The sequence below is a fragment of the Mixophyes fleayi genome, chromosome 5 (assembly GCF_038048845.1).
Source record: "Mixophyes fleayi isolate aMixFle1 chromosome 5, aMixFle1.hap1, whole genome shotgun sequence".
In the NCBI taxonomy this organism is placed as follows: Eukaryota; Metazoa; Chordata; class Amphibia; order Anura; family Limnodynastidae; genus Mixophyes; species Mixophyes fleayi.
The window spans coordinates 62,578,020-63,731,452 of record NC_134406.1 but is presented as its reverse complement, the minus strand read 5'-3'; the positions used below and the strand labels follow the sequence as shown (position 1 = coordinate 63,731,452).

Here is a 1,153,433-nt window from a genome sequence, read left to right as displayed (position 1 = left end):
AGATATGGCGATAAGGGAAATGTAAGTGAATGGCATTTGATAATTTTACAATCAAAGAAGTAGGAGAGGTGACGGTATGGCTGTTTACTGGCCCACTTTGGACACTGAGTACATCTATATCTTTTATATACCTTTAATATGTTACACAAACTTATCACCATGCATTTGGCCAATATTGATAAAAAGTCAATTATGTCATGGTCATCAGGGCCAAATTTTGAAATCAAGGACAGTTGTGTCACATTTGCATACCATAGGCTAATTGCCCTTCATGCTGTTGGCTTACTGTTCATTCTACAAACTCAATTGTCTCCTCTTCTCAATCACTAGTTTGCTGTATTTATACGTTTCTTCAGTCTTGTAACAGCTGTAAGGAATAACTTTCCTAACTGTAGTCATTTCATTTCAGGCAATATTATAAGCATCAGCATCCTTCCTGCCCAAGGATGGATTTTTATAACAGACATGAAGTATATTATTCTTTCTTGCTTTGTTGTCCAAATTGATATTGCAGTTTTATTTGCTAGGCCAATAAACAACCAGGTTCTGTTAAAGAATCATATTGAAACTTCAATGAGTTCCCATAATAGCCAGATCTTAGCCTAGAGACACCCTTTATGAAAATGGAGCAGAAACATTTCTATTTTACTTGTCTCTGGGAAAAAAAAAACTATTGACAAATGTAAAAATTGCTTACTCCATAGAGAAGAGAAGACTAGTTCCATGTTTAATATGCAGATTTAAACAAATGATTAAGACTTGCTTCCTGTACATGTGGCTAACTGATCCCTTCCAGGCAGGAATTCACAGAGATTATATGGTCTACCGGGAATAGTGCATGACTAGCCAAGCACAGCCCGCGTTATGAGCTGCGAGGGGATTCTTATTATCTCTCACTCAGAGTGTGCATACATCAGCCTGGATTTATTCTTCCTATCAGTCAGTTTTATAAAACTGTCATTGTGTTTGTTTACTGTACATATATCCTAAGATTAATAATGTGGAATTGTCTGGATGAAGTTTTTGCTGTTGTAGGTATCCTTTGTAGATATGGATGAAATCTTTGTAAGCGTATTTCACTATATTCTGCATAGACATGCTGGAAAAGACTAAAGTGAAAGGTAGAACAGCAATTAAAACATGTAACCTGTTGTTGAGAGAAGCCTATTTTCAACCTTTCTGTAAAATATGAATGTATTTTTGATGGTTGTTTTTGTAACTTTAGGTATCGCTGCTGCTTCTCTTCCTATGAACGTCTTCTTGATGATTAAGCAGTAACATACAAACCATATAAAAATGCTGTGACATCTAATACACGTTGAAGTTTGGGTATCATTACTAGATGTTATATACAGTATTAAAGTAATTCTATCGTTTCCAAATAAGCATTGCCCAAGCGATTGTATTGTGTTTCCAATGCACAAAGTAATTTATTTTAGCAGATGTAACATTTAACAGTTCAATACATGATTATGATACAGTACAGCCAATACCAAAAGATAAATACATACCGCTGCGTTCGCATGCTCTCGCTGCGCTCCCACGGGTACCAGTGGACAGTATATCACTCTAGAATACTGTGGTCAGAGTAGACTGAGGCTAGTGGGAGCAAAGCTATAATTATATACATTCAGTGTTACAGAGAGAACAATGCAGATGACGTGACTTGCTTCTATAGGTCCAGACTTCAGATGGGTCCAGTGTGTAAACAGGTCATAGGCTAGTTCAAACAACCCCCTCAAAGGCTGAGGGTTAACATTCCAGATGATTCTCCCACCCAGAAACCAGTTACAACTAGTCCATTAGCATTTTACAGTTTGGTATTACTCTGACTATTTATTCCCTAACATCAATAACTAGAGTATGCAATATGCGATCTCTTCGGCGAATGAACCAAACAGCTGCTGATGAATATGGAATTAAAATGATATTAGACATGACACATTTCCTATAACCTGAACCTTAAATAACACTGAAGTGTACATCTAATCATAATATATAAACTAATAATAAACTAAATACTATCTGCTCATAAATCACTGTGGAATGGAATATATATAAATATGAAATATATATATATAACTAAATGTTGTAGTGCGAGTGTGTGCGTGCATATTTTACCGTGCGATCGCGTTATGCCACGTGTAGCGTGGCGTACTGAGTGCAATCGCACGATAAAACAATATTATCCAATATACTTTCGTTCATCCAATTATACGACTTCGACAACAGTCATGGCAGTGCTTGTCTAGAAACGCAGTAGCTGGAAAGAGCAGGAATAAATAGTAGACAATTGTTGCTGCTCAGGGGATGCTGCACTGAGAGGAGCACTGCTAGACATATCAGTGAGGAGGAAATGCCACTGGTAAGCATGGGAAAAGATGGGCAGTGATTTTTAAATACTTGTCAGTAGACTTTGGGTATGGTATCTGAATTGCGAAGAACCCCATTATCTAATCTTGAAGACCCCAGACACCATGCATTCTGGATAAGTAATTCCATAGTCATGTAGCAAAAATCAATACAATTCTTGACGAATAAATGGCTGTTGTATCTACTTTTATACAATATATTAAAATCATAGTTTGCTATTTTCCAGTTAAGAAAAACAACTTTAGATTTAATTATGTTGTGAATTTCCTTTCAGCGACACAGAGCGGTCTCATACATCCTACCTCTGTATTAATGCCAGCAGATATTCTGCTTACAACATGCCCGAAAAGAGAAAACCCTTTCTCAGAGTAAGGATAAAAGGTGCAGATGTTTCCCATGTACAATCTATGCCAGTGGAGGTTCCTCATGCTCATTCAGCATCACCAGATAGTAGAAGCTGATGAAAAATAGGGGTCAGATTTTAATGGCACAGAAAATCAAATCACCGTTTTGATTTAAAGTTTTCTGAGTTAAATGAGGTCACCCCATTCTTCTTTTTGTGAGCTAAACATGGTAAAATAATTATATATTTTCCTACTAGTTTTGCTAATAATGGTGCAGTATAAATCTGAATTTTTAGGAAAATCAGGAATGTAAACCTTGCAAATCATGTATTTGTATGGTTTACCATTCAAGAGTAGATCAGCCTCTCAGCATGTTTCAGGATGCTTATAGCTTTTTGTTATTAGTCACAGTAGACCGTATCACTTGATAGCAGTACAGTGCAGAAAACGGATTTAAATTATGCTGGGTGGGTTGTAATCAAAGCTCCCTTAGGCTGGGTTATGGTTTTTCTGTGGGAATAATTAGAATTAGGTTACTGTTTGTTGTTGTTGGGTTTTTTTTTGTTTGTTTTTTTTTTTTTTTGGGGGGGGGGGGGGGTTCAATTAATATTAGATTGATGTTAGCACTTCACAGGTATGACTCTGTGTTTTAGACTCGGCATCAGATAAGGATGTACCTATTAAATTGGACGCCAAGTAATGCTATAAATATCTCACTGGGAAAAAACAAACATTCAAAGGGGCATATTCAATTGACGGCGGGATCGCCGAAAATCCCGCGCTCAAAAAATATTACCCTTATTACGGTAATCCTGCGCGGGAAAACCGTTAATACGGTAATTTACTCGCTGGATTTCAGCTCGCAGCTCCCTGGAAATCCAGCGAGATATTACTGTATTAACGGTAATATTTTATGAGTGCAGGATTTTCGGCGATCCCTCCGTCAATTGAATATGCCCCAAAGTGTGTTATATAATTACATATATGTATGTGAATTTCTAAGAAGGCCAGAGGTAAAAAATACTCAAAGGGCCTGGGCCACTTGTTGTTTGCCCCCCAAGTCAAAAGTCACCGGGCCCTATCTGTTATGGTAGATTCATAACATCTAACATTCACCAGTTAAAACCTTTAAAATTATTCTACATTTTAGTAAAACATACTGGGTTAATTTAAGTTATGAATGGGCCCAAGACCCATTCACACTAATCGTCCCCCAACACTTTGCAAAACATGAGGATAACATACGACTGTATCACAAAAACCAAATGTAATATGTTTCCTCAATAGGGCAATGCACACAATTCCCACTGGTTCAAGTTATGTTAGAGGTCGGCTTTATCAAGCAACACTTGAATAAGGACATAAACGGCCTCCTGACCTCCTAGGATGTCAGGTGGGCGAGATAGAAGCTGCTTTATTATTCCTATATAGGGTTCATTACTAAAAAGACTAAAGGTTCACCCCTGTCCTGGTGAGGTGACCAAGGCAGGGGGGCATTAGCCCCCCGATCCGGGCCCATAGTGGGCCACCTTGGGCTGGGTCACTGGGCCACCCGCAATTTTATTCCTTTAAAATGTTCCTAATAGGCTGCTGAGTCTAATTCTGCCACCCGGGCTAAAATTTTCCAGCCCGCCCCTGGTTTATGACCATATTATGTAACAAAAAGACATTGATGCTCTGCATTCACCAAAGGCTAATTAGTAATACTATTCTAGCTATATCCAGCTGTAATAAAAGCAGCAATTGTTAGTTCTGCATATTGCAATAACTGACTTCAATCTGAATTTTAACATGAACTATGTTGAGTCTTACCTGCACACAGTTTTTAAGTCCTCCCCAAAGCAATAGCAGCGTATTGACACCTCGGGAATCTCCTGAGACGCATTGAATTGGGGTGAGAGGAGCTGAAATAAGGGTTTGGTCACAAAACCAATGTTTAAAAACAAATGTCTAGAGAATATTATGATTAACGACAATTATTTAATGAATGTCAGGAAATGAAGTGAAAACTGGGGTGCAAGAGGGTTGTGATCATATTGTGTAAACAAAAACACATTGTTTCTCTGAACTCACTAAAGACATTATTAATCCTATTCCAGCTACTTCAAGCTGTACTCTGTATTAAAAACAAGGATTGCTATTTCCACATATTGCAATACATTTTTAGCTTGCAAACTTATGCTAAAGTCTTCCCAGGCTTAAAATGTTACCCCTCCTTGGTGGTAAGAACATTTTCACCAACCATTCATTGATTGTTGCTGGATGGTGGGCATGCAAAGGAAATTGCTCTTGGTTAAGCGAGTCCACCACAGAGTACACACAATGCACTATTGTTCTCTGTTGCTCATAACAAGTCAAAAATAGAGCTGACCGCTAATGAACTATTGCTAAGGATTATATGTGTGTCAATATAAAGAAACATTTTAAACTAGTTTATTGTTAATATATGTAAAATATTGTCAGTTGCATCCATTTAGCACAAAATTTAGCTATTTGTCTAACATTTTCAATACCATCTCCATTTAATAAATAATTGGGAAGCATGAAGAATATTCATTCTACAAATTGGACGAATTCAGTGTGTATTTTTCGTGCTTGTGTTTAGTTTACTGGTGTGTGCATGGAAACTTTACTGCCATCCAAACCTCATTATCTTTGTGGCGTACTGGTTGAAAAGAAATTAGTGCAAAGTAATAATCTGGTCCACTGTATAGAAAAGCTAGTATTGGTTTTCTGGTCTCTCTTCCTCCACAAAGCCTATTAATAGTTCTCCCTCATGTTGTGTCCCAGCTGTGTCACTGGATGAGGCTGGAGATGTGCTATACCTGAAATGTTGCAAAAGAAAAAAAAAAAAAGTGGTTTCATATCTCAGGCAGATTGGTAACACAGCAGGAGATTTAAATCCTGCCAGGGCCTCATTCAGTTATTTAAAGAACAGTCAGACAACTGTTGATTTTGATATGCTGACAATTCTAAAATAAATCAGTGTAGAGCACTGTCTGTTACCTTAGTTGCCCCCACTGAAACACTTTCAAATAATTATATAACTCAGTCAGCATGGGTTTTGTATTGCACCTTTTACCCCACAAAGAACAACAAAAACAGTCCGTTAACATTTTAAAGTCATGACAAGAGTTGGTAAATTAATGGAAAGTGTGTGTATATATATATGTGTATATATATATATATATATATATATATATATATATATATATATATATATATACACACGTTAACCCGTGCATGATACTCATGCATTCTAGTCAAATCAAGCTACTTAAGGTGGTTAAAAAGGTTCTTGTCATGCATTTGGGCCATAGCCCAGGCCTCAACCACCAACCACTCCCCACTGTCACCCCCGGCAACCACCAACCACTCCCAACTGTCACTTCTCCTTCAAGAAATATATATATATATTTTTTAAATCTTTATAAACACTTTTAACAATTAACAAATTAAATTAAATTAAAAACATCTTAGTATACCAAATTTCAGCCCTTTCTGAATTTTTTTCCCCACACACACTAAGAATTTAGTAGGTCAGTGTATAACTCCGCCCAGCAGGTGGCGCTGCAGCTTGGTTTTATTTTTTCCACACACACACAGACAGACTAACACACGCCACTAGACATTTATATTATAGATATATGTCACGAACATGCTCCCAGCTGCTGTGATTTTAGGGTGTTTGCTGTATGAGGTCACACACAATTTCAACCCGCAGTCTCTCTCTGCCTATCACACAGGTTATAGACCTACGGAATCGCCCCTAAACACAGCGCTCTCACACCCCCAGACACTTCAGGTTTGCCTATTTGCCACTTATTAAATACAGGCAATAGGACCCCAATACACTGTCCCACATTGGCACGCAGGCTTCTAGCTATTCACAGACTAGCAAGACCCACACCAGCACACAAAGGGTTACCTCTTCACACCTCCAGACTGTTGCACAAATGTAAATGCAAGCACACGCAGCTTGTTAATCAAATGTATCAACAAATCACACACTGGCATTCCAAGGGTTATCTTGGTCGAGCTCTCTTCTAACAGGCTAATGGATAGAGTATCCAGGACGCAACATATTAAATTATAGATTTAATATACAAAAGTACAGGGCATTCAGATATAAAGAAAATAATTAATAAACAATTAATAGATTGACATAACAAGCAAAGCAGTTTAAAATAAAAGGGGTTACATTCAGATTTGCACTTACATGAATTGCATTCTGGCCAAGGGAAATTTGGCTTGGAAGATGGACAGCTTATCAATGTGAATTGATTTCCCAAAAAGTCTGACAATTTTCTGTGTCTCGTCTCAGCATTTTAAAGACCTGTCCCTGCCTCCAGGGGTTGTGGCCTGCGACACTTTTTCCAATCACCATTTGCCTGTTACCTGATTTACTAACCAATTCTACTATGTGATCTAACTTTCATGTAAAGTGTCACATCTATCCAATTTTATCATTAATACATCCTCTATGATTCTGTCCATCTTTTGATACCAAACATGATGACATTTTGACAATGTGACATACATTTTCCAAAGATATGTGATTTTAGCTGTTCACGGATACCACCCGTGCCTGTCATTCACAACCCTGGTGTGATTTCTGCTCCCCAGTATGGAGTGCACCCAGATTTCCCAAAATATGAACTACGACAGCATTTTCCTTTGAAGGTCATATTTCTATATACCTGTATAGGCTTCACATGCTGCCTACAAGGATCTCCAGCTGTGATCGGCCCCACACAGTCTATTCAAGTGTCCAAAATTCCCTCCCAGGCCAGGCTGTCTCACAGTAGGAGCCATTTGAAGCTGTCACAGGTGACACACTGTAACAGATTCTGGATACTTGATTAGCGCTGGCTTACCTGAGGTGCGGAGTCTAACGATCTCCCCGGGGTTCACCAAGAACCGCCGCAAGGCGGGGTAGGCTTCGCTGCCAGGAGTCGCAGGTCACGTTCCTCATGTTCGCCCCAAGATGTAGTACAGCGGAGTGGAGCGGAGGTTGCGGAGTCAGACAAGTCGGTTCGGTACACAGGAATGGAGGCAGGCAGAATCAGGAGGCAACTCGGAGTCAACAAGCCAGGTTCGATACACGGGTCACAAGAACAGAGGAATGGTCAGCAAGCCGGGCCGGTACACAAGGATAGGAGAGCCAGAGTAGTCAAACAGGCAGAGATCAGCACACATCAAGACACAGGAGACTGGAAGACACAGCAATCCACAAAGCACAGGAGCCAGGAACAGGTAAGTGTTGCTCTGGCACTCAGCGAGTGTCAGAGTGAGGATTTTATCCTGACAGGGATTCAATATCCCCGCCTCTAGGTTGTGGTCATGTGACCGCCTCCGGGTGCTGTTACGTGGTATTGGATGCGGAAGTGCGGCTTCCGGAGCGGCGGAGGTAAGTCCGTTACACACACTTATCTTTTCACACTGGAATGTGCAAAGCCAGCAAATACATTTTCATCAGACTCTCTGGGCTAGATTTACTAAGCTGCGGGTTTGAAAAAGTGGGGATGTTGCCTATAGCAACCAATCAGATTCTAGCTTTCATTTATTTAGTACTTTCTACAAAATGACAGCTAAAATCTGATTGGTTGCTATAGGCAACATCCCCACTTTTTCAAACCCGCAACTTAGTAAATCTACCCCTCTGTCTTTACATTTTATACTTTAACTTATCAATGGATTCTTTTGATATAACATATTTACACTGCAGTTATGATTTATCCCTTATAAATAACTGCAAGCTCTCTATGTTCATGACTATATATATATATATATATATATATATATATATATATATATTATAATACATAACTACATAATTAAGTATTGCTTGTTGAAAACTTACTTTTTTTATACAAGGAAAACAAGATATAATAATTAGCAAACCTAGAACATTTCAAAAGGAAAGTTTGGGACCAAATAAGTCCTGGCCTGATCTATACAAGATGTTCCGACAATTCACCCAGCCTCTCATATTTTATCATATTTTGGTAAGTCATCCCTCCCACTTTTGAGTCTAAATATTTGAACTACTGGGAATTATAAATTAGATGAATTGAAATAAATTATAGCAGCACTATAGACATGGTGATAATGCTCTATTGTGAAATATATATATTTTTAAAATCAGGTAGTAATGACTTGACATGTATTGTAAGTCCATTACTAAAATAATGTATATTGTTAGTTCCAGGGAGTATATATCTAACACCTATGTATTGTAGCTGTACAATAAGATTATTACAATAGTATGTAGGCAGTTGAAAGTAAGACCATTAAAATGTGGAATAGCAAAAGTGTTTGCTGTTTTTTGTGTGGAGGGGGGAGTTATTTCTCTTGTATATCAAGGGGTGGTACTTTAGTTCATGATAGTTATGACAACCTGTGTTTGAATAAATAAAAATTGCTCTAGTAGAGGAAGGTCCATTTGAACAACCAATGCTCACATGTTTACTAAGCTTTTGGAGGGTTAGTCATGTTATTGGAATATTAACGGCCCCAGTTTTTGCTAACGGATTTAAAAGTATCATGTAGTCTCATTAGATGCTACATACTAGATTCTATTAATGACCATTTTTTTATGGCTGGTTACTTCAAATACTTAGCTATATGAAGTTTAGATACAACAAAAGAAGCACTCCAGTCCCCAAACAATAATTAATGAAACCATAACAGTAATATGACAAATTATAAAACCTAACTTTTATTTGATTATGTTAAAAAGCAGCGAAATATATAAAAAGTGAATGAATGTATATGTTGTGTATTAAAACCACAGTACCCAAACAAGCGGCATGGAGAGTATCATAAAATAATGATACATAAAAGGCAGAGCATACCAATCTTGAGAAGGTTGGTTCCTATATCTCTATATTGTATTTCTATATGTCACACGAAAATTATCTCAACAGGAGATGATAGGCGATCAATTTCTGGATCCATATGTGGACCACCATTAAGAAATTGTATTCGGAGAGATGATCATTACAAAATAGAAAATTTATCAAGAGACTCCTTATGACAGTCTATGCGTAATGCATATCCACATTAAATTATGCACATATAATGATACTCGTATGAGGAGGTGTGTTTGTTTATACTCTAACCATGGGAAAACAGATATGTTAAATCCCACAGTATCCACCAATAATTAATACAATGTTGATGTTTAGCACCATAGTACTGATATCAAAGATCTTCTATATACATATTAGATGTCAAATGTCCTCCATTCATATAATGTGTGTAAACAGGCACCACTTATGAATAGGTATAGGCGAATCTTTACCGCTAATTACTAATATGTGGTAGGTGTTAAATAAAGAGATTAGGTCAAGATCCCTCTATTGCATAAGTGGTTCAATGCGTATATTAGGAACGATAATCCGATATCTCCAACGCCTATCTATATTCATATATTGAAAAACGAAATCTCCATATTGAGAATAAATCAAGTCCCCCAATAAATAAATGTGATCAGATACCTTCAGCGCATATCTGATTGCACATGAATGATAGGACTACCGTCTCCGTCGAAAAACGCAGAAGTCCGATGCCGCTGTCGGGTACTGGTGACAGACACAAATGACGTCACTTCCCCTCTCCCTAATGTACATTTCGCTTAGAGCTTTCTCAAAGGAAGTAACCTTTGATATGTGCTGAAGGTATCTGATCACATTTATTTATGGGGGGACTTGATTTATTCTCACTATAGAGATTTCGTTTTTATCGGACCCAGAACAATCCAGTGTGCCAGACAATGCACTAAAAAAGAGCCATTGTAATTCACAGCAAAAAGCAAGTTCATCACTGAGCTTCGAATCAGCCCCAATTTCCAAAAAATTACAATACAGTTAGGTACCTTTGACGTAAAGTGCAGATTATAAACACTTTGTGCAATACTGATGAAACAGTAGCAAAGTGGAAGGTAATACATCACAACAGAAAACAGCGCTGATGACTGATACACACAATCAATATACAACCATCCGTGGGTGATAAATATATATAAACACTTTATTAAAAATGAACCATAAAATATGCAACACTGGCCAGTGGATAACAACTAGACATATAAAAAATCAGATCAACCGACTGTGTTGACCATCAATAAGGCTGATGAACCATCAAATCGATCACTTCTGAAGAGAACCAGCTAAATGTCCCACATCGTAAAGATACTAGTGTCCAATGACCCCGTACAAGGTCATGAAGTGGAGCTTCAAAATAAGTGTGGCCACACTGGTGGTGGAAAGTGTACGTCACCGCGATGATGGTGAACCCCACTTCAATGCTTCTTACACATGTAGTATGGAGGAGAATATGCCATAAATGCCACAATGAGAAAACCGCCACTCCTGAATGGAAATCAAAGTCGCTAAGCTGCTTAAGCAGTAAGCGCAATACAGACCTGGTCCGATACTCAGTCCCGTATTGTGGTCTGTATGCGCACGCACCTCATACCCAGACGAACTCCGGGACCTCCGTGGTAAATATGTAGGTGAAGACGGCAATCCGTGTAAATAGTGGAATAGCAGCTAACACAATCGTGGCACCAAATATATAGCGATAATATGGCTCAAAAAAGGCAACCTCCAAGAATCCACTAGGGATATGAGCTGGGTCATGGAATAGTGCTATCCAGCGGCTCAATGAACATCCAAATCACCTGACGCGTTTCATCACCTGCCTGGTGATTTCTTCAGAGGAAGATACATATACACGTCTATTTAGACATCCATGCTTACATTACTTCTGCAAGCAACGTTGTTGTTTGTTAATAAAACTGTTGTCTTTATACCGTTCAAAAAAAATTAAAATAATCCTCCACCATTCTTTGGATGTTGATAGTTGATAGTAGGATCAGGTGGAGTTACAGCAGAGGTGTCACTAATTCTGGTCAATTCTTTTACTTTAGACAAGCCTGTTGTGCTGAGTCACCTGCATTATCAATGGGTGTGTAAGATTTTTGCAAAGCACACAACAGTATATAGCACATGTAGGTATTCACTGGCACACAGCGGTAGCTGAAAGGAAAAGTGGTGCAAGATGAAATTGTCCTTGGGCCCTTCCACCCCCCTTATGTTGGATCTTAAAAAGGACATGCACACTTTAACAAACCAAGCACTTCAGCGACTTTTGAGACTGATATGCTTGGTTTGTTTGGGCCCACATAAAACAAGCTTTCAATGGCCTTCAGGCACCTAAGGTAACAGTGCTGTTAATGAAATCTACTGTGGCAAGACATTGTTGTCATCATCCTCAGCCTCATCCTTACACTCATCAGTTTGTACATCATCCTCACACATTATTAATTCATCAACTCTTTTCGAGTATACACTGGAGGGTGGGCAGCATAGACAGTGCAAAGCGAGTTGGTTACATGGGTCTCCAAATTCCCTTCTTTTTCCTCCCAGTATGTAAAAGGACTATTTGATGTGTCTGTTTCTATGCTGTCATTAAAATAATCCTCCACCATCCTTTGACTGACCTTACAAGAAGGTGACAGTTGCAAAACTAGCACTCATAGAGAAAGGCGAAGGCCTCATTCTTTCCATGTCACTGCGTGTGTAGAATGGCATGTTGGCAATTTTATTTTTTTCTGCAGACAACTTTGCCTGGATTACAGGTCTTTTTTTCTTCACCAAGGTGAAAGGTGTTTTTTTTACATTTTTGTTTCCCCAACTTAAAAACAATTAGCAATGGAGCAATGGACCTCTCTTCTTTGTGTGTTACCTATATAACACCTTACAATTGACTGTAGATTTAGAAGACCAAGCCTGGCAGCTCTATTATTTCTATTTCAGCAATGACAATTAGCAATGGAGCTCTCCTTAATGTCACTGGAGACTTTGAAGAACCCTGCTACCCCTCTTTCTTTTCTACCTATGATGCTGCCCAACTGCACTAGAGACCGCCAAGAACTGTGCTACCCCTCTCTCTCTGTGCCTCTCTGTGAAATGGCGCTGGATCGCCGTGGAGGGCCGTACTTATAGAATCCAAAACTCGTGAGATCCGACGGCGTTACAATGAAGTTTTGCCTCATTTTCAATTCCGAGGGCGCGCAAAAGTACCGGCTCGACTCTGTTTTCGGATCTGCTAACTTCGGGTGTGTTCGGTTCTCAGGAAACCGAGCCTTAGCATCTCTAATATCAGTACCAGGAGGTTCAAGATGTATTTAGTGAGAACCATCCACCATCCTCAATGTAAAGGAGGTAGGAATATTCCTTACATCAGTAGATCTAAATTATGTATATCTCCACTTTCCAATTTACTAAGCACATAAAAAATATCAGATTTGCGATATTCAACCGTCACTACTGTAAAAGTGTTTCCACTTTGGACTTTCGACAACACAAAGGAACTTCACCAAAATTCTGGTTGTGATCATGGCGAAACTGCGAAAGGCGGCCATATTAATTTGGCCTTACCTAGACGACATTCTAATAGCAGCATCTTCAACAGAGAATGCAAAGAGAGTCACCAGTTGTGTGAAAGACCAAGGCTGGATAATAAATGAAAAGAAGAGCCATTTATATCTAACACAGAGGATAGACTTTCTTGGAATGTGTAAATACAGCACAAGAGAAGGCTTTTCTGACAGCAGAAATAAAAGAAAGATGGAGGTGTTGTGTCTAAGAAGAACACCTTGGACCACAGCAGAAGACTGCCTCAGGTATTAGGTTTTATTGCATCAGCCATAGAGGTGGTGCCATGGGCCATACTACACATGTGAAGTCTTCAACTAAATTTTCTATCCAGATGGAACTGAAATACACATGATCAAGGTCAGCTTATTTCACTAACAAAAGAGGTGAGATGGAATCTGCATTGGTGGTCCGCAAACAGCACTCTGGAAAGCGGAAGTTCATTTACAGCTCATGAGCATATAGTCATTACAACAGACGCAAATCTATTTGGCCGGGGCTCCACATGCGTACAGGAGATCGCTCAAGGCCAGTGTCAGGAAGAGATAGCCACTCTACCCTCAAATGTAAAAGAAATGAAGGCTGTGGTCAATGCATCCATTTTCTTCCGGGATCTGATTACAGGTCAGCATGCCAAAATACACTCAGGCAGCCAGACGGTAGTGTCTTATATAAATCATCAAGGGGATAGAAAACAACTTGGTAAGCCTTAAAAGCCTTAAAGCAGTGCATATAGCTGGAGCTATCAACAACAGTGCAGATTTTTTAAGCCACAACATCTTGCACCCAGGTAAATGGATATTGAACAAGCAAATATTTTACAAATTAGTAGAAAGGTGGGTCCGTCTGCAAGTGGACCTCATGGAAGCCTCACAAAATGGCAAGATAAGGAGGATATATGCCAGACATATGGACAAAGAAGCAGTAGCTATAGATGGCTTCTCAGCAAAATGGCAGTGCAATCTGGGTTATGTGGTTCCACCAATGCCTATGATCCCTCAAGTGCTAAAGAAAATAAGAATGGACAGGGTAAACAGAAAAAGTAATACTACCTTTTTGGCAGATCTTGGTTCCTCAGGTGTTACAGCTAGAAGTGGGAAAACCGTGGTTTCTTTCACTACAGCCAGATCTGATCCATCAAGGTTGGATGAACCATCCAAACCCAGGGTTCTGGAGACAAGCAGCATGGCTATCGAGAGGAATCGTTTCAAACGCCAAGGCTTTTTTAGTAGAGTATTCCCTACACTTTTAAATGTAAGGAAAAAAATCAACATCCAGGACATGTTATAGAATCTGGGACACTTTTTGTAAATGCTGCTCTGATAAACAGTTTTCACCAAAAGGTCCATCCATAGGTACTATACTTGAATTCCTGCAAGATGGGCTTGGCATAGGGCTAGAGGTTAATACACTAAGGGGTATATTTACTAAGCTGTGGGTTTTAAAAAGTGGGGGTGTTGCCTATAGCAACCAATCAGATTCTAGCTTTCATTTATTTAGTACTTTCTACAAAATGACAGCTAGAATCTGATTTGTTGCTATAGGCAACATCCCCACTTTTTCAAACCCGCAGCTTAGTAAATCTAGCCCTAAAGGTCCAAATATCTGCTCTTGGAGCATTGTTACACAGAAGGTTGGCCAAAAATAAGTAAATAATAAAGTTTATGCACCCAGCAAGGACAATAAGACCCTTCTATCGCTCTCCTTTGGCTCCATGGGACTTTAACCTAATATTGGAGACCCTGACAGAATCACCTTTTGAACCTTTACAAGAGATTCCCATGAAATAATTAACCATGATGGTAATTTTCCTAGTAGCAATTACCTCTGCAAGGAGGATTTAAGAGCTACAAGCTCTCTGGGCAGAGGAGCCTTTGATAATGCCAAAAGTAGTATCACAATTCCATATTAATGATGAAATTGTTCTACTGTTGCTATGTCCAAAGCCAAAGAACTCAAAAGAAAGGAGATTTTACTGTTTCTACTTGGTCTGTGCCATTAAAATTTATTTGCAGAGGACACAGGAATTTTGGAAAACAAAGCAGTTATTTGTTTTAATCAACGCAATAAAAATGGTGGACCGGCCAATTTTATCTCCTCTTCTGTTATATCCGCATTAAGTTTATGAACATGTTCAAGCTTTAATTTTGGAAGATCGCAGCTATTTAACTATTACTCAATGTCAGAAGAGTTTGGAGGTAATTAGGAGTTACCTTTATGCATCTTACAGAGAGAGCGATAAAATGGGCAAAATTATTTATTTATTGCTCCTGGGTCATAGCTAAGATTATCTTTTTTGTTCCTTATGGCTGTGATAGTTTGTTAAGCTTTTTTTAGTTTTTTAACATATTTGCCAGCATTGTGTCATATGACTTTTTTTCGCAGAGTCATTGGAGGTTTTTTTTTGTTTTTAGTTTTTTTCTGTCAACATTGCTTGGATTTCTCCTCTTAGTTTCAGAATCTGTTTATATAAGTTTTGAGTATTTTCATGTATGTGTTTGCTCAAGCTGTTGCAATCTAAAGAGTAAGGAGTCTAGCTTTAAAGTCTGCTGGGTTTTTTTACGATGTGCAGCATATTTATTAATTACACCTCTGGTAACTGATTTGCGGAAGCTTCCCACACAGTGAAGAGTTGGGTGTCTGGAGTTAACTTAAAGTCAAAGTAGTCTTGTATTTGGGAAGATATTCTTTAAACTATGGGATTTTAAATAAGGAGTTATTTAGTCTCCAAGAAAGGCAACCTCTTGTGTTTTTCAACTCATATAAATCACAAATAATCACATGGTCCGACCAAGTATTAGGGAGGATGTCTGCCTTGGAGAGAAGTTGATTTAATTGGCTGCAACCTAGCATCATGTAGATCCGGGAGCAGGGCCGGACTGGGACTAAAAATCAGCCCTGGCATTTAAAGCACACAGGCCCACCTGTTGTGGGCTCTATGCACTATATTGTTGCACACTGATGCTGGCGCAGTGCACGTTGCTGGTGCAGTACAACATGATGTAGTATGAGTGTGTGTGTGTGGGGTATTTATTCCTTCTAATGACCCTCACCATTACATTGTTATCACCCTCATTACATCAATAAATACCATGACAATACATTATTAGTACCCAAATTACAGCAATAAATAACCCCCCCACCAGGGCCGGACTGGCCATCTGGCACTTCTGGCAAATGCCAGAAGGGCCAATGGGCAGAAGGGCCGGTCCGGTCCGTGGCAGTCGTTGCACGGTGTACTGACAGCGTACACCATGCACTGACACAGCGTGCATTGACAGCCTGGTGGCTGGCTCCTCCCCAGGAACCAGCCACCAGATCACATGGGCAGCGCTGCGCGCTGCACTGTCGAGTCGGCCGGGTCTGAGGAGCGTGGAACAGAAGTAGAAAGACAGAAACAGGAGGAGGAAAGAAGATGAAAAGGTAAGTACAGTAAAACGGGGGGAGGGGGGGGGAGATAGCGGGTGACGGATGCCACACAGAAAGCAGGAAAAAGGGGAAGATAATGGCACACAGAAAGCAGGAAAAGGGGGAAGATAATGGCACACAGAAAGCAGGAAAAGGGGGAAGATAATGGCACACAGAAAGCAGGAAAAGAGGGAAGAGAATGGCAGACAGAAAGCAGAAAAAGGGGGAAGAGAATGGCACACAGAAAGCAGGAAAAGGGGGAAGAGAATGGCACACAGAAAGCCGGAAAAGGGGAAAGAGAATGGCACACAGAAAGCAGGAAAAGGGGGAAGAGAATGGCACACAGAAAGCAGAAAAAGGGGGAAGAGAATGGCACACAGAAAGCAGAAAAAGGGGGAAGAGAATGGCACACAGAAAGCAGAAAAAGAGGGAAGAGAATGGCACACAGAAAGCTGGAAAAGGGGGAAGAGAATGGCACACAGAAAGCAGGAAAAGAGGGAAGAGAATGGCACACAGAAGGCAGGAAAAGGGGGAAGATAATGGCACACAAAGCAGGAAAAGAGGGAAGAGAATGGCACACAGAAAGCAGGAAAAGGGGGAAGAGAATGGCACACAGAAAGCAGGAAAAGGGGGAAGAGAATGGCACACAGAAAGCAGGAAAAGGGGGAAGAGAATGGCACACAAAGCAGGAAAAGAGGGAAGAGAATGGCAGACAGAAGCAGGAAAAGGGGGAAGAGAATGGCACACAGAAAGCAGGAAAAGGGGGAAGAGAATGGCACACAGAAAGCAGGAAAAGGGGGAAGATAATGGCACACAAAGCAGGAAAAGAGGGAAGAGAATGGCAGACAGAAGCAGGAAAAGGGGGAAGAGAATGGCACACAGAAAGCAGGAAAAGGGGGAAGAGAATGGCACACAGAAAGCAGGAGGGGGGGGGAGAAAAGTGAGGATGCCACACAGGGGGGAGGGGGGGGGGGGCTATATATTACTACTGGATATTTATATAACCTCACATTTTATGCAAATGTAATTTAGTGTTGTTGATATGTTTACTTTGTGGCATAATATGATTTGGGGCACTACTGTATGGCATAATATGATTTGGGGCACTACTGTATGGCATAATATGATTTGGGGGCACTACTGTATGGCATAATATGATTTGGGGGCACTATTGAGGTATAATATTAACCGGGGGCATTATTGTGGTATAAAATAATTTGGGGGCACTATTGTACGAACTGGGGCACTATTGTGGCATAATATGATTTGGGGGCTATTAATTGAAAGTGGGGCCGTTTGGGGAAAAAATAACGTCTATTTATTAAATGTGAATAGGAATTATTTAATGGCATTGATGGTTGGGGGAAATAGGTATATTTCTTAAACGTAAATGCGATTTAATTTATTGCTGGGGTTGTTTGGAGGGAGGTATATAGGTTTATTTATTAAACGTGAATACTACAATTTTAATGCTGAGGCTGGAGGGAGGCCTAATTATAAAACATGGGTTGCATTGATTAAACACCAGGGCTGGTTGGAGGTTTCTAAATTACATGTACCCATTTTTTTTTTCAAAATAGGGCATCCAGCATTCGAGGATCCAGACAAGCAGCAACTAAAGACACCAGCAGCCACAGGTGGTGTAAGTGACAAGAACACAGGTGGGGAAGTCCCGAATTTTGATGACTGTCTCGTTTAGTGAGATTTGATCAGACTACAAGGACAGTTGGGAGGTAAGTCCCACTTCACACTGTACTGCTTGTGAAGGCAGAGCTGCGGGCACCTAACAGTATTGCACACAGTATTGCTTGTGTATTTGTCTAACATTGTGTCTAATATGATAACCATGTTACATAATAGGGGCCCCCTGTCTTAAATAACCCTGCCCCCCAAGCGTTAATCCAGCTCTGGTTAGCAGGAGGAATCTGATAGTTGCTCCCAGTCCCTGGACAGGACACAGCCTGCAGAGCAAGCCGAGGAGCTCTAAGTCTCACAAGATTTGGTAATCTTGTGAGACTAAGAGCTTCCCTGTTCACTCTACAGGAAGTTCCCACCCTGATGGATGTCAGCAGCATAGATAAGTACAGTGGGCTGGGGGTGTCATAATGTGCCTGGGGGGATGGCGTGATGTGGCTGGGAGGGCATGATAAATGTAATGTTTTATTATAATGTATGTATCAATGCCCCATGTTGGCCACGCCCTTTTTGGCGCCGGCGCTGCGCGACGGCTCACGATTTTTTTCCTTCTGGACCTGAGGTGGGCCTGTGTACTTTAAATGCCAGGGCTGATTTTTAGTCCCAGTCCAGCCCTGCCCCCCACACACACACATACTACATCAATCACGCCCACATTACAGCAACCGGCATCACCCCCCACATTACAGCATCCAGCATCACCCCCCACATTACACCAATTATACAGACGCCACTGTAGGAAACAATGTGTTGCTTTTTTCAAATCTCCCACAAAATAGCAACAAGGAACAGAGTACTTACACACACATATAGGTAACAGGTACCCTTTCCCTTCAATTAAATAGTAATGGCAGAATTTTCATGAAACATTCCACATGAAATAAAACTAACATATATCTAAAAAAAACATAACTATTGAATGATCAGTTGAACCCACACGGCCGCATTAAAAGTATTTCCATCTTCAGCAAAATGTCAGAGAAAAATATTTTTGTTTTACTACAGTAATTGGATATGCGTCTTTTCTATTCATTTTAAATAACACAGTATATAAATTAAGGGGGATAGAGGAGGTGGGTGAGAAATAATTGGATGTGATCCATCAGTTTGATTAGATAGGAAACATTTAGATTATTTACCTGGAGACGTCTACCCCCTTGACTCACAGGCAGGGCTGACAAGAGGAATTTTGGGCCCTGATACAGCAACTTCTTTGGGCTCCCATCATATTCAACAATGAAAGACTTGCCTTTGGCAGAAGTTCATATGATGCCACACCGTAGTGTGCCCAGTTCATATTATGCCACATCGTAGTGCCCCAAGGTCATATTATGCCACATAGTATTACCCTCAAATCATATTTGGTCATGAAGAAGTGCGCACAAATCATATTATGGCATAGTAGTGCCCCCAAAACATATACCATACAGTAGTGCCCACAAATCATATTATGTCACAACAGTGCCTCCAAATCATATTATGCCACAATAGTAACCCCAAAAAACCTTATGCCATAGTAGTGCCCCCAAATCATTAGTAAAGCCCAGACAAAAACTCATTCACAAATAAAAATTGGTACAGCATATCAGATACTGAGTGTGAGTCCCAAGAGCAGCTTAATACATCATTTACAAAGCAAACAAAAATAGATATATTGACACAATTACAGATAACATTTATGACAAGCAATGTTTTTTTCCTCTTAATTAAAAATCTCTGTACAGATAAATATGCAAAAAACATTACAGCGCAATAATGAGCAATACATAGTGTTAAACATTATTGGATACGCTGTAGTGTCCCCAGTTCAAGAAAGGATGGTTAAAAAACACATTGCACACGAGAAAATATATGAACTTACCTGATTATGGCATTCTGTGTTCTGTTCTCCTACTGGGCACGCTGGGCAAGGAGGGATCAGCAGCTGTCAGCTCACACAGGCAGTCAGGAGCAGGAACAGAGGGCAGTGGTCGAAGCAGAAATTTAGGAGTGGGGGTATAGAAAATATAAGTGAATGGAGTATGAAGGCTTGATTTTTTATTTTTTTTAACACTTGTCCCCTCTGTGCATTTCCATTCTTCATTACTACGTGTGTTTTATGATAGCTGCATCCCTGACATTCGAATTCTTAAGATGTCTCTCCCTTTACACTTTCTTTTACCTATGCCCCTGCACCATCTTCTCCTTTGTCCCTCTCACTTAACCCCCTGCACCACCTTCTCCGCTGGCTCTCACACATCTTCCTGTACCACCTACTCCCCTGGCTCTCTCACACGTCTTCCTGCACCCTCTACCCCCCGGCTCTCTCACTCCTCTTCCTGCACCCCCTACCACCCTGGATCTCTCACCCCCTCTCCCAGCGTCCCCTTCCCCCTGGCTCTCTCACCCCCTCTCCCAGCGCCCCCTTCCCCTTTGGCTCTCTCACCCCCTCTCCCAGCGCCCCCTTCCCCTTTGGCTCTCTCACCCCCTCTCCCAGCGCCCCCTTCCCCTTTGGTTCTCTCACCCCCTCTTCCAGCACCCCCTTCCCCCTGGCTCTCTCACCCCCTCTCCCAGCACCCACTTCCCCTTTGGCTCTCTCACCCCCTTTCCCAGCACCCCCTTCGGCTCTCACCCCCTCTCCCAGCACCCCTGGCTCTCACCCCCTCTCCCAGCACCCCCTGGCTCTCTCACCCCCTCTCCCAGCACCCCCTGGCCCTCAAACCTTTTCTCCCAGCACCCCCTGGCTCTCTCACCTCTCCCCCCAGCACCCCCTGGCTCTCTCACCTCTCTCACAGCACCTCTTCCCCTTTGGCTCTCTCACCCCCTTTCCCAGCACCCCCTTCCCCTTTGGCTCTCTCACCCCCTTTCCCAGCACCCCTTCGGCTCCCTCACCCTCTCTCCCAGCACCCCCTGGCCCTCTCACCCCCTCTCCTAGCACCCCCTTCCCCCTGGCTCTCACCCCCTCTCCCAGCACCCCCTTCCCCTTTGGCTCTCTCACCCCCTTTCCCAGCACCCCCTTCAGCTCTCTCACCCCCTCTCCCAGCACCCCCTGGCTCTCTCACCCCTTCTCCCAGCACCCCCTGGCTCTCTCACCCCTTCTCCCAGCACCCCCTGGCTCTCTCACCCCTTCTCCCAGCACTCCCTGGCTCTCTCACAGCACCTCTTCCCTTTTGGCTCTCTCACCCCCTTTCCCAGCACCCCATGGCTCTTCCACACTCTTGACCCCCCCCCCAAAAAAAAATCGCGGGCACCCCCGCAACCCTCCCCCGCGAAAAAAAAACCCCAGGAATACTCACCAGTGTAACTGCACAACGAGGGAGGGAGCTGAGGAGCGCGCAGCAGAGGTGGCTGGTTCCTGGGGCGGAACCAGCCACCAAGAAGACGGGAGGAGTCGGGCCGGCCCATCCAGCCATCGGCCCTTCTGGCATTTGCCAGACGTGCCAGATGGCCAGTCCGGCCCTGTCCGGGAGTAGAATCTGTATTGATGTGAAAAGAGTGTGTAGTCCATTGATTCTGGATTAGCTGCCATTTTATGAGTCAGATTGGCCAGCTCCAGCCATATGTTTATTTGGAGCTTTAGAGCCCACCATAGGTGGTAAGCTGTATTTATAGGGCCCAATCTGTTTAGGTCAGCTCCTATCAGGATAAGACCCTTTTATATCTTGTGTAATTTTGCAGGTGCAATATATACAGCAGGTGAAATAAGTATTGAACACTCAACATTTTTTTCAGTAAATATATATTTAATGTAGCTATTGTAATGAAATTTGCACCAAATGTCAGCAACAACCCTTGCAATCCACACATGCAAATAAATCAAACCATAGATGTCCATAATTTAAGTTTTGTGTAATAATGTGAAATGACACAGGGAAAAAGTATTGAACACGCTTATTTAATACTTTGTACAAAACCCTTTGTTGGTAATGACAACTTCAAGACACCTCCTGTATGGAGAAACTAGTCGCATGCTTTGCTCAGGTGTGATTTTGCCCCATTCTTCAACGCAAATAGTCTTCAAATATTGAAGGTTCCGTGGGCTTTTTCTATGAACTCTGATCTTTAGTTCTTTCCATAACTTTTCAATTGGATTCAAGTCAGGTGATTGGCTGGGCTGTTCTAGCAGCTTTAATTTCTTTTTCTGAAACCAATTGAGTGTGTCTTTGGCTGTGTGTTTGGGGTCATTGTCTTGCTGAAATATGCACCCTTGTTTCATCTTCAGCATCCTGGTAGATGGCAGCAGATTTTTATCAAGAATGTCTCGGTTTATTTTTCCATTCATCCTTCCTTCAATAATAATCAGAGTATGCCAATACCGTGTTCAGAAAAACAGACCCACACCATCATGTTCCCACCTTCAAACTTCACTGTTGGTATGATGTTTTTGGGTGATGTGCAGTGCCATTTCTCTTTCAAACATGGTGTGTATTATGGCATCCAAAGAGTTCAATTTAGCTCTCATCTGACCACGCTATTTTCTCCCAGTATTTCACAGGCTTGTCCAAATGTTGTGCAGCACACTGTAAACAAGCTTCAACATGTTTTTTCTTCAGCAAAGAAGTCTTGTGTGGTGAGCGTGCATACAGGCCATGTCGGTTGAGTGCATTACTTATTGTTTTCTTTCAAACAATTGTACCTGCTAATTCCACGTCTTTCTGAAGCTTTCCACAAGTGGTCCTTGGTTCTTGGACAACTCTTCTGATAATTTTTTTCACTCCTCTGTCAGAAATCTTGCGAGTTGCACCTGGTCGTGGTCAGTTTATTGTGAAATGATGTTTTTTCCACTTCCAGATTGTGGCCCCAACAATGCTCACTGGAACATTCAGCAGTTTAGACATCCTTCTGTAACCAATGCCATCAGTATGCTTTGCAACAATAAGATAGCAAAGGTCTTGAGAGAGCTCTTTGCTTTTACCCATCATGAGATGTTTTTTGTGTGACACCTTCATAATGAGACACCTTTTTATAGGCCATCAGTTGTGGCTGAACCAGCTGGAAGGATTGCTTTCTAATTACTGATAGATTTCAGCTGGTGGCTTGGCTTTCTATGTGTTCAATGTTTTTTCCCTGTGTCATTTCACATTATTACACAAAACTTAAATTATGGACATTTATGGTTTTATTTCTTTGTATTTGTGGATTGTAAGGGTTGTTGCTGACATTTTGGTGTAAATTTCACTACAATAGCCACATTAAATATATATTTACTGAGAAAAATGTTGATGTGTTCAATACTTATTTCCCCCATTGTATTTAATGCCATACTTGCCTAGTCACCCGTAATTTCCGGGAGGCTCCCGAATTTCGGGGAGTCCTTCCAGATCCCCGAAAGATTAGGCATTATCCAAGGTCTTGGTAGAGGGGGGGCTTAATGGCGTGATTGCATCATTAAGCCGCGCCTACATCAAGACCCGTAATTTCAGCATTTCATAGCAGGGGTCGGGGTCCCCTCCTGCACTGCATAGATATTCATAGTTGAGGTTTTCAAAGTAGGTAAGTATGTTTAATGCTCACTTGAGTTCCTATGTTGTTGTTGTAGTTTATTATAAAATCTTGACAGAAAAATGATTTGCAAAACAGAAACATTAATATTGTAAAGACTATTTCAGTGATTTAGCACTTAAAAATGCAGATGTGCGAATATAATGTTTTACAATGGAGGGGCAGATTTATTGGCAATAGGGCACGTTTTTGCATTGCACACTAGAAAGGGGTTATCGATGGCCTTTGCATGGGGAGGCCTGTTTAAAAGTAACTATCTCAGGATGGACATAATAGAACAAAAGCATCAAAAAATTCTTAGGGAGTAATTCAATTGACAGCGTTACTCGTGAGAGTAACGCGGCCCGTGCACTATTACTGTTACTACGGTAATAGTGCACATTTTTACTGTTGATACGGTAATTTCAACGCTGATTTTTGCTCGCAGCTCTGAGAACTGCGAGCAGAAATCAGCGTTACAATTACTGTACTAACAGTAATAGTGCGTGGGGCGTTACTCATGGGAGTAATGCGGTCAATTGAATACCCCCCATAGAATTTAATGCATTAGTATTTTTAAATATTTTTTTACTTCTTGAAATAACTAAAATCAGTTTAAAATATATTTAATTTGGGAGTCTTCTGGACATTCCTGAAGAGTAGGCAAGCATGAACTACCAGTGAGTAGAAGCTTCCATATTGCTTTCTCTACTGTGTCAATAAGACATACACCTTGTAGAAGAAAGTGTTAAACATGTGGTGTTATCTGTTGAATCTCTATAAAAATTGCAAAAGCTCTGAGATCACAATGGCTAAAATGCTATTCGGGAGCACAGTAAGGTGAATTTTAGTCAAATTACAGAGATTCATTTATAATAATTTTCCAAAATTTACTGACAGCATATGTTTTGTTTATTAGACTGTAAACTGCTCTTTTATGTTTGATGGGATGTTTTTTCTGTCTCACTTCAAAACGAAGCATTCACAAGATCATAGCTAGCCATTCATGTATGAACTTTACAAGCTCTGAATAATGAATATATAACTTGCAGGGGTTACAAATCTTTTTTTGTGTGTGTCTGTGTGGAGGGGGGGGGGGGTATTTTCCCTACACATTCACATTGCCTTACATATTAGTAATTGATTTGATCAAATGGTACAGCCCATTTCACTATGTACAGATGGAGTGCAGTGAATAGCATGCTATTGCACATTTTTTCCCCCCATAATAAATATATAGGGGCAAATTCAATTGGGCGCGATATTCCTGAGATCATCGCGCCCGCACTTTATTACCGTTTTATGGTAATAAGTAACGCTTACTTTGGCTTGCACCTATATGGAGTACGAGCAAAACTGAGCGATACTTTCACTAAAAAAAACTGCTGTGTGGTGTCTCGTGACCGTCCCTGGACCATATGTGGCGATTTTTTTCTTTTAGAATTCAATCCGCCACATAAAGCTATTCACAGCTAAACTAATCAGAGATATGTCACAAAATAATATGGATTGTCCCCTTAATACTTAGCTGTAGTGCTGCGTTTAGTGCAATAAACTCTGCTCTATCTTGATCATTGAATGGTCTCATGTCACATAGAATCTATTTCCACATTGCTTCTACTATTTTCCCTTTCTTATAGTGACTTTAGTCGTGATCAAATTTGTGGTTATTGTAGCAATAATGCTGAATCATTGCTGTAATTAACTAGACAGTTTTGCTGAAGTACATATATCCGTCAGTATGTTTTTTATCCACAAAGGGGCAGTATTGCTTGAAAAAAGCATATTTAAAAACAAAAATTAAATATTTTGTGTTTGATGAGTGGCGTTCTGTATTTTTGGGCAGGAAGGTGGATGCTTTATCTCATGTTTATAATACAGTAACTTTGTTAAATCTGGCTTTGATGTATAGCAAACAAAAGTGTAGAAATAACTGTTGAGGCCGTTAAGCAGAAATAAATGTCTTGGGTAATAACACTTAATAATAAAAGAGAAGACTGTACTATGTTTTAGCAGCAGCCTCCTAAACCATTTAACCATTTAATGTTTTTCTTAACACAGTCCCCATATATCAATATGGGGACTGCGAAGCAATTTTTAACCGCTCTGCTTTTCGCAGCAAGGTAACGCTATTTCAGGATGGCGTTACCTGTCATTTTCAATGGGGTCCAGCTGAAGCCCTTCCATCTTTGCTAGTTCCTTCACCTGTGGAAGTGCTATTCACATGCGCATAGCGCTTCCTCCATTCGCTGGTGAATAGCAAAAAATCTTCTTGCTGGAGGGGGGACTTCGCCGGAGCCCCGGCATGAGCAATTACAGTGGTGCTTTGTTATGCTTCACTGCGATTTGTAGCAATGCATAATTATTGTCACTGCACAGTTTTAATACATAGAGTCCTAAATTTTACTCCTGTTTATTTGTAATGGAAAAATAACTAACAACTTACAGTACTATAGTTTGTTGACATTATCTAGACACCCTTTGAAGATTGCCAAGAATTTTTTTTCTCCCAGTGCAAGGTTGTTGACGTCTGTTTTATTAAGAACCACAAATAACAGTAATTATCAGGAATTGCAGATGTATTATCAATTCCAGATGTTAAAATTATTGATATGATTTTATAATTTATTTTCCATTTGCTTAATTTTTTTTTTAATTTTCACACTTTGTTCAATGGACATTGAGAGAAAACAATATGACACAAATATTCGTTCCACGTTATATCTTAATAATAGGGTTTAAGTATAGCAAAGAGTTTTTTCCTAAAATATTGTAAATGAAGAGAGACTAGAGGGAGAGTCTGGAAGAAAGGGAAAGGAAGAGGTACAAGGGGGAGAAGGGGGGTGATGATGGGGAGGGCTAGAAGGTTTCATTTACAAACTACCCAAAACTGGAGAGCCATGTAATCTGTACCAGGGAATCCATGTCTCGTGAAATTTGGGAAGAGTGTCGTTAAGGAGGGCTGTAATGTATTCCATGCACAAGGTGTGTCGGAATCTATCAGTTCTAGTTTGGTGGGGGGGGGAGTGTCTTTTTCCAAGCTCGGACTATCAACAGTTTACAATGGCGGTTCCCAAACTGTGCGCCGCGGCTCCCAGGGGTGCCGTGGGGCTGTCACTGGGGTGCCGCGGGCCAGACATAAAAACAAAACACAGAAACTTACCAATCCGCCGGGCGCTGGGACCCAGCAGCCTCCTCTCTCCTGCAGCTGTCACTGAATATCGACGTCAGTAACAAGCTGCAGGAGAGAGGAGGTTGCTGGGTCCCGGCGCCCGACGGATTGGTAAATTTATGTGGTTTTGTTTTTTTTTTTATGGCTGGCGCCTGGCTCGGGGCAGAGTGAGAGGGATCGTGGCAGAGGAGGGGGACAGAGGATGGTGACAGTGGGACAGAGGAGGAGAGCAGAGGATGGTGACAGGGGGACAGAGGTTGGTGACAGGATGGTGACAGCGGGACAGAGGAGGAGAGCAGAGGATGGTGACAGTGGGACAGAGGAGGGGGACAGAGGATGGTGACAGCGGGACAGAGGAGGAGAGCAGAGGATGGTGACAGCGGGACAGAGGTTGGTGACAGGATGGTGACAGCGGGACAGAGGAGGAGAGCAGAGGATGGTGACAGCGGGACAGAGGTTGGTGACAGGATGGTGACAGCGGGACAGAGGAGGAGAGCAGAGGATGGTGACAGCGGGGCAGAGGATGGTGACAGAGGTTGGTGACAGGATGGTGACAGCGGGACAGAGGAGGAGAGCAGAGGATGGTGACAGCGGGACAGAGAAGGAGAGCAGAGGATGGTGACAGAGGTTGGTGACAGGATGGTGACAGCGGGACAGAGGAGGAGAGCAGAGGATGGTGACAGTGGGACAGAGGATGGTGACAGCGGGACAGAGAAGGGGACAGAGGGTGGTGACAGCAGGACAGAGGAGGGGGACAGAGGATGGTGACAGCGGGACAGAGGAGGAGAGCAGAGGATGGTGACAGCGGGGCAGAGGAAGGGGACAGAGAGCAGAGGATGGTGACAGCAGGGCAGAGAAGGGGGACACAGTGTGAGAGGGGCAGTGGAGGGGGACACAGCGTGAGAGGGCAGAGGAGGGGACATTGTGAGAGAGGGCAGAGGAGGGGGGACAGCGTGACAGAGCAGAGGAGGGGGGACAGCGTGACAGAGGGGGCAGTGTGAGAGAGGGCAGTGTGTCTGGATGCAGAGGGGGCAGTGTGTCTGGATGCAGAGGGGGCAGAGTGCCTGAGGGCAGAGTGTCTGGATGCAGAGGGGGCATTTTTGCATACAACTAAATAAGTATTTCTGTCCTGACCTAAATACTTATTACAATTTTTTGACCCAACTACTTCTAAAACAGGACTGCTCAATAATTATTTTGGAGGGGTGCCTTGAAAAAATTTGGAGACTCTAAGGGTGCCGCGAACTGCAAAAGTTTGGGAACCACTGGTTTACAAGCTTGACTGACCTGGAGTGTCAGGCGGTTCATTGGTTTGCTTATAGATGAGGCGGCTTTATTGAGTAAAAAAATTGTGGGATCTCTTAACTTGGTCAAGGAGATTCAATGCTGTGTTCCACAATGGTTGGATAATGGGAGAGTCCTACCAGATGTGTAGGTGAGTACCCTGTCCGCCACAACCTCGCCAGCACCTGTCTGGTGTTGTTTGGAATATGCAATGAAGTTTAGTTGGGACTAGATATCATCTTGAGTATACTTTGTAAGCCGTCTCTCTGACACTCACATTGATGGATGCCTTGGCTACTCGTTTCCAAATTGCTTACCATCCCTCGCTATCCAGGGCCAGCCAGAGGTCTGCCTCCCTCGCCTCCTCGTGGAGATCCAATGGGGTGAATTTAGCTTGAGGAGGAAGCAGTATAGTATAGCATTAAGAGATTTCCTCTATGCCCCACCGAATAGATACAATTACGCTCAAAGGGTAGTAATTTTCGTTTTTTATTATGCATTTACAAGTAGATAAAGCTACGAATCTGAAGGTACAAGAAGTACAGAGACATTGGAGTGCCGTGTCTTGCCGAGAGATCTGCAAACGAGGGAAGGACAAATTTACCCATTATATTGAGAAACCGATTTATTTTTTTTTATTTCCAGTGAGCGATCATGGAGTCTATATTACCTGGAGGGAACTGGAGTTGTCTCCATATTGGGGTCAGAGGAGAGGGATATGGGGCCAATTTGAAGAGAGTGTTCACAGAATCCCATGTCAAGAGAGTAAATCAAATCGTGGGACACCCGTGTGCCGAGGCAGGTCTGTGTGACTTGGACAGCCAGGGTAGATAGTGCAAATGGGCCTCCAGGGTCATGGAGTTCTCAACATCCACCCATTTTTTTAAACCCGGGTCAATGTGCCATGAAATCACATGGTGTAATTGGGTAGTGAAGTAGTAGTTAGAAAGAAGAGGGAGACCAAGTCCTCCCTCGTCAGCAGGCTTCGCTAGGGTAGCGCGCTTGAGTCTGGGCCTCTTGCTTCCCCATGTAAATTTGCTACATGCTGTCTGCAATGCAAACGGAGCAGAAGGGGGAACCAGGACAGGTAATGTCTGGAATAAATATAGCAATCGTGATAAGATGTTCATCTTTACTGCGTTAATCCGACCTGTCCCATCTGCTTAATATTAATATACAAAGAAAGGTTTCATCCGGTTTGTAAACCGACTGAATCTTTTGTAAAATGATTCTATGTATAGCCAAATACTATATTTTGTATGTGATGCATATGTACCATTTTCTGTGAATATCAGGTTAATTGGGCACTATTTTATTGGAGATAATGGCTGATATTTTACTTAATAGCTCAGGTGACAAGCCATGTGGCTACTCCCATTAATGTTAATGAAATCAAGTAAAAATTAATAAGGTTCTCTGTGCAGAATTGCATTTGCTTCTACAATATGCTTTTATGAACACGTTTCTCTTTAACATAACAAATATAATGTAAAAATCAGAATCTGCTAAATAACAATAAAAATGTGTATTTTTCTTGACAACGCCATGAATAATATTGCCAACATCTGCTGGCTGCTACTGGAAGTAACCTTAGCACTGCCATGGGTGCAAGGATGCACTTATTACAGTGACCTGTAGTCAGAGTTTACCATTGAAAATACATCCTTAGCATTGTGACCACAGTGTTACTCATGTTTGCAGCTCACTCTAAGCATCTCTCAATGTGTTTACACACTGTAAATGCAAAAAAAATATAGCAAGATGCATTCTGAAAACCGGAGCACAGTGTAAAAGCAGTGCTATTAAAAGTGGCTGTAGGTATAGAGGCATTCGTTGATACGTATTTTACTGGAGTTAAAAACACTAGTAAAATGGTTATAAAACCTCTATCTCTTTCTTTTATATATATATATATATATATATATATATATCTATATATATATATATCTATATATATATATATCTATATATATATCTATATCGGGACACGAAAACATATAATTACAAGTCTGCAGAAAGCCTAAAACTCCAAGCGAATCAAAAGCAATAGGTCACGAGTTGTGATGTTGTGCATGATATTTCCCATTACCAGCTGGGTTGCCAGTTCATGGATCTTTAGACATGGTAGATTGCAAAATCAGCAGCCTGCTGATCCTTGTGTTCAATAACTGTTTGTCTGTGTTTGCCATGAAGCCTGGAAACAATGTACTGGTATAATACTGAAAGACTCTGTTTTGTCATTATTAAGCTCAGTGTAAATCTCTTTCCGGGGGAGCCTCCCACTCTGTTATTCATGGTGGCTTCAAACTTTATTTGTAACTGAACACAAAGTGATTAATGTTTGATCCCTATTAAATGTGACTTAACTAAGAAAAAGTTTGATGACTTGTCACTTCACAAAGAAAGCGGATCTGTAACCTACAGAAAACAACACATGAAGCAGACAACACTGAACAGGCCACACTTAACTACAGATATGTCACATTTACTGAGGCCTATTTATCATGCCTAATACTATCTATTTGCACATGGTTTAGGGAAAATTATGTTATGGGGCTATTTAACATTAGCCTAAAATAGGAGATATCAGATATATCTCCTGCATTAGGCACTCTACCATATAATACTGCAGTCCGCATTATTCTCAGTGGGGACTGCAGTATGGATCTTTTTACCGAAAAGCTTCACTTTTTAGAGCTTGTTCCTGATTGCTAACACCATCTGAAGATGATGGTAGACAATATTTCCTATGGGGAGAGCATCACAGATGAAGGATCTTCAGATCCCTCCCCGACAGACTAATTGTATTCTTAGCATGGCTACCCTTCACCGTCAGCGGTCAGCTATTCTCACATTTCCCAGAACCTCCAGTTGGCTAGTCATGGTCCTGAGCATCAGTCGATGTGTCAGTCACTGTCATTTTGGGTTTGTGTGTCAGTCTCTCTCACCGTGAGTCTGTGTGTGTCAGTGTATCATTGTCAATCTATACTGAAAACGTCAATTCACAAAAAAAAATGCAATAAATGTAAAAAAAATAATAATAATTAAAATACGGAATGCCCTCCACCCCCAAACAGCTTAGCCAACCCTAGTGCTGCCACCCAAGGCTGGTACTTGCAATGTTGAGAGGACAAAAAAGCGTGGGGTTCCCCTGAATTTACTATTACCAGCAAAAGGTTTTGTAAGCCTGTGCTAGTGACACTATAGCAAAGAAACCTGCAGTGTGGTACCAAACCAGCCTCGACTGGTCAGCACAGGGCTGGATTACCTAGGGAGATCGGATCTGCAAATAAGTCTGAATATTAGTTGGTAAGTTAAGAAAATTTGTGACGGGCTCACTTTAGGAGTTGGCACTTTTGCACCGTTTTAATAATGCAGCAGAATCATAAGTTGAAGTTTTGCTTTTTTATTAAATAAGCATCTTTACTACTGCGTAAATCCCAACTTTACACCTTGTCACTGAGCTGTGAAGATGGCACTGTTTCTATGATTTCTTACTGCTAGAAAGGAATTCAGGAGAACACGGTTTCATCAAACCAGTGTCATCCTAACTTTTGCCATTATAGCTCTGATGTTTAATCATCAAAGTAAAGACACTGCTAAATGTGATCATTAATTGTGCCTTAATGTACAAGCCTTTATTTCAGAAATTGCAGGGGGCCAGTTTCCCTTCACTGCTGACTATGCAATTATATTTTTAAGCATTAAATTCTCTCTCCCCCACAAAGCAGTACATATGCTGAGCCTAAGCTATTCTAACAAGTTGCAATTCTGAAGCTCTGTTTTCTGTGTATTTCTTTCCAGGCCAAGGCTCCAAGAACGTGACTTCATCTCCCAGCATTGAGAGTTTGCCTGGAAGCCATGACCACACAGATTCTCCTCCTCTGTCAGCAGGGAAGAAAGATTCCTTCTTCAGCAACATCTCCCGCTCTCGGTCTCACAGCAAATCCCAAGGGAAGCGTGAATCTGTAAGTTCTGTTTTTGGCTGGAAAGCAATAGGTGCTCAAAATGTCACAATTTTTGCTAAAAATATAGAGCATAGCTGCTTTTGCAGTTTGTTATTTATTATTATTATCCTTTTTATATTTGGAGCCAAATATTGTACAGAAATGTTTAGTCAGATAATCATTATCCATTGACATCAGCTGCTGGCCCAGAGAAGCTTACAATCTATTTCTCCTCACTCAGGCACATAAATGCACACACATAGTGCCAGTTCAGCCTGAATCCTATAAACCTAGTCATTGTCTGTGTTGAGGAACACGTAAAACAAGCCCATACAAACACTAGTATTACACTGTGTTGTGCTATACTGAAAGTAACAATTTAGGCCTCTATATTTTAGATGGAAATGCAGTTTTTAAGTAAAAATTCCAATTTTCACATGTGATTTGATGTGGTTGAGGTCCTCATACATGAATGAATTACGGTACCTGATAGGCACAATTTTCGGCCATCTGCAGATTAACAATAAAAATTAACACTAAAAAGTAGAGTAAAAAAAATGGAATTTGAGAAGTACATCATATATCCAGCATATTTAATTTACAGAAAGTAACTGTGTATTTTTATTCTAGGTTTAAATGCAAATGTTAATTTAGCAATAGCTATTGTACTCTTAATGGTTGTAGTGGTGCAGCAGGAACAGGGAAATATTATGAGGTGTATTATGTGTCATGGAATTTTAATTAATGCTTCCCCTGCAGCGAGAACTACTATTGATCTTTATTTAAGCTACACCCATGCGTGGGCTACATGTAATGCATTCACATTTTCAGAAATTTTCACAAAACTTTCATGTACATGTACACTGCTATGTATGGACAGTAGATGGCAACATAGAGCTCTTCTCTACTGATCACTGTGTTTATAGAATTCATCATTGCAGGTATGATTAAAATATAGAATTGACAGTAGTGGATTAACCCTACCTTGGACTCTGCACAGTATTCATGAGATTCTTAGCCTCACTTTACATTGGTAATTTGTGCACATATAAACATATGTACCTGCATCAAATCCTGCTGGATGGTTAAAAAAAAAACAAAAAAACTAAACCAAAGGGATGACTCGCATTTACTGGAACTTGCTGAGCTCCTGTAAAAGTCTAGTCCTTTTGCAGGAAGAAAACCCACAAACTAGGGAATGCCCCTATAAATGGACTCTTGAATCTCATTTAATGCAGATCAGTCCCCAGATGATTTAACATTTTTTAGCTTTGCCCAAAGGCTGTACATAGTAAGCAAAGCAAGTAATAGGGTTTTCCTGGAACCCCTTTTACTTGGAATAGAGCATTTTATTAATCGCACTATGCTGTCTCAACAAAATACCTGTGATTTTTGCTCTAATAATAATTGCAATAATGCACTAAATTAAATACTCTGTTTGGAAACCACAGAGAGATCCCCCAGCACACTGCTATAGCCAGCAACAGTTCTGCTATTTCTACTGTAAATAAAAATGCAAAAGTCTCAGTTGCATACATTTGCATATGTATGTTAAAGCCACCCGCCTCTCCACGGCTAGTATAGGGTGGTCCTTACTCTAAACAATGAGAGTCCCATATATTTGGGCCATACATATGTGTTTTTAAATTGAGAGCCAACTTACCAAAAACACATATGTATGGCCCAAATATATGGGACTCTCATTGTTTAGAGTTAGGACCACCCTATTAGCAAAAGCGCTGTGGAGTGGCAGGTGGCTTTAACATACGTTTGCAAATGTGTGCAACTAAGACTTTTGCATTTTTATCTACAGTAGAAATAGCAGATCTGTTGCTGGCTATAGCAGTGTGCTGGGGGATCTCTCTGTGTGTTTGTTCCTTTTAGGATAACCCCACCCTTTCACGCACCTGCTATAGCCTATAAATTGATTGAGCAACTTTCATTTCTTTATTTGTCTGTTTGGAAACCACTTTTTTTTTTTTGTTATTACATAGTACCACAGGAACTATGTAGTATAGCAGAAATGTGAACTAACTTGTCCTATAAACTAAAATCCTATGGAACCAGGCCAAATTTCTCTAAGAATGATCAAATCCATCCAGCTCCTCCCATGAGAAGATGCAGAATGTTTCAGCACCTGCAGACTATGCCATCTTGATGTGCATTTCCAATAACAATGGGCGCATTGGCACAAAATAGGTCCATGACCTCACAAACATCAAATATGCAGAGGGTGGCTGCATTTTTGCACTTCCCTGACTTACTCTTAATTATTTCCTATTGGTAATTTTTGTTAATTAAACATCCTACTCGGCTGTTTTGCCTTTCAATGTACACTTTTTATTAGAGTTTATCTACCAGACTAATTATTTATAAACGTTGACAGCGCTCTATATTCATTGCAGTATACACACATGACATTGCCATCATTCCAAAAGTTTATATATCCAGCAGCAGTGGCTTTCCATGCTGGGGATGTGAAACAATGTGATGCTGGGCACTTCATACAAAGGTGCTGCACTTGTAGTGACGCTTTGTCAAACTTTGTAAGTGAAGAAGTCAGTAGATATCCTCTAATACAGAGTATATCTTAGCTGCCAGTACGTAAGTGTGATGTGCCCGTCTGGTCAAGAATCAAAGGATGGATTGATACTCATATAGATAGATGGGCGGATGGATAGTGCATGAAGTTGTCAACAAACAGGAGCAGTTGTTATGAACATGGAGACAATACTGTATATAAATATTTTTTATTACAGTTAACAAAACAGGATAAAAGAAAACCAACGTGAACTTTCTTTTCTTTCAGACTAATACTTTAGCCTGCTTTTAAATAACATTCACACACAATAGCAATGCCACATGTTAGGGTTATGTAACTCCTGCTCTAGTATTTCACATGACATATTGTCATTTAATACCCCCTGGTAGAATTAGATAATTTAAATAGTCTTTTAAATTTCCCTGAGTATATGTTTGAATTAGTAGTGGCTTGGTGATGTTATTGAACCCACATCAAGAGTTGCTAGTTGTTTCTAGTCTTCAAGTGACAACAAAACATAACTCAAAACGTGATCTTACCTAATACCCAAGGATTTCTTTACATTGATATCTGTGATACGTTATGCGTAGATATATCTGGTGAGCTTTGTATCTACTTGTGTTTGTGATAATCCTAGTATAACAGCCAATGATATTAAGAATTCCCTCAGTACTGCTGCAGTGTACCTAAATTCCTTACTCGGCACTAATTAGAAGCAAGTTGGGTTAGAAAGAATGGCATATTGCACACTATTATTGTAGTTGAAATAAAACAGTACATGGGATTCGCTAACAACTAAACCTTTTATTTTAAAACTAAGCACAAAACACATCAAGCTGATTTTAGCCTTTTTTCTGAAATAACACATGTCTATTACTTGGTTCAATGCCACAAAAATATAGGACATTGAGTTAAAAGCGTTTGTATAAAACACATATTAATATACTGTTCTAACCATTGTGAATGCATAAATATATTTAATCAGCATATAAATGTTTTGTTTATATGACTGGTAAAAATGCCACTAACATTGCTATGCAGTTTCCATATAGATAAGTGATATTTAAGTCTTTTTTTTCTTAACCCAACCATATCTGACAACAAATCTATGGGGGCTGTGTTGTATGTCATATGTGAAGTCCTGTGTAGTCTGTCACAGGCCCAGCAATGGCCTATTTTATCACAGTATCTGTGTTCTCTGGCTGACAGCCTAAAGTGACATTTCATGGTAAGTCGTTATTTTTAGATTCAGCTGCAGCTGGAAATGAATGGCCAATATTTATTGTGTTTTAGAAAATTAGTTGTCAAAGAGAGTATAATTGAAATTGACAATAATATGAGCCTGGCAGGTGTTAAATATTAGCCATTCAAAAACAAGCCTATTTTAATGGATTCAGTAAAAAGTGTTTATTCTGAGCTGATGATTGGTTAAGAAATTGCTACTCAGTCTTCTGCTTTTGCTAATTGGCTTCACTATAGCAACATACACACATTGATATATAGCTTTTATAGTGCTGCCTTCTGGTCAATAATAAATTGACCAAAATGCAAAGATTAATATAAAACATAGATATGATTACCTTAAAAAAAAATTGTTCTTCTGCCAATAACTGTTTGATGTACATAACATTAGTATATATATTTCAAAATGTTTTTGACCTCATATGGCATAACCTGCGTAAATATTTTTGAGCGTGGAATTTAAGCAATAGATAGCTATTTTGTGTACTGGATTGATTTTCATAAGAGTTCAATCTATCAATTCACTAGGGGTTAGTGATGTCACTTAAGCACAGAGGCATTGGTTCGGAGTCCATTAATATACCTCATTTGCATAAATATTGATTGTAATAAGTTGTATAGTTTTGAATAGAAATGACAGTGCACGCAGGTCTAGCTTATGTTTGTTCTCTTCCTTGTTAGGAGCTTCACCTGAATTGTGAGCGTTAGAATCCTGCCTGTGCCAACCTGCATTTTTTTAGCTTCTTGAAGCACCCCATTTACCTATTGCCAGTAACACAGAGTCTAAAGCTTTAGAGCAGAAAGGCTGGCACCATTTACCCTGACCATATATGTGTCATATGTGTCTTTTATGCCAATTCAAATGGGCCTGCCCATTATTGGAAACCCTCCTTCCTAGTAAGGGGGTTCAGCTGTAATAAAGTACCTCAAACCAGATGTATGAAGAGCTAAGCTACAGATATCAGGGCTCATAAAGCAGTTAATGACAGCTAGTGAGTGCAGAACCAATTGGCATCAGTCACTTCCATATCTTTTCCAAATGTTTGGCTGATGTGAATACCATCCTCCCATGCTAGCAATCCCTACGATGTTGCAGTGGATACTGCACTGGCTCTCTCTCCGTGTGCTTCTGATGAGAAAAGGAATATTGCACTTTTATTATATCTTCATCTTAGACTGGTCTAGAAAATCTACTACATTGGTATTTATAATCTGACCTGAGAGCCAACCTATAACTTCACACACAGTGTTGGCTGAAACAACTGTCATTCTATGCCAGATATCTTCTGATAGCAACAGGAAAAAAAGACTGTAGCTTCATGAAGGATATCTGCAATAACATCTATATGTCCCTTGCCATTTAAAGAGAATAATATAATTTTGTATAAACTCATTTTTCTTTGTTTTTTGTACTTTGGAGGTAAACACCTGTAATATTTTATCACATTGTTAATCTCTCCCCTGATTATCAAATGTGTAAAATGGCACACAATTACTGACACTCCTCATAAGCTACAGCAGGTTTGTCACAAATCCGTTTTGGCATATTTTTCTTTCCTACAATTATTTAGAATCATAATCTGTCACAAATGAGAATATCTGGCTTGATTTACAGAATTACAGTTCATGCCATGCACATGGTATGTCCCCTATCAGCACACACAAAGCCAATGATAACTCCACATCTACCTATGTCTACATACACATACAAGTATGCACAGACCCTATGCCCCCTGTACTTCCACTAGCTTTCTCCCAGGTTACTGCAATTGTATGTTGTAAATGGCCCAGTGAAACGATACCCCTTAGGAAGGCCGTGTTCCAAGCCCCTTCCCCTGCCATCTAAATTCATCATTGAATGAAAGTAATGTCAGCTTAAGGACTAGGTACAGCACGCGGTGTAGTGAGCTGTCTGGTAGAAATGAATGAAAAATAATAAAATTTTATTTAGAGCCTAAGTAATTTAGATACCGCAAATTATATAGACTTACCCTTTTATTGAACTATTTAACAATAAATCTAAAGCATTCTAAAAATGAAAGCATGTTTCTAGACTTAAGTATGTTACATAATTCATACATTTCCCCTACAGCTTTTATGAATTGCTTATGGAAGTACATGTATTGCTTGAGTGCTATGTTTTTCCTTTGGCAAGCTTAAAGTGACAAAAAGATGTGATACTTAAGTACACAGTTACATTTAATAAATGTCTCGTTATTCTATTTCCCACACAGTTTAGCAGTGCCAGTTAAAACAGTTTTGTTTCCTGCCTTTGCTGTTTTATTTTTAGTTTATATCAGCTGTTGTCTGCCAAAGTCACCCAATTTAGCAACAACTAAACAGAAAAAAATCCCAAAAATTGTCAATCAGTGCTCTTATTAGTTAATGAATGTAAAAATATTGGCAGCCTTCATAACTGTAATATACTTTATTGCTAACCACTGATGCTGTGTTCATAGACATGAATACATGACACCTCCGCTGCTCCTGTCTTCACAGAGGCCAGCAGTGCACAGATAAATGAAAACTCTAAAACATTCAAATCAAATGTTGTTCTATGCCAAATCAATTGTTTTATATAATGTGTGCTCTCTATTACTCTTTCTTTAATCTTATGATCTTAAGTCTGTGACTTGTAAACTTCTTTATACACAAGACACAGAAGTGTATGCACACCACTGTACGGTTGAACTGGCGGAAACACATTACACAGAAAGGAAAATATATATATATATATATATATATATATATATATATATATATATATATATATATACACACAATTTATAGCTGTATAATGTACTGGAGCTTGTACATGTATGACAGCAATTGACTGTCATAGTGGGCATAATGTACTGCTTATTATAAACTATAAGGGGGTGCATAGTCAACATGCAATGTTGTAACCATATAAAAGGTAAAGGTGGCAGTACTTATATATGAACCATGGCATTCCTTGGCGACTTTTAATATGCTTTTTATTTTATACTGGCTGGTGCATTATTTCTTATAATACACAAAATTTCATTTGGAATGAAACCAGTTTCTTGTATTATCTATCTAATCATGTATAAAACAAGCTTCCACGGACCAAGTGCTTTTTTTTATAGGTCTTGGAACACTTGCAGCACATTGAAAAATAACTTACACTGCTTCACTTTGTAAAATATACAAAATGTAAATCAAAGTCGCTTATTCCCCCGGAAGACTACTGGTTTAGGGCGACATCTTCTGATCTCCAAGAGGAACAGGCACATCTCCCAGAGGGACACTTACCTACAAGGTAGGCAGGAATGTGCCATACTGGCGCATATGGTATCTTCAAGCCCAGCCCACTTCTTCTTCCCATCACCAGAAGTGTGATGACACGCCTTTCCCTGACTACTTGAGGACGCTCACCTATTCTTTTCATACATTTAATCCACATCTCCCCCAATTGTGGTCATACTGTATGCAGTATATCTTCATATACCAGCAACAGTGCTTCTGATATATTACTGCACTTGCTAAGTTTTTGGTTTTTTTAGTTCATATACACGTGTCTCAACTGTATATTACTGTTAAATATTAACTCTATAACAGAGCATACTCTGTATTTTTCACTTACTAATGTTTCATGCTGTAGCTTGCCAAAACCATTTTAAATCTCCTGGGGGATTTTGTTCATAAAATTTATAGCGGATAGAAGCTTTTTTTTTCCCCCAAGAGGCCTGAAAACATAATTTAATTCCAATTTAATTAGCATTTTTGGCAATCTGGTGCACAAAAGCTTGATTTAAAATAACATTTTGGAAGATGTTAGTTTTGTTGTGGATATTTGCTATTATCTGCAGGGAGTAGAAGCATTTGTGGGAAGTTCAGTAGCATGTAGTAGCAAATAAACAGTTTGATGTCACAATATGCTTAATTTTCTGCACATTTTATTTATTTTCAAGCGAGTTAATGGGATACTTGCAAACAAAACCCAACATATGTTTATTTTTTGTGTCCAGATATGTTGTATGTGGTTTTAGTTATTTTACAAGGAAAGAGAGACCTGGTCATTGTCCTATGTAAACACTATAGGGCTTGTTTACTTTGCCCTGATGCTAAACTATATTTTCTATTGCTGTAATAATTTGCGACGATTTTGCCAGGGCAGCTGAGTGATACTCAGCTGGTCAGTCCAGGACATTGCTAGTTCATACATGCGCAGTTCCACTTTCATAAAAAAAATAAAAAGATTTATAAAATTATATATACTGTATATGGAAAAAACTAGAACAAAATATATAATTTTAGTATATTGACCTAAGGAAATGTTTTAGTTAAATAATAAAGCATTTTTTCCATTGCAGAGCCTCTGCTATCGCCTATACCTGAGGTGTAATAGGAGGTGGTACTTGTACCGCCTCTGTCCAGAGGTAGCAGTGATACCAGGCGATAGTCTGTACAGGCAGGGAGGGCTTGATAGATAGGGAGAAAATCCTAAAAAGCTATTTTCACTGGGACTTTTCTTTCTGTCATAAATAGGCCTCTCTATATTGCACAGCTTTTGTCCAGTATAGCTTTACTTTTGCTTAATTGACAATCTGCTTTAATGTAACCCAAATAAAGAAGAACTTAAAATTTTGCTTTGGGTAACGGTGAAACAGTGTTTTATTTACCTGGGGTGTGTATTTCTCCAAAGCTTCCCATGCTTCTGCATAAATAGAAAGTTAACAGGGAAGGGGCATCAACAACAGCCCTGTCTGTTTGGTACAGGCATACAATAGTAACAGGCCAGAGCAACATTAGACCATTGGGAGCATAGGAGAACACAGAATCCTAGGTAAGTAAATCTCTGTATTTTAGCTTAATACAATGAATTCTACCCAAAACTTTGTACCATTACACACAAAATGTTCAGTTATAATCATTTATTGTTACAAACTTTAAATTGAACAAGTATTGTGTTTAAAGGGATAACTTCAAACAGCTGCTTACTTAGTTTGATTTACAGTCATGTGAAAAATGAATTCTCACCCTGTTTCTTGCTTTCTTTCTTTCTTTTTTTTTTTTTTTGAATAAACATTTTTTATTAAATTTTACAACAGCATAACTGGATACAGGTTGTTCAGTTGAGCCAGGCACACATGACAGTAGGGAATTGCACTAGAGGAGATATACATAAGCGAATGTACATATATGCACGGCATCGAGAGGAGCAAATGTAGCTGTGCATAAACAATATTGTACGTGGAGAAAGTGATAGGAGAGAAGGGAATAGGGAGGGGAAGTCACTGTTCACTATGATGTGTGTGGATATGAGTTGGCAGTACTAACGTTACGCTGACTATGTAAGAGGTAATTGATTAGAGCGCCAAGGGCCCGAGAGAAATGGACAGGAGTGTGTCGTAGTATACTTGTGATGAATTCCATGTGGTAGACCTGCCGTATGCGGTCGATAATGGAAGGAAGAGAAGGGGTTCAGGATTTTTCCAAAATAGTGCAAGCTGGCATTTGACTGCACTGAGTATATGTGTGTTTAGATTTTGAGTATGTTTAGGAACATCGGGCAGGGGCGAGATAGTAAAGGGTAGGAAAGAGAGGCAAGGAGAGAAATTTGAGTAATGTTGAAGATAAAACGATGAATAGAGGCCCAGAAGGGGAATAATTTCAGACAGTGCCACCAAACATGGGACAGGGTACCCAGCTGACCACACATGCGCCAACACAGTGGGTAGGTGCTCGGGTAGATAATATGAAGCCTGTGTGGGGCCATATAAAATCGATAATCAATTTTACGAGCATATTCACTAATTCTGACACAAATCGAGGTTTTAGCTATATTTAGGCGAATTTTGTGCCAGTCCTCTGTATCGAGCTCCTCCCCCATGTCCCATTTGAGTTCATGTGGCTCTTTGAGGGTGGCAATTATGTTGTAGAATGAGACAATAGAAGGTGGAATTGAGGCCTCTGGAGAAAGAGCGAAGAGAGCAGAAAAATACTAAAGGGGAAGTCTGATGGATATCAGTGACTGTACATCTAATGGTATCATAAAAGTGGCGAAGCTGTAAATATTGACAGAAGCAAGATGAGGGGATATGGTATCCGGTTTGTAGGTCAGCAAATGTAAGAAACTTATTGCCACGTCGTGTCCAAGATGGGAATTGAGTCAGGTGTGTACCTATAGGGAAGGTAGTGTTATTTTATAGGGGAGTCATATGCCAGGCATTTGAGACCAAACCGTATGAAGTCACAGTGTGGGACAAGCTTGTGAGTGAGAATGCTAGGGTGGGAGGGAGTTGCGGGAGGGGGGGAGGTGGTGAGGCTTCAACCACAGGAGTGAGGCTGGAGAATAGGTGTCGGAAAGAGCAGCTTCAGCATCAACCCAGACTCTATGGCAGGGGCGGAATGGAGGAGGACGCACTGGGTGAGATGAGTGGCTTGGTAGTTTTTAAGAAAATGGGGAACTCCAAGGCCCCCGTCCTGTGAGGGTTTATCGAGGATGTTCATGCGAATCCACGGCTTTCTTACCGACCAAATAAATTTAGTGGCCAACTGTTGGAGAAGTTTAAAGGAGATTGCTGGGACCTTAAGGAGGAGGGTTTGAAATAAGTACAAAAAGAAGGGAGTTTATGTGTCCCGTCCAAGACATTGTGAGTTTGTCCCATTTGAGGAGGTCAGCTTTGATGGCAGCAAAAAGAGAGGAGAAGTTTGCAGTATATAATTGTTCATAAGTGCGAGTCAACTAAACCCCAAGGTATTTCAGTTTCAGATTGCCAACGAAAGTCAAAACTGGTCCTTGTGATTGTGTTGGGGGGATATTGAGATCTAAAATTTCAGAATTAGAGGGGTTGATTTTGTAATTGGAAAGATTGCCAAAGAGGGGAAGGTCATTAAGTAGGTTAGGGAGGGAAATGAGAGGATTAGTAAGAGTCAAGAGGATGTCGTCTGCATATAGTGAAAGTTTATATTCAGAGGAGTTGAGACGGATGCCTGATATGTCAGGATTGAGCCAGTTTTTTAAGTTAAGTCTCTTTTTATAGGAAAAGACATGCTAAGGCTGGGTACAATATTGAGGTGATAACATATTCTGGGTATATCAGAATTTGGTACAGGTAATAGGTTTAACAAACATAGAAGACTACACCAGGCCTGTCACTTTGGTAACATCGTGAATCATAATAATACTTCTGCTAGTTAAAAAATGTATTAAGAAGGGGGCAAACTTGGGGTGCCTATGGGGTGCAAAAGAAGGGGCGGTGTGGCGGAGGCTATGTAAAATATTTCATCAAAGCCTGAATAGCATGTTCATATAATGGGAGGAAAGAAGCCAGTGATGAGAAGAATGTTTTTACCTGCTTAGAAGGACGTCTCCACATTGTCTTGTCATTTTCAGAACTATTGGACCCTTAACTGTCACACTTCAGAGTCCCACAAAATGCTAGAGTGTTTGTATGCATTTTTTTAATGTTTATGCATATAGAGGTTTTAGGGATTTTTTTCTTATTGTACTCCAGTTGTCAGGGTCACAGGTCACCCTATCTCTTTTTCTCACAGGGAGATATCCCCATGACAATGGAATATATAGAAAAGATGAGATATAGCCGTATAGTGGGACAAACATCAAGTCTCCATGGTAATCCTAGATTGTCAAGATTTCTTGTCATTTTGCATTTTTGCACCGTTTGAAATGGCGATTTTGGTGAAAAAGAGAGTTTGGGATATGCTATCTTGATTGAATGTCCGCAAAAGCAGGCATGCTGTCAAGAATGGCACTATCGTTAAGATGTTAGCAGTCCACTTCAGAAAAGCAATAATAGTCGTGCCTGTGGAAAATGTGAATTATTCTACAGTACGACCAAGTTGGATGAGATGCAAATAAAGTTATATGATCTGCAGCCTGTACGCCTTCTTACTTTAGATTTTCTGTCCGGCCAGATGAATTGGTGAATGGCCTTGTGTTGCTCTTTACAATAGGCCACGGCTATTTTCAGGTTCCATTTGAAATAGATACAGCAGCCTTGCAAGTATAGTCAATTTTCATGGCTGTGATATGCCTAAACCTGGAGATCTAAATTTATTATATTTGACTAAACCTGCTTTTATTAGAGATGTTCACTGACCCCGTGTTTGGGTTTTGGAACTGGATTAAGTTTGTGTTTTGGTTTTGGCAAAACCACCCTCGTGTGTTTTGGTTTGGTTTTGGATCTGTATTTTTTAGAAAAATACCTAAAATATGCTAAAATCAAATAATTTTGCTCTTTTTTTGTTCCTACATTATTAACCTCAATAACACTAATTTCCAGTAATTTGCAGTCATCACAGGTCACAATACTATTTTCATACACTTTCGGACAAAGACTGCTGCGACCTGGCTGGATGCTAAGCGACAGAGCAACGACACAAACACATGGCAGTTCATAGCACATCTAGGGAACATTGCCACACAGCAGTGGCAGAAAAGAAAAGTGGTGCAAGATGGAATTTTCCCACCCACCCTTATGTAAGATATTGAAAAGGACATGTACAGTTTAACAAAGCAAGCACTCCAGCGACAAGGACTGCCAATTTTGTGGCTGAAGTGCTTGGTTTGTTTGGGCCCTCACATAACAAGCTACCAATATCTTAGCTGCCTATGAACTCTACATTATTAAACCATGTCTGCTTGTGCTGCATCTTTAAACACCTCCTTCTCTCTGGATACCTCCCTCTCAACCCTGAAGAACTGCCAAACTTTTGTAGTCGCAGGAATGGATATTACAACTGGAGTGGCATTACATCTGCTTCAGACAGACTGTGACACAGAACATGTGGGCAGCATGGAATCTGTGATGTTGGAATACACTGCATTGAACAGAGACTTAAACCAATATATAGATGCAGTTGAGACCGTACTTATATTAAAACGTGAGCCACAAGATGAGATCCCGGATTTAAGAGAGATTATACATGAGAGATACACTGTGCTTCAGAAGAATAATACAGAAGAGGCCCTGAGGCAGGATGATAAATATGTCCAATTTAAAGAACAGCGAAGAGACGTGAGAAAACAAATGGGTGTGTCGCTCAGACGAAGATTTGAAAGATGAAGACGAGGAGATCGCCGTCACCCAGAGCACTCCTATAACACAGTTGGAGATGGTGAACGCAGTCAAAAACAAAGTATGTGGTCACATGTACGGGAGAGAAGCAATTGAAAGGATGATTGAAAACAAATTTCAGCACTTATAGCACATGTAGGTATAACATTGGCACACAGCGGTAGCTCGAAAGATAAGTGGTGCAAGATGGAATTGTCATTAGGACCCTCCCAGCCACCCTTATAATGGATCTTAAAAAGGACATGCACACTTTACCAAACCAAGCACTTCAGCGACAAGGAGTGCCACTTTTGTGGCTGAAGTACTTGGTTTGTTTGGTCCCCCCACAAAACAAGCTAACAGTGGGCTTAAGACTGCAAAGGTAACAGTGCTGTCAATGAACTCTACAATGGCAAGATGTTGTTGTCATCGTCTTCAGCCACATCCTCACCCTCATCAGTGTGTACATCATCCTAACACAGTATTAATTCATCCCCACAGGAAACCACCATTACTGAAGTCTCTATAACATAAATGTCAAAATAAATGTAAAAAATAAAGCTTTTACCTTTTTAAAGAAAAAAACACATCTTTAATAAAGATGAAACTTAACTGTAGAAAGACATAAAATTGCCAACATATCATTTTACCCAAATATTAATAAGCATTCCAGCATCAGATAGCTTCCTTCTTTCAGCTTGATCCCAGCACCTGCAATCTACACTGTCATCATCATTACCCTCATCAGTGTGTACATAATCCTCACACAATACTAATTAATCCCTGCTGGAATCCACCATTACAAAGTCTCTGTACTTTGGTCTAAAGGCCAGTAAAGGCCTTCCTCTGGGAATTTGTAATTCATTTTACGACGGAGCTGTCACGATTTTTGGGCAATTCTTAGCACATGACTTAGAGGGATAAGTATAATCATGACTAAAAACTGGAGAGTGACAAGAACACTGCTACCCTTGTTTCTGTGTGACCAACGCCACTGAGACTGGAGAGTGACAAGAACAATGTTACTGAAGACTGGAGAGTGACGCACAATGTGACTGGAGACTAGAAATTGACAAGGACACTGCCACCCCTCCTGTTTCTGTATGAGCTATGACACAGTAGAATGTCACTGGAGAATTTTAACAACACTGCCAGGCCTATTATTGGAATTTCTGTTTCATCACTAAACACTGCCACATCTCCTGTTTGTAGGTGAGCTATGGCACAGTAGAATGTCACCACAGACTTTTAACAACACTGCCAGCCCTATTATTAGAATTTCTGTTTAAGCACTGAACCCTGTCACCTCTCCTGTTTCTGTATGAGCTATGACACAGTAGAATGTCACTGGAGACTTTTAACAACACTGTCAGCCTTATTATTGGAATTTCTGTTTCACCACTAAACACTGCCATCTCCCCTATTTGTGGGTGAGCTATGGCACAGTACAATGTTACTGGAGCCTTTAAAGAATACTGCCAGCCCTATAATTTGTTTTTCAGCACTGAAAACTGCCACCTCTCCTGTTTGTGTGTGAGCTATAACTCTGTTGAATGTCACTGGACACCTTGAAGAACACTGCCACCCCTCCTCTTTCTGTTTTAGCTATGACGTTGCCCAACTGCACTGGAGACTGCCAACAACCCTGCAACCTCTTCTGTGTCTTTCTGTGAAACGGCGCAGGATCTCCGTGGAGGGCGGTATTTATAGCATTCAAAACTTGCGAGACCCGAAATGGGCTGATGACGTTTTGCCTCGGTTTCAGTTCCAAGGGAGCGCTCGGTACTCGGATCGGCTATGTTTGGGTGGGCTCAGTTTTCCGTAAACTGAGCCCGAGTATCCCTAGCTTTTATGGTGGCCAGGAGCATGTGTAAATTCACTGCAATGAAGCAATGTCAAATCTAGTAATTTGCAACCCAAGGTATTTGAGTTAAAGTAAAGAAATTTGATTTGAGTTGGAGGCATAAATAGTGGCTAGTGCAAGCCTAGTGCTATAAGACATCTGTTCTTTGGAACTGCATATGTTTTTTAAAGCGGAGGTTCACTGGAATTCTGACCCCTCCATCCCCCGATCCCCTCCCCCGTACTTAGTTCAAGGAAGCGAAAAAGGATTGAGCAAATTGTTTATCTATCAGTTTTGAATGACTCTTGCGACTGGGATCAGCTCTCATTCTTTTTAGGTATGTTAGTACCATTGTGCACTTTTTGAGCAAGTTTAATCTATTAAGGGAGACAACTTTTACATTTGTAGAGGATAAATATAATAAGAAAAGATGAAAGTGTTGCACAACCTTCTAGTCAACAACCTGGCCACCATGGAGGGAGAAGAGTTCAAACGTATTGAAAAACACTAGAAAACTTGTAAAAAGGGATAAACGAGTACATGGCCTCCAAACCATGGCAGTGGGTAATGTGAATCTAGGCAGCATGCCACAACTATAAACCATATGTGGGTGGCATAGGGAGCTCGCTTAAGTAACAACAGACCAAAGAATTCAAACTCTGAACAATATTGGAGCCTAGGGGAGCTCAAGCTTTAAGGTAATAAACAAGGTATTGGTACATATTAACTATGGCAAGCTAACACCTCATTGTGCTTACCCGACTCGCTTACAGGTCAGTGATGGGAGGGACTGGGGGAAGGAGAGGGGCTTTGGAATGATTTGGATTGAGCAGGTTATGAGTCACATAGGCCCAGACATTTCAGCTGCTCACCCTGGTCATACGTCTTGGCTGAGATATCTTTTTTCTTCTTAATGGACTTGAGGTTTAAAAAGGAAGCCCCATCTATATTAGGGAACATTTCTTCTATTTTACAAAGTGTTGAGGAAGCCAAGTTTGAGAAGATCATTGAGTTCATTCCCTTAAGACAGAATAGATTGCATGCTCCTCACTGCAGTCATGATCCACTCCTTAGTGGCATAGTAATTAAGGAGTGTAGTTACGTCATAAGATGGTTAAATGACTGGGCCAAGACGGTGCACTCGGTCTAAGGCCAAGCTCTCTGGTGTGCAATCAGACAAAATCTTAAAGATGTGTGGCTTTCACCTGTATGTAGTGCTCTGGAAAGGTAATATTTTTCAGTATTATTATTATTATTAGTATTTATTTATAGGGCACCACTAGGTATCCGTAGCGCCGTACACGGACAGACAGAAACACGGTACAGGGTGAGACAGCACGGAACAGTTAACAAAAAGCACAGTAACTCGGAAGCTCAAAGTACAGCTAGATGAAAGGTGAGAGCCCCCGGGGGTAGAGAGAGGGGTAGAAGGGCCTCACGGAAGAGACAAGGAGCCGGAGAGCAGAGTTAAGGTGGTGGAGAACAGGAGAAGTAGAGTAGAGCTTCATTAAGTTCACATCTGGCATTGTCCCATTTTGGGCTTTGCTCCTTGATGTGAAATTTTGCAAATTGAAAATCAAAACTTACAATGTATGGTGGCAGCTAAACCCATGCAAATTACAAACACCTTGTCTAGAATAAAATAATAATGTTATGCACAATAATGTTCTCCACATGGCAAATCTATTATTATTAAAACAACATTATTGTTGAAAACAGCTGAAAAATAGTATGTATAAAATGATGCTCATAAAGTGTGATGTCCATTACTCACCCAATCGGGTAGACTTCAAATAAAATCTACATACAAATCCAGTCAAAATCTGGCATTCTTTCAAATTTACAAACTACTAATATTGTGAGCAGTGAATGCTTCCTAGAACCACTGCAGAAGTACACAGAGACTCATTGCTAGCAACTACAAACATTCTTTCACCCAGTTTTTAATGGGCTGTTAACAGGTCTCCTAATAGTAAGTTATCACCATGCTACTGTATTTGTCAGCCCAGATATTTCTGTAGGACTTGTTGTAATCTACAACTTCCAGGACAATTTCTATTTTCTGTACATCAATGAACCATGGAACATGGAGGATAATTATCATGCAATATTTAAGACATTATCTGATCTGCCTAATTTAAACCCTAATTTGGCCATTTCACAACCATTTATGTGAAGCCATGCCCCCTCCGCAGTAGACCACTCACCCTCTTGTTGGACTGTACCACCAAAATCGGGACTGTTGGCAGCTATGTAATGCTTGCATTGTATTTAAATGTTTTAGCCAATAACGCAACATTTCTCGTTTGAATCAGAATGCTATCTGAAATCTGCATACATTAGGTTTCCACTGAGATCACTCACCACAGAGCCAGGTTATGGCATCATAACAAGCATAAATTGCATGAAAACTAAAACTTTGAAAATATGGTATACACTTTGTAATACCAAAACCCTCAGGGCATTGTTGTTTTTTATCACTAGAGACACTCAACCGATGCCAACCAGCTCATGATGGAACAGGCATAGTAGCATGGCGAAAGGGGGGCAATTAATCCAATGTAATATATAAATCTAAAATACATCCTTTCAAGTACGTCACTCTGTGAAAACATACTAAAAATAGGCAATCCCACCAAAATGTTCAACAGATGTGATTCAGAATATAGATCAAAGTCTACTGCCACATTACTAAAAAAAAACCGACAAGTTAAATATATCCAAAACCACAGACCCTCTACCTCCAACTGATGCTTTCATTAGTATTGCAGGACAGACTATACACACTGTGTTTGGGAGACTCACCCACATGTATGTGATTATAAATCTGTTCTGTGAGTTGCAGTGAATTTATTCTTGAATTAATATTATTTGATATCAACATTACCACACACATATTTTAAAATGCAGTCTGTGAAATAAGTGAAGATTTCTCTACATAATGGTTCTATCCATTGAGACTAAATTGTAGGGTTGATTTATAAAATTATATATTGTGTAATCTCACATTGTTAGGGTATATATTTCTCATCATTGTGTGTATTGTTTTTGCAAATGTAATTTCCAGGTCAGTATTTTGGATTATTGCCCTCCTACGCTATAGCCCTAACCTTTATCATGTCCCAAATGCCATGTGCATAAAAATAGTTGCATTCAATCGGTAGTTGTAATTACCACTAATTTAATACAGGCTGGCATATATAAGGAAAATAGTGATAACCACTCCTGCAATTGTACCACCCTAGGGCTGAGCCTACAGTGCATTTCCGCAATTCTCAGCCTGGTTATCTATTTGCCTTCTATTCTGCTTGCACTTATAACGTTGCATCGTAAAACATATAAATAAAGCCTACAGTAGACTTTATGGCCTTACTTTTAATAATAAAACCAGCAATTATTTTTCTAAATCACTTTAATGCAGATACATGTGTCTTACTAAGTGACCTTGCCAGCCAGTAGACCCATTACCACGAATTCTGTTCACTGTGCTTTCTATATTTCTTTGACAGTGGTAAGAGTCTTGTGCATTAACACTCTTTCATTGCTAAAACTGCTGAAAGTATTTTAGTTTCCATAATGACTTTAAGAAATGTCTGTGAACCTTAGAATAGAAAAAGCCAGACTTCTAACGCAGAAAATGAAAGCATTAATTGAGCCTTTATCTTGAATGTTTTCCATTAGAGTGAAACTGTATTGGCACTCTGCATGGTAATTATTATATTCTAGTATGATATGCCTAGCAGTGAATATACTGCATGCAGTGTAAGCAATATCTCACTCGTATAAGGTAGACTTTCAGATAAATGCAGTGTGAAGAAGTTTTAGTTTGTAATATTTCTTCTTTCCTATCGAGCACCAAATCCCATTCTGTTTTCTCTATCCTTGTTAAATGGCTTTGGTACAAATGTAATATAACTTTTCTGGAACCCAATTGCAATCACAATTCAAACACATTATGCTTATCAGTATTTATTTAACTATGCCAATGTATTACTCAGTGGTGCTCAATGGTGTGAAAAGATTGGTACTGAAAATAGATGCTTGAGCATGAAAGAAATTACCCTAATAATTTGAAATTGAAAACTATTAATTTAATCCTAATAAACGGATATGTCCATTATTACACCACAAAGTCTTTTATAAGCTGAAACGCTCTGAAGTGCATGATTTTTGAATATACTGTGTATGTTTTTAATTTGTTTTACAAAATCAACATGAGATTAATTTCCCTTGAATGAAATATAATGAAGGTGTTACCATTGTCTTTAAATATATATATTATGTATATTACAACCACCCACACCCACTTACCCAAAAAAAGATAAATAAAAAAAAATCAATTTCACAATTATTTGGTAACAGAGTAAAGCATTCTGACCTCTAGGATGGTTTACTATGCCTCTGATAATACAAGTCATGTCTTTGATTATATTATTATTATTAAAAAAAATTATAGATATATTGTAGTATGATAGTATAGTTATATAAAAGTTGTTTTTACGCTAAATAATCTCCCCTTGTTTCTGCACAATTAAAATTCAATTGTTCAATAGAATGATAAGATAAGGCATTTTTTTGTGGGTATTGGGTAAATGTTATTTTTGTGTTTTCCTTTGCATATTTAAGTTTCTAGGAATTACACAAAAAGTTATTTTGAGGAAGTGTTTTTATTTATGGTTTTCTGTCTGTTACTTCAGTTAGAACATGCTTTATGTAGATTACATCTCTTTTTTTTTTCATTCCCTAAGTTAATTACTCTTTTAAGCATTGACATTGTTTGGGTGCAACTTTTATCATTGATGCCCCTCAGCCCCAGTTGTTGGGTTCAGTTCTGACCAGAGTTTTATCTGCATGGAATTTGTATCTTCTTGTGTCCACGTGGGTTTCCTCCAGGTGCTCCAGTTTCCTCCCATGGTCCAAGAACATGCCTACTAGGTAGTGTGTGTGTACATGTGCCACTTATGTAGGAAAATTAGATTATAAATGCCAATAGGGCAGGGACTGGTGTGGTTGAGTAAAGGTTCTCTGTACAGCTCTGCGCAATATGTTGAACTATATAAATAAATAGTAATAATCATTTTTGTTACATATATTCATAGGAAGAGGATCTTGAAGCTCAAATTTCATTCCTCCAAGGACAATTAAATGATTTGGATGCAATGTGCAAATACTGTGCAAAAATAATGAATACTCACCTGGGTAAGTATTAATTTTATTTACTTTTACAACTTTCAGACACGTTTCTTAAAATATTTTGTATAAGTTAAAGATTACTGACTTAAGTATCTTACTCCAAAAGTAGCCGGTACAATCTGCAACTATACATTTCAATATTTTGATGTACCGTAAATCTATGTGAGATCTAATTTCATTAACCATTTCTTATTGCCTTTCACACTTGTGGCTGGTATACTTCCAAGGACTATACTGGATTGATGCAAAATGACTGTACGTATAAACCCTATATCTACACAAGAGATAGCAGGTTCTTGGGGAGTACTGTGGCGATAATAGGACTCTGTCTTTATGAATGGCCAGTTCTAAGCCAGTGGTCCTGTATATTCTGATCAGATAGCCACAAGGAAATGCCATTAGACAGTACTTGTGGACACAAGAATTTTTCAATATCGTATCAATATTCTACAATGCTACTGTAAGGTCATTATTAAAATGTTTGATGGATAATTACAGCATATTGCATTACTATAAATATTAACTGAGGCATTCCACCATAACCTTCCAAATCTCTATCATACATTGGTTCTATAAGTCAAGGTTCTCATCTCCTCCCATTGTTTTATTTTCTAAGAATATTTCAATCAATGAGAACAAGTAGGGGAAATATGGCTTCCATAGAACATTTTGTTGTCTTTTACATTATTTTAGTATAAATTTGACTCACACTTTTTAGTATTCCCAAGTCTGAACACCAAACCGCCAACATTTATTTAACTATGTCAATGTCTTTTAGCGACTGCAAGAACTTGATCAATGTGTTGAAAGAAAACTGTATTTTTAATAGACTGGAGTTGGGACTTCACAGGCAGACTGTGGTATATCAGTGGGATTTCATGTTATGATCTCTTTCTAGATGCATTGTATTGGTTACACAGCTGGGTACACCTCACATGAATCTAGTTCACTTACTTTTACTTAACATACCTGTCAGGGTGAGGGCCCAAATAAAATATTACATTGATAACTTATACATATATATATATATATATATATATATATATATATATATATATATATATATGTACATTATGTCCCCTCAGACATTTGGTCAGTAAGCTCAATGTGTAATCTCACATTGTAGCATAAAAAAGGCTAAGTTTTCACAGTATTTCAGAAAAATATATAATAAATACAGATTGTTTTAATCAAATTTAAATTCACACCAAGAAAGTATTATAGGAAAAACCATTAACAAACAAGCAATCAAAAGAAAACATTGATGTCGTAACCATCATTGAAACATTTTGGTATTAGAGTTCCCATATTATAGATACAGAAAGATTCCTTTTTTCTAAGAAGGTTAAGATGATCACGCCCTTTAGTCCTGTTACATTCCTGGAATGGGTTTAGAGCAGCTTTCTCCAGGTTACGTAGTCATACTTCAATGCTCTTAAAGGCAACAGTGGTACCCAGACAGGACGCTTCCAATCTTAGCAGAATAATTGTTTCTCTCACTCCCTAGCTACACTAGAGCAAACTGAGATAGATGCCTCTGTATTCTCTCACAAACCGGTATTCTCTCCGAACACCTCTAACACTTGGGGGTATATTTACTAAACTGCGGGTTTGAAAAAGTGGAGATGTTGCCTATAGCAACCAATCAGATTCTAGCTTTCATTTTGTAGAGTGCACTAAATAAATGAAAGCTAGAATGTGATTGGTTGCTATAGGCAAAATCTCCACTTTTTCAAACCCGCAGTTTAGTAAATATACCCCTTGGAATACTCCAGAAAATACACAGCACACCTTCTATTGAACACCGTAAGACCAAACCGTAAGACTAAACCATTTTTAGCACTGAATTGCTAAAAATCATTTTGCTCTAATTTTAACCATTGAGCACATTATGTGAGTTGAAAACCCTGCATCTAGAGTGCTGAAAACATGATGGGATGAACTTAACCCTGTGTATACTGAACACAAACTACGGTAAGTTTAAATTTATGTGTAAGCAAACAATCTTGCTCATGGATAGGCTACACAGTATATATTCAGTTTTAATTGACATGTTAGTACTTAACCATTAGGTTATAATTAATAACAAACATTTTATTTCCAGATACTATTATATATCAAGCTGAATAAGATTTAATATAATAATGCAGTAAATTGCTGCCTATCTACATTGTTCACTAGTTTAATTTCCATTTGAAAAAAGGCCTAATTGTATGGAAGTCCATTGCATGTAACCCTGTAGCTTGTATGAGCTTAGTATGAGCAGAGCTTAGTATGAGAAATTAGACCTACAACATTGAACATTTGTGGAGGATTATTCATTTAAGTAAAGCAATTAAGCAATTAAGCTAATTTGGGATTGATGATTAAGTAGCTTTGAAACTGCTCATAAAATCACTACGTAGAATTTTTATTTTTCAGTAAAGTTTTTTTTTTTTTTATTTACTGCATTGGTTTACCTATATTTTACTCCTGTTTTTATCAGTATTCTGACTATCGTACTTATGTTGTAGGGAAAAGAGAAAATCCAGACAGATTTATTTATTTATTTTTTAATATAACAGCCCCTTCCTCCCAACTAACATAAACTTCGTGGGGCCCTGTGCCAGGATCTCCGTAGTTTCTGATGTATTCACCCCATACTTTTCAACATTGTTAAGCAGTATCTTAAACCACTTGTGTTTTCTTTTCATATAGACACATTTATGTTGTATTCTCCTTATTGTATGATTGATTACGAGTTATAGAGAATTGCAATAACTACTTGTAGCATACAATTGTTGAGTGATATCTATGCAATCTGCAGAAGATTAAAGATGGAGTAAAGAGAGCATTGTTAGGGATACTCTCTTCACCAGGTCTGAGGACATTTTAAAGTTCTACTGTATATTTCACATGCTGAGATATACAGTAGTTGAAGTCCTGTATGAATATATGGATTTCATCTAGAATATTGTATTGCCACCATAACAAATCACATCTAGTATGTTTTGTCTAACAAATGTTTCATACCAAGGAACATGCAAATGGAAGTAAGACTTTTCCACCACCAGCATTGGAAGGGCTTCTTTACTGTAAGGGTGGTTAAGCTGTGGAATTTATTACCACATGAAAAAAATGGTGATGAGAAATTCACTACCAGATTTAAAATTGGATTGGATACCTTTCATGCTCTGAATGGTATTAATTATTGTAATGTGCATAGACCAGGGATGCACCAAATCCAATTTCATAACCGTTGAATATCAAATCCTTTTATTTAGATTCAATTGATTGATTCGTAAGGGTTAAGCCAATCTAGAATGCATCTAAAAACCTATAGAATTAGGCCCAATTCCAAACCATCTGTAGCATAGACCCACCAACTCAGAAGGATAGGGAGTCTGGAAATAATAAGTTAGTGTTATAGTCAATAGCTGTTCTTTATCACTGCTAAACCAGATCATGTGTATTACAGTTATCCCTTCCCATTCTGTTCTATTACTTGTAATCATACGCTGCTAGGTTACAGATGGTTTTTATCGCAACAAATAGCAGTTCTTCAATCACTGTATTCTGAGAGTCACTTTTCCCAGTAAATGTTACACAGGAGAAGCATGGACACACAGGGGTGATCTTTATTTTCATGCTCTCAATATGATCTATAACACATTTGCCCATAGATGGAGCATAGGCATATCTCACAAAGTGACCAAGTTATTGTGATCTTGCTCTAAACATGGTTTTGTTGCTGTAGTCATTTCTGGAAACATTCCTTAATGGTGCAACACGATTCTTGGCGTCTGTCCTAAGATATGCAGCATGCTCTGTCATGAAAAACACAAAGTATCCACTGTAATAAGAACTTGGATTTTCATCACGATATCAGGATTCCATTGAAATGTTTCATTTCATACCTTATTTTCAGTCGCAAAGATACAGTTCCACTGGTGTAATTAAATGTTTTATTGCCTACATACTGAAATATTAAACAAAATATGTACGCTCACCAGATACTACCTTTATATGGCTTAATAAAAGGGGAGATATATCCTATTTATATATTAAGTCAGGTTTCATTGTGTCTTATAAATGTTGTTGTATTTTATTTGTGTAATTTCCATAACTATGGGGACCTGAGTCCATTGTCTCCAGCAGTTCCCCCTCCACTTGCTCCAGTCTAGGCCATATTAGGCCTAATACCACTAACTTTTTTACATTTCTTGGCATTTTGACACTAATAACACACATGTAAAAGGTTCTGACACTAGAAACCATTGCTTTTAGTGTTACCATACCTGCTGGTTCTTTTATTAAGAGTACGGTTATGCTCTGATTCCTGGAAGGCATCTTTATTTTATTTTATTTTTGGGGGGGAAGTTAAACTTACAGTGAGCTCCAAACCTGTTTTGCATTTCACATACATTTTTAGTAGCATTTTTCCTAGTGATTTTTTTATTGTTAACTTTTTATTTTCAATAAACAATTGACATCCATTAAGTATATAACACACCATTTGTGGAAGAAATGAAACAAGAACAATAACTAAAATATTTATAGAGCGGAGTGCTGTTGTGGGGGATGAGCAGCAAGTGGGGGGGACTACAGGACAGGGGGCTAACAGTTTTTTGTCACTTGACTCTTTGGGGTATATTTACGAAACTGCGGGTTTGAAATAGTGGAAATGTTGCCTATAACAACCAATCATATTCTAGCTGTCATTTTGTAGAATGTACTAAATAACTAAAATCTGATTGGTTGCTATAGGCAACATCTCCACTTTTTCAAACCCACAGTTTAGTAAATATACCCCTTTGTCTTGAGGGAGATTTAGTGGAGTGGAGGAGCCAGTCTTGTGTTGAAAATAACATGAAAGCTAGATTATATTCTATATAGATATTTCCTTTTCTAATTTAATGCAAAAAAAAACATGAGGCCTTATGATCAGTGCTTCTGGGATCAACACCCTGGAAGTACAAGTACATCATTAGTGCTGATTAGGCAGCAGGGTAATCTTTTTGATTAAGAGGGTGTTTTATTTTAAAATAACAAGCAAAACGTAATTGAAGTCACTTAGAGTACACAAGGAACTTCACTTTTCGAAATGATATTGTATTGGTTGGGAGATGTGATACTGATTCCTGACCCAAGGTAAATTAAATATCCTTATATATTTTAAAGCAGAACTTCTAGCTTTTATGGAAAATATTTGAATTACTAGGTTACCTTTACAAAGCAATAATTAAAAAAATGTTTCAAATATATGAATATGTTTGTTTTATTAAGTAAATAGGGCTCTACAAAATACATACTGTGATGTAATGTTTCAGTTTAACATCACTTTATATGCATCTCCTTAATCTACTAGCATGCTATATTTTTGTATATCTGTTCCATAAATGCTGCACTATCACCTAGGAAACATTGTTCCTGATGTGGCTCTTCCACCTAGCCAGAGCCCCAGGGGTGCTCCGTTTCTCTCACACCCAAAAACCAAGTGGGTTGGGAGCAGGGGAGGGCTGGCAAATGTTAGCCCAGTGGGCAAGATTTGACCCAGCAGCCTATTAGGAACATTTCAAAGGGGATAAATACTGGTAGCTCAGTAACCCAGCCCAAGGCAGCCCACTATGGGACCGGCCCAGGGGACGGATGCTTCCCTGCCCAGCAGAGCCTGCCCCTGGTTGATAGTGTGAGTAGAAATACCAATCACAAACTGTAATAAAAGGATTGTGGCTTGTTTTTTGATCCTCCCACACATATACCCCCTCTGCAGTGTGTCGACATGGTTTAAATGTCGACATTGGGACTGTACTAGCAAAATTGAGAGGACAAAAAGCTTGGGGTCCCCCTGATTTTACTAGTGCCAGCACTCTGCTTTGCCAGCCCACAGCCTGGGGTCCCCCTGCCATAATGACAACCATAATGACAGGCTGGTCAGCATGGCGCTGCATTCTCTAGGGATATGGGATCCACAGAAAAAAGTGCCCCCTCCCCGAGGAGTACCCAGCCCCTTGCTGGAAGCACTAGGACTCTTTCCACACCCCTGCAACGATGGGTGTGGGGTAATTAAAATATTTTATATCAAAAACACCATTTTCTCCTTGGTGCACTACAAGTCCCAACAAGCCTAGGCTGCCAATAACAGTTTGGGCATGCTGGTGCTTGTAGTACTACAAGCACCAGCATACCCATGGTTGATAGGGCATGCTGATATTTGAGGAATAACAAGTACCAGCATGCCTTGGCACCCAAAGCCCACTGGGATCTGTAGTGCACCACAACAAAATTTAAATAAAACACACACACTTTTTAAAAATAACGTTATTTGAAATAAAATAAAAAAAACCTGCAGTACTCACCAATTATCCTTGCTTGTCCACAAAATAAAATAAAAGCAATTCAGAATCTGCTAAGCTTTAAAAAAGTTTGGACAAAAAAATACTAGTACAATTAATCGCAGTATCCGTGCTTGTCCAAAAAAGAAAAACCTAGTAAAATGAATCCCAGGGTCCGTGCTCGTCCATTTAAAAGCCTAGTAAAATTAATCCCAGCAACATCCAGTCGTACTGTGGGCATTTTCATGTCAACACAAACAGATTCAGCATTGCCAAAATGACTACACCCCCCCGTGGGGCATGCGTATGCATGGCACATGCACAAGTTCTGGCAGGTGGAGCGCTTCAAGCACCACCGCCAGTCAGTATCGCTGACGAGCTGAGCATCGCTTGGATGCTCCTGCAAATTTTTATTATTAAAAGGAGCAGCCGAAGATGATCTTTCACTGCGATAGGCAGTGATCAGAAATCTTGATAACCACAGGGTCTTGATAAATAGACCGCTTAGTGCTATTCAGTTGTCTTGCAAATATATTAAAGTAAATGATATACTGAATAATACTGATCGGCCTTGTCCGTGAAGCCTACGACAGTCCTACAGTGCTCTTTTAAATACCAGTCTGCTCGTCTGATTCAAACACAAGTAACATGATATCCTTGATTTACAGCGCTTCATGAAATGCTGGTACTTTATAAATAAGTGATAATAATAAATAGAAAATTACCAAGCAGATAAAGGTATACATTACTATTAAAGACAAATATACATGATTATAGTAATGTAAAACTCAGACTAATTCTTTAATACCTGCTCTTACATAACATGTATATACATAACAATTATGTGAGAGATATGTAAATCCTGCTCTAGTATTTCAGACAACGTAATGCAATTTAATGCACCCTGGTAGAATTACAGAATTTAAATTGTTTTTAACATTTCTCAGGTGAAATGTTTTAATTAGTAACCAAGGTAACTTGGTGGTGGTCTTGAATCTATATAGTTTTGCTAGTAGTCACTAGTCTTCAAATTAAAAAAATAAACACATAAATCATTACCATCAGCTTAACTAACACTGAAGGATACTTTCTGCTCGGTTATATCCGTTGAGCTTTGCATCTACGCATGTTTGTAAATTTGTGATAATCCTAGTATGACAGCTAATGTGATTGAGAATTCCCTCAGTAATGCTGAAGTGTACCTAAGATCTCTATTCTGAACCTAATTAGATGCAAGTGGCTTCATAATGGCATATTACAACGTATTATTGTAGCTAACATTAAACAGCGTATAAGATTCTATAAAAACTAAACCTTTTATGTAATTGGTCTTTTTAAAGCTAAGCACAGAACACACCATGCTGAATTTAGACTTTATTTCTTAAGTAAAGAAGCATAAAAGACAAGTAAACAACGCATGTTAGCATTAGAAGTGAATGGCTGAAACTGTTTGACCTAATGACTGTAGTTATAAATAACCTGTCATTATGCTGTTACTATTTTATTTTCTACTCTAATAGATAGATAAACAGTCAGTCGTAGAATTTGCACATTGTGGGCCTCATTTAGAATTGTACGTAAATCCAGCTAGAAGGGGAAAAACCATGTAGGGTGCAAGAGGGGGGGGATTACGAATTTGTGGACAGATTTAGAGTTGGAAGGAGCGCATATAGCAGCTGAACTCTAAATTGCAGTGTAAAAATAGAGCTGCCCAATATTTGTGTGTTACATGTAAAATAGGCAGTATCTCCTTGTATGCAATCGAAAAATTGCATCCATGCAACACAATATGGTTTGTCCAGGTGCAAATTTTCATCCTTTATCTGGATGGTACTGTAACGATGATGGTGGTATTATCTGAATCACAATAGCCGAGTAGATATCCAGAGAGTACTCAGATGTTTGCCGGGTCGGTATGCAAGCGAGTAGTCACAGATGCAAGGAAGAGTAGCAAGTAGCAGGAGCTGAGCAAACAGAATACTCAAGCACATGTCTGATTCAGGATGTGCTTATTATAGGCCCAAACAGGAAACAGGATCTTAGATAGTTTCTCCTTGATACCATTCTGGCCATCTTGTATAAGGGCAAATCTAAGGGCAAGTTACAAATAAGAAGACCTCTTGGGGTCGGAGGTGCAAATATCAAAGTAAATCCTTACAGGTACCTTACTCTAAAGTAATATATTGTCCGGTTTCCTTTCCTATCACTATCCGTTTCAAGATGTTTGATTGCACCTTGGATAACTAGAGTTTAATCTAAGTAAATGGTTAGTTTGAATATTTATTTGTTATAAAATATTTTCAATTTGGATGTTACTGGGAAAAGTACTCAATGGCAACATTGTCCCTTATTTTTATGCGGTTGGTGCAACCGCACACTTATATTAATTTAATCTACTACTTCTAACATTTTTACAGATAAATGTGTACGTTCTAAGAAGCTATAAGGGTGCTTGTCCATTTCCTGTGCTTGTTGACACATACTCAGTTGTGTAACTACTGCAGCCACTACAACCCAATGCCATGTAAATAGTGGCAGCATATACTGCTGGCAATCACTAATTACTACTAAATGACAGAGACTTGTGACATGAAATCCGATATTTTCTACACAAATGGTTACCTGGCTCTAATAATACCTTGATCATCTCTCACTCAATGCCCCTAGTGTTAAAGCATGTATTTATGTCCATACCCTAACATAGGTTACGATGCCTGTGGGTATTGTATGATATGCCAAAAAAGTAATAATAATAAGATCAAAAAATAATAATATAATATTATTAATGGTGGCAATCGTGACACAGACCCCCTAGGGGGTGTTTTGGTGATTCATTTTAAAAGTGATGGTGCTAAAAATTATTAGTAGTGTTTATGCTTGTAGTGAAGGCAGTCTAGAAATCTGCAACTACAAGTATTTGTGTAGATTAAGTCTAAATTAATGTTCATGGCTCTGAGTACAGAAGTACACAGCATCGTGTTTCTTTTTGACAGTAACCAAGGTTTCAAAGATGAAAATGTTTGTTTCTTTGGAAGAGGAGCAAACACATTTTCCAGTCTTTCTTACTGGTGCCAAATCTATTTTGCATGGTCTGTTGCCGAGACATGTTTTGGTTGTGCTGTTTATAATCTTTCAAACATTGTTTACTAGTCAACATCTGTCAACATCTGCCCTGGTTCCCGTGTTGTGTGTGGATTTAGTTTGTGTTACTATTTTTTTTTTAAATTTTTGGGTAAGATGTCTGAAATAATGAGTATTTTTGTTATGTGCAAACAAAATTTAATCTTCTAGATAGCTGTGACCATATCACCTGTATATTTATTTTATTTTTGTATAATTTGATTTACTATTTTTGCAGTTGCATGAAAAAAGGCCCTTTTTTGTATAGAAAAAAGTAACCAAAGCATTTTTAAATGTGTTTTTTTTAGTTATCTATCTTTAACATACGTAGCTTCCATATTATAAAGAAATTCTAAAAAGTCTAGATATCTGATAATAGTAGGTAGATAGGAATCTAGTCATGAGCATAAAATATATTTTGGCAAATCATTCTGTGACAATCCACTTCCCCCAGCATTCTATGATATTTCACTTACCTCTTAGGGCTTAAAGTCTCCATCTGGTACATTGCTGTAAGTGCCCTAATATTAGAGACACTGAAGAGCTTCTTTGAGTCTTAATATACCCAGGGACTCTCCTTCCTCTGTGGAAATTTCATTGATTACATCAATAAAGTGTCCAGAGGAAGTGTACGTGGGGGCAGTGAATCACATGCACACTTCCCTATGTATAATTCTAGTGTGAGTAATTTAGGACATTAGATTTTGATAAAAGAAATTGGCCATGATAGCCACGGTCAAAAGTAGGGCCATAGGCCAAACTGCTTCTCAGCTGCTTATTTTCATACTTTTCAGAAATCATTGGTTCCCACTTTCACAGTCTATTTATTAAAGTTATCAAAGGTAAACCATTCTATTCTCAGGTCCTTGAAGTCAAGTTTTTTCTTATACATAAACCTGGTAAAGACCCGAACATCTACACTAACTACTGCCCTATATCCCCACTAAATAACAGCTTTTATATTATTTTCAAAATCAAGTGCTCTCCTCCCTTGTTCATAGTGAGGATTTGTTCCTAATAGACAGGCAAAGGGATAACACTAGGTAAACTGGAATAAAAAAAATCAACTTCATAAAAAAATCCATCCATAAACCTCTGGATGCCCAGAAGGTATTTGGCCATATTCTGTGGATTTTCATGTTTGCTGCAGTGGGTAAATATGGATTTAGTGGTGATTTTTTTCACAGTTATTACAATATAAACCCAAATACAAACCCTTAGCCTAAATTGTCCATTAGCAGATTTTCCTTTGGGTTATATATCGTCTCCTCCTATTTTTATACCTCCTATTTTTTACTCCAAATTTAATCAAGATATTTAGGGGATTACATTTGGTAATAGAGAATCCAAATTATCTATCTTTGCTGATCACATCTTACTTTACCATATCATCTCCTCCTACTTCCCTCCCAAATTCATTTTGGACCTTAAAATTCATATTCTGATACTTCAGACTATAGACAATTCTAAATCAGGAACCCTCCCTTTACACACTGAATAATGATAGACAGGTCTTCACAATTTTAATTTCAATTGGAGGCCCAAGAAGATTAGTACATATATCTATAACACAGCAAATTATTATTCTCAATACAGAGAGAATTTTCTAGCCCTTTTTACTGATATTAAAAAACATTTGTATTTGGGGCAGATTACTATCTATTGGTTCAGCAGCAGTCGACCTATTAAAATGAATGTTCTCTAGAGGAAGCTGTACTTCTTTCAGACAATCCCGCTCTGTGTCCGGGGGGATCCTCAGACATGTCCAGAGAGATATCACTCAAGTGTATGTAGATGAATGAACCACACAGACTAAAATTCTCTACTTTAAACAGATCCTCTGAAAATATTGGTAGGGGGCAGTGGCAGAACTACCATTAGTGCAGCAGGTGCGGTGCACCGGGGCCCATGGAGATAATGGGACCCACTGCATGGGGTACTATCGAGCTGTAGGCCACGGTTGCCTGCTTCCCTGCACCAGGGCCCACAGCTCGCTAGTTCCACCTCTGGTAGGGGGTTATCAAATATCTAATTTGAGCCAATTTGTGGCCTGATTTGCTCCTCCCACTACTTTTATTTGGCTACAAATTCTTGCTATAATTGTCTCAGTGATATCCGTGCTGGTGTTATCTAGAATGTATACAGCATCTGGGAACCTACATGATCTAATAATTAAATCATCAACTAATGAGCTAACTAATCAAAATATTGTGTCAAATGTTTTAACTTGACTATGTGTACTTCTTCCTGATTAAAGGCTTGAAATACTTCTCTTTAGACTTGTTTACAATTTTATAGATATGTCAACATGAAAGTTACTTCCCTCACTATCAGAGAGATATGGCATTCCCTGACTTATGCCTTGTGATTGTTTGCACATTTGTTCCCTTTTTCCATAGATAAACGGTTTAGTCCTCTCTTTACTTTTGAACATTTATGTTTTATATGATCCTTTTAGAGAGGGTCTAATTTCTATCCTTTATAAATTGTTATGTTCCCCTAATCTTTTTTTAAAACACAAGGAGGACTGTAGTGGCCACAGCTTCTATTGCAGTTATATTGAAAGAAACTCCTATAAGGTTTATACAAGATTTAGTACCTACTAGACTCCATACAAATGTCATCTTATCTTCTCCTCTTTGCTGACAAAAACAGGGGTTGGACTTTCTGCATATTTTGTCAGCCTGTGCAAAGGTTACCATATATTAAGCTAAAGTCCAGTCTGATTAATAGGATCCTTAAGGTGAATTTTACATTACCCTGTGGTCAGCACTGCTATGCCTACCTTATCCTATTTGTAGTAATGACTAAGACAAGCTGGCCTTTCAAATAATTAATGCAGCTAGATATGTTTTAGCAAAACATTGGAAGGACAGTGTATTCCCACCCATACCAAATGTTCAAATTAAGTTTTTTTTTGTTGCCTCAATGGAAAATATACCCACAAATGATGAGACAAAGGGGATAAAATTAATTGAATTTGTTACTCCTGGTTTTATTATTCCATGATTGATAACCGACCTCCCTAGAACACCTGAGTTTATTGATAACTATACTATATAATATTTATCATTCATTAAAACACATAAAACAAAAAGGAGGGCTAAATTCCTCTCCAAATTGGCTTATAGCAACCATCCAAAAAAGCTAGAAGTATATTAAAATGAAAATATTTATTTACGTAAAATAAACATGTATAAAGTACAATTATATTTACCTCTAGACAAAGATACCTATATAAAATAGAATTCACCCTTTTTTATAAAAAGGAGGGAAAAAACAACATTGCTTATAAAATCTCCAATATTATCCACATTTTGATTCCGATGCACTTAACTAAAACCAGTCACATGATGTTAATAACTTGTAAAATGAATGGCTTTCTTTGTGGAAAATAATTTTATATAATAGATTTTTTGACAGGACAATTGCTGAAAAGTGCAGACAGCAACATGTATCATTCATAACCACTGACATATTATTTTCTCCCAAATGGGCTTAGACCCTGTGATTTGATCTTTACTTTTTTATGAAATCATCCCTTTCTGTTCTAGTTTCACTGGGAAGCACACTCTTTTTCCCTTTCTGTTATATGATCACGATATTCCTTTTCACTCAATGGTGGCCAACTACTAACGGGTTAATTTCTTACTCAACATATTAGACACTGGACAGTCAACACCCCGGACAGACGGTATATAGTGTGACTCTTCCTTTCCTTTGGTGTCTATTTCCTGTCTCCTAGCTTAGTGAGCTAGTGTACGTGATAGTATAGTGAATTTTGCTTTATACTGCAACACAACTACGGGTGTGCAAGCAGGGACAAAGGTGTAACTCCCTGATAGTTACAGTCTCCTATATCGCTTCGGCATAAGAGGGCTATATGCTAATCACAGTCATAGAAAGTGCGCAGGTGACTCGACTTCTGGGTCACGCCACTGTGCTGACCTCTGGAAGACACAAGCAGAGGTTGCCTGCCTATTTTATGGAGCCTAGAGGTACTATTCCAATGCTGGTTTCTGACCACATATTGCTGCTGAGACACAGATGCAGCTTAAAGCAAGAGTTCTGCAGCCACAGAGCCTGAGCCCTGTCCTAAAAAACTGAAGAACATTGGGTCTAGTTACTCCTTTCAGGGCAAATTTATATAAAATGATTCTTGTAACATAGTTCATTTTCTTAGTAGGTTTGTTTTTTCCTCAGTACTCCTGTGGAGCCTGCTGGATGAAAGAAATCTTGTAAAATGCATTGTGTGTGTGTAAATTGTGATAGAGCATTATCAAAGTATGGTGCATGGCCTGCATGTATAAACTGTGTCTAAACTGGGTCTAAAGAAACCCTGGCTCAGCTCCCTAAACACATTAAAGAAATAATTTTGTGGGTACTGACCTCAATATAGGGCAAATTTATCTGTAAAGAGGACTTCATTTGTATATAGTATCATAATAGCCCCAGATCTCTTAATGGAGCCTCACGTGCTAGTGAATCCCTTGGTTCTCTTTTGAAACTGGAGTCATCATCAAATTAGTCATAAGAAAATGGTGAAGACTGAAACAAATTTACAAAACCATGGGGATAGCTGACAACCCAGCTGCAATTTGATGTCAAGTTTCTCTTTTTAGAGATCAGCAGAAGAAAACCAGAGTGTTTATTGTGCACCATCAATAGAGAATGTGATTGCCAGGATAAAAGATAATTTAATCATAGCAGACATAACCTTATGATGAGGAAGCATCCAAATGGCGTTCAGTGCCTAAAATTGATGCAACAGTGGCTGTCTTATCTACAAGGGCAACAATTCTGTTAGAAGATGGCTGTGCAAATAGATAAATGTTTTAAGAAAGTGAATATTTTTTAATTTGGTTATGGCTCCAGTTTCCAGAACACTGGGAGTTTGACGGAGATTCTTTATAAGGATACATAAGATTAAATAAAAAGTATTTGATCAAAATAATTGAATTCATGCAAAAAGGAATTACATATATGTGTGGGGCTTATCTAGACAGAATTTCTTTTTCCATCAAGAGCTATTTCTCAGTGGTAGCTAGAAGAGCCTTGTGACCTTGGGTAGCAGATCTGCAGTGAAAAAAATTGGCTAATGACTCTCCCATTTGTTCGAGATTTTGCATTTGGAGAAAAACTGGACCCAATGTTTCAAAAGATCACTGGAGGTAAATCATATAATATACCACAAGATAAAAGGAATAGAAGTTTTCGGACAGGAAAACAGAATTTCTGGCAGAGTAGTGGAACCACCCTCGAACAACCTTTTCATACCTTCAGGAATAAAGATGGTAAGCCAGGGCCAAATCCCTCACAATGGCTATTGTCTTGACCTACCTCCACAGAATCCTTTGGGTGGCAGGATTTCAACGATTGAGCAAAAGTGGATACTTCCCACTCAAGATCAATGGTTTCCGAATGCATCAGTCATGGTTACTAGATAGGATTCCACACTGTACCTAGAGGGAACTTCCCAAATTCGATCATCTCCAGTAGAATTGAAGGCATTACAGAACAGTCTACAGTCTCTATTAGAAAATAACAGGTACATGTCCCTGTTCCAGCAGCCCAGTAGGGCAAAGAAATTTATTCCAAAATATTCATAATACAAAAATCAACAGGATTATTTCAAACAATCCTCATTCTGAAATACCTCAATTAATTAATTCCAGGGGGTAAATGTATGAAGCTGAGAGTTTTCTGGCGGGTTTGAAAAGTGGAGATGTTGCCTATAGCAACCAATCAGATTCTAGCTATCATTTTGTAGAATGTACTAAATATATGATAGCTAGAATTTGATTGGTTTTTCAAACCCGCCGGAAAACTCTCCGCTTGATACATTTACCCCCAGATATTATGCATAGAATCAGTACATTCCATTCTACATACAATAAAGAAAGAAAACAAGGAATCATGGTCTGGATGAAATTCTGGTAAAAGGAATGACTGAGCACATTGCAAATTTAGAACAGTCCAAATCATGCATTTCTTACAGGAACATGGTTAGATAATCATTGCAGAAAAAAAGACTTTGTATCTTTATCAAAGAGAGACTTGTCAAAATTCAGCAACTGATTTGTCAGCTTTAGTCTTAATAAAAGGTGCAGATAAGAAATGTTCCTCCTGGAAATGTTCTTCTCCACAATAGACATCTTTATAAGGTGGCATATGAGAGCTCTCCAATTGGAAATACTCAATGAAATTTATTACAATCCAACACCTTTAGATCAACTGATCAAGCTTACAAAGAAATCTGGTATGTTGGCAAAATCTGTAAATAAAAGATCATGGAATGGGCCACTTGGAACCAGAATAGATTGTGATGACAACAGATTCAAGCTCCAGAGGGGAGTTCTCCTCTAAATTCAAAGGAGGTACAAGGAGCATATCCACAAAACAAAATATATCTGCACAGAGACATTCTAGAAATGAGGACAGTATGACATGCAATTCAACATTTCAAACCCTCTTAAGATACAAGCATCTCAAAGTATTCTCAGGCCATTGGACAGTAGTTGCTTTCTTCAGACTCTAAGGTGGCTCATGAAGCTGGACCATGATGGTGAAGGTATCCACAATTATGATGAGGGCAGAAAATAATTTTAAATCACTCACCACATTGCATGTAGCAGGCAGAGACAACAATATAGCAGATTATCTGAGTTGATGTCATGTACATCTAGTAGAATGGACATTACACAAGGAAGTTTGTCAATTCCTAGTACAAAATTATGGGATATCTCAAATAGATCTTATGGCAACATTGTCAAAAACCAAGGTAACTCAATTGTATTCCCTTCATAGGGACATTAGAACAAGGGCAATAGATGCTCAGGCTTCAGCCTGCAAAGCAGCAGGGTGGTCATCTCTTCATACCTTATCTTCTGGATGTAATATCTTCTGTGGATGCTCAGTTTGGAGGAGATGTCATTCAAAAAATAATTAAATTAAAACTTTTTGCAGTTTTGCTGATATTTATGAGCAACCCACCCTCTGTTTCATATATTGCTTTGTTACATCCATTAGTGGATGGCTGCCATGAAGTGAATAGGGAATAAGCAATTAATTATCGTTTATTTCCTTTCCTTGATCCTCCATGGCAGCCATATGTTCCCAACCATATCAGTTGTTTATGTTTTAAATGACTTCTTGGTATGTTTCTCAAAGGCATTAAATGGAAGGAGGAGTCACACTATATACTTTCCGTGACTTTTCCTGTCTGTAGTAATACACAAGTGGATGGTTGCCACGAAGTATGAAAAAACTAACAGTAATAATTTGCTTATTTCTTTTCCTTTCCTTTCCTACCCAATCAATTTCCCATATAAAAATAATCTATCCATCTGTGAGAAAATGACTCTGTGAAACATGTGTATATCTTTGTAATATAAATGTTAATGATTGATTGACAGTGTCTTATTACAATATGTTGTCATCTGAAATAAAAGTTTTTAAAATGTGTCCCCATTACTAGCTTGAAACATATACATAATTTTTAAAATTTGCAGTTGTCAGGCTAAATTGTAATGCTTTGATATACAATTCTAATTGTTAAAACAGAAAAACTATATATATCATTGTTTGTTCCTCAGATATCTGAATTTTCTGACCTGGGGCCATATTTTTTTACATGTAATGCGAGTCAGTAGGCCGTAACTAAACAGATGGACAAATGTGCCAATGCTGTTTGAGTTGATTAAAAATATAAAGATGTTTGTTTGTGCCTTGAGGTATCTCTTTCTGATTATCCTTCATTCACCCCCTCCTTTCCAGAAATGTTTCCATCATATGTATGCTATAGTACAGTTTGCTATGGATGATGTGACACAAATGTATTACTAGTGGTGCAGACTTTAATCTTTACATAATACAATACATTCCCATTCTTAAGATATACGGATAGAAACAAAATTAAAAAACCAATGTAAAGTCACTTAATAGAGTGTTGGGCCACAACATATGTGATGTGACATTAAGTGTACCAATGTATTTGGACTGTTCTGGTCATTGAGGCTTCTGCTGTCCGTATTGGATGAGCAGTTGGATTTATGTCCATTTTGTTTGTTCATGTGTGTAGCCAAAGGCCCAACAGTTGGATCCTCATGGAGCTGAGTTTGGGGATAATCGCACACAGTGTCAGATCATTTTCAGTGTCTGACCACATGTTTATACTTTCCTAATAAACATTAGATCATTTTGGACCCCACATGCCATAATTTGCCATTGGAGTTACAGTGTGCAAGTCAGCCTAACATATCTGATTATCTGGAAAGTTAAACTAAACCAGGTTTGCTTAAGCAAACCATTTTACTACAATGCCCTAGAATATTCCACACAGTTTTAAAAGGAAATTAGTTTTAAAATAACCTAATACTTACTAAATTAAAATTCAGACCTTCCAACAGTGAACAGTTTTTTATAATGTCAGTCCGGTGATGAAATAAGAGTGGTGCATAATTAACATGTCTAATAAGTGTTCCCTAACACCAATAACTATATATGTAGTGTGCCACGCAAAGTTTAGTGAAAGAATATATAGTAATTAGCATGCACAGTATAAATAATGTAAAAAAAAAAAAGGATATATATATTTTGTTCAATGTAAAAATGTATTTCAAAATATAGCTCTGTATAGCAGACCCAATTTTCCACTCATATGCCCCTACATGGCCTTGTATACTAGAATAATGCCTTTTATGACACCATATACCTTATGTCCCCATATCCATATTACATGCCATCATACAATCTCATATGCCACCATATAATCTCATATGCATCCCTGTAGCCTCACATGTCTCCATATAGCTATGTTACTCACCACAGAGTTCTCATGATTCATTGCAGCCTCTCTCCAGAAAGAAACACAACACTAGGAGGAAGTCCAACTTTAACACTGTGATTGGTTTTCCAATTATAAATATTTTACAGTATTTCCTATGAATATCAGAAGTTTACTATAAGTAATGACCTTAGCATTGTCAAACCAGTCCTAGCTTTCACTTCCTCAGTGAGACTCCCATCATCCTTTTTTGTCTTGCATATGACGTGAGTTTGAGCTACTGTACATAGTTTTTACTAATAATATTGTTCTTACATTATTGTCTGTGCCAACTATTTGGACAGCACTTGTGGCATAGTTAGCATTGCTGCCACACAGCGCTGGGGCCATGGGCTGGATTCCAACCGGTGCTTTGAATCTGTATTTCCGTAGTTTTCCTCCGGGGTGCTCCAGTTTCCTCCCATATTCACAAAATGTACTGATAGTTTAATTAGCATCTGACAAAATTATTGTGTTTGTATTTGTATTCCTAAACTTGTGGGGATATTGACCTGTTTGCACAGCAACACTGTGGGGACCTTGGTTGTAGTGGAGACATAAAATTATGTCACCAAGAAAATTACCAACGCTAGTCAATGCAAGGGACATTGCTAATATACATAAAAATCTGGTATGTCTCTGCGAGTCACTTTTGTCGGACCAAACGTGCATGTGTGTGTCTGATGTGGATTGGAAAGTGTGAGCGCACCACCACTTGATGACCATGTGTTGGAAGAGAAGGAGATTGCAGCTTTTCTTTTTAATGGGGATAAGACACTGTTACCTCCTCCTACTGGAAGCAAAGTGGGGACTGTGGAACCTGGAGAGCAGTGGAGACGAAGGTGCCCCTGACACTCCAGAGGAGAGTGTCGGGGACATCAGCGGTGATGCGCCATTGTGCTGTAGTGGAACAAAATGAAGGAACACAGAGACATATTCTATGCACAACAATTCTTGACCTAAGGTCAGTAGTGTTTTAAACACAGAAGGCCAGAAAGATAATGTGATGTCCGTCCAAACACTGCCTAAAAACAGTGATGGCTCCAGGGCATATAACAAAAAGTAGTACTGCCTGTACTGTGAGACGCCCTTCTTAAGTAGCCCGGCATATAAAGCATGTTCATCATAATGAGAATGAAGTTGCTTGGGCCATGAACATTCCCAAGCACTCGAAATTAAGGGGCATGCAATTTGCACATCTTCATAATAGAGGCAACTTTGCACACAAATCTGAGGTGATAAGGGCAGGATGTTGTGTTCTGATTCCATGCAAACTACCAAAGAGATGGTTCCTGATGGCTTTATGCACTGTGCTACTTACCAAGGCTTGTTTGCAAGAAAATACGTGTGGCGACACATGAAGACATGTATGCTACACCAAAGGGGCATACTCGGCCTGTTCTACCTGACATCAATGTTAGCTTTTGGAAGTTCTTGAGTGACATGACGTCAGATTAATTTTTACTCACAGTCAAAAATGACGACGCAAATGGGGCATCATCTCTTCAGTCTGGTCAAGTCAGATGTTGGCAAACACAAGGACATCCGTCAGAAGCTTCAAGAAATGGGAAGGCTACTGTTACTTGCCAGAAGAGCTACCCTTTTGGAGAAGATGGAAGACTTTACCATCCCATCAAACTTTCTGAATGTAGTAGACGCAGTGAAGCTGGGAGCTGGCTATGACGATGAAACGGTACATTTAAGACCCCTTCGCTGGCAGTGAAGGCATGGCTAGTAAAAGATATTGAGCATTGTGCAGTGCCGGATGGAAGGCTGCACTCCTGAGGTTGAAAATGCACGCAACTTCAAGAAGATCTATGACGCAAGATTGAAGTAACTGTTCCCATTGGCTGCCTTAAAAACTCTTCAGGAGTCAAAGTGTAACATACCTCAGCTCTTACCTATCAGTGAAGATGTGAAAAAAATGCACTTGTATCTCAATGAGAAACAGCAAGCATAGCAAAGCAATTTATCCATCAAGCCTTCTCTTAACAACTGGGCACTGTTTGAAAACATCACTTGCACAGGTGGCCTTGTTCAATCAAGAAGAGAAAGGGAAGTTTTCAAGATATTGTTGACTTCCTTCTCTTCAAGAGATACTTCAGCTGTCCACTAAGGTGTTGCCATAGTGCTTTCTGAGTTGAGAAGAAGCTCTGCTGGTACTTCACATGGATTGAAATCCAAGGAAATTGAGGGAGAAAAGTTCCAATCCTGCTCACACCAGCAATGTGAAGCGCAATGGAACTTCATGCAGAGAAGCGTGCTAATGTCACATTTCAGAGGCTCTGATATGCCTCTTTGCTTGAGAGTATGGAGCTAAAAATTCCCAAACACTGTCTCTCACAAATCTACAAAAGCATGTTTCCGCTCTTTCAAAAGTCCTCAACCTAAACGACACTAAATTGAGTCAATTGGAAGACTTCCTTGGGCACTGGCGGTATTATCGCCTCCCAGAAGGTACCCTCTAACTTGCCAAGATCAGGGAATTTTTAATTGGTCGAGAAAGAGGGGAAGACTGGCTGAATTCAAAGGCAAGAATTTGGTAGGGATGGACATTGATCCAGACCATAAGTTGGAAATCTTGTATCTGATGTATGGTTTTGACTTTTTAGAACCAGCTACAGAGTAACAGGTTGGATGATGAACAATCCCCTGTAACAGTGACACAAGTGGGCATGGTCCAACAACACGGGACCAATGCCCAGCCAAGGCTTCCATAGGTCAGTGTAGCACATGGTTTTGTTATGCAAAAGCCATGTTTCCTTCTCTGTTTTTTTCAGACTCGTAATGGACCACTCTGCTTTCTTTCAGGTCGTAAAGAAGTGTGGGGAAAATCCTGGGACAGAGATGAGATCCAGGCTGTGGAGAAACACATGATTAAGTTTATTCAGACATGCTGGGTGCCCGTAATGCATGATTGTGTCGCATGTATCATGGCTGAACCATGAGCACTCAAAGATTGAAACTGGCTAACTGTGGAAAAAAAAAAAGTTGAAACCATACGCAGTGCTTGACCATGACTGTAACCTGCATAGCTAGGTGTTGGTGTATTGCTGCTGTATGGATGTCCTCAGACGGATGAAATATATGAAACTTTCCCCACTGTGGAGTCTGTGTCAATTCTTTGATCAAAATTCTCATGATAAACAGCTCTTACTCATACCCATTTGATTGTCCTGTTGACAGGAATTTAGGAAAGGGATGTGCCTATGTGTTATGTTCCAGACATAGGTCCTCACAATGCAATAAAAATGTGTGTGTTTGGTAGGAAAAATAGACTGTGAGTTCCAGTCGAGCATGGACTAATGTGACTGCTGAAATATTGTCTCTGTAAAGCGCTGGGTAATATGTAGGTGCTGTAAAAATAAAGGTTAATAGCATTAATAAATAATTGGGGTAGCGATCGATCCAGCATTTACTTAACAAAATTAGGTATTTTCAGCTAGTCACGTTTTCATGATTTAATATGACATTTTTTATGATTTCATATATTGTTTTAGTAGCCAGAACTAATATATATGTAATAATCCACTTATTCCACCAGCAGTCTGTTGTAGATCATTGGAAAGCTCTAATTTGAAATCCATATGGTCATATTGGTTTAGGTTTGTTAGTCCCTGGCCTTAATACTTCTGTAGTAGACGCCTTGAAAGCTATTATTTTACTTTTTTTCTGTAGCGCATACAATTTATATTAGATATTTAGATAACATTTTTCAAACACAGCTACTCTGCTCAACAGAGCTTACAATCTATAATCTGTATTGGATTCTACTGGTGTATAATATACTGAAACCGGAATTGCAGAAACTAACTTGAAGGAAGCATGGGGGGTTTCTTTAATTGCACAATCTTGTGAGTTTACATTGGACTGCAGCTTTTCTCAGCACTACAGTAAGCGTAAGAGGGACTGATACTATATATTGATTTGTAACTACTGCAGGCTAAAGGTGGGACTAAGTCCAGGGCCGTCTTACCGACTGAGCACGAGAGGCAGGTACCCGGGGGCCCAGCAGACAAGGGCGCCCGAGGCAGGACTCCTATACAAAAAAAAAACAACTTGCCTTTTGCGGTCACCTGACCGTTCAGTCAGGTGACCGCAAAAGGTGTGTGTGTGTGTGTATATATATATATATATATATATATATATATATGTGTGTGTGTGTAAAAATAAGGTAATTATATATGAAATATCACTTTATTATATATATAATATACGTCTGTGTATATTACATATATATATATATATATATATATATATATATATATATAATAGGGGCCCCGGTGCACTGCTTTGCCCGGGGGCCCACAATATGAGAAGAAGCAGCATGCTTTTAGCTGTAATCATAATGAAATGACCATTTATTTGTCTGCCTGTGCCTTCTACTGAAGTTTTATCAACAAGTAGGAATTGATTTATTGGTACCAGAGATGAGGGAAGTTGCGGTGAAAATTCGCAAAAATCTAGTTTTAGTGCGGAAAAGACCAGATTTGCGATACAGAGGCAGTGATACAATTTTCGAGTTCTGCTTTTACTTCATCACTTTGGTCTGTACTTGTTATTTTGCAGACTTTACAGTCTATGGCCAGAGCTGGGACAGTGACAGTCAATTCATTCTGCTCTGTGGTATGTTAGGGGTAGTACAAAATATGCTAAATTTCACGGTCAAATGCAGAATGAGGCAATGTATTTTGCAAAATAGACTCTTGTGAAGATGTCGCTCCTTTTTAGCTGGTTAAAAGTTTTGACGAGATATATCTGCTTCTGGAAGGTTAATTGCAAATGAAGAAAATCAGATATAAGAGAAAATACATAAATTACATTTTCATTGGTGCCATTGTTTATGTGTTAAACAGGTCATATTCAAGATGTCGTCTTACAGGAAAAGTTAGAAAGAGAAGATAAAATACAAGTCTCTCTAGCAGTATTGAAACAGGTAAGCATTATAGGTTATACTTTTGTCATATTTATTATATGATTTATTTTGTCTTTTTGGATCCTGAATTTGATAGTAAATAACTCCTAACTTTTATTTAATGCTGCTTCCATATTGTCCCTAGAGCAGTGGTCCCAAACTGTGCGCCTAGGCTCCCTGGGGTGCCTTGGAGATCTCACAGGGGTGCCTCGGACAGGGCCAGTGGTAAGCAAGGCCGGGGACTACTTGGTAATTATTTTGTCTTAGGGGTGCCTTGAAAAATTTTTGGAGACCCTAAGGGTGCCTTGAACTGAAAAAGTTTGGAATCCACTGCCCTAGAGAGTAGCTGAAAGGTGTCCCTAATACTTTTCATTCTTTCCATGTGGCTGTCTCTATAGCTCTTCGCAGTTTGACCAGAAACTTCAATCTTTCACTGAGGGGTCTTAACAAGGGTAAAACAGGCTGTCTGTAGGCAGATAATACTTTTCAGCACAAGCCTGTTCCCAACAGTGGTTCAATCATTGGTTCAAAGGGCATCTATGTAATTGGGAATTATCCACACATCTACTTTCATGAATAGGAGCAACTTATTTATATATTGCTTCTAGCAAGTAATTAAAGGTCATTTTAACTCCTCATTGTTTCAGTAAGCAATTTTTCTGCTCACATTTTTACTGTAAATTCTCTAATTCACTGCCATAGTTAAGCAGTGTGCATAAGGTAAATGCAAGTACAAAGTAAAAAGCTGGCCATTTGCAGGTCTCTTACCACCAGGGCCTGATAAAGCATTCATGATACCCTGGACCAGTGTTTCCCAAATCCAGTCCTTAGTGAGCACGAACAGTGCATGTTTTCCATATCTCCTTTCTGGAGCACAGGTGTATTCATTGGTGATTATAAAAGATCCACAAGCAATACTAATTATGTCATGTGATCTGGAAAACATGCACTGTTAGTGCTCCCTGAGGACTGGATTTGGGAAACACTGCTCTAGACTAATATAGTGCCAACTTGCCCTTCCGCACCAAGCTAATACACAGTATGTCAAAATAATCTCAACCTTAATTTAAAATCCAGCTTCTTTCACCCACCCAACACCAATGTTTATGTTTCCATGCTTTTAAAACTCAGCTTTTTTTTTTTTTTAAATTCTTTATTTTGGATGGTCAGTCAATAAAAAAAACAAAAAAAAACGTGTACAATCTGAGGTAAAACATTTACAATATGTACATAGAAGGACACTAACATTGTAGTAAAATCCAACGAGGGCGTTCTTTGACAACTTGAAACTTAAATTGACCATATTTTCATTTTTTTTTGCTTTTGTTTAAATTTACAAACCTATAATACGGTAGAATGGGGGGGAGGGGTGAAGGAGAGTTAGAAGGGAAAAGGGGGGGGGAGACCATAGACACTGATGCAGAAGTGTGATCGAGAAGAAGATAAAATGTAAATGTTGGGGGCCAGGAGATGGCGGAATAGGAGTGGAGTCCTGATCGCCGCACATGGGTCTCAACGAAGTGTTTAAGGGCCAGAGGGGAACGAACGTTCTCCGAATTGCCAAGGAGCCCAGACTTGTTTGAAAGTGTAACCTCTATCGTGTAAGTAGTAAATGATCTCTTCCATGGCCGCCACATGCCATATTTGCTTTTTAAGGGCAGACAGAGATGGAGGAGAGCTGCGTTTCCAATTAAGGGCTATAAGGGATTTAGAGGCTGTAAGGATGTGTGCAATTAGCTTTCTAGAAAATTTGTCAAGATCTGGGGGAGGGTAACAAAGGAGAAAAATCGAAGGGTCCTTCGCCACGGGAGCCTCAAATAGAGTATTGATAAAGCCATGAATCGCGTCCCAGAAGGGGGTAATCAGTGGACAAGTCCACCAGATATGTAGTATTGTTCCCCTGTGGCCACAGCCCCGCCAACAGTCAGGGGGCGAGGAAGGCAACATTGTATGAAACCGGGTGGGGGTATAGTACCACTGATAATAAATTTTATAGGATGTAACTTTTAGTTTGGTCGAAATGGAACTTTTGGATATCCCCAGTCTCATGTCCTCCCAGGCCTTCTCATCCGGGGGTGGGAAAACTCAGCTTTTTAAAAGGATCATGGAATTTCGTTTCTGTTAATATCAGAACTGTACAGCAGAACATAGGCATGAATGAGCACTACAGAGGGTGAAGGTGGAGGTGGCTGCTTGCGCTGTCGCCATCCTTGTCTCTCCTACTTGCTTATACCCAGCGCCTGCCTATGGGTAACTCATGGTCTTCATCCTTTACCATTGGTATACATCAAGATTAAAGCCTTACTACATCTTTCTTTCATGTTTTCTTTTTACTTTGGAGATCAACTATTCTCTAATACCGTATTTCCCGATGTATGTGACGCTCCAATGTATAAGACGCACCTATATAAATCATGTGAAAAATTTGAGGATAAACATTATCCTCAGTTTTTTCACAGAGTAATTGTTGAGCATATACAGAGGAGAGACAACACTATAGTCAGTTCTGCTTTACCCTGTCAGATGCTTCCTCTGTCCAGTAAAGTCTTCTTTCTTCTGTCAGTCTGATCCTGATGCTGGAAAGCCGCTTAAGGTCCTCTTCCCGATGACCGGATGTCCTTTTACGACCTTGACAAGGTCCTGATTGGAAAAACACCAAATGCAGAAACCGGAAGTGTGCGTTCCAACTGCGGTTCACGCACCACATCCGGTCATCGCGAAGAGGACGGTAAGCGACTTTCCAGCATCAGGATCAGACGGACAGAAGAAAGAAGACTTTACCGGACAGAGGAATCATCTGACAGGGTAAGTGCTACTACCCCTGTATAAGACGCAGCCCAGTTTTTAGACCCAAAATTTTTGGGAAAAGGGTATTTTATGAATTTCAGTTTATACTTCTCCTTGTCACAATTTTGCAGCCTCAAAAATTGCTTACATTAGCTCATACATATGTCCACAAAGATCAGAATTGTAAAACATATCCAACATAGAATTTAGAAAATAATAATGTTGTCCACAAACAGATAAAGGACATTTTGAAAGGGTCACTGCGTTTCAACCAAAGCCTTCTTGAAGCTGAAGAAAATGAGGAGATTACCATCACTGATGATCATTACTGCACCAGTATGCAAAGGGAACAGGGGGAAGATAGTTTCCAAAAGGAGATGGAAGAGTCAGAAGATCATAAAACGGTACAGTCACAAGAGGTAATCTATACTTTTAATATTGCATGATTACAATAAACTAAAGACTTTGATGTGATTTGTATTTGCCATCAAATGACTGTGCTTTGATTTTCTTTTTATCTTGCAGTCACTGAACTGATCTCTTTTTAGGTACATTATACTAGATGTTAACACCTTTTATAGTCATTTACAGGTCTGTATGTCTTTAATTTGAACCTTCTGTAACCCCCTTTCACAGTGTGTGGAAGAAAGGGGGTGCATAGGCAAGTAATGCACCTCTTCACCTGTGCTTTCTTCTCTGCCCTGGCTAACTCTTGGGTGTAGGCATAAGTGACTATAGGGTCCCCGCACATGCAGGTTTTACACCAATGCCAGTTAAGGGTGGACACAGGTGTTGCATGATGGTGGTATATCTCTTTGTTGAATATAAACTTTTATATACACTCCTCCTTCACTTCAGCACATTCATAACTAGTTGCAATAATAAATCAAATGGCGCTATCTATGATGCACTCCCAGCTGCAACTTACCCCTCCTCTATGGGAATAACTATTCACTTGTTTGGGCTCTGACCCTTACTTTCGGGTGTTCTCCTAGCCCTGCTCACCTCTCCACTGCAGGTGTAATATCACTCACTTGTTTAGGCTCTGATACTTATTTGACATTGTTCTCAAAGCTCTTTCAAAATCTGCTGCCTCTTTGCTCCCAGCAGAATGTGTCTGGGCTCAGTGACTCAGGTACTGTTTCTCTCAGTCATACCATTATATTCTGAGGTAATGCTGGCTATTCCCCCTGACTGAGCTCTAAGTTAAGGAAGACTAGCTAAGTGTCAGCTCCAGTGGGTTACAAATGTCCTGTTTACATTACAACAGTGTTTCCCAAACACAGTCCTCAGGGACCCCTAACAGTGCATGTTTTCCATATTTCTTTGCCGGAGCCACGAGTGTATTCATTACTGACTGACACATTTTGAAAGATCCACAGGTGGTTCTAATTATTTCACTTGTGACCTGGAAAACCTGCACTGTTAGGGGTACTTGAGAACTGGGTTTGGGAAACCCTGCATTAGAATATGAGGAGGGTCCGGATGGCTTTTTAGAAATAGCTACAGGGCCCAAATTTGAGTTTTACAGCATTCATTGTTTGGTGTTATAAGCTATTATTGAATATTAAATTTGTTACAGCTTTTACCATTATATGGTACCAACACATCCATTACACTAATCTTCCAGTTTCCCGGGAACTGGCTGGCAACTATTCGCTCAGGGAATATTCCAACGGAGTAGCCCTGTGTGTACTAACATAAGAAGATGAAAGACAATGCACTAGCTCTAGACCGCCCCCCCAAACCCAAATCCCTCACTCTCCATTCTCACACTAGAAAAAATACTCTACCCCCGTAAATGAACCATTCCTTCCTGGTGGTAAATCAAATTTTAATACCTCTTCCCAAAAATTAACATTTCTTTTCCGTCCGCATGCAAACATTTATTTTTTACATGTGGATGTAACATGAGACGGACAAGTGTACAGAGTCCGCATTTAGTTTTTTATCAGCCTGATCATTCAGTTCTTACCCACAGAGCATTGTAAATGTTGTACAACTGCATATCCTTCATTTTTGTTAGCTTTTTAAGAAGAAATATAGGTAGACAAAGTTGGGATGGAGGGAGGTTAGTATAGTAAGATAAGAAGGTACAAGGTTGCAGTTTAGATACATATTGCTAATAGACTAACATTGTCACTAACAAAGGAACAATGGTTTTGCTGCTCAATATACAAACAACAACACTTATTGAATACATATAAGGAAATGTTACTGTATCCTTCAGTCTGTCTTGAATCGTCTGTCTATCTCCTGATTGATGGGCAGACTACTGACCCTGTGGAGGCTTCTTTGGATGTGAAGGTGACATTCTCATACATGTTGTGTAAATCACAGTATTCATTTATTTAAAAAAAGGTCAAATGACAACACAAAACATTTGCATTTTAGGGGCACAATTTTGTACTTTCAGAAATTAACTTTACTACTCCTGTTAGCAGCAAAGTGTTGGTTGTCAGTGGGTGTGTTCTTACCTTGATATATCTGGGTTCAGGTTTATGACCTTACCAATTATACTAATTGTGTGGTGAAGGATGGGGGAAATAATTTCATATTGACATTCAGTGGTTCTTCAACTTAGAAATGCAGCTTTCTCCATATTCGTAAACACTGTGCAGAGCACCATAAAGCTGGCCATACCAAAGACCTGACAGCTTGAAATATTCCACAAAAATCAGGGCTGCCCCACAAAAATCAGGTTAATTGTCAATACAGTACTGCTCTATACTACTAGCTTTGACTACCTGCCTCCGCTGTGTCTTAAACTCAGTTGCTGTTTGTCTGGATCCCGGAACGCTGGGGCCCTGTTTGGAAAAGAGACAAGTACTATTTACCTCATGGAACACTCAATGCTTTACTTTCAAGGCAGTTTGTGTTCATTCCACCTGACAACAACACACTTAGGGGTATATTTACTAAACTGCGGGTTTGAAAAAGTGGAGATGTTGCCTATAGCAACCAATCAGATACTAGTTATCATTTATTTAGTACATTCTACAAAATGACAGCTAGAATCTGATTGGTTTCAATAGGCAACAACTCCACTTTCTCAAATCTGCAGTTTAGTAAATATACCCCTTAATCTCTATTGAGGGTCTGGTCTGGCCTAGCTAATGGCAGGGAAAGAAGGCCTGCCACCTTTTCACCTTTCCCTCCTCCCCTCTCTCATCTATTTTAGGTTGTTTCTCTTTTCAGTTTTTATTTTATCCTCCATTATATCCATTGTTTTCTACTTCTCTCTCTCTTCTATTTTGGTCTGAGTTAGTCATCTCCGTGGAACAGAGACAAGTGCTGCTTCTTACTCATACATTGTAACAGTCAGGGTGCCCTTGCTCAAGATTAAGCAACAGGTGCTTCATGAATATACAGGATCCTGAAATGGTGATTTAAGCATAGGGGGGTTTCTGGGCAACTGACCCCCCCCTCTATATTCGCACCTGACACCCTACCAAATACAACATGCATGCTCTATTAAAAAACTAGTATAATCCTTAACAGTACGCTTCTCATCAGTATATGAGTGTAATACAATAATTAGAGCAATCTCTGGAGCATGGAGAGATGCACCTAAGCTCTTGTGTGGGCCTCACCACTAATCCACCTGTAACCCAGTTTGGAGTAATGGGGGATTTTCAGAACTAATGCTAATACCAAATCAAATAAGCTGTCAGCATTATGGTATTGTGACTCTGGGCCATGTTTTTAGGGAAGGTAAAGTGGATTCACATTCTGACCTGACAGCTGACAGCTCAGCTATATACTAATTACACAACTTAGAAACTCCCAGGATACAGACGCCTTGACTGGAAGACTCCTACTGTTTTACTGAGCAAACTAAACCTGGATAATGATTTCCCTTCAATCTAACTTTCCCAAAATTAGGACCCAGTGGGAAAATGAAGTAGGCCCCCTAATTTTTGATGTGCAGGAATACGTTTTTGAGATATACAAAAGGCTGCAATAAATCAACTAGCACAGTTTAAATATGTTCACAACGTTTATTATACATCAAAAGACTCCACCAGCTTTTGTCGTCCGCTACAAACATTCTGGAGAGAAGTTATTCACATATTACATATTACTGTAGATAGCAATCTTTCTTTTAGTCCCAAGACATTTATTCTTGACTGAATGAAGATTCAATAATGCCTGGACCTTCACAATTATTATTGATGTATGCACTGTTTTGTGCACAGCTGAGCTTGGTGAATCATCCAGCTAGACCTTTCACCTCACAATGAAAAGCATTAATAAATACATAGTTACCATTCTATAAAATTACACGTTTACAACCCAAATTTGACAAAAATAGGGTCCTTGGACAAAAGGTCTGCATGCAATAGTAATGTGACCCAATAATGACATGACAGACACAGACGGTAATTTCCTGTGGGATATGTGATGATATATTGTCAGTTTACATAATTCTCCAGGGATGTATAATTCTTAAAATCCTCTTGGGCAGTGGACCCATTTACAAGGCATACACTTTCCTGTTCTATCAGAAGAAGGATAGCAACTTTCTCAATGAACCTATCGCTGGGTCATAACCTCATTCCCCGAAGACAAATTCCTAGGGCCACAAAAAAAGTTCATAAGCCCACACATACAAAACTTCTTTTTACAGGTCTTAGAAAAAAGGGTCTCTGTGTGATTAGTTTTATCTAGCCATAGTAGTTGTTATCCCAAAACAACTGCTGCATTTCCTATTCTCCCTTTAATCTGAATTTAAATACTAGCCAAGGTGCTGTCTCTCCAACTAATCCTATTGCTAATTGTGCCAGACCAATCCAGCTTTTATGTCTGATTGCACTACAGTTACAGTACACTACATTACACTACCTTAGAATATAATTTACATACATCCAAATTACACCCGACCACTTGCTCTCCCTGGCCACTGACTATACCCTGTGTATATTTGCCAAATCTGAGGAGCCTCTAGAAATGCTGCTGGACCCGATGGAGTACTTTGGCTGTTTTTCCAGCCTTAGACTGAACTGAACTATATGCATTCTCTTTTTACTTGATCCGGTAAACATGCAAGACGTTTGTCATGCCTCTGAAATCTGGAGACATTGCCAAGGATAACTGGGAAGATGTGACCAATAACCTATTGACTGAGGTCATCCGCACAAGAGGCTGACTCATGTGGGTGTAATGAATCTATTCCACTCCCATGAGTCAATTGCATGTATCACGTAACCGTTAAACTAAAGACAATGAATATACAACATAATCGTAACGCCATAGATATAACTCAGCTAGAGGTTTTTTGCTCCATGTGGTGTGTGAATCTCCAATTCTAAAAAAAAAAAAAACTTTGATCATAGTAGCTGGCACTTATAAATGATAAATTGGGCCAGTCTGGGCTTTGTTTACTGATCGTCTATCCACTTGGTGGGGTGGAATGTATTGTGCTTGCAAAATATCAAATAACATTTTGTAAATTACTCTCTTATATTTCCGTAAGACCATTTTACTTACTTCCATAGATTTGGAAAACAATGTTGCTCTAATTTCCTCATAAGATGGCTTACATGGCAGAGGATGCCTTCCTAAACTGAATTAGTTTAGGAATCATCCTTATAAAACATTATATATATTATAGTCTTCTAGTCTCCCCAGAATAGATGAATTTCTGTTTCTTCACTACAACAATTTTGATGCGTTATTTGTAATTAAAGTCATGAGTCATGATGAACTCAAATGCATCACAGTTCCTGGTCCTTGACATCTAAAATTCTGTATAGTCCATGAAAATGCTTAAAAAAAAATCCAAACATGATCCCTATGGTTATATACTTTACATACCTACAGATGCATATACCAGAAGAGCACAATAGGTGTGTTGGGTAAGCACACTTAAAATTGTATTCTTCTAAATGTACTGGATATTATGTTTTATAGGTGATGTAACTACGCTGTTTTCCTTGTGTCACTTTCTCTTCCAGTTTATGTTAAATTGTGCATGTTTATTATTATTGTATTGCTGTTTGTAATGGAGCAGAACATGATCTTTAACAGAGGAACATGTTGAGAAGACATACAGCATTATGTGTAAGGTCATTATCAGAGGAAGCTACTGCTAGTATGTTCTGTCATCATTCATTTAATCAACAGCAGGGGAACGTTGGGGAAAACATGCTTCATGTCATTGTGAATTTCCTAAATCTGAGACAAGCTCAATATTTAACCTCTGACAACTCTACGTCAAAACACCACATATCAAAACATACAGCATGAATGCGGGTTGTTATTTCTTCTCTTTTCTCGCTAAACCACATCAGAGTTTACGTTTTTTTTCTATGAGCTGTATGTCCACAGATCCTATGGGCAAGCCCTTTATTTATCCCTGGATCACAGCCATTATTGCACAACTGGATACTGGCCAGTAATCACTTTCAGATTTTAAAGAAGCATTAAGTTAGTTGGAACATAAAACTCTGTATGGTTTTAGTTGAGCCACATAGTAATAAGATGTGTTCTTTAAGATAATATTTTTGCAATTGTTTATTTCAAAGTGCATCATTCTTATTCATGTTTTAACTTTAGAAAACCATGTATACAGTGATTTAGCCTATGTGTGTGTATGATATATATATATATATTTCACTATCTTCAGGTATTGCCTCTATAACTAGTTATTGGATAAATGTAACTACACAATAAAGGCAGCAATTTTGTGGGCTGCACAATAACTATAAAATCCTTTCTATACAGTAAAATAGTAACATAAGGCTTCACTCCGGTTACTAGTGTCTATAGGCTATATTCTCATGATTATTGGTTAATCCCTCAAGGTGGATGCCTCCAATGTGAGAGTGTAGTCACACATTGTGTGTGTCTTACAGACTGTGCTGCTAATGACCCCTTTGGCTGTCAGTGTAAGCAGGCAGGCATATTAAGACAATCTGTCCTTGGTAACAAGAAACAAATTGAAATGTTCCACATATTTAACTGATTTGTCTCTTCTACATTTTTGTCTTTAGAATTATATAAGACCCAGGCTACAGAAACAGTAGGCTTGATGCACAGACAATTAAACTAAAATGAGCTATTTGCAGTGTTATAGTCATGGCCCCTTCAGTCCAATACCAGCTTAATCAAAGTTATTTGTTTCATCAGTTCCTGCCCTGTACTCTCCGTGTTCACTGAAGTGGGTGAGGTTTAGATAGTACCTACGCTCACTATGTAGGCAGGCATGCACTCTTTCCGGGAGAAAGCTGGGATGGGATTCTCCCAAATCCCTAGGGGAACCCCGATATATTCTCCCATCTTTTGAAACTTGCTGCAATAAGGCAGCAGGATTCAACATTGTGCACCGCTTAAGTGTAATGTTACTGGGAGTTAGCAGTGCTACTTCATATTTGGTAAGTCTGGCTGCTGAGAGGTGTTTTGTTTGTGCTTGATTTAACATTTCTGTTACCGCATGTGGTACCATTAGGGTTACTGGGTGCCCTAGCACAATATCTGTACTTTTTCCAAACACTATGGCCGCTGCAACCACTGCTTTAATACATGTAGCTGTGGCTCGTATGACTGGGTCTAATTGTGCAGAGTAGTATGCAAGTGACCTTAGCTTGTGACCATGTATCTGTGTCCGTACTCCTTGTGCGTGTGCACTGACTTCATGACAAAATAATGTGAAAGGCTTGTCATAATCTGGCAAAGTCAGTGCTGGCGCTGAAGTTACTTAAGCTTAAAATTGGTTAAACATTTGGTTCTGCTCAGAGGAGAGTGTAAATGGCTTGTTATTATCCAGAATTGCTAATGCAGGAGCACAGATAATAGCTCATAAAGTCTTAAGGCTTTTTTATTTATGTACAAATATTGAATTCCCATCAATGCATTACCATACCCATGATATAAAGAGGTATTTACAGTATATAATGATTATAGCACTATTGTCTCTCACCCAATCTGTGCTCCTTCAAGCGGGCACTTAAAACTCACCTGTTCCTTAAGGCCTACCAACCATCCACTTAACCTCTCACCTCTTCTGGTTCTCCCCTGCCCCCTTTCTCTCTCCCCGTTGCTTCACTGGCTCCCTTATGTACCTGATTCTGTTTACCCTCCCTTAGGATGTAAGCTCGTATGAGCAGGGCCCATCTTCCCTCCTGTCTCCATACCTGTTCTTCCGCTCCATCTCTACTGTATCTGCCTGCCTGGAGTTTCTGAAGTACTGGTACTTTGTGTTTGTTGTTCTGTACTGTTTTACCCTGTATAGTCTACTGTTTGTACCATGTACGGCGCTGCGGAAAACTTGTGGCGCCTTACAAATAAACGATAATAATAATAATAGCACAGTAAATAAGGGCAGTGAATGTCTACACAACACTGATTGACTCAAAACTATTATGAGGATAAAAATAAAAACCTTTTGTTATCTACCATAATTTGACATTGCATTACTTTCTTTCAAACCATCTGATATAAAATTTGGTTAAAAAAAAGCAAAAACAAACCCAAACACTATTTCATATTCAACTATGTTAGTCCATTTTTCCTTTTTTCTTTAAAAACACATTAGTCATTACTAATCAGAGTCTACGTTATTTAAATCCTTCATTAGTTTCTACTTATGTTTGTTGTGGCTGTGGACCAAAACATATTGCAAACTTCTATGCATTGAATGTTGGATAAATTCAATCTGGATTTCTCGGTAGCTAGAGACCTTCTGTGAAGAATAAGACTTTTGCATAGAGATTAACATTTATTCATTAGGGATTACAGTAACTGTTATTAATTCACATTAGTGTGTGTTATTGCATGTAATACGCTTGTACACCATTATCAGATAACCAGTAAACATTTGTGTGCAGTGAACAGCTGTTAATAAGATACATATTTAAATGCTTCTCTGTGAAACTTAACTGTGACACTATACGTTCCATGCCATGAAAATATGATTTCCTCAAAGGGGCAGTCCCCAATCTCACAAACAGGGAATGTCAAAGTGACGTGACCTGAGCGAGTGTTCAAAGCCACTCCTTTCTCATCATCACCTAGTACAGCCTCCTTAAATGACACTAATATGTTTTCCGGGTTTACAAACATTCAATCTGTAATCTCTATCGGTTCCAGACATTCAACCAATTGAAAACAACACTGCTTCTCTCATAAATCAGAGTACTCTCGTTAGACACCTCACATTGTGTCTGTAAATCACTCAAATTTTCTCAACAAAATCTCCCATCACTAAATATTCACACATTTCCAGATTCTGTGATTTCCATGTGGAAAGTACAAATATATTCACTTAAACAAGTCTCGCTCACAGATGGCATTTTATCTTGTAACATTTCTTTAAGGGCATAACAAACCCTCCTGATTTCTGAGAACATTCATCAGCGCCATTTTTACACAGATTAAAACCGCTTGTTATATCTACTTATCTACTTATAAAAGCTAATTTCCACAATTCTCAACTTCATTAAAGAGAAAGCTATTTTTCTCAACTTCAAAAACAAAATTATTTTGTTCAAATACTGAAACGGCTTGTTGGACCCCAGCCAGTTTTCTTCTGATACTATCTGTACATTATTTACAGTCTTGTCCATCCACTGAATCGTGCAGTGATGAACCAAAGATTTTAAAACTTCTTTTGCATCTCTTCAAAAGCTTACAATTAAGCAATGCAGGCATTACATTTACAAATATACAAATTTTCCAACCTTGAAACATGTCTCTTGTAAAACGGTCAAGACAGACAGACATGGATTTCTCCCACACGCAGTAAGACGGAGACAAAACTCGCATACAGAGGGCAGAACCATGCATTGCTTGTGCCCCACGCCCATGGTAGCCCACCACTGCTTCTACGGTTCTTGTCCCTACCTACTTATCTCTGTCTGTCAATAATATAATCGTCGCTATCCCACTGACCTTAAACATGTTGTAATGGATATTTTATGACCGTTATTTCCTGATAATGCTGCCTCAATGCAGGTAAACTTTACTACAGAAAATGTGTGATCAACCAGATCTCAGTTCCCTGTTTTCTGTACACACAAGGATGATTATCTGCTCCACTTTTTTGTATTCTGAATGTCATAGGCAGTACACAGTACAGCAGAGTTGTGAGTATATAATCTAAAATTATTTCTTTAGTAATGTTCAAGTTACAGTCTGTGACATAACTAAACTTATGCTATAGCTTTTATGCCAACTTAAGATGAAATACAAATTCGGGTACTTGACTTAATGTTATTTATTGCTTGTTAAATCCTCCAAATTATACAGTGGCAGTAATCATTTTTTTAAAATGTATTAAATGTCTTCTGAAATTATCCTTATCTTCTTTACATGTCATTGACATAGTGGTTAGCCAGTTCTTAGAGGAGTGAGTGCAGAGTGAGTTTAAAACGAAAAACAATTCTGCATTTATGCAAACAATTATTAGTATGCTGTATACTGTAAAAAGTTTGTATATATACTATTATTACTTCTGAAAATGTTAATGTATCTGCCACCTTCTTCACACAGTAAGGCATTTGTGGTCTTTTCCAGTATTCATAGGAACTCAGCCTATCAATTAACTAGCAATTAATTACATTACTGAGGCACATGTGCTGCATTTTGATATTTAGGTGATGGGTACAATTTAATTTATTTTGATGCTTCTTATCATTTAAATTACACTTATTTGACATAAAATTACCTGTTTTATCTAGTGTACAATATGTGGTATACACAATGTTATCAGTAACTCATTTTTATTGTTTTGGTTTTATTTAAGCCTTTATCTATCATTCTTATTAAAAAGCACTAATAATAAAATATAATAATAATAATAATAAAAATATAAGTATTAGCAAGTGTGGAGTGAGGGCCTAGATTGGTAATATAATCCAAAAATTAAATAAATAACTTTATTTAAATGATACCTAACTGACCACTTATATCTTTAAGTTTCAATATAAAATAATAGAAAATATTTGACAAGAAAGTTCCACCAAGATAGACAACTTGCTTAAATAAGCCATATAAATTCTATATATTTTTCATTCATGTTCCATTTTAGGCTGAAGATGCCATATGTGGAAATACTGAGAGTCGGCACTCTGATGATTATATTCTGATCCCCAAGGAAGAGGAAGACTGTTGCTATGCCGCAGGCCCTGTGCCTGCGCCGAAAGAGACGATTCAGAAACACAGAGGTGCAGCAGAAAAGAGAGATGCTCGTTCCCACACACTGACCTTCTCAGACCCTCTAATGGGGGGAATCCCACCCTCCAGTAACCTGAGTTCTAGCCCAGATGACGACAGCAGCAACAACAGCAAGGATTCCGATTTCACCATTGTTAACCCACTAGACATTTAACAGTTGTCTTTGTTTTCTTTTCTTTTCTCTGTTTTTTTAAGATACTTTGTAAAATGAGGAATTCCCTTTATGTACTATGTCTTATGTACGGAATCGTTTTGTTGCATTTGAGCAACAGGAAATACCCAATTTGGTTCATTTATGCAAGCTGTTATTCAGAGCACAAATAATAGACATTAAAGAAAATATAGCCATTGTCATTATTGCCTTACATGTATATCTACTACTAGTATATGTCTGCTGGATTCTTTATGCAACCTTTGGCCTAGCTTCATGCTCTAACACAAGCGTGGTCTATATCTTGCTTTCCAGCTGTGACTCAACCGACTGGCAGCTCTTACTGGGACCTATAGTTCTACACAAGCTGAAGAGCCACAGGTTGCCTAACCAATGTTTTAGTTGAGTTTGATGAGATAGATGGTTGTAAGTAGAGTGCTGCTGAAATTATTTCCATTATGCCAACAGAAGTATGCATTAATAAATAATAAAATAAATAACAACTCTTTATGTATGCTGTATGAAACATTTCACCAAGGCTTGTTCCATCGAACTGAAAATTATTTATTGTTTTGTCTAAAGGCAACTAAAGTTAAGAGACGTGGTATTTTGGTAGATATAGTGTTCATAGGGAACACTATATGCCACAGGCAGCAGGAAGCTGTCTTCTTATAAGTGGTGTGAATTCCAGTAATAAATTCAGCAATCTGTAATATACAAGTATTGTCTAAAGCAGACTTATCATATTAACTAAATTGATCTCTTTAAAAACCTACAAAGAAGATTTTGTGTAGATGGCTCCCCATTAAAAAAAGAATAATACCTTCCTCTATCCTTCGTCCAAGCTACAGTGGGGGATGCTCCATCTATATTTTTGAACTATGAGAGTGCTGCTGATTCTGTCTCCTCCATTTAATTTATAGCATCACCGGCACTAGTTTTTAGTATTTTTTTCTATTGAAAGAAAAAAGTAAGAAGTGATTAAAACCTAATAACAGTCAAACAGGAATTAACACATTATGCACAATTGTTTCTTCCTATAAAATTAACTTGACAAGACGAGTTCGCTGAAGGAAATTCTCAAGTGAATGAAATAAGTGTAAGAGTTATCGTATCCTGTAGATGTCCTATACGTGTTATATGATCTGTTAAACCACAGCTCCCAAGAGATAAGTCTCTAGTCTCAAAATGAAGTCTTCAGCTACAGAGACTTCATTGGCTCATTATTTATTTCCCAGTACTGATCTGTAAAAGGAAAGCAGTACACTTAAAGTCGAAGACATGGATAAAATAAATGTTGGAGTTTAATAGTTATGTTCTAATGATGGGCATAACAGTGAAAGGCCGAGCCCTATAAAAAATATGGAGGTTGGGCCAAGCAGCAATGGTCCATCCGCTTTGCTCTTCTGAGTTTGTGCAGGGGATGAGGTATGTTCAGTGAAGCCAGACTTGACCCAGCAAATGTTTGGAAAAGTAGAGGGGGAGCTGTTCCCCCTTGCAGCCACTATGGCGTTAAATCGACCACGGATTACAATATTGCTTACCTATTTGAAAGAGGGAGTGGTAGTATTATGGACTAACTCTTACAGGTATCATGGGACTCATTCAACCGGGAGGAAAGCTGTGCTATTACCGCTTCCCTCTTTCAAATAGGCAGCAGTGTTGTTGATGCCACTTCTATGGCAACTTTGCATTCATGCTAATGGAAAGTTCACAGGGGACAACAACGCTACTCATTTGAAACAAGCCTCAACACGGCAGTGGGGTAGGTGTAGGAATAAACTGACATTAAGGAGGAAATGCTATGAGGAAAGGGAGGAGACAGTTCAAAAAGATTTCTGAGCAAATACAAAGCATAATAAACGGGTAACTATATTATTGAATCAGAAAATGTTAATGATGACAGGTGAACATTACATTTAACACACAACAAAATTGATTTTAGAATGATGAATTTCAATGTATATAACAAAATTTACTTTTTCTTAAATCTGTGTTCCAATGCAAATGTTATACATAAAAATGGATTATTATAAGAGTTAAAGTCTGACATGTGTTTCCCATTGCTATATTTATTCAGTAAAGAAAGTCAGTTGAAGGCTAGGTGATTTTCTGTATTTCAGCTATTGCTGAATTGCACTCGCCACATGTCTTGCTAAACATAGGGAAATTATTTTACCTATCTTCGGTTTTGATCTTTGAAATAAGAAAACAAAGTACTTCCTGACTTGAAATACTTGGTGGAGCCCCATGTGTTCTTTTTTTACTTCTGAGGAAGCGAGAGATATGTTGACAGTCCATGCACAGTCCAGTCTCTGTTCACTATGAGGTTCAATGAGGGATTTCCCACTCTGTTTTTATCTACTCACAATATCTCTGGGCCAGCATTTATTTCATTTAATTTCACAGTATAAACATACATATGATTAATGATAGTGAACTTTGCACACAACACCCCAACTACATTTGCAAGTAGCATGCACTTATACATTCGGTTCAACAAAGTATGGTACTTTGTGGGTTATGCAGGAAGTTATATTAACACCTGTTTGCCATGGAAATACTAAAATCAATGTCTACATTTACACCACCATAAGTTAATTATAAATGTTAGTGTAAAAGTAGACATATGGGTAGATGAGCACAAAAGGTATTGTACACAACATTTTATCTACATGTTAGACATTTTCTGATACAATGTGCAGACAGATTTAGAACTACTGTGTTAGCAGGGGGTTCACCTGCTATGGGAGCAAACTGGGGGGCTGCCTCCACTCTCAAAATCCCATGCAGCCGCAATTGGACTTAAGAAAATTTCTGAGTTCCTCTGGTTTACTGAAGCTCACGCTAGTGATCAGGCCTAGGCTGTTGTTATAGTAACCAAATAGGACGCCTGTGTTTGGTTGGCCACTTCCTAGTGGTTACTGTACTGGAGCTTTAGTATGATGTCTAAGGCGAGACATTGTCTGCTTTAAGTACATGAATGCCCTTACAAAATGTTGCTATGGGGTTCACAAAGGTCCAAGTGATACGCTCCTCTGTTCAGCTAATATTTCATCTCCTACAATGACTGCCTCCTCTTTGTATGGGTAATATGTACACTTTAAGTACATGTGACTAGCAGACCTTAAAAAAAAAAAATAATGATTATAATCTTGTCAGCTGATGCACTGGGCCACACATGTCTTTGACAGGAATTAATTAATATATAAGAGCAGGTCTTATGGGTGGCATGATCTCCGTTAGTGCCAGACTTTTTATATTCTTAGAAAACTATGGTGAATTATTATTAGCTTAAATATGCATAAAATCGCCTTGAGTCACTTTGATTCCTTCTATACCACAATATTTGAACTGCAGACCAACTGGGAAAAAAATGGTAAATTATGGGTTTTGCTAGAGGGACACAGCTATAAATAGCATTGTTAAATCTCTAGAAACAATCTTTCCCACTAAAACTCAAAACACTCTTTCATTTAATAATGTCCACGGATTTGGGCATTAACTAACAGTTTTCAGCAACACTGCAAGTGAAATACAGAACATTTCACAGGCTGCCCACGTTCCCTTTTATGTGATAGTGTGCTGGACTGAGAAATTGCTTGTTAATTTGCAAACTTGCTATTTTCTCTCCAGTTTGCTTTGAGCTACTATTTTCAAATTTCATGTAGTTCTTACTATTAAATTATTTGCATTTACAAATGCATTAATGTAAAATACATTAACATAAAGCATATAGAAACAAAATATTTAACACACTTTTTTTAAAAAATATATATATTGAGTGTGAGCATTTGCAGCTACATTTAATTTTAAGTGGGATGTAGCTGACATTGAAAATGACCACAGTGAAAATGTCTACACCATAATGTCTACAGTTATAAGGTCGACAGTTAAATATGTACAGAGTTGTATATTCTAATGACAAAATGTCAACATAAAGTGCTATATTTGAAACGGCACCAACTATGGTTTTGGAATCACAGAAAATAATTAGAAAGCTGGAAGAGTTTTTACCCTAGGAAATGGATGGTGGTGAAGCTTCCCTTTTTACACTGTATTGCAGTGCAATAGAGTGTAAACAGGGAACAATGTTTACACAAGTGAAATTGGGGAAGAGTGTACAGAGGGTTTAGAAGATAAGAAGGTGTCTAAAATTAAAGTGGTACTTAAGACTTAGCTGCATGAAAAGTCATGATTGTGCAATGAATTTGGAATTAAATAGCATATTTAGGAGTGATAGTAGAAAGGGAGTGGTTTGTTTATATGTAAAAACCCATTTAAGACCAGACCAAATGGGATTTATCTGTGGGAACTATGTAAAATATTTATGAATAGATATATATGAAGAAAAAATACAAGTAAAATGCTGATTGGGGTCTCTTATAAGTCACCTAGTATCTTCTGCATCCTGGCTTCCATAAAATCGGGGGCACCCAAATTTGAAAGGTCCCCTTCATTCAAATGATGTGGCCCCCTTGTGATTACCGGACAATAGAAGCATACATTTCAGAGAACATAGGAGCCCAGAATGAGGAATTGGTTTTGTAATTCCACATCCTGGTTTGAGTAAAGACAGGTGTTTCCTCACTTGATGCATTAGGTTGTCTATTTTCAAACATGGGCTACCCATATTATTCCTACATATTTTATGCTTTTCATTCAGGACACATCTTTGCTTTTAGTTCTTGCAATGTCAATAAAAAAAGAGAGTTCTTTTGGGCATTTTGTGTAGAATTTGTGACAAGATGTATACGCAGATTAATGACATTTTCGGGAAATTCAGTGGGGCAAATTTAATTAGCTGCGAGGGGACACAATATGTCTACGGAAGTCTGCTGAGGTTTAATAATTGGATGAAAGTGGTAATCAGCAATTTATGTACACTAATATCGGTTTATTTGCGATTAGTACACAATCGAAAAGTTATTTTAGCAAATAACATACAAATAAGTTTAATCTATTTATTTTAGCTAATATAAAATATAATGTGGTGAAAAGGGGTAATTAATGTATCCAACTTGTTAATTACATTGAGTTTGGTTTCATTCTGTTCGCATGAGAACATTTCTGAAATTATTATTGTTTGGAAAAGGCTTTATTTTTGCAAGGTCAAGTTAGAAAAATTAACAGTTAACATTGAGAGTACACATCAACAAGTACAGAGAATAAACATACATTATCTACCTCCAGCGTAGATTTAAAATATCCCAAGTAAAAGTACAAATGATTTAGGAAGAATGACCAAGAGTTTTTCCTACGAAAAGATAGGAGAGAGGAAGAAGAAAGTAGGAGTAAAGAGGAGGAGTGGCTAATTCAATTTCAGGAGAAGCTAATCAAAAGAAGTCAGGGAGTGTTAGGACCCGCGGCGTTGCCTCAAGCTGCTGCGACTCGCTGTTTCACTCTGACTGCGTCCCGGCGGTCTCCATGGCGACCGGGATGTCACTTCCATTTTCGACCCGGCCATTGCTAAGCCAACGGTTGGGGCGCTCTGCTGCTAATCGCCGCCTCCTGAGGCTGATTTACATGCACACTACTAAGTCGCTGATTGGTTCCTCTATGTATTTAAGCAGGGAGGGCTTAGCCTCCCTGACGGTTATAGCGTTCAGTTCCTGGTTGCTGACCTGCTTCTATGTATTGTGCTGATTCCTGGATTGATTTTCTGTGTATGACCTTTTACTCGTTTCCTGGACTGTGTTTTACTGCTGGTGGCCCTGACCTTTTGCTTGTGACTCGCACAGCCTTGCTTTCTGCCGGCCTTGACCCTTGCCTGAACCGTACCTCGCTGCCTGCTTCTGTCCTTGGATCCCAGCCTATTCATGACTACGGTTATCTCCTGTCATCACCTCTTATACCTTGCTATGGTGATATTCATAAGCTTGCACTACACTGGGTTTAAGACCTGGGGGCATCTGAGTACCTGTGAGCGCAACTAGCTCTACGGAAAAGGCGGTTGCTATAGGTGAAAACCTCTACACCCTGTTCTGCATGCTTATGATAATCAGCCGTTAGCCGTACCGGAAGGGGGACAGATAGCAGTACAGAGCCATAAGAATGGTGAGCAAGCCTGAAAGTAGGAGAGCCACGGGTCTCAGATCCTGGCAAATCATCTCAATGAGTTGTGAATAATGTTGGCCATACTGTGATGAAAAGTATAAAAATATATTACTTTATAGTTCATTCCATAATATATGAGCAGAAGTTGCTCTGAACAAAATCCCCCCCCCCCCCCCCGCCCACTAGAAACAGAAGGTTTATGTAAGTCTTGAGTAGCTGGTCAGAATTAACATGTGAAAAGCTGTGATCTGTTTCCTGTCGAAAGGTAAACTCTGCCGAATAGAAAGGTATTATTTTGTGTAGCAAAGAGCACAAAGCCTGATAATACATGCAGACACAGCTCCTAGCTGAACATACTGGAAAGTAAGTTGCCTGTTGCCTGGGGCCAGGGCAGAAAAAATGTTATAATGGAGTTTTGAATGGAAGGTGGTCTAATCTGGATGCAAGACTGTAGAGTATGTGAGAATGAATGATCATTTGTCTTTGGTCTGAGATGTGGTAGTTTGTATACAGATGGTAAATGTGAATTGAATTTTCTGAGTTCAGATAAAATGGTGTTAGTGCAAGAGTTATTTGGAGCTTGTGTTGGTTTCAGAAGTTAGACTTTGGTTTGGTATGGATAGTGTTACATAGCTGCATGTCTTGTAATAGTGTTGCAATGCTGTGTAGATATACCATAGGTAATGGTATGGTGTTAGTCTGATTTGTATGTGATGTAGTCTAATAAGAACTGGATCCTGTTGCTATGAAAGTTCTATTGGCAGTAAATTAGTTCATTACAAGCACATGTGGTTAAGATGGCTGATAATGTGTTGACTCCTGTAATGCTGTACAGTTCCTGGTGTTCCTGTTATATTTGGGATGAATTGTTGGTTTAAATGGTAGCATTTGTGACTGTTGCAAATGATATTTAGAATAGATGTCTTTTGTGTAGTATGCATTGCTGGCTGCCACTAAATAGATGTTTTTTGTGTAAAATAGTTATTTGTGGTGGACGTACAAGTATATTACTAGAGGTTTAAGAACTGGGCCCTGTTCATTGATAGTTAATTAAATATTGTGAGCTATATTAGTTCTTGGAAAAGGCTAATGGAAATTGCAAATGCTGTGTAATGGAAGTGTATGGTTATAGTTTGTTTGATGCAGTTTAGAGTAAAGGTATAGAAAGTGCATGGAAGATATGCATGTTAGATAGAATGGTTGTTTTGGAAAAGTATTTCATTGGAAAGTGAAGAAAACCTGTAGATGGTATACTGTTTGTTATATTACTATATAGATTTTGATATAAATGGAATTGGAAAGCCTGCTATGCTGCTGTTGAAGGGTGTGGCTGAAATCAGGACTTAGATACATAGCAAATTATTGGATTGTTCAGGAAGTGGTCAGATTGTTCAATATAAAGTTTTGTTAGACTGTTTGTTTAAAAGGTAGTTTGTAACTCTGAAATAATATGGTTTATTGAGAGATTGAAATAGTTAATATGGCAGCAAGGTGAAATACCATGTGTTTAGAGCAGGCTGAGTTAAGACAATAGAGAAAATGGATCTAGAAGCTACCATGTGAAGGGAATGTGGATAGTGAATAATGGCTGTTAGACTTTGACTTAGATAAGTAAAATGAAATAATAGGAGAATAAATGGTAACCGTTTATATGCGAGGTGAATGAAGTTTATAGTGTGAGAAGATTTGGTTGTGGAACCTATGTTTTGAAAAGTGGGTTTTAGAATGGAGTCTTGCCTGTGTGCCCCCTCACACACACACACACACACACACACACACACACACACACACACACACACACACAGGTCTCTCACCTCCTCACCTTCCACACACACATTCAATCACTTTTAGACAATAGTCAAAACAGACACAATTACTTGTATATTTATACAACAGGAAATTGACTGCAATGTATTGTAGGAAACAAAATCTGTTGAGTTTGAATAAATGCACTGTTTACTGTTTTATAATATATGCATAAGTTTTACAATTAGAATGTTAATAATACAACACGTTTTAAATGAAGCTATATCTAGTGCATACTTCTTCTTGAAGATATGAGCATAAGTTATTATATGAATATTGGTCCTGTGGATTTAAGCGAAAATAAGAATGATATTTCTTAGATTAAACCAGAATTACCTTTGCGAGATGGTGGTTGACGGTAATGGTCATAAATTACGTTATTAAATGGTCATCCATAGATTTGCCAGACTGTTAGGGAGATTAGAAATCCATAGCCTAGAAATCCTTTTACAGTCTGCCAGACTCTGTTGTTTATGATCTGAAAAGAGAGGGGATTTTGCTGCCTCTAGTGCGCTGCAATTTGGCAGGTGGCTGCCGAGAGAATGTGTCTAGTCAGCTTATTCTGATGCTGAGTCGCCGAAGGAGAATACATTTTGATTCCAGGGGTACATCCACCTGAAGAATCGCTTGAATCAGATGTTTGATCTCAGCCTAGAAACATGTCAGTTTTGGGCAGGTCCACCAAATATGGAGGCAAGAGCCCTCTAGGGAGCACTCCCGCCAACAGCAATCAGACCAGTCAGAAAATATTTTATGGAGTAGTGTGTGGGCACATAGTACCAATGAAACATCACTTTATAAGTGTTCTCTTTTATTCAGACGCATAGGGATTCGCCAAGGTCTCATTCCCAGGCTAGTTTGTGGGGGTCCCTGAGGCCAGAAGTAGAAGGACCAAGTTCATAGTACAGAGTAGAAATGAGACCCTTTGTGGATGATTGACATAAACAGAGAGTTTCAAAGGTATTATGGAAGTGATGTAGCTGTAGTAATTGGTAGAACTTTTTTTAGGGAATGCAAAAACGAGTTTGGATGTCGGAAATTTGAGGAAATATCATTGTAAAGTTAAGGTGATTGAGATGTCCAGCTTCCCACTAGTACCATGGCTGAAATGCTTCAGGAATAAGACCTGGAGAAAAATCTGGAGAGTTAAATAACAGTATCACAGGAGAGGAGAGAGGCTGTACTTTTGAAAGGAGGAGTCCCAGATGGTTAAAGAGTGAGATGACTGGATGGAGGAGAAAGTGTTTTGGCCAACGAGCCCCTGGGAACCACAGGAAAGATGGTGAGAGCAATCCCAGACCCTGGAGGTTACTGAGCCACACCATAGGACACATTGAGCGAGTTGGGCTGAGAGGATATCAACGGAAATCAGGGATCCCTAATCCCCCTCCCGATGAGGACCTCTGAAGGACTTTGAGTCGGACCGGAGGTCATTTGCCAGACTAAATGAATTAAGAAACGTGAAAATGGAGGAACTTAAAGATGTAGGGGGGGGGGACACAGATGAGGAGGGTCTGGAATAGAGAAAGCAGTCTAGGGAGAATATTCATTTTAACAGCAATAATTCAGCCAATCCAAGAAATATAAAGGTGCAACCAAGTGGTAAGATCTAGTTTTATTTGGGCAAGAATATGAGGGAAATTTGTTAGAAAAAGGTGGTGCGAGTGTTTAGTAATAAAGACCCCAAGGTATTTGATTTTTTGAAGACTCCACAGGAAGGGGGAAAAACGCTCAAGCAATATCTTTACTGGGGCAGGAACATAAAAGTCTAGGATCTCCGTCTTGTCTTAGATGACCTTGTAGCCTGAAAAATGGCCAAAGAGGTCTAACTCAGCCAGAGGGGTGGGGGGGTGAAGAGGTAATTGGGTGAGTGATGAATAACAGGATATCATAGGCATATAGCGCAATTTTATGAGCAGAGGGGCTAACAGAAATGCTGGTTAACTCATGATCGGCCTGGATCTTGGCAGCCAGAGGCTCAATAACGAGCAAATATAAGCGGAGAGAGGGGGCAAACTTGACGTGTGCCATTTGTAATAGAAAAGGGCGCAGAAGTCAGACCAATTGCAGAGACCGTAATGGAGAGTGGAATAAGGCCAAGATGTTATTCAAAAACTTTCCAGAGAACCCCATTGCTCCAAGCACCCCATTCATACAAGACCAGGAAATGCGATCAAACACCTTTTTGGCATCAAGCATCATAAGTAGAGCGGAATCTTATCAATGTAAATTGCATATATCAAATTGATAACCCTTCTAGTGTTATTGGGGGCTTGATGCCCTGGGATGAAGCCCACCTGGCCAGGATGGATGTGGAAGGGGAGGAGCGGGTTCAATCTGGAGGCCAAAATTTTGGCGTAAAGTTTCAAGTCAATGTTAAGTAATGATATAAGCCTGAAGCTAGCACAGAGAGAATGGTCTTTTACCAGTTATGGAATAACTGATACTTGCCCTAGCAGTGACGGAGTCAAGGGGAGCCCCCTCAAGCTCTTTGTTAATGAATTTCATCAGGTGTAGACCAAGAACCCCGGCAGAACATTTTGTAGTATTGTGGGGTGAGACCATCAGGGACCAGAGCAGACTAAGTGTTCAGAGATTTGATGGCCGCCAGGACCTCAGGCAGGGTGATGTCTGAGTTCAGAGTGGACTGCTGTGTTTGGGTGATTTTAGGAAGAGGAGTTGTTAGCAGGCAATCCTCCACCGGTATTATTTACTAGGTATAACTAATATTACTTTTCATACACCAAATAGCAACTCCAGAGATGCCATAAAAGAATCGGTTTATACAGGTCCATGGGCGGGAGCCTGAGGAAGGACACCTGGCCACACATGAAAAGATGATGCCCACCTCAAGGAACAATGACCGGAGGAATCAGCCAATGTGGCGTTGAGTTCTTGGGAGGTCATGACCCATCGACCTATGGATGTATATCTTACTGCTGTATCTGTGTATCTTTGTGATGTCACTACTATTTATGACTGTACAGTGTATAAATTGTTAATCTCTGGCTTTGAAAACCAGGGCGCTCTGATAGAAGCCTGTTGGTGCCAACCGCGCAGGTGTATGCATGCAATACTTTGTTCTGTAATCTATTTTGCAAATAAAACTTGTACTTTGGAACCACAGTGATCACATCAGAAAATCTTTATTTACATATGGACGTATCAAGTTCGCTCAGGCACATCACTCTCCAAATCTATTATTAGCCGACAAGGTGCACAGCCAGACATCGAGACAATGTCAGGCGACACCTCACAGCTAATTGAATCTGACCCAAAGTCTTCTGAAAAACAAGGTATAATTTGTTGTGTTGGTACTATAAACAAATTACTGATATTGATGTTGGAATGTGACAAGCTCAAAAAGTTCCATAATAGATTCAGCACAGAGGCAAACCTCAGCAGCAAAGGAGTTAAGAAAGTCGGGGAACCTTGGTAGTGATTATGCTAGGTTATGGGGTGGTGTTCTTTTACATGCATGTTGACATTACAGAACATCTTTAATATTAAAGTGATTAAAAAAAAGATAGGTTAGCAGAAATTTAAATCAGAATTTTTTTTTATAGTAAGTCTATTCTCAAAATGTTTAAACTTTATAAATAGCAAGACAGAACTATATAATATTGGAATACAAAATTATAAAGTAGGAAAATAACAGTGTTAGACCTGACAGATACTTTATGAAATCATGCTAACATACATGATTAGTTTTATGCTCAGATAAATTTGAAACTGGAGCTTGGACGTGGACATATTTAGGTTTTGCAAAAGCGTTTGTTCCTCTTCCAACAGCCTGGTACATAAGATGAGAGTACTATTTTGAGTGAAAGAGCTATTTGAAGGGTAGAAGATAAATAGAACGTATTCAGACTGGGTTAAAATTATTAGAGGTATACCACAAGGAATGGCCTTATCCTTTTCAACCTTTTTTTTTTATTAATGACCTTGTAGATGGCCTAGAAATTAAGAAAATGTCTATGCCAGTTACATAGTAAATGTGATGCAACATTAAATGCCAATAACACAAAAGTGAAAGACATATATAAAATTAGAGTTGTAATTACCAACACAGTAAATTTAGCAAAACACACAGAATAACTTGTAATATAAGTGGGAATGATAAAAATAGTACCAATAATATTGTTTTTGTTTTTGGTGTTAGAGATGTAACATATTGCAAAGGGATATACTCTAGCGTTGTGTAGGTTATTTTCTCCCTTAATACAGTAAATTACATTTATAAAGCACAAAATATAAAGGTGTGTGATAAATTTCTATTTGACCAAATAATCCCAATTGTCTTCCTTTTGCATAACAAAGACTTATTGTTCTGGATTTTATAAGTGCCTCCATAAACCTGCGCGTTTTGCAGGTTTATAGGTCTTGATAAAAATGTGCATAGTGGACAAGTAAAAAAATCTTTCAAGTCCAGACTACTATAAATGTAGTGCTAACCCCTTCATTAATTTTAAAACGTTTGTTTTTCTCTTATAATAATACATAATTTATGTCTTAACCATTTTATGACCAAAGGGTTTACCCCTCATTTTTTTTTTACATATAGAGTAGGTCCATTTCATCAGGAATAACTGTATTTTAATATTTAAAAATGTAAATTTTATATTATTTTTCTTCGAAGAGATAGAGCTTTATATATGGAAAAGTAGGCCAAATGAGGGGAAAATACATTTTTTTTCAAGTTTCTGCCTTTTGCTTTTAAATTAAATTTGATTTGTTCAAGGCCATTAGTTTACAACATGTGAATTTTTGAATAACTTTTTCACATTTTTTTGTTTTAATAATTGTAATTTTTTAACTGTGTGAGAGCCTGGTTTGTTTGATAGAAATATTTAGCGCTGGCAAAATATGGTATGCATCAATCACACAAATGTCAATTTTGTAAGTTTTAATGTTTTTATTACGTTGATTGACAGGTGCTAGAAACTTCTCCCATATAAGTCAAATCTTAGATCCTACCACTCTGAGTACATGTAAAGGACAAGCCCTTTTACGAGGCCAAAAGTATCTTCGTCGGCATCCTCTTTCCTCCTTAATTGGCGTTCTTCAACTCTTGAATCTTATTTAAATATTCACTTCCCATAAAACAAAATATTTAAGCACCCATGTGGAAAAACTAAGTGCATTGAGGCTCCTAGCCCACACTCATGGAGGGTCACCTCCCACTTCCTAGTTCCTCTCATCAGAAGACACAAAATTGTACACCCCCAAAGACAATGCTATCATTGCCTTAAGTTCTATGTGCTTCGTGTAAAAACAAGTGTAATCTGCAAAAATAAACAGCATTCTGCACTTCTTTTGAATGACCATTTCTGATATTTTATATTTTCCACATAAACATTCCACAACTCTTTATATTAAAATAGACTGACAAGTGCACTTTAAAGTGGAAATTGTAAAAAAAGAAATATGAAAAATATATTTTGTGGATGTACAGTATGTGCCCTGGGATTGCCCTGATAATTTATAGTTTGCAGGTTTAAACACCTGGATTACAGTAGTACTGTAGTATGTAGTTCATTGCTTATATTGTGTATTACTTTATATTTCTTTCCCCAACAAAGCAATATCCAGAGATGATAAATACTATCAACATGGACACGATTTAAATGACTAACCTTACTTCAGGCAAAATATCTATTGTACATTGTACAAAGCTTATCCCAATGATTGATGCAAGCTGTATAGGAGGTTATTAGCATCATGTTATCTGTGCACTTCATTCGATATGAATAGTGAAATGATTTCAGCTAATTGCTGTGAAAGAAAACATCGAGCTAGATAAATACTATTTTTCCTTGTGGATAGATGGATGTTTGGACAATAACAGACATCAGTGCCATTAGTCTACAATATAAAATGCTCCTGCTGGCACAATGCTTTATGTTTGTGAGATAGGCTATATAATATTAGTTAATAACTTTAAAAGCACAGCACAAGTATAAAGTAAGGGAATGCCTTTTTGAATCCAAAGCTCAGTATTGCTTCTTGGAATAATCAATGCAGGGACAAATTAAACATTGTGGCCCTCTGTGCAAGAGTAGTTCTTGCCTTCCCCCTTCATTTGTAACAAGAGGAGTATGATGGGACACCATATGTGACAAGGGGTGAGTTGGGAAGTCATATGTGACATATACTCTCCCCACATTCACTTTGTCACATATGCTCCCACAACATTCTTTCTTTGGCATCTGTGCTACAAGAGCCCAAATTCCCATCCAGAGTGTCCAGTGGAGGAAGAGTCTGGTCCTCGCCGCAGCTCCCATCTTAGCTGCTCTATGTGGGAAGGAACTTTGTGCAGAGCACTATGCACAGACCATCCACAACGTGAGAGCAGAGGACAGCAGAACTAATCTCACGACTGTCCCTGCAATAAGGACAAAGTCCAGACTATGTGGGGCTGTCCCCTAAAATCGGAACTGTCCCGCCAGAATCAGGAAGGCTAGCAGACTGTGATGCTCTCTTTACCTGTCGTTGCAACTCTGCCTACCTGCTGGCGCTTTCAATTCTGTTACTGCTTGGCCAGGTCCTGGAATGTTTGACAATTCAGTGATCTCTCTAGGCCTCCCTCCATCTCATATTCCTAATCTTAAATCAGTAGCAACAACATTTAATATATAGTCCCCAACCATTAAATATAATTAGGCCCCACATTTAATGTATTTAATAAAAATATACTCTATATTGAAAAGAATACCCCCACTTCCTGATACATTACAAAAATAGCCCACACATTACATAAATAGCTCCCACATTACATTAATACCTCAAACTAAATTATATTATTAGCCCGTACTACTGTCTGCATTCAGCATGGTCACATGCACTATAGAGTGTTGAGGATGGGCTGGCTCAGGTGGAGAGGAGAGAAGGGAAGCAAGATCTTTTTATCATAACAGAGATAGCTAAACCGGTAACAGTGTGTTATGAACTTACCTTGTCCCCGCTCCGCTGCGCTGTCAGCGTTGTCTGGCAGTTGTATCCGCTCTGCTGTTCAGTGCTTCTCCCGATGGCGCCCCCACACTTCCGGGTTCTCCCTGCATCTAGTCATGTGACTCCTGGGAGGGGAATTCAAATCTCTATATCTACACTGCTCTGACACGCTGCCTGTGTCAGAGCAATGTGTTTCCTGTTCCTGGCTACCTGTTCCTGTGTACCTGACTCCTGTGATCCTGCTCCCTGTGTACTCCCATTTTCCTTCTACTCCTGTGTACCAACCTGGCTGTGACCTGACTATTCTTTGGCTTAATCCCTGGCACCGCGAATTGGACTGACCATCCCGTGTACTGACCCGGCTGTGTTATCGACTACTCTCTGGATTTCCCTCTGGCACCATATACCTGATACCTCCTGTGTACCGAACTGGCTATGTCTCTACTCCTCTGGACCCATCTCCTGCTACGCACTCAACCGACTCCGTTCATCTAACCGGTTACTGCTCCAGACCTCCAAACCCTGGAATTCACGGTTAGTGCCTGTATTTGCATCACTTTGTCATATTGCCTGTTTGACTACCCATCACTTAGAGCCTTCTCCCTTACGTCAGTAGGCTAACTTGGGGGCCGCGACCTGCGGTTCTTCGGCAGCAAAGTCTACCCTACCTTGCGGTGGTTCTTGGTGAAGACCGGAAGGCCGTTAGACTCCGCGCCCTAGGTAAGCCTGTGCAAATACTGACTAAGGCATCAGAACCGTAACACAGTGTTAGTGGGTGGAACCAGAGAACAAGGTAAATTGTGTAATTGATGCTGTTTATTTATATAATATAACTGATAACGCATTTCATGGTCTCTCTTTGGGATTTTAATACAACAAATCAATATAAGCTTGTTTCAATGTTGAGTTGCAATGTAGTCCATGGTGTTAGCATCAGATACTTTCTAGTACATCTAGTACAGATATATTAAGGGTTATTTACTGACATTATTGAAAGGTGCAAATTTGCACTAAGCCTTAGCAACTGATAAGCAATTAACTTTCATCTGTCTATGATGATACACAATTAAAACAATTGTCTGATTGGTTGCTGTGGTTTCAGTGCGCCATAGAGTCAGGTTGATAAGTAACCCTCATAGTATGTATTACTCAATATTCCTATGCCTACAATGTTATATGATGTGATGTTCCCACCACTCTCAATCTATAAATCACAATGCTGGGAAATGGAACAAAATACCACTAATTGTGTTGACATTTTCACTGAAACAATCTCATGCTAAGGGGGGTATTCAATTGTTGCTCCGGACCGCAAAAAAACGAGCGCGTTATAACTATTACCGTTTATACGGTAATTACTCGCTGAATTTCATCTCGTAGCTCCCTGAGCTGCAAGATGAAATTCAGCGAGTAAACTACCGTATTAACGGTTTTTACGTGCAAGTTTACCGTATAAACGGTAATAGTTTTAAAGCGCTCGTTTTTTTGCGGTCCGGAGCAACAATTGAATACCCCCCTAAATGTTTAAATCAAACAATGTTGTTAATATATTCTCTTTGAAGTTGAAATTTAGTTTCTATTTCAGATCTGGATAAGTACTTTTTACTTCTAATTAGATCACCTATTATTTCTCCACTGATGTATAGGCTTTGATCTTATTAAAACCTTGCCTGCCTGGAGGCAACCTATTTTGAAAATATTAAAGGTCTTTATGACAGGAAAAGTTATAACAACTTTCATTTATTTTTATTCTGTTGTACTTTTCAGTTCCAAAGGCTGTGGAACACACTGTATCTACTTAGTCTAATGACACTGCCATTATCCTTTATTATAATTTATGATCATGAAATATAGCTTGCAATGTCCAAATAATAACCTTAAACTTAAATTGAGAGCCTGTCATTACTTGCTGATGATTCATACGTATTATTGGAGGACCAGATTACCCTCAGGAAAATGAAAACTCTGGGTCAGACAGAAGCTGTCAGGGCATACTGGCACTTTTAGTTTCACAAGAGATAGCAAAACAAGCAAGGTGTGGTTATGACAAGGATTCCTAATGTATCCTCAAGGCCACCAGAGGATAGGGGGTGTCAGGTGTGCACTTAGGGGTTTTCCTGTTGCCCAGAAACTTCTCTTACAGGGGTGTGCCTGTGTAGCGCCTGCGGGGAACAGGACAGATGCAACACAAAAGAACTTACCCTGTAAACGATGGTCACCTCCAGTCCGCCTCCGATATACCAGCTGCGACCCAATCCCAGCAGATCCGCAGCTGCAACCCTTGTCACCTCCAACCACGTCCCTCTAAGAAAGAGACAGAGATTACAGCCGTGCCTACCAGGTAAGGGCTGTCCGAGAATACGGCAATGAACAAGGACACTCTCAGTCCAAGCCCCCTTGCTGCCTCCTCACTTTGCTCTTGCCAAGGCACGGGGGACTACAGGCACTTGAGACCAGGACTAGTCCCGCCTCAAGAACCTCACACACCACCCGGTGAGGGCCTAACCGAAAGGGGGAATCGAGCGTGATACTCACCTAACACTCCCACTTTCGATCCGGTTCTCCTGCACCTCCCCGACACCTGCGGATGTCATGGAACACACAGCCTCCCTCTGCGCTCTCAGTGAGACTAAGATGGGCACCCACAAAACTAAACTGACTACAACAGCGACCCAACCCTAACAACGCTCTAATGGTCGGCAACGCAACTAAGTCAAACAACTATAACTAACTAGGTGTGGTGCACTAATGGAACTGCTCACTAACCACTACTGGGAACACCAGCCGGTGTTCACGGACTAAACCGGAGGGCGGTTCCTAACCCCCTTACCCAGGCCGTACCAAGAAGCTGCCTTCTTGCTATGGAGTCACCCACGGATCCTAAGGACCGGCTGCACCAGGCCCGACTGAGGCTCACTGGAACAGCACACTAACCTGCTTACAGACTGCCGCCCAGAACAGCCGATCGAAACTGAACCGCCAGACCGCCTGCACCCAGATATCGAACACGTATCCCACTCCGGAACCGCCAGGGAACCTGCACGGAACTGAGGACTGGGACACTCAACCTGAACCACGGGACGCCCCCTGGAACTGCGTTGAGCTGTGCTGCACTGCCACTGACTCACTCAGTCACCCCCTTTGGAAACCAGTGTGACCCCAGGGACCTAAGGGACGGGAAAACTATGTATGTTCTTCCCTTGACTATGTGTAAGCTGGTAACTACACTTGTCCCCACAGCATGGGTTAGTACAGGAAAACACAGGGAACAAGAGCCTACCTTTAATGGGGGCCTGACATCTTGCCCCTGGACACAATTAGGTAGCACACCCAAAGTTACAGTAATACAGACAATACTCGCCGCACAGACAGAATACAGTAATACAGTACTTTGTACGCTACTCACCAGAGCACACCGCTGCTAGCCAACTAGCCGGTTGCTACAGCACCACAGGAGCCTCCGCTTTACTGTACCTCCTAACTCGGTGTGCTCACCTCACACAGGAACGCGCCTATACTCACAAGGCTCTCACGCCTCTAACACACCACCAGGGCCTTCTGCCCTTCGCACGATGGGCCTCCGCCCAGCTACTCACAGAGCCTTGTGCTTGCAGAGTAGTAAGTTACAGAGTCATAGCTGGCTCAGCCTCTTATCGAATGTGCTGTCCTGGTATGATTTTTTGATAAATGGTTTTGAAACTTCATCCCTTATTGCTGCAAAAAGCTGCGATAAGGAATAATAAATTACATGACAATTTTGCGGTGGGTCACAAATAGAGAAAGAACTAAGAGTGAATCAGGAGAAAGAGGAAACACAATCAAGAGTAAAGTAATATAGTTACTACTTGTCAGAATCAAAGTAACTCCATCTCTGAGTGTTAAATATGTGACTTAACCTCCTTCAGTATTCTTGTTTCATTATACACAAACAATTCACTAAAATCTTTCACATCTGAAGTGTATTCAAATGTACACCTCTAGTTAACCCCTACAAAAAACTGCAACAAACATTACAAAGCCAATGAGTCCAGATATATACAATCCAAATGTAACCTTAGTCCAATATAACAGTTCTTTTATGGAGCACTTCTGTTGTAAACTGGAAGTCTGTGTGTTCAACATGCTCACAAATAGATACAGACAGCATTTTTGTGTACCGCCATCAATACAGAAAGCATTCTCGTAACCACCATACAATACAGAAAGCATTCTCGTAACCGCCATACAATAGATAGCATTCTCGTAACCGCCATACAATAGATAGCATTCTCGTAACTGCCATACAATAGATAGCATTCTTGTGACTGCCATACAATAGATAGCATTCTCATAACCGCCATACAATAGATAGCATTCTTGTGACTGCCATACAATAGATAGCATTCAAAGAATATTATCAATTCATAAAGCATCATATAGATGGCCATACAATACATAAACCATTTTAATAACAACAAATGAATATAGAAAGCATTCTCATGACTACTATATAATACAAAGAGCATTCTTCTGACCACAATGCAATATATATATATATATATATATATATATATATATATATATATATATGTAATCAAGGTATATCATCATTCTTATGACAATTATACAAAAGAGATAGCATTCTGGCAACTGCCATACAATATAGTACAGACAGTATTTTTGTGACTCCTGAGAGGATTATTGGGGTTGTAGCCTTCTATGGATCTATGGAGATTGCAACCCTGTATACAGTCAGCAGAGAGGAATATGTGGAGTGCAGCCCTATATACAGTCAGCAGAGAGGATTATGAACGGTCTAGTCCAGTATACAGTCAGCAGAGAAGATTATGGGTGCGGTTTTCCACTATAGAGTCAGCAGAAGGTATTATGGGAGGGGGGGGTCTAGTCCTGTATATAATTAGCAGGGAGGACTATGGAATGTGAAGTCCTGTACACCTGTTACGTCTCACGGGAGACGTCTGTTAGTCAGTTTTAACACCGGCCTGCCCAGGGTGTGGAGTCTAACGGACCCCCCGATCTTCTCCAAGAACCGCTGCAAGGTGGGATGGTTTTTGCTGCCGGAGGCCCGCAGGTCGCAGCCCCTAGTTTAGCCCACCGACATAATAGAAGGGAACTAGGAGATGGAAGGCCCAGCGTACAGAGTCAGATGAGAAGCCAGGCAGGAGAATTAACAGAAGACAACTGCACTGAATATGGAATTGTGACGCGTCTCAGAGAGGGTCCGAAACAGAAGCACTGGGAAGGCTGCCAGGAAAATGGTCTGAAGCAGTAGCCGGGTTGGTACACAGTAATTCAACCATTTTGCATGTACCAGGGAGTAAGCAGTAGAATGGTCAGTGCAGTAGTAGCCGTGTCAAACACAGGGAGATGAACAGGATCAGTACAGGAACTCGAAGGGGAAGCCAGACGCCAAGTGAACTTGTTGCTCTGGCACAGTGTGTCAGAGCAAGGCATAAATAGGAGCGAGATTTGAATTCCCCGCCTCCCGAATCACATGACCGCAGCTGAGCACCGCCCGGAAGCATGGTGCATCGGCTGCGGTCGCAACGGCAAGGTAAATTTCCTAACAATACCATCATCAGAGAGGATTATAGGTGGTATTTTCCTCTATTCAGCTAGCAGAGGGGATTATTGACTGTGCAGTCCTGTATACAGTTAGCAGAGGATATTTTGGGGAGTGTAGTTCTATAATAAAATTACCAACAGAAAAGATTATGGGGGTTGTAGTATCACACATAGGTCAGTGATGATGACTGGGTGGTACAGTGCAGCTCTGCAGTATAAAGACAGGCAGTGTTACTCACCTCTGATGACATCATGACACAGTGTAATGATGTAACATACCGACCATGTGGGTGGGGGCATGGCCACGAGCTGATTTGGGTGGGTGGTCAGATTGTGGCCACACCTCCAGAAGGCTGCTGCATGTCACATACCTGCTCCTGTCATTACCCCTGTCTTCTACCCCATCCTGTGTCTGCTATGTCCTGGCCAGCCAATAGAGAATTGGGGTATACAGGGAAACTGCAGATAATGTCACAGATTATATATATATAGTAGTTATAGTTTTATATATATATATATATATATATATATATATATATATATATATATATATATAACTGCGGACTGTGACTGTTAGTTCCACACAAGCTGGAGAGACTTTTGTATAACAAGCCTGATCCTTGTTTTTTTCAGCATTAGACACATACATAACATTTGTACATGTGGTCAGACCAGGTTCCATAAGGAGGAACAGATCAATTGAGGTGCTGTTTGTGGTTCCCGCAGCACCACTCATTGGGCCGCCCACCTGTGATGTCATTGCCCATATATGGAGTGATATTCTCCGCAGCTCTTCAGAGCCTTTCAGTGACTGCCCCTTTCACTGAATATGAAAAGCTGTCATTTTATTCCCCTAATTTGGTGCCGCAGTCTAGGACATTGTACTGGGGAGACAGAGCATACAATGCTCTGTACTATTCCCTATCTCTCCAACTAGAGCTGCGAACACAGTGCGTAGGGGAAGGGGGGCTTTACATCTACATTATGAGCACAGCTAGACATCTACTCCATATATTTTCTGCCAGCTGAACTAATACCCAGGGCTACCACCCAACAGTACGTGGTTGGACGTGTTATATGTTGCTGTATATGCTGATGGAAGGTGTATGTGATGCGCCGTGTGTGTAAGTGAGCCTGTGCCACACTGTGTTATTGTGGTGCTTTATCATGCCTCTGTGTGCTGAGTTCAGATGTTGTGTACATGTGCCATTTATATTGTGTCAGCACCGATGACCTAATAACAGTATTTGTTGCAGTTGGCTAGGTATTCTGACACTGTTTTGGTGCACTTGGCATCCTGCACCCATCACCCAATTCTACATTCTCCACCCATCGTCCATTACACATCCCCATATTCCCTGCACTGGTCACCGCTCTGTATGATCAGTGCAGGAATTAAAGCACAGAGCATGTTTAAATCTCCCGTCCCATCCCAATGCAGTGAATAAATTTACTGATGTCACTGAGCGGCGGGAGGTTTAAAATGGCTCTGTAACAGCCCAGTCTGGCACTGCTCGTGGACCCATTAAACTTTACAATAAGAACAGTGGCTAGTTTTTCCAGCTCACAGAGAAAATTTCTTAACGAGGGAGGTCAGCCATATTTGTGCTCTCAAGTGAAGCATTCTGAGTACACCCAGCACACGCCTCTATTTGATATGCGCACCATTATGAAATTCTGTGAAATCCCCTATCTTTAAAATGGGGCATATTCTACCAAATTGTAAAAAAAAAATATAAGTTTCTAAAGTTGTCACCCATCAAAGGCACTCCTCCACCCTAATAGCTTTCCAACGAAACAAACCTCAAGTATACCTCCAGTACACTGAGTTACACGCAGCCCAGAAAAATGGTGACTTTTGCAAAACAGGAAGTGGGAAAATAGGTGAGATTTTGAACTTTAGATTATTTCTAATTTGTAATTTTGTCATTTTTTATTCCTTTTTTTCTAAATTTGACAGTTCTCAATTTGCATGTCAAATTCCAGCTAAATAGCTTTAGTACTTTTTAAAATGTAGCCCCACAAACACCATGCCCCCCCTCACAGATTTAACATGGCGGAATGCTGTTTATTAGATGCAACCTCAATATAAGGGCACAACTTAGACCCTATAATGTGTGTGTGTGTGTGTGTGTGTGTATATGATATATATATATATATATATATATATATATATATATATATATATATACATACATATATATATATATATATATATATATATATATATATATATATATATATATATATATATAATTAATCTCACACACACACACAAATGTTAGGGATCACACTGGCAGGAATTTGCAAAATGTGACAGGCCCTGATGCAAAGTATTGTGGCAATAAACTTTTCACTTTTTGCAAATCACTTTTAATGTGTCTTCTGACATGGTTTTATGTTTACTATATTTACATTTTATGCTGGATTGCATTAGGGGTCATATCGTGGTTTATGTATAAATATTGTCATTGTGATACAAAAAAGTTTAATGTACTGTATATTGAAGTTATTTGGAATGTCATGCTATAAATGACATAGATCTTTCCAGAAGACCTCAACGCCACTGCCCCCTATCTTTGGTATTCCCTCATAGACATGTCTGTCATTTTGTAGGACCTCATGGCTGTCAGGCGACTTTCCTACAGCGGTCCAAATAGAAGACAGTATGGGGGACAGCTGCATCACACAATTGGAAAGGGCCCCATGAAAGTGGTCCAATATTGCACTAATCTGGGGAAGTTGAGGCTTAATAAAGGGAAACGAGCCCACATAATATATTCCCCATTTTCTATAAGTAAGGGGAAGTATTAGTTAGGAGGGTTTATTCAAAAGGATACAAACCCTTTGTCCCATTCCAGCCTTGGAAACTCTAACGTTATCCAGGAGAATCCTCACTCTTATTTATTGTTTATTAAAGGTATTAAGGAAGACAAAGATAAAATATTGTAAAATTAATAAGAAAAAAACAGCACTTGAACATTGCTACCTGCAACAAATATATAAAACAAAATCAGACTGGCATTTTCTGCAACAACACAGCAAGTGGTTAAATATATTTTTTAGCATGGTTGTTAAAAACATATTACATAATAAATACATTGGGGCTGATGCAGAGTTGGTTGCAAGTTTGGAATAAATTACTCTAAAAAGAAGAGAACAGAAACCAGTGTATTTCTACCCATATGCAGAACCATATCTAGCCCCCTGTCACTGTGTGTAGTGTGGGGTGTAAAGGTTACACAGTGCACCTCCCTCTCCAGCCCTGGCTAGATGAGGGGCATGGGTGTAAATGACCAGGGGGTCCCTGCACATGCAGGTGTTTCTTTGTAGTTAGTGGGACACAGGTGATGTTACTTTGTGGTGCAGTGCAATAAGAGTCACAATAATCTGGGCGCCAGATCATCTCTATAACACTGAACTCTTTATTTACACTCCTCTTCCTCCAGCACGATAATCATATTGGTTGCAGCAATACAGAAATATATACAGCTCCTTACTCTCTCCAGCGTAGTTCTTAACGTGCAGTATGAATATGGTTGCACATATATCTCCTTACTCCTCCTGCATAGTTCACATGTCTCCTACACTTCAGTACTCCATACTTTCATGGCAGTTCCCCCTTCTCTGCACTGACATGAATGTGAACCGCCTGCGGGGGAACGGGACAGACGCTCACAGATGTCTTACCTTCTAAATGATGACTGCCTACCGTCCATTTCAGATTCACCCCAGCCGCTCTCCCTCTCAGCACCGTCTTCAGTGAAGGTCTGACTCCTGGACCCTGCAGGGGAATACACTAAAGGAGACAGGTGCACACAAATAACAAACAGTTTGGTATGTTACTTGAGAGTCACCACCTTACCAATGGTCACCAACTACTTACCTGGGAATGGACCGATACCGCTCCTACTTACCTGATCTGGGCAACCTGTGTCTGCTGGGGTGGCCTCCACCTGCGACCTGAACCCCGGCTGTTAAACCCACCTTGTCTTGGGGCTCAGGACTTTAGGTGCACTTTCGGACAGATGAGAGGCCTTATATGCCACTTTCAGCAACTTCAACACTTAACTGTCATGTGTCCCCTATACTACCAAGGACCTAGCGCCCTGCTAAATCAAGGCCTACTGCCCTGCTAACAAGCGGAACCTACTGTCCTTCTAACAAGGACCAAGCTTCCTTTTAACAGTCAGGGGCTGCTGCCATGCTACCCTATCAGGAGCCTTACGCTCCACTAATCTCAGAGGCCTGTACTTCTCCACCTATGGGCCTTGCGTCCAACCTCAACTCTATGGACCTTGTACCCTACAAACTATAGGGATCTAGTACCCAAACAAACTATAGGGCCTTGTGCCCTACTTAACTCAAGGGCCCTTGCGCACACTCTACCTCTAAGGGCCTTGTGCCCAAGTTGTAGCTATTGGGCTTTGTGCCCAAGTCCTACCTATTGGGCCTTGTGTCCAAAAATTAAACAAGAGAGCCTTGTGCCCTAATCTCTAACTAAGGGCCTTGTGCGCTGCACCTAAACTCTAGGGCAGGGGTAGGGAACCTGTGGCTCTCCAGGTGTTGTGAAACTACAAATCCCAGCATGCCTTGCCACCTATCTGCTGGTTATCTACTGGCAAAGCATGCTGGGACTTGTAGTTTCACAACACCTGGAGAGCCGCAGGTTGCCTACCCCTGCTCTAGGGCCTTGTGCCCCAGAACTACCAAATGGGCGTACAGCCCCAAATAAACCCTAACTGCGCTAGGGACTTGTGCCCACTACTTGTGCCAATGGGATTGTTTTTTTCCCTCTAAAAATCAATGAGGTTTTTCCTTCCAGCAGCTGTCCATATTGAAATGACAATTAAGTAAAACGAATAGATGGGCGCGATTTTGGAGTAGTATAGCTGCAAAGCAAATGTTTTCAGTGCTATCCGCTGTAGCGGTCAATTTGAAATCAACAGCGGCGGCAGTACAACTGATATAGACAGACATGCACCTCTACATGAGCCCCATTATCTGTAGTTTATTTACCCTTTGATACTCTTTTTACTTACAGTACACCCTCTATGCTACAATATAGTTTGTAATAATATAACCAGCTGGTGGTTCCTTTGGGCACTGAGAAAACACTGCTCTTTTCTGGTCCCTTTATAACTTCGGAGTCAACTTCTGCTTTTGACTTAGGCTGTTTGCCGTCTTCTATCTCTGCTCAGAAATGACTTCCTGGTTTACAATCCTTGGGGATTCTCTAGCATGTTGGAATTATAGACAGTTTGGATTGGGGACTATGTTTAAGTTTACACTTAAGATTATATATTTTAGTTTTAGTTTCATTGATTTTTATTAGACTCCTTGTGATCTTACCCATACTTACCTACTTTCTTCAGCTCCCTTCCGGGAGCCAGCCAGTGGAGGGGGGCGTGAAGGGGCGGGGTGGCCGAAATCGCGTCATTTCGGCCCCGCCCCCTGTGACGTCATGACGCAAATTGCGTCATTTGACAGCGGGGGCGGGGCCAAACGCCGCGATTCACCGGGAATCGCGGCGTTTGGGATCTAATTCTGCCCACTTCACTAGGAAGTGGGGCACTTCCTAGTGAAGTGGGCAGAATTCGGGAGATTGCCACACTCGCCCGGGAGTCCGGGAGACTCTCACAAAATGCGGGAGTCTCCCGGACATTCCGGGAGAGTTGGCAAGTATGATCTTACCTGCCGCGATATGGAGATAAACAATAAAGTACAATAGAATAGAAAAGTGAGAATCTCTCATGGGGATTATCCTTTTATCTTCCAGATGTCCTCTAAATTCTGTTGCTGTTTATTTACCACAGTCTCAGAGTCACATCTGGTGATATCACCAACTTGATGAGACTGTAGTAGGTCTCTTAATCTGACAGTGACATAGCATGATGATTGCTATAGATGGTTAATGTTATGGACAGGACATATATTATCAGTGCTATAACGTTTATTATGACTGACATGGCAGTTATTGGTAGTCAGGTCTGAATTTATGGAAAGGCAGCATAGTTCTATTTGTTGCTCTTTTTTTATATCAGTAGCCTGTGTGTACAGATTTATTAAGGGCACACATGTCTATTTAAACAATGCAAACAAGCAAACAGTAATATTTTTACGGCACTTTGAATTGATGGTTAATTTATATGTTGTCAGATGGATTTCAGCCCTAACTAGTAAAAAAATGTAAATAAACACTATTATAATTTATTTACATAGTGCCAATCATATTACACAGCGATGTACAGAGAATATGTAGTCACTCACATCAGTCCCTACACCATTGGAGCTTAGTCTAAATTCCTACCACACACACACACTCTCTAGGTTCCATTTTGTGAGAAATCAATTAACCTGCCACTAAGGAAACCCACATAAGCACGGCTAGAACATATAATCTCCACATAGATAGGGTCCCGGTCAGAGTTAAACTGATGATCCTAACACTGCGAGGCAGCAATGCTAACCACTGTGCACCATGCTGCCCGTGATTTGCTTTTATTTAATGATGTCCCAAACCCCTTCCCCATGCATATTGTCTGGATTGATATATTTGTATTTATGTAAAATTATGTGAACATTCTCCACAAAAACCTGTTATCATTTAAAATTACATAATACATAATATTCTTTAATAGAGATGAGACGTGTAATGGAGGTCTGTGTTATTGGGCATCTGGGCATAAAAAAAATTGCTTACATGGGAAAATTTAAATCTTTCCTGTATGGCAATATCCACAGATTTTATATATATATATATATATATATATATATATATATATATATACATATATACATATATATATATATATACATATATATATACATATATATATATATATATATATATATATACATATTTATTTATATATATATATATATATATATATATATATATATACTTTATAGTGTATCATATGTCAGAGCATATATTAAGGCATAGTGTAGCTTTGCCAATTAGTGGTAGATTTAGACCTTTTTGGCCCTTAGGAGGTTCACTAGTATTTGGTCTCATCTGCGTCATATGCATTTGCCCCACGGGTCATATATTGCTAGAATCAAACAAGAGGAGGCAGCAGTTATTATAGTTTTATGATGCTAGGTCGATATATTGTGAAATGTCTGTGATGTGAACACATAGTGAAAAAAAGTCAGTAGACTAACTAGTTTGTCATATGTGGGCAGATTACACTGCTTGTCAGCCTGGATTTGTGGAAAGGTCACCTAGGCACAGACCTAGGATATGTGTAGCAGATTGCCCAGTGTTTCATCTGTACTAGTTGTTTTCTTATATATGCCTAAAGCAGAGAGGAAAAAACAAAGCATCAATTTAAATAACTGACAGAAGACATATATTATTTAATACAGATGATACAAGGTGGATTCTGGGGCCATGAAGTCCTCCAGTAATTAGAGGTGGGGGGAAAAAAAGTATCTTAGGAGGACATAAGCTAAGGTTATATCCAGGCCTGACTGTTTTTCCCATATGACTATTCTTGCTTTACAATAGTGTCTGACAATAACTGACACAATCATTTTTTTACTTCTCATATATCTTTAACTACTCTTCGTTGTAGACATGGTGAGATGAATATAACTTATCCAAATCTTGTGGATATCAAATCCCTAGTATTCTGTGATTTCATTTGGGGTACCCTTGAAATCTATTCCAATTATTCCAAATAACTTTTATTTTAAAACAAAACATTATTGCTTTGTAAAAATAGACTTGGATTTTCTGAACTAAATTTATATCCTCCTACTGTACAAATAATCTTTTTGATGTGGCAATTATTTGTCATTTGCATTTCTGTCAATCACCTAAATAAAACATCATCTCCTAGACTGGTGTGTCTGCGTTTCCTGTAGTACTGTCATTTGCTGCATGTAGCATCTTGTGGCCAATAATTCAATAGAAGAGATTTTCTGCCATTAATAGAAGTACACCACACTGTGGGATTAACTGTAAAGCAACAGACTGAAACAAATGACCCATGTTTTGAGCTCTCGTTTTCTTTCCCCTGACCTAAATAATTCAATGGCATCAACTAAATTCCTCCAGAGCTAGCAGGGCGCATTTCATTCACATCAACACATTTCACCGAATAGAACAGTATTAATTAATGAAGAAAAGCTGTGAGGTTAAGAATGCCCTATTTCAGCAATTAGAACATGGCTCTTTTTAAAGTGAGAATATACCCCCAAAAAAAATCTATTGAGGCTAAAATGGCTATCTGAGAAAATACCGTTAATAAGCGTTCACCTAGACCATAAAAGCTTTCAAATCTAACATAATAAGCATGCTGGGAGACATGGCTCGCCAGGTTGATCCTTGTCCTGATATACACTATATGGACAAAAGTATTTGGCCACACCTGTTAACTATTGAATTGAGATGTTTCAATCAGACCCATTGCCAGAAGTGTATAAAATCAAGCATCTAGCCATGAAGTCTCTATTTGCAAACATTTGTGATACAAAATGGTCGTTTTGAAGAGCTCAGTGATTTCAACTGTGGTACTGTGATAGGATGCCCCCTTGGCAATAAACTCCATCCCTTCTGGATATTCCACGGTCAACTCTAAATGATATTATTAGAAAGTGAATTCGTTTAGGAACAACAGCAACTCAGCCACGAAGCAGAAGACCACGCAAAATCATGGAGCAGGGTCAATGTCTGCTAAGGTGCATGGTGAGTAAAAGTTGCCAACGCTCTGCCGATTCCATAGATGAAGAGTTCTAAACTTCCACTGGCATTAATGTAAGCACAAAAACTGTGTGGCAGGAGCTTAATGGATGGGTTTCCATGGCCGAACAGCTGCATGCAAGCCTCACATCACCAAGAGCAATGCCAAGCGTCGGATGGAGTGGTGTAGAGCACACCGACACTGGACTGTGGAGCAGTGTAAAATGTGTTCTGTGGAGTGACGAATCACGTTTCTCTGGCAGTCAAATGGCAGAGTCTGGGTTTGTCGGATGCCGGGAGAATGTTACCTGTCTGACTGCATTATGCCAACTGTGAAGTTTGGTAGAGGAGGGATAATTCTATGGGGTTATTTTTCAGGGTTTGGGCTAAGCCCCTTATGTCCAGTGAAGGGCAATCTGAATGCTTCAGTCATTTTGAACAATGATATGCTTCCAACTTTGTGGCAACAGTTTGGGGAAGGCCTTTTCCTATTCCAACATGACTGTGCCCCAGTGCACAAACCAAGAACTACAAAGACATGGTTTGATGCGGTGGTAATCGTATTTACGATTACCACTCCTCCGACTTAGAGAACCCCTACAAAAAACCCCAGAAATTATGAAAAACAGATTTGAAAATAAACAGACTTACCTTCAAACCGACACTGGACATCTCCGATGAAAGCACCATGCTGACAGCAAGTGATTCCGATTGGAGAAGTGTTCGGCACTGCAGGCTGACATTATTGCGACATCTGTCAATAGAAATTTCAAGCGGCAATGTTGGCTTAAGTGTTTAAGCACTTAACCTTAGGGGTCCCCACATTGCCGATTTAGATTTCTATTGACAGACGTCGCAAAGATGTCAGCCTGCAGTGCCGAACACTTCTCCAAACGGAATCACTTGCTGTCAGCATGGTGCTTTCATCTGAGATGTCCAGTGTCGGGTTGAAGGTAAGTCTGTTTATTTTCAAATCTGTTTTTCATAATTTTGGTTTCTTTTTGTAGGGGTTCTTCATGTCAGAATACTTGTAATAGGTAAATCGTACCCAACCCGTTCGATGAGTTCGTTGTGGAAGAGCTTGACTGGCCCACACACAGCCCCGACCTCAACTACATCGAACATCTTTGGGATGAACCAGAGTGGGGATTGCGAGCCAGGCCTTCTCGTCCAACATCAGTGCCTAATCTCATAAATGCTCTACAGAATGACTGGGCACAAATTCCCACAGAAACACTCCAACATCTTGTGGAGGTCTTCCAAGAGGAGTGGAAGCTGTTATCGCTGCAAAAGAGGGACCCACTCCATATTAAGTTATATGTATTTGAATATAATGTTATTACAGTCCCTGTTGGAGTAAGGGTCAAGTGTCCGAATACTTTTATCCATATAGTGTATGTGGTGTGTGGTAAGAGGCTGCCATAGTATAGCAAAGTGATTGTATCAGTTCATGTTCGTCTATGCAATACAATTTTACATTATCATTAAATGCAATTTTACGTTATCATTGAATATATATTTATCTATTAGGAACTTCCCTAGTTTATATTACAGCACCCTGCTTTGATACAAGATTATAGCACTAGTAGAGGTTTATTTTTAAAGCACACCCATGTCTTAATCTCATACACTGATCTGTGATAGCACCAGGGGGGGATTTGTATCACTTAGTTTATCAGTAGTACATATTCCCAGGGCTTCTGCAAGGTTTCTCGACGCTCCAGACAAATGATCAACCTACTGCCCCCCCAAATACCCACACCCTCACACACTTGACTATTGTAAAATAAAAATAATAACTTACCTTCTCCTGGCTGGCAGGTAAGGCTGCAGTTCAGGTGCACTGAGATCCGATGCAGAACGCTGTCCCAGGAGCATCCGCAGGGGCTAGGGGGGGTTTGGGGGGGGGGGGGGGTGCAAATGTTAGATTTTGCTGGCTGGCAATTTTTAATCTGGGGGTAAGCACACAGCAGTGGTCCATCATCAGTAACCCTCAAATCCTCAAAAATAACCCTGCATCATAATAACCCCATCATAATAATTCTTAATCCCCTCATCCTCTCATTAACCTCCTCAAAATCATTAAATCTCTCATCATCATAATAACCTCTTTAATAACATTAACCTCCCCATCGTTAATTAACCCCCAATATTACAAATTAACCCCTTTATAAGCATTAACTCCCACATCATCCCGTTCATAATTAATGAGCCCCTCCTTAGTCATTAAATCCTTTAGTCTCATCATAACAACCCCTTCAGCATCATTATCCCCTTTACAATAATAAACTCCCTTATCCACATAATTAACCCTAACATCAATAAAAAATTCCTTTTATATTCATTACCCCCTTAATCATGACCTCCCTCAGCCTCATCAAAATTACCCCATTAAGATCATTAACCCCTTCACCCTAATAATTAACTCTAACCCCTTCAACATCAACACCCCACCAATTTATATTAAATCCTCCCACCACCCCACTTACCTGTTGCTCTGCCATCATTAGTCAGAGGGGAACTCATCACATGCCAGTTCCCCTCTGTGTGCGTTCTCTCCCACAGCGCACCCTGCAGGTCGGAGGTCATACAGCAGCCTGTCAGCCTGAGAAGCCAGCTGGTGAGAGGTAGGGGCTATGAACCTCTGTCTCGGATGCACTCCTTCACCCACGAGCGCCATGTGCTCTGAGAGGAGTTTTTATCCCAGAGCATTACCTTTTTTCTGGGCGGCAACAGACACCAGCCCTCATTGGCGCCCGACACATGACTTATATGTGAGGTATTTTTCATTTATTAATTTGTTGGACATGATTAGGTCTTGACATAGACATCGCATGTTTTGCTTATGCTTGTTCACAGAGCTATTATGACCCCATTGTAATGTGACACATTTTCAAGCAATTTTAGTGCACAGCTGGACGATACTTAGGGATTAACAGAAGTGGGTCACTATTCACTCCCCTGATACAAGATTTGGAGATAACTAGTAATTAAACAGCGTAGAGTGTTTGTGTTTATGTGTTTATCTTAGATTAACAACTCTATTAACTCTCGGCAAATCATTAACCATTATATAAGGGAACATTGCAGTTCTTCAGCGTCTACTAAATCCCTGATTGTATCAAACCAAACCCTGAATATGTAATAGAAGATACCACTGAGGATCTCTGCATTTATCTTTTATTCACAAGATTCTATTTTTGAGCACATTTTCTCTCTATGAATTTTAATATTTCACTTTTTAATTAAGTTGCAATACTTTTTTAAAGTAATTCAATAACAATTATAACATTTTATGTTATTGTAGAGTGCATCATACACTGACAAGCTGTTTTCTCTGTTGCTTGACTATAATGTTATACTTAAGTTTCCATGGTAGCGTTTCCCCATCTAGCAAATCAAATTAATTAATTTGTATTGAAACAATAGAGGATATTGATGCAGGCAATTCCCAACTTTGTCAGTGCAGTTGATTTTTTTTTTTATATATTTGGCTACAGGTTGTTCTATCCCCACCCATTTGCTGAAAGTTAATTTTGGTTTTGAATACAGCACATAATGTATATCATAATGGTCAAGATAACTTCCACAATTTCAAACCGTTACAGAGTCAATAATAATCATTTAGATCACTACATCATTTACTGCATTATTATGTTATGAGCCCCGCCGGTGCCTCAAGCCGCCGTGACTCACTGTCCCTGGCTGATGCATCCAGGTCATCTTTATGACGACCAGGACATCAATTCCATTTCTCATCCTGACTGGTGCCAAGGCAGCTGTTCGGGCGCTTTTGTGTGCAGACGCCGCATCCCAGCATCAGGGGCAGTCGTGCGCATGCTCAACTTGTTTAATTAGTAATTAACAGCCTTCTAGGCTGATTTAATTCTGCTGTGCTGCTCACTTTGTATTAGTCCATCTATGTTTATAAGGCAGGGAGGGCTTAGCCTCCCTGCCGGTTATAGTTTCCAGTTCCTGTTAGATTGCCTGCTGTCGTCTGTTTTGCTGAAAACTTTGGATTTATTCTCTGTGCATGACCTTTTGCTTGTTTTCCTGGATTTTGGATTATTTGCTTATTGCCCTGACTTCTGCAAAGTTACTGGACTCCCTTTGATTGCTGCCAGCCCTGACCTCTTGCCTGTACCTACCACGTTACCTGCTTCAGACCACGGCCTGCTCCTGACCAGGCTTCGCTTGTCATCACCTGCTATCCCACGCTGAGCTACATTCATAACCTTGTACTATGCTGAGTTTAAGACCTGGGGGCATCTGAGTACCTGTAAGCGCAACAAGCTCTACAGGAAAGGCGGCTGCTATAGGTGAAGACCTTTACATCCTGTACTACAAGCTCGTGCTAGTAGGCGTTAGCCATAACATATTATAGTATGCTTAACATGTATTTGGTTATTCATTTAGTCAACATGAGTATTTTTTTTACCCTATCTCTTCAGATCTTTCTGGCATTTTAAGAAACCATCCATTAATAAAACATTCATGCATGTCAATCACATTTTGCTACATATTTTTAGGTTGCAATGATGCACTGCTAAACAAACTATTAGAAGGGTTGGCATAGACAACAATTTGATCTCCATGACAAGACTGGATCTTATCCTTTGACTTCTGAAGGTGATGATTCTGCTAGCATCCTCTAGCCCAGTGATCTATCATATCTTTCTGTCAGGAAGCTTCCTGAGCCATTTAGCCCCACACCTCAATACAGCATGCCCCCCCTCCCACACACACACCTTACTTAATGGTGTGAGCATCCACACTCCTGCAATGATATCATCCCGGCGGTGTACCTGCATGTTATACAGGCAGCACAAAAGATTCCTGTATGCCTGAACGCAATTGCAATGCAAGCATTTTCTAGATGAAATGGTGCATTATAAAAAAAAAAAAAATTGCAAGGATGCCAATATTTTTGCCCATGACTGTACATGCAGTCCGGATGTAATGACAGATTTTCTAAATGTGATTACCTTGTGAAGAACCCCATTTTCATACTTACATACGAATGAGTGTTCAGAAATGTCCACTTACATATTTTGAAAATATTGTTGATACCAGATATAAAATTTTAATTGTGGCTTCCTGTGTACATCAGATTTCCGGTCCCTTTTGAAGCCCACTACAAGTCAACTACATAGGATATGAACCTACATTGTCAAATATATTAAATTGTTTAATAATAAACTTTAACACCTTTATTTGTGAATGAAACAAAATGTCCTTGTACTGGACCAATGACTCTTTAAATGGGAGGTAGATGGGACATTACAGGTATGTCAGGATAGAATGTGTAACCAAATATAACATATTTACTTTGAAGCTTACTCTTCTAGCATAGTAGAAGAAAATGGTCAAGAGTTTGGAGATAACGACAGCATGTTATTTGTAACATAACCAATTGTACCAATGACAAGTATTTAGAAATTTAAATAGTAACAGTGTTTTAGCAGTGGCTGATCATCATGCAAACATCACTGTTCCTGGAATTGAACATTTTTGTGGTTTGTTAGTTTCTTAGCAATCTTTAACATTGCTAAATAAATACAGCAATAGGCTACATTTAGTTCTATTTGCAGATCCGTAAGTATCTGTAACATGAGATCTCTCCGCTTTAGTTAAATGAATCACAAGGTCTCCTTATAACAAATTTTTCTACCAATGAAATACCCAAAGAAATACTAAATCAAAGAAACATCATATATAAAAGTGATTACTCAGAGTGGTTTGTTTGTAACTTTGTGAACACCCGATGATTAATTAGTACATTTGCATAGTAATATATGAGCATATACTGTACTTAAAGCAAATTTGTACATTTACAGGATGATTGTACCATATTGGTTGGGCCCACAAGCCAACTGGTGAACACCAGGAAACGGGTATCCATTGTCTTCATCTATAGCAACATATTTCCATTAAAGTAAGCAGGATTACCATTATTACGCTGGCTTCAGGTCTTAAAATATAACTTAATCTACAAAATAGTATCTCAATAACATTCTCCTAACTAGCACATTTGGGGGGGTCTCATACCACCTACTCCTCCAGCTTAGTAAATCTTACCCTTGACAGTGCTGTAATAACATCAACTGGCAGAAGTGGAGATGAAAACAGTGCTGTGTGAGTTCTAGCACAGATACTGACTGTGCAGTGTCCCCTTTCTTTTCAATTAACGCAGAGCCGCCATTCTTTCCAATCAATGTCTCTGTTTGGATTTAAACTGATCCCAATTGTTAATCTTGGGCAGGAGCTATTACAGCTATAGATGGCCCCGATAGGACCAATTTGGTAAAACCAAGGGCATATTACTGCAGGCCCTAAAGCAAGTAACTTCTGTGGCCCTGCCACTTTAAGCACTCCCAGTTAAACACTACAGATACTACAATCTGAGGCAGTTTCTCCCAGAGCATCTGGCTCTTAAAATACAATTCCAGCAAAAGCCAGTGGAGCAAGCACATCCTGGAGGGTCGGTGACAGTAGAGACCAATAGAAAGCAGCAGGCTCTCTGCTTTCACCTTCTTATTGGTCCATACAGTCACTCCCCCCATTATTCAGCCAACCAATGTTGCCATTTTGTGATAGGAAGGTCCATGTGTGTAGGAACCTCTTGTTTGATCCCCAATTATCCCACCTGTAATCCAGCTCTAGGTCCAATAAACAGGAAATGACACCTCTTACTGAATTAGGTCAATATCAGTAACAGTCGGGCAAAGTTACATAAAATCACAAATAGGAAAAACTGTCAGGTCCAAAGCAAGAAGTAAGCAAGGTTAGGAACAAATTAGACAGTATGCCTGGACGAAGATCCTATCTGACATAAATGGAGTGTGCTATTACAAGTCCCATGATTAGGTAGAGACTAGAATAAGTGTTTTTTGATGAATGAGAATCAAAGATATTCCAAAATGACCAAATTTCCTCTGAATCTTCATTCAGAAAATGAATGTTTGCAAAATATTTATCATCAGGAGTAGCACATAAATAGGTGCCCCAATCAGGCCATGTTTTGTGTAAATGCGCTTATTTTCTCCCATGCACAGACATTGTATGCCCCCATTCAACAAAATTTCAGAGGCAAATACCAGTTCAGATAGTTTTGACGTGGGATCCAAATAAGATTCTCTCTCCTTGACCATATAAAGCAAACACTACACATACTAACCTGCCGACAGGAAAATAATCTGAAGGGCTGGCTTACCCTTACAAGAATGTGACCTGTTGGTGAATATGGTTAAAGCTGCATATACAGAATGGTCAGCGTCCAGGATCACAGGGAAGGATGTCTTACAAAGGATGAAAGGTAGAGAAAAAACAGGCAAACAAGACTCAGGATGAGGGCAGCGGATCCAGACATAAGAAGACTAGTCTGAACTGAGACCAGGCAGGATACATACAGATAGGATATCCAGCTACATAAATGTGAGTTTTAGCAAACCTCCTTTTTATGTATGGGCTCAGGGGCAAATACAGGATTTCTAGAGAGGGGTTTCCATATAGATGTTTCTGAATAAAATTTAACATGTAACACTATTCATATTTATATATAACTTCTCTTAAGATCATGGCCAGCCTATTTATCAATCTTATTGCTACACTCTTTGCCCTCATGAATATTATCACCTACCTCATTGCCCTCTCACTGCCCCCACACAAATCCCCCTTATGCTTCACAGGCAGTCCTTGTGATTCAATAGCAGCTCTTCCCCATTTTGTGTACACTTAGGACAGTTGAAAACATTGCTTTCTGCAAGAAGCTGGGTAGCCGTACCCACAATATGAGGATTTCTGGGTAACAGAAAACCCCCCTAAGTGCACCACTGGAGCTAGAAGGAGAAACAGATGACTGATTGGTGACCTTCTCGATGAGTGATTGAGAATTGGAGCCATACTTAAAGAAGTGAGTGGTCTTAGAATCTTTATTCAGCAAACAAATATTTGTGAAATCATTATTTTAGGAAAATGCTTATATTTAGGGGTCAAGAGACTGGCAGCCTCCTTTACAAGCCAGGTGAGGAGCATACAAAGTGAAACTGGTTGAACTAAAGTTAGGTTTATTATACTCCATAATTTTAATCATATTCTAATTTAAATTTCACTAATCTGGAGAGAGGGCTCTGGAGCTGGATTGGTGAAAGTGAAGGGCGAAAGTCCCAGCTGTTAGCTAAAACAGTTATTTGTATTTGTTAATCTTGGAAAACGTTTAGTAGTCCTGTAATAGAGAGGTATTTTTCTATATAAGGCAGCGCTGAAACAAGCAGGATTTATCTTCTTTATATTTTGTTAATGTTGTTGTTTGGCTGCTTTTGTTTTAAATAAAATACAGACTGTGTCTTGCTTTCATCATACTCTTGGTATGTCCACCTTGTGAAGTTGAAAACCTAACTATATATTTATAGCATTTTCACTTACAAACAGTGACATAGTACCAAAAAGATTCTAATTAACAGAACGAATGCATCACTTCTCAGAAGTAGATCTTATTTTTAGGCATGCCACAATTACAGAGACCACAAGAAAGCAGTATAGACGTATTTGACATGATCATATCACATAAACTTTTCCACTTCTACTACTCTCATGTGCTATTTTAGGCAAGCGCTAGTCTATATGTGGAAGTTCCTAGCCCATAATGGGGTATGAGCACATACACCACCACAGTTCACCACATTTGTCAAGAAAAAAATGTCCTACACTGGATCCTTTTCATTAGATGACAAATACCATTGTAAGGTACGTGTTTCTAACACATTTGTAATGCCATCAGCAAACTTTAAACTAAATGTATGTGATATCCTTCCAAGGTTTCAAAAACAAATATTACAGATGAGAATAAGGGCCAATTTTTAACAAGCACCAGTCCTGGAGCTATAAATGTGGATCCAAGAGTTTGTGTTATGCATTTAAATAAACAAACACTCATCATGACTGTAAGTTCTAGTTACAGATTTTTATTTTTATAATAAAAGACAATGTAGATGAATAAGCTTTAAGTTGCCTTTTTTAACCTATACTATGCAACTGATTTGTGGGTTTGTTGTGCAAAAGATGGAAATGATGTACCTCCAGCCTTAGAGATGTTAATCAGTATAGCTTTACTTTAAAAAAAAAAAAAAAAAAAAAGCAACCGTGAAAACTGCAGCCAATTTGATGCTACCACCTGATGTCTACCATCCTAAGCAAACACTTCCATAGACCTATATATGAAGCACAGCTCTGCTTGTATGCCAAAACAGTGTTGCGATACTGTGTCATATCCCACGTTAGTGAAAATAAACAACTCTGCTTGCTAATACATGGTGGGAAACCTAGAATAAAGCCAGACAGCTAAAGCAATATCATTAGTGAAAGTTGCAGGAGGGTATATACAAACCAGTACAATAAAGTCACCTGGAGGTGGCTTATATTCCTGATTTATCTTAATGGTTGTTTACTTTAGCTATTAAAGTGTATTTAACTAACACAACTTAATCAAGATGACAAATGCTGTTTCAAAGGCATATTGGAAGCATTTTCACGTTGCAGAATTCCAAGAGCCAACATATTAAATAAAGAAAGAAATAACAAAATAAAAATATTCAACAAGCAATTGAAAAAAATCAAAACACTTCACTCTCACATAGTAATACCCAGGTGGAAATCTTTCTTTGTATTTTTAAAAAGAAACAAACCCTCTGTGCGTTCAAGTAATTTGTTTATATTATTTAGTAATGTTTCTAAATTCCTCAATCTATAAAGAGAAAAAAAAAAATAACATCTTTATTTCACTGTATGCTACTGTTCTTTATTCTTATTATTCTATTCTTGGTAGAGATAGTCCATGTGACAATCAACAGATTAGAGCAATGACTGTAGAAATAATTGTATCGTGTTCAAACATGTGGACAGAAACTGGAGCAATAATCTGGGACTAATGAACCGAGATTAAAAGCAGAGTACCCAAATGCGTCTCAGTAATCCTCGTTGTTTTTGCTTCTGAGTTTTAGCATTTCTCTTATTTCTTTTTTTATGCTGCTTATTCTTTTGGCTGTCAATGTTTGCTAATATCTTAACCAGTTTATTATGAAAAGCTAATGTATTCTAGTTTTATATTTTTTACATCCATAGGAAAAAAACATATTATCTGCAATAACAGAAAATTAATTGACCAAATATTCCACTGGCTTCATGAAGGATTAAAGCATTGCATATATGCTATACAAATATTAAGATGTCTAGATATGCCAATTACCTATTTCACATGCTGCCTTTTCTGGCCCTAGGTGAGTGTGAAAATGTATGGTTTATCTGGCCCCAACTATCATCATCATTATCATCATTTATTTATTGCCACTAATTCTGCAGAGCTGTACAGAGAACTCACATTAGTCCCTGCCCCAATGGAGCTTACAGTCTAAATTCCCTAACATACACACCGTCAGTTAATTTGATTGGAGCCAATTAACCTAGTATGTTTTTGGAGTGTGGGAGGAAACCAGAGCACCCAGAGGGAAACCCACACAAACACGGGGGGAAAATACAAACTACACACAGATAAGGCATGGTCGGGCATTGAACTCATGACCCCAGTGCTGTAAAACAGAAGTGCTGACCCCTTGGCTACCGTGCTGTCCTCTACCTACCCACCTTTGCTGACCACCTAGTGGTGCCTCACTGTACCGGGGAAGTATATCCAGAACCTTCTAGCGGGTTCACCATTCACTCAGACAAAGCCATTATCAAATACAATGGTACATTTATTATTATACCATACGCAAGAATAAAATACACTTTAAACAAATGATAGATGGGGACTGCAGTAATTTTTTTCCATTTTTTTTTTCAATCCCAGCTGCTTGACCCAATGTTCTTCCTCTCTAACATTGGGATAAGAATCTGATAAAAAGCCCCTTACTCCAGCACTCCCATAAAGCTATCAAACTCACGGGGTGATGCACTGAAGTGTGAGCAAGCACTAGTCCAGCAGAAGCCAAAAACTCTAACACATGGACTCACATCCAACACAAAAAACTCTGCACTCCTAGTGCTCTTCCTTTCTACTCTGAACATCTATACCAGGGTGTTAGGAACCCCTCTAGCCAGTACAGCACAACCCGGAGTCTGCTCTGCCAGTCAGGTGTTCACTGGAGCCCCTAGTGGTGGGGACAGACTTGGCCGCAGACTAGCAGAGGGTCGTGAAGTGCGTACCGACTAGGGAGAACCCAGGAAAGCGGAATAAAGTCCAGGCAAGGTTAGAGGGCCGGCAGCAGACAGGGAATCCAATAAACAAGCCGAGTTCAAGGGTCAAAGGCACGGTAGCTAGGTCCAAATACAGGCAAGAAGGTCAGGGTCACGAGAAACAGGGACAGGAACAAAAGCAGGTATCAGGATAAAGCAGGTCAGCAGGACTGTGGCAGAAAAGCTATAACCGGCAGTGAGGCTTCAGACCTCACTGCCCTAAATACCAGAGACAGCCAATCAGAGCCTAGCTTTGAAATCCCCCACAGCCCCTGCTTGATGAATAAATTAAACTAAATTAGCCCACAGGCTATGTATATTTCTTGCGCACGCGCCCGGCTGTCCCCAGCCGCCGGGACACGGCGCTACCTTGTAGAGCGTCCAGCCGTTGCCTTGGCGACGGCCGGGAGTTAGGAGGAAGTGACCATGACGACCGGGACGCCGGGGCGCACGAGAAGCGAGCCGCGGCGGCTGTGAGTACCGCAGTGGCTCGTGACACAGGGCTAGGAATGCTTCCAGGACTAGCCCATGGCTGGACTTAGATACACTTTATGGATAAAAGTATTCGGACGCTTGACCATTTCACCAAAGGGGACTGTAATGACATTGTATTCAAATACATGTACTTTAATATGGAGTTGGTCCCCCTTTTGCAGCGATAAGAGCTTCCACTTTTCTTGGAAGACTTTCCACAAGATGTTGGAGTGTTTCTGTGGGAATTTCTGCCCATTCATTCTGTAGAGCATTTATGAGGTCAGGCTCTGATGTTTGACGAGAAGGCCGGACTTGTAATCTCTTTTCGAGTTCATCCCAAAGGTGTTCGATGAGGTTGTGCTGGCCAGTCAAATTCATCCACACTGAACTTATCAAGCCATGTCTTTGTAGTCCTTGCTTTGTGCACTGGGGCACAGTCATGTTAGAATAGCAAAGGACCTTCCTCAAACTGTTACCACAAAGTTGGAAGCATAACATTGTCCAAAATGACTTGGTACGCTGAAGCATTAAGATTGCCCTTCACTGGAGATAAGGGGCCTAGTACAAACCCGGAAAAACAGTCACATACCATTATCCCTCCTTCACCAAATTTCACAGTTGGCATAATGCAGTCAGGCAGGTAACGTTCTCCCAGCATCCGCCAAACCCAGACTCGCCCATCTGACTGCCAAATATAGAAGCGTGATTCATCACTCCACAGGACACATTTCGACTGTTGCACAGTCCAGTGTCGTCGTGCTTTACACCACTCCATCCGATGCTTGACATTGGTCTTGGTGATGTGAGGCTTGCATGTAGCTGCTCAGCCATGGAAACCCATTCCATTAGGCACCCATCGCACAGTTTTTGTGCTTACATTAATGCCAGGGGAAATTCTGAACTCTTCAGCTATGGAATCAGCAGAGCGTTGGCGACTTTTAAGCAACATGCACCTTAGCAGTCGTTGACCCCGCTCTGTGATTTGACGTAGTCTTCCGCTTCATGCTGAGTTGCTGTTGTTCCTAAATGTTTCCACTTTCTAATAATATCACTTACAGTTGAATGTGGAATATCCAGCAGGGATGAAATTTCACGAACTGTCTTATTGCAAAGGTGGCATCCTTTCACAGTACCAGGTTTGAAGTCACTGAGCTCTTCAGAGCAACCCATTTTGTATCACAAATGTTTGCAAATGGAGACTGCATGGCTTGGTGCTTTATTTTATACACCTCTGACAACGTGTCTGATTGAAACACCTCAATACAATAATTAACAGGTGTGGCCAAATACTTTTTTCATATAGTGTATATCACCCCTCAGGGATTTGGCAGTTGTCATAAAGAGCTATTACAGTGCTGTAACTACACCCCTTAGGCCCCCTGCTGGTTTTACTCCGAGCTGTCTAGTTGGCCACAATACGAGGTGATGGGACATAGGCCAGGATAATTAAATGACACTCCAAGTATTAATCCCTTACAAGCTTTTTCAGCCAGAACTAGCTTCCAGCTGATCAGGACTTCCTATAGAAAATAGAGGGGAGAGGAATGAGAATTCCTGGAACTGGACCGTGCCTGATTCTAACCCACCTGGCCACTTTTAACAAAACGTATATACATTAAAAAGTGTATACTTTAAATACAACCTTGACATAAGTATTCAAAAACATTTCCCAACACAAATATATAATAGTCCCTGATTATTTGTTGTAAATTAGCGCAATTGCTCACAGTGCATACATGTATAGTTAGATTTAACATTTGTATAGACATTTCAACATTGTTATGGCACTACCATGCATATTTCCAAAGCACACCACAGCTGCATATGAACACACTATAAACATGGGATAAAGTTATCCCCAAGGTAATGGGACAGTGCCCCCCCTCCCCCCCACTTGCGCCTTGGGAATTACTACAGGGTTACAGAAGTATGTGTTATAGACCACATTTGTGAAAATGAGGTGCAAGCTGATTAAGATGAAATCAACCCCTTGTTTCATCACAGTGGGATTATATTAATAAGTTAATTTGCACATGCTGCCTATACAATGTATTTTATATTTATACTTGAAATACAGTTTGCCACAACTCATATCACAGCAGCTCCTGGACACGGCTATCACACAGACAGTTCCTGTTTATGATGAGATGGATTCCTCAGAGGTTTACAAAACATTTATCCCCAATAAAGTACCATACTACCAGGTGTCACCTTTGACTATGGGTAGTGTCATTTAGGGAGACCCTGATGATGGCCACACTAAGAACTCCTGTCATATGGGAAAATTCTCCCTCCACTTGGAATATGAGAGAACACAGGATTGTGTATCTACAGGGAATACACAGGAAGGTGTATGGATGCGATATAGAAGAGAAGTTGTATCATCAGAAAACTCTGAGGTATTTCACGCTGTAGGAAAAATGCTGAAGGTACAGCTTAGTACATGAACTGTGGGGGTTTGGTAACGTGCAATGGAGTACACAGAGTTTGTGCGCAGTGCTTGTGCAGCATGTAGCATGTACTGGGGTATGTAGAGGTGTTGGCACTGTTTGTACACCGTGTTGCAAACCTGGATGCAATGGAGTATATCACAGTGACCCTGTAGAACAGAGATAGACAGCAAGTGTAGCAGAGTATGCACACATAGATGACAATAGCTAGCATGCAGGATTGGTACAACTAAATACATTGGTGCAGAGTCTAAGACCCTCGCCGGGCTTCACCAGGGATCCCTACAAGAGGATATGGACTTCACTCAGTGAGGACCAAGGTCGCGGCCCAGTATAGTTGGTTTCCTCAATGAAAGCAGCAGAGTACTTTGCTGGTATGAAGGCCTCAGCTTTTTGGGCAGAACTCTAAAAATTGTTCTTGCACCCTGCCAAAAGGCTAGGGTAAAGGAAAAGTGCATCAGTGCATAGAGCCCTACTCTGTATATGTGGTGACTCCATCATCAGTGCATTTTTGGGCACCCCTGGCTCAGGCCACACTGGGGACACATAGCACCTCAGGCTTGAAGAAGAGGTGCCTGCCCATTGCCTACATGGGGTGCCTCTAAACCCCACTGCATACATATGCATCTACACCAGATCATAGCCAAAAGACAGAGAAGCCACGTTATTAACTTCATTTAATGCAAAAGGTTTAAATGTCCTAGAGAAGTGCTCAACAGATCCTAAGAAGTTTTACAAGCAGCAAGCTCATATCATTTATCTATAGGAGAGGCATTTCAAAGCTACTAGCACTCCTAGATGAACCTCCCACTACACTCAGTTGGTTTACTAAATTAATTTGGGTAAACAAACACCCTCACCTTAACAGGCATTTGATGACTAATCCTAGATCTAGAGTACCTAGGGTCACAGATGCTCGTTTATACCACCGAGCGGCATTCTTGACCCAGATAATAGGCTGGTACAGGAAGCACAATAAATTGTGGGAAATGGTAGAGGTTTACTGACTGGAGCCTGTACACTTTACCCTAGTTGCCCGAAATATACACACACCTGCCTGCCATAAACACATCCCATAATATATCCATTGTTATCTATCTTCCACAAGCTATGCCACAAATGGCTGTTGTTGATTCCTTTAACTCTCATAAGAAGCAAGCCAAATTTCAAACATGACCTTTCAAGATCCTTGGTCAGTTGATGATGATAGTCATAACTAATTAGTCAGGACAATTAATCACTACAGACTAGTCATACGGTCAAAGAGAATTAAGAGACTTTTCTTGCGCCCACTTTTCCCTTTAAGACACTCTGTGTTGACTCAGGGACAGCCAAACAATCTCTTATCTGTCATCTCCAAATTCCTCAGAAACACCACTTACTTTACTGTTGTACACTACACAATATAAGAGTTGTCAATTGTTTGACAGTGATGGGATGTAGGGACTGTTTTTATTACATGTCACTTTTTGTGTTTTAAACATTTGTTACATATTTCAAAGTACTGTAATTGTCAAAGAAGAGAGAAAGAGAAAATAGTACTAACGGAGCACTCTTTTAACCAGATAATTAAATATTGGTATAAATCTGTAATATAAAATCAACAATTTTTATTGGTATATATTAAAATAATCAAAGCGAAATATTAAAAAGTGATATAAGATATATTTCAAAGTACACCTAGGAAAGTACTTTCATAAATAAAATGTCCCTTGAAAATGTAAAAAGCACCTAAATGAACTTTCTCCAGCCCTTAAATCTTATTTAAATATCAACGACTCAGAAATCGAAAGCTCATTTTTGCATGTAGGTACCCAGCTAGAGTCTTTTATGCACCTTGCTTGTAGTCAGCAAAGAACTGCTACTCCCATAAGCATTTTGCACTCCCTCAGATGCCATCATTATCACGTCAGATCTATGGGTGTAGCACAAAATCAGACGAATTTGCATAAAATAGGCACAAATGGTATTTGCACTATGCGGGCAGCACTTTTTGTACTTTAGGAAATGATCCTTAAAGGTTGATTAACAATTGCAAAAAAATAAAAGCAGAATTCATTAAATTTTTATAAGCAGAAAAGAGGTTAATTGCCCATGTGACGCATAGTAAACAGTGCACCCACAGTGTGTCTTCATCCTGGTTGTTGCAGCTGCCCATTAAAACCACACACTGTACAACCTTCTGCTAGTATGCAATCTGTAAATACTTACTTCAAAGTGCATCCTTTTACCAGTTTAGGAACATTCCCATCATTAATTTGATTTTCTGTTTCTTAAAAGCCTATTTTGCTTAGCCTCAGCCTCATTTATATCATTAATAAATCATGAGTGGAGAGACATCAAGGGCTAGATTTACTAAGCTGCGGGTTTGAAAAAGTGGAGATGTTGCCTATAGCAACCAATCAGATTCTAGCTATCATTTATTTTGTACCTTCTACAAAATGACAGCTAGAATCTGATTGGTTGCTATAGGCAACTTCCCCACTTTTTCAAACCCGCAGCTTAGTAAATCTAGCCCCAAGTCTTTATTTATTACATGCGTCACTTGTGTGTGTTTGAATGCTTTTATTGCATTGTGGGCATCCTAGATGGCAATTCCCCCACCCCCTTGGTATCTGCTGCCCCCGCCCTCCGCTGCTTCTTACCTCAGCAGTCGGGAGGTGTGGTGGTATCTTCTGCACAGCCTGGGTGTGTGATGCTGGGCTGTGACATCATTGTCCTGTGCACACTCTCAGCCAATCCTGACATGAATAAGTAGCAGCTGCTGCTCCTGCACTGTGCCAGCGGCTGGTGCTCCATGTTAATGCGCCAAAGGAACATTAAAAACACAGGTTGCGTGACATTGTATAGGTTCCCCTAATTGTAGAACTGGTGCTCTCTGCAGGAGCTTGTACCCCCTATACCATGCACATATTCTCTCTGTACTGAGATACTTAGCAGCGTGGGGCACACAAGTCAATGAGAAAGAGAGGGTCTCATAACCATTGTGGACTAAGCAAAAGTCCAGGAACAGCCATAAATAGTCTATTTCTGCACAATAACAAGTAAGGTGAATTATCCTCAGTTTTGGCAATAAAGACGGATGTAGTAGAATTGCTGGACTGGCCATGAAAGGAAATTAAAATGGAGGCCTATACCAATACAGACAGCACTCTATTGAGAACTATATAATGACTATCACACAATCACCACCTCCAATAGCAGCGCTGTCCCCGATGGTACCCCCTGCCGGAGAAGAGATTTGCTGTGTCTGTTTGAAAACCTATTTAGCAATGATTGAACAATCCTCCTTTTATTGATAGCCTGAGACATTCAATGTAAAATGCTTTATTATTTCAAAACAACATTTTTTCACATGAGAATTATTGCAAAGTATGGTGGAATTATTCACATTCTATAAGTGTGTTGTATACAGGTGGTATAGCAAAAGAAAAATATTACACTTATTTCTTTTATTTTTATGTAAACATCCGTGTTCATGTGGAACTGAGGAGCTGAAAGCTACAGTGGAGGATCATACTGTATGAAGGAGCACAACTTTATTGTATTACTGGTATGTGATTTTCTGTAGAGATAAAATGATAAAACATGACAGTGCCGCACTAGGAGGCGCCTGTTCTTCTTCTTTTGTTTTAGATTTCACATCCCTGGAGGCAGAGGTGGAGCTAGTGAGTTGAGGGCCCCGGTGCAGGGAGGTGGGAAAGAGGGAACCGGGGCCCCTCGACCCTCTGCACCTGCCATGCAGCAGCAGGCCCCATTATCTTCATGGGCCCCCGGAGCACGGCACCTCCCGCACCAATGGAGGTTCCACCACTGCCTGGAGGAACATACAGGGCTATTTGATAAAGTGCTGACACTTGTATAAAAAAAGAGTAAATTTTTTTCTATTCTTAAACATTTTGGATTTTTTTTGCCAGCAAGTTGCTTTCAGTTCCACTGCGCGTGTGGCAAGCGCACATCCCTGGATATTGGCCCAGTGAAGCGGTAAGGTAAGGCCAGTATCACCGGGCGGCTGAATATCACTTATCGAAGTATTTTATTAATAAATTATGGCAATAGGAGGTTTTCTATCACTGTGATAACCAGCAGTAGAAAACCATCCCTATTGTTTATTTTTAATAAATAGGCCTGTTAATATCGTCTGTCATGCAATTTATCACAGTGACCAACTCCACAACTAAATTAAACTACAAAACTTATATGTGGCAAAAAAGGTTTTGACTTTGTGAGACAACAAGCCCGGTACTTTGTTTTTGCTCTGAAGTACAGCTATTGATTCAACTGAGCTCAACCTTTGTACACCACAAAGCAAAGGTTATATCCTTTCTAGACAGGAATCACCTCATCTATTGTGAGCAATTTAACTTAATGATGATAATCACATGAAGTTCATTTTACTTTATAAAGTTATTTTAACCAGCTAATTAGATTGAATAACGTGATCTTCAGTATTTTATGAAATTATCAAATACAAAGCATTCTATATCAGCTATATTCACTCTGAAAGAATTGTATCTTAAGGTATAAAATGCTTCTTTAGAAGATTGTTGCATTTTACATTTTTATTCTCTAACTCTTGCTTTCTGATGAGCTAAATGTTAATAATGTTAAAGATTGCATTTGCAATTTTTTGCAAAAATAAAATTGATGGCCTAATGGGAACTAAAACTAACTAGACTGTCAAAAAAGGGTACGTTTATATCTGGCATAAATTAGCTCTATGAAAATACTCTGGATGGCCGCATAGCCAGAAAAGCAGAAGATTCTGTAGATCCTATAGTGATACACTCTGGGAACATCTTAAAGGGGACATTGATGCTAACTTTATTTCATGTGTCACTTTCATGTGTTTGAATGTTTTTATTACACCAATAGTGTACCTAGTATTATGCTTTCTCAAAAAAAAAGAACTGCACGAGGAAGGTGTATTACTTTTCTAGTATAGCGAAAACCTCAAAATCGAATCTCCTCAAAAAATATATTCTTTTCTTGTGTGGAGAAAAACGGTGTGTATATACCCAGATAACAGTGAACAACTTTTGGCCACATTTATTGTTACCCAATCTATTGTTTCTACATTGTGGATGCATATGTAGGAGCATTTGTTAAAGGGCAATAAGAACTATTGCCGGCAAAAACAAATGTTTTCCCCACAAAGTAGCTTCAACCTATACATCTAGGGCTTAACTCCGGTGACAGCAATTCTATCATTGGGTGTTATTGCCCACTGGTGGTAATATTCGTCATCTTTCTCTGGTTATAGCTTCCCCATGCTTGGCGATACTTGTTTTGTTATTGCATGATAGCAATAACTGAAGAAAATTAATGAAAAAAAAAAACTTTATTATTTAATTACAGCATTTTTTTCAGTGTTTATTGGGTTTAACTATTTGTTGTTTTTTGTAATACTTTAAACTGTTTTTTTATTTTACTATTTTTTTTTAACCAAAGCCTGGGCTTTCAGTTCAACTGTATGTGCGAGTCAGCTACCCGGCTCTTGGAAATGAATATCCCCAAAGACTGGCCTGGTAAGAGGTAAGTTAATCCATACCACTTTGGGTCACTATCCTCGAGGCAACTGGGTGTTACTCAGTTGCCTCGGTGACACTTTATTGATAAATGATGGCAAAAACAGATTTGTTTTATAATTGCTATTAGAATTTACTTTCTACGTTTATTTTTTTATGTAGCATTTAAACAGTAGCGTAATATATCTAAAACATAGACTGGAGAAAAAACAAATAAGGTCAGTCATTGCGGCCATTGTGTTGAGTTCACCATAGCAGATTCTCATGAAAATGATTCTTAGACTGTAGACAAAGCGGTATAATTTATTTAACGCCGACAGTATCTCTTAATGTCTTAGAAGCTGGCAGATCGTGTCATGTAGTGTGTGTGAGTGGTGTGGTGAGGGCCAGGGGGGTGTTCTGGGTAATTGGAATCCTCCCATCAAATGTATACCTGGAGAGATGGAAGGATGGATGGATAGATAGATAAGAACTCACTGTTTATATGGTTAATATTTACAAGTTATAATGTAGAAATACAGTAATTATGCAATGCTAACTACTAATTGCAATCCTGCTTCCTTGCAAGCAACATCATTAGCCACATCTATTACCAAAACCACAGTTTACATCAATGTAAAATAAATAATTATATAGTCAAATATGCAGCACAAATAAAGTTTACAAATGTCTACCACTGTAATACTGAATAAAATGTATTTTCTTTAATAATAATTATTCATCAGTAGAAGTTAAAAACCAACAAAAAACACATTATTTATTTCTAAATTATGAGGGACATATTATTTCCTTCCTGAAGGCAGCAATAATAATGTATTCATTTATATGAGTGGGCACTACAATTAAACTATAAGGTTATTGGGGGAAATTAAATGAATTACAGGGCTACTGGATCCACTAAAATTAACTATAAGACTGCTGGGGGGCAATTCAATTAATTATAAGCCTACAGAGGGCAATACAATTAGTAATAAGACTACAGGGGGCACTACAGTTAATTATAAAACTACTGGGGACAATACATTTGATTATAAGACTACATGGGATAATACAATTAATTATAATACTACTGGGGGCAATACAATTATTAAGACTACAGGGGGCACTACAATTAATTATAGCACTACAGGGGACACTACAATTAGTTATAAGACTACAGGGGATAATACAATTATTTATAATACTATTGTGATCAAAACAATTATTTATAAGACTACCATGGACTATACAATTAATTATAAACTAATGGGGGCAATACAATTAATTATAAGACTATTGGGGACAATACAATTATTTAAAAAACTACAGAGGGTAATATAAATTATGGATCTATTTGTCAACCAGGGGCAATACTAGTAATTTATTTAACATGGGCGCTAACACTTGCAGTGCCCCAAGAGCATGCACTATATTTTAGCTGTATTACCCTAAAACCCACAAGCCAGGGGTATCAGATGTCACCCAGTGCTAGTCAGCACTCTCTACTACTCTAGTTGGTCTACCCCCACACCCCTACCCTAGAGGACTGAACCTGATACTGAGTAGCATCTGGCTTGTTAGAAATAGAAGGGTGGGGTGGTCTTTCCCTTTCTTTCTTTCTCTTTTTTTTTTGTCTAATTATTGGAATGGTTTCGATCATTTCTATGTTTTAAAATCATACTCTTAGATGTGCAGTTTGGCCTCAGTATACAATCCGCACTTCAAGGCAAAGGAAAAGCTATGGATTGTTCAGAATAAATTCTCCTCCTCATGTCTTGATATGAATTGCTGATTTCAAAAGTTTAGAATACATTTCATAAATTTAAACTCTTTTCTTCTTTAATGTTATTTTGGTTCCACCTTAAAATTATTCCTATTATCCAAATTTCTTCAATACGTCCTATGAATAAATCTTAAATGTCCAAAAATGTACCTAGATTAAAATTTAGATTAAGACTGCAAGGAATTAATGTGTTTCAATTATTATTCCATCTAGCTTTATCCTTTGAGATATATACAATGTAGTCAAAACCTCTCTATAAATCACAAACTTTTTTGTATTCCTATGAATAATAAGGAAGTAAAATTGGAACTTATTTTTTGTGTTTCTCAGATGTTCCGCAACTCGAACTTTAGGATTCCTGATTGTTCAACCAATATATTAGAACCCACATGAGCATTCCAACTGAAATTGATCCCATTTATGTCACATGATCTTTTCGTTTATTGGAAAGTTAGTCACATTTAATTTGAAGCTTATAATTGGTTTAGTATTATGTTGTTTAGTTATCTTGCAAGTTTGAATGAAAGAAGAAAAATCACAACCACACTAGGTATATCTAAATCCATATAACCAGATAGGTCTATAAATATAAAACCTATTTCTCAGGGTACATATATGTAGGGAATTTCCTAAATGGTCGACCCTTGCACCTAATTTATGTTCAAGAGCAGAAAAGGAAAAGAGGTGTCTCAAAGGGTCACTCAAGGATACATGGAAAAGTGTTGCTATACATGTTGTCATTAAAAATTAAAGACTTTATTGGAATTATTTTAAAAGAAAATATATATTTTGTCATCCTAATAGAAAAAAGCTAGTGAAATATTAAAACAAAAACAAACAAACTGAATAATGGTGATTTAAAAATTGCAGATCAGCTGCAATAAACTCTGGTCAGAATTGTGTATAAATATTGTTGCAATTCTTGAAATACAGCTTTTGTTAAACCATATTACATATGTAAGAATATGATAGTATATGGATAACATCATATAATAAAGAATCAAGTATCTCAACATCCAATAAATGGAATAGTATAAACATCAAGACTGGTTCTACAAATTGTATGTATGTTAAAAGGATGAAACTTTCCAATATCCAATCAGCACAAAATTATAGTATGCAAATAAATGCATCAATTAATTCTGATCAATTAATCAGATATATTTAGATTGATAATAGTCTGTTTGATGATCATCCTATATTGGTGCTTTTAAAATCAGTAAATGCTGATATTAAACTAGAAAATAATATCCCGTCATAAACCCTTATAATAGTGGGTTATATATGTTTAGGATTATATTAAATTCTAGTAGTCTTTTATATAATGATTCTCTATAAGTATCATCAGACTAAATCAGTGACAAAAATATGTCTGTATAACAATCCAGGCCTAGGTTAATGAAGCTTGAATCAATATCAGTTATTGATTGTTCAACCAATATATTAGAACCCAGATGAGCATTCCAAATATATTTGATCCCATTTATGTCCCATGATCTTTTTTGCTTATTGGAAAGTTAGTCACATTTGATTTGAAACTTATAACTGGTTTAGTATTATATTGTTTAGTTATCTTGCAAGTTTGAAACCTAGTGTAATGACAGACCCACTTTTTCCTCTCCACAGCCACATTTCTTCTGTAATTTTATCCTTAATGGGAAAAGAAATCGTTACTAAGTTGTCTTTTAGGTTTTTTGCCATTTTTCATATTTTATAACCAGAGGTCGTTTTGGAAGTGTCTCCTTCAATTTCCATCTTTTAGTAATATGGGCCAATATATTTTAATAACCTTTACAAAAGATTTTGGATGGGTATTGAATTGTGTGAGAAATAAATCTCTTCTTGTATTGTTCCTATCTTTCCCCTTAGATACCAAAAGTGTTTTCCTATCTATTTTTTTTCATTTCCTCATGTATATTATTTACCAATTGGACATCATAGTCCCTCTCCAAAAACGTATATTTTAATGTGGAAGCCTGATTGATAAAGTTATATAAAGTTAGAGATGTTAGAACAATTCCTCCCGATCCTTCTAATGTGGCCTCCTGAGATGTTGTTTATCTAATTTCTCTTCTAATTGTTGGACGGATAAATTGATTGCAATGCATATTCTCAATGTATGTTTTGGTTTCTAACATACCATTCTCAATGTAAATTTCTAAGTTCAGAAATATCATTGGTGGTTGCAGTAGATTGTAAGTTAGGTTTGTTGGCATTCATGTAATCAATAAAGCAATATAAATACATGTGAGACCCTATCCAGATATAGGTCACATCATTAATATATCTGTACCAAAGGAGGAAATCCCCTATATGGGTATTCTACTGTACATCCAAATGTTGTTATATTCCCATTGTGCCAACAGATTTGTGTAACTGGGCGTGAATGTCATGCCCATCGCTGTTCCCTCAGCCTGTTTGTAGCAGTCACCCTCAAACTAAAAGGTAAATTTGATGCAAAATAAATAAGATAGCGCACACTTATAGTATCACTACATGTCTCAGATTAAATTTCTGTAATATTTTTTACTATACTTTACCTGGTTTTCATCATTAATTCAACATTTTTTGTTGTTGTTTTTTCTGTTCTTGTTCAAATTTGTAATTCTTAATAATAAAATAAATATAAGTAAGAGACTAGGGGGTAAGTTTATCAAGCTGTGGGTTTGATAAAGTGGAGATGTTGCCTATAGCAACCAATCAGATTCTACTTAGCATTTATTTAGCACAGTCTACAAAATGATAACTAGAATCTGATTGGTTGCTACAGGCAACATCTCCACTTTTTCAAACCCGCAGCTTGATAAATTTACCCTTGGAAGTCTTATAATAAAAAACAAAGTTTAAATGTTTACAACGTGGGCCATATATTTTAAATGACTAAGTTGTTTTACCATCAGATGTGGAAGAACATAGTCTATATATTCTGAAAAGTTAGATTCAGGGAGTTGATCACTTACACTATGGGTCTTCTGGTTTTTCTAGTTGTTTTTGTACCTTGGATAAATAGAGAGACTAGACTTGGATTTTTGATAAGTACTCATAGGCTTTCTTATTTAAAGTGCACTTTTTTACGCATCACAATCCCTATTATTAGTATAGGTTGGATCATTATTCAGGAGCTTAGATGTGGTCCTGTCCTTCAACAGTCTGTAAATTTCTTTTAAACAAGCCACCTTGACGGTACATTGCAAAAGCTCGTGTTAGGAGAGCGCCATGCTGCTGTGAATGATTTTGTATCCTAGGAACCGGACTGGTTCAGTGCGGGAAAAACAGGAACAATTAAAGTCTTTAAAAACCCTTTACCAGCCAACTGAGATACAACCGCTGGAGATGGTCTTTATAGAAAAGCTTATTAAAATCTGAAAGTTCAGTAATAGAAAAGGCAGCAGTGGAATTTAGATAAGTAATTTACTACGGAAGGGTTAATCCTATTTGCACAAAACTTGGTTTCCCCTGAGAGAATGCACTTAATCTAATGCAAAATGCTTTTCAGTATCAAGTGAAACTTTTTTGTGCGTTTTTGGACTATCGTAGGAAACCGGAGTAAATATTGTGAGAACATACAAACTCCACACAGATATTCCCTGGTCAGAATAAAACCAGGGGGTAAATGTATCAAGCTGAGAGTTTTCCAACGGGTTTGAAAAGTGGAGATGTTGCCTATAGCAACCAATCAGATCCTAGCTGTCATATTGTAGAATGTACTAAATAAATGATAGCTAGAATCTGATTGGTTTTTCAAACCTGCCGAAAAACTCTCAGCTTGATACATTTACCCCCAGGTCTCAAACAGCGAGGTTGTTTCTGTAATTTTTTTTAAAGGAATGTTTACCAAAAAGACAAAAAAATATTCTCATGGGCATGAGTCACAGAGACGTTTACCACAGTCTTGAAGCACATCAGCCTCAGCCACAAAAATAGGCTTCAGGTAAAATGTATGTATGATGAGTGGCAACATCACCAGCCTATATGAATTAAAGTGGGACAATGGAAAATTATATGTACTCAACTTTCATCCTGTATGGAAACACTAAAATGTAAAATATATCAGTCATATTAATTCTGGGCTGTAACTATCCAAGCTTAGTAAAAGGTAAAATATTATTTATAGTCAATTAGACAGAATACTATTTATAAGTATATTGAAAATGTCTTAATAATCTTGCTTTTCCTGGATGAGTTCATATAATTAACATACTAGTAGTCTTGTCATGTGACCTGCAGATGACATCACAAAGCACAATCTGCTGCAGATGACATCACAAAGCACAATCTGCCGCACTCACAGGAAGAAACAATTGCTTGGACCAGAGCTACAGTCTGTATCTGGTAAGGCAAATAAAGTATTGTGAAATACTATAAGGGACAGTTACTGCAGAATAATGAAACAACATGCACACTTATGTTAAAAGTCTACTCCTTTATTATCATACTTTCTACTATGTGTTGTGGTAAATTGTCAGAATGTTTCCAGCAGAGGGATTTTATTCGGTGGTCAGTAGGAATCATATCTTACAAGCTTTATTGTTCAATAAATGTTAGGGAAAGAGATACTGTAGTTTTATTACTAATCCCCTTTAAGTTTAAACTAACCATCCAGGGGAGGGCTGCTGGGTCCGGCTGGTAGACTTTAGTCTGGGGGCAAGACTCAGCTCAGCAGTCTATTATGAACACTTTAAAGGAAAAAAATCCAGGTAGCCTAGTGACCCAGCCCAGGGTAGCCCACTATGGGACTGACCCAAAGAGGCAGATGCCCCCCTGTCTCCCAGCCAAGCCGCCCCTGTAACCATCCATCCTGTCCCATTGAATACTTTGCTATAAGTAAGGATTGCAATAAAACATATGGCGTACTGCTTTAGAAAATGTAAGCATGTAAAATATGTTATATTGCATGACTGTAGCACTAAATCACATGCAGTCTTCCTACAATACCACATTTTTTTCTCTCATGTCTCCCCACATATCGCAGGCAGCTTGTATGGAATGTTTTCCCTGCAGATAAAACAGAAACATGTTGAGTCATATTCCCAAAAGTGGATTTTTTTATAGCTTTTATTTATAACATTTTAAATAAATTGAAACAAATGAAACACATGGAATAAAGATAAAAGTCATAAAACATGAACATGTTATGATTTATTCATATATTGTACAAATTGCAATATATATTCAGTAAAAAGACATGTTGTATAAAATTGTGCTGCATCATGTCTTAATGATGCCATGGGCATCAGTCTTCATAAATTTACCCATGCAGCACTAAATTATACTGCGCTCAAAACCCCAAGTATAACACATCTGGTAAAGAAGCGAGTAAATTACAAGGTATCCCCACTTGAGTACAAACTGTATATAATAATAATTAAATTAACTGCGCTCATACAAGATATCCCAGATAGTGAACATCTTCTTAATATGTTTTAACAATGGTGTATTATAGAGTGCTAACAAATGATCACTGTACACATTAAGAAATTTGGTAATGCTCATACAATTCTACCCAACATTGAAAAAATGTCACAATGGTCACTTGTAAAGACAGACACGATAATCCAAATAGATACGTATAATATACCAATAATGTGTTTAGTCGGCTATAAACACAATGAATATATCAATGAAATTGTCAAAATATGAACTAATTCAAGAAAGTCAGATATTTGTCGGATAGTTCAGTTATAAAATGGTTCAGGGTTGAGGGTAACATAACATCTGAGGGTGTTGAACAACGATTGTGTCCTTTAGTGTTCCTTTCAAATGTTCTTTTCCCAAAGGAACATACAGTAGTCAATAGTGGTATTCCAGATATGTTAGTTATGGGATGTTTTTAACCAGAGAGAATTGGTAGTCTTTTTCTCAACCAAATAATATGTGTTTCACGATTCTAATTTGTTCTTCGGTAAGTGGCATACAGAAAGATGTCTTGATATATTCAGTTAATTAATATAATGGGTTGTAGAGGTCATTATTCAAACAATACTGTATGTTAGGTTAGTGTTATTTGATCCTGCGATATATAAGAAAAATTTGGATTGCGTGTATAGTTATTCTGATTGCTGTCTGGGACGGGCGGTCTCAGCGTGGAAGGCATGTCACTTTCTGTGTATGGGTGCCTGGTAGTGCCAATAGTAATTTACCAACGCGTTTCCTCACTGATACGAAACTTTCCCAAGGATGAATGGGTGTGTATAATATCCTATGTGTATATATGTGTATATATATATATATATATATATATATATATATATCTACTATATAAATGCCTAGTGGCGTGTGTGGGAAAAAAAAAACAAGCTGCAGCGCCACCTGCTGGGCAGAGTTATACACTGACCTATATATTTCTTGAAGGAGAAGTGACAGTTGGGAGTGGTTGCATGGGGTGACAGTGGGGAGTTTTTAACACCTTAAGTAGCTTGATGAAGGATGTGGCGATGAAGATAAAGGATGAGGTGATGGAGAAAAATGATGAGGTGGTGACATGTGGACAAAACCAAGTTAAAAAAAGGGCGCTTGCGTCGGGAAGTAACGCTCTTCCCCTGAGGAGGCTTGGGCTAGGCCCAAATGCATGATATCATATATATATATATATGAACCGCTCAGTGTTGATTGGCTCAGGGGGGAGAAAAACACCTATTTGTTTTCCACAGTGATTGGGAACAAATATATTATAACTCGGCAATATTAGGAACCACCATAGTTACAGTAGTTTAAACATGCACAAACATATAGTTTAGAATGGTGCTAATATGTTTACTGGCTGCATTTTAGTGTGCCAAATATATTGTTATGGCAGCATTTCGTAAATGTACTGGAAATTATTCCTGCAAATAAAAAGACATGTTTTACCGCTACTTGATGTATGTGAGAATCATAATATATCCATTATATCAATCAATTAGTGTTTAAAACAGCATGGAATAAAACTTTAATGTTCTGACACAATATTGATACCCCTCAATTATATGTGTGAATGAAATATATGCTTAAATACAATTGCCTTGTCTGTCAATACAATGCAGTCTCTTGACATATACAATAATATTTTTAGTGCACAAAAAATATATAATCATTCTTCATATATATGATTAATCATTCCAAAATCTCCCGCTGTTAATAACATCCATATCTCCCAACAGAACTATTGTGTCTCTTTGCTTGGTTAATGTGTACAGTGCTTATTTGTTACCACTCTAAAATACACCATTGTTAAAACATATTAATAAACCGTTCACTTATATATAAAAAAAAAATATTTACTAAATGACTTCAGTAGGGAAACGTTGGAAGCAACAATCTTAGTAAGGTGGACAATAACCCTTGCACAATCCACAGAACATTTCTATTCTGCTGCATGAAGCATAATTAAAGTGGATACTTAACATATTCAATAAATACATATATAATTGTTTAATACATTTACTTGATTTGTCGGTGTTGTTATTTATTAATATGTGGCTGAGCAATTGATGTAGAAAGGAGTGTTTTCGAAAATTGGGCTAAGAACTCTCTGCTACAGGAGTGATGGGCTGCATCTCGATGGACAGAGCACAGCTGTACTTGCAGAGAAGATGCTTAGAAAGCTGGAGGAGATCTTAAACTCTTAAACTAGAAACTGTTGGAGATGGAGAAAATCAATTACTAATGCAAGTACAAAAGCAGCAAGTTCAATCCTCATTAGTTGATTTTTTTAATGGAGCAAATGGTAAAAAACAAATATAAATAGTAACAGCATTGAAACAATAAACCAAATCTTTGTTTACAGAGTAATACAGACAAAAATATCACAATTTTAACAGTACGTATGAAACCCTTTCAATGTATGAAGCAAATTGTAAATCAGAGTGACATAACTTTTTTTTCCCTATGCGTGGTCAAAATTATGTTATATAGGTCATGGCGGATAGGAAAATATGGACTTTTTACCTGTATATCATAGAGGTTAGACGCTGTGAACTCAAAATACCCTTCTCTTTTAAGATATTTGAGGTGTTGGCTTCAACCATGATTGAGGGATCATCAAGAAGATTCTAGTCCCAGACCACATGCTATTTTAATATTGTACTAATCTCATACTTGCCAGCTCTCCCGGAAAGTCCGGGAGACTTCTGAAATTCAGGTCTGTCTCCCGGGCGAGCTGGCATTTCTCCTGCATCCCGGATTTCACAGAGAATCGCGTCATTTGACGCGATTCTCTGTGAATCACACCATTTTGAAGGGAGGGGGCGGGGCGAGACCAATCGCAGCATTTTGGCCCCACCCCAGCGGAAAACGAAATTTGCGTTGCGGGGGGCGGGGAAAAAAAAGACGCGATTGGCCTCGCCCCGCCTCTTTTACGGGACTTGGCAAGTATGACTAATCTCTGTCTTAAATGTATTGGGCAACATATCAATAAAGCTTTCTCAAATCTCAAAAAAAGCTCTTGGTACATGTTTTATTATCATGAAGGAAGATTCTATCCAATCCATACAGAAAGCACAAAACAGTTTATTTTTAAAGAGATACATAAAAAGAGGTTTTGACCCACATTTGTAATTTGCATTTCAGAGGCGAAAAAAAAAAAGTTTCTTACTTCCCTTAGTCTGTCTGGAAGATGTAATGTACATTCCCAGGATTGCCAACTCTGCACACAAGGGAGCATCATTGAGAAAATGGGTGCAAAAAATTGCCTGACTTGTCTCCATAATCAATGAATAAAGGGACACTTTCCCACATGCAATACAATACAAATGCAATACAAAATGAAGCATCAATTGCTAGACATTTTGGGCAGGTGTTTGTGAGAGACTGATTAGGAATCTCAGTTGAAGAGAAGAGCATCATGGTGACTTAGTGAGTAGCACTTCTTGCCTCACAATGCTGGGTTCATGAGTTTGATTCCTGACCATAGCCTTATCTGTGTGGAGTTTGTAAGTTCTCCCCGTATTTGTGTGGGTTTCCTCCGGGTGCTCTGGTTTCCTCCCACACACCCAAAAAAAAAACATACTGGTAGGTTAATTGGCTGCTATCAAAATTGATCCTAGTGTATGTGTGTGTGTTAGGGAATTTAGACTGTAAGCTGCAATGGGACAGGGAATGAAGTGAGTATGTTCTCTGTACAGTGCTGCAGAATTAGTGGCACTAGTCCCACTAGCAGCGAGCTACATATGTTTGCATAGCAGCCAAGAGGCAGGAAAAGCATCCTGCCTATCCACAGCCAGGTAGCATCTACTGCCTGTTTTTCGGCTGCTAGGTCCAATCAAAGCAAAGGAGGGGGTGGGGCCCGTCAGTCAGAGTGTAGGAAGGATAGGTGTATACTAAATTTTCCCCTTAAAAAAAAAAAGTCTAGGTCTGCCCCTGGTAGATAATGGATATTAAAATAGATGAGGAGTACAAGAGGGATTTTAGTATGTTTTCTACAGCTGCATGTGGCTCTTTTACCTGTTAGGGTTTGGGATAGTACCACATCGAAGGCCAATCCAATGGTAAAAGAGATGTTTAATCGCTGAGTTAGCGGAGTGTTGTGCTTAATGCATCGCTAGAGTTTTTGTGCGCGAGACCTCATATTTTTCTATGAGTTGTTCAATCATAAGTGGCTTTCTAGATGGGGTGTCATGCAGTGCTCGTACATTGTTAATACCTTTTCTCATCAGTTTGGAAAATGTAAAGTTTCTGCCCTTTCCGGAATTCTGAGTCAGCAATTAGCGATCAGAACAAAGAATGATGGTTGTTGAGGTTCAATTTATGCAGGGTCTAATGCCATACCTTCCAAGCTGACATTACTAGAGGATTATGAAGTATATAATCAAAGAGTTCTATCTTATATATGTGTGTAGAAAAGAAATCAGGCTTTCAATTAGTAAAGCTGGTGTACTAGCATATGTGTCTTTCGTGTGTAACCAGTCTCTAATGAGTCTAAACATTCCTGCATGATTATAAAGTTTTAAGACAGGAAAATTGGTTCTTCCCTTTGAGGTGGTTTGCTGTAATTTGATTAGACTTATCCTGGGGCTTTTATGCTACCAATTACAATTTCTGAACTCCTTGCTAATTAGTTTTTCAGCTTTGGAAGTAAGACGTATGTGTAGTATTTTAGTGAATAGAGTAGTTTTGGGACAATTTTCATTTTGATTAGATTAGCTCGTCCCAAATATGATGACATGAGATGTCTCCATTTCCTGTCTTACCTCTTTCATTTTCCATTTCATGTCGCGTTCATATAGATTGTGGATGTTTTTTTGGCAGTTGAATGCCTAGACACATAAGAGATTTGTTGTCCCAAGATTTTTACTCAAGAGGGTTTAGTTATAGAATCTAAGGACACTGCCATTGACTTTTACTGGTTAATGATAAAACCTGATATTTCCCCATAGATTTTTGAGTTTATCCAGTATCAATTGCAAGGTGTATTTTGGGTCTGAGATATAGAAGAATAGGTCATCCGCAAAGCCATATATTTGATTTCATTGTCTCTTATCTTGATACCTTTGAAGGTGTCTCATGATTGTAAAATTCTAATTAAGGAGTCTGCTTCTAGATTTTAGTGGTAATAACGGACATCCTTGAAAGGTCTCTCTAGTGCTGCCCACATGCATAATAAAACCCATTCTGCTGTGAATGAAGTTTGTTGGACTCCATAAGCATATAATTATATTGCAAGTACTGCATAAATATTCACTAAAAGTTTAGTTCACAGAAAATGTTTTATTATTAGATAGCATTGTGAATAAGCAACACTTTATGACTCAACTGTACGTGTTATTTACAGTAAAAAATATTTGACTACAGAAAAAAACATATGCTACAGTCTTTTTTAGCTTTGTTCTGAAATCAAGCATTTGGAAACCCCCCTTTATAAATCCTGTGTTTGCCCTACTTGTCACGCAGTGCACCAAACCTACATCTCTATGTAGAAAATACACATGTGCATGGCTGAAGCCAATGTTGTGGAATCTGGTCCATTTGTGTCAAGCAAACAAGTGTCGGGTAATGATGTATTTGTCAAACATAATTACTCTATCTCTAATTAATGACACTCTGGTGCAAATCTTAAAATCATTCAGATTTAAATAATTATAAAGGAAGGGCTCACCAATATTTGTGAAAAAAATATGTATGACTGAGAAGTGCAATGGTACAAATAGTATAGAGCTGTAATTGGTTGTTTTTATGATATCAACTGACTTATGTGAAAGTTTCACTAACCCAGTGGTTCCCAAACTTTTGCAGTTCGCGGCACCCTTAGAGTCTCCATAATTTTTTTAAGGCACCCCTCCAAAATAATTACCGAGCAGTCCTGTTTTAGAAGTAGTTGGATCAAAAAATTGTAATAAGTATTTAGGTCAGGACAGAAATGCTTATTTAGTTGTATGCAAAAATGCCCCCTCTGCATCCAGACACTCTGCCCTCTCTCACGCTGCCCCCTCTGCCCTCTGTCACGCTGTCCCCCCTCCTCTGCCTTCTGTCACGCTGTCCCCCCTCCTCTGCCCTCTGTCATGCTGCCCCCCCTCCTCTGCCCTCTGTCACGCTGTCCCCCCTCCTCTGCCCTCTGTCACGCTGTCTCCCTCCTGTCACGATGTCCCCCTCCACTGCCCCTCTCACGCTGTCCTCCTCCTCTGCCCACTGTCCCCCTCCTCTGCCCTCTGTCACGCTGTCTCCCTCCTGTCACGCTGTCCCCCTCCACTGCCCCTCTCACGCTGTCCCAGTTCCTCTGCCCTCTGTCCCAGCTCCTCTGCCCTCTGTCACAGCTCCTCTGCCACGCTGTCCCCCTCCTGTCACTCTGTCCCTCTCCTCTGTCCCCCTCCTGTCACTCTCCTCTGTCCCTCTCCTGTCACGCTGTCTCCCTCCTCTGCCCTCTCACGCTGTCCCCCTCCTCTGCCCTCTGTCACGCTGTCCCCCTCCTCTGCCCTCTGTCACGCTGTCCCAGCTCCTCTGCCCTCTGTCCCAGCTCCTCTGCCCCCCTCCTCTGCCCTCTGTCCCAGCTCCTCTGCCCTCTGTCCCAGCTCCTCTGCCCTCTGTCACAGATCCTCTGCCATGCTGTCCCTCTCCTCTGTGCCCCTCCTATCACTCTCGTCTGTCCCCCTCCTGTCACGCTGTCCCTCTCCTCTGTCCCCCTCCTGTCACGCTGTCACTCTCCTCTGTCCCCCTCCTGTCACGCTGTCACTCTGCTCTGTCCCCTCCTGTCACGCTGTCACTCTTCTCTGTCCCCTCCTGTCACTTTGCTCTGTCCCCTCCTGTCACTCTCCTCTGTCCCCTCCTGTCACGCTGTCACTTTGCTCTGTCCCCTCCTGTCACTCTCCTCTGTCCCCTCCTGTCACACTGTCACTCTCCTCTGTCCCCTCCTGTCACGCTGTCACTCTGCTCTGTCCCCTCCTGTCACGATGTCACTCTGCTCTGTCCCCTCCTGTCACGCTGCCACTCTCCTCTGTCCCCTCCGTCACGCTGTCACTCTGCTCTGTCCCCTCCTGTCACGCTGTCACTCTGCTCTGTCCCCTCCTGTCACACTGTCACTCTGCTCTGTCCCCTCCTATCACGCTGTCACTCTGCTCTGTCCCCTCCTGTCACGCTGTCACTCTCCTCTGTCCCCTCCTGTCACGCTCCTCTGCACTCTCTCACTTTGACCCCTCTGCTGTGCGCCAGCTATAAAAAAATCAAACAGAAACACTTACCAATCTGCGCGGCGCCGGGACCCAGCATCCTCCTCTCTCACTGATATGACAGCTGCGTGAGAGAGGAGGATGCTGGGTCCCGGCGCCGCGCGGATTGGTAAGTGTTTCTGTTTGATTTTTTTATGGCTGGCCCTGAGACAGCGCCGGGGCACCCCTGGGAGCCGCGGCGCACAGTTTGGGAACCGCCGCACTAACCCCTTTTAAAAGGACTGGAAGTCTCAATAATGAAATAGAATGGCACAATTGGTGTCCCACTCCAATGGTCTTAGATAGTGTTGGTTGATGAGATGAGTGGTGCCAGGTGTGCAGGTGAATTGGCAATCATCCCATTAGATTGTAAGAGGCAATGCCGTGTGTGGTTATCACTATCATCCTGCAGTTACACCTGCCCAGTAATAAACGATATGACTGAAAACAAGTGTTATGAAACGCATAGGACTTGAATTGTACACATCTGCGTTGAAACGCCCTTACTGTATATCTCCTACGGGCAGCACGGTGGCTTAGTGGTTAGCACTTCTGCCTCACAGCACTGGGGTCATGAGTTCGATTGCTGACCATGGTCTTATCTGTGTGGAGTTTGTATGTTCTCCCCGTGTTTGTGTGGGTTTCCTCCGGGTGCTACGGTTTCCCCCCACACTCTAAAACATACTAGTAGGTTAATTGGCTGCTATTAAATTGCCCTTAGTCTTTGTCTGTGTGTGTGTGTGTTAGGGGATTTAGATTGTAAGCTCCAATGGGGCAGGGACTGATGTGACTGAGTTCTCTGTACAGCGCTGCGGAATTAGTGGCGTTATATAAATAGCTGATGATGATGATAATGTCAGTCACTACTCCCCTCCCCCTTTCCACCTCTCAAGTCATAAGTGTAATTTGTGATCAGACATGAATTGTATGCAGTTGCGTTCATTGGCGTAAATGTCTGTTTCTGAGTATATGCAGAGCTATTTCACGCAAGATACACTACACAATATATTTCTGCAAACAATGTTCTATTTCTGCTGGGTACACTAAGGTTTCATCTGTATATAGTGAGTTTTCTTCCAATAAACCTCCCCATTTTACATACCACTATATCAGACTTCATGCCAAGTAATATTTCTAAAGGCTCAAGTACAAATAATAATGGAGAGAGTGTGTATAGCAAACACTGACAGAAAGCATAGGGGTTATGTTTGGAAAATAAACCCTTTTGGGACTGATGACGAGTTGGCTGTAAAATGAGCCTACCGTATATACTCGTGTATAAGCCGAGTTTTTCAGCATACTTTTGTATGCTGAAAAAGGGCACTCGGCTTATACACGGGTGAACTTACCTGGTGTCCGGTCCCTCGGCTGTCAACTTCTGCATATGCGTTCCAACAACAGGAAGTTCGGCATTTGGAACGCAAACTTGCGCTCCAAATGCCGAACTTCCTGTTGTTGGAACGCATATGCGTTCCACTGCCGGGTAAGTGAAATCTCTCTCTCTCTCTCTCTCTCTCTCCTTTTTGTTTTGTTTTTTTTTTAATTTACAGTGCAATTACATAATGAACAAACAATACAGCCACCATGTTCATACATTTATATCCCTACCCCTTATATACCCCTTTATTTAGGTTAGGTTGTACCCAATGATTTTATAATCATTTATGAATGTTCCTTGTCATCTAGCTAAAAATGATTTCATAGATTGAACCTATCATTTTTATCTAGGTTTTTAAATTAGCGCTCTTTTCCACCCTAGGCTTATACTCGAGTCAATAAGTTTTCCCAGTTTTATGTAGTAAAATTAGGTGCCTCGGCTTATATTCGGGTCGACTTATACTCGAGTATATACAGTAATTTTTCTTTGAAAAAAATAGCATATATAACGCCCATGTGCTGAGCTGTACGCATCTTAAGATCCGTGTAGGTTAGCACCAGTAGCATATGCACCCGGTATACACTAGACACATGTCACAGACACTTATGTCACACTTGCACCCATGTTTTATCTATTTTTTTTATGTGCAGCAAATGCATTCGTTATTAGACATTAATAAAGGGCAAAAAATACCTCTCTAACACAGGAGAAACAACTACCCGAATCATGTACAATAAAACAAAAACAAAAGCTTTTGTGTTTGATTTACTTTTTATTTACTATTTTAGTCTATAAAGTGATCTTAATGATCATTTACTATTACCCTGCGATCCCTGAGGTGGCAAAGCTGCTACTTCCGGGGTCCCAATAGTCATCATTAACCAGGATCCCACAGCACAGGGGGGTTGGTATGAGCCCCAGCACTGTTCTGCAAAAAAACAAATGCCAGCCTTGGTCTGGTTCCCACTGTGACTTGGTGACCACACATTGTGGACTTACCTGAGAACCAGTCAATGCTGTCTAGCCTGGGGCTGTTTATCACTATAGCAGGATGACCTTATGTTTGTTGTCCTTGTTTTATTGGGAACCAGCCCAGGGTGTCTAGAGCTGGGGCTGATTGAGGAATTTGGGGGTTCTATGCTGTCTGTTTTTATTACTGCAAAGAACTTCTTTCATTCATCTCAAAAGTCCGTTCATTTCAAGGAGCTTTCTATATGACAGTAGCACACATGTTGGGAACCCCATTGAAATGAATGGCAAAAACTCTGTAATGTGTTCTGGACACATTTGCAAACACATGTGAACCATCCAGCACGTATCACCTGCAAACAAAAGCATAGAATTTATATTTGCTTTTACATGTGTTTTGCTCTTGCAGGGTTTTTTTTAACACACAAGCAATGCCAGAAAGGCCCAAATGAATGCAACAGCTTTAACATTTTAAACCAGAGATGCTGGACTGTCCAGTGGAAGCAATAAATATTTATCAATTACTTTCATAAACTGTTAATTGTGTAATTATATGGTTTATAACTGTTCTACAAGTCAGAAGAGGTCGGGTTTAGATTAAACCATCTAAGCTTTCCCTTACACCTGCTTCACAAGTGCTTAATTTGTGGAACAACAAACCGTTACTGTGTTGCATATCATGGCGTGTGCAGAATTTTGACTCACTGACATAGTAAGAAATTTCAGGTATGCACAAGTGAAAGCACATGTTCCAGTATCGTCATTCAGCGTCAGTGAAGGATAAAATGGATTAGACTGCAAACGATTCATATCATTTAATTAGTTTGTTGCTCAGATCACTGCGACTCTGATCTGACAGCTAGAATTAAAGAAGAAAAGTTATCGTCCTTCCAACAGAGCCGTTTTTGAAGTGAAATTATATAATGTTTAATCACCTGCAACTAAATCCATAATAAATTATAGTAATAAAACATAGTTAATAATTGAAGAAAAAATAATAGCTTAAATAGTTATGCATACATACAAGACGTCTATAAAAGTTTACATACGCTGAAAGAATTTAAAATATTTTGACATTTTACCAAAACCACAGAAACAGTTTCAATTCATGTTCCTGATTCCTTGATAAAGGCTGTGCTATGCCATTGTTATTTAGTTTTACCAGTTGGGGAGGTGAATGATAGGGTTTTCACTCTGTCAAATGGAAGCAGAGGGGACTTTGGAAAGATGCAGTCAGTGTTGGTGGTGGTCATGGTGGTGGAGGGTACACCCTGGTTCTATACCACCAGTCTTCTGTTGATAGGAGGAAGAGCTACCAGGAACTGTAACTGTCAAGCAGACCTGATGTTTTTGTTTTAGTGCTGAACATGGTTAAAAGCTAGGAAGATTCCTCTCATTCCTATGAAACACCTAGACATGTAGTGCAACAAACACCCAAGGAGATGAACAGGATCTGACCTAATTCTTCTTAGTTAGCCAATGTCTTTAGAATTAAATCCCATGATATAACAATGCCCATGCATTACATTACAAAACCCAGGTGACCGTAATTACAGTGACCTCAGCATCACCTATTCAGTCCAAGGAGACATTTCCTGGTCTAAAACAGATGATCTCCAGAAAGGTTAGCGAGAGATGGTAAAATAATGGCAAGAATAGGAACAGTAACTACATTAACTACATGGGCAGCATGGTGGCTCAGTGGTTAGCACTTCTGCCTCACAGCACTGGGGTCATGAGTTCAATTCCCGACCATGGCCTTGTGTGGAGTTTGTATGTTCTCCCCGTGTTTGCGTGGGTTTCCTCCGGGTCCTCCGGTTTCCTCCCACACTCCAAAAACATACTGGTAGGTTAATTGGTTGCTATCAAAAATGTACCCTAGTCTCTCTCTGTCTGTGTGTGTATATTAGGAAATTTAGACTGTAAGCTCCAATGGGACAGGGACCGATGTGAATGAGTTCTTTGTACAGCGCTGCAGAATCAGTGGCGCTATATAAATAAATGGTGATGATGAGGATGATTAAGTATACAGGTGCAGTACTGAATGCTGAGTAAATATATATTTTCCTAGTTCAGCTATTTTTTTTATTGATGTTTCTTCATTTATCTCCAACATCACACTTATACCCCCTGTACTGCTTCAGATATCAGAGTTTTCTGTGCTCATCCTTAACAGGTTTTCCCCAAAAGCATCCTAAATGAAATTGGAAATTCGTATACTAGGAAATCTAGATATATCACCTTTGCTTCAAACCTTTTTGTCTTCTGTACGTGTAATGTTTATGTCCCTTTAAGTTACTTGTGCCAATTTCCTTTGATCTTCTTTCTGCTGAATCTTGGTATGTCTAATGTTATTTTTAACTTCACCATGTAGAGTCTTATGAAGAATGGCAGCATTTATAGTGAAAAGAAATATTTTATTAATGACAAAGCAGCCTTCCCCTCAGCCCTTAAAGGATGACCCTGTGCTCTGCATAAGTGGTTTATAATGAAAAAAAAAATCACCTCTATATCGGACTTGAATATATTTACATATATGGCTTCAGTAATCCTCTCAATGCTTCTGTTCTAAATCTAGCAAACCCAGTTGGCTGTCCTTTTCTCATAAGTACAACAATCTATTTTCCTTATTGAATTCTATTGCTCATCTCTGGACAATGAACTGTTGCATAGCACAGAACTCATGCCAGCACACATGACTTTATTGCCATATCTATTTTAAGTAAAATTACATTGAACTTTTCACCCACATTTGGTTCTCTAAGGTTAATTGAACACATTAGGTAAATCAAATTTCAGACCTTTTAGTATCATTCGCTGCATTTTGTATAAATCATCACCAAGTGCGGTACTAATGAATAGCAAGTCAAATCTACATAAATATCACGTCTGAAAGATCATTTTGCACAATCTCTCATGGGGCTGCAATGTATGGATCTGTATATATCGATCTAGCCTTGAAGCTGTCTTACATACTAGGGTAACAAAGAAGGTTTGGGGAGGTTGCATTTAGAATGTGTCTAGTAGCATGGTGTGCCACTTCAGTGCTACCTATGGAGGAAAGCTGCTCTATACTCAATACTCATTTATAACAAATGGAGGAAAAAAATCCCCTGCTAGGGTCGTCTTACGCAGGAATCAACAATATATTATCAATATATAGTTTAAGTTATATTTGTGCTATGTTTGTAGGTGAGCACAGTAGCCACAAACATGAAATGTTTGCCCTTATAGTCTATCTCAGGGGTGTCCAACTGGCTTCATTCTTTTATAACCTCCAGCTTCCCTGAAAACTTCATAGAGTCTGTTGGCTGACATAATTTTTTTAATATTACTCAGCCAAGAAAAGCATACAAATGGTGTTATCTGGTGCATCCAGAAGTGTGGAACATGTGTCAGTTCATGCCCTAGTAACCCCATCCACTCAATCGAAACATTATGGTTTGGAGGTGTGGTTAGAAATAAATGGTGGAATCAATGCACCTTGTAACAAGCGCACTGTTCCTCTAAGCAACAAGTGTTTCATATGTAGCTATAACAGAAATAAGCCCATCTTCACAACTGGTCTATCTGTATACTTTTCAACGTAACACCTTTCACCTGTGACATAATTAATAATCTGTGCTTATTTTATGACTTATTTTCCATTTGCAACATATTTTAAGGGTATTTTGTATTCTCCTTTGAAAGTGTGAAAGACAGGAACAGACTGTTATTTCTTGGTTATGGTGGAATGTTCTGTGATTCTATATTTTGGGCTTACTTTTACATTCTATTTCCCTGAACTACTCCCACTCTATACTTTGCCCAAGGTTATACAGAAACAATTAACTAACTGAATGTACAGTAAACCGCATAAAACTAGGTTGACATATTTTTTCAATAAACAATAGCTGGCTTTTCTGCATGAAACTGTTGCATTTTAAGTTACAAATAATTAATTGGCTAGGAAACCAACATCATTTAATGTGCAGCAAAACCTGAAGTTTAAAATATAGAGTCTGGATAGAGGTCACGAATGGTTTATTGTTGAACCCAATTTATAAAGCTTAAAAGCAGTTCCCATTAATGTTTAACAATTAATTGGAGATTAAGTGGATGCTTTCAGTTCTAAAACTAGTCCAAAGCAACCTTCATTCGCCATGGTTTTACTTACTATATAGTCAAAAGGCAGTAGCAGATTCCAGGGTTTCTTATATTTGTTGTCTTGGTGTCCTCCTTTGTTTTCTTCTTGGTAGAAGTCTGCAATGTTTACTTTTATGTTCTCTTTTAACACAATTGTATTGGGTTTAGTAGAGAAAAAACATTAAAAAAGAATATACAAAACAGTACATTTGTAAGTAACCCCAATAAATTAAGATACAACATAAACTATTTTTATGGTTGTATTCCCAGAGACCAAAGCCATGCCCTGACCAACTGTCTTGGGATACTGTATTATATCTCTAATAGTAATCAGTTAAAGAGAGAGTTGAGAAGAGTGCAGTGAGATACACTGCAACAATCCCATATCTGGGGGCCAACTTACTAATTTTTCAAGAACGGGCCGACAGTACACTCTAAAAAAGCAGGAGTATGAAAAATGTCACAAACTCATAACAAAACCACAATATCGGCCATAGTTGGAGGTTCCCATTTCCAATGTGTGGTTCCTCTTGAGTCAAACACTCTTATAGTAAAAAAATAATCCAGAACAAGGCACAGATGTGCTACTAAAACCGGTCCTTATTAGAGATTGTGTTTCGGAAAAGTTGATATTGAGGCCAGAGGGCAGTTTGTATTGAAGTGGTCCAGATGGGTGTCCACTCTGGTTCATATGATAATAGTTTGTTGCAAAGACTTTTTTCAAGGAAAAGGAAGATGTTTCCCAAGAGACAACTTAGGTTTAAACACAGACTGTTGAATTGTATATATGGGTGTTAGCAGAATCTCTGCTAGCTGCTGGTCCAGGGAAGATTCAGAAGAAGATATCATGTTATTAATGTTTTCTTTTTTTGCCAACCCCTGGCCATGCAGGTGGATGCTCCCAGCATAAGGTAGTGAAGAGGGGCATCTAGAGATGTCCAGAATCATCTTTAGTTTTCAGTTTATGCAATAAAGTGTTGGAGTAACTGTGCTAAGCCAAGTTAACTTGCAGTCACTAAGCTCAAGAGCGCATATGACTAACTTTTCTAATAAGCTACTACTGATTTTTGTCAAGATCCCTCTCACAAAATTGTTAAATAAAATACAAAAAATGTAATTTCCAAAAGTGCAAAACAAATGCCTCCTTGTTACAACCCATTTCATCTATTTGTACAGAAATTCCATTTGTTTTGTGGAGAAGTTCATACATTTACTGGCTAAAATGGTGACTTCTGAAAAATGTTTTTCCTCCTATGGGAGGAGCTGACTGGATCAAGGAGGTTATTTATGAAGAGTGAGCAATGTGCAATGAATGTGTCTAACTTATTTAAATAATTTTCATGTAAGTGTATAAGATTGAAGAAGTGTAAAACTTAGGTTGATGTTCCCTGATTAACTGACTTGCTTTTTACATGTCTTTAGAGGTGGTGGGAATCAGGCCTCTGTCTACACTTTCAATGGTCTTCGCACGTTCCAAGCAAACTTTTCTAACCACTTTTCAAATGTAATGGAACAAGAGTGACAGATTTAATAAATGATTAATTTAAGACATTAGAGATACCAAAGTTAGCTGTATGTAATAACTAAAATGTTGAAATTATTGAAGGGGTAATACTACAGTGCTTGTTGGATGGACTTTAAAGTTTAATTCTACTATTTCCAACATCCACAAAATCTTGAATTAAGATGCGCTGTGTACGTGCTCTTTTGTCTCCATACGTGATGTCAACAATTAGGAACATGTGACCAATATAAAAATATACTACATTTTGAGGTTTGGAAAATTACTTTTATAGATTGTTATTGCTCATAATAATAAAACCTATGTAGACTACAGAATATTAAATAGTACTGTACAGTTGATGCCCTCTGGCCATCCCAATCCCTACTTAAGAATACTTTAATACTCATGACCATATAGCTACGAAGGTTCTCCTCTAGGCTATTGAAGCAGGTGCTGCTACCTCTCTCTCAATGTTCTATTGCTTTGTTATTGTCTCTCCATAGTGTGTCTGTATTCTCTGACCCTAATGTGCCTACTTGTAGTACGTTCTCAGCAACCTCCAGGCCTATATAAGTCATACTAAAAACACTGAAACTTGCTGGAACATTTGTATCCTGTTCCTCTGTCCAGCCCTTTGGTATCCTCGGATCTGAAATTTCTGTATACTACTTCTTGTTTTAGTCTTGTTCCTGTCATAGTCTTGTCCTGTGCCTTTGGTCGCTATAAATGTCTGTCTTCTGTATCCTGGTTTCCCTGTTCCACTGTTTAGACTGCGTCTGTTGTGATTTAAATGTGCTTTACCATACCTTTTCTCTCTGTCCTAGTTGTACCACCCTCATCTACCCTGCTCTAGTTCTGACTTCATGCTATTTAAAGTTCTGGCATTCTCATAAAAATATTCAAGAGTAGTCCAGAGGTGAAAGGTGGCAGCTATTGACCCAAGAGCACAAATTGATGTGGAAGCCAGTGCTCCATTAGTGGTCTGGGGAACCCCCCTTGTGTTATTCTGATTGTCCTTTTGGAGTCTCATTTTACCCCTCACATTCACCTATGCCTGACCTGCTCCCTGTTTAAGTATGACTCCTGTATATATCATTGCCCACTCCAGATTCTTGACACTGGCGTGTCTGACTATTCTCTAATTGTCAAATCCTTCCATAAGTTTCTATAGCATAGCTAAGTCAGAGGACCCCACTGCTTAAACCTACCCATTCTGTCCATTGACATTGGTTCCTGCTCTGGGATTCCAATCTCCCTAAGTCCCTAGTCAGCAAATCCCTGTTTATGCTTACAAGCAGATACTTTCCTTCCTATTTTCACAGCTACATGAGACATATGACACATACCATAATATCTGTACCCTATCTTGGTTGATTTCTACCCACTTATATGGCCCAAACTTCTGGGATACAATAAGTGCTATACACTGCATTTCTAGATATCAGCTATGTTCTCCTTTTTTAAGAGCATAGTGGTCTAGTGGTTAGCACTTCTGCCTCACAGCACTGGGGTCATGAGTTCGATTCCCGACCATGGCCTTATCTGTGTGCAGTTTTTATGTTCTCCTCGTGTTTGCGTGGGTTTCCTCCGGGTGCTCCAGTTTCCTCCAACACTCCAAAAACATACTGGTAGGTTACTTGGTTGCTATCAAAAATTGACCCTAGTCTTTGTCTGTCTGTCTCCCTCAATGTCTGTCTGTGTGTGAGTGTGTGTCTATTTTAGGGAATTTAGACTGTAAGCTCCAATGGGGCAGGAACTGATGTGAGTTCTCTGTACAGCGCTGCGGAATTAGTGGCGCTATATAAATAAATGATGATAATGATGATGAACCTACTCACAAAGGAGGCAGCCTTATGAGGGCTGAACCAATATTCAACCTATCAGTTCAGTAACCAATCAGTCTGCACTTATCATAACAAATTCTTCCAGAGGAAGTCACAATGGATTTTTGAATATATATTTTGCTTTGGTGCGTAAAGGGATTTCTATGTTATTTGTCCTAACCACACCTCAGCCAATCACAAATAAACTCTTGTTGGCAAGATCTCATAATATGCTCTCATTGAGGCCAAAGCAGTACTCAGGCCTATCAGTGTATACTCCAGTAACTGGGCAGGACAGTTCAAGCCTGAGCATATTCATGAATATTTACCAATTACAGAATTTACAATACACAAATAAAAAAAAAATAATCCCTTTTATATGCTGCACATGCTATGGTCATATGTTTGTTAGAATAAATTGTTGACTATTCCTAAAAACAAATCTGTCATAATACAAAGTGTTGACTTATTTTTGCTTACATTGCTTAAGTTTCAAGAGGGAGGTTATTGAAGAATACAATACAGCAATTTGGATTTATTAAAAACAAGGGTTGAATTCTTTTCTTCAGTAAGCACGAAAATATATAATATGTGCTGTGGCTGCTACAGTAAATTTAGGAGTTAAAAAGACACATTTGGGAGTCATTGAAGGTGTTTTCCATGCACATTTATACTAAAAAAAAAAGCGTCAGTTAGGAAGGAAGTTTCTAAATGGGGAATTCAGTTCTAAAAACTGGACTGTGTTGGAAAAAATACAGAATGTAATTCCTTTCATTTTGCACCAGTTTTAAATCACATTGACTGAAGCATTCTGTACCAAAACGGAAAGGGAATAGATATGGGGAAATAGAAAAATAAATTGCAGACTACCTAAATAATTATTTGTGCACTGTGCATATTGTTGGAAATTCAAAGGGGATCTCATACAATACAGGGACAATATACAATATATACTACTGTACTGTAGAAACAAATATACTTACAACAGAAGAGGTGTTACTTGAACTTTCCAAAATAAAAGTAAATAAGTCAATAGGTCCACATAACATGCATCTATTTAGTTCCTGCTACCATGCTGCATGGACGTGCCACATGAGCTCTCCACTGGGGCTTAATGCTCGGCTCTGAATTCTAGTGGTGTAGCCCTGGCTTTGCTCTGTTTCTCTGCCTCTACTTACCTCTGCCTCCATTTATCTTGCCTCCAGCTGAGTTCACGCGCCCGCTGGTGAGCCCTCCACAAGTCCCTCTGGCAATTTCTTCTACTTGAGCCCCCAGCTCTGGCCTAGCTGCTTGCACCCAGGTCCAAACTGGGACTAAAAATCAGCCCTGGCATTTAAAATACAGAGGCCCACCTCAGTTCAAGCATTAAAGAAACTGTGTGCCGTTACGCAGCGGCGGCGCCAAAAAACGCGTGACTACATTGTTTTGTGGGTGTGGCCAACACGGGGCATTGATACATACATTATAATAAAACATTACATTTATCACAGCCCCCCTCAGTGAAACACAGCCCCCCTCAGAGAAACACAGCCCCCCTCAGTGAAACACAGTCCCCCTCAGTGAAACACAGCCTCCCTCAGAGAAACACAGCCCACCTCAGTGAAACACAGTCCCCTCAGAGAAACACAGCCCCTCAGAAAAACACAACCCCCAAAGAGAAACACAGCCCCCCTCAGTGAAACACAACCCCCCTCAGAGAAACACAGCCCCCCTCAGAGAAACAGACAGCCCCCCTCAGAGAAACACACTTTCCTTGTTGCTCGGCGAAGGGAGTTCAATGTGATGTGCGGCCGTTGCCAGTAATCACATGGGACGCACACCATGTGACAGGTGCCGTCCCATGTGATTAATATCACATAGCCGCACATCACATTGAACTCCCTCCGCCGAGCAGTGAGCTGAGCTGCTCGGGCGGGCATGGTACCCCACCGGATCGGCCAAACTAGTCATCGGCCCTTCTGGCATTTGCCAGAAGTGCCCGATGGCCAGTTCGGCCCTGCTTGCACCAATTCCTGCCTGGCTCTCCTCGGTCTCCAGCATTTCTTGGCCATTCTCTGCTCACTCCCGAGGACTCCTCTCCTTCTGTCTACGATATCTTCTGGTCTGCTTCTGCCTGGTCCGTTCCTGTGGCCTACTTCTGGTTCAATACTCGGTCTCTGGTGCTGCTCCTCTTCCCACTGCAGCCTACTTCTGGTTGCATCCCCTGACTCCGATGCCACACATCTCCACACTGCTACCCTCCACTGTTGTAACTCTCCTCACTGTTGCCATCTCTCAACTGTCCAGACGCATTACAACTACCAATGCCTGGACGCATTACCCCTATTCACTCTACTCTCTGAGTGCCTCACCTTGTCATTGCTGCCATCTCCCTGGGTTTCAAGCTGCCTACCCCTCTGGTCTACTGGCCTCATCTTCCTCTACTGCACTTCAATCTGCCTGCCTACTCTGATGAGCCCTGGAGCTCCCACATTCAGATGTTATCCCCAGCCAGCTTTGATGCGTACACCTACCACTCACCCTCCTCTGATGTTCCCTGGAACTACCTTATCTCTCGACTCACAGGATCTTTGGTCCCACCTGTGCTCTGGACCAACCCTATCTCTGTGACCGACCGGATCTCTTGTCTCACCTGAACCCTGATCCCTCTGGACCACTCCTGCTCCGGCAAATACCTGTGATCTGTCTGGACTCACCTGTTCTGGACTCTCCTGCTCTGGACTCACCTATTCCAGTGTTCTCCTTCCTCCACGCCTGGTACCTGCTTTCTGCAGCCCTCCATTACTTCTTTTACCATGTGTTTTCATTTCAGTTTACCATAAGTTCATCCTAACCTTATTTTACTTAAATTTAATTTTATCTTATTGTATTTTATTTTAATTTTATTTTAATCTTTACTGCACTTTATATTGTTTTTTCCCCTGCCTTTCGTTCTTACTCTGTTCCATAGTCCTTTACAGTCCTATTTACAGTCCTATTTGCTGTTTTACTCTGTTCCGTCAGTCCTTAATTAACTAAACCTCTAATCCGTTCTGGTCCACTACGGTTCCCTTTTGCAGCCCTCACCTCTGTGTTACTTACTCCCATACCCCTCCTCCTGCCTCCTTTTGCCCTTTCTTTCATTCCCCGTCCCCTTGTCTCTAACCATGTCACCCAGCTCCTTTCCTATTAGCATCCTCTCCCCAACCCCCTTCACTGGCCCAACTCTCACTGCCCCATCTCTCACCCTCCCCCTCGCTCCATCAACCCTGGCAATCTCATCCGCATCTCCCCTCTTCCCTCTCTCCCTTTCTCATGTGCCCTCTGGAACTCCAGGTCCATCCATGACCACTTCCTCTCCAACTCTCTAAATCTTCTTGCCATCACTGAAACCTGGCTTACTTCTTCTGATACTGCCTCACCCACCGCTCTCTCCTACGGGAGCCTCTCCTTCACCCACTCCACCAGACCAGATGAGCGTCCAGGAGGTGGAGTGGTGCTCCTCCTATTCCCTAACTGCACTTTTTGAATCATTCCTACTTTACCTTCCCTCTCCTTCTACTCCTTTAAAATACACTTCATACGTCTCTTCTCCCCCATCCACCTCTGTGTCTCCGTCATCCACCGTCCCCCTGGAACCACCTCCCTTTTCCTCGACAACTTCGCTGCCTGGCTTCCCCACGACCTTTCCTCTGACCTTCCCTCCATCATACTTGGCGACTTTAACATCCCTATTGTCAACTGTTCTGACCCTGCCACCATCAAACTTCTTGCCCTTTCCTCCTCGCTAGGCCTCACTCAGTGGACCTCTTCCCCCACCCACTGTCTTGGTCACTCCCTCGACCTTGTCTTCTCTTATCTCTGCGATCTCTCTGACTTCTCCAACTCTACCATCCCACTCTCTGACCACCATCTCCTCTCCTTCACTCTGTTCTCCTCCCCTGCTCCCACCTCACCTAAAGCCTCCCTAGGCGCAACCTTGATGCTATTGACCCTACCTCTTTCTCCTCCTCTCTTGAAACTCTCCTATCACCCCTTCCTTCCCTGGCCTGCCCTGACCAGGCATCCTCTCTCTACAACCACTCCCTCACTACTGCCCTGGACGCTGTCGCCCCGGCCTCTTCTATCTGCCAACGCCTCCTTATTTCCCAACTCTGGCACTCCAAACTCACCCGCTTCCTCCAAAAGTGCTCTCGCACTGCTGAACGCCTCTGGAGGAAATCTTGTTCCCTGGCTGACTTCCTTCACTTTAAATTTATCTTCTCCTCTTTCTGCTCTGCCCTCTCCCTCTCTAAACAATCCTTCTTTAAGTCCCTGATTTCTTCTCAGTCCTCCAATCCCCGTCGCCTCTTTGCCACCTTCAACTCCCTCCCCCCCTTCTGTCCACCTCTCCACTTCTGACTTCGCCACTTTTTTCTCTTCCAAAATTGAGGCCATCAAAGTGAACATCTCCTTCTCCCATTCTTCTCCCGCCACCCTCATCTCTTCACCTCCCTCGAACAACTCTGGTGCTCCTTCTGCCCTACATCAGGTGAAGAAGTTCGCTCCCTTATTCTTTCCTCTCCACCCTCAACCTGTCCTCTTGTTCCCATCCCCTCTCACCTCCTTCGCTCTCTCTCTCTCCCACTGCCTGCTCTTACCTCGCATATCTTTTAAACCTATCTCTCTCCCCTGGTGTAGTCCTCTCCTCTTTTTAACACGCTCTTATCTCCTATCCTCAAAAAAAACAATCTCGTACCCACCTCTCTTGCTAATTATCGCCCTATCTCACTTCTTCCCCATGCCTCCAAATTACTTGAGCTGATTGTCTGCAGTCACCTCACCAGACACCTCTCAGACAATTCTCTCCTTGACCCTCTCCAATCTGGCTACCGCCCGCTCCACTCCACCGAAACTGCCCTGGCCAAAGTTACTAATGGTCTCCTAACAGCCAAATTCAAGGGTCAATTCTCCCTACTTATCCTCCTTGATCTCTCCACGGCCTTCGACACCGTGGACCACCCTCTCCTGCTGCAAACTCTTCTCTCTCTCTGCCTCTCTGGATCTGTCCACACCTGGCTCATCTCATACCTCGCTAACTGCTCCTTCTCTGTATCCACATCTGGTTCTTCCTCCACCCCCTACCCTCTCCCTGTAGGAGTCCCTCAGGGCTCTATTCTCGGCCCTCTACTGTTTTTACCTGTACTTCCTCCCTTGGTGCTCTCATCTCTTCCTTCGGTCTTCAGTATCACCTTTATGCTGACGACATTCAACTCTACATCTCTTCTCCTGATCTTTCTTCCACGCTCCTCTCTCGGGTATCCGAATGCCTCTCTGCCATCTCCTCCTGGATGTCCTTGCGGTTTCTCAAAATCAACATCTCTAAAACTGAACCTTATTGTCTTTCCTCCGTCCAGACTCTCATCCCACCATGACCACTCTATTGTCATCAACAACACCACCATCTCCTCTGTCACCCAACTCCGCTGCCTGGGTGTCACCCTTGACTCCTCTCTCTCTTTTGCCCCCCACATTCATACTCTTGCCCAAGCCTGTAGCTTCCAACTACGCAACATTGCCCACATCCGTCCCTTTCTCTCTCAGCATGCCACCAAAACTATCATCCACACACTCTTCATCTCCTGCCTCGATTATTGCAACCTCCTCCTTACTGGCCTCCCCCACTCCCATCTCTCCCCCCTCCGCTCTTTACTTAATGTAGCCGCTAGATTCATCTTCCTCTCACGCTGCTCCTCCTCTGCCTCCCCTCTCTGCTTTACCTTACACTGACTCCCCTTCCCCTACAGAATTCTTTTCAAACTCCTTACCATCACTTACAAGGCTCTCTCCCAGTCTATTGCCCCTTATATCTCTAAGCTCTTCTCCATTCACACTCCTGCCCGCTCCCTGCGCTCAGCCAAAGACCGCCGCCTCTCCTCCACTCTGATCACCTCTTCCCACCCCAGAATCCAAGACTTCTCCCGTGCGGCCTCCCTTCACTGGAATGACCTTCCTCGTTCCATCCGTCTCTCTCCTAATCTGTGCTCCTTCAAACGTGAACTTAAAACTCACCTGTTACTCAAAGCCTACCAACCATCCACTTAACCCCCTCATCTGCTCCGCTTGTTCTCCCCTCTATCCTCCCGGCCCTTCTCTTCTCTCACCCATGCTTGAACTGGCTCCCCTTGTGCCTGTTCTGTTTACCCTTCCTTAGGATGTAAGTTCGCATGAGCAGGGCCCTCTTCTCTCCTGTCTCCATACCTGTTCTTCTGCTCTGTATTTACTACATTAGCCTGTCTGGAGTTTCTGAAGTATTGGTATTTTTTATTTATTGTTTTGTACTTTCCACCCTGTATAGTCTACTGTTTGTACGGTGTACTGCACCATGGAAATCTTGTGGCACCTAACAAATAAATCATAATAATAATAATCCAGGATCATTAAAAGCACTTAAAGTAGTGCTTGCAACGCTGTTAACAAAACTTTTCTGACAGATGAAAGTGATTAATAAATAGGAAATGTAGTTACAGTTCCCCAAAAATGCAGTAGAGCAGTAAATAATAACTGTAGACCTGTGAATCTATATAACTATCCATGGATAGTAGGGAAATTGATGGAATCAATTAAACTTAATTGTGCGCTATTTAGAGTCTCAAAATTACAAGGTTCAAAGCAGCATACATTTGCTGCTGGGAGATCATGTCAAACAAATGTTAGACCCTGTAACTAAAGTGATTGATCATAGTGGATCAGTGCATACGTCTTACTTAGATTATAGTATAGAATCTGATAAGGTCTCCCACATATAGGTCATTTGTAAGGCCCAGCCTAGAGTACTTTGTATGGTTCTGAAAGCCCTAACTTCAAAAAGACATTCATAACATAGAAAACAAAATACGAGAAGGGCTATTAAAGTGGCGCAAGGGCTTCATAACAAAACTCATCAGCTCAGAGGAGAAAAGGGATATTATATGATAAAAACATTCAAATACTGTATATTCAAAGGAATTAATAGAGGTCAGGCAAGCAGTAATTTACTTTGAACTTTGAGGAAGGAAGACTTGGGATAAAACACATAGCTATTGTTAAGACTTCGATCTAAAATATATATATATATATATATATATATATATATATATATATATATATAAAATAACAAAAAAAGTATAAAAGCAAAAAAATAAACAACCAAACATACACACACAAAAGGATAGGATATGAATCATTATGTTCCTTTTTGCTGTCAAATTTTATATTTCTGTTCTACTGCATGTGATGCATGTATTGAAATGTTTTAACTACCTTATATTCTACAATGGAAGTAATTTGCAAGGTTGGGACTGGCAATATGCAAAAGGCCTATGGTGAGAGTCACAGCTTTTCCTGTAAAACATAATAGTGAAGGTTCACTGCCCTTGTAGCAAAAATTGCAGCATAAAATAGAATGTTGCCAAGATTATTCTTTTTAAATTATTTATTGATCTTGTAATTGTGCCAGTGTAATCCAGCCTTATTATTGACTCACTCATGATAGCACAGCAGGTTGCATTTAGCTGCCAATATAGTATTATCTTTATCAGTAGAGCTGGGCTCAAACGAGAAAAACACAACCAACAACAGCTTTTACATAGTCTGAACCTGAATAACTGTTAAAACACTGTATTACAAGAAGAAGAAGAAGAAGAAAAAAATCTAAAATGGTTACTTAAACCACAAAGTTTAAAGGTGCAGCATAAATGCTCTTTTGTGAGGTCACGTTCCTACCTTTCCACATGTTCATCTTGATTTACAGTGGAAGCCGGCCAAAATGGTAGTGTTTTTTTTGGGTACAAACATTTTTCTAGGAGGTTAATGGATCAAAGGCATTCCTTGAAAAGAGGGTACCTTTACACATGGGAAGTTCCAAAGACCAAGTGTGATTTGATCCCCCTTCCCCTGCACAAATACAGGATACATTTTTGTAGATATTTGCAGAGAACGTATTAAGGAACTGACTTTTTTTTATGTATGATGGCCATTCACAGGTACAGATATCTGTGTCTGACCCCAACTTCCCCATCTTGCTAGAATCCATAAAGAAAAATCTTATTGACTGGAATAAGCAATACATTTCATGGTTAGGGAGAATAACAGCTGTTAAGATGAACATCTTACCTTATCCTCTATTTATTTCAAACTGTCCCGGTCAAAGTACTGTGAAAGTCAAATAATTGGATGAAGTAAACCAAATGAATTAATATTGTTTTACCATGCGATTGTGATTAGTACACCACATTTGCTCAGCTGTTGGAGTGAGCTGGCCACATCTTATCAGAGGAATCCTTTGAACTGACCTATGACCAGCAGACAACTGGAATATCGTTAACCCTGGACCAATGAAGACCTCGCTAAGTGTTATTTGTGTACATAGTGACATCATCAGTGTTTTTTTTATAAACTGAAGCTGCATATAAGCAAGCTTCCCTGGGCCATTGCTCGCTACCTTCCTAACTGCAAACTACATTGACCTGGGCCCAGGTGAAGCGCTAGCGAATATATAATGTATTTGGTTTTTATACTTTTCTGTTTATTATAAAATCTTTTATGTGTCATAATGGCTTGCTGTGAATCCTGCTATATTATGAAATTAAATATCTTTGTGCGTTGAAACCACAATAATCGCATTGGACAATTACTGGCAAGTGACAAAACAAACTTAATTATTAATTAAAATAATTTGGGGGCTTGAAAAGGTACTACACTGTTCAAGGATTCGCAAAACCTACAGATTTCGATTTACCAACAAAGGGTGGGAGACACGTCATATACGGGTGAGAACGCAAATAGTTCTTTTATATCATCCAGTGTTGCCAAACCGAATATCTGCTTTGTGTAATCTATGAGGTGCTAGTGAGGACTTAGGGACAAGAAAGAAAAGTTGTTTCTTTTTCATATCATTTTGCGATTTAAACGTGGTTTGTTTGCTTAGTGAACGCATATGCTTCCCTGTATTGCCACATGTTTAAACGGTTTCATTGATAGATAGTCCCGTTGTATTTTATAGTGGAATGTATTGTTAAAACCTCTGTGAAGTTAATACCGACATTTGGGAAAGTATTTTTCCGCGCAGAAAACAAAGGTGTATGTGTAAAGTTGAGGTTCCAGGTTACTGTTGAAAGAAATAGGGTACAAAGATAACCTGAGGCAATTCCGGTTACTGTTGAAAGAAACAGGGTACAAAGATAACCAAGGCAAGTATACATGGTAATCAGTAATCAAGGTTTTTTCGTGGCAATCCCAATAGTAATCGTAAAGTTTATTGATAGCTAATATCTGTAAGCAGTGCAATCGGACCGCATGGCTGCATACGCAACTGTGATTGTGACTTGTGGAGTTGTCGGAGGAAATTTGCTGGAAAGGCTGATATTATTCAATACTCAGTTCTCCCAGTTCTAAAGTACTAAAACAAGTGTGCTTGAAAGGCAGGATATTGCAAGGATCATATTTTTGTTCTGCCAGTTTCTGTGTTACGGGTCCTCGCTGTGTACACTTGGCATCGCATGAGGTGTTATGTTGTGCCCAGTTGAGAAGAAGTGAGTGGACGCAGCTTACAAAATTCTTCCATGGCCACCACAAATCTCGTGCAGGAGCTTTGCACTGTGAAGTGATGAGGATTCTGTTTACACATGGGTGATAAAGAAACTTGTGAGATGGCCGATATGACTGACGTACAGGCCAAAGTAGGCATGATAGGGTCTGTGTATGTAAGTAGAGAAGTGTAAGTTAGGTATGCAATGGCATACAGTAAGGTTAAGTATGCAATGGCATACTGTGATCAGTGGGTCAAGATGACCGATGAATGTGTGAAACCCTTTGCCATGGTTGGTAATTTTTATCAAGAGGTATTGAGTTTGGTTAGAGACAAAAAAAAAATGTTTGTGAAAACTGAGAATTAAACTGTCTGTTTAAAACTGTGGCAACAGTAAGGGAGCATGTGGCAGGATAGTGGGAAAGTATAAACTGAATTGAAAAAAACTTATAAAAATAGCAAATGTAACTGATATTCAATGTTAAGTGTGTAACTGTTCAGCTTTAAAGATGAGTAACTTAAATGTATTTTTCTTTTGTGTTTATGTTTGTGTGATTGAATCTAGAAAAATAAAACCCTGCAATAGAAGTACAGTTATTGCAAAATAAAAAAGGCAGTAATTGAATCTAGTGAGACCAGTTTTTCAAACAGTCTGGAGATGCTTTTAGTCCATTCACTGGCCAGGTAAATATGTAATGTGACATTCCCCACCTTATGTGGATAAATACTAAAGTGCAGTCAGGGAAAAGAAGTGTATCGTGTATTATTATTAGTAAAAGAAATTAGTTGAATCCCAGTAATTGCTTAGTTCCAGAAATCCTAAAAAGGAAAAAAAATAAGGTTGTACATGTATGTGCTATTAGTAGGTGAGAGATATCCATTGTGTAGAGACAAATGGTTTTAGCTAATTTAACCTGGCTGCAAAGAGACTATGGAGTTAGAACAATAGAAAAGACTAGAGTTAACAGTTGCCACTAATGTATGTATACAGTCTGAGTTTTTTTTGTTGTTTTCTGTTGTGTTGTTTCTTTTGTTTGTTTTCCTGTTGTTGTTGGTTGATGATAAGGATTCAAAGTAAAGAAATTAAAATGTTTTATTTGTTTTCTGATACTAACTAAACTTTGTTTTTTCTCCTCTGTAGACAAGGACAGCCAGAGAGAAATATATTTCTTAACTATGGGGATTGCAGGAGAAATACAAAATTTTCCCTGAAAAGACAAGTTAACATTGGGTCATTGTAACACACTTCTGCTTCTAGAGTGGATCATGATAACTTATTTGGCTGAGATTTATTATTTAAAATGAAGTGTGTATATACTGTGCTTCTAATGTTGCTTTTTATGTAATCCAGGAAGACACACATGGGAGATACAGAGTATGCATCACAAGGGTTAATTTTGCACTTCTCTATTATAGCCACAAGTCCATCACGGGTTATATAGTTATTATGATCAGAGATACCAGGTTTCTTATGAACTAACAATGGACACGACACTGAATTGGATGGGTGATGTAACCAGGGCTGCCAAGAGGAATTCAGGGCCCCGGTACAACAAATTGATGGGGCCCCCTCTTATAGTTGAGTAAACAAAAAAAATTTGCGCCGCCACAAAATTTTTCACGGGTGTGGTCACACAATTGGGGGCGTGGCAATGTGCAATTGGGGCGTGGCTAGCAAAACAAAATCACCAGGTTCTGAATTCCCCGGAGCGTGACATTTGTCCAAGCACTCCTGACTTTCAGGACATCTAGCACCCTTGTGTAGTATAGGAAGAATGCAGTGTGTACAGAAAGAGCATCCATGATGTCACACCCAGCATTCCGTCAGTCTGGAGCAATGGAGCACAGAGGAGCAGAGAGGAGGGATGCCGGCGCCGCAATCACGTGAGTATGTTTTTTTTTTAATTTTAACTACCCTGCTCCCACCACCGACAACAGAGCCGTCCCCACGCCACCCAAAAAAGAAAAAAAATCGTCGGCGCTAGGGCCTGGGCCGGGCCCCCTGACATGCCCGGGCCCGGGTAATTAGTAACCGCCCCCCCCCCCCTCTCGGCGGCCCTTGATGTAACTCCCTGCTAAATTTAATAAGAATGGGAGAAGGGTCATAGATTAGTTAAAAATCAAGGGAATTAGTAAAATAGTTGAGAGCCAATTTGCCATAGTGCCCAATCCAAATGTCATCTTGCTGTAAATCTCCTTTTTTGCTTTTCTGCAATCATAACTGGATATTGTTTTAAATCATGAAGGTGCTATAAAAACTGACCCCTTTGCCCCCCTCACTTAATCAGGTAGCTGAACTTGTGGGATCGAGAATGGCATGTGAGTTGGCAGAGGTTAAATCAGTTGATATACACTGGTTTTGAGTATGTTTCTAGGACACAAGGCGACGTTGAGGCGACTAAGGAACTTTTATGACAATAGCAGGACATGAGTAGCACACTCACATTGCATGAAGGACTTGTGACAGTGACAAATTTAGAGAGAAGGGAGGGGGGTTGGCGCTTGAGCGGGGGGGGGGTAGGTGGTGATCAAAGGATCACATCCTATTGCTGACTGGGAGAGAGCTACACGTCCATCTGTGATGACATAACCGCAGTTGCAGATCTAATGTGGCAGCGCAGGGGGGTAGGATGAACGGAGGACGGCTCCTCTGACTTCCTGACTGACTCATATGAAGAAGATGTGCAGTACATAGCAGGTATTTTAACACTCAGAATCACATATTCACTAGCACCATATGTACAGTATAAATGCAGATTATATACAAACCTCTAGTTCCTCTCTGAATATCCAGTGTCAGCCTAAGTAATCACTTGATAAGTGAAGAAACCCCCCCCCCCCCCCAATATTGTCACTACACAAACTGTTGCAGATACAGACTTTTATGCTCTCTCCACCTGAATAAAATATTTGTTAGTCCTGTACTTCAACATATAGTTTATTTTGTATGGCGGTCACCAGGAGGCTGTTTATATTGTATTTGTATCACTAATACTGGCTAAATTATCATGCAGAACAGTATAAACCTTGCAATTCAATATGTATGATGCATCCATGGGAGCATTTTAATTTAATTTGAAAAAGAAAAATGTTTTAATTGTTCATGCTTGTGTGTATAAGTAATCACAGTTTTATTTAAAAGTATGTGGTTTTTATCTTTGAAATCCCTAACCCCAAGAGGAGGGAGGAATGGAGGACATTGGGAGGTTGGAACCTCTTCTTCGGGGTTAAGGCACACGCCAGCATGGTTTCGACATGCTACAAATTTGCATACAGGTATGCAGAAGCAGTGTGATTTACTTTTTATTTTTATAATTTATATTATTAGGGAGACTTTTTATACCGGTGGGAGACCCAACTATTATTACATTAATGCTAACCCTGGGAACTCCCTGCTGCTGGATTAAGCTGCTCCACTTACCTAACTAATGTGTATACACCACCCACTGGTGTGCTGACTCTGTCTACTTGTGTTTGCTTCGCCTACATGTGCAATGCCTTGCCTACTTGTGTGTTAGCTCCATCAACTGTGATAGACTGATTCTGCTTACCATAGCGTATTGCATTTGCCTTGTATAAAAAGCAATGTGGCTCGAGCTAATGGAGTGCTAACTCCGCCTACAATTTGCCCCGCCTACCATTTATTAGTCCCGCCTACATGAGGCCACTTTCAGAATTTTTCCAGGGCCACTTTAAGTTCCCAATCCACCCCGGGTATTATGTGTGTGTGTGTGTGTGAGGGGCCACTGTGTGTGTGTATTATGTGTGTGTATGAGTGTGTTTGTATTATGTGTGTGAGGGGCCACTGTGTGTGTGATGGGGGGCCCAAACCAATATCTTGCCTAGGGCTCCATGAGGTGTAAATCCGGCTCAGATAGATATATATATCATGCATTTGCAAATATGTGTAGCAGAATTCTTTCAGTAAAGTGCTAGCCACACCCCCACATTAGGTTGGCCACACCCACTTGGCAAATGTCACTCCCACTTCGATGGGGGCGCCGGTGCCCTGTCTCGCCCAGGGCACTGAAATGTCTAGTTACGGCACTGCACATGACTGTACATGACTTTAATAACAGGGCAGAGGGAGGCTGTCAAGTGGGCAGCAGGTTTAAATATAACAACCGACAAATCTATTTTTTTTCACAAATTGTAAACAGACAAAAATTAGCTAAAATGTAAGGTTTGTGTTCCCTGCAGGAAAAAGCGGAATGGAAGGTGAAGGGATATGGTCAGGTGTCCTCTGGACTCTGGAGAGATGGACGTGGTAGGCCTGTTACTCCCAAAGTGTATCTTCCAGGCCTAGCTGAGGCAGCACATGGTCTGACTCATCTGGGTAAAGAAGGTATCTGCAAGCTGGTAAGAGCATACTGGTGTGCACCAGACTTTTCTTCTCAGGCTAGTGGGAAGACAATGTCCTGTCTTTTTTTGAGCGAGTAAAAATGTCGGGAAGACAATACCAATAGAGCCATCCCATACCCCTCCTACAGATGGACTTTTTCCAGGTAAAACAAATCAAGTTCATCCAATTGCCGCCTTGCAGGATTCTCAAGTATATACTGGTGTACTGATGTAATCTATATCTGGGCAAAGGTTCATTCAAATCTTTCTAATATTGCTGTGTCATACTCAGGATTTTTGTTAGTCGCATGGTATCCCCAGAGTTATAGAAGATGATTGGGGTATTCATTTTACTGGTAATAACTTTTAGATAATATGTACAATGTATTGGCAGTGATAGTAAGTTACATACTCTATACTCTTTATCAGCCACAAGCCAGTGGGAAAATAGAGTAAATGGTACTATCTAGAAGAAACTGAATAGAGTGATAGTTGAAATTAGATTGGAGTGGCCGGAGGCTTTGGCCACTAGTCCTCCCCACTATCAGAACCACTCCTAAGCCGCCTCTTAACCTGTCACCTTTTAAAATACAGTTACATTTTTTCTGAGATGAGTTTCTAATGGAGAGAATGTTGAAAATCTGAGTTCATAATGCAGAGACTGTTCAAAATCTTGTAAGTTTGACAGACAGGTACCAAGTGTTGATGACAAGCATCACATCCCTAGGAGTAGCAGAGAGACACTTGGACCCATTCCACCCACTGCAGAGGAGTAAACACCTGGAGAAGATTCAAATTACAGTCAAGAATGACACTCATGAATCTGTGCCAGGAGACCCAAGGTCGAAGTTAATAAAACCTGATGCAAGGACTTTGCAAAGACTGTTATCCAGCATGGAGCAGTGGTTATTCTGTTTTCCCTGTCCAGTGTTTCTCTTATCTTATTCACTTTCGAGGACAGTCAATTCTTTCATAAGTGATCAGGTGATAGAGACTGGTTCAGGTAGTGATACTGAGGAGGTGGGGATGAAGGAGAAGTTGGTAGCACAATCGATCCTGCCAATTACACTATTCAATTCAGGGGTAAAGTTTTGCTAACCTTGGAGCTCTGAGACAGTGTGAGGGGCTATTGTCTGAGAAGTATTGTGTCTGTAAGTACTTTGACCCCATAGTTGAAGAGAGGTGCATCCAGCGATGCCAGTCCACTAAAAATTTGGACTTGAGTGGGCATCCATGAGAATGATTATCATTCTTTGGTGGGTAAGATTTTAGACCAAACTGAATGACTGATGAGGTTGTGGCTCTGTGCAGGACAGTCAAGTTCTTCCACACAAAATCCAGGAAACCTTTTTTATGATGTCACTTTGTGCATATGGGCATTGTTATACTGATTGGGAAAGGACCTTCCCCAAACTGTTGCCACGAAAGTAATTCTATGCTGAAGCATTATGATTACCCTTCACTGGAACTAAGGGGACCAGACTAAAACATTAAAAACAAACAGAGACCATTATTCTTCCTCCACTAAACATAATAGTTAGCGGTACGCATCCAGGTAGGAAGAGTACTGCCACACCCAGATTCAAACTGCCAAATTTAGAAGCGTGATTCATTACTCCAGGAAACGCATTCCACTGCTCCAGAGTCCAGTGTTTACACGATTCCAGTTGATCTTTGGCATCACGCTTCGTGTCCTGAGGTTTGTGTGCAGCTGCTTAGCCACGGAAACTCAATCCATGCAGCTCCAGACGAACAGTTCTTGTGTTTCCTTTGCTTCCAGGGGCCATTTGGAAATTAGTAGTGAGTGTTGCAACAGAGCACAGACGATTTTTACATGCTTCAGTGCTCAGCATTTCCATTCTATGAGTGTGTGTAGCTTACCTCCTTGCAACTGATCTGTTGTTGCTCCTAGACATTTTTAATTTCACAATACCAGCACTTATAGGTGACTGGGTAGCCCTAGCAGGGCAGAAATTTAATGAACTTGTCAGAAAGATGTCATACTATAACAGTGCCACAGAGCTCTACAGAGATTGTATGGCTATATGCTTGATTTTATGCTGCGGTTAGGAATGGGTGTGACTAAAATAGCCAAACACACTAATTGGAAGGACTGTCCACATACTTTTGATCATGTTGTGTCGCTCTGCTGTCTAAACTACAGGACAAAATCTCAGTCAAGAAAGGTCTGATTCATCAATTCCTGGCAGCTGCAACAGCTGTAATGACATTTGTGATTTGCTGACCTTTATTTTGGTAGCTTAGCTCAACCTTTATAATAAGTTGGTGGAGCTGAATTGTTCTCATGGATGCCATTGCCTTCAAATCCCTCACTAGATGCCTTGACATTGACTAGCATGCAGTGTTTGACCACGAGTTTCAAATATTCAGCAACAAACCCATGTATAATTTTTACCTCTTACCTCACCCCTCGATTTGTCACATCTCTTTTCTAGGGTGATCTCTAGGTCCTATGGGTGGACCTACCTGTTGCCTCAGGCATCTCCGCTGAACTTCTTTCACGTTATGACAAGATCGGAAGGTATCACGTGTCCAAGTATAAGCTTTTTTTTTTTTTATTTGAACTGTAGGTTTTCCCTGCTCAGATATCTTGGCTTTGTTTCTTGTTTTTGTAAAACATGTTCTCAATAAAAATACATTGCATAAAAAAATTCCATGGAAAATAAAATGCTTTGCTCTGACTGTATTAAAAAAGTGTTCTGTAAACAGTCAATGGGCTCAGAAGAAAAAAAAAGTATGCATACTCACAACAGGACATTTTATTTAACAATTAGAGTTACTAAAGATCAATTATGAAAGTGCAAATGCTGTTTTTTGTGTGGATGGATTTACAGGCCAAGATGGAATCTGTGGGGGTGCAAGACTTTGCAATGTATCATGAGAGGATGTTGGTTGATCAGTGATATTCCCTACTGAGGGCAACCACTTTTGCACCTTTGTGCCAAAAAAAACCCAATTCCTATAATAACAGCCTAATTGGTTTTCCAATTCATGCTAGTTGGCAAAGAGGAGTGTCTGTCCAGTAATTTACAAACTGACATACTGTATAATAATTGGCAATTCTATAGTATTGATAGATTTAAGTGAAAGGTATATTTGCACACTTAATTAGCGTGGGTTTTACTGCTGGATTGTGATAATTTTGCAAAATGTACATTTATTAACTTTAAAACTCTTCTTTGATCTACTTTTTTACCCATCACTTGCTTATCTAAGAAGAGTAATACAAGAAATAAGTCTGAGCTCATGAAACTTTCGGCTTGTTCCGAGCTTCTATCAATATTGATAATAGAGATGCTCGGGTTCAGTTTTCCGAAAATCGAGCGCACCTGAACAAAGCAGATCCGAGTACCGAGCCGAGCCGGCTAGGTACTTTCACGTGCTCTGGGAACAGAAAATGAGGCAAAACATCAACGTTGCACCGTCGGATCTCACAAGCTTCGGGTTCTAGCAGTACCACCCTCCACGGAGGTCCGGCGCCAGTCACAGAAGGGGTAGCAATGTTCTTGGCAGTCTCCAGTGCAGTTCGCCAGCATCATAGCTAAAACAGCAACAGGAGGGTTGGCAGTTTACTTACAAGTCTCCAGTGACACTGGCGAGCGCCATTGCTCATACAGAAACAGGAGGGTGGTAGTGTTGTTGTCACTCTCCAGTCTCAGTGCCATTGGTCACACAGAAACAGGGGTAGCAGTGTTCTTGTCACTCTCCATTCACATTGTACTGTGCCATAGATCAAAAACAGGATGGATGTCAGCTACCTTGTCAGTCTCCAGTCACATTGTTCTTCTCACTCTCTAGTCTCAGTGCTGTTGCTCACACAGAAACAGAGGTAGCAGCATTCTTGTCACTCTGCAGTCTCCGTGCCATTGGTCACACAGAAACAGGGGTTGCAGTGTTCTTGTCACTCTCCAGTCACACTGCTCTGTACCATCGATAAGGATTTACATCAGTCCACAGAAGACCAGGAGCACCAAGGAGCTGCTGGAACCAGTCATGATGATACTAATCCCTCTACATAAATGGTGACCAACATGTGGCTCTTTGAGCTTTGAAATGTGGCTCTTGGCTGGGAGTGTCAACAAAGTATAGTTGTACAGGTGCCAGCAGGGGCAGATTGGAAAACATTCTGCTGGACTGACTGAGAGCAGCCACGTCTTGTGACCTCCTCTGAACAATGTAGGGAGGTCACAGTGTCACAGACAATCCAATCAGGGAAGGAGGAAGAGAGAGTGAAGTGGAATGTGGGGAGGTTTGATTGGCATGTATGGAATAAATGGGGATATCTGATAGCATGTATGGAGAATTTGGGTTTATCTGATGGCATGCGGGGAGGCTGAAGGGCATGTAAGGGACATGTGGGATGGTCTGATGGCATATAAGGGGCATATTGGTAAAATCTGGTGGCAGGTGGGGAGATCCGATTTGCATTGGGGACGCATAATGGAATATGGGGTGGTCTAATGGGCATGTGGTGAAATCTGGTGCAGGTGGAGAGATCTGATTTGCATGTGGAGAGGTATAATGGCATATGGGAAGGTCTGATGTGCATGTAAAGGGCATATGGGGAGGTCTGATGGGCATGTGCGGAGGTATAATTGGCATGTGGGAATATCTGATGGCCATTTCTGGGGCATGTGGAGAGGTCTGATGACGTGGGGAGGCTGATGTGCATGTAAGGGGCATATAGTGAGATCCAATGGGCATGTATAGAGGTCTAAGGGATTGTGGATGCAGAACCAGCGTATAGCTACGGAAAGACTATAAGGCAGTGTTGGCTAACCTGTGACACTCCAGGTGTTGTAGTTTCACTAGTCCCAGCATGCTTTGCCAATAAATAGCAGCTTATTGCTGGAAGGGTATGCTGGGACTTGTAGTTTCACGACACCTGGAGTGTCACAGGTTAGCCAACACTGCTATAAGGAGCCCTTTGAACCCTCCTCTGTTGGACACAGCAGCAAGGTAAGAACTGTGCTGATTTTATGATGACAATCTGTTACAAAAACTAAGGGATGTCATTGCAACATGGCTTATCCCGCTTGGACTCTCCTCAGGATATGCCATTTCTGATAACGCCACCAATATTGTGAGAGTATTACAGCTGGGTGAATTCCATCACATTTCCTGTTGTGTTCACACAGTCAACTTGGTGGTATAGAGCTTTTTGAAAAATGACAGGAAAGAGCAGGCGTTGCTGTTTGTGGTGCGAAAAATTTTGGGACATTTCCGGCATCCTGCAACAGCATGTAGGAAATTGCAGCTGCTCCAAGAGCAATTTATGTTGCCCTGCCACCAACTGAAGCAAGAGATGGTGACAAGGTGGAATTCCACATTTTATATGCTTGTGAGTATAGAGGTACATCAAAAAGTCATCCATGGGGGGCGTGGTCTGGAAGCCATCTTGGGAGGTTAGAATTCCTAGGAGCTCCGTCCCAACTCCTCATTTAAACAACTTAAAGAGGGAATATACCTTGCAAAAGACGAGAACCAGCACGTACCTTTGAGGCTGAAACATCCAGGCACGAGTGGGGCATATTAAAACTAAAAAAGCTGAGCGGAGACATCTATGAATGCTCTGTAAGGTGGGCTGTCCCCCAGAGCTGCGCCGCCGCGGGACCCGCACGGCAACGAAGAAGGTGACTCTCAGCAAATAAACCAACATCCTACCTGTGCCTGGGGATTCTCCAGCTCCTCCGGCGGGGGGTCCGTGATCTGCGGCCTGTTTGTGCCCTTCTGTCCACGGCTGTGGTTTCCCTCAGAAGCGCAGGTGCCACGACTTCCGGTTTTCGGAGACCAACTTCCGGTCGGCGGCAGGAGGTCAACGGAGGGTGCCGGCAGGAGAGCTCACCGGGTCTTGCAGGACTTCTCGGTTCCCTGGCAAGGCCCCCGCGAGCGGAGGTTTGAAAATTTACTTTGATAGAGCTTGCCCTGACTCCCGGCTTCGGAGGGGGACTTCTAGTCGGCGGCAGAGAGAAGGAGAAAAGCGGAGAGGTGCCGTCCTAGAGCCTCCCAGCAGCATACACCCCCAGGTATCTAACATAGCGCAAGGCAGGACCAGAGAAAGGCCTATTCAAGTATAAGGTGTGCCATCGCCCTGCTACAGAAACACCTGTTGAATAAGCTGCAGATCCATTTTGTATAGTGCCTACCTCCCTTGTGAATTAAAAAGTCAGTATCTGCTCCTCCAAGCGCTGAGTGGAGAACATCTAGCCACCAAAACTGCTCTCTAGTCCTGTGGGAGACAGATGCAGGGCTTATACTGATCCCTTTAAGTGTAAATTGCCCTAGATGCATCTATAGTATAATACAGTACCTTCAGGCTCCACAGAGACCGCTGCCCCCTAGTGGTCAGTTGCTTATACTGCCATCCCTGAATTTCTAAGCATATAGGTATCACACTGTCATAAACACCAGATTCTCAGTCCTTCCCTGCAAAGGCTGCTCTGGGCCGCTGATTCATTCATCCATTCCATATCCTACCTATTATTGGATTCCGGCTCGGGCATCCTGGGGTGCTCAATGACCCTTTAACCCCCTAAATGCTGACGGGGGGGGAAGTCTCTTCTACACTGCTTTTCAACTCCAGATTCATGTGAGCCCTCCTTCCTAAGTGGGTCCGTCCATTGTGATTTACTCTGCTAACCTGCCTGGACATACCGCCACTCCTGTTTAAAATTCCAGCCCTTTGGGTTTCTCCACAATGCCTAAGGGAGGTAAGAAACCTCATTCTAAAGGACTTCCTCAGTATTTCTCGAAGCAATCGACTTCAACTCCGCATCGGGAGAGAACAGATTCCCCTCACACCTCTGCTGAATCTGAATCAGATGAGGATGACACATCCCCGATAACCAGACGGGACTTTTTATCGCTAATCAAAGAAATGAAAGAGCTGAAGTCTTCCGTCCATTCAGAGGTGCAAACTGCTCTTCACTCACTACGTGCGGAGGTGGCTTCAATTGGTGCTCGCACTGACCAAGTTGAACAAAGATTGGAAACGGTGGTGTCCTCCCAGACAGGAATGGAGGAGGATATTGTACGCCTTCGTAGTGACCTGACATCTGTCCAGGAACATCAGGAAGATATGGATAATCGGGCTAGGCGGAATAATCTACGCCTGAAGGGCATTCCGGAAACGGTCGAATCTGCCCACCTGGACCAGTATCTGAAGAAGCTTTTCTCCCAATTGGCTCCTGAGGTCCCGGAGGACTACTTACTATTGGACAGAGCCCATAGGGCCCTAAAGCCCAGATCGACCGACCAGAACCAGCCTAGAGATGTCATTTTACGGCTCCACTTCTTTACCACCAAGGAGATGGTTTTGCGCGGAGCCAGAAAGTTGCACACCCTAACATTTGAGGGTCACAACATACAGATCTTTCAGGACTTGTCTCCGACCACTCTGGCCAGACGTCGGGAGCTCGCTCCAGTAACGCAAGTTCTACGAGACCACAATGTTCGTTATCGCTGGGGCTTCCCCTTCCGCCTGTTTCTTTGGCATCAGGAGCGACAGATTTCCGCCCGCACACTCCCTGAGGCTCGGGCTCTTCTACAACGCATAGGCCTTGCTCCCGAGCCCCCCCCGGGTGCCTCTCAAACATCTACCTCGGGCAACCAGGACACAAATCCGCGGCCCCAAAGAGTTCCCAGAGGCGAATGGTCCACAGTACAGAAATCTTCTACTCCTCGCAAGACCTCGTAATCTATCTCCCTGACTGTCTCTTAGGGATGAGAAACTCCCCATCCAGGGAAGGTCCATCTGGATCAGGGTTATTGAGAACCGTTCCGGATCGTATAGTGGCCACCCCTACTGGAGACTATCCGAGGAACTATGCCTACTCGGAGACGAACCCTCCGAAATGTTCATATGTTGCCTAGTTTCTCACTGTACCGTTTATATGCTCTAGGTCTGCTGTTTTTTCTTTTCTTTTTTTTTTTTCTTTCTCTTTTTTGTTTTTGCTCTCTCCGCTTACAGGTGGATCTCCATACCCATGGCCGTCTTGGAGCCACAGCGTAAAGCCGCTATGGACCCCCCTAGGAAAGGCTGTACCTCCTCTATGATCATTGACAGGCCTGTTTGTCTGATTTTTAAGGTCTATTTGGACTTGTTATGTAATTGTTTTTCGTTTAACTGTGGGATTTTTTTTACATGTTCACATTGGTACATATTGACATTTGTAAGCATCCGCCTGCTATCATTGTACCCTCCGGTTTGACAATGTTACATAGTTAATGTATCTGCATTATGTGGCCCCATCTTACTGATTCACTCTAGTCTGTCACCTCCCCCTCCCCGCACCCACACATATGGACCCACTGGGTGGCAGATGCCCACCTCGCCCCCCCCCCCCCCCGTCAGCCATTCACCTTTCGACCTCTCGATTGGTAAGTCCTAGCCACTTCCCCCATAGAGCTTGGTTGCTCTCAGCTGGTCCCCGGGTACCTAGGGTACCGCTCCTTCTGTCCCACCAGCATCCTGGACGGGCGTCCTGCACCACACCCGTCCTCCTACCCCCACTTTCCCGTCACACCTACAATGTTTCCCCAACCTCCCACCACACCTACAATGTCCCCCCAACCATGGTCGTCTTTGGTATCTATCTCTTCAGCAAATCAAAATTACAACTCACCACACATATTTTCACCTCCTGACTCTTCCCCTTTGACTTCCTCATGACACTCCGTCTGATTTCTTTCAATGTTAAAGGTCTTAATTCTCCCCAAAAAAGGGGCAAACTCTACGCTTCTTTACAGGCCCTTAAGGGCGACCTAGTATTCCTACAGGAGACCCATTTTATCAAACACTTGCACCCGGAACTTAAATCCAAAAGATTCCCCCTCTCTTATCATGCTTGTGACTCTGCCAAGAAGAGATGCGGGGTGGCAATCCTTTTCTCACGTAATATTGTCTTTGACCTCGCAGACTCACACAGAGATAAAGAAGGTAGATACCTTATCCTAGTCGGTAAATTGAACAACCTCCCGTGCACGCTAGTGAATATCTATGCCCCGAACCAAGATCAGCACAAATTCTTTAAACGCCTGGGAGCTACACTCTCTCAGGTTCGCAGGGGAGAATTGATAGTAGGGGGAGACTTTAATGCGGTCCTTACCCCCCATTTGGATAGATCTGCTCACTCAACTGCTCTTTCTGACGGGAGGGATAGGAGGAACTCTAGGGCCTTGCAGGATTTCATGAAACTGCACAATCTGTACGATACTTGGAGAATCTCTGACCCCTTGGCCCGAGATTATTCTTTCTACTCCTCAGTCCATAACACCTATTCCCGAATCGACATGATCCTGCTCAGCCACGACTTGACCCTCAAACTCACTAATTCTATTATCCATTCAATTACATGGTCTGACCATGCCCCAATTTCGGCGGATCTCTCTTCCCTAGTTTCCCGTCCCTCCACTTTCTCCTGGAGACTCAACGAGTCCCTTCTCCATGACAAAAATACAGTAGCTCATATTAAATCCCTAATATCCGAATACTTTGAAACAAATGAATCTCCTGATATCTCACCCTCTTCTCTCTGGAATGCTCATAAGGCGGTCATTAGAGGACATCTAATGACTTCGGCAGCAAATGCCAAAAGGGCTAGGGCAGCCGAGACCATGCGTCTCTCCACGGCCCTCCACCAGTTGGAGGAACAACATAAATCTAATCCTGACCCTGCTTTATTCAAACAATTGGCCTCTGTGAGGGGTGAACTTAACCTACTTCTCTCCCACCGAGTGGCCAACAAGCTGAAATGGCTGAATCAGCGTTTTCACGAAAGAGGTGATAAGGCGGACAAGCTCTTGGCCACTCGGCTGCGGACCAAAGTCTCGGCCCGTAATCTTATGGCTATTAGGGATCCCTCCGGAGCTCTGGTTTATGACCCAAAATTAATCCGCTCAGAATTCCAGAATTACTATTTAAAATTGTACAACCTCCCTCAACCCCCCAACATCTCGGCCCATCAGGAACAGCAGAGCGTATAGATAAGTTTCTGGAGGATGCTCGCCTTCCGAGGCTTACTCCCCAGGCTGCAGATCGTCTTAGTGAACCCATCTCCTTGGAGGAGGTAGTGCAGGTTATTAAGGCTCAGAAAGCAGGAAAGGCACCTGGCCCTGACGGGTTTTCGGCAGCCTACTATAAGAAATTTGCTGCTCTTCTGGCCCCCCAACTCTCCACTCTTTTTAATTCTATTCTAAAAGGCAAACCCTGGCCTAAAGAATCTCTGGAGGCTCGGATAACCCTGATCCACAAGGAGGGCAAAGAAGTCCACAATTGTGCTAGTTATCGCCCAATATCCCTCCTTAATAACGACTTGAAACTATACGCCAAGATCCTGGCCAATCGCCTAAACACTGTACTCCCCGGGCTAGTTCACTATGATCAGGTGGGGTTTGTCCCTGGTAGGCAGGCCAGGGATAACACGAGGAGAACTATTGACCTCATTCATATACTTAACACTAGGAAAACTCCCTCCATCATCTTATCCTTGGATGCCGAAAAGGCCTTCGACAGGATTTCCTGGCAGTTCATGACTCATACCCTCAAGCATTTCGGTCTGTCTGGGGATTTCCTGTCGGGGGTCCAGGCCTTGTATTCTCACCCTTCTGCTAAGGTTATGGTCAATGGTTCTCCTTCTGATCCCGTCCCAATAAGCAATGGAACCCGCCAAGGATGCCCACTCTCCCCCTTAATTTTCGCCCTGGTCATTGAGCCTCTGGCAGCCACTATCCGAGCCTCCCCAGATATCAGAGGAGTGGTGACAGGGTCTCTGGAGAGTAAGCTTTCGCTGTTCGCTGACGATATACTCCTCACGCTCCAGCAGCCAAGAATATCTTTGCCCAACCTGTTCTGTCTCCTATCGAGGTATGGCGACCTATCCGGGTATAAAATCAATATAACAAAATCCGAAGCCCTATTTCTTAATGTACCCTCACGGGACTGCTATGATCTCACCTCCCATTTTCACTTTAGGTGGCAGAAGAAAAAATTAAAATACCTGGGAGTATATATAACCACCTCATATGAAACCCTATATCAGGAGAACTATCCAGCTCTCTTCCACAAACTCAAATCAGACATCTTCTCCTGGCGAACCCTAATCATTTCGTGGCTGGGCAGGATCATTGCGGTCAAAATGACTGTTCTCCCTCAACTTCTCTACCTTTTCCAGACACTACCTGTGAGAATACCCCTAACTGAAATTTACTCTATGCAGCAACACCTCTCCAAATTTGTCTGGCGGGGCAGGTCTCCCAGGCTTCGATTGGCACTACTCAAAAAACCTAAGGGCGGTGGAGGCAGGGGCTTCCCCGATCTCAAGGCCTACTACTGGGCAGCCCAGCTTAGCTCAATAGCTTCCTCATTTGCTCCTCCGGCATCTCATGCATGGGCAGACTTGGAGGCTGCCTATCTCTCCATTCCCGGCCTCTCAGGCCTCTGGGGAGTCCCTTCTGATACTCGGAAGGCCCTAACCAAACGTTTTCCAACTCTGGAGTTTGCGGCTCGGATCTGGGAGACCTGCAAGGGCCATCTCTCTATCTTTCCTAACCCTCTGCACATTGTACCCCCGTGGCATAACCCCACCTTCCCCCCGGGAATGTCCCGATCTTTCTCTCGGCTATGGACTAGGGCGGGATTCCGATTTGCGGGGAGCCTTCTTGAGCGAGGAAGGCCCATATCCTATGACGCCCTCTGCTCCAGAGTCCCTAACTTCCGCCCGCCGTTTTACCAATACCTGCAGGTTCGGCACTTCCTCCTGTCACTCCTGTCGGACAATTCACCTCACTCCCCCTCCCAATTTGAATCTCTCTGCCTCTCTTCCCCTCTACGAAGGGGTATGATCTCGTCCTTGTATAGTATTCTACTAGGGAAACTGATACCCTCCGGGAACGCACATGAGAGGGAGTGGGAGAGGGATCTGGGCCCTCCCCCGGAGGAGGACTGCTGGGAGACCATCAGGTTGAATGTGGCTTCTAGTTCCATCTCCACATTAATTAAGGAAAATGCGTACAAAGTCTACTACAGGTGGTATCTCACACCTGACAAGCTCGCAAAAATGTACCAGTCAGCCTCTCCCGATTGCTGGAGAAATTGTGGCCATCGAGGCACCTTCATACATATTTGGTGGTCATGCCCGGTTATCTCCTCCTTCTGGGACAGGGTATCGAAACTTCTTTCCTCCCTCCTCCAATGCCCTATCAGGAAGAACCCATGGTCCTTCCTACTCTGTTATCCTATACAAGACCTAGACACCCACTCCGCAAAACTTGCCTCGCATGTCCTGGCAGCCGCCAGATGTCTGATTGCTAAATTTTGGAAGCAAGCAAATCCCCCCCGCATCTCTTCTCTTAGATCGTATATATGGTTCATTGCCAACATGGAAAAAATCACGTCGCTGCTGCGAGACAAAGAAGACAAATTTCATCAAATTTGGGCCCCCTGGCTTTATGCCTAAAATCCCCGCAACTCTCTCTTCCTCCAAATAGTCTCTCCCTACACAACTCCAGATAACATCGACCCCCTTACTTCTTTAAAATACTCCCATGCAGATCTGACAGCGCTCCCTTTTGAAGGTGAACATGCTTTTCTTAAGTTTATCCTATGAGTCGACCATCTCCCCCCCCCTTACCTACCCTACTCCTCCTCCAATGCCTATTCCCTTTCCCTCCCGCCCCTTACCCATTACCACTTTGTTATATTACAATATATCTTACTGTTTTGTGAGTGACGTTGCTGGATATCTACTCTGCTTTGTGATTATTTCAATCAATATGTTTGTTGTCCAAAGTCTATGTCATTCATACTTTATTATGCAATAAAAATTTTGAGTTAAAAAAAAAAAAAAGTCATCCATGCTTACTCCACAAGCCATTACATTGGGAAAGGATGGGAAATGTATTTTAGTCCAGCACAGTGGTGAATACTTTCCCTGTTGTGCAAGGTGCTGAAATCAATCGAAGTAGTCACCTGTGAAGTGAGTTAAGACACGGTCATCTTGAGCAAAGTTATTCCCCTAATTAGACTTTTGGAAAAGCAGCTTGAGATATTGAAGGTGGAGATGAAACAAAGCAATTTTGGTAAGTATGTCGGACTTGTACATCAAGTACTTTATTCACTTTGCTAGGATCTAAGAGTTATCAACATCTTGAAATCGGACACACAAACTACATTTTGGCGACTATGCTTGATCCTAGGTTTAAGAGCTATGTCTTCTCTTTATTTCCAACTGTCGCAGACAGAGATGCAATGAGCTCCTGGTGAGCAAGATGACAGCTCAAGTGGTATAAGACATGACGTCCCCGCCTTCATTTTCTCAGGCGACTGCTGTTAGGAAAAAAACTAAGCTTTTCCAAAAGACCCAGGGATGAAGCAGATGAGTCAGCACAACATTTTGACATCTGGTCTGGTCTAAAAGAATTGCCCAAAAATCGTGGCACCTCTATTGTAACTCCATCTGATCCTACTATCAACATCCAAAAAATCGTGGAGGATTATTTTAATGACAGCATAGAAATAGACACACCAGAAAGTCCCTTTACATACTGGGAGGAAATAAAGGCAATTTGGAGACCCATGTACAAACTTGCTTTGCGATACCTAAGCTGCCCACCTGTTGGTGTGTACTTGGAAACAGTTTTCAGCACGGGTACCTTGTCAGCGATCGGCGTAGGAGGCTGCTTCCTAAAAATGAGGAAAAGATGATGTCCATCAAATAAAACTACAGATTCCAAGTGGAAGGCCATTATATGCAATTACATCAATGTACAGAGACTTCTGTAATGGTGGATTCCAGCAGGGATAAATTAGTATTGCGTGAGGAAGATATACACACTGATGAGGGTAAGGATGACTAGAGTGTCGATTGCAGGTGCTGGGATCTAGGTGAGAAGGAAGCTAGCTGATGCTGGAATGCTTATTAATATTTTGGGTATAATAGCATGTTGGCAATTTTATGTTTTTCTACAGTTAACTTTCACCTTTATTAGAGAGGTGTTTTAAAAAAAAAAAAAAGGTAGAAGCTTTTTCTTTATATTTTTGTTTTTTACATTTTTGTTACAAAAACTTCTGTAATGGTGGAGTCCAGTGGAGATTAATAAATATTGTGTGAGGATGATGTACACACTGAAGAGGGTGGGGATGTGGCTGAAGATGATGACAACATCTTGCCACTGTAGAGTTCATTGACAGCACTGCTAGCTTAGCTGCCTTAACCCCATTGCGAGCTTGTTTTGTGGGGGGCCCAAACAAACCAAGCACTTCAGCCACAAAAGTGGCATTCCTTGTCGCTGAAGTGCTTGGTTTGTTAAACTGTACCTGCTACCCCTCCTGTTTCTGCGTGAGTTTGTTAAACCTTTTTAACATATAGGTGGGAGGTCCCGGGTGGAAGGTGCCAAGGACAATTGCATCTTGCACCATTTTTCTTCTCTGCCACTGCTGTGTGGCAATGTTTCCTAGATGTGCTATGAACTGACGCGTGTTTGTGTCCTTGATCTGTCGCCTAGTATCCAACCAGCTCGCTGCAGTGTTTGGCCGAAAGTGTATGAAAATAATATTGTGAGGTAGTAAAAATTGATTGGAAATGACTGGAAATTAGTGTTATTGAGGTTAATAATAATGTAGGAACAGTACCGCTCACTCCTACTGATGCCCATCACTATGAACAGTGACTTCCCCTCCATTTTCCCTTTCCTTCCCTTTATCTCTCTATTCTTTCTTTCTCCCCCCTATCAATTTCCTCATTTATAATATTGTTTACGCATAACTACATTTACACCTCTTGCTGTCTTACATATGTATATATTTTCTAATCTATATCTCCTTAAAAGTAATTTTCTATTGTTATATATGTCTGGTTCAACTGAACACTTGTTCAGTTATGCTGTATTCACTCTTGTAAAAAACTCAATAAAAACTGTTTATTCAAAATAATGTAGGAACAAAAAAAGAGAAAAATGATGTGATTTTAGCATATTTCTGCAATTTTTCTAAAAAATACAGATCCAAAACAAAAACATGCGAGGGCGGTTTTGCCAAAACCAAAAACGAAGTTAATACACATTCAAAAACAAAACATGGGGGTCAGTGAACATCTCTAATTGATAGCAAATATGTTACTATATAACATTATTATACTTGTTGGTTGAAAACTAATAGCTAAAAATAATACAAAGGTGCATTTGAGTTGGCATGCCTGACATTAAGTTGTATATATTATCAATATGTATTAAATAGTTGCATGGCAACTCTATAGAACTTCAGAGTGTCTAAGATAAAGAGCTCAACCGTAGTGAAAAGAATGTTGCTTCCTCAGAAGTGGTGATGTACAGGTAGTAGACGAAAGAATGTAAAGTCAGTTATAAGGTCATCGGACAACCATATGTGGCCAGTAAATCCTATAAACATCATGACATTTGCAGCAGCATTCTTCCACAAGGCAGTCACTCAAAAGACACTTTGTTCATGGTGATGTAAAACACTGTCTCAGGCACAGGTCAATAATATCCTATAAATGCTCAACCAGCTTTAGATCTGGTGACTGATGAGCATGACACTAGATGTCATCCATATGTCATGGCCTTCTCAAACCATTTGGTCAACCCCACAGGCTCTTATGTCATCCTGGAAAACACACTCCCTATCGGGAAACAAATGTTACAATATGGGGTGAATATAGTCACTTACCTTTATTTAGCTATCAGCATTGGGGTTCCCTACCAAGGAAATATCTGCACCCAAACCATGCCAGGAAAATGTGCCCCAAAACATTGTGCCCCTTCACTACTAATTAGTCCATTGCATATCCTCTCTGTACCACAGAAATCCAAAGCATCCATTGCAAAGTGTGATGAGTGCACTGCAATCTAACTCTGATATCTGCTCTGTGGCATTCTTGTTAGACTGCTTTTGGGTAAACTGGTGACAGATCTCCAGTTGCTAGTCTGTTTTGTGCTGTACTTCAAAATAATGTTTGGATATCAGGATCCTGGATTACAAGCTTCTGCCCACTTTTGTCCTTTGCTGTTGATGTTTTTTCCTTCAAGTTTCCTGCTGACATCATCTTAGACACCTCTGTTCATGAGACATTAACAAGTTGAGCTGTGTTAGTCCATGAAGCTCCTGCTAATTGCACCCCAACAATCACCCCTCTTTCACACTTACTAAGGTCTCCTCTTGCAGCCAGGGAGATCCAGCATTTTTATACATCATGACTATGTTGGGATGTAATTTGCTCAATTAACACATGAGCCACACCTGTGTGAATGTCCTTGATTTCAATATGTTGCTTTCTATTGTATGTCCACTAAATGAAGCACTTCCTTGCATGTAAAATAATTCCTATATTAATTTTTTCACAGTGTGATCATTTGAACAAAATTAGAAAGAAATTGCAAATTTAGTAACCAGGAATGACTTGGTATTCACAGTCTAATATGTACCTGTTTTGTACCATGGAGCATGGCACAGTACAGGAAGAAGAAAAATCATTAGCATATGTAGTACAGGAAAAAGAGTATTGTTATTATGTTGTAGAAAGTAATACTGGGCATGTGAATTCAGACAACAAATTACATAACAGTGAATATATACATAAAGAGCACATCAGACCTCATATAGATATACTGTACCATTACCCACAGTATGCAGTTTTTTGATCAGCGTAACAGTCCCATGCAACCATACAGCCCTATTATGTCATATTGCAGGCACATGCCCAGGCAGTACTTACCAGATGCTGCCTCTTCTCAACAGTCTGCTGCTAGCATTGCTAGTAATCAACATTAGCACTGCCATATATCCTTTATTGAGTGACTGGCTGGAGTTTAATATAGGAAGAACAACCTTAGCCCTTTACCCAACCACAGCGGTATTAGTTGGAACTGTTAGTATCTTGCACGTCTTCACTATTTTTTCCCCAGTGAATGCAGCAGCACATTCATATGTTACCATCATTGAAATGCGGTTTGGGACCATGTCACACACTAGAAACGAGTATGTATGAAATCTATAGATTGAGCAATGGTTCCTACGTAAGGCTGGATACACACTACAGAAAATTTCTCCAGATGCCTTTGTAAGCGTGTAACCTTAAATTACCACATCAACAGCAACAACAATACAGTCGGGCTTAAAAGTGACGTCAATTACGTTGCACATTTACGGTACTTGAGAGATTAGATATCACAAACTAGTATACATACCAATTTGGCATTAGAAAAGCAATTTATACCTTCTATGCATATAAAGTCCTTTCTTCACATTCATGATGAGGAAATATTGATAGAATTATTAGATAACCCACTGGTGATGTCGGTGAGAAAGACTTGGCACATTCTTCAACATAAATTTTATTTAAATCCTTACAAATCTATACACCTTCCTTTTGTTGGTAATACTGATTTTCAGGATGGTATGGTGGCTCGTCCCTTTAAGACATGGGAACAACAGGGTCTATACTCTGCGGGTCAATTGATGGATAAATCAACCAAGAAACCATTGCGTTATGCCCAAGCTAGTGAAAAATTTCCATTTCTAGGCCCTTGCGAGATGACATTTCTCGAAGCCCAACATTATGTCAAGAGCCTAATTGTTTTTTTCTCAGACATAGATTGGGATAACCCATTAGACAATATACTACTCTCTAAATCCCCCAAACAAAAAGCTATTTCAATTCATTAGAGACTCCTGAGAAACAACATAGACTATTCTACCATATGCTCGGGCCTTGCTCAATGGTTATTGACATTCCCGCACTTAACTAATGAAATTTTGCTTACAAACTTAAACATCTCGACCAGATTGCTCCCAGCCTCTACATATGTAGAAATGTTCCTTAATGTATTTCATAGGGGATATATATCTCCACATCAGATAATAAGTGTCCTAAATGTGGGATGGGAGAGGCGGACTTGTTTCATTGTTTCTGGGGATGTCCAGTTATTAGAGGGTTCTGGATACGCGTGTGAAGGTTCGCTACTACTGATCTGGTAAAGTATCTCCCTTTCTGTAACGGACTTAACTGATACCCGCCGCTCCGTCCGGAAGCCGCACTTCCGCATCCAGGACCACGTGACCGCACCCGGAGGCGGTCACATGACCTCAACCTAGAGGCGGGGATTTTGAATCCCTGTCAGGATAAAAACCTCACTCTGACACTCGCTGAGTGTCAGAGCAACACTTACCTGTTCCTGGCTCCTGCTCTTCGTGGATTGCTGTGTCTTCCAGTCTCCAGTGTCTTCCTGTGTGCTGATCTCTGCCTGCTTGACTACCCTGGCTCTCCTATCCCTGTGTACCGACCCGGCTTGCTGACCATTCTTCTGTTCTTGTGACCCGTGTACCGAACCTGGCTTGTTGACTCCGAGTTGCCTTCTGATTCTGCCTGACTCCATTCCTGTGTACCGAACCGGCTTGTCTGACTCCACTACCTCCGCTCCACTCCGCTGTACTACATCTTGGGGCGAACCTGAACACCGGGGAGATCGTTAGACTCCGCACCTCAGGTAAGCCAGCACTAATCAAGATTAGTAGTAGAAGTATCCAGAATCTGTTACAGTTTGCTCTGACCATGGATGCCGCAGCTAAAGATCTGTTGCAGCATTTAGTGGGGAGGATGGATAAGCAAGAAGCTAACCAAGAGCAACTTTTAAAATTCCTCAATAGTCTATCTACTCGGTTGGATGTTGTCCAGAACACCCTAGTGGCTGGTGGACCACCTGGGCCGGCAGTGGCCCCTGTACCTCAGGCCGCAGCAGCAGCTTCTTCCTCACAGTTACGGTTACCTAACCCACCCAAGTTCGATGGGGACCCCAAGTATTGCAGAGGATTTTTAAATCAATGCTCCATACAATTCGAGCTATTACCAGGGAACTTCCCTTCTGAAAAAACGAAAGTGGCCTATGTGATTTCTTTATTGTCCGGTCAAGCCTTAGCATGGGCTTCCCCCTTATGGGAGAGGGATGACCCCATTCTACATAACTTCAGCGTCTTTTTGTCCACTTTCAAGAAAATATTTGATGAGCCAGGAAGGGTGTCCAATGCCGCTTCCGGCTTATTACGTCTCCGCCAGGGAAACCAGTCTGTGGGATAGTATGCGGTCCACTTCAGAACTATGGCCTCTGAACTTCGCTGGAACGATGAGGCCCTAGTTGCTACGTTCTGGCAGGGCCTTTCAGACCGGATCAAAGACGAGCTGGTATCTCAGGAACTCCCTACGTCTTTGGATGATATTATCTCTCTCTGTGTCAAAGTTGATTTGCGTTTCAAGGAACGTAATTCCGAGAATGAACAGTCTCGGCGTAGTATGATTCGCTTGGCCCCCAACTTCCAAACCCCTGTTCTTCCTCTTGAAGAGCCCATGCAACTGGGGAGGACCCGCCTGTCAGCCGAAGAAAGGGAGAGGAGATTTCGGAACAAGTTGTGTTTATATTGTGGAGAGAGCGGCCATCTTCTGAGTTCTTGTTCTAAACGCTCGGGAAACGACAGGGCCTAACGAGTTCAGGAGCTGTATCGTTGGGCCTCTTCTCTCAGTATCAGTCAGTTCCCTGTAGTAATGATTGCCTGTCTATTCCCATTTCCCTTCAGTTAGGACAAAAGACTTTCCCGCAGTCGGCTCTTCTTGATTCCGGAGCCGCAGGAAATTTCATCTCTGCCGCAGTAGTTAAACAATTTGCTATTCCCACACAAGCTTTGGAACAACCCATCTCTCTGATGGCCATTGATGGGGGAAGAATTCCTGAGGGGTCCATTCTGGTACGCACTATTCCCCTCCTGCTTCAGATAGGAGCGCTTCATCGGGAGAAGATTTCTTTTCTAGTAATTCAGAAATCTACTAACCCAGTCATCCTAGGACTTCCATGGCTTCGTCTCCACTCCCCCACCTTAGACTGGAAATCAGGTCACATATTGTCCTGGGGACAGTCCTGCTTCTCTCACTGCCTTAAAGAGAGTGGTTCCTCCGAATAGTCCCAGACGTTCCCAAGAATTTCCTGTGACTCTTTTGCCTGAATCATACCAAACCTTCTCTGATGTTTTTTGTCAACAAGAAGCCACTAGACTTCCTCCTCACAGAATCTGGGATTGTGGCATTGATCCGATACCTGGTAAACCCATTCCCAGGGGCCGCGTTTACCCCCTTTCCCTCCCGGAGTCTAAGGCTATGGAGGAGTACGTCCAAGAAAATCTAAACAGGGGCTTCATCCGCAAGTCTGCCTCCCCAGCTGGGGCTGGCTTCTTCTTCGTAAAAAAGAAAGATGGGGGCCTCCGCCCTTGCATTGATTACAGAGGCCTGAATGCCATTACCGTTAAAAATCGGTATCCTCTGCCACTAATTTCCGAATTGTTTGACCGGATTAAGGGTGCCACCATCTTTTCTAAACTTGATCTCAGAGGAGCGTATAACCTCATACGCATTAAGGAGGGGGATGAATGGAAAACGGCGTTCAATACCCGAGACGGCCACTTTGAATACCTGGTCATGCCCTTTGGGTTGTGCAATGCCCCGGCCATCTTTCAGGGCTTTATGAATGAGCTTTTTCAAGACCTCTTGTATCAATCCGTAGTCATCTACTTGGACGACATTCTCATCTTTTCTCAAGATATAGTATCTCATCGCATTAATGTACTGGAGGTTCTCTCTCGTATCCGGGAAAATCATCTATTTTGTAAATTAGAAAAATGCACCTTCGAGCAAAAACAAATTCCCTTCCTGGGATATATTATTTCTGGCACCGGTCTACAGATGGATCCCACGAAATTGAAAGCCATACTTGACTGGCCCCAACCATCGGGTCTTAAGGCCACCCAACGCTTCCTAGGATTCCCCAACTATTATCGTCAATTTATCAAAGGATACTCTTCTCTCGTGGCTCCCATCACGGCATTGACCCGTAAATCTGCTGACGCTAGTATTTGGTCCACTGAGGCTATCCAAGCCTTTAGATTATTAAAGTCTCTTTTTTCATCTGCACCCATTCTTCAACAGCCAGATTGCTCACGTCCATTTGTCCTGGAGGTAGATGCCTCTTCCATTGGCACTGGAGCCATACTGTCACAGCAAAGCCCTTCTGGAAATCTTCATCCCTGCGGATTCTTTTCCTGTCGCTTGTTACCTGCTGAGAGGAATTATGGGATTGGCAACAAAGAGCTCCTGGCCATCAAGCTGGCTCTCTCCGAATGGAGACATCTACTAGAAGGGGCGCAATTTCCTATCACCATATATACCGACCATAAGAATCTGCTTTACTTACGCACCGCTCGATGTCTAAACCCTCGGCAAGCAAGGTGGTCCTTATTCTTCTCATGCTTTGATTTCAACATCACTTTTCACTCTGGATCCAAGAATACGAAGGCAGACGCCTTATCTCGCTCTTTTGATCCAGCCGACATGGAATCCTTGGAAGACAATAAATTCATTGTAGATCCCTGTCAAGTATTGGCAACTACACACCTGAACAAGGGTTGTCCTCCGGGCAAAACATTCATCTTGCCACGTCTACGCACTCGGCTCCTTAACTGGGCTCATCACTCTCTCTTCTCTGGGCATGCCGGCATCCGCAAGACCTGGGACTTGTTGTCCCGAAGTTACTGGTGGCCTTCTTTGCTGGACGATGTGAAGAGATTTGTTTTGGCTTGTTCCAAATGTGCTCAACACAAGACCTCTAGGAAGAAGCCTTATGGATGGTTGCTCCCATTACCCATTCCTGATTACCCGTGGTCACAGATCTCCATGGATTTTATCACGGATCTTCCTCCTTCCAAATCCTGTACTGTGGTGCTAGAGGTCACGGATCACTTCTCTAAAACAGCTCACTTTATTGCTCTTAAAGGCCTTCCTTCCTTCTTCCTTCTCCTTAGCCGATATTTTTATTAAAGAAATATTTCGCCTCCATGGCTGTCCTCAACATATTGTGTCCGATCGGGGATCACAATTCATATCAAAATTTTGGCGGTCTTTTTGCAATAAGTCCGGAATTAAGCTTGACTTCTCTTCCGCATATCATCCCCAGTCCAATGGGTCTACTGAAAGAACTAACCAAGAATTAGAGAAGTTTCTAAGAATATTTATCTCAAATACCAAGATAACTGGGTGGATCTTCTCCCTTGGGCCGAGTTTGCCCATAACAACCATTTCCATGAGGCCATCTCTAATTCCCCCTTTTTGTTCTTTATGGCTGCCATCTTAGACCTTCGCTCAAACCTCATCTTCTGAAGTTCCGGCAGTGGACTCTCTGTGTCAGAATTTCTCTGCTATTTGGGAACAGACCAAGATAAATTTAAAGAAAGCAACCACTTGTTCCAAAAAATTCTACGATAAAAGGAGGAGAATGACTCCAAGTTTTTCAGTCGGTGACAGGGTATGGCTATCCACCCAGAACATTCGTTTAAAGGTTCCCAGTAAAAAAATTTGCTCCCAAGTTCATTGGCCCATTTGCTATTTCTGAGATTATTAATCCCGTAGCCTTTAGATTGAGTCTGCCTCCCTCCTTATGCATACCCAATTTCTTTCATGTCTCCTTGTTAAAACCGATGGTAACCAACAGATTCTCCACCTCATCCAGAACTCCTCCTCCTGTTGTGGATCAGGATCAAGTCGAATACGAGATTAAAACTATCCTAGATTCTCGTAAAGTTCAAGGTGCCATACAGTTCTTGGTGGATTGGAAGGGTTACGGCCCTGAGGAGCGCTCATGGGTAAGAGCCATTGATCTGCATGCTCCCCGTCTACTTAAATCCTTCCATAAAAAATTTCCTTTGAAACCCTATTAGGTGTTCGGAGTCCACCTTTTTTGGCAGGGGGTACTGTAACGGACTTACCTGATCCCCGCTGCTCCGTCCGGAAGCCGCACTTCCGCATTCAGGACCACGTGACCGCACCCGGAGGCGGTCACATGACCTCAACCTAGAGGCGGGGATTTTGAATCCCTGTCAGGATAAAAACCTCACTCTGACACTCGCTGAGTGTCAGAGCAACACTTACCTGTTCCTGGCTCCTGCTCTTCGTGGATTGCTGTGTCTTCCAGTCTCCAGTGTCTTCCTGTGTGCTGATCTCTGCCTGCTTGTCTACCCTGGCTCTCCTATCCCTGTGTACTGACCCGGCTTGCTGACCATTCTTCTGTTCTTGTGACCCGTGTACCGAACCTGGCTTGTTGACTCCGAGTTGCCTTCTGATTCTGCCTGACTCCATTCCTGTGTACCGAACCGGCTTGTCTGACTCCGCTACCTCCGCTCCACTCCGCTGTACTACATCTTGGGGTGAACCTGAGGACCGTGACCTGAGACTCCTGGCAGCGAAGCCCACCCCGCCTTGCGGCGGTTCTTGGTGAACACCGGGGAGATCGTTAGACTCCGCACTTCAGGTAAGCCAGCGCTAATCAAGATTAGTAGTAGAAGTATCCAGAATCTGTTACACTTTCACACCAGACTGGGCTATATTGGGCATTCTCCCACCAAATACCTGTACATCCAGGGGTGGCAGACGTCTGCTGCTGATTATTTCGGCAGTGGCAAGAAAATGGATCCTCCACATTTGGATCCAGAGCACATTCCCCACACTGGATCTCTTTAAAGAAAAATTGTTCTTTGCCATGAAAATTGACTGGTTGGGAGCCTCCCTCCAAAAAGCAAAATACACAGGGAGATTTTTTGATACTTGGGAGAACTGTGTTGGCACTTTGTAAGTCCCGCTGAGAGAACAAATACAAAAATGTTTTCAACACACCATTTGGTACGAAACTAGAATATTCATGCAAGACCCACCTATCTTTCTGAACTAGGGGAGTGCTTGTGTTGCTCCGGTCTCTCCAGGCTTTTGTGTCTTGTGTGATGTGATTTATATTTATAGTTCACTTCAGAAACTCACAGATGACAGCTTTCCTCATACTATGTGTCGTGGTTCGTGATTATTATGTATAAACATATATTTGTTCTAATTTATTTACTAATGTGTACATGTTTGACATTCTTCAATAAAGAAATTTTGAAAAAAAAAAAAAAAGTGACGTCAATGTAGGCGCCCGGCATCTTTATTCATCGCAGTCCTTTCAAGTCAGGTTTTGAAGCCATCAAAATCCAAGTCGGCTTTTGAAGCAGTCGCTGTCATGATGTTATGGTATGTGCTATTGGGGTTGTCAGCATTGCTGTTAAGACTACCATCGGTCACATAACCATCAGCTGAAAAGATCATGACTCTGTAGACTTTATGGAGGTCCTGATAGTGAGCGCATACACATGGCAGAATTCGAAGGACATAGGTCCATTGTTGAATGAGATTTTTAGTCCTGTTTAAATATCAAATGAAATGATACAATGTGCTTTGGAACAGCCATTGTTCATGGTTTCAGTGTACACATTAATGCAAAATCGGGCTGAACAGTCATTTATCCTGTGATTGGCAACACCTGTAGTGTGTACCCAGCCTTAATCAGATTCACAACACTGTGACCACGAACATACTGGATACTACATGAAAGGTAATCATCTTCTGCTAGCTGTATTCCCTTGTGTTTGGAGCTATTTGAGGACACAAGAACACAAGCTAAACAAATAAGTAGTGATCTAAGAAATAACTCGCCTTTGATATTTTACATTTGTTGCATTATGAGATGTGACTTTATTTAAAAAAAATATAGGCATAAAATGATGTGTTGATTTTATAAATACAACTCAATCCCTGTTACCTTTTGAAAAAAAGATGTCAAATTCCAAAAGACATTAAATCAGCAAAGTTTCTAACAATCATTGCACATTGTAATGTATAACTCTCATTAAATTAAAACAGAAAAGGCTAATATTTGCTAAAATCCATGACAATTGATATAATAAAACTTTTTCTTTTTAAATGTGGACACATCACAAAATAAAAATAAAATAAAAAATTATATATCTTACGCACACACACTCACCATATGTCTTCAAATTTGGTCACTTTTACATTAGATTTTAACATTTCTAAATTTTTGTGGCAAAATTATCTATGGTAGACTAAAGGTGGAGTGCTTGTATTAGGGTTTACCACTTACTGTGCAGAAACATCTGGCGCCCACTGTTATTGCATTCTCGGTTCTTTATTTATATACAATATGGCTCAAAAGGAACACAAAATGTTACTGGCCACGTCTTTATATTCACTCTTCTTCAGTGCAACACATTTCAGTCCTTTAATGAATGAATGAATATATATATATATATATAATGTTACCAGAAACACACGTTTTATGAAATGTGAGGATTTGTCTTTTATTTAAAGAGGTCTATTAAAATTGAAATTTAAAAAGGAAAAAAACACTGCTATACATCATTAAGCAGCAAGTACCTCACTACGCATCTGTATTCTAATAGGTACATGTTTTACCTCACTCTCCCTTTTCGGCAAACAACGCCATTTGCAATCTGCACGTCAATATCCTTCATTAAAATGATCCAATTACTGTACTTTCACAGATTAACAGACAGGTCAATCTCCAGTTGTGCTTCAGAAAAACAAAAAAAAAAATCCATGTTTTTCTCCAGTAAGTGCAAAGCAACATCATGTGCAGCTACATTGGTCCTAGAGTTAGAAATCCCACCACGAACAGCACTACAAGCTGTACTTTCAATGACTTCAGTCGCCGGTTTCATCTCCTGCCTTTTCTGGAATGGCCTCCAAGCTCCGTCTTGGTTTGGACACCTCTGCATTTCCAGCGGTAGCCTTGTTCAGTCCACATGACAGAGCAGCGTAATGAATTTGCTTTAAGTTCTCCATGGTCTCGGTTTTGGCATACTTGAGAAGATCTGATTGCCCCTGTAAAGGATAGAAGCATTTGGTTATTTTTTTCACACACCTTGGTTCAATTTGTTAAAGTTTCCACCTAAAATATCAGTGGATAAAAACATCACATTCATTCCAGTTGTACAGGCTCCATTTTATGGATACCACGCACAAGCCAATAAGTTTGTGAATAAATGATGGAATGAAGTATTGGCAGCAAAGCTGTGATAACCTAACTGGTAGCCTAAAAACATGTTTAAGATGGAAAACTTGCAAGTATATGGAAAGGGACAAAAAGGTGCATTAATACCTGAGCAAATCACCCTGAGTGTGTGCTCCCACTCTATAATATATATATATATATATATATATATATATATATATATATATATATATATATATATATATATATATATATATATATATATATATAGGCACAAAATGTCAAGGTGAATTCCAATATCTTATCCATATAATTTGTACACACATATATACAGATACATATACATATGTACACTCACACATAATATACACACCCATAATATACATACACATAATTTAAGAAAAAATGTGTGCCTTCAATTAATCACAGTTAAAAAAAATGACTAAATCGAATGTATCAGGAATATCAATAATCTGTGCATGCCAACAGCACTACAAAAACCAGCGACCAACATAAACAGAAGCAGTAATCCTCCTCTCCCTACAGATGAATTCACTGACAACACACAAGACAGGTAGGCAGGCAAGAGTGTGTGTATTATTATATACTGTATTTGGATTAGAATACTGAATACCGGGACAAAAGAAGACTGCTCATGTCAATAAACCTCTTTATTTGTATATTTGTCATGTAATTATGCACACTCTAACAAGCCACTCCTCAATAAATGGCATATTAAGCTAAATTAGAATGTAATAGATTTTAATAATATAATACAAGCAATAACAGGGTCACTACTGCTAGTGAAATGTAAAAAAAATTGTTTAGATATAAACAAAATACTTAAAGCTGATACAAAAAAAGCAGTTATGTAATGTTAAAAGAAAAAAAATCTTTATTGCACCAATGAAATTAAAAGCCTGACATACACAACTCTAAATTAAACTCTGTGCAGCTTTATTTAAAAAAATGTATGGATAATTTACAGTAAAAAAAGAACATTTCCTCTTCATACTCCCTGGCAGCCCTAACAAATAGATAATCACTCTCGTCAGCTGAGCAGAGACAGGAAAAGGAAACACCTCTGATGGTATATAGTGTGACTCTTCCTCCCTGCAGGCATGTTGTTCCTGTCTTTACCTACTGACTAATGGCTCTGCGTCAGAAACAAGCATCAGACACTTCAGAGGTCACATCAACACATGCATCAGCTCTGAGTTATACAAGTTAAACTTAGTACAATTTCACAAGGACACATTACTGTGGATTAGGAAATGAGTTGGATTCAGAGCCTGCCCAAAGAGGCCGAAGTGCATCAAACCTACATAAGTCCCCTAGTTAGTCTTTCCCATTTCTTCAGTTCTCTTGTAGAACCCGTGGAAAGAAAGAAGATCATCACAATCCACATTAAGGTCTAATGAGCATGTCTTGGATTGGCAGTAGATTATGAAGAGCCCTTATGTGTGGAATGTACTCCCCAAGTAAGAGAAGAACCAAATCAGCCAAGGGGTTAAAAGAACCAAATCATATATGGATGACATACCAGGTGCCTGATCCATATGGATCAGAAGAATCCCTTGAGGAGCAGGAATGGTTCTCTGATAGGAAAGAGGTAGAGAAGAACACAGATAGGCTTAATAGGTAACTAGTGGAGGTGTTTCTGAGGCATATTAAAAAAAAAAAAAAAAAGATACGGGGATGCACCCTCCAAGATGCCTTCTTTGAGAATAAGAAGCATAAATCCAGAGTTTTTCTTTGTACACCAAGTTGTGAAAGATCTTATAAATAAAGAGTGGAAGGAACCAGTAAAAGGACAGTCCAATTCCAAGAGAAAAGACATACTTATCCTTTCCTGGATAATGAAGCAGCTAAATGGGATTCAACACCAAGAGTGGATGCAGTGGTGACTAACCTTTTAGTTCAGTCTACCATTCCTCTGGAAGTTGGAGATCCATTAAAAGATCCAATGAACAGAAAAAAAGATTTGTCAGGTTCTACATTCGAGTCTGTAGTGGCTGTAGCTTCAACCTCCAGGGCACTTAGGCTTTGGCTGGATGCATTGTGCAAGGATACTCAAGAAAACATTAATAGAGAATATTTACTGGAAAGTATGGAGATGATGAGGAAAAGGATTGGCCCCCTCTATAGCATCCCTGGATACAATTAAACTCTCTACCAAGAGCAAAGTTTCAACAGTAGTGGCTAAAATAACTCTTTGGTTACGTTCTTGGGTGCCAGATTTGTAGTCTAAAGTCGCTTAGCCACACTTACTTTTGAGGGTTTTTTACTATTTGAGGACAAACTGGGCTTGATGATTGAAAAAGCCACAGGAGGTAAATTCCATTATTTACCACAGGATCATAATAGGCCTTCTTCCAATCAACAGCTTTTTAAGGAAGCAAGAAAACATCAACCCAGCAAATAGTATTCTAGGAAGTTTGAGGGTAATACATCTAAGGAGCCTTTTAGATTCTCCAGGGGAAAAGAAGGAAAACTGTGACTCAATCCCCAGAGTCCACTGTGGGTGGTCGGATTTCCAATTATGTAAAGCTGTCAACACAAACAACCCAGGATGCTTGGGTTCTAGACACTGTTACAAGATAGATTTAGAGAAATACACCAGGCAGACATGTTTGTAAAATCCAAAATTCCAGCATCCCGAGTGCAAATGGAAGCATTGTATAGCAGTATGGAGACAATGATGAAAAAAAGGTGTTTTCACTAGTTACTGTCAAAGTGACATCCATTTATTCTCCAAACTTTTTCTGGTAGAGAATCAGTTGGGAGATTTCTTAACAGTCCTGGGGGTAAATTTATTAAGCTACAGGTTTGTAAAAGTAAAAATGTTAGCTAGAATCTGATTGGTTGCTATTAGAGATGCTCAGTCTCGGTTCCCCGAGATCCGCACACACCCGAACATAGCAGATCCAAGTACCGAGCCTCGGAATTGAAAACGAGGCAAAACGTCATTGCTACGTCGTCGGATTTCAGATCTCGCGAGCTTTGGATTCTATAAGTACCACCCTCCACAGCAATCCAGCGCCATTTCACAGAAAGACACAGAAGGGGTTGCACAGTTCTTGGCAGTCTCTAGTGCAGTTGGGCAGCGTCATAGGTAGAAAAGAAAGAGGAGGGATAGCAGTGTTCTTCAAAGTCTCCAGTGACATTCAGGAGAGCTCCATTGCTAATTGTTATTGCTGAAATAGAAATATAGGTCTGGCAGACGTGGTCTTTTAAATTTGCAGTCACATTGTACTGTGCTACATAGGTAACATACAAAGAGGAGTGCTCCGTTGCTCCATTGCTAGTTGTCATTGCTGAAATAGAAATAATACGGCTGGCAGTCTTGGTCTAAATCTGCAGTTAAATTTTACTGTACCATAGCTCACTCAGAAACAGGAGTGGTGGCAGGGTTCAGTGCTGAAACAGAAATTGTAATAGGGCTGTCAGTGTTCTTAAAAATCTCCAGTGACATTCTACTGTGCCACAGCTCATACAGAAACAGGAGGGATGGTATTGTTCTTGTCACTCTCCAGTCTCAGTCATGATGATAATAATCCCTCTACCTCATGTGCTAAAGTCTATGTTCAAGTGCATAGTGGTTTTAAGTCAGGGAACCAAAAATGTAAATAAAAAGCTTGTACCTTTGTAAAGAAAAAAACACCGCTCTAATAAAGGTGAAAGTTTACTGTAGAAAAACATAAAATTGCCAACATGCCATTCTACCCAAAATATTACCAAGCATACCAGCATCAGCTAGCTCCCTTCTCTCAGATAGATATCAGCACCTACAATCTACACTGTCACCATATTCACCCTCATCAGTGTGTACATCATCATCAAACATAACAAAATGCATGCCCACTGGAATCCACCATCAGAGAAGCCTGTGTACTTTGATGTAATTGCCAGTAATGGCCTTCCTCATGGAATTGGAATTTGTTGTTCATTTTACTGAAGAGCGGTCACGATTTTTGGCCAATTCTTTTAGACCAGAGCAAATGTCAAAATGTTGTGCAGACTCATCCGCATCACCACTGGGTGTCTTGGGAAAACTAAGTTTTTCCCTAGCAGCAATTTCCAGAGAAACTGAAGGAGGAGACGTCATTGTGTCATGTACCACTTGAGCTGTCTGTTTGTTGACCAGGAGCTCATTGCATCTCTTCGATCTCGGTCAGTTGGAAAGAAAGTAAAGACATAGCTCTTAAACCTAGGATTAAGCACAGTTGGCAAAATGTAATGATCCGATTTCAAGATGTTTATAACTCTTGGATCCTGGTGAACCGAATAAAGTACTTAATCTACAAGACCAACATAATTAGCGGAATTGCTTTGTTTCATTTTCTCTTGCTGCTTTTCAAAAAGTCTAATTAGGGGAATCACTTAACTCAAGCTAAAAGTTTCTGAACTCACTTCACAGGTGACTACTTTGAGTGGTTTCAGCACTTAAAAAGTTCTGTACCACCAAGTTGATTGTGTGAGCAAAATGGGAATGTGATGGAATTCCCCCTGCTGTAATGCTCTAACAATATTGGTGGTGTTTTTAGAAATTACATATCCTCAGGAGAGTCCCAGCAGGATAAGCCATGTTGTAATGACATCCCTTAGTTTTTCAAACAGGTTGTCAGTGGTATCACCTCTGACCTGCGCCTTGTCTCGTCTCTGTTAACCACCTCTCACTCCCACCTTCAAGACTTCTCCCCTGCTGCTCCCCACTTATGGAATTCCCTACCACGCTCAATCAGACTTTCCCACAGCCATCATATCTTTAGATGCTCTTAGAAAATCCATCTCTTTTTTAGAGGTGAGCTTATCCTTGATAACACTATTCACACTAATGCACCCTCACAACTATCCCAATCTCCACTCTGAGCCACACTCGCTGCTCGTTTCAGCTATGCCCTCTATCCCTTACAATGTAAGCTTTCTAATGAGCAGAGACCTCCATACCTTTGTTTTCAGGTCTCCATTTATTTCGTCTGCCTTGTCTGTTCTTGTTTTACGTATATCTTGTTTTATGCATGTCCTTGTCTTCCCTACTGTACGGGCGCTGTGGAGCCTTACAAATCTACGATAATAATAATATGCCTCTTAGTGAAGCAGATGATACACAGAGTAGCCTGCCTCTGAAAAATGCAACGTTCTTGGGTACATGACGCAACTGTCCCTGCTGTTGAAGGCGAATCACCAACCCAGTGGGCTGTCACAATCATATAATCTTTAGTGTGCCTAGTTCTGCTTGTCCACATATCTGTGGTTAAAGTGTACAGTGGGTAGAATGGCAATTTGTAGCCCAATAATTACATTTTTACGAACCTTCTGGTAGAGGTGAGGAATGGCTTTTTAAGTAAAATGGTGTCATGATGGAATTTGGCAATGGGGACAGAAGACCTCAAGTAACTGCCTAAAACCAGCTGCATTAATAGTGGATATTGGACGCAAATCTAATACTAGCATAGTCGCCATGGCATCTGTGATCCGCTCTGCGACTGGGTGACAGCTTTCATACTTGCTTCCTCTGGCAAAGGATTGTTAAACAGTCAATTGTTGTAAATTACTAGTAGTCTTCTTCTTGGTCTGCTTCTGGGTTGAAGATCCACCCCCAGCAGCAGCAGTGAGCCTAACGCTCAAAGATTCTTTTGGTGAGTCCTGGATAGGGGAGGAGTTATCTTGCCTTAGAAACTTGGATGCAGGACTAACTCCGATCACTTGTGAGGATATTGATGATGATGGTGCTGGGGATAAAGCTTGCAGGCGCTGGGATCTAGCTGAGAGAAGAAAAGTAGTTGATACTGGACTGCTTGTTATTATTTAGCATAAGTTTCTGATTTTCACAAAAGCTTTCCATGAACTCGCTTCAAATAGTGTAACATGGATGAGGTTCCTACCTCTACTGACTGTGGCTTTACATTGCTACAAATGGCTAGACAACTGTTGTCAGGATTTGGGTAAAAATAATTCCACACATAAGAGGTGGATTTATTGGTCTTATGCCCAGGCATGACAATGGCCTTCTTCTTATCACTGGCAAGAACTGCTGCAGTCTTTGTTTGAAATTGTATGAAAATAATATTGTGACCTGTGAGGTGGTCAACATTGACTGCAAATGACTTGAAATTAATGTTATTGAGGTTAATAATAATGTAGAGGGAAAAAAAACAAAATTATGTGATTTTAGCAAAAAAAATAAATAAATAGGGATTTTAGAAAAAAATAGGGATCCAAAACCAAAACATGCAAGGGCGGTTTTTTGCCAAAGCCAAAACACAAAGTTAATCCAAATCCAAAACCAAAACACAGGGGTCAGTGAACATCTCTAGTTGCTATAGGTGTCATTTTGTAGAATTTACTAAATAAACAATAACTAGAATCTGATTGGTTGCTATAGGCAACATCTCCACTTTTTCAAACCCACATCTTGATAAATTTACCCCCTGTACTTGTGAAGACAGTTTTTGCAGACAAAGCATTTTTGCATGGAATCAGTTCCTTCATAGAGAAAGACTTACAGGAATCTACAAAGTCCTGTGGCAGCACAACATCATTATTTCTCAGGTTTTGTGTTCTACATTGCCACTTCCAATTCATGTGACCACCACTCGCTCTGTCTATGTCCCTGATATCGTTCACCAAGGTTCTATTAGTTGTATTATCGACTCTTACAAAGTAGTATATCAAGGTTTGGCACTACGTAGATTATATCATGGTTATAGGAAAATCGGAAGAGAACAAGAAAAGCGATCTCTTTTCTACAAAACAACAGTTGGATTACAAAATGGAAAAGTTATTTTATACTTTCTCAGCAGTACCAGTTTCTGGGAGTGCACAACAAATGTCAGTTTCAGAGGAAAGATTGTGCAGAATACAATGTTTGACACTTCAAATTTAATTCCAGTGGCAGCCCTCAATAAGGGACCGTCTCAGTCTTTTGGGGATGTTTCCTTTCAAAATAGGCTACCATGGGCAAGTTGGCATATACAGAACCTGCAACTGAAATTATGTGACCAATGGATGGAACCACAGACAAATGGCTATAGGGTTAGGGTGTCAGACTAACAAGGACCGTCAGAAATTCCCTAAAAATGGTGGCAAGACCCCATATTGAAAGATCGGGGAGTACCCCTCTCAGGAACCAGAATGGGTTGTATTACCTACAGACTTCAGCACCAGAGGTTGGGGTGCACATCTGAACACACAGTTGATATAGGGCTCATGACAACAGAAAGAAAAAAAAACTACACTCAAACATGTTGGAGATGAGAGCAGTTTAGAAATCTACTCCACAGTTTTAACCTCTGTTGCATTGCAGTCATCTCAAGATATTCTCAGACAACCAAACTGTGGTGGGATTCATAAATCGACAAAGAGGCACCAAGGGCAGAGATATGATTATGGAGTTAATAGCAATTAAGTCAAGATCAGAGAAAACTTAATATCCCTTTCAGAATAAATGTAGCAGGCAAGAACAATATCGAAAGTAATATCAATAGAATAACGGCTTGTCTTTCTGGGAAATTTCTTACCGCTGTGTGTTGGGTTATCAGAGGTAGCGCCCCCTATTGAATTCAAAGGATGATATAGTCATAATGTGTATTGGAATAGGGAAGGTAGAAGTCTACACATTATAAAAACTTATATATAAAAGAAGTCTGTTTTGTTGAAATACATTTTTTTGGAAAAGAACTACATTGTAGCAGACTATCTCAGCCACTATGAAATCCACCCAGAATGGACGCTGCATGGAAAAGTCTTTCAACTGCAGAAAGATTTGGATGCTCTCATATAGACTTGATGGTGAAGAGTTAGAATGCCAACATGGACTGATTCTATGACCATTACAAAGATCCAAGAGCAGATGTGGATAGATGTCCTGACAAGACCTTGGGACTTCCATTTGGGATATATATTACCTCCATTCACTATCATTCCATGAATTTCTTTTCCTTGAGTAAAATCAGAAAGGTAATAGTCATTTTTCAGCTTTGGTCTCCTCTACCATGGTCTGAAGTAGCTAGGGAGATGCTTCTAGAGCTACTATGGCCTCTGCCACTTTGACTGGAACTCCTATACCAGTGACCAGTTCTACATTTGAACCAGAGTACTCTCTCCTTGAAGGGATGAAGATTAGGTGCTCGTTACTCAAGAACAAAGGAATCTTTAAAAAAGTAATTGAGGTACTGTTGCAAGCCAGAAGGAGAATTAATCTGTAATTTGCTACAAGATTTGGAAAAAATGTATCCTCTGGTGGCAAACAGAAGGCTGTTAAGTCAATGTCTATAAGCATTCTGCAAGTACTAGAATTTTGGCAGGAAGGATTAGAAAAAGGGTTGTTGCTCAGGAATCTGAAGTTCCAGGTGTCAGCACTTAGCATTCTTTTGAACTCAAGTTTGGCAATCAATGATTTAGCATTAAAATTTTTCAAGCAGTGAACAGAATGTGTCCTTGCATCAGACCTTTCTAAGCACCATGGGACCTTAACCTTGTTCTTAAGACATTAGTGTCAAAGTCCATTTGAACCTTTAAAAGACATTTCTCTTAGATGGCTCACACTCAAAGTAATATTTCTGGTGACAATTACATCCGAAAGATTTTCTGGATAAGGTGTCTTCCTTTCCTATCAGTTAGGAGATTATATTACTATCATTATGCTCATGGACAAATTATTACTTTGTTCTCTCTAGATAGTTAGAGATTGCTCTAACAACATCAACAACATATGTAGTTTAGGAAGACTGGTTTGCTTTTTGTCCTGCCTGCAGAAACACGACCTTCTTGGGCACACATGTGACATTTGGATGCTCAGTTTGAAATAAGAATCCTTCATTTTAAGCAAAGAAACAATGTTTGCCATTCATTGCATCATGTTGATATATTGCTCACTTAATGGCTTTTAAACATTAACAATTAAGTATAATAAAAACAACTCCAAAAGAAATTCTGACACTAGCGTGCCATGGAAAGTGAAAGTACATTTAATGGGAAGTGAAGTTAAACTGTCAGAATGTGACTTATGCAATTCTTTAAGAGTTCACCTTCCAAGTTTTCTACTCAAAATACTTAACCAGATCACTGCCAAATTATCTCACACTGTAGGAGAGGTGGGTGTGGGTAATGCAATAGCAAGGGGAAAATTGCAAAGTTTATATATGTATATACTTATAGGTTATACATATCTGAATAACAGTTTTGTATTCATGGAACACAGACTAATTGGCTAAACAAAAGACCTACTTACCCAACTAAGTCTAAGAGCCACTGTGGCCACGCTTTAAATCTACTGGGCTTCAGGCCGACAATAATCACTATAGATCTCTGAAAAACACATTTAAAAGAAATATTCACCTAACTAAAAGCTCCTTCTCCCTCTGCAAAGACCTTTTAACAAAGGCTGCTGAGAAATCTAAAAATATCTGTTTTACCATAAAAACACTCATGTTCAAATAAGAGGGCCTTTACAAGTGCTATGCTCTTAAACGGCACACACTGCAATCTGGTCTCTGATCAGATGCCTGACCTCTTCTCCACCTATATTGACCCCCCAACCACCATAATAAACCTCTACTCCCGCACACTCTCTTTTGATTACAGAATATCACAAGACCAGAAATGTCAGAACTACTAATATCTGCCCCTGACAGTATGAGCTTGGGGCTGATGGCTTAGAACCTAGGCTACCGAAAGGTGCTGAACCTCTCATTGCCTCCTCACTAACCAACATTTCAATCTTTCATTATGTTAAAGCTTCATCAATCTAACCAAGGCTTTTGACCTTGTAAACTGAACCCTTCTTCTTGATCAACTACGTTCCCCAAGTTTCTCATCTAATGTTGTAGCCTATTTCAGATGTTATCAGACAGAAAACAGGAAGTTTTTCAACTTTTATATCTGATTTATCTCCTGTACATGTTGGAGTACCCCAGGGCTCTATAACAGACCCCTTGCTTTATTTCAATTTACAGTAATGGTTTACTGAACCAAACTGATCATCTCTGCTAGATGATCAAAAAAACAGTGCTAGAAATGCTGCTGACACTGGGCACCCTCTTGCATTGGATATTGCAAATATTTAATATTGGCTAACTGAGAACAATTTGTTCACAATACAAAAAACTATTCCAGCTGCCCGATTTTCAAGAAATCATTTAGGCATGTTTGCAGGAATATTTCGTGAACAACTTCTATGCTGGAATCCAGCTACCGACAAACTGTGAGGCCCATCAGACCGTCATTAGAGGTGCCATTATAAACTTTTGCAACACAGCGGGAAAAAAACCCAGACAAATACAAAAATAACCTTTTATCGAGTGATATCCAAAACCCTGGGAATGCCCAAAAACGCACCCAGTCTACCAGAATCTATAAGCAATTGATTAAGCTTAGACCTGTTAATTGAACAAACAGAACATAAATTAAAATTGCTTAATCAAAAAATTTATGAGAAAGGTAATAAAACAGATACTCTTCTAGCCAACAAATTGAGAGCTAAAAACGCTTTCCAAACAATCCCAGCTCTAAAAAATGTAAAAAGGGAAAATAGTATACAATTCAGGTGCAATAAACTTTCATGGAACCTTACAAATCCCTCTACAATACCCAAAATAAATCTGCGGACTGCAAGACCCAAAACCTGTAATTCAGGAATTCCAAACTCAGCCTTCCAGATGTTACTAACCTTAACCTCTGGTGAAGAGGAGGAATTGAAACTAGTTTTCAAACTCCAAAAGCCTTCAAGATCACCAGGCCCCAATGGCTTTCCCATTAGCTACTATAAAACTTTTGCCTCATGACTATCCTACCCTCCATTACAAACTTTTAGTATGATTCTAGAGGGAGCTTACTTTTGTCCTGAAACAACTCACTCAAAAATTATAGATATTCCCAAACCAAATATGAACCATTTAAATTGCATCAACTACAAGTCAATACGGCCATGGTCAGGAATTGAACTCATGACCTCAGTGCTGTAAGGCAGAAGTGCTAACCACTTAGCCACCGTGCTGCCCACACATAAAATTGAATGAATTAGGGATTTGAGCTACTTGGAAGTCAAGAAATTACAACATATATTACCACATTAATGTAATAAACTGATATGTAAATGGCTTAATCAACCTAAACAGGGACCATGTTTGTGGTTACTCCAAGTGTGTTATGTTTCCGTATAGGAAACATAATACATCAAAGCACTACTTTCCATAGCCTATGTTTGAGAAGACTTCTGTATAAATTTGTAACCAGTGGAAACTTTTATCCAGTAAGCATTTTGAAGTTTTCTGACATTAAACTCCATTTAAATAATGTTCTGTCTTTGTGTTCTTAAATAATTAATGTGCTAGATAGGCTTGGTTTCAATATCTCTATATTTATGGAGAAAAGTGCTTGGTTTATAGTATCAAATTAGGTTGTGGTTTGAGATAAATCAGGAAGTAACTGAAGACTTCCTTTTGTCTAGAAGAAGCAAGCCACAGTGACATGCGCATTAGCGTTTCTGTTGAGTGACAATATTTATACTATTCTAAATATGAGGTTTTTTTAATGAATTAAGATAGATTCAGTTTAAAATGCGAGTCCTACGCAAGGGACTAATTAGATAGATGCCTATACAGTCAAGTCCATAAATAATGGGACATCGACACAATTCTCATATTTTGGGCTCTATACAACACCACAATGGATTTGAAATGAAACTAACAAGATGTGCTTTAACTGCAGACTTTCAGCTTTAATTTGAGGGTATTTACATCCAAATCAGGTGAATGGTGTTGGAATTACAACAGCTTCTATATGTGCTTCACACTTTTTAAAGGGACTATTTTGTTTCCTAACAGATAGAAGAGGCATCATGCTGGGCAGATTTAGTTAAGCATAAGCTAAGGTGTGGACAAAATAACATACAATTCAGGAGCCAAAAAGGAAATGTTTATCTTGCACACATTTAGGGTTACCATAGCTGAGAAGACTATAGAGGATATCATACTGAACATGAAGTGCAACAATGAAGCATATTTGGGGATACCCCTATTGCGATGGCATGTCCCAAGACAAGTGCAGTTTGGTATGAATACAACTTGCATGGAGATAGTCCTATCGGACAACACATAGTACAATATGTAAACTTAATATGATATTCAAGTAAAATAAATAATATTAGCTGCAGATGCATGTAAGTTAAAGTTTCTTTGGGAATGGGAGTGTCTACATAAAATCATACCCAGCAGCAGTGCTATGGCCATTAAAAAGCCAAACAGTAACAGTTTTATACCCAGTTATATTGTAGCAGTAATGTGCCAATATTATACCCAGCAGTAACATGCCCAGCAGTAGTGATAACCCTAATAAACAGCTCATTACATAGCTTCTGTGTGCCTTACACACATCTTGTGATTATTATGCAGCTCCTATTTGCTTATTACGCAGCTCCTCTGACTGTCTGAAACCCTCCTTAGTGTTTGGTGTGTGTGTGTGTGCTTTTATAGTAACCAACAGGAAGCAACCTTTGAACAGTTAACAGTGCATGCTGCTTTCTATTGCTTAATATAATAGCAGTCATAGACTGATCACTACAGGGAGCTCCAGGCAGCCTCAGGAGGTGAGACACTGTCTTTAGAAGTTAAACACTGGAGAAATTCCACCTGGACACTATTTGTCACTGGAAAAAAAAAAGTACAGATCTGGGGTTTGCTAGATAGAGAGCAACCCAATATGAAGAAGAAGAAAAAAGAAAAAAAGAAAGAAAAAAGAAAAAAGAAAAAAGAAAGAAAAAAAGAAAGAAAAAAGAAAAAAGAAAAAAGAAAGAAAAAAAGAAAAAAAGAAAATAAAAAAAATAGAAAAAGAAAGAAAGAAAATATACTGCAATTTTGTGGTTTTAGGCTTATGCCCATGCAGTCTTCAACAATGTGGACCTGGATGAAGCCAGCTACAGCACACACTGCAGTCATTAACATGAGATCCATTTAGTATGAATATGTCTTTGTGGCACAGAAATATAACATAACCAAGATGGGCAGTGTAAGGTTCTGTCAATTTTGCTGAAGAGCAACTTCTAGTGTGCCCTGCTGACTGGCTTTAATGGAGTACAGGGCATGCTGGGAATTGTAATCAAGCAATTGTTGAAGAGCTACAGGCAGCTAATGTTGATACTGGGTAGGAATGCCCATGAAAACGATTTAATTAAAAGAATATAATCAAGTAATTTAACAACAAGACATTGCCACATGCTAAAAATAACTTTATTTACATGCCTTCTTCTGGAGCTGAGGAGTTCATTTTTATTCCCTCCATTGAGTTCTGTATATACAAGATATAATTGGTCTTTTAATTATAAGCAATAAATACTATATTACTGCTCCACAGTATAACACAGGGCTCAGCTGTAAGAAATGTACAGGGAAGTGTGCACTGACCTCCTCCCACTTATTGTATACAGTTTCAAACTATATGTCGGAGACCCCTTCTATTATCTGCTACATGCTTTAATGTCAGATAGTTAGGTTGCCACTGTTCCAATTAATGTAAGAAGCGCGGCCTTGCTTTAATTCAAACCAGACATGGTGAAAGACATTACTGAGGCATGTAATTGACATTTCACTCTACACAGGGACCCTGTGAGGTTCAAACGGCTACTCTTGTGTTCTTGTTCTTTTATGAAGCGTGCCACTGTTCCTGCTATTTGCACAAATACAATCTGTCTGCTTGAAATATTTTAAGTAACAAGAGAGCAAATGGTCATAGCACACTTAAGAAATAAGAAATTTTCCCCTCATGTAAAAACTAAAGGATCCAGGTATATTGTCCATTTCCTATTGCTGCTTATCGCAGAGATAGTAAATCTTTGGGCAGGGCCATCTTAACATTATGGGCCCCTGGGCAAAACAGTGCACCGGGGCCCATATAATAATAAAATAAAAATAATAAATATATATATATTATATATATTCAGGGCCCAATTAAGGATTCTGGCCGCCCTAAGCTATTTCAGCCGTAGCGTCCCCCCTCCAGCCACCTCACCTGCCCCCTTCAGCCAATTCACCTGCCCCCCTCAGCCAATTCACCTGCCCTTTTTACCCACCTCACCTGCCCCCTTTAGCCACATCACCTACCCATCTGCCGCCCCTCCCCCCCGAGACATTAGAACGGACTTACCCGCTGTGGAGTCGTCTCTTCAGCACTGTGTATGACAGGCAGTCTGGCAGTGATCGCTGCTTGCTGCCTGTCAGTGGGGCCGCGGGTGCTTTTTACTCTGGTTACGTGAGATGTGGAAGTCCTGATCTCACGTGACCAGAGTAAGAAGCGCCTGCGGCCACACTGACAGGCAGCTAGCTGCCAGACTGCCTGTCATGTGATAGTGACGGTCGGGACCGCTCCTTTAGACCAGGGCGGTCCCGATGACTCCGGATGCCACAAAAAAACAAACAAAAAAAACATCTTGGCGATGCTGCGCCCCCCCTGGCTCCAGTGCCCCAGGCTGCAACCTATTGGCTAATCAGGCCCATTATATATATATATATATATATATACGCACCGTAACTTACCCTTCAAATCGCCTAAGTCCGAGCCCATTCTCTTCTTCTTTCTTTAGTCCCCTGTGCTGTGCTCGCAGTGAATGTCGGGAGCACAGCACGGAAGAGTGGACCAGGGAGGGAGCCGGATCGTCACCTGACCGTTCCCTTAACGGTCAAGGTATCCACAAACGTAAGTTGTTGGTTTTTTTGACAGGAGTCCCGTCTTGGGCCCCCTTATCCCCTGGGCCCCCGGGCACCTGCCCATCGTGCTCAGTCGGAAAGACGGCCCTGATCTTTGGCTGCCCGATTTAACAATAAAATGTTGCAGGGGCTCTGCCGAGCGATGCTTAGCTCCCCGGTGACACCAGCAGCAGTAGGAGTAGTATTACCACTCGCCAGGCCTGTGAAGGGTCCCTCTGTGAATGCATGAGCCAGCTTGCTGGCCTCTGCATGCACAGTAAAACTGGAAGTCTGGACTTAGGCTTCCAGTTCCAGATTTGTAAATAAATAAATAAATAAATAAAGAATAATAAAATAAAAAGTGGTGAAAAATAGAAGAATAAAACAACAACTTTATAAAAAATAAATAAAAGGGAACAAGTGCTTTACTTTACCAATAAAGCATTTGTTCCCTACACTGACCCCTGGCTAGCAATATGAGGACAGCGGCGTTTCGCCGTTGTCAATGATAAATAGGTTTCCTCATGCATTACATGGGGAAGCTTCTTCAGAAAACCCTGCCAAAGGCTATGGTCAGCCTCAGTATTTACCAGCCCGGGGAATTTCATAAATAAGGAGAAGGCTTAATTCTATCAAAAACTCAGCCTGGCAAGAGTTAAAATACCGCTTTACTGAGCCAGCCATGTATGACCAGAATAACTGGTTCTCACATGCACTGTAGAACTAAAAGACCAGCCTTAGACTTTCAGTTCCACTTAGTAAAAAAACATTGGAAAAACCAGAATAAAACGTTATTTATTCATTTATTTCTGCTATCTACAGCCTCAGAGAGCAATAGCAGAACAAGGATTGTAATGATACTTCCGCGATCGTTGCTAAATAGGCCTCCACAACTCTGGCGAAACCTGGAAAATTTTATCGCCGGAGGGGGCTACAGTCGGTGGCGACTTCTTGATGTATAGGACGAAGCCTTATCGCCAAGAACAGCATTTTCTGATGCCCATAGGCCTTTAACCCTATGATAAATATGCACCACAATTTCAAAAGGTCCGCACGATACTAAATACTCTGTGCTGCTTCTATCAGTCTATTGTAGCAGTACACCGATGCTATGCAGCTACAGGCTGTTTTATACGTATCTTCTCCATCTCCTGCTCTGACCTGAGCCAAATGCACCTAAAAAGTTGCACAATATACAGACAAAATTTGAACATGTGTTTCACTACTTGGTGAAAGGTCCACTTTAAATATTCTTTATTAAAGGCACCTTTATTATAGTTTTATTATTTTACAAAACAAGATTTCCCGACATTCAACATGGTATTGTATATTTACAATAAATTAAACAGCAACAGAAATAAAGGATAAGTAATCATATAAAAAAGGACAACTATGCATCCCTAAAGATAGACATCCAATCCAAAATTTTGATCATTTGTTTAGAAGATGTCATCTGAGAATTAACCCATCAAGGACAGCAATAATTGGAATAGATATTAAGTCAGCAATGCTGAGGAAATATAAAGAAGTATTTTAGCCAGAAAGAAGCCACTCATCCATGTGATAGTATCAGCACATGTTCTAAATTTGCCATCTATTTTATATCTGCACTCAAGGCTAATACTTGCTTTACATGCCTGAACTGACTTGCATAGGGATAAAGTGTGATTACCGGAGGGCAAATATGCTCTGAAAGTTTATTACAGCAATCAAAAATGGGATCAGATAAAGGTCACTGTATGACCACAGTGAAGAAAAATAAAATAAAAAAAATCAGCAGTACTGCCAGGCTGTCAAATTCCAGCTAAGTGAATGATTAGATCTTTCAATGAAAGGCAATTTTGTTTTACAATTATACACACAGCAATACTCCGATCCCCACCAAGTACATAACGGGAAAAGAATTGCTTAACCATAGCCAGATATATATATGCGCTATTCAAAATCAGAGAAGAAAAAAGGGTGTGCTTGGTTAATCCCATATTATATATGGTACCAGCTGCTTGGCAATATAATGTATGCAAAACAAAAAGACAACAACTGTCAGCCCTTGTCCTTAGCACTGTGTGTATCTAGCAAAATGAAAACATGAGGTATTGGTTCATATTTTGATCAAAACATTTACGCCTGCGCCCCAGCGTCAAGGGAACCTCATTATATGCAGGTGCTATACTAACATATATGCTTCCAACATCATTAAGATGCAGTTAAAATCAGAGGCTCTAACCTTCCAGGTATAGGGGCCTACATTTAGCAAGGGCTGGCTTGTGAGCCACACCCAAAATATTTGCATACCTCCCAACATTTAGAACCCCAAAAGAGGATCAAAATAAGCACCGTTCCCGCTGTGCCCAAACCTATTTATTTCAGTTATGTATTGCATCCTGCAGCTGTCATTACAAAACGTTCATTTTCTCACATAATGTAGCGTAATTTGATGTTGACTGAGGTAGTTTGGCTCAAATTGAATGTAGCTTTCTTTACAGCTGCACAAGTTGCAATGCAGCTTTTATATTGGACCTAAGTTTCAGTCTGTTTAAGAATATTTTTTCTAGTAAGTGCAGAGGTAAGCGGTCCAGGAAGCTTGAAAGGGGGAGAGAGCATTTAATGCCATAGAGGGCAGTATCCGATTAGTTGTAATTGGGAATTCAAGAACAAATGTGCACTATATTATACATATAAAATCAGTGTCCACTTTATTAGGTACACCTGCTCATTAATGCAAATATCTAATCAGCCAATCATGTGGCAGCAGCACAATGCATAAAAGCATGTAGACATGGTCAAGAGGTTAATTTGTTGTTCCGACCAAACACTAGAATGGGGAAGAAATGTGACCTAAGTGACTTTGAATGATTGTTGGTGCCAGGTGAGGTGGTTTGATTCTCTTAGAAACAACTGATCTACTGGAATTTAAAGTTGTTTTCCGAGCAGTGGTTTCATGACTTGCAGCAGGCCCCTTTTTGGGCTCTTATGTTGGGTGGGTGGCATCAGGCCTGACACTTTAGGTTGATGCAGAGTTGGTGAAAGATGAAAGATCACAGAAAAATAGCATATTTCCACCAATATACAGAGCTGTACACATCTTGAGATATGTTTGCCTCCACATCAGCAACATATGTGCCTTTTTTATGTCAATCAGGTATTTGCACCTGCCCTATAGCAGATGCAAAAAAATACACTGCCTAACAGACATATGTGTGTGTTTCTGCAGGTCTGCATGAACCACATTTGGTAAACACGCCTTTACTGTCATTGGCCATTATTAGAACACTTGTTCTCTCCCCTGTGTTGCCGCAGGAGTGATTAACTGTCAGAACCACACAAGACTACGTAGGTACATATACGCTGCATCAGTCCCTTTATTGCTGGCAGGCTGAATCCATAGTAAATGTAAAAAAGGAAATATTTAAGTAGTGTTGTAAATGTATGTTAAAATAAAGCAGGGAATTTAGTATCGATCTATACAAAATATATATATTACAGAGGGATTATCTCCAATGGGAATCAAGTATTTCTGAAAGATCATTATGTGTAATACCCTTGCTTACCCAGCACATGCCACTGAGGGATTATCCATTGGATCCTTACATTGGTCCTTAGCCACATAATAGGATATTTAATTACCAGTCAAGTCATATCATTAAAATTGTAGCCTTCAGAAATTAGGTTATGATATTTGGAAATTTATCTTTAATTGTTTATTGAAATAATTGGTCCCCCCGGACACTGATGCACTAAGGCACGCAAAACTAACATAATGTGCGTTTTTTTAAATCGCGCATATGCACGTCGGATGTAAAGATACGTCTGTTGATGAATATAGGTCTAGGTCCGCTCTGCTGTAACAGACAATACACTGTAAGATATGTCCAATACATATGTAGAATATAAAATCCCAACAGTACATACAAAACCAAAAAAACCTATTCCATTAATACCACCTGTTCTATAGTTCTTTACTTAGTCGTCTGTTTATATAAACAAAATCATAGCCTAGCATGGCTTTCTCATAAGCTGTATAATGGTGACCTGCTTTCCTAAGGCTATTGGGAGAATATTTAAATTATACTGTGATATAACCTCCCTATTATATCTGGCGTGTGTGCCATTAATAGCCGGCTCAGATAGATCCTGAGTGAGCCTATGATCGTATCTCTCTATGTGTATTTTTTGTTATCCGTACAGACGGTAAGTTTCCCAAGACATAAGAGCTGCCAGCAAGCTGTAGTAGCCTTTAATTGGTCACTCTCCGAAGATTTTATTGCAAGCCCGTTAATTACTACATGTACTCATGATTAGTATTCCGAACATGGAGGCCACCATTAGATTGAGTGAGCCATTATCTTCCTAAGATTTTCCTGCAAGTCTGTTGCCGATTCATAGTTTCCCATATAAAATCACTGGATTGAGTATTATTATCTTTACATATAAGATGCCACAAAGGTTCCGCAGCGACGTACATAGGGTATAGTGTATCTTGAATTAAGATAATTTAGAATTAATAGAATTAAGATGTGTAGAACAAAGGCATTTGTATCAACTTCCATTATTTCAATATTTTAAATCTGATTCTCATGAGGACTTACAGAAATTCAACGAAGTTTGTTAGAAAAGAGGGGATAGAGAGAAGACCTACCATTCTATTAGCTCACATGAGAATATAAAGAGGAAATGTATTTCTTTATGACTGTTTTATCTCTTGTTAATAAACAAACAAAAAGTGGAGAAGATGTAAATTAATAAAATTATGTTTTCATTTTAATTGTATACTAGCCATTGTGTTATAGGTGCTTACAAAAATGGAAGATTGAATCACTCGTAATTAAAGAAGTCATATAATATCAGTTCCTGATGCTATATATTTAGTAAAGATGCTCGGGCTCGGTTCCATGAGAACTGTACACACCCAAACTTAGCAGACCCGAATACCGAGCCGAGATCTTTCGTGCGCCCTTGGAATTGAAAACGAGGCAAAACGTCATTGTTACATCGTCGGATCTCGTGAGTTTTGGATTCTATATGTACCGCCCTCCACGGCAACCCAGCGCCATTTCACAGAGGGACACAGAAGGGGTTGCACAGTTCCTGGCAGTCTCTAAAGCAGTTGAGCAGCGTCATAGGTAGAAAAGAAAGAGGAGGGGTAGCAGTGTTCTTCAAAGTCTCCAGTGACATTCAGGAGAGCTTCATTGCTAATGGTCATTGCTGAAAAAGAATTAATAAGCCTGGTAGGCTTGGTCTTCTAAATCTGCAGTCACATTACACTGTGTTATATAGGTCAAACACAAAAAGGAGAGCTCAATTGCTAATTGTCATTTCTGAAATACAAATAATAGGACAGGTAGTCTTGGCGTGAATTTGCAGTCAAATTGTACAGTGCTATATAGGTTACACACAAAGAGGAGAGCTCCATTGCTAATTGTCATTGCTGAAATACAAATAATAGGGCTGGCAGGCTTGGTCTAAATCTGCAGTTACATTTTACTGTACCATAGCTAACTCAGAAACAAGAGAGGTGGCAGGATTCAGCACTGAAACAGAAATTGCAATAATAGGGCTGTCAGTGTTCTTAAAAGTCTCCAATGACATTCTACTGTGCTATAGCTCATGCAGAAACAGGAGAGGTGGAATTGTTCTTGTCACTCTCCAGTCTCAGTCATGATGATACTAATCCTTCTACCTCATGTGCTAAAGTCTATGTTCAAGTGCATAGTGGTTTTAAGTCAGGGAAACTAAAATGCAAATAAAAAGCTTTTACCTTTGTAAAGAAAAAAACACCTCTCTGATAAAGGTGAAAGTTTACTATAGAAAAACATGAAATTGCCAACATGCCATTCTACCCAAAATATTAACAAGCATACCAGCATCAGCTAGCTCCCTTGTCTCAGGACTTGCAACCTACACTGTCATCATCCTCACCCTCATCAGTGTGTACATCATCCTCAAACAATGCTAATTCATCCCCACTGGAATCCACCATCACAGAAGTCTGTGTACTTTGATGTAATTGCCTGTAATGGCCTTCTTCATGGAATTTGTAGTTCATTTTACGGCAGACCTGTCACGATTTTTGGGCAAATCTTTTAGACCAGACCAAATGTTAAAATGTTGTGCAGACTCATCTGCATCACCACTGGGTGTCTTGGGAAAGCTAAGTTTTTTCCTAGCAGCAATTTAGAGAGAAACTGAAGGAGGAGACATCATTGTGTCATGTACCACTTGAACTGTCAGCTTGCTGACCAGGAGCTCATTGCATCTCTTGAGATCTGGGTCAGTTGGAGAGAAAGAAAAGACATAGCTCTTAAACTTAGGATCAAGCACAGTTGCCAAAATTTAATGATCTGATTTCAAGATGTTAACAACTCTTGGATCCTGGTGAACCAAATAAAGTACTTAATCTACAAGACCAACATAATTAGTGGAATTGCTTTGTTTCATTTCCCCCCTTCAATTTCTCTTGCTGCTTTTCAAAAAGTCTAATTAGGGGAATCACTTGACTCAAAGCCAACAGTGTCTGCACTCTCTTCACAGGTGACTACTTTGAGTGTATTCAGCACCTTACACAACATGGAAAATATTCTCCACTGCGCTGGACTAAAGTACATCCCCCTAAATTCTATTATTCTTGCAGCTGCTGCATTCTCCTACATGCTGTTGCAGAATCCCGAAAATTACCCTAAATATATCGGGACACAGACAGCATCTCCTGCATGTCATTGTCATTTTTTAAAAAGTTCTGTACCACCAAGTTGATTGTGTGCGCAAAACAGGAAATGTAATGGAATTCTCCCCGCTGTAATGCTCTAACAATATTGGTGGAGTTATCAGAAATCACATTCTCAGGAGGGTCCAAGCAGGATAAGCCCTGTTGCAATGACATCCCTTAGTTTTTCAAACAGGTTGCTGTATTACCTCTGTCCTGCGCCTTGTGTCATCTCTGATAACCACCTATCACTCCCACCTTCAAGACTTGTCCCATGCTGCTCCCCACTTATGGAAATTCCTACCAAACTCAAATCAGACTTTCCCACAGCCTTGAAATCTTTAGATGCTCTTTGAAAATCCATCTCTTTCTTAGAGGTGACCTTATCCTCAATAACACTATTCACACTAATGCACCCTCACAACTATCCCAATCTCCACTCTGAGCCACACATGCTACTCTTGTTTCAGCTGTGCCCTCTTCCATTTAGAATGTCAGCTCTTTAATGAGCAGGGTCCTCCACACCCTTTGTTTTCATGTCTCCATTCATTTAGTCTGCCTGGTCTGTTATTGTTTTATGTAGGTCTTGTTTTACGTAAGCCCTTGTCTTCCCTACTGTACGGCGCTGAGGAGCACTGTGGTACCTTATAAATCTATGATAATAATAATAATAATAATAATAAGCCTCAATGAAGCAGATGATACACAGAGTAGCCTGCCTCTGAATAATGTGATGATCTTGGGTACATGCTGCTGCTGTCCCTGCTGGTGAAGACGAATCACCAATCCAGTGGGCTGTCACAGTCATATAATCTTTAGTTTACCCAGTTCCGCTTGTCCACATATCTGTGGTTAAGTGTACAGTGGATAGAATGGCATTTTGTAGCCCAATAATTACATTTTTCGAACCTTCTGGTAGAGGTGATGAATAGCTTTTCTAGTAAAATGGTATCGTGATGGAATTTGGTAACGGGGACAGAAGACCTCAAGTAACTGTCTAAAATCAGCTGCATCAATAGTGGATATTAGACGCAGATCTAATACTAGCATAGTCGTCATGACGTCTGTGATCCGCTTTGCGACTGGGTGACAGCTTTCATATTTGCTTCCTCTTGCAAATGATTGTTTAACAGTCAATTGCTATAAACTACTAGTAGTCTTCTTCTTGGTCTGCTTCTGGGTTGAAGATCCACTCCCAGGAGCAGCAACAATAGGATAGGGGAGGAGCCATCTCGCATTAGAAACTTGGATGCAGGACTAACTCTGATCACTTGTGAGGATACTGATGATAAAGGTGTTGGAGGTGTAGATTACAGGTGCTGGAATGTAGCTGAGAGAAGGGAGGTAGCTGATGCTGAACTGCTTGTTGTTATTTTTTAGCATAAGTTTCTGATTTTCAGAAAAGCTTTCCATGAACTCGCTTCAAATGCCATAACATGGATAAGGATCCTAGATGGTTAAGGTCCCTACCTCTACTGACTGTGGCTTTACAATGCTACAAATGGCTAGACAACTGTTGTCAGGATTTGGGTAAAAATAATTCCTCACTTAAGAGGTGGATTTTTGGTCCTTTGCCCAGGCATGACAATGGCCTTTTTCTCATTACTGGCAAGAACTGCAGCAATTTTTCTTTGAAAGTGTATGAAAATCATATTGTGACCTATGAGGTGGTCAAAATTGAATGGAAATGACTGGAAATTAGTGTTATTGAGGTTAATAATAATGTAGAGAAAAAAAGCAAACTTATGTGATTTTAGCAAAAAAAATAGAGATCCAAAACCAAAACAAAAATATGCAAGGGTGGTTTTGCCAAAACCAAAACATGAAGTTAATCCAGATCCAAAACCAAAACCAGAACACAAGGGTCAGTTAACATCTCTAATTTTTAGTGCTCTGAAGTGATTCAAATATTTTTTTGGTCTACAATAAATGTATAAAAAGAAAAAAACAACAATATATGGTGGTACGATGATAATGCTGCTGCCTGCCTGTAGCCACACACACTTTCAAGACCACCAGCTACAAGCTCATTTGGGCTTCTTCTGTTTCATGTCACAGTATGTCATTTGTTTGTGTTATGATCTCCTTAATGTACAGCGCTGTGTAATAGGTCAGTGCATTATAAATACAATGATAATAATTTAACAGAACTGCATTTGTTAACAATAATTTATTTTCTGAGAGATCATTTATAAAAGAATAACTGTGGCATCATGACTTAAGTATTTACTTGGACCACTGTTTAACTCTGATAATGACAAAGGCTGCATATAACACTACTGTAACTAATTGTGATATCACAAGTCACTTGTAAAGTCCTTGTCCTTGAGCTCTTAAATGACTTGTGCTATACTTATAATGTACGCCACGGGCATAATTTATATTATCTTAATATAATTGGTAGATGGAAATAAAATGTACTCTGCACCAGAACAAGATATTAATTCACGCTCCAAACTGCAAACAAATCTTACAAAGGAATAATTTCCTGTTCCTAACAGTAGTGAAGTTTTAACATCTAATCTAATCACTTTTCAATTTTCTTCATTACAACAGGGGTGAAGCAGGCTTCTGCCTCACAGCACTGGGGTCATGAGTTCGATTCCCGACAATGGCCTTATCTATGTGGAGTTTGTATGTTCTCCCTGTGTTTGCGTGAGTTTCCTCCGCATGCTCTGGTTTCCTCCCACAATCCAAAAACATACTAGTAGGTTAATTGGCTTGTATCAAATTGACCCTAGTCTATGTCAGTCTGTCTGTGTGTATTTATGCTAGGAAATTTAGAGTGTATGCTCCAAAGTGGCAAGGAATGATGTGAGTTCTCTGTACAGCGCTGCGGAATTAGTGGCACTATATAAATAAATGATGATGCTGATAGACTGTGATGAAATGCACAGAGAACACAGTATACACAATGTATCTGCAATACTGACTAATATCTACCTTCAGTATGGTTATGTTCCATGTAAAGCTCTCCACGGCCTTAAGCATTTTCCTCTCTTTCAAACCTTCTTTAGCTCCGATGGAATTGATGTTCTCGTGGAATTCCATGGCTGAAAAAGATACAATATATGTGAGACAAGTGGCAATTTTCTATGTGTCATTTAATGTCTTATTGTTATTACTTTAAATTATATTTAAAGTCTAAAATCTGCTTTTGTGTAATCTGAACTTGATTAAGACAAGAGAAGATTCTGAGAATTAAAACGACTGAAAGGAGATTGGAAAGAAAATCTTTAGAGAGAAAAAAAAAAGTCCAGATTGAATTTATTAATGTCCAAGAGGCAAAACCCCCCAGAGAGTATGGAAGTGGTCATATTGACACGTGCATGGTATGATTGCTCTAGTAGGAAATAAAATATTGATTTTGTTTCTTCCTCTGGGAAAATCTGTTGTACTAGTTATACATTATTAAATGCAGATTGTACAACAGATATGCTAAAGTCATTAAAGTGGCCAGTCGCTTATTAACATGTTCTGGTTCAACAGGAGATAAAATTGGTGGCAATATATAATCGTAACAATTTAGTTTTACATAAATAACTTTATATAAAATGTTTTACAGTACGCTCTGATTTTTTACGACAAGCGAAGAAAATACAGAGCCTGCACTATGAGGAACACAGTAAAGTGTCTAGATTGCAGGAGAATCAAGGGCATTTCATTTCAAATCCAGGTACCAGCTACTAGTGACCCACTGATCATCCCTATAGTGATTCATACATTTAGTATATTAAACTGTAACGGCAACATACTGTACAGTACATAACAAACTTTTAATCCCACAACATGCAACAGCAGATTACTGTTGCTAGGTTTAATTTAAGTCTGCACTACCACCTAAAAAACATTTTCCCTAAAGTGATACCTCCCGCTAGTCTGGGGTAAGTGGCAACCTTAGGAAAAACAGTCATTTTTCTAGTGTTTTGCGGGTTCTGCAAAGCAGAACTGGCAAATTAATTATTCTGCCCATCTTTAAATAGAGAAGGAGGGGGTGTGTGAGCAGGAGGACCAATTACAAGCTGCAATCTCTTGATTGTGGTTTGTGATTGGGCTTTCCGCTCAGCTCCGTCCTCTCAGGGCTGAGAGAGAAATTGGGGAGCACCAAGAACCAATGCGGTGATGGGCAGCCCCCGGGCTCCAGCAAGGGGCTCCCTTAGGATAAAGATTCCTATGTGGTAGAGCAGCTTTAAAAATGATATAAACTAAACCAAATAGAAGGATTATTATTATTATTAGCCTTTATTTATAAGACGCTACAAGATGTCCGCAGCGCCGTACAGATTACCAACATTAAGACTTGTTGAAGTCGTATAATTGGAACTAAAGTATATTGGTCAATATTGTTTTATCGGTCGATATGCTACACGTGGCATACTGCGATCGCACGGTAAAATACGCACGTACACACTAGCTTACAACATTTAGTTATTTATATAATTCATATTCATATTGATTCCATTCTACAGTGATTTATATGCAGATAGTATTTAGTTTAGTATTAGTTTATATATATTGATTATATGTACACCTCAGAGTTATTTAAGGTTCAGGTTATAGGAAATGTGTCATGTCTGATATCATTCTAATCCCCTATTCATCAGCAGCTGTCCGGTTCAATCGCCGAAGAGATCGCATATTGCATACTCTAGTTATTGATGTTAGGAAAAAAATAGTCAGAGTGATATCAGACTATAAAATGCTAATGGACTAGTTGTAACTGGTTTCTGGGTGGAAGAATCATCTGGAATGTTGACCTCCGCCTTTGAGGGGGTTGTTTGAACTAGCCTATGACCTGTTTACCCTGGACCCACCTGAAGTCTGGACCTATAGAAGCAAGCCACATCATCTGCATTGTTCTCTCTGTAACACTGAATGTATATTATATATATATATATATATATATATATATATATATATATAATCTATATCTATATCATAGCTGCGCTCCCACTAGCTTCAGTCATTTCTCTGACCACAGTATTCAAGGGTGAACTACTGTCCACTGGTACCCGTGGAAGCGCAGCGGTATGTATGTATCTTTTGGTATTGGCTGTACTGTACTGTATTATATTATAATCAAATATTGAACTGTTAACTTTTTACATCTGCTAAAATAAATTACTTTGTGCGTTGGAAACACAATACAATCGCTTGGGCAATGCTTATTTGAAAACGATAGAATTACTTTAATAGACTGTACAAGGTATAATAGCACAGAACAATAAGCGATTAACACTAACTTCTTAACTCCGAGCACAGCTAATAGTAACCAGCTACAAGAAGGGGCAGCAGGGTCACAATTAGTATACAGAATAAAATAAATGGTTCTCTGCATATGGTCCAATCGCATTTAGTATAAAACCAAAGTTAATCTCTGCAGCCTGAGCAAGCTAAAAGCAAGGAACATTGTCAAGGACACTGTTAGGTACAAGAACTTCCAGGAAGAAAACAAATCTTCAAAACTCAGACTGTTCCTAGAAAACACCCTCTTTATACAGAGAGGAACTAAGCCCTGCAGGGATTGTATTTTTATATTTCATACAAATGTATTATGATAATGGATATCTAAAAAAAAGGTATATCATTATGTGATGAAAGATCTAAGGAAAGGCACACGGTGTGCATTGTCAAGAAAATGAGCAATGAATACAGTTGAACAATAAACATTTTCCAATATACAACACTTGAGCAAAGTGCATCACCTATATTCACTTAGTCTAATTAAAGATAGCCGGAAAGAAATAGAATTCATTGATATAATACAATGGTTAGGTTACTAAGACCCCTATCAAAATACAGTAATATGAATTTTTTTATTGCTGCAATTAATCATCAATAAAAAATTGCCCCAGTGATAGAGGCTCCAAGCAGTTAACGTACCACTTTGCGGGCCCATTCTCAGTGGATATGTGCACCCATGAGCCAGCTAGCAAGAGGGCAGTGGAACGGAAAAAAAAAAGGATAAAAATGATAAAAAAAGTATTTTTAAAAAATGCTTTATTATTTTAATATTGGGAGGCTTTTAAAAACATGCATTTAGGCGGTACCTGTAGCGTTATTTTGCTTGTTAAATAGGCTTTACATAGGCAACATATAGCCGCTAACCACTTGATGTATAGGGAGAAATGTAATAAAGCCCCACAGTCAGCGAAAATATTCACTGGCAAAAGGACTTTTTACACTCTGATAATTCTGCCACCAAACGAGGGAGCAGACAGAAAGGCGAGGTGTACACTGGAGAATTTTCCAAACGATGTGTTATCTACAACGATTGCACCTTTGACTGAAGGTCCGATCACTCGGGTGATTCATGCGTACACACTAGACACATTTTAAACGATCAAGAAAAGACAGACCGTCTGGGCTGCAACTTTTTACAACCATATTGTCATGTTAAAAGATTTTAATTCCGTACACACTGAAACGACATATGACGTCCCTGTAGCGATATTACCAAGAAATTTAAATAAAGGGCAGAACATCCACGATATGAACTTTTCTTGTAGACTGCAGACAAAGGTGTAGACATATACAATACACATCTATATACAAAGTTATATAGTACATAAACACAGGTGTATAATTATTCAAGCAGACAGATCCAATACACATCTTGTAGACTGTTTTGTAGACTGTGCAGACAAGGGTGTATAATTTGGCAGACATACGCTTCTATTGCTTTTCCGTTACAAGCACCTAATTGAAAATTGACTGACGTGCGGACGCACCACGTGGGACATCTACAGACAATAGAAATTTACATACACACGCCCCCGAAAGGAGTCGCAGTTTGAGGAACTGTCCAGTTGGTCGTGGAATCTGTCGTGAATTCATATGCAGTACATGATCGGAAGGTAATTGGAACGAGATTATTAAGCTGTATGACCAACCTAATGAGCCGACATTTGGCACTTTGGGAAGACTTTCGACCATCGTGTGATTCTACACACTAACGCGACATCCGACCGAACTGACGTATGTTGGCTGATTGGCACGATTATTGGACGAAAAAGCTCCAGTGTGTACCTAGCTTTAAAAAGTACAGAGAAGCTGCTGGACAGACATTAATGATCAAGCTCTAAGCAGCTACAGCAGACACATTACAGAAGCAAAGCTATAAACATCTTGTATCAGACATGTTTATGCATAAAGCACACAGATGCTTCCAACTTAAATGTAAACAAACAGGACAGTAAACAATACCAAAATTGTAATAGACTGAAAACAAACAAGAAAAAATATACTGAATTTGGCAGCGCTATTTAGCCTAGGGAAAGACGTCTGCAGTTTATAAATAGTTACATGTGACTGTAGAAATGCATGAAAAATGTTCCCTGCATGTGGGTAGAATTACAGGGAGATCTTCACCTTCGAGAAACCATCACCCTAGTTAGTGGTTTTCTAGCCCGCTGAGGATCCTCCATCATTACCTTAAAGGAGTTCTGTGGATCCGGGAGCAGTGGCTGTTCAATGACAAAGGGCACATTCTGCATTTGAAGGGAAATCTTATATCACTGCAGGGAAATAACTCTACAGATGTCAGACACAAGGCAGTGGAGGACAGACCTGCATCAGACACCATTATATTCATGAAATAGAAGCAGCTTTATTGGATCCAGTTTAGACTGAATTTAGTAATATTGGCATAATAAGAATAACAATACCTCAGTGAAGTATAGAACCACTGTAAAACAATAGACCTAGATAATGTTTCAATATAAAGCAATCAATTTAACCATGATGATACATTTTACAGAATATGAATATTTGTACAAGATGATTTTCAGGGGCAGTAACAATTATTATAAAAATGGAGCAGTCATTAAAATCTTAACTGCATTGGAATCGCATTAATACGCATGCCATTCCTGATAATAAGATATACATTTGTGCCCCTCATTTTCTGTCTTCTGCTCCCTGCAATAATGCCATAGGAATTTTTTTTTTACATTATCTGTTGGAGAGAGCAGAAGATCCTGTGACACCAATCACACGTGATCATCAGGAACCCGTCATGAAAGCTACACTACTTCACCGAATGTGTGTAAGGGGCACAGCAGGCATGCTCCTGCCATGTCATGTGATGTCTCACTCTCATTAATACACATGAACATGTATGGCCTACCCAGAAAATCTTCATGCAGACATGCAAAATTGGAATTTAGAGACTGTATAAATATAACAAACAGTAAATGCAACCTATGTTCGTTTAGGTTGTCTTTCAGATACCGCCTTAAAGAATTGTACACATGGGTGCTAATAAAGCATCTCTAGTATGTTGAGGGCTTTTCTGAGCGCTCTATAAATTAGGGTTCATTTATTTTCTAAGCTTTTTCTGCATGTCACAGTGCTTCCCGAAACTCATCATCTCCAAAAACCTGAGCTCATTATCTTTCCTTCTGCCAATGTTGTTTTCCCTCCCATTATCTCCCTCTAGGTTGACAACATCACTTTTTCGCCTGTCACCCAAGCCTGCTGCCTTGGAGTCAACCTCGACTCAGCCCTCAGCTATCCAGTCCCTCATTAAATTCTGCCACTTCCTTCTCCATAACATCACGAAAATGCATACCTTCCTCTCTCAGGAAGCAACCAAAATCCTGGTCCATTCAATCATTTCTCTTCTGGACTATTGCAACCTCCTTCTCACTGGCCTTCCCTGACTCTCACTTTTCTGACCATCAATCCATACAGAATGCTGCTGCTAAGCTCATCTTCCTCTCCCACTGCACCTCTTCCACTTATCTCTGTAAATCCCTTCATGGGCTCCCTATCCATTTCAGAATTCAGTTCAAGATCCTTATCCTCAGTTACAAAGCTCTTACCAACACTTCTCCCCCTTACATCTCTGACCTTGTCTCTAGCTACATACCTACCCGGCCCCTCCGCTCTGCCTCTGACCTCCTCAATTCACCTCTCTTTACCTCCTCCCATGCTCGCCTCCAAGACTTCTGCCATGCTGCCCCTAATCTTTGGAACTCCCTACCCCATCTCACTCAACTCTCCCCCAATCTTCAGTCTTTCATACGCTCACTCAAAACTCACCTTCCAAGTTGCCTATCCTACCACCTCCTAACCATTCTATCCATCACCCCGTCTTCCTTAACTGACATCTCCATCTTCTCCTAGTTGGACCTACAGTCTTTCACCACCCCTCCCTCTAGAACATAAGCTCCCGCAGGCAGGGTCCTCTCTACCTACTGTCCCACATCTACTGTCTGACTCCCTCGTTCCTCCTGTCATGTATTTTGTTGCACTCTGTGTGAGTCTCCATAGCATTACTCACACTCATCTGTGCTACTTATATGTATTACCTCAACTATTTGTTACTTGCTTATGTATCCAGCGCTACAGAATCTGTGGCGCCTAATAAATAAAAAAATAATAATAATGTTGAAAACACCTCACTGACATCCATGTGTACAAAACCTACAAACCTGCAGTTGTGTGTAGGGGAAGGGACTACTTTCAATAATGGTCCCTGAAACTTTTTGTCACTGAAAGGGGCATATTCAATTCTTGGCAGAAACGCCAAAAATCTTGCGGTCAGCGCACGCTGGATTTTTAGCTCGCAGCTCCCTGAGCTGAAATCCAGCTACATATTACCGTATTAACTGTACTAGTTATTCCGCGGCGCGGAAAACTAACAATTGAATATGCCCCAAAATGTCCTTTTTCTCCCTTCTCGTTTTGTTATTTGACCAATTGCCCAGTACCACTCTCTTTTTCTGCATGCTGGATGAAATTCTCTTTACTTTTTGCAGCAGAGGGAAATTCTGAATTTCAGAAAATTGGAGCACAGGTAAGCGTGACTTTTTGCACAACCAATCAGATCTGTTACTTTCTAGCACAGTTAAGAATATGAACATCTACTTGGTTGCTATGGGTTACAGCACCTTTTTTTTTTTTTTTCCAATTACTTTTGAACCAGCCTTCATAGCAGTCCTCGGGTATGCTGGGGAGCCCAACATCTGTTACATTTTTACAAGAATTCAACGATAAGTATTTCAACATTAACAAACAAGTATTTCTCTCACATACACTATGTAGCTTCGTGCTTACATTTACCAGACTGACAAATATTTTCATGGGCTGCACAAAGTATTCAGCTGTTGGCCTTCTCATTTCCCTTTCTGTGTTTTGTGTCTCAGCGATTATTGCCAAATCAGATATGCAGCCTGCATATAATGTGCCGCACGTGTTTAAACAAGATCCTTAAATGTGGTACAGATGCAAGTCGAACAGCAACCTTATTCTTCATGAGCCATGTATAGACACCACAGATCCCTTTAATTTTAATAAGTCACCTAGTAATGAACTGGCATGAAAAATGCTCTATATTTTTGTTAACACAGGTGACATTTGTCTATACCATATAGGATTCCATAAAACAAACTGAGTAAATAGCAGCAAGTAGTTAATTTGCCTAAGTGTTAAAAGCTGTTGAGCTGAGCGCCAGTAAACTGCAATGAGTGAGCAAATGGCAGCAGTGGCCGTAAATAAACTTCAAATGTAGTTTAGGGCAAAGGAACCACACAGGTACTAGGAAATAAATGGGGGCATGTACAAAAGCTGTTGGCAATTTAATTAACTTGCAAGTATGGAGCTTCATAGATCAGGGGGCACAGGAGATTTTATTTCCCCCCTGGGCTTCAACATGGCAAAGGGGTGAGTTTCTCATAGAAGTGGCAGGGCTTACTGACAGGGCCCTACCTTAATGTTTACAAAAAGTAAGTAGTAATGGTCTCAAAAAAACCTGGCATTTGTTCTATGCCAGATGAGACCTTGCATAGACAAGCACAAGGCTGTGAATGTTTCACGTTCTGTGAAAATTTAGAAAAAGTATCAGCACGACTTTTTTAAATGTAATACATTTTTGACCATTAAATGCATTTAAGACAGTTTTAGGGGTATATTTACTAAACTGCAGGTTTGAAAAAGTGAAAGTGTTGCCTATAGCAACCAATCAGATGCTAGTTATTTATTTAGTACATTCTACAAAACAGCTAGTTTCTGATTGGCTGCTATAAGCAACATCTCCACTTTTTCAAATCTGCAGTTTAGTAAATATACCGCCTAGGGTGCAAAGTTTTAGTGTGTGACTCAGGAACCTGCTTCATCAGTATTGCCTATTTTTTAAAAAGTAAACATTTTCACATGTTTACTGTAGCAAAACAAAGTAATTTCTAAAGGCAGTCCTAAAAAGTCTTTACACGTTCAGTGTCAGTACAGTTCTACAATATACCACTGGTAATGCTGGCTCTTTATGATTCACTTACAGGGCCGCAATAGGATATTGCTCTGTAATGGTACATAAGTATTCCAATATTGTCATGACAGTCTGGCTTCCAAATGGCATTGATCTATTTGAGTCTATAAATGAATTTAATTTTACATTTCCATAGCAAACAAAATAAACTTTAAGATATGTAAACATATCCACCCACTTGGTATTGTCTCTGCTAGATAACCTCTTTCATTGTAGTTTACTGTAGCAATAAAAATGTTAAAACATTACACGAACCAGACGTTTCACACAGCTGTAGTATCATTTTAAGCAGTGATCTCTTTGTTGTCTAGATTTTTAGCACAGTGCAGTCTGCTGTGGTGTGACCCTCGTTACACTAGCAGCATGGGTCATAAGCAGTGCTGCTGTGAATCAAAGAGGGTCCTGCCGGGAGGACAGCTACTGAGTTTGCAAAGCTGGCAGGAGAGAGGTCTCTTTGGGTAATTTAAAAATGAATAGTTATTGGATGTGCTATTATAGGTTACCGTGTGCCAGGTGTGCATCTACACTTTACAGTTCAATTAACCTGTGTAACGGATGACGGGAAGATCACACCTGTGCTTGTACTATCAAGCTGTACATCCAGAGAAATATACTGTAGTGTTCAGTAAACTATTTACTCTTGAGGGGAGTAGAACTTTAAGCAGAATGGGAAAACTATCCATTATTTCTCCTTTAGTCACATTTAATAATAAATAAATTTACATTCAACTTCATAGAGTACAATATTGCCAATCTCCTGAATTAGATTTATAATAAATAAAAATGTGGATCAGAGCACGTGTATGTCAAATACCAATTTCAGGTTATGGTGTGAAAATAGCTGGTTTATTGGGTGTGTCATAATATAAAACCAACCTAGTAATGTAGCTTCTTAGGAAATGGCCTAAAGGCGATGAAACGCATCAAGCGGTTTAAATTTATGCATTGCAGCACGCGGTTTGGAGTCCAAAGCAAATACTGTGTGTATATTCTCAGCCCACAAAGATATAGCAAGTTGGAGACCTGCATGTGCAGTGCGACCAGGGCTGGATTAAGGGAAGGGAGGCCCCCGGGCTAAGGGTACTGTGAGGGCCCCCCCACACTCCATGTAGTGCTTCTGCGGCACGCTGTAATGTCCTTACTGAGGAGATCTCGAGAGAGTGAGACTATGAGAGTGAGACTATGACTCAGTCTCACTTTTACGAGATCTTCTCAGTAAGGAGATTACTGCGCGCCACGTCAGTACTACAGGACAGCAGGCTGCTAACAGCATAACCTTTGCTGTTAGCTGCCTGCCATTCTCCTTGAACAGATGACAGTTGGAGCCGGGGGCGGGGACGCCCCCGACCAATGAATGCCAGTGGGCCCCACAGCTGCCCGAGGCCCCTGGGCTGTAGCCCCTTTAGCCCTATTGTTAATCCGGCTCTGAGTGCAACCACTATGAACAGAATATCAGGGAAGTCAGATGAACATTATATCTCACAGCATAACTGGTGGATTACAAATCTGACTGATGAGAGTCCCTTGATAAACTGGTGAGCATGTAACGTACTAAATTACTGGACTACTGACATAGATAGTTGCATTGAAAGAAGATTTTCTATCGCTGAGAAAAGCAGTGATAGGAAATCTGTGATATCGCCAGGTAATGATAAATAGACCCCATAGATTCATTCACGCCACATATATAACTCAGATTTTTATCACAACTCCCTAACAAATGCATACGTTCCCATATCCTCCCATACTTTTTCTTATTTCTAGATTACAGAGTCACTGTTGCTACTAGCAGACTTTAATAAATATTCTTCCACGTTTTAAATTATTCAAAATGCCCTTTAGATTTGCAATCAATTGTTTTCTAATAAACATTAAAAGCTGTCATAGCCCAATTAGCACAAGTGAACAAATCATTCCCAATGGATTTCAAGAGTGTAAAATGCAATTTCCCGTTTGAGTCACCAGCTAGTATAATGTTAGCTACAGTCTTCTGCCAAAAGATCTTAAAAGCTCAAAACGATGATGCAGCAGCAGATGAAGCAAAACTAGGTATCTACCAGCCTGAATATACATGTATAACTCATTTGTGGAATAAACTCATAGCCTACAGAGGGGTGACCTTATTGGTGGGCAACAGTGACTATATAGAAGGAACATCTATTTGTAGATATAGGAAAAATCTAGAGTCTTAGAGCAGTGATACAAACATGAAGGAAAATAGGCACCAATGTTTTTTTCTACTAACAATGCATTAATATTAGAGATCATAAAAAAAAAATCTATCTCAATCACTGGATGCTATAGAAAGACAAGACTCATCTTCTTTCTATTTCAAGTGATTTGCTTGATCAAAATTATCCTTCTATATACTCAGTAACAAGATTTCATGTTTTAGCTGAAGATAACTAAAATTAGAACACATTGAGGGCCATTTGTTAAAACTGGTTGTAATTTTTCTGTGCACCAATCAGATATTTGGATTCATTTTCTAAACTACCATAAAAATATGTTTAGAATCTGATTGGTTGCTATAGGTAACAAGACCCGTATCCTGTGCATCACATTTCATAAGTGTCTGCTTTCTATAGAGCAGTACAAATAGTAGAGCTGATGGTACGTTACATTTTTGTAATGCTGCATAATCTATTTTTAAAAGCATTAGTGCACTTTTCATTTCCAATAAACCTGTATAAAATGGGTTGAAAGTGCCTGAATACTGATTAAAAAAATAAATGTATGGGAAGATCGTATTGATTTAAAATCTAAAAAATGTCCTTAAAAAGCACTTCTAAAATATGCATCTTACTACAACTGTAACATGTGAATAAGGTTTACTCCTACTAGCACTGCATTTAGGTGCACTAAACCACAGCAACAGATAAACAATTAGCTTTTTATAGGTCTACTGTTAGTCAATGAAAACAAATATGTGGTCATTTGCTATAGTTGTTTATTTTTTATCCCACCCACCCCCCTTTTGTTTTGCAAGGGTGCAAGACCTCAGTGCTGGAAAGTGGGATAGGTACAGAAAATGTTTCCAGGGAAGTGGATGGTCAATGTGTCTGGGGCAAAAAAAAAACAAAATGTTACTCTAGGCCTAATGGGAGCCTAGTAATACTTTGGGCTCATTAATGGCTTAAAATTGCCATAAAACCACATAATAAGAATGCCAGAGTATATACCGTAAAAAATAAATTTATGTCTGGCTCACTTTCATCTGTGCATTTGTGAATAAGTTACCTTTTATTTGAAGGAACCTGGAAAAAAGTTTTAGTGTTTCAGAACAGTGTGCAGATTGTGGACATCCTATCTGACCATACAGTAAGATGAGGACATTTAGCGTTTGTCACATTTCCTTCATCTTGGAATAAAGTCTGGTTGATCTCCTGTGTAATTCCCCAGTGTCATCTATCTGTTATCTTTATTACCCTCCATCAATCAGTTACAACTTCTACAATTACTCTCAAAGCTCATTTTAGTGTAATATTATGGTTCCCTAAAGCATATTAATTTCAGCTCTAATCACGCATATCAATTGGCAACTTCAATTCTAACATGAAACCACAGATTTCAGACAAGCATTACAACACACATAAAACCGACTTAATGGTCGTTCTCACTTATTCGCTTTTTTTTCCCTCTTTTCCCACTATTGAGTTTTATTGAGTTAAATTTTAGTGCCGCATTTAAAATTTTAGAATGTGGCACAATCCATTTCTTAAAGCGTTTTAGTGAACAAGGCCTAAAAGTGGAGCGGTACAATAATGAGTGTCTTCAGGCAACAGTGAAGCATGGTGGAGGTTCCTTGCATGTTTGGGGCTGTATTTCAGCAAATAGAGTTGGGAGATTTGATCAGTATTAATGGTGTCCTCAATGCTGAGAAATACAGGCAGGTACTTATCCGCCATGCAACGCCATCAGGGAGGCATCTGATTGGCTCCAACTTTATTCTGCAGAAGGACAATGACCCCAAACATACAGACAATGTTATTAAGAACTATCTTCAATGTAAAGAAGAACAAGGAGTCCTGGAAGTGATGACATGACTCCCACAGAGCCCTGATCTCAACATCATAGAGTCTGTTTTGGGTTACAAGAAAAGACAGAAGGATTTGAGCAAGCCTACATCCACAGAAGATCTGTGGTTAGTTCTCTAATATGTTTGGAACAACCTCCCTGCAGAGTTCCTGCAAAAACTGTGTGAAAGTGTATCTAGAATAATTGATGCTGTTTTGAAGGTAAAGGGTGGTCACACCAAATATTGATTTGTTTTAGATTTTTCTTCTGCTCATTCACTTTGCATTTTGTTAATTGATAAAAGTAATCTATTAGCACTTCTATTTTTGAATGCATTCTTACTTTGCAGCATTTTTTCCAAGGGACAGTTCTGAGTCAAGGTAGTGAGCTTTTGGGGTAGAGGATACTGTTATGTTGTTAACAGAAATAGAGATGACAGGAAGGTAGCTTCTGTTGACTGGTGGGAATTTTGAAAGTTTGAGTTTGAAGTGGCAAGAGAAGATCCAAGATGAAATAGCAAAAAGACATTCATTAACGCAGGCCAACACAGATGGCTTGAGGTCCAGAGGGGATAAATTTGGGTATCACCCACAAAGAGATGATACTGAAATCCAAAGGCGCCGATTAGTTTTTCAAGTGAATACAGAGAAAATAACACTAGGTTATGTCGGGGAAAACATAGTCAAGCCTCACAAGAACATTGGAGAAGCACAGATTTTGGGATGGGAGAGTAATCTGAGAGAAAATCTGGGTCAGAATTATTTTTTTTTCCAGAATTGGAGTAATAGCCACACGCTTGAATAAGGATGGAAAGATACCAATGGAGGGAGAGAATGGAAAGAGAGAGGTTAAAGATTTTTATACACAAAATACAGACTGATTTTTGAGGGTATAGGTTCAAGTAGACAGTTAGTAGAGTGGGAAGAGAAGGAGAGTGTAGATACTTTATCTTCATTTGTTGGATCAAATGAAGAAAAGCTGCCGGAAACTAATTGAGCACGTTGTTGCTTGGACAACAGGATACCATTTCATAGTGGATCTCATCAACCTTGTGAGATACCCCACTCAGGACTAGTGTCTCCCTACAAAAGGACTATATATATCTGGTATGGGTATCACTTAAGTAAGATGAGGAACCCTATATAACTGAGCGTACATGTACAACGGTGTTTGTGGGATGTAACCATGTCACCTGCTGAGAGAGGAGGAGAGTTCTGTGAGAGCCACATGAGTAAGAGTACATCACTGTTGCCATTGGGACCGCATCTGACTGCCAGAGAGAGGGACAAAGAGATGGAAACCAAGTAATGGAGCGTGTATGCGGAGGAGAAACCTGAGGAGCGTGATATAGCTGTTCTACAGTCTGGGTGTACAGCCTGAAGTAGTCAGGCAGGAATGAATATTCCCTGTAACCAGGAGTCATAAGAATACTATAAGAAAAAACAACTTTTACACAGTTACAGTTTGGCAGAGTTAAACTTATATAGACTTATTTATCCTACCCAGAAAGGAGGTTGCCAGAGGAGAACAGTTACAGAAACTGCAGAATATTGATATTACAATAAGAACTGTAAGGCAGAGGAGTAAGAGACAGTCCAGCATTTGTGACCTACAGAGTCAGCCATTTTGATCTGTTATTCAGCAAAATACTTTGAGATTAATACAACTTCACAAGGGTCAGTCAGTTGTTTATCTCAAGTCCAGCTAAAAATCAGCAGCTCTGTCTCATAGGAATGGCAGCTCCGGCTGCACCTGCAGTACATTAGTAAAACTGTGTCTCATTAATGGGGTCAAGCGGACGTAGTGCTCAGGACTGGCAGGTGATACAGTATTTCCAGTTCAGGATTTAAAAAGCTGGCAAGCAGTTTTAATTTACATTTATGTGCACCATCAAAGCCTGTCCAGGGAAGAAAACAACTAAAATATGTATAACATGTTTGTGAAGTAATAATAGTTTGGATTGCCTTTTAAAGTTGCAGTTACCTCCAGTAGACGCTGACTGTTAAATTTAAAACTAAATATTGCATGTTGCATTTTGGCGTTTAATATGATACTGTGTTTGCCACAATGATCTTGATACTTGTGCAGGGTGTCATTAACCTTTCACTCGAAGGAAGTTAGACTGCATGAAAGGGTTCCCGTAAAATAAATATACGGTTATTTTATTTTATTTGTGTCATCATTGTGTATTGGGGGTTTGGGACTACATGTCTCTGCTGTGGCGTGAGAAGAGAAGATGTTGCTGGAAATGTCTATTAAGGTAAAGAAAACCCACGCAAAATAAATCTGCTTAAACATACAAACAGTTACATACCCCTTAAGGGGTGTTACACTTGTCCTTAAAGTAGTAAGGACACTGATTATTTGAGGGGAAAAAGATACTACATAAAATTAATTGTTGAGGCATTTGGGTTTAGAAACCTGAACAGAGATAAAAGATTGGAAGTATGTTTGTTTGGCAATGTTCCGAGCATTTTGGTACGAGTGGTAGGTAGATAGCAGTTTTTCAAGGCAACGTGTTTCTTTAGCGTGCCATGGCTGACATGGAGGTTGACGCTGAGAGTGAAGGGTAGCTTGCGCTACTCAATCAAGGGTTATTGGTAGAGTTTGGTTTAAGAAAAGGTACAGCCAGAGCAGTAGAGAAAAATGTTAAAATTGGGGAGAGAAATTGCTGCAGAAAGGTGGAGAGTTGTTGAAAATTAACAGCACTGAGATTTCGGTGGGTATGTGGAGGCATGGTAGAGGTAGAGTTCAAGAGCAGAGGGGATAAAGTGGTGGGAGGAGAGCATGCATGTGACAAGTGGATTGTCTGAGAGGGGAAACAGTGTTAAAGAAATCAGAAACTGAACAAAGTTTGGAGAAAACAATTACTGATATATTAAAAAACAGCTTCATGTACGTCAATGCATAATTCCTGAGTTTATGAAATGACTGTATAAATTCTTCAAATTCATGCAAGCTGACCCACACAATTTGTACTCAATACTACTTTAATAAAATAACTACCCTGCACAATGGTGGACATATAGCCTGTGCTGTTACACAGGGGCTGGTATATTGGGTTTACTACAGCTAGGTTTGGTATTTGGGCAGTAAAAGATGAGATGAGATTTGATGCAGATGTTCATAACAAGACGGAAATAGGCTGTTTTGTTTTTGTTTTTTTTTAAGAACAGATGAAACCCCAAAATGCAGCTAGTCACAGCAGTAAACTACATGTTGCATGCTGTCAGAAACTGTCAACGCCATGTGCCGGGCAGCTGGGCTTCATCCTGAATGTGTGGTTGGCCAAATCTAGATTAGTGTCCTAACTCAGCATCAGAAGCACAGCAAATATTATGCGTGTATTCCTCAGTGTGCTTGTTTTTTTGTATCCATCTCATAAAAGGTCAGGTATGAAGTTTTAGAAAGACTTTGTGCAGGTTTCCTGTGTCTCTACAAGGCAGTTATTAAAAATAAGAAAAGAAAAAAAAAGAAAAACCCTTTCAAGGTTCTGTCAAATGTTACTTTCCTACCACCATTGTTCCGGATTAGCTACTTATTCTGTGATTATGTGTACTCAATTTCCAAATATATTTCCTAATGTTCAATGTCTTCTTCTTACATACCAGGGTTGAAAACCCCCAAAAATATTTTTGGCTAACAATTTTAATTTATTTTTTTTTTTACCACCTTACACATTTTACTGCTATATAAAAATATGTCTGGAACTGAAAGCCGAAGCAGCATCTACAACAGCATCTATGTTGGAGGTCATGCGGCACAGAGCTACCCTGCTGCATATCTGGTTGTCCTGTCCTAAAACAAAATGCAACTGGAATAAGGTCACAATCTCATTAAGTCAATAACAGTTGCCAGCTTCCCCACTCTACTCCCTCCTACCTCAGTCCATCCCAGACACGCCACGGCATACCCAAAAACTAATAAGACATATCCTGAATGCAGCCAAATGTCAAATCACTTCCAATTGGTAAAAAGGCTAATTCCCCTTCATTAAACCACCACAATTAACAATATTTGGGTAACTTATCATATGGAACCCATTATTGCCATCTTACATAATACACCTAACAATTTCTAAGGAACATGGTCCCCTTGGACAAATTATTATAGGGGCGAACCCAGTGCCGGATTAAGGGAATGGAGGCCCCTGGGCTAAGGGGGCCTCCATTCCCCGTGAGGGCCCCCCCCTCCCGTGATCCGAGCTGATCGCCCCCCACCCCCCCCCGGCACTTACCTCCTTCTCCGGCGTGCTGTACGCTCTTTACTGAGGAGATCTCGTGAGAGTGAGACTCACGAGATCTCCTCAGTAAGGAGACTACAGCGCGCCGGTGAAGGACCGCAGTGAAAGTGCTCAGCAGCACTGATCGTGCCGGGGGGCGCGCCCGACCGATCAATACTGCTTCTGAGCACTTTCAAGGGCCCCCTGGATGCCATAGGCCCCTGGGCTGTAGCCCAGTTAGCCCTATGGTTAATCCGGCCCTGGGCGAACCACCATTAAATACCATATAATCCATCCTTTAAAATCATGTAAAACAGTCACCATCTTCTCCTTTCTTTCCCCCAATCCATTCCCTGCCTCATGTTTCCATACTGCTTTTTGTTATTTTGTTGATTTTTGGAATTCTGTTAAATCCTTGGCCTCCTTTTGCTAACTTCCCCTTTTCCAACCTAACATTCCCATCTCTACTTCACACGTGTGTATTTGTATTATTGTTGTGATTGTATACAAAGTTTCTAATCCTATAAAACCTAATCAAGAATTCTCTCAAAAAAACAATCTAGGAAGTCAAGGGTTCAACTTTTTTTTCTGAAGTGTGAAAATGTTGCTTCTTCATCAGTGATTGTTAGTAAATGTATAGATGGTTGGCAACTCAGGCTTGCATATGCATATTAATTAATATATATATAGATATAGATATAGATATAGAGAGAGAGAGAGAGAGAGAGAGAGAGAGAGAGAGAGAGAGAGAGAGAGAGAGAGAGAGAGAGAGAGAGAGAGAGAGAGAGAGAGAGAGAGACTACAGTGGAAGGAGAAGATGGGCTACTGATTTTTGGCTATTTAATCTACCACTATTATCCAAATTGTATTTATGGATAAAGAAATGTTAGCAGGAACCAATAATAAATCACATTTCATCAAACAAACAATTGCTCAGAACAATTAAAGCTTGTTACAATCAGATCAGATCATTCAGTATTGAAAATTTGTTAGCAGATGATCTCCCGTTAAGAGATTACATTTGTTTGACATTTGATAGCACTTGCTCCAAGACAGAGCAAGTGGGTGGCCATAAACAATTACCATTTTTAGTTACCGCTGGAGAGCCGCCTGTACTCTGATGAATACAGTGCATTAATATTTACCATTAACACTAATTTCATGTGTTCAAGTTACTCTTTGTATTTGCATTCATCCCATTCAGCTGAATGTAAAAGGCATTTTAGGAGCGTCTTAGGAAAGTTTTGGAAGTGTGTGAATTTACCCTAACCAATATACCATTTGTGTAACCCTTCTTTTTATTCTATCTGGGATCAAAGTTCTTTGTTTGATGAGTTCTCCAAAAAACAATAGTCCAAGTAAGGTCTAAGTATAGATGTGTACAGTATAATGAAGGCTAGACATACTTTATTGGTTATACTTCCAACTGGCATTAAAATAGCTTCCACAAAATCCCAAATCCTTCTCCTATGTAGTCTTAGACAATACTGCACCACCAATAATTATCTCTACCCAATTACATTATTTCTCATTTGCCTTCTTTAAATTGCAGCTTCCATTCTGTACATTACCCCCAAAAAAGATAACTTATTGGTCATTTAATTTGCCCCTTGAAATGTCAACACAGTAACAGATTGTTGTGTCATCAGCAAAATATTCACCTTGCATGTCAAATGCTAGGTGATCTACAAGCAGAGATGTTTGAACTATGTGAACCAGTTTGAAATTTGATCAAAGCGGCCTGGTTTAACATATTCTAAGTTCTGGTCAAACAAATCTCGAAACTTTGCAGCTCGTAACTGAAAGATATTACAAAAATATGTCGTTTCTTCTGCTTGTTTGAGCTTTAATGGCAACATTGGATAGTTTTTCACTTTGTATATTTGAAAAAAGAATATTACAGTGTTTGACCCCCAGCTGACTGCTCTCGATCTGACTCAATTTCTGCTTTTTTATGAAGCAGAGAAAAAACTGATTGGGAGCAGCCATCTTCCGTGTCATGTGACCTACTCTGCATAAAGCAGAGAGGTCACAGCACATCCCATCAAAGAATGAGAAAGATGGAGTGTAGTGTATACTGCACCATATGATCTCCCTCTTCCTCTGTGGGCTCTAGACTAAAGGGGAGTATTTTGACTAAATGTTACTAAATTAGACAACGAGTGTGAATGTTTGAGTGTCATGTGTGAAGGTCTGAGTGGCATGTGGGGGGCATGTGTGAAGGTCTGAGCGGCATGCGGGGGCATGCGTGGAGGTCTGAGCGGCATGCGGGGGACATGCGTGGAGGTCTGAGCGGCATGCGGGGGACATGCGTGGAGGTCTGAGCGGCATGCGGGGGACATGCGTGGAGGTCTGAGCGGCATGCGGGGGACATGCGTGGAGGTCTGAGCGGCATGTGTGGAGGTCTGAGCGGCATGCGGGGGACATGTGTGAAGGTCTGAGTGGCATGTGGGGGGCATGTGTGAAGGTCTGAGCGGCATGCGGGGGCATGCGTGGAGGTCTGAGCGGCATGCGGGGGACATGCGTGGAGGTCTGAGCGGCATGCGGGGGACATGCGTGGAGGTCTGAGCGGCATGTGTGGAGGTCTGAGGGGCATGTGGGGGGCATGTGTGGAGGTCTGAGCGGCATGCGGGGGACATGTGTGGAGGTCTGAGGGGCATGTGTGGAGGTCTGAGCGGCATGCGGGGGACATGCGTGGAGGTCTGAGCGGCATGCGGGGGACATGCGTGGAGGTCTGAGCGGCATGTGTGGAGGTCTGAGCGGCATGCGGGGGACATGTGTGGAGGTCTGAGCGGCATGCGGGGGACATGTGTGGAGTTCTGAGCAGCATGCGGGGGACATGTGTGGAGGTCTGAGCGGCATGCGGGGGACATGTGTGGAGGTCTGAGCAGCATGCGGGGGACATGTGTGGAGGTCTGAGCGGCATGCGGGGGACATGTGTGGAGGTCTGAGCGGCATGTGTGGAGGTCTGAGCGGCATGCGGGGGACATGTGTGGAGGTCTGAGCGGCATGCGGGGGACATGTGTGGAGTTCTGAGCAGCATGCGGGGGACATGTGTGGAGGTCTGAGCGGCATGCGGGGGACATGTGTGGAGGTCTGAGCGGCATGCGGGGGACATGTGTGGAGGTCTGAGCGGCATGCGGGGGACATGTGTGGAGGTCTGAGCGGCATGTGTGGAGGTCTGAGGGGCATGTGGGGGGCATGTGTGGAGGTCTGAGGGGCATGTGGGGGGCATGTGTGGAGGTCTGAGGGGAATGTGGGGGGCATGTGTGGAGGTCTGAGGGGAATGTGGGGGGCATGTGTGGAGGTCTGAGCGGCATGCGGGGGGCATGTGTGGAGGTCTGAGCGGCATGCGGGGGGCATGTGTGGAGGTCTGAGCGGCATGCGGGGGACATGTGTGGAGGTCTGAGCGGCATGTGTGGAGGTCTGAGGGGCATGTGGGGGGCATGTGTGGAGGTCTGAGCGGCATGCGGGGGACATGTGTGGAGGTCTGAGGGGCATGTGTGGAGGTCTGAGCGGCATGCGGGGGACATGCGTGGAGGTCTGAGCGGCATGCGGGGGACATGCGTGGAGGTCTGAGCGGCATGTGTGGAGGTCTGAGCGGCATGCGGGGGACATGTGTGGAGGTCTGAGCGGCATGCGGGGGACATGTGTGGAGTTCTGAGCAGCATGCGGGGGACATGTGTGGAGGTCTGAGCGGCATGCGGGGGACATGTGTGGAGGTCTGAGCGGCATGCGGGGGACATGTGTGGAGGTCTGAGCGGCATGCGGGGGACATGTGTGGAGGTCTGAGCGGCATGTGTGGAGGTCTGAGCGGCATGCGGGGGACATGTGTGGAGGTCTGAGCGGCATGCGGGGGACATGTGTGGAGTTCTGAGCAGCATGCGGGGGACATGTGTGGAGGTCTGAGCGGCATGCGGGGGACATGTGTGGAGGTCTGAGCGGCATGCGGGGGACATGTGTGGAGGTCTGAGCGGCATGCGGGGGACATGTGTGGAGGTCTGAGCGGCATGTGTGGAGGTCTGAGGGGCATGTGGGGGGCATGTGTGGAGGTCTGAGGGGCATGTGGGGGGCATGTGTGGAGGTCTGAGGGGAATGTGGGGGGCATGTGTGGAGGTCTGAGGGGAATGTGGGGGGCATGTGTGGAGGTCTGAGCGGCATGCGGGGGGCATGTGTGGAGGTCTGAGCGGCATGCGGGGGACATGTGTGGAGGTCTGAGCGGCATGCGGGGGACATGTGTGGAGGTCTGAGCGGCATGCGGGGGACATGTGTGGAGGTCTGAGCGGCATGTGTGGAGGTCTGAGGGGCATGTGGGGGGCATGTGTGGAGGGGTCTGAGTGTCATGTGGGGGGCATGTGTGGAGGTCTGAGTGTCATGTGGGGGGCATGTGAGGAGATCTGAGTGACATATGGGGGCATGTGAGGAGGTGTGAAGTAACGTGGAACAGTTTGTTGTAGGTTGTATCTGAGGGCATGTGGCGGACATGTATACATGGTGTAAATTTTACAAGCAATTTTTAAAATAAATATTATAGGGCTTGTTTTTTTTGTTTTGTCCAACAGATAAAAGCTTTCCCACCAATGGAAACACTACCATTGTAGAGATAACGCATGCCAGTGGTATGAATCACAGCCAATCAACAAAACAGAAAAAATAGCCTGGTCATGAAAACCCCTCTCACTGGGCTTCAAGAGGTTAAAAAGGACCCTATGTAAACAATTTATTATTGTAATAATTTAAAAAAATGATGGGGAGGATAATAAAAGAGGCGCCATAAATTTCAAAGGTGATTGAAATAATGATGTTACTCTCTTTGTGGATATGCAACTTAATGCCATAATCCATAAATAACAGTGAAGTTGTGGAAAGGTTCAATTTGAGATTCAATTTCAGATTTGTAAAGTAGAACCAGATGCAGGATAAATTTTGTAGCACAAAATCTGTTCTCACAAAAATAAAATATTGCAAGTATTTAGAACACAAAAAACTGCCTGTTCAACAGATATAACTACCTTCCCTTCCCCTATAGAATCCTCTTCAAACTCCTCACCACCACATACAAGGCTCTCTCCCACTCTACTGCCCCCTACATCTCTAACCTCCTCTCCATACACAATCCTGCCCGCTCCCTGCGCTCAGCCAATGATCGCCGCCTCTCCTTCTCTCTTATCACTTCTTCACACTCCAGAATCCAAGACTTTTCCCGTGCAGCCCCCCTTCACTGGAATGACCTCCCTCGTTCCATCCGCCTCTCTCCTACTCTGTGCTCCTTCAAACGTGCGCTGAAAACCCACCTCTTCCTTAAAGCCTACCAACCATCCGCATAACCCCTTCATCTCCTCCACTCGCTCTCTCCCTTGCCTCATCTGGCTCCCCTTGTGCCTGTTCTGTTTTCCCTCCCTTAGGATGTAAGCTCACTTGAGCAGGGCCCTCTTTCCTCCTGTCTCCTCACCTGTTCTTCTGCTCCGTGTTTATTGCTTTAACCTGCCTGGAGCTCCTGAAGTACTGGTATCTCTGTTTATTGTTTTGTACTGTTTCACCCTGTATAGTGTACTGTTTGTATGGTGTACGGCGCTGCGGAAATCTTGTGGCGCCTAACAAATAAAGGATAATAATAATAATAATAATAATAATAATAATAATACCATTATCTCATTATTTCTAACAACTGCACTTATGACTTCCATTTGTTTACATCAAGTCTACAGTCCAGTGCATCCTATATCCTATATATGGAATTTAAGCCACAAACAAATGGAATGTCAGCATTATACTACTATAGCAAGTGCTGTTTTGTGCTTCAAGTATTACAATTTCTATAACTGCTGTGTCTTATTAAAATCATTCCTTTACTTAACATTTCATTATCGTACAATTCATTCTTTGTCTTTAAAGCAACATTATAGTCGAGATAAAAATAGAATACTAAAAAGGCAGTATAACCAAGCAATTTCACTTACCAGTCTTCTGACACTGCACTATCTTCTCATAAACACCATCTGCATTCTCAATTAGGGCCTTGCTGCTTTGGATGATCTGTGGATTAAATGTTGCATAATGTAAAATATAAAAGCATATAAAAATATACACCAGATACATGCATGTAGTTGATTGAAAGGTATTTTATGAGGATTACTCTATAGTAACAAATGGAATGTCGGAAAACCTTTTTTTTATTAGCTTCTCAAGGAATAATGGATAGCTTTTTATTTCAACAGAGCTCACAAATGGAATATTTCAAAAGCGCAGTTTAGTTGTTTAGGTTCTTTTCTCAATGTTTAAAGAGAAATTTCACAATCAATTTTTTACAATTATTTATTGACAGAAACAGAAACATAGCCTCTGCAAACAAAAGGCTTATAATCGTAACAATGTATGTAAAATTATCTAACAGAGGACTAAGTATAAGTTGATGATGGCAACTCTTTCGTTTAAGGTGGGTTAATATCCAGGTAGCGGTGTGGAATAAGGGGGCTTGGTAACTAGTATAGGGGGAAGGAAAGGGTGTGGTCCAGTCAAGTTGGGAAACAATGGAAGCTATGACTAACACGGCAATACCAGAGCCAGGTATACTCTAGAAGTGGTTCACGATTTCAACTGAGCTGGTTTGAAAGAGACACACTTAAGATAGACTATAAAACATAAGTTTTCTTACTTTGGCAGAATTTCAGATAAAAACAATGGAAACAATGTTTCTCAAATAGCGTACAACACATTCTTCACGCCCAAATAATGAAAAGCATAATATATCACTGTAGGAGCAAATTCAGAAATAGTTTTCACAAAAAATGGACACTTTGGAAGAAAAGATGAGGATTTGGATTAAACGTTAAAGTGAATTATGGGAAAAAAGCACAGGCTTTTGGTTCAACAGAGAAATGCCATGCTTGATGTCTCAGTGACTTCATTCTCATTTTGCCTGATCATGTCTTTATTCTGATGATGATGGGTCCACTGAATCATTAGGCGTTAAACCTTACTCTTCTGGTTTTCAAAGCCTGTGAAGTGCATTTGTTGTAAAAATGCACCCAGGCAGCCTTTGGATTCATGGGCCCTTTAATAATCTGAACATTTGTAATTACTTTAATAATCTGAACATTTGCAATAATGATGGTTCAAAACCAAAACATGGGTCGTCACAGCATTTAGGATGGATCCCCATGATCCTCTATTTACAGATCTATTTTATATTACCAAATAAAAACATTAAACTCATGAAATCCAAACCATGTTGTTCAACTTCTTAGCTATAGAAAGCCATGGTCACCTTTAGTATTACAGAATTTCAGATTATTTATTCACACTGCAAAAATGGTTCAATGCATTAAATTACAAGCTACAAATAATCATTGGATATTGATTTTTACTCCTTATTATGCTTTATTTAGACACGTTATAGGAAACACAAAAAACACTGGTAACATATTAGCGGAAAATCAAGATGTGCACTGAAAGATGGTGATAACATTTCAATACATAATGAGAAGCACCACTAGTACTAGTCAACCTAATAAAATAATAAGCCACTTCAGTCCACACGTGGTGTACTGTACATGTGCAAAGATAGACTAAGGTCAAAACAATGCCACTTTATTCATTCAAGGCCTACATGACTGCTCTTCTGAAAACCGTAATGTCGAATCATACAAGGACAAATGACAACAAGGTATTTGGGCAGAAAATATCTTGTGGATTCAAACACCAACTTTTTTCACTCTAGAGAACACAGTTCAATTTTGCAATTTGTAAAATACTTTGCAATTAGTTTACTCCTTCCTATAAAGGCCCAGTGGTGGCATCTACCCAGGCACTCTTCTATTGTATCCAATCTGTTTCACATGCAGCCTTCCACAGATGCCGATCACAGCTGTCCAGCATCAAGGGGAAGACCAGAGGAGGCAGTCTTCAGCCATGAAGGACAATGCACAGAACTGCAATGTGATATTATAAAAGAATAATCTTGACTTTTGAATGATGTCCCTGGTGAAGCTCATATAAAGTTGCTGAAGTTGGTAAATCACTTAACGATAATTGCATCAAGAAAAAAAAAAAAAGCATTAATGGAAACCAGCATATTTGTCAAGGTCAGTGATGCCATAGTTATTACTATTGTTATTACCATTTATTTATATAGCGCCACTAATTCTGCAGCACTGTACAGAGAACACACTCACATCAGTTCCTGCCCCATTGGAGCTTACAGTCTAAATTCCCTAACATACACAGACCGACATACAGACACAGACAGACAAAACACACAGACTAGGGTCAATTTGTTAGCAGCCAATTAGCCTACTAGTATGTTTTTGGAGTGTGGGAGAAAACCGGACCACCTGGAGGAAACCCACGCAAACACAGGGAGAACATACAATCTCCACACAGATAAGGCCATGGTTGGGAATTGAACTCATGACACCAGTGCTGTGAGGCAGAAGTGCTAACCACTTAGCCACCATGCTTGCATAAATATATTACTCATTCTGGTATGCAGTAGTTGAAAGGAACTATGTGTAATATTATTGGCATTTATACTTGTTTGGTATTCACATTTCATTGATGTCCACTTTTTTTTTAGTTTAGTATAGTCAAACTAATAAATGCTAATGGCATGCAGCATCAATATTCAGAAACAACATGATCCAAAAGGCATAAGATAATTCATAAGGAAAATGCAACATTTCTATATCACTATTTAAACGTTGATAATGTATTATCAATGCAATTATGTGTGCATCTGCAAACTTTATCAACAATTTACAATAGAGATGTCAGAAATAAACTTGTGGCCAACTGATTTGTGGTCAACTATTACCACACAGAAGAAAGGCTAGAGATTAGATAATTTCCTACTAGCTAATCTGCATATCTGGCTAAATGAAATTAAAACATATTTTCCAAAAAATCAATTACACCAAATCTCATCCGATCCTAATAGAGGTGAGCTAATTTTTCAAAACTGTTTCCCATTTGGCTGTGAAACTTTGCACATTTTGCCTAGTTCTACTGCAAACATACCTTGCAGCAGATGACTGTCCCAGCTCTATTACCAGACTACAAAATCTGAAAATTCGAACTTACAAATACAGTGCAGAATGGAAAAGCAAAAGCAGAATGCAAATACTGTATTTTTGGAACTGTGCACCTCTGCAACAACCAATCAGAAGCTTTGTTTCTTTTTTGCTGTTTTAGAAGAATGGCAGCTGCAATGGGATTGGTTGCACTGGGGTACATCACCTTTTATGCTCCTCCCGATGCACTAGTTTTTAAAAGATGCCCCATATAATGTGTACAATAATGCATAAATGGGATGTTTGCCATCCATGATAAATCTGTCCTTGACAACATTTCACCTCTGTTAAAGCTGCATTTATTATAAAAAAAAATACCATTGGAGAAAATCTGTGGAAATGCCCACGCTGCAGCCTTGAAAGGCTGAATAGTGTTTTCATGGATACATTTTTCTCTATTAAATCTCATATTTCACTGCAGGATGCTAAACAAATGTTAGATAATTTCACTGCACAATCAGGATCTTAAGCTTATGTGGGTGTACAATTAACCACACTTATACTGTTAAATATACAATATCTTGCTGTGTGCAGAACCATTATTTTGGGATATTTAGATTTGTGGACTTGCTATTATTTAAATGTTACATGAGATGTCTAGAATAGACGTAATGAGAATGCACCTGTATATCAAGAACTTACACTAGACTTAACAAATTTGACACATCTGATATTTCCAGGCTCTATTTTTAGATGTCTCTCAATTTCAGGCACATATATTAGGAGCTGGATAAAGTTTTCCTCCCTAGTTCCCTTTCATTTTTATTGCATATTGATGTTTTAACTCAACAGGAGCTTCTTCCACAAGTAGAATTTTTAGTTTGCTTTGTTCACAGAGAAGATCAAACGGATCCGGTGAGCTATGCACGATAGTCAGAAATGTAATTCCAATGTCCAACAAAACAATGGGCTCTATGTACTAAAGTATACGTATATGGATAGAGCTCTATCAATAACAAATGGAAAAAAACAATATACAGAATGTATATATGGAAACCATCAGGAATTACTAATAACCAGTTAGGTTAAATATACTAATGAAACTAAATTTATTTTTTAATTTTGGTGCACATCACATTTTTTCAACAAAACACTATAATCCCCACCTCCCGGTCATGTAAGCATAGGAAGCCTTCCTTCCTCCTCTCAACCAGCATTGTACAAGTGACTGACATTCTGGCTCTGGTAATTGTTGTCACAACATCAGCAATTGTAAGATCAGGAACAAGGCAGAGCTTCTCTATGGCAACACTGCTCTGCTCCAATAACTCTGTTCACTCTGAATCTGGGACATTCCCTGGGACTCAAACAACTGTGGGACTTAGATTGTTAAGTGAAGCAGCTATAATCAAATACAACATAACCCCAACTAAATAGTATTCAGAAATACTCAGAGAGTATCATCATAAACAAATATATATACACATCGGTGCGCCTATAGCGATCCCTGCTCTGTTCAGAGTGGGGACTCTGAAGTTAAGGGAGATGGCATTCGTACCGAAAAAAGTGTGGCTTTCCTGCTACACTTACCACGTTCTGCAGGCCCTGGTTCTGACCATCTGTACCCCCAAATCCCCCGGGAATGTTTTAGGCCTCTCCGCACAGTTCATGACTGTACCTTTCAGGCTGGCACAGTTGGTCAGTTCCGCCACTTGTGCTATATTTTAAACACAAGTAGATCATCCAGGGTGCGTCCTCTGTTTGCCTCTCCACCATGTGCGACCATGAACTGTAGAGGAATAGCTGTAACTACTCACCCATATGCGTGCTGGGAGCTAAGTACTGGATATGATGGTGTCCAAACTTCATCTACAACTTGCTGAAAGACTGCTTGGGACTGCAGGAGGGGGTAATTAATTCTGGGATCTACATTTTATCGCCAACATTAGAGTGGTCTGATTATAAAGTCACCAGAGATTAGGGAGCGGTCTGCTTTATAAAGTCACTATACATCTTATTTAGGGGTACAGATGGTTAGAACCTGCCCTTGTCGGTGATCCTGAAGGGTTCTCTTCCAAGGGCTGGGGGAATTACACCCGAGTGTGATTGCCGGGACTGAACGTCAGGTGGACAAGTGAGAGGGCACTATAGCCATGACCCTGGGAGATCATACTGGAACATGGCATCTGTGGCCTTTTGGGACATTTAATTAACTGGTATGCCCGGCCACTTAAGTTTGAGGTTGTGTTATTTTTGGGCTAATTATATATTAAAAAGGGAAGCTTTTTTCCATGTTTTATTTTTTTAATCATACGGACAAAGCTCAATTTAGCACTGGAAGCAGTAGGTGGTGGGCACCGGCTGGGGTGAATTGGCCACTAGCATATTTTTTTTCTCTGTTTCATATAGACTGCGAGGACAACACAAAATCGCCATGCTGGGGGCAACAGCAGGGCGGCCCCTATTACTGGCCACACGCTGCCTCACATAGAGGCTAGATGCAAGGTCCCAGGGGGCGCAGCCTCATGCTGTGCGCTCTTACCTCTGTTCCTCCTCTACCGGGTGCTTGGTTCCTGAGCACCTCTGCTCCTCTCCATGTCATAGCTGTCTGTACTCCTCCACTCCCCAGTGTGTATATTTCTATCACCTTTCTGAATGTGTATCCATCTGTCCCATGTGTACATCTGCACATCTGCGTCTCCTCTATTTATGTGTCTGTGCCTTTTTTTCCAAATCTTTGTACGTCTGTCTATAATTTGTACCTGCACCTCTGTCTCCCCCTCTGTCTCTCTTTGTTGTTTTTATTCTTTGTGTTTGTCTCTGTCTTTATATTATGGATGTCTGTTCTTTCCAACTCCTCCTTTGTGTGTCTGTCTGCCTGCATTCACCCCTCTTACATATGTAATCCCCCACCTTATTGTACTATGTAGCCACCACCTACTTTTCCCCTGTGCCACTCACGACCCACTTTTCCTCTTGCCCAGTACCTTCTCTCACACCCCCCTCCTTCTACATCTGGAGTCCTGCCGGCTGCCGCTCAGAAGAGACGTGGATTAAGCTGAGGATGGCAAATAAACACAAAACTTCTGATTTTAATCATTTTAGTCCTATAACCCTGCTATCACCGGCAATAACACTAGTGGGGGTAAGATTTGATGTTTTTTGCCAGTGAAGGATTCCCCACGTGGATTGAACTAGTATTATGGCAGTACTTGTACCACTGCAATAACTATTATGTTAATAGTTAACAGACTAAAGTGATTAAATCATGTAAAACATTGTTTATTTCATGAATAAAGCATTTTTTTAATGTGTAAAAGTTTTTAAAATATTTTTACAGCTTTTTAAGTGTCTATTTTAAAAGCAAATTCAACTTTAGAAGAAATAAAAGCCCAAATCTGACAAGCCGACTCAAAGACTAGAATGGCAAATTGGCAAGTTAACACTTTCTGCTTTGGGCCAGTATCACTCATGCAGCTGTGAATCGCTGAGCTGTCATGTGGATATATTTTTTAAAAAATTGTGTTAATTTTTTTGGGTGTGATGAGTAGTGATAAAAAATGTTACATATCACCCCACCACAAAGGGGCTGTTCATGATGAATAGGCCCCTATATCTTTGAATTGGATCTCTTGCTTTTAACAGAAATAAAATTAGTCATGCTCCCTCGCCATCTTGATAACGCTAGTTTAGAAAAATGGTATCATCGCTTTTACTATAAAAACAGAAATAATTTTGTTTTTTTAAATGGAGTTCTTGTGACGTCTTTTTTAACATAGTAAGATACCTTTTGCAATTGCGGGATGCGGGAGATTTGCCAGCTCTCCCGGGAGTCTCCCAGACATTCCGGGAGAGTTGGCAAGTTTGGGTCGGAGTTGGATGCCTAGCGTCTGTTCGGATGAACATCAACGAGTAGGGTAATGTCACAGTGTATGTTCCTGAGTAGACAAATAGGCACAATTATTTATAAAATATAGGTTTGTGTTTTTTTGCATTCATAAACAAACCAGAGTTAGACAGCTGTGCATATACCAAACTGACTTTTAGGAAAAAAAAAAAAAAAAAATTGTCTTGGCAGCAAGCTCCAACACACTGTCTTCAGAAGTCCGACTACTGTATACAAAAATGAGGAAGAGAATATTCAGCACAACATTAATTCTGTCACATGATGTGAAACTAAAGCATGGCCTTTATTTAGTACAATTATTCACAACAAAATGCTAATGTACATCTGCAATTATTGAGGAAAGTTGAAGGAAATGGTAAATTTCCATTTATATTTTTCTTGTCAGTAGGGAAATCACTCAAAGAAAACAATTTATAACTTTCTCCAGCTGTGGAATAGAATATGGATCATGGAAAATAATGCTCATACACAATATATTCATTGGCTTAACAGTGCTCTAGAAGTTGCAGGGAAATTAACAAATTTAGCAGTATGTAAATACAAGACCTGTGTGTGACCATGGTAAACAGCAGGTCTGTACTAGAAACATCCCTGTCAAAAAATGGAGCTCCTTACACTCTTGTTTATTAACAAATTAGCTAATAACATTTCTTATAGTTGTTGCTCTATCAAGCACAATCTTGCTACAGAAGTTTGTCCAATAGGCTATATAATGGCTACGGGGCCTTCTCCATTCATACTGCTAAATGCATCTAAAAGTGTTTTAAATAACATGAATAAGTTATCTACCTATCATGGCCGCCAAATCACTACATGACTGACCAATATAAACATAACTGGAATGCAGATTATGGAACATTTTTGGACACCCCTCTCCCCATCTATCAAAGAACCAGAGTTATTCCTTCTTGAAGAACTGCTCAATAACCTGCTGCAAATGTAACACCCCTTAAGGCATCTATGAGCGAATGTTACACTACCTGTAATGTGAGGAAGTACAATGCCTTAAGAGATGGGTGGTGAGTGTCTGGTCTACTGAGATGCAGTTGATACTCGAGTGTGTCTGAGGGAGTACATGAAGAGTGTGGTGTATGTAGTTCCTGTTACTGTGTATGAATGTGGTGGAAGGTTACACCGGATCTTCATTTGTGCTGTATTAGTTGGTGTACAAATCAATCTTCTGTGTAATGTGTTTCCTGCAGTTGTATAGTAAAGAAGAGGGCAATAACCACTGTGTCTTGCTCACTAAGAAAACTTTTATTGAATTATAAATCAAACTTAACATTGGCGGCGAGGATTAAACTCTTCATCAGCATCGCTCCGGTGATCAGTGGAGCGCCAGCGGTACTGACACAGCGCAAATGTGGGGTGCAAATGAGCAGCACATGCAGACTGCCAGAATCATATAGGCTGAATAAATGGTCACGTGAGTTATATCATTCTTACTCTAAGAAAGAGAGGAAAAGGGACATAAAGGCAAAATGTCAGGATACATTGGCACAATAGCTACTTTTGATAGAGTTATAGAGGACTGGAACCAGTGCCGGTGCTAGGGTCCACGGCGCCCTAGGCATTTTTAAAAAAGCGGCGGCGGCGGCGCCCCCCCCCCCCCCGCAAAAATCGCCGCCCCCACCGCGCAAAAATCGCCGCCCTCCTCCCTCCTTTCCTCACCTTGTCTCACCACCGCCGCCTCTCTGCTCCGTCTTCTCCCCTCCACTCACTGACACTAGTAAGTGGAGGGGAGGAGACGGAGCAGAGAGGCGGCGGTGGTGACAAAATAGCCTCTTCCCCCCCTCCCCGTCCATCTGAATGCTGTGCGGTGGCCGTGACAGGTATGGTCAGCGGTCGCAGCACAGTTTTAAAGTATTTTAGAATACTGTGGTGCCCTCCAGAGCCCGGCGCCCTAGGCAAGTGCCTAACCTTGCCTAATGGGAGCGCCGGGCCTGACTGGAACACATATATTGAAAGAGTGGAACTATACTGTGATGCTAATGATGTACAGGGAGAATAGAAAGCAGCGGTTGTACTCTGTGTTATGGGTATTAAAACATACAATATATTGATACGTTTATCAGCATCAGAAAAGCCAGCCAACAAATCATTTAAAGACATGTCAATTTGGAGCAGGGTTAGCAGATGTGCTCAGACACCGATCAGTATGTGGTATGACAAGTGAAAATACAGAAAAGAAATTGCTGGCTGAGCCTGTACTGACCTTAGAGCAGACATTGTCTATAGCTATTTCAATGGAGACTGCAACAAGGGATACATCAGAATTGCAAAGAAAGGGACTAGAATGTACTACAGATCCAATCCACTGGAATCAGAGAGAGTTCTGTTTCTGCTGTGGAAAATCCTAACATGATGCCAGTCAGTGCTGGTTTAAAGACAAAGTATGTAGAAAAGGTCGTTAAAAAGTGACCATATTGAAGCCGTTTGCCGGTCGGGGAACAGTCCAGAAGTTTTAAAAGAACCTGGGAGAAAATACACAACACCCTAGGTGAATCAGGTAGCTGACAATGAGTTAGACTCAACCGATAGTATTAGGAAAGAAATAGTAGTAGTCATTATTCCGATTATGTGAATTCCAACAACAGTTATAGCAACACTAAAATGCTGATCACTACAATCCCGACATAAAAAGCATGGAGGTCCCCCCTATAAATACTATTAACCATAGCGTTGCCAAGGTTAATAGTGTTGGATAGCAAGCACCCCCACGCTTTTTATTTTGTTTTGTACTAAGGGCTCTAAAGTCATGGCCAAAAGTTTTGAGAATGACACAAGTATTGGTTTTCACAAAGTTTGTTGCTTCAGTGTTTTTAGACCTTTTTGGTAAGTCTGTATTTTCAACATGTCGGGATTGTAGTGATCGGCATTTTAGTGTCGCTATAACTTTTGTCGGAATTCTCATAATCGCCATTTAGTACACCAGCCGGAAAGAAAACGGTCACCATAAAGGCAAAAGATCACCAAGTCAGTAAATTGCAAATGGAGTTTGATACAGGCTCTGTCCTGTCAGGGATAAATGCAAGTGACTTCAAATGCTTGTTGGATAGATTCCATTAAAGAAAACATTGTTAATGCTCTCAGTGCACATACTGGCGAACCAGTGTCCCCACTGGGAAAAATAAAGGTGCTGGTGAAATACAAAGGCAATACAATACACATAAACTGTCTTTATACATACTTCCACAGGGTGGACCGGCAATATTGGGCAACGAATAAATAAGGGAAGTTCAACGTGATTGGCAGTCCATTCCATGTTTAAGTCTACCATATCTATTGTGTCCAATAAAGACACAGCTACTAAAGGAATTTCGAAATTGCTAGCTGCCTCACAAGTCATTTTGGAAAAAAGAGATAAGCACATTAAAGGGTACTAAGGGTAGTATTGTTGGATCCAAATGCTGTTCCAAAATTTCATAAAGCCTGTACGGTACCATATGCTATCCAGCCAATGGTGGGACTCTCCCCTGTAGAATGGAGTGAATGGGCTACGACTAAAGTTTCCGTGGTAAAGAAGGACAAAGCGGAAAGTATCCGCATCTGCGGAGATTTCAAAACAACAAATAAATCCAGTGCTACACACTGTACAGTATCCTTTGGCTAAAATAGAGGACATTTTTGCTGCTCTCTCAGGGGGAGAGTTTATCCAAAATTGACCTAGCTCATGTGTATTTACAGATGAAAATACAGGAAACACCCAAGAAATACCGGACTACCAATACACACAAAGGCTTACTCCAATATAACCACCTTGTGTTTGGAATAGCTTCCGCCCCAGCACTATGGCAGGGAGCAATGAATCAAGTCCTACACAGAATACTAGGCACAAAATATTACCTGGGTGCCATAATAGTGACAGGCAAAGATGAGATGAGGACCATCTAAACAATTTGGAAAGATTATTAGTCCAAATACAGGAATATGGACTCCGAGTTAGCAAAGACAAATGTGAGTTTTCTTAAGAAAGACTTTCCTATTGTGGGCAAGTAATCCATAGTGAGGGTCTGCATAAGTCGACTGATAAAATTAAGGAAGTTCTGCAAGCAGCTCGACCCCAGTCTGTGATTTAGTGAGTTCTTGCCGGACATCTCCACAGTACTACACCCACTAAATGCCCTACTACAGAAAAATGCACAATGGATGTGAACAAAAGACAGCATAAAAGCATTCTCGGAAACAAACAAAAAGACTGATTACATCTAATAAAGTACTCACCCATTTTGATCCAAAACTGCCCATCAGACTGGCATGTGATACCTCACCATATGGTATCGGAGCAGTGTTGTCACATCAAATGAGAGATTAAAGTGAGAAACAAATTGCATTTTCTTCAATGTCTTTGGCAGTAGCAGAGAGAATTTTTGCTCAAATTGATAGAGAGGCCTTAAGCCTAGTATGGGGAAGTAAAGAAATATAAACAATATTTGCATGGACAAAAGTTCAGGTAGGTAACGGACCATTGGTATCAATTTTCAACCCTAAAAAGGGAATTCCAGCCATGACTGCTGCTCATCTTCTATGTTGGCCATTGTTCCTTGGTGATCCCACATGACAAAAAGGAATAAAACTGCATGGCCATGCTGATGGTGTGTCACGTTCCCCCTTACCCCAAGGTGAGAAAAAAACAACGGTAAAGACCCGCTGGAAGTGTATCACAACATGTTGGTAGAACAGCTACCTATAACCAATGACATAATCAATCATGAAACAAGGAAGGACCCTGTACTGTCTGAAGCAATTGATTTGACTCTCAAAGGTTGGCCTAAACATGGCAGTGGTCAATATTATGGATTCTCGGCCAGGAAAGATCAACTGTCAGTCTGGCAAGGAACTTTAGTGTGTGGGTCCAGAGTGGTAATACCACCAAAACTGCAGAACAGAGTTCTGGAAAATGTGCATGAGGGTCACTTGGGCACAGTGAAAATGAAGAGTCTTGCTAGAGAGCTAGATGCTACTTGTGGAGGCCAGTAATCGATGGCCAAATTGAAACACTGACAAAAGAATGTGAAAAAAGTTAGAGGATTCAAAATTCCCCATCCGTAGCCCCGTTACACCCCTGGCAATGCCCATCATCAGCATGGCAACCTGTGCATATTGACTTTGCTGGTCCATTCTTGGATTGCATGTGGATGCTCATTCAAAATGGCCGGAGGTAATAAAGATGAAATCCAGTACATCTGAAAAAAATTGCAGTTCTGAGAACCATCTTTGCAAGAAATGGTCTGCCTGAACAAGTGTGCAGTGACAATGGGTCACAGCTTGTATGCGCAGAATTCCAAAAGTCCATGAAGCAAAGTGGCATTAAACATTTCACGTCAGCTCCACTCCGTCCATACACCAGCTGTTTGGCTGAGAGATTCGTACAAACTTTCATTAATTTGTAATAATATGATCCTCTATATTGACGTTGTTCGAGCCCACACGATTCATATGCTCAGATTCATGGCAATAGTAATAATTAAAGGAGGAGATTAAAGGAGGTCACATTATGAAAAGAATAATCCTTTATTAATACTTGGTATACAGGAATAATAGTTAGAATTTATATTACAAGCAATAGTTATAATAACAATTTGTTATGATACGAAATGATAACTAAATATACATAAACAGCAACGTGGTATGGTAAGTCTATTACTACCATTTTAACTGTAATCAATATATATTATCCAGTCAATTTCTAATACACAATTTTTAATATGTTGCTCTAAGTTATTGTTCATAATATGTAATGTAAGAGGCCCGGAACAGCAGGGCTGATCTTTCATATTTTAATACATACTAAAGATTGCTATTTTATCATACTACAATTAATCATTGAGTGCCTTGGGTATACACATTTCCTTTCTTCCATTTTTTGTATAATGTATCATAAATGTGTGAGTGCAACTTCCTCTAATACATTCCTGTAATAGCTATTCAAGCTCTTTATTGTGGAATATATGAGGGGTTGTTGATTCACTTGGTGCGTTCTACTTTTGAAACAGTGGATTACACAAGAATTAAAATGGTCAATATATCAAATAGTGGCCAAGAGAATTATTAAAGGATAATTCCATTACAATGTATTTTTTAGTTAATACCCACCAAGTAACATAACTATGGGAGTCATTCCTGGGCCCACCTCATTCGAGGACAGCTTAACCCTACAAGTGTTTGCATACTTCCTCTTACTGAAAAAGAGGAGAAGGGGAATGGTTGAAGCTAAGCGGAGTCAGGTTTTCACACTGACATTTGCAGGACAGAGCGGTCACAGTTCTTCTAGTTTGGAGAGAGGTAATGTTAGCTAGAAATTGGATTTTAATACTCATACATGGCTTTTACAATTTTATCTTCACCTGTAAAAGTTTGTTTTCATTACTATACTGGTTGTTGTCAGAAAAGGTTTCGTTATACAGCTTACAACATACAGCTGGCTTTGATGTTTTAAACGTCATGCCAATTCTGGTAGAAAGTGGTATATTACTATAACAAGCTAAAATGTAAGAGCAAGACTTGGGTTTAGACTATGGCAACAGTACTGACTTGCCCGTACACACTTTCTTCGTCTCCATAAATGGACCTTCATGGTAGCTACAGGGCACCAAGAACCATATAGAAAAGGGAGTGGGGGGAATATAGCATATTTATGGAAAGTAGGAGTGTGGGAGACATCTAGTAAGATTTTTATTCAAAATGGGATGGTTAGAAGTAGCATTTTGTTTTTTTGTATTCCAGCTGAGGTGGAGTATTTCTAAGTCCAAGAGCATCTACTAACGTGTCTATTGCCATTTTAACACTAAAAGTGCAACCATAAAGTTAGTAACCATTCCAATGCAAGTTTCTGTTGTTTCTAATACCCAGTTCTTCTGGGTGTAAATGTATTAAGTAGCGGATTCTGCAAGTCACCAAATCCACTACTTAATACATTTACCCCCTAGTCTCATTCTACAGCAATCAATATTTGCTGTCTGACAGGGGCAATGGGCATGATCATTATACTCTTCTGACATGTTGGCCGACAAGTACAGATGTCTACAGTGTGCTGCATGTGATGTGTCATATATATATATATATATATATATATATATATATATATATATATATATATATATATATATATATATATATATATATATATATAGCTTTTCAGGAGTAGTTTTGGCAATTGAGTTAATATGTTAGAAGCTAATCAAAAAGAAAATTCACTATTACATACATATTTGATTTTCGCCTATCAGTGTGGTGCAAAAAAGATGGTCCCACTGAATTGTAGAATAAATTAATATGAGACATGAAAAAAAAACAACACAGAATTCGATAATGTACTACATTATCTTCTTTCATAACACTCTTCACTGCTTCTTTGATAATATGTGAGGATCAGTGTTTATTCTCCAAGCTGTCTGAAAGGTCACATGATCTGGCACATTTTTGCTGAACACTTTAAGTACCACCCAGCAGTTCGGTTTTCAATCATGCTTCTATTTTCTTTCCCTTAACAAGAGAAAAAGGGTCAATTACACTTCATTACAAATTGACTTAGCGTGTCTAAGCAAAACCTTAGCCAATCTGTAATGAGGTTATTATTGATCTCTGTCTTGTTAGTAGATTCTGTTATTGGTGCTCTGCCACACATCATGACATTAAACGCCTTTCTATCACAAACTAAGAACTTGGTAAAATATTACGGATTATATCCACATACAATATATATGCAGCCCTCCAATTTTTTTACATGAAAAAAAAAAAAAGGAACACGATTTCAAAAGAGGTGCAACACTGCACCTCCCCCCAAAGCAGCGGTTTCTGCAACTTTGATAAGTTTATATGAAATTAATATGAGGCTTATTAAAACCTCTCAGCTATAATAAAAGCAAAAGGTGCTGCCATAAAGTATTAATGTATGGGGTGTGCATACTGATGCAACTGGTGTATTGTGTTTTTCATACATTTTCACTTCTTATTCCTAAAATTGCCTGTTTTTCCACTTGAATTTTGTTGCTTGCAAAGTCACATCAAAGGTGGAAAGGGTCAGACATGATTTATCTTGATTTCATGCTTTACTTCACTAACACATGCACTTTCAATAAAGGTTTGCAGACTTTATTGTACATGTACTTGTATTCCTATACTTGTTGGGACGTTGAACTGTTTTCACACCAACACTGTTGGGACCTCAGTTGTAGTGGGGACACAAAATGAAGTCCCCACGAAACAGACTATGCTAGTCAATGCAGAAGACCTTGCTAATATACACAGTATCAAAGTCTGGCATCAAAGTCAGACGATATGTATGTATTTATGCCGTGGGGGGGAGGGAACTGCAGATGCACACATTAGAGTTATGTATCCTTTACCGTACCATAAAACCGCCAGGGTTTTCAGTGCGGCAGAAGAAAATGAGATTGCAGCTTTCTATCCTTCTTATACATAATGGGAATCAGAGAGACAGATTATCACAGCCCTCTCCTGTGGGAAGCATGGTAGGAACAGTGGGGTATGACGCAGCCTGTAGTAGGTGGTAACTCGGGGCTATTTAATAAAACAGAACTAATTTACAAAGTTACGAAAAGCTTAGCGGAGCTTGATCAGGATAACCAACGCAGTCTGAAGTTGGCTTTAGCCGTTCTATCCTATGGGTAGACCATCCTCCAATCCCACCTCGGCAGGCTACATGCTCATCCCCTCCTTCCTTTAACAAATTGTTTTTTGAGCATGTGTGGCCAATCCCTCACCAACGGGCTGCATTCTCATCCCCTTCCTTTAACAAATTGTTTCTTGAGCATGTGCCACACATGTGCAGTGCATGGGCCAGATCAGAACCTGGAAGAAAAGTGATCACAATTGTGATCACTTTCCTGTAGACTCTTCAGGCTCTTATCAGTGCCACTGTCCAAGCTGAACAATTTTGATTAATTGCTGCATTAAATAATTTGTTATCACTGCAATAAGAAATGATGATTAACACAGGGAAAATGCGAGGGGTCATAAACAGACCACATAATGTGGCCACACCCCTCCTGCACCCCAGTTTTCAGTTAGTTTATTTGTATTCATGAAATAATTGTGGTAGAGCACAATATGTTATATCTTTTTTGTTAAGAAAAAAATAATATGTTTTGTGATTAAACGTTTACTGCAGCTCCACTCCCTGTATAACTGGTGTCAGGTGATTACCCCAGGTGCCTAATAGCTGCTATTACCTGGGGATTACTTGCCTTTATAAGCTGTGTGTAGACAAGAGGTGTGTGTGTGTTTTGTTTCCCTTGGTCAAATTGCATATTTCAATTAATCTCTAAATAAAAGAAGATAATGTATACTTGCTGCATAGTTTAATGTACAATAGCAATTTCTTTGGTGAATTTAACAGATTGAGGAAGTAAACGAAAACAAACAGTGACTGACATGGCATCCAAATGTTTTACACATGCCACAGTCAGTACTTTACAATAAACCCTTGGAAGCTGTGATTCCTGGCCAAGAAGGTATTGCAGAGAGTTAAAAAAAAGTCTGTCTATTATTGTTTGAAGAAGTTTTTTTCCCACTCATCCTTGCAGAACTCTTCTAGCTCAGAAATATTCTTAAGTCTTCTCGTATGCACTGCATGTTTGAGATCTTCCCACAGAGATATTATTAATATTTCAATAATATGCAGCTCTACTGTGAAGGCCATTCTGAAAACTTAATCTTTCGTTCCTGCAAGTACTTCAGGTTAATTTTGAGGTATGTTTTGAAAGGCTGCCTTGCTGAAAAATCCAATCTCTTTACAGACTCAATTTCTTCACTGTCTCTGCAACATTAGTCTCTCGGATTTGTTGGTAGTTCGTTAAGTCCGCTCTTCTTTCCATTCAGTTTTTCCTGTGTCATTGGCCACAGAACCACAGTTTCAATATAATAAGCTCGCTGCCATTCAAAACATTTGCCAAGGCATTCTTTTCTCCAAATGTACGGTATATTTTGCGATTGTGGACAAAACGTTTAATGTCTTCAGTCCTCTGCACTTTGTTCCAAGTATACTTATCCAAGTATTCTTTCCCATACTTATGATGTTGATTTTTGTAATGAGGTAGAAGCAAAGGTTTCATTTAGACAACTCTTCCATGCATATAATTTATGTGTACGCAACACTGTACTGTGGACCACTTTTCTGGTGTCGGCTATTAGGCTTACTGCAGTGATGTGTGTGGGTCCATGCACAACTCCCTATGTGTATATTTTATATAAAAAAAATAGAACACACACACACAAACACATTTTCTTTGGCATCTTGCAAATGTCATTGGATTTGAAAAGAGTAATACAAAAATGTATTTGTAAAGGTAATTTTCTAACATTGCTCAAAGGTGCAGAACCCATACAGATCAATCAGCATTTTAATGCGTGTTACACAATTACAGCAAATGTCTGAGGGGTTGTTATAGTTTGGTTCACATTTGCACCTTTGAGCAATGCCTTTTTTCCAGTTGAGATACATGTTTTTGCATCCCAGTGGGAGTTTGACTGAGGGCATGCAGGACTAGAGTGAACTACTCAGGCAGGAAAGTAGAAAGGATTATTCAGACTGTTTAATATATTTTAACTAAAGAATTGAGCACTGGGGTTGATCCACATTAAGCGCTCCTACATATACAGTATATACCAATCTCTGCTGCACAACGATACTCCTGCTGATGGGAAAAGTGTTAAGAAGTAGTTTGCCCGAAAGGATGCAGACTCCTTGCCCTGAATTTCCTACAAACCTGGTGCCCATCTCTCATCACCCAGGAGATAAGGTAAGGATGCTCATACCAATGGATGGCAGCCAGCAGATGGTACCTACAGCAATGCAATGATCATAGAAAGTAATCACACCAAAAGGACCTTATTATAGACGTCATGTGTCAACTATTCAAGCTGATGTAGAGGAGTAAAGTGTATCCGAAGATGCAAGCAGTATATTCAGTCTCAGTCTTGTGGAATTGGTGACACAGCTGCCTGATGAGTCGCCAAACTCTAGGACAGGTGCACCAGCTTAATAAGCATTTGGTTTACACCGATAAACTATGTCACACAGTCTTAGTATGTGAAGTTGTTACACATGTAGTACAGTCAGGCACTGACAGGGCTGGAATCCATTTTTACTTTTCTTATTGTATTGTTGTGTGAACTTTAAAGTGTTTTCTTTACAACCACAAGTTCTATTAGATTCTACACTCAAACTGCAGAACACTTCAAAACCCTATCTAAGGTCCTGGAAGCAGAAGGTATTTCTGTTTTTCTTGATATATGGTGACAAGAAAAAAAATATTGAACAATGAAATGTATATGGTTTTGGAGCATTTAATAGTGTCAGACCAAAAACAGGGAAATAGCTGAATAAACTTTTAGGCATATTTACATAATTGTATTAACAATTTTAAATGTTCCAGGTCTAGAAACATCAAACACGCATTTGTTCTATATCTATAATATAGACATATATGACACTCTGTAGAAAGCTTTTACTTATAAATAGAATTACTTGGAGTAATAGAATGTGAGGCAGAACATTTCTGGGGGCTAAGTTACCATCAGCTGAGCGAAAACCTAAAGACTAGATGACAGAAATTACTGTTTAATATATGAGGCAGGGTTCTAGCATATACAACTGATGAATACTGGGGGGATTTTTTACATGCAAGACGTAAAAGAGTAAAGCACTCTGCAGAGAAAAACAGATCACTCAAACAATTTTGTATGATAATTTACTAAACTATTGAAACACTATGTACTCGACATCTAGACGAATAAATCATTTAAAAAAAAAAACCTCTTTTTTTGCAAAACAGATTACAGAATAAAGATGAATGGCACTGCGCATAACAAAGAACTAGTTTCACAGCATAATCACTTGTATGATAGATGAAGACATTATAGTTCTTTAACAGTGCCAACTAGATCGTCATAAACAAAATCACATATGCCTATATCTTATAATCTCTCTGCAATAACTTTATCAGGAGAACAATATTTTTTCTTAACTAAAAAACTATACATGTTCCAAAACGTCATGTGTGGTATTGGGAGGGGAGGTAGAGTGATTAGTTCCAAGTACCTAGAGAGGTAATGATGCTTCTTCTAGTGGTTTTTATGTATTGATTTCCTAGTAGTAATAACTCAGACAGAGCCAGACTAGAAAGAATTTCAATTAGTGATGGCAAAATTCCAGCCATACAAATACAGAGAAAAATCCTGGTGTGGAAACGCTATTCAGCCTGAAAAATTGGTTTTGTGTGCGACATTAGAAGAAGAATTTTAGTTTAGCCATCATTTTCATTCACTGAAACAAACTTAATAGGACTTATGGCACTATATTCGAAAATAGGACTACATATTGCAACCACACTTTAAAGAGGTCAGAGGAATGCAATAGAACTCTACTATCAAAGTAAATTTAACTGAACTGCCACTGACAGGTGCACAGGTTAGATGACTGGAATCATACATAGACATGTCAATGACCCAGTATAACTTGGCATGAGACTTGGACACGGATATATGGAGGTTAAGATAAGAGAATGAGCTTATCCATAAGTCACAATTCTGATACAAGTAATATAGTGCATTGTGTTGTATGCTGGCTTGGCACAGGCATCATAATGGCAGTTAAACAGGGCAGGGCCTTATCTGTGTGGAGTTTGTATGTTCTCCCCGTATTTGCGTGGGTTTCCTCTGGGTGCTCTGGTTTCCTCCCACACTCCAAAAACATACTGGTAGGTTAATTGGCTGCTATCAAAATTGACCCTTGTCTCTCTCTCTCTCTCTCTCTGTCTGTCTGTCTGTCTGTCTGTCTGTCTGTGTGTGTGTATGTATGCTAGGGAATTTAGACTGTAAGCTCCAATGGAGCAGGGACTGATGTTAATGAGTTCTCTGTACAGCGCTGCGGAATCAGTGGCGCTATATAAATAAATGGTGATGATGATATGAAAACTCCATTTTTTAAAATCGCCTGATTTACCAACTGTATGTAACACAGTCTTCCCAATTATTGCAGGCACCCTACACTCCGTATATATAATGACACTCACAATTAAGTAAAGATAAAGCAACCATGTAATGATCATTGGAGCCTGTCAAGATAGGTGAGCTGTAATCTCTGCTTCCATTATCTGGGGAGAAGTCAGGACAGAAGGAGGAAAAGGGATGTATCATAAGTATCAAACAACTTCATAAGAGTGCATGCACGTTTTTACCTTCCTCCCTGCTACTGTGAAACACTAGACTGTTTGGACTAATGAGCAAATACAATGAATTGTCAAACAGCTTGCTGTGCAAACAAACGTCTATACAAGTCTAACACTCTCATTGCTGACCTTATGTAAGCCATACCGGAGTACAAGAAATGAACAAGGCTTTTCAAATATTAACTTATCTTCCATTGTAGTGCCAAAAAGTCATATTTTTAGGTTGTTAGAAAAATAGTATGAAATGTTATTTATTTTTTATTTTTAGTAATCAAAATTTTAATGAAAAAGTTATTATAACATTTCTTATACACCATTCACCTACACACAGTGAATGTGGCCATTTTGGCTTAGGAGAATATAGCCTAACCATTTGCTAAGAACCAGGGATATCATTGGGGTCCCAGACAGTTTTCAGGACTACAGACTCACAAAATGGCTGAAAATATTGCAATTTGGGATGTACATATAAGCTAAATATGTAATATAAGGTTTTATATGTCATATAATATCATATAATAGGTCATATAATGACATATAAGGTTTATTAGATATGTATTTAATTAAAATGAAATAGTGTAAATAAAATATGTTTATAAGCAGGAGGCTGCTCTTTAGACAAATGTCATCGCACCAAGAACAGTGTTGTTTGCAGGATCTATTGACTACCATCTTCATTCAGCTGCTGGACCCAGTGAGTTTAAACGGACACTGCTGTCCACTCCCATTGCTATAACCATCCCTGTGTCTTCTTTGGTGATCTCCGCTACCTCCTTGGTGGCAGCCGCTGCCACAGAAGATGGTGGCTCTTTTTCCAGCAACCAGCATGATACTAGAGGAAAAGATCTAGGCTACACACACTCACATTTACTCCAAACTGCCAGAAAATTGCAAGAGCACAAGTGCAGCACAAAAGCAAAACCCTTCTCCAAAATCAGAATAATAAAAGATATACTGTATATTGAAGGAGAATTATGGTTGACTGCAGCTGACTGTTTTAAGATATCTACAGGGACTAGGTTCATGTTTTGTGCTCAGTTCTCCGCTGTCTCACCTTGTTTAAAGGTGGATGCACCACTTGTAGCTGCCAGGGCCGCCAAGAGGGGGGGGGGGGGGGGGAGTGGGTACTAATTACCCGGGCATGCCAGGGGGCCCGGCCCGAGCCCTCGCTGCCAATGATTTTTTTCATTTTTTTTTTTAAAAAAAAAAAAACTAATATTTTTTTTTTATTTGCGGCAGGGGTTGGGGGGGGGGGTGGGTGGGATGGGGGGGCTCGGTCGTGGGTGGGGGGTGCAGGGTAGTTAAAAAAATAAACACACACTCACGTGATCGCAGCGCCGGCGTCCCTCCTCTCTGCTCCATTCAGACTGAATGCCGGGCGTGACGTCATCATGTCACGCCTGGCATTCAGTCTGAATGGAGCAGAGAGGACCAAGAAAGAAGAGAGAAGTAAAGGAAAAGGTAAGTAAATGGAGGAAAACGGGGGAGGGCATGGCACAGAAGGGTTAAAAACCGGGGAGCAGCATGGCACAGTGGGGTTAAAAAACGGGGGTGGGGGGGGTTGGGGGGGGGCTTGGCACAGTGGGGTTAAAAAATGGGGGGCAGCATAGCACAGTGCGTTAAAAAGGGGGCAGGCATGGCACAGTGGGATTGAAAAAGGGGGGGGAGCAGCATAGTATAGTGTGATGAAGGGGAGCCAGGTGAAGGGTCAAAAGCAGTATGGGTGCGCAGTGTGATCATAATGCATGAGGATGATGAAGGGGCACATTATTGTAATGTTGGAGCTGGAGGAAGGCCTAATTATTAATCGTGGGTGATATTGATTAACGCCAGGGTTGTTTTGAATTATCTAAATGTAGCCATTTTTTCCAAATAGGGCCCCCAGCATTCCAGGATCCAGACAAGCCGCAACTAAAGAAACCTGCAGCCACAGGTGGTGAAACTGAGAAGAACAAGTAGGAGAGAGCAGGACAGTATGTGAAATGTTGTGATTCCAGTAGGGACAGTGCCAATTTTTGGTGAGTGTTCTGCCCAATGTAAGGTGCAGGCCAAGACTCAACTCTTTGTGTACACACTGCATTCTTTCTATACTACACTGTGGTGCTAGATGTCCTGAAAGTCAGGAGTGCTTGGACATATGGCGAATTCAGAACCTAGTGATTTTGATGTGTTAGCCATGCCCCAATGGCGCATTTGCCACGCCCCCAAATGCATGACCACACCTCCTAAATTTTTTAGCATGCTGGACTATAAGGTGGCCCCATGAATTTGTTGTACCGGGGCCCTGAATTCCTCTTGGCAGCCCTGGTAGCTGCACAGAAGTGCCAGCAGCTAATAACTGCTGTATTATTTGCAACCGATAATGGTGCTACTTGACAATAGCTACAGTCTTTACTGGTCATCAGCTACAATTGTTATTCTGCTACCTCATGTACCTTAAGCATCAAGTTTTTCCACATCTCTTAAAATATCACATTTGGGAATAGCCATATTTACATTCTGTTCCATAATATGTAATTTATTTGCGCCATGATCCCCTCAATGTACACGTCTGAGTAATATGCGGCTGCATTATTAATAAATGATAATAATAATAATAAATAATAAGTTGAATCCCAAACATCCCAACGTATGTTAGGGAATTTAGACTGTAAGCCCCAATGGGGCAGGGACTGATGTGAATGAGTTCTCTGTACAGTGCTGCGGAATCAGTGGCGCTATATAAATAAATGGGGATGATGATGATGATCTGTCTTATAATTTATAAATGTGTACATAATAAAAAGGTATGTTCTGTAATTCAATAAGCATTGATGTTGAGTCTAAAATGCCCATATTCAGTCTCCTATAAATCTTACAAACATGTAAACAAGCATTAAGCAGCAATAGTAACACATCCACTATGGAATTACAGTACGAGTTGGAATCTGAATACACAAAAACAAAAATCTGGCAATGCAGCTCAAAAAAGTGAAACTTACAACAAAATATAAATATAGCTACACATCTTAGTCCTAACTAACTATAATGACATTAAAATAGCCCATTGCAATAAAAAACAAGAAATACAAGATAAAACAAACATCCTATTTGTTCGTATTGTTTGGACAAGTGGAAGCACAGATGAGCTTGTAAAACAAATAAGTGATAATTCGTTGATTACAATGGGACAGAAAACAGAAATTTAGGGAATCTCCTAACTGAGCAAAATAGTTTTCCCAGCATAAAACTAGAACTGCATCTTAGGAAGAGTTTATCATATATTGTGGAAACTACATTTCACCCAACTGCCAACAGACAGATTGCCAGAGACATTCATTGGGAAATACAGACATGGATTGGAGAGACAACTGTAACTGAATGTAACATTGGTTATATGTTTGGCACGGATCCTAAGTGTTACTAGTCATAATTACTGTTGTCTTGACTTTGCAAGAGATCTTTACTACATAAGTGTATTCTGGACTGATCAATTTGGAAACATTAACTCTGCTGTTAGAAAAATTATCTTTTCTTTTAGTAAGTAACCTATCCAAATGTGAGAAGATTTGATTAAAAAGCATGCAATATAACGTTGCAATACAACGTTGACACGTTTGTCTCTCTAGAATTTTGGCATAGTTGATGTCTATAGTGAACATCGCCCAGTGTTCCCGTCATAGTAAATGTTGGACTTTCTACAAATCGAAACACTCAAACTGGAATTGGCATGCAAATTTAGCTAATACCCAGGGCCTGATTAAGGGAATGGAGGCCCCTGGGCTAAGGGGGCCTCCATTCCCCCGTGAGGGCCCCCCCCCCCGTGATCCGAGCTGCCAGCGCCCCCCCCCCCCCCCCCCCCGGCACTTACCTCCTTCTCCGGCGCGCTGTACTCTCTTTACTGAGGAGATCTCATGAGAGTGAGACTCACGAGATCTCCTCAGTAAGGAGAATACAGCGCGCCGGAGAAGGACCGCAGTGAAAGTGCTCAGCAGCACTGATCGTGCCGGGGGCGCCCCCGACCGATCAATACTGCTGCTGAGCACTTTCAAGGGCCCCCTGGATGCCATAGGCCCCTGCGCTGTAGCCCAGTTAGCCCTATGGTTAATCAGGCCCTGCTAATACCACATAGGAACACACTGGTATCTGTTAAGGAGTGGACATTTGTTTTAGGATCTGCCTGGATATCTCTTTTTTTCCTCCTACCTACCACCTCCATCCCAAGACGGCAGATCACATCATCACCTTACCTTCTGTTCTATTTTTATTTCCTGTTCTCCTATTTTTTTTTATAAAAAAATGGATCTGAACACCTTACGTCCAACCTTCTAGAATGATGAGGTATTTATATTTTGTGAACATTTGCTTGTATTTATTACACGTTATAAGTTTAATACTTTAAGGGATGCAACTTCATTCTCAACATCTTACCTACCCCTGTCAAATGTTGTAATATACTGAAATGAATGAAAAAAGTTTAAAAAAGTTTAAAAAAGAAAAAAAGAGACGATCTCAAGGAGTACAGTAAATCAGCATATTCACCATGTTGAAATTTTTTGTTGTAATGTAAGCAGCATCTATATTAAAACGTTAAATTGTTTTTATTACCTTGCATGACACCAAACTACATTCAAATGGAGAATGGTGCCTTTATTAGAGATTGGAACACAACCTCAACGAGCTATAAACTAGCATGTCTGACATTTGTAGCAGACAAACCATTAGAAATACTACAAAGCATTCCTAAGCTTTTTTGAGATCACTGAAAATGAGTGCATGACTTTCACAATTGATTATGTCAATCTAATTGATTACTTTTCATAGGGGACCAATTCTTAGACCAGGGAATTGTAATAGATGTTGTCTTAACTATATATTGCAGAACATGGGTTTAGAGAAGGCACCTGGATTTAGTATTATGGATTGAACGGGGTTATATCAGTGTCTAACAATAACGACACAATATAATGCAGTTATCGAATCAGAATGATTTCTCTTTTATGTAAAATAGCAAATTGAGTGTCTGGGCTATTATGTTCATTTCAATCCAAACCTTGATGCAAACCAAATATTCACCACTGTACAAGAAGATTTAGCGACTAGAAACACTGTACTATTGGAAACAATGGATGACACTTTCCTTTATCTTGCTAAGACAATATGGCTACCACCACTTAGATTAATGAAAGGAAATATTCATGAAATTATGAAAACAGTTCTCTGTCAGAATAAAGTGTGCTTAGTACTTTCAAGGGCTCTCTAAGCCAATTAATTATTGTGCCATATCCCGTGGGTATTTTGCTTAAAATAGATTTTCATTTATACTATACTAGCCTTCAATTGAATGTACAGACACATCTCAGCTGCCTGACCACTGCCTACATGGAAATGATTAATAGACCTGCATTTACCCATCTCCCTGACACTTTTCTATAAGCTATTGCAACTTTTTGGTTCCACCACAATGTGCCATCAGGTGAAACAGGAGAACAGCATCTGCATATCTTTTGATCAGGTTTGGAAACACAGCTAGACAAAGTATTGGGGCACAGCAACTCATTTGGGCTTAAACCATTCTACATGTATACTCAGTGGTCGAAGTGGGCTGTAAAGGTAAACTTCTAGTTACAGTTAAGGTATATTTTCCCCAAGCGTAAGGTGTCTAATTACTGGTGTTAACCTTTAGATGTAGTTTCAATGCACTGAAAAATACATTACATCATGGGGATTTCCCATTTTTCATAAGAATACAGAACAGAACAAAAAATGAAGTATACAAAGGTGATTTAAATACTCACAGAGTCATAGGCTGTTAAAATTCTTTTCATGACCTCTGGAACTGTGCCTTGCAGCTCCATCGTTGGATACTGATCATTGAGGTTCATTACAACAACTGGGGTGTTGTCAGGTCCAGCTAGTCGGGTTGACAGAGCCATTATACACTGCATAAGATTAGCTACAGGAGAGAGTCCACATAACTCTTTGAAGGAAACAACCGCAGTCTGTGTGTACAAAAACAAAGCAAAATCAGAAGTTTCTTGAAATGAATGTTAGTTTGAAAAGCATATACAATACATTAATTCTGACGGAATTAAAAAGCTCTAATCATGCCCTGTTCTCTCTTCAAATAATAATATCATAATTACCAAATGGGATGTAGAGATGAGTGAACCACCTTATCATTCATATTTTCTAAAAATTCTGATTTAGCTTTTGCCTGCTTTTTTAACGAGTCCTAGTATAATGTTGACTTGGAAGCAGAGCAATAACTTTGCAATGAAAAGTCAATAATCACTCACAAGCTAGTATATCCAAAGGGATTAATCAGATATCCTAAATTGGATTGTAGACTCAATTTTCGTTTGATGTAACAGTGTCTGAACAGTAAATTGCACTGGCCAAACACAAACACGCTGATCCATTTCAAGAACATGTCTGCCTCTAGGACATCGAAAATGAAATGTTTTAACTAATTGGCAATAGCGCTGCTCTTAGAAATGGGGCAGAAGTCAAATAAAGTTATAAATGCATCACAAGCCATTAGAACACAATGTACAAACTTGTTTAGCTTTGAAATGTGGGGAGGTAAAAATACACTGTGCATAGAAGACCTCAAAAGGGCAAACAATAAATACTGTCGCTGAACTATAGATTTCATGTTGCACACTTAGGGGGAGGGGGTACCAGTTGCCCAGAAACTTTCCCCCAGCCCCATGCTCGCATGTCCAGTAATCAGATGTTTTCATGTAGCCAGATAGCCCCAGTGACTTCATGGGGCTGCCAAAAGAAGGCATTTTTGCTTTATTACTTCTAAAAGTGGATTGACCCAGAAATCCTTCCCTGTCCTCTGTGTGAATGTAGGGACCATGCAGAATATTACTGCAGCGTATGGCCCCTCTTTCAACCCCAAATGAACAGACCTGTCAAACCCAACATGAGCAAGAGAAAACTCACAGAACAACAAAAGATACAGGGGAACGGAGAGTGAGTAAAGTTATATAGTGCGGTAACTAAGAGAGGCCATAAAGCCGAACACACTTAAACTGTGTGAGTGACACTCACTTACCTATTCGAGGTTATGTCTCCTTCATCCTCCAGCCAATAATAGGCACAGAGAGGGACGTTGGCATGTCTATATATTCTACCCCCAGGGGCTGATGGGCCTCTTTTTGCTGCATCAAATACCTCCCTCCCTTCAAATGTCACTGTGGCTTATTGCATTTACATGTCTGTGTTTAATATTCTCTCCCTACTCCAGACAAGCCACAGTAGGCAGGAAAGCATTGCAGTCAGCGACTAATTCATACAGTGCTTTTGCTGATTGGCAGCAGACCACTGTGCCCTTTGAAGTAACGTGGCTCTTGGTCCTATTGTGTCCCCTTGATCTACTTTGTGTGGGCACATCATTGTGAGTCAAAAGGGGGTGTAGTCACTGACACCAGATTTAGCACCGGCCAATCGTAAAGGATTACATCCTGGGACAAGTGGTATCAATGGCCGTGTGGCCTTCCACTGTTTGGTTTCTGTTATTAGTCGTTAGCTGATTCACATTACTTTCTCCTCCACCATTCTTGTTTCATAAAACTGACCTTTTGCCAAAACTTACATTGGTGTCCGTGTGTTTATTTGTCACTTACAGCAATACATCTTAACATGCAAAAGAGGTTTAAGTGCAATGAAAGGCATCAACACTATGCAGTTTAAGCATCACAAAGGGGGATAAACGGAATAAAGGGGAGAGGTGTAAAGAGAGGTATAAGAATAGAAGGGAGAAATTAGCCAATGGCAGGGGAACCCCCTTCCACTGTACCATGGCCCACTCGTTGCTAAAGAAGGCAGTAAGTGGCCATTAAACAGAGAAGATCTTGAGCGTAACACAGCAGAGATGGGCCATCTTATTCCCCTACAGCATTTCTGGGGAGAGGAAAGTGGCTGATAGTAAGCCGTCAACTTTATAAGAGACATATTTCAGCGATAAATAGGAGTTCTAATAGCTGTAAACTATGCTAACTATACTGGGCTTTCAGTTCCAGTAATATGTAAAAGATAAACTAAAGATTAAAAAGTAGATTCATTTTTTTTTTTTTTAAACTAAACATATTTAAAAAATGCAATTAATTAAAATTAAGAAATAATTTTAAAAATTACATTAATCTGAGCAGGTATTGCAGCATTACAAGTACCACCACCATACTTGTTAGATAGACTTCTATATGCAAACATGTGGAAACCCCTCTCTTGAAATCCTGCATTTGCCCCTGTAGTTATATTTGTATTATTAGGTAAAAACCTGGCTGCATTTAGTATTGGGCACAGCAGGCTGGTGCCTCTGGGCAAACACAATTTGAGAGACAACTTTGTACGACATGTATGTCTATCATTTTCTAGGCAGGATTAATCTGAGCAGGGAATACATTGTGCAGTAGACTGTGGCAGGACCATCAAGATTAGTTGTGGTTAGTGGATGGATTGGAGTGCACCAAAGGTTATGTCCCTACAGACTTGTTGTAGATTTGGGTCTGCTTATAAAGATATATTTTTTTTCATGCAAGTTTCCTGTACTTTGTAGCCTTACATTGCAGTTAGATTTACTAACTGCACATTATATCTAAATATCTAGCCATGAGCTGAACATACAGAAATGTGCATATTAATGATTATATCATTACTATAGGGATCTAACCTTGGGCTGAATAAATTTCATACAGAACTTGGTGGCAGTTACGACCATGCAGCATTGCAACATGGGAGAAGAGGTAAGAAAAAAAAGTGGCCTAGTATGGTAAAGATATAAATGCAGGTGTATGCTCCCCTGCTTATTATTCTTAAACATGCTCTGTATAGAAAGTTATACACAGCCAATTACCTAGATAAATTCCATTCAATATGGACATCTTGGACTAAAACGATTTGTTGAATGATAGAAGAGACAGCAAGTGGCAATGAAATATCCAGAGACATTGCTGGTGGAGAGCAGTCTCAACTTCAATGATGAATAGAACTACACAGCAATATATAGGACTATCCTACCGCTTCACTCCCAACTGGCGTCTACTGCATTGTAGGAGCGCTTGGTAGCATGGGTGCTATCAGCTCTGAGCTATGAGCTCTTGAGATAAACTAATAACAAGGTGTAATCTAGTACTCTCATGAGTTATCTGAATAATGTTCATTTGCTTTGCAATTTTTTAAATAATGTAAACCTACCTAATCCTTATTAAAATATCCGTATTATTAAAATATTATATATATATATATATATATATATATATATATACACACACACACACACACACACACACACACATACATACATACATACATACATACACACACATGTTGGCATTGGGCAGCACGGTGGCTAAGTGGTTAGCACCTCTGCCTCACAGCGCTGGGGTCATGAGTTCAATTATTGACCATGGCCTTATCTGTGTGGAGTTTGTATGTTCTCCCTGTGTTTGCGTGGGTTTCCTCTGGGTGCTCCGGTTTCCTCCCACACTCCAAAAACATACTGGTAGGTTAATTGGTTGCTATCAAAATTGACCGTAGTCTCTCTCTCTCTCTCCCTCTCTCTCTGTCTGTGTGTATGTTAGGGAATTTAGACTGTAAGCTCCTATGGGGCAGGGACTGATGTGAATGAGTTCTCTGTACAGCGCTGCGGAACCTGTGGCGCTATATAAATAAATGGTGATGATGACATGTTCTGTGCTAACAAGAATTAATGAGGCTTTTCCATTTGGTTTTAAGAATGTATTAAGCATAGTAAATACAGACATCTAATTTTTTATTAGAATAACTAAGATAGGAGAGGACACAGGTTTTGACGTGAATACAAGGAGATTCTTAGCTGGAATTATTTCAAAAAATATGGCTAAGCCATAAATATTGCTGTAATTGGCTATGATATACAAATTGAATTGGACACAGTTGCTAACTTTTAATGTGTCCCTTTTGGATACCTCTTTATGATCTATGAACGTTACTAAAATATTTATGGCCAAAAGCACTGTTCTAGACACTTAGATAACAATTTCTATCTAAAGTGTGTTTGCTACTCATAATCTGATTTATTATGCCAATCTAAAGAGACATATTTTCTGTACTGAAAATGTGTCTTAAGTGACATTTCTATAAAAGATTTAAAAAAATAAATTCCTATACAGCAGCTTTTTTATTTTCTTTCTTTGAACTGTAAAATAATCCTCTACAATATCTTAGTTTTATGGTAGCATGTGGGCTCCTTCCTTTTTTTAAATGGATGTGAATTATTTGCAACAGTATGGAATTTTCATTGGCACAGTAACATTCAGAGGTCAATCAGTAAGGAAACAAGGTAAGCAGTGTGCGCATGTGGGGGAAAGGATTGGATCTCGTTTCTGGTATTCAGTTGGTTGGAATATATACACCGTGGTCAAAGTGGGTGTGTATACTGTGGTATGCTATGTGCTACATCTCCTGCTGCCTATAGCACAGAGTATTGAGGCTACCTGGTTCTGTTGCGCTCTCTTTTCATGGGTGAGAAGGCACTGTATGTAGACATACCCACCACCACCACCAATGCATCATCCATCAATATTAGTGTGAATGCTACAGCAAGAGTTATTCTTTTGGGATATTCAAGCCCGCTGATGTCCAGTATGTTTGAGTATACTACATCAATTTATTGTGGGGAAAAAGGGTGTACATAGCCTATAATATGGGTATACATTTATGTGAAATATGCATATTTATTTGCATGTTAACTACCGTTAGTCTAGATGCTGTCACAGACTAAACTTCCTATAACTGAAGATATAAAATAAGTAGAGATATTCACTGACCCCCGTGTTTTGGTTTTAGTTTTGAATCTGGATTAAGCTCGTGTTTTGGTTTTGGCAAAAACCACCCTCACGTGTTTTGGATCTGTATTTTTTAGAAAAATAGCTAAAATCACATAGTTTTGCTCTTTATTTGTTCCTACATTATTATTAACCTCAATAACAGCAATTTACAGCCATTTCCAGTAAATTTTGACCACCTTACAGGTCACAATATTATTTTCATTCACAAATCATAACACATCTAGGAAACATTGCCACACAGCAGTTGCAAAAGAATAAAGGGGTGCAAGATGGAATTGTCCTTGGGCCCTCCCACCCATCCTTTTGTAAGCTATTGAAAAGGACATGTACAGTTTAACAAAGCTAGCACTCCAGCGACAAGGAGTGTCACTTTTGTGGTGAAGTTCTTGGTTTGTTTGGGCCAACACAAAACAAGCTACCAACAGCTTAGGTGCTTTAAGCCCAACAGTGCTGTCAATTAACTTACATTATTAAACCATGTTTGCTCGTGCTGCATTTTTAATCTCCTTTTCCTCTCTGGATTCCTCCCTCTCAACCCTGAAGAACTGCCAAACTTATGTAGACACAGGAATGGCTATTACAACTGGAGTGGCATTACATCTGCTTCAGACAGACTGTGACACAGAACATGTGGGCAGCATGGAATCTGTCATCTTGGAATACGCTGCATTGAACAGAGATTTAAACCAATATATAGACGCAGTTGAGGAGACCGTACTTAAGTTAAAACGTGACCCACCGGATGAGATCCCAGATTTAAGAGAGCTTGTACACAAGAGATACACTGCAGTTCAGAAGAATACAGAGGAGGCCCTGAGGCAGGATGATAAATATGTCTAGTTTAAAACACAGCTAAGACACCATAGAAAACAAATGGGTGAGTCACTGGCCCCTGCAGACAAAGCTTTGGAAGATGAAGACGAGGAGATCGCAGTCACCCAAAGCACTCCTATAACACAGTTGGGGACGATGAACCCAGTGAAAAATAAATTATGTGGTCACACGTACGAGAGATAAGCAATTGAAAGGATGATTGAAAGCAAACTTCAGAAGGGTAAATCCGCCAGTTGTCCAAAAATTTGCTGAATCACTCTGACATGAGCATATCAGATCTTGTTCCAGACATTGCACTAAACAGAGCCATTGACATTCACAGCAAAAAACAAGGTCATCACTGAGCTTAGAATCGGCCTCAATCCCCCAAAAATTAAAATATAGCTAGGTACCCTTCACGTAAAGTGCAGATTACAAACACTTTGTGCAATACTGATGAAACAGCAGCAAAGTGGAAGGTTTGCGTAATACATATACATGTCTATTTAGACGTTTGTGCTTACACTACTTCTGCAAGCAACATTGTTTTTTGTTACTAAAACATCTAGGTATCATTGGCACACAGCGATAGCTGAAAGGAAAAGTGGTGCAAGAAGGGATTGTCCTTGGACCCTCCCACCCACCCTTATTTTGGATCTTAAAAAGGACATGCACACTTTATCAAACCAAGCACTTCAGTGACAAGGAGTGCCACTTTTGTAGCTGAAGAGTTTGGTTTGTTTGGGCCCCCACAAAACAAGCTAACAATGGCCTTAAGGCACCTAAGCTAAGAGTGCTGTTAATGAACTGTACTGTTGCAAGATGTTGTCATCATCATCCTCAGCCTCATCCACATCAGTGTGTAAATTATCCTCACACATTGATTCATCCCCGCTGGAATCAACCATTACAGAAGTCTCTGTACTTTGATGTAATGAGTGGGAACAGTCATCCTCATGGAAATTATAGTTTGATTTGATGACCATCATCTTTTCCACATTTTGAGGAAGTAGCCTGCTACGCCAATTGCTGACAAGGTTCCCGGCTGTGCTGAAAACTCTTTCCAAGTACACACTGGAGGGTGAGCAGCTTAGGCAGTGCAAAGCGAGTTGGTACATTTCCTCCCAGTATGCAAAGGGACCGTCTGATGTGTCTATTTCTATGCTGTCGTTAAAAATAATTCTCCACCATCCTTTTGATGTTGATAGTAGGATCATGTGAAGTTACGGCAGAGGTGTCACGTTTTGTGGTCAATTCTTTTAGACCAGATGTGAAAATGTTGTGTTGAGTCATCTGCATCATCCCTCTCTTGGGAAAGTTAAGTTTTTTCCTAGCAGCAGCTGACTGAGAAACTGAAGGAGATGTCATCCTGTCACGTAACACCGCGCTGTTATCTTGCTCACCAAGAGCTCCTTGCATCTCTTGAGATTAGGGTCAGTTGTAAACAAAGAGAAGACATAGCTCTTGAAATCGGATCACTACACTTTGATGACCGTGCTTGATCCTAGGTTTAAGATTTTGATAGCCCTTCGATCCTGGCGAAGCGGATAAAGAACTTGAAACAAAGCAATTACATTAAGTATGTCAGACTTGTAGATCATCTTCTCCTTCAGTTTCTCAAGCTGCTTTTACAAAAGTCTAATTAAGGGAATCACTTGAGTCAAGCTAGCAGTGTCTGAACTCACTTCACAGGTGACTACTTCGAATGGTTTCAGCACCTTGCACAACACGGAAAGTATTCTCCACTGCGCTTTTCCAATGTCATGGCTTGTGGAGTGAGCGTGGATGGCTTTTTGCTGTTCCTCCATCCTCAGAAGCATATACAGGGTGGCATTCCACCTTGTTAAAGCCTCTTGCTTTAGTTGGTGGTAGGGGAAATTAAACTGATCTTGTAGCTGCTGCAATCTCCTACATGCTGTTGCTGTATGACGGAATGTCCAGATATTTTTCGGGCCTCAGCATTTCCTGCACATCCCCGTCATTTTTTAAAAAGCTCTGAATCATCAAGTTTATTGTGTGAGCAAAACAGGGAATGTGATGGGATTCACCCAGCTGTAATGCTCTCACAATATAGGTGGCGTTATCAGAAATGACATATGCTGAGGAGAGTTCAAGCGGCATAAACCATGCTACAATGACATCCGTTTAGTAACAGATTGTCTGCTGTATGCCACTTAGTGAAGCCGGTGATACACAGAGTAGCCTGCCTCTGAAAATTGTGACGTACTTGGGTACATGCTGCTGCTGTTCCTGTTGGTGAAGGCGAATCACCAACCCAGTGGGCTGTCTCATTCATATAATCTTTAGTTTGCCCAGTTCCGCTTGTCCACAAATCTGTGGTTAAGTGTACAGTGGGTAGAATGGAATTTTGTAGCCCAATAATTACATTTTTACGAACCTTCTGGTAGAGGTGAGGAATAGCTTTTCTAGTAAAATGGTGTCATGATGGAATTTTGTAACGGGGAAACAAGACCCCAATTAACTGTCTAAAACCAGCTGCATCAATAGTGGATATTAAACGCAGATCTAATTCTAGCATAGTCGCCATGGCGTCTGTGATCTGCTTTGCGACTGGGATGACAGCTTTCTCACTTGTTTCCTCTGGCAAAGGATTGTTTAACAGTCAATTGTTGTAAACTACTAGTACCATATTACAAAAGAGAGAAGACTGCACCAGGCATTCCTTTCATCTTCCTCTCAATATATAAATTCTGATTTCACTTATGCAATAAGAAATACCTACTGAGGAAGGGTGCACCCGATCAGAATATTAATTATTTTACCAGGATTAGAAGAGAAAGAAAAGAATGATCATATGGGGCACTCTAAACGAAAAGAAATAATACATATAATGTATGGTATAAATTGAATTGTGTTAAATAAATCTTTATTCATTTAAATTGATAAAAATGTCTAGTAGCGAAATATTTAAAATTTGCAATTGAGTCACACTCTGAGATTGAGATAAATGCTGTTAAAAAAGACAATTGTTACTTGTCTGGCCGCGACACTGCTCTGAAACAATTATTTCCTTGATTTATTGTGTCTTAATTATATATCATATATTACAGGTATATAAACATTCCATACCATTTTAGCTAAATTTAATGTAATCCTTTATTGATACCCTTCATACACCACTCCAATGATATGAAATGGGTGGGTATGCTTTAACTGTTAGAAATACGCTGCAGGTCGTTATAATAGCAACTGCTGGGACTGGTGGAATTCCTAACAGTGTTCACTAGAATCTGCGGATTCTAGATTGAGAGTTTCTGTCATCATATATTGGTAACAATCAATCCCTTAATTGGGTCCTTTGAATCTAGAACCGCTGGGAATCGTATCACTATTACGTGGATTATATCTCAGGTCTCTACCTCCGGGACCATATGTGGGTTAACCCACTAGAGAGGCTGATGATTAATTATAATCTGGTCTATATGATCCAACGTGCCTCCCTATCTTATACAGCGCTATTAAGCCCTAGCTAATATTAAGCTAATAGCGAAACGCGCGTCGGCGGACGCCGCATTCGCTGCTCTGATATTTCCTACCACTGCTACTTCAGTCCTCTGTTAGAGATATTAAGATGAGACTTATATTAATACGAGCTATATCGCTTTGATCTGAATATTAGCTAGCGCTCTTTTGGTCTTATGCCCAGACATGACAATGGCCTTCTTTTTATCACATGCAATAACTGCTTTCACTGGTGCAGGACTTACACAAACACCATCCTCATCAACATCCCTCATTAGCGCTTTCGTCAGCTACACAAATATCCCCCTCATCCTGTTGCAAATCCAAAAAGGCATCCTCAATTTGTGTATCACCGGCTACACTTGGGCTGCTCATCCACACATCTGCAGAAATGCTGAAAGCAGGCTTCTTTATGGGTACAGTATCAGAAAGGTCAGGCTTACACATAGCACTCGTGGATAGACTCTCCTCAGGGATGTGTGTCATTTCTGAATCTGAACATTCATTTTCTTCTAATGCCTTACTGTTTTCTTCTAGCTCAGCTTTTACATGTAAAAGTATTTGGGCACCACTTTTTGAGCAGTAACTTCAGCAGTAATAAGAGCAGGTTCAACACATTTGTTAATGTAACACCACTGAAGGCCAATGGTTTGGCTTCAGTAAATCTTTAAAAATGCTATTTTAAACATTCAAAGTTTGCTGAGCTCGTAGTGAGAAAAACAATACAACCCACAGAACACTGACCATTTAAGCCTGTTGAGGTACGTTTCTACCAGGTTTGAACACTGTTTGGGAGTAATTTTTGCCAATTTTTCCTTGCAGATTTTCTCTAGGTTGTTCAGGTTGGCTGGAAGATGCTTGTGGACTGCAATTATCAAATAGTGCCACAAATTCTAAATTAGACCAAGATCTGGACTTTGGCTTTGCCATTTACCTTTTTGTTGTTCATCCACATTGCTGTAGCTTTGGCCTTGTGCTTGGGATCATTGTCCTGCTGAAAGGTGAACTTGCTCCCAAGCTTTAATTCTCTAGCAGACTGATGCAGGTTGTCTTTAGTATCTCCCTGTGCTTTGCACCATCCATCTGTTCTGCAATATTAACAAGGTGGGCAATTCCCGCAGAAGACAGCATCCCCACAACATGATGCTGCTATAGTTCACTGTTGGGATGGTGTTTGTGTAAAGCAAACCTAGTAATGCAAATTACTCAGCATAGGGTTTTGAATTGGGGAGAAAAAGCTCAATTTTTGTCTCATCTGACCACAAAACCTTACACCACATTTTAGCTGGGTCATATTTTCTGGCAAACTTCAGGTGTGCTACAATGTGGTTTTACTGCAGTAATAGCTTCTTTCTAGTCACCCTCCCATATAGGCCAGTTATATGGAGAGCTCTTGATATGGGTGACTGGTGCACCTCCACTCCAGTCTCAGCCACTAATCTCTGTAGCTCTGGGTCTCTAATGCTTCCTTTACAAGTCTCCTTTTTGCTCTGATGCGGAGTTTTGATGAACAACCTTGTCTAGGAAGTGCCTGGGTGGTATGATGCATCCATTTCCTCACAATTGATCCAACAGTGTTCACTGGGACATCCAAGCACTTGGATATTGTTTTGTAGTTTTCTCCTAAATTGTGCATGTCTATAACTTTATCTTTTCTTAGAATGCTCTTTGGTCTTCACTTTCACACTTTCCATCAGATTCACATTATGATCAACGCTATTTGAATTAGGGTGTTCATAAAACTTGACCTTCTTTAATGATTGACAGGTATAGCATAATTGAAAGCCAATTGTTATGGCAAGAATTTTCATCAGTGTAAACTTGGAGCTTCCACAGCACATTGGGGTTGAACACTTATGCAAGCAACATTTTTCAGTTTTGTATTTAAAAAAAAAAACTGCAGATAAATAATGCATTATGAGTATGAAATTTTTACTTTAAGAACATACTGGCTCACAAGCCACTGTATCTTGTCTGTGTATATTTCTCCCTGTCTGATTTTCACTGTGTATTGCAAAGTGTATAATAAACGTGTTTTAGAGCAAAAATGAAGAGAGTATGACAACCCTTGTAAGATTTGACGTATAATAACTAAAGATTGTCTCTGGTCAAGGCTGGAGATTTTGATAACCCCTTATTTTGCTCAAAACACAAAAACCTTTTTTTTTTTTTAAAAAAAAAGCAGGTTTAATGGAATACAGACTGACAACCTTAATAAAAGGACTTAAGGCAAGTAAGATATAATTCAGAAAACTTTAAAAGTCCTCAGTTCTATATATACACACACAACTCTCCTCATGGTAACAGAGTATGAGCAGGAATCTTGGCACAGTACTGAGTAGCATAAATATCTTTGCATCATTCAGAAGCAATGATTTATGTGTATGTTTATGGCTACTGCTGAATAGAGAAAGAAACATATAGCAGACATTAGAAACAGAAGCGCCGAGAGGGGGAAGAGCGGGTACTGATTACCGGGGCCTGGGTATGCACGGGGGTCCAGTCCCGCACTGCAGACTACCAACGTTTTTGGTTGTTTTTTTTTTCTTTTTCTTCATTTACTAATTTTATTTTTTTTATTCTGTGCTTTTTTTGTGTGTTTCCTGGGAGGGAGGAAGGAGGCATGTGGGTGTCAAGCAGGCAGTCTATGCTGTCCCTGCATAGGCTGCCAAGTTGCATACTACTAAATGTGGCAGTGTCATTCATTCATAGAATAATGTACTGCATCTTGTAGTACAATATGCTATGAATGAATGATGCCCCCACAGTGAGTACTATGCGCTGTGACAGTCTATGCACAGACCACTCAGGCTGCCTGCATCACATCCCCATAAGGCAGAGGCTAGATCCTGGTCACTGTGACATCAGCAGGTCACATGGCTGCAGCAGTCACATAACATACAGTGCAGGCAGGCTTGCTGGATATCTTCCTCTTCTTGTGTGCTGTGCAGTGGAAAAAAAGGTAAGAAGAAGGGATGGGGAGGGGGCTTGTGTGATTAAAGCTGCCGTGCAGAGGGGGGCATGTGTGTGTAAAGCATGTGGGCATAGTGTGGTAAATGTGTATAAAGCATGTGGGCAGAGGGTGGTATGTGTGTAAAGCACGCGGGCAGAGGGTGGTATGTGTATAAAGCACATTGGCAGAGGGGATGTGTGTGTGTGTGTGTAAAGCACGTGGGCAGAAGGGGCATGTATGTGTAAAGTATGTGGGCAGAGGCGGTGTGTGTAAAGCATGTGGGCACAGTGGGTATGTGTGTGTAAAGCTGCTTGGCAGAGGGGGGCATGTGCGAGTAATGTTGCTGGGCACAAGGTGGGGAATGTATAAGTAAAGCATGTGGGCAGAGAGTACATGTGTGATTAAAGCTGCTGGGCACAGGAGGCATATCTGAGTAAAGCTGCTGTGCATTTCTGTAATGACAGTGCTACAGGGCTCCGTCCCTAGACTACAGAAGCCCTGTAGTACCAAATGATTGCATCTTCTAATGAGGATATATTAAATTATTTCTTGCCTTGTGCTTTTCACCTCGTAGACAAGCCCCCAATGATGCGCAGCCACACCCCCAATGCTATGGCCACACCCTTTTGGCGGTGCTACTCAGCGGCACATAGGTTTCCCTTCAAGTCGACTATAGGTGGAGCCCATGAGTTGCTGTACCAGGGCCCAAAATTTGTCTTGGCGGCCCTGATTAGAAATCAGAAGCAATAACCTGCTGTAACATTAAAGAACTGCATACATTTCAGGAAAGTAACATTATTGTCAAAGTGGCTGGAGTTCGAAAGTTAGGAACAAATGTAGGGGCCTGCCTTGGGGCCCAGCAACGGTGGACAATAATAGGGGCAGTGGTGGCGGCCTCCCAGGACCCATGGCCTAATCTGCCCCATCGATGGCCCCAACAAATTGTCATTATAGACGGGGAGGAAAATAGTGCACCCCATTCTACTAGGCTGCATGAGCAGTACCAGCCCATGTCTTATCAGGTTCCTAAAGGTACAGACCTAGTTTGCCTAACAGTGCCATGTAAAAATAAACAGCAATTGACATGAGAAATGAGCCAGGTGCTCATTTGTGCCCATTAGAGGAATGAAGGACAGTTCCACTCAAGCACATAACTGGCATCTGTACTTTGCACTGAAAGTTCCAATATTATAAGTAGTCCTGGTATAAGACATGTGACTTCATACTGTGGTGAAATTGTTTAACTCATAACTACCAATTGTCCTGATGTCAAAGGGACAATGGGGATTTGTGGGGACTGCACTGATAACCCATGACTGCACTCATGGTAAGTTGTGAGGTAAAGTCCTGCTCTCCATGGTATGCGGGTGTAGTGCACACCAGAAGCAAGTGCCTCTGGTGTGCGCAGCAAGTCAAGGGTGTTTTCAGGAGAGGGTGGAGGGAGCCCAGTTCTTCAGAATCCATAGACACGCCTGGGGGCCTGGCCGCGCCTATTGTGATGTGGACACACCAATAATGTGATGTAGCATGGAAGGCATGCTTTAACTCAGGGGTAGGCAACCTGCGGCTCTCCAGGTGTTGTGAAACTACAAATCCCAGCATGCCTTGCCATCTATCTGCTGGTTATCTACTGGCAAAGCATGCTGGGACTTGTAGTTTCACAACACCTGGAGAGCCGCAGGTTGCCTACCCCTGCTTTAACTGATGCTAACAACAGAGATAATAAATTGCTGACTAGGCAATATTTAATCTCAAAATCTTAACATAGACCACTATTATTCCTTTTTACGTCACACCTCCCCACATAATCCATTTCAACAGAAATATTGGTTTACTCCCATTTCTCCTCACTTATTTAAAGGATGCCTTGGCTGAATTAAGTAACTGTTGTAAAAACATCTTTAAACATAATTATTTATGTGAGAAAATTTTTATTATTTGCGGAATTTGTGTAAAAAACAGGAACAGAGCAATGTGTTATAAATGAAAAGAGTCGCATTGGAAGATGCATTAAAATGGCCCAAAAAGAACTTCAACATGGACAATGATTCATCTTCAGAGTTTTACAGCCATACTAAAATCTCTTTGCTAAAAGAATGAGCAGCCTTTCAATTTATTTATATGGAATATCACAAAACGTTTGTGCTTCTATGGGGAAATGTAGCAAACCATATGTGTTAGGTCACATGGCCTTTCGCATGTCAAAGTAGAATTATACTCCCCTCTCTTAAACAAAGCAAAACTTCAAACCTGTGAATTAAAACAGGATCCTTAAATATTTATTTAAGCCACATGCTACCATTGTGAGACTCTGGGTGTTGTTACATTAACAAATGTGTTCGAGTCACTACTATTACTGCTGAAGTAGCTATGGAATAAAAGGAACAAAAACATTAAGTCAAATAATCCAAATATAAAAGACAAATCCAGTCAGGGTGAACAATATGAAAGCTGGATTTTGCTGCAGATGCTGTGAAATGTTAACACTCCTATCAGTGAGCAGTTTATATATATTCTCCCCGTGTTTGCGTGGGTTTCTTCCAGATGCTCCAGTTTCCTTTGCGCTGTATAATGTGTAGGCGCCATTTAAAAATTGCTAATAAATAATTTATTTCTGTTATCGAATAATTAATATTTAATTGGAGTTTGATGGTTAATTAAATTAGAGGATACATTTTGGAGGTGGTTTATTTTCTAAATACATCACATCATGTCACAAGCAGTGATCTTGTCTAAACATCCTGATTAAAGGACATGATTACCTTTCCTTTGTCAACAGACCAATTTGTTTCCAAATGTCTTATCATAAAAACTGGTCCCAAGAGGACACTTATCCCAATGAAGATGCTGACTTGTACAGCAGTGTGCTTCTTCTTCCAGTGTTAAAGCGAGGTCACTGGAACAACCCCCTACGCTCCGTCCGACTGTCCCCTAATTTGTGCACCTTCAAACGGGCACTTAAAACTAGGGATGTGCACCGGCGACTTTTGAGGTCTCGTGTTTTGGATCCGGATTTTCGTTATTTTTGAGGTTCGGATTTGTCTCGCAAAACACTTGAGGAAAGGTCTCGGTTCGGATTTAAGGTATTGGATTCGGATTTTTTTTGAAAAAAACATAAAAAGTTTAAAAAATCAAGTTTTTGGGCTTATTTTCACTCCTAGGCTATTATTAACCTCAATAACATTCAATAACAAGCATTTCCACTAATTTACAATGTATTCTGAACACCTCACAATATAGTTATTAGTCCAAAACGTTGCAACAAGGTATCTTTCTGGACTGCGTAGAGGAGTGGGTCACCACAATATATTATAAACCCTGAACTTTTATGATTCGCACCAATAATTGTACCTGGACTGCGTAGAGGAGTGGGTCACCACAATATATATTAAAAACCCTGAACTTTTATGATTCGCACCAATAATTGTACCTGGACTGCGTAGAGGAGTGGGTCACCACAATATCTTAAAAACCCTGAACTTTTATGATTCGCACCAATAATTGTACCTGGACTGCGTAGAGGAGTGGGTCACCACAATATCTTAAAAACCCTGAACTTTTATGATTCGCACCAATAATTGTACCTGGACTGCGTAGAGGAGTGGGTCACCACAATATCTTAAAAACCCTGAACTTTTATGATTCGCACCAATAATTGTACCTGGACTGCGTAGAGGAGTGGGTCACCACAATATCTTAAAAACCCTGAACTTTTATGATTCGCACCAATAATTGTACCTGGACTGCGTAGAGGAGTGGGCACTGGGCACCACAATAAAATATATAAAAAACCTTCAACAGATCTGCATTACACTACACATACGGCTGCTCCTCCATCCTCTCCATCATATACATGTTGGAGTTTTAGCGTGTGACAACCTCTTGTTTTTGATAATGTCAGTGCATTTTGAATATTTTTCAATTTGCCCCACACCACTGAATGTACTTTATCTATGATACGCAATACGCATCTATCTATCTTGACTGCGTAGTGTGGTGGCCCCGGTACACAATTTGGTACCGAGGCCACAATATAATTAAAAAACCCTCCACGTGTCTGAATTCCACCAAACAAGTATCTGGACTGCATAGTGGGGTGGCCCCGGTACCCAATTTGATACCGGGGCCACAATACCTCCTCCAAACATGGTACAGACAATTCGTCATTGAGAGACCCCAGACAGACAGGGTCGAAGTGTTATTGTTTGACTTTGTAAACCCAAAAAAATGTCCCTGTTGCACATAGTCGTGCAATGAAGACTGACTTTTTCATTTAAAGGCACGATCTTTAAAGTGTAGTGTTTGTAAGTCTAAGTCATATTATACTTTTGGTAAAATTGGTTTATTTTGTTCCTCTTTATGGTAATTAATTAGTAATAGAATTAAAGTAGGAAATAGAATTAAAGTATGAAATAGAATTAAAGTAGGAAATAGAATTAAAGTATGAAATAGAATTAAAGTAGGAAATAGAGTGGTATAGAGTTGTAGTGTGGTATAGATAGAGTGGTCCACACAATATAATAATAAAACCCTCAACTGGTCTGAATTCCACCAAACAAGTATCTGGACTGCGTAGTGGGGTGGCCCCGGTACACAATTTGGTACCGAGGCCACAATATAATTAAAAAATTGGGCATCAACTGTCACCGTTGTTTAATATCTGATACACCTAAATATGGACTGCACAGTGGAGTGGCCCCGGTAGTAAATTTGGTGCCGGGGCCACAATACCTCCTCCAACTTCCAAGTGTAGTGTTTATAAAGACACACAGCGTCGACGTGTTATTATTAGTTGACTTTCTTAACCCTAAAATTGTCCCTGTTGCAAATATTCGTGCAATGGACAGTTACTTTTCTATTGAAAGACTCAAGCTTTCAAGTGTAGTGTTTATAAAATATAAACAACAATACAGTAGTTTTAGAGCACGTCAATACCTCTTGTTTTAAATTATGACACGGCATTTTACTTTTGGTTTAATTTCTTGAATTTTTTTACATTTGGTTTTACTTTTTGAACATGGCAAACGACTGTTGCTTGGTCATATAATGCAAAAAAAAAAGTTCCAAGATGGAATTGTCCTTGGGCCCTCACACCCACCCTTATGTTGTTGAAATAGGACATGCACACTTTAACAAACCAATCATTTCAGCGACAGGGCCTACCAAACAACTTTGGCTGAAATGATTGGTTTGTTTGGGCCCCCACACCAAAAAAGCTATTCATTTCTCCCTGTACAGACTAAACAGGCTCTACTGAGGCAAGATGTCGTCCTCATCCTCAACCTCTGATTCCTCTCCCCCTACAGTGTGTACTTCCTCCTCATCACACATTATCAATTCGTCCCCGCTGGACTCCACAACCACAGGTCCCTCTGTAGTATCTGGAGGGCAGTGCTGTACTTCATTGAGGAATTGATTACCGTATATACTCGAGTATAAGTCGACCCGAATATAAGCCGAGGCACCTAATTTTACCACAAAAAACTGGGAAAACGTATTGACTCGAGTATAAGCCTAGGGTGGGAAATGCAGCAGCTACTGGTAAATTTCAAAAATAAAAATATTGGGGGGTGGCATCAATGCATTAGATAAATACACAAATTTTTTATTAAATCTCTGTTTGTAAACTAATAAGAGACTATCAGTAAATGTTAATCTGGTGTGGAGGAGAAAGAGGGGTCATTCTTGATGAATTGTCTTGTGACCTTTGAATCTTGGCATGGCCAGATATATGTTTTTCATGGATGTTTCTTACATGTGATGAGTGTTAGTATAAATGTCTTTAAATTAAGTAGAAACATGGCTCAACTGGAGAACAGGTACACAAAATCTCTTTGAGAGAGAGATTGATTTTACTTACCGTACTTACTGGGATTAAACAGTTGGCATACCAAGCTGGAAATTCCGGTTACCCTGGTGTATTGAAGTCCGTTAAAATGACACTACACAAGGAGCGATCATCAGCAGGGTGTCCCCAAAAAGAAGAAGCAGAGTTTGGCTCCTAACTCACCCCCAAGACATAAGAGCCGCCAATACAACAGTCGAGGAAAGAGAGAGAGGTCTTCAGACTATCACTTCCGCAGTGGAACGCATGTGCGTTCCACAGACAGGAAGTTCGGCATTTGGAACGCAAGTTTGCGTTCCAAATGCCGAACTTCCTCTCTGTGGAACGCACATGCTTTCCACTGTGGTAGTTAAGACCTGAGGGACCGGAGAGGTAAGTTCACTCGTGTATAAGCCGAGTGGGGCTTTTTCAGCATAAAAAATCTGCTGAAAAACTCGGCTTATACACGAGTATATACGGTATTCATTTTTATAAACATCATTTTTTCAACGTTGTGAGGAAGCAACCTCCTTCGCCGCTCACTGACCAGGTTCCCCGCTGCACTAAAAACTCTTTCCGAGTACACACTGGAGGGGGGACAACTCAGGTAAAATAGAGCCAGTTTGTACAGGGGCTTCCAAACTGCCTTTTTTTCCTGCCAGTAACAATATGGACTGTCTGACATGTCTACTTGGATGGTGTCAGCAAAGTAATCATCCACAATTTTTTCTATTGTCACAGCATCCAATGCAGCGAGAGTAGACATGTCTGCAATGGTTGGCAGGTCCTTCAGTCCGGACCAGATGTTATCAGCATCCCCGCCAGTGCCTCTTTTGGGAAAACTGAGCTTTTTCCTCGCAGCCATAGATGTGGAAGAAAATGAGGGTGGAGCTGTTGGCATGTCACGGTCCTCTTCAGAGGACAATCTCCTGACCAGCAGGTCTTTGCACCGCTGTAGACTTGTGTCCGCCGGAAACAGAGACACAACATACGCTTTAAACCGAGGATCGAGCACGGTGGCCAGAATGTATTCCTCTGACTTTAAAAGAGTGACCACCCTCGGATCCTGGCAAAGCGTACGAAGGGCTACATCCACAAGAGCTACATGCTTGGTGTAATCGCAATGGCTTACCAGCTCCTCCCTCACTTTCTCCAGCTGCTTCTGCAACAGCCTGATCAGGGGAATGACCTGACTCAAGCTGGCAGTGTCGGAACTGACTTCTCGTGTGGCAAGTTCAAATGGCTGCAGAACCTTGCACAACACGGAAATCAGTCTCCACTGCGCTTGACTGAGGCGCATCCCCACTCCTTTGCCTATGTCGTAGGTGGCTGTGTAGGCCTGAATGGCCTTTTGCTGCTCCTCCATCCTCTGCAGCATATAGAGGGTGGAGTTCCAGCGCGTCACAACCTCTTGTTTGAGGTGATGGCAGGGCAGGTTCATGCTTTTTTGATGTGCCTCTAGTCTGCGGTAGGCACTGGCTGAATGCCGAAAGTGTCCAGCAATTTTGCGCGCCACCGCAAGCATCTCCTGCACACCCCTGTCACTCTTGAGGTAATGCTGCACCACCAAATTAATGGTGTGGGCAAAACATGGGACGTGCTGGAAATTGCCCATATTTAATGCCCGCACAATGTTACTGGCATTGTCTGACACCACAAATCCCCATGAGAGTCTAAGTGGGGTAAGCCACTGGGAGATAATTTCCCTCATTTTCTCTAATATGTTGTCAGCGTTGTGCCTCTTATTAAAGCCTGTAATGCACAATGTTGCCTGCCTTTGCATGAGCAGCCATTTTGTAGATGCTGCTACTGATGCAGCTGTTGCTGTTGCTGCGGAAGGGGATGCATCTACCCAGTGGGCTGTCACAGTCATATAGTCCTTCGTTTGCCCAGAACCACTTGTCCACATGTCCGTGGTTAAGTGGACAGTGGGTACAACCGCATTTTTAAGAGCACTGAGGACACTTGATCGTACTTCTCTGTACATTTTTGGTATCGCCTGCCTAGTGAAGTGGAATCTCGAGGGGATTTGGTACCGGGGACACAATACCTCCATCAACCCTCTAAATCCCACTCCACTGATGGCGGACACCGGGCGCACGTCTAACACCAACATTGCAGTTACAGCCGCAGTTATACGCTTTGCAATAGGGTGACTACTATCGTATTTGGTGGTCATGGCAAACGACTGTTGGACGGTCAATTGTTTGGTGAAAGACTTAGCGGTCTTATGACTTCCCCTCTGGGAAGATGACCGACTAACAGCAGCAACAGCAGCAGTAGTAGGCGTACCGCTGCAGGATTCCTCGGATGAATCCCGTATTGAGGAGGACTCAGTCTGGCTGCTGACTTGGGCTGCAGGACTGAATCTGATGGAGATTGTGGAGGAAGTTGACGAGGAGGGTGTTGCTGGTGTGTATCCAACTGGACCACGGGATTTAGGTGTCCCTGTACTGATGAGGGTCCTAGCCCCAGTTCCTGAACTAACCACTGAACTATGAAGGTTATTCAGGTGACGTATAAGGGAGGATGTTCCTAGGTGGGCAAGATCCTTACCCCTGCTTATTTGAGCTTTACATAAGCTACATATTGCCATACATTGGTTGTCTGGATTTGGATAAAAATAACTCCAGACCGAAGAGGTGCATTTTTTGGTCTTCTGACCAGGCATGACGATGGGCTTTTTCATCCCATGGACATCAGCTGTTTCCCCCCCTGGTGCCTCATTTACAATAACCACATCACCATCCTCATCATCAAGTTCCTCCACAGCGCCAGCTACATCATCAATAGCCTCCTCCCGAGCCACCTCTTCCCGTACAGTGATGGGAAGGTCAGGCTTGACAACCACCAACACCCTTGGACTCGCCTTGGGGATTTGTGATAATTTCTCTTTAGAAGGCAGAGTTGTTTGCTGTTTTGTTGCTGACAGCATAACTCTCTTCAATTTTTTGTAGGGGGGGGGAGGAGGAGGAGGGCTAAGATCCGTGGGTGAAGCTGAACCACTAGTCATGAACACGGGCCAGGGCCTAAGCCGTTCCTTGCCACTCCGTGTCGTAAATGGCATATTGGCAACTTTACGTTTCTCCTCAGATGATTTTAAGTTTCTCTTTTTGCTACTTTTTCTTAACTTGGGCTTTTTGGATTTTACATGCCCGGTACTACGAGATTGGGCATCGGGCTTGGAAGACGACGTTGATGGCATTTCATCGTCTATGTCATGACTAGTGGCAGCAGCTTCAGCATTAGGAGGAAGTGGGTCTTGATCTTTCCCTACTTTATCCTCCAAATTTTTGGTCTCCATTATATGTAGCACAAGATACTGCAGAATGTGTGAACTTGGTAATATTGCAGTACCAATGGACTTATACTGCTGGATTGGTTTTGCAAATTTGGTTATAATTATTATATATTTATTTTTTTTTAAATTTTTTTTTTTTTTTTACTTTTTTTTTATTTTTAAAAAACTTGGGAATAGTGGGGAAATAACTATGCCCTTAGAAGCACAGAGCACAGGACACAGCACCACTGGACTGAACAGGACACGGCACAGGACCCAGCAGCACTACGGAACTCAGCAGGACAGAGCACAGGACACAGCACCACTGGACTGATACTGCAGAATGTGTGAACTTGGTAATATTGCAGTACCAATGGACTTATAATGCTGGATTGGTTTTGCAAATTTGGTTATAATTATTATATATATTTTTTTTTTTTAATTTTTTATTTTTTTTTACTTTTTTTTTATTTTTAAAAAACTTGGGAATAGTGGGGAAATAACTATGCCCTTAGAAGCACAGAGCACAGGACACAGCACCACTGGACTGAACAGGACACGGCACAGGACCCAGCAGCACTACGGAACTCAGCAGGACAGAGCACAGGACACAGCACCACTGGACTGATACTGCAGAATGTGTGAACTTGGTAATATTGCAGTACCAATGGACTTATAATGCTGGATTGGTTTTGCAAATTTGGTTATAATTATTATATATTTTTTTTTTTTTTTAAATTTTTTATTTTTTTTTACTTTTTTTTATTTTTTAAAAACTTGGGAATAATGGGGAAATAACTATGCCCTTAGAAGCACAGAGCACAGGACACAGCACCACTGGACTGAACAGGACACGGCACAGGACCCAGCAGCACTACGGAACTCAGCAGGACAGAGCACAGGACACAGCACCACTGGACTGATACTGCAGAATGTGTAAACTTTGTAATATTGCAGTACCACTGGACTTTTACTGCTGAATGTGTGAACTTGGTAATATTGCAGTACCAATGGGCTTATACTGCAGGATTGGTTGTGCAAATTTTGTGGTAATTAAAAAATATTAAAGTAGTTTTTGGTATTTTTTAAAAAAACTTTTTTTTATTTTTTTAAACACAGGGGAATATTGGGGAAATAACTATGCCCTTAGAAGCACAGAGCACAGGACACAGCACCACTGGACTGAACAGGACACAGCACAGGACCCAGCAGCACCACTGACCTCAGAAGGACAGAGCACAGCACACAGCACCACTGGACTGATACTGCAGAACACAGCACAGCACAGCACAGCACAGCACAGAACTAAACAGCACAGAACTAAACAGCACAGAACTAAACAGCACAGAGGACCACCTAACACACCCTCCCTCTACCCTGATCAATGCCCGAGTGAAGATGGCGGCGACTAGCGGGGAATTTATAGGATCCGAGTATCGCGAGATCCGACAACGGGATTATGAGTCAGAGCCTCAGTTTCACTTTTGAATTTGGCGCCAATACCCGGATCTGTCTCGGATCCGACTCGGATCCGCAACGTTCGGGTGGGCTCGGATTTCATAAATCCGAGTGCGCTCATCCCTACTTAAAACCCACCTCTTCTTCAAAGCCTACCAGCCATCCACCTAACCTGCCCTCCATGCCTGACTCCATCGCCTCTCTTCCCCTACCCCACCACTCGCTTCTCTTGCAACTGATCCCCTCTATCTCCCCATTGTGTCTCCTGTCTGTTTGCCCTCCCGTTAGGATGTAAGCTCTCACGAGCAGGGCCCTCTTTCCTCCTGTCTCTACCAATTCTGCGGCTCCTTCCTCAATGTGTAAGCTATGTTGGGAGCTTTCAAGTCGTGGTATATTTGTTTATTGTTCTGTATGGTTCTACCCTGTACAATACACAGTCTGACTCTGCATGGCACTGCGGATACCTTGTGGCGCCCTATAAATAAAGATTAATAATAATAATAATAATAATAATAATAATAATAATTATGACAGTAGTAAGTTCGCCAATATAGTAGAATTACTTGAAATTAGCTAGTTTTGATAGTATAACATCTTCCTAATTATGAACAGATCTATCTAACCTGTACTACACAGAACCATGTAATATTGTAACTATAAAAATGTATTCCATGTGACATACACATTGTATAGGAAATAAAACACAAATTGTGTCAAAATTTCCATTATTGATCTAAGTATCATTGCACTTTGCATTGGTTATTCTTGATATTTTGGTGTACGATCCCCTTTTATGTATACTTACTTTTGCCTGTGTGGAAAACACATTTTACAAATCTCTTACCTGCATGTTTTCTCTCAGGTCTGTGGCTTCTCTTATATATTGAATAGCATTTTTGAAGACTTCATCAATAGACTTTATAAGTAATGTTCTCATTGATGCATAATCCCTCGATTTCTTGGCTTTCCTAACTGAAAGACCTCGTTTATGGGGCTTTCCTCCACCTCTGCGGTTTGTAATTGCTACATGGACAAATAACGATGCATGAGCCAACACATCTCCAGTTAAAGACTGTAGAGGAACATGTCTGTAGCCAGGCTGTAGACATTCAAATGGAATAGTGTACTGTCCAATAAACTCATCTCCAATATAGTCATCATCAAGCACCACAAACCGCACCATTGTTAGCTCTGGCAGGTTAATCTGAAATTCAAAGCTTTCATCAAATATTGGATTATCTCCATTTTGATGCACTGTTTTTGTCCTCTGTTCAGCACAGTCAGCAGGTATTCCATGGATCTCAACATAGACATAAGGATCCACAACATCTCCCTTGGCTCCAGACCCTTTTGGTTTTGGGAAATTCTGCCCACTGATTATTTTAATGTGAAGTAGCTGGGGAGATACTCCAGGCACAGAATCTTTTGTGTTTGCACTAAAAAAAGAAATCGCCTCCCGCATGATGGCAGGTCGCAGAACATATCCACAGTTCCCATTCTGACGGAACCAGCCAATGTTAAGATCCATCATGAGGCCTGGAGTTTGAAAATTCATTGCAACTATTTGGCAACCACACTTCCAAAAATCTTGTGGATTCATGTTGCTCGAGTCTATTCTCATTGGACTCGGAAAAATCCGAGACAGAAACTTTTTGTTATAGTTAACAAAATCGCCAGGATTTTCATTTGCATATTTGCCAGCTGCCACTTCATTGAAGGAGCAAACTTCCCAATATTTTTGATTCTGGAAAGATGACTGGAAATCAGTGAACTGAACGGATTTACAAATGCTCACAAGGTCTGAAAGCTCTTTGCAAAGCTGAATGCGCTTCACAGGGACACTATTTTGTTGCTCTTCCGTCTTTTCTATCCTTTGAGACATTTCAATGCCTTCATCTTCGTCTGTGACATCGCCTTCAAATCCCGAGCACTCGGGGGGCAGTTTTTTGCCTTTTATTATTATTTTACCTTTTAACGATTCAGGTGATGGAAGATACGATTCTTCTACGTTTGGAGGATTGGTATAAAGTTTGTCTCCTAAGATTTTCTTCATGTGTTGAACCATACCCTTTTGCTGCTTGACAGAACAATGGTTTTCTAAACAGAGAATCAATGGGAACTCCGATGCATGGAAGACATATTTGTTAATGATGTCTATCACACTACGGAAGACAATTTGCGTTGTCATTGTATGGCCAGTATAAATTACAGGCTCATTGTCTGGACCATCCCAAACATCCAATTCAACACTTCTGCACCCCATTTTGAGAGCACGAATATAGCCTGTAATATCTGAAGGACCCCTAAACTGATCTTCTATTAAGTAAGTATTATGGGACGCATTTATATAGTAGTGGGACAAAGGTTGCGTCATATCCTGGCAAACCTTCTTGTGTTCTGGATCAAAAATACTACAGTCTGGAGACATAAGATAATTTGTAAAGCCGTCCAAAGAAAGGCATCCTTTCTCCTGGCCTTTAGATGGTTCATATTTCTTAATAATATCAAGACTAATCTCCTCCGTTAACTGTGCTACACCTTGCTCTGCTTCTAAAAACATCATGAGGTCCTTGGTATCCAAGTACTCTTTATTGCTCGAAAACTGAACCAGCAAAAAGTAAATCTCTGGCCTAGTGCACAGTTCGTGGAAAACTTCAATAAACTCATCTTGTGTCACTTCTGTGTTACTTTTTTCCTTGGATTTCTGTAATTCTTTAAATTTTAACTCAATTTTGCTCTTCTTAAGACCTGGATTTATCTCCTGTATAAATTGCGCTGCTTTGCAAAGAGGTATATGTCCTACGTCCTCCTCATCTACTTCCTTGAACATTTGTGAAAGCCATGACATCCGCATGTTGTCCTGAAAACTTTCTAGCATGTCAAGTGTATGCTTCCCGTATGAAATTAAATAACGTAAACCCGTTACCCAAATATTGGCAATATCGGCAGAGTTTGCAACAAGATCTAAAGACTCATAATTGTCTCCATAAATTATGGAGAAAGCACAGTCTTCTGATATCTGGTCATAAATTCCATTGGTACGAAAAATATCAGTATTTTTTCCAGTTCGGACTTCTTTCACGGACTTAATGTCAATTTTTGCTTTTTCAGCATCTTTCTTCGAAGGCTCCCAACGTAACGACTGCATATCTGCATCTAAGAGGAAGTATCTGTGGTAGATTCTGGAGTTGGATCTGACTTTTTTCAATTCGGATCCTTCGACCATTGCATTGATGCAATCACTTGCGCTGCTTATTTTCTTCTCAGCTGGCATGCTGCTAAATGATACAGTCTTCTTGCGTTCTCGTTTCTGCTTTGTGCCATCCTATAAATGAAAAGGTATGAAAAAATGTAACTAGAATTTCAGCTACAAAAGACATATATATCTCTATATATACACAGTATATACATTCAAGTTTACTTTTACCAGTAACTAATTAGACACATACCATTGGGTATCTGAAATATATGGGGTAATCAAATACCCACACACTGATGATAGTGTTTAGCAAACTACGTATAATGCCTGCAAGACTAAGGGCAAAGGAAGACTGGAGGGTTTAAGCATTGAAGACGATGCAAGCTAGGATTTCTGTGACTTATTGTCACTATAGGCACATCCGACCGCTACGGATTGTATCCCTTTTCTAGTTTGCAAAGCACTAGTGTTCAAAGCTCCAAAATAATAATATTTATTGAAATACAGTATTACATGCATTTTATAAAAGTAAAAGTTGAAATTAACCTTGAAATTTAAAACAAGTACTTTTAAGACCATGAATCAAGGAATATTTACGGAGAAGCGATTGCTTTAAGAAAGGAGATTGTTACTTCTTGACCAGTCACAAAAGGCATCAAGGAGGAATAAAAGCATCTCAAAAGAAAAGGTCATCATTTATTTATATAGCGCCACTAATTCCGCAGCGCTGTACACATCAGTCCCTGCCCCATTGGAGCTTACAGTCTAAATTCCCTAATATAGACACACACCCACACACAGCAGAGAGGGAGAGACTAGGGTCAATTTTGATAGCAGCCAATTAACCTACCAGTATGTTTTTGGAGTGTGGGAGGAAACCGGAGCACCCGGAGGAAACCCACGCAAACACAAGGAGAACATACAAACTCCACACAGATAAGGCCATGGTCGGGAATTGAACTCATGACCCCAGTGCTGTGAGGCAGAAGTGCAAACCACTAGGCCACTGTGCCACTACTATTTGCATAAACAAATGCAAAAATAAACCCAAAATAACAACAACAACAAAAACACAAAAAGAAACAACTTTTATTACAATAAGATTTTTGTGTGTGGACAGAAAATAACTTACATTTTGTAAGGGTTAAGACATCCGATATATTTCAGGGCATATATATATATATATATATATATATATATATATATATATATATATATATATACACACACACACACACACACAATGTTGAAAGCATTAAACAGTTGGGGTAGATGAACGATGCTGCAAATCTCCCGTTACACTACATCCCAAAGGTGCTCTATCAGATTGAGATCTGATGATGGTGGAGTCCATTGGAGCACACGGCTCTGTGAAACCAGCTTGCAATAACTTGTGCTTTGTGACATGGTGCGTTATCCTGCTGGAAGTAGCCATTAGAAGATGGGTATATATATATATATATACACACATACATATACACACACATACATACATACATACATACATACATACACACACACACACACACACACACTATGCAGTGCTAATTATTTTTTATTTTTTCCCATAGACAACAAAATAAAATAAAAACCCTGAGCTTTTTCTTTAACAAGTTAGCCAGTGTGAAACTAGACTTTTAGCAAATGCATAAAATTATAGTGTAGTATCAATTAATTATGTTTTAGCTGAGATGGATTATGTAAATTCGTCCAAAGACATCAAGGAGGCCATAACAGAGTTAATCAACTCTGTCACACTAAAGTATGACAGGTTATATTTTAAGAGACTTTGAAAAAGTACTTGGTGGCGGCAGCTGTCGGTCTAGGTCGGAGCCAGGAGATTTAGCATTAACACACTGTACTATACCAGGCTTCATAAGTTCCTTTTGTGCCAACAAAAAAATAATAAGAGCACAAGGACAGCAGGCACCCACACATAACACTAGCCTACTTGGTTTTAACCCAACACGTAGAAGCAAACATACAGCACTACAAGTACATAACAATGACTAGTCCTTTAACGTTGCCAATTCCTATGGCACAACAGCCCTATTACATTGTTGTGTTGATGAAGCCATAAGCACAGGAAAAACCTTGCTTAGGTTACTTTCGATCCTATAACACAATACAATTGTATCTTACACTAATGAATTCATCCATATTAACCTTGTGCTTTAAATTTACTCTTATATGAACTTCTAATGTATATTTAGGCTTGTTGTATAATGGACATTTGCAGTCTTAGCTGAAGGACAGTCTTATACATAAAAATCACTCTGAAATGCCACCTTGCATTATCCCACACAGGACTTCACTATCGGTGATGTCACTACTAATCAATACCTTAAAGCAGGCCTGTCCAACCTGCGGCCCTCCAGGTGTTGTGAAACTACAAGCCCCAGCATGCTTTGCCAGTAGACAACCAGTTGATAGCTGGAAGGGCATGCTGGGACTTGTAGTTCCACAACATCTGGGAGGGCCGCAGGTTGGACAGGCCTGTCTTAAAATGTATTTTTGGAAGGTATAAAGCCCTAGTTTACCTATCTGATAAAAGTATGCCCACTCTTAGAACTGACTTTACTGACTACCCCAGTGTACCACTGGTGGGGATGTCCCCACTGTTGCAGGGATCTCCTTACCCCAATTGTCCTAGGTTGGCATGGAGGGAACCCAGAACCCTTTATTTGAATAAGAGTTACTAGGGACTACATTGTTTTACCAGGCAAATAGGAAAATAAGAAGTGATGTCATACCCGCAAGGAATATTACCCTCTTGCAATCAGCAGAAAAATACATATGGAAGTGATTAAAGCCACACACTGATCATCACATCAAAGTATTTTAAGTAACTCACAAGCTTTACGAAAACATACTTCGACCTTAAACATTTGTTTAGAATAAAATCTGTCAAAGACAAACACACTGTGATGTCATTTTCAGTGTCAGAAAGGCTAGGAAAATCAGATAAATCAATAAAGTGTGTTTAACTGGAGGACAGACCTCAGCCAAACCCTATTCACACATTCCCTATTCAGAAACTGCAGGTTAGCAGTAAAATGTGTGTCAGATACCTTCAACTTCTTTATAAGGATTCAAATTGGTCCACTGGAAGTAGCAGAAATATCAGTACCTGAGTCACAAAAATAACCCCAGGTACGCTGGACCTAGGGGGTCACCCTCGGACACTGATAACATACACTGAGTACTGGACTGGAAACAGAAGTGCATCATTCCATGCAGGACAAAGGAAGGAGCAGGACCCCCACCAGCAACCAGCATCTAACACACCCGAACACATTTTATTTTAGTATTTTTCCATCATTTTATTTGTTTTATTTCCATCCAATTTTATCTAATTTTATTTAAGTTCACTAATGCACCCCGAGGAGAAAGAAAGCAACAGTACCACAAAGGGGAAGGTCTACAAAACAAATGTATTTAACTGCCCAATTTAGCTACAGTATTCTGCATACGTGACAGGCAGTCTTTAAAAAGTAAATTTTCTGTCAACTGCTACACGTGATGGGGATTTCTGGGAACTCTCAGGATTTGACCAGAGATTCTTATTTTAAAGGTTCATCTGCCTTCCTCAGGATTTATGGCCAAAATCTCAGGATCAACAGTATGTTGATCCAGGTCTTTCAGTCATGGGGCCTGATTCATTAAGGATCTTAAATTAAGAAGTTTCTTATTTAAGTCCCCTGGACAAAACCATGTTACAATGCAAGGGGTGAAAATTAGCTTTCTGTTTTGCACATAAGTTAAATTATGGCTGTTTTTTCATGTAGCACACAAATACTTGATAGCTTATTTGTACACTGAAATGTAAAGTTGATAATTGTGTGCTACATGAAAAAACAGCCAGAATTTAACTTATGTGCAAAAAAGAAAACTAATTTGCACCCCTCGCATTGTAACATGGTTTTGTCCAGGGGACTTAAATAAGAAACTTCTTAATTTAAGATCCTTAATGAATCAGGCCCATCGTCTGCTGTTATGGAGCGCCATTTCAGCTTTTTTTCTGACCAATTGCTTGTAGCTATAAAAAGCTCCAGAGTCCATGACATCAGGGGACCTTGCTGAGTAAAAATAAAATAAGCCAGATACAATAAGCCCCAATCAGCCACGTACTTGAAACATTACACAAGTGAGAGATGCTGCACGGTTCAACGATACTTTTAGAGCTCAATTTGGCACATTCATTAGAAACTAGAGACACCTATAATAAGCCATCACTGATTTACATGGCAATGTCAACAGGAGACATATTAAGAAAACATAGCTTTGTCAAAGTTATTTAATTATGATAGGCAACTGGTCTGCATGTGTGGCTGCCAAAATGTGCTCAACAGAAAAATATTCTGCACAAAGTTATGAAGAAAAAAATATACTGTGCTGTAGAGACATGCACGTAATGTAATGCAGCCTCACTCAAACTGCCAAGGTGTATTTTATATAGCTCTGAATGTGTAAAGGGCACATCATTGCAATTACCAAGGGTGTAACGATGAGGGGGTGTGATGTTGTGTCGCCCCACACTTCGACATTCAGGTTTCCACCCCCCCCCCTGACGCCGCTGCCCTGCTCTCAAACGAGCAGATAGCGGAGGCCTCTTCAGAGCAGCACATGCGCCTGACCTCACATGCTCAGAAGAGGCCTCTCAATAGAGTAGTGTGGGCCTGGAGGCAAGAATGTTATAGCCGGCCCCTACCTAAATTTTGCTTTGGGGCCCGGTAATGCACTGTTCTGCCCCTGGCAATTACCTTATTATTTCCCTTATACAATTTACTAAAATATATGTAGGAGGGTTCGAAGCTATAATGCCCCGCTACCTCGATAGGTGATGGTGCATTTTAACATCCCTTTAATAATCTTGCTCAACAAAACAAATGGCTGTTGAGGGGTTGTGAGCAGGAGCACAAATCAGAAGCCACATTTTCCATGACTGCAGCTTCTGATTGGGTCCCCACCCCACGGCCCCAGTTTTTGTCTCAGCCATGGAGCCCCAGAATAACCAGCTGCATGGGGAGCCCCTCCCCCACCCCACAGGGCTGTGTGAATAGCGCCCTGGCAAGGTGATTTTTCTCCTACCAGGGAGTGCAGCTTTAACAATAATGTCTAAGGGGCACATTTATCAACAGCTGCACAAAATGAAAATAGTTTTCAATCCTTATCTTATAAATAAGGATTGAACGGTTTCTAATATTTACTAAAAAATCTCCACAGGAGCAGCAGTCACGAAGAACTGCTGCTCCTGTGAAGTTAAAAACTTACCTTTTCACTGTCTCTTCGTCCCCGAAGCTGCTCTGCGATCCACAGAAGTCTTGTGCGCATGCTCCGTCTGAAAACTTCTCTGCACTTCACTGTTGCAGAGCGGAGTGTGACAGGGAGGGATCATGCGATCCCTCCACACATGCGCTGTAAAGCTCTGCTCTTCAGAGCAGAGCTGAACAGTGCTGAAAAATAGCAGAAACGGTAATGTACGTCAGCCTGAGCTGGCATACATTACCGTATGTGTAAAACCATTTCTATTCATTGTTAAATTGCGGTACATAGCAGTCCCCATAGACATCTATGGGGACTGCTATGTATTCCGAAAAAAAGTGCAGCAGATATCGCAATGCACTGTTGATAGATGAGGCAAATACTTTAATTCGCATCTATTCCCCACAAACTGCTGTTTTCAGAGAATAGACGCCAATTTAAGGTTTAATAAATTGGCCCCAAAGTCTCAAGTTTTGTCACACTAAAGGAACTTTGATATAAACAATGAAACTCACCTTTTTTTTATAGTCCCTTATTTTACACCTTCTCAGACTTTATAATTTTCATGATCACCTCAAACCTTAATGCATTTTGATAAGCCCATTGTTCTGATTTTACACTATCTATACCTGCATTTTATATCACAAATGTTACCCTGACATAATATCTAGTTAGGGCCATCTTAACATTATGGGCCCCCGGGCAAAGCAGTGCACCGGGGCCCCTAGATATAGATATAGATATATAGATGTATACAGATATAGATATATAGAGATAGAGATAGATAGATGTACTTGCTCAGTGACCCTTGTAGGTTTTTTTTGCAGGTTTTTTTTCTTTTGCAGGATTATTTATTCTCATTAAGAGCCGTGCCTATGGGGCCCACTTGCCCGTGGGGCCCCCGGGCAGCTGCCCATCGTGCCCAATGGAAAAGATGGCCCTGTATCTAGTGAGTGCTGTCATAGTGCAATATCTTCGTTTTAATATGCTTATCACAGCAAGTGTTCAGTGCAATAGTAATAATGTATGTTAGCAATGCAAAAGATAGAATATACTACAACAGAGTACACAGAACTGGCAACGCTCAGATAAGGAGGTGGTCTGTTTTTTCCAAACTTCAGCATTTTATTTTACTGTACAGATGTGTTTTTATTTTCTCATGGAAAGTCCACCATGTGTTGACATTTGCTAGAGCAAACTGAACAAACAAAACAAAATAATACAATATGGTAAATAGCAAGTTTCCTTGTGTGTTTCTACTTGGAATGTGGGGATTTATTAGGCTTTTCCCATATAATGCACTAATTTTTGTAAAATGGGGGATGTGACTATCTGTAAAGTTTATTAGTAGCTGTTTTATATGGCATCTGGTATTATAGCTTCGGTGGTCTATCAAAGCAAAACAATGAAATCAAAATACATTTTGAAGATTTAGAAGACCTTGGACTAAAGTCTTTATGATTTCTCATTCATTTGGACACTGAACCTAGAACGTAGCTGTTTAATGTATTTATATATACATATATATATATATACATACACACATATATATATATATATATACACACATGCTCCCCAAAAGTCAAGAATTTCTGTGCCCAAAATGGCAAGTGTTCAATGATTTAGGTAAAATTAAGCATGGCGGTTGGCACAATCAATTTGTATCCCATTTTTTTCTAGAGAGGCATAGTTATACAATGCTCCAATGCAGTTAAAAAACACATTTCATGTACTCATCAGACCAGTATATTAGTTCTTAATAAATAGACACAAAATATTACCTAAAGAGCCCTCTTATTACAAGCACTGCAAAGAGAAACACATAACAGTGCCTGGTCAATATGACTAATAAATCAGACCCTAGATCTTAGGTTTTCTAAGGAACGTAAATGCCGACACGTGCCGTAATTTTTGCTTGAAATTTCTCTGAGCATGTCCAGAAATGGACAATACGCCAGTGAACACAAGTGCATGCAATATATCTTCGAATGCAAATAACACTTCCAACAGCCTGCGATTTCAAGGGTAGAAAGGGGGAGGGGCATATGGACATAGGCACTGTCCAGTCAGGGTGTGTCAAGGTTGAGCGCAGCACATCCATCCAATTCAAGCTCTGGGCATCTCTGAGGTACATGATGTTTAGGTGTATCACTTGCAGCAGCTACAGGGCAGGTATAAGTGTGCAATGGTAGGGATGATGGTCACATATTAATGCCAGAACATGTGTTTCCAATAAAGAGCAACAGTGAAAATGTATTTTGTGTACAGTAGGCATTAAAGAACCTCCTGATATATGTATTTCATGTTCAAAACAAATTTGAATGTATTTTTATGATTGATTATATTACTAACAGGTGTTTATGTATTTAATATTTTGTGCGTTCACATATGCATGGAGCGTATCCTGCAGCGTGTGGTGTGTGTCTGCATACGACACGTACCTTATAGGCAGATTGTACTTACACCTGTATTCAACTAGAAACCTTTCTTGAGATCCGCTTGTACTTGACTATGGGTTCACTTGCATGCAGTTTCCATTCAATTTAAAAAACAAAACACGGAAATTGTATTCACTCTGCATTCATTAATGAATCAGGCCCATACTGTTTTATATAAAATAAGTTTGTTCATCATGGATAATTAAATTTAAGTAATCAGAAAATGCCACAACCATTAAACAGTTTTTGTTTATTTTAGAACTCAGAAAAAAAAAAAAATGAACAAAAATTAAAAATTAAAGATCACACTTCTTATATTCCCAACATTTTTTGCTTAAGCATTATGGTACATCCCTCTGTTTTATGCTTAAAATTAAGTGCCTGATTTAGAGTTGCACATAGGTGCATTCGTGCTATGTAAAAATGCATCTCGGTGCAAGACTGACACACTGATCAGTTCTAATTTAGATTTACAATATCTTGTGCTTGTGGCATCTTGAGCTGTGAGAGGTAGATCACTTGCATTCAGTTCAGTACAGCAAGGGCATGAAGGCACACATTAAGCCCGAGCCTTTGAAATAAGTCTTACTTTGAGCATACCTCAAAAGGTAGGTGGGACACTCCCGATGTGAGGGCTCTGACCTGCCATTCTGATCTGGGCAGCTTTGTCCCGATTAGTGGGAAAGTTGGGGTAGATTGTGTCCACTGCTGCTCTGCATGGCAAAGCAGCGGTGAATGGATTTCATGAGCCCTGGTGCACACGGCAATGAAAGGGTTTGGAATCGGATGGGAGGGGTGGACAGAAAGGGGCAGCCTAGTGCTTCAAGAGCGCTAGGCATGCCCTTAGGGGTGTGGTTACGCCTCACATCGCTGTAGCAGGAACAAAATGTTAGGAAGTATGTTTTGAGTTACACGGATCTTGAAGTATGTTTGCACCTACATAAACCAGGTCGTTTTGGAGTTTGATGTTGACTGTCACATCTTTGTGTATGTATATGCAAGATTTAAAGGCTGCACGTATCTTAATACAGATGTGGAAACACAAGTGTGCAAGCATATCTTACACTCTAAATCAGGCCTTAAGCGCATACTGTACATTTACAATGGTTTAAAAAGGCTTGTCATGTTTCAAATTGAAAATATACTCTGCAATAGCTATTCCAGTATTTACAATAACATTCTTTTTAAAAGCCAGATGGCAACATTCTCAGATTCTGGTGTGGTATAACTTACTAAAATGTGTTTGCTTATCTTATGCAAAAAATAAGAAACTAACTTTCTTACGATGTCCAAGCATTTCAGGAAAATCAGAATTACTCTCAAGTCCACTTTATTATCAAATCCCCCACATACACTTTGTACAGCAGTACTATAGATGTGCAGACAGATTGCTGGAGAGGTATAATAGCAGCCTGGCATCTGGACTGCATTTGGCCAGTAATTCTCTGATTAACCCTTTTGATGCACGGAAGTCTAACATACTGGTTCGTTGTTTGGTATTCGTTTTCAACTTTCTATAAATTCACTAAAAGTATTAAACTTGGAAAATAAATTAAATATTACAATATCTTCATATCCTTCCCCAAAAATGAATTAATTACTGTAAAATGAATGGGAAATTACATAAATGAGGTGCATGGTTGGTTATAACAGGCATATTCATTACCCACCACATTTTAACCACGATTTATTTCAACCCTTATCGCAAAGATAAGGATTGAAATATTGTGATATTTATTAAAATTCTTCACTAGGAACAGCAGTCATGAAAAGCTGCTGTTCCTGTCTACTATCTCCTCTATGGTCACTAGCCACCTTTGCGATAGTGAGGGGAGAGCAGGTAATTTGCACGAGGGATCCGCAGATCCCTCTACCGCAATGCTCTCCCCATAGGCCTCAATGTCTAACGCCATCTTCTGAAAACCAAAGATTTCAACTTGTTAAATTGTCCAAAGAAGCAGTCCCCATAGACATCTATGAGGATGGTTTTGGAGTTCGAAGAGAAACGCAAAGCAGCAGATATTGTAGCGATGTCCTCTTAATAAATGTGAACATTACTTAAATGTGTGTCTGTCCCCTGAAATGTTCATGAAGAAAAAACGAATCATAAATAGGCCCCTGAGACAGGTTAAAAAATACCTTTCAGAATGGCTATAGTTACAACTACTGAGCGCTCTGTTGTCAGCTTTATGAAAGGCTAAAAAGATTTAAATATTACCCTTAAAATTGCACTCCTGGTTAGCCATGGCAGCTATTATCGTTCACCATTTTAAAATGGTCCCCGAGATAGGGGTCAGTAAGAGAACTAATAAGAAGCTCCGTGCTTGCGGTTCTGTATTCGTCTGTGCAGCCGCTCCCTCCCTTCACAGCTTTGCATGGCCCGGCTTGCGATGCAGCGGTTGCGGGTCGAACAACAGAACCCTAAGAAAACCTACTATATAAAGCAGCTACTAGGGCACTGGTGAGGGGTGGGTAAGCATGGCTTTTTCACCCTGCAGTCGTTAAACTGGCATTTATCATTTGTCTGTCTTGTTGAACTAAAATTTCCATGATCATCACCCAGCTTTGGCCATTAAAGTGGCCAATCTCCACTCAAGCAGATTTTCTCCTCTTGTTTCAACTGTGCCCTCTTCCACTTAAAATGTAAGCTCGCTAATGAGCAGAGTTCTTCATACCCTTACAAAAATCTACGATATTATTAATTATTATTATTATGTGCTACAGACAGTGGTATTTTAAAATACTTTATTTTTTTATTAAACTTTCCAAACATATGCAATTTTTTACTACACAATTATTTTGCAAACTTCCTTTTTTTTTATTGCGAGTCAAAATGCTCTTTTCTGGTGAAGAAGGGGTAAACAGGTACAGTGATGAATAGGCCAGGAAACACATGTGAAAGGTTATTCCCTTCACTGATTTTATAGTCCCATCCTGGCAATATACAGAACTAAACAAAATGAACGAATTACAGTTTGATTCAGTAATTTAGTACCAGTTTATTGGATTTAATTCCTGATAGATTAAACAAAGCTCAAAAGATTTGGCAGAATATGTCCTTTTAAGAAGTAGGGGATGCACAGTAAGGAAATGTCCAATATCTAAGGAGATAAATCTGCAATGGAAGCAGAACAAGCAATTTGTTCCAGACGGAAGAGGAAAAAATACACTAAGAGATCACAAAGGTAATTTAGAGAAAGGCTACTGCTCCGAAGAGGACCTCAGAATTCTTTATTATATACACCTAGGGGAAACCTTTATTTTTATGAGCTGCGATCTTTAACTCCAGCAATAGTGGGTAAGGATTTGTTTTAAAACAGATTTAATACACAATCCTAGAAAGCGGCTCTGTGCTGCAAGATGGCTTGGAAGGCGAAACGTACAAGATAATGTATGAATATATGCAACTAGAGACAACTTTTAACAGATGTTATTTCATAGGATTATGACTATTATCATTATCATATGTTAACTGGCAATTTCAAAGACATAACACCAGCAATCTGTCAAGCATGGCATATCGCAAGCTAATACATCACACAACAGCTGAAAGGGCCGCAGACACTGCCTACAACTGGATTCAAGCTCTCTTAGAACGGTAGAACAAAGCAATATGTTTTTTCGTGATCGGGGACACCCGCTTTCCAGTCCATCAACATATTGAAGAAATCTGGAAACATGCAGGAGATCATGACCAAGCATAAAAATACAAACATTTTATAGCATAACTTGCAAATGTTACAAGATGCCTTTTTATATTGCATTCACTTGTATTTTAGATTTTAATGTTAGTAGCCAATGATGCAATAAAATATTGAGTATATCAAATATATGTACACAGTCCAGTTTTCTGGGATTAACGTTCCAGTATCAAAGTACAGTATCACTCGCAGAAACTAGAACGTTTGATTTTATTTCGTCAAAGTGTAATAGTTGAATCTTTCATCAACACTATTCTTTTTAATAGGCTTTTAAAAGCACCATTGAACCGCAAAATTAAAATGTTCAAATATGAACCATGAAGTTTAATACACACTGGTCAGTATTAAGCTAACTCTCCATTACAGTTGTGTTAAAAAATAAAAAGTATTGGCCCCCACTCCATTACAGACAGTAGAAAACCCTCACGCATATTTAGGACAGTGTCTAGTGGGACTTCATACAGATCAACAAGCTGCAGAGATTTGAGATATGGTGACATCACTAGCCATATCCTATGTATGAATACACCAATACACAGGGCGCATTCTGCACTACAAGACTGAAAAGCGGTCACTCAAACAATAGCCTAAAATGGAAATGGCAACCTGCTGCAGAGAAACGAGAGATAAAGTAAGTTCACATGCACACACACAAAGTATATTAAAGGCAAATACTGCATTTACTTACTCTTTGGGGGCAATTTAATTGGCATTACCGTTATTACAGTAATAGTGCGTGTAAATACCGTTTTTACGGTAGTTTTAACGCTGGCTTTTTGTCCGCAGCACCCTGCGAGCAGAAAGCCAGGTTAATATTACCTTAATAACGGTAATACGTTTAACGCAGCGGTACTTCTGGGGGAATTGAATTCCCCACTTTAAGACAACTCGGTTTGGGGTTCACTAAAGTCTCCTGAATTTTGTTCTTACCAAAACGGATTATACAGCTTCTAATTGCATATTATAGAAGCCAAACTTTTGGTTTGTTTATCAAGACAACCATTGTGCATGCAATATCAACCGTCTTCCATACACCTACACTTACCCTTAATCCCAGACACCAGCCTTTGTCAGGGGACGGCTGGCAAATTTTAGCCCAGGGGGCAAGACTCGGGTCAGCAGCCTATTAGGAACATTTAAAAGGAAAAAAAAATGCAGGTGGCCCAGTGACCCAGCCCAAGGTAGCCCACTATGAGACCAGCCCCGGGGGCAGATGCCCCCCTGACCCACAGCCTGGCCCTTATCCTAAACTTATATCAAGTGCCAATATCATCACTGGCAGAAGTCCATGCTCACTCATTCCTCTTCTTCTTTCCCCTAAGTGAAACTAGTTGTAATAGTGGAAAATAGATAAATGTACAAGACCAAAACACAACCTTCTACAGATATTGAATTAACTTTCTAGAAATTACACCAAATATTACATTTAATTACAATACCGCCAAAAGAAAACAGATTTCGTTTTCCTCTTGAATAATAATTCCTCGACTGCTCTTCTGACTTTTTAGATTTATTTAAAGATAGAATTATTCCTTAAAAATGTTTTAATCTAAATCAATGAATATGTGGCATTAGAATACATCTTGACTCAATCTTACAAAAATACATCTAAATTGAATACAGTATACGTGTAAAAGATTAACTGTTTTGCATACGAACATGCAGCTGGTAACCAGCGGTGAAACCATTGGGCATGTGCCAAATTCTGAATTTGGTCTTCTGGCTGAATCAAGCCATTTTACAAATGATTTGGATACAGCTAAATCCTTTTCAACAAAATGTTTCCTCCAGTATGTGAGGAATCCACCAAGGATAAAATTGTAAAGCGCTACGGAATTTGCTGGTGCTATATAAATAAATATAGATGAATATGAAACACATACTGGTGATAGAGGAGGGGACTGCTACACTTACCCTCACCTCTGCGGTCACAGAAACAATGTTGCAGTCATCATAGTCCTGAATGACCTCAATAGCAGCACTTCCTCTCCATGCCTTCACATAACCCCTGGGGTCATTCTGAAGTATTGTTATTAAATATGTGGTTTGTAATGGGGAATCTTTCTCTGCAATATAAAGGGGTTTTCTCTGTGATTTACAATATGGAGGCTCTTTCCTCTGTGATTTTCAATGCTGAGGGTACGGGGATATTCCTTCCATGCAATATGTGGCTTTGCATGGTGGGCCGTATTTCTCTGCAATATGTGGTTTACAATGGTGGGCGACATTTCCCTGCAATATGTGGCTTGCAATGGTGGGCCGTATTTCTCTGCAATATGTGGTTTACAAAATGGGTGGGCGGTATTTCTCTGCAATACATGACAGGTAATTATATTTATTCCTCTGACATATTTCTGATGAGGTTGGCCTAATTTTTATGCAAGAGAATGTGAGATGTTTGCCCTACACGTTTTTGGCGATATCGATTCCTCTCAGTATCACACCTGCCACCATCTGATATAAAACTAAAAACACATATTTATATGTTTGTAAAACTATGTATTGTGAATATTTGCTATAAAAACCCCCAAAGAATGACAAAATACTGTATGTATTTACTTCTCCAGCAGAATTCTTATAAATAAATAAAATAATTATAGCCCACGTCCTAAACTCCAATTCGGTTTCAGAAATTCCATTCCGGATAAAAATAGATATGATTATGTTTTGCAGGAATTCTTTGACATAGTAACAACATACATTATCACAAAATCATCTCCAGGTTTTTGCTACTTGTTACATATTACCCACATACTATTTCTGGGTCCAGACACCTTGGTAAACGCTTTAAAACATGCTCTATTATTTATTTATTTTTTGTGACTCCATTCTTACCAATGTATGAAGTATTTAATAAAGAATAATATTTTTTAAAGTGGATTTTACATTCCTTTTAAACCATAAAAATATTCAATTCACTGAGACATCCTACTAACTATAAATGAAACACAATAATTTAAAAATCACAATTTGTAAATTAACATTTTGTTTAAATCATAATAATGCTCACTTCGCACAGGTGATATGTCAAACCCACAACTATATTACCTATGTGTAACAAAAGTATAACTGGCTATCTTCTCTTGCAGATGGCAATAAAGCATGGATTAGGAGGTGCTGTGATAAAAATTAAAATTTGTAAAAGGGTTATTTAAAAACAGACACATGGATACTGGCTCTCTTTATCAAATGAGCCAAAGTGCAAGTGCTGTTTTTGACAATAGCCAGACAAAAGTGGCTCAAACTGTATTGAGATCACCAATGGAAATAATTGCGAGCACTTTTTCGGAAACATATTTAGCAGCAGATAGTTTATATGTGGCACAAGACCAAAATTCAGTTGACATAGATAAAATATAAGCTCTGTTTTTTTCATAGCGTTCCTTGGATTGTATAATTCTTTCTAACTTGTGTCAGTAGCAAAGAATAAAATACAATAGATTTTAATTCAGGAAAAAAAGGTTTCTAGATGTTTAATTTGCAAAGAATACAACACACAGCTGAAGACACCTGCAATACTGCTGCATCGTCACAGACAGAAGAATGTACTGTATAATGGAGAAGTCCACCGCTTCAGCAACAGCAGATTATTTGCCATCATCATCAGTTACAAAATCTCTTTTGTGTTACTTTGGCAAAGCCCATTACCTAGGAAAATGTTAAAATTAGAGGGCTTCAGGGAAGTACTCTCTAATTCCACCCAGTGAAGAGATAAACCAGCACAACATCTTGTCCTTTGCCTATGTAACTGAAAATTAAACTCTGCTAATGTGTTTCCTGTGGTTTGATGTTGAAATCGAAACACTTAACATGGCAAACTGTAGTTTACATTAAGAAAGTATCTGCATTTTGCAACACGATGAGTGATCACTTTAGGAAAAAGAAAACTATCTGTAGTTTAAAACTCTTTTGCCATACTATGTTTTAAAGATCAAGAATACAGTTTGAAAAAAAAGTGTTGTATAAACAAGCCAACATTATTACTTCTAAAGACAAACAATAAGTTGTAAAAGTAGTCAATATTTTTGTTTATGGACCACTCACTACAGGAAACACTTAGTTGTGGTATTCTGTGTTGGAGCCAATGTGCTACAACTCTCCAGAGAGGTCATGTAACCACTACAGTCAATTGAGAGACAGTCAAATGACGTAATATCATGTAGTCAAAACTCGTGCTGTATGTATATATGTAGGTGTATAAAATATTATCTATCACAAATAGAGCCAGAGGGAGCTCATAGTGTAGTATTACTAAACACCAAGAATTAAATTTAAGTCTACCTTGAATATTTGTGGTGCTGTCTGGTCTGGACCCGCTGCAGTTTTATGATGTTTGAGATAAGCTATATTTTCAATTTTAATCCTGTAAGTGTTATTAACCGATGTTGTGAATAAACATTTTGGAAACAATTCAACACGTGTGGCCACTTGTGGCTTTTTTTCTGTTTTATATTTGCCCATTGGATATGACACTATTTGGATAATAACTTATGAGGATTACAGATAAGCCTTATTTCCTAACTGTATGCAGTTTATATTGGAAAACATTTAATTCTTAGTGTTTAGTAGTACTACACACTATGAGCGTCCTCTGGCTCTATTTGTGTTTTAATTTGTAGATTGCTCCCTTGCTGGCCGGGGTATTTAGAGGCAGAGTAGGTGCTATCAAATATTGAGAGGGATATCATTGTGTGTGTGTGTGTGTGTGTGTGTGTGTGTGTGTGTGTATGTATGTATGTGTATATATATATATATATATATATATATATATATATATATATATATATATATATATATATATATATATATATATATATATATATATACACATATATATACATATATATACATATATATACACACACATATATATATATATACACATATATACATATATATACATATATACACATACACACACACACACACACATATACATACACACACACATACACACACACACAATGATGAAAGCATTAAACAGTTGGGGTAGATGAACGATGCTGCAAATCTCCCGTTACACTACATCCCAAAGGTGCACTATCAGATTGAGATCTGATGATGGTGGAGTCCATTGGAGCAGACGGCTCTGTGAAACCAGCTTGCAATAACTTGTGCTTTGTGACATGGTGCGTTATCCTGCTGGAAGTAGCCATTAGAAGATGGGTAGACTGTGGCCATGAAGGGATGCACATGGTCAGCAACAATATACAGGTTGGCTGTGGCATTTAAATGATGTTCAATTGGTATTAATGGGCCTAATGTTTGCCAATAAAACATTCCCCACCATTACACCCCCATCACCAGCCTGCACTATTGACACAAGGCAGGATGGATCATTATTGTTTAAATTCAGACACTTCCATCTGCATGTTACAGCATAAATAGAGATTCTTCAGACCTGGCAACACTTTTACAATCTATAAACGTAGAGTTTGGTCCAATCTGTGCACACTGTAGCCTCAGTGTCTTAGCGGACAGGAGTGGAGCCCGGGATGGTCTTCTGCTGCTGTAGCCCGTCCACATCATGTTCCACTTGCGTTAAAACAGTGGTATGCGAAGAGCGTCTCTGAATGCACTGCATGTTTTTTTGAGTTAATTTCGCCTTCATATCAGCTTGAATCATTCTTGTCATTAACATGGGGCTTTCTCCCACACAACTGCCACTCACTGGATGTTTTTTGTTTTGTGCACTATTCTCTGTGAACTCTAGAGACTGCTGGGCAAAAATCCCAGGAGTTTGAGAGATACTCAAATCACCCTTTCTTACGCCAACAATCATTCCACGGTCAAATTCACTTAGATAGCATTTCTTCCCCATTGTGGTGCTTGGTCTGAACAACAAGTGAAGCTCTTGACCATTTGTGCATGGTTTTATGCCACATGACTAATGCAAATATCTAGTCAACCAAAGTGCACATGTACCTAATAAATAAATAAATATATCTTGCATGTGCAATACACAACTTCATTTTTGTTATTACCTAACTAAATCTCACAGTCAAACAGATGATACTTTGCAATACACTTAACGTTAATGGACAAAAGCTGCAAAATCCTGTGGGTGGCATTTAACTCTGTGTATTTTTTCACCAGGTCTCAAATAGTTGTTCAATCAAGCAAACATGTGTAGAACATACGAACTCCACACATACAGTGCTCTGGTCAAAAGTGAACCATGGCTGCAGTGCTCTGAGGCAATGATCAGGGCCGTCTCTCCCATTGGGCACAATGGGCAGGTGCCCGGGGGCCCGCAAAAAAAAAATCCTGCAAAAAAAAAAAAAAAAGAAGAAAATACTTACCTTGCGGACGCTGGCGTTCCGGCGCTCGCAGTGCATTTCGGCCGTGACTTCATCACGCCCGCCCGACATCCATTGGGGAGCGCAGCACGGAGGAGTAGACCAGGGAGGGAGCCGGATCGCCAGCTTAACGCAAGGTAAGTATTTTCTTCTTTTTTTTTTTGCAGCGAGAAAACAATTTAAATCAGCAGGCAGCAGCAGTGACTTGGAAGAAAAGTGAAGAGGATCGCATCAGAGAATAGGGTAAGTTAAGATTTTTTATTTTTTTTCAATTATTTCAAGGGACGCTGACGGCTGACCAGTGCATAAAAAAAGTTTGACACACACATTATATATATATATATATATATATATATATATATATATATATATATATGGGCCCCGGTGCACTGCTTTGCCCGGGGGCCCATAATGTTGTTAAGAGGGCCCTGGCAGCGATGCTTGAGACATACAGTGGATTATAAGATCTATATCTATATATCAATATATGTGCACAAGCAGTTATTTATACATTCAGAAAAATCTATGTATAAAAAAGCATCTGGAGTCTTTATAATAGTGAGTTTCACAGCAGATTTTCTGTAAATCTATATACACTACAGTGTATAGGGTACTATTGTAGTAACATATTCAATTATTCTGTACACATAACAGCTTAGTTATAACTAGGATCTCTACAACTTATCTAGTATTATAAACAAAAATGTATGAAGAAAAAGGAGAAGGTGCATTTATTTTGAGTCATGGGAACATTTGTTTACAAACAGATGTCACCCAGAAAAATACAAATGTTTCCAAGTTCTGTATAATAAATAGGATGTTTTAGTTAGCAGTTTTATAAATACAGTTAAAATACAGAGTACATACAGATTATTAAGAACTGAAATTGTGCCACTAAATCTATCTGGGAGATATAGACTCAGTATCCAGGAAAGGACATAATACAAACACAAAAATCACCAACTCTTTCCCACAAACTTTCCATTTTGGCACATACAGTTCCCAAAGAGCTTTTATGTTATTCTGCAATATTACAGTGTAGGCGTTTTGTGTGCAGCATCCAAAAATCAAACTACACTGCCTGTATATATGATAATACAGATTATTATTTTTCGCGTACAGTCCCTGTGCTTGATAACGTTTTATTTTATTTTGCGCTGTCTAGCACATGGAAGTAATGGACAGACACCAGAGATCTGGGCTTTTCACACACAACATCTAAAAAACAGCCATTAGCTTGATGCAATGCCAACCGTAGCAATAATGTTTACTTCCTAATACTCCAGATAATGCAATGTGTGAATTTATATACAGAGTCTGCTACAATAGAACTAGTACAAATATTCTTGATATAATTAGATAGTTGAAAACCAGGTACACCAACACTGGACCCATTGTTGCCACCTTTATTCCCCTTATCATGAGCATTTTGATAGAGCCTGCACTCTATAACTGCACTAAATAGCTTTGTTCTCTGGGTGTTTAAAACCCAATTGACATATAGAAATTAAAGCATCAAGGAAGACATTCAGAAGACTGCATTCCCAATTACCATGCAGTTCCCATAACAACAATGGGAACTGCTGAGTGTCAACTATGAATACATAGGTAGTGCATCCATTGAAAAGTAGATAACCTCACATAAAATTACACCTTTTGTCTAGGAGTAATATATATGTATTGTTTCTCAACGTTGGAGCTAGTCTTTGAAACTTTCCACGCATTCTCAGTTATCATGATGACTGCTGAGTTTCAGAATCTTTGGTGGTGACTTGTTGCAATGTCAAGTCAACTAAATCAACCAATTTGGACAGACTGCAGTATGTGTGGGTAGCTTAACTTGCAAGTATCACTTGTGTACTCAGGACCCTGAATCCTGTGGCAAGAATCAAACTCATACACCGAAATACCCGTTAGACAGGTTACAGGTGTTTCAGATAAATGTCTAAGTGCAGGTCTGAGCGTGGCAATGACATAGCCTTAGGAAGTGGACCGGTTTTAATGGTTCCCGGCCAATGAAGACAACCTTCGTGACCAGGATTTGTCCATGCCTGAAGTAAAGACATTTCCTTGCCAATGAAGACATATAAAACAGTGCAAACAGCAGGAAAAATAAATAATTTGAAGTGAATTATTTGTCAGCATAGAACATTGTTTAATACTTTAAATACAAAAACTCAACTAAAAGTTATCATCTATTTAAATGTGTTTTGGTGTATAGGACTGAGATATAAATAGGTACAGGGTCCTTATGAAATGTAATAGGCAGTTTATAGAAACAAGTATTAAGACTTTCTGTCTATTGATATAGAAGATCAAAGTGGATTATTTCTTATATTTTGTATGTATAACACAAGTACATGCAATACAATATTTATCTTGCAACATTGCCGAGTACAATAAACTTGATTGTACAGTGCTGCTGACCATATTGACTATACAAATACAAACATTATAATTGTTAAACATAATAAAAACAATACTGTAGTGTAGCTTAATTCATTAATAAAAGGATCATACATCTTGTGGCCTTTAGATGTCTATCATTAAGACGCATCAAAAATAAAAGAGCAACAATAGCTAAAACAAGCTCTTAGCATGACAAATAACCAATTTGTCAATGCTTAACATTGATTTATCAAGTGTATTCACCATTTCTCCCAGGATGCTTCACACCAGAGAAATAAGATTCTCTCTGCAGCAAGGTGCTCAATTACATTTATACCACAATAATTCCAAATGTGGTGTTCTGTTACTTTATTAAACAGTAGCAAAGTTTAATTAGTGAATTAAAATGAAATAAACTCTACACATTAGAAGCTGAGGGAAGGTTGCACCCAGGAGTGAGTATAATTCAGAAAGTGCCTCTGGAGCAGATTCCAAGTATTTACACAAAGGATACACAGTTTTACTTGTCTCCAGGGCACAGAAAGGCACACATTAGTTTACACTTACATATTGCACTTAGCACTTTGTAAACAACAAACCATCTTAAATGTGTTAGGTTTACTTTAAAAATAATATAAAAAAAAGTAGTCGTCAAGCAGATCAATGATCATTTAACCTCTATACAGACACTGCTGAAAAGGATGCAAGGTGTCCATGTGTGCAATCAATCCCATAATGGGCTTCACTAGCAATCTATCACAGCAACACTACTTTGCATTGATTTACAAAGCTTTAATTGGGACATCAGAAAAGATAAATTAGGATAAATTGTCCATCAACAACATGCTGCCAGCAGGAGAGAGCGGAACAGATGAGGATAGGAGTAAGTTGTCTGAGGACCTGTGGGATAACCGGTAGTAGTCATTTCTACGACTACATAACATAATGCCAGATCCCAGGTGAGTTCTCTTTTATGATACTCCACTCAAAATTTAAATGAATGACCTATATACCTTTAACATTATCCACTAATGACCTATGAGCCTGTATTTACTATGATATCAGGGGCAAACACAGGATTTGTAGAAGGGGGTTTCCACACCATGCCACCAGTGGGCTTGACCAGTATGCATGGGGGCATGGCTATAATTTTAGACAGTGCTTGGTTGCTCTCAAACTCTTCCTATCCCCATAATATACAGGGCACAGCCACCTTAATTATACAGTGCCCCAGGCTTGGATGGGGGTTTCCGGGCACTAGAACCCCCCCTCGGTTTGCCTATGGATATATGTATAACATCACCTTTACTTTTTTATACTAATAATGTGCAGATTATAAGTTTACTAAACTTTGCATACAGTAACACTGCGCTATATAAACATATTCATATACTTCACAGAGCAATACGGAGATTGTGTAAGATAGAGAGAAACTGCCTTTCTCCAGCGACAATTTGAGATTTCACAGGATTTAGGGTTTCTCTCTCTATACCAAAGTCCTCTGGTTAGCTAAAGCCGGACAATGTAGTAAAGCCCCTCTGTTTGTGTTAGCAATAGGAAAACCAATTTTTCATGGACAGTGACAGTACAAGTACCACTCACCCGCTACTGCAAATATTTCTTCTTTAAATTTTGGAATTTGAGAAATTAGATTTTTCTATTGTAGTGATAAAAAAAAAATGTAGGTTAAATACATGGCATGGTGAATATGATCCTTAGTACTTTAAATGGTTCCAAAAACTGGATTATGATCCTTTATTTTTTGAACATCTGAATTTAGACTGTAAGCTCCAATGGGACAGGGACGGATGTGAAAGAGTTCTCTGTACAGCGCTGCAGAATCAGTGGCGCTATATAAATAAATGGTGATGATGATGATGATGATGATGTCGTCTTAATAACTTGTACCATTCCTCAATAATCACATGCTGGAGAGGGATCCAAGATAACTAGAATGCAACACAAAAACACCAAGATTCAGAGGGCAATTCAGTTCAGCATGAGGTGCCGCGGCGTGTCTCCGACACAGTCCGCAGAGACACATTGCCATAATGTTTTGACTCAAATCTCCGCTCACTTTCCCATGCATCCTGCAGCGGTGCTAGAAGAAAATGAATGGAGATTGCTTACCGTATGGGCCGGCAATGTGTGCAGCCGGATATTGAGGCAATATCTTGGTGGCACCTCCTGGCAAACTGAATCTGCCTGTGACATTTAAATGGTCACTTTTGAGACAGATACTAAATATAATAAACACATTCAACATTTTAAACTGTCATAAATTAGAATAAAACACTTTTAGATGATATTGTTTGTTTGGCCATATATCAGTGATAAATGTATAGGTTTTCTTGATTTATGTGGGTACAATCAGTGACCATTATCTAATCCAATAAAGACAGCAGAGGACGCAAACAATACTACATAAAGATTTTGTTAAATGATGCATGATACATTTCTATTCCCATCTCTGTCAAATGACCATGGTGTGAATTGGATCTAAATAAACACTACTTAACCTCCGCTTAAAGCTCATAATGCAATTTATTGATATTACAATTCCAAATTCATGCAAGCAGCGTGGGGTTTTGGGTTAAGGATGCTAATTTATACACACACAAATAATATATATATTATATACACAGGACATGTGATAACAACAGAGTATAACTTTTGGTGGTAAAGATCACCCAAAGAAAGTTGGTTCTTGAGGCACTCCAGTCCATAAATATAAAAGCAAACTTTATTAAGCAATTAATTAAAACCTAATAGCCAGGATCCAAAATTCGGCCAATTATTAAGAACAAAGAAAGTAACAAATGTATGAAAAATGAGTGATTAAGAAATAAAATTAGACCCTGGCTAGGTGTACAATATTTGTATCCCATATTTATACCTTTCTCTCATATATATATATATATATATATATATATATATATATATATATATATATATATATATATATATATATATATATATATATACACACATACTAAACGGGGCCATTAATAGTGACTGATGATAGTAGGCAACAAGCCATTGACAGTGTTTAATGATAGCAAGCAATTACCACAATTTGCACTATATATTAACAATGGGTTGTTTTCCCTATAACATTGGGCTCTATCCTTAGAAACACTGAAGGGATTATATATACTTCGAATTAATCCTTGGATTTGTTATGGTGATGGCAAACATAAAGGGTTTTCTATATTTTTTTAGGTTAATAAAGTTCTTTAGCTGTATCCCTGCACTACATACCAACATCCTATAATATCTCTATATGATACTAATATTGTACACTATTTGCAGCCAGATTCCCTGAAGGGTCTAATTTTGTTTCTTAATTACTTATTTTTCATACTTTTGTCACTTTCTTTGTTCTTAATAATTTGCCGAATTTTAAATCCTGGCTATTCGGTTTTAATTATTGCTTAATAAAATTTGCTTTTATATTTATGGACTGGAGTGGCCCAAGAACCAACTTTCTTTGGGTGATCTTTACCACCAATTGTTCCTTTAGCTTTATCCATTTAGTTGGGAGAGCACCCCCTCACATTATACCTTTTATCTATTTGTAAGGTATATACATTATTGAGGATAGTCATATCCCTTGAGCGGAATACATTTTTCTTTTTTTTTTTTTTTAAGTTATTGTTGACAGCATAACATGCTAACCCAATGAAAAAAACAAAAACAAAAAAACATAGTAACCAAACATTGTTACAGTGTTTTGGTTAATGAATCTCTCATGTAACCAGATGCACATATAACATACTCTGCCATAGCTGGACTTTACACACATAATAGGATATGCTCATATTTGCAGATATCATTACAAAATAATTCAGCATCAGCTGGTATATGATCTATGGTATATAATATAAGAGGGAACGGATGCAGTTTTCAGCAATGTCACCAGTATTGTTCAATAAATTGCGTACATGGTCTGAATCTTTCAAATAGATGGTCATATGTTTGACAAGCGGTCATAAAGATTCAATACTGAAAAACAGTAACTGGTTGCTATAACAATCCCCTAGCAGTTACTATCAGCAATCAGGTGGTTTTTTTTTAAACAATTTATGTATCTACAGAACATGTAAATGATAGGGATGGCTAAAAACTCAGTAAATAAATATTTGTAACGGGTTGATCTCATGTTAACAGAGAGTACTGTTACTGGTTTCTGAAGTCTGGTTACTGGGGGTTTTGAGACAGGTTGTGCTATCTGGTAACTGTGTTAAGAGCACACACCAGTAACTGGTTTAGTTTTATTTGACGTGCAGATTGTGGCGTCTGGATCATCGGCCTGAAGTTTTAGTGCCTTCAGATTTTTAAAAAGATTCATTTGATAGCGAGGACTAGACTGCGTTTGTCTCCTTATATAAAGAAAAAAAAGAATCGAGTGACCACACAATGAGAAATAGTCCAATAATCTCTAAATTGAAATATCAGGGGCCTGATTCATTAAGGATCTTAACTTGAGAAACTTCTTATTTCAGTCTCCTGGACAAAACCATGTTACAATGCAAGGGGTGCAAATCAGTATTCTTTTTTGCACATAAGTTAAATACTGACTGTTTTTTCATGTAGCACACAAATACTTGATAGCTTATTTGTACACTGAAATTTAAAGTTGATATTTGTGTGCTACATGAAAAAACAGTCAGTATTTAACTTATGTGCAAAACAGAATACTGATTTGCACCCCTTGCATTGTAACATGGTTTTGTCCCGGAGACGGAAATAAGAAACTTATTAATTTAAGGTCCTTAATGAATCAGGCCCAAGCTCTTTAATATACCATGTAACCAGAGAGGTATGTTAGGGTCCTAGATTCCTTTTTTTGCTGTCCACCTCATTCAGAAATGTCTAACTTGTGTAAAGAAAAAATAGAACAAAATAGTACACAACGTGTTGGAATTATAAATTTTAAGGACATATAAGAGCCTTAATATGCTCACCCAGTCGTCTGTTGATAAATCAGAAATTTGGAAGGTCTCTTTCTCTAGCACATAATACCCAGAAAAAAGATAAACAATCCATATTCTCTGTGTATAAGTGAAACATATATACACTCACACTATTTTTTTTTATCAGCTTGAAATAAATAAATTTAATATTTCAGTTGCAAGGGCAAATAGCAGCTGCAAGGGCAAATAAAGTATTAGTATGCATAAAAAGGGGCATATGTGCCACTGTATAAATCATTGGTAAGACCTGAATATGCAGTACAGTTCTGGGCACCACTCTATAAAAAAGATCATTTGGAAATAGAAAGTGTTCAGAGAAGGGCGACAAAATTGAGAAAGGGTATGGAGTCATTAAGTTATGAGGAAAGGTTAGCGAGTTTAGGCATGTTTACTTTAGAAAAGAGGCGTCTTAGGAGAGATATGATTGCTATGTACAAATACATTAAAGGTCAATAGAGAGAACTTTCACAGGAACTTTTTACCCCAAGGACTATACACAGAACACGCGGTTAGAGGAGAGGAAATTTCACAACCAGCAAAGGAAGGGGTTCTTTACAGTAAGGGCAGTGAAGATATGGAATTCACTGCCAGGGAAGGTTGTGATGGCAGATTCAATAGATATGTTTAAGAAAGGGTTAGACAAATTTTTAGCAGAAAAGTGTATCCAGGGATTTGACCGTTAAAATGAAGGCTAACAGTGGATATAGGGTAAAAATAGAACTGTAATATTGGGTCTGTGGGGATTTTCACAATTGAAACAATTTGGCGGTTGCTTACTCTGGATCAATTTCAAATATAAGTGCAGGATCGCAGGAGATCCAAAATAGGTTGAACTTGATGGACTGGTGTCTTTTTTCAACCTTATCAACTATGTTACTATGTTAGTTGTCCATCTATGTGATAAATAGATTTTATTATGAAAAACAGAGAAATGAGATTGGAATGCTCCGCACCAGGGACAAGAGAAAATGAAAAAATGAAAGAGAGGGGTATCCTCATGTATGGATTTTATGCCTCCTAAATGGATTTGTTTATACACAGGAGAGGGTGCTAGCCTTATATACCATTAGAGAAAAGGAGAACGAAACAAGGTTTGACAAGACAAAGGCTGAGCTTCACTCCACCCTTAAAACATAACTTTTATTAATTATGGTTAAAATACCGCACCATCTGGCCAAAAACAAAACAAATGTGAAATATTAAAACCAAAACATAAACACAACAGACGTGTGTATTTAAAAACACTCACTGAGTGGATGTGAGTTATACAAGTTTAATATTAATTAGAAAATTTGTCTGATGTAAATGTGGTAGATGGATTACACCTGCCACAACGGACTCAAGATATAATGGCTTGTCGTATGCCCAATATTTATTTTCTTGAATGGTAGCTAAAGGCTGAATCGTCTAGATCATCAGACAGAGAGACCGAAATGTTAATAGATGTTGGTAGCGTGGATAGTACTCATTACTCAAAAAAAGAGACCATTCATATTGTGTGATAAAATGAAAGAAAGTAGTATATTGTCCTCGTTGCTATCAGTCTTTTAATAGAGTAACTTAATCATATTAACAATATAAGACACGTATGCGGCGTTCACAACATCCTATTCACACTGGGCAAATGTTATGAAATAAGGAAAAATTGTACTAGAATCGTCTGGCTAGATTGATACTGTATAAGCATTCAGATTTGGTTGCTGTCTTAAGCGTAGCGTGTGCAGCGCTACATCTAGTATAGTAACGGTAGTGATACTTATGCCCAGGAAGATGCTTTAATATCACAGATTTGTGATAAATAACTGGTAAAGGGCTCATTTGCTTAATGAACACTGTCAGGATCTGTTATTCAGAGAGTGCACGCACCCCACTTGGATAAGGAATAGCGTATGCGGCGCTTGACATGCTTCTATTGCGTTGTCAACGATCCACACCGTTAACAGTACTCATGGGAGATTCGTTCATATGGTTTTGCCGCAGTATAAATATTATGGTAAGTCCCGTGGTTTGGGAATCAAGGAATAAATCTTTGATTAAACCAAAAGATATAGAAAGTGAAAGGCGCGTATTAAGTGCCGTACATGTTGTTACAATGACTGGTTAGAATAGCTGGCCTTATAGATATGCTGCCTATAATAAAGCTGTATAAAATGGAACAGGGAAGCGTGTGTCTCAATTAATCTGCTTAATGAACACTGTTAGAATCTGTTATTCAGGGAATACACGGACCATACTTAAATTACGGATAGCGTGTGCAGTGCTTCACATGCATTTATTGCATTGTCAACGTTCCATACTAATAATAATAATACTCATGAGAGATTAGTTCATATGGTTTACCTCAGTATAAATATTATGGTAAGTCCCGTGGTTTGGGAATTGAGGAATAAATCTTAAATTGAACCAAAAGAGAAAAGGTGCGTGTAGAACGCCACACGTGCTGTTACAGTGACTGGTTAATAATAAAGCTGTATAAAACGGAACAGGAAAATGTATTTCTCTTGGTTTGACTACCAGTACCCCATTGTACTACTCTAAGATCTGGTATTGTCTTTTTTCTAGAATGATATTCAGTATAAGATATAGTTGATATAATTGCCCATATTAGCGATAGTATTGCTCTGTTATATATGAGAGTTTCTTGATGTAATTATTTATAAATTTGCTACCCATTCAAGGGGCACATTTATCATTAATCGGCAAAAGTGAGAAATAGTTATCAATCCTTATCGCAAGGATAACGATTGAACTATTTCTCACATTTATTAAAAAGGGAACACAGAAACAGCAGTTCCGAAAAACTGCTGTTTCTGTGATAGAAAAAAATCACACTTACCTCCCTCTTCGGACGCGCTGTCTCGGGATCTCCTCTTCTTCCTTCAATTGAGCATGTGCAGTGCACATGCGCACAAAGTCCCCACTCTGTCTCTGCAACTATCGTTGCAGAGAGAGCGCGCTGAGTGACAGGGAGGGATCATGTGATCCCTCCACACATGCGCTGTCCAGCTCTGCTCTTCGTAGCAGAGCTGACAGCAGTGGATTTCTTCAATTCGGATGACGTACGCCAGCTTCAGCTGGTGTACATTATCAAGACAAGTTCCCGAAAAAAAAATTTTTTCGGGCCTTGTTAGATTGCGGCCAGGAGGTGACTGCTCGCAAAAACGATCAGGAGTGCAAAGCAGCAGATATCCATGATATCTGCTGCGATGCACCTTTAATAAATTTGCGGAGGGCACATCGGGACTTTAGTTCCACGGTAAGTGCACAATAGTGCACTACCGTGATTTGTTAAATATGCCCCCAAGAGAGTAAACCCCCAGGGAGTGAAATGTCCCAACGTACGTTTCACAACTGCTTGCTTTTTCAAGGGAATTTTGAAATACAACAACTTGATCATGTAATATCATTAAAAACAAAAATGCCTATGTACTCATTCTTGCTGTTCTGTCTTCCAAAATCTATACAACCCTGGTTGACAAATCTAATATGTTTACTATTTTTTTCTAGTTGCTATTTCTCCAAAGTTTGTCTGTGATATTTTGGAAATACATATTTATGTTTCAGTCTATTCCCATTTTTATTTCTGTATTTCCATTTTTATTCACATTTTTGTTATCATAGATTTTGCAATATTATATTATGTTCAAATGTTATTGAAAGTTTGTTCTTTCTTGTATTAAATAAAGTTTATTAAAAAAAAAAATGAAACTATTAAATAAACTCATAATCCTGGGGAATGATAACAGCATTAGCTAAACAGAGTCTGCCCCTAATAGTGTCCTTCTCCAGCGATTGTAAAGTGGATAACATGCGCTGGAGAAAATAACAAAACAAAAACCACAGTGTAAAATATATAATAAACTGCTCCACAAACAAAATGTATTTTAATATACAGTTATCACTGCCTTCACAACCCTGCCCATCCCCACATTGATGTAAAAACTCATCTATAGGTTGGGCATAATCTTTTCCTGCACCCAAAACCGTGAGAATAGCAGAAATTGTGGGAGTAGGAGATGGAGGGGGTGTGGCTCCTCCTCCTCCACCAACACAAGAGTCCTGCAGATAGAACCTTGAGGAGAGGCTTTCACAGTACCTGCCCAATGACTGCATACTAAAAATGTCCGCAACCTGTAAAGGACAGGAATAGAGCACAAAAAGAAAATGTAGAAAATGGCTGAAATGCAATATTATTGTAACACTGTTTATTTATGCAATTCATAAGGATGAGTAATTTTCAATATTTATTTACATTTTCCAGACCATGGCTAGAAAATCGATAATTTGATATCTTCCTAAACTGAAGTTCTCTGTAGACTGATATCCGTTCCACATCAAGTTAATCTCCCAGCAGGGCATGTCTGCCACAACTGGCACTTTTGAAAGTGGTTTTCTTATTATTTAGTCATGCTGGATTAAACTTTAAGCTTGGCAACCTTGGTTAACCCCATGACTTTTATTGTTTTTGCTATGGATGATGTTGCGTGTCATGCAAAAACCATAATGGAGGGTTGTTTATTAAAAGTAGCAGAATAGGAGTACTAAAAGGTCATTGCAACCAATTTGTAAACCTACTTTTAAATCTACATCTTACATGTGCAATTTAGAGAGCTTTGCCATGACTTTCCACGGCAAACACTGGCACTGAATTGCTTTTCTATTAAACAAGAATACATTTTGCAGATCTGCTTTTAAATAATTGCATTGGTGTACGTTTAGTTTGTTTAAATATGCATTGTTTACATGTAGGCAATGTATACGGTTTTTGATCATAAAAAATAAAATAAAACTAAACAGCCCTCTGAAATGAAACACAGTGATGCAATAAATAAGAGCACGAACAACAAAGGAAGGAAGTACAAACCAAACTTCTCTTATAACTAAATATTAGATGCAATTTAATGCACATTAGGAGCTTCTGGGATCAATGTAAGCTTTAAGATCCCCAAGTAACATGCATTATACAGATCAAGCTTTAATGCAGACGGTGAGTTGACAGAAGGCAAATGTTGACCTCCCCTGTTGATGAAAGTCTTTAATCCTATTTCAGTTAAGAAACTCAATTTAGGAACCGATGAATAGTCCATCATCCGAGTTTGTGGGGAGCAGTATCCACCAATTGGTGATATATAGGTATTTGTTTACACCACAATATTCCCATACCAGTTTGGCAGGAGCCTTACATCACCACTCTGAAAATATATAGTTGAATTACTGATCCAACATCAGTCTGTGGATTCCAGCTTAGCTCCATTCACAGTGACTTTACCGAAACAATTAAGAGTGGAGCAGTCCTTCCACTACAAGATTAGAACACTGATCTCCTGAAACACTCTGTGATGCTCTGCACATTATCTTATTGACCATAGGTTGTTCTATACCACTTCAAAGAAGTAAACCCAAAAGTATAATTTCCTTAGTCTCTAATTTGAATTGTAGATTACTTTTCACAGTCTTGGAATGGCTTGTTTTTCCCCTAAGACACTGAGAATCGGTGACCAATATAAATTAGTTTGAAGTACAAGAATAAAGAGCATGATGTTATAATGTCATTATGGTATAGTTAATGTATCTATTATTGATCTTGTGTACAAGGAATATATTTAACAATGTGCATAGGGCATTTCCCTCTTTCTGATTATTCAATGCTCATGAGTGAAAAGTACTGTAGTTCTCTTTGCTTTGGCAATAATATCTAGGGGATTCAGACAATTTTCTTCACACTGTCTATAACAGCAGTGGGCAACAGGCGGCCCGTGAATCACCTATGTTCCCCCAGCTCTTTGCTGCACTGAATGAAGAGCTGATGAGAGGAAGCCACAAGTGGGTGTACAGCTGCAGCATGTCAGCCAGGAAGAATTGGGAGTGCAGATCAGGGGAGAGCAGAAGATTACAGATCAGTAGCTCTGACCTATCTTCTTCCTCCCCAGAAAAGACCTGGATTCTGACTAACAAGGTAAGTGCACTTCATTGTGCAATGGAAATGAAGGATTAGTTAGTGGCCTTTTGTTAATTATTAATTATGATTGACATGTAAAGAGTTTTGTAGTACATCTGAGATTGAAAAGCATGTGGGGGTCTGGGGGCACGTGGCATGTGGACACATGAGTGACATGTGGGAGAATAAGGGCATTTGTGGGTGCAGGTAAATGTGTGGTTTTTTTTTGCATTTAAAAAAAAATATTTTTATTTTTGCAGGCAGCAAGAGGGAGGAAAAACAGAGCAGAGTGAGAGGAAGGAGGTGTATGTATGCATTTATTTCTGTCCCTTCTTTAACATTACTAATACATTTATTTCTTTATTTTAGGACTAGGACAAGTACACTGAAAAAGAGCAGAGAAGCACCCCCCGGTGTTCCAGATATGCACGGACAGATATATTTTTGAACGCTACATAAAATATTTCTTTTTGTCCCCTAAAAATGTATTGCATCTTTATTAAAGGGGAACAGGCGCAAATTACAGAGTTGTGTCTCCCTTTTGAAGGTTTAAGGGTTAGAGAGCCGCATGTGCATCCCATAAAGTGTAGCAGGTTGCCCATCCCTAGGCGAACATATGCAACACAATATTAGCTTCTACTTGTAATAAGCTGTAGTTGTTATACCATTCTGAATACTACTTTGTGATTAATTGATCTGTCTGTACCTCTTATTAGTATTAGTTCAGGCCTATTCTGGCTATCTTTGACCCTGTCCTGTATCCTAAACCTTGTCCATGGAGAACCTACTGTACTCATTATATGACCTTTGCCTTGAGGATCTCCTATACAGTACTTCTGCTTCCTGTTTGAAGAGTTAAAGTACCCTGTCCTGCTGTCTGAATATGATCTTATAGAACTCCAACTCTTCCTAGCTTATGTTTGTGACACAGCATGTACCAGGCTCAATCCTTGCTTGTTTTTCATTATTGTGCCTTTTTCCCATAACTCCATTATTTCAAAGCTAAATGAACAAATGTGTTTCTTTTACATAAATCGCTCTGATTTACTTTAAGTAGATAAATGATGGTGTATTTCTTAACCTTTTCTCTTCCAGGTGCTATTAATTAATTACAGTTTGCCAAGTGTCATACCACATACCATCTCAACCTTATTTACAAGACTTATGATGTAGCGAGCTTTGGCATGCCCCTTATCATCCACTCCTTCCTCTACCATCATGTACATAAAAGGGGGGCTCTGACTTAGAGATCAGGTGACCCTTCCCTGAGGAATGAGCTTCAGTGCTAAAAAGCGAATCTGGTCCAGCGGAGAAACTCTGCAACCATATCAGTCCCCACCATAGAGATTTTGCAAAGGAAGACTGAGTCATAGAAGAACATCCTAGGAAAATGATTTCAGTTTTATATTAAATAAGCACAAAAACAAGAGTTGCACCCTATTCTCTTTTTACATCTTCCTAAATAGTGGCAAATCATCAGCATAATTACCTTTGTCTTAAGAAATTTGCCACCGTCTCTATTTGTTTTAATACCACTCCAGCCTGGTGGTGTTTTTTTTTTTTTTTTTTACCATTATAGAAACCTTCCACTGTAACTATATACGAAAGCATATCAGATTACACTCAATAAGGTTTAATAAGATATTTTCTTCTATATAAAATATTATTCATTACTACTATGAAGTACAGTTATTTTAAATCAAATGTTAAATGCTTAAATAAACTAATCTGTCTGTTGTACCATCTGATGAGAAATCCTAGAATTCATGACTTGGAACAGTGTTTCTAGTATAGTATATTGTAATTTCTTTACACTACTTTCCACTTATACATTTCAAAAGATAATTTTCACATGATTTGGTGGCATAAAAGAAAACTCCCTTCCCTGAGAAGATTCTACCTACACACATTATTATACTGTTTACTTTTAAGCAAATCGTTGGGTTGGTACAGAAGTATGTGGCTGCGATTGACTGCTAGCTGTACTCCCTTTCTTGTAACTTTCTCCACTTCCTCCCCACCTTGTGAAAACTGCAGTTATATATGACTCATGTTAAAGAGCAAATAAAAACCCAAAATGTAGCATAATGAGGAGAGGTGCATTTATCTTTAACTAACCTGTGCCTAGTAGAGCAGAACTGTCCAAATAGCAGTCCACAGCCAAATCTACTGGCTACCAAACATTGCCCCCCCACCAACAAATAGAGCAACCAGGCACTTTATTCCTTACTAGATGGGCTTTCTATATCCAAAGCAAAACACCACTGACAAGCACCGTGAAGAAGCATAAAATAAAAAATAAAAATATTGGCATCAAACAGCCAAGTTAACTCCCTCTAGCTTTTCTTTTGATGTTTTATCAAATATATTTGCACTGACAATGTTCCTATTTTGTAATGAAAACTAAGAGCAGAGTGACAATTATTTTGTGTCATATACAGTGTGTAATTGTCCATATTTTCTGTACGGATAGCTGCACAGTACTACTTCACTTATTCCGTATGCTTGTGCTTGACGTAACTCCCAGTTAATAATATTGGTTGTGTTAGTGACAAAATCAATCTGATTTGTATGCGTTTGTCTACGGTGGATGTGTTGCATGTATATTTTTAGATTTGTGGCACATAGAATGTATTCAATAAAACAAAACAAAAAATGCGAAGTATATAATTACCATCCGGTATTCAGATAAAAACCAATAAATAAAATACGGCACTCCATACCAAATAAGGTGGACAAGAGAACTCAAATAATTTGACAACGGAGTTAGCAGAAAGAGGTTAAGTAGTGAAGGGATGTGCAAGGGGATAGGAAAAGCATGGATTCCAGATGTGATGAAAGTAAATCTGTGATCAAGGACAACAAAACTTAACAGTAAACAACTTATTGGTCAGGAAACATCAAAGGACAGTCATTAGGAGACAAGGAAATGGTTTGCATTGCCCTTAGGCTCTCAATCCACAGGCCGAGTACAGTCAGAAGTATCATATGTCAATGCTTTACCAACACTTTTTGAAAAAATATAGCACACTTTAGCACAACACTCCATAGGAATATCATTACCATTAATGAATTTAGCTAGGTTGTTTTATGCAAAAATCAGACCGTTTAAGACTCAACTAACCAAGCCTAAAATTAGCACAGCTTGGGCCAATAATGGTTATTGCAATGAATACTTACAGTATGCTTATTTGTTTTTTTCCCCATTTGATTGTGGTTTACGCAAGCCAACAACATTGTTCATTGCTCTGCCGCTGACCTCCGCCTCAACTCACCTCTCATTACCTCCTTCCATGCTTGCCTCCAAGACCTGCCGTGCTGACCCTAATCTTCAGAATTCCCTATCCAGTCTCACGTGACCCCCCCCAACCCTCTGTCCTTCAAACGCTTGTTTAGCTCGACTTTCCTACCACCTCCCAATCATTCTATCCATTACCTCCACTTCCTTCACCTGACATCTCCATCTTCTCCCAGTTGGTCGTGTCATCTCTCACAACTACTCCCCTCTAGAATGTAAGCGCTCATGGGCAGGGTCCTCTCTACCTATTCTCCTTTGTCTGTCTACTGTCTGACTCACTCGTTCGTCCTGCCACGTCTTTTACTACACACTGAGTCCCCGTAGCATTACTCACACTGTGCTACTTATATGTATTACCTCATCTAATTTTTCCTTGCTTCTGTATCCGGCACTACAGAATCTGTGGCGCTAAATAAATAAATAAATAAATAATAATAATAATAATAATAATAATAATAAATAATAATAAATAAAACAACTCAAGTGCCTAACATTTGCCTGTGAAGCCCCAATGGTTCCACATAACTCTTATATACACTAGTTATGCCTGCCCAATTCAAAGCAGACATGTATATGAATGGTGTTTTCAGATGTGTGGGCATATTGGACAATAAACATGTAATTTCGAACTTAAGCAGCAAGATTGCTCCATGTATGGCCAGTTTAATTTGTGAAAGAACTATCAAAAGTTATTGCTAATAGGCCGTTATGGGTAACTATCTTTCCTAACTATTCCTGGTTTTAAATAATTCTTAAAGAAGTTGTCCCAGTTTGGACAAAAACTTCTTAATGGAACCCTAATTTATAAGAGGTAGGTGAGGTTATTGCCCGAATCTCTCCTTTCCCGGAGTTAAGAGATACAAGCCACTGAATAACTCTTATTGCATTGCAGGCCTTCTATAGGTCTACAGTACAAGCTTCCACAGAGCTCCATTGTGAGGTACAGACTTCCAAGAATCGCTTCAGCTAATAGGTAATCATTACCTAACCATCACCATGCTTGATGGTTGGTATGTGGTTCTTTTGCTGGTAAACTGTGTTTGGTTTTCACCAAACAATTCCACTTTGGCTTTGCCTGTCTCAAAGACATTGTTTTAGAACCTGTGTCTTTCGTTCAGATGCAAGTTTACAAATATAAAACATACTGCAAAGGTTTTTTTGAGAAAAGAGGCTTTCTCCAGGATACCCTTCCATGAATGTCAAACATTTTCTGTGTTTTTCCGACGGTACAGCCCTGAACTTAACATTTACAAGTTAACAGTAGTCTGTAGATCCCTGGAAAGAGCTTTTGGGTGCTTTGCGATTTCATAGCAGATAAAAATATTGTCTGATCTTCGGGCAAACCTTTCTCACTGTAGAATGATGGACACATTGTTGGGAAATTGCCTTATAACCATGTCCAGTGGGGAAACAGCACACATAAAACAGGGAAATACAAAAGGAGACAAAATAACTGCAGACATGAAAACAAAGTGTAGGCAGATCCCTCTGCTCATGAGAGAACTTACAATATAATGGCAAAAGGACACAGCTGACAAGAGTGGCAAGAGTGGTTTAAAGTGGAGACTGCGATAGTTGTGAGGTTATACCAGTTTGAGTAGGGCGAGTTCTAATAAAGTGCTTTTCAGAGAGCATTTAGAATATTTCAAGGCTGGGGGACAGTCTGATTGACACAGGAGAAATCTTGTAGGCAGGAGTGAGAAGTGGTTATGATAAAATAAGAGCACTTGAGGATGTACTTCCTTACAAACGTAAAATTGGCAATTAGTCAAATGAGATCAAATTTATCAAATTTTAGGACTTGATCGTTAATTATGTCCAGATATTTAAAAACACAGATTTAAGATAGTCACATGCAAACGAAAGTACTTTATATTTGATTTGCCTTTTCGAGAATGAATACTTTCCGCTTAGAGAAGAGCCCAGTGTTCAGCATTAACAATGGTTTATATTTAGAAAAGACAAATGTTTTTAATGTTTCTTATCTGTGAGGAGAAGCCACAAACTTAAGGATCAGATCATTTCATTACACAACAAATTATATTTAAAATGACATCTTTTCCAAACATGTCCGCACTTAAAGAGCAAAGTTTAGACAGAGTGCCCAATTACCCGCAACACAAACACAAGGACTGACAAAACACTTGTCTGGATTCCCACCAGATTTAGCAGCTGTGCGACTGGTTGGAGTCTGTTCGTCAAAGCTTAATATAGCAAAAATAAAATATATTTAGCCTCTGTTAAAATAATTAAACATTTATAGTTTGACACGGAGCTTGGTGCACTTCTCTGCTGCGTGAGTGTAAGTTTCCATTTGATTTGTATCAACACAGCTGTATATGTTCAATTGACGAGGGGGCTTAAACCTGTTCTGGAAAGCCGAAGTCTAACAATGGCGGCACACACGCACCATGTTGGTGTGGCTACAGCAATGTCATGATTAGATCGCTACATAAAGGGCTCAAAAGAATAGGACAAATAATCATACATAAAATGGTATATTACATTTTCATCTTGTAATGCTCAGCTTTAATAAATAAATGCAGTGCTTAAATGGACAGCAACATGAACATTTCCCCAGTAATTGGTAATTACTCAGGTATGTTTAACAATGTTAGTAAACATTAGTAAATATATACATGGCTTATTCCAAATGTGTGTGTGTGTGTGGGGGGGGTCTGTATATCCCTCTGGCAGAATCCATACCATCATCAATTTCCTCTCACTCTTTCTATTTACGTTCTTAACAAGACCGGATACACATAGAAGTTTTATTTGTGAAGGCAGATAAGAGACAGAAAGAAATGAATCTTCTACATATTTACTCTTCAGCCAAAGGTCTGCTGTCTTGAACAAGAGTCTATGGGGTCTATTTATTAAGCGGTGAAGACCTAAAATGCCGTCATGAACGCTGGCAAAAGGCTCTTTTACTGCTTTTTGTTATTTAAGTAAGGGTTAACACCAGAGAAATCAGAGATTTCATCTGCCTTAAAACAGCATTAACATAGATATCTATGGGGACAACTGCACCAGTCAATTCATTAAGCTGTGAAAAGCAAAGCTTAAAGCATTAAAAGTAATGACATCGCAAGCTGGCGGTACCTGTCTTTTATAATGGGATCCAGCTGTCTGTCCGGCGTAGTTGGATCGTTCACCCGTGGAAGTGCTATGCACACAGCACTTTCTTTATTGGCCGGCAGAATTAGGCTGCCAGTGAATAGTTCAAAAAGTTCATGGAGGAGGGGAGGAGGGGAGGCTTCTTTGCCGGGGCTCCTAGTGCAGCCACGGCATAGTAAATTACAACGTTACTGTGAAGATACTGGGTTTTCTGGCCCAATTTTACCCACTTCACACTTGCTGGCCAGTCACCTGGCTGTCCTGACTTGAAGGCCCATGGATCTGCAGATGTAGTCCACTGGTAGAGAACGGCAACTCAAAACCAATCACCCTGCAGCTTCCAGCCATCAATCCTCAGAATGCCCCGCCCCCCCCCCCCCCTGGGTGTGGCTCCTTATATCTAGGGTCAAATTTCCACAGTGTCTCTCCTTCTTAAACATAGGTGAGTGCTTTACTAGGGGGTTGGAGGGTGAGTGGAGATGAGCGGTCATTCCACAGTGGCACCACTGCAGTTTCCAAGACAGAATGTCTCAGACAGTCCTGTGGAAGACAATGGATAATAATTGGCCTTCCCCACCTCCCAAACTAAGATATCACTCAGACCCTCCTGAAAATAACCCTTTATACTACATTGTGATGTCACGGAGTCCCCAGATGTTCCATACTTTCTATAGAGAAAGAAGGGGAAAAATAAATATAGCTACAGGCCCCTCAATTTATTCTGGAACCTGGTCCTTACCCATAACCCACCTGGCTGCACTTTAAGAACAATGAATAACAGCTTCACTGCAATATCAACAAGATACAACAATATACCAATTTACAATGAGCAACATTAGTGAAACGCAGTTCTGATTTCAATGAAAACAAAATAAGAAACAAAATTGCTGTGACCCTTATAAAAAGCCAAGTGGAACGTGAAGAAAGTCTGATTATGAATTAAAGGCAAGTTAGTTTTTACCTTTAACCTGTCGTGGAATACGACGGGGTTGCTACAAGCGCATTAGCCTAGGGCAGCCTGAACCCTTAATCAGGCCCTGTAGGCAAAGAGCTTATAGTGCCAAGTTCCCTGGATGGGCTGAAAACAAGAAAAACAAGGAGTAACTCTAATCATTTGTTCGCTACGATAATGTGGACAGCTGTAATCTGATAATTATTAGCAAATTCATAAGCAGAAGGATGCATTTGGCAGTAAGTAGCATGACGCCAGCCTCAAAACGAGGCCAAAATTCAGAATTTTGCTGTGTGTTTGTTAAGTTTGGTTCTAGGTTTACTCAAGACTGGATAATCCCTTTGAGTCTAGGGGCTAGATTTACTAAGCTGCGGGTTTGAAAAAGTGGGGATGTTGCCTATAGCAACCAATCAGATTCTAGATATCATTTTGTCGAAGGTACTAAATAAATGAAAGCTAGAATCTGATTGGTTGCTATAGGCAACATCTCCATTTTTTCAAACCCGCAGCTTAGTAAATCTAGCCCTAGGTCTTGTGTAGGATCTAAATTTGTGTGTGTCAAGCAGGAAGGGGTTAAGCAGGAAAAAGGAATTACATTACTGATTTGAAAATACAATGGAATGGACATGTGTAATCAATATATGAACTAGCAATCTTAATATTACACAGAGCAGGTGGTTTCCCAAATGTTCATATCTAGCACAAAACTGAAGTTTCCCATTTTGTTTGTTTAAATGCAACAAGATTAAAGGTCTTCATGAAAGAGATAACCAGACAATTGTTTTATTTTATTTGCGCAAAACATGTTAAAAATATGGATGTAACAACAATATTTGTACAATAAAACTGAACATATCAGATTAGGTAACGTACAAAATGAAATACAATAAATGTTTTACAAATGAGAGACATGGAATAGGTACGTAAATCTGACATGTCCAACTTGGCATCAAACCCGCAATGTTTAAGCATACTTGCTAACATTATAACGGGAGATCCTGGAGGAGAGGTAAATTACAAGCACATGGGGCGGGTGAGTGCTGCAAATCTGTGTAATTTGGGGAGGACAGGGTTAAATGACACGATTCACTATGAAGTGGGCAGGATGTGGAGAATCTGCCCAGAATGTGTGAGTCTCCCGGACATTCCGGAAGAGTCGGCAAGTATGTATGTATGTATGCATGCATGTATGTATGTATGTAAGGATATGAAACACAATTTCTAGCGCGGAAGAGTCGGCAAGTATGTATGTATGGATATGAAACACACTTTCTAGTGCTAGTTAAAAGAGGAAATCTGCACATAATGGAGTTAAGCCCATATACTAGCCTCCCCACTGGTTATTGGTCCAGCCTGGGGTTCATGCCCTGAAAGCCTTTCCTTACCTTGCATGAAGACAGAAATCTACCAGCTTCTCAGCCCTGCAAACGTTGGGCTGGTGCCTCTGTCAGTAGACACCATGTTGGCAGCTGTTTGAATCTCACCCAGCAGGTTTACCTCTCCAGTGTGTATGCAGAGCCAAGAAGATGGCAGCTCTTGGATGCAAAATTAAGGGCTGATGTAGATATATGATGGGACATTTTTAATTTTGGCACCCCCCTCCTGCTGTGCAACATGGTTTGCTCCTTTCTTTACCTTGAACCTAAGTCAGCATCATTAGGAAAACATCCAAAAATGCAATTTTGCGTCTTGTGGGAGAAGGACACAAGGTAAAGGTTTAAAGTCAAATATTGTATAGTTTGAGACAACTACATATCTATGTACTGAAATATCAGACTATAGAAGTGTCAGCAAATAGCTAGAGATATAATTTACCTTACGGCAAAACAAAACGGATTTCAAGTTGTGATGAAGTGTGACATTAAAATACATTGTTAAGTGAAATATATACCAATCATTTACTCTTAAGGCATCACTTAAATTAAATGTTTAAAAGTATTAAAGATTTTGTCCCAACAAGCAGCACTTTCAGGAGGCAGCAGGTCAGAAAGTACACTTATGTACGGCTGTATGCTGGAAACCTATAATCTGAGCTGTCACAGCGACTGACAGGTATTTGTAACTTTAAAAGAACTTGGGAGTGATTGAGGATTCTCTTATTATTACTCATTCATGGTGCAGGCAGAGAGTACCCCCCGAATCTGGTAATAAAGTAATAAAACCCAGAATAGTAGACAGAATGAGCGAGATTCATTAAGGAACGTAGATCCCGTTATGTGCCATATTTTGTGTAAAATAGCTTTGCTTATGCTCAGAAACAGACTATACGCCAGTGAACAAAAGTGCAAAAAATTCATCTTTGAACGTAAAGGACACTACCAACTGTCTACGATTTCAAGGGTGGAACAGGGGAGGGAAGGGGCGTTTACAGGTAGGCAATACAGTAAGGACGTGCCAAGGTTGATAGCACACTCTGGGCATCTCTCAGGTATGTGGTTTTTTTTAGTCGGATCACTTGCACCAGCTACGGGTAAGTTCAGATTGATAGAGAGGACAGTCGTGTATGTATGCTAGAACATATGTATGCAATTAAGAGCAAATTATATACAGCAGACATTAATAACATCCTCATCAACGTATTGCATGTTAAAAAAAAAAAGAACCAAAGACTTTTTAAATTTATTTTTATTAATGAATATATTATTAACAGGTCTTAATGTACTTAATATTTAATTTATTTATCTTTGCATTCTTATGGGACTTTATATTGTACTTATGCATTGTGTGTATGCTGCAGTGTGGTGTCCGTCTGCATACAGAAAATGCTGTATAGGCAAAGCTTATTTAGACCCGTATTCAACTAGAAATGTTTCTTCAGATCCGCTTGTACTTTAATAGGGGAATATTTGGGTGCAATTTCCGTCCAATTTAGAAAACTGCAAATTGCATTCACATCACATTCCTTGATGAATCAGGCCCAATATCGGCAGATCATCTTTGTAAATATCTGAAACGCCTGCAATAGGGTACTGCAAACTCCACTAAAGAAACTGCATAGGTGACAATTTACCTAGGACAAGAGGAATGGATGCATATAACTACTACAGGGTAGGGTAGTCCTGATATCAGACAGCTCAACTCAATTGTTGCACTAGTTTATGGTTTTACTTCCTCTCGGTGAGGAGAAACATTTTAGTGCCCTACCCCCTAAGCAATTACATTTGTGCAGAAAGATCTTATATTCAGCACTATGGTGTCAGCACAGATGGGGTAAAGTGGTAATCACGCTTTATTTCTACTGTGTTAATTTTCTTTCTTGTGGGTAGAAAATAAAGTTAAATATGCCATAGATAAGCCACTGCAACGTACTGGTGTCTCTAAAGAAGTAATAATACAAGTAGTAATACAAAAAGTAACCTAGTGTTGACTGAAATCAATCACAATAATTACAGATGGAGAAGAGGTAATTGCAGTGAAAGTACACCAAGACTACATTTTTATTGCTATTAACGTAATATTCCATGCTAATCAGAGCTAAACTAATTATATGACCTATCAGATTATAGCACAGATTGTACATTTCACCCTTAAATATATACATAAACACAAAAGCAGTCTACTCTCTCTAACCAACATCTGCGACCAGCACCATGGCCACCAATCCCACCATCCATAGGGATCCTATAATATTGAAATGCTAAAAGTGGGCTACCCATGTGACCTGAAGTTCGCCTTCCTTTTGAGTGCTAAATAATAAGCGTTGGGAGCTTAAGTAAAAAAAAGGAAAAGTATAGAAAAATGGTGACACTTGGAGTCCTAACCAACCCCTTAAACCATCCCCTGCTTGTCTTTTGTGTTTAACTTTCATCCTTGTGTCGGCCCAGTCTTTACCTGTCTATTGCTCGGAAGTAGCATGCACATAAAATGTGTATGCAATTTACAGCATTGCTGGAATTCGGATATAGAAAGAAATGTGCTCACAAATTAAATGTCAAAAATGGACATTGAACAAGTAGACATGGAAAGCAATGATAGAATGTATTTTCATGAAAAAGGACCACTGGTTAAAGATGGATCCTTGCTTTGCTCTACAGTCTGACCTCATTATAGCTTTTGTATTTCATTTCCTGTTTCAAATTTGCTGCTTTTATAGAAAGCAAAAAACCCCACATTTACTACATGTAACTGCTCTGTCATACCATTAGACAATGATAAGCAATTTCTCACATACACAAAGCGTAATTGTTTTTTTTAGATTTACTAACAAAGAACATTTTTCCTTGGTTACAATGAGTGGCTGACCTATAAAGAAATAAAGATAACCATCCCCAGAAGTGTTTATTCTCCGGAAATCAATACTTTCCACCTGGTTATTTTATATAAATTAATTTATTTGTTTTTGTAAAAAGATGTATTTTGTTAATCTTATTTAGGAAAAAATTCCAATTTCTAAAATCTGGTGTTAAAATGGAATTGCCATTCCCCATACCTAAATATAGAGGGTCCCGGCACTGGGATCCAGTTGCACGCTAGTAGGAACAACATCTATAACGTCAGCCCTCCAAAAAGGTAGTATGTGCTAGATATCAGAGACCCCTATTGCCATATCAGACCACCAGGGCACTGAAACAACAAAATGTGAAAGTTCCAGCACCAGCAGATATCACACTTGAACATTCAAATTGTCACACTTGTGGATCTGTCTGTACCCAGACTGGGTTGTGTCTCTGGAGCACAACTGGTGACTACATGCAAAAATGTGGGTGGCTAGCTTAGGTTCCTTTGCATGAAAGGGAAAGGACTTGTACAGTTGGTGGTTGCTGCAAGCTTCGACTACAGAATATGAATTATACTGGCAGATAGTTAAGAATAGCAAAGGAGACCAGGATGGAACCAGAATGGTGGACTAGTCCCGGAATGCAAACTGCACTGTCTGAGCAGAATATAACTGAGAAAACTGCAGACTGCTGCAAAACAGGTTGGCGTCTGAGAAATCAACGTTGCACTGACAACAGGTCATATCACCTGATTGGAGGCTGTGGTAAACTGAGCTGAAGCAGCACTGTCACTGGCTGTGAGGTATCAGGTGACTGGATCCAAAATGGCGGCACCAAGGAACTGGTTTTGGAGGGAACCCTGGAGTGGAGACTGCCATCCCTTAATTGGAAGCTGCAGTCAGCTGAGCTGAAGTAATACTTTTACTGGCTGAGGAAGAGCAGGTGACTGAATCCATGTACTGATTTTGGAGGAATCTCTGAAGTGGGGGCAGCATCCTGCAGATATACCGGAGACCAGCAGAGCTTGCGGACTGCAGGGACAGTTTAGAATTACAGTGAAGGGGTAAGTGACAGGATCTGAGAGCCTGGTGTGTGTGTGTCAAATTAAGCAATCTAACCTGATAAATGCAATTACATGATTAAATGAGTGATGTGCTTGGCAGCATTACATTACTCTGTGGTAATTTATGCCCAATGGGTCCTGCTCTTTGGATGGCTAATCTCACAAAAGCTTTTCCACATTACCAGTGGGAAGCAAGTGATGAGCTTCATTATTCAGACAAGGGCTATAGGACATACAATTTTCAAAATTACTTTTTATTAAGTGGAATTATCCTTTAGGTTTAACTTATACATACAAATCAATGTGATCCAGCATGAAAGTGTTATGCAACATTTACAAAATGCATGTATAATTGTATAGCAACAATATATCACTTTTTTATACCATGCCTTTTTCTTTAATCTGTTTAAAAGTAGAGGGTCATCCTAACGCATGAGGGTCATCCTTATGGCAGAATATTTCCTAGAGAAATGTACTATATAGACCTAGGACTGTATAGCATCCAGAATACCATGCTTAATCTCTCACATAATTAATCAATTTGCATCACCCTGTTCCAACTACATCCAACAGGCAAATAGTGATAAGTTCTCCACACTGTACAGAAACTAAAAGTAATTACCAAACGGCATAGATTTTTATCATTTATTGTTGAAACATCAACAATTTAAAGGCAACACAATGCTAGTGATTAATTTAATTACATGAGCATTAACTACAGATAACATATGTGCACTCAATATAGAGGAAAATATTAAGAGAAACAAGAATGGGACATGAGAAAACTGTGTAAACTGGTGACAGTTCTCTAGCAGACAGATATACTACATTCTTCAATAAATTCCATGTGCATCCCAACTGTGCAGGGTGACTCACAGAGTGGAGAGAAGCATGAAAATAGAATGCCCTAAAGTTCTCAACATAAGTTTATAAATCAAGAATAATTATATCATAACTATATTATATATTTATTAAACAATTTACAATGTCATATTTTCACCACATTTATACTGTCCATGAGAATAAAACACTTATGCTGATCAACCCCTTTCTATACACACTTGTTCCTATCTATCTATGATGTGTAATATCTATCTATCTATATATTAGAATAGGATAAAGAAAATTCAAGCATGCAATGAAGTCTATGCTAACTGTAAAGCAAAAGAAATTAAAAGATACATTGTATATCAGTGAGGGGTAACATGAAGTAGCTGGAGAGCTGCTCCAAATATCCAGTTTGAATTCCCCAATGTCAGAGTAATGACACTGGAGGGAGACGGCTCAATCAGTGCAAATATATAGTTGAGCTAGAAGTTTAAATCCCCTGACATTACGGGATGTTTTAGCAATGCAGCGAGACACACATAGCACTAGGGTATACATATATCGCTGTGTGTCTGGGACCATTAGCCCAATGATAGTGCTAGGTGATAGCATTTAAATTCATATCCCGTGTTGAACTCCCAGAGCTCAATGTAGGAGAAGAAACTAATGCTGTGTGGAGTTTTGAGACCTGGTAAAATTTATTGTTGTGCTTCCAAAAGGGGCAGTGATATTGGGGCAGAATTTTGTGTACAAATACACATGTATACATGATTCTGTTTCATCCCTTACTTAAAAAAAATGGTGAGTATATACACTATAAAGAAAAAAGTATATGACCACACCTGTTAATTATTGAACTGGGATGTTTCAATCAGACTCGTTGCCAGAGGTGTATAAAATCAAGCATCTAGCCAAGCAGTCTCCATCTGCAAACATTTGTGATAAACAAAAATGGGTAGTTCTGAAGAGCTCAGTGACTTCAAGCGTGGTACTGTGATAGGATGCCACCGGTTCGTGAAATTACATCCCTGCTGGATATTCCACAGTCAACTGTAAGAAATATTAAAAAGTGGAAGTGTTTAGGAACAACAGCAACTCAGCCACGAGGTGGAAGACCACGTAAATCAGAGAGCGACTGCTAAGGTGTATGGTGCGTAAAAGACACCAACGCTCTGCTAATTCCATAACTGAAGATTTCCGAACTTCAACTGGCATTAATGTAAGCACAAAAACTATGCGGTGGGAGCTTAATGGAATGAGTATCCATGGCCGAGCAACTGCATATAAGCCTCACATCACCAAGACAAATGCCATGCACTAGACTGTGGAGCAGTGGAAACGTCACTGTTTAGTGACGAATCACGCTTCTCTGTTTGGCAGTCAGATGGGCGAGGTTTGGCAGATGCCAGGAGAATGTTACCTGCCTCACTGCATTATGCCATCTGTGAAGTTTGGTGGAGAAGGGATAATGGTATGGGGCAGTTTTTCAGTGTTTGGGATAGGCCCCTTATCTCCAGTGAAGGGCAATCTTAATGCTTCAGCATACCAAGTTATTTTGGACAATGCTATGCTTCCAACTTTGTGGCAACAGTTTGGGGAAGGCCCTTTTCTATTCCAACATGACTGTGTCCAGTGCACAAAGCAAGGACTACAAAGACATGGTTTGACAAGTTCGGTGTGGAAGAACTGGACTGGCCCGCATAGAGCCCTGTCCTCAACCCCATTGAACACCTTTGGGATGTACTGGAACAAAGATTGCGAACCAGGCCTTCTCGTCCAACATCAGTGCCTGATCTCATAAATGCTCTACAGAATGAATGGGCACAAATTCCCACAGAAACACTCCACCATTTAGTGGAAAGTCTTCCAGTGGAAACTGTTACCGCTGCTAAAGGGGGACAAACTCCTTATTAAAGTATATGTATTTGAATACAATTTCATTACAGTCACTTTTGGTGTAATGATCAGGCATCCGAACTAGTGAATTCCCTGAAATAGTTTTCCCAGACTTTCCAAGAAAGTAGGCAAGTATGGATTTAAGTCATGCAGCCAAAATCACAATGATAGGCAACGTGAAGGAGGGCCGCACAGAGAAAGGAAGGAGAGCACAGTGCACACCCTACTCCTCCAGGCGTGTCGTGTGACCTCCCTGCACTGAACAGAGGAGGTCACTGCCGCAGAAGTCGGCTGCCCATGTTCTGATAAGATCAAGAGCAACCGGGTGGGAAGCTGCAGGTGAAAGCTTGCGGACTCTCTGTTGCCGACCGCTGCTCTACACCCTGACAGATCTATACACACATCTACTCCTATTTAAACCACATAAAAGAGCATAAAAGAAAACAGCCACATTTTGTTGTCTAATGAAAAATATATGGAATTAAAGACACCATACAATATGTAATTAGGAAACTGATTTCCAAGGTATAGCTCTTTATTATCAAAATGAAATCATAGAATCTGAAAATTTCTATCAACCATTATAAGAAATATTGCCTGGTTCACCAGATTCAAATGTGAATTATATATAAAAAAAAAAAAAAAAAAAAAAGAACAAAAAAACAAACGAAAACAGGTCAACAAACTGCTTTTTTTTATTAATTTTTTTTTATATAAAATAAGTATTTATAGGGTGGATAACAAGTCATAAGTATGGTGGGCACAACATTGAATACAAGAAATAAAAAACATAGGGGATGTGAAGAACACAAGTCTGTTAAGGGTTATGAGAAATCAATGAAGGTGACGGATGGAAGGCAATAAGTAATAGGTGTTGTATCCAGGCACCATATGTTTTCTACAATGCATATAATTCTGCCCCCTCTGGGTCCACAGCTTGCACACTACCATAGGATTCTTACATGGGGTTTTAAAAGCCTCGAAGTGCAAAATAAAATCCATTAAGAAACATTTTGGATTGTATTCGTTAATATGTGTATAATTTAGCATCAGCGTAGCAAGAAAGTGTGTAGAACTTTGTGTTATCTGCTACTTGACTATCCTGACAATAAAAGCAAAGAACCAAGCAACAAACTGTCTGTGTGTTCATCACCAGAAGGATGACTGTGCCACTATAACATATATATATATACACACACGATATATATATATATATATATATATATATATATATATATATATATATATATATATATATATATATATATATATATATATATATATATATATATATCTCACCATCTGTAATGGTTTAATTCAAGAAATCTATCCATATATCAACTCAACGTTATTTCACCTGCAGTGGCCATACCCCCTTCAGTAGCTATGGAAGGGGCACCAAGAAGCAATGGTACCTGTGCCCAAATATTTCCTTGGTGGCTCTGACAGTATATCCTGTTTTCTTAATAATGGGTTGAATTCAGCCATGTTATTTTTTTTTATTTAAAGTGACACATTTGAATGTTATTGAATACAGGTGATCGTAATAAAGTCAAATTAAACATTTTAGTTTTTTGCTATTATTGTTCATGTTAGATACAACAGTAAGGTATAACCCATATTCTTGTGTTTGTGGTAGTCAGCTATATGGTTTCAAGTCGTGGGTTGAATGGCAACAACAACTCAGATTTGTAAGGATGAATTATGGTATATGTATAGATAGACAGATAACATACACACAAATAGATATATATATATAGATATATATATATATATATATATATATATATATATATATATATATATATATATATATAGATGCCTTGTATATTTTGAAGTCTGGTCACATGATAGGCTGCTTGACAGGAGTTATATGCAACTTTGAACAAAAGCAGATCGTCACCATTAGACTGTCGGTCGTTGAGTTTTGTTCTTACTATGTAATACTGACTGTTCAGCTGTATATTGCTGCTTGATGATTAATTGATGTTCTTTACAAATAGTCAGTCATATGATCGTGGGTTAAGTGGAACAACTAAGTGCTATGGCCTTTTTGAATAGTTTGATAACGTGCATATTATACAGCATTTGGGTAATAGTTATAAACCTAAAATGTTGTTTTTTAGTGATGAATATATTCTATAAAGTTATTATGCCAACATTAAATATAACAAATGCGCTTTTCTTTTGTATATGTTGTAGTATCAGTAGCCACGTCCGCGGAGACACCTTGCATCAATGTTATGGCAGAAATCTCTGTTCATTATTTCTTGCATTCCATAAGAGATGCAAAAAAAAAAATGAGCGGAGATTGCAACCGTAATTGCCGGCAATGTGCACAGCCGGACATTGCTGTGATGTCCAAGTGCTACATCGCTGGCAACTCAATCTCCTCCTAAGAGGCATATTCAATTATCGGCGGAAATGCCGAAATTCTCACGGTCCGCGCACGAATACCGTTATTACGGTAATCGTGCACGGAAAAACCATTAATGTGGTAATTTTCTCGCTAGATTTCAGCTCGCAGCTCCCTGAGACGCGAGCTGAAATCCAGATAACCATTACCGTATTAACGGTAATAGTTTTTCCGCGGCGCGGAAAAAAAAGAATTGAATATGCCCCTTAAGTATTGAATAAATTATAAAATCAATACAAGTTTGAAGAAAATGTTTTGAAAATAAAAAATATACTGTTAGTCTCAATCTTGTTGTTGGAGAACATCATACACTATGGGGGAATTGAATTCCCCCAAGAATACCGCCGTACTAAGTCTTTCACCGTTAATGCGGTAATATTAACACAGATTTCTGCGAAAACCCAGCATTGAGATTACTGTATTAATGGTAATTATGTGCACTATTACCGTAATATCGGTAATAGTGAGGAAGCGCGTTACTTTTTACAGTAACACGGCCAATTGAATTCCCACCTATATGTAAGCTAAACTTTATAATTTATCTATACTTATTTACAGTAAAACAATTTCACTGGAAGAAGTGTGCTGCAGGCTTATTGTGACATGTTTCTTTTTTACTTTGTTCCAACATCAATCATTTGGATACCTCCTGCGTCTGCCCGTTTTATCTTTCTACGCGTCCAGTGTGTACTGTGGGAACACTCGTTACAGAGGACCATGATAACAAATGTATAAAATGTGTCACAGCTTAAATAACCAAAGTTAAAACACAATATTTTTTTTTATTTTTTTATTTTAACAGCGTGTATGAGCCCTTAATGTAAGTACAAAACAGTGTTTCCCCTTCAATTATCCAGCTTTGTGATTTAAATAATGGACACAGCTTGAATGGCTTATAACAGAGATCTGACGATTTTTTTCCAGTGCTGGTTTTGTCGAAGAAATAAAGCAGCCATCAAGCCATTTTCAAGGTCTGCTCAGCTCTTGTAAAAAAAATAAATGTTATTTACCTTAAAAAAAAAAAAAATCACAATCATTTTGCTCACACCCTTTCAAGTAGCATTACTACAGGAAACGCCAGTTTGCATGTGTGATAAAATACTGGCCGCGTGCCTCCACCAATGACAACCACTGCATCAAACGATCAATGCCAAAACAATGTGGAATAAAATCTAGAAACAAATTTCTCAGAAACTGTGAACTTTCAATAATGTCAGCTAAAAACCACAAACTGATAGGAATCTGCAGCAATTCTACTTTGAGAGGGAAAAGAAAAAAAAAAAAATGAAAGCCTACAAATCAAAAAAACAAAAAGAGAAACACTAAACAACTCAGACATCCAGTTTTATATTTAGAGCTCACTTGCAGACATAGGGGTCTATATACTAGATGTGGTGCTGGTTTTCTATTGCAGCTTATTGCAGTGATAGAAAGCCACCTATCATCATGATTTATTGTTACAATCTCACAGAGGTAGCTGAGCAACACTCTGCTGCCTCAGGTATAGGGGACTAGAGCAGTAGTTCCCAAACTTTTGCAGTTCGCGGCACCCTTAGAGACTGCATAATTTTTTTAAGGCACCCCTCCAAAATAATTACCGAGCAGTCCTGTTTTAGAAGTAGTTGGGTCAAAAAACTGTATGTAAGTATTTAGGTCAAGACAGAAATGCTTGTTTAGTTGTATGCAAAAATGCCCCCTCTGCATCCAGACACTCTGCCCTCTCTCACGCTGTCCCCCCTCCTCTGCCCTCTGTCACGCTGTCCCCCTCCACTGCCCCTCTCACGCTGTCCTCCTCCTCTGCCCTCTGTCACGCTGGCCCAGCTCATCTGCCCTCTGTCACGCTGTCCCAGCTCCTCTGCCCTCTGTCACGCTGTCCCAGCTCCTCTGCCCTCTGTCCCCTCCTCTGCCCTCTCACGCTGTCCCCCTCCTCTGCCCTCTCACGCTGTCCCCCTCCTCTGTCCCTCTCCTGTCACTCTCCTCTGTCCCCCTCCTGTCACGCTGTCCCTCTCCTGTCACGCTGTCCTTCTCCTCTGTCCCCCTCCTGTCACGCTGTCCCTCTCTTCTGTCCCCCTCCTGTCACGCTGTCCCTCTCCTCTGTCCCCCTCCTGTCACGCTGTCACTCTCCTCTGTCCCCCTCCTGTCACGCTGTCACTCTCCTCTGTCCCCCTCCTGTCACGCTGTCCTTCTCCTCTGTCCTTCTCCTGTCACGCTGTCCTTCTCCTCTGTCCCTCTCCTGTCACGCTGTCCTTCTCCTCTGTCCCTCTCCTGTAGCTCTCCTCTGTCCCCCTCCTGTCATGCTGTCACTCTCCTCTGTCCTCTCTCACTTTGCCCCTCTGCCGCGCGCCAGCCATAAAAAACAAAACAAAACAGAAAATCTTACCAATCAGCGCGGCGCTGGGACCCAGCATCCTCCTCTCTCACGCAGCAGCTGTCACCGATATGACACCGATATGTTTTTTTTTTTATGGCTGGCCCGTGGCACCCCTGAGACAGCGCCGCGGCACACCTGGGAGCCGCGGCGCACAGTTTGGGAACCGCCGGCCTAGAGCAATAAGAGTTAACCAATTTGCTTTTGCTATCACTATCCTTGGATGCCATCGTAACCCCACCACCCCTGCACATAGATGCAATTTCAGCGGTGGGACCTGTTGATGCGAATCAGTTCTCCGTTCCCTCTGTATGATAATGTGACATGCCCCTTGGGCCTCCTGGAGGGGACATCCAGAATGTAGCCAAGTATGCTACAAATGCATTTCAAGTGCTATGTTATCATCCCAGTACTGTAAGTTTATCAGATCCTGTTGAACAAGAGATAAGCTTTAAACAGGGTGACTGATTTTTCACTGTATTTTAAAAAACATTGAAATGCCTGTAAAAGATGTTTTCAACCCATACATCACCCGTTGGACTGTCTTGTCCTTTTAAATTAAAATTACGTAACGGCATGCTACAGTATATGGGTTATATAATACACAAGTGATACTAAAAAGCTACTGTAAATAATATTTGTATAGACAAGGAGTTTAAATATCATTGCTTCAGTGTTCTTAAGAAAATTGGTGTTTTTGTTTTTTTTTAAAAAGTTTTATTTTTGAGAAGGTCAATAATGAGCATCAGTCCAAGACAAAATCTGTTACAATCAGGTTATACACATTCAGGGACAAATACAAACATTGTGTATCATAATGAGAATATTGAGGAAAATTGGTGTTTTTTAAAGGCATAATGCACCCTTATTAAGAATTATTTCAAATATTGGAAGTCACCGCAGAGATACATTACAAATATAAAAGCACTCAAGCCTTATGCTTTTATATGGCCACATAATGCAATGATGTCTTATAGCCTTGCAATTTACAGTAGGGGCTAAATCATCCCACTTATAAATATATTTTGTCATAATAAATCATTTCATAGTAGCAACATCAGAATTGTATATCTGAAAAACAATGCAGACACGTTTGATGCAATATGTGCAAGAACTGGAGGAGGAGCCTGGCCGAAGGAGGAAACACTGATAAGGTAACACACAAAAGCTACTTCTATATCTTGAACATTTTATGGCTACTGCAGGGTAAATTAAACACAGCCAAAAAATGTGGCAAAGGATGAGGTCTGACTCATGCTGGAAGATGTTTGTACTGTGTGTGATGCAGAGTGGAGGGGAACTACACCAGCAGTTAGATTCTATTGCATGTAATCCATACATCTACTTTTCCACTGGGAAAGTTCCTCTTTTTGTAACAAATCCCCCTCCCTTTCCTTCCAAATTGTCTGTCTGGTCTCCTCCCTCCATTTGCTCCCATAAGTGACTGACTCAGTGGCGGATCCAGTGGGGGGCGATCGCCCCCCCCCCCCCCCAGCAGGGGCTTGCTGCCGGCGGCTGCACACTGTGCAGGTCCGTTAGGCAATGATAATGTGCTGCCCGGCTGCTCTGATTGTGTTTTAAAAACAATCAGAGCAGCGGGACAGCACATTATCACTGCCTAACGGACCTGCACATACTGTGCAGCCGCCGGCAGCCTTAGAAGTTAGAAAGGGGGCGGGTCTTAAATCGCCCCCCTCTATATCGCCCGGGGTAGAAAAAATTTCTAGATCCGCCCCTGGACTGACTGGCTGCTGAGTTTATGATGGCATCAACCCCGTTCATATCTAATATACCTACCTCTCTTTCAGCTGGTAAGTGAAGTAGGCATGGAGCAGGAGAAGAGTTTGGCAGAACTAGATAATGCAATTTGCATCAATGACACCACTGCCACTTAGTGTTGACTGAGGTGGGTGGGGCTTGATATTTTTTTTATATGATATTTGTGCAAAAAAATCTTAACAAATCAGACATTTGCTTTCATTGTCTAATTTGACTAGTCACCCCCTCATTCTTCCACTCAAACCTGCCCCCTTTATATTGTAGCCCCCCCACCCTTTTCCCCACTTGCTTCTTACTCCTTCCTTGCCACCTTAGCTTAGGTTACCCTTGCCATCCTTGTACCTGCCCTTTGTAATATGACCTGACTTATGTTACCCTTTTTGTATTATGACATTGTTACCAGTGCTTTCCAGTTCTAATTATATTATGTAAATTTGTGTATGTTTATTTGGACTAGGTCTACCTTCTTTGTACTACCACCATCTATAGAGCTGTGCCACTTTGTGACGCCCCGTCAATAAGCACTAATAATTATAGCACTTGATTAGAAGCAAACATGTTTGCGGATTGGTTGCTATGGGTTACTGCATATTTGCACTGCACATAATAGCCCTCACTATGTATTGTGTGAAAACTGAAGTCACATGACTCTACATGATACAGCAGTAATAATAATAATAAATCTTCCAGCACAACTTCCTTTATTTATAGCAACATGGCGATAAACATAAAAGATGGGCCAGTACAGAGGAATCCAGGTCTTCAGAGGACAGAGATCACAGCTCTGGCATCTCACAAACGGTGCAGCTGTTACAAATTGTACCAATAACAAGAAAACAATAGCCATAACCAAGCCTTGCATCTCTGCCCATATTTTGTTTTCCACAGTGAGAATGAAGGACAGAGTAAATTGAAGCCAGAAACTGTTCTATAAAGTTACTTCCCCTTATGAACTCCAGGGCAAGGAATCATTTCCAGTCATATAAAAGCAAAAAAAGAGAGCAGAAGGTAAAACAGAGGACTTATCCCTAAGTCACCTCTACCGTACGGAGCTGTGTAACGTCACGCTGAGGACTGAATTATTAGACAATATAAAATGAAGGATTTAAAAGTGGAGCTGAAGTTTTTCATCCCTATTATGTTGTAATACAGGGAGAAATAGGGTTTGCAAAAAAAAAAAAAAAAAAGAATTGCTATATAAATGGTTTGTTTGTTTTTATATATTGATTTTCATGGCATTTTCACATGGTGAATCTACTAAAGTGAACACTTTTACAAACTTTCCCAGAAATAATAAATCTGCAAACAAATATGTCATATAAAGAACAGGGGCAATCTGGTAAACAGCAGTTATAGTAAAATTATGTGGAAATCAACTCAATAATTTCAGACAATTTTGTTGATTATGCCTCAAAACCAGTGATAAAAATAACGGTTTCAACATACTGGAAACCCCATTGAAACAAATTGGTCATTGACATGATAGGAAAGGTCCGCTGCTAAATTAAAGCACCAAGCAATTTTAATAAACTAAAATAAAAAATAATTGGCTATGTGGCCCTCTTGAATCCCAAATCCCTCAACCAGCCCCAGGGCTGGGCAGACTGGGCTTCTGACTCTATGGTCAGAGACTACCAGCACCATGCTGAAAGGGGAAGAGAGAATACGGAGACTCCTGGAGAGGCCATCCCTGGGCTCAGTATAATGGATCAAATCCCTAAGACCAGTATACTAAACTAGTAAAAATTAAGTTTATTTGACTAAAAAACACTTCCAAAACCCTTGATTACCATTTTATTAAATCTAAAGTAAAATTTATTATTTTCTTTTTTCTTGGACCAGCGTAGTCCAAAGGGGAGCGATGAACAGCATAGTAACACTGCCCACCACTAAATGATCACAGCAAGAAATCCCAGCACTCCACTTTACCGCCAGCCCCACTGGGCTTGGTGTAGTGATTGCCTCATTGAGCCCTCCCACTTTATCTTTTCCTAGCACACACCTCACTGAGGAAAATAGGCAAGAATGCAGTAATAGCACAGATGACAATACAGTCAGTCAATGGTGATCATGCTGGAAGGCCTGTTCCTTCCAACAAGTCTTACTTCAATTACAAAAATCAATAGTGACATTATAATTTTTACCACAATGTTTCATTCCAGACTACACATTTTTCATCAACAAATATTAAAACCGTGTGGATGTGTAATGAGCAGTGAGCGCAGACCTGCTCCACTGCAGCCACCCTCTTCTTACCCTGGCTGCACTGGGGGCCTACAAAGCAGTTGAGCAGCTTGGAAAAATGGAGGCGGAGGATCACCACCCACATGGCTGAACCGTTCATGTGATCGCACTACAACCTGCATGCTAGGAGCTCCTCGAGTGGCTCCCAGCTTTAGACTCTGATAACTCTCTGGATAGCACGCTGCCCTGACTTTTACTTTAGACTCTGGTTACTCTCTGGATAGCGGCTTGCCTCCGCTTAGGACGCAGACTACTCTTTTGATCAGACTACAGAACAGAATTCTGACTGTTCCTTGGAGGCTGCCGGACTACAGGGCAGACATAGGAATGCGAGTTCCTGCTCTCAGTTCGGTATCACTTTATTAGTGTTTTCTATATATCTAGTGCTAGGGACGGTTTCAGAACAAGCCCCTATTATGTGCCCAAGACATGGTGGCAACCAAGTATTGGTGACCACCTATCACTCCAGGGGAAAGGGGCCTGCTAAAGGTGCAGACCATAAATAGCCAAGTTCTAGGTGTTCATTACAGAGACTGGACTTCTGGCATCACCGTATGCACGAACAAATATAAAAACACACAAAAGGCATGTGAATTATACAACGATTCTGTACACGTAGCCACTTATTCACTGCGCTGCATTTCTCCACATGGTGAAAGCAGCTTTACCATCCCTTGGAATAGGGATCACTGATCCTGAGAGGAACACAGGGCGCTAACACTGATCACCAGGTGGACCAAAACCGCTACTTGCTTTACTACTGATACGGTCTATTCACTGTGAACGCTGTGTAAAACTTCTCCATGGCGATCAGAGCTGGGAAAAGGAACTTTGTCACTGAACAAGGTCAGGCTGCGAGATCTGAAGCTGGCACAATACATCTCCTAATAACGTATAAACAAGCGAAAACCTCTGCGAAAAATAAAAATAATAATCACTCCCCCAAATAAGACAGTTATTCACAGCTAAAGACATTTCTAAATGCAGGACAACAAAACACCTTGTCAATTCATAAGCATATGGGGGCTGTCAAACATTAACTGATATTAATTCTCATTTTGCATCCCTTGGGAAGCAAGAATATTAGTAAGTGATGACAGTAACAATACTCCTCACCTGGGTCTGCAAGGCATATCAGCCAAGGTCACAAAAAAATGCCACCTTAAGTTTCATATAACAAGGGTAGAACTGAAATAAGATTCTGGAAACCAGAAAGTGAACATGATGAAAATGTAACTAAATTTTTGTTTTGTTTTTTTTTTACAAGAGACTAACCACATTTTGATATTAAGTTAAATTTACAAATTAACTTTTAATAAAGATGTATTTGACCTCACAATCTTCCTGTATTGATCCAACAAATTTCACATTACTCTGTGCAGGTCTATGCCTAGTACAAGAAAAACCCACACATTTCTGAAATACACTGTGCTGCTGTGAATATTGTGATACTATGATCTGGCCAACAGTTCTTTTATTTTCACTATCTTCAATACTGGGGGCATCTAGACATACAGGAGATTAAACATTAAATACAAACCTATTCTTCCACCCTATTCAAACATACCTGACCAGCAATCAACTTAAATGTTTCTTTTTGGGATACATATCAGGAGACCAGTTTTACACTTTAACAAGTGAACTGTGGAGTTGGTGCCTGGCAGGCAATGGGATTCAAGTTTGTTTTTTCCTTTATAAAATAATATGCTCTCAAAACTTTTTCCATGCATCCATGGTACATTCAATCCAAACACCGGCAGATCCCTGAGGGAATAAAGGAGGGCATGAGGCCAAATGAACAATTTCTAGAGACACTGCTGCTCTCTAATCAAGGGGAAAATAAGGAGGCTGTATAACCCTCAAAATTTCTCCCATTGCACTTGAGTTCAGCGGTTGGCTATAGACTTAAGCTTGCAGTACTAGTGTAGGGTGCAGGCTGCCAAACTGAAAACTGATCATGTCACTTGGTGCTCAGCATAGTAGAAAGGGTGGCTCATGTAAACCCATTCAGGGCAATTTTAGTACAGTGTGGTTCAGTAATACATAACTTCTTAGGTGTCATGTATGGTATGTGTTACAGAAGTACTCTATAAAATGTATTTCTTTCAAGAAAACATCTGACCCATGCCTTTCCTGCAGCCAGGTAATGCCTAATGCCACTGAACGCACTATGTAAATGAGAGGATGGAGACAGCAGAATTCCCGTAGGGTGAGCATCATCTGGAGTCAGGTGTGAAATTGCAGGCTGATGTCATTTTCCTTTTTGTCAGTTAATTTCCTGCCTTCTGAATATAAACTACATTTGGTTATAGGGTGTCTGAAAAAGAAGTATTTTTAAAACAGGACTGTACAAGGGGAATTAGACAACCATGAGAGCATAAGATGGCAGCTACATGCAATCCTTGTCACCTTTACAGCATTGGAGCATAAAAAATTGCTGCCATTTGAAAGTAATTTGGTCTCAATTTTGGCCAAGATGTTAATGACTATAGTTATACAAGAGCAAAAATCACTTTAAACATAAACACACTGGAGGTCATTTATAATATGACTGGGGTGCAGGGCACAATCCATTTGTTGGCATGTGTTTTGCACAGGTACAAGTAGATTTTCACCAGAGCGCATGGTTTGCAGAGCATGATGCTTGCAAAGTAACAGAAGTTTGCACTGGCCAACGTGAGAAAGGTCCTTGCCGAGTATGGAAAACACTGGTGTGTCTAGGTTCACAATGAAAAAATTAGATTTAATTTTGCAGAGTAAGTTTATCGAAACAAGTTGGGGAATAAAAGGATTGGGGCATATTAGGTTTGTTCCTTGCTGGGGGGAGAACCCAGTTATTTCCACTTTACAAAACAATTTGAATTTTACACCACCTCAGAAATGGTTGGAGATCATGTCTCAGCCTTTAATTTAAAGGGATGGATTTTGCTCCTTCCAGTTGCTCTATGGTAGATAGGTGCATTTCTGGGTGCACATTGCCTATGTGATAACGCGATTTAACCTCACAAAAGAGGTAGTAAGCCTTCACTGATCAACCTCTGTGCAAACCTACGTGCACTTCTAATTTGCATAGGCATCTTCCCATGAGTGGGGGTAAAAGTCTCCAGAGAGTAGTTGAGAACCTAGTATGGACCCGTCTCCCATACCAGCCAACTGTCCCTATTCTGAGGATCCCACCTTCCTAACAGGACATGGTCCCAACTGCTGGAAGTGTCGTTCCGCAAGCTTAGTCCCGCTCACCACTGCTCTGCACAGCTGGTGTATGTGGTAGCGTGTAGGTGTTAACGGAGGAGGCTGAAGCAAACGTTCACAAGAATGGAGTACTTGTGTGACCACTACACAATGCAGAGCACACGGTGTTGAGCACTACATGATTGAGAGTCATGTTAGTAGTGCTAGGCCTTGGACAGACCTTTAAGCCTTGTTTCTACCCTGGAAGGAGACTATCTGGCTGCATATTACTCTACTTTATTTTTGTTGAGCTAAACCTTATTTCATTTACTGCAAAATGAATGGCTAAAGTCGAACACTAGGGTAAACTCATTACCCTTTCTTTATAAACTGAAATTGTGTCAGACAAAGCTGCAGAGTTTGATCTCAATTACAGTAACACATTTCACAACCAGCAACAACAAATGTAATGCTAATCAAATCAGCAGGAACCAAAATATATCTGCAGGCTGTACTCTACTATGCCTTCAACAACAAGTAAATAGGTGAAAGCAGAGATAGTCTCACTTAGAGATATACGTTACAGTTTAGACCATTAACACAAAGATGAATGGAAGAACACACATTAATATAATACAGCAATAAGTAGCCCAAGAATTATACAATAAAATAAGGAACATCCAAAGCACTAGGACAGTCTATAACACACCACAATGTAAAAAGCTTTAATATGAAATTGAGAGTTATCACATAAAACAATCTACATAACTGAGAGGGACTTTGCATAGTCCTAATAATGAATGCATGAAACAATTCTATAGGTTTTTTTTTCTTACTTTCTTTATTCAAAGGTTCAATAAAAAGCCAGATTTGAAATCAAGGAAGAGTGCGTTTTCACCTACCATAAGTTTATAACTTATCTTTTGTAATCTGTTCTTATTTTATATGACCTTAATATCATTAGTTGATGTGTAATATTAATATTGGTTACTTAAGATATCATGATGGATTGTAATGCATTGAGGACCACTTAGGCTATGCTGTTTTTGATGTGCTTAAAAGGCATCTACCTTGGCAGTAAAGTGTCCCTGGAAATGATTTTCAACTATACAACAGACTGATAAACAGGGCAGCACAGGATAATAAACAACATCAGGTATATCTGCAACATGGATTGAGTGGTGCTGCATCGTGGCTGACTAATGCCTGGTGTGGAAGGGGAGTGGTCGCTACGTTCTTATTAGATGAGGACGGCCTGAACCCTTGGTAGGATAAAAGCATGGGAGACAAGGGGTGGCAGTGGGGTGGTTTGAGCCAAAATTGGAGGGAAGGATAGAAAGACAGGAAAAATGAATGTTCATAGTTTTTAACGGAGAACATTGCTCACCTAACAATGTCCTCAGATCTCCAACCATTAGTCAGCCACGATGCAGCACCACTGCAGATATATCAGATGCTGTTGATTATCCTGTGCTGCCCTGTTTATCAGTCTGTTGTATAGTTGAAAATCATTTCCAGGGACACTTTACTGCCAAGGTAGATGCCTTTAAGCACATCAAAAACAGCATAGCCTAAGTGGTCCTCAATGCATTACAATCCATCATGATATATTAAGTAACCATTAACCAATATTAATATTACACAGCAACTAATGATATTAAGGTCATATAAAATAAGAACAGATTACAAAAAATAAGTTATAAACCGAATAAGACATTATATAATGCACTTGGTCAATTTCGAAAAGCAGGAACCTTGCCAGAGAGAAAAATATGTACTATGCTGTTGTAATTCATACTGAATAAATCAAGGATGCTCCAATGGCAGAGATTATATATCCAAATAGTAATGTTAGTCAAAGCCAAAATGTGTCTATTGTCTATTTGTACAACAGATACTTAAAGCATAAGTCCACCCAAAACAGCAATGTAAAGGACAGTATAAAATAATATAATATAAGATACGTCAGTAATTTGTCCAGTGCTGGACAAATCCTATTCATGTCAATGGATACCTGGCTAGATCTGACCAAGTGGCTCCGTTATTCTACTGTATTTTGTACAACCCTGGTCTACAGTATCATACAGCACGTTATATACTTGGTAGGAATTATATTTGGGCATCAGTTGTAGTCAAGCTCCTATTTGACAAGTGAAGGAATAATTTCCACCTATGCACACCAAATGTCATACCTAACTTTATTGCAGAGCATGGTTCTCGGTGAACTAGATAATAATGCAACAGAGAAATCAAAATACTTTAAATTTTGTCATTTTTGCATACTTGGTCAACATACAATATATGTAGTAGTCCTTTATTATAGTGTACTCGATCCTCAATGTATATGCTTGGTTGTATTTTGTTGAAGTCTGTGCTAGTAACAAAGAAAATCCAGTTACACAGATTAAATTATCTGTTTTACTAAGGAAAAAGCGAGTGCAATTAGACAGGTTCTTCGTTGGCTAGCCTTCAAAGACACTAGGGATCTTGTCACTGCGGTACAAGTGAAGAGGGACAATGACAATTAATGCTAAACAGACGCAGCACACACAATAACTCCACAATGCGAGACAATAACATAAGGATCTCAGTCTATGCAGAAAAAAAAGCATCCTGGCGACTGATGTTTTCTAGATAAATGCATTCAATCATAGGACCAAATAAACAGATCATTTATAACCAGAGCGGAATATAGCATGTCATTTCTATTCACATCTACACACAGTTAAACAAGTCTGATGAGGTAGGAAACATAGGCATATATATTGCCCTCCAAACTCAGTCATTGCAACACCATTAGTAAAGAGCTCCAAGTAATAAAGTGACAAGTGTTGTTCTTCAGCTGTATCTGCTGGTAATGGCTTCCTGGGGTACTAAGGATAAGTGGGATGGAGTTACCAGCAGGCAGCTTTAATTCTATTTGTAAGAGTGAAAATGCAGAATATAAACAAATATTTTTACTGCCAAAACGTGAAGTAAAATACTTTGTATACTCTTTTTTCATGTATCTAATATTTAAAACACACAAAAACAAAAAACTGCAGGAACTGATCCAGTGATGGGCTAAATAAGTAAGTGAATGACAGCATTGTGTAGAATATTCAGCAAAACGTTTTAAAGTATAACTCCACTCAAATCTAAAAGTTTGGTTTTGTACAACTGTATCAATTTCCACACTGTATTTTAGAATCATTCATTATGATTAGAAAATATAGTGTGGGATTCTTAGAAAATCTATAACCCATAATAAGCAATGAACACATACGCTGTATCTATTTACTAGACATACAAAGCACCAGTATGTAGCGTATAAGTAGATATTTAAGAGTGTGGGGGAGGCGGGACAACAATGCCGCTATCTGCGGCATCAGGAACCATCCAGCGCGGCCTGATCATCATCACCATTTATTTATATAGCGCCACAAAATCTGCATCGCTGTACAGAGAACTCACATCAGTCCCTGCCCCATTGGGGCTTACAGTCTAAATTTCCTAACACACACACACACACACACACACACACACACACACACACACACAGAGACTAGGGTCAATTTGTTAGCAGCCAATTAACCTACCAGTATGTTTTTGGAGTGTGGGAGGAAACCGGAGGAAACCCACGCAAAACACGAGGAGAACATACAAACTCCTCACAGATAAGGCCATGGTCGGGAATTGAACTCATGACCCCAGTGCTGTAAGGCAGAAGTGCTAACCACTTAGCCACCGTGCTGGCCTGATGACACAAATCATGTTTTCAAGGCCCCACACTCTCTACAAGAAGGAGAAGCGATATCCGGGAGAGTGGCCCCGAAATTCGGGAGTCTCCCCATGACATTTCTGTAGAGTAAGCAAGTAAGATTTCGATTACACACCTCTATGCAAAAAACAAAAAAAAAAAAAAATGCCTATAGCTATACAATCATATAAAAACATACATCTGCTTGGAGGATTGCTTGGGCTTGTAATAAGACAATGGTTTAAAGGGTGATGTGTTTCCCAAGACTGGTGAAGAATCTAGCACATACCATAGCTAACAAAGTTAAGTTACAGACTATTAAATGAGTATCAGGCCATAATAGGAAGTGCTGAATGTAAAGCATTCAAAACACCTATTAATCTGATTTATAGAACTATATATTATACCAAAGATGTTAATACAGTGCAGTCAAAGTTACATTTTTGCTGCCTGAGGCACAAGCCCAATTCACAGCATTCTGTGCATATAGTCTATAGGACAAGAATGTGGATTTATTCTCCCAGAGAATAAAATATGTCAAAATGTGAAACCACATCTGAGATGAGATCTATATCACAGTTACTGTAGATTTCATAAATAGCAAATCATAGTGATAGGCTTTACTGTGATACTTCCCTATAGCAAATGTCATCCTAATTATTAATGTGGCATTGCCAGTGGGTTTTATAGACACAGAGGAGAGAAACACTCGCTTCCAATTTTAACTTTCACATACTTTGCAAAGCAAAATGTAGGAGGATAAAACATTGTTCCCCTGGTTTCTCTTAATTAACTGGTAAAAGGAATAAGTTGTTTGTCTCATGTAGACTTTGGGGGTATACTTATCAAGCCCTATGGCTGGAGAAATCAGCCTATACATCAAGGGGTCATAGGCGGTAAGAGTTGTAGCTAATGAAGTGGATTTTATACCAGAGTCAGGGCTTTCAGTTCCATTGCGCATACATGAACATGAACAGTGTAGCAGGGTCACACATGCACATATCTGCTCAGACTGGCCTTATGAGTGGTAAGTTGACCCTGACCACTCCAGCCTAGTATTGTCAAGGCAGCGGAAGGTCTCACATTCTGTCCCAGGATATTTTATTGATAAACTGCAGCGACAGGCGATTTTTTTTTTATATCGCTGTGAAAAAGAAAGTTTGCCTTATTGTCACATATTAATACATAGACCCCTTAGTCACATCTGTATCTGCCTGTTATGGGCATGCACAGATAGATTTCACGTACTATACACTCAAAATTGGCAGATACTCGTCTTGATGAATCAGGACCAAGTTGTGCATTTTGTTCCAGATATGTAAAAATGTACTCAACAAACAGTAACATCAGAAAAACGGTGACTAAGGAAGGGGATGGGAGAGGCAGAAGGGGAAAAGAGAGGGGAGGGGAGCTATGGCATACTTTACAACTTTTGGCAAGTGTATTCCGGGAAAAGAGCGTGGCTGGAGGGCGGGAGGGGGCGGGGCGCAGCAAACCCATCATGTTTTGTTGTGGGGGCAGGGCCAAAATGTCGCGATTCACGTTATTTAGGCTAGGCAGATGCTGGATGCGGGAGACTTGCCTGCTCTCCCGGGAGTCCATGAGACCAACCCAAATTTCGGAAGTCTCCCGGACGTTCCGGGAGAGTTGGCAAGTATGAGCTATAGTCCATGTTGAAGGAAGAGAGGAGCTAAGAAGGCAAGTATAAAGCCAGAGTGAATGAGGGTGGGCTTCTAGGTGTGGGAGGGAAGGTTTAGGACTTCTCTGGTGAGCCAGGGAGTCCATACTTGATTGAAGAAATCATGGGGATGGTAAGTAATCTTCTTCATGCATGTGTCATGCCAGATGCGCTAAAAGAGGAGATAGGTCTGCCCGCTAACAGGGGGACACTGAAATTTGGCTGCCACTAGTACATGCAAGAGCTGTTTTGAAGGGGTATGTAAAAAACAATATTATATATGTTTTGTTGAAAATATGAACCATTCTTCATGTTTTCATTTTGCTAGATACAGATATGCTGTATAAAGGATAAGCGACAACTGTCTTTTTGGTTTATATACATATATGGGCATTTATATTGGCATGCAGCTGGTACCATCTCCAATATGGGATATACCGAGTGTGAGCTCATTTCTTCTTCAGTTCTCAAATTATTGCCTTATCTTCGCAGCTGTTAATCAGGCAGAGTTAAGGCTCAATTGGGTGTGACTCACTAGCCAGTCCTTGCTAGAAAGAAGCCCCCATACATGGGAGATGAGTGCATCTGATTTTACCATTATTTTCATTGGGTCAAAAGCATATAGGTCAGTGTAGACCAGAGGGAGGGGAGGGGAGGGGAGGGGAGGGGAGGGGAGGGGAGGGGAGGGGAGGGGAGGGGAGGGGAGGGGAGGGGAGGGGAGGGGAGGGGAGAGAGAGAGAGAGAGAGAGAGAGAGAGAGAGAGAGAGAGAGAGAGAGAGAGAGAGAGAGAGAGAGAGAGAGAGAGAGAGAGAGAGAGAGATGCCATGCAGTCTTAATTTGCAAGCATTTGTGATAAAAAAAAAAAAAAAAGGGTCATTAAGAGGAATTCAGTGACTTCAAGCGTGGTACTGTGATAGAATGTCACCTTTCCAATAAGACAGTATGTGAAATTTCATCCCTGCTGGATATTACACAGTCAATCGTGAGTGATATTATTAGAAAGTGGAAGTGTTTAGGTACAGCATTAACTCAGCCGTGAAGAAGAAAATGTAAAATCACAGAGCAGGGTCAATGACTGCTAAGGTGTATGGTGCATAAAAGTCACCAACGCTCTGCTGATTCCATAGCTGAAGATTTCCGAATTTCAACTGGCATTAATGTAAGCACAAAAACTGTGCGGCGGGAGCGTAATGGAATGGGTTTCCATGGCCGAGCAACTGCATGCAAGACTCGCATCACCAAGAGCAATGCCAAGCGACGGATGGAGTGGTGTAAAACACACCGACACTGGACTGTGGAGCAGTGGAAACGTCACTGTGGAGTGACAAATCATGCTTCTCTGTTTGGAAGTCAGATGGGCGACTCTGGGTTTGGTGGATACCAGGATAACATTACTTGCCTGATTGCATTATGCCATCTATGAAGTTTGGTGGAGGAGGGATAACAGTATGGGGCTATTTTCCAGGGACTAGGCCCCTCATCTCCAGTGAAGGGCAATCTTAATCCTTTTCTATTCCAACATGACTGTGCCCCAGTGCACAAAGCAAGGACTACAAAGACATGGTTTGACAAGTTCGGTGTGGAAGAACATGACTGGCCCGCATAGAGCCCTGACCTTGACCCCACTGAACACCTTTGGGATGAACTGGAACGGAGATTGTGAGCCAAGCCTTCCCGACCAACATCAGTGCCTGACCTCATAAATGCTCTACAGAATGAATGGGCACAAATTCCCACATAAACACTCCAACATCTTGTGGAGGCCTTCCAAGAAGAGTGGAAGCTGTTATCGCTGCAAAAGGGGGACCCACTCCATATTACAGTATATGTATTTGAATACAATGTCATTACAGTCCCTGTTGGTGTAATCGTCAAGCATCCAAATATTTTGTCCATATAGTGTATATGTAATTATACACACACTGTACGACCAGATGCATGTAGTGTACTGAAGAATTGTATGCGTATCATAGTTACCTACTCTCCCAGAATGTGCGGGAGACTCACAATTCTCCCGGACTCCTGGGAGAGCAGGGCAACCTCCCACATGCTGCCCACTTCATTAGTGAAGTGGGAGGGGGCAGGGCTAAATGAGTCAGCCTGACCCCCATCCCCTGTTCCAATAGGACAAAATTAGTATCGTTTAGCAGAGAGGTGGGCCCTAATGACGCGATTAACGTGACTACGCCCCCATGACGCTGCAGCGAAAGCTCCACAGTTGGCAAGTATGATGTACATTGCCTCACAAATCACCTTAAGTGAAAGTTTGGAGCATTTTCTACATTGTGCAGCATACAGACTGGTGCTATTTTCACACCATTTCTAAGTAAATTAAGTTCTATTTGTAGGCAGCTGATGAATCCATTAAAACAGAAGGAGGACCCAAAAAAATGTAGATCAAGTAGGAAAGGCAATAGTGTACTTCGTTACCGTTTAATCTCACATCAAAGCCAGGACAGGTTGTGCTCTAACAAGATGGAAGATAGACAAGGGAATTGTCTCTTGATTGAGTAAACAGAATACAGTTGCCAATAAATTTTAGATTTTATCTTGACAGATCATGACTTGCCTTAAAAGTAAAAAGGTTAATGGCCAGCATAGACATTTTGTTTAAATGATGTCCCCTATTTTTTCCATGTCCAAACGAAGAACCAGACATCTTGGAGATTCCTTAATGGTGAAATCTTAAGTTCGAGGTATGGCTTTATTTATGCATTATTACTGTTGCTGGGAAAAACAATGGCTTCTAGTATATACTCACATGCCACCACCAACCAATCAGCTCAAACTGAGTTACTAATTGTAACAAATACATTTCTTATAAAATTTTAAAAATACCAGACAATACTGCCCAGACTGGTATACAACGTCCATCAATAAATGCAGTTACAAAAAGGAAGAGAGTGATATTTTAACAAATATTTTACACCATAAATACGCAAATGGACATATTTAATGAATGACTTGTGATATCAGAGCACAATAAAATCAATTTATCATATTTTCCATCGACAAGGTATACAAAGTATTTGCTGGTAACTATAATGGAAAGTCCAGGGCAGCTACAAATACCAGTCCAGTGACGGAACTGCTGGGGGTGCAATGGCCATAGGGCCAGGGAATCCCAGTGATGTGCTGTTCAGTCTCCGACTGTGCCTCTTTTATCCTTAAAATGAAAAAGCATATTAAGATATTACCAGCAATATTCCTCAATTGGAACAATACATGTGGCCCCGTAAAAATGCAATTCCCGAATATTCAACAGGATTGGAATCATAAACATCCATTTATATAGCGCCAATTCCAAAGCACTGTACAGAGAGAATACTCTCACTCACATCAGTCCCTGTCTCATTGGAGTTTGTATTCTAAATTTCCTAATACACACAGACACACTAATGTTAATTTTGTCATCTCCCAGTTTGTTTTTGGAGTATGGAAGGAAACCGAAGCAGCCAGAGGAAACCCACACAAACACAGGGAGAACTTACCCACTCTCCCGAAATATCCAGGAGATTCCAAAATTCCGGGTAGGTCTCCTGGATCTCGGGAGAGTAGGGCATTCACTTGCATCTGCCCAATTCTTAGTGAAGTGGAGAGGATTTGGAGCCTCCATGACATGACTCTCTTGGGAATCACATCATTTTGGCCCGTCCCCATTGTAAAATTACGTGTTTTGCGTCATTATGTTGCGGGGGGCAGGGCAAAAAATGATGCACTTTTCCCGAGCTCCGCCTCCACATGCCCACCTTCCCCTGGGATTTTACGGAGGCCAACATTGAAAGGTTGGCAAGTACGGCTTACACACGTACATGATTTTACACGATTTACCTTCAGATCTGTGCACTTCATCTGTCATAACCATCGGCTGAATAGATCGTGACTCTGTAAACTCTATGTAGATCTGTCTACACTGTTAGTCGTGACTGCATACACACTTTACCAGACATTGTCCCATCGTTCATAGTGATTTATAGTTAGCTTATAAAATTAAAACAATATGATATGCTTTGGTACTATAAAACATGATCGTAGGAGTGAACACGCTAATGCAATATCAGACCTACCAAACGTTTATCGTCTGATGGCGCGATAATCGGTTGGAAAACCTGTAGTGTGTACCCAGCTTTAGTGTGAGCTAAATAGTGAATTTACATCAGAAACACCTACACTTTTACGAACATAAAGCAATACATCTGAAAATTCTAAAAAAAGAACAAAAAACAAACAACAACAACACAACGCACAGGTCGTCATGTCTACAAGGAAAGAGGAGATACCAGTCTATACTATATCTAAACACCCCTTTGGCATTCTTACTACCATTTCTTCACCATAGCAAAAATACACAATATTTGTTTTTGCGATAAATTCTGAAACATACAGGTTAAATACCAGGCACACGGTAAGACTCAAAGTAAACCATGTTATCTTTAAAAATGAATAGTAATAGTTACCAGGAAGCTGTAACAATTTGGCCATGTTCTCCTCTGAAGCCAGTACCACTATTTATAAAATGACACACAGATAAACAGCACACATAGTAGTAGTCAGAAAGCTTATCTCTGGACAGCTTTGAAATTGCAGCAGGCTTTCATATGTTCACAGAGATCAGTCAACCATTTTCAGGCAGACCGCAGAGAAAAAAATAAAACTTTTAGCTACACCTCAGGGAGCCTCCTTTGAAAAAATGGGATTTGGACAGTATTAAGGAAAGATGAACTGCTCAGACCATTATTAGCAGGAAGGGAAGAACAGCAGTGATCCAGATAGGTAGTATAACCTTACGAAGTGACTTGTGTATTGAATAAACACAAAAGTTATATCAACAAAACTAAATAATGTAAAATATTTAGGAGCATAAACCAAATCCATCACATCACGCAAATTTAAAAAATAAAGTTAAAAAACAAAAAACAAACAACTTCTTACACGTGAAAGTACACATTTGAGGGTATCTTTACTAAGCTGCAGTTTTGAAAAAGTGGAGATGTTGTCTATAGCAACCAATCAGATTCTATTTATCATTTATTTAGTACATTGTACAAAATGACAGCTAGAATTTGATTGGTTGCTGTAGGCAACATCGCAACATCTCCACTTTTTCAAACCTGCAGTTTAGTATATATACTGTACTCCCAGGTAACTTTATAAACATCAGCATTAGGGATAAGTGGGAGGTTTTTTAAAAAAATGTTTTTTAATATATATATATATATATATATATATATATATATATATATATATATATATATCTGGGTATTTATCTTGTCTTGCTTTTGGGATTCTCAATGTTGGGAGGTATGATGATGTGAATTAATTGTGCGACAGAAAATTAAGAAAGATGAAAGTAAAAGTGTATTTTATTAAAAGGATTTCCTATATAATGCCTATACATTCAAAATATATTTACTCAACTATCAAAACAAAACCCTATATTTTCTATGTGCAACGTAAAAGACATACAGATAAAGCTTGAATACAAAAAAAAATAAAAAAACGTAGAGCAAAGATGTGAATAACTTATGTGTCAACCAGAGATTCAAAAAATCTGCACAAATACACGAAAAATCATTTCATCATCATTGTCTATGTGTATGATGCCACAGATTCTGTAGCACCTGACATACCCGACATAATAGGTCATACATGAAAGCCGTAAGCATAACAGGACACGGGTACAACGGAGCAGAAAATAAATGCATGGTTAAAATGAAACAGGACAAATCGCAGACACACAGAAGAATTCAAACACCAGACGTGGATACAATAGAGCAGAATAAGAAATACATCAATGTAATTAACAGAACAAATCGCATGGCATACAGAAACATTCAGCACCAGACATGACTGATGGTTGCTATTCCTTTTCTTGCTCACATTTTCTCCAAATCTGCCAAGTGACAAATTACGCCATACCAATCCCAATATATCACATCACACCCACCCCATTACTAGGCCACACCCACAAGTGATCGTATTTTAAAAGCATTATCACTCATTAATAAGGGGAATAAGGGACATAGACAAAGACAACTACTGGTACATTTTTCAGGCATATTTAATAACCTATAGATGCCAGTTCAAATTCAATAAAAAATATTAAATTTCTCTCCTAAAATCCTACAATATTTAATTTCAATTATCATGCAAGAGGCGACTAATACGGTGCCTAAAGGCACACAAAATGAACGTAGTGTGGATTTCGTTTTGTTTTTTAAATGCACGTAAATCAGGCACACACACGTCCGTTTTCAACTACAAGCAGATATGAAGAAACATCCTTTGATGTCTAGGTACGCTCTGCATATACCGCACTTGCCATATATGGACAGACACAGTACTAGTGCAGGATCCGGTGTTATATAGATGTGGAATATAAAGTCCCAGCAGAACACACAGAGGAAAAAGAAAAAAAGTATTCCTGTTAATAATAGTGTCAATGCTGAAAAAATGTAAAACAGATTTTCTTTCACCCCACAAAATACATGAAGGATGTTATTAATGTTTACTGTAAATAAAATGCATTTTTACAGTTACTCTTGATTGCACACATACTCTTGATTGCACACATACTCTAGCATGCATACACAGCCATCATTACTATCACTCGCCACTTATACCTGCCCTATAGCTGGTGCAAGTGATACGACAGAAAAACACTAAGATTGCCAAAGCTTGAATCAAACACTGCTGCGTGCACTCATCCTTGGCTCTCGCTTACTGTACATTAACTACCCGCATACGCCCCTTCCCCTCCCCGTCCACCCCCATATTGTAGGCTGTCGGAAGTGTCTTCGTACAAAGAGGATTAACATTTCCTTGCGTTCACTGGCTTATAGTTCGTTTCTGGGCATGCGCAGAGCAATTTAACGCAAAATATGGCACATATCGCCATTTACATTCCTTAATGAATCAGGCCCATAGCCACATAACATTGAGGTAAAATACTTAACATCTACATATACTACATATACATATACATATAATCAAAGTACAATACCGGAGTTTAAGTGGATTGCATGCCTTGGCTGTTGATAAGAAATTGTATAAACATTGCAACACTTTAAAAGACAAAATCATTATCTTACTTTATGGTTTGTGAAATGCAGCCAGTTGCGTTATACAACAATTGCGTGCTCTTCTGCACTTTGGGAAGTCATAAATAAAATTAATGTGCTGAAAGAAAGAAAAAGAAAGGAGAATAACCTGAAGACAACTGGAGCTGTGCTTAGAGCTTGACTATTACGTATTGCAAAGTCACAGTAAAGGCACTGGAACAATGCCTGTCTAGGGAATCTCACAGTAATTTATCTACATGCCTTCCACAGCTACAGCCAACCACACACAAAAAAAAAAAAAAAAATGAGTTCCAGAAGATAGATGTTTTCAATTATCAATTCATACTTTTTTTTACAGTCAGGTTATTTTTAAAGAGATCACACAGCACAGCTTCACAGTTTCTGGAGTCGCCCTAGCTAGCAAATTTGCAGCTTCGGTGATTTTGGTCTTATCCGTAGGCTCTTGGCTAAAAGAGCATCACTCGCATTCACTGTTTTTAGGCAGCCCTGCGCTAGCGTATTTACTTTACATCTAATTTTTTTTACATTATTATGTAGCATACGCTTTCCCACTAGTCAGGGGAAAACACACACAAGCTCTACGCAGAATGTACCCTAGGTCAGGATAAAGCTCCAGGCGCCAGTACTATGCGGCAGCAAGGCTAATCACAGTGACAGTGTGTCAGCCCAGTATAGATGGTTTACAATCCAAGGGGTCAGCCCTTGTTTGTCATTAAAAAAGACTTTTAATCAGTTGGGGCTGGCAAACACAAACTCTATACACACCAAAAAAATAGAAACAAGGAAATATTAATATAAATATAGACCTGCAATGCTCAAATCCATCATAGGAAAAAAATAAGTGTCAAATGATTGAAGGAGGTATGGATTTACTGCTGACATACCTTGTCAAAACAAATGTAGCACATTTTTAGGACTGAAAAGAACAGGTTGGATTATAGCTTACCTAATGCAATGTTAGCAAGGTATTTAATACTGCCTCTCACAATAAAATAACTCTGAACCCGCAAGGCTTAGGATTTGTCATAAATATGGTTTAGTGCAGTGATGGGCAACAGACGGTCTGTCAATCCTTAATCTGTAGCACCCAGCCCCAGCTTTGACTTCTTTTCATTATGGACCGCTAAACTTCAGCCACAGCAGTGAGACCAGACGAACAATGTGAATCTGATCTCATTGGCTGATCCGCTTCTTCAAACTCCTGATGATTGGCCTCTGTTGGCCTGAGCCAAACAAGTTTTATAACAAGTGGACCTTGTCTGACAGCAGCGCGCAGGCGCTTCCCCCCCTAGCAACAGGCAAACAGAGCCAGGGACCTTAAAAAATGGTAGAGGGGTCTGGCTCTCATTAAGATCATACTACTGGCCTTCAAGCCATTGAGTTGCACATTGGATTTAACTGTTATATATATATATATCGCTCAGAACCCCACAAATGTATCTTCTACTCAGTCACAGGCAGTGATTAATTTAATCTGCGCACAGGGCTACACTAGGTATGCACCACAAGGGGGAGGGGATGTCCAACCTGCTGATAACATTACTGTGCAATGCCTGTGGAGAAGGCGATTAGCTGTCTCCACCTAATACAAGCTGTAATGCAAGTCATAAGCCAATTGATCCATCCATACACAGCACATGTGCCATATGTTGCATGTCAGAGCTAGGAGGGGGACTAATAGGTGCTTAGGAGCCATCGTTCTAAAATGATTGGGGGAGCTCAAGTTACCCCTTCTATTACATATGACTGAATATTGACATTCGTAGACAGTAATAGTGGCAGCAAAAACATAAGCACCCACAAGGCAGCCACAGATGGAGAGGTTCTGTGTGCTCCAGAGCCCTGTTACACTCCATCTGATAGCCCTATGCATAAGGAGTACGCATGAAACAAGTAGCCTGTAACCGTGAGAGATCACCTCCTCCCAGAGGAGAAAGGGCGCAGAGCAAACTACCATCAACCTGGTTCTATATAGTACAGGTGCATGATGCACCTTCCATGGCTGTCCTCTCCCAAGTCCCTTCCTCCCAAGTCATGTGGTCATGCACAGCTCACCCACAATCCCACAGGAAGAAAGAATATTAGCACAAGAAGAGGAGCAGCCATTTTAGTACAGAGCAAGGAGCAAAGAGTTGTCCAGGAATGTTACCTGAGACTGAGTTTAGACAGGGCCTGATTACTCAATAGGCTGACTAAGTAACAAGGCTTTTGGTGGGGTGCAAAAAAAAAAAAATGTACTAAGGTCTTAATCTTGATGTATTTTCCATGGTAAACGCTAAAGACGATGAGTCATCCTTGGGCGGGCACTTGAGGATAGTAGAGAAAGTGATGAGGACAGGCACAGACGTAACAGCCCCCTCCCCTTCACATCTTCACCCTCGGTACCAATCATTCTGTATTTGAATGAAATGAATGACAAAGATTGTGATGACCCTTTTAAAAAGCTAAGTGGAGCGAAGTTTCAAAAACACAGGAACATAAGTATGTTTTAACCTACTGCATATTATCCTGGCACTGAAGGCGTGGGGGGCTTTGAGAGTATTAGCCTAGTGCAGCCTGAACCCTTAATCAGGCCCTGAGTTTAGACATATAGGGGCATATTCAATTGTTGGCGTTTTCCACCACGGAAAAAGTATTACCGTTATTACAGTAATACTAAGCCAGATTTCAGCTCGCAGCTCCCTGAGCCGCGAGCTGAAACCCAGCGTGAAATGTACCGTAATAACGGTATTCACACGCACTATTACCGTCAGTAATGTGCGCGCGCCCCTTTACTTTAGGCAGTAACGCCAACAGTTGAATATGCCCCATAAAATGAAAGGTGAGAGTGTGGTTTGTGTGAGCATGCGGTGCTCTATTTGAGGAGTGTGCGTGCAAACGGTTTTCTCTTTCTTACAACATACTGTAATAAAACTGGTTTCATTTACATTAAAATGATTTATAAAGCTATTTACACTGCATTTTCACAAAACAAAAATAGCAAGGTATTGGGAAAACATCTGGGGAAAGGATGCATTCTAAGTCTTTGCCCTAGGAGCCAGATTGGGAGCAGTGCAGATTCTAGACAAGAAAATTCCCTGAGACTTGTGAATTCCACACAGACATGATTAAATTTGACAGCGGTGTTAAGTTACACAAAACCTCCGAGTACTTCATGTGAAAGGATGAATCACCACACCTTTCCGGTGACAATTTCATAATTTCCCTTCTTAAACCTAGAGAAATCTAAGGAATAAAAGCAAACTGTCTTCTCGAACAGTAATAATAACCATTATTCCTAGGAGGGAAATGCATTCAAAAAGAAACATTTTGGGCCCAAATCATTAAGGCACCCAAAAAAAGTATTGTGTGTTTTCTGAAAAACGCACATAAATGGGGAATATATGTACATCCATATTCATCTACAAGCAGATCTGAGGAAACGTTGCTTGTTGAAAAGGATTGTAGGTGTGCATACATAACACTTGCCGTATTTAGACTGACAATACACTGCTGGATACGTACAATTCTATGTGGAATATAAAGTTCCAGGAGAACCCAAAGAATAAAAATATTTTAATTAATGTGACAGGTTAAGAATATAGTAATTTTTCTAAAAAAAAACCGTTTGTTTGCTTTTTTCCATAAAATTGTTAGGATGTTATTAATGTCTACCATAGATAAAATGCATGTGTACAGTTTCTCTTTATTTCAAACACATGTTCTAGCATGCAAATGTGACCATCGTACGTACACCAGACCTGTAGCTGTTGCAAGTGATAAAACTTGTGCCCAAGAGTTAAGTACTACTTTAGTTGAGTGGGCCTTCAGAATTTCTGGCACCTCATGTCCATTTCTCTTATATGCCTGTGTAACAACTTCTCTAATTCACTTGGAGATGGTCCTTTTGGATTGGGCAAACCCTTTCCAAGGTCCTGTCAGCTTCACAAACGAGTTGCAATGTACAATGTAGAAGCATTTGGAAACTACATTGTACATTGCTGCATACTTCCATTACCCCCTTAACAGCATCAAGAATACTGTTGCCTTTCACAGTGACGTCATTAAGTGGCGCCGGGTTCTTCCTGCATCGCAATTGTTTGAAGTTGCGTTTCACAACAGTCGTCATTGTAAGTGCGTCTGGAAGGAGACGTTCACCCTGAAGATGTAAGTAAGGGGTAAGTGCTGTCGAGGTTTTCCGCATCAATATGCTGTACCCAGCCCGATGTACCCATCATAACTTCACATGACAGATAAACTTTTTCAAAATGTTGTATTCGACCACAAAAGAGATTTTCCTTGCTTGCAGGAATATGTCGATCACTTTTTCAGAAATTCCCTCATGTCTCAACAGTGACTGCTCAATCTACATGCCATCAAAGCTAGCCCCTCTAGACCTGGATGAAGAATTGAGCCTTGGTATGGAAGATCTGCCTAAAGAGGTAGAGGCCAAGGTTGTCATAGAAGCATCTCCCAGGCTTCTGTGAACCATGGGTGTCGTGGCCAGAATGGAAGAATGGCTATGACCGCTGACCTCAATTTTTCTGATCATCCTTAAGGTACAAGCAATGAAGGGAAAATAAGGGAACACATTTCCTAGTTCCATGGGATTGACAGGGAGTCTATCCCCTCTCTTCCTGGGACTTTGTAGCAAGAAATCTGGCTAGTTTGGTGTTCTGCTCTGTCGTCATTAGATCTATACGGACGGGGGGGGGGGGGGGGGGGGGAGACCAAACTTCTTTGGCAGCAGTTGAAAGATTTCCTGATGCAGAGTCCATTCTCCCGGATGAAATTTTCTTTCAGCTGTAATAGTCTGCTATAACATTGTTTGGCTGCAATGTGGAGTGCCAAGAGAGACCTCAGTTTTTCCTGCCGTTACATGACTTTTGCTACTTCTGCCATCGTGGTATTACTCCTGGTTGCTCCTTGACAGTTACTGACCTGTTGTCTGAGAATATCCTCAGATGCTTGTCTTGTAAGGAAAAATGCAAATGTTCTATTGCCTTCCAGACTGTCCTAATTTTTAGAGCATTTACATGTAGTCTTTTCTAGCTCTGTAACCATGTCTCTTGTGCGTTTTTTCCAAGAGATCCAGCCTGTGGCACTGGAGTCTGTCATGAGAATTGTCTATTCTGGTTCCAGAAGAAACATTCATAGTTCCTTTAGTTTTGGACCTGTCAACAGTAAAGGGGTGGTTCTTCTTAAATCAGATGACTCAGTCCAGAGAGGTTTGTTTGCAATCTCACGGATTGAGTAGATCTAACTGAAGGTTTGGTATGTACCACCCTACTCAAGGAAGGATAGCTAAGGTGAAAGAAAATATTCTTACAAGGGAATAGACTAATCCAAGGACTGGTTCTTGATAAATCTCTCTTTCAATAGAGACACTGTTTCTCATAGCCATGGAATTTTATTTGCTGTGCCGACACAAGATGACTCTTTGCCTCATTTAGGATTCAGCCATATGTATGCAGAAAATACATGAGCTGTCCTGCTCAGACAATGTGCTCTGACTTCCTCTTCACTAGGATGCCATCTAGAAAAGGCCAGAGGGTGATCACCTTCTTTCTTGATTTGAATACAAGCCCAAATTAATATCTTGAAAAAGTGCGAAAGTCCTTGGGGTTGCTGCCAGGCCAATGGGAAGACAAGTAAACTAGAAATGGTGGCCCAGAATAAAGAATTCAAGAAATTGCTAACAATAAACTGCTACAAGGATATGAAAGTAAGAATCCTGAAGATCTTTATGGATTTCTGGGAGCTACACGGAAATGCCTTGCATGTACAAAATGATTGAGATGCCCTTCACTGGGCCGGCAGAACAATAAAAATCACTCTGGCTTCCTGCAATGTTTGCAGACTGAGGCACAACTCTTCCAATTCCACTGGAGCTGATGAGTTCTGGATTTGACAAAGAAGTTTACCCTGGGATCATGATGAAAAATTTGTCTTGTATCATCTCCTGACAACGTCAAGAACCTGCCAATCCGGACTAGAATATGTCCAGATTTCTGTATAGTCTGCGAACCTGACGCCCACAGGAGTCAATAAGGACTGAGCTCGGCAAAAGTAATTGCATAACTCAATGATGTTGCTTTCCATCTTTAAGCTTGATTGCCCAAAAAGGCTGTTTAGCTGTACCAGCAGCACTTTGTCTAGTGTACGGTCTTCAAGGCTTGCAGCTTACATCCTTGAAATGCTGGCGAGATAAAGAAAAGAAAAGATAAAAAGCTTGAAAAGACTTTGATCTTGCAGCAGACTATTGGCTATACAGCCAGAAATCTTCTGTATCATGCCATCTAACTTCTCACCAAAGAGCAATGAACATTCAAAGTGTAGCTAGACTATTTGTAGAATGCTCATGGACGCAGCAAGAGCTCTTCTAGTTGTCATCACGGAAGCCATAGTTCTGGCTGGAAAGGTAATTGTATCCCATGATGCCTCACAAAGAATTTCTATTCCTCTTTGCATAACCACAATGCAAGTTTTGTCTATTAATTTTCTTTTGAACATCCACATTGAGAGATTTGCAAATATCATTAGTATAGTTTTGATGTTTTTTCAACTATTCTGTGCTTGTTCTGCCCTTAATGCTAATTACTAGCTACCTCATTGGCTGCTGGCTAATGGGGAATGACTGCACCTCTGTATTCCTCTTCTAAGTGCATGAGGTCTTATCATTTTCTGATTCTTCCCATAACCACACGTGTGGTTTCTGGTTTCATTTCCTAATTGTTGTCAATCCGTGTCCCAGCTTTCCCAGGACAATCCAGTTCATTGAAATTTTAAAAAAAGGGCAGTAACCTCAAAAATGTTATTTAATGGAACTTAGACCAAGGAAATGAATAGGATATTATCCTTCGGTGCTATGGGAAAATGTTGCCTGGTCTGTCATATTATCAGTCCTTTCCAGACACAGACACAATCCCAAAAAGATTTTACCTTTATGACATCATACATAGTATGAGAGGATTATCACACATCAGTAACTTTTAGAATTTGACATTAATTTAAAAAAATAAATAAATAAATCATTACATGAATGTACAGAACATTGTATGACTAAACAATCAGGATTATGCAAACATTAGTCTGTTTCTAGCAGATGCAGTGTTACTTTGTAAAGAATCAATTCACATCTATCTGTAATTAGTGTACTGCAAGAGTTTGCACTCTCCTACATAAGAAGTTATACAGGGACACAGTACACGAATGCTGCCAAAAACCATTGCCCAGAGAAATCACAAGGATCAGATTTTATAGCAGATTTAACCTCTTACAATCCACAGTATCGTTTGTAATACGATCACTATACTTACAGTATAATTTTAGTTGATAAAGGATAGTAAGTGAGGCTCTTTATTCAAGAATGAGACTAGTGAAAAGCACTGGCAAACAAGCAGCCATTGTTGTAGGTAAACTAACTCAGAGGTGAAATCTGTAAATATTAATTCTAAAAAGTGTCACATTTACAAGTATACTTGTAGTGTCATAGGCTATGATAAACCAGCCTATATTGTGCAGTCAATGTATTTTTTAATTCACAGATGGCCCCACTTAACACATTAAAGAGACTAACTGGTACAATTAAATCATAACTATAAGCAATTAATTTGTGCCGATTTAATGGGGGTCCTAAATATACAACAAAAAGCTGTTAAAATAACAAAAATACTGAAAATGTCAGCTGTTACTATATACAAAGCATCTTGAAACATCCATGAGGAGATAAATATGTCATTAGAATGTTCTATACAAGTATGTCTATTGTGCGCTTTTTAATAATGTTTATGTATTATGTATTTGGCTTGGCTCCTATGTATTACATCTATTCCAAGAGAGGCGGTTACCACGATCCATCTATTCAAAGAAGCAAGCCCATGAAAAATAAAAAAAATAAAAAAAAAAAAACAAACAAAAACCAGACGTGTGGGTTTTTTTGGTTTTTTTTTATCTAAGTTACTGGGGCAGGCTAGAAAAAATAATGTTCTTATTTACTATTTCCCTAGTTTTTGTCAGACTGCTATTAATGACTGACGGATTCTGGACTACCATGGCAACCACAGTCACATGGTACATAATGTATCAGCAGCACTTTGTCTAGTGTACGGTCTTCCAGGCTTGCAGCTTACCTCTTTAAAATGCTGGTGAGATGAAGAAGAAAAAAAAAAAAAAAAGAGCTTAAAATACTTTGCATAGCCAAAAGTCTGCCGCACGATCAACCAGAAATCTTCTGTATCATGCCATCTAACTTGTCGTCACCAAAGAGCAAGGACCATTCAAAGTGTAGCTTAGAATGTTGTATTTACCATTTCCCTTGTTTTTGCCAGACTGCTAATAAATGACCTATGGATTCTGGATTACTATAGCAACCACAGTCATATTGTACATAATGTAGTGAGCAGAGAGGCGTTGGAATGCCTCTCTGAGCTCTGTCTACATTGTGACACCCTCCCCCTCCCTTCCTCTACAAATCACATGAAATTATGAGCCTGATACTGTGTCTGTGCTTGAGATCCATATTTGTTTGCCAAACAGATATTTTGAAAAAGGAAATAATGATTTTAAGTGAAAAATCTATTTGGAATTTATTTAAGACTCAGAAATGATCATTAGCCACAACTTCATAATTTGTCATTATAGTCAAATATAAAGACAAGTTCTTCACAAACTGTATATCTGGACATTGGTTAGTAAGTAATCTAGTACAAATTATATTATGAAGCAAATGTCTTATTGGATTCTATGGGTTGCTGCTCATTTGTTCTGGTCAGTAAATACTCCACAATGAGATAACATAAGAGCACAAACCTTGTGAATGCCTTTTGGCATTTAATACAGTGTCATATAGCGTTACAGTCACTATACATATTTTTTTCCCCGAGACATAAAAAACATGACCAAAATATAGGTAGCCAACGCATTGATGACATTGTAGATATGTGTTATACATACTAAAAATAGTAATATGTAAAGTTATAGCATTATTCATCTGATTAATGAAATCCCAAAATGTTTCACAAGCCCTATAAAATATCAGCATGTTACCACATATATGCAGATATCTAGCACATAAACTGTTAGCTGGGCTGAAATCTGACATTGCTTTTTTCCTCTGGTGCTACTCATCCTCTTAAAACTTAATATGTCAAAGACTGAGCTCCTCATAATCCTACATAAACCTGGCCCTATTAACACCTTTCTTAATAATGTTGACAACACTTGTCTTGTAAGCCTGTCGGAAAGGTGTCGTTTGTAACACGTCTTTCACTTTATCCCATTATATTTTGTGTTAGATCTAACATCTACTCGCTATGATGTCATTTCAAAGAACGTTCGTGATGTTTGAACAGTATCTTCAGATATATAAAATGCTGCACAGATCAGCTACATATCTACTACTGGTACCTAACTTTGGGAAATCCTTTCTATTCACATTTGAAAATATTTTATCCCCTTTTGTTGTTAAGGAAAATAGGTAAAGATCTAGTCACGCAGTTAAAGGATTAGTAGCCATGTTAACATGCAATTCAATTTCAGAGCAGATATGTAACTGCATCCATCTTCCAAGCCAAATGTGTATATTGAAAAGCTTAAAACGTCGGCTAAAATAATTAAATACATCTCTGTTTTGCCAGTCACTTCAACAACAGAATTCAATTACAAGACACTTAAAACAGGATAAACTGGTGCATCAACCTCAGTTTAGACTGCCAGGGGGATACATTATATCAGTATTCAATTTAAAAAAGGATAACAAGTAAACAACTAGAGTGCAATTTGTAAAATATTCTCTGATCATTTCAACAAAAAATGTTTAAAAAACAAAAAATAAAAAAAAACACTAATTTTACTGACAAAACAATTTTCATGTGCACCTTTTACTCCTCAAACATGTCTTAAATGTGCATGTTATATGGAGCTATAGATACACAATCAATAGTAAACTCTGTCACAATTGAACATTCATAAACTGGCTCGGATCACATTGTAGTTGTGTAATGAATATACATTTCTATACCTTCAAACAGTAAAACTGTACATTTTTAAGCTGCAACTCAACAGGTCACATCATTTAAAATTTTCACTTCCTCACAGCCGGTGGTAATCACTTGAACGATGACGAGAGATCAGACAAAGAAGACCTACAAAGAAAACCTGATTTCATCAAGAAAGGGTTGCAATATACACAGACTTACCTGAAAACCAACTGCAGATATCCGATGGCACCAGAAGGCTGACAGGAACTCCTTCCAAATGGACAGGTCTCTGGCAGTATAGTTTGACGTCGGTGCGACCTCCATCAATGTTAATTTAAAGCGTCAGGTTAAGTATTTAAACACCTAACCTGCGGGGTCTCGACATTGTCGCTTTAAATTAACATTGATGGAGGTCGCACGGACGTCAAACTCTACTGCCGGAGACCTGTCCATTCGGAAGGAGTTCCTGTCAGCCTTCTGGTGCCATCGGATATCTGCAGTTGGTTTTCAGGTAAGTCTGTGTATATTGCACTCCTTTCTTGATGAAATTGTTGTTGTTTTTTGGTTTTTTTTATAGGTCTTCTCTTTGTCGGATTTCCAGTCAGCGTTGAAGCGTACTCAACCCCTCATAGCACCATTACTTACATCTTAATAGTTAACTCAGTATATACAGTATGCATATAATATAATTTTCCACCAACTTTTTATGCCGATCGATTTAACATCCAATCGCTCGGTCTATAGACTACATACACCCTAGTCTCGTTTTAGATGATAAATGGAAGAGCGACCATCCCAGTAGTGACTTTTACAGCCATGTTGTCGCGAACAATTATTCCAATTTCGCACACACTTAAGAGATATTTTGCGGGTCATGTAACAATATACCAAAGACATTTGGTATATTCACTATAGTTAACAACAAAAAATGCATAAAAACAGAAAACAAAATTCAGCTAAAATTCTCGAATATTCTTCATCCACAATGCTCCATTCTGGGCATCATCGCTGATTGGCCCACAGCAGAAACCAATGCCCATGTGCGAGTGTATAAAATTGCAGAGGAGCCTGTGTGGCGCCGAGAGACGTGAGAAGAGGGCGGAAGAGGAGCAGGTGTCGGTGGGGGTTGGAGCAATGGAGGCAGAGATGGTACTAGATGGTATTAAAAGAGTAAAGTCAAATGAGCCTAAGAGAGGTGGAGATGATGGTGAAAGTACTGGACCACTGGAGACTGTACATGTGTAGGCAATGCAATGCTTTTTGCCCATACCTGTACCGTTATAATAACTTTGGATTTTACAGCAGTCACATAGCAGGTCTTTCGGAAATTTCATCCGTCGGCGTCAAGGCAAGTGTACATTTTAATTATGCCGTGATTTAACTGCTCGTGTTTTTTGTGTACAATTTATTTATTGTTTAAATTCATCCCTAACTTGACAAGATGAATTACAAATTATATTCCTGCTGTCTTGTGGTGAAAAGAAAACAAGCATTAAAAAGTTTTTTTGTGTGTGATTTCAGCTGCATCCATTCAGTTTGAAAACTTGTATTCAGAATTCTAACATCCTCCTTCCTTCCAATAGAACATGGCTATATTGTGGTAACCGTATTCTGCAAAATGGTTTACCCTTATTGCTGTGTAGGATCTGATCATTTTAAACCTTGTTTTCAAATCATAAGGCCTCATACGCTCAGTCATTAATTTCATTTTAACGCACACTCAAAAAGCCCATTAAGTGTGCTTTGATGCCGAGAGTTAAAATAAAATAACATGAGCAAATGGACCTGCAGGCACTTTCTTGACAAGTATTCACTTCGTGTCACTGTTAGTGGTGCATGTAGCATTCAAAGCCATTCAATGTGTGCTATAAATACTATGGAGTTTGATAGGAATGCACGCTTAGCGCCTGCCAAACTTCTGCAATCATCAGGACATGTTTGACCTGTTGCCAGAACAACTTCCTGAGTCGTTACCATAGAGTGCTGACAATGAGCTTCGAGAGTAGAGAGAGGACAGCAAATTGTACTAAAGCAATGGCTAATATTAATGTGGAATTAGCAATCTGTGGTGAGCCATCCAGAGTTATATGACTCACTCACATCTGGCTACTATACCGGCGACAAGGAGGCATGGTTGGATGATGTGAAAAGGGTTGCACAAGACTGGGATGACCTGGCCAGAAGAAAGCAGGAACAGCATGGAAAGAATATACTTTATTCATATTACAGGGTTTTTTCTTTATTGGTATCATATTTTTGTTAGAGAGAATACCAGTGACTTTACCATGTGACAATTCTATAGATTTACTCTAGGTTGCCAATTTTATGGGCCTAAATCAGCATTGGACACATTGGATACATTAGGGCGGAGAGGTGATCTTAGTGGGCACTTCTCTCAATTGCTCATGTGTTCTACAGATGGGGGCAATAAGGAGCTGCGTATAAAGACTCCTGCTTGTTTTCCCCAACTGGCGCTTTACTGAAGAATGGAGCTATCAAACCAGGGGGTAAATGTATCAAGCTGAGAGTTTTCCGACAGGTTTGAAAAACCAATCAGATTCTAGCTATCATTTATTTAATACATTGTACAAAATGATAGCTAAAATCTGATTGGTTGCTATAGGCAACATCTCCACTTTTCAAACCCGCCAGAAAACGCTCAGCTTGATACATTTACCCCCAGGTGTCCAAATCAGCACTAACACTTTTATGCAAGGAACTTAATAATAAGGCAATTAAGATTCTATTAAACATTGCTCCCAATTCAAAGGACCTGCAAGAAGAAACTCCCACCCGTTTTGCCAGCTGACATCATATTAATGAATGGAGAAACCATAGCAAGTCTACTAATAAGCACCAGAAAGTTTAAACTAAATACAATACTACACACAGAATTATTTTTTTTTTTACTGGTTTATGTGTGGAAATGCCCAAAGTTCTTCACTGCTCAATAGTAAAACATTAGACTTTCCAGTGGACTCCATAATAATCAATACTCAACAAAATAGTTGAAAGGGAGATGAACCAATGTTGCCCAATAGAGCACTGGCACATACACGTTATAAAAACATTCAAATGCTGGATCACTTAAGAGGGTTGTCCGCTATTAAGAATTTTACTCAATATTTAGCAACCCTTCCAAAAAGCACTTAGATAGGGGTCCCGCGTTCTAGACTCCCACCCCTACCTCCAAAGACCCACCTGATTAACCCTTGCAAATAAGACATGAAGCCGTTTTAGAGGGGACATGTATTTCAGTGTAGTGACGTCTGCAGCCACGTGATCAGGAGCCATACTTAAACATACCTACATACCTCTTTGCACTGTGAAGTTGCATGGTTCTAATTCATTGGCTTTAGCCCATTAGCAATACACTGGCAACAGTGTTGTTTGCAGGTGAAGAATTCCAACCTAAGTGGTACCTGGGGGAATACCTAAACTTTGGTTAAGTTCCCTAAAAGTGGACAACCTCTGATCAACAGAACACAGAAGATAACTTTGCAACTGGAATAACCTGGATATCCTATTTTGTAGTTCCACAACATCTGAAAAAACAGAATGTGCTTTTCTTAAACTGATCCGTTTAATAAATCATTGATGATAAATGTTTTCTAATTGGATGGGCAATGTATACAATGACATGTCATCCAACCTTACAATACATTTTATTTACTGCACCACTCCATGAGAAAGTGTCATTTACAGTGGTGTGAATATTTTTTTCTAAGCTGAACAACATGGTCATTAAAAACTGAATTTGTTCTGAAAAAATTCCATTCCTCGCTAATTACTCACAATACACCCCTAAAGAGTGGAGCATCTGTAAGGGCTACTGTACATGTTAAGTTTTAACTTACCATACAGAGTTGCACCTTCCTTTATTTAGAAGGAGATGGATAGATATGACCATATAAAAAAATGCACTCACCAATTCATCTGCCACAAATGAACCAGGACACAGCATGGATTACAGGCTCATATGTGCAGCTACGAGTATGATTGAACACTTTACTTTTCAGATCATCCAGTTATTACTGACGTCAGGTAATTTTATTATTTTTTATATCCCAAATACTGTATTCTTTCACATGTTATTACTATTAATGCTGATTTTCCCCAGATGGCGCTATACTAATGAATGGACGAACCCAAACAGGTCTCCTAATCAGCGGCTGCAGGTTTAAACCAAGTTCAGCAGTACCTAAAGAACGCTCACTGACTTCAGGGTGACAAGAAAGAGAAATACAGAGAGACATACAGAATTAACTAACAAACATCTGCCACAGATTTGTAAGGAGAAACTGCCAAGACCCCTTAATAAATGCAGCCCAGACCCAGGACTCCTTCTCTACTTGTGTAACAAGCATTTGACATTACTTTTGGATCTGTAACATTTTGCAGGGTTGCGGTGCTGGTGGGGTCCTTCTCTTTACCTACTCCAGCATTGGGCAGGATTGTACTTGTTTCCAGTTTAGGGCTCCTTGCCCTGTGTAATCCATGTACTTGGATGACTCCTAGATAGTGTGCCTGGTGTCCTTTTTGTGAATCTGGTTCTCCTAATTGCAAACAACTATTTAAATTGGATCCTTCAAAAAGAGTTGAACATAAAACAAATGGGTTTCACAAGTAGTTTTTGTTAGTGGATGAATCAGGATTAGCTGGGATCTGTCCTCCCTATAAATGACCTCTAGTAATTTGTCATGTCTCTCTAAGCCTGCTGACTGGAGGTGACATCAGTGTGTCACTTTAAAATGTTTAAATAAAGGTCGGTTGGCCCAATTTTCCTACCCAATTAAAAAAATAAAAGATGTACGAGTGATCCTCGGACACTGATCATACAGGCCAAGGAGCACTAAACTGGAAACCAGAGTATAATCCCTCTCCCAACCTAGAAAGGAGGAGGATCCCACCAGCATAGTTATCAGCATTCAAATACAAGGTCCCGACTTGCGTTATTTTTGGCTTTAATATTTTTTTTTATTTCATTTATTTACATCAACACACTCCAAGAAAAAAAGAAACCACCATTAGTTTGTGCAATGGCAGTTCCCAAGATGCTGCATGGAGATAAGGCTGTAAGTATGAATTGTAAGACTTGTTGATACTGTTCAAATGCTAAACAATGTTTTCCCATTCGGAACCTTGGGCACCATTGTTAAGATTGATCCGAGCCACTTGAAGGGCAGACAGCCACCCTCCTCAAGGACACAGAAAAGCAACATGTAGAACCAAAAAATCCGGTGTTGTCGGTTTCTTGTTAGGAACAATTATCGATGGATCACTCTGCTCAGAGGCAGGAAACTCCAAGAAAAGCCACCAATAAGAGTGAGAGAATGTGGATGCAGACTTTAATTATGATGTCTTAGGAGACATGCAGGAGCAGCTAATACAAGCCAAAAAAGAACAGCTGCTAAAGTGGATGAAGGTGCAATTTCTCATTTCTGTAAAACTTTGATTAATGACATGGAGATAGTTCTGCCTGATTGCTCCTTAGCATTAAATTGAACATATTGCAGGCCATTAATCAGGTCTACCTACCGCATATACCAACACACTACAACTATACAACACTTGTACCCGTTCCACCACCTATTCCCACATCTGCTCCATATTCATATCCGTATCACAGACAGACACCTGCAATCCCAACACAGCATATATACGAGTATACTGTATACCGCACAGAGACCACACACACACACACACACATCTCCCTCCTGTTCTAATACCAAGAATTGGTTTGTTTTTATAAGAGAATCAGAGATTACACTTTTTTAAAAATATTTTCAATTCAATTCCTTATGTCAAAACAATATATAAAAATGTTTACACAAATGTAAAACAAACTTTTTATTAAGATTATAATTGAAGGTTACATTGCTAATGTAGTTCCCCAGCAGAAGAAAGAAAACATTGGGGAAATTTATCTCATATTTTGAGTGCCTGTCCTAGATTCCTAGGCTGGCCATACTATGTGTTCCAAGTCATGGGAAAAGGACTCCTCTGAAATCTAGCTCTTTTTTGGAGTTCAAAATTTATGCATGATGCCTTTACAGTGTTCTCCCCAGCACATATTTCCTTGGTGCTCCACCTGGCTGTTTTTACTTGTAACCCAGCTCTTGGAGCCCAACAGAGCCCTATTATAGTAGAATAAACCATTGTTTTTCCTATTATAACAGGCACTATGTGAGCACTACAGTCAGCACTGTGTGTTAGACCACTGACCACCAGTCTGACCAGTCCCAACAGCTGTGGGCAAAAATGTTAGACCTAAAACTGACAATTTTAACAGCTATAAAGATCTATATCTGCATGTGCTTGCCATTCAATACACCAAGAAAATCCATCATCACCAATAGCTCTCCTCACATGCTTGGCATGATCTGGCATTACTGTCCTTTCCAGCTACCTCCAGAAAAACTTGGCAAAAAAAATAAAAATCTATTTCCATTTGCCAGATATCCAAATTGGAAGAATATAATTTAATATATCATATATAAAAATCATCTGTTTGTCTATCCGGTTATGCATTCAGACACCCTTGCGCTGAAGCAAATGCATGGTGATCCAGTTGGTTCCTGGACAGGTTTTGGGTTTGGTTTTTTTTTTTGGGGGGGGGGGGGGGGAGATTGGGGGGAAGGGGGTTAGGGTCCCAGCCAGACCTCCCGTTGGTGTAAGCTGGACAGAACTTTGAACCAGGGAGCCTGTTCTGGGCTTTCCACTGGATGGATTTGGATGGCATTTAATATAAGAACAAAAAATTACACTGGGCAGCCACCATGGGTGTGTTGGAAAAGCTGTTAATTATTATTACAAGGTTGACAGTTACATCCAACTCATTGATGACTTGAAGACTTAAAATCCATATGTATGCATGCATGAGACATATCACACACACTAAAATATCCATACCCATTTGCAGCCTCTTTTATGTAAATTAATAGTGATCAAGACTGGTGTATACATTATAGATGTCATATATAGCAGAAGTCTCTGGCCAAAGTGAAAACAATACTGATAAACATTTAGGTTTCACTTACATGCAAATGTCCATTCAATAATACCAACCAATCTAAGCTACACATAAATTCAAAGTTATTACATAACACAACAAACAACATGGGAGGAATACAACAACCTTGAAAAAAATAGCTAATTTTAGTTTAAAGATGAGAGTTACTGTATAATAAGGAATAATGAAACCCCAAAAGAAGTAGAAAGAATATAAACCAACGGGAATCCCATCACTGTAGAAAAGGACTCCTTATAATGGGGTACTGGGGTCATGGGGCTCCCTGTTGGCGTTGAATATCTTTTATGCGCCTCAAGGTGAAGCATATTTTTTCTAAAGCAGTTTGTACACAATGCTGCAGTAAAGTTTTGAGATGCATCAAAAAACGCGTTGTAAATGCATACTGAACGCGGTGTATAAATGAAGATAAATTGCCACTTTTAACGAACATGTATCATACTTTTTTTTTTGACGCTCCTACGTACAAGACCTAAAAGGAGCAGAAAAATCCATATGACTTTCAACAAAATAATTTGGTTGGACATCTTTAAGATGGCTCTTTCTTGAGATTACTACTCTACAGCAATAGAACAACCTAATATATGTTGTTGTTTTTTTAAATAGCCGAATATGGTTTTATCAAACAACACTTGTTGGGATCTGATGAATATACTGGGACAAATAAACAAAAGTAAAAGAGCTTGTGATGTAAGACACAATTCTCGGGAGGTTACGGAAGTGGCTTGTGATGTTAAAGTGTCAGCAATACTGAGAAAGTTCTCTTATCAGAAAAACTTCAAAATGTGTTCCAAACAGGCCGCACCCACGTATGTTTCTCTGCATACAGGGCTGATATATGCACCTGACTGTGTGGTAAATATAGAACACATAAATATACACATGTCTGCATCCTGTGTTACAGGGTTATTTTTGTCTATTAAGCTGTATTATTTTGCGTTAAAGCAGCGATTTTTATCGTTCCTTCACACTTCCTTAAAAAAACACTATTACATTATGATGGTAAAAAAACAACAAAACATTTTACCATTTTCCTCTCATACAAATGTTAGTACACTGTAAAGTGACATTATGAACAATGTCTATAATAGTATGTTTCTTCATCTAAAAAGCACTTAAAGTCAGTCTGCATAGATAGCTTAAAGAAGACCATTATCTTAAAAAAAAAAAGAATACAAGGCGTGCAAAAATAAAATACATAAACAATTTTTTCACCTTTAAAAATATTGTAATGAATTACAGCTACAGCAAACCAGAATTTATATTTACTCTTTGGTAAAGTACCTCCCGCATACAACTAGATTAGTGCAAAGTAGAATTTAGTAATTTGGGCAACGTTCCACCTGCTCTTGATAAGTTTCTCCCATTGTGCAGCCTGTGAAACAGGATATCCCACCAAAATCGGGCCAGTTGGGATGTATGCCCATTGGTGGTTCTTTTCAGGGCACTACAGGTCCCAGAGGTCCAATGCATATGCTCTTTAATCTTCTTGTTGCTCAACAGAAAGCAGTTATCATAAGACTTTGGAGGCAAATGGACTTCACTGAAGGAGTGTGATTATATATATATATATTTATATAACCCCTTGTCACTGTGTGTGGTGTGGGGTGCAAAGGTTACACAGTGCACCTCTTTCTCAAGCCCTGGCCTAGTTGATGGGCACAGGTATAAATGACCAGGGGGTCCCTGCTCAGGTGTTTCTTTGTAAGTAGTGGGACATAGATGATGCCACTCTGTGGTGCAGTGCAATAAACATCAAAATAATCTGGGCGCCAGATCATCTCGATCACAAACTGAACTCTTTATTTACACTTCTCTTCCTCCAAATAATCATAATGGTTGCAGCGGTAGAGAAATATACATACAGCTCCTTACTCTCTCCAGGACAGTTCTTATTGAGCAATATGAACATGGTTGCAAATATATCTCCTTACTCCTTCTACACAGTTCTTAATGTTATCTAGATGTTCTATAACACAGTTCACATGTCTCTTACACTCCAGTACTCCATACTTCACTGCAGTCACCCCTTCTCTGCAGGGGCATTCACATGGATGCCAACAGGCAGGCAGCTTCTCTTCAATGCAGTTCTGACACACGTTGTGTAACTCAACTGCAGCTCACACCTCCTCTGTGGGGATGATTTCTCCTTTGCGCTCTGACTCTTTTCTCTATGTACGCACACAGCCCCTGAAGCACGGACACCTCTCTCTGTGTACGCACAGCCCCTGGCTCTGACACTTCAGCTACCATGCCTCTTGCAGCAACCCTCACTCCAGAGTCTCTTCCATGCAAAATGTTCCCCCTCTCTTGGGTTTCTATTTAGTGATATGAGGTTCTTCCACTCTCTGGAATTGGGGACTCCTCCCCTCTGTATGTGCAGCCACAGTACTGCATGCAGCAATCCATGTTTCTCTTTTGGGGCCCTTCCCCTTTTAGGCTCCCCTACTGAGGCTTAGGGGACAGCAGTGATTGTCTCTAGGCAGCAGCCGCCACTCACCCGCTCCTGGGCAATGCCAGGGGACCCTGGAACACCCACCTCCACTGTCCAAGGTCCCAGCTTTCACATCATCTCTGCTGGGCCTGTCGCTATCTCTGTCTCGGAGTGTCTCTCGCCACCCTTGCTACAGCCCTTCGTTCTCAGTGTATCAGACTGGGCTGGGTTGTCACCATAGCAACCAGTTTGTGTCACTTTTCAAAAACACCTAACTTGCCATCTAGGTGACCCGTCCTGTATTCACTGGGGTGCAGGATTTACTAATACGCCTCTAGGGGGTGTTACATAAACAATGTGTAAGTTTTGACACCTTTTCAGTAATAAATTGAAAAACAGGAATGTTTGCACCTACACACGTATAAAAAAAAAGAAAAAGTATTTTTAATAGTTTTCACACAGTAAACACAACCCACAATTTTTTTAATCGGGTTATGTGTATACACCCTGAAAACCGCAAACTTACCCATACACTTATGTATACCACCTTTATCGCAACAGCAGGCTGCATCAAGTTTCAGAAGAATGAGGAATATAAAAAAAATAATGGGAAGGTGCAAAATAAATTGCTGTCAAAAATAGACACCTAGTGATTTTTTTTTTTTACAAGGCAGCCCTGTCTCAATCGCAGTGGAATAGATAGTTAAAGAGCAAGTGAAGCCTCTATTTGAAATTAATGTACATCAAATATTGTGCATTTCAGAGCTGAATAATATTCATGTCACAAGTGATGTGCTTATATCCAAGCACATCCACCATGCTCGCTCACGCCTCTGTAGCAGAATACCATGTTAGGAGTTAATTAAGCAGGCAGCGAGTCTGAGTAACAGCTTTGCAGAGATGCTATGTAGAAATGCAAAGTGTGGATCATACACAGAAGCACAGCCAATCAAACTAATTCTGTTGATTGCATTTTGACCTATGCAAGTTTCCATTAGGACACTGTCCAAAAGCTGTGGGAGAAGACTGAGCTCTCTATAGAGGAGCGAGAGGCAATACTTTACTTTTTAACAGCGTTGCATCAGAAAGTCAGCTTAACATTAAAAATATCTCCGTCATATCTGAAAATGTCAATTGTGAGTTTTCTGGTTCTTTAAAGGAAATAAAAATAGAAGGCACCAAACTATATCCCAAACTAATATATATATATATATATATATATATATATATATATATATATATATATATATATATATATATATATATATGTATTTAACAACATTCAATATAGCTTTAAATCAAATGTTTTAAATACACATTAGTTAGTAGCAGATATATTATACATACGAAGCTGCTGCAAAGGATACAATATAAAAAGCGTATGTTTTCACAACATGTTAGTCAAGGATTAAACTACTTAGATATGAACAATTTCATGTTTAGATTGATGAACCACAGAAAGTCACTGTGCAATCTCATATATAATCAATATTGTTCCAAAGGAAGATAATCTAGCAGGACCAGAAGGACTGCACATGGGACAATTAGGTAAATGTATTAACAGCAGAACGGTTGGAGTAATATTAACACCATAGGAGCAAAATGGATCCTCTCAACCCTAAACACTGTTCGCATCCAAGCAGCATAAACTAGCTCGTCTTTACAATATTTCAGGTATGGTAGTTTAAATCCTCGTTTCTGTTGTAGATCTGCCGAATAACATAGATGGTTTTCAAGTAGAACGGCATGATTGCCAGACTGTTAAAAAGTGGTTCTGTCTCTGCTAATAGTTCTAAAGTCCTACTTATATGCTTATGGTTTCCATATGAAGTTTAGCAAGATGAATATAGCAAGGTGTTGCACCAATGAATAGAACAAACACCTGAAACGTTTCCACATGCAAGATGGCTTCAAAGGTATTCAAATGGGGTGGAAGGTGAGAGATTTATATTGGCCCCATCCAATAGGAAAAGGACATCAACCACACCTCATTAATCCTTCACAGACCCACATATATAAGTTTGCTCATTTAAATGTGTTATTAAACCATAAGCTCTCGTTATTTAAAAGATGAAATTCAGATGAAGCGTAGAGGTTTGAGGGCTGAATTTCTGATATGTAATAGACCCAGGTCCCTTAATGAACAATTTCATATGAAACATGCCTTTCAATGGCCTGCTCATCATTTTTACTTTTACTTGAAACCCACCTTTTTTATGTGAAATTGCAGCCTACTTGTCAACTTTAGATTTCTTACCTCCAGGAGATCCCAAACTGGAGGTGAATTGCAAGTAAGGGGGGGGGGGAGGGGAGCATCGCAAATCAAGTCATTTTGGCCCCACCCCCACAGTGGAATAATGCTATTGCATCATTTCATCGCTGGGGTGGACTAAAATGACCTAATGCACAGTGTATCAAGAGGCAGAAGACCTACCCAGAATTGGGAGTCTCCCGGACATTACAGAAAAGTGGACAAGTATGCATCAATCAAAAAAATTCAAGTGACAATCAAATAAACATTTTTTATAGGATAAAGAAGTGAAAGTAAAAAACTAAACACCCTGATTGCATAAGTGTGCCACACCAGTCTCTGCGACAGAAGCCATCGTGCTATTTTTTTTTTATTAGTTAATTTAAATGTCTGCTGAATCGTCTACTCTCCATCCTTTACATGAACGGACCAACAATGGCTTTACAGAAAGACTAGCAACTAAGGATAAAGATAAATGGACACATTAAAAGAAATAAAAGATGTACATATTGCACCACTAATGTTCATGCACCTTGGCTCAAGTGACAAAACTGAGACATGAGGCACTTTGTGCATCATTGATATAAATGGAGTTTTAGAAGTCTACCTACACCAATATGGTCTATTTCTTTATTGTCCAAAAATGAAACATTCCCCTAGTATCATCTCCACAAACAGGAAACAACAAACATTAACTGCAAAGACAGCAGTAACATTTTTCTCTCCTCATGTGAATACTGTGCCCTGTGGAGATTGTGAAATACTAACTTTCGCATGACAGATCTAAAATTATTAAGAACACGTTATGATGAGACATCTTTGATTTCCAGCAAACATATGCTTCGCTGTGATAGAGACCATTTATAAATGTCATCAAGCTGGATTGTGCTCAACAATTATAATCACACACGGACCAGGACAGCAGCACAGTTGTGTCATAGTTACCCTCAGCATTTTCCAAAGAAAGACATTCAGCAGATTACCTCATCCACAATGAAAAACACAGAACAATTAGTCAGGGTAAAGTAAAAGTACAATACGGGAGTTTGTATCCAACCAGGTAAACCTGTCAGGCTGAAAAGCGACAATAGCAGCAGGAAGGCCCCAGGGAACACTTGAGATTAAAACTATTGCTTAACTAACATATTTTCATGCTATGGCAAACCGGGACATAGTTTGAATTTACAGGTCGTGCTGGGCTGCCTTGCTTGCATAAAATTATGGCTAGCATAGGTGTAAAAGACGACCGCAGAGATTGTTCAGGTGCATTTGGCAGGAGCTTCAGTAACCAAGACAGCTCCACTCGCTAATGTTTCATGAACAACAGAGTATGTGATTCAGCCCACCTTGCTGGCATCACCCTAGACACTATGATCATGATATGGGCAAACAACTATGGATCAATGGACTTTACATTTTAACCTATGCTGCAGTCAGTGTCATTGAAAAATTTAAAATGGTCTAAAGAGAACTCTACAGAGCAAGATAACATAGTGCAGCTCTTAAATCGCTCATTACACCTGGCGATGTACGTCTGTGAGTTCAGTGGTGCAAAGAGCACAAACAATGGACTACCGAGCAATGGAGTGTGGTGATATAGTCAGAGCAATCATCATTCACCTTGTTCTCGACAAACTGACCAGTGCATGTGTGGCGTCAACTGAAAGAACACTACAGCACTGAGTGCTTGTTTGCAAGCGAAGGGTTGTGGTGATGATGATGCTTATCAATATTGCAGAGAAAATTGCGATCATCATGCAGTCACATAATAAAAAAAAAAAAAAGATTAATATAGCCAACTAGTACAGCGCCAACTAGTGGTTGAAGTGGAAATTCTGAATGGAAAATGTATACGAAAGGAATTTGATAGTTTGGCGGTGATGAAGTGGCGGTATGGCATATCACTATACACCAGACTACTTCGACCACTGGCTGTAACACATACTTAATGTAAACATGTGTTTAGATGTTGCTGTATCATCATCATCATCTACTTATATAGCGCCACTAATTCCGCAGCGCTGTACACTGAACTCATTCACATCAGTCCCTGACCCATTGGAGCTTACAGTCTAAATTCCAGAACACACTCACACACAGACAGAGAGAAATTAGTGTCAATTTAATAGCAGCCAATTAACCTACCAGTATGTTTTTGGAGTGTGGAAGGAAACCGGAGCACCCAGAGAAAACCCATGCAAACACGGGGAGAACATATAAGCTCCACACAGATAAGGCCATGGTTGGAAATTGAACTCATGACCCCAGCGCTGTGAGGCAGAAGTGCTAACCACTAAGCCACTGTGCTGCCCAAATTAGATATATTTCCAGTCTGCAGTTGTGCGTTGGTGACAGATAGCTTTAAGGAAGAAACCAATTCATAGAATAAACATGGATATTTCTTACTACTCTGAGCCTTTATCATTACTAAATAAAGCAAAAGTTTGCAAGGTTAGCCATGCCTGATAAACTCCATCAACAATCACATCCACAGTGCTAAGTGTCAACATCTTGTGCCAACAGCAGAGGACTCAAGGTACAGGTCTGTTGCCTCCCCAGACATGGGGCAATCTTGCATGAGAGAGACAGTGCAATATTATTGTATCTGTCTATGAATGTTACCAAAACAGTTTTCTATGTTTGTTACAGAGGGTCAGAATAATTCACCATGCAGATCGGACACTGTTTTTTAACTGATAACAGAAGAGTAAGCAAATTAGTGAGAAGTGCAGATTCATTGTGTAAACATAATGTCATGTCTAATTGATGTCAATAGTTATCAATTACTTGATAGGATGCACTCAGGGCCCTCTTAACAACATTTGGGGCCCCCGGGCAAAGCAGTGCACCGGGCCCCCTATAATATATATATATATATATATATATATATATATATATATATATATATATATATATATATATATATATATATATATATATATATATATATATATATATATATATATATATATATATATATATATATATATATATATATATATATATATATATATATATATATATATATATGGGCCCTGCAGCCCAGGGGGCCTGTCAGAGGCAGCAAGAGAAAAAAGTTCCTGAAAAAAAAAATAAAAGAAGAAAATGCTTACCTTGCTCTCAGCTGGCGATCCGGCTCCCTCCCTGGTCTCCTCCTCCGTGCTGCGCTCCGCAATGGATGTCGGGTGGGCGTGATGACGTCTCGCCCGACATGCACTGCCAGCGCCGCACGGAGGAGGAGACCAGGGAGGGAGCCGGATCGCCAGCTGAGAGCAAGGTAAGCATTTTCTTCTTTTTTTCAGGAACTTTTTTTTTTAGCTGCCTCCGACAGGCCCCCTGGGCTGCAGGGCCCCACGGCACCTGCCCATCGTGCCCTATGGAAAAGACGGCCCTGGATGCACTCTCTTCAGGAGGTGCAGCCCATAGAATGGATGTCTCTATTGTGTAGATGACATTAAGCAGGTCTGACTCAATTAAAGATGACAATACATTATAAATTACCCCTCCCGTGGTATGAAGTGGCACAAAGCTGCATTCATTGGGTGATGACTGCAGTGTAAAAGGAAATAACCACAGATAATACATTTCTATGAGAAATACTCCCCAGAGTAGAAAACACTACAAGTAGCATTCAGGTTCAATCAAGGCTTGAAAAAAAAAATAAAAAAAAAATCATAATATATTGAAAGCTCATTTAACTTGCCACACAGTCAAAATCCTGAATATAAACCCTTATGACGACTGCACATGGCAGTTTTAAGCTACCCAAGCTGCATTCTGTTTATAGGTGGCAAGTATGAGTAGAGACTAGAGGGATGCGCCAAACACTGGGGATCAGTGATCCCTATGGGGGAAAAAAAGAAAAAGCTTCCCAGACACAAAGGGGTTTTTCACAGAATGCAGGGCTAACAGTATAATGTATAAACTGACATTTTTTTTATAGAACCCTGCAGCACATGTTTTTAATAAATGTCTAAGCGTCTCCAATTAATCACATGATCTTATTAGCTGACATTACAAGATTTGATCCCATTTCAAAATCTCTGGGCTCTTTAATTATATCAAAGGGTAAAAACACTCAGCAATGCCGTTTAATATCTTCAAAAGGGTGAACAAACTAGTTTAAACTTCAGTAGGAGACAACAAGGCGCACATCCCACAATCCATACACAGTTTGTTTCCTCCTTTATGCCATGACAGGTTGTTGGCACTCTACTCCATAAACCCGACTCCAAACCTCATTTAGCTTAGGCAGGTTTCATTATTTTTAGTTTACTGTGGCTGTGCTACATTTCTGTGGTACACTGTAATACTCTAAATGTAATGCTTCAAATGTGAAACATTGTCGTTCCTGAACGGAGAAGATGTGCAGGTACTTCATATAAGGCAGAGAGTTACAGTATGTATATCCACTGAAGCAGCTCACTGGGATTAGCTACTGTACTTCTACAACTTCCCATACAAAGCAAACTGTTCCACTACATTAGAAACCAGATCTAACTGGTATAGAAATAATTGTTTTCTAAGAGGTGTAACAGCATTACACAAATCAATACATTATAGTAGTTTGTTTGTTTTTTTGCATTGTAAACTGATGTAGCAGTAAGTTCAAAACGTAAGAATCACATAGCTAGGAAGGACTGGTCTTTGTATGATGCCTTAACAATTCATTGATAGGTATTGTACAATGTAAAACTCCAAAAACATACTAGTAGGTTAATTGGCTGCTATTAAATTGACCTTAGTCTCTCTCCGTCTGTGTGTGTGTTAGGGAATTTAGACTGTAAGCTCCAATGGGGCAGGGACTGATGTGAATGAGTTCTCCGTACAGCGTTGCGGAATCAGTGGCGCTATATAAATAAATGGTGATGATGATGATGATGTAAACACATTGCTGAACTCAATAGTCTGGTTCAAAGTCCAAAAGGACGTAGTATAATAATATAAACACTCCACATGTACAGGCAGCCGCCACACTCCCAATAGCCGGGTGGTTAGTCCGGATGTATCTACAAGAAAAAATGTGTGTGGGAGTGGGGTGGGCCCAATAGTGGTAGGATTGAAACCGTTATCTGTGAAAAATCAGTCAACCACTGGGGAGTGACTGCTATCACAGATAACAGTTTCAATCCTACCTATGTCAAAGATCAACAAAGGTGACCAAACAATATTGAAAGATACCGATGAGCGATCCTTTTTCTATATCCGGTACCCATAAACACAATTGGAGTGTGTGGTGTGATGTTGGGATTCACATCTCTTAACGATACTACACCATTATTGGTTTCTGTCTGTTTTTATCAGACGACTGGGAGCCTTCAAAGAACATCAATTGAACCTGTGGGATTGATCGTCTGTTATCATCATCATCACCATTTTTTTGGCGTGTGGGAGGAAACCGGAGTACCCGGAGGAAACCCACGCAAACACAGGAAGAACATACAATCTCCACACAGATAAAGCCATGGTCGGGAATTGTTACATACCTATGTTAATATATATCTGGTATGCATTCATGACTATTTATTTTGGTGGCACAAAGGTGTTCTAACAATACTACACTATTAGGTGCCAGCCCCCCTCCTCCCCATTTTTTCTTGTAGGTATTGTACAATACCTAAATCCAGCACACCAATGACTATTGCCTTTAGCTCTGCATTTAATTCTTTCAAATCAGGTCTTACTAAGGAGAAAAAAATACAAGGGAAATCATATGTTTCCAACAATATGTGTCATAGAACAAGCTTACCAGAAATGCCAACAAAGCATTTTCTTTTCTTTGTATATATAGTTATGTCAAATATTAACATAAACAAAATACAGGGCAGAGAGACCGCCGATTAATTCCTTCCTGCTTACATTTTGGGTACAAATAGGCTGTACTGAAAACACAGAGTGCACTCTGAATGTAGGCTAGTAACCAGTAGAAAAACAGGTGAAGGAAAGTGTGAGATTAAAGTAACTAAGGGTAACTAAATGGATGTGTAGATTGTAGTCTCTTTCTAATGATTGCTTATGCCTGAACCATTTATGGTTACCATTTAATGTAAGATGCTCATTACTAATTTAAATCGGTTATACTGTATCACAATATAAATCCCACACACAATATAGGTAATGTTTGTCTGCGTCTTTCTCCCTCTCAAATGCCCCTACTTGTGCAATTATTCTGTTTGTGACAAATGCAGCGTAACTAAAGCACTATAGTTACATTATGAAGATTTCAAGTTCAATGCTAAAAAGTACTTTTCTCTTTATTCAGACTAGTTTGACAAGTACTTGTCATGATGAAACAAAGGTTACAAAAAAAAGGGACCTCAAGCATACAGTCTGGATGACACAAGCCACAAACACTTAGTTCCTCTCCTGAGAAACAGCAGCACAGCTCATACCCATTCTAATATACTAGAAGCAGCATATTCACAACAAACACAAGAATGGGGGAAGGAAAGAAATGAACCAACATCACATGGCTACATTTCCAGCATTACAACAAGAACCGCTTGCTGTACACAGGCACCCTGCTGAAGTATATAGCGACCAACAACTGCCGTGACCATACTAAATAAAGGATGGTGGCTGAACCAGGCAGGGTATCGTTAGGGGTATTCACACGTCATATCGTGGTTCCAACATCTGCAAGAATATACATATATAAAAACACTGTCACACGCATATCATTAGGCTTTTCTCCTGAAACTGTAGCAGTAACTGTCACAAGATTATCTAGAAATCTAGTTGAAGCTTCCATAAGGTTGAAGTATGTGAATTATAATGGAGATAAACAATTACTTTAAAGTGTGCACGTCTCCTACACACAACTGAGGCAGCCATTTTGTGGTGGGAACCAATGCTCTTTAGAATGCAGCCTATCAGTTCATGTGTTAGGGAATTTAGACTGTAAGCTCCAATGGGGCAGGGACTGATGTGAGTTCTCTGTACAGCGCTGCAGAATCAGTGGCGCTATATAAATAGATGATGATGATGATTCAGGGACCGGGCCATGCAAATCTTGGTCACTAAGTTCCACCAGTGACATAGCAATAGAGGTGGAAAATGGACAAAGGCACTGAACCGAATATGCTATGCAAGCTCAGGACTCCATGTATTTTTTTCTCCCTTTTTGTATAGGCTTATTAGTTAAAGGAGGGTTTTTAAATCAGGAATTATGCATTGGCATCACTGCACAACACTTCTGCAAGCATTCAAAATTACAAAGTATTCAATAACTACTAAATAGACAATGTGGATGCTTCAACATGTCAAGACAGCACCAAATCAAATTTTGCATAGGAACTCAAGGGCTTTTATCTACACCACCTAGTACCACAGTGATGTCATGGATTCCTGGCAAAATTATAAATTGCATTTTCATGAATATTGGTTCAGGCCACAAAATGTCTACCTCCGCTTTGTGTACACGATAGGTGATCTTTAACTATACATAAACACATAAAAGGGCAATTGAAAGATCATTTAGACACAAGCCTATACACATCTATGTATCCAGCCAATATTAGAAATCATCGGTTGAAAGCTAGGCATATGATTGCTACAGATCAATGACCAATAACATAAGCAGTACATTTGAAATACATTATTAATAACTTCAGACTATGTGCACATGGAGTGCTCCATCACTACAAGCAAACATCTACTAGTGCATGCGTATTAGAAATTGTTTTGACAGATCTGTGATAAGTACCAAACGATGACAGCAAGTCCCCTCACCTTGATTATACTGCTCCTGCGAGGCAATCCTTGCTTGCCCCCTTTGTCTATTCCGGGGCTCTCAGGTTGAACAGATCCACTATCGTCTTTGGAATCCACAGGAGCACAGTCTCCATTGGACACACCACTGCTAGATGTATTCTCAATTGTGCACTTTCCGCCATTACTCTCTGCACTTCCTCTGTTGCCGTTGCTAGTGGTTAAAGTCAATTTGCCAACTGCAGAATCCAATGGCAAGGGCACACTACCATTGCCCTCACCAGTGCTTTCTCCTCCCCCACCTGTTTCTGCCATGAGGCTCTCAGCAGCAGAGCCTTTTCTGGTATGACTCTACTTCTTTCCTCTCCTCTAAAAGATCAGCTCAAACCAACGTGATCACAGAAAGCCCACAGCCCAGCAATTTATTCTGGCACCTGAGCCATCAGTTGTAATGTGTTAAAATAGAAGAAAAAAGAAATTGTAAAAAAAATCCAATCCTCAACATTTATTACCTGAAATAATTAAAAACATGAAGTTATTAATGAGAACAACAATGTAATTAGACATGTATAAACAGTCAAGCATTCTCATTTACAAATCCAATGCATAGCACAAAATATTAATAAATGGTAAAAAAAAAAAAAAAACACAGCAAACAGCACATACCAAAACATGAAAATATTATAAAAACAATAACCTAATAATGAATGCCTTGTATTTGTATTTCACATGGCTGTGTATAGATCTATATGCATTGCATAATTATTTATAGGTGATGTCTTAAAGAATGGTGTGGTTTCTTCACACGGATCTGACAAATAGACACATCATTACATGAGAGGCAGTGTGAGAATGTCCGTGCAATCTCACATCTTCAGTGTGCCCCAGCTGTCACACACACACATGCAGACAGCAAATGCACACTAATCTCTCCTGAGAAGAAGAAAGCCCCAGGGCTCATCCTCTGTACTACCCAAGACACACACCACAAAGCCTCCATCGCACATGTACACAACACAACCAGGCGTCTCCCCTTTCTATTGCCAGTCCGGTCACTTTGCTTTTAGTCCATATGACAGCTGTGGCTTTGTGTGCTACTGCCATGCACTGTGTGCAGTGTCTTGAGATGTGCACACACCATATGCTGCCAGCAACTGCAGAGCGATGTCACTTTTCTGATTAGACCCCAAATTAATATCTCACAGCAGGACGTATATGATCTGGACATTGTGTCACACACACAACGGGTGACAAGATCCATTTAATGAAGGACCCTGCCACTAGCAATGTGAGAGCATGCATGCACATAGCTGTATATGTGTCTATGGGTGTGTACACACTGCTAGTAACGTCTGAACAAACAGCATGCACATAGAAGTGGAGTTGCACGTCCCCATACTTGTAGCAGCTCGCTGATGCAGATACATGTATGAACTGCACGTCTTTTACTGTGCATGTCATGAGCACCCAGGTACAGCTGTATGCGTGACAGTACCTCCCCCATCAGCGCTCGGCTGCTTGGAACTTACCCTGATTCCCGGACTCCCCAGCCGGAGCAGCAGCCGCTACCACCGGCACCCTGAGCTGGCTCTGCACTGCCGGGGTGAAACCACAACACCCGTGGGGGGTGGGGCTTCCCTTGCCAATCAATCTGGTAGCTCGCCGCTCATTGGTCTCCAAACGAACCCGTGAGCTGGCTTTCTCCACCAGTGGCCACGCCCACCTGTCAGTGCTGTGACACGCCCACCTGCGGCCCCGGAGAGTTGGGGGTGAAATGCAGCATCTTCCAGGAAAGAGAAGAGCGGGCGGCTGACTTGTTAGCACTGTCCCTCTATCAGCACCACACACAGTGCATGGCACGCTGGAGTCCTCAGCACAGAGCCATGAGCCTCCCCTTCTCATTATTATATAGTACCTCCTGCTGTTTATGTGCTATAATAGCTTCAGTGACTGAGACTAAATTGAATTGATGTGACACGAGGTTGTGACACTCCAGTGTAAGCGGAAAACACTTTCACTATTGCTTCAATCTCAAGCAATCAAACCCAAATGCTAAACTTTTTCCGATTACAAAAAAGACAGAGACCAGCAAATGCTCTACAGCCCACTGAAAGTTTATATGTACACATATTATTCACTGTGTGCCAATGTTTTCTTTCGTATAGAAAGTGTTATGGATACCTTACGTTTAGTCTATGATAATACTGCTTTAGCTTTATGATACATTTTACAATAAGATAAATAATGTGTCACTGTTTTTTGTTAATCTATAGAAAAATGTTTTCTTGGGTTGGAAACCCAGCTGTGTTTTTGAAGCCCTCATGCATGGCTTCAATAGAGTCTTCAGGACAGGTGCATGATACCTCTATAGGGATAGAGCTGCTTATATGGTGCTTTGGGAGTAGTGTGGTATGCAATTAAGGAATAGGAGTAAGTCATATAAGAGGCTGTATATGGGATCAATAGCTGTCAAGGAGTGATAGTCCTCCTATTGCCATTTTGGAGGCTCCTTGGGTACCTCTTTGTAAGTTATCTCTCAATTTTATAACACAAATAAATATATATGGAGTCTAATGTTTAGAGTTAGGTCCACTCTATTAGCAGGAGCGCCTTGACGAGGCAGGTGGCTTATCATATATTTGCAAATGTAAGTATCCAAGACTACTTCATTTTATGGACAAGTTGTATAACAGCTCATTTACAGTGGTATGCTGCAGGATTTTTTTCTGTCTGTGGGGTATATTTATCAACATTCGCAAAATATGAAAAATAGTTTTCAATCCTTATCGCATTGATAAGGATTGAACTATTTCTCATATTTATTAAAAAAGCAACACAGGAACAGCAGTTCCGAAAAACTGCTGTTCCTGTGAAGTGGGAAATATACTTACCACTGCCTCTTCGTTCCCGAAGCAGCATGGCATGAATGGGGCTCCTCTTCTGACTCCAGTGCACATGCGCCGAGTGAAACCCTCGGGCATGCGCACAGACATCTCCGCTCTGTCTCTGAAACTATATTAGCAGAGAGTGAGCAGTGAGTGACAGGGAGGGATCATGTGATCCCTCCACACATGCGCTGTCCAGCGTTGCTCTTCGGAGCAGAGCTGACAGCACTGAAATCTTTCAATTATGATAATGTAACTGGCATACATTATCATGACAAGTTACCGTAAAAAAAAAAAATCGTAACGTGTTAGACTGCGATTGTGTGCAGTCACCATACTGTAGAATGGTGACTGCTCCCAGAAAAGAGAAGGAATGCAAAGCAGCAGATAACCACGATATCTGCTGCGATGCACCCTTCTTAAATATGCGGAACACACAGAGGGCCATGGATTTTACAGTAAGTGCACGATAGTGCACCATCACTGTTTGTTAAATATGCCCCCATATCTCTTTTCTGGGTAAGCTCTCCCCTCTTGTTACCTGCCGTGAACATATATATTGATTGAGCAACTTCCATTACAGCATTGTAGTAAGCCCTTGGTACCTTCATTACAGGGCTGTGGATAGTCCTAACTGACCATGAAAAATGTAGACTTAGTGGAGCTGCTGGCAAAGTTGTTTGCATGTGCTGACGTAAGTGGAATCTCTGTGCAATATATGGCTGTAAATTAGTGTATATCTGCAATCTGTGTCTGGCAATTGGATTTATCTCTGTATGTAGTGTTGCTGGCAAAGGGATCTCTGTGCAATATATGACTAGTAAAGGAGATATCTCTCTGCAATAGACCAGTGCTGGGAGTATTACTGTGCATGTGGGGATGGGGGAGTTTCCAAATTCTTGATTTCAGAACAAAGCAAAATATGCAACAGACATTTTTTGTTGTAGTTAGATTGTTTTACTGTAAATAGCAAGTAAGGTTGAGTCACAAAGTGTTGCTTAATTATAGTGTAGGATTTTATCTAATAACAATGCTACAGTATTGCTAATGTCTAAATTGTGTGTAAACAGAAATTCACCCTAAGGTGGCTGAACACAAATTTGTTTTAAAATCTCACAGCTGAATTCCCAGGGCTGTAGAGGAAGTGTGTTGGCGGAGGGACCAATCACAAGTCGAAGCTGCCCGCTCATCCACCTGTCCCTCAGCTAGGACTGTGAAAGGAGTTGAGGAGCACTGTGTAGCATGTAGCAGACCCTGGGGCTCTGGCCTGGCTGAGGAGCACATTACTAACACATTTTTTTAGTAGACGGTACTACAGTTTTAAAAAGACTAATGGCTGGATATCACTTTATGTAGCTGAAAATGATTTTACAAAGACTATATAAAGGAAAGACAAGTATCAGAAGCTGTCATTATGCAGAGTACACTGGTATCGCTCTGCTTTGTAAGGGTTGATGAAGAGAACCGGAAATATCACAGCGGGCTCTGGATCAGATTTTATCCAAAATGCCCCTATGCCCCCAGACTCCAGGTTACTAACAGGCTAGGAATACACTTGTTCCAACAAGTGGAGGTACATGAGAGCACAAGTGGGCTGGGTTATCTGGGCAGCGGAGTGCAGGGAATGTATGTCTGGAGGTATCTCTGTCCAATATATGGCTGACAATGGGGGTATATCTGTGAACTGTATGGCTGCAATGGGGGGATGTGCTATACACACACTATTTAGAGGTCAAAACATATATGCTAGTTATTTTTTGTTTTTCTGGTCGTAATCAGCGGAATTTTACTGTCAGACTTTGTGCACCACACCGATTTAGCACACAAATGCCAAGTTTGCAGTGCCTGTAGTAGAGTGGTCCAAATAAAGATTTTTGTGTATTTTTATTTATTTTTTAGACTGTGTTAACCATCGTATATGGCTATATAACCATCATATATGGCTATAGCTTGGGTCTTTGTAGGAGGGATCAGTGACTTCAGTAAAAACCTGTGTCTTTTGTCATAAAACAAAGGGCCTATTGTCAAAGAAACCAAAGCAAAACCCTGCTGCACACTATAAGCACTATGAAAATATACATCATGAAAAATGCTCCAAACTAAACTTATATACTGCCGACTAGTAACAAGCCCTTGGCAAAGAGATCATTTGTTGGCCCACATCAGCTCAACTTCCCAAATCATTGAACATAGAACATATAGTAAAAGCAGGGCTCTCACTATGCTTGGGCGCTCTCACTCCCCACAGCTCCCACAGACCTAGTAGTGCACACCCAGGCCCTTTCAGAGTTTCATATTTCATAGAAGCCCGGGGAAAGCCAAACTAAGAGGTCCCCCACACCCGTCTTTTCTTAAAAAATGCAGCAATCAATTTGGAAAAATCCAACTTTCATGCCACGTGCCACGTCACAGTTAATATTGAGCGTGGCCAGCTCATTCAATCGCTCTTGTTCCATAGTTGAATGATGATACATTTTTAAAATCTTCAGAACATTGAATGTTCCTTCACCAAAAGCAATAGATGCTGGCAAACTGAGAAAAATGCGCAAAGAAATAGTGATGTTGAGAAACACCCCAGAAAGTCCCAGCTCTAGGATGTCTGTGAGAAGTTCCTTTGGCTTGCTTTACAACCTAAAGTTTGTACTATAAATGCACTTCAGGAAAATTAGTGTGTCACTGAAGTATTGGGCAATATCTTTCTTGTATTGGTGAAAGTTTACAGCTGCAGAGCACAGGTCTTCATTACTTATTTTGTTGAACTTCCAAAGAAATTTAAACAAGTTACAAATTACTTCCAATGAAGTAAGTCGAGGATGAAGAAAAGACAGAATGGAGTCCGCGGGGTAAGAGTATCATGCTGCGAGTTTCCGTTGGGTTTCAAAAGTGGAGATGTTTCCTATAGCAACCAATCAGATTGTAGTTATCATTTATTTAGTACATTCTACAAAATGAAAGCTAGAATCTAATAGGTTGCTATAGGCAACATCTCCAGTTTTCAAATCAGCTGGAAACTTGTAGCTTGATACATATACCCCCATGACTACTCATTAATCTCAATGCTATTACTACAATTTTGCACTCTATGACGATCTCATCCCATTTATCACAAATCTGTTCAATGTCTTTGATAAGACATTTGCGGGCATATTCAATTAGGTCTGGCGATCGCGATTATGCGTGAATGTGCACATAAAATGCCAATACAGTACCCCAACATCACGGATTGCCCTTTGCAACCCTATGTGGTGCGCACGGAAATCCACAGTGTTGCAGTAACTGGAAGTGTGCAGCCGCACGTTATCGCGATCGCTGGACCTAATTGAATATGCCCCTTGATGTTGTCCCGCTCAACATCCAATGTAGCATTGCGTGCTTTAGTAAGGATTGTTGTTTGGTTGGTCATTGGAAGTTGCTTTATCCACAAAGATGACATTAAAACAAATTCAAATTTCGACAAGTACTTCTTAATGGACTGAATTTCTGATTACGTTTGTGCAGTGAGATTGAGAATTTCAATATTTGAGCCGTTCTCATAGAATGCAAAAGATGTGTAACTGGTTTAACAGAATCAATGTGTATAGACCATCCAGTTGTGGACATATTATGAAGTGGAGCAGGGAGATCCTCTTTCAGAATTTCCCACCTTTGTGGAGAGGAAATGAAGATATTGTACATTTGTTGCACAGTTCCAAAGTAAGTAATTGCCCCCTTACAGAATTCATTGCAGTTAACAAACACCCACAAGCTTTAGTGTGTGGTTTCCACAGCTGGAGAAAATACAGTATGAGTCCAGTCCAGTTTCCTAATTAGAAATAACCTAGTACCTTGCGAAACTGCGAATCACTCACCCCAGCAAATCTCAAGGATAAGCAGGGCCGCCAAGAGGAATTTTTGACCCCAGCACAGCAACTTCATAGGGCCCCCTATAGGTGATTAGCATGTAAACTAATGTTCCGGCGCTGCGTGGTGGTGTTCTGTCAAAGGGGGTGTGGCCATACAATTGGCGTGGCTGTGAATCATTGGGGGCATGTCTAACAGGTGAAAAGCACTAGGCCACCCTCCTACAGAAAAATGCATTACTCACACATGCCCCCTCTGCCTAGCAGCTTTGCTCACACATATCCGCTCTGTCTACATGCTTTAATCACAGATGTCCCCTCTCTGCCCATATGCTTTAATCACACTTGCCCCCCTCTGCCCACTTTCTTTAATCACACATGCACCTCTTTGCCCACATGCTTTAACTTCAATAATATTTTATTGGTTTTCAAAGTTTAAGGGATACAGAAAATAAAGAAGGGAGGTGGAAGGGAAGGACAAAAAGAAAGTAGGGTAGAGGTAGGGGGGGTACATAGTGAGGAGGAACACACCAAACAATACAATATCTGTAGGGCACTCAATTAAAGGACTGCTCACATGCTTTAATCACACATGCCCGCCAGCTCTAGTCACACATGCCCACTCTCTGCCCAGCAGCTCTAGTCACACATGCACCCTCTCTGCCTAGCAACTCTATGTCACACATGCCCCCTCTCTGCCCAGCAGCTCTAGTCACACATGCCCCCTCTCTGCCCAGCAGCTCTACTCACACATGCACCCTCTCTGCCCGCCAGCTCTACTCACACATGCCCCCTCTCTGCCCGCCAGCTCTAGTCACACATGCCCCCTCTCTGCCCGCCAGCTCTAGTCACACTTGCCCCCTCTCTGCCCAGCAGCTCTAGTCACACATGCACCCTCTTTGCCAAGCAGCTCTAGTCACACATGCACCCTCTCTGCCCAACAGCTCTAGTCACACATGCCCCCTCTCTGCCCAGCAGCTCTAGTCACACATGCACCCTCTTTGCCAAGCAGCTCTAGTCACACATGCACCCTCTCTGCCCAACAGCTCTAGTCACACATGCCCCCTCTCTGCCCAGCAGCTCTAGTCACACATGCCCCCTCTCTGCCCGCCAGCTCTAGTCACACATGCCCCCTCTCTGCCCAGCAGCTCTAGTCACACATGCACCCTCTTTGCCCAGCAGCTCTAGTCACACATGCACCCTCTCTGCCCAACAGCTACAGTCACACATGCCCCCTCTCTGCCCAGCAACTATAGTCACACATGTCCCCTCTCTGCCCAGCAGCTATTGCCCCCTCACATGCCCCCTCTCTGCCCAGAAATTATAGTCACTCATGTCCCCTCTCTGCCCAGAAGCTATAGTCACTCATGCCCCCTCCCCATCACTTCTTCTTACCTTTTTCTCTACTGCACAGCACAGGAACAGGAAGATCTCCAGCAGCCCGCCAGCACTCTGTACCATGTGACCGCTGCTCCTATAGTGAGATGAGGACTCAGTTGCCATACTGCCTGCACTCCTAGGGTGGGTGATTGCCCCCTCTGGTTCTGCCCATGCTCTGAACTGGTACCTGGTCTGGCTCTGCACACAGCCCCCCCCTCACGGACGTGCGCGCGACTCTTGCGAGCAAAATAAAAGTACTTTTTTAAAAAAAAAAAAATATGTATTTTTTTTTAACTATAGAGCTCCAGTGGGCCCCCAGGCCCCTCAGGCAGGTGCAGGCCCGGGTAATTTGTACCTGTGCCCCACCCCCCCTCTCGGCAGCCCTGAGGACGGACAAGTCGGAGGCCCAGGGAAATTTCTCCCCTAGCCCCCCTTCCCCCTCAGGTAGAGCCTACCCCTTTTCTGACCTCCACACCACCCAAGTAGGAATATAGGACCTCATTTAGAGTCGGACGCAAAGTCTGTTTTAGGCGCAAGTGTCCAAGATGTAGGCGGATTTGGGGCTTTCTGCACATGCATGATAGTGTTTTTTTGTTGGATGCGCCTAAAACGGACTATTCGTCCGACTCTAAATGAGGTACATAATGGGCATCCATATGAATCTTCAACAAAAATCCAACAAAAAGCGCTACGGAATTTGGTAGCGCTATATAAATAATTGATGATGGTGGTGGTACATGTTACAATTGAATGGGTTCTACTAATCACATCAAGTAAAAATGTGCTTAATAGTTATTATAAGATATTGTAAAAGAAACCTTAAATAAAACTCTGCTGATATAGCAGAATACTTTGACCATAGAAATGATACTGTGCAGATGTCCCTACTTAAGTACAGATTATGTGAGTTACGCATATTGGAGGTATAAAAAGAAATTATACTGTGTAGCTGTCCATAAATACAGAATAAGAAGAGATTGTGATAATTATGTTCAACATACAGAACACGGAAGCGGTACTGTGTAGTTGTCCTATCATAAGAACTTCTAGCTGGGCCTGCACCTACATTACTGTTAGGGACTAGATCATGTACATCACAACTACAGTCAGTTTGTGGACAATGAAAGGCAGGCAAGTCTCACTAATAGTGGAGGAATGATCTGGAGAGCAGTCACTCTGCTTTACATGTCCATTTATTCTTTTATTTGGCAGGGATATCGTATTCATTAACATGCTCTCATGACTTTTGTTTGTATATGTGTAAATGTCTTGCTTTGGGAACCATGTTTTCTAATGAAAATCTATTTATACTTTTAACGTTTTTTGATTTTTTTTGTATTTTGTAAAAAAAGAAAAGTAAAATCTTGATGTCTAGTATTTTAATTCTCATGATGAGAAACACAGAGATGGTTTCAGGGGCCCCACTAGTGATGAGGTCTGGGAAAGATGTATCAGTTGTCCCTCCCTGATGGCGGACCTGGCCCTATACCTTTTTGCAAAACACAAGTAAAATTTTTATATTACAAATGCAGAATGTATCAAAGTTTCCAAAGAAAACCGTTTGTGACAACAAAAGATAAATCTGTGTTCCAATTATACAAATTTGTCTGCCTTAGAGTTTCTTATATTCATAGAATTTTGGGTGGAAAGATAAAAGCTCTCCAAGGGTAGGGTAGTTTAAAAGCTTTACGATGAATTGGTTGATATTTTTAATTAAATATAAGCCCCCAGGGGCAAAAGCAGGAGTTGTAGAGGGGGGTTTCCACACCACGCCACCAGTGGGCGTGACCAGCATTCTGGGGGCGTGGCTATAATTTTAGACAGTGCTTGGCTGCTCTCCAACTCTTTCTATCCCCATAATATACATGGGCAATGCTGTGTGCACTACTGTTAGGTGCACGCAGCTCTCCCTTGTTAAGCAGTGCCATGTGGGCAGGGTTCTGCCACCTCAATTATACAGTGCCCCAGGCTTTGAGGAGGGGGGGGTTTCCAGGCACTTGGAAACCCCTCTCGGTTTGCCTATGGCCCCACTTATAGCAGATAGTTTAAGACCTTGAGCACTGAAATTAGTGAATGACATTAGCAGCTCTAGGTGTGAACCTGTTCATTACCTCACATTATGTCAGTTTGTCCATGTTTACATCATAAAGACCTGGTAAAAGGGTAACTAACATCTAGGATGTAAATGCAGCTACTGACTAAACTACATGATGAATTGCTCAGCCTACTACATCCTCTGTATGCAGCTGCATACTAACCTAAGAAACAGATTTCAGATGATCTAAAACACTAGTACCACAACTAACAACAAGGTAAGTGGGACTTGGCACATATTTAACAAACCTTCTCAGCTCTAACAATGCACCTGTAAATAAAATAATGGGGCTACATACCACTGCACCTGAGCACACCCATTAATCACACTGAGAAGGTCATTTATGAAATTTAAAACAATGTGGCGATACAAGACATTAAATGATGTGGCTAATGATTTACATAGACCCACTGCCACCATTTCCACTTTCTCTTTTTACTGGCGCATACACTAACTATTACATGCTTGCTGTCCCTAATAGGAATGCTCATGTCCCCTCAAAGTTATTCCTAATATTACTTTTGTTCCAACCACTTAATTAATTAGGAATCCCTTTTTACCTTAAAATACTGCTTATTGAAGACTCATTTCTGTATTAAGTGCTGAAAGTGATTGGCTCTGCCTTTATTTCATATTTCCCAACTGTATATTGTTTTAGTTATATTGGATTATGTGCACATATTAATGTGCTTTAGCATATACATTGCACCAAAATGGTCTAAAAGGTGTCTTATTGGAAGTAGTGGCTGAGACCCAATTACTACTGTAAAAACCATATTGATTTGCGGGGCTAAGAGAGCTCTGCAAAAAGAGAAATGCCTCCTAAAGTGTGTACTGTTCACCCCCTGAAGTTCATAAAAATACCTTATATAGTTAGAGAAATGATCATTTCTACTTATATGTGCAGAATCAATCTTATTACTACATCTAGCGCACATTCTCCACAAAATGCCCTGAACCAATTGTAAAGCTCTGCAGAGAATGCTGGCCCTATAAAAAAATATTAATAATAATAATACAATAACAATAATACACCAATCTCTGTCCATCTCCTCCCATTATAATAAGCAAGAACCAAGGAGAAATTGACATGTTTATGTTGCCCTTCTGCAATTTTCAGCATTCTTCAGTAGTTTTATAAACTAGTTGTTACCCAGGAAGGAGTCGAAGGGCACTGTATGCATAAGAAAACCATGGAACTGATATCAAAGCTTTTGTAAGGCTTTCTCTATCTAGGTTCCATCATTAGGAAGTGTAATAGTGACCACAGGGCAAAAGGCTTTTGTCCCTTTATTGAAATGGTCCTGCCAGTTAGACCAATTATACTAATACAAATGAGGTATACAGTAGTGTCATGTTTTGCTAAAAGGAAAGTATATTTTCTTTGACTTATCCTATCGATCCAAAGCCACAAAAATAAGAAATCATGACCTTCACTAAATTACCCTAGTTAAGGCTATAGACTGCTTTATCAGCTAATTGATAATGCAGTAATCTATTGTTTGCACACAGTAATGCTGGGCTCATTGAAGTGTGATTGGATATGTGAAGGGCCAAATTGCACAGACCACATTGCAGTCATACAATATGAATAGATTGTAATGCAATTGGCTGCACACACTACCCTACTACTTAAAGCCTCATTAGCACTCAGGGGTCTATTTCTGACTCCAGCGCGGTAGCCAGTAATATTTACCGCTGCAAATTGTAGCGGTACACAAAGAAGCACCGCTGAAATTTAATATGCCAGGGCTGCCCCCTCCTTAACAAAGATTTTTTTTGTGTTGAAACATAAAAGGACAAGGAGGAAGTTAGCAAAATGTAACTATTCAGTGGTAATGCAGTTTTAAAGGACAATTCAGCTTTTTAAAACCCATATATAAAACAGGCTCATTGCTCTTATTAGATGTTTGGTAGGGGCCCATCCCCTGGGACTTTCTCCAGCTGTGCTGTAGGGACCATTGATGATATCAGATCTGCAGAAGGTGTACACTGTAGCATGTTTCCTAATACTGGTTTTGTCAGCTAACAAGCTCACATGAAGACATCTGCAGGTTCCAGCATGGTTGTTATTATTGGTACTGCAACTTTCACATGGCACTATGCCAAAGCACATTATAATGCGGCAGTAGGTGATCCTGACACCTTGCATAGGCCCGTTTTCATGACGGTCCTAACAACGCATAGGGTGTAAGTCAGGGGAGAGACCGATCTTAACATCTGCTAAAAAAGGATGTGTCAGGTACTCTCTGGTGTCATCTCTATTGTCTCAACTGCAGCGGGTTGCTAGACAAGTTAGACACAGCGTTGAAATGTGTTTGGCAGCCACATGACTGTAGCACATCAAGTTGCCTGAAGGGGCTTGCCCTTGGGAAGCCTGCTTATTGGCTCCCTGATCCTTATAGGGCAGGGAGACCCGAGCCTCTCTGCTAGCGATAGTGTTTCCCATGCTGCTGCATCTGCTGTGCTCTGTGTCTAATTTGGTATTGACCTTTGGCTTTTTCTTTGGTTTACTCTCTGACCACTGCCTGTACTGACCTCTGACTTGTTATTTAGATTACTCTCTAACTGCGCTCTGTTTGGAATAGCCATCTATTGTATCCTTCTGCTACTTTACCGTTCTAGTCAGTTCCTAGCACTCTAGCTATCAACTACACCAGTCTCCTATATACCTGCACAGAGATAGGTCTCTACTACTTTGATTTAAGCACTGGGGGCATCCAAGTACCTGTAAGCACATAACACTCTATGGAAACAGTGGCTGCTATAGATGTAGACCTTATCAAGACTTTCTAAGGATTCATCTTGAGTCTGGAGTCTGCCATAACATTATCACCAGCCAGAAGAAAGTGAAAGAGTTCCCATGGAGGCTAAAATTCATAGTCCTACACAAGTTCTGGCTACCTAGGTTCAATCCTTGTGTGAAGTGGTTCTAGATCTTTCTTTCAGGATAACCGCTCAGGTAGATGCCTCCAGAATACCTCAGGCTCTTAATTATGCCACAGTAGAACCTAAAATAAATGATCCGGATCTTTTCTCCGGCGAACAAAGATTGTTTTGGAACTTTAAGGAAACTAGTAAGATCTCTTTCAAATTAAGGCCACACACTTTTGGTTCTGAGCAGCAAAGAGTGGGCATAGTTATATCCTTATTACAAGTAATCTTCAAACCTGGGCTTTCAGTTTGGATCCTATTTTATTTAGTGTGGATGCCTTTTTTGAGATCTTGGGCTTACTATATTTCTATCCCGATAAGGGGCCTTACACTGAGAAGCATCTGCGGCCACTAGAGCAGGGACGAAGGACTGTTGAGGAATGTAGTGCTGATCTCTGTTCTTAGTCCTCTGACTGTGAGTGGAATGATTCAACCCTTTCCAGCCAATTAAAACTAGGTCTGTGTGAGCAGATTAAGAATGCTTAGTTGTAGAATCCTGCTCCAGATACAATAAACATAATAATGTAACAGACACCTTAAAGAAAGAAGGCAGGCAAGGGATTTCACCCCTTGTAGTTTACCTCCAGTTTCCTCCTGGAATAGTATATAAAGGGAAATGTGGGTGCCTCACTGATTAGTCAGAATTTGGGAATAGGTCAGGGAAGGCAGAGTTCAGTCAAGATCAGTAAGCAGAAACAAGATGTACACAGCAAAGACCAACCAGAATTACAGCATCCAAGTACACAGTAGCAGAACCTATAACAAACAGAGCACAGTGTGCAGCCTGGGTCTTTAATAGAGGCTTTTTTAGATTACAGTACATCATCAGCATGCAAGACACACAAACGCCTGCTTGGGTGAGATATCTCAGCATAAAGATAAGTCCTTGACACTTCCTTGTGTCCTAAACCTATCTGTCTTTCTCACCTCACTTCCAACTTATAGTCACCAGTCTATTGTGCAACTGTGTATAGGCACTTTTCAAATCTTTTTTTTATTTGAGACAAAGCATACTAGATATGCCTTTTAGCAAATGAAAGACCGTCAGGAACAAATACAAGCAGATCAATATCATCATCAATATCATGGCAGTCTTATAGATCAAGTGTATCATTACTCACAGCATGACAAAGCCTCAAGACATTTTATCAAACTGTTTTTTCTCCAAACAGCCACTACCAATGATAACAGAAAGATGCAACTCAAACAATACTGTCATGAGACAAAGATCAATACATGAATGGAAAAAATAGAAAGTAGAAGTGTTTGTTACTCAGCAGCAGTGATGTAACAATCTAACGACCTTACCATTGAGGAAAAGGGCAACAGACATTCCTGTGGAAGATGTGCTGTGTCGATACTCACCCTATTCAAGTGGAGTCACTAAATCAATTTGACGCAGTAGAGGAAGTTTGATTGTGTAAACCATACATGTTTTTCTGCAAGTAGAGGTGTTCTTTAAGGTTATCCCAGAGTCAAGAGAAAAAAACTAAATTTGCTTTAGTAACCATGGAGCCATGCACCTCTATACAAATGCAGTGTGCAAAAGTAAAGTGTTAGCACATCTCTGAGTCTCCACCATCCCTCTAGTTAGGATGGAGACTTTCCTTCCAAAATTTCTTTTATATCAGCTCTGATGTATAGATCTGCAGAGAGAAGCTGTCCCAATTCGCTCTAACTGGATCTATTTTGTACCTACATTTATAATATCACCCATCTTCTAAATAATTTTTATATTTTGTGACGTGTATATTTCTATATACAAATGAAAGCTGTTGTTTTATGAAAATTTGTGTTCAATTATTCTGATGAGAAGTATCTCCATGTTCTTGAATTCAATGTTCGGACACAACTTGCACGTAAGTTACATTTTATAAAAGAGCAAAGAGCTTGAGCGTAGTTCCAACCATGTTCAAGTTGGAGTGGATCTCAAGATGCGTTTCGATTTGAATCTGGGTGTAAGCACACTCTGCCTAAACGGTACTTGCCTTAAGTAGACAGAACAGACTGCAGAATAAGCACAAGCATATGTGTAATAAAAGGCCACATCAGAACACATAAATGTACATTATAAAATAAATGAACAACTCTTAACAGTATAATCATTAAAAAAATATATGGACTTTTTATAGTCTATCTTACTTGCATACACATGTTCTGTGCTATCTAGTGGCTCACATACGTGTAGTTTTTAAATCAAGCTATGTTGTGTCAGTCATTACAATCAGTCAGCAGTTACACCTACCCCGTAGCTGGTGCAAATTATATAAGTGAAACAAACTGTACTTCCGAGAAACCCAGGACTTGGATCGGCCACATCTGTGTGGGAGTGCACATGGCACACTCTTACTGTATACTGCCTATGTTAGTTCTCCCATCCCATAGGCAAACCGAGGTGGGGGTTCCTAGTGCCTGGAAACCCCCCTCCAAGCCTAGGGCACTGTATAAGAGAGGTGGCTGGACCCTGCACCAGCTTAAAAAGAGAGAGCTGTGTGCACCTAACAGTAGTGCACGCAGCATTGCCCAGGTATGTTATGGGGATAGGAAGAGTTGGAGAGCAGCCAAACACTGTCTAATATTATAGCCACGCCCCCATGTACGCTGGTCACGCCCACTGGGGGTGTGGTGTGGAAACCCCCCTCTACAAATCCTGTGTTTGCCCCTGCATCCCTCCCCCTAGGGAGGGACCTCTCAAGTCCTAGGCTGTCGGAACTGTCATTTGTATTCTGACATGAATTATTCGCAAATACGTTCATTGGAGTAATGTCTGTTGCAGAGCATGCGCAGATCTATTTCACACAAGTTACGCTACAGTAATGGACGTACATCTGAACATGAATCAAGCCCAGGATGTCTTTTTATAACAAATAATAGGTGTAATTTTTTGAGGCATTAGAAAAATTGAGAAGGATGTTATAGATTACCAGCAGGGAGGGTTTTAAAGCAGAGTGAAAAGAATAAATGGAATAAAGGAGTAACTTGAAAGCAGACCAATAATCCAACATTGATCTTAAGTAGAATAATCAATCTCTACAAGAGAAAGTAAATGCTGACAATAGGGGTAATTTACGTATTTAGGTACAAAATTTGAATGTCTAACTTACATTAGACAGATAAATGTTTGTTATTATTGGTTGCAGTTGTTCAGTGTAAATCTTTCATCCAAATGCAAAGATGGCAAACGAGTCTTTATGAAAGCAAATATCTGATGCATTACTAGTTGTTAGTACACATTTGCAGTTTTTTCACTTTGTTACCCTATAAGTGCTGGTTGCAAGCTGCAAAAGAACATTGTGAAAGTGAGGCTAATGGCCTAGTTTCCACTTCCTGCAAGGTCATGTAAAAGGAAACTTTTTTTGAGGGGAGACAAATACTCTGTGCCCTCCTGTTAAACAAGGAGCACCCCTAAATGCACCTCCTCCACCTCTTGATTCTCCTTTAAATAATCTTGGCGCATTCATGCGTTAGCCCCACACAAGGAATATCCCAATATTTTACCATTCAACTATGGGAGGCTGCGTATTTCTCCATTGGGCATATTAGTTAATAAAAGCATGGGAAGTTAAGGTGCACCCACCATCTGCCATTTCAAAGGGCGACTAGGTAAATTATGGGATTATCGAGGAATATATATGAAGTGTTGCTGAGTTCAGTGGAGTAGCTGGAGGATTACTTCATGGTCCAATTAGTGCAGGAGAAGACAGAACCCAATTGTTGGATACAAAAATTGATTCCATAAGTTGCTAGCTCTGAGAGTGTCGGTCCAGTGTACATGCAGCACATAAGGTTACTTTGTGCAAGCTGCAATCCTATTATATGATTCATAGCCCAAGGTTGGCTAAGAGGACAGTCGGTGAGTGGGCCACACATCACTTTATTTATGTATAGGAGAAATAAGGAAGTATTTAACAATATGGGAAGAATTATGCATTTACAATGGAAGATCACTGTGGCAAACCATGGTTGCTGGTAATAGCAAGATGCATTTTTTCAAGGATGTGACAGGAGTGGTAGGTTTCAGGTCGTATTATCTAGGGAAGTGGTGCAATGGAAGTTAGCAAGAGGAACAGGTTAAAGCAGGGTGGTAATTGGAGTTGATAATACTGCACTACGTAATCTTTTCCAATAGTATTCGCAGTAGAGCCTTAAGGCAAAAGCTTTCAGAAAATTGTGAGCATGTTTTCATTTTAATTATATGAGTGTGGTTATGGGCATAAAGAATTTATTTTCCTCCCCCCATCTTAAACCTGTTTTGGCACCTGGTCCTGTTGGGTTTAAAGGGAACTTTTTTTTTTTTTTAAGTTTTATTTTTGAGAGGTCAATAATAAACATCAGTCCAAGATAGAGTCCATAACAATCAAATCAAACAAGTTCAAGGACCTATACATTCAGTGTATATCAAACAGAACAAAAACATGATATTGACCAAATTTTAACTGTAGGGAAAGAAGAGAGAGGAAACAGAGAAAAGAGAAGTTGGTAAGAGAGAGATAAACCAAATAGACTAGGGGGGCGGTGTGGCAAAACCGCCAATAGAAGAAAAAGAGGAGGAGAAAGGAAAAAAAAGAAAGAAGGGGAAGGCAAGGGAGGGGAAGCGGTAAAGGATCGAGGAAGGATATCAAGTGGAGTGTTGTAGGGGAGTCATATGGCAAAAGGAGTTTGAACTTGAAAAAATGACATCCACGTTGCCCAAATTTTGTTAAATGATTTAGAAGTATTACGCAGTATGTATGTCATAAACTCCATTTTGTATGAGTGCCAGACTCTATTGATAATTGCCTGCAAAGTAGGCACGGTGGACTGTTTCCAATTCGTGGCAATTTGACACAGCGCTGCAGAAACTATATGGCGGAACATTTTTGTTTGATGTGTAATAGCGGATGGAATTCCAAGTGGGAGAAGGAAAAATCTGGGAGAGAATGGGATGTCAATCTGCATAATCTGAGACGCGAAGTCCCTTAGCTCTAGCCAGAATGGGGCAAGCTTGCGGCACTGCCACCAGATATGGAGGAAGGACCCTTCTCCAACATGAGCTGGATGTGTCCGGAAAGATTTTTTGTAATCTGGTTGGGACCAGGTACCATCGATAAAGAAGCTTATAGGCGTTTTCTTTCAGCTTCACACAGATTGAGCTAGAGGCCGTGTTAGACTTTATTTCATCCCAATCCTCTCTATCCAAGGGGCCTCCCAAATCTTCATCCCAGGCTCGCTCATGGGAATCTTGGATGTCTAAGTTAGGGACTCTCAGTTCCCAGTATAATCGAGATATAAGGCCATTTGTAGAGGATCGCCGGAGAAAAAGTGACTCGAATGAGGTCAACGGCCTGATTCTTAAAGTTAATTTAATGGTGGAGTGAAAATTTCTTAGTTGTAGGTATTGAAAAAAGAAGGTGTTGGGAATATTAAATTTGTTTTTTATGTCTGCGAATGAGGGAAAAGAACCGTCTTTAGTGATATCATTAAGATAATAAACATCATTCCTTTTCCAAAATTCAAAGGATGAAGCTATACGACCTGGTGGAAAATCTGGGTTGTCAAAGAGAGGGATGATTGGACTAGGAGCCGGGGCGAGATTAAACTTTGTGTTTGCTCGGTCCCAGATTGAAGGCGAATGCGATACAATTGGGTGATAAATAGCGGACCGAGGACGTTTAGTGCGAGGGAGCCACAGGAGAGAGGAGGCAGAAGAAATACCCAGGCTCTCAGCTTCAATCGAGACCCAGACTCTGGAGGAGCCTGAGGAATTGCACAAAATACATTGGGCAAGTTGCGCTGCCAAAAAATAGTTTCTAAAGTTGGGGACCCCCAAGCCACCATCCCGTGTCGATCTTTGTAAAACAAGAAGCCGGACTCTTGGGCGTTTCCTACCCCAAATTAAAGGGAACTTTTTTAAGTGCCAAGAGTTGAGAATGGGGTTGCTGATGCTTTATTTCCATTCCAGATGGATAAGAGGCAGATGCACTTGTCCGGGCTTTGGCACATGGTTTATGGGAGATAAGGTCAGCAGAGGGCAGTGCATCTGCAGTTTATGGTACAATATAGTGTCATTGGTCAAGCTGGGTGGCTGCGATTTGCCTCTGTGGCAGGTTAGGAAGATGATGTGAATAGACCTGCATGTTTTGAAAGCAATGGTGGTAGAATTGGAACAGATACGTGCTTCAGAAGTTGATATTAAGTTCCTTCAGTTGGCTTTCTCTTCGGGCATTGAGACTAGTTGGTTTGCTGGTCAAGAACATGTAACACTGGATTGCAGCAGTTATAGGAAGCTTTACATCTACTCTTAAGGATGTTCAAGATGGATGGCTTTTGGAGAGGCTTGTAGATTTGCCTCTGCAGAGCCAGAGTGTCAGAGGTACCTTATCTTACTGGAGGCAATATGAGAGTTTATGTCCAGTGAGAGAGGGTCCACTGCTTAAGCATGCAGATGGGAGTTTTCTGTCTTGTTTTCAATGCATCACTATTTTCAGACATATTTCCAAGCTGGGTTTGCCAGGGATCGAGTACGGATCCTATTCTTTCCAGCAGCTGAGACTTCAAGGTGGTGTTAAGTGATAAAATGATTTTGCAAATTGGGAGGTATAAACTAAGTCACTTTAGATCCTACTTTAATTCGCCAATTATCGGTATAAACAAAAAGAAACAGAGAAAGTAGGCGAAAGGGTTGGGAAATAATAAATAAGGTAATGTTAATGTATTTATATAGACACACAGATGTGTGGATGAGTATATGCAGGGTTATTTCAAGGAAGTATAAAAAAAGTAAATATGAAGACGTGGTGGTTGCATTATTTGGTGGAGTGGTATCAGTATGAACGGGGAATGGTCTACATTGTTAACATTGGCTGCACATGTGGTTGAATTATATCTTACACATGAATATATGCTGTGTTCTGTTTATTTACCCTTGTTTCTGGCCCAGTTCAGTGCCAGGTGTGGATAGAGGTGCATTCCTACATATTTTGGGCATCACTCATCCCAAATTAAGTCATTAATTCATTCATACATTTCATGTATGAATGAATTCTTACTTTTCGGCATATATATATACACGTGCACACTGCCCATATTAGGTAAAATGTAATATATATATATTCATATTTATGTATATATACTTATATATATATATTACATATTACCTAATATGGGCAGTGTTCATATATATATATATATATATATATATATATATATATATATATATATATATGCCGAAAAGTAAGAATTAATTCATACATGAAATGTATGAATGAATTAATGCCTTAATTTGGGTAGGAAATCACTGAATTCATAAATGTTGGAACCTTCCTATTTTTGGGTATTGGTTTTAGTAATATTTACAGCTTCCTGGAGCAACTCTACCATATCTGCATAAAAGACTGTGTCCTTCAGTCAGGTGTCAGCAGTCATCTTCAACCTTCAGTTCCTGCAGATGACATTGCTTCTGTTAAGGAACCACTAGCAGTTAGTTTATCAGTTGATATCCACTACATGGGGTCAGTGTACACAATGTCATCCTCTTGACCAGAGTGATTTTGTTTTCCCTCTTTTGTGATCTCTCCTATCATTATGATATAACAATGTGAGCCCCCTCACACCGTTTAGTGACTGGAGTGATGTTTTATCTCCAGCATAACTAATTACACTTGTTGGTGCTCTGATCTCATAGCTACATGAGATTATAAATGCTTCTATGCACAGGTAATGTACCGCACACTTGTGGGACAGAGGACCACTGAAACAGATCTTGATGCCCACTGCTGCACTGTGTACCAAATAGTATAATGAACTCTATTCCCACATGGTTGACAGTTTCTGAAGAGCGCTACTACTTTATATAATACTACTGTGCAGATATCAAATTTATTTAACAGCATTGTAAGCACTGTGTAAGTCATAGCTGATACCTTTCATGGGATTGGTCATGAATAATTTGAGATCAAAACAGAAGGTATATTTTAATAATGCACACACTGTGTATCCTCCCATAGTCAATGAGGTGACATTAATAAAGAGTCTGTATGTATCCTGTTGCTTCCATAATGGCAATTACAATATTTAATTCAAAATATTTATATAATACAGTGACATCGTGTCTAATCACAATAGAGTATATGCCAAAAATATGTTCTAACACATTATATTAACACAACATTCAGCTTAACTGAAACAGAACAACATATTAGCTTTTATCACCAGATGATTATATACAGTAAACGGTTTCTCTGTTGGAAATTAATTGATGGTGCAAATGAAAAGAAAAATAGTCTTATCTGCATGGGGAGATACCAGAATAAGTACAACGTTTGTAGCACGTCTAAAGTTGTTTGTAAAAGTATACAAATGTCACTGGAACTAATGATAGTTTCACATCTGCTTTCAAACAGCATTTTTTTTATTGCAAAGTAAGATGACCAATTTAAAGAACAAAAACTAGTTATTTCTAAGAAATTATAAAAAGTAAAACATTTAAATATGTTGCTTGAATGACATTAAGAGTAGCACACTGGCTAGGGAAGAAGTTCAACGCATCTTCTTTGAAGTTTCTCGGACAGCGCTCGTATGTCTTAATTTTAAAATAATGTCACCTGGTTGTGGTCAAGACTTTGACTGGACCACTCAAGGACATTATTTTTTTTTATATTCTTGAGCCCTGTGCTTTTCATCACATTTCCACAGAAAGATTACTTTTTTTCAAGTTTTAGTTATATATAACCTAAGATTCCCAGTCTCTGCTGTTGAGAAGCATCTCCACAGCAGAATGTTTGGTAAGGATAGTGTTTTTTGAGTAAAGGGCAGTGATAGCTTTTGCACCTCACATGGGGGTTTTATCCAGTAGATGTGAACCGCAAAACCTGCAGTCTCACGGTGTATCTTTGTGTGCACAAGGATGTCTAGTGCATACAAGGTGCATTCCCACTTTATGATCTTCGGAAAACAACCCCATAAAATAAACTTGCACCTAGTTTTCGGTTTGGCAGATGTTCTGGAAAATGTGCATGGTGGAAATAGTATTAAGGTTATATTAAAGTCCAACTTATTTTACTAATTTCAACTTTACAGTTTTGTCTCCTAAAATATTGCCCAGTTTAGCGTAATTTAAGTTCATTAAATTGGTCGAAGAGCGTCTAGAAATGCAATTTCCCTGCCGATGTGCACCTCCGAGGTCCCAGAGGACTCAAATTCCACAAAGCAGGAAATGCCCTATCTACTATGTTATCTCATTTAAATTAGGGATGTGCACCGGCGACTTTTGAGGTCTCGTGTTTTGTGTTTTGGATCCGGATTTTCGTTATTTTTGAGGTTCGGATTTGTCTCGCAAAACACTTGACGAAAGGTCTCGGTTCGGATTTAAGGTTTTGGATTCGGATTTTTTTGCAAAAAAACATAAAAAGTTTAAAAATCAAGTTTTTGGGCTTATTTTCACTCCTAGGCTATTATTAACCTCAATAACATTCAATAACAAGCATTTCCACTAATTTACAGTGTATTCTGAACACCTCACAATATAGTTATTAGTCCAAAACATTGCAACAAGGTATCTTTCTGGACTGCGTAGAGGAGTGGGTCACCACAATATATATTAAAAATGCTGAACTTTTATGAATCGCACCAATAAATGTACCTGGACTGCGTAGAGGAGTGGGTCACCACAATATATATTAAAAACCCTGAACTTTTATGAATCGCACCAATAAATGTACCTGGACTGTGTAGAGGAGTGGGTCACCACAATATATATTAAAAACCCTGAACTTTTATGAATCGCACCAATAAATGTACCTGGACTGCGTAGAGGAGTGGGTCACCACAATATCTTAAAAACCCTGAACTTTTATGAATCGCACCAATAAATGTACCTGGACTGCGTAGAGGAGTGGGTCACCACAATATATATTAAAAACCCTGAACTTTTATGATTCGCACCAATAAATGTACCTGGACTGCGTAGAGGAGTGGGTCACCACAATATCTTAAAAACCCAGAACTTTTATGAATCGCACCAATAAATGTACCTGGACTGCGTAGAGGAGTGGGTCACCACAATATATATTAAAAACCCTGAACTTTTATGAATCGCACCAATAAATGTACCTGGACTGCGTAGAGGAGTGGGTCACCACAATATATATTAAAAACCCTGAACTTTTATGAATCGCACCAATAAATGTACCTGGACTGCGTAGAGGAGTGGGTCACCACAATATATATTAAAAACCCTGAACTTTTATGATTCGCACCAATAAATGTACCTGGACTGCGTAGAGGAGTGGGTCACCACAATATCTTAAAAACCCAGAACTTTTATGAATCGCACCAATAAATGTACCTGGACTGCGTAGAGGAGTGGGTCACCACAATATATATTAAAAACCCTGAACTTTTATGATTCGCACCAATAAATGTACCTGGACTGCGTAGAGGAGTGGGTCACCACAATATCTTAAAAACCCAGAACTTTTATGAATCGCACCAATAAATGTACCTGGACTGCGTAGAGGAGTGGGTCACCACAATATATATTAAAAACCCTGAACTTTTATGAATCGCACCAATAAATGTACCTGGACTGCGTAGAGGAGTGGGTCACCACAATATATATTAAAAACCCTGAACTTTTATGATTCGCACCAATAAATGTACCTGGACTGCGTAGAGGAGTGGGTCACCACAATATCTTAAAAACCCAGAACTTTTATGAATCGCACCAATAAATGTACCTGGACTGCGTAGAGGAGTGGGTCACCACAATATATATTAAAAACCCTGAACTTTTATGAATCGCACCAATAAATGTACCTGGACTGCGTAGAGGAGTGGGTCACCACAATATATTAAAAACCCTGAACTTTTATGAATCGCACCAATAAATGTACCTGGACTGCGTAGAGGAGTGGGTCACCACAATATCTTAAAAACCTTGAACTTTTATGAATCGCACCAATAAATGTACCTGGACTGCGTAGAGGAGTGGGTCACCACAATATCTTAAAAACCCTGAACTTTTATGAATCGCACCAATAAATGTACCTGGACTGCGTAGAGGAGTGGGTCACCACAATATATATTAAAAACCCTGAACTTTTATGATTCGCACCAATAAATGTACCTGGACTGCGTAGAGGAGTGGGTCACCACAATATCTTAAAAACCCAGAACTTTTATGAATCGCACCAATAAATGTACCTGGACTGCGTAGAGGAGTGGGTCACCACAATATATATTAAAAACCCTGAACTTTTATGAATCGCACCAATAAATGTACCTGGACTGCGTAGAGGAGTGGGTCACCACAATATATATTAAAAACCCTGAACTTTTATGATTCGCACCAATAAATGTACCTGGACTGCGTAGAGGAGTGGGTCACCACAATATCTTAAAAACCCAGAACTTTTATGAATCGCACCAATAAATGTACCTGGACTGCGTAGAGGAGTGGGTCACCACAATATATATTAAAAACCCTGAACTTTTATGAATCGCACCAATAAATGTACCTGGACTGCGTAGAGGAGTGGGTCACCACAATATATTAAAAACCCTGAACTTTTATGAATCGCACCAATAAATGTACCTGGACTGCGTAGAGGAGTGGGTCACCACAATATCTTAAAAACCCTGAACTTTTATGAATCGCACCAATAAATGTACCTGGACTGCGTAGAGGAGTGGGTCACCACAATATCTTAAAAACCCTGAACTTTTATGAATCGCACCAATAAATGTACCTGGACTGCGTAGAGGAGTGGGCACTGGGCACCACAATAAAATATATAAAAAACCTTCAACAGGTCTGCATTACACTACACATACGGCTGCTCCTTTATCCTCTCCATCATATACATGTTGGAGTTTTAGCGTGTAACAACCTCTTGTTTTTGATAATGTCAGTGCATTTTGAATATTTTTCAATTTGCCCCACACCACTGAATGTACTTTATCTATGATACGCATCTATCTATCTTGACTGCGTAGTGTGGTGGCCCCGGTACACAATTTGGTACCGAGGCCACAATATAATTAAAAAACCCTCCACGTGTCAGAATTCCACCAAACAAGTATCTGGACTGCATAGTGGGGTGGCGCCGGTACCCAATTTGATACCGGGGCCACAATACCTCCTCCAAACATGGTACAGACAATTCGTCATTGAGATCCCAGACAGACAGGGTCAAAGTGTTATTGTTTGACTTTGTAAACCCAAAAAACTGTCCCTGTTGCACATAGTCGTGCAATGAAGACTGACTTTTTCATTTAAAGGCACAATCTTTCAAGTGTAGTGTTTGTAAGTCTAAGTCAAATTGGTTTATTTTGTTCCTCTTTATGGTAATTAGTAATAGAATTAAAGTATGAAATAGAATTAAAGTATGAAATAGAATTAAAGTATTAAATAGAATTAAAGTATGAAATAGAATTAAAGTATGAAATAGAGTGGTATATAGAGTTGTAGTGTGGTATAGATAGAGTGGTCCACACAATATAATAATAATAAAACCCTCAACTGGTCTGAATTCCACCAAACAAGTATCTGGACTGCATAGTGGGGTGGCCCCGGTACCCAATTTGATACCGGGGCCACAATACCTCCTCCAAACATGGTACAGACAATTCATCATTGAGATCCCAGACAGACAGGGTCGAAGTGTTATTGTTTGACTTTGTAAACCCAAAAAAATGTCCCTGTTGCACATAGTCGTGCAATGAAGACTGACTTTTTCATTTAAAGGCACGATCTTTCAAGTGTAGTGTTTGTAAGTCTAAGTCATATTATACTTTTGGTAAAATTGGTTTATTTTGTTCCTCTTTATGGTAATTAGTCATAGAATTAAAGTATGAAATAGAATTAAAGTATGAAATAGAATTAAAGTATGAAATAGAATTAAAGTATGAAATAGAGTGGTATAGAGTTGTAGTGTGGTATAGATAGAGTGGTCCACACAATATAATAATAAAACCCTCAACTGGTCTGAATTCCACCAAACAAGTATCTGGACTGCGTAGTGTGGTGGCCCCGGTACACAATTTGGTACCGAGGCCACAATATAATTAAAAAATTGGGCATCAACTGTCACCGTTGTTTAATATCTGATACACCTAAATATGGACTGCACAGTGGAGTGGCCCCGGTAGTAAATTTGGTGCCGGGGCCACAATACCTCCATCAACCCTCTAAATCCCACTCCACTGATGGCGGACACCGGGCGCACGTCTAACACCAACATTGCAGTTACAGCCGCAGTTATACGCTTTGCAATAGGGTGACTACTATCGTATTTTGTGGTCATGGCAAACGACTGTTGGACGGTCAATTGTTTTGTGAAAGACTTAGCGGTCTTACGACTTGCCCTCTGGGAAGATGACCGACTAACAGCAGCAACAGCAGCAGTGGCAGTAGTAGGCGTACCGCTGCAGGATTCCTCGGATGAATCCCGTATTGAGGAGGACTCAGTCTGGCTGCTGACTTGGGCTGCAGGACTGAATCTGATGGAGATTGTGGAGGAAGTTGACGAGGAGGGTGTTGCTGGTGTGTATCCAACTGGACCACGGGATTTAGGTGTCCCTGTACCGATGAGGGTCCTAGCCCCAGTTCCTGAACTAACCACTGAACAATGAAGGTTATTCAGGTGACGTATAAGGGAGGATGTTCCTAGGTGGGCAAGATCCTTACCCCTGCTTATTTGAGCTTTACATAAGCTACATATTGCCATACATTGGTTGTCTGGATTTGGATAAAAATAACTCCAGACCGAAGAGGTGCATTTTTTGGTCTTCTGACCAGGCATGACGATGGGCTTTTTCATCCCATGGACATCAGCTGTTTCCCCCCCTGGTGCCTCATTTACAATAACCACATCACCATCCTCATCATCAAGTTCCTCCACAGCGCCAGCTACATCATCAATAGCCTCCTCCCGAGCCACCTCTTCCCGTACAGTGATGGGAAGGTCAGGCTTGACAACCACCAACATCCTTGGACTCGCCTTGTGGATTTGTGATAATTTCTCTTTAGAAGGCAGAGTTGTTTGCTGTTTTGTTGCTGACAGCATAACTCTCTTCAATTTTTTGTAGGGGGGGGGAGGAGGAGGAGGGCTAAGATCCGTGGGTGAAGCTGAACCACTAGTCATGAACATGGGCCAGGGCCTAAGCCATTCCTTGCCACTCCGTGTCGTAAATGGCATATTGGCAACTTTACGTTTCTCCTCAGATGATTTTAAGTTTCTCTTTTTGCTACTTTTTCTTAACTTGGGCTTTTTGGATTTTACATGCCCGGTACTACGAGATTGGGCATCGGGCTTGGAAGACGACGTTGATGGCATTTCATCGTCTATGTCATGACTAGTGGCAGCAGCTTCAGCATTAGGAGGAAGTGGGTCTTGATCTTTCCCTACTTTATCCTCCAAATTTTTGGTCTCCATTATATGTAGCACAAGATACTGCAGAATGTGTGAACTTGGTAATATTGCAGTACCAATGGACTTATACTGCTGGATTGGTTTTGCAAATTTGGTTATAATTATTATATATTTTTTTTTTTTTAAATTTTTTATTTTTTTTTACTTTTTTTTTATTTTTAAAAAACTTGGGAATAGTGGGGAAATAACTATGCCCTTAGAAGCACAGAGCACAGGACACAGCACCACTGGACTGAACAGGACACGGCACAGGACCCAGCAGCACTACGGAACTCAGCAGGACAGAGCACAGGACACAGCACCACTGGACTGATACTGCAGAATGTGTGAACTTGGTAATATTGCAGTACCAATGGACTTATACTGCTGGATTGGTTTTGCAAATTTGGTTATAATTATTATATATTTATTTTTTTTTTTAAATTTTTTATTTTTTTTTACTTTTTTTTTATTTTTTAAAAACTTGGGAATAATGGGGAAATAACTATGCCCTTAGAAGCACAGAGCACAGGACACAGCACCACTGGACTGAACAGGACACGGCACAGGACCCAGCAGCACTACGGAACTCAGCAGGACAGAGCACAGGACACAGCACCACTGGACTGAACAGGACACGGCACAGGACCCAGCAGCACTACGGAACTCAGCAGGACAGAGCACAGGACACAGCACCACTGGACTGATACTGCAGAATGTGTAAACTTTGTAATATTGCAGTACCACTGGACTTTTACTGCTGAATGTGTGAACTTGGTAATATTGCAGTACCAATGGGCTTATACTGCAGGATTGGTTGTGCAAATTTTGTGGTAATTAAAAAAAATTAAAGTAGTTTTTGGTATTTTTTAAAAAAACTTTTTTTTATTTTTTTAAACACAGGGGAATATTGGGGAAATAACTATGCCCTTAGAAGCACAGAGCACAGGACACAGCACCACTGGACTGAACAGGACACAGCACAGGACCCAGCAGCACCACTGACCTCAGAAGGACAGAGCACAGCACACAGCACCACTGGACTGATACTGCAGAACACAGCACAGCACAGCACAGCACAGCACAGCACAGCACAGAAGACCACCTAACACACCCTCCCTCTACCCTGATCAATGCCCGAGTGAAGATGGCGGCGACTAGCGGGGAATTTATAGGATCCGAGTATCGCGAGATCCGACAACGGGATTATGAGTCAGAGCCTCAGTTTCACTTTTGAATTTGGCGCCAATACCCGGATCTGTCTCGGATCCGACTCGGATCCGCAACGTTCGGGTGGGCTCGGATTTCATAAATCCGAGTGCGCTCATCCCTAATTTAAATAATGTGTAACACAAAATTAACTCTAATTTGTTCACTTCAGTGGAAAAGTAAGCACACTTGTGAACTGAATTTGCACCTAGCAAGAAATTCCTCTGATCTGCCCAAGTGTCCTGTGCAGATCTTGGCCCAAAAATTCATGCGCTTTTGCATAAAAAAAGGAAAGTAACATATATTAATTAATTTGTTTATTTTGTACATTTGGAGATAGACAATCAATAGAGCTTTTTAGCTCCCTGTTTATTATGCCAATCGTATGTTCTTGCATTTGATTATTAAATGCTATTTTTGTTTTTCAAACATATTTTTTTTTAAATAGAGAAAGCAGCACATCCAACTTCACAATTAATTGGTTTGGTTGCCTCTTATCGAGATAGGTAAGTAAATGATGGTCTTACTGTAAAAAATGTGGAGTTCAGGGAATAGGTCTAGAAGGAGATCTCATTGTCAGATCTCATTGTCTCATATATCCTCTAGTCTTGTCATTGCCAGTTCAGGCAAATTCTTTACACATCATGTTTAAACTTTTATCTGCAAATATGTAAAATATGTCTTTTTGATTTGCATTGAAACTTCCTTAGACTAGTTTAGGCATCCCTAGCTTAAGCTGGTTAGTTGTGGGCCACATATTAGTGACTTGGACTCCACTCTAGGTAGTTTTGCTTTTGGTGAAACTGATACTTCTCAAATGGTATTATTTCTCAGGACCAATGCTGCAGCTTTTACCTGGTTTTGCAGGAAAAATTAGACAAAATTCAGGAACAAATTGAGGCACTGCAGATTCAGGACATTTAATGGTTTGAGAGGAATTTATAATGGGAAATCTATAGGATCTTTTATCTGAAGCCTTAGTATCCAGAGAGTTCTGCAAACAATGAAGAAAATAATAGAATTTTGCAGTTGCCTTGTGATGTTGACTCTAATATCTCATGAATCCTGATGTCTCTTCCTAGAGTCACAGGAAGTCATTACATAGGACAAAAGAACCGCTTTGCATCACAAGTACAGCTTTGAACCCGCTGTGCACCTCAATTTGCACATATGCATCTAGATTTTCCACTGGGATACATAGGTTATTTCTTTTAGCTCAAAGTTGGCATAGATTGTTTTAATGAGGCAAAATACTTCCAATGGACAGTGCACTGTGTAATAAAAAATAAATAAATTATTAGCAACATGCCCCCTGGCTAATTAGTTTTGGGGAAGGGGCATGGTGGAAATGGTGGAAATGGAGGAAATGGGGAGGAGGGGGGGTTCAAAAAAACCCAGCATGCATACCCTGCTGCCCCAACACTAGCTGCTGTGGTAGCCGGGATATTTAACAAGATTGGGAGCACTGGCATTGTAAATCCAGTATAATGGATAGGGGTCACTAAAATTTCTGCGTACTATACCAAAAGAGTACGAAAAACCCACACATATACAATTTTTAAATAAACTTCATTTGAATTAATGAATCCCTAAAACCCTTGTTCATGACTTCATTAAATTTAAAACAAACTTCTCCAGGAGCTCTCCGAGCAATGTAATAAAGTACCCACCATACAAAATTGACACATATAATTAAACCAGTTACAATGTCCCAGTGATTTATTGAAGCCATAAATAAGGGTAAACCAAGCAGAATTTTAGCAACAAATGTAAAACGTTATTAAATTGAAATGGCTGGTTCTAAATGAGTAGGAGGTTGGATTTGTGACATTTACAGTTTACCTCCTAAACATTTTTCCAGTCTCTACACATCCACATTCCAGGAGAGTAGGTAAATATATTTCAAATACTTATCTTCAACAAATATTATCATATGAAGCCCAAAAAATAAGGGCAGATAGTGAGAGCTGTATACAATGTACAGAATAAGAGGAATTGTACTGGAAATTAGCAAGAGCAATTATTAAATGTCTTTTATTTTATGTTAGATATTACTGTATTTTGGTCATCTCGAATTGATTCCTTGTAAACTGTTTGGTGTTGTTATGGTATTAGCATGTTAGATTAAATTTCATGGTCTATTTTGTGCCTTTGTGTTCACAGTTGCAAAAAGGGGAACTACACCCTTATGATAGCAGAATTACATCTTGTTTATATCTAAATAGCAACTATAGAAGTGAACATACAGTGCTTCCTCTCACAGACAGTGAGATTTGGTTAGGTAGCAGTGGAAAATATGCCCAAAATTAGTGCATCTCCCTGTTAGACTGGGCGACACGTCAGGTACGCTGAAAATCTATTGATTTTCACTTAATTGTTTTTATATACGTTTAATATGAGGTATGAGCATATTTTATTGTTCACAAACATCCTTCACTACATATTTATTCATATAAGTTGTTGTAACAATGTCTTGCACTCTGCAATGAAAACTCATTTTCCAATTTATGGTGAATAAATGGTAATGATTTTGAGAAGAACATGACATGCCTGAAAATTATCCAACAGTTTTCATGCGATTCAATCTTGGGCATATCAATTGTTTTGGAACCACACAAGTGATGATATGGGGACTAATGTGTGTGATAGTACTAACCCTTTCTTTTATGGGTTGGTGCAGCTCTTCATAATAAAACACACTACTACCCCCAACTTCAGATACTACTACTGCCTCTCTCCCTCACTTGCCAGGGAAAATATTATTCTCAGACTTGCATGATCTGATTTATAACCAGAGAGGAGGGTGGAGGCAGTTTAAACAGAAAGGTCAAGAGTCAAAGCAACTAGAAATATGGCTGTCACATAAATGTGGAGATAAGTACTTTCTTCCCACACAACTTTTGTTCCTAGAAGTAAGATTTAAAAAACATTTTCACACCGACCTATCCATAATACAATAGAACACATTGTCAAGAACAAAAACTTACAGGGACAAATACTTAAAAGCCAGTCGTGCCCATGCAAACCATAGACACCCTCTTTTCTTGACCTGTCCATGTTAATCTGTAACAATCATTTGATAGTCCACTTATATGACCTGACAATGTAGATACTCCATAGATCTTGGTATAAAGCTGGGTACACACTACAGAAAATTTCTTCCAATATGATATTGTTAACAATCTTACCAATTACTGAAAGTCCCGATCAGCATGCCGATCCATGTATACACACTATACACGTTTAACACAATTTACCTTCAGATCTGTGCTCTTCATCTGTTATAACCATCTTCTGAAAAGATCGTGACTCTGTAACGACTGCTGGTCGTGAGTGTATACACACTGCAGAATTTGACCGACATTTTTTTTTTAGAGATTTTTAGTCCATTTATAAAATCACTTCAAATTATATGATGTGCTTTGGAACCATAAAACATGATCGCTGGAGCGTATACACTAATGCAATATCAGACCTAATGGTTGTTTAACGTGTAATCGGCCTGATAATTGGGTGAAAAACCTGTAGTGTGTACCCGGCCCAAGAAGTCACTCTTTAGCCAGGAATGATAACATAACATCTTTGCATGCACAACAGAATGTCCTGTCTGTTTTGGAATGTCTACAATTTGCAGGGTGTGGAGTACTGCATTTCCCGGAGATGCATAAATAAATATATACAAAACTTGAGCTCTGGCTTCATATACATTCATAAATCTTATTTCCTAGTCAAGGAAGAAAGCTGAGGAAGTAGCAAAACTTGTTCTTAATGCCTCAAATATCTAATGGAAGGAAATGGAGTAAATCTATTTAAATAGACAGAGATGGCACCAAAATAAGTAGAAGGGATATCCTGTTGACACATACAGGAAACCAGTAAGGGTTCAGTGTGGAACGCAAACAATGTAATGATGTAGAGAAGCAAATTATGCATGAAAGTATGCTAGCGTGCTAGAGCAGCAGAACAATGCAAACATAAATACTAACAGGGAATGTCAACATATCTGCACGGGATTTCAGAAAAGCAAAAAACATGCTAAAAGCGAACTATAGCCTTATACAGTGCTGCTCAATGGTGCTGCATTGAAAGAAATGTCATAAACTGGGCAAGGTATCTGTTGTGCAACTACCAATATGCCCTTTCAGGTTTTTGCTGGTGTAAATTGTATACATCTGTAAAGGAGGATGTTGGCTGTTTATATCAGTTGTAGGCAACACAAAACTTTTGAGGACCGCATAGAGTGCCTGATTCAAGTCTAGATGTATGCCCGTTTGTGTAGCGTATCTTGTGTGATTCCACTCTGTGCGTGCCCAGAAGCCAAACATACTCAATTGCACAGAATTCATATCCACACACATCTGACACTTACGACCCCTCACATTTTGAGAGACGGAACCTGGAGGGAAAGGGCTGACTAATGTAGGTCACGTACAGTAAGGGCGTTTGTTTAGCGTAAGTGTGGATGTTTTCAGCCATATCTTTTGCACCTGCTACAGGGAAGATGTAAATGTCAGGCGATAGTGATGACTGACACGACATAGTGTTTACTTACTTTCACTCATGCGTCTCAGTAGCTTGCATAGAACAACTGTACACATTGTAGTTTTATTTTCAATACACACTGCATACACTGTACACAATGAAGATTTATTTATTTAGTAATTTTAAAATAATAGATGAAATTAAAAAACAAAAAATATGAACAAAAAATATTTATATTTGTATTTGTTTTCTATTTGTAGTTGGTTTGTTATTATGTTACCAGTTGTTATTTTAATTATGCACCATGAGAATTCATTGTAATTATGCATACAGTGAACAGCACAATTGCGCCTAAAATATATTTCTGCCTGTATCATCATCATCATCATCATCATCATTTATTTATATAGCGCCACTAATTCCGCAGCGCTGTACAGAGAACTCACTCACATCAATCCCTGCCCCATTGGAGCTTACAGTCTACATTCCCTAATATAGACACACACTCACACAGACACAGACAGAGAAAGAGGGAGATAGACAGACAGGGGAGACAGACAGAGACTAGGGTCAATTTTTGATAGCAGCCAATTAACCTACCAGTATGTTTTTGGAGTGTGGGAGGAAACCAGAGTGCCCGGAGGAAACCCACGCAAACACAGGGAGAACATACAAACTCCACACAGATAAGGCCATGGTCGGGAATTAATCTCATGACCCCAGTGCTGTGAGGCAGAAGTGCTAACCACTAGGCCACTGTATGTGTGTCAACAATTACACAAAAATACGCACTGTTTAGAGAGAGCGTATTTCCACCCCAACGTTTGTGTACTCTTTTTAAACAATGAAATGATGCCCATTTTGCATTCTGTCTTGAATCAGGCCCAGAGCCTGATGGGCCACACTGACCTGCTGTATCCTAGTATTTATGTACTGTATTATAATGTTTAGTCACAGGTGATAGCTGTCTGGTTGTCTTCAGTCTGACATATAGCCTTGTAGCTTTTTCTTTTGGTCTATAATGACACTAGAGGCCCTATAGCGGAATGCACTTAAACATGAGGGGCCTGAGTCTTTAAGGAGAGCAAAGCATAAAAAAGAGCTACTGGGCAAAACCATGTTGCGTTGGAGGTAGCGGTAAATTTAAAATGGGAGACATATTTATAGTTGGGATAGAGTATGTTCTAGATCAACTTTAAATTTCAGTGTAAAAATAAAGCTATCACGTATTTGTGTGCAACATGAAAAAACAGCCAGTATTTAGTTTATTATTTTGCACATACGTCCTACTTGCCTACTCTCCCGGAAGAGTAGGCAAACCTCCCGGACCCTGTAAAATGCCGAAATTCACGGCATTGAATAGCGGGCTGCTGGACCACAGTCCATCATCTATCTAAGATCTCTCATTCTGCTCAGAGGCCATGTGACTTCCTACAGTGTGGTTGGTGTCATGCAGTCCACACGTGTCTCCTGCAAGTGCTGGGCCTTGCTCCCACCCCCTCAATCACCCCCCACCACTCAATAAAGATGCTTCCTCCCCTCTCCAGTCCTGTACTATGCAGATCTATGGTATATATTCGATTAGATTTGGGACAGCTACTGCTATGGCTTTAGAAGGGTCTTCCATTGAAGTGATAAAGCATTTAGTATAATGGTAGTCTGATAGCTACAAGAACTCGTAGTGCTGTCTGCGCATACTGCAATGTCCAGGTTGCTCGCTAAATACCTGCTAATCGAGGGCACGCATATTAAAATTGAAATAAAATTCAGTGTAACATTCAGAAGTCCAAGAGAGACCAATTGGGTAAAGGACATTGGGTCACAATCCCTCCACAGGCTGATCCTATCATATGTCAGATTGCCTTCCATAAGAGGTATGTAGCTGTCAGACCACAGGTGAATGTCACATAAATGACACAAGGATGCTTCACCCTTGACCAAGTTTCAATTTTCAATTTTAAGTGGTCCATTGAGTTTATTGGCTTAGACCCGAAGAACTATGGCACCCATTGCTTTAACATTGGGTTAGCTACTGCTGTGGCTTTATATGGGTCTTTCATTGGAGCGACAAAACATTTAGGGAGATGGAAGTCCGATGAATACAAGAAATGTATCAGGCCTCCTAGAATGTAATATGTCCATTCCCTACTCTCGGTAACCCAAAGATTTGCTGCTTGTCACTTTTAGTGAAGGCAGCCCTTTGCTATAAGGGTCTTTCATTTACAGGTGTACACACAACGAAAATATGGATATGAGTGGTTGGTCATCCTTCTGTGCATCCAGGGACCATATGACCCATGAGTGGTCATCAGTTCCCCACCTCATTGAGATTTGTTGGTTGGGTAAGAGGTGTTTGTGCCGGTTGGATCTTATGGCTAATGGCAGCACGGTGGCTTAGTGGTTAGCACTTATGCCTTACAGCACTGGGGTCATGAGTTTGATTCCCAACCATTGCCTTAGCTGTGTGGAGTTTGTATGTTCTCCCCATGTTTGCGTGGGTTTCCTCTGGGTGCTCCGGTTTATTCCCACACTCCAAAAACATACTGGTAGGTTAATTAGCTGCTATCAAATCAACCCTAGTCTCTCTCCCTCTGTCTGTGTGTGTATGTATGATAGAGAATTTAGACTGTAAGCTCCAATGGGGCAGGGACTGATGTGAGTGAGTTCTCTGTACAGCAATGTGGAATTAGTGGCGCTATATAATTAGCTGTTGTCAGTGTTGGACTGGGGCATGAAGGGCCCACCAGGGGACAGCAACGCTAGGGGCCCACCAGAGGGGGTGTGGCCAACCATCAAAGAGGCGAGACCAGACACTAGAGGGGGAGTGGTCAGCACACAAAGGACAGCTAGCACAATAGTGTAGTATATAAAGAATGCAGTGTGTATAAAGAGTACAGTCTTGATCTGCACCTTATATTGGGCAGAACAGTCACCAAAAATCGGGATTATCCCACTAGACCAGGCTTGACTAACCTGTGGCACTCCAGGTGTTGTGAAACTACAAGCCTCAGCATGCTTTACCAATATATAGCAGCCTATTGCTGGAAGGGTATGCTGGAACTTGTAGTTTCACAAAACCTGGAGTGCCACAGGTTAGCCAAGCCTGCACTAGACTCAGAACATTTGACAGACTGTCCTACCTGTTCTTGTCACCACCTGTGGCTGCTGGTTTCTTTAGCTGCGGCTTGTCTGGATCCTGGAATGATGAGGGGTCCTATTTGGAAAAAATAATGGGTACATTTAGAAAATTCCAAGCAGCTCCGGCGTTAAATCAATAGGACCCACATTTAATACTTAGGACTTCCTCCAGCCCCAACATAAAAGTAATAGTATTCCCAATTAGTAAACCTATTTCCCTCCCAACAGACAGCCCCTGCAATAAATTAATCACATTTAAATATAATAAATATACCTATTTCCTGCAACCGTCACTGCCATTAAATAATTCATATTCACATTTAATAAATATACCTCATGCTCCTCAAACTCAGCCCCACATTCAATTAATAGCGCCCAAACCACCCCATCTTAAATTAATAGTCCCCTCTATAAAATTAAATTGCCCCATCTTCACCCTACAAAGAAAATAGCACCCATTATTTAGCCACCACCTACCACACACACATTACATTGCCACAAGCCCGTTGTGCCATCACACACACATTACTGCGCCCCTTCATCACCATGATGTGCCTCCTTATAATCACACTGCACCCTCCATGCTGCTTTTGCTCCCCCCTTCTCCTGGCTCCCCTTCACACACTGCCATACTGTCTGTGCTCCCCCATCACTCTGCCATGCTCCCCCTTCACTCTGCCATGCTCCCCCTTCTCTGTTCCATGCTCCCCCTTCTTTGACCCATGCTCCCCCTTCTCTGTTCCATGCTCCCCCTTCTCTGTTCCATGCTCCTATTTCTGTTCCATGCTCCCCCTTCTCTGTTCCATGCTCCTATTTCTGTTCCATGCTCCCCCTTCTCTGTTCCATGTTCCCCCTTCTCTGTTCCATGCTCCCCCTTCTCTGTTCCATGCTCCCCCTTCTCTGTTCCATGTTCCCCCTTCTCTGTTCCATACTCCTATTTCTGTTCCATGCTTCCCCTTCTCTGTTCCATGTTCCCCCTTCTCTGTTCCATGTTCCCCCTTCTCTGTTCCATACTCCTATTTCTGTTCCATGCTCCCCTATCATTTACCTTTTCTATCTGCTTCTTCCTTTTCTTCTCCTCTGTCTTGCCGGCACTCCTCACTGAACGTCGGGCGTGATGACGTCACGCCCGGCATTCAGTGCAAATGGAGCCGGCGCTGCGGTCACGTGAGTTTTTTTTTTTTTTTTACTATTAAAGTTTCTAGCTCCCCCCAACAACGAAGAGGGGAGCGATTCAGGGTCGGGGCCTACCGGTGGATAGTCCGGTCCACCGGCGGGCCAGTCCAACCCTGGCTGTTGTTGCTGCTGATGGCTATGTTGGTTTCAGAAGTTTAGGACTGAGGCCCTCTCGACATACTTTTCTTACATCTTGGAGGGAACAGCTGCAGGAGGGGTAAAGTTAGTGAATCCATTATGAGAAGGATTTTTAAAAAACTGAACAGGTTCACTGCAAATTTAGTTAAGGAGCTTGGGGGAGTGGTAGTTAAACACCCCTTGATTACAATGGACCAGGCTCATTTGTTCAGACACAATGGGGTTCACTTACAGATGAGGGGTTGTGGCTTTTCCTTGATCAGATTTGTTGGAAATTGCGGTGGGTAATTGGTCACTAAGTGGTGGGCTGTGTGTCTGTTAAAGGAATACAGTGTTGGCAGGAAAGCATTGCGGTCAGCAGCTAATACAAGACGCTTTCCTTGATTGGCCACAAGTTACTTCCCCCTTGGCTGGTGGTCCTTTTTATGGAGGTTCCCTTGACCTGTTTATGTGGACACGTCCTTTATTTTAGTAGATTCTGGTCCAGTTGGTCATTCACTCCCTTTGGTTTAGTATTAGTCTGTTTAGCTAATCTCGCAATTTTATTGCTCTATCACCCTTTCAATTATAATTAAAACTGTGATTTTTTGCCAAATTCATATCGATGTCACTGTGTTTATTTAATTATTAGAGTTATAAGTTTAACATAATATAAGAGGTGTATTGTGGAGTGGAAAGAAGCATCAACATTATACAGTTTATGAGAATATTTATTGTAAATGCTGTAAGTACACCTGTCATTTATTCATACAAGTACACTGAACACATTAAGAGCTTCATATAGACTTGGACATATGCCTGCATTTTTTGCGTAAAACGAGCATTTCTATACTGTGCATGCACTCCAACAATATGAATGTATGCTTCCATAGAAAACAACAGATGTTTTTATTTAATTAAATTTAATTTGTATTTTGTGTTTGTATTTTATTACATGTTATTATTCCCCATGCTAAAGTTGTGGTCAGTGCTGCAAGTTTTATGATTCAGTACATGAATTGCTTTGGCCAATCAGCCCACACGTGTCTGGTTTCAGTAATGAGTCTAACTATTTATTTAAGATAGTATAAGGAAAAAGAATTGCTAGGGATAGATGTGATTGTGATTTTCTCGCTAAGTGATTTAATCACAAATTGTAGGAAACATCACTGCTAAAAAACACACTTGTACAATCAGTAAACAAGATGTGAGAACTATAAACAATCATCAGCTATTATATGCAGATTCTTTATTTCTCATCTCTCTACCTGGACAATGTAACTTATTGACTTAATTTGCTTATTTGACTTATTCCCTTGCCACATTTGCTCCTTACTGCATTGTAATTTGAATCCTTTCTCCACCTCCACACTATTTTTACCTCCTTTGCTATCTTCCCCACCTTCCTCTCTCCTATGTACCTCCCCTCGCTACAATTCAGTTCCCCTGATCTATCCGCTCTCCCTCTTCCCTTATCACTGCCACAATATCTCTCTTACACTTGCACTCTCATCCTATCCTATCTGCTATTCCCTTTATTTCTCTCTACATCCTCCCACCCACTCTTGATGGGATGTAGTTGCAAAGTCGACAGTAAAATGTCTACAGTCATAAAGTCGACACAGTTAAAAGGGCAACAGTCAGAATGTTTACATGTTCATAATGACTTCACAGTTAAAAGTTCAACATGTAAAATGTAGACAGGGTTGTAAAATAGACAGTGAAAATGTCGACATAAATTACTATTGTTTAAAACGGAAATACATGTAAAACCCCCCCAAAATGGAGGAAATGTAAACAAAAATACAGCGTGGTCTCCTCATTGTGAGCCGTGAGCTCTTAGAAGCTAGACATGTGTCGTCTATCAGTGTTTTTAATTTTGCCAAGGATCTAAGGATTTATTACAGATTAAGACCCTGGATGTAGGTAAGAAATAAAGAGGGTAAATGAGGGTTGTGTACGGGTGTTTTTATTTCAATTAAAATAATGTTTACCCTAGTGTCTGTGTTTTAGTTACATTATTTGTTGGTGAATTACAGCTCCCAGCAGGACTAGGGTTCCCCAATTGCCAGCAAGCCATGGCAGCCATGGCTATGCTGATGTTTATAGTACTACAAGCGCCGGCATTCTCAAACGCTAATGTTTTTTGCAACAAAAGATTTAATAGTTTAATATAATAAAGTTAAAACTACTTTAAAGATATATAAGGCTCAGGATATAGGAAAGGTATCATGTTTAGTGTCATACTAATCCAGTTTTTACCATCTACTATCTTGCTAATTGATCGCACCCTGCGTACTCTAGTTATGAATGATAAAGGATTAATGCTCTAAATTATATTGTGCTTGGAATGCATATGGGTTTGTTTAAATCAGTATTTTAGTGGGTTCCTGAGGGAAGACACGTAGGCAACAGTTGGAGTGAGTTGCCCCCACCCTTCGGACAGCATCGTTTGAACTGACCTATGACCTGCATTGTACTGGACTGTATTAAATCCTGAATCAATGGAGAATACTTTCACAATTATCTTGTTTACTTTATGACATCATCACTGTTTTTTATGTAGCACAAATTGTATAATGAGGCACTGAGACCACTATTCAGTCTACTTTGACCACAGGCTTCAGAACTGAATGACTGTTAGCTGGATCCAGTGCGCTGTGTATGTATTGGCTGTACTTTATTCTTTTATTGTGATTTATTACATCTTGCTATTAAATCTCTTTTGTACGTTGGAACTACATTGATCGCAGTGACAATTATTATTCGGTAGCAACCATGCAAACATTACAGGTTGGTTTGGCATTATGGCAGGGGGACCCTACGCTGCAGGTTTTGGCTGCTATAGTACCACCAGACCAGGCTGGCAAAGCCTAGTGCTGGTAGTAGCAAAATCGGGGGAACCGTAAGCTTTTGTACCCTCGATTTTACTAGTACCAGTCTAGACTGACAGCAATAGGTTTAGGAATCAGGCTGTTTGGAGGGACGACATTTCTTTCTTTACATGGTTCCAGTTTTGTTTTTACATTTATTGCCATTTTAAATATAGTGATTTATGTTGACATATTGACTATTATTGTCTATTTTACAACCCTGTCTACATTTTACATGTTGACTTTATAACTGTGTAGATCTTATAAACATGTAGACATTCTGATTGTTGACCTTTTAACTGTGTCGACTACATGACTGTAGATATTTTCAATGTAGATATTTTCACTGTTGACACATGAAGTATGCCAGTGCTCAAGAAAATAGGGCAAGGGAATGAGGCCTAGAAGTACAAGAGTGTGATGGAATAGTAAAAGCAGAACATAAGGAGAGAGGGCCCTACTTGTGAGAGCTTACATCCTAAAGGGAAGGAAAAGACACAAGTTGGGTGGCACCAAGTGTGGGTGTGGAGGTAATAGCTGAAAGATAGGGCTGATTGGCTTGAATAAAGAAATGAGTTTTAACGGCACCTTTGAAGCCTTAGAGAGCAGAAGCTAACCTGATAAGGCGTGGGATATCGTTCAGCAGGTGGGAAGTAGCCTGGACGAAGTTGTAGAGGTGGGAAACGGAGGAGGTAATCAGTGTAATAGTAATGCAGCATTCATTGGTGGAGGGGGTGGCAAAGAATGGGGGTAGAGATGAGGTTAAACATGTAGGGAAGGGATGATTGTTTGAAAGCTTTGTAGGTGAGATGTCTTTTGCAGAGTATGAGGAGTGAGGAGGTTAAATGGGGTGAAGAGTTTCAATTTAATTCTGTTAACTCTTTGGGGAGCCATTGTAGTGACAGTGAGGAGCAAGGGATGGAGATAGCATCCACAGAGGAGGGTGTAAGAAGGGATAAGGTGGGTAAGGAGAGGGGGGAGGGTAGGGTGATAAGGGAATGATGGGAGGAGATGTCACGATAAATGGACTCAATTTTGGAGGTGAAGTGGGTAGTAAAGTCAAGAGCAGGGGAGTGGGAGCAATGAAGGGTAGACGAAAGAGGACAGAGTTGAATATGGTATATTGAGGTGATTGGAATTGGAGGATTGGGAAGAAATGGGAGCTTGAAATAAGACTGTTTAGAGAGTGATAGAACTGTAAGTGGAGAGAATGAACTTGAAAGGAAGTAAACATGAACCGTCCTGAGCTACGAGAGCATTTTTGAAGGTAGCAGGTAGGGCTGGAGTGACAAGATTGAGACATGGACCGACAAAGGTTGATAGTGACAGCCGGGGCAACAGAGTCGAGTGCAGTGGTAAGGGTATGATTGTAGAAAGGGACTACCTGATCAGGGCAAGAAAGGGAGGTGATGGAGGCGAGGAGAGAGACCAGAGAGGAGGAGAACGTGGCAGCACCAATGATGTCCAGATTACATCCGGTCAGAATAACTTTAGAGGATGGAGAAGGACAGATGGCTGGTGAGATGCTAAAAAAGAGGAGATGGCGGTCAGAGAGAGGGAGAGGGGAATTTTTGAAATCAGAGACAGTACCAAGGTGGAAAAAGAGAGTGGCCACTGCGATGGTATGGATAGAAGGTGATTGAGAAAGACCGAGGGAGGAAGAGAAGTTTGGAGGAAGCAGGGTTGGAGGGATTGTCTATAGGATATTAAACTCCCCCAAGATGAGGGAGGGAAGGTCAGAGGAGAGAAAATGAGGGAGGGAGACAGGTTATGAGATTGTCAATGTATTCACAATAATTTCAGATCAATTTAATAGTACCTTGATTAAAAAAAAGTATAAATTATTTAAAAAACAAACAAATTTATTAGTGATTCCAAAAGTGTGTATATGTGTATTATATATACACGTTTGGTGCAGAAATGTGACTCTTATCATCATCAATTTGCATACTTGCCCCAGGCCTAGGGAAAAGATACCCTTCCTATGTCTTGAACATATGGCCTAGTCATGTACCGAGCTTATAACACCCCTGACCCACCTCTCTGAGCACAAGTATAAGATACAGTCAACTCAAAATATGGACAGAAGTTATACGCGTGTATTTTGTATCTTTAACATCTGCTCAGCTGGAATTTCTTCAGTTTGTCAATGACAACATTGGAATGTTCACAGCAGCACATAACATTTCAGAAAATCTGGTGAATCGCTTCAGACACCCCAATCCTGTTTACGCTCCATGAATATGTTTTTTTTGTAATATGCTATAACTGTGTCTCGATGTATATACCAAAACTGTATGTGTAAAAGATCTGTAGCAGCCATGGGGAAATACTGAACCTGGAAAGACTGTCCTGAGCACATATGGCTTCCAACATGCTTTTCATGCAGGCTCTTGCCGCCGCTGGTAGCTGGAAAGTACCTCCAGAGGACCGGCCAGAGTCTATTAGAAGTGCCAGCCAAAGTTTATAAGAAGAAAAGCAGGGAAGGGATTAATCCAAGAAAAAAGCCATAGCTAATTACATATCCAGTGATTAGCCTCCTTTGTGTGAGATCCATTGAGGAAATATGCTATCTACAGACATCGTGGAGCCAATGTGAACAGGTGGTCTGAGATCGGCAACACCTGAATCACCATCCAACCCCAGGTGCCTTCAATCGAGTAGGAAGAAGAGGACAACTCTGCTCTGAAGAATGGGGACCAATGAGCTAAATAAAATGCTGGATCTGGAGACCAGAGAGAAACTTGTATTCATCTTCAAGATCGTGAAGCTGGATGTCAGGAATGGTGAGGGGTTATGGCTCCTACTGGCCTGACCAAGAACTGGAAACAGCAACGAAGAACTGCGAGGACCAACAAATTATTTTCCTTCATCCTTGTTCCCTGCAGGTCTAGTGTATCTGTGCGTCAAATATTTGTCTGTGTAAGAAAATATATATCCACATCCATGTACTGCGGCGGGTTAGAGGCTGCAAGGTAGCCCAGTAAAGCACTGATTTGGTGTGGGAGTCTTTGCCACTTAACTCTATGTACACTCTCCACCGGTCGGTATAGGCAAATAACCTGTGGGTGCCCCTGCATAATAATAACTGTCCACTTGTCTGATTGTACTAATGAGGGATGGGCTGCATGTCACAGAAGCAGGATTATGATTGCGAATGTAGGAAAGCAGGAAACCAACATTAGCTATGGCATTCTGAAAGTTAGATAGTGGAAGGAGCAGTGTACCCAACAACACAGAGTAATGATGTGACACTCATGTAAAAGGAAGCTTGTAATGCCAAATGCACCTTTTATATGGAAAGATGTCCATCATACCAAATTATGATGCATCGCCAGAACCCATAGACATCGCTAGTAGTGTGGCTCTTGCGACCAGTGATGCAGCCAAAGTATAGCAAAGACGGTGGTTCATGGTACAAAACAACATCGGAGGGAGCTAAGCAGAGGTAGTGACAGAATCATTTGGTTGGAATAGCTATTAGAGCAACTTAGTCCTGAAAGGATGGGTCTTTAAGGACAAAGCTGAAGTCAAGGGTGGGAAAATGTAGAATCCTGAGGGATGAAGCCAAAGTTTATAAGCTGGCAGCCAATATGGGACCAGCAGACAGCAACAGCTGAGAAACAAAATTCCAATTTTGCTCATCCAAAAAATGGTAGGATTGAGGGCCTTATAAAGATTGCACACAGATGTGGTCTCTTAGGCTAGGTACACACTGCAAAAACGTTCTATCAATTTGTTATCACTAACGATTAATCCACTTACAGCACTCTCTACATTTAACAACACAGACACAGTGACAGGTTCCTACGCTCTCTCTGGGCAGACAATTGTGTGTGAATTCATACAACACTGCAGGTCTGGAAGGCAGTTGCAAAAAGACGCAATCAAATGAAATGACTATCGATACTTTGGAACGACTCGTTCATCGTGTAAGTATACACACTAATGCGATACCGGGCTAAACTGTCATTTATCAAGTGTTTGCATGATAATTGGCTGAAAAACCTCCAGTGTGTACCCAGCCTTAGTCCTAATTCACTTGACCTTTAGCAAATGGCTGACTGCAGTAAGTGAAAAAGAATGTGCAGTGTTGATGGTGCACTACCGTCTGTATCTGCTATTCCAGTGGATGCTTAGAATTACATTCACCTAATTTATCTATTTTCGATTGTTGTTGATATATGAAATGTCCACATATAGATTTGTAATGCTCTTCAAGTTATTACAATTAAACACATGGGCTAATAAGTTGATGATAAATAAGTGGGAGTGGTGGGAAGAACCGATGAACCTCAGTAGGGTGAGAGGGTGGCTTGCACAGCCTAGCAGAAAATTATTACCCACTGATTTTGCTAGCAGAGTCACAGTAATGTAGAAAATAAAGAAATGTTTCAACATTTTAGGGTTCTGTTTTGACAACCCCAGCCAATATATTTGTTGGTTTCTATTATCATGAAGTCAATATTTATTGCTATATCTAGTGCTTTTTTGTTGAAAAAAGGTGCCGGAACGCACAGCACATAGTCAATCACTGTACACACACCCACACACGTCAGTTGTATAACAAAACATAATGGTCGTCGCCCGCAGTAAGCACTCAGCATGCGACCACACGACCAATCACAAGCTGAGCAGCGTCACAAGCCGAGCAGCGCCATCACAACCAGCGCGGACGAAGTACGCATGCTCGGACTCGACACACAAGCAGCCCGCACGCACTGTTTTAATGATTTTGCCGCCAACGTGCTACGCTCAACAGGGCGATTCAAGTCCACGTGGACCAAACATCAAATGTTCAAAGTTACTTTTAAAACTTGGAAAATCCGTCAAAAAAAGGTGCCGGAACTCAGTTCCGGTGAGTTCTATTACAAAAAAAGCACTGGTTATACCTAAACACATATTCCATCTGTAATCATTTTACTTTTAGGTAATTGGTCACATAAGGGAAAGGTAGTTGTTTAGTAACCAATACTTGCATTCATCCAGAGGTTACCTAAATTAAGCAGAAGTTATTGTAATGACATGTGATGCCTGAGTATATTCCAATCATACCAATGTCCCCATTATCCACAGCTCCTCTAAATTATAATACCACACTTAATACCATGAAGATGCAGTGGAGGAGCCCAGTGGATGAACCCAGCAGGTGTCACTGGATGTACCCAGTAATTGATTACCTCATCTCCAAGATGGCCTCTTCCTTTTTCCACTCTTCTCTCCAGCAACTCCAGTTGGTTCTCACTCAAGCTGTTCTCCGCCACATGAAGAGACATGAGGATTTTGATGGCGTCTAATTGGACAACTTGTTAATTTGTGATAAAGTACTTCTAGAGTACCAATCTCTTTCCCTGCATAGATATTAGCTGAATCCCCCTTCCACTTACCCCAATGTAGTAGTAGGGGAAAAAGCTAAAAATATTATTTATAAAATTATGTAGGACACGATGCAGACCCCTGGTTATGAGGTTAGATTAGTTGCCTTGATAATAATTTTAATAAAATGGTAATTATACAGATAGCAAAAACCAGTGACTAGCTTCACAGCATTTAATACAACTGATAATAGGGGAATTAAACTATAACAATGAAAGCTCTTATCTATTAAATTAGCACCTCTAATTTGTCAAGGATTTATTCCTCACTAACCTTTAACCTGTCACAAACTGCACTCAGCGCTACTGTGAAGGGCCACACAGAATTCCCGCACAAAATCTTTCACTCACCTATTTCATAGGCTACAGATCTAACTGGATCCCTCCCCAACACAGACACGCACTTCAAATACACACCTAAAGCTGCCACAATCTACTGTTTTAAGGCCAATAGAAGCCTGCAACTTAATTGCTCAATTTTGCATTCTGATACCTAAAATAATTAACACTTACACAGTTGCATTTAAAGGATTAACACAACCAAATAATCTATCTGTTGCAAAAACAATGTAAAAACAATGAAAAAAAGTGATATACAACATACAGCAAAAACAACTATAAAATAAAAGGAGGAAATTCAGAATACAACATGTATATGAGTTGTATATCCGGTGCCTGGGACTAGCAGGAGTGACGGACAGTTTATAATTTGATTGTGTTGCCATAAGATTGACAAAATTTATCAGGTGAGCTGGTCTTTTTCAAAACTGCTTCACACTTTCCTGCACCCTTCCTCCTGCTGGTCTATGATTAATCAGACAGATTGATAACAGAATTTTACAACTTCCCCTTTTCACTAACTTTGAAATTCTTATAAGTAGCAGATGTTTTCTGGTGAGTATCATACAAACCCAATTTTATCATAAATTAGTCCAGGATAAATTTACCAATGTATAGATACCAAATAAGCCTATGTAACGTTGGTCAGTTGAGCCAAAACATATTTCCTCCCATCCCTGAGTGACACACAGCTTTATTCGATGTATGGGTTCATCTTCCTCTTTAGGAATATGTGTTTGGTTACTATTAATATCAATTATAGAAGGGTACATTTAGGTGGAATTTAATAGTCACTATATAAGTTATAGGGGTTGTTATGTGCTGTGAGACAACATGACCCCTTTGTGTGTTGATGGAAGGACCCCCTCCTCAGCAGGAGTCCTGATGTCTTGTGAGGTGTCAATAATAACTGTGACAGAACATTGCTCATGGCAAGAGCTCTTTGAAGCTGCACTGTTACTGTCTACAGGTAACAAATTTATTTCATAGTTCCTGAGTTTGTAGATACCCTGCTGGGTTCTGACACAGAGTGTCACAGACTAGGGCTGGGTACACATTACAGAAGATTTTTCCCGATGCGATAACCTTAACAATATTAACAACAATTGGAAAAAAAATGTCCCAATTAACATACCGATTCATGTGCCCACACTAAACACATTTTACATGATTTACCATCAATCTGAGCTCTTCACCTGTCATAACCATCGACTGAAAAGATTGAGACAGCACACTCCATAGAGATCTATGGACACTGCCGGTCATGAGTGCATACACACTGCAGAATTGGAACAACATTGTTCCATCGTTGAACAACATTTTTAGTTCAGTTTAAAAATCAAATGAAATGATACGATGTGCTTTGGAGTGATAACCGTTCATTGTTGGAGTGTACAGACTAATGCGCTATCGGGACGAATGGTCGTTTATCGTGTGATTGGCCCGATAATCGTCTGATAACCCTGTAGTGTGTACGCAACCTAACAATGGCAAATTCATCCCTGATATCCTATTTCATAAAGTTATATCTAGCTGATTAGCTTGGGATTTGGGTCATAATCCTAAATTTAATATTTTCTGATAATTAATATCATTTTTGTAATCTAAGCCTCATTTTGAGTTAGGAGAAAATTTATCTGGAAGGTGCACTTTGCAAAATCATGTGGTGCTGCCAGGGGGACTAAAAGGTATACAAATAGAGATGGGAGTGCGAAGCGTCCTAGCCAAACCCTAAATTACAGTTTAAAAATAAAGCTGCCTAGTATTTGTGTGCTTTGTGTGCTTTATGCAAAAGCAGGCTGTATTCTCCCTGCATGCTAAAGATAAATTGCATTTGCATCCCTTGTCCAGGTGCAAATTGTCACACTTAAGCAGAACTTTCTCCAATCTCTAAGTGAGCCCATGATTGGCTGTTATTATTAGATTTATTAAAGTGGGTGGCGCTAGAGAGCAAAGAATATTGCATAATAATGGAAAATATTTGTCTTTTAGTGTAGAATGTAAACAGACAAAGGAAGTAAAAGAAAGAGAATGTTGATCACGGCTGATTACAGGGTTGTCAGTGATGTGAAATTTGCCTGCATGCAGCAAAATGCTACTTCGTATCGATTGTAAAATCAAAATTGTTTTGACAATCAAAGAAATGCATGACAATACACTTTACCCCTCCCCTTCATATATTTTTCCTGCTTTATTTCCACTTTAAGCTAAAATTTTGGGAGCTTTCAAAGATGTTGCATAAAACTACATTTTCAGATATATCCCAAATGTGTGTACAATTTTAGTTTTAAATTATAATGCCTTCATTCACCTTTTATGGAATACATTGTTTTATATGTCTGGTTTCCTTGTGTGCTTTTTGATCATGTATGTACAGAATAAAAAATGATTGGTTATGTTTGTTGCTATAGATAATCATCTCCATGCTATGCAGTGCATTATTATTATTATTATTATTATTATTATTATTATTAATTTTTATTTATAAGGCGCAACAAGGCGTCCGCGGCGCCGTACAGAGACAAACAAATTACAATACAATGGGAGACAGTACAGTACAGTAAACAGTAAGCACAGCAACTCAGTAAGCTCAATGCACAGCTAGAGAGGGCGGGGAAGGGGGAGGGAGGATCCGCAAATGACGGGGCCCAAGAAGGAGGGCACGGAAGACAGGGAGACCCCCAGGGGGGAGGAGGGAGCGAGAGTGGACGTAGGGTGGAGGAGCCTTGAGGAGGAGGGCTAAGTAGCTGGAGAGCAGAGTCAGAAGTGGTATACAGTGCATGCAATTGTATCTAGAAAGTAGCTTTGCATTTTATCAAAAGCAGCATACCTTGCCTAATGAAATAAAGACATGGATTTTGGAAGTTAAACCTTATACTATGTGTTACCCAATCTAGCAGATATACCTTATAAAATAACCTGTGGGTGTATACAGTACACAATTGTTCACAAACAGCTGATATTTGACTATGCTGTGCCATGCATTAACATTTATACCCAAGCAGGTCATTTTTATGTTTTTTTCACAGATTTTTATGAAATTCCTCCCAAAATCACATTTAAAATGGTCTCAAGTGCCCTCTGTTACGTCCAAAAACAGCAACCCAGTAGCAATGTTTTTATATTTAAATTCAATGCTGTCGTCAATTACAAGCATGAATTCGGGTGCAGCAATGGTGCAAGCAACTGTTTGGCTAAAGGTCATAATATGCCATTTTTACGCATTGTAACAGGAATTCACGTGTGACATCAGACATGGGTTCTTGCTTGGGATAGCATAACAGAATCAGCTGTTCTATACAAAGCATTACTATTGGATCTGTTCTGACATTGATATAATGACATCTGTTATTTTAGATACTAATAGATACTAAAGAATGAAAAAGGATATTCCTTTCTGAAGGCACTCAGATACTTTCCAAAAAAAGTTCTATATTCTATTATTATTCATTAAATATGACAAGCACAATCAATGTTATGAGTCCCCATTAAATATAATAGCAAATTATTAGAAATCGAATTGCTTAAAATGTAGTAAAAGAGCTAATGGCCAATAAGAGGAGTGTCACAGTGTATTCAAGTAATTACAGTTACAACCATACTTACCAACTTTAAAACCTCCCCTCCAGGGGATCCCAGAGGGTAAGTCAAGTTGCAAGTACAGTTGGGAGTCTTTGTGCAATAGGGACAGGGCCAATATGATTGCAGCATCATTGAGGCCCCGTCCTGCTCACTTCACTAAGAAATAAATGCGATAAAGTTCTGCTGCCCCGAAGGTCCTGGACTCGAAATTCAGGAGTATCCCGAGAGAGTAGGCAAGTATGGCTGCAGTTATATAAATGTTAAATATTTAATTTTACAATATATTTTCATCACTAATTAGGTTTTTCTGAAATCTTACTGTTTATTTTTGCCATTCATTAGGTCTTTCAGATGTATAGTGTCATGTGTCACAATGTATTTGAGTGACTTGGATTTGCTCTGCTCTGGGTGGACTATACAGTGCATATTGGTTGCGCTTATTAAATGATACATATTGGTTGCGCTTATTAAATGACCTCTGAGGATGACCACGATTTAGAGAGCATCATATTTTTTGAGAGTTATTTAATTACATTTATTTTAAATTTCCTTCTCCTGAACCTGCATTTCCCAAATTTTATAAAGGATTATGATTTAAAGCTACAGGGCATTAAGAAATCTGTTCCTGACAAGGTTAACATGGTGAAATATGGTTGTTAGACAGTGTCAGTGTTTGATAGATACTATACATGTTAGATAGAGGTTTGTCTAACCATTCTGCTGACTGATGCAGCAACCAAAATGATGCAAACTATTATAAATTATAAATAGCTGTAACAGTGCATTATACATTATATTAGGCAGATATGGTAATTTTATTCATTACTATATCTAACAACAAAGTATAAATATTGATTTAGACTTTTGTGTAAAAGTAAGATTGCATTTTGTTTATTGATTCCTTACATTTCGCTTTTGCCTGAGAGTACTGACAGTTTGCTCTATTGTGCGTACTACCCTGATGTTAGTGCAAAATTGCCATATTCACTTTGATGTTTTACCATTGTAATCAAAAGACTTTTTGAAAGGGGGTTAAACCACACCTCTCATCCGTCCATATTATGGGCTTGAATCTCTGTATATATGTATTATGTGTATAGTCCATAGGCCAAAAAATAAATTTTGCATGTATGATGGTTTAGGTATATTTTGAATGTGAAAAAAGTATATCTGTTACCAATAATAGACCTGTGATGGCTTTGGAAATCTTTGGGAGGTATGATACACAGTTTTACAACTTGCAATGAAGAAAACTTGCAGATTCTTCATTTTGTACCTGAATTTGGCTTGGCCATATTAAGCATTATAATTTGTGAACTTTAATCTGTACCTTCTAACCTTCTATCTGACACCATGATAACTACAGAATTTGAAAGCAAAATAAATTATATATAACACAACAAGAAACTAGAGACAAAGGGGCTCATACCTTCTGAGTGCATTTGGATACATATGCACTTAGAACGTACGTAGGGAAAATAGTCACATGACAAAGCGTGCAGTGTACAACTCTAAATGAGCCATGTATTGGAGGCTTCTATGGTGTGAGAATTACAAGAGTCACATTTATTTAGAAGTTAGGTATGCACCAAGATTCCTGGACAGGATCTAGGGAGGGATGATTTGGGTGATCGTTCTGCTAGCATACTGCCACCTCCAGTGTTTTTGGGCGCACTGTTCTGCTCCCTACACCTTTCTTCACCTTCCACCCCCTCCCTCCTCCTCACTTACTGTCAGGAAGAAATGAAAGTAAGCAAAGAATTGTGTGATTAACGGAGACAGTGTGAAAATGGGGCAGGAGTGTGATAGGAGGACACATTGTGAAAAGTGGCACAGTGTAATAAAGGGCAGCAGTGTTTTAAGAGGGCACCGTGTGAAAAGGGGGGGGCAGTGTGAAAAAGGGCTGCAGTTGTACAGGAGGGCACAGTGTGCTAAGGGGGCCAGTGTGATAAGGGAGCCCAGTGTGATGAAAGGGGCCCGGTATGATGAAGGGGGTCTAGTGCGATGAAGGGACCCAATGTGATAAGGGTGGGGCAATGTGATGAGGGGACAAACATATCTGTTATTTGTTGCTCTTATTGATGTGATTTTATAGCTGAAATAAAGCAAAGAACAAGCCTGACCTAAAACATTAATTTGTATGACATATGGTGGTGTAGGGCACAGGACCTATAGGAGTCAAGACTGGAGATGGTGAGGAGACGGGAATGGAGAGGGGAAGAGTTGGGACTGGAGAGGGGTGGAGTCATGATTAATAAATAATCCACCCCCTTAAAAGAAAAGTCTAGAACCACCCATGCAGGATTCACTATGTAAGTTATAGGATACACTCTCATCCTTTGTGGAATTATACCCTGCTGGCTGCTCAGATTCTATTGATGCCTCCAAGCAGCAGGATGACTAGTGCACTGATCAAATTGTGACAAATTGCAACAGTGTGGGTCCTGGCTCATTATGAGCCCTCTGATTGGCTATCTGCACTTTATATAGAGAAAAAGGAGCTCTATGTTGCAGAGCCCATGATAGGTGAAATAATGCTGTGTCTGTGGAAATCCTGCTGTGTGTTTTGTATGGGTTTGGTCCTGGTTTTGACTTCTGTATTGAACTCTGATTAGTCTCTGGATCACTGCCTGCCCTAACCTCTGCATTGAACTCTGACTACTCTCTGAACCACTACCTGCCCTGAACACAGCATTGGACTCTGACTATTTCCTAATATTTCTCCAATATTTCTAGTGCCAGGGTCAGTTCTGGAATAAGCCCCTTCTACTGTATGCTTAACACCTAGGAACAACCAAGTACAGGTGAGCAGCTTTAGCTCTAAGGAAAGGGACTGCTGCAAGCAAAGAGCATGACTAGCCTGGTTCTAAAGGTTTATTTCGAGAAGTTGGCATCTGACATCACATTACCACGGACCATACTATATGGAGACAAATCCTGCTCAAGTTTTGGCCAATCAATCAGATCCTTACCCAGATAGTATCTGTTTTCTAGGGGCAGAATCAATTTGGCGCGAGGTGACGCAGTGTATCGTCTTGCAATGTGAAGTGTGTGTCTCCTATAACTTATATAATGAATCCTACAGGGGCAGATCTACTGTACGGTCACGTCTCTCTGTTTGGTAGCTGGCTAACTGTTTGTTAAAACAGGTACTTGTGGCATTCTATACATACCTGGGGGGCTTGGCTTATGGCAAATAGAGGGCAGCTGTGGCATCCCCTTGGCCCTCATATTTTCTGCACATCACATATAGGATATTATAACGTAACACATCTGATTAAGCATAACCCCTTAATCAACTTCATAATTTCTTACATATAAAAGTACTAATATTGTCATCACACTTACTAAAATTAACTTATGCAGGTCTGGCCATTAAAATCTACTTACACAAAATGTGTAACAATATAAATGAATAAATAAAATATAAGTTTTCATTTCCCTTATCTAATAATTGTTCCCCATCTCTTAGATTGTAAGCTCATATTGGTGGGTCATCTTTACCTTACATTTCATGTCATTGTATGCGATTTGTTTCATGATCCCCACAATGTACAGTGCTATGTAATAAGCAAGTGCTTTATAAATAAAACATACTAATAATATGTACTATTTTGTATGTTATATTTAGAAGCACTCAAAACTTCAACTTTACAGACTAAAGTGCTTGATGTAACACCACTAAGGACAGTAACCAATATGAGAAAAATCCTCTAAGTACACACTTAAGTTTGTGGTGGCCAAGATGTGAGATCATGTACTATAAATTAATTCAGCCAATCTTCTAGCAATTTTATCCATGAATGACTTTAACAAGCACATCCTGCTACAAAAGATCTCCTTGTGTAATTGGTAGACTACTAAGTAGTACTTGCCTTTTGCTCAGAGGGAGGTTTGCAGCCAAATTATACTCTAACATATTTGGCTGAGCAAACACTGTCCATTCTTGTGTAAACTTATATAGCATGTATTCAAAATGAAAAAGCTAAACATAGTGATGCACGTGTGCAAACATTTGTCCAAATGACTCTGTTAAAACAGTAGTTTCTAATAAAAAAAAATCTTTTTGATATACATTGGGCCTGATTCATTAACAAACGCAAAACGAATGCAATGAGCGTCTTTTTTTAAAAAACCCCACACATGTACATTGGTCATATGCACTTCCGTGTTCAACAAGAAGCAGATATGAAGAAATGTCTGTTAATAAATACGGGTCTAGGTCTACTGTGCTCTAATAGACAATACATTGCAGGATACGTCCAATACATATGTGTAATATAAAGTCACAAAAGAACACACAGAAGAAAACCCAACTATTTAATTAATGTCACCTGTTAAAAATAGAGTTATTAAGGACAAAACATTGCATCTTTTTTTTTTACAATAAAATACATGTCTACTGTACTTAAAATACATTTCGACATTTGCTCCTCATAGCACACACATGTTGTAGCGTTCATACACAGCCGTCATCACTAGTAACCGGCACTTACAGCAAACTTGTAGCTGGTGCAAGTGATACAACTGAAAATCACGTACCATAGAGGTGCCCAAAGCTCGTCCTTGGCACGCCCTTATTGTACATTGACTACATGCATATACCCAGTCCCCTCCCCATTCCTCCCCTGAAATCACAGGTTGTAGTAAGGGTCCTTTGCACTCGAAGATGAAATGGATGTTGCTGCGTTCTCTGCCGTATAGTTTGTTTCCGAGCATGCGTAGATAGATTTTATGCAAAATACGACACGTATAGTCAATGACGTTTGTTAATGAATCAGGCCCAGTATGTTTTATTTTTTTATACATGTGAAGCTGTATACAAAGCCAACAATATATTTATACATCACAATAATATGTTGATAACAACACTAACAGTTATATGGTGATTAGTAGGAAATTACATGTTATGTTTTTCTTACAATTTATAAGAAAAGGCCGTTAGATCACACTTTAATTAAACTTGATATAGCCACTTTGTCTCTTGAGGATACTTTTGTGTCTCAATAATGTATTAAAGTGTAATACATATTGACTAAGCAGGCATGGATCCGAAATTAAATCTTTTGAATCTGCCAAATCTTAAGTAACATGGGCTAGCTCTTTATTACACTCTTATAATGACTTTCTTCTAAAATGATAAAATCATCATCCTCCTCATTTATTTATAAGGTGCTGCAAAACTCTGCAAGGCTGGATAATCAGCGTAACAAATCATGCAAAACAATACATTATACATAGAAACAGAACAAGGACATTAAGGTTGCTGGAGAAGGTGCAGAGGACATGAGACAGTGTACAGGGCGTCCTGCTAGTGAGAGCTTAGAATCTAGATGGAGAGAGTAATGCTAAGACAATAGGAGCATCATCATCAGCTATTTATATAACACCACCAATTCCGCAGCACTGTATAGAGAACTCATTCACATCAGTCCCTGCCCCACAGTCTAAATTCTCTAACACACAGACAGACAAACCAAGAGAGACTAAGGTCTATTTAATAGCAGCCAATTAACCTACTAGTATGTTTTTGAAGTGTGGGAGGAAAACGGAGCAGCCGGAGAAAATCCGCGCAAACACGGGGAGAACTTACAAATTTCACACACAGTTAAGGGATGGTACCTGGTAGTGTGTGTTAGTGGTCGCGGCAGCCCCGGGCACCGCCGCGACTCTCCTGGTTCTCCTAGTGACGTCCCGGCCGTTGCTATGGCAACCGGGGCGTCACTTCCGGTTTCTGTGTCCCAGTTGCCTGGGCAACAACCGGGACGCCTTGGTCTCTCTGACATCGCGACCGGCCAGCTGTCAAACAGCAGGGCGCGTGCGCACAAGTTCAGGTAGGGCCAGCCCTGCATATCTGTCAGGTTCAGCCAATCAAGGCTGATCTAAGCTTTATTACTGCTGGCACTCTGTAGACATGATTAGCTGCAGGCTCTGCATATCCATTATACTGCAGCTGAGGACACATTCTGAACTGTGTCCTGATTGGCCATCTGTACTATTTAAGGCAGTGAGGAATGAGCCTCACTGCCGGTTATAGCGTCCTGTTCACAGTTCTGCTGCCTGTTTTTGCTCTCTCTGCTTGGTGTTAAAACCTGTGACTGACTTCCCGTGTATGACCCTCGCTTGTTCCTGGACCTTGAACCTACACTTCTGACCCTGACCATTTGCCTGAAAACCGGATTCTGCTCCTCCGCCAGTGCTTCCGACCTTTCGCTTGTCCCTGGATTCCGAACCTGTGCTTGTGACCTCTGACCTTGGTTTTTTCTGCCTGAACCCCACGCTGCTGTCCATCAATCACTCCACTCCTGGGTTCTCCTTAGCCGGTATACGATTCTCGACCCTCTGTCAGCCTGCGGCCAAGTCTGTCCCCACCACTAGGGGCTCCAGCGAACACCAGGCTTTCGGAGTAGACTCCGAGTTTTATTGTGCTGGCTAGGGAGTTCCTAACAGTGTGCAGAGGCAATAGTATCAAATGATGGTAGAATAGGCTACGGTGAAGAGGTGAGATTTGAGACAGTGCTTAAAACATTGAAGGCTGGGGGAGAGACTAGTCAGGTGGGCTAGGGAGTTCTGTAAGCATGGAGCAGTGCGGGAAAAGAGGTAGTAATCAGAGGAGACAAGACACAGGTCACAGGCAGATCTGAGGATGTGAGAGGGGGTTTCTGGTGATGAGGTCAGAGATGTATGAAGGCAGGAGCAGACCTAGGGTAGGACTCAAGATGCCCGGAAACCCCTTCCCCATACTCGACTCACCACCTCCGTGCAGAGACCAGTAAGTGACCTCAACTGAGTTGTTCTTTTAGTCCAGCAACCATCATGGGGCTGTCAGAAGAAGGCAGGAGCTGTGCAGCCTATTACTGCTGCCTCCTCTGCACCACACGCTGCCTATTATCATAAAGAAGGCAGCACATGGACATTTACTTTAAACAGCGCCAATCCGCCCCCCCTTCTACTCAGGTGAATGACACATGTACACTTTTACCGAAGTCCATCCCTGACACCGTTTCCCCCCATGTTAGTTTGTTGCCCCCTCCTCCCCCATGTGTCTGTCTCTGTTATTCATTTCCTCCTATCTTTGTTTGCACTTTGTATTTCTATCTCCAATGTTGTATGTGTACCTCTCCGTCTCCCCATGTGTGTTTCTCTGCCCCCATTGTGTTTGTGTGTAGGAAAGAAATTGATTACATTTATTTAAAAATATTTAAAAACCTCCATTTGTTTGCCAAAATTCCTGGAATAACCCCCTACAACTAGGCTAGTTGGGGTCTTCACATTTTGCTGTCCCCTTTCCTATAAAGCGGAAGGTGCTCATCAGTAATTGGTTGCCCCGAGTCCTAAGCACTTATCAGAACCGACTCTAGAGCAGGATTTATAGGAGACACTGGTCACAAAACAACGCAGGCACTCACACAGATCTGGAGTAAGGTGACATCCTCAAAGGAATAATCAATAGCCTGTGCTGGGAATGACTGAGAGATTAGTCAGGTTTCAGAGAGAGGGCATGGCATAGTGTGATCCAAAGAGTAGTCAAGGTCAAGAGAAGAAGAAGTCAAGGTATGTAGCAATCTAAAGTGTAATCAGGGTCCAAAGCATGGCTACGGCCAGAGTCAGCATAAAATTTGCAGTTGGCAATTTGGTACTGAAATCCCTGCACTAAGAAGAGCAGGGAATCAATCAGAAGACTTCTAACAAGCAGAGCCCCTTGACCAGTGATTTGCAGCTGAGCGTTCACATGATCACTGCTGACCAAGCTGATTGGAGGCCTCCATAGCAACTGAGCATCTGGATGAAGAGGAGGAATATTGTAGTGGAGCATGTCATGAACACTAAACACTCATTTTTGTTGATCTAATATTGCTCTCACTGGATATTTTAGCAGTTGCCTGGATTACGTTACATATGGAGACAAATCACCTGTTTTGAACAATGTATTGAGGCAGGTCTGCTCTTATTGAAAGCCGTATATTGATATACATACTAAGGTGGAGATTGTGTGCACCTACTCAGTCCAATTTTATTAGAGGTTTTTTTACGTTAATACATGTACTTATTGTATGTTTTATGTGCTTATTTTAAATATTTTTTATACATTTACCAGTACCTTATATTGTGTTTTTGCCATATCCATTGCTTATATATTCAGTGTAGGGTATTTGTTATTATAGTGTTTGCAGCAGTCACAAATTTGTCATGACTGCAGTCACATTCAGGAGATATCTCCTCCTCCACGCTGATTTGCTTGTAAAGGGGGACATGCAGAGGTGTGCACAGCATTGCTGTTATGGTTTAAAGAGAAGGGATTTGAAGGACAGCCTAACACCATCTAAAGTGATAAGCCCTTCCCTTGCATGCTGGCCACACCGACACGTGGCGGCCCCCACTACATGGCAGCCATGGCGTTAACCCTCCCCCTGCCAATATCACTTCACTTACTGGCAATTTGTCCATGCATATAACCAGAATATTTTCCAGCATCACTTTAAATGGTCACACCCCTGCACATAGTATATATCAGGTGTCCAAGCATATTACCCCTGAATGAATTTAACCAGTATAGCCTGTTGCAAAAATCTCCTTGACTATTTAGTAGACATCAATTTTGCTTAGAGGTGGGTTATCAGATTAATTATATTGTTATATGAAAATATGTGGGCAGCACGGTGCCTGAGTGGTTAGCACTTCTGTCTCACAGCACTGGGGTCATGAGTTTGATTCCCGACCAAGGCCTTATTTATTTGTGAATTAGTAGTGCTATATCAATAGCTGATGATGATGATGATATAACATGCATTTTCATGCAAGTGCAGCTGTCATGATATCCAGGGGAGAGGGTTGTCCAGCATGTAGAGCAATAGGAGTTTTTCTCTTACTTCTATTTTCCCGCCATTTTGTGGCTGTTTCTGTTTCTCCAGGGCAATGTCCTTCTTCTGGGTGATTTGGATGTGATCCATTTGGTCGCTTACACTGGTGGCCACGCCTTAGATATAGTTTTCTTTCCAAAATCACTGTTTTCCACCCTTTTGGTAGATGTGTACAGCAATGCCTAGGCCCATTTCTGTTATTCCCTAAAAGTCACCCTGTGGCCTTATTCCTGTAGCACCCATTAGTCAGGCCCCAATTAAAGGTAGGTTTTTGGTGTCCATACTGTCTGGGATTTTATTGTATTGTGGGTGTTAGATCAGTTAGGACATACTTACCCACTTTTAAAACCTCCACTCGGGGAGATCAGGTGACCAGTGCAGGAGGTAAAGTGGTGAAGCCATTGCATCCCCATGACCCTTCCCCTGCTATGAAATGTTGAAATTCACAGCATTGCATAGTGGGGGTAATGCACTAAGTGCTAGACGTAAGTTTTATACAGCATATCTTTGACATATATTTAGGACCATGGTGTTACTGTTATTGTTAGCTAGCAACAGAGTGGGTGGTATATACTATGTAAGGAACAGCTTAGTCTTGGGGGGGGGCTGTTGTGTTTCACCCCTTTCCTTAAAGCTATCTTTAGCCACATAGGGGGAATAGGAGCTGCACGCACTGGTGGAGGAGAGGGGAGTACAGGGCAACCTAGAGCTTTAAAAGGTCTAGGCACATCCCCCAGGGGTGCGATCACGCGCCCCCTGTTCCAATGCCAGATTCCCAAATGTTTGGAAGTATGCTACAATCAAAAGGAGATGTATCCCATACTTTTGATTAGGCCCTCCTCCCTGGTGAGTCCGGTACTCATTCAGGAGTCTTCCCTGCAGCGATGACTGTCAGAAGTACGCTACCAAATCCATGGAAACAGGTGCATTTCCCAGTAACAACAGAAGATATGAGACTCGTGCACACATTTTATGTACAGACAAAATACTAAATACTCAACACACAAACATTATAAAATCCCTGGTACGCTCTCTTGTGATTGCTCAAACTTAGTATATATGACATTATACACATAACGCCACAACAAAAAATAAATAAAAGAAAACATCCTTGTTCAGCATATATTAATATTCATGCGTACAAGTTGCGTTCACATTGCGTTTGAAGATAATTCAGGCCATAATGTCTGCCATTTCTACTTTTATTTGTAAACTTAAGATTTAGCCATTTTGGGAGGACAAATCCCTAATGGAGAAACTTTTGACTGTAAGGTACACAAAGGCATTTTTGTCTGTTTTTGCCTGATAAAGGGGCCTATTACTACATGTTTTACAAGGTTATTATTATTATTTTGCTTATCAAAACAATTGAAATACATTCAGAGAATGACTGAGTGATTGTTAGCTCACATGCATTATGCAGTTCTCCTGTTTGTTGTACTTGGAGGTAGTTATGTCATTTTGCAGAAAACATACAGGTGTGGGAGATGTTGCTGATTGATCTCTGTTTGTCTGGACAGTTGCTAGGCAATTCTGTGCTGCTACTTTCTATATATTACAGCTTGCTCTACTGTTTCTCTTCTGGGTGGAAAAAGTAATCAAACATGCATAAACACGCTCGTTCTTCTACTTAGATGAAATACAACTTTCATGCCTGCTTCCCCAGAAACATGACCACACTAAACTTTAATCTATTCTACCGTAGTTATAAATAACCCATTGATGTGATCATATTATCTATACGTTATAGCATAGTCATGGCAAATAAACCGGGATCAATTATGACATTTATGCAATTTATTTTGTAATAAAATATAGCTTTCCTTATCGTTGCATAAAGCAAAGCAATATTCAATCTTTAGAAGAACATGGAAGATAGCTTTTGGGATGAAGTACAGTACCAGCCCCAATTTGACCCTCTGGACTCACTCACCATCATATGCAGTGCCAACTAACAACTAAGTGCTCCATGTGGAGACAAAAGATATTGGATACAGTACACCAGAAGGGCACAACCTATTGTTTGGAATCCTAAATGGGGTACTGGGATTTGTTTTGGTGTATCAACACCTGTAATTTATTTCCCTCCTCACCCACACCTGCAATTCCATTCCCGTTCACTCTTCCCTTCCTTTGTTTTTCCTTACCTTGTAGAGCAGGCATGGAGAGGAGGGGACATCGGGCTTTGTAGTCATGTGGTCATACACATCACATTGCAGCTCCTCGGTTACTGGGAGCCCAGTGATGCGCTGTGATGCCATCGCACAGCATAATGCTCCCAGCCTATCACTGACATGGAGGAGAAGCAGTGTTATGTGTTTAATCATATGACCAATGTAAGTCATTCCGTTTTTAGACACCCCCTTTGGCGCTCCTGGCAACAGCCTTAGTTCGTTTCACGTCAGCATCAGTCCTGTTTACATGCACCTACTTACCATATCGCTTTGATTCTAAGACGCCCCTTTTTTCCCATATAAACATCTCTAAAACCGGGGTGCGTCTTAGAGTCGCGGCTGCATCTTCGAATAGCAGGCAGGAGATTGTTCGTTGTCGCTTCACCCCGACATCTAAATACAATGGCACTCTTTGCAAGTGGTGGAGCTGTTATTTCATTATAGTGGAACTGTATTTCATTCATTTTGATCCCTTACTACAATCAAAATGTTGTCAAAAAGATTATGAAGACTACGAAGCCACATTGAAACAAAAAGTTATTGCATATGCAGAAGAACATGGAAATTAGTGACATTAGTAAAGGTCAATGTTCGTCATTGCTGAAATAATCGCAATTCCATATAATCAAAGCTTATTTTCTGTTGGTGGTAGAGAAACTAGTGTGCGCCTTACAATCGATGGCGTCTTAGGATCGATGAAATACGATATATGTTTACCTGAAATTATGCTTCTAAACTAAGCAATTGGTGTCCTTGGAGTAAATACTGGAACACTTAGAGGTGATATTAAAAACGGAGCCTTTTTTTTTTTTTACAGCTAAGAGGCTATTGATAAACTCACAATATACCGTCAAACATAACTACCTCCAGACATTGTAGTTCATTTTCAGAAAAACAAAATTAAGTTATGTGATGAGGTAAAAAAATTATGTAAAATCTTTTGTAATTCTGCAAAGAAATAGATCTATGGTTTGAGTATTTTTTTAAAATGATATTATATCCATTAGTTTTTATTGGGATTTGTCTGCTGAATAATCAGTCAAGCCAATATTTTCTTTTAATGCTAAAACAAATCTTTCCAAATTTCCAACATGTGAATGTATTACAAGCATAGACATACAGTCAAGTCCATAAATAATGGGACATCGACACAATTCTCAGGTGCTTTTGTATTGATTGTGCATATATTATAGAACTTTTTGAGCTACTTTTATTTGTATGTGAGAAGGCGTATTATATCTGTTGTTTTATATCAAGCCTTATAGTAAATGTGTTTTTTGCTTTCACAACAAATGTTAACAAACTTTTCTTGCACTCATGGCCTGGTAGTGTGTGTGCATATGTGGGCGTATGTACTCTTGACCCAAGCCTGAATTAAATCTGACACATATACTGCTGGTGCAGACCTGTACCTCTCAGTATATGTGCGTAAATATGCAATTTGTATGTGCTCATGATTTCAAAATAAATTTTTACGCATATACTGTACATCCAACTCGGCATGAGGCCCACTATGTTTTAAAGCAAAAAACAATGCTAGAGAACCTGGGTATATGTATTAACGAGCAATTTTTGCAAATCACCTATACTTGGCGACTTTGACAGCTACATTTAAAATGGCAATGTGTTTAAAGGGAAAACTTGCCTTTAAAACACATTGCTGTTTTAAATGTAGTTGTCAAAGACGGCGAAAATCGTCTATCTGCAAAAATCGCTCGTTATTACATTTACCCCCTGGTCTGCTTTCAAAGGATGCAATAGGTATTTTTTTAAAAAAATGGACCACAGGACTCCCATAATTCTGAAATAAAAATCCAGAGGAACTTGTGTGACCCGAAGTCTGCAAAAGCCATAAAATGCCACCCATACTTATTTTTATATCCAAAATAATGTAAAGCAGTTATAGAAGCTGTGAAAACACCTGCTGTGAACTTGGACTCGAGCACATAAAATATAAGAGCATTTGCGTTCCATTGCCTCTTTAGATGATATTGTCTGCTATAATGATCTAAACTGAACTGTTCTCATCGGGCTGCGATTATATTTCCTGCATATTTTTTATTGTTATTGTTATTGATTGTGTGTTAGAAGGGTTTATTCCTAAATGTCGCCAGTTGGAAGAGTTAATCAGAGATAAGACAGGACAAGGGGTTTTGGTTAAACAAGGAGTTTTGTCCTCTAGTCAACAAGGACATAGCATGATTGCACTCCTGGGCACCCTCGACCAGGGAACAAACGGTTACTAGTCAGTGAGTGAGGACACTCTGGGGTTAGCCGGTCATTTTACCACCAATCACCAGCGAGTTACCAACCTAATACACTCCCCCATTAGCTTAATGACTGTGGGAATAATCAATGTTATGTAAACTGTGTTTTTGGGGTCTGTGGCTGTATCTTGTGTGGTGACTTGGAACTGCGATTCCATTGCATGCCTACACTGTGCTTCTAAGGAATTACTCTGCCTGTTTTGCCATCTGTTGAAAACTCCACGGTTTGGTTGCATTCATTCGACCTAGGTGAATTTTGAACGCACCCACCCTGATGCACTGTCCTCATAGAAACCTATTCCCACTTGTACTGTTGTTCTGGGTTCACCGGGGGTTTAAATTATTATGGGTTAATAAGTGTTGTGAATTAAAGTTTTTCTAGAGTAAAAAAGACAACTGTCCTGGGAAGACCAGGACATATGAGTATGGTACACTAACCATAGTACTGTGTATATAGTGACAAAATAAAAATAAATATTATTAACTCAAAGAGAATGAGAATAGTGATTAGTTTTCACCCTATGGAGATGATAGAATAAGCTGCTTGGAAAATAATTCTCACTGTAACTTGGTTTGCAAGTATTTCTGCTAACAGTTTTCACTAGAGAATGTATGAGAAAATTGTTAGCAGGCTTAGCCAATGTAAATAACGAGAAAGAGGCTTGTGAGAAGAATAAATAATTTGGTCTGCATTTCGTCATTCATACTTGCCATGTTTGTGGGTGGAGTTGTAGTACTGTATATTCCATAATCTACAGGAAAAGACTGTGGTATAATTAAGCAACTATGCACACTAATATTAGCGTTATAACTACTGAATAACAGATATCAATCCTAAGTGCAGGTTCACCACATATCGCTGGTGCTCTGCATGAAAATTCAATATGTACACATAAGGAAAATACTTACAATAAAAAGAAAAAAGATTTGAAGCTATAACATCATCTACTATTATCTTAATTTGTTCCAAAAATACAGAGACCTCTTAAAATGTAATTACGGATAGATAAATCCATATACAGAAAAATACATATATATAATGTTGGTCCCAAAAAACCCATCATATTTGCATGACCTTAATCCATTTGGGTACACTCTGTTCTTCATACACATTTATTTTTTAAATTGGTATAACTTATTTTGGCATCCGGCACCTTTAGCTATACCACCCTACTTTAGTGTGAACAGATCCAGGTGCCTATGTTCAACCCCATGCTCTTGAGGTCTCCTTGGAGACAACCAATGCTGAAATCATGGAAAATATTTATGGTACTACCAAGCAGAAGGTCATCTTTTCATGTGAGTAAAGGAGGTGATTAATATCCAGTACTTCTCATAATGATGCTCACACAATATGAGATCTGGCTGTTCAGCAAAACCTCACAAATGTTCAATTCGGTCCCATATGTGGCAGTTGCTTTGCATGGGCTCCTACACTTCCACCTTAACTGATAACCTGACACACAGGTCATCATTTGAACGTTTTTTTGTCAAACCTATACAATCCAATAGGATCAAATTTTGTTCATGTATTACAATAATGTGAGAAATAACAAATTACATAACAATAGTTATCCAATTTGGTCCAAATAACTGAAAAATGTAATTAACCAACAAAAATCAACCATGTGTGGCCAGCTTAAATCATGGTGGCTATATTAGCAATTTTGACTATATTGCAATCAAATGTCTGATAATGAATATTCCATTGTCTGGAAGCCCTTGAAAAACCGGATGATGTATGAAAATGTCATGTACATATTCCTCACATATTTCCTGAATATATACCATGGATACCATTGTCGGGCACCATCTGAACATTATCCAGAGATTTCTATTTTTCTCCTTTCATTACCATAAACATTACCTGCACACTTGTGATAGATTATAACACAAATACACAAAGAGCAACACAATTTAAAATAGAATTAATATTGACTTTGTACAAGTTTTATTTCTATCCTTCTGATTAATGTATGGTTGCTCCCAGTGTTTGTTTCGTTACATTGGTTTTTATGTCATCCTCATTTGTTTATCACCCAGAGTGTACATTAGTAATGGCGCTTATCCATCATTGCTTTACACACAACCAATTTGTATCTTTTTATAAACTGTACCTTGGAGAGATAGCTACCTGCAGGGATTTTATAAGTGGATTGGCATTCAAAATATTTAAAATTTGCATAAGCTACCTAATTACATTTAATATATAAATATAATTTGATTTATTTTTTATTCTAATGCCATGTGTGTGTGTTTACATTAAATGCTAAAAAGGGGAAATTATTCTTAATTGAAAGTGCTGGCATCATCAAGATATTATTTTAAAAGAGTTGGATTAGATCATTTAATGCTAATGCCAGGGAGATGGAAAGAGTAGATCTTTCTGGAAGAAGGAAGTCACTTTATTGGATGTTTATATGGCCACACATCCAATAACATGAGGAGGCTAGGAACACCAACTGCTTCAGTCCGGCGGTTCTCATTGAATGATGCAATTGGGACAATTGAGTCCAATCAGTTTAAATTTGTTGTGCAAAATCAAATAAAAAATAACTTACCAATTTATTTAATTAGAGAATAAAAATGTAGTCAGATAATGAAACAAGGGGCAGTCTACCGCTCCTGCAATTTTCTTATCCTAGGCCCGTGTCCATGTATTATGGCAATGTATGAGTTCTGATGCAGAGCAGGTCTTTACAGGAGTCGGTTATAGGCATAGAGATACATTGGTGACTAATCACGGCAGTGCTAAGGCTTAAACAGGCCGAATAACTGTAAATGCTGCCCACTAATCAATTACGGTTACATCCCTCCCAACATTTTACTATTGGGCATCAATAGAGGGGGCCGTGGACATGTTACGTTGGGGGCATGGTCATGTCACCATGGGTGTGAGGTCACTCCCCTAGAGGGCTGCCTAGAATTGTAAAGTGTTTCCTGCTTGTTCTGGCTCTATTGCACACTCCTTATTAAGTGGTCACAGCTTTCTAGTTGTTGAATGAGTGACCAAATGTACGGCTGATAAAGTGACACCATAATGTTTCCGGATTGGAACCTTAGATTTTGCAATACCCATATGCTGTACAAGAAGTTGACTGCCTAATCGATTCTACAGTGTGTGCATCCATCTTTGTAGGATTTCTACTGCTAAGTATCCGGGACAAATTGGGTTCACAAAGATTGGGAAGCTTCGAATGTACACTAGCAATTATTGCTTTATTATGCTGTCCAGACAGCTGTTTCATTAACTGAGCTCCGTGGGCTAATAAGATCAAACATTCATGCTTAAGTAAATGATCATTTTAAGATCTGAGTGGATAGTAGCTTAATATCAAAGTTTTATAAAGGAACACTAAAAATTGGTATAAGATCTTTAGAAACACCACTTTTAAGCACCTGTTATTACATTACTTGTCTTAAATTTCTGATTCTGAAATTTACCTATAGGCAATGCTTTTCTTGTTATAGAACATACCGGACCTAATTTCCAGCATCTTTTTTTGACAGATGTTCCAAGTTTTAAAAGTAAATTTTGAACATTTGATGTTTGGTCCACGTGGACTTGAATCGCCCTGTTGAGTGCAGCAGGTCGGCGGCAAAATCATTAAAACGGTGCATGCGGGCCGCTTGTGTGTCGAGTGCGATGCATGGGTGCTTTGTCTGCGCTGGTTGTGATGGCATTGCTCGGCTTACGGTGCTGCTCAGCTTGTGATTGGTCGTGTGGTCACGTGATGAATGATTACTGCGGGTGGCGACTGTTATGATTCGTTACACAACTGACGTGTGTGGGTGTGTGTACAGTGATTGACTATGTGATGTGAGCTCAGGCACCTTTTTTCTTACAAAAAAAGCACTGCCTATTGGAATTGTGTCAGTTATGATCAGTATCTTTTATGTTTTATATATATTTTAATACATTTATAATGTTGTTTTGCATATCAGCGTTTTTTATATCACTTTGCATATTGTTGTGCTATGCAGGTTTCAGTGTCCTGTTCTGGAAACCAGCAGATTGCAAGAGCACTATTTTGATCTTTTATTTACTTTATTTAACGCTTGATTTTATTTATTTTTTCTGAGACTGAAGTTCCACTTAAATTTCCCAAGCACTCAAAGGAAAGGTGCATGCAATTTGAAAATCTTCTAATAAAGGCAACTTTACATACAATTCTGAGGTAATAATGAGCAGAAGGCGGTGTTCTGATTCCATGCAAATAACCAGAAAAAAACATGGTTCCTGAAGGTTTCATACACTGCTGTTTCCAAGGTTTGTTTGCAAGAAAATAGCTGTGGAGACATATGATGAAATGTAAACTAATCCAAAGGTGTGACAATCCCAAACCTGGCATAAACAGTCCAGATTCTGTGTGTCTTTACTCAGCCTGTTCCACTTGACATCAACAGTTACTTTTGGAAGCTTTTGGGTGACAAAACACAAGATGAAATTTTATTCACCAATAAAAATGACAGATACATCTAGATGGTGGAGAATCTCTACAACCAGGTTGAATCAGATATTGGTAAACATGAGTACATCCATCAGAACCTTTGAGAAATGGGAAGGCTACTGTTGCATTCCAGAATAGCTACCACTTTAGAGAAGATGAAAGACTTTACTATTCCATCAAACTTTTTGAATGCAGTAGACGCTGTGAAGCTGGTAGCTACAACATTGAAACCGATATATTCAAGACCCACATACTGACACTGAAGGTTGGCCATGGCATGCAAAAGATTTTGGGCATTTGCATTTTCTCCCTGTGTTTGCGTGGGTTTCCTCTGGGTGCTCCGGTTTCCTCCCACACTCCAAAAACATACTGGTAGGTTAATTGGCTGCTAACAAATTGACCCTAGTGTGTGTGTGTGTGTGTGTGTGTGTGTGTGTGTGTGTGTTAGGGAATTTAGACTGAAAGCCCCAATGGGGCAGGGAATGATGTGAGTGAGTTCTCTGTACAGCGCTGTGGAATTAGTGGCGCTATATAAATAAATGGTAATAATAATAATGCCTCAGCTCTTGCCATTCACTGAAGATGTGAAGGGGGGATACATCACAAAGATAGGCTAAAGTAATAAAACGGAGGTTTCGATTTATCACTTTAGCTTATCTTTATGCTGTATCCCCCCCCCCCCTGTACAAATTGCTTGATGTAACATCTCATAAATGTTGTGCCCATTTCTCAGTCATTCATTTGTAAACTTGCCTGATGAAGGGGCCTCTGTGCTTTGAAAGCTATAAAATATAAAAATTTATTTTGGTTAGCCTATAAAGGTATCACTCCTATAATACTTTTGTCTTTTTTGACACAAAAGAATTCAACATCACATAGATTTTTCTGGCTAACACGGTATTGTAATAAATAAAAAAAATTGCTACACATACTGAAGATGTGAAAGAGATTCACTTGTATTTTGATGTGAAACAGCAGTTGTACCTCAGCAATATATCCACCTTCGCTTAAAAACTGGGCATTTCTTGCAAAGGTCACCCAGGTACAGGTAATCTTATTCAATCAAAGAAGGGAAGGGGACGTTTCCAAAATGCTATGCACTATCTTGTCTTCCAAAGCTGTTTCAGATCTCCAGGAACATGTTACCCTGGCGCTTTCCAATCTTGAAAAGAAGGTCTCCCAGCACAAGGATTGAAATCGAGGTAAATGAGGTAGGAAAGTTCCAATCCTGCTGACACCAAATGCAAAGTTGAGTGGAACATCCTGCAGAGAAGTGTGAAAAATGTAAAGACCAGCTGCTTTATCACATTTCAGAGGCTCTGATTCATTGTCATTTTTGCTCAGGGATGTGAGCTAAAAATCCCTAAACACTGTTTTCCAAAAAGATTTGAAAGCATGTTGCTGTTATGGCTACCAGTGCGGCATAAACTTGTAGAACTAGCGGAAGAGGTCTTCACCTATAGCAGCCGCCTTTCCCGTAGATACTGGTTATGCTCATAGGTACTCAGATGCTCCCAGGACTTATACTCAGTGTAGTACTAGTTTATGTTCACACGGCAGCGCACAGGTACAGGAGGTACAGGCCAGAGATCTGCGGACCGGACAAAGCACGGGTGGAGACTTGAGGTACAGGCTGGGTCTGGCTCACAGGCAATGATTCAGAGTTCGGGTACAGGCAAAAGGTCAGGGTCACAGGCAATGGTTCAGGGTCCAGGGACAGGCAGAGGTCATATGCAGGTAAATCAATCCAAAAGGTTTTCACCAAACACAGCACAGCACAGGAAACTGGACGCTATAACCGGCAGAGAGGTTAAGCCCTCCCTGGCTTAAATACTTTGATATACAAATCAAAAAGGAGGTGGATAGGGCTGCTGACAAGCAGCTTCAGGAGGAAGCTAATTAATTACTAGCTTAGAACTAGCATAGGTAACATCTTAAACCAGGAACATGTATAAAAATATAAATGAACAAATTAAAAACATACGAGAGCTCCCCCTGGAGCTGGAGGATGTCCCTACACCCTCCTACTCTATGCCACAAAGATAACCCCAAAGAATAATAACAGTGCATAGTAACTGATGCACGTGCGCAGCTGCTATATCACGCCAGGATGTGGCGTACCGCTGCGGCTCGTGACATTTGCTACTCTTTCTAAAGTCCAAAACCTAAATCACACAGATTTGAATCAATTGGCAGACTTCCTTGGGCACAACATCAGGGTGCAATGGAATATTACCACCTCCCAGAAGGTACCCTCCAACTCACCAATATCAGCATAAGCTTTTAAAGGCTCTCAAGAGGGGAAGACTGGTTGAATTCAAAGGCAAGAATTTGGAGGTGATGAACATTGATCCATACAGTAGGTTTTAAATTTCATATTTTATATATGGATTCAATTTTTACTGTCTAAGTCAGTTGTTTATATATCCGTTGTTCTTTAGAACTGGTCTAGCTACAGAATGATGAGTATAACAATGACCAATCCCCTGAACCAGAGAGACAAATAGGCATGTATTCAGTTGACACTTTCCTTTCCTTCCTGCAGCACACGAACCTTTGGTTTTCTCTATGCTCCACAGATTAATCTATAATGGACAATTCAAGAAGTGCAGAAAAAAACCTGGGACAGACAGGATGTCAAAGCTGTGGAGAAGCACATGGTGAATTTAATTCAGACATACAGGGTGCCGAAAAAGCTAAATTGTGATGCATGTATTATGGCTGAGCCATCTGCACTGAGAGATCGGAACAGGTTAGCTGTGAAATTCTACATAAAGAATCGAATAACAGCTGTAAAGTGAAATAAACATAGTTGAATCGATGTGCAGTGGTTGTCCATGACTGTAACCTATTTGACTAGCCGTGGCTAGGTGTCGGAGTGTAACAGAAGTGATGGGATACTTTTCCCTCTCTAGATTTGCACTGGCTGGCCGATGGTGCGGAGTCTAACGAACCCTCTGGTGTTCACCAAGAACCGCTGCAAGGCGGGATGGGTTTAACTGCGGAGGCTCGCAGGTCGCGGCCCACCGGGCTGAGGGAGATGACCGAGGTCAAGTAGGTGGAGTCTGGTATACAAGAGAATAGCAGATATCATGGTCAGGTAAGCCGGGTCTGGTACACAGGTAGACAGCTGGAAAGTGGTCAGGTAAGCCAGGTCTGGTACACAAGGATTGGAGAGCAGGGAAGGTCTGCAGTCAGGAATGGTACACGAGATGAATAGGCACAACACAGGTACTGAGTCAGGAACGGTAGAAGTTGCTCTGACACTGCCCAAGCGTAAGAGCGAGGTTTAAATAGAAAGGAGGTTTGAATTCCCCACCCCGCCGCGCGATCATGTGACCTGCCGACACCCAGAAGTGAGAGCCGGGAGTGCGCTGGAACGGGGAGAGGTGAGTGTAACACGGTATATGTCTGTGTATGGATGTCCTCAGATGGCTGGAATACATGAAACATGAAACTGTCCTCACAAGGCAGTGAAATATAATTTTTGGTCTAGGTCAAACTGAAAAGTGATACACATGGTGACAAACAGCTCCTAAACATACCCATTTGATTGTCCTGCTTATAGTGCAATAGGAAATGGGTGTCCCTATGAGGAATGTCCTGACATGGGTCATGCACAAAAAAGTATGTGCGCGTGTGTGTGCGTCAGCATGTCTCATAACCTTGGATTTATGTTTATCTGATAGTATTTACTTGGAAATCTAAATTATTATGAATGTTAAAGTTTAATAATTAGATGAAGGTGGTAATTAATAATTTCTGTACTCTACAATCAGTTGCAATGTGATTAATACACAATAATTATTATTAGTTTTATTATCATAGCAACATTTAAATATATTAACTTATTGCTATCTTAATATTTAAATTACATTGAGTTTAGTATCATTCTCTTGCAATTGTATGAGAATGTTTCCGGTATTATTTATGTAGTGCTCACACATTGCGAACGCTAGTTATAAATAATATCACTTTTCATAGACCAAATAGCAAGTCCAGAGAACCAAAAGAATCAGTTTGTACAGGTCTAGGAGCCTGAAGGAGGACATCTGGCTACCTCAAGAAGCGATGACTAGAGGAATCAAACAATGGGACGTCGAGTTCTTGGGAGGTCATGACCAATCAACCTATGAATGTGGACCTTAATATTGTAACTGTGTATATTTGCGATGTCACTGCTTTTTACAACTGTACAGTGTATAAATTGTTCACCTCTGGCTTTGGAAACCAGAGCGTTCTAATTGAAGCTTGTGTTGGTGGAAACTGCATTTGCGAATAAAACCTTTGTACTTTGGAACCACAGCGTACGCATTGGAGAATATTTATATTATACGATACCTACAAATGTATCAGTTTGGGGCTCTAGGACTCGCAGACCGACAGATTTCAGTTTCTCAACAAAGGGTGGAAGACGTGTCAAAGACGGTAAGAGTGCATATTGTTCTACACTTTTAAATTTACATTTTGGGGTATATTTACTAAACTGCTGGTTTGGAAAAAGTGGAGATGCTGCTTATAGCAATCAATCAGATTCTAGCTGTCATTTTGTAGAATATACTAAATAAATGAAAGCTAGAATCTGATTGGTTGCCATGGGCAACATCTCCACTTTTTTAAACCCGCAGTTTAGTAAATATACCCCTTTGTGTTGATAAATTGAATTCCTGCTTTTAGAGTCTATCATAGGTGCTGGAGTGAAACTGGAGGGCTTAGGTAAAATTGTTTTACATAGTCCTATATTGCAATTGCTATACACAGCGTTTGTTTATTTAAATTGCACATCTTACGTTTCTATACTGCCACAAATTTAAATATAGAGATATTTAATAGATTCTGTTTTGTTATAATACAGTAAAGTACATTGTTAAACGTATCTAGGAAAGAAAGTTGGCAACAATAGAATATTGTACTAACAAAGTATGTGTGGGCTGAAGTGAAGATAATAGTTTGTACAAGTACGTAAACCGGATCGTTAATAATACTGTCTAGTGTGGCGAATAGTTTGCATTGGTACGCAACACGGACGGTTAATGGTATTCTCTGGCTAAGCGATTAAAACTTTTAGAATATAGAATATAATATACTGTATTGTACATTATATATACATATATATATATATATATATATATATATATATATATATTATACATGTGTAGACAGAGTTAAGCGATATACCTCGATAGAAACAAAAGAGTTTCCAGACGGGAAGGATTTGTATCGCAGGAAGAAGTTTCCAGTGGGAGGAGTTCATCACTGGGAGAAAGCGTTCCTAGTGAAAAGAATGAGTAGATTTCACTTTAGAAACATTTAGCTTCGCAGATGCACAGTAGTGTGCAACCTCCATTGGTTATAATTTGGCATTTTCTTAACCTACACTAGAGTTCTGAAGGGCCACAGACCATGGAAGCCAGGCAGGCACGACAGGGGGCAACATTAAATGAGTATAAGTATACGGTAGTACCTGAAGGGTCTGCAATGTACATTATGTGTAGGAAATCTGGTCAGAAAGCAACTGTGTATTGTGAAAAGTGGACAAAAATAACTGCTGAATGTTTATAAACTTTTCCTAGTGTTGGTAGCTTTGATCCTGATATATTGAATACAGTTAAAGATCAGGGGCCTGATTCATTAAGGAACTTAAATTAAGAAGTTTCTTATTTAAGTCTCCTGGACAAAACCATGTTACAATGCAAGGGGTGAACATCAGTTTTCTGTTTTGCACATAAGTTAAATACTGACTGTTTTTTCATGTAGCACACAAATACTTGACAGCTTATTTGTACACTGAAATTTAAAGTTGATAAACTTTGGAATATCAGTATTGTACAGAAATTAATAGAAGGATTTCTGTCCCCTACAGGTGAAGGATGTTTGAAAGTTGAAGGGATGTGATCAAGAGTCCTCTGGAAAGATGGACAAAATAGGCCAGTAGCTCCCAAGGCATATCTTCCAAGCTTAGCAGAGGCAGCACATGGCCTAACCCACCTGTGTAAGAAGGGTATGTGCAAATTGGTAAGAACATACTGGTGTGCATTGGGCTTCTCTTCACAGTCTAGTACTAAAGCAATGTCTTGTCTTACTTGTCTGAGAAAGAATACGGGAAGAGCGATAACCACAGAGCCATCCCACATTCCGCCAAATAATGGACCTCTCCAGGTCATACAAATCGACTTCGTCCAATTACCACCCTGCAGAAATCTTAAGTAAGTATTACTATGTATCAATGTTTTCTCAAACTGGATAGAGGCTTATCCAACTGCTTCTAATACTGCTGTTTTCACTGCTAAGAAAATTGTTCAGGTTTGGCATTCTCAATATTATTGAAAGTGATCAGGGTACACATTTTACTGTGATATCTTTCAGCTTATGTGTAAGCTCATGGGTATTGATAGTAAGTTGCTACTAAGTCTCTATAGGCTACAAGCCAGTGGGAAAGTAGAGAGGGTAAATGGTACCATCAAGAACAAATTGAGTAAGGTGATGGCTGAAACTAGATTGGTGTGGCCGGAAGCATTGCCACTAGTTCTCCCAGCATCAGAACCACTTCTAGACTACCTCTTAACCTGTTCCCAAAATTTAAAATGCAACAATGAAGTGACAGTTCAATATCTTAGAAAGATGAGCAAACAGCTGAGACAGCAACAAAAGAACCTCAAAATACTGTCTCCTGATATGCCAGACACCAACTGTCATGAACCTGGGGAATATGTTATGATTCACAATTTCTTATGCTTATGCTGTTTAACAGACAGCTGGGAAGGTCTGTACCAATTATTGATGACCAGCCTCACATCTCTGAAAGAAGCAGTTAGAGACACTTGGATCCATTCCGCCCACTGCAGAAAAGTCAACACTCCAGAGAAGGTTCAAGACAAGGCCGAGGCTGACACTACAACCACGTCATGAATCTGTTCCGTGAGACTTAAAATCACAGCCAATAACATCTGAGCCAAGGATTTCACAAGGTCTACTCTCCCATCATGGAGCAGCATTTATTCTGTTTTTCTATTTCTAGTGTTTATCTCATACTTATTTTTTCCAGGACAATCTATTTTTGCATTGGTGATCAGATGATGAGGACTGGTTCAGGCGATGATACTGATGTTGTGGAGATGAAGGAGAATATATTAGCACAATCAGTTCAACCTAACACTATATTCAATTCAGGTGCAAAAAAATGTCTGCTATCCTTGGAGCTCGGAAACAGTGTGAGGGGCTATTGTCTGAAGAATATTGTATTTGTAAGTACTGTGATCTCATAATAAAAGAGAAGTGCATCCAGCACTGTCAATCTAACAATGATTTGAACCTGGATGGACATCCATTAGATGATTATCTTTCATTGGTGGGTAAGGTCTTAAACCAAACTGAATGCTATGTGTGTTCTCACATACGTCCGGGACAAAAAAATGTAGTATTAGTACCCTTTACACTGAATATTTCTGAGGTTGTAGAATTACAGGGGGGAGACTAACAGAAAGGAGGTATAATATTATAAAAAGAAAAAATTTAAAGATTATAAGAAGTGCAGTCTTTCCTTTTCAAGACAAACAAAATATCAGCGTTATACACTAGTAGAAAAAAATATATACAATTGTCGGGATAAGAGCATAAATCTGATATGATGAAACAGAACATTGAATGTCAGGGCCCAAATAAAATATTGCATTGGTACATAGGAGTAAACCTGATTTTCAACTCAGATAAATGTTTGATCAAATGTTTTTAAAAAGGAAACAATTAGCCCAGTAGGAGGTAATTAGGATGAGCAAACCCTTTTGTGAGGAGACCTGCTTATTATATGCAGATCACAGACATCCATTGTGTTTGAGCCTGTATTACCCGTAATAATTGACTGCCTTTCAATTGGCAGTGTAAACACCATAGAACCATTAGGGGGTAAATGTATCAAGCTGAGAGTTTGCCGGCGGGTTTGAAAAGTGGAGATGTTGCCTATAGCAACCAATCACATTCTAGCTGACATTTTGTAGAATGCACTAAATAAATGATAGCTAAAATCTGATTGGTTTTTCAAACCTGCCGGAAAACTCTCAGCTTGATACATTTACCCCCAGGTGTGAATTAGAAACAGAGACATATACCTAGGTGAGAATCTTACAGCCAAGGAAAGCATGTGAAGACCTATACAAATATATAGAAGTATGAACTTCAAAGTAGATGTCAAATTTCATATTTTGGGGAATCTGTGTGCCACTCCATACTGAGGAGCAGAAATCACACCAGGGTTGTGAATGACAGGTACTGTCGGTATCTGGGAACAGCTATGATCACATATATTTGTAAAAGGTATGTCACATTGTCATAATTCCATCATGTTTGGTATTTAAATGTTCTGGAGATTATGACCAGTTTATTGAAGGGGGAGTTATGCCTTTGGGACATGTCTGTGAAGAATTACCCAAAGGTCAAGACTTTGGGAATATTTGTGGGAAAACTATAGTGACACCCAGGGGATATCCCTCCCCACTATTAGCATTTACCCTGCCCCTGTGAAGACCGTCCCATTTGATTTTGCTTAAAAAACATGTTTTGGGAAGGGGCAGGTGTCATGCTTTTTGGGAAATCAATTCACATTGATAAACTGTCCATCTTCCTTGCCAAATTTCCCATGGCACAGAATATGCAATTCATGAAAGTGACACTCTGAAGGTAACCCCTTTTATTAGAAACTGTTTTGCTTGTGTATGTAAATCTATTAATTGTTTATTCATTATTTTTTATATCTGTATGCCCTGTACTTTTGTATATTAGATCTATAATTTAATATGTTGCGTCCTTGATACTCTAACGATTCCGTTAGCCTGTTAAGAAATAGCTATACCAAGTTAACCCAGTGTGTGATTTCTTGATACATTTGATTAACAAGATGTGTGTGCTTGCGTTTACATTTGTGTAACAGTCTGGAGGTGTGAAGAGTCAACCCAGTGCTTGCTGCTGTGGGTCTTGCTAGTCTGTGGATAGCTAGAAGCCTTGTGTGCCAGTGTGGGACAGTATATTGGGGTCCTATTGCCCATATTCAATAGGTGGTGGCAAACCTGAAGTGTTTGGGGGTGTGAGAGCACAGATGACCCCAAAAAAATAGTCGACTGTAGAATGGATGAGATCCTACAGTTAAAATGGGAATTTCGCAAGGTCCATAATTCCTCTTTATGTGAATTAGGGGAGAAAGTAGTAGGATGGATCTCGTAGCTGAATCCTGTTAAAAAAATTTTAGGCTTAGAGCAATGGATACAAGAACTAATTAATAGTATAGGCAAGCTACTTATCCTTATAGTTGGTGTCTTTATATTAATTGGCTTATGTATCAGATGTATTCCTGCTGTGTTGAAATGTGGTAAACATTCGACTGAGGTGACCCTAGAAAATTACAATGTGATGGTATCTAGAGGGACAGGTATCACAGAAAACTAAGTGATGTATTATAATCCTGAGATAGAATCTTGAAAGGGTGAAAGTGTTGAAGACACTCTCAAAAGATGGACTGTTGAAGTTTACTAATTGAAACAGAGAAGCTTGGCTCTGCACCAGGTTATGGACCATCCTCACTGGTCACATTTTCAAATTCATGTGTCCAGTTATAAGGGGGTGCTTCTTTTAACATATATGGAATCTTTCATAAGAGGAAAGGGTTGAGCAATGATGCACTCCAGTCCTGTATCCAAAAAATATAGATTAAAACTAATCTTTATTAATATACTTTAAAAAAAAAAGCACTCATAGAAACATAGGTGATAGGTGAATTATGTATTTTTAAAAGAAGTGAAAAAGTAAGAAAAAAGAGTGCATTAAAATATAGACCCTGGGGAGGGACTGGTCCTATCTCATCAGAGACTTACTATTTCATATTATGTAAGTCTCTGATGAGATAGGACCAGTCCCTCATTTTTGAAAGTTTACTAATTGGACAAATGTGGTAATCAATAATTTCTGTACACTACATTCAGTTGCAATGCGATTAAAACGCAACCTAAATATTATTATAGCAACATTCAAATATGTTAACTTATTCCCTATCTTTTAATATAAAATGTAAAGTGGTGAAGAGGCTAATTAATCCAACATTTAAAGTACATTGAGTTTGGTATCATTCTGTTTGCAATTGCATGAGAACATTTCCGCTATTATTTATGTAGTGTTCGCACATTGCAAACGCTAGTTATAAATAATATTACCTGGCCACCTTAAGGAACAATGACTAGAGGAATCAACCAATGGGACGTCGAGTTCTTGGAGGTCATGACCAATCAACCTATGAATGTGGACCTTAATACTGTAACTGTGTATATTTGTGATGTCACCGCTTTTTACAACTGTGCAGTGTATAAATTGTTCACCTCTGGCTTTGGAAACCAGAGCGTTCTAATTGAAGCTTGTGCTGGTGTCAACTGCGCAAGTGTAAGCATGCAATACTTTGCCCAGTAATCTATTTTGGAAATAAAACCTTTGTACTTTGGAACCACGGCGATCGCATCAGAGAATCGTTATTCTATATGATACATATAAACAAATTATGAATTACAATTATATGATGTATTCCATAAACTGCCAAGGACAACACTGTTCTTGATTTTCATTTTTAAGTTTATTGTTTTGGTTTTGGATAAAGAGGTGTTTTAAAGCTGGGTTGACTATTTAATTTCTTCCCATATGTTAACATAGAAAAGTTACTTCCAACAAAGTTTCCCTGGGTCCTGAAAGTATTGTCAATCTTTGAGAGTTTTGGAACTGCAAAAAATAAATCTTGTTAAGTCTAGAGGCTCAAGAGGAAGCTAATTCAGTGCATTTATCTTCTTAATCCCAGCCACTGGAAAATTCGCAAAAGGCTCAATAAAAAAGTGTTTGGGTACAGAGATATTCTCTGGAGAAAGGTTACTAGAGGACATCTATGTCAATTTAACATTTGCATAACATGTATTTAACTTATGCATGTTGTATATTTATTAACATTGTCACCAAAAAGTATATCTAAAAGCAAGTACTTAAATGTATTTTTCGTATTTTACTAAGTCTGCCCTTGATGCCAAACTTACATACATTGATTAATGTATATTTTACAGTTTTACTCTGGATATATTTTAATGCAATAAAATAAACCTCTATGTTACAATTCCATTAAATACATAGTGGAAAATAAATCTTTCATTTCAGTTCATTTTTTTTATTGTATTTATCGATCTATCTATGAAAACGTTTACAAATCACACAGCTCAGCAAAGAGGAATCAGTACAAGAGCAGGTTAAGTGTTAGAAATTACAATACAACAGCTTTTCATCATATTTTAAACATTTTTCTGTTCTAGACCTGGGATCATAGGCTATGACTGATGCCATAAATATCAGTCAGGTATTACTAGGTCATACCTCTAGCAATTTCTTTGTGAAATTATTATCAGACATGGAAAAGATTGACAAGAGGGTTTTGGGTGGAGAATCATATTAAGAACGGTGCATTACTGAGGAGTATCTTCTGCAAACAGACTTAGTAACACCTTCAGAGTAAAGTCCTATAATCAATATTTTATTAGACATTCATATCTAATATCTCCATTAGACAAGTACAAAGTGAAAATGAAAAATAGTATTTGAGTGCAGTTAAGATGCTCTGTCAGGTTGAGTCCTTAACAACAGATAATGTACTTAATGGGTTACTCAGTTGCCAACTCCCAGCTGTATGAACACATAATAGACTTTAATTAATGTTTCACAAAGGTGCAAATAATCTATTTATCAATAGTCCTCCAAAGAAAGAAATTATTGCAGTATACTATGCAAGTATAAATACTAAGGGGAATAAATAATGAACACACTTGGAAAAAATAATCACCTACTAAACATTCAGCAGCTGATGCAGAGTTGGCAAAATGGGAGTAAATTTCTTTTTAAAAAAAAAGATCATGGAAAATGAGCGTACTTCTGCCCAGATGCAGAACTGCCTCCGCATCAGCAGCATACTTGCCTGGTTTATGACAAGGTGCAAAAGATACACCTCCTTACAAGTGCAAATGCGTTTTGCACAAGTCTGTATGAGTCGCATTTGCGCAACCTTGCCTTTACTTTACTGTACTCTGTCAACATTAGAATACAGTTCCCTCCTCTGTCCCACTTCTTCAGGCATAAATGCCAGAATCATGCAAGTCTGCACAGGTGCATATGCGTGCGCCCACTGTATGGCCATGCGCAGAGCAATTTCATGCAAGATATGCTATGTGAACTGGCATACGTTCTAACTGCATCAGCCACTCATAGGCTTTGCTACCAAATACTTACATCAAACAATTATGACATTGAGAAAGGTATCTAATCCTTCAAATATGAACAATAAAATATGATGAGCATGAAACATATTGTTAAATAATCTAAAGTACATATTCATGTACAGGCAAGGTAATAAGCAATATATTGGAAAAAAAACACTAGGCAATATATACATAGTTAACTTCAGGAAGATTGTTGTCACAAGTAAAATACACTAGATTTCATAATATCATTGTCATAGGTTAACAACTTGCAAATTAATGAATTAAAACATTTACAATACATTACAAGAAGTGGGTAAACTCATAATCACTATTCATTCCTAGCTGATCCTTCTTTAACTGTAACAAATGGTCTCTCCCAGTATCATCAGGTAAGATGAATTCTCTGGCGTTTATGATCATGTTTACAGTTCTGTTTATTTGAGAAATATATTGACTTTAGACACAAGTAGGAACTGTTAGATAATAAATGTCCCCTTGATTTATGTGTGATGTTTTGGAACATTCTAAGAAAGAACTTTCACAAGGTTCAATTTTTGAGAAAGAGGGCCGACTGTGACAGTGTAACAAGACAGAAAGAAGAAAGAAAAGAAAAGAAACAAATTGATCATCTGTTATTCAATCCAGCAAAAGAACAACATTTCTCAAAGACACAGCAAATAACGTGGCCACACAGGTTTACAAATAGCAAGATGGTGCCTTCCTTTGATGTAAGGTGAAACCACCAGCTAAGGCAGTGAGGTATTATCCATTCTTTAGGAAGATCACCCAGTATGAGTACGTATCATTAGAAAAAAGGGTTAAATATGGACTTCTGACCTTCTATCTATGTAGTAAAGGTTGACAGCATGTCCCAAAGCCGCAAAAAACTAGGGCAATTGATTTAAAAACAGAAGCAAGTAATAACATACTCCTACAAATCATGATAAATGTTTTTAAAGACACTCTGTCTTCCGAATAATTGCAACTACTCAGAAATGGCTTATCATTCTTCTCAACATATTTTTCCAGACTTTCTAGATGGATTTTGATATATAGAAATATATGTGGTTAAAAAGCGCACAACAGCAATCATCTACAGTAATCTCTGTCTTGACCACTACTATGAGATACTCTACATCAGTGTTCCTCAACTGATGGCTGGGTTCCACAGGAATGCCCACCTGCAGCAGGTAATCATTCTTTTCTGGCGATGGCATTCTAAAATAAGCTCCATAGCTAATTGGCAGTGTGTCTGTCAATCGATTTTGGTATTCACTTCATCACATGTAGTATAGGTAATCAAATGCATGAGAGAAAAAGGCCTGGTATGTGGATAGGAAAAATAGATAGGAGAGTGCATCAATGAAGAGAAAGAAGAGACAGGACAGTTGTGTGCATAGAGGAGAAGATAAAGCTGGACAGTTCATGGGTGGGAGAAGAGGCTAAAAATTGCTTGGGGACAAAAAAAGGGAGCGTGTTTAGGTAAAAAATTGATCTGTATAAATATCCCGCTTGGATGGGGTCAAATGTTTGTAGTTACAACTAGAAGCTTTTAATACTGTAGATGCAGGAAATAAGTTGTCATGACACATATGGGCCTTAGATTTTTTTATTTTTTTTAATAATATGAGGGAGGTGGGTCTGAGAAAGATAAAGGTTGAAAACTCCTGCTTTTCATCTTCTATGAACAGCACTCTTAGTCAAAAGCTGCAAACTAAATCGATAGCAACCCATGCTACAGCTATATGGTCCAGATGCAACGAGGACCAGGAAGGATTTAAATGACATGCAGAACTGTGGTATTGTTTGGTTACAATCGTTTTTGGAAAAGCTTTCAAGTATTAACACAAATGTAAACAAGGTATAATTGTTTGCTCCTCAGACTCCCTGGCAGCCCGAAAGGATGGGTTAACTCTGAGGTCAACTGAGCAAAGACAGGAAAATTAAATACCTTTTGAGATATATTTTGTTGTTCCTTCCTTAGGTGTCTTTTCTTGTCTCTTCAGCAACGGGCATGGTGTATGGTGTTACAACCCCTCAATCTAATCCATGCCTCAACTGCACTTTTTAGCCATGTTTTAGCCATGTCAGGAAGTATCAGTGATGTAATTATAACATCTCCTTGGAAAAGTACTTCGGGGGTTAAAGTCCACCTCCACAGGGAACACTCAGTAGTTCAGTGAATTAAGCGATCATTGTTATTTCTGTTTGCTCCCTATTGTCCACTAGTGAGCTCTACAACCAGCCAGGAGCCTGACCCAGCAGGGGTCACCTGAGGGAAGACACATGGGGAGGTAGGGGAGGAGGCTGGATAGTGTAAGCAACCCACCAATCTAGACATTGTGCAACTCTCCTGGACAGGCAGATCCCAAGGTGGGATTAGGAGGTGATAAAAAAAAAAGGCTACCCTGGGAGCTGGACGTGTGTGACTAACTTTTGGCCAAGAGGTGATGCTCTGCCAGAGATGCGCTGTGGAATATATCTCACTGGATTTATTTGAACTGATTTCCTCATTTGTTGGACCTGCTATCATTACGGGGCCGTGCTGTATTTAATCCTTGTCTGCAGAATAAATCATCCTTCTATTTTTCCCCTAATACCATGTCCGAGTGAGGAACCACGTATCTTCACAGATGGGTTAACTCCGTGGTCAACTGAGCAAATACAGGAAAAGGAAACACCTTTAGAGATATATTTTGTTGTTCCTTCCTTAGGTGTCTTTTCTTGGCTCTTCAGCTAGGTAGGCATTGATGAGAGCAGGAAGGTTTGTTTTTGTATTTTTTGTTATGTGGCTTACCCAAACATTCCTGGACTTATCCAGAAGAGTCTTGGTTTTGCACTGAAAGGAATGCTAACCGGGACAGGGTTGGCTCCATGGGACGCTAGTTGCAGCTGTAGGCAGCAGACGAGGGGGTCTACTATTACCTGTCTGTAAGACAAAGCAGTATGGGTGAAAATTCATCCTTAATGTCATTAGAAGATGTTGCCTAACGCCCTGCATCATTTATCTGTCAGGACTAAACATGGATCAGCCATGAGCCGCACAGTTGGTGATCCAGTTCAATTTTTCAGATTTGGGAATCATTGTACGTATTATCATAGCCTGCAATTATGAATCAGGAGGTCATCCTGAAAAACTTGAAAAGCACCTATCTTAGGTAAGCCTCTAGTTAAAGATGCATTTGATTGGGACTGGTTTATCATTTTGGCAGGTGTGCTCTCTGCTGTGGGTTCCCCTGCTATAGTGCCACCAGCCCCGGCTGGCTTGCCTGGTTATGAATGTATAACTTGTTGAATCAGGCCCAATATGTCATCACCAATGTCAGCACATTTAAACTGCCAGTATTAATCTTTTTCATGCTGAGACCTTGAGCTCTCCCCCTGCTTTGCCTGACATTACGGAATGCAAATTGCCATTGCTAATCTTCTGACAGTTTCCGTTCTGTAGTGGTGGGCAGTGCTCATATTCTTCTTCGGTTTTCAAGTGTTTCTGTTTTTCAAAGACAAACTACAAGAAAATGTAAATAGACAGTTACAGGTAATTATAGGTGCTTGAAAATAAATGATGTGGAATAAGGATCATTTTTCACTAAAGTGAAACTAAACCTTTTAAAGTAAAATAAATGGTAAAATTCCATTAGGTATCTGCTCATATATGTGACTTGCATGTATCATGCCTTGAAAGCACAGTGGGTAAAGCATTAACTTAAAGTGCAGCCATATAAATTGTTTTCCCAGTACTGACAACTGTCATGGCGATACTTATTTGCATGTAGGGCCTGATTCAAGTCATGTTGTACGTAATTTATGTGTTTATAACAGAGTATGCAACTTTTGCGCTGTTCCCCGTGTATTTAAATCAAAGCATTTCTTAAGATACATTTTACCTTTAATGACCTATAGCCCGCCACTAAGTGACTGATCTAATATCCCCAATCTCCAATATATCTGCTCAATAAAATAAAATAACCCTTCTTCCGTGAGGTGGACCCCGTCTAAGTGATAAAGATGACCTTGACCGGAAGTAATTAAGGGATGGCTAATGCAAAACACCTCCTAATGCCCAGACTACCCGTCCTGTGGACTTCAAATTCATCAGCACACTCCGCATTACAGGGAACGAAATTGAACATCTCCAAGACAGTCTGGAGATCATGTCTGACAAGCATAAATTTAGTGCTGGCCAGCAGGCTTTTATCAACCACAAGTCCTCTCTAATGGCAATAATTAAATCAAGTGACTTGCCTTTCCCCAGGTCATTAATCCTTAAATCCAGAACCAATATGTCTGGGTGGCTAGCCTTTTCTATATCAGGTGGGAATAAAGGCATTAGGATTGACAATCTTAAACCCCTCCAATCTAGCCATTGTAAGGTTACAGGAGGCAAGAAAAGGACCAATTGTTTGCTGCAGGGTGCCTGGCTGCCCAGTGCACATATGAGTGTCCAATCACCCATATACGAAAGTTCTCCAAATGATCACCTAGAGGCAAACAAAGTAATCTGTCATCAGAGACCAGCCAAATCTGACCATATACTGATTGCCCGTTACCTGGTTTTCACACAATATCCTAGAAGCAAAGTAATGAACATCATAGAGTGGCCAAAGCTGACCAGGTACTGTCCGCCACGGACATACAGGTGCTACCGGACACACAGAAACAATCGAGAGGGATTAAAGTTGGGTGTGTGGTGACCCATATGAAGGCGAAAATCCATAAAACCTCAGAGGCTCGCCACTAATCAGGCCTTGATTCGAAGAGAAAAAGGGAAAAACTCTTTCATGCCCACACTAACAGCGACGAGCAGCCAAGTCCTGGATTACCGAAGAAGGGGAAGAGTGTGAGAGGGGTGTTGAGGGAAATTGCGAGAAGGAACCATTGCATCACCTAGGTTGTATGTAGGTTTTAGAGGCATCGGAATTTCATCCACCCAAATGTTTAAAGGATGCGATGGAGTGGAGGAAAGGCGGGATATATTGGCAGAGGGAGGGGGGGGTGCAGTTAGAGACTGTCATTGGGATAGGTGACAGGCGAAAGGGAGGTGAAGAAGAAGATGGGAAATAGAAAGGGAAGAGGAAGGGGAGTGAATGAAAGGAGCTGGGAAAGCTAAAGGCAGGATGAAGATGAGGGAAGAGAAAGAGATTATGATTAGCTGTTGCAGGTTGCTTGGATTTCCAGCAGATAAAGAGGATCCAGTATGCCCTGGGAGAAGCTATCTACTATCCGTGTACTTCCCATCAGCTGGGAACTGCAGTGGGCTTAACGCCAATGAGTAAGACCAGACGTTAGCCATATCACCTGAGTTTAAGGATGTTTAGTTTATGGCTTCAATTGTCATACTCTCTGTATAAATAATAGTTTCGTACATAGACACACATAACTGAAAGAAGTCTTCGCACAACAATAATTTCACATCAGAACGCACATACTTTTTATTTGATCTTAAATTAAACAACTGCTTATACAATTTTTTTTAAAAAAATGTAAATATAATAAATATAATTTTTCTTTAAGTTTCATAAATTATTGTAAATTAACTAACTAAATAATTAACTCAAGTGCATGCAATGCATTTTAAAAATAAACTTTAAATGCATACAATGGTTTTGTGATAGTGACTGATATGCATATGTGTAATTTTTTAATCAAAGACTATGTTGTGTGGTCATCACGCATTTATACCTGTCCTGTACCATGTGTAAAAGATACTGCTGAACAAGCGTACTTACAATTAACACAGGATTTGAGTTAAACACAGCATCTGCATGAGCACACCCTTACTGTAGATGGCCTACGTTATCCTGCCTGTTCACTTACTTGTTCTACCTTTCAAGTTGTAAGGGGTCGTATGTGTCAGATACGTAGGGATATGAATTTCGAGCAATTGCATTCACATACGTATGATAAGTTTCTGGGCATGTGCAGTGTGAAATCACGCAAGATACAACACGTAAACGGTCATATGTCTGGATTTGAATCAGGCCCATAGTGTCTACATGGGAGAGGTTTTAAAACTCCCTAACTGAATCATCTTTCCCCAATTAAGATCTCTGTATATTTCTTCACATGCTGAGCAGAAGGCCCATAACATAGAGTAACGAGTCCCAAAACAGGGGGAAAGGTTGTATGTAGGTGGGATTCTTAGCACTTGTCAGTGTCATGATGCACTTAATAGACCTAAAAAGACTGACATCTAAATTTTGTCATCTATTTCTCAGAATGCATTTTAGTACAAAGTGGGTGTTATTTTATATATGAACAAAATTTTCTTTATACTACTGGAAATACTATACCCTGATTGTTTGAAAGTGATATGTAAATAAATAAACAGAGGTGGGAGAATGCAGGGTCTTATAGTATTTGCACAGAAATAGGAGCATGATATTCTCAAACCTGAGTCGGCCTCAGTTGGATACATTCAAAGGGGCATATTCAATTGACAGCGGGATCGCCGAAAATCCCGCGCTCAAAAGATATTACCATTAATACGGTACTATCTCCCTGGATTTCAGCTCGCGGCTCCCTGAGCTGCGAGCTGAAATCCAGCGAGTAAATTACCATATTAACGGTATTTACGCGCAGGATTACCGTATTAACGGTAATATTTTTCGAGCGCGGGATTTTGGCGATCCCGCCATCAATTGAATATGCCCCAAAGTCTACATTTTCATAAAAAATGACACATATGTGCTGAGCTGAACGTATTTGTGACTCAGCACGCTAAGTTATATGTGTTTGCTTCTTTTAAAGCTAATTTTATTGATAAAATGAGTAAGTGAACTACATTGTATCAATATATGCAGCAATAACTGGTAGTTCTTCCGATATTGCAGCATGTGGTCAAAAAACGACCCTCACTCCCAATAAACGATCGGATCATTGTAGGACGTTGGCAAATGAAGTATGAAGATGACCACAAGTGACCGCTATTGAAGTGTGTATCTGCAGTCATCGTCTGACCACGCTAACAAACACCAAATTATAAGTGGCCAAATTAGACTTTAATAACTGGATGGTACTGTGTGTTGCTGGCATTACTATGCACTCCTAATTTAGCTGGGCTAATGGCCATTTTTTACCATACTAGGCAGGCTCAATAGCAGTTCCATAATACTTGACAATATTTCTATACAAAGTGGGGAAGGAATTTATGTGTGTTATTCAGTGCATAAACGGTTTGGACATGACACGTCTTCTGGCCAAAATATGTTATTCATCATTTTATTTTTTATTGCATTAGATATTTATAGGTCTACACTGGTGAACACTACAATTACAGTCCTCAAAATATTGGCCAAAAGGTAACTCTGAAGACCACACTGTCAGTCCTCATACAGGAGAGACAAAAAATGCAACAATGACCAGCATTTGAAATCAGTGCAGTGAAATCTAACATTGATAGAGATCATGGTTTTGAACAGTATGAATGCAGTGCATTGCATCATATAGCACAGGTGGTTCTACAGTGAGTACAAGCCCTTAATTAGAAGAGCTGACGCCTGTACCCTTTACTTTTTTTTATCAACCTGAAGACTTCTCACATTCAGATACCACACAGATCTATGACATTGCTTATTTCCTAGGACTACGTTCCTTTGATAAAATGGTAGATTTAACCCATCTTCAGTCATTTCTAGTCTGGCTCCAAGTGTCTTACAGAAAAATATAGAAAAACAACTGCACAATGTCTGGACTTCTGGCTCCACAGCACGAAGTATACCAAATTGAGACTCAAATATTATTGTTACTGTGTCATAGCAGAACAGATTTATACACATGCACATGCTCACTATATGTGCTTCTGGAATTCATATTTTATGACTCTTAGTCTACATTATATTTTATTACCCTATGTTCGGGTCTTGAAAAAAAACAGGTTTGCCTCTGATGGAAGATGAATACATTATTCAGACAGTCAGTACTAAAAGCTTGCATCTTAAACATATTACCTTTCTATAGTCACTGATAATTTAAAAGCTATGTGTCCATAAATGTGTCTTAATTGCTGAGAAGATAAAATGCTTTCCCTTAAGAAAAAGTTTATATTTCCAACTATTTGTAGAGGGTAAAAGCAAAGAAAGGGCTGAGTGGCTTCAACAAAGGAAAGGTAAAATATTTTCTGGCATCTTATTATTGTTTCATGGTGGTATTTTAAGCAAATATACTAATACTTTAGGTATTAAAGAAACATACCAAATAATGCTAGGCAGTCATACAGTGCTAGGAATTAATGTCACACAATTTCACAAAGTTAAAAACATAGGTGGTTTTTCCCAACAGAAGTATAAAATGTTTTTTTATTGACCAGTGTAGAAAAATTGCCTCAATCATGATAACTTACATAGAGACCAGTGGGGCAATAATATTATGTAATGCCTTGAGATGGTTAGGAAAAGAAACCACATTAATAACTAAAGAATAATTTTGGACACATGATACCCCATCCCATGTTTTTCTTTTTTTAATATCATGGGGCCTGATTCATTAAGGATCCATCTTAACTTAAGAAACTTCTTACTTCAGTCTCCTGGACCAAACCATGTTGCAATGCAAGGGGTGCAAATTAGTATTCTGTTTTGCACATAAGTTAAATACTGACTGTTTTTTCATGTAGTACACAAATATCAACTTTAAATTTCAGTGTACAAATAAGCTATCAAGTATTTGTGTGCTACATGAAAAAACAGTCGGTATTTAACTTATGTGCAAAACAGAATACTAATTTGCACCCCTTGCATTGCAACATGGTTTTGTCCAGGAAACTGAAATAAGAAGTTTCTGAAGTTAAGATCCTTAATGAATCAGGCCCCTGGTCTGTTATACTCTGTTCCACACCTACCCATCACTTTATCTATTGGTGGAAATCCCAAGAGCAGTAGGCACAGGCACATGTCAGGATCTGCCTGCAGCCCTCTGCATTACATGCTGCTTGCATTGGCAGCTCCTGCCTCTTGGACTTTGGACTTGTATTTCATGTATTATCTGCAGTGCCTCTTTTCACCAGAAGTGCTGCTATTGTGCTTTCCCTTTCATCACTAGGGGTTAACTTGTTGCACCAATTATCCCTTGAACCTGGGTATCTCTCTACTTATATCTGTCACTCCCAGCATATCTTGCTGGTCATTGTTGTTGCAGCTGTTGTTCCATGTTGCTGTGCTGTTCCCTGCTGTGCTCCTGGTTCATCTGTTCCATGGGACTCCTTCATATTACCTGTTTATTTGCATCAGCCATGTTCCTGGTATTTGCTTTCTGCATCTCCCAGCAATCCTCATTCCTACACCATCCGGTTTGTACCTTCCAGCAATAAACATTGTGTGTTTCACCATATTCCGGGCTTCTTAGCTGTGAGTTTCTGAGGTGCCATTTTCTGCCTCCAGTTCCGAGGTGCCATCCTCTGCCTCCAGTTCCAAGGTGCCATCCAGTTCCAAGGTGCCAGCCTCTGCTTTCAGTCCTGAGTCTCCTGCCATTGTCTCCAGTCGGGAATCTCCTGCCATTGCCTTCAGTCCTGAATCTCCTGCCATTGTCTCCAGTCCTGAATCTCTTGCCATTGTCTCCAGTCTGGAGTCCCCTGTCATTGCCTCTGCTCTCAAGTCGCCAGCCTCTGCCTCTGCATCTGCTCTCAAGTCGCCAGCCTCTGCCTCTGCAACTGCTCTCGAGTCGCCAGCCTCTGCCTCTGCAACTGCTCTCGAGTTGCCAGCCTCTGCCTCTGCCACCAGTTCCGAGTCGCCAGCCTCTGCCACCAGTTCCGAGTCGCCAGCCTCTGCCACCAGTTCCGAGTCGCCAGCCTCTGCCACCAGTTCCGAGTCGCCAGCCTCTGCCACCAGTTCCAAGTCGCCAGCCTCTGCCACCAGTTCCGAGTCGCCAGCCTCTGCCACCAGTTCCGAGTCGCCAGCCTCTGCCACCAGTTCCGAGTCACCAGCCTCTGCCACCAGTTCCGAGTCACCAGCCTCTGTCTCTAGTTCCGAGTCACCAGCCTCTGTCTCCAGTTCCGAGTCACCAGCCTCTGCCTCTGCAACTGCTCTCGAGTCGCCAGCCTCTGCCTCCAGTTCCGAGTTGCCAGCCTCTGCCACCAGTTCCAAGTCGCCAGCCTCTGCCACCAGTTCCCAGTCACCAGCCTCTGTGTCACGAGCACTAGGAGTCTTTGCCCAGGAAATCACCAGATGTTGGCTTACCAGAGTAATATAGATGGTAATAGGTACTCTGGTAGCAGGGTGACAACGGAACTGGAGGAACAGCAGATGGTGAGAGAATGCTCGAGGAAAGTCTATGACTAGCAGCACTGGTAGTGAGTATATAATTGAACACGAGGAACAGGATGGACAAGGAAACGTGAGGGTAGTCAGTGGTCTGCATATAGCAAGTTGTACCACTGCTATAGTGAGGAGGAATGTCCAGAGGTAGCGAGGAGGTAGTGAGAGTCAGCGGTCTGCGTATAGCAAGTTGTACCGCTGTCTAGGTAAAGGAATGGAATCCAGGTGAAGGTAGATAACAGGGAAGTCAGTGGTCTGCGTATAGCAAGTTGTACCACTGCTATGTGAGAGGATACTTGAAACTGGTGTCACAGGGAACTGGAATCAGTGGTCTGCATATAGCAAGTTGTACCACTGCAATATATATGTGAGGAGGGCACGAGGAGATGAATGCTATGCAGAGTATACACGGGCACACAGAACTTGATCCCACAATGATATCACAATACAATGATAACAGAGCAGCACTGCTAAAGTATACAAAGTCACAATAACAATCCAGGCAAATAGGAGACAAAGTCAATGGTAGCGATAGTCTCAGTGGATAGAGGACTCCGGAGGAGAACACAACTCAGTCCAGCTAGATATGCAATACACAAGCAAAGTCAATGAGAAGTATGCATACCGCGGTTCAGGAGAGCAGGCTGTCAGAGAGGCGTGCAGGGATAGAGATAGAGAGGCCGGCAGGAGGAGAGATCACTGGAAGGTGGAAGCGGTAATGAAGTTGGTGCAGCGCACGGCAGGTAAACCATCATGAACGAGGCAATACTCTGGAAGCAGTAGTAAAGGGAACTGGAACTTGAAGAACACGGGAGAGTTGAGGCGGTCTGAACTCCAGTAGCAGAGATGGAAGCAGCGGAGGCAGCGGATAGGAGTCAGCTGGCTGCAGACACGATGAATACCGGGGAGTTGAGGTGAGCAGGAACTCTGTAGAAACAACGGAGGCAGCGGATAGGAATCAGCTGGTGCAGACACGATGAACATAGGAGAGTTGAAGTGAGTAGGAACTCTGTAGAAACAACGGAGGCAGCGGATAGGAATCAGCTGGTGTAGACACGATGAACACAGGAGAGTTGAAGTGAGTAGGAACTCTGTAGAAACAACGGAGGCAGCGGATAGGAATCAGCTGGTATAGACACGATGAACACAGGAGAGTTGAAGTGGTCTGGAAACCACAATAGAAATAACAGGAATCAGCAGGAGCTGAATACACGAGGAAACACAGGAACACCTTCAGAGGCTCATGGGAATGAGACTCCAAGATCAGGCAACGAGGTATTGACCACAGGTGCTTTAAATAGGGAGTGTTGCCTGATCAGCCAATTAATGAAAAGTAACAGATACTGAAGGCTTGAAAGGGCTGCACATGCGCAGACCCTCAGGATGGCGGACGGCCACGGTTCCTAAACACACGAGAAGTAGCACTCACAGTCCGGTGAGTGACACTCTGTCTCCAGTTCCGAGTCACCAGCCTCTGTCTCCATGCCTGAGCTACAGCCTGCTTCGGAGAGTGCGCCGCCCCTACAGCCTTCTTCAGAGGGCGCTGCCCCTACAGCCTGCTTCAGAAAGGGGGCTGCCCCTACTGCCTGCTTCCGAGAGAGCTCTGCCTTACTACCTTGCTTCCGAGAGGGCGCTTCCTCTACAGTCCTCTCAAGAGAGGGTCCTAACCCCCTAGTCCGTTCCAGAAACATTGCTGAAGGCTCAGCCCGAGTTGACACTTGATGCGGTTCAGCCCGAGTTGACACATGATGCGGTTCAGCCAGAGTTGACACTTGATGCTTTTCAGCCCAAGTTGACACTTAATGCTGTCCTGTCTGAGGCTTCTCAATGTGCTGCCCGCTCTGGGGCTTCTCACTATGCTGCTCGCTCTGGGGCTTCTCACTGTGCTGCTCGCTCTGGGAATTCTCACTGTGCTGCTCGCTCTGGGGCTTCTCACTGTGCTGCTCGCTCTGGGGCTTCTCACTGTGCTGCTCGCTCTGGGCCTTCTCACTGTGCTGCTCGCTCTGGGCCTTCTCACTGTGCTGCTCGCTCTGGGCCTTCTCACTGTGCTGCTCGCTCTGGGCCTTCTCACTGTGCTGCTCGCTCTGGGCCTTCTCACTGTGCTGCCCGCTCTGGGGCTTCTCACTGTGCTGCCCGCTCTGGCGCTTCTCACTGTGCTGCCCGCTCTGGCGCTTCTCACTGTGCTGCCCGCTCTGGGGCTTCTCACTGTGCTGCCCACTCTGGGGCTTCTCACTGTGCTGCCCGCTATTGGACTTCTCACTGTGCTGCTCGCTCTGGGCCTTCTCATTGTGCTGCCCGCTCTTGGGCTTCTCACTATGCTGCCTGCTCTGGGGCTTTTCACTGTGCTCCCCGCTCTGGGGCTTCTCATTGTGCTGTTCGCTCTGAGGCTTCTCACTGTGCTGTCCACTCTGAGGCTTCTCACTGTGCTCCCCAGTAAGGGCCCCCTGCCAAGTCGTCCGTCCAGTCCGGGCCCCCTGCCAGGTCGTCCGCCCTGTCTGTGTCTCCTGCCATGTGTGCCAAGTCCAAGCCATCCTTTGTCAAGGGTGCCAAGTCCTAGCCGTCTCTTGCAGAGGGTGCCAAGTCCGAGCCATCACCTTTCTTTGAGGGGCACCTATTCCTACTTAGTGCCTCCATACAGAGCCTCGTTAATGACCCTAAGAGACACTGTACTGTTCCCAATATCGCATTTTAGAGGAGAAGCTTTTGAATGTGCAAACCCATTTATTGAGACAGATCATCCCATCCTATTGGACTTACAATCCTATACTGAGGCATTAAACGGCAAGTTTGTAACATCTCACACTATGCCATCTTGCGGGGGCTCTGTACATTCGGCAATACCACCTTTCTCATCTGGCCAAGCAATACCACTGTGCTCCACTCAATTGGTTCAGACTGCTGTTCCGGGTAATCCTCCAAAAAAGAAAAGGCGAAAGAACAAAGTAGGGTCTGCGGTGCCTAAACTTCCCTCTGGCATGGTCTCCATTGACTTTCCGCCCTTGGACGAGGACTTGTATGCGGGGCCGCTTACAGTGGACTATGACTCTGGCTATTTTATTCACTTTTGGTAATACAGGCTTTTGGAATCCGCCCTAAAAGGAGGGGGTTACTGTCAGGATCTGCAGCCCCCTGCATTACATGCTGCTTGCATTGGCAGCTCCTGCCTCATGGACTTTGGACTTGTGTTTTATGTATTATATGCAGTGCCTCTGTTCTACACCATCTGGTTTGCACCTTCCAGCAATAAACATTGTGTGTTTCACCATATTCCAGGCTCCTTAGCTGTGATTTCTGCATTGAAGGTGATTTCACACCTATCAGTTATTATGGATGATTCCGAGCAGTTGGGCGGGTAGTTTAAAGTACAATCACATGACCACACTACATAAAATTTGCTGCAGGGTGCTGGCTCCTGGGAGTGATTTCACTGACTATCTACTCCTTTTTAATTCAGGAAGCTGTTTTCAGTCTTTCCATGAGAGCAGTTGTTTCTTGTCACTGTGAGGTCTGTTAGATCTCTGATTCTTGATTCTAGCTCTGCCTGACTCTGACTATTCTCTGGATTGCCACATGTCCTGACATTTTATCTGCTTTACCATTCTCTAGATTGCCTACTGCCCTGTCCTTTAACTTGGATGTTGGCCTCCCCTGGACTGCCACCAGCTCAGAATTTGCTTGGACACTGGACCTAATTCTGGCTTTTGTTAGTACCTGCATTCTCCTTTTTTTCACTCCGTAGTATCATTTGACTAGTGTCTCCAATATTTCTCGTTCCATCGCCTCTTCTCATAATGATCCATTACCATTGTGTGCACAAGACCTAGAGATAAGTGAGTACTGGTGAGAGCATTCAGCTTCAAGGGAAAATGGGCTGCTGTAGGCGAATATTACAATTAGCCTGGTTCTAGAGAATTATTCTGGGAATTCAGAATCTGGCAACACAATATCATGGGCCCACACTCAGAGACAACTCCTGCTCAGTTACTGGCCAATCAAGTTCAGGTTCCTGGTACCCAGTTCTTAGTGAGCAAACCTGAGTTCCTTGTGCCCTGTCTCTAGCGTGCAATCTTGAGTTTCTGCTATTAGTGTGCTATCCTAAATTCCTGCTAATTTATCATTAGCATGCAATCCTGAGTTTCACACACCCTGCTACCAGTGTGCAATCCTGAGGTCCTGACACTCTGCTAACTATGTGTGCAACGCTCCGGTCCCACAGACAGGGCCGGATTAAGGGAATGGAGGCCCCTGGGCTAAGGGGGCCTCCATTCCCCCGTGAGGCCCCAATGTGAACCGCCCGCTGCCCCCCGTGAGGCCCCCCCAAGCACTTACCTGTCAGTGCAGTCCTCCTTCCGCAGTGCGCTGTAAGCTACTTACTGAGGAGATCTCGCGAGAGTTCGTGAACTCTTGCGAGATCTCCTCAGTAAGCAGATTACTGTGCAGCGATGGGGATGGAGGACTGCACTGACAGTGCTCAGCAGCATTGATCGGGATGGGGGCGCCCCCGTCCCCAGACCGATCAATAATGCTGCTGAGGACTTTGAAGGGCCCCCTGGATGCCCGAGGCCCCTGGGCTATAGCCCAGTTAGCCCTAGGGTTAATCCGGCCCTGCCCACAGATAGTACCTGTCTCGTTACCTGCAGTCCATTCACCTGGAAACTGCCATGTCCCAGCATCAGACATTCTCCAGTTCATTCATTCAGCTATATTCGGATCTGTGCAGGTGCAAGCCTATTGCACTTTAGGACCTCCTCCCTCTTTTTCATTGGCTAAGCACTTCTGGAGCACTATTTAAACCTCCTGGATTCACCTGTCTGATGCCTGTTCTTCAAGCTTACTTCCTGCAGCCTGTGGTTCCTGTTCTCCCTGTGGTTTGCCTGTGTTCCAGTCTGCTTTCAGTTCGTGGTCTGTGCTAAACCATCGCTGTTCCAGTATCTCTCTTACCATCTCCAGTGTACTTCATCGTGACAGCTCCGGTTCTCTCATCGCTACCACTCAGAGCCGCTATTACACCTGTGACTCCTCAGCTGCTATCATGAGTTACCTCCGCTACTCCAGCCTGCTCTCAGTCTCTGGCCGTGTTGAACCCTTGCTGCTCCAGTACCTCACTTACAAACTCCAGTGTACTTCATTGTGACAGCTCCGGTTCTCTCATCGCTACCACTCAGAGCCGCTACTACATCTGTGACTCATCAGCTGTTACCACGGGTTACCTCTGCTACTCCAGTCTGCTCTCAGTCTCTGGCCGTGTTGAACCATCGCTGCTCCAGTACCTCTATTACCATCTCCAGTGTACTTCATCGTGACAGCTTAAGTTCTCTCATCGCTACCGCTCAGAGCCGCTACTCTCTCTGTGACTCATCAGCTGTTACTACAAGTTACCTCCACAACTCCAGTTTGCTCTCAGCCTGCTCTTAGTCTCTGGCCGTGTTGAACTATTGCTGTTCCAGTACCTCTATTACCATATCCAGTGTACTCTATTGTGACAGCTCCAGTTCTCTCATCACTACCGTTCAGAGCTGCTATTTCATCTGGGACTCATCAGCTGTTACTACGAGTTACCTCCACCACTCCAGTCAGCCTTCAGCCTCTGTTGCTATTGCTGCTCCAGTACTTCCATTACCATCTCCAGAGTACTTCATAGTGACAGCCTCTGTGCTCTCGTTGTATACCACAGAGCATCTATTCTCCTAGTGACTCATTGGCTGCTGACCATCAGCACATATTACTGTTGTGCCTGTATTTATACCACTCATCTGTGGACTACATCATCTCCATCCACTTCACCTGGCTCCCCCTCATCGTTCTGCTGTACACTCACTCACGGGACCGTGACCTGCAGACTTGATGCAGCTAAGACCACACCTCCTTGTGGGGCTTCCTGGTGAAAACCACCTGTCTGTTAGACTCCACGCCCGTGGGTAGGCTTAGCCATGTTCAGCAGAGCCTAGGGATCAATTTCCTGTAAGCCAACCGTGACAATGTGTAATCCTCAGTTCCTTACACTCTCATACCCATTGCAAGTCCCTAACATACTCTTACTCTAATCAATCCTGAGTTCCTGACACCATGTTACCCATGTGCTATCCTGGGTACCTGACATTCAGATGTAGGTGCTTCAGAGGTTGGTATTGGAGAAGTATATATCATTGTGCCTTCTTTTCTAGGAAATTTTCTTCTGCAGAAATTAACTTCAATTTTAGGATTTATGAATTATTGGCCATAAAATGGCTGATGAGAAATAGAGAAATTAGTTGGAAGATGCCCATCATTCCATTATTGTTTATATGAAACACAAGAATTTATACTAGATTAAATCCGCTAAGATATTTATTCTTCAGAGGGCAGGATAGGCACTTTTTTTCCCTAGATTTGATTTCATCATTGCATTCAGACCTGGTTCTCAGAATGTCCTGTCTCAAAGTTTTCCACAAGAACCTGATGACAGCCTTGAAAACATACCTTTTACTCCTCCACATATTTTGCTAGCCTTGGCTCAGGATCTTTCTGGTCAAACCATTTTAGCTCAAGCCAGATACTATAAAGACTCCCCTACCATGTTTTGCATGTTCCTGAAAATCTTTCGTCGAGCAGTACTGATAGAAGTTCTTGACAGTAAACTTGCAGGGTATCACCAAGACTGTTGACTTTCTGCCTTAAGTGGTGTGGTAGTTAGAGAATACGCTTCTACTTGTGAGATATGTGCCAATAATAAGATTCCCAGAACTCTTCCTCTTGGTCAGCTGATACGCAAACCAGGACCTTCTAAACCTTGGACTCAACTGTCCATGGACTTTATTGTTCAAGCCTTCAATAAGTAATAACACTGTCTTGGTAATTGTGGACCATTTCAACAAAATTAATCACTGTGTGCCACTTACTGCACCATCTTCTAAGTATCTGGTAACATTGTTCATTTAATATATTGTCAGATTATATGGTATCCCCACTATTATTGTTTTTGACAGAAGATCTTAGTTCATGTCCACATTTTGGACAGTTTTTTTGTTTGGTATTTAATTGTAATTTTCTTCTGCTTATCATCCTCAGTCCCCCGGACAAACGGAACACCAATCAATCTCTGGAGCAATCATTGAAGTGATTTGTTTCAGATCTTCAGGATTACAGGTTGGAGTATCTCCCTACTCCCTTGGCCTGTCCATAAATCTTCACACTCGTCTTCCAGGTTGTTGCCATTCTTCTGTGTTTATGGATACCATCCAAAGTATTTTTCTTTTTCTTCCTTGCAGACCTCTGATGTCCCTGTGGTCAGACACTCTACCAGGCGCTTTAAAGAAGTTACATTCCTCTCTGGCACGGTTGGTTTCTCAGTTTAATTGTTGATTTTCTGTGCCAGCATTCCATCAAGTTATAAGACGGAGTTAGGGCTTGGATTTCCCCTAAAAATATAGCATTATGACAGCCTTCAGAAAAGCTGGGGCCAACATATATTGTTCCTTACAATATTATTCGATTTATAAATCTGTTGGGTGTAAAATTGGACTTGCTATAATATCCCAAGCCCGCTGCCACACTAGACTCCGCCCTCTGCTTTATTCCCCACATCCAGACTCTCTTCGAATCCTGTCGACTCCATCTTAAAAACATTCCCATAATATGCCCTTTTCTTACTCAACATGCTACCATAACTTATCCATATACTCATATATACTTATCCTGACACTCATATATCCACCCTTCAATCCATCCTAAATGCTGCTGCAAGACAGATCTTCCTCTCTCACCACTCCGCTCCACATCTGCTGCACCACTTTGCAAATCCCTACACTGGCTCCCTGTGTCCTCCAGAATCAAATTCAAATTACTCACCCTAACCTACAAAGCCCTCAACAACAACACCCCTGCATAAATCTCAAATCTCATATCAAAATACACTCCCTCCCACCCTCTTAGATCTACCTCTGACCTGCGCCTTGTCTCGACTCTGATAACTACCTCTCACTCCCGCCTCCCGTGCTGCTCCCCACTTATGGAATTCCCTACCATGCTCAATCAGACTTTCCCACAGCCTTCAAATCTTTAGATGCTCTTTGAAAACCCATATCTTTTTTAGAGGTGACCTTATCCTAGATAACACTATTCACACTAATGCACCCACAGAATGATCCCAATCTACACTCTGAGCCACACTTGCTCCTCTTGTTTCAGCTGTGCACTCTTACCTTTAGAATGTAAGCTATCCAATGAGCAGGGTCCTCCATACCCTTTGTTTTCATGTCTCCATTCATTTTGTCTGCCTCATCTGTTCTTGTTTTATGTATGTCCTTGTCTTCCCTACTGTACGGCACTGTGGAGCACTGTGGCACCTTACAAATCTACAATAATAATCTTTGAAATTCCTTAAGACATTTTATATCTCTGTTGAAACCAGTGCTTTGCTCCAGTTTTAACAAAATACCCTAATACCCTAATAGCTTTCTTCATTGTCAATTGTCAGACAGAATATGAAGCCAAAAGAATCCTACATTCAAGATGGTCTAGGGGATACCTCCATTATTTGGAAAAGTTATGGTCCAGATGTCATTTGGCCCGTCCGCTCTGATGAAATGATGCAATTGCATCATTCACGGTGCCTTGTCTCCGTCCGCACTTGCATTAAACCTTCCCTCCGGGGGAGGTTGGCAAGTATGTAATTACAACACTAATCTCATAATAAAATGACCCTCTTTGGTGATGTGGTGTGCAATATCATTACCTTTTTTTTTGCCATTACACGCAACAAATCCCATGTTTTTTTCTGAAAAAAACCCAAAAACAGTTTTGTACATAACTGGGGATCATAATATTTAATATTGAAGTAGGGTTTGGATACCTATTGCTACTTTACACACCTAATCTTCCGAATGGTATGTGGCTGGTGCCTGATCATGTGTCTATGTCTGCAGCTGGTTAATAGAGCAGTCTATACAATGTATTTTTATCTAAATAATTCTGTAAGCCTTTTGTTTTACTGTGTTGCCTGGAATAACATTTCCTGTTAGGAGAAATTAAGTTTTTCATTTTTGAAAAGAAGAGTATATTTCCTCTATAATATAATGCAAAAAAATAATTGGATGACATGCATCACGTAAGTGTTATTACATAATCATGGAATCGTGCACCTGACTGTGCTGACACAAGCAGCTGCGTCATCAATATTATGCCAAGGCAGACGCAGAAGACCACATAGACATATAAATGTCAATTTTCGCACACTACACGTAAAGGCAGATGTTGAGAAAGAAGCTGTTTAACATTGCAGAACAGCTGGGCAGCAGAAGCAGCACTCCGCCAGCCACAAACAGTACACAATTTGCAGCAACAAAAAACACGGCAGCATAATTTCACATAAAAATAAGTAGAAGTACTTGTGAAAAATAAAGGGGCAAACGACAGATGACAGTAGCTGCTAAGGCTGAAATGTGGGTCCAAAAATCGGAGAAATGCAATTGCTCCAGTTGTAATAAAGGTGATTGAAGAAGATAACTGAACAGTTCAAGCACAGCAATACGTCAGGTGGGGACAATGCTTTGAAATTAAACTAACACCTCTGGATGTGAAAGCAAGAGCTTTGTGCACCAGCTTGAAGGACTTGGCGGTGTGAGTACAGATGTGCTGCCTAATAAAACTCAGCACACTACGCAGAAATACACCACATTTATATAAGGGGGACAGAGAGTGTTTTGCGGGGGGACAGCTTGCAGAAAGGGGGACAGAGAGTGTTCTGAGGGGAACAGCGTGCAGAAAGGGGGAGAGAGTGTTCTGAGGGGGTCAGCATGCTGAAATGTGGACAGAGAGTGCTCTGAGGAGGACAGCATTTGTTCTCAGGGGGACAGCGTGCAGAAAGGGGAACAGAGTGTTCTGAGGGGGGCAGAATGTGTTCTGAGGGGACAATGTGCAGAAGAGAGAGAATATGTTCTGAGGGGGACAGCGTGCAGAAATGGGGACAGAGTCTGCTGATAGGTGGGAGTGTAATGAGAGGTGATAGAGTGTAATGTATGTAAGCTATGCAAGAAGGAGCTCAAACTGTGTGCCACCATTGGGATAGATGTGGATTCGTCAAAATAGCATTTTTGAGAGGTCATAGAGTTTTAGGATTAGAAAGGAGAGTCATGAATTGTTCGCTTTTGGGGGGGGCAAGATATCTGTATTGTGTGGCGTTCATGAGGATGCTCTCTAAAGAGCCTAATCATTGAGGATTTGTAATGTTTTCACATTATCAAAACAGGACCCCAACTTTCCAGAAGACAGCTAAACGTCAACAAAGCTACCAGAACAGGCAAGAAAGAACAGCATGACCAGGTAAGAGAATCTGTCTAAATTTGTTTGCTGGAGAATACTCCTGAACTTTCCTTTAATGATTTGAGGGGGGCACTACGGGTGTATTAGCCTAGGGTGGCCACAACCATTAAACATGCCCTGTCTGACAGCGTCTTGACGTAATTTTTGCAAGTCAGGAGGCTGAAGTGCGCAGGGCGCCAGCAATCTATCAATAGTAGTCACACAGTAGTCTTGCGGTAACAGTTACGTAGGTGTTGCACACCCATGCTGACCAGGTGGCCCAAAATGTACTGTGGACCATTGAACCAAGAGGCACATGCCACCCTGCCCCCTGGCCCAGTCCGCCCCTCGGGAGTTGTTACATGTAAGGCATACATCACCCCTTTTAGCACCACTGCATACAAGACTGATCTAGACAGCAAATTCTAGCATTCAGCAACGACCCTCTCTATAATGGATCTGGTGGATGCATGTACTGAATTGTAGACCATTTGGTTTTGTGATACTGAATTGGTCCGAGGCATAAGGAGCTACATCCTGTCACAAATCAATGCAGGAATACAGCGAAGGAGCCATGAATAAGGTGGAAAACATTCAAAGTTCATTTGCAGAAGAGTATGAACAGAAGATGTAATCATAAGCTTTGCAGAATTACCAGGTATACGGCAGTTTGCAGGTAAACAGGAGGCATGGAAGGATTCCAGGCAGCAAGTGCAGGGAAATGCAGAGGTAATTACCAGGTTCACAGATGACACGGGTAAGCAGAATGTAAGTAGAGATCCCAAGTAGCATAAACCCTGGAGCACAGCATGAGGTAGTAACAACAAAGAATAACAGGATGTGACCACAGAGTGTAACATCAATAACCAGCAATGAATGCTGGGAGAGACAGGTATACATAGGAAACACCCAGGTGCCAGGGATAATTAGTACAGCAGGTTAACTCCGAAGGGACTAGAAAGGCACAATAGCAGCACCTCTGGAGGATAGAGGTACTGCTACAAAACACACAATAGTAAAGTCTGATAGTCCAGGAGGCAGGAGCTGCCAGGCAAAGCCACAAGGGCTTGCAGGCAGATCCTGACACAACCTCAAAAGGTAAGAAATGTATTCTTAAATGCTAGCAAACACAGTTTACATTAAAAGTAAAAAAAACAAACAAAAAAAACGCTGTCTGTTACATCGTCTAAGGTTACATACTACATAGTCTCATAACTCATATTGATATTAGCTATAATGTGCATGTTTTGTCAGCATTACATACGGATGACATATCTCCCAACTGTCATTCAAGGGCCATAAAAGTGGTGGGGCTTATAAAAGTTTTGATTTAAAGTGGGTGTTCCTGGGTGGGAAGTGGGCATATCTGGATGTGGTTTATGGACATAGGGCGAGGTTTATTTTGGCCTGATTCTGTTTTGGGAGGTATGGGATGTTTTAGATTTAGGAGTACTATGTTCGCAACTGACCATGTTGTGCTGAAGCAGGGAAATGTTAAATTTGCATCTTGATTTAAACTTGGGAGGTGCTTGCTATGTAACTAAACTGTGAATGGAAATGTAAAAATAAATATTACCAGCACTTGTGTGCAGAATGTAAAAGCATACATTATTCTCCCTGCATACGAAAAAAGTTTGCATTTTCACCCCTTGCAAAGTTACGTTTTGGCTGATTGACAATTTAACATCTGGCCAAAATTAGCTCCTAACGTTACAATATCCTCACTCTACATAATACTCAAAACAGCTGTAGCATTGATAAATGAGAATCAGAAAAATGAATGTAATGAACCTTTAACATGAGGATCACTAATGTGAAATTAAACATAGTAACACATTCTACACTGTAACATGTTTTCATAAAATGAAAGCAATAATTTCATATTTCCCTTACATGTGCTTTCATGTGCTGGGACTACCAATGACATAGAGGTTTGTGAGTGTTTTTCAATTTCACCAACCCTCACAGTGCAGCAGTATTGTCACAAAGAAAAGCTTTCCTCCCATACATGGATCAATGACAGATGGAGTGAGTGGACTGTTTTGTGTGTTATTAAACTCATTGCTGTAGCCTAGATGAAAGGTGAGTGTCATAATGAGTGATGACACTCTTGCACACACATACTCACAAGTCACTCGTATTGTAGTTGCATACAAGTCACATGTACTGACTACTGATTGTATGTCACAGTAATTAAAACTCCTCACATTCCAATACAGGTATTACATCTACTCAGTTAAATAGAAAGTGTAACAGTGTGAAGTGTGTGGAAACAGACTGTGTAGTTGGTTGGTGTTTAAAGCAGCAATCCCGCATAAAAGATTTTTGTTCTTTAAATAGTAAGTTAAGTATCTTTTAAGCATGCATCTGCATTTTTTAGCTGTCCTCTTACAATTCATTATCTCCTTTTAAAAATGTCTCTGGAGGGTTGTCCAGTATGAATGCCAGTCACTCACGCAGACACAGCTCTCTGCATGTCATGCAAAAGTAGAGGGGGGGGATCAGGATAATAACATTCCCATTTAATAAATATATATATCTCACCCCCATCAACCCAAACATTAATTTAGTAGCATCCCCATTTTATAAACGACATATTCCTCCTCACCAAACCCAACATTAAATTAAAAAGCTCCACTTTTAACAAACAGACCGATTTCACCCCTGACCAGCTTTGACATTAAATTATTAACATTAATACAAAAAATAAAATAAAAACTTTAAAAAAGTAGTCTCTTTTTCCAACAGCTATCACAGAACCAAAATCAACAGCCAATGTTATTAGATCTTAATTTAATTATAATATTAACAAATATAATTTCCAATTTTAAATATCAGGATTATTCATTTAAAGCGAGCACAAATATGGATATGCTCTGAACAAAAGAGTCCACACAGCAGGCCATCTTTATTGTGCAAAATTATACACATTATTGTAACTTTTGTTCTAATGAATTTGATGAGTAAGCACTTCAAGTCAGACATCCTAGCAAGAATCCCAAGGAGCAAATAGACGTATAATGAGAAACAGAAAACCGCTAGTAATCAGAGATATATTGCCATAAGTACAATTGGGATGGCAAATAATCCCTACAAGAATCACGATCGCACAGTACATAAAATTCTTAAAGGTTAGCGAGTTAATGGCAAATGGAGCCTCTAACATAGCTTTCTTTTTTAAATTACCTTCCCTTAAAACAATTCTGATCGATTAATGAGCCGCACAAAATAAAAATCACAGACTGGATCAGTTATTAACACACAAATAACTACTAAGGGGTAGAGGAAATGTTACTCAGAGGAAATCATATTTCATTCTTTCATCTGTGTATGTTTGAAATCATTTCAACAACAAAATAGAATAAAAATTACATCTTAATTCATGGTCTGCAAGATTATATTAGATAGCTGAAGATGAACAACAAGATGATTTGTTCTACATATTAAGGTCACATGACAGTGGTAATAGATTCAAATGACCAGCTCCAGGGATCCATTCTTAGGATATGGCATAATGTTGCTACAATCAGGGTTATTAGTTATTAGTGACTGTGGCTGCTTGAAAGATTTGGGGGTTTTCAGCTACAGACCCAAGATGTTATAATGCAAAGGTGATAATTGCAGAAGGAGGCGTGGAGAATTTTTCTTCCACCATTGGCTAATTGTTCATAAACCTTTAGTGTGTAATGTTTTGTCCTGTCTACAAAGATTTATGTGGTAATTTGCATACAGCTTGTTTGTTTGCGAATAAAATGAATAGCTCTGGCTATTCCCACACACACCATATGTGTGTGCAGAGTTTTATTGAGAGTTGCCTTAATTGTTCTTTTTGTCCATTTGACGTGGTACATGTTATGTGTATAAATAATAGACTGTACAATGCATTAAACAGATCTGTATAATATATGCAACTATAGACACACCTTCTTCTTCACTCCTTCAAAACACTTATTAGCATTGGTCGAAGTAGAATTTTAGAAGTATTGAAATTAGATGCGGTATGAAAAAAATGTAATGGGAATGTAAGTGAATGAAATTTTGTAGTTTTACAGTGAAGACAGTAGGAGATGTGATGGTGTGGCATACCACCGTATACACCTCCACTTAGGCCACTGCCTACAAGTGTTAATGCATTTTCTGTAGGGGCAATTTTTTCCAAGATTATGTCTTTTATATGTTGATTTTTTTACAACAATAGTAGTAGGTAGTGGAGGCTTTTGGTACTCCTAGCGTTTCCATGTGAAAACTCAGTTGGACCTTGGTGACCACTTTAGAATCAGGCAAATGAGTGGCGGTTCTTCACACTTGCACTATCACAGCCCGGGTTACAATAAATATGTGACCAATGACATAACGATCCCCAGAGGTGAACTGGACTGGGAAAAGATAGAGAAGTGTCACGTCTGGGGTATTGGGGATGGTGATTTGGGTGACTTGTGATATCAGAGTGTACACTGCAGACCATAAATGCGGATGATGGGGCAGCCCCAGAAGGTATGGAAGATGTCGCCTGTCAACACCACAGTTACGCCAGCAGGACTTTGATTGTGGCGGACAGATCTTGTGTAGACTGTCTGGGGTCAGGTAGAGTCTATGGAGCAGTTTGTACAGCATCTCTGTATGATTTAGGCACCTCAATATCCAGTGGGCGTTTTGGAAGATAAGATCCTATTAGATCAAATCAAGCACATAACCAAGATTCATCTCCCAAAGAAGTTGAGATGAGGACATCGCCGGCTTGCCCCCAGAGTTAAGATATGGATACCAAAAGGAGATGGCGGTCCTATTAGCCCTTGTCGTCAGTTTGGCTAGGAGGAGGGCTGAGGATTGTTGCAAGGAAAGGTATTGTGTTTGTAGCGAAAGAAGAAGACTCTATATATTTATAGAAATCCTGGTTTGGTATATATGGAATTGCTCCCGCAGCTGCAAGAAGGATGAGTTTGACTAGGGCAGGCAGGTAGAGGTTAAATGTGGGAAGGGATACAGAATTCGCTGGCCACAAAGTTTTATCTCAAACTATCAAAGCATCTCTCCTGAGCCTAGGGAGGTCAGACTGCGGTGGGAGTCATGATTGAGGAACCCAGAGGAGGTCGGGCAGTGGGAAAGCATAGTTAAGGTTCCTCTCAGGGTCAACCCATGGTTTATGGAGGGCTGGCAAAGACCAGCCATGTAGCTGTGCCAATATGGTATTTATCTAGGTCACAGACGGCAAGATCACTTGCTCTTTTCGCACAGGTCATCGTAGAGTGTGCTAGCCTTGGGGTTTTACCCTTTCACATGTAGGAGGTAAGTAAGAAGCATCATTTGTCTGTATAGGTTTTGGGAAGAGAGAAAGGAAATGTTTGGAATAGATACATCATTTTGTGTAACATAGACATCTTAAATGCAACAATTCTGGCCAGCCAGGGGACCTAATGACACTGACATGACCTTGCTAAGTTGGTCAGGTGCAACAGCAATGGAGTATAATTAGCATCAAGCAAGGAGTCTATATGGGGGGGAATTAAGATCCTGAGGTACGGTAAATAAGAGGTCCCCAGGCGTATGAGAAGGCCACTTTCAAGTGTGCCAGGAGTGCATTTGATATATTGATAGGAAGGGTGTACATTTTAGAGGTATTCAGTTTATAGTATTTAGTCCTGCCATAGCCCTGCCCTGCAACATATCATGAAGAACTGGTAACGAGGCCTCTGGGCTGGTAATAAATAACAAAATATCATCTGCAAAAAGGCACAATTTGTGGGAGGTTTTAGTCAATGCAATGCCCGGCAGTTGGGGGTGTTGTCTAATCTGTTTAGCCAGGAGTTTTATATCTAGAAGGAAAATGAGGGGTGAAAGGGTACACCCTTGTCTGGTGCCGTTGGAGAGTATAAACTTGTCTGACATAAAGCCACTGCTATAAACACATGCTGAGGGCTCATCGTACACTTCCAATATTGAGTTGAGGATTTCATGACAGAATCCAAACTGGATAAGGACCTTGCGCATGTAACCCCAGTGGAGCTTATCAAAAGCCTTTTCCGCGTCCAATGGCATAATCAGCAATTCGGGGTGTGTTTTGTTGACTTGTTCAATAATGTTGATCGCTCTATGGGTGTTGTCAGACGCCTGACGTCCTAAGATAAAACCAACCTGGGGGTAAATGTATCAAGCTGAGAGTTTTCTGGCGGGTTTGAAAAGTGGAGATGTTGCCTATAGCAACCAATCAGATTCTAGCTGTCATTTTGTAGAATGTACTAAATAAATGATAGCTAGAATCTGATTGGTTTTTCAAACCCGACGGAAAACTCTCAGCTTTATATATTCACCCCCTGGTTGGGGTGAATCAGGGATGAAAGAAAGGGGCAATTTGCAAATAATTTGGCGTCAATTTTTATGTTTGAATTTAGGAGGGCAACTGGCCAGAGTTGGGTCCTTACTTGGTATGGAAATTGTTATAATGCGAGACTCTAGATTCTCAGATGAAAATCTCCCCTGGTCTGTACCTGTGTTAAATAATTGTTCTAGAAGCGGTGTGAGCTGAACCTGTAACATGGAATAAAAATCATTAATGAATCCATCAGGACCTAGGGCCTTGTCTTTAGGTAGTGATTTGATCACAGACATAATCTCAAGCTGTATCCACGGAGCATTAAGGTTAGAGTCAGGGCCTACGGGCGAAAGGCAGCACTCACTCAAGAAGCACTCAATCAGGGATGGTGTCAGCTGGGGGCTGGAGTCGCTAGCGTGCAGATTGTATAGTTTGGAGTAGTTGGCTGCAAACACATTGGCTATATCTCAAGTGTTAAAAATTCTAGTCCCAGAATCATCAACAAAGTACTTGATACAATTCTGTGCCCGTTGACCCTGTAGCTTCCTAGCGACCCTGCTGGGTACGAGTAAGTAATAATTTCTGAAGTTGACTCTTGACCACCCAGGCAACATGGGTCTGAAGGTTGCTAGAGTCTAAAGGTCACCACTCATCTGCCAGCTAGGAAATCAGCATAAAAGGCTGGAATAGCATCCTGGATTTCATAGTGGACAAATGCACAAAGCAATTTGCTATTGATCACATTGTATTATTTTATTAAATAGTTTGCTGCAGCATGAAAAAGGTCTATATACGGTGGACTTTATATGAAAATTCACAACTGCACAGTAAACTAAAATGATAGCTTAATCAAATTCATCCTGAGCAAAAATATATAGTCCTATTTCATGTATGTGCAGTATTTAGTAACTTTTGCATAACAAATTTGCACTACTATACTGCACTGAACACTTGTAGCAATACATAATAACAAAACACTACTGTATCTGGGTAATTTTATGGTGTAAAATGAAGGAAAAGTAAGTTTAATACATTAAAATGTATTAGGGAATGCTGGGAACCTAAAAAAATGTAATATCTGGTAACATAAAATTGGGGCAATAACACACAGAAGCGAAATGTATCAACTGTTTAATTTGTTGCACTCATAATTGCTGAAGTAGTTTCAGATGTTTATATTCCTGTACTGTGTGGTAGAAAATTCTTGGCCAGGAGACAGTATAAAAGCTGGCTTGATGGTTTGTTTGCAGAATTATACAATTAAAGTTGTTCAGTGTAAGACAATACTAAGGTACAATATCTTCAGCATGTTCACGCATAGCCATTTCCAGTGTACTAAGTGGGCTATTGGTAATGCTCGCCATCATCCCTGCAGTGTGTTCCTAAAATCTCTGAAGGCACTAAATGTCCTCCTGTCCTGTGACATCCCTGTAGGGTTAATGTTTTATGGCTTTCATTTTGACTTGGACATAGTTTATATTGTATCTTGAGATTATGTGTATCATGAATCCTGTGCTATTCCAGGAAGTCTGCCTCATTCTAAATGTGTTGGGTCAATAAATACGTTTTTCACAGTGTAAAGTGGTGGATTCTGCTTGTTTTCCGTGACTCCTTTTACTTGGCATAACTTAAACCACAAGTCCCTACTTCTATATTTAACAGAGCTCTATAAATGTTTTTTTTTTTCTGCTAACCATAACCTAAAATACTAAAATGAGTCCTTGTACGGCTTTTTTTTTTATTTTATTCACTGTGTGTTCTAAGGGCCAACAGTTTCCAAGCTTATTAATATGCATAGTCAGAATTCTCTATATTGTTAAGGCGGCAGTACAACGATAAGCAATTTAGTAGGATAACTATGCATGCCCTACCGATGTGTCTCCTACTGTAAAGAATAGCCAATTTAGAAAGCTATTGCTTGAGAATGTCAATTCAGTTATTATAATTTATTTATATATTGCCAATTATATGACACAGCACTGTAGAGAGGATATGTAGCCATTCACCTTAGTATTTGCCCCATTTAATTATTGTCAATAATCCTAGAGTGCTTGGGGCTTATATCACTGAGTATTGACAGGTATCACTCCAATAGAATATATCATAAACCCAAGGCTTTATTTAACATAAAAATGAAGTAGGCACATGTCAATGGCAGCGCTATCAAGGGGCCAACGCAAAATGTTTTTTTATTTACTTTTTACTCTAACTTTCATTGATTATGCTACCGGTTACCAATGACCAATATTACATAGTAAAAATAAAGTATAAGGGGGTGTTCGATAGAGGGGCATGAGCATGGCGTGTACCACTAATAATTTAGGAAATATTGACATTCATTGCTCATACCTTCCAATATCTTAAAAATAAAAATGTAGACAAAATAAGCACCATCCCAACACACTGAAACCACACCCCAATCTGCCCAAACCCTGCCCGTATACACAAAACCACACCCACAATGTTTCAAAGCCACTTCCAAAACGCCCCAATTAGGACATTCCCAATTAAATCAGGACTTTTGGTATTTTATGCATTGCTTTGGATGAGAATCAATTTTAAATGCAGTCCTGCATATGGCTATGATTATTTAAAGACAAACATACATTATAGACTTTGATTGTAGATGAAAATCATGCAAGCATTGACAAACATGGGTTTATAAAACATTATGTTACGTAGTATGTTATTTGTAAAATACCAAAATACTCCACAGCATTGTACAAATAAAAATGTTCAAAATTCAAATACAACACACATGGACTAAAACATGTTAATCACGTTGGAATATTCTGGGGGAAGTAGTAAAAGTGCACACATACCGATGACATTTACCCATGGCAGTGTTCCTGGACCCCAAGTGTCAGTTTGCCATTGTTCAGGGACCCCAAATTTCAGGGTGTCCTTTTTCTTGGACTCCAAGTGTCAATATGTCATTATTCAGGGACCCAAATGACTGCACCATTGTTCAGGGAGGTAAAGTATCAGTTTGCCATTGTTCTGGGTTCCTAAGTATCAGTGTGACATTTTTGTGGGCCCCAAATGTCAGTATATTATTCTGAAAATTCATGTGTCTCTATGCCATTGTTTAGGTAACCTGAATTACTATGCAACTGTTCAGGGACCCCAAATATCCGTGTGCCATTGTTCTGGGACACCAAGTGTCAGTATGCCATTGTTCAGGGTTTCCAATTATCAGTGTGACATATTTCTGGGACCCAAGTGCCAGTGTGCCATTGTTTTGGAAACCCAAGTGCCAGTGTGCCATTTTTCTGGGATTTCAAAAGAGGCAGCTCACAATATAATATATTGTATATCTGACAATTAGGGATCACAAAAATAGATTCTGGGACCCAAAATGCGGTCCAATCTCCAAGGCTACATACCTCTAAGGGTATCATTGACCTAATGCCATCAAACTCGTAGACAGGCTACTCCTTCCACTGTTTGCTGTTAATTACTTTATTTTCCTGGCTACTATGGTATTCGCCTTATTTATTGCTAAACAGCTTATGAAAGTGTTGCTTTTATATTTTTGGATACTGACCACGGCAGCTACTCAAGACCCCAGAGAAGCTCAACTTTTCTTCAAGAACTCACATCTGATTCTGTGTTGACAATGTAGAAACGATAACAACATGATTAATTTGGTCTAGTTCTATCATGAACGTTTATTTATATAGCGCCAGCAATATATGTAGTGCTTTACAATTGGGAACAACCAGTAATAAAATAATACTGGGTAATAGATAGAGAGGTAAAAAGGCCCTGCTCACAAGCTTACAATCTATGAGATTGTAGCTCTATCTTAATATTCTAGACTAGAAATTCTAAACCTTTAAAACATGACCCAATAAGTGGGTGGCCATGACAATTAAATTGGCTCTAAATGGCCCTCCTGTTTTGCAAGCCAAATGTGCGCAACCAACTGCTAAACAAATTAGGAAGCATGTTTTATTATTATTGTAAAACTGAACTATGCATGGAAATCTGGCCCATAGGTATAATTTGGGTCCATGTTCCATGTTTCTTCCATGATTCCCTTAAGGTTGTGGATGAAGAGCTCTATGTATACTTTTCCAATTATGAAGAGTAGATTTCAAAGATTGAAATCATCCTGCTAGAAGATTATTTAATTTAATTATTGTTTTTGTACTTCCATGCTTGGAAAGCAGAAGCAATAAAGAAGTATGTCTAAGTCTTGTACTTTTGGAAACATTTTTGTTTACTCCTGCCTTTAGATATTAGTTAGCGTTGTATTTTTCCCCTCCTGGAATCTACAAAAAATGGAATAGATTTTTATAGTTGTTGAATGCCACTAAACCAACTTAACTCCTGACCCATTTAAAAAACCTATCCCTTTAAATTTACCTTAACTCCTGATCAGCAAAATTGTTATGCTTAACAAATAGATATTCAGTTGGTTCATCAAGCAGTATCTTCTACATGTGGCAGCTATATGGGGCTCGCTCTCTTTCTTGGCATGAAGCTGCAGGTCACCAAATTGCATGTCCTGGGATAGTATGAACTGTGTCATAGCATCTGACTCTGGGTTATTATTGTTGCAAGCAACATGTAATTAGACAGTGCTAGTGAGAGCATGTCAGGCAAGGTACCAGCTTATATCTTCTGGTGGTCCCTGATATAATGTTTTTAATTTTGGTTAGCAATTTACAGTGACCTTTGCAATCTATAGTTATGCAACAGTCATGTCTTTGATCCAAGGAGCAGCATGTTTTCTAGATTTCTAGTTTAACAACTCCTTATGATAGAAAGCTCGAACAACAAATTCAACTGAGCAATAAGAACAGAGAAACATAACAGTCTAGTGTCACAGAGGGAGCGTTAAACTAATGTGGGCATTTGAGGATATTTTTGCAGAGCTAATAAATCCCAAATTTCAGTCAGCAGTTTCCAGCTTTTTAATTTACTGAAGAAAAGAAAAAAAAATAATTATATATATATATATATAATTTTAATAGTTTACCTTCTTTAAAAAAAAGCTGTGTAGTTTCTTTCATACTATTTACAGGTTAATATACATGACATTGTGACACATACTTTGTTTCTAAACCTGTGGGTCCTGATCAGAGAGAAAAATTTGTAGACTCCATGAAGTACAAGTAAGCAGAGAGTATTGCGCAAGAGGAGGCCTGGTCTGGGTTCGTTGCCACTGAACCTTAATGTCGTGGCATAGAGTTTGGTGTCATTCATGAGAGACTGAGTTTTACAGAAACCTGTTCCACTCATTTCAGTCCCACAGATATTTCTATAGAGAGATGACAGAGTTTCATACACATGAGAGAACTTTCCAAGAATATACTATTTTGCATATCTCTAATGGATACACCTATTCAAACCTAATCATTAACAATAAGAGCCTCTCAGCTGTTACGCATCGCCGAAGGGGTTGTGCCTGGACCTTTACAAGAACAACGCCTTTCTCCAACATGGTGATGCACTCTCCTACCTGTTGTAGCTTTGAATACCTGGTACTGCTGCTGTTGTCTAATGTTCTATTGCTACTTGGCCAGATCTGGGAATGTTGGGTGCCTGTTTAGAAGAGTGATAGTACTATTTATAGACACTATTCACCTCCTGGAAAGTTGAGCAGTGAGTGGACAATCTCGGCCTCCCTTCCCCCAACCAGACAGACATGAAATCAGTAGCTTTATCTGTTTAATAAACAGGCCTCCTTCCATCCAATCAGCTCCACAATTAAATTCATTTATAATTGATAAAATATGCCTATATCCCTCCATATAGATCCAACATTAATTTAATAACATTCCCATTCAAAAAACACACATATTCCACCCCCACCATTAAATTATTAATATTCCCATTTAATACAAAGGCCTATTTCTCCCACCAGCCCCACAATCAAGTTATGACTTACAACTTCCCCACATTTAATAGAGGTTATTATTGCTAAATAATATTTTACTGATTTTATATTACTTATGTTACTATAGTATGTATCATATTTTCACGTACTCCAAAGAAAATTCCTCCCTTCTTTCCAACCTCCTGCGTCTCCCTTCGCTCTCTCCGGGCCCCAACCCTCTCCAGCCATCCTTCCTATTCTCTCCAGCACCCCTCTTCTCACCAGCCCTGCAGTATTTTAATTACCTTAGTGCTCCTGAGCTTCTCTTCTTCTTTCTGTATCTTCTTCCTGCGTCTTCTTGCTGTTTCCATGTCGGTTCCCCTTGTATCTTCTATTCTGACAGCGTCCTGACATAAGTTTTGCATGTCAGGATGCTGCAATGAGCAAGCAGGGAGTTGGCACCTTTCACTTGGTGCTAGCTGTCAATGGGCAAACACAGCCCTGCGGTGCTGCCCCATGGCATGAACCACATAATTGGTGTATAACAGGCGGATGGATGTTGCGCCCCCGTTCCCCCCCGGCCTTCGACCCTGGGCGGTCGTAACCTTCTCACCTCCCTCGTTACAGCCCTGTCTACAAGTATTCATAAGTAACTCAGAGTTACCAACTATATGTGCACCACAGGTACCCAACATGTCAAAGTCAAATAATTGGATGTAGTAATTTCAAATTAATATCCATCTGATTGTCTTTGTCTGAAAATATGCGAATAGCACGCTACGGCGTGTTCGGGCGTATTTTAACCACAACACATGCAAACACGTCTACACACATATACACTTAAACATTCACTTGTAAATAGTTCACCTTAAAATAGTTCCAACACACAGTCATTAATAAACAAATTTGATAGAGTTTATAGTTAAATATAATAATGTTAAATGCACTTTAGTGAGATCTAAGGTTCAGAATACAGGGAACATATCATGTTTGGTGTCATTCTAATCCCCTATTTATCCTCAGAGATCCGTTCCTATCGGCCAAGAGATCACACCTTGCGTATTCAAGTTATGGATGATAGGGAATTAATGATCAGAATGGTATCGTGTGTGTAATGCAAATAGACCAGTTTGAACCAGCTTTTTGGCGGGAAGATATGTATGCAGTTGCTATAGAGCTGACCCCCACCATTGGAGGGCATCTTTTGAACTGACCCATGCCCTGTATTATACCAGACTGTCCTGAAGCCTGAGCCAATGGAAACATGCCAAATCATCTCTACTGTTTTCAATGTAACACCAACTGTATTTAAATTGAGCTCTGGGACCATCATACAGTCTTCTTGACCACAGACTTCAGGATTAAATGACTGTATGCTGGATCCACAGCACCTGTGTATGTAATCGGCTATACTTATTTTATTAATTGTTACTCTTTTACTTTTGCCATTAAATCGCTTTGTGAGTTGGAACCACACTATTCGAACTGGACAATTTTCATTGATAAATTTAATCTAGTGGATTCTCCGTAATTCTTTGTGAAGTTACGAAGCCCAGGAAGCCTCATGCTACATATGTATGTGATTTAAGTATGAAACTTTAAAAAGTACATAAGGACACCATAATAAATCCTGTGTGGTGGCATAAAAGGTGCATTCATTGCTAAGTGACGAAGGTGACGCCAGTCACGGCCAGCTGTTCAGATTGCTGTATCTGGGACAGGCTGGGTGTTCATGACAGCGTGAAAGAGATAATAACCTAGTGTGGCTCTTAGAGTGGTGTGATGTGTATGTTAGGCAATTCTTATGGATAATCCTTGAATTCATAGATTACTATGATTAACTGTCACAACCACAAGCCAGACAGGACCGACTGAGTGAAAGTGGACTGGTTGTGATTGTCAGTGCGGTAGGATTAAAGGAATACATATCCATTGTATTAATCTGTTGAGATAAATATTTTCATTGTCAATTTTTTATTGTCTTCTGTTATTCTATTGATTATTCAATTTTCCAACTGTATATATTCTATTGTCATTGATCTATTGCAGTGGTTGTTATTCTACTGTACTCCTTTGATGCCATATTCTAATCGCACTATTTACAATTGATATATTGTGATTCCTCTTTTTTCTATTTACAACCAAAAGTTAATTTATTTATCCCACTATTATTCAACCTTTCCTTTAATAAATATACATAACATGGCTTTTACATAAATCTGAGAGTTTGTATGTGCCCTTTGTGTTAGGTACATGGGCTCTCTTGACTCAACCCCTAGTGGAAGAAGCAACTATCGACATCTGTGCAAGCTCTGAAGAAGACTCAGGTGCAAACACTGCGCTTAAGAGAAAACGCACATACACACGCCACACATTCTGCAACAGCATTCAGAGTTCCCGGAGTCAGGTGGTGTTACATATTAGTCTTATGAAGACATTAAGCAGATTTTTTACATGGCAGACAACAACAGGTAAGCTTATAAATGGAAATGCATATTCCTAAACTGTCAGCAGATGTGAGTAGAATGGGACTGATAATTAATTAGCCTGTAGAACTCAAACAAACTGATGTCAGGAAGATGACAGCCTGAGCGTTCATAGGTATCACAGTCATGGTCAGCTGAGCTCCAATAACTAGTACAGGGCAGCCTCACAGTGGCCTACATTCAGGTAGCTGAAGAGGGATGGACCGTGTAAAACTAGTTATTACTGCAATGCACTGATGCCTTTGGCATGCAGGTCAGAAAGTTTGCAGGTACATCTCTAAGTCAGTTTACTTCCAGATTCCTCTCCTGAATCTGCAAATGAAATAGTTAAAAATAATTCTAATAAAAAGTCCATCCTAAAAGGCCGCATTAAAAAAAAATAACTCTAGCAATTTTTTTTCCAAACAACATCTTTATTTTTTATAACACTATAGTACCATTTTCAGCTTAGACCAAATACTGGTGCAACTACCTTCAACTAGTGGTACAGGTAATGACATTACAATTGTGATATTACTCCATTTCAGCTTCATTTAATCTACAGCTCTTGGTACTGCAAAAGCAGCGCACATATGTACTTCTTTCCTATAAAAGGTAAGTCCAGGAGAGTTCAGCTCTCTCACTACTACCAACACAAACATAAATAATTAAATGGTACATGTGTTAAGTTCAAGGCACAATGGCAATTTCTATTTCTTGAAATTCCCAGCAACAGGTCAGTGGGTGAGTAAAAACTTAATTTCAGTTAAGATCAAAACAGTTGCTTTTCTGTAAAAATCTGTGAGGCAGATGGCCTTAGTTTGAACACATATCAAGATATGAATGAATCACTGTGATGCAACTGAAACTTCAAATTCATTATTATGCAGAAAGTTCAATGACATAGATTCTATCATGTTATTTGGCCAGAGTGTAAGTTATATATTCTTGACATTCATTATACATGATAAAACACAAAGACATTAAACAATTACATACATTTCTTGGAATATTATAATTATATATTATTATTTTTTTGTATTCTTTAATGTAATTGAATACATTTTAGTCTGATATATAATAGTATATTATCATACACGTGGATGTCAAACAATGTAATAAAAATAAAAAAGGGAAATACTCATAATGGATATGTTGCTTGTATTTTCTACTTAAAAAAAACCAAAATACTTTTAGCAATGTAAGAAATATTTGGGAGTAATCCAGAAGGAGTGACTATTTAATTCTGAAATGTGTGTTGAGTTCCATTTGTATGAGTAATGTAAAAAAACATCTGTATTACACAGAAGTCAAATAAGATACATACATCACATAATCTAAAACCAATAAAAGAACAACAGAGCAATTCTGCTTTTTCAATGCAATTAGAGTTCGCATGCAACCAGATCTGAATACATTGAACATTTGCTCTTTAATAGGTTTGTTGAAGTTTCCAATATGATATCCAGATCAACAAATATCCAGCTAGTCCAGGAACAAATAATGATATGGTATCATTTTTAAGTTGTTGTAATGGCAATTTTTTTTGTTGACAAACAGAGCACCTTTCACCTATACACTTTCTGTAAGAATCGAAGAAGCAATACTCAGTCTATTCATTACTAGTAACATCGCTGATGCATTAGGCACAAGGTGCCTCATACCCCAGTGATGTCACTAGTTCCTAATTAATTGATAAGCTGTATTCTGTAAAATATTCAGTCAACAAAATAGTTGCACTGAAATGGCTCCTTATATCTAGTGTCTGATTTCCACAGTGTTTTCCCCTCCCTGGGAAAACCCCTGGGTCTATCCTTCTTAACTATTGGTGGGTGCTGTATCAGGGGGTTGGAGGGGGAGTGGAGATGAGATGTACTTCCACAGAAGGTCCCCTGCTGGGCTCTAGACAAAATGTCTAAACTAGTCATGCTGAGAACAATGGATACTAATTGGCCTTCCCCCTCACCTGTACCCTGCAACCAGATCCCAACCCATAACTTCCCCTGGCTTCACTTTACAGACAATGAATAACAACCTCACTGCCACATCATTAATATACAATATACATATTTACAATGAGCTATATTGTCCCCTTATCCACATGTAATTAGACACTGCAGTGGTATTCTGTTGAGCTGGGGAACAAAAGCATGGGCTATAAAAAGTACATGCTATAATCCACATTTTGTGAGAAACGAAGGACAGACTGGTTAGGGTGATATTAATACCTCGTTTCACCACAGGGATAAATGCACATAATTCAAATACATTACTATTGTACAGGTGACTAGTTAAACCACATCTTGAATATGGGGTACAATTTTGAACACATCAATGTAAAGGAACCTGAAAGAACTTGATGAAAAAATTATTAAAAACTGTGATTTGTACTTAGAAAACAGACCTAATGGGGCTCAGACAGCAGCTGAGGAGGGGTGTTTTTGTCTAGCAGGACTGTCAAGAGGAATTTGTTTACTTGCTTTCCTTCCTTGTATGCCTAATTGTATACTTCAATAGAAAACTCTTGATGCACATTTGTAGACATTATTTGCTCTATAATCAAATGTAATTGACCCATATTGTATATTTTGCAGCTATAACTCCCTGCCTCTGAATCTGTTAAAAATTAAGTTTTTCTTCACAGGCCAGGAATAGTGTGAAAAATGTATTTGTGCTGTGTAATTTAAACCTGCTGATGTCAGAGATGAACACAGTGGTGTGGGTGGACGTGTGTGAATACTATGTCTGACCCATGAACTGTATGGATTGGGCACCTTAAATTGATACTGAAAACGCAGACATCCATATCCCCAACATGATGACACGAAACCTGTAATTTAGGGAGCTGGTGGCTCCCTCAATTACCACCTTAACAGCAGGAATCACAGTGTGGCCCTTGAAAGTGATGTAATTGTATCATGTCGGGATGTTTATTTATCGGAATTGTTGCAGGTCTTTTTTTCAAGCTGCTGCTCTTACAGCTGTGTAGTAGGGCATGACAGATTTGTTGTCATCATGTCGGGGATACGGATGTCGGCGTTTTCAGTATTGCTATAAAGACTACCGCCAAAATGTACAGGCTCTTTGTTTTCAGGTCTTACTCTACTAAATATTGTATAAATTCTATACAGCTGCCAAACCCACCTGCACAACACAGTTACAAAAAAAAAATGTAAACAGTAATAAAAGCTAACCCCCCCCAAAACACCTAAAATCTTGTGCTGGCAGCACATAAAGTAAAAAAAAAAGAAAGAAAGAAGGCGTGCCTCCCTAATCAGATTAACGCTAATGCTGGTACAGCAAAATCAGGGAAGGCAAAAAGAGGGGGATCCCCCTGATTTTACAAGAACCAGGACAATTAGAAAAAAAACAAACTTAGCACTCCCTTTCCAGTCATATTAACCCTAGTGCTGCCAGCCTTGGGCTGGTCGGAGGGAAATTGGGGGGGACAAATAGCATGAGTTCCCCCTGGATTCTCATCCAACCAACCCTAGGCTTAGCCCTAGGCTGGTCAGCAGGTGGATGGACTTCCTAGGGAGATAGAGTCCGCAAAAAAAATGCAGGACCCTTCCCTAGGGGTACCCAGCCCATGCTGAAAGCACTAAGATTCTTCCCACACCCCAGGGAGGTGGGTGTGGGATAATAAAAGAGTTAAATGTTAGGAAGACAGTATTTTGAATTGGTGCACTACATGTCCCAGCAAGCCCAGGCTGCCATTAACAGTCTGTACTACAAGAACCAGAAAACCCTTGGCAGCCCAGGCATGCTGATACTTGGGGAACCACAAATGCGACCTGTAGTGCACCAACCCAAAATTTAAACCACACTCCTCGTTGTCACCATAAAATGTACTTACCAACATCTGTGTTCTTCATCTATAATCAATTCAAATCTTGAAAGCTTTAATGGATCCAATTTTTGTAAGTTTTAAACCCCAAAACAAATTCCAAAGGTCCTGTAGCTGCCCATAAAAAACACATAACAACCCATAACAATATTCCAAACGTGTTGTAAAGAAATCTCATCTTGCAACTTGAAACCACCCAAAAAATCCTCTGGAACATGCATGGCAACAAATCAAACCATGGAGACAATGCAAACTTGCTTCAGAAGCACCTGCCTCATAATAAAAATATGAAAGACACAAATTCTATTTATAACCTAGGGTGTTCCCACACTGTCATTAATACATGGGGCTAGATTTACTAAGCTGCGGGTTTGAAAAAGTGGGGATGTTGCCTATAGCAACCAATCAGAGTCTAGCTGTCATTTTGTATAAGGTACTAAATAAATGAAAGCTAGAATCTGATTGGTTGCTATAAGCAACATCCCCACTTTTTTAAACCCGCAGGTTAGTAAATCTAGCCCATGGTGTCTTTCATATTTTCTTTTTTTTTTTAACCCTTTGTGTGTCAGCGGCTTGTGAGTTTGGCTGCTGTATTGCTGCCGGGTCCGCCAGCACAAGTTTTTAGGTGTTTTGAGGGGGGAGGGGGTTGTTTAAAGTTTTATTACTGTTTTACTTTTTTTTTTTAAAGAAATTAAAAATACATTGCAGCACGAGAAAATACATTAACATTCCTGATTACGGCATCTAATAACCCATGTTCTGTCGTCCTAGTGGGTGCTGGGCGAAGAGGGAACCGCAGCTGTCAACTCAGACAGGATATTTGATGCGAAATGTGCGCACCTGCCGGGAACAGGGGACAGAGGAGATGAGGAGCAGGAAGGGGGGAGGATGGAGCAAAGCTGGAGAGATCGGTGGGGCAGATTCAGTAAGGTGGCTGGTTCCTGGGGAGGAGCAAGCCACTGGTAGGCTAGGTCTAGCTCCATTAGCTTGGGACTGTAATGCTGGGACCCAGGAAGAAAGAAATAGCCAATCCGCTCCTGCTTGAGCCGGTCCCTGTATTGGCCCATCTAGCCATCAGCCCTTCTGGCATTTGCCAGAACTGCCAGATGGCCAGTACGCACCCGATAGTAGTACTAAAATAATACAGTAATATAGTACTAATATAGTACTAAGTAACTATAATAAGGACAATGTCCTGTAGTATGGAGACATATGGCTGCATTTAGTTTTGCTACAACCAATGTTTTTGCTACTGTATATTTTATGGCTGCACTTCGGAGACTCCACAGCAGGGGTCGGCAACCCCCGGCACGCGTGCCAGACATGGCACGCAGAGCTTCGTCACCTGGCACGTCAGAGCAGCTGTCAGAAGCACAGGAGCTTGCCGAATTTGAACTGCTGCACTTCCACCTGGCTCTCCCATTAAGGGACTGTGACTAACAAACTTTTTGTGATCATAGGTGAGACACTGTAGTTGGCTCTCATCCTGCCCAGGGGTGCCGAGAGGGAGGGGGAGCGGCTACTAATTACTGCAGACAACAAGCTTATTTCCCCCTCCCGTTCACCAGCCGGGAGGGGGCGGGGCTAATCGGAAGGGGCAGGGCTAATCGGGACAGCAGTCAGTGACAGGCTGTCACTGACCTTGGAGACAGGCAGCCAGGCAACAAATCAGACTGCACTGCTGCCAGGCTGCCTGTCATTTAAGAGCACAGCCGCGGATCTATCTGCCTCTGGAGATGAGGTGAGTACAAGGGACTGGGGGGTGGGGGTGTTATAGCCTGGCTTTGTCTATATATGTAGAATTGTATGTGTATATACATATGGCAGTATGTATGTGTATGGAATTATGTATGTGTGACATTTTGTATGTGTATGTATATGGCATTGTGCCCGTGTGTGATGTGTCTGAGGGGGGTGACGTGGTGTGTCTGGGGGGTGACGTGATGCGTGATGTAGCAGAGGGGTGGCGTGATGTAGCTTAGGGGTTGCGTGATGGGTATTGTAACTGAGGGGTGACGTGATGTGCCTGGGGGAGTGGCATGATGTGTCTGGGGGATGACGTGGTGGGTGATGTGACGGGGTGGCGTGATGAGTGATGTAGCTGAGGGGTGACGTGATGTTGCTGAGGGGTGGTGTGGTGTGTCTGGGGGGTGGCGTGATGGATGATGTAGTTGAGGGGTGGCGTGATGTGGCTGGGGAGGGTGTGCTAAATGTAATATTTTGTTATAATGTATGTATTATATACTGCATGATCTGTGTTATGTATGGTGCTCACTTATTGCTTGCTTTTCCATATTTACATTTTCCAACAGCTCCCAACATTCCAGGATCCATGCAAGAATCCAGTAGCAGGTTGTGATAGCTGCAATAACAGGTAGGTGAGAGTAACACAATTTTAATACACAATGGGGAAGTTCAATTAGCCACGAAGTGTCTCCGGGATGTCCATGGGACACTTTGTGGCAGAGATTTGACAGAAATCTCCTCCCATTTTTCCTCTCACCTCTATGGGGTGCGAGGGAAAATTAGCGGAGATTTCTACCGTAATTGCCGGCAATGTGCACTGCACGATGTCTTCGTGTCACATCGCCGGCAAATGAATTTCCACCAATATGTCATGTCTAAAGAAGTCCAGCCATGCCCATATTGACCACTCCCCTTTGGAGGCGCCGCTCAGCGATGGCATACAGCGCCCTTGCTGCTCACCTGTGCAGGGGGTGGGTTCAAAAAAAATTGCTGTACCAGGGCCCAAAATTTCTCTTGGCGGCCATGATCCTGCCCTACAGCAATGATAATATGCCAGCATAACCCCGTAACATTTCTTATCACATCAGTTCATGCGCCCATGAGACGGCAGGCACATAACATTTATCAGTGATAAGTAGCAATGCCACATCTGACTCAGGGTCATAAATTACCTTTCAGTCAACCTGTCATTTTATACAGAACAAGATGGAATGTATCCACTGTCTACAAGAGGTGAGTCGTATACACTTGCTAATGTGGCGTAATATGATTCGGTGCACTTATGTCAGGTATACTATTAACTAGGGGCACTTATGTGTGACATAATACTAATTGGGGATTCTTATGTGTGACACAATATAAACTGGGGACACTATTGTGTGGCTTAACATGAAAGTTTATTTGTTCCCAATACCATTAATGTTATAATTTTAACGTGATAAAATTAGATTTTTTATATATATATATATATATATATATATATATATATATATATATTATATATATATATACATACACACACATACACACTACTGGCACACCTGGGCTTGAAAAGATTTTTGCCGGCGCACTGATAGAAGAGGGTTGCCTACCCCTGCTCTACAGTTTTGATTAGTGCATTATGTAAAACACTAAACTATACCTGTTCCCAAGTATGAACTTTTATAGGGAAGGAGGACATGCTGCTATACAGGTTACCATTCTCATTTTGCTGCCTATGATCCAGTTCATGCATAGTGAGGTGCTGCGCACTACTTAATTCTAACATATATAATAAAATGGTGTGTATATATATATATATATATATATATATATATATATATATATATATATATATACACACACTCTCTATATATTATATATATATATATATATATATATATATATATATATATATTTATATTTATATAGTACAGAAACTGAAATGTCTACACCACTTTTAAAGCTCAAATGCACAAGTGGTGATGGGGGTGCAAATTGGGGTCAGGAGTTGTAATTACTGGTAGGCTAAATTTGGGCATGGTCTGTGGAGATGGATAATAGCAGACCAGCAATAGAAATAACAGGATATAGCGAACCTTTGAACTACATGTGAAAAATCTAAACTGCTGTGTCTGCTACTTTATTAAAGTTTCAAACAGAAATTCTGTAAGGCTATATCCAGATAAACATTTTTCTTCTCTTTTTAAAAGTACTATAGATTTTATTTGTTGCATCCAGGTATGTACAAAATAAAACAACAAAAACTGTCAGATGTGTTTTTTAGTTAAGTGAACGGAGAGATGTTTTAGTAGCATACTAGGAACATATCTGAAGGGTTATAGCACTTTAAATATACATAATCCCTCCTCCCGTCCCAACCAAAATCATATCACCTTGATGATTTTGATATACATGATATGTTATACTTGTAGCCTGATGACAGACTGTAGCTAATAAGCTATACAAAGCACAGTGCACATTTATTTATTGCAGTGGTCTACACAGTATTTAACTTTCTTGGCTTCCTTGCCCCTTTGTGATTCCAAAACCTTGTAGGCACCTCCAGGTGATATAAGATCATAACACAATTTGTGGGAAACATATTCTACTTTCTCAAGAAAGATAACCACATACCACAATCCTTAAAACAGTGACCGGCGACATCTCTGGTCCTGTAACCTTCCTAATGGCTGCAAAGAAGAAAAAGGAAGATCACATTTCACTCCCTCTTCCTCTGTTATGTAGCATGACCTCCATGTGTTTTGCAGAGTAGGTCACATGACACAGACATCAGCTGACACCGGTCTGTCTTATCCCTGCTTTAACAAAGCAGACAATAAACTCATGACCAGCCGGCTGCAGGGCCATCTTTTCCATTGGACACGATGGGCAGGTGCCCGGGGGCCCCATGGGCAAGGGGGCCCCATAGGCAGGGCTCTTAATGAGAATAAATAATCATGCAAACGAAAAAAACCTGCAAAAAAAACCTTCAAGAGTCACTGAGCAAGTACATCTATCTCTATATATCTGTATCTCTATATATCTATAACTATATCTGTATCTTTATACATCTATTATTATTATTATTATTATTATTATTAATTTTTATTTATAAGGCGCCACTAGGTATCCGTAGCGCCGTACAGGGACATACAGAAACACGATACAGGGTGAGACAGCACGGTACAGTTAACAAAAAGCACAGTAACTCAGAAGCTCAAAGTACAGCTAGATGAAAGGTGAGAGCCCCCAGCGGTGAAGCTAGAGGGGCAGAAGGGCAGGAGGACCTCACGGAGGAGACAAGGAGCTGGAGAGCAGAGTTAAGGTGGTGGAGAACAGGAGGAAAGGAGGCCCTGCTCGGAGGAGCGTACAATCTAAGGGGGGGGGGGGGGGTAGGACGGACAGAGACACAAGGGTATATATATATATATATATATATATATATATATAGGGGCCCCGATGCACTGGCTTGCCCGGGGGCCCATAATGTTGTTAAGATGGCCCTGGCCGGCTGGGGGGTGCCACAGGTGAAGGCTCGGCGGCTGCCTGTTGCCCACCGCTGTCTTAAAATGAGCAGATGGGAGCGACAACTCCTTACATATAATAACACTGTGTTAGAGGGTTTCTGTAAGCACCAGTATGCATCTTAGGTGTTTGAATTTGAATGATTACATGTTGCTCACTAATTTGTTTTAGAATTTGAATGCTGAAATTCTGAATGATTTAATAACAAAACAAAAAAAGCTATCTATCATTTACCTGGTGCATTCTGAAAATGATAGAATCTGATTGGTTGCTGTGGTCAACACCTCCACTTTTCTTTTTTAGAATGTTTGGTAAATCTATCCCTGGACCTCAAAATACATGTAAAATAGCAGCAGCTTCACATACATTGAAAAGCAGGCTTGTGTTCTAATACGGTGCCAAAGCCAAGCACATTCCTTATTTAAATAACCATAATAGGATTTTGCACAACAACATTGCACAGTCCATTTTTACCACTTACTTTGAGATGGCAGCAAGACAGGTTTTTCCTCAGTAAAGCAGTTGTGCCCAGAGCTCACTCAGTTTTTGTTATGCTAACAATAAAAATAATCTAAAGTAAAAACATGCACACCTCATTATTTAATGAATTATCTAGAGTATAATTATTTTATTCACTTAAAAGTTGCACAATAACATAGTAAAAGAGTTTACTAATTTAGCTGCACGAAGTAGCCTCCGTTCCAGGACACTACAGCTTGTGATTAGTCCTCTCGCTTACATCCCCCATCTGCTGCCTTTTAAGGTTGGTAAACTAAAAAAAATTGCCGATTGGGAGAAGGGCACCTTAATAAAATATGTTACATAGGCGGCAAAGCAGCTTTAAAGAGGTCTTCTCCAATCAGGTAACTAAGCTATTTATTTATACACCAAAACCTGCAACCTTTTTACTACCTTCTGTACTTCTCAGCCATGCCTTCCTAACAACAGGCAGAGTTGTTTATTTTTGTTGCTATGGAGCAAGTTGCAAAGATATAGAATATCACAAAGCTGCTCTCTTGATACATACATACCCATTGCTACAATGTGTCATATTCCAGGGGCTGATTATATAAAGCACAGAAGGAAAGCAGAAAGATAAAGTAATGTATTTAGTGTAAGTTGTAGGAAGGCATATAAAAAAAAAAACTAAGTTCATCTAAACATGGGCAACTGGCTAGAGAGCTTACTGAAATAAATGAGAAGCTCTCCTTGTAAATAAATAAAAGAAAAAAGTGCATGTTACCTCCCCTAAATTCATAACCAGCACCAGCATAAAATGCAACTTATGCATGTAATATGTGGTATACATGTGGTAAACTCCTGGTTGATATGCGTTAGACATGCTTGCATGGATCTGTGAATGCGTCCTGATATAAGTGGCACAAAGCCACTAATCATTTCAATTGGGTTTCCAGAGTGTAGAGACCTTACTGAAATAAATGAGAAGCTCTCCTTGTAAATAAATAAAAGAAAAAAGTGCATGTTACCTCCCCTAAATTCATAACCAGCACCAGCATAATACAGCCTGGGTAAAACAGGGAAACAGTGAGTGTGAGATTCCCCTGCTAAAGTGGAAACCAGCACCAGGCTAGACTGGCTGGGCCAGTCACACTATTAGCAGAGAAACCCAAAGCGTGGGGTCCCCATCATAGTGAGAAACATCACCAGCCTGGTCAGCTCAGGAGCCTCTATGGAGAGAGGTGAACAGTGTGCTCCCTCTCCCAGAGACTACTAGTACTGTACTGTAAAATACAGGTGTTCTTCCAGGGTGGTGGGGACCAGGGTAATGACAAAGATTTTGACCCCTGGAGTGACAACTTAGAATCCCAGTGGTCCCAGTATACTGAATGGATAGTCTAAAGACCTAATAATAACAATAAAAAAAAATAATTATTAAAATAATTATATATATAAATATATATAAAATAATTATATGCATTATTTTCTTATTCCACTTATCGAGCCAGATTGAATTGATATCTGTATGCAAGTATGTAAATAATTAAATACCTTTATTCTAAGGGGGGAATTCAATCGCAAAAAAAAAATCAGCATGAGGTGCCTCCGAAAAGGCCGCAAGACACCTCGTGTGGATTTCTCGCTTATCGCCCTCTTTTTTTTTTTACAGAAGCAATAGTCATTTTTGCTTGCACCCCACAGAGTTGCGAGCAAAAATGAGCGTTACTTTTTACTGTAGTAACGGTAAAATGCGCGGCCACAATGTTCTGAGGAACATCACAGCCAATTGAATCTGCCCATATAAAAGGGTGCAACAATAATATAACTCAAATTCTAATTAGATAAATTGAACATATTTTAATAGTACAACAAAAGAAAATAAAGTTTGTGTCGCTACAGTGAAAATTCCGAACATATTGTGATTTGTGCATAGAACAAGATAAAAAAAAAATCATATAGTTAGGCTGTTCTTTTCTTTATACACCAGCTAAGAAGTGCAAAACTTAAAATAAATCAAAAAGACAAAAAGTGCCAAACATAGTGTATTAAATACAATAAAAATCATGTGACCTGATCTCAGTAAATTCTCCTGGCTTTGGTTACTGTGCTGAAGTAATGTCATCTAATCGCCCCGCTACTCTGTGGGTGGAAATTACATGAAATAAAGACTGAGGGCGGAAGTACTGCTGTCTTCTGATTGGTATATACATACAAAAGACACTATTTACTACTAGACACACTACCTGAGGAAGTCCAAACGTGGCAAAAAGTGTAGGGGCTGCATTTTGGGACTTAACTTCTATCCTATGGAGACTGTACTCTTCTTCATTTGGCATGGTTTGGAATCATTTTCTGGCCAGGGATTTCCCTTACATCAGCGGACATCTCTATTATGGATAGGGCAGATAAGCCTTAATGCACTTTAATTGATGTCCAAATAATGTACTCATTTTTTTTCTTCTTTTTATGGAATTAAAAAATATTTTAATAGTTTATTATCTGCCAATTTTCCTCTGTGTATGTTTTACCAATAACTTACTTATGCAACATATATTACTGTCTTCTGCTTTTTTTTTTAATATATATTCTCTAAAGAACATACTACACTATATTATATTTTATCCTTTTGGAGCTGATGAACACCCTGACATCTGAGGGGTCAATAGTTCTCTATGCGTTTGCATCTTCTGTCTGATAAGTCCTGAATCTCTTTGCCATACTATTCAGATAAGGATTTTTCTGACTTGCCTTTGGTACGCAGTTAAAAGTTGCAAAACCTTTTGAAATTATATTTTTGTTTTACTATACTATGTTGTCTTTTTGGTATATTCCAATAGAAAATTAATAAAGCGTAAACATTCTTAAATTAATTTTCATTCTGTGTACTGGAGTGCCTCAATTAAAACATTCTAATCTTTTAGATAAAATGTAACTCACAGTTCACAACACACATATTGTAATTGCAACACTGTATTCAGTGCAAAAACATTTCCCTTCTAAGTTAGATATTTAATCATGAAGAACCTGCCCTCTACTGTTAACAAGTATCAATGCATTGACCGTTTTACTATTTTAGTACAATGGTAGACAAGTAAGTAGTCAATTAATATAGTGGACAAATTTATGCTTGAAAATTATTGTTCACACGGTTAAAAATACACGTGATGCTAGTATATGTGTAAACTCCTGTAAATAATATCTGTATATATGGTGAGTTCTGATGTCATCACTTCAGTGTTCTTACTGTATCTTACAGATATTAAAATTAATTTCTGAGATCCATGACTTGTATAAAAGATATGCTCATTGTGACTTATAATATCCTTATAAAAAACAGTATGGGGTACATTATCTCACATATTGTAATACTACAATACTATTATTTAATTGGATATTCTTTCTTGATATAATTTCAGTTTATTTACAAGTCACATTCCTCTTTGTTGTACAAAAAAGCAGCACAAACTGACAGCAGAAGTTCAGCTTTACATAATTATGTGTCTGTAGAGGCCATGAGGAAATCTTATAATTTACAAACTTATAAAACATCTTCTCTGCTTTTTTAAAAACATATAGGTCTTGATTTGTTAAGGAACATAAGTCCTGTTACGTGCCGTATGTTGCGTAAAATAGCTCTGCACATGCTTAGAAACAGACAATACATCAGTGAATGCAAGTGCATGCAATTCATCTTTGAACGCAAAGAACACCTATGACTGCCTACGATTTTGATGGCAAAATGGGGGATGGAAGGGGCCTATTCATGTAGTCAATGTACTGTAAGGGCTTGCCAAGGTCGAGCGCACACACATTTGTCCGATTCAAGCTCTGGGCATCTCTCAGGTATGCGATTTTTTAGCAGTATCATGTGCACCATCTACAGAACAGCTGCAAGAGCCGATTGATAGTGATGATAGTCACGTATGCATGCCAGAGCATGTGTGTGCAATTAAGAGCTATTGTAAAATTTATTTTATGTACAGTAGGCATCACTAACATCATGATAAATGTATTTCATGTGTAAAGAACAATGCTTCTATGCAGGGGCGGATTGGGAACATAAAGTGGCCCTGGAAAAAAATCTGGAAGTGGCCTCATGTGGGCGGGACCAAGTCAAGTGTAGGTAGGCAAACACAAAAAGAGGCGGGGTTACTACAAAGTTGATTATGCCATCAGAGGGCTGAATATTGCTCATACCACTGTTGTCCCAACATTCCCACTCATGGGACAAAGCCCTAAATCAGGACTGTCCCGCTGAAACATATTCATGTTTTTTTAATAACATGTTGCAGAGGAACTGCCAATATAGAAAAATACAGTTGGCAGACTGTCCTGCTCTCTCCTACCTGTTCTTGATGCTTTCCCTACCTGTGGTTGCTGGTGTCTCTTGATCAGTTGCTGCTTGTCTGGATCCTGGAATGCTGGGGGCCCTATTTGGAAAAAAAATAGTACATAAAATTTAGAAAACTCCAACCAGCTCCGGTTTAAATCAAAAGCACCCACATTTAATAAATAGGCTTCCCTCCAGCCCCAACATTAAAATGCTAGAATTCACATTTAATTAATAAACATATTTCCCTCCCTCCAAACAGCCCCAGCAATAAATCAACAGCATTTACATTTAATAAATATAACCATTTCCCACGACCATGCCAGCATTGAATAATTCATATTTAATAAATAGCCCTCTTCCCAAACTCACCCCCACATTCAATAGCCCCCAAATCATCCCATCTTAAATAGTCCCGCTATTAAATTGCCCCACCATCAATCCACAAACCAAATAGCACCCATTAATTAGCCACCACCTACCTCACACCTATATTACATTGCCACAAGCTCCCTTTGCCAACACACACCATTTCCACAAACCCCCTTTGCCAAAACACACCATTGCCACAAGCTCCCTTTGCCATCACACACACATTGCCATCAGCCCCCCCTGCTGCCTTCACACACACATTGCTATCAAAACCCTCCCCCTGCTGCTGCCTTCACACACACATTGCCATCAGCCCCCCCCCCTGCTGCCTTCACACACACATTGCCATCAGCCCCCCCCCTGCTGCCTTCACACACACATTGCCATCAACCCCCCCCCCCCCCCTGCTTCTGCCTTCACATACACATTGGCATCATCCCCTTCCCTGCTGCCTTCACACACACATTGCAATCAACCCCCCCCCTGCTGCTGCCTTCACACACATTGCCATCACCCACCCCCCCTGCTGGATTCACACACACATTGCAATCAGCCCCACCTCCACTCACATACACACACTGGTATCAGCCCCCCTTCCTCTCATACATACATTAGAATCAGCCACCCGCCGCTGCGCACAAATAGACTAGAATCAGTCACCCCCTCCGCTCACAAACACTGGAATCAGTCCCCCCGCCGCTCTCACACACACACACACACACACACACACACAGGAATCAGGCCCCCTGCCGCTGCGCGCACACACACTAAAATCAGCCTCCTCTCACACACACTAGAATCAGCCTCCGCTCACACACGCTAGAATCAGCCTCCGCTCACACACGCTAGAATCAGCCTCCGCTCACACACGCTAGAATCAGCCTCCGCTCACACACGCTAGAATCAGCCTCCGCTCACACACGCTAGAATCAGCCTCCGCTCACACACGCAAACTGGAGTCAGCCCCCCCCTCCACACACACACAGACCCTGCCATAAGCCCGCTGCTGCCGCGCTCACTTACCTGTCGGCTGCTTCCAGCTGCGCTTCTCTGCTCACATGGGACGGCACCTGTCACATGGTGCGCGTCCCATGTGATTGTGGAATAGGCCATTCACAGGGAGAGATCCGCGGCACTTGTTTAAAAAACAAACAAACAGACAGGCGGCCTCATTAGGTCATCGGCCTACCGGTAAAGTTCCCGGTAAGGTCTATGACCAATCCGCCCCTGCTTCTATGCATTCTGATGGGACTATATATTGCACACATGCATTGTGCATATCCTGCAGTGTGTTCTGTCTGTCTGCATACGGCATATAGGAAGAGTGTACTTATACTCATATTCAACTGGAAACGTTTCTTCATATCCACTTGTACAGGTGCGTATGTGCGTGCAATTTCTGTCCGACCACCTTGATGTACAATGCACAGTACAATTCCTCTATGTGATGACATTACACTACCTGCTCACATTGGGGCTGAGGCATATTACGCGCAAGTCTGAACAGTAAGCAAATAGCATCCATTTCATTTAAATACGCTAAAAGTGTATATTTTAAGAATGCATGATACACTTTAAGTGTATTTTGCGAGACACACTGGAATAAACAAAAAAAGAGACGAGACCCCCACCCCCCACCACTAAAAAGTAAAATCAGTTCTAGAGCGGCCAGCCTAGGCGAGCATCTCCCAAAATGGGTGGTACAAAAAGCATGGGGTCCCCCTGAAAATGCCAATACCAGCACTAGGCCAACTAGGGCTGATGCCATTCCCCTGCCATATTATCAATAAATCCTAGGCCAGTCAGCACAGGTATGAAATGCTGATAGCACCAGGGTTATTCCAACACCACTGGGTGGCAGGTGTGGGTTGATAAGTACAATTATCAACATGCAAGTGCCTGTAGTGACTCAAGCTCCAGCATACCCATGGCTGCCAGGGCATCCTGGCACTTGAGGCACTACAAGTTCCAGCATGCCCTGGCATCCCAGGCCTATTGGAACTTGTAGTGTACCTTATAAAATTGTTTAACAAAAAAGCCCAAAAAAACAACCCACAGCTTAATAAAAATGTATTTAATCAAAATAATAATCAACCCAGTACTGTCTCTAACCCCTTAATTTCCTCACCTAGGTACAGGGATCAAGACTGGCATCTCCGGGTTTTTCTGCAATCCTGGACTTGGCAAAAAAGTAATTTCCCAATATTGTACTTTTTCACATGGGAGCCCCACATCAAATGAGCTTTTAGGAGGAGTGCTGGAATATTGTAACTGCAATTACGCCTCTCTAAGCACAGAGAGGCACAATGGTCTAACTTTGAATACAGGCTTAGATGCATACCATATTACTGCACAAGTACAGTACGGGAAGCACATTTTGCACTTTCTTCTATTTTAGCACTTACATCCAAGTTACACCCAAATTAATTATTAGAGATTCTAGGTACTGTTAGTATTCTTTCATTTGAGGATTGAAGTGAGCAAGTGGGAGTGTAGGGAAACAAAAGCTGCTTCAAGTACCAGGACCCTGGTTATCTAGAGCTTTGAATGTCAATAAACCAATCTTGAAACAGATTTGCTATCTTACAGGCAGCCAGTGAAGGGAATGAAGTGTGGTGTGTCAGGAACTGGCTGGTTACTTAACAGCCTCAGGGGCAAACGCAGGATTTGTAGAGAGGGGTTTCCACACCATGATGCTAGTGGGCGTAACCAGCATGCATGGGGGTGTGGCTATAAATTTAGAGTGTTCTTGGCTGCTCTCCAACTCTCCCTATCCCCATAATATACATGGGCAATGCTGCGTGGTGCACACAGCTCTCTCTTTTTGAGCAGAGCTGTGTGAAGCGGGGGCAGGGTCCAATCACCTCAATCATACAGGGCCCCAGGCTTGGAGGGGGTTTTACAGGCACTAGGAAACCCCCCTCGGTTTGCCTATGAGCCTAGCTGCTGAGTTTTGTACCACCGCTTTTCCTGATCTTACTGATTGCACCCAACATGGCTGCCTCACCTGCTACAGTTTAAATTGAACACAATCTACTAAAATATCACCACAAGTATGCAAGGACTTGCCATCAACTGTATCTGCTCCACTTCATCATATTTGCAAAATTAACAGATGGTCTTCCTGCACTGAGATTCACATTGATTGGAACCTCTTCCACTCCTCTACTGAAGATTCCAGTAGACCTGCATGTCCTGTGCATTAAATACCACAAAGCAATGTACTGTGGAAAACAATTTATCTCTGATTGTATCAGTTTCACAAAAACATGCACTGCACAGAAAACTCTCCTTCCTTGAAGCAACAAACTGAATACAGTATTCCCATTTCTGTATTTCTGCGGAAATGTTCCTGGAATATTTGGAAATTCCATCAAGTTGCATTTGCCATGTTGAGGAGCAACCAAAAGATTACATCTGTGAGAGGCAACCAGTGATCCGGAATATCTATTAGATTGTAAAGCACCTTACAAATCAATGATCAGGGCCTGATTATTCAATATGCGGACTAGGCTGCAGCCCCGGGCGTAAGGCTTTTGCTGGGGGCGCAAAGTGTTTTGGGGTGCAAATAATGGCAGGGAGAAGTATACACTGCAATTAATTTTAAAATATGAGAATAGCTGTTTTCCAAAGTAAAAAGAAAACATGAAAGAAAAAGGTAGTAAACTCTTGACGTATTCCCATGGTAATAGCTGAATACGTGGGGTTGTGAGGATAAGTGAGTAGGAGAGACAAGGATGGCGACAGGTACAGGTGTGACAATACTCCTTCACCCTCAGTAATGCTTGTTCATGCCTCCCTTCTGCTACACAGTTCTGATTTTAATGAACATTAAATGAGTAGCAAAGGTTGCCATGACTCTTTTGAAAAGCCAAGTGAAGCAGAGTCTCAAAAACAAGGGAGCATAAACATTGATTTGGGGGGGGGGGGGGGGAGTGAAGGAAGCCGGATATTAAATGATGGACGTGTTATTTTATACCTAGCGCGTATTAGCTTGGCAGGAGGCGAAGGGGCGCTACGAGCGGATTAGCCTTCCACACTTAATTCGTCTTCCTTGACAGGGTGATGTCAAATGAGTGTTTCAAAACAGCATTCGATCGCCTTAGTGGTGACACCCTGTACTTAATAGAAAGAGTGGCTCACTAAGACACAATGGTTCTTTATCTTTCAAAATTATACGTGTTGCATCTGTTAAGAAGGCTGCGTTGATATTATCTCTTTAAACACTGCAATGTTTTAAGAGATATAGTAAAGTGCTATTATGTAACTGGTGGCCCACTGATCCCATCATGTACAGTGTCATTATTAAGACAGTAGAATAGCCTGAAATATCAGCTATCACCTACAAATGTCAGTATTGTACAATTGTACATGCACAATAGGTTAATCTGATGTCATAAAAATTACACCCATCATTGGATCTGGTCACAGAAAAGGAAAATTGCTTTGGTTGGAAATTATACAGAACATGTCCTTTAAAGGCTGGTTTAGTGCTGCCCATTCTTATTTTTTTCAAGGAACAGATCACATATGCTATTATGCTTCATTTCTACATGTGCCAAAGTGATGTACAATCTGGGTGGCAAAATGAAAATACTATGATTGCAAAATAAAGATAAGAAGTAAAACATAAGATGAGAGGATCGCAATTCTCAATAAAGCTTAGTGTTGTGAACTGTCATAAATGTTTGCAGTCCAGATCCCATTGAAAAATATGATGCCTTTCAAGTTTTTTTTTTTTTTTAGAAGGACGGAATAAAATCCTTGGTGCCACAAACAGCTAAAATGCTCTGTGCCTGATGAAAATGTTTTTCCTATAACAGTGGTGGCCATCAGGCACCCATCAAAGGGCACATGCAACTTACCTACATCCGAGCAATCTGCTCCGCTTCCTTAACAATTCTCATGTTAGTGTACAGTGTGTTCATACAGTCTAGGGAAAAAGTTAGTCCATAATGATTTGGTAATGTCTTCTTAAAATGTTTCTGAATTGCAAAAATTTTGATAATTGGAGCTGTGTGGTTCTGAAATGTGGTGGAAAGGATGTCTCATTAGAAAAATCAGTTTGGGCGGATAACTTTTTGAACCTGCAGCTTGGGCTGTGTGAACAGTTCATACTACTGCTATGATCTCATCATCTCAAAACTTTGGTAATGGCGAGATGGACTATCTAATACTTCTCTGCAAATGTAATGTGCAGCTTCCTAGTACTTTCAAGGGCTTTTCATAAGGTGGTTGAAAAATATCCTTTTGTCACATACGGTCATTACGGTAATAGTGCGCGTAAATACCGTTATCACGGTACTTTTCTCGCTGGATTACAGCTCGCGGCTCATTGAGCTGCAAGGTGAAATCCGGCTTAGTATTAGCAATAACGGTAATACCTTTTCCGCGCCGGAAACCGCCAACAATTGAATATGCCCCATAATCTGGTAATACAAATATAGTTATACTCTTAATACAAGGAAATAAACAATTACCATTCACCTTAATATTTCACAGTTGGTCATTATTACTAATTATATCTACACATATGCTTAGGGAATTACAGATTGTATTCAAAATATGATGTAAATGCCTAGATGTTTTAAATTAATGATACACACTTGCTAATCCATTTGATGAGCAATAATAGTCCTGAAGATGGTGGCAGATAGAAGGTAGGTTACATTTTGTCCCCTATTTCCAAAGTAAGAGATCCCCCTCATTGATGTTTACATAAGCCTGAACTGATCTGAATAATGTGCCTATATTTCTAAATTGCGAGCTTTCCAGATTTGGAACTATAGCAAAAAAACCCCAAAAAAAACAATTTTTAAAGCATTTTTTTGTGTCTTTTAAGTTATGTAATAAACTATAAAAATGTACACTATAAATATCATGTAACGTGTGATATGCCTTTCTTCCTCTTACAAGATTTTTTACCGGTCCCTCGTTGGCGCTTTTCCTTATAAATTTACTATTTTATGTAGACCTGTTGTTACCTTTTATGTTAGATTTATCATTTTAGGGACATTTGAGAAATCAAGCTCAGATAATTTGAAATCTGTGGACACACTGTTATATGTGAGTTGGGAACCTGTGTAATGAAATACTGTTTTTGAAAGAACAGCTTTGTTTAAAAACAAAATCAAATTGAATGAAAGGATAGTTAAATTCATTTAAAAAAAGAACTTGTCAAGGTCTTAAGCAAGATCATAAGTCATCACAAGGTCAGGCTGCCTCTGCATATAAACACAACGTAGCCCTATATTCCTACCACTCACAACCAAAAGGCCAAGTTTCAAGTATAATTAATGTGCAACATACTCTGTATTTTCATCACACCAGACACCTGGCTATTCGCAGCGAGTTTCTCTACATTGCTGCAATACAACCAACATGTAATGGCGTCTGAAGGAAGGGCGCGCAACTTTCGTAAACAAAAATCTTACACCCCTGCAGGTAGAACTGGTTTACAGATATAAGAATAACATTACTGGACACGAATTAAATGTTATATGCAAACAATCAGAACTGTACTAATAAGCATCTTCTAAAACACTTTCTCACAGAAAAAAGTGAGCAATGGACTGACCCATGTTTGTGCATTAGCGAATACCCCCATGAGCCGAATGCGCTGCTCCGGGGCAGGCTATAAATAAGACACGCCCGAGGCGCCTTACTCCAGTTGACGGCGTGGTCTGTTCCTGTCTTTTTTTGTTTTGTTTTAATTGTTGTTTTAAGTTCTCGTTATGGTGAGTATAGTTGTTTATTAGCTCTATAGATACACCTATATATAGGCTCGATATACTGAACACACACCCCACTGCTTAGTCTCCGCATACAAGTCCTGCGCAGCAATCGACATTAGTGTAATTATTTGGGTACAGCTAATAAGTGGTTTCCACACACTGTGGAATAATCTCGTCGTGTGTGGAGCACCGTGTGGGGGTTTAAAGGGCTGGGTCGGATGAGCTGTCGGTGGGTTTCCCGGGTAATCAGTATCTGGAGTTATCTATACACCGATCTGAAAGGGGATCACGGTTGTATGATGATTGTAGAAGTTAATGTTCCAATTTTTAATTTCTAACCAAAGTCTTTCAGTGCAACTTGTCGGCGTGTAATGTGATTGCAAGGATCTCAAAATGGGGACATAAATGCGCACCTTAGTCTAGCGGTAATCGCAGCGATCAGATTGTACGTCTCTTCCTTCTGGAATCTGCTTGGATGACAGCAGTTTGTGATTAGATTCATATTTGTTACTAGACTGTAGTACACGAGTTTTTTTTGTAGAGAAAAGTCAGATAATTGGCCTTTATTGCTGTGCAAACGTACCCGCCTTATGAACGACCGACCTGGTAGTCACATCTCTTCTTTTTTGTAATGCAAGATTTGATGTTAACCTGACTCCGTTAACTTAAAAAGGTACATTATTTTTTTTGCAGTAATTTGTATTTAAGCAAAAAGCAGTTACAAACCATGTTTTCTGATTATTGCAATGTCACACAGTTCCAGTGTAATATGTCGACTGATCACGTTCCTGCTACGTTGTTTTTTGTTTTTTTTATTACCCCCTTCTATTAAACATGAGTCATGTCATCATTAACTTAACTTTATTTTCTTCCTGTATGCTGATAAAAACTGGATTACCCCCCCCCCCCCCCGTTAATAGTGTAGCCCAAGTTCTTTTTCCAGGATATGGTTGAACAAGTATAATATTTGAGTGGTGATTTTCATCAACCATTCTAACCTGTTTGTTAATGTTATTTTGGTTTGCAAGCTCATTGCTCGACCCAGGCTATCTGTTTAATGTTAACAGCCTGTTGGCAAGAATAGTTTATTTCTTTACTGCACATTGTCTTCAAATCAATGTGATGTGCAGCAAAAACATGAGTTTATATATAATGTAGGAAAAAAAGTGGTGTCACTAAGGAAACCTATTTCTCTATTTAAAAATATAAATAATGCTGGCAAGTGATAGGATCTATTTGCGCTTGTTTTTATTTTATTCCTATCTAATACCACCGTAGAGTAGTTTCTAATTTGGCCATATGTGAGTGCCTGAATTTGACTGATCTGTCTGCTCAACTTGATCTCCTGGGTCTCTAGTGGGTAGATCACACACATATAGACAGTAGTTATCTACTTTACAGATTTGAGTGCCTGAAAATGATGATCAGATTATCAGACATTGCTCTTGTTTTGAGGCCACACATGGGTAACATTGTGATATCCATTTTTCAGACAATGAGTAACTTTACCCAAAACGAAAATTTAGTTTTAACTGGAGTTGGTGGCGATAAATAAAATGGCAAAATCTCACTTCACTGAAATCTTCTGGTCTGGTGGGTATTGTAATGTCTTTAAGGAACGCTTAAGAATGCTGCACCATTTTGAGAAAAGGTTGTCCCAAGATGGAGGGGATCTCATGCTCAAATCATTAAAATTGTGTGATATGGAGGACAGTTGGAGTGCATCTAAGTGATTTAACTCTCTTGGCTCCACCTATAAATATTTAGGTGTGGATTGTGTTCTCTTATTGGTTTCTATGTACTACTGATCTTGTAGTAGCAAACATTTATGGCCTGATTCATTAAGGAAGAGAAGGCCAAAAAAAGTACATTTTATCCTGGACAAACAATGTTACAATGCAAGGGGTGCAAAGGAGTTTATTATTTTTAACATAACTTAAATATTGGATGTGTTTTCATGTAGAGCACAAATACTTGATAGCCTTATATTTACACTGACATTTAAAGTTGATCTAGGACATGTCCTATTCAAACTATAAATCTGCCATGTTTAAATTTACCTCTCCCTCCAATGCAACATTGGTTTGCCAAGGTGCAAAATTACTACTTTGTTTATTGCTTTCCTTAATGAATCAGGCCATAAGGGGGAATTCAGTTGCCCGCGACTTGAAGTGCCTCCAGAACGGTGAATGAAGGCATTCTGCTGCAATAGATCTTAAGCAATTTTTACACTAAAATAAGCACATTGGCAGAATTGTACATGTTTATTAAAATTTATAATGAATTACAGGTGACACTTTACTGGAGAAATTGTATTCCTATTTATGTTTAACTTGTTGCTGGCAGAAGAAAAGCCTGCTGGTGGACACAAGGGATGGTTCTTGTGCGTTTCTTCAGCCCCTGCTGTTCTGCAAGTAATAGGGGGAGAGTTTAATTATAGTAGTTGAAACGTTAGGTGGTCTCCAAGGAACCACTGACAAAATCAACAGTGTTTAGGATGTTTTGCTAGAGCACCATCTATACATGATATTCCCACATTTACTATTTTTACCCAACTTGTCTCGCTGCACATGTTTGTTAAAGCTTCCATGGGACTTTCACTGTTTTAAAAATAGCCAGCCCCTGGTTCCTTGGTAATGTTCTCTGCAACAAGCTGGGAAAACTTGACTATTGGACCTTTACAAAATTTTTATTATGGCTACTGCACCCACACATCAGCTGGTAAGTGTACAGAGCACTGAAATGTAAAATTGTCAGCTGTAGTAGGGTCTATTGATGGATATCTAGGGGAGTAAAGGGGTGGTTGAGGACATCAGATCAGCAGTGTTCTGTGGGGGGAGGGAGGTTACTTTAAAACTTGTTTAATGGACTTCTTAAATGCCTTAATTTTCTCCTTGAAATGACTAATGTTAGAATGTTCTTTGCCTCTTGGAGCCTAGTATAAAGGAATCTATTAGCTAAAACCTACTCATTGCAGACTATAAGCTACCTTTTTGACTACTTTAATTACTTCATGCTCACCCCCTTATGATATTGCACATATCCCTTGCCACTAGGGCATGTATTGCGAGTGGCTTGACAAGATAATGTAGGGAGACAGAAAATGGACAACAGCTTTTAAGAGTTGATAGTTTCACATTAATCTCTAAATAAAAAGGAAAAGTACAAAGAAATTAGATGAATCTCTAATATATCGATGGCTGGGAAATTAAGCACAACACTTAAAAGCCAGTGTTTTAATCATTCATAATATTATATTTATGACTCTGGCCCACTATCTCCCACTTCAAAGTTCTGTCATGCATGTTTTACATTGTTCGCTCTGCAGACAGGATTGAAATACTGAAATGGTACATCCAGGAGTGCCCTTGCTTATGCACATCTTCCTTACTGCTTTTCTAATATATACAGTACTTGTGTGCATGGGCGCCCCCTCAGGGAATAATTTATATTTATAACCTGAGTACAAGGATCCATATGGACATTTCTTTGGGGGATGTGCAATAATACAAATACCTGGTGCAGCTGTTTTACAGCTATGTGCAGGATTGAAACACTAGCTGACCTTGCAGGCAGCTTGGCAATGAAGACACAAGGGATCGACATGGTGCTTTTGGTTTTTGCTACATCCCTTTCTCATTTTGACACCAAAAGAGGATTGTATGCACACACCTGTACTCAAGTGACCAGCTGTGGAATGTCTCCCTGTTATATGGTGTAATGTAGTTTTATTTTTTTTATGAAGGCCTGTGTAATGGCTGACGGGTGAGGGTGTGCGGTAAGTGCTTTGATAGATTTGGCGGTAGAGAAATATAAATTTGTTTAGTATTCCTTTTTATCTGAGCATTCCAATAAAACACCAAAACACCATGTATTTGTTCACAAGTTTATTAACTGTTATTGTTGTAACACCTACATATTATTCTGCACTTTACAAGGAATATTTAGTCATTCACATCCATTCCTGCCCCAGTGTACCTATCTATTTTTAGAAAATATTCCCTTCCACACAAGCAAGGGTTAATTTTGTTACCAGTCAGTTCACCTACCAGTATGTCATTAGAGGGTGGGATGAAACCCACACAGATAGTGCAGTGGTTTTCAGACCCATAACCACATTGATTTGTGACAGCAGTGGTAATCACTATGCCACCAGTTTCAATAGTTGTTCATGGAAACTTGTAAAGGTTATCTATTCAATATGCATTGAAGCCCCCTAGAAAATTAATTTTATTTTTACAGAACTGGATTTTTTTTTCTCCTAGTATCAGTCAAGTTAGCCATGACAGTTGGCATATGTGTAGTTTCAGAATGGACACGTTCTTGGAATGTACGATTTAACTAAATACAGCATTGACATTTGGAACCATAAAGTGGTAACCCTATATTTGGGGGGGGGACGGGACTATATTCAAATCTACAGTTGTCCAAGTAGCTGTAGGAACCAAGGGCCTGAGTCATTAAGGAGAGCAAAGCATAGAAAAGGAGTCACTTTGGGCAAAACCATGTTGCATTGGAGGGGGAGGTAAATTTCAAATGTGGGGACAGATTTTATAGTTTGGGTAGGGCATGTCCTAGATCAGTGACGGCTAACCTGTGACACTCCAGGTGTTGTGGAACTACAAGTCCCAGCATTCTCTGCCAGCTATCGGCTAGTTATCTACTGACAAAGCATGCTGGGGCTTGTAGTTTCTCAACACCTGGAGTGTCACAGGTTAGCCATCACTGTCCTAGATCAACGTTAAATTTCAGTGTAAAAATAAAGCTAGCAAGTATTTGTATGTTAGATGAAAAAAACAGCCAGTATTAAACTTATCTGCAAAATAATAAATTAATTTGCACCCCTTGTATTGTAACATGGTTTGTCCCAGAGAACATTTACTCCTTTATTTTTTTTTTGCTTTACTTTCCTTAATGACTCAGGCCCCAAGTGTTTAAAGGTAACTCCATGCCATTGGAGGAAGGGGTGTTTGTATACTGGTCTATGGAGCTAAAATAAACCAGATTAGTTTGTGGGTTTAAAATCTGACCACTTTATTTGATGTTAATTTTAATTCATTAATTGATTACTCTATTTATATGCATAATCAAGCATTCACAATTTAAGTTATGTCAACTCAAATTGAGGGTGTCCATGTATGATGTATGCAAAATATATATACAAAATGTATGTATGGTAAATGAAAACATTGGTGCTTTTTATGCACTAAGTAACTGAAGGGAAACTAAAAAAAAAAAAAGTTTGGTTATTTTATTGTAAACTAAATGGGTCATCCTACTTACTACCAGTATAAATGATGCTAGTTCATTTATCACCAGGCTGCAGGGGTACTTTGAGACTGACCATGTTGATATTGTAGGTGGTAATAACGGTATAACAAATTTACAATGATCGTTGAGATAATTCCTGGAGATGTAGTTTCTAAATATATTGGCTTAAGAGTACATGCACACTGTTGGAATTATGCATTTAACATTCATTAAACACATGTAAATAGCACTAAATCATTGTTCCTAGTATAACCATAACCTGTGTTGTTTTTTTTTTTTTTGTTTTTATATCCGTACATTTGCCACGGATTGTAAAGCATACAAGGGCTAGTAAAGGCGCATATCGGACCCATTTGCGTTTCTTAATGTGTTTTTAAATCTCAAATGCAAGTGGGGATGTATCCGTAGTTTGGGATAGGTCATGATTTAAAAATCCATAACGTTGGCAATGAAAAGGTTAAGGTAACACCTGGACCCCACTTTATGGGGGAAAAAACAATTATGGGCTAATAGTGGAGTGCCTTTTCAGGTATAGATAAGTTACATTTGTTATATAGCTGTAGTAACTGTTTTTATTTATATTAAATGGTTTTATATTTTTTTCTTGTATAGTCTGCAACAAGATGCGAAAGTCCTCCTGAAGAGGATCAGCCAAACAATGGTTATGTGTTGCCTGAGGGAAAAATAATGCCAAATACAGTTTTTGTTGGTGGAATTGATATCAGGGTAAGTGTTGCTGTAGTAAGATTTGAGCTTTATAGTGATATTACAGTTATATATTACTTATTAGAAGATCGATGGACATAAATTCACTGAAGTGTCCTTGTGTTTGATTGGTAATTGTTAAATTGTCTTGATCTTATATTCATGAAAAAGAAATGTTCGATTGAGTAGTCTGTAAATTAGAAAAAAAGTTTGAAATGGAACTGTAGTCATTTCATGGATACAATTTTTTATATGGTAGCCCCCCCCCACCCCCCCTCCCCCCCACCCACACATACTACAGTGGGCACAGGCTCACCAAAACTGGACAGTTAAAGATTTGAACAATGTTGCCTGACATGTCCAATCTCTTATTTCTACTGTGAAATGCAGATGGTAGGGTCAGAATTTGGTGTAAACACTGATCCATGGATCTATTCTGCCTTCTATCAACAGTGCAGGCTGGTGAAGGTGTTGGGAATATTTTCTTGACACATATTAGGCCCATTTATACCAATTCAGCTCAGTTTAAATTCCACAGCCTACCTGAGTTTTGTTGTGGGCCATGTGCCTACCTTTATGTCCCCAGACTACCCATCTTCTAATGGCTATGTCACATCACAAAGCACACGTAATCTCAAGCTGGTTTCACAAACATAGCAGTGGGTTCAGTTTAATCCAATGGTGTCCACAATCGCCAGATCTCAATCTAATAAGAGAACTTTTATAATATGGTGGAACTGGAGATTCACAGCCTGAATGTGCAGCCAACAAATTTGCAGCAACTGCATGAGGCGATGGTGTCAGCATGGACCAGAATCTCTAAAGAATGTTGTTAGCAACCTTGTTGAATGCGTGCTGTTATCGGGACAAATGGGTTCGTGCCCAGTACTAAAAAAATGTGTACCTAATAAAGTCTACATATAATAAAAAAAGTATACATACTGACCCAAATTTGTACACTCATTTGAAGGGACCAATGGAAACGCCATCAGTTTGTCATTTAATTCTGGCACGCAATCTCACATTTTTGTGAATAGCAGCCATGATACACACTGAAGCAGACTGTAACAGACTTGTTTAAAAAGTTAAACAAAAATAAGTGATATCTAAATACACATCTAGAACTTAATCACATTACTGTATGCAAGTATATTCCATAGGAAGTACTGAGTTTTGATGAAAAGTTCAAATGTATATGGCACATGTTGCAAAAAACAAGTAGTTGATATACTTGTCCCCAAGGTACTGAAAGAGAAACTCAAGACTGAATGTCAAAAGGTCCCAACTGTAAGACCACACTAAGTTTTATCACCATCATGCAAAAAAAAATATGATAAATGATCAGTGATAGCCTTGCCTAAGAGAATGTTTAGGCTCTGGGTTTGTGACAACGTTAGGATTTCCTATTTGGACTCCCTGGCAGCCCTGACAAATGGGTTAGTTCTCTAGTCAGCTGAGCATAGTTAGGAAAGAAAATACCCCTCTGATCCTGTATAATGAAGCTCTTCCTCCTTGTCTCTTGCGAAGTGGACTTGTTTCTCATTGACATTACTATGTCTGTTCTGATAAGGATTGGAAAGTATGCATTTATTATCACCAATGATGCTGGTGGAGAATTTGGCATGTATTAATGTGTGCATTAATTAGACAAACCTTTTATAAGTGATCTTGTGTGACTGAAATATCTGCGAAATTAGCTTCTTTCAATGCAAGGGTTTGTGAGTGCTCTTTCAGTACAGTCAGTGGTATCCGATTCAGTAGTGTTTGAAAATACACCCTTTTTACGAGCATATAGTTAATGTGTTCAGAAAGATTTGATTGGGAACAGAAGTGTGTGTAATATATATATATATATTTTTTTTTATTGGGGCATGGGTTGGATTCATTTGTGAAGTTTGTATCTTCTTCCCATGTCTGCCAAAGTCTTTTCGATGTGCTGTGGTTTCCTCTTGGTCTAAGAACATAGTAGTAGATTGGCTGCTTACGAAATATACCCTAGTATATTTATGTAGTAGGGAACTTAAACCATGGGCAGCATGCTTGCTAAGTGGTTAGCACTTCTGCCTCACAGCGCTGAGGTCTGGAGTTTGTATGTTCTCCTGTGTTTGCGTTGGTTTCCTCCGGGTGCTCCAGTTTCCTCCCACATTCCAAAATCATACCAGTAGGTTAATTGGCTGCTATCAAAATTGGCCCTAGTCTCTGTCTGTGTGTGTGTGTGTATTAGGGAATTTAGACTGTAAGCTCCAATAGGGCAGGGACTGATGTGAATGCGTTCTCTGTACAACGCTGCGGAATTAGTGGCACTATATAAATTGATGATGATCCAGTAGAGAATATTGAATCATTCCAAAGAATGATTTAATATTCTCTGTACAGCATTGCAACAATGCTTTTTTTTTTCTTGATTTTCAGATGGATGAAATTGAGATTAAAGATTTCTTCTCGAAGTTTGGAGCTGTAAAAGAGGTGAAAATAATTACTGATCGGACTGGTGTTTCTAAGGGGTAAGTTTACTCTGCATCCTGCGCAGAAACTGACATTGCCAGGCCATTGCTTGACGCTTTGTATGCTAAAATATCTGCTGCCTCTCAGAAAGTGGGCTGCCATTGGGATTCTTGTGCCAACAATTTATTACGTTATTTTAACATGCATTTGAAAACTTGAAGCCCTTTAATGTGAAGAATTGGAACATGCGTAATATACAATTATTACATTAAGTTGCTCATAGTACTCTCACTGTTACCAACTAGTAATTTTATCATTTTTTTTAAATTGCAGATAACTGTTAGATACACTTTAAATATAGTATATCTACCAATCTAAAGCAGCTAGTCAGGGACAATGTGACCATCCGCAAGTGAGGACATATCTTTTTGGGAAAGCGACCGTTATCTACTATAAATATGATCTATTATTATTATCATTTATTTGTTAGGCGCCACAAGATTTCCGCAGCGCCGTACACAAAGCAAACAGTAGACTATACAGGGTATAACAATACAGAACAATAAACAAAAATACCAATGCTTCAGAAACTCCAGTTAGGTCAATGCAGTAGAGGCGGAGTAGAAGAACAGGTGTGGAGACAAGAGGGAAGAAGGCCCTGCTCATTCGAGCTTACATCCTAAGGGTGGGTGAACGAACAGACACAATTGGAGGAATTTGAAGTGTGGGGAGAGGGACCGGGAGGAGAGAGGGTAGAACGTTTGGAGGAGATGCGGGTTAGGTAGAAGGTTGGTAGGCTATCTATTCTATTCTAGCTTGTGCTTCTCCAAAATGCTGTTTCAGGCCTTCACTCTTTTTTTTTTTTTTTTTTTTCCAAAGCTCTGCCCCAAGAAACCACATATGCAGCATGGTTGGCTTATTAATTTGAATACCTTATTTTCATAAAATTTTTATAACATTGCTTTCTTTCCCCCCTAAGAAAAGTCAAGTCATCGTATCTGCAAGATTTCTTTCTGTGTTTATACTTTTACTAGGCAGTACAAGCAATTTTCAGTAGCTGCTGTTTGAAGGACCAGAACGATAGCGCCAGGCCTTTTCCAAAAAGGCTCCACAGACCCCTCAAAACAGGAAATAGAGGTTTTAGAAAATCCACTAATCGTATATTGTTGTGGGGAATTTATGTTGAGGAGCTGAATTAATGATTTGTCTAACCAGATTTTTTTTCTAGTGCTCTAAAATCACTTCTATACTATTTAAGCAAGTTCAACAGTAAGACTGAGTCCAAAAAGTATGCTGGGATGAATTCCTGATTCTGCATAGATTACAACACACTGAATTTTAGGTCTTGCGGGTCCATGTGAAGGCTGACATCCTTGTAATTATTGAAAAAGATAAAGCTAAAAATCAGTTTGGATGCGTTGCACTTTTGAGCATGCCCAATGTATGCGCGTTTTCAATCCATGTGTAAGAGTTAACAAAGATTAAGAACCAACAGCAATAAACTACGTTAGATCTGTATTGAGCGAAGACCACACCCAAATGGTTTCAAATATCAATTCAGTCATTTCTTCCTCTGAAATGCCAAAGCATTGCACAAATAGTTTGTCTTAAAACTGCATTTACCTATTGTTAAATGTAGCTAATCTTCTCCACCCTTTTCCCTGACAGAGCTTTTAAAGTAACAAATTAAAATGTTATGCTATCTAAGAGGCCCATGTTCTGAAATGGGAGTCTGCGGTCTTCACAGTGGACAGTGTTGGACCTCATAGTAACTAGGGGAAGAATTGGCTCAGACTGTTAGTTCTATGGGGGACAACCTGTTTAAACTAAATCTGGTGTATGATTTTTTTTTTTTTTTTTATATATTTTCCCTTCAATCTGACATGATTTTTTTTTTTTCCTCCAGATATGGTTTTGTCTCCTTTTATGATAATGTTGATGTTCAGGCAATAGTGGATGTAAGTAAATACTACTTTATATTTGAATTTATTGGCTATTGGTAACTTTGACCTGTGACACAGGAGGCACCCCATCAGAATTCCACAAAGAGCGCACACAGACCAAGAACACTCCCCCTTGCCAAAAAACACAGTAAGGGGCATATTCAATAAGCTTTTGGATTCGCAGTAACGCGCGTTACCGCGAAAAGTGCGCATTCTTGCGGGTATTACGGTACCGCATTAACGCGGATTTTCGTTCGCAACCCTATGGGCTGCGAACGAAAATCCACGTTATTGCGGTACCGTGTATTACGTTTCGCGGCTGTTCCGGCGCGTTACCGCGAATCCAAAAGCTAATTGAATATGCCCCTAAATGTTTAGATTATGTGCCTGTCTGGCCCTTGGAGTTAGAGCCTTATGGTAGCTGTTAGATATAATGGGTGTTATGGTGTCTTACTGTACTTTATAAACAATAACATAATTGACTGTATATTGCAACAATCCTAAAAACATTATGGTGTAGATTCCGTTAGCCATGTTCTAAAGAACGCGGCCCACGCATTGTTGCCGTTACGAACCGTAAATATATATGGAGTTTATTGCATATAACTGAATATACTCAAGGACACTTGATATTGCAGTAATCAAGAGGACCAGTGAAAACACAGACTTTGAGGTAGTTCATTCTTGAGTCACAGTCAAGACAATGCAGGAACATAGACGTCTTTGTGTATCTCTGTGACTGTCTCACAGAGAGAGCAATGATAATTACCACAGTCCATGCCTGAGAATACTGTCGAGCTATATGCATAGCGTGCTGATGCGCAGCCAGGAACTGTTGCAAGGTCTGCAGGAGACCGATACAGGAGCCAGGATGTTAGTAACTCCATAACTGGTAACAAGAGCAGGATAGTTGAGAGCTTATAAATGTATGAAAGTCCGATTTGTTCAACACGCCGGAAATCCGCGTCTTTGCAGCTAAAATTTAAAGGGGCGATGGCTTGTAAATGCAAACTTGCCTTTACAAGCCGTCGCCGCTTTAAATTTTAGCTGCAAAGTCGCCGATTTCCGGCGAGTTGAACAGGTATAGCAGGTCTGAAAAACCAGCAGAATGCAAATTGAATGAAAACCTACCTTAAAGTCCAGGACTCCAGTCTCCAGTACAAAAAAAATCCTTAACAGTTTAGACACATCTGACAAAATGTAATTTCACTAGTACAGTTAATGAAAGGTACAAGTTTTTAGTCCATACATTGGAAATATATCTATCAACATATCCCAGTAGCATCCCAACATTATAATTTTTCTCAGATTGTGTTCCAGGTCACCACTTTCAATATACGTGTCTACCATTCAGTCTTAACTTCTCCAAGAACATTCTTCAAGGTGGTAGTGGTGCAAATGACAGCACTAAGAAAGCTGGGCATCATGGTCTGGCTCTAGCTGCACAATATTTTTGTGGTAGGAGGATTAGGAGAAGTATCTCAAATTACAACAGACTAGGTTATTTGTTTTTCTACAGAATCAGATGGATCATCAAGAGAGAAAAGAGCCACCTAATATCACAGCATGTACAGTTCCTAGGTCTTTATATACACTGTAATGGACAAAGTGACTATTTTAGAGAGACTGGACAAAATACAATATTTGATTTATTACAATAATAGATTCTCAATCTTCTAAATGTTTGCAGCTACAATAGGAGTTATTTCATGTGCAAGATGACATATGAGAACACTACAAGTAGAATTGCTTAAACGTTGGGATCATAGGCAAGAATCTCTAGATCAGTAAATTAAATCTCTCAATTGGTGGAAAGAACCTATAAGGAAAATCCAAGGTGCATCTAAGAACCAGATTGGTAGAGGCTGGGGAAGGTGCATTTGAGCTTGCAGATGGTGTGAGGTACTTGGAGTCAAAAAGAAAGCTGCATGTAATATCCTACAAAGTAATCACACTCCTACGGTTAAGTTTCCCTCTCAATCTGGGATATGGCCACACGTACCCACCAACTGTGTTCCGATTACACATTGCTTGCGCCACTTTGGAACTTGTGTGCATTTCCTCCAATATGTGAACATCAACTTTTCCACAATTGGACACAACATAGCCTACTATGTATGCGGGACCTGGCCCCCATGTGCTGTTTTCTCACTTTTACAGCCCTCAGCACTTGCTGACACTCCCCAACCAGGGTGTATTTACCAATATGTACAACTCCAACACTACTTTGACTCTCTCAAGCTCCCCTTAGCTTCTGAGCAATGCTCCCCATTCAAGGCTCTCTTCTGCGGTTCCTTTTCGTCCAAGGGCCTTATTTTCACCATATACCAAATACTGCTTCAACACAGTCAGCCCTCTAAGGACCCCCATGAATTGGCTTGGGGAGTGAACACGGAGGAGGTGCTGGACCCAAAGGAGTGGTCTTAAATAGGACTTAATCTGACTAAAATGTCAATATCTGTTCGAGTAAAAAAGATTGCTCACACCCGCTTTTGCTCAGTTTCCCCCAATTCATCAGATCTCTGCTGGCAGGCCTGCGGTCGGCGAGGCACCCTGCTGCGCACCTGGTGGACCTGGCCAAAAATGCGCAACTACTGGCGTGATGTCCACTCACTCATACTGTCCATCGGCAACATTCACATGCCTGCCTCTGTACTCTATACACTCTTGCCCAGGCCTATCCCCAATACCACATGTAGAAATTGTTCTGACACACAATCAACGATGCAACATGCCTCATACCTGCCAACTGGAAAAATATTGTCCTGTCTACCATGTTCAACACTATTCAGAGTGTGTGGGACATATACTGCATGGAGAGCATCATAACCACGTTACACAGTCACCCCCCCCCCCCCCCCCCCCCCCCCGCCTTTCAGGCAGTTTGGTAACCCTGGGCCGCCCACTACGGCCCCCAGGCCACTCTCCCAACGCTAGTAAGTCACCACTGACCAGCATCATTCTACCACTCCCACACTGTAACTGTCGTCCCCCGCCCCTCCCTCTCTTTTTGATCTCCCCCCTTACCCCATCTTGTTGTCGGTCTACCCCAAAAACCATGGCATACACCTATACCCCTGTGTGTATATATAGATTCACCATATCTGGTTAAACTATTTCTTTTTACATGTTTTGCTGTTTAGAATTTGAATACCTATATACCCATTGATCATCATTATCATTTTATTTATATAGCGCCAGCAAATTCCGTAGCGCTTTACAATTGGGAACGAAAATCAATAAAACAATACTGGGTAATACATACAGACAGAGAGGTAAGAAAACCCTGCTCGCAAGCTTACAGTCTGTCTGAGTAGGGAACTAACCCATTGGTCAAAGCTAACAGGTAAGCGCAATGATCCTGAATCATTATGGAACGTAAATATCACTTCGTGCCATACAGTCGCTCTGCGTGTGCCCAGAAACTAACTATTCTCCAGAGAACGCAGAAATGTCCAATTCATCTTCAGGCACAACGGATCCTTCCTACGGTTTCAGGCGTAATGGACGGGCCTAGGTGTGCGCATGTTGTCACTGGTATAGTAAGGGTGTGCCAAGCTCGAGCACCCGCTGCAGTGTCTGATTCAAACTTTGGGCCCCTTAAGAAACGTGATTTTTCAGTCATATCTCTTGCACCAGCTTACTTGCCTAAGTGCTGATTGCTAGTTATGACAGCTGTGTATAAAAGCTAGAAGGTGTGTTTGTATTCAGAAGAAACTGTAAAAATGTATTGTGTAAAAAATCCAATGTTTATGGGGGTGGGGGGTACATATTTTTTATGTTATCATTAATGACTTAACAGGTAACGTTAATTTAATTTTTTTATATTTTTCTGTGCTTTCTTTTGTGACTTAAGATTCCACATATGTATTGGATGTATCCTGTCTTGTTTGTTAGAGCAGAGCGGGCCTAGTCCATATTCATCAACAGACATCTTCAGATCCACTCATTGAAGAATATGGATGTGCATATATCCGATGTGCATGCGTCTTCAAAAAAAAAAACCACAAAAAGCCTGCACATCACATTCGTTTTGCGTCCCTTTCTGAATGAAGCCCAGTGTGTGTACCCTTTGCTCTCCTTTACCCATTTAACCAATAACTCTGCATCAGCCTCTACATGTTAAGGGAGCTGACTATATAACGTATGTAACGAATCCTCATGTTCCACTACTTCCTAAGTGGCTGCTTCATACAAAAATTAATATCAATACAATATTGCAAAAAAGATAAATTTAAGTGCCTGTTCTGATTATTTGATGTAGGGGAGTAGCAGGTACGATGGGAACAGATCATGCTGCTTTGTGAACAGGTAGTGCTGAATCCCAGCATAATTGACAGCTCTAACAAAGACCCACCTCCATAGGAAGTTCTATGTAGTATCGGCATGCTAATAAAGTGGCAGTAGAAATAAGAATGTATTACTTTAAACAGTACACTAAAATAACGGAAACATTTTCTGCACAGCTTGATTAATAGTTGCTGCATGCTTAAACTATGGTGGGTGTCTATATAAAAATGGAGCTAGACAGTGTTCATCTTAGAAGCAGATTCAATTCGGGCCGCACATAATTACCGTTACTACTGTAATAGATGCACATTATTACCCTTAGTATGGTAATCGCAGCGCTGAGCAAAAATCGGTGTTGAAAATACTGTACTAACTAATGATGCGCAGCCTGCGTTCTAAAGAACAACGCCGGGAATTGAATGTGCCAGTTCTGCGTCCACGCTGACTGTGCCACTCATTTAATCTGAAGGGAGAGTGGTTATTGGTTCAGGACTCACTAGATTGTGCTTATTTTTGTCCAAGTCCTACTTCAGATGTGTAGATATGTTCTGTGACTGATCCCTATTCCAATGCAGAATGCCTCAAAATCACATTATTTATTCACATGAATGCTGTAGTATAGCTGAAAGCATCCAGTTTAGTACAGGAATTGTGCTATATTCTATTAATCAAGTTGGAACTATAGTACTACATAATGATGCTTTTCACTTTAGTCACAGATCAGCTTCCATGGGAAGAAACTGAAGCTTGGTCCAGCCATACGGAAACAAAGCATGTGTGAGTAAATATTTGCTATCTTTTATTTTTGCACATGGTTTGGTTAAAAAGAGATCATTTGTAACATGTATTACTCTGCTTACAGGCACATACGTTCAACCAAGACCAGTTGTGCTTGGTGCTCCTCCTCAACAGTATAACATATGGAACACCCCTCCGTCTGATCCATATCTTCAGCATGCACCAATGTTCGGTCCAATCACGCAGTATGTACAGGTGAGACACTGTTGCATATATACTATTGTACACTTGCACTCTGAAGATAATGATAATGTGCAGTTAAACATTAGCTTAAATGGCAATTGTTTTATTGGGGAGGGGGAACTATTTTGCAAAACTAGTTTAGTACTTTAAGGGGCATATTCAATTGACTGCGGGATCGCGGAAAATCCCGCTCTCCAAAAATATTACCGTTAATACGGTAATCCTGCGCGTAAAAACAGTTAATACGGTAATTTACTCGCTGAATTCTGAGCTGCGAGCTGAAATCCAGCGAGATATTACCGTATTAACAGTAATATTTTTGGAGTGCGGGATTTTCGGCGATCCCGCTGTCAATTGAATACCCCCCTTAGACTTTCATGTGTACCGAGCTTCCTTGCAGTAGACAACCAACAGTATAGGCCTCGAGTTGAGCACGGATTTTGCGTCCTGAACATGTATATAAAATGTGGGCCGCAAAATTGCACTTTTGTGTATTATGAGTCACATACAGGTTATACCAGTCATCATAAACTTAAAAAATGTTCTGTAGAAATAATTACAATTTTTTTATTTATAAGACCCCATGTAGCGTATAAATGAAGTTTATTGGGACAGTGAGGTTGTGTTCCAATCAAATTTATTCATACCCCATGTGGGATCTTTTATATGTAATTGTCAAATAAGAGCAGCTTCTTCCAAGCTGTAGCCAATCTGAGCTTAAGGTGCTCTGATACCTGAGGAGGTTCCCCTGTCTGTTCACATTGCAGCTCCTGGCAAAGAAAGTATATAGGTCTTTTAGTTTTTGGTTTATTGGAAGACTCGAGAAAAGATCCTGGGGAAGTGCGACTTGTATATACTCCAGTTGTGTACCTCCAATTCACCTCCCCACTATAATTAGTGACACTTGGGTGATTCAGTCCCCCAAATGTTCTCTCTACACACTCAGATTTAGAGCATATCTGTCACAAATAATCCCCTCTGTAAACTGTATCTTCTGTATTGATGCAACCAAAACTGAAAAGTGCAACAGTTCTAATTAATCTTCGTTACAAAAATAAAACGGGATTCTTTAGTAACAATTTTATTGGTTAATTTCATGGTGCATGTATGTAAATATAAGTAGTGTCATTACCGCTTCTCAATGTAATGAATAAATAAAAATTTGAATCTGTTATATACAGTGGGGAAAGAAACATGTCTAATGCTAATTATTTCCATGTTCGTGCTGAAGGCTGGTTTATGGATTACCAGTAACAGTATCTTGTATTGTAGGCCTGTCCTTATACAAATTCAACTCCGGTCATGTTTCAGCAGATCCCACTAGGTTATCACCAGCCAGGATATTACCAGGTATTTGATGCTTATTAGACTCTTTATTTATTTGTTATTGGTTCTAAAATTTGCAAAGTTGACTTACTATCTCATATTTTATTTTTATTTTTGTCCTTTTAGGTTGCTCCTCAGTGGCCAAATGGGGATCAGAGGAGCTATTTCTCTCCCCAGGTAATAAAATAATTTGGAATTATTTGTTTTACTGTAAAATGCCTGAAAAGGAGGGTATTAAAGCATAAAATGATAAAGCGGTGATGTTCTAATGCTGGTCACACTTTACAATCCTGCTGCTCATTCAGGGTTGAGCCACCAGATCACTGTCTAATTTGCCAAATGGATAAATTTTACACCTTCAGTGCTGTAACCAAGCAACATGATTAGTACTGGCCTATCTGGGGCCTGCTAGTGTGATCGGAAGGTGATATCACAGACTGACGTCTCATCTTTGGACCACTTTTACCAATATGCCCTGTAATGGTGGTATATGTTTCGATGGGTTAATTAGGCATTGTGGTTTTATGATATTCTGCCAATTGCTTGAGACCTTCTTTAATAGTGCAGCATTGATGGAAGGCTTCTTGTGCTCTTAGGTTTTTTTATTTGAGTCCTGCATCAATAAATACTTAGTGGTATATTTACTAAAGTGTATAGAACATAACTAAAATCTGATAGCTATAGACAACACCTCCACTTTTCCTTTTGTAAGCTTTATCAAATCTACTTAGGATGCAAACACATTCAATAAATGGCAAGTTATGTTTTTGTTTTTTGACTGTACAAATAGAATGACATCAGAATGTTTTGGTGTTCTATAGTTTGCCTTATTTTCCCCATTTGATATTCATGAATGTGGTTTATTAAGAAATGCTACCAAAGGTAAGCTTAGCAGTCACAAAATTCACTTGGATCTCATCACGAAGTCAGAACCTTATTGTGTACATATAAAAAAAATTAAACTGTGTGAACTTGTATGATCCACAGTAACCATGAAATGAAGTCCTGGTATCACATTCACGTTCAGGCACCATTATAAGTATCCATACTGGTTGTAGCTCACTTGCAGCAATTGGTAAATTACTGTTCATGAAAGGGTTAAATGATGGCCCTTGATATAATTATCTCCTGTGTGGTGACATTGCCTTTTCAGTGGAATAAAACATGGTTTCTTGGGTTTTTAAAGCTTGGTTAGATAAACAAATGTCTGCTGATTGGTGGCGCCAGATTCTTAAGTGTTTGCACAAAGGAAATAAAGCTTGGGTTGGACAGAATTGCAGGAGACCCAATGGTCTGCACCAGTGTGTTTCCAGTCATGTGTTATCTGTTTTGTACTTCCTGTAAGACTGCAACATGTTATATAGCTGGGTAGTGTTTCGACCATCTTAAAAGATTTTCAAGGTATGCAGGTATTTGTGGCTTTTGTGGCATGTGCAAATAAACTCAGGTAAGAGACACAAAATACATAGTATTTAGGGGCAGGTTCAATCGTCTTATGTTCCTGAGAACATTGTGCATTTTTACGGTTACTACGGTAAAAAGTTATGCTCAATTTTGAACGCACCTCTATGGGGAGCAAGCAAAAATTAGTGTTCTGTTCTGGAGGCGCCTCGCGCATACTTTTTTTTGTTTTACAATTGGATCCCCCCTTAAAATGGGGAAACATGATTGGTGGAGACAAAGCAAGTAATCCAAATTAATACTAGATTGGTCGGATATCTGTTTCGACTGACTACATTTGGTAGGTCATTGAGCATGAAATTATAGGTATATATTTGTCTTCTGTGGTGCTACTCATACCTCAGAATCTGTGGCGGTCGCTTTATGCTGCAAGCCGCAGTCTCCTTTATTAACTCAGATAGCTTAGTTATGCTGCAAGTATTGTCCTGCTGGGAGCAGTGTTATATGGAATGGTGTTTGCGTGGAAACGGCAACAAAAAAAAAAATCTTGGCTGCTGGTTTCTTTGTGAGCAATGATTTTACTTATAGTCTGAGCTGGATCCCTAAAGCACTGCTGTTCATTTTAGCTAAAGTCCAAATGTGACTTAGTGGGGAATTAAATTCTCAGCGGTAATTTTTTATATGTATATATGTGTGTGTGTGTGTGTGTGTGTGTATATGTATATGTGTATATATATGTATATGTGTGTATATATATATATATATATATATATATATATATCTATCTCTATCTCTATCTATCCATAAGAACTATTGAATCATTTAATGTAAAAGAAAAAATGTTTCTCAGTAATGAAGTTTTTTTTTTTTGTTTTTTTTTTTCACAAAGCATGAAAAAAAAATGCAGAAATTAAACACAATAATCACTAATATATGTACTAATGTGTTTTGTCATGGTATAGATAATTGTATAGTAAAAAAAAATTACTGTATGTAGATATTTTGATATAGAAGCTTGTATAATGCGATACAAATGAATGCCAATGCATTTTTTTTATTTTTTTTTATTATAGATTACCGCATTAAACCCTCCTTCACTCCTCTAAAAATTTGCAAGTACCAATGGTTAACGCGTGGGGGTGGCATTACCTGTTTTTAAATTGAATAGCACAATTTTTTGCACTGTGGTACCTAAAAACAGTCGCGCCCGTGGGTCAAACGGATAACTTTAATATTGTCACACTGCAAAAATTTAAATAAAATACCAGTCAATTGAATTTATCCCCTCAGTGTGTGTGTCAGTTTCTGCTGTTTGTAGAAAGTGGTTCAATATCAAATAGCAGCTTCCTCAATGGGTAATGGGGTTTGCTGTGTACAGTATTGGCTGAGCACATTAATTGAACTTGGATCTAATGCATTTAAATCAGAAGTGTTGCCTGTTTATGGACAACTAGTCCAATAGTGATTAGTCCACCTCCCCAATGAAAATGGAAATGTTGTGCCATATTGAATCTTCATGGTTTGTAAAATTGAGATCAAAGAGGTGATTGAGAGCAGCATGAAAGGAATTCAAATTTTATTTTTTGTTTAGATGGAACAGACCCAGTTGTAGGTTATGGTTTTGTTTCCTTGTACTCTGCAGGCTTTCTCATGGAATTATCATGGCAATGAAATAGAAGTGGCTAGTCATGACATATTTCCATCTGACTTTACCATTCAAGATCAAAATGTCTCTACCATTTCCACAAGTCCACAAAAGGTAACATTGGATTTCCCGTTGTATGACTTAAACTACATATTTGATAAAATCTCAAACTTTATTTTTCATGGACTAAGTTTTGTATGGTCTTTAAGGTTCCCCCATTAGAACGTGTACTATCTACTTTGCTGTTAATTCATTTTTGTGCTTGTCACTCACTGCAGTGTTCTCCAGTAGAATTGTATGCACAGACAGATTCTCCCATAATCGCACAATCTAATATTACGTTAGAATCATTAAGCATTCAATGTGACATACACAACGATCAGCCACAACATTAAATGCACTACAAATGAACGAAATATGATTACACAACTAAAGAAAAAGCACCGCACCAAGCTTCCCACGATACTTCTCCTCAGATAATTTTGTACTTTATTTATTATATAGATAACATAATAATGTCTGTGAGAAGGGTGCTCCCTAATCAATTGAAAACACTTTCCTATCCTACTCCTTGGATTTTTGAATGAGAGAATTGTATGGGGCACTCGCATGGGATCTAAACAAATAATCGATCCAGTTTTTGCTAAAACTGGATCGATTATTTGTTTAGATCCCATGTGAGTGCCCCATACAATTCTTTCCTATCCTACTCCTTGGATTTTTGAATTACAACATTAAATCCACCTGCCTAATATTGTGTAGGTCCCCCTCTTGCCGCCAGAACAGCTCTGACCCTTCGAGGCATAGACTCCACAAGACCTCTGAAGGTTTTCTGTGGTTTCTGGAACCAAGATGTACGCAGCAGATCCTTTAAGTTGTGAGGTGGAGCCTCCCTGGTTCAGACTTGTTTTTTGCAGTACATCCCACAGATGCTCGATCAATTGATATCTGGGCAATTTTCAGGTTAACACCTTGAAATCACTTATGCTCCCCAAACCATTCCTAAACAATTTTTGCAGTGTAATAGCATTGCCATGAAGCGGTGTACTTGGTTTGCAACAATGTTTAGCTGGTACGTGTCAAAGTACCATCCACATAAATTCCAGGACCCAAGGTTTACTTGCAGACCGTTGCCCAGAGTATCGCACTGCCTTCACCGAATTGCCTTCTTTTCTTCCCATAGTGCATCCTAGTGCCATCTTTTCCCCAGGAAAGACTCACTCAGCCATCCACATGATGCATAAAAAGTCGTTATTCAACAGACCCTACAGGCCACATTCGTCTATTCCACAAGGCCTGCCGTCTTGGAGATGCTCTGACCCAGTCTAGCCGTCACAACTTGTTTTTGTCAAAATTGCTCAGATCCTTATGCTTGCCCATTTTTCCTGCTTCCAAAACATCAGCTTCAAGAACAGATTATTGACTTGCTGCCTAATATATCCCACCCCTTGACAGTTCTCATTATAATGAGATAATCAATATTATTTACTTCATTTGTTATTGGTTTTAATGTTGTGGCTGATCGTTGTATATCCTTTATGCACCCAGTTGAATTAAACCATTGTTTGGTGCTACCGGTAGACATTAGATTCTCTAGAACCAACATGATGGGGTCTTGTGACCTTTAGCAAGCCAAGCCACCGTTTCCATAGAGTGCAGTATGATTGCAGGTACTGGGATGCTCTCAGGAATTGAGCTCAAGCTAGTAGTGACTGACTTACACAAATCACAAATAATACAATTACACATGTATGGTAACATATTCCAAAAAAAAAAATTCCCCATTATATAGCCGGCCGGTCTATATCAAAAGTATGGTATACAAAACGGGTCTTCACAGTTAAAATCACATAAGCCGGGCAGTGATCATGCTGCACACAGCGACAAAAGTTGGACCTCTAACAGCTTTGAGAAAGTGCTGAGAACAGGCACAAAATGCGTCAGTGAGAGGTCTACGACTGCATCCTACTACTTCGCGGATGAGCTATACATTAAATTCGGTTTTAATCCACCACGGATACACTGGAGCCAAGATTTCTAATTCTCTTTTTATTTACCGATCTGTCCATATCGGACAAACACTGGACAACGCAAGAGTTTAATCTGGAATCCCATTTGTTCAACTTCCGCTGACGAGCGGCTTCCATCTGGATTATCCTTGTGGTATACCGACTGTTGAAACCGCGATCCAGGAGTAAGAGTAGGTCTGCTTTTGGAACATATTGTGTTACCAGTGATTTGTAATTCCCTCCGGAGGGTAGAAGACGAAGTCTGGTAAGAAGTACGCTGCTACATATGTTTTGCAGCTCTTAAAACTAATAGCAACATCTATTCCTGAGAGTGAGCTGATTACTTTGTTACATTCGAACTGCAGTCCTAACTTCTAATAAGTAACTACCCGCTGCCAAGAATGAGGTGATTGCCTCTATGGTTCTAGTTGTATCATAATCTTTAATACTGACAACAGAGACTTTTTTTTTCATCACTCTCGTCTTAGCTGTGACACTAAGTATAAAACGATCTTGTCTCATAAAGAGTGTATTGGTTGGTATTATCCAACTTTGGTCACTTGCTGGCTTATGTGATTTTAACTGTGAAGACCTGTTTTGTATACCATACTTTTGATATGGACCGGTCGGCTCTATAATAGGGATTTATTTTTTTTAAATATGTTACCATACATGTGTGATTGTATTTGTGATTAAATACATAATCGTTTTTGATGTTTTTAAAACATTGTTTATTCCTTTGTCGGACTCTCCAGAAAGCTTTATAGAGTCATACCAATAGAGGTCTTCGCAGCGCAATCTGTGTTTGTTTTTGACTTGCCTGAAGGCCTGCTCATCTTAGGGGTATGGAGACTATAGCAAGGTATAGATGGACTGTGTATGTGTATTGAGTGGTGCATCGGGAACAGGCCAAATGTCACTGCAGGCAAAATGCCTGTGCTGGCAGCAAGTAAGAGCATACCAGTAAAGAGAGCCAGAGATCAGGACAGCAGCCAATGCAGACCTCTAGCACAAAACCACCAGTAAATGTTTGTAAAGCATGCAGGAGCAGGTTAGCATGAGAACGCTATTGCCGGGGTCTGGACTCGCTGCTCTATAAGCTACAACCCCATCCAGCCTCTGGAGATGTGGTCATTTAAGTCTGCAGACATGCTGGAATGAAAGTCAGAGATTGGCTGTAGGAACAAACTTTTACTCAACCAGTTGACAGTGACACGATTGTTTTATACCAGGAAGGTTTTGGCAAGTCGTCAATAAAATTAATGGATTTATGGAATGGGTAGAGACGCATGTTTTGCGGTTATCACTGGTCTTCAGCAACTATTTTTCACTAAATCCAAGGAGGCAGGGCCACTTTCTGAGTGGTGGGGAGGGCCCAATGACTTGGCTAAGTCAGTCACTTGTCAGTGGCACACTATTGTTTTGGTCCCAGTTGTAGATGAGTAATCGCACCTCCAGGCGGGTCCACCACCACCTAGAACCGCTCACACTTCTTTCTGAAGCATTCCCAACCAGGTGTCTTTACAGCAAGCGGCAGCATCTAATATTAAATGTGTTTGCTGGCTATTGGAAGTATTTGTATTATTGAAGTGTCAGATGCTGGCACTCACTTATCTGCATTGTCGCTGGGTCTCCCAGGAGGCAATTTTCCCTTTGGGCTTTAGATCTCATATTCAGCTGCTGGGAGGGTACTCTTATCTTCCAGATGTCTACTATAAAATGTTCCACTTATTGTGGGTATTGGTGAGTGGTGAACCCAATCACATGTAGGTTAAGTTGGGATCCTCTCTCAACTGATATATAGGCTCCTCAGGAAACTGAAATCTAGGAGTGGAGGTTTCCATAGACCCACAGGAGATATACTCCTAAATTTCCTTCATCTTTTAAATATTCGGTGCCACTTAAAGACAGTATGGCTTCACATTCCTTTCTGTAGTGGGCTTGGTAAGCCTAGTTTGAATGTCTGGCAAAACAATATAGTAGAGAGCACAATGTCCCACACATGAAAGTAAAACCATCCAAACTATCTTTGGCACAGATGTGTAGATTTCAAATGGTGTTAAATACCTATGGTGGGTTTACTAAGCGTTCACTCTTAAATCCTTTCAACAGTTTTGAGGAGTATAAGATCACTTTCCATCTTTTGTACCTCTAGCTCTGAAATGCACTTCAGGCACAATTCCCCACTTGGTAACCAGAGTTCTGGGACTCCCCGTCCCCAGAGCTGTTGTAGAATCCCCCCCCAATCATGGGGCCTAATCTTTGTATACTTCAGCTCGACAAAAACCATCCTCAGGTCTGATTTACATTTTAAGACAGATGACAGGTATATTAATACTTTGCCCATTATACTTATAGTTTTAGTGATTTTATTTATTTTGTTACACTACTTAATACATGGTAAAACAAGAAAAAGCAACTACTAACTAAATACTACTAAACTGTTTCATTAATTACACATTACATTATTAAAATACATCCTGCTATTTTACAAATATTCCTTTTGAATGAGTTTTCATATTTATCTTACAGGGACAACAAGTATGTGAAGGCTAAACCAAACCATATAATGCTATATGCTGAATAAAAGGGCACAAAGTCAGAAATGCATCTTAAAGTAGACACTCCAGTGTAACATTGTATAAATATTTTGGATGGTTTCAACTTTTTTCTTTTTTGCTCCATTTTATTACAAAATTTTTATGTGTGATTGTGGCCAAAAACATAGGCATCCTTGCAGTTTTTTTTAATGTACCACTCAATATTTAATTTTAGACAAAATATTTTAAGATCAATATATATATCATAAATGGTAATTATACTAAACTAAATTTACCCTCTACAAATTGGTCCATAAACTACTAAAATAGTTATTAATGATACCGAACAAACTATAACGAATACCGTTAACATAGTTTGCAAAGGCATCAAACCTCCAGGTTATGACCGTTTTATTCATATTTTTTTTATCAATATTTTTATTGAACATTTTTAAAAATATATGGGGTACAGAAAAGAGGGGAAGAGAAGAATACAAACAAAGGGGAGCACATAGGGGACCGTTTTATTCTTTGATAATCAATTATTGATTTACTGTGATGGAGAAGACGGAATACTACTTCACATACGAATATGTAATATTTATACATTTTGATCACCATGATTCTAGTTATTTAGTACATTTTACAAAATTATAACTAGAATCTGATAGGTCTCTATAGGCAACATTTCCAGTTTTCAAACCTGCCGTAAACTCTCAGCTTGCTAAATTTACCCCCTAATGGTAGATTGCATATCAATTAACAATTCATTGGTGTTTTAGAAAGTGGACAGAAGTATACAAACACTTGTATCATGTCTACTCGATGGAAATGGAAGGCTTCAGAGATCTTTCTTTTCACCAGAAGATTATCTAAAGGTACGTTATGAACTTTTATGCTCCAAAGTTGTCATTACTGCTTTTATTTTAGTTCCAGTTAATTCAATTTATAGCTTGGACAGACTGGCTGCTCACTAGTAACACTGTCTCCAGTAGATCAAAATAAAAGCCTCGACTTTAAAGTGAGCGATTCACCTACACATAGTGGAGGCATCCTTTTTATGAGTTGAACCCATTTTAATAGAAATGCAGCATGTTCATTCTCTAGAAACTAATAATATAAATGAGACACTAACAGACAATATATGAGGCACTGGTTCAAGTGGTGACCTATTTTATTTTACATTTATTACTGCGATTTCTGATGGTGTGTAAAGAAAGGTAATGCAACATATGCTGCAGTTTTATGGCCCTATATTGTAGCATGTGGTCCTGAAACATCCTGCATATCTGATTATCCAGTCTTAATTTATAGGATGATTATTGGTCATGTTGGTTGGAAGGTGAATGCTGTAGTCCTACTAGTGCTGTTGGAGGTTGACTAGGCAATCAGGCCCCAATAATGCAGTTTAAGACCTGGCTGGATTGTTTCAAGTGCTAAATGGCTGGATCTTGTTTGTTGGCCACTGGGTGTGACCAGATTGGACTCTCCAATTTTTGCAGATGATAAATTTGTAGCCAAATTTCATACCATAGATTGTGAAAGTTAAATGTATAGCTTTAGAGAAAATAGAGGAGCCGAACAAATTTGGGATCTTAAATTTAACGTACCAAAATATTTACACATGCAAGATTTCTAGGTTGAGAACATTGTGAAATTGGAGGGAGGGATATATAGGTATAGATATATTAGTTGTTGGAGATGGTCTGGATAATTAAACATAAGGCTATTATGAGTACTTATAAAGCCCCCTAATCACTAAATTATTGGACAAAAACTAGAAACTGCTCCAAAGTCCAATGACTTTACACAACTCCATTAGACATTTGCCATTGTCCGTGGTGATCTGAGGCTTGTGTGCAGCTTCTCAGCCATGGACATGCAATCCATAAAGCTCTCTACAAACTTACTACAGACAGCCAAACTGCCCATGGAAGCGAGTGTTGCAACGGAGGACAGATGGTTTTTCTTATGCTCTTCAACAATTGGGGATCTAGTTCTATGAACTTGTGTGGCCTACCAGTTTGTGGCTGAGGTGTAGTTTCTACACACTTATACTTCACATTAACACTTAAAGTTCACTAGAGTAGCTGTAGCAGGGCAGAAATGTGACAATCGGACTTGTTGGAAAGGTGGTATCCTATGACAGTGCCGTGTTAAGTCACTGAGCTCTTCATTGCAACCCATTGAACAGCTAATGGCTGACTAGGGAGATTGCATGCTATATACTTACTGTAATAGAAACCCACTGTTGGATAATTGTATGACTTAAATTATTTTAACTTTTTTTTTTCTTCTTGACTTTAATGAAACTCAAAATCATTGCTATACCTCTTCTGAACTTATGTTGTGGTTTTCTGGTTAACATAAATTGTATGTTACCTAACATGTTATGCTGTTTTGCACATGAGCAGCCTTTGGTCATTGGTTAAGCCCTTGAAGGTGTCTATTTTCCCATCTCATGAGGGAAGTTGGTAAAGCCCTTTATTGTTTAACTAGATTAAAAAAAGCATGGTAGGACTGTATATAGTATATTCATGAAAATGTTATTTATTTACGTTTATCACCGAATATATATTTTGATCTTTTTCCCTTTTTCTCTCAAGGACAGAAGAGTGCATCAGTTTAAAAGAACCAGACGTTGAAGCTATTTTACTTTTGGATTCTGTATAAAGTAGTTTCCTTTTAGCACTTGACATCATTGCTGTGCATCTAGCAATTTTAAGGCAGTTAAGTCACTTACACATTGGAGGCAGCTGTTATGTGGGCAAATATTCATGAGAACAGCCTGTATTCACAAAGAATTACTGGCGCTTGGTACTTCATACCTCAGATGTCACTAGTTTTAGTGAATTGTTTCTATACTAGTTCATCCCAAAAAATGTCTGCCTTTAATCTCTGTAAGTGATAGATAGATTCACTGTTCATAGCACACTTTTCACACCTTTTTGTGCCACTGTTTTAAGTAGTGTAACATGTTTAAAGTTTTCTCACTGCATTGTTTTGTATGTTTACTTTACCTGTTTTGTTTAGATATTTGCTAAAGTTTAACAAGTTGTAATTTGTTCACACTGTTCCACTGTTTTGTAGTTGTATAGGGATGTTGTTTTTATGCTGTACTTGAGTATGTTAGACACAGTTGCACACAAACTGAAGGTGATAACATTTTTTTGCACTCTATTTGATGCCCACACTGAATGTTTGCTTTAGAAATTTTGGTTTGAATCTGTGGGCAAGCACTTAAACTGGCCTAGCCAACATGCGGCACTCCAGGTTTTGTGAAACTACAAGCATGCTTTGCCAGTAGATAGCCAGTCGAAAGCTGGCAAAGCAGCCTTGCACTTGTAGTTTCACAGCACCTGGAGTCACAGGTTGGCCAAGTCTGCATTAGCGTATGGTAGCACGGTCTGCAAATTTTTGCTTCATTTAAAGGTTTTCTTCACTCAACTTTTTTCACCATTCTTTTTTTTTTTAAAAAAAAAACTGCTTGTCTTACAATTGGATGTGGAGTTTTAGTTTTCAAGCTTTAATAAAAATTATGCAGATTTTAATTTTTTTTTTTTTTTTAGAGCTATACAAACCATATAGTCCACACGTCTATAGATTTGTTGCTTTAGAGATAAAAGAAACATTGTTAAGAGGAGTAGTAGTACTCGCTGTGCCTCTTGGCATTTAGTTTTAAACCTTTTCTTCTGACACTGTAGGGCAGATTCAATTCTAAAAAAAATCATTGCGTAGTGTCCTGGAACGGCCGCAAGACACTACGCAGCGAATTTTTTTTTTTGATTTTTTTTTTTCTTCAGAGAAATTACTGCTTTTCCTTGCGCTCCATAGAGGTCCGAGTAAAAGTAAGTGTTACATTTTACCTTAGACAGTAATAAAGCACGGAACATCGCAGACAATTGAATCTGCCCTTTTGACCGTTCTGGCATTTGTAACGATGTTTACTCATATAGTTAGATGCCCGAAATTATGGAAGTGCAATCGCCATGTGTGGCGTTTGCACCTGCTGTGGGTCAAGACAAGCCAGGTGTATGACAATATAAAGATAAAACTGGAGCGCCTCCGATGTTTTTAAAAGGCTAAACTAAGCCACACATTTTGTATGCAACGTCAGATAGTCCTGTCTCCAAAAAGTTTAAAGGGCAACGATCATGAAAGGTGAACTTAAATATATTGTTGGCAGTATGACACAGGTTTTTTTTTTCCCTTTCTCTAATAAAAAAAAATTCCAAACAAACCTTAGTTCTACATCATTGCGGTTGCCCTCTGTATATGGAAGTTCGTTTCCTGATCAGTCACCTTTTACAAGCCATCTGTAATCTTACTGAAGCATTATTTTACTTATTGAACTGTAAACACTGGTGATTTTATTTTGTAACAAACTATTTTGTATGTGAAAAACGGATGCATTAAAGTGGGAATATATTGTAGTAAACTGCCTTTGATGTGGTCAATTTTCAGGATTTGAAACTAGTACATATGAACGTGAAAGTGTATCCAGTGATTGCTGGGTGCTTTAACTGTACAATTGAGCATGAGTGAGGCAGTTCTACGAAAATTACTTTGTTTTTTTTCCCCTCAATATTAGTCATATTTTTCAGATTGCAGTATGGGCACTGTAGTTTGAGGCAGTAGTTGGCCTTCTCCCCCCACAGATGGAGCCTATTGCAGTTCTTCCATTGAATCCTAAAGCTGTGTGGGTGGGGAGGTTTTGAGCTGGCAGTGGAATAGGAGTGCATGAGAAGAGGCTGTGGTTTGGAGATATTGTTAAAGGGTTTTTCCCTCCTTTTGGGTTCCAATCTCCATAATATTCTGGCAAATGTATGTATGACCATTTAATACCGTTATATATATGACTATTACCGTCAACTAACTCCTCGCAAAAGGTATTTCTAAATTGACCCAAGAAACATCATTCTTGGGTTCCCTTATATCAGACTTCAAGAATAATCACAACAAGATATAGCTTCATTTAAAGTGTGTTATATTATAGAACAAACAGTGTAACAATATTTTACACAAAATATAGTTTAGTGCAATATATAATACATCATACTTATTGCCTGTAATATAGATATATATGTAATTGTGTGTGTTTTGACTAACTATTGTCTAAAGGTGTGTGTGTGTCTGTGTGTCTGTATGTATGAATTGTGTAGTGAAGGGGGAGAATCCATATAGACCAGCATATGCACACCTCACTCAAAGTCCAGCGGCCATTTTTAAACATGGTTACAACCAGTTCAAACTACTCCACTTTATATGCATAAACCAACACGGCCAACAAAATGTTATATTTAACGATCTGATCACTTCCTAATCCATCACTTTCTACGCATGTACATTAAACTGCATAAAGCAAACACTTCCTAAAACCACACAGGACGATGTATAACACCAATGCTTCCATGACCGAAGCTTAACCAACAAAGAACCATGCATAGCACAAACCTCTCCATTTCATCTGTATTCAAACTTTCATTCTCACTTAAACTTTCATATCACTTACAACAAATAATCATTCTCATGTCATAACATTTATGTGTCCATACTCACCTTTTACTACATTCAAGCTCCATCATTCACACTAGCCAAGGCCTAGGGCCTGTTCACCTAGGAGTAATTGCTGCATGTCCTCCCCGTCCGAGCACCATGCATGAATAGGAGAGATTATTTCTCTGTACAGTAAAAGGATTTGTGGGCGGAGTCTACAACCTGGCTGCAGGAATTGCTCACAGCATTCATATGCTAATTACAGGCCAAATGCTCCAAACCCTGTTTATCAAGTAACAACCTATGCTTTCCCAGTGGGGGGAGGATTTTCATGTGCACAGTCACTTTTCAATTCAATTATGGCTGAATCTGTTATAGGTTATAAAATGAAACATAAATAATTATTTATGTACTCTTCATCAGATATATAGCTATACAGAGTATTTTAGGAGAAAACCAAAAATGTTTTATTTAATGAAAGGGGTGTTAAGTGGTAGTATGTGACAATCACACTTGTGTACAGTTTATTTCATCTGGTTTTTCCACATCTTAGGAAATGGCTAAGCAAATGAAGAGTGTACCTTTATTCTAAGAGTGAAGAATAGACATATCTAGTTCCTGTTATGAGCCGCTGCGGCTCGCTTATTCTCACTGCCCCTCGTCCCGTCCGTCGTCATGACCAGGACGTCACTTCCGACTCTACCTGGCCGTTGTCGGGGCAATGATCGGACCCTCCAGCAGCCCCTGACGCATCCCAGCAGGCAAACACAGCCGGGTGCTTGTGAAAGTAATCAATGTAGTTGGCGCTGGGTCGCAGCGCCAGTCTTAACAGAAGACTATACAGGGTGAAACCATACAGAACAATGAACAAAAAGTACCAATACTTCAGAAACTCCGGCCAGTCATGCAGTAAAGACGGAGCAGAAGAACATGTATGGAGACAGGAGGGGAGGGGGCCCTGCACACGAGCTTACATCCTAAGGGAGGGTAAACAGACCAGGCACAAGAGGAGCCAGTTGAGGCAAGAGGAGATGGAGGTTAAGTAGATGGTAGGCTTTGAGGAAGAGGTGAGTGTTGAGTGCACGTTTGAAGGAGCACAGAGTAGGAGAGACGTATAGAACGAGGGCGGTCGTTCCAGAGAAGGGGGGCTGCACGGGAAAAGTCTTGGATTCTGGAGTGGGAAGAGGTGATAAGGGTGGAGGAGAGGCGGCGGTCGTTGGCCAAGCGCAGGGAGCGGGCAGGAGTGTGAATGGAGAGTAGGTTAGAGATATAAGGGGCAGTAGAGTTGGAGAGAGCCTTGTAAGTGGTGGTGAGTAGTTTGAAAAGGATTCTGTAGGGGAAGGGGAGCCAGTGTAAGGCAAGGCAGAGAAGGAGCGGCGTGAGAGGAAGATGAGTCTTGCAGCCGCATTGAGTATAGAGCGGAAGGGGGAGAGGGAAGCCAGTGAGGAGGAGGTTACAATAATCGAGGCGGGAGATAAGTGCGTGGATGATAGTTTTGGTGGCAGTCTGAGAGAAAAGGACGGATGCGGGCGATGTTGCGTAGTTGGAAGCGACAGGCTTGGGCAAGGGAGTGAATGTGGTGGGTAAAAAAAAAGGAGTCGAGGGGGACACTCAGGCAGCGAAGTTGGGTGACAGGAGATGGTGGTGTTATTGACAATAGAGAGGGCATGGTGGGATGGGAGTCTGGGCGGAGGAAAGACAATGAATGAGTTCAGTTTTGGAGATATTGATTTTGAGAAAGCGCTCGGAGATCCAGGAGGAGATGGCGGAGAGGCAGTCTGATACCCGAGCGAGAAGGGGGGAGGAAGGTTCAGGAGAGGAGATATAGAGTTGAATGTCGTCAGCATAAAGGTAATACTGAAGGAGGAGATGAGAGCACCAAGGTAGAAAGTGTAAAGGGAAAAGAGTAGAGGGCCAAGAACAGAGCCCTGCGGAACTCCTACGGGGAGAGGGTAGGGGGAGGAGGAAGAACCAGACGTGGATACAGACAAAGGAGCGATTAGCGAGATATGAGGCGAACCAGGCATTGACAGAACCAGAGAGGCAGAGAGAGAAGAGTTTGCAGCAGGAGGGGGTGGTCCACGATGTCAAAGGCTGCAGAAAGGTCAAGGAGGATGAGTACGGAGAAGTGACCCTTGGATTTGGCTAAGATCATTAGTAACCTTGACAGTATCACTTTAAGTGTTTTATTCCCTAACATCACTAACTAGTGTATGCAATGTGCGATCCCTTCGGCGAAAGAACCGGACAATTGCTGATGAATAGGGGATTAAAATGATACCAGACATGACACATTTCCTATAACCTGGACCTTAAATAACACTAAAATGTACATATAATCATAATATATAAACTAATAATAAACTAAATACTATCTTCTCACAAATCACTGTGGAATAGAAGAAATATAAATATGAAATATATAAATAACTAAATGTAGTGCAAGTGTGTGCGCGCGTATTTTACAGCGTGATCGTGCCATGCCACGTGTAGCGTGGCATACTGAGTGCAATCGCACGATAAAACAATATTAACCAATATACTTTCGTTCATCCAATTATACGACTTCGACACACTTATTCTGGGTCATCACTGGCTCCACCTCCATAACCCCAGTTATTGATTGGAGTCTAGGAGAAATTGTTCGCTGGAGTACTCAATGTTCTCAAAATTGTTTGACCTTGCCTCTTTGGTTTCTGCAGCTCCTACCTGAACAACTTCCTCCTCCTTATCGTGTATTTCAGAAAGTATTTTCCAAGAAGGCGTTCGATTTTCTGCCTCCACACTGTGCATTTGATTATGTCATTGATCTAGTTCCAGGATCTAAATTACCAAAAGGAAGGTTATTCTCCCTCTCTGGTTCTGAGACTGAGGCAATGCAGGATTATGTGGAGGAAAATTTGCAGAAAGGTTTTATTAGACCTTCAAAATATCCAGTGGAAGCCAGGTGTTTTTTGTATCCAAGAAGGACGGCAGTCTACACTCATGCATTGATTTTCGTGGCTTAACCAAGATCACCATTAAAAACCATTATCTGCTCCCACTCATCTCAGTCCTCTTTGACCAACTTAGAGATGCTACTGTCAACACCAAGATTGATCTATGTGGTGCTTGCAACCTCATATGCATCAAGAAGGGCGATGAGTGGAAGACAGCATTAAACGCTCAATCTGGCCATTATGAGTACTTGGTCATGCCTTTCGGCTTGTGTGTTGTGCCTGCTGTCTACCTAGATCTTATCAATGAGGGTCTCCATGATTTCCTTGGACAGTTTGTTGTATACCTGGATGACTTCCTGATTTATGAGTCTGCCACAGCATCGATTCCATGTCAAACAGGTACTCCTAAGACATCAATTCTTTGCCAAACTTGAAAAATTTAATTTGAAGATCAGAAGGTGTCCTTCTTGGATTTGTAATCTCTCCCAATGGAAACAAGCAAGATCCAAGTTATTCTGGAATGGGTACGTCTCACAAATCTGAAAGCTATAAAGAAAGTTCTTGGCTTTGCAAATTATTATCGGAGATTCATCCGAGCTTTTTCTGATTTGATGGCTTCCTTCACAGCCCTCACCCACAAAGGGGTGGATTCCAATATTTGGTCATCGGCAGCTATAGCTTAATTTGAAGCCCTAAAAAGGGCATTCACTGCTCTAGTCCTCAAGCATCCCAATCCGCAGTTACCATTCATTCTGGAGGTACCCCTGTGATCATAGATTGCATCCATGTGCGTTCTTTTCACGCACATGTGCGTTCTTTTCACGCAAATTTTCTGTTGCTTTATCTGATGTAGTCAATCGAGAACTTTTGGCAAGTAAGTGGGCCTTTGAAGAGTGGTGTCACTGGTTGGAGGGAGCGGTTCATTCGTTTTCAGTTTTCACTGATCACAAAAACCTTTTGTATATTGAAACTGCTAAATGGTTAAACTCCAGACAACCTCGATGAGCATTATTTTTCACTTGTTTTAACTTTGTCATAACCTATAGACTTGGATCTAAGAACATCAAGGCGGATGCTTTGTCTAGGAGCTTCGTTTCTCACCAACTACCGGCTGGAGAACCGCAATCCATTATTTCATCTTCCATTATTCATGCTGGTTTGACTCAAGATCTAAGTAACACCATTCGTCAATTCCAGAAGTTTGCCTCTTCTCAAACGCCTGAAGAGCGCTTAATAATTCCGATTCATCTGCGAAGAGCAGTCCCATGAGAACAAGTCGGCCGGGCATCCGGGTATCTCCAAAACTCTTGAGATTCTTTCATGCTCAGTGTGGTGGCCTTCCTTGTCCTCGGATGTTGAGAGTTTTGTCCTTTCCTGTGAAACTTCCAGAACCTGTCCTTCAGGTCTGCTTATGTCCTTGTCTACTCCTACAAAATCCTGGACGCATTTGTTAATGGATTTTTTTGTGGATCCTGCCATATTATTACGGAAAACACTATTTGGGTAGTAGTGGACCGTTTCAGTAAGATGTCCCATTTTATCCCACTGACTAAGCTCTCCAGTGCTCAGTCCGGCTGTGCCCTCTTATACAATATGTTTTCCGTCTGCATGGTTTACCTATTGATATTGTCTCTGACTGCAGCTCTCAATTTGTTGCCCAATTTTGGAAGTCCTTCTGTAGCCTCCTTGGCATTAACATCGGTATCTCCTCAGCCAAACATCCTCAGTCCAATGGACAGACTGAAAGATTTAACCAATCTTTGGAACATTTTTTCTATGCTTTTATACCACCGAATTTCAAGACAATTGGTCATCTTTGCTCCTGTGGGCTGAGTTCCTCCACTTGAACCTCTCCATTTTTCTGCAATTTTGGTCTTCATCCTAGATCCAATTCCTTCTCCTTTCTCAACCATTCTGGCCTCCCGGAGATGCGTTCCACAGCTTCGCATCTCAGGACTGTCGAAGAAATCGTAACCCAAAAATCAGGGCTGGAACATTGGATAACACCTAATACATACTGAATCTGTGATATTGAAATATAAAATCAAAATATTGTTTGAACAAATCAATATTACATCTAGTATCGGTGCACTGATATTGAATATCACACATAAATACAATGTAGATACAAAAAATATATTTCTGTTATGAAATGGGAAAGGAATGCAGATAACGGATCAGGTATGCAATATGAGATCCTGTTGGTTAAAAGTGCCTGGTGCTCGTGTGCAGCTACCCAGTAGCACCGCTGCATATCTGATCTATTGCTAGCATTCTCCGTATACTCAACCAGCGTCTTATTCATCTGATTGCTATGTAAATGGAAACCAGCATCTCTTCAGGTTTCAGTTTACAGCATCAGCTGTGCAATCCCTGCTGCACTTGTGCAGCTAATCTTCCAGCAACCTCTGATTTGTTTTGCTGGCTTTTACAAACCACTTCTTGTTGCCAATCCAATCCTGGTGTTGATTCCTACTTGACCTAGTGTGTCTTGTATTCTAACCTGGTTTGTTGTAAGTATTATCTGTCTTCTGCTGCATTCTGACCTCTGCTTGTTAAATGGATTTGCTTTAATATCTGTCTGCACTGAACTCTGGCTTGTTTAAAAGGAACGGCTGATTTCTCCTCCTGACATAGGCCTGTCTGTTACTCTGCACTCACCCTTGCCTGTCTGGCCCGGAGTTCTGCTAGTGAAGTCCTGGTTGCTTACTACCTGCTTCAGTGTGTTGTCATTCTGTATTAACTTGTGCTTGGCTGGCTCTGATTTCTGCTTTCTGAGCAAGTGCTAGATCGACAATCACGAATTCCCAAGCTTAAGTCCTGGGGACAAGTTAGTACTGTGGAACACAACCAGTTCCTTGGAAATGGGGCTGCTAAAGGTGATCATCTTGTGAAGCGGTTCTAGCAGTTGACAATCTCATGCTACTCTGCCCTTAACAGATTCTCAAAGTATAATATTGAAATTCCATGCAATACACCCCCCACCCCCCACACACACACTGGATAGCACTTTGAGAGAATTGTAATATTCCTTTACTTCACAATACACAGTATGCACACTTTTTCATCAGACATGTATATGTTCTTCATTTAAACTGATGAATTGGCAGCATCTGTAGTCTGACCGAACTGAATAGGCTTTTTTTCTGAAAGTGACTGACTGAATAGCAGAGAACAGAAAATGATCAACATTTTCCTTCCGTAATTTATACGGCTGCAAAGAGCGTCACCTACCTGAGACTACCAGTCTAGTGCTGGACAGTGCCCAGGCTGTTCCTTGACACACTCACCCACACTTTGTGTGTGTGGTGGGGGGGGGGGGGGGATGTTAACAGAATTGTAATCTCTAATGTGGCAACTCTTGCATACCCATTATACCAAAAGTATTTAAAAAAAACAGATTTGGTTTGTATTGCATCATTTTTAATGGAAATTATATTTATGGAAAGGGTGAAAATGCTTTGGTCTACAGTGGATTGATTAAACGATTTTTTTTTTTTAATACTTTTATTGGTGTATTGGGTCTCTGTACAAGTCATAGTGAATATTGTACATTACTATGCCATTTTATAGAAAATGGATAAAACCAGTGCATGGACATTTAAAGTACAGCGCAAAGTCGTTCCTCACTTTCAAATGAACAAAACAAATAATGACCTGTGTATACATCAGACTCTAAAGTTGTTCAAAAAGAGGATAAGGCAACACTATCCACAAGATGAAACATAGTCCATCATGGGATAGTTTTCACCACTTGGCAAAAGTGGGGTTTGCATTTAGTTATATCATAGAAAGAAAACTTATTTACTTTGACTTATGATTGTCTAGCCATGTAGGGGCACCCTTTTTCAAGGGTAAGAAATCGGGAGTGGTCATCTTCTTCATTTCTTGATTTTCCCACACCTTTATGTCAGGGAACAGGTTGAAAGTGTAATTGACAATCACCAAGGCGTTTCGTCCACAAAAGTCTTTTACTTTTCCTACTCCATGGCAGCCCTCACAATGGGTTAACTTCCTAATCTTCTTAGTTAACTGTAGCAGGAGCATTCAGCAGCTAATCTTCACTAAGCAAGTAATTTCTGCTTTTGCAGCCATCTTTACGATCCTATTGGGAAAAGCTGTTGAAGACAAATCATAAACCCAGGTTCCCTGGATTTCATGTAGTGAGAGACCCAGCAGCCCTTGGAAGGAGGAGCCCCTATACTGGGGTTGAGAACACTACCATTGGATTCAAATAGCTGGGACCTGCAGTGGACTCAACCCCCAAATAGTGCTTCATGCCTCTGGTGTAACAGCATTTTACAGCTGAGAAACACGTCAAGTGATCCTTCATCTGACTTGAGCTAATTGGGACCATTTTTGTTAAATGTATAATCCTGGGGCTTACCAATCGTTTTTTGGACTGGAAATATAAGCTACATTTCATAAACTACTGTGTGCTCCAAACTCCCATTGATAAGGACAACTAATGCCATTAGATAAGTATCACAAGCTGATTAATATTGATATCACTACCTAACATTGGTGCTGTGGATTGTTCCCACATTTCTGAGCATTCTATTTAGATACAGCTTTCTCCCATCACTTCCCGGATTTACAAACTGTTACCAATAAGGAGTCTTCTAATTCCACAATTTTAATGACTGTATGGAGAAGTCAAATGGAGGGGTATTGAATTTAGAACTATTGAGTTACACTGATTGTCATTATTGCAATATATATTAGGTGTATATCGATGCACCTCTTTCTTGGATTCATTATTGCAGCTGTTTTTGAAGTCTATACAACCACTGTTTACTTAGGTCCTGGGTTATATACACTTGTGTAATTTAATGCAGTATATATTCTTTTTTCATATCTTTTATATTTGTATTTTGTTCTTAAAGTCTGTTACCCCTATTGATAGTATTAAAATGTACTGAATTTTAATATTTGGCTTCAGCGCTCTCCTTGTTTCCTTTTTTTGATATTTATATACTGGGTACAGATCCAATATGCTAGTGAGCTGCAGGCCAGAGTAGCACTGTTTCTAAATACCGGTCTTTAGTGCCTATATATATATATATATATATATATATATATATATATATATATATATATCCCTAATCAGCTGAGTGTAGACGGGAAACAAAACACCTGAAGGGTATATAAGTTGACTCCTCCATACCACTGTTTTTTCTTTTGGTTTTTTTCGCCTCAGCTAAGTCAGATGTAGTGTAGCTAGCTGTTTATTTTATGTGCACAGTATTCTACAGGCCTGGCTTTTACCTCTGACCTTTCCTGGTACAACTGGGTAGTAGCTGTGGGGCCTGTGCAGAAAGCTGGAGAATTGACAGTATTGCTGCTTGGAATCTCCTTGTTCAGGTGAGTCTACTGTGAAAACCTCATGTTGTGGCTGAGCTGGTCACTACAGTCTCCCAATTAAAGGGAAATTGGCTACAGCTGCAGTAAGTCCACTGGGTCGTTGAGCTGCAAGAAACTCCAGGTGCAGAGGCAATTGGATGTACAGATATGTCACTGCTAAGGCATGGGAAAGCAGCTGCTTCCCACAAGGAAGGCTCCAGCTACATGGGTTTTTTTTTGTTTTTTTTTAGCTACAATCCTTTACCTATACCTACACAGATGGACCAGGTGCCCACCCCAAAAAGCTGAAGAATACACCTATCACCCTTGGTAAGGGTGTTTTGGTACAGTGCCTATGTGGAGCCTGCACTTGGAAAAAGATTCAGCAAGACTAATAGCCATGGTCTGTGACCATACATGCCCGCAGCTTAGTTTCAAACCTAATAACCTGCATTTAAAGTAAAAAATCTTATGTGCTGTTGGTTAAAGCACCTGTCCAGTAAACAGGAGAACCTGAGTTTAAATCTCACAAGTGCCTTTCTTTACCTCCACTTCAGTATCACAAGTTGATGTTTGCGGTAACAAATAAGACAGGTGAACACATGATTCTACTTCAGCCTGATGCTTTGATGCAGTGCTTTAAGTATATAGGAGATCCGTGTGGGGGGGGGGTGCCCATGGGGGTGCCCATCAAAAAATAAATCTCCACTGCCAGAACAATTTAAATGGTTTTCTCCTGGATGATGAAAACAATGTATGAATCTTTATTTCAGGAGCAGGGGTCAAAAACGGGCCAGATCTGGCCTGTCTATTGAATCAATGCCCTTTCTGAGAGTTAGATTCTGTGAATATGGGGAATAAGGGGGTCTTTATGTTGCACCAATTTATAAATATACTGATATAGGTAGTGTACCCAATATTTGATTTCCTGACTGAGGATACCTGGTTTAACGAAATCTGTGCCGCGCAGTTGGCCTACCCAAGTTTCAAAATCACCCAGGCAAATATCCGAAATAAAACAAATAAGTTTATTTAACAAAATGGTACCACAAAACAGCAATAAACACATTTAGATAATAACTTGCAATAACTGACACTACAGTGTGGCATAGACAACATACAGGGTATAATGAAAACACCTCACCAGTATCCTTGTCACTCTCGGACTGCTGTCTATCAGTCCAAGCTTATTCCCCTCTCTCCTTTAAGGCTACCAGGAAAGGTAGCGGCCTTCCACCACAGTTCTCCAAGACCTGGAGAGGTATTTCAGGGCAACAGCAGTACGCCAGGGACAGATTGTCCCTTTCCTGTCAGGGGCAGAGAGTTATATCTCAATGCCAGACCTGACTTCAGCTAATACTTGAAAGTGAATGCCAATTTGCTGTCCTCTAGAGCTCTATTTCAGAACCTGCCTGATTTGTCTTTTTTAGTGTTTACCTTTTCACAGGTAAACATACAGCCAAAGGGATAGCAGATGAGTCACTCCTGATTTAATTAGGGATGGGTATTGTTCTGTGGCTATACAGCAAAGTTTGTTTAAACAGGAGAGATCAGGATCCAGACACCTTTACATTTAAATACGCAATGCAGTCCTGTGCCATTAAACATAGAGCTCTGTCTGTGGGCCTTTTCTTATGTAGCACACACAGACCCACAGCTAAATGAAGACAGGAGACCCCCTGGTGTGATGTACATTCATACAGGACTGGTGGAAAATAACCCTTTTGCCTAGGCTGAAACAATGGACTTGTCTGCAAGATAACAATACGTGCTGGCAGACTTTTTAACTACTTTCAAAATAGAATATACACAAGCTTAAATATGACTGACAAATATGGGGAACCAGAGGGCTCTAAAAAGTATATGTTTTTATATCTGCAGTTGCAGGTTGAGGTGATATTAATACCTCGTTTCCCCACACTGAATCTTCAAATGTTTTGCTTGGGGTGCTACCACTAAACAGTTTTTTTAATAGCAAGGAGTAAAAGATTTTTATTTATATGGTTAGCAGAATGTTTAACGAATACTCTGTTAATGTTCTCAAGCATATCCATAAATCTAAGTATGGATGATGCACCTGTCCCACATTGCACTGCAGGCTGCTCATTTTTAGACCACCAGGTGAAAGTCAGGGGTTTTGCATACTCTTATGAAGAGTGGCAAGCATTGGATAAATATCAACATAAAACTACGAGAATATATAGCATATATTACTTTCAGGTAGATGATGTATCCATATTAAGTCTTGTACCCAAAATTGACTTGGCTATAGCAAGTCGGTCGTCAAAGATGAGCATTTCATTAGACTCTGGTCACGCATTTCACTTAAGCCTGGTATAGCAGTAGCTTCAATCTCAAGAGCTCTTAAATTATGGGCTAGTATTTTGCATACTGACAATGATAAAAGATCCTTAGACAATATCTGTTTAAATGTATGGGAATTATGGAAGGGGGGGGGTACATTGATTTTGTGAAGCTTAGCAGCAGCCAGGACAACAACCAGTGTGAGCCAGCGAGAGCAGTGCGATGGCTCACAAACAAGCATGCAGCCAGAGATAGAGGATGTGAGCCGTTGCGGGTAGCGCGGCTGTTCATATAACATTTGCATCCTTCGTTGGGTCCAACCATATCCACACTAAAACCGTAGGACGAACTGCGAAATTCAGGAACATGTACAGTATCTTGTATTTGTTTTTATTTTTTCCCCTACTTTCCTTAATGACTCAAGCCCTAGGACTAACCAAATGGACTCAAGACATAATATTTTATTACTTGACTTTTAACCATTGGAGCCTTTATTGTTGGCTATACACAAATAATTGGTATTTTGTCTTATTTATTTCCCTGTTTTGCTTTTTCCTCTTTTACAAACAAGGTATATTTGATGTATGTGTGAATATAATATATATAATCCATACATACACACAAATCAACAAACACTTAGATTTGATGTTGTGGGTGTATTTCCTTGGGCTGAGTAACCTTATCACTTTGAGTTTAATTGTGGTCCACTGCGGTATATGGGCACCTTACAGCTGAACAACCAAATAATTATTCTGAATGGTCATAATCTTCATAAATGGTTTGCATGTTTATGGCCAATTTCTCATTGAAAAGGTCCCACTTTAATTTCTGGTCTGATTGTTCATTATATGTGTTCATAAATTGTTTGCAAACCTCTTTCACTGGTTATTGTGCTAAACGGTTTCTCCAAATGTGAGGGCTGTGTAAATCTGCCGTAAAGCTCCTGATGAATTGAAGTTGACTATTCTTTCAAGGCAAAGTTGTAAATACCAAATACACTCGGTTGTTAATGACAATTGTATGTGGGTGTGTATTATCTATATACATGTATAATTTATACCTGAATTTATATTCGTTTAGCGTGTTAACCTAAATACAGTAATGATGTTCCTATGAACATAGTGAACTATATGTAATGGAGGTAAATCTATAGAACAGTGTACGGTCTTCACTAATAGCTGCACTTCTTTCCCATAGAGGTCTACCTGTTCATTGGCAATATGATTAACCTTATGTGCAGATGTATACCTGAGGTTAGATGAAATTAATCTGAATAAAAATACAATGCCCCCAACAATTGTGTGTGTGTGTGTATGTATGTATGTATCTATGTATGTTATATATATATATATATATATATATATATATATATATATATATATATATATATATATATATATATGTATGTGTGTGTGTGTGCATGTATATATTACACCTTTCTCTAATAAATAAAACTAAATGATGGGTATGTTTCTGAAAAACAATCTCATAACCAAAACAATTTCAATGTCTGTCAGGTGCAGTTGTCTTGTGTTTGATTGTGTTGTAAGCATTTGCTGTAAAACTTTAAATAAATTTTTGTTTTTTGCTCACTATCAAGCTATGATCTTATAACCTTTTGCATATATGATATTCTTGTATGTGTAAATATGACCCTACTTCTATGGTTTAAGCAGTGGATTCCAAGCTTTCAGTTACAGGCAGCCTTAGGGTCTCACATTTTTTCAAGGCACCCCTAAGCCAAATTAATCACCAAGTAGTCCCCCTGCCTTGCTTACCACTGGCCCTGTCCGAGGCACCCCTATGAGATATCCAAGGCACCCCAGGGAGCCTAGGTGCACAGTTTGGGAACCACTGGTCTAAAGTCATAACTTTTCATTTATCCTTATATTATTTGCCCCTATATTGTGTGACGTTGGAAAGAAGGAGGTGAGATTATTGTCTTAAATGTGCCTTCACCTGGAAACTTGTTTCAGAATAAAGATTGTGCCATACACTGTGTTTTTTGGTTTTTTTCCTCCTTCATCCACTCTGGGGGACACTGCTACCATGGGGTTGTATGAGGGTGCATGGAGTTGGCTCTTAAATAGTTAACAACTCTGTGTGTTGCTGGCTCCTCCCCTCTGCAACCCCACGGACCTCAGTTTTGTTTAAGTGCCCAAGGAGTTGGACTGTTCAAGTACTGCTCTGCAGTACTTGCTGCTAGATTAGATTTTTATTATTTTCTTACTACTACTAACATGTCAGTGAGGTTAGGAGTGGATTAGTGTTATGTTTTACACTGGTTAATTTCGTTTTTAAATGGATTATAGTTCCGTTTTTGTTTGTTAAAAAAAAAAAACAAGAGAAAAGAATCGGCCCGCAGACAGTGACAGCCACTATGCGACTGTCACTGTAGTCTCCTGACGGGTGTGGCGCTGCCTCTGGCATAGAGGGAGGGGACCACTCTCTCCATCCTGGGCGCTGCCATCTTCACTCCGGATTTGCGCCTGCGTAGGCCTGTTCCATTCATTTACTTTGCTTCTCTCCTATTGGCTAGGGATTTTGGCTCCAAAGTTTAAAAGGCACCTCCTCTGAATACTCAGTGCCTGTTTTTTTAGTTACCTTCCTGGTACTAGACGTGGCTCCTGTCCAGTGTAACTTGCTTGTCCGCAGAGCTGACACACTACGCTACTGTCATCTCCGTTATAGTGTGGTAAACCGGCTGACTTCAGTATCTACACTTCCTAGTGTACCCACCGCTATCCCAGTGGTAACCTGTTTGTCTGCAGAGCTAACACTTCATGCTACGCTTCTTTGCTAACCATCCCTGGTGATTCCCCCCTAAAGGGTTTTGCCCTGTACTCCTAGTAGGGGTCACGACCTGCGAGTCAGACACAGCTACGGTCAAACTGCCTTGCGGCGGTGCCTGATGAATACCGTCTCCTCGTTAGACTCCGCGCCCTACCTTAGTTGTGCTAATCTGGGCAAACCTTAAGATCCGATCTTCGAAACTGTGACAGCCGTTTGACTTTCCTCCCTGACGTTTGTACTTTTCTTCAGGGGGTGATTTATGTCCAGCCTCCCAACGTTCCTCTATTGGCACTGTGGGATTTGAACCTGATTATTGTTCTTCTGCTCCCTCCATTTTAACCCCTGGAGTCGGCTGATCTGCGTTTCTTGACATGGAAGGTGGTGGTTTTGCTGGCCATTGCATCTACTCAACGGGCGTCGAAGCTTGGAGCTTTGTCCTGTAGGGTTTCTTATCTGGTGTTCCATAAGGATATGGTGGTTCATAGGACCATACCTGGTTTCTTTCCTAGGGTGGTTCCGGCCCTTCGAGAAGGGATTGCTCCTTCTGGGCCTTATTTCTCTGTTTAGTCTGGATGTGGTCCGGGCTTTACAGGTTTAGGTGGACAGGACTTCTGCTGGTTGCAGGTCTGATTCTTTTTGTTCTTTACAATTCACATAGGAGAGGTTGGCTGGCCACTAAGCAGACCATTGCTTCTCTGATTAGGTCTATGATTAAGCTTGCTTATGTGTGTAGAAAGCGGCCTGTGCCTCAGGTTCTCACGGGGCACACTCCCTGTGCGGTGGAGGCTTCCTAGGCTGCTCGCCATGGAGCATCTGCAGATCAGTTGTGTAGGACGGCGACCGATGTCCTCAGTTCATACCTTTTCTAGTAGGTTTTGCCAGTTCAACATTTTTGTGTCTGTGGACGTGTAGACCAGATCATTCCCTCCCTTAGGGGCTACGTTAGAAGGTCCCCATGGTAGCAGTGTCCCCCAGAGTGGTTGAAGAAGAAAAGATTTTTGTCCTTGCGTTAAATCTTTCATCTGGGGGACACTGCTTCCCTCTCTTTTGCTGTACTATGATTAGTTGTGTTGTTGAGCCCTTTTCTTGGGACTTTAGTATTACTGAGGTCTGTGGGGTTGCAGAGGGGAGGAGTCAGCAGCAAACTTGGTTAACTATTTAAGTGTCGACTACATGCGCCCTCATACAATCCCATGGTAGCAGTGTTCCTCAGATAGAATCGTAGAAAGATTTAACATAAGTACAAACATCTTCTTTCTTTTTTTTTTTTTTTCTTTTTTTCTCTGCCAGATCTGATAAATACACCTAGTTTTGTATCCAACTCCATTCTCTCTCAAATAGGAAAATTCTCTCAGTAGGAGAATAAGTACCATTAACATAGATTTAAGTGTAAATGTTTCATAACGTCAAAAAAGGTTGGAAAAACAAGAGTTGTGGATTTTGTTGTAAGAGACAAAATTAACCAGTTAGTTGAGTTCAGAGCACAAGCACTTGTGTCTACACTTTTTCAAATTTTTGGTAAGATTGTATTTGATGGCATCTTGTTTGTTTCCTGTTTACATCAATAGATATGGATATTTTTAATCAAGATGTACTTGCCTAACATCCATTTTGTGAGTGTTGTATCTCTAGGTCATATTTAGTTTGAATGCCAGACTTATTATTTATAATCTTGAGCCATTACCAAGTATATAGTTGGGTTACCTTCAAACACTACTTGGTAGTTTTTAGATTTTTTGGGAGACAACATTGTGCTCACCATACAAATCCTCTGTGTGAGTTGTAGAACTACACATGTTGTGCCTAGTATAGGAGGAATATTCTCACATCTGATTCGAAGGGTAACTGTATACGCTGGACATCACCATGGCAGAGTTTCATAGCCTCTAGGAGTCCATTTGGTACCGCCATATAAAACTAAGGTGGTGGTAGGTTTCAATTTTATAGAAATACGATATACTTACTATTGCGATTGTTATAACATTAGCTTCCGCTCCAGAATCTAGGTTGAATCCTATCTGTCTCTTCAAATGTTTGCATCTGTACATGTACTTTACTCAATTTCAGCATAAGTAGTTTACATAGGTAGCACTTTTCAAAATTATTTTTTCACTACAGTTATGATGTTCTATAAGCTCAACACTTGGTTTGTGCACCAGTCTGTGATTCCCGATAGGTGCATTAGCTCCAAAACTTGCTTTAATTGTCCTTTTTCCTTTGTACTCAGAGCTTGCGCTGGCCTCTCGCATGGACTTGCATCCATAGCATCTATTTGGGCTTTTATAGTCTCTAATTCTGCAGATGGACGCAACATTGATTAACGTTCAATCGGGGTCAGCTAGCATCTTTTCTTTCAAAGCAGAGTTAGTAATGTCCAATACACTTTTCTCTGAGTATCTGACCTACAAAACTGGGCGGTAGGTTTATCCAACTTAAAAAGAAAAGTGGAGGTGTTCCCTATAGCAACCAAATTCTAGTTATTATGTATCTAGTATGTTCTAGAAAATGATTGTTAGAATTGGTCACTCGGTGTCGCAATGGACAGGGCCAGCTGTTCTTCCGCCATCTACCCCCCTCACTGCACAAGCAAGATGTGACTCACCTGTTGGGGCAAGTCACCTCTTTTTTTACTTGCCCCTCTATCATCACCTGACAGTGCTGAGTGAGGATCCCCTCCGACTATCTCCATTGTTCTGTGCATGCGCACTGTTAAGATTCTTTCACACTGTACTGATGTCATTAAACAATGCCTGAGAACTGTTAGATTCCTAGTATGAACTCAGTTGTACTCTGTGTACTGACCTGGCTTGACTTCTTGACCACGCAAGTACATTTATCCTGGAACTTTGCCGTTTTGACCATTTGCTTGCCTGTGTAATGATACAGGACTATCCTTGCATTTGCTATTATCCTAACCCTGCGTATTCATCATCACTCTCTATCAATCGCCCTATACAGTTGAATGTGAATATAACGCATCCAGTAATGCCGGTTGAAGAACAGCCATCTATTGGTCCCTTGTGCTTCTGTCTCCACACTGCCTCCAGGCAGTGGTAATAACATCACACTCCAGGTTGCTATTCCTTTTTAGAAGGTAAGATAAATATACTCCACATTGGTTTTTAGTTTTCAGTTTCAGCTCTGTCAGAAATTTGTCCATGCAGTGGGCATTGGATGTGCCCAGAACAGAGGTATCTGTAACACACCTTTTTTTAGGATTGTAGTGCTTTTTGAATCATGGTAAAAACTCATTCATCGAGCTGTTTGAGGATTATCATTTATTATTTACATTCGTTGGCAGTCATTATTCCGATACTTTAAACGTTGTCACTTAACCTGCTGCCATGAAAATGTTGACACTTGCAGTGTAGACGGCTAGACAATGTTGTCCGTGTGATTGGCGACGTGAATGTCGCCAATCACAATGCAGACATTAAAAGACCAATGCCGCCGGCAGCATTGGTCTTTTAATGTCAACCTGAGGTGAAAAGGCCTCCTGACCAAGCACATTAACAAGCCAAGTACTTGGAATAGTTCAGGTTTATTCCCTTCAGCACGTTCCGGAAGACCAATAAATCTAAGGTTATTGCCCCTCAAGCGACCCTCCAGGTCTGACATTTAAGTTTACATTAAGAAATTTGAGCAGCCAAGTTGGTCAGCTCCCCTTTGAGGGGGGATCATGGGTTTGATTCCTGACCACGGCCTTATCTGTGTGGAGTTTGTATGTTCTCCCTGTGTTTGCGTGGGTTTCCTCTGGGTGCTCCGGTTTCCTCCCACACTCCAAAAACATAATGGTAGGTTAATTGGCTGCTATCAAAATTGACCCTAGTCTCCCTCTCTGTCTGTGTGTGTCTATATTGGGGAATTTAAACTGTAAGCTCCAGTGGGGCAGGGACTGATGTGAATGAGTTCTCTGTACAGCGCTACGGAATTAGTGGCGCTATGTAAATGATGATGTGAAGTCCACCAAGGTAGAGTTACGATTCTCAGCTTCTCCAACTCTCTCACGAATTTCCTGCATGTTGTGCCAAATCTAAGAGAGATCAGCCTGTACTTTATCAGTGGCCCTTTTTTCTGAAGCAGTGATTGTTAATAGCACTTGTTTGAGGGATGATGGATCTTCCTGGCCCTGTTGTTCGGAGTCCGCAGAGGGCTTAGAGGCAAGAGGAGATGTAGGACCATTCTTAGCATTGGTAATGTGTGGTAGTAACAGGGCTGTCTGAATAATATCAAAGTTCTGAAAACAAACACATGTAACAGCTATTGCATCTAATCGTTCAGGAAAGGTTCTGAGCACAATATTATTATACTTCCATTTAAACAGTTAAGGCTTCGAAAGCGACCAGCACTTATTTCACTATGGATCAGTCAATAATATTCACAGCAGACTCGCCAAACTCAGGATAGAAGCAGTAAGTCTGGACACAGGTGCACGGGTTCTGTGTCTGTACAGCGCTGGAACGATGTTCAAGCAGCATGGTGGAAGTAGGCTCACTCCATTAGAGATTATCCTCATTGGTCAGTGATCACTCCAAATCTCTCACTCCTGGCATCTATATATTAATAGTATATTTACTATTATGGGTGACTTATTTCTATGATGCCATTGTCTGAGCAGGGCACATCATATGCCAAATTAAAGGTCTCTGGTCTGTGTATTTGCAGAAAAATATTGGCGTTGTAATCAGTTGTGTAATTTCACAGTTATTTCACAAAACGTCCGCCCGTCCTTTACAACAGTGCCTTACCATTGTTCTCTGGAAAATGTGACAGTTGGCAATACACCTGTGTACCTGCTGGTTGTTCTCAAAACTGTGACCGTTATTTGCAGCCAAAAAATGTATCTTCAATGGAAGAAGTTATACAAATATTGTAGTGTATACAGACATCCTTTAATATAGTGATTGATAATGTTAAATATGATTTTTTGTTAAGGCCTCATAAGGCCTTTGTTCAGCCATTTTATTGTAACTTGTATAGAAATATTATTTGCTAGAAGAGATTATTCATTTTTCTGTTAACTTGCAGTTTTGCAATATGTGAGCCTATGGCCTTGAAGTTGAACTAATAGAGAACACCTGAAGAATGTAACCAGTTATGAAAACAATAATGAGCTTCATATCCAGCTGGTAGTATGGGAGCTGTATCCATGGTGTTGCACATAGCATATCTCCAACTCCCCTTGAGATAAGAAATAATAGGCTCATCTGTCCTTAGAAGGGGGAGAAAAGTAAACACCTCAAGAATACGTGAGAAAGTTAATCAGTAGCGCTTCTCATAAACTAGTGGTATAAACTATTGTATGCATATGACGTAGGATTCATTTATTCAGTAGCCTATAAAAACCTGTATCTTTGTATCAATAAACTAGAGAATATTCCTTGCATACAGAACTTGGTCTGTGTCAATTCTCTCCAGCTGATTGAAGCGCTTCCAGATATACTTGACACCACAGGCTGACTTGGGTCAGAATTTTAGATCTAACAACTTGGAGGTCGCCACAGAGATTCGCTGTCCAGCAGGCTACAAGACAGACAACGGAGGTTTCCCAGCACATTGAACCCCAACATCCGCGGTCAGTAGATTTCTACTCGTTGGTCTTCCTAGTCTGGGTCACCTCATGTCTGTCTGAGGCACCTGACACGCGAATTTGTGAGTCTCAAGTATCATCTGATTAATATAATACAGTATTAACCCAATTTGTTTACTGTAATTGTATTGTTGATTAGATTTTTGAAAGATGATTGAATTTTGAGTGCATGTGTTTGTACCTATGTATGATGTATAAAGCATAAAAGTCACATAAGACATTGATCAAAGAAGCATGTAATGGAATAGAGGGATTTAGAGAGTTATTGTTTTGAACATTGAGTGAACATTTTAGACACCATCCCCAGAGGTATATCAAAGAAGGGAGATTCTGTAATCTGCCCAAATTGTGTAAGAGAGATTTCCAAAAGACCTTCGTCCCAGATACTGTCAAAGAAGCTATTTAGCACGGACATCCAGTACAAGGAGTCCACAGAACGGGACGTCCAGTGCAAGGACAACCCACAGAAACTAGATAAGAGTCTCGATTTGGACTCAACAGAATACTGTCAATACGAGTAATATAGATAGTAAACAAATGACAGCAGCTCCCTCATAGATATGATGCACAAAGACTAAAGGAAATGGGGGAGTAGAAGGTCTGCAGGGAATTTTTCAAGAAAGCGGGGATAGCCAAAGATATGTGTGGATGGAGAAACAAAGGTGTTGCAAGTGGTAATGTGACAAGAACAAAGGGGTATTGAGATCAAACCCCAAGAGATTGTTTGAGGTGGCACAGGAAAGTTAAGAGATCTGAAAAGTCGAAATATATGTGGATATGCTAAATGCATCGGAAGCTGAATAATGAATCAAGTAGGTTGTATATTATAAATGTATGTTTGATCCTGTGCAGCTGAATAAGTGAAATGTGCCCCTCCCTTATTCTGTGTAAATGATTTCAGTGTGTTGAGATAAGAAGCACACTGTTTTTTGTTTTTTGACAATGTATGTAAAATTAAAAAAATGTGTCCGGAGTGCTGATTGATGATAACATGTTGAAGCTAACTTGTATTTAGTGTAATGCTGGGACTTGTAGTTCCACAGCAGTAGGCTGGAAGATGTCAGTTAAGTTTTCTTTCTCTGTATGTGAGTTTTGTCTCCGTCTTACTGCGTGTGAGAGAGATCCGTGATAATTCACATTGTTTGTTCTCTGTCTTAGTGCTCTATAAGGGAGATGTTTGATTTACTTTAAATCACAATGTTTGTCTGTCTTGTCCGTTTTTTACAAGAGACATGTTTCAAGGTTGAAAAAGTTGTACATTCATTGCTTAATGATAAGCTTTTAAAAAGATACAAAAGAAGTTTTAAAATGTTTGGTCCGATTGCACGGACAAGATTGTAAATAATGTACATTATCACTATAAGTACTAGTGTCAGAACAAAGCTGGCTGGGATCCAACAAGCCGTTTCTGTATTTGAACAAAATAATTTTGTTTCTGAAGTTCAGAAATATAGCTTTCTCTTTAATGAAGTTGAGAATTGTGGGAGTGAGCTTACATGCTGTTTTTATCTGTGTTAAAATGGCGCTGATGAATGTTCTCAGAAATCAGGAGGGTTTGTTATGCCTTTAAAGAAATGTTACGAGATAAAATGTCGTCTGTGAGCGAGACTTAAGTGAATATATTTTTACTTTGAACACGAAAATCACAGAATCTAGAAATATGTGTGAATATTTGGTCACGGGAGAGAGATTTTGTTGAGAAAATGTTGAATGATTTACAGACACAATGTATTGTGTCTAACGAGAGTACTCTGATTTATGAGACAGTGCTGCTTTTAAAATGGTTGAATACTTGGAACCAAGATTCCAGATTGAATGTTTCTAAACCCGGAAATTTAATTAGTGTCATTTAAAAGGGCTGTACTAAGAGATGATAAGAAAGGAGTGGCTTTGAACACTCGCCCAGGTCTCGTCACTTTGACATTCTCTATTTGTGAAATTAGGGACTGCCCCTTTGAGGAAATCAAGGCATGGAACGCATAGCGTCACAGTTAAGCTTTTAGCAGCTGTTCACTGGTTACCTGATAACAGTATACACGCATGTTACAGTTACAGTAATTCCTAGTAAATAAATGTTAATCTCTGCAAAAGTTTTTTTATTCACAGGTCTCCAGCTGCAAAGACCCATTAGGCAATCCAGATTGCATTGATTTAACTTCCAATGCACCATCTTTGCACCACAACAAACATAAGTATAAACTAATGAAGGATTTAAATAACGTAAACTCTTCTGAGTAATGATTACCTTGTTTTGGAAGAGATATTAGAGTTTATGTGCTATTCACATAGCAAATGCATGAACTAGGTGGTTTTTCTGTATGTGCAGAAAGCAAAAGGTTTTTATTTGTATCCTCATTACAGTTTTGAGTAAATCAGTGTTTGTAAAGACATTTACTGCCCTTATTTACTGTGCTATAATTGTCATATACTGTAAATAATTCTTTTTATTGTGGGTATGGTAATGCATTGATGGGAATTCTATATTTTTACAGAAATGAAAAAGATTTAAGACTTTAAGAGCAATTGTATGTGCTCCTGCATTAGCACTTCTGGATCATAGCAAGCCATTTATACTCTCCTCTGAGCAGAACCAAATGTTTAACCAATTTTAAGCTGAAATAACTTCAGCGCCAGCACTGGCTTTGCCAGATTATGACAAGCCTTTCACATTATTTTGTTATGAAGTCAGTGCACATGTACAAGGAGTACTGACACAAATACATGGTCGCAAGCTAAGGTCACTTGCATACTACTCTGCTTTAGTGCTTGAAAAGAGTATAGATATTGTGCTAGGACACCCAGTTACCTTAACGGTATCGTACGTTGTGACAGAAACCAAGCACAAGCAAAACATTTGTTACCGGCCAGATTTACTAAGTATGAAGATATACAGCACAAAGGACATTCCCTCCTATTGTGAAATGAGTGACATATAACACTTGCCGAGCGCACTGTGTATTTTCTTCCTCCCTTTCCTTTTTTATTAGAAGAAAAAAAAAAAAAAAAAAAGGAAGCACAAGAGGCCCCAGAGCCTCTCATGTTCACAGATATATGTTAAGACCTTCAGACAAGGGGAATCTGAGTAAACTGTATTTTAAGTTTTTTAAAGGTCCAAGGGAGACCAGAGAGGGGAGTTCATTGATATTAGCAGGAGGAATATAGATTGCACGTTATTTTCCTTTGCTGTGCGCTGTAGATGTGTACTAGACTAGAAAGGAAAGCCAAGTTTGGAAGAACCAGACTCAGGCCCATAGTAATGTATAGATCATTATACATAATTAGAAAATTCTAATATGAAAGTTTAACCCAACCAAATAAAGAAAAGAGCAACCCATGACTACAGGGGTTTACACCCAATGCAGGAATGTGTTTGTGAGTATTGTGGCCCAACACATTATTATATACACTAATAGAACTGATGATGTGGCTTATTAACAGGTTATTTAAGCTAAGTGTTTCTCTTCCAGAAGAATTAAAGTTACCACATCTGTCTTAACCGTTGTACTGTACACTCCATCTAATGAGTGTAAACTTTGTGGAACTCAGAAACCAAGAACCTTGTCCTTGGATTCCACATGCTCCTTACTGAAGCCTATCCTAATGAAGTAGCACTGCTTACTCCCAGTAACGTTACACTTAAGCAGTGCACAATGTTGAATCCTGCTGCCTTATTGCAGCAAGTTTCAAAAGATGGGAGAAGTACCTGTATATATTGGGGTTACCCTAGGGATTTGGGGGAATTCCATTCCAGCTTGAACAGAAAGAAAGGAAAAAAAAAAAATGCAAACAAAATTTTTCTGAACATGATTGCATAGAACTAATGAAACAAGAATCTCTGGTTTTATCTCACATTAAAGATAAACCATTACCAGATGCAGACATCACTCTTTTTGTAGATGGTTCACACTATCACATAGATCCTGTCCCGTATACAGGGTGTGCTGTAACCACACACACAGAAATAGTGATTCAACAGACTCTACCGAGTCACATGTCAGCACAAGAAGCTGAACTAAAGGCCCTGACACTTGCATGCATATATGCAAAAGGACAAAGAGTAAATATTTACACTGATTCAAGTTATGCATTTGTAATTGCGCATGATTATGGCCCTGTATGGAAAAGTAGGGACCTTATGGGTTCAGCAAGCAAACCAGTCAATATGATGAACATACCAGGGCATTGTTCACTGCATTCCAGCTGTCCTCCAAACAGTGATGAAGATGAAGACACACACAGAGATACTACCCCCGAAGCTAAGTGAAATAGACCAGGCCGCACGAGAAGCCGCCATAGCCCCAGTACCCCAAGGGGAGTCTATTTACATGGTGACCCCCTGACCCCTGTTTGACCAGAGCACACTCCAACTTATGGAAAGACAAGCAACAGAAAATAAGAAAAAGACTTGGGCAATACATGGAGCACTAGAAGTGCAAGGAGTGGTGTAAAGGTCAGCGTTTGTGTCTGCCAAAAGTAGTTTATCCCATTATGGCCAATATAACACACGAGAAAGTGCATCTGGGAAAAGATGCTATGGTTGTACTCACTAGCAGCTTATGGATAGTACCAGGGTTCGCCCAAGCAGCACAGTCGTTAGTGGCAGAATGCCTAGTCTGTGCACAAAGTAACCCGAGTAAGTCTGTCCTATGGAAAAGCACACCCCAGACATAATATCCCTATAAGAGGATACAGATAGACTTTATAACTTCCCAAATGCTCGGGCTTTGAGAATGTGCTTGTCTGTGTCAACTTCTTTAGTCACTGGCTGGAGACATGGCTGTATAGAAAAGCAAATGCTAAAGCATTAGCCAAGAAAATTGCGAATGAGGTAATCTGATGATATGGTGTACCAGAGGTCATTGTAAGTGACAGAGGGATACACTTTACGGGGCAAGGATTCCAGAAACTATCACACCCCCTACAGATCCCAAAGTTCAGGATGTATGGAGCGCCTTAATGGTACACTGAAATTGAAAATGCAGAAAATAATGGCTGAAACAGGTCTGCCATGGATCTCATGTTTACCTGCACTCAGTAAAAAAATACTGCTAGGAAAGACACAGGTTTAACACCATATGAGATATTGTTTGGCACAGCAAACAGAACAGGCTGTTATTTTCCATAGCAACTACACCATGTATATAGTGATTTGTTGAATTATGTTGCCTTATTATAGAAACAACTAACTGAAATACATGGTCAAATATTCTCCTCCATTGCAAACCCTAATTTTGATACAGGTACCCATAAACTGCACCCTGGGGGGCTGGGTGGTCGTGAGAAAGCACATCAGGAGAAGTCTTGAACCCAGATACAAGGGTCCTTATCAAGTCCTGTTGACAACTCCCATGGCAGTGAAAGTACAGGAAAGAGACACCTGGATTCACGCATAACACTGCAAAGTCTTCAAATCAGGGGAGTCTTGTTCTGATAAATAGAAATGACTGTCTCATTGTATTGATATGTCTTGCCAGAATAATTGTGACTGAAGTAGGGATTAAGGCCTCCCTAACCCAGTATGAAACAGACAGTTAAGTGACATATTGCCTATGCCACTGTGAGAAACATATGGGAAGGAGTGCTCAACAATTTGCACTCATAGTAGAGTAAACTCTGAAAATGTCTTTGTGCAGATGCATAACCTCATTGGTAAAGTTGTCAGTAATGATTCATGTTGGATATTGGAAATATTGGCATTAGTAGCAAATGGTTTAGCAATCCTGTTGATCGTATAGGTGATAATGAAACTAAATATATGGCTGATTAAGAAGTTACTGACACTTGATTGTTGTCTCTCCAAAAAGGGAACCACTGAAAATCCCGAACCTCTGATGATCACAGAAATTACTTCTGAAACCTGACCAGACTATGAGTGTCATGAATTATTTGGACTAGCAAAGCCAAAGAACTGCAGAGTTTGCAACAAGAAACTACTAAAGATTGAACAAAGGACATGCAAGGCCTGCAGAACTACTATAGACTCATTAACTATCTTTTAAGAAACCATCTTTTAAGAAACCATCTTTTCTAGACATGGACATTTGCCAAAATGCATCTCCTCATAAATCAAGTTAGGACAGGGAGGATCACAGGCTTATTAGTGGGGGATGAGTTGACAGATTCCTAAGGGGACCAACTCTATGCATGTGGCCTCCTACATGTGTATAAGTACCTGCTTATTAAGAATGTGGTTCTATAGATAGGATTAGGTAGGTAGGAGGAGAAAGGGTCGAAAATTGAATAAAAGATGGGAAATGTTAAATATGATTTTTTGTTAAGGCCTCATAAGGCCTTTGTTCAGCCATTTTATTGTAACTTGTATAGAAATATTATTTGCTAGAAGAGATTATTCATTTTTCTGTTAACTTGCAGTTTTGCAATATGTGAGCCTATGGCCTTGAAGTTGAACTAATAGAGAACACCTGAAGAATGTAACCAGTTATGAAAACAATAATGAGCTTCATATCCAGCTGGTAGTATGGGAGCTGTATCCATGGTGTTGCACATAGCATATCTCCAACTCCCCTTGAGATAAGAAATAATAGGCTCATCTGTCCTTAGAAGGGGGAGAAAAGTAAACACCTCAAGAATACGTGAGAAAGTTAATCAGTAGCGCTTCTCATAAATTAGTGGTATAAACTATTGTATGCATATGACGTAGGATTCATTTATTCAGTAGCCTATAAAAACCTGTATCTTTGTATCAATAAACTAGAGAATATTCCTTGCATACAGAACTTGGTCTGTGTCAATTCTCTCCAGCTGATTGAAGCGCTTCCAGATATACTTGACACCACAGGCTGACTTGGGTCAGAATTTTAGATTTAACAATAATATAGGGCCTGATTCATAAAGGATCTTAACTGAAGAAACTTCTTATTTCGGTCTCCTGGACAAAACCATGTTTCAATGTAAGGGGTGCAAACTAGTTTTCTGTTTTCTACATAAGTTAAATACTGACTGTTTTTTCATGTAGCACACAAATACCAACTTTAAATTTCAGTGTACAAATAAGCTATCAAGTATTTGTGTGCTACATGAAAAAACAGTCAGTATTTAACTTATGTGCAAAACAGAAAACTAGTTTGCACCCCTTGCATTGTAACATGGTTTTGCCCAGGGGACTGAAATAAGATACCTCTTCATTTAAGATCCTTAAAGAATCAGGCCCATAGTTATTTATTCATTATACTCTTAATATTTCTACATGTAATTTAGTGTATAAAAAAGTTATTGAAATCTTTTAATAAAGTAATTTAGTCATTACATTTTAGTTTAATTTAAAGCAGTTAACGCCAGGTTTCTCTAGTATCTTTTAAAAGAGGCCAGACATCCTAGAATAATAGACCTACAGAGGGAGTGATTGGTAGCTGATAAAACCTCACAGGAAATTATTGACATTATTTCTAATTTACAATTACATAAAGCCCCAGGGATTGTTGGCTTCACTGTGGAATATTATAAAATATTGAAAAATTAGATAATTCCCTTATTATAACAAGCAATTCACCATTATACTTGACATCAAATCAAGAAAACAAAACTATGAACACCAAACCTCCTGGTAAGTGTCCCATCCTACCTTAGTATCCCACAATCAACTTTTAAATAGGCACAAGGCATCAAAATATTCTTCCGATGCTATTTGATCACCAGTTGGGGTTTTTAAACCATTGCCATTCCGTCAGGGACAGAGACACACCGATCATAGCTGTGGTGGCCTCTTCGACTGATCCAAAGTCCCCTCATATGGTCTGAAATTTAGATTCACACAAAGAATTTGATACAGAATCCTGGTCATTTATGACTAAAGTGCTGAAGAAAAGGGGAGTTGGAGAGGATGTCCTAGAACTTATTAAGTATCATTGTGATACACTCAACATGTAATTATTAATGGCACATGTGGAGAAGAATTGGAGTTGACAAAAGCAACAGGTTACAGCTGTCCTATTACCCCTCCAGGTGCAAACGCAGGATTATTAGAGGGGGATTTCCACACCACACCACTAGAGTGGGCATGACCATTATGCAAGGGATTTGGCTATCGTTAGACAATGCTAGGCAACTCTACAACCCCTTCCCATTCCCTTTAAATACAAGGGCATTGCTGCTTGCACTACAGTTAGCTCCCCCTTCATGATCAATGCAATCCTGACTAATGGGGGGCAGTCACCCAAAAGCAGGACTGCCCATCAGGATCTGTAGAATCTCTCCTGCTTGGGTTAATGAAGGGATTGCACACCCTAGGTGATATAAATCAATTGTGAACGAAGGAAAAAAATTACTTTGTTGAATAATAAAGAAATCAGCGGAGTCTGAGGTGTCCAGATATATGTGATGACTCTGATTTGTTTATTAAGGATACAATGGAATCTTTCTTTAGTATTGTCTTGTTTGTTTATAAAATGGTATTTTAATAGAAAGGTGCTTGTTATTACCACTTTGTGGGAGAGACTGCAGACCTCATAAATACTGTAAACAGTGATGGGCAACAGGTGGCTCTAGGGTATTGTGCAGCCCTTAGAGGGCTTTACCATGTGGCCCTGAAATGTGTCAGGTTGCCCATTGCTGCTGTAAAGACTGTCAATAAGATAAATCTGTGACATATGTTACAACCTGTTGCTGCCAACTGTTTTACATTGTAAACTGAAAACATATTTGTGAAATACTTCAAAAAAGAAACAATGGTTCGACGCACATAGAATCCGACCTATTCTCCTTTTACTCACCATATTCCCTCCTATGGACACCCCCAAACCAGAGAACTAAGGAAATCCATCACATTCCTACTGTCATATTCTCCCTCTCTATATGGGATGTAACTACACGCACCCACCAATTACTCTCCGGCTACTCTATGCTTGCCCCTCTTTGGAACTCTCACTCGTTCCCTCTGGAACACCCAATCACTGGACATGACACAACCTGCTATTTATGTGAGATATGGCCCCCATGCGCATTTTCCCCACATTTGATGCCTTTAGAACCACACTACAGCTTCCCATCCAGGTATTTTATCAATACCTCCAACTTAGGCACTACTTTAATTCTCTGACGCCCCCTCTAGTCCTGGAGCATTGCTCACCACTAACAACTGCACATGTGACCAGGTGCCATTTAATATTAAAAGTGATAGCACTATATATTATTAATTCAGGGGGGGGTTCTGTTGGCCAAAAATCCCCATCCATGCTGAACATGAATATGGAGCCTCTCTATGAATTAGATGCTTTACAGAAGCTCAGAGTCTGTGCTGTGTGCATAAGAGGAGGGATGGGAAGGTCAAGCGGCAGAACAGATCAATCTGCTGCTGAGTGTCTCCTATGTTATCAGAGGGCTCCCAGCTCCTAATGCTAGGAGGAGGGGAATCTCTAGCTGCCTGACCCGCAGGGGAAAGAAGGTGAGTACTGGAAATGTCTGTCTGTCCTGCCAGTGTGTCAGTCTCCTATTCCTACCAGTCTGTCTATCTGTCCTGCTAGTGTATGTGTGTCACTCAGTCTGCCTGTTATAAGGTATTGTTTTGTTACTATTGGAGGTTGAATGCTGAGTGAATGAATAGGGGGATATTTTTTCTCTGATTTCACAGATAGTATTCACTATAATCAGGGGTGCTGACAGGGGGGAGCGGGTACAAATTTCCCGGGCCCAGACCTGCCTGGGGAAATCTGTAGTGGCGAAATCATCTTAAGCTAAGGTACCTTTAGACACCACTGTGACGGATCACCAGGTCATGTGACTGCAGCGGTCACATGGTACTCAGGGCGGGCTGCTGTATATATTCCCGTGCTGTGCAGTGAAGAAGAAGGGGTGCTGGAGAGGGGACATGTGTGACTAAAGGTGCTGTGCAGAGATGGACATGTGTGAATAAAAGTGCTGGGCAGATAGGGGGTATGTGTGACTATAGCTGCTGAGCAGAGAGGGGCATGTGTGATTATAGCTGCTGAGCCTAGAGGGGCATTTGTGATTATAACCACTGGGCAGAGAGGGGGCATGTGTGATTAATCACACTTGCCTCCCCCCCTCTGCCCACATGTTTTAAAGCATGTGGGCAGTGGAGACATGTGTGAGCAAAGCTGCTGGGCAGAGGGCATGTGTGAGTAATGCATTTTTCTGTAGGAGGGTAGCATAGTGTTTTTCACCTGATAGACATGCCCCCAATGATGCACAGCCAAATCCCCAATGGTATGACCACACCCCCTTTGGCGGCGCATGAGTTTACATGCTAATCACCTATAGGGGGCCCCCATTAAGTTGCTGTACCGGGGCCTAAAATTCCTCTTGGCAGCCCTGACTATACTACAGTCATGGGCAAAGGTTTTGAGAATGACACAAGTATTGGTTTTCACAAAGTTTTCTGCTTCAGTGTTTATAAACCTTTTTGTCAGATGTTGCTATGGTATACTGAAGTAAAATTACAAGCATTTTATAAGTGTTAAAGGCTTCTTTTGGCAATTACATAAAGTTTATGCAAAGAGGCAATATTTGCAGTGTTGACCCTTGTTTTTGAAGACCTCTGCAATTCGTCCCTGGCATCAACTTCTGGGCCACATACTGACTGATGGCCGCCCATTCTTGACTAATCAATGCTTGTAGTTTGTCAGAATTTGTGGGTTTTTGTTTGCCCACCTGCCTCTTGAGGATTGACTCAATGGGATTAAGGTCTGGGGGGTTTCCTGGCCATGGACCCAAAATGTCAATGCTTTGATTCACGAGCACTTGGTTATTATTTTTGCCTTATAGCAAGGTACTCAGCGTGCTGGAAAAGGCATTGTTCATCACCAAACTGTTCTTGGATGGTTGGGAGAAGTTGTTCTTGGAGGATGTTTTGGTACCATTCTTTATTCATGGCTGTGTTATAAGGAAAAGTGAGTGAGCCCACTCCCTTGACTGAGAAGGAACCCCACACATGAATGGTCTCAGGATGCTTTACTGTTGGCATGACACAGGACTGATGGTAGCACTCACCTTTCCTTCTCCGGACAAGAGTTTTTCCAGATGCCTCAAACAATCTGAAAGAGGATTCATCAGAGAAAATGACTTTACCACAGTCCTTAGCAGTCCAATCCCTGTACCTTTTGCAGAATATCAGTTTGTTCCTGATGTTTTTTCTGGAGAGAAGTGGCATCTTTGCTGGCCTTCTTGTCACCAGGCCATTCTCCAAAAATCTTAGCCTCACTGTGCATGCAGATGCACTCACACCTGCCTGCTGCCATTCCTGAGCAAGCTCTGCACTGGTGGTGGCCCGATCCCGCAGCTGAGACAGTCCTGGCGCTTGCTGGACATTCTTGGGCACCCTGAAGCCTTCTTCACAACTATTAAACCTCTCTCCTTGAAGTTCTTGATAACCCGATAAACGGTTGATTTAGATGCAATATTACTAACAGCAATATCCTTGCCTGTGAAGCCCTTTTTGTGCAAAAGCAATGATGACTGCACATGTTTCCTTGCAGATAACCATGGTTATGTTATGGCCTACGCCCACTAGATGAGCTTTTAGAACAGGCAGGGTAAAGATCTTCACCTATAGCAGCCGCTTTTTCCGTAGAGCTTTATAGGCTCACAGGTACTCAGATGCCCCCAGGTCTTAGGTTAAGAGTAGTAAAAGCACATCAAAGATGGCCGCAGCGCAGGTGGAATTGGAGGAGCTGGCCTAGGCTGGTGCGGATGGTCAGAAGCAGGCCAAGGTCAGGGTCACAAGCAAGTAGTGGAGTCCATTAAACACGCCAAATGGTCAGGGCAACCCACAAAGGTTCAGAGTCTAGGTACAGGCAGAAGGTCAGGGCAACAAGCTATGGTTCGAAGTCCAGGTAACAGGCGGAGGGTCATACATAGAAAAGCAATCCAGGAAGTACACCAACACAGCACAGAGAATCTGAACGCTATAACCGACATGGAGGCTAAATCCTCCCTGCCTTAAATACTGCTATTGGCCAATTAGGGCTCTGCCCAGTAAACACCCCCAGGAGATGACTAATTAAACGAGGGCTCAATTCGCCCGCAGGCTGGGTGTTGCACGCCCGGCTGTTCAGAATTGCCTGGGCGCAAGCACAGTTATTTTCAGCGTCCGGCCATTGCCCTGGCAACTGTCGAACCGAATACAGTAAGTTATGTCCCGGTCGTCATGGAGACGGCCGGGACGCCCACAGAAGAGAGTTGCGGCGTTGCCCGCGGCTCCTGACAGGTTAACAGAGTAAGAACAATGATTTCAAGCACCACTCTCCTTCTAGAGGGATCTCCAGCCTTGTCCTCGTCAACACTTTCACCTGTGTTAACGAGAGAAACACGGACCTGGTGTCAGTTGGTCCTTATGTGGCAGTACTGAAATGCAGTGGAAATTTTTTTGAGATAAAGCTCATTGGCATGGCAAAGAGGAAATTAATTGCGATTTATCTGATCACTCTTAATGACATTCTGGAGTATATGCAAATTGCCATCATAAAACCTGAGCCAGCAGACTTTGTGAAATATATTATTTGTATCATTCTCAAAACTTTTGGCCATGACTGTATATTAAGGTTGGTAGAGACAACGCTCTGCATGTATCAATTTAATATAAATTTGGATTCCAAAATGTTTAATATATTCCTACATTCCTTAATGCATTTTACCTGCTGTCCAGTCAGCGGCTTCAACCAGACAGTGGACACAGCAAGAATTCTTGGCTCTATGGGAAGTACTTACTGCATCACAGTACATATCTAAAACACACAGATGCAGCTAACTTCACCACAGGCAGGGGAGGGCTGGCAAACTTTAGCCCGGGTGGCTCGGCTCGGCTCAGCAGCCTATTTGGAACATTTTAAATAAGACTAAGTCCAAGGTAGCCCACTCTGGGACTGCCCCCAGGGGCATATGCCAGCGAACCCTTGACCACAGGTAAGATGCTATTGCATAGTATGATTTGTTTTTTTTACCACTTTAAATATAATATTAGTCTAAACTGGTTATTAGATAATACTGTGTGAATAAGCAACACTTGGACTCAACTGTATTTGTTATATACGTAAAACAATTTACAAAAAAGGGTTTCAGGTTTATTTTGTCAGTTTTTTTTCTTTGCTTTGTTCTGAAATCAAGCATTCAGAAACCCCGCTACAGAAATCCTGTGTTTGCCCTTGTGGTCAAGTACCAAAGATAATTTCTGACAGTAATATTGTCACACGCCGGGCGATCGGGTTTCACACCTGATCTCCGGCACTCTTACCTGGTCTTGCCAACAGCTCTCTCTACCCCGGCCACCACCATCTTAATTTCATGTCCGCGCATGCGCAGACCCGATCTATTCATTCCCTCTGCTCCCTTCCTATTTTCTAATGTATTTTGGCTCCAAAATTCAAAAGGCACCTCGGCCTGATGTTTGGTGCCTGTTCTTTCAGTTACCTCTCGGGTGCTAGATGTGGCTCCATTTTCTTCTGCTGTGTTTTCTCCCTTCTGGTGAATTGCATTCTATTTCAACCTGTTGTCCGCAGAGCTGATAATCTACAGAGTATTTCACCGTCATTGCAGTGGTAACCTGCTGACTGCAGACCTGACACTCTACAGAGAATTCACTGCCATTCCAGTAGTAACCTGACTGCAGAGATGACACTCTACATATTATCTCACCGCCATTCCTCCAGTGGTAACCTGTTGACCTCTACTTCTCCTCTCCTTGTGTTGCCCGCCATTGCTGACCATTTCTGCATATTCCCCTAAAGGTTTTGCCTGGTACTCTTAGTAGGGGCCGTGAACTGCGGGACAGACACCGGAAAAACTAAACTGCCTTGCGGCGGTCCCTGGTGAAAAACATCTCCTCGTTAGACTCCTCGCTTTACTTGAGTAGTGTTAATCTAGGCAAACCAAAGGATCCACTAAACTGTGACAAATATTCATACCTTAAGAGTGATACTAGTTCCTAGTAAATTAATATGTTGCATTCTCATGCATAATGATTCAACTAAACAAAATGGCTGCCTACGCTGTATATCCTGTGTATAGGCAAGAGAAATGTTAGATATCATTAATTCGATTTTATATTAATTTTCAACTTGTATTCAGAAATTGCTTTTGTGATCAGTATGTTTTTGGATTGTGGGAGAATATGCAAACTATACAGCGCCCTGGTTGGAATCAATCAACCCCCTGGTCCCACTACATGTTTTTTTGCTGTTTTAATGTAGCTATCTCACAGGATTTGTTAAAATTTCAATGGTTGTGAAAAATGATTATGAAAGATTTTGAAAATACCCACAGGGTGGCAGCAGAGCTGCATCTACAGCTGATTAAATAGTGCCAGTAAGAGTATGACCAAATTTGCTTTTGTCCAAGCAAATAATTTAGGTTCCATCTGGCATAAAAAAACACCAGGCAAATAAAATAATTGTGCATCTGTCACCTTGCACAGAGTGGAGACAGCCAATTTGTAAGCTGAATTAATGTTCTTTAGAATATAACCTATCAATTCACTTGTAGCCAGTGACAGTAGAGGTACTTCATGACCAGATACACGAGACACTGGCTCCTTTGGAATTGATAAGTTTCATTGTTATATTGGTCGATCCACAAAATGGCTAAAGTTTTCTAGTCCATAAAAGTTTAAGTTTAAAATTAGACTTTGTAACAAGAAATACGGGATAACGCATTATCCTAATATGTCCCTGACCTAACTTTGATAGTTCTTAGGCTAAGAATGGCATTCTATATCTACAGCCTCTACATAGCCTCAGTCTTCTTTGTGCAAATTGACACCTAGGGGTATATTTACTAAACTGCGGGTTTGAAATAGTGGAGATGTTGCTTATAGCAACCAATCAGATTCTAGCTTTCATTTTGTAGAATGTACTAAATAAATGAAAGCTAGAATCTGATTGGTTGCTATATGCAACATCTTGACTTTTTTCACACCCGCAGTTTAGTAAATATACCCCCAAAACTATACCCCAGGTTCAAGGAAGTCTACTCAATCTGTATAAGTAAACTCCCCATGTGTTTTTATTTTTATAATATCTGATAAGTTTATCTTTATTTGACTATACATAAAGGATTAGCAAATTGTCTTAGCAAGACTATACAAATAAAAGTTCTTCACATGATCCAAATAGTTTTGTGAACATCAAAATCACATGGGGTAGATTTACTAGAAATTTTTTTAGAGCTCCAAACTGCCACATATACTATAGGAGGGTTTGTGGCTGGGATGTTAAATGGCTGCCAATGGGTGGTGGATTCAAAACAGCTAAACCACCAGCAGTTTAGTCATATCTGCTTTTTATTACCTAGATAGTTCAAACAGCATGTTTGTGCTATCTTGCCATTCAGGACATAAGAGGAGGTACCACTGACTTATGAATTATTGCGACAATCATTATTTACTGATTATGGGCACAAAATAAATTTTATGGAGGAAAAATTTATTTTTTATTACATTAAGTGGGCAATATTATTGTGTTTATATAACGTGGTTAATATTTATTATGGGGCAACACTAATTTCATGATGGGGGGGGGGCACCATTTATACTGCACACATATACCCATAATACAATATTTTTGCACCTTAATATAATGTAAAGTAACATTAACCCCCATTATTTAACTAAAAATATTTTTTTTACCCCATAATCAATAAATGACTGTCACAATAATTCATGTCAGTGGTTCCTTCTCTTATGTTCTGAATAACAATATAGCGCAAACAGCATACTATTTGACTAATCTCCTCTCACAATCACCTCTTTTATTTTGTCTGTTTTTATCAAATAGCAGTTTAGTAAATCTGACGGTTTCTCTTTTGATCATGTTAAAAATTTGGATGGCATTTTAGAAGGTGGTGCTTTGTTAAATTGTGGTTTTTAGACAGTTTACTGGCATTTTGGCCTTTAGTAAACCCAGCAATTTTGAAACCGCTGGGAAAACCTACGACAGTTGGTGGTTTCTTCAAACAGCTCTTTAGTAACTGTAAGTCATCCTTCTATAGGTACCACTTGCCATTTTTGTGCTCACTACTTACAGGCATTGTCCAGTTATATTCTGGTACAAAATATGTTTCATTTACCCCAGTAGGCTGCAAAAACAAGTTCATGAAACACAAGGGAGAGATGAAAGGGTTACTATGGCAGAAATATTGTGCTCCCTTGGGCCAGACGTCCATCCAAGAGTAACTCACCTCTGCCAGCACCGATAACACTCCATTCTCCAGGACTTCATACCATAGAGAATGTTAAATGAATACAACACATAGTGCATTGTTTTCATTATGCTGATCAGTAGGATGCTGTGGGTGTCCAACCAGCATTTTCAAAACGTTGCAATAATAGCCAAATCCATCCAGTGCAAGGACTAGAACAGGCTCCCTTGGTCAAAGTTCTGCCCAGCTTACACCTACATGAGGTCCAACCGGGACCTCAATCTACTAGTATGTCTTCTGGGATCTAATGTTACCAGTGTGTGAAGTTTTCGTCCATATCCATCCAGTGCATGGCTCAGAACAGGCTCCTCGGGTCAAAGTTCTGTCCAGCGTACACCAAGGGGAGGTCCAATCGGGACCCTAATCCTCCTAAAACCTGGCCAGGATCCAACTGGACCACCTCGCGTTTGTTTAATCCCAATCAGTGCAGGGATGTCCAACTTAAAAATAAATCGTGAACAAATAGAAATCTCGCTCTTTGAAACTCAGTGGCTGAAGAAACAACCCTTTTTCTCACATTTCCAGAAAGGGTAATAAAGTTTGGACAGTCTCTGCCTACCAGAACAGGAGCTGGTAAACAATGACACCTGCTCAACTTAGCAGTCTTCCCTTTAATGATTAAAGAGACCAAAGTGGTCAGGTAAACTCGAATGTACCCAGGGACACAACTATTATGTGTAGGGTTATGTAGTACAATTCTCTCTGGTGGGAGTATGTGCTTTTGTATTAAAATGTTACTAGAACCAGAGTCCACTATGCCTTTAACCGCCTTACTCTCTACCTGCATCACTACCTGTATCACCGATGAACCTGAAGTAGCAAAAGCGGTGGTATGTGCCTCCAAAAAGGAATAGTCCATCTGCGGATAAATGAACACACTGGAACCAGAGGCTTGGGGTCATACTACGGAAAGGAAGCGCTGGGTTCAAGACACCACACAGCAAGACTCTTCCCCGCTTATCCACACCTTGGGCGAAAGGAAATCTGTCATGCAGGTAAACAAGTAGTGTCTGGACCAGGGGTGGGCAAACCAGTCCTCAAGGGCCATCAACAGTTCATGTTTTTAGGATTTCTTTAATAATGCACAGCTGAGTTAATCTTTTTGGCTGGGTCAGTAATTATCCCAGCTGTTTCTACAGACAGAAATCCTAAAAACATGAACTGTTGTTGGCCCTTGAGGACTGGTTTGCCCACCCCTGGTCTGGACGGTGCTTACGTGTAGCTGGTCCCTGTAGAGCATACGGAACTCTGACACCTTTTGCCCCCCATTGACGGCTTTCACTGGCAGGGTAGGCGAGGACTCTCCAAGCCAGTCAGTGATGGCAAAGGTTCCACACCTCTGTCCACCACCAAGACATGTTTGACTAAACCAACAGCTGATGGCACTCTGTCCCATAAATACGCATCCACCGAGCCAGATTTCGGGGAAAAGACTGGTGAACTGCTCCAAGACCATGGTGTCCACCAGTTGGCTGGATGTTTTAAGTTCCGTGCAAAGGCACTTGACTGCAAAATCGGCCAATTTCTGTGCCAAGGCCCTTGGCCTAATGGACGGATCATAGAGCTTTGTCTGGAACCGCTGTCATTAGTCCTCTGGATTAATGGCAATCCAGTCACAGAGGGCTGCTTTCACTTTTCCATAATCACTAGCATCACCAGTGGAGAGGCTGCCTGACCATCCACTGTTAGGAATGTCTGTGGAATGTCTTCTTTTTAAATTCCTTAAAGAAATAAATGAAATGATTAGGCATTGAATCTACCCACAAATCTACATGCTTTTGCAGCTGATTATACCTAATCCTTGCTCATTCTCAGCAGCACACAAATGGTGTATGCCGCAACCATTCAGTTTGCAGAGGCATTTTCAGATCCTCAAAATGGCTCTATTCATTTAATATGCTTAATAGAGAATGATTTTCTTGGTGACTGCATGTTTAAAAAACAATATAACCCTGCCAGCTGTATGACTATTGCTTTGGCATTGGTGTACGGGGCCAACATGTTTATATTATTTTTCCAGTTTTTTGGATTATAAACGCTGGCATTTGTTAAATTAGGTGCTTCTGAGTGCCTCTGGATTATGTTCAATTAAGAACATGCTGTGTAGAAGTGCTGTTGCTTATGCCAGAAATTTCACACTGCATGTACTGACTGTAAAAAAAACTATATTTTATCATGATTTCTTTATTCTTGGTATGTGTCCTTTGCAATTACACCAGGCAGATCATATTAGACTCCGTTACGTCCACAGCTCGTTTACAACTGTAGTCATCCATTTTTGGTAGGGGGTGTCTTAGAACATCTGTATTGACACGTGCTAGCAATAAATGGTAGGCTTGTGCTGCCTCCATGGATGCTGAATGCCACCATCCTTCTGTTTATAGTCATCACTAGTGATAATAAGAGAGGACATACTCCCATGTACAACAGCTTCTTCCACATAATAAGATGTAGACCGTCCACCATTTTCATTTAACTACCACAGAAAACTTTTTTCAGATGATGCCCCAATACATCCTTACAAGATGGAAGGTCTCAGGGAACACGCGAAAAAGACAACATTACTTTGGGTGATACTAGGCCTGATTCATCAAGGCACATATCTAACGGTTTTGAGCGTATCGTATGCAAAATCACTCAGTCATACCCAGAACCAGACCTACGCCAGTAAACGCAGCCACGTCTGATTTATCTTCGTATGCAAAGGACACTTACTACAGCCTACAATTTCGGGGAGGGAACAGGGAAGGGGTTTTCAGCCCTAGTCAATGTACAGTAAGGGTGAGTGCATGCGGCCACGTCTGATTCAAGTTTTGAGCATCTCAAAAGTTACTTGTTTTTCTGCCATATCTCTTGCTCAAGCTACAGGTCTAGTCCAAGTCCTGAGGGCAGTCTCGTTTGCATGCTAGATCATGTGTTTACAATCAGTAGCAACTGTAAAAATGTATTTTATGTTCAGTAGACATTAAGAACATCCTAATAAATGTATTTCAAGGGGGAAAAAAATGAAGAAAAAAAACAGTTTTATCATTAATGCCAATATTATTAACAGGTGGTATTTAATTCTATTTTGTTTTTCATTCTTTTGCGAATTTATAATCCACATAGGTATTGGACATATCCTGCAGTGTCTTGTGTAGCAGAGCACAGCAGATCTACACTCGAATTCATCTCTCAAATGTATTTTGAGTTCCATTCCTTGTTGAATACGGCAGTACGCAATCCCTATTTATGTTTTGCTCAGTATGCGTGCCTTGATAAATCAGGCCCACTATCTCTAAATAAGACTTTAAAGACCTATTACAAGAATCTGCATCATTGCAACACTTAGGTTCTGTGTCAAACATGTTGTAGTGACCGCGTGAATTTGGGCGTATATGTGAAAACCGTAACATCTGGAATGCCAGAAGGCCAGAATGATTTGGCTCCCTGTAGCGCCCTCTGCTGTTTGGTACCTTGAATGAAGCATGCTGTGTTTTCTCTACTTGTATAGTGTATTCTGTTCTGCTAGAGATATTTTCCACATATTATATTGCATATATACACTGATCAGCCACAACATTAGAACCATTGACACATGAAGTGAGTAACATTGATTATCTCATTACAATAGCACTTGTCAAGGGGTGGGATATCTTAGGTAGCAAGTGAACAGTCAGTACTTGCAGTTGATGTGTTGGAAGCAGGAAAAATGGGCAAGCGTAAAGATCTGACCGACTTTGACAAGAGCCAGAATTGTGATGGCTAGACAACTGGGTCAGAACATCTCCAAAACATTAGGTATTGTGGGGTGTTTCCTGTATATAGTGGTTAGTACCTACCAAAGGTGGTCCAAGGGAGGACCACCGGTGAACCAGCGACAAGGTCATGGGCGCCCGAGTCTTATTGAAGCATGTGGGGAGCGAAGGCTAGTCCATCTGGTCCAATTCCACAGAAGAGCTACTGTAGCACAAATCACTGAAAAAGTTAATGCTGGTTATGATAGAGAGGTGTCCACTCATTAGTCACTCATCCGTATTGCATTTATGTGCATAAATTACAGGCACAAGTAGTAAGGATCAACATCTTTGATACTTTATGCTACCAAAGATTTGAACACTTCTAAATGCCTTTTCCATTTTACTGCATGATTTCTGTTGCACTGTTCAAAGCAGGTTTGAGTGTATTAATGGCCTATGATCATAGCATACTGCTTATGTGATTAGAGTATTGGATAAGGTTTGCAGAAATCAAAAGTAGTCAGTTAGTAAACATAGAGATAAGCGGGCTGGGGACAACTTTTAGCGTAATAAGCAGTAGGAAGTGGGAGAAGTATAACTACCAAATTAACCTTTCTACAGTGAAATATATTTTTTTAAAAAAACCAGTCAAAACCTTTAGTGGTCCCTATTTTAGTAATAAAATTGTGTTGGTGTGACTTCTAAAGACCAGTCTAAAGCATTGATACTTAATTTCTATGTTTGAAGTCATAAGTAGGCAGTCAGAGTTCCCTTAGTCTCCTTCTGGTGTTACAGAATTACTGAATATTACCCAACAAAGATTGTATGGGATCTTGACTAAGGTGGAGGCACTGGACAGAAGATATAATGATGAAACTGCTATTCTGTAAAGTAAAACACCTCTCCCTGTAGACATACCTGGGAAAAAGGATTTTACACTGGAAAAACAAGTCAGAGCCATGGAGGCCCCACCTCCCAACTTACAGGACTTATATTATCTGCTGCTAACGTCTTGGTGCCAGATGCCACAGAACACCTTCAGAGGTCTTATTGAGCCCATGCATCGACTGGTCAGTGCTGTTATGGCTGCACGAGGGGGACCTACACAATATTAGGCATGTGGATTTAATGTTATGGCTGGTCGGGGTGTATGTATTCTTATCCTGCTGAATGAGGCCACTGCTATCAGGGAATACCGTTGCTGTGTGCTTGGTCTGCAACAATGTTTAGTCAGGTGGTACATGCTAAAGTAACATCCACATGAATGCCAGGACCCAATGTTCCCCAGTATAACATTGCCCATTATCTGAGTACCCATCCATTCTGGTGCTGGAATAGGGCTCTGAGTAATTTTGCCATGCATTCCATGTGCCAGAATCGGTGAACATCCATTCCGAATGCCGGAATGGGGGCCTCGGCGACTTATCCATCCATTTTGGGTGCTGGATTAGGACTGCAAGTACCTTAACCTACCATTCCGGCTTCCGGAATGGATGTCAGAATACCTAAGCCATCCATTCTGCTTACCTGAATGTACTTAACCATCCATTCTGTGTATGTTTAAATGTATGCCAACTCTGCCTGCTGGGAAGCTACAGTACTTAAGTTTACATATAATGGATTGTTTAAAGGGTTGTCATTGCCAGATTTTTTGTCTTGATCTAAGTCTTCAAAATAAATAAAAAACTAATTAAACAAATAACATACATAAAATGAATTGTTGAACACATATATCCAAAAATCACTGTCTTGTTTGTAAAAGTAAATGAACCTTTAGGATAATCAGTTGTTTTAAAGTGTAACTCCATTCAAAAATGGTTTTGTCTATTTAAAATAATTATGCTAGTTCTTACAACTTATTGGAATAACTCTCTAAAACAAAACTGTAACCCTGTAATAACCAGCTTAAAATGCAGAAACAAATTGGAAACAGTTACCCATAATTAGGCAACATCATTTTTTAGTTGAACAATGTTTCAAGAAGAAGTAAATTATGCCCTGACAAAGGAAACATGTATTTCTGAGCAGGGGTGCACGCAGGATTGTTAGGGGGGGGGGGGTTTCCCCCCACCAAAAAAATATATAAAAACCAGCGAGAGAGGGGTGCATGTGCAGCAGCTCCGTTTCGGCAGCACTGTACTATACAGCAGCCGCGGCGCTGTCAAAGAAGCGTCCACAGTGGTGCTGTATACAATAGAGCACCACCGCGGACGCTTCTTTGACAACGCCACGGCTGCTGTATAGTACAGTGCCGTATGTAGAGGCATTTCGATTGCAGAGGGGAGGGGTTTCTGGAGACCCAGAAACCCCCCCTGTGTGCGCCACTGCTGAAAGTCTCAGGTAAACCCTTGCTTATGAAGCTCAAAAGTGTTCTACTGGGCAATAGGAATATGCAGGCTTCTGATGCATTGTCTAATGTTAGAACTATCAAGGCAACCAGGAACTTTCTAAACTGTATACTACAAAGATTATTTATTTTTGAAAAACACTTGATAAACAGTAGATAAAGTTTAAGTGGACCCTTTGAACCATTGTGTTTTACTATCTGATACAAATGTTGAAACATAGTTTGCTACATTTATTTGTTGTGAACATATGGATGCTATTTATTTAAAATATTTTTTTCTTATTATCCAAATATGTCTTTATAACGCCAATAAATTATGCTTAAAAAAAATTGTAATAACAATTTACATCAATATTTACCCCATAGAGCCAGGGAACGATACCAGCAAAATATTTTTTTTTATTTACACGACTCTTCACTCCAGCTCAATAATTGTTTTTAGATACTAGCTGTTAAGACTATCCGTGTGGCATGAACTTGTAGAACCAGCAGAAGAGGTCTTCACCTATAGCAGCCGCCTTTCCCGTAGAGACTGGTTATGCTCACAGGTACTCGGATGCCCCCAGGACTTACACTCAATGTAGTACAAGTTTATGTTCACACAGCAGCGCACAGGTACAGGAGGTAATACATGGAGTAGGCACAGGCCAGAGATCTACAAACCGGACAGAGCCCAGGGAAAGATGTCAGGTACAGGCTGGGTCTGGGTCACAGGCAATGGTTCAGAGTCCGGGTACTGGCAAAAGGTCAGGGTCAAAGGCAATGCTTCAGAGTCCGTGTGCAGGCAAAAGGTCAAGGTCACAGGCAATGGTTCAGGGGCAGGGTGAGGACATACACAGGTAAATTAATCCAAGGTTCAACACCAAACAGCACAGGAGCAGGCAGCAGTACTGAGACAGGACGCTATAACCGGCAGTGAGGCTCAGTCCTGCCTTAAATACTGCAAAGGGCCAATCAGGGCAAGGCCCAGCAAGGTGCTGCATAATTACTGGCATGCAGCCAGTAAAAGTGTAATGGTGGATCTCCCCTAATTAGCCACTATTGGCTGAATCAGAAAAGCCCCTGCGCGCACGCGCCCGGCTGTTTGACAGCTGGCCGGGCACGGTGGCAGGTAAGTGCAGGCTCCGGTTGTTGCCTAGGCAACCGGGACGTGGAGACCGGAAGTGACGTCCCGGTCGTAATAGCGACGGCCGGGACGCCAGAAACCAGGGGCGGGAATTTGTGGCGGTACCTGTTCTTTGCTGTAGACAGTGAATCTATGGGCTAGATATACTAAAAATCGCGTTTGGTTACAAACCACCGAAATTACTATAGGGCGGTGTGAGGATGGAATGATGAACTGCAGGCGATGTGTGTTTCCAAACACAAAAACTGACAATGATTTAGACAAAAATGTCAGAAAAAGGGTGGGTTAGGTAGCTCTAATGTCATGCCATTTGAACTATTTTGTCAGAACTTAAGAGGAGGCACCATTGACTTATGAATTATGAGAGCAATCAGTATCTATTGATTTTGGGGGCAAAATTAATTTCTAGCTTCATTTTTTGGTTATATTAAGGGGAAATATGATTGTGTCATCAGTTCAATATGTCTATATAATTATATTAAGGAATCAATACTACTTGATTGCTAACATGGACAACATTTATTTATGATAGGGGAGAACGCTTATTATTTCATGATGGAGAACCACTTATGTTGCACAAATGTGGCACTACAAGTGCCAGCATGCAAATGTGTGCAAGTGCATGCTGCCACTTGTTGTGATATTATCCTTTAATCTAATGAAAAATTTAAATTGCCCCTGTAAGTTAATTTAAAATTATTTTTTTTCTCCTTAATCAATAATGATTACCCCATAATTCTTAATCAGTGGTGTTTCCTCCTATGTTCAGAATGGCAAAATCGTTCAAAGCGCTCTCACAAGCACCTCTTTTATTTGGCGGTTTTTTTCCGGCATTAAATCGCAGTATTTTTATCATCTTAAAAATTGAGATGGCAATTTGCAATGTTCTTTGTTACACTGGTTTTCAGGAGGTTTTTCTAGCGGATTGGCCTTTAGTAAATTCAGGCCAGAATTCTGGAATATACATGTTTACAGTGTAAGAAGTTATGTATCGTGTCACATTTGGTTAAACTGACAATGAAGCAGAGTAAGCTGTGTTGTCATCATACAATGCGCACTTGTCCACAACCAACTGACTAATGCTGGAGATGGGGAAAGTGTCAACAGGCAATAAAATTGCTGCTGAACCTATGCACAAATCTCCCCACAGACATGTGCTATCTGTAGAAGGACTTTGCAGGAATCTCTCCAGGAACTACTTGTTATTTGTTTACCATTATGAAGGGACTAGCAAAAATCCTTTCAGGGCAATAGACTACTGTTTACGAACCACTAATGCAGACAATATTAGATTTTTCAAGTTCAAGGACTGCATTTTATTATTTTAAATTTACGTATTTTTATTTACACTTGTTTTTTCTTTCTGATCATTTCTATAGAAGAAATGTGTACAAAAAGATTAATGAGACCATTTGCTTAATAGATATGGGTCGAGGCATTCTCTAAAAAGAGTGTATAAAATCGGTTCTATTGCTGGAGTACCTGGAAGCTATTTGTAAAGAACCTAATAGCAGAAGTTCATCTTATAAATGAAGTGAACAAAATGATATTGTAATTAATAGCAAAAAGTACAAACTAGCTGGGATCTGTGCTTAAATAAATATTTCTCTAATTAAATACACTCAAGGGTACAGAAATGAGGTTTGGATCACTGCCCTGCACCATTACCCTTCCCTACTGCCAAAACCCGCACTTTACCTTCCATAAAGATCTATGTGAGTTTCCATCTGTCCTCTGTTCACTTGGCAAAAATGGAAATGTGCGCTAGTCCCTAACTTAGTTCCCTCTTGAAAGATCCTCCAAAAAAGTAATAGAAGGTATTTAACAAAATTTATGCCATGCCTGTATTTTATGATCTTTTTACTTTTTTTGCAATTATTACTTCAATAAATGTTAAAACCTGGAGTTAATTACTGGTAAGTGCAAGGTCATTCCACTGTTTAATCCACATTGTAACTTGTTTTTAAGTAAAGACTGGTATCTGTCCTGGGCAGCAGAAAATAAAGGAAGCATCAAGCTAGGTGGCTTCTATATTGCTTCCTTTTCTAGTGTATAAAGAAGGAGCTCATATTTTTGGAAATGTTTTCAATGAAACATGTCACAGTCAAAAAATATACACAATACAGCTTGTTTCAGTTTTTAAGTTTTGTTAATGTGTGAAAAAGATACTAGGATAGAGCCAAATGTATCAAACAATAATTGCCACTAAATTACACTATTGATGTTAATTTCTTCTTTGGTCAGTTTAGGTAATTTGAATATAGAGACCTTAGGACCATTACAAAGATGTTGTATAGATTAGAAGATCCTCATATCTAGGTGTGTTTTTGCCTTCACTTACACATTCCATTATTGAATTCTTTCTCAATAAGTCATGTGACACAAGTGGGTGGGGCCTGCATCTTAAGTATGAATGGATAGAATCAAACAGGAGCCCATCTCCACACTGCAACTCAATCTTAGGCCCTTCTACTCAATCTTATTAACACTGACTGAGCGCCCTTTTCCAATTATGCACAGATAGCGTGAAAACTAGTCTGTTGCAGGTATAATTCTAACAGTCCCTATTAAGGTACACATTAATGCCCAGCAGCATAAATGGTACATGGATCAGTGGCACTCACTACCCGATTGTGCTACGGTATGATTCCAGAGGTTCAACTGCTAACATCTGCCAGTGCAAATTTCTGCTCCTCTGCAAAAATCACTATCGTTTGCTCAGCAAGCCAAAGCATTTTGGTGGAAATCTAGTCCCATAAGTTATCATGAGCTATGTTCAATGCACATTGACCGCAGCTTGAGCTGATCCAATCTTAAAGATCAATGATGTAAACCACTAACCACAAGCGGCCTGTGATGCATGCAGCTCACAAGGACATTTATAGCAGTCTGTTCACAACAGGGCAGATAAAAAGATCCAGATCCAGATCCAGGACAGAAATATTATCTGCACTGCATTGTACCAGGTTTCACTGTGGCTGTGTAGTTGGGGACTTTCCCAGTCACCACATGCCCAGCTGCAGTGAGATCCAGCCATCCAGACTTTAATCTGGTTGGCTATCAGACTGTTCCTATATTACTAAGTCTTGCTGTTCGGGGGACACAGCATAAAGGAGGCGGTAGAAGATGAGAAGGGCCACAGAAGCCTTAGACAGAGCTGCAAGTTTCACAGAGCAAGCTGCCTATTTGACAGAAAGAGCTGCCAACCTAAAGAGAGGGCTGCCTGTCTAGCCAAAAGAAAAAGTTGCCAGATTACTATAGAAAGTTGCAACATTATCAAAGGTAACTGATAATCCCAGAGTGGAGTCTGTCATTGCTAGAGATTAAGCTGCAAAGAATTATGTACAAGTCACCAGAGGTATCAAGGGAGTCCAAGTCCAATTCAAAGGTCCATGTAGAGAGACTTCAGGTCTATCCCAGAGATCCAGGGAGAGGCCTAAATTGTTCCCCTTTCACTGCCCCAGGTTCCTGCTACTGCTAATACTACTACTTTACTATCATCTACAGAGGAGCGTCACTGGAAAGCCACCCAGGCTTTTTATATGTATCTAAAGAGCCCTCCAGGTTTCCAGAACTTGTCCCTGAGTAACCCGTCAAATACTGTACAGCACTATACACCTGGTTAGTTTCCAATACTAAGGCCTATTTGAGCAAGGGGTTCAACTACTAGTCGATATCAAAACTACAACTACCATCATCATCATCATCTTCTTCAGAGTGAGAGTTGTCTTCTTCATCATGTTTAATACTAACACAATTATTTTTCTGTGTTATTATCTTTCTCATCATTTTAGTAAAGGTTTCCAACATCATAGGTTGTTACTACCTTCAAATTCAGTGTGTTACAAATGGTCCAGATTGTGCACTTAGCAGATGTGAGATTTTCCCCTTTGTCTATGTCACCTGAACTGTGTCATATATACTTTAGGGTGTTGCTCTATGCATAGTTAAACCCATGTTAGCCTGTGAAAAACCTTTTAACATGGTACTGATACACATCCACATTCTAGATGCTGAGAATATATTATATATTCCAACTGAGTGTTATCTAAGAGGTATTTAAAGTGCCAAATCACAAAAGTTACTATTCTTTTATTGAGTTGCTGTCAGAAATCATCATTTATTAGTTTTTAGAATTGTATTATTGCTATTGTATATTTTTGTATATTTTTCTTCTTATGGCTATATTCATACCACACTACCCTTATTAAATATTAAACTCATTATACATTACCAGAATGTAGGTCTTTAAGTTACAGTGCCTTTTGTTCCCTTTTCCTGGTGTTATCATGAGTGAGTTGTCACAAGTCATGTATAGAAAGTCAGGCAGGAGTTGCCAAGATCTACGCACCGAAAAGAGAACACGGGTTGGGTGTATTTGAGAAATTGTGACAGGGGCTACAAGAGTATTAACCTTTTCACACATTATATTACTATAACAGCATGTAAGTATTGTATATATTAGTATTGTTCATATCACTAAAATAATATTTCTAATAACTGCCCATTGATCAGATTCTTCTGAAAACAAAAATACTGCTCAAGTACATTGAGAAAAATGCACCTTGACCATTACTCTCTCGGAGATGGGGGATCTGGAATAGTAAGAGTTATACACCTCATGATGAGAGAACTCCAAACTAAAAGGCTGCTTTCAATTCACTGGTAAGTGTCCATCTACAGATTGGGATTTTGCGAATAGGTCCAGATTTTACATTTCTTCATTGGTTAGTGTAGATGGAATATTGCCTTTGACATTTATATATTTTGTATGTGCCTGTGACTGTATCACTTATAAATAGCTTCTGGTATAAATTTATTTAAAGGAAATAGCGCAGGGCGCTTATTTATATAATTGCACATGCACTTATTTTTGATATTGTGTATATTTTGGTAAGGGAAATCTTTAAATTCTGAGACCAGGGGGATAAAATACATTTTTTTCTGTTGTAACCTTTGTAGAGTAAATGCCTTATTTCTGATGTATATATCTGATACGGGTTGGGTACACTTTACCTATTACCAGTATTCCGACATGGAGAAGTCCTACAAAGAAAATCAGAAATTATGAAAAACCAATTGGAAAATAAACTTACCTTCAACCCGACGCTGGATCTCCAGTGGGAGCACCATGCTGAAAGCAAAGTGATTCCGATTGAACAAGTGTTCAACACTGCAGGCTGATGTCATTGCGACATCTGTCAATAGAAATTTACAGCGGCAATGTCGGGTTAAGTGTTTAAGTGTTTAAACACTTAACCTTAGGGGAGCCCCCCTTAACCTTAAGCGGTCAGGGGTACCAGCCCAAGTGTACCAGCACGGGAGTACACTAGCAGCTACAGTTACCCAGAAGGAACGTGGTTCTGGGCGCCATAAAGGAATCCAGTGGTGGCAGCAAGCTCCTCCTACTGCGGCAGAAGGGGCGTATTCGGAATAATGAAAGGGGACGGTGGCAAAGTAAGCCCAGCCGGTTCCCAGCAACAACAGACAGGGTGGTATAGGCGGTCCATCCTATCGCAGTGCCTAATTAAAAGCAGCAGATATTGAGAGGCTAATATATATTCTATACTCACTCAGCTTTAAATGTGTAGCTGTTGCTTTTTGTTCTTCTTGCAACATAGCACAACTACAGCATGCTCACAGTCTGCCCACTAGCACTTATCAACATAGAAGTACCTGCACGACATGCTCTTGTATTTCATACAATCTGGCATGTTACGGCTTAATCAGTTTCCTGACAGACATGGGTTAGTGCACATTAAGCCTCTGCAGTCAGAGAAAAGCAAGTCAACTTTTTGTTTCCTGTCCTGCAGAGCACAAATGAATGCATTTCCTCTCAGACAGATTCCGAGCAAGTTTAATCTGCTCTCAGCCACCAAAACCACTCACACAATAACCTAACCTCCTGCATACGTCTAATGCACGAGAGTTTTAACTATTTGTAGGTCCAAAATATTAGTATCTACTTTTTTCTATTTATACTGCTGCAGAGTATGCTGAATATAGCAAGAATCTTGGATCACTAGATCACTAGAATATACTACCAGTACATTTTCACTTACATACTTTTGTTTCAAAACCTGTCTTCTCCCATTAATTTTCTGCAGCAAAGCAATGGAAGAAAGGAAGAGACTAAAAAAAAATGGTAATGAGGTAATTTGCAAACATTACCCAAAGGTGCAAACCTGCATAAAATCCATAGTATCCAATCAGCATTTTGCCTTTATCAGGTTAACAATAAACTGACTAATAGAAGCTCCTTCTTCTGGGTGAATTGCTGGGGCGGTAAGTACACTGATATCCAGGTAGATTGGGGTGAGTTGTGCCCTAACTATCAGATTGGGTTTCGCTATGCCCATTAGTTACCAGTTTGGGCTCGACTCAGGTGTGTCCACTTGCCATCAGATTGATCTTAGCTGTGCCATAAGCCATTAGAATGGACTAAAGTGTGTCCGCTAGTCATCAGAACGAGTATTTTGAAACATTTTGGGATCTAATAATATATTATATAGGGGATCTAGGCCTACATTAGCCATGAAATAAATTGATCTCTGTCTACAATATTCCACATTGGGCTAAAATGCACACATTGATAGACCTATAAAGGCTTATTTAATTACATGGTGCAAAAACCACTTTAACCCATATTAACTAGAATCAGATATAGTTTTTGATTAGTCATTAACCTGTACTTTCTGTCTTCACTGCACTGATATCAGTTCTCTGCTATGCGATCTCAGCATATGAACACTCTATATAAATACAGTGTGCATGGGGAGGGAGGAATGGGTAAAGAAAATGGGATCTGCGCTTCCTCACCTAAGTGTATGATGCTGCCATTAGGAGTGTTGAAGGGGTTCGTCCCAATCCCCAAGGGATAAAGTGATAGATAAAATAAAATATAATTTTATCTATCAGGGAGGAATGGGTAAGTCATTGTTGCCGACTCTCCCGGAATGTCCAGGAGACTCCGAGAATATTAGGAGGTTTCCCGTATCCGCTGTGCCTCCAGTACTTGTGCATGTACACATAGCTTTTCAAGCTCCTTCCCTCTGAATACAGGAGAAAGCTGGAGTAGCAGCAGTCCCACTGCCAGCATGTCTCGTCGAAGACTAGTCTCCAGGCTGGGGCTGCTCCGCTCTCCTATATCGTCACCAGGCTGCCTGAAACTTGGGGGGGGGGGGGGGGGGTTCTCTCACAATGAGATGTACACTGTGTTCTAAGCTGGAGGTACTGCTCTGACCAAGGTGGGGAGGGTACCAATACCAACATGGACTGCACTGCAATGGGGATCATTTCCATGGGGACGTTATGAGTCATTAAGGAACGTATCTGTTTTTTGTGCGTATCGTACGCAATTCCCTTCTGCGCATGCCCAAAACGACGACACTCAGCCGTCAACGAAAGTCCGCTGTGTATGCAAATGACAGTTAGGAGGGTCTATGATTTCGGGGAGTGAACAGGGTGGGGAATGGACGTGTGCCTGTACTCGATACACAATATGAGCGTCCCAAACTCAAGCAAATGCAGCCACGTCGGACTGAAGCTCTGTGTGTGTAAACGTTTCTGGTCTTTCTGCCGTATCTCTTGCACCAGCAAGTCCTGAGTCAGTATCGTATGCATGCTGTAACGTGTCTGCAATCAGGAGCAACTGTAAAAATGTATTTTATGTACAGTAGACATTAAGGACGGCCTAACCCTAATGTTTTTCAATGGGAAAAAAAAAATATATACAATTTTTTTTTATGCAATTTCCATTTCTAATCATAAACGACTATATTATTGACAGGTAACATTAATTGATTAATATTTTCCTTTTCTGTGCGTTCTTTTGAGATTTTATATTCCACACATCCGTATTGTACGCATCCTGCAGTGTCTGGTCTAGTATAGCAGAATGACCCTACACCCATAGTCAACACCACATGTATCTTGAGATCCGCACTGGCTGACACTGGGAGTATGCAGAGCCGATTTACGTGCCGTTGAGAACAACTGCACAATGCGCTCAGCATGCGTGGCTTAATGACTCAGGCCCCAAATCTTACCTCCTAATCTGATTGGGAATTAAAATCCAACACAAACCCGAGGTAAGCCTGAAAGTAGGTGAGATCATATATACTATCTACCATGAGCTTTACTTGACTAGGTCACCTGCTGGTTTGCGACATATCCTCAACACAAGCCTTTGGCTAAAAATATACATGTAGGCAACATCTCCACTTTTTCAAATCCGCAGTTTAGTAAATATACCGCCAGGTGTAATCATTGAATTAATCTGAAAAGATGGACATATTTTAACAAGATTTTACTGCCCCTTTTGTTTTACAAGAAAAACTGATTTTTTTTTCCCCGTCCATCTCTTAAAATGAGCAGATATTGACCTTCTGCAAGCCTGTCTCCTTACATTACCAACAACATAGGTAATACAAAAGTTTGTTTTGTTTTTGTTAATGAAGCATTATGAAAGGGCCTGATAAACATCTCAGGACATACCCATGCCCCTTGGGTGTAGCAGGGCATACCCCTTTTGCCATGCACAACACCTAGGTCTTACTTACTCCCTGAAATAATTTTCAAAAGTAGGCAATTATGAGATCATTGAGAGGAGCAAAGGACATAAAGTGGACATATATCTTTTGTGCTTAACTGATGTTCCTTCTGAAGTTGGCACGCCCCAAAATCTGAGTGGCGCATGGCTGTACCAACCAATAATAGATTAGGTGAGCATATACAGCCTACTAGCAGAAAGATCCTGGCAGAAAACCAGGGCAGGAGATAATCATCATCAACATTTATTTATATAGTGCCAGCAAATTCCGTATAGCTTAGAAAATGGAGTAACGTAGACAGGGGAAGAAAAGGGTTTTTACAGTAAATAAATAAATAACTAAAAAAAAAAAAATATATATATATATATATATATATATATATATATATATATATTATACATTTCACATTTTTAACACTGGAAAACTTTGACTTGGCATGCATATTTTCCTAGAATACTGACTCCTGATGCAATGACATTAGCAGAGTTAGTGGGAATAGATTTACTGCATATGCCACTAACAAGGAAGTAAAATTTATGTATCAAGCGAACTTTAGCATGTATTGGTTTTCTGTTAAAGAAACAGAAAAGTGATGGACTGGACAGATTGGGGGAAGAAGAGATGGACTTGAATGGTGACTGCTAAACGTGTTTTTTAGTTTATCTTGTACATGTACATACTTGTGTCCATGTGTGAACCTTATTACTCTGGCCAGTCTGATGTAGTGCACTATGACTGTGTACAAGCCAGGAAATCCTAAACATTAAAGGAGGTAGATTATACATGCATGCCGCCTTTCGCACTAAACTAAAGAGATGAGCTACCATTTTCCATGATAAAACACATAGCGTGTCTTATAATACTGAAGGTCACCCAAAAAGGATTATAACACTACATGGTTGTTGTGTCTTTAAGCAGAAGCCGTTTCTAACTTATGTGAGATATTTTTTCTTTTCAATCCATTTTATGTCTAAACTATTTTTATATAGTTTTAAATAAAATGTTCTTGTGTAGTAAACATGAATTAGTGGCTAAAATAAATACATAACATTAATACATTTACTTAAATACTGTTCAAACAACAAACTTATAAAATTAAAATTAAAGTAAAGCAAACTAGCCAAACTTAGGTTAACTATTTGGGGCATCTAAACTTTATATTGCCTTTTCCATATCACACTACAAAACATAGGTTATCAGTGAGGTGGTCAGGAAAATAATTATCAGCCCTCCCCCTCTCTGTGCAACCTTATTTGTGTCTTCCTCTTCCCTTTAGATGTAAGCTCTCATAAGCAGGGCCTTATTTCTCCATGCACTCCTTCTGTACGTCTTGCATACATCCTAACATGTCTTTCATTGACAGTGTGACAGGGCGTGGTGACGTCATTATGGGCGTGACCATATCACAGTGGGGGCATGGTCAGGCCCTCAGAGGGCTACATTGCGCTGTAAAGCACTAGGCTGGCCATTAAATACTACCCTTTCCCAGCATTCCCATCCACGGGACAAACATAGATTTAAAGATGGGACTGTTCTGTTGAAATCAGGACAGTTTGGGAGGCATGCTCTCGGCCTACTTAGCTGTTTTCTTAAGTCCAAGCCTACTTCACATTGGACATTACCATCACGCTTGTTCATTGTCCCGTAAATAACTTGATCTGCATTACCAAGTTATCTGTGTATTATTTGTTTAATCAGTAGATATGTAATGTGTTATGCTGTCCATTGTGTACTACTGTAAATGTCATGTACGGCATTTCAGTCCTTTTGTGACGCCATATAAATAAAAGATAATAATAATAATAAAGGGGCTCTATTACAATAATATGTCTAATAATAATATATGTAATAGAGTGCACATTGGAGGAGTGAAATAAAACAGAAAATCAAAACTGGGAGAAACATTAAAATGTTGATAATCTCTGCTAGTCAATAGGTAGTATTCTATGGGGCTCATTTTATGGGTGATGTATTTTCATCCCAAGCTAAGTACTAAAAGAGGCCAAGAAAAGTGCATTTATGTGAAAAGTTCAGATGGATGTATCTCAAGATCAGCTCTATAAAAGTATCATTTACACTAGATGTTCATCTGGCACATATATGTGTGTACACTTGCGCCTCATGGCAGATTATAGATATACAGAGATGTGTCATATACACAAGAGATAATATAATCTAGGCAGTTAATATTAAATGCGAAAGTTGCATTTTCAATATAAAATATAATTAAATGCAAACACAATGCAAAATGCAACTTAAATTAAATTATACACAAACATCTGCGGTTTCCTTCTTTAAAAATCAAATGAGAATTTTTTTGTCCTAGAATAGTCCAAATGAAATGTCAATTCAGTACTATGAATAAACAGCCACAACTTCATTTAATATAGCTGTGATGCAAATGATTTAAGCATTATCAACTGGATGGGTCAATATGCAATCAACCAATCAAAAGAGGCTAGATAGTGCTGCTGATAGTCATCACAATCATGGAATATTGTTGCTTCAGCAATAGATAATTCTCATAAAAGGCGTATCTGAGGATGCATTTACTTTTGTACTCGACCTAGGCTTGACCACCCCGTTCCGCCTCTCTAAGTGTAGGGAGATGCAAGTCAACAATAATCAAGTGTTTTTGGTGTGCATACTGTTACGAGTCACAGCGGTGTCCATAGCCGCCACAGCTCACTCTCCTCTGCCCCCTGCGTCCCGGCCGTCTCCTTGACAACCGGAATGTCACTTCCGGCTTCAAGCCAGTTCGTTGCTAGGGCAATAGTCGAACACGGTGCTGTCAAAATGTCACGTCTCTGCGGTGGAGATTAGTCGGGCGCGTGCGCATTAGTAAATAATTTATTATCAGCCTCCTGTGGCTGATTAGGTCAGGCTGGGCTGTTCTGTTCCTATTGGCTGCTCTGGGTATTTAAGGCAGGGAGGACTGGACCTCCATGCCGGTTATAGCGTCTTCAGTCCTGTGCTGTTGCTGACCTGCTGTTGGATTCCTGTTTGCCTGACCTTCAGTTGTGACCCTCGCCTGTTTTCCTGTTGCCCTGACCTTTTGGCTTGTATACTGAACTCCTGCTTTTTCGCTTGTGACCCTGACCCCTGCTTGGATATCGTTTTTCCTGTCTGCTACGGATCCCTGACCTCGGCCTTCCTCTGACCACCCGCTCCAGCCTGGGCTAGGGCCTCCGGTTCCATCTGCTCTTCGGCCATCATTGATGAACTTTTATTACACTGAGCTTAAGACCTGGGGGCATCTGAGTACCTGTGAGCACATTAAGCTCTATGGGAAAGGCGGCTGCTAAAGGTGAAGACCTCAACAACTATCCCTTCTAAAACCTCATCTTGGCCAAGATGGCCAAGGCAGTTTTGTAGGTGCTGCATGCCTTGACTTGCACAGCTGCACCTAGATTTGCCCAAGAGCACATACTCTTACAGAGAATGAGTGTTCAAAGTAGAACAGAAGTTTGCATCAGCCAATGAGAGTAGTTGGGAAGTAGTTTTGGAAAGTAGAGAATAGGTGCACAGATGACAGAATAGGTGCACTGGTGTGTCTAGCTTTGCAGTGCAGTGAAAAAAAATAAAAGACTATTTCAATGTGCAGAGTGAGATTATTGACATGAGATAAGGGGTTAAAGGTGCATTTATAGGAGAACGTGTTAGTGTGGATGGGTGCACAGCTTTTTGCTACTTCACAAGAGGACTTGATTTTTGCACCAGTTCTAAACTGGATAAGATCAGGTTTCTTCCTATAGTTTCAATGTGATGCATCTTGTATTTTTCACATGCAGTTCGACGGAGAAGCACACTTGTAGTGGCATTCTACGCATAGTGTAAAAGGAAGATTTAAATCCTCAATTTTGCCACATGCAATAAAAAAGTCCAAATGCCCACTCCCATGATTAATTTACACCAAAATGAGGCAAAACCAAGCAGTATTTTAAGAGAAAAACTAAAATGGTCTAATTCACACACTTATTTGCATGTAACTGGTGATCCCAACATTGTTTAGCCATACAGAATATGCAAGCAATTTACAAACACATAACAGAAATAAATGTATAGAGGCCTATTTAACAACCTCCTAATTGTTTTCGGGGGACGACCGCAAGTTTAAGTATCCCCTATTTTTTATAACCAAAGCATCATCGATAACTGCAGCTTTCCCACTGTTTTCGTACGCAAAAGCAGCTCCCATAGTATTTTATGGGAACAGCTATTTGGCGTGATTTAACAAGTTCTGAAAATCTGTGATTGTCAGAACTTGTGCCCGATGACTAACGTCATCTGAAGATGGCATTAGCCATTGAGGCCTATGGGGAGAGCATTGCGGTAGAGGGATCTTCAGATCCTCACAGCCGTTTATTGTGACTGCTGTTCCAGCAGAACACTTTTAATAAATGCTCACGATCTTTCATTTCTTATCGCTACAATAAGGAATGAAATGATTGTGTCAAAAATGCCCTAGTTAATAAATATGCCCCATAGTACGTAAAAAAAAAAACAGTCTTGTATATTGACTTTGATTCTCTACTTTTTTAACAAGGCTGATGTTAGCTTTGTATTCACTTCTTATTCATGTTACAGATTTTTATTCAGAAAACATTATTTTTAAAGTATTAAATCAAGATGGATCACTGATTTCACATTAGATTAACACTAAAGTGGGTCCCTTACACAAGCATTTAACCCTGGCCCTGGGGCGTGAAATCAGGAGGCAAAGTGGGCACAGTCACCAATCCCTGCAAAACTACAGCTACTTTATTCAAAATGATCAAAATCCTACCTGTGCCCACTTTGGCAACTGATTTCAGGCTCTAAACAATGTTGTGCCAGGCAAAACACAAGTGGGTCGTATGTAACTGAACTCCTTGGGGGGTATTCAGTTGTTAGCGTTAACGGAAAAAAACGAGCGCCCCAAAAATATTACAGTTTATACGGTAATATTGCGCGAGAAAGTTTACTTGCGGAATTTCAGCTCGCCGCTCAGGGAGCGGCGAGCTGAAATTCCGCGAGTAATTACCGTATTAACGCTAAGATTTTTTGAGCGCTCGTTTTTTTCTGTTAACGCTAACAACTGAATACCCCCCCTTGTGTTGATTCCCACTCTCACATTGTGGCCTAAAGGCATTTAACCCTTGCAAAACTAGTTAATTATCAAAAATTCTATCTGTGCCCACATTGGCACCAGTATTTTGTATGTAACTGGCCACTCTGTGTTGATTCCCACCCTTAAATTTGCGACCCAACAGCATTTAACCCTTGCAAAACTACAGCTACTTTTTCAAAATGATCAATATGCTATCTGCGCCCACTTTGCCACCTGATTTAATGCCCAAAACGATGTTGCCCACGGTAAATACTATTGCAATTTATGTTAGGGAGCATCTGTAGTGTTAGTCTAATGTGAATCAGTGATCCATCTTGATATAATCCTTTAAAAATAATGTTTTCTGAATAAGAAACTGGAACATGAATAAGAAGTGAATAAGAAGCTAACTTCAGCCTCCTACTGTAATGAACGCTGCTGGAATTATAAGACTAATAAGAAGGGAGAATGTCATTACAAGTGATGATTTATATAAACCTCTCCTGAACAAGCCCCTGAGCTGCGTGAAGATGAAGCATTGGAGAGGGAGAGGGCGCCAGAGTTTGAGAGATGAGGATTTCCTGTAGGAGAGGGGAGGCAGCCTGTGGGAAATTCTGTGTGTACATCACATCAGGCTGCTGCTTCATGCTGCCTGCTCTCAGCTGGCTTAACTTGGCACCTCTCTCTCATTTCTGATCTGGATTCAATTGGTCTGGGGTACACTGTGTCAAGTCGGCTCTGCCATTCTTTGGAGTAGAAGAGAAAGCAGAGACAAGGCAGCTAGAGGATGTGGTTGAACTGAACGTGCAAAGAAACATATTTTGCTTATGAGTTCAGGGCTATAGGAAGTGCAGACACAGCAGCAGTTGATAAAGGCTGTCACCCGTCTCCAAGGACTGTAATCCTCGCTGTCACCTTTTTCTTTTCTTTCTTTTTTTTCTTTTTCTCCAAGCACCGACAACCTCAAAACTTTGCTGGGTTCCCCGGCTATGAGAGTGTCTGCCGGCTGCCGGTGAGATTGTGAGCTGGGATCTGATACGGAGACACACAGGGACTGGACAGACGTGCGCTTCAGGTAACCATCAGCAGAGATCAAACATTGGGGTAACTACACTTCTAAGGGGGTATCACGTTATTGCTGCTAACATTTACAGTCCTCATTCTTAAATCAAGTCTTTTTTTTGGACATTATTATACAATTCTGTAAATGTCCTGTAGGCTCTGTTAGAAGATAATGATTGTTTTACCCTTTAGTTTTCAATGCATTGTGAATGAGTCGCTGGGTTATAGGTTTAGATATTGGAAATTTTTCTTGCACTTGGAGCAGCTGGGGACAGATACTTAATTAACAACTTTACCCAGCACAGTTACTGCATGAATTCAGTTCTATTGAGTGTCATAGAAACGTATAGTCCTGGGCACGGTGATAGCTTTTAACAGGGCCCTCTTAACCACATTATGGGCCCCCGGGCAAAGCAGTGCTCCGGGGCCCCTATATATATATATATATATATATATATATATATATATATATATATATATATATATATATATATATATATATATATATATACGTTAAAAAAAAAAAAGTTATATATATATATATATATATATATATATATATATATATATATATATATATATCTCAATATATCACTTTTTTTAAAACTTTTTTATTATACTTACCTTGCGGTCAGCTGGCGATCCGGCTCCCTCCCTAGTCTCCTCCTCCATGCTGCGCTCCGCAATGGATGGATTTGCAGGATTTTTTGCTTCAGTGCTGCCTCGGACAGGCCCCCTGTCCCGCAGGCCCCTCGGGCACCTGCCCATTGTGCCCAATGGAAGAGATGGCCCTGGCTATTCCTCACCGTCATTTAGGTCACTGTTGATTTGTATTAATGTACATGAATGATATATATTTATTACCAACGGACACACTATTTGTGGGACATGCAGTGGTGAGACAATATATATAGCTTGAGCATGTAGTGTGTGGTTCAGGAGCATGTAACATGAATTGCATTTGTATTAGCCTTTTTTTGTGTTTTAATAACTATAGGAGAAAGAGAAACTAATGATGCACCATTTACAACATTTTAATTGAATGTGTGTGTGAATATGTCACAAGAAGTGTTAGGGGACATGTTGTTTGGTGCAACTGACATAGAAGTTTTTGTAGCATTCACAAATAATAATATGTAACAGTTGTCGGAGACATTGGTAAGTATATGGTCCATGATTTGGTAACTCAGTTAAGACACCTGACTGGTTGGTTGCTGTGAGCTATTGTTTAGTTGAACCTTTGTAACGTGTTAGTAAATAACATATTAGATTTGCAAACCAGAGTCTTTATGGGTGCAAATGTTGGCTGTCAGGAATAGGGGAGATCACTGGTGTTACAAGTACATTGCAGCACATGGGTTTAGGAGCATGAGTGAGTCTACATTTGCATCCAGATGCAAAACAAAAATATATTCTGCAGGGCACTATTATTTAAATGAGATAAAGAGGTGCATAAGCTGTATTTAGTATGGTGTTTCTGCTCTGCTGGAGAGTGCACAGCCAATTTCCCACAACCTCTGAAATAGCAGAGATTGGGTTTTGTCCTATACCTTTACTAGGACACATTTTGCAACTTCCAGTTGTAATTCTGTGGAAAAGCAATTTTTTAGTGCATTTCTCCAATAACAAGCTTCAAACACACAAAAGTGACACAGTGCCGATGTTTACTCTCTCTCATGATTTAACATATAAATGAATCTAAACTGAGCATTATTTTAATGGAAAGTTGAAATTTATGGTGCTAAAGTGTAAGTATGTTGGACTAATGTTTCAGTTCCCAACACATGCATCTTCAGGTGTATTCACAAACCCACACAGAGATTTATATTTTGGGGCAGTTGGAAGGACTGTGAAGTGGGCGTGCACCCTGAAACGTGCTAGGAAGGCGCACTTGTGTACAAAAAGGAGCAATGTGGGTCCACACTATTAGCTGTTGTTTATAAATGATTGCATATGTAAATGAATGGACCAGTTAGAAATGATCCTGCCTTCTATGTCTGCACTGTTCTTAGCCTGAAGAGTGGAGAGTCACTTCTGTTTCAGAGAACACTGGGAGTGGCATGTTAGGGGATCTTTCACAGGAAGGGATTTTTTACATGCCTGAAATTTGCTTTTGTTGCAAAATGCAGAAGTGTGTTTATCTTCTTTCCTGGTTTATACTCCTGCAAAATTCCTGGGTGACATTTACAAACACAAAACCTCCAGCATTTGTCAGTCACAACATTATATCTAAGTGTACGACTTTATCCCACTAACATATAACCAACATCTACGTTTTCAAAAGAGATTCCATTTTATTTTGAAAAATGTCCCATATACCACCAAGCAATGCTTGCAGAATTTCAATATTATGTGCAATAATGTGAAAGACCCCCTGTACCTTTTCCTATTAGAATATAAAGAGTATTCTATAGGAGTCTAAGGGGTCTTTTTTTGACCTCTCACAATTTCTATACGTTAATTATCATTTCGTATTACAGTTATTAATCATACTTGCCCACTCTCCCAGAATGTCCGGGAGACTCCTGAAAACCGAGTATGTCTCCCGGGAGAGAAGGCAATTCTCCCTCATCCTGCCCACTTTCTAGTGAAGTGGGCAGGATATGAGCCTCAATGACGTGATTCACTGTGAATATCTATTTTGTAGCCTGGGTGGGGCCAAAATGCTGTGATTGGTCTGCCCCGCCCCCTTCTGCCCTCCCACCACACCCCCTCCTGAAGGACAAGAAATGAAACCTGGCAAGTATGTTATTAATTAAGAGATTAGCAGAAATTAATTATCATATCTATATATTAAAATTGGGTAGCCAGGACAGCGGCTCTGATAGGAGCCTCTCCCAGCGAATACTCTATAGTCAGGCGCGGGCTGAGAGAGGGAAGCCCGGGGGGCACACATGATGACGCGGCCGCATCCCCTGTCATGTGATGCGGCCGCCTGTGCGCTGACGTGGCCGTATCTGATGTCATCAGATGCAGACGCAGGGGAAAGTGTTGAATTTTGCATCCGCTGGGTGGCCGGCCGGCCTATCCCCCCCCCCCCCGCCCCGAGTAGCGGTCTGACCGAGCGCCAGCCCCGCCCTGTCTTTAGTACAGGTTTTTATGGCCCTGCACAATTTGCGATGGGGAGGAGAACGTAGGCTGGCGGAGAGGGATATAAAGATCTCACATAGGATAGAACGGGTAATGACATCTTCAGATGGCATTTGCTCTCGGGATTAAGTTCTGAATTTTGGAGCTTGATAAATAGGGTATAATCGCAGTCCCCATAGACATCTATGGGGACTGGATTTTCCATCAGAGAGGCTGGGATCCTTTAATAATAAACAGCCTTGTAACTTTAAATTGCTGTAGACGTTAAACTGCAGTTTTCGGAGGATTTGCTGAGATTAAAACCTCTTTGGAGATTAATAAATAGGCCCCTAAACGTGATGAATAGTTGTCTATTAATCAGTGAGTGAAAAGCCCTAAACTTAATTTTTCACTGGATTTAGGGCTTTTCCCTACTTACCAAAGCCCCCAGGCCAGTGAAGACTATCGCTGAGTATCACCAGCGACATCCTTTGCCGGTTGCTTATGGCAAAGCTTCCCCTTGAATGGCGTGGGGAAACCTATTTATTAAGGATAGCGGCTGTCCTCCTATTGCTATTGCCATCTCAAGGTGGAGATAGCTTGGGTTTCGGGGTCCTATTTTTTCATATGATTTCAAAGTAATTTTATTATTGTATATTTGTATGCATCTGCACCTGGAAGACAAAGTCCAACCTTCCAGTTCCAGTGCGCATTCATCTGTCAAGGCAAGTTGGCTCACACGTGCGAGAGGGATCCTTCACTGGTCTTGCGTGCGGTTAGACTCCTCTTACCACTACGAGCCGGTATCGCCAGAGAGCTGAGCATCAGCTGCCCCCCAAGGCGTTTATTGATACATAGAGGTGAAACCAGATTTCCTGTTGCTGCAATAAGCAGAGATATAAAATTCTGTGCGATCACCCCTGAATAATAAATATGACTTTCACTGTACAATATTTTATCACTTGTTTATTTACTTTTAATATGATTTCTAAATAACAGGATGGTCTTCTTGTTATGGACAGTGACACAATCTGGCATTATCAGGACTATAGAAAAAAAGATTTGTGTGGGACACATGCACAAAAGAATACTGGATTTTGTAATCTTTTTTTGACCCAAAACAGAGATTAACTCTAGCTTCTAGATTTATTATTTTAGCTGTTTCTTTGTATTTTAATCAAGCAATTCACAAATGATCACCAAATGATCTGTATATATGCAGAACAATCCAAATATGATGTTCTATATATTTCAATCAAATCATTCTGTTAATTGGGTGGAATTCTTGAGAGTTTGAGCATGCGCCAAAAATAGCTTATTATGTTCATTCAATCTCACTCAGTGATACGATCCGTTTCAAGAAAAGAGGATTCAGCATTTGCAAACTTGAATGATCACATTTCTGAAGCATCTTTTGAATTATATACTAAATAGTTTGCCGTGGTTTATGTGCTACACACACAAAAATAATTGTATGATCTCATGTATAATATGTTTTTACTATCCCTTAAAATCATTAGGTTTGTGAGCAGCTTATTTTTTCCTTTGCAATCTTTTACTTATTGCTAAAACTTAAATCATTTTTGGTTTAATATGACTTAATACATTAGCTACCTGTTCAAAATAATTTTAACATATGAGTAATAATTAGCTTATTAATTGGTTATAAAAAAGTGTTATTTGGCAAAATACTATAAGGCAGTAGATCCCAAGCTTTCTCAGGTCAAGGCACCCTTAGGGTCCCCATTATTATTTCAAGGCACCCATAAGTCTAAATAATTTCCAAGTAGTTGCACCGGCTATGACCGGGGCACCGTTTTAAGATCGCCGCGACACACCAGGGAGCCTCTACACATAGTTTGGGAACCGCTGTTATAGGGAAACATGTTTTCACTCATAACCCACAGGTCATGCCCCTGCACTGAAACTACTTCTGAATGTCGAGTGGGTAGACCTATAGCCTGCTTATTGCCCTACATGTTCCATCTTCCATTATTTTAAAAACCTTGTGTACAGTTAGTGCATTTATTACTGTGGTAATAAAACGGGACAGTATGAAATGCTCACGGACACTAGTCCTAATATATTTATATAAACATATTTTTGGCTAAAATATTAAATAAATCCCTGTTGAGGCATTATAGGATTTCGGGTCTATTTATTAAAGGGTGAATAGCCCTATCTTTGACAAAAAACGATGTTTATGCCGGAGATAAGGCTTTGGCCATTGCCAATAAAATCAATGCTATGGCAGCCACGGTTGACGGTGAAATTTGACGGTTCTCGCCGGCGATAGCTTTCCCATTTGTTTTATAATTTTCTTTTTTGTTTTTTAACAAACACTTGTTTTTCAGTTCCAGTGCTCATGTGTGAATCGGCTAGCTGGGTCACCAATGTGCAGATACTCTGACCCTTAGCTCTTTGGACCTGTATCACCAAAACAGCAGCCCTGGCGATATTTTATTGATTGATTATGGTGATAATGATTTTCTATAGAAAATCAGCCTTATTAACACGTCAGCAAATAGACCACTTATTATACTATACAACATAACTGTCAACTTTCTGTTGGTGAACTGGAGGGGTGGCGTTTTGGGAGTGCGGAAGGGGGTGGGGCGTGGCAATTGCATCATTTAGGCTCACTACGAGCAGGATGCAGGAGAATTGCCAGCTCTCCCGGGAATCGGGGAGACCTACCCAGAATTCTGGAGTTACTCGGACATTCCGGTTGAGTTGGCAAGTATTCTCTACAAACTAGATCTTTTCATCCAAGCTTAGATAATTAGATGGCATATATACTATACATAAAAGGTGGCAGCATGCTTTTCTATCTTTGACAGAGCAAATGTTTCATACACTACACACACATGTTTCAGGATATCCTCATGGAAACAGAGGTGTTTCAGCTGGTGCCTGTGTTGTTACAGCCTATGTTTTAGTCATTTAACTTTGATGGATTGTGATAACATATTGTAAAAATTATTTACCATACTGTAAGGCTGTTATACTGCAGACCTGATTACATTTTGTAGATTTGGAGCTAGATCTCAAATAAAAATGAAATACCCGTAAAGCTGACATTAATAGCAAGAAAATATTTGGAATAATTGCTTGGAGACATAATTCATAAGTATGTTATGGACAACAAGATTATATGTGAGTGTCAGCTATATTTTGTGAAAAATAGGTCATGTCAAAGAAACCTGCTTACGTTACTTCTAAAGGCTAAGTAACAACTTAGTTCAAGAAATTTAGTGTGCTTACGTTAACACTCTTGAAGGATTTTCTTCTGTAGACTATCATTCTTCCAGTTGATGAGGCTATATTTAATTTACATAAATATCAATTATTATAAACCTGTATTCTGGTTCTACCTGTTAATAATGTAGCCATCGCCACCTCTGCCATTGAATGCAAACAGAATAATAAGATATACAGAACACAACACCCACCACACAGAACTACTCTCGCCTTGTGTCCTTACACATCTGACTGCACCTTGTACAGGAATCATAAATCATCATTACTTGGTCATGTATCCTACCTGTGACCCTCAACAGTCAGTTCTGCCATTCTTCTATTTCTTCAACCCCAGGTTATTTTAAAATACTAATTAGGGTCAGATATTTGTTTGATATACAGATGCATCTGTTGCCGGTCCTCTCCCAGAAGAATTGTGATGGTTGGAAAGGGGATAGCTGATTATAAATATTCTTGATTATAAATAAAACTGTGCCCCTGGTCCACTTTCAGTTGTACGCTTTGGTTTTATCCTAGTGTAACGGACTTAGTGTAACCTATGGGAGGCCTCACCCCTTCAGTGACGGCAGGCGAGGTGACTGGGGGGTTGTTTTAGTGCCTCAAATAGTAGGGCGTGCGTGACATGGTCAGCCAGAGTCGGCTATAGCTGGGTCCCATGGGGACCGGAGTCTATAAAGAGTGAAGCAGCCATATTGCTCAGAACAGATGAGGAGGATGTCCCGAGCTCTCCCAGCGTTTGGGCAGATAGTGCCCTGCGGATGCAGCGAGGCACAAGAGGCAATCAGCCCTGTTAGGGGTAAGAATAAGGAGGTGCACGGTGGATGCAACAAGAACACAAAATGATGATTCCTTCACTGAGTCTAGACCCACAATGAGACATGACACCATTAGAGAAAGGAGGGTGCCACTGGGATACATCAGTGGCCTCAAAAAGAGGATGCCCAAGGCCAGGTTATTAGCAGGCATCAGAGGGGAGTTCCCCATAATTGGCAGTAGCCTCAACATGTTAAATTGGCAGTAATAATGGCCAATGTCAACCAAAAAAGGGAGAGAGCCCCATCATTCACTAGAGAAGCCCAGTAAGGTACCAGCAGGGGGATTCCCACCTTCAGAGGTACCCCAGGTAAAAGGCAGGGTGTAAACAAGACTGGAGAGCCCCTACCTAGCAGGTAATCCATGGAGTTGCCACCTCGGAAAGCCCCTATACCGTGAGGGGGTGTTGCTGCATGGTGCAGTGCAGCTATTTGGGAGTGCGTCTGGAATGGAGATTAGACACTTCACGGCACAGGAGTCCCTGGATGAGGAATGTTTGCGCCTCATGAAAGGAGAGAAAGTTAGTCCCTGGATTTTGGGATTGAGGTTCTGGCGGATCTGTTAGGAGGTTTTCTGCTTGCTCTGCATGCCTGTGGTCAGGTGAGCTCAATCAATTTGAAAAGCCTGTGGTCTGTGCCTGTGAAACTACTGCTCCCAGCAGCAGTGGCAGGTATGTAACTGCTGTTACTTTCTTAAGCAATGTACAGGAAAACGGGTTTTAAATGTGTACAATATTTACAACCATTATGCTTTTGTGCTGGAGGAAGTAATAAAGTTATTTAATAATATAATAATAATAATAATATAATATAAAAAAGTTAATTTCAAACTAAGGTAGCCTGGCACCCAACACTATTTGTATAGCACCACGCACACACTAGTGTCTACTCCACACCACGACTGTGTTAAACACCCATGCTTTTGGGGGGGCCTCTGGTCTAATTTGCCCATACCCACCAGCTAGCCGGGGAGAAAAGACCGTGGGGTAAATGTATGAACCTTTGATTTCTGCAAGTTACCGGAAATCGACGACTTTGCGGGGAAAATCTAAAGCGGTGATGGCTTGTAAAGGCAAACTTCTTTGTAAAGTCGCCGATTTCCGGCAACTTTCAGAATTCGGAGGTTCATACATTTACCCCTGTATGTGTTAGACCAGGCCACCAGGGGGACTCAATCACACTAATCTAGTGGAAGTCCGTGGGTAGATTCTCAGGTGTTTGTATAATAAAATAATACAATAAGGTACAAAACCATTCAGAAGTTTTACAAACCAAAGATAGCTACAGACGCATTTACATTTTTTGGGCTACTTTGAATCTCTGACCTCATATATATATATATATATATAAGCGTTTACCTTTGCACATTAGTAAACCACAATCATACTTTTCAATTTGTCCTGATTTTCTGATAAAAGTACAGAAAACTGACACCAACATTTATTACTGGAAACCAGCAGAATCTCATTACACAGACATTTATTTTAGGAATGTTGTTGTAATATGCTCACTCTTAGTTGTGATTTGTTTCCTAAAAAAGGCAAAAATTAAGCTGGATACTACCAAGGTATTGTCCAAGTTTTTCCACAGGAAATTAACTGAAAAATGTACATAACAGCATGTGAAGAGCTACATGCTGAATTTAAATAAAATAGGAACTGTTGCATATATAACACATAAAATCTGTATTGAAAATAAATCCATAACTTAAAATGTTCATATCTTAAGCATGAAAAATAGACTGCAAAGCCATATCCCTGCTTCCACTGCAACCATGTAGAAAAGTTTAAAGCGACTTTTTCTTGCATATACTAGCCCACGATTTATGCATTTATCCCTTCTGATGTATGAGCAAGTATTGTCAGTTTTTTTGTCATATTTTCAGTCTTTTGAGGACCTAGCAGTGCTCCATCCCCAGGGTCAGGCTGGGCTGGGGGGCATCTGCCCCCAGGGCCAGTCCCATGGTTGGCTAACTTAAGCTGGGTCCCTGGGCCACCTGCATTTTTTTGCCTTTAAAATAGACTGCTGAGTCGGGTCATACCCCCTGGACTAAAATTTGCCAGCGCTCTCCTGCCCCCCCCCCCCCTATGATGTCATATCATACCCACCATGATGTCGCGTATATCCTTTGCCACTAGGCCATGCCTTCACACTATTGTATTGTGAGAGGATAATCACACTTTAAAAATTGACTAGAGAGCTCTTGGAGGAGATAATAGGATTATTGAAAAAGAAGAAAAACAGAGAGATGGCGTCTCTAGTGCACGGTGAGCTCAGTACGCAGGCCTGCACGCTACATCAAAGACTTTAAGTAAGGTCCTAGAAAAAGAATATCTTTTTAAAATTTACAAATCATATCTTCCAAATATTTCAACTTAGGGGGAACTGTCCTGATTGAGGTCTCGATTCCACCATCACGACCGTGGGCACCTTTGTCCCATGGATCAGAAATTTGGGAGGTATGTCACGTTCACTGCTGCTCTGCATAGCAATGCAGGGATGTTTTGAGGAAAAGCAGGGTGGGTAAGGATAGGGACGGTGGAAGGTGTGTTGGCGCCCTAGGTGGTGCCCTCCCAATGGAATGCTGCGCCTCACCATCTATCCTCTCAGCCAATGCATTTTTTTGAGAATGTAACTTGTTCCATTTTAGTGCCTGTGTGCCGTTTAGCGCGTCTTTGCAGTTAAAAACTTACATTCATCTCAATGAGAGTGAATTTTATATGCAATAAGATGCGGTTAAGAAGCAATTCCATACGCTTTTCAACATATGTTAAGCTGGAACAAAAAATGTCCTATTTTGTAACACTTTTAAAAAAGATAGATTGGCTGCACTTATAGTCACATCTAAACTCATTTCAAATGCATATTAAATACATACATAAATACAATGGGCTTGCTTCATTAAGGAAGCTAAGGCATAAAAAATTAGTTAGCTTACTTGTGGACAAAACCATGTTACAATGCAAGGGGTGCAAAGTAGTTTATTATTTTGCACATAAGATAAATACTGGCTGTTTTTCATGTAGCACACAAATACTTGATAGCTTTATTCGTACACTGAAATTTAAAGTTGATCTAGGACATGCCCAACCCATACTTGCCTACTCTCCCGGAATTCCCGGGAGGCTCCCGAATTTCTGGGAGTCCTCACGGACTCCCGGAAGAGTAAGCAAAGCTCCCGCATTTGCCGAAATTCACAGCATTGAATGGAGGGGGCGGGGCTTAATTGTGTCAGTAAGCTCTGCCCCCTCCATTCAATGCCGTGAATTTCAGCTTTTTATAGTGGGGGCGGGGCTATGGTGACGGGAGAAGTCACCACACCCTCCTCCTACCCATGTCACATGACTTATGACTTCACCCCCGGATCTCCTGGGGGGAAATCTTGAATGTTGGCATGTGTGGCCCTGCCCAAACTGTAACTCTATCCCCACATTTTAAATTTACCTCCCCTTCCAATGCAACATGGTTTTGCCAAGGTGCAAAGTTACTCCTTTTTTTTTGCTTTTCTTTCCTTAATGACTCAGGCCCAATATGGTTTATATGCTATGTTTTTACTTGATGCATCAGATTGTATATCTACTAATGTATACAGAACATTTATGTTATCTTGGAGACTGCAAGCCAATCACTTTTTCATAGTATTGCAAAATAGAGATGTTCCTTCCCCCTTAATGACAATTCCACCTTTAAGCAACTTGCATTACTTAAATGCTGCTGGTGCCAATGAAAGTGCTCCAGTATGTTTGCTTACATTACCTATGTATTAGTTTATTCAATGTAGCCTCTTAAATGCCTTATGTGCTAGACAAATATTCAAAGCTTGCTCCTTGAGGAAACTGTGCCTACCCCTCATTGGCTTCTCTTTGAGTCATCATTGCTCTACACAGACCCATCACTTCAGGAAACTCCCCTCTCCCTGTATGGCTGCCGGTGTTTGTGTGCGGGGCGTGTTGATGCAGCTGCTTCTGAAAGAGCAGAACAGCGCACAGCATTGGGGGGGGATGAAGTTCTTCGACAAGGCACTGAACTACAATGTCTGGTGACTTGGAACACACATACAAGGTGCAGGATTTGAAAAATTTTGGATAAAATTACTAAACAGTTGACATACAGCATAGGAAATCAAATTATTTTAGTGCATAAGTAAGAATTAATTGTTTTCAATTTTATTGTTTATTACTAATATATTTATTATTAATAACAAATATAATAAATGCTAATTATGGGTACATATGTTTTAAAAAATATTTATGTTAGTTTTCCTTAAAACAGCTCTGTAAAGGTAATGTCAACAAAGAGAGATGGGACAGACAGTGACCTGGACAGTTTTAGTAATAATTAACGTATATTTCAGTTATATATTCTTTAGAAAACTAAGGGATATATTTACTAAACTACAGGTTTGCAAAAGTGAAGATGTTGCCTATAGCAACCAGATTCTAGTTATTTATTTAGTACATTCTACAAAATGACAGCTAGAATCTGATTGGTTGCTATAGGCAACATCTACACTTTTTCAAACCCGAAGTTTAGTAAATATACTCCCAAAGCATATTTAGTACTATGAATGGAATACTTACTTTTGCTTTTTTTAATAGTTTTTCTCAAAAGATCCACTAAAGTCTCCATATTAAATGAACATTATAAACAATAACGATAGATTACGTGAAAGCTAGAGATTGTTTCCTTTACAAATACTTGCTAGGGGCAATGGCAGCATCTGTAGGGGATAGAATATTTTGCTTCTTCTGTTGGAAGTAGTTAGGCAGATAAGAGGAGATCCTTGCACAAACAAGATTTAGTGGTATATTTACTAAATTGCGGATTAGAAAAAGTGGAGATGTTGCCTATAGCAACCAATCAGATTCTAGCTGTCATTTTGTAGAATTTACTAAATAAATGATAGCTAGAATCTGATTGGTTTCTAAGGGCAACATCTCCACTTTTTCAAACCTGCAGTTTAGTAAATATATCCCTTAGTTTTTTGTATGAAATCACTTAAATTGCATCCAATTAGGTAGAAAAGGCACATTTAGGGGATACTCTGTGTTATTTATGCAGAGGCAAACAGTTTTTTATTACCTTCAAAAATACTTACAGTAGGAGCAGATTGTGTTACTAGGGGCAGTTCCCAAGTCCGGGATGTGGGTGTACAAGTATGTTAGCGGTGACTGCACACTTTGCACTTTCAAAAATTACTCCAGAGGTGGCGTTACCAGAGCAACCATAGCGGTAGTATAAGCTTTACAGCAATACTTGTTAAATTGGCTCCCCCATACTTTTTTGAGAACTGCCAATATATCCATTGGACACAACTCATAAAACAATTTTGGGCCCTCTCTCCCCTCTAATTTACGCACTTTGCATTGAACCACTTGCTGCTCGGATTCGGCTGAATCCAGATGTGAAGGGAATCCAGGTCGGGAGTAGCCAATACAAGATCTCGCTGTTCGCAGATGATGTTCTCCTTACGTTATCATCACCTCAAACTTCTCTCCCTAATTTATTTGCGGAACTGCAAAATTTTGGTTCCCTTTCTGGTTATAAAGTAAATAACTCCAAGTCAGAAGCGCTTGCTTTACATCTTCCACCTCACATAAAGAAATTATTAGAGCTCAACTTTAAGTTTCAGTGGCGTTCCCGGGCAATTCGATACCTGGGAGTCTATATAACAACCTCTTACGAAACTCTGTTTCAAACTAACTACCCACCACTGCTGTCCACAATAAAACAAGACTTGGTGACCTGGAGTTCTCTTTACATTTCGTGGTTCGGGAGAATCAATACCATCAAAATGAATGTCTTACCCAGATTTTTATATTTATTCCAGACTCTTCCAGTTAAAGTCCCTGACTCTTTCTTAAACTCTATTCAGTCCATATGTGGCAAGTTCGTGTGGCAAGGCAAGAGACCCAGACGTAGTAAACTTTGTCTAGCTAAATCTAAATATAGCGGGGGCCTAGGCCTTCCCTTATTCGATAAGTATTACCAAGCCACACAGCTGACTCACCTTATTTCTTGTCTCTCACCGTTAGGACTCAAGAAATGGGTTGATATTGAAGAATTGTTGTCTCCAGATATAGGTGTTCGTTTCTTACCTTGGATTCCTAGGAGTGTCAGACCAGCCTCAGCCTCAGTTACGCCCTCCATTCGTTTTACATTGGAGGTATGGGACAAATTGAATAAAAAATATACATTGGCCCCCTATCCCTCGCCTCTCACCCAGTTGTGGAGACACCCTAGTTTCCCACAGGGTTGCATTAAGGCTTTCGCTTACCCTTGGTGGAAAGCGGGATTAGATCGATTCTTTCATTTGATGGGGGAACATGCGCCGCGCTCCTTCACAGACCTGAGCGAGAGATATTCACTTCCAAGCAACCTATATTTTCATTATGTGCAAATCAAAAGTTTCATACAAGCCCAGACTCATTCATCTAAGTTGCGGTTGCCAACATCCTTCGAGAGGCATTGTATTTATAGTCTGGGTCGCCAAGGCTTTATATATCGATCCTGTATAGTTCCCTCGTGTCTTCTTCATCTCCTCCTAAGGAACCTTGGGGTGACCCTTGACGAGGATAGATGGTCGCTCATCCGTGAAAGAATTTCGAGGTCCTCTATTAATACAGCCGTACGTGAAAATACATATAAGGTTTATACTAGATGGTATATGGTCCCTGAGAGACTCCATTCTATTTTTCCCCACACCTCAGATCTTTGTTGGCGTGACTGTGGGGCGGTGGGCTCTTTCCTTCATATTTGGTGGGATTGCCCTCTGGTGGCCAAATTCTGGGACGAGGTAATATTGTTGGTTCAACAGGTTACCTCAATTAATGTACCTAAGAATCCACTCTCGGTGCTTCTATACCAACCCATTAAGGGCATTACCAAGACATCGGACAAGCTTATCCGACATATATATAATGCAGCCAAGTTACAAATAGCTAGCGAATGGAAGAAGGCCTCACAACCTTCTAGAGAGGGAGTTATGAGTAGAACTTGGCACACGGCATCCATGGAATATGTGACTAGTCTCCTCCATGACACAGTTCCCACATTCCACAAAGTGTGGGATCCTTGGTATAGCTTTAACAACAGTTCTATGCCAGGCCTCTCGTAAGCCTTAGATGCTCTTCTTTTCCTTTCTTTTTTCAATCTCTATAACCCTATTTCTTTTATGCCTTTTGTGTTCCTTCTGTTCACCTTTCCCCCTCTTTTTATTATCATACAGTTGTGGTGAGTTTCCAGACGAGGTTGGGTATCCAACTTGGTCTGTCCCTTTCCCTTCCCTCCTTCCCCTTGTTCCCCAATAAAAATTAAAATTCTGGCCGCTTGTTATACTCGCTAACTCTGTACAACAGTGCAGGAAGCACATTTGGAATTGGGAAGACTTTCTATCTCAATATTCATTTTGTAGATCTTTAACTCCCTACTGGAATGTACTGGGCTGTGAAAAATATATTTATATGTTTTTTGATGTTTTTACGTATTTTTTATTTTTCTTAAGTTGAGCCTTTACATTTTGTAATCCTGGTACTTGGATAATATGTTTGTCAAGCACTGTTGTAATTTATTCTCATATGCTGTTACAAATAAAAAGTTTTAAAAAAAAGAATTTTGGTACAGTAAGGCTGGATACACACTACAGAAAATTTCTCCCGATGTGATACAGTTAGTGATTGTACCAACGACTGAAAAAAAAAAGTCCTGATCAGCATGCTGATTCATGTGTGCACTCTATACACATTTTCAAAGATTTACCCTCAGATCTGTGCTCTTCATTTGTCACAGTCATCGGCTGAAAAGATGGTGACTTTGCACACTCCATAGAGAACTATGGACACTGCCAGTCGTGAGTGCCTACACACTGCAGAAGTGGAACAACATTGTTCCATTGTTGAGATCTTTTAGTTTGGTTTAAAAATCAAATAAAACCATGTGCTTTGGAACATTAATCGTTCATCGTTGGAGCATATACACTAATGCGGTATCTGGCCAAACTGTCGTTTATCGTGTGATTGGCCAGATAATCGCCTAAAAACAGTGTAGTGTGTACCCAGCCTATGATTTGAAATGAGCATTTCCTTGTCCTTACGTAGTTGCCTACTCTCCTAGAAGGTCCAGGGACATAAAAATGGCATCATCGAGCCCCGCCCACCTCAGCAAACACCGAGTGGCAAGGATGTTTAATGAGATGGGTGGGGCTTAATGATGTGATTGCCTCCCCTACCTCATGATATGAATTGCATTATCAAGTCCTACCCACCTTCTCTTTTCCCAGCTTGCCTCTGCAACTCCCAAAAACAAGGTAGGAAAGTATTCATTAAGTACAGACCGCCCAATATGACCCCTTTCACCCTGTATGAAATACTCTGCTTTGAATCTTCCCACTAATAGCTGCATTACTACCTACAGTGGTGGACATTTCTGTTCACCACTTGAAAGTGGCTGCAGAATGGGGCTTGACAAACAGGTCCAGTGAGAAGCTGCAGTGTCCATGATTGCAGTTCCAACAGGATTTTAGCTGCGGCTGTAAGACTAACTATGGAGCTCAGGGAAAAATGGTTGCACGGAGCAGGTCCCCTGCTTCAGGTATAGAGCAGAGTTTTTACACTCCACTCCTTCTCTACATGATAGTGCAGCTTAAGTTACTACTGCAGAGATGGGTTTTGTTTTGTATGTAATAACTGATTAATAAATATGAAAAAAATTGGATTGTGGCAGACACAGGAGGGGAGAGAGCGGTTCACAGGCTGTATGTTAACAATAATCTCATTACCATGAGTTGACATCATTGCTCTGCCCTGACTTCTCCTCCAGGCACGCCCCCAATGGATGGACATGCAAAGCGACCAGGACAAAACAAATATGGAGGAAAATGTGCTGCTCTTTCTTCCATATTTGCCTCAGTACATAGACTCTGAAGTAGCTAAACTCTATATAACTATTGGAATTTCCCTGCTGTAATTTTACACAATTGTGAATGTTTGTCTGCTGGCAGTAAACAAGAGACACAGCTTGCTGATAGCTCACACTGAAATCTTGCACTTAATATTTCCACATGTGATTCTGGAGATGTGCTTAATTCAATATATGCAGGGCTGTCCCCTTGTTACAAAGTATTGCAAAGCATGAATCTGGTCTGTCAGTGCAGTTATCACAGGATCTGCAGCTGTCCCTTCACATCCTAGCAGGTAGTACGTTTATTAAAACTAACTGAACTTCAGGCAATTCGATGTTTCATGTTGTTTCTGGAATAATTTACTCTTGTTTGGCTCAGACGCAAAGGAACAAAAATTACTCAGGTGCAAAGGAACAAAGCAAGTGTAAGGGGTGGTCTGCCCACTACCGCACAAGCTAATGCCTAATTTTACTGTGACGAGCATGGCAAATCTTACTCACTGTTACAATGCCGCCCACCCAGGCCTTTCGAAAAAAAACAACAATCTGTTTCAGTTGCTATTCTGAGATCTGTAGATTTTGTGATCCAATTCTTACATTCAGTGAGTGTATTATTATTCAACCACTACAAAATACTGTTCGCATGAGCTTCCCACGACATTCACTGTTGCATTTACCTGTGTTAATTAATTATTTAATTGTTGAGACCCGGGATGATGAGTGCCCCCTTAGAACTTACTTATATTGTACCGAGTGCTCCCTGCCGCTCGCTCTTACCTGCGTCTCTTCTCTTCTAGATAGCGCCGCGTCCTGGCAGCACTGGGCATCCAGGTGCGTGCGCAATAAATGTGTTTAGCCTGTGGGCTAATTAATGAATTCATTTAATTATGCAGCGTCAAGGGGCTCATTCAGATCAACCTCTCCTCTCTTCCTATTGGTCACCTTGCCGGTTATAGCGTTCAGTTTCCTGTTAGCTTGCCTGCTACTGTTTGTGTTGCTGAAACCTTGGATTGATTCTCTGTGTATGACTTTCTGCTTGTTTCCTGGACTTTGATTGCTTGCTTATTGCCCTGACCTCTGCTCCGTTACCCGGACTTCCTTTGATCGCTGCCAGCCCTGACCACTTGCTTGTTCCTGACCATGTTACCTGCTGACCCTAGACCTCGACCTGTTTCTTGACCATGATTTGTTTGTCATCATCCTCTATTACGTGCTGCGGTACGTTCCTAAGCTTGTACTACGCTGAGTGTAAGACCTGGGGGCATCTGATTACCTGTGAGCTCTACGGGAAAGGCAGCTGCTATAGGTGAAGACCTCTACATCCGGTTCTACAAGCTCATGATAGTAACTGTTAGCCGTAGCAACAACCATTGTTTGTCATCGGGACGGATCCATTCGCTTACCTGGTGCCAGAGTGCCTGATGCAGAGTTGAACGTATTTCAACTTGTGTAGTGTAAATAGCATGAACTCACTCTGCGCACACTCACAAAAAAGCTCAAGTACCTATGCCTCTGCAGAGTTTCATGCATCCACACTTGTACCTGCTTGTGCTTGAAGAGGTGTGACAAGGGGCGTTCTAAATTATTCTGAGTACACCATGGGCGTATTCGCTGAATTGCAAAGAGAGGCAAACCTAAACCCAAATGCAGATACGCTTTTTACAACTCAGGGGCTGGCACAAATACATGGTATTGATAATGACGATCGCCAGCATTAGTTAACCACTTCTGATTGGGTGATTGCAAATTCACCTCTGAAGCTATTGGGTGCTCTCTTCATTGCTAGAACATACATGTTTGCTGTATTATATGCCTAATAACGAATGCATTTTTCATTCTGAAATCAAATGTTTCCAACTTTTTACTGTGCTTATGGCCTGGTTTTGCATATGCATAAGTGGACTTAAGTATGTGTGACATAAACCTGGAGCATATGCTACCAATGCAGAGCTGGACGCATCCTGAGATCATGCAACTCAGCATATGGGTTGAAATATGCTACTTTTGCATGCACATTTTTACTGCGTACACATAAAAATGCATATGTACAGTTACTACACTGTGTTTTCAGTTGCACTTATTTTAAGATACAATCCACTTGAAATCTAGTGTATTGATAAGTTCAAGACAAAGATGTGGTCATCATTATCATCAACACTGAAAATTACACAAGACCTAAGGGACATGCAAAGATACACATCCTAAAGACATCTTAAGGAAACGTATCCGTCCGTATCTCTAAGGGCCGTGTCCACACCATTTCTGTATTGAATTTACACTTAATTAAAACTGTAAACCAGGCCCACGCTATGATGTACAGTATGTTGTAGTTGTCATTTCACCTACTTATCAAATATTATGATCACCCCAACAGAAGAGACTCAAATAGCTCAATAGAAATCCAGAGGATTGGCAGATTGATGGCTGCTTTCTGCTTGAGTCAACTGGGATTGAGACACTGCTATGAGTCAGGGCCAGAAGTCAAACAGTCCAACAAAATAGCCAGAGTAGCCCACAAATGTGTGCAAAAACTGCCCACAATGTTGGTGCTCTAGTGTTCACCCACAATGGTACTGTAATAACATGTTTGGAGTATCAGATTGACCCCTCATTATATTATTATGGTCCTTGTGGTAAAGCAGGTCCCATAGTTGGCTACCTTGGGCTGGGCCCTGGGCCACCTGCATTTTTTCCCTTTAAAATGTTTTTAATAGGCTGCTAAGTCGAGTCTTGCTCCCTGGGCTAAAATTAGACACTACCCCTTATGGTTTCAAATATTAAGTAGTAAGATACTACCTTCCTATTTAGGGAGGGAAAAAGTCACTGAAAGTAGTGGCCCAAGTGCTGAATTAGAAGACCCGTGTTAAATTGGGCGACAAATAGGTGATCATATTGGATGAGTGCTGACCATTCAGCGTATTCGTTTGTTTGGAAGATGACCACACGTGCACACCGGGCAAAAATGGTTATCTTACAAATTTGCCCAATAACAGTCTGAGTTGCTTAAAGAGTTAATATGGTGCTGTGATATTGTGCCAATTGCGTGTATATTGTGAGAGAAGATTTGTGAACTCTTTAAACATCTAAGATGGTAGAGAGCTGTAGAATATGTATAAACATAAGTAATCATATAATAATCTCATTATCAGTTCCTAGAAATTAGACTGATAACAAATCAGTAGATATGGTTATGCATAGTTTGCAGCACTTTACAGTCCTGCATGTTGGCTTAAAGGTATTTTGGTCTATTTCTCTTTACGTAACCTCTAACTCAATGCTCAGTCAGGAGCTACTCACTTAAGGGCTCATTTAGAGGTTAAAGCATATGCACATAAAAGAAGGCTTATTTACGTGTCTAAGTTGAGTCGCACACATCCCAAGATGCATTGAGCTCAAAAACAGTAGCATTTGTGCCAGATGTACGTCAAGTGTAAACGTGTATACTTGTGCCCCACAGAGATGTGTTAGAAGTAAATGTGCGTTACCCGATTTATACACAATATACTATTGTAATGAAGTGTTATATACACAAGAATATGTATATGTATATAATATTGTTGACAATTAATAATACATGTTCCATATAAAACGAAATTTAATACAAACACAAATTAAATTAAATACAAACTGTTGTGAGCCCATGGCTGCCAGGATCCATGCTAATAAGGCGATTTCTGGAATTGGGGTTGGGACCATAGAGCATAAGCTGGTACTATATGCGACAATGTCTTGCTGATCATAGCCTACCCTGATGCTTCCCTGCCCCCTCTTCTGTCTGAACTCGACCTATATGGTCACTTCTCTGACTACAAAATTAACCCAGACAAAACTGAAGTTTTAAACTTCTACGTTTCCCTAATGGATGAAACTTCCTAGAACTCTATTTTCCCTTTAATTGGTATCTCCAAAAAAATAAAATATTTTGGAATATACCTTACTAAGTGATATTACCAGCTTTTCCAGGCAAATTTTCACCACATGTTATCCTGAATTAAGTCAGACGTATTTCATGGTCCCAGAATTTTATCTCCTGGATTGGTTGTATTAATGCGGTTAAAATGAATATTCTCCCATGTTTATTGTATCTCATCCAGACACTTCTCATTCATGTTCACCTTATGTTTTCAAATTTCTCCACTACACCTCCTCCAAATTTAAATGGGTGGGCAAGCGTCTGCGGGTGCAATTTCGGGTTTTGCAGAGGTCTTCTCAGGGTGGTGGTCTAGGCATCCCTAACTTCAAATGCTGCTATCTCTTAGCCCAACTTGCTCATTGTGTTCTGTGATGTAGTTCCCCATCTAAGCTAGACTATCCTCAGTGTCTGTTTCCTATTATTTATTGTTTGTTTTTCAAGTCTTTTCTGCCCACTGTTGAATTGCAATGTTCTTATTTGTGTTTTCCATGACTGTAAAAATATAAATATATATGTGTGTATATATATATATATATATATATATATATATATATATATATTCTTTAAAAAAATACAAACTATTGTTTTAGTAACACAGCCAGTTGAATTCCCCCATATGTGTGGGACATTACTCTGTAGGGCCGGAGGAACTCGGTAAGCGTGGCAGTAGTGCGCAAGAGAAAGACACCTATTTCAGTGGGTACATTCTAGTGGGGTACTTGGAAAGTGCGAGTCTCTCCCTCCACTCTGTTTCCCACTCAGCCTGTGAGTCTCACTCATTCTGTCTCCCTCTCAGCCTGTGAGTCTGTCCCTTTGTCTCCCACACCCTCTTTTCTTCTTGTGACAGTATCCCCCTGTTAGCAACCTATATTGCCCCAACTTGTCCCCCTCTATCTAAGCAAGTCAAGTATGGGGTGGAGGTTCACATGCACAGACCTTCCACATGTATAGACAGCAGGGTAGCCTAGGCAGAAGAGTCTGTCTCCAACACTATACAACTCAGGAGTACTGGAAGAAGGTTTCTATATTACTGAAGGCATAAAGAAAATGAATCATTTAAATAAAATACAAATTGTATCAGCAATTAATAATTTAATCTGTAGTAAATTTGGACACATAGTGACAGATTTAGGTCAAGGTGTTATGAGTGTACAAATGTATTAAACTAGGGCGGCCAGTACACTTAATCTGGCCCTGATGAAATTAGACCCAATCCGTCACTAGGCTACACTACCCCAAGGCATTGCATTGTGAGAGGATTATGAAGAATAGATCAGATTGAGAGGAGGCTTTGCAAGAAGATAAGGGAATTAGGGGACAAAGACAAGAAGAATGACACTCTGTGCCAAGAGATTTAGGTTCCTTACCCACTGGTGTTAGAATTGACCCAATATCCATCTGTTTTTTGCACCAGCAGTCAGGAGGGGCCACAGTGCTGCAACTTCTTATGGATACTGCATACTCCAATTAATCATGCATGTCCTGCATTTCCTCCCAACCACAAGACAAGTGTTGATTCTCACAGCGGGCCTGAGTTATTAAGGGGAGCAAAGCATAAAGCAGGAGTAACATTGCACCTGGTTAAAACCATGTTGCATTGGAGGGGGAGGTAAATTTATAGTTGGGATAGGACATGTCCTAGATCAACTTTAAATTGCAGTGTTAAAAAAAATAAAGCTATCAAATAGTTGTGTTCTACATGGAAAACCAGCCAGTATTTAACTTATGTGCAAAATAATAAACTAATTTGCACCCCTTACATTGTAACATGGTTTGTTCAGGAACAAACTTACACCTTTTTTTTTTTTGCTTTGCTCTCCTTAATGACTCATGCCCAGCGTGTCTATGTATTCATCAATAGTATTTCCTTAAAAGATACAGTTAAAAATAAAGTTATATTTCCGTACTAAACCAAAGAAGAGAGTTTAATGTCTGAAGACATAACATACGATAATATTTGCATTAGATGGTACACAGACCAGCTGTTAAAGGGTTAATATCCCTTGAAAACTAGTATTGTGAGAACCAGCAGTTGGCACTCACGTGAAAGCAGACTACAAATGCACAATTTTCTTAAAGTTTTGATGTCCTATAGAGTATTTAGTATTATGATTTCTTCCCCCTCTGGTGAAACAGCCAACCTCATAAATATGCTAATCAGAATGTTTGTTCCCTGCAGAGCCCACATTGCTTGCTACACTCAATATATAGCTAGAATTGCATTCACCAGCACAGCATTCCTTGCAGCCGAGACACCTGCATCAGCTTAGATTGGCTTTAGCTCCTATTTTGGTTCTTCTATAAAGCTACATAATTCGGCACTATTACTCTTTCATCTTTCCATGAAATAAAAAAAAATCCATTCCCTTTAAAACGTATGACTACTAAGTGACCTCAGCCACTTATTGCTTAAATTCTATGGCTCAAATGGAAAAATAATTACCCTCTTTCGACGTCTCTCACATAGAAAATGGTTGAGAAAGGGAAACAGTGTGACATGTTTAGTCTGGTGGTTATTAAGTTTTATCTTGAATTTAGATTTAGTGAAACAGTTGCCCTTCATATGTCAATAAAAACAATTGAAATGTCATTGTGTATATATGGCACATACAGATGTATTGGGATTTATTGTTCTGTGTGATTGTTATCAGTCTAATCATTTGTTTGGAAAGTTCAAGTAAATTTCTTAGCACTGAAATATGTCATCTATAGGAGTGAATAGAATACAGAGTGAGAGAACTTCCCTAATAAAGAATGGTGTAAATAACATATACTTATTATTATTATTATTATTATTATTATTATTATCGTAGATTTGCAAGGCGCTAGCGCCACAGTGCTCTGCAGCGCTGTACAGTAGGGAAGACAAGGACATACATAAAACAGTACATATGTAAAACAAGAACAAACAAGGCAAACAAAATGAATGGAGATATGAAAACAAAAGGTATGGAGGACCCTGCTAATTATATAGCTTACATTCTAAGGGGAAGAGGGCACAGCTGAAACAAGAGGAGCGAGTGTGGCTCAGAGTGGAGATTGGGATAGCTGTGAGGGTGCATTAGTGTGACTAGTGTTATCAAGAATATGGTCACCTCTAAATAAGAGATGGGTTTTCAAAGAGCATCTATAGATTTGAAGGCTGTGGGAAAGTCTGATTCAGCGTGGTAGGAAATTCCATAAGTGGAGAGCAGCACGGGAGAAGTCTTGTAGGCGGGAGTGAGAGGTGGTTATCAGAAACGAGATGAGGCGCAGGTCAGAGGTAGATCTAAGAGGGCAGGAGGGAGAGTATTTTGATGTGAGATTTGAGATGTATGCATGAGTGTTGTTGTTGAGGGTTTTGTAGGTTAGGTTGAGTAATTTGAATTTGATTCTGGAGGACATATGGAGCCAGTGTAGGGGTTTGCAAAGTGGTGCAGCAGATGTGGAGTGGTGATAGAGGAAGATCAGTCTTGTAGCAGCATTAAGGATGAATTGAAGTGTGGAAATATGGGTGTCAGGAATGCCAGATAGCAGGAGATTGCAAAAGTCAAGACTAGAGATGATGAGAGAATGGATAAGAGTTTTGGTAGCATGTTGAGTAAGAAAAGGAAACTTGCTTGGGAACCAGTGTTCATAGATTATCCATTTAGTTTAAACAGGAAACTAGCTTACCATTTTCTCATCTAGCTCAGTCCATCAACTATCCATTGGGATGCACAGTATAAGCAGGCACCACTTATGGAGGTACAGGTACAGGTCTATGTCAGCACTGTTCATAGGGCAGTAGATGACTCCATACTAAATAATTTTTTCCCATGTTTTGCTAGACTGTCTTTGCCAGAGACCATTTTATCTAGTCAAAAACACAAAAGGATAAGATAACAGGCAGTGCGTGCTCTGCCTGAGCCAATATGAGAATTATGGTAATTACTCAGCAATTGGCGAGCTAAAACATAAATCTTACCTTGGTTTGGAGCTGACCTGTAATCTAATTACCCTACAGGGGTAAAACAATGAAACAAGTTTTTTTCTAAATCAGAAAAAATAAATACAAAGCATAGTTAAACAAGGAGACACATCCAGAGTGCAAGAGAAAGGCACCTATTTCAAGCAGGGTACTTGGGAAGATGGTGGAAAATCTGAAGGGGCTCCTTTATGACATCCTTTGTTGGAAATACAGAACAGACACTGATACTGATACAAATTCAACCTTTGCATACTGGAAGAATAATGGGAAAATCCTTACAACCAGCCTAGGTTGATGAGTTGTTTGACACTTACAATATGCAACCAAGAGATTTTGAGATATTTTATTATTTATTTTGAACAAATCAGAAGTACATTATAAACGTAAGTTACATGCAGCATCTGCTAGCTACTATGTGACGCGACCACGCTCCAGTGTGCCATGACAATGACTCATCAAGTGTTTTTCTGTCCTAGGAGAGTGATCTGGGCCCCTCTGATGGGTCAGGCTACCTTGGTCTGATGACAGAAGGCCAGTGGTATTTGGAGCCCTCGGGAGATAGGGCCCGGGGGTGACCTGAAAATGCATAGGTGGTGGGTGGGGGAACAAGAACTCTCACCTAGCACAGAGTAAGGCACTTGCACAATGCACTTGTTTTTCCCTGCATACCTTTGTATTTCTGTACCCTGGCCTTTTGCTAAGAAGGAGGTGGAAGTCATTAGGCTGGGGCCTATAGGCAATTTTTAATTTATTGAAACTTGCACTTTGCACTTTAGCATTTTATTTGTGTTTCTTGTATGTGTGTTTTATTTATTCAGGGCTGATGGCGTTTGGGTGAGACCCTTATGGTTAACCCTCTCCTATCGGGGGAGCTGAAGACTCAGGTCTCCCGGGGGAGCTTTTGCCAACCTCGGGGAGAAAGGGGCACACCAAAGCCTTGCGGCGGAGGGTGGTCTGAAGTCTTTTGGCCCCCTAAGGGGCCATTAGACTCTGGGGGATCGGTGAAGTCAAGGAGCCCTCTCTAGCTTTGGTGAAGGGGGTGCCTTAGACCCTTATACCTCTAAGAGGCTTTATGACTCTGGGGGATGGGGAGGAATGGGGTCTTTTACCTTCAGAGAGAGGTCCAAAGGCCAAGCCCCCAGCATAAACTTTTTTGCACTTCACTGGGCGATTTGGAGCACTGCACCTCGGGCTGCAAAACAAAAAAAATTGTAGATAAAATGTTGGAAGGTATATAATAGTGAGAAGCAGTTCTCTAGTCTGGCTAAAGCTTTCTGCAATTATAACATTTCAGCTCAGTTTTGTTATGCAGGCCATCATCATCATCATCATCATCATTTATTTATATAGCGCCAACATATTCCATATCGCTTTACAATTGGGGACAAACATAGTAAACTAATAAACAAACTGGGTGAAACCGACAAAGAGGTGAGAAGGCCCTGCCATCCACCATATGTTACCCTTTATCTTGATTTTTGTTAGTTTATTAATGTCTTTTTTGGAGCTACAGTCTCCAGAACTATACATGGTACTTAAGGTGAGATCTTACCACCAGTCACCCATAAGTGGCACTGTAACCTCCCTCTTCCTGCTGATACCTCTTCCTATGCAATCAATGACATGACATCACTATTCATTATGTAGATTGTTTTTTTATTTCCCACATGCATCATTTTATATTTTACACAGTTTTGTCCATTCGTCTATTTTCTCTAAATCACTACACATTTATTTTACTCCTTATGTCTATCATAATGGAGTCATTATGATAGAGTCACAGGTCTTCAGTTATCATTTTCTTTCCTACTACATTTATTGTATGGTGGAGCTATATTTACTATATTTCTCCAATCTCCTGGAATTATACCTGTCAGTAACATTGGTTAAAAGTTGGTTAATGTTGCTGCAAACACTATTTTTTTACTTTAATATTCGTGGATCTATGCCATCTGGAACCACTGTCTTATCTACTTTGAACAATAAATACATTATATTTGAGCAGATCCTGTCACGCAGGGCGTTTTAAGTGCTCATTTCAAGCTGTGCAATTTAAAAGCTCTGCACTTTTCCATCTGTAATAAAAACTCTATAAAAATTAGGCATGAGCGCTTCTGAAACTGGAAAACGTCTGTGTGATACCACATTTATAGTACACACTGGTGTTTGACATGTGTGTTTTATCACTAGTGAAAATGCTAGTAAAACTGCATATCAAACGCATATGTGTTGGAAACGTGTCTGATATGGGATTTTTACTAGCATTTTAGTGCTCAATGTGTAGTTTCCAAACACACAGAAATGGAACGACTAGTGTTCCAAAAATGCTACTGCAGATGTGTATGGCAGTTCTACGAAAATGACTCCTAATGCCATTCATATGTGTCTTACATGCTTTACAAACGTATTTAATAAGCAAGAAAGCACTGGTGAAACTGCACACAATTGTGTTTGACATTAGGGGGTATATTTATTAAACTATGGGTTTGAAAAAGTGGAGATGTTGCCTATAGCAACCAATCAGATTCCAGCTCTCATTTTGTACAATTCACTAAATAAATAATAAATAGAATCTCACTGGTTGCTATAGGCAACATCTCCACTTTTTCAAACCAGCAGTCTAGTAAATATACCCCTAGGTGTGTAAAAAGCACTTGTGCCTGTGGTCGGAGTATCCTCCATTGATACTCTTGTGCTCACTTGCAGTGAAGACGAGTAAATACAAGAGGCAGCGTCTATGGAAGCCAATAGGTTCCAACCTTGTACTTATTTGCATGCTTTTACTAACGTTTAAAAACGAGAGTACAAGCATAATTTTTATTGCCAGTGGGTAAACCATACAGTGATAGAGCAGTTCCCTAAGGTTTTCCGCTACTTACAGTGCTTTTGATTGCAAGGACTGCAACTTTGGATAGTGGAAGACAATCTAAAATGTATAGCGTATGGCTGTGAGAAACTATTAATGACAGAGGGCATTCATTAAGGAACGTAAACGGCGATTTTGTGTGTATAATCCAAACAATTACTCTGTGCATGTCAAGAACTGGACCATACGTCACCGAACGGAGCAACATTCAATTCATCTTCGAGCACAAAGGACACTTACTACAGCCTACAATTTCAGGGACAGAACAGGCTGGGGAAGGGGCATATGCACGAAGTCAATGTACAGTAAGAGCATGCCAAGCTCAAATGAACGCAGCAGCGTCTGACTGAAGCTTTGGACATTTCTCAGGTACTTGCTTTTCAGCCGTATCACTCGTAACAGATACATGTCTGGTGTAATTTCTTTCCCCTTGGCCTTGAGCACAGTCAGCAGTCACAGTCTGTGGATCAAGAACAGGAAAACATAAGATTTTTTTTTTATTGGACTTCAAAAAAATGTTGATTAAAAAGAACTACATGGGTGGATCTTGCATGTAATTTTGTTCTGTGGTGGTCTAGGAAATAAATAAATGGCTCCCGAAACGGCAAGTTTGCCACTCCTGTGGTCCCGACATCATGTGCAATGGGTTTCTTAAGACCTCTGTTCATTTTACCATTTAAAATAGGTTAGAAATTATCACAACCTTACTTTTTCCATAAATATATGTTCTGACTTAACAAGATAAACACTCCCCAATCCCTTGTTAAAAAAAAAGACTTTATTAAAATAAATATGAAAGTTAATTGTGTGTAAGTTAGGCTTTTTTTTTTTTACATACTTTTGAAATCCCAAAAGCTTTCTGTTGCAAGGCTGTAAGAACTGGTAGGGGTCTCTTGAAGTGCCTCTTATCTCAACATTCCACCTACAGGGATTCATATTTCACTGGCATGTCTATGAAAAGGAAAGAGAATAACAAGAGAAAAATAAAGAATATATCAATGTAACATGTAAAAACATCACTGGTTTGACCTGTGGCAAAGCTATTAATCACCTTTAAACTAAGTAACACACATTTTAGCAATTTATATTCATTAATCCAAAACAGGGTTAACTCTCTAGTTCACTTCCTAAAATACTGGTTACATTGCATTCCAGTGCATCTATTAATTATTGTAATGTGAAGCAGTAGTAGAGAATCCAGACCAACAGAGCCGAGGACTCCCCCTATTTTATACTTGAGAAATGGGCTCAGGATCGATATAAATGCCAGGGAGAAGCAATCTTCAGCTGTTATGATATTACTGGCAAGGCATGCTGGGAGGTCACTTAAAGGGACACCCGGCCACAATGAAGCAGTAAGATAGGTGTCCCTCTACTGGAATCTTTGTTGTTACTTAATTGACAACCATTTGAACTTTAAAATGAATATCAGTGCCATTTGACTGGACAAACTAGCTCTGTAGGAAGACGTTAATGCAGAATAAGGAAATAACCTGCTACTTGTCATGTAATTGGATGAGAGCTGTGGCTGTCTGCCCTAAATATGTATACGTCTGCACAGACCTAGAACTGTATCTGATGTCATCACTTCAGTTATCATTAGGCAGGTTCCCTACTGTGTTATTACATACAGTATATTACTACTGGGACTTGTATAAAAGCACTTAGCCTGAGGCCTTGTGTTTTGACAATGACATGACAGAGTGATTTTTTATAAGCCATTGGTCATATTGGGTAGAGGTAGTGTGCTGTGTCTGTAAGTAACAGAATCGTATTACACTCATGTCACATTGGGGGGGGGGGGGGGGGGTGTGTAGTGTCCTATGTCTGTATAGAGTATAACAGAATTGTATTATGATCATGTACAGTGCTCAGGTCATGTTGGGGGGTGTAGTGTCCTATGTCTGTATAGAGTGTAACAGAATTGTATTATGATCATGTACAGAGCTCAGGTCATGTTGGGAGGTGTAGTGTCCTATGTCTGTATAGAGTGTAACAGAATTGTATTATGATCATGTACAGAGCTCAGGTCATATTGGGAGGTGTGGTGTCCTATGTCTGTATAGAGTGTAACAGAATTGTATTATGATCATGTACAGTGCTCAGGTCATATTGGGAGGTGTAGTGTCCTATGTCTGTATAGAGTAAAACAGAATTGTATTATGATCATGTACAGTGCTCAGGTCATGTTGGGAGGTGTGGTGTCCTATGTCTGTATAGAGTGTAACAGAATTGTATAACAGTCATGTCACATTGGGGGGTGTAGTGTCCTATGTCTGTATAGAGTGTAACAGAATTGTATTATGATCATGTACAGAGCTCAGGTCATATTGGGAGGTGTGGTGTCCTATGTCTGTATAGAGTGTAACAGAATTGTATTATGATCATGTACAGAGCTCAGGTCATATTAGGAGGTGTGGTGTCCTATGTCTGTATAGAGTGTAACAGAATTGTATTATGATCATGTACAGAGCTCAGGTCATATTGGGAGGTGTGGTGTCCTATGTCTGTATAGAGTGTAACAGAATTGTATTATGATCATGTACAGAGCTCAGGTCATATTGGGAGGTGTGGTGTCCTATGTCTGTATAGAGTGTAACAGAATTGTATTATGATCATGTACAGTGCTCAGGTCATATTGGGAGGTGTAGTGTCCTATGTCTGTATAGAGTGTAACAGAATTGTATTATGATCATGTACAGTGCTCAGGTCATATTGGGAGGTGTAGTGTCCTATGTCTGTATAGAGTAAAACAGAATTGTATTATGATCATGTACAGTGCTCAGGTCACGTTGGGAGGTGTGGTGTCCTATGTCTGTATAGAGTGTAACAGAATTGTATAACTGTCATGTCACATTGGGGGGTGTAGTGTCCTATGTCTGTATAGAATATAATAGAATTGTATTATGATCGTGTACAGTGCTCAGGTCACTTTGGGAGGTGTAGTGTCCTATGTCTGTATAGAGTAAAACAGAATTGTATTATGATCATGTACAGTGCTCAGGTCACGTTGAGAGGTGTAGTGTCCTATGTCTGTATAGAATATAACACAATTGTATTACAATTCTGTCCAGTGGTTTGATCATATTGGTTTAGTGTCCTATGTTTGTAGAGAGTATAACATTTGTGTTTTGCAAGCATATTCACTGGAAATGTTATGTTGGAAGGTGTAGTGTTCTTTTTTGTATAGAATATAATACATTTGTATTATGTCCAGCAGTCTTGCCATGCTTGTTAGGTGTTTTCGCCTGCCCAATAGTAAATGGCTGCTAGAAATTGTTTTCAGATTTCACCATGTATGTAGTTCGAACCATATACTAGTTTTTGCACACGATAACATTCTAGTTTGTCCTTTAACATTTTTTACTCTTTATTTTGTGGTTTCATTTACCTTCTTTCCCCCATTTTTGCGGATAGAATAATAGCAGTGGAGCATTTGCAGATTCTTTTTTAATTAAAATACATTTATTTTTCTTTCCAAACTTTTATATTTAGACCGTATTTACTGTTGATAACTCATTTTTTCACTTACTGTTTCTTTAATGGTGTCTAAAAATACATATTATTATAGCAATATGCAGACTATTGCCAGTTTTTCTCTACTTTAAATGTTCTTTGGGATTTACATTTTTACAACTTCACAAGTGACATTAGATCAATTTGGTCCTATCAGGGATTGACATTTTAAACTCCACTGATAAAGGTAGGAGGGATAAGGATTTACATTGTATGTATTGTATTGTTCATAGAAATCAAAGTGAATATAAGAAAGAAATCCCTTATCTCATCCGTCACACATTGCTCTCTTCATGTACAAGCAGCCTGAGACATAAATGCTACGTACAGCAAATTACTAAACCATCAAGGGATAATCTCTTTTACTTGGCACATATAGAACACTATCTATTTTATACTTTGTTATGTGGAAGGTATCTCTTTGCAGTTTAATTACAGAACAGTTGAATGCTGTCGGTGGTAGTCAGCATCGCTATGATTCCATGATTATATGTATTGCTTTGTTATATTGATTCCCCTGTTTAGTATGTTTGGAAGAATATTGTTACAAACAGTGTTGTCCACCATTTCTCAAGGTTGGACCTCGTGGCTGCACAAAGACCTTCCTTTTGGGACATTCCTAGCACAGTGGTTCTGATTCAACCACGTAAGGTGACGAAGAGCGATATTAGAAATCTAACTTGTGTGTAGACACTGGACAGTGACCTTAAGGGGTCAGCAGTACAATTACTAAATTATAGGGGTTGAATATGCAGCATCCCTCCTGCCCCAGATATGACCAGTTTTCAAAAGTGGTGCTTTCCACATCATTTTAATCATGACATTGCTGCACTAACAATGCAACTCACCACAATGCAATTTGGACATATGTATTAAATTGTTACTTATCCTCATACCCGGTGGTAAAACACATCACAATGAACCTTAAGTGAAATACAGGTACTCCTCACTTAACGACCGAGTTCCGTTCCTACGACTAGGTCGTTAAGCGAATTGGTCGCTAAGTGAGTACAGTACTGTTATATGCACCTACATGTATTGTAATCATTTTTATTGATTCTGAATGAAGAAATAGACTAAAGAAAACTATATTTTGTTAGTTTGCTTTACATTACATAACACTGCATAACAGAAAATAAACATGTGTACAGTAAAGCTCTACAAACAGCAGCAATTATAACAATGAGGACCCAGGGAGAACCTGGTCGTAACTCCGAGTGGTCATTAAATGGGTAGGTTGTTAAGTGAGGAATACCTGTACCACAAAACAGCCTCAGAAGTGACATGTTTCATTATGACTTTTCCATCTAATCTGATACCCTGGTCCCACCAGATGGAGCCTTACAATTCTTTTTTGGGGCAAGATGGACACTGCTGGTTAAGTAGCTCTCCGTAAACAAAGCAACAAGGTTGTCTATTCAGACATGATCTCTATACTAAACCCATCCTTCCCATGGAAGAGCCTGAGACCGTATGCAGCCCTAAGTCACTGTTAGTGGGGAGTAACCGTTTGAAAAATTAGAGTTATTCACACGTTTTTATTGCTCCTAGGACTATATTTAACAACTGTCAAGCATCATAATTAGCAATATGTGAGGTGTTTAATTGATGTTGACAGAACTATGTGATTCAGTTGGGGTTAATACAGTGTCATGAACTGCATGATTGCAATATTTTTGGGCAAGTGGACTCTGTCTTACTTTTTCTACCCTACTATCTTACTGTGTGGGTACAGAAGATGAGCTTGCATAACAAGAAGGGGATGTTGCAAATCCCTATACCTCTTAGAGTTGTGTGGCAGTTCCAGCACTATAACATTAGACTTATACTCCATTGAGATGCTGAATGTTCCGGTCCGGTTCATTTGTTGTCTCTGTTGCGTCCCGCTTCATCACTTCTGAGCCTGCGAGTACTTGAACTGTAATTTAAATAAAGGCGGCTGAAGAGATTCCTCTGAAGTTATTATCATTATCCTCTATTTATAACTGCCAACAAATTATGCAGCACTGTACAGTCAGGGGACCATGGAACAAACATACAATGATATGAAACATAAGGTAAGGATGGCCCTGCCCAAATGATCTCACAATCTAAGAGGTAATCATAAGGTAGTAGAACAACAACTGAAGCTAGCCACAAATATTAATATTGGGCAACTGTCCTGATTTTAAACCAATCAAAATCGATTGGATCATTATTGGGCGTTTTGGTAAATTTGATTGCAACATGACCACTATAAGCCTGAGTGTGCAGCCATCTTCTGAACTAACAGGCCCCAATGACACTGAAAGAGATTTGGCTGCTCTAAACTTGTGGTATCTCATCCAATTTGGCCACCTACAAGTAAAATTAATATAAAATAATGTCTATTTAAAAATATTAATGAACAACAAACAATACACAGAATAATTAATAAGGATATTCAGGCATTCATTGGATATACAAAACCATTTTGATTTTCAAAACTCTATTCTCTATTATTAACCAATATATTTGTGCTTTTCAGCTTCAGCCAAAACACTTTTAAACAAATAGCAAAAGAGCTATAAACATCCAATTTGGCCACCTACATGTGATCCTGAAGACTAGCTTTACTTACCCACAAGTGGCTGACATTAGTCCACTGCAAGACAGTGTATTTACCTATCTCCATACCATCTTGTAGTGAGTGTGATTTTGGTGAAGAAAGACTATTCTGGATCAGTCTGTGCATCAATTAGACTTCAAATTTATATCCTGTCCAGATTGTATAGAACCCTGAAACAAAACTGTCCCTGTTAGGGAAACTATGAGAGGAAGGGATGGTGACTGAGGGAGATTGGACAGTGTCAGTATAAAATGTAGGCGAAGATGGGATTATGGAGAAATAATTTTGCATATAAAACGCATGAGTTTAAGGAGTATGATGTTTCTTTTCCTTTGATCGTAACATTTCATTCTAACGCAGTGTTTGAGAATTCATGTATGAAAGTGGGTTAAAGATCCTAATTAGGAAACTATGAATGTTATACAGTATATTTAAATGAGAAATGTATGCTACTCTACTTTTCTTGATGATCCCATTAAAGGTTTAAAGGTGATGAATGAATATCCAATCTTCTCATTAGTATTTTGCATGCTGTTTTAATTTTCATTTCATCTTAGAATGAATATCCAAAAGCCTTTAATCTGCCTAGCCTAAAATTTTTTTTAGGGTGCCAAAAAATGTCACAAAATGTAAAAATATATTGTGTGAAGAAAATGTCACCATAACACATTTTATATTTTTGAATAAGAGTTTTATTAAGTTTGTAGGTTACTTAAATAACAAGCATCATAAGCAATACTGTGCCTTAATTGCAATTTGGTTATGCAAATACACTTTAGTGAAACCCGACTAATAAAAACCATTTCTCATGGCATTCCCATAACCATTAACTAATTTAGTATATGTTATTTGGGCTGATTGGGGTAGTGATCTAAAATATTTTTCAAATCGGGGATTTAGGAATGCCTTTGTTAATAAATTTGCTAAATAAACTTAAACTTTTTATTTGCAATCTAATGAGGATGGACTTAGATAGTTGAGCGGTTAGGGGAGTATCACCAGGTGTCAGTAACAGTGGAAGAATAATACTGTTACTTACCACTTTTATTTTGAATCTTTTAATGCTTTATTTGGTCCATATTGCAATGGCAATTAAACATAGACACTGCCTCCGTAGTTTCCTGATTGATGGCAACAACAATGATGATCTTTAGTACAGACTTCTGTGCTGCTCCTCACCTATGGATCTCACTCCCATACCCAATCAGATTATGCACCAACCTTGATGGCTTCAAACGCTCCCTAAAATATTTTTTTATCAAAGTCTACGAAGCTAACTCATCCCTCTGCCCCCCCCCCCCCTCACACATACATCCTCACTCTGTGTCACCCTGTATTGTGTCCTTCAGATTGTAAACGGTCATGGGCAGGGCCCTTTATCCTCTTATTTTCCTGCATACCCCTATACTGAGCACATGCATACCCCTCCTGAGCACATGCATACCCCTATACTGAGCACATGCATACCCCTCCTGAGCACATGCATACCCCTATACTGAGCACATGCATACCCCTCTTGCCCGGTCTCTGTGTTTCCTCCTACTGCTTCTTATGTTCTGTACGTTGTGCTTATGTTCTGTGTACAGACTTGTCTCATGCTGGTCTGCTTCCAGCTTATCCCCTACCCCCGTCTGTATTATGTCCTTTATTGTTTTTTAGTTCTACTCCTTAATGGCTGGCACTGTGGCACCTTACAAATAAACTATAATAATAATAATAATATCGACCCAAAGTAAATGTAGAAGAGACAATGAATTGCTTGTTGCCATTGCCATTGAATTTATTAATTGTGTTATGGAAAGCCTGTTCAGATGCTTCTTTGGAAGGAAAATGCTGCATTTTCAGAGTAATTTCTGCTGAAAATACTGAAGCAGTGTGAAGGAACACGCAGAGCCTGCTCTTGCAGTGATTATTTTAATAGTATCACTGATTTTCTGCTTTGGCAAATTGCAATGTTCCCAACTGAAATTACTATTCCTCCTGATTTATTCTCCCATCTCCTTCTTGCTCCTTTTGTATCTGACAAGTGCTCAGCATGACAGACAGAAGTAGCCTTAACTATCAACACCTACAGGTGTTTAGCTAGCGTTTGCTAAGGCAGTGTGAATGAAAGGGCTAGTTGTCTGTGCATTGGTTACACTTGTTGACCTGTCTTACATTTCCTAAAATACTGTGCTGGGTTATATTCTAGCAGATCCCCCCACATGATTATGATTTGTGCTGAAAAGAAATTGCAGTCTATACACTGCTGGTTTGCGAGAATGTCAGCATGCACAGGTCATTTACTGTGTATAGCTTCTGGTACCAAGTACTGTGATTCAGTAAAATAAAATTCCATGTAATATGTATCGCATACAACCAGTGCCGGACTGGGACTAAAAAGCAGCCCTGGCATTGAAAGTACACAGGCCCGCCTCAGTCCCAGAATGAAAGAAACTGTGTGCTGCGTGGCGGCACCGAAAAGGGTGTTACCACATCGTGTTGTGGGTGTGGCCAACATGGGGCATCAATACATATATTATAATAAAACATTACATTTATCACGCCCTCCCAACCACATCATGCCATCCCCAGCCCACTGTACTTATCTATGCTTCTGGTGCTGCTGACATCCATCAGGGTGGGAACTTCCTGTAGAGTGAGCAGGGAAGCTCTTTGTCTCACGAGATTACCAAACATTGTGATGCTTAGAGCTCCTCAGCTTGCTCTGCAGGGTGTGTCCTGTTCGGGATGAGAGCAGCTATCAGTTCCCTTCCCCTAACCTGAGCTGGATTAAGGCTCAGGGGGCCCGGGGAATTTAAGACAGCAGGGCCCCTATTATGTAACATGGTTATCATTTTAGACAAATACACAGGCAATACTGTGTGCACTACTGTTAGAAGCACACAGCTCTGCCTTCACAAGCAGTACGTTGTGAAGCGGGACATACCTCCCAACTGTCCTTGCCGTCAAACCAAATCCTGACTAAGTGAGACAGTCATCCAAATTCAGGACTGCCCCACCAGATTCATGACAGTTGGCAGACTGTCCTGCTCTCTCCTACCTGTCTTGGTCACTTTCACCACTTGTAGTAGTTGGTTTCTTTAGCTCAGTTCTTTCTTATCTTGATCCTGGAATACTGGATGCCCCATTCTGAAAAAAAATGAGATACATGAAATTTAGAAAACTCCAATCAGCCCCGTGTTAAAACAATAGCACTCAGGTTTTATAATTAGGCTTCCCTCCAGTCCCCACAATATTAATATTCACATTTAATAAGTAGACCTATTTCCCTCCAACCAGCCCCAACATTATATTAACAATATACCCATTTACTCAAAACATATTTCCCTCCCTGTAAACAGTCCCAGAAATAAATTAAATAACATTAAAGTTTAATAAATATAGCCATTTTCCACAACCATCCCCAGCAAAAAATAATTCATATTTACATTTAATAAAAAGACCTCCTCCCCAAAATCAGCACCATATTCAATTGATAGCCCTAAACCACCCCAGCATGAAATTAAAGGTTCCTTCACCTCACCTTAAATAATTAGCCCCCACCTACACTCCACCATTAAATAGTCTACCTCCCACACTATATTAAGATCCTCCCTTCCCTCACATATTATATTAAAATACTGTGCACACACACACACACACAATATATACATGGCCCCCCCCACACACACACACACACACACTAATATAAATATGGCCCTACACACACACTATTATATATATATATATATATATATATATATATATATATATATATATGTTCAGACTCCAAACAATTGCCAGCCAGACACACAGGCCCCCCAGTGACACAAGCCAGCCCCCCCCAGTGACACACAGCCAGCACCCCCCCCAGTGACACACAGCCAGCACACCCCCCCAGTGACACACAGCCAGCACCCCCCCCCAGTTACACACAGCCCCCACCCAGTGACACACAGCCCCCCCCAGTGACACACAGCCAGCCCCCCCTGTGACACACAGCCAGCCAGCCCCAGTAACACACAGCCCCCCCAATGACACACACCCCCCCCCCAGTGACACACAGCCCCTCCAGTGACACATAACCAGCCAGCCCCCAGTGACACACAGCCCCCTCAGTGACACACAGCCAGCCCCCTCCAGTGACACACAGCCCCCCCCAGTGACACACAGCCAGCCAGCCCCCAGTGACACGCAGCCCCCCCCCAGTGACACACAGCCAGCCCCCCCTGTGACACACAGCCAGCCAGCCCCCAGTGACACACAGCCCCCCCCAGTGACACACAGCCCCTCCCAGTGACACACAGCCCCCCCAGTGACACATAACCAGCCAGCCCACCCCAGTCCCCCAGTGACACACAGCCCCACCCCCGTGAGAGATTATCAGGTTCTGTCCTCTCTCCCCCCGTGCAGACATTCTCTTCCCCCTCCTTGCACCCATTTTCCCTGTGAAAAAAAAAAATACCTCTGCAGCCTCCGGGAATCTGTGCGCCCTCTGATCCAGTCCTACGCGGGCGCGCATAACGTTCTGACGTTACATCGCGCGGCCGCAAACCTGAAGCGCGGCCCAGCCCACAGAGCCGTCGTGACGTCATGACGGCTCCGCTGCAAGTATAATTTATTTTTTATTTATTTTTTATTTATTTTTTAAATTATTTCGCTGCCGATCGCAGGTAGCCGGACCGGCCCACGGTGCCATCGGGCCAGAAGGGCCCGATGGCCAGTTCGGCCCTGCACACAACCAATGGGAGAGGGGGAGAGTGACATAGTTCAAGCCAATTTGAAAAAACAGTGTATCCCACTTTAGGCACCAACGTGGTGCCTGCAGCAGTGTAATGCTTGCCACAGATGGTGAAATATCACAGTCAATATCAAGCAGTTGGCCCAATAGAACTTATGTGGCCCCAATGTGACCAAATTCCCTGATTAATAATTGAATAAAAGTCGATTTGATCATTATTGGGCATGTTGAAGCCAGATGATTACCACAGACCACCACTATTGACGATTATTTGGTCATCTACTGCCTGCGCTCACAAGCCAAGCCATGACGGATGTGATCCAGCTGCTTGCCAAGAGGGTCTGAACAGCTGGATCACACCCTATTTAGCCATTACATGTGTTGGACATCCCAACACACCATTGCTGACCTAGCGGATCTCGTTTTGCCTGCTATGCTCCTTCTGCCACTTTGTGAAGCTCTCTGTTCCACTGGCCACATGGTCCTTGCACAGAGATCTGTGTAAACTGTTCCTTCTCTGTGCTAATGCTGTGGGGACACAACAAACCACAACCTACAACCTTCCTACAAAAAAACATGTCAATATAGCATCAAGATATAATTTAAAGATTTGTTTATTATATTTGATACAATGTATATAAAATAATATTTTGAGTTGTATTTTCAAGATCTGTAATCTGGAAAACATAATAAAGATGCCTAATGTTTATAGTACACAGTCACTTGTATACCTTCTACCTTCCCCTTGTTTGCATGCACATATTTTGGATTGCTTTGTTCCTCGTTCCTTTTGGCTCATTTAAATTTTAAAGTATCTGACACCCAAATGTGTTTTACATTTTTGAGTTTAACAAAATTGTGTGTTTTGTAGCTATGTGTGATAAGATGGGTATAGTAATATATTCATGTTGATTTGCACCTAAAAGCCCAGCACTGCCAAGTGTGTATTTTTATTTTTTATTGGTTTGGAGTCGATGTGTATAGAAACACAAGTGGGTTTCTACAAGAGTCTTGCACAGTGATAGGATGGCTGCTCACACCCCAAAATATTTTACAGTAGAAAATCTGCCATTCTCAGTACTTAGTAAATCTGTCTGACAAAGCCAAGAAACGTACATTTCATTAAGAGGACATTTGATAACCAGACCCCATAATCTTATAAAATATCATCTCAAAACTAAATGACAGTACATTGTCTGGAACAAGTAACTGCTGGTACATAGTACTTCTATCAGCACATTCTGACCTCAGCTTATAAACACCATCATTTATAATTTACCAATAACGACGTAGACAGCTCATAGTTTTAGTTCACTTGAGATTGTATATTTAACATTTATCTGTTTACTACACACTGGGCAGGCTGCCATTTTATGGGACAAACCAGTATTCGTGATGATGCATCCTATCATATATATTTATATATATTTACTAAGGGGCTGATGCCCAGTTTGTTGCAAAATGGGCATAAATTTAAAAAAAGAACAAGAAAAAATATTGTATTTCTGCCCATCACCATTTATTTATATAGCGCCACTAATTCTGCAGCGCTGTACAGAGAACTCATTCACATCAGTCCCTGCCCCATTGAAGCTTACAGTCTAAATTCCTTAACACACAGACCAGGGTTGATTTAACAGCAGCCAATTAACCTACCAGTATGTGTTTGGAGTGTGGGAGGAAACTGGAGCACCCGGAGGAAACCCACACAAGCACGGGGAGCACATACAAACTCCACACAGATAAGGCCATGGTTGTCCATGTGCAGTGATGTACACATCTTGAGATGTGCCCTGTGTCTGGCTTGCGCTAAGTCATCATCGTCTATTTGCACATGCCCTCTTTCTGCAGGTCTGCATGACCCGTAATTGCGAGAACACACCTTTACTGTACTTGACCTGCCCCTCCCACGTTCCGCCCCTCCAATCGTAAGGAGGCCCAAGTACCAGATATGTGGTAGCCTGCAGTGGCGCATATATGTCCATTCACTTTGCAAATTGCACAGTTTACCTTACACAGACTGGCGTAAGTTCAACTCAGGAACAGAGCCTAAGAGCTAATGTGATCACTGAGGCATTAGTAAGTTCCTAGTGAATTGATTGGCTGGATATTGCTTCAGCCTACAAAATGTCTGCCTTCACTATGTCTAGTTGACAGATAACAATGTTTCCTAACAGATAGATAAGTCATTTTTGTTTGCTGGAACACTGTATGTAGAAGCCAAAGGAGAGTCTGAACAATGCAAGCTTTTTGCATTGTAATTATTCCTATGTGAATCCAACACTTTATATTTAGCCTGAGTGTTATTTTGTTGTGGTTCTCTAGTTATTACTGCAACCGATACAGACTTACAGTTTACACGTCGCTCTGTTCTGGTAACACTGCATTATACATACTTTGACAGAAATTGTGACTTTAGCAATGAAAACATTTGTATTTAATTTCCATAATGCTTTTAGTCTTACTTATACTTCTGGGATTTTTAGGTGTGGTTCAGCAGTGAGAGACATTAAATTCATATTGGCTGCAGCATTCAATAACTTTACCATTTTGTATTTAAATGTTTTTTCTCATAAAGTAGCCCACTCGTGTATTAAAAAAGTTTAACTTAGTTGCCAACATGTGAATGCAAGTTCCAGGGACACCTTATCCATGTACGTCACACCGGACACCAATGGAAGATGTGGTTTACTCAGCCCATAAAAGCTGATTCTTGTTTAAGCAAAATGAAATCGTCTTAGGATGCTTTCCCTGCAATTTCTGCTAATCTACGTGCATCAGGGCCTGGATTTTGGACAAAAAACTATTCTAAATAGCAGATTACCAGTGGTCAAAAAAACTATGGATGTGATGGTACACATACTTAGAGATGCTTGAGGATGTGATGGTACACATACTTAGAGATGCTTGAGGATGTGATGGTACACATACTTAGAGATGCTTGAGGATGTGATGGTACGCATACTTAGAGGTGCTTGAGGATGTGATGGTACACATACTTAGAGGTGCTTGAGGATGTGATGGTACGCATACTTAGAGATGCTTGAGGATGTGATGGTACGCATACTTGGAGATGCTTGAGGATGTGATGGTACGCATACTTAGAGGTGCTTGAGGATATGATGGTACGCATACTTAGAGGTGCTTGAGGATGTGATGGTACACATACTTAGAGGTGCTTGAGGATGTGATGGTACGCATACTTGGAGATGCTTGAGGATGTGATGGTACGCATACTTAGAGGTGCTTGAGGATATGATGGTACGCATACTTAGAGATGCTTGAGGATGTGATGGTACACATACTTAGAGATGCTTGAGGATGTGATGGTACGCATACTTAGAGGTGCTTGAGGATGTGATGGTACGCATACTTAGAGGTGCTTGAGGATGTGATGGTACGCATACTTAGAGGTGCTTGAGGATATGATGGTACACATACTTAGAGGTGCTTGAGGATGTGATGGTACACATACTTAGAGGTGCTTGAGGATGTGATGGTACACATACTTGGAGATGCTTGAGGATGTGATGGTACGCATACTTAGAGGTGCTTGAGGATATGATGGTACGCATACTTAGAGGTGCTTGAGGATGTGATGGTACACATACTTAGAGGTGCTTGAGGATGTGATGGTACGCATACTTGGAGATGCTTGAGGATGTGATGGTACACATACTTAGAGGTGCTTGAGGATGTGATGGTACGCATACTTAGAGGTGCTTGAGGATATGATGGTACGCATACTTAGAGGTGCTTGAGGATATGATGGTACGCATACTTAGAGGTGCTTGAGGATATGATGGTACGCATACTTAGAGATGCTTGAGGATGTGATGGTACACATACTTAGAGATGCTTGAGGATGTGATGGTACGCATACTTAGAGGTGCTTGAGGATGTGATGGTACGCATACTTAGAGGTGCTTGAGGATATGATGGTACGCATACTTAGAGGTGCTTGAGGATGTGATGGTACACATACTTAGAGGTGCTTGAGGATGTGATGGTACGCATACTTAGAGGTGCTTGAGGATGTGATGGTACGCATACTTAGAGATGCTTGAGGATGTGATGGTACGCATACTTAGAGGTGCTTGAGGATGTGATGGTACACATACTTAGAAGTGCTTGAGGATGTGATGGTACACATACTTAGAGGTGCTTGAGGATGTGATGGTACGCATACTTAGAGGTGCTTGAGGATATGATGGTACGCATACTTAGAGATGCTTGAGGATGTGATGGTACGCATACTTAGAGATGCTTGAGGATGTGATGGTACGCATAATTAGAGGTGCTTGAGGATGTGATGGTACGCATACTTAAAGGTGCTTGAGGATGTGATGGTACGCATACTTAGAGGTGCTTGATGATGTGATGGTACGCATACTTAGAGGTGCTTGATGATGTGATGGTACGCATACTTAGAGGTGCTTGAGGATGTGATGGTACGCATACTTAGAGGTGCTTGAGGATATGATGGTACGCATACTTAGAGGTGCTTGAGGATATGATGGTACGCATACTTAGAGGTGCTTGAGGATGTGATGGTACGCATACTTAGAGGTGCTTGAGGATGTGATGGTACACATACTTAGAAGTGCTTGAGGATGTGATGGTACACATACTTAGAGGTGCTTGAGGATGTGATGGTACACATACTTAGAGGTGCTTGAGGATATGATGGTACGCATACTTAGAGATGATTGAGGATGTGATGGTACGCATACTTAGAGATGCTTGAGGATGTGATGGTACGCATAATTAGAGGTGCTTGAGGATGTGATGGTACGCATAATTAGAGGTGCTTGAGGATGTGATGGTACGCATACTTAGAGGTGCTTGATGATGTGATGGTACGCATACTTAGAGGTGCTTGAGGATGTGATGGTACGCATACTTAGAGATGCTTGAGGATGTGATGGTACGCATAATTAGAGGTGCTTGAGGATGTGATGGTACGCATACTTAGAGGTGCTTGAGGATGTGATGGTACGCATACTTAGAGGTGCTTGATGATGTGATGGTACGCATACTTAGAGGTGCTTGAGGATGTGATGGTACGCATACTTAGAGGTGCTTGAGGATGTGATGGTACGCATACTTAGAGGTGCTTGAGGATGTGATGGTACACATACTTAGAAGTGCTTGAGGATGTGATGGTACACATACTTAGAGGTGCTTGAGGATGTGATGGTACACATACTTAGAGGTGCTTGAGGATGTGATGGTACACATACTTAGAGGTGCTTGAGGATATGATGGTACGCATACTTAGAGATGCTTGAGGATGTGATGGTACGCATAATTAGAGGTGCTTGAGGATGTGATGGTACGCATAATTAGAGGTGCTTGAGGATGTGATGGTACACATACTTAGAGGTGCTTGAGGATGTGATGGTACGCATACTTAGAGGTGCTTGAGGATATGATGGTACGCATACTTAGAGGTGCTTGAGGATATGATGGTACGCATACTTAGAGATGCTTGAGGATGTGATGATACGCATACTTAGAGATGCTTGAGGATGTGATGGTACGCATACTTAGAGATGCTTGAGGATGTGATGGTATGCATAATTAGAGGTGCTTGAGGATATGATGGTACGCATACTTAGAGGTGCTTGAGGATGTGATGGTACGCATACTTAGAGGTGCTTGAGGATGTGATGGTATGCATACTTAGAGGTGCTTGAGGATGTGATGGTACGCATACTTAGAGGTGCTTGAGGATGTGATGGTACACATACTTAGAGGTGCTTGAGGATGTGATGGTACACATACTTAGAGGTGCTTGAGGATGTGATGGTACACATACTTAGAAGTGCTTGAGGATGTGATGGTACACATACTTAGAGCGAGGTGCTTGAGGATGTGATGGTACACATACTTAGAGCGAGGTGCTTGAGGATATGATGGTACGCATACTTAGAGGTGCTTGAGGATGTGATGGTACGCATACTTAGAGGTGCTTGAGGATGTGATGGTATGCATACTTAGAGGTGCTTGAGGATGTGATGGTACGCATACTTAGAGGTGCTTGAGGATGTGATGGTACGCATACTTAGAGGTGCTTGAGGATGTGATGGTACACATACTTAGAAGTGCTTGAGGATGTGATGGTACACATACTTAGAGGTGCTTGAGGATGTGATGGTACACATACTTAGAAGTGCTTGAAGATGTGATGGTACACATACTTAGAGCGAGGTGCTTGAGGATGTGATGGTACGCATACTTAGAGGTGCTTGAGGATGTGATGGTACGCATACTTAGAGGTGCTTGAGGATGTGATGGTACACATACTTAGAGGTGCTTGAGGATGTGATGGTACGCATACTAAGAGGTGCTTGAGTCCACTTTACATGGCCATAAGTTTCTATACTCTCTATACTCTATACTTGTATGACATTATCAGTATTCTTTAATTGTAGCAGGACATATAAGGAATGCTACACAGATTTTCACCCACAGTTCCTTAAGTGAGGATTAAATCACTGATCTTCAGAGTTTGCCAATTCTATTATGTAGCATGTATATGAGTAGTTCTGTTTTAAGAAGGTTTTTACTGTATTGTATTTCCAGATAAGAACATTCCTTGACTGCTAACAAATTGACCCTCGTCTGTGTGTGTGTGTGCGTATGTGTGTGTGTTAGGGAATTTAGACTGTAAGCCCCAATGGGGCAGGGACTGATGTGATTATGATGATTCCTTGACTTTTAGCCCACCTCAGTCTAACCTGAATGATGGCACTGGATAAATGTAGTTCAATCACTAACCTTCACTTAAATAGCATGCACTAGATGCTGAGAATTACATAAAGGAGGCAGATTGATTAGTAACAATTTAGATACTTTTGTTAGATTGTTGTGTTCAAAATATTTAAGGACAGATCTAGAAAAAAAGGTGAATCGCCAGAAAAGCTATAAATGTTGCATTAAATTCCAAACAGTTCCTAGTGGCCCCTTCTGCATCATGACAGCACCAGCTCTACCCAGTACAAATGGAACAAGTTTGTTTGAGATAAATGGTGAGGAGTTGTGCATTCTACTGTGGAGAAAATACATTGTGCTGCTTAGACCTCGCCCACCTCAGAAAACAGTCTGCTTGTGAATATGGTGCATCTGCATTGATCACCTCGTAGTGTCTTACAAACTTACTCCATCTGTATATTGAACCCCACAACTTTAGTCCACGATTAAAGAGTCTATTTATTATTATCAGCCCCATCACATAGGAAGCTATGATTTTTCTTATTCCTGCTTATTGGGATTTCAGTTTCACTAATTTGAAAAAAACTTAAAGTTTGAAACATATTTTATTTACTTGAAAAAATAAGCATTTTAAAACAATAAAGCAAACTGTTTTATTCTATGAATAACGCAGAGTTATCGCTAGCGGGAACCCCTGTAATGTATAGGGTGATGGAATAATGACGTCTATCCCCGGCAAAAACAAATAGGCCCCTAATTTCTTTCAGTCTCGGAAAAGTGTCAGGAATCTGTTATCCACATTGTGCAGAACCATATTTGTATTTAAATGCATCCTTAATAAACTACTGCTCAGTTTCACTTTGTTATGTGCAGCAAATCAATTAGTTGAGAATGTGTTATTGTATACATCCTACACACAATGTATTGACTTAAACAAGGGAGTAGCCCTTAGTTGTAATACTGTGCATTTTAGTGAAGCACCAACAATCCACATGTCTAATATAATATAGGCTATTTGAACTTCAGCTACTTTTAATAACTTGTAATATTATCATCATCATTATTATTATTATTATTATTATTATTAATAATAATAATAATAATAATCTTAGGAATAGAGTTCTGGGCTGCAATTTTTCCACTAATTAAGGAATGGCTTATGGACAGCCCACTCCACTCAAAGGACTTTATACTGTAGACCGGAGTTGTTTATCTTCATGACTAGTTGTTCTTCTGATATAAATTTAAGTATTATCTATAGACTGAAGTGGAACACTACCCCTTGTGGACAAACCATCATACAATGGTAAAGTGCTTGTTCTCCTTTTACTAAAACACACCGAAATACAATTTACATTCCCTCAATTATGAAATGTTACAAAAATACATTTCTAAATATTTACCTACTCTTCTATGGATAGTCAATTGAAATAAACAAGGGTAATTTAAATGTATTCACTTCTCATTGCTGATCTGACGCAGCCAAATGATTTCAAAAATACATAAATGAAATAAATGAAGTTCTCACTAAACCAATTGCCGGCTGTTGTGGGGGGGAACGTTTTGTCTCCTCTCCCGTTTCCATGCATCTGGTGGTGGTTGAGTGTTTCTATATGAGACTGCCTTCTCAGAATATTTAAGAGTGTGTCTGCTGTCTCTTGAAATGAATAGGGTTGTGCTTCTCTATCTTACATTATTTTGTTGCAGTTTAAAAGCTGGATATTGTGTAGATGGGTGCAAGTTTCATAGTAACAGGTGTGCTCTGTACAGATCTGCAGATTGGTAGACTTCTACTCTGGGCCATTACCAGTAGTGTCATAGCAAGAATGCTATGCTTTATCATTTAAGCTTTTTGCCGTATAGTAGACAATATCTTAGAGCTGTGGTTGTGGCTATAGCTATTTGTGTGTATTAATTAAACTTTACTTTTTTACAAAATTGCAAATGACTGGAAATGTATTTTATATATGACAATGGTCATATATTTAAATGTTGTGGCTACTTACCTTTTTTAGTTTATCATAGTAATGTACTAATATTTATCTTTTATTTTAGCACCTATTACAATGGGCTGTGGATTAAATAAATTTGAGAAATTTGATGAAAAAAGGCCAGGAAACATATATTCAACACTGAAGAGGCCACATGTTGAAACCAAGATAGACGTGTCCTATGAATATCGATATGTTGATTTCACCACAATCACTCAAGGTAAGCTGACAATTTAAAGTAAACATATATTTGATTACAACAGTGCAATTTTTTTCTCCTTCCACCTATCCAATTTCCCTGTTAGATGGAAAAGCAGCTTCCAAGCCAATCTTACAAGACCAGCAAATGTACAGATGGTGCATATCTCTTTGTGAAATATACCTCACAATCGTACAACCCCTGCAATGTGGAACATTGTGCGCATCTTCCGCCCTTAGACTATCTCTAGCCACTTTATTAGAGCATGTTATCTATCATAGCATAGTGAAATGTGATTTTGGTATATACTTTGCTGCAGTTTTGCACAAATATATTAACTAAGTCAAAAACACCATTTTAAAATTATTCATGCAGCTGACACAAAGCTGACCAAATCTGAGTGTTAGAGATAATAGACCCGATTCATCGTCAGACGTAAGTCCATTTGCCTGCCGTATCTTACGTGAAATAACTTGCTCAGAAACAGACTTACACCAATGAACGCAGCTGCTATTCATGTCCTGTCGCAAATGACATGTGACTTGAAAGGCGGAACAGGGATAGGAAGGGCAGACACCTAGGCAACATACAGTAAGGGCGTGCTGACGCTAATGTGCCGACTCAAGTCCTGGCGTTCTCTTAAGTACGTTTGGTTTCAGCTGTATCATTTGCATCAGTTACAGGGCAGGTGTAAGTGCCGACTATAAGAACCCTTGATTTATGTATTTAAGGATGTGTGTGTGTGTGTATATGTGTGTATATATATATATATATATATATATATATACAGGGTGAGTCAAAAGTCGCAGTACACCCTTTTATTTCAAAAACTACAGGAATTGGGTCGATAGGCCGATTTCAAGATGGCGCCCATGTTTGGTACATACCGTAAAAGATAGACCACGTCACCCATACCTTACTGGAGTATTCAGGTTTCCCAATTCCTATATACATTTTTTAAATAAAAGGGTGTACTGCGACTTTTGACTCACCCTGTATATATATATATATAATTATTTTTTTTTAATCAACCATGTTTTTATTAATGATTATACTGTTTAGAGTTGTTCAATTATTTTAGGATATAAATTTTTGGGTTTGCTGTCTGGTGACCTTATATTGCGTATACTGCATTTTGTTCTGTCTGTGAACATACAGCAAGTAACATTTAGGCTAAGCGTACTTACAACCAGATTGAAATCGAAACATCTTGAGCTCATGTTGTGTGCTCTTTTGTAAACTTTAACTTGCATTATTTACCGGTCGCACATCGTCTCCTGACATTTCACAGATGACGTTCTGCAGTCCCAGGACTGTGATACCCAATAGACAACTGCCAGCTGGCGAATAATTCCAGCTATTTACCAATCAGTGCATGGGGAACTCTTGACACTGATTGGTGAATGGCCAGCGCTATCGATCAATCCGCATGCTTGGAGCAGGGCCGGATTAAGAGAATGGAGGCCCCTTGGCTAAGGGGGCCTCCATTCCCCCGTGAGGGCACCCCGCCCGTGATCCAAGCCGCCCCCCCCTGGTGAGCCGAACCGCCCCCAAGGCACTTACCACCATCTCCTGGCATTGTAGTCCTTCCCCAGCGCGATGTACACTCTTTACTGAGGAGATCTCGTGAGAGTGAGACTCACGAGATCTCCTCAGTAAGGAGACTACAGCACGCCGGGGAAGGACCGCAGTGAAAGTGCCAGATTAATACTGCTGCTGAGATCTTTCAAGGGCCCCCTGGATGCCCGAGGCCCCTGGGCTGTAGCCCAGTTAGCCCTAGGGTTAATCCGGCCCTGGCTTGGAGCCATCTACTTGGTATGCTGGCTGCTATCAGTGCGTGTGTGACCAAACAGTTCATGGCTGCACCTGGAAGATCGTCATGATACATTAACTGTGTGGACCCAGTAGAAGCAGCATCATATGTCCTGGTCCTGAGGACAAGATGCTCCTCTGCCTGCAGCCTAGCTGAGCCCTCTCCTGTATGTATCCACCACACAAGCAGCAAACCCCTCAAAGGACATCTACAGTAACACCATTAGAGGGAATTGTTCAGATATTCCCCTTGGGAGGTAACTGATAGACAAATTGATATCTACGATAATAATAATCATTTTCATAAATGTAAATTTAAAGATGCAAACAATAGATAAAATAATTCCTGTTATTAGTAGCTGATGTATATCTATAAATCCTCTAACATAAAAACAATTATTTTTTAGGTTTCCAAGCAACAACACAGGAATTCTAGTAACAAAAAACTAAAATTGTATAATGACTCTTTTTCTAGCAAGCTCTGCCCATACCAATGCTTATCATGCCTGGAATAACTCAGATGTTAAGCACACTTGATCAATCAGTTTTGCTGTCCTAATTTACAGCTTCAGTTTCTACCCTTTGTTTAATTACATCCAAAAAATAAGCCTGTTACTGGCCTTTGGAGCCTGGAATTGCACCTCTGATATAGTGCCTGCAGCTTAGGTAACAGCCGGTACAATGGATGTGTCCACAGAAACCCTGGTGATAGCGCCACTAAGGCTTAAGACCCTCTTGCTTCAGCAATCTCTATAATATTGCATTGTTTAGGAATTGTGGAAAGTATTGGGTGTCTAAAAGGTGGATTTGACAGCAATTAACTTTAAACATTTTCATTGTGGACCACCATTGGATTTACAGCAGTGACCTAATAAGTGTAGAAAACCCGTTGGTCTGCATTTTACTGCAATACTATTGAATGGGTTTAAGTGTTCATGGGTGCGATACATTATAGCTGTACTATCGCGTAATATGTACATTTTGCTAACTTGGTGACTCCCCTAGCAGGAGCCCGGGGACTGCTCTGTGTAGCTGTCTTTCCCTGGGCTCGGCTGGTTCTATAATACAAAACCTGTAAATCTATTGCATTTGTCATTTTAAAATGACTGTAAAGGAGGGGTGTGAGAAGGTGGACCTATCAGCAGCCACAAGAACATTTTACTATTTAAACTATTAAATCTGCCATAGGTAAATATAGTATTTGTTTACATCTCTTAGTGGATACACTGATTATTTTCTAAAGGTAAGGCTTGGTAGTGAATTTGTGAAAACCAGTGAAAGATCTGAGAATTACCGTATTAGGTCATCTTTTGTTAGAATTACTACTTTTTGCATATTTGTTTATAGTCGGATTTTTGTTTATTGCTTATTGCCTTGTTTGCATTTCCACATTCAGCCATGGCTACAAGCATGAAGCTGATTTCCATCATTCATACATTCCTTAGAGCCTGATGACATCAGAGGTGTCTGGGATTAGTAACATCTTGTTCTGCGTCTGACAACGAAACAGCTTTCTTCCATTCCCAGCATTTTGTTTTTGTTGTGTAACTGTTTATATGACATATTATCTTTCTTATGTCTCATTGTCATTAGTATAATAAGAACAGTACATGGTTAGTTTGTCCTATAAGAAGTGCAGTACATGGTTAGTTTGTCCTGTAAGAAGTGCAGTACATGGTTAGTCTGTCCTATAAGAAGTGCAGTACATGGTTAGTTTGTCCTGTAAGAAGTGCAGTACATGGTTAGTTTGTCCTATAAGAAGTGCAGTACATGGTTAGTTTGTCCTATAAGAAGTGCAGTACATGGTTAGTTTGTCCTGTAAGAAGTGCAGTACATGGTTAGTTTGTCCTGTAAGAAGTGCAGTACATGTTAGTGTCATACAGTCATTCCAGCAGTTTTAGTCTTAGACTGTGCAGAGAATTACAGTGTTACATTACATTTCAGATATATGTACTCACATTGCTAATAAACTGCAAACTAAGTCCCTATGGATTGACAGTTCCTCTTTTGCGCCCACTTCTTCTTTCCTTCTACTTGGTGGTTTTGGTGAGTTTCCACATAAATATATAGACATAACTTTAGTTTAAATTATAAGCCATGACCGAAGATACTTGTAGAAAATAATGCAGTAGTCCAAAATAACATAACCAAAATGTTATTAGACTGGAGATAGGTAACCTATAGCACTGCAGTTATTGTGGAGCTACAAGTCTATACATCAGTCTATGCAACACCAACCTCGATACTGATGAGCTATTGGAGAGAGTAGGAGATCAGTGATGAGTGTCTGTTGAACTGAACAAATATATCACATACAGTGTCGGACTGGGGCATGAAGGGCCCACCGGGGAATGTAGTGATAGGGGCCCACTACATTGGGGTGTGGTCAACTGTAAGAGTGGGTGTGGCCAGTCAAGGGGGTGTGGTCAGCCCATGGAGGGCAACTCACAACGTAAAGAACAAGGACACCTGGTAAATATATATATATATTCATAATAAGGTGCCATTTAGATGGGGTCTGCAGTATGTGTATTGATTCCATTCCCCCATTTCCCTCAGGGCTTCTCTGCTCCTTTCTGGTGAAAAAAAAAATGACAGGCTGGCTGGCTTGGGATGGCACTCACCTACCTGTGTGGAAAACTCCAGCATCCTGCTCCTCTGGGCGGCCGTGATACCAGGAAGATGGCACACTCCTCCCCTGCTGAAGTGAAAAACACACTACTGCACAGATGCAGAGAGCTCAGACATGGCTCTCTACACCTGCGCGGTAGTGAGTTTGTGACGGAAATGGCCCCGCCGCCCAGAGCTGGATTAAGGCTTTGGGAGGGGGCCCCTGATAATCTAAAATTAAGAGCGTCTTCATTGGGTATAATGCTGTAAACATTGACACATCCTGCATTACGACACCTGTAGCCCGCTAGTACGACATTTACAGCTCTCCCAGAGGGCTCACCTAGCTTGTCTGCACAAGAAAAGTCATTACTTCCACAAACTAAAATACTTTACATTAAAACAATCATCAAAACCCCACATTAAAATGGGCATTGACACCACACATTAAAACCAGCAATGATACCGTACATTAAAAATACAACTGATACCGCACACTAAAACTAGCAATGATACTGCACACTAAAACTAGCAATGATACCGCACATTAAAACTAACATAAAAAAAATAAACATTGATAACATAACACCAATTTTGACTATATATGTCTGTATGTGTGTAGCTATGTTTGTATACCCTTATATAATGCAGCGACTATGTTAGAGGATCCTCTATTTTATTAATCAATAGTAAAGCAATTGTTGAAGCCTGCCACTTATATTAAATCTTTTAATTAGATTACACACACACTTTATATATATATATATATATATATATATATATGGAAAGTCAAACAAGGATACGGCGCACAATGGTGTGTTACTAGGAATTTATCCCAGGTTCAGTGGGGAAATAATATAGTCAATGAATCAAAGTTCCACGTTTGCTGGACGGTCTTATAGGACCAAGGGTATAAGTCCAGTTTGCACATATAAAAGACAGAATGATATAGGCATAGGATTAGTAGAAGCAGTGTGTTAGTGATAGCCCATCACCATAGTATTACACACCCAAAGGAAATTATATCGCTTATCTGTATGATTAATCCAAAGACTGGAACACAGCTTAACAACCACTTCACTTTCAATATTATGTGGTCAGCATACTCAGCAACTGCAAGTTTGGTCTCCAGTCAAAAACATCAGCATACTGTAAACATATCTTTCTTCCACTCAATGGGTAAGAAAAAAAGGAGATAATACACTATATGGTGTAGTATTTCAAGGTAACAGTATTTAATCAGGATATTAACATATAAAATGCACACTCACAAAGAGTAATAATAATGCAAGCTTATCTGAAATTCAGGTATCAGATATACCATGTCCTCAGGTACAGCAGGAACCTCCCACAGTCTTCCGCACAGGAGCGACTAATGGTGTGGTGACCCAGATACACAGGAACAGTTGGAAAGAAGCCTCTACGCGTTTCGTCCTCAAACAGGACTTCCTCAGGAGGTAATAAGTGTGGCCTGAAACCAGGGATTATTTATAGTAATGCGCATCGCCATTTTGCGCATGCGCATTGCGCTAGACAAACTGCGCATGCGCATTGCGCTAGACGAACTGCGCATGCTGATTATATACTGTTACTGTTAAATACAGTTAAATACTGTTACCTTGAAATACTACACCATATATATATACTACACCATATAGTGTATTATCTCCTTTTTTTCTTACCCATTGAGTGGAAGAAAGATATGTTTACAGTATGCTGATGTTTTTGACTGGAGACCAAACTTGCAGTTGCTGAGTATGCTGACCACATAATATTGAAAGTGAAGTGGTTGTTAAGCTGTGTTCCAGTCTTTGGATTAATCATACAGATAAGCGATATAATTTCCTTTGGGTGTGTAATACTATGGTGATGGGCTATCACTAACACACTGCTTCTACTAATCCTATGCCTATATCATTCTGTCTTTTATATGTGCAAACTGGACTTATACCCTTGGTCCTATAAGACCGTCCAGCAAACGTGGAACTTTGATTCATTGACTATATTATTTCCCCACTGAACCTGGGATAAATTCCTAGTAACACACCATTGTGCGCCGTATCCTTGTTTGACTTTCCATTTGACTCTGGACTTACCCACCTATTATAAGGAAGGCTGCCTCCATATGTGGAAGAGGTGTATGTGTGGACTTTCTCTATACTAACTTTATACAATACTGCTGTGAGCGCCATTGTTTATTACGTTTTTGGATACATATATATATATATATATATATATATATATATGTATGTATATATATATATATATACATACACTAAATTCTCATTCAAGCTTTAATATAAGTGGCTGGCTTATGTCATTACTTTACTAATGAAACATTAATATCAATGTTCAGTGTATATTTATTGAGATATAGCTGATAACAAAAATAAACATGTATATACATATTTAAGAAGACCCTTCATAGCATGATTATTACTTGACTGCTTGATTAAATATGTCAAATGTAGCCACCTATAGCAGCAAGAAAATATATATATTCTCACTGCTATAGGTAACATATTTAATCAAGCAATAAACATGCTATGCTGTGAAGGGCCTTCTTGATATTTATTTATATGTGATTGATTTGTTTTTAACTGTATAAATATGTGTCCAGTGAAACTGACACTCACCTGCTCACTTGTTGTTGCTTCCTGAATCTGCTTCTGCTGCACATGCGCAGAAGCTCCAATTCAGACATTTTTGACAGTAGTACAGCAGCACCGCAGCTGCTGTACTACTGAGGAGATCATCTGATGCGGGCAGCGGGGGGAGCCTCGGAGAGAGGGGGGCCCAAAGCACATGCCCCCTATGCCCCCCACGACGATAGCTGACCTCCGGTAAGCTCCACCCCAACAGCGGAGGGGGCGGGGCTTAATCGCGCCCTGGCCTACCGGTGTATAGCCCGGCTGGCCGGCAGGCCAGTCCGAGGCTGATCACATATGCATTCTGTGTATTGCTGTGTTTGTCAGTGATTATGGTGTTTGCGCCTTAGCAAAAATTCTACAAAATGTGTTAAATCACTCAGGTCTCTTTCTCTAGCTATAGTATACAAAATATTGGGGTGATAAATATTGGGATGTTGCCCACATTTGGACATCATCTGTTTACATGTAATAAATAAGGGGTCCCCCTGAGATGGCGATAACAGAACAGGTATACTTATTAAATAGCTTCCCAGTCCAATCCAAAGTCATGGGAAAGCCTTCACCTGCAAAGCTTACTGCCGGCATGATTTATTATGCGGGGTAACGCTATTTCTGGTGTGTGTGGCATATGCATGTGCACAGTCAGGAAAAGGGAGGCTCATGGTGTACTCTCTATTAGCTACAGCATGGTAGCACAGTGGTTAGAATTGCTACCTCACAGCGTTGGGGTCAGGAGTTCAATTCCAAACAGTGCCCAATCTGTGTGAAGTTTATATTTTATCCCTGTGTTTTTGTGGGCTTTCTCCGGGTGTGCCAGTTTCTTCCCATACTCCAAAAACATACTGCTAGGTTATTTGGTTTCTGACACGAATGGACCCTAGCTGGGTGTGTGTATGTGGTAAAGAATTTATATTGTAAGTTCCAGTAGGGCAGGGACTGCGTGAATGTTTCCATATTCTCTTTTACAGCGCTGCATAATTTGATTGGCACTATATAATTAAACAACAGTAATAAGCACAGAGAGACATGTTTTAGTAAGAGAGGAATGTCCAAAAGTAATCCAGTCCTCTATGTGCTTATTTAACTCATGGGGTTATATTTACTAAACTGCGGGTTTCAAAAAACGGTGATGTTGCCTATAGCAACCAATCAGATTCTAGCTTTCATTAATTTTATGCATTCTACAAAATGACAGCTAGAATCTGATTGGTTGCTATAGGCAACATCTCCACTTTTCAGATCCGCAGTTTAATAAGTATACCCCATGAACTCAGCAACTATTTTCAGTTTAAATGATATGCTTCATTTTCGTTTGTGTTCCCTTTATGTTGGTAGATAAGGGTCTCTGAAATGAAAGAAAAACAGCACTTATATTTACTAATCGTTAAAGGCCATTCAGAATTACATGAGTCTGTCACTGGTCATCTCTGCACCAAGGGGAATATAACGTTTGTTTTGTCCACACAATTATGCTACATATTGCCCGTGATTTTAGACAAGCGAATACAAAATATGATCCTTTTTAACATTGTAGGAATTATATGTAATCTGGTAAACTAGCGCAACTAAGGCCCCAAATCACATATTCTGACAGTGGCTAGTGCCAAAGTGCACTTAAAGATTTAAATTGGGCAATTTTTCAAATAGCACACAGGTATTTTGTACAAATGACAGTCCTGCTGAAATTGCAAAAATTTAATGGATAAGTGCAAATTTTGTGTGTTCTGACAATAGGATTTGAAGGCAAGCTTTCACACATAAATGCTTTTTCCATTCAAAGGGTCTGTCAGTAAAGAAGGCCATGCTTTTAGTAGCCAGAAGGACAGCATTTGGCCAAATAAGAGACAAGGGCAGTTTCAAAGATTGTAAAAGTATTTTATTCTGAGATTCCCTCTGACAGAATTTTTTTTTTAGATAGAGTCTGAATTTACAATTCACATAGGGCCTCATTTAGAGTTGGACGCAAAGTCCGTTTTAGGCGCATCCAGCAAAAAAACACGTGCAGAAAGCACCAAATCCGCCTGCATCTTGGACACTTGTGCCTAAAACAGACTTTGCGTCCGACTCTAAATGAGGTCCATAATGTTTAAGATGAGCTCATTGGTCTTAAGTTTGACAAGAAATTTTTTTTTTTTTGCACCAGTTAATAAATGGACGTTCAGAGACAGCTTTGGCATTACTGCACTGCCCACGTATCAAAATGTCATCGTATGAAACTGTGCTGCATATGTTCTCCTCATGTGCATCTGCTTGTCATTTGGGAAGTGTCCGCAGATTCACACACTTATTGGGAGCTTAGTATTTCTATAAGCGTTTAATGCCAAAGGTTAAAAAAAAAAAAGCACTTGCCAAGAATGTTAAAGTAAACTCTGCCTTAGATCAGAAGAGTGTATTTTCTTTTGTCTTATGAGTCCAATCCTGGTTTTTGTCCATGAAAAACATAACATTTGTTTTTATGAATAATAACATTGTATGTAAAGTATAGCTGCCTATTTTCCTGGGATATTCTGGAGACTACTGGATTATTAGAAGATCTCTCAGACTCGCAGGAGTGCAGGCTAAACTCCTGGAGATGCTGTCTGTTCGGTATGAAAAATGTAATGGGAATGTACGTGAATGGAATTTTGTAGTTTTACAATGAAGGCAGCAAGAGAAGTGGCGGGAAGGCAGATCACTGTATCCATCCCCATTTTACAGCCAATGGGAGAAGTGTTATATAAACGTTAACATCTCAAGAATCGGTTGTCTTTTATTATGTTTCTTAGTCTGGTGACACAGTAAATAATCAAACATTGGGGCACGATATAATTGAAAGGAAAAAAGAAAAAGAAAATAACGTCACACATTTATTGGGGGTGGGGTGACACCATTGCAGCACTGTGGCCCCGCCCCCTGCTAAGAAAGGGGAAAATTTACGGCATTGCCTAGCAGCAGAGCCGGATTTAGAACTCATGGGGCCCTAGGCAGGATACTGGTTTGGGGCCCCCCTCCCTAAAACAATCCATAGCTCTATATTTTTGTAGCATACCATATACTCCTATAGTTAAGCAGAAGTGAAAGTATGTGCCGTCGCTGCTCGGCGGCGCGCTGCCAAAGGAGGTGTGGCCATACCATTGTGGGTGTGGGTTGCATCATTGGGGGCGTACCTAACATGTAAAAAGAGCTAGGTCACCCTCCTACAGAAAAAGGCGCCCCTAAATAATTACCGAGCAGTCGCGTTTTTTAAGTAGTTGGGTCAAAAGAACTTAGTTAGTATTTAAGTCAGGGCAGAAAAACGTATAAAGTTGTTTGCAAAAATAATACGCATAAATCCAAGTATGGGCTCTTGTAACTTTTGTCCCTCTATCATCACACTGTGCCCATTCACAATATCATATGTGCCCCTTCATTGTCACTTTTGTCCCTCCATAATCACACTATGCCCCTTCATTGCCAATTTTTCCCCTTCACAATATCACCTCTGAGCCCCTTCACATCACCTCTGTGCCCCTTCACATCACCTCGGTGCCCCTTCACATCACCTCTGAGCCCCTTCACATCACCTCTGTGCCCCTTCACATCACCTCGGTGCCCCTTCACATCACCTCTGTGCCCCTTCACATCACCTCTGTGCCCCTTCACATCACCTCTGAGCCCCTTCACATCACCTCTGTGCCCCTTCACATCACCTCGGTGCCCCTTCATCATCACCTCTGTTTTACTTACCTTTCTATTGCCTTTTTCTCATTTGTATTCCTCTTTTCTGGTCTTCTTGTCTTCCTGTCTTCTCCGGCTCGCTGCTCCTCTCTGCTCATCGGTTAATCCTCACTGTGGCCGGAAATAGATTTGAAAAAAAAAAGTCACATGATCGTGCGGCGGCTCCCGGCAGCCTCTACTCCTCTCTGCTACCACTGAATGTCTCAGTGGGAGCAGAGAGGAGGAGAGACTGCTGGGAGCCGCCATGCGATCACGTGACTGTTTTTTTTGTCCTTGGTTTTTTTTTAATCTGTTTCCGGCCGCAATTTGTTTTATTATGCTGGCGGACAGAAGGGGATGGCAGGCAGAGGGGAGCGCCCCTCCACCTTGCCTACCCCGCTCACCGCTGGCCCTAGGAGGGCTCTCTGGGGACCACTGGGCCCTAGGCAGTTGCCTAGGTTGCTTAGCGGTAAATCCGGCCCTGCCTAGCAGGGAACTAGCGCCATTAAGCCCCGCCCCCACAACGGTCCGGGAGGATGCCTACTCTTCCAGGAGTCCGTGAGAACTCCCAGAAACTTGAGAGCCTCCTGGAAATTCCAGGAGTGTAGGCAAGTATGGGTAAGATATATTTAAATATTTAATATTCTGATAAAGTTCTTTTTTTTGTACTTGGAAAATAGATTTGTTCATCTTCATTAAAATGCAATGACCATGTTGTCAGCAGCACTTCAAATATCCAGACAGAGCTTATTCTAATGTTGTTCTGAGGCCAGACGTAAAATGTGCTAAAAACAGAGCATCCTGCGAGTTGGAGACTAGTGTAGGAAGGAAACATTCTTTGAGACTTTGTGAAAGATTAGTGTGTTGTGACAATGTCAGATCAAGATTGGAAGGGAAATAGGACAGCAGCAGCTGAAAACAGATCAGGCTGTTTATGCAGAAAATATTTTTTTGCTGCTTTGGACTTCCTGTGTGACTTGTCACAAGAATGGAAAGGAAAATGGTAATCAAAAGACATGGTAAAAAGGGACACTATGCAATTCTCCAGTATACTGGCACATTTTGTGCAAACATAGCGATACTGTCATTGTAATTATCACAATGATCAAGGGAAGCCCAAACTAGGTAACACTGTTTAGGAGACAGGCAGAAAACATTCACATTTTTTCTGGCTTGTTTTGCCACAAAGTAAAACTCAGGAATAAGGTTTTTTAAAGTTTTTGGTTGTGTGTTGCTAGCAGACAGATGCATTAATACTTTACTAGCTGTGGGCATCTTTCCATGTGACTATTTGCTTGATGTGAGCTTCTCTTTTGCATCACTCTGGAATAAGTTACATTGTTCACAGTGGCCTAGTGGTTAGCACTTCTTCCTCACAGCATTGTGGTCATGAGTGATTCCCGACCATGGCCTTATCTGTGAGGAGTTTGTATGTTCTCCCCATGTTTGCATGGGTTTCCTCCGTGTGCTCCGGTTTCCTCCCACAATCCAAAAACATACTAGTAGCTTAATTGGCTGCTATTAAATTGACCCTAATTTGTCTGTGTGTGTGTGTGTTAGGGAATTTAGACTGTAAGCTCCAATGGGGCAGGGACTGATGGGAGTGAGTTCTATGTACAGCGCTGCTGAATTAGTGGCGCTATATAAATGATGATGATGATTGGTCCAGTATCTATCTAATTATGTTCAGGTCCAATAGGAGCAGAAAAATCAACATAATTTATTTTGGACTGACCTGACCTGAATTGTGTGGGTCCAAACAATTCTGATACACATCTGGACAGAACTGGCTGGAAGTGTGGTTGGCAGCTGATGGCAATATGTCGTCATGTGTAAACATTGCTTGAATGCACTGACTAGGCACCATGGGACCATTTGCTATATGCCATATAACTCATACTGGTGTATATTTGAAAAATCATTTCAGGGAGATTGTGTAAGTAACACCTAGGCACCCTGCTCCACTCAATGGGTGTGTCTAACTCCACCCATGGGCATATCTAGTGTACAGCACAACAATTTGGAACCTTTATTACTGTGTGCAGTATGCAGTCGCCAGTGGATGCATACTGTAGCAGGACTGAAGGGAAGATTATTTTTATTTTACTGTAAAAGTTATAGCACCACTGGTGATGAACAAACAGTGCATCAGTGCTTAATAAATAATAAGGTCTCTGATGTAGAAGCATGGGGGCCCAATCGCTTGTGATAAAGTGGTAAATCAGTAGAACAAAGCAAAAAGAAAGCCATATCTCTGTGATAATTGCATTGATAGGGCTTGATAAATGGACCCTAAATTATTTTAACTATCAAAAATGCTAGCAAATTTTAACAAACACATTTAGGATTTCTAATATATTGCTATAATAAATTATATACATAAAAATATATAAAAGAGCATTAAAAAATGACTTGTAGTACAAGCCTTATGAAGACTCGTCGAATCAACAAGATCCTCATTCGTCTTGCTGTTCCTTGATCCTGGAGGGAAGGTGAAGTGTGAGGATGGCAGGGGGTGGAGTGTGGTGAATTGCGTCTGTCCCGGCCCGTGCAATGCAATAACTCGTAAATGAAATTTGGAAGCAGGGGCGGGGCCAAAATTACGTGGTTCACTTCACTAGAAAGTGGGCAGGATGCAGAGAATGGCCTGCTCTCCTGGAAGTGCGGGAGACCAACTCGGAAATGTACATTCTGGGAGAGTGAGCAAGTGTACTAGTACATCTGTGCAAGCCCGGAAGCTGCAATCTGGGAGGATAGTCTACCTTAGTCTGAGAGGTCTTCCAATATTCCAGGAGCCTCCCAGACACTCCAGGAGAGTAGGCAACTATAATATAACCTTATCCATGCATGCGTTTCCTCATTGGACATAGATCCAAACGTTCTACACTCAGGCCTATTTTCCAGATCTATCCTTTTTTGGACAGAATTAGGCTAACAATAGATCCTTTATAGGGAAAACATTTGCCTAGGCTAGACCAGGATTCACATCTATAGTTCCCATAAGCCAATTTTCTTGTGCCATCCCACACACCTCCCGCACCATCTGTATGAAATAAGCACATAGGTATAATTCAACCCTTACTGAGATCTTGGTTAATGTTTATACCAAGTAAATACAATTTATTAACATACAACATAGCCTACAAACATAACGTGTAAAATTACCATGTTTCTGCCCATGAAAATATGTTGACCTCCAATTTACATTATCTGACCATAACTTACATTTCATTTGTAAAGTGCTTTGAGTTCTAATGGGAGAACAGAGCTATATAAATATATTATTATTATTATTATTATTATTATTATTATTATTATTATTAATATTGTTTGCAAGTAGAGATTTTAATTTAATAAGTGACTGGTTTGAAATTTTTAATTTTATGTGTCTTTTCCCTTGAATCCTCTGTAACCATAAATTGTTAAAGCATTTTGGAATTAAGTTATTATAAACCCAAATTAAATGTCAAATTACTGCTGCATTTTAAAATGACTGCATTATCATAATCACTGCTCTAAGAAATAAAAAAACATTGTTAACACCTATTACTCTGTTATATTTCCTCTATAGTGGTTGATTGTAGGCTGTGCATTTTTGTTTTGTATTGTATCTACGTTCAAAAAAAACCAACAAATGTTATTGTCATATGAATACACTTTCAGTTCCCATAAATTTTCTGTGTAAATCACTCTTTCCACTCCAGGCTACCAAAGAAACTAACCCAAAATAAATTCACCTTCCGGCTCAACATAAACCTATCTGCTAACACTCATCAAATATTACACAGAAAGGGTTAAGCTGAGATAAACACCGTTATGGTTAGAGAGCCTGTCGGAGTATCAAAGACCAAAGCATAATTTCCATGGAAAGAATGTGTTTAGCATAAATCTCTGTGGCAGCCTATAAGAAGAATGTTGGTACTTATCAACTTTATAATTCTACACAGTTTCATGGGCTACCATTGCAATCACAGTCACATGACACTTGATGTAGTGAGCAAAGAGGCTTTGTAAAGCCCCTCTGAGCTCTGTTTGTCTGTTCTGTGCACTGTAAAATCCTTGCCCTCTATATTCCCATGACACGCTGAGAACTGTGAGCCTGTGTCTGTGCAACTCACAATCATGTTTTGAAACCTCCAGAGATATTTGAAGAGATAATGATTTGTAGAAGGACAGCTAAGAAAATTGAATGCATCAGATTTTTTCACTCTGCACATTTGAGTTGTCGACCTAATAATACTGTCTACATTTCAATTGTCAACCTAATAATATTGTATACATTTCAATTGCCGTACTAATAATAATGTTGATGTCATTATTGTCGAATTTCCATTCAAGTCACCAAATATCTCTTTAAGTGCTCAAGTGCCTGAAGTGCTTAAGTGCTTAATGCCTGAAACATGTATTTGAATGGAGGCAAGTGGTAAATCACAGACTGAGAATTAGATAGTGGAAGGAGTAGGGTTTCCCAACAGCCCAAAGTAGTAATATGAGGCTCCTATTAAATTGGTGCAGTAAAATCGTGGCGATAACCACACCTAAACATGAAATACATCATCATTTATTTATATAGCGCCACTGATTCAGTAGCACTCTACAGAGAACTTACTCACATCAGTCCCTGTCCCATTGGAGGTTACAGTCTAAATTCCCTAATATACACACAGACAGACAGACAGAGACTAGGGTCAATTTTGATAGCAGCCAATTAACCTACTAGTATGTTTTTGGAGTGTGGGAGGAAACTGGAGCACCCGGAGGAAACCCACGCAAACACGGGAGAACATACAAACTCCTTACAGATAAGGCCATGGGCGGGAATTGGACTCATGACTCCAGCACTGTGAGGCAGAAGTGCTAACCACTACACCACCGTGCTGCCCATACTATTGTATGCAGATAGTTACATTACTGGAATAAATAAGTGATATGATTAACCCATAATTTTCATACATGCAACATTTTAGAATAAGGATTAATTAAGAATAATTTGATGATATTTTAAATAATCGCCAAATAATAAAAGCATTATTTTTTTTCTATATAATATCCGATTTTTAGAAAACATTGTGCTAATTTTACAATACTTTTAATATTTAATCCCATTTTACAACCATATACTATTCAGCGATCACAGTCAGTCACCAATGCATATGCACATATGTGAATATCATACCAAATTTTTTCCTTCTATGTTTGGAAAATGGCTACAGTTTTTGTCAGGGCCAAATTTTCCAATAATTAGTTCTCCAAATTAATTACACCCGCCCAGCTGTTATTCTCTGCTGTTGGATCCGCCTGTCAAAGCAGGGAAGTGGTGGATGTAGCTAACCGCTGTTACTTCCTTCCCATGAAGTAGTAATAACCCCCAGGCTTTTTGTAGTATAATTGTGGCTGTTACATTACATTGACGCGGTAGACATCTGAAGCCACAAGATTTAAATTCCCTCCTGTAGCGTGACAGTCATATACTATGCTATGTAGAATGGGTGGGCTACTAATTCAAGGGATGGATGTTTCAGCTGATACAAATTACACCATACTTGCATACTCTCGTAGAATATTGGAGAGTCCTCCCAAAATACCGGAATACCGGAAGAGCGGGCACCCTCCCCGATCTCGGTGGAGGCGGAGCTTCATTATTCACATCATCACCTTCTACACCACGCCCCCAACCTGACCTTCTCTCACTACCCATTCTTTTTCTCTTGTCATTATAATCAAGTTGAGAAAGCATATCTACTTAGACTGTATTATATATGACGTGCTAAGATACACCAGGTTAGAACCAGTGTACTTGGAATGTTTTTTAAATATTATTCATTTTCACGTGCTCTCAATGTCTGATTCACCAGACAAGGGGCAGCAATAATGTTCCATGTTCTTTAGTCTTGTTCTGATCACTGCATTTAGTCAGAAGTGTTTTAGAGGATGGTTACAAAGCACAGGCATCACTAAGCACAGAGGGTACAGCTGCCTGTGCTTCCATCGTCTAATTCTTCCCATTGGTGTCCAATGGCTGCAATCAGAACAGACACAGAGGGCTGCTGGAGGACTGCAGGCCGCACGGGAATCCAACTGCTGTACACAAAGACACCATGACAATAAGAAAAGACTGACACTTTCACAGACCCTGAACACCTAAATACTTGCTCAAATGGTTAATATGGGTTTGATTATATCTCTGGGAATATATTCATTTAATGTTTCTGTTAAAAACAAACAATGCTCAGATTACTGCACAATTGAAAATTATGGGTTAGTCATATCATTTATTTATTCCAGTAATGTAACTGTCTGCATGCAATATTATGAACAATATATACACCAAAAATGTATGTGTGTGGTTTTTTTTTTGTTACTTGACACTGGGTTGCTATGAAGTGAACATACATTATGATGATAGTAATGTGATAGTAATAGGACTGACTGCCACAGCAGCTAATAGTAATAAGCGCTGCCAGTTACTGTCTTCTTCCACCTCCAATAAATTGATTTCCAAAACATACACTATGTCACATCCTTGTTTGTTTAAAACATTGTTGACATAGTGTTTGATGGTATATCTGTCAGTGGAATGTATGGATTTCAATTTTTTTAAATAATATGCTTGGTTCCCACCTTATACCTGATACCAGGATAGCATAGCTCATACTTACCAACTTTACAATGTTGGTATCCGGGAGCCTGCGGGGGAGGTGGGCGTCATGGGGGGGCGGGCCTCCAAAATCCGTGTCATTTTGGACCCGCCCCCATGACGTCATGACGCAAAATGCGTCATTTGACAGAGGGGGCGGGGCCAAACGCCGCGATTCACCAGGAATCGCGGCGTTTGTGACCTAATTCTGCCCACTTCACTAGGAAGTGGGCAGATCCGGGATTTTGCCACACTCGCCCGGGAGTCCGGGAGACTCTCTCAAAATGCGGGAGTCTCCCGGACATTCCGGGAGAGTTGGCAAGTATGGCATAGCTATATATAACTCTAAAACATTCAGGGCTGGCACTACTATTAGGTGATCTCAGCTGGTCTTCTAGAGCACCAACAGTGAATGCTTACTGCCCTGGGAAGTTTAAACTGAACACACAAATCGTCCTTATTAACTGACAATGGGAAAGAGGAGCTGTGTTTAATAATTTAAATTGATAGAGCATGCCCTGAGTGGTTATTATCTGCTGCTCCTCCATGTCAACGATAGGTTGGGAGTGTGAGCTGATCTGTGTTGGCTGATCCTAAAGGTGCAGAAACTGAGAAATTGGTTCCCTACACAGCATATTTCAAGGGGATTTCTTCACCCTTTCTTAAGCAAGAAAGCTATAACTCATCTCATGTGGGCCAAATGGAGAGTGTGATTTAGCTGATGATTGGATATATCTTATTATTTGCAGTGGGATAACATGAGGAACATGAATTGACTGAAGAGATGAATGATAGGGTAATACTGCTTTGTCTTCTCCTCCTCCAGAGTCCCCTCAAGTCCCTATCCGTTCAAGGCACTACTCTCTCGTCTGTCACTCAAGTCCTCTTCCTGGGAGTCATCCTAAATGTCTTGTCAATAACTGCAATTCTATGTTTATTTTCCTCTAATTCATAGTGACTGGTCATTATATAATTTTGTATTGTGTAATTTTGTATTATTTGTAGCTGTCTGTATGGCAAAAACCTATTATCAAGACACTTGTGCTGTTATATGTAATAGGTGTCAGCACATTGGTGGTAGATGTTGAACCACAAGAAGCTTTTAGACTTAACCAATTTGTTGTTTTTATTTCTGAACTTGTGGTAACAGATGATATATACATATATACAGTTGATACTGACTCCAACAGACAGGCAGTATCAGGGGAGGGCTGGCAAATTTTAGCCCGGGGGGCAAGCACATAGCACTGGCCCATAAGTAGTGGCCTATATATATATACATATATATATATATATATATATATATATATATATATATATATATGTATAAAAGAAAACAGGGATACTCTGCACTCTCCAAACACATAATTAATGCTATATCAAGTACTGTTCTATATTAAAAACAGGGAATGTTAGTTCCACATATTGCAATATATGTTTAAGCTGACCAACTGACACCAAAGTCTTCCCATTCTGGTCAGTCCTAATATGATCAAATGCTATGCTATTTTATCTTGGCTTAAGGCTTACCTGCACACAGCTTTTAAAGGCATATATTATCTTTCCATTTATATTAATGATTTATTTATTTAGATATATATATTCATTTATATTTATTTATTTATTTATTTTTACTTACTTCATGGGAGCCTCCTAGTGAGATTGAGGCTCCCATGTATATCATTGATTGGGGCTGCCCCAATCATATCTGAAGGGCTGTACTAGGGGGGTGGGGGAGAGGAGGTGAGGCAGGGCACAATCTGACACCCTGATCTTCAGTGATTTGCTGCTACAGGGCTCCCCTAGACTATGGGAGGAGCCCTGTAGCACTGTTCTTAATCTATTTTCTGGTACTGCATTAGATCAAGGGCGATGCTTCTCCAAAATTCTTCTTGCTGTAATCCGCTAATACGCACACTTCTTCTGTGCATCCGCATATACAGAACACTACCCAGCAAACAGGCGGCCGCATCACATGACACTTGATGTGTCCATAACCTTACCCTCCCCTCCCTTGCTTATTACTACCTTGTTTTACTGTAATACATATTTCTATTATGGAAAGTGAGACTGGTGGATACTTGCATTTTGAATGCCTAATTCAAGTTTCTTATTTCTTTCTGTATGTGTCACTTATGCTTTCATATAATAACATTTTTGAGTTTAAAAAAAAATAATCGGGATTGTCCTACTAGAATCAGAACATATGACAGATTATCCTGTTCTCTCCTACCTGTTCTTGTCACTTTCACCACTTGTGGCTGCAGGTTTCTCTAGTTGCGGCTTGTCAGGATGCTGGAATGTTGGGGGCCCTATTTGGAAAAAAAATGGGTACATTTAGAAAATTGCAACCAGCCCCGGTGTTAAATTATAAGCCTCTGTTCCTTTACTTACCTTTTTTATCTTCTTTCTTCTCTTTTCTTCTCTTGTTCTCTTCTGATTTCTTGCTTGCAGGCTCCTCTCTGCGCCGCACCTCACTGAATGTCGGGCATGATCACGCCCGTCATTCAGTGCGAATGGAGGAGGGGCGCCGCGCTGCGATCAAGGTAAGTTTGTTTTTTGTTTTTTAATACTCCGCCCCACCAAGGAAGAGAGTGGAGCCATCAGGCGTTGGGGCCCACCGGGGAATACCTCGGCTCCCCAGCGGGCCAGTCCGATCCTGGGTAGTTCAGCCGCTGAGGGCAATTGAGAATAAGTTTCATATTACTGTTTAGTGAGGGTGAATTTTATGGTCAGAGCAAATTCATGTCACTTATGCTCCCTGATTTTCATTTCAGAATTAAGGGAGCCCTAATTATCATTTTGAAGCATCACTGAATTTACAGTTTAGTTGCTCTCAACCATCTCAACCATTTTAATGAAAAGCTCTTTGTGTTGTTTTAAAACTTCCATGTTGCGGGATTCTTTCAGTCAAATAAATAATTCCATTTTTTCATTACTTGGCTCTGTTCCAAGGAAGTATATGAATGATCCATGCGGAGGCTTCCACTCATGTCAATCAATGCACATTTGCAGAACAATAAGTCATAACCCTTTTGTTTATAACACAGATAAATAAAGTGGAAATAAATCACATTTATAAATTATTTATAGTGTAATCATGCAGTCCATATATTTATGCCTCTCTGTCCATTACTCTCTGTTCCATGCTTTTAAGTGGATAGTTGCAGCAGGTAAAAAAACAAACAAAAAAACAACAACAAGAACGTCTTTTAAGGTTCACTGAACTTAAAATGCAAACTGTCTTAAATGTATACAGCAGTAATAGGCAACCTGATATACTCCAACCTTCATATGGACTGCATATTACCCTTCATTCTAATAATGAAAGAACAGCCCCAAAACTACCTCGGCACCCCAATATCACCAATCCCAAAATGCCCGCAAATGCCTCCCACTTGCCCCAGAATTACCCCACATACCCTCAGATCCCTACTTACCACAAAACTCCCCAACATACCACTCAAACCTCCCCATATGCCCCCCACATGCAACTCAGACCTCTACAATGCCCACTACGTTCCAGTCAGACCTCCTCACATGCCACCCAGACCTACCCACTGCCACCTACAACTCCCCACATGTGACACCATGCCCCCAATCACTGGCTAATCTACAGCCTGAAATTAATTTACCTTTGCTTACCTTCAGTCCAGAGCCCATAGAGAAAGACGGGAGAATACACTGTACAGCTCTGCGGAATTAGTAGCGCTATATAAATAGCCGATGATGATGATGATGATACACTGCATTCCTCTTACGTTGTGCTTTTTGACCTCCCTACATTGTGAAGAGGAGGTCACATGATGCAGAAGGCAAAAGCTCCCGTTGGGAATTCTCTGAGGTTTGGGCACAGAGCAGGTGAAGCCAGGTCCGTCCACCACTGGTATACAGTATGTAAAAATGTCAGCAGCTGATCAGAGCTAAAGACATTTTAGATTTCTTTCCTATGCATAGCATACTTCCTATCAGAAAATATCTATTGAAGGACACTGCAATTAGTCTTGTATAGCCTAATAACAGAGTAAAGCATGCACTCAGACACGCCACGTTCTGCCAAGGTATGGAAGATTTTACATATATATCTGTAAATTTTACTGTTAGCTTTCCTGTAAAAGGCATTTGTAAATTTAGGTTTAGTTGTACTTTGAATGGGGGACCAAGTCAAACCTGTGTAGTAAACACAACTTTTATCCCAAGATCAACCTCTAACGATGGTATCTCACCTTTATTCCAGTACTTTTTAATTTTGATTGCAGCAATGCACCACCCAGTGTTAAAAAATTAGATTGCTGTTTTTAATACATTTGTTTTTACATTGGCGATTTACATTGCCAAAAGAGAATGGATTTTTATAGCAATACATCGTCCTTTTCAGAATTAACATAAATATATATATTTATACACTATGTGGTCTATCCTAACAAAAGCGGCTGTTTCCACAAGAGATATGGCTTTGCCCTATACATGAAGGAGTCACCTTGGAAGACCGAGCTGACAGTAAGACTTGCCAGGTCTATGAAAGCATGAGAAAGCCTATATAACAAGGATTGTGTTGGTATAAATACCAGCACAATCCTTCTTCTGTTAAGTTAATGGATGAAAAAATAATAAATAAATCGTTTTTCATTCAGCAATATTTTAACATATTTAATTTTTCTAACATATTTTTAGCTATTTTTTAATATTACATTTTTATATATTTTTTTTTTAATTTGTGGAACTAAAAGCCCAAACCTGGGATTTCAGTACCAGTGCACATTCATGAATCGGCAACCTGGGTCACACATACACATATCCCCATTGACTGGCCCGGCAATACAGTAAGTTAACTCTTAACTCTGCTCACTTGTTGAGATTTCAATAATAAATTATGGTGATTTTGGCAACAGAAAATAAAGTCTTATTGCCATATATTAACAAATAGACCCCTATATCCTACATATACATATATTGCTTATTAGAAATGATACATTCTGCTTAGTCCCCGACCATCTGACAAGTAGTACCAAGCCAAAAAACATGTAATGCTAATCGAAAACAGAAATGTGGAGAGAAATCAGAGATCTGATGGACATGACGAAGCCAAGCTAGCAGTCTGGTGCAGAGATCTGGCAGACACTGCGGTATAACTGACAAAACCATTGGAAGGAGAGATCGATGAGGACAATACAAGCTTTGCAGTTCTAATGACGGTAGCTTCTGTCTGATACAGAGACCAATCAGCACATACAAACCATGACAGTATTATGGGAAATAAAAAACAACAACCCGTAACCACATAGACTATTGAACTACAAGCGTATGAACAGTATTCACCTGACGGTACCACAGACATAATGGAATGATAGTTTTCTAGTTATAAAGTATCCCAAGAGCAGAAGGAGGAGCGCTTTGATGTGCATTAAATACATCTGGAGCTGGTATTCATTGGATTACTGTCAGTTCAGTAATGTGACTGGTGTCAGAATTTCCATAAAGCTGAAGTATATAAATATTAAGCATTAAACTAACATAAGTGAAATGAATGTAACTTGATCTAAAACAATGAAACCTATTTTTTATTATTATTATTTCGACATCCAAATTTAGTATTAGTTCAGCGCCGTCCGCATATTTACATGAAGAGGTTACTACTACATGGTAATCGGTCAAATACTATTAAAATACGATGTTGTACAATAAAGTCTTTCTGGGTTGTTAGGGAAGCATGTGACCACTCCTATCCCATGGGTCACCAGTTGGACAGCTCTGTAGTATATGAAGAAATGATACAAATAGAGATTATAGGTTTTATATTTGGTCATACACATTATGCTCAATATTAAAAATTAGCTTGAAATAGTGTAATAAATATAATATGTATAATAATCAGGGAATTACAGAATCTTTTCACTAGATGTGTAATGTAAAGTAAGAATAAGTATAATCTTCCGGGATGCTTTGTGGGGCATTTATGAAAACGATTGTGCAGGTATCTGTGTAGAGAAGGTAGTGATGCCCATAGCAGCCAATCAGATTGTAGCTGTGATGTTTCTGGTCCAGCTTAAAAATGAAAGGAAAACATTGTTTGGTTACTATGGACAATTCTACACAGTTACCTGTACAATAGTTTTCATACATTTGCCCCCTTCATGTCATCTTCCATAACAAACCTAGCAACATTCCCAATTTTCAAATTTTCACTGGACATCCTAGTTTTTTGGAGACCACAAGAGACCCGGCCTCGGTATGGCATGGTCAGATCAAATGTGTAGCCAAATGTATCCCGATTTTTGTATAAAGAATGTTTTGATGGTATCATATTGTATCCAATATTATTTGTGATTTGTTTCATACTCAATTAAGATGTTAAATATTGTAACATAGTATAAGCATATCACATATCAATGCAGAATGATGTAATTGATAAACAGAAACCTAAGATGAGTGCTGATACTATGATTTCTGATTATGAATGTTAACCTCCCCTAACAGATTAAATGTATCATTCAGAAGTCCTGGATCAGCACTTAAACCGTGTTACAGTGCAGTATAACTGATATAAGAACGTATGCTTGTCTTGAGCTAGCAGATAATTTATTATAACTTGCTATGACTAATCTTGCTACTCACTATAACTATTTAAAAGGCAGAATAATGCTAGAAATATGTTTATCCTGTACCGCCCATCAGTCTCTGTTGAGAACACCAGTGTTGCAATCCTAATGGGAAGGCATTTTTCTATAGAGCTTCTGATCTCTGCTTGGCAGAGTTCCACAAATTCAATTTTCAGATGTTCATGTTTTGTCTTCTCATTGGGTTATTTAAAACAAATCTGTTCTGGGATCTGAAATCGGATGGTTTCTGTAAAGCTGACCACACACTGTGAGACGTCACCAGCAATCTATGATGTCATAGGTGGCCTCACAGCCATCACTGTACTGGATAATACGAAATATTTTACAACCAATCGGATCATTATCAGGCATATTGGAAAGTGCAGCCGGTAGGTAACAGCTATTGACTCGTGCATATGGCCAACTGCTTCCCACGTTCACCAGTGTGAGCCAGAATTGATACGGTCGCTTGTCCTAGAGTGAATGGCCAGGTCTTGTTCAATTTGCCAACCAATGCTCAATGCTCGGGACAAACGTCAGGACTGGCTGTGTGTGGCCAGCTACGTGATTTGGCTGTAATATAACAATTATGCATATTATCAGGCAAAAGATTTGTCATTAACATTTTAATTAATGCCTCCATTTCAAGGATATCAGGACTACTAGTAATTAAAAGAGAATAAAATTAATATGAATATGAGAGTTGTGAATTTAGTATTTCAAATTATAATTTTTAAATAAAATTATTATTACCTACAATTTCTAAAAAAGCATGTTGTATGTCAATTATGGGACTATATATATATATATATATATATATATATATATATATATATATATATATATATATATATATTTAACACATTTTATTGTACTCACACGTGCTAACAAGTCACATTGTACATACAATAGTTTAAAAGACAATATAAGTAGTAACACATGTCAACATGTATAATATATGGCGCAATATTAATACATTCACAGTTATTATCCTCCATCCTAAAACAGGAATGAAGACATACATTTTTAGACTCACAGTGCAATGTCTCATCTATCTCAAATCCAACACCAATAATTATCGCCTTATGTCAAAACTATAGGAGGAAAGTATCAATCAACAAGAGTTGGATCAGCAGCTACCATCACTAGTTTGTACCAAGTTGTGTGTCTCACACATTCCCATATTTTAGATTTAAAGGCAAGAAGAAGTATATTAATGTAGCTTTCTTACATATCAAAGAACTTCTCAGTCTGGCGTTCCTTATCAATCAATGTTTCTACCCAGTTCATTCTAAAATTTAGTTTTTCTTTGAGTAAAGATATAGGAGGGGCTGCATGGTGTAACCAAAGATACAATATGGATTTCCCTGCAGCTGCACTTATGGCCAACAATAAATGGTTGCCTTCTCTGGATATTCTTTGTGTCACCGGAAGGTCCCCCTTTAACAAAGATCCTTCTGCGTATCTCTTTACCTGAAGCCAAAATGGCCTAACTATAGGACAGCTCCATGTGGACAGCATGGTGGCTTAGTGGTTAGCATTTCTGCCTCACAGTACTGGGGTCAAGAGATACCTGACCATGACCTTATCTGTGTGGAGTTTGTATGTTCTCCCACTCTCCGAAAACATACTAGTAGGTTAATTGGCTGCTATTAAATTGCCCTTAGTCTTTCTCTGTGTGTGTATGTTAGGGAATTTAGACTGTAAGCTCCAATGGGGCAGGGACTGATGTGAGTGAGTTCTCTGTACAGCGCTGTGGAATTAGTGGCGCTATATAAATAAATAGATGATGATGATAGGCAGTGAAACAAATCCATATCAGGTGCTTGGCATCTAATAGTGTTACTGGATTGTAAAAGGCCCTTTTATAATCCTCTCAAGGGGGTCAAATATGTGCTATGATATATGTTCAGAAACATTTTGGTTTACATGGCTGCCGAGATTAGTTTACATGTCCTTAACAAAGTATCAAGCAAAGTTTTCGATGTAAGATTAGGAAAATACTACAACCACTGGGAAATCCCTGTTTGTGTTGTGGAATAATCCAGTATATCTCTCAATTTACTACATAGTTGCCTACTCTCCCGGAATGTCCGGGAGACTCCCAAATTTTTGGGAGCTCTCCCGGACTCCCGAGAGAGCAGGCAAAAATCCCGGATCCAGCTGTCGCCGTTCTTTAAGATGGTGGGGGTGGGGCTAAATGCGGCATCGTGGCCCCGCCCCTGCTGAGATTGGCTAAAATTGCCCAAGATTGACAGGATGCGGAGCCTAACGGCGGACCACGAGTGGCCATGTCCCCCTCGACGGACTCCATCCCGGACAGCTGCCTCCAAAAGTAGGCAAGTATGATTTACTATAATCGATGGTTATTGCTTGGTGTTTAGGAGGCGATGGGACTATATTTTAACCTTTGCAAAACAGCTGTATAAACCTCATTGATCCAATGTTAGGACAGCATCTACATTGAATTTCTCATATCTTGTTATTTTTAACACTTCTCATTTTAAACCTATATTTCATTATCATATATAACTGCACTTGTGCCACAAAAATGCTTTGAATTGTCTATTTGGCTGAATGTTAAGAGAAATAACTGGAGTGATGCTATTTTCCTTCCTTTAAAAGCTATGATAGTGTGGGCTGTTTCATCTGTTTCATAGTTCTGCTTTGCTTTGAATCCCGTTTTGAATTTGCAAAGGGCTGCTCTCCAAGACAGAGGAAAACAACTAATCAAGTAAACATTGCAGGAGATAAATTATTAGCATTAATACATGAGTATTTTTTTATGAAGTGCCCAAAATTGTAATTGAAGACAGATTCACCCTCATATCTATTCTGCATTGGAAAGGATGTAGGTGTATTCTCAGATGGCTGGGAGCTGGAGAGCTGGTGGAGGGATAGACTAGAAAACATGTTCATCATTAGTTTTGTTATTCTTATTACTATCTATTTATTATATACAAGTGAATAAACCTCTGTAAACAACTAGAGTTTTCATGTTGCTTATTATCAGTGAGTTCTGCTGTTATCACTATAAACACTTGCATGTTACAAGGCAACACGCCCCCTTACTTAATGATTGCAGAACTTACCTTTCTGTACTGTATACCTGTAATCATATGTCTTTATGTAGTCACAGTCAGGGCTGCCAAGAGGAATTCAGGGCCCCGGTACAACAAATTCATGGTCTCCACCTTACATTGGGCACAACATTCACCAAAAATTGACATTGTCCCTACTAGAATCACAACATTTCACAAACTGTCCTGCTCTCTCCTACCTGTTCTTCTCACTTTCATCACCTGTTGCTGCATGTTTCTTTAGTTGCGGCTTGTCTGGATCCTGGAATGCTGGGGGCCCTGTTTGGAAAAAAATAGCTACATTTAGATAATTCCAAACAACCCTGGCGTTAAATCAATACCATCCACGATTAATAATTAGGCCTTCCTCCAGCTCCAATATTACAATAATGTGCCCCTTCATCATCGCCATGCCTTATGATCACACTGTGCCCTCCATGCTGCTTTTGCCCCCTTCATCTGACTCCCCTTCATCACACTATACTATGCTGCTCCCCCCCCTTTTTTCAATCCCACTGTGCCATGCCTCTCCTCCTTTTTAACCCCACTGTGCCATGCTGCCCACCATTTTTTAACCCCACTGTGCCATGCTGACCCCTGTTTTTTAACCCCACTGTGCCATGCTGCCCCGTTTTTTAAACCCTCTGTGCCCCCCTCATTTTTTAATCCCTCTGTCGTGCTGCCCCCCGTTTTTAACCCCTCTGTGCCCCCCTAATTTTTTAACCCCTCTGTCATGCTGCCTCCCCATTTTTTAACCCCTCTGTACCCCCCCTCATTTTTAACCCCTCTGTCATGCTGCCCCCCGTTTTTTAACCCATCTGTGCCTCCCTCATTTTTTAACCCCTCTGTCATGCTGCCTCCGCGTTTTTTAACCCCTCTGTACCCCCCCTCATTTTTTAACCTCTCTGTCATGCTGCCCCCTGTTTTTAACCTCTCTGTGCCCCCCTCATTTTTTAACCCCTCTCTCATGCTGCCCTCCTGTTTTTTAACCCCTCTGTGCCCCCCTCATTTTTTAACCCCTCTGTCATGCTGCCCCCCCGTTTTTAACCCCTCTCTCATGCTGCCCTCCTGTTTTTTAACCCCTCTATGCCCCCCCTCATTTTTTAACCCCTCTGTCATGCTGCTTCCCCGTTTTTTAACCCCTCTGTGCCCCCCTCATTTTTTAACCCCTCTGTCATGCTGCCCCCCCCCCCCGTTTTTTAACCACTCTGTGCCCCCCCTCATTTTTTAACCCCTCTGTCATGCTGCCGCCCCCCCCCCCATCCGTTTTTAACCCCTCTATGCCCCCCCTCATTTTTTAACCCCTCTGTCATGCTGCCTCCCCCCCCCCATTTTTTAACCCCTCTGTGCCCCCCTCATTTTTTAACCCCTCTGTCATGCTGCCCCCCCCCCCAGTTTTTTAACCCCTCTGTGCCCCCCCTCATTTTATAACCCCTCTGTCATGCTGCCGCCCCCCCGCCTGTTTTTAACCCCTCTATGCCCCCCTCATTTATTAACCCCTCTGTCATGCTGCCTGCCCCCTTTTTTTAACCCCTCTGTGCCCCCCCTTATTTTTTAACCCCTCTGTCATGCTGCCCACCCCCCCCCCCCACTTCTCGTTTTCCTCCCTTCACTTACCTTTTCTCCTTTCTTGGTCTTCTCTGCTGCTCTGTGCTCCATTGCTCCGGACTGACTGAATGCTGGGCATGACATGATGACATCACACCCGGCATTTAGACAGTCTAAATGGAGCACAGAGCAGCAGAGAGGAGGGATGCCGGCTCAGCGATCAGGTGAGTATGTTTTTCTTTTTTAAACTAGCCTGCTCCCCCCACCAACAACCGAGCCCCCCGCCACAAAAAAAAAGAAAGAAAAAAAAAAATCGTTTTGAAAAAAAGAAATATAATAAAAAAAAGCAGCGCAAGGGCACGGACCGGGCCCCCTGACATGCCCGGGCCCAGGTAATAAGTGCCCGCCCCCCCCTCCTCTTGGCGGCCCTGGTCACAGTGACTTCTCCTTATAATTTACAGTAGGTGGTACATTATCCCATAAATAAAGTGCCAACATCTCTCACAGCACTGTACAGAGTAAGCAGTGCATTCATACTTACAAAAGAGCATTGTAATGATTACACAATTTTAACATGGAGCAATACAACAGACACTCGGCTCAAAAAAACGTACAAACTAAAATTAGAGACTCTTATCCCTAAATCGCATTATTATTTACCCAGAAGTGGAGTGATGGCAGTCATCCTCTTTTAACCCATTGTTTCCACGGTACTTGTTTCTCCATATTGGCAAGTACTACTTGCTGCCTGTGTGGCAGCCAAAGAGTTAAACAGCCCAAGCAATATCAGCAATAAGTGTACTAGTTGCAGTTTATTGAACTTGTTACTCTAACGAGAGAATAATCTCGAGCAGTTTCATACGATTGATGAAAGCCCTGCGGTAAACATAGCTTTGGATCCTTCAGTCACGCTGTCACACATTGAGCTCTCATCTCCACTCTTGAAATATATGCTTCATATTCATATCCGTCACATGAAAAATTTAACATGTTTTGTACGTGATAAGTTCCGAAGAAATGTTTCGCAGAGCAATGATGAAAGCTTCAGGGTTTTAAATAGAATTAGCAATGAGGGTGATGTGAAATTAGAGAGAAGTGTTCATTAAAAGAGATTTATTTGCCCATTAGACGGTTGCCGCTTTCAGCAGTATAAAGTATATCTTGTTTGTATCATCACGTTTATATCATTATTGTCTTGTTTATATAATTTTTATGACAATATAAAATGGTCTAAATTCAGTTATGATCTCCTCACCAAACTGTAGATATATCCTGCTTTACAGCCACTTTTAGTAAGGTATAAAAGAGGATTTAGGAAACCATAGTTGACTTTTAAAGTCACCTCCACACAACTGCACATTACACAGATATCTGAGCAGACAACACATAACTAAACATATATCACATTTACCAGTTACATCTGTTTAGTTTATCCTATATTTATCATTTAACATGCATAATGTCACATAGATGATGTTAGCTATCTTCTGGGTAGCTATAAATGTTCATTTACTGGGAGTGTGAACAACCCATGCATTTGCAATAGCATGCTCTGAGTATTTCTGACATCATCAACATGTCAGCTTTCAGCACATTGGCTCTGAATGACAATATGCTAATGTTGTCACAGGAACGTCTGCCCAAAATACCAGCTAATTTAAATAAAGCCCATAGGGTATATTTACTAAACTGCGGGTTTGAAAAAGTGGAGATGTTGCCTATAGCAACTAATCAGATTCTAGCTGTCTTTTTTATAATGTATTAAATAAATGATATCTAGAATCTAATTGGTTGCTATAGGCAACAGCCCTACTTTTTCAAACCCGCAGATTAGTAAATATACCCCTAAGACATTTATGACATAGAAAGGAAGGATACAGTTCCATGGCTGATTTGGGAGTCAAAGGGGGGAATTTAAATGCGCAGTATTACCGTTATTACGGTATCGTTATTACAGTAGTTTTAACGTCGGCTTTTTGCTCGCAGCTCCTGGGTTAAACTTACCGCAATAACGGTAATATCTTTAACGCGGCGGTACTTCAGGGGGCATTGAATTGCCCCCAAGGAGACCTACCCGGAATTTCCGAGACACTGCGGAGCATGACAAGTATGCTTTTATAACTTAATTATTAGGTGTACAGCCATGCTTTGTATGCACTCAGGAAACAGACCCTGCCTACTGGCATCACTACAAATGCCAACACACATAACTGACATAAGGAGAATAAACATAAAACTAAACATGAGGATTGCTGCATACAAATGATATGGCTCTTTCTCCAGTACTCCAACACAGAAGACAGATACACACATAACATGCAACATTGTGCCAGAGGCAAAAGGGGCCTGACTCAGGTGCATGGGATCACCGTGGGGATGTCAACACAAAGTACATGTAAAGGGACCACTTGATTAAGACAATAACATTACTTTATTGCAGTAAAGATAAGAGCACTTTTCGTGTTGGAAACTAGTGGCATTTATTTGCAAATTTATCACAGTGCTGGAAAACATCATAAGTACAAAGCTGGCAGTCATGCTGGAGGACTGTGCTATAATTGTAGGGCATATTCTAAATGTCTAGGGGACATGCAGACATGTCCCCTAGTGTTTTCAGTTATAAACCAAGAGATGTCACACTGAGGAGGATATGTATTAATAAGTAAAGCCACTATTTCACATTAATGTACACCAGAGGCTGTGTATTTCTGAGCTCAATAGTATAAATAACTGGAATGCTAATAAATAAGCTGAATATGACTACCATGTTGTTTCTCTTATCTGCAGCAGGTGGCCCTGTTAGAAGGGTGGTGCTTCTTTAGCTCAGCAGGCTGAGTGTAAGTGACAGGTTTACAAAGCGCTTTACAGAAATGCACTGTGTGGATTGGTTGATTCATCCACTTGAGAAGTTCCAGTTATGTCACAGCAGTCTCCGCTTTTGAACCTGTATCAGATGACATTAGAACACTGTTCTTAGAGGGGGCTTTACCTGTCTGTAATGAAGTTGGGAGGTAATAGTCCATATTTTTGGAAAGCCATGTTAACACTAACAAATTATTTTACCTTTATGGTTCATGTTTAAAATGTTACATGTTGCAGTTTATTGGTTATTTAAGTAACTTATGCCAAGTTTTTTTTTTATCTTCGCTTCAGAAGTGCAATGTACACAAGTAGTTTGCCCACAATATCACGCCTGTCTTTCTTGCGAGATATGTACCTTTCCACAAGCTTAATACAACTATCATATTTTACCCAACAGCAATTTTAGCTGCATGCCATCATTTCATGAGATGGTACATAAAACCAGCAATAAAGAGGGTCCCTGGCACTCTTCTATTCACATGTTTCTACTTAAAATAATTATGTATAGAAAAAAGTATTTTCACGAAAGCTTAGCTATAAAAATTGTTGCCGTTGTACCCTTAAGTGGAAGCCTAGGCAATTGTGGGTATGCATAAAGTAAGCACTATGGATATGCATCTTGGACCTGATTCATTAGTGATCTTATCTGCTGTTTTTTGCTTATCTTAAGCAAATCCACTCTGTGCATGCCCAGAAAAGGGAGATAAATAGCAAAATCCACTGTGTAAGTGAAAAATTTCTTAAGTTAAGATGAAAATCCATCTTAACTTCACTCTTATCTCCCTGTTTCTCCTTAAAATAAGCATCTTAACCTTTGCACAAGATAAGATCACCAATGAATCAGGCCCCTTGTTTGTATTTGTCAAAATACACATGCAAGTGTGTATATTTGTCAGTGGGTTTCTTGAGAATATTCGCCAGCATGTGTTTGCATTATATTTGACACTGGTCTGTATTTGTCAAAATGTCCCTGTATATATCTTTCAAGGTTTAAGCTGAAGTATGCATGTTCTCACCCCACCGTATTCTTAGCATTAGTATATAGTGCTCTTTTTGGGGGCAATGCTAAGATCTGTCAAAAGAAGTGCCCTAACTTTTCATAGTCAGTCATGAAACTTGCTGTCAACTATGGAGAGAGATGAGTAGTGGAAAGAGAAAAACAGAAGATGGTTATGGGAACAGTCAGAATTTTATCATCATGTGTATGTCCCGCTGCGTTTTGCCACCCGAGCTGTCATGTTTAAGGAGGCATACTCTCAGTCGCCAACCTTAGTACCTCCAGTTGCCACAGACTTTATTAGGAAGCTACTGAATCCATGAATGGAGTAGAACCAGTGAAGGCAGGATACATCCTCCCCCGCTCCTGGCCCCACTCCACTCGCCATACTTTATTGGAGGAGGTGATTAGTGTGCAAATAGTTATTGCAGTCAGAGTGTGGTAAAGGGAACTACAGGGTAAGGAGGACGCAGGTTTAGAGTCAGGAGGTGATGAGACAACCTCATCTCTGCCACCATAATAAATGTGCTATCTGAGACAAGGTGTTCGCCGTGTATCATGGGAGGATCGTTACTCCCCATCTTTACCCCTGTGTAGTGTAGCTTACACATTTCCTGTGTACTGCAGAAATACTACAAACTGCACCCCCAATATCTTACATATTCAGCTAAATTAGAGCACAATTCAAACTTGCATAATACTTTTCACATCGTGCAACAAGGTCAGTAGTGCTAGTGGAAATTAGTGCAAAACGCATGGTCTTGGACATGATCAATTACCAGATGAATCAAATGCTGTCTAATAAATACTTTCTTAAACCAGGCTAAAAAAAACATTAAATGGCCCAATGACGTACTCATTATCATTGATTGTCGTATCCCCCACCCCTTTCTAACATGAGCAGTCAATGGTTTCTTTTTTCACATTCAGCTATTGCCAAATGAATACGCAAATAGCACTGACATAAAGAACATATGTTGCTAAATTACACTTCTTCTTTAGTGATCATCAATTACCAGACCAAGGCGCTGAAAAAAAATAGCTTTCAAATTAACATCTACTTGTGTTCTAGATAATAGATCCTTCCCTTGTTGTGCTATTGTGAAGTAAGGTTTGGAACTGTATGAGAAGACGTTATTTTTTTTCTCCTATACATCACTCTTTATCCGGGAAGATTAACATCCATGTAGCATCTGTTTCTCAATGCTTTATACAATATCTGCAGCTGGGATTGCTGACTTTTAGATGCCATTAAAGTTGCCACAATTTAAAACAAGGGGAGAAGAGAAATAATTTTAGGGAGGTGTAGGTAAACTTTTACTGTGTTCTGCTATCAATATACACAGCGTTAAAGGTACAAACACTTCACACTTGTGTGTTTCAGCAGCCCTTGCATTAATGTAAATTTCTGTAGTGTGACATTAGAAACACAAGGAAATAAAATATTTTAATGCACCTTTGCCAAGAGAATTTACCTAATAGTAATCATTGTTTGCTGTACAAAGGACAGCAGCAATTGTAGACACCTAATATGTTATTGTATAAAATTATATTTTATTAATAAGAGTAGTGCTGTTGCTATTGCTGACTGAAAAACATGCTCATTGTAGTTGGTTAAATGAAGAATGGATATTTGGTTTGGTTATTTCGATTTGGTTGACAAGAAACCTAATTGGTGCTAGTTTTTGGATACTGAGGGGCTAACCTGAGACCATAGACATCAATTATGGCATGTAGCCACATGTGGCGCTATGGTTCATAATATAGGTGATTGCAGGGTTAGTTAGGAAAACACTGTAATGTACCCCCAGCGCTGACCACGTCCTATCTGCCAAATACATACATTTACTCCATCAGTCATTAAAAATGGACATGGAGTTTTTCATGCTGCAAAAAACCCTCAGGTTATCCTACTTATCCAATGTGCAAAGGAGTTGGCCCACTATGTATCTAGTGGTTAGTGTTGGCACTTTAGGGTGCGGTAATCGGCCCTTGGATTTCAACATAGGTTCTCATTAAAGGATGGACTTCACTGCAAGGTTTATACCAAGAGAATCCTGTTACTGAATATGGTACAGATAAGCTAGGCAGATATATAAAAAGACCATTAGCTTAAGGACAAGCTGAGTCAATAACCAGAGAGACACAACAGTGCAACACCAGGAATACACAGGACATGGTAACCTGCTGACCAGACGATGGTGAGATATAACTGAAGCTGCGTATATAGACAAAGCTAATGACATTACCAGACAGGACCTGAGCATGCATGCTTAAGGATAGGATCAAAGCGATTAAGTAAACAAAATGGAAGAGGAGGCTATCATTTTAATAGTTATCTGCATTGTCCTCCTTCAAGCTGCGACCTTCTAGGACATATATGGTACAACCAATGAGTCTAAGGTCCTTTCACGAAAAGACCTCTCTTAACACTAACACCAGGATTTGCCAACATGGGGAACTATAGGTCATCATGAGAAGTCCCTCAGCTGTCTCATGAACAGGAGAGGGATGGCAACTTTTCTCCCAGAAGTTAAAGCAGAAGTGGCCCATAGCACCACGGCACCAGCTACATGATTACAATATTAATGTAAGGAATGCAGAGGTAACTAACTACAATGGGTCAGCAGCTCTGACATCCTGTGGGATTGTTTGTTATAATGATTTCCTCTTGTAAAGCTCCAAGGATGGAATAAACTACCACAAAGCGGACAGTGACCATGAACTATCATTGTGACATCGCCTTGAGAGAGAGAGGCAAAGCAGAGGAACACAATCTGCGTCTCTCCTATACTGAAGCACAATATGATTACTTCTATTAGCGATCTATTGCTAAGAGGATACATCAGCTGACATTAGATCACTATTACAAATGATTTTACAGTCCTGAGGTTCATGGGAGATCTTTCAATCCTGAGGTGCATGCATCACCTTTACATTTAAGGGGTTACTGCCGGTAAAAACATTGTTATCCTCTTATGTCTTTGCATAGGAGAACCCTGATATATGTTCTGGTTAAGCATCTCAGGATGGCCTAACCAGAATGAAAGCATTTATAAAAAGCTGTATTCTTAGAATAAAGCATTTTTAATGTAGCTTAGTTTAAATAATAGTATTTATTTATTTATTACATTTCATTATTTATTGAATACAGTTTAGTAATTGATGTAAAATCCCTACAATATATATAAGTTATATATTATAAATATATGTGTGTATTTATTATATTTAGTTGTTTTTTTTAACCCAATTATAATAATTTCTTTACATAGCACCAATCATATTACGCAGTGCTGTACAGTCTATGCCCCACAGGAGCTTAAACTCTCCACCATATACACCTACATACATTTTCGTCAGAAACCAATTAGCCTACCAGTATGTTTTTGGCACAGGTGCTGTAAGGCAGTAATTCTAGCCACTGTGTCACCATGCCGCCAATAGACTATGTGGGCCTGAGTCATTAAGGAGAGCAAAGCATAAAAAAGGTGTAACTTTGCACCTGGGCAAAACCATGTTGCATTGGAGGGGGCGGTAAATTTAAAATGTGAGGACAGATTTATAGTTGGGGTAGGACATGTCCTAGATCAACTTTACATTTCAGTGTAATAATAAAGCTATCAGGTATTTGTGTGCTAGATGAAAACAGCCAGTATTTAACTTATGTGCAAAATAATAAACTAATTTGCACCCCTTGCATTGTAACATGGTTTTTCCTGGAGAACATTTGTTCCTTTTCTTGCCTTACTTTCCTTAATGACTCAGGCCCAGTATGTTTATCAATTATCTTGGTAAATCTAAATAATGTCTCACAAATAAAACTGAATGTCCAAATCTCATCACAGAATATTTCATAAAAAGGACCCTTTGTTTCCCAAAGTAGTGCCTGTTGCAAAATTAATGAACAAATACAATAGCCTGCCAGCTGGTGGGCTGCAATAGAAAAGTATGCATTTTATGCATTGTTTTCTTATAATATATCACAGTTTTAGTCTTTTGGTTTCCATTTTTTATTTGTATTCTGCATGTCTCACAGCAGGTTTTCACTGTTGTATTTTGCTGGTCGTGTGGCTTTGTAATGAAAATTGTGGTCATTGCTTTAAAAACAGTCGGTGAAATGAGGTACTAACTCGGAATAAAACTCTTCTACAGTTTTATTCTTTCCAACATGTAAAAAAAACCAAAAAAAACATTTAAAATAATCTTAGCACATGATGTATGATTGGTCTATTATCTACTCTATTATGGTATGCTTTTTTGAACTCCGTTATATCGTCACTTATGTGCATTTTCAATGCCCCTGCTGAATAAATATTGTGTTGTAAAGTCTGCAGAATAAGAATGTATAATGAGAATTGTATGCTGGTGGTCAGTATTGAAAAACAGGGACAGTTTCTATGAACAAATCATTAAAACCTATGGTTGTTCCTGAAAATTAGGGACAATTATAGGGGGGGATTTCAATTTGCTGCATTACTCTCAAAAGTAACACGGCCTGTGCACTATTACCATTACTTTGGCATACTTACCTACTCCTGGAAACTTGTTTCCGGGAGAGGGGCGTGACTAGGGGGCTGGAGGGGTCGGGATGCAGCCAAACGCGTCATTTTGACCCCGCCCCCGCGACGGAAATGAAATTTTTCGGGGGGAGCAGGGCAAAAATGACGCGATTGTCGGTGAATCGCGCCATTTTAACAAAGGAATTCCGGGATGCGGGAGAAATGCCAACACTTGCAGGAGCCCGGGAGACTGACCCGAATTTCGGGAGTCTCCCGGAAAGTCCGGGAGAGTTGGCAAGTATGTACTTTGGTAATAAAGCGCATTATTAGCGTTAGTACGGTAATTTGTAACGGTGATTTTTTGTTGCAAATCAGAGAGCCGCAAGCAGAAATCCGGGTTAAAATTACCGTATGAACGGTAATAGTGCGCAGGTCACGTTACTTTCGAGAGTAATGCCGCCAATTTAATTCCCCTTGTAATGTGCATTTAGGTTCTGTTTTCGTAGACAGGATATGATATGCATGACACATGCTTCTAGGACACGGCGTACTTACTCTGTCTATCATGAATTAAGATGTGGGGAACACGGTGTCTGAGTCAGAAGCTAGAAAATTGTGTTTTTGAAGCCATGGTTGTAAAGGGGATAAACATACTTGCTACAGTACTTCTTTACAGTTCAGAGGGGTTTTCCACCTTCAGATAACTGATGTACTGACATGTACGTACATGCCTGCATCATTTACTAAATGCATTACTTTATATTTCTGGCTACAGTCCATGCTATTATTAGACAGACTTATTTATTATTATTTATCAATGAAAGTCACCTGCAGTTGGACAGCCCATTAAAACACGTTTTATAATGCACAATCCTCTAATAACATATACAAAACTTGCTAGAACCTGTTAATATTGACGCTGTATGCTTTGTTAGTTGTGCAGCTAGGAAATCATGTACTTTACATCCTTGCTGCATTTGACAAGTCTCAATTAAAAGGCATTTTTAGAACAGAATCACAGGAAAAATTGATCACTTAGAGTTTTATAGATCCATGCTCTTTCAGATACAAAAGGTTTGTTTTTTATCCTTTCCTTTGCTCCTGTAACAATGTACGTGTTCAGGATCTCTCTCTATAGGAGTGCAAGTTATTGAAATACCTTTGAAAAACATATAGACAGCTAGAGATAGCTCAGTGGCACAATGGTGACTGTCATTAAATTAACACATCTGAAGTTTAAAATCCTTAACACATGCAGAGCTAGAAATGACATATCACACACCTTCAAACATGCTCCTGTATTGCAATTTATGAACAATCCTGACATAATAACCAATGATTAATGTTTTTTCTTACTGATAAAACAATTATTTCAAAGAAAATGTATGGATTATGCATTATAATAGACAATGAGGGTCATTTACGGACTGCAGACCTGCAATGTTTCTTTAGGTGTGCTAGTGCGCCTATTTGTCCACCAAGTGCAAACCCACTTCTAACACCCCTGTGAATTCAATCTGAGCCTAGTTGTGTTGGTTCCTGCTTGCTCCAGGAAATGGTGGAAACCGTAAATAACTCTCACTTTAGGACCATCTCCTCTATTAATTTAATCTGTTCTATTTTTCTCTTAAAATACTTCTCGGTTTAGCTTAATTTCTGTTTTAAATTAGTCATGAGAGTGAGGGGACATTGGGTCTTTTTATTAGGTGACACTTTTTTGTGTTTGAAGCTGTTTATTATATTGGTCAAACTGAAGCTACAAATGAGCATCCCTGGGGGAAGTGGGGCACTAAAGAGGGGTGCAATATAAGTCTGATTGTATACGGACGAGACCTCATCTTCTGGCAGTTCCCTCACATATAGTGGGTGCTGTAGAACTGTCTGAGTTCAAATTAAAAGCAGAGGCTGGAGAACTGTGAGAACATGTCTTTACTGTGTGGTATATACTGAGAACTGAGGTTAGCTGCCAGGTATTTCCTGTTAGCCAGCATTTCCTGAATGGCAAGTGGATGGCAGTGATGTCACTTCCACCAAACACACATAGCATACATCTAAAGGTGCACTGGTGGTTGTCGAACCCCCAACTCCTGCCATTGACTGGTGCAAACCTTTGCACGCTCACAGAGGCCTCCATCTTGGCCAGCAAATCTATGTACATGCCTATAAAACTGGGTGCAGTTGCGTATTAGGCGTTAGTAACAGAGTATTTACAATTTTCCGCACTTGTGGGTTGTAAATGGGCTTTAAAGGGTTGCCATTGTAGCATATTAAACATAGAAGATTTATGTGCAAAATTTTAGATTACCCTTTTATTGAAAGAAGAATTGCATAGGTGATAAATGGTTTTCTGCCTCAAAATTTTGACAATTATCATAGAGAGACTTCAGCAGTCGTATCAAGCTAGTAGTACACATATACATGGAAAGTTCAATATGCATACATACTCATTTTTTGCATATATAAATATATATATATATATATATATATATATATATATATATATATATATAATATTTTTGCAGATAATGGGCCTGATTCATTAACAAAACAAACGTGTTTGCATTGCACTTGCACGTCCATCTTCAACCTGAAGTGGACGATGAAACGTCTCCTGTTGAATATGGATGTAGGTACGCTCTGCATATAAATCACTTGCCGTATTGCGTTTGACAAACACACTGCAGGATACATACAATACATATTAGTAATATAGTCATTACTGAAAATTCTTTTTACAAAAAAGTTGTTGGTTTTTTTCCATGAAATACATTTATTATGGAGCTATTAATGTCTGTTGTACATAAAACACATTTTTACAGTTGCTCTTAATTGCAAACACATGTTGTAGCATGCATATACGACTGTTATCACTATTACTTGGCACTTACACCTGACCTGTAGCTGTTGCAAGTGATACCACTGAAAAGCACGTACCTTAGAGGTGTCCAAAACTTGAATCGAATGCTGTTGTGTACACTTGTGCTTGTCACACCCATACTATACATTGACTGCGTGCATGCAGTTAGTCCCCTCCCATCCAGCCCATGAAATCTTAGGCTGTGTCCTTTGTGCTCATAGATGAATTGCATACACTTCTGGGAATGTGCAGAGCAATGTAACTCAAAGTACGGCACGTATCAGCATTTATTTCCTTAATGAATTAGGCCCAATATCGGTAATAAATATTTGTTTAGTGTGAGAACCAAATAATATCTACATTATTACCACTCACCATGTTTTGCAAAAATCCAGCAAGTGATTTCTTTTATGGTTAGACTTTTTTTTATTATATCTCATGCTCGGGGATCTTCCAATATACAGTATTTAAAAACAAGGCTTAATTTATTTTAACTTCAAAAGGGCTTTGTGCGGAAAGTGATTTCTGTGCCTTTATATGTTTTGTGATTTTTTGGTGTACTTTTGCTGTCTTTAAGTAACCTATATATATATATAAATTGAAAGCTATTTGTCGTTTTAAGTACAGGGCTCAAGAGTACAAAACAATCACTTTTCTAAAGAGCAAATTGTTCCTCATTCCTAGAATCACAACAATGTCTGGTTGAGCAAAGACAGGTGTTCGAGCAGATATGAAAAAAACAACTGAGGAAACCTGTAACTCACATGTGGTTGCTAGCATGCTGGAGGAACAGGGGTAGTTCCTTGGACAAAAGCGTTTTAGATACCACATTGTTACATTCATCATTGTCTTTTGTGTTTACATTCAATTGGCATTGTCAGGCACAAGGCCTCTTACTCACCACATAATTGTACCCTTACCAGCAGCTCAGCTGGAGATATGTGACAGAACTAGAACAGTCAGGGGTGACACTGGAGTGTGTTACCTGCAGGTGCAGAGCCTGTTAACTTTTACCTTTCAGAAACTTCTCTTACTTATTTGCAATTAATATATCTACCTCTCTCATTTCCCTGCTGATTAATATATATTTGGATAAAAAGGGCATTTCATATTTAGCAATAAGGAATTGGCCATTTACTTAAAATAGTTTTCCCCTCACCTACTTCCTGAACATTTGTAATACAATAGTTGCCAGATATCACTCCAGCTCTCTTCAGTCACGGTGTCTGAGACTCCAGCCCAACAGTCTTTGTGTGACTGTCTCTCCGTGCTCCTCTCTAGCACATGTCTATGTGATTTATAGTGGTGCTGATAAGGGAGCATATTGTGACTAAAAAAACTGTGCATGTTACACTTCTTTCAAGGGAGTGTGGCTTCTAATTGCGTTTTCACCTCACATACCACCCTCTGCCATCATTTTAAAGTGGGTAATGAAATAGAATTGCCAGTTCTGGAAAAAACGTCTCTGCCCTTTGTAAGCCGCAGTATCTGCAAAGGATTTTCTGTATTCTGTGGGCAGACTAACTTTTTAAGCAAAAAAATGACATACTAGTAAACACATGGGTAAATAGACCGATTATAGCCAGTATTGATTTGTTAACATCTCATAGTTCAGAGTATATAGACATATTTTTAAGAAAGTATATGGTGAATTTGAAATCCTATTTAAAAGATACTACGAGTGTGTCACAAATTGTTAAGGATTTCAGTTGGAGTAACTATTTTTTATGGGTAGCAATTGTGTTACCATCGCTGTACACATCAATTGAACATGATAAGGGTATAGTAGCAGTTAGATAGTTTTGGAATCCAGATGATACCCTTTCTGATACACACAAAAATTTTATATGTGATCTTATATTATTTATTTTAACTCATAATTATTTTAAATGTTTAGAGAAATTGTATCTCCAGTCATGTGGGACTGCAATGGGCACAGTTTTTGCGCCCAGCTTCGCTAATCTTTTTATGGGAAGTTCGGAGCAACAGTATATTTATAATTCTGCGTTGATTTCTGAGAATATAATACTTTTTAAAAGATATATAGACAACATAACTATGGTCTGGAACGGAGATACTGAATCTTTAAATAATTTTTTGGCACATATTGAAGTGAATGAATACAATTTAAAGTTCATGGCAAAGTATGACCCAACTCAAGTGGAATATTTGGACTTGATTTTAATTGGAGAAGGAGAGAAGGTCATCACCAAAAATTACTTTATGTCCGTTGATTCAAATAGCTACTTGCAAAATCCCAGCATTATTTTTTAAAAATGCCAGAATTTAAAAGATTTTGTTGCCCCTGGTATGCTAAGAGAAAATAAGGCCAATAATTCCACATTTCTTGATTCAAGAGGTAGCATAAAATGTTGCAAAAATCATTGCAATATATGCAGATTGATGAATCCAACAAATAGGACTTTTTACAATTTACAATAATATCAGAAGTTTTCATATTAAAGGACTAATGAACTGTATGACAACATCTATCATATACCTTTTAGAGTGCACATGTGGCTTAAAATATGTGGGAAAGACTAAAAGACCTCTTAAATTGCGCAAAATGATGGAATTCGATTGAAGTGCGCATGTGCAAAATGGCGCTTCGCATTATATATGAGATTAGAATGGAGTGTGGCTGTATATCGATTTTCTCCTGATGAAGTCTAGAAATCAATTAGACAAAACGCGTTGAGAACTGGTTACTTTATTGTATGAATTGTATGGGACGTCTTATCGTGGATCTATCCCGTGTGGAGAGAGAACTGGTATAACCAACCTGGGTTATTCCTTTACAAGACCTACCTCACTTATTTTACTTTTGAAATTGTGACTGCATTAATCACATGTTTATTTGTGAATTAAAATTTTATGTTTGAACATACACCATATCAGTTTTTATTTGATATTTCCATCTGAGGTGAACAACATCCATGTGAGGACTTCTGGACTGCATGCAGATAAGCATGAAAGTTTATCTGGTACGCATATATACCTTTGGTTCGGAGTGGTGTGCACATTTGAGAGTGATTTCCTAAAAATGATAACACACTATCTCCGGTTCTTTATCTATTTATTTCCGGTTTCATGTCATCGAGCCTGCTTTGAGGTCTTAAAAACTCTGGGAAGAGATTTTGACACGTTTGTTTACCTTTACAATCTGGTCACTTAAGGATATTGGATGGTATCTTTTAAATACTACACTATCTGGGCGCCCTATCCCTTTCTTTTCATTTTATAGCTTTATAAATCTGTTTGTGAATGTTTTGATGGACATTCCTGTAAGAGGATTCTGGTTGTCAATCTGTGTATCTCCCCTATCAATTAACTATACTCACATAACATGACATTTTCTCACCCTATAAAACTAGCGACAACCTTTCTTTTTGGGTATAAATATGGTTAAAACATTAATACAATAGTTGTTTATTTTTACTATTCCTGTTACCCACAACAGCTCAAGATTTAAATTATAGTAGAATAAGCATCCTGAGTTAGATTTTAGGTTGAAAACATAGTAACTGCACACATGGTAGTTGTTCCTAGTAGAACTTCATTATCCTTTAAGATTTCTGCAGCTGTAAAGTAGGCCGCTTATGATTTTTGTAAAGAATTGAGTGTCACCTACATTAACAGAGGTTTATAAGGTTGTAGTGACACAGTATGACATCACCTCAGGTAATATGTTGGCCATGTGACAAACCAAGCAATTAGGTCAAAACATACTAAGTACTAAAGATAGATGCTTGAAAAGGTTTAGTCAGTGAATGCTGGCATATAGCCTGCCAAAATTGGGACAGTTGTTTGATTGCATACCTCTATCCACACAGGATACATCCAATTTTAGTAGCCATGGCTTATTTTACTCCAACCTTGAAAGTATTCAACTTACTGTAGAAGCCAATTTTTATTATTACCTTTATATACTACCTTTCCTCTTGATCCTATACCCTCACAAATCAGTCAATCCATGTTTCCTGTCCCCATCCCAACCTTATCTAAAATCTGTATTCTCTCTCTACTGGTATCTTTCAGTTATTATTCAAAAAACAGTGATCTCTCCTATTCTGAAAAAAACAAAATAAGGACCCAAACTCTCTCTCAAATTAGCGTCCCATATCGCAGCACCCATGCCCCTCCAAGATTCTCGAGAGAATGGTCTACACTGCCCTCACACAACTTATTGGATCCTCTTCAGTCAGGCTTTCATTCTCAACACTCCACAGAGACTGCACCGACTAAGGTTGTCAATGATTTAATCAGTGCTAAATGTAATTCTCCTGGATCTCTCTGCTGATTTTGACACTGTTGACCACTCTCTTTTCATACAAATGCTCCAATCCCTAGGTCATCAGGACACTGTCCTTTCCTGGTTCTCATCCTACCTATCTAATTGGGCTTTCAGTGTTATGTGATACTCTATCCTCTCTAGATCTATCACCATCTGTTTTGGCCCACGGTACCGACTGTCTTTCTGCCATTTCATCTTGGAGGTCATCTCGCAAACTCAAACTCAATCTTTAAAAAACAGAATTAATAATATTCCCGCCCACCAATAGAAGTTACCTACCTGACATTTCTATTTCTGTTGACAACATAACAATTTTAATTCACTTATCATCTCCGGCATTGACTATTGCAATTTCCTCCTTACTCATCTTCCCCAAATCAGACTCTCACACCTACAATCTATTTTGCATGCAGTGGCTAGATTGATATTCCTTACAAATCCTTATTTCTCTGCTGAACCACTTTGTCATTCTCTACATTGGTTGCCTGTTTTTACCGAATCCAATTTAAAATACTGCTACTAACCTACAAGGCCATCAACAAAACTGCACCAACATACATCTCCTCACTTGTCTCAAAATATCTCCCAACTCGACCAATCTGTTCTTCACAAGGTCTCTCATCCTCTCTGATTACATGCTCCCATTCCCATTTACAGGACTTTTTTTGAGTTGCACCCACTCTATGGAATTCCCTCCTTTGCACAATAAGACTTTCCTTTAGTCTACAAACCTTCAAGCGTTCTCTGAAAACCCACCTCTTCAGGCAAGCTTAGAATATTCCTCAACCACCCTCTTATACCCAATAGGTTACGCAATTCACACAAGACAACAACCCTCTGACCCCCTAATGAACATTGCTGTGTGACTGGATCACATGGCATACATCAAGTTTTACCTTTGCACTCTGGTTGGACCGAAATGCAATATGAATCCAACTCCTATTGTACCGTAGATTTTAAGCTTGCCGGCAGGGTCTTCTTACCTCTTTATATTACCCAGTATTGTTTTATTACTGTGCTTGCCCACAATTGTAAAGCGCTACAGAATTTGCTGGCGCTATATAAATAAATGGTGCTGATGATGGTTATATAATGTTATGTTTAACACTCATCTCTATAGCTATTCATTTAGCACCCAATAAGGATGCATTGTGTGACTTTCATTGATTTACCAAACTTCATTTTACATTGAAGTCCCTGTTTTTTGTTTTTATAACTATGGGTTACCACCGAGAACATGTTAATGCATATAGAGGTGTCCCTGGTGCCTTGAAAAACCCTGGCACTCATCCAGATTTGTCTCATTGTCATGGTACGCATGAGACTGATCACCTGGAACAAAATAGGTTTCCTCAGACCTTCCGAAAGCTGCGTCTGCCCATTCCACTGAGACATCGCCTCTGTGGTCTTTCTCCACAAGTTAAATGAGTTGTTGACCAGCATCTAAATAAAATTCCAGCTAAAAGCTGGCAGGACTGTGAGTACTATTTATCAACCTGCGCAATAAGGCTGATTTTCTATTGCAGCTTATTGTGTGAATAGAAAAATCACATGGACGTAATTTATCAATGACATATTGATGGGACAATTGAGCGATACTCAGCTGCCTCAGCGATGCTGGCCAGGCCAACTTCAGGGGATATCTACAGATCTTGGGGGATATGCATGCACTCTGTAATTGAAAGCCCTTGCTTTGGATTTCAGTTCCACTAATAAAAATAACTCTATAGTAAAAAAATATCAAAAAAAAAAATATGAAGAATTTTTTTTTTTTAAGCTACTTCCAATTGGAAAAAATGCGTTATTTACTAAATCTTGACAGTACTTGCATATAAATCTGTAAAATGTTTCTAAACAGTATAGGTGTTATATTTATGTTTAATAAAGTACTAGTGCTCATAAATAATTTATTTTACCTCTCTAGTAATCTTACTGACATACTGTATGTCACAAAGGCAGCCTTGTAGATAAACCACATGTGGAATTGCATTCAATATATCTGTGTACCTCAATTTATTTCTTATTCCTAAGTGAAGAAAACTTACATGCATGAAAGTCATTAGAGTTCCAAGGTATAGAATTAATCCCATTAGATCCTAGAAGTGGTGATCACCTAGCAACACTGTGGAAACCAGAGACATTCTGGCTCTGTACATTAAAAACACCTACTTTGTGTTTTAATGAAAGCTTTGATGTGTTTTTGTACAGTGAAATGTTATATAATGGCCTTATGGATGCTATGTGATAACCTGTAAGTTATATTTTTTTATATTTTGTGCTTTGAAATTTGTTATTTTCTTTTGTTATTAATTAGTGCACCTGAGCATATTATATTATATATGTTCCAATAACAAAGAAAAAACATTTCAACCTTGGTCCACCTCCAGACGAGGAGGCCTAGGAGAACGTGAGACTGGGGATAGCCAAAAGCTCTACATTGACTAGATTAAAAGAAACATTCTATTAAATTTACTACCGTTGGTATTATAGCCCCATCCGATTCCATACAATATTCCCCTCTTCGTCACCCAACTGCTGGCGGGAATGTGGCCACCGAGGCTCTATGATACACATCTGGTGGACTTGCCCAGCTATTGCTCCCTTTTGTGATGTGGTCCATGGCTTTATCAATACCTTATTTGAGGATCCTGTTGCAAGGGACCCCTGGGTCTTTCTTTTTTGTTACCCACCCCCGGATCTCAATAAATTTCTAAAAAACTGACAGCACACATCCTCACAGCCACCAAATCCCTTTTAGCCCTTAACTGGAAACGCAACTCTTCCCCATCTCTCTATGTCCTTAAAAAACAAATCTGGCACGTGGCAGCCATGTAAGAGATTACCTACTACTTGTCACGACTAGTATAGCGTACCTGCTATCGTTGGCACTACTCGGAGGAAGGTGCGGAGTCTAACGTGCCCCTGGTGTTCACCAGGGACCCCCGCTAGGAGGTATGGGCTTAGCTGCAGGAAACACGCAGGTCGCGGTCCTTCCACGAGTCAGATAGCGACGTACGAGGAATGTCAGACAGGCCGGGTCGGCAACGGTGCGGGCAATGCAGGTACACAAGGAGAATCCGAAGGGGTAGTGAGTCAAGCCGGGTCGATAACGTTCTGACAGCGAGGTACAAAAGGGAGATCCAAAAGGGTGGTAAAGGCAATCCGGGTCACAATGGTCACAGGCAAACGGCAATAAACTGGAGGAAGGAAAGGGTCAGGAAGCTGCTAGCCAATGCCCTCAGCGCTAGTAGTGCTGTCATACTCCAGCGCCGTAGCGCTAGTCATTCTTTAGCGCCGTAGCGCTATCTTCATGCAGCGTCCCGTTGCCTAGCAACGGGAACGCTTCCAAGTCAGTAGCTGGCCGGCCGGCGGAAGGGGAAGTGACGCGTCTGGTTGCCTAGCAACCAGACGCGCTATGCAGACGGGCGGGCGACAGTATGCCCTCCTCCTTCTCCCCTTGTTTGAAGGAATCTCCTGAGTAACTGAGGACCATGGAGGTCCGGTTTATCCACCCAAGATCTTTCTTCCGGACCAAATCCCTTCCAGTGCACAAGGAACTGTTGTCGCCCATAGCGAATACGGACATCCAGAATCCGGCTTATCTCAAACTCTGTTCCAGAGGAGGTTTGAACTGCAGGAGGTCGAGATGGAGGTACAAAGAACCTGTTAAGCACCAATGGCCGGAGTAGGGAAACATGAAAAGTATTATGGCATCGTAAAGAAGCAGGTAGCTTTAGCTTTACACACACAGGATTAATGACTTGTGAGATGATGTAAGGACCAATAAAACGTGGAGCCATTTTCATAGATGGTACTTTGAGTTTTAAATCTTTAGTGGAAAGCCAAACTTGATCCCCTACCTTCAATAGAGGAGTAGCTCTTCGGTGGCGATCTGCAAAGGTCTTATGGTGCTGTGATGCTTTTTGCAGAGCTGCTTTGGTTGTGGCCCAAATGAGAGAGAATTCTCGATAGAGTGAGTCCACCGCCGGAACTGAGGAGGAAGAGTTTGGAAACGGATCTGGGATGATAGGATGCATCCCATTCACAATAAAGACTGGAGAAAACCCGGTAGACTCATGGACATGGTGATTGTGTGAGAATTCTGCCCAGGGGAGGAATTGTGACCATCTGCTTTGATTATCAGCGGTAAAGCAACGAAGAAAAGTCTCTAAATCCTGGTTGATCCGCTCGGTCTGACCATTAGTCTGGGGGTGATATCCCGATGAGAATTTTAACTCCGTACCCAGTTTTTTACAGAAGGCCCTCCAGAACCGGGAGATGAATTGCACTCCCCTGTCAGAGATAATTTCCTTAGGGCAACCATGAAGTCTGAAGATCTCCTTGATAAATGTGTCGGCTAAGTGACTGGCCGAAGGTAGACCTGAGAGAGGAATGAAGTGCACTATTTTAGAAAATCGGTCAATGACAACCCAGATGGTATTAAATCCAGAACTGCAGGGAAGGTCAGTAATAAAATCCATGGCTATGCTCTCCCAGGGAGCATCAGGCATAGGCAGGGGTTGGAGCAAACCAGCAGGAAGCTTCCTGGAAGTTTTGTGTTGAGCACAAATTGTACATGCTGCAATAAAGTCCCGTATATCAGCACGTATGGTGGGCCACCAGAAACGACGACAGAGAAGGAATGTGGTCTTCTTTATGCCAGCGTGACCTGCGATACAGGACGAATGGGCCCAACGCAATACTTTGAGACGTAATTGTGGTTCCACAAATGATCGTCCTGTGGGCGGAGCATCCCTCACCGTATTGGTAATAGCAACGATGTTAGAAGGGTCAATAATGCAATGAGGAATCGATGGATTCAGGCGGTCCGTATCATCAAACAAACGAGAAAGGGCGTCTGCCCGCCCATTTTTAGCACCTGGACAGAAGGTAAGAATCATATTGAAGCGGGCAAAGAATGATGCCCAGCGGGCCTGCCGAGGATTCAAACAGCGAGCTTCACGAATGAATGTCAGATTTCGGTGATCTGTAAAGATGGTAACCGGAAATAAGGCTCCCTCTAATAAATGTCGCCATTCCTCTAAAGCTGCTTTAATAGCGAGAAGCTCCTTGTCTCCGATTCCATAATTAATCTCGTTGGGAAGAAATCGTCTGGAGAAGAATCCGCATGGAGAATGGGTACCTGAAGGTGTCTTTTGGAATAACACGGCTCCAATGCCTATTGAAGAGGCGTCTACTTCCACAAAGAAAGGTCGCTGTTGATCCGGCTGAGAGAGAACAGAGGCTGAGGAGAAGGCTTTCTTCAGAGTAGTAAAGGCAGAAACAGCTTCTGGAGACCATATCTTGGGATTGGCAGATCTCCTAGTTAATGCTGTAATTGGAGCAATAATGGAAGAGAAGTCTTGGATGAACTGTCGATAATAATTGGCGAATCCAATGAATCTTTGGATACTTTTAAGACCCTGCGGTTGAGGCCAATTCAGGATGGACGACACCTTGGTGGGATCCATCTGTAACCCAGAGCCAGATACAATAAACCCAAGGAAGGACACTTGGAGAACTTCAAAAACACATTTTTCCAATTTGCAATAGAGATGATATTTGCGCAGTCTTCGTAAGACTTCCTTCACTTGTTCTTGATGAGAACTCAAGTCTTTAGAAAACACTAAAATGTCGTCTAGATAAACGACTACGGAGGTATACAACAGGTCTTGAAAGATGTCATTAACGAAACTCTGGAAGATGGCAGGGGCATTGCAAAGACCGAAGGGCATTACCAGGTATTCGAAATGACCATCCCTCGTATTGAAGGCGGTCTTCCACTCGTCGCCCTTCTTTATACGAATGAGGTTGTAGGCCCCTCGTAGATCTAATTTGGTAAACACTTGAGCCCCGCTGACCCTGTCAAATAGATCGGAGATAAGAGGTAACGGGTACCGATTCTTGATGGTAATACGATTCAGGGGTCTATAGTCAATGCATGGGCGCAGAGACCCATCTTTTTTCTTGACAAAGAAGAATCCAGCCCCAGCAGGAGAGGTAGACTTGCGAATAAAACCACGTTCCAGATTCTCCTTGATATATTGAGACATTGCCAAGGTCTCTGGGCGAGAAAGGGGATAAGTTCGCCCCTTGGGTATAGGTTGGTCGGGAAGTAATGTGATGGAGCAATCCCAGGGCCGATGGGGAGGTAGTAACTCGGCTTCAGTTTTACTGAATACATCTTGAAAGTCGGTGTATGCAGCTGGAAGGCTAGGTTCCGTAACCGTGGACTGAGCAACAACTTGGGAACCGGGAGGCAGAACACTAGATAGACATCTATGATGACATCCTGTACCCCAACGGGTAACCTGAGCTTGATCCCAATCCATCTGCGGAGAGTGTCTTCGTAGCCATGGAAGCCCCAAGATAATGGGATTGATGGATTTTGGCAACACCAATAGCTGAATCATCTCGCTATGGAGGGCTCCTACCGTTAATCGAATAGGTGAGGTGATGAAGGAGATGGAGCCACTACTGACACGGTTCCCATCCACTGCCGTTAATGATAGTGATTGAGGCAAGGGGAGAGTTGGAATTCGAAGCCCAGCAACGAGAGTGGCCGAAATGAAGTTCCCGGAGGAGCCGGAATCCACAAAGGCCGTGGTGGAGAAGGGACCTCTAGGGGTGCTCAGGGTGACTGCCATAAGAAGCTCAGGGGTGTTTCTTGAGTAGGGAGCAACTGTGGATACTCCTAAACCGGCCTCCCTGCTACCGTTTAGGAGGACGGGTTTCCCGGTCTCTTAGGACAGACCTTGAGAACATGTCCGGAATCGCCACAGTAAAGGCAGAGACGCTGCCTGAAGCGCCTCTCTCTTTCTTCTGGGGATAAACGGGAACGTCCTACTTGCATGGGTTCATCCATAGGCAACACTGGGTTTTGAAATTGAGGAGCCAGACGAGAAACCACCCGCTTAGAGACAGGACGTTCCTGGGTGCGTTCTTGATAGCGTAGGTCAACTTTAATACATAGCGCAATTAGGGTATCCAGATTAGAGGGAAGATCCCGAGAAATTAGTTCGTCCTTAATGCGGTCGATTAGCCCTTGCCAAAAAGTTGCGACCAGCGCCTCGTTGTTCCATTTCAGCTCTGACGCTAAGGTCCGGAACTGGATGGCATATTGCCCGACAGATAGGTTGCCTTGACGCAGGTTCAGCAAGCTGGTGGCAGCAGAGGCTACTCTCCCAGGGTCATCGAAGACTCTCCTGAAAGCTTCAATAAAGGAGCCGGAGTTGTTAAGAAGAGGGTCTCCATTCTCCCACAAAGGTGAAGCCCAGGCTAGTGCTTGACCACTCAGGAGGGAGATCATGAACGCCACCTTCGTACGCTCTGAAGGAAATGCTCCTGCATTGCACTCGAACTGGATGGAGCACTGGTTCAAGAAACCCCTGCATTTCTTGGGATCTCCATCGTATTTTTCAGGCGTGGGGATACGCGTGCCAGAAGTTGCAGTGGATACAGTAGCTACACTAGAGGACGCCACTGAGGAGGTGGTAATGGCTGGAGTAGCAGGCAGAGAGCCTTGTAAAGCATCGAAGCGTGTAGCGATACCTTGGACACATTGTAGGAGATGTGCTTGGGCTGCTTCTTGCTGTTCTACTCGCTGAGCCAAATGAATAAGAAGGTCCCGGGCTGAGGGTTCACCAGTTCCTTCGGTAGACATCGCCAGAGTTTACTGTCACGACTAGTATAGCGTACCTGCTATCGTTGGCACTACTCGGAGGAAGGTGCGGAGTCTAACGTGCCCCTGGTGTTCACCAGGGACCCCCGCTAGGAGGTATGGGCTTAGCTGCAGGAAACACGCAGGTCGCGGTCCTTCCACGAGTCAGATAGCGAAGTACGAGGAATGTCAGACAGGCCGGGTCGGCAACGGTGCGGGCAATGCAGGTACACAAGGAGAATCGGAAGGGGTAGTGAGTCAAGCCGGGTCGATAACGTTCTGACAGCGAGGTACAAAAGGGAGATCCAAAAGGGTGGTAAAGGCAATCCGGGTCACAATGGTCACAGGCAAACGGCAATAAACTGGAGGAAGGAAAGGGTCAGGAAACAGGTAAACACAGGAACACTGGAACGCTGGAGGACAGGAAAGGACCTGAAACTCTGGCACAGGAAGTGGGGTCAGAGAGGCTTAAATAGTGCTGCTAGCCAATGCCCTCAGCGCTAGTAGTGCTGTCATACTCCAGCGCCGTAGCGCTAGTCATTCTTTAGCGCCATAGCGCTATCTTCATGCAGCGTCCCGTTGCATAGCAACGGGAACGCTTCCAAGTCAGTAGCTGGCCGGCCGGCGGAAGGGGAAGTGACGCGTCTGGTTGCTATGCAGACGGGCGGGCGGCCGCCGAGCGGCGCCTGACACTACTCGCACGACAGAGGTTACGCTTTCAATCAAGTTTGGGCACCATTGCAGTTTGCGGAACGCTCGTTCCCCTTTGACCCTTAACCTTCCCATAAAGACCCATGTGCGGTGAACCTGATGTTGCTCCTGCTCTACCACTCTACGATCCTCCAATAACCACACACTATCTACTTTCCGAACACACTCCCGCCTTAACCTTTATTGTCCCCCATTTTTAAAATTCCACGGTAATTAAATGTAATATTTTTCACTTAAAACTTAGCTAAAACCAAAATGTTTAAAATATTTTTAAATGTTTTCAAATAAATAATTCTATGATGTTTTTTATATTCATAATGAATTCTTCCCCTACTAAGCTACAGCTCACTGACAGTAGACTGCTATATCATACCACCTGTGGCGAAAATGGGTGTTTTCTACATCTGTAGCATTTAGCCCTACCTACCAAAGAGTTACCGCTGTTGATAGAGGGCTGCTGGCAATAAGCTTGGGCGACAATAGCTTCCCCATTTATATCATGGAGATGCCATATAACAAGGATCGCGGTGAAGCAAGTAGCGCTGTAATCCTCGTTCGGTGATCTCCATCTCATGATGGTGACAGCAGAATAAAATTAAAAAATGTTCTATTATTTGAATAAAGCATTTCTTCAATTGTCAATAGAATTAAAATATATATTTTGTTATTAAAACAAATATTTGATCTATTTTAAACTATTTAGTTTACTATTATTTTTTTGTCTTAGTGGAACTGAAAGGTCAAATCTCTGCTTTCAGTTTCACAGGGAATGTGCGAACCAGCTAACTAAGTTGTGCATGAGACTGGCGGCAGCGATTGAAGATCATTGCTATTGTTGATTTCTAATAATTACTGTTCTCCAAATCAATCACCATTATTTGACATTTAAGAGCGTAAAAAACTTATGATTCACACCAGAATTTCTAAATGTTCAATTAGTTTAGCCATAAAAGAGAACTCAAAGTTCCCACCTGATGGTAACTAGTCCCTAAACGACTCTATAAAATCGACCCAAGCTCTTATAAACTTAGCTGGAGACAGTTAGGGCAAACAGGCCCCTTGAATATATACGGTGTTACTATTTTGTGAAACAAAATAAAAACTTTCATTGAGAATATCACTGGGCTCACTCTTAGACTATCAATCAGTAACTTGCTTCTCTGCGCCGCCATCCCACATATGGATAAATCACTGGACAAACTAATATTGCATATATCTTGTGCAGCACTATACCAAATTTCCCGCAATTGGAGACACCGCAACCCCCTCGCCTCATTAGGTCATAAACCGTAACTGGTTCATCAAATGGAATATATACCCACCAGCCTCCAAAATAATAAAGTTAGTCATTTTCAAAAAAATCTGGGACCCATGGTACACCTGCCAAAATACTTTACACCCTGGCACCTCTTGAGCTATTTGTTAATGCGGAAATCCTACACCCAACGCTGTCTTACCTGCCACCACTCAGTGGTTCAAGTGTAAATTTAGAAGTAGCGGTATGGAAAATGTAAGTGAATGGAATTTAGAAGTTTTTACAATCAAAGCAGTAGGAAATGTGGCAGTGTGGCACACCACTGTTTACCCCCCGCCCCCCATTCAACCACTGCCCCCACTCAATATCCAGTCCCCCCATCCATACAACAGACCTATATCATATCCACTGTGTACATACTCCACGATCTTATTATAACTCTTTATTGTATATATTTTTATTGATTGTTTACTCAGAACTTTTATATAGTTTATATACAATTTACTATAGCAGTTATGTCTTTACTGCTATATGTTGTGTTTACTGCAATGTGAATATAATTTTAAAAAAACAACAACAACAAAATTTGCAGTGATCCTAATGCCATATGACCCCCTACTACCACAATGATAATAAAAAGCCTTTATTAAAAGTCAAATATTTCCCTCTGTACTCCCATTACAATGTAATTAAACTAGCATTACCAAAACAGCAGGCATGTTTGCTGATAGATTTCCTAGTGAAGGAAGCATGTGCTTATGTTTGCGCATAACTCATTATATGCTTATATCAGTAACTAGAGCAGAACTGCTAAGAACACCTGTCAGTTTCATGGATTCTTGTGTTAAATGCTTTTCAAGTTCATCACCCAGAGAAGACGTTTTTAGGCACAAGGAAAGTAAATCAATACTTTTCAATGTGTAAAATGTTTAAGTACACTAACGGATAATGAAGCAGATTACAGATACCAATGTCTGAAGTTCACTGGGGAAAATGGGGGGATAAAACACTACAGCTTACGAGTGTGGTTGTCAGATGCATTAGTGTGAAGATAAAACAGTTTTCTTAAGTAAATTCCTTTGCCGTTCCCCAGTCTCATCTCTCTTTTAGTTACCCACACTCAGCAGTATTTACATATGCTCCCTCTTGATTTATAGACACAGCTAAAGATGTTCCATTGGGGACAAATGTTAAATTAATATTCACTCTGATAGCTAAAAGATTTTGCTGCTGGCTATGTTATATGTAACACTTGCTATATAGCTGCGCAACTGACTGTAGAAGAAAAGATTGTACCCCCCCCTTACCACCAGGGGGTTAATTCTGACACACATCAGCCGTAAGAATTTTATTTATGATGAGAAATAAACTTTTCTAAGAGCAGCTATTAAAGTTCACCACACTGTTTATAAAGTTTCTCATCTGTTTTTTATATCAGCAGTCCTGAGTATAAACATTTTATAAGTGAACAATATATATTGTAAGGGTCAGAGGCGGAACTAGCTTGCTAGTTCCTCATGGAGCGGGCCCCATTATCTCCATGTGCCCCGTGGCACCGCACCTCCTGCACCAATGGTTGTTCCGCCACTGGTAAGGGTAAGGGTAGCAACGGATGCAACAAAGTTATACATGGCATACAATGACTATAATTTAAACCCACCTCCATACACCATTGTATTAAATTGTTATTGTACAGGATTCCCAGTATGAATACTACGGAGAGTTGTGGTAATGAAAACAGAATGTCTTTTATATTGATCACGGCACACACACATTATAAATAGGTGCTGTCAATGGTTAACTGTAAGCATAATCCATAGAAAAAGCAGGTACACGACAGCAGGAATTCTAGGTTTAGCTTTGAGACTGCAGATGCTGTATACACAATGTTTTAAATGCAGATATAGGTGTCAGGATAACCAGGTTAGCTGGGAAGCTGGAGCAGGAAAGATTGGTGTCCAGGTATAACAGATGAAGTGCAGGAACGTGGAGACTGGTTTACAAGGTTTAGCCACAGGAGCAGGAAATACTGGTGTCCAGGTATAACAGATGAAGATGAAGTGCAGACACAAGGACTGGATGACCAGGTTTAGCCAGGAGGCACGAGGCACGAGGCACTGGATGATCCACAAGAGAATCAGGCAAAAGGAGGGTCAAGCAGGCCAGGGTTCAGAAGCCCGGAAATCCGTAATATACCAGGGAGTAACTACACACACTTTACACTGGGCAGTACAGTGGCCTAGTAGTTATAACTTCTGCCTCACAGCTGGGGTCATGAGTTTGATTCCCAACCTTGGCCTTATCTGTGTGAGATAAAACATAGATTAAAACATAATGCCGTTCAGTATGAAATAAAATAAAATGATGACAATGATTACAAAGTTTAACTCTTTTGTTTTCGGCTTTTGTACCATCAGAGAACCAAACTAACCCCCCCCCCACCCTTGTGTACATGTGTAAACGTCACTTTTTTTAGCAGAAGAGTTATGTATAGAGAGTAACACCCGTATATAAATATTACAACACTTATGTTAATTTCACTTCTGCCTCACAGCACTGGGTTCATGAGTTCAATTCCCGACTTTGGCCTTATCTGTGTGGAGTTTGTATGTTCTCCCTGTGTTTGCGTGGGTTTCTTCCGGGTGCTCGGGTTTCCCCCCACACTCCAAAAACATACTAGTAGGTTAATTGGCTGCTATCAAAATTAACCCTAGTGTGTGTGTGTTACTGAATTTAGACTGAAGCTCCAATGGGGCAGGGACTTGGTGAATGAGTTCTCTGTACAGTGCTGCAGAATTAGTGGCGTTATATAAATAACATGATGATGATGATGATACTTGCCAGGAGATCCCAGAGGGGAGGTGAAGTCTGAAGGTGGAGGGAGCGTGGTGTGGTGGATCGGGCAGTGAAGGCTCCGTCTCACTACATAATACGCGGAAGCACCTTTTTGTCACGGGGCGGAACCAAAATGACACAATTCACAGCGAATTGTGTGATGGAGGCTCCATTCCTGCCCCTTCACTAGGAAGAAGGTGGGATGTGGGAGAATGGCCTGGTCTCCCTGGAGTCCTACCTGGAATGTGAGAGTCTTCCAGACATTCTAGGAGAGTGGGCAAGTAAGCTTTAGATACAGGTGGTCCTGAGAATTGCAGTCTGATACTTGCTGGTTCCCCAAATCACCATACTCCCACCATCATACTGCTTTCCTCCATAATCTCCTGCATAACGTGCTATTTTCCTTCTGGTGGACACAAAAACACTAACACACAATGCAGTTGTTAGCAAATACCAATATGTTTATATGTTTATAGATCCTTATCGATTACATGGGATTTTTCCTGATTACTGTACATTTTTATGTTGGATTGATATTTTTGGGTGACTACACCTAAAAAGAAATGGTTCTGAATGATCTTTATTTATATACTTTCTGTCTGACCATGGATTTTTAGGATGACCAAAGTCTAGAATGTTTGATAAGAATTTCTAGCTCCTTGGCATTAAAATACATTTGTTATTACAATATGACCAGGTCTGTATGTAGAGTTTATCCTAAGCGAATATATTCTAAAAAGTAATTGTGTACCCTGCATACTCATGCCCATAAAACCGTCTCCTCCATATTTTTTAAACAGCTGATTTGTGAAGGCCAAGTAGGAAATAAGCAAACAAAATAGAAAAAAAAGGAGGACAAAGTCAACATAAAATTCTTCTAGAAAAAAAACAACAGCTCTAGTGCAAAGTGTGGTGACCTTAAATAAAATTAAAAGTAAATATATAAATAAATGGGTAATAAATAAATAAATTTAATCTGTAAACACAAAATAATACTGAAACGTGGGAAATATTATAGTCTCCCAGTAGCAGTAGCAAGGAGAGAAAGAGCGGCCGCACTAAAAGTATCTCACCAGACCCAATAATATTATGATAATCAATGCAAAAGCTAGCATATATTAGCAATGTAACAATTTATTCAACTTAAAACAACATTAAAACACCAGCAGGGATTGCTTTTACAAATACCTATACACACTTGTATAATTTAAGCAAATGCAATTGAGTGCACATAACAAAGAAATAAATTATCTCTAAGGGTACAAAGTGAGCCACTAGGCTAGCATTCATATTACCGGAACTTTTCAGGATCTATAGTCACTTGTATTTGTGGAACTTGGTGTCAAAGATCTCCAAAAGTATTTTCATCCAAAAACATGCAAGTAATAAGCTGTATTTTTTGCACAGAGCTAGAAAAAGCACAACTGATGTGTGGAAAAGTTCAACTAAGCTGTTAGGTATATGGATATAAATTCTAATAAAATAAGGCAAAAGCTCACATAATTAGGAATCCTTTTAGCCTCCAATAGAGCAGAGGAAAGGGATCCTAATCCTGTATGTAAAAGCCGCAAACAGTATTGACCCAAAGTCAGCACCAGCTGTCTTTAGGAATTAGCAGACCAGTGTTTAAGTGGGGCCAAAGTGACAAGGGTTGATGCTTACAATCCCGATCTAGATTAACCAATGAAATTCCCCGATTACAGGCACAATAAGTAACTGTGGTTTTCAATATAGAGTGGCACGAACTACAAGGGATGGGAGCTGCCAGTCCAAATATATGTGTCCATGATTAGCGGTTTCCAGCTCTCAATGCACATTGCATAATTAGTTACAGATCCTGTTACCAGCAAACTTTCAGTACATATTCATCAATCGAATAACAAAAAATTAAAGCAATCACATGTGTAAGCAAGCCAATAAAGCTCCAACAAATACCTTGACGCGTTTCTCCGTTCAAACTAAGGGTTTCTTCAGAAGGGATATTGCAACTGCTTACTTTTTACCAATTATATAAAGATTCATTTACCTATCATTTTAAGTTACTCACTAGTCCCCATCTGCTTTATTAGCAACCAAAGCTGATAGAAGCAGCAAATATGCATGATTATACATAATTGATTGTACACAATACATGATAGAAAGTAATATATATATATATATATATATATATATATATATTAAAATCATACATATTATATTATTTATTAATATAAATTAATAAACATGATAACCATAGATAAGTATCACATTTTTCGACTCTGATATGTTACTAATGCAAATGACAGAAAATTTTTGATCTATCGTGGATGAAGAACTAATTGGTCCATCTAGAGAAATTCAGACTCATATTAATATGTGTTTATGTAGTTTTAAAAGACAACCATAAGCATTGTGCAAATGATTTACAAAGAGAATGCTAACAAAGTCAACACAAATCCAGATGATTACCTATCAAAAAACATAAACAATTATTATTGAGTGGTTACTCTGACAATAAAATGATATGTATTATATTAAAACAAATCTAAAAGATTAATAAAAAAAAGGATCTAATAATAAAAAAATCCAACTCTATGGTATCATATAGGCTATCCAGATGCACATTTCTTAAACTATGCATCCAGATTGCCCCCCTCATACATACTCTTCAATACCAATCCCCTCCTTTAAGGGGTAAGTGCAGTAACCTTGATTTCCATGTTCCCACTGAATAGTGCTTTCATGTCCTGGGCTGATTCTCCCCCATAGAGCATCTGTGGTAAAGAGCAGACTCCAATAGTAGCAGCCAAAGCTTGTGTTTTGTTAGGGAAGTTACCCTCCAAGTCAGATCTGATTATCATCTCTTTGATTTCAGCATTTGTCTTAAATTAGGTTTATAGAGATCATTATCCTACATGTTCACAGGTAATAAGCACAGATTACACTTGTTTGACTTATCTGACTGTACTAATTACAGTGGCGGCATTTATGAAATCGAGAGCCAAGGTAACTGCCAAAAAGAAGCTATAACCAATAGCAGGCACTTTGCTTTCATTTTACACCAAGAAAAATGTGTTATAATGGGATTAGTTGTTATTGGCTGCAATACATTTTTTCACAATTACCTATACAGTAGTTGTCATAATTATCCACCAATGTGTTTTGTGATGGAAAGCACATTTTTATTAATTGGTACACAATGCACCGCGAGAAACACTATATTCATATTAACTATCTTGTTTTCCCCATCTTTGATTAGGCCAGTCTCAATTTATTAAAACTTGGACAGTACTATCCTAGTGTCTTTCAATCACAGTCCAGTGATATCCTATGCTACATTCAATTTCCAGAACACATGGATAGGTCTCCCATATGTTCTGGTTTTCCCAGGTTAGTCCTGGTTTTGCCACTTAAAATCCTAAAGCAATTAACTGCACAATTCAATCCTACTGAGGTCAGCAGTCGGGGCAGGAATGTCTCCATATAGTGCCTGCATGAGTGGCGTATCTATAATGGGTGCAGGTTGTGCAGTACACATGTGCCCGTGACACAAGAGGGTCCTGCACCACCCACCCAGTAGCCAGAGCAATGACAGCCTGCACAGAAGATAGCAAGGCCTCTGGCAGGCTCCAGTGCCATATTTACAAGGGGTGGGGGGTTAGGTGGATGGAGAAAAATGAAACACACTCATTTTTATAATGCCTGTGTCCTGCCTTGTGACCATGATCGGCAATGGAATCTATTTAGATGGATGTATGGCAATTTTAAACTCAGAAAGACCATGTGACATGAGTGTCTTATATTTCTGCTTAAAAAATAGGAACCCAACACATGCACCCATTTGCTATGTAACGCGCCGAAATTGTTATTGTGTTTCCTGATGGATAGTGACATCTGCTACACATTTTGGATAACAGAAATACTTACATTAATGCCGTTGTACTGATCTTGCCTAGAGCAGTACTGCGCTCACAACACCCTGCTTTCTGGTACTTTGCCTCTCTTTAAGAATTTTGACAGGTAATTAGACAGATTTCTCGGAATTGTAATAAAATGACTAGTTTGTTGCCTTAAGTTAGAATAAGCGAAAAGGTAATCAAGCAGTGTTCTCCTTACTTACATTTCAAACCCTCATGGCAAGGTATCAGCTAATGAATTATTTAATGCAGGCATTCTTTGGATCATCGACGGGAATAAAAAAATAAGGAGAGACATTTGGCAGTTGTGACTTCTGTATCTGAATCTTCAATTTCAGGATGAAAAACAGTCACAGATGTTGTCATTAACTCTGCGAAATCAAGGGAAACTACATGAAATATTTAAAACCGCCAGACTTTTATTTGTAGTTGACATTAGTTATTTTAACCTTTTTTTAGGGGAAAGTTAGCATAGTAATTTTAACTCTGTTGTCTTTGATTCTCTCTGCTGATATGAAATAAGTTATGATAAAGAAATGTGCTATGTACTGCAGGTCAGACATGAGGTTTTGTTTTTGCATTTACCTTTTATGTTCTATGCTTTTGTTGTCTTTCTGTATAATAGCTGAGTTTATTTCAGCTTGCAATTTTTTGATGTAACTGAAGTTTGAAATGGCCAGAGTGCGGTATAAATAAATACACTCTTGTCTACACTCCAGCTGTGCCTATAAAGGTGACTGCAGGACAACTTGACATAATAAGATAAAATTCACCCTAATCCGCAGGGTCTGTTTGATAACATTGGATATATGAAGCAGAAACATTTGGGAACTAAACAAAAAGATTTAAGTGTACATTAGACAGTGTGCCATAAGAATTGTCTGAAATCCCCAACCTCAGTAATATACTTACCTACTCTCTTGGAACGTCTGAGAGACTCACGAATTTCAGAAAAAACAGTCACCCTCCCAGACCCCATTCACTACTCTAGTAAAGTGGGCAAAGAGGGGACTTGACAACGTGATTTGCAGGGAATCATGTAATAATGGCACCACCCCCACTGCATGATGTCACATATTGAATCATTGCACAGGGGCCATAACCCCTGTACATCTCCCCTCCGTGATCTCCCAGAGGGTGCAACTTAATAGTTGGTAAGTATGCTTACTACATTGGAAGAGCAGGAATTCTTCCAACATACTATTGTCTGTAGTTCATGGTAAATTGATGAGCTGCACTCTTGGGGGCATATTCAATTCCGATCCCGATTCGCGACCAGCAATTGTTGGCACTCCCAATAAAAGGGGCACCCTTGCTACACCTCCATTTACACTTACTTATAGCCATTTACCCACTAGTGATAAAGACATGCTTTTACTAGTTTTTTGCTCTGAGCTTAATGGTCTCATACATTGTATTTGAGGAATTTTGGCCTAATCCTGTTTACAACACTGCTTCAGTTCATTGGCGTTAGATGCCATTTGTTTTAGTACATAGCTCTATTAAGGTCCCGACACAGCATCTCTAAGGTCTGTTCTTTGGGTGAATTTGCTCTGACACCTCCTGGGAGTCCTGTCTTCAATATTGTCCATTTGTAAATAATATTTCTTACTATAGAATTTTGGATTTCATATTGTATGAAAATGGCCTTTCCAGACTGAAGAACTGACCAATTGCTGATCTGAGATCATTGCACATGTCTTTTCTCCTTAACATGGTGTTAGCACAAATCCGAAAGCTCCAGACCCAACTGACAAAGGTTCTGCTATATATATAGGTGGCAGCACTTGCTGATGCACTTAATTAGCCGCACTTTCCTCTAATGATATTCCTTGGATATGGAAGCAGTAAAGATGTACTTTATTTTTCACATAAAACTACTTTATGTTGGCTTGTTGTTTTGTTGAATAAATAACGACATGGTAAAATATGTTATGGGTTACTTGTCACATGAGATTAGGTCAGGGGTCGGCAACCTCCAGCACACGTGCCAGACGTGGCACGCTGACCACTTTTGTCTGGCACGCCGGCGCTGAAGCTGCTTCAGGAAGCAGCCGATGATGGCTGAAACTAAGCTTCTGCGCATGCGCAGAAACTCCGTTTTGGCCATCACCGGCTGTTTTATTGAAGCAGCACCCGGGTTTCTGGAGGAAGACGAGTCTCCAAAGGTAAGTAAGAGCAGCAAATTGAGGGGCACATATTCTTGGTATACTATGACTTTCTGGGGGAAACAGTGGCATACTATGAATTTCTGGGGGCAACTGTGGCATTCTATGAATTTCTAGGGGCAGCTGTGGCATACTATGGGGCAACAGTGGCATACTATAAATTTCTTGGGGCAACAGTGACATACTATGAATTTCTTGGGGCAACAGTGACATACTATGAATTTCTGGGGGAATCTGTAGCATACTATGAATTTCTGGGGGCAATTGTGGCATACTATGGGGGCAACAGTGGCATACTATAAATTTCTTGGGGCAACAGTGACATACTATGAATTTCTGGGGGCATCTGTGGCATACTATGAATTTCTGGAGGCAATTGTGGCATACTATAGGGGCAACAGTGGCATACTATAATTTCTGGAGGCAACAGTGACATACTATGCATTTCTGGGGGCAACTGTGGCATTTTATAAATTTCTGGTAGCAACAGTGGCATACTATGACTTTCTGGGGGCAACATTGGCATACTGTGAATTTCTGGGGGCAGCAGTGGCATACTATGAATTTCGGGGGGCAACATTGGCATACTATGAATTTCTGGGGGCAACAGTGGCATACTATGAATTTCAGGGGGGCAACAGTGGCATACAATGAATTTCGGGGGCAACAGTGACATACTATGAATTTCGGGGGGCAACTGTGGCATACTATGAATTTCTGGGGGCAACTGTGGCATACAATGAATTTCTGGGGGCAACAAATGCATATGTATATATATATATATATATATACACCCAACTGGCACACCTGGACTTGACTAGATTTTAGCCGGCACTCTGATAGAAAAAGGTTGCCAACCCCTGGATTGTGTCATACTTGCCAACATCTCCAGAGATCAAGCTGCCGAGCCACGGGCCGTGGACAGGCAATTGCATCATTAAGCCACGCTCCTGTTCCTCAACGACGCTATTTTCGGCCTATTACAGTGGGAGTTGTGGCCAAGATGACACGATTCACTGTGTGACACGACATTTATCCCAGCCCCCACCCACATCACTAGGGAAGTGGGCAGGAAGCGGGTTCGTGCTCTGCTCTCACGGGAGTCCGGGAGAACTCCTAAAAATTTGGGACATTTTGAGAGAGCAGGCAACTATGAATTAGGTTTATCAAAGTTTAGGACTTGCTTAGGACTAGATAAATGTTAATTATATCCTGTATAAAACATACTTGAAAGAGGGTGCATTTTCTTTTTCACAGGACTGTATTAGTTTCTTTCAATTTGTGCCAGTTTTGAGCCTGACCACAGCTAAATGTTACTACCTGCTGATTGCTTATTCAACAGAGTGGCGCAGAAAATGGTTCTGTTTGCTGTTAAGATGTCATTTATTACTTTATCTAAGAAATTGGCAATATCACTTCATATATTTATTCAAAATATCTTCCCAAATATTTATTTCAGAGTTTATTTGACACAATTGTTTGTGGGTTATAGGAGTAAAAATAACAATGATTAGCACAATGTTAGATAAAGAATGTGGTCCGTTTATGTAGCCTTTTGGGATGTTGTCCAAGTTTTAAGATTCAGAGATTGTGTCCTAGAGTTAGGCTGTTCACAAGCATTTGTTTATGACATATCCAGTACTATTATGGATTCAGAATGCAGTGTAGTGCCAGCAAAATTGTACTTGAATTGTTAATATAGAGATTACATTCAAGAAATGAGTTGGGATTAAAGGATATAAAGTATAAAATCAGGTTTATTTTTCCTTACATGGTCAATAATGCCAAGTCTGCTTACATTGTAATACTAGCCCAATGGTACATTTATTCTAGACATGGATGGAAATTTGAAGTGCCCTCATTGAATGTGCACACAAACAAGATATTACTTAGGCACTTCAAGCCTCTATGCTCAAAGAATAAAGCATTCTTTCAATTATTTTCTTCTGTTATCACCTTTCTGAGATGTCGATAACAAAACAAGTATTGTGGAAATACTTGTTAAATATCTCCGGCGAACGCCAGTGAGTTTTACCACTGGTGGTAACCACCAGCAATACCAGCGCTGCCACAGATGGGATTCCTTTAATATGTAGGGTGTTATGGTAAAAAGCCCCCATCACCTATTTTCGCTCCCAGTAGGGTTTTTTGCCCTTTAATAAAAACTAAACTGCACCTGCTTTCTTAGAGAAGCACCTCCCTTGTAACATGGCAACTTAATGCAGAGGAGTGACATAGGCTAGACATATTACATACACTTAATTATAGTTATTTAAAGTGTATTATTCAGCTAAGCAATAGACAGCCTTTCAGTTCATGTTAATATCCCTGGCTTTGCGTGCTCTCTTAGATTAATGCAGAACCATATTCACACAGGTGACTGAGCCACATTGTTGTCCTAGCACATATAATTATTTTTTCTCATTTTCTTATTGTACATATTAAAACCATACTTACAAAATTTTTACTCTATCTCTCTGGGAGGTGAAGTGTAATAATGGAGGGGGTGGGCAGGGCGCTAGTTACATTTTGACGTGGGGGCGGGGCCAAAATTACTTGATTCACTGCAAATTGATTCACTAGGAAGTGGGCAGGATGTGGGAGAATGGCCTGCTCTCCCGAGAGCCAGGGAGACCTACCCGGATTTCTGAAGTCTCCAGGACATTCTGGGAGAGTGGGCAAGTATGGTTAAAGCTGACATTTTCTAAGCAGTATAACACCACTTTCATACTGCCGCCCCGGCAATATCCCGGGTTTTTCAAGCCGGGTTTTTGCCGGGGTTTGGAGCGTCCCAGCTCAGAAACACCATTCATACTGCACCTCGGACCCGGGAATTTCCCAGGTTGACCCCATTCATACTGCACAAGTCTGTGTCCTGGCAATTTGTGGGAGTCATCACCAGAGCAGTTTTCATTGGCTGAAAAATGAAGACTGGATGCTGCTCCAGTGTTTAAATCCTGGCAGAAAAACCTGAACTTTGCTTCCTTTCACACAACTAGTATTTCCCAGACTTTGTACCTCTGTAATGTGGGATATCAGCTACATCAGACACCCAAATAAATACACAGCACTGCACTTTAATCAGGACAAGTAACCTTTAAAGGGAAATATACTCTATCTATTAGCATGATTTATATATATAAAAAAGTACAATAGTGATGGTGCCTTCTCTATATATCTCCAATCATGTATACCCAATGGTATATTTATGTATGTAATAGCCATTAATAAAATTTCTGTAAACTGCCCTTCTTTTCATATACATTCTTTGTATTCTCCTGCTTTAAATCCTCCAGAGACAGGCAGACAGCCAATCATCTTGTTTTCTGTGCAACCCGGGTTGAAAAACCCGGTTGCACCATTCATAGTGCAGGCAACCCGGGTCCGACCCGGGAATTACCCCTCGATAAATCCCGGGTTGAAGACCCGGGTTTTTAGACCCGGGATTTTTGACTTGTACCATTCATACTGCACTAAGACCCGGGTCGTTTGAGCTCGCCCCGGGAAAAACCCGGGATTTTGGTGCAGTATGAATGGGGAATAAGTCAACAATCATAAATGCCTTATGTACACATGAATAGATACAGTCACACCTACCCAGGAAGCTGTAAACAAATTTAGTTCCTGAGCCATTTTTAGCTGTGTTCTTTCAAAAAGAGGCTTAACTCATCCCATAGTTTTTAGTATTATACAGCAGCAAATGTGAACAAAACTTTTTTGCCCAGTTATCTCCTGCCCACAAAACCTACTAACGGCACAGTGTAAGACTGCATTGATTTACCTCTTCAGTGACACAATACTTACCTACATTTCACACCTTTTTACTGGGAGAAGATGTGAAAAGAAGACATGGGAAGTGATTTGTTTATTCAAGTGGCAGCGCAATGTGTATGATGACTTAAATTGTATCTTCACTCCTCTACTAACACAGGGGCTAATTAGAGTTGTGCAGATTTTTCTACATTTTAACCATATATTACCCCAGCACCAACTGGCAGCGTCTGGAAGGAGGAGCGCCCAGGATTTCAGCACAGGGCTGATTTTTTTTAGGGAGGGAGCCAGCATTTGTTTGTAGGTCTGATTCCAGTAGGTAGTATAGCATTGTGCTAAATAAGCTAGGGCTCTGTCACAGGGGGACCCTACTCTGCGGGTTCCATTGTTATAGTATCACCAGCCAGTCACAGCCTAGTGCTGGTAGTGGTTTTTACTGAGTGAACCCATGCTGTGCGCTGGTGCAGAACAGCATGCAAACGAATACTCTCCCGGAATGTCCAGGAGACTCCCGAAATCCGGGTAGAGCAGGGCATTCTCCCGCATCTGCCCACTTCCTACTGAAGTGGGCATATTTGAAGCACCCATTATGCGTTTCCTCCGGAATCGCATCATTTTGGCCAGTCCCCCATGGTAAAATGATGCTTTTGTGTCATTGCATCACAGGGGGAGGGGTCAAAATGATGTGATTCGTCTAGCCCCACCCCCGCACGCCGACCTCCCACCTGGCTCTCCCACAGACCAACTTTTAATAAAATTGGTAAGTATGTGAAAACGTTATTGTGCCTTTATTTAGGACGCATTTAATGTCTGTGTGTTTTTATGTAAAATTACATCCAACTCCACATAAGGCTGTCAGTGTTCACTGTGGTGGACAGGACTTAATGATGTGATATTCCTACACACTTTATGTTACCAGAGTATATAGATGTCAATACTATCTATCTGTAAAAATCGTATTACTGTGGGAGAGGGATAGTACGACATATATGATTTGGTTGATTCACTTGTTGGAATTATAAAAGAATAGATAATGTAAATATGTGAGTCATTTATGACACACAGGAATAGGTGCTGTTACACAGAGCAACAATCATTTTCTGAACTGTACTAGAAAAACTGTTTGTGAGCGGGTTGTGCAGTTTTTGTAACTATCCCCTAATATTTATGAATGATAACAAGCTATATAATTATGTCTAGACCAGCAGAGGAAGAAAATTATTCTTTCATGCACATTGCTAAATAGAGCAACGAACAATTTTCCCAGAAAACAAAGATGTTGTGTAAGTGGGACATGAAGCTTTGGTCATGCTTGGAAGCAGCAAAGGAGGGTGAGTGAATTCACAGGAGAATATGTTTCTTTAAAAGAATGTTTCTGGATGGATAGTACAATTCTCAGTGGGTTTCATCAGATCTCTATTAATGGAACTTAGATGCACAGAACATTTCCATTTAAAGAGTCAATAGAGATCACAATGTCCTACTTTCAAATTTGGAAGTAAGAACAGCTTGAAGGTTGTCTATGATTTTATACATTGTTTGTTTATTTACTTATAAATATATTATACATTGTTTCCACAACAATATTTATTTAAGTGAAAAAGATACATTTGTTACATGTTGTAACCATACATTCTTGCAATCTTTTTCAAAGTTTCTGTTGATTATTACAGGTTCATTCACCTATTTATTTTGGGAAAATTAGTAAAAACACATGGGGCATATTCAATTTGATTGCGGCTACGTGCGGCCTCTTCCTTCCCGATAACACTACACTCCAGATTTCCCTTTGCACCTAATAGGGTTGCAATGGGAAATCTGCGATGTGGCGGTACCGTAATTGCACTTTATGTGCCTGGGCCGTGCGTAGCCGCGATCCGGGAAGCTAATTTAATATGACCCCTTTAAAACTACCGTGCTTTTACCAATATAATCTATTGTAACTCATGATCATGTTCGGAGGCACGTCCTTTTGCGTAGTGTATCTGCTTGATGGTTCTGCGGATGCTCAGAAACGGACCTTGCGCTAATGAACATAATTGCATGTAATTCATTTCCGTACTCAAATGACACTTATGACTGCCTACAAGAGGTGGAACAGGGGAGGGCAAGGTGGACTAATATAATTAATGTACAGTAAGGGCGCTCTGACGCAGAAGGGGACAATTAAAGTCCTGGGGGTAAATGTATCAATATGCGGGTTCTTCAACACCCGCGTGTTCAGCCTCTTCCGCGATTAAATTTCAAGCGGCGCTGCATTGTAAAGGGTTAACTTCCCTTTACAATGCAGCGCCGCTTGAAATTTAATCGCGAAAGAGGCTGAACACGCGGGTGTTGAAGAACCCGCATATTGATACATTTACCCCCTGGGGTTTCTTGTAAGTATGCTTGGTTTTAGCCTTATCAAATACACCAGCTACAGGACAAGTGTAACTGCTGACTGGTAGTGGTGACTGACACAGCATAGTCTTTGATTTAAAAACTACATATATTCGTGCCACTAGCAAGCACAGAATATGCGTATGCAAGTAAGATAGGCTATAAAAACGCATTGTATCTACAGTATGTATTGAAAGCATCTTTATGTATTTAATGAAAAAAACATAATTTTTTAAATACATATCTTTAGTAATGATTATACTGTTAAGAGTGGTTCTTTGGCTTTATATTGCAAAAAATGTTTTATGCAATCTGATGTGACCTTGCATTGTACATATGCTTGAGCGTATACTGCACACTGTTCTGTCTGTCTATGTTTGGAAAGAACCGTTTAGGAGCAGCGTACTTACACCCAGATTCAACCCTAAACGCATCTCTAGATACACTTGGATTTGAATACGATCGAAAATATGCTGAAGTTCTGTGCAAGTTGCTCTCGGACCTGAATTAGACCCACTGTTTATATGTTAGAATGAAATGGTGGGAACAAGTCCATAAGAAACCATTTATCCTATTTCAGATGTCCTTTTGAGGTGTTAACAAGCACTTATACAGCTGACAGGTGTGAACGAACCCATATGCACATAAACAATCTTTCACTGTTATGTCTGCAGTGGTAAAAAAAAAAATTTAGAATTATACAAATGAACTTTAGGTTGACTCACCACACTACTGCCTAATGTTTGTGACAATTCTTTTTGTTTCACATTGAGCAGTTGACACACTTGAGCAAAGTTTCGAAATAAGGGGATTTTCAAGTCAACTACAGTATAATTTAACTATTATTATTTATTTAATTGGTAATTAAATTGTGATTTTACTTTCTAGCTCAAGCACCATGTTTACCTGCAGTCCGCATTTCCTCTCTACGGGACCTCCCAGACAAGTTACAAGAGCTGTATCAGCAGGGCTTCACAGTGGCAGCAATACACCCATTTGTTCAGTCCAGTGAGGGGAGCGAGAGGATTCCCCAGGAAGAGATGTTCCGAGTAGTCCTCATCAAGAAAACAGAGAGGTAATTACTTATGCCGTCACATTTTATATTTTCTAATATGAGATTACATAATCTGCTGCTTTGTGCTTCTTTCTTACATTGCTGTATCAAATGGTTGTTTTGATACACAATATATCATAAAATGTAAACATAATTTCATTACAAGACTCTGCTTTCAACACAGTAAGAATATTTAAGGCCTACAATTGTATGTCTTCAAATAACACCTGTTATATGCATGAGCCAATATATAGGCACAGTCATTATGTGGACTAAACCAATATTCGGTTTATAAATTCACTAGAGACTCCTGACATTAGGCACTAGTTCCTTGCACATTGATAGGCCTCATTCTGGTGAACATTAGTTCAGCATGTAGCATGGCTGCCTTCATAGTGTGTAGGTGATGTGTACATTTTAAATGACACTTATGTGCAACCTTATACCTCTAAACTGTCCCACTTTAGGCAGGGCATTCCCGATTGAAGGGCTCTGTTCTGCCGTCTCGATCTGGACAGCTTTGCCCCAATTGGTGGTAAGGTCGAGGAAGATTTTGTCCACTGCCGCCCTAGCCATGAACAGGTGCCGTGTGCACTGGTGCATACAGCTCTGAAGGAGTTTGGAAGGGAGAGGAGCAGAGCTTCAAAATCGCTAGCATGCCCAAGAATGCCGTGGCCATCCCCCAGCACCCCAGCATGCCAGGCCTCCGTCCCTCTGGTACAAACGTTGGGAGGTGTGAATCATTAGGTTTGACAATTCCCTGCAGTCTGATCTGAGAGTACATTTATATAGGGATACAATCTGAGAATAATGTTTATTGTTTAAAAATACCCCTCCCTGCATGTGTACTTAAAAGTTTCAGCTTTCTTCTGTCACAAATGTTGCACGGTGTACAAGTTCAATGGAAAATTGCCACAATCAGGGTTGTTTCAAGATAACACATTTGAGTCATTCACTGCATAAGATTAACATACCATTTATTTCTTTGGTTCTTATGAGCCCAAAATTAAGTAACATGTTTTGTAAGTGTGCTACATGCTTGATATTCACTGCTAATAGCAATTTGAATATTATGATAATGAACATTAGCCAGTTTTGCTCTAAGATATGAATTTCTGCTTTGTGTTTCTTACCCTCCTCCACTAGTGACAAGTTAATTATATTACAATTAACCTTTCACTAAGGTGCATTGCATTGTTGTAACAGCAGCCTGGTTGTTGTTTATTAATTAGTAATAGTGGCAGAGAGCTCCCAGGCATTTTGTTATCACAAGACACAGCAAATACAAAGAGATATTTAGTTCCCTTGTCAATGCTAAACCGTATTGGCTACATCACTATGAGAGATTTTTTGCATCATGTAGGGAGTGTGGCCCTAGTGCTGTGAGATGCTAGGTTACTTCTTAGCCACCTCCCCTTCCCTTTAAACATCTATTAAATGCGCTATGCTCCAGCAGCAGGTGTGTGGTAAACAGGAGATACCTCCCAACTTTCCCCCTTGGGACAGACATGTCCGCAGGTGGGACGGAGACAAAAAATTGAGGCTGTCCTACTGAAATCGGTGCGGGTGGGAGGTATGCAATGGGTGTACTTTATGTAGCAAACTGACATTTCTTGCTTAAGATCATTGAAAGACAGGTGACTAAAGGTATATTCAGACCTGGATTTCAGTTTGTTTTTTATTATCCACATAGACATATTTAGTTGTACCGTTATCAGTCCTCCCATTACCTTGGAGCTCCGTGCACCCAGCTTTTACCATGTTTTAAAACTATATTAGTCTACCAGTGTTTAACATTTGATCATCATTTTTTATACTGGCAAATGTAAATAAGGAGAAAAACAGATGTGTTAAGAAGATAAAACAAGAGCAGCCTTCTGCCCCCACAACGCCGCAGCCCTAGACCTGGGCCTACATGAACTATTCATAAATACAGGCCTAGGTATACTGTAGATCAGGTAATAAGTCTATGTCAAGCTGTACTGTACTGTACAGACATATCATATCTTTCCTACAAGACAGCTGTACATTACCAAGCTGCTAATTGGTAAAATATTACAAGTGCTATTGATGGGTCACCTAAAATAACAGACAATATTGGTTAGAAAAACCATATCATTGTTTGTTTGGCCCTAGATCAATTTCATAATACCCTGCATTTAAATGTATCTGCACACATCAGCATTATGTTTTTTTCATTGGTCAAATATTCACCATCAATCGCGTATGGAAGAAATAATAATGGACTTTTAATAAGAGACTCACAGAATGTAGACTAATCTCACGGACAGGGTAGATCTAGCACCCCAGCTGAGCTTCAGTTTCATAATCCAGCCCTGCTGCTCTAAGGCTGGGTAAGTAATTCTGCAGGGAGGAGTGACTGGGGACCTGGGATCTAGCTGCCGTGGGTGGTTGTGTGGACTCCTGTTGCCAGTTCTTGTTGAGCTCTGATCGGTCAGACAATGTGTCAGTCAAGATATGAAGGGTAGTGGTTAGAAAAAATAAATGTCTGTTAGAAAATGGAGGAATGACCAAATCTGATTGGTCAGGTATCCGCCAGGCAGTACTGCAGCTATAGGTAGTAGCCGGCCCTACCCCTATTCATGTAGAGTTCTGTAGGGATGAAGAACAATAACTGGTGGAAATGTTGTGAAATGTAGTGACTTATTTTAAGGGGGAGGATGACTGGTGGAAGTTGGTTATGGAATTTTGTAGAGGGAGAGTTTTCTAGTGGAAGTGGGGTATTTTTGTAAAGGCGGCATTGTCTAGTGGGATAAGGATTTCTGTAGAGGGAGATGCAGTGATTGGTGGAAGTTGGGCAAGTACATAGTTGCATACTCTCCTGGAATGTCTTTGAGAGTCCCGACTATTAGGAGACTGTCCGGACTCTCAGGAGGGTGGGCTCACTTACTGGATCCCTGCTGTGTCTCCTGAACTGCTGTTTGCAAGTATGCACATGATGACACGTTATCACTCACATGATGACGTGATGTCGTCCTGACAGAGGCGCACTAGCCAGTATGTGCATATCTCATGGGAACAGCAAGAAGAATGCGGATCCTCACAACTCAAGTGAGCCAGCATCAGGCTAATATTACAAGTTAGTAATTTTTCATTGTTCTTTAATATATTGTTTTTTAATATACATAATATTCTTAAGAATTCATTACAAGTTTCAAACGGTATTTGTTAAAGTTTGATAGAGAGATGTTTTATAGTTAAAGGGGGAATTTAATTGGCCGCGTTACTTTCAGGAGTAACGCGGTCTGTGCACTATTACTGATATTACAGTAATAGTGGGCACTATTACCGTTGATACGATAATCTTTAATGCTGATTTTTGCTTGCAGCTCAGGGAGCCACGGGCAGAAATCAGGGTTAAAATTACAGTATTAACGCCGCGTTGAGCACGGCCGAATTGAATTCCCCCCAAATAATTCAGTGCATATTTATCAATGTGATAATATGTTTATCACAGCGATGGGGCTTTTTTTTGCTTAGCTCTATTCATTTGCCCCGATTTGCCCCACGCTCTGCATAGGTGACCTTATTATTTGTCAAGCAGTATGGCAGTAATTTTCTCTATAGCGCTGCTTGTCTAATGCTACACAAAATCCCTCTGGTGGCATATTGCACACCGGTCTATAGGCTCCACCTGGTTGTCCTGAGCAGCATTAGTTACTTTCATAGGTGTAGTTAGAGATGCCTTTTATGCATAACAGGACACCCCCCTTTGGCTAAGTTTTGCTTGTCTAATATAGCATGTCTAAATTAGAAATATATACATAAATCTAGACCATTAAAGTATAATCTACAACATAAATTATGGTTATTCTGAAGCAAATTAGTTTTTTCTTTATTTCTGTTTGTACATACTGTGGTAGGCTAAATAAAAATGGATGGAGAACTGTATCAATTTTGGATAAATCAATATTAATTATAACTAAATGGGCTAATAGATATGTACATAAATCATTGAGCATATTGTTTTTTTTGTCATCTCTTGTTTGTCCATCTTAAACCCTGTTTTTAAATGGGTGAGAAGAACAAAACAACCTGTAGCCATGTTCATATATCAAAATTGTAAGAATGAAGGAGGTAACTGATTCCAAATGTAAACCAGATGTTGTGCACTAAGCATATCCTGCATTAGAGGCATTCTAGAATTCCATCGTGCCCATATTACTGTGACTGCAGATCTCTGCAAGTATCACATCCAGCTGCTAAAAATTTATTTACTCCACAGTTGTAACTGCATACAGCTGAGCAGGAAATGACGCGTAAACTTAATTACAAGTAGTAACATGTTGCTTCTAGTTGTAGCTGTTTAGGAAAAACCATTGAACATTTTACCGCCACTTGAATTTCCTGCCATCTAAGACTTCACCAGAGGTATTGTATGAAAATGAAATCATGGTCACACCAACCTTGAAAAGAAGATAAACAGTGTTTTGCTAAAGTATTCAGAACCTTGCCCAATTCTCACATTTCACTGTATAATGAATCCTTCACTGAAATTTTGATCTTTGTGATATTTTTATTCCAAAGCTCTGAAACTCAAAATTAGATTTAAATGTTAGATTGTTTTATGTTATAAAAAATCTTAAGAAAAAATATAACTGAAATATACCATTTGCATAAGTATTTAATCCCTGTGTCGTCTAAGCTCTAAGTTTATAATGGTGACAAACAACTGCTAAGCAAGGGCACAATTGCCTTACAATTGGCCTCCACCAGTGAGTCATTAAAATAGCTGCCACATTTTCTGGATAAAAACTCCACAGTTAAGGGATCGTTATTCACGTTGTAAATCTGAAGGACTGCTGTGAAAATGAAAACTAAAAAGCATCCAAAAGAAGTTAGAGAATTAAAGTAATAAAAATGTAAAAAAGGTACAAAATAATATCTAAGTGTTTGTATGTCCTAGCGGGCACCTTTGGTCCATTAATCAGGAACTGGAAACACCATCAAACCACCCAGACACTGCTTAGGAAAGGTCAGAACTCTCTCAGCAGACAAGAAGGAGACTTGTAAGAGAAGCCACAGAGAGAACAACAATCACTTCAAAGAAACTACAGAGTTCACTAGCCGAGATTGACATTAAGGTGCACCAGTCAAGCATATCAAGAATTCTGCATAATATTACTATGTAAACAAGCCATTACTCAAAATTAAACATGTAAAAATAGGTATGTCAAAAGCTTGAGAGTGACCCAGTTGCGGGGCCGGAGCAGACAAGCTGGGAGTGGCCACTGAAGAGTAGATCCTCAGCTATGGACCCTGTAGCGACCACATCTACAGCAGTGGAAGTAGTTCTATCACTGACTGGGCATCTTCATCATCACTTATTTGTAAGGTGCCAAAAATGCTTGTTAACAGATGGAAGAATGGACCGTGCAAAATACAGGAAAAAACTGCAAGAGAACCTGTTTGCCTGCTAAAAATCTGAACCAAACTAGCACACTCCACTAACTTGGAGTGTGAAAAGAACCAAATGGTGAATGTTTTTCATTGACCCAGTCATAGTCCTGATCTCAATGCAATGCAGAATCTGTGACATTATTTGAAAACTGAGGTACTGTCACGATTCCTAATGTAATCGGACCCTTGGTCTGCTTAGTTTGATGCTACTCCTTGCAGAGGTGTGGAATCTAACTAAACAGAGGGTCTTCGCCAGGGAATTCCGTAAGGAGATCTGGTCTTTGTGGCCTCTGCTCCTCAGGTCGTGGCCCTCTTAGGGAGTACTAGACGATACTTACTGGAAACGGTAGGAGAAAGAGGAGTTACAGGAATTGACAGTAGGTAATATACTGTTGGTATGATTGATCTGTGGAGAGCAGAGAATACTAATGGAATGGTGGAGATCTTGCAGGTGCAATAGCCTACGGATGGCAGGACAATACCACTGGATAGGTGGAGATCAAGTTGGTGCAGTAGTCTGCGGTCAGCAGGGTAATACCACTGGAATGTGGAGAGTAGGTAGGTAGCAAATCTGCCTGAAAGACTGGGACAAAATCACTTCCAAACAATGTGCAAATCAGGTCCATACTTACCCCAAAAGACTAAGGTGACAAAAGGTGACATTCTGAAATATTAACTTGTGGGGATTCAATACTTATGCAAACAGTAAGATTTTCATTACAGAGAACAATGTCACATTAAAAACTATCTTTGAGTTTCAGTGTTTTGAAATAAGAATAATATAGAGAACAACAGTTCAGTTTAGGATTTATTGATCAGTAAAATTAGAGAATTTAGCAAGAGTCTTACTACTTTTGCAAGGTACTGTATATAATGACATATTTGCTTCCATAGAACTGATTTGCACCAGTTTAATGAAAGTAGAAAGCTGATAACTGATCTGACTCCTTTCCTCTTTTTAAGTGAATTTAGTTGTTCACGTGGCTTTTTCTTGACATGTTTCTTCAGGTCTGCAACATCTTTGAGTATCAAAATAAGTAGTTGCTGTTTAACATTAGCACTTGGGGGTATATTTACTGAACTGCTGGTTTGATATAGTGGAGATGTTGACTATAGCAACCAACCAGATTCTGTCATTTATTTAGTACATTCTACAAAATGACAGCTATCATCTGATTGGTTGCTATAGGCAACATCTCTACTTTTTCAAACCTGCAGCTTGATAAATTTACCCCCTGGAAATCGCAAAGGTAAATTGCCCGCTGGCAGGCTCTTGTTTTACTTTTGATATTTTCTACAGATACTTTCCTTGCTGTATTATTATGCTTGTGGTTCAAATGGTGTCACACATCTGACAAAGGGAATGCTTGGTACAGATTTCCAAAATGTTATGTGATTTAGTCATAGTGATATTTGAATAAATAACTTTTGTCCATTGAGGATCCACAAGTCTGCTGAATCATTTTCAAATACAGGCGCGCTCAGATTAATTTCACTACAATATGGTGGAAAGTCAGGTCAAGCCCTCATTGCTTGAGCAGGATCAAGTGCAGACAGCAATGCAAAGCATTACCAGAAAGTAGTTTGATCCAACACCAAAACAAGGGATCTGTGCAATTTGGCCATGCATGTTTTCAACATAAATGATCATTGACTTTTTTTTTTTTTTTAACACAGATGGTATGAGCATTGCTTATTAGCTGATACTAATAATCTAAGATGATATGTAATACATGGATACCTAAATACCTTGCATACGTCAGCCTTTGACATGCCATCAGCTAGTGGATCAGGAACTTTCAAGGCACCCCTAAGCCAAAATAATTACCAAGTAGTCCCCCGCCTTGCTTACCACCGACCCTGGCCGCAGCACCACTGTGAGATCGCTGCGTTATCCCGGGAAGCCACAGTGCACAGTTTGGGAACCTTAGTCATAAACATATTTTGTGTTTTATTATACACTAAACCAAACACAGACACTGTATGGTGAAATGATATGCACATAATGTATCACTTTTACATTAGATCATGGTGTCATTGTATAAATAACTGCAACAAAAGATGTTGCATGGTCTGTGATTTCAATGGTTCAGGAGATACTAACACCTCTTTGCGCCTGCTGCTAATTAGTCGCCACCAGGCTCAACAGCCTGGAGAATTTTGAATATGAACAGTGCTGAGTGAGCTTGTTAGGCGGAAGCTGATCATACAAGCCACCGCTCTTCACAATCAGCTTCCAACTGACAAACTTCACATACTGTTGTGAGGATTTAATCTTTTCCAGACAATTATGTCAGGAGAACAATCTTCATTGCAGATGCCAGTAACTAAGCATCTCTTGAACTGCGGGGTTTCCTGTAGTTCTTCTAATTTGGGTAAGGGGATTCCAGGATAAGACATTTCTCTTTTGCCAGTAATTCTCCTATAAGCTTGTCTGTAAGTGATTGTAGCTTTAGTAAATGTATGTATTGGAAATTCCTAAACAGGCAATTTGCAGATGTATTTCTATTGGATAGAATGACCTCAACCACACAGCAAGGGGGATAACAACATTTCATGTAATGGGGTTGCTAACACGATGTGATCTTAATACCCCTGATTTCATTAGCTCAACATATCCCTGCACATAAATATTAAGCCTTACTTTTTGCACTCTTTACCTTCCAGGACATCAGAAAAGTTAATGTTCTTAGAATTGTAATTAAGACCATCTAATCATTGCGAGCCAGTGGTGTTATTTATTTTTGTACATTAGATAAGTAATCTCCCATAGGGAAGATTTAACACTAGATAAGTTATCTCTTCTTAAGTACAGTAAGTAATTGGTACAGTAGTACCTGCTAAGCATATTTAAATGAGAAGAGATTCAGCATAGAGACATCTCTTATGATTGCATTTACATCTGACATACCAGGACGTGTAATGTCAGCAAATCACTGACAATTTATCTTTCTTAGCAGCTTGCTCCACTAACAATTATGCTGTTGTCGAGGAAGTAGAAATAAAGAATGAGGGATTGAAATTGGTGATGTGCTGTTTAATAATGTCTTTTAATTAACTCTAAATAAATTATTGAACGTAGCGTCATTTTCACAGAGCCAGCAATGCATGCAGAGAATCTGAGCAGTGTGACAGGAAGAACAATACACACCAATATGGGAATTTTGCCAAAAGTTACACTGCAAGAGCATATAGAATTCAAATGGTGAATGAGCATCATTTTAAACTGATTTCATTGGATGGGACACTTAGCAGAAAATAAACCTATGTTAAAAAAAATACAGCTCGTCAAAAAACTAGGTCCTAGAGCCTCATTCTGACAGAACGTGTGCACTTTTTTTTGTCTGTGGATTGGAGCATATGCAAAATGAAATGTTATTTTTTTTGCATTATTTTAGCAACTGTGTAATGCTTGTCACAATACTGAAGTGGAAGAGATCTGTGTTTATGGTACTATGTTATGTAGCTAGTTTATTTGGGTAGTATATTGGTCAATGGTGGACAACAAGATAATTTTCACTCACACGTTCCTTGGTACTGTATGTTTTATAGAAGTTTGAGTTTCGTAAATACCCCATTGCAAGAGTAATTGCCATTGTTTGACATTAACATATGTATAACTCCCAACTACCCTGTTGTCTTGACTACCAGAACTGTTGGGAGGTATATCCTGCTCACCACCACAAGAGGGTGCTACATACACCTGACACTAATAATGCTGAGGTGGTTTCCCATCTCTTCTGATTTTGTTGGGACAGTTCCGAATTGCGGGCCTCTAAAGCGGTGGGGATTTGTAAGAAATGGGTGGAGTTTTGTCACAAAGTGGGCATTTTGGGGCTGTTCGCGATGATGTTTAGGCGAATCTGAGATAGGATTGATTTTGTGCCAATTTCACATGTATAAATGGTGGGAGATATACAGAAGGAAACTTGCAACATGGCAGACTTGCTTTGCAGAAATGCACTGTGTAGAGTCATACACCAGGGCAGAGACAGTGATGTCTGAGCAACTTAAATGACTACAGACACAGCTTTGCAACCTGCATCAGATCCCATTAAGATGTTGTTCTAAGATGTGGGAGGAGCTTCAGCTAATAGAATGGGGGAAACATTCATTTTATTATTATGCTGCTATTTGATGTATATGCAATATTAACAAAACCAATTAGGAATGATACATATGTTTATACATTTGCACCAATTTGTTTGGTTATTATTCTAATAGAATGTATGTTTTCCCTGTGTATTTTGAAGTGATCATTTAAAATATCAACACCAAGGATTATAGTTTTATAACTGTGTTTTCTATGATAGATGCTAATTAAATGTTTTATGATATGTTGATCACAGACATAAACATAAGAACAACTTCTTGCTTTGTACTTTGCTTTTTACTGTCAGGATGGCAAAGTAATTGACAACATAAAGTTCCACACATGTTCTTGTGACCCTAACGTTAGATTAAAAGAGACCAGCTCCATAGACACCGGCCACTGTCTGTCATCGGTCACACTGAACAATAAACAGCTCAGGTTTAAATATGTTAAACTCATCCCTCAGCCCTAGCTTGATAGACAGGTGGCACTTTCATCTTGCCTTTATAAAGGAGTTCTCATCAGATGCTCTGCCTGATTGGCCTCACTGCAGACACACCCTGTCAGCTGTGGAAAAAGACACTTTTAAACCACTTCAAAACATGTTTAGTTAAATCACACTCTATACTATTATATTGTCACACACATGTCCTGCCCCTGAATATCTTTGAACTAGGTACAATGCTGTATAAGTTTGTAATGTCTGCAGCCTTGCCCTGTAGACTGTCAGCTCTCTTAGAGGCCTGTAGCGAACCACTCTCTTTGTAACAATATATATGCATTAACAGTATATATATATTGTTAGTAGACTGTTTGATCTATATGAAGCATAATTTGACTATTTGATTTATTTTCTTATCAGGGGAGGTTTGCCCCCACCCCCTCTCCCCCCTCCCCCTGAGACCAGCTGCTAATATAGCTCTATGTATTTGCAAGCGCCATCAGGATTTTTTCTTGTTATTTGTTGATTAGCACAAGAACACAGCAGGGACTTTCCAAGGTGATGCCTACTTGTAAATCCACACTCAAATGCATAGTAGCTTTTAAGATTGGGACCAGAACTAACATTTTGTTACTAATCTTCATCTCTTCCACATGTTAGTGAACTGTCCACTTGTGTGATTCCTAGTGAGGACAGGGCTGCATGTGACAAGGTGTAGTGGTCATAATCTGAGGATGGGCAGGAAGTCACAGGCTGAGAATTTAACAGTTGAAGGACCAGGATCCCTCAACCACACATGGTGTTAACGTTGATACAGACATCCCTGATGCTTTACGAAATTCCAGGCACTTCTTTAGACCTTTAGATTAGTCTGATGTGTACAGCCACTAAGAGGAATATCGGGGCCCTGTGCAGCCGCTTATAAGGGCCATCCCCCATTAAATGCTTTAGCCTCGTCATAACAACCCCTTCAACATCCTTCACTCTCTCATTCCCATAATTAATTAACTCTATCACCATTATTTTTTATATATATTCATTAATCCCCTTAATTATTACCTCCCTCAGCCTCATCAAAGTACCACATTAAGATCATGAACTCCCCCCCTCATAAATAACTCCCAATCACTATGCCTACACCTTCAACATCAACTTCCAGCAATCCTCCCTCCATCCCCACTTACTTGTAACTGCTTCATCCTCCCTGTATGAGTCAGAGGGAACTGATCACATGCCAGTTCCCCTCTGTGTGCTTTCTTTCCCACAGCGCACCCTGCAGGCCGGAGGTTATACAGATCCCTCTTTGCTAGAAATCTGCAGCATGTAGTCTGAGAAAGGAGTGCAATCAGCACATCGGCCAGCAGAAGCAAAGTTTGTTTCTCATGTGCCATGTCAGTTCCTGTGTGAGTAGCCAGCTGGAGGAAGGTAGGGGCTATCCGTGCCCCATGCGCCCCGTGTACTCCATTCAGCATGCACTCCGTGCCGAGCACCTTCTTCTTTCTGTGTGTCACTAGGCATCAGTGGCGCCTCCAAATCCCTGGCGCCCTAGGCAGCTGCCTAAAGGTAGCGTACAGCCTGTTTGTACAGAATAAAAATATTGAGTTCATCATACAAGATATGAGAAGTGATAATGTGCAATTGACAAATATTAAAACAAAATGTAATCTGTAATGGAGACAAAATGAATTGTATAAACTCCCTTTGTTGTATCTACTGCCTTACTGTTACTTTTAATTTCTTTGGCCACTCCCTATCTTTCTTCATCCCCTCCCTAACTTTTCTAGTCAGCCCCACTCATCTGCCCTCTCCCATTCCAGCTATATTTATCATTAAGTTTTCTTATTTTTTTTATTAGAATCAGTCGTTTCTCACAGTGTCCCCTGCTCCCTGAAACACTAAATTATTTATAATGTTCAAATTCATGCAGTACCGAGTAATCTTGTTCACGTATCATATTTCCACCACAATGTAATATCAACACGAGAAATTAGCTTACATAAAATCATTGTTCAATATGTTTTAGACAAACACAGAAGTATTTCATCTGATTATCTGAAAAAAAAAACCTTACACAATTCAAAGAAAGAAAATTGTATTGATTATACATAGGTAAAGCTGCATCTTACCTGTTCTGCATACATACTCCTTACAGAAGCAAATGACATATAGTTGGTAGCAGAAATCAATGAATGCAAGAAACAAGATTCCATGGTAGAGGGCAGGTGATGCAAGGGTTAAAGTATCAAGGCAATAAAAGATCAAAGGGCAGAGCAGAGGTCAGATCATTTAGGTATTGCAATCCAGGAGCTAGATATCCAGAGGCAGAGAAAGGAAATCAAGAAATATGGACCCGGAGAGTATGAGATCCAGACAGTAGAGCAGAGGTCTGGCCACACAAGGATCAATTGACCCAGGTAGCAGAGCATCCAGGAGGCAGAGAGGGGAATGCAGGGATCAGGAAGCCAAAGAATTTGGAATTCTTGTGGCAATAAGTGAATAGTAGAGATCAGGAGATACAGGTATCAGAACCCAATGTGCAGGGGGCAGAGAATGGTAGACAGGAACAATAGGACCAGGGAATAGATGATCCAGGCAATGGGTGTGAGATCAGAGAATGCTGGAATCAAGTCACTCAGGAAACAGAGTATCCAAAGGGCAGAAGAGAAGGGAATGTAGGGAGCAGGGGACCCAGGACCCAGATAGTAAATTTAAGTGTAAGAGCTTAGGTGTGGGGATGCAGGGATCAGGTGTTCCAGATAACAGGGTATCCAGAACCAGAGGTGGAGGGACCAGAATCTTTAAGAGCAGAGTAGAGTAGTCATGGTTATGGGGCATAAAAAGAAAACGATCCAGAAGATCACCAGGGATAAGGTAAAGACTTAGAAAGCCCTTATCGTGCATGTACCACAGACAGTAACACCTGTGCCATCACGCAGTTCCATGACTTACTGTAACCCATCCTGCCTCTTTTCTTTACTTTGCCAATGGCATTTTGCTGGCAGATGAGCACTGTTGGGACAATATTATATTTTTGCAGGTTTCTAATAGTAGAAACAGGCAGTGAATGCTAAAAAAAAAAAGATGGGCTGTGTGACATTACAACACGCTCTTCATCACTAATTGTCTGTTCCTACTACCAGCTGCTAGACTATACTATATGGGATGACAGCGAGGACCAATGTCAGCCACCAAACATAATTTATATAAACTAATGGAAGTGTGGCTCATTCCAATAAAGTTTAGGAGCACAGAAAAACACATAATTAGTTTTACAGGAGTCTCCTCTGGCAAATTCCAGAGAAGCTAAATGTGGGATGGCGCTATGCCACGCCTGCTGCATCTATGAATTTTGAGAACTCCAGGAGCACAACTTCATAGTTTAATAAAGAACACAAAAATAAGGTAGTCATTGGGGAGGAGAGTTTATTATGTACTCAGTCATGCATAATTACATTACATGACAAGTAAACTAAAAATAGTGTATTAGCCCTTCTGAGAATTCTGCCCATTCCTCTGTGCATCGATGCCTATACAAACCAATACTATCCACCAGGAATTGTGAATGGAGTAGTACAGTTGCTTGAAAATTGTCACAGTTAATCACATTTTCTGCAGTGGAAAGGCAAAAAAATATACAAAACTCTTTGTACTTGAAATTCCTGCCAGTATTAAGTTACACGGACAAGACATGAGTTTATAGACTGAGCAAGTGACAAGGAGATGAGTTGCATGGATAGTCTGTAATATCCCCACCCATTCACTCTGGAACTCTGGTTCAAGATTTAGGACTAATCAAGATTGCCCATAATGTTAAATTATCCAAGCATCCATGTAACAGCTGCTGGGTGCAGAGGCCTAATGCTAAATGGTGCCCAGAGTCAACACTATGAAACGTTTACTGGCTCTAATGTTATGGGGGACACTTATGAGGAATTTTCTACTTGGGACAAGTTTTAAGTTCTCTGCAACTAAGGGAGCATATTGAATTGCCTGTAAGCTCACATATTTGCTAAACATCTTTGATCTATACTATGCATGTTATCTCAGGATTCATAAGATCATATTTATATCAACCGCTCCTATCGTCTAAATTGTTATACTCTTAAGAGACTTTTATTATGAATGTCCTATTAATGTATTTTTTCATTTATTGTATAATTGTAAGTGTTCAGTTGATATAGTTAATATTTAGCTACAATTACATTTATATGTAATTGATACTATACATTTTTAATAAATGTTGTATTTATTTGAATACACATTTAGAGCTCCGTTAATTTCCTTTTTCTTTTGTTGTTGTCATCATCATCGTCGTCATCATGAGGATATCTAATTCATCTCATCAACTAGAACAGCATGAGATTCACTCTGACCCAGATGTCATCAGGAGACTGTCATTTGTAGATGAAGATTACCTTTGTGACTTCTCTTATGGATGTTACCATATTGCATTAAAGGAAATGTTCTGTAGTGTGTTTAAAATAGAATAAGTAAAGTATTACAGGTTAACAGTCCATATCACGCTTTATTAATAATTTAAGTAGTGGAGCCTATATTAATAATTTACCAGATGTGATGTACACTATAATCAAAGTTGAAAAGAGTATGGATTACATTGCTAATGCTAATAGTTACAACTGAAGACAGACATTTGATTGAGACCTGTGTTGATAAAGGTGGGATGTGTCTGTTCTGCTAATGGTTTTTCTTCAGTCACATTTGGAAATACAATACGAAGGCATCAGCCTTTCCGATTGCCGGTAATCTGGAGTTTTGTTTATATTCATGTATCTGCAGATGTCTGCCTAGCTGGGTGTATGAAGCCCCTCTCTCACTATTGCCATGTTAGGCTTTTTATACATTGGGTAAAGCAAGATTGTATGGTCTCAGGTACAGTCAGCTGTAACAGCCCAAAGTGGACGCAGTTATAACGGCTGTCACTGCAGAAGTTATTTATCTATAGGGTAATCGTGACTCTGTGCAGTCACTAAAGAGCAGGATGCACCTAAAATAAATAATGGTGAATTTCAGGTGCATCCTGATCTTACAGAGGTTATGTTTAAAATGATCTTTATAGTGAACGCCTTTCTAGCTGCATCCATCTTTCAGTGGCAATGAATGATCTCTATGCGAGCTTCCTGCTCTCTTCCTTCCTCCTGTCAAAAGTCTGAGCGTAGGAAAGAGGAAAATACTAAAGTCATGTATTTTATAAGTCATTACTACACTACTTCCCAACATATAGAGGAAAATGAGCAAGCTTGCTATGTATATCTGCAAATAACACACATCAATGAAACTGACAAGATACATTGGGAATGTCCATACAGATCTATACATAAAGATAAAATGGATAAAAAAGATTCAGGGTGAGGCTATGCACCCAACCTGGTCTGTCCCTTTCCCTTCCTTCCTTCCCCTTCTTCCCCCCAAAAAAATAAAAAATTCTGGCAGATTGTTATATACGCTAAATACGTACAACAGTGCAGGATGCACCTTTGGATTTGGGAAGACTTTCTACCTCAATATTCATTTTGTAGTTCTTTATCCCCCAGGTGGAATGTACTGGGATGTGAAAAATATATCTATATGTTTTTTGATGTTTTTATATATTTTTTATTTTCCTTATTTGAGCCTTTACATTTTGTAATCCCGGTACTTGGATAATATGTTTGTCATGCACTGTTGTACTTTATACTCATCTGCTGTTATAAATAAAAAGTTTAAAAAAAAAAAAAAAAAAAAGATTCAGGGCGAAATGGGGAGCAGTTGAGAGTTTTGTTACATGGCTCTCAGTTTTCACTAACAAATGAACAATTCATATATTCTATTTCCATTGGGTTGTTCTCATTAGATTATCATATTTTTTATTAGTATTGTAAGGTTTTAATCTGCTAATATTAATCATAAAAATCCCAAATTTGTGTCTTCCAGTAGCTGAAAATGAGCAAATATGTTGAGGTAGCGTGTTCATTATAACACATAAGTCCTGTGCCCAACATCAGGGGGTAAATGCATAAATCTGCCCATTTTGCAAGTCGCCGATATTAGGTGTCTTTACAGGCAAAACTTGCCTGTAAAGACATTGCCGTCTTAAATCTACGCCTAATGTCAGCGACTTGCAGAATGTGCAGGTTTACCCCTAGGAGATTAAACTTGTAATACAGCCCTGCTCCCCTTTTCACAATACATAATCTTGAGTTATATGTTACCTGTCTTCTTATATAAATGGACTTTCGGAAGAATGGCTAACACACAGATTACTATGCTAGTGTAGCGGTTTTTGGTTTGACATCAGCTGGTTGGGATTTGCACCCACATGTAGATGCTGATATTGCCCAATCGTTTCTTAGTCAGATTTGAGCTCTCCATTTTGTTTTTAATTCCCAGCTGTTTTCAAGTATTATGTAAGAATGATCTTGGCTTGCCGTTATATTTCTTAATATCGTTTTCTCTTTACATCCTGGCTATTGAGGTACAATGTATCAGCTAGGTAGTTTGTATTCCTCAGGGTGTATTTGGTAGCTATAGTCAAATAGGAAATGTCCTTACAGTCAGGGTGTGCAGAATACCAGGTTATATTCCAATATTGGTGGCAAATGACTCATTAAAGTCATGCCTTATTCCAGCAGTGTAATGAATCAGACCTTTGGTGCTTTTAGTTCAGCATATTAACATGGCTTTTTATAATAATGAGTACAGAGTGACTTATCTTCCACAGATAGGCCATCAGAAGCCTATTGTACCATGCTAGTGATTAGTGTAGTCCCTTATACAGGGCCATCTTAACAACATTATGGGCCCCCGGGCAAAGCAGTGCACTGGGGCCCCTACATATATATTATATATATTATATATATATATAGATATATATATATATATATATATATATATATATATATATATATATAGATAGATATAGATAGATATAGGTATAGATATATAGAGATACAGATATAGATATAAATATATAGAGATAGATAGATGTACTTGCTCAGTGACCCTTGAAGGTTTTTTTGCTGTTTTTTTTCTTTTGCAGGATTATTTATTCTAATTAAGAGCCCTGCCTATGGGCCCCCCTTGCCCATGGGGCCCCCGGGCACCTGCCCATCGCGCCCAATGGAAAAGATGGCCCTGCCCTTATATCATAAAAAAAGAGGAGGACAGTGGACAGGGCTTCCTCAGAGTTGTTGAAATAATGCCACATTAACAATGATTTTAGTTTCTGTATTAAGGCTAAAGCATTATTCTGTAAGCTGTGCACAGGGAACTTCAGCTGCAGGAGTAAATTGTGCAATGCTAGTTTTCAGGGAGTATCTGGAGTGACATCATTGTATGCCAGTAAATAATGCATGGTCAGGAATATTCAACTGCTGGAAAACAATTGTAGAGCTGTATTTGGCAGTCATATAAGTAACAAAACAGCATTATAAATTCCCTTCCCTGAGAAAAAAAATATGTATTGCTTCGCTGCAATCTGTATCTAGTTTTATGTTCAGATTACTAATATTTAAAAAAGCAGTACAAGAAAAATACAGTTTTACTTAAAATTTTACACTAAAAAAGGAATATATTTTGACTACTCATTCCATTGTGGAACACGTTATACAGTAAATAAATGGCCTCACTCAAGGGTGCGGTTCTTAGGCTGGTACACACTACAGTGTCGGGTCAGTCACGCGATAAACGAATGCAGTATGTACACTGCACCAATGAACGGTTAACGTTCCAAAGCACATCGTATTGTTTCATTTGATTTTCAAACTGGATTAAATTCTGCAGTGTGTATGCACTCACTGGCAGTGTCCATAGATCTCTATGGAGTGTGCAGAGTCACAATATTTTCATCCGATGGTTATAACAGATGAAGAGCACAGATCTGAAGGTAAATCACGCATACTTACCTACTCTTGCGAAGTTCTTTCCGGGAGATGGGCGTTACTTGAGGGCGGGAGGGGACGGGGGCGGACAAACGCGTAATTTTGGCCCCGCCCCTGCGACGGAAATTCCATTTTGTAGTGGGGGCCTGGGCCAAAATGACGCGATTGGCTGCGAATCGCGTCATTTTGGGAAGACAGTAGCGGGATGCGAGAGACTCGCCAGCCCTCCCGGGAGTCCGTGAGACCAACCCGAATTTCGGGAATCTGCCGGACATTCCGGGAGAGTTGGCAAGTATGAAATCACCTAAACTGTGTTTAGTGTGTACACGTGAATCGGCATGCTGATCTGGACTCTTTTTTAATAGTTATTAAAATTGTTAAGGATATCGCATTGAGAGAAATTTTGTATAGTGTGTACCCAGCCTTATTGAGTAGAAACAAACTGAAATAGAACAGCAGCCTAGTAGGTGACTGATATTGAGATAGGAGACAGTGGGACTTTAAAGGGTTCTGCATGATACAGAGCCTGTTAAAGGCATAGACAGAGCCGGCTCTTGTTTTTAATAGAGCACTTGAAGTGTGTTGTCAAATTCTCCCTGCAGCATAGTGTACTGTGTACTTAATAAGGGATTCTATAGAACTCCATGTTACTGAGCATCTGAACTCTGCAGGCATTGTCAACATTGATACAAAGCCAAGGGATGGCTTGTCAGAAAGTGTGTGTATAAGTTGTTTTACTTACTAATAGCGTTAAATATGCCCGACAAATGAATATGTAAAATTGATGTCTGTGTGTAGAAGGGTTTTAGTGCTGATTATTAGTTAAGAGAATAGTATTTGCAAACCTTTTAAGACTACTTCTCTCAGTAAGGCATATTACTCACACAATATGGCTTCCTAAGGAGACTAGTGTTAATAGGTAAAACCAATGGCATAACTAGGATCATTTTAGTAAATGGGTTAAAGGGGCATTTATCCATCAATACAGACGACCTCAGACATCCTACTAATAAAACTTGGTTTGAAGAGGTCATAGAAGAGATTCTATTTTAGCTTTTGGTCCCCTAGGCAAATGAGAGGAGTCACAGTTTTCAGATGGGAGGTTTACCAAGGTAATCCTATATCTGGACTTCGACCCTGGTTGTTAACTAAGCATGAGCTGTAATCCAAGCTCTAAACATTAAACTAGCTCAAGCTCTAAGACTGTCCAGACTAGTAAATTACTAGTCTGGACAGTCTTAGAGCTTGAGCTAGTTTAATGTTTACTAGTAGTAACAGAGATTTTAAAAAATAGGTTTTTGTTTTTTCTTGAGAAAACCTGTGAGGAGTGTCTTTAGATCACTTTTGTCATTGAATATAACTCAGTTGTGCGCTGGAATAACTAATACAAATCTCATAATTCAAGCTACATGCTTAACCAGGCCACAGTTATTACCTAAAACTTTTACAAATTATAATAGCGTGGAAATGAAACAGACGTTTGGATCAATTAAATGATTACTTTGCAGTGAGTTCATTATTTAGAGCTTCCTTATAATACCTTACACCTTTCACACCCAATAATCCTCCTTACAAGATAAAACTACAGGGTTGTCAGCTTCCCAGCTAATTAATTGTGCCAGAGGCACGTCAACATAAAAGCCTGGCAATTCATGTTCTATACTTTGTTGTGTATTTTATTAGTTTTGATTTTATGTTTTCCCTATCCAGCTATCCCAAGATGCTTTGTTGTTTATTTATATATATACTTCTTTACTTGATACATCTAAAGATTCCTGATTGTTCATGCTGCATGGGAGATCTTACACTGCCAAAATCTCTGCCCAAATATGTTTTCTTTTTCCACAGTCTGGGATTTCTGTGTCAATGGATTAAATCTTTTATCACAGTTCCTAAAGTGAAACTAAATTTCAGAAACAGAATAAAATTGGGATTGTTTTTTTAAATAAAATATATCAGAACTCTAAAGATGTTTGTTTCTATTTTGACGTTACACAGCTACTTGTGCCTCTGTTTTGCTTGGTTTTATGCCACGGTGATGGATTTTCATGTCAAGATGGCATATTTTGGAGCATTAGTTGTGTTCTGATTGGTGGATTGGTGTGGCTAAGGGTATTTATTATGTATAACTATTTAGATGCAATTAAGGAACTAATATACAAATAATTTTCATACTGTGTATCTGTATTCTTCAATAGTATACAAGTAAATGACACAATTATGTAATTTAAACTAAAGACAGACTTGGGGCAAAGTGTATCAAGCTACAATTTGCCTTTTTCAGCAATTTTTCACAGGAATGTTTGAACACGAGTATAAGAGTGCGAGTTGATCGTAAATCACCAGTAAAGTGATGTAACCAAAATCGACACGCTACAACTCACCCTACATTTGACCATTCTAAGAATACTAGTCGCCATATGTTGGAAGCTGCGATTTTGCAACGTTGCTCGAGATCGCTGTGAAAATCGCCAGAATCAACGCGCTGTTTTGGATAGTTGAGATAAGCAAACACATCAGCTTTCCACTGCTGGCCAATGTTAACATAACAGGAGATACAATACAAATTTTAATTATGAGGATAAACATGATTTCTTGATTAGATGGGCACACATTTTAATTATTTTACAGGTGTCAAAATATTTTATGAATAATTTGGGGACCAAATATTATTAATAATTATATGTAAAGGAATTTTTTATTTAATTTTATTATTGTGGCATACTATTTCATTCCCAGTAGGTCAATAATATTTTTTTTTCTGATGTGGCAACACTTAATATTTCCATGTGGGGACACTATTTAAACTACATACACGTAGCAATACAGGTGGCAGCATACATATGGGCACTTTAAATGTTGTAAATATAATCATTAATAACATTTGGCCCACTAATTTATCCATAAAATAATTTGAATAAGTTAGTTTATTGAGTTGTTTGAGGGTGAAGGAGCAGCTCTTTGGGAGAAATTTGTAGACCTTTATTTAAATAAGGGGCAATCCAAATTAGCAAGCAGGCAGTGGTTTCACATTTTACCCTACACGCAGAGAAATGTAAGACATCAGCATGCAGAAACCATCTGAACCAACAAGTAAGGATAATAGTGTTCAGGGACCAATCAAGTTGTTCAAATGTATCATAATGACATTAAGCGGGATAAGGAGATTTGCACTGTGCATCTCAAGCTTAAATTATCCCATTACCCTCGTGGGTTCAGATATGTAGACTGAGGAGGCCATAATGTATGAATAACATTCGTGGCATGTTCATCAAACCAATGGGTATGTGATCTGTACATGGGGGCATTGTACTCTTAGAAAAGATGGTTGTACCATAGTGCACTGAAAATATACAGAAAGTAAAAGCAGTAAATGACACTTATGATGTTTTATGACGTTTCACCTGCAGAAGATGCTACTATCTCCTTCTCCGTTCAACACTAAAAAATCTGTGGGTTAATTTTTCATCTGCTGCATGGCTTACATGTGGAGCTGCCTGGCCAATCAGCTTGAGGAGGTATCTACCTTGTAGTCACAGTTGGGGGTGTTTAGCTGTGAGCCACAATGCATGATGGAAGATGTCATTTCCTGCATGCTGGTTCATAGCAGTACTCAGTTACTGTACATAACCGCTAGCTGTATACCTTTCCAATATCTGCAAGTTCAAAAGGCAGCTGCAGCAAGAAACTGTTATGACACCAGAGGACCTTAACAAGTTTACCAGAAAAGGTAAACTGTAAAATATATCTGAACATACATTTCTTAGGTCAGGGCTACACATCTAGCAATGCCATTGTAATGCCGCCAAGATCCTGTAGACCTGAAGCACAAACCCTCCACCATTACCTCTGCCACCATCTACAAATTACTTCTCTTACTACTGCAGTTACTTGGGCTGAATGAATGAATTAATTGCTTTTTCCATAAATTCATTAATTAAGCTTAGTACATTTAAGTTGACAATTTAGGAGCAGAGGATATTGATCTGGGTGGAAGGGTTCATCCTGGGCGTTCTGCAAGCAGTGTTACCTGTAATGAAGCATAACAAAATATTGTAGCTGTATATTCCCCCTTCTGCAGCCACAGGTCAGACACCAAGCTGTTGCTGTAAGTCACAGGAACTTAAACCACCATGGTACTTTTTTAGTCTATCATGAATTGTGGGTGCATTGTCCATCACAGATAAACTGCAGTGTTAGTCATGTGGATACTGTTTCAGTGCAGCTCACAAGGTTGTTATTAGTATGTCCTCTGGTGTTTGTCGCTGTATGACACCAGCCGCAGATTATCTATGACTAATAAAGGAGAGCACACAGCACATCAACAATACTGATGTGAAAACATGAGTGTATTTATACATAACGTGGACGCAGGTAAATACACCTAGACACTTTATAAATAATTATGGTGTACATGTTACTACTTGGTGTGCTGTGTGCGCTGCTACCTGTACTTAATAAACTTGCATTAATTATCTAATTTAGTTGATTATGCCTCCATTTCCAGGTGGCTTTTTCCGTCCGCTGGTATTTTAGTTGGTGTCTAATTGAAAATTATCCAATATTATAATAGCACTTGCAGTATATATTTAATACTAATTAGGTGGATGAGCACCAATTGCCATACCTGCCAGCATGATCCATTTTACCTAGGATACCAGTATTTTACAGTAATTTCCTTACTGAATTAAGCTGGATTGAATTGAATAATTGATGCTAATAGTGTTATTTCAGCCCAGTTTCAGTCAGTTGGGCACTACATGGGACAAAACTGTCCTGGGGAAAATGGATCAGCTATAAAAATCCCCTGTTGGTGTAAATGAATGAAATGTTTTATTAGAGATATCTTAATGTAGCTTGGTACCCATGACAAAATTCCCAGAATGCATTGGAGTTCACAGAATATTTACAGTTCACACAATGTTTAGTGAGGACAGGTGAAAATGTTTCAGATTGGTAGTATAAATTGACAGGTTAAATTGTTAAGATTATGCTGCTACCAGCAACATTTTATACCTGGTATTACTTGATTCCTTTGCATGGATTTAAAAATAACACCTTGAGAAAGCAACATAATTAACACTTCCATTTTCTCACAGAGGCTGCTGCCTTTGGGATCTGAAGGTTAGATTGATTATGTAAATGTTAAATGTAATTATTGTAGGCGCAGCCCTAGGGAGATGCTTGTGTAGTAATTTACAAATGGAAATCCTGTCACTACACTACTATAATGATAAGTTCTTTCAATGGGGTGTTGCTACTTCCTAAGTTTGTTAAGATACTATTTATAGTGCCCCACATCTGGAATTCCGAATGTTGGAATATAATGTAACTGAGTATGTAGGGCATGTACCGCTGGTGTAAATTAGAAGTCACAGGAGATTTGTATCATTGTATAAAGAAACAAGGATGAAGTGTAAGAGTATAATACACAGGGGACTTTAATATATGTATAAACCCCTTTAAATATTAATTTTATAAATGTTGCTTATTGATGCAGCATTATGTAGAAATGTATAACAAAGAATTCACCAAATACTGTAGATTAAAGCTCAAGCAACCTTTTGCTCTTCGGGTTATGTTGGACTTATAGTCCAGCAACCACTGTAGTGAGACAGAATGCGTAATTTTGCTGTAGTTTATAATAATATTTAAAAATTCAATGAGTAGCAAAATACCCATTACATGTGCAATTGAACATTTGACTTGTGAATTTGAAATTTTCTAAGGGTTTATGCAGAGCAGTGTTGTTCCTTTATTGAGTTAAAGTGGGGATAGATTACTGTACCATTGCACATGACCTTAAATGGCAAGCAAGACTAATACATTTAATTGAGATCTGTCTCCATGAGCCCTAAAGTGTCAAGAACTGTCATTACAGGGGATATTGTAATACTGCCTATATTAACATCATGGGGTATATTTACTAAATTACGGGTTTGAAAAAGTGGAGATGTTGCCTATAGCAACCAATCAGATTCTAGTTATCATTTGTTTAGTACATTCTACAAAATGACAGCAAGAATCTGATTGGTTGCCATAGGCAACAGCTCCACTTTTTCAAATCAGCAGTTTAGTAAATATACCCCCATATGTGCTTTACAGAAATCTATTCCAGTAATCTCCTGTTTTAATTTATTTATTTATTTATTTTGATAAACATTTGAATGGATTTTACAGAGATATAGTAAATAGGAGAACAAGGGGGGTACAGAAATAAAAGGGTGAAGCAAGATGGATAAAAATGCAAGTGAAGACATATATCACAAGAACAACAGATAGACAGCAAGAAAAATGTTCAGCATAACACTATGCATAATAACAAGCATCAAACAATAAATAAAACCAAAGACAACTGCCATCAACAAATTTTTTAACTTGTTATGTAAGGAACAAAGCATTCCAAATTAAAGCTAGCCAATGACAAACTATAACAATGCCAAGTGTACATGTATTCCATACCTGAAGATACTTTTAAGTTTTACAGATAGGTATATATATATATATACACAGAAACTTTTTTAGTTAATCAACCCTTCATACCGCATGTTTAGAACAAGAAAAATAGATGGTTAGCTGGGTAGCATGGAGCATGTGGGTAAGAAGTGTATCGTGTAACAAAGCACCAGGTTAATTTAAAGGGACCCATAGCCTACAATCAACGGAGGTAGCCATTTTGTGGCTGAACCACTATTTACTGAACATGGCATTTATTAAAATTCAGTAGTGATTCGTGACATCACTGATAGATTACTCACAGATATCTTTAGTCCCTTCTAAATTGACAAGTTGAATATTGGAATATTTTTTCAGTCAACATAATGATTGTCTTTACTTTAAGTGATGGGTGCACATTAATAAACTAGCAAATGTACACAGCACACTGCAACATTTCTTCATTGCATAAACCTAATTTGTAAATAGGTGATCAGTCCCCTAAAATGTAATAATTGTCCACATGTACAATTATACTCTTAAAATGCCTGTGATTAGTTTTCTGGCAAGAGGCTCCCACACGGCCATAAGAGTCCAAAATGCCTCTTTTGTTAATCTAGAGTCTATGAGTTTTCTTGTAGCATAATGAAATTAAAATGATTCTTAAATTCTGTGTGAACACTCAGCAGGACATACAGGCATATAACCTGCACCTCATTCTCCTGACAGACTCCATACAAAGACAAATAATGCGATTATTGCAGAGCATAATCTTCCATGATTAAGAACAGACTCACTGGTTCACTGGAGATATTCATTGTGTTGGGTCCTTTTGTTGTACTAAACATATTTCTTTCTTTTTTTCTTCATACTATGTAATTACTTTTCTTTATCCTGATTTATTGCTGGTAATGTAAAAAAAAACAATGATGACTGATTAATACTAAAAATTAGGGACAATTCAAGGTTGAAATCTGAATGCAATTAAGAACTGTTGACAGAATTCATGTAAAAGTGAAACAACACAGACACCTAAATGTTAAATTAATTTGTCATAAGAAAAAGGAAATGTGACTAAATGTATATCCATAGAAAATGAAGCAAGAGTGCCAAGATTATTGGGCACACCTCTCATTCCCATTTAATTGACTGCTCAATTAGTGAGAGCATTATAAGTGCAGACAATGCAATATAAAACAGGTAAGTACGTGCCAACAGATTGAGTGTGGCAATTCAGAGGAAGTGCTGGCAAGACCAAATATTTAAATGAATTTCAACACAGAATGGTAGTTGGTGCCAGATGTGCCTGCAGAAATATATAAGGAACAACAACAGGCAAGTAACAAATGGGCAACCACCCAAATAACACCCATACAATGGTCAGAAACACCACTGATAATATGGTCTGACAGAGACTGGTGCAATTTGTGCAGAATCACAGACCAGCTACCAGAGTACAACACTGGCACTGAAAAAATGCTTATCAGAAAGCATAACTTGTTGTACCTTGTCATGCATAGAGTATGGCAGTCAACGACCTCACTAAGATCCACTCTGTTAGTAAAAATCAGTAAAGCATGGCTGCAGTGTGCTAAGGAACACAAGCGCTAGATAACGGTCTAGTGAATGTTCTTGCTGGACCTGTTTATAAAGAACACTACAGAAGTCCATTTATCCCTCAACAATGTAGGGTGGGGGTGGCAGTCTTCGTGTGTGATAGGACCACATTTGAATTCTATAGGATATATGAATAAAGTTGTTAGGAATGTTATAGATAGGTCTCTAACCATCATGCTCAGAAGAACAAAGCAAGGGACCTTGTGAGGATGGGTCCGTCATTGAAGTGCTTGTGTCTCAGTATATACAGTTTTCCAAGAGACCAACAGACGTATTATGGATCATAGACATAAGTAAAAACTTACTGTGTCCAATATCTGAGATAGCAGAGCAGGATTGTTCGAATGGTGGAGAAAACGCCTTGATCAACTGCCACACAGATTCATGCTGACCTTCAGACACAAGGCATGACACTATCCGGTGGCACCATCTGTCACCAGCTCAATGAAAGATGGTTATATGGTAGGAGGCCCCGGAGGGATATACTGCTGAGAAAGAAATATAGGAAAGCCTGACTGGAGTTTGCCAAACTACTCCTGAACAACAGAAATTCCTTCTGGGAGAATGTCCACGGTACAGGTGGGATCAAATTAGATGTTTTTGGTAAAACACGTCATCCTTATGTTTACAGAAATCAAAATGAAGCTTTAAAAAAAAAGAAGCACACCTTCCCTACAGACAAACTAGGAGGAGGTTTAGTGATGTTTTGGGGTTGCTGTGCTACATCTGTCATTGTATGTTATTTGTTTGTATTATGATCCCCTCAATGTACAGCGCTGCGTAATATGTCAGTGATTTATAAATAAAGGATAATAGTAATAAGTTGTTGTATAGTATAGGTGCAATATTCAGCCAGTCATGAAAACGAAAAATCATGGCTTTAATAGGAGACACCAGGGGGTAAATGTATGAATCTCCGGATTCTTCATCTCCGGCGTGTTCAGCCTCTTCAGCGCTTAAATTTAAAGCGGCGCTGCATTGTAAAGGGAAGTTTCCCTTCACAATGCAGCGCCGCTTTAAATTTAAGCGCTGAAGAGGCTGAACACGCAGGAGATGAATGATCCGGAGATTCATACATTTACCCTCAGATGTTGTCAACCCCACTTGTTAAATAGATGATTTGCAAATTATATTTATTCATGTTCCACTATAGTCTAATGAGTATTTGCAGTGTCAATGCCCAGTCTAGTGAAAGGTCATAGCCATCTTCTTAGCCTTCACCAACAGTCCCTCAGGCCTCTTTTCTAGTTCTGCCAATCAGAGTTGGATCATTGTGATACATTTAAATGGGAATTTCTTTACTTACTGCACTGTTTATGTCATTTATATGTATGGCGTTTGTATGTTCTATCTGTGTTTGTGTGACTTTCGCACACTCCAAAAACAATCTGGTAGATTTATTAGCTGCTGAAAAAATTAGCCCTTAATTGGTGTCTGTCTGTGTTTTATTTTTCCATTAATGCATATTATAGAGTATACCATGGCGGTCTTTCTCATGAAAGTTCACCATTCCTTTAAGAGATGATTTATTTCCAACTCAGTAATTTGGAAAAGTAGCACAGTGACTTCTGCGGTTGTGTAAGGACTGTATTCTTACTAAGTGGTTGTGTAAGGACTGTATTCTTACTAAGTGGTTGTGTAAGGACTGTATTCTTACTAAGTGGTTGTGTAAGGACTGTATTCTTACTAAGTGGTTGTGTAAGGACTGTATTCTTACTAAGTGGTTGTGTAAGGACTGTATTCTTACTAAGTGGTTGTGTAAGGACTGTATTCTTACTAAGTGGTTGTGTAAGGACTGTATTCTTACTAAGTGGTTGTGTAAGGACTGTATTCTTACTAAGTGGTTGTGTAAGGACTGTATTCTTACTAAGTGGTTGTGTAAGGACTGTATTCTTACTAAGTGGTTGTGTAAGGACTGTATTCTTACTAAGTGGTTGTGTAAGGACTGTATTCTTACTAAGTAGCTGTGTAAGGACTGTATTCTTACTAAGTGGTTGTGTAAGGACTGTATTCTTAAGCTGGGTACACACTACACAGTTTTCAACCAATAATCGGCTAAATCAGCCAACATACGACCGCTCGTTCAAAAGTCGGGTCAGTGTGTACAGTGACACGATGGGTGAAAGTCTGCCCAAATGGACTATTGTCGCCTCATTTGGTTGGTCGTACCGTTTAATATTTTTGTTCCAATCTCGTTTCCGCTGTGTAGTGTGTATAAACTGCCGACCGATCCACAATAGTAAGAATGAAAATACAGTCATTGTCACGACAACATGGCTGTAAAAAGTCGCTAACGTGAGGTCCGCTCTTCCCTTTCTCGTCCTAAACAAGGCTAGTGTGTACGCAGTCCATGGACCGAGCGATCGGAACATCGATCGCATGTAAAATCGCTCGGCATAAAAAGTTGGTCGAAATTTCTGTAGTGTGTACCCAGCTTTACTAAGTGGTTGTGTAAGGACTGTATTCTTACTAAGTGGTTTAGTTATTTCAGAGACTCTGAGGGTCATTTAATAGAATTGCTTAAAGGTGCAAATCTGCACTAAAACCATATTAACCAATCAGCAGTTAGACTTTATCAGGTTAAACAATGGAATGCAAATATCTGACTGATTGCGATGGTTTTAATGTACATTTCTTTCTCTGCATTGTCCTTCAACTATATTAAAGTATATGACCATCTTTTGTGGAATTTATTTATTAATTAAGTAAAATACCTGTTAATATTCCAATTGGAAAATCAAGTCAAATTAGACCACACACCCCAGTCCACCCAAACCATACCCGATCTGTCCAACCCACACCCTCATCTATCCACACCACCCCATTTTGGTCAAGGTCATGTCTCTTTCTCGATTTTCCACGACCTTTTAGGATGAGATATATTGGAACTGGAAGCAGGCATGCAAAGTTTCATTTTTTTTAAATTAGGAACTTGCTTAGCTTCTATAGTATGTTAGAAACACTCTCTGGTACAGTTTAACAATTAACTTTTGCTCTAATGCTTGTATGATGTAAATAAATAAATAGGGACATTTATACAGTAGGTGCACTGGAAAAGGAGCTTTAACCCATAGTAATTATTTAGATTTTTGCTTTAATTTTTTAAGGTGTATAGGAGAAATGACAGATAGCTACAGAATCATTTCTATGTGCACTGGTTTTCCTAAAGGTCTGTAAATGGTGAATAAATACACTCCAGGCAGATAATCTTCACAATTTTCTCCGAATTATCTTCATTCTGAAAAATTCCTAAAAGACTTACATTTTGTGAATTTTACAATTTTGCTATAAAGCACCTTGTAATTAGTGTTTATTTAAATCATATTCCTTATTTTAATATTAAACCGTGTTTAACATTGCTTATCTTGTTTTAATTAACTGTTTTAATATGTATCATCTCTTATTCCTCCCAGGAACTCAACTTGTGACCTGAGCAATGAAGAATACAGCTTGGAAGTAGAACAATGTCTGTCTCCTGAGCAGCTAGTAGACCAGAAGCTGATACCTGACCTGGTAAAGAGGGTAAGTAACACTATCTTTTAATTCTCTTGTAATTACATGAATTGCATGCAGGTCAGAATACCAGCAACATGTGTCTCCTTTATAAATAACGCAAAATGTAGCAGCCAGAACCGTCTTGTAAACCACTGATGGGCAACAGGCGGCCCTCCGAGCCTTCATCTGTGGCCCCCAGCCAGGGCCACCTTAACAACTTTATGGGCCCCCGGGCAATGCAGTGTACCGGGCCCCTAAAAAAAAAATATATATATATATATATATATATAGGGGCCCCCTTAACTTACCTTAAGTCCGATCCTCTTCTTTTTTCCGCGCCGCTGAGTCTCTTCTGCCCTCTTCCGTGCTGTGGTTGCATTCCCTGCGTGCACAGCACGGAAGAGGGGACCAGGGAGGAAGCCGGATCACCGCTGCTTTGACCGCAAGGTAGGTATTTAAAAAAAAAAAAAAAAAAAGGATTCGGATGGGCCCCCCTTGCCACAGGGCCCCCGGGCACCTGCCCATCGTGCCCAATGGAAGAGACGGCCCTGCCCCCAGCTACTTCCTGCTTTATTGTCAATTTGTTTATTATTGCTTGTAACACTTGTTTATAAAGCCTACTAATATGTTATTACAGCGAGCAGGGGCGAACGCAGGATTTAGAAGGGGGGGTTCCCCCCCCAAAAAAAATATAGAGCGAGAGAGAGCGCATGCGCAACAGCTCCATTTCGGCGAGTCTGAATTCTACAGCAGCCGCGGCGCTGTCAAAGAAGCATCCGCGGCAGTGCTGTATTATACCACAATAGAGCACTGCCGCGGACGCTTCTTTGACAGCGCCGCGGCTGCTGTACAGTACCGTTGGTTCGCGGAGGGGAGGGGTTTCTGGAGCACCAGAAACCCCCCTTGCGTGCGCCTCTGGCGGGGTGTCTCTTTCTTTAGTTAAATGTATTGTTTTAATTTACTGCAGAGATTAAGGGTGATGTGCAGCCCTTTTGAAGGTTAGAGGGCCATCCATGTGGCCCCTGTAGTGTATCAGGTTGTCTATTAGTGTTTTAAAGTCATTCAATTCTGACAGCAATATTATAGTGATACAGATATTATAGGTGATTACTTTTAAATGGCAGCTATAATTACTTGCTTATAAAGACATTTTTACATATTAAATTTGATTATATTCCAAGTTAAGATACTTTTGGACTTTAATATGCATCAAAGCCTATATATATATATATATATATATATATATATATATATATATATATATATATATACTGAAATGCTTTTACACACTTTTAAGTAAATCAGTGATGTGTTCATACCCAGCTAAGCCTGTTCACCAGGCTGTTTGTTGTCTGTTATGTCCTCTTGAGAAAGCAGATACTCTTGGGTGAGACTTCTCTATCTTAAAGCTTTGTAACGCAGTGGAAAGCCGCAGTGTGATTGGTTTTGTCCAACTCCTGCTTTGTCAGTAGAGACTGACCATAAAAATTTACTACATGAAAACTGGAAGAAACCTGGATTAAATTAACAGCAAATAGCTTTTACAAAATACCCACTCATCAAAACTATGTTATGGCCACATTTAAGAAATCTAACTAAATAGAAGCAAAAATGTAATTGGTTATTATTTTTGTAAATAAGACACAAAGCTGCAAGTCTTCCTTTTGCTTCAGTCCTCCACCAATTTTGCTTGACACTTGTACATGACTTCTGTGGAGATCTGCAATAACTCTACCCTATTAAATCAGTGTCTGAAGAACATTGTTCATTTTTTGTAATTTCATTTGTTTGTATTTAATTACTTTGTCCGTCTGCAATGCAGTGCTTGATTTTTGCAAGTGTGTTGATCTCCTAAGCCTGCAAAACAGTTACTTTCTCAGTGAAAATGGAATAATTTTATATAACAGTACTATGGCACAGTCTTGTCTCGTTCTCTTTGTGCATCTTTTTTCCTTTAATGCCTCTCAGGATAATGTAATGCATGCCCATTTTACAGTGATTTAGATAATCAAGTATCAAAGCTACAAAAAAAATCAAATTATTTTACTTCAGTTATTTAGACGTCTAATTATGCCTATTTTGAGAGGGAACTGTACAAAGGGCATGAGTCAGACTGTGAGGTAAAAATTGAACAAAAACATGAGTCGTGCTGGTTAACCTTCTTTGTGTGCTTCTTGAACAAAATAATAATAAAATAGTGAAGCTTTGTCTGATGGTAACCTTAAGATTTTGTCCAGGATGGGAGTTTGTCATGTTAAATGCACAAAATGATAAGCCACCTCCTGCTGCTAAATTGCATGTTTTTAATTTTATATTAGTCACAGAGATGCAGTTAGATTGGGGAAGCATTAAAAAGAAAATAGTTTAGCTTTAAATAGAAATGCTACTTAGCAATAAAAGAAATAGTTTTCAGTCGCACAAGAGAGGGATATGTTTTGTACATTTTAATGGTATTATTTACCGGTGTGAAAAGGTGCAGTCTGTCATAATGAAGTGTAAAACATGGTAATGAGAGTCTTAATTTACAGTGGATATGTTTGTTTCATCCATTTAGTTTGCAAGGATTATTATGTACACCCATTTTAAGTGCCTTCTAAGATTTACAGGTAGAGAAATACGGATTGATCTCATACTAATCAGATCTGATTGCTGGTTAGGCATAAGGACCAATATTTCAGGTATTCATAACACATGCTGATTATAGGCTGCGCTATTTGGTTTTAAAATGTGCTCATACCAAATTCATTAAGTGGTAGAAGAGGAACAGTGCAGGATTTTAACAGGCGGTATTCTAACATTGCTATTTACCAAAATAGCAATGTAGATATGATCTGTATGTAGATACTCTACAATCTCTAACCACAATATATATATGTATATACAAGTTAACCCATGCATGATACTCATGCATTCTAGTCAAATCAAGCTACTTAGGGTGTTAAAAAGGTTCTTGTCATGCATTTGGGCCATAGCCCAGGCCTCAACCACCAACCACTCCCCACTGTCACCCCCGGCAACCACCAACCACTCCCAACTGTCACTTCTCCATCAAGAAATATATATATATATATTTTAAATCTTTATAAACACTTTTAACAATTAACAAATTAAATTAACAAATTAAAAACATCTTAGTATACCAAATTTCAGCCCTTTCTGAATTTTTTTTTCCACACACACTAAGAATTTAGTAGGTCAGTGTATAACTCCGCCCAGCAGGTGGCGCTGCAGCTTGGTTTTATTTTTTCCACACACACACAGACAGACTAACACGCCACTAGACATTTATATTATATATATATATATATATATATATATATCGAACATTATATGCGTGATTTATTAAGGAGCGTAAATGGTGATATGTTGCGTACTTTGCACGCAATTACTCTGCGCAAGTCCAAAACCAGACCATACACCAGAGAACTCAGAAACATCCAAATCATCTTTCAGCATTGTGATGATACCAGGCTTATCGCTCTGTACCGCACAGCCGGTACCTATCCATGGTTCAAAATCACCCAGGCAAATATCTAAAATAAAATAATTAGGTTTATTTAACAAAGTGGTAGCACCATACAGCAATAATAATATTTAATTAATAACCTGCAACAAATAACACTACAGTCTAGCACAGAGAACACACAGGGTATAATTAAAGCACCTGACCAGTATTCTAGCCATTCCCAGGGGGTGCCATCTATCCAGAGTTCTCATGGGACGCAGACCGTCTCCCCTTTAAGTCTACCAGCAAGGCAGTGGTCCAGAGTCACTGTCACTCTGCTTTTGGCAGACACACAGCTCTCCAAAACCTAGAGAGAGTAGATCAGGACAACGTCAGTACTCCAGGAACCGATTGTCCCTTCCCTGTTCTCTGGAGCTGGTTTTTAAAGGTATAAATGACCTTCTCAGGAGTTTCAGAACCTGCCTGATTGGTCCTTTTCATGTGTTTACCTTTTCACAGATAGCAGATGATTTGCTCTTGGTAAAATTATTGACAGGTATTGTTCTATGGCTACAAAGCAGAGTTTGTTTAAACAGGAGAGATCACAATCCAGACACATTACATTTAAATACACAATGCAGTCCTCTGTAATTAAACAGAGCTTTATCTGTGGACCTTTTCTCTATCTTAACACGAGACCCCCTGGTGCAGGGGAGGGCTGGCTGATTTCAGCCCGGAGGGCAAGCACACAGCAGCGGCCCATCCTTAAAGGGTGGTTTTTGGTGCAATATATATATTTATCTATATAAAAAGAGGCTATTGTAGTGTTGCCTAATCCATATATATATTTTATGCCCAGGCCTAGAGCTGGATTAAGGCTCTGGGGGGCCTGGCCACTTTAGACTGGGTAACCCCCTATGATGTAGCATGGTTATCATTTTAGACAAATACACAGGCAATACTGTGTGCACTACTGTTAGGTGCACACAGTTCTGCCTTCACGAGCAGTACACGGTGAAGCGGGACATACCTCCCAACTGTCCTAAGGGAAACAGTGACCCAAGTTCGGAACTGTCTCACCAGATTCAGGACAGTTGGCAGACTGTCCTGCTCTCTCCTACCTGTTCTTGTCACTGTCATCCCTTGCGGCTGCTGGTTACTTTAACTCATTTGCTGGTTGTCTGGATCCTGGAATATTGGAGGCCCTATTTGAAAAAAAAAATGGGTACATAAAATTTAGAAAACTCCAACAAGTCCCAGTGTTAAATCAATAGCACCCACATGTTATAATTAGGCCTCCCTCCAGCCACAACAATTTAAAATAATAATATTCATATTTGCTAAATAGATCTCTTTCCCTCCAACCAACCCTGACATTAGATAGCAAATACATTTAATATATAAACCTATTTCTCTCCCCTCAAACAGCCCCAGCATTATTTTAAATAGCATTTACGTCTAACAAATATAACCATTTCCCACAATAATCCCAGGCATTAAATAATTCATAATCACATTTAATAAATAGACCTCATTCTCCCCAAACAGCCCCACAATCAATTAATAGCTCACCACCCCAGCATTAACTTAAGTGTGTAATTACTCCATCTTAAATTCATAGGACCCACTATTAAATAAAATTGTCCCACCATCACCCCACAAATAAAATAGCACCCAATACTTAGCCCCCACCTGTACTCCTCTATTAAATTGATAGCCTACCTCCCACATTATATTAAGACCCCCTCCCTCACACACACTACATTCCTAGACTGGTCATTCCCACACACAATACATTCATATACTGCCGCCCCCCCCCCCTACACACACAATACATACATATACTGCCCCCACAAACACACAATACATACATATACTGCCCCCACAAACACACAATACATACATATACTGCCCCCACAAACACACAATACATTCATATACTGCCGCCCCTCCCTACACACACAATACATACATATACTGCCCCCAAAAACACACAATACATACATATACTGCCCCCACAAACACACATACATATACTGCCCCCAAAAAAACACAATACATCCATATACTGCCCCCACAAACACACAATACATACATATACTGCCCCACAAACACACAATACATACATATACTGCCCCCACAAACACACAATACATTCATATACTGACCCCACAAACACACAATACATTCATATACTGCCCCCACAAACACACAATACATACTTATACTTCCGCCCCCCTACACACACAATACATACATATACTGCCCCCACAAACACACAATACATTCATATACTGCCCCCCACAAATACACAATACATACATATACTGCCCCACAAACACACAATACATACATATACTGCCCCCACAAACACACAATACATTCATATACTGCCCCCACAAACGCACAATACATTCATATACTGCCCCCACAAACGCACAATACATACATATACTGCCGCCCCCCCTACACACACAATACATACATATACTGCCCCCACAAACACACAATACATTCATATACTGCCCCCACAAACACACAATACATACATATACTGTCCCCCACACACACACAATACATTCATATACTGCCCCCACAAACACACAATACATTCATATACTGCCCCCACAAACACACAATACATACATATACTGCCACCACAAACACACAATACATTCATATACTGCCCCCACAAACACACAATACATACATATACTGCCGCCCCCCCCTACACACACAATACATACATATACTGCCCCCACAAACACACAATACATTCATATACTGCCCCCACAAACACACAATACATACATATACTGTCCCCCCACACACACACAATACATTCATATACTGCCCCCACAAACACACAATACATTCATATACTGCCCCCACAAACACACAATACATACATATACTGGCCCCCACACACACAATACATTAATATACTGCCCCCACAAACACACAATACATACATATACTGCCCCCACAAACACACAATACATACATATACTGCCCCCACAAACACACAATACATTCATATACTGCCCCCACAAACACACAATACATTCATATACTGCCCCCACAAACACACAATACATACATATACTGGCCCCCACACACACAATATATTCATATACTGCCCCCACAAACACACAATACATACATATACTGCCCCCACAAACACACAATACATACATATACTGCCCCCACAAACACACAATACATTCATATACTGCCCCCACAAACACACAATACATTCATATACTTCCCCCCCTACACACACAATACATACATATACTGCCCCCACAAACACACAATACATTCATATACTGCCCCCACAAACACACAATACATACATATACTGTCCCCCACACACACACAATACATTCATATACTGCCCCCACAAACACACAATACATTCATATACTGCCCCCACAAACACACAATACATACATATACTGCCACCACAAACACACAATACATTCATATACTGCCCCCACAAACACACAATACATACATATACTGCCGCCCCCCCCTACACACACAATACATACATATACTGCCCCCACAAACACACAATACATTCATATACTGCCCCCACAAACACACAATACATACATATACTGTCCCCCACACACACACAATACATTCATATACTGCCCCCACAAACACACAATACATTCATATACTGCCCCCACAAACACACAATACATACATATACTGGCCCCCACACACACAATACATTAATATACTGCCCCCACAAACACACAATACATACATATACTGCCCCCACAAACACACAATACATACATATACTGCCCCCACAAACACACAATACATTCATATACTGCCCCCACAAACACACAATACATTCATATACTGCCCCCACAAACACACAATACATACATATACTGGCCCCCACACACACAATATATTCATATACTGCCCCCACAAACACACAATACATACATATACTGCCCCCACAAACACACAATACATACATATACTGGCCCCCACACACACAATATATTCATATACTGCCCCCACAAACACACAATACATACATATACTGCCCCCACAAACACACAATACATACATATACTGCCCCCACAAACACACAATACATTCATATACTGCCCCCACAAACACACAATACATTCATATACTTCCCCCCCTACACACACAATACATACATATACTGCCCCCACAAACACACAATACATTCATATACTGCCCCCACAAACACACAATACATACATATACTGTCCCCCACACACACACAATACATTCATATACTGCCCCCACAAACACACAATACATTCATATACTGCCCCCACAAACACACAATACATACATATACTGCCACCACAAACACACAATACATTCATATACTGCCCCCACAAACACACAATACATACATATACTGCCGCCCCCCCCCTACACACACAATACATACATATACTGCCCCCACAAACACACAATACATTCATATACTGCCCCCACAAACACACAATACATACATATACTGCCCCCACAAACACACAATACATACATATACTGCCCCCACAAACACACAATACATTCATATACTGCCCCCACAAACACACAATACATTCATATACTGCCCCCACAAACACACAATACATACATATACTGGCCCCCACACACACAATATATTCATATACTGCCCCCACAAACACACAATACATACATATACTGCCCCCACAAACACACAATACATACATATACTGCCCCCACAAACACACAATACATTCATATACTGCCCCCACAAACACACAATACATTCATATACTTCCCCCCCTACACACACAATACATACATATACTGCCCCCACAAACACACAATACATTCATATACTGCCCCCACAAACACACAATACATTCATATTCTGGCCCCCCCTCTCACACAGACATTAATTTAGCACACTGACATACACAATATTAATATAATACACCCCCCCCCCCCCCCCCCTGGCACTTACCTGGCTCAATCCCACGCGCTGTCAGTTTCTTCAGACATGGTACGGCACCCACGCGATGCACGGCAGAGGTGAAAGTGGGAGGGAGGGGGGACGGATCCTTAGGATCCGCAGCCAATTGAAGGTGGCTGGTCCCGGGGGAGGGGCCAGCCACCGAGTACAATCCTGGCGACATGTGCCTCCCTGCCCCCCAGGCCAGCCCGTCCCTGCCCTGGTGTGATGTACATTCATGCAGGAATGGTGGACAATAATCCTTTTGCCTAGACTGAAACAATGGACTAGTCTGCATGTATACACAAGATAAGAAAACCATGCTCTGAGACATATTAACTACTTACAAATAGGGGTGTGCACCGGCCACTTTTGATGTTTTGGGTTTTGGGTTCTGATTAGCTTGAGGTTTTGGGTTCTGATTTGTTTTGCCAAAACACCCCACGAAAGGTTTTGGTTCTGATTTTGGGTTTTGGGTTCTGATTTTTTTTAAAAAAAAAAGCATAAAAAGTGCTAAAATCCATATTTTTTGTTTTTTTTCACTCCTACACTATTATTAACCTCAATAACATTCATTTCCACTAATTTCCAGTCTATTCTGAACACCTCACACCTCACAATATTGTTTTTAGTCCAAAAGGTTGCACCAAGGTAGCTTGATGTCTAAGCTAATCGACACAAGTGGGCGGCACAAACACGTGGCCCATCTAGGAATGGCACTGCAGTGGCAGACAGGATGGCAGTTTGAAAAACTAGGCCCCAAAGAGCACATAATGGCCAAAAAACAGGTGCAAGCTGGAATTGTCCTTAGGCCCTCCCACCCACCCTGATGTTGTTGAAATAGGACATGCACACTTTAACAGACCAATCATTTCAGCAACAGGGCCTACAAAACTGTGGCTGAAATGATTGGTTTGTTTGGACCCCCACAAAACAAGCTGGCAAAGAAAAAAAAGAGGTGCAAGATGGAACTGTCCTTGGGCCCTTCCACCCACCCTTATGTTGTTGAAAAAGGACATGCACACTTTAACAAACCTATCATTTCAGCGACAGGGCCTACAAAACTACTGTGGCTGAAATGATTGGTTTGTTTGGGCCCCCACACCAAAAAAGCAATTCATCTCCTCCTGTATAAACTAAACTAGCTCTACTGAGGCAAGATGTCGTCCTCATCCTCATCCTCTGATTCCTCGCCCCCTTCAGTGTGTACTTCCTCATCCTCACACATTATCAATTCGTCCCTGCTGAACTCCACAACCACAGGTCCCTCTGTAGTCTCTGGAGGCCAGTGCTGGTCTTGATTGAAGAATTGATAATTCATTTTTATGAACATCATTTTTTCAATGTTTTGCGGAAGCAACCTCCTTCGCCGCTCACTGACCAGGTTCCCCGCTGCACTAAAAACTCTTTCCGAGTACACACTGGAGGGGGGACAACTCAGGTAAAATAGAGCCAGTTTGTACAGGGGCTTCCAAACTGCCTTTTTTTCCTGCCAGTAAAAATAAGGACTGTCTGACATGTCTACTTGGATGGTGTCAGCAAAGTAATCCTCCACCATTTTTTCAATGGTGACAGCATTCAATGCAGCGACAGTAGACATGTCTGCAATGGTTGGCAGGTCCTTCAGTCCGGACCAGATGTTCTCAGCATCCCCGCCAGGGTCGTTTAGGAAAACTCAGTTTTTTCCTCGCAGCCACAGGTGTGGAAGAAAATGAAGGAGGAGCTGTTGGCATGTCACGGTCCTCTTCAGAGGACAATCTCCTGACCAGCAGGTCTTTGCACCGCTGTAGACTTGTGTCCGCCAGAAACAAAGACACAACATACGCTTTAAACCGAGGATCGAGCACGGTGGCCAGAATGTATTCCTCTGACTTTAAAAGAGTGACCACCCTCGGATCCTGGCAAAGCGTACGAAGAGCTTCAGCCACAAGAGCTACATGCTTTGTGGAATCGCAATGCTTGAACAGCTCCTCCGCTTTACTCAGGCGCTTTCCCACTCCTTTGCCTATGTCGTAGGTGGCTGTGTAGGCTTGAATGGCCTTTTGCTGCTCCTCCATCCTCTGCAGAATATAGAGGGTGGAGTTCCAGTGCGTCACAACCTCTTGTTTGAGGTGATGGCAGGGCAGGTTCAGCCTTTTTTGATGTTGCTCGAGTCTGCGGTAGGCACTGGCAGAATGCCGAAAGTGTCCAGCAATTTTGCGGGCCACCGCAAGCATATCCTGCACACCCCTGTCACTCTTCAGGTAATGCTGCACCACCAAATTTATTGTGTGGGCAAAACATGGGACGTGCTGGAAATTGCCCATATGTAATGCCCGCACAATGTTACTGGCGTTGTCTGACACCACAAATCCCCAGGAGAGTCTAAGTGTGGTAAGCCACTGAGAGATTATTTCCCTCAGTTTCTCTAAGAGGTTGTCAGTGTTGTGCCTCTTATTAAAACCGGTGATACACAATGTTGCCTGCCTTGGAACGAGCAGGCGTTGTGGAGATGCTGCTACTGATGCTGCTGTTGCTGCGGAAGGCGATGCATCTACCCAGTGGGCTGTCACAGTCATATAGTCCTTAGTTTGCCCTGAACCACTTGTCCACATGTTCGTGGTTAAGTGGACAGTGGGTACAACCGTATTTTTCAGAGCACTGAGGACACATTTTCGTACTTCTCTGTACATCCCGGGTATCGCCTGCCTAGTGAAGTGGAATCTCGACGGGATTTGGTACCGGGGAGACAATACCTCCATCAACCGTCTAAATCCCACTCCACTGATGGCGGACACCGGACGCACGTCTAACACCAACATAGCTGTTACGGCCGCAGTTATCCGCTTTGCCATAGGATGACTACTGTCGTACTTCGTGCTCATGGCAAACGACTTTTGTACGGTCAACTGTTTGGTGAAAGACGTAGCATTCTTACGACTTCCCCTCTGGGAAGATGACTGACTACCAGCAGCAGCGGCAGTAGTAGGCGTACCGCTGCAGGATCCTCCGGAAGAATCCCGGATTGAAGAGGACTCAGTCAGTCATGCCGGTGACATGGGCTGCAGGACTGTCTCTGATGGAGATCGTGGAGGAAGTTGACGAGGAGGGTGTTGCTGGTGTGTATACAACAGGACCAAGGGATTTAGGTGTCCCTGGACTGCTGACGGTCCTAGCCACAGGTCCTGAACTAAACACTGAATTATGAAGGTTCTTCAGGTGACGTATAAGGGAGGATGTCCCTAGGTGGCCAAGATCCTTACCCCTGCTTATTTGAGCTTTACATAAGGTACATATGGTCATACATTTGTTGTCCGGATTGGGATAGAAATAACTCCAGACCGAAGAGGTGGATTTTTTGGTCTTCTGCCCAGGCATGACGATGGGCTTTTTCATCCCATGGACAGCAACTGTTTCCCCTCCTGGTGCCTCATTTAAGATAACCACATCAACATCCTCCTCGTCAAGTTCCTCCTCAGCGCCAGCTACATCAATATCCTCCTCCCGGTGTACAACATTGACACCTTCATTAGCCAAATCTGTAACTGGACTGTGGGTGATTTTTCCAGCATATGCAGAGGGCATGCTGCAAATAGTGGAAGGAGCCACCTCTTCCCGTACAGTGATGGGAAGGTCAGGCTTCGCAACCACCAACACCCTTGGACTCGCCTTGGGGATTTGTGATGCCATCTCTTTAGAAGGCAGAGTTATTTGCTGTGTTGTTGATGACAGCTTAACTCTCTTAAATTTTTTAGAGGGGGGGGAGGGCTTAGATCCTTGGGTGAAGCTGAACCACTAGTCATGAACATGGGCCAGGGCCTAAGCCGTTCCTTGCCACTCCGTGTCGTAAATGGCATATTGGCAAGTTTACGTTTCTCCTCAGATGATTTTAATTATTTTTTTTTTGCTAATTTTAGTGAACTTTGGCTTTTTGGATTTTACATGCCCTCTACTAGGAGATTGGGCATCGGCCTTGGCAGACGACGTTGATGGCATTTCATCGTCTATGTCATGACTAGTGGCAGCAGCTTCAGCATTACGAGGAAGTGGTTCTTGATCTTTCCCTACTTTATCCTCCAAATTTTTGTACTCCATTATAGTTTAATCTCTGTTACTAATATTTCAGGACTGCAGGAACAGTGAACGTAGTTTAATCTCTGGTCCCAATATTTCTGAACTGCAGGAACAGTGAACGTAGTTTAATCTCTGGTACTAATATTTCTGAACTGCAGGAACAGTGAACGTAGTAAAATATTGCAGTACTAATATTTCTGGATTGCAGGAACAGTGAATGTATTTATATATTGCAGTACTAATATTTCTGGACTGCAGAAACAGTGAACGTATTTATATATTGCAGTACTAATATTTCTGGACTGCAGGAACAGTGAACGTATTTATATATTGCAGTACTAATATTTCTTGACTGCAGGAACAGTGAACGTATTTATATATTGCAGTACTAATATTTCTGGACTGCAGGAACAGTGAACGTATTTTTATATATTGCAGTACTAATATTTTTGACTGCAGGAACAGTAAACGTAGTGTAATATTGCAGTACTAATATTTCTTGACTGCAGGAACAGTGAACGTATTTATATATTGCAGTACTTATATTTCTGGACTGCAGGAACAGTGAACGTATTTATATATTGCAGTACTAATATTTTTGACTGCAGGAACAGTAAACGTAGTGTAATATTGCAGTACTAATATTTCTTGACTGCAGGAACAGTGAACGTATTTATATATTGCAGTACTAATATTTTTGACTGCAGGAACAGTAAACGTAGTGTAATATTGCAATACTAATATTTCTTGACTGCAGGAACAGTGAACGTATTTATATATTGCAGTACTAATATTTCTGGATTGCAGGAACAGTGAACGTATTTATATATTGCAGTAGAAAAATTTTAATACTTTTCTTATAATTTTTTTTGTATCATTTGTTTTTCATTTTTATTGTATTTTTTTTAATACATTTTTAATAACAATGGACTTAGCAGGACAGAGCACAGGACACAGCACCACTGGACTCAACAGGTCAGAGCACAGGACACAGCACCACTGGACTCAGCAGGACAAAGCACTGGACAAAGCACCACTGGACTGATCAGCAGGACAGAGCACACCACAAAGTAACCACTGGATTAGCAGGATAGAGTGACAGGACACAGACAGGACACAGGAGCACCACTACTACAACCTTCCCTGATCTGAGCCCGAATGAAAATGGCGGCCGCAAGTGGGGAATTTATGACATCCTAGTCTCGCGAGATCCGACACGAGACTTGGACGTCATAGCCTCTGTTTCGGTTTTTTTTGCCGCCGGAAATACCCGAACAGTGCTCGTATCCTGTCGGATCCGCACTGTTCGGGTGGGCTCGGATTAGCGCAATCCGAGCCCGCTCATCTCTACTTACAAATATAATATATACAAGTTTTAATATGATTGACAAATATGGGGAACCAGAGGGCTAGAAAAAGTATATGTTTTATAACCCACACTTTGTGAGAAATGAGGTGCAAACTGGTTGAGGTTAATACCTCATTTCAACAAAAGCACCCTTACTACAGCCTACAATTGTAGGGGCGGAATGGGGAGGGTAATGGGAGTATGCATGTAGTCAATGTACAGTAAAGGCATGCCAAGCTCAAAATTTGTTCAGAAATATGGTCATCCAAATGTTGACATTTTCAGTACTTGACAAATATTGTATTTTTATGTGTGTGTGTGTGAGTGAGCAGATTAAACAATCATAATTAAGTGATTTCTTTTCTCCTCTGTGTACAAGTCGTACAGTAAAAAAATGAAATGGAGAAAAGATCCATTGGCAAAAAATTCCTAGAATTGTTGCATGTGCAGCACTTTAATAGTAATGCAGAAGGAGTACACGCTAAATGTCATTGCCTTTGAAGTAGTTGAACCCAATTTAAATTCCAATATTGTAGAGAGACATCTACTTTAAGCATGTTGCTTATTCTCACAACCCCTCAGGCTCTGAGTAAATTAGATTTCTTAGCTTTATTGGGCAGAGGTTGCAATAAATAAATATTTAAATATTAATGTATATGTCACACATTTCCTTTTACATTAAGCATATATATATATATATATATATATATATATATATATATATATATATATAGATAGATATGTATATATATATATATATATATATATATATATATATATATACAAGTTAACCCGTGCATGATACTCATGCATTCTAGTCAAATCAAGCTACTTAAGGTGTTAAAAAGGTTCTTGTCATGCATTTGGGCCATAGCCCAGGCCTCAATCACCAAACCACTCCCCACTGTCACCCCCGGCAACCACCAACCACTCCCAACTGTCACTTCTCCTTCAAGAAATATATATATATATTTTTTTAAATCTTTATAAACACTTTTAACAATTAACAAATTAAATTAACAAATTAAAAACATCTTAGTATACCAAATTTCAGCCCTTTCTGAATTTTTTTCCACACACACTAAGAATTTAGTAGGTCAGTGTATAACTCCGCCCATCAGGTGGCGCTGCAGCTTGGTTTTATTTTTTCCACACACAGACAGACTAACACACGCCACTAGACATTTATATTATATATATATATATATATATATATATATATATATATATATATATAAAGAATTGCATGATATGCAAACTCATTGTCTGTAAACTTTTAACTGATGTTAATAAAGTTTTGTTTTTTTATACAGTGTGTGTCCATATGAATATCTGCATAATGTATATAGATGTTTACTGGTATGCGCTGGATTGCACAGTGCTGTTATGGTACCCTGGGGTGGAGTATTCAGAGGGACTAGGCTGATACTCCATCCCCCTAAAGCTGCAGCAAATAAGTACAAATCTGGTCCAGGATTTATTTGTTTGTCCTGGCAGGGATTCTTCATGCAATTGATCTCAGCTGATTATCAGAAAAGGAAAAAGTTATTTCATTCTGAGAGGAAGGCTTTTCCGGAGTTTCCTTCCACTTACTAAGAGAAAGTGAACCATATTTGCCAACATTTTCATTCTCCCCTCTGGAAAATCCCACAGGGAAGATACTGAGGCCGAGGGCGGGGGCTGTGCATCTCACATCATTATCCCCCCACTCCATGCTGTTCAATGCCTCTATACTTGGCATAGTACAGTGTGAGCGGGGCCAGCGTGACACGATTCGCTGTGAATGGTATCCTTAAGCCCCACTGACACCCACGTCACCAGGACAGTTTGTCAGGAAGCAGGAGTTGCATTGCTCTCCCAGGAGTCCAGGAGAACTCCTAGAAACTCGGGAGTCTCCTTGCCATTCCATGAGAGAAGAGAAATATGAGTGAGCAGAGTGGCACCCAAGAAGTCTCTGATACAAATTCAAACAAAGGGTTCCACATATTTGACAGTGAAATGTTCTTGTAGTGTATTCGTTTTTTTGTGTTATTATGTTTAAATAATAAATAGTCCTAAAAGCATTTGTATTATATATATTACATATAGCATACGTCTCCTTACTCTGGGTATTGTTTTGGGATATACAGCATATATATATATATATATATATATATATATATATATATAAAACATATACACCAATCACCGATCAAACTCTGCAACATTAAAACCACAGACAAGTGAAGCGAATAACATTGGTTATCTCGTTACAAGGGCACCTGTCCAGGGGTGGGATTTATTAGGCAGCATTTGAAGAGTCAATTTTTGGAGTTGATGTGTTGGACAGAGAAAATATGGACAACCAGTAATTGCTTTGGCAATTTATAAAACTGTAATAAAAATGTATTTTATTAGATACAGTACATTGCTACAATTGTGCACAAACACTGCTTAGTTGTAATAGGCATGCATTTAATAGAACACCTTTTGAGGTAACCTTTAATTAATTTAGCTTTGTTTTTATGTATTTTACCAAGGATTTATAGTTCCCATGCCTTTGAACAATGCTTCAGTGAAATAAGATATTTATTATTAATAAATATTATTATAACTATTTATTATTATTATTATTACACTACTTGATCTGAATTTGTTACTAAAAAAATATTCCTTGGGTTTTACCCTGGACTACAATAAGACTGTCTAGATATATGCTCTCACCACCCACACAAACATTAATTATTATATATTGTTTTATAGATTGTTGTGGGTAGAGATATGTAAATGATCACCTCTTCCCAGCAATAATTGCATTCAAATTAAATGAAAGGCACAATAACCCTTTTTTAGTTTTTCCTCTGTGATTTTCTAGTGGAACTATTAAGGGATATGAATATATAATAATATTTATGCTGCTAGGCTTTATTTGTTGTTTATAAATGTGTTACATGCTGCAAATATGCTTTCATACTTTACCAGGAGAGCCATTGTTTTAGTCATTGTCACATAATCTCTTTATCTCCTACCAAAACCCTTCTGTTAGTGTCATTCATGTGTGATAATCCCTTTCACAGTACATTATATTATGGGTTTTATCTAGCTGCCATAATTGGGGATGTGGCATTATGTGACTATAGGGCTAAATTCATATTACATTAAAATGATAATTCAGTTAGAGGGAGAAGGCACGACCTCCTAAATGTGTTTATAGTCAGAACAGAGGGAACACGAAAAGCTATGTATAGACTGTGCTTTGTCCTGTACAAGTTACAATGAAGAAAAGAAAACATTAAGGCAAGAGCAGTAATCATACCATACACTAGAATTATGGCTTTCTATTTATGCCTGGCTTAATCCTATTTTATTGTCTTTGAGTTAAATATATATTAAATAGTTGTCTAGAACAGGATTTCTCAACTTTGGAACTCAAGAACCCCAACAGATCATATTTTCTGGAGTCGCTTAGGTCACTTTATATCTTACCCATAGATGATTTATGAGCTGCTCGGAGCTGCTGACCATAGATGAGAGACCCTGCCCTAAATTAAAATGATGCTATGATGCAAGGGGCACCTTTCTTTTTAAATTACCAAAATGCTGCTGAATCTCTTCCCTCCCCTTTTTAGCTGGTTGTCGAACAAAATTAAATTTCCATCTATATTCATGGTAGGTAAAATTTTATGTAGTGTTGCAAGGCAAAATGTTCATTCCTGTTGATAGTAACTACAAGATGGATCTTAAAGTCATGTCACTATATTCGGTTATATTAATAAGTAAAATTGATACTGGCTGCCCCTTCTGTGATTTAGCTGCAGCAGTTTACCATTAACAGCAATAGCTCACGTCAGGGTTTGTGCTATAAATATTTGCAAATAATCATTTACTGTGTGTTTTATTTTATTATACTGTTGTATAAAAGGTATTCTGTGTACAGCTTTTACGTTTATTTATTTTTAACATTTTCATATACAATTTTTGCTACATCATGCTAAGGCATTTGTGTTCACACATAATTAAATACAATTAATTTATTTTATTACTAAGTAACAAGTAGCAAAGTGACAGAAGAGAATCACAGCAACTCACTTGTGTTTGTTTTGTGTGTGAAAAAGACGTTTGGCACTTGTTTAGACAAGTTTTGGATAAAATAACATTTAGAACACAGCTGCACAGATTTCTGAAAACTATCACACGTCTTTTATAAATGTATCATGTGCTGACTCTAGTTAGTGCTGTAACATTTATTGTGCACCTATAATATTCACTAGTGAAATCACATATTGTTGAAACAGCATAAAATGGGAAAGGAGACATCTGTCTCTCTTTACTCACATGCCATGCATGTACATATTATTTTAATAAGACATAAAATGATTGCTTTTTATGATTATGGATCAAAATAACATTGAGGATTTTTGTTTATCATTATAATATGTCATCATTTATCCAATTTGTAGATTTACAGTATTAAAAATACAATAACATAGTTTAGTGCTGGATATTGCTGTATAGTTTGCACAAACCAATGCAAATTGGTATAACTAGAGGCCATTGGGCCATTTTGCAATGTTGACCCTAATTCATGCTGTATGCAGGAAATCAGGCTCCCGTTCTTTGCCTTCTTCTTGCCCCACACTTTAGCCATTGAACTGCGTTTGATAGGAGCCATTCAGATTCTTACATATTGCAAGAAAACTGCTGAACAGGGCACTAACTTTGTATATGTCTAAGAGTTTTGGTTGTTCTGCTTTGTACACACATCATTCAGCGTAAATTATTCTTACCTAGGTTTGTTTCCTGTGTGGCTTCTGGGAGAGTGTAAGCTCTTACGAGCATGGCCTCTCTAGGGTCTCTACGGTCTTTTGTCTGCACCTCCATTGCCAACCTCCTCTATACTTGTTATGGGCAAAGTGGTTGCAGTACTTCACAATGCTGGGACCATGGATTTGATTAAGATTATGGCCTTATGTGTATGGTAACCTCCTGGTGATTGGTTTTCTACCCACAGTCCAATAATGTGTTTGTAGATTGGTAGGTTAATATACTTCTGACAAATAGACCCTAATGTGTATATGTGCGAGTTTATATGTTGGAGAGTTTAGACTGTGAGCTCCACAGACTGATGATGGGAATAATTCAAATATTGTCTTAGAAGAACTGTGTAATATGGTGGTGCTATACAAACAAACCATGATACATGTATGATTTGTATTTTGTAGGTTTTTCTTTTTCTTTCTGAATGTCCGGCGTCGTAGAATTTTGTGGTTCCTTACAAATAAACAATGATGATGATGGGAAATAAGGCAGAAAGAAAAGTAGATGGGCGGGTCTTTCATTAAGTGGGTAGGGCCATTCCATCATCAAGCTTAAATACCATCAGTAAACTGTGAAACTCTCCAGGAGACTTGTGTGCTCTCTCTGGAGTCCTGGAGATCTTCCCCTAATTCCGGAAGAGTAGGCAAATATGGTATAAATACAGTTCAGGGCCAAGAACCAATCTGTATTTCTTGAACCTAACACCCAGTCCAGTGGCTGATAGTTATGACACTATATGTTCATTGGAAAAAACAAATTGAGTTTGGTTTAACATTGTTAACATTTTTAGGTTAATCCTAAAACATCCACAAACACCTCTACGCGTTTCATCTCAAGGACTTCGTCAGGAGGTGTCCTTGAGATGAAACGCGTAGAGGTGTTTGTGGAATACTAACATGTTATAGCCGCTTCGAAAATGATGTCCGTGTATGCAGACTAGAAGTGACTTTTACTGTAACCTATGCTTGAAACCTTTGATTATCTGGTACGTGCAATTTTATTCCTTTGAATAAACCTTTTAACTTGGATAACACACCATGGAAGCGCCCCTGTTTGTTTGATGTTTTAGGATTTGCTATTTCCCCGTGGAGATCGGGTGATAAAAAGGGAAGGACGCGCAGAAGAAAAATCTGCTGGTGTTGGATTTCTTGTGGAACTATTATCTACCACGAATTGGCACGACAGTGAACTTAATATTTCTGCTGTGCGCACTGTTTGTTGTGTTGTGGTTATTTTTAGGTTAAGTTTACTTATGGTACTCATTAAGAGAGCACTAAATGGAGATTATCAGGGATCATTGATGCATATAATAAATGGAATGTTCCAAGTGATGCACATGTCAATAGCACTATTGTCATCTTTAATAGAACAGATATAATACATGTGGAAAATGTGATATCCTAAAAATGTAAGTTTTCTTGTTAAACTGAAAAGTAAATTCCTGTGGTAAAACTCATGCAGAATGTTTTGGTCTCTCATAACAGTGACTGGAAACCACAGCATTTGGAAAATTGAATATTGGGTAATTTAACATGTTACATGATGCTGCTAATTGTAATTGTAGATTTTACAATGATTCTCAGTTGTTCCGTACCTGCCAACATTTAATGAGACATCACCATGTTAGGTTAGGAGCATGTTCACATCACAAACACACCCCCCTTATGCCAACTTTTCTTGTGCTAGGCTGCCGGCGCCCCAACCCCTCCAATTGCCCCAAACACCAAAGCTCTTATTAATAGCTAAACATCTAATAGAGTGTATTGTAGTATAGTACTTTATAAATGATTGTTTAAAAGTACACCAACAATATCTCCAACCCTGGAAAGACTAAATGGACTTACACCCTTACTTCAGTTTCACATAAGCATTTCCCACCACAGCCAAAATATTCTTCAACTATAATAGTATTAAAAAAAATATTGACAAGTTCATTTGCAATATTCAAATGAGGGATAGGGTCATGAGATGTTAAATGTGCTTGTGTCAACTTGTGTGGGTGCAAATAACAGCACCTGACAGTTTCACGTCCTTCCTGCATCTCTGTGTGATGGTCACATAGACATAAATGATGGTGAGCAGAGGAGGGCAGATAACAGAGGGCTGTGGCACATGTCCCATGGGCCCTCCACTGATCTAGTTCTGCCTCCAGGCTAATGATCCCTACTATCTCCCATTGCTACACTACTGTCCTTTGTTAGCCTTGCTATAGGAGTAATTTAATAAAAAAAATTGCAATGAGAGCAAGACTGGTGAGAAGAGAGGTGTAACTGTCATGCTCTTAGGTGATCCACAATAGTGAACATTAGTTACACAGATTTTATTATATTTTTAAATTATAGCTTCTTAGAGGCCACTTCACTATCTGAACCAGCCTGATTTACAGTAAAATCTATATGAATTTATCAGACCACTGTCATAGATAAAAATGTATTTATTTATTTGTGAAACTTGAGAGATCAACTGATTTTAATAACTGATTTTAATATATATTCTAACTGAAATCACAAACTAAAAAACTGCACTATTACAATAAGCAAATGTGCTAGTTATATTGGGAGGTGTTCTGACTACAACCATATCTATTTATTTTTATAAACATAATAGTCACACATTCAAGTTTGTGAGGACCGTACGTCCTGGTGGGTTCTTTGAAAATCACTTAGGTAGATTGTTGCAACCAAATCACAGTTTATTCAGTAAATGGCGATACAGGCGAGTAGATATACAGTCACCAGGCAAATGAATTCCCTACAAGCGCAGCGTATTCATGTGACGGAAGCGCAGTTCCTAGTCACTCATTCACACCCATACAGGCCGAAGGTACAGGTTATATCCCCTTTATTGTTCCCATGGTGATGGTGGTAATGTGTGGTGGATTAGGGCGGTAACCAGGTATAATAGGTGCTAACCCCGGAGTGTCCACCACCTGGTGGCTGGGGACTGTTGGTTCCCTGTGGAGAGGGTGCCTAGGAGTCTGGCCCAGGGTACTACTATGTAATGACCCTGTTTGATGAAATGGTATTTGTATACGCTCATTGTTTAGCCCAGACATCTTGTTCTGTCTAACCCCTATGTAACTACTCCTCCTGGCAGCATTTAAAAATAAATCTGTCTAACATATAACAAGCAGCATAAATATGCATGGAATATAATGATGTATGTTAACAAAGACATATGAGCACAGATTACAATAAACTGTAAAGCAGCAAGAGGAGGACTGTTCATTGCGCAGAAAGAGGCAATGAATCGCAAGTGTCCTTGTGTTTTAGTTGCACAAGTCCAAACTCACACAGCGTGGTTTTCACAAAGGTCTTTATTGTCTGAATTTGTATTATTATCTGGCAAGGTACTATATTAACAACACATATGTGACCCACTTCAACAAATTGACAGCAATAAGGGGTCACTATTGGCTTTATATTCGCCCGTGGTGCATTATACTCCACTGAGTTCAGCAGATGGTGAGTGTGGCCTAAAATAGAGATCTATTGCCTATTTATCTATTTATCTATAAGGCAAAAAAGGAGTAAATGTTCTCTGGAACAAACCATGTTACAATGCAAGGAGTGCAAATTAGTTTATAACTTTGCACATAAGTTAAATACTGGCTATTTTTTCATCTAACACACAACTACTTAATAGCTTTATTATTACACTGAAATTTAAAGTTGATCTAGGACATGCCCCACACCAACTATAAATCTGGCCCCACATTTTAAATTTACCCCCCCCCCTCCCTCCAATGCAACATGGTTTTGCCCAAGTGCAAATGTTACTCCTTTTTTATGCTTTGCTCTCCTTAATGACTCCGGCACCCTGAAGTTCACATTAAGGAACAGCACTCACTGTACTTTTCCAAAACACCCAAAGGACCCTGAATGCTCTAGTTTCGGTTTACCCAGAATTTGTAAAAACAAATCTAGTGAGCATTGGCTCACAAATCATTTCTCACTCTGATCAATAAAGCTCTATTTCGAAGTCCTCTCAAGCTGCATTCGCCACCTGTACATGCGCCACGACGGATGTGACACCTTAGTTCCGTACGTAAGCATTTCATCTCCCTACAATATTAACTCATAACAGTATTATGTCTACTGTAAATGTATCACAGTACATTAGGATATTTGTTCAGATTATAAATGGTTTTATAACTACAATGCTCTTATTACAGATAAAACATATACACGTGTATCCTTGAGTGAATAGATTTTGCAAAAGGGGTTAAAACTATTTTGTCTGATCATTCAGAGCAGAGCATTGAAATATCTGTCCTATTAACTTGTGTCTGTGTTCCATATTTGCTAAATCAAATTATAGTGATTTCAATTCTAAATATATCTGGAGTACAGCCGCTTCCTGCAAGCGAAAAAAGGTCACTGATTAAGGGCTGGAACTAAGGTGCATTCGAAAGGACACAGTTATTTAGGGGATGTATAAAGTATTGTTCAAATGCCTTTTGAAAATCTGTTAACTCTTTATTCTGAAGTAATACAAAAATAATTGCACCACCCATTTAGTTAGGAATTTGAAAGCCAGATGTCCAAATACATTTTACAACCTTATACCTAAGAATGTTGTGTGTGTGTGTGTGTGTGTGTGTGTGCGTGTGCGCGCGCTCATGTATGTGTGTGTATATATAAATTTTATAATTAATCTAATAATTTTTCCTGTGAGATTTGTAATGTCTTTGTACTGCAATTATTTCCTTCAATGGCACAATGCTTCAATGTAATCACCCTGCATGAACAACAGGCGGATGGTTTTCTCGATAGAGTTTAATGGGATGAGCAATGAACCACTCATTTAGGAGATCTTAGGCAATTTTGGGCAGGAAATACTCAAATAGAAAACACAAGACACAGGAATGTTTCTTCCTTTGGGTTATTGATCTCCTGATATTTCTAGAATTACTTTAAAAGTCGCAACTTTCAAATTGATTTTTTTTCACACAAAGTTGCATTGGTGTTATAGACCAAATTCAGATATATTATTACTAATAAACATATTAAAATTGTGAATGTAAAAGCAATGAGATATTACTTATCTAAAAAATGTTTTCATTCCATTCATTCTTACATATCATTAAAGACCTTGTATAACGGACATTCTCAAAGCTTGAATCGATTCTCTCAGTATCTGCTAATACTGGGATCTCAATAACACAAATAATTATGGAGAGGGGGGAGTCAATGCAAATGCTGCATGGAAGTTCTCTGTTTCCAACTGCGATTGCAATAAACATGAGAGATCCAACCATGGACAGGCAGCAGGATATCTCCCAAATGAATGCACTGAAGTACCACATTCTATTCACAGATATATACGTGTGGGCAAAAGGTAGAAACCAATTGATTGAGACTGGTCCATTTATTATCACTCTTTATCCATTATACATGTTAGGAGATGAATGTATAGCTTTCTCTGTGTTTTCATTTATGCTTCCTCACGTACTTCTGTCACATATATTGACTAAATGTGAAAGGATGAGCTTCAGTTTTGATTCCTGTGGGTATAAAGTGCAATGAATCAGAAAGAAAGTGAAACAAGGGCTGATGGAGTATAACATTATGTGTAGCGTATCTTGTGTGAAATCACTCCACATGCCCTGAATAGTGGGCACATACTTATGCTCCCATGCAGATTTGCATGATTAAGCTGCTTATATCTGCTAGTGCCTAGTAAGGCGGGACAGATACGTTCAACAGTAAGCTGAGTACAGTGAGGTCATACTCATACAATTGCGAACAGATGCAGACCAGGACAAAGACTCATATGCACCCGATGAAGCCGTTTTATTTATGTGTGGTCAAGGGCATGTGCAAAAAGCAGATGATGATGTCAATCACAAACCTGTTTGTGATTGGCTGTTTGCTAATGCTCAACTTATGCTGATTGAACATTTCTTCATCGCTCAGACATGTACTATGCTTTTGTGAGCATGTGTAAACTAAACTTTTTTTTCCATACACGAGACCAGGAGTTGTTTCAGTTGTATTATATAAGTGTTAGCTGTTTTATTGATGCCTAAGAGTGAATGCGTTTGTTACAAAGAAAAAAAATGGTTAAAAACATGGATGCAATTGGGACATATGTGTATGTGAATCTGGCCTAAATTTGAATTAGAATTTTGAAATTAATCCTGTTATAGTGAGTTGTCTTTATCAATTTCTTCTTTCAGTGCCCTTACTTCTGTTTACTACAAGGTGAAGCAAGGACCCAGTGATGAGGTGCACGGAATATATTGTTACAACAAGAGGATATTTGATGCCAAATGTTATCAGTGTATATTGTAGGCAAGATGGGCTGAGTTCTCAAGATATTATAAAAGTTCTAGCTAAAATAATGGTTCATAAAGAAAGCACCATGTAACATTCACAAATATATATGTAAAAATTCCTATCCTATCAAATGCCAATAACTAATACATCAGCACTTTTCTTACGTTCATTCTTGATATCACTTCCCATAAAGTGTATGGTCCTTACCTACTGGTGTTATGGCACGGCATGTTGAATGCATTTGCCTTTGACATGCATTGGTCAATGTGCGTTTGCAGTCAATATGATCAGTTGTGGTATAATAACTGAAAAGATAACAAAAAAACTAAATTTTTATATGAAGGAAGATTATTATAGAAGGGATAATGTAAACCTATAGTAAATTTTATACAGTGACTACTAATGTCCGTAATAATTTACTTATAATATACAAATAAAATAAAAATGACAGTGCAAACCAAGTGTGAAAAGACATATAAATGCTATTTGTTTGCACATGCATCCAATAAGTGACGATGATGATGATTTGATGCATTTGCAACTGCTTCAAAAACACAAGCAGTGCAGAGCAGCTTTTCGCATTTATTTCAAAAGCCTATTAATTTCAATGGGGTTTACAGCATGTATGCTACATATATATACCTCATTGAAATATATGGGTCATTGATATGATTGGGAAAGATCCATACATGTATAATTGTACAAATCGGAGAGTTCCTCAACCAGCCCTTATAAATGTAGGATGCCCTCAGATATTCCCGCTATTAACAAGGAGACCATGAGCAATGGAAACCAGTCCTAGGCTGGTCAGCAAAGATCTACGGGATTTATTTAGTAAGATGCGATCATAAAAATGGAGAAAACTGCAGTTTTCTCTATGAAATGGCCATCGCATAATTTATGCAGAATTCAATACAGGATAGATCATAGATTTTTCCTGCCATAACCCATTTAACGCAGACTCCATATATTAATATGGGGTTTGCAGAGATCTCCAATTCATTAAGCATTGAAAAGCTTTGCTATTCGCAGCCAGGTAACGCCATATCAGGATAACATTAGCTGTCATTTTCTATGCGATCCAGCTGAAGCCACTCCGGGTTTCCCTCACCTGTGAAAGTGCTAAGCGCACACAGCATATATTTAACAAATATTCTCCTAAAAGCCTCTATGGAAGGGGTCACCACAACATATCCTGTGCTAGCCAGGATGTGATAGCTGATAATGAGTCGCATCCTAGTTTATTACATATTAACAGTGACTAACTGAATTGAATTGTCTTCACATGTGGTTGCATGCTTTACACTTCAATTAAAATTAGAGATGCTCAGGCTCGGTTCCCCGAGAACCGAACACACTCGAACTTAGCAGATCAGAGTACCGAGCCCTTGGAATTGAAAGCGAGGCTAAATGTCATTGTTACACCATCGGATCTCGCAAGTTTTGGATTCTATAAGTACCGTCCTCCACATCGTTTCAGCGCCATTTGACAGAGGGACACAGAAGGGATAGCACAGTTCTTGGCAATTTCTAGAGCAGTTGGTAGAAAAGAAAGAGGAGGGGTAGCAGTGTTCTTCAAAGTCTCCAGTGACATTCAGGAGAGCTCCATTGCTAATTGTCTTTGCTGAAATAGAATTAAAAGGTCTGGCAGGCTTGGTCTTATAAATCTTCAGTCAAATAATGTACTGTGTTATGAAGGTAACACACAAAGAGGAGAGCTGCGTTGCTCCATTTCTAATTGTCATAGCTGAAATACAAATAATAGGGCTGGCAGTCTTGGTGTGAATCTACAGTCACATTATACTGTGTTATATAGGTAACACACAAAGAGGAGAGTTCCATTGTTAATTGTCATTGCTGAAATAGAAATACTAGGGCTGGCAGGCTTGGTCTTCTGAATTTGCAGTCAAATTTTACGGTGTTATGAAAATGGATTCAGAGCAGTACACAGAAGAGCATGAGCACCAAGCAGCTGTTGGGATCAGTCATGATGATAGTAATCCCTCTACGTCATCTGGTAAAGCCCATGTTAAAGTGCATAGTGTTTGTAAGTCAGGGAAACAAAAATGTAAAAAAAACACCTTTTACCTTGGTCAAGAAAAAAAGACCTGTAATCCAGGCAAAGTTATCGGCAAAAAATAAATAAAATTGCCAACATGCCATTCTACACACACAGTGGCAAGGTACGTATGAGGCCTTTGCCTTTCTCTATGAGTGCTAGTTCTGCAACTGTCACTGAGGCATCTTCTTGTAAGGTCAGTCGTGACCAAGCAAGACCTTGTCATTCGGAATCCAAAAGTGGTGTCCAAATACTTTTACGTGTAAAAGCCGAGCTGGATGAAAACAGTAAGACATTAGAGGAAAATGTATGTTCAGATTCAGAAATGACACAAATCCCTGAGGAGAGTCTATCCACGAGTGCTTTGTGCAATCCTCACCATTCTGATAGTGTACCCATAAAGAAGGCCCCTTTCAGCACTTCTGCAGATGTGTGCATGAACAGGCAAAGTGTAGACGGGGATACACAAATTGAGGATGCCACTTTGAAATTGCAACAGGATGAGGGGGATATTTGTGTAGCCAACGAGGGCACTAATGAGGATGTTGATTAGGATAATGATGTTTGTGTAAGTCCTGCACCGGTGGAAGCAGTTCTTGCACGTGATAAGAAGAAGGCAATTGTCATGCCTTAACATAAGACCAAAAAATTCACCTCTTATGTGTGGAATTATCTTTATCCAAATCCTGACAACAGTCTAATCATTTGTAACATTATAAAGCCACAGTCAGTAGAGGTATGGACCTTAAGCATCTAGGAACCACATCCATGTTATGACATTTGAAGCGAGTTCATAGCAAGCTGTTGGGAAAGTCAGAAACTTATGCTAAAAAAATAACAGCAAGCAGTTCATCATCAGCTAGGTATCTTCTCTCAGCTAAATCCCAACACCTGCTATCTACACCCACAACACCGTCCTCATCAATATCCTCAGTAGTGATCGTAGTTAGTCCTGCATCCAAGTTTCTAAGGCTAGATGACTCCTCCACTATCCTGGATTCCTCAGAAGAATTCTTGACCGTTAGTCCCACTACTGCTGCTGCTGCTGCTGGGGGTGAATCTTCATACCAGAAGCAGACCAAGAAGAAAACTACTAGTAGTTTACAACAATTGACTGTTAAACAATCCTTTGCAAGTGGAAGAAAGTAAGAAAGCTGTCACCCACTCGCAAAGCAGATCACAGACGCCATGGCAACTATGCTAGTATTAGATCTGCATCCAATATACACTATTAATACAGCTGGTTTTAGACAGTTACTTGAGGTCTTGTGACCCCATTACCAAATTCCATCACAACACCATTTCACTAGAAAAGTCATTCCTCACCTGTGCCAGAAGGTTCATAAAAATGTAATTATTGGGCTACAAAATGCATTTCTACCCACTGTACACTTAACCACAGATATGTGGACAAGCAGAACTGGGCAAACTAAAGATTATATGACTGTGACAGCCCACTGGGTTGGTGATTCGCCTTCACCAGCAGGAACAGCAGCAGCATGTATCTAAGTACGTCACATTTGTCAGAGGCAGGCAACTCTGTGTATCACCGGCTTCACTAAGAGGCATACAGCTGACAATCTGTTATAAAAACTAAGTGATGTCATTGCAACATGGCTTATCTGCTTGGACTCTCCTCAGGATGTCATTTCTAATAACACCACCAGTATTGTGAGAGCATTACAGCTGGGTGAATTCCATCACATTCCCTGTTTTGCTCACACAATAAACTTGGTGGTGCAGAGCTTTTTCAAAAATGACAGAGACGTGCAGGAGATGCTGTCTGTGGCCTGTAAAATATATGGACATTTCCGGCATTCGGCAACAGCATGTAGGAGATTGCAGCAGCTACAAGAGAAATTTAATTTGCTCTGCCACCAATTGAAGCAACACTGTATATGCTTCTGCTGATGGAGGAACCGCAAAAAAGCCATCCACGCTTACTCCACAATCCATGACGTTGGGAAAGGAGGGGGATGTATTTTACTCAAGCACATTGGAGAATACTCTCCGTGTTGTGCAAGGTGCTGAAACCTTTCTAAGTACCCCCCTGTGAAGTGAGTTCAGACACTGCTATCTTGAGTCAAGTGATTCCCTTAATTACAGTTTTAGAAAAGCAGCTTGAGAAACTGAAGGAGATTAAGCAAAGCAATTATGCTAAGCATGTCGGACTTGCAAATCAAGTACTTTATTCGCTTCGCCAGGATCCAAGAGTTATCAAAATCTTGAAATCCAATCACTACATTTTGGCGACTGTGCTTGATCCTCATTTTAAGAGCTATGTCTTCTTTTTGTTTCCAACTGACCCAGATCTGAAGAGATGCAAGGAGCTCCTGGTGAGCAAGATGACAGATCAAGTGTTACATGACAGGATGACATCTCCTTCTTCAGTTTTTCACTCAAATGCAGCTAGAGATCAAATGGACCATAAGTGGTTTCATGATCCAAGGAAAATTCCATCTTGCACCACTTTTTTTTTCTGCCACTGCTGTGTGCCAATGTTTCCTAGATGTGCTAGGAACTGCTGTGTGTTTATGTCATTGCTCTGTCACTTAGCATCCAGCCAGGTCACTGCAGTCTTTATTTGAAAGTGTATGAAAATAATATTGTGACCTTTGAGATGGTCAAAATTGACTGCAAATGACTTGAAATTAGTGTTATTGAGGTTAATAATAATATAGGGAGGGAAAAAAGCAAAAATATGTGATTTTAGGGGAAAAAAATAGGGATTTTAGAAAATAATCGGGATCTAAAACCAAAACCGAAACACGCAAGGGCGGTTTTGCCAAAACCAAAATTTAAAGTTTATCAAGTTCCAAAACCAAAACCAGAAGACTGGTGGGTCAGTGAACATCTCTAGTTAAAATGCAAGTCAGGTGCAGAGTTTAAATGCCAATAGGTAAGAGGCTTTACTTTTTACTTTTGTTTCATTTTTACTTTGCATAAACTAGGGAATCAGCTGTATTTGATATGTGGTTTTGTTTTAATTTATACTTTAAATGTAGGAGTCTGTAGTGGTTGGAGTTATCACTTCAAGAATGTCTGTGCTTTGTTAGTTCTAACAAGCAGTGGCTTTCAATCTTGCAGTTCATTACAGACTTAACTGACCTTTACAGACATTATTGATGAAAAATGTTGGCTGTACAAAAATTATTCCCCTATAACTGAATTTACTATGACTGGGTTCCAACTGCTACTGATATATTATTACCGTTAAATGCATTTTCTGCTACCTGTATTCCTGTTACTGTCCATTGCTTTTTCAACTGTCTACACTTTACCATTATTGAAAAACAATTGACTCATTCTTAGTAACAATTTCCTTCCAAACACTAGCACAGACTGATTTAAAAAGTACTTCTGAAAAATCACAATTTCATTGAGTGACTCAGAACTTCTCATGGTAGATAACATAAAACAAGGGTTTACACTCAGCAAGTTAGCAATGTTACACACAAGCGGAAAGTCGACAACATTAATTCAATAATTCACATGATCAACAGTATTATCAGTTCCACCATTAAAATGTAGACAGTATTATTAGGTCAACAATTCAAATATAGACAGTATTATTAGGTCCACAATTGAAATGTAAACAGTATTATATGGTTATGGTTAAGACCAAGGATAGAGTTAGGGTTATGGATAGTATTGTCAACCAAATAGTACTGTCTACATTTGAATTGTCAACCTAATAATACTGTCTACATTCAAATTGTTGACTTAATAATACTGTCTACATTCAAACTGTTGACCTAATAATACTGTGTACATCCAGATTGTTGATATTACACTGAGTGCAAGACAGGCAAGGGTAAGTGGATGAGAGACACTTACACACATAACATAGGAAAAGCAATATAAATATCTGCCCTATATATGCTACAATTACTTACCGCTGCTTGCCTCTGCACCAATCTAGCAATGCCCTCTGGATAGCTTGTTCACCCTGCACTGTGTGTGTGTTTATATATATATATATATATATATATATATACAGTAAAAAAGGGAGGCATTTAGCTGGCAATATGCAAAGAAAGCAAGCAAGCAAGCAGGGTGAAACATCCATGCAATAATGCACTTAGTTTGAAGACTTATGTGTGACAAAAAATAGTTTACAGTGTGGTTAACTTACATAGTTTGAAATGTCCTCCTCACAGCAAACAGACAGGGTGTGTCTGTGTCAGAGCAATCAGAGCACTTATGGGAGTTTCCCTTTAAAGGGGAGTTGGGTGTGTCACCTCTCCATCAAGCTAGGGCTGTGGGAGGAGTGTCTTCTATAAAAGCTTGCTTGTTTCATTATTCAGGGAGACCAACACTGGGGAAGCTGGCTGGTCTTTAGAGAGCTGGTCTTTGTCTAGCTAGCATTTAGGGCAGTGATGGGCAAACTTTTTCAGGAGCTGGCCAAATAAAAAAGAAAAACTTTAGACGGGCCAATATAATTTATTAAAAAAACTCAAATATCGAAATATATAATACAAATTTTTTGAATGGGACAGGAGGGTGTTATATAGCAGTGTTACCTCTATAAGTGCAGCAATCGTACAGACACAGCACTTATTTCAGCAGGTTGTTGCACATCCATCTTTCTGGTGAGCCACTAACTGACAACACAGCAGCCAATTGAAATCCGCCTTAGTATATGGCCCAGCCCATCTCTTCTCACATGACTTTCAGCCATTAGGGAGCGGGCAGGTGTTTGAGTGATTGACATATGAAGTGTCCTTTTAGGAAGGAGGATGAAGTGTAATGGAGGAAATAACTGGAAAGGCATAAAAATGAAGGTTCTGACACACAGGGTCTGCCCTAATAATTTTATGCATATTTTAATGAATTTTTTTAAAATATTGGCGGGCCAGATAGAACTTTTAAGTGGGCCGGATCTGGCCCGTGGGCCGTAGTTTGCCCATCACTGATTTAGGGTCTCAAGAAATGGTGTGAAATCTGTATGGTGTCAAATACATTTACCATCCTGACATTAACACTGCATAAAATGGAAGAAGTTGTTTGCGCAGTAATCTTGATTACTGTAACCTTCTCCTCACCGGCCTCCTCCTCGCCCCCCTCAGGTCTGTACTCAATGCAGCTGCGAGACTCATCTTCCTTTCCCGCCGCTCCTCTTTTGCCTCCCCCTGACTGCCTCTGCTTTCCCTACTGAATCCTTTTTAAACTGCCTACCCTGACCTACAAGGCCGTCTCCCACTCCACTGCTCCATACATCTCAAACCTGCTCTCCATCCACACTCCATCCCATTCCCTGCGTTTGGCCAATGACCGTCGCCTCTCCTCCACTCTGATCACCTCATCCCATTCCAGAATCCAAGATTTCTCCTGGGCTGCCCCCCTCCACTGAAACAACCTCCCACGCTCCATCCAACTTTCCCTAATTTGTGAACTTTCAAACAAGCACTTAAAACTCATCTGTTACTCAAAGCATACCACCCTTACTCCTGATCTCCTCCCCTCTCATCCCCTGTTCCGCTACTCGCTCCTCTTTCTTCTGACTCCCCATTGTGCCTCCTGTGTGTTTACCCTCCATTTAGGATGTAAGCTCTTACGAGCAGGGCTCACGTCCCTCCTGTCTCTCTACCTTTTCTTCTCCAACTTCACTATGCTAGCTATGTTTTGGCGTTATTGAAGTACTGGTACTTTTGTTCACTGTTCTGTACTGTATTACTCTGTATTGTCCAGTGTCTGTTTTCTGTACAGCGCTGCGGAAATTTTGTGGCACCCTATAAATAAAGATTAATAATAATAATAATAATAATAATATAACAAATGAAGTATAAGAATTGTTAAGAGTTAAATAATTTTAGAGGCAAAATATTGTGCTGTACTGGAATCATGAAAAACTTACAACTAATGAAAGTTATATATGTAGTAAAGATGGTATTCAAAATGTTATTTTATTTGCCCTTCACTAAAATGTCAGTGCTATACTGTATTCTGAAAGACAGGTAAACTTAATTATGACTTGCTAATGTGTCATATGCTGAATAGTTAAATCAAAAGTTTCTCATTCACACTGTAATTCCACAAGCTCGTTAAATCAGTGCAGGTAATGATTCATTAATTCACTTATTCATTCATTTGTTCACTGATTCACAGCATCCATCTGTTATGTTATTATGTAACATTTTACATTTTTAATTATACCTGGAAAATAGGAAATAACTGTTTCTTTTGTAAATTAAGAGCAGATGAATAATGAAACTATAGTAAGCACGCCATTATCTGACTTACTAGAAGAGATATTTAAATATGTAAAATAAGCACTTAGCCTGAGGCCTTGGTCATAAAATTCCATAGTGACTTCTAATATCCCAGTAATTTACAGCAAGGGATGTAAAATACCATATATCCTGTGTACAAATCACCTTACACAGAGGAACCAGTCCAAAGGCTTCTACAGAGCTACCAACGGCAATAAAATAGATTTTTCTTTTTTTTGTTTTTTTACAGTATTTTAAATAGCACTACTGGGTTATAGGGAGACTATAGACATTCAAAGCCCTTTGAATGTTGAAAAGTTTGATGCCTTAAGTACAACCTAAAATTACAGGAGAGTTACGTTAAAGTACATCTCTCACCATGAAATAGCAGTTTATTTTTCCATTTCTTCTTCCTGTATTCTCCCTTTCCTGTAGACATTTAGTACCGTTTGGCATTGGCATTCATTGCAAAGAAGGAAGGAGATTCTGGAGCATTCTAGAAAGCTGAAATCTAGAACAATTCATGTCTGTTCTTATCATTTAGAGACCAACTGAAATAGATTTCACTTCTTGCAAGGGATACTTTGAGCCTTCGTACCCAAAGTTATACTTTCCACTCAAAGTATTTCTAGATCAATGAAAGTGCCTAGTTGCAGGACCTTGCACAAAATGCGTGGGGATAGCATATAGGAAAGTTGTTCTAGCTGTGCATGTAACTTTAAGGAAAGGCAAGTGCAACTGATTAGTTGGTATTGATTGGTAACAGCGAGTTACCTAATTGGCTGACTACCATCCGGGCTCTTATGGTAGCGGGTGCAATCACTTTTGTCAGCGAGTTGCCTGGGGGGATGGCACTTCCGCCAAGCTACCTGTTCCCACCAATGAAGATGGAGGTTGCTGGCAGGATGGCATCTGCTTGGCATAACAGCCAGGGCAGGTGACATACCATGAGACAACTGTGATGCTGTTATGCTGGTCTGCCAATCACTTTCATCTTCATTGGTGGCAGCAGGTTGGCAATTTGCTACCCTGCTCCGGTAACACACCTCAGGGGTACATTGGAGTAGGGCTGCAGAAACCAGCTGTGGACTCAGCAGCTTAGTTCTGAATCTCCATCTGCTGGGGACTGAGACACTTTTCTATACCCATAGGTACATGTATACATTTGTACTTCAATCTCACTATTCATAAACCTTCTAGACAGCCTCTGTTTGCGGGTATATTCAGGCGACAGTAATTCAGGAAAGTTACGCAAGCAATGAACTGAGTAAGCCTTCTCTTGTGCAGCCAATGCGTTTTAATGGGCAAAGTCTTTGCATGCGAAAAGTCTATTTTTATCATAAAAAAAACGAAAAGTTACACAATTGAATACGGGTGAAAGGAGAACCATTATCTCTTGCAAAAATTGGAAATTCAATAGGCTCCGTAGTCTTAAAGATGTATCCTTTTCTGATGCTGTAAAGGTCCTACTGTTATCTTATACATGTCCTTATGGATAGCTGTGAGGTTCACTGCATAACAAGGGTAGTAGTGTTTATTCTGACTTTACTTGGAGTGGCTTCTACTTTTCATATGATTGACAGGTGTCATCATTGCGCAGCAGGTTTAATGGCTCATTAATAATACAGCAGGGTGAGATCTGTATATAATATATTCTATTGGCACATATATATGTGTTTGTTGATTATGCTACATTTCTTTGCACCGCTTTATTTTGTATTGTGATTGCATTGTTTAGGAAGAATGTGTGTACATAGATATACATAGTTTATGGTATTGGCTTTCTTGATTGCACAGGAAAGTAAAACATGAAATGGGGAACATTTGCTAAGCTATTTTAAGCCATAGCCATGTGAATCACAAGCTTCTGAAAATCATCTGACTGTAGAAATGAGAGCCAGCCGGCCAAACAATAACCGTCAGGATGAGGCATATAGAAGGAAAATGAAATCAAGATGGAAAAGTGTGACAGACGTTGTGTACTAAATGCTATCAGTAGTCTGCAGTGGCCAGCTTCTCTAGCGCTATATTTCTATTCTTCCTCTATGAAGAAGATTCTGCAGGAGTCCTGTCCTTGAGTGCTCGCAGTCACTATTCACTTACGTTTTATAGAACCTATTATAACCTCCGCAGATTGTGGAGCTAATTGGAGAGAGCATTTTCTCTCCCAAGATATGCAGAACATGACACACAGAAAAAAAATAAAATAGTTAAGTTGAGTCTAATGTATTTCAAGCTAAATTAAGCTAACAAAAAAGTAGTATTTGCGCAAGGCAACGTAAGGTGTACAGGTGTGTATGTTTACGCCTAAGGATAGTATAATAATGTGACTCGGTTAGTATAATATGCAAAAGATGCATTACACTATTTGTGTCATATACACAAGAGAGAATTTTGTCTTGAATTTAAAAATGTAGCAAAATACAAACACCTCCACATCTGCTGTTTAACCCTTTAGAGATCAAATGGGAATCTTTATTTTTTTTTTTACCCTTAATTTTTTTATTGAAGAAGTTCAATTACAAATAAAATAAAATACAGCAAAGGAAATGGTTATTGGATCAATGTTACATTAATTAATAAGGCAGCAGGAGAATCAGTGTGTGGACAACGCATGGATAACAAATCTGAAAGAAGACATACAATGATTTCGGTTTTCGTTACAATAATGTAATTATATAACAGTATCTATACATTTTGTTCCTATGGCGTGCATAACGAGAACTGTAATAAAAACAATTGGGAACTTAGTACCAGAGCTGTTGTATTCTTGCAATTACAATTACGGCATAGTAATTTTCAATATGTTTGTGTCTTATGTCTGTAAGGCGTAGAGACCAGAATGATGGAAGATCCTATATAGAGCATATATAAATCAGAGCGTCCTGCAAGAATATTCTACATTAAAACCAAATTTGCTCTTATAGCATGTGAATATAGCTGGGCACTGCCGAGATTGCCATTATTATTATTTTTTTTTCTTTGCTTCCTTCGGAGGTTCGGTTCTCAAATTTTGTGGTAAAACACATAGGACTTTCCATTCAGACGTGAGAGGCAAATAGTTTACCAATTCTACCATAGCTTATCTCCACACCCAGATCCAAAAGCTCTTTATAAGGGGGCTCACCCAAAAACAATGGAATAAGTCAACTGAGGGTTTACTATATTTGGGGCAGTTTGAGGGGAATATTTATTTCTGAAGTAGTAGAAATGGAAATATCAGTTAAGTAATACGAATGGACGGCCGCAAACTGATAAAATATAGCTGCGGGCAAATGGTTTATGTAGGAGGGACTGATATGCAATCAGAAGTGGCCATAGAGTGATGTTAATAGTCATCATCATCATTGTGTATCATTGTACTGGCCTCCAATACACACAAGAGATGCGCCTCATCCAAGGTGTATATGGGGATGAATCCAAGGCTAATTATGTCACAATTATGGACTTATGCACTCATTTTTGGTGCACGTGTGCAGTAGGGAAATGTGGACCTTAATCCCAAAAATTGACATATTAGTTCACATTAAATTTATATATGTATATATATATATATATATATATATATATATATATATATATATATATGTATATATATATATATGTATATATATATATATATATATATGTATATATATATATATATATATATATATGTGTGTGTGTGTGTGTATAATTTATATATAGTGCATAGAGACATAGGATTTTGCTTTACGTTTGACATTTTGGCTCACCCCAAATACTATTAGTGCAAAATTCAGTTCTAGCTTGAGGATTACAGCATTAAGCAACCTACTTCCTCCCTGGAGTATATTTAAGCCTATAAAATATATATGAAAATATCAGTTGCATGTGTTGGTAGAAGACAAAATATTGTGATTGTATGGTTTCATCATTGGCAGGTATACTGTAGGAGTGCCTGCCAGATAATACTTAGGGAGTAAAAAAAAAAAAAAGAAAGAAAGAAATAGGTTTAGATTAAACAAACATCCTTACTGTCCTTTTTTTTTTCCCTGTTGGACTAAAAGATTGCGGATATAGTCACAGTGAATTGGAGTGAACCTCACCAGATCAGGGGTATGACCTTGGTGGATTAGGGACAATTTAGTCCAGAGATCTTATTCAGCAACATTTGGAGGTATGCTGGCTGCATATAAGACTAGTACATTGCAGATTTTAAAAGCAAGATCTAGTTGAATAAAACAAGATTTCTCCCATGCTTGAGAGATACTTAGATTAACAATAGTTGTCAACCATTTCTCACCATGATTAGTCCACGAAAGAGATGATTGTGCCATTATTTAAAATTCTGCTTACATCACTACATAAAAATGTTTTTGCTATGTAAAAAATGAACAAAGAGAAAAATGTTGCTTTCCAGAGCAAGCAATGTGGCAGTACCCAGTCATGGTCATAAATACAGTTGTGCAGAGAAATAAGGTTCTCTGATTTTCTGGTTATAGGAATTACTAAATATTTAGAGAAAAATAAAGTGACACTATATTCTACTTAAGTTTTATTTCCCCTTTAACAGAATGTGAAAGTTACAATTAATCTTTTGGAGTTGCTGAGTGACAAACCTACTACCAGCCACATAAAAGAATTTGAGGCAGGCATTTACAAAGCAACCAATCATTTTCGTCCAATAATCGGGCAAATCAGCCGACATATGACCGTTCGGTTGGAAGTCGGGTTAGTGTATATAGTGACACGATGGTCAAAAGTCATTCCAAAGTGTCGATTGTCAGCTCATTTGGTTGGTCGTACTGTTTAATATTTTCCAACCAATCCACCTAACGATCATGTAGTGTGTATAAGTTTCCGAACGATCCACGAGCAATTGCTGATAGTTCCTCAAGCTGCGACTCCTTTGGGGGGTGTGTGTATGTTAATTTCTGATGACCGTACCAGTCACATGTGGTGCGGTGTCCGCACGTCACTCATTTGGTAATTAGGTGCTTCTTGCGGTAAAGCAATAGCAGGTGTCTATTGCATTAATGCGTATAGCATATGTCTGCCATTTAATTATAAACCTTTGTCAGTGTAGTGTTATAAAAAAAAACTTTTATTTATATGTGTATTTCTTATGTCTGCCTCCTTAATTATAGCTATGTGACACTTTATTGTACACTCAATACACATTAATAAAAAGGCAAAATATGTGTATTACATTTGTCTGCGTGCATAATTATATACATTTTTGTATATAGCACGTTTTTGTGTTTCCTATCGTTGTGTATAGATGTGTATTTTATATTTGTCTGGTTACATATTATTACACCTGTGTAAATGGTAATGCATCTTGCACCTGTGTTCTGAAACCCTTTACACTTACATTCAGCATGTTTTATAATCGAACCTTTAATTACTTGTTAATGCATTTATTTGTAAAATACAAAGAATAAACCACACATTGTAAAGCCAAGCGATTTATTTTTGAATTATGCTGCAAAAATGACCAGTTGAAAAATAAAAAGCTTCAACAGATGTATATTAGTACTATAACATTGGACTTTTTAATGGTTCAACTGGCTACTGCTTCTTGCCACAGCGAGCAGAGAAAGAGCAGTTGCTTGTTGTTCTTCAAAAGCATTCATATTAGTAAAAAAAATTGTTTATGTGCAGTTGCAAACTAACGTACACTGTACAAGTGCTAGCGAATGTATGAAGAAAACTTGTTAGCTTTGCTTTTTTGGGGTGGGTACTATTGAAAATGCTCTGCCCCTTATTTAAATTTCTTGGGAATATCATTACATGGACCTCATAAGTCTTTTCATTGTGTACAAAATTCTAATCTTTGCTCACGACAATTTGGCTGTGAAAAGTCGCTGCCTGGTCGGTCTTTCGTTAATCATCTAAAACATGACTAGTGTGTACGCATTAATCACCCGAAAGATCAGACCTTCGGTGGAAGGTAAAGTCGATGTAGATAACACGTCGGTTGGAAAATTCTTCAGTGTGTACCTAGCCAAAGTTGGTGTCATTACAGAAGTTATTTACTTTTCGACAACTCCTCATTTTAATTAGTGACTCCCTTGTCTGAATTAGCAAATCTATGCCCCGTCTGAATTAGCAAATCTATGCCCCTGCCTGCCAGTTACCTGTTAGTTTTCTCCACAATGCAAAGTCTATTTTTCAATGGCCAAAAAAACCCTGAATCCATTAAAAATGGCACTTGGGGCTTTGTTTTTCTTTAGATAAATACATGAATATGATATTGCCGGTGATGGCAGAAGCCTGCCTAACAAGTATTGCAGTGGTACTTGTACTGCCGCAATGTCTGTTTTGTTAACGCCATCTCAGGATGGCAACAACTGAAGAAAATCGTTGAAGCAATGCTTTATTCTTTTTTATATTAGTGGAAATGAAAGGCCAAATCTGGGATTTTATTTCCACTGCTTGTGCAGACTGGCCCCGTGAAGCTGTAAGTTAACATTTACCGCTCTGCTGCCTGAAAATACTTATTTGGTAAATTTCATCAGGGGAAGTTTTTGCTGGATAAATCAGCCTTAACAGAGATAGGCAACCTATGTCTGAGAGGAGGATCCAGACATCTATGAATGGGATGCTTTGACTAACTCGTACAAGTGCCAGGGCTACAGGGTACTGCATTCACTCACATCTTTCATCCCAGCTCGGGAGTATCTCTTTCTCCTGCCTAGCGAACAGTGCTAAGGTAATGTTGGGGGTTCCAGCTGGGGAACTTTTACCAAATTGATACATTGGAGGAATTTTATTAACAGCAAATTGCCGCCAGAGCCTCGTGTGGTGTGCTGCGGTTATTACCGTAGAGGAATTTCCACTAATTTTTGCCTGTGAGCAAAAGTAATCAGAGACTTCAGGCCAGACATGGCCGCGGAGTCTCATCATATGAGGCAATGGCAGCACTTCATGTTACATTGAATCTCCCCCATGGAGCGACAATGACTAAAGATTAAACAGCTACTTTATGGCTCATTTGCATGAAATACTGAAAATCAATGGGACCATTCCCACTCGAGTAGAACAACATATCAGAAAGCATGGTTGGAGTAGATATTATGTGGATTTCTCCAACATGAATATTTAATAGAAATCTACATGGAATATTTCTGGTATCTAAATGAAGAATGCTTTTGCTTTAGCTGAGTTTTTATTGCTTATTATGTGCACCAGAAAAAAACATCACAAATTATATATTTTTTACCAGGTTACAAAAATGTAAGAATTTCTGCAACAAATTGAAATCACTACTATCTTCCCACCCACCAGGATGACATTAAAGTAAAATAGGTTAAAATAAATTTGACATAAAAAAGGAATCTTGGGGGTAAATTTACTAAACTGTGGGTTTGAAAAAGTGGAGATGTTGCCTAGAGCAACCAATCAGACTCTAGCTGTCACTTTGTAGAATGTACTAAACAAATTATAACTAGAATTTGATTGGTTACTATAGGCAACATCTCCACTTTTTCAAACCCGCAGTTTAGTAAATATACCCCTTGGTTTTGAAATTATTGATTTTTCTTTCTTTAAGGCAGGGGTTGTGTTAGGAAAATGTTTTTAGGAAATGTTTCTAATGAAACCCTACTAGTATAGAGTGACTGCAATCCATTTATCTGGATGTTCCCAGCTGTATTCCTTCATTAGTCTTCATGTGGGTATGAGAATATACAATATAACAGGCAGATGATAGTGGTACAATTACATCCCTTCATGCTGATGTAAAAACATTGTTCTGGACTCAACAGAAGTTGCCCTCAGGAGCAATAAACCCAACCAGTACGGAAGTTGTTTATTCATTTGTTACCAGTTTGTCTTTCCACTGACCTGCTTTTCAACATGTGTTTCTTATCATTATTGCTATAACTATGTCAACTTACACTTATATGAAGTGTTTACAGTAAGCAGCAACAGCAGGAAGTTCCCAACCCTCGCCCAGCATGGATTTGGGAAGTTTCCTAATGAGATGGGGAAGTTATAAAGTATTCTCTATACAGCTCAGTAGTGTTGGTTTATAGCCCATCTGTGTATTCCTGGAGCAAAGTTTATTTACGTGGGATCTTCACTTACTTTAAAAGTTATGAGTCATTTACATCATTAAATAAATGATATGATAATACAAAATCTAAAAATGTGAAATAGAAATATTGCTATATTGGAAAGCGTTACATCTAAAGTTGGCATGTGACATCACAAATGAGTATTTCTCTCCAATTTGCATGCTGGGCCAGTATCTATGAGATAGCAGTCTTACAAATGGGTCCGATGTATGCTTGACCTAATCCTTGCACAAATCCTGCTGGTGCAGAGCTGCACGATTCTTGTGAATCATCCAACTTAAATACCAAAATACCACTTCTCACCACTTGTACATCAAAAACTTTCCCCTGGCCTTTAAACCTTCAGTGTTCAAGTGGCCCCTGAAAACTCACTTCTTCAGGCAAGTTTATCAAATTCCTGAACCACCCTCTTGACCTACCTAGCTACTCTACCCAGTTACCAGCCTTATACATAGTTCACTCAAGCTTACATTTATTCCATACTTGCCCACTCTCCCGGAATGTCCAGGATAATCCCAAATTCCAGGTAGGTCTCCCAGGAGAGCAGGTCATTCTCCCGCATCTGGCCTACATCATAGAGAAGAGGATGGGGATAGGGTCCTTGATCACGCAATTTGCTAGAAATTTTGTCATTTTGGTCCACCCACCCTCGTGACAAAATGATGCAATTACGTCATTTCATTGTAGGGGCAGGGCTAAAATACCTCGATTTGCGGCGCACCGTCCCCTCTGCACTTGCAATTCACCGGTAATAGAAAGTTGGCAAGTATGATTTATGCTCTTGACCACCAAACCAGCCATCATGTATCCTAGTTTCCTCTAGATTGTAAGTTTGCAAGCGGAACCCTCTTACCTTTTTTGTCTGTATCTTAATATTCAGTGATGTTTTATTACTATGTTTGTTTCCAATGGTAAAACTCTTTGGTGCATGCTGGTGCTTTATCAATAATTATTAATACAATAAATAAATAAACCACATGGTAGGCTTTATCAGATTTTTATATGGACCTGTCTTGTAATCTAAACCTGTCATTTGCTAGTCACATTGCATAATGATGTCACATTTCTTGTTATCATATTTAATTTTGTTCCAGCATTTTGCAAACCTACATAGTGTGAAATGCAATCATTTATCACTAAATCAAAGCCCAATTAGAAACTGATCCGTGAATATGCCAGGTGTTTAAAAATAGGATGAACATGTTTTTAATTCTGACAGGCAGAAATGGCAGGAACATTATTGCAGTAGCAGTTCTGCTCCTTGATAATAACTATGAAGTATCAGTCCAATTTGCGTTGGATCAAATTTTGGTTATTTCCGAGGATTACAAAAGCAAATTAGAGTTAGATTGAACAGCATGCTAGCAGCTATGAGATTTTTTTTTGTGGTTGGGTGGGCTTTCAGTTATTAAACAACTGGAATAAAAAACAATCATTTGCTGGATGTCTGCCATTCTGAGTCCTAGAATCCTATTAGCATTTTCAGGATATAATTTTTTCAGTTCATCTGTTGTCAGTGACACGGCAAATGTGTCACCCACTAATCAGTTCTGCTGTACTTATCTAGGGATTAAGGATGTAACAATTGTTTCATTTTGCCAATGACTGCCTTTCTGTCATATGGAAGTCTATTTGTCATTTAATGGCGATATGGGACATTGCAGTCATGGCAATACTTGACTCGCCACTAATTAACAATACATTTTACCCAGGCAGCTGATTGATACCTAGCCTCCCGGTGATACTGGCTGGCAGCAGTAAGACTGAACATTCCACTGCACCGGAACAGTATGGGAGCATATGCACACGTGAAGCTGCGTGCCAATTTATGCATGTGCAGAGTTTTAGGAGCCGTGACGGTGCCTCAAGCCGCCGCGACTCGCTGTTACAAGTTGGCTGCGTCCCGGGTTGTCTCCAGGATGATCGGGACGTCACTTCTGGTTTCGGCACGGCCGTCGCTAAGGCAACGTCCGGGACACCTTGCTGTCAAGATGCCGCATTCCGCCATGAGGGGCAGCCGGGCACAAGTGCAAACGTCCCAAAATTAATTAACAGCCTTCTGAGGCTGATTTATCCTGCTGTGCCTCCCTGGTTTTTGTGGGCAGCACAGTGGCCTAGTGGTGAGCACTTCTGCCTCACAGTACTGGGGTCATGAGTTTGATTCCCGACCATGGCCTTACCTGTGTGGAGTTTGTATGTTCTCCCTGTGTTTGCGTGGGTTTCCTCCGGGTGCTCCGGTTTCCACCCACACTCCAAAAACATAATGGTAGGTTAATTGGCTGCTATCAAAATTGACCCTAGTGTCTCCCTCTCTGTCTGTCTGTGTCTGTATGTGAGCGTGTGTCTATATTAGGGAATTTAGACTGTAAGCTCCAATGGGGCAGGGACTGATGTAAACGAGTTCTCTGTACAGCGCTGCGGAATTAGTGGCGCTATATAAATAAATGATGATAATGATGATGATGGTTTTGATTGGCCCTTCTATGTATTTAAGGCAGGGAGGGCTTGGCCTCCACGCTGCCTGCTCTTGCCTTTGGACCCCGGTTTGTTCCTGACCATCGCTTCTCCTGTCACCGCCCCCTATTCCGTGCTGCAGTGTTACTCATAAGCTTACACTACATTGAGTTTAAAACCTGGGGGCATCTGAGTACCTGTGAGCGTAACTAGTTTTATGGGAAAGGCGACTGCTCTAGGTGAAGACCTCTACTCCTAAGTTCTGCAAGCCTATGACAATAGACGGAGTGTAACACAGAAGTACTGGAAATCTGGACAAAAAATGCTTTATTTACATAATAAAACATTTTTTCTTGCCCAGAGCGATAGGAGAACAGTTGCAGTACTGCCAATATTTATAATAAATAGCGCTGGTCGTATGGGGAGGGGGGTCTTTGCAAAGAATATAGAATCCTGTCACTGGCAATACCAGAGTATAGTCTTCGCCAGTCTGGGGGCTTTATTAAATAAGGAGCATCCATTACCCCAGCAAAAATTTTTAGATGTTAAACTACTCAACTGTACCTGTTTTAGAGAGACAGTCTGATTAGCGCCCAAATTACTCTGTCCCTATTTTTGTCTGATTTATATACCTGTGTGGTAAACCAAAAAAGTCTCTAGCAAGTATTTAACTGTTATATGTAATGTAGTAGCATCCACTTCCCGTGTTTACGTTAACATTAGTTTTGGGTGCTATTTTTAATAGAATACAGTAAACATGCCAATTGTCAAAGAAAGTACTGACAGTAAAAACTAGGTAACAGTTTTGTGCGTCAGTAATCAGGGATGTAACAGATAACATGCTTTACAAACTTCTGAGCCTTAGCTTTCTTACTTATAACATTATATATTCTATATTTTAACACCATATAAACAAAGTCAGTAAAAATTGATGCTTGACATTTAAGGAGAATGTAAATAACCGCCATGGGCTCCTGCGTGCACTTCCGGTTACTGTGGTAGAGGACTCAAGTCGAATATCACCACGGTGTCTGATCACTCTAGGCTCCGGCAGCACTTCCGGTTACTGCGGTAGAGGAATTGCTGCTCAGGTGATGTCAAGCCGAATATCACCACGGTGTCTGATCATGCTTGGCTCCGGCAGCACTTAGCTTTCAATTGATTGTCCCGTTAAATGTTTAAAAATTTTTTATTTTGTCATAACATTTCTAAAGGCGGACAACCCTGATAGTAGCATGTGTCTCCAAAAGTGACCAAAATCTTATGCCTATCAATTTGCCCATTGGAATGTATGGAAAAACTGAAATGCACTTGACTTAGATGTAAGGGGTACATGGGTCCATATGAACCTGGTGTCTGGTCCAAGGGATATAAATCAATATATGACTAATTTGGCCAGACACATGTATGGCTCACTAGGAAAGATCTGGTTGGGCTGACTAGGGAATATCTGTGCTTGTGCTGCATTGATAATATGGGTGTTGGTGGTGTATGAGTGCATGAGTTCAGTTGGACGATATCTCCATACATGTTCAAATTATTTTCATTATCCCACTGCATTCTTATCCAGGCCCAATCAATGTCTGATAGATCCCAATTAAATGTTGTTGTGGGATCAACTGACATTCTTGGTGAAAATATGAAGTGATTTTAGCCCATTACACCTGAAATGAATTAACTGGCTGTTGGCATCTCACTGTATAGTGAGATGCCACAATATACACTGTTGGTGAAGGAATTAAAGGCAACGTGATAAACGTGTGATGAATATGCTAGCATACTTAATAAAGCCTTTATGTAAATATTGCAAAACACATTTAGGAAATGTAGGAAAATTAATACAGTATATTTTTTTGTCAGGTTATGCTTCAAAAATGTACAGATAGTACCTAGTATCCTCTACCTCTATTGTGTTTGTATGTATGTAGCTGCACAGAACCAGGACTGCCATCAGGGGGGTATGGCCTCTGTTATTAAACAGTACTGCTGTGAGGGGCCCGGGCAGACCTCTCCATCTGTCCGGACTCCCTGGACTGTCGTGGCCCCTCAGTCACCGACCGTGCTGCCCCTTTTTCTTCTTACCTTCTTCTCCGCAATGCTGCAGCTCCGCCTCCCAGGCTCTGATAGCCTGAGAGCACGGTGTGGTGATGTCATTACTGAGCGCCGCTGAAGGAGAAGGTAAGCTAAATAGGTATTCATTTTCTTGGGGGGGAGGGAGAACCTGGGGGACTTAACTGTGGAGGGAGGGGGGGGGGGAGAGGGAGAGCCTGGGGGACCTTAAGTGTGGAGGGAGACCCTGGGGGACCTGAACTGTGGAGGGAGGGGGGAGAGGGAGAGCCTGGGGGACATTAACTGTGGAGGGAGGGGGGAAAGGGAGAGCCTGGGGGACATTAACTGTGGAGGGAGGGGGGAAAGGGAGAGCCTGGGGGACCTTAACTGTGGAGGGAGGGGGGAGAGGGAGAGCCTGGGGGACCTTGACTGTGGAGTGGAGAGGGAGAGCATGGGGGACCTTAACTGTGGAGGGGGGGGGGGAGGGGGACATTAACTCTGATTGTGGGGGGGAGGGTGACATTAACTGTGATTGGGGGGGAGGGGGACATTAACTGTGATTGGGGTGGAGAGGGGCACATTAACTGTGCTTGTGGGGAGGGGAGAGGGAGACATTAACTGCTTGCGGGGAAAGGAGAGGGGGACATTAACTTGCTTACGGAGAGGGGAGAGGGGGGCATTTACTTTGGGGGAGGGGAACATTTACTGTGATGAGGGAGTGGGGGCAGGGTCGGACTGGCCCGCCGGGGGACCGGTCTATCCCCCGGTAGGCCCCGACCCTGATCGCTCCCCTCTTCGTTGGTGGGGGAGCGAGTAACTGAAGACAAAAAAACCAAAAAAAAACTTGCGTGTCTGCGGCGCTGGCTCCGTGCGCACTGAATGCCGGGCGTGACGTCATCACGCCCGACATTCAGTGAGGAGCGCCGCAGACAGAAGACAGAAGACAGAAGAGAATAAAGAATCAGATAGAAAAGGTAAGTGAGGGAATGGAAGAAAGAAGAGAGCATGAAGGGGGAGCGTGAAGGGGGAGCGTGAAGGGGGAGCGTGAAGGGGGAGCATGAAGGGGGAGCATGAAGAGGGAGCATGATGGCAGAGCATGAAGGGGGAGCATGAAGGCAGAGTGGAGGGGGAGCATGATGGCAGAGTATGAAGGCAGAATGAAGGGGGAGCATGAAGGCAGAGCATGAAGACAGAGTGGAGGGGTAGCATGAAGGGGGAGCATGAAGGGGGAGCATGAAGGCAGAGTATGATGGCAGAGTGGAGGGGGAGCATGAAGGCAGAGCATGAAGGCAGAGTGGAGGGGGAGCATGATGGCAGAGCATGAAGGGGGAGCATGATGGGAGAGCATGATGGCAGAGTGAAGGGGGAGCATGATGGCAGAGTGGAGGGGGAGCATGATGGCAGAGCATGAAGGGGGAGCATGATGGGAGAGCATGATGGCAGAGTGAAGGGGGAGCATGATGGCAGAGTGGAGGGGTAGCATGAAGGGGGAGCATGAAGGCAGAGTATGATGGCAGAGTGGAGGGGGAGCATGAAGGCAGAGCATGAAGGCAGAGTGGAGGGGGAGCATGATGGCAGAGCATGAAGAGGGAGCATGATGGGAGAGCATGATGGCAGAGTGAAGGGGGAGCATGATGGCAGAGTGGAGGGGGAGCATGATGGCAGAGCATGAAGGGGGAGCATGATGGGAGAGCATGAAGGCAGAGTTAAGGGGGAGCATGATGGCAGAGTGGAGGGGGAGCATGATGGCAGAGTGGAGGGGGAGCATGAAGGCAGAGTGGAGGGGGAGCATGAAGGCAGAGTGGAGGGGGAGCATGAAGGCAGAGTGGAGGGGGAGCATGAAGGCAGAGTGGAGGGGGAGCATGAAGGCAGAGTGAAGGGGGAGCATGATGGCAGAGTTAAGGGGGGCCAGGAGAAGGGGGAAACAAAAGCAGCATGACACAGGGTGATGAAGGGGGGGCAAAAACAGCATGGAGGGCGCAGTCTGATCATAAGGAGGCCCAGCATGGTGATTAAGGGGCACAGTAATGTGTGTGTGATGGCACAGCAGGCTTGTGGCAATGTAATGTGTGTGTGGTAGGTGGTAGCTAAATAATGGGTGCTATTTTCTTTGTAGGGTGAAGGTGGGACAATTTAATTTAAGATGGGGTGGTTTGGGGGCTTTTAATTAAATGTGAATATGAATTATTTAATGGCAGTGACGGTTGCGGGAAATAGGTATATTTATTATACGTATTATACATAAATGCGATTTATTGCAGGGGCTGTCTGGGGGGAGGGAAATAGGTTTATTAAATGGGAATACTATAACTTTAATGTTGGGGCTGGAGGAAGGCCTAAGTATTAATTGTTGGTCCTATTGATTTAATGCCAGGGCTGGTTGGAATCTTCTAAATGTACCCATTATTTTTTCCAAATAGGGCCCTCAACATTCCAAGATCCAGACAAGCAGCAACTAAAGAAACCAGCAGCTGCAGGTGGTAAAAGTGACAACAACAGGTAGGACAGTCTGTCAAAAATTCTGAGTCTAGTGCAGGCTTGGCTAACCTGTGGCACTCCAGGTGTTGTGAAACTACTAGTCTCAGCATACCCTTCCAGCAATAAGCTGCTATATATTGGCAAAGCATGCTGGGGCTTGTAGTTTCACAACACCTGGAGTGCCACAGGTTAGCCAAGCCTGGTCTAGTGGGACAATCCCGATTTATGGTGACTGTTCTGCCCAATCTAAGGGGCAGGTCAGACTGTGTACTCTTTATACACACACTGCATTCTTTATATACTACACTATGGTGCTAGCTGTCCTTCGTGGGCTGACCACTCCCCCTCTAGCGTCTAGTCTCGCCTCTATGATGACTGGCCACACCCCCTCTGGTGGGCCCCTAGCATTGCAGTTCCCCGGTGGGCCCTTCATGCCCCAGTCCGACACTGAGTGGGGGAATGTACTGTGATGAGGGTTAAGGGGCGCATGTATGGCGAAGAGGGAGGGGGGCACATGTATGTGGAGGGGGTCCTGCCAGATTAATTAGTACTGGGCCCCACAGTTTCTGATGGCAGCCCTGCACAGAACTATTAACTATGTGTAACACATGGAGCGATTTACTGTACATCTAACAAATCCAGTATCTTAAGAGTAACTTGCTGAGCTCGGAGAGTGCAGCTTTGACTGGTGTTAACAGCCAAGATGATTTTCTGCTTACATAGCTTATCTTGGTTATTATATTTAAGAAACGTGTGGCCTGAATCCTGGTATTTATTCTGAGTCGATCAGAAAACTTCCAGAGCTTTTGCACATTTCTAACAGTAAATCATGAAGTAATTGTTATGCTGGCCTCATACACACCAATGTCACTGACAATATGGATAAATAATATCACAGGTAATATGGATTAATGAATGATAAGCAACAAGAACAGCCCATTGGTGGTTAGCTTTATTCTGTCCTATGTTAGTAAGTTATCTGCAGTCTCACCATTTCTCAGTGACATGCATGGAGTTATAGGGGCAGATTTATCAAAGGGCAATACCCTGCAAATGAAAGGATTGCTGCCGAAAATAAAACTGCATTTGCCAGCAATAGCCCTGCTGGCTGTAACATTCTTTGCATGTGGCAGCCTATTTACGTGTTTATCTCAGAATGCCTGTTTATCTCAGTCAATACCAGTAAAATAATTAAAAAGTGAATAAAACATTTTTTTATATACATATAAAGGGTTTTTTTATACTTTTTTTTATCAAAGTGAAGGCAAAAGCTCAAATCTGGGCTCACGCACACACACATCTGCAAAGACTAGTCCAGCAAAGTGCTAAGCTGACGTTTACCACTCCAGGCCAGTGTAGAGGCTGAGTATAACAATTTTTTTAATTAAATTGCTGTGATAACTGATATTTTTTTCACCACGACAAGTGGATATATTGGGTCCGCAAGAAGCCAGCTGTCAGGTTACATATTGCCAACCATTGTGCCTTGGTTTATGCAGTTGACTTTTTAGCAGCAGCAAAAAAAAAACAAATATCACATGTGACATCTTAATTAAATCAACAACCACCATGCAAAGTGCACTGAAAATCAGCATGTGGTGTGTTTCCTGTGTGTATGTACTTGTTCTCTACACCAGATATAGACATCCACTTTTGTGGAACTGCATGCCCGCACTCACATATTGCTTGACATTACAGGGGTGTTCCTGTGTGGGTTTGCCACAAATCATCATCATCTATTTATTTATATAGCGGCACTAGTTCTGCAGGGCTGTACAGAGAACTCATTCACATTAGTCCCTGCCCCATTGGAGCTTACAGTCTAAATTCCCTAACATACACACACAGACCGAGAGAGACTAAGGGCAATTTAATCGCAGCCAATTAACCTACTAATATGTTTTTGGAGTGTGTGAGGAAATCGGAGCACCCGGAGGATCAATGTGAAGGGTCCCCTTGCCCAACATAATGCAAACTTTTGTGGCTGGCTACAGTGTTTTTACACCACAACCTGTGTATTAAAGTTGTTGGTTGAACACACAAAAGCAGCTCATAACTAGCAGTGTGTGGGCGTTTAGCTCTCCAGTGCAGAACACCTTGCTGCTCACTTCATCCAGGTTGAGGGCGCTAACATGGACATGCTAGGGGGAGGCAGAGTGCTCACATGGCTAAAGCCCTCACTGGGGTCCCAGCCCAGGACCTTATACAACCTCTGGCCTAGATGCCCTTCAGCCTTCTTTCTATTGATGATATTATTACAAAGGACGGCTTTTAATCACCTCACATAATATTTTTATGAGAGACTCAGAAACTTGGGATTGATGACAGAACTGTTATTGCAGCATTCATTAAAAACATGCATTGTTTAGGAAGTATGGACTTTCTACCCCATCCTTCCTATGTTTAACTTTTTCCAACATATGTTTCCGTTATATAAATGTGTAATATTACAAACATATTTATATACATTTTAAATATACTCCAGATTTGTATCACTTGTGAAAGAAAGAAATTCATATGGAAACATTATGGGTAAAATAAATACAAGTTATTGGTGTGTGTTAAATTCACTGACTTGTATATTACCATCACAGAACACAAATGGACAGTGCATTTTTCTAAATATAAATGGATTGGCAAAAGAGGTTGCAAAATGTACATCTTGTTTTTGACAAAATAAAGTTAAACATTGTCTAATGTGCTCTATTCTGCAGAATATATTTCTTGATTTTCCCCTTACTAGGTGCATTTCACAGGAGTAAGATTATCAAGTTACATTTTCCTCAGTGACATCCACGTGTAAATGACTTTTAAGTGGGCGAAGCTATAAACAGCTTTTAGCCATTTAATATAATAGAACATTCACAAGGCTAAACCAATGTGTAACCAATCAGAGCATTAGAATAGTCACAAGTTTAGTCAGTGGTAGAAGTGGGTTGGTATACAGTGGCATGCAGTGGGGCCCTAGGCAAGATATTGGTTTGCCCCCCCCTGAAACAATCCATAGCACTATATTTGTTTTAGCATAGCATATACTCCTATAGTTAAGTTGAAGGGTAAGCTATGTGCCGCCGCACATCACGCTGCTCCTCCTGCATCACCATGCGGCCCCTCATTACTGTCCCTCTCATCACACTGTGCCCTCCTTTATCATTACACTGCATCACACTGCGGCCCCTCATTACTGTCCCTCTCATCACACTGAGCCCTCCTTTATCATCACACTGCATCACACTGCGGCCCCTCATTACTGTCCCTCTCATCACACTGAGCCCTCCTTTATCATCACACTGCATCACACTGCGGCCTCTCATTACTGTCCTTCTCATCACACTGAGCCCTCTTTTATCATTACACTGCATCACACTGCGGCCACTCATTACTGTCCCTCTCATCACACTGAGCCCTCTTTTATCATTACACTGCATCACACTGCGGCCCCTCATTACTGTCCCTCTCATCACACTGTGCTCTCCTTTATTATTACACTGCATCACACTGCGGCCCCTCATTACTGTCCCTCTCATCACACTGAGCCCTCCTTTATCATTACACTGCATCACACTGTGGCCCCTCATTACTGTCCCTCTCATCACACTGTGCACTCCTTTATTATTACACTGTATCACACTGCGGCCCCTCATTACTGTCCCTCTCATCACACTGTGCTCTCCTTTATTATTACACTGCATCACACTGCGGCCCCTCATTACTGTCCCTCTCATCACACTGAGCCCTCCTTTATCATTACACTGCATCACACTGCGGCTCCTCATTACTGTCCCTCTCATCACACTGTGCTCTCCTTTATTATTACACTGCATCACACTGCGGCCCCTCATTACTGTCCCTCTCATCACACTGAGCCCTCCTTTATCATTACACTGCATCACACTGCGGCCCCTCATTACTGTCCCTCTCATCACACTGTGCACTCCTTTATTATTACACTGCATCACACTGCGGCCCCTCATTACCGTCTCTCTCATCACACTGTGCTCTCCTTTATTATTACACTGCATCACACTGCGGCCACTCATTACTGTCCCTCTCATCACACTGAGCCCTCCTTTATCATTACACTGCATCACACTGCGGCCCCTCATTACTGTCCCTCTCATCACACTGTGCTCTCCTTTATTATTACACTGCATCACACTGCGGCCACTCATTACTGTCCCTCTCATCACACTGAGCCCTCCTTTATCATTACACTGCATCACACTGCGGCCCCTCATTACTGTCCCTCTCATCACACTGTGCACTCCTTTATTATTACACTGCATCACACTGCGGCCCCTCATTACTGTCCCTCTCATCACATTGTGCCCTCTTTTATCATTACACTGCATCACACTGCGGCCCCTCATTACTGTCCCTCTCATCACACTGTGCACTCCTTTATTATTACACTGCATCACACTGCGGCCCCTCATTACTGTCCCTCTCATTACACTGTGCCCTCCTTTATCATTACACTGCATCACACTGCGGCCCCTCATTACTGTCCCTTTCATCACACTGTGCACTCCTTTATCATTACACTGCATCACACTGCGGCCCCTCATTACTGTCCCTCTCATCACACTGTGCACTCCTTTATTATTACACTGCATCACACTGCGGCCCCTCATTACCGTCCCTCTCATCACACTGTGCTCTCCTTTATCATTACACTGCATCACACTGCGGCCCCTCATTACTGTCCCTCTCATCACACTGTGCACTCCTTTATTATTACACTGCATCACACTGCGGCCCCTCATTACTGTCCCTCTCATCACACTGTGCCCTCCTTTATCATTACACTGCATCACACTGCGGCCCCTCATTACTGTCCCTCTCATCACACTGTGCACTCCTTTTTCATTACACTGCATCACACTGCGGCCCCTCATTACTGTCCCTCTCATTACACTGTGCCCTCCTTTATCATTACACTGCATCACACTGCGGCCCCTCATTACTGTCCCTCTCATCACACTGTGCCCTCCTCTATCATTACACTGCATCACACTGCGGCTCCTCATTACTGTCCCTCTCATCACACTGTGCCCTCCTTTATCATTACAATGCATCACACTGTGGCCCCTCATTACTGTCCCTCTCATCACACTGTGCTCTCCTTTATCATTACACTGCATCACACTGCGGCCCCTCATTACTGTCCCTCTCATCACACTGTGCCCTCCTTTATCATTACACTGCATCACACTGCGGCCCCTCATTACTGTCCCTCTCATCACACTGTGCCCTCCTTTATCATTACACTGCATCACACTGTGGTCCCGGCAGTTAAAGAATAATGTCCATGGACGGTCCATGATGGACCCCATATTTTGTCAAAGGATCTAGCAGAATTTTGAATTATACTGGTCATATACTCCATATGATGAATACTAAGCTCAGTGGTCGAAGTGGAAATTTAGAAGTGGCGGTATGAAATATGTAATGGGAATGAATGTAAACAAGTAAATGGAATTTTTGTTTTAATGTACAGTATTATTTTCAGTGCATTGATAAGATAATAGGGTGCAGTTATCATAACATTTTGGGTTTGCAGTGCCCTATGTACACCAAGATTGCACACTGTGTCCACTTGAATTAATGTACCTGCCTGATAACAATGTACCTGTGAACTGTAATCAATTTTTGCAACTATGTTGTATCATGTGAAAGTGTAGTTTGATTTCGGTACAGTTTTGGTTTAGTGGAAGTTAGGTATGTTTTGAATATATTTGAATGGCATTTGAATTCTGGAAAGAAATCCCCTCCTGTATTTGGTTTAGTACAAATGTAGCTTTCTTACAATTTTTATATTACCTAATACTATTTAGTTTGTACTATATGTACTAATGTTATATAGTGGTCTTTGCTCATTAACCTGCAATCCAACTTCCAAAACCTGTTAGCTTTAGATGAGAAAATGGCATATTTCAGCTTTATAATTGTATGTATTTCCCCCTATATATGTCAAGTTTTTATGAAATCTATATTATATTATTGTGTGATATGATTTGGATCTATTGAATTTCTCCCAAACATAGTGACTTGTAAAGATTCATTACCACTGAATTTATCAGGATGTTCATCTACACTCTAAGAGATACAGTACGGGTTTAAAAAGCACTCAAATTGAAATGATCAGTCACATTGTCTTCTTGCAGCTCTCTGAGTTTGAAGTGCTATCAAGTGGTTCATTATTTCAGCGAAATAATTTTAAGTGAGGAAAAATCTACCAAGTAATAGATGTCTCTGTGATGTCTAGTTTTTTATTTACAATGTATTGTGCAAAAGACCTTTATCTTTATTTCTAAAAATGTCAGTGTTGCAACAGTATCTCAGCATTCCAAACTAAATAAGTTAGTGAGATTTTTGTAGATGTTGAAAGTAATGAGTTACAAATTGTTTGGCAGGTCTTGTATGTATTATGCAACATTTTGTACACAATCAGAAACCGACAGATTTGAGATTACACAATATATTGGACTCTACATATAGGAGGGACAGCCAATATCACATTCATAAATGCTGCCTCGGGTTTTGTGGTCATATCTGTGCCATCAAACAGTTTTGTGATACTGTATGCCGTTCTTGGGCCCAGATTCGTGGTAAAGCAAAAAAATTTGGGTCCTAGCACACTCCCGGTGAAGCGGCCATGCTCCTAGTTGTCTGAGTAAAGTGAGGCGTGAAAATAATCCATTGATATAAATTAAATGAAGTTGGGATAAATTGTTTAGGGTAAGTAGGGATGTGCACTGGCCACTTTTGTTGTCTCGTGTTTTGTGTTTTGGATTCAGATTTGCTTGAGGTTTTGGGTTCGGATTTGTTTCGCAAAACACCTGACGAAAGGTTTTGGTTCGGATTTAAGGTTTTGGATTCGGATTTATTTTGAAAAAAACATAAAAAGTGCTAAAAACCAGTTTTGTGGGTTTTTTTTCACTCCTACGCTATTATTAACCTCAATAACATTCAATAACAATCATTTCCACTAATTTACAGTCTATTCTGAACACCTCACAATATTGTTTTTAGGCCAAAAGGTTGCACCGAGGTAGCTTGAGCACATAATGCCAAAACAAGAGGTACAAGATGGAATTGTTCTGGGCCCTCCCTCCCACCCCTCACGAGATTCGACGCGAGACTTGGACGACAGAGCCTCGTTTTCATTTTTTTGCCCGCCGGAAATATCCGAACAGTGCTCGGATCCTGTTCGGATCCGCACTGTTCGGGTGGGCTTGGATTAGCGGAATCCGAGCCCGCTCATCTCTAAGGGTAAGTGGCACTATATCCTATTACTGGCAAAGTTACAGAATGTCATGTGATAACATTTGGCTAGTGGATGTAATCGTGGCTCTGTTCATACATGAACAACCAATGAATAGTATTAGGGAGTGCTGTTTGTCAATCCATAGTTTTCTTTTCCAATTAAGCATAAACATAATTGGATATTGTGCCACAAAATACATTTTTGTGTGTTGCAATTTCATTTTGTAGCACACAGAGATCACATATTTGCTGTTGTGTTACAGACAAAATTTGTAACACAAAATCTATTCAGTCATAAATTAACATTTTTGTTACAGAATTAATTGTGTTTTACAAAACAGATTTTATGTTGACACTTTCCATTTTATGTTTTACAATATGCATCTTGTGTTGCTGAAATATTTGTGCCAGAAAATTAAGTTTGTGTTACAGAAATAGCTTTTACGCTACAAATTTAATTTGGTATCAGAAAATATAATTTTAAAGAAAAAAAACCAAAACATTTGTAAGCCTTGTCTATTTCACACTTTCTTTGATAATTAGACAGTGACTGGGCTCATTTGGAGAAATGAATTAGACACAATATCATACATGATTATAGCATACTTGCCAACTTTGGTAGCAAGCACTCCAGGAGGGAGCTCCATGATGGGGGCGTGGCTATACAAATTACGTCTTTAGACCCCACCCCTCTGCTAAACATTACCAACTTTTGCCTATAACAGCAGGGGACGGGGCCAGAATGATGCGTTTGGTCCTGCCCCCTCCCACTTCACCAGTGAAGAGGGCAGGCTGAGGGAGGTTACCCAGCTCTCCCTTGAGTCCGGGAGAACTCCCAAAAATATGGGAGTCTCCTGGACATTCCGGGAGAGTAGGCAACTAAGGATTATAGTATATCAAATATAAATGTAATAATTATAACCACACAAAGCAGTTATTTTATTGCAAATAGTCTTCAATCTTTGGAAAGCCCAAGAGGCCAGGGCCTAGTACGGCTGAATTGTAGGAGCCGACTGCCTCTTGTTTAATCATCTTACCTTATTTTATCTTATGTGTGTCTGCTAGTATCAAAAAACTTTTAAGGGTCTAATGATCAATATTAGGTGATAAGGGAGATTTTCTCTTGATGCTTATCATACAGTTCAGCTATAAAACGCTCAGCTCCCCAGCATAACTGGCTGGCGGCTGTAAGAGGACTCTTACCGCTCCACTAGCCATGCTGGGGTTCAGTCTGCACATGCGTGAACTGGGACTGGGGAGAAAATAAAGGAAGAGTGAGTCATTACCATTATACCCAATTATAGGCACTCCAATTACTATTGCAATTACTTAATTCCACTTTATTTTTAATAGCAATAGTCAGGTTCAGAGTAAACAGTGCATTTTACATCCTTGCTTCATTTGTAAAAAAAAAAAATCACTTCCCCCCTATCATATTAGTTATGGTTACAGTGTAGTTTAGCAGGCTGTTAAGGGGTTACCTTTTACCTTTTAGAATTGTCCACTGGTAGAATGGTGGTCTCCATTCCCAGTACTCCTCTCGTTCCTCCTATGTCTCTCAGAATTCATATTTTAAATATATGGCAAGTGGTTTTATGACTAATGTCTTGAAAATTAAGGTTATTACACAAAGGAGCATACACTTTTCTTTTATACTAACATCCTGAAGGGCATGCCTGAAAAATAATTTAATTGATGTTGAAACTTAATATTCAGGGACCCGGGGCACTAGTTTAACCTAATTATTGTAAACTCTACAATTTAAAGCTGAGGTAATTAACATGCTTGAAAACATATGCTGTTTCTCCAGGCAGGAGGAGAGCCTACAGTACATATTTGTATTACATGGAGCTGGTCGCTTGTTTGTGTAAAATAACCAGTGTGTGATAGAATGGGTTGTATTCCAAGACTTTGTTTTTGTTTTCCTATATGATATTAAATGTAATGTGATGTGCCTCAAGTTTGTTTTGGCCTATCACTGCTGAATATTATTTCTAGCATCCTGTGATTTTTATATCCTTCACTTGTGGTATATTATTAATGTTGTTTTTTAATGTGGTCCTCAAGTAGCTAGTGATTGGCAGCTGAAGTCCCCGGCTATGGGACAGGAAGGGGGGGGTCTGTTGCCATGGCTACTACATGATGGGGGCATGGCCACATCACAATGGGGCGTGGCCATGCCCCTATAGTGCTGCCTAGCGCTGTAAAACACTAGGCTGCCCATTATCTACCTCCCTTCCCCCCAAACATTCCCACCCGCGGGACAAACATGTCCCTGGGCAAGACAGTGGGACAGAGCAATAAATTCGAGACTGTTCCACTGAAATCAGAGATGATCAAGGGCTAATTGGCAAAGATTAGCCAATGGCCCATGAGCAGCCCATTATTAAATGGTAGTTTTACTTATAGGGGTTAATTTATCAAAGGGTGAAAATCCCTTTTGTTGGAGAAAATCAATGTCTTCACCAGGAAATGGGCTTGTTTTCATTTTTCCTATATATTAATATGGCCATCACCGCTGCTAAACCCTGTTAGAGGGAGCCTATTTATCAACCATCAAGTTGGGTACTTCCTGTTCTGTTAATACCATCATCAGATATTGTTATGAGAGCTGAAGCATTAACAATAATCTTTATCGTTGGAATAAAGCAGTGCTATTTGCATTAGTTTTATTGATCCATAAGAAATAAAGGTACTTGTTAATATGTCACGGCAAACTTTGTAAAAATAAAAAAACCTCAAAAACTATGAACTCTGATTAAATGAGTTTCTTGTTATTATTTCTTAAAGAAAGCATATGCAAGGATATCTGACAAAATGAGCACTCACACCCCTTATGACAAATACACATTGTTTTATCACAATTAGTTTAAAATGAGTTTAAACTTCATCATAGCACTTTTGATAAACATCTATGCCAGTATCTCCCTTATGCCGTCAACAGGTTTTCTGGAAAGTTCTGTAGTTATATAATTTACAGACTCATCATCTTATCTTAAGTAAACAACTTATGGGACAGAATGTAAACAGAACAGAAGTTTATGATTGCCAGTAAAAAACATTTAAAACATTGAGTGAACAGTTACATTCAATATTGCTTAACTTTATATTCCGACCATCTTGTCTATGCTTCAGCTATTTTACTCCCATTCAGCCATTTTACTATCACAAATTGTATGGGATCCACTTTATCTCTACAACAATTCTGTGTGTTTTGAATACTTTGGCGGAGAAGTATATTTCAAGGCATACTCCAAGCAAAGTGCAACATGGAGGTGAAGAATGGTTCCGATTAATAAGAATAGGATGAGGCTCAAACTCATCCATCTTTGTGCAAATCTGAAGTCATTTGAAAGAGCTGAAATGGCCGCGCTTCCCTCATTATATCAATGAAAATGAGGTACATTGGTGGGTCTACTCTTTGTGAAGAACACCTTTATTCCACCAAACTCCTACCTTATGGCAGAGCAGACTTCTTCTCCTCCGCCAACACCGCCATCTTGCTCCATTAACCACCCTCCTAAGCTGGAAATCTAGACACATTTGCCCAAATCGAGGAGCACAAAGCTGCTTTTGCAATGCACATTTTGCATTTCATATAAGGACAGCCACTATCTTTGCAGTCGTTGCTGTGTGCACCTGGACTCCAGCCCAGTCGTTGCTGTGTATACTTTTCTGCTCCTCTGCTCCCAACAGCATCATGACCTCAGACGCTGCAGGGACAGAGGGCAGAGTCTAAAAGGAAGATGAGTCGGGTGCCGGCCGCCATCTTGGATGCGCCGGGCAGCCGGCAGTCTGATTCTGAGGTCCGTTTATTTTTATTATTTTTTTAGTCTCCTCCACCAGAGGCAGGTGCGCGCCCTTGGGACAGCACCCTGGGCGACGACTCTGGGTGTGATTTTGCCCCATTCATGAAGGTTCCGTGGGCTTCTTCTATGAACTCTAGTCTTTAGTTCTTTCCATAGATTTTCAGTTGTATTCAAGTCAGGTGATTGGCTGGGCCATTCTAGCAGCTTTATTTTCTTTCTCTGAAATCAATTGAGCGTGTCCTTGACTGTGTTTTTGGGATCATTGTCATTGCTGATATGTAAATCCTCGTTTCATCTTCAGCATTCTGGTAGATGACAGCAGATTTTTATCAAGAATGTCTCGGTACATTTTTCCATTCATCCTTCCTTCAATGATATGCAGTATGCCAATGACGTGTGCAGAAAAACAGCCCCACACCATCATGTTTCCAGCTCCAAACTTCACAGTTGGTATGGTGTTTTTGGGGTGATGTGAAGTGTCATTTCTCCTCCAAACACTGTGTGTATTATGGCATCCAAAGAGTTCAATTTTGCTCTCATCTGACCACACTATTTTATCCCAGTATTTCACAGGCTTGTCCAAATGTTGTACAGCAAACTTTAAACAAGCTTCAACATGTTTTTTCTTCAGCAAAGAAGTCTTGCATGGTGAGCGTGCATACAGGCCATGGCGGTTGAGTGCATTACTTATTGTTTTCTTTGAAACAATTGTACCTGCTAATTCCAGGTCTCACAGTGCTCACTGGAACATTCAGCAGTTTAGAGATCCTTCTGTAACAAATGCCATCAATATGTTTTGCAACAATAAGGTAGTAATGGTCTTGTGTTAGCTTTTACCCATCATGAGATGTTTCTTGTGTGACACCTTTGTAAAGAGACACCTTTTTATAGGCCATCAGTTGTGGCTGAACCAGCTGACATGATTGCTTTCTAATTACTGATAGATTTCTGCTAGTGTCTTGGTTTTCCATGCCTTTTTGCATCTCCCTTTCTTCATGTGTTCAATACTTTTTCCCTGTGTCATTTCACATTATTACACAAAACCTTAATTATGGACATCTATGGTTTGATTTATTTGTATGTGTGGATTGCAAGGGTTGTTGCTGACATTAGGTGTAAATTTCATTAAAATAGCCACATTAAATATATATTTACTGAGAAAAATATTGATGTGTTCAATACTTATTTCACCCGCTGTATATGGGGGCAATGTAGTATAGGAGAGTGTGGATGTATAGTATAGGAGTAAATGATTGCATTTGATTAGTAATATAGGAGTAAATGGTTGCATTTGATTAGTAATATACATGTAAATGGTTGTATTTATGGAGTAATATAGGAGTAAATGATTGCATTTGTAGAATATAGTGCTAATGTACATTTGCACTTGTAGTGTATGAGTTTATGTTAGTGATGAGCAATAAAATGGAGGACGGCATGTAGCTAATGCTGAGTTTCTAATGTGGTCTGGGATACACACACACACACACACACATGCGCATATAAAAACACACACACACACACACACACTATTAAGGTACAAAAACAGATATATTAAACAAGCGAAGAATATTATATAATGTACTATGTACTATACCATCTGTGCTACTGTTTTATTTTATGTAACCATTGCCTTTGAAAATCAATATGTTAATGAGAATATTTTAAATGAAGCTACGTCTTGTGTGCAATCTTTCTTGATAAAGGTATCCACTAATGATACATTTCATTGTTCCTATGAATTTACAGTAGAAAAGGAATTGAATATCTTTGGTCAAAAGGGAAACTACTTTGAGAGAGGTTATATTCTGCAATTAGTTATAAATAAGTTATTGAATGGTCATTAGCATATTTGCCTGGCTATTAGTCCCTCGGTGCTATCCATGCAGTATAGCACATGCTTTAACTTACTCTGATTGCAAAACTTTCAGTGCACTATATTAAATATATGCCATTTATTCCTAGATTGAGGATGCAGCCAGTCAAGGATCAAAGTTTGCTGGGATAGTCCAGGGATATTACTTTTCAAAAGACCTGCCATACAGCCTGTCTGATAGCTTGAGTCAAACAAGCTCTCCAGAATACCCAAGTATCAATAAAGCATGCAGTGATACTGAGGATCATACTTCAGCGGATAAGTCAGAATGTACTAATGGAAGCACTTCTCCATTAAAGAGCAGGGAAAATGCTGAGCAGCCCAAAGCAGTCGATGAGCTGGATATTATTGAACAGCAGAAAGTGGAGCCTAAACATCTGGATCAATTGGATGAACTGAACTTCTGCATTTCAAATGAGGATGTATTCATTCAGGACAAGATAACAACAGAGTCTAGTCTGCCTGATTACTGCAGCATCAGAAGTAAGTACTGAGCTATGGTCCTGTAGTGTTGTTCAGAAATAAAGAGAATAGAAAAATAGAAAACATTTTATGTTTCAGATTATTACATTAAGAAATCTGCTTTTTGAACTATGAGGAATGTGGTATTTATTGTTGTGCGTACTGCTTTGCCCTGTACAGGCAAGTGTCAGAGTGTGGTGGTGTCACACAGATATGAGAAGGTTGTTACTGAGGAGGCACACAGGTTTCATGATTTACTTTGCGGCTTGAAAAGGATTTCTAGCAAGATTTGAGTTCAGTCAAATCCTAATCCTGTCTTCCCATACGGCAACATTGGTGCCATAAATAGGCCGATAATGCAGCATAGGGGGCCCCAAAATGCCCGTGACGCCCAATAATCAGATTGAAATTGATTGGCATGGTAAATGTGGCTAGAAGTAGACCACAGTCGGCCTGTCCGTGTGGTCATTTCCCATTGCACCAACAGGATCCAGTAACGCTGTACGTGATGCACAGGGGCACTAAGAAATGTGGAGGTGGTGGTGGGGCAACAAAATGCCCAGTCCACATTTAGATGACAGATTATGGTGTACGCCTGTGGGGCTCCAGGCCACAAAGTGACTGTGTGTACCAGTAACTTCCTGTTGGTCAACGTTGTAACGTAACACCTATCCTAGGCTGCAACGCAGCATCATCCTTTGTCTCGGCACAATCTGCCAATCAAATCGTAATCCTTATTTCCTGCGATTGTAAGGCTTTAAATAAAATGACAAGAGCAATTTTATCATTAAGGCTCATCCTGGTTGATTTTAACGTCTGTATCAAGTTTCTCATTCAGTTTAGTATTCTGCTGAATTTGTGGTAAATATATTCAGTATCTCTCCAAATCCTCAAATTTGCTATTTTATGTATACAATGTATGTGTACTATAATATGTCTATACTATTGCTACTATTTTATGTACTGTCATAAGTTTATGTTTACTATTGAACAAATCATATACACACAATGGAAGGAATGCACTTAATGTGCATCGTTATACCCAGATGCAGATGTGCACCAATGTGTTTGTGAAAAGTTTATCAAAATTACAGTAACTGTTCTCACACTTATTAAGTGAAACTGCAGATAAAATAAAAAATAATAAGGCAGAAAATCCCAATGTGTTTAAGTTACTTCCGTTATATCCTGGTGGGTTCGCCAACACTTCTACATAATGTTGTCCCCTCATAGCATAGACATGAAGTTAATCAGAAATCTAAACAGGATGATACTTTCATAGTTCTCTCTTTGACACCATATGGCAATAGATCATTCACTCAAATGCATTCCCCAAACACTTTGAAATTAATTGGAAATTGAATCTACAAATCTGTGCTGGTTGAAAATTTGTCAAAACATATTTACACATTTTTTCAGCATCCTGCACTCTGTTCTAGATAGATGCACCATTTTGTTGGTCGAAACAATATTCATGTAAATTCCTAAATCAGGCATCACTTAGGCACATCATCATCATCATCATCATCTATTCATATAGCGCCTGCCGCATTGGAGCTTACAATCTACATTCCTTAACACACACACACACACACACACACACACACACACAGACTAGGGTCAATTTGATAGCAGCCAATTAACCTACTAGTATGTTTTTGGAGTATGGGAGGAAACCGGAGCACACGGAGGAACCCACGCAAACACGGGGAGAACATACAAACTCCACACAAGTAAGGACATGGTCGGAAATCAAACTCATGACCCCAGCGCTGTGAGGCAGAAGTGCTAACCACTGAGCCACTGTGCAGCCCACAAATCATGACAAATACTTATGAGTTTAGGAATACTAGTGTATCAATAGGATAATGAATGTTAGTTCTCTCAACAAAATGGCAGCCTTCACTGGGAGAAGGTAACAGGTGAACTGTAAGCTCCCACATCGTTGTTTTTTTGGCATTTCAGTAAAAGCTTTTTCATAAATGATAGGATATTATTAAACCTTACACTTTTCTTTTTCAGAAACTGAGATTTTGGCTCTGTTTAACAAGCCCAAAACCCAACAAAGGTACAGAAAATATTACACTGTGAACATCCCAATGAAGATTTCAAGGGAAAAGAGCACCATTAATGGTCTGGAAGCAAATTGGTTGGAGCACATGACAGACCATTTCAGAAAAGGATGCTCTCTAGTGAATGCAGTCTTTTATCTTGGAATGGTAAATGGTATGGAATTTTACATATGACAAATATCTCTATTTAATGCATACAAGACATGTTATTTACATTTCCTGCTAAAGTCAGCTGGAAGTAAAGATAAGAGGTTGAATTCTAGTTCTCAAGTGGTGTAAATATTTTCAGGTCTTATTGTAGATTTATACATTTATTTATTTATATGTATCCTCTATAGTGCTTCCTATGGACCAAATTATGATGCGGAAAAATATTACATGGTATTGGAAAACAATATCTCTTTATCCAATTATTTTTCAGATATAGGCTTAAGCTTCCTTTACCAAGAAAAAAGAGTAGAATAGAAGGCATTCATTGCTGTGAAAATATCTACAGTTTCCATTTGATGTTTCTTCTACATGCATAAGTGCTATATATTTGTACACCAATTTTATTTCTTTAACATCTCTTTATTTTGACACAATACAGCAAGCAATTATAAATACACAAAAACAGTAAAGTCAACATTGCTACAAGAGATAGTATACAAAGTGCATACCACCCAACATTTAGAATGCTGAAAGCAGGACAACATAAGCCCCACCCCAGTTCTGCCCACACTCCGGCCACAAATAGGCAAATTTGTGAGAAACTCCACCCATTTCCTGTTAGGTCCCTCCCCCTTTGCAGTCCGCTATTTGGGATATCTCTACAAAAACGGGACCATTGGGAGGTGTGAAATTGTATTAGAACTCCGAATAAACAATCTTTAATAAGATATTCAGCAGAGTAGCATCTTGATATTGTGGAGCTTGTGTACTGTGGGGATTGTTGTAGAATGCTGTGATATAGATTGGGAGAGGTCAGAATATAGGGTGGGAATAGAAAAGGAAGGGTGGGGAGGTGGGTTTTGTAGTAATGATAAATAGTTCAAGAGTTGCCAGGAAGTGATAGGGGTACCACCGGTGCCAGATTTTGTGAAAATGACCATCTTTATTCATTTGGAGACTGGTGATATGTTCCATCTTGAAAAAGAACTAGATATTAATGCTGCTCGGGGGGGGATTTTGGTTTTCCAATTGCGAACAATTTGGGATCTTGCAGCACTCAATATACGTAGTATAAGTTTGTTAAATTACTTTTCGACATGTGGGATGGGGCGGCAGAGGAGCAAGTGATTGACAGCTGGTGGTTGAGCCTGGTAATATTCTCGAATGGGTTTTTATTGTGCTCCAGTAATAGTGATACTAGGAGAGGAGCACCATATACGTTCAAAGATGCCTATTTGGCCACACTCTCTCCAGCACAATTTAGAAGAGCTTGTTCATGGACTAGGTACTATCTGGTGAGAATTTAACAGTTCTCTTTGAAAACTTAGAAACTCTAGTGTGAATTCTGTCCCAGTTTACCCCAACCCCAAATCTATTTTGCTGCAGCTGTTTAATTGTTGTTTGTAAAATTATCAGTATATAATTTAAGAGGAAGGCATTGGTGGTTTAAATAGGAAATAGTTAATAGAATTACAAATATAAAGTAAGCAATGTTATTGCATAAGAAATTACATTTAGATGGGGTGGATGACAGGGGATATATACACCCTCAGAGAGAGATTTTTTTATTCAGGTTTGTGGTGTGTATTGTTTTATCCTGTAGAATATATTTACATTGGTAATGATGAAACTATATCCTTATATTTGATGAGTAGAGATGTTGCGTTTATCACATGACACATTTGTAAAGTGTTCCAAATTGAAATGCATAACCTGTCAGTGAAGGTATAAATATCTGGTTATAATGATCAATTATACAAATATACTCACCTCGCTGTAAAATAAAAAGGATTTTACGGAACTCCTCAGAGTTTCATGACCTATATAAAGACATAATGACAGAACTCCTTGGTGACTTCTAATATTCTTATTTTTTACAGTATAGGTTCATTATTACCAATATAAATAATTTAGAGATAGAGCATTACAGCTTGTTCTTACTGTAGATTTATATAATGTATAATAAAACATGCTTCACTACATAGTTGCATTTATTAATGTCATTTAACCTGTCAGATGTGAATGAGGCAGGATGTCACAATTATAGAGGATATAGTGGATTCTCTGTCGCCAACCTGAATTAGCACTGTCAATAGCAGAGACGCAGAGTCTAACAAACCCCTGGTTTTCACCAGCGACCCCTTCAAGAAGGGTTGGGCTTCGCTGCTGGTGGGTTCACTGGTTGTGGCCCTCTGCACTTCCTCCAGGTAAAAAGATTAACTGGTACACAAACGGATTGCAGGGTGCCAAAGCAGAAAATGGAAAGAGTGTCAGAACAAGCCAGGTCAGCAACAATCAGGAATTATTGGTACCAAACAAAAGGCAGAAGAGAAGTGAGGAACAGTCCGGGTTACAATTCACAGAAATCAGCCACAAGATGTACAGGAATGCTGGAGTAAAGGTTTGGAGCCTAATAATCTGGCACAGACCTGTGCACAGAGCAGGTTTATATAGTCGAGCTGATGAAACAGGGCGAGTCTCAGATTAGCACACATGACCACAGGTCCAGAGCTCTTACAAGGCCATGTGCCCAGGGCCGCCGAGCTGGGGAGCGGCGTGTCTGGGGTGTCACCCCCTTCGTTTGTAGGGGGCTGGGTATTTAAAAAAAAAAGAAAACAAATACTCACTTGATCGCGGCGCCGGCATCGCTCTTTCTTCCTCTCTGCTCCATTCGCACTGAATGTCGGGCGCGACGTGATGACGTCACGCCCAACATTCAGTGAGGAGAACGCAGGGAGGATCAAGACAGTAGAAAGAATAGAAGAGACAAGAGATGAGAAGAGATGAAAGAAACTAATAAAAGGTAAGTAAAGGAACAGAGAGGCAAGGGGAGGAAAACAGCACCAAGTGATGAAGAAGGGGGAGAGGGGGGAGAGGGAAAGGTACAGTGATGTAGGGGGGGAGAGAGAGTGGCACAGTGATGGAGGGAGAGAGAGAGGCACAGTGATGGAGGGAGAGAGAGAGAGAGAGGCACAGTGATGGAGGGGGAGAGAGAGAGGCACAGTGAAGGAGGGGGAGAGAGAGAAAGGTATAGTGATGGAGGGGGAGAGAGAAAAAGGCACAGTGATGAAGAAGGGGGGGGGAAAGGCACCGTGATGAAGAAGAGAGGGGGGGGGGGAAAGGCACAGTGATGAAGAAGAGGGGGGGGAAAGGCACAGTGAGGAAGAGGGGCAGGGAGAGAGAAAGGCACAGTGATGAAGAAGAGGGGGGAGGAAGGTACAGTGATGAAGAAGAGGAGGGGAAGAGAAAGGCACAATGATGAAGAAGGGGGGGAGACACAGTGATGAAGAAGATGGGGCAGCATGTCACAGTGATGAAGAGGAGGTGGGGGGGGCAGCATTGCACAGTGATGAAGGAAAGGGAGGAGAGAGAAAGCCACAGTGATGAACGAGAGGTGGGGAGAGCAGCATGGCACAGTGATGAAGAAGAGGTGGGGAAGAGAAAGGCACAGTGATGAAGAAGAGGGGGGAGAGAGAAAGGCACAGTGATGAAGAAGAGGGGGGAGAGAGAGAAAGACACAGTGATGAAGAAGAGGGGGGGAAAGGCACTGTGATGAAGAGGGGGGCGGGGAGAGAGAAAGGCACAGTGATGAAGAAGAGGAGGGAAGAGAAAAGCACAGTGATGAAGAAGAGGGGTGAGAGAGAAAGGCACAGTGATGAAGAAGAGGGGGGAGAGAGAAAGGCACAGTGATGAAGAAGAGGGGGGAGGAAGGCACAGTGATGAAGAAGAGGAAGGGAAGAGAAAGGCACAATGATGAAGAAGGCGGGGAGACACAGTGATGAAGAAGATGGGGCAGCATGTCACAGTGATGAAGAGGAGGTGGGTGGGCAGCATTGCACAGTGATGAAGGAAAGGGAGGAGAGAGAAAAGGCACAGTGATGAAGAGGAGGTGGGGGGAGCAGCATGGCACAGTGATGAAGAAGAGGTGGGGGGGCATGGAACAGAATGATGAAGGTGGGCCAGGTGAAGGGGGGAAAAGCAGCATGGAGGGTGCAGTGTGATCATCAGGGGGCACAGTGTGGTGATGATGAAGAGGCACAGTAATGTGTGTGTGTGTGTGTGTGTGTGTGTGTGTGTGTGTGTGTGTGTGTGTGTGATGGCACAGGGAGCTTGTGGTAATGTGTGTGTGTGTGTGTGAAGACACAGGGGGTTTGTGGTAATATGTGTGTGATGGCACAGGGGACTTGTTGTAATATGTGTGTGATGGCACAGAGGGCTTGTGGCAGTGTGTGAAGGCACAGGGGTCTTGTGGTAGTGTGTGATGGCACAGGGGGCTTGTGGTAATGTGTGTGATGGCACAAGGGGCTTGTGGTAGTGTGTATGATGGCACAGGGGGCTTGTGGTAGTGTGTGTGATGGCACAGGGGGCTTGTGGTACTGTGTGTGATGGCACAGTGGGCTTGTGGTAGTGTGTGTGTGTGTGTGTGTGTGTGTGTGATGGCACAGGGGGCTTGTGGTACTATGTGTGATGGCACAGGGGGCTTGTGGTAGTGTGTGTGTGTGATGGCACAGGTCTCTTTATTAAATGTGACTATGAATTATTTAATGGCAGTGATGGTTGCGGTAAATAGGTATATTTATGAAATGTAAATACTATTAATTTATTGCTGGGACTGTTTGGAGGGAGGAAAATAGGTTTATTTATTAAATGGGAATACTATTATTTTAATGTTGGGGCTGGAGGAAGGCCTAATTATTATTCGTGAGTGCTATTGATTTAATGCCGGGACTGGTTGTAATTTTCTAAATGCCCCCCATTTTTTTTCCAAATAGGGCCACCAACATTCCAGGACCCAGACAAGCCGCAACTAAAGAAAGCAGCAGCCACAGGTGGTGAAAGTGACAAGAACAGGTAAGAGAGAGCAGGAGAGTGATTCTAGTGGGACACTCCCAATTTTTGGTGAGTGTTCTGCCCAATGTCAGGGTCAGGCTAAGACTGTGAAATGTTTAGGTACACACTGCATTCCTTCTATACTACACTATGGTGCTAGATGTCCTGAAAGTCAGGAGTGCTGGGACATATGTGATGCTCTGGCGAGCGGGCAATGCACCCTTGTGACAATTGTGTACACAACAATGCAGGGTTTTTTTCTGTAGGAGGATGACGTAGCACTTTTGACCAGCTAGCAACGCCATAATGATGCATAGCCACGCCCTAAATTGTATGAACACACCTAGCATAAATTGTATGCAACATCATTTGACATGCTCGACTATAGGGGGGAGGGGGGGCATGAAGTTGTTGTACCGGGGCCCTGAATTCCTCTTGGCAGCCCTGCATGTGCCTCCTGTTGTACATAGTAGGGTTGTGGCACAGGATTCTGTGCCTGGAGCTGAGCAAAGAGCAGAGGGAGTGTGCTGGACAGCAGGTTCTAAAAGTAACAGCTGGACTCTGATGTGTGACACAGGCATCCAGCCTGCTTATAGTGATCCTTTTAACAGAGCTACTTTTATGTTCATTCCTTAAAATTTCAATGTAAGATTGAGGATTAAGGAACTGTGATTAAAAATATGTAAATTATTTCTTATATGTCCGTTTTGTCCAACTATGTATCTAGAACTGTTGACAAACAGCACAGGTGCATGCAGGTATGTAGACTAATATAGTCAACATGTTTAAAGCTGATTCAGTTTTATTAGGTCTCATCAGTGCAAGATATAGAAAAATGGCAAGCAGTGACCCCACTGAAAGCAACTACTAGGAATAGTGGAGGTGGGCTAAAATGGGCTACAAATTCTAAAAAGCAAATAAAAGCAAATTAATGTCTTAATATAAGTATACATTTATTTTGATCATTATATGGGTTGTCTTTTCCTTTTAACGGAGTCGCTGGAAGTGCTTTTTTCAAGTAACATGTTAAAACGGAATAGAATGACATCTTTATTGTAGACTGCTCATGGCTGTTCCTTTTGATTGATATATAGCACTTTAAAAAAGAAATCTGGGCACAACAAGCTGCCTGTTCTGATTACATTCTTACCATATGGCTACAAGTACTAGTACTAGCTGTATTTATAAATAGGCAGACAGTGGGAGAATGTCATTTGTCTCCCAGGTTCCCTCTATGCATGGGCAAAAGATGCACAGCGGGGTGACACAAGGCCATGCCTGGCTCGTCGCACAGAAAAAGATTTAATATTCATTTTCTTTGTGTGTTCTTGAGTGCTCTTTATATTCAGTCATTTCTTCTTACATTATTTTACAATAATCATTATAATGTCCTGAGCTGATTCATTGTAGCCGTAAATTAACATACGCATATCCAATTTCTGAATATAATAGATTTTTTTTTCAGAAGTCATTTTGCTTTTGCTGCATATCACAAGACATTTAGTAAAACACGGTCTATGTGCTCATTGCTATGGTTTTTGTGTGATTTCTTTAATGTTTTTTTTTATTACTTAGGACAACAAGGCAAGATGCATTCAGCATTGCTTCACTTTAGACAAAATACGCAGATGACAGAATAATAATTTCAATTTCCCAAGCAGCTGCTCATTTTTTTTATATAAGTCCTAATCATGCATTTCTTTTTTGGGATCATCAGCTTGATTATGGTATTGTGTTGGACCTAACAATTGCATTATGTAAATTCAGCACGTTAACCCAGTCCTTGCCCACAGCTTCAATGCTGCCGATGGAAATAGAGGCCTAGAACATGGACGCAATATATTTTCTTCGTTGTGGGGTCCAGCAGTGCTGTGCAGGAGAAATAAGATTAGACACATGAGTAAAAATTATTAACTGTAATAAGTGTTAGAAGACTAAGCTTGTATGACAGAATTGTGGCACCATTACACCTCACAGCTTGAAAATTGATTTTGGGATTGTGACAGAAAAAAACAGCATGTGTTTGCTTGTAAGGCTGCTGACAGGTTTTACATGGTACATTAAATATAGCATATAAGCGAGAACAGCCCAGTGAAATTCACCTCAAAAAAGATTATTTTTCCTCTAAGTTTTTCAGTGCAGTATTGTGCGAGACAGTCATGTCTGATCATGATCTTCTGTTGAATGTTTATTCTGCAGAAACAAATATTGGTGTTCAAGGTCTCTTTGTTTACGTTTGGTGTCATATATATTTACTTTGTTTTGAAATATATTTGGGGCTTGATGTGACTGTTATATAGTTTCACTTCGGTGCAACAGAAGAGCACCATGGTTGAAAAACACAGAATTGTGACATTTTTGTCATCAAAATACCATCCTTTAAAGGAGAATTTCATCCATACTTGTCCACTCTCCTAGAATGTCTGGCAGACTTCAGAATTCCAGGTAGATCTCTCAGACTTCCAGGAGAGCAAGCCATTCTCCCGTATCCCGAAGCGCGTCCTCAATGACGTGATTCAGTGTGAATCACTTCATTTTGGCCCCGCCCCCACAATGAAATCACGTCATTTGGCCAGATTGTGCTGGACCAAAATGATGTGATTCACAGCACCCCGCCCCTCCTCTGCCCCTCCTCTGCACCTGTAATTCCCCAGAGGGGAAAATTATAAAGTAGATATAGTAGTAGAGAGTAGTATAATGTCATCCAAAATTGAAAAAATCTTTTGGGTGGAATTGGGTAGGCATAAATGATAGATATAAATTTTCTTACTTAGCTTGCATGCTTCCGTCATCAGATCTGCCAGGGTCCACCATAAATGTAAGTCTCCCACACTGCTACCAACTGTCCTATTACCACTTGGCATGTTTTAAACAGGTGAAACCGTTGTGGATGCCTCTCCACTAAGAATTTTCCTTTCATATGAGTTGGAAATTAACAGAGAAGAGGCATAAACAACAGCTTGGGCTGAAAGAGACACTTCTCCTACTGCCTTTATCGTAAAATTATCAAATTCCATTGCCATTACATCTTTCATACCGCCGCTTCTAAAGCATTTTGTATTTTAGTTTAACCAATCAAACTCCACTCAAACTGTACTTGTATTTTAATCCTTGTGATACACAGAGCAGTAGCACCACATTGGCAAGTTATTGCTTTGTTTGTGGTCCCAGAGAGATCGTTATGCCTTAAAAAAAGCAGATGGAAATTAGTTGGATCATTTCCTGGCATGGACTTTTAGCAAATGCCCACTATCTGCTTGTGTGTACAGCACACTGGCCCACTCTCTCAGAATGTCCGGGAGACTCCAGAATTCCGGGTAGGTTCCCCAGACTCCCAGGAGAGCAGACACTTGTCTCCAAACAGGAGAAAAAAAAATAAAAAAATACAGATTTAATGCAGATTAAAAAATACATAATATGAAATAATTATATAACAAAATAATAGAAGAGAGAGTTAAGCACTTGATTTTTTGTTTATATAGAAAATAAAAGAGCATTAATAAAAATGATTGAGTAAACTGGTCTTTAGTCTGTATTTGAAGATTTCTAGTGTGGAGGCCTCACAGACTGTACAAGGCAGCGAGTTTGAGAGTAGGACCCTAAAGCTAAATGCCCCAAATGAAATATGGGAGATTCTAGCAACTATTTATCTGCAGAGCAAAGTGAGCGAGTATAGGGCACCAGGAGCTGCTTCAAGTAACCAGGAGCCTGGCTGTGTAGGGATTTCATTATCAATAAGCCAAACTTGAAACAGATTAGCTATCTTACCGACAGAGGTAAAGGGAGTGAAGAACAGGTGTTGTTTTGCAGTAATGGGACTGGTTAGTTACCCTGGCTGCTACATTTTGTACCAGCTGCAAGTGGTGCAGTGGTTTTTCTGGGAGACCCAAGTAGACTGCATTGCAGTAGTCCAAGCGGACACAAATGCATGTTTAAGTGTAGGAAGATATTCTGGGGGAATCAAATCATCATCATCATCACCATTTATTTATATAGCGCCACTGATTCCGCAGCGCTGTACAGAGAACTCACTCACATCAGTCCCTGCCCCATTGGAGCTTACAGTCTAAATTCCCTAACATACACACACACAGACAGACACACAGACTAAGGTCAATTTTGCTAGCAGCCAATTAACCAACCAGTATGTTTTTGGAGTGTGGGAGGAAACCGGAGCACCTGGAGGAAACCTACGCAAACACGGGGAGAACATACAAACTCCTCACAGATAAGGCCATGGTCGGGAATTGAACTCAGTGCTGTAAGGCAGAAGTGCTAACTACTTAGCACTTGGGGGAATCAAATGCTTGATTCTGGCTATGTTTTTCTTTTGAAAGAATGACGGTGGCTGAAATCTGATGTTTGAGTGTCAAGCCACAGTACAACATCACGATTCCACCCACAATCAGAGTTTTGCAACTCCGAACCCTCATGCTTAAGCCCAGTTGGTTAAGCCAGCTGCAGTCATTTTATGTGACATAGAGCTCCTACAAGAATCTCTGTTTTATCAGGATTCAACCACAACCAATTGGCACTCATCCACTCCTGCACTCCTGGAGCTCAACTAATAAGCCATTTAGGGTTGGTATTGGTTTTGTTATTGCGGGTGTCAATTCCTTTTGAGACTTAGCGGATGTGCATCATGCATCTGATAGGTTTCTGCCAATTTGTAGTAGATGGTCATGTTCTTTGTTGATCAGTGAGGCTCTTGAGTGCAATGTTTTCCAAAAATCTCTTTTTTCTCTTTATAATGTTCGGAGATATGAGGATATCACATACTGTAAACACAGCAGTGTTACCTGCACAATTAACTTTATTTGTAGGGTCAATAAACCGAAAGTGAACCCATCACTTACACAAAATGGGAGCAGCCATTTTGGGGCCTGAACCAATATTCAGCCTACAGTTCACTAGAGAGATCACTGAGGCATGATGCACTTTGTAATGAGGACTGTACTCCACACGTCCATTGATGGCTCAATATTTCTCCCAAGTTTAGTGAAACATCCTCTCACAGTTTCTTCTCTATTGTTTCAGCATGGGCAGCAATATCAACATCTTCAGTCATAAATTAATTTTAATTAGATTGTCGGAATGAGGTGCTACAGTGATACAGCACATGTCCAATATCCAGCTCTGGTGTTTCAGTTACAATAACATGAAATAATATGCCACAGTGCGTTCTATTCAGAACTGTAAGCAGTGCAATAATGTTGTTATGACTAATATCAGGAAATAAATGAGTTTTTGGTAATGAATTAGCTAGATGTTCCAAGCATGTACATTTAAAGATTATATCTGAAACAGGAAATTAGATGTAATGAGCCTGTAGAAATATTGTATGACTTCATTACTTTTCTCAAAAGGAGACATTTCCTCTGTTGCTTAATGGAAGCCTTAATAAGATTGTACTTTGTGCTAGTCTTTAATAAGATTAGACTTCATCAAAAATCGTTTGAATAAGTGTAGACAACCACAAAGAATATAAATAGCAAATATTGTAGACAATGATTTGACACTGTCTGTGGAGAAACATCTTGCTCTAATAACCAAAGGCCCTGTCACCTGCTTTGAAAGTGTCATACTGGAGGCAGTCATTTTCTAGGATGAACCAATAAACAGCCTATCAATTTATTAGAAGTCTATGGCATCTAGCTCCTATTAAATCGATAGGCTACAGACATCATTATTTGTTCAGCCCACAAAATGGCTGGTTTAACTGTGCAGACAACTGGTACATTTTATTATTAATATATATATTGTGACAGAAGCACTGGGATGTAGTAAATGTCAGGTATGAAAGTCTTGAATTTCTGTCAGTTGTATTTTAAAAGCCCCAGGGAGATTGCTTGTGTGAGGGAAAAAGCTTCCAAAACAGTGTGTTTAGCTTCAGGAAAAGTTGGTAAGGGTCCCTGGGGATAAATGGAGAGAGAAGGGTGGGCTCCATCTATATGGCCCATTTTGGATTTTCCAACCAGTAAGCAAGTTGCTTATAATCAGGAGTTGCACCTGACGAGGTGCTGTTAAAAGACTGCTAGGCAATTCATTCAGTCTCTCAATACTTGGGGAGGAGGTCAGATGGGATGGCTCCTGAGAGATACTTCATTTTGTGCTCTGTAAGTTCTGTTGTTTTGTTTGTTTATGCGACACTAGATTCCTCAGTTTAGAAAAAGAGAGTTCCCCTGTATAAATTAGAAACCGGACAGGCTAGGACTTTTGTTTCTGCTTGTTTCTTTTTATGCCTGGTGAATAAAACTAACTAGCTGCGACTAATTAAACCAAAACCATTGACTGGTATGACGTCCTCGGCTGATCTGTCTGAAGTGCAGCCATCTACCCCAGAAGACGGTAACCCTAATACGACCTTATGACTAAAACTGTATGTATGTGTATATATATATATATATATATATATATATATATATATATATATATATATATATATATTTATACAGGGTGATTCAAAAGTCGCAGTACACCCTTTTATTTAAAAAACGCTACAGGAATTGGGCCGATTGGCCGGTTTCAAGATGGCGCCCACATTTGCTACATACCCTAAAAGATAGACCACGTCACCCATACCTTACTGGAGTATTCAGGTTTCCCAATTTCCCGTAGAGTTTTTGAAATAAAAGGGTGTACTGCGACTTTTGAATCACCCTGTATATATATATATATATATATATATATTATAAACAAATAAAAGATATATCTGGCGCTGATCACCATAGCGTAACTAATTTAAAATAGTAAGATGGAAAATGTATGAATATACAATATATAATACTTCAGTCCCGTATCCGCAGTACATAAAAAATCACTTGACTCTTGTAAGAGTGGCATCCTCGATAGCCTGATGCCAGATGGTTAGTCCGGACGGAATGGATTACTGCAACAGAAAAACAAGCAGGGCGCCTCTCAGTGATATATCAAATATACAACGTGGAGTAGAGCAATGCCATGCGTACCGTGAGGTAAACAATGATGGGTCTTTTAGGAGATAGTGGAGTGGTCTTTGCTGTACTTGTAGTCCTCCAGATCTCCACCGATCAGTACCAGAATGTAGAAAAAACAACCATAGTATAACTCTGTATTATTATAGTGAGGGCAATATCCCCAAAATCCTATGGGGTGTGTGGGATTGATATCCCAAGATTATCAATTAGATGACACCCATATAAGTGCAACAAAAAATATCTAAATCTGCGTACCAGATGTCATGGAGTATCCCACTTCTGGAGAATTTAAAACATGTGCAACACCAATGACTTCACAGTCACAACCTCATCCAGAGACTCATAATGCTCTTATGCTCCTGATGAAGTCTTGAGTTGTGCAAGACGAAACGCGTTGAGCTGTATCCACTGTGTTGTCCAGTACCTCATGTGAGTGCTTTTATTACATTTTATTCAAATTTTTAAATGCATACCAAAATATCTTCCTTTTTTTCAATCTTATGCATTTTCGCCATCTGGATGAGGTTGTGACTGTGAAGTCATTGGTGTTGCACATGTTTTAAATTCTCCAGAAGTGGGATACTCCATGACATCTGGTACGCAGATTTAGATATTTTTTGTTGCACTTATATGGGTGTCATCTAATTGATAATCTTGGGATATCAATCCCACACACCCCATAGGATTTTGGGGATATTGCCCTCACTATAATAATACAGAGTTATACTATGGTTGTTTTTTCTACATTCTGGTACTGATCGGTGGAGATCTGGAGGACTACAAGTACAGCAAAGACCACTCCACTATCTCCTAAAAGACCCATCATTGTTTACCTCACGGTACGCATGCTATTGCTCTACTCCACATTGTATATTTGATATATCACTGAGAGGCGCCCTGCTTGTTTTTCTGTTGCAATATATATATATATATATATATATATATATATATATATATATATATATTTAAATGGTCAAGTGTTGGTCTGCATAAAGGACCTTGCTTTATTTTACACTATGGTAAAATAGAACACCAGTTTACTTAGTCTTGTGAAAAAGATGTTGGTAATACTAAGAATGAATTCTGACAACTGGCTTGTAAGTTGGATCATATAGATGCAGCGGATTCAGAGCCTCTCCCTCTCGGGCGCATAGCCCAGCTCATCCTTCTCCTCCCCAGTTGGACACATGACTCGGCTCACTCATCCCACTCCTGCTGGTTACTTGGACCTGGCTCAATCCTTCCATCCCGGCCAGTCATTTTGGTTCACACAATAGCAAGTGCTGTTTTAGTTCAAAGCTCTCCCTCTGCTGCCCAGAATTACTTTCATTGCCTGGAACATAGATTCTACACTCCCAAAAGTGAAAGGGATTTCAGAGCAACATGCTTTGTGTAGGGAGCAGTGCTAGGGTGTGATTTATCTGCCAATGCTTTCAACTTGCTTATACATGGATAAGCAGGAGTTGGCTGAACTGAATTATTCTGCACTCTGTTTAACATTCAAGTACTCTGATTGGTGGTAGGAACAGCAGGTCACTGCTTTTCCAAGCAGTGTTTTTGGTGTCTGGTGCTGTTGTGCAGTAACTGCCTTGTTCACTTGTAGTGATTACGGTCACATGCTTTTATATCATCTGGGGGCTGGTCTTTCCTAATGCTCATTGGTGCAGGCTGCTTTAAATAGCTACCTGTTTCATTCAGACCCTGCCGGTTATAGAGTTCACAGTGCTCCTGTTCTGTGCTGTTTTGAGTCCTGTCTGCTTTTTAGTATGTGACTTTTGCATGTGATTTTGAGTACCCTGTTTGCTGCCTGGATAGGACCTCAGCCTGTGACTCTGATTATACTGTTTGACTGGTTCCTGCCTATTGCACATCATCACTGCTCATTTGTTCCGTTCTGAGTATTCTGCATCTTCTTACTCTGAACACCATGTTTACTCCAATCATGTCAAATGGTATAATGAAGCAACCATGCCAGCTCATGGCGCTATTAGTTTCATGAAGTGGGTGGGTTGTTCTGCTGCCTGTGCGCGATTATTTTGAAAAATGACGGTGATACCTGATTTTCTTGTGGCGGTAAAAAATCAACCCTATCACCATATCATTAATAAATAGACCCTTTCTTACTGGCGCTTCATTCCTTTCAGTTGCCCCTTAGTTCCCTCTTACTTGCACTATTGCTACTGGGTAAATTGCATTCTCAACTGTCCGTGTTTGTCAGAACATGTTTGTCAGTGATGCCATTAGTCCATGTATGCAGGTAATGGTGTTGTGTGATATAGTACCTGTCTTTTCTTATTCCTAGAAACACACACAATTAAGTCAATGCATTTGCATTATGACTGAATTTACTTTGCATACAGCAAATTACTGATCACTTTAAGAAGTGTTGTCATGTCAGCAAAGACTGAGATTGTCCAGTGATATTAGTCACGGTGTGTTATCTATTTAGCATGTTCAAAACCTTGAAAATGTGCATGTTATATTTAGTATTATGATAAGTACAGTCTGTACATTGCTCAGCCACCTCCTTGGTGCCCACACTGCGTGGGGAAGTGAGTTCCATTTTAGCCTGCTGTCTGTAATAGTAAATTCAGAAAGGCTTTTATGTTTTAATAATCTCCTACCTTCCCATAGCTATTATTTATTTCACACTTTTTCTTCATTTTTAACTGACTCAGTCTAGTGAACTTCAGTTGTAGTCAGTTACTGGGAGAATGGCCACTCTCTATAGAGCATTACAAGGCCATGAAGCAATGTGAATGAACAGAAATTAATACATTATTAAAGTAGAGGTCACTAGGTGTATGCATGACTACCTTCCCTACATGTGAGTGCAACTGCTCACTCCGTTTACCAAGCCCATCCTAAATAAAAACAATTTATTAAATGTAATAGTCTAGTAACAGAAAAGTATACCACCATGGTATGCCGTGTGCAGTGAATGTGCTGTTCAGCAATACGGCATTTTTCATTTATAAAAACAATACTTCACTGCCTGCAGAATAATGGAAATGAAACACAACTAAAAATGTGTTTACTCATTTCTGCACCGCTGTGCAAAACTAGACGTATTGGTGTGCCTACTTTATACTTTGTAAGGTTAACCCTTACTACGCTCAATTCCTCTACTCAACATGTGCAAAGTTCTGCCCCTCTGCTAACTCCTACATTCAGGCCCGGCGCTCCCATTAGGCAAGGTTAGGCAGTTGCCTAGGGTGCCGGGCTCTGGAGGGCGCCACAGATTAAAAATTTCTTTAAAACTGTGCGGCGACCGCTGACCATACCTTTCACAGCTTTAGATACATCCACAGGGAGGGGGGGAAGGACTATTGCTCACCACCGCCGCCTCTCTGATCCGTCTCCTCCCCTCCACTCACTGACTGACTGTCGGGCGTGACATCATCATCACGGCCCGACAGTGTCAGTGAGTGGAGGGGAGCAGACGGAGCAGAGAGGAGGCAAGTTAAGGTAAGAAAAGACGCACGTTTTCAAAATCGGTGCCCCCACCCTGCACACTTACACACTATTTTGTAAGTGTGCAGGGTGGGGGCGCCGATTTTGAAAATGTGCCTAGGGCGCCACGGACCCTATCACCGGCCCTACCTACATTGTACACCAATCTTGCACTTTGTAAAGTAGCATGTTCATGTTCAGGGTAATTGACAGCTTGGCAGGTTCGCACTGCAGAAATGGTTCATTCAAACACAGATTTGGAGCCAGTGATGTCACATATGCGGAGCCAGTGATGTCACAGATCCGGAGCCAGTGATGTCAAAGGTCTGGAGCCAGTGATGTCACAGGTCCGGAGCCAGTGATGTCACAGGTCTGGTGCTAGTGATGTCACAGTAGCTGCTTTCTGGGCTTGTTGACTCCTAATAGGTCCCATTTGGATACAGTCCTAAAGCTATGGGAATAGCTGCAGTGGAATCTCACGTTAACAATCTATTTTACCTTTGTGGTTCATATCAGAAAATGTGGGGGTTTAGAGGATTTTTAAACTCTGTGAATTAGATAAATATGAATAAATGATTAAGCATTTACTGCGTCAGTGGGCTTTGAGTGGAATATTAGAGGAGCGGTTGTACATTTAGTGGGTACAAATCTGCATGTAGACAAGTAAGATAAATTGAATAATTAAAGAACAAGAAGTAACCTCTTATTTTACTCATTAAGACTGTGGAGCTCTGAGATTTTACTAACATTACAATAGATTTGCTTTTTTGTAGTTGTCATATGACCTCTATATGGTTTTGAACATTTATTTGAAAGAATTAAAGACAATATTTTTTTTACCCATTTTGGTAAAAAAAATAAAAATAGTTCTCCAGCTTCCATCCCTGCCACCCATCGCTAGACTACGCAGTAGGCTGTAACCTGAGCTAAACACCCAACTTATTAAATATTAATGTATATTTATTTTCATTTGCCGTTGCACCTGCTCTTTCATGAATTTTAGCGATCTCAAGATTTGCCTCAGTGTGAGTCCAATGTCTGTAAACATAAAGCTTAGGCTGACCACACTAGCAGACCGAAGCCACTTTAATTCCTTTAACCCTGTGGGTACCAGAAATAGGGCAGTGAAATAAAAGTCTCAGTTTCTTTATTGTTGGGTACATTTTATTACATAGAAGAAAACTGTTCCCGAGTGCCATTTTTATTGCTAAATTGTCTTTTAATTGTATACTTACATATACTTGTTAAATATTCTTGCAGCTGAGAACTAGTAGACCTTTATACAGCAAATATTTCAATTTCATACACTCTTCATAAGCCTCCTTAAAATGCATGCTTTTACTACATTGATTGATGCTAGTTAAAGCATGCAAATAGGTATGGCAATAGAACCCATCGATTCCAATGACCCCATACCCACTAGTATTTGCATTTGCGATCTGCATTGTGGTTTTCCAATGCTGCATGCCTTATTTAGTTGCATTCACCATTCCATTTATCCCCCAATTGCAAGTGCAAGAGTCGACTAACATGTTTAAAAACATTGTTACTGATGTTTAACAAAACACCAGTGGCTAATTAGTAGAGATGGGCGGGTCCGGTTCTCCGAGAACCGAACCCACCCGAACTTTGGGTATCCGAGTACCGAGCTGAGCAGCTCGGTACTCTCCCGCCCATTCCGAATCCAAATCGAGGCCGAACGTCATTGTGACGTCGTCGGATCTCGGGACTCGGTTCTCGCGATACTTCAACTTTATAAATACACGCCTCCACAGCAATCCATCGCCATTTGACAGAGGGAGAGAGCAGGGTGTAGTCATAGGCTAATTAGAGCAGGGACAGAGAATACCATATTGTTCTTGCAATTGCTCTAACCAAAATCGCTAGTGCAGAGAGGAGGATAGAGGTTTATTATTTTTTCTTCATATTTGGCACTCCCCAGCGCTTTTGGGGTGTCCCCCATAATTGTGCATTAATATTTCTGGCTGTCAAAAGTCATATCTGTCAGCAGTATCTACTAAATAATTTGTAGCACACCTCAGTGTTTTTGGGGTGTCCTCCCTAATTGTGCATTAATATTTCTGGCTGTCAAAAGTCATATCTGTCAGCAGTATCTACTCAATAATTTTTAGCACTCCTCAGTGTTTTTGGGGTGTCCTCCCTAATTGTGCATTAATATTTCTGGCTGTCAAAAGTCATATCTGTCAGCAGTATCTACTCAATAATTTTTAGCACTCCTCAGTGTTTTTGGGGTGTCCTCCCTAATTGTGCATTAATATTTCTGGCTGTCAAAAGTCATATCTGTCAGCAGTATCTACTCAATAATTTTTAGCACTCCTCAGTGTTTTTGGGGTGTCCTCCCTAATTGTGCATTAATATTTCTGGCTGTCAAAAGTCATATCTGTCAGCAGTATCTACTCAATAATTTTTAGCACTCCTCAGTGTTTTTGGGGTGTCCTCCCTAATTGTGCATTAATATTTCTGGCTGTCAAAAGTCATATCTGTCAGCAGTATCTACTCAATAATTTTTAGCACTCCTCAGTGTTTTTGGGGTGTCCTCCCTAATTGTGCATTAATATTTCTGGCTGTCAAAAGTCATATCTGTCAGCAGTATCTACTCAATAATTTTTAGCACTCCTCAGTGTTTTTGGGGTGTCCTCCCTAATTGTGCATTAATATTTCTGGCTGTCAAAAGTCATATCTGTCAGCAGTATCTACTCAATAATTTTTAGCACTCCTCAGTGTTTTTGGGGTGTCCTCCCTAATTGTGCATTAATATTTCTGGCTGTCAAAAGTCATATCTGTCAGCAGTATCTACTCAATAATTTTTAGCACTCCTCAGTGTTTTTGGGGTGTCCTCCCTAATTGTGCATTAATATTTCTGGCTGTCAAAAGTCATATCTGTCAGCAGTATCTACTCAATAATTTTTAGCACTCCTCAGTGTTTTTGGGGTGTCCTCCCTAATTGTGCATTAATATTTCTGGCTGTCAAAAGTCATATCTGTCAGCAGTATCTACTCAATAATTTTTAGCACTCCTCAGTGTTTTTGGGGTGTCCTCCCTAATTGTGCATTAATATTTCTGGCTGTCAAAAGTCATATCTGTCAGCAGTATCTACTCAATAATTTTTAGCACTCCTCAGTGTTTTTGGGGTGTCCTCCCTAATTGTGCATTAATATTTCTGGCTGTCAAAAGTCATATCTGTCAGCAGTATCTACTCAATAATTTTTAGCACTCCTCAGTGTTTTTGGGGTGTCCTCCCTAATTGTGCATTAATATTTCTGGCTGTCAAAAGTCATATCTGTCAGCAGTATCTACTCAATAATTTTTAGCACTCCTCAGTGTTTTTGGGGTGTCCTCCCTAATTGTGCATTAATATTTCTGGCTGTCAAAAGTCATATCTGTCAGCAGTATCTACTCAATAATTTTTAGCACTCCTCAGTGTTTTTGGGGTGTCCTCCCTAATTGTGCATTAATATTTCTGGCTGTCAAAAGTCATATCTGTCAGCAGTATCTACTCAATAATTTTTAGCACTCCTCAGTGTTTTTGGGGTGTCCTCCCTAATTGTGCATTAATATTTCTGGCTGTCAAAAGTCATATCTGTCAGCAGTATCTACTCAATAATTTTTAGCACTCCTCAGTGTTTTTGGGGTGTCCTCCCTAATTGTGCATTAATATTTCTGGCTGTCAAAAGTCATATCTGTCAGCAGTATCTACTCAATAATTTTTAGCACTCCTCAGTGTTTTTGGGGTGTCCTCCCTAATTGTGCATTAATATTTCTGGCTGTCAAAAGTCATATCTGTCAGCAGTATCTACTCAATAATTTTTAGCACTCCTCAGTGTTTTTGGGGTGTCCTCCCTAATTGTGCATTAATATTTCTGGCTGTCAAAAGTCATATCTGTCAGCAGTATCTACTCAATAATTTTTAGCACTCCCCAGTGGTTTGCGCTCAGAATGGATTCAAAGCAGTCCACATATGATCTAAATGAGCAACCAGGTTCTGTCACCAGTCCTGATGTTAGTGTTCCCAGTACGTCATCTGGCCAAGGCGATGTCAAACAACAGAGTGTTTTCAAATTAGTGCAAAAAACAAAAACCAAAAAAAAATTTACTGTATTGAAGCGAAAAAGAAGTGTAACTGAGCAAAAGTTAAGTGACGATAAAAAAAAAATTGCAAGCATGCCATTCTACACACGCAGTGGCAAAGAGAGAATGAGGCCTTCACCTTTGGCTATTAGTGGCAGATCCCAAAAAGTTACCCAGGCTACAATTGGTGCACAACTACTGTTACGCGTCAAAGCTGAGCTGCAAGATACCAGTGAGGCATTACAGGAGAATATTTGCTCTGATTCACAAATGACAACAATCCCTGTGGAGAGTCCATCCAACAGTGGGATGTCTAATCGTGAGCATTCTGCTGATGTGTGCCTTAATAGCCCGAGTGTAGCCGGTGATACCCAAATTGAGGATGCCACTTTGGAATTAGAAGAGGATGAGGGGGAGATTTGTGTAGGCGACGAGGGCGCTAATGAGGATGTTGATGAGGATGAGGTTGTTTGTGTAAGTCCTGCACCAGTGGCAGCAGTTCTGGCACGTGACAAGAAAAAGGCCATTGTCATGCCTGGGCATAAAACAAAAAAATCCACTTCTTATGTGTGGAATTATTTCTACCCAAATCCAGACAACAATTGTATAGCCATTTGTAGTGTATGTGAAGCCACAGTCAGTCGAGGGAGGGACCTTAACCATCTTGGAACCTCGTCTATGTTACGCCATTTAACGAGAGTTCATGGCAAAGTGTTGGGAAAAGCTGAAAGTTCTTCCCAAAAGAATACAAGCACTCCCTCATCAGCTAAGACCCTCCGCTCACCGACATACCGACGGCTACAAAATACACCCACCACACCATCCTCATCAATATCCTCAGTAGCGCTCGGAGTTAGCCCGGCATCCCACTTAAGGCTGGATGACTCCGGCACTATTATTGATTCCTCTGAAGAAAGCGTTAGTCCTGCTGCTGCTGTTGCTGCTGCTGGGGGTGAATCGTCATCCCAGAGGCAGGTGAATAAAATGAGCAGTCCTACATTTCAGCAATTAACTGTGAAACAATCATTTGCGAGGGGAAGCAAATATGACAGCAGTCACCCAGTCGCCAAGCGAATCACAGACGCCATGGCTGCAATGTTAGTGTTAGATCTGCGTCCAATCTCCACAATAAACGCAGCTGGTTTTTCACAGTTAATTGAGGTTTTGTGTCCGCGTTACAGAATTCCATCGCGACACCATTTCTCCCGTAAAGCTATTCCACAACTATACCAAAAAGTGTGTAAAAATGTAGAGATTGCGCTGAAAAATGCCATTCTGCCCACTGTTCACTTAACCACAGATATGTGGACAAGTGGAAGTGGCCAAACCAAAGACTATATGACTGTGACAGCCCACTGGGTTGGTCATTCACCTTCACCAGCAGGAACAGCAGCAGCATGTACACCACTACGTAACATTTGTCACAGGCAGGCCACTCTTTGTATCACCGGCTTCACTAACAGGCATACGGCTGACAATTTGTTACGCAAACTGAGAGATGTGATTGATGCATGGCTTATACCACTCGGACTCTCCCCAGGGTATGTCATTTCAGATAACGCCAACAATATAGTGCGAGCATTACAGCTGGGTGATTTCCAACATATTCCCTGTTTTGCTCACACCATCAACTTGGTGGTGCAGAGCTTCCTACGAAATAACCGTGAGGTGCAGGAGATGCTTTCGGTGGCCCGTAAAATTTCAGGCCATTTCAGGCATTCAGCCACAGCATGTAGGAGATTACAGCAGCTCCAAGAGCAGTTTAACTTGCCCTGCCACCAACTTAAGCAAGAGGTGGTAACTCGGTGGAATTCCACCCTGTACATGCTTCAGAGGATGGAGGAACAGCGCAAAGCCATCCAAGCATATTGCACAAGTCATGACATTGGGAAAGGAGGGGGGATGTATTTCACTCTTGCACAGTGGGGAATCCTTTCAGTGCTGTGCAAGGTGCTGAAACCATTTGAAGTTGTGACATGTGAGGTCAGTGCAGACTCTGCTAGTTTGAGCCAAGTCATTCCTTTAATTAGACTATTGGAAAAGCAGCTTGAGAAAATGAAGGAGGAGCTGAAAGCAAGCAATTCAGCAAAGTATGTTGGCCTTGTCGATCAAGTACTTAATTCGCTTCACAATGATCCTCGAGTTATTAAGATCTTGAACTCGGATCAGTACGTTTTGGCCACTGTGCTTGATCCAAGGTTTAAAACCTACATTGAGTCTTTACTTGTAAATGAGCGAGATGTGAACTTTTGCAAGGAGCTATTGCTCAGCAAGTTGGCCGCTGAACTGGGCCTCGGCTTGACGACGTGTCCTCCTTCACTTTCTCAAGCTGTTGCTCGTAAAAAATTAAATTTCCAAAAAAGAAGCAGGGAAGACACAGGGGGCAGACGAGAACAATTTAACATCTGGGCTGGTTTGAAGGATTTTTCAAAAAAATGTGTCACTTTGCCCATAACTCCATCCAATATGAGTATAAACATGCAAAGGATGGTGGAGGATTACTTTCAAGAGGTAGTTGATATGGAAATGTCAGACAGTCCCTTTCCTTACTGGGAAGAAAAGCAGGCCATTTGGAAACCCATGTACAAACTTGCTTTGCAATACCTAAGCTGCCCACCCTCCAGTGTGTACTCTGAACGAGTGTTCAGCACAGCAGGGAACTTAGTCAGTGATCGCCGTAGAAGGTTACTTCCCAAAAATGTGGAGAAAATGATGTTTATAAAAATGAACTACATCTTCCACGAGGAAGGCCTTCACCATCCAAGACATCCAAGCACTGACTGTTCTCTAATGGCGGATTCAAGCGGCGATGAATTGATAGTCTGTGATGATGACGTACACACTGATGAGGGTGAGGATGAAGCTGAAGATGATGCCGATAACATCTTTTTAAAACTTTCTATGTAAGTGTAGGGTGCAATCTACCCCCAAAGAGGAAAGGGACTTGTGGCATTTCCATATCACATACCATCTTGAAAGGCTGCTGTTAGGGCAATTTATCCTTAAGGGTAGGGTGTCATAGACAGAGTGACCCTAAACTGGCTTTGTCCATTTTTCATAATATTGTACAGTCTATAATGGCTGAATTTTTTAGTATTTTATACAAGTGGAGGGGGGCCTAGAGAGACAGAAACCAAACTGGCTTTCTCCATGTCAATTAATATTGTACAGTCTATAATGGCTGAATTTTTTGGTATTTTATACAAGTGGAGGGGGGCCTAGAGAGACAGAGTGACCCCAAACTGTCTTTCTCCATGTCAATTAATATTGTACAGTCTATAATGGCTGAATTTTTTAGTATTTTATACAAGTGGAGGGGGGCCTAGAGAGACAGAAACCAAACTGGCTTTCTCCATGTCAATTAATATTGTACAGTCTATAATGGCTGAATTTTTTGGTATTTTATACAAGTGGAGGGGGGCCTAGAGAGACAGAGTGACCCCAAACTGTCTTTCTCCATGTCAATTAATATTGTACAGTCTATAATGGCTGAATTTTTTAGTATTTTATACAAGTGGAGGGGGGCCTAGAGAGACAGAAACCAAACTGGCTTTCTCCATGTCAATTAATATTGTACAGTCTATAATGGCTGAATATTTTGGTATTTTATACAAGTGGAGGGGGGCCTTGAGAGACAGAAACCAAACTGGCTTTTTCCATTTCTTTACATATTTAACTATAAGTGTAGGGTGTAATATACATTCAAAGACGATGGCTGCATTGCCAATATGCATAGATGGAGAGGAAGACAATCTGTTTTGTGTGTAGAATAGGCCTACCAACGAAGAATTAAACTGTTTTTTTGGATGATTTATTACCTCAACAATTAGATTACTTGTCTCTAAAACAGTTGGAGCACTAAATTGGGTTAATTTAGGCCCAAAAACATGGATTTTCCCAAAAAATAGCAAAACAAAACCAAACAAAACCAAAACCAAAACCAAAACACGCAATGGCGGTTTTGCAAAACCAAAACCAAAACCAAAACACGACGGTAATCCAGATCCAAAACCGAATCCAAAACCAAAACACGGGGGTCAGTGACCATCTCTACTAATTAGTGTAAGGGACATTGAATGTAACACAAACAAAATCATTGACCTCCCCCAACTGCAAATATCAGAGCTGATTAACCATGAACATGTTTAACAGTGTTGTCTCTGGTGTTTAACACACCATCAGTGGATTATTATTCTATTATTGAATTTAACTCAAATTTTGCATTGCCGGTATTCTTGCATACTGCATGTCTGAGCAATGTACCAATATAGACCCATTGTGAACCACAAATACTGACTTCCTCTAACTTGGTCTTACTCGCCAGGTCTTTGCATTGTCTGTCACCCAAAATAGGGGGTGATTTCCCACATTCCTCAGAGAGTCTGGCAATATCCATAAGGCCAGATGGAGGATTGGTGGGCAGAATCCAACGTGATGATGTGACTTGCAACACCGCACTCTGAACATGTGGCATAATTACACAATTTTCATAATTACGCTGCAGTGGGCTGAGCATTATGGTGCAAGTTGCATCATTAAGTTCTGTCCAGCCCCTTGTGTCTCCCGGAGGAGAGGTGTGAAAGTCAGCACCTATCAATGTGATAATTATGTTAGAGTATAAAGTATTAGTAAGTAGAGCATGGCAGTGTTAACATTCCAGACCATACCCTGGTGCTTGGGAATCTCAGTGAAACTATGATTGTTTGTGTATGGGCATTGCATGCCTACTATATTGTGCTTGTGGTTTGCATTATCGTGTGGTTTTTTTCGATGCTGCCTGCTCCACTTACTGGCGTTCACCACTCTACTGACTCACCATCCACACGTGCAAGAGTTGATTAACCACCATCATGTTTAACAGCAGTGTCACTGGTGTTCAACTATCACTTTATTTCATTATAGGTTCATAGGCCATTATCATAAGTATATAAATTGAACACATTATGTCATATTTGCAGTGCTATATAAATAAATGATAATACATAAATATTGTACACAACAGAACAGTAAATGTGTGGGATGGCATTACAGTTTCTAGCCCATATTATTATTATTAGTAGTAGTAGTAGTAGTTTATAAACACTGGCATCTCCTGCAGTACATGACAAAGTAAGTAGTAAATACAAGGCATTCTGACAATTAAATAATTTTACATTTACACAAACATAGAGATACAATAGGAATGAGGACACTTTGCAATCTAAGGGGGATAATTTATTTGTCCGGGAAGTGCAGCAATGTGTCCCAGGAGCAGTCTGCGGAGACACAATGCCTCTGAGTTTTTCCTAAAATCTCTGCATCTCTATGGGATGCGAGGGCAAATGAGCAAAGAAAACATGAGCAGCGATTCTGTACCGTATTGGCTGGCAATGTGCGCAGACGGACATCACAGCACCTTCCGGTTAATTGGACCCCCCCAATGTATAAAGACCGCTGTGAACTTTTAAAAAATGCTGCTTCATCCTACCACCATGAACACACACATGCACACACGAAGGAAAGAAAGAAAGTTTACAATTCAGAAAATATAGCAAAATATGGTACATAACGATGAAACAGAGTATAACATACTACTAGGCCTTGCTCCATTTCCATGTTACAATGACTCCATAGACACACATCATGTAATCCCATTACTGAAGTGACAGATCATGCTATTCATCTAAGCTCTGGTGACACAAGTGGGATCGCACTGTTTCACTTATCTATAAAAAGTTTGGTTGAATATAGAGGGTAAATGCTGCATTTAAAGTACAGTTTTTTTCTCTTCCCGAGCTTAGTATTTCCTACAGACTTAATTCAAAGACACAAGGCAGCTAGTGCTTAGTAGACAGTAAAATGTGAATTTATACTCTTCTTGTAAATCAAAATACAGAACATTAATGTGGCATTTAGCCAACAGAAAGGCATTAAATATTTATGGACAACAGTAAAAACAGCTTTTTGTGCACAGTAGGGCAGCATCTTTACCTTAATAAAAAATGTAGTGGCACTAGACCAATTTAAGAAGAAAAAAAAGTGAGATTGGGATTTATTAAGCTCCACCAACTGCAATAGAGGTGCATGAGGAAGGCAGGTGGAGGCAGCAGATGAACAGAATCAGAGATGTCTTCAGCTGCTGGCTTGTTTGTCTGACATGTTTTTAATGAGGCTGCATTGTCTGCCTGCTGTTATGAGCGGAGTCTCAAGAAACTGATGAAGTCCGTAAGAGCCCAAGTATTAGAACTTGACTATACTTCATACAAATGTGTGCTACCAATCACATTTAAAATCTCTCAAGTTAGAAAGAATGTCAACAATGGTTTATTGAGTGTTTTGTTTATTTTTTTTTAAATTTTAGTATTAGTCTCACAAAATGAATTATCGTTGCCAGAAAACATTATTTATTCTGTATTTTGTTCTGCAAAAGAGTAACATTTGCACTCACCTTTGTCTCCGTAATATATCTCTAGGGAAGTAAAAAGCGTATATGGCAACCAATCAGATTGTTGTGCAATCATGCAAGTTAGATTTTTAAAAGTAAAGATCTCATTGGTTCATTTTGGATCATTGTTTACATTTTCTTTCTTCTTTTTTAGATTTGACAATTGTCTATCTAGGGATCACCACTGATTCTGTAAAGCATGGGAAAGTTAGATATGGTAGACTCTGAACACCTGCATTGTGAGAAGAACACATCAAAAACATGAAAGTATATATATAAATATATATATATATATATATATATATATATATATATATATATATATATATATATATACAGCACGTCTTTATGTGAGATAAAGTTCATACATCCTACTTGTTTTTTCTTGACTATACTCACACTTTGGAATTAGACATGTTATAGAAAAAAAAAACACGGGCAAGGAATGATTGGCCATGTTAGCGTTCCATCATCCTTAAGAGAACCTTGTTGTTGGGGAAAAAATATTTAAAACACTATTACTAAGGTGGAGTATCTCTGTAGCTGGGGCCCTGGGGCTCCTCAGGGGGTGGAGAACAAATCACAAGACATATTCAAAATATTGATCATGACACACACACATTTCCACTGGGGCCATTTAACGTTTGTTAATAAAATTAATTTGCAGGTTATATAGTTCAGAGCTGGCAGAGCCTTTCAAAAAAGAGGCCACTCTAGGAAAATTGTAGCAATATTTTCTAGTTTACTTTTAAATGCCTATATTTAAAAATAACAATATAAACTTTTTCCCCCCAGTTTGTTGTCAGTGAACTAGACAAGCAATGTCAAAGCAATGACTGTTGTCTGGGCTAAAAGACTTATGGGTTAAATAAAGCACATACTGTCTCAAGACTTACATTCTCAGATGTTCAGCCAACATAGTTCTTCAGTGTTGGCAAAATTTTAAACCCAACCTATCTTAATAATTAAAAAAAAAAATCAGTGCATTTCTGAAGAGATGCTGAGATTCTGTTAGGATACCAAGCAACATTTATTTTATTATGGCCGCAAGGGTTCCCTTAAAGGTTTCATAAGTTTCATTTAATTCATTTGCATGAATGTAGCTTTTGTGGTGAGACCTCTGTTTGAACCTCTTTAGGATTAAATAAAACATCAAGAACAGCTGCAGCTTTTTTAATAATAAAGCAATAAATACTTATTATTCAAACTAAGTAATACAAATATTTTGTATTGACTTTTATAATAGTATTTATCTTTATTTTAAGTGTTTATTTGATTATACTGTACACATGGTGGACATGACATTGCAGTACTCTAAGATGGGCCACAAATTCTCCCCAGCTTCCAAATTGGTTACTTACTTTACCAACCACAATACGTAGCAATTACATTCAACAGTCATTTAAATAATTTAAGAACAAATATTTAATTTTGATGTAGCAAGCCGAACGCTGGATCTGGCTAGTATTTACCAGACATGGCATCAGGCTTTCTTCTGGCACTGCTTCACTCTACTGCGTAGCGACGGTCGAGTGGCTGGTGGATTCGGTCAATTTACAGTTTTCGAAGCTGCTCTGTTTAAACAGGACTTACTGCACTACTCGCACCCAGAGTGTTGGGTCACCTACCTCTGTTGTTCCTGGTGATTCTTCTGTTCTTTAGTATCGGTATTGTTGATCTTGTCTTGTAACTAAGCTCACTTCCATTTCCATAAATGGTACTATGCTCTGTGTCTCTTGGTTCTTGACATGGCTCGTCCTGTATCTTTCTTGGCTCTAGTCATGATTCCACCTGCATCTACCAGACTCCCAGACCTCGTCTAGTCAGTACCAGCTAACCACATCAAGGGATCAAGGGGCAGGTAAGAAGGCCACAGCCTGTGGACCAACCACAGCAAAGTCCAGACCTCCCCCGGGAGTCCCTGGTGAACATCGGGGGTTTTGTCCGCGTCTCTGGCTCAACCAGCACTAATCTTGTGATTTGTTAGTGGAATTGGACGAAATATGTTATCTGATGCAGCGGGACCTGCAATGCTTTTAATGGTTCGAGCAGTTTTCCATTTTCTGTGGGCATTTTTTTTCCATTCTGGTGGATATACAAAGAATTATATATAGTATTGTTGCAATTACTCACAAAGGAGTTGGATTGTAATCAAGCTGAGAGATAGAGGTTTTCTGGCCTCATCCTATGTTTTTTATGGAACCCATTTTGTGCCTCCATGAATTGCATTTCTAGGTGCTCTCTGAGTAATGTACTCAAAAGCATCATACACAAATGAAGGTGGTTCTCTTAATTAATTTAAACCTTAACTGAGGCTAAACAAAGTAGTATATTAGAAGAAAAAATTTAAATTTGATGTTAATGAAAGGGATGGTACTAAAGTGGTAGACGGTTAGACTTTGATGTAATGTTTACACCAGGGTTGTCCAATCCGCAGCCCGCGGGCCGCATGCGGCCCAACACGCCTGTAAATGTGGCCCAGAAGGAGTTTTGGTTGTGGCAAGGGGGCAGCACTGTTAATGGAAAAAAAAATCCTGCAAAAAAAAGAAAAAATTCTTACCTTGCGGTCATGCAGTCACGTCAGCTGGTACTCCGGCTCCCTCCCTTGTCTCCTACTCCGTGCGGTGCTCGCCGTGAATGTCGGGCATGATGTCATCACGCTCAACATCCATTGCGGAGCGCAGCACAGAGGAGTTGCCCGCGCGAGAAGAACAATCAGCAGCACAGAATTGGAGAAAAGAAGAGGACAGGAGAACCAGCCTATTAAAAGGTAAGTTAAGGGGGATTATTTTTATTATTTCAAGGAACGCTGACCAGTGAATAAAAGTCACCTGGTCCTGGAGCATCACAGACCTTATCTCCCTGCTACATACTTCAACTTGTATTACTAATGGGGCATTATATATTATTCTCTTTGGCCCTTTATAAGTTGTTATCCCTTAACTAACATAGTGGTGTAATTAGCAAAACAGGTCACAATTTGGGGTCACAGTGATGTATATGTCAGGTACCACAGGCCTGGTCAGGGCACCCTGATATACAATGCCTGGCTTAAATGCACTTTTTGCATCAAAACAATACAAAAAGTGATTATAGTATAATAACTAGAGAGGATTTTTTGAACAAGGCGATTGAAAGGTAAGTATAGGGGGATTTGAAAAAAAAGTTATATATATATATATATATATATATACAAGTTAACCCGTGCATGATACTCATGCATTCTAGTCAAATCAAGCTACTTAAGGTGTTAAAAAGGTTCTTGTCATGCATTTGGGCCATAGCCCAGGCGTCAACCACCAACCACTCCCCACTATCACCCCCGGCAACCACCAACCACTCACATCTGTCACTTCTCCTTCAAGAAATATATATATATTTTTGTTAAATCTTTATAAACACTTTTAACAATTAACAAATTAAATTAACAAATTAGAAACATCTTAGTATACCAAATTTCAGCCCTTTCTGAATTTTTTTTTACACACACACTAAGAATTTAGTAGGTCAGTGTATAACTCCGCCCAGCAGGTGGCGATGCAGCTTGGTTTTATATTTTACACACACACACAGACAGACTAACACACGCCACTAGACATTTATATTATACAAGTTAACCCGTGCATGATACTCATGCATTCTAGTCAAATCAAGATACTTAAGGTCTTAAAAAGGTTCTTGTCATGCATTTGGGCCTAGCCCAGGCCTCCTCAGGGGAAGATCGTTACTTCCCGACGCAAGCGCCCTTTTTAATGTGTGTTCATGAGGTAAAATTACCTCACAAAAATGAGTTTGACCCCTCAACTCGTAAATTTAGCCTTTACTACCCCTCCCACGGGGGGAAGGGGGGATGATGGAAGTTAACTGACTTGACTATTCAAATTTTTTTGTCAAATAATGTCAGTATACCAAATTTCAGGTCAATTGGATGAGCCCTTTCTGAGAAAATAGTTTTTTTACACACACACACACTAACGCACGCCTCTACACATGTGTGTTCATGAGGTAAAATTACCTCACGAAAACGAGTTTGAGCCCTACCAAATTTCAGCCCTTTTTGAATTTTTTTTCCCACACACACTAAGAATTTAGTAGGTCAGTGTATAACTCTGCCCAGCAGGTGGCGCTGCAACTTGGTTTTTTTTTTTCACACATACACAGACGCCACTAAGCATTTATATATTAGACAAGTTAACCCGTGCATGATACTCATGCATTCTAGTCAAATCAAGCTACTTAAGGTCTTAAAAAGGTTCTTGTCATGCATTTGGACCTAGCCCAGGCCTCTTCAGGGGAAGAGCGTAAGTTCCCGACGCAAGCGGCCTTTTTAATGTGTGTTCATGAGGTAAAATTACCTCACGAAAATGAGTTTGACCCCTCAACTCGTAAATTTAGCCTTTACTACCCCTCCCACGGGGGGAAGGGGGGATGATGGAAGTTAACTGACTTGACTATTCTAATTTTTTTGTCAAATAATGTCAGTATACCAAATTTCAGGTCAATTGGATGAGCCCTTTCTGAGAAAATAGTTTTTTCCACACACACACACACACAAACACACACACACACACACACACACACACACTAACGCACGCCTCTACACATGTGTGTTCATGAGGTAAAATTACCTCACGAAAATGAGTTTAAGCCCTACCTAATTTCAGCCCTTTTTGAATTTTTATTCCCACACACACTAAGAATTTAGTAGGTCAGTGTATAACTCTGCCCAGCAGGTGGCGCTGCAACTTGGTTTTTTTTTTCACACACACACAGACGCCACTAAGCATTTATATTATATATATATATATATATATATATATATATATATATATATATATATATTACTTTTTTTCTCACATATATATGTTAACTATGTTTTCTATGTTTTTTTTGGATGATCAGCTACCGTTATTGTTAGTGTATCTTATGTGCGGCCCAAACCAACTCGTCGTCTTCCAATGTGGCCCAGGGAAGCTAAAAGGTTGGACACCCCTGGTTTACACTTTTGCGCTATCTGTGGAGTTTTTTATGCCACTCTGCACACCTAGGCACATGCTTAGTTTACTGGCGGGTCTGAGAGCATGTAATAGGTGTGCACTTTGGAGTTGTCTGGGTGGACTATCCACATGTACCAGTGGAAAACCAAAGGATTTGTGGTGCACATTAAGGGCCTGTTCATTGAGGCACACAAAATGAACATAAAATAAATCGGACATACACACGTCCGTATTCAAGAAGGAGCGAATATGTCTGTTGATGAATATGGGTCTAGGTCCGCTCTGCTCTAACAGACAATACACTGCAGGATATGTCTAATACATATGCGAAATATAAAGTCTCAAAAGAACGTACATAAAAAAATATTCAATTAATGTCAACAGTTAATAATATAGTCATTAAAGACAAAACATAGAAATACATTTTATTAGGATGCTATTAATGTCTACTGTACATAAAATACCTTTTATTATGATGTTATTAATATCTACTGTACATAAAATTAATTTTATTAGGATGTTATTAATGTCTAAGTAGATAAAATAAATTTTTACAGTTGCTCCTGATTGCAAACACATGTTCTAGCATGAATACATGACCGTTATAACTAGTATTTGGTACTTACACCTGACCTGTAGCTGGTACAAGTGATACGTCTGAAAATCATGTACCTCAGAGATGCCTAAAGTTTCCATCGGATGCTGCTCTGTGTGCTCGAGTTTGGAACGCCCTTCTTCACATTGTCTGCGTGCATACGCCCATTATCTTTCCCGGTTCCGCATGTGAAATAAGAGGCTGTAGGAAGGGTCCTTTGCACTCGAGGATGAATTGGATGTTGTTGCATTCTCTGGTGTATGGTTTGTTTCCGGGCATAAGCAGAGCGATTTTTACACAAATTACGGCACGTATCGGCATTTACGTGTCTTAATGAATCAGGCCCTAAGTGCACTCTGTAATTGAAATCTCTTGATTAGCAAGAATGAAAATAGCTTCTTCTGCCTAAGCAAAGAAACTCTCTGGCGCTAATGAGGTAATAATATAATATTAGATAAGTAACCAGTTAATACATATAAACCAAATAAATAATAATGCAAATAATAAATCCCACTGCAGCAAGTTCTTAGGGTATATTGCTTACCCTATTAGAAACACAAACAATAAAGGAAGAAAACAGAACTGTGCTGTGCAGGTTTAACATATCATTTCATAAATAATTATATAAATTAATATCAAGTTACGAAACAAAACAAAAGCAGGTCTCTATACAATTGAAATTTAATTGTTACATAAATAAAACATGTCAATCAATAGCAATACACATAAAACCGAAATAATAAAATATACATATATATATAGTGCAGGGCAAATTCCAGCAGTATAATCAAAAAAATATAACCAGCCCAGATCTTTGAAACTCTGTATGTAGACGTCCTCCTAAGGAATCCTCGAAGCACTGACAATTAGGGAAAAATAGTACATCCCATATAGAGTAATTAGGTGCTCACACAGATCCCACTGACTAAACAGATCGGAGATGTTAGGACTTAAACAGCAGAATCCTCGTGGTCCGATATAAGGAAACTGATACCTTCAGATCATGTTGTAATAACAATTCCAGTGAATAGTGAAGTGCAAATGCGTCTTACCTTAGTCCGGCAAATGGCCAACCCTCTGGACGGACATATATTTAGCATGCATACAAAATCTTCACGGCTGTAACAACTGAAAAGTTACCGTCTTGGTAGCGGGTGCATTCACCTCTTGAATCCTCCAATAATAGAGCACAGACCACAAACATTAAGTTCCATCTAGATTAATGACGTATAGGAAAGTAGCCGGGTCTCTGCACCTGGAGTATAACCGCTGACGCATTTCGCCTCATACAACCAAGACTTTCTCAAAGCTGCTTTTCAAAAGGATAAGAACCCTATTTAAGGGCTACATCAGATTACCTCCCTCTGCCTAATCTGGCTCCATGTGTAGATTAATTGATTAGATTTATTTTGTCATCATAGATGTTAATGAATTAGACCAATACAGAGTTTTACTACATCTAAATTATGTGTATTGATGGATGAATAATAATACTACAATAACTAATAAATAAATATAAAATAACATCTATTAACTAATTCAATAACAGAATCCTCTATCCAATTTAATGTTTGTGTAATAAAACAAAAAACAGAACAAGAACAAAATAAAACAAATTTATGTAAAAAAATCTTTTAGTTAAATAATAAATAGAAAAATAAACGAAAATACATGAATATAAAGAAGTAAAAAAGAAAATAAGAAGTAAAAGAAAATAAAAAATTATAATAAACAACAAAATCATTATTCAAAATTCCAATATTCCATATATATCGCAAAATACAGTCAAAATTGTTAACTAAATCCATAAATAAATATAACCAAAAATATATAAACATATACATGAAGAGATCATAGAGATGTTAATTAGAGATAAAATAGTTATCACATAAAAACAAATCAGCTAAGACAATTATAGTCTTGTTGAGTCCCAAAGGGCAAAGAGTACCGAGTTTTAAAATCCAAGAGGATTCACTTAAACATAGTTTGGTGAATCTGTCACCTCCTCTAATAGTGTTATCTATAAATACAACCCCCACCACTGTAAGACCTTCAGGGTTCCCTCCATGTATCATAGAGAAATGTCTAGAGACACTATGTACTAAAACCTTATTCAAAATGTTTCTCCTGTGTTCCCAAAACCGGGCCTTAAGAGGCCTAGAGGTCCTACCTACATAATGTAGTTTGCAACTACACTCTAAGGTGTAAACTACATACCTTGTGTCACTATTTATAAAACTCTTTATTGAGAACTCAGTTCCTTGTGAATTGGATTTAATTCTTTTAGATCTATTTAAAATATGTTTGCAGGTAATGCATGCTGATTTATTACAGTGGAAGCAACCATTAGGTTTCACTGGAATTCATGAATACCTAGGTGTTTTCTTATCCACTTTCAACATACTAGGGGCTATAATTCTTTTGAAGTCCATATTCGTTTTAAAGATCACAGTAGGTCTATCTTCCAGAACCTCACTGAGTATATTGTCATACTTCAGGATTCTAACATTTCTATTAATAATACCTCTAATCAATGATTTAATATTGTATGTAGAGATAAATAGAGCTTTATCATTCATCTTTTTTTTTCTATTCATTTCACCATTTAAAAGATAATTCCGATCTAAGTTCAGGGCAAAGTTTGTGCCTCCTTTAATAAGGGTTCTGGATAGCCCTATCCTTAAAGTTGTCTAACATAATCTCAGTCTGTCTAAAAAAATCTGTATTATATGAACAGTTGCGTCGCAATCTTCCAATCTGACTTTTGGGAATATTGTTGAGCCACGGTGTATGATGACTACTTCTATAATGCAAAAAATTGCAGGTATCTACAGGTTTATTAAAATTAGATGTTACAATTAGGTTATCACGGATGGAAAGAGTGATATCCAGGAAGTTTGTCCTGTGAAAATGAAACGTGTGCGTAAATTTCAAATTAAAAGTATTTGTGTTAAAAAAAGAAACACACTCCAGTGCCAAATCTAATTCTCCATCCCAAATAATGAAAAGGCCATCTATAAAATGACCATAGAGTACCAGGTTTGTGCCGAATGGTCCCTTCCAAATAAGTTGTTCCTCAAATAGGCCCATATATAAATGAGCAAAATTCTGCAGAAACCTGGTACCCATCGCCGTCCCAAGGATTTGAACGTAAAATTTATTCTCGAATAAAAAATAATTATGTGTCAAAATAAAATCAATTGCTTTAAGGATAAACTCACGTCTCCCATCCAAAATATCTTCATCCAATTCTTAAATGATTGAGTTGCTTTAACTCACCTCTCATGGGGGATATTAGTGTACAAAGCCTGTACATCTAGGGTTATAAAACCATAACCCTCTTTCCATTGAACTTTATCAAGAAATTTCCAAATATGTAATGTATCCTTAATATGCGATCTCAGATTGGAGACATGACTCTAAATAATAACCTACAAAAAAGGAAAGATTCGAAGTCAAGGAACCCACTCCCGAAATAATTGGATGCCCAGGTGGTGCAAATAAAGTTTTGTGTATTTTTGGATGGTGATAAAAAATAGGGACAACCGGGTGCTCTACATAAAGAAAATGAAATTCCTCCCTAGATATCACCCCCTCCACCAATTCCTGCTCAAGAATACCTCTAAATTCCAATTGAAATTTAAGGTTGGAATCCCTATCCAGAGGGCGATAGAACAAACAATTCTCCAACTGGGATAGAGCTTCATTGATGTACGCATGTCTATCCATTACTACCAGCCCACCTCCCTTATCGGCCTGCTTGATAACCAATGCTGAATTTATCTGTAATTGTCTTGAGGCTTCCCTTTCTAATCTGGTAAGATTATCTATCCCCCAAATAGAGGGTCTTTTCTTCCTAAAGGATCCAGTCCTAGCATCCCTTCCTTTATTCATCATATCACATAATGTCATAAAGTCTTCTAAAGTCTTGTTATAAAATATGGAAATTGCCGGACTTTTGTGATTAAGAGGAAAAAAGGAAGACTTGGGTTTGAATTTAATAACTTTATTTTCTCCACTGTAATCATTATGGATTTCATTACCTCTAATATCAAACAATACATTTTGGGAATTCTCACAGGTATTGTTCTCCTCCCATAAATTCTCCAAAATATTCAGACCCTCACGGTCTTCTTTTTCCAAAATAATAGGGGATGCTGAAATATTCATACTCCTAAGTTTTTTTGAGGCAAAATACCTCTTCCTGCATGAATTATGGATATAGTTATTCATTGATGGGCAAGAATGTCTGAAACATTGTCAAACATATTATATATTTGATTTCTAGTCATGATGTTGTCTGACAAGGAGCTTCAAGTGTAAATCACAATCATTGCATACAGATACCATACAGATTGTATGATCATTCAATGGAAATCTCTAAAGTCTGGATAATTTGTGGGATGAAATAAATGGAATTCACAAGACGTTTTTGTGCCTGCACCTGCAGTTTCGTGGCAAACAGCTTCTCAGAGAAATTTTAACAAAGAACAATATCCTTTATGGAAGATATTTATATATAGTGTAAATTATGCCATCCCTAGCCACATAAAATCACTCATCAGATAATATTTACTGGCATCCTCAATTTCTACTGGGGTTTTTACATTTTCTTCTTCTCAGTATTAGTTCTGCACTGTTAGCTGAGCCACTTCCTTTGTCATTGTCTATTTTACTCTCCCAGGAAAATTAGTCATTTTTAAATGGTAAAACAATATGGTTTCTTTATTTTATTGTGTACTGTGTAACATGCAATACATTTGTACATTTTCCCACACTATAAGTCTCATTTTAGGCTTTTATTTCTGATGCAGAATATTGCTTTTCATGTCTATATTGCTGTAAATTAAGACATCATATCTTAACAGCCCAAAATACTAAGTGGTATATTTACTAAACTGCGGGTTTAAAAATGGGGAGAGCATCCAATCAGATTCTAGCTGCCATTTTTTAGAATGTACTAAATAAATGATAACTAGGGGCCTGATTCATTAAGGATCTTAACTTAAGAAACTTCTTATTTCAGTCTCCTGGACAAAACCATGTTACAATGCAAGGGGTGCAAATTAGTATTCTGTTTTGCACATAAGTTAAATACTGACTGTTTTTTCATGTAGCACACAAATACTTGATAGCTTATTTGTACACTGAAATTTAAAGTTGATATTTGTGTGCTACATAAAAAAACAGACAGTATTTAACTTATGTGCAAAACAGAATACTAATTTGCAGAGGCGTAAACGTTAAGCTATTTTAAGCACATTGATAAGTTTGTATTAATTTTAACGTACTTTAGCAGTTATGTCAAGTAATAGTGGAAATACTCTCTGAATTGTAAACTCTCATAGCAGAGTCCTCTCTCCTCTTGTTTGCGGCTTTTCCCTATCCTGTTACTTACCTCTGCCAGCCATCTTTTTCCTCCTAGAGCTTCTCAAGCCCTGTTATTGCATCCTTGTTCCTGGGCATTGGCTTGCTTCATGCTATGTTGCTCCCTGCTTGTTCCCGCTCTTTTGTAGTATGAAATTTTATTGCTGTTTGTTCATTAGGTTAAGACCATTTAAAAATAAGTTATTTGTTGTTGTAACTATTTTTTGTTTATTTGCATGCAATTTAGATTTGTATCTCTAAGCTGTAGATTATTTTTATAGCACACATTGTTAATGGTATTTCAGTCTTTTGTGCACCAACACACTGTTATGCAGAAGGAGCATATTTCTTTGACATTTGAGGCTTGAGCCTGCATTGGCTATGGAACTTGACCAATCCATGGCGATCTAGTGGCTTTACTTAGCTCCTTCATGTGCTAGCCCATGCTCTCTCTCTCTCTCTCTCTCTCTCTCTCTCTCTCTATCTGTAGAATAACCCACACGGAGGATAATATTTTATATAGAACTGCCTTGGATAATATAATAAGGTATTGATGCCCTATCAATTGTTCCTTTGTTACATTCACAATATTGTTGTTTGTTGTTTTATAGATACCTCATCGGAGTTTACAGATGGTGTGTTTATTTTTGAGGACTTTCCAGAACAAGATCCAAAGACTGTAAAACGTTATGATGCTATTGTCGTAGAACAGTGGACCATCTTTGAAGTAGGTGTTAGAATCCTTGTCTGAGTTGTTTTGTATAGTAATTATACTTGCAGTCTGATTTATATATAGTATACATATAAATATAGAGCATATTATAGTATACATCAGGAGTGGCCAACCAGTCAAAGGCGAAAAAGCCTAAAAATATCTATAGATACCGCAAACGGTCAACTTAGCGGTATCTATAGATATTATTGTCAATAATCACACGCATACATACCGTACACACACACATTGAAAATATAATTTATAATATCTTGCTGAGTGAAAAAAAAATATGCAACATTGCAAAACTCTTTACAATGAATTGCACAACTCTGCACTACACAGCTCCTACCTCGCTGATGGAGGGAGGGTTCAAAGGGCTGCTTACAGTCTTCACAGTAGCTCATGCTACTGCATCCACAATCGCTATGGAAGGAACTGTTGAAGTGGAAGGGGGGTAATTAATTGCCAACATGCCCCTAACCTCTCCATATGTCCCTCTGACCTCTCCATATGCCCCTCTGAACTCTCCACATGCCCCTTACAAACCCATTAGATCTCCACTCATGCGATGAGATCTCCCCACATGCCATCAAATATAACCAAATGCACCTTACATGTCCATCAGCCTCCCCGCTTGCTCCTTACATTTCACAAGTTGACCCCACATGCCCCTTACATTCCATCAGGCCTCCCCACATGCCCATCAGCCTCCCTATATCATCTATTTATTATCATCATCTATTCATATATTTATTTATATAGCGCCGCTAATTCCGCAGTGCTGCACAGAGAACTCATTCACATCAGTTCCTGCCCCATTGGAGCTTACAAACTAAATCCTCTAACATACACACACACACAGACCGAGAGATACTAAGGGCAATTTATAAGCAGCCAATTAACCTACCAGTATATTTTTGAAGTGTGGGAGGAAACTGGAGCACCCGGAAGAAACCCACGCAAACACAGGGAGAACATACAAGCTCCACACAGATAAGGCCATGGGCAGGAATCAAACTCATGACCCCAGTGCTGTGAGGTAGAAGTGCTAACCACTAAGCCACCGTGCTGTCCATTATATGCCATCAAACCTCCCACACATGCCACAACAGACCACCCCACATGCCCCTTATATCATCATCGACGTCAGCTATTTATAAAGCGCCACTAATTCCGCAGAACTGTACAGAGAACTCACTCACATCAGTCCCTGCCCTGTTGGAGCTTACTGTTTAAATTCCATAACACACACACACACAGACCTAGAGAAGTCAATTTAATAGCAGACCTTTAACCTACTGGTATGTTTTGCCATCAGACCATCCCACATGCCCCTTTTATGCCATCAGACCTCCCCACATGCAACATGCTCACCCCACATACCACATATATGCCATCAGACCTCCCCACATGACCCTCATATGCCATTAAATCTCCCCACGTACCCATCAGCCGGCCCACAACAGACCTCCCACATGCCACAAGATCAACCCACGTCATGAATATGCCATGAGATCTTCCTACATGCCACATCAGAGCAATCCACATGCCCCTAATATGCCATGAGACCTCCCCACATACCCATCATGCCCATATGGCATCAGATCTTCCCAAATTTCATTAAATCTAACAACGTGCTCCTTACTTGCCTCTTATGCTGCCCAGACAGCAACTGGTGCCCGCACAGAGGAAAAAGGGGTGCAATGGCTGCTCCTCCTTCCCTGATTGGATTGCCTGATACTGTGACCTCCCTGCGTTGTGCAGTAGAGGATACATGACCGGGAAGTTGGGCTGGTTGGGGACCAATCTTCCCCTGTCGGCACAAGTAACACCACGTTCAGGTCTTGCTCCTTACTGGGGGATACATTTTAAAATACAAAGAGATGCATGCGGCTCGAGAGCCACAAGTTGGCCACCGCTGATAGTTACAGGTATAGAAGTCTTCATGAACAGTAACAAGATATTCTTGGACAAAAAAACAATCCGTCATTATGGGTATTCTGTTACAGGGAGAAAACAATGCATTTAGGTACAAAAACAATTCATTAACAAATTAATTATTTTCTGATAATTAAGTTCTTAAAACAAAAACAAGTACAGATCAGCAGAATAATAAAATTTTTAATTGCACCACAAATTGGACTACATTTTTAATTGGACTGGTGGAAATCAAGGGGCATTTAAGGAAATTGTGGTGCACAGTGGGTCCATGCAAAGTTATATTTGCATTGTGGATCAGCACCTTTGCACTTTGGACTGTGTAAATGACCTCCGATATTGCAGCTGGATGAACTTTCTTGAAATAATATACTGAATAAGTGAATTCTGCAAGTTATATATTGTAAAGTCTTAGCCATATATTACAAATCAGTGGAGAGTCATTAGAGCAAAGTCACTTTGGCATAACGCTGTATAAGGAAAATAACTTAAACACCTGGGAGCTAATTATCTGACAATTTGCAGTTTCCAGTTCCCAAGTGAAATTATTCTAGTATGACTGCAGTCAATATATTAATATTGGGGCTCTGCCTCCCATAGATGCTCCTTAAAGCTCAAACAAACATGAAATTCTGTGGCCAAAGTTCATAGGACCGCATGAATATACGTGATCTCTCAGCCATCTGGATACGATGCACCTCATGCTGTGGGGATTCCCATAGTGCTTAGAGCCACTAACCATTCCTCCCAACAGTTTTCTGATAGACTGAAGCATGGCGTTAACATTTTCATTTATATTGATTATTTTAACCTTGATCTTTTCTTCTACTACAGTAATTCTCATCCAGTAATTATGATTAGTAGGTACATACATGTGCATCAATTCTATGAATTTTCAGTTAAAGATCTAGTCACAAATACATGCGCAGAAGACAGATTGCTTTTTTATGATTGTTCAATCTGTTCACACACAGGGTCAGATTCAATTACAATCAATGTCCTGTAGGAAACTTGTCCGAGGTGGTAATGTGCAGTACTGACAGTTACAGTACTGAAATCTTCCCTCATTTGTATCTATTCTTTTCTATGAGGTGTGAGCAAAACTAGGCAAATATTTTAACTCTGAACATCCCATGGCAGAACCTTGTGCAAGGTTCTGGTAGAGGGGCATCGCTTGTAATTGAATCTTCCCCATAATGATAGTTTTGTTCACCAGTACTGAGCAATCAAAATGTTCATTCCTTAGCAATCATATGGATGGGAATTCAATTGTCCACTGAGTTCCTTCTTGACGGCTATGGGGGGCACTCTGATGTGATGCAACATTGTGGATTTCACCTCAAACCCCGTAGAGGTGTGCAGAAAAATACGCAATGTTGGGGTACTGTAGTACCTGGAAATGTGTCCAATATATTTGGCAGCACATCGCGCACAAATGAATACCATCCATATTTGGTTTTTTTTAAAAAAACTTTTGACCAAGATTATCCACGTGCCACAGATGTGGTGACAACTTCAGTATCTTATCTAATTGACCTTAATTGTGAATTTTTTTTTTATTGTACAGGTACTTTTAAAATGAGGTACACTTATCATTTCAATTTAGTTGCCTGTTCAATCACTGACAGGATTGTATATGAAGAAAATGCTATTTAAAGTAGATATGCAGCCAACCTCGGTCTTGTGGTCAGAATTATGCCATTGATGAAAGGTGTTGAAGCCACTTAGCTAACACTTGAGCTCAACAGTGCTGGCAAAACGGTCCTATCAGAATGTACTAGCTTGTCAAAGATCAGTCATGCGGGCCAACACTTCAACCAAGTTGCTCTGTAGTCAGTGAAATATATGGTGAAGTTGCAGAAAAACATTGCACTGATGAATCATGGTTCCTACTGTTCTTTAGTAATAGGCGGGTGAGGATGTGATGAAAGTGCACCAGTCCCTGGATCCATCCTACTGGGTTCTAATAATTCACGCCAGTGATGGTGGTGTAAAAGTGGGTATTGGGGGGGGAGGGGTTGTCAAACATTGGCTTCCATGATGTGGCTAAAGCAACATTTGAATGCCACAGAAATTCTGAACAATTTTGCCTCTCTTCACGACAGCAGTTGTTTTAGGCTTTTTCATCAAGGTAATGCCAGGAAATTGAGAGTGAATTCATCTTAATACAGTATCATTGTTAGATACCAGATATCAGCCCAAATAAGCATCTGTTGGATGAGATGGTGAGCAAGTTTTTCAGAGTAGAGATCTTACACCACCAACATTACATTTTTTGAGCACTTTTATGATTTTACAATAAACATAAAAGGATGTTCCCAGAGTGCTCAATAACAACAACCCCTGCAGCCCTCCTTAACCAAAGGAATTTCCACAACTCCAAACAAAGTAACATATATAAACAGTGAGGTTCAGCAATTGCTGCTAGATTGTATCACATCAGAGTAATATTACAATCACCACAGTTCAGTCCAGATATCTCTAGGAATCTTCTATCTTCATTGTTCCACAGCTGTACAAAATCACTCCATATAAAAAAAGAGAAGAGAAATTTCATACATAGTGAAGTATATTCTGCACTAGAGATGTACCCTTTCAATAGCTTTAACTTTGTGTTGTCATAGTAACAGACATGTACCCAATACCCCCCCAACCGCGCACCGCCTCCGATATCGGAAGTGATGTCACATAGGTTTCCATGCACTGATAGGACCATAATCCAAACCTCATCATCATGGTAACACTCCAAACATACTCACCATCTTCATATTCATGTCACTTACAAACCAAAACTACCTTAATGCAAAGATATCCATACTAAATATCCCACATCATCCTAATAATCTGACATACATAAAATTACATAAAACCACCCAGATGATACAGCATATAACGAAAATTTCCACATGCTTATAATGCCTCAAAACTACATAAAGGAGACTTAAACATAACCCTCCAGGAACCCTCTTACTCATGCTTCCAAGAACCATTTCAATTCAATGTCAGCATTGAGACCTTGCGGTATTAAGATCTTCATATTATAAATATACTGCATCTCGGTTTTTGCAAGACTGGCAGCTATATTTCTAGACCTTCAGTTCTCTTTCACCAGTTTGATTGCAATGGAGGTCTAGAAATATTGCTGCCAGTCTTGCAAAAACCGAGATGCGGTATATTTATAATATGAAGATCTGAAAACCGCAAGGTCTCAATGTTTTTAGACATTTTTGTCAGTTGTTGCTATGGTATACTGAAGTAAAATTACAAGCATTTCATAAGTGTCAAAGGCTATTATTAACATTAAGTTTTTGCAAAGAGTCAATATTTGCAGTGTTGACCATTCTTTTTCAAGACCTTTGCACTTCGCCCTGGCATGCTGTCAATCAACTTCTGGGCCACATACTGACTGATGGCCGACCATTCTTGCCTAATCAATGCTTGGAGTTTGTCAGAATTTGTGGGTTTTTGTTTGTCACCCGCCACTTGAGGATTGTCCACAGGTTCTCAATGGGATTTAAGTCTGGGGCATTTCCTAGCCATGGAAAATTTTGATGTTTTGATCCCCCGAGCCACTTTGTTATCACTTTTGCCTTATGGCAAGGTGCTTCGTCATGCTGGAAAAGGCATTGTTCTTCACAAACAAAAAAAGACAGTTGTCAACTCTTATCCTTACCACTGCATATCTGTGTGTATCTAGCAAAATTAAAACATGAGGTATTAGTTCATATTTTGATCAAAATATTTAAGCCTGCATCCTAGCGTCAAGGGCACCTCATTATATGCAGGTCCTACACTGACCTATATGCTTTAAACACCATTAAAATGCAGTTAAAATCAGATGCACTCACCTCCCAGATATAGGGGTTTACATCTAGCAAGGGCTGGCTTGTGAGCCACACCCAAATGTGCCTTAAATAGGCTCGAAGGACAGCTGCTATGAACATAAGGCAATATTTTGAAACAAAACCAGAGAAATAAAAAGCCCACGCTCAGTATATCCCATATTATATATGGTACCAGCTGCTTGGCAATAAGCCCACGCTCAGTATAACTCATATTATATATGGTACCAGCTGCATGGCAATATGCCCACACTCAGTATAACTCATATTATATATGGTACCAGCTGCATGGCAATAAGCCCACACTCAGTATAACTCATATTATATATGGTACCAGCTGCATGGCAATAAGCCCACACTCAGTATAACTCATATTATATATGGTACCAGCTGCATGGCAATAAGCCCACACTCAGTATGTATAACTCATATTATATATGGTACCAGCTGCATGGCAATAAGCCCACGCTCAGTATAACTCATATTATATATGGTACCAGCTGCATGGCAATAAGCCCACGCTCAGTATAACTCATATTATATATGGTACCAGCTGCATGGCAATAAGCCCACACTCAGTATAACTCATATTATATATGGTACCAGCTGCATGGCAATAAGCCCACACTCAGTATAACTCATATTATATATGGAACCAGCTGCATGGCAATAAGCCCACACTCAGTATAACTCATATTATATATGGTACCAGCTGCATGGCAATAAGCCCACACTCAGTATAACTCATATTATATATGGTACCAGCTGCATGGCAATAAGCCCACGCTCAGTATAACTCATATTATATATGGTACCAGCTGCATGGCAATAAGCCCACGCTCAGTATAACTCATATTATATATGGTACCAGCTGCATGGCAATAAGCCCACACTAAGTATAACTCATATTATATATGGTACCAGCTGCATGGCACTATAAATGCCCATATATGTATACAAAACAAAAAAGAAAGTTGTCAGTGCTTATCCTTAACACTGCATCTGTGTGCTCGTCACCAAACTGTTCTTGGATGGTTGGGAGAAGTTGCTCTTGGAGGATGTTTTGGTACCATTCTTTATTCATGGTTGTGTTCTTAGGCAAACTTTCGAGTGAGCCCACTCCTTTGGCTGAGAAGTAACCCCACACATGAATGGTCTCAGGATGCTTTACTGTTGGCATGACACAGGGCTGATGGTAGCGCTCAACTTTCCTTCAAGTGTTTTTCCAGATGCCCCAAACAACCTGAAAGGGGATTCATCAGAGAAAATGACTTTACCCCAGTTCTCAGCAGTCCAATCCCTGTACCTTTTGCAGAATATCAGTCTGTCCCTGATGTTTTTCCTGGAGAGAAGTGGCTTCTTTGCTGGCGTTCTTGACACCAGGCCATCGTCCAAAAGTCTTTGCCTCACTGTGCGTGCAGATGCACTCACACCTGCCTGCTGCCATTCCTGAGCAAGCTCTGCACTGGTGGTGCCCCGATCCCGCAGCTGAATCAACTTTAGGAGACGGCCCTGGCGCTTGCTGGATGTTCTCTGGCGCCCTGAAGCCTTCTTCACAACTATTGAACCTCTCACCTTGAAGTTCTTGATGATCCGATAACTGGTTGATTTAGGTGCAATCTTATTAGCAGCAATATCCTTGCCTGTGAGGCCCCTTTTGTGCAAAGCAATGATGACTGCACATGATTCCTTGCAGGTAACCATGGTAAACAGAGGAAGAACAATGATTTCAAGCACCACCCTCCTTTTAAAGCTTCCGATCTGTTATTCTAACTCCATCAGCATGACAGTGATCTCCAGCCTTCTCCTCGTCAATACTCTCACCTGTGTTAACGAGAGAATCACTGACCTGTTGTCAGCTGGTCCTTTTGTGGCAAATGCAGTGAAAATGTTGTTTTTGGGATAAAGCTCATTGTCATGGCAAACAGGGACTTTGAAATTAATTGCAATTTATCTGATCACTTTTCATGACATTCTGGATTATATACAAATTGTTATCATAAAAACTGAGGCAGCAGACTTTGTGGAAAATATTTGTGTCATTCTCAAAACTTTTGGGCATGACTGTACACCTGTACAGTATATCTCTGAACCTCGGTGCACTGCTATACCTGGGTGTAACACAGTCTCTAGTCTTTACCTGCAAACTTTCAGCTGCATGGAGGCCCGTGGCAAATGATCTATATTCGCAATAAATAAATAAATCAAAACTTGAAAAGCTGTGCATAGCCCAAAATTCAAAAAACAGGATCCATAGTTGTTCAACAAACAAACAGACCGGCACCATCAATAAAAAAAATACAAAATTTAATAGAAAACAATAGATAGATATCGTTAGTACGGTAAAAGTGTGCAGTATTACCGTTAGTACAGTCATTTTAATGCTCATTTTTGCTTGCATCTCTCGGGGCCAAGAGTAATAATCTGGGTAAAAATTACCGTATTAAAGGTAATAGTACTAATGCTGCGTTAATCCTAGACTAACGTGGCCGAATTGAATCTGCCCCATAGTGTTAACATTTTTTATTGGCAGAGAAGCAAAATAAAAAAAGCAAACCCAATTTTGAAAATGATTAAAAAAAATATTCTGCACCACAGTCTGACCTGTCTTACTGGTGTATTTGTGGTTAATGAGAGAGGATACAAGTGATGCTGTCATGAAACTTAAAAGACAGGAGCTCGGAGGCACCAGCTACGTTTCCTGTTACTATAATACAGCGTATTTCTGAGCAGACACCACAGGCTCTGCTCTCTGCATTCTGCGGTGTTAGGAGGATTAGCTGTTAATATAGGTGTATTGGTTTTTGTAATTTAGGCTGACTACATCAAATCACATTCTGAAAATACATTTTGACACATCATTTTGTTCTTCCTGAATCACAGGTGTTTTTTGTCTATGCACTTTACTTGTAGGGAATCACACTGAAAATGATTAAAGTATTAAAACTGAAATGAATGTATATTTTAACACCATAAAAATGTTTTTTCTTCTATGTGTATGCATAATTTAAAATTCTGACAACACTAATACAAAATATATATTCTAGAGCTAATGTATATTACAAATGATTTAAGGGAAATATACATACTGTTTAGTACTTTTTATTTAAAGCGCAGAAATCAAATATAAATGATCCCCTTTAATACATGCGTAGCAGTTGTTGAAAAAAGTCAAACATGTATTTTTATTGCAAACTTATTATATTATAATTTGGTATATTTGTCTTTTTTGATTGACTATGTATTTTTATGAGATAATTAAAAGCTGACACAAATGGAATTCAATTCCAGGCAATGTCGTGCGCACACATCACGCAGCTCACATTGCTCCAATCATTTTTACTGGGACTGCTGAGTTCATTTACGTGGTGATAAAAGCTAGGTATTTCAGTGAATAGTTGGGAGTATCTTGTATGGAGAAAACTATTTGGTTAGCTTCTCGGCATGAAGTGTAGTGACATTGTTTATCTATAAAGTATGTGTTCCATATTTTACTGGCCATGCCCCTGTGTGCATATTTGTACAGATGATTTGCGTTACCTAGGAGACTGCAAGCAAGGCACTGATCCTGTCGTATAAGTCCAGTGGTACTGCTGTTTAAGTCCACTGATCCTGCCATGTGTTGGGCCACGTGTTTGTGCCTCCCACTTGTGTCGCTTAGCTTAGTCATCCAGCTACCTCGGTGCTACCTTTTGGACTAAAAACAATATTGTGAGGTGTGAGGTGTTCAGAATAGACTGGAACTTAGTGGAAATTAATGATATTGAGGTAAATAATAGTGTAGGAGTGAAAAAAAAACTAAATAATGGATTTTAGCACTTTTTATGCTTTTTTAAAAATAAATCAGAACCCAAAACCCTAAATCAGAATCAAAACCTTTCGTCAGGTGTTTTGGCAAAACAAATCAGAATCCCAAAAATCAAGCTAATCAGAACCCAAAACCCAAAACACCAAAAGTGGCCGGTGCACATCCCTAGCTTGGACTAAGAAGTGATCAATGAGTGATTAGCTGGTGAATAACCAGGTGGCTTGGCTTTGTTCTATGAACAATACCCCATATAAATACTGTAAGAGGTTAATAAAGTGAAATACAAGGTGAAAACTCTGTATTTATTGTCTTCCTCTGGTCACATGCCCTTTCTACACCTAGCCTGGTAGAGGAATCCGTGTAGTTGGTCATGACCATGAGCCTGTTCTTCTGGTCTGGATCTGGTTAGATGCACAGAGTGGTGCCGGGAAGACTTTTCCTAGAAGGTTATTGGAAGCAGATGGTCGAATAAATACAATAATAAAAGGAATTCGAGTAAGGATTGTTATGGTGAATAAATTAAACCCAAATGCAAAAGAAAATATCTTCAAATGAAATCTAAATTTATAAAGAGAGTAAAATACAATAATAGAAGTAATTCTGTAGTTTGTCATGCACAGTGCAGGTTATTACAGCACCTACATTGTGCATTCCACATGGTGTCTATCAGCATTTCCACCACTGTCTGTGCAAAGCTTCCATGTACATAGATAGGAAATGTGATAGTTTAGTGACTGCTTAATCTCAGCAAATAACAGAAATGACACAGTAGTTCTTAATATACCTTCCTAGATAAAGCACAAATATAGTAAAAATTACTGTGGAGATGCTGCTAAAGTACAACTTTTCATCACTGGCATTTGTTAACCATACAAACGTCAGCCCCCACTATATTCACCTGTTGTTGTTTTGTTTTAGTCATGCTGGCAGTTTTCAAAGACATCCTTCTATTTCTGCTACACCTGTTTTGTGCGCACACCTTTTAAACATGCCACTCGCTAAATTTTTAAGTCAATGAATTTAATCGCCTGGGCATTTACATAAACATTGAGTTGAAAATATACATTTCCAAGTTACGTAAATTTTTATTACTATTTTTCTTTTAATATTACAAACGACTAGACATTGACTTGAGAAAATCTACCAATAACAGGTCTGAGTCCAGTTCAATGCATAGCGTAGCTGGGTAAATTTGGAATGAATCTCATACAGCATTCTATTTATTTCATTTCTGAAATCAATTAGATCGTCACATTCCATTATATCCTTATTTATGTATTGAGCAATAACATTGAGGGGACTCCCCGATTGTCTTTATTACATGTGTTATTGTGTTATATGTGAATGGTTTTTTTAGTGTACTAAACAAAATAAACATAGAAAAGCACTTTCCAATATATATTCCCTTTGGAGGGGGCAAAAAGCATTCTACTTACGTAGGACAACTCCCAGTTACCAACACCCCCTGAGTACCCGTAAACTTCAAATCTCTTTGCCGGAGGAAACGTGCTCTTAACATGGAAAATATTTCTTCTCCACTGCCGGATTTTAATTGATATAATCTCACCCGATAAAAGAAAATGTTGCCACTTTTCATGCATGTGTGCAAGAAACACCCCCAATCCACCACCTTACTGTCAGCAGATAATGCAAAACAATGCCCCGCTAGAGACACTGCTATGTTCGCCCATAAATCTGTGTGTTTACCCATAACAGGTGCATTTGCAATGTATATATGTATATTTATATATATGATGTGTATAGATGTGTTTGCCTGGAAGAAAGTCTTTGGATAAAGTATTCAAATGTTGCAGTTTCCTAATAATCCAAGCTGTAGGGAAAAAAAATCATAAATCATGTAACACTTGTCCACATGAAAACATTCACACTTGTCCACTGCCCCATCTGTTGTGTGGGAAGTAATAGAGAAAGCTGTCCCAGTGCTTCTTAATTTGTCAAAAAGCAACACACATATGTGTGGAGGAAGGTTTAAGCCTTGCAGGAGGCCATGAAACCGCCTGCAGCGTTAAAGGTACGTTGATAATTTGTTATACTACCAAGTTTAAAATCGTGACATTGGTCACCCAAAGACCACAGGCTTTGAAATTTTGCAACACCCTCCCTCCTAGTGTCAAAAGATAATAACATGCTACCACACCATTCATTTAAACCTTTCCTTTACTCGCGTTTTGCAGCCACTGACTTGTCCAACACTAAAAATAAGATTTGAAAGAGCAATCAGAGTTATCAGTGGGGTGGGGGTTCACAATAGATTTAATCACAGTTAAATTATATACCACATACAAACTAAATGCTGTGATTGTTTAGAAAACTGTGGTCACCATTAAGACTTGTTTTATATATAATGTGTGGGTGTGACATGATGTGGGTGAAAGTTACCTGCATCTCTGCTAATGCTGTGTACTACAGCGTCTAAAACATGATTCACTCATTTATTTCTGCACAATGTTTGATTAATTAAGCACTTTACATGGAAACATAGAATTTGACATAGAAAAGAACCAATTGGGTTGCCACTTCTCCTAACGACATGACTATAGCTTATAGTTTGTGTCATACAATCCTAAATGACTATGTGTTGTAATTGCTGGTATGACATTTTATGTATCTGTTCCTTCTGCCATTTTTTCTTACATGAATTGTGTTTTTCTTTTCATGTTGCTCCCCTAAACTCCCCCCCCCCACCTTTTCACTAACACACGTTCTCTCTCTCCCTCTCCCTCTCTCTCCCCCCCTGACCTCACTACACATGCATACTTACCAACATTGCCACTTTTGAAAGCAGAACATTACTGGGAAAGGGGTTTTGGTAATGTCACACTACCATTCCACTACATACCACTACTATCCGCGTGGGCGGATAAAATTGGAGCATGCCATGTCCTACAAAACCCAGCATGTCCTGAGGGATATCGGATAGCTATCTACTGGCAAAGCATGCTGGAACTTGTAGTTCATCATCATCATCAGCTATTTATATAGTTTCACAACAACTAGAGAGCCACAGGTTGGCCAGGCTTGCACTAGACCATCCCCATCCCTTCTCCTATGCCTTAAAAATACCCCCATGTTGACATAGGCACCAGTAGAAGATGCACACTGCACGCACTCACAGCAGTGGGCAGGACACCACTCCCAACATTACAAGCATTCAGGACAAAAGTCTAGTCTTCCGGGATGAGGGGACGGTTTTGCCTAAATCGGGACATTTGGAAGATATGCACATGGAGTTTGTGTGTACTCCTAATCAGACTAGAGATGCTCAAGCTCGGTGTCACGAACACGCTCCCAGCTGCCGTGACTTTGGGGTGTGCTGTATGAGGTCACACACGATTTCAGCCTGCAGTCTCTCTCACCTATCACACAGGTTCTAGACCTACGGAATCACCCCCAAACACAGCGCTCTCACCCCCCCCCCCCAGAAACTTCAAGGTTCAGCCACCACCTATTGGGTACGGGCAATAGGACCCCAATATACTGTCCCACACTGGCACACAGGCTTCTAGTTCCACAAACTAGCAAGACTCACACCAGCAAACACAGGGTTAACTCTTCACACCTCCAGACTGTTACACAAATGTAAATACAAGCACACACAGCTTGTTAATCAAATGTATCAACAAATCACACACAGGGTAACCTGGACGAGCAATCTTTTCTAAACAGGTTAATGAATCCGTTAAAGTATCAAGGACGCAACTTATTAAATTTTAGATTTAATATACGAAAATACAGGGCATTCAGATATAAAGGAAAATAATGAATAAACAATTAATATATTGACATAACAAGCAAAAACAGTTTAAAATAAAAAGGATTACATTCAGATTTGCACTTACATGAATTGCATTCTGGCCAAGGGGAATTTGGCTAGGAAGATGGACAGCTTATCAATGTAACTTGATTTCCCCAAAAGTCTGACAGTTTTTCCCCTCAGAACACAGACTTTTAAGCAAACTCAAATGGGACGGCATTCACAGGGGCAGTGTGAATGCTAATGTGGGGGCGGAAATGTCCCCTGGGTGTTACCTCAGGTTTGGTCAAACTATTCCTAAGTTTTGACCTGTTGGTAATTCTTCACAGATATATCTCAGAGAAATAACACCCCTCTCAATAAACCGGTCATAATCTCCCGCACGTTTAAATACCAAATATGATGAGATTACAACAATATGCCCATCGGTACGGAGTGGCTTCCAGATTTCCCAAAATATGAACTATGACAACATTTTCCTTTGAAGGTCATATTTCTATATACCTGTGTAGGCTTTCACATGCTGCCTAAAAGGATCTCCAGCTGTGATTGGCACCACAAAGTCTATTCAAGTGTCTAAAGCAAACATCCTGGAAGCTGCTAAAAGTGGCAGACGTATCTCCTCACACTGGGATGTAAAAAGCCATCAAACACAATTACATCAGACTCTGCGTCTTTAACTTTTACACTAACTTATCAATGGATTCATTTGATACAACCTATTTACACTGCAGTTATGAATTATCCCTTAGAAATAACTGCAAGCTCTCTATGTTCACGACACTCGGTTCCCCGAGAACCGCACACACCCGAACTTAGCAGATCCGAGTACCTAGCCGAGCCGGTTCTGTATTTTTGCGCACCCTCAGAATTGAAAATGAGGCAAAACGTCATTGTTACGTTGTCAGATCTTGTGAGTTTTGGATTCTATAAGTACCTCCCTCCATGGCGATCCAGTGCTATTTCACACAGGGACACAGAAGGGGTAGCACGGTTCTTGGCAGTCTCTAGTGCAGTTGGGCAGTGTCATAGGTAGAAAAAAGGAGGGGTAGCATTGTTCTTTAAAGGCTCCAGTGACATTCAGGAGAGCTCCATTGCTAATTGTCATTGCTGAAATAGAAATAATAGGGCTGACAGGCTTGGTCTTCTAAATCTGCAGTCAAATTGTACTGTGTTATATAGGTAACACACAAACAGGAGAGCTCCATTGCTAATTGTCATTGCTGAAATACAAATAGTGCTGGCAGTGTTGTTCTTAATCTGCAGTCACATTGTACTGTGTTATCAAAATGGATTCATAGCAGTACACAGAAGACCAGGAGCACCAAGCAGCTGCTGGCACCAGTCATGATGATAGTAATCCCTCTACGTCATCTGCTAAAGCCTTGAGATTAAAGTGCATAGTGTTTTTAAGTCAGGGAAACAAAAATGTAAAAAAAACACCTTTTACCTTGGTAAAGAAAAATAGACCTGTAATCCAGGCAAAGTTATCTTTAGAAAAAAATAAAATTGCCAACAAGCTATTCTACACAAACAGTGGTAAGGAAAGAATGAGGCATTTGCCTTTCTCTGAGTGCTAGTTTTACAACTGTCACTGAGTCATCTTCTTGTAAGGTTAGTCATGACCAACCAAGACCTTGTTTTTCGGACTCCAAAAGTGGTGTCCAAATACTTTTACATGTAAATGCCGAGCTGGAAGAAAACAGTACGGCATTAGAGGAAAATGTATGTTCAGAGTCAGAAATGACACAAATCCCTGAAGAGAGTCTATCCACGAGTGCTATGTGTAATCCTGACCTGTCTGATAGTGTACCCATAAAGAAGGCCCCCTTTCAGCATTTCTGCAGATGTGTGCATGAACAGCCCAAGTGTAGCCGGTGATACACAAATTGAGGATACCACTTTGGAATTGCAACAGGATGAGGGGGATATTTCTGTAGCTGACGAGAGCGCTTATGAGGATGTTGATGAGGATGATGTTGCTTGTGTAAGTCTTGCACCACTGGAAGCAGTTCTTGCACGTGATAATAAGAAGGCCATTATCATGCCTGGGCATGAGACCAAAAAATCCACCTCTTATGTGTGGAATTATTTTTACCTAAATCCTGACAACAGTTGTCTAGCTATTTGTAGCATTTGTACAGCCATAGTTAGTAGAGGTAGGGACCTTAACCATCTAGGAACCTCATCCATGTTACGCCATTTGAAGCGAGTTCATGGCAAGCTGTTGGGAAAATTTGAAAGTTATGCTAAAAAAATAACAACAAGCAGCCCATCATCAGCTAGGTCACTTCTCTCAGCTAGATCCCGACGCCTGCTATCTACACCCACAACACCATCCTCATCAATATCCTCAGTAGCGTCAGAGTTAGTCCTGCATCCAAGTTGCTAAGGCTAGATGACTCCTCGACTATCCTGGATTCCTCAGAAGAATTCTTGAGCGTTAGTCCCACTGCTGCTGCTGCTGCTGCTGCTGCTGCTGCTGTGGGTGAATCTTCAACCAAGAAACAGACCAAGAAGAAGACTACTAGTAATTTACAACAATTGACTGTTAAACAATCCTTTGCAAGAGAAGGCAAGTATGAAAGCTGTCAGCCAGTCGCATAGCGGATCACAGACGCCATGGTGACTATGCAAGTATTAGATCTGCGTCCAATATCCACTATTAATGCATCTGGTTTTAGACAGTTACTTGAGGTCTTGTGTCCCTGTTACCAAATTCCATTGCAACACCATTTTACTAGAAAAGCTATTCCTCACCTCTACCAGAAAGTTTGTAAAAATGTAATTATTGGGCTACAAAATGCCATTCTACCCACTGTACACTTAACCACAGATATGTGGATAAGCGGAACTGGGCAACCTAAAGATTATATGACTGTGACAGCCCACTGAGATGGTGATTCGCCTTCACCAGTAGGAACAGCAGCAGCATGTACCCAAGTATGTCACATTTTTTAGAGGCAGGCTACTCTGTGTATCACCGGCTTCACTAAGAGGCATACAGCTGACAATCTGTTACTAAAATTAAGGGATGTAATTGCAACATGGTTTATCTAGCTTGGACTCTCCTCAGGATATGTCATTTCTGATAACGCCACCAATATTGTGAGCGCATTATAATAATCCATCACATTCCGTTTTGCTCACACAATTAACTTGGTGGTGCAGAGCTTTTTAAAAAATGACAGGGACATGCAGGAGATGCTGTCTGTGGCCCGTAAAATATCTGGACATTTCCAGCATTCGGCAACAGCATGTAGGAGATTGCAGCAACTACAAGAGCAATTTAATTTGCCCTGCCACCAACTGAAGCAAGAGGTTGTGAGAAGATAGAATTCCACCCTGTATATGATTCTGCAGACGAAAAGCCATCCACGATTACTCCACAAGCCATGACATTGGGAAAGGAGGGGAATGTATTTTACTCAAGCGCAGTGGAGAATACTATCTATGTTGGGCAAGTTGCTGAAATCATTTGAAGTGGTCACCTATGAAGTGAGTTCAGACACTGCTAGCTTGAGTCAAGTGATTCCCTTAATTAGACTTTTGGAAAAGCAGCTTGAGAAATTGAAAGATGAGATTAAATAAATCAATTACGATAAGTATGTCAGACTTTATTTGCTTCGCCAGAATCCAAGAGTTATCAAAATCATGAAATCGGATCACTACATTTTGGCGACTGTGCTTGATACTTGTTTTAAGAGCTATGTCTTCTCTTTGTTTCCAACTGACCCAGATCTGAAGAGATGCATGGAGCTCCTGGTGAGCAAGATGATAGCTCAAGTGTTACGTGACAGGACATCGTCTCCTCCATCAGTTTCTCAGTCAACTGCTGCTAGGAAAAAACTTCGCTTTCCCAAGAGACCCAGGGATGATGCAGATGCTCAGCACAACATTTTGACATCTGGTCTGGTCTAAAAGAATTGACCAAAAAACGTGACACCTCTGCCGTAACTCCACCTGATCCTACTATCAACATCCAAAGGATTATTTTAACGACAGCATAGAAACAGACACATCAGACAGTCCCTTTACATACTGGGAGGAAAAAAAGGGAATTTGGAGACCCATGTAGCAAATCGCTTTGCACTGCCTAAGCTGCCCACCCTCCATTGTGTACTCGGAAAGAGTTTTCAGCATAGTCAGGATCCTTGTCAGCGATTGGCTTAGGAGGCTACTTCCTAAAAATGTGGAAAAGATGATGTTCATAAAAATTAACTTCATTTTCACAAGGAAGGCCTTTCCTGCCAATTACATCAAAATTCTGAGACTTCTGTAATGGTGGATTCCAGCGGGGATGAATTAATAATGTGTGAGGATGATGTACACACTGATGAGGGTGAGGATGAGGCTGAGGATGATGACAACACCATATTGCCACAGTATAGTTCATTAATAGCACATCAGCCTCAAAAGTGGCACTCCTTGTCGCTGAAGTGCTTGGTTTGTTAAAGTGTGCATGTCCTTTTTAAAATCCAACATAAGGTTGGGTAGGAGGGCCTAAGTACAATTCCATCTTGCACCGCTTTTTCTTTCAGCTACCGCTGTGTGCCAATGTTACCTACATGTGCTATATACTGTTGTGTGCTTTGCAAGAATCTTAGACACCCATTGATGATGCAGATGACTCAGCACAACATTTTGACATCCGGTCTTGTCTACTGTAAAATAATTAACCAAAATTAGTTGTGACACCTCTGCTGTAACTCCACCTGATCCTACTATCAACTATCAATATCCAAAGAATGGTGGAGGATTATTTTAAATTTTTTTGAACGGTATAAAGACAACAGTTTTATTAACAAAGAACAACGTTACTTGCAGAAGTAATGTAAGCATGGATGTCTAAATAGACGTGTATATGTATTACCTTCCACTTTGCTGCTGTTTCGTCAGTATTGCACAAAGTGTTTGTAATATGCACTTTTCGTCAAAGGTATATAACTATATTATATTTTTTGGGGAATTGGGGCTGATTCGAAGCTCAATGATGAACTTGCTTTTTGCTGTGAAGTACAATGGCTCTTTTTAGTGCATTGTCTGGCATCCTGGATTGGTCTGGGTCTGATAAAAGCACACATCCTGGGGGGGTCAACACTTATCGCTATGTATTAGCTGTAGAATTACGACAGTTATCCAAGGAACGGGTGGTGCGATCAAATGATCCATAACCGATTTCATGATCCAAGGACAATTCCATCCTGCACCACTTTTCTTTTCTGCCACTGCTGTGTGGCAATGTTTCCTAGATGTTCTATAAACTGTCATGTGCTTGTGTCATTGCTCTGTCGCCTAGCATCCAGCCAGGTCGCTGTAGTCTTTGTTTGAAAGTGTATGAAAATAATATTGTGACCTGTAAGGTGGTCAAAATTGACTGCAAATGACTTGAAAAGGTTCTAGGTGTAAAATAGACATTACTGTCAGGACTTGCCGTAATACACTACCCAGCCAGCAAGATTCCACCTAACCAGGGAGGGGCTGGGGGCAGGTCTGAGCAGTTTGGCTGCCCATTGTATCTGCAGTGTGCTGGAATACTGTGCACTCTATAAAGTGGTTTGGTTGTCTATAAAAAAAAGTGGTTTAGGGATGCTCTATACCAGTGATGGGCAAACTATGGCACGCGGGCCAGATCCGGCCCACTTAGAGGTTCTATCCGGCCCGCCAATATTTTAAAAAATTTCATTAAAATATGCATAAAATTATTATGCCTTCCCAGCTATTTCCTCCATTACACTTCATCCTCCTTCCTAAAAGGACACTTCGTATGTCAATCACTCAAACACCTGCCCGCCACCTAATGGCTGAAAGTCATGTGAGAAGAGATGGGCTGGGCCATATACTAAGGCGGATTTCGATTGGCTGCTGTGTTGTCAGTTAGTGGCTCACCAGAAAGACGGATCTGCAACAACCTGCTGAAATAAGTCCTGTGTCTGTACGATCGCTGCACTTATAGAGGTAACACCGCTATAAAACACCCTCCCGTCCCATTCAAAAAATTTGTATTATATATTTCGATATTTGAGTTTTTTAATAAATTATATTGGCCCGCCTAAAGTTTTTCTTTTTTATTTGGCCAGCTCCTGAAAAAGTTTTCCCATCACTGCTCTACACAATGTGGCTGGGGATTGGGGTTTATGTGACTGGCTGGCTCTGTGCAGTGTGGCTTGGGGTGGGGTGTATAGACATAGGCTGTTTGGTCTTTCAGTAAGTGGCTGAAGATCAGAAGAGAAGTAGGGCCTAAAACTGCTTAACGTTTTTATTTTACTCAAACTTTCCACCTTAACAGCTATGGCAGTTTGCCTCATTATAGCCACAACCCTGTACATAGTTGAAAAACCTCTACATTGACCATGGTTTTAAAGTAGTTTGAACTTTAATTATGTAAGCATTTCTGGGGAATATTTACAGTATGATAGCAATGTTTTAGTAAGAAAAAGAGTTATATAAACAGTTTTAAGAGACTCAGTGTTAGATATATCTTCCTGCATTCCTGAGTTATCTGATATCAAGGCAGATTTCAATAGCTGATAACCCACTGGTCCCAGCCGCCCAATCAAGCAAACATTATGTAAATTCAGATACATTAAATAAAGACTTTGTTTCCATGAACACATGATGAATTTATAAGCATCATAAGACATGCGGGAGAATATTTATCATGCCCCAGAGTTGACTTATCTCAGCGGTAGAAAATTGAGTTTCACTTCAGCTTAAGAACATTTGCTTGCTTGCTCAGCTGAGTGGTAGTCAGCTTCTTGGTGATATTGACTGGCAGCACTGAGAGTACTCTTAATCCGGTCTTTATCCAGAGATGGCGATAGTGATAGGAAAACTACGACGATACTTGTTAAATAGGCTTCCCGATGCTTTTCAGAGATTCCCGGCAAAAGCTATAGCTGGCGATACCTAGCAACAGCCAACCCTGACCAGGGGGTTTTGGTAAATAAAAAAAACCCCTAAATTTGATGAAAACAAGCTTTTCTTCCTATCATTAATAGGACCCATAGTCCCACAACTGATAAGACGCTCTTCTTATGTTAAAGACACCAGGAAACATTAATATGTGGACCTCTGTCTTATTTCTTAACTGGACTTATAAGTAAAATCTGAATCAAGTATAAATCTAAAGCAAATCTTTAAATATTTATTTTTCTTAAACATACGGCCGTTAAATGGGAACAATGATATTTCCAGCTGTCATTTCACACCCTAATCAATATTTCTGTCTTTGAAATTGTATAGTACTGTATTGACTCTAAGATGCTTTGTTTTAGTTTTTGTAAAAAAAACAACAGTCTACTGGTTAATCATCCATTAATATAATTTTACAGCTCACAAATTTGTAGCAGTAGAGTCGCAGCTGTTTAATTCTAATTACCACGTTCCCTGAAATAAATATCATAGCTGAATACAAGAAGCTCCATTATGAAAAAAAAACCAATGTCCTCAACATTTACCAGGCATGCCAACATTTCAAGATGGTCTTGAGGGAGAACTTTTGTCGCAGGCTTAATAATGTGGCACATGCTTCTTCTCACATGGACAAAAAGAATAAAAGAGATGCTGCTCTTATACATTTGTAGCCAGATGTTCATGTGGCTGTGGTAAATCATTACACAATGAACAAGAAAAAAACCTGGGCATTCATTGTCAAATGCTTAAAAAGCATAATAAAAACAGAGTAGCTAGTTAGTACAGATTTTGGAAACATAGGCCAACATGCAGCTCTGTATTAGGTTGGTACCTAACTCTCTAATAGTGGGAGTACCATAGTGGTGTAACTCTATAATAATGAATGCTACCTAAGATAACACAATGGAGGTTCCCAAACCTCCCAGGAAGGTGCATTCAAACAAACTGCACAGAGAGAAGAAAAGGCAAGGTCTAATCTATTGATAGCCTGGCAAGAATGGTCAAGGTTTAATGGTTTAAGTGGCTTATGCAGAGGATTTTTGGCCAGTGTACCATACAGAGTACATTGCTTGATGGGCAGTGTATCATACAGAGCCCAGTCCCTGGTGACCAATGTATAATACACAGCCTATTCCCTGATGGTCAGTGTAAAATACTGAGCCCAACACTAGTCCTTTGTGGCCAATATAGCATAAAGAGGCCAGTCCCTAGTAGCCAGTGAACAATATAGACCTAGTAACTGTTGACTGGTAACTGTTGTACAATAAACGGCTCGGTCTTGTGGCCTTGTGTACAATACAAGGACTAGTGGCCTGATGTATAATACAGAGCTCGGTCCCTGGTAGCCTAGAGTATAATACAGGAACTAGTGTCCTGGTGTATAATACAGAGCTCAGACCCTGGTGGCCTAGAGTACAATAGATTGTCCAGTCCCTGGTGTCCAAGTGTGCTTTATAGAGCCAAGTCAATGGTGGCTTAGTGGCCAATGCAGTCCATACTCTGATACGCTAGTTGTTACTTGCCTCCATCCCGCTTCCCCTTATTCTGGTCTTCGAGCTGCACAAAGCTCTGTTTCTACTACTTCACTGAGCTCCAGCTGTTTCAATGAACTGGTTACTATGAGCGAATAATAGAACAGTCACATAGATTTCTGTATACACTGAATTCTGTCTGCAATTTGAGAATTCAGCAAGGGAGAGGAGATGGAGGTGCTATCAGTTATTACTTTTTTTTATCTTGCAGTGATTGTGGGATTCCTCTAGGTCACAGATTGCAGTGTGTGTGACAGTGTGGTGTGCGGTCTAAGAGTCCCCTACTCCATTGCCTCAGTGTGCCCTGGCTGAAATGTAAAATGCAGGCCTAGAGCTTCAGAAGCAATGGCCATGCCCCCAGTGACAGGCACTCCCCCATAATTTGCACCTGTTTGTGCTAAATCTGTCAAGACAATAAATGTATCTTAATTTATCACTACAAACAGTTTTAATTGACAACACAAACTTGTTAGTCATTTAAATCTGTCATAGTGGCTTGAGTAAGGCTGCTGGTGGCTGGAAATATAGATAGACACTTTCCCTTACATCACTGCAATGTCTAAGCAGTAAAGCTTAGCCCTTACACACTGCCTCCCTCTCCTCATCCACATCGCTGCCCCCCTCTCCTCATCCATATCGCTGCCCCCCTCTACTGATCCACATCACTGTTCCCTTCTCCTCCACCACATCGCTGCCACCTCTCCTCCATCACACACTGTCCCCCTCTTATCCACATCACTGCCCCCTCTCCTCATCCACATTGCTGCCCCCCTCACCTCCACCACACACTGCCCCCTCTCCTCCACCACACGCTGTCCCCCTTTCATCCACATCGCTGGCCCCTCTCCTCATCCACATCGCTGCCCCCCACTCCTCATCCATATCGCTAGCCCCCTCTCCTCAATCACACGCTGCCCCCCTCTCCTCCACCACACACTGCCCCCTATCCTCCACCACATCGCTGTCCCCCTTTCATCCACATCGCTGCCCCCCTCTCCTCATCCATATCGCTGCCCCCCTCTACTGATCCACATCACTGTTCCCTTCTCCTCCACCACATCGCTGCCACCTCTCCTCCATCACACACTGTCCCCCTCTTATCCACATCACTGCCCCCTCTCCTCATCCACATTGCTGCCCCCCCTCACCTCCACCACACGCTGCACCCTCTCCTCCACCACACGCTGTCCCCCTTTCATCCACATCGCTGGCCCCTCTCCTCATCCACATCGCTGCCCCCCACTCCTCATCCATATCGCTAGCCCCCTCTCCTCAATCACACGCTGCCCCCTTCTCCTCCACCACACACTGCCCCCTATCCTCCACAACATCGCTGCCCCTTCTCTCCTCCACCACACCACTGCTCCTCTCTCCTCATCCACATCGCTGTTCCCTTGTCCATGTCTGGTCTGTTTCTAAGACATCGAAGCCCCTTTTTGACCTTAGGAAACTGGGATATCCCACAACATTTTGACTATTGGTAGATATGGAATACTGAACAATATTTATAAAGTGAGCAATAGTAACTGTCCCCATTATACTCCCAGACACTCATTGGACAGGGACATGCTGAGTAACATGAATTGCAGAAATGAGCATTGTTTTCAAAACTTTTCCACAAAATATTCCTCTTGTTCCACATTTGGCTGTGAAATTGTGCATGTTTTTCCATTAGAATTTGGTCTTGAGTGTTCCCAGTCCTATCTCAGCAACACAACACAGGACTAATCAACTGTCATCATGTCAGCTCTCTTAATTTTGCAAAATTCATATTTACAATTATAATATGCAAGGGCAGGCTGCTGAACAACAAAGGTTGTATAGCTGATAATTCACACCTCTGCAAAATGTCCTGTTTGTCTGTAAACCTTACACAGAATATCCTATGTAATAATTATTTGTTGTACTTGCTACAAACAAATTATTTGTTTATCTCATAATAAAAACATTAATTTAAAAAAAACTGAATAATTTGAAAAGTAATTTAAAAACAATACAGATGCTGGGCCTGAGTCATTCAGAAGAAAGGCAAAAAAAGGAGTAAATTTGATCCTGGACAAACCATGTTACAATACAAGGGTGCAAATTAGTTTATTTTGCACATACAGAGAATACTGACTTTTTTGTCATGTATCACACAAATACTTGATTTATTTTTACACTGAAATTTAAAATTCATCTAGGAAATGTCCTACCCCAAATATAAATCTGTCCCCACAATTTAAATTTATCTCCCTCTCCAATGCAACATGGTTTTGCCAAGGTGCAAAGTTGCTCCCTTTTTTTTTTTGCTTTGCTCTCCTTAATGACTCAGGCTCGCCGTGTTCCTGATTCTGCCACATAACGTACTATAGCAGTTACCTGCACTGAACTAATGCATTGATGAGGTGTTTTTTCATCAATGATTGCAATAGTAAAATAAATGGGATAATTAGGATAAGATCATTTTACACTGAGTGTAAGTGGTCATGTTAGAGGGTCTGCAATGGATGTTTCATATGTCATTTATATTTTTCCATTAGCTGCGTTGTGCCTCTAGCACAGGGATAGCCGACCAGTGTGTCAGGACACCGGTGTGTCACAGGGCTAGACTGAAAGTGTCACAAGAATTTATTATTATTATTATCTGTAAAATAAACTTGCAATACTTGAATAGGAAAATAACTTCCCTAATCTTATTCCATAATGCAAAATCCCGATTCTACATGTGGGCGCATGTCCATGTTCAGCAAGGAACACCCTAATCCATTCAGCTCCTTCAAAATGTATTTGTAATCTTTCCATTTCTGTCTTGTACAATATGTATGTTTAAGTCATTGAAGTTGAAATTTAACATTGTGCTTAATCGTGGTTTTTTTTGTTTTTGTAGGATTTAAAAGTGCACACAGACTATATGCCACTCTTGAACTCTCTGGCTGTTTACGGTTGGCAACTGACATGCGTCCTTTCAACTCCTATTGTAAACACCAGTAGGTAGGTATCAACTGTTGTAAAAGGAAATTTATACCACTAATGTTTCATTTTAGAAGTAGCAAGGTACAAGATCCATATAGGAATTAATGCAAATGGATGTTCCCTGCAATCATAATTCATCTATAAAATAAAACAAATGAGTGGTGACAGAAAAAAACTAAAATAATTTAGAGTAATGACCACTTTTGGACATCCCCTGTCTTTAGAGGACTATGGTATTTGACAGCATACAAAGAATGCCGTTTTCAGCTCTGGAAGATCAGGCAAGCTTATAAAATTCCTTAACCACCTTCTTAAGCTCCATTGGTTCATTTATTACCTTTACACAGTTCACACAAGACAATAACCCTTTGACCAACATTGCTGTGTGACTGGACTACATAGCCCACTAAGTACATTTTACCTTTGCAATCTGGCTGCACCAGTATGCAATATGTAACACTTATCCTCATGTATCAAACGTCTATTGTCCCATAGATTGTAAGCTTGCTGGCAGGGCCCTTTTACCTCTCTGTTTGTCTCTATTACCCAATATTGTTTTATTACTGTGTTTGTTCCCAATTGTAAAGCGCTATGGAATTTGCTGGCACTAAATAAATAAATGTTGATGATGATGCAGTGGATTGGCTTTCCAATCAAATGCAGTTGCAGCATCTGGTTGAATGGGAACAGCATGTATCCAATCAGGTGTTACATTCTCCACACACCATCCTCCCAGCCATAACAATTTTTGTTTACCTACCAAGTCATTTGACAGCTTCAAGCTATCTTTTATGCATGCAGTCAAACTGTGTGGTTCAATCCACTCTTTCAGTAGACAGGGCGAGTCCTAAAATACTGTGCAAATTACTGTACTCGTAGCACAGTTTTTATGGGGGATAAATGTGGATAACTCATTTGAAAGGGATGTCTGTTTTTGGACAGCTTTTCCTTAGTATAGAATACCCTGAACCCAGGAGTTCCCCCTTACCTGAAGCTACTAACTAGATCTCACCACAGACTGTTCACCAATGTTGCAGGGAAAAAGTATTACAAGTCATCAATAGCTCTTGGAGCTCTATTGATATAGGTATAATAAAGAGGTATGGTTGTTTCGAGTCCTTCAGCCTGTGTGGCTTCTGCCCCATCCTTCTTTGCTATATGGTGTAAGTTTATTTGTTTTCTTTTATAAGAATAGCCATGATATACTGTCTATATGGTTCTTGCTTATTAGAGCTGGTACATAATTATAACCAAACCATTACATAGTCATCATAACATATCTAATTCTGCATCACTGATTTTTAACTAGGACATTAAGCTTAAAAAATGTAAAAGTTTGCAAAGGACACCAGGTTTACGGCAGAAGGCAAGGAACTACATTTTTAAAGTGGTAGTATTAATGAAAAACAGTGTATGTGGTATTTTCTCATGTAGAAATAATGATGTAAATGATGCATACATGTGTTGCACATCATATGAACCTAATAATTAGATCTAGCAATAGCCAAATATTGTGCCCACAATTTGCAGCATACAGTGTGCCAACGAAGATATTCAGCAAAGTATTCATTTAGTAGCCTTAGTAGTGTCTTTCCCAGCATACTGTCATTACAATTGTAATGTTTATATCATGACCTTTGTTATTTGTAGATGATCAAGCCTGGTAAATCAGTACTAACATGAGCAACCATGGTAATATATTTCCAGTAATATACCCAGCAATGAGAATATGCATCCTAATCCTTGCATTTTTTTTCTATATCCTGGTCTCTTCAGTTCTGCCTGTGTCCTGGGAGTATATTTACTAAACTACGGGTTTGGAGAAGTGGAGATGTTGCCTACAGCAACCAATCAGTTTCTAGTTATCATTTATTTAGTATATTCTATAAAATAAAAGCTAGAATCTGATTGGTTGCTGTAGCAACATCTCCAGTTTTTCATACCCGCAGTTTAGTAAATATAACCCCTAAATATATTATTATTATTATTATTATTATTATTATTATTTATTTATAGGGCGCCACTAGGTATCCGTAGCGCCGTACAGGGACAGACAGAAATACAGTACAGGGTGAGACATCACGGAACAGTTAACAAAAAGCACAGTAACTTGGAAGCTCAAAGTACAGCTAGATGATAGGCGAGAGCCCCAGCGGGGTAGCTAGAGGGGTAGAAGGGCCTCATGGAAGAGACAAGGAGCTGGAGAGCAGAGTTAAGGTGGTGGAGAACAGGAGGAGAGGAGGCCCTGCTTGAAGGAGCGTACAATTTAAGGAGAGGGTAGGACGGACAGAGACGCAAGGGTAGGAGGAGGAAAGGGGGAGAGCGGAGGCAAAGACGGAGGGGAGGGGGGGAGAGGAGAGCGACGAGGAGGGAGGTAGGTGGGAGACAGGAAGGAGGGCAGTTAAGTGGGGGACTGGAAGGCTATAAGGAAGAGGTGGGTTTTTAAGGCCCGTTTGAAGCTGGACAAGTTGGGTGAAGTTCTGATGGAGCGGGGGATCTGGTTCCAGTGGAGGGGGGCAGCACGGGAGAAGTCTTGGATGCGAGCGTGGGAGGAGGTGACCAGGGGGGAAGAGAGGCGATGGTCATTGGCCGAACGCAGAGGGTGGGATGGAGCATGGATGGAGATGAGGCTGGAGATGTAGGGAGCGGTGGAGTTGGAGAGGGCCTTGAAGGTAAGTGTAAGGAGCTTGAACACGATTCTGTAGGGGAAGGGGAGCCAGTGAAGGGATTGGTAGAGGGGGGAGACAGAGGAGGAGCGGCTTAACAGTTACAAAATACACACCATGGTGGTTGAAAATGAGATTGTCAAACCAGTACCTTTAGTCACCCTCCAATCACCCTAAAACTGCAGCAGTTCATTCCACATCATGCATTTATTTTTATCTTGACCACTGGTCTCTGCATGGACTTTGCTTGACAACTTTGCTATTATTCAAGAGGACGAATGTTGGCTTGCTAGGAACCATCTTGTTTCTTGTCTTCAACCTTAAAAGGATATTCTATGGCAGCCATCTTTGCCAGATTATTATGATTCATTTCCTCAGTCCCGCGTCCCAATGAATGTGTTGATTGATTCTGTTACTGACCTTCGCTACATTTGACTAACATTGCAAAAGCATGAGGCAGGCAGAAAATTAGATTATCTGTCTGAATCTTACCACTTCAAGCCATTGGAGTTCACCACAGCCTTACCTGCCATGACCACTGGTCCCAGCTCCTCCTGTATCTCATAGTTTCTTTAGTGGTAGCAGTTCTCCAGTGTCACTCAGTGTCATTCATGCTGTGTGGGTGTATGTCTGCTGCTGCTAATTGGCCACTGATGGGTCTAGCTGGTGGTGCAGCCGTTAACACTGAGCAGCAATTAGACAGCACTATTTTTATTGTCCCCTGCTTGGCCCTTACTCCCAAGTTCCTCTAAACCCCCAAATTAATGTACATTTTTAGCTATTTTCCCCTTAATAAGACACATTTATTTAAATAAGTGCTTTAAATCTTGGTGCTGGTAACTTCCCCCACAGACACACATGTTAGTGTATGGACACAATGCAGACCACAATTTTGGACTTTCACTACCAGGGCTTGATCCTAAGTAAAACAAATGCCAAACACCAGTAACTTCATAAAATATATTATCTTCGTGACTAAGTCTGTACAAAAAAAGAAAAAGAAAAACTAATTATTACTGAATAAAAATGATGCATTTTATTACAATTTCTGTGAATCATTTGCTTTTGGTAGACAGAGGTCAAATTAAACTCATTTGTGAGTTGTCAGCTTGCGGGAACATCCGTAGGCTGCATGAGGACATGGTAAATTAAAGCCTATCATCTGTAAGTAGAAGGAATAATTGTCAGGGTATTTGTTATCATGGTGGTATTGTAAAATATGAAAAGAAACATTGACTTTTGTTTAAAAAATATAAGTATAAGTATACACTTTTAAGTATGTAATGTGAAGGTGCCATCTTGAAGCGTCTGCTCACGTTTAGTTAGTGAAAGAATGGTATACAGGAGGGTTCCATGAGTCCTCTCCTTGAGAGCTAGTAACGGATGACTGGTTACTGATGGGCAGACTGGTAGTTATTCAGGTATATCAAAAAGATCCTGGCTGTCACTGGTATATGCCTTCTGGAATTCTGCAGTCTTTACCCAATATTTTAAATGTATTGATTCTTGATATATGTGGTTGGAAAAGCTGAGGCTTGGCTGTATAGTGCTGGAACCAATGACGGAACTTCCAATGACGCGGCAGGTGCCGTGCACCGGGTCCCATGGAGATAATGGGGCACCTGCCATGCAGCGGGTTGAGGGCCCCAGTTGTCTCCTCCACACCTCCCTGCACTGGGGCCCACAGCTCGCTAGTTCTGACTCTGGATGGAGCATAACAGTTTGGAGGCATAGTCTGGTCAACCACCAATCAGATTGGGACATGGCCTTCTGACTAATGGTGTGGTCTAGAACGTCCAAAATTACAAATTTGGGAGATATGCCAAAGCGTGAACCTTATGATTAGTGCAAAAAATCTACCAAATATATGAGTTAACATAAAACACATCATACTAGACAAACAAGGAAAACAGAGCATGAAAAAGTAAGAAAAAATTTCTCTACCATATATGGAGACAATGCCTGACTTCCAAATATATATCTTGGCCAACGTCTGGCCTTCTGTTTACACAGCCAAATCTCTGCACCCTTCTGACAGGCTGGAGCCATCAGGTTCAGACATGTCTAATCAAAATGTTTATTGTTCTAATTAAAATCATTTAAAAGTTTGGCTATTTAAGTTTGCACAATACAGAGGTATTTATAATTTAAGCTGGAGTAAAATACTTCAAATACACATTGATACAATGTTTCCTGATGTCATATTAGCAGACCACAGATATATAATAAAAATGTTTTTTTTTATTTTAACCATTTGTAAGGCTTTTAATATCCTTCTTACAACCAGCCCTGTAAGTACAGTGAGAAGCTCCTAGACTTGGATGCATTTGAATAACATCAGAGAAGAATATTGAGTTCACGTTGTAGTAGTTTCTTATTGTAGAATTGCCGATTTTGCTGTAGCCCACTGGGTACAAATCATGAAGGAAAATGTGGCATGAAATTAGAATGATTTTAAAATATTCAAACAGAATAATTGAAAAATGTCTTTACCTATTTTATCATCCAACAACTAAGAACCATATAATAATCTAAATATAAAAAATTAAAACTGAGTAAGTTTTGAGTAAGTTTTGATATGCAATTAAAATACTTATTAAGTAGTAATTTTGCTACGATTTTTGCAAAATGGGGCCTAATCTTTCCTATGTCCTGACTGACCTGCTACCTACACACCAATTTTATTGATATTCCAGTCTATAACCTCACTAGGGTGTTTATTTAAGGGGACCTCTATGGGGACACCAGTATTTGTACATTTATTAAGCTTTTTGCAGGAAAGTAAAGTCATCTCTGGATGGAGTCACTGGTCAATTTCGATGGCATCTACCTGAAGCCTCTGCACAATCGCTGGATCCCTCACCAGTAAAGTGCTATGAGCATGCTCATAGCATTCTCTCCATTCTCCAACAGCATTAGGCTGCCGGGGAATAGGGAAATTGTTTTCTGGAGGATGGGGGTAAACCCTGGGGGTGCAAAGCGGACCCAACATAGTAAATTGCGGTGGTGCCTCTTTATGTTGAGGGCTACTGCACTGGAGTCATAAATAAACCCATAGGCACCAATGATATAATTGAATGTCTCATGATTCAGCAATGTTACTAGCAAACTAGTTGATAGCTTCCCTGTGGTTATTGGTTCAACACAGCAAATAGCTGCCTCCATTGTGTAGGAAACGTGTAACATTAAATAGGCTTTATTATTCTTTGACAGATATAAGCAGTGCTTGTAATGTTGCATATGATGTATTCGGTGGCATCAGTAATTATGTCATCTTACATATGATTTTAAGAACAATAGCATAATGCAATCAATGTCTTTAGTGTAAGTTAAAGGGGGTTTTTTTGCAACCCTATTTAACACATTTTCTATGATTTGGTAATTTGCATTTCAATGTTACCTGCATTTTTATAAAATTTTCAATTAATACAGTATTACATGTAACGTGATTAAAAATAAGAGAAAAATCAACTGTCATAATGGGAAACAAAGAAATAATAATAATAAAGTTAAAAGTAAAAGGAATTTAAAATAAGAGCTAAAAATAAAAATGTTTAGGTTGTTTATTTAGTTTGAGCAATTGACCTTTATATTGGATGTGTGTGGACTGCGTTAGATTCATGTTTCTTGGTTTAGCGGTGCATCACAATCTCATTTTAGTTTGTAATCAAGTATGATCTGTTTGTATGACATGTGAGAGGTGATCTAAACATTACAATTTCAAAGCAGGAAATAAGCTGATACTTTTTCAGTCAAATCCCATTTATATATTTGAGTACTACTTGACATGGCAGTCAGAGAAATGGGTTATGCTTATTAAGATTTTTTTTCAGGGCAACTTGTTACATTATGGCATCTCACATTTAAATAGATAGGCAGTCATATATCTATACAAACACTTTAGAGATAAATTGCATATCCTGGTGGTGAATTTCCTGATTTTTGGTCATTCCATTTCCACATAGAATCAGACTCATATAAATGGAAATTCAGGGTGCAATGGCAAACATTGTTAGGTTGTGTGACTTCAGCATTGTGGTGGCGGATAATATGCTTTTTCATGAATCTCTTTTCCAGGGATGGCAATGTCACTACGAAGCAGATTGTGTTCCTGCAGAGACCGGCGCTGCCCCATAAGATGAAGAAGAAAGAACCAAAGGTAACGTTCTTTACTCTCCTTCATTGACTTTGAGGCAATGTATCCCTCACTTAGATTACATAGACATTAAGGGTCTGATTAATTAAGGAACTTAAATGTAGATATGTGCCATATTTTGCGTAAAATTGTTCTGCGCATGCCCAGAACCGGACTATATGCCAGTGAACGTAAGAACATCCAATTCATCTTCCAGTGCAAAGGAAACTTACAACAGCCTATGATTTCATGGGAGGAACAGGGAGGGGAATGGACGTATGCAGGTAGTCAGTGTACAGTAAGGGGGGCATGGCAAACTGGAGTGCGTGCAGCAACGTCTGCTGATTCAAGCTCTGGGCATCTCTCTGGTATAGCACTTCCACCAGCTGCAGGGCAGGTGTAAGTGCCGATTGATAGTGATGATATACATGCTATAACATGTGTTTGCAATCAGGCGCAACTGTAAAAATGCATTTTATGTACAGTAGACATTGATAACATCATGATAAATGCATTTCATTGAAAAAAAATATAATTTTTATTTAAATGTTATCATAATATACTTTATTATTAGCTCCATTGACTTCAGTGCCAATAATTTCCTAATAGAAAGTAATAGAAATTGCTTAGACTGAGCTGGATGGAGGTGGATCTGTTTTATATACAGCATTAAAAGACACTCCACAATTTTATAAATAGGCTAAATGCATCCATATCTCTTTTCCATTGAAAATGTCTATACTGATCATTTATTTTTTGGCAATAGGCAAAGAAGGCTATAATATTATTTCCATCATGAAACCGGCTGAACTAACATGCAGTACTTTTGTGAGTTTGCTCATTATGTGCTGATAGATTACTATAGGATAAAGCACTTGTGCACTTTCTCCCCTATGTTAGTAAATAAACATCACTATATGAGTTTTTTTTTTTTTATTTCTTGGTACCAATGAATAATCTTGTCCCCCCACCTTGGAGGCAGAATTTAATATTACTCATTATTATTATTATTATTATTATTATTATTATTTACTTATAAAGTACCACTATATTCTGCACCACTGTACATTGGGGAAATGAAACATAATACAAAGGACTTACAAGTATAACAAGCAAATACACAGAAAAAAACTAAGCATAATACAGACCATACAAGAAGCATAATACATTAATACAGGAATTAAGCAAAATACATAAAACATAATAATATAACAAACATAGTACAGAAATATTCAGAGCACACAAGAAGCATGATATGAGGACATAGAGAGACAAGATGACAGGATGAAAGAAGACCCTGTTCATGAGAGCTTACAATCTAATGAATATGCCCCATTGTATTTTTTATTCAGTTTGAATCATTGAGTGTTAGTTGTTACTTTATGTTTTGTTTATATATAATTAACTAGAAAGAGTATTATTTATTTATGTACTGTTTTGCAATACATTCTCATTCTTGTACAAATATGTGCTCCCTATGGAGAAAACAAAAAGAAGAATAAGCAAAACATGCATTATAGAACCAAAAGTTTAATACGGACAGATGGTTTGTAACTATTAATGACTAAAGATTTAAATGTTTACGTGCATTGGTAGCAGTCAATATTTTTCTGCACCATGTTTAATCGTCAAAAGGCTAATCTATAAATTTATCCACTATATTTTTCAAGATACACTACACAAAAAGCAAAGTATCCAACAGAATGTTATCATTAAATGTAAATTTTCTGGCCAGTTCTATTTTTTGCCACTAGACGTCTTTAACTCCCAGAATTCACAATACTTTCGGACCTGGATTAATAGATTTAATATTTGAATGCATTTGATACACAAAAAAGGAAGCTAGGTTTTATATAAAGGTCAACTCATATAATAGAGTTGTCCTAGTGTTCTCTGTCAGTAGTGTGCTTTTAACTTTTTGTTCCTATAAGTTTTTAATTAAATGTGGACATTTATCGTTCATCATAGATGCTCTGCATATTTGTATCTATTTAACAAACAGAAAGTAAACCACTACAACATTTAAATCATAAAAATTCTTCATTCAGAATATGAATCAGCAAATAGACTCTCAATAATAAGTATCTGATGGTAAAGAATACAAAAGTTGGCAAGTATGTCATATGCATATGTGTAGGGCAGGATGACTCACAATACGTCAGCATCCAGCACGGCATCTGCTACCTTGTTTTCTATCTTCCAGATAAAACCGTCCTCACCAGACTATTAAATCTATAGTATTTACAGCATTAATCCTGCCATTTAGTACACACAGTCCTATATCGATGCATGTAACTTTATTCATATCACATACAATCACAAAGACAAATCCTTCACAATTTCACATACATCACAAACTATACATATTCCATTCAAACACAGCACTGTACACTGCCAACTCCATTACATACAGTCTCACAGCTACAATCTTATCCACGCATACACAAACTTCGCCTTCTTACCCAGGCAATGGCACAAACTGCTCTCGATGCTGCCTCACACTCCACTAATTATTATGCATCAATCATAAAACCGTTACAAAGGTCCATAGTAAGGGAAGAAAGGGAAGGTGGATAGGGAATACTTGTATGTTCACCTGTGGACCCCAATGTGTGTAAGAGACCTAGGAGCTTTGTACAAAGATATTTAAAAAACTGTCCTATGGGTAGAGCAAGCCCTGTTACAGGAAGTGGTCATTGTGTCATGTGGCTCACAGCATTTGATATGTAAATGTGGGCTGCCTCTTAAGCCTAAAAACTGGTTTAACTACTTATGTATAACACAAGGGCAAAATGGCTGATTCTGAAAGAGAGGTCAATGTGTCATAAAATGCAATATCCTTATTAGTATCAATGGTTTTTTTTTATCAGTATTGGTTTAGCACTCTTTACTTATGTTTGTTCACATTTTAAGGGAGCCAGTCCTCCTTTCACTAGAGCTGCTTTTCATTACCTGGCCTAATATTGACGATACATAGAGTAGCACCTGGCTGTAGTTGTTTAATTTGTATCTATTTACCGTATGGTAGTGTCCCAGATGCTACCCAGTGAATGATTTATCAAAACATTAGCCTAACCAAGCAATCACATTTACTAGAACCATGTCTCAATACTACAATATTTATTGGGCAAGAATGGCATAAAGAAAATGTATTAGTTCCAAAAGTTTTTCTTTCATTTCCTTTTGAGTATTTTAATATATATGCCATGCAGATTGTCATTCTAGATTGTAAATTGATTTTACGTCTTTCTTCTGCAATATACAAAGATTAGATTGAAGCACATAGCAGAATGTTTAATACAATGAATATTAATGTTTTTATTTGTCCATTTCAGTTTCAGTGGAAGTTTTCCAAAGATGAAAAGCACAGTAAGCACTCAAAAAAAGGGAAAGGAAAAGTTAATACTAAAGACAAAGAATCTGATAGAAATAAGAAAAATGAAGAGCAGATGAAAAGTGATGATATAGCAGAAGTACATGGGAACCATCAAACAGATGGTAATATCTTGCCCCAGAGTGATGGTCTACACGAGGAAGTAATAACCCAACCTGACAAAGAAGAGGTTGAAGAGTCCCCATTTTTACTGGATACTCATACTAATTCCTCACTACACGTGGAAGACGTAACAGAAATCATAAACAGCGAAGAGTCAGGATGTATTGATAAGGCTCAGTGTTTTGAAGGAGAATCAGCTAATGATGGGGTTGGAAGTAAAGCAGACACTGACACAGTGGAAGGTGACATAGATGTCCAACCAGAGAAAAATTTCCAAGAGGATGAAAAATAATCTAAGACAGAACCAACTATAAAAGGCCAAGATGAGCACTTTTACATTGAAGTTGTACAGTAGATCCGGAGTGTTATCTTTCAGCACTTGAGCTGTTTCTGTACTATACATCCACAATATTCAGCCAATGATCTTATTATAATTGTGGAATTTATAATCTGGGTGGTCATAGGCAACGCACCTGAAGGCCAATCCTACTTTCTAACAGGCAGGTTTACCAATGGAGGTGGGACGCTAGATTTTTTTTTTGCCAAGTGGGTGGAATTAGTAATACTATAGTCAGGGAGGGACACAAATTGGCCAAGTTAGTGTGAAACAGAAAAATGAAAGACAAAGTAAGCGTGATGAGTGTGGATCAGGTGTCTTCAAATGCGAGTTATCTATTGACATAGATAGTGCTTAGCTATAAATCTGACCCTACTACCGATTCTGAAAGTCATAGTACAGCAACAGCTGGAACTCCGTAGGCGATTTATCATGTGGTCCCCAGAACATGACATTGTATTCTCCATTATGAAATCATATAGTCACAGCCACAAGCACTCATGTTAGCAACATGTATAATGTAAATTGCATTTTAAAAAATAAAAAGTTCCATGTTTCTTGCTTCATCACATTTTAGATATATTTATATAGATATATAAATGCTTAAATTATCTGCACAGGTACAAATCTAAACTGTTTTGTATGCAGTGTTTTGCATATAGTTGCACTTCATATTATTTTGATATAGTTTTGTTTACTGTTTTGTACAAAGAGATATTCTGTATTGAAAAGATTTAGCTGTCATATATACTAAAGATGGTGATTAATGTTACATTTACAACACCTAAGGTGTTGTTTCTGTGTGGAAGGACTTTGTTATAATTAGAGATTCACATGACATTTTCCACTGGTCAGAAAACTTGCATTTTATTATGTCGCGATTACTGCTTAATGCAAATTGAAAAGACAGGTTCATGAGCAAATAAAATATAAATGAAACATTTGGCCTACCTTTTCTCTAAAATGATGTTGCATGCTTTATTAAATATAGATGTATTTATATGTACTTATACATATTAGGCTTAAAACATTTGTTAGCCCTGTGGCTAATTGATTTGGTTTATTGATGCCCCAAAAAATTTAATGGGCTCTCATTTAATTTTTTTATAACTGGTAACAAGGATGAATTGCCAGAAAGCCCAATATCTATATTAAAATATAACACCAATAGGATAGTCTGTTTCATTCTAGGGATCAGTGATGCTTTTCTTTGACTGTACCACTTCACCCTCCTCCATGGGCTACTATAAAACAAGTACAGATCAGGCAGATTAATACCACCAGTGGTTACATACTCTCATTTGACCTTTTATTATATTTAGTGTATTCTATTAATGTTGGCCACACATGCAGCAAATGTGATGACCAATTAGGTTGTTTTAAACTAAACTGACAGTAAATCTCTGCATGTGTGGAGCTTTCAGGTGCTGATCGGGATTGGCAGAAAATTGTATCGGATGATGACCTGTATTTATTGCTTTACATAAGATCCAGCCGTTTGACCACTGAAAGGACAGATCAGTCCAGTTTGGATGCATACGTGTGTCTGAAAATTATACATTAATTCAGCCGTTCATTGCTTGTATGAGCAGATTTTGAAAACTAATGAGTTAAAAATACTACTATGCCCTGTTATTAAAATCATTGGTGACAAACATATTTTACATTATTCTTCCTATATTACTATGTTTATGTTTAATAAGCAGAATTATTGGTAAAATTGGCCTAGACTGTTTATTGAGACCAAATTGACAGCTAGATGGAATAAGTGAGTGCAATAAGTTCCTCTTGTCTATAAACACCCATGATATGTGAAAGAAACACAGGGTTGTATAACAAATAAGACTTTATAAGTCATGTCAATTGTGATCTGAAAGTCAATAATAATAAGGAGAATGAGGACTGCCAAGAAATTAAGTCATTTGCCAAGTGAATACTGTACAAACTTTCCCCAATGGAAAGTTTTACTTGAAAGCATATTCAGTTATTTGCTCTTAGATAGAAGATGGATAAATGATGTGAACGTCACAAATATGAAACCAGCCTGGATCTTAGGCAGCCTTGTCACTTTGATTTCTTACACAATGCCAAAGGAAGTGGGGTCAACGTACATCTATACTGTATCATTGTATCTGATAGACTACACTAGTGGTTTCTAGTTAAAATGCATTTGAACTCTAATTTGTGATATAAGAAAATATTTTCTTTTTAGATCTGGAGCATTAATGAATTCTTTGTAATGCAGAAAATTTCAAATTAAAACATAACCCCAATATAATTGTTGTTAAACAATAACATTGCAGTCCATTTACTTAGCAATATTTTCTACTTTATAACTTGCATTAAGAGTGCCGTTTTTTCATTTTTTTTCCATTTTTTTGTTTCACGCAAGATGGGTTTCTCCTTGTTATTAGGACTGGTGTCCGATATAATAGGAGTCAGTCCTAGTACTCACTTGTTAATTCCAGTATATAAATGAATAAAGTGTGATAGTTCCCACTGGTGGAAATGCCAAAACCACAGTTAGAGACCTATCAAATATTTGAACAATTGAGACATGTTTCAATACAACAGTATTGCCACGTAGAAAAGAGAATCATGCTTACATGACAATCAGCTGGATTACATGTATATAAAGATCATTGTGAAGATAGCGGCAGGGACCATGGAGTGGGATCATCCAAACTATGAAACCATGCTTACATATTGTTCTACTTTTTCTTTTTTAACTCCTTATTTGAAACGGACACGTGTAGTAAGTACAATCGGTATAGACAATAAGAAAAATAACATACACAAAGTCCATGCTTCGTTCTAAATATATAAAACAGTTTTGCCTAAACATCAACATCATACAACTGGATTGGGGACGGAGAAGCCCGGAATAGGCATTAAGGACAGTTTTGGATGGAACTCAGTGGTCTATGGTCCATTTTGAGAGGGGGCGATAGCTCAGAAGATAGGGGTAAAGTCTGAGTGTTTGATGGTTGGTTTCCAGGTGTAGGAAGGACAATATCAGCTTTCTCTAAAGAGCCAGGGGGACCATACTTGATTAAAGATGTCTGGTCTGTCATGGCTATATTCTTTTCTTCTTGTTACAGATGTTATTAGATCACTAAAATAGAAAATGATACCTAGATAATAAATCACATTTTATTAACTGTCCATACAGATTAATATCTTATATGTATTACAGATATAGAGAAATACTATTAATACTGGTGCATGTAAGTGTTTAGGTATAATTCCAATTTTATTAAATTTAGATTATTATCAAAAGAACAAAATATTTTTCAGGTAATATGTTTTAGTTTTCTCCTGTATGAAAAAGGATTTTATCACATTCACAAATATATACATTTATATTACTATTATTATTATCCTTTATTTAGAAAGCACTGACATATTATGCAGCGCTGTACATTGAGCGAATCATGATACCAATAAATAACATACAATGACATGAAACAGAAGGAAAAGATGAGCTTACAATCTAAGAGGTGTGGGGTACACTTGATACATAGGGTAGTGGAATAACAATTGTTGCTGCCGGTTGGGTTGGTTGTGTGTGGCTACTGTAAGGAAGAAGCATTATCACCACCAATATTAAGCCGCCACAGCAGCAGGCACTTTTGTGAAGCCACTGGTGGTAATAATCATTGTAAAAATGTTGACAGTCAGCTGCTGGCAACCATAACTGTCCTTCACCATATATATAACAATATATATTCTGGTTCATAGACAATGATCAATGCTGAGGGATAAGCAAAAAAGGATTCTCCCAAGACCAGAGGATGAAATTTCAGACATCCCTAAGTGTTCTTAATACAAGCAAACTTGTGGAGTAACTCCTTTTCCCTATATTTCCTTAAGGAAGTGTGTGGCTTTATACAACCATGATGCAACACAAGATCATACAGTAGTAGTTGGTGATTGCATGTGTTCATTTTAATATTCTGTATTTTCTTATCCCATTGCACCATACATTGTCACCTTCCCACCTGCTTGCCATGACATAAATAGGTGTCCCGGGCTCCTGTCCATAGGGCTATTTTTTCACCTTTGGTACCATCAGTGCATTGAAGTTGGTGCTAGATAAAACTGGGGGGAACTACTTTGCCTTCGTCAAATTCCCACTACCACCATCTTGTGGCGTTATGTACTCATATACTGATTCTGCTAGTTTGCCAAGCCAAATGTCCGTAAAAAAGACATTGTTTCCGAAAAGGCAAATTAAGTCACCTCTGAACCATATAGCCTATAACCGATACAATAAAGGGTACTCTTACCACTTTAAAATTCTCCTTTCTGTGTGACTACAGTTTACTAAATGCCTTTCACGCTTGAGAAGCTTGTAATACCATTATAATGTCTTAACAGACAGTAAGCAAATCTGTGATGTACTGTATATAATTATATTTATGTATGCATCAACATTAATTCTGGGATTTTTTCCCCCCAGTGGGCTACAATATATTATGTACCATGCTATATTGTGTTTAATAAGTGACTGATTTCTTTGAGAATGTGCTACAGTTCTCATGTGTTCTAAAGTTAAAGATGCTGAAGCAGATAAAAAATATATAAATATTGTACTGGAAAATAATGACCACTGGTTGGTTATTTTTGCTGGCTCACTGCATTTTCTATGTTGATGAATAAATTTGTTCTTCACGTGTCCGTGCTTCATAATTTTTATTTTTTGGCATATAAGCTTGTCAGGTAAAAGCACCATATCATGAAAGCACATGCACATCTGGGGTATTTCTCATGAAACAAAATCACACTTCATATTGACAATATTTTTAGTGACCACTGCTTCTTGTTTTATCTAGGGAAAAAGTACTTCAGGATATGTAGCACCAAGGTGAAGCTAAATTTGAAAACAGTCACTGGCATTCCATATGAAAAAAATTGAACATAGTACTATTACTATTTATTTGCAAATAACTGAAACCAATGGGACTATTAATTATATGATGAAAAGCCCTATCTGGTGAAAATTGGGTATTTTTGCTAGAGATAGCGATTCATCGGGGGTTATTATGGATGATAACAGTGCTATCACCAGCGGTAGCCCCCACCGACATTAAGAATCGTCGGGAAGCATGGCAAGCTACCAGATTGGAAGTGTTTGTATATTAGACACCAGATTGGATATCTGATTTATACAAGAGCCACCAGATTATAAACCTGCTATATACTAGCCACCAGATCTGCTTCATAAACTAGCCACCGGATTGGAATTTTGCTTAATATATTAAACCTCAGATTGGAGATCTACTTTAAAGGCTAGCTGTCAGAATTGAAGTCTGCTTTATAGACTGGCCACCACATTGGAGGTGTGCTATACAATTATCAACCAATTGGAAGTCTCTTTTATGCACTAGCCAACAGATTACATCTGCTTTAAACATCAGGCACCAGATTGGAGGTCTGCTTCATATACTTTCCACCAGATTGGTTGTCTGGTTTAAAAACTAACCATGAGATTGAACATCTAGAATATACTAGCTATGATATTGTCAAAGTCAGCAAATTGGATAAAGTCATTTCAATTAAAGTCTAGCAAACTTGGTTGTCTTTGTCTGAAAAGATGCGTACGGTACGCTATGTCGTACAAGGGCACGCTACGGCGTGAAAGGGCGTACGCATCCACTGCACGTGGCAGCAACAGTAATTGGTCTTTTACCATACATTTGCACAAACACGCATACTTATAAAATAGTACACATTATTGGTAGTTGCAACACATAGTCAGTTATGTCGAAATATAGTAGTATTTATATGTTATATCAGAGTTACATGCATATTAGTGAAATACACAGAACGGGTTAAAGGAATAACATCATGAGTGGTATCATAATGAACCTTGTTACATATCCTACTGTTTGGTTCACTCTGCGAGGGAATCGCAGAGTGCATACGCAAGTTATGAATGATAGGGAATTATGAACTACTTAAGAGTAAGGAATTCTGGCGGGAAGAGCAGAGCATACCCCCTGCAGAGATGACCCCCTCCTTTGGATTCCTTAGGATGAACCAGCCAATGATTGACGACCCCTTGGACATTCCTGAGACCCGGACCAATAGATGCAAGCCATACCATCTTCATTGTATTACTGTACTTGATTGTGTATATAAGCAGCAGCTTGTGATCCAGAGTGCAGACTTCTTGTCCCCAGACTTCAGGATTGAATGACTGCACTGGATCCAGAGCGCCTGCGTTAAGTAACGGCTGTATTTACTATTACATCGCTTGAGCATATTTTTTCAACTTATTGCGAATAAATATTTGTGCGTTGGAAACACAAATCGAGGTTCGACAATCGTTATTGGTTAGCGACAATACGCACATTACAATTTGGGGGCTCGTGAGCTTTGGAGGTTTCGTTGCCGATGATACGCAAGACCAACGGATTTCGGTTCCTCAACAAAGGGTGGAGACGCGTCATAAACGGGTAAGAACGCATGGTGTTCAAAACCTGAATTTTACTCTGTGTTGCGAAACCGAATGTCCGTTTTGCATTATCTAGGGCACGCTAACTAGAACCTAGGGACAAAAGAGAAAACTGTTTCTTTTTTCTGTCATTGTGCGTTTTAACTGTATTGCATTGTTTAGCGTATGTGTACTTCCTGCTGTGCGTACGCGAACTTCCGGTAAACTTGCCACGTGGTTAAACAATCGTGTTGATAGTTATTATACATGCATAGTATAATTACTTGTGAAAGCCTCTGAGACATTATTACTATTGTTGGGAACTTTTGATTTTCTGCGCAGAAAAGGTGTATAGTGTGTGATGTTGTAACGTAGATACACTGTTTTATTGTTGAGGTGCTCAGTTGCTGTCTGACGAGGCGGATTGCCCAACTGAAGGACGGTATACAGGGCAGGTATACCGAATGCGAAAACTGGGTTTTCGCAAAGCGCTACCAATAGATCGCAAGGTTTGCTAATAATTAGTATTGGTAGGCAGTGCGATCCGGTCGCACCGTTAGTGCGAATTGGTGAAGCAGCTAGGAGGAATTATACTGGAAAGGCAGGTTGATTGTATCGACTTTGCGCTCCCAGCGATAATAAACTCAGCAGATTTTGTGGTTTAGCCAGGGTATCGAGGAGCTGATAGCCCTTGGGGCCCACAGTGATATTTCTGTATTAGGGAAAAGCGAGTGAGCGCGGCTAAAGGAAATACGTTCACCGAGGATTATAGATCTCTAGCGGTGAGTATAGCAACAGAGCATTGCGGTGTGTCTGTATTTCACACTTGGCCGGAAGGAACAGAGCATTGCGGTGTGTCTGTGTTCCGGGTAGAAGGTATATTGTTCAACATGGGTGCTAAGCATACGCTAGAGATGGTCAGTGTACTGCCTAAGGAAGGCCCTATTGGTTCAGCGAGGTTTCTCATGTGTAAGAAGTATGGTGCATATGCAACTGTGTATTGTGACACGTGGGTCGGGATGACCAAAGCTTGTGATAGGCCTTTCCCAACAATAGGGAGTTTTAATGCAGAGGTACTGAATACTGTAAAAGATAGAATATGGTTGATCAAGTCAACGAAAAAGAGAAATAGACATAATGATTGTTTAAAATTGTGGCAAATGGAAGGTAACACGTTGCAGAGCAGCGAATGCAAACCGGAAATAGGCGTGGCGAAAAGCGCGCGCAAGGCGGATGTAACCATTGAGAAGCGTGACGAACTCAGCGCAAGCGCGCCCCCGCCACCTTATGTGGCGGGAGGGGTAAGTATAGCCGTTGTTAAAACTGAAAATAGAAAAATTACTAAGTTGTACCCTGTTTTAAATCAGTTTCAATCAAGTGTATCTGAAAACGAAGATGAACCCACTGTGATTTCGGCCATTGCCCATGCTGTTAATGTACTAGAGGCTCAGCGCAAGTATGAGAAAATGGCTGAGATAGGTGAGAGTAGCGTGATCACTAGGAGTGAAAGTGTTCTAAATCTAGGGCCTGTAAATCCTGTAGCGTCCCCTGAAGTTAGTGTACCAGAGGGTGTGTTCCCGGTCCGCACAATATCAGTTCCCAATGGGAAACCAGATAAGGATGGTATAGTTCCTTTAAGAAATGTTACAATGCATTGTCCCTGGACTAGATCAGAATTACGTTCCATTATGACTGAATTCCCAGATCCTAGAAAAGAGTTAGCTAAATGTCAGAAATTTGTTAAAGACTTAGGGAATGCTCATGAACCAACCAGTAAGGATTGGCGGGTAGTGTTGAGGGCGTGTCTTCCTCCCAATACTAACATACAAAAATTTATTGGAGATTGTTTGTTGGAGGAAGATGACACCCTGACTGATGAGATTAACCAACGGAATATAGAACAAATTGTCAAACACTTAGCCATCTGTTTTCCAGTAGTAGTAAATTGGAGTAAGATTTTCACCATTAAACAAAAGGATAGTGAAACTGCCTCAGATTACTTTGCTAGAGCTATAATAGCGATTGCACGATTTACTGGGATATCCAACATAAGTGAGGACCCACATCACAGAGAGGTAGCTGTAGGGGTACTGATGGATGGCCTTAGGGAAAATTTAAAGACGAGAGTACAAACCACATTACCTAATTGGAGAGGCGTCACGGTAGACTTCCTTAGGGAGTCTGCTGTGGAGCATGACAAGAACCTTTTTAGAAAAAGGGAAGAGAAAAGTGATAGGTTAATGACGGTAAGTATACAGGCTCTAGAAGGGGTGCATACACGACCACCAGCATACAACCCATATAACAGGAAACCTAAAGTGATCAGGTGTTTCAACTGTAACGAGGAAGGACATTACAAGAGAGATTGTAATAAAGAAAGACCCAATACACATAGGGGTGGGTCACATAGATATCCTCCAAGAAAGGATTCACATAGACTAGAAGACTCACATCTACCCGCGCATATTACGGCAGCAAATGCTGCGCGGGAAATCAATAGTCAGCGCTAGGGGTCAGGTCATACCTGTAGTCTACAGCCAGTGAGGTTAACTGAGAGTCAGAGTGAAGAACCAACAATGATAGTTGACATAGCTGGCAGGAAACAAACTTTTCTTGTAGATACAGGGGCGGCCCGATCTGTGATAACCTCTCCTTTCAATCTACAGGTGACCAGTAAAACTATTCCAGCTATGGGGGTGACGGGAAAAGTGTTACATTATCCTCTAACTAAACCCGCCGAAGTTACTATCGGGCCTCTGCATACTAAGCATTCGTTTCTCTTGGCTGCAGCGGCTCCTACTAACTTGCTAGGGAGAGACTTGTTATGTAAAATGGGATGTGTCATATACTGTACTTCAGATGGTGTGTTCCTAGATATACCCGAGAAGGTTGCACATGAGGTACAGGACATATTGGACACCCCTCCAAGGTTAATGTTACACTCTCCTGTTATAGAACAAAGTCCATCTCAAGTAAAGGGGATGTTGCTGGAAATACCAGGTTCCCTATGGACCAGAGATGGACAGGACACTGGACTGATGGCAAACGTAGCCCCTGTCATGGTCAATCTAAAAAGTGGTAGGATAGCTCCAAAAATCCCACAGTATCCATTAAAACCGGAGGTGGAACTAGGGGTATATCCTGTTATTGAGAGGCTGTTACAACAAGGGATTTTAATTCGTACAGCCAGTACAGCAAATAGTCCCATTTTCCCTGTGAAGAAGAGTGGGGGGAGGGGCTATAGATTAGTCCAGGACTTAAGGGGAATTAACAAAGTTGTTGAGAGCCAATTCCCCGTAGTGCCGAATCCAGCTGTCATCCTCATGCAGATTCCACCGTCTGCCAGTCATTTTACTGTCATTGATCTATGTTCTGCTTTCTTTTCAGTCCCTCTTCACCCTGACTGCCAATACCTTTTTGCATTCTCCTACAGGGGAGTGCAATACACATGGACCAGACTACCCCAGGGGTTCATTGACAGCCCCAGTATTTTCTCCCAAGCCTTACATGACTGTTTGCAATCCTTTCAACCCCACAATGGGTCTGTTCTAATTCAATATGTGGACGATTTGTTGTTGTGCTCTGATTCTTTTATGTCATGTTTACATGATACTAAATTGTTGTTGCTTCATCTTTCACAAACAGGGCACAAGGTGGCAAAGGATAAATTACAGCCATGTCAGACTAAGGTCAAATACTTAGGACACTGCCTCACTAAGGGGCTAAGACACCTGACAACCGACAGAATTGAGGCCATACAACACATGACCCTGCCGCAGAGCCAGAAGCAGATTCGTACTTTCTTGGGGATGTGTGGATACTGTAGGTCCTGGATCCCAGGTTTTTCTATTCTGGCATTACCATTGCAGGAGCTAGTCTCTTCCTCAAAACCAGAACGTGTCATACACACAGAAGAGTCGGAGCAAGCGTTCTTTAATCTTAAAGATAGTCTGACAAGAGCACCTGCATTGGGAATACCTGATTATGAAAAGCCTTTTGAGCTATTTTGTACAGAAGCTGATGGCTGTGCAGCAGGTGTCCTCACACAGAAACATGGTGACGCTAGCAGACCGGTAGCATACTACAGTGCACAATTAGACAATGTGGCAAGGTCACTCCCAACATGTCTCAGAAGTGTAGCAGCAACGGCCCTTCTAGTAAGTAAGAGCGAGGATGTAGTATTAGGACATAATTCAACCATCTATACACCCCATGCTGTATCAGCTCTGTTAAATTCAGCCCAAACCAGACATGTTTCTTCAGCTAGATTCACAAAGTGGGAACTAGCCCTGATGGCACCCTCAAACATCACCATCAAACGATGTAGCACCCTAAATCCAGCTACATACCTTCCGTATGTGTCTCAAGAGACACAAAGGGTGGGAGGTGAGGAGACCCTGGTTGATGATGAGTTAGGCAAGAATACTGACACGCATGACTGTATGGAACACCTGAATCAGACCTTTACTGCAAGGCCCGACATATGTGACACCCCCTTAGAAAATGTAGATTTTACGTTTTATACAGACGGAAGTTGCCATAGACAGACAGAGACAGGAGAGCTATGTACTGGTTACGCTGTTGTAGACGATCAGGATGTGGTAGAAGCTGAACCCCTTGGTCCACCTCATTCAGCCCAGGTGGCGGAACTAGTAGCACTAAGGAGAGCGTGTGAATTGGCAGAGGGTAAATCAGCCAACATATATACTGACTCTAGGTACGCCTTCGGGGTAGTGCATGATTTTGGGGCCCTTTGGCGTCTTAGAAACTTTACGACAGCAGCAGGTACACCAGTGGCACACTCACAACACATAAAAGGACTTCTGACAGCGATACAGTTACCCAGAACAGTAGCCGTCATAAAGTGCAAAGCCCATACCTTTGAAGAAGACCCAGTGTCATTGGGCAACAACAGGGCAGACGAAGCTGCTAAATGGGCAGCAGGGCAACCTATGACTGTATCGACCGAGACTATGATGGTTTTTCAGACATTAGACACGCAGAAATTAATTGAAATACAAGATTTGTGTTCCCTGCAGGAGAAGGCGGTCTGGAAGGCGATGGGATGTGGTCAAGAGTCCTCAGGACTCTGGAGGGATGGACAAGGTAAGCCTGTAGCTCCCCGAACATACTATCCAAGCCTGGCTGAAGCAGCACACGGCCTGACTCACCTGGGTAAAGAAGGTATGTGCAAACTGGTGAGAGCATACTGGTGTGCTCCCGGATTTTCCTCTCAAGCTGGTAAGAAAGCAATGTCATGTCTTACTTGTTTGAGGAAAAATGTTGGGAAAACTATTCCAACTGAGCCATCCCACATCCCTCCTACAGACGGACCTTTTCAGGTAATACAAATTGACTATATCCAACTACCACCGTGCAGGAATCTGAAGTATGTGTTAGTGTGTATTGATGTGTTTTCCGGTTGGGTAGAAGCATATCCGGCAGCCACTAATACTGCTGTGTTCACTGCAAAGAAAATTGTACAAGACTTTGTGTGTAGGTTCGGTATCCCTAGAATCATTGAAAGTGATAGGGGTACCCATTTTACTGGTGATGTCTTCCAAAATATGTGTAAACTCATGGGAATCAGTAGCAGACTTCACACCCCTTACCGACCACAAGCCAGTGGTAAGGTGGAGAGAGTAAACGGTACTATCAAGAACAAACTAGGTAAGATAATGGCTGAAACTGGGTTGGCATGGCCTGAGGCTTTGCCGTTGGTCCTCCACAGCATTCGAACCACTCCTAGACCTCCTCTTAATCTGTCCCCCTTTGAGATACTGTTCGGACGACAACCTCATTTGATCGTGAGTCCACAAGACGACTTAAAGTGTAATAATGAAGTGACTGTACAATATCTTATAAGAATGAGTAGACAGCTGAAACAACAACAACAAAAACTAAAAATGCTGTCACCTGGTATGCCAGAAACGAACTGTCATGATGTTGAACCTGGAGACTATGTTATGATCCGCAATTTCTTACGTTCAGGTTGTTTAACAGACCGTTGGGAAGGCCCGTACCAAGTGCTGCTGACCAGTACTACATCACTGAAGGTTGCAGAGAGAGACACTTGGGTCCATTCCACCCACTGCAGGAGAGTCCATAATCCGGAGAAAGTGCAAGACAAGACTCAGACCGACGACATAGAGCTGTCACTTGTGAGCCTGTTCCGGGAGACCTAAAGCCTGCAGTTAAGACACCTGAACCAGAGACGTTGCCTCAGAACTATCTTTCCAGCGATGGAGTGGCGGTTTTTGTTTTTCTTTTGTTCCAGGATTTTCCTTGTTTTTACTTTTTCTAGGACATTCTATTTTTGTGAAGGAGAATGGAGGATGGAGGAGAGTTCTGGGAGTGATACGGATGAAATGGAGGCCGAAGAAAAGTTAATAGGATATCCTGAGCAGCCCATTATCAAACTTGGTCCAGGGGTTATGAAAAGGTCTGCTAGCTCAGGAACTCGGAGGCAGTGTGAGGGGCTATTGTCTGATGAGTATTGTATCTGCAAGTTCTGCAACTCCCTAGTTGACGAGAGATGCATCCAACGATGCCAGTCCCCCAGTACTCTGAATATAGGCGGGCATCCATTGGAGGATTATCACTCCCTGGTGGGTAAGGTGCTAAACCAAACTGAGTGTTGGGTGTGCTCTCACGTGCCTCAAGGGCAGCATAACATAGGACTAGTGCCATTCCCGCTAAACATATCCGAAGTACTCGAATTAAGGGGTGGGAGGCCCATAGAAGGGAGGTACAATAACACTAGGTCCCCTAGTCTGACGCTTCGACAATACTCCATAGGCAGATCGTTGCTGTGCCTAAACATATCTCATGCAAAGCGCCTGGAGAATTGGGAGGCTGACCTATCAGATCAGACAATGGCTCGCCACACTCATTTTAGAGAGAGACCCACAAGGTCACTACTAGGCAGGAATGCTGATGGAAGTCACAAGTTAGGGCGTATAACCAAACATAAGAAGGTATCTATTGGAAAAGTCTCTACAGATAAATGTGAAAATATCATTAATGCCGACACGTGTCTAGAGCAGATGGAGACACTAGGCATGGGTAGTTTTATCAAAACTCTGTGTGATATAATTCATGGGCATACTGTTCCTTATGTTCTCCCTGATGATGTGTATTTTGTTTGTGGGAGGAAAGCTTATTCCTGGGTGACTCCGAGTTCCAAGGGCTTGTGTTTCTTAGCTAAACTGGTTCCTGAAATCATGACTATTACTCATGAAGAAATGGTAGATATTCACAAGACTACATCACCACCATACATACACACACAGTATGAACACCGTGGCAAGAGAAATATGATTCCTGGTGAGGAACCCATAGCTACAAAATTGATTAGTGAAACTGCTGGTTTCCAAGTTATGGTTGCTCTAGATCTCACCAGGACCGCTCGGGGAACATTAAACTTTAAGTATATCCAAGACCTAGCTAAATTAATAGATAATATCACCGAGATGTATGATGACACTTTCAGGTATACTGGAAGGGAGCTACAAGCGTACAAGAAGGAGTTGGTGCAACATAGACTGGTACTAAATTATCTCACCTCTATTACTGGTGGGTACTGTGTGACACTGGCCACCCAGTTCGGTGTCAAATGTTGCACGTACATTACTAATAATACGGAAGACCCTAAAGAGGTTATAGACCGGAAGATGGATGAAATTTTGCAGCTGAAATGGGAATTTCGAAAGAGCCATAATTCTTCGTTATATGAGGTCGGGGAAAAGGTGGCGGGTTGGTTCTCATGGTTGAACCCAGCAAAATGGTTCTCTGGTCTGGGGGAGTGGGTACAGGAAATGATTGCGAGTGTAGGTAAGCTCCTTCTCCTTATACTGGGTGTCATCTTAGCAATTGGTTTAGTTGTCAAATGTGTTCCTACTGTGTTGAAGTGTGGAAAACGGTCTCATAAGAGTAACACTGAGAAAGAGACTGAAAGGGTGGTACCAGATACCGAGATCATGGTCTGTGAAGAAGTATTGTATAATCCTGAACTTGAAACGGTGATTGGGTGATAGTTTATTACACTATCAAAGGGTGGAACTGTCGAAGTCAGCAAATTGGATAAAGTCATTTTAATTAAAGTCTAGCAAACTTGGTTGTCTTTGTCTGAAAAGATGCGTACGGTACGCTATGTCGTACAAGGGCACGCTACGGCGTGAAAGGGCGTACGCATCCACTGCACGTGGCAGCAACAGTAATTGGTCTTTTACCATACATTTGCACAAACACGCATACTTATAAAATAGTACACATTATTGGTAGTTGCAACACATAGTCAGTTATGTCGAAATATAGTAGTATTTATATGTTATATCAGAGTTACATGCATATTAGTGAAATACACAGAACGGGTTAAAGGAATAACATCATGAGTGGTATCATAATGAACCTTGTTACATATCCTACTGTTTGGTTCACTCTGCGAGGGAATCGCAGAGTGCATACGCAAGTTATGAATGATAGGGAATTATGAACTACTTAAGAGTAAGGAATTCTGGCGGGAAGAGCAGAGCATACCCCCTGCAGAGATGACCCCCTCCTTTGGATTCCTTAGGATGAACCAGCCAATGATTGACGACCCCTTGGACATTCCTGAGACCCGGACCAATAGATGCAAGCCATACCATCTTCATTGTATTACTGTACTTGATTGTGTATATAAGCAGCAGCTTGTGATCCAGAGTGCAGACTTCTTGTCCCCAGACTTCAGGATTGAATGACTGCACTGGATCCAGAGCGCCTGCGTTAAGTAACGGCTGTATTTACTATTACATCGCTTGAGCATATTTTTTCAACTTATTGCGAATAAATATTTGTGCGTTGGAAACACAAATCGAGGTTCGACAATCGTTATTGGTTAGCGACAATACGCACATTACAATATTGAATTTGTATTTTAATTTGCACTAGCCATCAGATTAGAAGTCTATGATACACTAGTCACTAATTTATATACTAGTCACCAGATTGAAAGTTTCTGTTATACAATTGCCACCAGATTAAAGATCCCCTTTATAAATCACCCACAAGATTGGAATTTTACTTAATATATTAAACATCAGATTGCCAATCTGTGTTATACACTAGCCCCCAGATTGACGTATGCTTTATCTACTCACCACCACACTGGAGGTTTTTCTATATACAATCGCCACCAGATTAGAAGTATTCTTTAAATACTATCCACAAATACAGAGGTCTACTTTATAATATTATCCATTATTTTTTTTACGTCTGTTTATATACTAGCCATTAAATTGCCATTAGACTCGAAGTCTTTGTACAATACCACCATATTAGAAGTCTTTTAATATTTTCAAATTTAATTTTAATACTAGCCACCACAAGGATGGAGGTTTACTGTATAATATAAGCCAGATTGGGGAGTCCATTTTTTACAGTATCTACCACAGCAAAGGTCTGCTTGGTATATTAGCCACTAGACTGGAGTCTGTTTTGTACACTAGCCAAAAGACTGGTCTCTGCATTGTACAACATCCACCCAAATGGGTTTTGTTTTGGAGAGTAGATGTCAGATTGATGTCTGCTTTGTACAGTAGACATCAAAATATGCTTCTCATTGTACATTTAACACATCATGTTCACCAGAATGGAATCTGCTTTTATTTTATTAGCCATACAAAATGTCTCAGTTGTGTTTTTAGTGACAGACAACTACTGTGGATGTACACATCTCTAATACTAGAAGAGAACTGTTCCATGACCATGAGCTGGCGCTCATACAGGTGCTGCAAATATTGTGGTGTCACAAAAGCAACATGACTAATCAAGTTCACTTGAAACTATATATGACATTCCAATAAACTCTCTAACACTTCCTTACCCTCTTATCGCCTAAATTCTATCCCCTTTAATTGACATAGATTTCAACTCAAGTTTATTGGTATAATACTAATAAAATTCTAAGTGTTTGGCATTCATGGCTAATATAGTCATAAGTGATAAAATGTTGCCAAAAGGAAATGGATATATTGGCTTAATTGCTAGCTGGGAATGTATTTGCAGTGTATGAGGCCCCAGAAGGCATTGTCCTCATCCCAGTGCAATCCTCCTCAAATGTATCAACTTCCCTCTCAGTCTACCCTACCAACATTGCAGATCATAAATTATAGAGATTGGGAGGGTGTACTGGGTGTAATTATAGTAACTATCATTGATTACAGGTTCTCCTTTAGTGAACCCCAGCAGCAGGTCAGGGTTTACTGATATTGAAACAACTATAGCACTAGTAACCATTGACAATACAAGTTGCTAGTAGTTTCTATAAATGCACTGAGCAGGTTGCATGATCCCTGTGTGTGAGAAGGACGTAATGACCAGGCATTCATGAAACAGGAATGTTTAAGTGTGATAATAGCCAGTGTTTCTATTCTCTGGGAGAGAGCTCTTTGTAACCGGCACGTTGAATGCTTTTTCTTTTGGTTGCTACATGAATGCAAATCTGGCCATTAGTTGGATCTTAATGTTTTCCACACCTGACACTTACAGGAAGTCTCATTAAACCTGTGTGTTTGGGGCTGTTTTATATACTTGACAAGTGGTTGTGCTAATAGCAATACATGGTGGTCTGCAAATCTGTACTATATCGTACACATTGGGACTGTATTATATGTTGGTCATTTGAACCTTTTTTTATGTTTCAAAAATTTGGAATATGTTTGTCTGGAGCTTTATAATATGCTGCACATTTGCGACTGTATAGCGTGCCAGTCACTGGGACTGTATAGTAAGTTAATTGGTTTTATTGCAAATAATGAGTGGACGTTGGGAAAGGAGCATGCAGGGCCGTAACTAGGGCTGTGCGATAGGGGCGACCGCCCAGGGAGCAACGCTGAAGGGGGGCGCAATTTAGGAATATTTTAGGTTCATTTGGTTAAAATTGAGGGCTAGGGGGCGGCATTTATCTTTCTTGCCCCAGGCGCTAGAATTCTAAGTTACGGCTCTGGGAGCATGTACATGGTTCTGTGCATATTTAGCACTGGGCCCCAATGGCCTTGCCCCAGTAGCTGATTTGGTTGTATATTTCCAAGGTTTGGCAAGTGCCCCTATTACCTTCTCTCTAAGTATTAAGTGTCTAGTTCATTGATCAGTTATCTGACCATTAGAAAGGTAAATATTAATTTTCCTTACTACATTTGTTTCTATTGCATTATTATTAATTTCCATGGTGCCCCTCAGTCAGAGAATGATTATCCAATAGGGTGACTAAGCTGCAGCCTAGGGAACAACGCTTTTGGGAGAGAAAGCAAAATTGGTGGGGGTGCAATATTGTGACAAGGAGAAGTATGATCATCATAATCATCAACATTTATTTATAAACGCCAGCAAATACCGTAGCGTTTTACAATTGGGAACAAGCAGTAATTAAACAATACTGGGTAATACAGACAGACATTGAGGTAAGAGGGCCCTGCTCGCAATATGACATATAAACTGAATTTCATTTTAAAATATAACAGAATAGTTGTTCTACAAAGTAAAAAGAAAACATGAAAGAAAAAATGGAGTAAGGTTTTAATCTTGACTTATTCTCATGGTAAAGGCTGAAATCTATGGGTCATCCTCGGGCAGGAGCTTGAGGATAAGTAAGTAGGAGAGACAAGTATGGCAGCCCCTTTGCCACATCTTCGCCCTCAGTAGCGCACATTCATGCCTCCGTTCTGCTATACAGTTCCGATTTTATTGAAAACAAAATAAATGTCAAAGATTGCTGTGACTGCTTTAAAAAGCCAAGTGAAACTACGTTTCGAAAAAAAAAAACAGGGACATTGGGGTGGGGTGAATTAATGTGGATTTTAGCTACCGTATATTAGCCTGGCATGGAAGGTGAGGGGACGCTATGAGAGTATTAGCCTAGGGCGGCCTGAACCCCTAATCAGGCCCTGCTCTCAGTAGTTCCATCCACTGTCTGGTCACTTTAATAAAGCTTTGTGCTATAAATGACTGCCTGTCATCTCTATTATGCATTCAATTTTTACAAAGGCACAGTGTGCGTAAAGAGGCAGGAGCCAATTAGAAATAAACATAACCTGGAGAACAGCTACGCAGAAGAAACATAATAAACTAGGCTGAGTGATTAGATTTGAACTCTTTGTAACCTCACCTTCAGAAAAATAGCACAAAAGGATCTGCTAGATAAAAAAAATATTCATTTCAAGCCAGTCATTCACCTCCAGCTAAAAATTCTGTTTAAACAGCACTCCCTTTGAGCTTGTAATGATCTCAGAGAATTAAAACTTGCAGCACTATTAGGCACATTTCCAATCTCTGCAACTGTATAAAAATGCTGAGGTCCTACACTTGTAGTTTGCTAGCAGAGTGGAAGTGTGGTGGGTGGCACTATTCATGTCTTCTGTTGTTTTTTTTTTAGGAAATTCTTCAAAATATAATTGCAAATCAATTGAAGTGTCAGGAAATAATGCAGAAATGTTTATTATGGGAAAAAAAGATAAAATGGAAACTCATGATTCAGGCAATGATGAAGGGTTATAGATGGCAGGTGTTTGTGGTAATTGTTTTGTGCGTGTCCTTTCAATCACACGTCAGCATTAGTCCTTGGGATTCTTAGGGTCAGCTTATTTCAGTTTGTCTCCAGAGCTGCATGTTGCCAATGAATTACATACACAGCTTTGGAAAAGTCCCCTGGCCGGTGTGAGCATAAAGTCCATATAGTTACAATCAGCATTCATAGAAAACTTCCCCTCTCCATTGGCTCTTTCATACTCATAAGAACCAAATTAGTGTGATTAACCTCATGGTCTATTAGAGGCCATAATGCACACATAGCTGAAGGAACATGAAAGTCCAGTGGGCCTTTCCTTATCACACCATACACAAGCAAGCACTTTTAAGACCATTCCACTAATTGGACATCTGCAGGTAAAAAAAGCTTGTCTTTGGGAAGGTTACATTTAAGAATATCGGGCCTATTTATCAAGTGGAGGCGATAAGTCTGATTTTCGTTCTCCGATATAGCACTGATAGAAAAATTCCTTAATGCTGCAAGTTATCAATAAAATATCGCTGGGGCAGCTAAAAGATACTCAGCTGCTTTAGCAATAGTGGTCGGAGGCGGAAAGGCTTAACCTAGAGCTTCACCAGGCCAATCTCGGGACATATGTGTATGGGTGACTCAGTTAACTGGTTTGTGCAGGCGCAGTGGAACTGAAAACTCAGACTTATAATTACTAGTAAAAATAAATAAATAGTAAAATAATGTCAAATATTGCCAAAGAAATTGCTTGTTGAAATAATGTATTTTTTCATTATTATTTTTTGGACATTTCCATCCTTGTTAAATAGGCTCCCCATACTTTGCTTTCATACTTTGGAAAGTTTTAGCCAGTAAAAACTGGCAAATATTTTTGCTGGCGCTAACCTCTTGATAAACAGGGTATAGTCCGATCTCTGGCAAAATGACCAGTTTTCAACACAGATGAGGCTTTTTGCCCTTTAATAAAGCCCCATACACTAAAGCTGAAGGAATAATACACAATGCTACTTGCATTAAGATAATATGCAAAGAAAAAGAGTTATGATCTACTTATTACAGAGCTCCATCATTAGAATAGTTTACCAAAGTTCTTACTCCCTTATTTTAAGTTTTGTTATTCTGTAATAGTGATTCATATTGACAATGGCAGTTAGGGATAACTATACCGAGATTAGAATCATTAGTCCTGAATGATGTCATTAATACACTTCTGCCCATGATTCACAGCACCATAAACTCACAAAAAGATAACCACAGCTGCATGAAATTGATGACTTTGAGACTGATGACACATAATTGTTTCCTTAGTTCTCATATTCCCTCTAAGATACATTGATTCACTTAATCCATGGCGTAACCATACATCTCAACATTTAACTTTTCTAAATTGGCATGTGGCTCCTCATAAAGGAGCGTGACCACATAATGTTAGTGGAGTGTCCGTGACACAATAGATGTGGCCACGCCCTTAAGGACATGTCTTACACTTCTGAAATGGGAGGCCGCTCTATTCCTTCTTCCCTTCCCTCAAAGCACCCTAGAATTTCTGTTCCCGCAAGTCAGGACAAATGTGCCAATCTGCGGGCCGGTCCCCTCAAGTCAGGGCTGTTCTGCCAAATCTGGACAGCTGGGAGGTATGGCATAACTACCTCTATAGCAACCCATGTGGTTGCTATAATCCCAGCAGTGAAGAGGGCTTAGGATCCGGGTCCCAGGTCTGGATTATCATTGGTACAGAGGAGCAACTTTTCCAGACCCCTGCAACCTGGGAACACTTGGTGTGTTGACTGTCTGGTGCAGTGAACATAGCAAGGCATGTATTTAAATGCACAAGTGCACATACTCATATATCTGGCTCAAGTTTTATACAGCATGTTCTTATCATTTTATCTATATGCATCAATAAATGCATTAAGATAGATTAAGATGATCTGGGCTATATGTATGCCACGGGCCCCCACTCCACAGTTCAAGTGTTTTGTACGTGTGAAATGAACATTATGCTGCACAACATGCATGGCCGGTGCGTGGCATACTGCATAATGTATGTTGAGACTTGCTATGTCCTGTAACATGCATCTCTCTCTTGGTCCTGTGTCACATTATGCCCTCAACCCCCCTTCTTCTTGTCATACATTATGTCACCAAAACTCGCTCCCCTTGTCATATATTGCTCCCCACTCTTATCTTGTCACATATGTCCCTCACCATCCCACCCTCCCTCCTCGTCACACATTATGCCACCAACCCTTCCTTCTCTTGTCACGTGTGCTAACCCACTTACACTTTGTCATATATGGGACATACCCTTCACACGTACGACCGTCCCATTGCCATGTATTATATCCCCCTTCTGCAAAAAAAAAATATGCGCAGATAGCTGTTGACGCCAATTGATGATGCCACTGGCGCTCTGCACAGTATTTCCAAGACATACAAGTGTACCCACTTGCTCATTTGCATTCACAAAAGGGGTCACATGAGGCTGTGCCTCTGCTGTAGGTGAAGCTATTGTCTCAGCTGAGGCAAAGAGACAAGATTTGGATCGTGGGATTAAAGAGTTGAATTGAAGAATGTGTAGCACACAAGGAAAATCTTAGCAATTCACAACAGGCAGCACTTCAGAAATGGACATATCATGTGTGAGTCATTAACCTATGCCTTCCTTCACTTAATCATCCACATGTGAACCAAGATGGTAGACAGATAGGCACAGTACCTTGGCAGACCACTTCCAAATACTGAACTTCATGGCAGAGCCATGGTTTAATGGGGCATCTCAGTAGGCTTTGGTCATGCAGCACAGCTTAGCAGCCTGAGGATGGTTTTCATCACATTCAGTGCTGGGTTTCTCCTGCTGTAGCTATTTGGGTGGAAGATGGTAGGCATGGAGTAGACTTGTGATGAGGACAGGCTTAGGTCACATTTTAGCACCCAGGATAAAGCCATTCTCAAATATGTACACTGATGATGGGGCTCATTTAAAGCAGCTATTGTACACACTCACGAGAAACCAGGTTGTTGGAGAGGTTGACACAGAAATACGGTTCCATTTTCTGTTACAATTTAACTCTTTGTGTTAAATGCACAGTATGTACCACTATATACTATTCACAAGCACACCATAGCAAATATTCTAGACGTGGGAATTATAGTCATATACAAAATACATATACATTCTTTCAGCCATTTATACAGAGATTCTGCTATACTTGTACACTGTACAAATACATAACTATATACAATTAGACACACATAATACATGACAAGGACAATGATAGGTATATCAGGAAAGATGACAGGCATTTGTGGATCTTTATGTCTTTTCATTAACATAATGTTCATTAACAATCTTACACATAATATATAACAGTTAAGCATAGATGGTACAATGCAATTTCATGTTCCCATTGCTTTGAATTATTTGCCTGTTTTATAAATGTGTATAATGTGTGTGTTTTGTATTTGTGTGTTTTTTGTGTATCCCAGATTCCATTACAATACCCATGTTAGTGTCACGAGCCGCGGCGGTACTCACAGCCGCCGCGGCTCGCTTCCTGTCTGCCCCAACGTCCCGGCCGTCACCATGACGACCGGGATGTCACTTCCCTCCAACTCCCGACCGTTGCCAAGGCAACGGTCGGACGCCTCCTCAGCGCCGCTTCCCGGCAGCCGGGCGCGCATGCGCGTTAGGGACAGTTAATCAAGATTCATCCTGTGGCGGAATTACCAGGCATTAGCCTGCAAGTGTGATTTCAGGGCTAAGTCCTGATTGGTCCTTGTAGGGTCTGGCAATTAACCTGCAAGTGTGGCTCTGCCTAGGGGCAGGTTTCTGATTGACTGTGGGTTGTATTTAAGGCAATGAGGTCTGCTGCCTCATTGCCGGTTATAGCTTCTGTGCTCCATTCTGCTGACCTGCTTGTTCCTGTTCTAGTCTTCTGAGACCGCTACTGATTTCCCGTGTATGACCCCTGGCTTTGAATTGGACTTCGCTCGTGTTTCCTGTGACCCTGATCTCTGGCCTGTTTACCGGTTCTGCTATTCGCCTGTGACCCCTGACCTCAGCTTGTTTACCGATACTGTTGTCTGCTGCCCGCCCTTGACCTCTGCGTGGACCTGACTCTTCTTGCCTGGGTTCTCCCCAGCCGGTACACACTTCACGACCCTCTGTCAGTCTGCGGCCCAGTCTGTCCCCACCATCAGGGGCTCCAGTGAACACCTGATTGGCAGAGTAGATTCTGGGTTGTGTTGTGCCGGCTGGAGGGGTTCCTAACAGTTAGCAGCATTAGATCAGTATTAACATACAGCACAGTGGTATCCTAATATATAGTGCTTGCTATATATCACTGTCTCAGTAGAAGCTGGTGCCATTAGGCACATGTAGCTTTGTTCCTATATAGGTTTGTTGGTTGTTCCCATTTATCATCATATACTGTTTCCATATCATATTCCATTACATTATAACACATATCTTCACAAGTATTTAACACCCTACTGTTCATATTACAGTACTGACCCCATATACTCACAAGTGTACCGTAGTGGGAAAGAAGGTAAAGAGGAAGAGTGGGAGTGAGATAAAGTACTTGGTCATGTCCAAGAAGAAGATACCCGTGGAGTGCAGAGTCTGAGCTTATAAAGTTTATAAAGCACCTGCACTCCCACACTGCCCACGTGTACAATTATGTCATCGCCCAAACATGGCGCTGTATAAATAGCTGCTTCTGCTGATGATGGTGACCTAGCCGGATGTCTCCATTGTGTATGTGCCAACTTAAGTACGGTACTGCACAGGCATCAGTCTGGCAAATCGTTTTATATGCTGTGCAGCCATATGATGAGATAGGGGTGTCATGGCCTTGAAAATAGGAGATTAGCCTGCTGGGCACTGCTTCCCGTCAATCTGTGATTAATACTGCTTGGATTGTAGTGAACTAACCATGTATTTATGTATTTTATGTCTATTGCGTATGCTTAATGTTGCCTGGTGTGGTGCATACAGTGCTACTATTGTGTAAACCTGCCTTAGGTTTGTGTACTGCAAATATGCTTCCTGGCTGTTGTGACTATACACAGGCAGCAAACATCCCAAAGAGTTGCATCCTGCTTAGCAGACATGCTTGAGCCACATGGTGCCCGAAAGTATGCTGAGGACTAGGGGAAGTCTATGGTCAGCCCCTGGTAAGTAAGAACACGAGAGGGGTTTAACAACACTCAGAACCAGGGCAAAATGAGCCTATCTTTGGGACAGTGCTGACTAGGAGTCACTTATCCGGTCAGACTGGTCTAGGTGCATGCCTATAAGGGCATTGAAGCATCCATGGACTGTGCTTTCTTTGTGGACCTCCAAGCAGTATAAGGACATTAAGCTCAGTCCCTACCATGTGGGTAGAGGAGTGAAGGACAAGACTCATCAGCCGGGATTGTTCATCAAAATGACTAAGACAAAGATGCTGGTGAGGCATAGGAGTGTCATTCCATTTGAAACCATTGATGAGTTCCCCATCACTTCTAGCCCAGTTAATATTATGCATAGCACACTCAGCTTTTAAGTATTTTATACAATCCCACCGCCACAATTTTCAGTACACAGTCTGGTGCCAAAAATATACATTAGAGGCCATCCTGGTTGCCAATGTAAAGAGCAATACCTATTCTATGGGCCTGTATACTAAGCAGCACCCGTTCTGTGGCCTCCAACTGAAAGTAAATGCCATGCCATGTTCATATTGTGTACTTCCTGTGCCAATGAACAGGACCTAAATGATAGTATACCCAGCACTAGTGATATGGCCAATAATATGACAAGCAAGGGATTGGGATGGATGATGGTCAGATAAGAATGTGCCTATTTAGGTGTGCACTTAGAGGTGTCTCCCATTGTCCTGAAATCCCCCTCTTCGCTCGAATCACAGGTGGCAGACATGTGCTGGTGTTCCAATTCTTGATTAGCCAATGGTCAGAGTCAGTATTAAGCATCTCCCTCTCCCAATTGAAGCCAATTTGATGATGGGTTCAAAGTCATAGCCAGATGACTAAGAAAATTCAAAGCAAGAAAGCACAGTCCCTGGCTCTTTGACTCTGCCCAGGAGACATCAGACATGTGATGCTATTAAACAAAATGTATTAGTTGTATTATATTATGAATATATATGAGCCATTGTAGATATAGCTGTCTATTGTATCGTGCTTAAATGTTCATAACATGTATGTGGTTTATTAGTTTCTAATGTGTTAATATGGGCAATATATGTGCATTCTAAATTAATAATTTACATATCATAAACATTTATTATGTTAACTATTAATTTGGTAGAACCTTGGGCCAGAGCCTTAACGAGGCCGGTGCCAGCGGTGCCGCCGCCCCGGGCGCAGTCCCAAGGGGGCGCACCGGCCTCTGTGTGAGGAGTGGAAAAAAAAAATTAAACAGACCTCAGATTCAGACTGCCGGCCGCCCGGCGCATCCAAAATGGCGGCCGGCACCCGGCTCCACCCGCTTTTGAACTCTGCCGCCCTCTGCCTCAGCTTCTGATGTCATGACGTTGCTAGGCAGCAGAAGAGCAGAGAAGCAGAGAGGAGCCAGGCAGCGACGGCTGGTCAGGAATAAAGAAGGTAAGCTTCAAAGCAGGGGAAGGGGGGTGTGTTGTTATTATGGAGGGAGGGAGGATGTAAGCTGCTATTATGGAAGGAGGGAGGGGATGTAAGCTGCCATTATGGAAGGAGGGAGGGGGGGAGATGTAAGCTGCCATTATGGAAGGAGGGAGGGGGGGGATGTAAGCTGCCATTATGGAAGGAGGGAGGGGGGATGTAAGCTGCCATTATGGAAGGAGGGAGGGGGGATGTAAGCTGCCATTATGGAAGGAGGGAGGGGGGGGATGTAAGCTGCCATTATGGAAGGAGGGAGGGGGGATGTAAGCTGCCATTATGGAAGGAGGGAGGGAGAGGGGGGATGTAAGCTGCCATTATGGAAGGAGGGAGGGGGAAGATGTAAGCTGCCATTATGGAAGGAGGGAGGGGGGGGATGTAAGCTGCCATTATGGAGGGAGGGAGGGAGGGAGGGGGGGGGATGTAAGCTGCCATTATGGAAGGAGGGAGGGGGGGATGTAAGCTGCCATTACGGAAGGAGGGGGAGGGATGTAAGCTGCCATTACGGAAGGAGGGAGGGGGGGGGGATGTAAGCTGCCATTATGAAAGGAGGGAGGGGGGGATGTAAGCTGCTATTATGGAGGGGGGATGCTGCTATGCTTTATGAGGGAAGGGGGGGGTATGCTGCCATAATGTGTGAGGGAAGGGGGGATGTATTAATATAATGTGTGATATGAGGGTAGCGAGGTTGGGTGTCTTAGTACATGGGTGGGAGGTAGGCTATTAATTTAATGGTGACGTTTAGGTGGGGGCTAATTATTTAATGGGTACTATTTTATTTGTGGGGTGCTGGTGGGTCAATTTAATTTATTGATGGGGCTTTTTAATTTAATGGTTGGGTCTATTAATTTCAGGTGAGGTATTTATCTGTATCGCAGTCACAAGAATGCTCTCTGTATTGTGTGGCGGTTATAGGCATGCTCTCTGTATAGTATGGAGGTCACAGGCATGCTCTCTGTATAGTATGGAGGTCACAGGAATGATCTCTGTATAGTATGGAGGTCACAGGAATGCTCTCTGTATAGTATGGAGGTCACAGGAATGCTCTCTGTATAGTATGGAGGTCACAGGAATGCTCTCTGTATAGTATGGAGGTCACAGGTATGCTCTCTGTATAGTATGGAGGTCACAGGAATGCTCTCTGTATAGTATGGAGGTCACAGGAATGCTCTCTGTATAGTATGGTGGTCACAGGAATGCTCTCTGTATAGTATGGAGGTCACAGGAATGCTCTCTGTATAGTATGGAGGTCACCGGAATGCTCTCTGTATAGTATGGAGGTCACAGGCATGCTCTCTGTATAGTATGGAGGTCACAGGAATGCTCTCTGTATAATATGGAGGTCACAGGAATGCTCTCTGTATAGTATGGAGGTCACAGGAATGCTCTCTGTATAGTATGGAGGTCACAGGAATGCTCTCTGTATAGTATGGAGGTCACAGGTATGCTCTCTGTATAGTATGGAGGTCACAGGTATGCTCTCTGTATAGTATGGAGGTCACAGGAATGCTCTCTGTATAGTATGGAGGTCACAGGAATGCTCTCTGTATAGTATGGTGGTCACAGGAATGCTCTCTGTATAGTATGGAGGTCACAGGAATGCTCTCTGTATAGTATGGAGGTCACCGGAATGCTCTCTGTATAGTATGGAGGTCACAGGCATGCTCTCTGTATAGTATGGAGGTCACAGGAATGCTCTCTGTATAATATGGAGGTCACAGGAATGCTCTCTGTATAGTATGGAGGTCACAGGAATGCTCTCTGTATAGTATGGATGTCACAGGAATGCTCTCTGTATAGTATGGAGGTCACAGGAATGCTCTCTGTATAGTATGGCGGTCACAGGAATGCTCTCTGTATTGTATGGCGGACACTAGGAGGCTCTTTATATTGTATGTGTGTGTGTGTATATATATATATATATATATATATAATATAATAATTATTAATTTCGTGTGATGGTGATAAGGGGGCACAGTGTGATAAAGATGGCTCCATGGCACGGTGTGATAAAGGAGAAACTGTGATGGAGGGCACAGTGGGATGAAGGGGCAATGTGATTGATGGTACCGTTACATTTATGTTTTAATTTGTTTCAGTGAGTTTTATTTCTATAACCAATTCCTTTTTTTATACAGCTAGCATGTGATAGCTGCATTTAAAGTACTTTGATTCTATTGAGGCTTATTACATAAAGATCCTTACAAAGCCAGACCGAGAAGAATGGGGAGGGAGGGGGTTTCAGTGCGGTCTAGAACTTGTAAAGCGCTAGCCACACCCCCACAGTAGGTTGACCACGCCCACTCGACGATTGACACTCCCACTTAGATGGGGGGCGCCAGTTCCCTGTCTCGCCCAGGGCACTAAAATGGCTAGTTACGGCACTGCCTTGGGCCACAAAGGAAGGAACGATAGCATAGAAAACAAGGACCGGTGGCAATAAAATAAGTAAATCTGGCCCTGTCTGTTCCTGTCTAGCTCCGCCTTTGTATTTATTTGTTGTGTACCAATATTTTATCATGTAATGATTATCCAGGGCCACCCTAGGGAAAGAGACCAGTGGAGTAGGAGGCCCCGTGAAATTGGCAGGTACGGAGGGGCTTGGGCAAATTAACTGCTTTATAACTCATGTTCCTCGTGTGAGTTGCAGCCTTATTGTGGCAAAAAAAACCATTTATTTGTGTCTTTCAAAATCAAGCATTTATTATCTCCCTCTAGAAATCTTGTGTTTGCCCTACTACTTAGGGGCAAACACTATCTAGACAAATTCTGAAGCAGGTATACATATAGAGCTAGGCATACATAGACTGTCCGCAACGTCATTACATACTGCAGTATTACATAAAATGAGACCTAGGTAAATTAGACGTACAGTATGTCCCTCACTGATGCACATCCACTACTGTGTATTTGTGTACTTTTATCACTACAGCTTAGGAACTCGTAGAGCGAACAGTTGAGCATTTGACAATAGCAGCATAGTTTTTATAGGGGAGTACATTTGAGGTTTTGGGGGATCCTATCATATCCATAATTGAGAGCACAGGATTTAAATCAATTATTTTTACTTTTCATCAGCTAACATTTGAACATGATGTGCAAGTCTGAAATGCTAATGTATATTTCCTTTTTTTATGAGAATGTTAGGTCATAAAAACAGATTATGATATATCACATAAACAATAGACATATGAACAATTGTACTTATTTATTTATTACAGGGGCCATTATTTGCAATATGAAGTCCCACTTAGCTCCAAATTAATTCTCATCTTATGCTGCACTGTACAGACCATTTGATACTATGATTGCAGAATCCCTGATGCAGTTCTTATACCATCACCGAGTCTCCTGCTGTTGTTGAACAACAACTAAAAGCATGGTCTGCAGCCATAGTTACCTTGGAGAGCCACAGGTTATATAGTGCTTCTGCTGGTTGATAGAGGTGTAAAGAATCATAACAGAATAGATAGAGTACCTTATGTACCTAGAAGTCATTTTCCATTATCTGCTGCACCCCATGATAGCAACACCACTGAATACAAAAAAGCCATATCATTTTGGAGGAACAAAAACAATTTCCTCTGTGTGCCAGCAAAATTCTTACTGAAATTTTCTGTAGTTATCTTCAAAAGGTCATAGTGATTACAGAACTTTGAAAAGAACACATGGTGCATGTTATCATACCTTTCCTGCAGTGCCAAAAATAATATTAGTGTTAGTTCCCTCCCCATTGTAAATTATTATTTTTAGTGTTATTACATAAAATGTATTCAACTATTCTATTTTAAAAGTGTGGCTAGCAAAAATATTGTAGTTACAATTTCCTTCAGATTTTTCAGTATTTTTTAAAAAAAATTCCAATTCTATTATTTTGGTTTACTAATTAAAAAAGATTTTTTTTTTTTTTTGTTACAAACATAATAAATTATCTTTACAATGACTAAACCTTTCACACCCACATATCATAAAGAAGACCCAGGTTGGATTTGTTGTGACAAACTGGAAGCTGCTAGTAGGGTATTTTTATTTAAGTGGAGAAAGTCTGTGTGATTTCAGATTCTGATCACCAAGGACAGAAATCAATGATTAAAACATTTGAATAAATACAATGCAACCAGTTGTCCCTTTCCCACTTCTTGTTTTCTTGAGCAAATAGGGCAGCTTATGCATATAAGCACCAAACACAGGATATACCCACAGCACAATGTGAGGACAGAGAAATAGCAATCGTTGGCCAGAACAATTAAGTCAGTTGATAGAAGCCCTCTTGCTGGAAGATCACAGCCAAGATGGAGATTTGTGCCAGAAAGGCATATTCCTCTTGCAGAGAATAGTTTGGTAGCAGAACTTGCATAAGATACTGAACTGATGTTTTCTAAAGAGTCTAGCAGTTCAACTCTGGATACTTCTATGGACAGTTATTTGCTTATTATTTAGTTATTTAAATTAATTAACTAATTAATTTAGACAGAAGCCAATTAACTTACCTGTACGTTTTTATGTTGCGGGAGGAAATTTGAGCACCCAGGGGAAACTCATACAAGGAAAATAGGAACATACAAAATCCATACATGGTGCTCTGGTCGGAATTGAACCCATTGACCCAGCGCTGTGATAACGACCACTGTGCCACAATGCCGCCTACCTCTTTAAACAAAGGAATAGGTAATAGTAATAATGCACAGAGCCAATCTGTGGTACTGAAATGGAACCGATTTCATGATTGTGAAGAGATTGAGGGATAGATTGTGAAAAGGATACAGGGAGCAGTATATAATGCAGAGCCACATCTGATGATCAGAAAATAAAATGGAAACATTGCTGATAGCTAGTATAGCAAGCAGAACCTTTTCTGTGACTAGTATATAAAACAGACACCATTCTAGTAGCGAAAATACAAATCAGAGCTGATTCTGATGGGTAGTACACAAAGGAGGCGAGTCCATTGTGGATTGTAGTACACAAAATAGAGGCACCTATAGGGGCAAGTATATAAAAACAGACTCCTTTGTAGTGGCCTGAATACAAACACCAAGAAAGGAAGAGATCTGACTTACATACTGGACACCAAAAATGTTATTTCTTTATAAACTACAAGAGCAGATTGTTGATGTTTTGTAATGCAGCCACCAGGGAACATTATATTTTGAATATGCATTTCTGGTGATTGATATACATAGCAAACCTCTTTCTGGTCACACATATATATATATATATATATATATATATATATATATATATATTTATTTATTTATTTTTTTACCTCCCCTTGAATTGTTCATAGTTGTATCCAGCACACAAAAAACTCAAATGGCTTTCACTGCTTTTTGTATCACTGTATATACATGTGAATACTAACAGTTACACCAAGAGTCATGTAAAGATTGGTCTGAAACACTGTAATGACTGCCAGCTTTCAAAAAGCAACATAAATCACCACTGAAAGTGAACAAAAAAAATCTTTATGTGCACAGTATTACATGGAGGTTCTAACTTCCCTTCATGTTTCAAGTTATTGTGTCTTATATAATAAAGATTGCAGCACTTTGCAATGATTACCTCCGAATCTTCACCTAGTGTGTGCAGCAGTAATTATTTCTCAGGGATGAAGATTGGCCATATTCACAATGCAAGATCAATACTGTGTTTCTAATGTCTTAAATGACAAAACGTGTCCTTTTAAATGACCTCTTCCAGCTGAGTCTTAAAGAGCCAATACAGTGAACAAAACCCATCATGTGAAAATATCCTGGATAAAGTCAGAACATGGCATTACCGATATAGTTTCTGCAAGTATACAAAAATAAGAATGACCAATTTGACCATTCATATGAGTTAATATTCTAAATATAAACGGTCTCCACCTTCTAATACTTATTTCTCTACCTGAAAAGGCTGATGTAAAAAATCCCCCTCTTCACTTATTAAATTGAACATTACCCTATTCTGTCAATATTTGCATTCCTGACATTTGTATGGGAAAATTGAGATACTTAGTATGCTGAAAGACACCTTGCTCTATGATTCTGACCTTCAAGGTGCTGCTGTTGTTATTCCTTACAAGCGAGAGGTTCCTATTGAGAGAGGCGATATGCCTTTCCTGCTCATAATTATACATGTAACTATGATGAGAAGACATAATATCTGCATAAAATAGCAATTCCTGATTATTTCATGGTCTATGTAAGGTGAAAAAATGCTTCTTAAATGTACAGTGGCATAAAAAGAGGCTTGGGTTCCAGTATCTAATGCCAAGATAGAAATATACTATGTCTAGGTGTGATAGAGGCAAGGTGCCCTCCTAGCTTCCTGGACACAGCCTTCTGCTCTCCCTTCCCGGTATCTGTACGCCCTTCACTATGAATCATTTTGTTGCAACTGGGGAGAAAATAAAAGAGGGAAGTTACCAGGGGCTGGCTGGGCTGGGGCAAGGGGGCATCTGCATTTTTGTCCTTTAAAATAGGCTGCCGAGTCGAGTTTTGACCCTGCTTTAAAATAGGCTGCGGAGTCGAGCTTTGACTTCCAAGGTAAAATTTGACAGCGCTCCCCTGGTGGTTACACCTCCACTTTCAATCACCCTGTTCCTCACATAGGGGCTGATGCTGAGTTGGATGCATATGCATTCAAAAAATAAGCCCAGCATAGTGCTGAACACGGTACTGCAATAGCACTCCATTGTGTAGGCCGACCACACGATTTAGGTACCCAGGCATGTGTGATAGCGCCATTACACATGGCCGATGTAAAGAGCGGTCCACCTCTGTGCGATGATATCATCACAGGCACATGGTCTAAAAGGACGCTGGGAGTTTGAGTCTGGGCTATATATGTCCAGCCTCAACAATCCAGCTCCCTCTCTGCTCTTACTCACACCCACTGGACATGAACACTGCAATACAGAGAACTATAGGATCTCTAATCCCCCAACAAAATCTAAACTACATAAATACAGGATCGCTGGAGAATATTCCTAAATTATTGGAGAATATCTCTAAAACACAGGATCCATGTGGAATAACTATGTTATATGTTTAATAATACTGATAATATATAAAAAAAAAAAATACTGCTTGGCTAACAATTGTCTGATTATTATAACAACTTATTTATGATATTAATAAGTCCCTGGGCGCATGGACAATGTGGTTATGTATAAAACAATTTTAATGCATCATATGTTGTAATAGTTATACAGTGCTGTACATAGACATATACACAAAATAACGACAGTCTGCGACCTATTCAGTGGTAGATAACCACCAGCCCCTTGCATATAACACCAGTAAGTAACAGCTTAAAAAAGCAATATTATAACAGATACACATGTAATAGATGTATAGCAGCTGGTGGTATACAGGGCTGTCTGTGTGTGCATCAACACTGAGTTAAAGCCAAACAGAAAAAACACCGGTAATAGTCACAAATAATGTCCAAATTTGGATTCCATGAGTTCATTCCTCCTGAGTGAGGATATGTAACAGATAAAGGTGCAGATGCTGGATAATCCCCAAATAGGAATAGTTTGGTTCAAAATCAAAGTCCTGGTTTGAGAGTATTAGTAAAAGCCAGACAGGTCCATCGGGTGAGCCCAGTTATGGAGGCTGGTTGAAAGACTTACCCTTAGTGAGGCAGATCGCGAATTACATAGTGTGGATAGTCCTAACCTGAGCGCGCTCCCTTGTGCTTTGGGCCCGTTGCCGTGGAGATGTTTGTCCCGTCCCGTTGTCTGGCGGAAGTGTCCATCTCAGATTGTATGTTCTTGCGCATGCGCATGCGCCTGTGATGCCGCCGCTCGTATCGGTGGGTTTGAATATAGGTGTTCTCAGCAATAACTACAGAGAGTTGAGCAGTATTATGTTTTTTGGCTTCAATCCAACGCGTTTCACCTTGGGGCTTCCTCAGGGATTGTGAAGGGGGGCCCATTGGTTGATTTCTTATAGGCACCCATGTTCCGGGTAGGTTACTGATAGGTCACATTTGTTGTCATATGTCCTATCTCTGATGGACAGATGTCTTGTCCAATGGGAGTAGTCGTGATGAATAAATTTGTTTCTCCCTCCATATTTTGTCAGCTGTTTATAGTTATTCCTTTCACCTTTTGTGTTGCTGCTTATATGGCTATGTTAGCATTGGTGGACTGGTAATATACCATAAATAGACACTAACACATAAAGTGTGTCCATGCCAGTCTTTAACTTGCAAAGGTTATAGTCTTGTTAGTAGTGTTCCCAGATAGGTTGCAAAACCTGCATTTTCCTTCATCTGATTCCATTATATGGAGTCCAAAGTCCTTTTACAGTAGTGCAATGTCCGATATTTAATAAACATCCCCTAAAGGCTCTGGGGGACAGTGGTCCTTGTTGCTGGCTGCATAGTGCCAAAAAGTGCTTACATTCGCAACAGATCCCTGTTGCCATAATATTACATTAATCACAGGTATACATACATATGGTCATAAGGGTCGCCCCTACATTTACGACCGGTACTGGTGGTTGGGCTGGTTGTGCAGCAATGTGTGGCCCCTATTTATAGTGGGTAATGCCAATCCAATGTTTTTGAACAATGGATTTAGGCAAGAGGGTTGTGTTAGACACTTAAAAATCCCACACTAACCGCCGATTAGGGGTTATGATGATACTTGCGCAGGATTGGGTAATGATTATTTCCCATATGTAGTTCTGCAGGATTGGGTAGTGTATAGTTCCCATATGTAGTAGTGACATTGGTTGGCGGGTGGTTACATGAAAACAGGGTTTGCAGGTTATATAGAGGGATCTCAGAGGAATTGGCCTAGTTCAAAGTCAATATTAAGTCCTTCTGGTGCAAGGGTTTTCATAAAGTAGATGTGTTTGGACTCCTCTCTCGATATGGATTTAACATAGTCACCCCCTCTCCAAGGTTTGATGACTTTTTTAATACCCATAAATTGCAATTTTGATGGGTCCTTGGAATGGTGTTTGGCAAAGTGGTCAGAGACACTATGTTTGTCAAAACCCTTTTTGATGTTTCTATGATGCTCGGAGATCCTGACGTGAAATTTTCTAATGGTTCTCCCAATGTACTGTAACCCACAGGGGCATTGTAGGAGGTAAATGACCCCTGTGGTGTCACACGTAATTTTCTCCCTTATGGGGTGTGTTTCTCCCGTGGTTGTGGAGGTATATATGGTAGAAGGTTTAGTGTGTCTACTGGTGCTAATTTTGCACGCTGCACATCTGGTGCAGTTAAAAAAACCTTTTGTACTCTCTTTAAGCCAAGTCTCGCCAGTATTTGGTTTGTTTGGTGCTATAGTGCTATGCACAAGTTGGGTTCTAAGGCAATTTGCTTTTGTGTAGATAAATCTTGGCTTTTTTGGAAGAATTTCTTTGAGCTTTTCATCCCCCAGAAGAACTTTCCAGTGCTTTTGAATGATGTGTTCAACTTTTTTTGAGTCACTGCTGTATTGATTTATGAACGGGACACTGTACTCAGTGGTTGGGGCATTGTTTTTACAAAGGATACTGGTCCTGTCTGTTTCCCTAACAGTTGTTAGGGCCTGTTCAACTAATTCCTGATTGTAGTTTCTCTCAAGAAACCTATTTTTAAGTAGTTCGGCTTGGTTATCGAAATCTTCTATTTTGGAACAGTTGCGCCTAATTCTTGTGAATTGGCCTTTGGGTATGTTATGCATCCAATTCTTGTGGTGACTACTTGTTGATGGAATAAATGAGTTGGAGTCTACCTCTTTGAAAAATGTTTTGGTTTCAATTCGATTCTGTTGGATGTAAATTTGTAAATCCAGAAAATTGATAGCCTCTGTACTAGTATCCACAGTGAAGTGTAGGTTCAGGTCATTGGAATTAATGTGGTTAAGGAAAAGTGTAAGTTGATCTTGGGGTCCTGTCCAGATGAATAGGACATCATCTATGTATCTATACCATAGATGTAGAAATTGGAGAAACGGATTGTGGGTCCATATGTTGTTGTTTTCCCAGACAGCCACAAACAGGTTCGCGTAACTGGGCGCAAATTTCGCGCCCATTGCTGTCCCGCGAACCTGTTTGTAAAACTGCCCCTCGGACCAAAAATAATTGTGGTTAAGTGTGAAGGATATGGCCTCGACTAGAAATTTAATTTGTTGTATTGGGATGTTTGATTGATGCGTGAGAATATCTAAAACATGTGCACAGCCTGATGTGTGCTCAATGACAGTGTATAGTGAAGTGACGTCACATGTGGCCAATATATACCCTTCCTTCCAAACAGTTTTATTGAGAATTTCTAAAACATGTCCTGTGTCCCTCAAATAGCTTTTTTGTTGGGACACTAGGGGTTGGAGGAAAGAATCTATGTAGCTTGATAGATTGGAGGTTAATGACCCAATCCCCGAAACGATTGGTCTACCTGGTGGGTTCTGCAAGTTTTTGTGTATTTTCGGTATTTGGTAAATGACTGGGGTCCTTGGAAATTTTACATGAAGGAAGTCAAACTCTTTTTTGTTTAAAATGCCTATTTGAAGAGCTGGTTTAAGAAGTTCCAGCAGTTCGTTCTGGTATTGTACAGTGGGGTCCAACTTAAGGGGTTCGTATGTAGTGGTGTCCCTAAGCTGTCTATTTAGTTCCTCCAGGTATTTTTCTTTATCCTGGATGGTAATCCCCCCCCCCTTTGTCTGCTGGTTTGATAATTAGGTCCGGATTGTTCTGAAACTCATAAATTGCTTGTTTCTCTTTTTTGGTGAGGTTGGATTCCCTAATATGCTCCTTCTGAGTACTTTGAAGTTTGTCTAAGTCTGTTTCAACCAATTTTTGAAATGCTGTGATAAAGGGTCCTTTGAGATGATGTGGGTAAAAAGTGGATGGTGCTTTGAGCTGGGTGTGGACAAATTCCAAATCAGTGGTGGGAACGGGTTCTGAGCTAATGGTTCTCTCAGTCCCTATAAAATATTTTTTGAGGGTAAGTTTTCGAATAAACTTATGTAAGTTTATGTATGTATTAAATTTATTGAGGGTTCTATCAGGAGCGAATTTTAGGCCTTTGTCCAATAATTTGGTTTGGGCATCAGTCAGAGGTACTTTGCGGAGATTGAAAATTCCTTTGCCAGTTTCTGTTATTTTCTTATTTTTGGTCTTGCCCCTAGTTGTTCTGCCTCCTCGTCTTCCTCTGATGGTTTTGATCTTTTCCTGCTTTTGGTGGTGGATTGTGTTAGTTCGTTTAGATTGGAGCTGGTTGTTGTGCATGTTAAAGTAGGATCCGATAGGTTCCGGAGATTATCCAGCATCTGCACCTTTATCTGTTACATATCCTCACTCAGAAGGAATGAACTCATGGAATCCAAATTTGGACATTATTTGTGACTATTACCGGTGTTATTTCTGTTTGGCTTTAACTCAGTGTTGATGCACACACAGACAGCCCTGTATACCACCAGCTGCTATACATCTATTACATGTGTATCTGTTATAATATTGCTTTTTTAAGCTGTTACTTACTGGTGTTATATGCAAGGGGCTGGTGGTTATCTACCACTGAATAGGTCGCAGACTGTCGTTATTTTGTGTATATGTCTATGTACAGCACTGTATAACTATTACAACATATGATGCATTAAAATTGTTTTATACATAACCACATTGTCCATGCGCCCAGGGACTTATTAATATCATAAATACTGTGTCCAAGGGTTGAGCTACCCTTTATCCTCCCCCCTCCCCTTCCCATTTTCCCCTCCGGTCCTGAATGGCTGCAGGTTATACAGATTTATTTGTATAGGGAGCGCTGAATCAACATCCTTTCATTATAACAACTGCCTGAACTATAATAACTACTGTCTGAATAATATAAATTGCTATTGAGGACCTTTAATTACTTTCTGATTAATATTAATGTAACCAGTGTTCGAAGCGGGGGTGTATACGGTGGGATGCTATACCGCCACTACACCTTTCATTGTAATAATATGAACTTCCATGCAGGTACATTCCCATTACTTTTCAATTACACCAGTTCTAAATTTCCATGATGACCACTGAATGTAACTATAATGACTAACTACTGCCCAACTATTAATATTTACATAGTAAGGGAAAGTAGATAGAAATATATGGAGAAAACAAAGTGTTGCTAATTAAGTAAAACAAACAGAATTACAGTGAGATATGAGTGGTGGTGAATAATTGCAGTTTTTTGTATTTGTATTATTATTGTTGTAGATTTTTAAGGTGCCACGTTGCTCCACAGCATCGAACAATGGGGAAAACAGGACATGCATAAAAAAAGGGACATACAAGGTAGACAAAATAAATGCAGACACAAAAACAAATTGTAGGGAGGGCTCTACTTATGAGAGAGCTTATATTGTAATTTGAAGTGGACACATATGAAACAAGAGGAGTGAGGAGGCTCAGAGTGGAGATTGGGACAGTTAAGAGGGTGCATTAATGTGGGTAGTATAGGTAGGCATGGTGATGAATTCCATAAGTGGGGAGCAGCACGGGAGAAGTCTTGTAAAAGGGAATGAGAAGTGGTTACCAGAGATAAGACAAGGCACATATCAGAGGTAGATCTAATAGGATGAGAGGGAGAGCATTTTGAGAATACATTTGAAAAAGACCAACAAATTGCGGTCAAAATACATTGATGGAGTGGGGAAGATTCACTTACGACAAACTTGTTACCTACAATAACATCTTTTGGAATGAATGGAATGAACAGATTTGGGTGTTGCCAGTGTAGTAGTAGTACTGGAGTCATTTCAGTGCCTAAGAGAAGATATGTACAGGGAGAGAAGGAGGCTGAGAAAAGAGACCCCAACATATATTAGGAGTGGAAGGGAGGAAGTGCCAGAGTTAGAAACACTAAAGGAGTGGTTCTATAGGCAAGAAGTGAAGAGGAAAGAACTGTTTCGTACAGGCTAATGAAGTGAAGGGGGTGCAGCAGAAGAAGGGGATCAGCAATGTTGAAAGCAGCAGAGAGGTCCAGTGGGATTGCTGTGAGTAGATCATTGATCACTTTTGTGAGTGTAAACTCAGAGGAATGTTGGGGGTGGAAGCCCGATTGCAGAGAGTCAAGAATGGAGTGAGAGGAGAGAAAGTGAATGTACACAAACCTGTCAAGTAGTTTGAGGAAAAGGGGAAGAGAGAAATAGGGGGGTTATTGGAGAGAGGGGCTGGGACAAGAGATGGACTCTCTATTGGTGAGATGAGCACATGTTTAAAGGGGGATGGAATTGAGTCTTTGGAGAGAGACATGTTGAAGAGGTGGACATGCAGTGGGGGAAAGGGAGTGGAGAAATTAGGATGGAATAGGGCCAAGGGGCAGGTTGTAGATGAGCTGATGAGGATGACATGATTTCAGTTACTGTAGAAAATAAACTGAGGATAAATTCTGTCATGTGCCAGATTTGGCATGAGGAAATATCTTGTACAAAAATGTAGATTTTGCCTTTGAAACATGTCAAAATCATGGGATGTGAGGGAGGAAGGTGAGCAGAGAAGCAAGGTTTTGATCATTCATCGCCTACATTGTCTTGTAGGTGAAAAAAGAGGAGATGGGCCAAAGGGTTGTGGATCATGATGGATGGTGCAGAAGACAATATAATTATGGTGACATAACTGCGAAGGAAAGTTCAAAATATAAATGGAAAAACCAACCAATTGCCATCATTCTAATTTCAGAGGAAAGCCATGTGTACATGGCCATTTTTATATCTGTCTGCCCTCCGTTCTGGTTTTTCAGAGGAGAACATAGGATAGGTATTGTATAAAGATAATTGATCTCTATAGAGAGACAGACAGTCCACACAGGTTTAGTGATGTGATTAAGGCACAAAGGGGTGGAGATAAAAATGGTCTATTTCTTGTTTGGTCAAAATTGGTAATAAAAGTCTCAGGTCAAAATGAGTTAAGCAGAGGATTACTTTTTGAGAAATGGAGAAAATAATCTGTTAGACATAGATGCTTAATTGTCCATACAATTTTCTTGTAATTGTAATGTAGACTGCAGATTATTGTAATGTAGATGCTTTCTTTTTCTTACTACTCTAGGGCCTTTATAAATGTACATATTGCCCATATGTGACATGTGTTCCACTATTACAGAGTGTGAACAAGATTTCAAAATAATAATAAGTATTATTATGTTTATGTTAAAATGCTTTGTCCTTCGATTAAAGCACATGGTGCTCTGCAAATATTCCAGAAAATATTGTACTATTAAACACTGAATTTGACCACAACTCTGAGGACCAAACAGCTTGTTCATACGGTGAGTGTCTTAGATAGCTACCCCAGTCAAATAGTTCTCTGCTGAGAACAATCAGCAAATTCATTTTGCTTGTGCCCAAACAGAAACCTCTCTGTGTTACAGCTGTGGTGTGATGCTCTGCAACACACTCAGATATACATGAAGCAGAGAAGCATCGTGAAACAAGCAGTCCTTGCATCTGATGTTCACTACAGGTTGTTGGTCAGCCAGAGTAATCACCTGATGACAGACTCCCAGGTTTTTGTTCTGGAACAACAAATGACGGCAACTAATGTTTCTTGATGATAAACATGAAGGATGCAGGAATTTCTAATCCAGATTTGCCTGCTGTTTGAGTTACAATCACCACAGAGAGGATCAAAGTGGGAGATTACATTTCGCTGCTGACGAGCATGGCTTTGGCCTAGGCCACAGCACTCCACAGGAAGGACAATACATCAGTGGGTAATAACCAGTTTCTTGCCATACTGGAACTGATCTAGCTCTCCAGGTTGCACTGCCAATGCCTGACCAATACTAGCTTTGATTGAGCAACATAGACGCTCAATCACCTAGTATATACTATTAGAGTGTGATTTATATGGATATTTATTGGTGCACTAGTAGTTTTGTGACAGTTTTAGTGCTATGCAATTTCTTTTGAAGAAACTGTTGTTTTTGAGCCAGTATATTTAGCATATCCTCACAGTGCCTATTACTCCTCTATTTTTCACTTTTTACACATATTTGTACTTTTTTCTGACATTTTATTTGCACCAATACAGTCGCCGTATTGTACTGTGCTTCAGAAAATGTTTCAGGTTTGCAAATATAAAGCAGAGCAACATTCCCCTTCAAGATGGGTGAGAGCATGTTTACAACTTTGTCAAACCTTCCTATGGAGTGGACTGCAGTCATTAGGAAAATACAACATCAAAGACAACAGGATACAAACAATCCACTTGAATAGTTTGCCACAAAAGAAGATGGAAGTGAAGTATTGCTCACTTGAAGTAATATCCAGTGCTTGTTATATTATGTAACATAGTGCTGGAGAAACCAATTTACCAATTTCACAGCAAAATAAGAATGATATCCTGCAATAAAACATGGTACAGACAATTCCTTATATGTTATTTAAATTATTGAACTTAGGAGATATATATATATCTATAGAAAGAGAGAGAGAGAGAGAGAGAGAAAGAGATAGGAAGAGATATATAGATAGATAGATACATACTCTAATTGTTTTTATTAATCTGGTTCCTATAAGATCTCTAATGCACTGCTACCTGTCCTCATAAACACACTTACCTGCACAACGATACATTTTGTCCGCAGCATTTTATCACAAAAGGAAACATGGGACCAGGAATGTCCTTATGTAACTACAGTCCGCTTCCTTTTGGTTGTCAGCCTCCATTTTTCCTGACACCAGCAATCTTCTGTTTAAGGCGCACTGCCCCTCCATCTCCACTAATTGGCACCAGCCCCATAGGCCACAAGCGGGAGGGACGGGGCTGACAAAGCAGTGTGGCCACAAGTTAAGAAATCTGAGGCCCTACAGCTCAACGCTTGTGGAACTATATGTTCCAGCATGCTTCCACAAAGTTGGAGAGCCATAGCTTTACAAAGGCATGATGTATAGAACACAGGGAACCAGGGGACAGAGGTTGTTACCTGGACAACAGCGGGAGAGACGCGGGTTGTTAACAGGTCTATACTATCTGCCTGGTCTTTCCCCTCGCACCCCCCGAGTTTTTCACAAAGCACAGTTGGGTTGGCAGACCTGGTACACACTGATTACTGTAAACAGGTTACATGGATATCACACACCTTATACACACTAATCACTATACACAAAAGATCCACAGACCCTTGTTCAAAGACTTGTTTAAGTAAAAATAAATATGCCCATCATTTCATTTCTTAATCCAACGTGGTCCAGCACCGAATGGGCTTCATAAATAATTTGATCAAAGGAACCACAAAGCTTTATAGACACAGGTTAAATGAAAAAAAAAGTAAATTTGAATAAAAACAGAGGGGGTAAAATATATGGTTAGCTTTTTACACCCCAAGCTGTTAATAAAAAAAAAAAAATTACAAGTGAACCGAGACGAACTGCTTTTAATCCACCAAACCTAAGGGATGAATTGAGAAAAAAAAAATACAAGGAAAAAAAAAAACTACCCAAATCACTAGCATGGATGGACACTAAATAAATTATGTAAGGATTCTCACGGAGTCCCAGAGGAAATGACTAGAAGAACTGATTTCCAATGTTATAAAAATGTAAAAAAATCAGGCGCAATGCAAATATGAAAAGAAATTTATGGTAATGAAAAATTTATTATTTTGCAGTAAAATATCTTCACTATTTTTCCTATTTTGTATTAGTTGGTTTTATGTGCAAAGTTGTACAATTGACAGTTTTTTGGACCAGATTTGGTCTATAAGGCTTTTAAGCAAATCCAACAGCACAACTCATTGTTACCATATTTCCATGAAGTACTTCATGTAACAGCAACAGAGCTTTGTCTAGAAGTGGTGACTGACAGACACTGCTGAATAGGATAGAAATAAAAGAAATAACTACATTGCATATTATAAAAAAAAAATAATACATGCCATTTGACAGGCCTGCAATTACATTGCTGCAGTGAACCACATATTTTAGCTGCAGGGGGTATACAACTTCCTTTAAAATATTCTGCCAGCCTTCAAGCATTGGACACGAAGGACCTGATTCATTAAGCGAAGCAAAGCAAAAAAATAAAGGAGTAAATATGCATCTTGACAAAACTATTTTGTTTTGGAAGGGGAGGTAAATTTCAAATATGGGGACAGATTTATAGTTGGGGTAGGGCATGTCCTAGATCAACTTTAAATTTCAGTGTACAGATAAAGCTATCAAGTATTTGTGTGCTAGATGAAGAAGCAGTCAGCATTTTCCTCATGTGCAAAATAATAGACTAATTTGCAGCCCTTGCATTGTAACATGGTTTGTGTAGCAACCAATTTACTCCTTTTTTTTGGCTTTGCTCTCCTAAATGTATCAGGCTCCTAATGTATAGAGCAGGGGGTCGGCAACCCCCGGCACCAGTGCAAGAAGTGGCACTCCCAGAGGGTAAGTCTGAGGCTTAATATGAACTGGTGGCACAATTATGAGGCTTAATATGAACCAGGGGAACAACTAGGTGGTAGAGTATGAACTGCGGACACGACTAGGTGGCATAACATGAACTAGGGGCACAGGTTTGCGGCATAACAAATTGGAGGCACAGCTATGTGACCTAATATAAACTGGGAGCACAACTATGTGGCATGTCATGAATGTTTATTTGTTGGTCTCATTAATTATTAATATTAGCATAACAAAATAAGAATATATACACATTACATTATATATATATACATATACATACATATATATATATATATATATATATATATATATATACACACACACACACACACATATCACACATACACACCGGTCAAAGTGGAAATTTAGGAGTGGCGGTATGGAAAATGTGAATGAATGAAATTTAATAGGTTTACAAACTACCACCACTTGGACGTGTGTGTGTGTGTGTGTGTGTGTGTGTTTTATTCACTGATAGAAAAAGGTTGGTAACGTTAATAGCTTTGGGCAACAAAATTATTGGTATTTTTTAGAGATGGGCGGGTCCGGTTCTCCGAGAACCGAACCCACCCGAACTTTGGGTATCCGAGTAACGAGCTGAGCAGCTCGGTACTCTCCCGCCCATTCCGAATCCAAATCGAGGCCGAACGTCATTGTGACGTCGTCGGATCTCGGGGCTCGGTTCTCGCGATACTTCAACTTTATAAATACACGCCTCCACAGCAATCCATCGCCATTTGACAGAGGGAGAGAGCAGGGTGTAGTCATAGGCTAATTAGAGCAGGGACAGAGAATACAATATTGTTCTTGCAATTGCTCTAACCAAAATCGCTAGTGCAGAGAGGAGGATAGAGGTTTATTATTTTTTCTTCATATTTGGCACTCCCCAGCGCTTTTGGGGTGTCCCCCATAATTGTGCATAAATATTTCTGGCTGTCAAAAGTCATATCTGTCAGCAGTATCTACTAAATAATTTTTAGCACTCCTCAGTGCTTTTGGGGTGTCCTCCCTAATTGTGCATTAATATTTCTGGCTGTCAAAAGTCATATCTGTCAGCAGTATCTACTAAATCATTTTTAGCACTCCTCAGTGCTTTTGGGGTGTCCTCCCTAATTGTGCATTAATATTTCTGGCTGTCAAAAGTCATATCTGTCAGCAGTATCTACTAAATAATTTTTAGCACTCCTCAGTGCTTTTGGGGTGTCCTCCCTAATTGTGCATTAATATTTCTGGCTGTCAAAAGTCATATCTGTCAGCAGTATCTACTAAATAATTTTAAGCACTCCTCAGTGCTTTTGGGGTGTCCTCCCTAATTGTGCATTAATATTTCTGGCTGTCAAAAGTCATATCTGTCAGCAGTATCTACTAAATAATTTTTAGCACTCCTCAGTGCTTTTGGGGTGTCCTCCCTAATTGTGCATTAATATTTCTGGCTGTCAAAAGTCATAACTGTCAGCAGTATCTACTAAATAATTTTTAGCACTCCCCAGTGGTTTGCGCTCAGAATGGATTTAAAGCAGTCCACATATGATCTGAATGAGCAACCAGGTTCTGTCACCAGTCCTGATGTTAGTGTTCCCAGTACGTCATCTGGCCAAGGCGATGTCAAACAACAGAGTGTTTTCAAATTAGTGCAAAAAACAAAAACCAAAAAAAAATTTACTGTATTGAAGCGAAAAAGAAGTGTAACTGAGCAAAAGTTAAGTGACGATAAAAAAAAAATTGCAAGCATGCCATTCTACACACGCAGTGGCAAAGAGAGAATGAGGCCTTCACCTTTGGCTATTAGTGGCAGATCCCAAAAAGTTACCCAGCCTACAATTGGTGCACAACTACTGTTACGCGTCAAAGCCGAGCTGCAAGATAACAGTGAGGCATTACAGGAGAATATTTGCTCTGATTCACAAATGACAACAATCCCTGTGGAGAGTCCATCCAACAGTGGGATGTCTAATCGTGAGCATTCTGCTGATGTGTGCCTTAATAGCCCGAGTGTAGCCGGTGATACCCAAATTGAGGATGCCACTTTGGAATTAGAAGAGGATGAGGGGGAGATTTGTGTAGGCGATGAGGGCGCTAATGATGATGTTGATGATTATGATGCAGACAGATACCAAATTGCCTTTCTCAATTTCTATTTATATTCTAGATTATATAACGGCTGAATAGTTTTCTATTTTACTCCTAGTGGAGAGAGGATCTGATGCAGACAGATACCAAACTGCCTTTGTCCATTTCAATTTATATTGTACAGTATATAACGGCTGAATTTATTAGTATTTTATACAAGTGGAGGGGGGCCTAGAGAGACAGAAACCAAACTGGCTTTCTCCATGTCAATTAATATTGTACAGTCTATAACGGCTGGATTTTTTTGTATTTTATACAAGTGGAGGGGGGCCTAGAGAGACAGAAACCAAACTGTCTTTCTCCATGTCAATTAATATTGTACAGTCTATAATGGCTGAATTTTTTAGTATTTTATACAAGTGGAGGGGGGCCTTGAGAGACAGAAACCAAACTGGCTTTTTCCATTTCTTTACATATTTAACTATAAGTGTAGGGTGTAATATACATTCAAAGACGATGGCTGCATTGCCAATATGCATAGATGGAGAGGAAGACAATCTGTTTTGTGTGTAGAATAGGCCTACCAACGAAGAATTAAACTGTTTTTTTGGATGATTTATTACCTCAACAATTAGATTACTTGTCTCTAAAACAGTTGGAGCACTAAATTGGGTTAATTTAGGCCCAAAAACATGGATTTTCCAAAAAAATAGCAAAACAAAACCAAACAAAACCAAAACCAAAACACGCAATGGCAGTTTTGCAAAACCAAAACCAAAACACGACGGTAATCCAGATCCAAAACCGAATCCAAAACCAAAACACGGGGGTCAGTGACCATCTCTAGTATTTTTTGTCGATATAGGCACTGAAAATATTATGGAAATCAGTGTTTGTTGCCATGTTTAGTTTATATAGCATTTGTAGAGGGGACATCAATCATGTAGAGCAACCAATAGCATAACAATTGGAGTGAGGCCCAATCTTAAGCATTTGTAGAGGACTAGTTCTAAAGAATGGTGCATTGCTTAAAGATTTGCTCAAGATAGGACAGTTAGCTTTACTCTTTCCTGTCACTGGAAAGAACAAATACTATATATTACTGGACGGAACCACTGGATGTAGGTAATGACCAGTCTAAATAAGGAATGTTGAGCCTATGTGCCACACAAAATTAAATGAATGCAGGCTTTGCAGCTGGTTTGGGTTCTATAGTTCTACTGTGTGTCGACTAGAACTGACTCTGTATTTAGTCTCCTCCTGGTAATTAACGGATACATAAGTTCAACAGCAAAGGGCACTCCATTGCTGAAGCCAGTGCCTGCATGGTTAACTGGCAGTGAAACAATGCACAATTTTTCCATTACTAAATTATACACAACATTCTAAAACCAATAAATTTGAATGTGAATATGATTAGAAACCCCCTTTCAATTCCTGGTTCACTTTCTGTTTCTTATAGATGCCGCTGTTTTCACTTTTTATAACGTAAGGGTTAATAGAACACAGACTCTTTTTCAATGTTTGGAAAAATTGAGTTTAGTGATTCACTTTGAGCATCATTGAAGTAGAAGTTTTCTATAAATATTATTCTAAATATCAATATCCTTATTAATACATTACTTTCATCTGCTCTTAGGAATGTTTTTTGTGTTTGCTCATTTATCTGTATTTTTGTTATTTAAATATTTTTTATTGAGGTATAAAATACAACATATAACATTGAGTGCATTATAAAGTACATACATATTTTCACAAATGCCTCACAATCCAATGAATAAGTATCATTCCATACCCTCTTCTTCCATATATCCATCCTCAACCTCCAAGAATAGAGGTTTAATTCTTGTATTTATATAGAACGAAAAGAAAAACAAAATACCCCAATTGTTTATCTACCTTTTTTCCTCCACTTGAAACAAAGATTAAGTGCTAGAAGGCGGAGTCAGGTTAATTTGGGGTTCTGCAGAGACCATTCTCAATTCAAACCACTCAGTATTATGAAAGCTATTCCAACGTTGGATTACCTCATACTTTACTTTGTAAAGTATGAGGTAAAAGAGCTATAAAACTCTCCCATGTGTCAACAAATTGTTTTACTCTAGAGTTTTTCTGCAGAGACGTTTCTATTAAATCCATGCAAAATATATGAAAGAGTTTTTCCTTGAAAAGGGAGAACATAGGAGGAGAGTTCTGGGCCCAGACCTGGAGTCTACTCTTTCTGGCCGCGGACGAAATTGCCAATAGTAGTTTCTTACATCCCTTACCAACTTTGCAGCCACTTGGGAGTATTCCAAATATTGCCCACTCTGGAGAAAAGGGTGCGTAATTCACCAGGTGTGTATTAGAGCATCTCCAAATCTGGGTCCAGAATCGTTTAATTGGGGGACGCTCCCAAAAGCAATGTGTCAAGTCCGCTCTCGGGGATCCACATTTCCACAATACCATGCTAATGTAATGTTGGCATTGAAATATAGCTAGATGAGGAGGAGCTAATTGTGGATAAGTAGAACTAATCTGAGCATAGGTCATAGGTTTACGCGTTAAATCAATTAGTGATCTTATTTTAATAATTCCCAAATTCACCCAATCAGTAAATGGGAGGGAAGCTAAGCCATTTTGAAAGTTCGGGTTATGTAGTAAGGGGAGATGTATTGAAGCATAGGGGTTTAAATGGTACATGTGGCAAAGTTTATGCCAAAGCTTACGTATAGTGGATAAGAGTGGGTTATGTATAATATGATTTGGTAATTCCTGCTCATGTAGGTAAATAAAGGCCAACAAACTGATATTAGGAATAAAGCTTTGATTCAAGGTAGTATGAGTATAAATGTCTGTCTTGTGCAACCAGTCTGTAAGGTGCCTTAATTGGGCCGCTTGATTATATCTAGTGATATTTGGCAAATTCAGCCCCCCTCTATCTCTAGTCTGCTGTAATTTGATCAGCCCAATTTGCGTTTTTCTTGGAGTTCCAGATAAAATGTCTAAAACCTGCATCGAGTCTAGCTGAATCTAATCTAGTCAGTAGTAATGGTAAGACTTGAAGTGGATACAGGAGTATAGGAAATATAATCCTTTTAATTATGTTTATTCTGCCTCCGTAAGAGAGACATAAATGTTTCCAACCTCTCATCTCATGTTCCACTGAATTTATCACCTTGGAAATATTGAAGTCAAATAAAGAATGAATATCTCTCGGAAGCCGGATGCCCAAGTATAATATGGGCGATCTTGCCCAAGTAATGGGAATATTTTGTGCCCAGTTTGGAATTATGCAATCTTTACCTAGGTACATTGCAGCGGACTTCTTAAAATGAACAGTGAACCCCGAGACAGATCCAAACTCAACTATTCGAACCATGAGAGATCTAAGCGAAACTTCAGGATTAGATAAATATATCATTATATCGTCAGCAAAAGCTGTGATTTTGATTTCTGGATCTCCAATTTTTATCCCCTCCAATTTGCAAAACTCTTAGCATAGGGTCCAATATCAAATTAAAGAGTAATGGAGAGAGTGGGCACCCTTGGCGAGTACCTCTAGACATTTCCAGTGGGGAACCGGTGATTCCATTGACCAAGAGGGATATTTAGGAGAAGTGTATAGAAAACCAATTAGGGCTCTAAAGTCGGTGTTGAAACGTCTATGCGATAGAATTTTATATAAAAATGGCCATGCAACAGAGTCAAAAGCCTTTTGAGCATCTAGACTAAGAAGCATGTTAAAGGTAGATCCTAAATTTGAGGCCATAATTGCTGAAATAGCTGGTCTAATACCCTTAACCGAATGACGTCCTGCTACAAATCCCAACTGATGGGGTGTTAACCCAGGGAGGATAGATTGTAAACGGTCTGCCATAATTTTTGCAAAAAGCTTGTAATCTGTATACAAAAGAGTAATAGGTCGATAGGACCTTTCCAACATAGGATCTTTTCCTAGTTTAGGGATAAGGACTGTATGGGCCAAATTAAATGAACGGTATACTGGGCGTTCTCTATGTATTTTTTAAAATAGATCCGCTAAAACATGGGCCAGATCCCCCTTAAGGGCCTTGTAATATTCTGCCGTGAGACCGTCGGGGGCTGGTGTTTTGTGAAGTTTCAAATGTTTGATCGCAGAAGCTACAATTCGGGTTGTAATGTCTTTCACCAAAGCTTCTCTTTGATCTGGTGTTAATGAAGGCAATTTAGCCTCAGTCAAAAGTTTAGACATTAGCTGAGGATTTGGTGAAGAACCACTATATAAGGTTGCATAGTAAGTTTGAAAGGCCTCCAGTATCTTCTCCAAATTAGCGAGAAGCTTAGAGGAATTGGGGGCTTTAAGGGCGACTATGTGACTACGTTTCTGGGGTCTAGTCATGTTTGCAATTAATTTGCTGGCCTTATTTTCCATCTGAAAATTGTATTGCTTTGCTTGAGAAGTAAAAAAACTTTCTAAGAGTTGTCTTGGCTCACGATAAGCAGTCCACACCGATTCCGATTGATCCGAGGTATATTTAGTATAAGCCTCAGCCGATGATCTGTGCAAAGTATCATATGTTTCTCTCGTCTTTTTATGGTGCCTAGACACATATGCAATTATATGACCTCGCATAACCGCCTTTGAGGCTTCCCAGAAAATAATTTTGTCATCCCAATGGTCAATGTTACCATCTAAGTATTCAGCCCATCTATGTCTTAGAAATTATTGAAAGTGGTCTGAATAATATAGATAAGCAGGAAATCTCCAATGTCTAGCTCTCTGACCCGAACATGGATTCTGGATCGTAAGAGAAATCATGGCATGATCTCAGATAATTAGGTCAGCAATGTCTGCCTTACAAACCCACGGCATTAAAGTATCAGCAACTAATAAGTAATCTATTTGTCAAAAAGATCCATGTACACTAGAATAAAGAGAGTATGATCTACCCGTTGGGTTTAAAAGGCGCCACGGATCAACCATGCCACACCTGGACATTAAACCAAAGAAACACTCAGAGTCCCCTGGACTAGTTGTAGAAGATGCACTCGATCTTTCATATCTTGGATCAATGATAGAATTAAAGTCGCCTGCAATCACAAGTTTAGGGGTGTCGCACTGCAGGATGAGCTGGATTAGCGACTGGTAGAAATCACGTTGTGATCCGTTAGGGGCATAAATGTTCAAGAAAGTAAATTTCTCATAATTAATTTGTAGATGAACTAATACATATCGACTTTCAGTGTCTATGATTGTATCTAAAACTGTATATTGAAGATGCCTGTCAATTATCATGGCCACTCCCCTAGATTTTGCTTTATATGAGGCCGAGATGCAATCCCCCATCCAGCCATCCCGCAAGGCGAGACCATCAGCCTCCCTCCAGTGGGTTTCCTGCAGGAATGCTATGTCTAAATGAGCTCGCTTAAGATGAGTAAGGACCTTTATACGTTTAATGGGAGAACTGATACCACCCACATTCCAAGATGACAAATTAAGGGTCTGCAGAGTTTTAGGCAAGTGAGAGCCTGGTAGCATAGGGTGCATCTCTAACCTATCCCCACATTGGGGCGATTGATCTGACCAAGGATGTGTAAGAGGAGAACATAAATAAACTCCTCCAAAACCATCAAGAAGCATGATATAAATAGTGAATTTCGTTGTCTTGCGGGTGTAGATTGAGACATTGGATATTTAGCAATTTTGTGAAGATTGAAATCAGAACATACAACAATGCACTACAAGTTTTATACCTCAAACCTTTTTCTAACATTTTCCTAACCAAATTTTGTTAGCAGTTTTATGCCTAAGTGACTAAATCAAGAATGTTTTGCCCTTTCATGTTGGTGTATTAGAAGGTAAGCGAGATCTAGCTGATGACCCAGAAAGTGGAGTAGACATCTGAAAGTGGCATTTAGCCGCCTCCGGGTTATCAAAGATTAGAGTACGGCCATTCTCCACCACTCTAAGCTTAGCTGGGTAGTTGAGAGCAAAGCTTTTATTGTCACCAGCCAGGAATTCACAAACCGGCGCAAACTCCTTTCTTTTCTGTGACAACATAGCCGAATAATCCCGCAATATTAGTATTCTATTGCCCTCAATCTCCAATTGCTTCTTCCACCTAAAAGCTATCAGTATTTTTTCCCTTATCTTTAAAGTCTAGAAATTTAGCCAATACAGGGAGTGGTCTGGCAGAATTACCCTCTTTAAATGGGCCTAGATGGTGGGCTCGCTGTATATGTAGGTTATCTATTTCATCATGTAGATTAAGGGCGACTATTAGGTCCTGACTAAGATAAGAGAATAAATGAGGTCCTTTCACAGACTCTGGAATACCAATAATTCGAAGATTATTCCTACGGCTACGGTTTTCCAGGTCATCAAGTTTTTCTTGCATTTGTGACCATTTACGAGAATGTTGTTCAGATCCGTTTGCAGGGCTAGAACATTATCCTCCACATCGCTGGTATGTTGCTCTAGCGTATTTACTCTAGACAAATTTTCTGATATTTTAGTGACAGCTGCATCAAAGGTGTCCTGCATAGCTGCAAATTTTTTGTCTATGATAGAAAGTAGTATATCTAATATGCTTTGAGCCGTGTCTGAAATTTAAGTATTTGCAGGTCTAATGAGAGGAGTTTGATCCCCCTCCTCCATGTCCCCCGTAGAAAGGGGCAATGGAGTAGAAGCACCACTACCCACTCCAGATCAGGATTTCAATAGCACGGGACTAAGGTTATATTGTGAACTCTCCCACCATACATTAAGCTGGTCACATACTAAAGAGAAAAAGTAACTTCAACATTTATGTATAGTATATAAAGATCACTTATTAGTTAGATTGTTTATCGGAGTAAACAGAGATATCAAAATTGTTTTCTCAGCTTGTTTATCTACCCCAATAATATCAAAATTCTATTGAATCGTAAGAACAACTGTATGAACTGTTAGATTCAATGCTTATGGTAATAGTTTAAATCTAATAAGAAATCTAGAGTAATAGGCAACATAACATATGCAGTCCAAATAGTATAGATATCGATCTTCAGTGCAGTATTTGTCAATGCTTCGTAGGCCCTCATGCGTGGCCGGACTCTGGGGTAAGAAAAAAGAAAGTCCAGCAGGCAGAGCAGGTAGGTATCTTCGTGAAGATGGCAGTTTGGTATCCTAATGGTGATCGCTTGTCAGATAAGAGAGCTGGTGCTGTGATTAAATTACCGGCGCGATCCCAAAACTTATTCCGATTTTTGTTACTTTATACATCTCTTTTCTTCCTCTTTGGGATCCACCGGCTGATTCGAAAGCTTGCGAGGAAGTTTGTATGAGATCTTTATCTCAATTCTTAGTGTTTAGAGCTCCCTCAGGGTTGTAGTTGATTTTCCCACCAAATTCCGGGGTTACCAACTAAAGAGAATTGTGAGCCTCTCGATATATCCAGCCCAGAAATGAGCCGATCTGGGGAGGCTGTGGAGCACTGCATACACAATGGTGGTAGCAGAGACCGTGTATCTGCATTTTAATAACCAGATGTAGGCTAATTACCGTTGTCCAGGGACAGAGCACCTAAAAGACACGTAAAGCCATCTTGGATGTCAGGCCACGCCCCCATCTGTACTTTGTTTTAATAAAGGAACTGCTGATCATTTAATTTTTTAGAATATATAAAATGGTTATTTTCCACAACAATTTTTTGCCATTAGAATTGGGATACAAAACAACTAAAGCAGATAAGAACCATGACATTGTACACTTCTCAGTAAAAACCCATACATGCCACTAGGTAAAACACATTTTCTCTGTGATTTTTCCTCAGCGATTGCCAGTTCTTACTGCATATGACTGGTAAAGTTTTGAGTAATGAGAATGTTCCTTGTAAAGTGGTTACTAGACATCAACTATATTTTTCATTGTCTTCTGTTCTGGAATATTTTTTTTCATTAATACCATAAAAAAAAAAAGGTTATACTATAGGTTATGCTAGTGTAATTACAGCCCATTGTATGAATTAAATCATCCTTGTGTACTGAGGCAGTCAATGCAGTGACTAGGTTTGGAATAAAAAGACATGAAACCCACTGGAGGTACCTGGTATTCTAATCTTTACCTTCCCCCTGTGTGAACTGGCCCATAAGGCTCAAAAGTCATATTTCAGGTGCCTGTGTGAAATAAGGATAATGAAGTCTTTCACAGGGCAAGGGTCAAATAGAATTAAAGGCAGTACATTCTGGAATCACCAGAATGTGTGTTTAAGATTCAAAGCGCTATTATCTAAAGTAGAAAGTCTCTGGAGCACTGGACAATAGTCTCTTTCAATAGTGAATAAAATGTTACATACATGAAGCGCTTCCTTCCTTGCACCTGACGATATTTCACAATAATTGAATGATGTTCTATTGCAGACAATATCTATACATAAAACATAACTTCACATAGCGTAATACAGTAATAATATTGATAAGAATGTGGAGGATTTCTATGGGGAAGTGCGTAACTTCATATGGGAATACACAATCCAAACCAGTGTTGACACCGCCGTTCCACACCCCAAAGGGTTTGCACTTACTAAATGTATTTCTGATATGCGCCCAAAGCAAGGTGTACAGGAGACTTCTCCTACATCGCAAATCCCACGGACCTTTTTTATATGCAACGGCAGGGTAAACCTCAACCGATCATTTACCGTCTTTCTTAAACGCAACTCCCCTCCACACATAGGGTATATATGCCATTTGAAAGAAAAGAAAGCAAAATTGTGCTTTATCTTTTATTAAAACATGAAACAAATTTCAATGAGGAACCGTACCGGAGATCAGAAGAAACAAGCATCGGGTATACAAGTGATCATGTCCTGCTCACCACCCAAGTCACGCGCGCTAATGCTTCCTCCACCAACCGGCTCCAATTAGAATAAAACCAACGCGTTTCAAATTCCTCTCGAAGTCTTTGTCAAGGTGAAATAGTTCAAATCCTTCTAGTATCTTTTATATCCCTCCAGAAATCGGTAAACTTCCAAAACGTGTCCAAAACGAGGCTTGGTATTACCCGCTATGCGGAAGTATCTCCTCATCCAAAACGAGGTCTGCTTTCTTAAGGTGCCCTCGCCCCATTCTAAACACTCACTAATACACAGATGTATCTCTCTATCTGAAAAATGTGACGTTCTCCTTTTCCACAGATTCTTTACTAGATGAATGTACCTGAGTCAGACAGTTGCTCCTTGGAGTTTAGGGGCATATTTAATAAAGCACGATAGTGCTTTTAACGGGTAATTAAAGTCCCACAGTGTCCTCCGCAAATTTATTAAGGGGGCATCGCAGCAGATATCATGGATATCTGCTGCTTTGCATTCCTCTTCGTTTTGGGGAGCAGTCACAATTCAACAGAATGGTGACTGCTCCTGGCCGCAATCTAACAAGTCCCGAAAAAACTTTTTTTTCGGGAACTTGTCATGTTAATGTACGCCAGCTGCAGCTGGCGTACATCATCCGAATTGAGGAAATCTAATGCTGTCAGCTCTGCTCCGGAGAGCAGAGCTGGACAGCGCATGTGTGGAGGGATCACATGATCCCTCCCTGTCACTCACAGCTTTCTCACAGAGAGGGGATCTGTGTGCGCATGTCCAGTTCTTGGAACTGGACATGCACACTTGAAGAGTGAAGAGAAGACCCGGAGACAGCGCTTCCGAAGAGGGGGGTAAGTATGATTTTTTTTATCACTGAAACAGTAGTTTTTCGGAACTGCTGTTTATATGCACGGCTGTACATAAATGTGAGAAGTAGTTCAATCCTTATCATTGCGATAAGGATTGAAAACTACTTTTCACTTTATGTGAATAATGATAAATGTGCCCCTTAGTAGTTTCCAGAGTGGCAGTGGTGCTGGCACAGAGGTGCTATATGTCCAGACTGGAGGAAATAGACCAAGATCACGGAACGGCTGGGGACTTTTCTCCACCATTGACTTCCAGCTGCCTCCTGCACTGTGTACCATGTGACAAGGAGCAACTGTCTGACTCCGGTACATTCACACACAAACTCTCTAACATTATATGCTATGTAAGAAAACCATAGCACACGGAGATCACATATAGTGCCTTGGTGATTATAGAACCCATGACCTCGTGTGTTGAGGTATCAGTGCTAACCACTGTGACGCCATTTAAACTCAACTTGCTGCAAATCACTAAATGTATAGACCCAAAATGACCAATCATCACAATCAACATGCTTGGGAACAATTAGATGTTTTTTTTTTGCACTGGTAGAAAATTTGTGTGGCTGATAAGTTATCTGATTGTACGCAAGAGATGTTAGCACTATAAATCTAAAATAATTTGTATGCATTATCTATCTTGACAATGCTTTTAACCGTCTTGCTCAGCAAAAGGGAACTCCAATACCAGAAATAGTAAAACAACTGTGCTAATTCCCCGTTAATTTAATTTCATCCTCATATCACTGTGTAAGATATATAAGTGTTTTCTATGTAAATAATAAGGTGAAATAAAAAATACTTTAACAGAGTATATGAAAAACAGGTTACTAATCACTCAGAATGAAAATGAAAAACATAAACATATCATGTGTTAGAGACAGGAAGAGAAACTAATTCTGCGGAAATAGCTGAGGTCTGGCTGATAAAACAGGAAACATGATATATACCGTGACAGCAAATTTAAAATAATAAGTACAAGTGGTTGGAATGTTTAGTGTGAACAATCTGATACATCCACCTGTGCTGAACAGATTCACAGAGCAAGCAGTTGGTGAGACTTGAGAACAGGGTTGAGAACTACTAATACAGTGTATACTGGTCTTAATTATTTGCATGCAGTGAGTAGGTCTTGCTTTCTATCAACCAGCACAATATGTTGAATCTACATAAAATAGTAACATTTACATTTGATGGATTACATACTAAAATTGAATTATACACTGAAGACATAAAACATTTTGGGTAAAAAATTAATATATAAAAAGGGTACCTGTGACAGGATGGACCGCCTATGCCACCCCCTCTGTTGCGTTACTGGGGACTGGCTGGGCTTACCTCGCCACCTTCCCCTTTTCTTTATCCCAAATGCGTCTGCTGACCGCGGTAGGAGGGGCTTAAGCGGCTGCCACCACTGGACTCCTTAGCAGCATCCAGAACCACATCCTTCTGGAAAACTGTCTAGTGTACGCCCTCACTGGGCACCTGGGCTGGTACCCTTGACCTCTTTCTGTAGATCAGGATTTCTGTGGATAGTTTCCACCCCTGGCCTATCACACTGGCCAGGGCTGCTGGGTAGCGGGCAGAGCGGTGGTACTAAATGTTGGGTCCAAACCTCATAACAGCCAGATAACGGATTAGAGTTGGTTCTAATTTGCAGGTCACAGGAATTGCAACAGGGAGTAGTTGTTAAAGCAGGCTCTTGAAGCAAATGATGTTTATTAGCTCAAGTGTCATAATAAGAACAGTTCACACTTGTTTATGAAGGTCAGACGGAACAATAATACATGGTCAAACATAGCTTTTTTTTATACAGATTTTGACACAATTGACAGCAGGGGGAACACCGCCCCCTGATCCTAGATTGCTCCGCAAAGACTGAAAAATCACATTCAATAATCTAATCTTGCATCCAACACGGTTTAACTTTCACACCAACCTGATTTCCTCAAATGTGCTTGTAAGGAGGCTTCCCATCTCTCTAACAAGATATGCATATAGGTAATGAACCCCTGCTGGGTTTTCAGGCCAAAGCAGGTGTTTGTCATTTTTGAGATGAAAAGACTTACTTAACATTTCCTGCTATCATCAAAACAGACTTCCTCTTACTAGACACAATACATTATAAATCAATACATTCCCTATACCGAAATACAGACAATATAAAAAAGGGTGGGGTAGCTTTTAATGATCACTAGATCCCAGACAATGGATACCCCGACAGGAATACACCTACGACAATGTTCTTTACAAAGCCTAATAGATTGTATAGGTGGCGCCTCCTTAAAAAAAACAGGTTAACAGAGGCAAACAGTGTGGAGCTTGAAAGTGACGTCATCGCTACCTATCGGGTTCTTCATTCTTCGGCAGTGTTTCAAGTCAGTGTTTGAACGTGTCAGTTTTGCCAGTCTGTCGTGGAATACACCATCGGTGTATTCTTGTCGAGGTATCTGTTGTCGGGGATCCAGTAATCGTTTCAATGAGTACCACCGATAAATTGGCACACTGCGCCAATAATTTAAATATATTATTACAATAAGTTATTTATAAGTGATCCAGCCACACTCCCCCCCCCCCCCCCCCTTCCCCTTGTCCATGCGTCAACCAGCGGGTCATGTCCCCGCAATTTGGCCCCTGGTCAGGCTCTTCCTGCCAAGACAGTCCGTACGCATTGCTGTGGGCCTTTCCTCGCTTGTGACAATATGAAAGTCATAAACTCGCAAAAGTCTGCAATTTTCCCCTGAGATGTGTTGTAGCCATCATCAGTCACCACAGTAAAGAGTCGTCCGTACAAATGAGGAAGTTTCTTCACTGCCCAAACAATGGGCAAACATTCCTTTTCAATCATGGCATACCCCACCTCCCTGTTTAGCAGTTTTTTGCTCATATAGGCCACAGGGTGCTCCTGCCCATCTGGCCCCAGTTCATACTGTGGTGCATCAGTTTGCACAATAAAATCCTTGTCATAATTGGGCGCCAACAGTCCTGGAGTACGAACCAGGGCTTCCTTTAACGACTGAAATGCCAGCTCACAAGCGGGTGTCCAGTCAACTACCTTGGGGTGTTTTTTCTTAGTGAGACCGGTCAGGGCTCCACTACAGCACTAAAGTCTGGGACAAAACGTCTGTAGTACCCTGCAGTCCCTAAGAAGGCCAGGCTCATTCTTCATTCCAAATAGCATGGACTTACACTCGAACAGGCCAAATGGGTTGATGAATGCTGTCCATTGTTGAGCTTCTGGGTCAGTGGTTTTTGCCAATACCCCTTGCTCAAGTCAAAAGTGGAAATATACTTTGCTCCAGCTAACTCGACTAACAGAACGTCAATTTCGGGCCAGGGGACAGGCATCAGACAGGGTCACCATGTTCAATCGGCAGTAGTATACGCAAAACCGTGTTGTCTTGTCCTTCTTGGGAACCAATACAATGGAGGATGCCCATGTACTACTATGCGATGGCTGAAAATATCTTTCATTTAAATCTTGCAAACTTGTATAGACAATCTGGACCAAATGCGGCACCCAAAGCATACAAACATATTGGGGGAAACTGCCCCATAAAAGTCCATAATAATTCTGTCTAGTGATTTCTCAGACAAGAGAGCAGAGTAGAAAGACTGCACAACACTAAGGGTGCCAACCTTATTCACTCTGAGAAAACCCCCAGCATCGTACAGGTCCCTCACCTCTTTCATATCTACAGACTTCCTACAGTTCAAGTAAGGGTCGGGTGAATGGTACTTCCCGTAATCCCTCTCCAGAATCAAGGAAGCATACCGGTCATTTTGCACCTCTCATCTGAGTTCTCATCTGGGAGGTTTCCTCACCATCTCTCTGTTCAGGAGATCAGGAATCCAAGTTTCCTTCTTAATGCTGAATAGGAATTTTCTCTTAGCAAGTTGTTTCTAACTACCAGGTCACAGAAGAAACCCCTGGTTCCCTTTTTAAATACCTAAAAAACTCTTACCTACTCCATCCTGCCTCCAAAGCGTTTCTTGGGATTCAAAAAAGTCCCTAAAGCATTGTCTTACCACCTCCTCCTCTAGGAGCTTAGAGTTTAGGCGCCAAAGACCATTACCTTTCTGAAGAGTCTCTGAAGCTTTCAGGGATACACTAAGATAAACGTGGTCAGAGAACTCTACTGGCTTTAGTTCCGTAGCCAATGTTTTTGAGCTCTCCTTAACAAAAACCTGTCTATCCTAGACCTCCAGCTACTTCTGTAATATGTGAAACCCATGTGGTCTGGAAAATGTCGAACGTGTACATCCACCAGACTCGCCTTCCTCGCCATACTAACTAGAAAAATGTAATCATAGCCCAGAGAAGTCCTTGAACCTTCCCTGTCTTTGGTCCTAATAATAGTGTTAAAATCACCTCCAAAGACTATCTTCCGGGCCGAAAAAAGATATGACTTTATCTCCCTGAAAAGAAACTTCCTTTCCCATCTTGTTTGCGGACTGTAGATATTGATCAATCTCCGGTCGTGTCCCCTCAGGTTGACATCCAAAATCATACATCCTACCTACTTGGAGCTCTATAACTCGTTGGACAGTTATGTCAGTAAAAAGGACCGCCACCCCACCATATGGCTCGGCCCCATATCTTGACACTTACCATCTGGAGGTACACTCTCACCATCTGAAATAACTACATCTTCTATAATTTCCCCTTCACCTAAACCAAGAACAGGAGACTTCCTAACCTCTACTACCAATTCTTCAGACTGATCCAAAGGGAGAGGAGCCACAGGATCGGGAGGAACCGGGTCAGGAGGAACAGTGGTATTAGAAAATGGGAGAGGGGGTGCTGACCCTGAGGGAACAGCCTCCCACCACCTTGGGAAGGAACTGCCACCATCAATGCTGGGGGGATAGAAGGGAAAGGGGTAAGGGTGAAGGAAGGAGCCTGAAGAGCTAACTTGTCAACACTAAGTGAACCAACCCTAGGACCTGATGACACCTTAAGAAAATCTTTCCGTTTCAGTTCCTAAAGAAGTAGCTATCCTCCTGTTTTTCTTTTCATCCTTAGGCTTCTTGTACTCTACTATTGGGTTATATGAAGCCAAGGAATTAGGCATTCTTTTCATAATTTTCCATCTTCCTCCCTAACCACCAACCCCTCATTTTCCTCCTCACTAGATAACCCCAAAAACCTATTAATCAAGATTAGATCTTCCTCCTTTGCTTTTCCAGAGACAACTTTTTTTAGTATATCACCCTCATTATTGAAGGCCTGGGGACACCGGCCAAATGGATGACCAGTATGCCACATAAATTACACTGAATGATATTACAGTTCTTTGTCTCATGCCCCAGACCTCTACAATGGCCACACTTCACCACCGGTCAGTTTATACTCAGGTGGCAAAGGTCCCCACAGCAGTGGCACATCCTTGGCTGGCCAGGATAGATGCACTGCACACGAACACAGCCTATGAAGGCCGCAGATGGTATGAGTACAGAGTCAGCCACTGTGCGTCTAAGCCTCACTGTGGCGGACCACTTGCCACCCCAAATGTGCTGGCTCGGGTCCGGTACTTTTTGCAAAGGTGTTACAATATCTGCCTATCTACCCACCCAAAATGATAAATCTGCTACTGTAATGACTCATTACGAACATGAATTGTGATCTTAACCTTATATTGTTTAGTAATGGGATATGCCCTGAAATCAGCCAACTGGGTGGAATCTTTAGTCTTAGATCACTTTGACCAAAAAGCCTGAAGGCCATAGTATGTCATAAAACTAGCATCAAAGTCTAGGGACCCCGTGGGGTGAATATAAGAAAACAAATCTGGTGCTGAAAAACCAAATCCTGAAAAGAACATGCTTAAAAATTATGATCTATTTGGCAGGGGGAAATTTTTACCAATAAAAGGTAATTGAAAGACATTTCTTCTCCTGATTGGTTGCCTACCCCCAAAAAATGGCCGTGCAACATGTACATTACTTGTACATGTATGTATATATATATATATATATATATATATATATATATATATATATATATGTATGTACAAGTAATGTACATGGTGTATATGGATATTGATATCCTTGTCACCACACCAGCATATGAATTAGCTCCTGAAGTTGGCCCTACACCCCTTGTTGTCTTCTCCCTTCTACTAATGCTAAAGAGCTGACACTTGGCATATTAGAAGTAGTATTAAATACACTTAGCCCTGGACATTGCTCACCTATTGCATCAGCTGAGGGTAAAAGACTGGGACAGTTATTTGCAGCTGCTTCGATAGCAATTAGTGCTGCTCTAGACTTTTCAGTCACCTTAAGTGGCCCGAAAATTGAATCAACAATTTAGACTTTACCCAGGATAAACGGTCTCTATTCTATTCTTTATTCTGGTCCATATTAGTATAATTGTTTTAACATTCTCATCACAATCAACGGTAACCAAAAGTTGTCATTCCACAGCAATAACCTCAGAGACCAGCTTTCCGGCCAGTATCGTACCACCAGAGATCCCCTCCGATTCTTCTCTCAGAGTGCCATGGGTCGGTTGTTCCAATGTACTAGGAACTGAGGCTGGGGAAGAGGGTGCCGATCCGACCGCATCACCTGCAGCCGAACAAACACCCCTTCCACGCCTTCTTCTCAGACACCCGCGGCCCCTTCATTGGTGAATCTTGAAGGGTCCTGATACAGTCATACAGGGGATTGCTTGGCTAGTCCATGCTTGTGGGAACTGGCTGATTTACCGGCAGTGTTTCTATATCTTCAGAGGCTGGCAGATTTGCCGATCGTTGCGCTGACATACTTCCATCTTTAGAAGCCGACAGGTTTGCTGACAATTCTCCCTTGTCATCAGAAGGGCTGGCTTTATGCAATTTATCCTGTAAAGCAATCAAACAGTAAATTTTCTTCAGTAATACATACTCCATATTGTCTATTTCCTTGGTGAATGTTGCTGTTTCTGATATAAGCGCTTTAACGTTTCCTTTTTTGTCTTCTTAATTTAGAGACCTCTGCATCCTGGACAGGGTCCAATTAACTGCAGGGCTTTGTGGGCTATAGCCCAGGGGCCTGACAGCTGGGGGGCCCCTAAGAAAGATCTGCCAGCAGCGTTATATATTTTATTATTTATTTTTTTCATAATGCCTGCGATCACTGTCAGTGCGGGCATGGCATGCCCTGCACTGCTCAGTAAAGAGGTCATGTGAGACTGTGATCACACTTGACCTGACCACACTAAGCAGTGCAGTGAGGAGGTCATGCGAGACTGTGATCACACTTGACCTGACCACACTAAGCAGTGCAGGGGGCGGCACTGACAGGGCAAGAAGACAGAGGTGCAGCTGGAGCCTGCAGCGAAGAGCCGGAGAGGAAGAGGACAGCAAGTAGGTAAGTAAACTATATTCCAGCACTCGCTGTTATATCCCAATATCTATAGATTAATGTACCTTATGTATGTTCAACAATTTGTAGGAGTGTAATAATTTGAAAACAAATGGTGGTTTAAGGTTAAAACAACTAACTGGTTATCATTTTAACAACCATTATTTACCTATGCTAAAACCAGTTAGCATTGTTTTAACCTTAATAAACCACCATTTGTTTTCAAACTATTGCACTCCTACAAATTGTTGAACATACATAAGGTACATTAATCAATAGATATTGGGGTATAATAGCGAGCTCTGGAATTTTCCGTTGATTTGCAATATGCGATAATGTGGACTGTCCTTTAATCCCTAGCTGCTGCCATATACCTGAACATCTCATAATCCAGGGCCAGCTGTGCTCGGTTCTTTATTTTGCTTAAAGTAAAATATATTTGGTTGCTGGTAAAAGACGCAGTAGGGGATGGGAGTGATATATATGTAAATCAATACTAATGAGCGAGTGGAAACAGCACAACCTTCACCTTATATGGAAGTTTATATAGCATTTCTTTGAATTCTAACTAGTACATACTTTTTATGCCTGTAATTACAAAGGAGTAAAGCCTAGGCGAGGTTTCCACTCACTCAGTACCGATTATATAATATATATATATATATATATATATATATATATATATATAATCACTCCCATCCCCATCTGTGCCCTTTCCCAGCAAACGAATATATTTTATTTATCCTTTCTGTGGTGAACCGAGACAACCCCATAGGGTTTGAGGCAGCATCCTTATACCCCTTCCCTCCCTCCCAATCGGTTCCAATCTTGTCTACCTATCAAGGGGTGAAAAAGAGGAGCGGAGCCTCTGGAGGCAATACATTTGTTGGGTGGCATGTTTCTTTATGAGGAGGGGGAGAGGACGTGTTCTTTTTTGCTTTTTGAAAATACAGAGTAGGTATATTAAAACAAACATTTGTCAAGCAACGCATGCCCAATCCGATATTACTGGGGGCTCCCAGTAATATCAGATTGGGCATACGTCGCTTGACAAATGGGGGCCTCACAGTACCCCTAGTCCAGGAACCTACAGGGTCTTAATCCGGCCCTGATCCTGGAACTGCTCTTCCAGTGTTATACCTTCCATAACACACATTTCTGCCTCAGGTAAGATAATGACTCATTCACTGGTTCTCTTTTGCACAGGGTGATCCACTTTAACACACTTAGATGCTGCCTTTTCCTGACCTTGTTTTTGTGGGTCCGCACTATCATAGCTTGCAGGTGCCTCAGTTTAATCAGGCTTTCCAGGTTCCACGTGTTGTTTCTCCAGCAAATTACCCAGAACTATTGATGGGGAAACATGCTTTTCCAAAAGTAATGATTTTCCTGCAGCATTTTCAGAACTCCATGCTTGATTTTCAGACAGGTCCACATTGCTCTCTTTTGCTCCTACTGCCAAGTTCACTGTGCAGGCAGGCTGTTCTGGAGCAAGGCCTAAACTAGGCCTTGAAGCCTGGAAACTCTCCACTCCTTCCCCCACAGGTATGCAGGCCTGGACTAGGCCTAGGAGCCTGGGGCCTCTCCTCCACCTCCTTCCCAGGATCCTTCATGATTCCCTGGGTGCTATCCCAGGGATCTTTCTGGTTGTCAGAGCTTAGGCACACACCAGTTTCTGATTCCAGACTGAGGCTGGATCACCCCTAACTCAAGCATTTCCTGTACCTTCTTGTATATACTTTCCTTGGCCTCTGATGAGACCCGATAAGTGGATTGCCTAACTGGCCTATGCTCCCCAGTGTCCACATGGTGCATCACCAAGGAAATCTGACTGGGCTTCCTACTGAGCTGAGTCACAAAGGGCCACAGCACTGCCTCAAGTTGCTCCCTCTTGTGGGCACTCAAATGCTCATCCCAGCCCACTTCCACTACACCACCTGCACCTCTGGCATCCGTGAGGTCAGGTAGTGAATCACTTCCTGGTTCCTCAGTCAGTAAGCAACAAACCACTGTAACCGATTCCACATGCTCGTTGTATGCCTTCAACATATTCACGTGGTAGGTCCGCTGCTGCCTACCGTCGCTATAAAATGATACGACGTAAGTGATGTCACTCAGGCGTTTTGATATCGTTTACGGTCCAGCCCAGGCAGCTTGGAGCTTGTTCGGGCACGTGGGCATCAGAACAAGGACATTCTGCTCTACCTCAAATACTCTGGCACATGCGCCCTGATCATACCAAGTCTTCTGTTTGGCTTGCAATTCTGCTAGGTTAGCCTGCACAGGAACCATGAGGTTCTCTAACTGATCTCGGAGCTTTAACACATACTCCACCACAGAGACATCCTGGATGGGTAGCTCCCCTTCCCAAGACTCCCGGGACAGGTCAAGTGATCCACGGACTCTGCAGCCATATAGTAGTTCAAATGAATGGGGGTGTCAGATTGCTTGTAGGAGGTGAGCAGATTGTATAAGTTGCAAATTATATCCCATTGGAGAGGGGAATTCACACAGAGATTCCAGGGAAGTTAAGGGTCTCAAAATATCAAGTTTAGGAAAGAAGTCGACAGTGTCTTAGTTGAAGATAAACAAACGTGCTAATATTTGGGAAGTCAAATTTCTCTTGCAGCAGCGCCATTGGAATACATTGATCAGTGTGCAATATGTCTCCCACCAGACCTTAAACCGAGAGAGGCATTGCCCCGGGATAAAGGCAGGGTTGTCCCAGAGAGATGTTATGGGGGAGAGATTGGAGATAGTCTCAAGTGGAGCTTACAGTAGTCCCATATCCTACAGGTAAACAAACGCAACCGGGTGCAATCTCAATTATAAAGGCCTATCTCCCACCGGGACCCCTACAGCTAATCCCAAAAACTGAACGTGGCAACAGGTCAAGAGGTAAACCAGGCCCCAGCTTGGCTCAGATGCGTAACAATATAATACAGGATGATGTTCGGAAAGCCAATGTTGCAGCCACCTATCACTCTAAGCAGAGTCGCGAAGCTAGCGCGTGGGGGTTTATGCTGCCAAACAAATTGAGAGAACCAGCATTGTAAGGGGGATAAGTTACCTAACTATGCATTGGGATATACCAAAGTGGCCAACATCTGCTTGATTTAGTACAACTATAAGCGCATATACATTATGATTTTATAGACTTAAAACTGCTTTGCGTTTGGCCTATTATGGTTTTCTTTGAGGTTGTCGCCTAGCACCTATGCCTCCACTTTGATACATTCCAGTGTTTGGCATTGGTGATCTTTTAGAGGCGCTGTCTTTACACCTACTAGCTATATCTTGTAAAGAATTTTAATGACCGATTTGCTGTTGGAGTACCTGAATAGAGGAGCACCTACAGTACACTTACCACCCTAATACAAATATCCTGAATTACCCAGACCGTTTCTTATGAGCGTTTATAATTTGACACAGAATAGCTCCCATACCCTAGAAGCCACGCCTGCCTTTCCTACTTCATTGCGATCAGCGCACAAAGAACTCTACTACAGCAACGGGTGAAGGAAATCCTTCTCCCTTGACTTCAATAGGAACCTTGTGTGACAGGATGGGACGGCCTATACCACCCTGTATGTTGCGTTGCTGGGGACCCGTTTGGTTTGCCCTGCCACCATTTTCTTTATTCCACTTGCGCATTCTAACCGCAGTAGGAGCTTAAGCTGCAGCCACCACTGGACTCCTTAATGGCATCCAGAACCGCGTCCTTCTGGGTAACTGTTGCCTCTAGTGTACCCCTTGCTGGTACACCTGGGCTGGTCCACTTGACCTTTTGCCTTCAGATCAGGGTTGCTGTGGTTGGTACCCCTGGCCTATCACACTTGCTAGAGCTGCAGGTAGTGGGCAAAGCGTTGGGCAATTAGTGGTTAGTCTAAACCTCAGAACAGCAGGAAACGGATTACATTTGGGTCTATTCTGCAGGTCACAGGAATTATAGCAGGTAAAAAGGTTGTCAAATCTTGAAGCAAATGATGTTTATTAGCTCAAGTGTCCTAAGAATGACAGTTCAAACTGGTTTAAGGTACCAGTGATCAGAAGGCCAAATGGAACAATAATACAATACATGGTCACACAGCTCTCCTTTTTATACAGATTCTGACACAAATCCTGGCAGGGGGTAAGCTAGCCCCCTGATCCGAGATGGCTCCGTAGAGACTGAAATATTTCATTCAAAGATTAACATCAGGATGCAAAATCTTCTACACTTGGAGTTAACGCAATTTTATACTTAGACAAAATTCACATAAATCTGTGATATCCTCAATCACATTGATCAGAGGTTTCCTTTCACTTTACCGGGCAGGATACATGTAACGACTCCCTGCTGTGTATTCAAGTGTTCTAATTAGCCTAATTGGGATTTCTTCTAGAAAGGTTAAAACAAAAAACTATTTTCCTTCCCTGGCCTCAGAAATAAATACATTTCTTATACCAAAATACACCCATAATAAAAAAGTAAGTAGATGTCTAATACACAGTATCAAGAATCAGTACATTTCTAACGACATAAATTGGCACACTGTGCTAATAATTAAAAATTATTATTACAATAATTATTTATAAGTGATCCAGCCACACTTTGTAAAAAGAGATGCTTCTATTTCTGACTACAATGACACAAGTTAACCAGCACCATTGCTTCAGCTAATGTGGTAAAAAGAACTATAAAACCGTTCATAATAGAAACACATATTTATCTTTATCAAGTTTTCCCACAGACAGGGAGCATTATTGAAACTTCTAGGGGACATTATGGGATTTTTTTACCACACCCCAAAGAGCTGTGGTTTCATTTGTCTGAATGCATTGATGTGGATAAAAAGGGGACTTTTAACTGTTTTATTATAGTAATTAAATTATTTTTATTATAGTAATGATATTGTTAATATCATAATAAAATGTATAATCAATTTGAAAATATAATATCCTTGTTTGCTAGTTTAGGAAACCAGATTATGTAGTATCTAAAAAAAAGTAATCTTTATTACACATAATTATTATTACGGTTTCTTGGTATATTTTTCATAAAACATTTTATATGTTTTAACTTAAAGAATTTGATGTCAACTGCTGGGATATTTTCCTCTTATTTGTTATTCAATACATATTACTATCATAGAACTAATTAGCACATAATACATCGGTAAATCTAAAGTTTGGGTGTCCCTAAGCTGTGCCTATATATTTTATTCAGAATGAGGATCAGGAATCCCTCATTTTATGGGCAGTACTAATGTTCAACACAAACATGCAGCCTGCTATTTTTCCTTTTCTTGTTAATATTAAAAGGATGATGACTACATCAGTATTTGTATTGGAATGGTGAACTAAAAATATAGTTGATTGGTATATACAATTGTACAAATTGATCTGACTTTGCCGTGACTTGTCAACTCCTGGTAACTGAAAACAATGATTAGGCTGCGTATCAATTGCACTGCAACTGATTGTAGTGTATATAAAGGATTGAGTACCACCTTCCTCCAAGTATTAAACTCCAATAAGGGGTAGATAGGGTACATTTAAAGATTTAAACTTTTACAAGTGCTCAAGAGGTTCAGGGAGTTAAAATAATCAGACGACAGCTTACATTTTCATGGGCTGCAGGTGCATTTGAGGCAGGTATGCGCACATGTTTCCATGCAATAGAAATATTCAAACACCAAAAAGTGACATGTAAAACTAACAAACAAAAAAACAAAACACAGTTTCCTCTCATGATTAATTCAAGACACAAACGAGACTGGAACATGCAGTATCCTTGTAGGAAAAAAATGAAAAATGATAATGAATTAAGGGGTGGTCCTAAGGTATTGGTTAGCAGGATTTTAAAGTGGCGTTTTTACTGTTTCCAAATGTGTGTGCAGCCAAACTGGCAATACTTCAAAAGTAATTTTACTGGTGCACTTTCAAATACCAGAATGTGTGCACATATAAACAGATGCATTCCTCCAAAGGCAATATGTCCGCACTTCAGTAAATGTCCTCCCCTATTTCCAAGTTTGTAAACATTGTTTAAGGAATAACTTGGCTGAAAAAGTAATTCTTAAGATCAAATGTGAATCCAAATTTAACACAATTCACATTTTAAATAAAACAGAGTCCGTCCCAAAGGAAATCGAGGAAACAGATATATGAATTAATATAAAAAGAAATGCATTTTAGGATTAAACCATGTACTTTGTTAGAGTTACTTGCTATGTACGATTTCATAAAAATTTATATTTCATGACAGCAGGTCTAGTTTAGTACAAAATGATATAATATTTTAGATCTAAAAACTATAAAAAATAATATTAAACAACTGCTATCAATTCTATTCATGGAGGACAACAGAAATGATAGTTTGTTTTTGCTCTAATCGCAGTTATAATAATCTGAGTGTGTAGCGTGTAAAGGTGGCCACACAACTTATTGTTTGTTTTGAAATTAATTATTTTAACGCTATACAATCAGACTGATGATGATTTTCAGCACACAAAGAACAACTAAATTAGCTAGAACTCAATCAGTCATCACTCCCCAAACACAATTTGGATATCCCGATTATAAAACACACAATACAATCATTCACAACCAACAATTTACCAACTTTACTTTTGACAACATGATCAGCCTCATATCTGGCCTCGCCGAAAACAATTTTCTTAAACCATCCATTCATTTGATGAGATGGCAATGGATAACTGCGTGTTGCCTTTTTAACTAAAATAAAAGGAGTTTATCCGACAATGGCAATGTCTTTTTTATAGATACTTTTATTTAAGGTTTTAGTTTCCTCTTGCCAGCACTTAGGTCAGTGGTGGGACTGTCAGGGGTGCAGTGGCTACCGGGCTCTATGGTGATAGGGTGCCTGCAGCCATCACACACCCTGCAACAGTAGTCGTTCATCCCCTACCTGCACCCACTGTCATCTCAGAACATGAACAGCGAAGGCCAAACAGAGCTTCACTGCACATAGAGGCCCCTGTGCATGCAGAGAAGAGCAGAGCAGGAACAGCATTGCTCAGCCTCTTCCCCAACTTTTTAAAGGGCCAAAGAATCTGCTGGCGCTATTTAAATAAATGTTGATGATATGTGGTCCTTTGTCAAGTTTCCCTTCCTTCCTGTGAACTCCAGTAAATGACAACGCAAACACCAAGTTTCAGTACACAAAAACTTACAATTCAGATTTAAATAAAAGACAATAATTGATGAATTGTATATAAAATATTCCATATTTATCTCCTTTGTTTTTCCTTTATCCTTATGATTAAAATCATGGAGTGACGAATATTTCTTAGCTAACAGTTCTACTCTTAAAATACTTTTTCCACTGTTCCGTTTCTTTTGCATCAATGTTTTTCCTTGAGGACATAGTGGTTACTTGCAACAGCAGAGAGTCACCATCTCTTGGTACGAGAAATTGGCTCTTCCTCGCTTTTCTTCACTACCACCACTTCTCAAAGTAAATCTGGTCTCTGGGTACACGGATGTCTTCAAGCTGTTTGCACATGGCCTCTATCATAGGAGGAGGTCCACATATGTAACACAGATGATTACTAGAAACATTATTTGCTAGATGATTCTCAGAGATTCTTCCCTCTATTAGAATAGGACAAAAGTACATCATGTCATTATACTTTCAATTGCTTTCAAGCTCAGCAGTGCATTTGACATTCCTCTACAAACAAATAGGTAATCATCATTTAGCATTAAACTAGTAAGCTCAAATGGTTAATTCATCTAGAAGGTAATATAAAAGGGTTGTTGTTCTGCACAGTATTGTTTTGAATATAATCTAAAACACAAGTTGCTCTACTGTGAAAAAGCGTCTGAAACATTCAAACATTCCTATGCCATAAACCTAATAGATGTAACATTGTGCAAAACATACTGGATAGTTGGCTGCCAGATATTATCCTCTGTACTTCCCTATCTTAAGCCCGAGTGTCACCTTACAGTGTCCTTTAGTAAAATGTATCAAGCCATACAATCAATGATTTGCTTTAGACAAAAGTGGTGCCAGATTTCTATGTGTGTGAGCCTAAACCAACCAGAAATAACAGCTATGATGTTATCAGTTATCGGCTGGTGGATCACTGCGATCTGCCAGTCTGCACTAACGGGGCATTATATAAACCAATCCGGAACCATCAAATTTGACTACCAAGATCAGCTAAGGAGCCAACTCCATTTACCAACAGTAAATGGACAACAAAAGCACAAAAAGGTCTACCCCACAATCACAGGCGGATCTTAAAACCCCCCGCAAAAATACAGAAGGAAACGGTTCTGATGCTTTTATAACCTGTTTCCCATGGGAGTTGGACAAACCATTGCACAATGAACAAACAAGTGTAACTCAGGTGCTCATTGGCCAGACAACAAGATCTACCTAACTCTAGAAATTATATAGACAGATACAAACAAACCACGGCATTCTCACATGCAACCTGCACTTCTTAAGACTGTTCTAAATATTCAAATCTCCAGATTCTAAGCTGGTCAAGTAGTGATCAGTAGGGATCACAAGGACCGTAGCTCATCAAAATGTAAATCATAAACAACAAACTTAGAATGTCTCTATTTTTATAGATTATTTTTGATGAAGAAACAAGTAATTTTAAAGGGATTTTTTTTTAGAATTCAACATTTCTAAAAAGGAACAAACGCATAATGCAGTAATCATCACATTAATAAAACCAACCTGTGAGAGTTCACTAGTTGCCATCATTAAAATTCTCCTACTGATTTTTTTTTAAAGTATGTTGAGCCTAAATGCCAACTCCTAGTGGTTAGAGAAATATTTTCACTGCAGGAACTGCAATACCATTCGTTTTAATAAGGCACAAAACAACAAATGTAACTCAATTTTGGTTTGAGAGAGGCTCAGAATTAATGCATTTTTCACAAAATAAATCTAACTGAGAAACTTCACTTGTACAGTCTATTAAACTTAAGTATAACGTTCTATATAAACATTAAAGAGGCTAGTAAAAACCCAGCCATATGTTCCCATAAAACTCTAGTTTATGTGCTAGCATGGTGAGGCAGAAGGTGTGAAATTCCTTCACCTTTTGTATTCCTGAAAGTGATATCTCACTTTCTACTGCAAGGCAAGACTTTGTAGTCCGATTTAGTCAGCCACTGGCATTATGGTCATTTGGATGACCAAGGCACAGACATTTACAAGGTCTATAAGGACAGAATGGTTGTTTCAGGAAATACGTTGAGCCTTTATGTGTGTTCTACATATGACTTGGATTCTACTTCTGTTAAAAAACAAAACAAAAAACCCACCACACACACTATATTATATTATATATATAAAAATATAAATCGGACTACAAAGTCAGGGCGGGTGAGAGAGACACAGAGACAGAGCGAGAGAGACACAGAGACAGAGCGAGAGAGACACAGAGACAGAGCGAGAGAGTCACAGAGACAGAGCGAGAGAGTCACAGAGACAGAGCGAGAGAGTCACAGAGACAGAGCGAGAGAGACACAGAGACAGAGCGAGAGAGACACAGAGACAGAGCGAGAGAGACACAGAGACAGAGCAAGACATGGTGCCATCAATCACAAAACCATGTATCCACTCACAAAATACCTTTCATACACGTATGACACTTTGTTTTAGATCGCAGTGTCCAGAACTTGCCTGCATCATTATATACTCTAGTGAGTTTAAAATATATTCATCAAGTTGTCCCTTAAGCTAGCGGTTCCCAAGGGTGCCACAGCGCTGTCACAGGGGTGTTATGGCCAGGGGGAAAAAAACAAAACAAAAAACCCCCCAAAAAAAAACTTACCAATCCCGCGGCGCCCGGGACCCACCATTCTCTTCCCTCCTCGCTTCTCACGAAATGTCAGGGGTGACGTCATTACGTTCGACATATTCAGTGAGCAGCGGCAGGAGAGAGGAGGATGCTGAGTCCTGGGCGCTGCCAGATTGGTTAGAAGACAGAAGAGAAGTCAGAAGAAATAGAAGAAAGTAGACCAAGTATGGTAAGTAAAGAAACGGAGGGGAAATGGTGATAGGAAACAGCAAAAGAATGAAGGAGGGCACAGAGTGTGAGGATGAAGGAGGGCACAGAGTGTGAGGATGAAGGAGGGCACAGAGTGTGAGGATGAAGGAGGGCACAGAGTGTGAGGATGAAGGAGGGCACAGAGTGTGAGGATGAAGGAGGGCACAGAGTGTGAGGATGAAGGAGGGCACAGAGTGTGAGGATGAAGGAGGGCACAGAGTGTGAGGATGAAGGAGGGCACAGAGTGTGAGGATGAAGGAGGGCACAGAGTGTGAGGATGAAGTGGCACATTGTGATGACTTTTGTACATGTTGTTTTATTTTGTTTGATCTTATTCCTCTTATTAGCTGTAAATTATTCTGACAGAAATATAATTAAAACAAAATATATAAAAATATTCTTTTCTCTTGGATTTGTGTGTATTATTTTTGTAAACAACTTACTAAGTATTTCTGTCCTGATCTAAATACTTATTAAGTTATTTTGACCCAACTACTTATAAAACAGGACTGCTCTGTAATTATTTTGGAGGGGGTGCCTTGAAAAAATGATGTAAACTCTAAGGGTGCCACAAACTGAAAAAGTTTGGGAACCACTGCCTTAAGCAATTAAAAAAACCTTGTAAAAACATGTCCTTATAGAATTGTTATATTACATATTTTTTTTTATCTTTTGTAAAAATACCAAATAATTAAAATAATTCTTAGAAAATGCATAGTTCATGGCAAAGAAAAGATGTCCACTGGGTCTTCTTCTTGCTAAAAATAACTGAGAATTCATAAAATAGTAATAAAACTCCTCAACTGTCAACATTCCATAACCTAAAAGGCCTCTGCATTCCTGAATATTGTGTTCCAATGACTCATGATAGATGTTTAAACTGAGTCCAGCCATAAGGACCCACTCACCAGTGATAAACGGCTGAAGTTCTGGACACACTGGTGAACTCTGTTGCGTGATATGAAAGTTGCATGTTATTTTCCCAGGAAAACTGTGTATCAAACTAAGAATGTCCTTCTGCAAGAAAAAATAAATAGCACAAATAATTATTTAAAGAATGAGACAGAAAAGAAACACACGAGCGCACAGAATACACGGTCAGCCCCCAGAGTCCCATTCACAATGGCTGCCCATAATATCCAGGCCACAGAGATTAAAATGATGGGACTATTTGTATTGGTCCAATTAGTCTCACTTTCACCATTTTGCTTTATGTTCTTAATATTAAATGCATTTGTCGCCCCCAAAAATAATTTCTCTTTACAACAATTAAACAACTGAATAAAAAAAAAAAAACACATAAAAAAAAGTCACTGGGTCTTCTTAAGCGCACATGTATATACACACACACACACACACACACACATTGTGTGTGTGTTTGTTTATACTTCCGACTAGCTGTGTCAAAAAATAATGTGGTCTGCAAAAAAAAAAAAAAAATTTTTTTTTTACATTTAAGCATTTAAATTTACCTTTGTGAGTACTATTTGGAAAAGCGAACATTTGCATTTTGAAAGCATTAAGGCTGTTGATTTCTTCTTGTGTGCAGCTGTGAAGGTGGCAGAGTCAAGCCATTTCCACTCAGATTGAATGTAGCCAACAAACGAGCTGCAGAAAGCAGTTTATAGGCTTTTGTTCACACCATTTACCCCAAGCATAGCTTCTCCCTATCCCACTGGGCACTACTTACACTCACAATAAAGCAAGCAGCCAGGAAGAGTTCTAGTCGATAATAAGCACTGGCAGGCCATTGTTTACACGCTCAAATGAGGTATGCTAAATATAGAAATAAATGGCTGAAATATTTTGTGCAATTTCGCATTCTCCTCAGATATTATGTTGTTCATTTATGGCAGAATTCCAGAACCAATGCAAGAAGGAAATTCAACCGAGTAACACAAGTTCCCATACATTTTTTTATATTATTCCTAAAAATGCTGGTTGTTCCTATATAAACACAACACACACAAAATCTGTAAAAAAACCATTAAATAAGGCATGTGATTTACGTGAATGAACAATATTCATACTCTCGATGACTAAAACTTTGCAAGCAAGAAAGGCCATAACGTAACTACTGTGGTCTAACATATCCTGCTTACAGTAATGGTCATTACATAATTTAATTTGTTCATGCACAGATAGATCTGAAATCTCATGTTGAGCTTATATGTATACACGTGTAGCCGAATTGGACACAACCAGCCATTCCAAAAGGAGGACCTTATAGGGTACAATTAGTGCAATCTGATGATAATGCTACACATTGTGCCCAGCATCTGATCTCATTTTCCACATCTCCTACTCATACCTGGTAGATTTCAAAGCTGGATCAAGAGCTTTTTTAGGCTGCAGATAGCTGCCAAGTAGGTCTCTAAATGGATTAAATGTCCATCAGACTCACACCATGTATGGGCACCTTTAGATTACAGCTTACCCTGAGAGAAGTGTTTGAGGCATTCATAGTTATTAGTTACTGGATTATGTCATGAAGTGTCCTGTTCTTCACTGTTCCAGAAAAAAAAATATCTTGATTTCCTTATAAAGTCAGATATACTTACAGATGGAGATATCTTTGGTGTAGGCACAGCATTCATCTTTCTAGTACTTTATCTTTGTACTTGACATGATAGAAGTAAATGTATGCATACAGTGTACAGAGATCTAAATAGCTGCTATTTGTAGTATTGTTCTTTTGCCGTTAAAGATGGCAGAAGCCCAAGTATTTATTATAAAGCAAAAGGAAGCCATTCACAGTTGTGATCTTAATGGTTAGACATCATGATACTTATAGCGGAAGCAAAGAAACAAAGGCACATTATTATTTTAAGTTAAACATGATGTAGGGATGTAGGGCACAAAGGAATTCGGATATTGTCTCCCCACAACTATGCACATACAAAAATACATGTCCTATATGCTTAGTCTATGAAAGTCATGAGAAAAGCGGTCACAAATCCATCAATGTAACTTGGTACATGATGTAGTCACAGTGTGTAGAGCTCTTTCTATAGTTACATCCTCTTTTATTCCCCTCTGTTATTCACATGACATGCTAAGAGCTGCAAGCCTGTGTCTGTGAAGAAGACCAACTGTCTGGCAGTTATTTTTGTTTGCCGAACAGAAAGCTTTTGAAAAGGAGAAAATGATTTGTAGGAGGATATCGAAGTAAAATGAGATCAGATGCATGCTCAAAAAGGTACTTAACTTGCTATTAAAAAAAAATAAAAATTGGGGCGTGGTCTGGCAGCCATCTCAGTCAGCCACACTTAACAGGAGCTCGGTGAAACCCTTCTTGTTTAAGGCCCATTGCCGCCATCCACCAACCCAAACACATCACCCTCCTTCACTGGCACCCTCCGCTGCAGCCCGTCTCCGTTTCGGGGTGATCCCCGTGTACCCAGCTCACTTGGCACTCCCGAGGCCTATCCCGCACTGAAAAGCCACGGCCTCGATTTTGGGACTCATCAGATGTCATCTTACTGCTGGAGCGGCTCCTCCCACCGGACACCCCCCGACTACACCATCTGGAGCCATGCTCCAACGGGATTTCCCTGGCAACTGCAAGTGGTACCCGGAAGCATCCGGTGGCACTTGCAAGTGGCACAGCTGGAATCATCATCATTTATTTATATAGCGTAAACATATTCTGCAGCGCTTTACAATTGGGGACAAATACAGTAAGAAACAAACTGGGTAAAACAGATAAAGAGGTGAGAAGGCCCCGCTCGCAAGCTTACAATCTGTAGAACAATGGGAGTTTGATACATGAGGTTATGGCTACATTTTGTATTTCGGTCCAGCCAGACTGCAAAGGTAAAAGTGATTTGTAAGCTAAATGATCCCGTCACACAACAATGTTGGTCAGGGGGTCGGTGTCTTGTTTGAAAATGTGTAACAGGTGGTAATAGAGTAATCTAGTGAGGTTAAGAGGGTGGCTGAGGAATATTAGAAAGCTTGTCTGAAGAGGTGGATTTTCAGAGAATGCTTGAAAGTTTGTAGACCAGAGGAGAGTCTTATTGTGCTAAGGACTGAATTCCAAAGAGTGGGTGCAGCTCGAAAAAAGTCCTGTAACCGGGAATGAGAATACTGTGTAGCCAGCGGACCGGCCACATCATAAAGTAGGATCTGCTCCTCCTGGTAGGCTCATACAGTGTAGAACCTCCTGCCTCTATCCATCTGCAAAGGGCGAGTCTCTTCCCCTTTCTCCTGCCTGGGTCATTCACATTTTAGCACACTCCTACAGTGTGTAAGATCCATTTGGCTAAAGTATATTTAACTCCCTTCATAGACGTGAGATCACTCATTTCATCTGCCACATACTTTGTGACTTTTCCTGGTGCTTCTATCCATACAGACTTCTAGGACCCCCCTGAGGGATAGGGTTTCAGGGGTAATAAACCGGTGGCTGATATGTGTTACTGCGCTCTAGAACTCCCTGCTATTTAAGACCTGACTGAAGCATCTGCTCACTGTTAAACTGTACTATTACCTTAGACCAGTGACAACCCTCCCCTTGGCATGGACTAGTCCTTCTCTACAAGGCGGTAGCTCCAAGCTTGTTACCTGTGTTAGTAACCTTATTTTCTATGAACTAAACCCAATTCCCAACCGATCACCCGGGTCACCTGATTGTCTTCACATATTTCCTACTGATCTTGTGCCACCCTTCACTGGTCGCTGCCTAATACTACAACACGCTCCTCACATCCGAACCCCACTTCTGAGACAACTGTTACAAACTCCTAGCCGTTTCAGTTTCACACTCCCGTGGTCACCACCTAATACTATACCACTTTAAATCACCTTGACTTCCTTCTTCACATCAAATAGTCCGGCCTGAGATCCTCTACATCGGATCCCAAGTGATTGCCTCAACTGATCTGATCCTTCCTCCGGGACTTGATGGGCTCCGTCTAAACTCTTTACCTCCGATTGTGCAGTATTCCCCTTGTACCTGTAACTCCACTGAATCTCCCCTTCATTTTGCTTTGTACCCTTAAGAATCTTTTACAATTTCCGACCAATTTGTCTCAGAAGAACAAGAAACCTCCCAGCAGCTCCACCACCAATTTTTTTTGGGCCACACGAGGAAGTAGAGACCTTGAAATAAAAGCAGGAAGAAGCTGAAAACGGCTCCCACTGTAACAACATCCAAGTCCAAAATGTGCTGGAAGATGTCTCCCCATTTGAGATATAATCTTTCCTCAAAAGCCTCTTCATGCTAGTGCTCCCAGACCTTACAGAGTTGGAGTATCTTATGGGCCGTGCTCATCGAGCTCTCAGGGCTAGGCCTCTGCTGAATCAACCACCACGGGACATCATTGTCCGCCTCCAATACTACAGCACGAAAGAAAGGATCTTAACATCCACAAGGAACACTCCATCAATCTCTTACAAGAACATGGACATACAACTATTCCAAGACCTGGCTCCCTCAACTATACAAAAACGCACAGCTCTCCAGCCAGTCATCAGGATCCTTTGCCACCATAACATTCACTACCTGTAGGGCTTTCCTTTACTCCTTCAAATTTCTGCTGTTGATGCCACTCACCACAAGGAGAGAGTATCCTGGTCAATTTAGACATCCTACCTGAATTTGCTCAACTACATCATGGTTCACCAGATCAGGAATGCCCGGCCCTCCCTGCTCCTGAGTGGTCCAGAGTCTTCCGGCGTCGAGCCCGAGACACATCCCCTACCTGATCCACCCAATGACTCTACACAGCTTTATCTTTATTTTTTCCTCAAATGGACGATCTTTGTACAAGCACCTTGAAGTTACAAAGATTGATCTTCTGGTCACTGTTTACAATTTTTGTTGACTTTGATGACCCTCTCTACATGTATTTCCAACATTTTGCTTGTTCTTTGTTATTATGTTTTATATTTAAACACTTTTACATAATGCTGGACACATCCTAACCCCAGGTACAGAACTCATTGCCCCTTTATTCTTCCTTCTTCTTCTATGCCCTTCTTCCCCTTTCCCCTCGGGCCTTCCTCCACTTCCCTTCTTCCTCCACACACCCCTTCCCCTCCCTCCATCCTCCCTCTCTTCCCGCCCCCCCTTCTCACTGTACATCATCCTATGCATCTGGGTAACCTTCTGTTGTTCTTTGTTTGTCTCTTCTTTTATATTCAGTCAATGTGACAAGTCCCATTGCCCAGACAGCAAGCTCGAATGTTAATCCTCCATGCTCCCTATACGAATGTTGTTTTGTTTTATTATGTTTTACATGTGATCCCTCCTGGATCCCTCCATTGAAGAGCACTCGAGAAATTGGGCTTCTATTTTCCTCTCTCCTTTTTTTTCTCTCCTCTTCTCTCAAGCAATTCTCTCAGACTTTCTTTGCCTCAGTAAATTGTAAAAAAAAAAAAAGTGTGGTAGCAATCCTTATTCATAATAAAGTCCCATTCCAACCTTCCTAATCCTACTCAGAAGGTCGCTTTCTACTAGTCATGAGTACCCTCTGTTCCTCCCCAATTGCATTTGTCTCAATATATGCTCCAAATCAATTTCAGGGCCTGTTCTTCTATACACTGTTACAACACATTGAGTGAAGAGCCCAGGGTCACGTTATATTAGGTGGTGATTTTAATGTAGTATTACACCTGCAACTTGACAAATCCCCCCCCCCTCTCGAAAGCTGACAACATCGCTATCAAGGGACTCCTCCGCCTTGTCTGGACTTGTTAAGACAGCATTCCCTACACAACACTTGGCGCCTCAAATTCCACACCCATTACTCAGTCCCAACATCAGATATACTCCCGAATTGACATGCTCCATGTTTCTCAATCCATGTTACCCATTACCACAAGTGTGGGAATCACCCCATTTTCATGAACGGACCACGCGGGAGTATATGCGCTTTTTGATTTCCTACATCATTATCCACGCCACTTTAGGTGGCATCTGAATGGTTCCATCCTACTAGACACTTCCACCTTTTCGGACATCAAAACAGCCATTTCTGATTACTTCCAAGAAAATGCTTCGCAGGAGGTTGCTCCAGGTATCATCTGGCTTGTCAACGCTGCCTCACAAGCTAAACGCAAAGCTGCCACAGAGGTCTCCTCCCTGGAACAATGCATTTCCTCCCTCCTAGCCCAACACAAGCAAAACCAGACCCATCCCTATTGTCACAAATGAATTTCCTGAAAGGACAACTTAATACCCTTTTGTCCCGCAGAGCAGCTTCCCTTTTACATAAACTTCAAGCAATGCCTTTATGACAAAGCAGACTAGGCGGTCTAGCTCGAAAGCTTCGACAGATGCTCACCCGAGGCGTCAATGACTTGGCAGGTTCACCAAATTGAATTTATGACCAGTATTATACCAACTCCTCTAAAAACCTTAAAAGTAGGACATTCAGGGTTCCCAAACCATTGAATACCACTCCCCCTTCACCTAAGCCGTACATCCCCTTCCCAATTCCTCACCCCTCCTTCCCCCTAACGCTACCATAGTGGTTTCTGCCATACCACCCTTGAACTTTCTCCTTTCCCTTTCTTCCATCTTCGTCGCCTTCACTTTTTCCTTCTCATTCCTCTTCTTGTTTCACAACTTTCACTCGCCTCTTTTCCTTTCCCTCTTCACTATCTCTCTGAAGCTTTCTTAATACACAAAAACCTACCGGTCACTCTATTTACCTTTTTTACATGGATGCAGAGTATCAATCCTTCCATTGATTGAAGTAATCCTTTAATTGATTATGCTATATCATTTGCAAACATCTCAGATTTCTGTTACTTTTTACGCTTGACCATTAATAAAAACTTGTTAAAATAAATAAAAGAATAGTAACAAATAAAACTAAAAATTTTGCTTCCCTGGAAAAAAACAAACAAATTATATGTGGGATTGCTGATTTAAACAACTAGAAAAAAACCAAAACAGTTTTAAATTTGTGCCTTCTCCATCCATGTCAATCACTCACTCAAACTTCATCATCACCATTTATTTATATAGCGCCACTAATTCCGCAGCGCTGTACAGAGAACTAAGAACTCGCATCAGTCCCTGCCCCATTGGAGCTTACAGTCTAAATTTCTTAACACACACAGAGAGACTAGGGTCAATTTGATAGCAGGCAATTAACCTACTAGTATGTTTTTGGAGTGTGGGAGGAAACCGGAGCACATGGAGGAAAACCCACGCAGACACAGGGAGAACATACAAACTCCACACAAATAAGACCATGGTTGGGAACTGAACTCATGACCCCAGTGCGGTGAGGCAGAAGTGCTAACCCCCTAGCCACTGTGCTGCCCTAACCTTATTTGCTTAAACCCTGCCTTTATCTTACAAGATAATCAAGACAGATGGACACATTGAATTTGTCCCACCAACTTTCCAATGACTGTTTGTAATATCTATAGGATGCATCACACATTGTGAAGCCTAGGGAAGCAGTGTGGGTGGACCCTGGGAAGTCCTATGCCACTGACAAGAAGCAGAGGTTTCAGAGCAGATGAATTATGCAGGGCTCATAGAAGCAGTACAGGCCCAGCTTCCGTTCTGCACATCATAAATCAAATGCAATAAAATGGGCAGACACACACACACAACAGCCACTTGTATTGGTAAAAACTATTACAAATCATGCAATCTGGCACAAAAAGCAAGTTGTTTTAACCCTTTAGTATTTGTTTTAAAAATCAAAATTGAACGTCTGCTTAGTAAAGAAAAACCAACAACCTGTATTTGTATTTTATGGTGCAAGTTTCACTTTACTGTAGGGAAACAGTAAGGCACACATTCTGTGTCAATGGACATATGTAAGACATTTTGAGCAAACTTAGCCACTATATATTTATTATTTTCAATCAAAGTGTAACAGATATTTTATCTGCAATATACATTTTGGGTTGCTTATTCCTTAAAGGGACTAACTCTGTGTTTATATTCCCTAAGTATTCTTCTAAAAATATTTTTTTTATCTAATTCATTTCTTTAAAAATGAAGGGATTGATAAATACATATTCTTCTTCTAGGACTTTACCTAAATTCTATAATGTTGTTAGTAAGTCCAATTACAGAGCGGTCAATATTTGCACTTTTTTGCAAAAATTCCTATGTCTCCTCTTAGGACTCTCTAAATATTATTTAGCAATTATACATCTCTTGTGCTACAAGCTTGAGGCATGGCTTAATTGCAAGGGATGTGTATGATATTATGGGGGCAGGGCATACTGAAAGTGAGGAGGCATGACTAGGTCTGGAAAATACTTAAAATATGACAAGAAGTAAACAAAGAGGTGGCAGGCACAATTCCCTAAGTTTGCTCATACTGTGCAGAGTGAAAACTAGAACATTACTTCTAGCATATACAAGCACTGGTGCCAAGCACAAAGCAAAGAATACAATGGGTACAGGTCTTCATAACAAAATATGCCCTAACAAATGGAATCCTTATTTACCTTGGTAATATCAGTAAAAACCTACAGTTTAGCATGACAGCCGTGTTTGTGTGGGTTTCCTCCAGGTGCTCCAGTTCTCCTCCTACACTCCAAAAACATACTGGTAGGTTAATTGGCAGCTATCAAATTGACCCTCGTTTCTCTGTCTGTGTGTGTTAGGGACTTTAGACTGTAAGCTTCAATGGGGCAGGGGCAGATGTGAGTGCATTCTCTGTACAGCGCTGCAGAATTAGTGGTGCTATATAAATTGATGATGATGATGATTTCCTACAACTCTTCGATTGTAAACTCGACTGGACGCAACAAGAAATATTCTCTCTCTGAATGTTACTTGTTTGTATCATGATTCCCACATTGTACATCTCTGTGTAACATGTAGGTGCTTTATAAACAGAGAATAAGGTATAATCTATAAACTACATATATATTTTAAACAGACTTCATTTGAACAGCATATACAGTGGATATAATCTATTCCATAAATGTGTCTCGATTTTTCTGAAAACGTGAGCTCATATTATTAATGCTAGGTAAGCAACACATGAACGAACAAATACAATGCAATATGGCCCAAGAGATTGTTCAGAAACGTACATTTCCATGGGTGATCATTTTAATCAACCATTACTTTAAAAAAAATAATTCTCACTCTGCATATGGGTTATTTGAAAGATCATAATTAAGCACTCTAGTACCTGTGCATGATTAAAAGTACAAACATTTTCTTTCAAATGAACAAAATACTATAAATATACAAACATACATGTGTACAAAACATTCAATGAGAGAAGTGTTTATGAATCAGTTTGTTTAAATAAAGAATGAGTGGGTAGCTAGGGCTGAGATTATAAATCCAGCCAGTCACATGTGTCAGCAATTACATGGGAGGTAGAGGAGATGATCTGAGAAAGGCCTCTGGCTGTGAAGAAGCATTTCTAACTGTCTGTGATTCTATTATTCTGCAGCACACCGGACTCCAATAACTGACCTCTGCTGCACTAAACAACTGCTTGGGTAAAAAAACAAAACCCTAAGAAGCCTCCCAAATCCTATTTATATATCATAGTAAGAGTTTACCTTTACTGTTAGCTCATGTGCGCTGATCTCTAGGCTCTTACGTAGTTCAGGAGGTAAATGTATTAAGGAGCAATTTTTGCAAATCGATGATATTCGACGACCTTGACCGCTAAGTTTGATTTTGAAATCAGGTATTCAATGCATGTTCATAAAGCCTGCTAAATACCCTTTAATGCTGATAGTCCAAAAAATAATGTAAGCGAGTAAGTGTACAGTCATGTACTTTCTGAAAAGTATTTGCTTTACATTGCATCAATTTCAACATTGCCTGCAGTGTCCATGAATGTTAATGCTTGGTACTTAGTTACTATGCTGCACCGAGAACACACTTTTAAATTTCTGTAAAAACAATACATGTTACTTGGCTAGTAACATGTATTGTTTTTCAATATCCATGTGTAGCGTGTCTATAGGGCCTTGGTGATCAAGCATCAAGAGCAGAAGTCCAATTTGGCCACACATCAGCACTAAACGGCTGGATTCCATGGGTAGAAATTAGCAAGATAGCGGTTATTGTTCAACTGCACTTTCATCAGTAACAATATACTATTAATCTATATTTATATAGCAGCATCTTAGGAAAAAAAGCCAAAAACGACGGGAAATATATTGGATGTTAGGCAAGTAGGCCCTATCTCATCGCCTCTCTGCTTCCATGGGGCCACAGATAGATTCTGCTTCCTGGCAATTCTCTCCCCAACACTCTTAATGATGCTGAATACGGTTTGATTCCCAGCACAGAGAAAGCACCAAACTTAAGAAATTGTATATTACATGGTTAAGGTATGAAGAACAATAATAATGCCTGAGGACTGCCCTACTCCTTCATGTAGAAAACCTTTAAAGAAATATCACTGAATATAAAGTTATTGTAGTCCTAAATTATTGGAAATGTAGGTCATAACTTAATTCAGGACTTTACATACTGTTAGGTAAGTTAGTAAGTTTGGACTAAACAAGTGGAACCCCGAGAAATCTCCTGCCGGCTCCTCTTGAATGGGTGCAGCTGACTTCTACATAGATTCCCTGCACAGTGCAGAGGCAGTTACACGACATACGCGGAGGAGTAGGAGTAAGTGCAGTGTGCACTTCCTCCTTTCTTTCTGCAGCCTTTTAGAAAGCTGGAGGGGCGCCTCTATACCTGCCAAAGGTGTTACACTATAGCTATGCAGCTTTATACAGCTTTCATCAGAACAAATATCCATTGCAAGAAGGGCCAGATATCAGGTCGGTGACAAATGAATAAATACAATATCAAATTACACACCGAGATTTGAGATTCCCTACTAAACAGTACATGGTTTACCAAGTGCTAATTATTTTTTTCACATACAGTACATAGTAATAGCCACTGATATGACAAAGTGTTATGTGCACTTATATAAAGGGAAGTGGACATAGTTTCTTACAGTGCTTGTATATACTGATTTTTGTGGTCTAAGATCTGCACTACGGATACATACAAACCACCCACTTGCCAACTGTTCCTCTAACGCGTCATTATGGGTGAATGTGTCCGACAAACTTACGATACTATAATAGTAGTATTATTTAACATTAGGTTTAACTACTCTGTATGGATGACAAGATCTGCCACTTTGAATTAAAGTTCCTGGAGCATTAAACCATGACCTCCTGAGTCTCCAGATGCTTCAGATTGTTCACAGAAATTTATCAGCGTTGATGAGGTGACCTGTGAATGCCGCACCGAGTATTCCAAAATGTTTTTACATTGTTGCTTGTATTATCATGAAATGTTTAGTACTATAGTTCTTATTGTACTTTTTACTGGTGAATTAGTTGCTATAAATTATCTAAGATTTGTATTGCTTAAAGGAGCACTCTGCTTCAGTTGAATTGAGTGTGTACATATATAACCTTTGGGTTTACATACTCTTAGACAAGTCTGAGCGGGCATACAGGATCGCGATTAATTTATAATAATTGTTTTTCTCCCCATACCCTACTGAAAAGCATTTTGGGAGAATTCAGATTTGGCCAGCACGGTGGCTCAGTGGTTAGCACTTCTGCCTCACAGCGCTGGGGTCATGAGTTCAGTTCCCGACCATGGTCTTATCTGTGTGGAGTTTGTATGTTCTCCCTGTATTTGCTTGGGTTTGCTCCGGGTGGTCCAGTTTCCTCCCACACTCCAAAAACATATTAGTAGGTTAATTGGCTGCTATCAAAAATTGACCCTAGTCTCTCACTCTCTCTGTCTGTGTGTGTATGTTAGGGAATTTAGACTGTAGGCTTCAGTGGGGCAGGGACTGATGTGAATAAGTTCTATTTACGGCGCTGCGGAATTAGTGGCGCTATATAAATAAATGGTGACGATGATGATTTCACTTAAATATTTATGTAGTCCATATGTAAGCCTCAAAATATTTTACTTGCTGTGTTTTAATTTATTATTATTTACCCACTTCTGTATATAAATGTATGTACCGTCAGGAGGTTATTACTCTGATTGACCATATTATGTGCAAGGAAGTTTATCAATATCAACATGTCCTGCAAATTACCTTGAATAGTAACTCGCTGGTGTTCTTGGCACTATAAAAGAGTTTCACGCTGCCCATTTGGAAGCCTCTGCCTGTTGTCTCCAATGTCTTGTGAAGGTCAGCTACATGTAGTAGTATTGAAAACAATGGATTGATTCCTACTCCACCAGCTATTAAGACCAGATCTACCGGAGAGTCAGATTCTTGAGGATCAAAGAAGAACTCTCCCCCAACCCGCAAGGCTACCTCTGATCCGAGAGAACACTGCAATAGAGGAGACATGCATGAAGGAAGAATAAAAAGGAATAAAATATATATATATATATATATATATATATATATATATATATATACATATACACACACACACACACACACACACACACACACACATACATATATGATCCTCATGTGTGCACTACACTACAAGAGGATAGACAAGGTTGTAAGTATATGCATATTAAAATATAAATAGAAACATAACTATACTTAGGAATTCCAGCAGCTCTTAGACAACTGGATATTCCAGCACAGACATAGTTCAAAGAAAGAAAAAAAGTCTTCTAAAAAGCACTAGTATAAGCAAAATATTTTGATCCATGGATTAACACCAGACTGCTATAAGATATATAAGCCCATCCTGTACAGAAATAAAATGTGTATGCGCAATGCAGCGCCTGAATTTTCAAAGCAAACTTGAAAAGATTAGACCCTCTTCTCAGGATCAAATCTGATCATAAATACCATAGCATAACTATTTAGGGCTACTTGCCGTTATAAACAATGCACAATAAGCATTTTATTCACATTTTTTAACTTCTGCTGCTATGGTAGTTGTGCTGCTGTCAATTCTTACTTGTGAGGATCTTTATACACTTGTGATCCTGGGCAGGTGTTTGTCAAGAGCCGCACTGAGGACTCACGTTCTATTTCTCTTCTGGATGGTTTTTATCATCTTATGACCATGGTGAGCGATACCAATCTATTGTTTTCCCACAACTCTTAGATTGTAAACTCGACTGGACACAACAAGAAACATTCTGTCTCTGAATGTTACATGTTTGTATCATGATTCCCTCATTGTACATCTCTGTGTAACATGCTTTATAAAATATAATCTATAAAACTACATAAATATTTTAAACAGACTTCATTTTAACAGTATATACAACTGATATAATCTATTCCATAAATGTTTCTCTATTTTTCTGAAAACGGCTTTAGATGTAAAATGCAAGATATATTCCAGGGATACACAATCTGTCCCCTGTAATATGGAAAACTGGCATGGCTGCAGTAAACACTTGGCAAAGGAGTCCATTGGCATGGTCATATTACTTTCATGCTATTCTGAGTATCACCCATTGTGCAGCTTGCCTGCTCTACCACACAAAACAAGAATGTTTATCAATATGTGATACTCAGAATCATGTGCAAGGAGCCAATATATCAGAAGTACTACTGCTACATCTACCGTACATACAAAATACTGTAACTTACCACAAACTGTTACTTTATAGAAACAAATTATAATAGCACAATGCCACCTTATATATTGCACACAAAAAGTAACAATAACTATCATGTCACCTGAAATTGCTTCCAGAGTGACAGAAAGCTTCACATAAACAATGCTGCATTCTAGAACACGTGACATTGGATGTTCAGCACAATACAGAAGCAAACTGAACACATCTTTGGTGGAAAGTAAGTGTATCTTAATTCAAGATTGTGATAAAGACCTGCAGAGGAATTGTGGACACCAGTAAACTAAAAGAAATCCTATTGGTTGCTGTCTGACACCATGTCTGTGCAGAGGGTTGGCACTTTGAGGCATGCCCGAGTTAACCACTAACCACTATCTTCCACGCGAGCAGTTATGGAGCCTGTCTAAAAAGATGTGTTTGCACTTAGTGATCCCTTCTACCCATATATGAAGAATTGCTTAATATGTATTGCTTTTCTACTTTGAAGGGTACCCAGTGCTTTTTTTGTCATAGAACTCACAGAACTGAGTTCCCGCACCTTTTTTCGATTGATTTTCCAAGTTTTAAAAGTATCTTTTGAACATTTGATGTTTGGTCCACGTGGACTTGAATCGCCCTGCCGAGCGTAGCAGGTCGGCAGCAAAATCATTAAAACAGTGCATGCGGGCTGCTTATGTGTCGAGTCCGATGCATGCGTGCTTTGTCTGCGCTGGTTGTGATGGCACTGTTTGGTTTGTGGCACTGCTCAGCTTGTGATTGGTTGTGTGGTCACGCGCTGAGTGCTTACTGCAGGCAGCGTCCGTTATGTTTCCTTACACAACTGACGTGTGTGGGTTTGTGTACAGTGATTGACTAGGTGATGTGAGTTCCGGCACCTTTTGTCTTACAAAAAATGCACTGAGGGTACCAATTGTATACGTGAATATTCACGAGAATGTAGTCTATCAATTCACTATGAACTAAGGCCTTTGTTAGGTCATTGGCTCCTAATAAACCAATGTCACCACTAGTTCTTAGTGAGCTGAAAGGCTGACTTTTTATACACATTGATTCTGCCCAAGAAATGGTCATCTCCACTTTATGTTCAAGACTGATACACATTTAAACATGCAATATCAGATGCAGCCCTTGGCCTGAGAAAGTCTTAAATAAAAAAAAAAAAAGACAGTTCTATTTTACTAATTTTATTGCAAAACATGAATGTGCTTTATAGACTGCTTAAGAATCATGAACGGAGAAGAGTGGGTGAGGAGCCCTTTGATGTGGACCAAATATTGTGGCTGTTAACAAGCCCAAACCATGACACTGGTCTGTAAACTTGGCTAGTGAAGTTTTATGAAGGATCTATTAGCTGGGTCCTACTGACCTGTGTATGTTGTGAAGATAAGAGAGTATGGACAAGAGCATGGAGCCTCTCTACTGCTTCATCTGTCATACCTAAACCAGACAGCCCAGGGCAAGTTCACAAACTACTGTATGTATTACAAGCCCTCACCTAGAAAGCTACAGAGATGGCTGATATGAAATACTAGAATCGAACTCAAGGAGTAGAAAAGCTGTACAAATTGGAGTAAAATATCTTATAAAAATATTGGTTATGATGATAAAAATATCTTTAAAAAAAAATATGAGAAAGACCGTTTTAAAACAGGTATGTTTTTCTGTTTTGTTTTGGCTTTATTTATTTTATAAACCTAACGTGGATAATTGTTTATAACACTAATTAAAACTCTTGTCATAATATATATATATATATATATATATATATATATATATATATATATATATTACACACACAAAAAAGATTACGAGTGAAAGTACAAAAAATCTTGCCAAATTACGTTTGCACAATGTTTTCCTTTAGGGAGATGCCCAACTGTTTGTCTAACGAGTCTTTGCAGAACCTTAATAGCCTCAATTGTACAACATTATTGTTTCAATATGTTCTGGGGTTTGTGCTTTAAGGCTATAGTAGGAGTGAGTTGTAATTCAATAAAACACAACCCAGCATCCACAACTACAGAAAATGGAGAAATACTGAGAACTTTGTAAGTCAGTGTACCTGGCTTACACTAGACAAGATATCAAGCCATAGTCTTACAAAGGCTGGTGCTATTTGGAAACAACTAAAAAAGAAGAAAAAAGGTTTTGGTCAGTTCAGTTTTTACGTTAGAAACAAAACATTCCCACAAACTGAGACAGTAAAATGTATTTTGTGTATTGACTTTGTAGTTAAGTTCACAAGTCAAAGTTTAAAGACGTCAGGGGCTCTTTCACAACAAAGAGATAACAGGCTAGCAGAGATTCAGTACTAGATGAGGGAGCGGACAGCTCAGAGTATTTCACCATTACTTTACCTGGGAGTGAATCCAGTGAGCTGGAGGATCCAGGTTAGATTTGACAGCAAGCTCCAGGACCCTCTCTCTTGCCAAAAGCCCAGGGCTAGAGCAAATTGAGAAGCCCCCGACCTTAGAAACTCCAGTGATAAAGAAATCTACCCTGAAAAGAATAATAAAAACAGTTACAATGCCACAGAAGAGAATCATTTTAGAATTATAGTTAGTTGTGTTCAGCTAAACTCTCTGGGGCATGGACTTTTTCATTTGTTGTATTCTCCAAAGCTCATTCCCACTCATCTGCTTTATTTGTACTTTCATGTGTCAAAAAACAAACAAAAAACACATGCATTAAAAGTAGATTTCATAAGAGTCAATGGTGCAGACTCACTGTACAACTGTATTTACATATTTAGAATGCAGCATAACCTATTCCTCATAGGTACAAAAGATTGTATTGGTGTTTAAAACACATCACTAACCAGGTATTAGTTTTCATGCAGTTTTATACTACTTTGCACGTATGTTTGAACAATCACATAATACTATCGATATACTTTTATAGACCCTTTTATGCAAAGAACTGCATACCTCACATGGCCTTACATGAATACAGGTGTTAGTAGAATCCGCATATGAATAAATAGAAAATATGTACTGGTATTATTTGCAGAGCATTAAACCTAAAGATCTTGCAAATGGTGTTATTGATAGAAAGAAATCTATCACAGAGCAAAAAACTGAATGGTTGTAATCTATTAGTGATCAATATGTCAGGTTCTGGTTGTGTTACTTAAAAATAAGCCTAGTGGAACTGGCAAATGTAAATTGAAGGAAATAAAAATAAATTGTAAATACACATACATGGATTGTTTCTAATATTAGATATTGAGCCCCACTTCAATCTATATTTTCTTTTCTCTTTTTTCCCACCTGTCATAATAACATCTGCAGAACGCATATTGTGCACTATTTCTACTACATGGTCCTACTTCTTTCTCTCCCTTTTTTGAGCAAAGGCAAAAAGCATTTTCAGTAACACACAACTGTGCCTGTTCCTTCTCCAAAGTATTTTACAGGTAGGGGATATCTTACCCAGTAACCCACAAAATTCACAAAGCCACAAATAATTGATGACAGTCAGTGATCATTTCATTTACACATGACCAAGTGTCCCAGTGAGGAGCATTACTAAACAATTTAATGAGGACAGCAATACAAGATGTACCGTGGGAAAAGACAGGGTTCATTTTAAATGTATATGTTTTAAGCATGGTGCTCCAAATTATGGAAAAACCCCATAGCTAGAAATCTCAAAGTGCCAAGGATTACACATTACTGTACAGTAAAAACGTATGGGATTAGGCTGTTTGTCATAATGTTTCATATTATGAGCAATTCTGATTCCACCACACATAGCAACTTGGGTCTTAATTTGCTTGCTGACAGGAAATCACTGGTTTTTAATGATGTGGCCAGTTTCACTAAACTTTCAGTTCTCCATTTGGCGTTTGAGTGTCTCCGTATTGGTCAAACCCAAGATATAGATATATTGCACTGTGTGTGTTAAATTTACAATAAGTATTGTAAATTTAAAGTAAGAGGTGTACTTTCAGTGGCCTTTTTATGTGGCAATAAACTGTACCTGCAGCAAACAAATAGCGGAGACAGCCATTTCATGGTTGAACCAATATTTAGCCTATCACTTCACCGAGGTCTGAAGGTCTTAGTAAACACATAGACTGCTCTGTCATGAATACTGAGTACTACAATATTGCTGCCGCTACTGTAAGGCCTCATTTAAATATGCGATAAATGCAAATTTCCATTAAATATTACCTTTAACTTGGGCATTCATTTAGCATATCAAATTGTGGAATACTAAATTTTTCCTAGTCTATTCTTTGCATTGTTTGTGTAGTCTGGGCATGTACTGTCTACATTTATGGAAAATCCCCGACTCCTGTATGCCGAACTGGCTGGTAATCTTATAAACACAACTTTGCATTGCAGAGAAAAATACAGGATTTCACCCAAAATACAGTCAACATATTGTGTAATATAATACAAAAATCTAAGTAAATTGTTACATTTATTTAAGCACTTTTTTTTTTACATTAATGAAAAACATGTGGAACACACAGATTAACAAGCAACAATTGCAATGACGTAAAACAGTCAGGCTTCTCATACAACTTGGCTCCAGTAAAGAAAATAAAAAAAATAATAATTACATATTGAATGCTGGTTTTGTAACAAGAACAATGATCATAACATTTTAATAGATTAATTTAGCAAGAAGCAGAATGTAATCATACAATGCATGGTAAGTTCTATAAATAGTCGTACTACATGAGGTCATTGTTTTTCTTAATGAATTGAATCTCCAGACTCTTACTATATTAAGAGACCTGACTCCAGAAAGACCCTTAGATCTAACACCCCACCCGAATAATGAGAAAATTAAGTTGCTTTTTTCTTTCTTGGAATAGTAGTTTTTTCCATGAACAAATTTTTAGTAGATTGTTTGCTAAATAGGCAGAGTTTTGAGGACTGCTATTATGAGAAAAAAAAATTATGATTATTATTACTACTAAGACAGAAATGTAAACAGTCACCACTATTCCTGTATCACAGTTTGTTATTGTCAAGGCAATAGACAGCTTTTAATAGTATTAGACAACAGCGCCCTCTTGTGGGAAAAAATAATATTAATATTAATAAACAGTTAGATCCCTGTGTTCAAAAGATTTTTTTATGCAATGCAGTTCAGTTAACAATTAGGGCCTACTAACCCCTAAAGTGGCATGCAACCTGTGGATTGGACCTGCCAGTGGGAATATTGTTATTTCTTAATGAAAAAAGCAGTAAAACAATGCACACACAATCTAAATGTATTGTTTGGAATCCCCTCATTGTCAGATATGCAAAACATTATATTGGGAAACGCCTCATTTAGAGAAAATAACACTGCGACACAAGGAGATACAGCCATAAAGAGAGAAAACAGGTAGCACCACTGGTCTATTACAGGAGCAAAATACAACTAATTCCTAGATAATTGTAAAACAGAGTAAGAAACAGAGCAAATGTGATAATCAGACCATACGCCTTAGAAAATTAATTGGTAAATAATCTTCTTTTATTGCAACATCTTCTGGTGCAACTTTTGGTGACCACTCCATTCCACAATTTTGAGTACACCTGTTAAACGCAATCGTCCACCTCCCCATATATACAACAGTGTACATAAGACACTGCACTACACGCCGGTCACCCGGGGCTTCCGCCCGGAGTCCAGCGCACTTACCTGTCCTACAATCCCCACTCCGCCCAGCTGTCAACGGCCATGTCTCCAGCGGTTCTGTGCATGCGCAGAATCGCTTCCCATTCTAGTCTCCTGTCTCACAACCATTTGCTGTCCATTCATTGAAAGCATTATATTAAGCTTCCTCTCTTTCCTTGGGGCAGGTTGTTTTAGTCAGTTTGCTGCCTTTTAGGATGTGGCTCCACGTTAGTCTCCAGCTGTCTCTGTGGATCTGCCCGGAGACCATCACCTTCTCTCCCGGGGTTCGTTGGGAACTTCCCTAGGGGGGGCGCGACAAGCAGTGTGAAAGCCGCAAAGTCCAAATTCCCTTGTGGGGATCCCTGGTGAAAATCTTTCGCATTGTTAGACTCCGCAACCCTAGGAAAAGTAGCGTCAATCCCAGCAGAACCTAGAAGGATCCAATTCATCCTTGGATCCCTGACACAACGTCATTGATAAAAAAATAAATAAAAAAAAAAAGGAAATACAGGATCTCATAAAAAGTCAATGTTTCTCATCTGATGTACAGAGTGGAAAGGGGAAACCACACCCAAAAGCTTCCTTATAGATTTTAAATTCAATACAACATAACTGCATGCAAATTTTTGTTTGTTATACAGTTTTATGCAGCCATAGCCGGGTAGTAAACTGTATTCTATGTTGATTTGTATTGGACAGCTGAGCGACTCACATGCACAAAAAAAATAAACACTAATCTTAAGCATACCTTTTTTGGCTATTTAAAATATGTATTAAAAAAAAAAAAAGCACAGTTGACATTTACCATGATCAGAAGTATGTACTGTTATAACCACAATACACTATATTAAAACTATAAGACAACATCAACTGCTGCCTGAATGGTGTAGAAGTATACATTGTTGACTTTATTTTAAAAAGTTAAAGTGTCATCATCATTTATTTATATAGCGCCACTAATTCCGCAGCGCTGTACAGAGAACTCATTCACATCAGTCCCTGCCCCATTGGAGCTTACAGTCTAAATTCCCTAAAACACACACAGACACACAGACAGAGAGGGAGACTGACAGACAGACAGAGAGGGAGAGACTAGGGTCAATTTTGATAGTAGCCAATTAACCTACCAGTATGTTTTTGGAGTGTGGGAGGAAACCGGAGCACCCGGAGGAAACCCACACAAACACAGGGAGAACATACAAACTCCACACAGATAAGGCCATGGTCGGGAATTGAACTCATGACCCCAGTGCTGTAAGGCAGAAGAGCTAACCACTAGGGCACTGTGCTGCCCAAGTAGTAAACATAATTGCCAGACAAGACCATTTCTTAGAAACCTCATCTGAGACAACAACTTTTTATGGAGGACACAGATCACATTTTCACTTCGCCTCTTGACCCCCAAAGGGTCCCTCCTCACCTCTCCTTGCACTCCGGTCAGTACCCACACTGTACACGGAACCTCCTGTGCTACTTCCAGCAATCACTGTAGAGCACTGATTGATAGTGTGAGAGGAGTAGGGACTCCTGCGCCTGTTTGTATAACCATATTAGTCTCCGCGATCGTGCAGTGAAATGTAAGTACAGCCCTGGGTGTTGCTGGCTCAATACAAGATATTCGTATAAAGTTTTGGCCCAATAAATTAAAGGCTCCTTATTGATAATATATATTATATTACAGATTTACAGCTGCCAGCCTTAAAACCTTGACCATCTGAATATTCTTTGTAGTTTATCAGGGGTAGAGTGGTCATTTTGCGTTTAATAAATGTAGAGCACTATGTTGAAGATCTTATAGTGTGATTCAAACCCTCATTTGTACACTGCTCTGTCAAACATGGCCGGCCTTGGTTTATTCTGTTACCAACTTGCTCCCTTTAAATATTTGAAAAAAAGAATATATTATTGTTGGGGGAACTCATTTTAACTTTCACCATGAATCAGAATCATATAGTATAATGCAAACGGTAATTCAGATTGTAATTTTGCCAGCAGGGCCCTTTTACAGATCTGCCTGTCTGTCAATAAAACAGTCTAGTTCTATTAATGTGTTTGGCCCCAATTGTAAAACGCTACAGAGTATGCGGGTGCATTATAAATAAATGTTATTAATAATAAAAGGGTATTTTCCCGTTTACCCTAAAGGTCACATAAGGCACAATAGGTCACTATTGTGAGATTTTCCAGGTTGTCATGAACATTACTACTGAAATATTTGTGTTAAACAAACATACAATATGACAAGCAATAAATCTGTAAAGAGTAACAAGACAAAGATAAAGGAAAATGTTATAGACCTTTGTTTGACACTGTATTTTAAGCCGGTGTTCTATTTTGAACGTTGTTGATTCTTAATGAGAAAAGCAGTGAAACAATGCACACAGAAGCTTTGCATTAGCTAAGCAGAATACATGAGAAAGTGTGTGAAAAGTGCATTGCGGTCATACAGCTTTACACTGTGCTCTTAACCACCAAATTAACCCCTTCTTTCCATCTGGGAAATCCTTATTATTAACCTCTCTTTATATAGCTCCTACATATTATGCAGTGCTTTGCAGAGCATATTTAATCATTCACATCATTATACAAATGGAGATTATAGTCTATATTCTCCACCACATGAACGCGCAGATGGGTTTATTTCAGTGGAATCCAATTAACCTACCGTTATGCTTTTGGTGCACCCGGAGTAAAGGCAGCGCAAACACACAAACTCCAAACAGATATTGCCATGGTCAGAATTGAACCCATGGCCTAGTGCTGTGAGGCAGCATTGCTAACCACCAAGCCATCCATTTAAATCTCTCTATTAATGGTTAGTTTTTATGATGTCAGTCTAAAATGCTATTTAAAAACCTGCTAATTTTGTGTGCGGCCTTTCCTTACAGACAATAAGGGGCATTTTAATAAAAGCTGCACAAATGCCATTTTGTAACACTGTATATCTATTTTTGTGCACACACACCAGGGGAGGGGACGGCTGGCAAATTTTAGCCCGGGGAGCAAGACTTGACTCAGCAGTCTATTAGGAACATTTTAAAGGAATAAATAAAGGAAGGTGGCCCAGCGACCAAGACCAAAGCAGCCCACTATGGGACTGGCCTGGAGGCAAATGCCTCCCCTTCCCCCAGCCCAGCCTGCCCCTGACACACACATTTGGCCAAGCAAAGCTCACTGATTTGTGATTCAAGTAGATGTGTCTGTGGGGTGCACAATTTTTTCATCTTTTAATGAGAGGAGGAAGACGGATAAAGACGTTCGTTGCCAAGTGCAGGCTGGGGGCATGAATTTGACTAAATAGACACATAAACACAAAAACATGACTTGGTTGTGCAGTACAAGACAAAGAAGACTGAAGAAGTTGAGAAGGTGCGTTTAGAGAATAGTCAAAATTACTTGCAGTAGGCTGGTGGTGCAGAGCTTTTTACAAGAGCAGTTTTAAATGGTGGGAAGGTGCACTCCTAGTTATGCACAAAGCAGGTAAAAACAAAGAACACTGCTTATTCTGCAGTTTGTATGTTTGTAAATGACCTCAAACAGTGTCATGCTGTCTGCTGTGCATTTCATTTGTTTTATTTCTTATCAGTTTATTTTTCAAACAGTCCAACCACGTAATGCTAATGAAAATCCAAAATGTATAACTGATCCCTAAGAAGGCTGGTACTTATTAAATAGCTTCAATCCATACAATATCCTGTTACAACGTCAAGAATGTCATTATAGAAGTCACAATGAGAATTCTGCCGTTTCCTACTGGGATATCCGCTTCAGAAGTGAACACAGTTAATACTGAAAGTTGAAGTTGGTCATCTGCATAAACAATAAATGTCTTATCAAAAGACTGATTTTAACATTTAATTACCGGTACATTTATTTTACAGCACTGTCAAACCATTAAAAGACATATAGGGACACTCAAGTTGATGGAACGCGCACACTGTAACATTGCACTCTTATCTGGTTATTTTGTGTTGTACGTATCTTAAGAGATGTGCATCTCAAAATGGTGTTAGAATGTGGCTGCATCAAGATACACTTTGAGCGTACCTTGACGCGTCCACATGCTAAATACACCAGCTGTCATCAGTAAGTTGATAATGACTGTCATTTTAAACGTGTATAAAAACAAACAAGAAATCCCTAGAAAACCCATACTGCAGGTTTGCTTGGTTTAGTGGGACCAAACCTGCCTGTCATAGCCTGGAGGTGGTTGCTGCTTATGCTGGGGGATCCCATTCTGTTTAACACCCTGCATGAGCTGTAACCAGACCAGGCTATGAGCATCCAATAGAGAGAAGTCTCCCAACAGGCATAACTAGAGATAGCGCCTACTCAAAATAGGGGGCACCTCCATGGATCATGTCACATTTAGGCGTACACGTCCTTTCTGTACTTCCACGTGTATGCCAACGATCTGGGTAAAGGTGATTGGAAGCGCAACTTGTGTGCAACTCAAAATCCCACATTGTTTCACTGCACAATTTTAGGCCTCAGAGTTGAACTTAGGTCTAGCTCTGAATGATGCCCAAAGTGCCCAGCTAAGATACTAAAGCATAAGACTTAGTGAAGTGATGGGTTTCCGTCTCTTGCATATTGATTTAGTTCAAAAAACGGCTGCCTCTGAAATGATAAAGTGGTGTTAAGACTGCTCAGCAGTGGTGGGCAATAGATAGGTCTCAGATGGTTCACTTGCTTCATGACCAGCAAATATTATTGTAAGTAAGGCTAGTTTACACAATGTTCTCTACACTGTTCAGCAAGTCATCGCTGCATAAGTCATTCTGTAAACAGAACCTCATTTCTCTATACACTGACAAAAACTATTCATAGCAGGAGTTGCAAATACTCTTCTCAGGTGAAGCAAAAATTGTACATTCACTATACAAAAGTATCCTTGATGTATATCTGAAGGAAGTGTTCTACACAGAAAATTCTCCCCAGCCGGGTAGCATTAAGAAGTAATACTTTGCAATAATACTGAAACATGTTGGAGGTTATTGCCCACACCTGCCAGGACCAGGGCCGGATTAAGGGAATGGAGGCCCCTGGGCTAAGGGGGCCTCCATTCCCCCGTGAGGCCCCCCCCCCCCCCCCGGCACTTACCTCCTTCTCCGGCTCGCTGTACGCTCTTTACTGAGGAGATCTCGTGAGAGTGAGACTCACGAGATCTCCTCAGTAAGGAGACTACAGCGCGCCGGGGAAGGACCGCAGTGAAAGTGCTCAGCAGCACTGATCAGGCTGGGGGCGCCCCCCGCCCCCGACTGATCAATACTGCTGCTGAGCACTTTCAAGAGCCCCCTGGATGCCATAGGCCCCTGGGCTGTAGCCCAGTTAGCCCTATGGTTAATCCGGCCCTGGCCCAGGACTGGTCAGACTGGTGGTCAGTGGTCTAACACACACTGCTGGCTGTAGTGCTCACATAGTGCCTGTTCTAATACAGAAAACAATGTTGTATTTTTATTATAATAGGATCTGTTGTACTCCAAGAGCCTGGTGGCAAGTAACAACAGCACCCGGGAAATAGGTGCTGGGGAGAACACTGAAAAAGCTGAAGATATTAAAATATATGAAATAAATAAAACATCCATGTGGATGCACAATAAGGGAAGCAAACACAAACAATAAACAAAACAATGACATACTGAGACAGAGAGGTGAGAGGGTCCTATTCACAAGAGCTTTCAATCTGATGGAACTGTGGCAAAGGATACAAAAGAAGCAACTGCTGTAGATTTCCAAAATATTGCAACTATAACATAATAACTGACAAAAAGGTATAAAGTGGATGCAAACATTACCAGTATGAGTCCAGAATCAAACAGAAAATGCAATAAATAAGTGAAAAAACATATGCTTCCCAAATCCTTATAAGTATTTCACAGGTTTATCTATCAGAAGTTGTATGATGTAAAAGTGTATTATGCCATCTAGTGGCAGTTTTCCATAATCTATTACTATGTGGCAGATTATGAACTGGGTACACTATTACTATGTGGCATAATTTGCACTGGCATAACATGAACCTTTATTTGTTGGTCCCATTACTATTATTATCTTGACATTAGCATCATAAAATAAGAAATAATTTAGTATTATATTATATATACACACACACCTGGGCTTGACTAGATTTTAGCTGGTACACTGAAAAAAAAAAAAGGTTGCCAAGCCCCAAAAGACAGCAGGGACATTAATGACAATGTGGAGGAGAGGGAATAATTTAGTGAGTAAGGCACTAGCCATACATTAATAACAGGAGACCCTGGTCTGAAATGGTCAGCTCTCTGTGACCTTGACAAGCCGCCAAGCATTTGGGAAAAACTTATAATTGTGTCCACTGCAATTACGGTACTTTATTTACTTTTTACTTTGAAGTGAACCTCACCAGAAACTACAGATGTCATTCTTCCAAACACCCAATACTCAAAATACTCATTTTTGGTGAGACAGTCCCAGTGTTTGGTAAAGTGAATAGACCAATCAGAATTGGGGTGCAGCTTCAGCAAAACAGATGAGCATTGGTGCATTTTTTTTCCTTGTCAAATGTTGCGAGGTATTTTCTTGCTCAACAGTTCAATAATAGAGGGCAGACTTACAGAGTAAAAGTAACTCGTCACTGTTTTTGACAGGTTTTTTAATTTGAAACTTTTAAGATTAGTAACGACACTCCTTGGTCTGTCTACCCCATAATATGGCCCAGAGGTATACTATGGTGCTGTCCTATTTTTCTTTGTGCTTTGATATATGTCAACATTATACTTATATGCATACTGTGTTTTATATGTTGTACCTTTGCCTTTGAAAACCCAGTAAAAAAGTTTTATAAAAAAAAAAAAAAAAAAAAAAAAAGGATTAGTAATTACAAACAAAACAGGAGACAAACAAAAATCTGCACCCTCTTGTTCCTGTTCCTCCAGAACAGAGAGGAAAGTGCCTGTTAAGCCGGTAGAAAATCCCTCTGGGGATATACACAGGGAAGTGATACAACATGTACAGGAGCTTAAGCTGTATGATCATTTTTATTAAATAAACCTGACCCACCACCATCAATGGTATTTTCTTCCATGTATGAAATTTAGACTTACTGTATTCAATAGCAGGGTCTATAGTTAAGAGTAACAAAGTCAAACACATGATGAGAAATCTGCATCTCCAAGTACTTGAACACAGTTGTCAAATGAAGAAAAGAATGTGTCTCTGCATTCTGGTGTATGTGCCCACAGACAGGGAATATATTGGACTTGGTGCAGTTGATTCGGAAACCTGAATACATGCCAAAGCCATCAACAACCTCCAGCAGATTAGTAAGGGAAACATTGGCATCCTTCAAGAAAAGGAGCATATCTTCCACGTATAAGTCAATTTTATCAATGGCATTCCCTGCCTGCAGCCCACACACCATAATACTTCTATGGACAAGACAGGCCAATGGCTCTATGGCAAGAACGAAGAGGGCAGTAAAGAGGGTAACCCTATCTTGTGCACCTGCCCAGGGCAAAGGGAGTGGAGGTGAAGCTATTAATGCACATTCTTGCCAAAGAGTAAAATAATTTTGCTCATTCCACAAATTTAGGGCCAAAACCAAATGCCACCATGATCTCCCAGAAAAACTCCACTGATTCAAAGGCCTTGGCCGTATCCAAGAACACAACCACTGTCCCATCATCGGGAGAAGGTATTTGAAGGTGGATGAACAATCGACAGACATTGGTGGTAGCTGACTTCCCCAGCATTAAACCTGTCTGGTCTGGGTGGACAATTTAAGAGATTAAATTTAAACTCATGGCCAGTACTTTGGCTAGAATCTTAACATCTGTGGTCAACAAGGACATGGGCCTGTAAGATTCTGGGAGAAGAGCATCCTGCCTTGGTTTGGGGAAAACTATAATTAAGGCTTCGGACATAGACAGGGGGAAAAAACGTCCCTCAAATGAACTATCAAATGTGTTCTTGAGCTTTGGGATAAAAAAGGACCCACTGCCCTTAGTCTTCCTATTCGGGAAAAATGATATAACAGCATCAATTTCCTCCAGATTGATGAAAGCTTCTAAAAGATCCACAGCCTCCAAGGAGAACTTAGGCAGGTTAATGTGGCATCACGGAGTTGCTGGGGGGGGGGGGGGGGGGGGAATAAGACACCTGAGAGCTATACAGCTGTTTATAGTACGTTCAGAACACCTCGGTGATGTCAGCAGTTTGAGTGTGAACATTATCCGACCAACTAATATAGCTGGGATGCATCTATGGCCTAGTTCAGTTTTGGCTAAGTAGGACTTCATACTACAACTCTTATCCCCCTGATCATACACAGCGTGCCTGGAGAAAAGCAATTTTCTTTTGGACTTATCAAGTAAAAAATCTGTCCAGTTCCTCTGAGCCTGAAGTCACAAACAACGATCCTGACTAGAGTGGGAGGACAGAGAACTCCCTTCCTGTTCTCGACACCTCTGCTCCAACTGAGTCTTTGTCTGTCTGTCTACAGAGTTCTTTCCGCCATACTGCTCTGGTGATCATTGTGCACTAAAGAAAAGCCTTAAAGGCGTTCCACACAAGGGGGGCAGACGGTAAGAGAATGATCAGCAAAATATCCTTCCTGATCAGCTATCATGTCACCAATCAGTCTATGGCATCATGAGGAGTGAGGAAAAAGTGGGTTCTACCGTCTGCTTCTACTCTGATGGGATGGAAACAGAATGGAGTATGGAAGCTGAAGATCTTGCAAATGTCTCTTGACCTGAGCAAATTCCATTCAAACTTTTTTGTACACTCAAGTCCAGGAAGACACCTGTGAGCTATACAGTCCGATTTTCAAATTTCAACGGACCCTGTTGCCTTTCCAATTTCAGAATAGCATCCCTGATCTTATAGTGAAGGAAGATCACAATGAAAGTATGTGATGGAGGGCCAGGTTGTGGAGGCATACAATGTGCTCTCTCCACCACAAATTGCTGCGTAATCGCCCCTCGCCCAAACATTTGCGTAAGCCAACGTTCCAAGAAGGCTTCTTGATTGGAGCCCTCAGCCCGCTCAGGGAGGCCAACAAAACGTATATTTTTCCTACTAAGCCTGCCTTCCAGATCTGTAAGCTTTTTCAAAAAATTGAGAGGCAAGGCTGGAGATTTAACCTCTCATAGGGGCAGCAACATCCCCTAAAGTAGAAATCCGATGTTCGGCCTCCCCCACTCGTTCTCTTATTTTATGGAGATCTTGTCAGATTAAGGATAGGCCCGTTAGGACTTCAACAATGCGGTCAGTCACAGGTTTATCAGATGCCAAACAGCCACCAACACTTGTTGAAGAGAAGGTTCAGGCTCAGTCCGGCAGCCTGTAGGATCGGTGGGAGGAGGAGGTATCACCTGAGATGGCAGGCATGGCAGGTCAGGTGAACCTCTCCAGGCCAGCCTCAGACTGACTGGACTTGCCCATTGTAGATACAGGCAGAAGGACATCGGGGAGGTGGAGGGGAGGAAAACCGACAAATCATAGAAGCGCTGCCGCAGGTCCTGAAACAGGTTTGTGAAGCTAGTAATACACCACATATTTGACACAAGTTCAGGGCAGGGGTAAGCTGAAGTACAAATCAGGGAAAAAGCTCACAGACCCTTAGGTTCCACAGAGTATGAAAGTCACAGATATACAGCAGGGGAGAGACTCTCCACAAACTCCTAACAGTGAAAGTCCAATTAAAAGTACATGCAAGTATCAGGCAAGGAACAGCAGCTCCAAATGTGCCTTGAAAAAGGGGCACCACTCTGAGGCCAGCAGAGAGATCCATATACATTAGAGCTTTAATAGTTAACCAGCTCAAGGCACTCCAGGCTAGGTATTATCAGTAAGTCTATCTCTGCCACAGTAACAACCTGGCAGAGACTGGGGCCCTTTAAAAAGGGAATAGCTGGTGCCGAGGTGAGGCGCAAAAAAAGGGCTCCAGGGTGGGAAATAAATCACTCACCCTTCAAATGTGCAGCAGACAGGATGACAGGTGGCGTTTGCGGCTCCCGTCCCCTCCGGACACGGCACTCTCAGTCTGTCCCAGTCTGTGCAACAGCGGCAAGAGACCAGCGCTGTAAGCCTCCTACACGTGGTTGCACTGATAACAGTGCCAGATGCAGTAGCCACGGCGCTCACAAGTGCGACTGAACATTCAAGTAAGTGATGGTAAGTAGAGTCTGGAGTTCCAGGATTAATTAATTAAACCGGAGGCAATCAGACCTGCTCTAGCCCGAGCTGGTCCAGGCCACGGTCCCCAGTTCTTTACAGTTTTTAGCAATTATGTTATAACACTGTAAATTGACTTACTCAATAAACAGACCATTGTCTACTTTATTTGAACCTATACCTGTTTATACGTAATCTAAACAAATCTATTCCTGAACTTCTAAAGTAAGACGTCAGGTTCTCTTTGACCAAGTAAGGAAACTTACCACTGTCCTGCTCGAAATGTAAATTCACTGTTCTCCACAGCGAGGCGGACTCTCTTCACAGTGGCAGATTCGTTGGAGATCCCACAGACTTTTGCAGGAGAAATAATCTGAAACAAGTAGTATGTGATTAGCTAGTGAGAGCTCTGATAAGAATTATAGTGGTAGATCAATATAGTTAGGGACTCTCATTTACGTTTCAGCCAAAAAAAGACAGCAATCTGATTTATGGCTGGAGTTCCCTTGAAGCATTTACATACACACACACAGATATATATTTATTGGCGAGCATGGGACTGCAGGAGGGGGATACCTCTACCCACAGATCCTTCCTCTAATGAGCAAACGTCCCTAACTAGCTCAACATACAACATCAACTAATTATCTAGTTTATCTGGTGATGATTCCTCCAGACACCAGCCCCACATCTTTCAAGTTATTAAAGTCAGCGCAAATCTACATTCTGCTCTCAGATCAGAAGTTAGCAAAATGGGTGAGGAAGGAGGTCGTCTCTGGCCAAGATGAACTAACAAAGACTGTGCACTCATTGGAGAAGGCCTGCAGCTCCAAAAGAAAGATACAGAGGGAAAATGATATATATAATAATGATCTAATGCATTAAGAAGCAACTAATTAAGAAGGCGAGAGGTGCTCTTTCAAGTTCTGTTAATCATAAGTTGCAATTACCATATTACAGAGTAATTATAAAGCATAAAGAGAGTGAATGGCTCTGTTAGTGTGTTTGTATCCCGTGACAGGGGACTGGCTGAGTGTGTGTCATCTTTCTTGAACTGTCAGCAAGTGAAACACGCAAACGAACACAGTGATTTAATCACACGAGTGAACACACTACACAGTTAAAACACTGGTTATATAACGGATTTAATGGAATGTTTACACAATACAAAAAAAATATATACACAAATGCTAAACAACTCCAAACTTCTGATTTCAAGAACCAAAAAAAATCTTCTATACTTATGTGTGCCTGAATAAGTGCATACAGTGTTACTGCAATGGGGTATGCCTGAAAACCATTTTGTTCTGCCAACTAAACCTAATGTATTACGAACCTCAAAATAAAGAGTAACAAACAAATAACACAACCTTACTTTAATAATGTGTTGCGTTACAGTATCACTACCAGGAAACTGTAATAAGTTGCATGACCTCTGCTGACACATGACTCCAGAGCCTGAACTTGTGTAACGTACTGTGTAATGTAGAATTAGGGATTGACAAGTGATCTAGCTGTTCTCTGCAATCAGAGCATGTACCATGCCTGTACTTATTTATGTCCTTAAGGATGACCGCGCTGTAAATATTATTTTGTAAAACAATATGAGAACCAAAAACTTATAACTTAGATGTGCATACATGAGATAGACAGAGACAAGGTAAGACACTGAAGCAAAGAAATTATAATGAACACAGTGTATATCTTAAAGATGGTCGGTCACTCACCTCTTGTCTAAATGTGTTCGCTGTTCTCTCCAAGTGGTCTGTTTTTCTCTGCGATGCCATTTTCCGTCTATGTCAAATAAATCCAGATTTCATTGTTAGAAAATAAAATGTGGTCTCTAGTATGCCAATTAGATGAAGATTGCATTTTTTGCCATCTCAAAAACAATTACATAGTACAATTTAACTATCAATCAATGTAACCCACCAGGCAGAGGAGCACTTTTGAACAGCAGAAACTACTCTGCTGAGCGTACTACATTAAATAACATACTGTGGAGTTACTTCCGAAAAGGCCTCTGTCCTACAACAACAGCAACAAAGATCTACTGTTTGAGAGTTTGATGAGCATCTCTTTCCTAGAACAACAGAACTGCCATCACATCGCTTTTTAAACAATATTTAATAGTGCCTGCAGACAGATCACCCACCTATTCAGGGTACAAGCGCACAAAGCAGGGGCCCTAGCCAGCAATGAGGCCGACTGACTAGTGAAAATTCCAGTAGTCCCTCTGAGCACTTGACAAGAGGTAGCAACCACAGCAAGAGCCATGGCCGAGGTGAAAACAATCAGATCCTTGAGGCTAAAAAGTTGGAGAATAAAAACAATTGCATTAGATTTTGTTCAGAGTATGACACAGATGTAGTCAAATATTTTTCAGAAAGATCAAAGCAAATAAAGTTCATTTCTTTAAAAAAAAATCTTTAAAAACTACTGTACACTACATTTAAAAAGCATTTAATAAAAAAAAAATATAGATACTTCTTTTCCATCAAACTTTATTGTTACCTGCAAAGTAATTTACACAGTAATTTCTCTCCTCTTAACCCTTCAGTGTACAGAGGTAATATCAGATGCATATCAGGGGGTATATTTACTGAACTGTGGGTTTGAAAAAGTGGAGATGTTGCCTACAGCAACCAATCAGATTCTAGCCATCATTTAGTACATTCTACAAAATGATAGCTAGAATCTGATTGGTTGCTATAGGCAACGTCTCCACTTTTTTCAAACCCAGTTTTGTAAATATACCCCCAGATGTTAAATTAATGTTGAAGCACTTGCTTTAAACACATTACACAACCATGAAACATTTATTTATAGCTTATGTTTTACGTATAGGATTGTGTCCTATAAAGAATCCTACAATAAAAAATAATTTGTTTTTTATCTTCTGTGTTAATTTTGCAATTTTGTAATTTTTGTGCCCAGACCCACTGAGGCACTATAACACTCTCAAATATAAGCCAAGTCTCAATTGGAGATGTTTCTTGCTATATTTACTGCATTAGAATGGCTTATATACAGCTGACAAGTGATCATACAGTTATTGTTAGCAGCACAAAGAAAAGTAATAGACAATAGGGAGAAAATATACCCAGATTATACCCCATCTGTACCATACAAAAATTATATTCAAAAAATGGTAAACTGTTATTTTACTATGTCCCTTTAAAGCTATGTGTAATCATACATGATGTACAACCTGAACATTGATTTCATCGTTTTTTTTATTTAAAATATCAATATTGCTTGACTGTACAGTATAACTCTCCATTAGCTTAACATTAATTGCAAATTAAATTGTTTGTGGAACCATAAAAAGCAGAAATATAAAATGTTAACCTTATTAAAAGATAATTATGATTACAATCCGAAAGGAAAATTGTGAACTAGTTTTATTGCTTATTATTTTCTAAGACTCCTCATAGACAGATCCACCTATGTAATTTGGACCAGGAAGTTAGCAAGTCGGCAAGTTTAATGAAGTAGGCTAATTAACAGAGGAACGGTCATGCAGAGTTCACCTTTACATGATTTACAGACCACTGAACCTTTGTTTTAACCCTAAAAGAAAATAAGAAAATAAAAAAAAATGACTGACTTAATTGCAAACTTAGAAACTATTATACTACTAGATACTAAAGGCAATTTCTAACACTCAAGCTGTGAAAATACTTTTCTGACTTCAAGTTTGAAAATGACTGTATCCTCCAACAAAGTGTGGTAATAATGCTGGCTACACACGCTGCAATACCGTGATTGATCTGCTATCCCCTTGGGTATGGTGCAAAATAACAAGATTAATGCTGCCCTGTGATCTTGGATCAGCCATCATGGATCCAGTCAGTTCCAGCTTGAGGCTCACACACAGTAAAAGCCCAGAATTATCCTACTCTTCCTTCTGAGTCAAGAGGCAGATGTTGGCCAGTTATGTTGTCAAAAAGCAATTGAACCATCGCCCAATGCTCAGATGGAGCATCTAGTCAGTCCTTTTTGTGTTTGTTTTTATTTATTTTATCATGTGTTCTATGCCCTAACAAAAAAATGTTTGCCCCATACGTTCTTTAATTATTTTGGTATAGGAGCACCTAACACAACTACAGGGAGACAGATCTATGGGCATAACATTTATTTTTATACAAGAATAATCAGCATCCCGTTTAAAGGAACTGCTGAAATTGTTAGAATAGCATACTAATCTCTACCAAGAATATCTTTGATGAAAGGTTTTCTAATAACTGCCTGTTGTTTACAATATATCAAACTATAAGAGAGTTCAGCACGACAGCCTATCACTTTTATTATTCCTTATTAAAGCACCAGCATATTCTGTACAACCAGGAAGTTAAATTAGTACATAAATAAAAAATCATAAGCTATCATTGTTAGGCAGATCGTGCAGTAGCCATTAAGCATCAGGGATCACCTTCAGATATAAATGTCTTTCTAGGTAATGAAAAAGAGGACGAATGTAACCTGGCTGAAATAGAGAGCTGAACGCTGACGAAACAGGTAAATACTTCACAAAGTTGGTGGTAATGTTTGCAAAACTCTGTGCATAACCTTGGCGTGGACCTGGACAGAAGTTTATCACTCAGATAGCAGGTGTCAGCGGTGGTAAAATCATCATTATTTCACCTGAGCATAGAAGGAACAAAGCAATTTATTCTTTCAGAGATCATCCAACTATAACCTGCAGTGTGTTCTCCTCCCTGTGGGACAAAGATTAGCACTAGCTGTACATTGTGTAGAATATTGCTAATCCTAACTAAGGACATTTACATTGCACCAATCTTTCATGTTTTACACTGGCTGCCAATAGGGATTAGCTTGTCGACTTTCAAAGCACTAAATAAACACTGCCCCAACAAAAGTATGGTTATGCCAAATAGTGGGCCTATGTTACATCAATAAGCCAATTCAAATTTGACTGGTTCTTAATCCAACATTTTGGCAAATGCAGTTGGAAGACGACCATGGGCCACTATTGGCTTGCCTGTGCTAGCATCTCCTGAGCCAACAGTGACGTCAGTAAAGAGCACCATCTGCTCAGCCCAAGCATACAATAGCCAGATGTCATAAAATTTGGTCTCTGATCCTGTTGCTCAGGCCAAACATCGGGATTGTACTGCATGTGGCTAGCTTTAGAACTGTGTATCTACTTACACAACACAAAGAAGCAGCACTATAGGAGACACAGGCACAGATCGATCTGCACTGACTAACTTATTCATCTCACCACCCCATTTCCTGTGATTCAATGACATAACAGACAATCATTACCAGATCTGTAAAAACAAATTTTAGTGCCTGGGGCAAGAAAAAAAAATAATGGTCCCTAGCCATCAACTGTAACCAAATTTACGCCAAACAATCATAATCCTGCTCCGCCCTTCAGCTTTGCGCCTCAAGGTGGTTGCCCTAAGTTACAGCCCTGATGAACACTTTCTCACAATAATCCAGCAAATCAACAAATGCAGCAAATTTAAGAAGAACAAACATTCACTTCTCACCTCCATGAAAATCCTGTTGTGGTTGTTATCAATAGAACTCTGATGTGACTTTCACAACTACATGACCAGCTTGGCACATGCAAGCAGATGCTGGATGTGTTCCTTGCAGATTCAAATTCTCCATTCAGTAAGCTGCCCTAAAGGTTTTAAATATACCCACAAGATGATTGATAGCCTAATTTATTTCGTTGTAAAACAGCTATACGGAATTTCCCCAGGGGTGTGGTTCCAACATCCAACAGAGCAAACTACAATAAAAATGTAAATGTCTAATATTTTATTACTGGTAAACAATATATTTAATAAATGTTGTACAGCAGGGTAGTACAACCTTTTTGGAGTTGGAAAGTAATAGAGGTTAAAGAGTTCTATGATAAATTCATCTTCATAAATCATTAATTGTACAGATTATGGGCCTGATTCATCTTCGATCGCAACGTAACCGCACCTTGCGTTTTAAAAAGTAATACAGAAAACAAATCTATATTTAAAGAAAGATTACACTTTTACTAGTAGAAATATTCACAGAAAAACATAAGTACTCTCTACAAAGATATGTTATTGGTGGAGCTAAGCAGAAATTCCCCAATGGTTAATAATTATTTAAATGCAATGGCCACAATTCATTGGATTGCATAGATTGTATTCATTTTAATTTAGCAAAAAGAATCGACTGCTGCAAATTTGCAGACAAATTAGAAACAGTATATATGTTTTTCTTAACATACCTTCTGCCATTAGTCACACTTTGTTATACCCGTTTGCCAAGGTAAGCTATTAAAATATACAAAAGCTTTCTGAAACACATGATTTTAGCGTTTTCAATCATGTTCTTTACTGTTGCATGTGGGAAAAAAACCTACTAAAGTAAAAATCGTAAAATATTCGGTTGGCCACTACAAAGTTCTGTATATGTACAATTTTGAGATATATATTTATTTCCTTTATGTATTAGAAGTTTCACCCATCCCCTCTGTCTTGTGACTATTATTCTGGCCTTCTAATAAAATAAGATCCTAAGGGGTCATAGGAAATTCGCACAATATGTTCCAGGGCAAATTTCCAGCACAGGAAACATTGCTCATTTTTACTTGCACCTCATAGGTCAAGATTTTTACATACAACATCTCACAGAGGTTTGTACGGGGACCTTGCGGCTAATTGAATTTGCCCCTCAGAATGGAAAAGGATATTAAACATTTTGTGGGGCCTTGAGGCTGCATCTCTCTATGCACATATGAAGGACATTTTTTTGTTGCGGGCATCTTTATAAGAGTTAAACTGAACAAGCCTGCAGCCTACGATGACACAGCAACACTAGTAGATATTGCATCATAAGTATGTCGGTAAAAACACATAATGGGCCTTCCCGCTCTCTCCATTCTTGGGCAAGTTGAAGCAGTTATCATTAAAGCTGCACGAAGTTACCTACAAAAGTTATTTTTGCCCCTCTACCCAGCCAAAGCCCTGGGGCAGCTATATGCTTTCCCGAATTTCTTACGCTTTTCTTATAGCCTTGGCAGAAAATGTCATTGTAGGATTCATTATTCAGTAAAATGAGAGATTTAGCCAAGGGTGTGAAAACTTTTTGCATGCAAAACCCTATGTAGGTCATTAGGAAAAAAACAAAACTTTGTAGAGCAGCCTTATTGGCTAAGTAATTTAAACTGATGGATTGTCAATCACAGGTTAAACAAAAATATATATTTTTCCCCAGCACATTACACCCTGTCAAAACATTAAAATAGGCCTTGACCACAGTCATGTAAGGTCACAAGTTAATCATATTCTAAAACTGCACTTTAAGGACCATCTAACATTTAAGCAAATTGGACAGTTACATAACAAAATTATTCAATGTTTTCCATTAAAATGTTAGGATAGTTATTCTGCATCCAGGACCCATTCCAGGGATGAACTTTTTCATTTTCCCAAAGATTTTGATATTTTCAACAATTCTGATGGCTTAAACCAGGGATGGACAAATCCTAGATGCCAGGTAGTCTATGCGCTTAAAACATCCTAACATCTAACTTTTGAGCGTTATTTCTATATAGGCAACTTTATGTGCATCTTTTCTTACACCTTAATATATACTATTGGCTCATAGATTTGATTGTCTGGCACACAATTACTACTTTATTTTGTCCATCATTCTGTGATAATGCCAACTACAAACAGGAATTAAACGTCCATTGTATTTCCAGATAAGAACTTTCCCCACATAAAACTCCCACCTCCCCTTCTCTACTGCAGATAGAATTACTTTACTTTCTAATCAGACAAATTGTTTTAGAGAGAAGAAGAATGGTAGTGAGAGAAGAGGGAGCAGATTTACTCAAGGCTGCCAGCTGTATGTAGATAAACTAACTAAAGGTAATTTGCAAAAAAAAAAAAACAAGTGTGGGTCCCACAGTGCAAGTGCCTTTTGCCAATTCAGAGCAAAACACATGGCTTTTATGTGTGAAAACAATACAAAAGTTTTTTCTGATGGGATGACTTGGACAAAGGAGATGGTGCATTGTGGGGGATGTTCACTATTTTCCAGGAGGATACACAGCATTTTTATACTTACCAGACTTTTTCATTTTGTCTTTGAGGCGGCTTAGATTGGGACCTTCTATGTGCACTTTGCATAGGAATCTGCATTTTTAGGTGCACGTCAATACTTGAGAGCCTCAGCGAAGATGCTCATTCTCTGTCTCATAGGACATGGTGTCTGGACTCAGACAACTTAATGACAGGTGGGCAGAGACCATGTTTCAAGCTTTTATATAACTACAAAGTACCTTTGTTTCTTTGAATAAGCAGCATTTTCTGTGAATTTGTGTTAAGTAATATAGATATCACCTATTTACAATTTCACCCACAAAAGTGATAAGCATTATCCCACTATTATATCTTTATTCCAAAACCTGGCAGCACAGTGGCTTAGCGTTTAGCACTTCTGCCTCACATGATTTCCAGCGGGCACTCCGGTTTCCTCCCACAATCCAAAAACATACTAGTAGGTTAATTGACTGCTATCAAAAACTGTCCCTAGTCTGTCTGTGTGTTAGGGAATTTAGACTGTAAACTCTATTGGGGCAGGGACGAATGCAAGTGAGTTCTCTGTACAGCGCTGCAGAATTAGTGGCGCTATATAAATAAACAATGATGATGAAACCTAACTAAAGAGAGGATACAATGAATTTGTGATAAACTCTAAAAGCTAACAAATGTCAAAATGTCAGTGTACTTTCAGAGAAATGACAAAGCAAATGTTAATATTTTGAATAACTACTTTTTACTAAATCACAATGAGTAAACCAGAATGGTGAACTACATAACAGTACAAACCATGAATTAAGTTTTAGACAGTCAATAATTATAAAAGTTTTGGAAGGACAACATAAGTTAAATAAATTAATGGGTGGCTTCAAGTAGGAATTCTATAACCTTTTATTATATGAAAACAAAAGCATAAATGTCCAGTTAATTTACAATATCTAAATGTCAGCCCTTGGAGGTTAGCTTGTCCTATTCTGCCCCTCTAAATGAATGATTGGTGTAGCACTATATGCATTATAATGCAGGAGTGTAAGTCCTCAGGGTACTGCTGTGTATAAGAGTAATCATGTAACCATTGTGGAAATAGTTCCCTTTCATACTGTAAGATTAAATAATTCATCATTTTGTTACAATAGAACAATTTGTCTACTTATAAGAAAAGCTTCCAGCACATTACTATTTAACTGCTGTGAACACAACAGAAATATAACGCTAGGAAACGAAGACTGACCTGAGGAGAGCTCTATACAGCCCAGCTGTGTAACATGCCGGTTCCAGGAGACAAGATGACATTGGTGACTTCCGGGTTAGTGACGTCATTCCGTCGATAACGTCAGTGCGTCAAAATGATCTGGACATGTCACGTGCAGTGACGTACCCTGGCAAATGTTGCCAGTCTGTATAATGGCGCATGTAGTCTTATAGCTCCAACAACAGCATCTGGATGGTTGTCAGTGTTGTAGTATGAATAAGTTGCCTGGCATGCGTGTCTGTGACTACAGCAATAAATACCAGCTACAAACTTATGTACTCCTTTTCCCATATTATTTTATTCCTGTCCAACACGCTGGGAGCCAAGCAGTGAAAACGTGGTATATTGCAGTGTGACGCCTTCAGTAGCAAAATCATAAACGTTCTTTTGTTTTAGAAAGTACAAAAATATCAGTTGATCTGTGCAGAGAGATTATTGAAGAAACCAGGCACTTACAGAAACACAGCTTTATTATAGTTAAATTCAATCTTGCTATATTACTGTCATGAAATTACCTTTGTCAAAGAGACTTAGATGAATAAACGAGGAATGCACATCATTCTGTTACACAAAATGTGATTTTAAAAAAACCCTCAAATGTTTAATCCATATTTGCCAACTCTCCCTGAATGTCAGGAGACTCCCTGAAGAGTCTGGCATTCTCCCTGATGCAGAGCCAGTACAAGATGTTGTTGGCTTTGCCATCTGTGGCATGGTGACACAGTTCAGAAATTGTGTCCTATGTCCATGTATTGATGTCTATGGAGATGGCCTTTTTCATGGAGACCAAGATGTAATCAAAGACTGACAGGTAAGACAACATGACTTCAGTAATGGAGACAAATGTAAAAGACACTTCAGTCTCTAGAGATTCATTAGCTGCTTTTCTTTAAAGCATAGCTGCCTACTCTCCCGGAATGTCTGGGAGAGCAGGGTAACCTCCCCGTTCTCGACCCCGCAATAGATAAGTGGCAGGGGGCGGGGGCTGAATGATGCAAATATCACGTCATCTTAGCTCCGACCCCTGCTGTAATTGGCCAAAATTGTGACCATTTTTTTAGGGGGCGGGGCATAAATAATGTAATTAATTAAGCCCCGCCCCCACACTCCCACCTCCCTGATGTTAACGAGGAAAAGTTGGCAAGTATGGTTTAATCTGAGTCCTATATGATAAACCAAATTGAATCCACTCAAGGAAGGCGAATACTAAAGCAAAATTATCATTGTAATTACCGGTTGGTCTATTAAACTTTTCATTCTAAACTTTTTCTGAAAGCCTAATACCCCCTTCTCATAGTTAAATGCATGTAGATGGATATGGCTCTAGTTAACATTATTTTTTTAATATCACTATGCACACTACTGTCCTGTTTGTGTCTGGAATACATCTTGATCTACCTACTTGAATTTACAGTAGGAGCCCACAGTGCGTTCCAAATGCTAGTGAAAAACACATGTTAGACACGTTTGTGTTTGAAATGTGTTTGCACTAGCATTTAAAATGCTAACTCAGTGACAATGGCTATTTAGCTTAAAAGAATTGTATTCCACAGCAAGTAATTGCGTTCATTTTTAATTTGTTTTGGAGCAAACATTTTGCTGGTGAAAACCTCTGATGGAAATCTTTACTCCTAGGGGTAAATTAATCAAGCTGAGAGTTTTAGGCGTGTTTGAAAAGTGAAGATGTTGCGTATAGCAACCAATCAGATTCTAGCTATCATTTTGTAGAATGTACTAAATAAATGATAGCTAGAATCTGATTGGTTTTTCAAACCTGCTGGAAAACACTACACTTGATACATTTACACTCTAGAGTAGTGGTTTTAAAGTTTGACATGCAGAGGGGAAAAGCAGATGAAAATTGCTGCTTAAAAGCAGAGCACTTTGTGCTAGGTAATTGTAAGAGACCACTGATTTCAATAGAAATGCATTTTCCAGAAGTGGTTTCATCTGCCGGGCTAAATTGCTGTCAGTAACAACTGCCTGTCACTAACGGAAAATTGCTGATGTTTTTCTGGAAAAAATACAGGCATTCTTGACTCTTTTATGTTTCTCCCCTATCAATAACATTAGTAACACGTACAAGTTTTACCTACCTGACTGGTAAAGCAATGACAAGGTGATAATGGGAACCTATGGAAACATCTTTTCAGCTGTGATTTTTATTGATATCATCATTTACATAGTTCCAACTACCCAAAATTACAGTTTATGTAGGTACAGAGCATAGTTACTAATTCTTAGTGGGACCCGGTCTGTATGTAGAAGATCATCATTATCAGCTATTTATATAGCGCCACTAATTCTGCAATGCTGAACAGAGAACTCACTTCAGTCCCTGCCCCAGTGGAGCTTACAGTTTAAATTCCCTAACATATACACACAATGATTCTAATGTGATGGTTACTTTCATGGGTGGAAGAATGGAACATTGCGTCACCAGGATCCATATCACAATTTTTGTAGGAGCCTGGTGACGCTGCTCAAACCTCCCAGGTCCCCTGTTCTGCTTTCAAGATGTAAGAAACGCCACGCTCCTGTGTCTTGTCCTGTCAGCCGTACGGCACTTCTGGGTGCACGGCGGCAGGAGCCAGTCACGTGATCCTCAGTCGGGGATTTTGAAATCCTTTTCCTTCCTGTATAAAAGAAGCACTCTGACACTAACGCAGTGTCAGAGCAACAGGTTACTGTACCTCCTGACTCCTGTGCGTACCGCTACTTATCTTTGTTTTACTTCTGCCTGCTGTTAACCCACTGTGTACCAGACCCGGCTTGTTTGCAGATTCTTCCTTGTATCATCCCTCTGCAAGATTGACATCTGAACTGTGTAACAGACTTGGCTGCCTACTGCTAACAGCAAATCTGATGCTGTTAGCTGTCCCGCTGTCAGTGCGGCCGCGGTGCACATCGCACTGCTAGAGAGAAGGTCTCGTGAGACTATGACTTATAGTTACGCAAGATCTCCTCACTAAGCAGCTCGCTCCCCACCGCGTCCGAGGACAAGAAGAAAGAAGAGGAGCCTGCAGGCTGCAGCGAGAGAAGAGGACCAGGTAAGTGCTGTATGTATATATATATATATATATATATATATGGGGGGGGGGTGCACAGAACCCTTAGCCCGGGGGCCTCCATTGCCTTAATTCGGCCCTGGTATTGAGTGAACCAGCCACCCAGCTTGTTTATATCTGGTGTTCTAAACGGTGGTGGCAGACGCGCTCCACCTTAGGGCTCCTCCACCGGCTGCTTGGTTGCTACGGAGGCTTCCATACAGCCAGACAGGTAGGGCAGTGCGATCATATGCAGAATCAGGGTACAGAAGGTTGACTCTCTAGGGGATTTCTGATTGGCTGCCTGCATTTTATAGTGTACTCATACCCATTTTAAATTGCCTGTGATAGGTGCCGTTTCCTTTGAACTGCTTGGATCTGTTTGCTGCTTATTCTTGTTTTTAACAGCTGCCATAAATTGTAAAGTCTGTAACAAGTGACAGAAGAACGGTGAAAAACATGGAATATTAGATGATGGGTCTACAAGAAAGTTAAAGTGGACACTCACCACAATCTTTCTGCAATCCAAAAATTGCTGAGATCCAGACCACAATCACTACCAGCGGCCAGTATAACAATAGGAAGTGCTGGCGAATAATGTTTATTTAATGTTAAAAGTCTTATTTAGACAGGGATACATGATACAAATCTTAAAATGATTAGAATAATAAATAGTCTTTCTCAGATACAGCGACTTACTTTGTTATAGACTCATTGTTTCTTCCCTAGACTAACACTTCACATAAAAGGATTTCCTCCAAATTAGCCTTTTCCTCTTAAACTATTCATAACAGTATATGCGCATTATATGTGGCAATACATACTTTTCAGCATTTGTCTGAATATTTATACAAGGATGTGGCATACCCTTTAGATATTTTCAACACTTCTTGTTTCCTATTTGCCCAAACAATGTATCTAGGAGAAAAGGGGGTATGAATTGAACTATGTTTTTTATAATAATGCTTGTTTATTGTTTCAGATGACCTTAAAAACCCTCAGTAAATGAAATGTGGTGTGTGTCGTTCCAAATATAGTTTATATGTTTAGATTGTCATATATGCTATAGGGGAGTGCCTGCTACGATAGTTGATGTTCCAAGCAATATGCCTCCCACTGTGATATAAAAATCCAAAATAATTAAAAGTCCATAAAGTTCACAGTCAACTAGACTTCCTACATCCAACATCTTCAGCAACAATTCTCAATTGGATTATTTTAGAACACCAAGACATATGTGTGCTGTCCCTGCTTATCCTCCTGGACCTCTCCGCGGCCTTTGACACCGTCGACCACCCCCTCCTGTTGCAGCCCCTTCTTTCTCTCTACCTTTCTGGCTCTGTCCTCGCATGGTTCACCTCTTAACTCGCCAACCGCTACTTCTCTGTATCCATTTCTGGATCCCACTCCTGAATCCAAGATTTTTCCTGGCCTGCCCCCTCCACTGGAACGACCTCCCATGCTCCATCTGACCGTCCTCTAATTTGTGCACCTTCAAATGGGCACTTAAAACTCATTTGTTCCTCAAAGTCTACCAGCAATCCACCAAACCTGCTGTCCATGCCTGATTTCCTCACCTCTCTCTTCCCCTGTCCCACTACTCGCTTCTGTTATTGATCCCCTCTGACTCCCCATTGTGCCTCTTGTCTGTTTGCCTTCCCTTTAGGAAGTAAGTTCTCATAAGCAGGCCCTCTTCCCTCCTGTCTCTCTACCTATTCTTATGAATTTGTTTTAATAAAGAATATACATAGAGACACTCTGGGACTAATTTATTAAGGCACGCAAAACTAACATATTGGGGCATATTCAATTGTCGGCGGAAATGCAGAAAATCTCGCGCTCCGCACTATTACCGTTATTACGGTAATAGTGCACATAAAAACGTTATCCAGCTAACTTACCGTAATAATGGTAGTAGTTTTAACGCCGCGGAAAACGGCGACAATTGAATATGCCCCATTGTGTGTGTTTTTTTAATGCCACGTCCGTATTGAACAAGGAGCAGATATAAAAATATGTCTGTTGATGAATACAAGTTTATGTCCACTCTGACAATACACTACAGAATATGTCAAATACATATGTGGAATATAAAGTCTCAGACGAACGGCCAGAGAAAAAAAAAACTATACAATTATTGTCACCTGGTAATAATATAACCATTAATGACAAAACATTAAAAAGAAAAAAAAAAAGGCTTTTTTTTCACCCCCCCATAAAATACATTTATTAGGATGTTATTAATGTCTACTGAACATAAAATGCATTTTTACAATTGCTTCTCGTTGCCTACGTGACCATCATCACTAGTAATCAGCACTTACACCAGACCTGTAGCTTGTGCAAGTGATACGACACTAAAAACACGTACCTTAGAGATGCCCAAAGCTTGAATAGAATGCTTGGCAGGCCCTTACTGTACATTGACTACGTGGATACGCCCATTCCCCTCCCCGTTCTGCCCCTGAAATCATAGGCTGTAGTAAGGGTTATTTGCGTTCGAAAATGAATTAGAGGTTTGTCACGGTCAGATGCAGAACTATAGGATTGAAAATGAGTGTCTGAGCATTGTGTTTGCTTGACACCACTTTCATCATTATATGTACGGTCGGGAAAAAATCACATCAGGGACAGGTCACAAGCTGTTAATTGCCATCTTTAAGAAGCCTCTCTTATGTGCACCAAAACGGCTTCATAACATGATGCTCACATTGCAGCATTACAACCTCAATGTAATCTACAGGCCAGGCCCTGAGATGTACATCAGCGACACTCTCTGCACAGCAACAGCTCCAAATGGGAAATGTGTCAACATGCAGTTTCATAGTGCACCAAGTTCAGGCTGACATTGCACAGATCGACTAAGCAATGTATCTGAACCTCACAGATCACCAACTACATCAGATCATGCAGCATTCCATGAATGGTGAAAGTTTGCAGGTGCTGAAGTCCATTGTAAATGACCCTAAACATAAAGCCAAGAAAACAATCCAGTGGCTTAATGGTAGGAAGGTGAATGTCCTTGACTGGTCAAGCCAGAGCCCTGAGTTAAATCCGATAGAAAATCAGTGAGTGGGCTTGAGGCGAGCAGTCCATCGCCGCTCACCACGAATTTTGTTTGAACTTGAACAATTCTGCAGGGAAGAATGGGCAAATATTCCCCAATCTAGATGCACAGAGCTGGTAGAGACATATCCGAACAGACTGATGGCTGTAATGACCGCAAAAGGTGGCTCAACAGAGTATTATATCAGGGGACTGATCAGTTTTCCAACCCTGTTATTCTAGTTTTTAATTTTTTACTAATTTTCAGAACTGTTACCATTTTATCCTTTAGTTGAATGTTGTAAGGTGAAATGTATAAATAAACTTGGAAAAAGTTTGACTTAACTTATATAAATTTCCATGGTGTAATGTGACAAAGGTAAAGATTTTGACAGGGTATGATGATTTTCTATATTCACTGTATATAGCACAGATGAAAAGGAGCAGAGGAATGGCTTTGTTAATTTTGTGTTAATTGTTTTGCCTACTGGTCTGTTCAGGCCAGTCATTAATTTAGTTGCATTCATGGAGACAGTTCGGCATGACATTGTGAGATCCACAATTCTTAAATTGCTGTGTTTATTACGACCCAAAGAATAGTCCAATAGATAAACAAAGAGAGCGATGTCTCTGAGCCACCATAAATTTTTATTTGAACTGTGACTTCTGCATCTGGGTGGACACCCCTTCTCTGCCACAGTGAAATCATAATATTGTATAAGGAAGGCAGAGCGCTGAAAGAAGAGAGAACTTTATTAGCTCAAGTGTGTTCAATTTTTATTCACAATAAAAATAGAATATTGCTCTTACAAGATCATAGAGGTTAACCCTTGGTGTTCTCCTGCAATATGATTCACTCCAAGCTATGATACAGAGAACAGCATTTATAGTGAACAATGTAGGGAACACGATTAGTGAAGTGATGTCATAATGTGCCTCATATACTGTAACGCTTTTACCTGTTCCCTGTTCCAGCGCTGTCTCTCAGTGCTACGATCGGCATTTCTGGGTAGCAGGTCATATGACTCGATGCCGGGATGGGCTGTTTGAATTTTCTCTATATAACCTCGGCACTGACACTTGCTCAGTGTCAGTGCAACTTTGTTGCTGAGCGTCTGACTCCTGTATCCCCTGTGTGCCTTTCTCCCTGTGAGTACTGTTGCTGGATTCTCTGTGTCCCGTTCCTGGCTTGTCTGACTTTGGTTTGCTGGTTCTCCTGTGCACCATTCCTGTCTGTTTCCATTTGCTGACCACCTGCGTACCGAACTTGGCTTGTCTGACTATGCTTTGCTGGAACCTCTGTGTACTGAACTTGGCTCGTCTGACTACGCATTGTCTGACTACCCGTGTACCTGATCCTAACTTGTCAGTACTTCTATGCTTCATTTATTGTCCTAGATCCCTGCCAGCGTGTTTACTCATGTGCATCCATATATCTGACTCCTCCGTTATCTTTATCACTTTATCCTCTGGGATGACTATACTCCCTTGAGACCCGTGTTGCTTCCTGAGACAGTCCAGTGGGCCGCGACCTGTGAGTTTCTGGCAGCGAAGCCGATCCTGCCTTGCGGCGGTTCTTGGCAAAAACCGAGGAATTCTTTAGACCCTGCGCCTTCTGGTCTGCCGATGCCAATCAGGAATAACAAAGGCCTTTCACCTGCGGATCATAACATATACATCTTTATACCTGACCAACTGTAAGATTAACAGTAATAAAGAAAAATCCCCCAGCACACTGCTATGAACCACTAAAAGAGCTGCGTTTCTACTTGTACATAAAAATGCAGAGGTTTCAGTTACACACATTTGCAAATGCATGATAAGCCACCTGCCCCATCAAGGCGCTTCTGCTAATAACATGGTCCTACCTCTGAACAATGAGCGTCCTATTTTTGGATCACGTATATATGTGTTATTAAATTGAGAGCTATGTTACCAAGAGGTACCCCAAAAAGTTTAGGTTACCAAAGCAACAATAAAACAGAGTAAATATCTTAAATCCTTATCTTGCAGTCTTCTAAAAAATACACTTAAATCAAAGTTATCATTAAACTCTTTGGGAACCAAAGTATTAACCATATAAATCCAATAGGTTTCTCTTTTGTTAAAGTGGCAAGCCCCCCCCCCTTCCCGCCCCGATTCCAAAGAATCTCAAGTGGATTGGATCTGTATTTTGTAATCCTGAAAAGAATTTGTACAATGCATGCATGGTCCTTTTAATTTTACTGTGTCTTTGGTGTTCATAAGTATATTCACGCAAAGTTCTAATTGTACACCCACACAGGCATTACAAGTGCACATCATAGGAGGAATGGTAGTTCAAAGTATCCATTATGTAAAATGACCTCCTTGTGCTGTAAGAAATACAGCTGTCCAATTGATTACACCCATAGCCACACATTTTGCATTTGCCAAAAACCATCTACCTATTGGAAGTACCAGTAGTTTGCTATTCCCTGGGGAAAGAGTGGTCCAGTTTGATTTAAGACATGGTACTTTGTAAATGAATCTTGGCTTCTCTGTTACAATCAATTCACACAGCAGATCTAGTTTTAATATTCACCCATATCTTTTAATATTGTCCTCCATTTTCCTATAGTCCTTACTGAAACCTGAATATGAATATCAATGAATATGAGGAACCAACCTTTTTCATTGTAGATTTTAGAAATTTCTAGGCACCATATAAAGGTATATTTTGTAAAGCTTTTATAAAAATATAATTATAAGAATAATAATTAATAATATAAAATATACTGTAATATGTCTATTTATAAATTTGTACAATTATTTTTACTGTTATTCTGTATATACACTTTTAGCCAGCAGATGGCAGAAGAGACATTCTTTGGAACATATCCTCTTCTTACAGCCTTTCTATTTTACATTCCATAGCGTTGAACATCTGATATATGCAGAAATGGCTAATAAAATACTCTGTCCCTTAAAGTCATACAATAAGTTACTATTAGGGGGGTATTCAATTGTTGCTCTGGACCGCAAAAAAACGAGCGCGTTAAAACTATTACCGTTTATACGGTAAACTTGCGCGTAAAAACCGTTATTACGGTAGTTTACTCGCTGAATTTCAGGAGCTGCGAGATGAAATTCAGCGAGTAATTACCGTATAAACGGTAATAGTTTTAACGCGCTCGTTCTTCCGGCGGCCGGAGCAACAATTGAATACCCCCCTTAGAGTTATAAAAGTATTTCATCATGGTGCATTATTTTATTAAGTGAATCCATAAGCTAAAGGAAGGTAACCAGTCTTAAATATGTCCGTCCTAATTTTTTTAATTAATATTTTATTATCTTTTTTGTTTAATAAAGTGCCAACCAGGGAAGACTTGGCCATAGACCGTACAGGTTCTCGATAGGCTGGTCTCCTCCGCAACATCATGGGACTGTCCGGGGCCCGCCTGAGGCCCTTCTGAAGCAATTTATTATTTACATTTTATTTTCTCCATTTTTTTTGCTTATTAATTAATTTATTTTCATCCAGGGGCTGGACTGGACTGATCCCAGGTCTAAAAGGGACTGCTTGGCATTGTCAGTCAGCCTGGCAGAAAAACAGAGTGATACAGCTGCATTTTGATTTGCTGCCATACTGTCTCTGTGGGGTCACGGAGCACTTAGTCCCACAAGTGAGATTTTGAAATTCACATCTCGCAAGACTACAAGAAAGGTCAGACCTCCGCTGCTCTCTCTTTGCAGGAGCCACCCTAATGGACAGAGGCCCTGAACAGGTACAGGGGCAAAATAATTTAGGTGGGGAGCTGCACATATGATATGGTGAGCATGCTTTGGGGGGGGGGGGTATTATAATGGAGAGAATCAATACAAGGGGGACATGACATATCCAGATTCCATACAGGGGGTGATTATATAGGGGGAGTCAATACATCCTGTGGTGAAATGATTTGGTGCGAATCAATACATAATATAATCACTGAAGGTGCCATAATATGGAATAAAATCAATATGGGGGGGTCATAATATGGAACAATGCATGACAATGTGAGCGTTTGGAGTGGCACAGTTTTTGACAAGAAGATTTTTGCTCTCTGTATTGTATATAGGTAACTAGAATGCTATCTGTATAGTATGGCAAGTAGTAGAATACCATCTATATTGTATGGTGGCCACTAGGATGTTCTCTGAATTGTATGGCGATCGTAAGAGCACTCTCTATGTTGTAAGGTTGTTCAGAAGGATGCCCTCTGTATCGCTAGGTGGACACTACAATGATCTCTGTTTTGTATTTCAATCACTAGGAAGCTTACTTTATTGTATGGCAGCCTCTAGGATGCTCTCTATATTGTATATTGGTCACTAGAATGCTCTGCATTAAATATAGAGTATTCGGATGCTATCTGTACTGAAGATTTGTCACTAGGATGCTCTCTGTATTATTTGGTGTTCACTAGGCAGTCACTAGCATGCTCTCTGTATTGTGAGGTCACTAGGATGTTCTCTGTATTGTATTGCAGTCACTAGGATGCTATTTGTACTGTATGGTGGTCACTAGGATGCTCTCTGTATTGTATTTCACTAACTAGAATGCTCTATGTATTGCATCACAATCACTAGTACGCTCAATGAATTGTTTAGGGGATCCTTGGATGCTCTATGTATTGTTTGGGGGTCACTTAGATGTTCTCTATGTTGTATATTGGTCACTAGGATGCTCTCTGTATTGTATGGTGATCACTAGCATACTCTCTGTATTGTGTGGCAGTCATTAGGATGCTCTCTGTATTATATGGCAGTCACTTGGATGTTCTCCAAATTGAATATTTGTCACTAGGATGCTCTCTGTAATGTTTGGACATCACTTAGATGCTCTTTGCATTGTATGGTGGTCACTAAGATGATCTCTATATTATATATCAGTCAGTCAGTGTTGTAGTGGGCAAGTATAAGGAAAACCTTATGCCAAATATAAAGTTATATGGTTTTGGGCTACTTTAGAGCTTTGACAGCTGTCAGTGGGTCAACTTTGAAGTCAGCATGTCAAATCAACCATTGATTCAACAATGTGCCAAATAATGCTGAAGCAAAAGCCCCTTTTGTAGTAAAAGGTAAATCTAGAATATGCTGATGATGAAATGGCCCAATTAAATGTTGTGAAGGACATGAAGCAGGCTGTACATGCAAGAATGTCTCACATATCACACAGTGGTAGTCCTTCTGTGTGGAGAGAGCCAAATTCCAAAGAATTGATGAGATTGGCAGTATCAAGAAATTCTTACATGAAGTTGTATATACCATTGAAGTCAAAGGTGTACTTTCCAACCAATAGAATTGTATTTCTGTTCATATTTGTTGAATAAATTATTCATGGTGCCAGATTTCTGTGCTACTTGTTAGGTCGGTGGTAATCATATTTCCAATGGAAGAAATGTCAATGAAAGAAATCCAGACACGAAACTTTGGAAATTCGTACCCAACCCTGTTAGATTATGCCACCTAATTTTTCATTGCATTGAAATGAGGATCAGGTGTATATATCTAATTTTTTTTTAAAAGACAGTACTTTTCTCGGAACATACTCGGGTCTCATGATCAATTGGGATAAGTCTTGTGTTTCCAATCAGGGGATCTGCCCAACTGGCCTGGTTTTTCAGACTCCCATGAACCGGATCCCGAAATTGAAATACTTGGGTATATGGATATCTAATGACATGGGCTGTTGCATTTAATATAATACTCAACCACAGATTGAGTACCTCAAAAGTCGAATTCATGCATGGAATCAGTTGCCGCTGACAGGTAACCTCATGTATCCAACCTCCATTGTCCCATAGACTGTAAGCTTGAAAGCAGGGCCTTCTCACCTCTTTGTCTGTTTTGCCCAGTTTGTTTATTACTGTGTTTGTCCCCAATTGTAAAACGCTACGGAATTTAATGCCGCTACATAAATAAATGTTGATGATGACAGTTACGGGTCGGGTTAACCTAGTAAAAATGATCCCTCAGCCAAAGTTCTTATATGTGGTACAGCAATTACCAGTCTATATCCCCCAATCTGTCTTTTGCACTATTTCCAGTTCCATTTCATCCCTTGTGTGGGCGGACAAGCGAGCCCGTATTTGGTTAGCTACCCTCTGTATATCTCGGAGATCGGGGGGACTCAAAATTGTGGCTTTCCTATTGAGCCTTTCAGGTGGCACACATTGGCACATGGTTGCGGACCTTCATGATCTCCTAGTATCAGAAAAAGGCTCTAGCCAACTAATTTCTTAAGGCTGGTAGACGTTCTATGTGTGATCCCCCAACAGGCTGTAAAAATTTTGTGAGCACCTCTTAATACTATGGATGATTTAAGGCTACGATCTGATTACCCCTCTGGTGCAATCTGGACTGAGTTGGGGCTTGTCAACCATATGACATCCTACATCTTGGGTATTTGTATGTAGACAGGGTATTACGCTCCTTTGACCAGCTCTGGGGGCTGCATGAACTCCCTAGGAGTCATTTCTTTAGATGCTTACAACTTAGACATGCCCTTGACTTGCAGTTTCGAGAGATCGGCCCAAGTCTCCTTGTAGACCCCTTATGGCTACAATTGGCTGGGCTACGCACAAAACACCAAATATTGTCCATATATTCCATCCTGATGGAAGGGCCATGTATGGATGGCCGTCAGAAGCTGCGACACACAGCGGAGGCCGATTTGGGTGAAATTAGTGATAAGGCCTGTGGTGACATGTTTGAGAGTCCATATAAGGTTACTGCATCTGCTAAGTTTTGCCAAATTGAAGTTTTTAATCTTCACAGAGCTTATTTTACTCCCCTTTGGCTCTCCAAATTCAGTGTGGGTCAGGAGGTCCCTTGCCCTAAATGTGTGAGTTTGGAGTGGAACTTTTGGCATATGATATGGAGCTGCCCAGTGGTATTCTCCTTCTGGGGGGCGGTAGGGGACTGTGTAAGACAATTAAAAGTGCAAGTCTTATCTATTAATCTTAGATTGTGTCTGTTTGGTCTGGGCCTGGTGGAAAAGTCTGATACATTTATCAGATTACTTATCACTACTTTGTTTATGCTGCCAAAAGTGCTACTTGCCAGGAGATGGATGGCTTCGGAGAGAGTCCTATTCTGAGGGAGTGAATAGATCTTGTTAATGACACAGTTGGCCACAAAAGGTTTATGTACACCCATCAAAATTTGGTTGATAAATATGAGAAGATTTGGTATAGGTGTAGGATTTCTCCTTATGTTGTGGAGGGGATGTGAATGAGTTCTCTGTACAGCGCTGCGATATTAGTGGCGCTATATAAATAAATAGATGATGATGATGAGGGGCTGAGAGAGATGGACCTCCTTTAGGTGATATGTCCCGGCCAGGCGCACAGCCACTACAAGTCTGAAGTCTCTGTGGGACACTTGGCCGCAGGGCCCGTCATATCCAACTGCAGTACAAACTATATTATATGTGCTCTCTGAGGGGTAAAGAACCATTCCTGGATGGGGGCCACTCCCGGAGACAGATGGCTATTTACACTGTGGTTATTATAATGTTTCTTTACCTATGCACTGCCTTCGTGAATGTCAATGTCCATTGCTATCATTTAACTTTGATATCTTATGCTCATATACAGGACATTGCATGGGTTTAGCTTAAGTTGGTTGTATTGTTAGGGTAAGATAAAGCTGTAAAACCTCAATAAAACTTTCTTGATTAAAAAAAAAAAAAGACAATACTTTTCAGATGGTGTACTTCATTTCACTCACCACAATATACAGTATATATCTGTGTATATATCTATATATATATCTCTCTATATGCTAAGATATAATAGGAGTCATATTTTGCATTGATAATTATCTACTCATGTTTTGCTTCCTCCAAAAAGCTGCTGTATAGAAGTAGCTGCCTTGACAAATTCATCATCATCATCATCAAGATCATCACCATTTATTTATATTTAGCGCCACTGATTCCACAGCGCTGTACAGAGAACTCATTCACATATTATTTGACAAAATTACATAGTTTAGTGCAGTGGTCAAAGTGGAGGTGTATACATTGGCATGTCATACTGCCACTTCTCCTACTGTCTTCACTGTAAAGCTATCAAATTCCATTCACTTACATTATCATTACATTTTTCATACCATCACTTCTAAATTTCCACTTTTGAACACTGGTTTATTGTCAACTGCAAATATATAGATATCAGATATCCAGCTCTAGGGCATCTACAAGGTCATTATTAAAAAGACAATTAAACATGAGAACTGAGTTTGCAGCTTTATTAATTATTTTGGTAGAATAAGGTTACTTCAAGGGGCATTTGTGGGCCCCATAGCAAAACTTTGTAAGGGCTACTATATACATAATACTGTGGCATGCCACTGGAGGAGGATTAGCTATCACCATTGTCACCTCATATATTACACAAAAGCCCTTACAATCCATATATCACACATCAGCCATTACAACTGTCACCGCATATATTTAACAGTGCACTCCTTAGTCCATTCGTCAAAATCACCATCTAGGGCTCCAGAATAATTTGCTCTGGGCAGTCTGACTGGATATTTGCTGACAGGTAAAAAGTCTCAGTTGGGTCATGTGTAATCTATAAACTCAGAAACCATAGTCTCATTGTTTAGTACTCTTGTGTGATGACATTCACGACGATTCACAGACATTGAAATTAACCATTGGGCACACATGAACCTGTGCACTTACACCCTCTCAGTGTGAAACCCAGGACATTGAATGCAGCTAGATCAGGACAGATACATGGGGATCTGTGATGACCAGGCTCCACCCTCTAGACCAGCAACCCCATCATTCTTAAATGGAGATTGGTGGCCCCTAAAGCTGTGGAGTATTGAAGCAGTTGAACCATTGATAATTCAGCACTGAATAGGCCACAGGGGAGGCTCCCCACCCCAGGTGTGAGCCGCATAACAGTTGTGCCCCCTGCGTTCCTGATAGTTTTTTCATGTTTAACCTCTTCCCTGCCGAGCCTAATTTGGCAGTTTTGGGTTGGTCACATTCCAACATCAATATCAGCAATTTGTTTGTGTGGTACCCAAACAAATTATACCTTGCATTTTTCTGAAGACTTTGAATTATCAGAAAATAGTTTGCTTATGCCTCTTGTCACACCAAAATAAATCTACACAAAATGGCCAAAAAAATGTTTTTTTCAATTGAAATTACAAGAAAGTTAACTAAAAGCAAATATGTGCAATTTTTTTTTGCTAGTTTGCACAGTCTTGAATAAAATGCAAACAACGTGTAGGAATAATATGGCCAGCCCAACAAGGTATACTATTACATATAACACTTTTTAATATTGCAAAATGCATTTTATTTTATACACAGTCCATAGACACATACTGGGAAGTTCTTTGTGGAATATTAACTTTATATTAAACTGTGCAGTTATATCACCATACAGACAGAAGACATCTTGCATTTAGCTCCACATGAGAAGAAACTAGAATATTCCATCTACAACAGAGTAAATTACTATAATACAGAGTGATAACAAAAAAAACATTTAGGAATAGCTCCACCTGCAGTCCCTCCAGTGTAATCACTCATGCACCATTAAAGGGTATATTTACTAAACAGCGGTTTTGAAAAAGTGGAGATGTTGCCTATAGCAACCAGTCAGTTTCTAGCTCTCATTTTTGTAAATGTAATAAATAAATGAAAGCTAGAATCTAATTGGTTGCTATAGGCAACATCTTTTTTAGCCTGCCATTTAATAAATATAACCCTAAATCTGAGTTTGTTGCTCTCAACACTTGACACTTGCTGTAGTGAAATGGGTACTGGCTTATTGGAATAGTTAAAAAAAAAAAAGTGTTAACTCACTGAATATGTCTTCTACCTGCTGATCAATAGGAAGCTGCAAGCTTTCAGGTGCAGCTTCCTTTTGGTCCACACGGTCATACACCCATAGGCTATGTGTGCAGCACTGACAAAACAGCAACACTGGAACTCAGGTGGAAAAGTTTCAATGTGCGGCCCCTTAGTCTTCACTAAGAGGAAAAAACAGCTCAGTTAAACTTTAGCATTTAAGAGCTGTTTTCTTTTAAATACCACCCGCAAATAAGTTCATCCCAGGTAAGTTTACTGTGATAAATTACACAAACATCAACAACAAAACATATTTATTTAATTAGGCCTCTTACTCTATAGAGATGGGTATAGTTTAACTAAAAATAGTCATTGATGTGACAAGAACTGACATGAAATCATACAGCAAGACACAACTGGAGCTCAATTAAATCTAAACATTGATCCTGTGTTCTAATTGACATTGGTTTAAAAAGTTTGAATAATCTTAAAGCTTAAAAGTCTTCTAGTTAAAGATGGATGTCTAATATATTCCATTGGTTGGCAAGCTTTGTTTGGTGACAGGCTCTGTTTTTATGGCTTGTCTTAGCATTTCCAATTGTAATTGTGCCAAAACATTGGGTTTGTGTGTTTATGTACTGTACTATTGCCCCGGTGCCATGGTTTTGGTTAGTTACAAGTAACAATTTCTTGCAATGACCATTTACATTTACAGTGAACACAATTAATTGGCTTGAATTAAAAGGCTGTATTCTGTTTAATGCACAGTGACTGCCAGGCTAATAACTCAAAGAAAAGCAACTAAAATGTTGAGACAGTAGATCGTATGGAAACTAACGCAATGTATTTTTTTTTGTAATGTCAAAGTAGCAAATGAGGCTGGTTAGTACTATGGATACTACTTTTTAAAGAATAATTTTATAATTCTGCTTCATTATGTTTTTTTTTTCTCTAATTTTGCAAATATAACCTCTAGCCTCTCTATAACGATTTGCTATATACACTCTGTACATTCCAGCTTCTGCCATATTCGGTGGGCCAGTCAATGGAGTCTTCTGTCTATGGTAAGCCTTCGTCGCTGCTCATGTTGCCGACATCGTTAGCTTTGAACTGCTAATTCTGAAACCAATTCCCGTTACCCTGTTCAGAAGTAATGTTCAGGTTTGTGTTTACTGATCTGCAGGAGTGGTAAGTGCAATAAACTCTATATAGAGCTGTATATAGCAATTGGTTACTAACAGCATATAGGTTTGCATTTGCATAATAGACTTTAGTTTTATTTTGCACATTTAACAATTAAAAAAAGTCTACATATATGAAATTTTCATCTAGCATTGCCCAGAGATAAAAAAAATAAAATGCACTTTAATATTTCTTTATTGTATTTATTAGCTCACTAATCACTTCATTATAGAAATTCGTATTTACATGACAATGTGTTCAATCAATTAACATCATTCACACCAGTAAATAGGATTTTGCCAAACGTAATGCTGTACATATGTTCAGGGTGTACAATTATGGCTACCCAAACACAGTGGAGCTGATGCAGAGCGGAACATATGCCAGTTTGTGTAACTTGTCTTGCATACAATTACTCTGCACATGCCCAGAGAGTGGGCACATGTATATACCCCTATACAGACTTGCGCAATTCTGGCACTTATGCCTGCTGGCGCCTGGGTAGGTGGGACAGGTGAGGCAAGGGACTCTAACATTGGCCGAGTACAGTAAAGACATGTTTATGCAAATGGCTTATGCAGACCTGCTGAAACATGCATATACACCTGATAGGAGGCGTATCTTTTGCCCCTGCAAGAGGGCATGTACAAATACTCTTTGATGATCATGATGGCGTATTGTAAACCAGGCGCATATGCTGCTGATACAGAGCGGACGCATCTTGCAATGTGTGTGGCTCTACATATGGGTAGAAATTATCACTGTCTGATTGCTTCATTTGCCTTGTTTTGATAGACATATGACACTTCTTAATCAGATGTTTGATGGGAATATTCAGTCTTTCAGACAGTTTCAGCTAGTGAGATACAATTCAGAGGTGCAAGTCTGTCAACACACATTGGTTTACATATATACACACACCACATAATTAAATATATACATTAGATTTATATACAGACAGAAGTACTGGTAAGTTAGTGTTAGCACAAATTTCAGCGCATTTTTTTCTTTTTTGTTTGTCTAAAAGGAATTCTATTTACATTTAATTATAATACAATTTACATAGTATTCTCATTCTGTTAAAATTTGTGAATCTGAAAATGTTTCAGTTTCAAACAGTCACAATATATTTACAACCTCCTCTATTTAAATACAAGAACAGCTTTATTGTCATTTTAAGAAAGATGGACCATATATCATAAATAGGAAGCTTATTACTATTGTTTCAGCGTATTGCTGCATGATATTTGTCCAAGAATCGTCCATGTATATTACCCAGAACCAATGTGTTTTGTTCACCAAAAACTTACATTAGGGGTATATTTACTGAACTGCGGGTTTGAAAAAGTGGAGATGTTGCCTATAGCAACCAATCAGATACTAGCTGTCATTTTGTAGAATGTACTAAATAAATGATAACTATAATGTGACTGGTTGCTATAGGCAACATCTCCACTTTTTCAAACCCGCAGTTCAGTAAATATAGCCCTAGGAGTAATACTGTACAAAATGATGACCCTTCATGTCGTTGTAGCCATACTCAAGCCTATTTGTGATGAAGTATTTTTCTTCACATAAGTATATATACCATAAGACAACCAATATAAAGTTATGTCACAATGTCTAATCATGTCATAACATTTATGTTGGATGCTACATGATGCTAATGTAGATCCCAACAATTTACTTTCTGGAAACTAATAAATATCACTAGTCTTCAAATCAAATAATTGATGCTGTTTGAGAAGCATACTGCCTGTGAGACTACCTCACATTGGTATCATTTTCCACATCTGGCTTCTTTGACCATTATTACATGGTTTTAAAAACAAAAATGTGTTTCCGTTCTGAATGGTCCCTGGCTCCAAGCACTTGCCTGTAGAGAGATGTACAATCAGGCCAGCCTGCAACACAGAAAGTCAAATATAACATGAATTATTTATTTGAATGCTGTACGATGAAATATGTAATCAAAGCACTAGATTTCCAACATATTTTTACTTTCATCTGCATCGCCACATATATTGTATTCCACAGTGCATATACTGTATATATAATCAGGGCCGGATTAACCCGAGGTCTAACTGGGCTGCAGCCCAGGGCCCTCAGGCATCCAGGGGGCCCTTGACAGTGCTCAGCAGCATTAATGATCGGTGGGGGAGCCCCTGGCCGATCAATGCTGCTGAGCACTTTAACTGTAGTCCTTCCGTGGCGCTCAGTGATCTCCTTACTGAGGAGATCTTGTGAGTCTCACTCTCACGTGATCTCCTCAGTAAGGAGCTTACAGCGCGCTGCGGAAAGACTACAGTGACAGGACAACAGAAATAGGTAAGCTCTTGGGGTGGGGGGCAGCGGGTGGCTCACAGGGAGGCGGCTCACAGGGGGGCCTCACGGGGGAATGGGGACCCCATTAGCCCAGGGGCCTCCATTCCTTTAATGGGGACCCTGTATATTATCCAAGGGCATACATTTGGGATTATTAGACTGAATAAGTGTTGAATAGGTGAAAGGCTTTAATCTATTGGTAGCGTCTTGCCTATTAAATGAACATATGTTACTGTATGTGGTTGCTATGGAAACAGGCACCAGTAGTAATATGTAAAGACATATTATCGACAGATGAAATCTGCAGCAGTAAATGTTATTTCATTTTAATCAAATCAAGGTTGTGAGATCTTTCAGTTATTATACAGAACTGAAAATACAATTTCAGTGAAGAGATCTGTATAAAATAAGATCCCTAGTAATGGACAGGGCTGTGTAAGCTATCATTTCACATGAACTTTGTATGTAATGTGTTAAATAATAGGCTACACAAAGTACATCAATTGTCTGAGATCATACTCCTAAAACTTTAAAGTGTAACGGCTTGTAAACCACTTTTATTGGGTTTATACATTGAACTTTTAAGGGTTTACGAGTCTATAAAACTCTCACCATTACATTTAAGTTCAGAACTGTGTAAATCTGCAATTCCATTCAAAATATGCAGAATTTTTTAACCGCAATGTGAACAATTTCAAGATTCCAATACCCAGAACCAGCACTCCAAATACATTCTACAGTAATTAAAATACTGTAATGAAACAAGCACAGGTAATGATGACAACATAAAAAAAATATTTTTACATTTTACATATAGATGTTACCCAATATTTAATATTTCTTAAAGTGATTTCTTTTTTTTTCTTGTTTAAACACTCCTGGGTTATATTTACTAAACTGCGCATTTGAAAAAGTGGTGATGTTGTTGATAGCAACCAATCAGATTCTAGCTGTCATTCTGTAGAATGTACTAAATGAATGATAACTAGAATCTGTTGGTTGCTATAGGCAACATCTCCACTTTTTCAAACCTACAGTTTGGTAAATATACCTCCTGGACTGGCCAATGTAGATCAATGTTTGCATTTTGACTTTTCAGATAATGAACAGTATACTAATTTTTTTTCAAAACTTAAATAGATCTTGTACAGCTAGTTTGATTTCTGAGAGATATTCTGGTAAAAAAATATTGTTTGGTAAAGTAAATTCAGAATTCAGAATATTTGTATCAGTGGTCAAAGTAGAAGATGTATCCTCTGTGTTAGTGCTTATATGAACCAGTGATATAAACTATATACCTATGTAGGTGTTATATATAATGACTGTACTGCCTAGTGTAATTATGTGTAATACATAATCTAAATATAGAGGTTAATGCTGATATGTTCTTGGCTCCAGTTAAATTTGGAATTGTAGACTAAAGATACCAATGTCGTGTACTGGCATTACATGTTCTCAGCTCATACAGGCCATCCCTTGCTTTATTTTTGAAATTAAATAAAGTATAATAGCTATAGGATCCTATTTCTACTATTTTTGTGAATACATTGTGAACTAAAAATATTGAACTCTTGTAGAATAATCTTTCCATGTGTATAGTAGTATCCAGCCTTTCCTCCTTCCCTGGGATTGTGTACTCTGCATGGTTTCCTCTTTCTGGTTACTCCACTAGTCACTACAAAGTTAACTTCTCTTTCATTTGTTCAGTAACCCTGGATGGGAGCCCCACTTATGTAGTAAAGAAAGTAAGCAGTGTCTACTGAAACTGAGAAGTGGCGTTCATCTGCTATCTAAGGTTCCAAATAGCAGTTCCCAGTAATGCTAAGAGCCTCTCCATCCCTCTATTCCCCTGTTTTTTTGTAGATGAAGGGGGGAATCCAATTGACTGCGTTTTTTTTTCTTCCCGTCAAGTAAAAAAAAAAAAAATGCCAGCGTGGCTTTTGACCCGCTGGCGCGACCGTTTTTAGCTACTGCTGCATAAAAAATTGTGCAATTCAATTCTAAAACAGGCTAGCCAGCGGCCGCGCATTAATCATTGGTGCTTGCGAATTTTTTGGGGAGTGAAGGGGAGGGTTTAACGCGGTCATCTATAATAAAAAAAAATACATTGGCATACATTTGTATTGCATTACACAACCTTTCTATTTTATAATATCTACATACAGTACTTTTTTTTACTATATTTTTTATTTTACTTTTTTTACTATACAATTACCTTGACAAAACACATTAGTACTAATACACATTAGTACATATATATTAGTACATAAACATACATAAATATTTTAATTGGTGATTAGTGTGTCTATTATTTTTATGAATAGTTTTTCTTAACATGCTTTTTGTAAAAGAAAATCACCTTTTTCCTGTTAAGCATTACTGATAAACATAATTTATCTTTTTTTCTTACATTATTACATGATTTCAAATAGTTTTCTTATGTTTTAAATTTTTTGCACAGTCATGAGAGGTGCGAGATAAAACTGGAGATTTGACAGTTTACCCCACCGCGTTAAAAAACAATTGAATAGCTTTTAACGCTTTTCCCTCCCTCCCTCCCTAGACTTTCAATGGATCTTCTACTTGTCTGCGATAGGACCGTTTGTGCAAAAAAAACGCTGCGTTAAAAATGTTACTGAATATCCGGTAAAGTTAACCCGCTCTAAAATGAGTGAAAACCGCATTAAAATGACTTAGCGCGGTATAAAAAAACCTGCGGTCAATTGAAATCCCACCGAAGAGTCTAAGGGCTAGATTTACTAAGCTGCGGGTTTGAAAAAGTGGGGATGTTGCCTATAGCAACCAATCAGATTCTAGCTTTCATTTATTTAGTACCTTCTACAAAATGATAGCTAGAATCTGATTGGTTGCTATAGGCAACATCCCCACTTTTTCAAACCCGCAGCTTAGTAAATCTAGCCCTAAATAAAGGACAAAAAGTGTATAATCATGAATTACTGTAATATGATAACTTGTGTGCACTAAGGAACAAAACAAGAAATTACAGTAACTGAGAAACAATAAACACTTGAAAACCGGTCTTGACTGTATACTATAATACCTGCATGTAGCTGTAAGAACACAATGTTGTAGATCTATTAAATGCTGTTCAATATAAGAGAACAAAATATACAAATTACTAAAATTACTGTTTGGCATTTGCATACCCCACTAAAATCCCATGTGGACACGTCATTGAGAGTACAGTTTCTGAGCACTATCTGTTCATATCCTGCATCAAGACATAGGGAATCTGTTGCTCTTAATCGAATCTTCTTATTGTGATACACAAATTGCTGCAAAGTAAAACATATATGTTAATAAATATATGTGTATACTGAGTCATACATTCTTACACCACAGATTTTCAAAAAGCCAAAGGTGGGCACTAAACATTAGTAGCAAACATGCAGAAAGGTAACATAAAATAAACACAAAAATAAGTGTCTAAGGCTCAAAGGGAATATTTAATTATATTGAATTTAACAGTAGATGAAATAAAGCTTCCACAGAAGATCTACTAGATTGAAGTCCATATTACCAAGAATCATACATTCTGATCAGGTGGGATGTGTCCCTGGCCGTGAGGAGAGGGATAATACTACTAAAGTTCTTGATCTTATACACTTGGCATCCGGTTCTTCCACCCAGTCTATATTGCTGTCTATTCTGTCAAACACCGAAAAAGGCAATTGAAAGATTAGACTGGACATTTCTGAGAGGTGTACTAACCCATTTGAGCCAGTATTTAACTTGTGTGCAAAATAATAAACTAATTTGCACCCCTTGCATTGTAACATGGTTTTGTCCAGAAAACTTTAGTAAGAAAACTTGCCTATGTTCCTTAATGAATCAGGCCCTTTATGTTTAAATCAGTGGTCAAGTGGATTGGTATTCGGTGGTATGGCATACCGCCACTTCTGTTAATGCCTTCATTATACAACTAAGCTTCCATTCATTTAAATTTTTCATACCACCACTTCTAAATTTCCACTTCAAACACTGATTTAACTCATAAATAAAAAAACAGATTTCTTTGATGATGAGAATTGGACTCTTCACAGTTAACAACATGGAAGCATTTATCTGGTAGAGTGGCACTGACTGGTTGCCTTAAGATAATCTATATGCACTTGGTCATTGAGGGCATGCAGGGGTGACCTGTAAAAATAAGTGCATCAGTGCATATATGATTCAATGCCCCATGTATATTCAAGTCTTCTTAAATGAGAAACAGAGACAGTGAATGAATGCAACACATAGAGCACTAAGTACTATGCCATGATCATCCCACGGAATGTGGGCAGTGGGCCATCAGAAAAATTGTGACTTTGAAGTGCCAGGACCAATCTTTCACTTCAGCTGGCTTGTCAATAAATAAACATGGTTTACTTGTACCTGATTCATTTGATCACTACAATTGGAAAGCTCAACCAGATGAATTCTTCTCTTATATGTACACTGTACACAGTTTCCAACACCTGAATTAAAAAACTGTAAAAAAAGAAAAGGGATATACTGTTATAGTGTTATAAGTAGAGCAGTTCCTCGTAGTGTAATAATTATTATTATTATTATTATTATTATTATTATTATTACAAGTCTTTATTTATATCGTGCATTTCTTCCAATAGAGCTCAAAGCACTTCACATTATTGGCATGTCATCTTGGGCATGCTCAGCTGCTATTCTATGGAATCATTCACATCAGTCCTTGCCCCATTGGCACTTACAGTCTAAATTCCCTATCACACTCTTTAATTAGCTGATCAGTATGTTTTTGGACTGTTTGAGAGGATACCAGAGCCAGAGTACCCGGAGTACATATGAAGAATATGCAAATTCTACACAAATAGGGTCATGGTAGGAATTGAACTATTGACCCCAGCACTGTAAGGCAGCAATGCTAACCACTGTGTATCATGGTGGCCATAGTATCATGAAAAATAATATATTGCCACGATTGTACCATAACTACCTACTCCTGGAATGGGAAATGGATTTTGATGAGACTTCCTGGACTTCCAAGTTAACAGTTAATTCTCCTGAAATGCACTTACTTGCGTGTAAGGTGGGCAGGGATGTAGTGCAATAACTCATACTGTGTCTCCAAGCCCCACCCACCTCAGTGAACGTGATGATAAAATTTGTGTCATCATGTGCCTTGCCCCACCCATTTGATGACGTGACTGGCGTCTCTAAGTCAAAGCCACCTCTTTTCATACCTCGCCTCCACATTTCCCATAAGCGATATATGAAAAATAGGCAATTATGATTTGTACCCTTGATTTATTTTAGAAGAGCTTTATATTTTTTTTAAACCATGTTTTAGCATAATGTCCATTTTGAATAGATCAATTTAATGATGCTTATTATAACAATAAAGATTTTTAACTTAGTATTATACATAAAAAATAAAATATGTGTTACTTGTCCTGATGACTCAAGGGCTGAAAACGAAGAGAAGATGTCAGGATAAATATTGGCTAAAAACCACTGGAATCCTTTGCAACCAAGTGTAAGCCGCAGTTGCTCACGTTCCTTAACATCAGTCGTCTCAATCTAAGAGAAAAAAAAATTAAATAAAGTTGTATATTTGGATAGTGTCACAAGGTGGAAGAACAAATGAAAACACTGTTCAAATTGTACTATAACTAATAAAATAAATAATTAAGGATATTAAGAAAAAATAAGATGGCAACTGGGAAACATTATGTACAATGCCAACATATTTATATATATATATATATATATATATATATATATATATATATATATATATATATATATATATATATATTATATATATTGTATGTATGTATGTTATATTGTAACAAATAGAAAAAATAGAGGGAGAAGATCGTAATGAATCAGAAGAGTCCTTAATGTGTCTATTGCCATTAATGGAGTAAGTGTAACATGTCACCAAGTATTTAACTCATGTTAAACAGGATTTACAAATGCTGGATTGCAATCGAAGTCTGATATGGATCTGAACTCCAGCTTCCAGGCCTCACTGCACTTGAGATTCCCTGGTGAAAAAATTATCTTTAGTTCAATATTAAAATCATGTATCAATCTCACTGAACACCAATGGGCTGATTCTGAGTTGGACGTATAAGCATTAAAAAAATAAGCTCTGAAAAGTTGCATGTAAAATTAGCATTTACACCCATATACTGAAGTGTAGACATCTCTAGCGTTGCACCAGTAGCGTGTGCACCAGGTTTTCGTCAGACATACATACACCCAGATACACCTACACACAACCAGGTCATAAGCACAAAACAGTTTGTTAACATTTGTTTTATTAGCAAAATATACATTCACTATTAGGTGTGATTTAAATAAAAGAAAGTTCTATAATAACGTCGATATAATATTCCTTCTTGCAAACGATTGAAAGTAGCAAAAAAACATATGCATGTTCAACGAAAAAAGCACCTATCTGTTTCAAAGGTGCATTCACATTCAGCCAATCAAAAACGGTTAGCTTGTGCTTGTTTCCTTCATCATCATCAGAGTGTTTTAACACCAGCCCTCAGACACCCGCAATTAATATGGCTATTGACAGGAGTATATGTGTCTCTGTGTAGGTCTGCCTTAGTTTGCAATGCCTTACGTTACTCGTTCTACAAACTACTGGCAGTATCTGTAGTCAGAGTGCTTAATATAGTGGAGAGGCAATAGTGGTCAGGGAGGCCATAGCAGAAAGACCCAGTTTCTAAGTAGAACAGGCATACGCACTAATGACCATGCCAGAGAAAACCAAAATGGTGCCCCCCATTCACAACACCATCAGTGATGCCAGAGGAAATTCCCAGCGCTGCCTGAACAAGCAGTGAGTGCACGCTAGACCCCGATTAGCATATCGAAGACTCTGGCGCGTAATAATAACATCTTATATTACATTTTTCATGACAAGCTAGTTGAAATAAAATATGCATGCTGTTTTCTCACCAGGTTACTTAGTAACTCCTTTCCGCTGTTATGGTAGAAAATGTTCTTGTATGAGTCCATCCATACCTCTGCTATTCGAATTTTGTTTTTCAGAATAGCATCATTTTGAAGTGTACTGTATGTTGTTTGATTATGAAACATGTGACCAACTCGTGAACATGGAACAATTTCTACTGATCCACCACAGAGCCAAATCTGTAAAGGAAATACATAACAAAAACACACTACTTATTTACCATATGCAATAAGACTACAAATCTGTATACTTTTTATTTAAGTGTTTTATAAATGTACATTTATGTGATTTTTAGTTTAGAGGTGGTTATGTTGTTGAGAACTTTCTAGGTGAAGGTGAGGAATTTGTAGTTGAGGGTATGTAGTATACCTGCAGGGTATGGGGAGCCAGTGTAGGGAGTGACAGAGTGTTGAGGCAGGTATGAAATAGTGAAAGAAGATTAGTTTTGGTTTAGCATTTAGGAAGGATTGAAGTGGGAATAGCTAGGTGGAGAAGGTTGCAACAGTCAAGGCAAGAGAATATGAGAGAATGGACATGAATTTAATTGCATCTAAAGTGAGAAAGGGGTGAGGTCGGGCAATGTTGCAAAGATGGAGGTGACAGGACTGTGAAAGAGATTGGATGTGAGGAGTGAAGGAGAGGGTAAAGTTGAGGATGGCACCAAGACAGCAGACTTGACGGACAGGGAAGAGTGTGGTAATGTCATTAATGGTGATTGATATTGGAGGGGGGGCGTGGTAGTGCTGGTTGGGGGTAATATAATGATTTCTGTTTTTGACATATTAAGTTTTAGGTAGCGGTGGGACATCCATGTGGAGATGGCAGAGAAATAGCTGGATGTGTGGAACACTTTAAAAGGAGAGAGGTTAGGAAGAAGGGGACAAGTTGTGCTTGGTGTTAGAAGCAGCTGTGTCAAGGTCTGAGGCAAGTGAATTATAAAAGCAGATGGTTAGATCAGGGCACGACTAGGTGCGAATGGGAGAGTGAAGAACTTTCAGAGAAGACAAGGCCAGAATAGGATCAAGAGCAATTAGGTGGTGCTGGGTGCACAGGGATTTAGGAACCAGGGATGTAGAGGGCAAGGCAAGGCTGAAGGAAAGGAGGATGTGGTTGGTGAAAATAGACTTGGTGGAGAAGATGAGGCCAAATGAGTGTCTAGCAAAATGTGTGGGGGGGGGGGGGGGGGGGTGGAGTCTCCTTGACTCCAAAGAAGGAAGTAAGTGATTTGATTTTGACTTCATGTTGTGTTTAGATTCTGTACTTGTTAAATAATTTTTTTTTAACTTACCCGAATAGAAAGTTCAATGTTTTCGACCCCTGAATAGTTCATGCCTGTATCAAATGCTCCAATGTTTTGGAAGTAGTGACGATTGACAGCTATTACACATCCAGGTATTGCTGGGGTTCTATATGTTCAGATTAAATACTTTATCACAAATAAATTCACAATCTGTTTTACATTAGTCTGCTAGCGCATGTAAGTCATAGAGAATGGATTTAATTGACATTAAAGGGGTTATTCTCTTTTGCAATATTCTTCTTAATCAATCATGGTACCTACTTGAAACACACACTGCAAGCCATCCTTAGCACTTCAATAGAGCTAAACGAGACCTCCATCGCCAAACTCTGTAGCAAGAGCTATTCCACTGATTCAGGTAAAAGAAGGATACCACTATTTTGTATACGTGGGGGGCAGATGTAATTCATTTTTAACAATCCATTTAGGAAGTTTACACTAGTTTATTGCAGTTTTGTTTTGCATTATGTTTGTTTAGAAAAATATGGCACAAACATTACAAGGTATAGGCTGGGTGCGGACTTATTGTAGAACCATACAAATTACAGCACAGTGATTACAGTTCCAACATTATGAAAGGTGAATTGTATGAATTACTTTACACTTCTCATTCTAATTTTCTTTTAACAGAAAATTGTTACTTCCCTTTATCATGAACTTGGTTCATAAAAACCTGTTTAAGTGATTCATGATCAAACTTGATGTGAAATGTGAAAGACTTTCACGTGGGCAGACCGCAAGGTGCGGAACCTAACCCTTTTCCTGCCATTCCTCCTGTGGCTGGTTTGATTCCTGCACCACTAATAGTCACCTCTGCAGCAAGTATCTCCTGTGGGTGATGGTTACTATTGTCCTTGGCCAAGTGTTATAGAGTGACCAGCAGAGGAATATCTCCAATCATGTAAGGATATACAATGAATATAATATAAAAAGCTTACACACCCTTATTGAATTTGCAGATAAATCAAGGGAGACCTTTTTCCACCTTTATTGTGACCTTATAACCAACAAAATTCACATGAAAGAAAAATGGACAATTTTTAGGAAAAATAAGTGAAAATAAAAAGCCTCAAATTCCCTGGTGTGCACTCACAGTGATACAGGAGAACTTACATGTACCCCTATGTGAGTGAGCTAACCACTTATTCCTAGCTGAGTTGGTAAACGTTACCTGAATGGAATGATGGGGGATTGGCGTACCTTCTCTTCCCTCTCTGGCAGAGTAACCCAGTGAAAATCAAGTTTCCAGTCAAACACTCCTTGTCTCAATTCAGCAGTGTGGTAATAGTCAAATGTTCTCCAGTCGATTACATCTAAAACAGGGGAAACTATTCGATTTCTAAAGGAAAAAAGGACAATATTGTATTCTTGTTGATAAAAATCGAGTGTTTCATTGATCAGCTTGCTTTCTGTAATCAAGGAAACATGCTAAAGGTTTGTGAGGAAAGTAGAACAGGGGAATTTGTGCCCAAAAGAGGGTGTGTCCCTAAAGGAGGAACAGTTAGCCCGTGATCCATTCCTGTTCCCAGCTGGACAGTTGTCAGAGAAATAATTGGTTTCCCTCATCCTCAATGACCAGGTTTATTTTAACATTTTGGTGATGTGATTCACATGGAATAATTTAGTTCTTCGTATACACAAGTGAATTTTGTATTGATCCTTTTCTTAACTAATATAGTTTCCTTTTGGTAGAAGAGTGGAATAAATATATTTTTCTTTAAAGTGCATTATATTGGGAAAATACGGAATTAGACCTACTCCAAATATTTATCCAAAAATGTAATCAGCTAGTTCTCCTGAGTATAAAGATACTAAATATATGGCCTGAAACTGCTATAGGGTCCAGTGATAAAGGTCTGCATTTATTTTAGCACATTGGTACTATGTATTTGTATGGAATCCTTCAGAAGAAAGAATTGTGGAATAGGGACAGGGTTGGGAGGACAAATGTTGAGGTGCTGGTACCATTTGGTTAATTTTGGGGTAACCATTCTGTTTGACACTCATGAATTTTGCAAATACCAGTGGTTTTAACAAGTTGGGGAGGTTGTAGGGATAAAAATATTTTTTCTTTATTTTTAATTGGCTAACATTTTACAAGGTTATACTTGATATAATAGTATTAGTGTTAGGTAAGATCAGATCAGGTCCCTGCAAACATTTTCACCAGAACCAGAAGATCTAGGAGGTTCAGTTTATAGAAATGGGGAAGGACAGTCATGGTCATTAAGACTTCTACAAAGACTAGGGTGTATATTTACTAAACTGCGGGTTTCAAAAATTGGAAATCAGACTCTAGCTGTCATTTTGTAGCATGTACTAAATAAATGATAGCTAGAATTTGATTGGTTGCTATAGGCAACATCTCCACTTTTTCAATCCTACAGTTTAGTAAAGATACCCCCAGATCTTCTGACATGTCTTCACCTTTTATTGTCTCTCTTCATTCCAATCTGAACACACTATGGTTAGCTGCACAAAATGCCAGTTACTAATGGATGCTTTAATATTGATGGCTGGTAATGCTTCTGCTTTATACTAGCAACATATACTTTCTGCAACTTTCAGCAACAATTATTATTCTGCTACTTTCAAATGAATCCTCACACCCAAGGGAATTCCAGTGATGTCACTGCCTAGCAACCCCTTAGTACTGTATGCAGAAGTGCTCAGGCATGCCCACATTTTGAATAGCGCTCAGTTTCAGTCCTGTGTTCGGTTGAGAGGGCAAAAACTGAATCAACTGATTCTTGCCTGCTCCTTGGGCCCTTTGTCTAACAGCATGGAAACTTTAATGTGCAGTCACCATTACCACCTGCTGAATTTGTACATCTCCTTACAGGAATAGGGTTGCCATGACTACATAGAAAGGCAGTGGCCAGTCAGAACTGTAATTCTAAGAAGTCAATTATACCACAGAAATATATCAACCCTTGTTTTTTTTTCTATGTAGGGGAGTTATATATTAAAATCCCTGTGGTAATAAAATTATATGAGTATTAATAGTCAATAAGGAGTTCTGTGACCATGTAAAATCACAAGACTGTAGGTGTGTAGATGTAGACTTTTATACAAGTCAAAGAAGCTGTAAGTGACTTTTAATAGAGCTTAGAATTTACAGTAGGGGGTGCGCTATTCCTTATAATACACCCCCCCCCCCGATATTCATGCCATTGAATATCGGAGGTGGGGCTTAAACATGTTATGAAGCCCCACCCCCGCTATTCAATGCCGTGAATTTTGGCATTTTATAGTTGGGGTGGAGCTATGGTGACACAAATACGTCACCACGCCCCCTCCTACTCATGTCACATGACCTGTCCTCCCGAAGGACAGAGTCCGCAGGTAGGCAAGTATGTATTATTTACAGGAATTTATACGTACGTTAGCATTAATTGCATATTATAGCCTACATTATTTATGTAAATAAGTTTCCATTTTGACCTATAAGAAATTAAAGTCACAGACAGACGTTTTTGAGGGTTAGTGAGAATGGAGCAATACAGAGTTAAAAAAAATTATCTGTCTGCAAAAATCTGCACAGCTCACACAGGCGAACAACAGTGGTTGTCTGCCAATCGGATTTCTGGCATGGTCAAGGGCCGAAGCATGTGCAAGGAAGCCATGTTAAGCCATGGAAGCAGATGGAATGGCATCTTGGGGCCATCTTTCCCCCCCAATTTTGCTATGGGGCCTGACAACTGATAGTTACACCCTGAGTACTGCCTCTGCTGTGTGATATAGCATTCAAAAGTTATCAGTACATTAATAAAACACTTTTATAGCTTGCTGTTGAAGACGCCATGCAATATACATACGGTACTTTGTTGGAAGTGTAACATGTGCATACTTTGAATATGAAAATAATATTTTAAAGTGAAGTTGGAACCCATGTTGAAGTTTTAGCGCATGCCCCACCACTTAAAATCCTTTGGACCTCGAGCATTTTGTCCCACTGAACCTAGATTTGGGAGCTCTCAATCCTGCATATATGGGACACCACCGTGAGAAATTCAATATCAGACTCAATTCTAATCTTTTCACATAGGCATTCTGTGGCTATTGCCATACTTCCTGGTTTGTTATTGCTTTTACACTGCAAAACTCTTAAAAACCAATGTCACTAAAGTGCTAAATACTGTACGTATCAATAGTTAAATATATTTTAGAAAATAAAAATGTCAGTTCAGAGGCGGAACTAGCAAGCTGTGGGCCCTGGTGCAGGAAATCGGGGAGGAGGTAATCGGGGCCCAAAGCTCCATACTTCCCCATGCAGCGGGCCCCATTATCTCCATGGGCCCTGGTGCACCGCACCTGCTGCACCAATGGTAGTTCCGCCACTGTGTTAGTTGAACTATTGTTAGTCAGTAAATTGGTATAAAATTGTCAACAAAAACTATTTTCATGGGTTGGCAACTTTGTGGGTCATGTGATTACAATTTTTCTGGATTGGTAAATGTAAAAAAAAAATATTAAGGTATTCCAGAATCCATTAATTATTTTTCACTGCAGTTTGTCATATTCAATTAAAGTGACTATTTTTGGCCTCTAAATAAAGTAAAACATTAATTGTAAATCCTATTGGTTCATTTTTATATTACAGTACATTGTATGAGAACTATATTTAGAAAATGTAATACTAACATCTGTTGTGCAGTGCACATTGTAAGTAACTTTAATGTTAATTACTTTTTGTCTCACATATGAAATATTTGGGGATATCAGGAAGTAAAAGAAATGATCACATGCAGTCTATGTATTTTTTTGTGACAAGTTGCTTAACACTTTGACATTATAATATTATAACGTACATGTTTGCTAATATTCCCTATATTAAATATATAAACCATGTGCAGTGTCATAAGAAAATAACTGTACAGCTGTGAGCAGTGATATGGATAATTGGTCCTCTCACCTGTTATTCATTAATCTGCTCAGTAGTGGTTCCAGCCAGCCAGGATGGCATTCACAGTGTGGGTCCATGAAGACCAGAATCTCCCCTGTTGCTCTGGCTGCCCCAAGCATACGACCTCCAATAACGCCGAGTCTCTTGTTGCTTCTTATTAGCTTTACTCCAGCAATTCTAGAAACATATTCACTTAGTGCTGACTTAAGATGACCTGAATTCAATGCAAGAAATATTAATATAATATGTGATATTGTTCTACCTTACTTTGGTTGTCAACAGAAAGCTGTCTAATTGGGAACTAATAAGTTATCTTCCTTGTTAAGCATTTTCTGTACTAGATGTGGGCTATATTGCTAGTTTAAAAACTCAGCTGCGGCCATAATTCTTAGAAAGTCCATCCCAAATTGTGAGCCACTGACCTTGAATTAGTAAATAAACTGCCCTGTTATCAGTAGTGTTTGTTACAGTATACTTATTACATATTTGTATGTCAAATATTACTTCAACAATTCAGACAGGTCAGTTTCATTCATTTAGATTGTGGTTTTTCTCTTAGCGCATATAATACATTATAGATAGGCCCCCCATGGTTTTACCTGGGCATCAATTCAGAACTGTGTTATGTCACATGAGTGCCCGAAATTATACTTTCATATATGGGAAACTTAATTTCATTCCACATTAGATATACTGTCATCCATAGTTTTTAATAATGGTCAAGGGCAGATTTTATATCTAGTACTATGCTTCTACTGTTACATGCAATTCTCTACTTAATGTTGGGTAGGTGTACTGCCCTATGTCTACATAGAATGTAAGATAATTGTATTATAGCCATTTCCTGAAGGCAAGTCATTGGGAATGTTTAATGTTCTACGTCTGTGTAATTTAATTTTTTCATGATCATGTCCATCGGCCATGTAATGTTGGGTAGATTTAGTGTCATATGTTTGTACACAATGTAATGGAATTGTATTATGATTATTTCTAGTGGTCATTTAATGTTGAATAGGTGTAGCGTATGTCTTTATAGAGTGAAATGGTGACTATGTCAGGATTCCCAATATGGAATCACAGAGAGAGCGTAGTAAACAAAGTGTTTTTTTTTATTAAATACCGGTACAGAGGTTTCAAAATGCAGTATGGTAGGGTATTGCAGAAATAGCAAAAGAAGTCAGTAAGCAACAGATGCTGAATGTGATGGTCTGCAGGACTTTACCACGAAGTAGTGGAGATAACACACAAGGTGCGATGGTCTGCGGAGCAAGGCACTGAAGGTAACACACACAGGATGCGATGATCTGCAGGACTTTACCATGAGGTAGTGGAGACTGCTGGTAACAATCTGCAACAGGTTAGTCCTCTGTAACACTGGATTGATGAAAGCAGGTATTGTTGGTAATACTCTGCAGTAGGATAATGCAGAAACACTAAGTCAGGGGTCACAGGCAGAGGTGGAAACACGGAGGTACGAGCAGACGTCAATTTCAGGAGATCAATCAGGAGAGAAAACAGGAACAGCAACACAGGCAATGGCAACAGATGATCTGGTCAAGACTGCTGGGAAAAGCAGGCTTCTGTAGGCCAGAGGCAGGTGTTAATCATCCTAGAGTAACGAAGCAGTTCTGGCAGGTAAGAGAGCAGCCTGAGTACCACAGTGGCCCCTTTGGTGGAACAGTGGTACTACAGGCAGGATGCATATATATATATATATATATATATATATATACATACAACATAGTTCTTGGCAGACAGGAGCTGCAGGATTAAGATCGTGACAGTACCCCCCACCCTTTAGGGGCGGATTCCAGAAGCCCAAATTACCAGGATCTGTCAAAAAAGTCTGAATCATAATCCAGAATTGGGCATGTAGCAGAAAGGTCCTCTTTAACGTACGGAAAAGGTATAGAAACCTTGCTCAAAGTATGCAGACACCCTGAGGCCCCCATTCTCTTCTTCTTTTTAACTCTCTTCTTATCAGTCTTTTTGAGGGCACAGGGTTGTTCAACTCGAATGGAACAGGAAGGCAACTCCAAGGCTTGGGTAACTAGAGAGAAAGAAGATGGCTTAGGAGAAGCACTGGAGGTAGGATTGGCAAGTGCTGGAGCAAATTCTTGAATCACAACGACTGTAAAACGTAAGTTTGAGAGAATGGGATCTCTGGTTTCAATAAAGAGATTGGCCCATTCTAATGCTCTCCTCTTAAAACTGGCTAACAAGAAGAGTACTTGCTTATATTGGTTGTCCAAAAGATTGGGTACGAAGAGAAAATAAGATAAGCAGAATTTTATAAGTACACTAAATTGTCCTATGTCCCCATCAGAGGTAGGTTGTGGGAATTCAAAAACAAAAGAGTAGTCAGCAGTCTTGGCGACTTCAGATGATGGGGTAACAGGAATGTTGGTAAGGGATTTGGACTGAGAACAAGGGTCCCCAAGTGGGATGGCAGGAGAGGAGTCCTTGACTGGGATGGATGACTTGGAAGGAGGAGGCTCGGACTGGGCAGATGATTTGGAAGGAGGAGGCCCAGACTGGGACGGATCACTTGGAACAGGAGGCCGGGACTGGCCGGACGACTTGGAACGAGAAGGCCGGGACTAGGCTGACGACTTGGAACGAGGAGGCCCGGACTGGGCAGACAACTTGGAACGAGGAGGCCCGGACTGGGCAGACAACTTAGAACAAGGAGGCTCAGACAGGGCAGACGACTTGGAAGGAGGAGGCCCGGACTGGGCACACGACTTGGAAGGAGGAGGCCCGGATTGGGCACACGACTTGGAAGGAGCAGGCCCTGGATGGGCACACGACTTGGAAGGAGGAGGCCCAGACGTTGTAAGTTTGGCAGAAATAGCAAAAGAAGTCAGTAAACAACAGACACAGGATGTGATGATTTGAAAGACTTTACCACGAGGTAGTGGAGACTGCTGGTAACAATCTGCAACAAGTTAGTCCTCAGTAACACTGGAGAGCTGAAAGCAGGTATTGTTGATAATAATCTGCAGCAGGATAATTCAGAAACACTGTAGAGTTGAAAGCAGGTACAGAGTCAGACAATCCGAGTCAGGGGTCACAGGCAGAGGTGGAAACACGGAGGTACGAGCAGACGTCAATTTCAGGAGATCAATCAGGAGAGAAAACAGGAACAGCAACACAGGCAATGGCAACAGATGATCTGGTCAAGACTGCTGGGAAAAGCAGGCTTCTGTAGGCCAGAGGCAGGTGTTAATCATCCTAGAGTAACAAAGCAGTTCTGGCAGGTAAGAGGGCAGCCCGAGTACCACAGTGGCCCTTTTGCTGGAACAGTGGTACTACAGGCAGGATGTGTGTGTGTGTGTGTGTGTGTATATATATATATATATATATATATATATATATATATACCGTATATACCCGTGTATAAGCCGAGTTTTTCAGCACATTTTTGTATGCTGAAAAAGGCCCCCTCGGCTTATACACGGGTGAACTTACCTGGTGTCCCGTCCCTCAGTTGTTAAGTTCCGCAGTGGAACGCATGTGCGTTCCACTGACAGGAAGTCCGGCATTTGGAACGCAAACTTGCGTTCCAAATGCCGAACTTCCTGTTGGTGGAACGCACATGCGTTCCACTGCGGGGGAAGGAAAAGGCTGTAGCCAGAAACTCGGCTGTGGAGCTTTGCTCCCTAGAGACTCTAGGGCGCAGCGCAGTGCCTGCTTGAGATTTACTGTAGCTGTTCCCATCGCTATCTTCCTTTTTCGTGGAACTCTGGAGCATGGAAGGCAGGCAACACCCCCAAGTCCCACGGAATCCAGACTGAACCATAAGGATAGAGGATTTCAGTGGCACACCACATACTGGAGCGATGGCCTTAACGCCACTCAATGCACCCTAAACCCCCTTACACCACCAAGGTAATTGTAACATCTTTCAACCATTTAAACATGTTAAAGCCTTTTCACCACAGTGTATAGGTGCGCTAAATACATTTTGGAAAGTCATAAATTGGTTAACAATCCATTACTTAGACGACAAGCAAACAACACACATGATATAAAAATGCATATAGAGATGTAAATTAAAAACATAATAATGAATAAATCTAAAAAAATTACCAGTAGCTGCTGCATTTCCCACCCTAGGCTTATACTCGAGTCAATAAGTTTTACCATTTTTTTGTGGTAAAATTAGGTACCTCGGCTTATATTCGGGTCGACTTATACTCGAGTATATACGGTATATATATATATATATATATATATATATATATATATATATATATATACAAAAGGTCCAACATAGTTCCTGGCAGACATAGTTCCAGGATGCAGATCGTGACAGATTATATCCAGTTGGATAAATTTAGTGCCCTTTTCTCTATAGAGGGCGATAGAGTTGTAATATGGTCATTGTTATCAAATACTGACAGTTATCAGTAGCAATAACTTTGGAACTGTTGTAAGCTTCTTATATGTAAACTTAATATTTTGTATTTTATTACACTTTAACATAGGAAGGTTCACCTGCAGGCCAATAGTAACTGAGCTGGACCTCTATTGATACAATGCTCGTGTTGGAGAACTTATGACTGCTAGGATGGAGACACCATTTAGAAGCTTACATAGGACTCTCGGTTTAATACCAGCTGTAATTCCGCCATGCTCGACACTAATATAATATTTGAACTTTAACTCAGACAAGTTTTACTTACTATTTGCCTTTATGAAATCCCATACTTTGGTGTGTTTGAACTGCATGAGAATTTTAGAAAAATTGCAGGAAATACTTATTAAATCAAATATTTATTTTAGGAAGAGTATTGTGTCGACATTATTTTTCTCAAAGAAGTTTAAAGGATATTTTTTCTGAATGTAATCCTTGGCCTAGCTGCATTAGTTCATTAAATAAACTAATTTTTCTGATTGGGCTAAGAGAGCACAAGTAAATCTAGTTATGAGGGCCCACGATAGAGGGACAATTACTATATTTTTTACCACACATATTAGTAGCATAAATACACAATAATCTACAATATATACTCTAGTTAGTTACTGATTTTGTGATACCAAAGACAAATAAAAAATTTTTTTCATGCATTTACAGTTGAACAACCAAATTGAGACCCAGTTAGAATATCCATTGGTAACTTTATTGGCCAATCAAAGCTTCGATATACATTATAGTAGAATGTGTCTTATGTTTACCTGATAATCAAAGTTCCGCTATGTTTACATGTAAACTCAGTGCAGACGCTTAAACTACTGATGTCAATAGCGTTCAAATTTCCAGTCACTTGAAAGCTGCTGACGATGAGCAGAACTTTGAATCTCAGGTGTTAGTTGCTCTTTAATAGGCAATGGTTTACATTAAGAGAGTCCACAAAAGGTGGACATACTATATCTATAAACACATTGCTTCTTCTAATAGTAATAAACTTAATATATAAATGTAATATCTTTCACTACACACATAAATACAGCAAAGATACATAGAACATGAGCTTGTACCTCTGCTTAGCAAAATAGATAACGATCCACAAGATCTGCGGATTAGTAAGTGTACACAGTATACAAACATACCCAACCATGTCTGATTCCAGCATGACTTTGTTATCATGAATTCCTTTGTGCAGCATCTGTATACATTTTAAATATGCTTTTTTTTTCTTAAACTTTATTTTAGAATTTAAATTTACTTCCTCCCCTAATGTTATCAATTGGAATTTGTCAAGATCCTATCCCACATACACTAAATTCTCAAATATAGCAAATCTATTTTTCATTGAAAATATTCAAGCATTGTCAACTAAAGTAAAAACAAGAAAATCATGTGCTCATTGGGCCTGATTCATTAAGGAAAGTAAGGCAAAAGAAATTAGTAAGTTTTATCCTGGACAAAACCATGTTACAATGCAAGGGTTGCATATTACTTTATTATTTTGCACATAAGATAAATACTGGCTGTTTTCATGTAGCTTTATTTTTACTCTGAAATTTAAAGTTGATCTACCCCAAATATAAACATGATCCGCATTGTAAATTTATCTCCCCTCCAATGCAACATGGTTTTGCCAAGGTGCAAAGTTACTCGTTTTGTATGCTTTCCTTTCCTTAATGAATCAGGCTCCTTGTCTGTCTGTGCAGAGAGTAGTCAATGAATAGGGTTTCAGAGATGACAGTATCTGAGTATCTCCATCTGGTTTTCTTGTTTTTATTTATGTTTAATGATCAAGGGGGGTACTTTGTTAATTGAACAGCTCTTGCAACATACACAGTAGTTGAGTAGGGTTTAGTTAGATCCTTATATTATTTTCAACCAAAGAGCCAGATGAACATTTTTAGAAAGCCTAGTGGTAATCAGAAAATAAATAATCAGCACTGCTATAACTAACGGTATTGTACCAAGTATAAGATGTAAAAGCCCAATGCTAATAAAGCTATTGACCAGGAACTAACAGAGGCTGTGTTGGATGCAAATAGCAGAGCAACACCGATTTTCAACTGTAAGTGTTTATTCATCCATGCTCATGTCAAAATTTCAATGCACAGCCAACCTTTAATTGTACACAGGTGGACTCCAATCAATTAATTCTATGACCTCTGAAGACAACTGATTGCACTAGGATTTATTTGTATCTTAGTGGAAAGACTAAATACTTGTCCAATTAAGTAAATAGTGTACCCATAAGTGCCTGTTTTTAGTTGTAATTAATTAGGAAAAAGTTTTAGAGTTGTTTTTTTATTTGACATTACAGAGTATTTTGGACAGATTAGTGGTAAAAATTGTCAAATAAATCCCTTTTGATTTGGTTATGAAAAAAACTGTGAACAATGCCAAAGGGGGTGAATACTTTTTATAGACCCGGTACATAATACAGGATAGACAATATACACCAGACTTAAACTTAAATTAAAGGTGCACATTCATTTAGATATAACCAATGTGTTAGTATATATCTACCAGCTTTAGCAGTAGATGTGACACAATCTTATGTACAATACTCCAATCAGACTGCAAATTATCCTATAATTAAGCAGGCAGGGGCCACTTCTCTATTCTCTAAGTAAATTAATCACTTACCGGTGACCTGTCAGTAAAGGTAACAGCAATAGCTAGTGCTATTAGTTTCAAGGACTCCAGCTGCATTCCCTATATGCTACCAGAATATGAAGGGGGGACACAAAATGTAAAGGAAAGACAGAAGCACAGTCATTGCAGCTGAATTGTCCATTGTATTTGTGTGTATATGATGTGTGTAGTGTGTAGGACAGGCCTGGCCAACCTGTGGCTCTCCAGATGTTGTGAAACTACAAGCCCCAACATGCTTTGCCAGTAGATAGCCAGGTGATAGCTGTCAGGGCATGCTGGGACTTGTAGTTTTACAACACCTGGATAGCCACAGATCAGATCAGGCTGGGTGTAGCATTACCATGGTAAATGACTGGATGACAATGAAATTACGTGAGAATTTTAGATTTTATTATGGTAATCCTATGACATTTTTATATGGGTGTTGGGCTTATATTTTGCATTGGGGTCCATGGGTCTTTAATGTCACTGTTGCATTTATATATATATATATATATATATATATATATATATATATATATTCTCCTTTTAAATCCATAAATTGTAGTACAGCTATCACTACCAACAACGAACATATCATATAGCTAGGTATGATAGTCTGGTATAACAAATTCTATATTCACCCAAAACCGTTCTGAATCATGCCTTACTATTATAATAGCGAACTTTTAAATGAACAGATTGTTAATGAGTTACTCTATTGACTCCAAAGTCAAGGAATGAGGTTAATATATATATATATATATCAAAATAGCATCATAGAGCCAGACATTTTTAATTAGTTGTAGTCAAGAGCATTAAAGTGCACCCAAAGCCTAGAAACATGGGAGGCAGACAGTTTGTGGGCTAGATCAAGTTATGAGAATTCAGTCATCAAGGGAGTGGTTAAATAAAACGGTGTCATAGTGGAATTTAAGTTCCGGCAATATATAAACACAGTACAATGCAAAAGCCACAGTTGGTGTAAACATTTTTTTCTGATTACAACGTATTACCCCATGTAGACAGTGGGATACATGAAACAACCTTGTCTAGTAAAACTTGTGGTAATTTTCAGTAATAGTATTTGTGAGGAGAATTCACAGAAAACCTCTGCAAATAAAGAGGTTGGTAATCACTGGTTTGAGATGTTCCTGGTGTCATTTCCTCATCATCTAAAATAATAATTACAGGGTAAAAGTTGTTGTTTAAGCCTAGTTGCAACATAGAGTTTACCTTGGTGACTTAGATCATCGACAAGGATAATTTCCTTCAGGATCTTTTTCGGAGAATTGTCTAGTACACTGTGCACAGTTCTCAGGAGTGTAGACCATGCTTCATTGTGGAATGAGATAATAACACTGGTTGTAGGAAAATTCTCATTATAAATTTGCTGGAGACATCTGTAACGAGCAGAAAACGTATAACTTTACTTTGCTCTTTATTACTAGTTTGTTTTTTTACCTCTTTAAAGTATATGCTTAGATTTTTTTGTTCTTTTTTTCTGTGACTTTATCTAATTTCAATAGATATATTTTATGACTAAAAATCTTTTTTGACAGCTAATCCTAACACTGTTCTCTTCTCTCTGCTGATATATTATATATGGATACTGTCAGAACACACACTGTACTAAATATATTGAAATATTTCCCAGAAATAGAATAGTCTACAAATGTTAAAAGAGTATCACTGAAATAAAAAGTTTAGAAACAAAACAGATCAGGGGTGATATAGATGCCATTAATATGAATCTTGATTTCTGGTATGATAAAAATGATAAATATTACTCTCACCAAAACATGCCTCTTTTGCCTGCAATGAGGGCATTCCCTATCTCAGCTCAAAATCGCTTAAAAACAGTTGTTATTTATCCTACATTTACATCCACAGACACAACTTGCACATCACATCCCACATCAAGTACAGCAGATGTTTACTCTCTAATTAATGCAATAGGCACCAAGTTAAAGAAAGTTAAAGTGTCTAAATCAGCATTATAATATAGCATAAATTATTTAAAAACAGCTGTTCAACTGTAAAAGCCAAGCAAGTTGTTTTTGTATTATTTAAACCATATTATGACTATAGGTCTCACTTTGAACCGCAAAATCTGTGTACCCAAAACACTTTTTTTATAATTTACACACGCAAACGCGTCTGTCCGCCAAGGCCATTTAAAGGTGCAGGCCCACTTGATGGTAAATTCAATCTACCCTAGTTCTACAGGTTGGTGGATGCTCCGTGTGCATGGTGACAACAGTAAAAACAAATAGATAAATTAAGTAATTAGTCAATCTACTACCATTTTAGGGCCAGTCACTTCATTCATTTAAATATCTCATTTTTTTTCTAAAATACTGTTCAGTTTAGTTTCATTTATGTCTTAAATTAGCCATGAGGGTAAGGTGACATCCCCTTTATTAGGTGTTACTTCTGTCTATTTGAAGTTTTTAGTAGGGTGGTTACCCACTGACTTGAGTAACCAGTGTTTGCACCCGTGGTTGGGGTGGGGGATTCTGTGGAGGACACTGAACTGACCCTCTCTGTTTCCACACAAAAGTACAACTGGAAGTGCAAAATGTGCCCAAATATAAATATAGGGACAAGACCAAAACTCCAGGTCCACAGAAATAGTGGATAATTCAAGTCATTTGCTGGGGAATGAGGGGTGAGAATGTGCACTCTCCTGTACATGCATCCCCCCATCCCTCAATCTCTTTTAAATAATCCTATCCCACAAAATAACATTTTGTTTTTATAGTTCAGTGCAGACGTAGGCATACATGTGCACCTATTGCACACTTAGACGCCCCAGATCCTACTAACTCCACCCATAGGACAGTGCTGACATCTGCATATTGACTTGCAAATCCGGACACATCCATGGAAAATTGGGTGTGATTGCACCAAAGTAGGTGTTTCTTATCACAAAAGTGTATGTGGTCTGTGTTTTTACACTTTTGCTGTTTGTAAATGAAACTAATTTTGCAAGGGTAAGGCATGCAGTCTGACAGCTCACATTACTTCTAATAAACACACATTTGGTGATATATTATAGATGTATATCTACATACATAAGTGAAAATAAATAATAAAAAGTGGCGTACGTTCTCTCTAACAGCATACATGCTTATATAGGAGATATGGAACTTTGCTGCACTACTACTGTTTATACCAAGGACTAAACAACCTGTTGCTCTCCATAGCTGTTATGGAACTTGTCTTGGTATTGAGCCTTATAGCTCCGCAGCAGCTGGAGCACCACAGGTTGGCTGCCTCTGGATAATAATCTTAGCCCCATGGCAATCTTTCCAGTACTCACAGTGCATGTCGACCCTCAGGTATTGCCCTGTGTAAAGGAATTTTCTGGCTTCCAGCCTCATTAAACCAATGTGTCTTCATTGGCTGCTCAGTGTGCCCAATCTGGGTAACTATATTATCTTCACTTTTCCTCTTGGACTGCTTCACTATCCTGTACATGTTTCTCCTGACCTTGTCAAGGCGTCTTCTGTGTCCAGACATCCCAATGGCAATCAGTTCCTCATCCCTGAGAGAAGACAGCGGTGACAAGATTTCCACCTTATACTGATTTGTTTCTTCAGCCTGGTCCATTAATGAGCCCACACCTGCCTGGTCTTGCTCACCAGCGTGATGCTGATGAAGGTAGATGGCGTTGTCCTCACTCTGGACTTCTGGATCTAGCATAGCCACCATGACCAGCAGCAACACTAATGCCAGCATTAGCACCAGTATTTGCAGCTGGCACAGCAGTGATCTGCACCTCTTCCTCAACAACATGTTTCTCGTTGCATAGTAAAGCACACACCGTCATGGTATTTGCAATTATCTTCATTCCAGATCAGTTTCCCTGACATGTATTTTCCCACACAGGTCCGTCTTTCTTCTTTGCATTCCACTTGCACACTCCTTCTGTGTATATTTTCTTTTCTTTTTTTTCCCCTCTAAACCAACCAGGACTCTTCAGATAAATTCCTTCCAGTCAATGTAAGAAATATATAGAATCAACAAACAAGTAACAGTAATCCCAGAGGTTTCTTTCGGGTAAAAGGTCTTCAATGAAATTTCACATGGTAGCTAAAATAAAATATATAATTTGCTTGAAATATCATCTCTTAATAGAGAGCATTTATATTCTGTAATATTGGTGCAGTGTTATCATTTTATCCCAGCTGCTCGCAGGGAAACTAGCCCAGATGTGTGATCCCTGCTCTGTTGTGATACTGCGCTGAGATCTGATGAACAGATGTAAATAGGCAGCCACTGCCTTCCCTTCACACAGAACTTCAGCACTGCCAGACACTCCTGAACACTGCATCCTGGTCCTAACGCCCACTATGTTTCCTGGGTTTTAACTACTGTACTAAACATTCTGCAAAAAAAAGTACTGTAGACTTGAACATGTAATACAGGTTGTTTGAATGAAGTATATCTGTATATGTGCTTGATAGGGAAAATGATGGCAAAGATTAGCGGAGAGGTACAAGAACAAAGGACAAGATAAACTAAAGGGGAATTAAATATTATTGTTTCTGCAGATATAATTAGTAATAATTGGAATTGTTAATGCAGAGAAGTAGTCATAAACCAGGTATTATTGTATGTAAAGTGTGCAGTTACACTTTGTAATATCAGACTTGCATCACACTGAATCTGACTGTGTTCCGACGTAATCAAATCCAAGGGCTAAATTTACTAAACTGCGGGTTTAAAAAAGTGGAGATGTTGCCTATAGCACTGGCACTGGGGGTACTGGCACTGAATTGCTGTTTGGAGGCTTCTGGGGTACCTCTTTGGTAAGTTGGCTCTCAATTTAAAAACACATATGTATGGCCCAAATATATGGGACTCTCATTGTTTAGAGTAGGACCATCCTATTAGCAAAAGCGCCTTGGCGTGGCGGATGGCTTAAACATACATTTGCAAATGTGTGCAACAAAGACTTTTGCATTTTTATCTACAGTAGAAATGGCAGATCTGTTGCTGGCTATTGCAGTGTGCTGGGGGAAAAAATGTTGTGTGTAGTTTCCTTGCAGGATAACCCCACCCTTTCAAGCACCTGTTATGGCCTATAAATTGATTTGAGCAGCTTCCACTTTTGTATTTGTCTGAGAGGCATGTTGGTGTCAGTAGCTGAGAGGGGGTACTGGCACTGAATTGCTGTTTGGAGGCTTCTGGGGTACCTCTTTGGTAAGTTGGATCTCAATTTAAAAACACATATGTATGGCCCAAATATATGGGACTCTCATTGTTTAGAGTAGGACCATCCTATTAGCAAAAGCGCCTTGGCGTGGCGGATGGCTTAAACATACATTTGCAAATGTGTGCAACAAAGACTTTTGCATTTTTATCTACAGTAGAAATGGCAGATCTGTTGCTGGCTATTGCAGTGTGCTGGGGGGAAAAAATGTTGTGTGTAGTTTCCTTGCAGGATAACCCCACCCTTTCAAGCACCTGTTATGGCCTATAAATTGATTTAAGCAGCTTCCACTTTTGTATGTGCCTATAGCAACCAATCAGATTCTAGCTGTCATTTATTTAGTACATTCTACAAAATGACAGAAAGAATCTGATTGGTTGCTATAGGCAAGATCTCCACTTTTTCAAACCCGCAGTTTAGTAAATATACCTCCAAGTGTATCTCTAGAATCTGTAGACACACATAATAGACTGCACTATACACACATGCATAACAACAAAAAGAAAGCTCCCATCAGTTTTTTAACATGAAATAAAAGAACTCTTAACAGTATACTAATTTATAGAAATATTTATTTTAAAAAAATATATATATATTTTTTTATTATTTACATAACTAAAGATGATTTCAATGCATACTGTGTATACAAGGTGTTTTATAGTATACCTTAATTGCATACAGTTGTTTTGTGATAGCTACTGACACACATACGTGTACTTTTGAACTCAAAGCCATGTCAGTCAACACTATCAATTGGCACCTGTCCTGTAGTGGGTGCGAATGATATTTCACGCAAGAAACACTATGCGTATGTCCGAGCATGGATCAGGACCACTTGGTTGAAGCAGTATTAAATGTTAGGGCACTAAATAATAACATGAAATTATAGTTAATAATAGTAATATAGATGAAGCTGCATATGCAGTACTTATATTATAATACCAATAATAATAGTACTAAGAATAGTACTAAGAATAATAAACTACTAAAATCTCTGCATTGCCACCTGTCATTTTCCTTAATAGTTCCGCTCATCCATTCACTCTGTCTCTGCAGCCTGTTATACAGTCTACTAATTGGAGTCAGAGAAGGTGGTGCACACCTTCAGCACAACTGGGGAGGAACAGAAGGATAGGAGTGACTGAATCTGACAGAAAATCAAGTGGAGATATGAATAACTAGCAATATATTCATTATCAAGCACAGCAATTACTGGACATTATTACTGGTGGGATATGATTGTTAGGGTCTTTCTGCACAGTATTACTTGGCAGTGTTGCTGGCAGGTATATTGCTAGACATTAGTGTTGACATACTACTGAGCATTGCTGTTGGCATTGCACTCACTGGACATTACTCTTGCCATATTACTGGACATAGTGGGCATATTGCTAGGTAGTACTACATATTTTTGTAATTAACATTGACTTATGTTTGCATATATCTATGGTTGATATATTACTGTTGGCACTTTACTGTCAAAGCAAACCGTCACTGGCGTAAAACTCGCACCTCTAATGACTTCACATATACTTCTATCTACCGCTCCTATCGAAATGCTCTGGACACTGCAAAACAAACATACTTCCAATCTCTTATCTATGCTCAGGAATCTAACTCCAAATGCCTTTTTAACACATTTAAATCCCTTCTCAATCCTCCCACCCCGAACCCTCCGTCTACTAACAATGCCCAGGATCTTGCTTCCTACTTCAAGGACAAGATTGATGAGACTAGAAATTATATCCTCTTCCTCGACAAGCAATCAGCTCAATTCCTTCCCACTACCCTCTGACACCCTCTCTTCATTTGACCCTACAAATGAAGAGGAAATTTCTACTCTCTTCTTATCTTCCTACTCTACCTCCTGTCCTCTTGATCCTATTCCCTCGCAAATTGTAGATCCCTGTCTTCTGTACTCATTTCACCTCTAACTAAAATCTGTAATCTCTCACTCTCTACTGGCATCTTTCCATCACTATACAAGCACGCAGTGATTACTCCTATTCTAAAAAAACAAGATTCTGACCCAAACTGTCTCTCAAAATACCGTCCCATCTCTCAGCTCCCGTGCCCCTCCAAGCTTCTAGAGAGACTTGACTACACTCACCTCACACGCTTCCTTTCCGCAAACAACCTGTTCAGTCTGGCTTTCGTTCTCAACACTCCACAGAGACTGCGTTGACTAAGGTTGTCAATGATCTGATTACTGCTAAAACTAAAAGCCATTACTCTCTCCTAATTCTCCTGGATCTCTCAGCTGCATTTGACACCGTTGACCACTCTCTTCTCATACAAATGCTGCAATCCCTAGGTCTTCAAGACACTGTTCGATCCTAATCGCTCTTTCACAATTTCTCTGGGGCCACCTCTTCTCCGCTTCCTTTATCAGTTGGAGTACTGCAAGGCTCAGTGCTAGGTCCTCTGCTGTTCTCTATCTATACCGCTTCTCTTGGAAATCTAATAAGTTCCTTTTGGATTTCAGTATCATCTCTATGCGGATAATACCCAAATTTATCTATCCTCTCCTATCCTCTCCTGATCTCTCGACATCTGTGTTGTCCCGTGTAACATACTGTCTTTCTGCCATTTCATCTTGGATGTCCTCTCACCAACTCAAAGTTAATCTTTCTAAAACAGAGTTAATAATATTCCCATCCACCAACAAGAGCATACCTTGCATTTCTATTTCTGTTGATAACATGACCATAAATCCCACCCCACAAACTCGCTGCCTAGGTGTAATCCTCGACTCACATCTATCCTTTGTTCCCCACATTGACTCTATATCTAAATCATATTACATACATCTAAAAAATATTTCCAGAATTTGCACATATCTCACAAGACACTGCAAAAACCTAAATTCTGTTGATAACATAACCATAAATCCCACCCCACAAACTCGCTGTCTAGGTGTAATCCTCGACTCACATCTATCCTTTGTTCCCCACATTGACTCTATATCTAAATCATATTACATACATCTAAAAAATATTTCCAGAATTTGCAAATATCTCACAAAAGACACTGCAAGAACCTTAATTCATGCACTTATCATCTCCCGCATTGACTATTGCAATTCCTTCCTTACTGGTCTTCCACAAAACAGACTCAAACCCCTACAATCTATTTTGCACGCAGCTGCAAGATTGATTTTCCTTGCAAATCATTGTTCCTCTGCTGAATTATTCTGTATGTCTTTACACTGGTTGCCTATTTGCTACAGAATCCAATATAAAATACTTTTACTAACCTACAAGGACATCAACAAAGCTGCACCAACATACATCTCCTCTCTTGTCACAAAATATCTCCCAACTTGGCAAGTCCGTTCTGCACAAGATCTGCGTCTCTCATCCACCCTCATTACATCCTTCCATTCCCGGTTACTGGACATTTTTCGGGCTGCACCCACTCTATGGAATTCTCTTCCTCGCACAATAACTCTCCTCTGGTCTACAAACTTTCAAGTGTTCTCTGAAAACCCACCTCTTCAGACAAGCTTATAATATTCCTCAACCACCATCTTAACCTCACTACCTTACCCTATTTCCACCCGTTACACAATTTCACACAAGACAACTACCCCCTGACCAACATTGTTGTGTGACAGGATCATTTAGCTTATGAGTCACTTTTACCTTTGCAGACTGGCTGGGCCGAAATGCAAAATGTAGACTTAACCTCATGTGTCAAACTCCCATTGTCCCATAGATTGTAAGCTTGCGAGCAGGGCCTTCTCACCTCTTTGTCTGTTTTACCCAGTTTGTTTATTAGTTTACTGTGTTTGTTCTCAATTGTAAAGCACTACGGAATATGTTGGCGCTATATAAATAAATGATGTTGATGGGCTATACATAATTAAACATTTTTATATGAGGTATATTAATGGCCAACGATGTTGGTTACTATCGAGCATTACTCATCTCATGACTTCATGTGGATACGATGAAACGCATTAGAACAAAGATATCTAAGCGTATGTAACATTATCAAATTCTTTATACACAGTCTTTAATGGAGTGTGCATTATACCATCTTCAAACAGTGAGAAGATTGAAAGCCGGCACACAGAGAGAAGTGAAAATAGCTGACAGCAAATATCTAACAATTGGATCCAGTTCAGCTCTTCATTCTGCAGGTTGGATATAGCAAGTCAAGTCATGAGGGTACAAATTCTGCGGTTATCCTGACAGGGAGTAGTGCGGCAGTCTGTTTAGCTTGTCGTCTATTTGCCCACTTGTGGCACACCGCCATTGAGAATCTCTCCAGTCCAATTATTTTGGACCAGGGGGCCTATTTAAGACGCATCAGCAAATATGATAGTTATTTTTCAATCCTCCTCGCATTGCTAAACATTGAATTGACTTTCATATTTATTAAAAAACCTTCACACGAAAAGCAGTTCCGAAAATCTGCTGTTCCTGTGAAGTGCAACACTCACCTTTCACTTGCATCTTCTCCTCTCCTCCCCGCTGAGGTTTCCTCCTTGTAATCTCTGTGCGCATGCGCCAACCGAAAACCTCGGGCATGTGCACAGAGATCCTGCACTGCAAGAAGGTGAGTCATGTGACAGGGAGGGATCACATGATCCCTCCACACATGCGCTGTGCAGCTCTGATCTTCGAAGCAGAGCTGCAGCTGGCGTACATTAACATGATTGAAAAGTTAGTTTCGGGCATTGGTACATACACTGTTAAGGGGAGTGCTCAGAAAAACGATAAGAGATGCAAAGCAGCAGATATCTGAGATATCTGCTGTGATGCTACAATGATACATACCTATTTAACGGAAAATCCACTAAAAACTGTTGTTTTCCAGGATTTAACAGGGGGGAAAACTTTGATAAATAGGCCCCCAGGAGTACACACTTTCCTTCCGACTGGATCAGGTATGAACTAAATTTCTTCATATCAGGATAAATTTACCATGACAGATTTCCATAAACTTCGGAGTGATTGAACTGGCAAATAGAGACATTGTTATTATGACTGTTGTACTTTGATCAAACTTATTTCATATGGTCTAATAGACTGAGGTTTTAAGGATTTCCACTTCTGTGAAATCAGGAATATTAATACGACATTGTGCATTGTAATTGTGACATTGGAATAGGAAGTACAGGTGCAACCTGTATTCAAGTGAATATCTATTTGATCGAAAATAAACTGCTGAATCTAACATTCTAATCGGTGCACGATTTTTGACTAAATAGCTTTAGTAAGGTGATGTGTATTAGATGTGTATGTAACCTATGGTTTTGATTATTTGGGAATTTTATGCTGTTGTTTATATGTTTTATCATTAAACAGAACACATTTTATTTGTGGTGAACGGGAATGTACTCAGCGCTGTAGTTTAGAGGGTTTTTTTGTAATTAATTTGAGAGCACATAGTCCTTCCTACAGATGTAGAGAACAGTTTCCCGTATATTTTATTCATTGATTAACAGGCTTTTCCAGCGCCAAGGAATTAATTGTGTATGTTACTGGACATTATTATTATTATTGACACGATATATATAAATATATATATATGTCATATAATTAATACTATTGCCCATATTATTACTTCTCAGTTAGCATAAATATATACATGTTAGTGAATGTGATTGAAACTTACTTCTATCAAGCTGTATGTGAGGCCAGGGCCGGACTGGCCATCTGGCACTTCTGGCATTTGCCAGACATCATGACGTCACGCAGCCGCCTCGGAGCAGTCGGTCTGTTGAGGGCGCAGGGTGTTGAGGTGAGTTGGTGTGTCCGGGGGATAGTAACAGGTACTGCAAGAGGGAGGGGGAATGAGTAATGTATGCAGGGGGAGGGGGGGGGGGGGTGCGTGACAATGTCTGCAGAGGGAAGGGGGGTGAGTGACAATGTCTGCAGGGGGAAGGGGGGGTGAGAGACAATGTCTGCAGGAGGAAGGGGGGGTGAGTGACAATGTCTGCAGGGGGAAGGGGGGGGTGAGTGACAATGTCTGCAGGGGGAAGGGGGGGTGAGTGACAATGTCTGCAGGGGGAAGGGGGGGTGAGTGACAATGTCTGCAGGGGGAAGGGGGGAGGGAGTGACAATGTCTGCAGGGGGAAGGGGGGGTGAGTGACAATGTCTGCAGGGGGAATTGGGGGTGAAAATGTCTGCATGGGGGGAAATGGCTGTAGGAGGGGGAAATAAAAAATGGCCAATGTGTGTGGGGGACAATATATGACTGTAATGTGTGTGGGGGGACAGTATATGACTATAATGTGTGTGGGGGGACAGTATATGACTGTAATGTGTGTGGGGGGCAGTATATGACTGTAATGTGTGTGGGGGACAGTATATGACTGTAATGTGTGTGGGGGGACAGTATATGACTGTAATGTGTGTGGGGGACAGTATATGACTGTAATGTGTGTGGGGGACAGTATATGACTATAATGTGTGTGGGGGGACAGTATATGACTATAATGTGTGTGGGGGGACAGTATATGACTATAATGTGTGTGGGGGACAGTATATGACTATAATGTGTGTGGGGGACAGTATATGACTATAATGTGTGTGGTGGACAGTATATGACTGTAATGTGTGTGGGGGGCAGTATATGACTGTAATGTGTGTGGGGGACAGTATATGACTATAATGTGTGTGGGGGACAGTATATGACTGTAATGTGTATGGGGGGACAGTATATGACTAATGTGTGTGGGGGACAGTATATGACTGTTGTGTGTGGGGGACAGTATATGACTATAATGTGTGTGGGGGGACAGTATATGACTATAATGTGTGTGGGGGACAGTATATGACTATAATGTGTGTGGGGGGACAGTATATGACTATAATGTGTGTGGGGGACAGTATATGACTATAATGTGTGTGGGGGACAGTATATGACTGTAATGTGTGTGGGGGACAGTATATGACTATAATGTGTGTGGGGGACAGTATATGACTGTAATGTGTATGGGGGGACAGTATATGACTAATGTGTGTGGGGGACAGTATATGACTGTTGTGTGTGGGGGACAGTATATGACTATAATGTGTGTGGGGGACAGTATATGACTATAATGTGTGCTGTTAAGTGAATGTGGGGCTGTTTGGGGAAAATTAGGTATATTTATTAAATTAAATTATGAATTATTTAATGCCTGAGATGGTTGTGGGAAATGGTTATTTTTATTAAATATAAATACTATTTAATTTCTTGCTGGGGTTGTTTGGAGGGAGCAGTTTATTTATTAAATGGGAATACTATTAATTTAATGTTGGGGCTGGTTGTAGGGAAATAGGTCTATTTATTAAATGTATATACTATTTAATGTCAGGGCTAGTTGGAGGGAATTAGATGTATTAATCAAATGTGAATACTATCATTTTAATGTTGGGGCTGGAGTAAGGCCTAATTTTAAAACGTGGGTGTTATATTGATTTAACACCGCTGCTGGTTGGAGTTTTCTAAATTTCATGTAACCATTTTTTTCCCCTATAGGGCTCCCAACATTCCAGGATCCAGACAAGCAGCAACTGATCTAAAGACACCAGCAGCCACAAGTGGAGACAATGACAAGACAGGTAAGAGAGAACTGGACATTCTGCCAACTGTCCTGAATTTTGTGGGTGACTGTTCCGCTTAGTCAGGAATTGGTCTGACTACAAGGACAGTTGGGAGGTATGTACTGCTTCACATGTCTTAAGTGCCTAGGGCCGCGCAAGCCTTAATCCAGCTCTGGTTAGCAGGAGGGAGCGGATAGCTACTCCCAGTTCCTGGATAGGACACAGCCTGCAGAGCAAGCCGAGGAGCTCCAAGTCTCATGAGATTTATTAATCTTGTGAGATTAAGAGCTTCCCTGCTCACTCTACAGGAAGTTCCCATCCTGATGGATGTCAGCAACATCAGAAGCATAGATAAGTGCAGTGGGCTGGGGTGTTGTAATGTGCTTCTGGGGTGGGGGGTGGCATGATAGGGAGGGCCTGATAAATGTAATGTTTTATTATAATGTATGTATCAATGCCCCATGTTGACCACGTCCCCAACATAATGTGGGCACACAGTTTTGTCCTGCTCATCAACAGAGATGGGCCTGTATGCTTGAAATGCCAGGGCTGATTTTTAGTCCCAGTCCGGCCCTGATGTGAGGTCATCTTCGTTATAGGCCCCTGTCATGCCGGAAGTGATCTGGCTGTTCAGCTCAAGGGGCCATAAGATTTGTCTATTTTGGTGGCATCTTTGGCCTAATTGAATTTTGGTCTTGACGCCCTGGAGCTCGTACACTTATGTGGTCATCTTTAGACCACATAAGGCTTTAGGCTTATGTAACCTGTGGCTCCCCAGATGTTGTAAAACTAATCCCAGCATGCTTTGCCAGCCGTAGGACTTGAGGTTTCATAACAAGAAGAGAGTCACGGGCTGCCTAGCTATATTATACTTGCACCATGATCATGAAATATATATTTTTCGTATAAGAAAACATTTTAGCACCTATATGATATATATTCTTTTTATGTGATATATATAGGGGATACTGTAAATTATAGGGATATCACCAAGGAGATATGTGACCACAGACATATTGCTTTTACAGGTCGTTTAACTGATCTGGATGGAATCCTGCGCAACTCATAAAAAACTCACATTAACGCACATGTGGAGTGCATCAATTTCCTGTTAATAAAGAATAATTCTTTGTCGTCTGTTATACCATTGAAATATCCCTTTCATATTTCCCCCAACTGAAGCCGGAACAACTCCAATCCTGTGCTAAGGGTTTGCAGTCATAAACAATGTAAAACCCTTTAATAGAAATGTTATAATTTCTGAATAAAACAGTTTGTTTCAGAGATTTTGCAGGGTAACCCGAGATGACATAAGTGTCCACTGTGAAGACAACATCCTCTGATGGTGCACTACGTTTTATGGGCTAAACCAATATGCATGCCTCATTGATGTTATTAGTTACAGCTAAATAGACTGAATATTGTTTTAGCCCAGAAAATGACTACATCCATTGTGTGTAGGTAATGGGTATACTATAATTTTAAACTGATGAATATATGTACAGTATTCTGTTGGCTATCACTGGCTACTCTGACATAGGAACAAATAGAAGCCAAAAAATCTCCAGGGTTACCAACTGTATTTATTTACAGGGACTCTGCACTACATTAAAACTCCAAATGGCTGCTAGGCACATTCTCTTCTTGTAATGATTTCATGAACATTAACAATTTTTTATTCTTTTAACCGATTGCCTGCTGGTTATCCAACTGTATGAGTATAGTGGTCAATATACTTACTGTCCATGGTACTGAAAACATACAAATGTATGTTCCTTTTATTTACATCCACTTAAATAGGAGTTATGTCATTGTTTTAGGTAGGAAACAGATAATCAGATCAATAGTGAAATTTGGGTTAAAAGCTCATCCACTTATATTGATATAGTGAAGAATAATGAGCAAAATTTATAAAACCAGCACAGCTGATGAAATTGCAGTATTTGAGGACTTTTTTCCAATTTCAGTAATATTTTTAAAAACAGCACAATGTACTATACAAATGTTATGTAAACAGAAAAACCACCTCTAGTACACTATGTGTTTCTACACTACCTGGGGAACATGTGGTAATTTTGCATCAGATGTTGCTTAAAAAATGCAGGGCAAACACCTTAGTTACATTATAACTAATGGCCAGCAGACAGCTGTGCAAGCCATATAAACTCCTTACATCATTGGGATCACTTCAGTGCAAGGATCACAAGCCTGTAAATGAGGTACAGAAACACGAAAATGTTACAGCTTTGGGAAACAGTCAGAGAGAAAGTTGCTGCCAGTTCAATCCCCTCTTTAATAAAATAAAACCGTTATAAACTATATTATAGATGGTACTTGCCAAATGACAAGCTTGCTGTTTGCTTGCTTCTACTGGTGGTGAGAATATGAGCAAACATTAACTTTCCTGTTTGAATGGTGGTCTTGCCCTAAGATCTCTTTTTCTGGGAGAAGGTCCAAGGTCTCCTCTCCTCATTCCTATTGTGCCCTGTCCACAAGGACCATTAAGTCCATCTTCCTCTGCTACCCCTTGCAGGATGCAGATAAACAATCCACAAACTTAGCATTCTGGCTGCAGACAGATGTGTTATCCCCCAAAAATAACCTTGACTTCATAAACTATACCTCTCCTTGAGTCCTCTCCCATAGTAACCTTAACTCACTCCTTACTCAATTGTTTTCACTCCAGTAACTAATGCTTTATTTGTGAGTTATACCCCTGCTAGCATATAATCGCACCCTCATATCTCAGGACACCAAGGTGGCGACCAAATCCCTCCATTTTCCTTTGCACACCACAAATTACTGTGTTTTTCCACCAATGTGCCTAAATTATCTGCTCAGTACCTATATAATAAATTCAAGATTAGCCTTAATGTTTTGTGTTTCAAAGTTACAAGTTTGTATAAATGTATTTCATTTATTGGCACAGCGTACCTGATCTACATATGTATATAATACAAAGTAAGTGGTCAGGTGGAACCGGCCACAGTCACCAGCTAAACAGTGCTGCAGCAGCTATACCAAACACCCAGAAGAGGAATTCCAAGTGTAGTGAAAAAGCCTGGTAGTTGCAGGGACTATTCTCCTACAACCAGTGTGCAGTTGGCACTCTCAGTCAGTAAGTGTCTGGTTACCAAACTGCACTATAAACTGTACAACAACTGAAAATGGAAATAAACAAATACATAATTACATGAAAAACTCAAATTGTGGTTCAGTTCAAACCTGATGGTTTTGCAAAACCACCAAGGTTTAGGAGCATTGGTGGTGACACATACACCATATGGACAAAAGTATTCAGACGCTTGACCATTACACCAACACGGACTGTAACGACATTATATTCAAATACATATACTTTAATATAGATTTGATCCTCCTTTTGCAGTGATAACAGCTTCCACTCTTCTTGGAAGGCTTTCCACAAGATGTTGGAGTGTTTCTGTGGGAATTTGTGCCCATTCATTCTGTAGAGCATTTATGAAGTCAGGCACTGATGGATGTTGGACGAGAAGGTCTGGCTCGCAATCTCCATTCCAGTTTATCCTAAAGGTGTTTGAAGGAGTTGCGATCAGGACTTTGTGTGGACCAGTCAAGTTTTCACACCGAACTCATCAAACCATGTCTTTGTAGTCCTTCCTTTGTGCCCTGGGGCACGGTCATATTGGAAAAAAAGGGCCTTCCCCAAACTGTTGCCACAAAGTTGAAAGCATAGCATTGTCCAAAATGACTTGGTATGCTGAAGCATTAAGATTGCCCTTCACTGGAGAAAAGGGCCTAGCCCAAACCATTATCCTTCCATCACCAAACTTCACAGTTGGCATAATGCAGTCAAGCAGGTAGCGTTCTCTCGGCATCCACCAATCCCTCACTCGCCCTTCTGACTGCCAGAGAAGTGTGATTCATCATTCCGCAGCACATGTTTACACTGCTCCACAGTCCAGTGTTGGTGTGCCTTACACTACTTCATTTGGCTTGCATGTAGCTGCTCGGCCATGGAAACCCATTCCTACATGAAAAACAGTCAGTATTTAACTTATGTGCAAACCAGAATACTGATTTGCACCCTTTGCATTGTAACATGGTTTTGTCCAGGAGACTGAAATAAGAAGTTTCTTCAGTTAAGATCCTTAATGAATCAGGCCCTATGTGCCTTAGCATTCGTACTTTATCCAGAACCAGTAGGAGCGGTCAGTAATTGCAGCTTACTGAAAGCAAAAGGGAACATCAAAACAAATCAGCAAAACCACAGACAAACTGATGAGAAAAAGACATGAATGGAGGGTAGAGCAGTTTTGGTGGAACTGGCAGGTAAGTGGCATTTGCTCAGATGTGTCTCACTTTGTGCTATAATCTGCTTTGCTCTTCAGAATAAAGGTGTTGATAGCAGTAGTCATGAGGAGTTCCCTATGTTGGTCCATAGGACACTTCAAGGTCCATGCCTGCTCCTCACTAATTGGAGACCACTCTACAATAGAGAAGTGCACCTGGGTTCACAGGAGGGCGGAAAAATGTAAAATGGTGCATTGTGCAGAAGAGTAAACAACACATCAGATCCACCACATAATAAATGCGAGAACTTACCTCATAGCCGCACACTGGAAAAGCACCTCCCCACCTTCTCTCTCCAGCACTATGCAGAGCATATGGTCCACTTACCGCATGGAGAGCACAACAGCCAAATTGCACGACACCCCTACTACATTCCGGGCGTTCTAGTTGCCTTGGACAGATCACGATGGAGCTACCCCTCCCTTAACTGCAACATACTCACATTTGCTACAATCTCCCCAGCTGCATCCTTAACACTTCAGAGTCATTGCTGCTTACCATCTCTCCTCCACTCCCACAATTGCCAAATAATCCCCTCCCCTTTTCTTTTCCCCTCTCCATTGTTCGTCTTCCCTCTAAAAAGCCTTGGTGTAAACTTACCTTGTGGTATAACTTGGTCTCTCCCATATAGTTAAGCTCTATTTTTTGTACATTGATATTGTCTTGTTAATAACCACTGTAACACAACACTTGTTGATTTACTATTGGTTCTCATTTTTGTACCTTGACTAAAACTAATAAAAAAAAGTTTATTAAAAACAACAACAACAACAACAACATATCAGTCATCTTCCTACCACTTTAGAACCAACCCTTTTATTAAATAACACTTTTTTTTTATTATTTTCCTAAAATTCTGTTCAGTTTAGGCTCATTTATAGCTTAAATTAATCATGAAAGTAGAGGGGATATTGGGGCTGTCTTTACTACATGTGCCAGTTTTGTGTGGTTTAAATGTTTTCTTTCACACTGCTGGAAGGGTGCCCAGACGTGCTATAGATTGATGCAAAATATGTCCCATTCTAGTTACAAGACCCAAAGCTGGTATAAAAAATCCAGTGCTTTTGGAAAATGAAAATATCTATATGCCCTTAGGGAAAGCATGGAACTTGCTGTAACATGCTCTGTACTACCCAACTCCTCCCATTGACTGGTGCAGACTTGAAAATGGCATCTTACTCTGCAAACCCATGTATTTTAGCAGAAATATTAATGCTCCAGGGCAAAATGAGGCACCTAATATCACCAAAGCTGAAACTGTGCCTCTGCCATTTTACATGTCATACATGGCCCTACCACTTAACTAACTAAATGGAAAGGATCCAGGAGGTTGCCCTGCTCTCCCAGACATTCCGAGAGAGTAGACAACTGTGTAATAAATAATAATTAAAAATTATAAGCACATTTGCATATTGCATTTTTCGCAAAGCAAAAAATGTGTCGGGAGACTGAAATGTAAACTTACCAGTCAGAGTTGGCAGGCCATCCCAAAAAATTATTTCACACCCTGGCGTTACTTGCTGGATTTCCTAAAGGATTTAGGAGAGTCAACTGGGCCTGTAGTGGATAACAATCCTTCATATAGTATGTGTAGTTTGGTTTACATCCTATGCAAGTTCATCTTACTACTTCCAATAGGATTTCCAACCCTTGAAAGTATTATAACATTATTTTTCTTTGCTGAGAAAAAACATTGTTTACAGACACATTAGTTGTGTCATCTTAAAATGTATTAAAAAGTGAAAGTAGTTTCATATAGTGTACAAATGGTCTAGAGAACAGAAAATAAAGGTTTATAGCCCTGTTCAGACCAAAAACATTGGTGTGCTGAATGCAGTGTGTAATCTAATACCACCCATACCTCTCTCGGACATGACAAAAATGATGGGGGCTGCAAAAATGAGGGAAAATGTTACTCACAGAGAAAAACAGTCCCTCTCCTTAGCTCTTATCTGCAGACTGCAACAAGCTTATGGTCATAGTGTGTAATGTAAGATCTGCAGTGGTTTGAGCTGTTTCAGGCATGATTCACTGACTTGGGCATGGTGATGGTAAAACTGTTAAGGCAGTGATGGGCAACAGTTGGCCCGCAAAGCCTACTCAGGGGGCCCCCCTAACTTCCGCATTATGTGACCTCCTCTGCGCAGTGCAAGGAGATCACGCGGCATTCTCGGAGAAGGGAAGAGTGCACTGTGCGCCCCCTTTGAAGGCTGCTACTTCATGTTGCCCCTCACTGCGTTAAGGTAACTCTGAATGAACCATAGGCATATCACAAGCCCTACACATGGGCACTAAAAAAACAACGCCTGTTAAAAGACAAAACTTGCACTTTGTGCTCACTGTTACCAGACCATTCAAATGTGATGTCAAATAGAACTATATTATATTGTCCCAAGCATAAATACCCTTGAATGTTACAAGCAACATTGAAATTGACAGAAAACAAAGCAGATGATCTTTAGAAAGGTTATGTGTACAAGTGCACTCACTTAAATAACTTTTGCCCAATCAGCATTAAAGAGCATTTAGCAGTCTTTAAGAACAGGTGTTGAATGTCTTATTTCTATGTGGGTGTCTACGAGCCCTTACAGTTCAGAAACTTTTCACCTGACAGGTATGACACTAAGATCGTATAATATTCGTATGCTGTACAATATGTTGGAGAAATAAAGCTACATTTTTTAAAAATACTTTTTTGTGGACTTTTTTTTAATTATCTTCTAAATGTTTACATAACATATTTCTTTATCCATTTTATGCAACTTTTTAAAATGTTTGAAAGTACAGTTTATATCACATTTTCTAGGCTCTGTGAGCAATGCCTTGCCGCCCAGATGGTCTCTGTTAGCTGCTCTAATGGATGGTTTATAAAATCAACCAATTAGGATGCTGGCAATAGCTCTGCTACCCAAAAATAGGATTGCAGTAAAATTTAGCACAACCATAAAGTTGAATGGTAATTTTGGAATAGTCAATTAAAAGCTGCTATGAGGCCTGAAAGTTGGCACAGAGTGTGGAAAAATGTCTCATTCAAATAAAAGGGAGCAGAGAACTTTTCAATGACAGGCATGCTAAAATAATATTAATATAACAAACACCTTTATTGTAATTAAATATTTTTCATTGACATGGGATCGAATAGGAATTTGTACATCGGCAAACTTTTTTTCAACATACCTTACACCACAACACCATAGTTTTCAGGGTGACAACTTGGCAACATTTTTTTTTTTAATATTCCAATTACAAAACTATAAATAAGGTATATGTGGTAATAAGTTGCAAAAATCACCTTGAACCTCCTATTTTAAAGACTTGCTCATGTATTATACAATTTCATTCAGTAACAATCTGCTGTTAAATTGACAAAAACTTGAGACCTGTTTTCTCATGGGGCAGCCCAACCTAATATGTTACAAAAATGCTGTATTCACTGGATAATTTGTAGCACCCTTGTCTATAGTTATGTATCTGTATTCCACTTATACATCTCTCAACTGTTGTGTAGCAGTAGGATAAGAGGGTTGAGGGATGACATGAGTGCATCTGTAGATGGGCACAGGGCCGCTTAGGAGCCAGGGTTGGATTCCTAAATGTACTTACTGCCTGTCCACAACATTTCCTTGCACATCTCTTTCATTTCCCTCTCCAGGTACCAGTCAGATACAGTTACTATATTTCTAACAACCAAATGAAGTTTGGTAACCAATCAGCATGCACCATGGTGGATGCACCAGTAGCCTTATATCCCATCAGTATCCAGATAACCTGTCATATTCATCTATGCCTAGTCTCTAAGGAACTTCAACAGCAAGAGGCCCAGTGGATGCACCAAAGGTCATTTATGCTGGGCAGTTGGGGGCTGTGATAGAAGCCGGACATTTATGAGCTGATAATGAGCAATTGGTACCTGGGTATATGCTGGAGAGTTGATACAGGGGCGTTGTTTGTGGTGGGTGCAGTAAACAGCCCCAAAACCCATGAGCTTCAAGGTATGTAAGTGTGTATCTCAGAGCTTTAGGATCATATTAAACTACAATTACAATCTTCTGATGTCTTGCAGCCAAGAGACCTGGCAATATCTGTAATATGGAAAAGTGTTCTCTAGGATGAGGTAAATGCTTCAGAGCTCTCTTCTCAAGGTATCACCATGATGGCTGTTAATCTTGTGAGCTTTTATATGTTCCTGCCCTATTTCTCAGGCTCGGCTCAAATGTCAGTTATGCAGAAGATATATTGTATATGCATGTAGCGTCCCTATTGAGTTGCCAGCAAAACAGAAGATACATTTTAATTTCATATTTTTTATAATATATTTTACTTTACACTAAGTGACCTCTTTATAATGTAAATTTACCTACTAATAAATTGCTCCACTTTTTGCCCTCAGAACAACATGAATTATGTGGTTCAAAAACTCAACACGCACCAAAGGTATGGCATAGAGATCTGGGATAATGAGGGTAAGGTGTTCATAATTTCAGGATGTTTCTAGCACAGTTTGCCGAACAATTCCATATGCAGAAAGGTACATTGCCACTGAATGGACCTAATCAGCAGTTATGGACAGATATGCTGTAGCACTCAAACTTTGCTCTATTCCTATTAAGTGAATCAATATCTACCATGGACACAGCAACATTATACTTCCTTCTGATATCAGCTTGATTTGTTACCACTAGATAGGATGGATCCATGGACCAAGATGATTTTTATAAAGTATATACATCCAACCAGTGTAAGGCATCAGAACAAGTGGTATATTTCCAATCTGCAAGTGTTCAGTGTTGGAGTCCCTTAGCCTTGCTGACAGCTGTGGATCTTATTTGGTTGCTGGCTTCATTCATGACAAGGTATGATATGTTGTGCATTCTGATATATCTTTTCCAACAGCAGTGTTGTACCCAGCTGTTAATTTACTGACTATAGCCTGTCTCTTACTTTGCTCAAGTTGTCTTGTCCTCCATTTGGAGCCCCATTCAGTAACTTTGTTTTCTAACCATAGGACTAGTATTGGCTGGATATTATTTTGGCACCTTTGTTTTTGATACATGTGATGCTGTTACACTCATATTGGAGTTGTTAGTGCCCACTACCATGCCCTGTTCAAGGTCATATCTGTTTTGCTTGTACTCCCAGTGTATTGCAATCACATAATCTATTAGTACTTCTCTGCCTGCTTTAAAAAACATAGTCTGCAAATATTACAGTCACATGTGAGCACCTTTATAAACTAGCTAGTCAACATGCTTTTAGGCATATGTTTTAGGGGTAGATGCTTTCTCCCGGGGAGAGAGGGCTATGGGGACAGCAGTAAGTGTCAGTAATTATGTTAATAGCAGAGAAATCTATGCTTTCTCCAGTTCTGACTCTTTGTTAAATTTTTTAAAAAAGTGGTGAGAGACTCTTAACAGCATTTACACCGGCATATTGGCTCTCCAACACTTGTTAATTAGAGCCCTACATTTCTTTTTTACTTTTTTTCCACTAGGAGCCTAAACTCCTTGATTCCTGTATAACATATATTGAACCCTAGAGGTTATTGTGACAGTATCAATTATGAAAAGTCCCCTAGGATTTCAGTCACTAGTAAGTATAATGGTGGGCACCCACCCAACCCTTGTAAAAACTCTTTACTATGTCCACAAAGATAGAATATATTGTGGTACAGTACTAGGAACCTTAGTTTATTGAAACATAACCTTTATTTTGAATTATTAAAAAATCCATTTATTATATGTGGGCCTACTATATAATAAAGATACTATAGGCACACAGCATGTTTTAATACACTATACTGTTCTTAGAAGTTCATCACAATAGATTAATTCTTTGTTTGCAAACATATTCAATTCACATTATATCTTCAGAAATAGGTGCTTGGGAGCATTCAGGGAACAGAGAATAATTAGAACAGTTCAGTTTCCTGGTAAACTATACTGAAAATGTTATAACAATTCACAGGTTGACTTATAAATGCTTCTCTGTTGGCTGGCCACTCCTCCCCCTCTTCTGAATGACCACGCCCCTTTGCCAGCACACACTATGGGCCACTACCATTGCATTCTCATGGTCGGCCAGTCATGCCCCAGTCTAACACAGGTTGCTGATGTCTAATAAAATTAATATGAACAAGATTCCACTCCTTCTATGACTATTTTGTCTGTGACTATAGAAGCTTCCTGACAGTTTGGTATATTTGCTTTATAAGTAACAAACAGCTGTGATTTTAAGAATATTGCAATATATTTAGATTTATAAAATGATACTTTGAATATATGATTCTTTGTTATATATGATATATATATATATATATATATATATATATATATATATATATTATATATGATATATGTTATAAACTTCCAAGTTTACTTATTTTAGTAGCTTAAATTCATGCAACATTTCAAATGAATGATACTTAACTAAAAGCAGATAAGGACCTTTTTGACTGGCTCCTGTGTATTTAAACATGGCATAGGCTGGGTACACACTGCAGGAAATTTCAAACAATGCAAAATGTTACCAATGACCAAAGTCCCGATCTGTCTGCTATTTGTTGTGTACACACTATACTCAGTCTGTGCTCTTCATCTGTCATCTTCATCTGTGCTCTTTGAAAGTACAGGAATTCAGATTCTAGCAACTGCTAAACACTTACGATACTGCTGGCATCCTGTGCTGACAGCTTACACGCAGCACCAGCCCGTCTGGCAGTCAGTGATTTATATGTGCAGGGAGTGTTGCTGCTCAGCTGTAGAGTCTCCTCCTGGCTACTGAGGGTGCTCAAGAGTGGATTGTTGATTTCAGCTTTCTTAGTCCAGCCTTGTTTTCTCTTGTCTTTTACCACTTCAGCCGGAGTTAGGTTAGGTACACACTAGAGGATTTTCTGACCAAATTGTTATCTACACCAATTGCACCTACAACTGAAAGTCTGATTGGTCGGGCCATTCATGCGTACACACTAGACACGTTTTAAACTATTTTTGGAAGGCCAAACGTGCGGCTAAGGACTTTTGACAGCCAAATTGTCGTCTTAAAAGATTTTGCTTTCGTACACACTGATAAGACATATGGGATCCCTAGAGCAATATGACGAAGAAATTTAAATAAAGGGCTGAACATCACCGGCAAAAACTTCCCACAAACTCATATTCAGGAAAAGTAAACACGTAATTGCCATTTATTCTAAAACAAATCTTTAGTATTTCACATCTATTTGCCTTTCTTCTAGACTGGACAGACAAAGGTGTATAAATATACAAGCAGAAATTTGCTATAGACACATATATAAAGTACACAGCTACTATTACTTTTCCATTAATAGCACATAATTGCCATTTGACTGACATGCGGACACCGCACCACGTGGGAAAGGTGAAGACATCAGAAATTTATATATACATGTTTGAAAGGAGTCGAAGTTTGAGCAACTATCGGCAGTTGGTCATGGAATTCACACACTACATGATCAGAAGGTGATTGGAACAAGATTATTAAACAGTGCAGCCAACCAAATGAAACAGTGATTGGCAATTTGGAACTAGTGTCGTTCATCGTGTAGGTATACACACAAACGGTATAGCTGACCGAACGGTCGCATGTTGGCTGATTGGTACGATTATTGGCTGAGAAAAACTCCAGTGTGTACATAGCCTTATCAGGAGCAAAATGTCTTGTCTTACTGGTAAGTGCTGCATCGTTCCATTGTTGAACGAGATTTTTAATTCAGTTTAAAAATATCTTTCAATCATTTCATGTGCTTTGGAACGATAATCGTTTATTGTTGCAGGGTACACACTATTGTGATATCGGGCCTGTGATGGTTATGTATTATTGTTATTTTCCCTTAATATTCAGGTATGACAATGTATATTGTATGTAACCTTGCATTGTAATCTCAATGTGTGCTTTGCTACATGACATGAGTCTGAACCTATGCTTGTGTCAATAATCTTTTGAAATTAGCCAGAAAGAGATAGATAAGCATCTTTGAGGAGTTTTTTGGTATGCAGAGGATGTGGACATGACCAGCAAAGCCAAAATGAGCAGAGGTGAGAACTCAGGTCCTGCGAATATTCCAGATCTCAGGACATCCCTAGCTCACTTTGAAAGCACTGTGGTATTTGGGAGATTAATCTGTCCTTATTAACAGCTAAACTCCAAAGGTGGGGGGTGAGAGCTATGTGGAAAAAGGTTTAAAATCTTCTGCCTTTGACAATAACATGTGCATTTTCATGAGTGGGTCTTTCAAGACTGAAATGTGCTATTTTTCTCAATTGTGTTCCCTCACACACCAAGTCTTAACTAGAAAGTAGTGACTTTATAGCTTTGTTTGTAATTAAGCCTTGGAAACATTTTTCAGATTAAATACATTTTATCTAGCATATTCTCCATGATTCTTTGTGAACTTATGAAGCCCAGGAAGGTTCATGCTACATGTGTACGTGATTTAAGTGTGAAATATTAATAAGTGGTTTTGGTGAATGTAAAGACACCATAATAAATCCTTTGTGGTGGCAGAAAGGTTGTATTCATTGCTAAGTGACTAAGGTAATGCCAGTCACAGCCAGCTGTTCAGATTGCTGTATCTGGGACAGGCTGGACATTTGTGACAGGGCCAGTCTTTTTTGTCTGACTGGTCCGATAATTGTCTGAAAATACTTTGTGTACCCAGCCATAGTAATGTCTGACAGTGTGCTTTTATACATATTGTCATTCATCACTGTTTGTTTATCTGGCTGGCAATTAATAGCTCTGTGAGTATGAGAAGTATATGCATCTTTTGTCTGTTTACATGGAGGACTTTACCTAGTAATCCCAGAGTAAAAGAGGGATTGTATAGTTCTGGATTTTGTTATCTCTGGACATCGATACATTCTTTTCCCCAGAGTGGACCTCTTTAGGTTTATCACGAACATACATTGTTTATTGTCTTTGACCATTTTATAGTTCTGCAATTTATTTAAATGAGTAGTATAACTATGCCGTTATTTGATTAGACAGATCCCCAAATATTACTTTGTGGCAATTACTATTTATGGGGCTGATGTAGAGTCTCATAAGCAGAAAAAATGTTTTTGGCTACTGCGCATGTGCTGTAGCCAAGGACCCGTCTCAGTTTGCACTGAGATGGATCTCCCCCTTGCATTTCTCTATGCTTAGAGAAATGGAACAGAGAGTTAGTGGGGAGCCTAGCATGTAAAGGCTATGCTGAGTTGGAAGAAGATAAGGACTCCAGGAGATGTATCTTTTGTGGGTGCAAGATCTGTACTGATGATGGCAATAAACAGCACAGACCTTCATGAATAGACGAAAATAAATAATTGAATAAAAAAAATAAAAAAAAAGGGCATTCCCTGTCCCCAAGCAGCTTAACCAAGCCTAGTGCTGTCAGTCTAGGTTGGTAATAGCAAAATCAGGAGACAGGGGTCCCCTCCCAATTTTACTATTACCAGCACTAGGCTTTGCCAGCTGGCATGGTGGCATTATGGCAGGGAATCCCGTAGCATGGTGCCCTTCTGCCATAATGCCAAACCAGATGTATTTTTCAATACTGTCCTTTTAAAAATGGCAGCTGTCAGAACTGAGAGGAGGAGATCCAGAGAGCTCTTACAATCTAAATAAATATATTTTTATTGCAATCCCTTTTTACTACTGTATAAAATTTATCAGAGTACTTTATAACACAAAGTGCAAAAACATACTGTGCACAAGTGTGCTGAGAGTTCATAGGGATTAGAGGTGAGCAAAACACAACTAATGTTTGTAGTTAGATTGATAAGATTAAACTCTTGACCTGCTCGGTGTGTTTGCCATTGTTTCTGTGGCACTAAAGTCTGTGTCTGAACAGCACTGTTTACAAAATAATTTCAGCAAAGATATTTTGCTTATGATAACTCAGTTACATTAAAATTTAACACAACAATTGACATTGAAGATTTTAAGCATGGTGCACACTACAGTTGTTTCCACAAGATTATTGTGCCAATCACATGATAAACGACTGTTAGGTCCGATATCGATTTAGCGTGTACGCTCCAACCATCATGTTTTATTGAACCAAAGCACATTGTATCGTTTGATTTGATTCTGTAACCAGACTAAAAATCTCTATAAATGATGGAACGACGTTGTGCCTATTCTGCAGTGTGTGCATCCTCACAACAATCTGTCCAACACATCTGCCGATAGTTCATCCAACATCGACTCCTTTCTGGGTGTGCATATTTAAATTTACAATGTTGTCTCTTACATCTCCCACCTGCTGTGCTGTCTAAACGTGAAGCACATGGAAATAGTTTTCTTTGCAAGGGAAGACAGTGTAATTTTGCCACTGTATAAATCGTTGGTAAGACCTCATCTTGAATATGCAGTACAGTTCTGGGCACCACTCTATAAAAAAGATAATTTGGAACTAGAAAGGGTTCAGAGAAGGGCGACAAAATTGATAAAGGGTATGGTTAAGTTATGAGGAAAGGTTAGCCAGTTTAGGCATGTTTACTTTAGAAAAGAGGTGTCTAAGGGGACATATGATTACTATGTACAAATACATTAGGGGTCAATACAGAGAACTTTCATGGGAACTTTTTACCCCAAGAACTATACACAGGACACGTGGTTACCCCCTAAGGTTAGAGGAGAGAAAATTTCACAACCAGCAAAGGAAGGGGTTCTTTACAGTAATGGCAGTCAAGATATGGAATTCATTGCCAGGGAAGGTTGTGATGGCAGATTCAATAGATATGTTTAAGAAAGGGTTAGACAATTTTTTAGCGGAAAGGTGTATCCAGGGATCTGACCATTAATTAAAATGTAGGATAGTAGTGGATTTAGGGTAAAAATAGGACTGCAATATTGAGTCTGGGGGGATTGGCGGTTGCTTACTCTGGATCAATTTCAAATATAAGTGCAGGATCGCAGGAGATCCAAAATAGGTTGTACTTGATGGACTGGTGTCTTTTTTTCAACCTCATCAACTATGTTTTCATAGTGAATCAATAATAAACCTTTTTACATGTATACAACATGAATTGTTAACACATGTGAAAATACATATTCTCAATAGTCTTATTTATTTATTCATGTGACATGTCCATTTCTTCCATTTTGGAACGTGGGTGTTAACAGTTGGTATGGACCAATTACGGCAGCTCTAGTTGCAGGGTGGAGCATTGTAGACGGATGTTCATTTGTTTCTAGCGTTCATCCACGATGGTATCTGCAGCTTTGCATTGACACTTTTTGCTAAAGTTTTCGTAGTTTACGAACAGATTTAAATCTTTCTATACCAAATTTGATTGCTATTATAGCATGGTAAGTACTTTATTACATGAGACTTTATTTTGATTGTTTTTTTCTGTGTATGGAAATATTATAACACATGGGGTAAATGTATGAACATGCGGGTTCTTCAACACCCGCGTGTTCAGCGTGTTCGGCAATTAAATTTCAAGCGGCGCTGCATTGTAAGGGGAAGTTTCCCTTTACAAGGCAGCGCCGCTTGAAATTTAATCGCTGAACACGCTGAGCACGCGGGTGTTGAAGAACCCGTATGTTCATACATTTACCCCCTGATGTATATTTTTTTTAGAGAAATTTTAGGATGGCTTCTGACAAGATTGTTGAGATGTTGAAGGACTTCATTGAGGCCTACAGATCCCAATCCCTGCTTGTGGCAATCCAAGTCAAAAGAATATTCCAACACGCAGAAAAGGATCTTTACTTATGAGGACTTGGTGAGAGTGAGTCTTCCCCATTATCCAGAGATTGGGTCAAGGAGAAGATTTGGTCAAGGAGAAGATCCAAAATACGAGGACTGCGTTCAAGAAGGAACTTAAGAAGTTGGAGTCCTCCAAAATATTTGGGGCAGGGACTGAAGATGTGTATGTCTTCAGGTTGTGGAACTTTGACTTCCTGCACTTCACGGCTGACCAGGAAATAGCCAGACCGTCAACAAGCAACTTGCCCCAGATGGTGTGCAGTTCCTCACCTGTCCCTCCGGAAACTGAAGACATACAGGCAAGTGGCATAGTAAGTAAACACACAAAATCATGAATGCATAAAATATTTATTTACATTTTGGTAACATAAGTACTTCCAACGCAGAATGTCAATGTTCATAGATTATAACATATGATTCTGCCAGGACACAGAACCCTCACCATTAAAATATTCCAAATACTCCTGCCTGTTTACTTTTGCCGGTTTGCTGGCATTTCTCATCTGGGAAGACCTCAGTGGTGCCAACCCCACCACTTCCTCAGATTCTACAGTATGCTCCATAGTAGAAGCTGTGCTGCACACAATGGGGCTTTTCCAACTACGAAAGATGGGTAGGACACAACAAGCCATCACCACCTTGTTTATTTTGTCAAGGTGGAGGCGTTTTGGAAAATCTATTACTCAAAATACCGAAAGCATTTTCCACTACTCGCTTACACTTGCTAATCTGGAATTAGGTGTGAGAGTTTTTTGGGTGTAAGGTTTTAAAATATTACTTTGAAGTGCAAAGACTTCATCAGCTACAAATACAAAATTGAGTCCTAATTTTGTTTGGGTGTGTGGTGGCAAACTAAGTGCATTATTGATAAGTGTGTGAATGGAAGGGAGTCTGCTCCAATGCCCCACCATATGACACTTTTCCATTTTTACCAATGTCCATGAAAATATGGCATCCACTATGGCCATGAGGATAATACTAAATAATCTCTTGTAGTTATACATATAGGATCCACTTTTAGAGGGTGGCATCAATCTTACATGTTTGCCATCTATTGCCCCGCCAGTTTGGGAAATGTCACAATTTGTATAAATCTTCGATAATTGTCAATAATTTGCAATTCCTTGACTGTCAATGGGAACTACAGAACACAGATTGGTGTACTGTTAAATCAATACACACATTTATTATCATGCTAACCTTTTACATTTATGGTTTTGTTACACAGTGATCTGTCTTCACTGAGGCAGGATTGAGTGATGTGGCAGAGGAATCTGTGATGTCACCGCCACTCACCCAGCAGACAGAATACAGCCAGCAAACAACACAGCCAACCACACAGCAACCCCTAAAGCCAACCACACAGCAAGCCACGCAGGACACTGAGCAAGCCCTCCAGCAACAAGGGCAACAAATTCGCAGGAGGAGAAAGAAAAGAGGATGTGAGCCCAAACAAAGTGACATCCTCACTCGCCAGATAATAGAATCGGCAAACCATTTAATGCAAAAGGAGGATGACGATTGCGAAGTGGGAGTGTCTGTAACAGAAAAAATTAAATTAATGCCAGCTGAGAGCAGACTGGAGGTAGACCGTTTAGTTACCGAGGTGCTCTATAGTGTGCTCCAGGGGGAAATTATGCCATACACTAGATTGACAGACTGCCCTCCCACACGTGCAAAATTTCTCGTGGCCTGCCCCATCCCATATATTCAGCCACACCCTCCCCACAGGCAACATCACATGATGGGAAGTAAAAGCAGTACCCCTCCTGCCTATAGGACTTTTGCACCAAACAGCAGCTCAAGTGGAAGTCCTTCCTCATTGGCAGCCATGAAACACTACCACTATGGACACCTGTGACTATGTTTATATTTTTATTACTAAAGTTTGAGTTTGTATTTTTTATAGGTATTATATTTTCCCTTAATAATTAAAATATTCTTTCAGATTTGCCATCTTCTTGGCCACACCTGCTCCATCACCGGAAGCCAGGAAACTATTGATGCCACTGGGAAAATGTGGCAAGCATTCTGTGCAGAGATGGGTCCTATATCCCTCCTGCTTTTAGGGCACCAAGCAGCTCTTTCACTGTAAGCTGGTATACAGTGGAAATGCTTCCTGCTGCTGGGAAAATGTGACAACCAGTCTCTGCTGTGCAGAGATGGGTCCTACATCCCTACTGCTTTTAGGGCAATAAGCAGCTCTTCCACTGTATGCTGACACACAGTGGAAGTGCTTCCTACTGCTGGGAAAAGGTGACAACCAGTCTCTGCTATGCATATATGGGTCCTATTAATGCCTTTAGATCCCCAAGCAGCACTTTCAGTCATTGGTAAAATTGTTAATGATATTGCATCGGGAGAAGTGTAGCTTTAGTCAACTCCCTCATTTTTGAAAGTTAAAACCAGTTTGAGCTAGTCTATTAAAGCTACCTTTTGGTTAATTTAATGTGCCAAATGCAGTAAATTTGATATAGGAATATCACTGATCATATCTGTTCACTACACCATATACTAAATAGTGATAGAAGAAATTGTGATTTGCAGTTGCTTGGCCAATTTAAACTGTGCAGTTGAGTTGTAAGAGTGGATAAACCTTAGGCCGCATATTTTGAGGGACAGAGAGAAGGGTAGTGTTAACAGGGCCAACTGTGTACTACTGAAAACAATAAAGGAAACAGTGTATCACTGGCCACATTAGAGGAGACAGTTTAACACTGCCCATAACATGGGGAATTATTTTCTACTGTCCAAACTACAGAGAACTGTGGACTTTTGGCCAAAAAATGGGAAGCTGTCCACTACTGGGCACTGCAGGTGAAATTGTGCACTACTGGGTCTAACACTGGAGAATATGTAATACTGGGTCCACCATGGTAAATGGTGTACTACTGGGCCCAAGAGGGGAAATGTGTACAATTGTGCCCAACAAGATAAGTTGTGTATTATCTGATTCGAAAACAGGAATCTGTGTTCTACTTGGCCTAAAATTGAAAGCTGTGTACTACCATGCCTAACACTGAACGCTTTGTACTGTTTGGCCTGTCAGGGAAAACTGTGTACTAATGGGCTCAACTGGATAAGTTGTGGACTATTTGGCACAAAAGGAGACTACTACTGGTCACATGAGGAGCAGCTGTGTACTACCGACAACAACAGAGGAAACTGTGTACTACTGGCCACAGCAGGGGAACAGTGTACTACAGAGCACAACAGGGGATCATGAAGCTATGTAGCACTAGGTACAATAGAAGACCTCTGCACTACAGCACATAACAAAGGAGACAGTAAGACAGTATACTATTGGATACAATCATCATCAACATTTATTTATATAGCGCCAGCAAATTCCATAGCTCTTTACATTTGAGGTGTTACGTCCAGGACTCACAAGCGGGATCCAGTAAACTTACCTGCCCCACACAGTCAATTCCCTCGGGGGGTGACGCTGCATCCACCCGATGGCGGGCGCCACCTTGCCTTCGAGTCTGCGCATGCGCAGATCCATTTAAATATTTAACACTTATCGCCCTCTCCCATTGGCTCCTCATAATTATTTGGGTATTTAAGGCACCTGACATGGCAGTCAAGTGCCTATTCTTTGTGCTCACTTCTGTGTAGAGTTTGGACTTGGCTCCCTGTGCTCCTGCTACCTTTCTGCTACTATATTGTATTGGACTCCACGCTGTTCCAGTGACTCTACAAATCAGCTGTTAGTATCATCTCCTCATGTACAGCCCAGAGTTCACTGCTACCTTTCTGCTACTATATTGTATTGGACTCCATGATGTTCCAGTGACTCTACGAATCAGCTGTTAGTGTCATCTCCTCGTGAACAGCTCACAGTTCAGTGCTACCTTTCTGCTACCATACTGTATTGGACTCTACGTGGGGCAGGGACTGCAAAGTCAGTACCTCCTTGAGGTAGTTCCTGGCGAAGACAGCCTGTCCTGTTAGACTCCGCGCCTTTGGGTAGAGTAGTGCCAAACTATACAGATCCGGGGATCCAAAGTTCGCCCCTGTATTCTGTGACATGGGGACAAACACAGTAATAAACCGGTAGTCATCATATCGATGCTGACTACTCCGACAAGACTTACCCCAACGTTTTCACACAGAAGGGCTCCTTCCCGACGAGGCTGCATGACGACTGATGTGCCCACCGACTGCAAGCAATCACGATGAATGAAGAAGCAGGCACGATTTGATGACATCACTGAGAACCGCAACGCTGTTATCGGTGCTGTTAAAGTGGTAGTGTAAGTACGCGGCCAATGTACTTTACAAAGCCTTGTAATTGTCCATGGCCGTATGCTCTCCTCAAAGAAAGGTGACGGCTCAGACTCCCTTAGCAAGAGACAGCTCGGACTTGGCACACTCAGCAAGAGAGGACTCAGACTTGACACACATGGCAGGAGGCCCGGACTGGGAGGACGACTTGGCATGATGCCCGTACTGGGAGGACAACTTGGCAGGAGGCCTGGACTGGGCAGACGACTTGGTACAGACTGGGCGGAAGACTTTGCAGGAGGCCCCGATTGCGCGGACGACTTGGTAGGATGCCCCGATTGGACGGAACTGTGAGAAGCCTCAAAGCGGACCACACCATGAGAAGCCTCAGAGCGGGCAGGCACAGTGAGAAGCCTCAGAGCGGACAGCACAGTGAGAAGCCTCAGAGCAGACAGCACTGTGAGAAGCCTCAGAGCAGACAGCACTGTGAGAAGCCTCAGAGCGGACAGCACTAAGTGTCAGGCTGAACCATATCAAGTGGCAACTCAGGCTGAAAAAAATTAAATGGCAACTTGGGCTGAAAAGAATTAAATGGCAACTTAGACTGAACTGAATTAAAGGGCAACTCGGGCTGAAGCAAATTAAACGGCAACTCGGGCTGAAGCGAATTATTTGGCAACTCGGGCTGAAGCGAATTAAGCCGCAACTCGGGCTGAAGCGAATTAAGCGGCAACTCAGGCTGAAGCGAATTAAGCGGCAACTGAGCCTGAACTGTCAGCAATATTTCTGGAGCAGACTGGAGGGACACGGCCATCTCTGGAGCGGGCTGTAGAGAAAGTGCCCTCTAGGAGGCACACTGTAGGGGCAGAGCCCTCTGGAAGCAGGATGGAAGGGCAGCATCCTCTCAGAAGCAGTCTTGAAGGGCAGTGCCCCCTCTGGAGCAGGCTGGAAGGGCAGTGACTCCTCTGGAGCAGGCTGGAAGGGCAGTGTCTCCTCTGGAGCAGGCTGCAAGGGCAGCACCCTCTCCGGAGCAGGCTGCATGAGCAGTGCCCCCTTTGAAGCAAGCTGGAACAGAGACAGATACCAGCGACTCGGGATGGGAGACAGTAGCCAGAGACTCGGGACTGGAAACAAAGCCTGGCAGCTTTGAACTGGAGGCTGAGGCTGGATACTCGAGACCGGAGGCAGAGGCTGGATACTCGAGCCCGGAGGCAGAGGCTGGATACTCGAGCCCGGAGGCAGAGGCTGGAGACTCGAGACCAGAGACAGAGGCTGGAGACTCGAGACCAGAGACAGAGGCTGGAGACTCAGAACAAGAGGCAGAGTCTGAAGACTTAGAACAAGAAGCAGAGGCTAGAGATTCAGAACAAGAGGCAAAGGTTTAGGACTCGGAACAAGAGACAAAGGATGGATACTCGGAACTGGAGGCAGAGGCTGGCACCTCGGAACTGAAGGGAGAGCTGGCACCTCAAAACTGGAGGCAGAGGCTGGCACCTCAGAACTGGAGGCAAAGGATGGCACCCCGGAACTTGATGGCAACTTGGAACTGGAGGCAGAGGTTGGCACCCAGGAACTGGATGGCAACTCGGAACTGGAGACAGAGGATGACACCTAGGAACTGTGAACTTGGAGTTTGTTGCACCATAGTTCTTTGTAAACAGTAAATTTGTAGTACCACAATTAAGAGATGATGTTTGCAATGATTCAGCAGCAGAGAAGGTTGGTTGAGGCAAATCAACAGTATTTGAAATGTGAGAAACAAAATCTGACAGTCTCCTGAGTGGGTCCATAAGTAAGGCAGAAAGCTGAGCCAGCTGAGATCATAGTAAAATTATATCTGCTGAGGTAGCTCATTGATTTGTAAGGCAGATATGTTGCATGAGAAAGCAAATGAAAACAATTGCAGGAAAAGTCCCAGGAATAAAAATCGAAAGCGCTTCCGAGAGGAAGCGCCCTCTCGGAAGCAGGCTGTAGGGGCAACGCCCTCTTGGAAGCAGGCTGTAGGGGCAGCGCCCTCTCAGAAACAGGCTGGAAGGGCAGCGCCCCCTCTGGAGCAGGCTGCAAGGGCAGCGCCCTCTCAGAAGTAGACAATGTCAGAAACAATGACAGAAACCGGCGAATCAGGACTGGAGACAGAAGCCAGAGACTCAGGACTGGAGACAGAGGCTGGCAGCTTGGAGCTGGAGACAGAGGCGGGAGACTCGAGACTGGGGGCAGAGGTGGGAGACTCGAGACCGGAGGCAGAGGCTGGCACCTTTGAACTGGAGGCAGACGCTGGCACCTTGGAACTGGAGGCAGAAGTTGGCACCCTAGGACTGGATGGCACCTCGGAACTGGAGGCAGAGGATGGTACCTCGGAACTGGAAGCAGAGGATGGCACCTTGCAACTGGAGGCAGAGGCTGGAGACTCGGAACTGGAGGCAGATGCTGGAGACTCGGAACTGGAGGCAGAGGCTAGAGACTCGGAACTGGATGGCACCTTGGAACTGGAGGCAGAGGCTGGCACCTTGGAACTGGAGGCAGAGGCTGGCACCTTGGAACTGGAGGCAGAGGATGGCACCATGGAACTGGAGGCAGAGGATGGCACTTAACAACAGACAACAGGAGCTGGCACCTCTGGACAAGCAGCAGAAGCTGGCACCACTGGACAAGCAGCAGAAACCGGCATCTCTGGCTTGGCGGCTGGAACTGGCGCCTCAGTGGAGGTGCCTGGAACTGGCGCCTCAGGACAGGCGGCTGTAAATGGTGGGCTAGGCCTCATCCCAGGGAGCAGAACAGGCTGTAATGTAGGAACAGGAAGTGAAGAGCAAACAAGTCCAGAATGAGGAGGAGAATAAACAGAAGACGATTCTGTAGGCTGTCGTGGTGTGCGGAGAGGACAGTCTTGTAAAAAGTGTATATTACTTGCACAGTAGAGACGTAATTTATTAGTTCTTCAGCGCCACCGCTCCTCTTTGGTCAGATAGGGGCGTGGACCACCTGTGAACCTGGAGTTTGTTGCACCATAGTTCTTGGTAAACAGGAAATTTGCAGTAGCACTATTGAGAGATGATGTTTGCACTGATTCAGCAGCAGAGAATGTTGGTTGAGGCAAATCAACAGTTTTTGAAATCTGACAGTCTCCTGAGTGGATCTGTGACAGGATGGACCGCCTATGCCACCCTGTCTATTGTTGCTGGGAACCGACTGGACTTACTTTGTCACCGTTCCCTTTCGTTTATCCCAAATGCACCCTCTTGCCGCAATAGGAGGGGCTTACGATGCTGCCACCGCTGAGCTCCTTCTATGGCACTCAGAACCACGTTCCTTCTGGGTAACTGGCACTGCTAGTGTACCTTGTTGCTGGTGTACCTGGGCTGGTACTCCTGACCTCTCACTATAGTCAGGGTTGCTGTGGATGGATCCCCCCTGGCCTACCACACTAACCAGGGCTGCATGGGTAGCAGGCAGAGCGGTGGTACTGGAAAGCTTGGGTCCAAACCTCAGACAGCCGGAGAACAAATTAGTTTTAGGGTCTACTCTGCAGATCACAGGAATACAGCAATATTGAAGATGTTTTAAGCAGGTCTTGAAGCAAGATGTTTATTTGCTCTCACTGGTTAAAGGTCCCAGTGATCAGGTCAGTTGAAATCAGAAGAACACATTTCAGTGTACAAGTCAGTGCATTTTATACAGATTTGGACACAGGCTATTTTTAAAATCAGGATGTAACCACGTTTACCAAAACATGGATTTACATGCAATGCAAAGCCACTAACATTTATACTTAGCTATGAAATTCTTAAAAACCTTGCTGTGATTTCCTGGATCTTATTTCAGAGGCAGGAGACCCACTAGCAAGTCAAAAGGTCTGACTGGCATGAATACTTCAGACAGTCGCCGAATAGACATTCCCACAGAACAAAAAAAAAAAAAAACCAAATGAGCCACTTCCCCACATCACAATACACCAAAGGCTTGGTAAACAAAGGCTCATTATACATCAGATATATACATCAGACATAATGCATTTCCTCTAGAGAGGCTAAACAGAAAAAACACATTTTCAACCCTGGTCTCAGAAATAATGATTTCCTATCTCAATATATACACAATATCAAAAATAAGTGCACGTGCAATCATATAAATAAGCGCCCTGCGCTATGCCCTTTAAATAAATTTATACCAAAAGTTATTTATCAGTGATCCAGTCACAGGGTCCATAAGTAATGCAGAAAACTGAGCCAGCTGAGGTCGTAATAAAATTATACATCTGCTTGTAGAGTCTGTAGGTGAGGTAGCTCAGTGATTTGTAAGGCAGACATGTTGCAGGAGAAAGCGAATGAAAACAATTGCAGGAAAAGTCCCAGGAATAAAAATCTAAAGCGAAATCTATCACACGGCTCCAAAGCTGTTTTTTGGGCTGGTCATACTGTCACAAATCAATGCAGAAATCACAGCTAAGGAGCCCGGAATATGGTGAAACACACAATGTTCATTGGAGTATGGTACAAACCGGATGGTGTCAATATAGAATAAGGATTGCAGAGAGATGCAGAAAGCAAATACCAGGAACACAGCTGATGTAGGTGAACAGGTATTATGAAGAAATCCCAAGGAACAGGTGAACCAGAACCACAGCAGGGAGCAGCACAGCAGCTTACAACAACAGCAACAGCAGTGACCAGCAAGGTATACTGGAAGTGGCTGGTATAAGTAGAGAGACACCCAGGTGCAAGAGATAATTGATGCAACAAGTTAACTCCTAGTAATGAAAGGAAAGGCACAATAGCAGCACCTCTGGTGAACAGAGGCACTGCAGATAATACATAAAAACCCAAGTCCAAGGTCCAGTAGGCAGGAGCTTCCAATGAAAGCAGCATATACTGCAGAGGGTTGCAGGCAGATCCTGACAGCCAGTCTATTTGTGCCATGAAACTAGTGCCCAACAATATGCTCACATGCCTTATCTGTTGCTGGCAACTTCTGTTGGCAGCAGAGGAGAACTGTGGTAGCTAATTACCTTCCCCCTGCTGCTTCTACTGTGGTTGTCTTGTCTCTTGATCACAATGTTCACTTGGTCTCTGCTGCCTGTCACCATCTGCTGTCTTGAACCACAGCTCTTCTAATTGATCTCGGCCCCTTCTGCTTCTCCGCTCTTCTTATTTACTGTTGACCTCTTGGGTTCCTCTCCATTATCGGAACTAACTGTGCCATTTGCAGCAGATAAATATAAGCTGTTGCAAGTGGAAGGTGTGATGAAGCTGGCAAGCTTCAGTTGGCTCACTGTGGCACTGAAATTCAAAGTTCCCATGGTGAGTTTCAGTTGGCTCGCCACAGTGGCCACTGATTGGACCACAGTGAATCTTCATAGATTCGTTTGGTCCAGGTTCAGGATACAATGAGAAAGACTTAACAGCATCTCAAGGTCGGTGATCAAGTAACTCTGGCTCCACAGCTGTGCATTTCTTCACAGATGGTTCAGATGCCTGGATAGAGCTGATGCAAGAGTAGGTCCCAGCTGCAGAGACCTAGATGGCACATGGGCAAGAGTAGGTCCCAGATGCAGAGGCCTAGATAGCATAGAGGCAGTAGCAGGGCTCATATGCGGCAGATGCCCAGATGCAGGAGTATGTCTCAGATGCAGTAGCTGTTCCCAAATTCAAAGGCCTAGATGGTGCAGACACAAGAGTTCCAGATGCAGGGACAGTTCCCAAATGCCTAGATCTACATGTCACAGGAGCATGGCCCAGTTGCAGTGGAGGCTGTAATGGAGGAGAGTCCCTGCACCGGGTTCCAGAGGTGGGGCAAACAAAGCAGCCAATATCATGATATTGCAGGAGAGATAAGGGGTCGTAGGTGTCTGTGGCTTGTGTGGATCTGGGAATGTGTTGTAAACATTAAGTGAAGATAGTAACGCCAAAGAAATTGATTAAATGTTCGATGGAGAGTGATGGGGGCTGATTGCATAGTTGAGGTTGGGAACTTATTGGGCGAGCGACCATCCCTGATGGCTATCTTTGCAGTGTAAATAATTCACATACAGATTTCAAATAAAAACTATAGGCATGCAACATAGGGACCCTATGGCGATTGATGAGGAATTGTGACCTATATCCTGACCATTAGCAATTGAACCTTAAAAATCATATTCAAAAGTTGGCCACCTATGGGAATAATACTGTGTAAAATGTATAAGTATTATTTATGAAACTTTATATGGTGGTAAGACCAATATAGTAGCTTTTACCAAGACATGTATATGTCATGGGTAAAATCAGAAAGTGCTCTGCTCTACTTCTGCCTTTCTTACTTATTTCTTTACAACTTGGACATGGCTAAAGGCATAATTCATACTAAGGGTTACTTAATACAAAATATTGAATTGCGCCCCAGTTACTGCATTTGGAAATAAGTGTAAATAGTAGAAGCAGAGTTTCCTCACACTGTAAAATGGTTAAATATTTTCTGAGAAATTTTGCTCTTTAAAATACAAGGAAAAACATACAAACAAAACAACACTACATATTTTCCAATAGGAAGAATTTGATGAAAAAATGGGTGCACTGTTATAATCAGTATATGAATAAAAGTTCTTTCAAGAAGGCTGGTAATCTTTAGCAAGCTAGCAGTACTAATATCAGTTTTATGGCATTGTGGATCAGTGTGCTACAGACCATTTGGCAAGGAAAGGGTTGACTTGGACCGAATTAGGCAGCTAGATGTGCCGCCAATAAAACTGTTGTTTCTAACTTTTCGTGAAGAAGAGGAAAAACATGTATTATAAGATAACTCCAGTGGGAGAAGTCTGGAAGTACACCAGACCTAATCACAACAGATGAAATGTATTATTCATAAGTGACCTCTACTAGGCATTTTTACTTTTAGCTTTTTTGGGGGGGAGGAGAGTGGATCACGGGAACAAATTGTTTATATTGTTTGTCGTTGTAGTTCGTAACACTTAACCACAATGCAGTTGTTTAGGGTAACAGTAACCACATTACAAAGTTAACTATACTGCCAAATAAAACAAATACTTTTGTTTGGGTGGTGTAATTATATGTATAGTTACGCTGCAATAACATAGCCCATTTCACTTTGAACACATTCATCGGCTTCTGTTTTTTACAATAATTTCCCATAGAATTTACATGGGCTGTCTAAAAAAATTGATGGTATAGATCTTTTTTAACCACTAGTTACCTATTTCAGTCCAGGTTACAATAACTCAAGTGGGAAATTGATGGGAAAACAGCAGCAAAGCAATGTATACCATGTGATATGGGTCATGTTGAGAGACATGGAAATGCATATATAGTACCATTATTTCTGATGTATGAAGCATGTTTGCAGCTGTTTGCAGTTGTTACTATACAAGCATTCACCTTGCCTCTGCACCAACTTCATGCAGCCAGTCTGAGTGCTTAGTGTCAAGTTTTACATAATTCATATACAGAGCCAGATTAAGATGATACTTAACAAGAATTACACCATAGGATAATAGCTTTGAGCTCTAGCCCTTTTCTAATGACTCATCACCAGTTGTATTCCATCTATATATAAATTCATATATATACATATATATGTATATATATATATATATATATATATGCATATATACATGTGTGTGTATATATATATATATATATATATATATATATATATATATATATATACATACTGTATGTCAAAGGGTTTCTTTATGGGAGTGTAGCTTTAGTCACAGAAATAATGGTGTTCTAGAACACTGTGCTTGTAATTTTTAAGCGCAGCGAACACTAAGGGGTATATTTACTAAACTGCGGGCTTTAAAAAGTGGAGATGTTGCCTATAGCAACCAATGAGATTCTAGCTGTCACTTTGTAGACTTTGTAGACTGTCCTAAGTAAATGACAGCTAGAATCTGATTGGTTGCTATGTACTAGGCTAGGAACTTGATTTCATACACCTCCGGCAAAGGGTCTGGTTGAAACACTTCAATTCAATGATTAACAGGTGTGGCCAAATACTCTTGTCCATATAGTGTGTGTGTGTATATATATATATATATATATATATATATATATATATATATACAAGTTAACCCGTGCATGATACTCATGCATTCTAGTCAAATCAAGCTACTTAAGGTCTTAAAAAGGTTCTTGTCATGCATTTGGGCCTAGCCCAGGCCTTCTCAGGGGAAGAGCGTTACTTCCCGACGCAAGCGCCCTTTTTAATGTGTGTTCATTAGGTAAAATTACCTCACGAAAATGAGTTTGACCCCTCAACTCGTAAATTTAGCCTTTAATACCGCTCCCACGGGGGGAAGGGGGGATGATGGAAGTTAACTGACTTCACTATTCTAATTTTTTTGTCAAATAATGTCAGTATACCAAATTTCAGGTCAATTGGATGAGCTCTTTCTGAGAAAATAGTTTTTTACACACACACACACACATACACACTAACACATGCCGCTAGGCTTTTACTTTTATATATTAGATAATGCTAAGAATTTAGTAGGTCAGTGTATAACTCCGCCCAGCAGGTGGCGCTGCAGCTTGTTTTGTTTTTTTACACACACAGACTAACACACGCCACTAGGCTTTTATATTATATATATATATATATATATATATATATATATATATATATATATTATATAATTTATATTGGGGCAAACGGGCATATTTGTCACAGTTCCCCTATAAGAAAGTAGGTAAAAACACAGCTAGTCTGCAGCAGCGGGCTAAAAAAAAAAGGGTTACATATTCCCTGGGATCCTCTTCAGCAGATACATACACAGGTGTTCTACATGGGTGTAATTGGTTTGTTTTGCTGTGGTGTGTTTGTAGTGATTGGGTGGAGGATAAAGACACTACGTGTATTTGTGGGCGGGATGCCAGGTAGTGGCTGGCTAGTAGCGAGGGAACTACTGTGTAGCCAGAAGTAGGGTTATGGGAGTAATGTGATGATTTTACTGGATGTGTCTGCAGGAACCAATGCTGAAACTGTTTAATCCATCCTAACAACTGCTAATAAACAGTGAAGTGTTTCAGCCAAGCTGTGTGAGGCTTCAGTGACTGCCATGCTCTATCACAATATATATATATATATATATATATATATATATATATATATATATATATATATATATATATATATATATACATATATATATACACATATATATATACATACATACTGATGCTGAGTTGCCTGTGCTCATACATATGCTTGAGATGCTCAGAGGCATCCCAAGAGCTACGTCCAACTGTGCACCAGCAGCAGATGCAGGAGTTTTATGTCAGGCATACATCAGATACTCTTACACCAACCAGGTTATAAGCACAAGAACATTTGTTTTGATAGAGAAAACCACATTTCCTATTAGGTTTGCTTTGAATAAAAAAAAAATAAAAAAATCTCTATGATATCACAGGTATAATCATCCATCTCATGTAAAAATGAATGTAGCAAAAAAAAAATCATTCTAATATAGGCCCACAAAAACATATGCTGTAAAGACACAATCAATATAGAAAGCACTTTTTGCTTGAGAGCTCAATCCGCAATCAGAAGAGGCTAGCTAATGTGCTACTTGTATGTATTACCTATCTATTTGTTACTTTCTTCTGTATTTGGTACTACGGAATCTGTGGTGTCTTCTAAATAAATAACAATAATAATAATGCTGGGAATCGTCATCATCATCAGTGTTTATTAAATCAGACACCATGCAAGTGATACGATTACTGATAGGCTCATCTGCATCTTCTTGCGGGTCTGCCTCAGTCACAATTACATAAACACACCTCACTGTACTGAGACTGTGTTTGCCTGTCCCTTCCCGTGTCCCTACAACCTCTTCAAGTGTAAAGAGGTGCAAGTATCAGATGCAGCCAAATTTGCATATGGACATTATGGTGCTTTGTTTTGAGGGTATGTGCTGTACAAATTTGCTTATTTTATGCTAAACAAATGAGTGTATTCCCAACTCAGGATGATTACTTTGTGTCCCTTGTACACTTGTAAACTTAAATTGACATGATTATTATTTATGGGATCCTTTAAGTGACTGGATGGAAAGAAGACAGAATGTTCGTGAAAATAAGATGACTGTGTTGAGTTATTCTTGCATAACGTGGCTCAGTGTCTCAGGAACTCTCACTATAGTATATTTATCTTGGATTACTCACTTTATACACACCCACTGGTAAAAGGTCAAAGTGGATAAAAGAAATCATATGTTTTACTACTCATGTTAGATTATTTGTATATAAAACTATGAAGAAAGTGTTGCGTGACATGTGAACAGTAATTTAGCCTGGTGTCTGTGTGGTGCAGCAAAAGGTGAACTCATAGCCACTTTTTTGCATATGGCTTCCAAAACTAGAAGTAATAAATTTTCTCAAAATATAGGGATACAATATTTACATATTTTCAGAGCGGAGATGGGGTGCCAGGGAGGTTACAGCAGCATTGACAGAGTTTGCTTTGGGGACCTGCCCCTGCCTTTATTAAGATTTTGTTTTACTTTGTTTGAAATGGAGGCTCTCCTTCTTTACACAAGGGTCTCTTATACATTTCGATTTTCATGGGTAGAGGTTGAGGCGTTTATAGAGCACTCTACTCTTGAAAAGTGGACATGTTGGCTATAGCAGCCAGATTCTAGCAATCATTTTGTAGAATGTACTTAATAAATGATAGCTAGAATTTCAAACCCGCCGGAAAAATCTCAGCTTGATACATTAATCCCCTGGTGTCCTGTACTTAAATTTTCCATGGAGCTTTCTTTGTATGTTTGCACTACACTACCTTGATCCATACCACCACCGCTAAAGCCTTGCGCATGATTATGGATAGATTTGGGAGAATTGAAGGGTGTTTCTAGCAAAGTACAGAGTAGCCGCACAGGTGCATCTTGTTTTGCAGAGCGGTTAGAAATTACATTTATTTTTGTGGAGCATGTACATTTTTTTCGGGATATCTCTTTGTACATTCCTCCACACCGAATCTTTGTTGGCTATTTAATAGATTTTCAGGGATTTAAACCCCCTTTCTACAATTTAGCCTACCCTTATAGATCACAGAAGGCTGTGGACACCCGACCATCACTGAAGAGACCTCTGACAATACGGTCACTGAGTGCGAGAGGTCGCGGCCTACCCGGTGCGGCAAAGTTTCACTATCCTCGCCTGGACTTTTTTCCCGCATTCTGTGAACAGAATGTGTGTAGGGCATGTGTGTAGGGTATTCCTTATCTCTGGGGCTTCCCAGTCAAGTTGCTGCTTCAGCGAGATGGCGACACCTATGTCATGTCCTTGATAGACGCTGGACTTAAACTACTGGCCGAATGGCAAGTGTCCTCTCCATCAGCTCAAGATACACGGAAATCTCCTCTCCGCACAGAGTGGTCTCAAGTATCAAGAGACTAGTCATCATTGTGTCTTGTTACAGGACTGTTCTTGCTTCTGCCTTCACATAGATGAGTATGCTTTTCCTCATTAAGCCATGTTTCTAGTAGCTGATTGTCTGACAATACGAAATGTTAACCTCTAGATATTTCTGCACGTGCTTGAGGGTCATGTCTTGCCTAACACAATTTAGTTGTTATCCTTATGTATCGTATAAGACTTTTTTTCCTTTAATATATTAAGGTTCTTTCTTATATTTTAATGTCTTAATATTTACATCCCACTCGTTGGCATATACCTCTTTGACCACTTACCCATCTCCCCCTGTTTATATAAACAATGGTAAAACTTTTCTCTCTGAATGTAAGGGGTTTCAACTCCCCCAACAAACGCAGATTGGCATTTACAAGTTTCCACAAACTTAGAGCAGATGTAGTAGCACTACAGGAAACACACTTCTCCTGCTGCCCCCCCACCCCCCATTTTTTGTGACTTGAGATTTTCCACAGTCTATTCCACTAGTGGGCCATTTATTCAGCACACGTGTCAGTTTCTCCCTCCAGACGAAGGTAGATGACAAGTCTGGACGTTACTTGATCTTTGTTGGTTTATTGGATGAAAAGAAAGTGACTATTGTCTCCTTATATGCCCTTAACTTGCGCCAGATCCCTTTTCTAAACTTTTTATGTGAAGAGGTGTCCAGGGTACTACAGGGCCATTTGATTATATTGGGAGACTTTAACTTAACTCTTGATCCTAAACTTGATAAGTCACAAAACCCGAGATCAACTGACACACAGACTATCATGGGACACTCCTTAGCGTTCCGTAATTTATTAGCGGAGTATGACCTCTATGACTTGTGGCGTGTCAATTCTCCAGGTGCTAGGGAATACACTTATCATTCAGCGGTCCACAATTCCTATTCCAGGATTGACTTGATTCTAACTGACAGGTGGACATTACAACATAACAGCTCTGTGACAATCTTACCAATTACATGGTCTAATCACGCCCGTGTTGAATGGGCGTGATCAGACTACCAAACCAAGGTTCTCCCTAGTCCCTGAAGAATGCCTTCCTACCTACTCAATGGTCAGCTGATTATGACCGCTGAATCAGCTTCCCCTCTCTTCTATTTAAACAACACGCTGCCACCATTAGGGTGCCAGAGTATTGGTTCACACCAGTTACAGCACTTCCTCGATTTTAAAAAGAGTCATGAACTGTTTGTTCCTGACACTTCTTCTGGTTTTCCCTGTGTACTGCACTACTGTTTGGTTTGACCCGGATCGCCTGACTATTCCTGTCTACCACTCCACCGTGCTGGTAGCTGACTTGGAGAACCGCGACCTGCGCATCCCATGCAGCGAAGACCATACCTCCTTGCAGGGGTCCCTGGTGAAGACCGGGGGTGCGTTAGACTCCACGCCTCCCTGTTCAGTTGCATAAATACCAGCCGGTGTCCCCTACGGTGTCTTTAACTGTGATACTTACTCTACTCTGCTTCGGCCCCTATCAGGAAGTGGTTCAAGTGACACGTATACACAGGGCCGCCGAGAGGGGGGCGGGTACTATTTACCTGGGCCTGGATATGCCAGGAGGCCGAATTATTTTTTTTTTAGGCCAAATTTTTTTTCTGCTGTCATTTCTTTATTTTATTTTTTTCGCCAGGGGGGGGGTAGGAGCTCCGACTCGTTCGTTGGTGGTGGGAGCTGGATAGTACAAGAAAAAAATAAACAAAACTCACCTGATCGCGGCTTCGGTGTCCCTCCTCTCTGCTCCGTTCACACTGGATGTCGGGCGTGATGTCATCAAGTCACGCCCGACATTCAGTGATGAGGAGTGGCGCAGATAGGACCAAGAAAGAAAACAGAAGAAAGAAGAGAGATGAGAGAAAAGAAGAGATGAAAGAATCTAATAGAAGGTAAGTAAAGGAGCGTAGAGGCAAGGGGAGGAAAGCAGAAAGGGACAGAGTGATACAGAAAGGGGTGGAGAAAGGCAAAGAGTGATATAGAAAGGGGTGGAGAAAGGCACAGAGTGATATAGAAAGGGGTGAGAGAGGCACAGAGTAATACAGAAAGGGGTGAGAGAGGCCCCATGAAGTTGTTGTACCGGGGCCCTTATTTCCTCTTGGCAGCCCTGCGTATACGTCATAGAGGGAGCTGGAGTATCTAGAGGACCTCCTCCTTCCACTCACTCGCCCCTAGCCTTGTCTGACTCTCCTCGGGGAGACTAGTAGATTTTTTTGTGCTGTTTCTAGGAAGATTTATATTTCCACATTGTGCAATGTCATGTTTACTCTCTCTACAAAAGATTGCCACTATTTTCTCTTTGAATATGAATATCTGTGGTTTTTGATGTGCTGTAATACTCATTGAGCAACCACCCCCCACCCCCTCGGCGAGAGGGTTCCCTTATGTCCCCCCTCTGTCTCCTCTTCCTCCCTATTTTTAATTGTTTGCATCCCTTCTTATTTTCTGTAACCATATCCTTGCAAAAAATTCTCAATAAAAATTTATTGATGGGGAAAAAAAAAAAAAGATTGGACATAACTTGCATGTATACAAGTACAAGCAGATCTCAAGAAACATTTCCATTTGAATATGGGTATAAGTACGCTCTGGCTATACATTACTTGCTGTATGCAGACAGACAGAACACACTGCAGGATATGCACATGCATATGTGCAATATAAAGTCCCATCAGAACGCATGACAAAAAAAATATTTAAAATTGAACTTACAACTATTAAAACTATAATATTTAATAAAAATAAATGCATTTTTTTTTTAACATTTTATTATTACATGAAATACATAAATCGGGATGTTTGAATGCATACTGTACATAAAGTGCATATTTATATTACTTGCAAACACGTACTCTGGCATGCATACCTGTCAGTTATCAATCAGTCGACACCTACACTTGACCTGTAGCTGGTGCTAGTGATAAGACTAAAAAACATGTACCTAAAAGATACCTAGAGCTTGAATAAGATGACTGTGTGTGGGCTCGAGCTTGGCACGTCCTCACTGTACATTGCCCTCATGCGTCCACCCCTGTTCCACCCTTCAAGTTATAGGAAGTCAGAAGTGTCATTTGCATTTGGACATGAATTGGATGCAATTGCGTTCTCTGCGGTCAAGTCTTCTTCTGAGCATATACAGAATAATTTCATGCAAGATACGGGCATTATATCTGATGATGAATCAGGCCCTTGGTGCGCTTCCAAAAGAACCTTCACAAACTGTAACCGTACAAAGTTGGTTGTCAGTAGGAAATACAAGGCTCCATCTAATGTAGCCTGCTTTGCCAAATTGTGAGAATAAATATAAAAATAGGTTACCTAATGTCATCAATGGTGTTTTTTTTGAGAATATATAATTAGCTGAGAAACATATGATATCATGTGGGGGTAACTGGTACTAATGATAAAATGTGTAGGGCACTGGTACTGTTGGTATAATGTGTGGAGAACCACCAGTATAAATTGTGGGGCACTGCTGGTATAATGTGTGGGGCCTGGCACTGCTGGTATAATGTGTGGGGCCTGGCACTCCTGGGGGCAAATGTATTAAGCTTCGATTTTGCAATTCTAGCGATTTTCTCGGGCGAGTTTAAAATCGCCAATTTATTAACTAGCGATTTGATGTAAAATCACCAGAGAAATGTTTCTTTCAAAATCGCCATTCTCCAATATCGCTACAAATCGCAGTCCCGACTTTTTGTCACTCTAGCTATACAAATGCCCAAATGTATGAAGCTGTGATTTTGCAAACTCGCCAGAGTTTGAATTCAAACTCGCCAGATACAACATGCTGCTTTCTATAGGAGAGACTGACAAACACATCAATGTTACACTGCAGTGTAATGTTACTATAACAGGAGGTGCAATTGAAGTTTCAGAAAAGCATTTATTTTGTTGTAGAGGTGCAAAAATGATTTGGAACTTTCTTATGAGAAAGAATTTTTTTTAAAAATAAATTAGTGGCCCAAATTAAATTATAGATTATATGTAAGGTTTAAAAAAAAAATTCAGATGGGGTCACCATTTAAAGTACAGACTTGTGACACTACAAGTGCTCATGTGCATGCTGACAATTGCAGTACCACAAGTATGTACTTTTAATGGTGTTCCCATCAAGAAATATTAAGTGTTGCCTTATCATAAAAATATAAATATTGCCCCACTGGTGATGAAATAGTTAGCCACTGTAATATAATAAAATAAAATATAAAACCCTTACATATAATCATTAATTAAATTTGGCCCACTAAATTATTCTTAAAATATTTTGTCCCCCGTAAGAGAATTAATAATCATTTTTGCCCCTCTACTATAAAAAACATGCTTTATTTAAACTTCAATCGTGCCTCCTGTTATATTAACATTGACCAGATAACTTAAACTGCATGCCTTTATTTCTGTTCAATCTCGGGCGAGTTTCCATTTCTGTTGAAACTTGGACGAGTTTGTGTTTAATTGATCGCCAGACATTTGATTTTGGAAAGTCAAAATCGCAGGTTAATACATATGGCGATTTTGCACATAAAATCGACGGTTATCTCTCACCATTTGCAGCGATTTTAAATTGCTGAATAAAGATTGCAGCTGGTGGTATAATGTGTAGAGTACTTACATTCTGGTACAATGTGTGGAGAACTGCTGGTATACATTATCAGTCATAGTTGGTATAATGTGTGGACTACTGACACTACTGGTATAATGTATGGGTCATGACATTTTTGGTATGTTGTGTAGTAGTAGGTGGCTTGTTATATTGTGTGTCTGATTGTATGTCTGTGTTAAATCATAGGGGGGACTCCTAAAACAGCTACACTGCCAAGGGCCTAATTTCATCTCAAACTGATTAGAAGTATCAGAATATGTTTGTTGTTAATTATATCGCCTTCATTCTATCGATCTATGAGAACTAGATCATGTACATTTTCAAAATAAATATAAATAAAAATAGGGCTACAATATTCCATTTCATCTACAATTGGATAAAGTTGCATTTCAGCTATATTTGTTTTTAGACACTTTGGTGACAGATTTTTGTTTGTGAAATACTCTGCCAAGAGAACATGTTGGACTTCCAGTGAACCTAACATTCAATACAATGTCCATTTACTACATTATCACACCATTTATCATTATGTGTTCCACTCAATTTCTTGGTGCAGAGAAATTTTTACTCTGGGATAAGTGGCCAATTTGCCCTTGTGTACAAGCAATATCTTGGAAGAAAACTGTTTCTTTGTTACGGCACCATCTTCACAAAACTAGTACAAGCCCCATTATTTTGTTTGTTTAACATATATCTATTCTATTTACATCAGTTACTGTATAATTCCTTTTTACTTGTTCCTGATAATTATTTTATTCTCTTGGCCAATATCTTTCATCTGTTATTTTTTCCTTGAATGGATATCTGACTGCAAAGTTCTGAGATCACATAAAGAGTGCGAGTGCCAGACATGAGTTTATGGTGTTTGTATGTTTTCTTCTCCAAGAAAGGAATTCTTTGAATTAAATTAAAATTCAATCTGCTTGTAAGGGAAACAAGATGTAGAATTGCAATTTACAGTAATCTATAGCAACCCAACAGACATTTGTTTTTATTAAACTGGACACACCCTGACAGAGAGTTGAGAGACAATATCATTGTTCACTTTAACCACAGACATGGCATATGGAATTGGATGAAGTCCAATCATTCAACTCTCACACTTGATCACTTTCAGCTTCACTGCAGTTAGTACAGTCAGAAGATGACTGGTCACATAGGCTGATAGGGTCAGTTATGGGTTATCAGCTAGACAAATAATTCCAGGTCCAGTACAGCACACTCGTAGTCCACAGCCAACTGGGTAGATGATTGTGATTCACTAAAGGACTGCTTCTCTTTTGTACCCCCATCCATACAACAGCACCTACTTAAAATCCTCAGTCCGAACCAGATTATTTCCCTTATAATTAGGGAAACCATTAGGCATCCTACATTCAGAATCAGTCCATTTTAGATCTTCACAGCGGGGTCTTCAGATAACAGTCGGCTTATCTCTCATCACGGTATTTCCATGACCCTCTCCTTAGTCTTTTCCTTTTGTATGTACTCTCAGTACTGGTCACATTCGTGGGGCAGCATGGCTGCGCATTGATTAGCACCTCTGCCTCACAGCACTGAGAACATGAGTTTCATTCCCGATCAGGTCTTTATCTGTTTGTTCGTTCGTTCCGTGTTTGCGTGGGTTTCCTCTGGGTGCTCCGGCTTCCTCTCACATTCCAAAAACATACTAGTAGGTTCATTCGTTGCTGACAAAATTTACCGTAGTCTCTGTGTGTATGGGGATTTTAGACTACAAGCTCTAATGGGGCTGGGACTGTGGTGAATGACAAAAATATTCTCTGTACAGTGCTGCGGAATTGGTGGCGTTATTTTATATATATATATATATATATATATATATATATATATATATATAAATAGTGATAATGATATTTCCCATAGTAATATTGCAAGAACCCCCCATGGGGAGGGGGCTGCTGTTTTAAAAAAAGCCTGGCATGTATATCAAAGCAATGTCAACTCACTTTAAGCCAGCTAACAATGGGAACATTAGCACTGGACATCTGTCAGACGCCGTCTCCGCACCTCCCATGGGTACCGGAGACGGACGCCTTCTGTCCGCAGCTAATGTCCTGTTGCCTAGCAACGGAACGCCCTTCCGCCCACATGACCGTAGCGCGCACGCATGTGCGATTCGCACTTTGGTTCCCTAGCAACAGGACGCTTGCCTGGCGATCAGCTGAGTTTGATCGCCGGAATCCTCTCCTCCTCATTTCCTCCTGCTCACTATTTAAACCTCACTCTGGCACCATAAGGGTGCCAGAGTATTGGTTCAAACCTGCTCCAGCTTTCCTGCAGTTCCTGATTGTCTCCTGTGATACCTATAATCTTGGCTTGTCTGACTACTCCTCCGGATCTCCCGTTGTACTTCCCTGCCCATTCTGGTATTGGCCCTTGGACCGTTCCTGACTACTCCTTGTCTCCTCTCCGTGGTACTGCGCTTCTCTGGTTTCGACTCAGCCTGTCTGACTACGCTCCATCCATTGCACTGGTGACTATCTGGGAGAACCGCGACCTGCGCACTTCACACAGCAAAGTCCATACTTCCTTGCAGGGGTCCCTGGTGAACACCGGTGGTGCGTTAGACTCCGCGCCTCCCAGCTTAGTAGCGCCAATGCCAGTCAGTGGTAATTCTAGTGAAAGACGTGACAACATCTTTTAGCAATCTTCTTATAAACATGTTACCTGGATAAATATACATATGTGGCATGCTTCCTTATCTTCTGCAATGAAATTATATTGTTCAATTAAAAATAACATGATACATTAAACACTATGGACCACTTTTTCATAGCGATTTCATAGGATCACTATCTGGCATTGTGGATATTTTGTTGCCATAGATTCTTTATATCAAAGTAGTTGCCGATATTGGCTGCATTAAGCATGTCCGTCAGATTTAGCCTAACTGTATTTTTGGAATTTTGTCTCTTTAGTAAATCACTCCTAATATCACTTGTTTGTTTACTCTAACCATATTTCTACAGCATATATTAATTCTAAGATTGTAGTCAATGAACACTACTGTTTGGCAAAGGTGTATAATGTAACAAGGTCGACAATGAAAGATACAAACAAGTATCTTCCCAGACTGGAGCTGAATGAAAGCCAAGGCAAACTGCCATTTCCTTGAAGGGATGAGAACGTTTAACTAACTTGGTACATTCATGATAATTGAGAAGAAAGACAGAACATTTCATACAATTTGCTTACTGTTATAACAAATAGACGGTTTATTTGTAACAAGAACAAGCAGTATTAGGGTATGTACATATAGCTTTTGCTCCCCTACTTCATTCTGCTTCATTCTCAGCATAGTGAACTCAGTGCTAATGAGATTATGATTTGGACAATGGATCACTATGTAAAAGGGCATGGGTTGGGTTAGTACTGCTTTTAAAGGAGATTATACTGAAATATTAGGTATAATATTATATATTATTTTGTTAATGAATCAAACTTTTTTTCTTTAACTCAGTGGAATTAATTTTGCATTTAAATGTCATCAAACAGAAATATGGAAAATATAATAACTGTATTATGTACAGGTATAATAAAATAATAAGGATAATTTATGAAATTAAGAATGTGAATGCACAATGCCTCTAGACTTTGCATAGGCCTCTATTTGTCCTCCCAGTACAATGAAGGCTGCGCAACCATATTTTGTGTGGGAACAGTACCCTGTAAAATGGGGCTGCAACTTTTTTGGAAAATTGTTGGTGACCTGATCATTTGCATGGTGGAAAGTAGGAAATAGTCACTTCAAGCTATTTTCTCCCTTCATTAAGTTAGATTTTTTTACATTTTGTTTTTAATTGCTATTGAAAATGAGGGGACTAGTGAGTGTTTGAATGTTTTTGTGCTTACCCACATCAAATGACTCTGGAGGGCTGTCAAGTTATCCCATGAAAAGAAAAGGATGACTCATGTTTTTGTGGGGAGAAAAAGGATACACTTACCAAAGATTACACCTTCATAAATGCATCCTCTCTGTGCCCATCTCTTTTAAATATTGCATCCCTCAAAATGAACCATTATGTTTGCATTGAACACAATTCAAGGTTCATGCACAGTCCTCATTTATCTTGGAACACCTTAAACCATCCAGCCCCAGTCACTACAAAATATAAAATCTGAAAAATAGAAACAAAACTAAGAAAATAAAACATGCATACCTTGTAGTTATAACAAAATCTGTATGTGGTAGTTGGTTCACTTAATTTAAAAAGAAAAACAACTTTAATTATTTTTTTTTATAATTTCCCATACCGCTTTTACGATGAACACATGGGCTGATCCTGCCACTTGGCCCATGTGACAGTATCACTGTCCAATTTGGTGATCAGGTCACAGATGTGAAAACTGGAGGAGAACTGTATGAGAATCGGCTGTTTGAGCTGAGCAGCTAGATCATTTCCAAATGATACTGGATCCTTTTAGAGCAGTTGTAAAATGACTGCACACGTATCGGCTGCTGCAAACAGCCATCTTACAATCACATTTTTTTTTACATATCTGATATAGCACAAACTATAATCCATACTTGCCAACTCTCCCGGAATGAACATTGACTCTTTTTCAGGGCAGTGTGAGTTGTAGGCTAGCAAGAGCCATATGTATATATGACATTTGCTATATACATAGGAATAAAAAGGAATAAAAAAGAAAGGAAAAAAATAGAGAAAAGCGCCACACATTTAAGAATACAGTGTTACTTGCAGATATCATCCTACAAATAAGCCTACTATTTTTAAACTTTGGAACAAGTCCAATTGGCTTCACAATATATTCATTTGTATTTTTAAATTCTACACTATGTGTGCAAGGGCGCACGCAGGGGGGGTTTCTGGGTCTCCAGAAACACCCCCCTCCGCTAAAAAGTGCCCTACCTAGCGGCACTGTACTATACAGCAGCCGCAGCGCTGTCAAAGAAGCGTCCGCGGCGGTGCTGTATACAATATAGCACCGCCGCGGATGCTTCCTTGACAGCGCCGCGGCTGCTGTATAGTAGTGCTGCCGAAACTGAGCTGCTGCGCATGCGCGGCAGCGCTCTCGTTTTTTTTTTTGGGGGGGGGGGGGTGGAGGGGAAAAATCCTCTGCGCGCACCCGGTGCCCTGGTATCGTGACAAGGGGTAGTTCCTGCTTTAGCATGTGGCTCCAAACAGTCTTCCCCTTCAAAGCAACCTGATTTTTATAGCTCTTTGGAGGTGCTGAAGATTGGTCATCAGACATCTGGAATTGCGGTTAGTAAATGAGCTTTGTATGTAAGTAATTTTTCATTATAATGTCATCTAACTGTTCTGGTTGTTCAGTTCTTCGTAATCCATTAGAGCTTCCATAATAGTTTCTATAAACAGATTTCTTGTGCTGATAATTTTACACTAAAGGGAATGTAGGAGCAGGTTTTATAGGTGCTGAGGAAATTTAGGTGGGTGCAGGTCTTGCTAACACTATTAGGCTCCATATGCACTGGTGTGGAAATCATGCTATTACTGGCTTCTGTAACATTACTAACAACATGGAAACAGATATGGTAAAGGAATGTACTGGTTCTTTTGACCCAATACCCCACATCAAGCCTGGTAAGCGTTGCCCTTCTGCGCAGAAAATATATTTTTCTCATTGACAGCTACGTGCCACGTGAATAACAGAGCAAGTATCATAACAGGCACAGAGTGACATGCCACTTCCTCACTTGTGTCATAGAGTGCCAAAGGGGCTTCATGGGTTATGTGGCAACTCCCAGCAGGGGGCGCCGGAGCAGCCAGTGCTGGCCCTGTAACACCACTTGCATTTACTGTCGGAAATGGTGGGGGCAGTGCAGCGTTTTTTGGACAGAGCCTCCTCTGTTTACTGCAGGTTCTGCATTGCCCCCTCCCTCTCAAACAAAAGTGCACTGCTGCCAAATTTTATCACATTTCACAAGTTTATGCTGAGGTTTTCCTAACACCAGTGGGTAACCACCCTTAGTACATAGACAAACCGAGGGGGGTTTTCTAGTGCATGGAAAAACCCCCTCCAAACCTGGGGCACTGTATAATTGAGGTGGCTGGACCCTGCACCTGCTTCACACGGCTCTGCTTGAAAAGGGAGAGCTGCGTGCACCTAGCAGTAGTGCACGTGGCATTGCCCATGTATATTATGGGGATAGGAAGAGTTGGAGAGCAGCCAAGCACTGTCTAAAATTATAGCCACGCCCCCATGCATGCTTGCCACACCCACTGGTGGCATGGTGTGGAAACCCCCCTCTACAAATCCTGCGTTTGCCCCTGGTGTGGCGTTTTTTTCTCTTATTTTCCTGTATCTTAGATTTGACACTTATTCAAACAAGTGCCTATAAGAGAGGACGCTGCCTATTACATATTCAACAAAAATAAGTATTTTCTAAATTGTGTCTGTAATTGCACTTTTATGGTATTGGGTGTGTCACCTAGCGCCTATCTTGCCTCATACACACACACACACACACACACACACACACACACACTAGTTGAAGTACCTGGCATTGTCTGTGTTTAAATCTTCAAGTTATCAAGTTAACAATGAGTTGGATGTAACTGTCAGCATTTTAAAAATAATTATCAGCTTAGCAGCTCTTCCACCACACCCATTAGGTGGCTGCCCAGTATCGCTTTTGTTTTTTGTTTTTATATTAAATGCTATCCAAATCCATCCAATGAAAGGCCCAAACATGGCTCCCTGGGTCAAAGTTCTGGCCAGCGTACAACAACTGGAGGTCTGACCGGGACCTCAAAGCCCTAGTATATCTTCTGAGACCCTGTGTTACCAGTCTGTGTAGTTTTGGTTCAAATCCACTTAGTAGAAGTCTCAGAACAGGTTCCCCGCGTCAAAGTTCTGCCCATCGTCAACCAACAGGAGCCCATCGTCCGACTGGGATGCTAACCCCCTAAGACCTGGTCAGGATCCAACTTGACGACTTAGCATTGATTTCTTCCCAATCAATGCAGGGGTTTCCAAATTTACAACAGGCAAACAAACCAAATGCTTCCAGTGGAAGGCTCAGAACAGCCTCTCTGGGTCAAAGTTCTGGCCAGCGTATACTAATGGGAGGTCCGTCATGGACCTGAACACCTTAAAAACTTGCCAGGATCCAACTGGACTACCGAGCGTTGGTTTATATTTTGCAATAATAATAGTTGCTAGCTTAAAGTAGGAGTCACAACCAGAGAGCTATAATCGTACCACCAACAATACCAGTCTCCAAGCTATAAATAAGTACTATAAACACCCAATTACATCTATCCCCGAGACTCACACCACTTAATAATAGCTAAAAGACGCTATAATCTTAGTATAGGAGCTATTAACACTGAGCTATAAACGTTATCAATAACACCTATAATTTTCAGAGGTATAAACCAGAGCTAATAGCAACTAGCGGCAAACAAAACTACACTCAATATATACAGCATCAGAGCTATAGACATCAAGAAAAAGAGCTATAACATTTAAGACTGCAAAAAAAGCTATAATCACCTGCTGAAATCACCAGCACTCAAGTATATTGTCTGTACCGTTTGTATTGCATATCTTCACCCCCTCCCTATCTCCCCAGCGGCGCATGGAGGATTGTCGGGGGGGGTTCCCCCCGCCGACCCAAAAAGAAAAAAACCAGAGAGAGCTGCTGCTCTTCTTTGACAGCGCCGCGGCTGCCGTATAGGACAGTGGCCACTTTGTTAGCGCAGGGGGGGGTTTCTAGAGACTCAGAAACCCCCCCTGCGTGCGCCACTGCTCCCCCTCCCACATCCCTCATTTCTCCACTTATAGGCACCTCAGGTTGCGCCAAGGCAGAAACAACGATAGTTGGTTTCATCCCAATCGGTGCAGGGATTTCAAAGACATTCGCCAACAAACAAACAAACAAAGAAACAAACAAAGGAGGTCCGACCAAGACCTTAATCTTCAATATTAAGGTCCTTGCCTCCACTCTCCCCCTTTCCTCCTACTACCTTTGCGTCTCTGTCCGTCCTACCCTCCCCTTAGATTGTACGCTCCTTCGAGCAGGGCCTCCTCTCCTCCTGTTCTCCACCACCTTAACTCTGCTCTCCGGCTCCTTGTCTCTTCCGTGAGGCCCTTCTACCCCTCTCTCTACCCCCGGGGCCTCTCACCTTTCATCTAGCTGTACTTTGAGCTTCAGAGTTACTGTGCTTTTTGTTAACTGTTCAGTGCTGTCTCACCCTGTACCGTGTTTCTGTCTGTCCGTGTACGGCGCTACGGATACCTAGTGGCGCCCTATAAATAAATACTAATAATAATAATAATATATCTTCTGGGATTCAATGTTAGCTGTCTGTGAAGTTTTTTAGTTTTTGTTCAAATCCATCCAGTGGACGGTCAGAACAGGCTCCGCTTGTCAAATTTCTGGCCAGTGTAGGTGGGAGAGAGGCACAGTATGAGAAAAAATGGGGGAGAGGCACAGCATGAGAAAAAAAGGGGGGATAGAGGCACAGTATGAGGAAAATGGGGGGAGAGGCACAATATGAGTAAAAAGGGGGGGAGAGAGGCACAATAGTGGGGATTTAGTGGATGAGTTTGGGGAGAATGAGGTCTCTTTATTAAATGTGCCTATGAATTATTTAATGGCAGTGATGGTTGCGGGAAATAGGTATATTTCTGAAATGTAAATACTATTAATTTATTGCTGGGGCTGTTTGTAGGGAGGGAAATAGGTTTATTTATTAAATGTGAATACTATTATTTTAATGTTGGGGCTGGAGGATGGCCTAATTATTAATCGTGGGTGCTATTGATTTAATGCCGGGGCTGGCTGTAATTTCTAAATGTACCAAATTTTTTTCTAAATAGGGTCCCCAACATTCCAGGCTCCAGACAAGCCGCAACTAAAGAAACCTGCAGTCACAGGTGGTGAAAGTGAGAAGAACAGGTAGGAGAGAGCAGCAGAGTCTTTGAAATGTTGTGATTCTAGTGGGACAATCACAATTTTTGGTGACTGTTCAATGGTGTACACAACAATGCAGGTTTTTTTTATGTAGGAGGGCGACCTGGGCACGCCCAATGATATAATAATAATTCTACCCAAAGCTGAAAATTCAGTTTTATGTGGAATCTCCTCAGTAAACCCAGACCTCATAGCCTACTTACCTGGGGTCCAGCATTCACACTATCATGCAGGTCCCCTGAAGCATTGCGTATGTTTAATATTGTTCTGGTCACTCTTCCTGCTTCATCTGGAAATATGCTGTCAATGGTCATCAGGCTACTTGTTTGAAAAAAAGACAGGGTCAGCAGACAAGGTGGTGCAGTAATGTATGCTATTCTTTATTTGCTCCTGCCAATGTTTTCTTTTTTCAGGCAGCATGTTATACACATACACCACTTTGCTCGTGGGAGTGTGCAGAAACGTCCACACACAAACTGTGGGGGTTCCACAGTTGTCACCATATGATTTAGTTCCCCCAGGAGTACATATTCCCAAGAGAGAGGTGCCCAGATCCTGGACAGACAAGGCAGAGAGCCTCAGTCGCTGATGTCATGTAATCAGGAGGGGGCCCTACCTGTTACATTCATTCATACTGACCCACAATTTCTAATTGCAGGTCTGAATACAGGATCCCAAGTAACTTTTTGAGACCACGGCTTACTGAGCATCTTCCACTCAAAACTGAAACATCAGAATATAATTAGAATAATTTAATAAGAGGTTTAGCTGTGGGCCGAGAACTGGTGGTCTCAGCACAAATGCTCATTTTGCCCCTTTAATGGCTCTGATGAAAACATTTTTTTTATTTTAAAGTAAGCAAATGCAAAAAGATTAGATTAACCCGGGCATTAGACTGTTTTGGTTTTTGGAACAGTTCATACCACTTCACAAGGAAGAGAAACATACTTATGAGTACTGCAATGCTACATTGTACAACTTGTCAATGATTTAATTTGTATGTATGGTAACATGACTTTCCATATTGCCAAACAATGACTTTCTTGTTACATTTATGATACCTTCTATGTTATGTAGGCCAAAGGAATAAACCATACTCTTTCTTTTACAATTCAGGAGTGGCTAGTGACTACCTTTTTTACGTGATTAATGTACCATACTTTAACCTCTGTTAACTAAAAGCACCTGCTTTTCATTTATGTACCGTATTATAAAGGCATATTGGTGATGTCATTGGTGTGGATATGTGGAGCTGAATTAATAGTGTCATGGAAACTAAATAAACAAAGTCCATTCAGATTGGAAAAAGTGCTCTGATCCTAATGGTTAAAGCAATATTCACACAATTGCCAGTACTTGGATTCTGCCTCATTTATTAAAATGAGACCCCATTTGATCTTTAAGCATTCTCATTTGACTTTTAAAACATCTGAATCTGCTTTAATCATTTGCTTGGTGGAGTAGGAACCAGCTGGAACAATTAAATACAAATTCTGTGTTGTAAATGCCAAAACTGCTTGAAACCGTGGTGGTGCCTGGGACAATTTACTATAGAATTCACAAACATTTTTGGATCATTTGCTGTGTGCTGTACTGATCAAGTGATGTGTTTAATTTAAATTTTATTGCATGTCACAATAAAAGTGAAAACCACTACATTTTAAAATGTTTTGTGTTTTTGATGCAGAAAGCTGGCGCTGTTACATTTACTCTTATTGACATTGAATAAAAATGTCTCATGGTGTAATAAGAAGCCAGGAAGAGGCAGTTGGGTATATAGGTTCCAGTACTACACCACTGGGTTATTTGCAGCAGTGCACTGACTCAAGATTGAGACTCTTTTAAAAAAAAAGAAAAAGCACAAAATAGTGACATAACCTGTCCACTCGTGTGTTTATATTACTGAGGACAGGGCTGCATATGTCATTAAATGTGGAAGTAGAAAACCTCTGACTAGAGTTAGATAACAGAAGGAGAACGGACACCCAACAACTGATAAGTGGTGCTATGCCATGCTCCTGATTGGGGTACATTCCCTACAGTTTCTCTGTCTACCTTGTTCTACCAGCTCTTGCCTTCTATGACTTACCATAAGTCAAATCATCTGTTTTCCATTAAATATTTAGTTTTAAATATCCTATTTGAGGTTTTTTTTCTTCCTTTTGACTATTCAAAGAAATATTTTCACCAGTACTTAATTCCAATTCTCAGCATTCTTAACATTGATTCTTATTGGCACAGAAACACGGGCAGCGCCAATACGTACATGCTTTTCACTCCTTACCCAGATGTAATGGCAAAAACTAGTAATCACAAAATAACAAATATTTTTCTCTTGGCTTACGTTAGAAGACAGACAAGACATGTCATCCACATTCTTTACACTTTACTTACTGACTTGCTGCTAACTGTTCTTTTTCCTTGCTAATTAGAAAAAGAATCCATGACTCATTTATTGGACTGGAAACATTAGTGCCATCGGAGTGCTTTTATTAGGTGTGGGCGATTTCTTCCCAGGATAATATCTGATACTTTATTTTACTGACTAATGTATTCCATATTTTTCAGCACTTAGTAAGTCCCTTGGTGAAAGCCTCTCTCTATCATCTGGTTTTCTACTTCAAACATGGTAACAAACAGTTTTAGGGATGATCAAATATTTCACTTATAACACAAGACAATGAACCGTTTACAATTTGATTTTTTTTATTGATGGGCTATTATTCTGTCTTGTAAAAATACATATAGCTACCAATGATATTCATAAATAGAGGCCAGATCTGTTATTTGTTAAAAGTGTTTTTGGGGAACATAATGGACAGGTACCATATTCTTTCTATAAATAGGTATAAATGGTGTATGGCTTAGTGTAAAATCTAGAAAGCAAATGTAGCACACAAATATCAACTTTAAATTTCAGTGTACAAATAAGCTATCAAGTATTTGTGTGCTACATGAAAAAGTCAGTATTTAACTTATTTGCAAAACAGAAATCTAGTTTTGCACCCCTTGCATTATACCTCTTCATTTAAGATCCTTAATGAATCAGGCCCTAGAATCTAGTTGCTATAGGCAACATCTCCACTTTTTCAAACCTGCAATTTAGTAAATATACCCCATTGTGTGTGCAGGTAATATTTTGTAGTTTACACTGCTATACTACACAAGTCTCAACCCTGTGATTTTATATAGCCACAGAAATCCCCTTTGGCTTCCAATATCCTTATAATTTATTGTAGAACCCGAGTCATGCCTTCCATTTTCTTTGTAGTTGTTTTAGTGATATCATGTCTCTGTTAACTATAAGCAAGATATTAGTGCTTCCATATTCTACCCAGTATGAACTTTGTATGCAAGGACCACAGTATTAGGAATCACTGGCTTCTGACCATATCATAGAGCCCCAACATGTCATTGACAGCTGTAATCTGTTATTGCAGCTTTGGTAGCAGCCTCTAGTGGCTACAGAGGTGATGCCATGGTTGTTTGGTAGAATTAATTGTCTTTGTACGGGCTATATTGGGATTATTTTTCAAAAATGAGCATTTTGTATAAGCATTTTGTTTTTATTGAGGCAACTTGGAATAAAGTGAATTTTTAACTTGAAAGCTGGGGCATGGCACTTTCTCCTTTGATAATAATAAATTATGCCTATCTAAAATGATATGGTAAAAATGGATATATACACTTACTAATATAGAAAATGTATGATTTTCTGTCTTGTTTTAGGAAAATGGAGTGCGCTACATCTGTGGGGTAAAGTTGTACATCTCCTTTTGTATATTGCAAAGGTGTAAAAGGCCCACTTATGTGATCTTTGCCACCTGGACACTTTTAATTAATTTAAAGAAGCCCACATTCTCCTTTTTCACCACTTGCATGTTATATTGGAATCTGGCAGGACTCAACAGTGAGACATGCAAAATTTGCATATGTTATACATTTCTTGATTCCTTATCGTCAGTAAATGTTTTTTTATAATATGTAATGAGAATTTTATTTAACAAAACATTTTTCTCAAAAGCAACATTGTTGCTATTTTCAGATGCATTCTTGTTACTCATGAAATTGTATTATTGAATCAGTCTGGATATGGCTTGGAGAAACAAGTAACTGTAATACATTTTGAACTATTTATGAATTTTGTGATGTGATCATATAAATTGTTTGAGCAGCTTCCATTTCTGTATTGTTGTTTGAGAAGCTTGTTTAGTATCAGTAGCTGATGGGGATTGCTGGCCCTCTATTGCCATTGCTCCTGGAGAACCTCTTGGTTGGTTAGCTCTCAGTTTAAAAACACATGAATGTAAATGTCTGTAACTGAGAACTCATTTTTATGTACAAGGAGAATAGCAGCTCTTTTATTGGTTCGGTGTTGCTGTATATAGTCTGTGTGTGGATTTGTGTGTATCTTACACTTATCTTCATCTGGAGAGATGGATCAGGGGCTGGCAAGCATTAGTTATGTACAGTAAGGGCATGTTCAAGTGTAGCATAGCCCCTGGAGATGCGATTCTATGAGACTTGGACGCATCCTTAGATCAATTTTGTATCTTTTGCCAGTACTGGAGGCCTGGTGTGAAGATATGTGATGGTAATGACAGCAGTATGACGATCTAGCTGCTACTAAATGGCTATTTGCGTATTGACCACTCCAGTTCATAGTACTTCATTCATTGGCGTTATAGCTATACTATGTTAAGTTGTGGCTGCCTATTAGCATTTGTTATTGACCAAATGGATTACTGCAGGAAAGAAGATTCCTATTAGATGTATTAAGTGGCAAAAAAGGAATGTGAGGGTTTGACTACATTTTATATGGAAACTGTGATGCATTTTACATTTGGAACAAATACTGTCAAGACACTATTCTCTCTTGTGTATATATGACACTTCATTACATTATATTGTGTACGAATAGAGTAATATAACTTACACATTTGCTACTAAAAATTCAATCCACATCTTTACTATATAGTTGTGTGTAAGTAAACACATTTGTATGTCAGTCACTCGTACCTTGAGATATGTGCGAATTACACATGTAAGTTAACTATTTGTGAGACATCATTTTTACGTGCATGTTTGGGACACAAAATGCGTCAAACGCTAAATGTGAGCTTGCAAGCAGGGCTTTCTTACCTCTCTGTCTGTATTATCCAATATTCATCATCATCTTCATAATCAGCATCACCAACGTTTATTCATATAGCACCAGCAAATTCTGTAGCGCTTTACAATTGGAGACAAATACAGTAATAAACAATACGGGGTAATACAGACAAGGGGTCTGATTCATTATGGCACATATCTGCTGATTATGAGGGTATAGTATGCAAAATGACTCTGCGCATGCTCATAACTGGCAGATACAGCTGGTAAATCAGACCTTTTCCAAGCTATAATGCATGGGAAGGGCTGTTACTACAGCCTCCACTTTATGGGGGTGTCCTGGGCAGGGGAGGGGCGTTCTCCCCTAGTCAATGTATGGTTGGAGTGTGCCATTTTCGAGCGGACACAGCCACGGCAGTAACAAGCTCTTCGGCCGTGAAAGTAACCTTCCATTTGTGCCTTATCTCTTGCTCCAGCTCTGGGGCTAGTCTAAGTTAGATGGCGGGTGGGCTGGCATTTCAGCCGCCTGACCCGCTGGCTCTATAAAGTGTAAAAAACAGATTTTGTTAAGCAACACCAACAAAAAAGTGTGTGGGTTCCCTCCTCCTAATGCTCTTAACCTTACTGATGCCAGGCTACTGCCGGTTTCCAAGAAGTTGGGGGGAAAAAAGCGTGGGGTCCCCCCAAACAAAAACCAGCACTAAGCCAACCAGCTGGGGTTTTTGCCACTATAGCAGGAGGACATGTGCCAGGGGGTCCCCCTGCCATAATGACAAACCAACTCCAGGCTGTTCAGTATGGTGCAGAATTTTCTAGAGAGTGGGGTCCACCAAAAAAATAGAGAGAGACCCGGACCCGTGCTGAAAGCACTAGGACTCTTCCAACAAGCCTGGGGTAGTGGGTGCCGTGTAAAAAAGTGAGAAAAAGTAAAGGAGTTTGTATGTTCTCCCCATGTTTGCGTGGGTTTCCTCCGGGTGCTCCAGTTTCCTCCCACACTCCAAAAAAACATACTGGTAGATTAATTGGCTGCTAACAAATTGACCCTAGTGTGTGTGTGTGTGTGTTTGTGTGTGTGTGTGTGTGTGTGTGTGTGTTAGGGAATTTAGACTGTAAGCCCCAATGGAGCAAGGACTGATGTGAGTAAGTTCTCTTTGCAGCGCTGCAGAATTAGTGGCGCTATATAAATAAATGATGATGATGATGATGATGATGATGAAAGGAAGAGTTAAAAACACCATGACAGTGTGGGGAAACCCCTTATAGTATAGACAGACCGTGCGTCTCTTGATATTTCATTCTTCAGCAGATGGTCTTCATAGTGTGGTCGTCCTAAATGTTTTTTGTTCTTCAAAGCTGGATCCTGTGGAATATTAAGAATGAAGAAAAGAAGATTTACAAGATCCTTTGGACTATTTTGAGGGGATTTTTTTTGGACTAATCCAAGACCTAGAATGTTATTTTTTTGGACAGCAACAGGACCTATTGAATATTATGGTACAAGATTGGATCATTTACAGATGAAGAAATCAGATGGTAAGTATATGGGGTTTTTAATAAATATATGTACTTATAACGAGGTGTTGTCTGTTTTAGGGATTTTATTATTTTTATTAAAGCAATGTGGTTTAAACTAGAGTGGTGTGTTTTATTTTACTTTGTGGTACTACATGGCTCAGCAAGCCCAGGGTGTCAGGGCAGTTAATGGCAGCCCTGGCTGGCTGTGACTTGTAGTTCCACAAAGTAAAATGGTGTTTTTAACTCTTTCTTTACTTTTTCTCACTTTATTACCCTACACCCACCGCCCAAGGGTGTAAGAAGAGATCTAGTGCATTCAGCATGGGACTGGGTGTCCCTAGAGGGGACACCCACACAATTTTCTGCAGACCCCTCTCCTTTGTGAATTCAGCCATGTGCTGAACAGCCTGGGGTTGGGTTGTCATTATGAACCCCTGCTACATGTCCCCTGCTATAGTGCCAACAACCGCATCTGGTTGGCCTAGTGTTGGTTTTTGTAAAATCGGGGGCCCCCCCAATATAGCGGAAACCACCACTAGGCTGGTAGCACTATGGTAAATAGCATTAGGAGGGGGGCCTTGCTTTTTAAAAAAAAAATATTTCTATTTTTACACTGAATTAGAACCAGCGGATCAGCCGATCTGCCAGCTCAGCAGGAACTGACTGGTACATATGTATCCTGTGTACTACATCAGCCCTGCGCCCGAATTCAGCAGGTCACGGATTTTAACATCCATGGCTTGATGAATTCTGAGCATGGGTTGCATGCCTTGATGAATCAGGGCTAAAGAGGTAAGAAGGTCCAGCTCACAAGCTTACAATCTATGGGTTTTAAGAGGCATATTGGTGTCAGTAGTGAGGGGGAGTGCTGGTGCTGTATTGCCATTTGGAGGCTTCTGGGGTACCTCTAAGTAAGTTAGCTCTCAATTTAAAAACACATATATGTATGGCCCAAATATATGGAACTCTCACAATTTAGAGTTAGGACCACCCTATTAGCAAAAGCGCCGTGGAGTGGCGGGTGGCTTAACATACATTTGCAAATGTGTGTTACTGAGACTTTTGCATTTTTATGTACAAATAAAAATGGCAGCTCCTTTGCTGGCTATAGCAGTATCCTGGGGGATTTTTGTCTGTGTTTGTTCCTTTACGGATAATCACACCCTTTCAAGCACCTGCTATGAGCCTATAAATTGATTGAGCAACTTCCACTTCAGTATTGTTTATCCAGTTCTGTGTGCAAAAAAAAAGTAATGCCTCTATAATAACAGCATCAAAAGCATTCACCAATAAATAACATACTTGCCTACTCTCCTGGAATTTCCGTGAGCCTTCCGAATTTTGGACTCCCAGAAGAGTAGGCAAATAAAAGTCCGAAATTCATGGCATTGAATAGTGGGGGGTGGGGCTTAATTACATCATTAATCCCCGCCCCCGCTATTCAATACCTTGAATTTCTGCATTTTATGGTAGTGACGTAATTGCGTCATCACGCCCCCCTCCTACCCTCTGTCACATGATGTGTACTCCGATCTCCCGGAGTACAGATTTAAAAATTAGGCAAGTATGATCAATAATTGTATGTTAAGTTTCAGAATTCCATTCCACTGCAATACCATCATTTCAAAGTATATTTCAGTAACATAAAGTATGTTAACACAAACTGTTTTTGATAAATTAATATACATGTGCACTTTATGGAGGGATGCAAGGCTTTCCTGTCGTGAGTGAAGAGCAGATATACGGGATTATCAAGCAGACAAAGGCAAGCATGCACCCCTCTGCTGCTTCCATTCTTATCCTGTGTTAGGGGTGAAGATGTGATTGTGTGTCAAAGATTTTCGCCTGTTATTGCAAGATTTCCATTCTCTCTGACTTTTTCACCAGTACCTTACTGGAAACTGAAGTCAGAGTGTTGGAATGTTTAAAAGGAAAGGGCAGAATATGAAGACAGACTAGCATTCCTTTGAAATGATATCTCTCACAAATCAGTATGTTTTAATGAGAAAGCCAAGTTTAAAACTATGCTATAATTTTAAAACGGAGATGTTTTGGTGTTTAATGACTGCACAGTTCTGACTGCTTAGTTTACATAGCGTACAGTTTACATTGTGGTGATATGTTCTAATCTGTGATGTCAGCTGGTTTTGTGCATTTATTTGAATATGGAATGGAGAAATAAAACCCTTCCATGGTAACTAATTGTAAGTGATGTGGCATGATATAGAAAAAAAGCTATATGTAAAGAACTCAAGCAGATGGAGCTATATGTAAGGAACTCACGCAGATGATGGTAAACTGAGCAACAGCCTTAAAGCAAAATAGTATTATGGCTTAGTAGTAATCCCCACCGACTAGCTCCGCAGCATTATTATCTCTCCTCTAATCATGATAAAGAGACTATCCTTTAGTAGAGTGATTATTTTTATTTTTGTATGGAACCTGGAAAAGACATCATAGGAGTGTCTATGGCTTTAAAAAGTGTCATATTCCGTATTCCACAGGTTTGAGGGAGCTACACATGTTTTGGCGTCCCTGGTGGGGTTGGTGGTAGTTACATCGATTGCACCCCTGAAAGTTAGGCTGATGCTCTGAGGAACAGTCTCTTCAGGACATATCTATAATGAGGAAACAATTATGCCCTGAGAACAAAAAAGATTTGCACCCAAGTGGCGTTACTGCTGTGAGACAGGGATTGGTATATTGTATGACATGATCATAGTGCACCACTACTAGTTATCATATGAGAGCACAATGAGTGGCTGTCAGAAAAGGAATCAGGGAGGGAAGAAATGACATAGTGGTGTTAGACTAAACCAGTATGGGAGGTGAATTATAGCTGCATACATGTATAGGCTGGGGTGATTTATATAAATTACCAGTTTTGTACTCATGGCTACACTGATACTGTGTTCATCTATGTGGTGTATACTGATGCTTTACAAATACAATATAAATGCAGCTATAAATGGTGCACACAGATATGCTAGGTGTATATGTTGCTTCAATCGGAGCAGTGGAGCGCTGAGTGCAATTATTATGAATTTGAATTGTTGGCTGGGTGTGGTCTACAAAGGTCTTGACTTTCTGGTGACGGTCTGGTACAATTCTTGAGTTGTACAGTAAGTGATAAACTCTGGATTGCGGTCGATAGATGAGAAAAGTCAATCAATTATAACATTTAAAAGGTGAGGAATAAGAAGTAAAGATGTATACAAATAGCTTGCATGAAATTTGCTAGTTTATAAGTGTAAGGCAGGGGTTGGCAACCCCCGGCACGCCGACCACTTCTGTGTGGCACACCAGTACTGAAGCTGTCAGACTAAAGAAGCCAAAGATACCTAAAAAGGAGCTGCTGCTTTTTTTACTTATCTTCGGCACCTTTAGTGAAGCAGGTCCCGTGGATAGGGATGCGGACTCCAAAGGTAAGTATGAGGCATAAGAGGAACTGGGGGAGCAACTATTAAGCATAGGAGGAACTGGGGGCACAACTATGAGGCATAAGAGGAACTGGGGGCACAGCTATGAGACATAAGAGGAACTGGGGGCACAGCTATGAGGCATAAGAGGAACTGGGGGCACAGCTATGAGGCATAGAAGGAACTGGGGGCACAACTATGAGGGAAAGGAGCAACTGAGGGCACAGCTATAAGGCATAGGAGGAACTGGGGGCACAACTATGAGGCATAAGAGGAACTGGGGGCACAGCTATGAGTCATAGGAGGAACTGGGGCCACAGCTATGAGGCATAGAAGGAACTGAGGGCACAGCTATAAGGCATAGAAGGAACTGGGGGCACAGCTATGAGGTATAGGAGGAACTGGGTCGACAACTATGAGGTTTAACATAAATTGGGGACACAAATATGTGGAATAAAACTGTGAGGGCACATGTTTGAAGCATAATATGAACTGAGGAACTATTGTGTGGCACAACATGAACATTTATTTGTAGGTCCCATCACTATTAATATTAAAATGATATTAGCATGATAAAATAAGTAATAATTAAATAATAAATAAATATATATACACAGTAGTCACAGAGGATATTTAGTAATTTTTACCATCAAAACAGCATAGCACCGTATACGAGCAAACTGCGACCACTATATATATATATATATATATATATATATATATATATATATATATATATATATATATATATACATACAAGTTAACCCGTGCATGATACTCATGCATTCTAGTCAAATCAAGCTACTTAAGGTGTTAAAAAGGTTCTTGTCATGCATTTGGGCCATAGCCCAGGCCTCAACCACCAACCACTCCCCACTGTCACCCCCGGCAACCACCAACCACTCCCCACTGTCACCCCCGGCAACCACCAACCACTCCCAACTGTCACTTCTCCTTCAAGAAATATATATATATTTTTTTTAAAATCTTTATAAACACTTTTAACAATTAACAAATTAAATTAACAAATTAAAAACATCTTAGTATACCAAATTTCAGCCCTTTCTGAATTTTTTTATACACACACACTAAGAATTTAGTAGGTCAGTGTATAACTCCGCCCAGCAGGTGGCGCTGCAGCTTGGTTTTATTTTTTACACACACACACACACACAGACAGACTAACACACGCCACTAGACATTTATAAATTATATATATATATATATATATATATATATATATATATATATATATATATTTATTTATTATATATAATATGTATGTGTGTGTATGTGTCCAACTGGCACTCCTGAGCTTGAAAAGATTTTTGCCGGCGCACTGGTGGGAAAGGGTTGCCAACCCCTGATGTGAGGGGTGTAAATGGATTGGTTTAATGAGTGCGAGTGATAAATTTATCATTTGCATTGTGAGAAAATGAGGTCTTGTAAGATTTTACAATATTACTTCTCATCTCTCATACTTCCAGTCTCATATTTAAACAATTGTTTTTTTTCCATCAATCTATCCACCTTGACCAGAACTTGTAGTTTGCACCTTACTGCACTTCATTGATTCTGTAGTGATGACAGTAACCACATTGGTCTACAAAAATATATGAAAGCAAAAGGTAAAACTCACCAGAAGGCAGCCCCAACCCCTCCAGCAGTTATTATTCCACCTGGAGGGCTCAAGATCACATAACTGGTAATAACATATTGAAGGAGAGGAAAAATGAGAAATCACAGAAAATATATGGATGTCTTCTAAGCATTTGGGAAAGGAATGAATGCAGAAGCTGATAATGTTTACATTTTATTACTCCATCATTCAATTTCAATCTGCAGTGAAGATTTTAACCCTGAAGTTCCGTAATTCTCAGGAATTTATTAAGAAAAAAAGCATACTTGTCATAGCTGCCCACCAGGAGATGCTGAAAGAAGGCATGAAAGGTGTGCGTGTGCCATGACAAAGCAATTTGTGCCATCAATTGGAGTAGGCAGGGTGTTTGATAACCAATATTTCGACTTCGACTTCAATTTCAGACTTCTTGGTTTCCTGTTCTTTGCCAGGAAAGCTCAGAAAAATTGGGGAAAAACTTGTATGTGTGTGTGGGGGGGTACTGTAAGCGTAAACACTACGGAAAAAGTGCGGGAAAAAGAACCTGTAAGTGGAGACACTGATGATAACACTAATTGCGTCATCACTGCTTGTTCCCGCCCGCCATAGAGGCAGGTAAGCCCCGGCCCATGAGAACTGGCTTCTTTCTTGGGAGTCTGTGAGGTCTTATCCTAATTCTGGAATCTTCCTCAGGTGCGCACTTAGGGGGGTTTTCAATTGCCCGGAACCCCCCCACCTGGAAATATGGTAGATATTAGAGTGAGAAGCTGGTCCCTCCCTCGGAAGCAGCCAACTTTCAGCTTGCCAAGCAATGTATAATACTTGCCGACTGTTAGGAACCCCTCCAGCCGGCACAACACAACCCGGAGTCTACTCTGCCAGTCAGGTGTTCACTGGAGCCCCTGATGGTGGAGACAGACTGGGCTGCAGACTGACAGAGGGTCGTGAAGTGTGTACCGGCTGGGGAGAACCCAGGCAAGAAGAGTCAGGTCCACGCAGAGGTCAAAGGCCGGCAGCAGGTAACAGTAATGATGAACAAGCTGAGGTCAGAGGTCACAGGCAAAGTAGCAGAACGGGTAAACAAGCCAAGGATCAGGGTCACAGGAAACACAAGCGAAGTCCAATACGAAGCCAAGGGTCATACACGGGAAGTCAAACGTAGATACAGGATACAGGGACTGGAACAAGCAGGTCAGCAGACTGGAGCACAGAAGCTATAACCGGCAATGAGGCAGAAGACCTCATTGCCTTAAGTACAGACACAGACCAATCAGCAGTTGAACACACTCCTGCAGGCTAATTTACTAGTATCCAGCAGGGCCAATCAGGGCTTGCCCCTGACCTACACAGTTGCAGGCTAATGCCTGTTAATAAGCCTAATCAGCCCACAGGCTGCCTGCTATGCGCATGCGCCCGGCTACCAGCACCGCCGGGAGGCAGCGCTAGTGTACTAGCGTCTGGCCGTTGCCCTGGTAACGGCCGGACAGGAAGAGGAAATGACGTCCCGGTCGTGAAGGTGACGGCCGGGACGCTGGGGCGCATGAGAAGCGAGCCGCGGCGGCTGTGAGTACCGCTGCGGCTCGTGACAGTACCCCCCCCTTGAGGAGGGGTCAAGGGACCCCGACACCCAGGTTTTCTTGGAAATTTCCTGAAGAATTCCTTCAATTGTTTGGGAGCATGGAGTTGTCTCCGCGGAACCCAAGAGCGTTCTTCTAACCCGCGGTTCCTCCACTGTACCAAAAAGTGCACCTGTCCTTGCACTTTTTTGGAATCCAAGATTTTCTGAACACTGTACCTCTGTGGCTTGCCTGAAGACTGGGCTTGAGCTGGATAAAGAACTGGTTTTAACAGAGAACAATGAAATGTGTTTGGAATTCTTAACGAGCCCGGAATTTTTAACCTAAATGCAACAGAGTTCACCTGCTTGATGATGGGAAACGGCCCGATGAATTTAGGGCCCAACTTCTTGCAAGGTTGCTTCAGCCTGATATTTTTTGTAGACAGCCAGACTTTCTGGCCAACCTTAAGAGAGCAGGGGGTACGGTGTCGGTCCGAAAAATTTTTTGCAACAAGTGAGGCTTGTTTTAAAGATGAATGTACTTTCTTCCAGACAACTCTGAGATCCCTGGCAGTGGAACGGATCTCCTGAATACCAACGGACTGGAGTGAATACAAAGAGTTAGATCTGGGGTGGAAACCATAATTGCAAAAGAACGGAGAGGTTTTCGTGGATGAGTGACAGGAGTTGTTACAGGCAAATTCTGCCCAGGGCAACAAGGAGGACCAGTTGTCATGGAACTCCGATATGTAGCATCGCAAGAACTTCTCCAAGGACTGGTTAACCCTTTCAGTCTGCCCATTTGACTGAGGGTGGTATGCAGATGATAAACTGACCTTGATTCCCAGGAGGGTACAGAATGATCTCCAGAACTGCGCTATGAACTGGGAACCCCGATCGGAGACTATGTCTGTAGGGAGTCCATGGAGGCGGAAAATGTGTTGAATGAACAAGATTGCCAAATCTCGAGCAGTAGGAAGCCTAGTGAGTGGAATGAAATGCGCCATCTTGCTGAACCGGTCTACCACGACCCAAATGGTATTGTGTCCCGCAGAGGGTGGCAGATCGACTATAAAGTCCATGGACAGATGTGTCCAAGGTTTACCAGGGGCGGCCAACGGAACTAACTGACCTACCGGGCGAGTCCTGGGAACTTTGTTCCTGGCACAAACTTCACAGGACCGGACGTGACTCTTGACGTCAGCAGACAGAGACGGCCACCATACAGTACGGGAAAGGATTTCCAGTGTTTTGTAGACTCCAGGATGCCCAGCAGTCCGACTGTTGTGTGCCTCAGCAAGGACTGTCTTCCTTAGATGAACTGGGACAAACAAACATCCTGCCGGAGTGTTATCAGGAGCCAACCTCTGGAACCTTTGTAAGGTACAGCTCAAATCTTGAGTTAGTCCGGCATGAATCATAGACACAGGAACAATAGGCTCTGGGCAGGTGACCGGAGCATGATGTGCCAGGAAACTTCTAGACAGGGCGTCCGCTTGAATATTTTTGGAACCAGGACGATAGGTGATAATAAAGTTGAACCGAGTGAAGAACAGCGACCACCGAGCCTGTCGGGGGTTCAGACGTTTGGCTGACTGTATATACTGTAAGTTTTTATGATCCGTTATAACGGAGATCTGGTGTGCAGCGCCTTCCAACCAGTGCCGCCATTCCTCAAAGGCCCATTTAATTGCCAGCAATTCTAGGTTTCCCACGTCATAGTTGGTTTCCGCTGATGAGAACTGACGGGAAAAAAAGGCACATGGATGTAAGCGGTGGGTCTGGGGGTCTTTTTGTGACAAGACGGCCCCAGCACCGACGTCAGACGCATCTACCTCAAGAACAAACGGTACCCTAGGATCCGGATGTCTGAGAACCTGAGCAGACACAAAAGCTTTCTTCAGGGTTTTGAATGCATTTATTGCCTGTTGTGACCAAACAGTTGGATCACCTCCTTTGCGGGTCAAGGTGACGATAGGAGCCACGATATCAGCAAAGCCGCCAATAAACCTCCTGTAGTAATTGGCGAATCCCAGGAATCTCTGGACCGCCTTGAGGTTATTCGGTTGTATCCAATCCAGAATTGCTTGGACCTTGGTTGGGTCCATGGAGAAACCTTCTGAGGAGATTAGATAACCGAGGAAGGATACCTTCTGGACCTCGAACTCGCATTTCTCGAGTTTAGCGTAGAGGTGATGTTCCCGTAATTTCTGTAGGATTTGTCTGACATGACCCTGGTGCACAGACAACGATTTTGAATATATGAGGATGTCATCTAAGTAAACAACAACAAAGTGTCCCAGGAACTCACGTAACACCTCATTAATCAAGTCCTGAAATACGGCAGGAGCATTACTAAGGCCAAACGGCATGACCAGGTATTCGTAATGGCCCGAGAGCGTGTTGAAAGCCGTCTTCCACTCATCACCTGCTCTAATACGTATGAGATTATAGGCCCCACGAAGATCAATTTTTGTGAAGATAGTGGCTCCTCTTAATTGATCAAAAAGAACGGAGATGAGGGGAAGGGGGTAGGTGTTCCTAACCGTAATAAGGTTCAGCCCTCGATAATCGATACAGGGTCTGAGTCCACCGTCCTTCTTGGGTACAAAGAAACACCCCGCTCCTACTGGGGACTTGGATGGCCTGATGAAGCCCTTCTCCAAGTTTTCGTCAATATACTCCTGCATGGATTTGGTCTCTGGACCAGAGAGAGGATACAAGCGTCCCTTGGGTAATTTAGAGCCCGGAATGAGCTCAATGGCACAGTCAAAATTGCGGTGCGGTGGTAGTGTGTCAGCAGCCTTTTTGGAGAAAACATCCCAATAGTCATGATACTGAGAAGGGAGCTGCTCCGGAATAGACTGAATAATACATAGAGGTAGTGTCAAGCAAGACTGTGTACAATGGGGGCTCCACTGGACAATTTCTCCCTTTGCCCAATCCATGACGGGGTTATGGCAGAATAGCCAAGGGTGGCCCAGAATTAAAGGAACCGAAGGACATTCGATAAGACGTAAGACTATGGATTCCGAATGGAGAGCGCCAATGTTCAACTGTAATGGTGGGGTCTCCCAAGTAATCTTGCCGCCTGGCAACGGACTACCATCTAAGCCACATACCGTAATGGCAGATTGGAGTTTAATCCGCGGAATACCAGCAGAGCGGGCAAACTCGATGTCAAGGAAGTTGCCAGCAGCTCCACTGTCAATGAAGGCTGATAGTTTCGTAGAACGAGCACTGAACGTGAGCTGTGCAGGGACCAATAGTGCATTTTTCTGGGAGACAATTTGTAGACCTAAGTGAACTCTCCCCTCGTTCCTTAGGCATGCTCGTTTCCCGACTTGTTTGGGCAAGAATGGGAGAAGTGGCCTCTTGCGCCACAATATAAACATAAGCCTTGTGACCGTCTCCTGTCTCTCTCCTCAGAGGAAAGACGGTATGCTCCCAATTGCATTGGTTCCTCACCATCCTGGGAGATAGGAACGAAGGCGGATGGAGGTGATGACGTTTCCTTTTCAGTTTTCCGCTCTTTATATCTCCTGTCAATTTTAATGGAGAGGTGCATCAGATCCTCCAGAGAGCTAGGAGACGGGTATTGCACCAGCGAATCTTTAATCTGTTCAGATAGGCCGACACGGAACTGACTACGTAAGGCAGGGTCGTTCCATCCACTGTCAGGTGACCATCTACGGAATACCGCGCAGTATTCTTCTGCCGACCGTCTGCCTTGTTTCAAGGACCGTAGGTGAGCTTCCGCGGAGGCCACTCGATCCGGGTCATCATACAGTAAACCCAATGCCTCAAAGAAGGAGTCTACGGACTGCATGGCCGGACTGGTCTGTGGCAAAGAAAACGCCCAGGACTGGGGGTCACCCTGTAGAAGGGAAATAATAATCCCAACTCGTTGCTGCTCTGAACCGGAGGAGCGGGGTCTCATCCGAAAGTAGAGCTTGCAGCTCTCCCTGAAGTTCCGAAACAAGGTTCTATTTCCGGAGAACCGATCCGGTAAATTCATTTTGGGCTCACAGATGGGATCTGGAGGAGATTGTGAAGCTTTTGTGGCTTCTTCTTGAACAGACATACGCTCAGCCAATCCCTGCATCATCTGATACAAAGACTCAACATGGCCTGCTAGGGTTTGTGCCGGAGACGGTGTGGATCCACTTGCATCCATCCTAATCTTGTCTCCGTGAGTGGGCCGGTTATAATGTTAGGAACCCCTCCAGCCGGCACAACACAACCCGGAGTCTACTCTGCCAGTCAGGTGTTCACTGGAGCCCCTGATGGTGGGGACAGACTGGGCTGCAGACTGACAGAGGGTCGTGAAGTGTGTACCGGCTGGGGAGAACCCAGGCAAGAAGAGTCAGGTCCACGCAGAGGTCAAAGGCCGGCAGCAGGTAACAGTAATGATGAACAAGCTGAGGTCAGAGGTCACAGGCAAAGTAGCAGAACGGGTAAACAAGCCAAGGATCATGGTCACAGGAAACACAAGCGAAGTCCAATACGAAGCCAAGGGTCATACACGGGAAGTCAAACGTAGATACAGGATACAGGGACTGGAACAAGCAGGTCAGCAGACTGGAGCACAGAAGCTATAACCGGCAATGAGGCAGCAGACCTCATTGCCTTAAGTACAGACACAGACCAATCAGCAGTTGAACACACTCCTGCAGGCTAATTTACTAGTATCCAGCAGGGCCAATCAGGGCTTGCCCCTGACCTACACAGTTGCAGGCTAATGCCTGTTAATAAGCCTAATCAGCCCACAGGCTGCCTGCTATGCGCATGCGCCCGGCTACCAGCACCGCCGGGAGGCAGCGCTAGTGTACTAGCGTCTGGCCGTTGCCCTGGTAACGGCCGGACAGGAAGAGGAAATGACGTCCCGGTCGTGAAGGTGACGGCCGGGACGCTGGGGCGCATGAGAAGCGAGCCGCGGCGGCTGTGAGTACCGCCGCGGCTCGTGACACCGACAGATCAGTTTCTCAGCTCCCGTCTCTCTGCTAATGACCTCACAGCACATGGGGCGGGTCATGTGACATGCACACCGTCCAATCAAACAGGAGAGGCAAACAGAAGACTGCCTCTGCAGCGCTGGATGGAAGGAGGTATGTGTGAGGAAGGGGAGATGATCTTAATGTAATTTCCTGATTGTAGTCTTGCTTTATTTGTAAGGGGTTATACAATAGTAAAAGTAAAATTATTTTTGCAGAAATGGTTGGCAAATTGCGTATACTCAGGCCCGGCGCTCCCATTAGGCAAGGTTAGGCAGTTGCCTAGGGCGCCGGGCTCTGGAGGGCGCCACAGAATGAAAATTACTTTAAAACTGTGCGGCGACCGCTGACTATACCTTTCACGGCCGCCGCACAGCATTCAGATACATCCACGGGGAGGGGGGAAGAGGCTATTGCTCACCACCGCCGCCTCTCTGCTCTGTCTCCTCCCCTCCACTCACTGACTGTCGGGCCGTGACATCATCATCACGGCCTGACAGTGTCAGTGAGTGGAGGGGAGCAGACGGAGCAGAGAAGAGGCGATGTTGAGGTAAGGTAAGGAAAAACGTGGGGAGGGGGGAGGAGGGAGGAGGGAGCCGATTTTCAAAGTGTTCCTGCGGCGGGCGGGGGGGGGGGGGGGGCGATTGCGCCGATTTTTGCGGAGGGGAGGGGGGGGCGCCGATTTTGACAAAGTGCCTAGGGCGCCATGGACCCTAGCACCGGCCCTGCGTATAGTAACTATTTGCAAATATATTCAGACTAATTGCTTGAAACAATATATTTATTTAATTGATTTTGCTCTTGAAAATGTGCATTATTCAAATAAATTAAGAAATATAGTATGTACTTTATATGTATACATATTTTCGTGAATACTTTTTTCTGTAAGAACTTGAAAATCTGTGACATTTGCAATGGGCTATGAATTTAAAGTCAGCGGTTAATCACTTAATGTCTGGTGAGATATTAATTAAGTAGTGGGACCATTTATTTCATGTTGTGGGCTATTTAATTCATTAGTGTTGTATCTACTATTTTTAAGTGGTGTGACAGAACTAGTAATTTAATGCTGGGGTGCTTTGGAGATTATTAATTGAATGTGGGGCTGAATTTGCAGAGAAGGAGGGCTGTTTATTAAATGTGAATGATATTTTATGCTGGAGTTGGTTCCAGTGGAGGAACCTAAGTATTAAATGTGAGTGCTATTGATTTAACGACTGATGAGGTTGGGAGAAAGGAGACCTAGGGGTAAATGTATCAAGCTCTGGGTTTGAAAAAATGGAGATCTTGCCTATAGCAACCAATCAGATTCTAGCTGTTATTTTGTAGAATGTACTAAATAAATGACAGATAGAATCTGATTGGTTACTATAGGCAACATCTCCACTTTTTCAAAGCTGCAGCTTAATAAACCACCTAGAATGTTCACTCATAGCTAGGATGTCTGTTCATATTTCATGTTCCTAGCCATTTTCCAAACAGGACCCCAACATTCCAGGATCCAAGCAAGCAGCAACTTAGCTTAAGATATGAGCTGCAGCAGGTAGTGAAAACTGCAAGAAGATGTAGGAGAGAACAGAACATTCCACTAACTCTTGATTCTGGTGGGGCATTCCCGTTTATGTCCTGCTTCACACTGCTCTGGTCATGAAATGGAAGCTGCATCCACCTAGAACTAGTGCATGCAGCATTGTCCTTGTATTTGAACTTGAACTGTATGGGAAGGTGTTGGAGAGCATCCTAGCATGCTGATCATTCTACTCTGATGGCGTGGTGTGGAAACCCCCCTTTAGAAATCTTGTATTTGCCCCTGTTCCTAGTGAATGTATATTATCTGTATTGGAAATAGAAGTGACAGAAGCACTGAATTAAATAGCCTTATCCAAAGAAGGAAGGGTTATGGCACAGTTAAAAGTATGATGAGTAATCTCTGGCCAAAGAAACGGAAGACAGTCTCTTTTTAACTCATGAAGCCCATTTATCTCAGACTGAGGCCTAAAATGCCTCCTGGTTTCAAAGTAAGGCCATGCTGTAAATTAGACATCAATTAGACATTTCCTTTAATTTTCTAACTTGTAATAGACAGATAAAATCTAATTGTTAATTGGTTGCTGTGGTTTTAGTAAATCAGTAAATAACCTTCCTTGGGACAGGTTCTACGTGTGTGTTCCTTTAAAATTAGTGTTCAATTACATAGAATGCATTGAAGAAAGGGGTTAGGAATATAGGAATATTATTCAAAATGTGACTGTTTAAAATATTTCCAGTACAGATAAATGTGGTTTCAGCTGATTCTTGCTCTTGTAAACATATCATTCTTTCCACTTCACAGCCAATATTTCCATCACTCCTGAAACTAAACTACAGTTGAAGTATTAACATTTAGGCCACGTTCATGAAATGTTATATCATTACATATGAGGGCTAATGGCAAAATGCCTGCAAAATAATATTAATTCATTTGACATGTCATAGAAATAAGAACACACACCAATTTATACCACACACGCAGCATAAGACGAATGGTGAAATCTGCTCTCTGAGTCTATAATCCCACAGGACAACCTGAGACGAAACAGTTCCCTTGTGAGCCTGCTGAATGCATTTATAAGAACATAAATTTATATCTTTATATTTATTTATAATACTATGAAAAGTAATATGTGGCTACTAGTTAATGTGTATTTATAAAAAATGACCCAAAAAATTAAATATCTATAATATATAAATACATAAAAATATATTATAAATATAGTGAACTAGCTCAGGCAGTAGTATTTTAGGGAAATTGGGGAAAAACATGGTAAATATAAATTCTGGTGCTCGCACCTCTTTTCAATCTTGTTGGGGGCGATCATATATGTATTATATCATTTTAATTTTATTTTACTGGCTTTTTAAAAGTTTTGAAAGTTACGACATGTAAATATATTTACATATTTTGTTCATATCAAAGTATCTGTCTACTTGGACTGTGTGGGTGGACCGGATGAAGGATCTGTGCTTCTCCTGTGCCTGCAACAGACCACAGGCTTGTTTACATACAGTGGGCCTGATTCATTAAGGCACACAAAATGAACGTAAATTGCGGGTGGTTTTTTAACGCATTTAAATTGGGCATACGGAGGTCCCTATTCAACAAGGAGCGGAAGTGAGGAAACATCTGTTGTTAAATACAGGTCTAGGTGCTCTCTGCTCTAACAGACAATACACTGAAGGATATATCCAATACAAATGCAGAATATAAAGTTCCAAAAGAAAAAGAAAAATCCAGTTGGCGTTACCTGTTAGTAATATAATCAGTAATGACAATACATTTTTTCTCTCCATAATATACATTTTGGGACGATATGAATGTCTTCTGTATTTAAAATGCATAGTTACAGTTGTTCCTCATTGCAGACACATCTTCTAACATGCATACGCAACAGTCATCACTAGTAATCAGCACTTACGCCCAACCTGTAGTTGGTGCAACTGATACGACAGAAAAACACGTCCTGGGGTAGATTTATCAAGCTGCGGGTTTGAAAAAGTGGAGATGCTGCCTACAGCAACCAATCAGATTATAGCTGTCATTTTGTAGAATGTAGTATATAAATAACTAGAATCTGATTGGTTGCTATGGGCAACATCTCCACTTTTTCAAACCCGCAGCTTAAAAAAATTTACCCCCTGGAATAATCTGTGTATCCTCTCCTTCATTCATAGGTAAATTAATATACCAGCTCAGAATAAATCATTGATTTAACATGCTCAATATTTATAAGGCTGATCTATATGCCCATTTATTAGTTTAGGAATTTAATTGCAGCTTTGTGTAGTCTCTAGGGTTAATGAGTCCATATTCACTGATCACATGTATCCCTTTTCATTATAAGATTCCCTTAATTAGGGCAATGCTAACATTTTAACAAATATGATTTTAAGTAGTCATTAATAGAATTGTAGGAGATATTTAAGAGATTCTTTTCATTTCTGCACCTGAAATATCCACGGTACTGTACAAATGCTCCCTATTGAACTGTTCATCATCATTCACCCTGTATTTATTTTCCAAACTTCTGAAGTCTTATTATCTTCTTTAATCTGCAAAGATGAAAATGTTATCTCCTGTTTTTTTGTAATTTAATTTTATAACCATTGTATCTCTGTACAACAAAACCCTTCCCTCAGGTCTACACTTTCCATAGTTATCCAAACTGGTTTAACGAATATTGGTGGCGAGTGCTAAAAAACAAGTCAGACATTTACGCATATGTTCAACTGATGTGGTAATCATGCCTCTCCTACAAGGCACAAACAATCCATTACATTTCTATTTATACTGTGGCTGGCTCTGAATACAAAATGTTTGCATACAACAACAGCAAATTCTGTTCTAAATTTAAAATATTACATTTAAACCAACTAATTTACCAATCAATAAGGACCAATCTCACTCACTCCAGTCTTCTACTAATAGACTGTATCCTTTCATCCTGCTGTAACAGATTACACTGCTCTGGTATTTTATCGGACATTATCAGTGATCATGCAGATTGTATTGTGTATATAAAATCAAACTTCTAGTATTGAATCCTGAAGTCCTGTGTATAAGGACATTCAACATTTTAACTTTAGACATTTCCTTGATGACTTAACCAACTGGCCCTAATATAGAATCAATTGATACATGATATTGATGATACTGCATTTGAATGTTTTCAATCAAAATTTCAAAAACTCTGTGATACCCATGCACCATCCCTTAGGCAGCCTGATTGGGACTCATCTTCCTTGGGTTACTTCAGATCTTATTGACCACTTTAGAGATGTCTTGTGGAAGAGGTGGAAGCGGAGCTGCTCTACGTAGGATCTCCAAAATTGCAAGCACATGCAGAATACATACGCAAACATAAATTGCAAAAGCCAAATATTATTCTGACAATGTTCATCATATCAGTTCAAATCCTGCAAGATTCTGGAAGGCCATTATTATTTTTTCTAAGCCCTCTTGCAATAAGGATGCCCTCATACAACACCAACCACAGCAAAATATCATCCCAAATTCACATTACTCCAATATGTGACGTGAAGGTTGCACTTGAACTTATATTGCTAACACAACTGAATGTAGGCCAGACCAAACAAAATCAAAGTTCCTTGCTCAAAGTTCCCTGCTTATTGCTAAACTTATTTCCTCCTTGCAAAGTTATGTCATCTACCCAAATTCCCAAGACATGGAAAATGGCTACAGCTCTGTGCTCTGAAAGAAATAATCTACCTCAATCCTCACCGAATCTCATGCCCTTGGGATATAGAGCACGAATTCTCTCTCCACATCTTTTGGGGAACCAATATAGGTGAAAAAGTACTAGAATATAGCTAGTCTTCAGGTATTTTGAAGCCTACCCCTGGCTTAGAGGACGGGCAACTGTGTGTTCCCAGGTGGCATCTTGGCTCTCATAGAGCACCTCTGATAACTCACCACTATCCCAGTGTTAACCAGTTATCCGCAGAGCTGACACTTCATCTCTCCTGCTGTAACCAGTTGTCCACAGAGCTGACACTTCATTTCTCCTGCTGTAAACCTGCTATCTGCTGAGCTGACATTCATCATGTATTTTGCCACTATCCCAGTGGTAACCTGTTGTCCACAGAGCTGACCTTTCATTTCTCCTGCTGTAAATCTGCTGTCAGCAGAGCTGACTCAGCTTGTATTTTGCCACTATCCCTGTGGTAACCAGTTGTCAACAGAGCTAACACTTCGTCACTCCTGCTGTAAACTTTTATCCGCAGAGCTTACACTCCATCGTGTCATATCACCATCTACTTTACAGTAAGCTTGTTGAGCCTGATGGATTCTCCTCTCTACATTCCCCTATAGGTCTCGTCTGATACTACCAGTGAGGGCCGCGACCTGCAGTGCAGACGCAGCTAAGACCAAACCACCTTGCGGCGGTCCCTGGTGAATACCTTCTGTCCGTTAGACTCTTCGCCTTGCTGGAAGTAGTGCTAATTTAGGCAGATTTAGAATCCTAACCTACTGAACTGTGACAGTTGCATTGGAGGGGGAGGTCAATTTAAAATGTGGGGATAGTTTTATAATTGGAGATGGGCATGTCCTAGATCAACTTTAAATTTAATTGTAAAAATAAAGCTATCAAGTATTTGTGTGCTAGATGAATAAACAGCCAGTACTTAACTAATGTGCAAAATAATAAAATATCATCAACACTGCATATCTGTGTGTATCTAGCAAAATGAAAACATGAGGTATTAGTACATATTTTTATAAAAACATTTAAGCCTGCATCCCAGCGTCAAGGGAACCTCATTATATGCAGATCCTGACCTATATGCTTTAAACACCATTAAAATGTAGTTAAAATCAGATGCACTCACCTCCCAGGTATAGGGGTTTACATCTAGCAAGGGCTGGCTTGTGAGCCACACCCAAATGTGCCTTAAATAGGATTGATGGACAACTGCTATGACCATAAGGCAATATTTTGCAGCAACACCAGAGAAAGAACAAGCCCGTGCTCGGTATATCCCGTATTACATATGGTACCAGCTGCATGGCAATAAGCTTGTACTTGGTATATTACATATTATATATGGTACCAACTGCATGGCAATGAGCCTGCACTCAGTATATCCCATGTTATATATGGTACCAGCTGCATGGCAATATAGAGTGTACAATCAGGACACGCATCACTTCTCAATTTCTGTGTGATGAACACCAGCACATTCCAGTGGTTGAAGGGTTAATAAACACAGGCAGAGGACATGTTGACAATAATACAAAGCTCCACTACATTCCGATATATATATATATATATATATATATATATATATATATATACACCCCTTATCTGTTAATAGGTGTTAAGGAATAAAAATGAATGTGTATATATATATATACACATCCACACACACAGTGGTCAAAGTGAAAATTTATATTTTTATATATATATATATATACACACATGTGCAGTAAGCACTCAGCGAGCGTCCACATGATCAATCACAAGCTGAGCAGCGCATGCATCGGACTCGACACACAAACCGGCCGCATGCATCGTTTTAATGATTTTGCCGCCAACCTGCTACGCTCGACAGGGCGATTCAAGTCCACGTGGACCAAACATTAAATGTTCAAAAGTTACTTTTAAAACTTTTGGGTGGGGGAAGTATGGGGAGAGTGGGCAGAACAGTCAGCAGGATGCAATAGGAAAATACATTAAGGCTAAGAGGCAGGGATAAAAGAAAGGAAAATTTGAGGTAAGTTAAGGACTGAAAACTGAGGAAGGTACTGAATCATTAGGAAATGTTGATAATCAGAGAGAGGTGATTGTGCGAGGAAATGGCAGGAACTCAGTTGCATCAGGGGCCCTGGACCAGACAAGCCTGAATCTAGCAGCAGCACAGACTGAGAGGAGGTCACAAATATTCAATTACAGGTAGAATTAAGAATATATTTCTCCATTATTTTACTCATATGAATATTTCCCTTTAAACGTGTAATTTAAATATATATTTTTCATTTGGCCATAACCCTACACCGCTTTGCAGAGCTAAATGTCATTAGGTGGGCCCCAACTATTGGTTTCCCCTGTGGGCACTTTATGACCAAGTCTGACACTGGCTGGGTTGCTTATCATAACTTAAGAGTGAGAAATGGCTGATCTTTGTCGTGGAAGAGTTTCTTAGAGGAAGACTATTTAACCGTCACTTTTTCCGTTTTATGTATATGTTTGGGAGAACTTTTGGAGTGTACTCAATCCCAAGATATTTAGCAAAATTAATTTGACTGACATCTTAATGTAATTGTATTGTGTTCCCACCTTATCACGACAAACCCTACCTAGGCGACATAAGGATGTGAAAGAAATACACAAAACCACATGTTCTGTCTAAAAATTAATAAAATCCTCTAAAAATGTAGCTCGTGAACACTATTAAAGAAAAAGTCCTGCCACCACTAGCATTTAGTTCAGAGACTGCTGGTCTTTGGATGTCTTAAGTTACTCCCTGATTGATCCTAAAATAGAATCACAACCTAATTTAACCAGAGTTAATGTAAATCAAACAATTACCTGCATAAATGTAGCATTATAAAAACAAAGCCTGAATCCTGAATTCTTTAAAAACACAAATAAAGAAGTTCATTAAATGTGATTTAATATGACAAAAACAATTCTATTTACTATAATCTAACGCCTAGGGGAAGGATAAGCGATAGACAGTTCTCAGTGACAGACTGAACCCCCAAAACTGACAATTCATAAAATCATTTCATTATTATTAAACATTCTTCCTTGCCCATATACCCTCCTCTAAGGTTTCAGAACAAGAGGTGTGCTGGTATGTTAATCTGTTTTGCAAACATTTTATTATCATTTCGTACAGGAACAATTCTAGTAATGGGTTCTACAAATGTATTATAACTCTCTTCTTGAACATCATCATCATCATCATCATCATTTATTTATATAGCGCCACTAATTCCGCAGCGCTGTACAGAGAACTCATTCACATCATCACCTGCCCCATTGGAGCTTACAGTCTAAATTCCCTAATATATACACACACTCACACAAAGACAGACAGAGAGGGAGACAGACAGAGACTAGGGTCAATTTTTGATTGCAGCCAATTAACCTACCAGTATGTTTTTGGAGTGTGGGAGGAAACCGGAGCACCCGGAGGAAACCCACGCAAACACAGGGAGAACATACAAACTCCACACAGATAAGGCCATGGTCGGGAATCGAACTCATGACCCCAGTGCTGTGAGGCAGACGTGCTAACCACTAGGCCACATAGCAGCGATATTGCATTAATTCAACATGGTATGATTTTTTGCAGATATACTGTAAATGATTATGATATGTTGATTCCTTGAAAGATACATTAGCCTTATAGGGGTTTCTCTATTGTATATGTCATTGACACATATAATATAGCTAGTCCCAGGCGTTACAAATTTATATAGAGGTCTTCTTAAATGTGGCTCATGGAAGTATTGCTTTGGTCTACTATATTTCCAATGTGGATTATTCACTGAACTTGAAGTGACACAAACATGGACCATTTGTTGTTAAAAAAAATTGTATGACCAAACCTGGAACTATCAAGAAATAATGCTGACAGACAATATCCTAAGATAATTTTGAATATAAATAGTAAATTTTGAATTCCTCTGATTAGCTGGAACAAAACATGCCCAAATTAACAATACCAAAACCCTTGCTAGAATGGAAAACTATAATAAAATTGGTGTATCTAATTAAGAACACATGAGGGATTATTATGGCTTTACATAAGTAATAGTAATAAGCAATAAGAGTTATTGCTCAGAATGTAAATAAATAGATCACAATAAAAGCAAAGGCACTTTCTTTATTGTGTAAGAATTATGCTAAAACGTAATTGGAGTGTTTTTTGTTTTGTTTTAATAAATGGGTGGTTAGTATTGGGCTGTTACTTTACCGGCACAAGTCTGTGGATGGGGCAAGTTGTCGCTGGGACAATGTTTCAACCAGTGACCGAGTTAGTACCAGTTGGAATAAACAGAGACAATGCAATTGTTTCCATACTGGGTGACATACAAATCTTGTTAAATTATGGAAGAAAGTATGTGTGTAAACAACAGTACATGGAAATCTGACACAGTAAATGATCAAGAATCGCAAGGATGACAATAGTAATAAATAATACAAAATTTCAGGATATCCAACATGAAATGTTTCCTAATACACTAGACAACAAACTTTAAAATACTCTCTGCATCTGGCATGTGAATATGTGTTTTTGCCTAATTTAGGGATCCTGATTTCAGTGGAAAAATCAATTAATCTCTATAAAATTGAAATATTCTCACCACATTCATTTATAAAATACTAATAAAACTACAGAAAAGCTTACAAATTTCAGAAACCTCAGAAACCTCAAATTCAGAAACTCATAACAATTTAAGTTAGCCGTAATATAATTGTTAATAAAAGATAACATGTAAAGTCACTTTGCTTTAGGGAAATAGGATGTTGACGCTTTGTGTTTGTAGAGTGTCTCATTGGTCTCTCTAAAATGGAATCAGGAGTAGTCCCCCATCATTGCAGGGTCCAAGCATCCTTGGTAGCGATGCCCCTTTGTCAGAATGTCTTAGTGAAAGCATTCCACTGTTCATCACTTACACTACCCAGGTTATCAGGGAAAAGATGGGAATGTAAAAAGTGAATTTTAAATGACACTCTACAACCAATATTCTTGCAGTTGTTCAATAGTTCATTCACAATGGTCACAATTTTAGCCTCTTTTCTGTTCCCTAAAAAGCCACACACAGCAACCTTGAAGGAGGACCGAGCAGCAGACTAAACTTCCGTGTATTTAGCGTTAAATATTTCATCTGTAAGTAGTTTCCTTATTTGGGGGCCTACAAATATGCTTTATTATAGCTTTGCTTAAATTCAGAAACTGTTCCTTCAGATAACTGAAAGCCTGGCCTTGTTTATCCAGGGCTTTCACAAAATTCTTCATTTGGCCCCACTTAATGTGAAGTGGAGGCAAAATGAAATTATGCGACTCAACCAATGAAGTGTACTTGATGTTTTTTCTCTCCAGCAATAGGTTTCCCTCTCTGGCCACTTCTTTGTGATATAGTGATTTTTAGTGTCTCTGTTGTCCCATAAACACAGAAAACAGCAATTTTTGTGAATCCACCTTGCAAACCTAACAGCAGCACAACTACCTTTAAGTCACAACAAAGATTCCATCCATGATCCTCATATTTGATTCCCTCCAACAACAAAGTCATGCTTTCTTAAGTTTATTTCATGACCACTGCATAGGCTAGAGGCACTGAGTTTGTTCCCATTATATCTCACACTTCATTTCAGGATGCTGTAAATAACAGCTATGGAGTCTGGGATATGATGAAAACATATAATATTTATTAGAACAGGTATGAACCAGTGAATGCAGGAAATAATACAAACCAAGTATTGCAGACAATAAACATAGATTTTTATGTGATACTGAGAACTGGTAACAAGTAATACAACTAGTGCAGGTGGATTGGCTGAATGGAGACAAATCAGATACAGAAATGACAGCAGCAACTTGTAGGAGTCCCAGAGAGCTGGAGAAATAAGTGAGCACAGCAATGAGGAACAGCAACATACAAACAATGACCTGCACATGTATCTGGGAGAGGCAGGTATAAATAGGAGACAATCAGGTGCAAATGTTTAGCTTAGTGCAGCTAGTTAACCCCTGGTAGTGAGAAGAGAAAAGCATGATAGCAGCACCTCTGGTGGTTCACAAGTACTGCAGGGTAACACAATAATAAAGTCCAATATATTGCCAGAGGCAGGAGCTGCCGAGATGAAGCAGCAGGGGAAGTGAGGCAGATCCTGACATTATGGAGTAACACTGCTTTCAGACTACTCTTCGAGGAATCAATAAACAGTCGCCACTCACTAGTATTATGCTGAACACCAAACTCATTAAGCCGTTAGTACACACACACATTGACAAAGCACTTACTGTGATTTAATACTTTACTTTTTTGAATTTATATTTTTCAAAATATCTCAAAAACCTTACATGATATCAAATTTCTGAAATTTTATTTGGATTCTACACACAAAATTACATGGAGATTGATATTTATCAGGTCAGTTGCAAAATGTCTGTTGAGTAGCAAAATTATGAAAATTTCTATTTATGCAGCATAACTGTACTTTCTGTAATACAAATTGACTTCCCTCCCACTTCTGTGACCGAGCGAAATGGGAATCTCTAGTGATACGTCATCTTACTGTCTTTGAGGGTTTATATAAGTTCTCTGTCCTGTGGTCACTCTGCTTAGCAAAAGTAGTGGAAGCCAGGTGTTGGAAGGACTTGACAGTGGGGGTTTGTGGCAGGTTGTGAAAATATGGTCTTTGGATTTAAATTTAAGCATTTATAAAATAACTGGGTGTGTCCAAATCCAGGGTTCAGGGTACACAAACTCTGTCCATCTGTACTTGGGAGTCTATGGGGTTGGGGACCCAATATAGGAATAGATGTCAATGGTATGGTTCTAATCCTTCTGGGATGTTTTCGGTTTGGGAACATTGTATTTTCCAATATTGTTTCTCCGCTCCTAAGTTTGCATTTGTCATGAAGGTCCTCCATTTCTCAGTGTATGCACCCAAATTCTTGGTTTGTAGCTTAATAAAATTAACAGCTATTCTGTTTGTTTTTAGTGTGATGTGCTGCAGCCAACCGGGGATATGAGTTATTTATTCATTTCTTCTATCATTTTATTGAGCTTTTCAGTGAAGTATAGGACCTTTAGTAAATTTTGTAGAGCTATAATGCTTGTAATGAGGATGACTGTATGGCAGGAAGACCCATTTTTCTGGCCATGCAAAATAATCTGCAACTTTAGTACATGACCTCTTTCTCATCTTGGATGAGACTCTCTGCATATTTAAGAATTGGTTTCAGGGTTTGCAAGCATGGAAAATTATAAAGCTAAATAATTGTTCTTAGGCTCAGGCGTGTATGAGCTCTGAGTTCACGCATCTGTCCTCCTCAGCTGAACCACGTGACTCAATAAGCTGAAGATTTTTAAACTTTCCCTTCATTGCATAGTATATTATTTTCAACTCTCCTACCCTCTAGACAAGATAGTCAGCTAAAGGGTTCCACTTCTCTCCTGTTATGCTGAGAGCTCATATGTCAAAATAGGATTTGCATTTGCTCAGTGTTACAACTAGCAAATATAGTTTAGTGGTTAATGTATAATCATGCTCCCCAGGTTTGACTGATCAAAATGGTTCTGTACACCAGAAGACAGAGTAAAACATTAGTAAGTTACATTGCAGGGTAATATATTATAGTCATTATGTTTATTTATAAATGTGTTGATGTTGTAGAAACCTATATGGTTTACAATGTTTGCCAAGTGGAATACTAGTATCCTGTCACCATAAAAAATGAAACTTACTGTAGGTGCATGTTATTATTATTATTATTATTATTATTATTATTAATAATAATAATTATAATTTATATAGCACCACCAGCTCTGTACAGAGAATATTTATTATTCACACCAATCCTTGACCCATTGATGCTTACAGTCTAATTTCCCTGACAAAAATAGACCCTTGCATTATAGTCAGCGGCCAAATAACCTACCATGTATATCATTGTATAGGGGAACCCACACACCCGGAGAAAACCCACGCAAACTCCACACAGTTAGGGTAACCACTGGGCCATTGTGTGATTCATATCTGGTTAGAAGGCAACCGATTAGGCACAGGTGGTCTAAATGCCTGGCAGGGGAACGTTACATGTAGCTATAGTCATATGATCAGCAATATGCCCTGCAAAGCTCAGTCAACGTCTTCTTGTTTTTTGTCTCCACAATGATCCTGGTCATACTGGGTCACTGTGAATATAGCGCTGACCTTAGAAAACTTTACATTCTTTAAAAAGTGAATACGTTGATTAAGTTTGCCTTAAAAATGAAAAATTCAAAGTTATTTCCTGCCTTTATCTCAACATTGTTCAGAAAATTGTAGTGTTTGCAAGGTACATTGGCAATGCTGGCAGAAATCCACCATATACTATACGCTACTAAATGTGAAATGGTACAAGACATAAACTGTCTGTAACAGACCCTAATAAATGCGGGATTTGCAAGGGAAAGACTATTAATAATAACCTCATTTACTTTGCATTAGTTCACATGACCCATTAGATTACTACACAAAGCAAAATCGATCTGTGCTGAAAAATATGACTTCCTGAGATACCAAGCCAACTGCCAGGACTGTAGTTTTCATTTATTTTTTCTGTAGTTGGTCCAAAAAAAGTATGATAGCCAGGTCCAGGAAAATGTTCTCATGTCTGCAAGATGGGATACTGAGTTTGGAACAAAACTATGTCAAACTGCTCACTTCTCAGGGAGGAAAATTACGAACACTATAAAGACTGCTTGATTAAAGTCATGAAATTGCAGTGTTCCAGCAGTATCATTTCATAGCAAAATATATTAAAAATCTACTAGTCCTTGATGACTGCAAGGTGATGCATGTGACACAAATGTATTAAAAATGCAGTCATTGCAAATGACTGACTTCTGGCAAATAATTAGGTACTAACTATTTATTTTGTTGCTTATGTTACAGACAAAGTGTAAAATTCAATAATTTTTTACCAGGGATGATCAAATCCTGGTCATCCTAGCAGAAGCACCCCTTTTCTGTGTGCTCTTTGTCTTTTAATGTGTTGGATATAGACTCTGGATGGCAGTCCATCGCTAGTGCACCAATCAGTAGAAAAGTCATTTAAAAATAACATGTTGCTATTACCATGGCAAAAGCTATTGCCATATTAACTCTGGTGACATCACACCCACGGTTTTCTTTAGCAATGTGGTTATGGCCATGGTAATAGTAGTTGTGTTTAACAAAGCTGAACATTGTTTGTGATAGTTGGTTACCAACAGGTGCCATGCAGTGGATGGGGAATAACGTAATGAGTATTTAGTGGAAGCCCAGACTTCTACTATGTAATTTGGGGGTTTTCCACACTGATGTGTAATATTTTCTTGTGGGTGTGGGCAAAAAAAGTACATGTATTTTTTCATTGTTTTGGGGTGGGACAGGAGTAGACACGGGCTGTTATAATTGTTGGCCCCATAGCTGCTGCAATTATAGTATTTGTGGGAGCATGAGCCTGGGATAATTCATGAATTTTGCATGCACATGTTGGTGTTTAAAATTTCTGTAGCACAGGCTGATCTGTAATATTTTTATAGCTACAGCTGCTGTGTAATATATATTATTTGTGACAGGTTGACGTACAACTTGGGTGCACAGGCTGGTGAGTAATACTGTTTTGGGGTACACAGTATGGTGTATCTTTTGGGGGCATAGGCAAGTGTAATAAATTGTGAGCACAGGTTGATGTTTAAATTTTTTCTGGTAAAGAAGGGTTTTTAATATTTGTTATGGCCCACACTAATATGTCAATTTTTATGACAAAGGCTGTTGTGTAATAATTTTTTTACTTGGCCGGATCCTGGAACGGTGGGTCCCTGTTTGGAAAAGAGATTGTTATTATTTACCTCCTGGAAAGTTGAGTATTGACTAAACACTAGACCACCCTAACCCTAACCAGCCCAACATATGCTCATTTTCCCCCATATAGCCTCAACATTAAATTAAATAGCATCTTCATTTAATAATTAGTCCTCCTTTCCCACCTTAAACAACCCGACATTAGTGTTTATATAAATAATAATAATATTAATATTAATTGTAATATATAATAATATATTAATAAACCTCCTCACCTCAAACTAGTTCCAACAATAAATTAAAAGCTCTTGTGTGGGATTGGACCTAATGGAATAGACTTCGTTCCCCAAGCACAATGAGCCTCGGGTGTATATGACCCTGTAGCCGGTTCACTGTTTTTCCTTCCTTGGACTACTTTTGTAAGGTACTAACCACAGCTGGAACACCCTACAAGACCTACAGTTTTGGAGGTGCTCTGACCCAGTACTCTAACCACCACAATTTGGCCCTTGTCAAAGTCACTCAGTCAGAACCTTACGCTTGCCAATTTTTCTTGCCTCAAATACATTAACTTCAAGAACTGACTTGCTGCCTTATATATCCCATCCCTTGACAGGTGCCATTGAAACAAGATAATTAATGTAATTCACTTCACTTGTCAGTGGTTTTAATGTTGTGGCTAATCGGTGTGTGTGTGTGTGTGTGTGTGTATATATATATATATATATATATATATATATATATATATATATATATATATATATAATATTGTGACAACGGAAGGTGTTTGCCCAGGCTTCCAAAAGAGGAGATAGATATTTAGCTGCCAATTTGCAGAAAAAGGCTGCATAGAGTTACACATTGGTACAGTACTTCACCTAAGTAAAAGAGATACAGGTGGAGGGCATATGTGGGACAAAATAATAGTATAGAGTCTGATTTAACTTTCATATTTTAAAGTGGTTTAAAAGGCATCCTTTTCACAGCAAGCTGCAGGCTGACAGGGTGTTTCTGCAATTAATAAGAGGATCTACAAAGAACTTCCTTTTAAAGGCAAGGTGGGAGTGTCATCTGTCCATCAAGTTAGGGTTGAGGGAGGAGTGTAAACTATTTAAACCTTTTTCTTTTTTTAAAAAAGTTTTCTTTTTGCAAGGTCAACAGAGAGATAGGTTACAACTGAAAAACAGAAGACAACTAGTCAAGCTAAAAGAATAAACATATAGTGACTACGAGTTTATATTATGGAGTAAAGAAGGGAAAGAGAAGAAGGGGGACAGATTAAAGGGGGGGGGGAAAGAGAAGAGGGAAAAAGTGGCAATTTCCATTTAATAAAGTAGCAAAAATTGAGAGGAAAAAACACAGAGGTATTGGTTCACACACCTGCTCCTACACCTTGTTCCATATCCTGTAGCTGCTCCTGGTGTGACCCGGCTATCTCCTTAATTTCCCTTTGGATTACGTTTGGTACTTTGTCGCTAGTTCTGGTTTTCTGACTCCTGGCTTGCTCTGACTATTCTTCGGATCTCCCGTTTGTACCACGCTTCTTGGCTGATTCTGACCCGGATTGATTGACTACACCTATCCACTCTGTTACTACGCTGGTGGCTGTTTCGGACAACCACAACCTGTGCACTCTCTTGCAACGAAGCCCAAACTCCCTTGTGGAAGTCCTTGGTGAACACTGAGGGTACGTTAGACTCTGCGCCTCCCTGCTCAGCAGTGCAAATACCGGCTAGTAACTACTCCATAGCCCGTGACAATGCTAAGGAAAGCCATAGCACAGGAAAAAAAAGTTTGGGACACTCTTATCCCATATTTCATGTTTGCCATTCATGAAGTACCTCAATCCTCCAAAGTATAGAGTCCCTTTCAGTTATTCAAAAACGAATGAAACTGAAATAGATAGGGCAAGAAAAACATCAATTCACTTCTCATTAATAGAGTTATTGTTTGGGAGACAACCCAGGGGTATCTTTGATATGCTATAAGAAGGGTGGGAGCAGCAAGTTCCCCTTACTTCCTTAGCCAAGCCAAAGACCACATTTTCCACCCCTGATGGTCTCTGCCAATATAAAGTCCTACACTTTGGGCTGCATGGGACACCTACCACCTTCCACAGGGCCATGAATAAAGTGCTATGACCCCATACAGCTTATGCAGCAGCTTATTTAGATAGTAAAGTGATTTACAGTACTGTGCAAAGTTTTAGGCAGGTGTGGAAAAAATGCTGCAAGAATGTTTTCAAAAATAGAAGTGTTAATATTTTTTATCAATTAACAAATGTAAAGTGAATGAAGAGAATTGAAATCAAATCAATATATGGTGTGACCACCCTTTGTCTTCAAAACAACATCAATGAATCAATTCTTCTAGGTACACTTGCACACAGTTTTTGAAGGAACTCTGCAGGGAAGTTGTTCCCAAAATCTTGGATAACTAACCACAGATCTTCTGTGGATGTAGGCTTGGTCAAATCATCTTCATGTAATCCCAGACAGACTCGATGATGTTGAGATCAGGGCTCTGTGGGGGCCATATCATCACTTCCAGGACACCTTGTTCTTCTTTATGCTGAAGATAGTTCTTAATGATATTGGCTGTGCATTTTGGGTTGTTCTCCTGCTGCAGAATAAATCTGGAGCCAATCAAACGCCTCCCTGATGATATTGCATGATGGATAAGTACCTGCCTATATTTCTCAGCATTGAGGACACCATTAATCCTGACCAAATCCCCAACTCCATTTGTTGAAATACACCATGCTTCACTGTTGCCTGCGGGCACTCCTTATTGGCACGATAAACCTGTAGTGTGTACCCAGCCTATTCAAGTAAAGTTGCAAACTTATAGCATAATCCAATCCAGAAACCAAGGTCAAGTATCTGTGAACAAACCACTTCCACAGCCTTCATTGTGAAAGAATTAAATTCCACTTACATTCCCATTACATTTTTCATACCACCACTTCTAAATTTTCATGCCACCACTTCTAAATATTCACTTCGACCATTGCTACAAATAATAAATACCATAAAGGGTAAGTATGATTTATAACATAAAAAGGTGGAAACAAGAGGATACACTCACATTTGGGTTGACAAAAATAGTTTTTTAAATTATAACAGTAAATGCAGAGTGAGAATATCCTCGAAATCACCAATGCGGTATGAGATCTGGTGAATTTGTTTTATGCCTTAATGCACAGTTTTGCCTAAATCAAATGGTTTGCAAACCATACATCAAACTGCAAAAACTAAGGCAACTAGTGCGGCTTGGTGCACTTGCATTTTAGTAAATTTGCCCCTTAGTACTTCTTAGCGTCACACCTGTGTTTTAGAAGCAGCCTATTTCCTCTGATCAGAAACATTGAGGGTGTCTACATGAGCTTTTTTTTATCTGCTAGGGAAAACACTACTTTGGCATGTCAATAACTTTTTAAAGCTTGCGTGTGACTGGCTAGGGCATTTTACATTGATTTCAACTTGGAATTTAACAGCTACTTTGATCAGATAGTTTAAAATACAGTACCATATGCATCATTAAAAGCTACAGAGAGGGCTTTATTCATGCCCTTGCATGTAAATTGTAAAAAAGATCACAGAACTTGAGTGTAGTTGTGACCGCATTCAAAACAAAGCGGGTCTCGCGATATGTTTCAGTTTGAATCTGATTATAAGTACGCGCTGCCTAAACACTACTTGCCTGATGTAGCGACAAAACAGACTGCAGTAAAGCAAAAACGTATGTGCAATATAAGGTCACATCAGAGCGCATACCATACATTTTCTATTCTAAAATAAATGAACAAATTTTAACTGTATAATCATTAATATAAATATGGATTTGGAAAGAAAATGTATTTTTTACATTATCTATATAAATCAAGATGCTTTCTATGTGTACTGTACATACAAGGCATTTTATAGTCTACCATACTTTCATACACATGTTCTGTGCTTCACTTCGGTATTTGTAGATGAAGTCCACACACTTCTCATCTCCCCCTGCCCATTTGACCTCATCCATCTACTCCACTCCCTCTCTAGAGGCCTGTTCCCACCTTGCCCACTTTCTCTACCTTAACACATAAAAAAATATCAGTAAATTTGTATTAACTTAACAGTAAAAAAAAATTTCAAGGATTAGTGTTAAGTTATACATTAAAACAAAACACTGCTTATTATTTTATTTAATTTCTATGATAGTGCAGTCATGCGGAGACTTATTCTTTGTGCATATGTGTCTATTTGTCTGATTATTTGTGGGTCTGACTGAAAATATGCAAGGTGTAAAAA

General features: G+C 40.0%; 6 protein-coding genes and 4 long non-coding RNA genes across 15 annotated transcripts in view; 6 read left to right on the top strand and 4 right to left on the bottom strand.

Annotated features, from left to right (window-relative positions):
- Positions 1-89,484, top strand: part of TBC1D5 (TBC1 domain family member 5) — a 317,866-nt gene extending 228,382 nt beyond the window's left edge. The window contains exons 17-21 of the mRNA XM_075212315.1: positions 31,986-32,149; positions 51,902-52,001; positions 75,110-75,189; positions 78,192-78,374; positions 88,985-89,484. Of these exons, the coding sequence (XP_075068416.1) occupies positions 31,986-32,149; positions 51,902-52,001; positions 75,110-75,189; positions 78,192-78,374; positions 88,985-89,284 (827 nt within the window). The 3' untranslated portion in view covers positions 89,285-89,484. The remainder of the gene's footprint in view (positions 1-31,985; positions 32,150-51,901; positions 52,002-75,109; positions 75,190-78,191; positions 78,375-88,984) is intronic.
- A 111,649-nt stretch (positions 89,485-201,133) lies between these two features.
- Positions 201,134-402,687, bottom strand: PLCL2 (phospholipase C like 2). The gene is made up of 7 exons (XM_075212311.1): positions 402,595-402,687; positions 401,087-401,577; positions 298,474-300,954; positions 274,776-274,979; positions 248,851-248,926; positions 226,326-226,435; positions 201,134-201,868 (listed from the first exon to the last, which is right to left on the bottom strand). Exons 2-7 carry the CDS (start codon positions 401,378-401,380, stop codon positions 201,689-201,691), a joined length of 3,345 nt encoding a protein of 1,114 aa, XP_075068412.1. The 5' UTR covers positions 401,381-401,577; positions 402,595-402,687; the 3' UTR covers positions 201,134-201,688.
- LOC142158401 (uncharacterized) lies at positions 306,856-911,180 on the top strand. Its single transcript, XR_012692770.1, has 2 exons — positions 306,856-307,035; positions 909,917-911,180. It is a non-coding gene; the product is annotated as an uncharacterized LOC142158401 (long non-coding RNA).
- Positions 331,835-332,334, top strand: LOC142157679 (uncharacterized). Its single transcript, XR_012692564.1, has 3 exons — positions 331,835-331,851; positions 332,094-332,122; positions 332,203-332,334. It is a non-coding gene; the product is annotated as an uncharacterized LOC142157679 (long non-coding RNA).
- Positions 536,940-566,014, top strand: DAZL (deleted in azoospermia like). Of its 3 annotated transcripts, none has more exons than XM_075212309.1 (11): positions 536,940-537,023; positions 542,904-543,017; positions 545,409-545,500; positions 547,348-547,399; positions 552,388-552,451; positions 552,537-552,667; positions 553,928-554,005; positions 554,108-554,158; positions 557,025-557,141; positions 562,359-562,454; positions 564,188-566,014. In XM_075212309.1, exons 1-11 carry the CDS (start codon positions 537,021-537,023, stop codon positions 564,203-564,205), a joined length of 816 nt encoding a protein of 271 aa, XP_075068410.1. In that variant the 5' UTR covers positions 536,940-537,020; the 3' UTR covers positions 564,206-566,014. The 3 variants fall into 3 exon arrangements, with proteins under 3 accessions (XP_075068410.1, XP_075068409.1, XP_075068411.1); XM_075212308.1 differs by having other exon boundaries at positions 564,183-566,014; XM_075212310.1 differs by lacking the exons at positions 562,359-562,454; positions 564,188-566,014 and adding an exon at positions 558,211-558,607.
- On the top strand, positions 585,366-592,321 carry LOC142158395 (uncharacterized). Its single transcript, XR_012692767.1, has 2 exons — positions 585,366-586,103; positions 591,846-592,321. It is a non-coding gene; the product is annotated as an uncharacterized LOC142158395 (long non-coding RNA).
- On the top strand, positions 623,630-907,443 carry RFTN1 (raftlin, lipid raft linker 1). 2 transcript variants are annotated; one of them, XM_075212313.1, is made up of 10 exons: positions 623,630-624,113; positions 670,467-670,622; positions 740,286-740,472; positions 769,750-769,858; positions 831,083-831,476; positions 833,478-833,681; positions 871,000-871,115; positions 895,783-895,886; positions 902,612-902,693; positions 906,005-907,443. In XM_075212313.1, the coding sequence occupies exons 2-10, from the start codon at positions 670,478-670,480 to the stop codon at positions 906,455-906,457; spliced, it is 1,794 nt and encodes a 597-aa protein (XP_075068414.1). In that variant the 5' UTR covers positions 623,630-624,113; positions 670,467-670,477; the 3' UTR covers positions 906,458-907,443. The 2 variants fall into 2 exon arrangements, with proteins under 2 accessions (XP_075068414.1, XP_075068415.1); XM_075212314.1 differs by having other exon boundaries at positions 623,630-624,142.
- LOC142158400 (uncharacterized) lies at positions 724,776-751,753 on the bottom strand. 2 transcript variants are annotated; one of them, XR_012692768.1, is made up of 5 exons: positions 751,592-751,753; positions 740,304-740,452; positions 731,283-731,450; positions 727,422-727,607; positions 724,776-726,651 (listed from the first exon to the last, which is right to left on the bottom strand). It is a non-coding gene; the product is annotated as an uncharacterized LOC142158400 (long non-coding RNA). The 2 variants fall into 2 exon arrangements; XR_012692769.1 differs by lacking the exon at positions 731,283-731,450 and having other exon boundaries at positions 751,592-751,752.
- A 61,369-nt stretch (positions 911,181-972,549) lies between the features above and the next one.
- Positions 972,550-1,018,495, bottom strand: OXNAD1 (oxidoreductase NAD binding domain containing 1). The gene is made up of 8 exons (XM_075212307.1): positions 1,018,188-1,018,495; positions 1,011,040-1,011,192; positions 1,010,612-1,010,678; positions 1,009,151-1,009,257; positions 995,462-995,603; positions 991,639-991,881; positions 979,519-979,627; positions 972,550-976,184 (listed from the first exon to the last, which is right to left on the bottom strand). Exons 1-8 carry the CDS (start codon positions 1,018,274-1,018,276, stop codon positions 976,030-976,032), a joined length of 1,065 nt encoding a protein of 354 aa, XP_075068408.1. The 5' UTR covers positions 1,018,277-1,018,495; the 3' UTR covers positions 972,550-976,029.
- Positions 1,018,496-1,034,427: 15,932 nt separating this feature from the next.
- Positions 1,034,428-1,062,150, bottom strand: GALNT15 (polypeptide N-acetylgalactosaminyltransferase 15). 2 transcript variants are annotated; one of them, XM_075212305.1, is made up of 10 exons: positions 1,061,186-1,062,150; positions 1,059,097-1,059,263; positions 1,050,825-1,051,029; positions 1,047,081-1,047,248; positions 1,045,898-1,046,015; positions 1,044,594-1,044,788; positions 1,043,064-1,043,195; positions 1,042,032-1,042,127; positions 1,040,801-1,040,929; positions 1,034,428-1,037,212 (listed from the first exon to the last, which is right to left on the bottom strand). In XM_075212305.1, exons 1-10 carry the CDS (start codon positions 1,061,659-1,061,661, stop codon positions 1,037,078-1,037,080), a joined length of 1,821 nt encoding a protein of 606 aa, XP_075068406.1. In that variant the 5' UTR covers positions 1,061,662-1,062,150; the 3' UTR covers positions 1,034,428-1,037,077. The 2 variants fall into 2 exon arrangements, with proteins under 2 accessions (XP_075068406.1, XP_075068407.1); XM_075212306.1 differs by lacking the exon at positions 1,045,898-1,046,015 and having other exon boundaries at positions 1,047,110-1,047,248.
- Between the last annotated feature and the right edge of the window lie 91,283 nt (positions 1,062,151-1,153,433).

What these genes read in the sequence shown, in the direction of transcription:
- PLCL2 (XM_075212311.1), bottom strand. Translation starts at nt 401,380, where the DNA reads ATGGCAGAAACAGGTGGGGGAGGAGAAAGCACTGGTGAGGGCAATGGT. An exon ending in TTTTAACAGCCTATGACTCT is followed by an intron (nt 248,927 to 274,775) that starts GTGAGTATTTAA and finishes TTTAATCCACAG; the next exon opens with ATCATCCAAAGCAGCAAGGC. An exon ending in GGAACATAACCATACTGAAG is followed by an intron (nt 201,869 to 226,325) that starts GTAGATATTAGT and finishes TATCCTTTACAG; the next exon opens with GGGCAATCAGATCTTCTCAA.
- GALNT15 (XM_075212305.1), bottom strand. Translation starts at nt 1,061,661, where the DNA reads ATGTTGTTGAGGAAGAGGTGCAGATCACTGCTGTGCCAGCTGCAAATA. An exon ending in CGATGATCTAAGTCACCAAG is followed by an intron (nt 1,051,030 to 1,059,096) that starts GTAAACTCTATG and finishes CATTGAATTCAG; the next exon opens with GTCATCTTAAGTCAGCACTA. An exon ending in TCCCCCATCATTCCATTCAG is followed by an intron (nt 1,046,016 to 1,047,080) that starts GTAACGTTTACC and finishes CTGAACATATAG; the next exon opens with AACCCCAGCAATACCTGGAT.
- OXNAD1 (XM_075212307.1), bottom strand. Translation starts at nt 1,018,276, where the DNA reads ATGACGTCACTAACCCGGAAGTCACCAATGTCATCTTGTCTCCTGGAA. An exon ending in CTGTATAGAGCTCTCCTCAG is followed by an intron (nt 1,011,193 to 1,018,187) that starts GTCAGTCTTCGT and finishes CCAACTTTTTAG; the next exon opens with CCTCAAGGATCTGATTGTTT. An exon ending in CCAGCGAGTTACTATTCAAG is followed by an intron (nt 979,628 to 991,638) that starts GTAATTTGCAGG and finishes TTTTTCTTGCAG; the next exon opens with AAGGACATTCTTAGTTTGAT.
- RFTN1 (XM_075212313.1), top strand. Translation starts at nt 670,478, where the DNA reads ATGGGCTGTGGATTAAATAAATTTGAGAAATTTGATGAAAAAAGGCCA. An exon ending in TTTCACCACAATCACTCAAG is followed by an intron (nt 670,623 to 740,285) that starts GTAAGCTGACAA and finishes TTTACTTTCTAG; the next exon opens with CTCAAGCACCATGTTTACCT. An exon ending in TACCTGACCTGGTAAAGAGG is followed by an intron (nt 769,859 to 831,082) that starts GTAAGTAACACT and finishes ATTTATTCCTAG; the next exon opens with ATTGAGGATGCAGCCAGTCA.
- DAZL (XM_075212308.1), top strand. An exon ending in TTGGTGGAATTGATATCAGG is followed by an intron (nt 543,018 to 545,408) that starts GTAAGTGTTGCT and finishes CTTGATTTTCAG; the next exon opens with ATGGATGAAATTGAGATTAA. An exon ending in TTTCCACAAGTCCACAAAAG is followed by an intron (nt 557,142 to 562,358) that starts GTAACATTGGAT and finishes TTGGTGTTTTAG; the next exon opens with AAAGTGGACAGAAGTATACA.